The sequence below is a fragment of the Pezoporus occidentalis genome, unplaced genomic scaffold (genome assembly GCF_034315485.1).
Source record: "Pezoporus occidentalis ecotype Australia unplaced genomic scaffold, CSIRO_AGI_Poc_V1 ctg30, whole genome shotgun sequence".
Taxonomy (NCBI): domain Eukaryota; kingdom Metazoa; phylum Chordata; class Aves; order Psittaciformes; family Psittacidae; genus Pezoporus; species Pezoporus occidentalis.
In genome coordinates, this window is record NW_026914941.1 from 2,445,893 (window position 1) to 3,583,678 (window position 1,137,786).

The following is a 1,137,786-nucleotide window of genomic DNA, read 5'->3' on the forward strand; positions in this document are numbered from 1 at the left end:
CTCTGGGAGCAGGGGGAAGAAGTGGGGGAGTGAGTGAGCAGCTGCGTGGTTCTGAGTTACCTCCTGGGCTTAAACCACGACTCTGCCCCATCCCTGGCAGCATTCAAGGCCAGGTTGAATGGGGCTTGGAGCAACCTGCTCGAGTGGAAAGTTTTGCTGCCCATGGTACAGCACTGGGACTGGATGAGCTTTGAGGTCATCTTTAAGGTGCAGAGGAGAAGCCGAGCAGCCATGCTGCTCCTGTGCTCCCCTGCCTTGCAGAACAGCACGGGCAGAGCCTCTGACATTGAACTGGGACCTTTGGCTTTTGTGGCTGGAGCCAAACCCTTCATGTCCCTGAAGGCAACCCCAGGCCCGGGTGTGGAGACAGCGACTGTGAGACTGCAGAGACAGCACACGGCAGCTTTTATTGACGAGAAATGATGCCATTTAGATCAGAAATGTTTATTCAGAGCAGCTTCCAGTGTGTGAGGGGACGTCTGAGGGTGCCAGAGAGGGATCCTTCATCAGGGACTGCAGCGATAGGACAAGGAGTGATGGGTTTGCACTGGAGCACGAGAAGTTCAGTTGAGGAACGAGGCAGATTCTTCCCTGTGAGGGTGCTGAGGCACTGGCACAGGGTGCCCAGGGAAGTGGTAAATGCTGCATCCCTGGCAGTGTTCAAGTCCCGGTGAGACAGAGCCTTGGGAGCCATGGTTTATTGTGAAGTGTCATTGCCCATGGCAGGGAGCTTGGAGCTAGAAGCTCTTAAAATCCTTTCCAACACTAACTATCCTACAACTAAACTAAACTAAACTACAACTATCCTATAATTCTATGATTCTAAGAAAAGTTAATTCTAGAGAACAACAACACACTTACCTCTATACTAACCTATAACCTACTGAAACACCTACACAACAGTAACTTACTCCTACACTAACCTATACCCTATCTCTACTCTATTGCTATTCCTATCTACCTACGCCTACGTTTTGGGGCAGAGGGGCCACTGGTGTCTGTTGGGGTGGTTGCAGCAGCCCTGAGCCTGGTGCAGGTGGAGCGGGTGGCTGCAGAGGGCTGGGTGTTGTGCTGCTCCTCTGCAGCTCCTGCACCAGGCTCAGCACCACGCTGGCGTCTCCTCTGCCTGGTGCCCTTGACGCTGGTGCCCGGCGGGGCTGCAGTGGCCGCTCTCAGCTGCTCCATGGCGCTTTCTGCCATCCTCTGGATCTTGCTGAGGTTGGGGTAATCCCGCTGGAAGTAGGGGTGGTAGAAGAAGAGCAGCTACAAAATGCAAAGGGGAGGAGTCAGTTGGCATCGGTACAAGGAGGAGAGAGACAGAGATCCGGTAACTGGGCATCTGCATCGGAAAAAGCAACCGCAGGTGTTCAAAAGGACTTTCTGGGGCATTTTAAAGCTCAGCTGTTTTGGCTGAATACAATGCTAGGGTAGAGTTTTGGTCAGTCATAACCACCCTTGTGTTTCCAGCTGCTGGGAGCAGAGAAGTGTAGGGTCATCAAAAGCTTAAAATCCAAAGGAAAAACCCAAATAGGTCTCGTTTTAGAGCACCTGAGTGTGGCATGGGCCTGTTGGGAATAATGGTGGTGCTGCTGTGTATCTTGTCAGCATTGAGCAGCTGCCACAAGGTGATTGAGGGTTCTTTTGTGTGCGGAGGAGCCAACATACCTGTTCCACAGCAGGCTCTGCTGCTGCTACTGCCCACAGCTCCCTGATGGGCACGGATATCACCATGTCCTCTGGCATCCTACAGAAGCCATGCAGGTGGAGCCGGTCGAGGAACTCATTCATGCTGTTGGCCTTAAGGACCCGACGTGCTCCCCTCTTCCCAAGGACTTCTGTTTCAAAGAGGTTGTCTGCAATAACCACGCAGCTCCCATTGTTGCCCCACCAGATGGAGCGGACTTGGAAGCAGCAGACAAGCTTCCATAGGGCAACAGGGAAGGAGTTGGGTGCAGAGGTCTCTGAAACACAAAATCGCATGATCAGGGCCCAGGGTTCATCAGGCAAACCCTGAAGGGAGTTTTCCTTTGAGGGAGGTGCGGGGGCAGCAGCCCAAGGTGCTCCCGTGTCACCTCTTCGAGGCATGGCCGAAGCTGAGGATGCGTCTCCTGAAGACATCTCCAAAACCACTTGGTTCCTGCCCTTGGCTCCAGAAGTCCCCCAAGCAGCCAGACTGGGTCCTGCTGCTCAGCAGACTGAAGGGCTGTGGCCCCCAGTGGCCCCTCAAGTCCTCCAGCATCACTGTGACATCAGTGTTCCATGAGGGTTCCATGAGGGTTCCATGCACGGTGCCCATCTCCTGGCAACAGGAAGGGGAAGGCAGCAGAAGTTGCTCGAAAGCCGCGTTGTCTTCTCCTGGAGAGAGCTGTTTAGGGCTGAGAAGTGACCCCAACTGTATTTGCCTTTGGCCTGTGCTGCTGGGGCCGTGCTGCCTCCCGTTGCCGCGGGGAGCTGGTCCCCAAGGCGGGATGGGGAAGGCTGCAGCGTTGGGCATCAGAGTGCCCAGACCTGAAGGTTCTCCCTTGGGCACCTTCCCCCTGTGCAGAAATGCCCCAAGGCTCTTGTGTGGAGTAACCCCGCTGTGATTTCAGCAGCGCTGCTGCTGTCGCGGCTGTGCATGTGCTGGGTGATGCTCTCAGCTTTCAGCAGAGCTCCGTCCTGCTCTGCAGGATGAAGTACAAGTGAAACAGCACCTGCACTGATCCTGCATGTGAAATAAAGTGGTGCTCTGCACTCCTGTGCCTTTTGGGGATGCGTTCCTCTGCTTTTCTTTGAGACAGAACTGTTAGACCCAAACCAGGACACTCAGTGATGTTCCCTCAAACCTTTGACAAGCTGTCACCCCAGTCATGAGTTGAAGGAACATGGCTGCAGGAACAGTTGTGTCAGCTGTAGGTTCTGAAGTCCATGGAGCCTGACCTTAGAGCAGTTCCTGTTCCCAAAGGGGCTACAGGAAACCTGGAGAGGGGCTTTGGACAAGGGCCTGTAGGGACAGGCCAAGGGGAATGGCTTTAACCAGCCTGAGGGCAGATTTAGGTGAGCTCTTAGGCAGAAGCTTTTCCCTATGAGGGTGCTGAGATGCTGGCACAGGATGCCCAGGGAATCTGTGGCTGCCTGTCCTGGGTTCAGCAGTAGCAGTCATTTGTCTTAGTAGCTGGTGCAGTGCTATGTTTTTGACTTTCAGCTTGGGAACAGCGCTGATAACACCGATATTTTTAATTGCTGCTCAGTAATGCTTCCTCTGACCAAGGTTTATCTGAGTCTCATGCTCTGCCAGGGAGGAGGGGAATCCTGGAGGAAGCAGAGACAGGACACCTGACCCAAACTGACCAAAGAGGTATTCCATAGCACAGCACGTCATGCCCAGGATGTAAACTGGGGGCAGTTACCTGGAAGGGTGAGATCACTGCTTGGGTCAGGCTGGGTATTGGTCAGTGGGTGGTGAGCGGTTGTATTCTCTTCCCTTGTTATTTCCCTTATCGTTATTATTATTGGTGATAGCAGCAGTGGTTTGTGTTATACCTTAGTTACTGGACTGTTCTTATCTCAACCCGTGGGAGTTACATTCTTTCGATTCTCCTCCCCATCCCTCTGGGAGCCAGGGGAGGGAGGAAGGGGGGGGGGAGTGAGAGAGAAACTGCGTGGCTACTTTATGGCTGAGCTTAAAACACAACAATGGAGAAAACAACCCAAACATGAGAAAATATATTCCAAATGCCACATTTCATTTCACATACAAAAAGAAAAAAAAAAAAAGAAAAGAATTGGTCTCTGAGAAACTACAAAAGGCTCATGAATGCAAGGTTGAAACATGTACTAATATACTGGAATAAAAAAAAGAAAGAGGCATTCCTTGCCAGCATGTGACAGCTCCATGAACAAATTTGTGAAGAATACAGACAGGACCACTGGGGTTTCCTTCCTCTCGCATTCGTTTTGCAATAAGCTCTGCCAAGATTCTTGTTTGTTAACTGTGAATTAGAAGCCCAGGCTTCTGATCAACATTTTTGCTGATAATTAGTAAATTTAAAGCCTGCAGGAAGTGAGTGGTTCTTTTCATATCAGGATATGATTTATTTGGGCAAATTACTATCTCAGATAGCAGGTTACATCCCTGGAGTATGGTGGTACATAATCCCATGTAAGAATATGCAAGGATTTACTTTCTAAATACAGAAGGGGGGAAAAAAGCATCAGTGGGAACATATTTCAGAAACGCTTCCTAGCCACTGTGAAAAAACAACAGTCAAACCAGCTGCCCCAGTGTTATCCAAGAGATGTAGGTACCACGCAGTGACTGTAGCAACCAGTTTTCACTGCTGATGCACCTGCAAAGTTCTTCAGCTTTATATTATCACATTCACTCGGAAATTTAGGGTTCATTCAAACCATTCTAAATGTGAAGTCATTTCTGGTGTGGCCCCTGCATTAATTTGTGGGCAGGGTGAAAGGGGGTATTCTCTTGTTCTTGAGAAGCAAGCAGAATTATCAAAACTGTGCTACTGTATTTCAGGGTGGGGTATATGAATGGTAGCTCAATTTTTGTGGTTTTCTGTTCTTTCTTACAAAAAAGGAGAATGAGTTTGTGCAGCTAGTTAGTTCTTATCTCTTTGGAGAAAAAGTGTGCGCCCGTGTGTGTGTGCACGTGTGTGCGCACATGCCTGGAATGTGGACAACCAAGCAGTATTCCCTTGTTTTCTACCAGCATGAAGCAGTGCATAAGTAGTCTTGTTGCAGTTAGTGCTGTGAACTTCCTCAAATTTTAGTTCATAAAATCTTGTTGTTTAGCATTTGCTTGTCAGTCCAGTTTTAAACGTCTTCCTCTGATATTTATTTGTCTTACTAATATATATTGAAGGGTACCACATGGCACTTTGCATGAAAATTAATATCAGTGTGGTCTGGTGATAAGGTTGCAGGTTTTAGCAGAACTGTCTGAAGCAATATTCCTAGGCAGCTGTAAGAACTGCAGTTCCCAGGAATCTGAAGTAATAAATGGTACTCTTTCCCAAGGGCATTTTAGGAATATTTAGCGTGTGAACACATATGAAAAGTACAGTGGGCTGAAAAGAGTACTGAATTGTGCTCAGCATTATTGAAAATGAAAGGCAGCAAAGAGGTGTAGAAATGAATGGGCTCCTAGAGGCTTTTTTATAGATTATGTGGGGAGGATGTGTTATAATAAAAGGTAATAAGAGTTTTCCTGCCTCCGATAGACTCTACCTTCAACTAACCTACAGCTCTCAGGAGTCAGTAATCCATGTTGGATAAAGAGACTTTGACGAGCAATTTTATTCTATTCTGGAATGCACCAGTTTGCACAATGGATTTGTTCGCTTTTTGCAGGCAGCCTTCCTGAGAGACAATATTTCTGAAGCTCCACAAAGTGCTTTTTCTGTTTTCATTCCGCAGTTCTTTAATTGGGTGAGTGGGCTGCAGGGGCCTAGAAGTTGGACTGAGTAAAATTTGGGCTCTTTGAAAAGCTAGCCAAACAAAACATGTCAAGTAGTTTCACATGACACAAGGATACAATGAACATAAAAGGAAAGCCTATTTAAAGAACAGTGCATTAATGTTTTAGTGGTGTTCACTTCAGGCTGGAACATTTTACATGAGTCTGTTTCCCTTATGGGAAAAAGTAATATGCTCCAAGTTAACCAAGTGCAGATCCTTTTTGTAGGAGGTTTGAAGGAATAGGCATTGGGAATGCAACAGCACTGCAAAAGCAGTGCTTTACTGAACACAGAATTGGGGATAAAATGCCATGAAGCTAATTAACATCATGTACTCCCATTGTATTCCCTTAGGGGGAATCGTGGTTTTAAATAATAAGTATATAGACAGACATTCTTAACGTAGACAAGAGATGCAGCAAAACATAAAACTGAGTATGGATGGTATATTCCATACACAGTGCAGAGTGTCCTTTTTCCCCTTTTCACTGAGTTTAGTAACACTGATTTATTCACCGAATAGAAGATGGAAGATGGAATACTTTAGACTTCAAGTATTGCACTTTGTTTTATTGCCTGCTATAAAGAATTTTGACTTCTGATGGATTTGTCCTTTCGAATATTTTTCCTTTGGTGCAATCTTGATGTTCAGCAGTGACAGAAAAAGTCATGCAGATTCTTTTTGAAGGGCCAGAAGAAATAAGTCCTTCAAGAAGCATTGATTTGCAGTTTTTTTCCTCATATCTGTTATTTGCTCCAGAACATCCTTTATAGGGTACTACTCTAACAGATGCAGTGTTGCAGCCAGTATCTCCTGCTACTTCTGGGAGTTCCTACTTCTCAGGTAGTAGTCAGAGAAATACTTGCAGAGACATGGTGTGTTTTCTTTCCCCATCTCTTATGTTCCAGCTGGCACCCAGAACTTTTCAAGAGAGGCTGAACCACTAACCTAGGATAAAGATTGTTTGTAACCCATTATGACTCTTAAGTAATTTATCCTTCTATTAGGCTTTCCCAGAGAATTTTTGGATGATGTAAAGAAAGAAATCATGACTCCAGATGTATACATGCATGTGTTCCATCGTTCTTTTGAGTTAAGAGTAGAGAAATATTTTAAAATGAGAAATATTTACACAAGGATAGACCCTGTTACAGCAGTATTTGCAACTTTTGCTGGCTACTAATATCAGCCTAATATTTTAATGTAGTTTTGTGCGTCATCTGCAAAGGATTCTGTTCATTGACTGAATATACTCAAGTATGTGGTGAGAGAAACTCCTCACTTATGCACAGCAAATGTTTGGAAACTCATGAGTGTGGTGGGGAACCATTCCTTCAGGAAGGGTAGTTAAGTGGGCTGAGTCTTTAGAGGGATGCTGAATTTGGCTGCAAAAGGGAAGGAGAAGATACATTTTCTAAGGAGATGCAAGAGATTGTGAGGGTCAAGAGACCCTATTTGTGCGTGTCTCAACAGCTCAGCAGACAGAAGGGCCTGTTGGCAGCGGGGCACCTGTTCTGGTGCTCAGGGCGCTGTCACTCGGGTGCAGGCCGTGGGGCAGCGCAGGGCTCCTGCTGCACGAGCACAGGGATGTTTCCTGCGCTGTCTGCCCTGAGGCCGGAGATCCGCTGCCCCGGTGCCAGCCTGCGCCCGCGCCCGCCCCTCAGGTCAATGCGGTCCCTGGGGCTGGGGGTCACCAGAGACTTGCTGCCGCCTGGAACCTTCCAGAACAGCGCTCGGCGCACCTGCACCGAGCGAGCGAGTCTGCGCCTGCAAGAGGGCTCCAGGAGGGCCCGACCCAACAGAATGGCGACCGGCTGCACCCGTGTGAGGCAGCCGTGCCCTGGGCCTCGGCGGGGTCAGTGACTGACAGCAATAAAAGGGCTGCGACTGCAAGGACTGCAGCTCCCTGAGCGGGACGGCGTTGCTGGACCCGCAGAATGGTGATCCTGTTTCTCTGTTTAATCCTTTCTTTCCTGTCTCTTTTCCTCACACTACTTTGGGAATTGAAGAAGAACTTGCCCAGAATTTAGTTCCTCCTGACACAGTTTTAAGGATGTTTACAATAAAATGAACTGGTTTTGGTTTTCAGCCTCTGGAGGACCTGTGGTTTCTCCGTTCAGTCTTGTAAAGCATCACCTCCTGAATGGGATGGGACAGAGATCTCTTCTGGCAAAACGGGAGACAGCTTCAGGGTGAATCTGGGAGTCAGAGTGAGAATAGGACCAAGAGAAAGGTCAGAGAATACTTTTAAGTGCAAAATGCTTTAAAGCTGCACAGGTAAAACAAGTGTGTGCATGGGGAAAGCTTGGTAGATGGACTGGCACAGCTGAGCTGTGCTGGTATCAGGAGCTGAGAAGACATTGCTGTTTGGATTGCTCATAGGTGTTACAGCTGTGTAGGACTTATTTGCCTGGAAAGCCTTGTCCTGTTTTGTAATTGGGCACAGGCCATGTACCGCTAGCAGAGCTGAATTTTGTGACACATCCAGGAACAGAAGCAATTGTAGGTCTGAATCCAGTGATTTTGACCTGTGGTTCAAACGTCAAGTGTAGTGCAGATCACGGTTTAAAATACCTGACGGGTTTTGATTTGTCTTCTGTCACTGAAGGAGGGAGAAAGGTAAATGGTCTGTAGTAAAAAGCAATTGAACAAATAAGAATATATTTCTTTTTCTGCTTGGATGTTCACAGTGGCTTTTTGGGTATTGCCAAAAATTCATGTCTTGTAGCACAAAAAGTAGCACTATCTATTTAAAAAGCTGTTCATGTCTCTATTTATCTATGTATATGCCTGTATATGTGTCTTGCTTATGTGTGAACATGCACATGGATTCTAGGTGTAAGTAACCTTGGCTCACCACTTCTTAAGAGTATGCAAAATATTTCCCACTTTTCCTTCATTTCCTACTCTTTCAGAAGACTGGAAAGAGAAAGCTGCCATTTTCTGAAGAAATGGATAAATACACAGAACAAAAAAGACTGAATCTCTTGATTCTTTTCTGTACAGCAGCTCTTATCATATGGGGAAAACAATATGTTTAAGGTTGGTAACGGTATTATCTTTTGCGTTCAAGAGCATATGCCATCTGTCTCGGTCACAGAAAGGTGTGTGGCTTGGAGATCATTTCTCAGGGCTTGTAAACAAAGCATATATGACAGAGACAAATGTAAACTTGTGTGTTTTATTGGGTGATGGGGATTTTTAGATTGTATTTGACTGAAGGCTGAATACTTGTTTATGGGGTGTCTGCTTCCTTTCGGCTTTTATTCTGAAAGAAACAGTTGTGTGAAAGGTTTGTTTTATCTGTCAGGCTGAAGGTTTCGGTCATTCCTGCTACCACCCCCTTCTTTCCCCTTCTTTTTCTGTATGGGATGTAATACTGTTCTCTGAATCTTGATAGAACATACTTTGGGAATTCACGGGATTATCACCAGGGCTACTGCTATCAGGCAGAACACATGCACATTTTATTATCTCATCCTACAGGTTTTCATTTTCTATGCATATTGAGTCAGCATAGAGGGGGGAAGCATGCTGCCATTACAACTGGCAGAAGTCGATAAATATTATAACGGGCTTTTCAGAGCTGCAGAAGCTTATTCCGTCATGGTAATTCAAAATCTAAACATTTCTTTTACTCCTGATTTCCTGTCTTTTCCTTTCTTTCATCTACCCTTCCAAAATGGACAGTATCCTGACCCTGAGCAGCCTCATAGATAGTGCATATTACTAGGCTATGCATTGATTCGATTCGTCTCTGGAATGGAAACATGCAGCTGCAACTAATGTCCCCTTTCGGGAAATGTGATCTCCAACAGTCAGTTTGGAGGACAGGCACATTACGTGAAAATAGCTCTTACAGAAAGTAGTTACACTGGTTTTCTAATAGCCTGAAGAATATCAGTTTAACAATGTACTTGGATTAAATTATAATTTGTTGCCTATATACAGGCATAGAGTGCAGATCTCTATTTTGAGTTGCCAGGCACAGTACAATCTGATGGTGTTTGTGAGAAAAATACAAGAGATTAGACAAGGTTAGCTCATCACAGAAGCCATATCCACATGAAGTTGGCTGTGGGATGGTTGTATGCCTCTCCTGTGGACACTGAGTGTGACCCCAAACTGCTGCTGTGTACCATCAGGCATCAGCAGTTTACATCTTTTTCTCTTCATTTTGGCTTTTTGCTGTTCTCCCTTTCCCAACAGAGGGAAAAAAAAAACCCCAAAAAGTCAAGTTTTCCTGATAGAATTCTGTCAGTGGGAGTGCATGTACCCTAAATACAGCTGACTGCTCACAGATGAGCTTCATATGTGCTTCTGATCAGGTTGCATCTCCTGCACAGCCTGAGGCAGTGTGATGGGCATGGGGCACTGTGAGTGAGAACAAGTTGTGTTCTGGCAGGATTACCTACCAAAAAGGGTAATTTCCCCTCATGCAGTCTGCTTCATGACAGTGCCTTTGGCAGTTTGTTGTATAGACATGGTTTAGTCTTTCAAACGTTAATTTCTTTCTGATGTATTTATTAGAGATAATGTACCTCAGTATAAGGATAAAAATGGCTCCTGTGATTATTAACATATCTGTGCATCTGAACTGTAAGCTTAAAGCTCTTGGTGTGATGTATAATGCCACTTTTCCGATTCACTTGGTGTTTTTTTTCTGCAACAAAAGTGCCTTCCCCCCCCCCCCCCAATTTCCTATAGCAGTTTCTTTCATTTGTAGGTGACTTCTGTGCCTTGGAAGAAATGGTCATACTTTTGCGAGTTTCCTTTGCTGCTTGTTTCCTCTGAGTGTATTCTCACAACTACTTAGGCGACTCCTTTTCCATTTGGACTGTGTGATCCTTTTTTTGCATGGACTCTTCGTCTTCCCACTTATACCCCTGTTGGCCACCTCTCAATCCATCATATGCCATTTTCAGCACTGCTGTCTTTTGGGTTTTTTCCCAAGTTAATTCACTTTTGACCATTCTCTTTAAAAAAATCTTCACATTCAAACATCTGCACAAAGAGTTTGGGAATTCTACATGATCTAGTTATGGCAGGGCAGAAGTTAGGTTTGGAGTTTGTATCTCTCCATGACAAAACCTGGGGAAGGTGTTCTGAAACCTTTCATTGCATCAGCAATAGTAATTCTGTCTCTATTTCAAGGGGGAAGAAGAGCATTTAACTAGTCCAATCGTATTTCACAGTCAGAAACTAGTCCCCCTGCAGTAAAGTTAATTGGAGAGACTTTGCAATTTAGGGCAAAACCCCAAAGCAATCATTTCATTGTATTGGAAATGAAGCATTCAGGTGTAAGTTAACTGGCAGTGGAAACGAGGCACATGGGTAGGGGAAAGGAACTGTGCTCATAATTCAAGGACATTATGGCAACAAGCTGAGAAATCTATTTTTTCTAATTAAGCAGAATATTTTAAAAATACATAACATGCACTTTCTCCTACAGCGCCTACCTCTGATGGCTTAATCAATGCCAGCACTGTGAGAGCAAGCCTTTATTATCCCTGATCATACCTTTCTTGGCTTACAGTAACAAGACCCAAATTCTAGCTGTATGTTGAGGCACTCTAATTGACTCTTCCTGAGCACATCCTTGACACATTCACCCTGTGCATTTAAGGTAGGCCTCGAAATGAAATGCAGGATTTTGAAGGTCTAGTTTTTACCTTGCTTTCCCCTGTGCTAGAGCTATTTCTCTTGAATGTACAAGAAGAATTGTTCTGATACGGGGCAGTGAGAAAGTAACAGTGTTCCTCTTCATCTGTCTGGTTGGACTAGTTTACAGCTCTCTGCCCAGCATACAGCTAAAAGTGTGCAAAGAATCCATTACCCTCCGTAACCCCTCAGGTAGAGAAGAACCTGAAGTTTTTTGTTTTCCAGCTGTGCCATTCTCTGTTTATGTTTTTTATTTTATGAGCCTCATCATAGGTTTTTAAATATGGGATGTTGTTTGCTAAGAAACCACTCCATTATTCCAGGAACATATGTTCGTGACAAGTACAAGTCATGAACATTTGAATAGTCTCCATCTGGCATGAATTAACATAGTATCATAATAAATGAGAAGTGTTAATACCTAAGAAGTTTGTCTGGGAATTCTAGATTTAACCAATATTTATAGATATATATATGGAATTTGGTTTTGGTTCTGCTTTAAAGAGCATAGATAAAAGTATGATTTACTATACCAGAATTGACTGCAAGCCTTAGGAGGCTTTCAGTACTGTAATTCCTGAGATAAGCTGATTATAAAGTAAAGTTTCTGTGAAATCCCCAGGTGCTTTTTAGCTCTTAAAAATACTTCCAAGGAAAAGAGTAAATGAAAAAATAGAGTATATTACTATATGCTGTAGTAAAGACAGCAATGCAGGGGTGCCAACTCAGCATTATTTGTTAACATATGCACTTTAAGCCCTTCAATGCCCCTAGAGTATGTAACATATATCTCGCATCCATATAGCCATATGGAGACACGGCACTCATTTAAATAACAAGTGCACAGTAAAATCATCTTGGCCCCAGAGTGTGTGGTGTTTATAAAAGGCAGTTACTCTTACTTCCTAAATTAAACAAAGAAAAGTTTTTTCCTATAGAACCTTAAGCTGAAACTATTAACCAGCAGAAATTTTGAGACAAAATGAACTTTTACCACGATATAAGACACTGGTCTTCTCTCACTACTGTGTATTCTGCAGACAGCCAAATGTAATTTAAAAAGTCAATGTTCCCACTGCAACTTTGTCTATTTTGAGTATAGATAAGGTTTTACTGTGCATTTCTGCAGTTTTCAGAAAGCTTCCTCTGTTCTGTTTTCAGTTTATTTTGATAATCATGCAATATTTTGAATGAAGGAAAAAGGCGATATAACACTGTTAGGGAGGCTGTACTTTTACTATGGTCTTCACAAATACTGATGGATTTAAGAGCATGGCAGCCTTGCTGCACTTCAGTTAGACAAGATTTTTTTCCTTTTCTAGCTATATTCCATTTAAAGTGGAATTCCCTCTCCTATTTAGACTGCACACATTATTAACGCCATATGTACACCTTAAATAAAGAAAATTATTCTCTTTGTTTTAAATCTAAAAGGAAGTGAAAAGGCAAAATTACAATGTAAAAATCTTAAGATGCGCAATCTTAAAACAAAATCTTAAACAAAAATGTTCAGAAAAGTATACTAAAATCAGCTTAAGGAGCATTTGTAAGTGCTTAAAACATTGGGTAGGTTTTCCAGAAGTGCCAGAAAGATGTAAGCCAAAGACAGAACAGTTTCATCCAGTGAGTGGGATAAGGTTTCCCCAAAAGGGCAATGAGAAAACAAAAATAATCTTTAGCCATAAAGGAGCAAAACCAGTGCAAGGGGGAGAAAGGGAGGGGTTTTTTTTGCTTTTGTTTAATCTTTCTTGCTCAGTTCTACTTTACAACATTTGATAATATCTCAGCTGAAACGTTCTCATTCTGTATGGTATGGCATTGTCCAGTTGGTAGAAAGAAACTACAAAATACATGAATTGATCCCCAAAATAGCATTTTGCAATCTCATGTGAATATGCAGATGGATTATAGAGCAATCCTGCAGTTTCTCGGTGATTCAGGCTATTCACCTTCTTCCCCAACCCATTCTCCTTAGTTTTGCTTAAAAGGGCAGTTCCAAAATCATCCCAAATCTTTGGGTTTTTTATAATTCTTTGGAAATGAATGCAGCCTGGAATGGTTCTGGAATCTGGAACATCTTGTTAGACACAGACAGGATTCACAGCAAGTGACCAAAATTACGCATCGGCTATCTTCACAGCCCCAAGGCAGCCTCAGGTGGAGAACTCAGCTGTCGGGAGTCCTGGAACCCTTCACCAGCTCATTCTCCAGTCTGTGTTTTTCTCATACTCTGCTGCAGCAATTTCCATTAAGGACTCCATGGTGTACTGCTTGTGAAGAGCTGCACCTTCATTAGGAAACATCACTTTGGATTCCTTTGCACTTGGCTAAATTGTTATCTCTAATGACTTTCATTCTGAGGAAACCCAGAAAATGTGCTGGCATGAGGAGCTGAAGAAATAGAAATAAATGGAGCCATGAATTTTCAGCAACTCGTATATTTTGGCTGAACCTCCTGTGAAAGCCAGTGGAAGAGAAGTAGGTTTTTTCCCTTCCTCTAGACACGAGTGTGACACTGTGTTAGAGTCAGTAGTAGGAAAGGGGCAGAGTCTGGCAAATTGCATAATTCAAGTCCTGTTTTTAATAAAGGTCTTAGGAGTTGGCAGTGTGGAAGAAGCAGATGGGTAGTGAGATAGCAGTCTCGGCTGGCTGCCACCCACAAGTAACATACAGCCTCCTTGTTTAGTGTGTCTGGGCGTCATTTTCACTGATATACAAAGTAGTATTTTTAGGAGTGATGTCAGTTCATTGGCTGAACAGCATTGTTTGGCTTGTGGAAATGATTCCCAAAAGCGCTCGCTGCTTTTGAGAATGGCACTTTCCTCTTTGCAGAATGCCATTATTCTGCATGGTAATGACTGTTTTGAAGGGCAGGTCAGGTAGTCAAATAAATGTGTGGTTGGTGCTTTCTGATTGTTTCTAAAATAGGCAGGCCAATTTTTGCTGAAGGAGAGTGAGTCTGAAGTGTGCCAAAAATCGTTCTGATTTGCTAGAGAAATTCCAGTAGCTGTAAGCACAGCCAGGGGAGCCGGGCTAATGTGTGCAGCAAAAATCATCATGTAGCATTCACAACGTGGTTGTCTTATCTTTGTGCCTCTGTGCAGCCAGTACAACAAACAGGGAGAAGAAGCAAAGCTCCAAGTTGTGACCCAAAAACATATGCATAGAAATCACAAATAACTGTGTCAGTGATGTGAATGCTGCTTGTGTAGGAATGTGTGCAGGGCTTAGTGATGCCAAGAAAAATAGTTAATTTGGGTTATTTTCCCTTTATAGCAATAAGAAATGACAGAGATTTTAAATAAGGATGATCCCTATTTTATAAAAACCCCTACCCAAATACCGGCAACATTTCTGAACAACTGAGAAACAGGTTTGTCTGGATTTCCAAAGGAATTACTTTTGTAAGTCACTAAAGCAATCTACAAAATTCCATCCATAATTACTGAACATGGTCAAAGATCGAGGAGTAATAAGAAAAAGATGCTGAAAGTTGTTGCTCTCTGACAGTGTATGATGAGCATGTCAGGTAATACAGCTATTCTGTATGGTGAAGTACAGTCTTTCATCCCACGTCAAAAGGCTTCTCTAAAGTGCTTTTTGTATTAAAAGTGTCAGATATATATCAAGGGTTTTTTTTCCTCAGTTTTATGGGCAGATAGTGAAGAATGAGTTAGTGATTTGCTAAGATCACTAAGAAATCAAAACCACAACGAGGAGCTCAATTCTACTTTCAGTCTCTTCCTTTACTTTCACTGCATTTTAGGAGTTTTCAGATAGTTTTAGAAATTGAGGGATGATACATTTAAAGACAGAAGATATCACATCCATGCCAGTGGGGTTAATTCATTTCAGCATATGCCTGTCATTTTGTTCCACGGAATGCTAAGCCCACATTTTACAATTCATCTAAATGGGTTTGTTCCCAACTTCCCAGTAAATCCATTTGATAAAAAGTTCTGAGCTCTCAGCAGTATTCTTAACAAGAATCAGGATGAAACCAAGGTATATTGGGTAACACTGTGAAACCTGAAAGAGAAAAAGCCAATGGTTGAGTTGTCCCAGAGCAGTGCCAGCCATGAGCTCTCTCCCTTTCCTGTTGTGGTTTCGTATTCGTTTTCAGTGTTAGTTTGAGGGTGGTGGTGGTGGTGTGGTGTTGTGGCTAAAGGTGGAAGTTCTTTTCTCTTTCATCTGACCAAATATATCGTTGATAAGAGGCAGTACACTTAAGTGCACTTAAGTGCAAATGAGGTCTGGCAGAGGGCTGGCATCTCTGAAATGAGTCTGGGAAACACAGTTCAGAATTTGGCAAGTAGAAGTTTTGCTTTCTGCAGAGTTTTGTGGAATGGCTTACTTATTTCTTACCTTCTTACCACCCTTTAATTTTCAAGACATGTTCACATATATCTGCTTCTCTTCATCCCAATGAGGCTGGCAATTTTAACTAGTCATATTAATCTGTTCAACTGTTAAAAGATAAAAGCAGTTGGTACTTTAGAGCAATAAGGGGTATGATCAAGGGAATTGATACTGACCTTGGTCCTCTTGACAGTTGTTCCCAGCCTGTATTTAAATGAAGTTCACTGCTTTTGTTTCATTTCCCTAGCAGTGCTTGTGTGCCTGAAATAATGAATTGTTCAAATAGCAATTTTAACCTAGGTCTTGAAGCGTGAAGTTTGATGACACCTTGGAGTTCATCTAACAGCTTGCTGCTTCCTACTGGGCTTCCTCTCTCTCATCCTGTAGTCCAGGCACCACTCTTGCTACTCCTGTGCCAGCTGCAATCCTTGTCACTTTTTATCTCCTGAGTTGTTATTTTGCTGGCAAAAAGCTGAACTGCTTTCCTGAGAGGTCAGATGAGCACGTGGGCAGTGCAAGAGAAGCTGGAACAGCAGGATTGCCTGCTTTTAACATCAGCAAGCCCTTTGATCTTCTCAAATGTCTCAGGGTCCACCACAAGCCGTATTTTGGTGAATGTTGAAAGCTGCTACCAACAGCAGTTCTGCCACCTCCTGTCCCAGGTAGCTCATTCTTTCCCATGTGCCAATCTTGGAGGCCCTGGTATGGTCCCTTCTGAACTGGAGAGGAACTGACGTGGTTTAAGTAATGAGTTTCAAAAAAGTAATTTCGCTGGGGTAATTCTCCTATCTGTTTCACTGCACGGCTCAACGAATTTTTACTCTGCTGTTCACAGCTCCTGTGTACTTGGGGTTTCTGCAGACGGAGGAGCAGTTACTTGACATGTTTTCATTACTACCATCTTGGTTCTGCCGATGTAGAGGTTTGTGGAAGTCTTCTGGAAAGTCAAAGCGAAGTAGTGACATTTTTTTAAAACTTCTGAGACAAATCTGATGGGTTTTAACCCAGTAAATTTCAGTTACCTGCCCTAATGGTGGGAAGCTGCAGCTTGGAGACAAGAAATTCTGAAGCAGCTTTGTAACTGAAGAAAATAAATCATCAAAATACAGACTAAACTAAATTGACCCATTATAATTTTAAACAGACCTGAGAAAAATCTATTGAAAGCCTTTGTATTGTGCAGTATTAGAAAAATCTAGATCTCCATTTTCCAGTCACTCCTGCATACTTTTTACCAGTTAACAAGAGAATTCCCAATTGCAGTTGCATACTCATAGAACACTTATTGCTTTTATGCTTTTCTGACCAGTTCTACCAACTGAATCAGTAATACTAATGTAAGAAGTCTGTGACAGTAGAAAGTTTGGAAGCTTTTCAGTAAATTAGAGGATTGCAGTATTTAACTTATATCCAGTTCATTAGGATTTCTTCTATGCAGCAGTTAGACGCTCAATCTGTTTAAGCAGCTCTTCGCTGAAAGCATGTATTTGTAGAATGCAGTAAGAGATCTGTGTGCAGTAGTGGTGCCCATGGCTTCGCCTTTTCTTGCAGTAGTAGTAATGTTGTTACTGACTGGCAATCAAAAGAGCTGATGTTGGCAGAAGAGTTTGCAAACTTGACTAAATGGGATTTAACAAATTAGATTGAATTGGGTTACGTTGCACTTAACTTTGTTTTGCATTTTAAAAGTTGTCCTGTTAGTGATACTGAGAGGCAATCTGCTATTATATTAATGCATTATCATATTAAGGCTTCTGAATGTATCTGAATGAAAGCAGGATAACAGCTTGATGGAGTGCAGATTCTGCAGTTGTTACTGATTCAAAAATGCATTTAACTGGCTTTTTTTTTCAGTTCAAGAGGGTAAATTTCATTTTTTTATTTTATATATTTAATGTAGAAATAAAAACTCTGCCAAGTCTCTTTGAATCTGGTCAGAAAAAAAGTTCAACTGTATCACAGAAATTTTGTCTCCATTTCTATAATAAGCTAAATATTTTTACATTTTAGCAGTGCATCATTTTGTAATTTTACAGGTGTTTGGTGTAAATCTACTCAAGTTTTTCATTAGCTAACTTCTCAGTATTCCTTTATTTTGTCCCCTCTCTCTTCCTAGTAAGACCTTACGATGTTGATATGAAAACTGTGTTGAATTGCTTGAATGAGTTGGTTTTAGTTTTATTTGTCCAGTGCAGAATGTCTGCCCAGCAATGTTCCTTCTGCATGATTATATTCCTGAGTTCTGATGATCCCAGTGACAAGTAACCTTCAATAAAAGCATAAAGAGGTTCTAGGCTTCAAACAGGTTGTTCAAGTGCTTTGTGCTTCTATACAGCTTTGAATTTGCTGCCTGTGCTACTCTTTGTTGACCTACATACAAATGAAACGAACCTCTGTTTGTAAATACGTATTTGATGTATTGTAGTTTTCATTGCAAAATATATAACTGAATGCTTCTGGCAAAGTACAACTTTCACAAGTTGCACTGGATATATATGGAGCATTCCTGCCTCCTTGGTTATGTGTAGCTGTTTCCTTTAATATGTGCATTTTGAGTGTGTTTTTCCAGAGAAGATGGGGACCTCTCCTGACAGGCTGGCCACAGAACTCAGCTGTGTATGGTACAAAGACTTTGTGCAGGAACTGGTTTGGGATGTAGGGGAAAAAAATTTTTGAGTTGTCAATAGAGATGCAATGAGCCACCCGAAGCCTTAATGCTCAAACTGCTTACTTTATCAGTCAGGCTTGTAACTGCCAGGAAAATGTTCTTTCAGCTATATTTATGTAGAGCATCCAGATGTCAGTTAGCTAAATCACAGTCACATATTCTCTAGAGAGATTTTAGGTCTTGTTTCTAGTTAAACGACACAGCAGGTGGTAATCAGAATTCAGATCAGATGTCAACTACACCAGAAGTTTTCGTCATCTCGCTCTCCCCCCTTTTTTGTGCATGTTTTCACATGAGCTGGACAGAGGAAAACATAAAGCTGTGTGATAACACTTGGATAGCTGCAGTAGAAGAGATTTTACTATAAGAAAAAAGAAGGAAATGCCAATCACATTTCTTACAAGCTTATTTTGGCTTTCTTAGTTTGAAGAACTGGCTCAATAACCTGTTTTAATAATTCATACTTTGTGAAATCTAAAGTGAAGAATTAGAAAATGGTAAGGTATGTGTATAAAATATTTCAAATTACATTAATTTGTGGACATTAATTTGTGGTTCTGAATTCTATAAAGAGACAGCAAATTGAATATTTTATCTCTCTCTCCTTCACTGACACAAGTGTGTAGCGATATACCTTTACCTTTATTTTTTTTCTGAAGCCACTATTACTTTTTGGAACAGATAATTTTCAAGGTCATCATAACTGCAGATTTCATATGTTTGAAGCCTTCGCTGTTATTCAAAATCCGAGCCTGGCCTGATTGGGAATGTTTGGTGGTTTAGCAGGTTTTTCATTTCGTTAGGTTTTCTGTAGAAACAGCTTTCCTTGTAATTCATAGTTCTCAATTAAACTTATTCATTAACCGATGTTTTATATGAAAACTAAAGACCACATATAGGCAAAGGTAACCAATGAGGATGTGGTTAAATAAGTTGGAGTCTTGGTATTTGGAAAAAGAGGGGGAAAAAAAAGGCAGAAAATCTGACATACTTATTTCCAAACTTTTAGACCAGTTTTGTTTCTGGTGCACGTGTCACATGGAGCGTGAGCCCAGAGCAACAAAAGAACACTTGATTTCAAAAGAAAGAAGCTAAAGGGTGTGCTCATTAGATGCAGTTCATGCATTGCTGGGGAAAAAAAAAAAAAACAAACAGCCACACAACTTTTTTTTTTAAAGGTAGTGCATAATTTAAGGCTGTCCCTTGATGGCAGTAACTTTTGAACTGAAAATTCATATACATTCCACGTGCTTATTTTTCTCTGCAGTTCATGAATAAATGAACTCATAGTGCAACGATATTATAACTCAGTGTACTGCAGTTTTTGTCGACTGTCAAGTAGATGGTTTATACCATACTGGTGAGGTATATAAGTTTTATCAGTGTCTTGGTCACCTGAATATGAATATTGATAAACCTGAAATGCTATAGTAGTTACTTTTCAATACTTTTTTTTTACCAAATCTATTAACTTTTAGGAGAAAGGAAAGATAAGGAATAATACTGCTGCCTGATTCTGCTCTCTCCTTGATCCTGTTGACATCACACTACTGTGGGTTATTTTCCATTAGTGTAATAGTAGGGCCTCCAGCTGGAATGTGTGCTGCTCATCACAAAGCTTTGAGCCCAGCAGTTCAGCCCATTTGCAATCCGCTTCACTGTCTACTGCTCTGGTTCATGCTGTGTCAGTGTATCTACAAGGATATTGTAGGAAACAGCATTGGAAGCCTTGCTGAAGTCAAGTTATACATCATCACTGCTCTCCCAGCATGCACTGAGCCCATCTCAGGGGAGAGTGCTATCAGATTCATTAAACGTGATTTCCCCTTTGTAAATCCATGCTGACTGCTCCCAATCATCATCATATTTTTATTTTGTTATTTTCAGTACTGCAATGAAAGTGAGTCTTTACTAGAAAAAGTTGAGGCTAGAAAACAAATTAGTTACATTTTGTCTTAATCCCTTAGAGAAATCAAACTTCACTGTAATATACCCCGTATGATTATAGATCTGTGGTTTTCAAAATTGTAGGTATAAGTAAATGTGGTCATAAATCTTCACCTTCAGATGATATTTTTAACAAACTTTGTTGACACATAAAGTATAAATACATGTATTTCCAATAGCTGAAACAAATTTTCACTTTTGGGTACTGTGTTTGGTTCCACAGTTCTACTCCAGGTGGAGATTCCCTTATAAAACAATGTTTCTGTTAGTGAAGTATCAGGGCTAAAATAGAATTGTCAGGGGTTTTTTTTTCTGATATTACAGGAATAAAAAGAGTAACATTTTTCACTTTTGATAAAGGTCATTATTTAAGTGCATTAATTGGCCATTTCCACTCTATTTATTATTCACAGCTTGACAAGTTTAGAAAAACTTTTCAGGATCTGTAACAGTAGCTGCTTCTGAGGTTTGCTAATTTATAGTGCCCAATGCTTTCATTATTTATTTTCAAGCATGTTTAAAACGCCTCAAGTGGGATAATTCATGCTGCCCAAAATTAATGTGAAAATGTTACAAGACTGAAGATAGCCAGAAGCAAGCTATTCGACAAGGCCTGCAGATCTTGTGTGGGTGTGCAGACTTCAGTACTTCCAAATACTGCTTGGTGCTGCTGCCTTATTAATGAAATTGTGTTAAGGGAATCTGTATTCAGGGCTTATTTCCTGCGCCTAAAGAAATGCTGGTTAGTGGTTATTTCATGAGGTTTTGTACTTCCTTCAAATAAACAAAAGGCAATTGTAGTCATATTTCCATACATCGTGATGCAGAAATGCATGAAAATGTTTGTTGTAGCACATTGATTGGTAGAGGTAAAAACCAAGTTCTCTCAAAACCCATGCCTTTTATGTGAAGCAGAAACTATATTATAAGGAATATATTCAGATATATGCTGAGAAGAATGCCTGTGGTGAGCTATGGTAAGGACAAAAAGGATTTGAATGTTACAACGTGATTAGACTAAGCCAATATGCTGTCTAAAGATACAACCACAAGGAATATCAAAGATTGTATCGGGGCTGGGTCAGCAACTAATACTGGAAAGATTGTTGTCAAAACCTGATGATGGTTCTGTGCTAGCAAATGTGTTTTAAAGCCACTGGGCAGAGACTCCTCTGTAGAACACAAGGGTGGGTTTTTTTTTTCCAAAGCAAAAGGGAGTGTATCCTGCCCTCTCTCATGCAGAGGAGAAAAGATTTCTCTTGTTATGCAGTGACAATGAAAAAGACAATTAATGAGGAAAAATGTAATCTTAGGCAGGGTTTATTATTTGGTTTATTTTTTGTGTGTTTTTTGCTTGATTTCCCCCCCCCCCCCCCCCCCCCGCAAATGAATTCCTGTCTTTTGTTCTCCTTTCTCATTGTATAGAGGGACTGTGGAAGGCTTTGCCTTTTCCCCAAGGTGTATTTCTGGGAAGGAGTACTCATTTCCCGTATATACAGTGGTATTCTATCATCTTTTTTACCTTTTTTGTTTTCCTAATTGCACACCTATTCAGTTTTAAAGAGTGCTTAATGAATTTTAGCTTGGAAATTACCCTGAGCAGTATTCCTTTCTTTTATGAATCCACCTTCCTTTTTTCTTTATGATGTTGTTTATCCCCCTGCAAAATCCAATTTTCTTAATGAAAAAGTTTATTTCAAATTCCAGGTGCACTGAAAGCTGACATTGACACTTTCCAGCTCCATTATCTTTGTTGGAATAGTCTCTGTCCTCATTGGTGGCACTGACAGCATTTTTAAATTTACTTCTAGAAGTTGAACTATCATTAATGTGGCCTCTCAAAACCAGCTAAGACCTCCCTTATTTTCTGTTTGTTTCTGGTGCTGCTATAATGTACTTTAATGCAAATGTTTTGGGGTTTCTGGTGCAGGCCAGAGTAAGGGACCTGAATGGAAACAGAATAATGAGTCACTGTGGTTCAGCTCTGCTGAACGTGGAGCTGCTCTGTGTTCACTGATCTCAGCCTTGTCTACAAAGCGTCTGTCCTAGTCATGAATGATGCATTTATGTTACTCTTAAGCAAATATGGACAAAGACGGTAGCATGTGTTCCCCTGCTTTGATATCAACCAAAATAATTTTGTATGGTTTTGTATAACTAGGTATGGATGGCCTGAATCATTTTGCCATGACATTTATAGTTTGTTAACAGGTAACTATGCAAAGTATTTCAAATTTGCCAATTCATGAATCTCAAAAGGCTAATGGGGACAAAACAAAATGTGAGGACTTGCACCGAGGGCAAGAAGAATGAAGGATCATAACACAGAAGATATACCCGTGCACTGACTCTTGTTATTCATAGCGGTTAGATGTTCATACAGAGCATTCAGTGGTTGATGTATATAAACTTATGTTTTCTTGCTTATTGTGTTGCTATAGTCAAGTAGTTCTTTTACTATTTCAATTCTGAATTAAGTATATGTATATATAAATCTAATAAGCATCGTATTTAGACAGTAGGAGAAAAATGACAATGTACCTTTAGAAAGAGCCAGTAATTTTCTCTGTTTCATTACATTTAAGTCACAGAGGTGTGGTTTTTTTTCCTGTGACTATTGAAAAACAGAAGAAAAAAAATACACTGTAGTTGTGCCTGGACAGATAATGAAGTGTTGCACTGAATTTGAGTATTGGCTTACGTTGACTTGTTAGGAGTGCATTAAACACTGTGATCTTGAATTGTAGCCCAGATTTTACTGGCACTTAATGAGGTTGATGTATTCTGGAGAAAACTCTGTTATCGGCCTTTAAAAAATGCAAGTAGTAATAGTTGGAATGCAGGTGAAAATTATTTTCTAACTAGACCTTAAACACTGTAGTTCATCAGGAGATGCCCATATCTTAAGATATATTAGGAATTTATTTGTCTCTGAGATTTGTGTTCTTTTCTCTTGCAACAGTGAAGACATTCCAAAGAATGTAATACAAGCCCAATACTATGCAATACAGACTGTAATTTTTCTGTTATCTAGCCTTGCATTGAGTTAAACTAGATGTCATTTGAAAATAGAATTCTTCTTTAAGATCTCAACAAACAACTAAAGCAATAATGACCCCCTAATCTCCCTAATACTGACAAACTCAGTTACACAATGGTTCAAAGTATTTATGCATGAAACAAAACACAATAGACATTTCAAACTTAATTGAGATGATTTAGAAGATTATTTTTTAAAGTGGACCACTTCTTATGGAAAATCCAATGTGGATTTACAGCACATTATCATATGTAAATATGTTAATTTCAGGAGGTTCATATAATTTCTTCTCACAGGGTAAGAACTTGCTGACATAAAATGATGTATCTGATATGGGCATCTCCATATTTTTATTGGAAAACAAGAATTTTTAAACTGATAGAATTATGGTAGATGCTGAAGCTCATAAACTATAAATTTGCTTCTTACTTTAGGACTATAGAATATATACCCTGCTATCTGGGAACAGGTCCTTGTCTTAAATTCATCAAGCATTCAGGTGTCAAGTCAAGCAACAGGAAATAAATTTCACTTGAATTGCATATATTGTCAGCTCAGACATCCTTTTCAAAACCCAAAGTCCAGTCAGAATACAGATGTATCAATGCTGTGTCCCATTCTCACAAACCAGTGTTCAAGAGACTTGCTTTTGTCCCTATGTAAACACTTAAAATTCTGTCCAATGTGCATGTCTTGAAAACTCCTAAATTACCATAAAATTGAATTTCACCTTTTGCTTACCTGTAGTCAATTGATTAACATAGGTTTCAAAAAGCAGGTAATCCATTTTCAGGGCTCTGAGAATGCTTCTAATGCATTGATTGTCAGTAAACCTGATCCATTTGCAGTATTTGCATAAGTATGTCTCCATTGCTATAATATTCTAAATTGTTTTAAAATAATGATCACTTAAACTTCCTCTTAATGTGGTTCCAATGGAATGAGGATACAAAATTCTCTACAGAAATAAGATCTTCCTTTTTCTCTCTGCCTTAAACCTGTTTTTCAGAGGGTTTTTGAAATCTGTCTAGTACGTTTGTGAGGACACAGACATTCAGTATTACTCTATTTTCTGGAGAGCAATTAGTGCAGATTTTTATCTTTTGATTGTTTCAAATAAGTTTTTCTCTCTCTTTCTTTGGGGGAATAAGGTGATCTGCTATTTATTCAAACCAGTTTCATAAAACTTTTCTGTTTAATATCATCCTAGTATTCCTCAAACACTTCTGTTTCTCTTAAAGCAATTATTCTCCACCATGGATATCCTATCTTTCAAATACTGCATTTGGAACTACTGCATACCTTCTTTATACTTGTTTCGATTACATGTGTCCAAACTTGCTCTAATTCTTTTGTCCTTGAATATTGTCTGTATTGGTTCTTTACACTCCCTCTGATGACTTTAATTTCTGGTATTGAAGCAGAGCACAAGCCAAAAACTTACTCAGTAAAACTCGACAAACAAGTTAAAGACATTATGACTTTTGATGGATATTTTTGACATTGTAATTTGGTGATGCAGTCACTATATTTTTGTCTCGCCTCTCTTCCAAACCAGCCAGCCTGAATATTCTGAACTGCCTAAGGACTCATTTTATTCTACAAATGTTTATGCAAATGTGTTCTGTACAAGTTAACATATTACATAAACTGAGTTTTATTCTCAAGCTTATCATTTCATTTTATCAGTCTGTCATTAAAAATAGCCAGTTGCAAATTAGCAGTGCTAGCTGACTCTCTTTAATCAATTTCCTTAGCAATTGGGGGGTTCAGAATTAGTTTCAGAAGCATTTAATAATGCCAGTGTTACATTTATATGGCATCTCAGGACAATGGAGTTAATCATGACACAGAATCTAAACTGCAGATTGACAGAAATAAATCAGATGAGGGAGAAGAATTCCCACCAATATTATTTCACAAATGGTGGTATCTAATTGCCTTCCGTGTGTTCACCAGGACTGCTCTGAATCTTGTTTCTGAATGATTGATTGCTCAGCTGAGCTGTTAAACTGAATTTGCAGTTTATCTAAGGCTGTTGTGAAGTGACTAAAGCCTTGAAAATGAGTTGAACGGTATCATACATTACTGTTGGCTTCTGTGTTGGTTAATGCTGCACATCTAGCCCTTTAACATTATCACAGACATTATAATCTTCTATTACTGCAGGGGAATGGCCTGCTATCAGTAATGTGTTCAGTCCTTGAAAGATTCAATATCAAAAGCCATTTACTTCTGTAGGATTGCAGGTTTGTTCTATGGATTTGTATTGCCATACAAAGGCATATAGAAGCTGTTTAGCTGCTATGTTCAGCTGGAGCACCTTGAGTAGCTGCTACTGTACCTATTCGTAGCATTTAGGTTTGACATTCTAAATGCTGCTGGTCCTATATGTAATCTGTGTATGCTTATATAGAGTGACATACTGTATCATTTGTTTTTAACTCTCTGCCTCTAGAGCAGTCTTGCCATTATCCAGAGGTCTCCAAGGGCAAGCAGTAAACTGCTGTACAAGGAGTACAAGGCAGTCTTCAGTTGTATATATACTCACAAAAGAAAGTACTGGACAGTACAATGGAACCTCAGAGACAAACTAGAGTGATGGGGAAGATTGAAAAGTTTAAGGTTTGGTTCAGAGTGTGCCACTATTCAAACACTGGAGAAGGGACAAAATTTATCTGATGTTTCGTGATTGTTCAAGCTGACTGAGAAATTAACCATACAATATGGTATCTTGCTTTTCAGTCTGGGATTAGTTTGACGAGAAGTAATGCTGTATTTCAAATGGCTTGGTTTATGCATGTTCCAAGTATGAATGTTTTGAGTGAAATATCAGCTAAACACATCCCAAATCAAAGATCTGAGCTGACATATGCAATATATTTTAGTTCAGCTGGTAGGAGTAATAAAGAATACTTGTCACCATGTCTTATTAAGAGAGGAAAAATATAGAAGTTTTAATGTATGTGTATAATATACAAATATATGTATTTATGAAGAGAAGGTGTAGTCAATGTCAAATGTTGTCTAGTCTTATGAATTTGCTGTGTCCAACATTTACCTGTTTCTTATGGCTGTTTCCGGTGCCTGCTATAGGCTATTCTGACATCTCCTACTATAGATAAAGTATTATTCAATGTTGTTTAGGGTCACTTTCACAGAAGAGCGGCACAATCATGTAGTGTGGACTATATGCACTGGCAGCTTGCCCAGCAACAAAATGTTAATTGGGAAGCAGAAACGCAAGTGGGGAATACTGTGGGCACTTACTCATTCTGCATATCAAATGGGAGGTTTGATTTCAAGAAGGTTTCTTTTTCCTTTGACTGTTTCAGAAGTCTGCTTACTTTAGTTTGATGCCATCTTGTTAAAATATTTTCTGCATGATTCTACATTAAAATTTAAATGACTTTTCTTCCCATAGTCATTGCTTATGGGCATAATTTAAAGTAGCTGATTAATTTCACCATCTTTTGTACATAAATCAATAATGGACACTAGCAAGATTAATGTTTATAAAAGAAAAGATGATATAACAGTAATAAATCTTTTGTGGGAGCCATGTCTCCTTCGGTTACCAGTACAGAAATGACCAAGTTAAATCTAGTGCATAATAAAGATTGCCTGTTGGTCATGGGGCACAACCCAGCAATGGTGGGAAGGCAGGTGAGTTCTTTTTGCTGATATTGGGTGGCCCTACTTCTGTGACAGAACTCCGGATATTCTTTCCTTGGTGTTGTGTTCAGGACATGGTCTTGAAGAACTCACACAGGATTTTTAAAAGCTCTGTGGAACTAAATAAGTTCCATTTTTCCATTGGCCTTTTTATTCCCCAAGCCACATAAAATCGAATTAAACAGAAAAAGAGAAAAAGGAAAAGCCTCTCTGAAGTAACATTTTGAGAAACGTGTCCCTCTCCTATTCCTTTATCATAATTGACAGGCCGTAGAAACCCATCTCCCAAATGTTTCATGAAGAATGTTTTGCCAGGATGGCTACACAGAAACCAGGTCCCAGCTGACATGTGAATAATGTCCACCCTGAACAATTTGGAGCTGTAGTGAAAGTGTTGTCTGGTAACAGATGGGTGAGTCGATGGCACAGCAGCTGAGGGAGCCGCAAGAAATGCCATGTGGCTGGATTTTAGTTATTTTCCCAAAGCTTCTCTTTTCCTTCCTTACCACAGAAACCTATTCCCCCAGCTTTCAAAGTGAGAAGGAAATTTTATTGTCTCCTTAATCTCAAAGTCCTTTTCTACTAGTAGTACCTAGAGAGCAAGGGGACAAGATCTATGCTGAGACACAGCAAAGCAGTTTTCCTTCACTCAAGAGGTTTTACTTGTGAAGTAAAACATCCATCATAAAGGTCATTTTTACTCCAGCGGTTCTGTCTCCCTCCTAAACAGGTAACAATGTCAGCTAAACCCAGCTGCACAGAGCAATTCAGATCCTCCTTGCAAGGTCCTACACTTGTATTGCTCTTTCAGGGGTCACAGAGAAGGTTGATCTTTGGCCGTATATTTCCATATGGAAAATAGTACAGAGTCTGTGGACTATGAAGCTTGATTTCACCTTTGCAACACCCCTACAGGCTTTCTTCAGGTGTTATCCTGACAAGCACTTAGAGTACGAAAAAAAAACCAACCCCCCCCAAAAAGAAGTAAAAAATAAAGATACTCATGAGATTATTGTCTCTGGAGTGGTGACTCCCCATAGCATATCACGAATTCTCAACTATTCTTAGTAAAATTAACACCAAAGGGAGATGGTTTTATTCCAAACTGAAACACCAGAAAAAGCCTTAGAAAGCTGAATTTCAGAATTTTGATTCTTCCTGAGCTGGTACATGCAAGTGGGATAAAGGCAACATGACAATTTATGAGCTAGAAGGTGAACTCTTCCATGCTCCTTCTTTACAGCAGCCTGCCACGGGGAACTGGGGAAGTGGGCTTCTGGCAAGACAAGATGTTCACCAAGACCAGTGTTGGATAGTTCAGGCTAATTCCTGAGGGAAGTTTCTCATGCATCAGCAACTCCAGGATTGCTGTGAGGTTGCTCAAAATTTGTCGTACATAAAATCTCTGTTGTGTTTCTTTAGCAGCTTTTGAGGGTGAGGGTAGGGTGTGATGTTTCCCTAATCCTAGGGTCATTCTCCATTTACTCCAAGGAGCCGTTATATGACACTGAGATTCAGTGCTGAACTCAGATAGTGCTTATGGATGTAGGTGGGTAGGTGGGGGCAATACCAGGGTGGTGTGGAAACTGTTGAGTTTTAAGTGCTTCCTTTGATTCAGGGTTTCCTGAGCCTGGCATCTGCTTCTCTTGAGAGACCTCTCAGAAGTGAGCATACCGAAAGAGACCCATGTACCTCCTTGGGTATTTTCATTTCTTTTCATTTACAGTAAATAGATCTGTTGACAACAGGTGGATTATTTATTTCTGTGCTCAGACATGACTGAGCTGAAGTGCATTGCTGGATGGAGACAAATGCAAACTGTAGATTGCCAGTTATATACTGCCAATACTTTTCTTGGGGCGAGAACAAAGTTTTCATTTCTAAACTCAGCCTGCCAGCAAATGTGAGATTAACTATTTGAAGTTTCCATTGAATTTAGCGATAAGATTAAGCTGGTTCAAATGAATTATCTAACGTCAATTAAATCACATTAATGCTGTTTTAAGGAAGAGCTTTTAAGCTTTTTGCAAATGGAATTTGGTTGAATTTGTGTGGCATTAGAAATCATTGTACATTTTTATCCATGTTCTTTTTTTTTTTCCCTTTTGTTACAGAACAAAAATCCTACTGAAATAATTAGTAAATATCCATCACCTGAAAGTCTGTGAACCTCTGGTGCCATTAGAAACACTCTCTTAACAGGACTGAAATGTCAGTACATAATTCCTTTTCCACTGATTCACAAAATCAGCGCTGCCTTTGTTTCATTCTCTGCGTGCTGCGGTGTTCAAAGCAGCAGATCCTCACACTTCCAACCTGAAAACTATAACGTTTCAATATGAAGCATTAAGCAATTGTAACCTTAATTATTGGGAATCTCAAGCTTCATAATGTTAGTCTTGAAATATAAATGAAAGAGAAGCATTAATATTTATTTATTGGTATTATTTATAAAGTGCAACACAGATTTATGTGTCCAGGGATTTCTTCCCATTTTTAATATATGCTTTTAAAACAGGACAAAATTAATAATTAAAAAATTCCTCTGGTGTCTAAATTACACCCAATGATATAAAGATGCACATTATAGCAGCTCATGAGAGAATACAGTTTGAGAAAGTTTTCAACATAAATTTATCTGATAAGGTCAAAGAAATGCTGCTGACAGTAGAATAAGGAAGATAAAATATTTTGCTGCTTCCAGGCATCTCCATGTTAATTCAGGTAAAGAATAAAAGGAACAACTCAAAATATATAAGGAAAAAAATCAAAGGAAAACCAAAAGAAAACGTTTCTGTATTGTTTGTATGTTTATAATGCTCTGCGTTAACAGAGTGTTATAGCACATGTAGGTGATTTGTCTTATGAGCTGAGACTGAATTAAGCAGTAGATTTAGTTAAGTCTGGGTGGAGTAATTGCATCCTTTGCAACCTGAAGTCATAATTAGGGTAAAGGTTTAAGTCCTGAGAGTCAATCTTATGATTTATATTCACTTTTGTATTTGCATTCAGTTTTATTCACTGTGGACAGATCTTAATACTGTGTGTTTTTCCTTAGCATCCTCAGTAAAAACAGAATTTGGAAACAACCGTTGTGCTTTTTGATGTTGTATAAATGCTGATCAGAAATAATCGTTGCTTGCCTGTTGTGAATTGTATATGAACAGGTTTGAAAACCATAAAGATTATATAGATACATGGATAGGTAAAATAATTTACATGGCAGATCTGAATATTCACTCAGTTATTCCTTGTTTCTGGACTACTGTACATGCTTCGTAGCTTAAATGCTCTTATTCTAGAAATATAATTTGATGTTTTTGGGAACATTCTGCAGACCACTAACTGCATTCTCATTGATGTTAATGGCATTGGTTAGCTCAGTATGGAGCTCTGCTACTGCTTATATGTTTCAGGGCAGAATGAGGATTTCCTTTCTTAATCTTTACAAAGGACGTAACATCAGATTAACCTCAGTCTGTTCATCTGAAAACACCCTGCGTACACAGACTTTTTGTTTTTCTTTAAGCAAATTAGTTCTGTCTTGCAGTCTCGTTTCTTGCTCAGCGTACCTGTGGCTCTAGGACCCACCAATGTGCCTTTTCTCCAGACAGATTATGAAATTATTTTGGGAGAGAATGGTCTTTTATAAACAGTATCAGATGCTGGGGAGTCACGGGAAAGGAGCAGAGCACAGGAAAGCAAGGATAGCAGGGAGCACAGAACTACAGCAACTATGGGACAAACAGGAGGGGGCAATTAAAAGAGAAGGCAACACAAAACAAATTCCCCCAGAATAGAAAAACAACAGATAGACATAAGACCTTACTATTGTTTCTCTGATGGTTAATTGTGTTTTGGTCAATGAGGCTTAAGAAAAGTATGGGGTAATACTTTTTAATATGACACAAAAAAAAAAACCCAAACATAAAATGTCAATGGGTATTTGTTGTTTTGTGCAAAATATTTTCTGGTGTTGGTGGATAGTTTTACTTTTTTTTATTTTCTTTTTTTTTTAAGATTCAAGTTTGCTAAAAGAATCTGTACAGAAATTTAATCACCATTTTAGTTGCGTTATTCTGTCTTGTTCAGGTAACAGTGAAATAAGGACAGTCTGTGAGAAGAGAAAGGTGGTCAGTTTAGTACTTTTGTTGCTGTTAAGAAAAGCTTTTGGTCCTCTAATAGTATTTCCAATGTCTGTTTTATTTACATGTAGGATTTAACACTGTTTCTTTGACACGTTAGGGATTCCCATCCAGATGCCTCTAAACAAACCCCAAATCATTTCTCCTCTCTGCTAGAAGGATGTAGTAGCTGGGGTAACTCCAAAGGCCTTGTGGGTGCTCTACAACTTGCTCTTCAGTGAACTGTCAAATGCTTTTATGAATGCATTTGTAACTAGCAGCAGCTGCTTGGTTTAAATTTATTTTGCAAATCATACAGAACTAGTTTAAGGAAAAAAAAAAGACAGGAGAGAGAGAGGGAAATCCAAGGGGAATATTGTCTAGGTCCCCATTGGCAATAATGGCAAGTTAATGGGAAGAAACAGGAAATTTCACTCAGGGATGAGCTGTCTTGTGAACGTTATCACTGCCCTATTTCTGATCGTTCCCATGCTGTATCAACTCCTTACTTTTGGCTTTTTTCCTACTGTTGAAAAGACAGTGCTAGGAGTTAGTCAAGTATAACTTCCTTTTCTTTTTACCATAGTGCTTTCATTTTAAAATGAGAAATTTCTTCAAATCTTTCTTAGGTTTCTCATATTACCTGCGTTAGAGATCCTTGCCCAGTAGCACTTCTGGGTTGTTTACCTGAGCAAGGTTTTCCTCCCTCTCAAACACTGGATATTTTGTATTGCTTTTGCGTCTATATGAATAGTTGTTTATATTATTCTTGTCAAAGCTGCCTCCCCTCCCCGATCAGATGGACCTCAGATGATAGATAATAAATCAGAACATTGTTTTGCCTTTTAAAAGTGGAGGGAAATGTGAGAAAATAATAATTTCAAAAGGTATTATACAAAAGCCTTTTTTCTTATTTTTTAAGGGTGTTTACAGGGGCATGTAACTCTCACCTGTTATAAAAAATTATTTAAAAGACTACAGAAAACTAATTACAACTTTTGTTAACAATACAAGGTGTTCTCATTTTGCCTTTACAATTGTTTGATATAATGTGTAAATGAGGGATTTTATATCTTCCCTTCCCTCACTCTTTGTAGCCACTGTGATGACAGGTCTTGGTTCCTGAGAAATAAACTTCTCCTGTTCCTCTCTTGGCATGTTTTTCAGCAAATGCAGCCTTTCTGGAGGCATGAGTCGTAGGCTGTAAGGATACTTTTCTTCAAGTTTTTCCTACCACAGAGATTGCTTTTCTTATTGTTACAATACATTAGATATTTTTCACTTTCAAAATCTATTCATATTTCATTATTTTTGTCTGCATTTCCTCCTGGTTTGTATATACTTTATGCATATTTCAGGGTGGTTTTCATATGATATGTGAAAACACCTCTACTTATTTCCTGCACCTAACTGCAGTATGGCATATTGATTATTGTTTTGGGTGCTTTCAGTCCCTGTTACAGGGACTTATGTACAGGCAAGCTGAAGTTAATTTTATAAGTAAGATTTATGAAAGAGCATATCTGTTGGATTACTGTAATGGATTGTTAAGAGATTGGACATTTTTTTTTCTTTTACTAGGAGTGATTAAATTCAATCCTGTGCCTGACATTTTATGTTCACTGCAAGTTGTGGAGTCATTGACTGAAGCCTGCTCTGTGTATTGTTACACAGGACTCAGTCTGGAACGTCACAATTGTTCCTTTCAGTATCAAATATGTCAGTGTCTTCTTCAGCCAAAACTGTAACTCTTATTAAAAACTTTGCTTTTTTAAACTTAAAATTCTACAATAAAAAAGTGGTCTCAAAAAATGAAACCATGACGGAAGTGTTGGATTTAGTCTTCAATATTCAAGTAGTATTTTGTATATCTAAGAGCTACTTCAGGCTGAGTTTAATCCTCTAGCAATCCCTGTGCCAAGGACTGAAGCATGTGGAAGGATCCCAAGGGATAATCTAGGACTCAGGTGACTTGCACTTAACAGGTTTATGTACTGAGAAATAGTTATTGTGAGGTATGCTACAAAATAAGTACAAAACTGATTATTTACTTTCACTAGATTCTCTGGTATGTATTTGGAGTCAGTAACTTTGTACTGCTCACTGGTGAAGCTCATGTGGCTGTATTATCAAGGATTCACTCATTTAAAATGTGTTCCCAGAGAGGAGTTAATGGTCTTGAACTTCTCTGATGTCAGTACTGCTCAGATTGACCTTCTAAGGGGCAGAGAGGAGAAAACTTGTTGCTACCTGGAGTAGATGCCACTACTCTCCACCTTCTTCATTCACATAAAACCTCACTGTACAGAAAATAATAATTTTAATGCAGATTAAATACTCTACGTACATCCCTATCCCTGTTTAGCAGATAGGTGTGCAAGCAATATCACAAAGATGAGTGCAGTTTTTATTCATTCTACACCACAGGGTCATACATGCCAAATCCTCTCAGTTCTTTTCAGGAAACAGAGGGCAGAATCTCCTGCCTAGATGTCACTGGGAAAAGACACGTGCTGTTTTGCCCTTGACGTTAAAAAATTCGGCAAGCTTTAGGCAAACTTTTGGGACTCTCAATGTAAAGTACATGCAGAAAATTAACTAGTTGAGATTTTGGTTTTGGTTTGTTGGTTGGTTGGTCTTTATAACCAAGAGCAGGGAGATCAGGTGTTCTTTCCTGTAGGAGACTATAGGAGTAGCTTGCAGAGATTGTTGAGAAACTAGTAATAGCTCAAGGTCTATTAGGTAATAGAAGATTGAATGATACCCTTTTCATTTTAGATTACAGTAATTTATGTAGTGTCAGACCCAACAGCATAGGCTGTTGAATCTACTGTCTCAGGTATTTATCACTTTTTATTTAAGATATAGTCTTTGAAGTTGAATCATGAAGTCTTTGTTCTCAATGACTCAGATTGTATGCTAGGACTCCAACTGTTTGCCAATGTTTTTAAATTTCTGATTGACACATTTGTATCTTCATAGGTTTATTTTTCTGTCAATAATTTTTCTTCAGTTTGATTAAATATGCTTAATTATGTTCATTAAAATGAGGAATTTTCTAGATGGTTTTCACCATGATGAAAATAATGGATTAATATCTTTAAAGTCTCTAGATTATTATTTTTTCCCTCAGTTCTTGTGTAGAAAAAATTACTTGTCGCGTTCAATTCTAGACAGGTAGAAAAAAATCCTAAATAGTTTACTTTGTTACTCTTTCCTTATTATAGGTCATGTATTGACCAAATATTGTTTGGTTTGGGTTTTTTTGTGAGACAAAATATCTTTCTGTTTAGAAAAATAATGAGCAAAAATTCAGCGTGGTGGTAGTCCTATGACTTTTCACATTGAGGTATGAATATTAAAAGTGCTAAGAATGTGCTCAGCAAAAATAGATGTCTGATATACAGAAACTGAAAACCACATGGGTGCATCACACTGTTACTGTATGCAGTACAGTTTCTTATTCAGCCCAACGTATCAGCTTTTTAAATCTGTCATCCCTAGTACTTATTTTGCTTATCTTTTCACTTGATATCACAATATAAAGTTCTATTAGCTGAAATAGTTTTTATTTTAAAATAAGTGCATCACTAAAATAATAGTAACTTTCTTATTCGTGCATGAAAAAGTAAACTCTGCAGTATCGAACTAAGAATGAAAAAAATGTCATCTGTGGTTTGTAATAGAAAATATGTTGAAATACAGGTTTGCTGCGTGTGTTTAGTTAACATTAGCAGGCAAAATTATATGGCACTTAATTCTTTGCTTGTAGTAATCAGCAGTCTTACTGAAAGTGTTTGCAGATCAATAGGGCACCAAGCCCACATGAAACTATGTCTACTGTGATGCAGTCATCACTGAAGTATGTCCTATCAAGTGTGGCCAAACTGCTTCAGACATCTGCCCCACTGGTGGACAAGCTGATACATTTTGACTTCACTAAGAAAAATACCACCTTTAGTTTTGACATAAAGAGAATGGCAGTTGCAAAATCATGTAGAAATTTAAAACATTTTTTCTGCTTTACTCACAAGTTAACATTTCAAATAATATTAACAAACATTTAATAAACAAGTGTTATCATTAGCACATACCATTTTCTATTTTCATTATGCCTCCATTTAATAGAAGTCTCAAACATATTAGCTTGGTCCAACAGCATGATGGTAGCAAGTAAGCACATTAAAAAACTGTTAGTCAGCCTAGTACATTAAGTAATGATATCAGAAGGCAAGAGAGAGAGATCTTGTGTGTTTGTCAACCTCTGACAATTTGAAATCAATAAGAATTTGATAACGTTGAACTATACTCCTGGGTAATTTTCTAGCTGATTTTTCCCCAGCCATATTGCTGTACCCATACTTTCTTTAACTTCTTGGCTGAAAAGAGACACACATCATAAGGGTATATTGGTACAATTAACAAAAAATAGCATACTGAATGGGATGAATGTAATTAGAAACAAATTAACTTGTTTATAGCTCACACTGTCCAAATCCAAATATATTTTACTGTCCGTCTGGCAAAGCTATATTCCTTAACGTTTCTCGGTGGAGCCTGCCTCATGTGAGGTATAAAATCAAGTGATGGCTTTTTTAAGCTAAGGAAGGTCAGTGGTACTATTAAGTAAATAGATGTCATTTATCAGCTTTTGTGATACAAAATGCACCAATGCTTTGGGAAATTTGGATGAAACAAATGGAATTTCAGAAAGAGCTCTATAGCTTCAGAGTTAAAATAGGTAGTAACACATATAAAGAACCATGTGCTGATTCATATGTTAAGATGTCTTTTTGATGGTTATGTTATGTACCTAGGTGTTTGCTCTTTTTTATTAGGGGCGTGTTTTGTCCGTGGAATCCTTTTTAAGTGCTTTACATGTCAGGAGTTCTTAATAATGCATGAGATTAAAAAAATACACCACATTGTGACTTTTTTAGAAGAAAGTGTCACACAAGACAGGATGTGCATGCTGTTATTTATGGTTATCTAACATTTACATAAAACGTTTCTAAAATATATGTTCAGTTTGAATGTATTCCTGACAGGGAAGGAGAAAATAATACCCCTTTAAGTTCAAAAATAGTTTTTTTTATTATTATTATTTTTAGAGTAACTGTTTGTAATCTTTTCAGTCTCTGTGCTTTTCTGCCACTCAGTTTAGTCATACACAGTGACCTCAGCTAAGTGCAGTAGCACTTTTGAAAGGACTTGCCTAGCGAGTGAGAACAGAAGGGTCTGAGGATATAAATTCCCCTGAAAAGGGAAAGATATCTTAACATTAGAAGTATTTTACAAGAAGCAGTCTTGCTCCTTCTGATTGTTCATAATTAAAAATTACTTGCTAATCTCACTCTGATGTTCAACTGAAGAGTGGGACACATTTCAAATCATGAGTGTTGCTGACTAGAATAGTAAAGTTTGATGATGAATGTATTTCATGCAAGGTAATATTAAAAATAAGGGAGTTGTGGAGGATTAGAGTTCATTCCTTAATTATGTTCCTTCTTGTAGTTGAAGCCTTGGATGAAAGCAGACTTGTTACAGTTTACGGAAAGTTCTGGCTTGCTCAGCAGTATCTGTGCCAATCTTGATGAAATGCTGAAGCCATCAGTCTTTGGTTTAGACTGAAGGGAGATGTAAGATTAAACTTCAGCATCTTGATTAACAAAATTAATTATGGAAATGAGAATGCAGTGAGCCCATTAAAGGAAACCTTTGCTCTCTATGGAAGTGAATGCACTCACTTTCTTTGTTGAAATAAAAAATGTCCCCATCTGTTTTGCTGATGTGAGGACAGCTGTAAAGTTCCCCAAATGGGGAGAGCAGTTACAGAGAATTCAAGTCATGGATCTGTAGGTTCGGTGCCCAGCCTCACTGGTAATTCTGTGAACTTCTGCAAATCAGCCATTGGAAAATAGATTTTGATTTTACAGCTTGTAAGATTGTAAGGTCACAGACCTACTTGAGAATTATGGCAATGGTATAGAGCACAGTCTATTTATAAAGAACAGCTCTGTAAATCATGATTTTATTTTCTTTTTTAATGTGCTCATTTGTTTGGAGTCGCTAGTTGGCACACATGTTCTGCTAGTAGATGTAATGGAATTAGTTTTCTTCTTTCTTCATCAGCTGGCAGGAGGACACTAGGGTTTGTTAACACTTGAGAAGCACTACCTAGTTTTCTGTCGTTAAACAAAAGCTTCCAGAGACAAGGAAAAGAAACAAAACAGTTACCTCTGGCACATACCCAGTAGTTCTCAACAATCAGCCACGTCAAAATTAATCAGTCATAGTGTGAAGATAGTCATAAAACATTATTGTTCTTGTTCACTGATAACACTGGTTTTGCTAGACAGGTGTCCTTCTCAAAGCTTTGATCAGGTATTTCATTGGTCTAGAAAAGGATTTATTCTGCCGAGTTCTTGTGATGAAACTCTGGGATAAAAATATAACTGAAAACTAGTTCTTGATTTGCTACGGAAACTTTTGCTAATCTTTTAAATGTTATATTACCATGCAATTGAATAAACCTGTATTCGTTATATTAAGTATTTCACACAGTGAGGTACTTAATTTTAGTATCAGTTACTACAGAAATGCAAAAATAATGTTTGTTTGAAAATTTACAGCACAAACACGTTCTGTCAGGAGAACTGGCACTTCTAAATATCCTGGTTTGCTCATAGCAGTTTTAAAATTATCTCTGGGTTCAGTTCAGATTTATATTATTTATGTGCTTTTTTGTCTTTAGCATACATTTGTGGACATGATACAGACTGTATTTTAGGAAAGGACCATGTTCATACCTATGTATATAAAATAGAGGAGTCATTGCTCATCCTTTTTATCATGTGGGAACTTGTTACTTGTATACTTCCCAAATTGTGTTGACCATTTACTTGTAAAACAGCCTTTTTTCAGTGTTTGCTGATATCTAGTATCCATTTATGTAAAGCATATATAGTTACCAGAGAAGCATTCAATAACAATTGAAGGTCGTAGTACCACAGTGTTTTCTCATTACCTCATGGATCAAAATGAAGAGATGACTATTAACTAGGGCATCTTCCTGTATTTTCTAATGAAACAATGGCACTTTGTCTAAGTAGTTGAAAGATTATTGCAACAGGGAATTTTTTCTCATCATCCTTTTTGATTCAAAAATAAGGCTTTCTGGCACATCAGATATCCTTTTTCTCATTATATGCTTTTATTTATTTTTTTTTTTTACTCTCAGTTGTATTTTGATTAAAGTACTAAATAGGCTATATTTACACGAAAAGATGACAAATTTGTTTTCTATATGTTATAGGAAAGGAAGAGACGAACAATTGTAATGTCTGAAAAATCAGGGTAAAACTTTCTTTTTTTACTAGGGTTTTACTGCAACAACATTTGTTACTGCATATATTTTTCCCTTTCTTCTTCTAACACATAAATTAATATTAGAAACTCTGGCCACCTTTGAAAAATTACTTTTTTCATCTATGTTTTCCTTGTTATTTGAGACACATGCTAATACCATCTGTTAATGAGTATGGCGATAAACTGCATCTTCTGCTCTTTCTATTATGATCTGCTTTAAAGATGCTTTTGAGAACTCATTCCTTGATAAATATTACCAGTCACAGACCAATTTATTATGAAATTTTGATCAAGGTATTTAAGAAGAAAGAAAAATGTCTTGAATAAGGTAGATCCTATTAAAATGTATTATTATATACTCTGTATAAAACTTATATTTAGAAGAATTCTTTACAGCAAAAATGTGACTATTTAACATGTACTCTGAATGAGGTCATTTCACCCTACAGAACTTACCCTTATGAACAGAATTATGGGCAAGATAATGTTTGTGTTGTCTGGTAGGTCAGGACTCATATATCACTTGCTTGTTAGGTATGTTGTTGGCGCAGTGACGTGTTGGCACAGTTAATTTTCTGTTTGCAGCTAGCACAGAATAATTGGATGCAGATTTTTACAGAGCTAGCCAAACTCACCTTGGTTACCACATGCTGATTAAAACTATTTCCATGCAGGTGAATATTGTGTAAAGTGAACATGGCAAGAAAAGTACACGTTATCTTTTGTAATCAAGCATACCTATGCACAAACTTCAGACATGTTTACCCAAAAGCTCATCCAACCTAAGTCCAAGCAGATGTTGGCTTGCATCTTGAATTTGTCTTATTCATCATGAAAACAGTCCTGCAGTAAGTGCTGTTACCTCTCTCTCCACTCATTCGCAGTCTCAGAATGGCTGAGGTTGGAAGGGATATCTGGAGATCATCTTGGTCCAATCCCTGCTCAAGATCCCCGAATCTGCAAGGCACATGTTAAGCTCATGTGGATTTAGAGCTTGTAACCCACTCCATAGAATCTGTGTTCTTGCTGAAAACAATGTATAATAAGGAACTCATTGTTTCTTGAAAGGCACTTGACACACTCTGAGATCAAGCTCTTAACTACTGCGGTATTCAACTTTTTTTTTCAAGTAGTTACTTTGAAAAGAACTATTTCAGAACAAATATGTCAAGCAAATAGGGTTCTTACTGAGGCCACAGTTTGATGTTTCAGTCATTCATTGTCGCTGTTGAATGTCAAATGATGCAAAGGCCTTTCTTTTATTGTTCTTTATAAATAAGTTACAATAACACATTTAAGTTAGTGCAGCCATGAAGTAATGCAAGTGAATTTCTATTCAATGCTCTGGGACTAGCAGAATTGATAATTGTAAAATATGTTTCAGTTAATATTCAGTAAAATATGTTTCAAGTTCTGAGAAGTGCTCAGAACTTGAGCAGTTCTTGAGAGTCTCTGCCCACTATTACAACAGTTGTTTAGAGAGAGGTCAGATCTCAGATGCTCTGATCTGGCACATGATCACTCAAGTCAATAAAGATACAGTAATGTATTGGTTAAGGATATAGTTCTCTAAAATGGTAATTTCTGTAGCAATGAAACAAACAGCATTGAATTTCTGCTGCACAATCTGATGAGAAAATAACTTGCAAATAAAAACCAAAGTTGACTACTTGAGTGAATAAAAAGCCTCATTGTTGCCCAAGATTGCAGTAATTGCATTCTTCTTAGCAAAATCTTCTATAAATCAGCAACAATACAAATGATTCTGAAACATCTTTTCTCTTTTTATTTAATTTTAAATCACTGTACTAAATTGGTGACTAACAGAATTTTTTTTTTAATTAAAAAAAAAAAAAGATTCTTGGAGATTTCACCTCCTCTTTGGGGATGAAATTGTTTCCTTGACAGTTGGCAAAGGCAAGAGATTCACAACTCTCAGCAACTATTTTCCTGCTGGAAAAATCTAAGTGAAATGATTAGAACATCTGGCAAAGCTCTTAAATAAAACAGTACTTTGAAACAGAACGGATTCAGCATATCCTAGGACATTGCATCAGTGACATTAGAACAATTAATATTCAAGACATGCTTAATTATAATTATACTTCACAGATGTTCTACAGGAAAAAGTGGAACGCTGTTTTCAGGTTGAGCTCTCATGCAGGCAGACTAATGCAGTGGCACTTCTTTTTCTTCCTATAAAAAATATTAATGACTGTTACAACTATGCTTGAGAATATTAACAATAGCAAGTACATAGCATTTGAAATTATGTAAACAGTAAATACAGTGTTTTATCAGCTGCTTTATCAACTGCATTGGACTGAAAAATTTTTCACATGGTGGCATGTTTCTGGTATTTCTGTTCAGGTTTGTCCAATGTAAGGATAGTGGTAAACAAACCAAGGAACTCTATGGCTGAGGGAGGTGTTCTGCCACATTTAGAATCATAGAATCATAGAATAGTTAGGGCTGGAAAGGACCTTAAGGTCATCAAGTTCCAACCCCCCCTGCCATGGGCAGGGACACCTCCCACTAAACCGTATCACCCAAGGCCTCATCCAACCTAGCAAAAGTCTGTGTATTGTTTTTTACAATCCTCTGTACTATTCACTTGTTACCAACTAAAATTGAGGCAGTCTGATGAGTGCTGCTGCTCCAGTGGGTAAGTGGCTCCCCAGTAATGTAGTCAGTGAAAAAAAATGAGGTATTAACATGCTATTAAAAATTAACAATACTTGGTGGTGTCTAGAAGGTAAACCAAGGCTGAAAAAGAAACCCTGGGGACATTTCCTAGCCTTCAACATTTGAATTAGCAACTTTAGCAACACTTTTAACAGAAAAAAATAAATAAATGGTATGTATTAAGTGGTTATGAGCTAGGTATAATTTAGCTCAGGTTGCAGGATGTATGTTAATTCAGATAGCAGTGAGAAGTTATGACAATTTACTGTTAAAAACAAGTAGATCAAAACATGGGTAGTTATCTATATTATCAAAGACTGCTCAGGGCATAAGGTATAAAAATATTCCCTTAGCTCCTCATTGTCCTGAATAGGGTATGTGTGTGTGTGTTTGTTTAGAGGCAAGCAGCAGAAGGCGCATACAAAGAGCAAAAAACAAGTGTGGAGCACAACCTGAGCCACCAGAGACCACAGCATTAGGAAAAAAGCCTAATGCAAAGGTATGATAAGAACCTTGCTGAATAGACCATGTTGCTCTAAGCAAAGAAATTCTTGGTTTTGTATCTCCTCAAGAAGTTACATTTTATGAAATAACAAAATTCTCAAATAACAGAATACTGAGCAATAGCCATTATCAGTTCCTCCTTCTAAGAAAAAGTCAGAGTCAGGGTTTCTTTGTTAGCTGCTGAGGTCAAAAGTACAGCTACCACTCTAGATGGAAAAACAACTGCATGATTTCATGAAGTCACTGGGGAATACTCTAAGTGAGTTGAAATGCAACCTTATCTGAAAAAAAAAAGTGCTTTTACAAGAGATCTGCATTTGAGATTTAAGAAAAAAGTCATTTACTGTGACTCCATCAAGCTACCATCTTCCAGCCGTGAGCTGCAGTTAAGACAATGCTAGCTCCATTTCATTCCTGTTCAACAACTTGTTAATTGTGAGCAAACGGTTATAATAATTCATAGTTTATTGGAAAAAATTGTGGGCATATCCATTTCAAATCAAATCGTGAAATATATTCCTGAGTGCCAAGAAAAGAGGATAAATTATTGAAAACTTCTGCTTCCAGACAACTTGAAAATACGTCCAGTACTACTAATTAAAATTACCCAACTGAGCATCTGAATTTAATTAATCAAATGAGGTTGTGATGGATGTGATGTTCATGTTTTGTTTTATATTTCATATCAAATGAAACTTCACATTTGTTTTCTCGACTGCTGAGAAAAATAAGTGTTTGATATATGTATTTAATTAGATACCTTGAAAAACACTTCAAATAAACAGGGTGGGTTTTTCCTAAAACTGAATTGTTCACTGCATACAGTGCCTTAAATAAATTTGGTGTAAAAAGCCAAAGATTTAAGAAGGAGGTGCTTCTGCAGATCCATTCATTTTTGCTTCAATCTAATAGCTGCTTGCACTACATTTACTCTAAGTGCTAATTATTTTCATAGTTGGTGGTTTCTGCTGCATTTAGCTTGGTTTTGAAATAAAAAAAATTTACATCAGTGCTCAAACAATGATTTTTTACTAACTTTTGTCTTCATAATTTTTTGTACCTAAGCAAGCCCTAAGATTTATTGAACAGCTGTGTCTAATCCATCCCTGGTTGAACAGGGGAAAGCAAGTGAGAATGGAGAGAGCTATTTCTTCCTTTTAACTTTTATTTCTCTTACCTAGCAGTTATTAAACTATTTTTATGTAGAAAATGCTGTATTACATTGTTTAGTTCTGCTGACTCTGGTTTATAGAAAGGCAGTTAAAAGCAGCAGGAGTTTCCACATTCACCTCTCCTTGTGCAGTCTTTTGGTTCTTCTCTTTGAATGAAACAGCATGAATTAAGGTTTTTTGGCTTTTGGTATGTTTTTCAGGTGTTTCTAGCTTCTTTCTCTAATGAATTTTTAGGTCAGAGAACAAAAAAATTGTCATTTTCAGAACTGCATGGTTTTGAGATGAACTGTTATTGGTATTGCAGTTTTCCACAAACTATTGCATGAGTTTCTCTCTTGTCAAGCAGATCTCTTCAGGTTACTGCTCACAATGTCTTGGGAATCAATTTTATATGTGAATCCTGAAAAAGGCCATTATGAGGAGTAGGTATACGAGCCCGTGTCAGAGCTTCTATTTCATGTATAGCTGCCATCATGTTGTGACATGTAAGACAATACTGTCTTAGACAGCCTAAGCCTGTGGTTGAGTACTTGGCAGGTGATTTTATATTGGAGTATCTTAAACTTGATCCAAGAGCTTATCTGGCCTGCTCTTAAGTGATAACAGGATCCAAAGTTAGTGAGTTTTTCTGTGCTCCCAAACGTTAGGGTGAATAGCTCATCCATAAGTGAAATCAGGGCAGAAACTTCCAAAACTGAATAGATTTTCATATGTGCTTTTTAATGCTTATTTCAGTAGTATTTCAATAAAAACTCATTTGCAGAACAAGGAAATAAGACCCCAGACATGCCAAAATTCACAAATGGATTCCTTGTTAGCCATGTATGCTTGTTGACAACTTGTAAAATACAGCAGAGACAGGGTACTATTTATACTGAAGTTTTCTCTGAACATAAAAGTAGTATTATATGAGTTCACAATAAAAGGGGAAATAAGCTCTGTATTGTGTTCTGTTGTGAGGTAATTGCAACTAGAGACATTTTAGCTCAAGGTTTCCATTATGCTTATTAGAAGTCATTTTATTACTTTACAAGGTTGTATCCTGTGTCTTTGAGATTCTGTTGCATAGCATTCTACACCTCCTCTTATTGGAGTATATGACAGGGACAGTAATTAGCACTAAACACCAAGGCAATTTATTTTCATAAAATTAATAATAATGAAGATAATTTCATTTTTGAAAGCAGCTCTGTGAAAAGTCATCTCAGATCACTGCATGGAGATCTTGATTATACAGTGAAAAGGAGCTATTCACAGGAGGGAGTATTAGCATAGCCACATTCCACTAAAAACACTCTTACTCTTGCCAAGTTTCTGTGCATAAAATCATACGCATGCTGTGTTGATGTTATTAGCTTCCATCGTTCAAGCTGCTTCAGTCCCCTCTGTAAAAATGTATACTAAAGAATCTTTATATGCTAGGGAATATGATCCGTAAATGCTTTAAAGTGTGATACATTTGAAAGACTACAAAACAAAGTATGTCAAAATCCAAAAAAGATGACTGGGTGAATGACTCTTTGAATTATTTCTGTTTCCTAACTGTGAAAATTAAATTGACTGATGGTAGAAAGAAATACTTAACTGGTTTTATTATATTAACTTTTATTTCAGTTGCTTGTCCTTAAATTCTGTGGTTCCGTAATCAAAATCTTGAAGTTTAAGCAGCTTGAGACATTACAGAATCAGTGTATAAATGTAAGCCCTATTTGAAAAATATTGCTTGTTTTCTTTCAAGACAAAGTTGTATGTGGCTCATAATGCCATTGCAACATGTAAGAATGAATTACTGTACTAAATTGGTGACTGACAGACCTTTTAGTTCATGAATTTGTGGTGCCTGAATGCTTTCCTGAAAAGAACATACTGGTTCAGACATATTTTGCGACTCTACTTAAAAGCCTGCTCTCTGAATCAATCCTCTCATAAGGAAGTAGGGAAGAAGCTTAAGGCTTCTCCATTTAATATTCCTGTGCAGCTAAACTCTACCCCAATCCTTACAATCCTCTGTCCATTCGCATGTTAAAAGATCAAATCTTGGATTTTTTTAAATGTAAAAGAGGGAACTACATAGGGATAAACAGCTACTTACTGGAACCCAAACTGTTGGTTTTGAGAGTTGATTTTCTGAATACAGTTACTTTCTGGCATGTGCTAAGTCTCTTCTCAGAGTCCTTGCTCAGTTCTCAGCCAGCTGAGCCAGAGTTTTACTGCACTGTGGTATTTCAAACTGCATCACTTTACTTCATCCTCCTTCTGTTTCACTTTCCTAAGTCGGGAAACCCATAATTGGAGGAGATGCTGAGGGTCAAGGGACAGGATGGCAAGATTAAGTTACTGGGAATTTTTAGGTTTGCCTTTTGTTTAAGCATAGGGGAAGCTATTCACATAAAACACAGCCAAAGGAGACCAAGACTGCAAAATCAAACCCCAAGTCTAGAACTGTTAAAACTGAGGAAGTCTTTTTTTTCCCTTTTAAAGGAATTGTGATATAGTCTTCAACAAGAGACTTACCATCTTCAACTGTTGTTGGGAAAGAGTATCTGAGAGTCAAACAACCCAATGAATGTGCAAGTGTTTATACACATTAAAAAAAATGCTTTGATTGTCACAAAGGCTGCAGAATTGTCAATGCATGATGTAGTGGGAAATACCGAGTAGGAGAGGTTAGATTTCAGAACACAGTGTCCTGACCGAGGCTGCTCAGATTGAATTTTATCCAATTCAGAGGTTTGGGAATAATGTTTAAAAACACTGAAACAAATATTAATGCTGGGTTCCTCTATTTTTTTGGCTTACAATTTAAGAATTTAACACTGACTTCCAGTTTGAAGTAAATTAAATCAGTGATTTTAATGTTCCCTGTGCTGTAAATGTAAGTACTTTGGAAAACGGTTCCTCTTTTAGGTTGGGTATCCTAATTTAAAGGAAACTTAATTCTTTCTCTGTCTTTTCTTCATCTAGAAAATGCAGATAACAGTATTGCCTCATGAGGCAGTGTCTGTTTGTTGTTTGGCTGCTGTAGTCAGAGGATTTAAAGTGCTGATCAAGAAATGAATTATTTCATATTCCAGAAGTTAGTTACACAGAGTGCAATGAATGCACACAGTGTGAATATCATCAATGGGATTGACATATTGATGAAAATGATAGGTCAGCTTGAAAGATTGTTGTCGGTCCTGAGCTTTTAATTAATAAATGTACAAGTTCTAGCACAGGATAGTTCCAAAATCCAGAATAGTTATTTTACAGGCTTTTTTATTCTTTTAATAATTTTTGAAATCCATAATCTTTGCAAAGATTACTGAAAGACTGGACAGGAGAGTAATCATTAAAAAATCCTCAAGTGTTTGAAATAGTTTCAGTATGATAAAATGAACTTGTTTGTTATTAAATGTGTAAACTCAGTAATTAGATATCAACTCACAGAAAATGTTTCTATATGGCTTATTTTAAACTATTAATTTTAAGAAATATATTTGTTATTTTGGATTTTTGACAAGAAAACATACTGAGTTTGGTATAGTCTTTAGGAGGAAACTGCGTTTTGAGGAATAACATACTATAAATGTGTTCTGATTTTTTCCCCCAGATACATTTGGACAAAGTTTTCACCAGGTTGTTCATGTTATGCTGAATCTGGATGAACCCAATAACGAGAATTAAACTAGCCCTCAAGATATGGAACAAGAGTGAGTCAAACAAAACAAGCAGAATAAAAGGGCATTTTTCAATGTGCAAAAAATTACTCAGGTAAAGCTCTGCTGTAACATAGTTTCCTGTCAAATACAAATCAAACACAAGTTCTTGCTGTTGCTTTGTTTAATACAGCTGCTCACAATGATTACAGAATTACAAAAGGAAAACCATGCTGGAGAATCAAAAGGCTAGAGCAATTCTCTGTACATGAGCTCCCTCCAGCATTGCAGTGTCATGGAGCATTTGCTATCAGAAATGGAAAGAAACTGTGGAATATTGTTACTCTTAACTCTTCTTTATTTCCTCTGCAGTATTGCCAGATGTCATTGGATCATTGTCTAGCACTTAGTGATAAGAGGAAGCCTAGAGCGACTCCGGACTCTCACATACGCAGGTGGGATATAACGCCCTGCTACTGATGACAGTAGGCTGTGGGAAGATTGAAGCTGCAAGCAAAAAAAATTACAAAGTCTATTCAGCTAAATATGTTGGCAGAGGACTGTTTAGCTCCCATTGCTCACATTTTATTCATGCACCCAGAAAAAGTTAATGGTCAGGATATGTAGCTGCACATTTGACGTTTCACATGTTTATTATAAATTTAATGTGACTAAACTTGGTTATAGTCTACTTGAGAATGCCCTCAGTATATGTGATTCATTTTGATTTACTTGGTACAAAAGTTTTCCCTAATATAAAACCCCATTCTTCATTGTCCCAGATTCTCATTTATACAAATTTCTTGTATCATGAATTTTGTACAGATTCCTGACAAGGTCCCCTATGTCACTAAGCTTGTTAAGGTCTGTGCTGCTCCATGTGGTACATCTAAAATCAATTTCAGTCACATTTGACCACTGTGCAGATGGAACATTATTCATGCATTAGACGTTCTAAGTGGGGTAGAGCAGAACCTTACATTTATTCGTTACAATTGTATCTGCATTTTTGTATTATATATGGTTCAGTTACCTTCTGAAGAAGACCAGAAGATGCCTCTGGAGGCAACACAGCATGCATCAGAACTGATTTATACTGTAACATCTGTCAACTTTTCCCTAGGACCTAGTTGTGCCAGGATATACATGTCATTTTTTCTAATGACTTATCAAAAGGTAGAGCCTGACTGTGGAAGGAAGTGTACCATGAGTCTGATACTACTTTCTGCCATTTTTCCAAGGAATTGTGTTCAATGGGCATTTATGAGCTCGAGGATTTGTAACTTGCACTTTAATGTGCATTTTACCCATATGGTTAACTTTTCTCCTTAATGAATTTCTGAAAATAAGGCATAGAAATGCTGTTGTAGAATGTGTAAGTGTACCTGCAATGAACCACAAAAATTTTCAGGACTTCATTTTCCTTTCCTATGAAGTTAGCTGAAATTTCAAAAATATCCTCAAACTGACATCCATCTCGCTTCTTCTCCTACCCTAGCAAACAGGAAAGCAGGCATAAGAAGGCTTAGAATAGCCAGTGTATTTTATAACACTGATTAGCACAATGACTTGAAAATAGTTCTCTTGCAGCTCATGTGAATATTTTGCCTACTTGTATATTGTATCTCTCTGTCATTTTTTGTAACTACTACTTAGTATGCTAGTTGAGTGACAGTTAGATACTCAGAGGAGTTACCAAAATTATGAACGATGTAGAACCTTCAATTCCTCATTTCAGTTTTATATCCATTATCCATTTATTCTATGGTTATTTTCTTTTCTTACTCTTAATTTAACCAGAATTTCATCCTGACCTGAAAACCCTTTTGTAGCAAACTCCAAATAATAAAGCACCCTTTACTATAAAATGTTCACATTAATCAAAGACAGGAAGCTGAAAAACGGATCAGATCCATAACCATTCCTTTACTAAGAAAGTGCATCTTCACCGTATTAAAAACATAAACACTGATTTCTTCATGAAAAGAAATTTTGTATTTGTATTAAAATAATTAATATTTGCATTATTGCATATCGTTTTTAGGAAAAACAGTCTTTAATATCATGTGGGGTTTGTTGGCATAGATAGGTCCTTGAACCACTTCAGGTCAGTCAGTTTTGTTGTATGTGAGCATGATGTGAAACAGTGTTTTGCCACTGAAGGTCTGATTGTTTTCTGTGCTTGGGGAAATCACTAGCTACACTATATCAGTTATGAAATACATGTGTAAATGAGCAGGAATTTTCCTTTTCCTTCCAAGAGAGGTTGAAATTATAATTTAGCATACACTAGAGCACTCTTAGCCTGTCCTGAACAGTCCTATTTGTAAGTAAAGTTACAAACCATAATATAGCACTTTATTATGATTTCTATTTGGAATTCAAATTACTTTGGTTAATATTAGTTAGACCAAATAAAAAATTTCTAAGATTACATGCATTACATGGATAAATACAAAAGTAAAAAGTAAAATTCAAGTATAACTTCAGTTATATATACTATATTGTAGATAACTTCAGTTGGTTTTGCACATTTTAATTCTGCACCAAGTTTTGTGTCTTTTTGTGATAGTTGGCTTTACTGCTTTTATATTGACTTGGTTTAACAGACCGCCATATATGTCAGAGTGATTTAGGATGTTACATACTTTTTTATTTTTCTGTTTAGCTTTCTCTTGTAAGTGAAAATACACTGTGTAATTTGTAAGACATATATTTGTGAGTTAACTACACAAATCTGTATTTTAAAGTTTGAACATAATGTTGAAGTATAATGTAGTTATGTGTTTATAACAGCATGTGACGTGAAACTGCTGTTCACCTCAGCTATACTGGCTGTTCAGGGGACAGATCATCTTATTGCTTCCTGGCAGTTGACCATATTCTAAATAATTGACTATTCATCAGTTTGTGAGAAGAAGTCTGATATGTATGAAATTATCTTAATTAGTGAAGTTATCTAGAATGTGAGGCCTGGCTCCAATCTCTTGGAAAACAGACCAAATCTAAAAGAAGAAACTGAAAGCTCCCCTTGCAATAGAGAGCATCCAGGACTTGGCACAGTCACCTGAAACATGGCAGGGTGAGTGATGGGAACTTGGATAAGCATTTTTCTTAGGAATTCTCAGTTTGCTCTGTGAAATTCAATATGGTGTGGTGCTTGAAAGCCACCATGGTATCAGTTATTCAACAGCACTGCAAGGAGGTTTATCACTTTTTATACGGTCCCATAGTCACTGTGATGAAGTTTCCAAAAACACGTATGTAAGAAAACTTGGAGCAGACTTGGTCAGATCAACCAAGCTTCTTTCCATCCATTCTTTAATGCTTATTCATTTTGGAAAATAGCAACATAGGGACACGATGAGATCTCTTATATAATTGCCTTGGTTTCACACAATTAAAACCTATGTATTACAAGCAGAAAGGAAGATTTAAATCTTGTTCTTTCTGATGTCTTCCATCTACAGTTTTACAAACAACTGACCTATGCAATCTAGTAGTAGCTCGTTTGGTGGAAACTAGTTTGCAGGTTTCGGAACATTGGGAGCTAGTATGCAGAGAGCCATACTTTGCTCAAAGTCTGGGGGAAGTTCGTCCATTAATGTTTTTCTAGCTGTGTGTGGGTTTTATTGTGTTTGGGGGTGTTAATCTGTTTACTATCTTCATTTCTACAAGCATTCAGTTCTTGTCCCTTCTTTTGTGTTGCAGTGCACAAAAAAATAACATTTAAGAAAAATCAACATTTTGATTTTCTCTCTTGATATGTCCACAATAGGAATGAATAATGGTGACACATTGTCCTCAGAAGATCAATAGGATCAGAATACTGCATGAAACTGTATCAGAAAACACTGACTTACCATTAACTTTCTGTTCCAGCTGTATTGTATTGAAATCTTTGGACCCAAGCTTCGAGTATAAGTCTTATTGTTATGGTCAAGGAAAAGGATTTTTGTCTGTAAACATTCCAAAAAACTTATATGTGGCTGCCAAGCCAAGTATTCTGTCTGGCATTTGTGAGTTAATGAAAGAACTGCTGTAGCTTTGTAGCTGGATTTCAAAATACAGATTCTGGAAAAGTGTATTGCAGATGTAATGTTACCCAAGCCTCTCTTAATGAGAATTTACATAAAGAATGACCCAGTGGAATTGCAGCACTGTATAGTGCTGCTATTTAGGAGAAAGGAATCATGTCTCAAGCCTAGAGCAACTTAAAAGTGAGGATTTGAAGCTTTTGGTCTCAGGGGGCAAAGTAAGTGCTTTTCAGTTTCTCAAGCCATTCACTGTTGACTGAAGTAGCCTTCTATAGATAGCTGCTAATAGAAAGACTAAAATTATTCAAATATGCCTAATAGTCTGAAACAATATAATGTGTTTTATTTTCACTGTGCTTTTCCTTCAGTGAAGAAATAATCATAAGGTGCATTTTTACAGGACAATTATACATATAAAACAGAATGTGAAAAGCAACATCTTACACCTGAAACATTCAGGGTTCCTAGGTCATGGCTAACTCAAGTACTAGGTAGGCCTGTTAGCACTCACCTCCTGAGAACTTCCTGTCCCTGATGTTAGTCGTGTTTAACCTGCCATCTCTGTGGTCATATGTGTAAACAGACTGAAATATGCACTAGAGTGAGAGAATGTTCTCCCAGCTATCCAAGCTGCCCAGATGAAGATATATATTACCATGGAGTCCCTCTATAGTCATTAAGGATTGATGCACACATCTGGAGAATGGTAGTGATTTTAGAGGAATCATATTCTGTAAGTTGTGCATGTTTTTGTTGGCAGTGCACAAAATCCACGGTTTCTTTTAAATCCACAGTTATATGCTTGAAGTTTGATGCTTAACTTTAGGTTTAATATTATTTCCAATACTGTTCCTACTTACTGTCAGCATATGGAACAATTGTTGCATTAATTGTATTAGGAGAAAATATAAAAATGAAGGGTAATAGAAGATGTAAAACAGTATCTCAGAGTTGCTCGACATGTAAGTTTCCATCTGTGTGTTTATATAATGTAAAACATGAAATAGAAATTTATGTGTACCAGAAATAAGCAAAAAGGAATATCATTGACAAACTCATCTGGGAGACACAGAGAGAGAGTGAGAGATGGATATACACGCACCAGACTACCCAGTGCGGAATTACTTGCTCAGTTAGCAGATTTCAGTGGTGCTAATTGCACTGGTCCTGCAGTACATCACTATCGTTCTTGCTGAGAAATTTCTCCCCAGGCACAGTGAGGGTCAATGTAAGATATTGAGACATTTAATTTATACTTTCGTAGGTTACTTTTATTTTTGTCTGGAAGTATAATCAGAATTTAAGTTAGTTTTTCTAATGCCATGAACTGTTTAGAGATAGATTTATGAAAATTGCAAGCTTTTTAAAATACAAGACTTGAGCGAAAGGGAGATTTGTTACCTCAGAAAGCTTTTCAAGTTGTAAGTAATTGACCACTATTCCTCTGAAATAGGCTTATGGGAAAATATACATCCTTCTCCTTATATAAATGAAAAAACTGAGATAGAAATGGAGTGATTTCCTCAGGGCCATAAGCTGCAATTGGAATCAAAATTATTACTGAGTAGTTTGTGATCCAGCTCAATACCTGGCTGTAACAATACTTACAGGGTCTCCCATGCCTGTCTGTCACTCCTAGAATTACTAGCTCTGGGAGCTATTTCTCTGTGAATGACGATCGTAGTTTACAGCTTCAACTTATTCAGAAACAAGTTTGGTGGATGAGTTCTCTTTCTTTAATCTGTCCGAAGTTTCACTTCTAAATATAATTTGTGATTGAATGATTTAGTTCAGATTGTTCCTAGTGAAAATGCCGCTTCCGTAACTCATTCCATGAAATATTTCCATTTCTGTTAGGAAGTATCAGGTGTTTTGTACTTGGGAGAAAAAGTTCTTCATTGAATTACTGCTTCATGCAATTGCATGCTGTAATACCTTTTATTTAGATGACCTGCAAAGGTTGAAGGGAGGATCAGACTTTCATTACTTTCTGCTTCTGGTGAGGTTAAAAGTGATGCTTTTACCAAGGCTAAGGGAAAAAGTTTTGATTCACAGAAATCAGGGTTCTACACCAGACACCGTTCAATCTGTGTGTGTTCTGCTATCAGCTGGGATGTAATAGGTTTTCCTGGGCTTCATTGGTTCCTGTGACCTGTCTAATCAACCCTTCACAGAGATGGTTAAGACATGCAAATAATATCTGGCCCTCATGTCTTCTTCAAGGCTTTCACTCAGAGCCACTTGCGATGGTCAAGAGACCCTTTCTGTGTGGCAGACAGAAGGACCTGTTGGCAGCGGGGCACCTGTTCTGGTGCTCAGGGCGCTGTCACTCGGGTGCAGGCCGTGGGGCAGCGCAGGGCTCCTGCTGCACGACCACAGGGATGTTTCCTGCGCTGTCTGCCCTGAGGCCGGAGATCCGCTGCCCCGGTACCAGCCTGCGCCCGCGCCCGCCCCTCAGGTCAATGCGGTCCCTGGGGCTGGGGGTCACCAGAGACTTGCTGCCGCCTGGAACCTTCCAGAACAGCGCTCAGCGCACGTGCACCGAGCGAGCGAGTCTGCGCCTGCAAGAGGGCTCCAGGAGGGCCCGACCCAACAGAATGGCGACCGGCTGCACCCGTGTGAGGCAGCCGTGCCCTGGGCCTCGGCGGGGTCAGTGACTGACAGCAATAAAAGGGCTGCGACTGCAAGGACTGCAGCTCCATGAGCGGGACGCCGTTGCTGGACCCGCAGAATGGTGATCCTGTTTCTCTGTTTAATCCTTTCTTTCCTGTCTTTTCCTCACACTACTTTGGGAATTGAAGAAGAACTTGCCCAGAATTTAGTTCCTCCTGACACAGTTTTAAGGATGTTTACAATAAAATGAACTGGTTTTTAACCTCCCAAGGGCCTATGGTTTCTCTGCCCAGCCTTATAAAAGATCACCTCTCCCTGCACCCACTGTGCTAGATGGGGTACCACTAAAAAGAGGTCAGATAAAGCGCTTTGGAAACTTAAGACCTAATTCAGTGTCTCTTTTCTTTGGGCCATGCAAGAATGGAACTGCTTTGGTGCCTTAATTGTTGCTATATTTGAGAATGTAGAACTTAAAAAAGAGTCTGAAGATCTCTTAGCACAGCTGAGCTGAGCTCACTAGAGCTTGCCTCTGGCAGGACGAGGTTTATAGCTGCTTCTCAGCATATTTGAAAGAAGATTATTGCTGCTGATGCGTTGCAAAAAGGTAACATTTGTGTGCATCAGTGACTAAATTGCCCTCTATTATACCACATCCCATAAAATGACAAACCTCATCAATAAAAAAATGTAATAAAGAAAGTACTTGGGGATTTGTCTAGCTGTGGGGAACTAGAAGTACTTAATAATGTGGAATAGCTATATCCAGTGGCAAGTGGGAGGAGTTACTGCTTGTTATTGGAAAACTACTGATTGCAGATGACTTCTGGAAAGGTTTTCTTGTTTTCAAATATTCCAGGTGAAGAAAGGAGTTACAAATGAAGGCTAGTGGTTGCCAGATGACCCTACAGGCTAAGACAGTTGGAAGAGCAAGTATACTGAAGAGATTAATATGACTCTGAAGTACCATCTCTAGTTCACTGGCAGGTAAATTGTCTTGTTGATGAAAGATAATAGCTTTAATTAATATTATTTTTTTCGATTTCTATAAATACAATTTTATTCTTTATCTTCAACTGTGACAAAATGTTATCTTTATTTCAACCTAAGGTAAGAAAGGTACATAGCAATGTGTGTTCCCCTGACCCATGACTTCTCTGTTGTCTTCCTTCTAGCAAGTACAAGGACAGGTACAGTTTTGTTTTTAAGTGACATACCAAGAGTATGCACCAATATTTCTTTTTAAAAGTGTAAATCATATTACAGAATGCCAAAAATGAAAAATACTAATATTAGATTCTTGTCATCTGTTTCATTTAAAGAGCATCTATAGGTCTTAAATCTTAATCTTACAGATTTTTAGACACACTCTTTTCATCACTGGTAAGAGTAATCCTGTTTATTAAAGCTTCTATTCTTATGCCTGTAAAGGCAGTACTATGTTCATAGTAATATCAGGAATTAAAGCTTTCTTAATGCTACATTTTAGCTTGCCACAGTGAAGTATTTTCTAAACAGTAGAATCTGTTTCTCTGAACAAGACCAAGCACTTACACAATTTTGCTTTCATGGTGATGTGGTACCCACCTATGGAAAATAATAGGTGTTTGGAAATTTCTTTTCTCTTGCCTTGACATAAAATTATATGAAAAGTCATGAATTAAGACAAAATAGAGTATTTAGATTATAGTTTCATTTTTTAACAGACTTCTTTACATTTAATGATTGACTATAAGGACATGAACTTCTTTTGAACATGCATCTAATGGGTTGAGAAGGTGTAGCCTTGGAGTGGCTAAGCTTCAAGGTACATGTTTTGTACCTTTCATCTCTGTTAAAGCAAATTTAATCTTTTTAATTTTAGCCAAAGTTTGCCATCTATACCACAGCAGAAGTGTGATGTAAAGTAGAAAAGGCGACAAAAAGGGAAAATTTGGGAACTGAGCAAGACTGAAAAACAGAAAAAGTCCTGCATGTATTTAATTTGCTTTTTAGCTCTGGAGGTGATCTATTCCTGTGCATTTTATATAAGCTGTTTGTAATATCCTGGCCTCAGTCACTGAAGACTTAGAGGGAGCATTTAGAACAGAGGCCTGCTTCTTCAGACAAAGCTGAACTAATGCTTACTGTGTCCATCATTTTAGGATTATGTTCTCATCTTAATTTTGGCAGATGTTCTTTAAACCAAGCAGGATCATACTGCTGTTACTTCTAGCTTTTCTCCTCTGATGTGGGTTTTTCAAAGTTTAACAGTGAGTGAATTACAAATTGACCTACACTTTCAATGAATTTCAAGAACTATTAATGTTACATTGTTATGGGGCAGGTATAAAAGCTACTTTTAGAATTAAGATTTGCAGTAGTCAATGCTTTTGAGTGTTGAGAATTTTTTAGGTGAATTCTGTTTATCTGATAAATGCCTTTGAATTTCAAAGGGAATTATATCTTCATCTAAGCTTGTCTGAAATACTGAAACTTTGTGGATGTTAGAATAGATAATTAATAGGAAAAGTCAGCAAGACATTCATTGCTTTCTTACTAGTTAAAAGCTTTACTTTACCAGTTTCTATTTTACCAGACTTCTACAGATACTAAAAGTTGTTTGTTTTGGTTTTTTTTTTTTCTGAAAAACACATTTTTTTGATTACACTAGCTTTTTGGTATGTTATCAAATCCTTTGCTACTTTCATGGTGATTATTAGCAGTAGGCTTTCTTTTGTATGTCAGATTAATAACTTTCAAATGTGTGACTTTTTAGGTAGCAGACAATGCTTTTCTGGCTGCCCCATGTTGCTTTGAATTAACTTTAAATCAAAGACCTGAGGAAGGCTACCCTTACATAAACTAAACACTGATGAAGCTACCATTGATTAACTGTTAGGCTTTCATTGATTGCATGGTTACAGTTACACAGAAAGATTTCAGACTTTATTTGTGTAGTATTCCTAAATCATAAAAGAGCATTTTGTGTGTTGTATGCATTATGGTGTGAATGTCAAATGTAAATCAGAAAGAGAGAAGAATTTTTTTCCCTTAAAGTGCCAAGAACATTTATATACATTGTTCTTGGTTTGCTAACATAAGGGTTTCTTAAGCTATTCTCTTAAATAAAAAAATATGTAGGTTTAGATTTTCCAACATTATAATGGGAAGTGGTTGTTCCTGCTATTATTCTATTCTACAAATAACTGTAAATTCCACTGTAAATAACAGTGAATTAATAGCATTTTCCATCTGAGATTCTCAAAACAGGTCATCAAACACTTAAAACTTCTGAAGAATAGAATGACCCACAGTGAGGTTTGGCCACAGGAGGAGATGTTTTGCTGTGGAAATGGAAGAGCAGCCCACTTCCTGCACGTGCTGTAAGCTGCCCCAATGCATATAGTACAGCTCCCAGTTGGGTGCCACCTGGAAGGCAAGCAGGAGATGCAAATATGTGCAGAAGAGTATGAGAAGATGTGTCCTATTTAGGTGAAGCTCTCTCCTCTATAGTCCCTCCTATGAAAAGCAGTCTTTCTGAATCTCTTCCTATCTGTAATGATTTATTTCATGTGTGCCAGCTTACCTTTTTGAACACCTTAGTGTTGCAGAACTGCAGTACTGCTGTGTTGGGAAGAGCAAGAGGTGACCTTTCATACCACTATTTTTGCAATTAATCTAGTCAAGGTTAAGCTAAGGAGATTCCCCTACTGTTCATGCCTCCCATATCTAGGGTACAGCTGGCTTTATCTGCACTTTTGAGTGCTGGACATTATTTTTCTTGGCTATTTGATCCAGTTAATTATTCTGCAGGCTCCCAGCTATATCCTTGACTCTTCATGAACTCATGTTCCAACTGAAGGCCAAGATTTTTCTTTCTAGGGGAGCAAAAAACGTTGTGTCACTAATACATTCAGGATGCATACTAACTGCTAACATATGCCCATAAGGAATAAGGTTACAATCCCATCTTGGATTAGCAAAACTGAACTTACTTCATGCCATTTCATTTCATTTTCTTCTTCACTTTCATTTAAAAAAATTCTACTGGCTTTTGGGGAAGGAGATTATTCCTATCCTTTGTCTTGTGGGAGTAAGCAGAGCTCTCCAGTATGTCTGTTGCTTTGAATCAGATGTTATAGATAGACTACCTCATTAGTGCACTTTCCTAAGGGGACTCAAATATTTTAAGCTCTGTTCTGTTTTAAACACTGTTCTGTTCTGATCCTGTTCTGCTTCGACAAGTGAGCCTTAAAGCGAGCATAACTGTGCTGACTGCTTGAATTCTAGCCCTTCACTTCTGCAGGATTCAATGCCATCTTCTTCAGTATTAGTTGTGTCAGACTTTTATGATGTAAACTGAACTACAAACTGCCCAGAGAATTGCAGCTGAGCCAGGCTCTAAGTGGTGTGATAGCAGCCTCCTTGAAAAATACGGGGTGCTATTTCCCCCTTCTCCAAATCCATGTTTTTTCCTTTTTTTGTCATCTTATTCTTGTTCTGTTAATGGCTTGCCCTCCTTGAAGTTCCACCATTGAAGTTGTATGTACCACTAGCTACAAATACTGCAGTAACTTTTATAATATTTTATTTTTTATTGGCATCTGCGTTGCCTCCTGCTTTTCCTTTTCAGAAGGTGGCCTGTTGTCCTGGGTTCAGCAGTAGCAGTCATTTTTCTGCTTAGTAGCTGGTGCAGTGCTGTGGTTTTGACTGTGTTTTTTGTCCTGGCTGAACCCAGGACACCTGTTCTCAGAGTGCATTGACATAGAGCCCTCAGCTGAGCCCATACTTGTTCCTGAATGTCATAGAAAGGATAGTTTGGCAATCTGGATGTGTGGGATGCAGTTTGGATGTATTTCTGAAGTAATTTCAGAAAGAGTAGCTTTGACCAGTATTTGATCATGTTTCTGCTATTTGTGGGGGTTATATTCCACTATGGCTTGCTTTGGAGTATGTTTTTTTGTTTTTCTGATCAGGCAGGGACATACAACTAGTTGTCAGAAAAACAGTAGTCCTATTTAACAAATCAAAAATGCGTGTCATTAACAGTATTGTGGTATGGATGCCTGAGATCACATTGAGGTTATTTGGGTTTTTCAGACTGTTTTCAGGGGTGATATGGATAGGGGCATGCATTCAGGTAGACTGCTATGTGATGATAACCTGGATTCATAACTAGTAACAAAATGAGATGGTGCAGGTGGATTTATACTATACAATAGTGCAACATACAGGAGTGAGAAAACATGGTTTACAGTTTTTCGTCTAGGAAAAGAAAGAAAAACAGTGAAGTTAGAAGGCAAGAAATTCAGGTGTTGGTTTATGGAAGCTAAATAAATAATGAGCAGCTCTCAGCTGCATGGATTTTATTATTGAAAGAGCAGATTTAATATTATTGGGTTGACTTAAACCCTTTTATTTCATAATTTGTGATAGAACTTAATAGCTAACACATATAAAGAAGAGATTGGCAGAGGTTTATGACTTTTAAAAACACTTAACATATTTTGGCAAATAGTGTGGAGCAACTATCATTTCAAATAATGAAGATACTTAAATAAGGTAATAGATTATTCCTGTTATCATTTTAGTGCCTGTATTTTGCTTAGTATAGTTGATACAAAATGACAATTTTATTATAATCTTCCTGACAAAATTTTAGTGCTGTAATTTGTAGCACAGTTATAAACTTGTGACTAGGATAGAAAATAGATTACAGTATTTTTTGCCTGGAAGAAATTTTTAAAATCAAATAGAAGTGAGCCTGTTTATATGCATATAATTATGATCATTTTTTACAATCTTTTCTTTATAAGAACATATTCACTTTGGCAGATTGTTAATTCTGATTTTAGGGTATGCAATCAAATTTAAAGAAAATGTTTTTTATTGAGGCTGTTATAATCTGAATCTGTTACTTGGGGGCCAGTGTCTCACTTCTTCTCAAAGTAGTTACACTCCAGAGCTGAATTGTTAAATAGTACAAGAGATTTCTAAATAGATGAATAATTTTGTTATGAAGATACGTGTGGGAGAAAGCTTAAAATTGAGAGACTGTTCTTTGCCATATGCACTTATGGAAGAGAGACATTAATTATCTCTCATAAACTGTCTTTGATTTCTTGGATCTAGCAGCTTTAAAACAAAAGTCTGATGTCAGTAAATACTGCAGTCATTAATTTTTAGATTCACAAAATATGTGGGTGGGTAAAGGAAAAACTGGGCAAAAATATATGGAGAGACCTTTTTCTTAAATAACTGAATCCTTTGTTTCACTTAGTTCAAAGTATATTTATGGTACAGTTTGCAGCCTGTAACAACAAGTGTACTGTATGAGAGAGCATATGGAATTAAGGACTATTGTGTATTTCATATACATGAAGGAAAAGACTTGTGATTAGAAACAAAACCATCAATGTTGTATTCTAAATCCTCAATGCTAAACCAAATAACCTGTTATATGTAACAATGCTGAAGTACTTAACATATATATTCTTACAGCTCTCAATCTACATAGAGTTCTGTAGCATTCTACAGCACTTTGTGAAGCCAGTTTCAGAGTGATGTCTATTAAAAATAAATGTTAATGTTTCAGGAAAGTGTAGATTTTTAAAGGTGATTCATGGTTTCTTTCTTTTAAATAATGAGAATTGTGTACTGCAGGACAAGTTCAGGAAGTATAAAAGCACTTTACAAATAAAAGAGATTGAATATGGTGTAAAATATTAAAGCTTTATACTGACAGATCTGTTTTTATTTAAATTTTCATTGAATTTTTTCTTTGAAGTAACAACAAGAGACACATACTGTTGGCAGATAAACGATGCAGTGCTGAACAAGTGGCTACTTAACCCTAGAACTGTCAGACACCATTATTTTCAATGTCAAGGACCTGGAAACCTTTATGCAATATATTCTGTTCTTCAAATTAAAATGGTCAAATTTTTGTTTTTTTGTACATTTCTGTGTCATGGCTACATGTGATATCTAGACTAGCTCAGCAGGGAATGCTGAATTTGGCTCTAGACCTCCTTACGACATGAAGCCAAATTATGCTTCAGGTTATCTTGAAAGCTCCAGCAGCAGTGCCTGAAGCAATGTCGTTGTTCTTCTTTTGCTCCAAGTTTTAAAATATACTAATGTCTGAAGCAGACATTCTGTTGTCCTAATTTATAAATATAACAATGTAAGAATCTCTCAAGAGCACAGTGCGTTATTCTATGAAGGCAAGAATTTGCAATATGCTGAATTCTACTTCTGAATTTTATGTTTACCTGTTAAATAATTTCAGGACATATTAGTATTTTAAATTAGGGAAGATCATTATTGTCCTGGGTTCAGCAGTAGCAGTCATTTTTCTCCTTCTTAGTAACTGGTGCAGTGCTGTACACCAGGACAGTTATGTATGTCTCTGTTGAACTTGCTATGACAAAAGGCTTGTGCATTGTTCTTTTCTTATTTGAATAAAGTATGTAGGTTCCCAGATACCTGACAGCTGACCCCCAGAAAGACTGGATGGGCTAGTGCCTTTAAGTGACAATAGTGTATACCATCAAAACATGTTGCTTTCTTTTCTGCAGTGTATAACCTTAAGCAGGAGAAACATATCTTTACCTTCATATTGTAAAAGGAATCTTTCATATATAACTTTTTTATAATTGAGATAAAACCAAGAATTGTTAGAGTCTTGCTGCTTTCAGGTATGAGGCAGGAAAATGTGAATTATGCATATATATCAGAGCTTTACTGTACTAGTTTTATAGCAGGTAAATTCTAAGCTGCCTTGCTTAAGGGTATGATCTACTTTACTTGACTTCAAGTGAATGGGAAAAGGTTTCCTTATGTTGCTTGAAACTTTGCAGGCTCGCTCATCAGGATTTTGCTTGGAATAAAAACATCAGATGAGATCCCTGAATCTGATGCATTACAGTGAGTTTTAATTGGTTGGTAATAAAGAAGAGAGAGCACAGGAGAGGCCACATCCCCAGTGCCGTGTCCATATATTCTGTTCCCTGTGATACTATAGTTTCATCCATCAATGTCAATCAAGCTTTATGAAAATGCAGGGGTTTGTTTTGGTTTGGGGCTGTGTTTTGTTAGGGGCTTTTTGTTTGTTTGTTTTGGGTTTTTTTTGTTTGTTTATTTGTTTTTTTCTTTTCTTTTAAGGTGGAATATGTATGGCCACTTACTTAAAAATTCATTTCAAAGAGTCTGCTGTGTTGGACTGCAGAGATAGAAGAGATGCCACCAATATTCCATTAGTATAGAAAAATACTTCAGTACTAGTATTCATAGAATCATTGAATGGCTTGGGCTGGAAAGGACCTTAAGATCATCTAGTTCCAGCCCTCACACTAGACCGTATTGCCCAAGGCTCTGTACAGCCTGGCCTAAAACACTGCCAGAGATGGAGCATTTACCACTTCTTTGGGCAACCTGTGCCTGTTCCTCACCACCCTCACAGTAAAGAACTTCTTCTTTATGTCTAACTTGAACTTCCCCTGTTTAAGGTTTGAACCCATCACCCCTTGCTCTATCACTACAGTCCTTGATGAAGAGTCCCTCTCTGGCATCCTTGTAGGCCCCTTTCAGATACTGGAAGGCTGATGAGAGGTGTCCACGCAGCTTCTCTTCTCCAAGCTGAACAGCCCCAATTTTCAAGTATATATCATGGCAATATTAATGAGGATTACTCATATTAAAGTCATTTAGTGTATTCTTGGACGAAGGCTACAATTATTCATTGTATTGATTCTGTCCCTCATTTTCGTTTCACTTGCAGTAGGCAGGCCTTCCCCTAATGTTTTGAAGGAAGGGGTAAATTCGAGAACAAATAAAATGTCTTTACTCTAATTTCTATAATATCTTCTTATTTATTCTTAAATTATTTATCAAAATCTCTGCATAAATTCTTGTCAGAACTTCTAATGTGTTCTCTCCATTTATTTACATTCTTCATTTACCTCCCTGTAAGAAAATTCATAACATCAATGAAATGATGAGAGTGAGTTTTAGGTTCTGCTAGGACCTAGTGAAATCTAGACAGAGCCATGGAAACTAGCATTGGAACCATCACTGTCAGCTTCATCACCTACTTTAATTTTACAAAGTACTAGTGGCTGAATTCCTTGATTGCAAACTTAATGGCCATCAGTGGATTACATTTAATCTGGAAACTATTTTGTAATGAAGTATGCTCAGTTAACAAGTGTGATGGGTTGGCACACCGCACCACCAGTGTATGTATGGTATGGAACTTGAGGGACAAAACAAGTTTTGAAGCTGGTGAAGAGAGCCTCCTGCACGAAGTAAACCCCTTCCCATTTTCCCTTCCCATTCTCCATACCTGACTTGATGTTTTAAAATAACAAATTGGAAGTGAATTGGGGGAAAAGGGGAGAAGTGATTACTTCAGCCATTTTACTACTTACTGAGGTGGGGACTGGATTTTGTTTGCTGTGTTATCAAGAGCTATAGAGCTATCTGATTTGGTCTGTGAATGCTCTTGCAAATACTGTAGAGGCAGAGTTGTGGTAGTTGTGTGTTGTGCCTGAACAGCAGGAAAGGAGAAAACAGGTGCTAAACAGCAACGATTAGCATATGTATACCAACTGATGAGGTGTTAAACATTATCTCATGCAGAGGTGTCAAAACCTTGGCCAAAGGATCTGTTATAACCTGTTACCTGAAACAAGACAGATGATACAAGCCACAAAGGGCTTCATATACCAAATGACCCGGTCAAAATCAGTACAACTCATTTATGTATTTTCAGGAGATTTGCAGTATGTGCCTTCAGAACCAATGCATTTCTCAGCATGGTTAATCATCACATAATCTCATGATGGTTTCAAAACGAATGAATGCCTCATTGTGTGCTAGTGCGGCGTGGCCTTGAAATCCCGTCTCGTCTTTTCTTTTGTCACTTGTGTCATTTACTGTGTGATATTTTTTTCTTTAAGTATTACTTGCAGTGGAAGCTGGAAAGCAAGATTTAGTAATCTTACTTTAAATTGTTGTCATGGTCTGCTGCTTTTCACACACTGAAATTATCAGGTTCTATTAGCGACTGTGCTCTTCTCTTTCATTTTTATGCCATATATTCTTTATGACCATTTAATGAATGCACTTAACAGTAATACATGTGAATATGATAGTCATGCATCTTTCATGAATTTTTCCTTTAACTTTTGCTCTCCATTTCATGCCCCAGGCATGGCTTGAACTTTTTTCCTTCCTATTGTCAATATAACCTTCATTGACTCAATTTTCATTCTGTTGCCTTCATGATAACTGAGAGATTCAGTCCCCAGTAGAAAAGTTTGCTACTTTCAGCTATTAATATTTACTTGTATGTAATAACCAAGCTTTTTTTTTTTTAAATTACAGTAGGGCTAAAAAATCTATTATTAAAACAAGATACTGCTTTCATTTTTTGCATCTCTTCCTTTATTATTTTGGTAGTTATATGAGAAGTGATACTATTAGAAATTGCCAGTTGCCTGGAAGATGTCTCTGGGCCTTATGATGAGAGGTGTTCTCACAGTCAGACACTATCCTACACTGTACTAAACTGTCTCCCAGCCCTCATCCGACAGTATACCCTTGGACAAATGCCATCCTCCATCAATTACCTGTATTTTTATTATTGTTGTATAGATAAATGTGTGTAAAAAAAAAACATACTACTGAAATTAAGTTGCCACTCCCTCTTGAAAATAATCAAATGTCTATATTTGAGGATCAATCTCTAAATCGTCTTATCCCATTTATCTTTCCTGACCTTGCTTGTACCCAAGTAAAACCTCCAGGGATAGGTTCTGGTGCACCTGATATCTTCTTGTACCATGGTGTCTTTGTTGAGAGTTTGATTTCATAGTGTTTTGAAGGTGCGGCTGAAGTAGTACAACTTCATGTAGGCTGAAAGATGGAAGATTCCATGTGAACACTGTGGGATGCTAGCCAAAATAACGTACTTTAGTTTATCTATTAATCAAATGCATTATCAAATGTATTATCAGTTTCACTCTAATATGATGCTAAACTATTACAGTTATGACTGTAGTATATGAGAGTATAATAAAGCTTAGAAATGGTATACACAGTTCTTTTCCACCCTTAATGGAAAGTACATATTCTTTAGGGTTTGTTGTGTATTGTAATCAACACATTGTAAAGAGACTGATTCTGGTGGGTGCTGAGCATGTTCATGTTTTGCTGATTTTCAGCACAATGACTGAGTCAATGAGATTTGCATTATTTTTCAGCGACTAATTATTCCTAGTTGGCAAGAGCTCAAGCAGATTTTAAGCATATGATTACCTTTTTCTATTTGGGTTATCTCAACTGTAACAAGAAAGCATTTAAGGACTTATTCAGTTGTAGTTCTTCAGACCTTGCCAATCAGTCTTGAGAGTCACAGCTACTCACCTTAACCTGCACAGGAATTGCAAATTTTATTTGGCTTTACTCTGAGTTACAGCCTCAATATGGAGCTCATACCTTAGAACGAGTGTGCGTTTGGAGAGGAGGATGTGAACCTGTATAAAAGACTGCATTTAACTCATGAACCATTCATTGACATGAGATTGCCTCTTTCCTGGCAGTCCTTCTCACCACAGAGAATAACTGAAAGAATATTAGGTTACAGAACCTCTACTTTATCTGAATAAATTCTTATAAAAGTGTTTCAGAAAAAAGACTTTCCTGCAGATTCACAATTACTTGCCAGCTTCCTATTAATTACGTTACATATGAAACTATGGTGAGGTGGGTTATTGGGCTGTACTGTGTCATACAGAGGCTACATGATTTAGCTATGTAATCTCATGTGAAAAAGAAAACTGAAAAGAGAGAAGTCATATGCTTTTCTACAATAACTTATTTCCTTTCCTTTAAAATAAATGTGTTGCTTGTTGATTCTTCCAGTCTTTTCAGCACTATAAGGGTTAGGATTTTTTAAAAGGAGACAATATTTTACTTTCATGCTATGTTTCTCTTTTTGTCTAGAGTGTTAGGAAATAAGGTGGATACAGATCAGAGTTAGTACATTTCCAACCTGGTGTTGAAATCTTCCTCGTGAGATGGGCCTGAGTCTTTGGAAAGGGAAAAAGCATGCACCAGATAGTATTCACTATTGTCCACCCAGAAAATAGCAGAAGCACTCGTTGCCAGTAGGCCTTGAGACATGAAATAATAAATCTTCCTTGTTACAGTGTAATAACGCGTTAAAATATTAAGTGAGGTCTCAGTGTTTTAGATAAGAATTAGAGTATAGGTAAAAGAGTTGACATGTTAGTGTATGGAATCTTTACTAGTAGGTTGTCGCACAAACAGCAGCAAAGGGAAGCTTTGTGGCACCTTACGCAGGGTGTTGCAGAGGATTAAATAAAAGTAACTGGCCTGGGCTGTGCTATTGGTGTTTGGGATCCTTTTCTACATAGTGAGAAGGAGTCTGTAGTTGTGAAGCTCTTAATGCTACTCAAAAGGGGATCTATCGGTAAGAGCTTCTGTAGCACTATTACTGTATCAGTGCAAGGTTTAATATCTAATTTTTCCAATAATAGGTCATTTTGTTCCCACACATGTTAACCACAAAGTTAATTTTCTCTTTCTTGATTGTGTTAAGAGATGCCAGGCAATCTCCCCAACAAATGTAACTGACTAATGCTTAAAATCTGGTGTGAGGGAGTTGAATTTTCATAGCTTAATTAGTGTTAGCAGGTTGCCAATTAATTAATGAAATTCTTTTGTGCTATCTCCAGCTGTATTTAATTAGACTGGGTTTAGAGGAGGAAAAGCTATTGTCTACATGTAGGGAGATTTGCTCAGAAATGGTGTTGTGCACCTTGTTTTAAAGGCTTTTTTTCTTTTCCTTTCAAATCCCTAATTCTTCACATTCTGCAAAAGACAGCAGTGTATTCTGTCAGCAAATAAGTGGTTAGCAAGTTATTAGTTTTATGGTATGACATGGAAGCATTTTTGGATTATAGTGTTTTAGATAAACTGTTGAAGTTCACCAGGAAAAAAACCCAGTGTGAGTAATTAAAAATGTATCTGTTAAGTTCCAAGTTAGATGCTGGTATAATGCAACCCAATGATACAGGATTTTCAAAGAGGAATGTATTAAATTACAACAGGGAAGACCAGATCTTCATTTGTTTTGTTGATTTAAAAGACATTAAAATGTAAAATCTAAAACTAATGAGCCATGAGTTAAAATTCTGCACAAACTTGAGACTTGTCAGAAACGTCTGAATATGAATATTGGGTTTTTAGTGACAGAACTTGTATCTTACAATCAAGTGAACTTCCGTTATCTCTCCATAGTTCATAGTTGGATTTCCAGTTACTCCCAGCACCCCCATATTAAAAGTAGTGATTTATTTCAATTTTGTTTAAAAGAGAAAATATATTTTAAAACAAATAAACAAACCAACCAAAAAACCCATAAGAAAATAAAACAAACTTTTATATCTTGGTAATAAAAGTAACAGCTGTAGGTGATCAGTCATCTTTCTTTTCCCAATTTCCTAACTCATTGACAAATACAAGGACCAATTATCTACATTTCTCTCTTTCTTTCATACTTAAGCATCTTTCGTGGGTGTTCTAAATCACCATAGATGGAAGGCCATTGAAAACAAATGTGGAAGATTTCAGTATGTCAATTGGGAAAAGATTTCAAATATTACCAAAAGCCATTCCACCGCTGTATCAAAATATAGTACTTGAGAGTCATTTTCAAGCACAAGACTATTTAATTCCATTTTTATTGAAAAGTGATAAAGAAAATAGCTGTGAATAAAAATACAACTATATTTACAGGAAGTTAAATTTAAGGTGTAGCTTCAATTATTCGCTTTCCCAGACTGACTGTGCATCACACCCTTCTGAACTGAACTGGAATGGAGGTATTTATGCAGCTGACTGCCTCCAGAAGTAATCTGAGCTTTGTATTTGACAATCATAACATGAATAGTTTCAGACCAGGATTCAGAAATTACATACTGATTGTCTGGACACAAGTCTGCCTGTGCCTAGTTTATATGTGCTTGGAGAGATAGCAGATTTCTGTTTTCATGAAAACAGAATGGCTTTAAATGGTTTTGCTAAATTGTTTAATTTGTATTTAGGAGAAAATGACATTTCATTGTAGAATGTGCCTTTCTACCTGTATGTATTTGTGTTAATCTCTTCAGGATTATGCTAAAACTTCATTGTTTAAAAAGTATGTGCAAGGGTGGGAGAGGCAATTTACTTTCTGTGCATTTTGTGATAATCTTGTCAGTGCATCACAGAGTTCCTTGGGCATCTCCATCCAGGTGTACTCAAATTGCAGTCATTGCAAATTATATACTTACCTTCCCTCTGTACCAGCATAATAGCTCCAGCTAACTAGAAAATTCACTCCAGTGATTTTTTAAATTAAACAATACAAGCATTTAAGATATTATTTATATCTCTTTAACAGAGAATAGCACTTGAAGGAACACCCTGCGTGACTGGATCCAGTTTCCTGCTAGTGCAGTCAGGCATAGGAAAGGGATTGTAAAGTAAATTGATCAAGCTACATCTCAAAAGCGCTTAGGATCTTTATGTTGACTTTGCTGCTGCAGAATGCTGCTCCAGAACATTACAGCCCAAGGAACTTTAATTTCTGTTTATACGTAGACCCATTGACCTTCATTTATCTTACCATATTCAACAGGATCATTCCAGTTTTTAGCTTATGATATCCTACATACCTGCTTCAGGCTTAGAAACTTAACTTTTAAGTCACATTAATATGCCAGTGAAGTTATTTCCTTCTGTGCTGGAAAGTGTGACAAAGCAATGTGCATGACTGAAAGTGATGGGCATGCTTTAATTTCTCCTATTGTAAACTAACACAATTACTGTCAGAGTTACCTCTCAAGGACGTTAATATGCATAGGCCTTAAAAGCAATGGTTTTTAGTTAGGTAATAAAATCATTACTTCTGGACTTGGTTCCAGAGCCATATGTACTTAAAGAAAGAAAACCTTTCAGTTAATGTTCTTATTTATACAACATTGGCAGCTCTTCATTTGCAAATTGTGTGGTGATCACAGGTAAGCTGATGCATCTGTGCTGACTACAACTGAATTGATCTTGCTTAGTCCAGCATTTAATTTGGCTTTCTGCTGCAAAGCTATATGAACCTTTGTAATGTGCTAATAATGTATCCACTAAATCTATTCTTTATAGTTCAGTGGGGAGGTAGTTGACTATTTTATTGTGGGAAAGACTTTAAAGTTAAAGGGGCAGTGACAGCTTTTAGACCTAACATTTAAGGGGACTTAGTAAAATCCACCTCCTGACATTTATTTGTTTTGAGTTATAACTTTATATGAACTATAGATAAAGGATTTTTATTATCTATCTAGAACCACATATATATTGAAAAAAACAAGGGGTGACTAATCTAGGTATACATTTTGTTTCATTTTCAGATAGAGTTGAATCAGAAAAGCTGTATGGCTTTCTAGAAGCCTTGTGTATTTCTGTAAGTTTTAGAGCAGGATCAATCAGTGCTGTCTGTGCCTGACTCTGCCTTTATTACAATGACTGTGAGGTTACATTTTCAATCTCAGTATAGATTATGATGGTTAGTTTATTATTATGTCATCAAGAGCTATTTAGATTCCTGTGTCTGGGAATCATCAAAAGTCCTTTGTGAACTGGAGGGGAGCCAAACTGGAGTTTTCAGGTTAAAACAAAACTTTTTTTCTAAAATGAGGTAAGGGCAAAAATCTGCAAAGAACTGATGGTCGTGTGGCATTGGAGACTGTCTTGGGTAAAGTAATCACTGAATGACAGAATTTCAATTCTTGGAGAAAGGAAGAGGGTCATCAAAACCACTACCTTAGACTTCCAGACAGCTGACTGTTTAGAATGCTGCTAGAGAGAGTCCCTTGGGAAACAGTACTGAAGGACAGAGAGGTCCAGGAGGGCTGGACACTTTCCATGGAATCTGCAAGGCACAGGAACAGGCAGTCTCCATGTGCTGAAGATCAAACTGTTGGGGAAGGAGACCAGCCTGGCTGAACACATAGATATTGCTGGAACTCGGGGATAAAAAGACAATTTATCACCTTGGAAGAAGGGACTGACAGCCCAAGAAAGGATGTTGTTAGGTTGTGCAGGGAGGAAATTAGAAAGGTGAAGCACAGCTGGAATTTAATCTGGCCACATACTGATGACAACCATGTACTAAATTGATAGGTTTTTTTTTTTTTTTTTGTGGTAAACTTTTGTTTCCTCTGCATGTCCTGGATACTTTATGTTCAAAGCTATAGATCTGAAAAATTTCTAAGTGCTGTCAGATAGCTACTTCTGATTTTTCTGCTTGATTATTTGTGGGTTTCTTCCTTCAAAATCTAAAATCCCCTTCCCAAATGTCACACAACCCAAGACAGTTCTGTCTTTCAGGTCCAGACCTGTTGCATTTTTATTTTCCTCTTGCTGATGAGATTCAAGATGTCAGAGCTTGCAAATATACTTATCCAGATGAAGAAATCATATATAAAGACTGTATAAGGAAAAGAAGAAAGCAGATTAACACCTTTAATCTGGCTAGAAGACCCATGCAAGAGGCATTTTAATTTAATATTAAGGAATTGAACTATTTCAATCTATAAAATGTTGTAATTCTATCTGCACTGGCATAGTATGAAAAAAATAATAGTAAAAGTGCTGTACCTTATTTCTAAAATGCTTTTTGGCAAACACAGCAGTGCTGGCTAATGGGACTAAAGCTGTTGAGAGCTATTTGCTCATCTCCTTAGCCCAACTGGTTCACCAATATTTAGTCTACTGTTCAGTTTCTCTATGGAGGGGAAATGGGAGATGGAGTTTCTGTGGTTCTCTGCAGACAGGAAGAACTGAACAAGAATGATGCTTTTATCTGCTGTTCTAGGCTTTTTCTGGTCAGGATGTTGCTCAACATCATCTAGTTTCTTATGGTTCCCTTGATTCTCTGTACTCTTCGGCATCCTACAGTTTTCCTCTCAAAGGTTTTCATGCTCTTCATCATCCGTCCTCACTTGTACCTCCACTGTTTCAGTCCCTTGTAGAGACCAGCTTGTCTGCATTACTGTGGCACGGACAGATTTTTTAATGATACATTTTCACATGCATGTAATGTATTATGACATGATAGTTCTGCTCTTTCAGTGGCTTGTGAATGGAGATGTAACTTTCAATGGTGGCTTTAGTAAGTTTTGACTGGTAACAATTTGATAAGATGGAAGAATTCAGTCTGAGCTTTAGTGAACAGGTACCTTATATCTTTTTTGGAATCTGGTCCTTCAGCTTGAAGCAAGTGCTGCAGACCCATTTATCTGGAAAAAGGGAATATGCAGTGATGTTAATAAACAGGACAGTGCTCAAACTAACCATAATTTTTATTATTTTTATGCAGATGAGCACTAAACCCTGTTTAATGAGTCACTTATATCTCAGTTCTGAAGACCTGCTCATAGGATTTTATATACATATATATATGTGTGTGTGTGTGTGTGCCCCTGAATCTTGTCAAGAAGAAAAAGAGGGTCATATGATGAATATAACTTGTGATCATCAGAGATATGCTCTTGTGCACAGACTCCACCTTGCAATGCTGGAGTGGAGGGGTGAAAAAGTCGGGGGCTGCACCTTCATGAGCATTTACTTTAGTGGGTTTTTTTTTAATAACCACTTTTGACTTACAAGACAGTTTGCAAAGGCTGTTAAAAGAAAATGGTGGCCCTTATTTGTGGCTGCTGACTAAGTAGTTTCCTATCTGTGTATTGAAGTTTCCATTAGTGTCAGATTTTTAAATTTAAATTTTATAGCATGCATAATTTGCTCCTGGGAATTGCAGTCAGTTCATTGTAACAAATAAAATCACAGTAAAATAACTTTGCTTTTTTCACAGATCACAGATTGTTGAATTGATGCTTTAACATGGAAATTTAGCATTTAAGATGTATATTATTACTGTCATTTTTGCTCTAAAGAAGCTTCTATAGAAGTACTTTCACTTTAAAACTGCCTAAGTGCTTTACACTGCACAGAGTAAGTCAAGTCTAACTTTGCACTATTGAGCACTAGGACAAAAGCTGCCTGTTAATAGACCAAGAAAATGATTGGGAGAAAAATGGAGTAGCTGAGTTTAGAGAAACTTGTACTTTTTTCTTAATGAGCAGTTTAACTGCCAATTGATCAGTCATTCAGCATTACAGCAAATGGCCAATGAAATATATGATGATGCAAGACTGCACTTTAACAAGACTGAATCAGGAATGCTTAAGTACAGAAAAATAAATACAGAGCAAATTTCTCTCTGTGCTTCCTTTTCAAAGAAAGCCCAAAGAGCCATAACAAACACTGAAGCAGCTAACCGGTGGTGGGTTTTATTGTGTGTGGTGACACACTTGCTCATGAATTTCCATTTTGTGCTACTGTCTTTTGTTTGCTTATTTACTGCTACAGAATTTTTTACTGTTGGATTTCAGTCAAATCTGACTGCTCGAGAGTGGTTGCATTTTTAAGGTCTTGAGCTCACAAATCTTTATGTGCTTGCTTAATTTCATACACATGAGCTCAAGGCAGCTATCTAAATGGATGAAACTGAGAATATTGGTATAGTGTTGCAGTATGAATTCCTACATTAACATAATACTTAATGCAGGGGAGAAATTCTATTTTTATCCATTTAAAAGTATAAAGACATGAGTTTTCAGAAGCAAGTCTGAGATTCTAGTCAAGTAAAAATCAGAGCACATCACTGTCTTGGGTCCTACCAAAAACATGGTATCAAACAGTCCTTTGACCGGCGACATTTGCGAATGAGAAATACTGCTAGAACAAACAGGGTTTTTTCTTCTTTTCTTTCCATGGGGTGTGAAATGTACCATTATAGGCAGCTGTCAGTGTGAATGGGTTAACATTTACCTGATTTATAATGTGTGAAAATAGACACCTAATAGGAGAACTGTAATGGAAAGAGAACAGTCTCAAAAGAGCACAGTTCACGTAGTGTTTACCCCTCTTCCCTGACTCGGGTCCTCTGGCACTGAATACACTGTTTGGAGGGTTGTTAAATATTTGAATTTTACACTGTGACCTCCTCTTTCAAGTGAGAAGGGAAATAGAAGCTTGGTTTGACATCTCTCAAGAGATCAGGTGGAGTAATGCGTAGCACTTAGATTTTGATCCCCAAGTTAAAGAAGAAACTTCCTTTTCCCTAATAACTTGAAGTGAATGAAATTGCTGTTCTCCACAATGTGACCTAGTGGTCCTGGGGAGGCTAAGAGAAAGTCATAGCATACATATAAAAGCAGCTTTTGAGAAGAGACAGGTGAGTGACTCTACATCTTCCACTGACAATTTTCATCTTCAGAGATGCTCCAGTTTCTGGGTGCTATCTACTTATTTCTGAGCAAACTATTCAGTGGGCTTGGAAGGATAAAAGAATACTTATATCTCTGTGGTCTCGTGTACATTGTACTGTATATGAAGAGCCCAGCTTTCTTTTGCAGCAGGTGCAAATAATGAATTTAATATTCAAGTAGTCTGTAATGGGTACAGGGGAGTTTGGCAACTGTAGTTTTAAACAAACAAATTATAATACCATTAACAACTCTCTTCTGCATACACAGCTTGAAAATTAGACTTGATTTTGTACCTCACAGAACTGTCTCTGGGCTTTGAAAAGAGTAGTAGTTCTGCTATTGATTAAGACTGAATGTGATTAACATTAATTATTGATTAAACTTCCCCATATCTTCATATAGCATCAAAGAGAGATTTATTGATGAACTCAGAAAGGTCTTAGAACTGTAGTTATTTTGCTGTAATTCCTTTTGACTTCAGCTTAAGCAGAGCATTCATGAGATATCTTTATGCATATAAGAATTGAGCATAAAGTCCATCTACTAAACATTACCAGTTCAGGCATTTTAAATATGCTTGAAATACCCATCTTTATTGGAGGATAAGTTTGTGTTATGTGGGTTTGTTTGGAATATTTTTTAGGGGTGAGAAAGGAGGGAAATGAATGTAGACACTACAGAGATACAGGAGAGGCAGTTTGCCTCTGACTGTGTGTCTGGAATAGAAAGTTCTACAGCATTTCAGGCAGTCTTGTGGCTCTCAGTAATTGGTTTTAACCATTTTCTCTCTTTTTTTGTGTTAACGTCTTCCTCCAAAGATAAAGCCCTGAAAATGCTATGTCTTTAACAAATCATCATATTGCAACAAAATATAACTTAAAATTACTGTATAAAGAAATAATGCCTGAGTGAAGGCAATGCTGTAATGTTGATCCTCAGGACCTTTGGGAATCAGAATGATTGTTATATTGCATTGCTAACTAATGGAATTCTGTTGCAGAATTCTGTCTTCAGACAGTGTCATCATCAGTAGTTTTTCAGAGGAATTTAAACCTTTCCTGATTAATTGATCTACTTATTCATCAACTATCCCAGGTGTTCAGTAAATATTCAAGTGGTGTCTTCTGAATTAAACAAAGAACAATAGTTCTGTTAAAACCAAGGGAGATGCAATGGTGAGATAAAGAGGATGTGGCTTTAGAAGGGTGACAGTTTAACCAATGCTGCATCAGGCTCCTAGCTCTAGATGAGAATTACAAATCCACACAGGAGTGTATGTTAAACAGAGGCTCAAGGGGAAAGAAACATCCCTTATCTTACTGTGTCCTGCTGGCCTACTGGTTTGGTAAATTTGTACTGACACTCATGACTCTTCCTGCACTTTGTATAGGAAACTCATTACCTGAATTGCTGAAATTCTGAAAGATGGATGTTCCCTCCCAAATGGGAACAAGCCTACAAGAAGGAATTTTTGGTTATCATCCAAGTGTGTTAATTTTCCATCTTTTAGAGAAAAAATCTTAGTGATTTTGAGGTTGGTTTTCTTGCCTTTCCTTCTGGAAAGCTATAGAGATAGAAAAGAAAGAAGGCTACAACTAGCTTCATATAAAGCAGGATGGTTATCATTTTTCGAAGTATCAAGTTGATGAAATACTTCCTTGGGAAAAAGTGTACCAGAACTGGGAAAACATTACATACTTATTAACAGCATGGAAGGTCACTATACTCTTGCGACTTCTGAGTTGCAGTATTATTTTAGTTGGGCTTTGCCCACTGATCTGCATGCTTGATTTGCAAAAGATGCCAGAGAACATGTGGCTTTGACATGAAAGCAAATGGGGTTAATCCCAGGGTAGATGCAGAGTTTTATAATAGCTCATGGGCAAACACATTTGCACACTGGACACTGAATATTTGCAATCAATAATTCTTATGATAAAAGTACATAGGAAAAAAAATGAAAATATAGGCATGTGTGATTTTGACAAACTAGGTCATTGAGTACAAAACTGAGGCATTCAGAAGGTGAATTATTTTTGTGCTGTATTTTCCCCTATTTTTTGCCTCTGCCCCATATAAAGTGAGTGATGAGTAGAATTGACATGAAAAATGGTAGCCTTTGGATTGATCTCTTGAAAATTGAATAGCAACCCCACCTTCACTTCTCCATATCCACATCAGCCCAGACTGTAGAGAATTCCTTATGATGTGTGCCCTTCGTTTCTGTTGCACAAAGAAATATCTATTGTCAATTCCTGTTTTTCTGATCTTTGAGATTATACTGAGTTATTTCAAAAGCAGGTATTAAGCAGGTATGTTGTAGAACTTGTAGGAACATTTCAGGTAAAAAGTTTGTTTATTAACCTGATGTTTGTAACAAGAGAAGGATTCTTTGCATGACATTTCCAGGCAATTATTTGATAGTTCTGTAGTTGGTTTTAACAATTATCTAGCAGAACTGTGGGGGATAAAAAGGGGAGAGGGTTTGGGTTTTTTTTTACAGAATTTATTTTTTTGTTGCTTGGCAGTTGTCTGTAAAGAATGTTTTATTACCCAGCCTTTATGACTTTATCCTCCATGTCAGCATTACAGCATGAGCCATGTTACTGCAGTTATGTCATTCTCTAATTTATTTTGTAAGCATTTTATAGGCTGCAGAAATAGATCCTTTAATAGTAATAGCACCCATGTATGTATATATAAAAGGCTAAAAATGAAGTATTTTTCCTGATGCATTTTCATGTACATTTAAACAAAATTTTATACTCTGAAAGTACCTTAACAGGAAAGAAATTATTGAATATACATCAATGCTGTTTCTGGTTTCTTTGTCTCCTGCAGTTTTCCCTTGTTAATGTGGGAGGTAATTTTTGGTTATCTATGTAATTAATGAATAGATGATGTCAAGTAATTTCCTGAGCTGAGACAGAGATACAAACAGAGGATTTCTTAATAATAAGAATTTCTTAAATTAAATAGCCACTGTTTATAAGTAGATATAGAATTGCAGATAAGCATATAGAAAATGAAGAGTTCTTTGTCAGTGAATAACTACAAATAATGAGATAACACTATCTGACTTGGCTTAAAGGATTACTGTGTTAATCTGTGTCCCTCTGAGATACAATTTTTGAGTCTCCTAAGGTAAGCAGTGTTATATATCTGATATGGACTCTTTGCAAGAATAACAGCGGTCTTCAGAGAAAATACTGCATTCAGGAAATAGCATGTTCGGAGTTACAATGTGCAAAGAGTAAAAGCTCTGGCAGTCTGGGTTGCTGGAAAAAGCACAGGATCAAATATATGTGCAAGGTAAGGTAATGCATTGGTTCACTCTTCAAGAGCCTTTATCAGGTTTGTGAGCAGTGCTACGTGCCTACAGGTATTCAAGCAGGGAATGCTGGCACTCTGCAAATCCACAAGCAGTATTAGTGAGATTTAAACAGAAATGTAGAGCATTCACTCTTAAAAAAACCTCAGGTTAGGTGCAAAGTATGAAAGTATCAAATATTTTAACTGTTAAAACCTCTAGGGAGTTGATGTTCGTAGACAGGCTTTTTGTGTATCAATGGATGATTCAGATAAAGGAAAACCAGAATGGACAGCTTTAGCTTGGAGACTTGAAAATAATTATATTCCAACCAATCTTAAGAAGGAACATACAGAGTATATTAACAATGGATCATGACAGATTCTGGCACTTAAATGTAACTGTTCATGTAAATTACCAGAAGCAGGTTTTGTGATCCTGTACATTTTGTATAGTCATTCACAGCTCATTAAACCTTCACCAGTGCTGTCATTCACTAAATACAAGGTAGCATGAGAACAGCATAATTAAAGTGTTCAAGTCAGACTGCTGTAGCTAAATTTCTAAACACTAATCGCCCTACCTGCAACTCATTGTGGTTTTGAGGAATAAGGGTTAGAACAGATAATGAGCAAGATGTATCCTAGTGGACTCCAGAAGCCTTGGCCTTTATTGAACTAGTAGACCTTCTCTGTGTTTAAATCTTTAATGTCTAGGTACTCTAGTCACTAAACAAACTGTGGTCCTGCTATTCTGCTAATCCTTAGATTAATGTCATAAGCATAGTATCATAATATTGGGATTTTTTTGGGGTGGAGGGATCATTTGACATTAAAGCAGGTGAGTATAGGTAGACCACTTAGTAACATACAGATAATATTTGTGTGGGCCTGTGCTCAAAATCATGTTGAATTTATATTAAGCAACAATTTGACTTACATACAGTCTTACATGTCATAACAAGCAACTAATATTTAGATAATTTATTTCGTATCAAAATCTTAACAGAGAAAATGCCTTTATGTATATAATTGACTGCTCCTGTCTACATTGCTTTTCAGCTGCTGACTCGTTTGCTCTGGGGAGCCTCACGCATTCGACACATACACTTTTCTGTTTCCTTGACCTAAATGAACATCAGCACTCATGATTTCTTTACTGGTATCCCTGGCACATTTTCTTGGGAAACAAGAATGAATGACAGGACATCGATCCCTAGACTAGCTGAGAACTGAGCATGGCTCCACATCCTGTAACTCAGAAGATTGAGTGATATTAGCATGGCATCTTCCAAACCGTGAGCTTGAGTTTAGTGTCACGCTGACAAAACTACATGTATTTTTGACCTCAGAGGAGTCTAACCCAGCTAACTCGACAATTTTTGGTCTGAATTATTTTTCACCTGTCTGACAGAAAATACAGATTCATGGATTTAGTGAAACCCTGAGAGCAGCTGCCTGTATTGACTTACCAGTGTTTCCTCACCCTCAGCACTCTGAGCACACTATGCTCCTTCACCTTAGTCTTACACTTGCAATTCATTTTTCAACAAAAAGCAGATAAACAATTTAACTAAGCCAAGGCTCCTGAACATCAAAGCTGTAATAAAAAAATGTCCCCAGACACCAAAGCTAGTCACTACAACTCTGATAAACATAATAGGAATGACTATGCTGTCAATTAATTTCCCTCCCCATTCAGCCCTATTTCCTGGTCTCTTGATTGTCTGTGTTGCATAAATATTAATTCACTGATGAGCTCTCTTTTAAAACCAATTAGCTTTCTCTCTATGTTCTCTCAAACACGGGTATGGTTCTGGGAATCACTTGCTGCAGGGCCTTCTCCCATTGAGCACTCTGGAGGAGGCTATGTGAATTTGGCTTTCTCTTCTCTTGGACAAGGTGGCAAGCTTTATCCTCTAAAGAAGCTTATGTGCTCAAAGCTATACCACCAGTTACATAAAGCTTACCTTTTGTTTTGTTTCAGGTTATAGATACGTTTCTTTAGGTGGGCTGCTGCACACTCCTTACATTCAGTCAATACTCATTAAAAAAAAGACCAAACAAAAACATCCCCCACACATGAAAAGATTGGACCCCATGATGTGAGGCTCAGAGGAACCCAGTGCCACTGCACGAGTTGGCTGCAGTCTCTGGTTCATTCCCTCAATATGGACATAGTTAGCACTGCAGATGTAACTATAGTTTATTACTTACAAGGTGGAGACTAAAAATACTTTTTCTATATGTGGTTACTAACTGTGACCATTCTTTAGTCGCAGCTCAAACTCCCTTGGAAATGTATGTGTCTCTAGCTTTCTTCCAGGTACCTCCTCTTACTCTGCATGCAGTAGGTTCTGTGTGCGACTGATGTGCAGTGAGGTGTCTCTACAGTGCCCTTATCATCCAGGTGCTGACTTTCCTTGATTTTGCCTACCATGTTTATCTAGTTTAAGCACCTAAATTTGCGGCTTCACTGTCCGCTTCATTTGGTCTAAGATAATGCTGCTTTTCAAAAAGAGAGTTTTGGTCTTCCATCTAGCATCAGCTTCAGGGCTTCTACAGCCATAGGATAATCTGGAGCAGGCTGGCAGAAAACTAAAAAGGCTGAATAAAAATAGTTGGCACCATGAATATTTGAGCTCAGTGGCCACACCAGCACCAGAGTCAACAAAAGAGAAAAGGTGGGAATGTGCACAAGGGTAGCAGTGCCAAATGCAAGGTTGGCACCTTTCAGTGACAGTCCATAGTACAATCAGCTTAAACTGATCGTGCAGTCACAGGGTCAGGCTCTTGAAAATAGGTTTTAGGTGCTTTTAAAAAAGAAAACCTTATCCCTAATGTATTCCCCATCTACTGTGTTTTCCTTAGCTCTGCATGTTATTTAGGATATATGTATCCCAGTATGCTTCATCATGTTTGTAATCATCATTTTAAAATGTGTTTTCTGTGCTTGAACAAATCCAGGTACACTGCAGTGGTGTTGCTCTGTGTTTTAGTTCTGCATTTTAGTGCTAATGATAAAATCCCTTTTTCCTAGCTCAAAGCATGTTTTTATACATGAGAATGTTCTTGTTTTTCATTGCTAGTCAATGCAGCCTATTGTTTGTATAATTAATGTAATTATTGCTAATTATGTAATTATGGTAAATACATGTAATCAGTGATTCTAATTTGTAATTATAGAATTTAGATGTTTATTTGTGTAAAAGTACTTACAAAACTTGCTGAGGGGAAGAAAAATTGCTCGTGTACAGCAGGTAATTTACAAAATTTGTAAGACAGAAATTACGCCTTTTTTTTTTTTTACCAGCTACCAAAAAGAAATTAGTTTTCATTAGTTACTAATTGGGTACATAGTTTTGGTGGTTTTTTTTATAAAAGGTAATAATTACATTACAGAAACCTAAAACTCGTTTTCCATCCTCTTATAGCTTAAATGAGTTAGCAAAATATTAGATTAGTAGAATGTAGGTGCCAAATGTAAGCTGTAATTACAGTAGCCACTTGAAGTGAAATTACAGCACAAAAAATTTTTGCAAGGCCCCCTCCCCCCTGTCCTGCTCTACAGAGTGGTTGCTTACAGAGAACCGGCTATTGCTTTCAAACAGACAAAAAACTTCTGCTAGGGAGGGTGTAATTACCCAGTGGAGAAAAAAAGTCAGATGGAAATTAGCTTCTTAGCATCTGCATATCACAAAATGCTTTGCCTATTACCATATTCTCAGTTCTCCTCCTTCCCCATCCATGGAAACTAGAGGAATTCCTGCAGTCTTAAACCTCTGCCTGGGTCTCTTGAAGTGGAGATCTATAGCTATGGGTTTCAGTCCAGTTTTTGTTTCTTCAGATTATAGCTTTTGGTTGCTGATATTTATAGCTTCTTACTTTGAGAGAATCTGTCCTTGTGCTATGCAAATTATTTTCATTATTTATTTGGCAACCAAACTGGAAGTTAAAGAAACCAAATCAAATCTATTCTAACTGTGACTTCCATTTCCAAGTAAAATGAGCTTCTCCCTCTAGTTGTCTTTTGTGTTATGATCTGCTTTACACAAGAAAAACTGTGATCTTTTACACCTTTTATCTTCAATTTTTTTTCAAGAAAAAAGAAGGAAATGAGGAGCTGGATGCAACTGTAAATTCATGATGATGATGATGATGCTTGTTCCTAATATCCAAATGATAAGAGCACTATATAAGGACTGGGGAGACACAAGTTCAGATTTCAAATATTAGTCTAACTGGTTAGGCTTTAAAAGAGAATATCCACAAATCTATGTTGAAGCTGTTTCATTTTGCATATTTGTATCTTCAAAGAGAGGAAAAAAGCTCCAGCTGTAGCTAATGATTAGGGCACTCTACAAAGTCTGTGCATCTGCAGCATTTCTGTGTTTGCAGTGCAGTGTGGATTTGTGTTGGCTGTATCCATACCTATGTGCAGTCTTCGCCTCCATTTCTTGTCATTCAACTGTGATCTGAACTTAACCATTCATTCCAGAGTGCTTTTATTCTCAAAACAAGCCTTTATGTAGTTTCAGAACCTTCTAAAGATACTTCAGAAAAATCATTCATGCTAGAAAAAAGATACTTGTTTTCCTGTTTTACACAAAGTTTTAGATTTGTTTTTATGATTAGATTGTCTTGCAATAAACCATGTCTGCATCAGTGGCAGTTATTTCGCCTGATCTGTTTGGTTGGGAAAATAGTCAGATGCTTTTGTTAAAACATACTGTTCAACATTTCTAAAATTCTGTTTTGCATCTGTTTACATCAATTCATTATGTTCACCTCAGGTCCTAAGAGCAAATGAAGGCATTTTGGGGGAACATGATTTTACAGATGAGGTCAAAATGTTAGGATAACGTATATGCCTGGAGAAGTGGAAAATACTATGTAACTGCATATTCTAATTGAGATACAGCCCTTAAATCATAGAATGGTTCTTAAAATGAAGTGTAGTTAAATGGAAATATCTGTGCATAGAAAAGGATCTTTCTCTTAAAAAGCAATCTTTTGTTTACTATTATGGTACGTATAGGTAAAGTATACATGGATTCCAGAAGAGGCTTGAAAGTTGCCTGCAGGGAAAGTTTATGCAGGTTTGCCAGATAGAGAAAAGCCTCAGGAATTCAGGAAACATTTTAGCTTCAAACTGATGGATGATGGTAACATTTCCATGCAAATGGGAGTTGTTCTGTTCCTAAATTTTTCCATAAATTTTTCCACACAGAGACAGACAGGTCGTTGCTGTTGAGGGCTCTTTGATCTGATCTTGTTTGAGTTCCTGTTAGTGCTTTCTAAAGTGCTGTATTTCAGACAGAAAAGGTGAAATTTTATCAGTGGTGTTTCTAGGTCTTGACACATGAAGCCTGTAATAATCTGCTTTCTGGAGTGAGCTATAATTTGTCATTTTGCTCCCTACCTTAAATAGAAGTGTTTTTAATGTGCTTTTAAGTATTTTTAATGCAATGATAAATTACCTAAGTGCATCTCTTCATGACTTCTAATGATACAGTGCACAGCAACATATCCATGGTTTAGTCAATTTTAAACCTGAAGCGTCTGCTTTGTTTCTTGATTCTTGCCTTTTAAATTATATCCCTGGTCTTTAGCTTGGAGCAGAGTATGCCTTCTGGATTATACATGAAATTTCTTATTACTCACGCAAAGCTTAAAACCCCCCAGCCCCATAAACATCTTCATTAAATGATGTCTGGAAGCAATGAGTTCTATGTGTTAATTATGTATTATATTAAAAAAATTGGTCTGTTTTAATAATTACTTCCCAGTTTTCATTAACTCTCAGATTATTTATGATGAGATGGTGCATTTTGATTCATACCGTTCATTATCTTATATACCCCATCATATCTTTTCTTAAATCAATACATGTAACATGATCTTTTATAACTTCTTGTTGGAGAACTATGTCATTAGTTTCATTCATTAATTTAAAGTTTAGTATTGCAATCTAAAAATACATGGCCTGAACCAGACCAGCACTGGGGTAGTAAGCACAGATATGATTTCAAAATTCTTCTCATCTAAGTTTTTTATTTGGCCAGTAGGGTGGAATATTTAGTCTCTCTAAATACCACAGATCGATCAAATGGCTTTATAATGTACTCTGTAGATTTTTATAACCAAGTAGTGGAGGTGAGTTGAAAATGCTGCTTTTCATGCAGATGGATAGTACTGGCGGTCTGTTTGTAGATCATAACAAAATGTTATATCCACATCAGCTGTTGGCAGTCAGTTTTCCTTGATGAACTGAGAACCTGCTTTCACTCAGTTTTGTACAAATGTCAGTTTGGAACAGGTCAAATCATAGAATCATAGAATGGTTAGGGCTGGAATGGACCTTAAGATCGTCATTAATGTCTTTCCCTAGTGAGAAGTAACATGATTGCTCAAGTGACATAACGACCTCCAGCCTAGAAGCTGTCTGCTTCTTGAAGTTTCTGGCTTTAAACTAGCACAATACATAGCAATGTTCCTAAGAACTAGTGTGAATGCAAATTTTCACTGCTGTTTAAAAGTATAAAGCGACAGCTTTAATGGTAGTTTGTAAAAGCTATAGATAAATGTAATGATTGAGATATTTTGCTTTCTCTTTGTTTTTAGCAATGATAAGTTATTATACAATATGTCTCCTAACCTTGGAAATTAAGGTTTGATTTGATCCTACAGATGACCCTAATTCTTGATGTATACACTACCAATAGCATAATTTCATATATTGCATAATTTGGAATACAATCTCCTGAAACCAATGCCCTCCCCAAACAACAGAAACAAATGTGATTGCATATTAGAGTTCTTGAAAATGGGCACCTCACTAGCAAATTTTATGAAAGATTATATGAAAGCAACATAGATGATGGAAATCCTCTTGATTCAAGTTTGAGCCAAGTTTGAACATGTTAGCTAGAAATGCGACACCTGTGAGTTCTTCAATATTTTGTCGCTCTGCTGAATTCTAGGTATCTCACTAAACGTTCAAGTATCCAGAAAAATTAGAAAACCTTACATAAAGCTCCTGTGAGCATATGGCCCATTCTAAAATTTCAGTTTAGAAGAAGATAGTAAAGCATTATTTGTATGCTGGATCTGTTCCTGATCAATGACTTGTACAAGGCAAACGTATAACTTCCCTAAGATTCCCTCTAGAGCAGCCCTAGGATACTGGTTTAAGGCAGCAGAGACCCTTTTGCTCATTTCTTTGCCCATGCCATACTGCTATGGTTGTACTCTTTATGAGACCTGGATAAGTACAATGTTACAAGCACAGGGCTTGTATAAAAAATCTCATTCTGTTGCACAATAAACACTACTTGCAAGTCAAACGCTTTCAACAATTCAGTGGAGCCAGTGAATCATTTCCTGCTCTTATCCAGAATATTATCTCCAGTTCAGTTGTTGCTATGCCTTAAGTTCTATTTATCATAAAAAAATACTCAATATTTCCGTATACATTGAAATGAGACAAAAGAAAGAGGTGGTCTACTGTTTCATAACGGACAAAAAAAAGGCAAAGGTGATTTTTTCCATCTCCAAAATGCAGGTAGAACATTATTTTGACATGCACATACTCTGCTGACAGACTGAGCCAGTTGTATACAAATCAGCTGGGGTAACCAAGTACGTTGAACTGGTGACTGCTTTAGGAGCAGTTGCTTGTAAGGCCATTTTTGAAACTACCCTTACTGTGCTCATGAAGCTGCAAGATTCTGAGATATAATAAAGCTGCTGTTCTGAGATTTGCATTATTATGCTGTACTGGGGTATATGCTTCTGCACTGTGGCTAGAAAAGAGTTATTCCTAATATCTGAATTTTGTGCACAGAAATAGGATTATTGTTAACAAAGTTTTTGTAGCGTTGTGCACTTACATAACAGTTTACAAACACTGATATGCTGCCTGCCCTGACAAAAATGAAGGGAGGAAAATAACTCTTTTTCCTGGGTCCTGGGTTTTTTAAAGTGAGTCAGTGCCTCCAGTGCACTAATTACAGAACAGCCTTTGGGCAGAAAGTTGCTGTAATATTTTGTAGAAATCTTAGTATCTCACATGTCTTATCTACCATCAATATATTGCAATTGTTTCAGGGTGAATGGTAAGTCACAAACCATTTTTCTTGAACATTTTGCCTTCATCCTGTTTGCCCCTATCACAAGTTATTGTCACTTACAGTTTTCTTGATGGGTCTGTTTGTATTTCCTCTCTCTGTTACTATGCTTCAGAAATACTCCAGAGATAATACATGGGTTTGAAAAAGATCAAAGCATATATTTTTTCTTTTGTAATTTTGGATGGGAGCATGATTGTAGCACAACATCAGAATATGGAGCATAGTGTGTTAAAGGGTTAGAGACTAGCAAGCACAGGCAAATTTCTTCTGTGCTTAAGCCCAAAAGGACACAATTTGCTAGGAGTTACATTTTTGAAAATATAAGGGATTCCTCTGCAATCAGCAGAACTACACTGTTGCAAATTCACAGTGAATGGGGAAGGATTTGTGAGGAAGTATCTTCTGAGCTGCCAGACCAAACCCATAGAGCTTAGTTTTACCAGCTGCTTTAGCAAGGTTTTCATGGAGTGTCCTTGTGATACCCAAGATGTTTGAAAGTGTGCAATTGCAATGAGGCAGGATGTGTCTGCTGTTTTCAGTATGTTTGTAAAACTGATGAGAATGTTGTGTGAATAGATTGAAATCCAGCATGGTGAGGCAGTTGCTGGGTATCCCTCAAACATGTGGAGCCTACTTATCCATGGACAGCTAAGTCCCGAACTGAAGGGACTGATGCATATATCCAGAGACTGTTAACCAAGTAAGCGTGAAAAATACAACCGAAGGTAAACGGAAGTGAAAAACAGGACCTAGTGAAGCATGTGTTAATCTTGCTGGAGATTTTGCCTTCGGCAATAGCATATTACATGTTGCTTCTAAGGAGTATGAACTATATTGCTCTCAACCTACATATAAATGTGTTCAGAGAGTAATACATTTACAACCTGGGCAAAAAGGCTGTTAACTTGAAAGCTTGTGATTGCTTTCAGATTCCAAGAGACTTAGTCAAATGGCATATTAGTAATTTATCAGACAGTATTTAATTCTACTGCTCTCAAACCAGAAAAGAGTCTAGTGGAGGGAAGAGGAAGCTCAAGTCCAGTCTCTAAAGAAAGCAAGAACTTCTGTTTTCCTCTGTTCTTCTTTGTAATGGCAGATGAGCAAAAGTTGTTCTTATAAACTAAACATGCAACGTTATTTGTGTAGTCAGCAGGGAATACTGGGAGGAAGAATTCTAGTTTCTAGGAAAATATTCTCTCCTTTATCACAGACTGATAAAATTGCAAGAGGCTGGAAACAATAAAGAATAAGTGTGGTATACAGTTATATTTATGTACTAGGAATAGTAAATTTGAGTTTGAAATGCTTAGTTTTTAGTGTGAAATTATGCAGCTATTAAATGTGTTAATTTGCATAGTTTTTCTCTCATAAATGCTCAATTTTGAGCACTTCCTCATCTGTCCGTTTACAGATAATGTGGATTTTGATTACCCTTGAATCTGAAGGGAGGGATAGTCATCATAACATGTAAACTGCCTGACAAAATCTCTTCTTCCTGCACAAATATGTGAGCAAAACCACAGATGCATTTGTGGTTGTAGGTTGTGTCTGTCCAGGTGTCTGTGAAAGGCTAAACACCCACAAATCATGTCATACATAGCAGGGTGGAAGTAAGACTCTGAATGTCAGAGTGGCATTTGGCAAGATGGAAAGACAAATAAAGGCCACAACTTTCAGGTCAAAATGATAGTCTTCTGATAGCATTTTGGATGTGGTCTTTCAGAGTGCAAACAGATATCATTAATTCTGTTTGGATTTTTTGTCTTATGGATAGGTAAAAAATGTTTCAAATCTTTAACTATTGCTTATATTTGTTCATCGCAAAGGTCACACTTGCATCACAGCAGTGAAGTGTCTCCCAGACCAGTCCTTGTGGAGCAGATCCAGAGATTCCAGTCCACCTGCAGTGTAGCTGTGCTCAGAAGGCAGAGTGCTCAAGCCAGTAAGTCATAATAAACTCTGACTCTGTAAATTAACTCATTTATGGTACTGCATGAATGGGATGCTCGCTGCCACATTGGCACAGTGCTGCACAGAGCCATGTCAATGTAAGAGTCCAGGGTTAGCACCATTCAGGGAACCCCATAAAACACTTGGATGCAGCTATGTCCAACAGCACTTCTAGGAAAAATTAATAAAATTTTAGCTCTGGAAAGTAGAAAGTTTGCTTTTAAATAATATAAACTAAATGAGAGCATTCAAAGGAAGCAGAGGGAAAGGAAGAAAATGTTGGGCCCTCTAATGCTTTTATTAGCTTCATGGCCTGGCAGTGTTTGGCATGGATGGGAACATGCAGGCTCATGTCTCTGAAATAATCCAAATGCATGTGTGCAAATCCATTACCTGTTCACTGTGCTATAGTATAGCCAACTTAATGCTATTCTGTGAAATAAGCCTTAAAAAAGTCCATTCTGCATGGACATAATGAGTAGTTATCGTATTGTAACAATCATAGATTCTTCCATGGCTTCAGGAAATATTATAATGTATCAAAGATAGAAAAAAGATACATTTTCATTTTAGCTGAACTTAAATAAAGATTCTATTATGCCTGTCTTTAAACTACAAAAGCATGTGTAACTGTACACAGAATCTTTGAAAGTAGCCTTTGTCTAGTATTTAAGAGTGTTAAAGTGTTTCATACTGAGACCGCAACTTAAGAACTTGTACAAGTCAACAGCTGTGACCTCAGTCAAGCAGGCAACTGAGTTTTCAGATAGCAAGCTGTGCCTCATTCTTCTTTGGCCAGAGCTATGTATATTTAATTAGTATCCTCTCACCTTCACGCTATGTGTTTTCCCACTTGACAGCTCCTGGCATCAAAAGAATGTCCTTGAGAAAAAGTCAGGCCTATTGACTCCTAAGCATATTATTTGACTTGCTGTTCAAGTAGTCTGAAGAAAGAGCTGGAAATAATGAAAGACACTGCAATGTGGAGCTGCCTTAACTGACAGTGTCAGGTGGGTCGAAGCTATTGAACAGTTCCTATTAAATTAGCTTACCTTCATCTCAGCTAGTTAAAGCTGGCATGCTGACAAATTAGTTGCATTCTGTATATAAAAGAGGAGAGGCAGGATGAGATTCCCATTTTGTAGCTTAGTGACAGTAGATATGTCACATCACAAGGTCAATAACAATCTGTCCATGGAAGAAATGTAAATGTTTGGCTGATGTCAATACATTCTGGATTAGATTGTGAAATATTCATTCCTAGAGCAGATGAGCTCATTTGCACTAATAAAGACCACTTTATTCCAACCCAGTTAATTACAATGCTTTATATTGTCTGTTTCAAAATCTGATTACAGCTTTTCTTTAGCTTTTCCAATATTAGCTCTTGCGCATTCTATATGCTATTTCTATCCAAAGAGTGTTAATAGAGAAAGTTAACAGACATGCTTAGAATGTGAAAAAGGTTAGGGGTTTATTTATTTATTTTTTGCTCATCAGAACAGATGGATTTTACAGTTTTCTTTAGAGGGAGACTCTGAAACTGTCATAAGTTGTGTTTGAAGTTCAAAAAGAAAACATTCCGGTTAGTTGGGTGTTGTAAGTATACGTTTTCTCGTATGGTGGTTGGTTGCTGTAGATGTAGAATGTCTCATGCAACTAACTCAAATTTTAGGAATAAAAAAAGATGTAAGAGTGTTAAAGTGTTTGATCACAGTGTTCTGCACATAACAAGCCTTCATAACTTTCATACCTTCTCAACAATATGGTGAGATTTGGGGATACTTTGTTGCTTCTTTTTCGCATGCAGTTCAAAGTCCTTCCTTGCTAGATTTTGATCCTAAATTACTTGCTGCCTAGAATACTGCATTTCATCTTTTGGGATTAATCTCTGGTAAGGACATTATGACCTGTATTTAAGTGCTTCTAAAGTATACTGCTAATTATGATGGAGCTACCTAGTAATGTTCTTGGTTAAGTCACGGTTTTGTGCATACCAGAATGAATGTTTTAGATGTTTTGAAACTTCAAGATTTTGAAATTTAAATACTGAAATCACCAGTTCAAACAAATACATCATTTTTGGAGGGCTGGCAAGGTTTCTTCTTTATAGTTAGCTTTTCATATGATGTTCAAGTCTTCGAGCAATTTCTGTCTATTCCTCTTCATAATTTATTTGTTTTAAATGAAAATATTTCAGGGCCGTAATTATGTCCTGGAATATAACACTGAACCTTCTTCTACTGTTTTCAGGATGTCTGTAATCTGTGAAATTTTGTTATCAGTGAATTTGTTCTTGCTAAGTCATTTAGGTACAAACCAAAGCTCCAAGTGCACCAATTCTGGTCTGAAAAAGTTCTATACTGTACAAGGTTTAGTCTGAGTATAGGTGAGGATATACATCACCCAGTGCTACCACAGTACTACCTAACCGTTGCTGGGTTGGAGTCTTCCTACCCAAGGAACATTCTCTAGTTAACACCATGATTTCTTCCATCACATGGCTTAGTGTATTGGTATAACATCTGGCACAACCACATGCATGTATTGTGCATCCTGTCGTGCCGGAGGACCAACTTGTATGTTACGGTTTAATGCGTGGAGTTGATGTGTCTGTGCATTTCTATAAACTTAAGTTCCAAATACAGCCTCTGTGCCCTTTCTTCAGGAGCTAAGCCAAGTAAACAGCACTCTTTAGCATAGTAAAGGACTTCCAGGTAATTCTGAATAGGCTAATTAATGTGGAAGTGAAAGGTCTGAACTGCTGAGCAGTTCATACCTTAAATATTGAGGAAATATTTCATTGGGTTGTAAATCAGACAATGTGTTATTTTGTTCCTAGGATTCATCAGTGAAAACCCTCCTTGTATGGCACATTTGCTCTTATGTAAGGAATGATGTTTTATCGATATTTGTATTCATTTAAAAATGAAACTGAAAAGGCAGTCATATTGCGTCAACATCTTACTGGGAAAACACATGATTCTTGTCATAAATAAATTATCTGGGGTGATAAGGGAGCTGGTGTTCTATGAACCAACCTATCAGCTTGATGCCTTGGCATATACCTGGAGGCAGTAAAGAAATAAAGTAACTGCTATTCCGTGCTTCAGATTCTGATGAACATATAATAGAATATGGAAATATAAAGATATTAAAATTATAAATTTTTCATCTGGTGTGCTCAGGAAGCTTGTTCTTTTTGCCTTATCCCATCTATCAGACCCATGAGTCTTTATTGAGGTTAGTGAGTCACTGGAATGAGCAAACGTAAATTATCCACAGGTAGTGGAGTCTCTAAATGAATGAGCTCTCAGAAAATATTCAGAATACTTGTGTCTTCTGGCTTTCGGTTCGTGATGTTCTGTTTGTATCTGTCTACCTATTTGTATCAGAAAATATGGAAGAATATTTTGCAAATGCAGTGGAACTTTGTAGGTTGTGGAATTATCTGTAGAAGCTACTTTTAATCTGTGCCTGAGAGAAACCTATTATTGGCAAGCAATTTTAATCAGAAATGATACAACATCTGCTACAGAGGTAGAAAAGTAGATAAATATTTTTATATTCTCAGTAGAAAAATAAACATGCCTGGAATATCCAGTCTGTATTTTTACTTCTAAAACATCTCCCTACTTTTATCAACAGTTATTATTGACAGATACCACCTATATTTTGTGGCACTTCCTTGAATCCAATTAACTGCACAATCAGGCCCTAAGGTATCTAAAATAACATAACAACCTACACAAATATCATTTTTATTGGTCTGAAAAAATGTTCATTCTATTGATGTTGGCAAGCAGTTGATTCTTTTTCACGGTGTTCCATGTATTGTTTTATACTGAATCTCAGTTTTAGACTTCTCTCTAGAGAGGAGGCAGAGAAACACATGGAAAGAAGCATAGAATAAACTGCATACTTCCCAGTTGTGAAAATGCTGTTTCGTTTGAATGCCTGTTAAAAAGAAGGTAGTGTGAACTCCGGCTTCTCAAATGCTACTTGGTGCATTAGGTCCATTATTCCCAGCAAAATCATGTAGATATTTTGCTTGTGATGCAATTTTCTTGTCCCTTGCTTTTATGCTTCATATTTTGTGATACCTTTCTCCTCCTGTGAAAAAGTAATTGTAAAGAACTAAGAAAGAAGAGACATCTTGTGCACCACCAGGAAGATGACTACTCTGTTCTTTTTAAAGAATGTTTCATTTGGTTTGGGGTATTTTTGAGACTTTAATCTAGAAATGTAGAAATAGAATTATCAAACAAGAAAGTCATGTTTAGAACATTTTCTTGTGCCTCTGTTTTCAGTATATCTAGGTAAAGTGAGAAAATGATTCTATAATTTTTAATTGAAAATAATCTAAATTATTGTGTTGCTGAAAGATATTTCTAGCTTAGCCCTGTTGTGGAGCATAAAAAGAAACCACAAAGTAAGTTTACTGGTCAGCAAAGCATTTTGTTGCATGATAATTGATTTTGGTTTGTCATAGCTATTTCTATGCCATTTGAAAAGTGTTATTAGTATTTTATGATTTTAAAAGTAATATATAAAAAATACTACTGCCAAGCTTTGTGAAGTTTCATTGGAAACAGATTAGGCTGCTTTCTCAGTTACTTTAAGTTAAGCAGCTAACATGCTGACTACTTGCCTTGGCTCAAAATGAGATGGCAGGTAGTTCAAAGGAGAGAATAAGGACTCTGCTTACTCTATAGTCTATAATGAAGTTTGAAATCATACATGTATCTCTTGAGGGAATCCATTTGTAAAGGTAGGGCAACAGTGATAAGAGACTGTCATATGAATGGCAGTTATGATATGACCAGCAGTGGCTGGTAAAATAGATTTCAGCGTTGACATCCTATTTCTGTTGACAGAAGGTATATTGCAGTCGTGTTGTGTGATAGAGGATATGCTGGCCAGAAAGCATTGGTTATCCCCATCTGTTTTCAAAATGTTTAGTGAAATCTGTAGCAATGAACCCAAATCTATAGCATCTTATCAAAAGAATAGCGTGTAATAGATCAAAATGTTAGTTTTGGCTATGTCCCAAAAGCCTGGTGTGGAGGACAGAACCACCACCTTCTGGCACAGGAATGAGGGCTGCCAAAAGTCATCTTTATTGCCCAATCCTTGCTCCATAAACTCCAGTTAATAGTAGACCTGTTATTTTCCTACATTGACCTATAGATATGAGGTGAAAAAAAACCCCACAGCTTAAAAGTGTGACTTCACTTCTGATTCAGATGAGTTTCTGGGGGGTTATAATCTGTTTTCAGGACTGGGACACTTACTCAGCTCCCAAACTGTCTTTGGCTATATAAGTACACTTCAGCAGCAGCAACTCTTAAATCTAAGTTCCCTTGCTAAGGTGTGGATAGCTCAGGCTATAAAAGTTAGCAGTTGTTGGACATTTAGTCCATTTAGTAGTTAGACATTTACTGAATGCTCTGGGGTATGAGTGGATACTACCAGGAAGTTGAGGGAGCTTGATCAGGGGACTGGAGCACCTCCCGTATGAAGACAGGCTGAGAAAGTTGGGGCTGTTCAGCCTGGAGAAGAGAAGGCTGCGTGGAGACCTCATAGCAGCCTTCCAGTATCTGAAGGGGGCCTATAGGGATGCTGGAGAGGGACTCTTCATTAGGGACTGTAGTGATAGGACAAGGGGTAACGGGTTAAAACTTAAACAGGGGAAGTTTAGATTGGATATAAGGAGGAAATTCTTTCCTGTTAGGGTGGTGAGGCACTGGAATGGGTTGCCCAGGGAGGTTGTGAATGCTCCATCCCTGGCAGTGTTCAAGGCCAGGTTGGACAAGGCCTTTGGTGATATGGTTTAGTGTGAGGTGTCCCTGCCCATGGCAGGGGGGTTGGAACTTGATGATCTTAAGGTCCTTTCCAACCCTAACTATTCTATGATTCTATTCTATTCTATGAAGTTTAGGTTATTAGCTTGAGTCTTGAAAACTAAAAAAAATACCTCATCCTTGAACAATCGAATTCTAAATACTTAAAACTTCTCTTCCACTTATGTCCTGCCCTCAGTTTCATGTAGATTTTCTGGCCACAAGTTTCACTAGAATGTTTTTATGTATTCACATGGTGCTACTGAAGTGCTGCTGCTGAGCTTACAAGTTTTCACAGAAAAGCCATGAAGTGGGGGCAAAATACTAATGGGATGCTTTGACACCACTCCATCAAATATTTAACCTTTTTCATTTCTTCTTCACACACTAGTTATTCCAGCAGCTCTATTTTAATTGTTTAGGGCTCAGTTCTCACAAAGTGAAGTGGTATATTTGTGACCTACTTTTAGTGCCATCTTATCCTTAACAAGCAACATGGGAACTGGCATAACTGTAAGCTGCTTCCAGGTGCTTCTCACTGCTCAAAGGAAAAGCTGCTATAATATTCCTTTGATCCATCTGAAGAATACTTCCATTCATGTGATTGAATTTTCACACAGTGGTTTCTAATTTTGTCATCAAATAGGTAAAAGGTAAAAGGCTGAGAGGAATAGATACCCATTTAGTAAGAAAGAAACATCTCAGGCTTTAAATTGGCCCAGAATTTCCAGTGAACCAGATTTGCTTTGCATACAGTCTTTTCTAACTGTCCAATGACTCAGACTCAAGCTAATTTCCTCTGTGATGTCTGCTGTTCTGGTTGTTTATTATAAACTCACTGGTTGTATTAAGTTGTAATAATTGAGGACTACAAATATTAATGCTTATTTAACACCGCCAACAAGTAGTAATTCCTGTGGAGAGATGTTGCTGGACACTGCTGTACCCAGTACTTTAAGAAATTGTGTTACTTTTCATTGAGAACTAATTTAGAGCATAGGAAGAGTATGTGGAACACTGAAATGTCTTAACTGCAGTTGTGACACCAACATGTTGTGTAAAGATTACTGGAAAATGTAGGAGATTCTAAGTCTCTTCTAATCTAACTTTTGTATCCAACCTACTAGGCCATGTGGTTATTGGCAGTGGGAGACTTCATTCTAATTCTAGATGAAACTCACTTGCACCATCTCTGCTATGTGAAATGCAGCTGGTAATAAACTGCCAGCTTGCTCACATTTCCGAATGGCCTTATAAATTGCAGAAAATGCTTCATGTGAGGGAACAGTACCACTATATGCTTATCTGAATAGAACTGACAATTATAACAAAATCTGCTGCTCCTTTTTTCTATTATATACTCTTGCAAGACAGAGAAGTGCTTATGTATAGAGTTTTATCTGAGTCTGCTGATAGTACTAAAATCTTTTGGATTCTTGATGGAAATTCAATCTGCTTTTCTCAGAGTTTTCTCCTTCGCTTTATACATGTTTTTTCAGTGGTACTCTTGTAAACCTAGAGATATGGGAAGGTTTTCATTCAAAGTCCTTTCAGACTTCCCCATCTCCTAAGGATTACATAATTATCCTGGAGACAAGAATGGATTGCAAAGAAAGTATTCCTTTTTGTGCCAGTTCTGATATTTATTTTACAGTGTTCATTCATCTACTGATAACTATCCAATGGTGTATACTGTGATAATGTATTCTGCTGAATATAAACAGTGGTGCAACTTCTAAAGGTATTAAACAATGACAGCTTCTTTGAAAGGAATAGGAGTTGCAGGTATTCTATCTCTGCCTCCATGATTATATGTGATTTTTATAATTTATTTTGCTGTCTGGTACCATTATGGTTCAGCAAAACTATATCTGTAGGGAAAAGAACTAATCAAATAGGAAACTGAAACAGGATATAAATGATTTTGCTGTGTAATAGAGGAGAAATATAAAAGTCATATTCATCAGGAAAGGGAGAGAAGTGTGAAATGTGTTACAATTGTTTGTGTTCAAATTAAAGTTAGAACATGGACCATTCATGAGCAAAACTATAGAACATGAGTTCAGTAAAAATTATCTTGGCTAATCATACTTTGAAAATTATATAAAGTCTATTCTGTGATTAATTCTGCAGAATTAATCATACTAAATGTTAGGGCTAGAACTAGCAGGTATCTTGGTTGGGAGTCTAGGCCTCTATCGTTAGAAATTAAATTATAGAATCCTATTTGCAAATGTTGCAAGCTTTATCTTACAATTAATTAGATTTTGTCCCTGACTATTGCTGTCAAATAGCTATCTAAATGCTCTAAAGCCTTACTCACAGCTTAGGTATGACCAGGCAGAAGCTCACTTCAGAAACACTGAGTAATGACATCTTAAGAATTTCTCATCATTCTATTCTAATCTATCTGTTTACCAAATAGCGGCTCAGTAAGATTTCCTATAAATTTAATGCGCTAAAATCTGTAAATTGTGAGGTGAATATAATGTGTCCATTGAAAAACTGGGCACATTTAACAAATGTGTTGAAGAAAAAAAAAATAAAGCACTGATTTGTTTTCTTGTACACTTCTACTGTGAACTGGGTGTCATGAGTTACAGAATAGCTACCAGTGAGTTTAAATATTTTACTACCTCTAATTCATGATGTTTCATGTTTCATTAATGTCACTTTTTCTGTCTTGGGAATGTACTAAGAGTCACGGTCACTTTAAATTTCTATTCAGGTGGAAATACCTTTCATATATGTTTCATTCTGGAAGTGGATGAGATGCAATTTAATGACAAGAAAAATCTGACAAGATAAACAAAGGAATTTGAAATAATTGCCAAATGCTTCTCATGGAGGTTGCTTTATGTTACTACTTGCACAATAACTCCAAATTCACTTGATAGGTGCCTGTTTGAAGATTATAAAATATTTAGCAGGAATATAGTGTTCTTTGTCTTTTAAAAAGCATGACTTATGGAATGTGACAAGGATTTAAGTCTTGTATAAGTGTAAACAGAGGTGGTAGTTTATGCTGGAAGCAGATGCATCAATGCATGCACAGAATGGGATTGGGCTTCAGTATGCTCACATGTCACAGCTATGAGGCTGGTATATATATATCTGGGTAGATCTTTAGTTATTGGAATATAATTGAACAGAATTGTCAGCAGTTTTCACTGCTGGTTATTTATGGCACTGTAATCAGGTGCACTAACAAGAGCTGCATCTAAGAAAAGGTGTGCGGAGACGATAAATATTGAGGGTGTTTTCCGAAAGACAAAGAGTTACAGAATTCAATTCTTTTCTTGTTGTTAGAAATGGAAGACTGTTATTAGGTTCAGTAGGTAGAAGAATGCCATTTTCATCTATAGCTTTTATGGACTTTTTGTTTAAGGTAACATAAGGTTTTTCATTCATGATCATCTTTGCTATCTGTTGGGCACAAAACCAAGACACTATTGGGTTGTCCAAACATAAATTTTTGAACAATAGTATCTTCTTATGCACAATCTCAGGTGTACTCCGCTTAGGCCCAGAAGTTTAGCCCTGTTGTCTTTGAATTTGATGACAAAATTAATTATGGCTACCATTAAAGAAATGCCTGTTGTTTCAATGCTTTAGGTCCTATATGCTCAATACTGTTTGTGTAAACACAGTTTGATGTAATATTGAGGAGACATAACTATACTTCAATATACCCATAGTTTCTAGCATCAACAAAGACTGTGAATGTAAAACAAATACATGCAGCTAAGGATTTGTCCTGTAAAACATCATTAGCATATGTTATAAGGAACACAATTTTTTAATGCCAATATAGATATTTGTGGGCATGTGTATGTGGCAGTCAGTAGTACTTAGGAAGGAAAAATGAAACTAAACTGTCTATGAAAATGGTTTTCCAAGTAGTCCGTCTGTTGATATAAATCCAAAGGAATAATTTAATACTTCTAAATTCATTCTCGAATATCCCCAGTAAAAATACTATCATTAATTATATCATTTCACCACCCAGACTCTGGTTTTGACAGTCAACTTTGATTGTCATCTGGTTATCAAAACAGAAGCCAGTCAGACACTCCAGGTAAACAGATATTCACCTACTCAGGGCACTAAAAAATAAAATTTTGAACTTATTAATTCACACGGCCTAGATTTGGGGTCCTTTTAAAGAGTTTTTCTTAAACTGATGTTCACCCGGTCAGAACAATAAAGTAATATCCTTTCTCATTCATAAGCTCAGCTTTACAAAAGTACTTCGAGTTGTTATTTTTTATAAAGCATCCAGTTCTGTATGGCAGGAATATTTTCCAGATTCTTTATAATAGTATGAAATTTCATGGTAAATTTGTTTTGGTGAACCTTGAGAATGTATTTTAGGGAAATTTTAGTATTTCAGAAATATTTCCCAATGGTGTATGAGCTTTTTGTTGTTCTTGCTAAGTCAACATGTATTCTGTCCCTACAGTCTCCTAAACACTTCTGGATTTATTCTATTTGTACTGCTACATATGTAGGATTTGCAATTCTTACTATACAAATCCTCCTTCCAAGTCAGAAGTCTTAAGCGGATTGTATGGCAACACATTACCCTGTTAGACTTCGTCCAGTCCCAATTAAGCTACATGTTTTACATGCCTGAATAAATGCTTAAAAAGCATATTTTTTTGTCCCAGTTGCAGCTCTCTTAATATGATCTTAGGAAATGTTCCTTGATTCCAGCCTTGAAAAGTTCCACTGTTTTTCACTAGAATCTACTTTCTTACCAGAAGTGAGGTCTTAACAGTTGAAACCATAATTAAAGCTAGAATTGTGATGCTAAGGGAAGATTTGTTCCACTACCTCATTCATTTTCAGTAAAATGTAAAAGTAAAGTATTTTAAGTATACTACAATTTTATTCATTTGTTTTGTGCCATACTGATAATGTGATGAAAGGTAACCCAATTTATTATGACAAACTATACAGGTAATTAAAACCAAGTTCAGATCAAATGTATTGCTACACTAAATCTCCATTTAAAAGTAGAAGTAAATGTTCATAGTGTATTATAAATGTACCAGAGTTCAGAATATACACAGCTGTGAAAGGAAACCATTTTGAATGGTCTTTCAAAAATATTACGTTACGTGAAACAGTTGAAGAGTTAATACAGCAAGTCTCAGACAACTAAACTTTCTTATAAAAACAAAATCACTGAAAGAGTAGGATTTTTTTCTGTGTAGTCCTTTATTTGTCCTTTATTTTTATCATCCAGCTATCTCCACTTTGTCTGTTTTTAAGGAATTCTGAGTTAGGCCCAATCTGTTTTCTTGGATGTTCCTGTTTACGTATATGTAGAAATAGCTTTTCTCCTTAGCTGTTCTCTGTCACTAGTCTTGTAAGTGAGATGATTAATGCTGTGAAAGCATTCATACAAACTTTCAGCTTCCCAATTAGGAATTTATTTGTTACACTTGATATGTAACCAAATCTCAAGTATCAGTTATATGTTGTTGAAGTCTCTGTTCTGTAGCTTGTGTCATGCGGACTCTATGCATTTGAACTTCAACTAACGGCTATTATAACTTAGTGGTTTAGACGCTGTGGTCGTGTACTATAGAAAATGAAAATATTTTTAAAGTTTTTCTTAATGACCAAGATCTTCCCAAAGGACTTTTCCCCCTTAACTAACTTGGCAAGTCAAATCAATTCTGAGCCATCACATCCTATTTTTCTTTTAACCTGCTGAGCTTCACAGGCTGGCCCAAAGTGTATCTACAGTATGAGACACAAGGGAAGGCAAAAATACAGCTCTCCCTTTCTTCTCCAGCATTAGTAATAAGAGTTCTTCCCTTCTTCTCTTCTTAATGTGATCCACTGAGTTTGAAAGCATATTTAATTTCTTGTCTACTGACTGGATTCTAGCCAGACAGTTCATTTGAAGGTTTGGGGTAACCTTTTGCCTGGTCCTTGTTTGCCCCTCCCTATCGATTTGCTAAAAACCCTGGTACAAGTGTCTGCATTAAGACAGAAACAAGGCATAAAGCAAGCATGACAGAGGAAGGTCATATGGAAGACATTGCTCTGTGGAACTGTGATCTGTGAAAGCCAGGGATGTGTGAACTCAAATTTATAGGCCCTCTGTTGAGACATTTCCAGAATATTGCTTATAATACCACCATACTCCATCAATCATCTTTCTATGGGCTTGTTCTAACTCATTTTTTTTTTAAATGGGGAAAAAAAATAATATTTAGAACTTTTTATTTGTGTTCTTATCATGAATTGAAGCTTCTAAGCACTACTTACAGGGTTTATCTTTTTCTGATTTATTATTTTGTTACTTTTTCTAGTCCAGCTATTGTTCTAAATATTGCTTACTGTTGAGACATGCAGGTAGTATTGCAAACAAAATACTATATTAAAATACCAACTCCTGTATAACAAACAGCTGAGGTTTTAAATGGTGCTGTTCACTCTTAATCAGTCTGTTATTAATACAAATGACAGTGTCCTTAAAACAATCATGTTTTATTTCTGCAGGCTGTAACTCCTTTAAAACAAGATGGACAGTGTTTACATAATGCTCATTTTTGTTCCATTTCTAGTCCTAAGTTATGGTACACAAGTAAAATCACACCATTAAGATGTCTTTTGTACAGAATTGGACAAATCTACTGTCAGAACAGAAATGAAAAATAAATTCTCAATGTAACTAGGGAATTAAAACTAGGGAATCGGGGAACAGAAAGAAGATAGAAATGCCCTTATACAGGGTTCAGAATAGACTTTCCATCCCAGTCCTGACTGCCCCTCTCAGTCTGGGTGGTAAGCAGATGATACTTCACGTCTTCCCATCCCGTCAGAGTACTTTCTTCTACTCTTTCCATTGACTATCAGCATCCTGAATTCTAGAATAAAATTAATTTTTCTGCTGAATTCAGTGATGTGACTATATCAAGCCCTCTTCAGCTGCATCTCCATTACTGCACGATAGCCCTGGGATGTATAAAATTTCTTTACCGCAGCCTAGATTGCCTTTACAATGATCCACAAAATAATGCTCCTACCTGCAGCTAAATACAAGCAAATAAATAGGTGATGTAAAAAGCTTAAAAATACTATTTGGTGCTCAGTTTCTCAAGATAATTAAGAATCATATCAGCATAAGGGACAATTGGCAGTGCAGTAGGTCACAGTGGCTCTATGATTCTGGCTATAATACTTACATCCCGTTTTATTTACACATTGTAGTGACTCATAAAAATTTCCCAAACACACATTTCTTCACTCAAACCTGGATTTAATTTTTACAGAGGCCCTTTTAAAGACTGCAATGGCATTAGGGTCAGGTAGGAGAGGGGCAGCCTGTGCTCAATGGCAGCGCTGAGGGGAGCTGCTCCCCTCACATGGCCACTGTGCCTCAGCTCCTGCCTGGGCAGCCTTGTGCCTCATTGGTGGCATCCCGATGTCCCAGTGAGTGGCTCTGGAGTGGCACACTGTGGGTCTGGGTGTCCTGTGCTTTGGTGTGGTCATGGCTGCCAAGTGGACCACAGTCCTGCTCCGAGTGTCGCATTGTAAGAGAGGTAAATGTTTGCATTTAATGAGTTATAAATATTATTTGTGTCCATTTAAAACCATCTCTCCAAGACTTGGCTCCCACATGGAGAATGACTGTGCCTGACTCTATGACAGGAGCAAGCTCTCAGGGTGGAAAAGGCAATAGGGATTTGCATGGGGCTGACTGGCCTGTGAAGAATGAGGGAACAGCTTCAGTCTGCACTCATCTCTGTCCACTGCTTATGAAATATAATATAATAAATTTAAAGGGTGTTGAGCCATGGTTTCTGTTAAATATGGAAAAGAGGGAAAGCACAATTTTGGTGAAAAATACGTTCCTTAAGTAATTCCCCACTGTGGTGTGGGGATTAGGTTTGGGATTACTTTCAGAACTCAGCAGGGACTTATTGTGTAATTTTTGGTAAAGCATTTAAGCTTGGAATTTAAAATTTTCTATTGAGAAATAAGGTTGATAGTTTTTCTGTCACGTACACTAGCATTTGCAAAGCATGCCGTGTCTTCTCTACATTAGACCTGCTTTACCTGTGGCTAGATTTCTGTTTATGATTTTTAAAACTATAAAATTTCTTCTCTGGTCAAACTGCTCGTGAAAATAACCTTTTTATCTTTTTAACCATGGAATAGAATTAACTCATATATATGTGTATCTATTCAAACCATAAAGATAACAAGGTATTTTGATTGACTATGCGGGAAATGAACCTGCAGAAATAATACAAATGAGTCTCCCAGGAAAATGGAAGGAGAGGGGGAAAAAAGAGGAGTTCATCCAGTTGGTCTTGATTTACCAGTTGCTGATACCACTTCTGTTTAGAAACTTCTGGAATATGTGCCATCAGACAGAACTTTCTGAATAGTGTGGGGTTTTTTTTTCTGGTTTGGTGGCTGTTTCTTAATTCTTTGTCTCTTGGTCATACATTAAGTACATGACCTTCCAGTCATCTTCATTCTGTTCTAACTCAATAGGATATCTGTACAAAGCTTGGGTTGTCTCGCCTTCTTAGTTGTTCATTTCCAGCATAATGGGAATACTTCCGCTGTTACCACTCTCAGTCTAGTGTGCTACTGGATACCCATTCAGAAACTTGTACCTATTGTGAAGATACCATTTGTTTAGCTGTAAAAGCTTTTGTAAAGCCTCCACTAGGTGTGCAGCTTTCTGAGCTATGCAGCCTTCTCTCTCTCTCTCTCTATATATATATATATAAAAAAAAGGCATAGAAGCAGAGGCTGCTGTCAGAACACATTTGTCTGCATCAACTCAACAGACAGTGCTCCTGGGTGCAGAAAATGAAATGGTTTCTTGTTTACCTAAGCTATGTGAATAATTCATTACTATTTTACATATCTTGTCATTGTAAGTCTACAAACGTCGTGGTAGGTGAACTTAAGCATGTTTGTGTTGTGCTACTTACTACTAAGTTAACTTCTATGTAACAAGTGCTAGTGTTCACTTTGTGCCTGGGTCTCACCTATATAGCAGGAAAAGCTTTAATTTATTTCCTGAGCTGAGTGAATAATTCATCAGTATTTTTCGCATGTCTTCTCACTGTCGGTCCACAAACATCATGCTGGAGGAACTTAACATTTGTCTTATGCTATTTACTACTACATTACCCTCCACATATCAGATGTCACTGTTCACCTCGCTGTTGAGTATCAGCTGTCTACCAGGAAGTACTTTCCATTTACTGTAGCAGTATTGCTGAGCAGCTGGAAAATAATTTTTCTAACATGTGGCAGAACAAATTATTGCACAGGGGGGGGTTAATGGAATTGTCTGCCAGAGGAATAAATAATTTAAGGGACATGGATCTACTTATTAGCTTGAATAGGGGCTTGATGTCCTAAATTATACCTTGTTAGAGGTAGGAAACCTATGCTTTGTTTCAACAGAAGCTGACTTAAGGAAACAGTGTCAGTATACCTGATCTTTTTGTCTGTCACACATAGCTGAAGAAGCTGAAAAACTGGATAGTGTAGTAATTCTCACATTCAATTAAGGTGCTATTAATTTTCTCTAAGAAATGTTTTCTCTGTTACAGTGACACAACAGTCAGAAGGGCTGAGTGTAAGGTGCCATCTTTCAAAAGCAAAGCTACAGATGTTTTATGTTGGTCTGGCTAATACTGCTATTAATGACAGGACTCTGAAATTTAAACTGCTTGCTGGGTTCTTTTCATTATTTTTTTCCATACATTATTTTTTTAATGAAGCTATTTAAGTGATATAGCACATCAAGTTGCTGTTTTCATAGTAAACGCTTAAAATAAACTACATCTTGCAGTATGAAGTTGTACCACTTTTTCTGGAGGTTTTTGTCAAAATGACAGGGTTACTTAAAATTTTGTATCTATTTTTTTTTTATTTTAACATAAAAACAGACCTTAAGGCTGACTGCTTAGAAGGATACTTCTTACTCTCTGAACTTTTTTGCTGTATGTATTTCATGGTAGTAGTTACAAAGATAGACTCATATGTTTTCAACTAGGATCTTAAAATTAAGGGGCTTTTTAAAAAGAAAATGGAATGTATTTATTTTGCAATCTAGAAGAGCAGAGGTAAGGCAAAGTATAGAAATTGCTAAACATATCTAGAGATTGATTAGGTTGTAAAATGATTATAGGCTAACATTTGGGCAAGAGGGCTGGATATTCAACAGTAAAACAAATAGCCCCCATGAAAATGTATGTACCTCTATGCGCCTTCAGGCACTAAAAGTATGTTGACAATTTGCCTGTAAGTAAACTAAAATACAGGTTACAGACTTCCAAATCAGCTTATCTAAAAACTGATCTCAGCTACTGATGATTTTACTGAAGCCTTATGTTCTTCATTCAGTCACCTTGGAGTGCCAGCCGAAAGTTAATCCTGGGATTCTGATGCAGGACTGCTCTACAGCAGAATTACCCATAATTGCCTCAATTCCTGCTGACTGGTTATTTTTGCACCAGTGACTCAAATTAGGCACAGCTGGCCCTAGGAAGTTGGAGTTTAATAACAACCGATTGTCAGAAACTAGCTGACGGTCAATGTTTTTGTCTCAAACGGGTGAAAGGAACGGTGACTGCTTTCCCCCTCTCCTGCCTCCAGACAAGTAGGTATCTACTTTCTGAAGCTGAAGAAGAAATAAGTTGAGTAAGCTTCTTCCTGTGGGGAAATGTTCTTTTCCTGCTTTTGAACACTTGCCATTATATTGAAATGTCTGTGCTAACCACATGAATATTTGATGGGTGTTATCAACAAAGTACAAAAAAAGGTCTCATTCATTTTTGTACACAGGCATTGTACATTGACCCAATTAAACTGAAAAATTAAAATTAGGTTTATTCCCAGAGACTTCTTACTCGAGGGATTGGTCACCCTGACAGCAGTGAAATCTTTGCTTTTGAAATGAGACTGACAGTGGTTGTCCAGGCTCTATGCTAGCCCATTCATACAGCTGTTGGATGATTTTACCAGAAAATGGCACTGAGATCCAGAACAGTGAAATATCAGTTCAGAAATCAGCCAGGGGAGAGTCTTACTGCCGAACGGGCAGCTGCGTGTCTGTGGATCTCGTCGTCACTTCTTAACAAGCTATGATTTTCATTTTGCATAAAATGGTATCTGATGCTCTTTCTCTTGGTGGAGATGGGAATGTCTTTTGTGGCAAACTGGGCAGGACCACTTTTGTAAGAACTTACAGTGAAGAGTACAGCTTTGTCAGAAACAGACTGAAAATATCTTGAGAACTCATCTGCTGAGTAAATCTAGGGATCTGTGATGTTTAGTTGCAAGGCAGTACTTCAGCTGCATTCGGTTCTAACAAAGGGTACAAGGTTTTGCCAAATTCCCTATTTACATTGCAGCTGGTATATTGTAACAGAGTATGCGCACTTGTTCCCACATATGAGAAGCCTAGATCCATAAGTATATTGGCTTCAGTGATCACCTGTCACATTAATATGAAGGAATCCCTTCAAATTAATGTCGCAATAAAAAAAGATCACTGATGGCAAAAGCCAAAACCCAAAGTTAGCCAAAGTGAAAATGCTTGTTTTCATTCATTATTTTAAAACTATCTTGGAACAGTAACAGTGCATTCAAAAGTACTGTGCAATGCAAACAGACATTAAAAATAATGTTAAATATTTGCTACCAGAATATTTAGTGAATCCAATGCTCTTTATGTCTTTCTTCATTATTTTGTAAGACCTTTAAAAATCACAAATTCCAATGCAGAGACATAATATCAAGACATCCCCAAGGGTAAGTTGAATAAAAATTCCCTTGAGCCTATAAATCTATTTGAGGGTGATAACCTAATCAGTAGTATGCCTGTCAAATCTCAAGGAAAGCGATAAGTAAAACAGTAATTCTATGAAATATGGACTTTTACTTATCTAGCTTGACCTTTCCTCCTGCTCTTTCACCTTTCTGCCCTTCAAGTCTCAAAAAATGGTTGCGTACAAAGAATAATAGAATAGAGACTTCTACTTGGTAAGCTGGAGATGTTGAGCGCTTCAATACTGCATTAAATCTTTCACCTACTGAGGATCTGTTTGGAAGCCAACATGATAAAACGAGCATAATGCAGTTGTATTCAATTGACCATTTGTCCTTTTGTGAAAAGAGAGGTTCCATGGGACAACAGGCCCTGTATGATACTTTGAAGCTAAATTTTGGAGGTACGTGGCCAAAAAGAAGTTAGCAATGGGGGTACTGAGCTCTGTGCTGCCCTAGATAGCTACTTTCAACTTTGAAACTAGGTCATACCTCTGTTTTACTCAAGTATTTCTGTGTTGCAATTCAGACAGTAATATTGAGAAACCTGAAGAATGAACAATAAATAGTTGATTCAAGGTGAGAACAACAAGTTAGTTTGTATCACAATTCTTTAATCAGCGCTGGTCCAGAACCTCTGGTGACTTGAGTGGATACCAGCTGTCAATGTAAAAGCTTGACCAGTTCCCCTTAATGAGAACCCTTGTTTTTCACAGATATGCTTAATAAACTGATTAAATTCAAGGGCCAATCAAGTGTCCTAAATGATGGGAGGGATGATTAAATTTTAAAATTGCCAAAGTGACTGAGGGATTAAAAAATGCCTTCACTCTTGAATGATATCACAGTTTTATACAAAACTGACAATGAAAATCAAGAAATTGCACACCAAATTTGACACAAACATACTAATTTGAAGGAAAAAATGAAAGACTAGGGTATTTTTTTTGCATTAATTTCTACTTAGTCAATAAAATAAAAAATATTAATGCATGTGTGAGCACTATTTCACATGTAGGAAACAATCATATTCACTTCATTTAAGCTCTCTAATAAATGTCATAGTTTGAACAATGGTGCTATGAAGTTCTACAGATTCATTTCTCTATAATCATGCTATTCCAATTCAGCAGGTATAGTCATATAAGGATAAATACACATGTAAGCTTTTAGTAACAGGGATGCAATATGAAAATTAAAAAATGGATTAAGAATTTTACTTTCAGCTGTTACTCAGTCTTTATTATAATAAATCCAATATGCCCTAAATTGCATTCATCTGTGAGTATACAAAGTATTTCTTGAGCCATAAGTGATTAGAAGTCAGGGAAAGAAACAATCAACCAACCAACCAGTCCCTGAGTTTGGTTTTGTGTTACAAAATCACAGTGGAGCACATAGCTCTCATGAAAGCCCGTTTTCCCCTCCTGTTATGTACTTCCAGCTGAGGCACACATTTTGTTTGATTCTTCCACTCCCACACACAATTTGCCAATACCATGTTTGAAACATAAAATATCTGGGGAGCAGGACAGGACTATAAACTTCTCAAGTTGTTCTGAATGTAATTTACATTTTAGGTGACAGTTTAATTTGATTTCTTCACTGCATGAGGCTAAAATCCTGCAACTGATGTTCAGCAATCAGCTTTCTTCATATCATTTGTTTATTCCCTTTTTGGCCAGCTCACAGTGTAATCAGATCCCTGCTAGATCTTGTATGCAAACCCCTTGGTCTATTTCATGTATGTTTTTGTACTGATGAATTTGCTTGCATAGGCTTGTGTCTAAAAAATCTTCCTTGTTTTACTTACCTAAGTTACTGCTTTTCTTTACTCAAATATAAAGCATGTAGTTGAACATGGCTTCAAATACCTTCAAAGAGATAGAGGAATGCCCTCAGGACGATTCTGGTAAGTTTGCACTAGTTTTTTATTTTTTCTATGACTTTGCCCAGTGTCTCTTAGAACCTCTTAAGAAATATCTTGGTTTATCTGTGTTTTTCATTATTTGGCAAGGGAAGAGTGAAGAGGGATGTGTATGTATTAGGGAATGATGAACAAATATCCGTATTAGAACAGCATCTGAATTATTTAAAATGTATTTGTAGGTAGCTTTCTGTTTTCTGCCTGGATTTTAATAAGGTGCACTCTACAATGATCTGTTCTTGTTAGGCTTCCTGTTGGACTTTGAAGATACTGGAGAACAGAATAAGATGTTGCAGTGCATTTCAGTATCTAGATGCTTACCTGAACTTGAACTTCCAGTCATATATTTTAATGTGTTACTATATGCTTGTAATGAATGACCTAACTGGTCTACAAAACCTGTTTCCTATTTTGTGCATTATGTGAGGCAATGCAGTCTGTACCTGTTAAAATGGGTCACCAAGGGAGATCACTGGGTGAAGTCTAGGAAAGAAAAATAAAGTTTTTAGCCTTCTAGGCTTATTTTTCCCTCTTCATATAACTGTTATTTTTCTTATTTTAGAGTGCCTCTAGGCCCTAAGACAGATTTCAATGTTTATTTTCATTTTTGGTAAGCTTCATTCTGTAAGTGGCGAAATCAACTCTGCTGTTTGTATTACAAATTTATTATTGCATTGGATACTCTGCTTAGTTTGTGGTACCAGTCTTTGGAATACTAAATCGAGATGTACTGTTCACTGGCAGCTCTTCTTTTGTCTGCTGATTTGGATTATTCTTTTTTCAATGCACATAGTAATTAGAAACTTTAAGGCTAGAAGAGACCATCTGTGCTTGTGGAGTCTGACTTCCTGCTTTGCCTGATGATAGGATTTCACCTACATCAAATCCCAAACTTTCCTGACTAAGCCCAGCCAGCTCTTTGAAAGACATCAAAACTAAGCTTTAAGGTAAGTCATTGCTGATAAGTTTTGTAGGAGACAAACATAGTGGGTCCTTTAGAATTGGCAGCCTAGGTTGCAATCAGCTGAATACAAACCACATGTGAGGGAAGGAGGGTCCTCAGGGCAGATAAGCTGTTGTTTCTCTATGTTGGCTTCCTGAGGGACAGCCTTACTGACCTTTTCCTGACCAGTTGAGGACTTACCTCTGTTTCTGGCTGGTGTTTATTACTCTATTAGGTAAAAAAAAAACACAATGTCATCTCTGGCTTTTAGTTTCTCAGTGCTCTTTGCCTATGGCTGCTTTCTGTCTGCTTAATTACATATACTGCCTGTTTGCCATAGCTATTGCTCTGTATCATTCTTAGTGGAAAAATTCCATTTATTAACTGATACAGGACTCTATTGGAGGATCAGCTTCTCTTGGAGTAAGGTACTTACTGTATCTTTAACTTTTTTTAATTACTTCAGAGGTCTTTAACCAGAAGGCTGAGGTTAAGCTTTTGTTAAAATGTGTTTGCGGCCATGGGAATTCTATATGTTCAGTTTCTTCTATCATACTACGTGCTTATTCAGAAATGTGTATTCTAGCCCTCTTTATTAATCTTGTCTGTTCATACTCCATATAATTACAGTTTCAGTAAACATGGACTTGTTTTGCCTCTTTCAACTGTTAGTAAAAAATCCCAGAAGACTAAGTTTAGTTGAGGGAAGTGGATCCCAAAGTAGCTTTCATGAGTTTTCAGACTCGTTTCAAATGTTTTTTTGTTTCACAAAAAAAAAAAGAACAAACTTTTTTTTCTTTCTAACAAAGTGCAACTTGCTATTTTCCCTGAAAGGTACAGAAGGCGAATAGTGCAGTAGTTATGTTAAAAGACCTCATTAGGCAAGCAAATTAAATGTGGCTGGAGCAGAGAGCTCTTTATTTCTGGTGCAGAATCGGATTTCTAGTTGACATGTCTTCAAGATGTGCCTTTTCACTTGCCAGAAACTACCTAGCCACCAAAAGAGCTACAGTGTCATTATGGAAGTGTACCTATTTCTGAAGTGTGCCTGTTTGTTTCTAAAATGTTAATTTTATGGTCTTTCATATCTTATTTTGTAGTTTTCCTTCTGCAGTCTTACTCAGTGCCATATGCTTTTCAGCTTGATTTTCTCTATTTTATTTCTGTATTTAGGCTGTACTAGAAGGAAGCTAAGTTTTTACATGTTTTTAAGGTACCAGGTCCACCTGTGATGATGCGAATTGCAAATAAATGGAATTTGGTTGATCTGCTATTATTACTGCAAACAGAAGTATCCATACAGACTTATAAAGAAATGACCTTTGAACAGTTCAGATACTTTAATCTAGCTTTTCAACAAGGGACCTTTGTGAACTGAATTTATATAGAACTGCTATAGCTTAAGTAACATTTCTAAGGAACTCTCCTGGATTTTATTAAGTTACAGAAAATCCAAATGACATGTGATTATTATATTCTTTGGAGTTATAGATTGGAAAATGCATTTATCAAGTACTTAAAGCCATCTTAGCTGTACACCCATCCAGATGGAGGATATTCTTTGTTGCCAGAGGTATAATGTAGTAATGGGATTATTGCACTAGCATATTTTGCTTTCTTAAGTGCAAGCTCTCTTCCTCTTAGCTGTGATTTCTGATTGCCAAAACTTATTTCATCAACAGAGCCATCTCCTTAACACTTTACTGCTTAATCTTTTTAATTGCATTTAGGTTTGTAAGGACAAACCAGACTGTAATTAACTTCCAGGTATAAAAGATGTTTTATGATTTCTAGTAGCTGAATAAGAGCAGGCACTATCATAGTACATGGTGTAAACAGGCAGCCTACGTAGTCCTTACGCCCAGAGTTGTACCTCTGCTCTCTTAGAGCAAGTAATGTCCTGAGAACACCCTTTGCCTCCTTAAATAACTACGTACCTCATGGGTTTGGAAACATAGCAATGAGGCAACCAGAGACTTCAAGAGCATCGTTCCTGAACCACAGCTCTTGCTGGGGTATTGTCTTGAAGATTTTTATCTGTGTTCTGTAGGTGCTGAGGAAGAGGTAATCACATGTTATGCTTTTGGGGTATGTTGACTCTGTGCAGGACGTTACGTGAAACTAATAAGTTCCTCATTAAAATAATGCAATTGACGCAAAAATAAATGTTTCTGTTGCACAAGTTCATGCAAAATATTTTATTAATTTGTTTGTAATTTCTGCCACAGAGTAGATCTACTGCCTTTACAGTGTTTGGGATTTTTAGTTTTGAAAGTTTTGTTTTCATAGGCAGGTTTAGGATTTTGCATTATCTGTCATATTGGCAGTTCAGGAACAAAACCAAGTGAAATTTTACCATTTCTTCTAATGTAGAACCATACCCAAAACTGAGAGACTTCTGAAAGGGAAATACTTTTGCAAGGTTTTAAGAGATGGAATTTCCAGAGTGTTTTCCAGTGCTTTTAAAGTATTAATTATTATTTTTAACTGGAAAATAAAGTTTTATTATTTATAAAAGTACTATCTTAAAAGGAATTTCCTCTGCTTCAGAGTTCCATACTTCCAAACTTGAAGTCTGACTTATATGACTTATTTTAAAATAAGTGCAAATAAAATTGATATAAAAATACAACAAAGATTTCCATTTATTTGGCATTATGGTTTATTTCCACTTATTTACAAAGCTGTTTGCACCCTGTAACAATACTGAAAAGCTTACCAAGACTTTAAAAACCATAAAAGCACAACCTTTGATCATTTTAGTTTAGGATAATTAGGATATCATCCTCTAGGATATTTTTGCACTTTTATTTTTTACCAATGAAGGGATGTTAGGACTTCAAGATTTTGCTCAGTGCTATACAGTTAACATTAACATTAATATTCTGGATTTTGAAAGCATATTGAGGTCACTTATTGCCCTGGCTTTTTCTAGGATTTATCTGTCTTCCAGCATGGTGTGGGAGTTTTGCTGGAAGACTTTTGGAATAAGTCAAGCTTGGATTTTATCACATCTGAAAGCAAAAATTTGAGGTGTTCCTGAAATCGATTGCAAACTATTTTAATGCCATAATTTTTAGGATACAGGAGGACTTTTAAACTGTAATGTCCTTAATAGTAGGCAATTAATAAGTAGATAAATCGGGAAGGAAAAAATTAGTTCAGTTTTTAACTGATTCACTTTTAGTCATTCTCTATTGGTGTTCCAGAAAATGCATTAAGAAGGTGAAACCATTTCCTGTAAAGCAGGAGAGGATGGGAAGATTCTTAATAAAAATATAAGTGGTTATCAGTGTTTAATTTTTCAGCAAATTTATTAATACACTTAAGGTTTTTAAAGTGCTATTACCAGCATATCTATTGGCAGGATGAGCTGCAGGGATTTTAATGTTTGTTACAATTGACCAATGTATGAAAAAAAAAACCAAGCTTATTTGGTTGGTTAGTCTCGATGAGTTAGTGGTCCTCCAGATCAAGAAGTTCCTGAAGTGCACCTCACAGTTACAGGCAATGAGATTTTACACAAGAAATGTGAGTGAATGGCAAGTAGACAGAGAAGAGATGTCCTTTTCTAGAGAGAGAGGTGATGTCTCTTTCTAGCAATATTTACAATTCTATCTCTTTCTCCCAAAGTTTAATGAAAACTTTCTATGAGTAGTCATAAAGCTCATGATTAAATTAATGAAAGAACTAATTCTGGATTAAGGGAGCAGGTAATATCAAGCTCTCACCATATGCTAATGAGTTACTGTTAAATCTCAATGATGACTGTCAGATGCTGGGAGTTGCTTTAAGTTTGCTGAGGACCCTTTCACCATCTTTATTGCCTAGCAGTGGCCTTAATGGTTCATAATAAAAGTTGGTCCAAGCCCAGATTCTGTTCCCTAGAACTCCCAGGGGGAGTTGTTGCAACAAAGCAAGTGTTTAATGCTACTTTCCTTGTGTATTCCACATTATGACTTCTGTTCTTGTGCCTTCCTTGTACTTAAGAAGTGATGAAATACATGATTGCTGGACTCAGACATTATTCCACATGTTTGTGTAACTGCTTCCTGAATCTGTGTTGTCTTTTTACCTTACTTTTTAGAAGATATTCACTATTAACAAAGGAGTTTTGCTGAAAGTTGATGGTTTTATGGTACTGGTATAGCTCAGAGTAGAGTTTGACCTGCTGTGTTTCTTGATAGTGTAGCTTTATCAGGTTGTGAAGCATGCCATGAGATTATTTGTAGATTAAGTGTTCCTGTGCTCACAATGTAAAGATAATTTCATCCTTCTTAGTATGGTCTCTCTCTGGTTTCATAAAATATGAACTTGTGATACTTGTATGTACCCATTTGTATAATCAGATGGTGGTGCTTTCCTTGATCAGTCTTTCAGCAGCCTGTCTCATCTATGAGTTCTACATCTTCTGTGCAAATGATGTTGGATATCTTGCTTCTTGCAGCTTGATGTTTCATTGTCAGTTTATAAATTTCACAATATCAAAACTGAAATTACAGAGACTATGTTTGTTTGATCTGTTTGAGAGACAGTTTCTAAACCGAGGTCATCAATCTCTGTTCAGATAGAAACAGTCAGTGTAACCAATCATTTAATTTAGAGATTTCTTATACTTCTGAAGATGAGTGAACTTTCTGGAAAAAAAAAAAAAGAGGAAGAAATAAAAATATGCAGCACTGAAAATATCAGATATGTATGTTTTTAGACAATTCAGGTTAAGTGTATAGTGGTGTTGGTATCTTGGACGTTTAATTAAATGTATTTTTATTACAACTCCTCTTTTCAAAAAGGCACCTTGGGTTCAGCTGAAGAAATAGTTAGAAGTGCATTTGTTAAATTAATAGCTTATCCAGTAATTCAATAGATTGAAAGGATATTAACTTTGAGATATTTGTATATGTCTGCGTATCATTGTACCCATTTCTAGTTCTGATCATCTCATTCATTCTGAATCCAACTTTTGCTTCAGCCTTTCATCTCCTGTTTGGTTTGCCAAGTAATTGAATGCAAACTGAATACATTCATCAGAATTATTTAGTTTCATATTGATAGCTTTTACAAAATGTCTGCTATTGTGTGAGCCCAGGTCTTTGTTAAGTTGGACTAATACAGAGTATTTTACTTGAAAAAAAATCTCTGAAAACTATTTTGCATCTTTAATTGAAACTATATTTTTTTTATGCTTCACCCTTATGTATTCAAGAAAAAGGACAAAACATTAAATGTTTGCAACACAGTTGTTTAAAGGAAATATTTTTGTTGAGGTTTTCTCTTTTTGTAAATACGAGCAATATGTAAAAACATGTACTTCTCAAATTCCTCCTTCTTCACTCAAGTTTTTGTCTTTAAAATCTGTATCACCTTAAATAGTTTCCTCAGAGAAATATGGATCACTTTCTGTCTTTACCTACTGACCTATTGAAGTATCATCATCTCCAGAATTTGTCAACTAAAGGGACTCTGGAATCAAATAATCTTTTCCTTTTATCCAAGATCAGAACATCCGTTAAGACTTTTGCCTGATTTCTTTTCAGTAGGAGCTGATCACTGTACCTGTATTTTTCTTACTATTTGATTTGTTTTTATTATTACCAATTTTATGCTTCCTGATAAAAAGAAGAGGGCCTTCAGTGCATTAGTGGGAATTTCTCAGGAATGTCTCACTTTGTCACCAAAGGAACTATATGTGGAATAGTTCTCTGAATTGATGGTGGCTCTCCAGACATGCAAACTTGCTCCTTCTATACTTCTGCACTCCCTGTGCCCATTTTTAACCATTTAGGGAACTTCTGATAGCCCAGCCTTCCATCTGATTATCCGTATGATCTCAAATTCCTGAACAGTTAATCTTACTGAGCAATATCTCTACTTGCCAAGAAACTTCATCTGTTTTTACCAAGCCTTGAGGAGGAAACCCATTTGTCATGGGAAATTTTATGGCACTAGATATTCCTTAGAAAAATCTACTTTGTTTCCATTTATGAGGATGCTTGCGATTTTGTGAGAGGGAGGAGAAGAAATACACAGAAATAATAGAGGTAATTACTGTTAATTTTATACATCTATCATTACATTTCCAGACGGTACTTCTAAAATTATCTACTAAAGATGGAGTTATCCATATGCGACCTATTTCTATAACCCCACTTAATAGGAATGAAATCGTGTTCTTACCCCCAACAGTGGAAAGTGTGTTAAAAACCTGTGTGTTTTCATCAAGCACCAGTTCTTTATTCATAAATATTATCTTCCTGTAGAGAAAGCAAACTCCAATATCAGGCCACAAAAGTTATTCTTGAGTCACTCAAATACTTCTTTTGGTAAAGTTAAAGGTTGTATGTCCTTGGTTAAGCATCTGTTTTTTTACAGTGCAAAGAGCGATAAAGCAAAAGCTGGAATAAATCCAACTACATAACATACAAAATGTCATGGTACCAAAGAAAGTTCCAAACCTTCAGAAGCTCTAGTGCCAGTTTGATCCCTTTGTGAAGAATACTTTAATAGGAAGCTTTAGACTGTGACAAATAAAGTGACTGTGTGTTAATCTTTTCTTTTTTCTAAGTACTTCATCAAGTGTAACTTAGCATAGATGTGATATCTTTTGAACTGTCATTTATAGAAAAAAATGAAAACACTTTGTTATTGTAAATTTCTACTTAAAATGCTGCTGGTTCTTACCAAATACATGAGCACACAAGGCATCTGCTTGGGATAGGGAATTTCTACCCCCTTTTCTTGACAAAATAAACTGTATCTCAACTGAATCTCAATTGATCACAGAATGCGGCCAGTTATTTTAAAGAGCAAAATAGTTTCCTGTCTTTTTTGCTTTTCCAGTGTTGTGCAGAACAAACACAGATCTAATAGTGTATGAAACAGGATAGTTTAGGCTGCTGTTTTTTTTTTTTTTTTCCCAATATGTTTAATTTTTTTCTTTAATGCAACTGTATCTATAGGGGTTTTTCACAGAACAGTGGTTTAGTTTTTGTTTCAAGCTTGGATTTTTTTTTCTCAATAATACATTTTTTGACGTATTCATAAAAAAAGACAATATTGGATTAAAGCAAACTGGATGATTTCTATTTACAAACATAATTTACTGTTTGAAGAGTAAGCTGCTTGACTTTTACTGAAATGAGACTATCCCTTGACCAGTTTTTAATAAAGGAATTTGGAACAGATATGATTTTGGTAGAACACTAATAAAAACAAGACAGTGCAAACTGTCCATGATTGTTTCCAGATTCAGCAGCAGTTAGCACTTACATGTATTCTGTCTTTAATTACATAGCCCAGTAAGAATGACATGTTTACCCAAGGCAAGGATTTATTTTAACACGTGTTATGTTACTCAGTGATTTAAAATGCTTCCTGGAAAAGGGTTTCATTGATGCTTCAGTCAATTCCAGAAAAACAACTGGGGGCTAATGAGAATTGGATACTAAAATACTTCTGAATGTTTAGTCCTTTATATGGCAATCATCAGAAGTTGCCTCACTAACAAAGTTGTCCGTGTTTTAACTTTAAACCAGAAGAAATTAGGAACCTGTAATCGAGGCATGCCTAATGGCATAGGTAGTATTGCTGATTTCAGTTCAGTAAGCCTCAATAAAATGCCTCAGCTGGTTTTGAGATCCAAGGGAAAAAACAACCTCATTTAGTAGTTTTAAAGAGAACCATAGATCCCTGAAAAGAGAGTAATTCACTAAGGATAATCAAATGGGTTCACATTAGTCAAAGTATGGTAAGAATTTACAGCTACAAAACACAGAAGGTTCTTAAAAATTCTTCACATTATAGTTTAGGACAAACACTATTATTTTCCATACCTTGATTATTTAAAATCTTTGACTTAAAGCTTGTGTCTTTTACAGCGCACAGTACAATGGGCATCGTCAGAGCAAATCTGCATAATGATGCCAAAAGTAATGTTAGAAACTCAAGACCTGGGGAATGAACAAAGCTTCTTTCCTAAGATTGCCCCTATGGGGAGGAAAGGGGGAAGAGGGATGATAATAAAAAAAAATTAAAAAAAGAAAAACCCAGAAAAGGCATATTTCATATTTCACACAAACATCATTGGGCAAGTTTCATGAAAATTTCAGGGGTGTTGTAAGTGGATTCTCTTTTCCTGCTCTTACATATATACATACATGAAAGCTTGGCTATTATACCATATTAGCTTTGATCTTATAAGCTCCAGAAAAGCTATAGTATTTGTCTCTGTGGTGGTGGCAATGTCTATTAATGTTATCTTTTGTGATTTCATCTTCTCATAATGTCTGAGAGCTCTGCTTTAAACTAGCAGCCTGTGATTGTGACTGGTGAGATAAAAATTTCAGTGAGATAGAGAAAGCTCACGCTACTATGTGTGACAAATTGCAATGACAAGGCTGTGCTGATAGCAGCTTATGATGTGAAATGAAATCACAACCACAATACCATAAAGATGTGTGCTTAGGGCATCTTTACAGAGCTCAAAGTGAAAGAAGGTATGGTCAAAATGTCTAGTAGACACTGTGTTCCTTCTCTGCACTTCTTTTTATTGCTGTAGATGGCCAGTACTGTTCAATAAAAATATCTCATGCATTTCAGATTTATTTTTTTCTCTTTTGCTGAGTATCTTTATCCCTGCTCCCATGTGTGTATTGGATACCATCAGCATCTGAAAATTAGCTAAATTCACTATAGAAATATAGCATTTGTTGGAATGTGCAAGTTAGCCCTTTGATTGGATTCTTTCGCTTGGCTAACTGATCCGTTTTGAAGAATAAGCAAAAGGAAAGGATAAATAACTGAGCAGGTGCAGAATGCACCCCATGAAACTCCAGGAGTTTGCATCAATTTCTTTCTTCATTACTTCTTTATTTATTAGCTATTTTTATGGCTGACAAAATACAAGCTGACAGTAGGAGCAACTGATTTTGTGAATCTGTTCCAGATGTTAAGTATAAAATTCAGTTGCCCAAATATTACTATCTAAAGTCTTTTTCTCTTGAAGGCATTTAAGACAGCTTCGTAGGGCTAGCAGGTATAAGGCAGGACAAATGGCACACCAGCATTGTTCTGGTGCAGCAGCTGGAGGCTACATGCGAGCATGTAAAATAGCACAAGAAACCGATAGTTAAGCAACTGAATTATTGAGCAGTGACCTTTATGGTAGCTGAAATTCTTGATTCTAGGAAGGGAAAAAAAGAGTCTCTGGGAATGGGGAATGACAGGAAACAGCCATTGCAAAACTGAAAATTAGTAGGATTCAAAATTTATCTCATTTTTAGTAATCTCAAATATTATTAAACCCTCAGGGGAAACAAGAGTGTCTCCAAAGTGGGACACAAATTTGGAGGTGATATCCTTTCAGTACAGAGGGACATGCATTCAGAACAAAGTAGCAATGATTCTTGAAATCATTTGCTTCCTGATACAGTCTGCTAAATAAATTACCATTGAAGAGCTGAGTTTTCACCTCTTGGAATAAATAATTGGATCCATAACCCAGCAGGAGAAAAAAGGCAAGTCGGAAAACTACTTCCAAATCATTCCCATTCAGGAATAATTTCAATAATTATTATTTCATTAATTTTATTAATTTTGCTTTAGTTTAGCAAAATTATTTTTTAGTATTACTGTTGTTTTTACTTACTATTCAATTATCTCTTCTGCACTTGCTGTAAATGGCAGCTGGCTCACTAAGAATCAAGCATGCTATGCTTCCATTTCAAACCTCTGGGTTTGTCATTGATTTCTGTCCCATCACACTGATTGAGTATACTCTGTAGGTATTCTGAGTACAAACATAAATCAGTAAAGAAAGTTCTTAAACTCTTCATTTAGAAGAAAGGGGGGTGTAGATTATAGGAATTGGTGCAGGTTTTTCCCCTTGTTATTCTCAGTACTAAATTATTGTAAGGCAACTAAAACAATGAAGTGAGGAGGTTACAAACCAATAATTACTATAGGCAACATTTCTGTTCCTGATTAAAGAGCAGTAACTGATAATGGAGCTCGCAAATATTATTTTCTACCAATAGGTGCCAGTATAAGCTAATTAAGCTGAAGTATTTAAAGGCAGGCTTAAAGCAGACATTAGGAAAATATACTAAGAAGCTAAATGCATGTTATGTTAGTGTTTCGGGGTTTATATATATATCTCTTAGCTTTATTTGTCTTTATCTTAGAAAGGTACTCTTAGAATATTCAAGGGGCAGAAGCAGAGACAAATTATTTTTTCAGTCATTTGCAAAGTGCTTTTTACCTTCTTCAAAGGGGATGCTGAAATCAAGCTAACATACAATATGAGCAATGTACTGCACTAGTCTACATGCTGTCTCTGCAGTGTGAAAATCCTCAAGCGTCTGCTGCAGTTTAGCCATCAGCTAAGCAAAAAGGGCTGGTTTGCATTGGACCTGTTCATGTTTGACTTCCCAGAGACACAAAGAGTGAACTGAGTAATCCAGATGCTTGTTGTATCTCTTCAAAATTTACCCTTTTAGGTACTGCATAAGCTTTCTTTGTAAGGCGCTGGTGGCAAAGTTTCTGTCTTGTCCCTTTCCTCCTTCTCCTCCCCATTGTCCAGGGCAGCTGAATACACACCTCCCTTGCTTCTCTATTGTAATTTGTCTCCTTTTTTTAAAAATAGAAATTAATTAAAGCTCTTTAACAGGAAAATTTGCAGGGGAGATAAACAGCAGAGAGTGATTCACTACAGCTGAATCTTGCCATTGCAGGTTTCAGTGCCTGCGCCTAATTTATAGAGAAGGAGGAAAGAAATATTTGCATAACAATAAAGAATACTGTAGTGTTTCTTTAGTCAGATATTCTCCTTTAACCATCATAAAGATGTGTTTCAAACTCAGCCTCTCCAACATGTGGCTACCAGCTTCGTGTGTTTCATGAACAAAGCAAGGGGCAGTCATTCTGAATGTCTTTTTATGCATCTCAGTTCCTGACTTTCTCCCTATTAATAGATGTCTGTAGCCAGCCGTGTAATTTAATCTCATTTCTATTCAGTCTTAATGGAAAGATGACCTTTCAACAGATTAGAATTGATTTGTTTATAAATCTGCTAGTCTTGTGAAAGCTTTGTTCTTATAGACAATGATTTTGCTATCATCTGGCCAGCACTGATGCTTATCAGTGCATCAGAGCAGCTGTAAAGCCTTTTAATGTGGGATCTGCATGCTATGGCTTGGTGGGCACCTCCTCATCTATGTTCTCCATTGTCATTGTGAACTCCATCTACTGCATGAAATGCCGCAGGGATAGTTCCCTCTCTTCTTCCTCTTCTCCCCTCTTGTGGTAAGCAAACACATATGTGCTGAACAAGGCCAGATCACCAGAAAAATTTGAAAAGGAAGAGCTGTGTACATCAACAATGGTTTTAATCCAAAACTTTACTTTCAATTGTTTTTTGCTAAACACGGCAGTAGCATGATTGCATTATCTGTATGAAGACTTTGTTGCTACTGTAAAAGATTCAGATAGCGTTATTGCTGCTTTTTATGGTACTCGCCAGGTTGAACCTTTCTTCCATTTTACAGGCAGTCTTTGCTTTCTCAGCGTTGTTCAGGTGGGGATTTTTGTTTGGGTTATTTTTTTTTTTTTTAGAGCAATTGACTTGAACCTATGACAGTAGACAGTTTTCTGTACGCTGTTTTCATAAGGATGAAAAGTAATGTACTTCAGGATTACTAGGGAACATGGAATTATTTCCTATATGGCTTTTTCAGTGCTGATTCTGAATTTTATATCACATCAGCAGGAGCCTCGCATCTGAATGCGAGCATACAGACATTTGCATAGAAAGGCAAATTTTGAGAAATATTAAGGTGAAATATACTGAGGAACATCCTGTTGGTGGCAGCAATAACTTATATTTAACTTGTAGAAGTTGCAAAGAAACACAGCTCCTATGCAGTCTATAGTGACTGCATGCAATGATGGGCTTGCTGTGCATTTGAATGCTCTACATCGATTCTTATCTCCTAATAGCTATTTAATCCAGACTTAAAATCACACATTGGGTGTAATAGCCAGTTAATATTTTGCATAAGCTTGTGAATCTGGACTAAAGAGCAGCAATATGCCATGGATGTTTGAATATCCTGGAAAATGACACTAGTTCTGGTGGTTGGGGTGGGGGGGGGAGGTGTGGGTGTTATTTTGTTTTTCTTCCCCTAAATTCCTTTTTATTATTGCATTTTCTTGTAGGAAGAAATATGATCCAATGCTTGTGTGTTCTTAGGGGCACCATAACAGAACTCCTGTAGCTTCTTCACTCACAGTTAACACATTTGATACTGATTATACAGCTGTTCTTCCAGGAAAAAGTGATTGGAATAATTCCTTGAAAGAGTATCTTTCATAACATGGATAGTTTATAATGATCTATGTTGCATAGTAACATACAATGAAATGCATGGGGACACATATTTTAACTCTAATTTGGGTTGTCAACAGTAATTGATCACAGAGGCCAGGTTGGGCTGAATATGCACTAAACAATTATTTTAAGTTGAAACAAGATGGGCTCTTTAATGTTGAAACTTCCTTAGCTTTCAGGTTTTGTATTAAGGTATATGATTTTATAAAGCTCAATATGAAATATTTAAATGAAAAATTGAAATGTAAAGGGAAATTACATCTCCTTATACAGGCATATTGATTCCAAGTGTGTTTAAAAATGGATAAACCTAGGAGGATCTTCTGAATTCTTCTTTTCAGCTAAGAAAAAATGCTTCCTTTTTTATAAGGAAAAGAAACTTCATTAACATCTGAGGTGGCTTCTTCTGCATTTATAACATGAAAATATTTTTTCACATTTTCCTCTAATAGCAAGAATTATGTCAACACCAAGGGCTGTATCGCCTGAAACATAACTGCCAGCTTGCCCAGTAAATGCCACTAGATATAGTTTGTCTGTGTGGACTTGTTCTGATCTCTCTTTGTTTTCCCCTTCCTTCCTTTCTTTCTAATGCAGCCCTTTGACTCTTTTTCTTGGGTGGTGGATCTAGCAGTTTTCAGATGGCATACTATAATTTCTTACCTTAGGTGCCTCTGAGAGAAGGGACCTGGAAGGCTCCTTCCCTCTACAGATTGTGCAACTGTTCTCTAAAAAAAGCTGTCCTTCCTCAAAGAAAGCAAACAAGGGTTGTCTTGTTCCATCATTTCATTAAATTACTTCAAGTCCTCAGAAATGTATAGTATTGTATTATATACATATATATCATTATATATTATACTATATTTTAGTATTATAATGTAGTAGATTAAAAGTTCTGAAGTTGTTTGCATAAGCACTTTGATACACATCTTTTGATGAACACATCATTGTGTGTGTGGGTTTTGATAACTGTTTCTCTGCTGCAGCTCCTTGTCTGAGCCAGGCAGTGCAGAGAGTGATGCATAACTTAGCAATGCATTGGTACATCAATGACTCCCAGAAGCAACCGGTTGTGAAGTGTGTCTGTCAGGATTCTGTGTGGTACAGATCTGTACTTGAAAAAGTGCAAAATCAGTCCAGACAGAAAGGACAGACAGAAAGCAGCTGTCCCTAAAAATGAACTGTCACAGCTATTTTAATTTCAACCATCTGTACTCAAAAGGAAGTCTTCAGGAGAACTTTGTCTGTGAGAGAAAATGTAGGTAAGAACACCTGGGTTCTCACTGAGTGGCTTTATCACAATTATTACTTTTTGGATAGTAATTCAAGGTGTTAACTTCACTGTTATGTCTGAGAAAACTACAGCCATTCCTGTCAAGAACAGTGTGCCATGCACAGTTGTATGTGTAGGTGTAACATTATCTCAGTACTTATGGTTCTTCCGTTTCTGGTCCTTCCACAGATCATACAAGGTTACTTGTTACAGAGCTGAAGATAAATTTCACCAAAGACTGTGGTTTTCTCGGTTCACTGGTTGCCTTGCTGGGGGGGTTGTTCATTTATTCATTTTCTCTCTGCCACCCCCAATCTTAGATTTAGAGATAACATTAGGAAAAGCACTCCAGTTTGTAACAGTGGGGATCGGTTTTCTTTCTAGTTATGAAGGAAGAAAAAAAAAGGCATTTTACATTTACAGCATCCCAAGGCTTTTAAAACTAAAGACATTGATTTTTAAAGAATTTCTGTTTAATGGAGTAATTGTGACATCAGTAAATCAAGCCAGAAATTTGCCCTCATCCTGTTTTTTTAAGCTACAGGATATACATTATGTACGCTTTATGCCATATCAGTTTTGTACACAATCTCCTGTATTATTGCTTTCCTGAAAAGTAAGCATAGCTTGCAAGACTTTTTTGGACAGTTGCAGAATATATATCCATGATTACTAAATTTCACGAAGCACTTCCAGCACACTGTATATTATTACTTCTTAAATGCAAGTTGCTTTGCATCCAGAGCTCCGATACAATGTAATGAACAACATAAACTTGTTTGGTTTTTCTTATCTGAAGTCATTCTTCCAAGCTTGTAAATGTTTTCTTATCCGAGAATGAAATCTCAAGTTGTGAATGCCTGTTACTTCTTTGTCCTTGTTATGCTTTGTTAAATATGAAATTCTGCCTCAATGAGAAACCATTTTTTATTATGGTGTTATACCACATCATATTTTTAAGTGAAGATGCAGAGGTACTGTTCATTTGATCTGTTGTTTTTGTGTTACTGCATTTTTCAAAAGACTTCCTTTGCAAAGGAAGTCTTCCAGTGTTTTGCAGTTGGAAATCTAGAAATTATCTTTTTTGTCCTGAATTAATGATTAAAGGATCTCCCCACCCAGCCTTCAGTTACTGTTTTTCCCTTGATGCTTATCTTTAAGCATGAAAATTTAATATATTTGGCTGCAATCAGAAAGACAAGTACAAAGCACATGCAGGCTGCTTTTCTGCATTGTCTGTATTCCCAGCCAGTTACATTCGCCAAGATTCATGCCTAAAATAAATACATTTATTTTTATTGTTCTGGATATCTTTTTCAATATATACACTGACTTGTGACAAAATTGTTTAGTTTGCTCTGAACATGGATTCATAGCTTCCTCACAGCAGGATAGGCAGGGACGTTCTGATTTGCTGGGTTAAAAGCTTTTGCCATTTGAGGAACCAACTAAAATACAGTTGCTCTTTTCTGAGTATTAAGGTGGATGACACAGGCTATGTGACTTTATCTGTGTTTCTGAACAACCTTTAACTAAAAAAATATTCCAGAAGGCAAAGACTCATTGATATGTGCCTAATAGCGTTTTCCTAGGAAGAATTCTTATCACTCATTCTGCCTAACTGAAGACCTGCGTGGTGTGCTGAGGCAGCAAGCTTGTATTTGTTCAGCCTCAGGTGTTGATGACATCTAGATTATTTACCTTGCTTATTTTTCAGTCATGCCTGTTCAGCTACAGAAAAGTTAAGGGAAAAGTAATTTTTTACCAGGACAGAGCAGCAGATTTAATGACCTTCAAAGACATTACAGGTGCTCATTCTCATGTTTGTTTGTTTTTTTTAGATATTCTGCTTTGAATTGTGTCTCCATCATCTTCAACATTTGAGACTGTTCTTTCTAGAATAGAGCTGGTTGTTTTGAGTACCATGTTGCACATTCCTTAACTGTGTTCTCCATACTGACTGATCTGAGGTTGCATAGATGAATGTTAGTCAAGGTCATCACTGGAATTTAATTTACGAGGCCTTGGGTGATATGGTTTAGCGTGAGGTGTCCCTGCCCATGGCAGGGGGATTGGAACTAGATGATCTTAAGGTCCTTTCCAACCCTAACTATTCTATGATTCTATGAAATCTCTTAAGATATCAAATATATAGCTGGCTTGACAAAGTAGAAATTTTATGGCAAGTTGGCTGGTGCTAAGCAAGGTAGGAATGAGGTGCGAGTGGTTGTTTCATGTTTTAAGCTGGAGTTTGGTCTAATTTAGGGTATGAAATTTGTCACAGGATATTGTGGAAGAATTCTTTAAGAATTCACTGACAATGTTAGAGAATTTAAGTGGCAGACCTTTGAACAAATTTGGTTTTGTTCTTCAGCTTACAAAGCACTTTCTTAATTAGATTAGCTGCCATGGGCTCTCGGCAATTTCAAATGTTAGTGGCAATAAGAACAAATACAAGTAATTAATCCATATGTAAAAAAGGAAGGGATAAATGGTCCAGTTACCCTGGCAGGAAAAACACTGCTATAACCTGAGAGTCTCACTGCAACTTGTTGCAGCTCATTTATGCAACTAAGGGTTATACAAATGTGTCTACTGGAGGCATGGAAAACTTACTATTGCATATACTTTGAAATCTAGTCTTATTTATAAAACTGCAGCACAATTGCTTATTTTACACTTAGAAGGTATACAGATTTCCTAATTCAGAAGTATGAAACTGACCTCGGGAGAACCTTATGTCCTTATTACAAACATTTAAAACTGGCATCAATATTTATTTCAGTAATGTTGCTTCAAAGTATGGTCTGATGTTTTAATTTTGCATGACATTTGAGAAGCAGCATAGCCCAAGTGATTTTCTATAAATACGTTGACTTTATAATATCTAAGACTTTTTTCTTTGGCTGAAGTTAATAGCACTGTTACTGTGGAACATTTATTCCTTTAATTTCATGTAAATTTAAATTTTATGATGTATGCTTCTCCAAGATTATATAATCCCTTTTTATTGAAAAGAATCACAATTATGTAAATGATGATATCCAAACAGACAAGCAGCAATTAACTGCAAAAGGCAGGCTGTTACCATAAGAGTTTACTCTCAATGAATATAACAGGACCTCCTTTAAAATAAACCTTTATTTAAAGAAATCAATTTGTCATAGTTTCTAAAGAAAGCAGTTCATTCAGACAGAAGTTTCTAGTGTTAGGAGTATGTTCCATAGTAGCTTTGGGGTTTTTTTCTTTGCCTCCAAATGCATTATTTCTTTACATGGAGGATGGAGAGAGGAAAGCTTCTGCATCAGCATGGGCCCTGCTGGCTTTGCTTCTAAGAAAGCCTGTGAAAGGTTTGGCTTTCTATAGGATGCTATTAATGGAATAAAATAATCATCAGTAAGCATGGAGTTATACGGTCTGATAGTTGCCAGTCACAGTTCTGGAAAGGTAAAATAATGCTCGAAAGAAATGTGGGGATTACTACTAACCTTTATTTGCATCCAGCCATGTACTATGCATTTCGCTTACACGCTAAATGATACCATAGTTTCTCATGTGCTTTGGAACACACTTTTTAAAATATTCACAGATTGCTTGTGAACATACTTAAGAGCTATCTCTCCTTGGATATCTTCCCTATGCTTGATGGGAGAGCTATGCTGCTCCAGGGATGGGCAGGTTCTGAATTGCAGGCAGTTACATATTAGAATTAATTTTGCTTTCCCAGTTTCCTGTGTAGTGAACTAAGCAGTGTTGGAGGAGGAGGAAATAACAGCTTTTTTTTCTGAGGGTAAAAGTATTTTTCCTCAATAACTTTGATACTGTGAACTGTTAAGAAGCCTCAAGGGAGATTGTAGAAGGGAAGATAGGAGCTGAATGTGGGATTTGAGCCAGTCAGAAAGCAATCAGTGTGCCACAAATCACCGTGTAGCACAGCTACAAGAGGAGGTACATGAGCTACCAAAATTGTCTCTGCCCCTGCATAATAATGTGTAATTCCAAGCTTATTTTCCTTGGCCTTTTTACAGGTAAATGATAGATTTAGATAAAATCTGGGACTAGGACTACAACTTCTATGAAGAAAAACAGATGTACTTTTCCTCCTCCACTTTCTCTTCCAGTGAATCAGCTGAGGGAGCAGCCTGGGCAGGGATCCATCTGACTTTAAGGAGAGATGTTGCTTCAAGCACAGTTGTTACAGTTGTGCACAAGGTCAGGAAGGTCTGATGGCTGCAAAAGTCCTAAGAGTGTCAATAGATTCTGTTTACTTTAAATCACAAGAACTGTCACGAAGCTTCATAGCTACAGATTATTGCATGTAGTGCCCTTGGGAAAATATTTTTCATTAGTTTTAATTTTTTCCCTCTATAAAAGTCAAAGAATTAAATAAAAAGCTTCACCCACCTAAAAAAAGGAAAATAGGTTTCAGAATTTGTCTGATAAAATAGAGAGACCTTCTGCACTTCTCAAAACATAAATGTGCTAATAAGAGGTGTGGCAAACATTGTCATATTTTGAAGGTAGATCAACACTAAGAATAAAGATATTCTATGAACTCTACGTTGAATTGTTTCTTGTACATAGCTTTTATCTGTAACAGTAGTCATACAGATGCAAGGTTGTGTACTGGACAGTTACCCTCCCTGAACATGCTGAACAGAGGCAGTATCAACTTGGAATAACAGAGTTCTAGATTTTTGGTTTTATCAGTAAAAAGGGGTTTGAGTTTTTGTTTATTTGTTTTTTTCCATACTCTGGGACAATACTGATGTCTGAAAGGGTTACTGTGCTTTTAGAGGTGTCAGACGCGTCAGTCACACGGGTGATATGTTTTCCTGTTACTTTATGTTGTGGTTAAGGTGCAACTATGAGGGCCATAGGCGTGAATTTCAGGAAGTTGTTGCTACTGGAAAAGGGTTGTAATACACTGTGCACAGGAGCAGGGGAGCATTGGCATTCCAGTGCAGAGTGAATGTAAAATCACAGAAAGATGTTGACCTCTAAGCATTAATTATATTTATGTTCCACCTCCAAAATGCAAAATGCTTTGCCCCAGGATTGTTAATACCTTGTGTCTGGCATTAAAAGCATTGCAGCTCTGACAATCTCTGTTAAGTGGGGTGACTACGTGTTGCTGTGAGTATTGTGTATAAGGAGTGGGCTTGACCATGTCTTAAAAAATTAACTTTGGAGGTCATGATGACATATGTAGAGAGGTCAAGGTGAAACACTTAACTGGACAGATGGTTCTTGCCCATCTAAGTGTAGTTTGGAATTGGCTTTCTCAAAAAATACCCTATTTTTTCCTGTGAAGTAAATAAACCTGCAAGGCAGGATAAAAGCTGAATTTCAACAGGCTGGAACTTACTCTGTTTATGCTTTATTAATAAAAAATCAAACCCCAGGCAGAAAATGTTGATGATGATCACTTTGTAATGCCTGTACAGCAAAATGAGACAATCAGCTATTGAGGTACAATATAGGCTGAGGGAACAGAAGCATTTACTTCTGTTATTGCATTGGCTCAAAGTATAATGTTTCAGTTTCTTATTTATTTATTTAAGATGGAATACAGAGGGCTGAAACCACCTGTAAATAAATAGTAAACTTTGGAGAAATTGACACAATGCAGAGAAAAACAGTTAAAAGTAGCTAGTTGAATATATCCAATAAAAACTCTACTTATTTTTGCTTGTTAGGAGTCGTGGTGTAAGTTATCTGTGGAGATATATTTTACATGTTACAAACTTAATAAAAACATAAAATGTAACTTTAATTTTGATCTCTACCTAATGCAAACTTACTAGGGAGCAAGAATCTTTAGCTACAGTGAATTCGAGAAGAAAAGGTTAACATTTGTGGAAAGGTTGTTTTGAATTGCACAAGAAATGTGTAATACTTGGAAAAGGTATTTATGATTGATGTGCATAGCATTTAGCTAAATATGTATCAACATCTTTTTCTAAGAACTCTGTTCGTACACATATGGCTCTTCTCTAATTTCACTCTTTCAGTTTACCATGACATGTGCGCTGTTTCATATATTCTAGGTAGTACATGAAAAAATAACCCTCAAATCCATATACCACTAAAACTGTAGCTTGATATACCTCAAAATTTTTGGGGCAGCAGTGAGTGAAATATATTCTTTAAGTTGTAGTCACTGCAATAATTCCGTTACATAGTGTTGGCTGGTCTGTACTTGCTTTCCGAAATGTCTTCTCCAGTATGGAAAATATCTCTCACAGCAAGGTTGGTTTCTTTTCCACCCAGGTTCAGAGACTGATTGCTCTTTAATTCTTCAGAAATAATTAATAGAAGGGAAAATACAAACTACTATAGGAGCCCATGTGGTTTTGCACATTGTACAATTGGTGTCACAAAACTGAACTGCATTCACTGTATTTAATTTTCTTTAGGTATTTCTGAGTCTTTGAGGCAGAATAATAATGAATGGTCAGTGGACTTCCGAGGGTTTGTTCCACCCATATCTCATCTGTAATTTAGCTAAAATACCATGAAAAAGGACTGATTTTATTGAGCATCTGTACCAGCAAAACACTGCTCACCAGGAGTCCTGAGGAAGAAATGTGTGAAATTTCAAGGCATCTTCTCTCTTCTCCTTTCCCCCTTTAGTATTTCTCAATTTAATGGGGATAAAAAGTAGTTATTGCCAGTATTGCAACTCAGTAGCTGACACCTGTCGTATTTCTCGGAAAGGTTTAGCAGAGTTAGTTTAACCTCCTATAGCATCTTATTGAGGTTTCTTCCAGTTCTGGCATTTCGGACTTTTTTTTCTTCCAGAATTTCAGTATGAAACACAATTGGGCTGATTGGTTTGATAGAATAATCCAAATGGTTTCAAGGGAAATGTGTCAAGAAAACCCAAACAGACAAAAAAAAAAAAAACAAAACCAAAAAGAAATTCTCAGTTAAATAAAAAGACCACTTCAACACTGAAATGAAGCAGACTGGAAAGGTTTTTCACAAGGGACACAATTTATGAGAAAAGAAAAGCTGAGAAAAAAATCTGTCTTTGAAGATGCAGCATTGGTAATACTTAACTTTGTTTTTATGTTTGGTGCCTTGGCTCTCCTAAAACTTTTATGTTTCCTGAATCCAAGGAATTTATCTATATTCAGTTCTTTGAAATTTGAATTTCATCCAGCACTTCATATTCTTTTTGGATGTATAATATTTGTTGGCAATACAAACTCTTGCTTTGATACCAAGAATGAGTTTTACATTTGTTTACAAAGCCTATAGGAGGTTTTTATACCAAAAATCTTTCTGAAAATCTTAGTTTGAGAAATAGTAAATTACCTTTGGTTAACTAAGTAAAACAGGTGATATTCATATGACAGACTTTAATGAACAGAGCAGAAAAGAGAGGAGATATCCCTTAGGAAGAGTTCGAAAGTACAGACAATCTTCTGAAGAAACAGCAGTATTTTATGTTCTGTTTGTGCAACAGAAGATTGTGGGGGCTTAGTGGGAGAGACTGAGAAGATTGTACAGAGAGTTACTGGTGAACTTGCTCCAAAACACCTACAGATGATGAAAAGTCCAAAGCTTTCCACATATGAGCTAAGATGAAATCTCTATTTGAGAACCATTCTTTCTTGAAATAAGAAGTTTTGTTGTTTGTTTTTTTTCCTTTTAGAACTACTAATGCCAAGTTTTATCCCCTAAACCCTGAAGACAGGCACCAAAAAGTACAGGAGTTAAATATATCCCTGTGTTGACAACACTCCTGATATTTACTGTAACAAATGTTTCAAGGAATGAGACTGTATAAAAATAATATAATAAAAATAATAAAATAAAATTCCCCCTCTTCTATAACCTCCCACCCCAAGTGCTGTTGGAGTTAAGAGCAATGAACTACTTTTATTCTACACAAAAGTACACTCAGATTTGTTTACCATTAAGGCTAAATTTGCCCTTTACAAAGCACTATAGAACATATATTTGTTTCATTCAGTGTATTATCTAGACAATTATTTTATTTTTACTTTGAAACAACATTTGTTTCAAATAGTGTGATTATATTCTCTTAAAAATTGTTTTTTAGAGTATAAGGTACCAGACATTCACCATTTGCTCCATTTAGCTTATCTGACTCTCCTACTCGTACAGCTGTGAATTGGTACCAGACTGTTACTTGTAGCCAAACCCAACTGCTCATGAATTGAGAACTGAGAAATTTGAGGTGAAGCCAATGCGGAGAGGTGCTGCACTGGATCTTGTTCTCGCCAGCAAGGAGGGGCTGGAGCAGGGCAAGGAAGATCGAGAGGGACTTTTTACTAAGACATGGACAAGGGATAATGGCTTTAAATGGAAAGAGGGTAGGTTAAGATTAGACATCATGAAGAAGCTCTTTACTGTGACGGTTATGAGGCACAGGTACATGTTGCTCAGAGGAGTTGTGGCTGCCTCATCCCTGGCAGGGTTCAAGGCCAGGTTGGACGGGGCTTGGAGTGACCTCGTTGGGTGGAAGGTGTCCCTGCCTGTGGCAGGGGGTTGGAGCTAGGGAAGTCAAAAAGGAGTGATGAAATAGAAAATAAATAAGCCATGATTATAACCTGAAAAAGGTTAAAAGAAAAAAAAAAGTCAAAGGCTGTATAAATGTAATTTAAAATATTAACTAAAAAAAAGATATAAAATATAAGAATGCCAGTTTAAATTTATGTAAGTTACCATTTTTTCCAGAGAATCTTGGAGGCACAATACTGCATCAATGATTTTTGTATCAGTGTCGAAAAGAGGAAATAGGAACTTTTAAATCTGGTGCATTCTCAGTCATTTCTTTTGGGCTTTTGATCATGGTAAAGAAATGTAGCTTGTACTGTCTTTGTAGGATCACTTGTATATGGTTGGCTGAGTTTCAAGTCCTTTTCCTCTTGGGAAATCAAGTCTTTTCCAGCTTCCTAGTAATTAAAAAGAAAAAAAAAACAGACTCCCACTGTGAAGGTATGACATGTCAGCAGGATTTTATAATGCTGCAACAGAATGACTTCAGAAGTGGTGGAAGGACCAAAAAAAATCAAGTTAGTGCTTTGGTTCTTCACTAAATCATATATTTGTGTTCTAGTGTGCCTGTCAGTTTGTAACTCTTGAGTTTCAGCCTTTGTATAAGAGTGTGTATGTTTGTATTAAAGTCCACCTCTTGGTGGACAGCTTGCTTTCTGTTTCTCAGCTGTATTTTACTTGAAAAGATAAATGTTTTTAAGCTTCTCAGTTTTGTTGTCTAGTTTATAAGTCAGTTCTCTGTTCTTCAGTCTTCCTTAAAAATATATAAAGTACTTGAGGTTTGGCTGTCCAATCTCGAGTTTGCATAATGTAATAAAAAAGGAGGCCAAAAAATCTCTCTGGGCAGCAGAAAAACATTGATAATTATGATAACTTGCAAATTACACATTATGGGTTAATCCTTGCTGTCACAAATTACTATAGAGTTGTGAGCCTGAAAGAAAATGCAGGCAATCATTTATGCGACTGAAGTCTCCAAAGAGAATGTCACTGTAGTGCTATATGTATAGTTGGTGATGGGTTAGAAATATAACCAGAAAGATATTCAGCTAAGTCTCCACCGCAATGCCAGTTCATACTGCTGTTTGTAGTAATCACAATTCATAATTTGGACCAGAGGAAAAAAATGTGTTTTCAAAAGAAGCAATAAGATATCCTGGAAGACTGAATATTCCACCAGGAGAATATCATGAGATGAAGTATTCTATTTATATTTGTATTGAAATCCTGCTGTGAAAGGAATTGCTGCAAATTTATGGCATCGTGTAGATCTTCATGTTTCTTTAGCTGTGAAGGTGTTCAGGTGTTTAGGGAGGATTTTGTTCCCAGTTTACTTTGTTTCTGTGGCATTAGTTACTTTTGTCTAAAGAAGTTGGCTGTGATTTGCCAAGGAGTACTGTTTGCAGCTACAGAAATAATGCGGACCACAGACAATCATTTAGGAAACATGAAAACATTTCTGAAATAGATTTTAGTGTGTTTACAGCTTGTATCCTCCTCTCTCAAATGTTCTTTTTTCCCCGCCACAGTGCTCAGTGTAAGCTGCTGCTTAAAAAAAGGAATTTTCCATGTCTCATCTTTGACCCTTGAAGCTATGGGTCTTACAGATATCAGGTACTGTATATGCTGTTTTTGAGATGTGGTCTGAAATCAAATAATCTGATTATATAATGCTCTTGCCTGAAGACTGTCTGAGAAACCCTGTTAACATCTAGTCATGTATGTTGGACTAGAAATGTTTTCTGAAGTAGTGCACTCATTTAAAACTAAACTAAGAAAAACATTTCTCTTCTTTGGAATGAGAAAGCATATATAGAATGGGCAGCTACCTTACATGAAGAACAACAAAGATACAGGTAGGATAAAGAGAGTACAAATTAATGACTTCTAGTAATTTATTGCATCTTCCTGGCAGCAGGATTTGGATCTTAGTATTTAAAACAACACCTCTCGTAGAACTTATTTAGAAACAAGAATAACAATGACCATGATAACTGTTAAAGCAATAAGTAATGTTGTGTATGCTAACACATTCACATACACACATTCTAAGCCCGTGGTGGTGGTTTTTGTTTTCAAAATTGTGTATGGTGTGTGACCTATAAAGAATTATCAAACAAAAATAAAAAAAAAACAGCCATTAAGGTAGGAAAATGTGTCTGTATGGAGATGATGGAAATGGTACAAGTGAAAAGATTCCCTCGTTAAAATACCACCTTCATTTCTACCTCCTCCAGAAATAGAGGCAGGTGCTTTCTTTTCTCTCTGTATATTTGTGTAGAGGCAGAATAGCAAAATTTCAGGATGGTTTCTATTCTCTCTATCCATTGATACTTTTTTTCATGTGATAAGGTTTTTGAGACTTTCGAAGAAAGCTGGAAGAAAGTTAGATTCTCTTTTCTGTTTCAAACATACACAATTCAACATTATCCAAAAGCGTGTTTGGATGTTACGTTGGTTTTTGGGTTTGGGGTTTGTTGATGTTGCCTGTGTTGTTCAGGATTTTAGTCTTTAGAAGACATTTTCTTCTTTTTATACTCATAAAATATTTTCCACACTTGGTGAGAAACAAAGTATTTTGTATTATTTTTGGTTTCATAAAATCACTATCTGTTAGCCTTTGATAATTGAGCTTTTTTAGTACTGATCCCATTTTTTAATTTCAATGGACTTGTTAGAGTATATTGACTAAACAGGATCATTGCAATGTCTAAACTAAAATCATAAGTGCATAAATCATAAGTGCATAAATAAAAATTAAGTTACTGAAGAACTCCCTATTTTTGCTTGGGAACCTTCTAGTGTCTTGGAGGTTTCTGGTTTATATCTACTTGCTCTTCTTGCAACGTCCTAATTCTTCTTGTATTTAATTCTCTGGTGTCTCTGACCCTCCTGAACCTGTAGGAACCCCACCTTTGTGAAGCCTGTATTTTTCTGGGATGAATAGGACAAAGATTTCTAATCGTCACTATTTTAGCAGACTGTTTTCCAGATCACCATGTTCCAGAACAACTTCATCTGACTGTATTTTGCAATGGTATTAATACTTTCCTATTTGTATTCTTTGAGGTGTCTGTATTTTAAAATAGTCTTTTTAATATCCTCAGCTCCATCCCACTGTTCCTCTGGTTTTAAGTTACAGAAATGGAACCTTAATGGAACCTTCTCCTTTCTGCTTGTTCATTTATGTCTGAAATTCATTTTGTTATCCCTTAAGAGAATACCTTGAGAATTTTCTTGATCCCTTGTATTCATTTACTCATTTGTGGTAATTGTATCTTCCATTTAGAGGCACAGTAAGTTGAGAGAGTTAAATTATTTTCAATAGTCAAAAAACATTTTTTTGTACATTATAAAACATTTTCTTGTAGTATGAAGACGTGTAGTGTACACGGTGCCATACAGAAAGTTTTACTGGCACTCATTTAGGATGTTCACCAGAGCTGACTCGTAAGTTTTGCTGTTTGTGAGTAATGCTGTAATCTCATCCACCTGCTACTGTAGCTTTTGTGCTGTTTCACATCATTGTGCATGCTTTATTGAGTAGTCTGAGTGCAAGATTACGTGCTAGAAACCCCAGATTCCTGATGTATGTCATAGATCTAGCTCTGACTGGTTTGGGTAAAAATCCACATACTTGGAGGCCTTCTGATAAAAGACTAGTACAGACATTTTTTTTTAAATAAGAAACAGATTTATTAGTTACTGAGCATTCAAAAACATATGCTACCTATCATAAATGATAGCAGGAATTCAGTATCAGAATGAACAATGACAAACTCAATATGATAACTGCATTATGAAAGATGTATAATGCTAGCCATTCAATCCTTATTCAAAAAGCTGAGCCACGAAATGTCCAAAGATGGTTGGAGGTCAAATGAGAAGTGTGACTTTAATAAAGTCATGGTATGAAAAAAGAATTCTTGCTTGCTGAATAAAACATCTGCCTTTTATGTTGTGTCTGTATGGCCATGGAACACTGCTATTTAAAAATACCTAGCACTCCAAAAAAATTATGAATCCTTTTATCCTTCCAGGACTTGAGAGCTGAGTTTCCCTAGGGAACACTTTTAGACCACTAAGATTTTTGACTCAGTGGCTGTGATTAGGTTTACTTTTATCCATTTATTTCAACTTATTTTTTTACACCCTAGCACAAAAGGTTTGAAAATTCAAATACGAACAGCTATTAGCAACCAGCTTCGTATGCTCTTGCATACATTCATTCTGGAGCAAATAACAGTTAAAAAAAATGCAGTCACTTCATCCACCACCAAGTAATCCATGTTTAAAAGTTCTAGCTATGTCAGGTATCATTACGCTCTTCCAGCAGCAAAATTCTTGTGAATTAAATGTCCATGACAATGTTGATTTTGCTCAGTATCCTTGTGTTCATGCAAGTCATCCTCCAACAGTCTAAAGCTCATTCAGAAAGTCTTATACTGGCAGAAATGAAGTGTTTTTGCAGGACTCTCTGATTTTACCAAAACATTTTATCATTTTAGGATGACTGTCACCATCTGAGGAGCTTGGATGGAAACAGAAGCATCTGTTCTTCTGTTGTCTTTTTTTTGTCTTTTTTTTTTTTTTTTTGAGAAATAATCTTTACAAGTTCCTTGGATGACATTAAAGAGCAAAATCTGATACTTCCTGAGAGGAAGATGGTGAAGGATGACAAAGCAAGAGCGAGAACAGAAAATAAGGGAAAGATGCAGATTTTCTTTCCTATCTATTTAACAATTTCTGGTTTACTGTCATACTACATTTGTCTTCTAATAAAACAAGGTACTTTTATGTACAACTGCTATTTCGCAGTGTTAGGAAAAGGGGAATTCACAGTTTTGCATCCCTCAGTGAGAAGAACAACACTGGGAGAGGCAATCATCTAGCTTCTCTGAAGAGACCATTTATTTGTTGGTTTATAATGACAAACATTAATTTCTTTCTGTCCCTTTTCTCCTCTTTCTGTCCCTCCCTTTCTTTCTTAGTCGTGTCCCCCCCCAACCTTCCCCCTTCTTTTCTGTAAAGCTTTTGGTATCTAATCTAATTACTTTGTAGTTTGTCTTTTCCATGCCTCAATTTTCCTTAGAGAATGTTTGAAAGTGCTGGGTTGTGTGTTCTCCCTTGTGGACTGCCTAAAGAGTATCTGCTGTCCTCTTGAAGAGAGTTTTGTGTCAGACACTCCCAGTGAATAGCAAAAGTCTGTCTTTGACAGGAATACATATACTGACCTTCAATTAAGCTGCAGGTTAAGACAATACTGGAAAATCGATAGCTCATTTTCTGTCTTTTGTGCTCAGATTTTGATGTTTACTAAGATAGAGGATGACAACGCTAAAGGCAGGAATCTTTGCGAACATCCATTGATGTTGCCACAGGCTCAAGGGCCAGGTATGGCCTAATCTTTGCAAAGCTTCCAAACACCAGTATGTCAATAGATATCAACTGTAGCTTTATACAACATCCACTATCTCTGGATTTTCATCAAGCAGCATTTTCTGTTCCCCTCCAGTTTTCTGACCCAGAGATTCCCAGGGTCACAAGTAATCAAAACTCAGTTCATTGAAGGTTACAGTCACTGTGAGGAAAAACTGTAGCATGCAGGCTTAAACTGTTTGTATCTAATTTTTAGATTAGTGCCCTAACGGGTGTGCTTCTTTGTCTCAGTTCTTTCAGCATCTATATGGACACACAGAATGGACATTGAATTCCACTTTTCAGCACATAGCTGTCTGGCAAGGTAACTGCTGCTTCTGGCTAACATTTGCCTAATTGTACACACAACAGCAGTAGGTTAATAAACTTGTGAGGCCAAAGTCAATGTTTCAAGGGAGGACCTTTCTTAAAATGGCCAAAGATAGACAATCAGCCAAAAGATAGTTATTTTTGTATACAATGGGAGTAAATTAATCAACTTCTTTCCTTTTCCATTTTGACAAATTTTGAAACGACAAAACCTTTCTTTTAGTACAAATACCTTTTTCCCAAAGCAAAAATATGAACATTTTTACATTTACAAGGAATACAATTTAAATATTATGAGCATCACTTAAAATGCTTGTAATGGTAAGAAGGGAAGGACATGACCCCAGTGAGAACACATTCAGTGCTGGAGGTTCTCCCTTGCCATGTCAGGAGAGCTCACATGGTGAGGCTGTCTGCCAGGGAGAGATGCAAGGGGGAGATCCAAGGGAGAAAAAGATGCAAATCAGAAGGACAGAATAGGAGGGGAGGATGGCTAATTATCTGTCTCCCTCCAAATCCCTTTCCCAATCTACTGCTGTAATGACAAACTGACCTTAACTGTAGCTGGAAGTTAGTATAAGTGATACATTGGATTTAGCATAGATGCATTTATGTGGGCAAATAAACAGACTGAGCAAGTTGGGCTTCATTCATATGAAATTAACTCTTTGCAAACTTTCAAAATGAAAATTACTCCTTTTGTTAAATATATTTAAATTTTGAGCTGCAAAGATATTGTCATCAGTTCTTAATTAAACCTTTGTAAATTGGTAACTCTTAATAAATTATATTCCACTTAAATCAAATGTAAAATTTAAACTTGGGAGAACAGGTTGCTATGTTATGCCATATTATATTGGTAACAGTGTTTGGCTTTGCCCTGATGTCTGTGTTTGGCCTGCAAATTAAAGATCTATTAGTATTCCATGTTGACCTGGCTGGATGGAGTGGCATTAACTAGCTTTGACTGGCAGCCTCCAGTTCTTGACTAAAGATCTGGTAATTGTGATGTTAAGACCCTGAAGCAGAGAAGTGTAAAGGTCAGAAAACTTATAATGTCCCTTACGAGCTCGTGGAGCAAGGATTCCCAGGAGATTGCCTGTCTGTTAAGTAAGAGTACAGGGAGAAGTGGAATAGTCGCATGTGAAGGAAGTATAATGTAGCCATGTTCGTGTATATGAATAAGAAATCTTCTGCTCATTCAGTGTTTTGTGCTGGCTCCCAGAGCACCTTTTATTTTCTTTCACATTTTTACAGGTTAGCATCTCTTCTTTCTTCAGGTCTATTTTTTGTGAGCCCTGCACCTTGCATTCAAAAAAGAATAAAAAAGGGTACAATTCTCCTCAGGCGAGGTTTCTGCCTACCCAATAATTCCACTGACATGCTGCTTTTGGAGGTGCTTGCTGTGCATGAGTGCAAGATTTTACAGAGGCAGAACAGCCCAGGAGTGCTGGAGGCATTCTTCTAACGAGCTGTCCAGGTTACTTTCAGATTCTCTATTTTATATGCCTTCTTGATTCAGGAGAAGCCAAATACAGGGATTTCCCGAGCACTTCTTTCCATGCAGATTTTACAAGAGTTTTAAGCCTGTTTTTTTCCTGAACTTTTTAATTCTTTATTTTTCAGTAGTAGTAGTAATGGCAACATATCATAATACATGAATGTTCATATCTCTAATATTTGGTATGGCGATTTGGTTCCAAACAATGTACCCAAGTTAATTTCTTATGTAACTATTTTGTTGTCTTTTCAAAAACTGAAAATAAAGTCTGCTTTTCCATGGGTCATAGAAAAGCAAGGAAGCAGATGTTAATATGCTGTTTCCTTCCTTTCCTACAAATCCCACAGTGACAAGTAAAGCAGAAGCATTTTCATGTAGGAATATGAAGCCTTGCTAAAACTTTGTTTTGAGCTCTCTAACTCAATTGTTTTATTTTTACTCTGCATGTTTCCTGACAGTGTCAACAGCTGGTAGAATCTAAATATATTTCTGAAGTGGAACTATAAGCAAGGATCTGTTTTCAATGTAGTTTAGCAACTGCAACTCAGAAAATAATAGTAAAGTCCTACAAGGACAGCTGTTGAGGCTCTATTTCTTCCTCAACTCAATGTGATTTTATAAGAAGTTCTACAAAATGTGATTACAGCATTATACAGTGAATTTTGTATGAAACTGTCATTACTTCCCTTAGAAGATGATTGCATAGATTAATGCTTTAATTCATCTTTTATGTTGAAAGTAGATGAGCAACACAACTGGAATGTGTACTTGAAAATGGAGAAAAATTTATAGGAATTTGAATTTTCTTACCGAGAAGTTTAATGAACCAGAGAAGCAATGATTCACTCAATAAATTGAATAAAACTGTATTTTCCATAGCTATCACCTGTTATTTCACTCCTCTGGAGGGGAAATATTAATCTGGTTTTAAGGCAGTTGATAGGGAAGGAAAGGAAGGACAAAGTGCATTCAAAGCTGGCATTGGAACTAACATTGGGTTTGTAATGTTCCCATGCAAAAAGTAAACAGGAAGCCCCCTGCCCAGTAGACATCTACAAATGTGATTCTCAATGGAAACTGTTATTTACAAAAATGATAATTTAAGTTTAACAGAGCTAAGTAGTTAATATAAATCTAAGTCTCTTTTTCTGGTTGTTGTTTATGAGCAGATTTTTATTTTTATTTAAACCCAATTATTAATAGTTAAAAAAAATCGAGTTTTTGAAAGAATTTTAAACTCTTCAGAGATCACGAGTTGTTGACTAGGTATTGACTGCTGGAGGTTGGGATTTTGTGGTAAATCAGATAAGTCCCACAGCAGTAAGCCCTTCCAGCACAAATACTTTCGTGTGTGGATTTTACTTCCCTTTTGCAAATACTGGTGCATAGTACTTTGAAATTAACTTTGCACAAATGTGCATGCCAATAAGTTAGTCATTCGAATGTTCATGAAAATCAAACGCCCCAAAGGATGTGAGCATGGCCTAGGAGAATTGATTTAATAAAATCAGCTGAATATTCAGATATACTGTTTTCCTCAAGAAAATTTTTATACTGTGGACAGAGCCGTAATACTAACTATTTTGATAAGTACCTCAAACTCTAAAGTGATGTCTTTGCCTGAGGGTCTCATGCATTTAATCACAGCCAGCTTATGGGGAGATTTGCAAAAAAAAAATGTGGTTGAAAATGGCATATTTTACATGAAGTAAAACCATCTTAGATGCTTAGAGCTTGAGTGAATGCAGTTACACTCACTTCTCTGTCATCCCAAAGCCCTTGGAGTCTGTCAAATGCTACTTTCTCCCTGGTTGAAGTAGCAGTGGAACAATTGCACGTGAAGTCTCCAGCCCAGGTTCAGAACTGGATGAGGTTCTGAGAGTTTTTACTTGGTTTTGATCATATCCACTTGGAAAAGCTTACTTTGGAATAATAACCTCTTCTGAAGTCCTGGTACTTTACATTTTCTTAAAGAAGCAAATGGCTGCCTTAGCTAAATTTTTGTTGTTGTGCTCACACTTCTGCTCCAGCTGTGGTTAGCAATCTGTGCATCTCGTACATCTTTCAGCTGTGAGGCCCTCCAAAAAAAGTCTAACTGAAGTCCTTTTCCCTAAAGATGATAATAACTCATCCCTGAAAAGCACATATTTTATTCCCAGATTCTTCTGCTGTTTCTTTATATGTAAGGCATTTAACAAAAAAAAAAAAAAGTGTTGAAAGATAGATAGATACAGTTTCTCTTAAAATTTATTAATTTTGTGATGGTGAAATCTCAGTTAGCTCTGTTAGTGGGATTCAAAGTGCTAGTCTTAGGCCAGGTCCATGATCCCAGATTAAGCTTAAAATTTTCAGAAATCATGTTAAAATATCTGGTAAAACATAAATATTATGTTTTAATGACACACTGGTATAATTTGGCAGCTGATCTGACAGACCTCACCAACCTGATCTTGTTGATGATGTCCCTGCTTGTTGCAGGGGGATTGGACTAGAGTCCCTTCCTACCAGAACTGTTCTATGATTCTATCCCAATAGTTTTCACTAAATAATATCTTTTAATGGGCCCAAAATAGAGCTAACAATGACAAATACATGAGATTTGACAGGACTTCTCTGGGTGTAAAAACAAAAAATAACCCTTAGTTATGAGCTAGCAGCACATAGAGAGTTATTGCTTATTCTACCTGCAGTAGATTTTGTTGTTCTTCATAGATGTCTCACATTTAAAAAACACTTAATTGGAAATCCAAAAGTGAAGAAAGCATCCAGATACCTGCGCTCACTCTCTCTCTCTCTCTCTCTCTATATATATATATATATATTTGCTCTTTAAATATAAGCATAGCTTTGTATTGTGGTTTAAGAGGATTTAAAAGTACAGCCTGAAGGATCCCTTCAAATCCCTATATAATTAGTAAGTTTAAATTTAGATAAACATGCATTAAAATTTGGAATTATCAATAACTTTTTATTTAAAGTCCAGATATCAAATTAGTTCTTCATCTCCACTGAAAGTAACCTTAACAGTTCTAAGTTATACTCATGTAATATTTCACTGGAATCTACTTTGTTACCCAGCACCTGGAAACTCCTTCCAAACATTATCATGTTTCCTGTATAGAGCTGAAAAGAATGACAAAAATCTGGAAGCGTTTTTATATCCCATTTTCTGTATCACCTTGTATTTGTCCCAAGCTGTTATGTAGAGATGTAAACAAGGACTTAGGTATGAGCTCTCTATGCTGAACTTGGCGATTATTTTTTAAGGCTTATGTGAGTTTTTAAATAGAAAGCTTGCAGAGAGCTTCTGTTGTTCAGCCCACGTGCAAATGGCTTTTTAACATTGCTCTGAAATATCAGTTGCACAGATCAATGAAAACAGGGTTAAAATGAAATCAAAGACATTGTGGATACAATTTGTTCGAAAAACTTTCTAAGTGATACTCAAGATCATGTCCTTTCACAGGAAAACTCTTCTTCAATGTTTGCCATGCAGATGCACACCATGCGTGCCATGTATTCTCAGAAATGACCAACCAGTTTATCCTGGTACCGAAGATTTTATCCATGTTTTTTGATTCATGTGTTGTCATCTAAACTGATACTAATTTAGTGCTTATGTTCTCTTCAGTTGCAATGCCAAGTATATGCTTCTCCCATTAGAATGCAGCTGCCTTCCACATCTGGAACAATAAGGCTGTAAACAGCTTGGGGTAGTCTGTGCAGGGCATGATGTGCCACCATTAAAATACATTTTAACTATGGATTACACAGAACTACACCTTCTTTTATTAAATTCTTGAAACAGTATTAAATTTCTTGATTTTTGTCCAAGAAGCTTCTAAATTCTGGATGGTGGGTTAATCTGGTTTTGCATTTTGTTACTTGGTGTCTGATACGTGTCTTGTGTGGTAAATTCAGTCATGCTAAGAAATGAACCACCTTTTTAAACAGCAGTAGTGGCATTATGGGATACCTTATGGATTTCATAATCATGTATCATTCTGGACTACATGATCATTGGTAGGTCCCTTCCAACTGAAACAGACTGTCCTATGTGAATAGAATACTCTAGATGGCTGGTCTGAATCATGGAAACACATTCTTGACACAATTAAATCTCTTTAAAAAGGAATAAAAAATCAGTCACTGCAAATTCAAACGTGGTGTTTGCAATTTAGCACATTAAGTGAGAAATTGGTATTGACAAAGATGTATCTGAGAATAAATGGCAGATGTATAAATCATCTTCGAACAAGTACTGATGGCTCTTTTATTTCACTTCGCGCTAGGTCATCCATTTAGATTTAATGGGTTTGTGTCTGAGGCATGTTAACCAATATGGTAGCTGTTGCTGTACTCTTTTTAAATCATAAGCATGTTGTTCTGAGACTCCTGCCAAAGTAGATTATGAATTCAATTCAGATTGTCTGGGCTTTGTGATTTTATTTTTTTTTCTTTTAATGTCAACTACAGACGTGCCAATAAGGCATGATGAATGACGGTGGCTCATACACGTTTATGGCTAGAAGCAGTTTTAGTGCTGAGCTATTAACACGTACCATCAAAGAGATAGATGAAATAAAAGTAAGTACAGTCTGTTTATCAGACAGAGTCCAGACATGAAGGCAGAAACAGTTATGATTATGAAACCTCTGTGTGAAGAGGGACTGAAAAGAATCACCTATAAGAAATGCAAGAGTAGGCTTAGCAGGTATAAGAAACAGTATAGATGAGTTGATTTTGTCTGGATTTTACACTGGGTGTATGTTTATAAATTACAAGACTTAAATTCTTTCTTCTGTAGTTGAAACTATGCTCAATTCTCTTGGAAGAACTGAAGCATTAGAAATCAGCCGTGTGCTAAAAGGTATAAAGGAACAAACTACTGCTAGAAATGAAGCATTCATCAGCTGTCCTGTGAGGTGATTTTGTACATTTTCTGTAATATTTGAATAGTAAATTAAGACTGTTTCTGTGAGGTGAAATAATAATTTTTCTTTGCCTGTACTGTGGGGAAAGGGAGAGCCATAATTCTATACAGTAGATAGTGTTGAAGCAATTGTGATCACTAATCTGCTTGCAGTGCTTGCAATTTGGTAGAATGACAGTGAAATGTAGTGCAGAAAGCCCTTTCTTCATGCCTGTAAGGAAATTAAAATATCGTGATATGAATTTTCATTGCATGCTGCATTTACCAGGAGTTTTCCCTTGTTTTAACCATAATAACGTGACCTTGATTTCCTAGATTTAGGATTTTAGTAGTTCCTTTTGCTGAATTTTGATGGTCACAGCAAACAGTATTTGCACACTGAGATGTACCAACCTGCAAGCATGTGGCCAGCTGACCCAGAACACAGAAACACAGAAGTTCCATACAAAACATCTGAGTCTGAATGACCTTCTCCTGTATAAAAGACATAAGGATACCTCACGCTGAGTTAAAGGCAAATGAAATTATTAGAATTATGTTCTCTATAAATAGCTGTAAAGAGACCAGCTGTATCTAGCAAATGTAACATTTCAATGCAGATATATTTCATGGCTAGTTACTAAATTCCCTCATGCAAAATACAAATTAATAAATGGGCCTAAATATCACACTGCACACCTCAGCAGAGTTGTTCATATGTCCTTTCATATTTTATATGGAGGTAAAAAGAGGATTTGTTGAAATTTCAGCTATCATAGTCTTTGTTTAGCGTAATACCACAAGAGCTTTCCTGTATTTTTGGTTACTGTCACTGATTATAGCTTTGCTATGTATTGTGAATTTTTTCAAAAATGTAAAGGTCAGAAAAGAGGAGAAATGGTACAACTGGTCATAAGAAACTTCTTGTCATTGTCAAGAACATCAATATGATTTTACTGATATTATGACGTAGAAAACAGGGATCATCAGATTGATAAATTTGCTGCAGGTGAGTTGAGGAGTTCCTTATACAGAAAGAGATCTTTCTTAGTATTGCTGCTAATTGTTGCAATATGTGTCCTTTGGTAGCCCTTTTGTCATGCTTTGTTGCTTCACGATGGCATATGTAAGAGCACGGTAGGACATCGTATTCCAGAACTGTTTCTTATAACATAATTGAAATTCAAGTGTTCCGGTGTTTGTGTTCTTTTTGTGAGTATGGATCCCTGGTATATGTATGAAGTAAAATGATTACAAATTCATGAACAAGTGTATTTCCAATGGCATCCAATTATTTCTTTCACTATTCGCAGAAGATCACTTAGAAATTTCTAAACAAGGAGAAACAGATTTGTGCGCAGTCTTTTCTTGAGCAAAATTTTTGCCAGATGGAAAGCATATCTGGTCAGTTCCTCACCTGTTAGAAACATTTCCAAAGTGTCTTCAAACTGTACTTGGTGCTTTACAAGAAATTCATTTTTCTTTAAAACTATTCTGATACCTTTATTTTCTTTATCCTTTTGTTAAGCTCTCCACATACAGGATTAGCTATTTTAGTGTTTGGATGTTGGGTTACTTTGCTAATTTCTTGTGACAAACTCTCATTCCAGATCTGTTAACAGCATCTTTTGAGAAATATGTGTAATCTACCAGCGTCAGGTATTAGCTTAGTGGTTATCCTTCTTTAAAGCTTTGATTTTCTTGATTCCCTGGGACACAGTTAGTGTACTTTCTGAGTATAGTCTCACCATATTGAACTTATTCTCCACATTTGAGATTCCTTTCTGTTGTCTTTCTGAAAGGAGGAATACAATAATTATTACTCAATTCAGCCTGTATGATGGAGTCTGTTGGTTGGTTACTGACAGCAGCATTGCTTACTACAAGAGCTAGCTGCAAGATACCATCATATTTTCAATAAGAAGACAAGCTGTCATTGAATAGTAACTGAGTCACATGTTTTATGAACAGCACATCTGCATGGGTAAAATGGACATATGCATCTTATTTTTTAACTGTTTGACTAATGAATTAATCTCTATCCTACCACTTGGAACAAACAAACAAAAAAGTCAAAACAAAGAACTGCCTTACAAAATAGTGGAAAGCAGCTATCAAGGTTTAAGATATACATGAAATACAAGATGATGATTAAATTGTGTCTTTCATCTCAAGAACATTTTGTACTTTAGGGAAAAACTATAACATAATTACTGTATTTTATGTCACTAGGGTATGTTGCTTTTTTTTGGGAATCAGTGGTATGCCTCCGAAAGACAAAGTTGTCTGCAGAGATGCCCTGTCTGCTCATACAGACTGTCTAGCACACATTTATCCAAGAACTGCATGTAATGGAAAACATACAGCCATGATACCTGGATGATCGAAAATTTTATGCAATTAAAACAGCAATATTCTTTATATTCTCAGCAGAGGTAAATCACTTTAATTATAAACTATATTTGTTTCATGTAAGATCAGCTACTTTCAAGCTGAGAATCATTATCTTTTTCAGAAAAGGACTTTTACCACTTCTTTAAAAATGAGATTCATATTTTAAACAATTATTTCCTTAGAACTGCTTAGACGTGTTGCATTGTTCTTGTTTCCAGGATAACCTTTAAGCCACTGATTCCCAAATTCATTGGATGATAGCCCATTATCTCCCATCAACATTTCTCAGGCTATCATGGATCCTTATCATAAAACTTTTAATTGAAAATGTTCCAACAGGGGTAAGATTTGGAGGCCACCTGTGGAATACTCGGTAAGGTATTGAAAACATAATCTGGTAACTACAGCCCTAAACAAAGAAACTTACAAATAAGAAGCTATTTGGCTAATAATGGGTTTACTTGTAGCTTTGGGGCATTTCTGAAGTGATATGCTAAACTGACTCTCTAAAGCAATTAAATTCACTTCTGAAAAAATTAAGACTCACTCTCCAGCTGTCACGGCATAACCAGAAGGCAATGGCTATCATGGGAAAACTAAACTCTTGCTTCTCCTGGGCTTGTCTTCAATTATACACTGGCATGTCACAAGAAAGACGCTTGCTGAAATTTATGAAGTTTTATTCTAATTTATCTTGGGTTTTAATAACACTTAAAGAAAATATTACAATTTATTTGTGGAACTGGATTCAAACCCCACTGTAAATCGTTTACCTGGTCTGGTTTTTTGTGGATGTGTGAATTTGTCAAGTTATAGTGTGACAGACAGTATTCGGTTGAGTTCTTTGTCCTAAATTTGCATCTTATTTCTTTTATAAAGGAGTGATCAAGGAAGGTGACACTGTCTGGAGAGAGGGGAGATAGTGCCTTTCCTAGGCAAACAGTGATCGTTGTCTGGGGAGATTATGCCAGGCAGAAGAGAGAGACAGGGTCATAACAGCAAGCTGGGCACTCACAAAGGATCTGTAGACTAAGCAGTGCAGGGAACAGATTTCCAGGCCTTGACAGCCTTCTAAATAACCTTCCTTGATCAGCAAGGATTATTAAGATTTTGGTACTATTCAGAAAGGTGCACTATATTCTTAAACCAACCTGGAAACATGGATATATCTGGGCACTTGGTTTAAAGTTGCTTTTGTATTTGGACTTACTTAGCTGGGCGTGGACTTACTTAACTATTTTGAATGTTCTGTATAAAAACATATATTCAAATTTATTTTCTGTTAACATTTTGAATTAACTGTCTCTTAGTCCTTGTAAGAAGAACAACGTGAAACCAAAACTACCTAGAGGACTCAGTACTTTAGAGTTAGATTTAATATGTTGTGAAGTCATTAACATGCAAGAATGAGTAAAACTGAAATTTTCAGCTATGTCTATTTTTACACCACATTCAGGGGTTTGTTTGGTTTGTTGGTTTTGTTTGTTTAATGGTGGTGGCCTTCACAATAGTTCATTGAAAAGTGTGGTGGTTTTGTGGTCCTTTTATTTTCATTCTGTTTGACTGGATCAATATAAATCATAAAGTTTCAAAATTTTCAGTCGGTGATATTCATACAGAAGCAGATCTGAAGCTTTTTGTCTATGGAGTATAATTGAGCTAAACTATCAGTCTCACTTCTGAAACTGGGCTCAAAAAATCAGATTAGGAATTTTTCAGTTTATCTACCTGTAATTTGATTTGTGCTTCTTGTTCAGTTTTGCTCAATTTTTCCTTCATTTTCCCCTTGCCACCATAGAACTGTCATACAAGAACAGCATTTTTATAGCCTTCTACAAAGATACTAGACATTGAATTTATGTAGGTATACATCTCAACAGTAAGCTGCTTTTACGTGAGATGATGATAGATAAAAAAGATGAATCTGGTGACTGCTCACCCACGTTCATTGGAAATCATCGGAAAACATTGAATTTCTTTGTTTTTTCTCAGCTTAGAGATGAAGATGGACGGGCTGTTAGCTTGACCATGCTTTGGTTTTGGAAGAGTCTCTTGAATTGCCATTGATCAAGAGATGGATAGTCATTTACTGCATCAGAATTCTTTAATACATGGTTTGCTCATTCTAATCTGTTTTGCTGTGTTATGTTTGTAACTAAGTCTGGGTGTGAAGAATTAGGAGCTCATGAAGCTCATTATGCTTCATTCGATTTGAAAATTAAATTTTGCAATTTGAGAGTTGTAAACACTTTTGAGAAGCGTTGATTCCTGTAATGGAAAACAACATATTCCTACTATGTTGTTAGGAAATAAATCTATATAATGAATCGTTAATAAGTCATTCAATATGTTGTGCCCTTGGGCTATTGATATACCAGGAATAGTACCTGTATTCTGGGAAAAATGTGCAATGTAGAAATCTTTTCTTCTTTTCAAGACATGTAACAATTTGAATCTTATTAGGTTTGTAATAAGCCACAGCTATATTCAGCTTTTTCTTCTTATGATAAAGCTTCTCAAAGACAGATAGCTTTCTGTCAACTAAACCTTGGCACATTTGTTGCAGCAGTGTTGAAAACAGAGGACAATTCTATTAAGTACCACACTCTCCAGTATGCATTGCATATATTTTCAGTATCCTTTAGGGTCTTTGGTTGAATTGTTATTAAATCAAATCAGACTTTAAAAAGACTAGACACTAGATAGTCTCCTGCCCATGCACCTTCAAAGCTATGCATGAAGTATTTATTAGAGGAAGGCTGAAAAGAGAAGACCACGTTCTTTTTCCAGAGGTCTAATGTGGAAAATTAATATGTTATCTGTGGATTCCAGTACAATTTCTGCATATCAATGCAGTGTAAACTTGCAGAGATGCTTCAAAATCTGTCTTTTCCTTTAAAAAAAAGTTGTATTTTGTGTCTGTTCACGTGCACTCCCTTTTAAGTATGTTATTTAGTAACTGGAATCAGTAGGTGTAAGAAAGTTTAAGTGAGGTACTAATTCTTTCAATACCTGGTATATAAACTGAGAGCTGCTGTTTTACCAGAAGTTTCTGAAATGCTCATACTTGGAAATTAGATAATTAAATCTTACTAATTACTTACCTGGAGTTAGGAGAAAGAAGTATGTCCTTTTTAAGTTGGCTCTGGCTAAGTTGTCAGGAACCTGGAGTCTTCCACTTTAGGAAGTCATTTTACAGCCTCTTTCTGATTTTTATTGGTGCTTTTTTTCTCCTTTTAATTTTAAAAATAGGGGTAGCAGCAACGTTCTCCTTTGGTCTTTTCTGAGACTAAAATTCTGCAGATAGTAGTTACTCTTAAAATAACTGTAGGAGTTTTATTTATTCCACGGACACTGTTCTTTTCCAAATACTCTATTAAGAAAAACAAGGAAAGCCCTCTCAGCAAAAAAGAACAAAACTGTGACAAGCAGAAAGACAGATATCTGTTGATTGTAAATCTTGCAAAAATCATATGTTCTGAAATTCACAGCAGTATTTCCTGGCTGCAGAACTGGATTTTATGTTTTGTCTCATTTGTTTGTTGAGGGGTTTTTTACTTGACTGGAATTATGGAATTCCTCAAATATACTGAGTATATAGTTCTAGAGCTGCTAACTGAATATTTCTGAACTCAGAGATAAGAAACATTATTTGCATCTCATAGAAAAAGAAATGTCACACTTTTAAAATCTATTAAACATAGTTACCTTTCTTAATACATGCAGAGAGAAATTTTTAACCATCAAGGAATCCAGGATCACTTTAGGATAAAATTTTAGAAGTAAAGAAAAAGAAAATCCCTTCAAGTAAATGGCAGTTTCCTTTGAAAGTAAGTGATTGGGGTGTCTTTGCTGATCTTCCACAGAGCAATAAGAATATTACCCAGTTAGAACTTCACTTAGCTTAGAAGCAACAAATCATTAACTGTAACTTTTCTTTTTTCTAATTTACAGATTTTAACTTTAGCATTATGTTTTACTTCAGTTCATGGTCAATAACTTCCATTCTGTTGTAAGATTCTGTCACTGATGTAAAGCTTGCTTCTGTTGATCCTCAAAAAAGTTTTTGTAAAGTCCAGTATAAAAACAGCAGAAGACTAATAGCTAAATCACTGCAATTATCATTATTATGATTAATACTTCCAGTCTGAAAAGCTGTGCTATAGGAAAAAACACTCCAACTCTTTACCTAAGTAATGAATGAAAGAACCTGAAATTAAATGAAAGAGCATGCTTACTCACTATTGTGTGACTGACCAATATATTGTCTTTGAATTGCAATAAATTAATATAGTCAGTATAATTCTGAGTAAAAATGATCCAAAATAACGTAGAAGAGGAAATGTGAATAGTAATTTCATGCTGTATGGACAAATTATCTTAAATAAATTAGTTTTCCAAACTTTTTCCTTGGGATCTTGCTTCTCCGCTCCCTACTTAAAGAAATATTAAGGTCTCTGTGGTACGATGAGTGAAAGTCATTTAAGACTGTTCAATGCTTACTTGAGTTAAATAATCACAATAAGCCTGGGAGAAAAATCTTCACATTTCTTATCAGTACCGTATTAATTTTTGGTGTACAAAATATAACGTACTAACCTTGAGAGAATTTAAGCAGAACTATCCTGTTGACTGTATTCTGGCATTCATGGTAAAAGTTTGTCTAAGATATTTCCCTAACCATTCTATGATTCTATATTCCTTAAGATCTCTGCTGCTGAAGACCCTACAGTTGTTCAGGTTTCCTATAGTCTAGGGCTTCATCATTATTGTGAGAAAGGTTTCCCCTTCCCTCCCTGGTCTAAACATACCTTTTCTCACTGCAATTTAAAATGCACAAACATAAAAACTAGATTATTTCATTTCTCTTTACAAGGGCCTCTGAAATTCATAAAGAACTAGGTCTTTCAGCTAAATAGTAACTAACTCTTTTCTACTACATATTCTCTTGACCCCTCAACTGTCTCATTGCTCTCCTCCATCTATCTCGTGGAACACAATGTCTGAAATGCCTGTTTAAACAGAAATTCTATCCATGCTGTGTAAATAGGGTTCACCTCATATATCTTGCAAGTATTAACTCTTGTTTGTAGATCCCACTATGATATTTGCCTTCAACAATATCATGACATTGGCTCATGCTTTGGTCACAATCTAAAACAATGCCCAGATTTTGTTCTGAAGAACTTCTGTTTAGTCTACGATTCTTTACTGTGTGTTTGCAAAACTGATTAGCTATACTTTAGTAGCTCCTTCGTACATTGAAATTTCCTAGAATCATAGAATGGTTTGTGTTGGGAAGGGTCCTTAAAGATCAATTGGTTCCAACCCCCTGCCATGGGCAGGGACACCTTCCACCAGACCGGGTTGCTCCAAGCTCCGTCCAGCCTGGCCTTGAACACTGCCAGGGATGCGGCAGCCACAGCTTCTCTGGATAACCTGTGCCAGTATCTCACCACCCACATAGTAAAGAAATTTTTCCCAATATCTAATCTAAATCTACTTTCTTTCATCTTAAAGTCAGATTTAAGCTGAAAGTCCCTCCCCATATTTTTTGTAAGACCCCTGAAGGTATAGAAAGGCTACAATAAAGTCTCCCTTGAAGCCTTCTCTTCTCCAGGCTGAACAAGCCTAGCTCTCTCAGCCTGTCTCCATAGGAGTGGTGCTCCAGCTCTCTCATCATCTTTGTGGCCCTCCTCTGGACTTGCTCTAACAGCTCCATGTTCTTTGTGTTGGGGACCCAGAGCTGACAGTTCTCCAGGTAGTATCTTAGGAGAGTGGAGAAGAGAGAATCACCTCCCCTGACCTGCTGGCCATGCTCCTTTGGATACAGCCCAGCATACAGGTGGCTTTCTGGGCTGCGAGCATGCACTGCCAGGTCATGTTGAGCTTCTTGACAATCAACACCCCCCAAGTCCTTTAACTTGCTTTTAGAAATGTGTAATTTAGAAATGCTTTCAGAAATGTGTGTAATGTTACAAAAGTATGTAAGTGGGATTAATGTATGTTAGTCAGTATTAGCTCTTAAGTCTAAGCACAATGCTAATAAAATCTGGGGAGCTGTTGAGTTTCAGTGTCTTGCCCTTATTCCAACAGACTGTTTAAAATGTTCTTTGAAATAAGACTTTCAAGTTGCATTGTCAGGCTGAATTCAGCAGTTAAGGACAGAAGCAGATCCAAGGCTCCTTCACAAGAAACTGACTTCTGGCCTCTCATTCTGTGCAAGAAACTGTTGGGTTTGTTTTGATTTTTTGTTTTGTTTTGCTTTTTCTGTTTGGCTGGTTTTGGGTTTCGAACACGGCATGGGACGAAGATATTAGTTAATTGTACAGGTTAAGCTCACATTAAAAGGTTGTCTTCCATTTGTACAAGCCAGGTTTCAAGCTAACAATTGACTATTGTAAGCAGAGAATATGCACAAGGTATAAACTGCAAAGAAAGAAGCCTTGTGAAAGGAAGATGGGCTTGAGTCATTTAAATGGCTATGCCTAGGCATTTCAGCTTCTGACTTCTACCTAGGAGTTCTGTCTGTCGTACACTAACAAGCTGAAATCTTCGACTGGGAGTGAATGCTTATATTGAGTCATATTAACTTGTGCAGCTATTCAGTATGTAAATTGGGGCAAGTTGCTATGGTAACCTGCTGCATAAAACAGCTATCCTTGCAAGCTGAACAGGCCCAGGATGTTGAACCCCATGGTGTTCGGGATCCGCTTTGATCCCAAGGAGCCAGTGTCAGATACATGGTGAAGAGTACAATACTGCACAGCCATCCTGTGCTGTGTGTAATCAGTCAGCATTTTTTCTTTGTGCCATGAAACCCACAACCTGCTCTTCCCCTGCATGAAAAACACCAGACACGCATTTATTTCTTAAGGATTTTGTTTTTCTCTTATGCTGAAATTAAGGCAAATGGTAATTTGCAACAATTAACTGTTATCTTCAGTGTTTTGTAATGAGAGAACTCTTCATAGTTTTTTTCTAGTGAAGAATTAATTATTTTGTGATTACATAAACTTCTCCATTATTGTCCTTTCATATTTGTTCAGAAGTTAGCCTACCAGTCATCTATTTTTTAGATTTGCCTTAGTCTTTCACTGCAATAACAGAAGTCAGTTCTATTTAATTTCACTAGAAAAAAAGTGCGTTTTTTTTTACATATTTGAGGCAGAGTGAGCAGACTGCATTAGTATTTGAACATTATTGGGTTGCCCAAGGAAGCTGTGAATGCTCCATTGCAGGTGGTGTTCAAGGCCAGGTTGGACAGAGGCTTGGGTGATATGGTTTAGTGTGAGGTGTCCCTGCCCATGGCAGGGGGATTGGAACCTGATGATCTTAAGGTCCTTTCCAACCCTAACTATTCTATGATTACACAGAAGGCTCTGGAATGGTTAAAAGCACAGCAATGCTGTTAAAGCACATCATTCACACCTTGACTTTAGGAGGAGCAATGTTTATAGAAAGGCTTAAGGTTTAGATCAAGAGAAGTACCAAATATAAAATAAGGCAAGCAACAAAACCACCTGATGAACTGGTACAGAGATTACCTTCATGATACTCATTTTTCTTTCCAGTCTGTATAATTACAGCTTTTACTGTGGAGAAAGAGCATTTTTGTGTTTTTCATTGAATTTGCAGTACAACCTGGGGGTTGTTTCCTTTTCAACCAAACTGCAAAGTTTTCTTGCTAACTCACCTATATAACCTGATGTCATTTTCAGAGTCCTTCCAGTATCCATGTGCCTTTTCTGAAGTGTGCACATTCCTCAAAGTCTCACTGGACGCCTCAGTAGGCTGGAAGCAATTTCAATGATCCTTTTAATCTTACTGGGAATACAGGCTTAGAAAGGCCTTCCTCTGGTGAGGCTGGTTCTTTAAATTTATCAAGCTTCTTTTTAAAACAAATATATTCTTCACTTTGCTGAGTTCCCCTCCTCTCACTCTCTCCTTACCCCATGAGAAGGCTGCTTCAGAATCTCAGCCTTCTGGGAGTTTTAAACCAGTTTCTTGTTTGAAGCCTGAATTTCTTCTTTGCTTTAATGCTGATGTGGCAACACTATCAGGAGCTTTAACAGCTGCTTTTTTTTTCTTCTCCAGTAGTTGCTATCATTAATATATTTGTAAATAACAGTTGCTCAGTCAATAAATAAACTTTATTGTGTATTTAAATGGATGCTTAAAGTAATTCTGGAGCCCAAAATGGTAACAAATTTTAGCTTGATTTCCCGTTAACAATTTAGCTTGAGTCCCGCAGCTCTGGTGAAAGCAAAATGTGCTTGGAGACTTATGTACAGGCCCATTCTGTTAAGACAGTAGCAGCTAAATTGCTCGTAAGATGTCGTGAACATAACAGCACCATTTCCTCTTCTTTACGCTCCTACATCTCCCTCACAGGCTTAGTGTCAGTCTTTAGAAGCAATCCATGCCTCTCAACAGTGTCAAGATAGAAGACTAAAACATAAGAAACATGACAATAAGATACCTATGAAGAACTGTGACTCTTATGATTTCCATGAGTGCCATCAGGGTTGACTGTGGATCTCAATATTTCTACGTATTTACACTTTCCTTATTACGTGTGTATAATTATCCTTCAAAATCAATGCTCTGTCACTGGACAAAACTTGAGAACCTGGTACATATTACAGTGTATTCTAACTACAGAAGTTTTGAGAGAAAATTCAAACCACAAGACTGAAAGTTACTCTATTCTGTTGAATTGGTGCAAACAAGTGTTTAATTTACTCATTTAATTTATAACATGGTCAACTTTAGAATTAATAGATCTAGGAAGAAAATCTATCAGTTTATGTCTTCAGCAGCTTGAAGACAATGATGGATTGTACATATTTCTGGTCTTAAAAGGCTCTCTGAAAAATGTTTTAGATTACACAGTTCTGTGTAACCTTTAGTAGGAAGTGACTGTTACCTTACTTGCCATTGCATGTGCTGTTTTTCCAGTTTCTGGAAAGCATTGTAATATTGCAATTCACAGCACTAAGCTGAACATGGCTAAAGGCTGAATGAGTGACAAATGTCTCTGGAAACATTTAGGGAAAGATATCTTTTTCACAATGACACTTAAAAGAAAACAGCTTTGAAAAGAGAAAAAGACAAACTTCAGGACGTTCACTTTTTGTCAGAAGAAATAGATAGATTTAGTACAGAAAATCTCTCATCTAGTAAAAGAAAAATAAGTTTAATTGTTCTAGTAATTAGTTATATTTCACTGTGTGTAACAATTCATTTATACCCCATTATGTCGCTTTTTCTTTACACTAAATACACGCACTGTTAAAGGAGATGTATTTCTTGTTCAACAATGGAAGATCTTATATATTTATCTAAAATAAGGTAAAATTTGTCAAATTTTTCAACCCCCAGAGTTCAAAACTAGGCTGCTTTCCCTTTATTTTTTATGAGATATAATCTTCTATAATCATAAGTTAACAAGTTAGCATCTCTCAGGATCTGAATTCTAAATGATAAAGAATATGAGTCTTCAGGAGCCCTAGATATATAGATGGACATAGGCATAGATAGGTAACAGTAGCTATACAGTTCTGTAATCAGGTGAGTTTGGAATTCAAATACATTTTAAAATACCTGATCCTTGGATTTTATTATTTTTCCCAGAATGATTAGTGTTTAAGTGAGGTGCTCAGTAGCATGTGTGTTGGTTTGCTGCTGATTATTTTTATTTGAAAAGTGCCTGCCTTAAGTCTCAGCTTCAGGAAAATGGAGAAGACCTGGTTTGTCAGTGAGGGATTGCAATGGCTTGGAAACCTGGCCAAAGAATTTTCTGTGTTTCATTTTTGTAACTGTTCACATTTACGTTCTAGTAATGAATAAAATACTCTTTAATTGGATGCATTCAGAAGGCAGAAATGAAACTTAAGACCTATTTTTATCATCTTAAAGTTCAGTAACCAGTTTGCTTTTGGAAAAATATTTCTATCACTTTAATTTTAAAAAGAAAATATTCACATGACAGAAAGGGATTGCTAGGTCTGATCCTTATTAGTAATTAACACATAACTTAGTAAGAGATTTGATACTATTGACGTTAAAAGCTGAAGGGTGGCTTCTTTAACTCAGGAATCCAGTCATTTTCACTAGATGAAAAGTTGTTTAGAAGGAATATTTCTACAGAGCCTTATAAATATTCCACACTCATTTCTTCAGCTACATGTGCAACAAGAGTTTTCTGAACTGCTGCATTCTGTAAGCAAGAACATTTTTGAATTAAACCAGAATTATGTTAAACACAGATCTGCCAGTTTTAGCAGGCATCATTCGTATTATGATAGTTACAGCAGGGAAGAAAAAGGAAAGGCCAGCGTTTCACCCTTGTGGGATTGCCTTCATGAAGGACAGCAGAGAGATGAAAGCACACTGATATATTTGCATTAAAAATATATTTAACAATCTGTAGGAAAGAAGCCGGTAAAGAATATTTGAATACTTTCCCAACCTAATATTCATTATTTCCAACTTAAATCTCCAGCATCTGATTAAATAGCACCACTGATTCCATTAAATACGTGTGTGGAATGAACACACATTTTTAACACTAGGTTCCACAAGTAATTTTAATTAGAAAGAAGGCAAACTTTTATATAGCACATCAAATTTTATTTTCCTTCCTTTTGTTCTCAGTTGTAATTGGATATGGTTCTGGTAAAAGTCGCTGGCTGTCATGATATGTGCAATTTTGGACAAGGAAAATGTAAATAACCTGTCTAAAAGCACGAGCTTTAATGAAACTTTTGAATGCAGTTCATCAGAAAGATCCCATTAGGGATCTCTTTCTCCCCTTTGTAAAAAGTACTGTGTATGATACTATTAATAACCTATTTTTATTATTGCTTATTCGCAACAGCAGAAAATATCACATAATACTCTTTGTTTAAATCAAATTCCACCTCAAAGTTGACATTTTCTCATTTGTTACATCTGAATTTGGTTTATTAATAACAAAATAAGCATCTGAAACTTTTTTTACTGAAAAATGTATATGATATGTGTATATATATATAAACCTGTGTATAACAAACTTTACCCAAAACTTTAAAAATGGAGCTTAAGGGGCTATATTGCACATAAATGGGAGTATGCTTTTGTCAGCTCACTTTCCCCACCGGAATTTGCAGCTAAGCATTGAAGTGAGTATAAGGAGTGAAGCAGGGAGGCATAACATTGTTTAGGGAAGAAAACTGAAAGAGAAAAAATGAAATAGATATAGGAGGTAAATGCTGCAATGTGTATTCTTTTCTTCTGTCCATGCTTAATTATCTTAACAGTAAGGTTTTAACTGTAATCTTTTCATTTTCCCTCATTAAAAAAATAATGGACTTTATTCTGTACTCTGCTGCATTAGTTTTATGTGGGGATGACTTTAATATAGCTTTTGAAACCAGAAACCTCAATTCAGTATGGATATCACAAAGCAGAGTCTGCATCCAGCTTGCATGAAATCCTGACCCAGTGAAATCGATGGCAAAATTCCCATTGACTTCAAAGATGGTTGGATTTCACACCCAATCTCCTTTTTCTTTTTTCTTCAGCCTTTCTGCTTTGGCTAAATGGGATCTCTTTTCCCAGGTGGACTTCTTAATGCTATGCACAATGATCATTTCAACTTTCTTTTATAAAATGGTGACAGTCTTCTAAGGAAAATTCTGTCTTTTCTTTTTTGGTTTCTTTTTATTACAGTACTGACTTCCTCCATTAGAAGGCTAGAGTGCCATCCCCTGATCTGCTGTCTTAACAGTATCTTGTCTCATATTTTTTTCTCACAATTTAATAAGGCATGGTTTTCAGAAGGTCACTTTTTAACTACCATTTGGCTGTATATCAAGGGAGCACAAGTTTTAGATTAGAAATATGTTCCACAATGAATGCTTCTATCCACATACAGTCAGTTTCACAAACAGCTAAAAAGCAATGTATTTCAAACAAATTTCCACCTTACTGACAACCTCAATCTGCTATATTTTAATTACATGTCATGTTACCTTCTTTATACTTATTTGAGAAATAAGCTAAAAATCTTTGTGTTTATACACATTCATAGAATCATAGAATAGTTAGGGTTGGAAAGGACCTTAAGATCATCTAGTTCCAACCCCCCTGCCATGGGCAGGGACACCTCACACTAAACCATGTCACCCAAGGCCTCGTCCAACCTGACCTTGAACACTGCCAGGGATGGAGCATTCTCAGCCTCCCTGGGCAACCCATTCCAGTGCCTCACCACCCTAACAGGAAAGAATTTCCTCCTTATATCCAATCTAAACTTCCCCTGTTTAAGTTTTAACCCGTTACCCCTTGTTCTATCACTACAGTCCCTAATGAAGAGTCCCTCCCCAGCATCCCTATAAGCTCCCTTCAGATACTGGAAGGCTGCTCTGAGGTCTCCACGCAGCCTTCTCTTCTCCAGGCTGAACAGCCCCAACTTTCTCAGCCTATCTTCATACAGGAGGTGCTCCAGTCCCCTGATCATCCTCATGGCCTCCTCTGGACTTCTTCCAACAGTTCCATGTCCTTTTTATGTTGAGGACACCAGAACTGCACACAATACTCCAGGTGAGGTCTCACAAGAGCAGAGTAGAGGGGCAGGATCACCTCCTTCGACCTGCTGGTCACGCTCCTTTTGATGCAGCCCAGGATACAGTTAGCTTTCTGGGCTGCAAATGCACACTGCCGGTTCATGTTCATTTTCTCTTCAACCAACACCCCCAAGCATCTAATCTTTGGTGTTATTTTTGGCATTCCATTTAGAAGCTGAATTGCCCATTCTTGATTCATTTAAGTTTTTTTCCACTAATAACACCACCATATTTGAGGCATGGTTGTTCCTTAATCAACATAGAGAAAGCTCTATTTACTGCCTATCTAATGTTTTATCTATGTTATGCCTTCTCCCTAAGTGTTATAAGTGCATGCATGTTTCTTTAAGGATTACTCGTTTCCTTACTGATTAAGGCTAAGGCACTTATTAAGAACCATTGGACCCAATGTGCAGACATTTTATTTGCAATGGTTGCTGAGTAGTTACAGATTTTATTTGCTGTAAATCAAGTAAGATCTTTTTATAACTTGTAATATTATGAACTATACTTGTGATTATAGTATTAATTGTAGAGAAATGAAGCCCTAAAGTGTTTGGAGGTTTTTAATGTCATCCAAAATAAGAGCTTTTCCATAGGCTTGAATAGCTCTTGTCAGTTCATCAAAGGTAGTAAGTCTAAAACTTTTGCTTTTACACTGAGCTTTTTTGCCTCAGAAGTGCACTTATTTAACAGCTGAAGAAAATACATGGATAACTCAGTAATTTGAATGCATTATAGAAGACTGATTTTAACAACAATGGGAGTAGATACTGAACCCTATTATGTAAAACATGCTGGCTACTGTATGGACATGAAACTCTTAATCATGCTGCTGACAATAGTCCTAAGCTCATAATTCTGAAATGCTTCCATTCTGCTAGCTTTTAAACTTCCTTGAGTAACAGAAAAAAAACCTCTTATACCTCTAATAGTAGCATCTTGTTTTGTCTTTTGGCTCTGTTTGACTCCAATTTCTAGGGGTTTTCCTTATCAATTTGTCTCTTTTTTATTCCCCCCCCCCCCCCTTACTAGCTGTATAGGAAGTGATTCATCTATTATTTTCTCCATTCGTTTTTCTGCTCCCTTCACTCATTTTCAGGCATCTGTATGTACTCTCCTTGTCATTTATTTTTACTTTTCTACTAATGCAGTGAAAGCAATCTGCCAAATGTTTTTTAACATCAATCCCCAAAAATGTTACCCGTCACAATTTATACCCTTTGCAGCTATCCAATATAAAATTCTGTGCCACAGGCCTGATTGTTAAAAATTCAGATACTCTGATGAAATCTAAATGTAGCCAGACTGTACATAAACCAGTAATGTTCTTAAAACCTCACAGATAAATCAGTACAGTTCTTTAAAGTCATAATTTACTTTTCTATTATAAGCTGTAAATATGTCCCTGCAGTTATAATATTTAACTAATTTGCAGTTATATACTTATGAGATGCTCTTACTGTCTAAATATGTAATTTGACATTTCAAAAGTTATTTCTATGGTTCATGCCCTAAATACCTTTTTCTTCCCATGACACCATTTTGTGTTCAACTTCAAATAATTAGTGTATTTTAAAAATCATACATAGTTTTTCATTGACAGTCTACAACAGATGAACACAGAGAAGATGGCAGCTATCATGCAAAACCAATTCAATTTATTGCAAGCAATTCATTCATCAGACTGGTTAGCAAAGGAACTCATAGCATAGGTTGTTCAACTTTTTCTTTATAAATATAGGACAATTCTTTACAAACCCCCATCAGCAGCGCATGTGCTGCTCCCAGATGAAGCTCTGTGTGTTCCTCCCACTTCTCTGCACAGAACACGACTGTGTCCACACCTTCCCAGCTCTTTCCTGAAGAGCTTCCATCTTTTTTTTCAAGTTTGACTTGCTCAAGTAAGATATGATTTTGACTGTTGCATAAGAAAAAACATGGTCTTTGTATTTCATGTTGAGTGTGAGAATGGGAAATACAGGAATCTGTTCTAACAACATTGTCTTGACTGTGCCTGTGTCATCAGCAGCTACAAAGAACTTCTCTATAAGCAATACTTTCACTTACAATTTGAGTGCAGGTACTAAATAGAAGCAATAAATCTGGGGCTTATAAACAGATGTTTTAGAAGAACAGTCTTAATATTGCCTCTGACAGATAAACAGTGTTTGAAGAATGCTTGAATTAGTACAAACTACCCGTACTTCTATTTATATTTTCTTTTTTATCTTTGAAACCATTCTTACTCTTCTAAATCTGTCCCAGACATGTGCAGAACCATAGCTAGCAGCGAGCTGAGACTTCCTGACATTAGCTTGGTTTGTTTGTTTTTTTTTTTTCATTTTAACAATTCTTTTAGATTAAGAAAATTATATCCTCTGAACAATAAAGTGTGATGTATACCTTCACCAGGACTTTCAGCTTTTTTTCTCATTTCGGTTTTAAAAGCTACCTAGTTTATGGGATAGGAGCTGCATACCTACCACAGTCTAAGTACTAACTACAATAACACTGTAACAATGTATTAAGCAATGAATGGAATAGCTTTCAATTTTTTACCATGGTGATTTTCAGTTCCATAGAAAAGTTGAATTCTAGGCAATGGACAGGATTTGTGAGCATTTTGTTCAACAGCTTTTGTTTTTCTGTGCTAGGAATAGTTGAATGCATTCGCCCATTTCTGCTTTTCTTGTAACATCTGATCCTTTGCAAAGGGATGTAATCAAAAGAAGTTCTGTGGGACTCAAGGGCTGAATGGGGCTGTTCAGAAGTATTATTGAACTGTAGTTAGTAATAACATTAGAAAAGGGTTCTGTTATGTTCTGTCTTGAATATATTTTGACTATCATTTAAAGCAAACTAAATTGAAATGATGCTGCTTAATATTTGCCGTACTTATCCTGGTATGTTTGGTGGTTGCGGGGGGTGTGTTCGTGTGTGTGTGTGTGTATATTAGGTATTTTGGTCTTAGCACTGTGAAATTGCTACTAATTGTGTTAGAAATATAAGGTTTTAAATACCTTCATAATAAATTCCATCAAATTTTTCTTTCTAAAAATCATTCTGTATCCAGTTGATTGTAGTCTAATCACTGCTGTCTCTCTTAAAACTATATTACATATTCTTAGCTGTAAAAATTCCACACTAGAAAAATTCTAGGGTAAGAGCAAAAATTTAGAGATTAATGATTTCAGAAAGAGTACTTTTGATGTGTATCTGGCACGATGATTGAAGATAATGCTTTTGAACTTCATAAAATTTCAGTATTAGACAATAAAATATTCTAAACTTAGATAAAAGAGTTTCTAGGAATTTAGACTAGCTAGATTTAACTACAATGCTATTTATTTCTATTATGCATGTAGGGAAATGTTACAGAAGTTGACCTTCCGCTACCTAGCATGAGAGCATTTATGACTCTAAAATTGAGGATGTATGTTTCAACTAATCTCTGTCGTCCTCTGAGACATTTTATTTTTGCCAGCATTTACTTTAGTTGGAGCTAAAACAAATTATATCAGTAAACTGGAAACACAAGTTAATGTGTCAGGATTATGAATCATCATGTTTTCTGATTTTTGAATTTTGAATGGATGAGATCTGCTGTAGCTCTGAAGCATGGCACAGAGTAAGGATTTCAGATTAAAGTGCGCTTATAAAAACTGTCCTTAGGCATTTGCCTTGTAGATATATACATCCACTTTGAAAATTCTTATGCTTTTCTTTTTGAAGATTTTCTTATAATAAATGGAATTGGCCACTAATTCATCTTCTTACCAGTGTTCTGAATCTTTGTTTTCTTGCTTTCATAATACATAAAATAAGTCATTATAAAACATTTACCCTTTTGGCTTATTACTGGATTTTCAGTAGTGAAAAAAAAACAAAAGTTGGAATTTACGTGTATTGTGACTTAAGAATAATGGAACAAACAAAATGAAAAATACTAGCTCTATGGAATACTTCTTTTCCTGCAAATATAGTAAAGCATTTGAGACAATTTAAGAATTAAACTGTATAATAAAATTCAGATTAGCTTCAGATACTGGTGCACTGCTGTTAGGTGAGAAAATAGTTTTTCCAGCTGTTTGAAGGATAGGATGATACAATTTAAAATTAAAGTACTGTCAATCACACTTGGTTTCAGTCCGGGAGGGAAATTACAGTTGCGGCAATATCTTACAAAACTCTTTGATGTTTTGTAGAAAAGTATTTTTATATTAAAATTTTGTATTGATTTCTCAAATTTATATTAGCATGTCAATTTAAAGTCTGTCATGGTGTGAAAATTATGCATAAAACCAACAATGGCTGGAAGGATTAGCCGAGTCAAGTGGAGAGAAAGAGTCTTTTAGTGTGCTACATGGACAGGCTTGATAGTCTTCCACAACATTTCCCTCTTGACCAAAACTATAATCCTCTTCCAGAGTTTGACTCAAGTGAAATGCAAGGAGCTTCAAGTCTCCATCTGCCGTCCTCAGGGAAGGTATTTTTCTGTTTCATTGTTCCTTCAAAAAAAGGAAGATGAAGAGGAAGTGAGGAATGGGAAAAAAAATGAGGCAGAATAATTTCAAAGGTCAAACAAAAAAAAGAAACTCAGGAATCCTCATGTCAACCTTTCTGAAGTTAATTGGAAAGTTGGTATGACATCTGCAATAGTCACTCTGACATTTAAATAAGTTTTTCACTTATGTGTTAAGTGAGTAAGTTCTGGTTTATTCTTTAACATTCCATATGTCTGTGCTCTGAACACATTTTGAACGGTGTCATTAATGACTTTTTCTCTTAGACATTCAGCAATTATTCAATAAAAGGGTTAAAAAATGACAATACTTAAAATATAGCATCTATGTAACAGGCTATATTAGATAGTTTAAAAATCTTTGATAAAACATAAGTATTAAGCTTTTATACAAAATTAAGTACCTACGTTTTTCATAGCTAAATAACATCAGTCAGTTGTGCTGCAGGCTATAGTGTGTGTAAAGTACAACATAAGCTAGATAAAATTTGTCCCTGTTATGTTTATGTCATTATGAAATACAACCTAACTTAAGGCTTTTATTAATGTAGATTTCCCTAGTGACTTTCATGAATGAAGAGACGTGTTCTGATAGTGTTTTGTATCATTTAAGTGAAATATAGGACTTTCAGTGTTAGAGTGTGGAATACTGATTTCTTCTGAATGAAATGATCTTACTACAAAACATGTGTGCTGCTAATAGAACCTTCCTGATATTAATTTCTGGCTGAAAAATGGGTATTGATTCATCCATTGATCATATTGTGCAAAAAAAAAAAAAAAAAACAAAGAAAAGATATAATATAGTTTATCCATAGCTTGAGATCAAATTTCTACTCAGCAATCACATAAGTTTCAAAGTTCAAAAGTAAATTCTGATTTTAAAATATTTGCTCATTATTTACTATTTCCTGTATTTCCAATTATACAGGTAATTGTGCAGACAGAGATCCTTTGGGTCAACTTGAAGTAGATCATGGTGCACTGAAAGACCGAGATTAAGGACAGCATTTTCTGCTTTTTAACAAGTTCCTTAGTTTTGATTCTGGAATTTGCTAGAAAAGTTCAAAATTAAGAAGATGACATATTGTCCTGGGTTCAGCAATAGCAGTTATTTTTCTCCTTCTTAGTAGCTGGTGCAGTGCTGTGTTTTTTGACTTTCAGCCTGGGAAACCAAGACACATATAAATCATTATTATGCAGGTAAAAAGGAAGTCAGTGCTTTCAAACAGAAAATACTGGAGTAAAGCTGCCTGTTTTTCTGATTATCTTTGATTTTCTGAATTTTTTGGTATTTCAGTTTCTCTGTAAGTTCCCAGAAATCTTGGATTTCTGAAAAGATACATATTTTCTACTGTTAGTTGAGTCTGGTTGTTTTTCATCTTCCAGGATTCAGCTTCCAGGAGCTGATTATTAAATCTCTCAGAAGTTCTGTTTCAGAAAAGAAAAATGTATTCCAAGTTGTCTGGTGACAGCCTAGTGAAGATAACACATTATTCTAAAGTAAATTGACTTTTAGGTATTTCTTTATGTGTTTGGTCTTCTGCAAAAATGTTATTTTACTAAAACTTTCAATGTTTATCCTCTTAAATTGAGTTGAATTACCACATAGTTACCACATATATTTTTCATTAAATAGAGGAAAATGTTTCCATTTATCTGTATACATTACCCTCTGTAGCCAATTAACATCCTGACTGTGAGGCTCTAGTTAAGCAAGGGCATTCTACAGGATCATCCTCTCGCATCACACCAAGGTCTTCTGCCTGGATACAACTTCAACAAAAACACACAACAATGTTGTTAAACAAAAGCTTATTATCAGAGGTGAACAATGAGTTGCCTACAGCACACTACATGCTGAAGTAGGCATTTAACAAAAGGAAATTATGCAAATTCCTAGTGATTATGAAAATATAATTTAACCAGCATTATATGATCTCAGACCTCTGAAAATCTGATGTTAATGCAAATATGTGATTGAAAGATCAGGACGTTTTCTGAGTGGCTCATGTAGATCTCATACAGTATAGTTTCAGTTGCTGAAATCTCTGCATGATTAAATAATACAAACTAGGGAAAAGAAAATTAGTTTGCATTTATGGTTTTTTCCTTTTCCTGTCTTTTTTTGGCATGGGGGTGCCCAAAATCTTAATTCTATTCTTTCCTTCACTCTGGCTTCCTCTCAGTAATTTCTTAAGTGGAAGATAAAACAGCATTTAAATAAACCCTTTAAAGTGCATGATTCTGCAGATGCTTTTACGCTAAACTTAATATAGTTTAATTTTGAGGTCATTTATCCCTTAAAGAAATATTTGTGCAAGCTGTGAACTGTTTCCTGTCTTCCGATATGCAAACTACTGCAAAAACCATCAGTGGCTAAATCACAAACTTTCTCATGGGTGGGTCCCATGTGAGTAAAAGCACTAAAGTTCCTTCTGTGTGTAAAAACTTCATGAGTATAGTTGCTTGCAACATCTGGGTACAAGAAAAGCTATTATATTCTTTTGTCATCTTTTGTCTTTTTCAAATGTCTAACCAAATTTATTTCACTTTCAGGATTGTCCTGAAGGATAGATTTGTGACAGAGCAGAAGGACACATTGTTATGAGTTAAAGTGATGTATATCTGCACCGGAAGCTAGTGGAAATGTCCAAGGTATAAATTCTTCACATATCCAGTTATGTGAAGGAAGAATTTGGTTTACTCTGTTGTAAGTTTCCAGCCTTGATAAAAATAGAATAACTATTGCAAATGAGGGCACACCTTAGTATAAAATGCACAATCCTATGTAAATCTCATAAGCTAATTTTTAAGAAGTCCTGTTACTTGATACTGCAATTATAAATATTTTTCTAAAAATGTCTTGAAGGATATTGTAGTTTTTAATCATTTGAACACAGAAGGAAGTCTGCTGTAGTCAGCTGGGGGACCAGGAGAAAAAAACTCTGCTACAAAGTTCTCTCTTTCTTTTTGGTATTATATATCTAATTGTCTATCTAAATTGAAGTAAGGACCTCAAAGCATAGGTTACACTTATTTCCAGTTAATAACATTTGAAGATAAGAAAACATTTTCTCCTCAGTGCTCCACAAAAACAAAACTCAGACTGAAATTGTTCTTTTAACATGAATGCAGTTAAATGAGATTTTGCAAAAGGTAAAGCAGCATATTTATGATAACACATGCAGAACAAATCACTTGCCTGTGATTTAATTTGTACATTCATGAGACTGTTTCCTTGCCGCTATTTGCTACACCATTATTTTAGCCTAGTGTCTTAAGGAAACAGTATTTGTGTGATAGCACGCTCTGCCTGGTCTCCCTTGCTCCCTTCAGTAAATGTTGAATCTCTTGACCAATTTCAACCGGATTTGACAAAGGGACAGAAGTCTCAAAGATAATTAAGTTCCTACAAATTTCATGACAAGTAGTGTCTAGGGGATGGGGAACAGCTCGCATTAATACTCTACTGAGAAACACTATATTTTATTGTTTTATCCACCCAGTGCCTCTAGCTGGCACACTGGTGTATAAAGGCTATGTGAGGTGCTGCAAATAAAATGAGGTACTTTGTGCAGTATAGACAGAGCTGAATCAAAACAGAAGGACCATAGAAAATATTAGTGATGAAAAGAGGTCAATCACTGTTTTACAGTGGGCCTGAAGAGCAATCTAGGTTGTGTGAGGTCAGGGGGGAAGGTGGGGGAATAATCTACCAAATGAGCTGCTTTCATTCTTCCAATGATTTAAGGATAATTTTCAGAGTTAGTGTATAAAAGAAAATAGAAAACCTTCTGTTTTCAGAACGGAGGATTTAGTAGTGGACTGAATGTAATTTCACAGTGATGATGATAAAGCTGTGTTTGAGAAACACAGGAGGCACAAAGCCCTCAAATATTTGTTTGAATGTAATAGGTTATTTCACTGATGTGTATCCTTATTATGCTCAATTAAGGAAAGGGTTTATTTTTTTTTTTCTAACCTTCTGTAACCTAAACATTGAATGAAGGTAGAACTGAGAGTAGAAATTGCAAATTTTCTATCAAAATCTTCATAGCATGAAGTGGTCACAACATTTTTAATGCAAATGCTATTACTGTCAAAAGGCAAATTTTGAGACTTCAAAACTCCAGCAGGAACATGGCCATTTTCCTGAAGTTTCATTTTGGAAAGATGCATTTTAATCCCTTCAAAATATTTTTTTCTTTTGTTTTGAAGAGACAATTAGATAAATGCAATTTTTATAATTAATACTGAACAGTAAAAATGGGGAATAAGTCATTTCAACTGTGTCAAAGAACAAAATAAATAGCTGTTCTAAAAGCAATATTTTGAGAAATTTTAATATATCAATTATTTAATATAATGAATTGTAATGTCATTTATACAATCTATCATACATGATGTGTATTTTAATTACCAATGAAATGGTAATGCTAAGACTTGTGCAGTACTACTGTTGCATTAAACTTTATTCAGCATCATTTATAAGCTTTGATGCATTTAATTTACAGTATGATTAATAAGATACCAATGAAGGAATTAAAATACAATGCATCAAAATTAATGTTCATGTTAGTAATTTAGGTTTGTATTTCACATTTACCAGCAACAATGAAATAAATATTTCTCAGATGTCCTAGTATAGAATGATTATTTCAAGTATGGAAATGATAGGTAAAGAACTATTTTAACTCTAGTAAGTCTAATTTGAAAGCAAGGGATTTTTTTTTCAATTACACTCCATTAAGAAGCTGTAAGGTATTCTAAAACGTTACAATTTTTGTCTATTAAGTGTGTCATTTGGAATTTATTATAGAGTATGTTTCTTGACTTGTATTTTCTCCCAGCAAAAGATGTATGGTAATGATCAGTATATGTGTATTTTCATACTTAGGGAAGGCAAGTCAAACTATACATGTTGTCCACTCCAAGCAAGCAAACAAACAAAACTTTCCTTAAAATATAAATAGCTTCTGCAAAGTGTTCACCAAATGTGTACATGAGAGATTTTTTAATGCAGTTCGAAGTTAAATGAACTTTTACGAACAAAATAATTATCGAGACCTACAAGTAGAAGTCCACAAGCTTTTTTATTTATTTATGTATTAAAATCCATGCCTTGTGTCTCCCTTATTACTTCCTTTCGATTTGTCAGTATTCAGTGCAGGAAGTGTAACAAAGTTGGATTTGAAATTACAAATGAAGCAAAACAAAACAAGATAACTCAAGCCTCTGGCTAGCTGTAAAGAACCAGCTGGGATCAAGATTCAAGATAGAAGTGGCAAAAAAGTGAATAAAACTATTCTAAACCTCTAGGCATTGTGAAAGATAGAACATGAAATGTTTACATAGATAAGGGAGCCCTAATGATAGAACAGAAATGTGATCACTACTGAATTTTATCGTGACATTGTCTGGAATAAGAACTGAGGATCAAGGAATACAGTGGCCTTTCAGCAGATATGTAGTTTTACAGAGCTGTCTCCTTCATTAATCAGCAAACAGTACACTGCAAAGAGCCAAAATTAATTGTGGCATAGTAACTGAACCTGATATGTTAAATTGCATAGAAGTTTGGGAGTGTCTTCAGAGAGATTCAACTAGGGAAAAAACAGACAAACTCAGGAAATATATTTCAGTTTATAAAATCATAAAAATAGTTCAACATTGCAGACTTTTTGAACAAATATAAACTGGGCAGAAAGATGTTTGTTCTTTAAACACAGAATTGAGGTAATAGCACCACAGTGAGCATTTAATGTAAATCGGTATCACTGATCATAATAACATCCATAATAAGAGGATATAGACTTTTGAGAAGCCGTAAGTTTCTAACTTGAGTGCTAGCATTGTGTCTTTTGAACAGGAATTTCTTCATGTTGGTGTTGAGTCTCACTAAAGTTAAAACAATGGATTTTTTTTTTTTTTAAGTAAAATTCTGGAATCTGTTATTTGGCTTCAAGAATCTACAGGAAATTGCTGAAGATATCACTAGAATACATCTGTATGCTTCATAGGGCCAAGTCCTACAGGTTAACAATTCTTATAATAACAGAGCTTGCTTCAAGTTGTTTAATGAAGGAGACAATCATTAAAGCTGTAGTAACTGAATCATTTAAAGATCAAGGTTATATTTGTAGCTGAAGAAATATTCTAGTGCAATGATGAGATGCAGAAATATGTGGGAGTCTGAACTACATCAATGAAAAAGTTTTGACTGGGGCACCTCTAACTGTTCATTTCTTGTATTCAGTGTATATAAAAAAAATCATTCCATGCCAGTTATCTTTTTTAAATCCTGCTTTAAATTAAAAGTCTCACAAATAAACATTTTCTACTCCAGTATGTTATAGTCTACCTGTATCAAGAAAAGTGAATCTACCATGTGACATACTGTTCTGGATTTTGGCAAGGTATTGATAAAAATATTTTAAATCTTCGAGGGAAAACATTGAAATCCATACTGTAGTTTCAAAATAGTTATTAGAATTGCATCTATCCTCCCAATATTCACATTAAAAGCTTCTAATACAGTTATTACTGTATGTGCCCTTTTTTAATAATCTCAAAGGGCAGCAGTCCTCATAAGACTTCTTGCTTTAGAATGCTCCATTTGATTTTCTTTGCTGCATTTTTTAACTTAATAAGGCAAATTGAGCTCCTCTAAGCTCTGAATTGCAAGAAAAATATATGCTGAAGAGTAATCTTAGCTGTATCCACGGAAACCAGTTGCTTCACCACAGAATATTCTGTATTCCATTCAATAGATTTTTGTACTAGAAAAGATAAAAAATGGTTTGGATTGAGTCATTATCCTCAAGAAAGAATAGCTTCTAAGGTTACCGTAAAGGTTTTTGTTGTTAAAAAGTATTCAGTCTAATACCTCCCTTCATGCATTTACTCTGGATATCTAATCAAGGTGTCCTGTGGGGCACCTAGACTGAACATTTTCACTGTGAGCCTAAACCAACTTCTAATATATAGTAGAGACCATGGAATTCCACATTTGTGTAGCTTTGAGGAAGTTTTCTATGAGACTTCATCAGCATGTTTGTTGGAAACTGCTGGATGAAAGCTCTCATCTGAACTCATAATTCAATAATACTAAGAATTCTTGCTGCTGCTGTTTGGGTGGGTGTCAATGCCTATATTTTAAAGGGTATGATTCAGTAAAAGAATTCACACATTTCTGCAGAACCTTGATAGATCTCTCTCTTCTGTATATGGAACAGCGAGGAAAGTGAAAAGTATTTTCCATAAATTACTTCCCACTGTGAAAAACTGAAATGCCTTGTTAAAAACTGTCTAATATTGTTGTCCTCTTTTTCCTGTCTATGTAAGAAAGCACTTGCAAAGTATAATGAAAGTGTGAAGTGTATTGGTGTCAAGGGGGTGGTAAAGAGGCTGTCTCTGAAGAACCTGAAACTGGAAGTTTCAGAAGGACTTGCTTGCTGGGGAGGGCAACAGACTGTGTACCCACAGTGCCTGAACTGTTGAAGGGCTGCTTAAACTAGGCTACTAAAATTGGCAAGCTCAGAACAGGGCTGAGAAAATTCACCCCTGAATTCATTCAGAAGTTTTGGACTTACCCAGCTTTGCCTGACTTTCCCTGATATTTTTTTGTAAAATGAAAAAAGAAAATAAGGAAAAAGCACAAAAAAAACCCCTCTTCTCCATACAACAGAAACAATTTTATTTTATGGTTCCTCTTTTATGTCTTTGTGGAAAAGGTAACAGTGAAGAAAAGCAATTACAATACTGAATAGTTTAGAATATTATCAAAACACAAGGCATAGAACAAGCAGGAGGCCCCTCTTTACTTAGATGGTGGTCCTGGCATAAATGGCAAATGGGGCACAGGGGGCTTTGTGGGATGAAGTAAATTAGAAATTTAGGAGCTAAGAGATTGAGGTTAAGTTTTGGGTTGTTGTTTTTTAAGCAACTGATACAGTTATCAAGTATAATTTCTGCTGATGAAGTGTTATCTATTTGTTACAACCTGATTCAGATTAGTGGGGACTAAAAATGGATGAAATTCAATCCTGTACTGTTTCATACCTTCAAAATATTATACTGCTATCAATTTAATACCTCATTCATGCATAGTTCTAATAGCAAACTACATTTCTGTAGTTTTGCTCCTCTGAATGTGTCACTGAAATGCAGACACCTATCTTTGTAAAGCCTTACAGTGCTCTACCACTTTGACTTTCTGAGGCAGTCTCTGTGGACAGCTCTCAAAGGAGCTGATAACATTTTAAAACATGGCTTTTTGGTGCATGAGTTCAGAAAGACCTGACTGTACTGTGAAATGGGATTTTACAACTCCTTGACCAATTCTGTTAGTGAATGTTAGTAAAACTCGTAGGATTCATTTTCAGAGGTTGAATAGTGAATAAGCTTGACTAGAAAAACCTTTTAATTTTCAGAACTAAAGTACTAAAAACGAAGGTTATACAACCTGTCTCATACTGAACATTTACAATCAACAATCACTTCAGAAAACATAAATCCTGACTATGTCCAAATTCTACTTATGTATATCATTATACCGTCTAGAATAAGGACTTATTTTATATGCTTTAACAGACCTAATGTTATAGCAGAATTCTCATGTTTAGAGAATTTAATTTTAAAAAAATATATAATTAACAAGTATTTCAAAATGAATTTTCAGAGAATATCCCAATATTATAGATTGTGTATTTCAAAAAGGAAATAATTTTAGCATGATTTTCTTTTGATACTTGGACTACATTTGGTTTCAACAGATCAATGCCTCTCTTTTAGGCCTCTATTAATGTTCTCACTCCAATGTAGTTTAACTTCCCAAGGTTTCTGATGTGGCCACACGTGATGCCTATGAAGGATTCCTTTTGAACGTTTTTGTGTCCATTCATTTCAAAGAGAAACATCAGTAGCATTTATTTCATCAATTAGAGTTTAATATTGACTGAAATAAAGAAAAGTGTTTTTTTTTAAAAATACATCAAGCCTTTGACTTCTTTTAGAATAGTATGACAATTTTCACACAACTCTTTAACCATGTTATCATTCCAGGGGCTTTTGTCTGTTCTTTTAACTACTACTTTTGATTAGTGTCTCTGTGATTTTTATACTGAATTAAAATAATTGTTTGATCAGTGTATGAATTAAGGAACTAAAAAGGTTTATTTCTCATAAGAGATGGACAAAGCACTTAAATTTACAGTCTGCTTTTCATGCAGTAATCAAACAGTTTAGTCAGATTCAAAGATGTGTGTCTCCTGATTAATATCTGCAATCAAATAAGTCAATCTGTTAGTGGCGATATCCAGTATATGTAGGTGTCTGAGTGCTATGTGACATCTCTACATTATTTAGGAATTCTTACACTTACAGAAGTTTTTCCCAACAAATCAAAGTAATTTAAAAAAAAAATAAACCATAAATTATTCAAAGTATCTATGTCAGGATTTGGAGTAAGGACTGGTTTCGGATTTTCATAAGAAAAAGTAGATGACAGCAGCTTCTTTTTTAAGGATTAATGGATAGATTTGCAGGCATTGTAAGCCTAAAATAGGTTTCAGCAACCTGGAATCAAATTTTTTTGATTACATTTCTTATGTTCCTGAAGGAATGGAATGCACTATCATGATTTCTTCTGTTTCAACATCATCGTGCAAAATTCATTCTGCAATGCAAGTCAGATGATGACCCCTGTGGATGGTAGGTTTGAATAGAGGAGCACTACAGGTTTTCTATAACTAATAAAATGCAGCTTTGATTGTGAAAATATATATATATATAATTTCAAGACTTTTTCAGTTAGGCTTCTGTTTAATACCAACTGGTCTTTCTTCTGAGAGTGCGTGCTAACAATGCTTCTGTTCCATTCGTGCCCCACAGAAGCAATCTTCCAGCTCTTGCTGTGTGATCTGTGACAATACTTGCTTCTTACATCTTTCCTCCTTTTGTGGCACTGAGCCAGCACAGTATTGGTGAGAGAGAGAATCACAAAAGGAAACTCTGTAATACTGTAAAGGGGCAAGTTATGCTTTACAGTGGACTCCAGGAGGGATGTGTTCTATGTGTTCTATGTCTTTATAGAAAGGCATGTGGAATGCTTACAGGAACAAAAAGAAGGATTGTGTATAGATTGAGAAAAGCAGAAAGAGAAGCTCTGGTTCAGCCAGGTACCTGGTAGCGCTCCCGAACTGAGAAATAAGGTGCAGGTGGCATTGCTTGCTGAATCAGTCAGCACTGGATCTCCAGCAGAAGGGGTGATGCTTTGAAATCAAAGTTAAGAGTAACTGCAAAGTACTGAAGTCGCTGCACTTGGGGATAGCTCCCTATGTTCAGTTCACATGTTTCTAACAATATGTCTTGAACCAATAATGATTGTAGTTAGACCAGTATAGTCTAGAGACCATTTTTGATTTTAAGAACTAAAATGAGAAGTGGTTCCAAGTACAAGTTTAGTTGCTGCGGTATGTTGTCATGGAAATTTCTTTTCTTGCTCTGTGTTTGTTTTATAAAATCAGTGTAGTTTATATGGGAAAATAGATCCAATACCAAGACTGGGTGCACCGTTCAGACTATTCCTGAGAATGCCTAGGGTTGTGGTCAGGAGGGAAGGACAAGCAGAAGATGTAACCTGCAGTGTTGCTTCTATCGGCTTACACCTCTGTGTGGTTTGTGCTGTCATTGCTATTTTCCCACATTACTGCAGTAGGAAGGGATGTGACCTTAAGAGAAATTCTCTTCAGCTGCAAATGCTTCTTCAGCACATTACATGGGACAGTGAGTTTTGGTAGTGGAGTGATGGAATGACCTCTGCAACTTTTTGCACCGACTGATTTTTTATTCCCACTTTACCTGAATGTACCAATTGATCTGTGACAGTGCTGAAGAGCATTTAATTTTCAAAGTTAATAAACTTGGCATTTAAAAGAAGAAAGAAATAAAAAAAAAAAAATAAAGCTAAACTATTTCTGAAATGGGCATTAGTGATGGGAGAAAGAAAATTGTTACTGCTCTGTGGCTGACATTAATTTAATGTGTATTGATTTCAGTGCATTCTTTCTATTGAGGTATCTCAAGTAGTTTTGTCTATGTCTTTCCCTTTTAAATCATGACAGAGGCTTAATAAAAGCACTAAACTCTCTAAATCTTGGAGATACATATTCTCAGGGCTGCAAGTACAGAATACAATAGTTGATGCAGTACTTTGGGAAAGAAGGCTTTATGACTTCTATTTAGCTGAGTATCATAAACATGTATCTCACCATAAATCAGAAATGACACCCTCAAAAAATCTGGCAGAATTAACTTGAAACTCTCAGACAAAGAGGGGTTTTTTTTTTTTTGGTGGTGGTTTGGTTTTGGATTGATTTTTAATTTTGTTTTAATTTTTTGGAGTGGGGGTGTCGATTCGTTGTGTGATTTTTTTTGAGAAAAGTGGATTTCTCCTCATTGCCGCTGGGCTCATCAAAGGCAGGCTGACATCTGACAGCCAGTCCTCCTGTTACGTTCTTTGACAGTTTATTTTGTTAATTATCTAAAAGAACTGGCACAGGTTTAAGGCAACGAAAATGTTTTCAATATGGAGGTAAATGGACATTTATAACAAAGACATGCTGAGACAGTTAATAATCTGTAAATGAAATTCAGTTTCTAAAAGCTGAAATATCCTTCGTGTCACTTAAATTGCCATACTCAAAGGCAATTTCAGAAAGAGAAACATGCCTTTCCTTGTGCTACCTTACTTCTGTATTCAGAAATGTTCACTTTTACTTCAAGTTTCCTTCATCACTTTATGCATGAATGTAAAAGTTACCATTAAAGTTCTGAATTCCCACTCTCAAGGAAGAATAATTGAACACAATGAAGGATGTGTTCTTAAATTGTACCCTGAAATATTGAAGGAGAAGAGAGAGAAGTTAAATTTATTTTTTAATACCATTTCAAAAAACCCAGTGTTTATCATGAGTCATTTTCTGGTAAGCCCTAAAGTATGGATATTATACTTTAATATCATTTTCCGTAACATTAAATTTGCAATGGAGAAAGGCACTAGGTCTGATTCATCATTTCATTACACTGCGCAGATTCCTTGACTTCAGCAGAGTCAATTGGAGTAAGATAAAGGACAATCTGGTTTCTCTTCTGTTACGATTTTTCTGGTTAGTTTTTTTTTTTTTCAGTTATTCCAGAATTTCTGGTGTCCTCATTGAAGTGAAATTGCCAGTGCACCTGCTTAAAACATCAGGTTTTTTCCATGAAAAGCACCCCAAGTAATCTGGATTCAATGGAAGCAAACTGCAACTGAAAAGCTTCTGATAACGGCTTTAGGAAAGATTTTAAAGAAATATGATTTTGTCATAATTGTGATTCAAGAAGCACTGAATGCTTAGTTGAGATAAAGCTCAAATAGCTCAAAAAACAGCTTTGTATAAATGCAAAGAATAAATACACATTTACCTATTGTTGTCCAGTGATTTTATCAGACTGCTGTTTAAGTTTCCCTTACAGGACATTCATTCAATTTCTTTGGATGTCTATGCTTTTAATGTAAATGAGGCTTAGCATTTTATATATGCTCTCATTATAAGTATATTTTGGGTGATGGTTCTAGGACCACCCTTCTTAAAGATAAGTTGCCAATACTCAGTGACTAGTGCCAACAGCCTATGCAAATGCTAAACACAAGCTTTTGCTGTCCTATTTATAATTCACTTGAGCGGTAGCTGATGGTAAAAAAGTATATCAACTAAAGTTTTGAAGTAACTATTTTTGATCACTTAAGAAATGTGCTGATCTGAAACAAACAAAAAAACCAACACCCCAATCATTCTTTGCTATCTGCTGTCATCCTTTGTTATCCTTTTACTCTGGATAGAAAAACTTAAGTGTCCAGACTTTTACTCTTGAGGCTTATTGAGACCAAGAGTCTTGGGTCACTGCCAGCCTTGCAGCTCCTCAATTTTTATTGCTTGGTTTCCAGAGTTGAATCCAGCCCCAGTTCAGCTTCTGTCAATGCATGGAAAGATTACAAAACTCAGAGCAGCAATTTCTACATAGAAAATAGGGAGCTGCCTTAACTCAAGGATGTACTCGTAAATCTTGCTCTTGGGAACTTAAGCACCGTGGATTCAGCATCCTCCCCAGTCTGAAGTTTTTTCTGTCAGCAAAGTATACTGAGTAGGATCATTCCTATTATTTCCCTTCCAGAAAGGGATGGTACCTTTAGACAATATCAAACAGAAGGGAAAAAAATACCCCCAACCAACAAAAAACCAACACACAAGAGAAGTCTTATTAGGATTCTGTACTTCAGAATTATTTCTGTTCCCTGGTAAGAGCAATTGTGCTCTGGCTCTGTCTGGCTGATTTTAGTAGATGTTGAGAGACTGCTGTCTTCCAGTCCATCACACAATCACTTGTATAAGCAACATACAGTAGCATTGCAGGAAAGACATAAGGCAGGAGATGGTTATTAAATCTGGAGTTCACATTACAGCTGTCACTCATCAATTACATACAAGCTCCCCAGATTGTCACAGCTCAATCCTCAGAAAATAATGTGAACCAGAGTGTTGTGATACTTCCTAACTTCCCCTAACTTGAAATTATGCTCTGAGTAGAGCATAAACAAAGATTACTGGAATTACAACCTAAATTCTTACAATAGCAATGTGTCACTTTGAAGACCTTTAAAAACCACTTTTTTTTTCTTATTAACTGAAACATACAAATAAACAGAAAGTAAATACAGGTGTAAGGACACCAGCCAAAACTCAAGAATATTCTTGGAAAAACTAATCATAGTGATAAGAAACCTTGATCCAGTGAAGTGATGATTATATGAGCAGTGTCACTGTTCTTGCTCACTTGGCACCTTTTCACTGAACAATGACAGATGAGAACAGCATGCTGAGAGAAGATACTGGCAATACCCATCATATTTATTATATACAATACATTTACACAAAGAGTACCACACTTTTATGCATGCCATCTCAGATGCCATCGCAAAACACCTGAATATACATTCTACTCATTACACTTAGTGTAGGTTGACTGAAAATTGCTCTAGGGGTTATTTAGAAAAGATGCCAAGACTAAAGGAAGATGGTATTTGCAATGGAGAGATCTCTGGTCAGGGAAATGGGAAGGTGGAAATATTGTCTGTATTGATACTCAAGAGCATCAGAGAATATGCTGCAGGTCCAACGTAAGTGCATGGCCTTCAAGGCATGGTCATCTATGGGGTTTCACTGTGGTTTGCTCACTAGCATGTTTGGCTGATAGTGTCAGAATTTTTTTTAATTTATGACTGTAAAAATTATTATTATTTTAACTTCTCTTTGAGCATTATAATATTATTATTTTAACCTTTGTTTGAGTATCTGGGACCATTTTTATATGTTCACCTTTTTCCATTATATACTGCTTTCCCTTATAAATTATCTTCATGTGAATATATTCAGAGCAGTGCCTTGAAACTGTTCTGTATATCGATGTACAGATCTTTCTTATGATATAACAGTGTAGACATTTAGTTCTGTGCAATAAATAGGAGGTATTTAATATTCAAGGCCGGCATTGACCTATTGTTAGTGGTTGGTCAAGACTTAAACTAGCCTTGATACTAGTGCAGAAGGAATGTTACTGCTTGAGACTACTCATGGCTAACTTCTTTCTTCCTTGAAAGGACTTATTTTCTGTGTATATTTTAGACTCTCAAGCTGGAATCTTCCAGATTCTATATGTTAAAAATGCTGTGCAATAATAGCTACCATCATTTCTGTGCAAACATAACATTGTTTTTGTTTCTGCTTACAGAAACTACCACAATTCTTTTTAGGCATTTAAAGGCAGAAACTTTTTATTTAGAAAGACAACCTAATGGAGTCAAGCTGCTCCTGAACTGTGTGCTTGTCTCCTGGGAATGATTTCTTATTTTGCAGCAGAAATTGCTGTTGTAGGGCAGTAGCTGCAAAATACTGCATGCCACAACCCATAATTTTATCAGCTGGTCAGCATATGTATCCCACATTCCATTTTTTCCTGGTTTTCCTCATAGTGGAAGTTTAAGTAGTTAAAACTTTTTATGGGAGCAACTGAGATCCTAAATTCTACTTGATGATTAGGCTGGTAATAGCCCTCATCTTAGGGAAAATTAATACACCAAGGTCAAATGATGTGGATAAAGAAAAATCAGAATAGCTGGAAAATAACAATTTCTTGATCCCATTTCTCTTTTTTGTCTGAGAGTTTAAGGATCTTTTTGTCACACCTACTTGATGCAAGAGAAGGCTGCCTTTTGCATTACAGAAATGACTGTAATGGTTATTTTAAGACCTGTGTTCCAGAGCTGCTGACTAGTCTCTATTGGATGCAGTTCTGTAGAAAAATTTGGACAGAATAACGTTTTATGCCAAACAGTCACTCAACAAGTAAAGTAAGTATTCGTTGGATGCATGTGCATGATTATTCAAGCCTTTGAATAATAGAATGGTTTTAAAAGTTGATTTGGAACCCAAATATGCATCTTATGCATTTCATAATATGAATGTATGACATTGTTGAAATCACCCAACACAGCAAATAGTTAAAAGGTTACCCTGAGTACAACCACCTTATCATTTTCTGAGGCTTCCTCATTACTCAACATCAACTGTGATTTTATGAGAGGAGCAAAGCACTGAATTAGATGAAGCTTAAGTACCTTAATTTTAATGCAATCTACATGTATTTTTATTATTACTGAATTCAGCCCAACAAGCATTCCTGCAACAAAGTATGGTTGGCTACTGTTTAAAAAGTGAACCAGAGAAACAAATCAGTATCTCGTGCTTTACCAGAATCGTCCATAAGCAAAACCTTTTTGAAACATTTCTGTAAGGCATCAGCAGACTATCTAATTGCATGTCAGTAGGCCCAGTTAAACCAGCCACCAGGTATCCATAACCAACTACATTCTTTTATTTTCTTCCTTCTTTTTACGCATTTTTGTCTTTTTGCTGTTCCTATTTTTGTTTTGGATCACAATTTTTCGTTCTTATTATTGTAGTAGATAAAGACTAAGCTTTTTAAGATCTTTCCATCTGATATCCTTTCTGTAATGTGCTGTTTAAAGAAACTTTAAAAAACTTAAATAGGTAGGAAAACATGTCTAATGATATAGTTTGGAGGAGGGTGGTAAGAATATTTTTGCTCTTCTGTATGAGTAGGCATTTCAGTTTTCAGTAAGCACTTTTGATTTTTAAAACACAGATCCTAGCTGTTTTAAATCTTTCCACTTACGATCTAAAATCTATGTGTAAACTAAGTGTGCCTGGTAGGCGCAGGTTTTCATTAGCTGCATGCTGAATTTTCACTAATTATTTTGCATGTAACTAATTATAATAGTAACCAAAAATAAGCAACTGATTCACTGTCACTAATTAGATACGATTTGTAATTTAGGATGTGTATAGGAAGAACTTAAAACTCAAATTTTTCTTCTCACTTCAGTAAAAATTGAATCAGATGAGGCAAAATTTCCACATATCATCTGGAGGTCAGCAGATTCAGAAATCTTTACACAGGTTTTACTGAGTGAACATGTGCTCACTAGTTGCTATTCGAGCTCATCCTGCTGTGCTAATGAATTAACAAACCATAGGAGTTACAGTTATCCTAATTTTCTTCTCTTAGAAATTTAATTTCCTGTCAATGAATATGTGCTGATGCACCCACTGTTTTTCCCAAAGATGGGAAAAGCAGCCAACCGGTCTTAATGTATTAATTAATGACCATGTTTTTCAGCATTCAAGAATAGAATCTTGTTCTTTATTACTTTCACACATACAATTTTTGCTGAAAATATCTGTCCCATGACAAATTCAACAAATTAACATTGCTGGTATTCTTGCAGTCCTGCAATCTAACCTGTTCAAGTACAGGCAACATGACAGCGTATGGGATATTCACACTGAACAGTATATATATAATATCAGAATACATGCTTTGTTTACCCTCAGTCATATTAATTGAGCTCTAAAAAGTGAAACTTAACTAAAGCAGTTCAGATGTCCTTAAGTAATTTTAAACATGTTTTCATTTCCTTTTCTGCCTACAAAGTAATTATGTGTGGGTTTTGTTGGAGTAAAAAATAGATATAAAACAGAGCTTCTTTTTAAAGGCATTTACAAGTGAGTGGAGAGCAGTCTTATGTTTGGTTTTCAGTTATGGTTTACAAGTCTTAGGTGATTATGGATAGCCTCCCTTTTAAACGCATACTTCCACTCCATTTTTCTTTCAAAGCCAGCCCATTAAAACTATTGATGCTATTTCCTTGTATCTGTGCTCAGCAGAGTAAAAAAAGCTGGCAAAATTTGGCTAAACAGCAATAAGATTAATACTAATATTTGACTCTTGAAATATTTAGTGTATAGAGCACCAAGTTTTGCCCAAAACTTAAGGGAGTAAACATGAGAGACTTAAAATCCTACATAAGTCCTACAAATGCTGATGGATGTTTGGCATGCTGCAAGTCATAGTGTAAACATGATACTCCTGGCAATATTCTTTAACAGGTGCTGAACATCTGCACCTTTTATACAAGTTCTTTAGAGCTGTGGATGCTAAGAGACAGCTTTAAAATGAAGCTGTTAATCTCTCATTCTATACCTAGCTTTTCCCAGACATAGAGCTACTCTGCTTAAGAAGAATACTAGAAAATACTCTCATACAAGATAAAGATGAGACTCATGAAAAGGTCTTACTCTTCAAATTAGGAGTTTTAACTATAAGTACACTTTTATGATAAATGCATTGTCTGAACACTGACAGTTTAATCACCTGCTGGCATCTTTACATTTGGATATTTGGGGCTTTTTAATTAAGATATTCAGGGCATTAACAGGAAATGTTGATGGTTTAATATCTTAAGAAAGTATTTTTAGAAAGAAATGGAGCTGCGCTCTGATGAAGGATCAGTTAGCAAGAATCTTATACCCCAAAATGATGCTATATTTTCAACAGCTTTAAGTTTATCTTATAAATTTGGGTGGGGGTTGATTTCCCATTGTCATAAGGATAAGGTTTCTCATTCATAGTTCTTTCCTGATGAGAATTTTTAAGTGGCAAAGTGAAAATTGTTGTTACAAAAAAATTGCTGCGCTCTTTAAAACAATACTCATCTTTTAAATAGTCTAGAGATGGAAACTTAGATTTTTCTTTATCACAACACATTCACTTGTTCAATGGAAAATAGAATGTGGCAAACTGCTGTATTCATCTCACAAAGCATACTCATCAATATCTCTACTAGCAACATAATCTGAAAAGTAATTCTCTTATTGGCACATTTAGCACTGCCTATTTTATGCATCTCTCTGTCAAGTCTGATTGGAATCAAACCAGTCAAGCGAATTTACTAATTCTAACAAGCAATAGCCTCCGGTTATTCAGTTATCAGAACAGTGCCCTCACTGAGCCCACTGCAAGGTGGATCAATGCAATTATCATCCACTGACATATGGCAAGGAGCTATGAGTACTTTCACACGACCTAAATTGAATGGGACACAAATCATTGACTTGTGTCAAGGAAACCAGAGACAGCACCTGAAATACAGCAAATTTCAGAGGGGGCTGACAGGCAGTGAGCGAAGAAAACAGAACTGCATGTTGTTGATACTGTTCTGGACAAAAATCTCTCAACCACAGTGCTTTGTCACCCAAAACAAGTTAGTATTTGCTGTGCTTATCCAGAGCCAGTAATACTGCAGTGAAATCTGCTTCATGTGTGTCTTCTTTATTTATGCAAGTATTTGCTTGCTCATTTTCATATTCTTTCCAGAAGGTAAATGCCCTTATTCTGTTTGACAAATAAGTTGGTTAAATATAATCAGGAATGCTATAACCACTGCTGGCAATCTATATGGAAAAATAGCAATGATTTCAACAGTCAAAGTGCTTTTCACACTCTTGCCAGCCTCAGCAATGAAGATACCAGTTTAAAAGCACTGGAAACGCCTCTTTTTCTTTTCTCTCTTCTTTTTCTTTTTTTTTTTTTTTTTTTTAATCCAAACATGTATGGTCATTTTATGAAAACAGTAATGGTGGCTTAATCGAATTTAAATACTGGAAATTTATTACAGCCTATTATGTCCATATTTGTAGATGAAGAGAAAGTGTTCTTCAGTAGGTTCAGTTCAGCATATTTGATGCATAAAGAGATATTGTGCAAGCTAACTTCAAGAGCTTTTGGTGCCTAAATCATAAACTCATCTCCTAAGCCTCCAATGAAATTCATGATGAGAGAGTTGGATTTCTCCAGAGGAAAATTCAGAGTAAGAATTCAACTTAGGTGCTTTGAATTGGACTCCTTCAGAGAAAATTCATCTTCTACTGTTAGGTATATTGTGTGTGACCAGCTTTCAAACTTAGGCACTTTAGCTAGCTGAATGAAAGACCATCTGTGTATCTCCTATGCTTCCACGAGGATTTGGTATGGAACAAACGTTTGCTTGCTAAACAGTGAATTCTTTGTAAAATACAAGTTACCCGCTTGAATCAGTTCATGGTTATGAGTACACAAAATTAATTCACAGGTATGCAACAATGATAGAAATACATTTGGATGCTATGTTAAATGTATTTGTCACCTTTTAAATAAAAGTTTGAAATAGATCTGAGTTACAGATTTGTCCAGATGCACAGTTGCTGAGTTTCAGATGAGGTATTGTTTAATTTTTGTAGGACTTCAATAGCTAGCTTAAAAAAGTTTAATCCTTCAAGCCATTTTCTTTGATCAATATGCTTTTAAATGTAAACCATCAACTGTTCCAAGATGGACACTGAAATAGGGAATATAGTATCTGCAGAGCATACGGGGAAAGAAATTTCATCTTGACAGGTGGTTAAAATACACTTGATCCAGGTTTTGAGCAGTTGGAATCAGTGTACTGGGAAGAGTAGAGAGAAAAACACCCAATAAAGTAAAGCTCAGAGGTTCCTTCATTAACTTTTAGCCTAGCAGAACCCTTTGACTACTTTCTGACAGTCCAGTTCTTCAGGAAAAGTGCAAAACAACAAAAGGAAGCTGCCTAAGGATTCACTTTAGTGCTTTTTGAGTTCTCCCTTTTGCTTCCCTTATGGTTGTCAAAACCGCCTTGCTCTTTCAATTACCCCAAGCTTGGGCACTCTCTTTCGACAGATCATTTCTTTCTAAATGCCTTTTGGCTTTTACTCATGTCTCCATCCATCATGGGCTCATTCTGAACACCTTTAAGGAGAACAGCTCTGATGAAAAATCTGGAGAAATAGACGGCTTTGAGGCCTTTCATATACTGACGGGACAAGCAAAGAATGGAGAAACAGATGTACAAGAGTACCTAATGAGATTATATTCAGTGGAAAACCACAAATACTCAACAGTCATTCTCATCCAATCTGTCCTTCACCTGACAGCAAGAAAGATACCTCAAAACTAATTTTGCTTCCATTTTTGTGTGTTTCAGAGGCCATTGTGACTTTGGTAAGAAAGCACTCTCAAAGACTGCAGCCTCTAAGCTAAGCTTTAACTAGCCAGAGTGATACACTCCCACCATACTCCTGCTCACTAGTTTGCAGAGTAGGGTTGGTTTAGTCTTTCTCTAACAGTTCTGTTCTAAGCTGAAGAATAATCTTTCTGAGAGGCCATACTGAATGTGTATTCATTAGCCATATAAAAAAATCTCTAGTGAAATGGAGATTATAGTAGCAAAATTTGGGCAGCAAATACTTTCAAGAGTTATTAAGAATTAATGAAATCCAACTATGCCCCTATGCATTTTGCCTCTTAGTCCTCTCTGTGGATTTTTTCTGTTGATTATGTTTCACTTGTGCTTTTTCCCTAAATGTGTTTTAAGAAACTTGTAGCACAAAAATTAAAGTATCTACCATATAAGAAGAGATGCTTACTCTGTTTAAATGAATAATGGAATGTGTCTATGGATACTTTTAACCATATCCACTTCTTATCAAGTCCTGACCTTGTTAGTGATAGCTAATAGCTTAGCCAAGAGTTTTCTCTTCTTTGTAATTACTTATGTCTTTGTTTCAAGTAAGTTTATGGTATCACAGTGGTGTTTTACGATATCTTCTATATCTGAATATACCTGTTATTTTATTTCTATTGATAACATGTTCTACCTTCTCTTTTTCTGCACCTTACTTGTCTCCTCACATCAGAAAAAAAACTACGGCTTCTGTCTGTTGCAAAGCCTGTGCATTCTTTGTGCTCTCAGGCATAGAAAAAATTATTGAACTTAGTAAGTTGTGAAATTTCTTGGTCACCCACTCTGAACTCAGAGTGGACATCTTCCAATTTCACATTAACATGTATTTAATCAAATAAAAAATCAGTAGACCTCTGTAGATATCTTTTGAAGCACGAAGGTTAAAAATAATGTTATTCAGAATATTTCTGATTTGTAAATCTGTGCACACACCCCCAAAAAATAAAAAGAAATGCTAGATCAAGGTTATAGCATTTCTCATTTCTTGTTGTGGAAGAGCCTTTTCTGTGTTTAAGCCTGCTAAACATAGTTTTATCGGTAAGTATTGGGGTTAAAATGAACTTAGATATTGCTGTGTTACACAGCAGTCGCTGGAGCACAGTTAACTTTCAGCAAGCTAATCTTAGAGAAGGAGATTCTTTTTGCCTTCTTGTATATAAGAAACTGTTACCTAAGCATATTGTATAATAAATTTATTTCAAGACTTAATTATATTGAAAAGTAACAAGGCAAAGAGAGTATCAAGTAGCATCATACTCAGTATTCATATGTTGTATCAGATAATTAAATAAATTTGTCTTCAAATACTTTAAAAAATTACTTTAATAAAGCTTATCAACATTAAGTATTGTAAGGACAGACAAGGTATTCAGGTCAAATCCAAACAAGAATTGGTAATGACCGATACTCTGATTTATAAAGAGCTGAATTTCAGAGTTCTTTTACAGTATGGAAGTCCCTGGCTTGCGATTCCGTATAATAAGGACTTCTTTTACTGCATTTTTTCTATCTCTTCCCAGGAAAAATTAATCATAGGGATTGTGAAAATAATCTCTTAAACTGTATAAAGGAGGAGAGAGGTGTATGCAAACTTAATATTGTCATACACAGTTTCTCTTCCTTTATTTTGGGGTTATCATTTTGACTGCGCATGGGTGAAGATGACTTCATGTCTGGTACAGTGTTTTGCAGTGAAATATGAACAAAACTATGATGTTTGCATTAAAGAAATTCAAGCCTATTTATATATACATACTTTCCCCAAGCCTCAGTTCAATGGAGTTTGTCAGTATTTAGTTGAACCTTGAATTCATTGAAAGGTTAATGCACTACAATGCACACTGTAACCACATGACAAAACAAGGAAGGTTAAATTCTCCTCTTAAATAATATTTTGCAGCTTCCCCAAATCCATTCACGTCTTAAATGGCAGAAAGTTGCTAAGACTGTATTAACTGACTTCAAACTGGGTAAAGCTGTTGTAAGGACAACAAGAAGAAAAACAATTGGTGCAGAGAGCATTCAGATAAAACCAAGTCTTACCTCTTCTGTTGTACAGAGAAAAACAATTAACAGTTGTGAAGCTTCTCTTCCCCCAAGGATCTTTCAGCCTGCTCACTCCAGTCCTGCCCTCAGCTGCTCTTCTGCTATCCATTTATTCTCTCTAGCACCACTTAAAAACAGGCGAACATGGACCAGGAAGCAGCATGCACTGAGAACATGAACCTTTGCTAGAAATTGCAGCTGCGGAAGGACAGAGGAAAGGGAGTTTAGGAACTCAGGAGTGCTGGAATGCTCTTGCAGCCTTTCCTTCCACTCATATATTTATTTTTGCACAGATGGGAATACAAAGCAGATTAATGGACAGATCCTATCCTTTTCTTTTTGAAAAGACTGGTTCATCACTGGCAAAATATCCTTCCCCTACCTAGTATTTTTATCTCTACTGTTAATTATTTTTGCAGCATATTGACTTGTCACTTGAATGGGATGCATTTTTTCCATAAAAATCACTATTTCCAACATGTTTAATCTCTGTTACTTTATTAAGTAAACCATTTTTAAGAACTAAATTGAAAAACAGAAGTCAAGTATTATTTTCAATCCCATACTTAAACATGTAGCTACAGCAGGATTAAGCAAATCCACAGATACTGCAAAGCAAGTCCTGCCGCTATGAAACTGTGTGTGGTGTCATCTCATTTCACTCATATGGAAGAGCCTGTGTTTGGTTAGCCACCAAAATGGACATTCGTAGCAAAGTTGTACTGCTTGTGTGCTGGCCAGGCCACTGAGGGCTCCATTATCTTAATCAACAAAAGTATCAGTAATCCTGATTTTGGAAAGCAGCAGGAATGTTTCCTCCAATAGATATAAAGTTATATAATACCATTATTTCTACAAAGATAAGAAATAATCAAATTTAGCATAGATGTTTTATTCCTGCCCAGCTGTTCTCTAAATAATGCTATAGTGTGCAAGGCTATTGTCTAGGTCAAAAGGAGACAGGAGAGTGGCAATAAAACAGGATAAGGGATATAAAAACAGGAAAAAGGAAGTAAATACAAATTACTATTTATAAGGTTCATGCAGTTGCTAAGGGGGAGAAAAATGGAGCAGGGATATAAATAGTGAATAGAGTAAGTAAAAGGGAATATTTTCAAAATCAGTGTTTGGGTTAAAAATACGCTTGTAAAACCTGTGTAAGGAATAACATGCCAGGATTCGAAATAAAGAAGCTGCTTCCAGTCCTTGGGAAAGAGAAAGGTTGTCAGCAATAATTGGGGAGGGTAAGAAGAAACATTTACTAAACGTGTACAATGTGTAATCATCCAGACTGAGTGACATAAATCCTGGAGTCACAGAACTGTGTAGTCCTGAACCACAGTTAATATCAAAATTAACAGGAAAACGGGGGTTAAGTGAAAGATTGAGGATGTTAAGTTGTCCAAGTACTGGATAAGGTGAAAATCATGACCTGGGAATTATATATTAACCAGATAGATATTGATTCTGCATAAAATAAAAGAACAATTGAGTTGGGACCTTAAAGATGACTAATTATTATAATGCTGATTCTTACCTTGCATGTTTTGTGGAATTTATCTTTTCAAACTTTCTGTATTTGTCTATTCTGACTGGATTGTAGACCTGGTCAAAACAGGCAGTTGGTATCTTAGTATTTGGATTTCTCTGGCTTCTTTGTGATTGAAAGCTCTCATTACATGGAATAACAGTTATTTGCAGTGTAAGTTTAAAAGTGACTCCCTCATAGAAGACAAATTTGAGTTGCTAATAGGAAACAAAGAAAGTACTGGGCTGTTACTGAGCAATTAATATTTGCTAGAGACATATACAGAATATGTAGAGTCATATATGTGAAGTCCGTGGTAAGCAATTATAAGGACGCAGAGCAAGGTATAGATTCAGTTGATGACCTGATTGAAGAGGCTGCTCAATAGCAGCCATACAAATGGAGTATATTCCACTGCATCAACCCATTCTCCCTCAGGGAATTCCTCCTTCCTTCCAGTACATCTGGTCTTAAGAATGACCTGAAGCACTTAATTAAATGGTCACAATTGAATACTGATATGCATAATGATATACATTTCAAAATGAAGACCACACACTGTGCTTACAAAGTTGGAGCTCTTGTGTAGAAATACAGTAAATTAAAAAGGGTTCTAATGGAAATGCATTTCAGAGTTAACTTGAGAAACACATCCCAAAAATGAGCAATGTAAAAAAAAATTAAAAAATTGGGGAATTTGAAGATTTTGCTTTTTTTCCTGCTTTGGTAAAACTGCCACAGTCCAAAAGGAATATTAACATAGCCATTAAAACAAACAAGTGGGATAAAGGAGACTTACAAAATGTATCCAGAATTTGGCATATCAAGCCTTAAGGCAAAAAGACTGCATTATCCAAGAGGAAGCTGAGTTGCCTTGTCTTTAGAAGTGCTTGTGTATGAATGCATTTAAATAGCGTGAGGCATAAAGATCCTTCTGTCTAGACTTTTAACTGAGGTTAGGGAAATTCTTTGCCTAACTAGGGTATGATTTTCTTGCAGTCTGACAGACGATGCAAAGATGCAGCTTCCTATCATTCAGAATCTTTGGTGTGAATCGGAGCAGTTTTCCAAGATGTGCACGATTTAATTCAGCTTTTCAGAAGAAATCTTCAGCCTTTGTGTACTGAGGGATTGTTCTCAATCTTTCAGGTAATCTACTGCATCTTCCTGGGGCATTTGGTGACACATTCTTTTTGTTCTAAATACCATCATAACACAAAAATATAACATTTATTAGTCTCATGCTTCAGACCCTCATTTAGTTATCTGACCAGTCTGATCAGTTGTTTCCTCTTGCATAGGAATACTACTTTTTCATGAATTGTTAGATTCTTTTCTCCTTTCTGAAACATCAGGGGGTATTTTTTCCAAATGAAGATGGGATGATAAACCATGAGTGCTGCAGGGAGGTATTAGAATTGCTGCTCAGCTTGACTGATATATTTGTACCTTCTGTCAGGTTAGAGCAAGCCTTTTTTTCAGCCTTCTCTTTGGTAAAATAAATATATAAAGCTTCTTAAGCTCTGCAACACAAGGCTGATTTGGGGATTATTCTTTTCTTCTTCAGTGTGTGGTAGAGCTCACAGTGGTGGATCATCTGTGTATCTCACTCAACAAATTCCCGGCCACTGGGGGGGTGTTGAGTATCAATGGTCTGATAGGCTTTTTTTCTATTTTGTCAGTGTGATTTGGAAGGTTTTCTGAGAATTCAGAATTATTGAGTAATTGAAATTGCTGTTTGTTAGAGGGAAGTCAAATGGTACAGAAGACCATATGATGTACAAGTGGTTGACTTCAAAAGTCTGAAAGCCTGTCTGAGGACATTTAGCTAGTACCTGTTTCAGTTAGGTGCCTAATCTACAAAACTTGTCCCATAGCAATCTGTGGTCAGTGAATGTGTTCTTCAGAGGTCAGTCCAGCCCACATACTTCAAGAAGGAATTAGTTATCTTTTGATACTTGATGTTACAATAAATTGGTATTTTAGATGTAGACTATACTCCTTATTGCTGGTGACTCAAATGAGGTGAACTGAATGACACCTATTGGGATATAAAAGCCTAACAATGTTTTTTTCTAATTGAAATATTACTAACTTAACATTCAGCTACAGACAGATGTGATAACAGCGTTTTTTGTTTAGACTCTCTGATTCAGTTTTCAGGGATTGTAGAGTTACCAGAGCTGTATCAGTATATTAGCAATTGCCGCATAATTTTGGCCACACATGTAACATAACCATTACAGTAGCTCTGTAGTTATTAAATGGGAAAATGAAAATGGGTCTGTTGAGCAGCATCATTACTCATAAATGCTTCCTTTGTTATATAGTATTATCTACTGTATTTTTCTCTTAGAATGAATAACATTTAAAATCAAAACAATTACGCCAAATGTAGAAAGTAATTGTACAATATCTATACTCAGACACAAGATTTATAGTAGGTAATAAGAACATGATCAAAATACAATTACACATACAATTTGTTTTGATATAAATGTTTTTTGTGTGATAAAGATGCTTTAATTCAAGCCTTTATTTTTTTGATTGTTTTTTTTTTTTCAGTTGTTGAGGGGGGGTTGTTTTATGTTTTGGGGGGGATGTGGGTTTTGCTTGGTTTTGGCTTATATTGTCCATTACTATAAGGATAGGCTAAATAGCATTTATGAATTTCAGTTCACATTTGGTCAGAATTATTTTGTCTCCGTAATAAGTGAATCATGAAGTGCTATTTGTCTGCTGCTGTAAGTTGGAATACCTAAGCCTCAGTTTTTGCTGATACTCTCACTTACTTGGGGTTTTATTACAAGATATCAATAATGTGGAATCAAACCATCGTTAATAGGAATTGCCGTGCCAGAGCTGTGGTCTTGTGATACTGGGTGAGAAATTATATAAAGAGACAGTCCAAGCCGTGAAGGGATAGGATTAAGGATTCAAGTATTTGTTTCCTATCTTGTTTTATATGCTCTGATCTGCAAATGAATGCTTAAAACCATCATGATTCTGAGAGGAAGTTCATTTTGAGATAAAATTATGTAGCATATACAGCATTCACTCCTTTGGTGTATTATCCTGTTATAGCTTTAATTTGGAGTTCTTTGACATAGATTTCCAAGTGGCATTAAAGGGAGTGTCATAGAAGTTTATTGTTCCTATCCTGTGCTCAGCGTGGTCTGTGTCATCTGTAGAAAGAAACATCTTAGAAGGAAAAGATGTCTAATGTCTCCAAAGTACAGGGTTTTTTAGCTTCATGAAGCTATGCATGTTTGGGGATGGAGGGAAAGAAGGTTTACTCATAAACTGATGTTAGCACTATTTCTGTTTGTATCTAACCTGTGCAACTAGATTTGTCAGTAAAAACTGGAGAATCTTCTTACGTTTCATTTTAAAAAACTAAGAAATGTTTTAAGTAATCTGATTTATACATATAAAAATCAATATTACAAAATAAGTTGATTTGGCTTTTACTATCATAGCTTGCTTCCTTATAATGGTGTAGCTTCTGTGAACTGGTGGAGTCTGAGGTAAGATTTCTATCCAAGAAGCAGTTAGCACCATCATCACATTATATGACAAGTGTCTGTGCATTCCAAAACTTTATGATTTTGCCGCATCTGCCTAATACGATTTCATTAGTCTCTATTTTGCATTTTTCTACTAGCCATTTATTACCTCATTTTCACTGGATATCGCAAACAAGGGCTAAACTGTGAGTAGTATGTAATGCTGATGCTTGTTTACCTGCACAGCAGAGGTATAGGTTGAGTACGCACTAGTCCTTTTTCATTTTTTTCAGCTCTCTCCTGCCATCAGAGTTAAAATAGCTGTACTCCAACTCTAAGCTTGAACTTCCTGTTAAAAAAGTAAAGGTAACTGCTAGGAAGGAAGAACTAACTTACTGGATGTCAGAGGTCCCTTGACAGTGCTAAACTTTAATGGAGGATGAGCTGTCTCCATTTTTCCATGCTGAGATGACTACCTATTTTGTCTGCTCAGACTGACAGGTCTGAAAATGAATTATTTTTCCTCAGTCATGACGGATACCATTTCTAGACATATTGTAGCATAATGGACAAATAACTTCTCTTAAAGACTTGTCATATAATTTGAAGGAAAAAAAAATTGTCCCCCTGAGACAGACATTTCTATCTATAACCTCTGGGAATAGTGAGACCTTAGAGCACAGTCTAAGGCTAAGAGTTGGTTCAAAATGCTATGATGTGATGTGCCCTTATCTTCTTTTACAGATAAGACGGGCAGACTGTTTCTTGCACAGAAAATCAAAGAGCAGGCTGTAAAATCACAGGAAATAATAAAAAAGACACACACTCCCCCCCCCCCTCCCCCGACACAACTGAAACCTCTCCTTTCCTTTGAAAAATATTTCTTCAAGAAATTCTTTTTTTTTCCTCTCCCTATTCCTTGGTGACCTCCACTTACCTAAACTGTAGTGATCAGAGCAGAATCCCAAATGGTCCATCAAAATGTAAATTTCAGATGTTTGTCTTGTTAGTAATCTTCCTTAAAAAAAAAACAAAACAACCAACTACTTTCTGGTTAACCATTACACAGAACTGGAGATCATGAAGTTCTCTACACTCCAAAGCATAGCAGAGAGAGATTCAGGGCAAAGAAAGCTTTGCGGATTGGTATATTGATCTTTCACTTCCCCTGAGGTTGTCTTGGCAAGCAGCTAGTACAGATGTTGTGACACACACTTAGCATGAAGAGCTTGTGAAGCAGAAGGTGGTGGGAGGTCTGGGGCTGCTGCAAGATGTGGTCAGTGATTTACTTGTAAATCTGTATACTTTCATTTGTATAATCTTTTTGTTGTCCCCTGGGGTGAAGGAGGTTGCTGTTACCCACCACCTCTCTCCTTCCTTTGCATACTAATGGATCTGTCCTTTGTGGATCTTCTGAGTAACATAGGTAGAGATGCGCACCCATATTGCAGTGACCCTACAGCCAGACGGTTGTAACCTCATGCCTGCACAAAACATCATGCATGAGCTATGACCCTGAAAGACAGGCTGGGACGCGGTTTATTTCACTGAAGAAGATGGTCTATGAACCTGTGAGAGTATTTCAGGCCTTGGAGGAGCCAGCTCCAGGGCATCAGGTGGGAACTGCACCAACTGGGACAGAGAATTCTCCTAGAAGATGTGGATCTGAAGGGGAATAACTGTTCCATTCCATGTGTGGAATAACTAGCAATAAGGTCATGATTGCATGTGAGAGGTATGTTCACCTTAGCTTGGAGGACAACATCATCAGTGTTTAAAGGAGCAGTACATTTAATCTCCTTCAGGCATTGGCTGATTAATTTCCTATTATCAACACAAGAGGTCGAATGGTTGGTGTAGAACTTTGTTGGTATCAAAAGCTGTTTTTCCTCCTCAGGTCACAAAGTCAATCAGTGCCCAAGACGAAGAGCTGATTGATGAATATGCATATCTGTGGATTCACATACCAAAGGTACTCATGATGGGCTCTGAGAGGCTGATCTTTTTCCCAGCTCTTCTCATCTATAGTAAGGGATCTTTCCTATGTTCTGAAAGCCCAGCTGTGGCAGGATGTTAGGGGCTTTTACTGTGGGATGACTGGGATGTGTCCAAAATGCCACAGTCCTTAACATTTTGATGCTTTACATAGAGAAAAGGATGTCTTAGCAAATAGTTTGGAAAAGGCTAAATTTAGACTGAGAGAACATGCAATACTAAAAAATAGAAAAAAGATTGGCATCTGTCAAATATCATTAAGTACATCAAATATTAATCATAACAAAGGATGTAATTTAATTTAAATCTGCATAGTTATACACATGGAGAACATTATACTGTAAAGCATGCAATCAGTATTTGGGTACATGATGCTTGTGCATGACAATCCATCACTCTACCTATTTGCTTTACAGATTACTATATAGAACCGATTCACTGGGGTTTTTTTTGTTCATTAACAAGACAGTTCTGGTTATTTCTGAGTCTCTTGAGATTTCAGAACTGCTTATTACTACAGCCTTATCTTTTTGAGACTATAGAAAGATTGCTGTTTGGCATGCTTCATTCATTGGCAGTGAATACCAGTCACCTTCTGTGGGCAATGAAACAAGGAGGTATCTGCAGCTGGGTGACTTCCGTCTGCAGATCAGGATAGACTGGTGCAACGTTGTGATGAGGGTTTTCATTTGGCAAGTATATTGCATTATCCAGCAAAGAAAGTCAACTACAATTCCAGAAAGACATTTTAAAAGAAACGTGCTTAAAGGTTTTTTTTTGGGGGGGGGTATTTTGTTTTGGGGTTGTTTTTTTTGTTCTTGTTGTTGGTTTGTTTTTTTTGGGGGGGAGGGTGTTTTTGTTTTGTTTCTTTTCAATTTTGAAACAACATTTCATCTAGGAAGCTGCCCAAAACGAGCAGATTTTAAGGTTAAAATATACAACTAAAAACAAAGTTTCATTTGACTCAAAACAACATCTGTTGTTTGTTCTAAGCAAACTCAAAAAAGATTGACCCAGAATTGATTAAAAATTATAGTCTCTCACCAAGCCAAAAACTAATAACATTTTTTTCACAGATCTAGTGAAGCACTACTTAGCATTATGTATTAAAATATCTGAGCTGTATGTGAAATCATATTACAAAATCCCTCTTGCCATTTATGAGGAAAAATACTGTTTGCAGCCCCCAGGCACTTCATATATGTCATTTCTCTGCAGGTGATGTGATTTTTATTTATTGTAAAAGTATCTGTGATGAACAGACTGTGGTTAATAAAATATATTAGTCTAAGTATAGACCTGTTTCTAGTATAGAAGATACGAGTGGTCTTATCACAGAACACTGTATTCTCTGTTTGCTTTGACTCACAGGCTTTTACACCTTTTCACAACAATAAGAAGATAGGAAAAAAGTGATAAAATCATAGTTTTTGCTTCTCTCTTTCCCTATTTGGTCAAAATAGTTCTTCATTTCAATTAACTTCTTGTGTAGGGAAAAGGAATTGTGAGTGGACTATATACAGCACTTTCTAGCCAAGGACCATGATTTCCTAGGATGCATAAATCCTTGAACACTTAGATTTTCCTACAGTATATGTTTTCTACTATGTTAAAAGGGATGCAGAAAAGGTGAGGCTAGAAGTTTCAAATTTTGCTGAAAATTCAACTGCATCTGGGTACCTGGAGTGTTGCAAGTGCACGGTAACAGTGGAATTCAAGTACTTCATTTAAATGCTATTTGAAGGTTTAGAAAACCTAGTACAGTCTTTAGAATGGGATACAGGGAGAATTAAAGCTCCTAAATTTCAATTTTTAGCAGTGCTTCTTGCTGTGGAATTGCAGTCCACAAATTAAATCATTGACCACAACCCTCATTAAAAGTAAATATCTATGGAAATTGCTGCATTCTGGGATCTGAGAAACTGAAGCATTTCTCTATACACAGCAAAGGCAATAACTATTTCCATGGCATACACATCAATATTTTAATAGCACCACTGAGGCGAAGTACCTCAATTATAACTTCAGTGTCTTACAATGAAGTGTTAGTAAATTGCTGAAAAATATTTTAATTTTCTTCTTCTTTTCACCATAATGCTGGAAAAGACATTCTTACAAGAGTAAACGTAAGTACTAAGCTTAAATAAATGTGTTTGTACAATAAATTCTTTTGAGCTTCTAGTAGCTAAAATAAGTTAACAAAAATGCAAACCAATTCTGATGGAGGACAAAAAAACCAACTGACCGTGGTTGCTCTGGTAACAAATTGCCTTTCTCTGTGAGGGTGTGTAGGCATGCATGAATATCAGATGGATATCTGTATATAGCTCATAGCTAATTGCATATCTGTACATGTCCATTTACGTGTGCATCATTCCTTCTCTTAGATGCCTTCACATGTTATATTAGCCATGGATCAATCTTATTATTTTCCCCTTTCAATTTCATTAATCATCCTTGTAAATGGAATACTTCCCTTGAGTGACATTTTTATGTTAAAATTATATTGTATTTGATTTGAAAAGCAACCTAATTAAGGTAGTCTTCTTATAAGCTCTTTAAGTCTCACCTCCCAGTGGAATCATGGAGCATTTAAAAAAATAATGAATTACATCTTATATAATCTTTATTGCTACTTTTTTAGAATGAATAATATATTCAGTTTGGGTTGAAATAACATATCCCTAAGGTACAATTCCTTTCCACAAATTAGATTGGTCCCTCACATACAAGATTATTAAGCATGAAGAAGAAAGTTATTGGGTTCCATGTGCCCTGTAGGAATAGCGTTTTTTCCTTCACATCTAAGCTTTAAATGTAGCCTGACTCAAGACAAATCTGGTAAATAGTTAAAAGAGTGATGCAGTTGCTTGGTCTTACATATTAACCTTGTTTTTTTTTTAATTTTTGTCCCTTTTTGTTTTGAACACATGATCAATATGTACAGCTCAAAGTGAAACACAAAGAGCAGAGATGTTACTGTGATTCTCTGTTTTCATAGGTTCTGGGTATAGTCTTAATTTTCTTTCTAGCTTCACCCATCATTTAGTTGATTAAAAAACTCTTTGTGATTCACTCTGATTATCAAGGAAGGGTTGAGTTATTTCGAGGAAAAAAAATGCAATTATAGCAGTGCTATGAAATGGGGTGAAACATGTTCAACACAGAATTACCATTAAATAATTTATGAGTCTGATAGTTCCTCTGGAAAAGGCTTGAATAACATTATGCAATGAATCATGGGAAATTATTTGCAAATGATGGAAGAAAAAGGTTTTTTAAAGTCATGCAGTTCTCAGTGTATTCTCTTTAGAATTGCATTAAATAATCGTTTGGTCTTTTGCATGAAGGTAGAGGTATACATTTGTCCAAGTCGCTTTAATAGCTTGCAAAAAACAAGTACTACTTGTCAGAGCTAAAAACTCCACTCCGAGTTATGTTTTAGAAACACAGCTGTATTTAGTGTTTATACTAAATAGAGAAATTAGTAAAATCAAAATTAGATCATGCAGTAATACCTGTCATATCTGGTGAGGCTGTTAAAGCATGTTAGTTGATGTAGTGAAGACAATACAGTTATTTTTTTAAGTGGGCTGGTAACTATAAAAGCCACCTTGAATTGGAACTTTAAGTAGACTTGACTTTGAAATAAATATTAAAATAATGCTGCTTTATTTTTTTTTCCCTGAGAATTTCGTACCTACTATTCTTATCAGACTAGTTTCGTCAATATATTAGCTTGTATTCTGATAGTACCTGAACTGAATTCAGGTACTGAATTGGACATCTATTCGTCTAATCTTTTCAGTGGTACAAGTAGGTTCACTCAGTCTGTTTTTCACCAAAACAACAAATGCATGTTTTTTAGCCCTTAGATTTCTACTTTTATGGTTAAGATTATCCAAATGATCACTTCATACAATATCTTAATGCTCAGAATAGCAGATGTCCCAGAATATTCCAGCTGTTCTTGCCACTGGTAACATTTAGATAAGCCTGATGAGGACAACGGCTAGAATTTTAAACCTGATTTTCAGTTAGCCTTATTAAACTTAGCTTAAATGGCAGAAACGGTAAGAGCTGGGAAGATTTAACATATGTAAGGTCTTATATTGTTCCTGCCATCTAAGCTAGGAAGAAGAGACTTTAAGAGGTGAATGAAGTAAAGCCACTGCTATAAGCTTATTAGAATTTTTAGCATCTTTATAGATCACTAGTAATAGATGCTCATATTAGTCTTGGATTTTTTTTCTTTTTTTCTTGGTATAAATTATGTTCCCATAAGAGAAGATATGAACTTGCTAAACTTTCTTCAAATAAAAGATATTCGGATGGTTAGAGAGCTAAAAATTAATTGGGAGGCCAAGGCTCAACTGCTTCCTCCTTTATCTGCACTGTAGACTTCAGAAGAGTCAGCTGAGAGGCAGAGGTAGGGATTTCTTTCACAAAGGTGAAGGTGTGAGGAGGTCAAACTTCCAGATCTGCCCAGACAAAGAGAAGGACTTCTCTAGTGTTTTGGACAAGAAAACTTACAGTAGTATCACAGTTCTTCAACTGAAAAAATAGTAGAACAAGAAAGAGGAAATAAAAAAGATGAGAAATACGGTTTTGAGGGAAAATACTTCACATTGTGCTGTCCACGGACACTATGACTTGTATGTCAGGGAACCGTGTATCCATTCCTTGATAGAAAAACACATTTTTACCCAGTGGTCAGGCCGTAGATATTTGCCTATTTAATGCAGTAAAATATATGCATACGTATACTGTAGAACAACAGGATGAATTACACCTCTCTTCTTTCTCTGCTTCAATATGGATTTACTTTTCTGTTGCTTTTTATGTAAGGAGAAAACTAGCTAGCTTTTCCCCATAAATGAAGGGCTTTTTAATTTGATGGGGAATGGCAGATTTTAATTTAGGAAAGGGTGGTTTGTTTTAAGGAAAACTCAATGTGTGAAACAGTGAATCACTCCCATGAAATTGACGTTTTTCAAGCCAGCCACACTGAACTAATTTCAGGTATCTCAGATGTGCAAGGGAAGTGAAGCATGAGGGGATTGCTGATGTCAGAGAGAGATGAACCTGGCTGTAGTGGTCTTTATATATCTCTCTGGCTCAGGGCTCTAAGGAAACCTCTCTAGGTGCAGTAGAACTGCAGTGTCATAAAGCCAAGTGTTTCTGCATGAAGCCTGTTATGGCATCTTACATATAACACTGCAAGTGGGTAAAATGTTAAAGCTTTATGAGTTTCTAACATAAGTTTGTTCTTTAAGAGAGAGCATCAGGTCCTGACGCATCTCCTCTAAGTTCCTCCATGTCTGAGACAGTTTGTTAACAGCATTCCAACCCTAATGCTGCTGGCAATTGCTTTGCTCCAGATGAAACAGGTAAGATGTTCAGCTGTCTGGGCCAACTGGAGGACACGTCTAGAACTCGGTGTCCAAAGCAGGGATCCTGGTTACTTAATACTTGTTGGTTAATGTGCATGATTTTACTTCTCCCCTCTCTGTTTGCTTGGATTATTTTTGATAAGAAAGCTGTTGGCATAATCTTACTGGTTTGTTTGAATTTTCATGACTTTGACTTTGCTTCCAGGTAGATACTTTGTAAAGTCATCTTGCTTGGAATTTTTCTGATTTAAATTATAGGCTATGAGCTAAGCAAGGAGCGTTTTTCCTAGATTCCTTTTGATGGTATAAAATAATTTGCAAATTTTGTTTGTTGTTTAATTCCTTAGTCCTTTAATGTTTTTCTTGTCCAGGATGGGTCATCTATGGCAAGTGCCTATTTTTCATTATCATAAACTGTGAATTCAACTTCTGTATTGCTGTGTCATGCCAAAATCTCTTTGTACCTTAAAATTGTGAGTGGTGTCATCACAGATATGGGAAAGTGAGATGTGCACAGGCAATGCCCTGGGCACTGTTCAAGAAACTCTATTGTGTCAAACATAAATACCATTTACGTGTCAAAGAAGACTTAGGAAAAGAGGAGTGGGGAAATGCAGTAGTAATTTCTTAGGAAAGCAGGAATGGGCCAAACTTATTCAAGGTGAGAGGCAGTAGAACAGTAGTAAAACCCAAAGTCCTAAGAAAGGACATGTTCAGAAATCTGAGAAACCCTTTCAAAGGATATCATATACATATTAAGAAGGAAAACTTTATCATCAAGAAAATCCTCTGCCACTCACTTGGAAAAACCCAGTTATTAAAAAGGATGCATGGCATAAACTCAGTGTTGTTGAGTGAAGGCACTTGAGCCTCTGTTTACTGTCACTTAAAGCAACTTCCTCTACTTTTTTCTCTGTAAAGTTTTAAATGTCACCCCTCCTCACTGCTTTTATTTCCATTCCTGTCCCTAATGATTTCTTCAAGAAACCTGAGAGATTTTATAGGCTTCTCCCTGTGATTTCTCATCCACACTTGTCATATACTCCTTTCCCATGTTCTGTGAGCTTGTCCAGCTCACTGCTGCTGCTGTCCTTGAAGCCAAATAGCCCTTTATGCTCCAGGGATGTGTCTAACCTTAAAAACTCATTCTGTCTGTTCAATCCAGATTATTTATAATATGCAGAATGGTTGAAGAAGCATAGTAACTTCTTAAATAGCAGCCCTAATCTGTTCCAATTCCAGCATCTAGGTAATGTTTCCTGGCTTTATCACTACCCAAAATTCAAAATTCAGCCAAGCCGTATGTTGTTGCTGCACTCAGTGTTTTGTGTGAAATGCAATGTGTGAACCTACTCAATAACGTCTCACTATGAAGAATAAATGCCAAAGGATGGCTTTTATTACAGTCAGTGTGATAGCTGGGGTGACAGGTTGTTTTTCTTCTCTTCTGTATGACGGCCATGATTCCAGTAGTTTTGTATTTTAATGACAGTACCTAATGGCCTAATGCTTTTCTTTTAGTCAGTAAATATACTGAACAAATTGCATAGAGCAACAAGGGATATATTGGTTAAAATGTAAGATCACCTCCAGAAATGACTCAGAGTTAAATGGCAGAATACTTATCACTGTGTCTGAAGCACTAGGAAGGGATTAACTTTGGCTTTTTTGTGTGAAAAGATGCATGTACTATTAATGGAGTTATGTGCTTACTAGTCTCTTTGCTTATTTGATCATTTTATATTCAAACATAAGTGATAATGTTTGAATCGGTGTGTAAAGCAAAAGCTTTACATCGGAAGTACACAGTAGGAAACTGCTTTGCAGGCAGCGTTTTCTTTGCTATAAAGCAGCAGGGATGCTGCAAAGCAAAGACCAAGTGAGTAATGCTAACCCATAAAGACTTGCCTTTGTTATTATAAGGGCGGTCATTGGACTAACAGTTATGTGATAATCACCTCGTGGCAATAAGCAGCTTCATTTATCATTATCTTTACTGTTTAAAAATTATGCTGACCCAATTGAAATATGCAGATGATGTTAGAGCTAAATAAAGTAAGTTTGGCAAAAATCAGTTGGTGCTGAATGTTCATGTGATTGTCACATGAATTATCACTCTGATATGCAATAATATAACCATTTAAATGAGTTCGCCAAGATTTATAGCAAACCTAATCGTGTTCCATTTGTAATTCATGAAGAGGAACAATCACATTCGCTCTGAGAACAGTGGAAATTTACATCCACAGAACTCTGCCTTTTCAAGTTTATTACTCCATTTCGTGTACTCTTTGTGCCTGTAATCTTAAACTGTAGGAGAATAAAATTTAGCAATAATAATATTTAAAATAGAGCTGTGCTATCTGTCTTGATAGCTATCTGTTTTGAGGGTGTTTCTGAATGAAACAAAATTAAGAAAGGACATACAGGCTTTGAATTTAATGACTAACTATATTGGAAATCAGTATAGATTCCAACCCCAAATCTGTGTAATGCCTGTAGTTCCTACATGGCACATTATATAAAGAGATAAGAGGCAGTCTGTACTCTCATTTTAGAAGCAAATTGTACCATATAAATTGCATAACAAGCTGCCTAGATGAATGTTCCAGTCTCTCTTAAGTCTGTAAATAAAATGGTGTGTTTCTAGAAGATACGCAAAGTGCAGCTGTCGCTTTTCTTACGTAATGTTTCTTGGGTGTTGCAAGGAAATTTGTTCCTAACAGAGTGCTTGAATACCTGAAGCAGAATCAGTGCTTGAATACTATGTTACATGCTAAAAGGTTTCAAATGCTATCACCTGTAGAGCTCTGATGTTTGAGATAGAGCTTATGCCTGAATTTAAATCAAGCTATACTTTATGTATACTCAGATTTTATCTAATTGATTCCTTCTCCACTGGGAAAAGGTCCTGCAAGACCTTGAATGTTTTCTACCCCCTTGTGGAGAGGCAATAATCTCACTTGGTGTCATTTTAGTAAAAGATGAATTGGTAGTAAAGCGTTGGAGAATTTCACAAGAGCTGAACAGCAATTGTAATTAGACATTTGCTTATGTGCTTTTATAAACATTGGCTTGAAATCTGCTACATCACAGAATCCTATAATGAAGCTGTTAGGTTTTTGGAATTATTACTATTGTTGGAGAAAAACACTGTTATATTTTATACCATGATCTGCTTGAAGGAATCTATTTATATTTCAGAATCTAGAATAAGAATGTAACCTGTGCTCAAAAAGCCCATATGATTGTAGGACAGGTAGCTATATTTGCTAGGCACTGAGATGTGAGAAAGGATTTTTCATTTATTTTCTTTCTTTTTTTTTTTTTTTCTTTTTTAAGTGGTAGAAAAGAATAATGTAGTACTTATTCCACTTAAAGCTTGAGATATGGCCCCATCAGCTTTTTGAAAGACCATTTGTCAAGGCAGATCTTCCTTTAATATGTCATGTGTGAGCTATGGAGAAATAGTACCTGGTGGTATTATAGCTGTTTTTTTAAACCGCATATCCGAGACTGAACTACTGCAATTAGCGTATGATTACTTTCCCATAGGACCTGACTTCTTACTGCATCCTGCCCCAAGTACATCTATACAGGCAACTTCCTAAAATGATTTGGCCACACTCAGATATTTTCCACCTTTCCTCTGTGTTTTAAGTTTATTGAACACCCCTCTCTACCTCTTTGAAGTAAACGTTCAAAAGCAACGCACTGAGTATCAAGGCTAGGGACTTACCTTGGATAAACACACAGAGCATTGCAGATCTCCAAGTATCAGTCCTGTTAATTGTGTCTGAGTATGCCTGGCTGCTGCTCAGCACGCTGCACAACAAAAAATACAATCATGTGAAATCCATTTTGGTAGGTAATAACACTGCACAGGTTACAGGAACTGCATAACAGCAGACAGTCAACTGTGTGCTCAGGCATGAAGTAATCCTAGCATAGAAAAACAGTCATACTTTTGTGATTTGCCCTTTTTTTCCAAGCAGCTGTGTCAATTATCCTGAACACCTTATTATTTTTTTTTATTATTTTCAGTTTAAGAATAATTTTAACCTTAGCTTTTATTCTTTATGACATTTTATACTTACTGTGTTGTAGTTCAGCTTGCTTTTTGAAAAACTGAATGTCTCAAGAGTGGTGAGCCTCTGGTCTCAGAAATTCAGGTGATTCAACATTGCAGTACTTAAAACACTATATAAAATCTAGTTGTGTGTATGTGTATGAATCTCTTTGGCATCCATATAAACAGCTGTCACATAATGCCAGCCTTTTGCAGACCTTGGACAGAGTACAAAGATAAGGAATGTGCGTAGCCATGAGGAACCATGGAGACTCGATGCAGCCATCCATATATTTCAGACTGTTGATTGCATGTGTGGCAAGTCTGATTTCTGAACAGTGTTCATGAAGTAACATTAAGTTGTCATGATCATAGTTTCAGATACGAAGATGCAAACCTGTTCAGACCTCACACAGAGGGAGGATAAAAGGTCCCCACTGATAGATAGCCCAGGGGAACTTGCTTTATGCATTTGTAATGACACAAATAAGCTCTGCCTCATCTAGCGTGGCATATCATTCATTGAGGGAAGTGCTGGAAGTGATCTGTGACTGCTTTCTGTCAAGCAAAAATGAGTGGGATCCTGATTTATTTCTTCCTGTGCTTATTAACAATGAAAGCTCTATATCGACCCTCATTAATCCTGATTGCAAGGTACCAGTGCAACTTGTAGTATTCTAATGGCGTTTCACCTGCCATTCTGCTGTCCATTCCCACTTTGTTCAAGTCTTTTAGAAAGATGGCATACTAACATACCTGGAAACACAAGTGTTTTTCTTACTGCAGCTCCTGCTTCAACTCACCATATTCATATAGCAAAATGGCTGTAGGTTGATGAATAGACACTAGCAGGGACAAGACATGAGAGGGGGATGCTGACATGAAAAATGGCATTAATAGGAGAGTCTCTTTACTTTCTTAAGAAAAGCAAACAAACAAAACCCTACCACAGCATTATTGTGGTGGTAAGTTATTAAGATAATGCATTATCTTAATACATTGCAGCCTAAGAAAAAGGCAGTGGAAGCAGCAAAATCCAAACAACTTAAAATGAAAATCAAAATGTTATTGTGAATCATGACACTGTGAAGGGAAAAATTACTACAGAGTCAATGAACTCTGTTACTGTTTGTGCTGTAAGAGCTTTCTCTAATTTCTTGGGCCAACAAACAATCCCATCTAATTACAGAAACATTCTTCAACCTTTGATTAGGGTTGGCTTGTCTTTGCTTGCATCTTAGCGTATTTCATGAATAGATGAACTGAGAGGTCCTGATTGTGTGACAGTCTTGGACAACTGTTGCTACCAATCTGCATTAAAAAAAGAAGTATCTGAATACATCTCAGCAACCTCTATTTGTACCCTTACAGGGCATCAAATATCCTATCGTATCCCTTTGGGGGAAGCCTTGCATAGCAAAGAGGGTAAAGAATGGTGTTTCCCACATAGTGGTCTCGTTCCCCTCAGAATTCCACCAGCAGCCATCAGTCAGCCTTCGAAGCCTGCAGCATTGCTGTGCTGTGCTGTGCTGGGTGATGCAATCAGGAATGGCTGCCATCAGTTCTTGAGAGAAGCTGAGTGTGAGCCACGAGGAGTCTTCTGGCCACACTCCAAAACTGCAGGTGGAAAATGCATTGACAGTGCACTTTAGTGGTGGTTCAGGTGGCATGGCCTGTGTTATCGACAGAGAGCCTTACACATCAGTCAACTGTTTCTAGCATCCTTTGAGTACAATCGGTTGCATAAGTTGTAACTATAATGCAGTGGTAATTGGAGTTTATAGGCATGGTGTGCTTAAAACCGCCACCAAGTGCAGTAACACGTGCTAAAATGCAGGCCTGATACCTAACACAGTTACTTGGTAGTTTTGGGTAACAAATAATATCTAATATTCTTAAGCAACCAAGTTGAAGCCCTCAGTGTATATTTCCCAACTTCTAAAGAAAGATAAACAAAAGCAGGTACGGTGAGGGATTCCCTTCTTCTTTACTGTTGTGGTTTTTTACCTCTCTAAAAATGTCCCCTTAATAAAACTAAAAAACCTGATCATCCTGAAGTCAAACATTCAAACTATCGCAATATGCCACTTTAAAAACTAATATGCCGGTTTAATAGCTTACCTGGCTCTTCTGCTTTCCCCTGAAAGTATAACAAAAACCATCTTCTCCTTAACTGAAAATCACTTAAAGGGAAAGTCTCAAAACAAGTTTTAGATTAACATGGAAGGAATAAAAAACATTTCTTTGTTACATTAAAACTTGGGTTTTTTTCCCTTCATAAATAATTAGTTTAACAGTTGTTGGGATCTAAACTCTACTGTTTTGTTAACTTAAATATTATGTTTTCCACACTAATATGATAGTTGAACTGCATAAAAAGAAATACACTGATAAAGGAATCTTTTATAACTTATCTTGATTTTAGTCTCATCTAGATGAGTTTTGCCATTCCTTGACAGAAATTCTTAACAATTTGTTTATACAGAATGCATCAAAAATGGTCATCTTCATTCAGTAAAACTTTTTTCATTTATTCTTGCAAGGAATTTCAAGCCTGCTTTAAGTCTGAACATGTTTAAAGAGAAAAGACATTTTCATTCGATCAATGATGCTATATTGTATAGAAAAACAACAGGTTTTCTAAAGCTAGCACTGTTTAAATGGAACTTGTTCGAAACGTTCCACCTAAAAATACTTTTTTTTCTTTGGAAAAGTCAATGTATCTGTGTGAAACCAGTCAGTTGTACTTTGATACTGAAAGGCTGCTCGGCCCAGAATATGTTGAAAGACCCAGAATAGATGGAGACATTTGTGATTTTAACCTGAATGAGGCTAAGCTGAGTCTCAGTGTTCACAGTGAAACTACAAATCACTTGGATTTGTAAAGCAGATCCCAACAGTATTGAGCAGTGCATGCCTCTCAGTAGGGTGCCATATCACCAGGAAAATAATAGCAGCTATAGGCAGCAGTAATTATTTTTTTCCTAAATAAATATCCCTTTTTCAAATTCAGTAAAATCAATGTATATTCCTTTTGGAAAGTGTGGTAATAAAATTATCTGAACTTCAAAATAAACAGACCTATCAAAAGATTATTTTTCCCATTTCAGAAAAAAGCATTCCTCTCAAATCCCCAGAAAAACATAGGCAAGAGTGCTGAAGAAGCACTCCATGAAGCAAGTGAACATTTCACCTGAAAATCCCAGTTGCAGTGATAATTGTGCGATATGATTACAGACAAAGGCAGGAAAGGATCCATTTAATGTTGTTTCAGTTTTCTACCTCTGCTTATGAGTATTATCTTGAATAAAAGTAGTCCGTCACTTATTGATAACTTTTCCCTTTTTTTCTGATTTAAAAAGAAAATATGAAAATATTTGGATTATTTTAGTAGGATATGTGGCACTCTGGGCTCTATGCTTTATTAAAGGGATACCTGAAAACATTTCTAAATGAAGATTCTATTAGTGTTTTTAATTCTAAATTGCAGTTTTAAGTTAAAATGTTTCATTTTAAATGATTTTGTTTAAATGATCTATCATGTCAAGGTACAGACCATGTGAACTTCCGCAGCACAGAAAATAAGGCACCTGAACCTAAAAGGACAAGTTGATATCAAAATTATAAATTTCTTGTCAAGTATGAAGATAACATGGATATCAGCTTTGGATGAAATAAATTCTTTCTCATGTTATTCATGCTGCCTGCCATGGTAAGAGAAATCACCTAATGGAAAAGGCACAGCATTAATAGCTGGGTTATTTTACTTCAATTTTTAGTTCAGTTAACAACTTAAAGTATGGGTCCAGGCAGTTTTCCCAGGATAAAAATACTGTGAAGACAACATGCTTGAATTCTGAGTCAGGATGATAGATAACAGTTTTTATTCAACTTAGAAATGTAGCTGATAATAAAGAATGGGTAAAAATCTCTTACACTACTGAAATATGCCATTTGGAGCATGCTTCTCTTCTGTTAATGCAGAATATTGTATTGGTCAATAAGTTTCACTCTATTTAAGTACATGTACCTGGTGTTAGATTTCTATGCATGATATGCACAGACACACAATGTTTATTTTAATTTTCATATACTGTAGTTCTACATGTGCAGGTTAGGTACATGCACCATGTTGTACTCTGAGTAATATTATGCCTAGATGAAACGACACCTTGTTACATGGTCATATTTCATGTCAGATTAGAAGTTAGTCTAAGCACTTTCTTCCCCTCAGTATGCTGTTTAAAAGTAGGAAGTGCTTTAGGGCACAGATGCATTTGAACCCTTTTGAAAAATAGAAAATCCCCAGTACTTGACTTTGCCAGAGCCTTCCCTCAAGAGGCAATTCACTTAAATGTGTTATTATTATATATTTAAACTTATATTTAGACCAACTTCCAGAACTCCCTGCACAGTCAGTGGGAAGGCATTTATATAAAAAACTCTGAAGCACACACACAAAAAATCCCTTCAGGACCACACAAAAAAAAAACCACAAGCAGGATCCAACATGTCTGTGTAGGAGCAGCCAGATTCCTTGTAATGTAGCTGATGAGAGTTTCCCTCTGGAAGCATTCACCCTCCACTGAGCATTTCAGGATCTGGTACTTCTGAGTTAGGTATTTTTCAGATACCATTAAAGTTAAAGGTATCTTTTTCTGTTTAATAAGAAAAGAAAGAGGAGGGGAAAAAACTCACAGAAAGACAAAAAAAATGGGGAAAAAAGAAAAAAAAATTGAAGACACTGAAGACCTCTTATAGGTGGTGACAAGATACTGATTCAGCATGTGTCCTGAAGCAGAACTGTGGGCAATAGTTTTAAATTGAGAAAACAAAAAGGTTTTCAATCTGCATATAATTATACCTTAGAATACTAATTACAAAAGAGTGGAGAACTTTACATTGATAATGCAGATTTGCTATGTGAAAAATAATGCAATCTGAGTTAGAGTCCTTCACCCTGTTGGATTGTATTTCCTGAAAACAGACAATAAAGAAATTCTTCTTAGTATGAAAAGACTCAGTGCTACACTGTGCCTGGCAAAATCTTGGAGCAGATTCTCCTGGAAGGCATGCTAAGGCACATGAAAATCAACAAGGTGCTTGGTGACAGCCAGCATGGCTTCACTAAGGGGAAATCCTGCCTAACCAATTTGCTGGCCTTCTATGATGGGGCTACAGAACTGATGGACAGGGGTAGAGCAGTTGATGGCATCTACCTGGGCTTGTGCAAAGCATTCGACACTGTCCCACACGACATCCTTGTCTCTAAATTGGAGAGACATCAATTTGATGGATGGACCACTCGGTGGATAAAGAACTGGCTGGATGGCCGCACACAAAGAGTTGTGGTCAATGGCTCAATGTCCAGCTGGAGACCAGTAACGAGTGGTGTCCCTCAGGGATCGGTGTTGGGACCGGTCTTGTTCAACATCTTTGTTGCTGACATGGACAGTGGGATTGAGTGCACCCTCAGCAAGTTTGCCGATGACACTGAGCTGTGTGGTTCGGTTGATACCCTGGAGGGAAGGAATGCCATCCAGAGGGACCCCAACACACTTGTGAGGTGGGCTGATGCCAACCTCATGAAGTTTAACCATGACAAGTGCAAGGTCCTACACCTGGGTTGGAGCAATCCCAGGCACAGCTACAGGTTGGGCAAAGAAGAGATTCAGAGCAGCCCTGCGGAGAAGGACTTGGGGGTGTTGGTTGATGAGAAAATGAACATGAGCTGGCTTCAGTGTGCGCTTTCAGCCCAGAAAGCCAACCGTATCCTGGGCTGCATCAAAAGGAGTGTGACCAGCAGGGCGAAGGAGGTGATCCTGCCCCTCTATTCTGCTCTTGTGAGACCTCACCTGGAGTATTGTGTGCAGTTCTGGTGTCCTCAACATAAAAAGGACATGGAACTGTTGGAACAAGTCCAGAGGAGGGCCACGAGGATGATCAGGGGACTGGAGCATCTCCTGTATGAAGACAGGCTGAGGAAGTTGGGGCTGTTCAGCCTGGAGAAGAGAAGGCTGCGTGGAGACCTCAGAGCAGCCTTCCAGTATCTGAAGGGGGGGGGGGGGGGGCCTATAGGGATGCTGGAGAGGGACTCTTCATTAGGGACTGTAGTGACAAGACAAGGGGTAACGGGTTAAAACTTAAACAGGGGAAGTTTAGATTGGATATAAGAAGGAAATTCTTTCCTGTGAGGGTGGTGAGGCACTGGAATGGGTTGCCCAGGGAGGTTGTGAATGCTCCATCCCTGGCAGTGTTCAAGACCAGGTTGGATGAGGCCTTGGGTGATATGGTTTAGTGTGAGGTGTCCCTGCCCATGGCAGGGGGGTTGGAACTTGATGATCATAAGGTCCTTTCCAACCCTAACTGTTCTATGATTCTATGATTCTATTCTATGAGGAATACTCTTGATTTCATGGTTCAGGTGTTTGGCTCAGAGTGCAAAAATCTTAACATTTAAACACCTTGGTGAAAACCTGTTGGAAAGGTGCTGTGGGAGCTGCCTTCTCCCCTTCCTCCTACCCCTTCCCCCTCAAGTAATAGCTCAATTTGCAAAACAAAATCCAACTAACAACCAAGAACACTCCAGATAGTTCAGGTAAATATTGTGGTGGGGTGGCTTCTTAGTGTTCTCAGTTTCCTCCACTGACAAGTTAAGGGGTGTTTACTTTGCTTGGCATTATGATTTATGAATAATTTGGTTTATAAAATATATGTAAAAGCCATCAGCAGTCTTCTGTATCTATAGCAAAGTCCCCATGATCCCTAAAGAGTAAGGGTCCGAATTCATCCTAATGCGGTTTTATTGGCTTGCACTTCACTGAGTCTTGATGCACCAGACAGAAGCACAGATTTAGCCTGAGTCATTTTTTATGATATTCCTGAAAAACATTCAGTAGCTTCACTTAGGGCAGTGATACAGCACCAGAAATGTGTTGCCTGGGAGAGAAATACAAAATCAGGCAAGTGAACTTAAATCTCACTGGAAAACATGCTAGTGAATCCTTCCTCTTTCCAAAAGCCCATCTTTTTCTGGCACTGAGGTGCTCAGCAGATGTTCATCATACAGCTCATCGTGTCTCAGGATTATTATGTCACTTCTTTCTTCTGGAAAAATCTGTTTCAATTTTACCTGAGTGTAGTGTGAGTTGATAGTAGTGATATCACACAGAAGTTGATCAATGTGAGTCAAGAGCTAGGCTTAACAGGTCAGTGAACTTTAGATACTGCTGGGAAGAGCACTGTTTGGAGCATTGTAGGTATCAATGGAGATGGTATTACTGCCTTGTAACCTTGGCAAATTAGCATTGGATTTTGAATAGTTCAGTGCCTGCTAATAGCGTAATGGGGATTTACAGCCTTCAGATTTTATTCTTAAGTTTTCATATTGCTGCTCTTAAAATTAACAGTCACACTAAGAGGTGTATTGTAACAAGAATGAACAGACCGACTATGTATTAACTTAGTGCTTTTATGTCTAGTCTTGAACAGAAAAGAAAATGGTACTTGAGGCTATGGGATTTGTGTCAGGTGGAATGCTAGTGTCTAGTGAAAGGAAAATATTTAGTTCCCTCAGTCATTTGAAAAAAAAGAAAATCTAAAGAAAGAGCCTGAAGGAAGGCTAAAACATCCTTTCTTCTGTTCAGTCTCAAACAAGGAAAAGAAATGGTAAATAGGAAGTAGTAAAGTGAAAGTTACGCTAGAAATAGTCCACCAAGTTCTTATTTTAATTACTTCATGGAAGGTACATTAAAAACACACTGCACTGAGATCCAAAAATGATACAGAAGGGTTTTGTCATTACCTGTACAATGGCTGGATCAGATGTCTTTTACAAAGATGCTTTTAAAATGTTGATTTTTTAAAGAACACTTATTGACCTCTGCCACAATCTAAGAGTTTCCAGGTTACTTCTCCCGTATGCTGCCCCAGATCTTGTCTTACCGATTTAATGTTAGGTGACTATCACTAGATTTTTTAGCAGAAGTGGAACCCAGGGAACAGTGATGCAGTAGGGCAGGCTTTTAACTGGCTAAAAGTGGCTTAGGTGGTTCTTAGGGACTAGTGTTTATCATTTGCTAAGTACAGTAGGTTTTATACATTATTTATAACGTTGTTATGTAGTATAATAGCCTTCTTTCTAAAAGTGCTTCCTCCTTATTAGTGATGACAGTGAATTTCTATGTACCTGAATTAACTTTTTAAGCAGGTCTAATGGTACAATTTCATGTCTGCAAAGCAGGTTAGAGCTCAGGATAGCAAGCAAAACTAATACTCCAATAATATGCAAAGCAATAAGCACAGACACAAACATTCTTCCTAATGATCTTTGTGGATTTAAGGCAAGAAATAAGTTTTTGTTTCTCCATTTTCCAAGCAACTTGATGCACACAGATAAAAATTATTTATGTATTCCCAAAGGTGAATTATTTTGGTGCTTTTGGTAATTTTATTGAGGCTTTTGATCTGAATCTGACTCCTGTCTCTGGGCTTAGAATTTCAGCATCACATGGTTTTATAAATGGGGTTTGGTCTTATTGCACTTACTATTGCTGGTCTTATTGCACTTACTATTACTGGTCATGTAAGTACACAGATTCACTTAAAAGTGAAAGATGGCAATAATTATAGAATGGTTTGGGTTGGAAGAGACCTTAAAGGTTATCTTGTTCCACTGCCCTGCCATGGACACGGACACCTTCCACTAGAGCAGCTTGCTCCAAGCCCCTGTGTCCAACCTGGCCTTGAACACTGCCAGGAATGGGGCAGCCACAGCTTCTGTGGGCACCCTGTGCCAGCTCCTCACCACCCTCATACATGGTAATACCAGTCTCTTACTGTATTTTACTGCTGCTTCATCTGTACAGCTACAGTTATTTGGGGGATCATGTAATTAGGGATAAGATCTCTGAAAAGAGAGACAGGATGATTTTAACATCTTTACAGAGTCCAAACACTGAGGATTTCTTTTAAAGCAAATAACTATGGCAATGCCAAAACAATACAAAACCATGCAGTATTTTCTAGTAGTCTTTTTTTTTTTACATTTATTTTTATTTTCAGTAGTGATTACTGGTCCAATTTCATTCTCCTTTTTCATTGCCTTCTGAGTTGGTACTTGTTTGCACTCTGCCTGCTAACTATTGCTTTTGCAGAATTTCTTTCTGAATATTTTCAGTATAAATCTATCTCAAACAACCACTAGAAATGAAAACGTTCATTTTATCCCAGGGTAGAAATTTTTCTCTGTTGGATGCTTTCATTTGACTTTCTACCCCCTGAAGTTTTAACACATTTTGACTATTGTTCTAATTCTAATCCCTAAAAAAAAAAAAAAAAAAAAGAAACATTATTTCATTGTGATTGGCAGTGGAAACTTTGCATTTCAGAGCTGCGAGTAATTAGCCCCCCATTACAGTGTGCTTCAGTTAGATGGCAGAACTTAGTACTATTTTCTGAGCTACCCAGTCATAAGTGCATGACAACAATGTGTCATTTGCCAAGGACTGCAAAATGAAAGCTTTCAGTTTAGAATGGTGTAACAAAAAATGAACCTTTACAATAAGCTTCGTGGTTTAGTGCTGGATCACCTCTGAAACTGCTATCAAACTGTGCTTTGACCACAGCGGGGGAGCATTTGATTAACTACCAACAAGAAAGAATGCAGCGAACAATGAGACATCAAAGACGACAGCCTTCTGACAGCGTTTACTGAACAGTGATTAATGAATGACATAAATGAAGAATGTATAACCTCCAGTATATTTAGAGGGCTAACCAAGTATCATGAGGTGAAGTTCAAAAGAGTCAGTAATTGGTAAAAATAAAGAGCAGCAATGTAATAATATGATTAAAATTTCACATTTGCTCTGGTTTTAAAAAGATTAATTGTATAGGGTGACACAACTAATATTCATATTGCAGCTTTCTTTTGTAATGAAAAGATCTTATTAGACTAGCTTAATTTGGGGGAAGATTTATATTTATTTCAATAGCCATTAAAATAACTCTTGAAATACTGACCATGCTTTGATAAAAAACAGTGCTTATTTACTGTCCTTATTTTTTATGGTAGCTACTTACTGCTGAGTTTTTGATGGCAAAACTGAAGAGTATGAGGAAAAGCAGAAATATCAGAAACATCAGTGATCCATAATAAGGCAAGAGGTAGTTGAATATTATTATCACATAAGCAGGGTTTTTTTGCGCCCTTGGTTTATGTCACCTGTAATGGCCCAAATATGTATGTAACATATTTCATTGCAGTCAGATGCAATTTTGAGACCAGTGCTAATCCTGAAGTTTGCTCATACTTCTATTCCCATTCACTGCAAAATCCCATCTGTACTGGCCAAAATGTGATAATGTGGTCAGAAGCTGAAAGGTGTGGGAAAAGTAAAGCTTGTCAGTTTATGTGCTGCTTTCCTCCTGGCAGCTTCTTGATGCTAGTGCTTCCCTTCCAGCACGTGTTCCTCGCCATTCAACTATATGCTCTGCCACAGGTGAAAATGTGCTCCCCAGGTGGCTCGTGCCTTTCATATTTCATACTGCTTAATCTCCATCCAGCTGGAGGGAGCTGAGGTCAGTGCTGGAGAGCCTCACACACAGATGTGTTCCTGGTGGCATTCCCAGTTCTGAATTAGGTACACAAGTTTCTTTTTTTCCAGGGAGGAAGACCAGATGACGCACTCAGATTGAAGCTGGCATGTTAAGCATTAGGCTGTGCAATCTACGTAAATAGCAAGGACTAGGCACTGAGGTTTGTCTCAGTTTTAACCAACTTCTTGGAATTGAACAAGGAGTGTCCACAGTTGGAGTGAGATTCAAGCAGCCACTAGAAGCCTGCTGCTCCCCTTTGCAATGGCACAAAAAGGAAGACAGTTGTCAGGATTCAAAGAGATCAGATTCAGCTCCCTCCTCTGCCTACAGGGATTTTTAAATGTCTCAGAAGAGTCTTAATTTGTGTGCTATGAAGTGTTCTATGGAAGAATGCTCTTGGTTGCTCCTGATGTTATTGCACTTGGCATTAAATAATTAAATCTTTGCTGGAGAAAAGATGCAAGGGAAAGGCAGGGGATGGGAAGGGGAGGGAGAGAGATCGAGAGCACATCAACATGACTTTTAAGCATAGCATCTGAGAAATTCAGAATTGTGTTCTCATTCCTATAGATACACCAATATTTCACACTACATAGTCACTGAAAGAGGGAACATGAACCTCCTCATCCCAAGTATCTGCCTATCTATTAGTCAAATCATGTTTCCATTTAAATGTAGAGAGGTTGTTGGAAAACTCACAGAATGTCTGTTGCACATGCTCACAGCACTTCTTTCCTGCAGGGAGGGTCAGACACCTTCACGGTCAGAAATGTGTTAGTGTCCCTGAGTTGCTGGACTTGGAGATAAATTCTTTCAGCTAGGCTGCTGAAGAGTGCAAGGTGTCTAGGAGGGGGAGATTTATGTATGTGATCTTGATGCTTCTGAAGTGAAAGTTTAACGTGTGATAAGGCAGATGTATAGCTGAACTATTTAATTTGATTAGGAAGCTGTAAGACAGGTTTGTGTGAGTGCTCCTAACTTGTTGCCATATAAAATCACTATGTTGTTTTTCTTATTTGGGACATGACAACAGATAGAAAAGAGCTGCTCTGTTTGATGTCAATCATGTTTGTGACTGAATGGCCTGTTAGGTCTACTGATACAGCTACTTCAAACCATGCAATTGTAGTATTCAGGGGTGAGGTGTTCTGCTGTGAGTGAGAATTTAATCTGAATTCAATACTGGGTAGTAATATTTTGTGTGTGTGCATCTACATATGAAACGTACTAGAAAGGTATGTTTGTGAAATTACTTCTTTGCTGACAATTGTTTAGTTATATCTGGTCTCTCTAGGTGATAGCAGAAGTATATATATTTTTCAGAAACTGCATACTGAGGCAGTGATGAACATGTTCAATAATTGTGTTCTCTGGTCTTTTCTTAATGCTTTAATAAGACAGAGTGTTACCTGAAGTTAATACATTTCTGTGGGGGATTTAATAGGTAATCTAGTATCATTCCAAGACAGTAAGCTTTCTGCATTTATCAAAAGTTTTGGGGACTTGAGAAAAGAAGTCTTTTTTCTTGAGACTTCTCGCGTTGCCTCAGTCAGGAGGAAAACATTTAACTGCTTTTAAACACAGAAAAATGTAGTTGTAATTAGTAATGTCAACTGAAGGCTTTCAAAGACTCTGTTACAGTCTGAGAAGGCTTCAAGGTTTAGGGAGGGCAAGGTCACAGTTTCCAGTGTTATGATCCTATTAGTACAGAGCACTTAAGCTAATCGGTGCTGTGTTAAGACTAAGTTAACACCAGTGTTCAGAAATGGTGTTGAAGGTTCAATAGGCAGCACTTAAGCATAGATGCGACTTCAGAGCTTCTGCATGGCACAAAAAAGCCTCCTTGGCAGTGGCTGATACACGTGCCTTATTAAGTGCTCTGCCTGCAGGTGCACCATTATGTTTTTGAAGAGAAGTTTCTGTACAGCAGCTCTAATCATGCTGTTTCTTGCTAGACATTCAAAGTGCCAAATATGCGCTCTCCCACTGAGCTACCTGGCTTGAGTCTGTCTGGAAAACAGAATCCATGTTCCTTGTTAGACTCGTACATACAGATCTATATTTGAACATAGCAGTGTTCTTATTTGGTGTACACTCCTCAATCCCTCATTATCCCAAAGAAGGATTCACTTCAGTGATGAAGGAAATTATCTCTGTATATAATTGTATTTTGTGGTATTCCTGTGACTCAAAGGCACATTATTAGTGGAAAATAAAATGTTTATATTTTGCTACATCTGTGTTGTAGAAACCAAATGGAACTGCAAAGCTTTCCAGTTTGCCCACCCTTCATCTGTGATACAGTGTGAAATTTGGCTACAGTTACACTATGAAGACAGACTTTTCTGCGTTGATCTGGAGTAGGTGGAATGGGAAGCTTCTGAACTTGAAGGAAAAAGTATTTAAATGCTCTAGTTCCAGAGGGTGATGATGATACATTTCAGTCTCAGTATTGCAACACTTCCTTACTTTCAGAAGTCAGTATTACGGTAAAGAGGTTATCTTTTACTGAAATTCGCATTTGCCACTCATTGTACTCATGAGGAACATGTCGAGTTACCGGATCTCTGTCTCTCTCCTCCTTGCACCGATGGCAACTGACTCCTCTCCTTTTCATTTTGTAGCTGCTCTTCTACAACCACCCACATTTCCAGGAAGACTACCCCAACCTGCACAAAATCGAGACGATGGCAGAAACTTCTATGGAGCAGTTGAGAGCAGCCACTGCAGCCCCCTTGGGCCTCAGCATCAGGGGCACCAGGCAGAGAAGACGCCAACGTGGTGCTGAGCCTGTTGCAGGAGCTGCAGAGGACAGCACAGCACCCAGCCCTGTGCAGTCATCTGCTCCACACCCACCAGGCAGGGGGCTGCTGCAACCATGTTAACAGACACCAGTGCTCCATCTGCCCCAAAACGCAGGCACAGGTAGATAGGAAGAGCCATAGGTTAGAGATTGGGTATAGGTTAGTGAAGGAGTAAATCGCTTTTGTTGGGGTTTCAATAGGTTATAGGTTAGTGTAGGAGTAAGTAACTGTTTTTGGCATTTCAGTAAGTTATAGGTTAGTATACTGTTAGTCTACTGTTAGTCTCCACTCTCCGTTAGACTTTCGCACTGGCCATATGGGGCTATTAAAGGGTGAGTGGGTCCTGCTGATCACTCCTTTACTCTCCAGTCTATGCATCAGCTTATGGATGGGAATCAGAGAGTCCCAGTTGGTGCGATATTGCCGCCGGATAGATAGGTCATCTCTCAATTGTTTGAACTCCTGGGACATTTTTTCCACAGCTGAAATGATGGAAGGGGTAAGATTGTCTTTGAACTCTTGGAGTTGATGAATCATTTCATCCACTGTTGGCAGTACTGTATCATTCTAGGTTATTGCTGCCAGTGAGTGGGCATATGGTGATGGTGCACTCTGTGTAAATTTCCACACATGGGTCATGTACATTTGACTTCATCTGGATCTATGGGTGCATTTCCAGCATCCGGCCTGCAATAGATCATCTCTACAATGGCTGATTCCCTCAGAGACTGGATGCCTTTCTCTAGCATGGTCCAGTTGGCCAAATGACTCATAACATCATCCTTGTAAGGAAACCTTCCTTTCACAGCTGCCAAGAGCCACCTCCAAAGGTGGAGGGACCTTTCCTCTTTTCCAATTGCTTTGTCAATTCCCCTTCCCTAGCAAGTGATCCCAGCTGCTTGGCTTCCCTACCTTCTAGTTCGTGACCGTCAGCCCCATTGTCCCGGCATCAGAGCAACCAGGTGATGATGTGCTCCCCTGGTTGACAGGTAAAATCTTTTCACATATTCTGTAGCTCAGTTGAGGTCCGGGGTCGAGAAGTCACCTCTTCTTCTTCCTCTTCCTCTTCCTCTGATTCACGTAATAATAACTCTTGTTCAGATGCTGTCCTATGTAGTAAGTGCATTGGTTCTTTGTCTTCACTGTAAGGGTTGCTTTTTGTGCCTCTTGTTTGCTTTTCCCTTTGTGTACAGGGACAACCGATTTTGGCACGAATTGGTCCTCTGGTTTAGCTGTAGTGATTATCACTGTGGTTGGAGTGGCTGCAGTACCTGTTTGCGGGGTTGGTGCAGCCACTGTGCTTGGGGTTTGAGTTGGACCAGCAGCTGCGCTGTCTGTTGCTTTTGGGGTTTGGGTGGCTGCTGTACTTGTCACTGGGGCTGGTGTAGCTGCTGTGCTTGGAACTGGAGTAGCTGCACTGTCTGTTGTAGTCAGTTTGAGTAGCTGCTGTACTTGTCACTAGGCTTGGTGTAGCTGCTGTATTTGGAGTTGGAGTAGCTGCTACTTTGCCATCAGATCCAGAGACATTTTTTCCCTTTGAAGGTTCTATATAGTATTGAACAGGATTCTGTAAGCAGACTTCTACTTTCTACTTGTGTAAGTGTGAGGAGTTACCCCAGCAGAAGTTGGTGTTTTTATACGAAATCTCTAAGTAAACTGATTTATCTGTTATCTCAAAAATTGCATTCGTTCTCACCCCAGTGTACTGAAGAACAGATGTGTGTGCCCAAATAGTCTGTCCAGGATTACCTGTGCTCGGTGCAGGACAAAAGACATCAACTATTGAGTCATGTCTCTGAGGTTCCTGCATCACAGCAACAAATTCATGTTTGGATTTTCACTCTTTGGAGTCCACAGCTGTGCAGTGAGCCTTTCAGAATCTTGCTTCTGAATCTTGCCTGCATTAATCTTCATAAATCACAGGCAAAGTTGTCTTGTTGTCTTGTTCCTGTTTAAGACAGAGCTATCTATATGATAACAGACTGTATTCCTGCTGGGCTAACTGGAAAAGGAGCAGGCTATGTGGCATGTTGTAATCCTAATGTGATTTCCCTGCTTGCAGAATGCAGGGTCTTCTGCCAAAATGGTATCTGTGGCCGTGGTCATATCATAGGCATATGCATAGGATTTCTTGGTTTGAAGCAAATTCCTCATTTTATTGCTGAGTATGGTTTCCTCTGTTATCAGTATAGAACATTCTTTTCATGTTTCGTTCTGCTGCTTCATCTGGTGCTTATATACACATATTTCTATTCATACTTAATTCATACCAACCTTCATATTTCTATTAGAAGTCTTTCAGACGACACTTAAGCATTGTGCTGAGGTGAGCACATTAAATTACATTAACATATTAGCATTGTTAAAAGCACTGTACGCCAGCCCTGAGATACCACCTGTTTTACAGAAATTGCCCTCCAGAATACAGTAACAATGAACTGTGCTAAATATGTAACTCTTCCTATTGTAGCCTATAGCAGCTATGTTTCACTTTTCCTTCTGCTGTTCCTGGTTTCCCTCTAAAGCCCCAGATTTATTTTTTGGTTTATGTTTGCCACAACCTAGTGCTGAAGACTTCTGGAAGACATAGAGATGTTTGTTAAACACAGTTATCTAGATGGTAGTTAATGCATGAGTTCAGCCATCTGCATTGCTACTTCGTTTACCTACAACAGTCCCAAGCTTGCTGTAGTATCTTTAAGGAGCTAAGCTAACCTAATTGCAAAGTCAATGTTAAATCAATTTATAAGTCATGATCACTTTGCACGAGTATCTTCTTCCATGAACTTGAGTTGTCATGTTAATTCAGCTTTCTCCTAAAGGGCTTTGAGAGTGATAATCTGATTTTGTCATGTAGTTTCACATGTAACAGAGAAACAGAGCTGATGAACTGCTGGCCTGGAGGATAAAATCCTTCAAATGCATTACAGTGTTTGAGGAATCTTAAAAATATAGTGAGAACAATGTTTTCTTTTTAAAAATACATTCATAATGAATACCTGAAAAATATGCTGCATAATGAAAAGAGATATGAAGTGATTGCTTTGAGAATTACTTGTAAAGATGACTTGTACTCTTCAGTTCATGCTCTATACTGAGCATTTCTCTCACATATTAGTTTCCAAGTTGATTTTGGTCTCAATAAATAGCAAGTCTTTGAAATGGCTAGAAGTAAAGAAAGTTCTAATCCAAGGAATAAAGAACACTTTTTTTACAGAATCCCCTTCACCCCAGACTTATTCTGGAAGCAATCTGCAACTATAGTGAATAACCCACTCAAATTCAAATAGGGAATCAGTTGTAAGCTTGTCTGAATGTCCAAGGGGGCTGATACGCTTCTTAGTTATATGAAGAAGAGAGTATTAAGCATTAACATTCCAGAAGTTTTTCGGTTAATATGGCTGTGATAACAGCAGCAGTAAAGTGTCTGGTTCTGCAGGCTCTGTGCTTAATAATGGGCACATACAGAGTGGGAAAAAATCCAGAAATTTGTGCAGCACACTTAGGTGTGTTTTCTGCTGCCCTCCTCAGTCATCTCACAGACTGGGAGCTCGGGGTAATGTCAGACCTCAAGAGAAGCAGATCTGAATGTTTCCTGGGAAGACGCTGAGAATATGACATCGATGGCTGTGCAAACTGGGTGCAAACCAACTGGGAAGTGGCAGAGAGAAGGTACTTGTAAGAAGGAGTTCTCCTATCAAACAGGTTTCTCTTCCAGTGGCACTTGCCCATTGCAGAGCTACCTATTGCTGTAGGGACACCCTTGGAACTCAGAAAAGGCACTGTACAGCTAAGCAGGCTTACAAATTCAGTCTGAGCATGAGCTCTACTGGAAACAAAGCTGATCTCACACCACATGTGGAAACTGAACTCTCCAATACTAGCATTCTGAAAAAAATGACAACACTGTAGAGAGTGTCCTCAAAAATATTTGATAGCATGGTATAAAAACAAGTATGGCTTCAAAAACCACATAAGATCAGCATTTGGGGTGTCTGAATTCATATTCTTGTCTCTAGGACAATGGCAAGGGACCAGCAAAACTTCCTTGTGTTGTGCAGAGTAGGATCTTCATAGCATCTTTATTTTATTCTATATGCTGAACAAGCCACCACGGGAACAATTTTCTAAATATTTTGGTGGATTCTCCATCAGCAGTAACTGAGAAATGATCTGAGTTTGGTTTTCTTTGATGTCCTAGTCAAGCATGATTTAATTAAAGAAAGTCCCTTGGTTTGAGTTGAGCAGGAGGCTCTTACATCATAATAATGGTCTTCTCTGGATTTAAAAACTTTGAATCTTGACTCTTGAGCATTCTTGAACATGTTGCCCTTCCATGTCAGCTACTATACAGGTGTTGGTAGGATTCCAAGTTGAAGGGGAGTAAATTGTCTTTTGGCCAGAGCCGGGAGAACACTAAAAATGTTAGCTTGCATTCTGCCACATGAAGAAAGTCCTCTGTTTCTGGCCTCCTGGACCAGAAACTAAAATGATTCCCCTTTAAATGTTGTATTAAGAAAGACTTCATTCCCTGGTGTTTAAATCTGGTTATAACAACAGGGGGGATGGTTGTGCAGATTCTCTCATCTTTTGTGTTTAGGAACACATTTCTGTGTTAATGGTAGAAGAACATGATTCTCTAAGCTTCCATGGGTCAGCCTTATCTTTCTTTTTTCATTTTGACATTTAAATAAGAGTGCCATTTATGTGCAGAATTCTTCTTAGCGATGCCAAAGACTTGCCTAGAAAGACCCAGTATCTATTTTCAGATATGTGTATTTTAGATGCCATGCTCTTAATTTTGAGATTCTGTTGAGTTTAAAAAAAAAAACAAATAATTCAGTCTATCACCCTTGTATCTCTCTCTCTCCCAGCCTTTTCTTTGTAGCAAAGAGTACTAGAAATGATAGCTGAGGCTGGTAATTAGACAAGACTTCCCTTTTCTGTCCTGCTTTTTTTTTGCTGTAATGCATTTTGTCTGTTTACTGGCTTGAGGTCCCTTCCCCCTGTGAGACTTATCTTTTTAATGGCAGTCATTTTTAACATGCACAATTTTTCTGTAAGCATGACATTCACTATCTCTATAATAACAATCATTTGGCTTATGATTTAAACCATTACAGCAGTGTACCATGCTGTGAGACTCAAATGCTGGCTTCACTTTTACATTGTTTACTTTTCTATCAGCATGTTGACAGTTCATAACTCTTGGCTACTTCTACATTGACTGCAACCTCTGTAAGGCTCTAGTGGAAATAAAGAACTCAATCAGACAATTGTTTTTCTGGATTACTTGCCTAAGTGTGCAGTAGACCTGGTAAACTCCTAGTGATATAGTGAGCTAGATAGTCATTCTAACATGGCATGAATTTTCTAGGAAAGTGTGAAAAAATATAACATCATTTTTTAAAATGTATCTTAAGCGAAATGGACAAAGATCAATGAAAACCTTTTAACATCATTAATATGAGATGGGATATATTAAGTACTAAACTAGTATTCCAACTGTTACCTGACCAAGTTTTTTATCCTTGCTCCGCCTCTCCCTTCTCCCCCATTTGAAGGATGCTTCTTTACATCAACATTTAGCTGTGATGCTCTTTGAGAGTGAAGAAAACAGGAGGAGGTGTTTTTATTTGGATTAGTGGCATTTATTTTGATTATCTAATGAGTTCTACAGAGACTTCCTTCCCTGTCATCATTCTACCCATTTGTCCTGCTCTTCAGTTTTCCCAGCTAAATCTCTGTTGCCAGCCCTGCCAGGAGCATGAGAATGCATTGCAAGGAAAACTCATTAGTGCAAATGGACTCTGGGAATTTAGCATGAAGAATTCTTCAATATGAGCAAATGACTAAGGCTTTGGTTTTTAAGAGGTTTATAACTTGGATAAATTGAGATTTTTACAGCTGTTTCTCAAGTCGTAGCTCTGCCATAAGATTCTCAGCCACATTCTGAGTCCTGTCCTATTTCAAAGGAAAGATCTAAGGAATTTTTTGCATGGAAAGGAATTATTTTTTAAAGATAGCCAAACTGTGGTGTACATGCATTTAACTTGTGCAATGTTCTATGAGGCAGACAGTTTCTGGTTTGCATATTTTAATCTTAATGAGACTTATAAAATACACACTAGTATTCTGGTCTATATATGCAAGTGTAAGTGTTGGCATAGATCAAATATATGTATTAAGGCTGAAAATTTTTGTTGTGCTCATACTTATTTTACTATTCACTTGTTTTCCTTTTTGTAATTAGTTTTTTCTTTTCTTTTGTAGCAACTGTTATTAAAATGGAAAATAGAACAAGGGAGAGCTTTTTGTCTTAAATCTGTTCGAAGCTGTCTGTCATACACAGTGCAACATCAGAATTTGGTTTTTGGAGAGATAAACTTATTTAATAAATTCTCATTTTCTAGGCCTTAATACTAATGAGCTGGAGAGTTTTACTTTCAGATGTTACTAATGACTTATGTGTATGTTATTCTATACACGAGCACAGTATTAGTTGAACAATTATACCATATTTATATTTATAAAAATATATATTTTTAAATATATATTTATATTATATATATACATCATTATATATAAATATATTTTATATTTATTTTTATATATACACATATATAAAAATATATGTGTATAAGCCTTGCATATATTTAAGCTTCAGGAATTATCTATTATACCTTTTTAAGAAAACATTTCCAGTGTGCTTAGTTGTACATAAAAAGCTTGAAATGGTGTTTTGAGTATTTACTTAAAAGCTTAAAACCTGGCAATGTTAAAAATATTTCAAAATGCTATTATGTTAGGAAACCAACTGAAAACGTCTGAGTGGGCATGTACCTGTATCCTTTTAGGATAGTATTACTGGGGCAGTGTGGGTGGACTTCATTTGAGTCTGCTTTTTGTTAGAAGATCTCTTGTATACCTTGAGGACACCATATCCATTCTTGACGTCTGGAGGTGAAAAAGTTTGTTTTATTTTCTTTTCTTACTTATTAGCATCTCAGTGAAGTTGTAGAGTATAAACTGATGACATCTTTTAAATAATATTTTATACTATTTTACAATTTGGATCATGCTAGTGTAGAAATATTTCTAAACTCTATTTTCCAGTTATCTTGCATTCTAGCATCTGAATTCATATTCCTGTCAAAGTAAGTGGGTGGGAGGAGGATAGGAGAGAAACTATTATTGAAGCATTCTTCTACTTGGAGTTTGCCTTTGCTTTTCATCTTGAAATTAAAATTGATGGGCAGAGAATAATTTGTGTTAATGCAGCTGTTAATCAGTTTGAAAGATGGCTAACAAAAAGATAGTGCTCTTAGCTGGGGAACAAAGGGTGACAAATATCATTCTGCACATCAAGTTTTCCCAACCCAGCCCCTGAAGCAGACAGTACACTTAGAGGAAAAAAAAAAGACAGAAAGAAAGAGCATTTGAACCAGTACAGTGTCAATATGCTGGAACAGTCTCCTAAACCTCTTGTCATCTGTGATAAGGACATCAATAATAGTCATTGTCAACCTTCATTAAGCTCAGATCTTCCATTTTTATGTCCCTCAGGATGTTTTTCATTGATATTTTCCCTGGAAAGAGAAAAGGTCTTGCATCAAGCTAATGTAGAAAGTCTGATGCCTTTCCTCAAGGCTCTTAGAACGAGAGAAACAAATTCTTTTAATTGTTTTTTTTTTTCTGGTTTGTGTGGGGTTTTAATTTGTTGGTTCGTTTTTTCTTTTGGGTTTCTCTTGAGTGTGTAACTTGTTTCTAGATGCAGAAGAGCCCTCGCTCATTAATCCACGTAATAAAGCCTAAAAAAATGTGCCCATTCACTTGCAAACAAATGAAGATGTCGAGACAATTAGATCCATGCTTCCCGTTCTCCAGGGATTTGCCTAAATATGGTTGCTGATATTCCTTAGTTTACACATGTCTAGAGTTAGCTTTTTAGATTCTTTTTAGCTCTCAGGTTGAGCTAAGAGTGACCAGCACCACCTGACTTCTTTAGGTTTTTTCAGAAAAGACCTCCAGAAAGATCAAATTCCTAACTCTGAATTGAGTTTGCAGTATTTCAAGCATGGGGGATAGGTGGTTTGGAGAATGGATGTCGGTATGTTCAAAACCAAGTGATTTAGCTCACTCTTTGTCCTTAAGAAAGGAAATTACTTCTAAATTCATTCAGTGTTAAGCTCTTTTCAGCACTCTCAGCAGTTCTTTCCGATTTCTGGAGAAAATATACCATGTCAGAGGAGAAAGGCTCACACATTCAACATTGCTACAGTTAACAAGGAAATGTACATAAACTTTGGTTTGTTGGTTTGGTTTTTTTGTTCGTTTTTGAATTTGTTTGAATAAATTTTGATCAACTGCTACCACTTGAAGTTCCCTTAGTGCAGTATTTGCAGAGCTCAGGAAATTTCTCTGTCTGGCATTGCCTGTAAGAGACTCTTCAGGTGGTGAATGTACTCATCATCCTTCTTTTGTCAGTGTTACAGGACTTCATTACAGTGTGCAAGCACTTAAAAAGGTAACACCTACTGTGTGAAAGACCTGTGCAGCTTATGAAAGAAGGTATCCTATAGTGTCATTATGAGCTGTCAATGCAATTGTACCTTCAGGCCATTCCTACAACATATCTAATTCTGTTCCCCTCTGACCCCTTTCATGCCAGAAAATGGTAGAATTGTGAAGTTGTGGCTTTGAAAAGTGGCACAGAGCCTGGCACAATAGATACCTTATAATATCATACAACATATTGAGCTAGACCTATGGAGATTCTGACAGAGATGAAATTATGCTGATCATCATATGGGAGAGTTAAGTCTTATCTGCAGTCTTAAATCAGAGGCGTACTTTTTTTTTTTTTCCCACTGAAAGCCTCTCTATCAAATGAGACGTGAAATGATCATGAAAGCCAGTGCTGGCCCGAAATTGCACCATATTTTATAAATAGTTCAAGTCCAAGGATTCTGTGTGAGCCTTTCTAACACTGGTGTCTGACCTAAATCCACCAAAGATACTGCGCTCTGTGCAGCAACTTAAATATCTCTGGCATCTGAAGTAATTTAACACTTCATTTAAGAGTTTCTTGCATGTGTGAGGAAATTGGAAAGACAAAATTGTTCTCCAATGTGCTTATAATTAGCATACAACTTGTGTTTTTCTCTTAGAGTGGGCTGTAACTGGTATACATGACACAGCCCTTCCTAACCCCCAGCATGGACACAGAGTCTAAGTTCCTTACCTGGACAGTGTGTTGGTGGGAGGGTAGTCACTGCGGCATCTGTTCACATCTTCCAGGTATTACAGAGAAGGGATGGAGTCCCTGAGGTTTCTGAGAGGAGGGAAGAGCACTGCAAGATCTTGCTAGCTGTAATTTAAGGATGACACCAACGCGTGTGAATCTTGAATTTATATGCAGGTGAGCACTTCTTTTCCTCACCTCACTTTGCGCTTTGCTATATCCATATTTAGTGCCAGATTTTCTTCCTGTTATATAGTTGTTAGGACATGTAGTCTAGAAAGTCTTGAATTGCCTTATCCTTTTTCTTCTACCTTCTCCAATTTAAAGCTATAGTTCCTGGAAGAAGGCACAGGAATCTAAAGCAGAATTATGTTCACCTCTTGGCTTTCTGGTGTAAGCATAATATTCAGAGCGTTTCCACCATATTAATGTGTAGCTCATAATTGTTAATATTGCCAGTGATTTACTGATGAGCCTCTTAACTTTAAGCAATGCAGTGACTCAATCCCTTTCCCTGTAGCATTAAGAACTAATTTGACAGTTGCTACAGGCAAAGCTGCAAGATGACTCAGATTGTCAAATGTCCTTTGTCCTCACAGATGCAAAATCCTCCAGCCAAGTTTCAAATGCAATTCCATTTTATTCTAATTTATTGTTCATTTCTCTTCTTGACATAGCAGCTCCCTAACAAGTCCGAACATCATTACTTAAATGCTTGCTCACAAAGGACTGTTGTCAATCACTGGCACAGAACATCAAGCAGAAAGAATGTTTGATCAAACACATTTTGAAAGGTCTGCCACAACAATAGAGAAAAGCTAAATCAAACTGGGGGGAAGGGAAGGGCTAAACAAGACTTACTTGTATCAAGCAGATGAGGTTATTTTAAATAGGCCTAAGACTCTGAAAATCATGTGGAATTAATTCATTTCTAGATGCTTCTTATAGTGCATTTTTTTTTAATTGTTAATGATAATGCAAGTGGTGGATAAAATACTAATACCAATGAGCACAGCAGAAATTAACCATCAGACCATTCAGACCTTCCTGGGGGTGCAAAGAACCTTGGGGTCAGCCTGAAAATTACTAAAAATAAAATGAGAAATGATTGCTATGAGGGTGAATCTTTCCTGGGTCATCTGTAGGAACAGTAATACGAGCATTTTAAATTATCTTCTTGAGACTGATCTTGATTTTATTTATTCTAAAATGCCTACAGTAAGAGAACATCTGTGGTTCAGTTTTACAAACAATATGTTTGCTTTTAATTTGTTCTAAGATATAATTGTTCTTTACATAATGGATCAAAGCCTCCATCAGTTCAAGTAGCAAACTACACAAAGGAATTGATCAACTTTAAATTCAAAATACCAAAACAGATTTTTCATTTTGTGTACCTCAATGGAAGTAATTAGATTTTTCTCCCACCCCTAATCTGAGACGAATTTAACAACAGTGTATAGCCTTGAACTTCCCCTGATCTCTGCACTGTAGCTGCATACAAATCAATAACACACTTCACTTGCAAGAGTGTCTGTCCTTGTCAGCTCAAAATTCTGCTCGCTGAGAGCTGTCATGCTGAAGGTGAGCTTTGCACATCTCTCTGGATTTGCTTCTCACTCCTGGTGCAGCGGGGACTGGGAGAAAAATAGCAACAGTTGTGTGATTCTCTGCCAACCCTACTTCACCCCAAATCTTAACAAAAACAGCCTTTCACAAACGGGAAAATGTTGCAATCCCTGAGGAATTTCTGGTGTGATGTTCCTCTGAGGAGCTCTGAGTTGAAGGGCTGGGCAGCAAAAGCAGTTAACCATGTTTCAGTTGTACTGAACAGGGTTGCTGTTCTGGGCAATGAGCAGGAGAGCAGAAGGAAAAATGGTATATGATAATCTAATATAGCAATAACTCACATGCATAAAGAGACAATGAAATATGGATTGAATTATTTTTTCTAACTTTTCCATACCTCACTGTGAGATTACCCTTTATGTTGTTTTAGTGTAATTCGCTATGTTGGGATTTTTTGAAGTAAACAGAAAAACCCACCACCTCTATTGTGTGAAACTGCAATATTCCCATACAATTGAGATCCACTGTTTGAAACAAGCCCTCTAGTCATCCCTCCTTCAGGATTCCCTGGAGCTTGTTGTTTGGTTGTTTTTTTTTGTCCATTTGCCTGTTCATTTCCACCTGTAGCACCCCATTTCTGGTAGGAAATGTGATCTGTAGCACCCCATTTCTGGTAGGAAAGTGACATTTTGAAAAATCCCAGCCATAACAGTTGAATAATAACAATAATAACAATCATCATAATCATCATCTTATTCTGAGAACTGGCTACTAGAGGACTAGAGACTTCTGCTAAAAGTGAATTCCTCCTGAGCGTGATAAAAGCTGGGACCCTGAGTTCTGGATTCAGTGGCAGTGTTTGGAGCATCCTGCTGTGATTGGAGCTGTACCAATGCTGTAACAAGGCTATTCATGAAGTAAATTACAATATAAATATGCTATAACCTTTTTAAAGAATCTGTGGAACATTTGGGGTAGCTTTATCTAGAAACATAGTTAACGGCATAGTTAACAGCAAAGACATTTGCTGCTTTAGTGCCATTGGAATTCACCCATGCTGAAGTTTAGAATAATGAAAGATAATTTGGGATAGTATTGGGAAAGGTAATGAAGAAATAAACTGCATTCATGCAAGAGTTGGACTCAAGCAACTGAATCTACTCCATGGAGGGAAAAAGAAAAAGGTACCATAGCATCCTCTATGATTTCGTTAGGCAGATTAGGTCTTGTTTTTTCTCAGAGTATGAAAAAAAAAAAAATTATTCAAAGATACAGTCAAAGCAATGAATGCTCTCCAGAATCAATTGCAGATCTAAATTTGGGAACAACCTAATATCATCATCTCAAAGCTGGAACACATTTCGTTAGTTTACCTACTAAAAAGTTTAGGAAAAACTTCTATGAAAATATCAATGCAGTTAATGGAAGTATAAAAACTGTTCAGGGATAACTTCAAATTTATACTTCTAGAAAGAAGCTCTTGCTGATGACTGTTGGTTAACTTCATGATTCCTTGGAATACTGTAGATCCAATGGTACCAGCATTAAAACCTTCTAAATAGATTGCATAACTTAACCTGTTCTTGCACTTTACCCAGGGAGTATGTTGATTTAATAGCTTGGTTGTTGGTAACTTAGGTTCTGTTTGGAAGCCTCTTTTTTCCCCATGCAAAATTGAGCCTTAGCTTCAGAGATCACAATAGAAGAACAGCAATAAGTACTATTTGGATTGAATAGAAAATGAAATATGTATTACCAGTGGGTAAAGTTGAACAGCATCAGCTGGAAAAGGAGCAAAAGAAAATGCCAGTGTTAAGTGATATATTGGTTTGATTTATATTAGATGAGAAAATTGCTGGTAGGTTTATTATACTGGGAGAATTAAATAACAATCAGTAGTTTTTTAAGAAGTTCAGATTGCTTTGGAGTTAACAGGCCATAAAACTGATTCAGTGCTACAAAAGTGGATAACCGTTGTCTTATTCTATTCTCAGTTTTCTTTTGGTGATCGCATGAATCGCTACTGTGTCATAAACTAAGGTCTTAAAAGTGAGCTTGAGACAATAAAAAGAAAATCCTTAAAAGTATTTTACCAGGATTAAAAGACTGTTGGATTTATTTTTAGCTCATCTGAACTTGGTTGTGTTGACAAAGTCAATATTTAAGTCATTTTTTCATACCATTATAATAACTGGCTGGGGAGAAATTTCTTTCATTACACCTTGAGCAGAGCATGGATTGAGATGTAAAAGTGAACCTTTTTGTAAAGCAGTCATCTCTAAACAGTCATAGATAGCTTCCAGGCTCAGGAAATCCATAAAGAAGAACAATTAATGATTCATAACACCACCAAGCACATATTTATTGCTGGGGTATTCATTGTCTGTATTTTTATTTAAATGGGAATCAAAGAGTTCATAAAACTCTTTATAAGCAAAAAACCCCCTTTAAATTGTGGTTGAAAAAGCTTCTGGACTAGATAAGGTTGTTGAATGGCCTTACAAACTGTGTATCCATATCCTGTAAGTCCAGAATGCCTAGAAAGCATCAAAAATACTGTATGTTCAGTCAAAAGCTTTTTTCAGTAAGTCTAGCCTTTCTTATTAGCCGTAGCTTACTGAAATGAACACATATTTGTACTGGAAATCCTGTGAAAGCTTAAATATAGAAAAATTATCCAGTATCATTGGCAGTGCCCAAGCTGCCATTTATCATTCCAATCCCCTTTGAAATGCTTCCTTCTGTAGTATGAACACTAAAAATGGTTTCACTGGGGAGGTTGAGGGCTGCTCTGTGTGTTGTCAAGAGTCCATCGAGAACTAAACCCCTCCAATAATTTCCAAATAAAAGATCTGGCAGAAGGGTTAATTCTGTTAAAAAACAAGACTCAGCAAATGGTCAGAATAAAATGTAACTGTTAGCATCAAGCACTAAAGATACTGTTTGCAGAATAAATGGGTTTACTTAGCACATACTCCTCACCTCTTTGAAACTAAGGAAAAAAAAGCACCATTCGGTTAAAACCCAGCTCTTCCCCTGTCTTCATTCCAGGTACTTTAAAAAAAAAAAAAAGAAAAAAAAAACATTCCCTAAACTGACTGACTTTCATCAAGAGCTCTTTCAATGTCACAGAAATAGATTTCATTGGTTTTGAAAGCCTGGCTTGATGTTAAGCTTGTATCAAAAACCTACCAACAGGAAAAAGACTGCTGAGTTGAACATAATGGTCATATTAGGTGTTTTTACTGTGCCTGTCTCTGTGGTGGATGTGATTTCCTACATTTTGACCCAAAGAAGCTTGTACAGCAGCTCATTTAAAGTTTGTATCTCCAAAAGGAAAATAGTGGCAATATGAAAAGCCAAATGATCAGCTGCACTTTTATTTTGAATAGCCCTCTCAGTCTGAGAGCTCTGTGGGGGAGCAGGAGATGGGAAATCAGTGTTCCCCTTAAAACAGAAAAAAATGGTTTTCTAACATAATACACAGGAAGCAGTTCAGTATCCCCACTCTTTGTAAATGACTGGAAGATAATAGGTGCAAAATCTAGTGATGTGGGCAGCTCTTCTAGATCTCTTCCCTCTTCAAGGTTCCCATGCTTTTCTAGTCTTTTCCTGTACACTTGGCATTATGTGGCCTCCTGAGAAACTGTGAATAATACTTCTATAGCAACTTTCACGTTTTCTGAGAGTCTTCCCATTTTCTGAAGCAGTTTGGCTCTAGAAATACCCCTACTCATTTTATCTTTGTATGGAAATCTGTCATTAAGGACATTGAAATGTGTGTTTAGCCTTTTCAGTTAACTGCATGCTCTTTTTTGGTCTAATTTACGACCCTGAGAGGCTCCTCAAGTTGTTTTCTTTTGCAGCCATTTACTGATTTCTTGCATCTTAGCAACAGGAGACAGGCCTATATTGGTTTGAGAAGAGACATCTGGTTCTCTTGTTGAGTGCCTTCCTCTCTATCCTCTATGCAGTCTCTATCTCTGTAGCCTCTATACACAATAGAATTCCAGTTTAAAAGTCATTGTAGCCCTGTCTATGTCTAACTCTCCATATTCAATGAAATACTGATGTAATTTGATATCAGTTATAGAGTGAAATACTAATTTAATTCAGTATCACACCGAACTAGGATTTTTATACTTGCCATTCTGAAAGTCTGATCCCAGATTGCATGAGCTGTTACATATTTCTGTATAATTTTCTTTTTCTATACAGTCATGTTGGAAAACCCTATGGAAATAGTCAAAAACCTCATCTGATGCAGTAATCTTTTTCCAAACTCATATTTTCATCTTCATAGTCAATCAGCAACATGTAGTACAAACTTGGGGAAGGAAATATGCTATATCTCCTTCACATACCTGGAGCATTTCCTAGATGAAGCTGAAGAAGGGCAATAGTCTGTTCTACTTCTTCCAGAAAGTCTGGTCAATGGCAAATTCATAGCTATGGTTAATAAATCTTATAGATGTACACAGCCTCTCTGTGCATGTGGTTCATTTGGTAGTGACATCCCCTTAGTATGTAATACTGAGAGGTATCTCCATGGCAGAGGGGTAGCACTGGGAGCACAGTAACTAACAGGCAAGATCCACTTTTGCCTTCTGCTTTTCCCACCCTCATTAAACAATCCAGGTTCAGAAACAGAACAACAAAACCAAAACTATAGCCTCTATGAAACCATAGTAACATCTTAAACCTTCACAATGTTCATGTTTGCTGGGTAACGTTTTCACTAGAATACGCTCAATTTTTTGCCAAGGAAGCAGAATGAGGTTATACTTTTATCCTTAGCTATGCGTTTCTGAGAGTGTGACTCAGGCATGGAAGGGAGCTGACATTTAATATTCCAGTTTGGTGATGATGTGTGCAAATCTGTTCCCTTAGCACCTTTTTAGATTCCTTTTAAAACTTCTCCCCCAGCAGTTCATACAGATTTTAAACTTCTCATGTGGGATGTGGTTCAATTAGTGTAAAGAAATACAGTTAATTGTTAAAAAATACTTTTAAAATGCTGTTATTTGTTACAAATAACTTGAATTATAAACAGCAAAATTAAGCTTGGTGCTAATTTCTCTTGTGTTCCTCCCAGTTGGCAAAAATAGAAAATGGCTAGTCAGCTTTCCCATTGTTTACATAGTTTTGAGTTTTTAATTAACATAATCTGCTTATTGCAATGTAGCTGCTAATTGCAGCCAGTTGAAGGAGAGGGGTACAAATTGCTGTGTTTATGTGGTAGAAGAAGGAGCCAAATAATTAGGGAAACTGTTTCCCATATAGAAAATGATAATATTTTCTTTCTTTACAGGGAAACATAAATAAATCTGTGACCAACTGTTTAGACACCATTTAAAAAGCACTGTAGCAAAGCAAAGAACTTCAATACGTTCAAATTGGTTCATTTCTCCATCAACTTGCCTGAACACATTTTTTGTTTAATGAAAAGGAAGCTTGTGTTAAAAAGAACTTCATACTCAGTTTCCTCAGGATTGAGAGGGATGTCTGCAGAGTCTTGCTACCCTTTATGAAGACCACTCCGCAGTACAGCAATGATAACTCTGGACTTTCAATATCTAAGAGTGCTGCTGAGTTTCTGAGTCTTTATAAGGATGAATGTAAGGGTATGTGAGCATTCCAGGGCAATTTTAATGTCTTAATTATTTGCAAATGATAACTGTTCAGTCACTGAGTATTTCTTTTTTTTCCTCCAAACTGGAATGGTTTTGGGAAGGAAAAAAATATCAGTTGTTCTGGCAAATATTCAAATGATTGATAGGCCTATCTCTAACCATGCTTTACTATTACATACAACTGCAAAAAGAAGCTTGAATTTTGAGCTTTTCTGCAAACCTAAACCACAGAACCAAACCTGATTACAGAACTGAGTTTTGTCCTGGCCATAAAGTCCACAGGGCAAATTTTACTCTTCTTCACACTTCCACTGCAGCCAGATATGGTAAATATTATCAAGTATTCTAAATCCATAAAATAAAATGGAACAGAAATGGATGATGTGAAGATGCCTGGGTTCTCTTCAAACACAGCAAGATTTACTGTCTGCTAGAATGAGCAATGATTAAGCAGGTTTGACTGTATTATTCAGAATCTTTAATTGTAAAAAGAGAATCAGCTACGTATTTTGTAAAATGCCATTGAAATTAAATATATTCAAGAGTAAAAGTTCCAAATATTTTGTCTGTTGACCTTTAACATACACTGTAAAAATTTAGAGCTGGTGCTAGTGTATAACTTTAAAACCAACAGTACTGAAATGTATGGGCCTGATTCTGATTTCCCTGATGTCTAATGTAATTCTTTTAAACTCTGGAAGCAACTCTCAGTGGCAATATTGACAGCTAATTGGAATCATGCCTTGTGGCTCAAAGATTGCCCTTGTGCCCAAAATAATACTAATTTCTGAAATTAATAAAAAGGCCAATGGTTATTGATTCATTTCAAATTACTTTATGTGCTTTCCTAGGCTTGGCACCTGAGTCACGGAAATGGGTGATCAGCTGATGGTGGGATTAAATGGCTCCTTGTAAGTAAGATCTTTTCTTTGAGTCTTCTAAATCATGGTTACCAATGAAATCATAGAATCATAGAATAGTTAGGGTTGGGAAGGACCTTAAGATCTCTATTCCTTTTATTTTTCTCTCTAAAATAGTGCCAGATATGTTTATAATGTTTCCTTAACAGATACAATAGACAACATGTTTATTGTCCTAAGGTAGATCTAAATACATTTAGTATGTATAGGGGGTCACAGTGTTACTGTTCTCTCTCTTCTCCCAGTTTCAGAAAAACAAACAAATCTGGATTTTTAATGTATTTTAAGAAGTTAGAAGAATCACGTAGATTCAGTTTTACCAGCACAGAGCCTGAAGCTGAGATCAGAATCCAAAGTTGTATGTATTGAAGAAGTTAGATCCCATATATGAGATTGGTGAATAGTATAAAATGTTCCTTTATGTAGCTAAAAGATGTGTCCATGATATATTAATAAGAAAGACTCTGTCCTTGAAATCCTTAAATAGTCTTTTCTAACATTGGATATATCCTTTCTTGGAATGAATTTCACAGACTCCACAATGTAATATATCAAGTGTGCATGCATGAGCATCTCTACAATGAGGTCAGCATGTGTTAAGGAGTAACTGAAGTTGTCACACATGAATAAGAGAGTATCATTTTAATATGTACTGTCTATTCTTCAGCTTGCACTAGGAAATTGTTGCAAATACTATCCTACCAAAAAAAAAGAAGCTTTGAGTTTAGAATTCTGTTCCATAACCACATATTTCAACTTACTTTCCCTTCAACTGACCCTGTCCTGTGGACAGGTGTCACAAACAGAATATTTAATCAGGTCATGGTTTCATAACCTCATCATTTGTTCTTCAACTCAAACTCTGGGATGGAACCAATCTCAAATGAAGTCATATAAGAAAGCTGAAATCTAGACCTTTATGTATTTTTAATATTAGCTCTTTCCTCAATGATTTTCCATCTTTTCTTCCTACGGGTTCTTATTCCAAGCTTATTAGTCCCTCACACTGAAACAAACTCAATGCTTCCTTCCTTTTTTACGTTCAGATAGTAGCAGTACCAAGACAAGACTGCAGTGCAAGGTGTAATCTGGATTCTTCGGCTGCGTTTTCAGAGCAGGCTCCTGCCTGGCATTGCAGCAGCAGAATGATGACATCGCAAGCGTGATGTAAATGAAGAAAAATAGTTACTGCAGACTGGCATTTCTATTCTTTCTTCAGAAAACTTTTCTGCTGCTGTTGGCTACATAGTGCTTAGCATGGTGCAGTTAATAAAGCAGCTGTCATCAGTGACAGAAGACTGGTGTTTATAGTAAGCTTTAACTCAGTCTGATGCTACAGAAGAATGTCCTGATGAATTGTGTTCAGTAGTTTAGCAGAGGATAATAGATTCGGGGTGTAGGGGGGGGGGGAGAGAGTAAAAAGAGATCCCAAAATGACCACTAATGCTGTTTTTCAGAAGAGGCAGTTCTCCTATGTACACGATATGAAGAGAGCTGATAGAGTGCTTTTAGACAGACAATGAAACAACACTTCAAACATCCTAATGACCTCAGAATACTACCTTGCCCCCCTCTTTCTGGTTCTTTATGATTCCAATCTCTTTTGAGTGAAAATTCTACAATGAAATATATTATCCCTTTTATCGAAATGAGAGAGATAGAAGACTCACAAAGCAATTTAAGAGACACAACTGAACCTAATCACTCCTAACATCAAAAGAAGTAAAGGGAAAATTCTTTTTTCTCTCCTTTTCCCTGGTAATGAAGGTGAATACTTAGTTTTGGACTCCTTTCACCATTCTCCCTCGATAAATGAGCGTAGGCAGGGAATAGATCTTCACATTGCTACACTGCTCCCAGCTTAGTGCTGCCGCTCCTTTATCCTCTGCTTCATTTCTCTAGTGTGTCACCAACTTTTCAAATGGGTTTGCAACAGTGTTCTTCAATTAGCTCAGTTTTCAGAATAGTTCTGTAACTATGCTGATGAAAAAGTAAGTGTGAGGAGAAAAAAGAGCCTTCAAGAGCTTGTGTGGTGAATTGACTCTCGACATACAACAGAATCCCTAAAATTCTGTATCATTTTTTCTGTGTGCATAAATGGGTCATTCAGCCTTTTGCGCAATGAATTTGTGGGACCATACTGCTGTGATGCCCACAGGGTAATTAGTAGCTTAACTATCAACTGGTTAGAGACAGGATAATTTAAGCAGGTCGAAATGGGGACCACATTGTAAATCAGCATGGTTGAATGCCTTATTGAAGTGAAGAGAAGGAATGCATAGGATTTTGCTGAAGCAGGCATAGGCTCTGCTAGTACTGCTACTGCTAGAACCCTCCTGACTGGTACCCACAAACAGAAATGCAAAACAAAGACACTGAAGAAGTACAATGACGTAGTATCCTCTGCTGGACCCTGTTCCTGTAGAAGGGTTTTTGTTTGCTTTGGTGAGCAAGTGACTGCCACGAGCAGCACCAGATTGCAGAGGGTAAGCAGATAACAAGGTGTTGTATCAATCAGTTTAGATTATTTTGCGTATATCAATAACCTGTGGAAACTGGTGCAAAACCCAGTACTGACAATTTAGAGCAGATTAAGCAACACTTATATAACAGACTATGAGACAACCTTTTAGCAGTTTGCTGGCGGGAAGGAAGCTATTTGGAGGGGATGTGCACAATGCATTGTATTGCATTGTATTTGATTAATTTAAATTGCAAAGGAATCAGCAAATGGAACATCTTTTTCCTTTTTTTTTTACATTCCGAATCAAGGGAACAATTGAGATACTGTAATAAGATTTTCTCAAAGCCCAAGGGATAAAGGAAATGGTTGCTTGATACAGTGACATTTTTGCAATTCAGATGACTTCTAATGATGAATTGGAACATCCAGAAGCACTTACTTTGTTTTATTTTCACTTTTAATATGTCTCCATAATAAACAAGCTCTGTGAATAAATATACCTGATGAAACTGAACTACATTATGTGCTACTGAGAATGCTCCTCCCCCTGCAGTACAGTAGCTGGGAAATTATGATACAACCACAGTGATATAGTTCCCCTCCCCCATGGAGCATTTTTTGCAGTGAGACAAGTTAAAAGTAAGAATAAGATAAAATGTTATTATAAGGCCATTGATCTTCTCTTACCTAAAAGGAGTGAATAGAGGTGTCACAGCTGACAAAAGAGCTAAGCTATCCCAGCCTATGCAAAGCTCAGTACAGATCAGTGAAAAGCAGCCTTATCAGATCTTTTCCCAGTTTAAGGGGGAGGGAGGAAAGGTGTCCTTTAGAACCAATAGGACTATAAGAGGTATCAGGTTCCTAAATAAAACAGAGCTTGTATGACAGCTGCATGTGCATGCCCTATGAAAATTAAGAAAAGTAAAGTTGATTTCAAGCATTAAGTCGACTTGCCAAGTAATACCAAGGACTCATATTTTGTTATCTAGTTACAAAGTCCTAATACAGAGGCTCTGGCATAGGAGCCTTCACACTGAATTATCCATAGAGATTCCAGCGATGATGCTGGAATGGTGGAATTCAGAGCTGACAGGCTGTCACAGGAGCTTCCTACAGACCACCAGTACCAGCATGCCTTGGTGACACTGAACTCTGCTGCTTATCCTACTGTCTTCTAACAGACTGCATGTATGAGCCTAATGCTGCTGTCTTAGTGCGATTTGCGGTGCAATTTTGTTTGTATGCTAATCAATGGTAATAGTAATTAATTCTTTCCTCATGCAGTTTGTGTTATTCCTGCTTTATACCCCTTTACCCTTTATTTTCCTTCCTCTTTCAGACCCCTAGAGTGTGAGATCTTGCTACCATGTGTCTTTTACTGCAGAAGTACAGCATGTATGTCCAGCACATACCTCAGGGTTGTTTTTCTTTCCTTAACTGCCAAATCACATGGTAAGTCAATTTAAATCAGTGTTCTTTCTGTTTTGAATAAAGTTTTAAAAGATTTAGTCTGAAGCTTACATACAATGCTTGTGCCCCATTCAGTATTGAGTTAGAGCAATACACTGGTGTAAATAATTTGGAAGTAAACTGACAAATTCTGTCCGTTTTGATTGTTTTTGTTTTCCTACCCATGAATCATTCAGGAACTGACTGAATGTTCTCAGAACATACTTTATTTTCTCTCAGACAGGACTTGTTTGCAAACTCCTCTCTTGACACCTGGTCAGATGACTTGGTACCAGTAGGTATGATTTCAATCAAATAGTGGAAATTATTGACTCAAATAACTCTCCACTTCTCTAGAGCTGTGCTTACGAAGGGTTTCTTGTTGAAGAAAAATGCCATAAGGGTATCCATGTGCACTCTCTGTGGAAGGAATTCTGCTTTAGGAAGAAATATTGCAGTATAAAATCATAGAGCACAAAAATATGTCCTGAAATGTGGAGAGCTTGTTTAGGCCACCCACGCTACCCATCAGAGACAGAACTAGCCTCCTGCATCGCTCTGACACCTTTGCCCCAAGCAGGCATCCTCGACATGTGCACCTGCAGTCTGCTGTGCCATGAGAGCACAGGAGTGTGGTGACAAATCCAAGTACCTGACCAGAAGATATAGTGATGGGCGCCGAGGCGTTAGATGTATCCTATGAAAGGCTCAGCAAGCAGCCATGGGAGTACTGCCCAGGGTGGGATAACTGGCCATGGCTGCCAGTGATTTTGATTCCGTTATCAAGAGACTGATCTAATCTAAAGCTCTCCAGTGAGAGAGATTTTATATTATTGCGTCAAGCAGTCTGTTACACTGCTAAGATCTCTTTTTTGTTACAGACGTTTTTCCACTGCCCCATAGCATATAAACCCCTCAGAGGAATGGGCCCAGCTGCCAGGCTTTAGCTGCAGTCCAAGGAAAGCAGATGCTGGCTGAGTGACCATGAAGTAAAATGTTACCTTTAGACTCTGGCACTGGAAAACTAAAGTTTTCCCAAGTTTGTTTTGGTTTATTTAAAAAAAAAACAAAAACAACAGCATAGAATATGAGGAAACTGTACACAAGTGAGCACAAATCTCACAAATTCTTTTGAGCACAAAATATGTGTATTTCCTTTTACTGTATGTGGTCAGACTGTGGGTGAAGGAATGATAAGCTAACCCCCAATATGCACAAACACCCTACCCTCTATTTATTAATCTATATGCCAACTAAAGTAAAAAGCACTGGCATGTGCTGAACATGGGAAAGAAATGTCCCTCCAGAGGTGGCAGTGAGGCCAGCCTAATGCTGTTCTCTAGCAAAGGCTTTCTATCAAAGGTCCTTCTAACACCTGCTGTGGGGGCCGTGCCACCCACTGGTTCTTCTGCTTTGTACTGAGGAGATTCTCAAGAAAATAAGCAGCTGAATGGTTCTGACAAGCCAAACATCTTTCCCTCTAATTTCATAGCACTGTTGTGTCTTTATATAGTGGTTGTGTTTTCTTTGCCTTAGGGAAAACACCTCAGGGTAATACAGGTGCTTGTTAGGGTTGCCAAGAGATGATTTGTAGTCCTTTATTATTACTTACAGGTTATGATTTACCTGATGTGTAGAAGCACAATGGTCAGATTTGCATTTGCAGCAATATTACTTATACACAGGTGTTAACATTGGGTTCTTTGGACAACATTAGAAGGTTCCACCTGAAAGAGAAATATCTGATAAAAATTCTATGGCTGAATAGCCATACATGAGGACCTAATAAGTACACGTTAACAACATAAATAGAAGGGGTTTACAAACTTAGTAAAGTCTTACGCTAACAGAATATTTTGTTTAATTTCAATATTTATCTTAGCAGAAAACCTGCATTGTAATTATTCAACATAGTATTCCTTCTTGTCCAGAATATTATCAATATATACAAGGAGAACTGTTATTTGTGGGCATGACTCTGGGAAGAACTGAGGCTCAAAATCCATATTAGGTTTTATTTATGTCTCTTTGGCAGCTCCCCTGAGGAAAACTATTTAGATGTAATTTCTAGGCCATTTTAGGATCCAAAATTTTGTTTCCACGTAAGCCCTTAATTTGGTGGGTGATGAATATATACACCCTCTCTCCTGAGAAAATGAGTTTTCTTTTCTTGTGTCTGTCCTTAATGTTAGGTGTCAGGTAGGAAATGGAGAAGGTACCAGCCAGAGACTGCTGAAGTGAAATCCAGTGTGAGACCACCCCCATTGCTTTAAAGCATTCAGGATAATTCAAGCCTAAATGTTGCAATGGAGTAGTAACATCTGTATTATGTTCGGCTTGAGTAGATCTGTTCATAGACTTTTCTATTAACTCCAGCAATCCAAGTTTTCTGTTTACGTCCTCTATGTGCTGTTCAGATGCTATGGCTGGGGTTTTTGAATTGTTTTTTGTTTGTTTGTGTGGGGTTTCTTTTACCCACAAAAAGACGTGCTTTCTGGTCAATGAGATTAAGCAAACCGACACAAATAGAAACTAATTAAATAATGTGATTGTAAATTGTTTCTCCTTAGATAACAGATTATAAAAAATGAAAATAAATTATGTCAACATGCAGTCTCAATAATAATAAATTATTGTAGCTTTTAGCTGCCACTAGCCAGCTACCAGCTGAGTCAAGATGCACCCTCATCTCCTGCTTGCTGCCTTTGAACAGCAGTTATGGATTAAGTCTGACAGTGTGAAAATAAATGGGAGAGTGTAGCTGAAGCCAAGCATTTATCAAGTCTGGTCGTACTCTATGCAAGGCAAGTCTGATACAATTTAATAAGATAAAAGAAAACTTAACACTGTCTTCAGGATGTCAAAATATGGATTTATGCCCTGTGCCAATGCTACTACTGCTAACTTGATGAATTTTAAACTGTTTCAGGTTTTGGGTTTAGCATCCATAAGTCAGTGGTGCAATACGAATAATTTTCAGATACAGAATTGAATACCCATGCATATGTATGGCAGGAGTATTCAAAAGTGTCAGTTAACATAAAATGGAGGGAAGAACCAGAGAAAGCATCAGGATAACAGGTCTTCTCTCTCATTATATTGTGCTTTACATTCTTCAAATGCTTTGTTTTAAGAAGTTTAGAAATTAAACCTGTGAATGCAGGGAGAGAGAGACCAAATAAAGAATATTTCCTCTTTTTGCTGCCCTTTTGAAATTGGAGATGTCTGTCTCAGACATTCTCAGTTCTTTATTGCATTTAAAATGAGCAAACATGGGATGCCTTCATTCAAGAGCAAGGTAATTTTTCTGACACTCATTTAATATCCTTACTGGTTATGAAAACTGCAACCAAAGTAACATCCTGCTTTGTGGGTTTGGTGTCTTTTTGTTGAAGAACCCTGTGAACTTCCACAGCAAAGCACATATGGGCCTGACTGTTGCCAACAGCATTTCTCTCCAATGAGAGAAAAATAAACAATTGCAGGTGGGTTTTGTCCTTCTGTGTAATAAATACTATCAAGATATCAATCATGAGTTAAGGTAACCTTTTGGATTGCACGGAAGGAATCCCCATAGTCCTGCAATGGCTATTTATCATTCTTTTCAAAAGTGATTTTGACCCAAATGGATTGTTTTCTTGTGCTACTCTGTCTTTATGCCCTAGTCCGTCTTTAACATACACTAGAGCACTATCTGTTCTTGAGAGTTCATGGACTTTGATAAATGTACTCCAGTCATCACTGCTTTTTCATACTAGCTATCTATCTATTGATTCTTATGATATCAACATTCATGACTTGCATCATTTGTTAGAATTCCTCTGTTTAGTTTTAAAGGCTGTCTGCATTGATATACAAACAATTCAGTTCTTTCTCACTAGTTCCTTTCAGCATAATACATGGCTCCTTTTATCAGTCATACCTGACTCAGTTCAGGAAGGACGTGCCCCAGTTACCCTGGCTATTCAATGAACCACAGGACTGGGTCCAAAGCTCTTCCAGGGTCAGACCTTTATACAGAGCAGAGTGAAATGGAGTAAGTAGGTGACATTCCTGAGCCAAATTTTGAGAATAGGAGGCTATGTTTAATACAGGTAAGTCAGTAACTACTTTTTGTCAGAGAGGAAAGAAATAGCTTTGCCTTGATCTATTTCAGAGATGATCAAAGGACAGATTAAAAGGCCTGAAAGATCTGTTCAGCCATCATTCGTCTGTGTGCTGTATAATAATGCTGCCATGCTTCCCTCCTGCCTCGCTGTCAAAGGAGTGGACAGATAGCTTAACTTAGACTGTCTTTTTTCCCTTGTCTTGATGCTTCTTTCCCCACCATTCACATTTTCATAACTTTATGTATAAAAGCTAATTGAATTTATCTGGTAGCAAGTGGGTATACTCCTGAGGTTAAATCAAACAGGTGTCCAAAAATAGATGCTGAACTTTTCTTAAATATAAGGCCTTCCTTCTTGGTGGGGTAAAGGCTGTTCTTCACACCTACACTGGAATGGAAGTAAGGAGGCAAAGGAACAGGGAAGATTCTCAGTGGAGCAAAATAGATGAGGTTTTTACTGTATCGCTTTTCCTGTAGTCAAAAAACAGTAGTTCAAGGCTTACGCATCAATGAGCAGTCTATTGCTTGGAGATCATCAGAAGCTAGCATTACAAGGAATAGCATTTAGTTGAGGGGATGCACAGCAGTCGTACCGTTAATCTGCTTAAGAACAGAGCAACTGAGTAGCTATTCTGTACTATTTCATATAATAAATTGCCCACAATAAAAGAGTTTTTTAACACCAACTATTGTGATGATTGCTTCTCTGGAGTTTGATGTATAAGGCATAATACTACTGCTAAAAACTATTTTAATTAAAGGAAATGAAAATTTTACTACTGTTAAATGCAATTTTTCATTAGCTTATAGAAATAGTCCTAATGAAGAAATTTGGTCAGATCTTCTACTTTAGTAAAAGTGCCAATGCATCTTGCTGATGTGAGAACTGATAATCCTCTTTTCTTTGTTGCAGTTATGTAAATTCTAGACGCATTTATCATTTCATCAAAACATCTGTTTTTAAAAACAAGTTACAGAGGACTGGCATAGATACTAATTCAGTTGCATTGCAATGAAAGAAAGAAAAACAAAACCAAGGTCCACAGCAGAAACTATTTCATTATTTCAACACTCTTTCCCTTTTCATTCATTATCCAGTGGGTTGGAAAAGTGCTTCTCCAAAACAGATGCTGATGTTGTTTTCACTTTTGGGGAAGAAATTCCGCAAAAAGAAATCTGTAAAAGCTATAAGGATACTATAGTTGACAGAAGTTGAGCTATTAAGTAATGAATAATGGCACTTCTCCAGAAGAAAAGTGAAGCAAACTAAAATATTTGACTTGATCAGTGCAGTGTGATAATTTGCCACTAAAGAACAAGCTAAATGAGGTCTTTATTCCCCTGAATGGAGCTGCTCATAGCTGTCATGGTCAGAAGGAAGAAAACCAAAATATGTTCTATTAACAGGTTTTTCTTTCCTGTTTGTAACCCCGTTAAAGAAGACAAATCTTTCTAATCCAGTTTGGGCTAATCTTTACGAGCTTCATTGTAGTTTAAAGGCCACCCAAGTTTGGTTCACTGTGATTGCATGCTAAATCCAAAGCTGCATATGGAGCCAGGCCACAATTTTAAAGAATAATAGGTTAATTACATTTTTTTCTGTCTCAAATTCCTATTTTAAAAGCATATTTCTTTACTGAGTGAGAGTACTATCTATCCTGACCAAATTTCTTTTTTCTTTCTACACAAGAGTAGAAAGGGCAAAAGTGACTGGGGTCTAATACCTCACTTGATTTCTTAATAAAAAATGGATGTGGTCAAACTTACACCTCTTCTTACAAAAATATGACAAAAGCTTTTGATGGGGAACGAGTAAGTTAACAAGCAAGAAGACCCAGGGGAAAGGTATGAGTTTATGGGGCTCCAGTGACATGTGCACTTGTAAGAAATGTTATGGAACATGTTCACTTGTTAACTGTGTGAAATAGAGCTGGCACTGTATTTTCAGGTCACAGATCAGAAACCTGTAACCACCTTAGACAACCAAGAAAAGTCTTGGAAGAAAAATAGAATTTGATGAAGGATGTTGTAATGACTGTGTGTTACATCCAGGACAGCGAAGGAATGAATGCAGTGTGATGTATAATTCAGAGTAATAGTCAACATTACAGAAGGTGAATGGTAAATTGGAACTGCACAGTATGGAGCAGAGAACAGCAGCCAAGACTGAACATTGTGAAGGCATCAAATATTGTATAAGATAATTACCTGAACAGTTTTCAGGTGGATAGAAGGTACTGTTCAACTTATTGGGAAGTCAGACTGGCAGTTAGGCTTTTCTTTTTATTTGAACAATATTAGGCTGAGCTAGCTCCTCACCATTTTACCGAGCAGTGGCCTATTGTAAGTCACAGATTAGAGCTCAGAAAACAAAAACACAAATACTAGGATTTAAAAAAAAAAAAAAAGGCAAAGTAATTTTGCTTATTAAGCAAGAGTCAAACTCAGTGCAATGTAAGAGCAAAATCAATATGCTGTGACTCAGTTGTAAAGGCAAAATAAGGGATGATTTGAAGGTGAGCTCACTACAATGAGCACTTTATTTTGAACACAGTGAGTAGTCTGGTGGTTTCAGCAGCAGAGATGAGAAGTTTATAAAATGGAATAAAGCCTTCAAAAGCCAGAGCTTTTGTTGGGTCACAACACAAATTTTTTTGAATGCAAAATGTCAGCCACATAAACAGATCCTGAAATCCACTGCTGTGAATTTCAGTACTCTTCCCCATCTCAAACTTGTGGCCTCTTTCAGGAAGAACTGTACTATTAACATTTCTTTCCTGGTTTAATTAATCATAAAAAGAGTGATTGTGGTTTCTACTGTCCACTTCACAGGAATCCATGCAAAAGAAAGTATGTAACCTGCTTTCTCATGATTAACAAAGTGATATCCTGTCTGATTTTTTGTTGAGTTTTGGTTTTTTTTTTTAAACCACAAAATGCAAACCCAACAACCATGTTATGCACAGCTGAGGGAATTTTACTTTAGATTGATTTTAATCTGGTCCCTGGAACTAAAATCCCATTAACACCTGGTGGTCCACCACATGAAGCAAAGCACAGTAAGTGGAGAAAGTTCATATATATATATATATATATATATATATATATATATATATATATATATATATATAGGGGGGGTTATGATTAAAGTATTTAAAATAATAAAGATCTTGAGATAAGGTAGACCAAGTAATGAAGTAAAGATCTTGAGATCTTGAGCTACTCAAAATCATTGTGTTTCATGCTTATTCTTTATTTTAAAATATTATCTTCTGTTTATTCTGTTGGGAAGCTCTCAGGTCTGAATAATCTGGATTTAAAGGTAACATTTTAAATTATAACAACAGTTTTATGTTTATTCCAAATTATTTCAGCACAGACAAACTCTAACTCCGTGGTCATGCTTTTGAATGTCTTTATTAATGAGAATAATCTTATTATTTTTTGAAGTGTAGCATACAGGGGCCCTACCCACAGATCTGGAAATGAGTTGTGCTAGTCACTGCGACAACCAGAAAGAAAAAGAAGTCTCTAACTGCATACCAAATGCAAGCTAGTTATTGCTGTGTGCAGAATTTGAAGATGATAAATATATTAATTCCCATAATGGGTGCACTCTGTACACCCACAGTCTTACCTTTGTTAAATTTATTGTGGGGAGAGTAACAGTCTTTTAAAATGAGACTAACAGGAAAATGACAAAAGCTACATCTGGGGTTTGGGTTGGTATGTGGGTTCTTTTCTGAGGAGATGAAATCTTCTCAAGTGTGTTTGTTCAGCCAAGTGGAAGCCATAAAGAGGGAATGAGCAGCATATAAGCAAAAGGTACTCATTTCTTCCTGAAAAAGACTGCAGGGAAAACCCTGAAATGGCCTTGTATCTGTTTTTGTAGGTAGGACCTCTAGACTGTGAAGAACAGAGCAAGACAAAGAACAAATATATTTGCCCCTAACTCCAGTAAATAGCTGAACAAGCTGAGATCAGAAGCTAATCAGTGGTGGCGCTTGATGTAGCAGTAGCTCATGTGAAGTGACGAGTTGGAGGAAAGGACATAAAGGCACGTGACAGGCAGATTATCTGTGAAGTGACAGAAATGGTAAAAAAATAAAATGAAAAGGAAAGGATACAAAGAGAAAAGAAGAGAAACGCTGCTTGCAGAAGCCTTTCAGATGGCTGTCAGTAAGGCAACTCTGTACTCGCAAAATCTGCAGGAAGATGTAGATAAAGGATGGAAGCTGAACTAAACTGTGCAGATTAAACATGGCACACATGATTATAGAGCTGAGAGGTCCAAGCCCAGTTGCTACCCAGCTAAGGGACCTCAATGAGGAGAATGCAAGAACAGTTCTGGGTCCACTTAGCTCATGGTCCTGTCTCCAAGAATGACAAATTGCGGATTCCCGTGGAAGAAAAGCAATATATTAACAGAAAAAGCAAGGATGGCAACACTGACCACAGAAATAACTTGGGGAGATGCTAGGACATGTGGGGACAGGGAGGGCTGATTAAGAAAGCACAGCTAAGCCAGACTTCTGCTGGATGCCTTTTGCCACCTTCAGTTTGTCACAAGTAAGACTGCAGCTTGAATAAAAAGTCAATAGCTCTTTCCCTCTTATCCCTTTACCAGATCTTCAGAGAGAAAACTGCTATTCTGCAGTTCCCTTAAGAATTGCCTGACAAAATCAAGAAATGCTAAACTTAGCAAAGATAATGTGTCTGAAAACTAGTGGAAGGGTTGGGAGGAAATAAATAAACAAACTCAAGAACAAGAGGCCAGAGTTTTTCACACACACTGTAAAGACAGACAGAGAAACCTACTTCCTATCATTGTAGGTCATTCTTCACTGCTTCATCTTGATATGAATAGATCCCTCAATAGTTAACTTAGTCAAAGGAGGATTCAGATCAATCCTCCCCATGCCAGCCATGCCTTCTTCTAGATCAATAATGGCTGATGAATAACTGCCAAGCTCACAACACAGACACAATGGAAATCCTGCTCTTTTAGAAAGTGCCTTTGCAAGCCCTTTGGATAAGGAGTGCTTTACTGCTCCTCTGCTAAATCTCAGCAATGAAGCTGAATTCCTGATGATGCTGCCATTCTGCAGAAGCAGCACTGCGCTTGTAACCTGCACCTTTCTTTGAGGATTTAGCAAGAGCTGTTTGAATTCATTTGGAGGTGATTTCTAACACAAGTTCTGTATAGCTTTCATCTTTAATAAAGTCAGGGTTTTTTTTGAGGTAGACTCTGCTTTCACAATACATGGAACTTTGTTTTTCAAAATATCTCGGATAATTGGAGGGTTTTTTTTCTTTTTTTTTTTAATTTTATAATACTGTAAGCAATGCAAGTTATCTGACATAGAATTAAGGGGTTCCTCTGCAAAAACTAGTTAAAAATGAAAAGTTGGAAAGATCAGCTGGAGCTTACGGTTCACATTCATAAATCAAATCCCTTCATTACACTGAAACACTGAAAGGAGAATCACTTTGCTCACTTGAAAGGATGCGCTTTTTTTGGAATTCAGTCCTTTTGATGGATATATTCCCAATAAAAATGATGTCTGATAATAATCTATAATAGCATTATCCATAATAAAAGATAAAAGTTATTTTACAGGATGCTTTTTCAAAAATTGGCAGTAATTGATGATAAATATCTCCTTTCAACAGCACCTGAATCTACACTGTTAAAATAAAACTGAAGTTACATGTGCACCACTCTAGACTATGCAAACAGACTTGAAATTTGTGGGTACAGATTTATGGCTGGAAGGATGCATTCTCCTTCAAGCTGTTTGTGCAACCTACTTATCAGAAGAAAGAGATTTCCTGGAGATTTCATTTAATTAGCTGGAACAAGCCATTAGTAAAACAAGCAACTAAAACCATAAGTATATAAGCTACTAGGCTTCTAGCATAGCTTATAAAAAAATAATTAAAAGTATATCCAAAAATTCAACCAAGGAGTGGCCAGGTTCACTACTAACCAGTTCTGGGTGGACAACAGTAGGAGTCTAGAAAGGGAGAAGTTAGCAGTCTGACAGTAAATATAAGGAGAGGAGAGGAAAACGTGATCCATGTTAATGTTGTTTGTATCCCTCCCTTTTTAAGCTTCTGAAAGACTCCACTTACTCCTGTGGCAATTAGGAGCAATCATCACTGCCAATAACATATTTGTACTAAAAGTCATCAATCTAAGACAATGCCGTTTCCAAAAATTCAGAATCAGATTAAAGTTTGAAATGTAGCTGTTCAACTTTGTTTACTGGAATAGCCACTGCCCAGTGGGATCTGGATATGAATTGAGATCTGAAATTCCAGGGAATTACATGAGACTGTAGATATGTTTCTTCTATTAACCATAATGAGAATTGCATGACTCATTCCTCTCACACCAGGCTACAGCATACCCTGCAGTTCTGTACTATGTATATTGACTTGATTTGAATGAAGCTTTGTGTAATAAGATTTAAATTATAATGAGTCATTATGTCAACCTTTTTTGTTGGTATTTTACATAGTAAATCTATTGCGCAGTGTGCAGTATGTTACTGCAGAAGATCCTTCCAAATATGGTAAGTTGGCAGTAGGTAGGTGTAAAAAAAAACTCAGCATGGCCATGGTTTCCAAAGGATGAGTTTTGTGTCTGTGTGCTTATTACAGCCATTATTATCAGTCCAAGATACACTCCTGAATCTATCACATGTAGATGTATGATGTCCTCATTTGCTTTTAGTGGGTCGAGACAATCTGCTTATATGGGCTTGAGGTGAACGTTGTCAAAGTAATATTTTTCAAGACTGTTTAAACATTAAGACATGCACACATGCACGCACACAGAGAGCTGTTTTCTAATAATCCTTTTATCAGCCTGAAGCTGAAATAAGTTTCTTTCTTGTAAGGATCTGTTATTGAGAGTTTCTTATTAGTAACTAGATGCTGACATTGATTTCATTAAAAAATAAGCGCAGTCCCAAAGAGCTTTTGATTTATTTTTTTTAATTGCACAACATGTAGAGTATAAACACAGCCTGCTTTGCTCAGAACTGTACCTCTTTAATTGCTTGAATTAAAAGGGTTTCTGGATCAGCATTTTCTCTCATTTTTCAGTATATGCTGGTGGCATGTTATCAAGTCATCTCTGAAACCTCTAAAGCTCACTGGAGCTGAAAGTGATGTGGAAAAATTATTTGTGTTCATTGTAAAGAGTATTGAAAACACACTAAAAAAAAACCTTTGGTAATGACTGTTTTGTGCAAAATCAACTGTAGATAAAGTATCTTTTCTTCTTATAATGAATAACTATACAGGACTTAAAGAATTAACTATGTCTTTTGTGCCCAGTGACTAATAGGCAAACCTTGCTAATCTATGCCAAAAAGTAAACAGGTTCTAAGCCTAGACTGTAGGGTTTTGGTGTCACCTTTTCCAAGACAGGCTAACAAACAAAACTGTTCATGGAACAAACATGCAGGCTCACAAATACCTTTCTCTATGTGGTTCTGCATTAACCTACAAAGCACTATTCTCCAACAGTTTCTAAATTCTGGTGTTTCCTATTTAAGTATCTACAACAACTATGAGCATGCTTCTCTTGCTCTGCTCACTTCTTGTGTGAGAATTTAATATCAACAATTAAATGATTTAATACTAAAAAGGAGCAGGATGGGGAAGTGGGAGAAAGACCAGAAGACTGACAAAGAAATGGGAACAATGACTGAAGCTTAAAGCTTCTTGCAGTCTATCACAGTCACTCATATTACACTTACATTTGCACTCTTGCTTCTCTTAACTATCATCTAAGTCTTTACAAGGTAGGCACCAAAAGCTGTAATTGAAAGCTACAGAACAGGCAAATATTGGCATCTAATAGCTAGTGTCCTTCCCCGCCTTTCTCCCCTATTATGTATTGCCTGTGAAATGGTGTCAGTGAACAAAAGATCACAGAGCTGGCTTTTTATTTCCCCAATTTATCCTTAGACGTAGTTTTTCTCACCCTCACAGAAAACTGTTTTGTATTTAGGATTGGTTCTATGGTCCTTTTTGCTGGCAGCCGCATTGTGCTTCTGTTAGTACATGAAACATGAACATGAGCAGGCAGTGTGTGCTCACAGCCAAGAAAGCCAACCCTATCCTGGGCTACATCAAAAGGAACGTGACCAGCAGGTCGAAGGAGGTGATCCTGCCCCTCTACTCTGCTCTTGTGAGACCTCACCTGGAGTATTGTGTGCAGTTCTGGTGTCCTCAACATCAAAAGGACATGGAACTGTTGGAACAAGTCCAGAGGAGGCCACGAGGATGATCAGGGACTGGAGCACCTCCTGTATGGAGACAGGCTGAGGAAGTTGGGGCTGTTCAGCCTGGAGAAGAGAAGGCTGCGTGGAGACCTCATAGCAGCTTCCAGTATCTGAAGGGGGGCTATAGGGATTCTGGGAAGGGACTCATCATTAGGGACTGTAGTGATAGGACAAGGGTTAACGGGTTCAAACTTAAACAGGGGAAGTTTAGCTTGGATATAAGGAGGAAATTCTTTCCTGCAAGGGTGGTGAGGCACTGGAATGGGTTGCCCAGGGATGCTGTGAATGCTCCATCCCTGTCAGTGTTCAAGACCAGGTTGGACGAGGCCTTGGGTGATATGGTTTAGTGTGAGGTGTCCCTGCCCACGGCAGGGGGGTTGGAACTGTATGATCTTAAGGTCCTTTCCAACCCTAACTATTCTATGATTTTATGATTCTATATCAGGTAAGGTATATAAAAAATACTTACAACTAATTAGAAATCAGTGAGGAAAATCAGGGTGAAATTTAGAGATTAATACAGTAGAAAACCAAACAATTAATTTATGCTCAAATCAAGTGAATTAATAGCCTACTTGTTACCTCTGTTGATTTTTTTTTAATCAATCAATCAGTATCATAATTCAGGAGCAGGCAGGAAATATATCCATATGCTTTCCTTGCCTTGTAGAATTAGCCTAAAGAACCGAACCAAAATATAGGATTGCAGACTTGCCACTTTTTTTTTCCCTTAGAGGTTCATAAATTATTTAAAGTTTCTTCATTTTCAGAATGCCCAGATGAATGCACTGAAATATTCAGAGACTAGAACCTAAAAGATTTTACAGGTGACTCAGTAATTCTTGCCAACAACTGAAATAAAAATTATGCTTTTTTCTTTATATTTTAAGTATAAGGAATTATTTTTTTCTGTCTTAATTTTCCCCGTTATCAACAAATCACTTAAGATAATCACTATTAAATGAAAGGATATAAACATAACTGAAATGCAAATGTATGTTAGCAGTCCATTTTATTTTCCTTGAAAATACTCTTTCTCTTTTCACTCAGTTCTCTGTATTTGAAAAAGCAATATTACTTTATTTCTGGTAATTAAGTCTGGCACTCATGCTTTTTTCTATTACTACTTTTCTTAATGCTTATTTAAGAACTTTGCAAAGTTGAATACACAAGGTTCCTTTTCAACACTTGTATTGATTTTTCTTTTGTCTTTTAACAAACAGACAGCAACCTGTACACAGCATGGAAAAAATAATAAGCAGCTAGTGCTCAAACAGCAGAGTCAACATTTTTATTCTTTTTCTAATGATCACTATAAGCAAACCAAGACCCACCTGTACCCGAGTAGAAAAGGAGAGTCCTTCATTTCTGAAGTGTCAATGATATGTTAAAAAATTAAATAAGTGGGGCTTTCCCCCCCCCTTGAACCTAAAAACGAAGAAATAAATTGAAATGGAACCTTTTCAGCTTTTTTTATTCTCCTTCCTAGGCTTTCTGAGCTTACATGAGTTACTTGAATTCAGGTACCTGACCAGAAATGGGCTGCAAATATGTTAATTCAGGAGAGCAGGGAAACTTAATCTTGATTATGAATTAACATTGTCACTATAGCGCAGATAGTCAAGATACGGATATGCATCTCAATCCTCTGTGCATAACCTGGCTGGAATACAAGAGAGTATATCACAGCATTTTGTGTATACACTTTTGAAAGTTCAGTCATGTGTCACACCTTTCTGTGTGAAATTGTGTGAAATGGGTCCGAAGGTACTGATGTGTTTGGATGGAGAGGAAGTCACCAGAACATAGCTGAAGAAAGGGTAAGTATGTGTGGAGAGATAGTGTTTAAAAGCCTTACAAGGTCTGGTAAGTTCTGGGGACTGAACCTGCAAAAATGGATAAAACACCAAAAGTCTGCTGAATTCGTCCAAAGCCACGAGTACACAGTAGCATCAACAACTGGTCATATCACTCAGACCACATCCAAGAATGTGGTGGCTGCAGTGTTCAAAGACACCACTATTATACATAAGCCCTTGCATGTCTTCCACACCTACCTAGAAGCTGCTGGTGTCACTGTGGCTCTCCATGTGGCTGGCCTCCCAGCTTTACTCCATCCACATAGCCGTGACTCACTCCATGTGCGTATGTATACAAATAAACTGTTTGGGGAATAAGTGGATGTATAGCAACTAGTAATGAAACCTGGCTTCTATTAATAATACCAACTTAATTCATAAAAGGTTTTGATCTATGTTTCTACCAGCTCAGTCCCCTACCAGGGAAAGAGAATTCGTAATACTTGACCATTTTTTCTAGCTGGGAAAGATGAGGCATGAATCACTGTGTGGAAGGTCTGCTATGTGGTTGTGAAGGAGACCCCTCTCATGGAAGTAACTTCATTTCCTGAACATATCCATCCATTATTGTCTACAAGCAACAAACACCTTATTATTAGTTTTTAGTAAGATCTTTATGAGCTTTCAGTTCATGTTAAGTTTAAAAGGGTCATATTCTTTGATGTTTTGACAATGTAAAGGATTCTGATTTGCTGGGTTGGGTTTTTTTTTTATCTTTTTAAACCTTAACTGGACTCAGAAGGCTGTATCATCAGTAGATAGAATGCATTATCATTAACTTCATGAAGCAATTTCTCTTGTACAATTTTGCTAGTGCAGGCATTCTAGCTTTTAGTTTAATTGAATTTGTTGATAAATCTGTCATGACATGCTTTCTATATATGATCTTTCTACAAAAAAATATTTCTATGGAATAAAAGTTACTCCATGAATAGTATTAGAACAAGGCTTGCACATTGTTTAATCATATATTGAATCAGTTTCTAATAAGCAGTAGGAATGATTAGATTGGCCCTTCGTTCATTTGACTGTCCCATTAACATCTGTGGAATAGGGGATGAGAAAAAACATGTTGAAGCCACAAATTTATCAAATGTTTTCATTAAATATTACCAACTTTTTTCATGATTTAGAAAGAATATTCTCATTTAATCAATAAATGCAGTAAACAAATGCACTATTGCCTTTTGTATTAGAATTTCAGCTTCTACACTTGTCTCCAAGGCCAAGAAAGAGCATGACTTTATGTTGCCGATGTGCTGTGTTTCATCAGGTTGTGTCTTAGTATATACATGTTATTTTAGATCTAAGGAAATGTGACAGAAGGTAACAGGCTATATTGTGGTGCTGCAGTGTCAGCCTGTGTACCAGAAAGATTAGAATTTGCAGTGCTGTAAGCATGTTGACTGGAAAGCAGAAAACCTACATAGTAACATCTAATTTTCTGACAGGAAGTCAAATAATTGGAGCGCACACACTCCTCCATTGCAAAACCACCCTGTTACTACCATGAGAATAATAACAGTTTGCTTTTCCCTTTGGTTTGGCAGCAAGTGATTATCACCTTCCACAGAACTGAAGCAGACAGTGGGTACATTGTATATACAGTGAAAAGGAAATAGTGACTAGGGGCTACTGGATTTAACACATTTTATTACTGCATGCAACGTTATGGATTTAAAAAAAATGGAATCAGTTTTCCCTTTCTGAAGTCTGATTGCAGTATTATTTTTTTAAATTTTATTTTATTTAAATTTTTTTATGAGAATGCTATTGGCTTCCTTTGGCATATTTCTTGATAACAACAAGACTGCCTTGGTTATTACAGTGCTATGTTTCATATCTCTTTGACCACAGTATAAGATGTTCCCTTTACTTAAAGCTTTCTTGATGTTATCAGACTGAGAAAATTTACTTCAGTAGCCCTAAAAGCCATTCCAGGAATAAGACTTGATCCTGCACTCAATTATCTGTTCACATTCCATCAAACAGCTTTAAAGAGGTTAAACAAAATGTAAGGACACCCACTCCTTAGATTAGCCAGGAAATGGTATCTGGGAATTGACTTTTTTCTTTCCCCCAATAGAAGAAAAAATAATGTCAGCAAGTCTCTGGGTTTATCAAAACCAGGCTCACCTTCATGGCTGCCAAATTGTCTTACAAAATCAATTAGTCATTTTGATTTCACTATATTTCACAAAAAATGCAGAGGAGGACTCATCTCTGAAGAGGATGTGATACTGGTGTGGTCATGCAGAACAGCGTTGTCTTTCAAAGTTATTAAAGCCAGTCAGTGGGAGAAGGGAAGTAAAATTAGGTCATCTTAATTCAAAGCCCTATTTTATTCTTATTGCCATTTCACTTTTGGTAATCATCAGCCTTATCCAACCATCATACTCACTTCATCTATCTCACTTGATAATTATGTCTTTGTAAAAAAAACAGAAGTTTACTTTTGGATGTTTTTAACTAGCCGGCTTCTCAAACTTTTCAAATACACTTTCCTTAATGAACTACCCATTTGATATTAATTAATTTGGAGAAATATGTTACAAGTTACCATACCTTCTTATGTTACCAAATGAAGACCTAAACATTAAAAAATGAAAGATGAGACAACCAGTTATGAATTTGGTGACTGTGGCTACTTCATGTATTTCTGACAATTTCTAAGAAAGCTCTAGCATAGACTAAAATTAAAATAGAAGACCATCATTTGACAGTAATAGTTCAGCTAGGTATGCCCACTTGCACCTACAAGCACGCTAATGCGTATGACAGCACAAGAGGCAGAGAGAGAGAGAGAGCATAAGTGCCTAAGTGGAAATAGAGTGAATAACCTTAAGGATTAAAGTGCATAAAGATCTTTATAGCAAGTGACACAGGCCTGCTGTCAGTTACGGGAAAAAGTACCTCTGTTCCTTCCATGAAGTAGCGCTGTCTGCGACGTTTCAAGGGCAAAATGGAAAGGGTTTGCTGGGATTTTTTTCCATCTAGTTTTTAATATACTGGGATGAAGAAAATCCAGGTTTCAGGGATTTCTGACCTGTAAGCATCTTGCCGTAATCATCTGGTGCATGATAAACTCCAACACTCCAGTCCTTGTTTGGGGTACATATTAATAGGTGATAGACCTGAAATAAAGGCACATGTTAGAAAAGGAGTTCATAAGTCTGTTGGTTTAGCATAGCTTTGGGGGAAGCAAAAAAAAGGAAACAGGAAGATCAAAACAATATGAACAAATTGTTAGCTAGTACAATGAAAAACAGCATGAGAGAAGAATTTAAAAGAGAAAAAAATACTGATATTAACCAGCTCTTGATGTTTCCTTCACCAGCAGAGAAATTTGTGTAGTTGTTCATAAATCTTACCAAGGAAACAACTAACATAATAATGCCATTTCTTCCTAGTAGAAGGAATTTGTGGTATGCTTTGCCCCATCCTTGCTAAACCACACAACTCTTTCTGGACATAAAGAGTAAAAGTGTAATATCTGCATTTCAGGGTGCTTCAAAAATTATTGTCTTTTTGTAGTAATATTTTACCTACTGCCATAAAAAAGTCAATTCTGACTTTGGGATATGAAGCAAATCTTTATCTAAAATCTGGGCTCCTATTTAAGTGCAATATGACCTCTTTGGAATAGATAACTTCTTTAAATTAGATATCTCAGGAAATGTCTTTTATAAAAAAAGTAATCTTTCACCATCTCTACATTGTTGCTGAGCTTATTCTAATCTACCTTTACCTCAGGTGTTAAAAGGATAAAAAATGACTCAAAAACTGGAATGAGTTTTTGAGATGCTGCACTCCTCCCCTCCACCCCTGCCATCTCCCCAACCATGGATACTAGTGTCCCCTAGGCCTGCTGGCTTCTGAGACAGAAAAGCAAAACACAAGCTTTTCTCTACAAATCTAGCCTTTTATTTAATTACAAAAAGACAAACAGCCAAATTCATGGACTATTCCTACACAAACCCATCCTTTATTGCTATTTACAAACTAAAACTGAATATGGTTTAGGTTCTGGGTCTTTAACTTACCTAAACATGAGACTAAACTTCAAATTTCACGTGTTTTACACTGTTTAAATTACCTTTTGGGACCGCTAGCCAAGGTTTTACCTGTAAGAAGACACTTACAGGTCAGAAACTTTATTTTGATGGAAGTAAGTGGTTTTATATCCAGTGTCCTGAAATCCAGGAGAGAACAGCACATGACCTTATGTCAGTTGCTGGCTCAGGCTCTCCTCATTTATATGCCTACATTTATCAGTCTTGACCAGTCTGCATGCTAGACACCAACATATATCCAGAGTCTAGAACTCCAAATTTGCAAGCAACCCCAATTTAAGCAGGATGATGCAGAGCCAGGCTTTGTGCCTGCAGCCTCAGCACACAGGTGACAGAGCCATAATTCTCAGTGACTGCAAGAAAGCCGAACGCTTGTGTCATAGACTCAATTTCTTCTTCATTTGGGTTATGTACAGCAGAGCACACTGCTGTCAAATGAAAAGCAGCCTTATGTTTCTCAGCAGTGTTGGCAAGTTGAATGGGAGAGAGTTGAAACATGTTGTCTTCCTGAATGTACAGGACATGCCTAAGGTGCTGCTGAGGTGTAGCAGAGGCTGGGTGGGGAAGTTTTAGTTGACTTCTAATCTGATGACAGGAGGTTCTTGGGGAGAGTTGCTTTCTATGTTTGTCTTCCTGTGAAAAAAATGTGGTTGAGGATGCAGCTATACATTCCTGTGAGCTTAGGAAGGGCCAGAGGGAAAAGCGTGTGTCCAAAGATGGCTCTTTACCACTTCAAGATAAAGATAATGTAACCGTAACACCACTGTCGATCTTAAATGTAATGCAGCTATTGCAATAGAGTTATTGTAAGTACAAGGAGCTTTATCCAAAAGTATACCTTTGGATACCTTTATCCAAAAGGGCAGAAGAAATTCCATGTAATGCAAAGACAATATGAGGATCGGATTATGAGTTTATAGCAAATTAATCATCTGCCTGTGAATCTTGTTGTCGTGGTTTAAACCCAGTCAGGTAATTCGTTCGCTCACTTCCCCCCCTTTTCTTGCCCTCCCCCTGCTCTCGGAGGGACGGAGAGGAGAATCGAAAAGAATGCAACTCCCACAGGTTGAGATAAGAACAGTTTAGTAACTAAGGTATAACACAAATCACTACTGCTACCACCAATGATAATAATGATAAAGGAAATAACAAGGGAAGAGAATACATCATCTCACCACCAGCCAACCGATAACTCGCCCCCCCAGCCCGACCAAGCTCTGACCGATACCTCCTCCAACCCTGCAGTCTCCCAGCCCTTCCGGCTCACTCCCAGTTACATCCTGGGCATGACGTGCTGTGGTATGGAATACCTCTTTGGTCAGTTTGGGTCAGGTGTCCTGTCTCTACCTCCTCCCGGCTTCCCCTCCTCCCTGGCAGAGCATGAGGCTCACAAAGTCCTTGGCCAAACCTAAACATCACTATCAGCTCTGTTCCCAAGCTGAAAGTCAAAACACAGCACTGCACCAGCTACCAAGAAGGGGAAAAATGACTGCTACTGCTGAACCCAGGACACTTGTCTAACCTGAATTTAAAATATATTCCACTGAAACACTTCTTAGCAAATAATCTTTTGAATACTGTTCAAAAAATGCTTTCCATCATTTTTAGTTTTTGTAAAAGAAGTTCTTTGTGGCTTGCCCTTCCCTCACACAGATCACAATGAAAACAAGCAAACAAAATACATAGATCGTGCCTGACTCAAAGCTTGCTCTGTGCATCCAGCACAGTGGTACATCAGGGGAAATGGGAGCCTAAGACAAAACATTCACCATTTAGAATGTGGAGGTCTGCCTAGTTGTTGTTTGCCATGTGATCTCCTTCCTCCCCTTCTCTAGTAAGAGTCTTAATCACTTCTTGTACACAAATATAATTGCAAGAAATAGGGTGTATTTGTTCCCATGATGCGAAATCATTTCAGCATGGAGACCCAGAATCTCTCAGAAGGCTGCCCTACCTCTACCACTTAGTCATGGAAACTTAAAATGCAGAATCAGGCTTTTAGGTTATTTTTCAGTTACACTGCACTGCAACTGATGTCTCCTCTATGAGAAGTCTAAACACTGCAAGGACTCTGGGATCTTTATAACATATGTGTCCATCCACAGGAGCTTGTTTTGCCTTTCTTCAGCAGCTGCACAATGGCTTGGTTTCATTTTTGATAAAGTATAAGAAATTATCCAGGCCTCAAGACAAAAATGTTCAAAGCTGATGTTTTGATCATTTAAACATCAATACCACTGCCTGCACACAGACTGTTCAGAATTCTTTCACAGGATGGACAGAAAGTAAAGAAAACTATTTTCCATAGTACTGCTGTCAATTAAACCTCTGCCCCCCTCAAGGCAAGCTCATGCCTTTGGACTTGTCCTCTCCCAGACAAATTTGATCATTCTCAGTCTCACAGAAAACAAGAATGTCTTCTGTGTGTTTATCTCTGTGATGTGGTTGTACGAATTACGGTAAACATTCTTAATGTAAGATCGTATGTTATACTGGAGAAAGCAAAACTTCATGGCAGAGAAATACCTGATTTTTTTCCCCCTAGATATGAGGTCCACTTGTCTTGGTTGCTTGTTCCAGCCCTCAAACCAGGGTAAGTATTTTGCCTCGCACAGTTATTAACTGACTCCATTTACTGTCTGAGTAGGCAACAATCAGGTCTGGGAATGGGCAAGGCCAATCCTAATCATATTTTTTTTCCAGAATGCCTTCATTAAGTGCAGCATCTCTGCACTTAATGAAAAAGTCCAAGAGCTTCAGCAAGTATGAGAGAGAATAGTCTTGAAGAGATTGCCTTCTTTGTTCCTTGATTTCACTAGTTAAGACAGAGAAATAAATAGGAACAGAAACATTCCACCTAGCATTTCTTTCTCTCATGTAAGCGATTCCAATTTGTCAGTTTCTAAAGTAAGAAGATACAAAGTGGAACAAGCTCTGCAAACTTATTATCTAATGTTTCATGCTTGTCCACAGAATGTCACTGTACACCCATTCTTGTTTCCTCCATTAATTTAATGATGTCCATGACACCTTCAGGGCACCAGGTAGCAGAAGCCTAGTGAAAACTCTTCTGAACAATTTCACTCACTTATTGTCTCCTGACACATTCAAACAGTCTCATAGCACAATTGGAGCTCATGCTGGTCTTTAAAGCTAATAAGCGAGTAGTCACCGGCATTTTAATATTTATATAGAGAGATATATTTAGTATCTTATATATATGTATGAATGTCTATATATTTTATACAAATACTGTCATTCTTTTTAAAAAATATTAACACATTATGTGCCTGATTGTCACTGTAGTACGAGCATTAAATTAAGTGGCAAAAATAGAAACTGGAATCTGGTTAATAGCTTCCAAAGCTGATCTTAATTGGCTTATTAGTTGGAGATCATGAAAACAATTTTAGCAGGCATCAGTTTAAATGAACACTGAATAAGTAAGTTCAAATAACTTTGAGAATCAAAGTTAGACAACACACAGTCAATAATGTGTGATCATCAACAAATGACAAATACATGAACAATGGAGCAGTATTATCCTTCTAGCTCTACTTAGCTGCAGAGACTTCCTGTGTATCCATCAGATTAATTGTTTATTCCAGTTATTACATTCATTCAAATGTATAAGAAAGCAAAGCATTGATTTACTGCCGTCAAGGAGTACTTAGTGCAGCAATTTAAACAAAGCACGGCTGTCTCCATATATAATTCATGTTTATTATAAATTGTAAAGGAGAAGGAAAATGCTACAAGAGTATGTGTAGACTCAGCTATGTAAATTTCTGTTGTTTTCTGAATGTAATAAATACAATGTTTACCTGTCAAAATAATCAAACAGAAATTTCCTGCACTGAATAGTTAATTTCCAGAAGGAGAGACAGTGTTATTAAAAGCATTCTGCAAACACTGATTGCTTCATTCTAAACTAAAGCACATCATTTGGTATTTAAAAGCTGTCTGGATTTGCTGCTTTGTTGTTAATATGCTTGACACATATGCCTCACAAATCTTCAAATGGTCCTAAAATGTGTCCTGGATTATTTTTGCTGGGATAGCACTGATTTAGAGAATGCACAATGGTGCAATCTTCCCACCACGCCTCAGAACCCTGCTTTTCCCTTACTGAGCTTGTTGTAATTCAAATAGCGTTCAGATATAAAAAGGGCATTCAGATCCTGTCACTCTCACAGACCTGACTGCAAGGCTGAGTTATATTCTGGATTTAGGCTAGTAATATGTCAGTGGTTATGTCAAGTCTTCTTTGGAATTTTGAACTTGTGGTTCACTCCCTTTCATTAGCTGGTGGTTTTGACTTTCACAGCTGTGGGCACCATATTAGAGCAATGAACTCTCTCTCCTTCCTGGAATCTGTAAAACCTTCAATGGATATCCCCCACTTCTTTCCTATCCTAATAAAATATAGAAAATCACTTGGGCTTTGTTCCTCAATTACATATTCATTACGTAACTCTGAATAGGAAAAGTAAAGTTCTAGGTGTACATCTCTAATTAAATTACCATTCCAATTGCTAACCTGAAATCAGAATCCTACTGTGCAGTGGTATATTATGAAATGTATCTGAAGAAAGCAGCACAGGGCATTGCAATAGCCCCTTTTTTTCACTGACTTCAGCAAAGTAATAGGCCTGCAACACCAAGCTACTCAGATTTAGAATACCAGAGTGAATGAGAGTGTGTCTAAGCCCCTTGAAGACATAATAATGATAGTGCTTGTTAAGGTCACCATTTTCATTTCAAACTACAACTATAAATATATAAATTTCCAAACAGGAAGAACTTGGAATTAGAACAGTGTGACAGCACATTTACAGATGCTGTTGTACAGATGTCTGTATTAAAAATAAGAAACAGCAAACAACTCCTGAAGTAAATAACTTCAACTGCCTAAAACACAGAAGTCCATTTAAACCATAGAGAACCAGAAATCCTAAATATTTTGGATAAAGGAAGTGACCATCATCCTCCAACCACCAGTGTAGGTAGGCTGCACACTTTCAGAGACATAGCTGCTGTGTTAATTCTTGCCTGTTTCTTTGCCTGCAAGGTCTTCGAAAAATAATAAATCTGATCTTGAAATAAATAAGGTTTGAACTTCTCTTATACTTTATTATAATTCTTAGCAGATTAGACTTGGTAAGACTCTTAGCATTTTTAAATCTTAAAATACAGTCTTTAAATAAGCTTGTCTTTGCTGACCTGTCACCTTTAAGTTATTTGCAGAGAACTTTGATTAAGTAGCATTAACTAAGTCTTTTCCTTAAATGATTCGAGAATGTAACTTTAAATAGGTCATTTTTTTAAAAAACTGTCTAAGCTACTTTCCTCAAGTCTCTCCCCTATGGATTGTCTTAATAGGTAAAGCACTGTCTGCATTTGCTAGAGGTTGCAGCCTTTACTGGCAACAAAGTCAGGATGTTCCGTTAGATTCCTGCAGAGACCTCAGAGCTTTCATGTGGGACCTCTGTCTCTTGGAAGTGATATCATATTTTACACAGGAAGCACCTTCCTCTCTCCCACTCCTGCAATCACTGAAAATCTTTGAGTTCTGCAGAACACACTCAAAACCCTCTGATATCTTATTTAATCAGCAAATGAGGTAGCTCTCCTCAGGTATGGATTGCGCTTAGAGATTTCACATTACTTTTATCATTCTCACTGGTAAGAACTTCCTGTTTTATCAAAATACGGTTACAATTTGCTCTCGGAAAATATTTCTTTTTCTGCATGAACAACCTAAAGCTCCATTTTTGTGTTTGCCATTCATGGTTGGTCTGAATAGCTAGTTGTAGTCTAATAATTACTACAATGATGCTTTTAAGTGGCTTATGTTTACAAAGCTCTTTGACAATCTACAAACACAAACTGTCATGTTTATACCCACTATGTGAACTTACTTAAATAAGTCTGCACAACTGGCCTGGTCAGCTTGTGAAGCACATCTCTTTCGAGAGCTGCTTTCTAGCACACCAGACAAAGCTTAGGAGCAAAGTATCATCTTGCTGTTCTCACATTCTCATTTATGACAAGCATTCAAGAAGAAATTTCTCACATTATTTTTATTTTTTTTTAATTGCAGAGAAAGCCTGGGCTGAGGACTTGAACTGTTATTTTCATGTCATTTTCAACAGTCACTTGCTGCTGACAGACTTCAGTTACTAAGGAGAGCAAATACTTATTGATGTTTTTAAAGCGGTAGCTAAAATCAAGCCCTTGCTCTGACAAGAGCTGACCTAGAACTGAAAGGCTTTTGTGGTACCGGTAACTCTCTCAGTTCCAGGATCTCCTGAGAACTACCTGTTAGCAAGGCAAGACTGTCTGATACACTATTTCATTAACAAATACATTTCTCTTGCCTTTGAGAACTGCGTATGCAGCTAAAATTTGCCATTTCAGTTTATGTGGCTGGTATATCACACTTCATTCTGTTGGATCATGCTCTGGGAAGTACAGTAAAAGCAAAGTAACTAGATATATTTACTTACCAATAAAAGCACTCCCCTTCTTGGAGTGTTTTCAGCCGACCCTTTTGGTCTTGTTAACTCAAGAAGGGAATGTAACTGAGATGGTTGTTTTAAATGCAATCATTGCTTAAACATGACATTTAGGTCTTGCATAGAAATGAGATGCAGTAAGGCACCTTTTCCATTCAGCGAGCAATGTCTTACCTTTCTTCCCATGCTTCTTATCCTCAGCTTTTCCTAAATACAAGAACCTCTGTAGAAGATACAGCAAATGTTCAGCCTGTGGGAAGTCTGAGTTGTTAAGAAGACTAGCATAGCACTAATAAAATCTAAACACTTATAGTCAAATCTTATTCCTGATGCTGCTAAATGGGAACTTACAGCTTAACATAATAGGCAGTTTAGCATACAAATGTGCCCCATAAAAGCAGGATGTTGGCAGTGCAAAACTATAAATGTTAACCTTTGGGCAAGCTGTTACAAATGTGCTACAGGCTCTTGCAATTTTAATGAACTTGTTTGTACATATGAGGTTTATTTTGTACTAAACTCTAGGATACACACATGCCCAGTAAGAGGAGCACCTTCAGAAATTCAGTCCTGTGGGAGTTAATTATGAAGGTCTGGTCTAACAAATTTGTTAGCCAGCATTTCATTTTTTAATTCTTCCCGTTCTGAAGCTATATCCTATTCACCTGTTATCAGAGATTTATACCAACAGGCAAGGACAATGGCATTTTTACCTGTAGAAGTGTGACTGAGAAACAATACAAAACTCTCCTAACAATTTTAGAGAAGTTAGGAAGTATTTCATAACTGTAAGGGTTTGTGGTGAAGACTTATATCCTGGAAAAGTGCAGATATTAAAGGCTTTCTAGAGGTGAAGATGCTGGAAATGTGAGAAATCTGTAGTAATTTCAAATCTAAACCAGGGCTAATAGTTATAAACTAGTGGACACCTGTGACTTTTCACTGAAAATAATCTGGGTTAATGAATCAATGCCTAAGCATCCTCAAAATCAGATGATCCTGCATGCAAGCAAAGTTGCTCCATTTCAGGAATGGGCTTGCAAAACCACACATTTTTAGGCAGCTTTGCTTGTCATGAACATGGCACTCAGAATCTTGCCTTGATGGTGAGTGTACGTTTTCAAGTCCAAGTCTCTCACATTGTTTGGCTTTGGTAGGCCACTTCATTCCAAAGCAGAATTATTCAGAGCTACTCTTTCAGGCTAAACGTGTGAAAGATGACTCATTAAAAAGATGATATTTCACTCCTACCTGACTTCACTGCCAAATTTTCCTCACCTTACACCCTAAGACTGCCTCAGCAAAATATCGAGTTTTCAGTTTGCATTCACACTGTTCAGTAACATGACGTCTACTGAAACATGTATAACTAAGCACCTTTTTACTTGCTTATTCCTTCATGTAAAGATAAGGAACTCAAAGAATTTTCTTTTCATTTGGCTATGAGGTTCTTTCTTTTTCCTTGCTTAACAACCTTAACTGCCAACAAAGCACGGATCTGGGTTATAAAGATAATTCATGCAGAGATGAAAAAAGTATTTATCAGGTATTTCTCCTCTCTCTAACAACTCATTTTATTCCTCATTGTGAATATATATAGCTGGACATACATAGCTAACAATCTGGAGACTCATTAAGAAAATGAGTTTTATAATAACTTACATCATTATAAAGCCTAAAAAAATATACATATGTGTTAAACAAAAAGTTAAAACATGAAAGACAGAGAAAATGTAGGGACTGCAAAGTCACTGGAAGTTTGCATTTTTAGAGGCACAGACAGTGAGAAAGGTTTCTCTTATATTATCGTTCAATACACAGCATAGAGTACTCAATTCAGATCCAAAAATATTGAAGTATTCTGTTTCATGTTTACCTAAATATGAGAGCAGAATAAGTGTTTCAGGTAGAGGTCCCCATGAGTACAGGACAACCTGTCCTATACATCTCTTTCCCAACACAAATCTATTGAAAATTTGCTGAAGCTCTCATAAGTCCTATGTAATGATTTTTGCATTTCACTATAACAAAGATGTCATGTTTCCTAATACAGGCAAGCAAACAGTTTGGAGTCATCTTCCATCCCCACCCAAGCAAAACAAAAAAGTACCCCTCATAAATGAAACTACACATTGCTTTAAAAGCATCTTACAGCAGTTCTGTTTCTGGAGTTCCATGGTTTTGTGGCACTGTTGCCCTCCAAACGAGAAAGGTTGCTTCTCTTGGGGAAAGAGCCCATCTGCTAAGACTCTCAGTTATCCCTCTGAGCTTAGGTAATGGGCTAGGAGACCTACGCTGTGGAGTGGGGAGGTAGAAGTATCTGCCGCAGGTATAATTTATTTTTTCCTCACTTAAAACCACAGGAAAATATGAGTTATGATGCAAATCCTCCTAGTAGTAGAAACAGGCATTATAACTGTGAGGATTTCAGTACATCCTGTAATGGAAACCTTGCTTTTTACTGCTGGTCTCAATGATAGCACACAAAGTTGAAGTATAGCACAGGCAAGAATAAACACAAGTAAACTGAAAATAAAGCAATTTCTTAGTCCTTATCTAGTTATAAAAGAACCTGCTGGCCAATCAACTAGCAAAGAATAACTTCACTGACTAGCTTTCCTAGAAGCCAGATAAAATAGGTTTTAGTGAATCAGTCTGGGTTGATTGGTATGCATAGACTGTATTTACTAAAAGAAATATTTTTCCCTTAGGTATAAGTGCAGTACAACCAGGAGATAAGAGTGCCTTTCATGTATCTATTCCAAAGGTAGCTTTTGTCTAGCACATTCATGTAGCAGTAATTTTGTCATCTTGGCAGCAAAAGATCTGCAGAGATCCTAAGTACATGCTCAGAGTGTCACTTTTATAACCACCCTGTGTGTGTCTTTGTGACTGACTTGCTGTCACATTCCCTGGTTGCATACTGGCTATTTCATCTGGAAAGTAGCACAGAAAGTTACTTAAATTGTGAAAGCATCCCATTCCCTTTAAACAGCCCACTTATTTAAGCTAGTTATTTTGTATAAAGTAAGACTGCAGAAGACACAGTATTTGTATTATCTTTCTTCCACTTGAGTTACCTGAAACTTGATAATTAAAACCCAAAACAAAAATGTTTCTGAAAACTGAAAATCAGAGGTTCATTCATTTAAAAAAAAATCATTTTAATTATTTTAAAAATTATTTCATAATAGTATGATTAAATTGGATTAATTTAATTACTATTATCATATCCTACTTTGTATGACACGCACTTAACACACACAAGTCTAAAAGATGGAACATTTTTTGTTTGAATTTTAACAATAGAACTTTGTCTGCATGGTTGGTTGCTTTTGTATCTCTGTATTATGCCAGCTTACATACTGTTAAATATATCCTTGACATTAATTTTCTGTAGAAAACAACTAGCAAAATTATTTGCATAACTGTAAAAACAAAACCACTTCAAGTCATTAGTATTGAAAAATGCTCATGTTCATTTAAACTTAGCCTGTGAAATGTACAGCTCAGTGCTTTCCAGTTACAATTTCTTAGTTTAACATAACCAAATCTAATGGTGCAAAGGTGATTATCTGTCTTGTTCTAAGTTCAAGAATGCAACAAAGCTGGCTACATTAGGGAGAATATTTATTATCTATGCAATGACAGAAAAGTGTAAAGAAAAAGCAGTTTATGATGGAGCCTTCCATGCTGCTTGTATTAGTTGCAGTGGAGGTTAAAACTTTCATCTTCTTAAACTTCCAGAACTGAGAAAGTTTGTGAACATGAGAAAGAACCTGTACCATAGCATAGAAATTACACTTCTGGCATTTGACTATCTCTACTCATTTATTTAGCAGATGGAAATTCTTTTTTGTGTGTGTGTTATTTAAGTAATTTTATGGTTTATGGTATGAAAAGTTACCCTGAAGTACTGAAGGAAAATCCTTGGGGGTGCATTCTCTTTTTCAAGTTGTTGTCTATTATGCTGCCTTGGGAAAACTGCTCAGTTGCATTGTGGCTCCACTTACAGCAAAAGACAGAACCAGGACAGGAATATATTTCTCATTGCTCCTATTAGTCTTGCAGAAGATACTGTGTCAATAGGACTTGAAGATAACATGGACCAAACAGACCCTTGGATGAATGGTACAAGCACAGCTTCTTCAAGCCTTAGTGACTCTGCCTTTTCTGGGTATAATTAGTATGTCAAATAAACAAAAAAGAGGTATTTTTCAGACACACATCTTCTGAAAGCATCCCAGTAATAATGGGAAAAACATTCCTTTTCATTTTCTGGTTTAGGAAACCCAGGACTTTCTTGTCATATTACATCTGTAGCAATTGAACCATACTTGCCTAAAATGTCAGGAAACTGTGAACCTGAAATACAGCATCCTATCTTTGGCTCATGCCGCTTAATATTTATAGTTTTGTCCATTTCCCTATACGTGCCAAAGTTTATTTCTGCCTTTGGCCCCCAGCTTCTCTGACCTTTCTGATCCATTAAACTTGTACATTAAGATTCACAGGGAGATTATGATGCTTGACTGTTCTGTCATTCAGATTTTAAAATTTACAAAATTTTGTGATTATCTGCAGAGATTTATTTTTGCTACAAATTTGGCAAAGCCTTCAAAATATAAAGTTATTGTCAACTATGCGAGTTCTCCTCATTTACCCCAAACATCTCCATTCTGTCTCTCACCAAACATAGCCATTTTGTTTGCTATTAAAGCAGATTGTGTGTTTGCACACTCAAACATAGCAGCTCTTTCACCATCTGATTGTTCTGTTCCATTGGAATAATCTCTTTGTTTTCAGATCATGTTAATGATAAAATTCACACAGAAAGTAAACTAATACACATGTGATTTCATACTGAAGTGTAGCACTAAAGTCTATGCAGTGGATTATACTCTAAATGATTTTACCCATTAAATTTGTGATGCTGCTTCCTGTATCTTATGTAACATTCAGTGAATTGACCACTGCCACTGCTGCATAAGATGTAGTTTTTACAGCATCCAGCACCTCACTTTAATCAAGACACATCACCTTTCAAACCACAAACATCACCTGATCAAATTAGATGCATTAAGAATTGAATCTAATACATGGTATATTAAATCACTTGATGAAATCAACTTGTGATTATACAACAATGCAATGATGAGCTTGTCTAGATTGCCTGCATTTTTAAGAAACCTTGTTTGTGTGCAGCTTCCTTACTGGAATCTTATATTTAAGAAGGTTTATGTTCTTCAGTGAGACTGACATAACTGCGTGACTTTTTAGAGCCATGAGAGCATATTCACCCAGATAGGTTCAGGAATACTGGTTAAAAAAAAGTACATTATTTTTTACTGTGTGCCAAGGATACCTCAGTGACTCCTTTTCTAACGTAACAAGATTTTTTTCCCCCAAAGTACTGATAATCTGTTGCCAAGCTTTCATATCTACTGTTTGGTAACATTCAATCAAGTACATTCATTTTCCTCATGCAAAAACCTCTGCGAGATTGTGCTTATCAGAAAAAGGATTTCTAAAAGAGTTTGGCTTCACACTTTTATGGTCCTGTTTCAAGACTAGCATCAAGGTAGTGATAAATGGAGCTAAGGATTGATTATTACAAACGTCGCTATCTTGAATGTGTTGCCATCTCATTACAACATGTTTCATCTTCTGCATGGTCAGATCTTTTCTTTACACTGTACTGCATTTATGTAGGGAACACTGGTATTTAAGGTGCAAGAAAGCAGAGTGAAAACATGCCGTTTCTAATACTTTTAAATACACTCTTTATATTATTTTTAACACCAGAAACTAATGTCTGTATCAAAAATTTAAAACTGATATTAGGATTCTCAGGCAAGGACAGCTATGGTTAAAGCCTAGAACTGAGGTAAAAACTTATGATAGTCGGGGTCACCTGAGCTTTGAGGACCTGTCATCCAACCAACATGTATGGACAGTGAAAAGTATGGATTGCCTCAGACTTCCAAAGCAAGTTTGAGGGCACTACGGTACTGTAAGGACTGCCAGACTTGGAAGTTTCATATGAGAAGGTAAAACATGCCTTTTTATTTGTGATATAAATGAACACAACAAATGTTACCTATATAGCTCTATACAGCCTCAATGGAATATTAACAGGTAGATAATCAGGACATACTCTGTATGCAACACTTATTTTAGCTGTACTCTCGATGAGCTATGTGAAGAACTAAATTTATTATCATATATAACAAGTAATGAAATTACAGTTAATTTCTGGAATTCCTTAAATAGATGAAGAAATTACTCTAAAAATAAAGTAAGAGCAAAATTCAGACCTGAAGTGCATCAGCTGTTTGAAGTCTGCCTGGCAGCTGATTAAAAAGTAGTGTTACTTAGAGGCAGTTACCACAGCCCCTCATATAGCTGACTCCTGGGTGGTGGGTGGAAGGCACTCTGTGCAAGCTTACAGGTGACAGTGAACTGGCTTGACTGCATGGTCTCCATGGCTCCCTTCCCTGCTATGCAGAGGGACCCAAAACGCTGGGAAAAATGAACTGAGAGAAACCTATAAACATTCAAGAAGGGCAAATGCAAAGTCACATCCTTGGAATGACTTGTAACAGCACTGGGAGGGCATCAACTGGCTAGTAAGCAGTTCTGCGGAAAAGGTTCTAGAGGTCCTGGTGTAAAAGCTGAAAATGCTACAGCAGCATGTCCTTGTGGCAATGAACACTAACTGCGTATTGTGCTGCATTTGTGCAAAAACATAACATACTAAACATAACGTAAGCAGTCAAGAGAACTGATTATTCTCTTTTACCTTTTAATTAGAGATCTAATGTCTGTTTCAAGTTACCTAGTGAGTGTTTCACAGAAGATGGAGCCAGACTTTTCTAGGAGATGCACAAGACTAGTGGCAATGGACATAAAGTATAGCAAATTAAGGTTTTTATTATAGCTAAGCAAAAATTTCTTCATGCTGAAGGTCCTCAAACATGGGAACAAGGGCCCAGAGAGACTATGAAATCTCCATTATTAGAGATACTTAAAACTTGAAAGAAAGAAGTGCTGAGCAACCTCACCAAACTAAGTCTCACTTTTAAAGCGATAGACCAGGTAATGTCCAAAAGCTCTTTCCAACCTAAAATATTCTGTATTCCTGTGGCTCTAGAATCTTGCATCTAGAGTTAATTTGTTTGCTTGTATCTCCAGCCAGAATTGTCCTACCAGTAACAGATTTTCCCTGTGTCGTTTGGTTTGTTTTGTTGTTTTGGTTAGGTTTTTTCCAGGCCTGTGGGGTGCTGAGTTTTACCGATGAAACTTCTCTTAATATCTATTTCTCAAATTAAGAATCTTATGCCAGGAACATTCTTCAAAAGACACTGACTGACTGAAATTATTCCATATTATAGATTTCCAAGGAGGGTAATTCATGGCAAATACAATGTTTTCCTCATACTTCCTATAACCCATTTCTTTGAGATCCAAATAAAGGCTGTCAGAACAACAAATCAACTGTTCTTCCAGAGTGTGAGAAATGCAATCTTTCCACATTATACTATCTCACTCTCTAAGGAGTGAAAAAGGATTTGCTTCAGTAAAGAAAGCACTCTGTTTTATGACTCTTTTGCAGTTTCATATCTTATTTTTCAATGGGTAAACTTTGCAAGTCAGATTTATATTCTACTCTAAAGTTATGTTTTGTTGCAGTAAAATCAAAGGCAGCAATGACAGATTGATCTATGGAAGAACAGGTAGGAACTGAACAGACCTTATAAATATTTTTCTCTACTTGGTGCCACTCATGGGCCTTTAATACATGAAGAGAACTTTATCTGTGGCATGTAAAGTTAACCTTGAATAGGTCTTAGATTTCGAAGTGCCAGATGCAATTGTTTCTGAGTTAATAACTTGCACTTTTTTGATAATTTGGAGATTTTGGCAACATTTTCTTGTTATCGGTGCTCTCCGCCCAGCTGAGGGACATTTAATGTGGAGTCCCTTCCAAGACATCTCTTTCCATGTTCTACATCTGAGACAGTGGGATAAACTCCCTTGTGGGAAAGAGGCCTCTAGAACTAAACTTTCAGGCATCTCAGCCCACTATTTAACACATTTTAGCAATTTTACCATGCAAGGTAAAAAATTTTACCATCTTGTTAAAATTACCTTATTTATATTTAAGGCATAAAAAATAATTGAGCTGAATATAGGGTTGTTAAACATCGCATCGAAGTCTAATGACTACAAATGAAATGGGAGGATCCCATGTTCAAGCAGCCACTGCTCTGTGTGTTTTCCATTAAACTGTTTTGTGCAAAATACAAACCAAAGAGCACAGACTGACGTGCTTCTGCTGCCTCTTTTTAGCTGCCAAACCAAGATCAGAGTATAAAGCTAATCTGAATCTGAGGTCAGAAACTACTAAATTGACATTACAGGTATGCCATAAATATCACTCAACTGTCATTATGCATACTTATAGCTACATCAGTTTAGCTAAGTTCAGAACACTACCAAGTGGTATCTTCACTACATTTATTGTCTTCTGACTAAAAGGATGTTTCCATCTGTTACCTACTTAAACACTGAAAAACACAGGATACATTTTGCTGTCTTACACAAAAAGCCATACAGCCATGTGCGTTATTGTGATGGTTGACCAGCCTTTGTCCTAAGAGAAAGTGAATCAAACTGAAAGAGATGCTATGGGGATGTGGTGGCTAGGAGGGGATATCATCTCCACACCATAGAACTGGTTCATTTTTTATACTAGATCTGCTTCTTGAATTGCTTATTCCTGCATGAATATGCTCAGGAGCCAACAGAAACCAAAGACGTAAGTCACTGGCTGTTGTCTTTCAGGCAGAGTTGAAAAATGCGTCTACTGGCTTTAATGCCATTAAAAGAATTTAACAAGTTAATGCGATAAAATTTAATTATCTTGATTTGAGTGTGTCTCTAGTTGTTGCATTTACATGATGAAAGTGCTATAAGGCTCATTATCTTAAATAAACTCCTAATTTTCTACTCACAGTTGCTAAAAGTGTTGTTCCAGAATCAGCAGCACAAAAATGAACATTTCATTCACTTCCGCATGGTTACAAGCCTTCAAGCTTAAAAGCTGTAACCTTCGTACCGTGACTGAAAAGAAATTGTATTTTTGTAGGAGTACAAAACTGCCATTGCTAATAACAGACCACAGGCTTTGTCCTGAGTTTTGCAAGGTGTCAGGACCGAGGCAGGTCAGGTTGTGTGCAAGCTTTATGTGAACTGCCCAGAGGTTTGTTTTTTCTTGGTTTTGCTGCAATAACACCTTTTCTAAAGACCCAGTGCCTGTGCCTAATTTGTATTGGTACTCATTGTATGGTACAGCTTTTCTTTTTATATAGATAATAGTAACAGGTAGTTTAGTTATTGTGTACTATGAACTACTCATGACTGCAGTGTAATCATTTTGTGTAGAGGAGTACATGCCTGATGTGATAGCAGAGGCATTAAAAAGTGGGGACACAGCATGCTGTGTAGAAGTGTGTAGTCTTGGGATGACAACCAATGGGCAATTGTTGGCCCTGGTCACTGTAACACCATTGTAAGCAAGCTTCTAATTTTCTAGCCCTTTTTCTGGGCTTACACTCACCATTCCACTTCTCCTTGGGTGTCCTAATGATGACTTAAATCTGGTTGGAGGGAGCTGGAAAAGTGAAGCACAGCATTTCATCAGTCCTTTGCCCTGAGGAGTATGATGCTGATGTTGAGGACCTTTTACTTCTTTATCTTTCTATTTATCTGCTGCCATTTTTAGGTTTTCTAACACGCTTTCACATCTTCCTCTATTTCATTGACCTGCAGCTGCAAATTACATACAAATTTATTAGATATGGAGTTCTAGCATGCATGCATACATATAAATACACATACATGTATGTTTGCTCTCTTCTACCCTTGAAAACAGTTCTACCCATGTCCAAGTCTGCCTTTCTCTAACTGAACCTCTGATTATATGCGTGTTTCCTAACTGCAAAAATCAAGATGAGATTCTTGAACTAGCTAACTGCAGAAAAAGGGGATTATTCTCAACTCACAAAAAAAAAAAAACAAAAAAAACAAAACCTCACAAGCAACCCCAACCCAATTAATTAGAAATTTTGTTTTACAAACCACAGGATGAAAAATGTAACAATAAAAAAAGAAATCTTAGTGCTTCAAAGCATAAGACTGACAGGAGAGATGAGAAACCAGATCTTTCTGCTATCAGATTCCATTGGTGAAACATCCATGTGAGGATGTTTCATTGTAGCAATTGTAGGCAGTCACTCAGCAGTAAGTAATTGGTCTGAATATCTGACAAAACAAACTTACCGTTTTCTAGCCATCCCTAATAGCTTAGGAGATGGCTCTGTGGTTTGCATCAATATTGCAGTTCATAAGTCTCTTTCAATAACATGTCTTTCCAGGATGAGGGGTACACATTTGTTTTTTCCAAACTACCATCACTCATGAATAGTCCTTCCCATGGGACCTGACTGATGGTAAGTGTTAGTCAAGTGAGCGTCATTCAGTTTATTTTGTCAGAAGGTAGACACGTTATTATCTTTGGTGACAGTAGCAAAGTTAAATTTAGTCCATGTTACATTTTTCAACTTCTGTAGGAGGCCTGTTAGTCTAAACAAAAACATGTCTTTTTTAAAGGCAATTGGCTTCTTGGTTTTTTCTCTGTAGAGTTTCTTTCTGTATGTTGAATTATTTCCATTTAAAATTAATGTCATTAAACAACTATTGCACGTATTTGCCCCAAGATATCACAGAACATGAAGCAGGTTGCTGGTTAAAAAAAAAAAGGAGAACATGTTTGTGTCTGTCAACCAATAAACAAAACAGATTTAATTTTACTTACAGAGAATAAATTTTTTACCATAGTCAGAATTACACTTGATTTTATTCTCCACTCTCTTAACAGTCATATGAACCTGTAACTCTACTAGAATAAAGGCAGACAAAACCTGTGTTAAGGCCTTAACAACTTAATTTAACATGTTAGACTGTAGCCAGATATCCTCATGCTATTATCAAAATCATTGATATGCTACATGAACACACGAACAACAAAAATTCCTCATTTATTCTCCCTGCATACCAGCAGATTAATGTCAAATACTCTCCTGCTTCCTGCATAAAAGGTTTCTTGATTTTGATGTGACAAATGAGAAACAAATCTCAGCCTAAACTTTTTTCATGAGCTGATTATTTTATATTGTGATTTGTATTTTTTTGACAGGCCCAGGTTGCAGGTGCACCAGAGGTAATACCAGTCACCCATCCGTGTTGGCAGAAAGGCAGCAGCAAGACTACAAAACTGTGCAAAATGCTAATTCTCAATATTCTGCTCCCATCCCCATAAAATTCAGTCTTTCCTTGCTGTAGTCTATGAGTTACAATTGTGACCTGGTTCCACTAAAATAAAACTAGGATGAATGCTGAAAGTTTTTCTGACGTGCTTTAGGATATTTCTCTTCTGGCGCAGACACCTGTGAAAATAGCCACATTTTTGTGGGCTATCAAGTACATGAATGCATGTTATCAGGGATTGTGTGATATAGCATCTGCATCTTGGAGAAGTACACAATAATTTTATTTGCTCTTTCTGAAGAAGGTAAAATCAGGTCCTTCCTGTCTGGTCTTCAGGAATGTGCAAAGGCAAAGGAACTATTAACATGGTTCTCTCGCTTCATCGGGGGGTTTATTAAAAAGCTATTTTCATAAATTATGCCCAGAGTGTCTAATTTTGTGGAACTGCCTAGACCTAAGCATGGCATGAGCAATGAAACCTCGAAGAAACAAATTGTGTTACAAATTGAAATCATTAGCTCAGGATCAAAACCATCATTAACTGGTGTATAATAACTTCCCTTAGCCAGAACTATATAGCACAGCTAGGATAACCAAAGGAATCCAGTGCATATTAAACAAAAGAGCAAATACTTCACTCTTCCAGCCTTACAAACTGTACTCCACAAGAACATTTTTATGCAGAAAGAATCCACATCTAGAGTAAAGGAAATCAATTATTTATGCAGAGGGTTTTTTCAGATCATTTTGCTGTTCTTCAGAAATTGGTCTGGAATGGAAAAGGGGAATAATTTTAAGCTAAGGAGTCTTAAGGCTTCTCTGCTAGGAATTCTCAACTTTATTCATTTTGTCTTGCAAGCAATACAATTTTGCTTTGAAATAAATTCTCTTTTAGTGTCATCTTCCTTCTTTGGGGAGCCTTTAAGGCAGTTCTAAGAGTCAAATTCTGCATATTCTGAAGGAGGAAAATAAATTACCTAACTGTGAACTTACTAATACCAGGAATAACACCTCTAAAATGAAAAAAACCTTATCTACTTACTATTGCCAGAGACAAGACTACAAATTTCAGTTCAGCTACTGCAGGTAAAATGCTATTTATGAGCTGTGTGCAACCATTTGGAATAATCATAGCAGTTACAAACAGAAGAAAGGACTGGAAATTTCTTCCTCTCATCCTACCCATTCTGAGTTTCAAGTTGACACATGCTAGATTTTTGATGCCTAAATACAGTCATCATACAGCCCAAAGCTGACTTTAATATTAAGGAATCTAAAAAGCTACACATAGTGATAATGAAGTCAGCAGCATAGGTGTGACTAATGTAGTGTTCAGGACCTTCAGAGTAGAGATTTCCAAGACAAATCTTTCTAGGCAATTCCACAGAAAATTTGACCTGACCTGACCTTATTCTTTGCTTAGGATTTCATCTGCCCACAGTCTGTGCAGCTACATTAAGCCCAGAACTTTTGAGTAATCTTAGCTGGTTTTTATTCAGTCAACATCCTATGCTACATACTGTGTACTGTACAGGCAACCCTCTGCAATTTTACATTCATGCTCTATCCATTATACTGTGATTCTGGATTGTTATGTCTCCCCAGAGCAGCAGTACTGACAGATTTATAAAGCCACCTTTATTGTCCTTTCCAGTTCAGAAACCAAATTTTAACCAGCACCACAGAAGGAAATTAGAAACAAATTTATTTTCCTACTTTCCTACTACTGGATTTCAATTGATCATTGGACCAAACTGCTGTGAAGAGCCTTACTTTTCTTTTACTGCTTTTTTCTTGAAGTTATTTAGTGCTTCTGGAAATGCCTTACCTTTCCCAAAGATACCTAGATTCTGGTTTTCAAACCACTAGTACCATAGTGGATGAACCTAATTCTTTCCTCAGTTGCATTTCTGAATAAGACTTTCTGCAGTAATTCTGGTGGTAGCTTGGCCATGTGTGCAAGTTAATTTCAGAGCTGAGTCTTTATATCCCGAAGCTGTAGTTCTAGTGTTCCATGCAGATTTAGGGGGCCTATAGAGATGCAGGAGAAGGACTCTTCATTAGGGGCTGTAGTGATAGGACAAGGAGTAACGGGTTAAAACTTAAACAGGGGAAGTTTAGATTGGATATAAGAAGGAAATTCTTTCCTGTTAGGGTGGTGAGGCACTGAAATGGGTTGCCCAGGAAGGTTGTGAATGCTCCATCCCTGGCAGTGTTCGAGACCAGGTTGGACAAGGCCTTGGGTGATATGATTTAGTGTAAGGTGTCCCTGCCCACAGCAGGGGAATTGGAACTAGATGATCTTAAGGTCCTTTCCAACCCTAATTATTCTATGATTCTATGATTTAGAGATGATTTCCTACAAAAAGAAGTACTGCAGAACGACTGATAGGTAAAGGACTTCAATGGCATTCATGGTACCTTCTTGTATATGAAGTTACTTGATTTATCAGACAAACCTTAAATAGCTTGTACTTTGAAGTATTATTTTCATTATATTATTTCTATTGTATAATATGCTGCTTCCTATCCTCAAATATGTTGGCCTGTCAATTAAATAATGGTCTATTTAAATTAGCAATTTGAAATAGATCAGTTACATTTACTAAATACAAGAGTGTCTATGACAGCTAATTGGATTGTACATGAAATTTATTGACTTGTAATTAGAATATATTGGTTTGTGTGTAGCAAACTGTTTACACTACATGTGCCGTCTGCCATGATCAGTAATCATCACATTTAAAACAGATGGGATTGTATATAGAGCATATTGGGTTTTGTATACATGATAATACATTGTAGCAGTTTACATGCTGAAATATATATAATATATATATGAAGTTACAGAACCCTATTAAATAAATGTTCTTTCTATGTCCTCCAGTAACAGATCTTATATACTTCAAGAAATAATTATGTTTATTTAAAAATGTTTATTTATGATTCTATTTATTCTATTCTCACAATGTGTCCAAATGAAGGAATGACATCCTACCAGCTGTTAGTGAAATGAAGATACTCATTAAGATGTATGAGTATAACATGAGCATATTTTGCCTTTGACATGTGTATTTACTCATATTAGTATACCCAAGACAATCTGATGATTGATAGTCACCTGGAAAGGTCATGAAAGTGTAAGCGATTATTCAGTATGCAATACAGTGGAGAATCAAGGTACTTTGTTCAAAACAGGTTTTCAGTTTTCTTTAGTCAGAGTAAATGAAATCCATGAAATAAGAGCCACACGTTTACATGTGGGATTGCAATAGACCCTTGTCCATGGAGGTTCAACTGCTCCACAGATCACACACTTTGTCAGTCTGCTCAAGGTCCTAAACCAGAGGAAGGGAATGAGACTGCAGTAAAATGATCAACATAGCTTCAGGAAAACATGCAGAGGAGCTGTTTGTGGGAAATTTGAGCACTGCATTGCATAACCTACTTTAACCCACAATTAAGTATGAACTAGCTTAAGAAGAAAGGAATTACATCACTTTGGATGCATATTGTATAATGTCCTATTTTTATAACAACTTTAAAGTAAGCAGTTTTATAATAAAACATGAAAAAAAACCCAAAGCTGAGATTGTCTGAGAGAAAAGTAAATATGTTTTAGATTTTTTTTTTCGGTATGTTTAGAGCCAGCACAGTAAATTCTGGACAATTTCCATTCTGAGACCTGTTAAAAATTCCTTTGACTAAGGTGGTCCTCAATATTGACACATCAATTATTAAAAGTACATAAATAATTACATAGTATGTACTTTTTATTTTATGCTATTCTATATATATTGATGCATATAAGTTTCAGTTGATTACTTCTGAAAAGCTGATATTTATTTGACTACAAGGGTTATGTGTGGCTGATTTCAATCAAGCACTGAGTGCCTTCAAATTTTATAGAGAGCACTGGTGCTCTGTTAAAACAAATTGATTGAGCCTATATATATATACACACATGTACTGTAACAAGTTCTTAATCAGTGCTTGTTCATCAGTGCTGCTTGGGACTCTGTGCTTTAATACTTCCTCTGGTCTTTATTCTGATGATCTGTTATTCAGTACCAAAAACCTTGTAAACATGTTCATGCCTCTTCCTTGGATGGGCAAACCTCTTCGCTTCTTGGTGTCTTACTGTTACTCTTCTTAGAACCTTGCAAAATGTTCAGAAGTCATTCATATCTTGATATCAAAAGAATGGCTTTCCCTAACAGATAAGGTGTAAATTTGAGTTCTACCCCACTTATATGTATTTACATGAAACCTTTCCCAGTCAGACCTATTGTATCTAATACCTTCTCAAATGCTAGTAAGAGTCATGAAGTGATTGTAGTTATATAACTATTATAACTAGGATGAATATGCACTGTACAACATACCTGTTCAATGGGTCAATAACTCTTCATTACATCTAATTATTTATATTGTTTTGATAGAGTTTTGACTTTGAGGAAGAGTATTTTACAATAATATTGCAATGACTGCAAACTTACAAACTACTAGCTGGTACTTCATTTCTTCAGCGGCACATATTTACCACTGCAGTTGTCATCTGCTTTACATTGAAGTTAATGGGAACATTATAATTTTATCATAAATTAAATGGGGATCACATTGTAGAAAGATATTTCTAGTAACATTTATTAGACAGCACTGCTTTTTCATTATTTTACTTTCCATAAAATTAGGCAAAATTTTGAAAGATTTTTCTTTTTTCAGGAAAAGAAGTCCTCACTGAGCTTGGTAAACTACCCAGAGATTTTTATGGAAGGGGAGGGGTCATGAAAAACTCTTTAAAAAGCTCAGGGTTCAGGATCTGAAGAAACTAGAAAGACCAAAGACTGTTATATAGAGACGACTTTATATAACACTGGGAATCTAACAGTAAACATCTTACTCTGTTCTTTATAAATCAACTGTTCAGAAGTGTCTCTGATTATTCTGTTTAATAGCAATAAGCAATGAAGCTGCAAGCTGTTACTTTGACAAAAATATGTTTAGCACCTGCTATAGATGAGCAATGCTATAATTATTACATAAAGATATGCCACAGGTATATATCTGGAAAAGGTGGCTAAAATTGGATGTGTTTGAAGACTTGGATATCCAGCACCTCTGATTTTGATTGTTTTTTCACTGCTTTTCTGAAGTCTATGAATTTCACCCCAAAATCTCATCTTTTTAGAGGCTTCTGATAACTTTGGATTGCTTCCAATTTCCAACTAGTTTTCTGTAGAGGGTAGCATGTTAAAGAACCTTCTGAAGACAACAGAATTTCAAGTCATGGAAATGGATTTCCGCATTTCAAAAGATCACTGAACTTAAGATCAGAAAACTGTAAGGCACCAGAGACCAGCAGAGCTTCTAAAGCCAGTTGTCTTTATAAGAACTCAAGCAAACTGTAACAGGATTTAGGATGGAGGATTTGATTTGAATTTGTTTACTAACAACAATTTCTATAGAATTGTTTTTAACTAATGTTAAATTTATTTACATTTAATACACTAAAATAACTGAATCCTGACCTAATAATTTAATTTAGGTCATCAACCTGAAAGCTTAAAATATAGTACTTCACTCCCCAATGTGTGAACATACTTTAAAATAGGTTTATGCGCAGAGTAGTGGCTAGCAGAAAAGTAGAAAGCTTTTATCTCACCTAAAATGCTTTGAAGAGTTAAGAAGAACATTTAAAAAAACATTCTTAGTATAATTTTGTCTCATTTTTCACAGAAGTCTTATTTAAGTGTAATTATCTCCATGTTTCCAGAGGCAAAAAAAAGGGGGGCAGACATTGATATAAATCCTCCAATTTCTCCCTGGATGAGTAGAGGGGAGATGGCAAGTTTTCAAAGGATACTTTTTGTTTGTGAACATCCTTTTGCAGAGTGCTGGAGATTTGGAGAAGTGAGGATTCCAGGTCAGTAGGAAGCATCTGGGTGATACCACAGATATACTTAGTATGTAACTAGGTAAATTGAGCTCAAATGCTTCAGCTGGAGCCATTAATTGACAAGTCTACTCATGAAAATCAAGGGCAATGAGAAGCAAACAGAGGATGTCCTGCAGCAGTAGGTCATTCTCCAGGCTCTAGACATAACAGGTCTCAAGAAAACAGGAAAATGAAGCAGTGAATTACGTATTCTCCTAAGCAGAAACTTTAGGAGATATTGAAATTAAACAGAACAGAGATGGAAGGGATCAGCTAGTTCATCCTGCTGACAATTCTGTAATGTTCCTGTGAGGATTAGCATATTGTTCAGCATGGTGTTAAATATTCCCTGCTAGGAGCTACTTTTTCTTTTTTTTTCTTTTTCTTTTTTTTCCCCTTGAGAGAACATTTAAACTAGAACAAATCTTAAAATCAGGAAATAGACTTGTCTGCAGCCTAAATATTCATATTTCTTAATTTCATCCTATTATGTCTGCTTAGATTATGACATACGCTGCTCTGTCAAATAACTTGGGTCTGGTTTAACTCCTTCAGACACTGAATACTGCTCTGGTGTCTACCACTGATTGTTTAGTCAGAAATCGTTTCTGTTAAGAGTTCTTTTCACACTTAACATCTTCTCCCATCATTGAATTATTCTGCTGCCGTTGCCATCTATTACCAGCATATCAAATACTCACATATTTTAAATGAAATAGAATATCTAAAATTTATCATTTAAAAAGCAACAGGGGGAGAACAAACTCCAGTGTGAGTTATTTTATGTCTACTGTCATTTGCTTTAAAAGTTCTCATCAGTCTACCACAATAAAGCATGAAATAGAAGACATACGTTCCTCTGAAAACATCCCCAAAGGTTCAAAGTTAAAGATTCCTACTGTGCCAAATATCAGGCAGTCTGCCAATAAGCTCAATTAGAATTTTTGACTAAATTAAGTAGCGCACAATCAAAGCATATGAATGGCAAAAGCACTCTCCAAAAGAATAGCTTTCCTGTAGGTGTAACAGGATCTTTCTTCAATGCTCAAAATAATAGTGATGTTATTTGACTTTAGGAATGCACAGATGTGTTAAGTATTTCATTGGGAATACAGTATGGTTAGTCGGACAAGCATAAAGCATGCATAATTAATTTCACTCTTGCACTGCTTCGGCTCTTTAACATGGTGTTTGTTACTGTAGCAAAAGCAGCTTACTAGGCACCACGTTTAGCTGACAATGTTGAAGGGAATTGTTAGTAAAAGAAAAATCTGTTTTCGTTCCACTCTCGAATTTGCACCTAGTTTCAGACCGTATGTCTGCATTTAGTGTTTTAAAGCAGGCACAATAAGAATGGCAGGTTCCTGCAGAGAAATATGTCACTGGTGATAAACAGCCCCAAAGTCAGTAGAGCAGATAATGCTTTGCAGGTCAGAAACTACACCCCTGACAATACCGTGCATGCAGGTAATACACCAAATGTCACATCTGAAGGGGGTAATGCTTTTTCTACTGCTACATCCTCAACAAATTGCACTACATAGCTGAGTTACTTGCTGACATGGAAGCATGAAGGAGTTTTAGGAGGTAGAAAATACAATGAGAGACTAAACAAGATAGACCGCCAAACCAAAACCAATCCAGCAAAATTAACAGTCCAACCCTTATCTGCAATAAAAGTTGAATAGTAAATCATCTTAGACTGTAATCGTCTAGAAGACGATTCTCTAAGGAACAAGAAATTGTTCCTTATAGATCTGTATTAAAAGATTAAGCCCTCTATACAGAAAGACATCAGACCTAAATAAGGTTAAAAATTGCTTGCTTGTTTCTTTTTAGTCTTGACACATCTTATCCTTATGTGCAGGGTTTTTAACAGCACATTTCTCTTTGATGGATGCAGTTGAATTCATTTATGCTGTTCATAATTCTTACTTATGTACATCTTGACTTATATCTTTACAGCACTGGCATTAACTCATTCATTCTTACCATACATAGATGAGCTGGAAATAGTACTGGAAAACCTGCTTAAATTCATACCGGTATTGCTTCTGGCATGCAGTGTTCCTACATTTTCACATGCTCATTCTTCCATCCCATGTTTCCTCCTGCTTAACATCCTCCTGGAGTACTGAGGAAGACCCAGACTATAGTATCGGTTCATGGACTTTAATGCAAAGCTGCAAAAACCACTGATGAGCAGAAGTAGCCAATTAAGTTTCTCATCTGGACCAAGTTTTCCCTTATCTTGGGTGAACGTATCAGAGGTCAAGACCTGAATGCACAAGCATGCATACATACATGAAGCTAATGCAGCAATCTCTAACCCAGAACAGGGTGGGATGGAAAGAAGCACTGCCAATTAAATAGACCCCCTGAAGTCCCAGGACAACCTAAGGAGTGAATTCTAAATGGTTTTCTTTTGTTGTACGCTCTATGCAGCTTCCAGATTAGCTTCACATAAAGCTGCTAAATTCAGCAGACCATTTTTAAGCAGGAGTATGTTAGAATGCAGAAATATTTTCAGTAGTGGATGATGTCAGGTCTATTTTCTATAATGAGTCACTTCTGGATGATCTGAGAGTTTTCCTTTCAGGTCTAGAGCCAAGAAAAAACCTGGAATGCTTTTGATTCATCACTTAGCCAGTGGGTAAGTCTACTGGTGGATTATCATGCTCAAAGTTTTAAAGATCAGAAAGTTTGCCTAACAGAGCAAGATGACAAATGGTCTTCTGTAGCACAATGGAACAGTTACCATTGCTTTTCCCTATCCTATAATCAAACAAGTATGAATTCTTGATTTCTCAGCTAAGAAGGGTAACAATTTCAGTAGAATTTGCTAAAAAGTCATGCTATCTGCCACAGACAGTTTGAGTGCTGATAGGGATGAGTCCAGATATCACAAGGGCCCAGCAATCCACTGTTTTTGATGGGTTTTCCATTTTTTCAAAGTTATCTTTGCAGCATATTCTAATCAGGTATGTGGTTATTCCAAAGATTTGTGAGGATAGTACCAGGAGCTAGAGAATGGATAATGATGGACAAGCATAATGAAAGTTGGCAACAGACCCTTAACTTTGGTTCTTTCTATGGTATGCAACAGCTTACCCAATTCTGTAGCCTTGTGGACAATTCTGTAACACCTTCTTGCCATAGATTTTTAATTTGCAGAACACAGAGGAAGGAAATGTCTTCCAAAAGGGAAAGGCATCACATAAACTGCCTGGAACTAATACAGTTCTGTATTTTTATTTTTTATCTTTTTTTTTGTATCTTGAGTAGGTACAGCAGGGATTCAGTCTGCACTGTATCTCCCAGTCTAGCTAGATGCCAGGGTAAGAGACCGATCATTGGGATAGTGAGTAAACTGAAAGTTTGTTGAAAGATATTAGAGGATTAATTTTTTCCAAGCTAAGTGTAATACAATGCATTATTAAACCCATATTAACGGACTAATAATATTCAGGGACCTCAGATTTGTCTTTAGTAAGGAACTGAAGAAGAACAGAGATACTGAACCATGGACACAAAACCTTAACATGTACTGGAGGAAGAAATAAGCTACATTTCTTACTACAGGGATGTACTCAGTGGAAAATGAGATTTTATGTTGTGGTGGGATGATCCAGACTGGATACCAGGCGCCCACCAAAGCTACTCCCCTTCCTCAGGTGGTCTGTCTGTGTCTGAGCCACCTGGCATTAACTCCATTACACACAGGGGAAGCTTCTCACAGAAGCTACTCCTGTAATATTCTTCGTCTCCCCCTTCCCCCAAAAAATAAAGAACAACCTTGCCACACAAACTGAATATATATGTGCATAAACAACCGACATTTACCTACAAGACCAAATGAGGAGGCTAATTTGATCTGTACGTGGTAGGGCCAAGTTGTACAGCCAGTAGGTCATTAGTGGAGAGCTGTTGTTTATGCATTCCACTTTAATTACATTTATATTTATTAAGAAATCTGCTACAGTTTAAGGTTATCAGTTATTGTTAAGAAGTCCTTTCACACAGGCAGGACAACTTAATGCAACATGATGCTTGTGCTATCCCTTTTTACCTTTCAGTGTTCATGCATTTTCCACTAGCGATAAAGAAAGCCTCGCATGCCTGGGCAACTACTTATTTTAAGTTACAGACAACTTGCAAAGCCTGGCATGTCAAGCTCAAACATAAAATACGTGATCTGACAATACCAGATCAAAGTGGCAAATGGTATATATGACACCTGTCTGTAATAATGGTCTTGTCAAGTGCTGAAATGATGGTTAAATATTGATGCAGGGACCAGGTAAGAACTCACTCTTCCTGACAGACAATGACTTTAAATATTTCCCCTTGTAAGTCCAATTCTGCCTTAATTTACACAGGTTCAGCTGATGTCGACCTTTGAGAAAATATCTGAAATCCAACATTTCTTGCTCTTAAAAACAAAAACGATACATATAACCTATAGTAATAGTGTGAAAGTTTGCAAAGGAGAAAGGAAATTGTTGGTACATGGAGCATGTCCATACCACAATCTGAGTAGCCAAGAATCCAAACAGAACTGGCTCATTATTATCCTTCAATGCCTTAATTATGCAGCTGTTTCTGACAGAGTAACTCAAAACAGCTAGTTGGATTTCTCTATACTGCCTAGCAGCCACTGCAGTGGACTGATATCAACTGATCACTAAATCAAAGAATCTTAAATCCTAATCTGTTTCATAGTTTCCAACAGAATATGTTTGGGGTGGGCTATAGGAGTTTCTTCCTCTGCCAAAGCACTACAATTGTGAAATTATGCTGTAAGTCAACACAAACAATGGGTTGATTTGATATGAAATAACATGTAGGAGCCCAACTCTATACTAAGCTTGTTCTCCTTTTCTACTTTCATAGATAAGTATCTGCTACTGCCTACAGTGGGGGCCTCTTTTCTCTAAGCATCTTACGGAGTCTAAAGAATCCTATTAGGACAGTAAGAGTTGCAAACCAGATGACAAAACTAAACCCATGTCATCTTAAAGGAAGATTTGTGTCCCTTTCAAAGGAAAAGTAGATCTCAGTTTAACATCACTGCAGCTGACAAGCCTGGAAGCTGAAAAATCACTTGTCACTGACAAAACTGTCTCACATTGTGATATGACACTGTTAAATAAATAGAAACTTCAATTAAAATTATTAATTTACTGAAAAGGAAACAGAATACCATTAATCACTGAACTAACTAATCGTTTCTAACAGAGTTTCGGATGAACTAAGGTGATATCTTCTCCTATACAGGTTCCAAAACTACTGTGCACCTTATCCTGTCCTACAGCTCCTTTCCAGGCATCAGGAAATTATTTAGACAGAGAAAGTATCCAGCTGTCTGAACTGTTTGTAGCATGATGTGAAACCTGTGAAATGCCTTTCTTTGTTCACATACAGACTAGGTGATTGCTTTGATAGCAACAGTTCATACTGCTACAAAGAAAAACTTAAGAGGATGAGAAAGATTTGAAACATTCCTGAGTGAGATCTGAAGGGTTTTAGGAGGATAACGACTTCTTTTGCTCACTGAGGGGAGCCTGTAAAGAAATCTTGCAGGAAGAGATTTGTCATGTATCAGGAAAGGGGATGAAACAGCCAGCTTTTCCTCTGAAGAAAACTTAAAATGATTTCTGTCTATAACCCCTGTTGATGATTTTCCTCCAATACATTGATTTGTATTCTTTTTTTTTCACCACCTCTACAGCTCAAGATGCAAACTTCCTTCACTGAAGCAGCCCAGGACTCTGTTTAGACCTTACGTGCTGGAACTGCATCTATTCAGATCTCCATTATACTGGCCAGCACTGTCATTTGTAACTTCTGGCCATGCTTCTTGAGCACATGTGTTTCTGTGTCTCAGAAATGGGATATCACCACTGGATCATCCTCAGCTGTGTGAATGCACCTGACTTTTCTCAGGTTCCTTACTGGCATTAGAACAGTATTTCCCAGAATTCTAAACTTTTGGGCAGTGCTACTAATTCCAGTCTGTCTCTGAACAGGAACAGCGGGCTGATGCACACCCACACTTTCCACAGGCTTTGCAGATGGGCTTGGAAAAAAAAATTCTTCACTTCAAAATTCAACAAACACATCGAGATGAAAAATTTGTAATCTTATTCCTTCACCCTGCTGTGCTATCTGGAAATATTCTTTGTGTTGCAGTTGATGAGTTAGAGGTGAGTGAATTTGGAAATAAGGATCCTCCTTTTTCTTTTTATGTTATTTCTGGTTTCTTCCACTTTAAATATTTGGGAGGACACTTTACAAAAGCAAGGTCATATTGCTATGAGAGCCTGATAAGAGTCATCAGGTGTCCAAAATCAGATGTCCAGGAGGTGTGTAGTTTTGCATGGTTATTAGACTAAAAGATACTATTCCTAAAAGGACAGCCACGTGCTAAATGCAAAATGTTCTCCTAAAATACCCTAATATTTTGACTGAATTCAAAGGTGTGGCTAAGAAAATACAGAATGGTTTTCTACTAACATATGACCTCAATTTTTTTCTTGATTTTTCTATTAGTGTTTGTAAAGAGAATATAGATATATATACAGCTATAACTACTTTCTTCTGTCTGTTGAGTTACATGCGATTCAGCTGCAAGTAAACTGCTCTGTAAAAGCAGAAGCTGTATTTGAAGAGAATGTTACCTTTGTCCAGATTATTTATTGAACTGCCCTACTGAGGACAAAGTTGTGTCAGCGCACTGTTAATGTTAGTACACCCTCCAAGTTACAGAGAAAACAAGATAGTTGTTTAAAAGCCAGGAAAGTAGGATAGGTATTAACCAGGCAACTCCAATTCCATAGTATATCTTGCTTATAGACTTTCACTTGCTTGTACAAAACTTTTTCTTCTAGCCTTCCTTTTCTCAGGAGTAGAGATATCACAGAGGATGTATTTGGAAGGGTCACTGCTCAGTATGCAGTCTGGCAGACTCATTTGTTCCACTTGGCCTTGCAGCACCATCATGTGGTTACTGTTGAGGAAATAAGATAGCCTATCGTCAAATACCACCTGCCTGCCTCAAGTACAGACGGAATGCGTAAGCAGTCTAGTAGTAGATGGAGGAAAGCCTACGTAGAGCAGAGCCGGCAATAACAAATTACTCAGAATGAGGAACACTGTGTGCTTTCTCAAGGTCATTTGGTTTTTTTTGCCCTCATTTTTAAGTTTAATAATTAATACTATTTGAGCTATTTCTGCTTTCTTTGTGTATATTTCATTTAAGAAAGAGATTTAGGTCTTTCTTTGGGCTTTCTGAATGTAAAACCATGGATGATCTTCATTTCTGTATTCCACCTGGCTTTAATGCATTAGAAGTCTTCTGCTGAATATTCTGACCATGGAAAGAAGTGTAACAGCTTGAATTCAGGCAGCCCCTCTTGTTTTTTTTTGGGGAGGAGAGAAGGGAAGATCTTCTACTGGGGAGAAAAGATGTGGTTTATACATGTTCATTCTCTACAAATTCTTAAAGTGACTGATTAAGAAGTAAGTTTCCAACAGTACTGTTACATTTATTTCAGTCCCCAAAATAAAATGCTTTAGGTTTCCTAATAAAACTGAAAAGTGTGTGATCATTATATGACTTAAATTATGTAGACATGCTAACTTATAGATTTAGAAAGACCTCAGAAATGTTAAATTTGATAGAAAAAAAAAAGATACAATATCACAGTCTTTTTCTGTCAGATCTGTAGCATTTCCTAAACTATAGCCTCAGTTCTGGCAACGGACAATAAACCTGAATTTATTGATTCTGAAGTGAAGCAGATTCTAGCCTTGAACTTACAGATGCTTCTGTGGGATTGTTTACTCCACCTTGCCTAAATAAGGGATAATTCCTTCATTTCTAGCAAATTTAATCTGAGGGAGACAGGAGTATGCCTTTACCAGAAGAGGCCTTTGGGTTAATCACATGGCAAATTCTGACAACAACATTGAAGTGAGGTAACTGACCAGTTCAATTTTCACAAGATATCGCATGCACAGTTGTCTTGCATGGGAGGTAGAGAGGGGAAAGCAACTTAGTCTTTTCCTCATTGCTGCTTCTAGGTGGTGTGCTTTCACATAAAACTATGTCAGAATCTGCATATAAAGTCCTGAGGTATGAAATCTGTTAAGCTTTCTAAAAGGCTTTTCACCTAGAAGTACAAATCTCAGCAATCCATCCAATTTTATTACATGTCTAGATACAGAAAAACCCTATGGTCTTGTCAAAGCAGTCATAAAAAAAAACCCCGTGGTGGACTTCTGTGGATAATGGTAACATACATTCATTAGGTCACAGTGTGGAATGCATTAGATGTCACTGTGGAATTTTAGAGTATATTATCCAAAGTAGCAGTGGCCTATTTTACCTAATAAGCAAGTCTTTTCTTCCTCCTAAGTTAAGAAATTTACTGAAGACATGGTCCAGAACGCATTTCCTCACCCTGTTTCTTTCCAGCTTCTGGGCGCTAAATAGGCTTTAATCCCTATTCATCTTCCCAAGCTACTATAAAAACTCCTATGTGTAGGCTAACAGTTAAATCAAAATTGGGGGACTGGCAGAGCAGGGTGAAAGACATTCATTTAATACAACTTTTATACTTTCTCACTATTAAAAAGCCTTGCTTATCTTTCTCTACTTTTTTCCTGCATAAAACTGAATATCCACTTTCCTGCAGAAATGAAGTTATATTTGCAGCAGAGCTCATTCTTCAGAATTCATAGGCTAAAATTTGTTAATATCTGATAATACAGTAAAATGAAGGAACAGCAAGTACATTGCTGCAGCAGGGTGGTCAACATAATGCAACATTATTGTTCTTTGTGATTCTCAAAGCCCAGCTACGTTACTTTTGGTATTCCTGGGACAGTTAAATCTTTTTAGGCATTCAGCTTGTCATGCCTCAAGACTCTGAAGCTGGCTCCTAAATTGTTTTGGTGTTTTACAGACCTCAGAGTTCAATGAAGCTCTTTAGCTGGATGGGATTAATGGCACCATCATTGTGCTATGAAAGAATTTTTTTCTGCAATGTTTAAATGCTTGTTGCCCTTTTCCATACTATTTACTCAACTAGTGTTCACTAACTGCAATTTATATGTCCCGACCATGTCTTCATTTATGCCCACTATGTAGCTAGTTTTTTCCAAAGTGCATCCCTACACCATCATTTTCACCAGACTTATCCCTTCACAAGAAGTGTCCTATCCAGAACATTATAGCATTGAACTTTAAGGATTTACCACAGCTCTGGGATATATTCCAGATATTACACCTCCTATGTTAACAGATACTACAATATGCCTGGATTAGCCGCAGTCTGATTTGGGAATAAATTATTCTGTGATAAATTCACAGGACTGCTCAGTATTCAGCATGACTCCCTGAGGAAAATCTCGTAAGTTTTCACACAGAATGAAGCAATTTTATTTGATTAGGGAACATCAACATTAACACTCAACTTGTCAAAAATTCTGTTATAACAGCTAGTCTGTGGGAGCTTGTATAGTTCAGCTAGAAGTGCCATAAGTGTTAAGGATATGAATATTACTTAGTAGGAAGGCGATAACAGGTCTCTACCCCTGTGAGTCTGAGTACTTGCTCTTTATCTAAGAAGATAGACTGAAAGATTGCGTTGAGCAGAAGTCATAGCGGTGCAGGTGGTACAGAACACCATAGCAAAAAGGAAGATCACGCTTTCCCTGTTCACGAGAGTACAATGAACAGCAGTGGATTACTTCATCTTGCAGCAAGACAGACATTACAAAAAGCTTTGTAACAATTCAGGTAATTTTTGGAACACACTGCCTAGACACAGAGCTGATAACAGCTTACAGGAAGGGGATGGTCCTAGTGACTTTTCAAGCTCTTTCAGACAGATTTCTCCATCATTGTATTACTATTTTCCTGTATTTAATGGCAAAGTGTCCAAGGTAAGAGGATATTGGAAAATAATGTATATTTACTTCAAATCTTCAGATATCCATTTCTTTTTTACTTCTTTCATATTTGTCTTCAGACAAAGAAAATAGATAAGCAAGGGACCCAACTTCAGTTATGTTTTATGGCTTTGAATTCCACAGATAGTCTTCAGCACAGTCACTGGAATAACACTGCTAAACACTTCAGTGATTTTGACAGCTTCCCAGCTATCACTTGCTATTGCTTTCACAACGGAAAATTAAAGTTGTTATCCATAAAATATGAATGATAAACACAAACTGTAGCCTTCTACAAGTCCTCAGGCTTTCATGGCTTTCTTAGACAACACATGGCACAGTGTACCAATGAGGTGATCAAATTGCTAATTGTCTTCATTGCTGCTTTACCAGTTTTCTTTGAACTGCAGAATCAAACCACTGCTGAACAGCAGAGGGCTGCTGTGCCAGGGTGGAGGCACAAGCAGCAGACTGAGAAATCATTATGACCAAATAGGCAAACATTACTTCTCTCTTCTTGATCTCATTCTTTCTTTTGCAATCAAGAGTCTGTCACACTAATTGTAGTATTTTGGTCTTATCAGGCCAAGTAGGACTCGGGATACATGGCAGAACTAATGCAGAAGACCAATGTAATATTTCATGACATTCAAGGGAAAATTAACCTTACAGGAATGTTGCCATATCTTGCCATTCTTCATTTGAAGATAACCTTGAAATATTGATTGCCAAATTTTAAGTGGAAGAAAAATAGCCACATTCATTTTAATAGGCACCATGCATAATGGATTATAAAACAATTTCTGTCTTAATGAAAGACCTTTAAAACGTAGAAAACTGGAATACAAATCTTTCCTAAAATTTCTAATAACTTATCAGTATTTTTAGTTTCAAATTCAGACTCTTTCTTGAATTACTGATAGCACACAGAGTATATCCCTTTCTTAACCATATTAGTGACACATTAGTACTGTAGACTTTAGTTAAAACACATCAGTAGCTTCTTGAATAGAAGAGCTGGGGGGTGGGGTGGCAGAAATAAAGTTTTTTAGTAAAAAAAAAAAGCAAATACAGAACATTTATTTACAATTAAATGCTTCAACACCCCCCCCCCCCCCCAGTAATTTTTATATAAATATACATAAATACAGACTTGCAGATGGATTTTGTACCGATTAAAATTCCTGCAAGTACTGACACGGGTTTCTGTATATATTTAACCACAGGGCTGTGGTTACCCAGGTTTGTGTGAGAAAATGAAAAAAAATTGCAGATACCATTATTTCTACCAGTAAGAGAAAGTACTTTAAATTCATACTATGCACCACCAAACTACTCCAAGACAGCTCTCTGAAGGAAAGGTGCAACATGAGGCAGGATCCTGAAAGATGGAGAAGGTGCTTGCCTGACGGATGATGTTCTGTTAACTCCCTGAGAGATGAAAGCTTTATTAGTTATTTTGATGCTGCTGAGAATTCGTACTCAGATTTTGTGTCACTGTGAGGGCTGAGCTGATATGCCTAAGTGCTATTTCAGGGCATTGTTGCATAAGTTAGACGTTACATTCAATCATGTTTTGGCCACTGCTAACAAGAAAAATCAATAGAAATTCCAAAATATGATTAAAGAATGTCTGCCCAGGAAAATGTATTGGTATACTCAAACCAATATAATTATACCACTCTCTATGTTAGTACAGGTATCTATCTTAGGAATTTAGTGGTTTTTCTTTTTTTTTTTTTATTTTTGATGGATTTGGAACACTTCTAAAAAGACACAACACTCTAAAATGATGCTGTAAATCCTGAAACAATGTGCTTATACTGAGAGCTATATCACTGCAACTACATCACTAGATTTCTCCATTTCAACAATCCTCATGCTATGCTTAAGCTTATTTAATATCTTTTAGTCTACTGTTTTGTTCATAAAGTAGTATAGAGAACAAGCTGCAAAATCACGTTAGAGAAGATGACTGCAATTGCAGTCATGATGAAATACTAGACTAAATCACTGAAGACACTGAAATGTAATGCACTGAAATGCATGATGTGTGCATCACACTGCTCTTCTGTTCCAAAGCACATTTATAGAACTCCACCCCCACATCTTATAGTAGTCAATAAATTACAACTTTGATGAACTATTCTGTCTGCTGTTTGATAATGCTGGATTTCATAGTGTGATGATAACACAATATGTATAAGAAAACACATTTAAACATGCAATCAAACACATTTTAAAAGGCAAATTGTTTAATCTTCTCAGGACTCCAGATGGCACCATCAATTATTTTTTTAAAGACTGTAGGGAAGTTACTGAACATGACTGCAACTTTACTGCAGCTCCTAACATCTTCTGTAAAACTGTTGGAGAGCAAAGGCTTCCCTGACAGGAATAATATACATATGAAGAAAGAGCAGAAATAAAAGTGAAGAGTTCAGGAAGTTCAGATTAATTCTCTAGTTGAGGCTTTTAGTACCGGTCAAATTTATATGAATTGCATTCAGCTGTCATTGACTTGTCATTGATTTCTTACCAATTTTTTCTCTCATTAATTTTATTGCCTTAGATTTTTCTTATTCATTATATACAGAATATCTCTACAAATGAAAGTTACTAACCTCATATTAGAACTATTAAAGCTTGGAGACACCAAGCAATGCCTTCTATTTGATGGAAAACAATGAAACCCCAGTACTGGTGGGTGCAAATGAACTCAAATTTGACTTATTTTTTCTTTAAAAGGCAAAAATTTATTTATTTATCTATCTTTGCCTGCATCTCAAATTATCCTGACTCTAAGAAAGCAAATAAACCAAAAGAGGCAAGTAGAGTCAATGCATTCTCTGAATTTAAGATGAAAAGGAATCAAACATATTCATTAAATGCTTTTAAAACCTTTAAAAGTACTCTTTTTAAGCTCACCACTGCTCAGAGGACAGGTTAGCAACTTCTGGTGTGGGAAACAGTCTATTCATCTCTATTTGGCAGCCTATATAGTAAGGCTGCCACAGCACAGGGAGACATTTTGTGAGAAGCAGCTCCTCCTAGTTTTCGGCTTACACTCTATTCCAAACCTATCCGAGGACTGCTATTGGCACTACTACCTCTGCATTAAGGAAGAAATCAGTAGCATCTTGCTTCTTGAGAAGGAAACTCAGCAGGAGTCAGGAGACGATGAGAACACATAACCTCTTAATTTGGAAATGAAAAATCAAATTTAGCACTTAAATGAGGTTGCCAAAGCCTAGTCTGCAGGCTAAACTCTCCAACTGTTTTGATAAGTGTTGTATGGGAAATGAACACAGTCTGGGATGGGGAAATGAACTGGCAATGGGATGATGCTGGAAATTCTGACAGGCTCAAGGATATTACATTTGATAAGCAGCTGGTTGCAATTATTTATTTGGAAGGAAGAGACTGGCACATGTACGTTTGTATGCACACAAAGTACAAAGTTAAAGTGACATTTAGAAAAGTTCAAGGATGTTTACTAATTCCCGCCAACCTGAAGCCAATGCTGGTTCTCCAAGGCCAGTAAGATCTATTAAATGAAACTTGTCCACCTTTCATTAGAAGGGGCATTAGGACTGTTACTAACACTAAGATGATTCAGTAACACACTATTACTGTAATCTTAATACGTTCATAAGAATCCCAAAGCCATCTCCAGCATCAAAAAAGCATCAGCCATCACTATAATTACTTTTGATATCAGCTACTGGTCTTGACAACAGTAGGCTATCCTCTAGCCTCTCCAGGCTACAAGAGCCAGATATCTCCCAAGGTTTTTTCTTTCACTATAGAAGTAAGCCAAACCACAGTGCCAGCCTAGACAGTAGATGGGAGATCAGGCCTTTATTTCCATATTTAAATGTTTGCCCTTAGGAGGAATAAGAAGTTAACAATGTGAGAAATTTCTACAAAGCACACCAGAATTTGAGCTCTTCAGGGCAAGGTTAAATTCCTTTCTTTGAGTGGCTATAGAAGCATATTACATGACTTTTACTTCAGTGCTGTAGAATCAAAAGGTCATACATATGTCTCCATCATTCATACTTTAGGGACACCTCCTGATATCAAAAATTACATTTTCACAAACTTGTTGTATAGCTAGCAAGTCAGAGCTGTAAACATTAAACTATTATTTCTATCTAGGATGCAAGGTTTGAGATGCAATGCTTACTGTTAGCCAAAATACCACTGTATGCCTGAAGAGCTATTTTGGAGATAGTCTGACTAGAGATGTGGACTATATGTTAGAAAGCCTTGGTAAATTACGGTAAGTAGAAAACCCAAGTAAATAGCTGCAAAGTAAGCTGTTTATATTCCAGGTTCATTTAATCTTTAAAGAAAGCAACTTGAACAAATACAGGCTTTAATTTTTTCTTTCTAGAAAAAAAGGAATTTCTTTATGCAGAAAATCCTGAGTTGGCATTTTTGCTTCAACTTGTAATAGGAAAGCAAATTGTTTGTGGCTTTAATCAGAAACATTAGGACTTGAAGTCTGAACAACTGTTTACTATTACACTATCTGATAAAACTTCAGAACTGCAGCGATACTAATTTAAAAGAAAGACCCAAGATCTAGATAAGGTACTGCAACTCTAAAATTAACCATCCAAAAAGGAAACTAAAGAAAATTTCAGTTTACCTGATAAATCCCTATCTGAACAGCAGTGTTATAATTAATGGCAACAATGAACAGAAGACCATAACCACTTCAAGTCCTCCACAGAATCAACTAGGCTGAAAAAAACCTTTACGATCATCAGGTCCAACCATTACCCCAGAAATGCGAAGTCCACCACTAAACCATGGCCCTAAGGGCCTTGTCTACACATTCATGACTAATTCCTAACTCACTAGCAATGGAAGGAAAACAGGTTTCAGGATAGTTTTATTGAATCATAGAATGGTTTGGGTTGGAAGGGTTGGAAGGATCATCTGGTTCCAACCTCCCTGGCATAGGCAGCGTCACCTTCCACTAGAGCAGGTTGCTCCAAGGCCCTTTCAACCTGACCTTGAACACTGCCACTGATGGGGCAGCCACAGCTTCTCTGGGCACCCTGTGCCAGTGCCTCACCAACCCCACAGGGAAGAATTTCTTTGTAATATCTAATCTCAATCTCCCCTCTGAGAGTTTAAAGCCATTTCCGCCTTGTCCTGTCACTACATACCCTTGTAAAAAGCCCCTCTCTGGGTTTTTTGTAGACCCCCTTTAAGTACTGGAAGGCTGCTATAAGGTCTCTTGGAATCTTCTCTTTTCCAGACTGAACAAGCTCAACTTTCTCAGTCTGTATTCAAAGGAGAGGTGCTCCAGCCCATTATGTTGTAATCTATGCTACATGAGCAAAAATAGGAATTTTGAAAGATAACACTTTAAGGGAATCAACTTAAATACCAAAGAGGAAATAAGCATATGTTAACGTATTAAAACACATTTCTATTTCTTTAAAAGTCTTAAAAATGTTTTAGCACTCCTTAAAGCTTATTTGACAGAATAAGGCATCCTGTTAAAAATGAAATGATGATAAAACTTTGGTAGATTAAACACACACAGTAAGTCAACCACAGAATTCAAGACAAAACAAGCAAAAGGAATCAAAGCTCACCATCTTTTTTTTCCCCCATATATATATATATACAAACACACACATCAAAAGCAGAAAACCTTTCAAAAAGCCTATAATAGCAATACATATACTCAAAGAGAAGCATTCAGAGAAGCCAACACTATTTCAGAAAAGCCAAATTCATTGCATATGGTCCCTGTGGCAGAAAGGCAATTCTTACCCCGGAATCCTTCTCTTTGGAGGAATTGAAGGATCTGACTGAAACTGAAGTGACTATAGAAGAGATTCCAGGACAATTTTACATTATGAACAATATCAAACCACAAGGACTATCTGGCATTCATTTAAGACTTCTAAGGCAAGTCAAATAACCAAATTCCTCTCTGCAGTGAATAACTATTCACATAAAATCACCTTGGCAGCATCTGAGCATTGGGGAGAGGAAAAATAGGGTACCAAATTGTAGAAGGATGCCAGGACAGATGTGAGAAATTACACTTCTAAAAATCTGACATCTATAGAAACTGTAAGGAAAAAAAGTAATGGACACATTGACAAAAATTATGTACTTTCAGAGTCAACCTGGCTTCTGTTAAAGGAAATTGCACCTCACAAACCTAAAAGAATTATCCAAAAAGGCCACCTTTGTGCAGTTAAAGTGATCCAGTTGATAAAATTCTATATGTATTTCTAAAAGGCTTTCAACAAATTCCCCCGTCAAGGCTTTGAAAGAAACTAAGAAACTATGGCATAAGAGGGAAAATCATGGATAAATGATGGCTTAAAAGACAAGAAACAAAATGTAGGAATAAATGAACTGCACTCATGAAGAAGGGAGGTCACTAATGGCATTCTGCAGGGATGTGTACTGTGACTGTTGAACATTCACAAGGTGAAAAAGGGATTGAGCAGTTAGGTAGTTAGGTGATAGAAGTTCAACAAAACAAAGTCATTTGAAGGAGTAAGGACAAAAACCAGCTGTAAGGAACAGCAGAAGGACTTTAAGTTAAAGCAGCTAGGCACTAAACCAGTCAAAACTCAATGAGGAAAAACATGAAGTGATATATGTTGGGCAAGCAGGGGAATCCTAATTTCATATATAAAACAATAGGCTCCGAGTTGACTGCGATCATTCAGGACCAAGACATTGGGGGTTATTGCATACAGTTCTGATCCTCTCACCTCAAAGAACATACTAGACATTGAAAAGGTCCGGGGGAAAACAGCAAGCATGATGAAAGCTATGAAAAGGCTTCCTTATAAGAAATGATCAAGTAAGCAAAGGCTCCTCTGCATCCTTCAGGTACAACAGAAACCTATGAGTGGCATGGAGGAAGTGGCTCTGGATCAGTTTGTTGGTCAATCACCAGCCCTTCATGTATAAGAATGAGATCATCATCATATAATCTATCAGGATGCAGGTTCCAACCTACATTAATCCACCATTAATATAACATGTCATCAGGATTTGAAACTCCTTGCCAAAGAACATCAGTAATGCCAAAAGTTTACATGGATTCAGTAAGAGTCTGGATTGATCATGGAAAAGGGATCCTGTATTAATTATGTATTATTACCTACACAGAAACTACATCAGGTTTAGTAAGGAGCCAACTAAAAATAGCTGAAAGTAAGGAAAGCATTGGTGTCAAATTCAGCTATTAGAAGAGCCTGTCTTTCTCCAAGCATCCATTTACAGCTACTCTGGAACATGGAATCCGGGGCTATATGAACTTCTGACATAATTCAGAACAATCAGTCTTATATTGCAGCAAAACAGAGCTGGTGAGATGTTCCTGGCATGGATTTGTCCTTAAAGTAGGACCTAGAAGCGTTTCTTATCTTCATGGCTATACACCCAGGAACATTTGGACAGCTTTTCAGATAGATTCCTATGTTGACTGTGCAACACCTTCTGGTTGCTACTGGACACAGTCTTAGTAACTAATGCATCTACTTACCTATACTGGAAGGCTGGGAATCAGAGTGGGAGGGCACATGCCTGAAGGCATCTGTACCTACCTATCCACACTGCCTTTGGGACTAATCTATAACAGGAATCCTAAACAAAGCCTTAGACCTGACATCAATATAAGGACAAATGGAACACACACCACATGATACCAGAGATGCTGTTGTCTCCTATTTGTCTACCAACTACATCATCAAATTAATTATCCTTTTACAATAAGTATCTCTATTGTATTTTTCTATTATGTACAGAGATATTCTGGGGATTAGCACACATGGTGAAAAAGAGGATTTCTGTACATTATAGGGCCTGATAGCAAAAACTAATGAAAAAGACACATTTTAACAGCCATACATATTTTTTTAGCAACCATCTTTTGCAGAAAGACTGAAAAAGAATGTTAGCAAGTAAGTAAAAGTGCCCTCTAAGTTTTTAGCAACACCTACATGTTGAGTGGGTAGCCTCTTCTGTGAGACTATTTGCACTATTTCAGCATCTTTCCTCAGATATGTATTGAATGAAATCCATCTTAGGGCAAATATAGCATCTCAGAAGACCCATACCGTTCTGAGGCTATAATTTGTCTTTTGAATGCTCCTCCATTGAATTTTCCTCAAAAGGTCTTTCTCATGTGATTTTTATATGACACAGCTCAGCCAAAGTGGTAAGAAAGCGCATAGAAGGAAGACGTAGATTATATATCGTCTATTTACCATTTCGGCTGCCCAATCAGAAACAATGCAATGACACACAGACCTAAGCATGCAGTACTTGATACTCTGGATTTCATATTTTAGAAAATAACTAAGAAAAGGCACCATTTCTTTTTCCTCCCCACCTCCCCCCACACCATCACCTACTTTTCCAAAAGCTTAAGGAGACATAGCAATGCAGGTTCAGCATTACAATCAGAACAGGACTGGGAAGTGAGAAAAGCTCTTTGGTTTTTGTTTTGTTTTTTTCCCCAAAAAGCAAAGAAACAGGAGTACATAAGGATAGCTTATATTTAAATAATAAAAACCTAGGAGAGGGCTGTTAAAAAAAGGATTTCAGAAAGCAGCCTAAAAGAGAAGGCATGGAAGCTTATAGAGAGTAAGATTTTAGCTCTTTGTGCAGCTGTACCCAAAACAACCTGTTTTGCTGGTTGGCTTACCTTTCCCTCTCTAGTCCAGGATGTGACCAAAATATGCTAAAACCAGTTAAAAACTGAAGACTTTAACAAAATAAAATTCTTAATCGTTTTGAATCGTTCTTCTAGTACATCTACAAATTATTCTTTTATTCTCGCCTATCCTCAAACACCAGAACAATGCCTCTCATTAATCTCTTCCATTCACAATATGAATGTTGAACCCTGAACACTGGTCATAAAAACAACAAGTAAATTTCAAAAACCACTATTGGTAAACTTAGAATTTCAAAACAACTTTGGTGGGATTTTGTTGTGGGGTTTTTGTTTGGGTGTTTTTTGGGCAGTAGTTGTTTTTTCTGTTGGGAATGTCATCCAGAAATTATTGCAGGAAAGTACTTCAAGATTTCCTGTTCAGAAAAAGGAATCATGATCAGGAAAAACATGCAGAAAGAAATAAGGAAATGCTAAGAAGGATATTAAAATTTCACACAGACTATTTCTGTTAATACTTTTATCCAAATCTACTGCATGTATAGTAATGAAGAGATGTATTAAAGGCTTACCAATAGGATTCATGACATCATAGAATGATTTAGGTTGGAAGGGACCCCTAGAGCACATCTGGTTCACTCATCTAGCTCACAGCAGGGCTAAGCAGATCAGGTTGCTTGGAGCTGCCCAACTGAGTTCCGAGTGCCTCCAAGGATGGAGATTGCAGAACCCCTGTGACTCCCTGTTCCAGGATCTGGCCACTACAGGGTAAACGAATTCTCATAACTAACCACAACAGCTTTGCTTCAACTTTTGCCCATTGTGCCTCAGCCTATTCCCTGTGTGCTCCCACAAAAAGTCTGGCTCTGCGTCCTCTAGACCTTCCCATCAAGTAGCTACAGACAGCAACAAGATCAGCCCTTTGGTTTTTCTTCCAAAAGCTGAATAAACTGATGGTTCTGACCCTTCTGAAGACAGTGAAAAGGCCACGGTGGCCAAAGAACTCTCCACAGCGGGTGTTAAGTGTCACTCCTTCAGGATGATCATGCTACTTATATAGCCTGTAATCCTTAATGAGGCTTTGTACCAGAGGCACAGCTTAGCCCAACTTGTAGGGGACAGAATAAAGCCAGAATCGGGAAATGAAGAATTCCCCCAACATATCATCGCTACTGCGTTACTGTAAATGAACTTTGTGCCTGGAAGATACATTTGCACTCACGCACTTGGCCAGAACACGCAACTCAGTTCTAGTGACCTGAGGGACCCCAAGCTGAATGGTGGCTGCCAGGCAGGGCACTGAGTCTGCAACATGGCACCCCAGAGCCTCCCACACAGCCCCACCTGCCCCATAGGCAGCACTCACCAGGCAGGCAGATCCCACCGCAGACAATCACAGCTGCCCCTGCAGGTCTTTTATTCCAGTCAGGAGCTGGCCGACAACCACCAACCTGCCAATCACAGGCCAAGGAATCTGAGGTTTGTGGAACCTGCTAGAGTCTCTCAGCAGCAACAGAAGGCAGCTGTCTGGTGCTCAGGGAAGGGAAGTGCACCATGAGTATGTGATCATGAGCAAATGAGCGAGTAAACAAGTTCTAACTAGATTTAAGGGAAAGGGGATGTGCAGGGAGGGTGATCAGGAGCTGGAATAGGGGCTGAGCAAGCCCCAAACAACCTCACCTAACCTGAGTGCTGCCTTACACAGTGGGGTGGACCAGGTGGCCTCTAAATGTCCCTTCTAACTGATCTATACCAGTGTGCATGCACAGATTAAACAATATCGTGTTGTCTGTACCTGTGCTCAGTAACCTGACAGGATGGCTGTGGATAATGGACATAGGAGAGGCGGTCGGGGATGCAATCCATAAGTCTGACCAGCCCAGTGCAGGTGTACCTTGATGGGGCAATAAGAAAAGGCTAAAGCAGGCGCAGTTCTTCCTGCTGCTCCCTCAGGTTCAGCATTGCCTGAGCTGACATTGCTGCCATGCATCTAATAGCTAACACAGGGGATTTCTCTGAGGCTTTGCTATGTCTCCTCTTGAACCTATTAAACTCTAAGCAGCAGCGGCATCCTGTGACCAGGAATGCCAGATGTGAACTGCAACCACCTGAAGAGCCACCTCTTTCTGCGTGCTCTGAACTCTTGCTAGTTTTGTTCTAGTTCTTTGATAAGGCAATTAATTCCTCTTCACCTGTCAGACACCACTCATCATTTTCTAATATACTTCTAATCACTCCACTTTTGAGTTTATTGCCACTTTACACATGTCATTACAGAGTGACAGGACCCCGTGAAACTGTGACTGGCAGGTAGATGTAGGCTTTGAAGAGATTTCAGGCTTAGCTACACAAACCTGTGCTACTGCTACGTCTGCTCATAAGGAAAGGTTAGAGCATGAGACTATCAGCTTCTCTGAATGTCCCAAGACAACTGCTTCTCACCTGTGCATACACTCCAGTCATTCAAGGACTTGGATGGTGCTGTGTTTGTTCCCGATAGATGAGCTGTATCATTAGGTGTCACTGGCTTTTGGGTCTGGAACATCTCATGTTCCCGGCTGCTGATCCGACAGATGTTGCATAAGACAGAGGACAGCATTAGTTCATGTGGGACCTGGCATATGGGAGCTATTAAAAATAGCTGCCCCTCTCAGATCTGTGAGAAATGAGTGAAGAGAGGATAATGTCAACCTTATGATTCATGCCATGTTGTGCAGCTGCAACAATTATACTTTATGCCTGACTGATAAGAAACTGAGATATTTTTCCCCAAGTGTCAATGCTTTGTATTCCTTGTGTTACACTTAAAAAGTATAATTTACAAATTGTTTCTGTTACATTTTGAATCCTTCCCAAAACGTTTACACAATCAGGATACACCCAACTCATCCCAGAAAGTGGTCCTCTGCCAGGCAGCCTTTTCTTCATTCAGACAGAGCTCCCGTGTAGCTCTCAAGTTCAGTCTACACCAGAGATTAGATCAACATTTGCCAAATACAGATCTCAAAATCAAAGCACACAAGGATAGCATACCACTTTAAAACACTCAGTACATTTGTAATTATTTATCTAGATGTGTTCTTATATAAAAAATACCCCACAGATTAAGAAATTATTTATTATTACTTTATTATTATTATTTATTTTAATGTTCAGCATAAGGCCTGAATATTCTGAAAGGAAAAAGGTGATGTGTAGGATACTAACAGCAGGACAACTAACATACTAAAAGTACTGATGGCAGGAATAAAGAAGGCTTATCTACAAAGACAATGATAATATAAATTAGCTTTTACTAACTAATACTAAACAGGTTACCTTTTTGACAGGTAGTGAGAGATACACCAAGTCTCCCTAAAATAATTATAATTTAAAAAAAAACCACATTTTTTTCACTGCTGTAAAAGAAGCCTTATTCATTTAGTAGATGATTTGAGGCTCATGAAGAGCTTATGAAAATCTTTAGGTTGACTTCACTGGGTTCTGATAGATCTTGGGAATTCCATCCCCCAGCAAAACAAAGATAAAGTCTTAAGATTGAAATGAGATAATCTATATTTCCCTCCAAGATATGTAAAAAAAATATTCTGGATAAAGAACGTTCCTAATCTTTTATATGTAGTATTCTGCCAACTCAACCATTCATCTTCCTGCCACATTTAAAACAATGAAATGTTTTGTCAGATAACTCTCAAACTGCAGCAGAAGTTTTATCACAGGTTTGAAATGGAAACTAATGCTGCTGTTAAAAACTAGTCTTGCTGATGCATAAATCTACCGACATTATTGAGGTTGCACTTCCAGTGTATTTCAGCATGTTTTACAAGATTTATGATGAATACACATAGATGGAAAAACAGATGAGATTGAACAGAAGATGTGACAAATGCATTCTCTCTGCCGCTGCTTTGACCTGTTCACACTAGAATGAAAAAGTACTTGTTTATGTATATAGGTATAGATATATAGTATAGCACTTACCATTCACTGAAAATATTTTAAATGAAATCTTTGTTTACACATAAAAGTGCTCAAAGTTGAGTAGAAAAATATATTAACTGACTCTTTCATACATTTCAATTAAATCGTATTTCTCAATGGTTTTGGAACACGACCAGATAAAACATCTTTATTCCAGAGACACAGCACATAAAGCTAATGGGAATGTAGGCAAGTGGAGACATTTTGTTCCTTCAGGATTAAACAAAAGGGCTTCATAAATCCCATAGCTCCAGCTTGTGGCTTTCCTCTGAGGCAAACACCATGAGAGATGAAAAAAAATTTCTTTTTGTTATAAAATACGAAGCACACTCCGTTTGAACAGATGGCCACTGAATTCAGCGGAAACAACCCCTTGATTTCCATAGGAGTTGGATCAGGTTTGAGGTCTCAAACTTGCTACTTGATTTAAGCATTAGTTTGATATCTCTGGTAATAGGATCATGAGTGAAGGTATGTCTGCCAAATCTAAGATTCCCAAATGGAAACTGAAATTTCAAATCCTGTTTGGAAGTGTACTACTTCCAGGTTTTTGACGTAGTTTAAAAATACCTGTACAACTTATATTGCAGCACACAGGTTAAATTCATATTAAAATGTATAAAATATGTTCCTTCAGCATTGACTTTTAGGTTTACAGAAACAAAATTCTCCTGTCATAAAAGCTGTTCAAAGCTATTCCAGCAGCTCTGTGACTTACCAGCCCCAATGCCATCCCAGTCACTGTGAGGGTGTCTGAAGCAACATGCTATTCCTTTTCAGACATTGAGAAAATATTTATGTCTTATTGAAGATATCTTCCTCCCCTCCCACCCTGTCTGCCCCCTGAGAAATTTTCATTGATAGTGCAGTACTAGTAAACCACTCATATGTTGAATGGGCAAACTGAAACCAAGAAGGAAGAACTGCCTATCTCAAGACTTTAAGACTAGATCACAGAACCAGCAAAGAATAGAATCATGAACCCCGTACTCCTAAAGCAGTTGGTTACTTACGTCTTTCTGGTGACTATCGCTACTTTTAACAATTCGACATTTCTAGTAGTTCCTGGGCAGGTCTGCTTGAATCTAGGATAATTTAGTGAATAAAATAATCTAAATAAATTGTCAATCTGAACACGTCATACTTTTGCACAGGATTTAGGAGGCTTCTATTTATAAGAATGAGATTTTGCATATGCATTTAGAAATGAGGCACAGCTGCTTTGTTGGTGGGGTTTTTTTCCCAAAGAAAACTCTTACTGGTGAATGCAAATATCTTTGGGGGATACAGTATAAATACCACTGTGTGAAAAAGAGGGTGATGGAGTGAAAAATTCCTGAAGCAGTGCCAGAAAATTCACTGACATAAATGGATTGTAATAGGGAGGAAACAAACCCTGGCTGCAGGAGCTGTTTTTAATTAAATGCCTAAGAGCTTCTCACTTGTGTCTTGCCCTTGATGCTATCACTCACTGGTTCAAAATTCATCAACTCAGCAATGCTCACTTTCTCACAACCAATGGTAGCATTTTTCACATATTCTTTGCACAGCTGTTTATTGACCACCAACCTGCAGCTCACCATTAACTGACACATAATTCGGTTGCACAGGAACAGAGTTTTACCTGCTTCCTTCGAAACACAGGGCACCTGCCCTAACAACTGCTTTTAACATAATCTTTACTTTAGAAGTCTGGTTAAAGGTAACAAGTGCAGAAACCTAACCTGGACCTTCTTGCCCTTGGTAAATTGGGTAAAATATTTACACTGATTAAAAATAATAATAAAAATCCCATTTCCTGTTGTGAAAATTGAGTAGTTAATATGACTAGAGGTGCTTTTTATTACATTGCAAATATTCTATTCACAATATTCAATTTCAGTACAAGTTGCAGTATTTGAGGTTCTTTGAATAATTCAGATGCATTCATTTACTCTTGATTAGTGGATCAGGTTCTTCAAAAAGTGAGTATTTATTTTATTTTATGACAAGTAACATTAATAATGTATTACCCTCTCACAAACTGCGTTTTAAGGAAAGCAATAAAAATACGCAGGGAGACAAGACTTCTGAATAGATATTACGGAACCATGGAGCCACTTAAGCTGTCATTTTGAAAATACTCTTTTATAACTGCTATTTCTCTGGGAAGGAAAAGACAATCTTGATAATGCAAAAGGGTGAGTAACCTGGGTTGAACAGATGATGCAATGCCAGAGAATTACGGCACTGCGTACTGCACAGTAAATGACAGGGAGGAAATCATATTCTATGCTTTCAGTGTGATGAGTATGGGTTTGGAGAACAGCTTTGAGTATTTTTATGAAGTAGTACATGGAATTTCTTTGGATTATCAAATACTGTTTGAAAATTGCAATGAGGAAAGGAAAATAAAATTACTAGAACCAGTAGTAATATTAGTTACGGCAAATGACAAATCACAGTTGCAAAAGTCAGGTTGATATTAAAGCTTGTGTTCAAGGAAGAGGAAAGGTTGTTTTTTTAAACTTTGTTTATGCAGAAACTCTTGTGAAGAGGGGCCATTTTTGCAGACATAGTAAAGAAGAGGCTCCTGGGAGACACAATTAATCTCAGTGAGCTGTGAGCACTGTCAGTTGTCAGATGTCCTTGACAGACTGCACAAGCACATGAGAATTGCCCTGCTCAGTGAGACCAGAAGTGTGTCCAGCTCTGTGTTCTAGCTCTGATAAGGACAGCTGGACTTGCTGCTTAGAAGGAGCAAGTGAACTTAGTCTATCTTTGGCTGTGCAGGCTCCCCACAAAACTCCAGTGCTCACACTTTGTTTTACCAATATAAGAAGATGTACGCCTGTCCATCCCTTTTAGTATCTGCTTCTAGACCTGTTGTCCATGCATTTGTCCAATCCCTTATTGACCGTGCTGTTGCTATCTCCTTGTACATCCTCCTGTGACAGATACATACGTATGTAAGTTAATTTCAACTGATTAAAATGTTGCTATCCCTTGTGCGTAAAATCTTCACGTGTTAAAACTTTTTTGAAAAGAAGATTTTCATTCTAGGACATTTACATCATTCTATATTTACATCTCTTTAAGGATACAGTTTTTTAGATAGTCCAAAGGGGAGCGCCTGGCAGCATAAGAAGTTGACTGTAAAAGTTATCATGTTAATATAAATTTTAGTGCTATTGCATTCCCTTATGGCATTCAATTCCTAAAACTTCATGATGGCTTTAGAAACCAGGATGCCCTTTGTTGACAATTTCCATATTAACTGCCTTCCTTAAACACTCAGAATAACTGTTTTGTCTTCATTTCACTTGTTGATAATTATAGCAAGAATAGGAAGGCCCAAGCACTTTTCTAGCTTCATTTCTAACATCATACTTAAATTACCGTAGAATGCAAGCTCCCTTAAATAGAAATTGAGAGGTAAATTTGTTTTTATTTTTGCTAAAATATTCTGTGGCTTAAATTTTTGTAGTTTTATGAAAAGGAACAAGCTGCTGCAGTATCCAGTAACTAATAGTACTACTTTAACACTTTTTAGGACTAAAAAATAATCTTAATGCACCATCTGCTGCAATAAATAAATGGTTTTCTTTTTTTTTATTTTTAATACACAAGGTTACGATAACCTTGACTAATTCAGTGGGTTTTTTTCTTTGTTTTTATTGAGCAATGTAGTTACATTCTACTTATGTCAAACTTCTTAGATTTATGCTGAACAGCTAAAGCCTCTTGAGAGGGTCAGAATTCAATTGATCACTACATTTTAAACCCTTTATGCAAATTATCAGTTACAGAATCAATAGTCACAAGCTCTGGCTTTTTAAATTGGTGTTCATAAACTGAGCAAAAATGGGCACATTCCTCTGCAGAAAAATCTGTAAGCCCTTTAGTTAGTACAGCTGCCATAAACTCCATTTAAGAAAATGGCAAATTGAGTTTATAAAGTCTGCGTGAAATACAGTATATAAAGACGTAACTTTACCTTATGCCTCCACTTCAAGTTAAGAATTGTAATGTGACTGTATGAAAGAATAATTTTCATACTCTGGATATGAACTTTCTGCACTGAAATCGCAAGCAGAACTTTGAATTTACATTTTTTATTATTATATTTGTATGTCACATTGGTCTGTGAAGGTTGCTATGAATTGGCAACTAAGTTGTAAGGATTTTGGGAAAAATGGAGAAAAAGGTGAATAACAGTAAGAGGAGTTATTATTTAACTTCTTTTTTGAGAAGTTAAAAAAATTTATAATACAAAACCTAAAGTTGGAGAGAAGACAGAAATGAAATTACTTAGAAATATCAAGAAATACAGAGTACATACTTACGTTACAGTGCATATTTATGCCCATCTGAACTGAGAACCAGGTAAATGTAACTCATCTATTATTAATCATTTTCTTCACACACATCCACACTTTTACTGCCTGTGCACATTCCTCATGTTAAACTTGCATCTCAGGTAATTTATCACCTAAGAATTGCCTTGGAGAATGCTAATGAAGATGCTTTTCTGTCAGACTGAAATCACCACTGCTTGTGTCACAAACTTTCTGCCTACCACTGGTGTAACTACAGCCAGGGTTACTTTAACTAAGTTGTTTCCAACTACAGGTAACTGTGACCTTATATAATAGGTGTTTCTGGAAAGTTGAGGGCCTTCCTGGAAAGCAGAAAGTTGCCAAGCTCAGCAAACAAGTCCCAATTCTAGTGCCAGATGCTCTAGCATGTGAGGCAGATGTGATGGGTAAGGCAGCTGCTATTAAGTTACAGGCTTTTGGCAGCTCATTCTTGACCATGTGGAGAACATGCAGTGTTGAAACAGTCCAGCAAGTAATGAATTAATAATTGATAATAAATTGTCAAAACAATTGGTGCAGGCTGGAGTAAACTTGTGAAACTTAAGTGAGAAGAGTTTGAAATGTGCAGAGAAGGAGCTGCTACAGATTAAATCAATTTACTGGAAAACTAGATTTTAGTACTTTCCCTGTTAGTAATGGCACTGACAGATTTGTGTGACTGTACAATGTGGATAATGGCATTCCAAGATATTACCAAGTAAAGGACACCTGGGGGTATCACCTCAGTCAGCCCAATATAACCACCTCACTGAAGTGCTATTTCCATGTATGTGACCTTCCTTTAGCTGTTAAGCTGAAGCTAAGGGAAAGCAATTTCATTGACATAATTGTTTTCTTGGTTTGTTGCAGCCACAGGTTGTTCAGATGTAAGCAATTAGCAAACAGGTAAACTCATAAAAATAAGACACTGCTTCCCAGTTCAGCAGAATTTTCTCTTTTTATGAAGAGCCAAGACTATTTACCAATTTCTCTGCATAATGGCAATGCTTCTTGTAGAAATTTTTTGTTCTTAATGTTTCTCCTGCACAAAGGAAAACATTACTTAATGTTTTCATTTGGTTCCTCTGTGGTACAGGTGCACATGCCTAAGCACAGTTGGCTCCCTGTTAGCTTTCCAAAAGACTTGTCACAGAAAAGAAAATTATGTGCCAGCACAGCATTTAGCAATGGGGTGAAGAAAGGGAAGGGGAAACCCAGCAACTGTACTTACCTTCTTAAATAGATAGCTTTGCACTAATGGAGCGTGTTTCTCTGTGTTATTTAAGTAAAACTCGTCACAGGAAACAAAAATATTTTCCAATTTGGCTTTAATGCAAAACCTATTCTTTGCTCTTTTGCATACATCAAATCTCAGCCTCTCTATACACCTCTGACAGGAAGCTGGCATGAAAGGCAAACACAACCAGGTGCATCCTGGCAGGCAAACCATTCTGAAGATGTTAGTAGTCATGCTTGGTGGGAAAAGAGGGGTTGGGCTTGTTTTATTTGATATCTATACTTAGAATATAGGATATGTGTAAAAACTAGGTTTGGATTAATTTGATTTTATCCATCTAAAAGGCAGACATGTAATCTTAATTTTCTAATGATGATGGAGCTTTCCTCCACTATCAGCTGGACATCGCAGATACTGAAATTTTAGAATTGAAGTAATTGCCCCTGCAGGTATCTTTATCCTAATACCCTCCTTAGAGATGCTTTAGACAATTAACACTGACGAAACACCTCCCTAAAATTAAGGGCAATGTGTCTGTCCTTGGCTACTCTGTCTAATTAGAAGTGCACAGAACTATTTTTTCCAATGTGAAATAGGCAAATATGGATATTTATATGTTTGTTTCTATTCAGCCTACTGGCTAAATTTATTTTCATTGATAATCAGATTCAGGTCCTCACTTTACTTCAGATTTTCTTGTGTAAAGAAAACATTAACATTCCTGAATTTTCATTACATTTCATAAATCCCATGAAATATTTATATGCAAACTCACTCAAACTTTACGGCATAAATCTTCAATGTTTGTATTTTCTTGGTTCTTTCTGCATATTTTAGTAGCATATTTTGAGGGAATTTCAGACAGGCATTTCCAAAACAGTAACAGGCTTCAATAACTGCCTTTTGTAGACTGAAGTGACAGCTTTTGGGTTGGAAAAATCTTATCTTTTCTTTAATATTCAGTAGTATTACACTGATAGAAATACATCTATGATTCAACAGACTGAAATATGATAAAAAGCATTTAAAAATCCAAGTAGATTGATTGTGTGTAATCATTGCAAGAGAGTGAATTCAGCTAACAAAAGTGCTTTCTTACCATGCTTCACTGTGAAAATTTTACTTTTATATGGATATAGCTGTGCAGCACATTATTTGCAGCATATCAGCTGCAAATATGACCCTTTCAATTATTTTTCTGCATTTAAAATACTTGTTTAGAATTTCAGAGACTTGTTTCCTTTGCCAATTTCCTCAGCATCATTTTTATGAGCCAGTCAGCTCAGACAGTCTAATCTTTTTAGATGTCAGGGTCTTGTATTACATTTCCTATGTTACCAGGCAGGCACAGTGCTAAATGTCTCCACTGCAATTAAAGCAAACAAATAGCAACTTGTATCTGCCAAGACAGGCAGCTTTGACTTTGTGCACACCCACATAATACAATGGATATTTTTAGATTGTATACAGTAATTGGTGTGATGCTCAGTGATGACATTTGTCTCCTGTACGTAACTTGAAAACAAAATTAAATTGAGAGTGTGTATATTGCTATGTAGATTGATTACACATCTTTATTTTCTCACTGAACTTTAGTTTATAAACCATTATGGTCCATTCTGGTGTCTCTAGTTACAACCACTTGAAAGCATTAGCTCTTGCACAGCAAGAGTCCCTTTATGTTTGTTTACTAGAAATTAGCCTGTTACCCTACCTGGAACTAGGGCCTTCTTAAATAGGCCTGAAAGTATTCCAGCTGTGTCTTCTTTTTCATTACAGGTCTTGATTATGTTGGTTTTAACAGATATTTATCTGCAAAATATTTATTTTATTTTTTTTCACTTTTGCAAAAGGTTAACTAACAAAACTGGCACTGCATTGCAAGTCTGCAGCAAGCCAGTGTGTCTCTTAGCTTATCTGTTAGCTGGCAGAGTCATTTAGCTGCTTGCCTGTGTCTTCATAGCCTTTTTCCTAAAGCATTCAATGTATCCACCTCTCCGCCCACTAGCCCACCCCACTTATAATCATTTTTGAGACTGATTTTAGCTTTCCTCTGTTCAAGTAGTCTCATAAGAACTATACGCTATCTTATTGTATTTCCATACACCTCTAAATTGAAGCTTGATCTACACAATAGAGAAGCAAAAATACATCTTTTATAGAACAGCTGACATTTGGAAAGTTTAGACAAGCTTTTGGGTACAGTCTTTTATCATCTCTGATAACTAAACAACGACTCAAGCTAAGTACAGTTTAAAAGCAATTTCTCTTAGTTTAATCTCATTATGTTAATCAGCTCCTTTACTACATATATAACAGCTGCAGTAGCAACGAACAAATTTCAGTGCCTTAGAAAATGTCTTTCTCTTTGCACATCCTACCCATTTGCTCTAGAACACATCACAGCTGGTAGCTTAAAGCTATGGGTTGAAGTCTAGTACAGTGCTTCCAGGCACTTCATTTATCTGTCTCTTTGATAGGTGTACATACCAACTTTCATTCTTATAAAAACAGACTTCTTAATTCTGGTAGAGAAAAAGTGTAAGAAGAGGTAGCATCAATTCCTAGTTAAAAGCTGTCAAGAAAGCATGGACCTACAGATTTAAGTTCCTGTTTTGAGTTGCTTTGAATTAAATATAAAGATATAGCTTTCAGATCATAAAAGTATTTACTGTGAGAGTTTTATTTTTAAGCATTAAATTAGCACCATCAAAAGACCTCTACATCACTAAAATAATAAAAATAAAAATGGAAATATACCATTAGTCTCATTGCAGTTATCAGACATGATATATTTTCCTACTGGATCACAAATGGATCAGGACCAGGGCAAAGAGATTACATCTTGGGGAAAAAAGGTGTTACTTGCAAGAGGAGTCCATATGTACCTTCTTTAAAACACAATTTTCACCACCACACAAGGGAGGACAACTGTCCTGTAGTCACTGTAGAAAGTACCTTCTTGCTCATTTCCTTCTTCTGCTTGAAACATAGCACCTCCAAGGATGAAGAGAGTAGCTGCTGATTGATCAAAGTACAGCTTAGTCCTAGGGCCACACCTGCAAGAAACCTGAAGAAAAGGCAAAAATGCTAAATGATCATATGGGCAGCATAGCTCCAAAATTGCCTGCTATTGGTAAACACGTGTTCTTCTTTGAATAAATCATATGTATGTTCTAACAAGCCATTACCTCACCACAAATTTCCTATCAGAAAGGCCTCATATTCATCTTACAGGTAAGAGATGTTTTTTGAACACTGCACCAGCCCTCCCTCAATGCTGCAGCCGTTTGGTGAAAGCATTGCACTTCCTAGAGTAACAAAGCTGGGATTCAAGTAGTTTCAGCATAGCAAGAGAAGTGTTTCAGGTATTTCTTGTGCCTGTAGGGAGGAAAGCAAAAAGATGACTCCCAGGAAACACTAGTTCTACAATCCCTCTGCAGCTTTGCAAAAACTTATGCACAGCTTCAGACAGTACATATTTCTGCCTTTCTCTATTATTCTGGTTTATCAGATCTCTGTGAAATTCCAGTTGCATTGCCTCTTCAAAATATTACTGATCCCAGCTTAAGAATTCACCATCCAAACCAGGGAAATCCAGTTTTGATTTTTAATTTGTAGGCTGAATAAGTTCTTTAGCATAACAACTAATGTTTCAACAGTTACTGTCAGTGAAGGAATATACTTGTTCAGAGTTTTGATGCCAAAATAAGTGTATTTTAATTATATCTACTTTCCTGTTTGAAAACATCCTACAGATAAGCAAGTATGCTTGCAAAGCCCTAACTGCATCAAAGAATAAGATATTACTGTCTCAGTGTCAGGACAACAATCAAGAGAGTTGTTTTTTAAATATGGATGTAAATAATGTAGAAAAGGGTGTAAAATATTGTTTCATTAGTTCCTCATTTGACGGTTATTTCATTATATCACATTCATGGTGAGAGGATAATCCCTTTAGCTCAACAACAACTTATTAACCATGTTCTATCAATGAGAAATAGCCTTTTTTCTAACAAAACAAAACCCATAAACACTCCTGCCTCCAGCTCATAATGATTTTCTATAAGTGTATCAGAGGCATAGCAGACAAAGGGAGCTTGGTAGGAAAAGCAGTGACACAAAATTGGGAGATATTTCTGCAAATATAAAGCTAGATTGCTGTACATGTTGTGTGTGAATATTTCTGCTGTTTAGTGAAAGCCTGTGACTCAGTTGCATGAAGCAACTGCAAATGAAGTTAAATTTTCTTGACTTTCTGACAGTTTGGGGCTTCACAAAGAAATGAGTTTTGGAAAGCTGGAAATGTGAGAATGTAGCTGGTGGAATATTTTTAAACCCCTTATATTTCAGAAAAACAAAGAAAACAGGGCAAAAGCGAGAAGTGCTTTTGTGGATCTAGTTTATTAATCAGCATTGTAATTAACAAGACCACATGCTGTACAGAAACCTGAAATAGAACTACTGCAGATTTACTGGACTTTAAATGCTGCTGGACTGTAGTATATGATGTCCAACTGCATGATGTTTAAAGTGTGGTTAGGTCTGTTTCAATACACAGACATACACTGCTCACTCTCAGATCCTGTAGTATGCCATAGAGCAGGGAGGTTTCCCAGAAATACAAACTCAAATATTTACAAGAAATCATCAGTCTCTTTCTTCACTAGGGATAACATAAGTTATACACATTTTTCTCTATGTATACCAAATAAAATCTTTGCCTTCAACTTTACTTTGTGTCTGCACAAACGAATCTCTTCCTTTTTATTTATCCCATTAAATTATGGTAGTAAACTGCACTGCAATCATTTAATTGATAATAATTCATTAAGGATTGGTATTAAAGCTGCAAAAGCAAAACTTGAGCAAACAAAGTCAAGGGTAAATTTTCAAGCTTTAAAAACTCCAGCTTTAGAAGCCTGAATCAAACAACCTTGAGCTAATCAACTGTTACTGACCAGAAATTATTTAGGTCTACTGCCTTTGGCTTGACCATGCTGGAAGCAGTGTAATAATGGTAGATCAGCGCTGATGGGGTTCCATGCTGGATTACAGCTTGTTCAGCAGAGCAAACTTCACTTCTCTTACAACAAAACCCAAACAGATCTATACACACTGGGGTCACAGATGTCCAATACGAAGTGGCTGCTCTCCTCCAGCCCTACACGAACTAAAAAGACCTGGCTGGATTCAAAACCACATAACTAATGTTATGTCAAGCTAGCTGTTATGCTAACATTCATAAGCCCTCCGGTCCTATTAGCATGGGCTCATTGCCATGATAATTAGCTAAATGACCTGCATCCTGCCAGCTCACAGCCCAGAGAGAGCAGGTGCTCAGTAGTCTCTGTCTAGCCAAGCAGACATGCCTAATGATTCTTTCTTCAGAATTAAGTTGCACTTTATGATACAACAGAGTTCAGGAAAACAAAGAAACCGCGTATTTTACTTCAAACAGTTCGACCTCACTTCTTTATTTTATTTTTCAATCATTGACTGCTTTCCAGTACGAAAGAAGTTCCTTCCCTTCCGCCACCACTACCTATAACTTTGATGCAGAACTCAGAAATGCAACAAGCATGTGCTGAATTTGGCGGGGGGGGGGGGTAAGGAGGAAGGTGTGGGAATAACCTAGGCTAGACTGTGTGACACATCACTTTGAAGGCAAAGGTTTTCCTTTATCGTTACACTGTATGAAACAAATCTAATCATGTAACTACCATTTTACTGTATATTGTATATAGGATTGTTTTCTCCACAAATTCACACAAGTAAGATAAAATAAGTTAAATGGCTAAAAAAAAATACACAAAAATATACAGTCTATGTACTAGATAAATTATTTATATATATGACAAGATGTGTAAAGAGTCTCTATTAACGTTATTCCTCTGGATACTGACATGCCACTCAAAGAAAATCGTTGCCTCAAATGCATGGGTTTATATATCAGACAGGTAATATATAAAAATGAGGGAACCATTTAAGTCCTGACACAACATTTACTTATAATTAATTGTTCTGTATCTTGTTTGACACAATTTTAGAATATCACAACACAATTTAATGGATATAAACACTTAACACTTCCTATAATCAGATTTATCTTTACAATTCTGCTTCTTTAAGCAAGTCTTTTTTTGCTGTTTGGTTTTGGTGTTTTGCAGGGATTTTTTTTGTTCTTTTGTTTTCAAGAGAAAGGGGTATTGGTTATTTTCTACTGTACCTTAGGCATTCCCCCTCTTTTCCTCCTCCAAAACCCTTAAATATTCAAATCTGAAGTTTGTTTTTTCCCCTGCCTATGAAAAAACACTAGTTCTGGTTCCTTCACCTTTTCCTATGAAAATCCTAACATTTCAGAAATGCTATTTTTTGCCAGAAAATTTCAGTTACAACTTTCAGTCAGAATGGAGACGTTAGAGGCCAAAAAAAAAAAAAATCAGACTTTTCCAATTCAGCAGCCAACTCTGTAAACATTTGCTGTGGCAGCCTTCTGTAATAAAACCTGAAGTCCTCTGCTACAATAGGAAGCATTAGCTGTCAGCATTATTCTGAATTTGCACGATTAATATGTTTGGTAAATCTGTGTAAACTACAGATAAGCTTTCTTTTGCATATCCCTGAAAAGGACTTCCTCGTCGTGAAGTCTCCAAAGGAAACAACAAACAGCTTTGTATATATTAGGTATGAATTAATCTGTCACATTTTTAATTGTCCTGGAATCAGAAATGAGTTGTCAGCTATTGTGTGTCAGTACCCAAAGGATTATTATTTTTTTCCAGGATTTACATGCAACTGGAAGCCAGTGTGCCACATCTTTTCTAAATGTTACTGAAAACTACATTAAAAAAAGGAAAGGAAAAAAAGTACATCATTAGATAATCTGATGTCCATTAATTAAACTCTATCAGTAGGTTAAAAGTGAAGCTTCTTTTGTTTTGCACATAAAATCTAAATGTGGTTTGAAGAGATTTACAGTGGGGACAGCAATATATAAAGCTACTTATACCTGCTGGGCACATAAGAGAAGCTCTTTTAGCATTCATTGGAAACCCTCGACAACTTGAACTTCTGTAAATTTTACAAGCAGCTAATATTACAGCATTTTTACACACAGTTTTGCTTATAAATTACAGATTTAAGTTACAATATGAAGCCTACATAGAATTCTATCCATAGGAAATATTCACACACTGTTTTTTCCCCTTCCATACAACTTCGATTGTCTCAATGTTGCAGTAAAATTAAACAAAGTTACACAATTTTTTTAAAGAAAAAATTTCTTGGTAGGTACATAGTGTAAATGGCTGAACAGCAACAAAATACGAGAAGGTAAAAGTGCTTTTTCATCTAAGAAAGGAACCTACTTTTCATCCACTGTAGATTTTACCAGCCTTTTTCTGCCAGTATTAAATACCCTCCAGTACACAGAACACAACAAAAATTCGCTCATCTTTAACAAGACTCATCTTTGAGACTTGATCAAATAATCTGACCGGGGTGTGCTTATGATTACACTTATCCAGCTTTCAGTACCCAGATTCTGTCAGTCATTCTCTAATAAACTAAGCCACAATGACAAGCGCTCCTCCATCTAATAGGTTGTGGTGAGGTAACTAATAATCTAGCTAACCTTTTACTGTATACTTACAATAGGTGAATATAGCTGGAAAAACCCGCCATATGCATCACTATAATAATCTTTTAAACACCAGTAGCTTGCAGCCACATCACATCAGCCAAAATAACTACCCCATTTTCCTACTGTTTTCAGCAGTGCCCAAATAAATTTCAACTAACGGGTACAGTAGCCAAAGCAAGCTCTGCAAGATGAAAAAAACTAGACCAAAACAAAACATAGGCTTATGGCTTGAAAAGCATAATATGTATCATAGTGTTGCTTGTATTATTGTAGAAAGGAAAATCTTGGAAATTAAAAAAGTTACTTGCAACTTTTTTTCCAGTTTTGATCTTGCTTATCCTATCATTGTCATGTTGTTTATTTCTCACAGAAAATCCTAGTTGAGAGCTTTCTATTTAATCTATTTCATTATTTCAAAGAATGAATACCTGTAGATTGACCCAAAAATATTAAAATCAAAAGCAGTTGTCATGTCTTTAAGTATATTTTCCCTTTTAGTTACATAAAAAATAAATTTTGGTGGAAAGATATACTAGCCTTCTTAAAAATTAGATTTTAGGATCTTACTCATTCTATTATGTAAGGTAATCAGATGGGAAATTGCCCACTTGATCACTATGCTAGGCAAATGGAAGATGAAATCTATGAATACGCTATAAATTATAAAAACAAAGAAAAAGCTGAATAAGCTATATTTAGACTAATATTCCCCAAACTGTACTAAGAAATTGCTTTCAACAGGGAGGAAGAACTGCTCACAGATATTTGTACTATAAGGCCCATACAAGAAAATGAACAGAATTTTGCCTTTTCCTTTTGACAGTTTCTGGGTTGTGGGTTTTCTTCCCCATTTGGTGGATTTTACCAAGAACCGTGGTAAATTTCTTTAAACTAAGTTCGAAGGATTTAGCTTTTCAATTTCAAATTTAGGATCCTATATACATAAATGCTCACAAGCCTAACAAGTTTGTATATGCGCTAAGAACAGTGTTAGGCTGTGACTATATACAGTCACACTTAAAGCCTGAAATAACAGATTTGCCAGATATGAATTTATAGCTGGTGCTCATGTATAAACGTAGTGCTGCTCCCAGACACCGGTGCCTGGTGGGATGCGGCGAAGTTTGCCAGAGGAATGACTTTGACAGGATCTTCACTGGCACAAAGTCTTTCGCAGGTGTTATAGAACTGGGGCCTGGGCCCACCCTGGCCTTTGTCAGTGTCATCCTTTGGAAGAGGCCTCCCAAGAGTGTGTCGTCCCTCGGGTCTGGCTCCTCGGCCCCAGCCTTGCTGGAAGCCAAACGATGGCAAAGAGGTGTTGGACTGCTGATACTGTGTCAACGAAGGTGGCATCCAGCAGTTGTCAGAATGGCCGAGGATGAGACACTCCTGTGTGCAGGTTTCAGAAGCTTCAGCCAGGGCTTTCTGCAGATTTATTTCAATAGCTGGGAGGATGGAAGAAGACAAGACATTATCAGAGTTTCGAAGAATGATGTGTACAGACAAGCAAGGTTAACAACGCAATTCTTGTTCTAAAATAATGGCCACAGTCTGGAAAGAGAACACCTCCAGGTGTACAACTCAAGTAAAGGTTCAGATGTTTTCAATCTATTACTGTTGTCATTTGCTATAATCAGAAAAAAAGTTAATGTTTAATGAACAAACCTTGTAACATTGTACTTACAATGACCTTTTCACTTTTAGAAATTTTGTGTAATAAAGCTAAATTACAACAATATAATACCATAATTCTGTATATTTGCATACAACTACTTGAAAAATATAATTATTACAATTAGGATTTTTTTTAATATTCTCTGAAAACTAGTGTTTTTAATTGTTTTTCTTTGCTTTAGGCAAAACAGAATTAATTTGGACACATAGCCAAAGATGGCACATTCGCTTCAAAGATGCACTCAAGAGCTTCAAGAATGAAAGACAGTGTAACAGCCATTTTAAAGAGAATTGATTTCTCCATACATTTGATACTGGAAACCTTGACAAATCAAAGGGCAATAGCAAAAGAAGCTGTAAGCTCTGTAGTTTACTAGTAATCAATCCAGACTTCAGTAGATGCAAGGTTTGTACCCTTGAAAAAGGATTATAGAAATCATAATTTCTTCAAAGGCAAAGTAAACCACTAAATCTGAAAGACATAATTTGCAATACATAAACACTCTTGATCAGTTTCATTTAAATTTCAGCTTTACAACATTCGAAAATTCAGACTAATAGAATTAAGCTTTTACAAATCATTCCATTAAACTGTTTTTACATTATATGTGTTAATTTTATATTCTCTTGCTGTGTACATAATTTCAATATATCAGGAGTGAAGAAGAGTATCTGATTAGATATTTCACTGTTAACTTCAAAAAACTTTCCAATGAATGTTACAAAGGTATTTTTAATATCTGTCTTCATGAAAGTAACACTTAAAATTGGATTCTGTCTCACCACCACTGGAGAAGGTATGCTGGTAGGAATTACTTATAGCAATACAAGTTCTGAGTAGGAATCTCTTCCCCTCTGAGCTTTATGTTTAAACACATGCTGCATTTCTATTTTAATAAATATTTTGCCTGTTGAAATCTGTGTAAATCTACAAAGCACAAATACATATTTCCATGTTACATCTCAAATGTATGAAGTTTTTCCTTCAGGCATTGAAATACATAATGCTGCTGTCCAAAATACAGAAAACCTTTTTTTCAAATCTACCACATTTAAGTAGACAACTGGTTGCTTGTTGTAACATCAATGCTATATTCTTGATTATTTCTGCTTCTTATGTTGCATGAGTATGTGCCAGTTAGAGAAATGATTGTTTATAAGCGCTATTTTGCCCTATTACTGGCATTTCAAGATGTCTTCAGTCATTTTGCCTCACTGTTTTCCAGTGTAATCCTGACAGAGATTGGCACCCTCCTGCTGAAATACTAATCCAGTTTTGATGGGCAGCAGGAGACATAAATATGGAAATAATTCAGCAATAGCAATAGTTCCTGAAAAAAAAAAAAGTTGTTACTACTGGTAGATTAGTCTAATCTTTTTGTGTCCTACTATCTGCTATCACAGACATAAATTTGAGTATATACAAGTCTTGTTAAGCGATTTAATTATCCAGGTTTGCTTCTCTTCTGATCAAGGTAATTCACTGAAATCAGACACAACCTTGCAGTGTTGAGTTATCCCCATTTTATACAGAAACTGATCTTTTTTTGTATTTATTAAAAAAAAAAACAAAACAAAACATTTGTGATACCCAGTACCTCAGTGTTTCTTTTTATCTTGAGGTTTTCTAATCACTCTTAAAATCCTATTAATTCAGTTAAAGTGAAAACCATACAATTATTTACTTGGAAATACTTATGCAATTCTAGCTCTTCACAGCAAGCAGTTACAATACTTGTATTATCTCTCAGACTTTAGTAAGAGTAAACAAAGCTAAGCATAAAAAGAAGCATTTGGCAATAAAAACTTAACGTTCAAGCTTTAGACAAGGCAATTGTAGAAACAAAAGGTCACTTATAAAACATTCTCTACACCTTTTTGACAGATCAGTAGGACAGTAATTTTGTGCCATGACTACCTGTAGACTTGGAATATGTTACCATCCTAAGAATAAGAACATTGTCAGAATGACAGTCTTGTTTATTCTGTTAATAAAATGTTTTACTTGAGTTTTAGTTTTATGAAAAAGAAACAAAAAACCCACAAACTAAAAATCCTGCACATAATCACAATTTATGAATGCAAATGATGTTGGTTTTGAGTTGGGGTTTCATTATACCACAGTCTGCCAATGCAGGATTGTTTACAAGATACACCTGCTGCAGTAGTCATAATCTTTCTTTCAACGTTGGTATTTAGTACATGTAATCTCGATTGCCAAAGCATGTTTTTCTTTGTTAATAACATTTAAAATATACAATGAATATAGTGTGAAGCAGGCAAGGTCCCCCATAACTGCATTTAAAGGAACTTAGAAAAATCTCATGAACTGATCTGCTGCAATAGCAGTACTAGCAAGGATAATTGGGATGCTAAATAGTCTGTGTTTGGTATAAAGTAAGAATAAATAAAACCAACAGTACAAAATACTGTTTTTAGCACAATGAAGTAAAAACTACTCTTAGAGCATCATTCATCTGTTTTTGAATGAACCTAGAACAAAGCGTAGGAAATTTTCTGCATGAATATTCATAAGGCATTATCTTTTTTGCCTGTTCTTCCAGGCCATGAAATGTAGCTTCTTCCTGTTAGTCTAATTTATTTTCTATTTTCCTAATGTATAGTAATTCTCCTTCTTCTTTAGCACCTGAAATCCTTCTAAACAGCTACTTGACACTGCCATTATACTGTCATCTAAACAATACTTTACTTATTAAAAATACATTTTTAACAATACCCTGTTAAAACCCAGAGAGCTTTATGTCAGCAATGTATTATACTAATGGTGCCAATTTACAATAGAATGCAGCTGATTTCCAAATATTCTATTACTGACTTTTGCATGAAGAGGTCACTGCAATTCAGCACCCTGTCTAGTTTCCCTCCACCACTTGCTGCCCACTTTAAACAAAGGATTCCCTGGTGGGCTCAGCTGTGCATCCCCACAAGACCATCTGAGGAAGAAATCAAGCTTCCCTTGATTCTCTTGATCTCTTCTCTGCCCAACCTGTAGCTGTGCCTGGGATTGCTCCGACCCAGGTGTAGGACCTTGCACTTGCCATGCTTAAACTTCATGAGGTTGGCATCAGCCCACCTCACAAGTGTGTCGAGGTCCCTCTGGATGGCATTCCTTCCCTCCAGGGTACCAACTGAACCACACAGCTTGGTGTCATTGGCAAACTTGCTGAGGGCGCGCTCAATCCCACTGTCCATGTCAGCAACAAAGATGTTGAACAAGACCGGTCCCAACACTGATCCCTGAGGGACACCACTCGTTACTGGTCTCCAGCCGGACATGGAGCCATTGACCACAACTCTTTGTGTGCGGCCATCCAGCCAGTTCTTTATCCACCGAGTGGTCCATCCATCAAATTGATGTCTCTCCAATTTAGAGACAAGGATGTCGTGTGGGACAGTGTCGAATGCTTTGCACAAGTCTAGGCAGATGACATCAACTGCTCTACCCCTGTCCATCAGTTCCGTCACCCCATCATAGAAGGCCACCAAATTGGTCAGGCAGGATTTCCCCTTAGTGAAGCCATGCTGGCTGTCACCAAGCACCTTGTTGATTTTCATGTGCCTTAGCATGCCTTCCAGGAGAATCTGCTCCAAGATTTTGCCAGACACAGAGGTGAGACTGACTGGTTCCTTTTTCTGAGTATTTTCAGAAGAAATGATGGTTGTTCACTACTTAAGTCCAGTGTCTAGTAACATCTTCTCACATAAGATATGACTTGTTTATAAATGGAAATAGAAGGGTGCATATCCCCCATGTATTACAAATAAACAATACATTCCATCAAACTCTTACCAGTCTACCTCATTTCTTACTTCACTGAGTAATAAAGCCTTAATTTTATGTATTATTTTCATACTACATAGAGACTCCTCAACCATGACATACAAGCAATATGAAACAGAATTTTTAATTCATAGAATAGATCACACTCCTGCACATGTGAGTTTACCACTTTGATTCAAACTTCAGATTGTTTTAGGAATGAAACTATTTCTTAAATTGTCTGCCTCAGAACTGAGAACAGTTTTAAAGAACGTGTCTGTCGGCTCTTATGAAATGTTTAGATCAGAACTGTCAAATATAACTAAAAGCACAATAGTTAAAAGTCTTCATTGTTCCACAGTCTTTATCATTTATAGGTCAAATCAGTTTTGAGTAAAAGTATTTGTTTTCACTTAAGAAAATGTGGAATTCCAACCTTGCAAGGTAGCTTGAAAACAATTATAAAAAAAAAACCACAACCATTTGTTGTTGGTTTTTCCCTTTTTATTTTGGTTAGACACTTTCTGAGGTTATAAAGTCTGCATAGTGTTTTACAGATAGTAAATAAAAATAGTTGTTATCATCTTTGCTTTTGGGGAATGAAAGCTGAAGGACTCTACAATCCTACTCTCCCTCTCACTCTATAAGATCTCTGGCACAATACTGCCTACTTTGGCATTTCCAGCTTAAAATTATATTACATTTTTAAAACTATTTCTCTGAAAGAATTCTCAAAGGAATACAGGCTGTTAGTATGGCCCTGTTATCAGCAGTCTCTGGATGCTGAAAAGTTAGAATCATAGAACCACAGTATCATCTAGGTTGGAAAAGACCTTTAAGATCACTGAAGCATGTACTTGGTGTATACACAATACACTTTCTTTTATATCCCTATGCCCTCCCCCTCCACCTCCAAAAGAGAGACATACTGCTAAGACAGTATCAAGAGGGATGGTACCTTTCTCAGTCTGCATAAAGTCAGCACCTGCATCACAGAGCTGCAAAAAGAATTAGGCTGGAAAGGACTTCTGAAGATGTCTGGTTCAGCCTTCTGCTCAAAGCAGGATTATCTTGGTCAAAATAGACAAGGATAGTTTTTTCAAAACTTTAGGCCAGACTGTCAGAATTGCACATATCCCTTTAAAAATAATCTGAATGCATGTGTTAAAAGGGAGATGCACATTTTTAAGAGTTGAACAATCAAGAACATGAGCATGAGCTCCTGGAGAAGTGTTAAAACATCTCCACCTTTATTCACATGCGTAATAATGATCAAAAGACATTTTTAAATGTATTCATTAGCAAAGTACTCAGATTTATTAGAAGTTCAAAAATTGTTAGACTGCACTGTACTGATGCAGGCTTAGGGGCTTATAAATTGTGCAAAGAAAGTTTCAAAAACAATTTTAAAAAATATAAGGAAACAACTAAAAATGCAGAATATAGAGTACTTGAATTTTAAAGCCATGTAGCTGAAGTCTTAATGAAAAGCCAGTATTGAATTTGACACATTTTGGATGCAAACCATCCAGTGTTACATTTAGAGCACTCTTGTTTCATAATAAAGCAAGCAACAATTAGCAAGCAATTAAGCAAATTGCCCATAATTATGCCATTGCTGAGCTATTTTTCATATTTTCACAACACAGCACATATATGAATACATGGCTTGCAGTGCCAATGCTATTCTGTCAGCATCCAGAAGTGCCTCTCATTTACTGAAGCGTTTCATATTAAACAGCTCCCATCGCACTTTCAGTGCTCTCTGCTCAGCAGGAACCCACCAGAGTGATGAAGATGACAACCTTATACTACTCATCTCAGCCAATAGTTCCTAAGGAATAGGTCGTGTCCCCCCCATTTTTTGCCCATGTGTATTTACTAAATGTGGTACTAAATCTAAGCAGGAATTCAAGCATAATACAGGGAAATTATAGTCTAGAATTACCCTGGTGAACAAAAGTGGCCACTTGGGTAACATCATTTAGTAGTCTCCACTGTATGAGTGGAACAGAAATTACATTAACAATAAAAAAGGAAGGGATAATAGTTGTTAGTATAAACGGAGTTATTTTAATAAGGTCAGGAGGAAGAAGCTTGAATGTAGAAAGCCTAAATAACTGCTGCTATAACATACTCAACTTTTTTTTGTTTAATAATAAAATGCCTTTGGGAGAAGTTTCATATGAATATTTTTTTTCCTGTATATGTCTCTATAAACTAAAAACCTAAAAGATTTACTTAAGTTCTAGCCTTGGAACCTTTTTATTCCGAGGACAAGTACGATATGTCAGTGAGAAATCAGAGGAAGATTGACCCTCCAGAGGTTCTAACTGAGGAATCAATAGGCATGCAGGAAATCACACATTTTCATGTGCTACCTTGGCTTGCCAGGTTGTACTAGACATCTTGCAAGAATAAGTTCTCTTTCCATTCCAGTAAACACAGTTTATATCCTAACAAATAGCCATGTTTTTAATTTGTATTTAATCCTAAAAACTGCCATGAGTTAGGCTTCTTATTATAAAATCCCCGTGGCATGAGGTGTGTTATTTTGCACCTGGCTTCAATTAGTCAAGCAAATGTTATCAAAGATGGCTGGAGAAATTTGGTGAGGAAGAAGACAGGGAATAGAGAAAGTATGAGGGCAAGAGACAGCATATGGTAATTCCTGCATAACTATGCTTGCGAAGTGAATCTTTCCCTCACAAATAATAAAATAAATAAATAAAGCACATTAATCTTTCATTAAGTCACCTCTTATTGTTTTTCTGACTAGAATTTCAATCTTGTATTAATCAAAACCAAGAAATGGTCTAAAAGCAATGCTCCCATAAAAAGTTCACTTTCAGTAATTGCCAGTTTCTACAGGAAGATACCTGAAAAAAAAAACAAAACCAAAACCGCCAACAAGCCACCAAACCTCCTGCAACCTCTTCTGTTCCAGCCTAATGAACACGTGACAGTGTTGTACATACATGGCACTGACCCTTATTGCTTCAACAGTCCAACTGTATTCAACTTCAACGTCCATGTTTTTTGATAATTACGGTAAAACAAATATGGCAGTTGTCAAAGGATACGTGTTTCCTGGCCTACGGAGTATATATTGAGTTATGAATGAGAATTTTAACCCTAACCTGTAAAGTATAATGACCACCCAAAATGGGTAGCCTAAAATCTAGTATACTGATTACAGTACTGGGTAGTACAACGTGCTTTATTTAATATTTAATTAACTGCTTCACATCTGTACTAAAACTTCTTAATTATTAATACATAGTTCATTATTTAACACAGAATATAAATTCAAATTCAAATCAATTAAACAAGGTGAAACTACATAATGAAAAATGGTTTCTCCTACAGCAATAACCTTCGACCTGGAAACACAGCAAGGAGTGACATTTGCATTTCTTCCCCCATACCCGAGAAGACTATGCATTTTAGGTGACATATATTAAGCTCTCTATTGATGTAAAGTTTCTGTAATAAACCAAACATCCTACAAAAATATGCTGGATGAAAAAGAACTTCAGCTGTCATTTTTCAGCACTTCTCAGAGAGAAGGTGCCTGGAAGATGAAACCTTTTCAATATGAATTTTCAGAATAACGTTGGTAAAGCAGCAAAGTTTCTTTACTGATTTGTAAAACTTTATTTCAAGCCTCTCAAGATCTGCTCTTATTTGCAGTCAGGGAAACAGGAGTCTGTAGAAAGTTGTAGATACCTGGCAATTATCACCCTGGAACGACTATAATATGTTCATCTTAAAGTGGTGGGCTTGCTGCAGCCAGCATTTAAGCACCACGCAGCTGCTCGCTCACTCCAACCCCCTCAGAAGAACTGAGAGCACTGACAATGTTTTACCCTCTCTAGAAAACGAGCTGTTCTTATCAATGCTATCTGTCACAGTGACCAGGAAAACAAGAAGATGTAGTAATGTTAGTGTATCTGCAAGCATTATTAAGGAGTCTGAAGCAGTAAGTACAACACTACTTTCACTAAATACTCCAATATAATGATGTTTCTAAAGCCTTATTTCTCACACTACTTTTATGCTTTCTTAAATATCCTTAAACATTACTTGAATTGTGAGACACAGGAGATCCGTGAAGAATAGTGTATCTCATATGAACTTCTAGAGATCATTTTTTACTAAGCATTCGAAATTTGCTCTTAAACAAGCAAGTGGAAGTCATCCCTTCACAGTAGGCAAACAGCTTTTCTGTGCCTGTAGCTTCTTTGGGAATTAACACCCCTTGCTATTTCCACCTAAAAAGTTACTTTTACTATTTGTCTACACAAAATGTTATTAGAAAGAAGTTAAAAAAAATATCACAACATACAATCAACAAGATAAAAACTGAAATAGAAACAACTGATTATATATTTTCTTATTATCATAATGCAGACTTTTTTAACTTAAAGTGATCTAGTCAAATGTGTTAAAACAGAATGGGGATCAATCAACAGAAAAATCACTTAACCAATACAAGGTAACTCTATAAACTCTGAAATACCATTCATAACTCCTTTTAGTGATCAAATCATTATTTAAATACCTCATTAGGAATGTATGTGAGGATCCATTACCACCAATTAAACAGATGTGTATTTGCTTAATTTAATTTCTTTTTTCAAGCCAGAGCCAGTTCAACATAGTATGGTCTTTCATTTAATTCAACACTGAGGAGAATATTCTGCATGCAGTTTTGCTGAGGAATTTAGGAGCGTATCAATACTATTTAAAGAGGCACTGAACATGTTAAAAAAATAAAGTGAGAAAATACATTACAGAAATATGGCCATTACTATACTTTCCCAATAAAGCAGGGAAAAACGCTATGAAAAAAATACATTGAAAGAGCTTGAGGGTTTTGTCTGTAAAGAAAGGTTGTTTGTGTGAAACTATAAAATGAGCAATCTTTAAAATGCAGCTTTATACATCAAGTCCATAGAAAAATAAATTAACTTAGTGGCAATTTCTATTGATAATTCTTGATATCTGTTCTCTCTCTTCTTGAAACCTAGCTAAAGTGATTCCTGAGTTTCATTCATACTTGCATTCAAATATCTATTAAGTTTTAAAATTAAGAAAACTTTTGCTTACAATATCTACACTGTAAGTATACAGAAGACTATAATACACTTAGTTTTTAAGCTTTAAGTTTTAAATAAGTTTGAGCATGTGTGAAGGACTAGTATTTTACTGTTTTAACTACAAATCACTAAATACCTTAAAAAGGTGAAAATTGATAAAGAGAACTAAGTATCACTGAATCTAAATAAATCCATTTGGTGTGGAAACTGCAGAAAATACATTTCTTAAGAACAGGCAGTGCACATTGAAATCAAAAAGTCAATTACCTTTTGTGGCTTTCTGGCAAGAGAGCAAAGATCTGGACTTGGAGATAGGAAAAAGGATGAGCTTCAAAAAGATAAGAAGGGAACAGAATTTCTAGGTGGAGTAAGGTCAGTAGCATTTACTCTTGATAACACACCTACATGAAAATATTAGTATACTCTCATAGTGCCCTAATAATGCATTCTAACACTTGACATTAAGCAGATCAGGCGAGTGATGCTCAGCAGAATGCAGAATACAGACAGGGTGATGAGGGGAACAAGCAGAAGTTCATTTTCAGTTGCTGTGTGTGAGGTATCTCAAACATAACTCCCTCAAGGAACAGGTGTGGGATAAAAGACAGTTCTGCTTCAGATATCTCTATTTATACCCTTATTCACTTCCACAAGAGTTTCTTGATGTATCAACATGCCAGATGGGGCTCTGTTTTCTTTTTATTGACTTTACAGTAAAAATAAACAAAAGATTGATTGAAAGTAGAAAATTAAGAAATTCTTTTAAATTAAGTAATTGAACATCTGTGGACACTTGTTCATGGTTGAGACACTTTAACAAAACATTAATTTTCAAAAGAAACCATTAAAAAAACCCAACACTAAATAAGCTAATAAACTTATTTCCCATGATAACTTGAGAAACAGACAATAAAAGATGTTTTGAAATTGTGTTTTCATCAGATATGCACAAACAGAAATTTAAAGTCAAAGGCCTGCAGAGCAGCAAAGAAAATAAACCCACAATATTCTAAAAATATTCTATGGCTTTTATGCTGTGACTACAATTGCTTTTCAAGGGAAAAATAAAAGCATTTTTCTTTATTACAATATAAACAAAGAATAATTTGGTTTTATTATGAATACCCTGACTTTATTTTGTGAATACTTCTAAATATTTTTACAATATTCACCAATGCTGATACTTAAGTAACACACTATGCTTATTTGAATGCTGATAGATATTACATTTGATTGGACCATCAACAACATTGTATCTGTTTATTTCAGTTGAATATATAAGCATAGCTTGCTAAAGTTTATTTGACAAAAGAATTCCACCAAAAATGTAGTTTTGAAGTTCAACAGTTCTGTGGCAGTGTTTATATAAATGACATTTTGGGGTACAGAAACTAATAGTTTGCATTTCCTCGTTTTATTTTCATCTAGATATTAAAAATATGAGAATCCTTAATATTTCAGCATAATGCAGAAATTATATTATTGAAAGGAAATGTCCTCATTTCTCCAAAGCTTTTCCTCAGATTTTCCATCTCACAGTAAATTTCAAGTTCAGGTTATGATTCTAAAAAACAGCACTGCTTACATTTCACAGCATCTGCAGCACAGCCTAATGCAATCCACAACCATTTCCCTTTTCTAAACTTCCTGCAGCTCCCTTAACGTTGATACAGAAGAACAAGCCTTTTAAACTTGAAAATCCAGAACTACGAGTAATTAGGATAACTACTGCAGGGCAAGAGGGCACACTTCTAAATGCCCCTAAAGTGTCTAGTAAACTGTCAGTTCTGTTCTACTTTTTAGATTACTTAATGACAACCTACAACCTTGTGGAAGGACAGACTGGAGGTGTACAGTTTTTGCATTTCATATCTCCACAGGACAAAAGGATTCCCCTCCTGCAGTTTTTGTCCTCCTCAAGAGGACACTCTCTCCCATACGGCTGCAGCTCAGTCAGGTTTTTGTCTTGGAAAACCCTCTAAACCAAAGACTCCTTGATGACTAGACAACATTCTCTAACCAATTTTTCAGAGCTGTTTTGTGTCATTACCACTTTGTCAATCTGCCACGGACTACCCTCAGTGGAACCACGCAGCTACTCATCCCCCCTTTGACAAAGACCCCAAAAAGTGTGACTGCATGGAAAAGGCTATGTTTGATTAACAACTTTGTGATTGCTGTAAAAATGAAATTTGAAAGGTAATAATTACATTTGTAATTACTTAGGTCTAAATCTCTTATGTTTCCTACTCCATTTCTGGGCAGCTGGAGCAATGACTCATTAATAATAATAAAGTCATTTAACCCTGCAGGCACATTACAAGGAGAAAGATGTCATTTGTCACCAACGCAAATAGAACAATCACTGAAGGATACAGGAAGACCACTATTTCATATTTATTGCAAATGATAAAAGGGACATTTTGCAGTCATTCTCACCATGACATCCCAATCTGCTTTTTAATTATCAGCAAACATAAGGGGACAGCATACAACATATGAGGGACTGACTACTAATAATGTATTGTCCTGCGGTGACATTTCCATAATCACTTTAAATCTACCCTATACATATGTACTAGTTAAAGCTTTCAGCTCATGAAATCATACCCCCTAGTAAGGAATGAATTATCCTTTGCAGATTGAGCACACAAAAGAAGCTCTTTCCTAGAGTTTGAGGGTCTGATAGCTTACATATGCATTGCTATTACTTTAAGTGATAAGGTTTGGCATTTGTATTTTTAGGCCAGGAACTTTACAGTTGTAGTTCTCACTAGCAAGAATTTAGCAATGGACTTCTCACCACTGAATGCTCCATCCCTGGCAGTGTTCAAGACCAGGTTGGACGAGGCCTTGGGTGATATGATTTAGTGTGAGGTGTCCCTGCCCATGGCAGGGGGATTGGAACTAGATGATCTTAAGGTCCTTTCCAACCCTAACGATTCTATGATTCTATGGTTGTTCTGTACTTTGCCACCACAACAACTCTGTATGAAGCACTCTTTATTAGATGAAACAAATACTCTTATTCACATTGAAGTAACTAACTCAGAATTTACTGAAATTTAAAGAATTACTGATATAACTGCCTTTCTATGAAACAGACTTCAGGGGAAGAGAAAAGACCATTCTTTCCTGAAATGATTTATTCAGGAGACATGAAACCTTGAGGAAAAAGTATGGAGAAAAAATTCTACTATGGTATCAGTATGAAAACAAATTAAAAGAAGTTTCATGTAAAGGAAAGTCACCATAATCTGAGTTTCAGCTCTATCAAGCTAGAACGTCAAATTCTTCTTTGCTTTGTTTTATCATTAGGCATGCAGAAAGACCAGACAACAAATTTAATATGAAATTATAAACTGTTATTCTGCAGGGTAGAAAAGAGGTAAGCAAACCTCTTAATTCTGTTTATATTTTCCCCAGATACTACAATAAACTACATAAAAACATGCTTTAAAAAAAAGTTAAATAAGTAGTGTTAAGAAATAAGACATATCAGGAAAGAGTAAAATGCACAGAGTAAAATGCATATTTTCACTCTTAAGATAGTGACAACACAGAAAAGCTTATATATGAAGTGAAATGTTTTGTCAAATTGAAAAACGGAAATAATATGAACACTACAATTTTCACATCAATTTGAGGTAAAATGTTTTGAATTACAGTCATTTTAATCTTGTTTTATAAAGAAAATTACTTCAAATGGGTGATAATTTAAAACAGCATAATCCAAACTTCATTGTGCTCCAGTCAGGCATAGAAGTGTGGCTCTGAGTGATTTGGAGCAATCTTTGCACATTAGCTCAGAGCCTTATTCAGAATAGACATTTGAAAGAAGAAAAAGAATACCTGACTAGAGTTTCCATCATTTATGTCTGAGTTCAAAACTGCTTACTGTGATGGCTATGACTTCCTCATTTGGCATTTATAGACACTGCTAGCGTCTTCAGAAATTTTGGCACCATTCTGATAAGGCAACAGGTTCATATTTAGTACCTCTTTAAATGTTCAGTTGTGACCCTTTTCTCCACTGAAGTTCTGCTATTTGATTGGAAGCTTCTCGTATCACTTAACATAAACCTTTTCCAACTATTGAGACGATTTTGGCATCAAGGAGTTTTGCTGACATGAAAAAGATACATATATTACAAACCTTTCCCTCTACCTTTGCTGAAAGAAAATACATTCTCTCTCAGAAAATACTCTATTTAGTTAATCCTCCGTGTCCCTTGAACAACCTCTAACAAAGACTTTCACATTTCCTTCAGTACTCTTTTCTCTTCTCCCAAGACATTTTCAATTAAAATATAAGAATATTCTTATTTAGCTAGTAGCATTAGAAAACTTATAGTTTCCTTCTATAAACCAGATTATTCTCTCAGCACTTGGATAACTGACAAGTGATGAGAATAATTTAGGTCAGATAAACATTTGACACAACTCTTTAAAGAACAGGATTTCTCATAGTACACATAATTTTTAAAAGACAGTGTTAGGGAACAGTCACAGATGTTCATGAAGTATCCAATTGTTCAGAAAATTCAGTTTCCTTACTTCAAAGATAGATGCGTTTTAAAATATGAATAAAAAATGGGTTGATCTTTAACGTATACTCCTGTAAACTTAATTATCTAAACATCATCTTCTTATAACTGCACTATATGTGTCTATATTAAGGATTCTGAAGAGAGATATATTTGTAAGGCTTCAAATTTCAGAGAGTAGGCGTTAAGTTTTGACTCAATCCTATTTGAATAACAAGATGTCCTGGCATAAAATGATTTGTGGTTTTATACATTTAACAGACCAGAATTGTCTCTGCAAAAAAGTAACATTTGCTCCTGTTTGATAAGCTTTGGCATGAGCACGCCAAGGCTAATAAAAACCTAAAATACATTACTAAATGAGGTTAAATACTAGTGCTCAGATTTGTCAAGGAACTTAACACTTTCTGTAGTATGTGAGCCTCAGTCAGCCATTTCTCTATTGAATATGACAGAGGATCTCTTAGGAACAGATTTAAGAAACACTTAGTTCTTCTAAAGTTGCTGAAGCTTAGCATCCAGCTCTTTTGAAAGTCTGTTTCAAACTAGTTTGGAAATCCTGGACATAGCAGGCACACTTTAAAGTTAAGCATATCAGATAAAAACACAACATTTCTTGATAGGAATGGAAGTTCATATACTACCCTCGTCTCTAGTTTACAAGAGCAAATCCACAAAAGCCCATAACTTATGTTTATTTTTTCATAAGCTCTACAGAAAGGATATTTTATATCTGTGGTAGGTGCTGTTCTGGCAGATATATATAGAAAGCTCTTGCCATGTTTGGCACACAGTCTTCTTTTTAAGAAGCTACAAACCTGAGTTTCTGAAGCTGATGGAGTACATTTGACAACTTTCTTTTCTACAGCTGATGTAGATTGCAGGAGGAGTGCATACTCAGTCTGTATTTCAAAAGGTTGCTTTCAAATCTTTCTAGGGTTTTTAATGGACCATAGGATATAAAAGAATCTAAATGAAAAACTACCAGTCAGTTGCTGGCTAAGTGTTCATCAGCCTGTTACTGAACCTATTTAATCTATTTATGCCTTAATTCCTCCATAGTCTCCTAGAGATGTCATTAATATGCTCAAAGTTAATTTATTAGCCTCTATTGCTTCTATTCAAGCTCATGTTAACAGAATAAATTCATCAAAAATGATCAGACTTGAAAAGGCAGATTTGGATTCTGACAGAGAATAATTCATCATGGCTGGGAAAAAGCCTCCCACCAACTGGGCTGTTGGAATGCTGGAAGATGAAATTGCAATGACTGCAGAACTTCTGCAGAAAAGGACATTGAAGCCTCAAAGGGAAAACAAACAAACAAACCCTAGAGTCTAATTCCCAAAATTTGCAGGTTCCTGACACTGTGTTGTATTTTTTTTATTTTATTTTCACACTGACAGGTCCTTTCTCACACCCTCTGTGCTGCCCTGAGGCAGAAATAATCAATAAGGCTCTGCTCACCACCATTTGCATACCACAGGGCCTAGGGACACGGAGGGCCACCAACACATGAGCACAAGGAGTGGCAGTGGCAAAGCTGTACAGAAACAGTACTGATACTCTGTTAATCAACAGATCCAAGCAGCAGAGAGCTTCACTGCAATGCTGCATAATGTAACAGATTTATTTTATTCAAAATTTGTTGTAATTACCCCTTCTATAACAGTAATTAATAGTTTTTAGGCAATCTACTACTCTAAGTATTATACCATACTTTCTGTGTATCTATAGATTATCTGAATTCCAGGAACAGCTGGATGTTAACAGCAGAAACGGGGGAACAAATAAATAGGGGAAAAAAAAAAATCCATGCTCAAATCTGGGTAAATACATAGGCTTATCTGGCTGACTCAATCAGAACATACATCCTAGCTGCCTTTCCCCCCTTCCTTCTATCATGTTCCAGAACCAGTAGAATTGTGCTTCCAACTGCACTGCTGTCAATATTTCTTATTTCTGATTCAATCTACACTTACTTTATTATATTACTGCCTTGAATCTAAGAAATTCAGTAAGGTGAACATGCCAAGTATTTGATCAGTACATTATGTCACACTTAAGAACCACTATATTGAAAAAAAAGTTCACATTTCCCAGTGAAACACTGAAAAGTTAGGAAGTGCAAATTTTGCAATATTCATTCAGCTCCCTTGTGTAAACGTGTTTTGATGCAAACTTTAATTAAATTATAATATACTATTTTTCTCACAGGACCCTTGGGCCCAATTCAGAGAGGAAGTAGTTATTCGATACTTCTCTTTATCTACTCTAATCAGCATGTGGCCATACACCTTTTTAATTAATACTTTCATAGACTTGTGTTCAATGCAGATTTATTCATTTCCCTGTGTACTTTTTTTGTTTTTTTTTTTCACAGCATAATCAAAAGCTTCATGAACACCAATACTATCACACTTGTACTGTTTTCTTTATTGAGGCCATTGGCATCTGGGAAACTGAGGCATAAAGAAATTAAGCAAAATCATGCAGTCTCCATTATTTCTGGGTGGGCAACTTGAGATAGCTTAAACCAGATTTTTGCACACCTGAGCATTTGATCTTATATTATACTTTCCAAGCATAACTGTTGGAGTAGTGAATGATGCCCTTGACACCCAAAGAAACCTGAAGGGCACAACATACTAGCAAAAACTCAGTTTTCTCGCTCCACTAAAGAGCTGGGTTTTACATTTCAAAATGTACAAGAAAAATAGACATATTAATGACTTATCTTGCACTGTCACTAGTAAATCTAACCAAATACAACATCAGAAAACTATAGATACACTTTAAATGATGATGAAGAGCTCATTATTTTAATAAACCACTAAAAATCCCAGGATTATATGTGCTTTCACGATTTTATATGGTATCAAAACTTTCCAAAAGATATATCTTAAAATCTATCATTAACTCTAATGTAATAAAATTTAATGATTTCATAAAACTTTACAGGGTAAACCAATTTCTAGAAATTCCTCAAAGTGCTTCTCGGAATTAAACTTTAATTCTTTTGTAAAATAGATTGGACTCTAGTTACGATTGTTTCCATTGTAAAATCTTTATGATTTTGTATGTAAATTGAACATAGATTGGGCCATATGTAATTAAAACCAGACACATACATCAGTATTCCTCAGAACTACTGAGCTATTTTCTTCAACTGATGAGTTATTTTGAAATTGTTTTTTTCCCTGTATGTTTCTGACATGGCTTGTAACCTTTCCTACCTAACCACTATAGACAGGCTACAGTTTCTATAGAGCAAAGTTAAATACTTATTTTCATAGAGAACAAGCCAAGTACAACGACAGCTAATGAAAGAAGGGAAGGAGCCATATGCACAAATAACTATAAAATACTTTTGATAGCAGGAAGTCTGCTCTCTCTTTCTAGTTCCAATACAATCATCATCTATGGAAATGTAAATCTTAACAAATTATTATCATACAGATGGCAGAAAGTTCAGAATTAATTCAGAAGGGCTGTGTACAGCTATGTACAGCAACACAGAGGTCTATTCTGCAGTCAGCACAATATGCTCAGCTCAATTAGTTATACCCAAGTCAACTCAGGCATGACTACCATTATGGCTGTAGCAACAGGGAGCTCAGGGTAGCAGCTCTGCAGCTTCTCTGTGACTGTGGAGAAGCATTTAAGCTACATCCATAGTACTGCAATGCAACACTCGAATTTCCTTGGATAAACCTACACCCCATTTCGTTACGAAGTCTATGTTGCAGATACAGAGGAACTAAGCAGCATACAAAAAATGGGTTAGTGCTTGCCATTTCATGTTAGCATAGATTATCACAATGTGAGTATGTAACAGAGTGTAAACAGGCTTGAGGACAGATACAAAGGAGGGGGGGAAGAGGATGGAGTATCTAATTCTTATCACATAACACCAGAGCTTCACATTTGGTCCCTATACTTATGCCAACTTGAAGAATCAAAGCTCTGAACTGAACAGTCATGTCCTTGTAATGTAGAGAAAAGCAGAAAAATAGCAGATATGACTATAGTCCCTTTTATGAAAGAGAGGGGGAGGGGGGGAAGTGGGGAAGCAAGACATACTCCAAAAGAGTTCTGGTTCATCAGGTTTTAGTGCCAGACTCTTCATTACAAGGCTTCATCTTCACAAGCAACATTCTGCCGGCTACCGCAGAGGTCTGTACAGAAAACCGTATTGTCCAATTTGAGCCTCAAGTACCCACTAGAAAGGCCATTTGTCCAAAGATTTTTAGATACAATTGGGCTTCAGAAATTCCACAGCCTCACAGTAAGCCTTCTAGATGTAAGCTTCTCCCTTCCTTCCACAAAGGAACCTGTTACAAAATCGTTAACAACCTAAACACAGGTGAAGCCAGAGGTTGTAACTTTTGCTGGTCCAGCCAACTAGTCTAAAATAGTAGTGCATGCATGTAGACATGGCCAAAAGAGAAAACAAGTATTAAGGAATTGCCTGAAGCACATAGTTTCTAGCACATATTCAAATCAAAGCTAATAGCTGCTGTATTCCAATCAAATAATAAAAAGTTACAAGAAACTCTTGAAAAAGAATATAAATATCTGGTGTAGCCTAAGAGCACCAGCAACTGTGTAATGATACATTAAAGGAAAAATAAGCTGTTCTAATAACTGCCTTTCCCTTTGCCCACTGACCCTGTCTGATAGAAGAATTTGACACGTTCATTCACTGCTAACCATGCGACTCATTACATCTCTGAAATATACACCATTTTCTGCCACCAGCCATGTGTGGTTCGTTTCAGATCCATTTTTTTCTGACTTATTTTATGCAGAGCTTATCATATTAACAAAAATGGATGAAGGGAAACATTTGGCTTGCTGAAGAGGAAGCACAGAAAAGTTTTGCTTAAATTCGTATTTTAAAATGGCCCTGAAATCTTGAATGGGATTGTGTGAGCTTTTAAGAACATGTTACTTTCTGTAAATTACTGGCCTAGGGTTCTTCATCTCCTGAATAATCATCACCTTTTATATTAGTTACAGCTTTAGCTTTTTCATTAAGAAGAAATAAAGGAACTAAAAATGATGGGGCACCTAGTATGTATCTAGTATGAGGCAAAAAGTTTCATCAACCACCTTTAAGGAAAGCCTTGATCTTTTATTTCTTCATACCAAAGCTGGGTAATACACTGAGAAATCTTCATTATATTCTCAACTGACAAGCTTTTATGCACCTGATAATACTAAAATATTACCTTGATAAATGGTATGCCATTACCATAACACCACATTAAACCCATTGTATTTGCATGCTATTTCCATGCTAAGTGATCAATACAAAATTACTGATCATGCTAAATGGCTAGTGAAGTAGATCTTAGAGAACATACCTTATTCCCAGCCAGCCAAATGCAGACTTTTCCTTCTGTATTAGACAAAACCCAACTTTTACATCCAAAGTACTCAAACTACTCTTACTTTTCTAAAATCAGGTCAAAATCTCAGATCCTGAAACATATTTGAATTCAAGTGCTTCTGTGCATGAATCCCAGTGACAGTTCATGCCAATCATTGTGTGGAACTTCTGTCATAGAACATGGTGAATAACTCACAAATTATGCTGAGGTAGAAGAAAAATATGAAACAATCAAAAAACTAACCCTTGAACAGTGTTCTGAATTTGGCATGATTTTGGCATTTTTGGTCTGGGTGTTTTTTTGGGGGGTGGTGTTTAGTTTAGAGAGCCAAGATGATTATCAAGAGTTGTTTTACATGTTATCCTAATTTTGAGAACATCAGTAAGGATCACTGGAGATGCTGGTGACAATGCAAGCAGAATGGATACCCATGAGAAGTGATTGGGATGTTTCCCTTATCTATACTTTATTGATACTGTTATGGTAAGTAAGCCTGCAATATGCAGGAGAAAAGTTTTTTAGCATTTGTTAATTTTTTTAAAGTGAAGTCTTTTCAGACTACTTTACATAAACCCAGCAGAATTGATAAAGAATTATTTTAGTTTCATTCTGATTTCTAAGGAAGGTGAAATGTTATTTGAAGAGGTGATTGATTACAGCATGTACAGCAATACAAAAAAGGTTAAGTTCTATGCAGAATGAAAATACTTCTGTTCACATTAAAAAAAAATAAAAAAAAATCAATATTTTTCTAATTTATTGCTTGTTTCTTATTAATTCCCTTTCTTTCCCCTGTCTTTGCCCTGCCTCCCTCCCTCCCAAACACCCTATGCAGAGCTGGGACCTTCTGTTTAGTCAGCAGCCAATTACAACTTCTCAGGCGCAGTTTTTCATCCCAAGGCAATTTGGTAATCTTACACTGATTAATTAAACTGAGGTCTCTAAACAAACTGTTAAAACTCCTATATCCACAGCTTGCATATCTAATCCAGATAACAGGATAAGCAACGTGACTGTCAAAGTTCATGAAGAAATGAAAACAAGAACATTCTGTATTCATTCGTCTTTGTAGAGTTTCTAAACAAAGAATAAGTTGTACTTCTAGGTAGACAATCTAATCTGCATTTAAATAGAATTTCTCCAAATAATAAACAAAAGCCTGAAGCTACATTTTTACAGCAAGTCTTGCTGCTAGTTCACTGCCTAATCCTTCTATCTCTATCTGTAATCCCTTCTACCCTTGTATATTCGTTTCCTTACTGGTTTATCAAGGCATCTTTGCAGTCTGCGTTCACAGTAACAGTAACTTCACACTCCTTCAAGTTTCTTCAAAGCTGAGCCTAAAACTATTAGACCTTTAGGTGGTCAGCATCTCAAGGCAAACCCAGAATCACCTTTATTAAAACAAGGGAAGTTATTAACCCAAAGAGTTAGAAGAATGACAGATTGAATGGCTGCAATTTGCGCATGAATCAGTAAATACAAGCTTCCTGGTTACGGCTATAGCGTGCTACATGACATTACCAAAAAGCTCTAATGTATTTGAAGTCAGTATTCTCAGAGGTCTAAACAGCTGCTAACGCAGATCCTATGCAAAGCCACATATCTCACATGTGATCCAAAATAACGAGAATGCCACGTACTAATCTAAATCTACTCTCTTGTGAGTTTAAATCCATTACCTTTTTCCTGTCACTACATGCCCTTGTAAAGAGTCCTCTTCAGATTTCTTGTAGACCCTCTTTAAGTAATGGAAGGTTGCTGTAAGGTCTGTCCAGAGCCTTCTCTTCTTCAGGATGAACAAGCCTAACTCTCTCAGCTTCTCTTCACAGAAGAAAAGCTTCCTACAAAAGCCTGTATCCTTCTGTTCAAACACTCCAGTCATAGGAGCCATCCCACCACATATCCGTGATGCCAAAAAGATCACAGCCCTGCATCTGTGTGTACATCTCTAATTCCTCATTTATTCCCCATGCTACATGTGTTTGCATAGGGGCATTTAAGCTGGGCCCCTCATGAAGCCAATTTACTGGCTGGAGTGGCTGGAATTAATTTCTGCTCCTATTTAGGAGCTCTCCTGTTGACCTGCAATCCTTTTCTAGGCTCAGGAATCTCTCACTGGCACAAATTGGTAGGATTGCGCTGGACTGAGGTTCCCCTTTACCCAGCAACTTTAGTTTAAAGCCCTTTTCACCAGCTTGGCAAGCCTAGATGCTAAATGCACTACTTGTAAAAACCCCATGAAATAGGGAAAAAGTTCAATTTACTGATGCTACCTTGCTACTCGAGCAGAGTACTTTATTCTTCTGTTTGAGGGCAACAGATCTGATTCTACCTAAAGTACCCACTTCTTCTACTGCTTTCTCTCTGAAGGCAGTATTTACATATATTTCAGTGCAGAAATTAAAAGATAACCCTCCAAAATCAGGGCTCTGTCCTAAATCTAAGATAAATTTAAAAAGTCATTATTAAATGAAAAGATGCCTCAGAGGAAAAGGTGGAAGGGTAGAACTAGCATTCTAGATGAGATTTACCAAATTCTCAGATATAAAGAAAGCTACTACTAGATGAGCAATAACTCATTTAATTCAAATAGCTCTGCTTTAATAAAGGTCACTTCTAATTAGACAAATGACCACTTGATTCTCTCTACCTGATTCCGTCTTAAGTCCCAAATACTGACAGATCATCAGCACACTATTCTTCAAAATATTTTCTCATTCTACAGCCCAATAAATTGGACCTATAACTCTACTGCATTATTGAATGTTGTTCTAAACTGGCTTATTCTTTAAAGAACCAAGGAGACTTTGACTGCCTTTGAACCAATATAGTTTGCAGGCACAGTGATCATCTTGTTTACAGCACTCAACAAATACAGATTATCTTTAACTGAAAAGAGAGTTATAATTCACAATTTGTGAGACTTCTTTTGGATTTCAAGAAAGAGACAGATAACTTAGGAATCAGTTCTCCTCCAGACTGCAGTATTTATTTATATTCAGGGAAGAAAAACAACAATGTTAAGGATTCTGTAAAAGGACTCAATAAGCTCCTTTGGTAAGCAGGGAAAAACAACAACAACCAATTACTCTCTTAAGGAAACATTCTCTTTATGAAACAAAGCGGTGTGCCAATAAATATTTCTTGCATTTTAAGTAGAAGACTCTTGCTCTTCAAGGAAGGAGATGGTCACTGCATAAATTGGGTAAGTGTTAAACTGAAGGAGAAAATGGTTCTTGACAGGAAAGAAAACTGAATAAAAGAAAAAACTTTCTACTTTACAACTAATGACAGTAAGTTAAAGAAAGAAAAAGATGTACATAAATCATTTATTATTGATGGATGAATAATATATTTGAGATAAAATAATAAACTTTGCATCACTAGAATGCCATGTATCCAGAGACTATGAACTGTTTTGCAAAATACATAGGGAATATTCTAACTATAGAGAGTCTTAATATTTTACCATTCCACTAAAAAATATATAGGCATCCAGAGGGAAGACAAATCCAATGTAAAAGAAAACCAAATCACAGAGAGAATAATTAAAATGCTATTTTATGTTACTCCTAGAGTCAAGTATTACAAAAAGCAGTATTACAAAAGGTCAGGCTTCCTTGCCTAGCTGGCAGATATGGGGATACTACACAGAACTTACTCAAACCTTCCTGTGCAATCAGTTTAAAAGCTAAGTACAGGACAAACTTTGGCTCCCCTCATGGCCAACAAGGCACGATGAAGTGAAAAACTTCAGGTTAGGGTTAAATGAGACAGCGAAGTAGCAACCTGTATCTCAACGTTCTTAGAGAAGTATATGTAAGGTTAGCATAAGAGCCTGACATTTCCCCCTCTTTCTTAATCATGTAAAGTGCATTTTTACACTACATTTGCAGTGTTTTGGCATCAAAGTCATCCAATGACACACAAGAATTGTCATGTCTCTTAAACCTAAGCAACCAGATGACTCTCAGAAAAGCAAAGATCAAGCAAAATATCACATTTAGAGAACAATTTGTAGAGCTGCATCCACCTGTACCTTTATGGGTTTTGCATCTTCAGGATTCATGTCGTTTTTAGTTTTCTATCTCAATGCACACAGGTAGAAGCTTCCTTCAAACAGGAAGTCTTTCCAAATTCTCAGAAAGCTGAGATCCTCATCAACTAACACGAAAACAACATAGAAAATCTACCTAATAGAACTGAGAACTGGCAAATCAGAGAAATGAAGAAATTGTGAGTACAAAAGGTTTTGTCCTGCACACAAAAATGTTTAAATTCTCCAAATTATAATCTCTTAGAAAAAAAATTACCCACATAATACTCTATTTGAACAATGTTTCCTACAGATATTTTGTTATTTTTACTGAAAAAATCATAATAGTATCAGTTTCTCCTTAAGGAGTCATACAATACAAATAATGGCATTCATAAAGTCAATTAGAAGTCAAAAGTAAATAAGTGCTGAAGTAATTAAACCACGCAACATAAATGATTAATCCATTAGAGTTCACAGCAAAGGTAAGACACTGATCTCGCATGTACAGTAGAGAATAGATCAAAACCCCCTCTAATTAGATAGAATTAAGTGGTCACCTCTCAACTGGAAGGAATACAGAATTCAAACTTAAAGAGAAAAAGCTCATGTTGAAAACAGGAATGTAGCTCTCTCTTCCCTGTGGCTCTGCCACTTTGCTGTGCAGTCCCATGCACCCCAATTTGCTCTCTCCCTGTTGCCGCATGCCCAGCTAGCCCAGCCACACTTTGTCCAGCAGAGAGCAGTCCCCAAGCTCAGAGCTCGTACTGCAGCTGGAGGAAGGGGTTATCACCCCTTAGTAGTGGCAGCTCTCCCCATCATTACTTCAAGGAATAGAACACACTGATTTCATACGAAAGTACTGACAGTTCAGCCAGAGGTATGAGATGGAAATACAAAGATGTGACCTGTAACTACTGGGAGAGTGGCCACTCCAATAAAACAAGTATTTTGCTGTATTTCTTAGAATAGGTATTAGCAAAACTGCATCTCCCCTACATGCAGTTAAACTTATTATAGATTCAAAGATCAGAAGAGAGCGTTCTGGAGCCAGGTAACAGAAAAAAGGAGCAGGCTATATGAAACACTCTGGGACCCATGCCCAAATTACTAGCATATCTCCATGTTAGCATTTTCTTGGCAGCGGGGGATCAAACTTTTAGCTTTACAGTGTATTTCTGAGGAACACAGCTGAAAATTTACCAGTCACCTCCAATCCCTTCTTTTTTTTTTTTTTTAAATTCAGTTTGTTGTTAACACAAATCACACTTCCCCTACAATCTTCCTGGTACACATGTGGATACCATAGCAACTATCGCAATGTACAAATCCTATGCTCATAAAACACACAACTGAGTAATGAAAGGATTGCTATCTGTAAATCCACAGATCTGCAATCACCCCTTAACCATGACTTAATAGTATAAATAATTGTAGTATGGCTTTTTCTACGTAGAAACCCAGCAATAACAACAGAAAAATCAAATACTGCTTTTCCATTTGGGCTGTATCAAGCTCTCCAGCATTAAAACTCTGTTAAGAAACTGAGTAATTAATTACATTACCTGCAATTTTAGTGAATAGCTGTCAGGAAGCAGACTTAAAACTTAGATTCTGTTTTAATTTATGTTATTTATGGACACAAGTGTGGCTTTCAGGTCACTTAATACAAAATAAATTGGGCTGTGAATGCTAAAAGAAAAGTAGATTTAAAATAGAGGTAGATCTAAGTAGACACTTAACAGACACTTAAAAAGAATCTGTTGAAAGCAAACCAATGAACCTGGCAATCAGAGTAAATGCAAGAATGGGAGGAGGAACACAAGGCCAAGGTGAGTACTACTCTAATCCCTGGTAGCCCACAACCATCCACATGCCTGAGTTAGCTGAGATAAACCAGGGTCTACAGTCCTAAAATGTCTCTCTAGTATAAAATATCTCTCTAGTAACTTTTCAGACTCATCTCCCATCCTTTTGGAACAGTCTTAGTCACAAAAAGAGCATATGTAAAAGATTGTGCAATGAATACAAGCTCATTCTTAAAAACGTACTTCTGGTTTAAGTCAGGAGAAAGAAAATATGTAGCAACAAGTTATATTCAGAACTCTTGTTTGGAAGGAGGTAAAAAGGCAATTCAGGCAAAACTAATTAAAAAATGTTCAGAAGAATGAGATTACCCTAGCTTTCTTACCATGGGCAAGGATTTGTTTCTGGGCTACAGGACGGCAGTGGCATTCTTCAGATAATAAAAAAGAAGGCCAGAGATTTGTAAACAATTGAAAAACAGCTTAACCATTTGATCTGTGCTTTCCTAATGGTGGCTATTACAGAGCCAATTTTGGTTTGTATTTTGCTCTTCCAGAAATATCACGGGACAAAAAAAAAAAAAAAAGTTCAGTTTGAAAAATATTTCACTTTAACAAAACTTAAGTTTCTGAGCATTTATATGCTTAGATCTGTATTTCATAGGATTCAACAACTCCTGAACAGCTGAAGCCCTGAAGAAAAATCCCTTGGCCACATATTCCCTTTATAAATTCCCAGATGACGCAGTTTACAATACTCCACAGAACTCCTGACTTTCATTTACAGAGCTCAGAAAAGAACTTATAGCCAATACTATGCAATTCAGTTCACCAAATTATACCCGTTCGAATAAGGCTAGACATGTATTCTGCAAATTTGAAGAGAGAAGAGTAGGAGTAGCTTTCCTTTCTCTCTCCTCAGTTCTGCAGTTTTGGGTCTTCCATGCAAGCTACTGTTATACGATATTTACCACTAAATGTAAATAAAAAAGTACTATCTTCATAGTGGAACATATGTAAGTACATGGAGAAGTACAGAATTCATTTTCAAAGGGCTGGTACAATTGTGTCTGAAATACCTGAAAGCACAGAACTGCCAAGTATTCAAATATTTGTTTGATTACTGCTTTCAGAAAACAGAAAAGCCCCTTAAAATTATCTTTCCGTTTGAGTTTAATTTTTTTGCATGTTACAAGTTCACTTGTTCAACTTAGCTCATATAAAAACCAGTCACTGCTTGCAAACGTATATGTATTATACTTCAGCAGAAAATCTACTATGCATTCACCCATAGGCAAGAGGAAATAAACTAAGTATTTTATTATTGCAGCACCAGACTTACGAAAATGATCAAGAATCAATTAATGGTTTTGCTATCATGACAACTGCCATTCATTAAAACAGTGATATATAAGTACATAGTAGATCCCAAGTGATGAGAGGTTTGAGATGAACCTACCTGCACCTGAGCTGTTGTCAAACAGATTTGCCGTGCCCTGACCCACTCCCTCCACAACCCAGGGTGTTCAGTTGGAAAAGTTACAGCAGCCACAATAAAACAGTCTGCCTTCCTGTTTGCTGCCCATCACACAAAAAATAGCACAACGCACCAATACAGTGAGCTGTGAGCAAACAAACCCTGTAGCATCCATCATAAAGAGTTACAGGGGATTCACCTGGCTCGTCAGAGGGATGGTTACTACATCAACCAGCAACTACATGAGTCATGATTACCACTGCACTGTATGGAATCACAGCTGTGTTCTCTTTAGTGCAGCATTCAGCCATGGACTATTCTGAAATTGGTATAGGGAATGATGACTCGGATGTATCCGTCATGAAGCAGCCATGCAAAAGCAGGAAAGCATATTCCTTATGGGATAACAGCAAACCCATCTGTGTTCATTACCTTGAAAACTCTCTTCAATCCTTCCATTTAGAACACAGCATAATAGATTTTTGCAGAAATTTACTTGCTCTGTTTCTGTGAACTTTGATACCAAAAGTAAAAAGCAAACCTGCATGTACTGTTTTAGGTTGAAGAAAATCAAATTGTCTTAAGCAAACTTCTTTGAGAACTATCATTATACGAGATGTTAGTAACAAGTTGTTCAGAAGGTATTACACAAACATGTGCACAGGTATATATTCTTTTGTTACTACGTAGCTTGTATTTTCAGAGATGCCCAGAAATTCAGGAAGCCCACAGTAACAATACTTGGATGACCAAAAATATATTGAATATTGAATTGTGATTTGCAAAAAATGTGTAAGATAGTTCAAAATAATGTTAATCTATTACTGAAGAAAAACATTGTGACGGATGGTTCACTGGATGTTCACAGATAACCAAGTTATGAGAAGATACATGGGCCACAAGATGAATAGATTATCTGAGAAAATATTGCATGAATATGTCCAGGGAATGGATACATTAGCACATTAAAAAAAATTAATTAAATTATTATTAATGAATTAATTAATAAAAACCCTAAACAAACAAAAACCCCCAAATCCCCACAAGCCAAAATGAAACAGAAGCTCTTTGAAGGAATTAGCCCAGTATAGGAATTGCAAAACTAAACCGTGGCGAATCAAAGTTGACCATAACTAATAGCACAAGTCTAAATTGCATGACTAATACTGCAACAAGACTTAGTGAGCTGTACACATTCTCCTTTTTTCAGAGTTGAGTGAAACAGAATGAATCATTCTGATAGCCTGTACTGCACTGCTTCTTTATATATAAATTATTGTCTTATTATCATTAGAAGAAATTGTATCTTAGGATCTTGTTTAATAGTACTTGCATAGTATTTGATTGGTCTAGTTATCTCTGAGCACTGGTTGCTAAGACTGGCTGCAACACAACATGAGAACACTCGTGAAAATAAGAGCTGTTTTCATTCAAGTCATAATACCTTATTGCATATTAAAATATATTTGGCTGTGTCAGTCTGCCAAATGTAATAATTAGGTGCCATGTCCCTATAAAAATGTAAGCAATATGACAACCATTAATGAAGGAAGAATTGAAGGCTAAGTGAAAAATAATGAATCAATGGAACAGCTAGAGAGTCAACAAAGGAATCCCAATTTCCACTCTAAATACACTTCTGATGGAATTTGTTTAAGGTCTCAGATCACTTGTAGATGAGACTTTCCATTTTCCGAATTGTAGAGTTTGGACTTTTTGAAAAGATCCAAGTTAGTTCTAATTAATACTATAGCACGGACAGCAAATTCCCATGTTTGGCCTGAACTTTAAGACACTCATTGGAATCTCCTTGAAGACATGACATTATGAGAACCCCTCACAAATTAGCTTACATAACAGAAAATAAAACTGAGTTTACCCTTTGGTAAGACAGAGTTCACGGTCTTCAGGTTCTGAAAGTAGAAACTGGAGCTGAAAGAGGCCAAATTGCTTTAACATTTAACCAATTTGGATCAGACGGACTGAAGTCTATGGTCACAATGAACTAAGTGAAACATAAAAGAACTTAACTCTCCCATTTTCTTCTACTGAAAAAGGGACTTCTGGTAAAGCACAGTTAATCACAGTGAGGAAATGACATGTCATAGTTGTGGCACAATTGTGACAGCAGTGCAGTTGCTAATTTATGAACTCTGACCATTTGTGATTTTCTTCTGCATGTACCATACCAAAGCTTGATGGCCAGAGTACTCCAGGTTTGTATATGGTTTTGCTTTGATGGCCAGCTTGTGCAGCATATCCTTTTATCTTACCATTTTGACACTTTAGGAGCCAACATGTTAGGATAACTGAACTGGGTTCAGCTGCATGGCTATAGTTACTTATTTTTTTTAAAAGTAATAAAAATTGCCCTTCCTAGCAAAAAGAACAGCAGGAATATACCACCTAGAGGAAAAGAATAATTTGTGATTGATTCAGGACACACCTTGCCTTAATGTTTTTGTTTTACATTTGCTTTCTTGGAAGCTGCTTACTGAAGAATGGAAAGGGATGCTGCTGAACAAAAGAGGTTCTTGAAAAGCTACTTCACACAGATGGATCTATGCTATGGAGACTTATTTGCTGCTTCATGCACTGGCTAACGAGAAAAGATGTCCCTGCTTTCAAATCCAATTCCACTTCAGCTGACCTACAGTTCTACTCATACTGAAATGGGAAAATTTCCCCCCGACTCAAAGATTCAAGACAGCATTCCATAAATTCCAAAGCATTATTATTCAGTAGGCTCAATAATCAGAGTACTTCTGAGAAATTGAACAATAAACGTATTACTGCTGATCTATCTACTCCAATCTGACGAAAATTAGGTGGAGGAATTCACGCTGTGAAAGAATGTTGTGGTCTGGGAACAACAGTTACATGATACACAAAGCTGAATTTCATTGTTAATGAGAATGAGTAGGTGAGTACCCCACTCGTAGCTTATATTACAAGCTGAAGCATCCCTGTTTCTCTTTAAGAAAAACAAAAAACATTCTTCAACATGGTGGCAAGCACTTGGAAAAAAATTCATTCCAACACAAAAGGTGTAACAATGATCACAATATTACATCTGGCCTATAGTGAACATGCTGTGACTTAGATGGCACCTTATTAAGCAGGAGGAAGAATAACCATGTTTGTTGAAGATGTAAAATAATTTTGAAGAAACTGAAACTGTTGTGTCTCTATGTGATGAGCTTAAGCTCATATTTAAGTGGATATTACTCCACTTTGGAAATCTGTTCTGCTGTGTGTTCTACTGAATTAGATCAAGAATAAATTTGGATGAAGTTAAAAGTCCCAGATCCATCAGTGAGAGTGGAACAGAGATCACACTCAAGTCAGAGGAATAAAAAGAATGATTAAATGAGGTCTGTGTGCCTTTTGTAAGATGTACGGCTGGAGGCTCTTTTATGTGAGTCGAGTTCAAAGCTACCTTGTAAGAGTACATTAAAAATAAAATACCACCCAGAAAAGATACGAGAGGGCAGAATTTTTACCCTGAAAGTTTCTGCTTTTCATGGTAAATTACAGATAACACTCATCAGCAGTACTTAAGCCCACTTCTCTTCCAAGAGTTCAACAGCGCAGCCAGGGGTGTGGTGACAGTCCAACTTCTTTAAGTGGTAAAGAGTCAGCTTAGAAACACCCAAATGACAGGAAAATAGTCTTAAATGTACAATGATTGTAGGGACAAATCTGTACATGCAGAAGACATCTACTGCATATAATGTGATAAAGGCAACCTTTCAACACAGAAAAGACACTAGATTGTAATCAGACTCTGACTTTTGAGATTGATATTTGTAAATTTACATACACCACTACTCACTGTCACTGCATCCAACCTGATATGTATGTGCACTGACGGAAGAGAAGGTACACTTCTGCCTTCATTAAATATATTTGGTATTCAATCTTTATTTTTTTTATAGAGGGTCAATTTTATCCTCATGCCTACACATTTATGAAGCAAAACCCTCAGAGATGGAGTTAGGTTTTATACTTGCAGTGGCAGTACTTGTGATACTTCAGCAAATACACTATGTCTTTAACAGACATTTAATATTAATTTCATGCCAACATATTTGCTACATAACATACCTGTGAACCACTGGGATGTTTCAAATATCTCTTTCTCTTTCCACTAACTTGGCTTTCTCATTACAGAGAGAAAGAGGTGTAAGCTCTTCAAGGAAGTAGTAACCCCTCCCCTGACCCATTCCTGTGTCAGCCTCCCATCCAACATGTCCATGGAGTTCCTCTGCTCTGTGCCCTGCTGATAGGAAGAGGAAGGTGTTTGAAGGTGTTGATGAAAGGAAATGGAATAAAGCCAGCCCCAGATCTCCTCAATTTCCAGTGCCAGGTGTGCTGGGAATTAGACCAGATTCTGCACCCTAGTATAAAGGAGACACCAAGACACTGCTGTTACACCTGTGCCTACCACCTCCAGTATGGTTTGGTATCACAAACTTATGGTTGAGCACCTCTGAAAGTATGATATACATAAGAACAGCAAACAGGGAATATCTGAAATTGTGATATACTGATAGTATTGATATATTATTGCCTATCATCATTAGATATTAGAGACAAGCTTCAGCCAACTGGCTTCCAGATGGAAAATCTTGATTTGGCTATTAGCTGGGGAAACTCACATCTCATACTGACTTCTGGTGAAGCAGTGAAATAGAGAATTTGTTGACTGAACAGATGCATAATGCCATGCACGTTCATACCTTTATTTTTAGTCAGATGCTAATATCTGCTGATAGACAGCCAACATAATACTAAATCCAAGAACTCCACACAAATATATGCAGTATACACTGGTTTATATTTTTAAGAAAAAAAGAATTTAAAAATCAATTATTTATATTTTCTCCATTTTGCCCTGAGAGTATGTATTAGCAAACTGTGTAGAGTTGCCCTTATAGTGAATAGGTATATTTCTAGAAATAAAGAAGCCCTGATGATGGGTGACAGATGGTTTCAGGAGCTACTGCATATTACTTAGTATGTTTTACTGACAAATGCACAGTCTGAGTGTTTATAACTGAAATTACTGTATCACCTAGCACAGTGACAACTTCATTCTTACTGGTGTGAAATTCTGGGAGTCTATTGAGAGTTCAAGTTAAATTGAAATCAACAAAAGGTTTCATGTAATTGTAAAGCGGTCAAAACTATCTTATGGATCACAGCATTTGAAACTTCTGATGTCTTTTCAGTGAAAAAACCCCAACAAACCCGAACTCTGTTATTACCTTCCACAGATTCAGTTAACTACAAATGAAGGTAAAGAGTTTTTAAATCACTAGCAACCTGAATTTTTAGGATGACAATTCAGAATTTTCAGGGTCCCAGTAATTTCAAACTGAAAACTTTTTACTCCTACATTTACCCTCAAAAGAGATTCTACAAAAGTAACTTCAATTTGTAAGCCAATGTGAAAGCCTTATTACTTACAAAGCGTGACAGCATTTTAACTCTTCACTGCACTAAAGAACTGTTAACTTCCAATATATTATCTCTCTTTGAACTTAAGGTAGGATGTAACCATGAATCCGTTTTGGAGAACCAGACCCATGGAAACAGAATCCTGATTTATGTTGCTGGGTCCAGAGGTCACTGACCTAGTATTTTGCAGAGAAAAGGACAGCAGTATCAAATAAGGATTTGTTTTTCCATTTGCTGTGGAGTGAAAGCTCACACCACCAGCTGTGAAACTGGGGTAAGAGCCTGATGCAGCTAGCATGGAGAAATCTTTCCATACATGGAGCAAGAAGAAAGCTGTACCACTTACCATTCCCTGCCAGTCCTAACTTTAACCATGCTCCTTCCGAGTAGGAGAAAAACCTTTAGAGACTCTTCATTATTTGATCTTTTCCTCGTCTTAGTTTTGCTTGTGAAAGACTGCACAGAGGTTCAGCACTTCTTGAATTTTTTTTCCACCTCCTCATCCCCTACATATCATAACCCCTGTGCAAAAGACTCCCACATACAGAAATGAAGCTTGTGATCTAGATCTTTTGATGCATTGTTGTGGCACCTAAGTAAGACTGCATACAATATAAATACAGAAGATATGCCCCACTATTAACCTATTCAGTCTTGAACAATAATAAAACATCAAATTATTCATCTGCTGTTTTTAGATTACTTCACTGTCATTTACAATTTATCACTAAGTATGAATTGGGGGGAGTGGAGAGCATAGAGGCTACAAGAGGAGTACTTCTGAAACAGTTCCATTTGTCACTTCTTTTAAATTCCATGAACTTGAAGGCAATTTCCAGAAGAATTTTCTCCCTTACAAGTTAAATCCTTTTTCTCCTCCTCCTGTTCCACTGCTGTTAACAAAAAAGCAGCTCATAAATCAAACTTTAATCAAGCTGAAAATCCCAATTTTATTTCTTTGCTTCCCTAGGGGGTCAGAGCATTTTGCAGAATCTTTTATTTTCTGAACTTCTCCACTTCAGAACTTCTGTTTGCTGCTTGCTTTCTCTCCTAATAAAATTACTTTCATTTAGGATTACCACCCTCCTCTCCTTCCTGACATTGCACTTGCTTCTTCAGCCTCCTGTGATTGAAAATATTTAAAGCCCTGAAACTTAATTGGAAGAAACATGATTGTAAGGGATTAGCACCCCCTCAATTCAATATACAGAATTATGTTTACACAGCCATGGAGAGATTAATCTGCTATTTCTCTTAATTTTTCTGGTGTTTTCCTAGCTTTAGACTTCAAGTCTTTCTAAGGTAACACTAAGACCATGTTCAAGCAGGACAAATAACAGGAGCACAGGACACTGTCACTAACTACCCATTCTGCGAACAGCGATTATGCTGAATTCACTTCCTAGGCATTCCAGTAATATATACGATTCTTCCCTCTTTAAAATTCCATGCTGCGTATTTGGAAAAACAACAGCCTGACGCTGATTTAATGAATCTTGAAGTAATTCCTGGATTACTTTCTCTTGGAAAGAAACGTGACTTTTCCTTTTAATCCACATTTAACAGAAACCAAAACATTTATTTTGGACAGATAGGGTCTGCTTTAAAATTTGAACTGGATCATAAAATTTTTACCACTAGTTCTGTGTTATTATTTTAAAATATAGTTTATAATGTTAAATTTGAGGCACCACGAAGCCTCTTTAAAGCTTATTTATGAATAGAACAGGGGAAGAATGAATAAAACTAAGCAAGCTGGCTTTGGATAGCATGATAAGAGAAACTCAACCGGAGTAAGCAAATGAAAGGAATGTTTCCTGTGAGACTACCTTATGAGATTTCCAGAATGACTAAGGTTGTCTTTAAGGTGATAAGCCAAGTTTTATACTGCAGTTTAGGGAATCACTTTCCAAGAATGAATAGAATTATGCCTATGGCATTTAGTAAAAATCACTGTTGAAGGACAAGAAAGCCCCACAGCTAACACTTACAAAAATCAGCCTCTTTTGCTTCATTCTGTTACCTAGTTGTTTTCTTTTATTATATGATGGAGATAGCTCTGAGCTGCAAGATGTGAATAAAGAAGAAAACTTCTTCAAACAGTGAAACTTCCCAATTCCATCTGTGGTAAACCCAGACATCCCAGATACAGAATTTCATTTCTTTTAAACTGAAATTTACTTCACTACCCAACAAAAAAGATAAAAGCTCTACAAGCAAGTAAAGAGAAAGTTTTACACAGGAGGCACCTTCCTTATTTCCTTTAAACAATGAGCTATTTCCTTTCAAAATAAAAGTTCTGAGTAAAGCAATCAAACTGATATAAAAGCTTCCTTGAATCAAAGTCCCATTCCAAGTACGTACTTTAATAGCACAAAATCCACAACACAAAGGTCAGGATTGGATTTCCTATCACATGGAACGGCTGGATCCTCAGGACCACATGAAGGAATGGTTTGTTTTAAATGCTAGAACTGTACAGAATGCTCATCAGAATATCAAAGTAGAATATAAGCAATACATGTAAATGGAAGTGTAAACTTATGGAAGTGCTACTTGAACCATATAAGGAGTTTTAGATATGACGCATTGCAGACTGCCTGCCATCCTGTTTCTAAAGGTCTAAAGTCTCTCTAGGTAGTTCCTGTGGTCTACTGATTATGATGACAGTTTAATATTTATGGATTTTACTGACAACCACTTTTCTGTTGACAATTAATAATGGGGGGGGGGGGGGATGATGATCACTACGTTAAAAGGAATAAACACTGATCATCAAGAAACCTTCCAGTGTGTTTGCTCTTTTAAGCCGAGATCATCAACAAGTAAAAGCCTACAGCAAGGTCACAATCTACATATGCTAATGTACCACAAGACTGCGTCACCAGAAAGATTTCTTCTGGTGTATGTATGGTCATTGTAATCTATTTGGATAAAAAGTCTTTACACCTGATTTAAGTGGACTAAAATGATTTGGTTCAGCCAGTAATATGAATGAAAACCACTGAACTCATTATTAATGCACTTTCTTTTTTTTCATTGTTTTTTGACTCGCTGTTCAAATAGACTTCCAATAAAGTAACTTCAACTGTGACAAGTAACAGATTAATTCTTTGAGGAACTGCAGTTAATCCAGCACTGAATGTCAGCAGTTTACCCTTCCCAGAAGTTTTAACAGCTTTTATAAGATTTTCTTACACCCTTAATGGGACTTTGGATAAAATTAATTCTCAGAGTAATTATCCATATTAAGTAGTTGACTACCTCTGCTGCAAGTGAAAATGTGGAATACATGCGAGTGTACTGCATTTTAGGTGTTATCTCACTATCTAGTTTTCCTGTGAACAAGACTGCACAGTTCAAATGTGATTCAATGAACTGTGTAGATAGTACACTCCATCACTTTCAAAAGCACAGGTAGGAGAATAGGGATTTGCATGAATGTGCTGATGCTTTGGAGAAATGGGGACTACTTTAATGTGTCCTTCACACAGCAGATGGTACGTGAAATCTGTTTCATGGTTGGTAAGTTTTGTAAAGGCTTGTAAAGATTTGTTGGCCACTGCTTTAGCCACAAAATGAAGATACATACCCACACCAAAAGCACCAAAGAATCAATTGTAATAGCACCATCTCACATTGTTTTTTTCTTAAATTAAAGAAATACTGGGTGTCAGTTAAATGGTCAGTCAATGAGAAACTTAACATGAGTTGGCAGTGTGCACTCGCAGCCCAGAAAGCCAACCATATCCTGGGCTGCATCAAAAGAAGCGTGACCAGCAGGTCGAAGGAGGTGATCCTGCCCCTCTACTCTGCTCTTGTGAGACCTCACCTGGAGTATTGCGTGCAGTTCTGGTGTCCTCAACATCAAAAGGACATGGAACTGTTGGAACAAGTCCAGAGGAGGCCATGAGGATGATCAGGGGACTGGAGCACCTCCTGTATGAAGACAGGCTGAGGAAGTTGGGGCTGTTCAGCCTGGAGAAGAGAAGGCTGCATGGAGACCTCATAGCAGCCTTCCAGTATCTGAAGGGGAGGGACTCTTCATTAGGGGCTGTAGTGATAGGACAAAGGGTAACGGGTTAAAACTTAAACAGGGGAAGTTTAAATTGGATGTAAGGAGGAAATTCTTTCCTGTTAGGGTGGTGAGGCACTGGAATGGGTTGCCCAGGGACGTTGTGAATGCTCCATCCCTGGCAGTGTTCAAGTCCAGGTTGGACAGAGCCTTGGGTGGCATGGTTTAGTGTGAGGTGTCCCTGCCCATGGCAGGGGGGTTGGAACTTGATGATTTTAGGGTCCTTTCCAACCCCAACTATTCTATGATTCTACAGTTCTATGAAACTGTGGGCTTTCACATAAATTTTGCACCCAAAGAATGAAACTATGCTCATATTCCTCTGAAGCCATACTTTCCAATAAGAAAGAAAACTTAAAAAGTAGAAACATGTACCTACAATATTCAATAGGATTTAAAACACACATTGCACAATACTTTATAGGATGCACAGGTATAAACAATTAAAATATCAGCTATCATAAACTGGTGAATCCAAATTCTCAGCTGAGATCAAATCTTTCAACACCCCTGAACCTCTCTGACATTCACTAATCTATTTCTTCATGTGCCATCACTCAGTTTGTAGTTTGTTTTTCAAGTCTTTATTGTAGCACAGTAGAATCTTGAGGCAACACAGTTCTAAATTGCCTACTTATTCTTACCCTATTTCTAGTGTTTTATCAAGTTTCTAATCCAAAGCAATGATATACTTGACAATTCATGACAAATTTTTTGCTATTAATTTGTCAGAGACTTTAACCTTTTACTATTACAAGGAAGTATTCAAACAGGTCCTAGTGTATCTGTTATTCAGTCAACAAACTGAGGAAATCCTAAAGAAGCAGAATGGGAAAATGTCCCATTACAGAAACTATGCGGCATAATTTAGTTTTCCAGAATTCTTTTCACATTGGTGGGAGGTTTTACATCTTCTGAAGCATTTTCTCAACATGTTTTCTCATTTTGAAATGGTCCTCGGATCATTTCTAGCATTATGTAAAAACCAGATACAGCAGCTGCCACCTTCTTCCTTCTACCACTGTTTATTTAGATGCGAACTACACACTTTTGTTAACAGTTTGCTCATGTTAGTACTTTCCTTCAAAAACTCATAGATCAGTAGAGTCTAGGCTGGATGATTTTTTTTTACACTTCTTTGACATGCTCTGGCACCTCCATTTTTGGCTCAGCTTCTAATGGCACTGGAATAATGCAAGCAAATAATCTTGATTTTTCACATCTCATGATTCTCAACTATGCTTTCTGTTTCATCAAATTCTGTCAGATTTGCTGATTCTTTTACAGTCCTCATTTTTCTGATGACGTGTTTTCCATTGGCTTCTAGTACTCTGTCCTGTTGTTCCACGCTTTCTTATTTGGCTCGTACAATTTTTTATTGATTTCATCAGATTAAATTTCCATTGTCTGGTGGAAAGAAACTTATTTGAGACTCTACTACAGAGAACTTTGAACTGATATAAAAATACACATTCTGATAAATGACAGTTCCTTTTAGTCAAGCAAAAAAGATGTAAATACCACACACATTTTACAGTCTAACTTAATAATAGAAATATTACACACAATGAATACTCCATACAGCACATGGAGGTACAAATTCCTGTTCTAGTTCACAGATTTACCATTGCACGTGAAATGTATTGCAAAGACTCACAAAAGGAGAGCTGAAGGTAGTGAATAGGTTTTCGCATTCTCTTCTGTTGCACACATTTGATTAATTGTCTGAACATTCCCAAGCTCTCTGAAAGGGCTCAGAAGTGAGTTTTTACACAACTAACTACTACTGCAGCTGACCAGAAAATAGAGGAAAAGGTGAATGACCAGCTAATGGTCATAATGAAGCAGAAGAACAAGGCTGGCAGGCTTAACAGCTTCTAAATTTACTCACTTATCATTTCAACCCTGATGGTATTTCTAGCTATTTCTATTCAGAGTAGTTGTCAATTAAGAACTTTTTGTTTAAAATATTAAAAACACTTCAGAAAACCCTAAAACTGTGCAAGACCCCTGGAGTCTCAGCCAGGATTGAAGGACAGTGGCCATGCAAAATGTTTCAGGTTTGTTGACTACAGCAGCTGGTTTATGATTCATCAAAGGCTTGAAAAGTGGGCAGCAATACCCTATTACACATTATATACAAATATGTATATTAGTCATACAATAATTCTACTGAAAAAGTTCTTCTTCTGAGAACATATAACATTTTAATAGAGTATTTTTAGCTACTGGTCATACCATCACTACATATTATCAGCCGCTTTCCACAAACATCACAGTCTGCACCAAATCATATAAACCCCATAAAGTATTTCCATATGTACTAACATATTTTCCATATCTTGACCCACACAAAAGCAATGCTCTTCAGATCCAGCTATTAGAGACCAATATTCTGATACTATAGTTCTATAAAAGTTAACTTCAAATAAAGATACTACAGAACCAGGACAGAGATATACAAACCCCTGCATTTCTCATCATTTTCTCTGACAAAGAAAAAAGCCTCACAAATATCCGAACCCACATATTTTATTGGTTTGTCTCTCATTTGTGACTTTTTTTCCTCCTTGACCTTATTTTCATAAGGAAGACACAGAATTTCTTTTTTTAACCATCTCTGCTTTTATCATACAAGATTTCCAACAGTTACATTTTGGAAATTGGGTTTGTGCATCATGGCAGCTCTGGCATGCGAGGAAATCAGCTACATGCTGGATTCCCCCCCCCACCCCCCATTCCTGTCCAAAAGTGCGTAGCACAATTTCCATCCCATCATTTCAGCTAAGAAGAAAATCTGACAATTTATTACAGTCCTCCTGTGCCAGATAATAGTCCAATTGATGGTATGTGACAGAGCAGCTTAACTTCAAGAGCCAGCGCTTCTTCGTATAACTGCTGTCACTTTTGCTTTTTTCAACTTCACCTTAGTAACTGCTTTTTTTTTCTGCGGCTGCTTTAATTTTGATATGTCTTGTTTCCTCAGGAGGTTGCCAAGAAAGTGAATAAAAAATAGGTTGATAGAAAATACCCTGTATAAGGTGCATCATCTTCTAGCTAATGTATCCACAGAGAAGAATAGCATGCAGAGATTTGCCACATAAATGCTTGCAGTGTTAAGCTGGAAAACTGATGATCTGTCTACGCATCTACACTGAGAAAGAGATGTTAATCTCATCCTGTTAATTAGAACAAGGTCTATACTGCTAGGGTCAGCCTGCTACTGCACCTAAATTTGCCAAGGAAAAAATAGTTTGGCTGACTTACTCTGCAGCCACAACTAAGCATTTACAATAAAGGAATATATTACTATAAATGAGGTGGAGACGAGGAATAGAAAACTAAAGTTTTGAAAGCTTAGGGTCCGTTTAGCACAAGGTAAGCACTCTGTCTGTACACACTGCCCTGTCAGTTCAAGATCTTTAACAAATTTTCAAGTTATAAAAAGTATTTATTATTCCTAATACACATGTATCTCGGTGTCAAAGAATTCTCCCTCTGAGAATCGCCTTAATCTCAGTATGTAAGAACACCTGCACAGGGTCAGGCCAAAAGGCCATTTGCCCCAGCATTACAACTCCGTAAAGACCAAGCCAATGGCTATAGTGTCCCTGCTTGCCAACATTTGCAGCTCAGGAACGGTCTGAACCAGTGGAGAAGTGGTGTTCCTGAGAACTGCAAATGCAATTGAGTGTTCATGTTCATTACTGTTGCTCAAAGAACTCTACATATATACCCACCCCCACACAGTGCTTTAAATGCATAATCACTAATACCTACAGGTTTTTCCCTCTAGCAAAAGCTCTCCTTTAGGGATGCCTGCCTCAGTTGTACAAGAAATCAGTGAGAACAACACAACTGATGTAATTATACTTCATAAGTAATGTAGTTATTTTTAATTTATCCATTTGTACAATAAATAATGACAATAATAATAACAACTAATTGCAGAACACAAAGCACCTCAATTCTTGTCATATCAACACTGTATTTAACTGGAGTCTCTATGGGCATGGGAAAAATGAAAAGTGAGCTACAAGTTCATGCATATACTTGGGCTTATAACATGCTTAAAGTATTTACCTTTACAACAGCCTAAGAAGTAAAACATAGTGATACTAATACATCAGATATTAGAGTATCTTAGATGTGAACAAAAGTTAATTAACTTATTTCGAGGTTAGACAGGGAGTTATCGCCAGAATTGGAAAGGAAGAAAACTATTAACTGTTTCTTCAAAGGTTGTACAGATTTTTATTTTTTACACCTTTTTTTTTTCTTTTAGAAGCTCTTTTTTTAAACAGAAAACAAGATCTAAAATCCTTCACTGATGTTTGTGTCTTCCTACAAAGCATCAGAATGGCCAGAATGTTTGAATCTCATGTTACTGAATCATACTGAAATCTATTATTACGTTAGAGCCTTTAAAGGCTAACTTCTTTTGAAGAGATCCATGAACTGTGCCATGCTCATGCATATCTGAAAGAAGCAATAAAAGCACTTCTTTGCAATACTTTTTTTTTTCTTTTTTGGAACAATAGAAAGGATTTTTCTTTTACAATTACGTATTTTCTTACAATGCTCCCTGGCTACAAGCCTTCTCAAAGATGCATTTAAAGAATCAAACTGTGATTTGCTAATGGTAACACAGAATAAAATGACAATCTGATTGTACTTCAGAGATAACACTTGCACCTCATCTGCCCTTCCACTCCTACCTCTTCTCTGCCACTCACAAAGAATAGTTTGGGACAGCTGCTAGGCTAGACAAAAGTAGTCAATACTTAGGAGCTATTCAGACACTGGAAAATAAAAGGTGAATGTTATGCATTCTAATTATCTGTCCATTATAAGCATCTTCAAAGGGTGTTTTAAATTATGCATTTATACACCACTTAACATGGGAATTAAGCTTCACTATTAAACATACTTAAGTGTGAATCATCTTTCAATAGACCATTTATTAATACATAATTTAATATATTATAGAGAAGAATAACAAAATTCAAAAGCATTATTTTTATTGAATCTGAGCCCCTAAGTGTCTGCAAAGTACTGTAAAATTAAAAGCTTTTCAGCCTTAGCTCCTTTAGTAGTCAGTTATTTCACTGGGTTTGCCTGAGAATTCAGTCCAGAAACTACTGAAAGTCACTGGAAGGTCTTTTGTTGCATTAAATAAAGAAAGGGAAAAGCACCAAGCTTACTGGATCAATTAAGTCACATTGCAATTTGTATACAATCAAACAAGAGAAAAGTAGCTAATTCTGTCAATGTGGGTCACCCTTGGATCTTGCTCTGAGGTTCCTGTTCACACTATGCACATGATAACTCATTTCCAAAACCTCTTTTGGACTGGAAATAATGGATCTCCCACTAGGTAAAAAGCTGGGACTACACTCCATGAGCTAGTATGGCAGAGGATGCATCAGGCATCACTCCTACCAGCTGTCTTCCAAATCTTTCAGGACAACCCTCGAACACCATCTACATGCTTCACACCCCCTGATGTCCCACTATAAAAATACAGATACAGTTCTCTGAATCATGAACATCTTACTTTAAAAACTAATTCACAAATGATCCCTAAAAAACTGAATGTTTCAGAACTACGACACTGAGCCAGGCAGGTCCATGACCTTATGACAGTGTGCCTCCTAGTATCCCAGCCTTACCAGCACTATATGTATTCCTGTGAAAATCTCCTTGCCACTTTCAGGAAAAGACACTTGTAGCAGTCGTAGACATTTATACACCCAGAGCTTTTTAGCTTTACTGACAGGTTTAGAAACAAGAGTTTCTGGATCAACATCTGTTGTGGGATACATGATATGACCAAATATGTATAGCTCTCCCTCCAGCCTATCGGTTTCCAGGTAAGCTGCTCTTCTATGCAGTGTCGCTGATCCATAATAGCTACGATCCAAGTTTACCACTTCCAAAAACACAAAGCATTCTTATTGAATTAAGACCATATACTATTCTATGAGCTGACATTTTGTGTTACACTTTGCAAGCGAGCATTAGATAAGCTAAATTTGTACAGCAAGAGCTGCTTAAACTTTTAACTTAAAAATCCTGAGCCAGGCTGGTCACAGTTAAGAACTGCTACTTACCATTTGCTATCACAGGACGCTCTAAAGACTGGGGACTTTGAATACCTTTTGTGCTGTGAAGTTGTCCTGAAAGAGGGGCACTGGGATCATTCTTTTGTAGAGATGTAGGACAGAAAGGAGACAGTGTGCATGTGTACAAGCATACACCACTGGCAGTATTTACTTAAGGTAAAATCATGCCACTTCCAGACAAGAAAACACAATCCTACTGTTTAATTGCTTACATAACCATTATTCTTCACTTCTTCATGGATGTACTAATTAAACATGGTATTTTCACCAGAATTCATAGCCCACTTTATGACATCATCTATTTGTGAAAGGCATAGTGACCTTCATTAAGAATAATAACACTTCTGAATAGATGGAAAATGCTGGTATTTGGGGAATAACTTCAGACATCTGCTTATTCCTCTCTCAAACATCTCCCAGTCTAAACAAGGGTGACGGTTTTTTGCTGTCACTATTAAAGATGTGAAATAAAGAAAAGCTGAAATCTTCAGTACATTATAAAATAATCTTTTGTAGAGTTTTGATACCCTCTTAATTACGGAAGCACAGGTTACTCAGAGTTAATGGCTCCTTAGCATTTTCATTACTATCAACTACTGAGTAGGCAATAATTTCCCAGTAAATGCTCACTGCTGCCTAAAGCTTGACTGAAAACCTCAACCCATCACAGCACTCTGTCAGATCATGGAGTAACCCTCAGTCTCCCAAGGCAGCCAGATGATCAATAATCTTCAAGGAGAAAAGTTTTACTCCTAGAACTCCTTGACTGGAGTGTCTAGAGGAATGACCAGCACAGATCAAAGCAGTCACCCATCTAATCCCAAATCCTGTCTTGTCATCTTGCAGGAAAAAACCACAAACCTCTTCATTTAGGAGACAAATCTACCCTGTGAAAAGTGTCCCTTTTACCACATGTGCCGCAAGACCATTTATGTAAGGAAGCATGAAGATCTGTAATCCTTTCAATAGTCTGACATATTTTTAAATACTAATCATTTCAAGTAGAGTGTTATTTTATTCTTATTAACGTTCAGGATACCATATGGCAATGAGTGATGCAGATTAATCATTAGTCCCAAGAGAAGAACAATCTCCCTGTGCTGGTTTTGAACAGGCCAGCTTTCCATTTCTGCGCCCTTCCTCCTTGAAGAGTTTAGAAAACATAAATCTACCCTCTCCACATCTTCCACAATTTCATATCACAGCTTTACCACATCTCTCTTCCATCAGGAGAGTTCAATGGACAAAAATGAGGACTTGACTAGGTTGCTGAAATATAAACTGGGGATTATTTCCTTCGGATGTGTAGTAGGTTAAACATTAGGTGAGAATTGGTACTTAGTAAATTTAAGTTGTGGCAGGAAGATAAAGAACATAACACACAGGTGGGAGAACAGACCACCAAATAACTGGAGAGCTGTGCAACCCTTGGAGACCCCTTCCTTAACTGGAGTTATATTTGTACCTTCTGCATGACCTTACTATTTGTTTCTCCCCTGTAACAAATTTTGACCTCAGAATTGCTTTAGGAGGTTCAGAAGGATTCTGCAGTACTCAAATACAACATTAATTGGGAACACGTGCATATAAAAAGGATAAACAAATCAGGCCCGTCCTGAGTGAGGGCTGGACTAGAAAAATAAATGAAAATTAGAAAATTTCTGAAAGAAGTATGTGCAACGATTTTATTTTTTTTTTTTTTTTAATGGGGGAAAATTATAGTGATTGAAAGGAAAAACTGCAAGTTTCTAGTCACATCCTTGCTCCTTATCTGTCTGGGTTTTTTGTGTAAGCCCTTTGGCATTACAGCCAATGCTATGTTTTTTGTGCAGTGCCTGATATGTCTTAGAGGCTATTATTAATAATGTATAATCCAGCTAGACTTGCAAACTATTTTTTTTTTTCACAGTTATAACAACATCTCAGACAAGTTTGACAGACTAAAATATTCACTTAAATGATGCCTCAATTTACCAGAATATACTGCAGGCCAGTGTACGCCATAACTTACTTATATTAATACTTCAAGTTAGGATTCCTAAAGTAGGCAAGGTATTTAACTAAAACACCAAATCTCACTTACTTCAGGATAACTTGTAAACACTCATTAGGAAGTTCACATCTAATGTCATGTGTGGGATTTGCCTCTTGGCTGTTATACCCTTCATTAAATATCTGATTTTCCTCTTGTTGGTGTCAGGTGATTTGGGCCATGTCATAATTAAGGACAGAGTTAAGAGCTTTGCAGGTGACAAATTTCAGTGAAGCCCAGTCATGTTAGACCTGAATTAAGGTGTTCTGTGAACTCAGTAGATACTATTCTTTACTAAATAAGACAAAATATTAGTGCAGTATATAGGTATACACTGGCTCTGCTATATATAGCCATTTAGCCAACAACATACTGGCCACTTTAGATTTTGAGTATTTTTGTGGGAAAGGAATAATTCTTTAGCATAGACTCCTGAAACTGTAGCTTCGACCTGTACAAATTTGTACTACTGAATGGAGTCCTATAAATCACAAAGAACTGAATTATTTGCAAATGTAGTTGTTAAACACACATGATAAAGTGACCCTCATACATGATGCTTTCTGTATGAACATGAGAGAAGTATATGTACAATGATTAACTTAGGAGGGGCTACCCAGTGAGAAAATACAGAGAGACAATCCAAAATACAACGGAAAGTCCCAAACCCCAACGTTGGTAGAAATTAATACATGTTATGTGCAGAGGAATTAACAAGAAAAAAAAAAGGACAGAAAAAAGCACTAACATGAGCCAGTTAGAAAAGTTTATGCCTAATGGCACAGGCTGATGTGCCAAATGCAGGCTTGGAATATCACCTGAAGAAACACTGCTGTCAAGGTGTGTATTTGTTCCATAATGACAATGGAAGATCAAGACATGTTTGTGCATGTTGCCCCTGCACGCCAAGCCATTTACTAAGAATGTTGTTCCTTTCACAGTGCCTATAGTGTCAACTGGTAGAACCACCATTACTGTTGTTTTAGGAGAAAGCATATAAAAGACTCATAAACAATAAAATCCCAAAATTAACAAACTAAGGCATTTGGTTCTCCCATGTCCTCATGGGCTTGGGAACAACAGTCCGTCTCACTGATATAGGAGTTAAGCACATAGATCTTTTGCCACAGGAGCATACTGGTATGAAAGCCAAATGGAGACTGTCACAATGGACTTTTCTTACCCAAAAGGAGAATCCCCTAGAAAAAGGGAATAGATTTTAGGTCCTTCACTGCTCCTCAGTACTCTGCAGCCTGATTGGAATGGTGACTCAGGTCCTAAGAGGGATCTCATTAGTAATAGTCCACTAAGTGGTCAGTGTTACCCTTTTGTGGCAATGAAAGGAACAGCCTGAGAGATCTATATAAATGCTTAGGGGTGAACAGTTACAGATCAGTCCTCAAAACTACCTGAGCATGAATTTTTGCTATAGGTAAGAACAAACATGCTGTTATATACAACTGCTTCCAAGCAGTATTTCCAGCTATACTGATCCAGACAGAGTAAATCTGACTGCGCAGCACATTAACCATACTATCTACACTCTTTCTTTAGACTATTACATATTTATGCATTCTGAAAATTATCTGAGTAAGGGAAGCATACATTGTTACAGTTTTGCTCTGCAAAAACACTGTAGAAAAAATAAAATCTGACTACATATTATGTCATTTTTTTTTTCTTTACAGCAAAAAGTGATAGGTGCTCTGCTTATACAAGTATCATGACAACCACATCAAATAAACTTCATTTTTCATGGAGTAAACTGACAGTGACATTTAATATGGGGAACAGGGGACAGAATTTCAAATCTATGGAAATCTCTGACAGCTTAGGTATAGGCTAGGATACCATAGACTCATCAGAGCAGAATAAAATCTAACTTTTTCACAGACAATAAACAGGACTTTACAACTTGCATATTTATAGGCTTATTGAATTACTCTGCTGCAAAGGGTATAATCACTATATTTTCTCAAATCAATCAACAATTAACATTCATCATATCTAGCTGCTCTGCTTTAATAGGAGCACTGAACATCCTAGAAGTTCAGGTGCACGACTTCTCACGGTTTGCCTTTAGAACATGCAAATCATATCTAATGAATTACAGACAAATATATTTATTTAAATATTATTTAATTTTTAATTCTTTGAGGCAAAGAGAGGAGAGCTTTATAAAGCTCCTAAAGGCAATTTCTGCAAGATTATATTAGTTTCTATACCTCAATCCCTGTAAAATAATGGGTGAAATAGAGATTCACACACTGTGATTTCTATTGTGCTGCATGGGAACCAAATTACTCTGGAATCCTAAATGCAAATTAATGCAAATAGTACTGTTTCCCTATGGCACAACATTATTTTGGTGACATAAAACAAAAAGAAAACCAACTTTTCATGGAAATGCAATTCAGAAGTGAAACAGAAAGAGAAGCTTATGAATTGCAGAGCTTCCTACAGGTTATGCTTTATTCAGGAAGATTTTGAACATTTTAACTAAACATTGCTAGTTCTTCTGTTTCCAAATATAGACTTGCTGCTGCATAAGAATTCATGGCTGTCTTGTTTGTTCACAACCAAATTGAAACAGTAAGGCACTTACCAAGGCGTGAACAGCCCCATTTATCTGAATAGAACACTAACATCCAGATGCAATTTTCACAGATGAAATGTTAATAGGTGAATGGATAGTTTGCTCAAAACAAAAATTAGCTACTGCTATATTACATAACTCTGCTAATTGAGGATACATCAGCACTGAAAACATCACTGTGTTAAAGTCCCCCTAACTATAGTTTCAAAGTAACTGCAAAAGGCGTGCCTGAGGCGGTACAGATTCCAGTTTTGTGACACATAGCTTGTCCCTCAAAAGCTGACACAGGATGTAAATACACAATACATTATCTTCAGAAGTGGTTTAACACACCCAGCACAGCCCATCACTCCTCGCTTATTCTGCTGGCTCTCCATACTGCACCAGCACAGGTATTTGCAGGTCTTGGTTAAGTCAAATTAAACAGTTGAAAAAAATTGGGTGTTTTTGTTTGTGATTTTTGTTTTGGTTTTGTGTGTATGCAGAGTTCATCTCGACCACTTCCAGGGTTCACAAGGAGATGGATCACTGCATATGGGGTATGGGAGGCAGGGGGACAGGAGATGGCAGCAAGCCTCACGTACGAGTGAGAAAGGCAGACAGAAGCAGAGTAACCAGATGTTCTCCTGAAGAAGCACATTGTCTAATTATTCTGAAGCAAGTATCTCAGGATTTTGTAGCATAAGATTCTATGAGCAATAATTAAAAGCAATGATAATCATTTTTGATTAAAAAAACAGTATAAATAAAGAAACACCCTGAAAACTAAGGAGAGATTTTTCAAAAAATCCACACATTCTTGTGCTTAACATAACACATGTAATAACTCATCATCTTCAGTATCTTCATCATATTAAATAATTGTTTATGTTAATTTTTTGTGCCAAAAATGTCAAGAAATATGGTAAACCTTTATATTGACTACAAAAACCAGGTATCTAGATCAGATTCTCTAAGTCATTCCAAAATGTTACTAAGATTTGCATTATTTGTTTGCTTACAGACCCAGACTTCAAGGTAGGAGATGTAGGTACTGTATTTTACTACACCATTTTCTTCATTTTTGCGCGTGAAATACCTGGATTCAAAGCAGCTGCAGGAACTTAGAAGCAAGACTTAGGTTTCACTGACAGCATGGTGGAATAAACCAAACTGGTAGCCACTGAATTTCAGAGCAGCAGAATACTGACAGGGAGCTGACCAGATGGACCCTGCCTCTAAGTAATGGCTTTTGACTCCTATCACCTGCTGAGCCAGGGCAAACAAGGGGTGACAGATAACAAGGATAGGACAAGGGGTCACGGGTTCAAACTTAAACAGGGGAAGTTTACATGAGATATAAGGAGGAAGTTATTTACTGTGAGGGTGTTGAGGCACTGGAATGGGTTGCCCAGGGAGGTTGTGAATGCTCCATCCCTGGCAGTGTTCAAGACCAGGCTGGACAGAGCCTTGGGTGAGATGGTTTAGTGTGAGGTGTCCCTGCCCATGGCAGGGGGGCTGGAACTTAACGATCTTAAGGTCCTTTCCAACCCTAACGATTCTATGATTCTATGAAACAGGAAATAAAAAAATCCTTTAGATTAAATATATATAGGACTTGAATCTATTCCTGAAATGGCCATCATTACTGCAAAATTACAAATAGCACAGCGGATGTGATTTTCCTGCACTATGCAGGAAATTCCACTGTAGATACTTGGCCTGTTCTCATGATTCAGGTAATCAAAATGTTCTCATACCATACTCTTAGGCACAGTGCAATATTCTATCTTATTGCATTTGCATGCTCATGTCAGAGGTTTGTTTTTTCACAAGGAAAGTAACTCAGATATAGTTTGAATTATTCAGAGAAACAAGTCAGACAGGCAGCACTCAGTATAGTGCATAAAACCATGGGTATTATAGTTCCACAGAAAGAGAAAGCACTTAAATTACTTGCGTCTCAAATAAGATTTGAACATTCAGAAATAAACTAGCTTTTATTGTTCAGCTCTTTCTGTGATGAGTTTCTTTTCCACACAGAGGGAACAAACCTATAAGAGATTACTTTTCTTGCAAAGACACAGAGGTATATGATAAATGGGCTGACACAGAACATAAGTTTACCCACAACTTTGGATGTCAGAATGATAACTGATTTTATAGGTAAAGGAAATGTGGTAGAACTAACCTATCTGAACTTTAATATTAAGTATTTGACACATATAGAAAACTATTAGTTAATCTGCAGAAAGTGGCAGTAAGAGAATTGTAAAGATAGATAAGGAACTGCTTAAAGGGTAGCTAGCAAAGACATCGCAAAAGAAAAAGGAGTAAGTGGGCTAGAGGCTTCTTATCTAATGTTAATGGCTTCCATGAAAAAGCAGGAGGTGCTGGTGGGGTTTTTTGGTGGCAGGATGGTTGGAAGCCATCCGCTCAAAGGGCACTATAATATGAAACATGAAGAACTAGATGACCTTGAGAATGATGGCAGAATGAAATTTAATGCTATTAAAATTTAAGTCTATTAATAACAGGAAATGGTCGCCCAGGGGGTAGTTCATAGGAAAAGTTACAAGATGAAAATATCTTTTGAATATTAATTGACATGTGTGCCAAAATTCCTCCACCCTAGCAACTCCCACTTACCCCCCCACCCCCCCCCTTCAATTTTCCCACCTCTGATTTGAAGAAGTATCCCTTTCTTCCTTACATTATATAGTCTAAATAACATTTCTGACTGGGGGAGAATGGCTTTCTACACAGCTGCCCCTGTCTCTAAGCACTGCTGGTTAACATGAACACATTGCTTTTCCATCTAAGCATTTCTGGTATTTTTCTATAGATAGTGGGAGGCAGTCATGTTCTAGTTCAATGCATGAGGGTCTTATCCGCAGGGTTTTGTAGGATTATTGTAAACACCAATAAAAACCTAAAAAGAAGTTAAATATCCACGGGTATAGAGAAGACCTACTAAGGCTGATTGGTGAGTGGTGAACTCTAAAACAAAATAGACTAAAGGATGCTTGCTCCTTTGCCTAGTAAAACGAATTCCAAAATGCAAGTATAATTTAAAAAACAAAGGGATCAGAAGAATAAAAATTATCAAATCAAAATAATAATGCTGGTACAAAACAAATGCCATGAATAAGCTGGCATGTAAATTAGGAAACTTAAGAACTGTTAAAGGAATTTGATAGCTCCAAGCACTCATAAGAATCATTTTTAAGACAGAGCCTGACATAAAAGACATTATGTGCTATGGTTGCCAGAAACAGAGGCTGAATTTGTTTACTCAGAAGTGCTCTGTGATCATAACTTTGAATTTGGAGAACTCTATGCCCAAAATATGTGATGTACTATGATCACAGGGATCTTTCTTGGTATATATAGGAAAAATTCAGATAAAAAATTTTCATTAAAATACTTATATATTCAGACAGGGTTTAGCCAGAAATAAACACATTAGATCCTTGCATGAATAATTTTATATAAAAAACATTTGTCAGTCTCTATTGTTTCATGAGAAAGCACACCCATTTCAACTCTACACATACACACACCCAGATGTGCCACATTCGTGCACAAAACTGTATTTGGAAAATGTGTATACTTGGAAAATGACAAAACAGGGTTTTTTTTTGTTTTATTCTGGATTCACTTTCATAGTATTTTTTGTTACAACTATGAACACAAACCGTAAAACTTCAGCATTCACTAGATAAGGATGCGGGGCAAACCCCGTATTTTTGGTCAGTGGTTCTTTTGAGAGGGCTTTTTCTCCTCATTTTACATGCAATGCATGGTCTCTGTTTTAATGCTACTAATCACGTTTTTTACTTTTTCCTATCCAAAGGACAGCTACTGCATATTTCAGAACACTCAGCCTCTGAGGCACTTGTCACTTACATAACCAGAATGTAATCCTGTATGTACAAAACCAGAATTACAATATTAGTTTTAACTTACATTAAAAATGGAAACAAAAGTGGTGTAACACAAATCTCTGTAAAACTCCATGTTCTACACGAGCGTAAACCCCATTGTTAAACAGACATACATAGCAAGAAATAATTGGGGCTTACTCTCTGAGTAAAAGTTGTGCTAAGCAATAGCTACTCTAAGTCATAAAAACCAATTTTGGAACTATCTCTTAATGGCGGTCCCCATCTCTTTTTGAGCAAATATCCTTAAGTCACCACACATATGAGCGTGTAACACCTCCGCTCTCAAAGCAGTCTTCTGACTTGCTGTTTTGAAAACACCCCAAACATTACAAATTGTGTTAATTTTGTGAAGGCATCAGTTCAAATCCTCCCAAGTAACAAAGTGACCTAATGCATACATAAACAACCAAAACCCCATATTGTTACTCAGAGACTAACTTCTGTAGGTCCAACCCATGCAGGATCACAGCTTACCACCATGTCTCCAGTGTTTGCAAGACAAAGACCCTGCCTCACAGGTGCAAACACTCACTACTTCACACCACCTGCACGAAGGATAATGACCTTAAACCCTGCTCCCTCCCATCAGATTTTACCAGCATGTTGCTAAAAGCCAGATAGAAAGACTAGGGCATGACAAATGAAGCCCCTCTCTTTCTTGGGGAAGGCAGGCTGCAGGGGAGGCACAATCCCACAGTGTTGCCTGACGTGGGATTTGTTTTATTTGTGCTCCTTCAGTCATGTCCCCTCTATAAGAAGTGATCAGCTGAGGAAGAGCCCCCAAGACAGAGGAGAAGCCAGTCAAAGCCTCAAGGACATCTGAGTCCTCAGGAGAGGAAGGAGAAGGAGGACATGGGCCCAACCCAGGGGCTGCTTGCCATGTTCAGCACAGCAAGACCTGACTCTGCTCCTGCAACTGGCTCAGGCCCATGTGTGTGGGTTTTGTTTTAAAAAGCCCCTTGGGAACTCTAAAAGAAGATTTGATGTTCGATGCAACTAATACATGTGGCTCTGAAATCTAACACTGTTATGTGTTTTGCTAAGCGGTTGTTTGTGTGAGCTCATTACCATGAGAAGAGATCTCTCTGTGCTGTAAGATCAACATAGCAAGGAAAAATAAAAAAGGGAGCTAAATATGTATGGTCCCATAAAGAAAATGTTTTTAACAAAGATCCTTTAAAAGATGGCTTCATACCGTTCATGCATAGTTCAAGAATTCTCTTATTATATGCAAATAAAATGTTTATTTCTTTGAATGGCTTGTCAGTATATGTCAGTGGGTGATGATGATAAAATAGCAACATAAAGCTTCAGTACATCAGGCCCCTTGTGTTTTAACCCATTTAGGGCTTACGGTTCCGTCTCCATAACTCTGGACATGAAAAAGGCATAGTATTTTTTCCACTTCATAGGACTACATGGAAGGGATCTCGGCGTGTTTAGTTATGCACGCACTTCAGGTTACTTTTTTTTTCTTGCCCCCCTCCTATTTCCAGATCCTCATTTATTTTTGCTTTTAGCAGAATTTAAAAGTAAGATTTCATTATTTTTTTTTTTTTTTTTAGAGCAGATAAAACAACAGAGTGCTCACTGATGCTTTTAGGAAAATCCCTCTTTTGAATGCAAAAGCTGTTTCATTCAGGCTATCCATCGCAGATCACACAGGAGAGTCTAACAAGCTTCTGTTGAAGCAGTGAGCTTTATTATTATTATTATTCTAGTCAGTCAACTGACAACAGCTCCAACCCAGTTAGAAATCCTTTAAACTGCACTTCAGAAATCACCATCACAATTGCTATTAATTGACACTTTTGCTGGCAGCCTCAGGAAAAGAAAGAAGCCAGTGACTGAACGGGCCATGGAGAATGAACTCCCCATCCCGCTTGCCAGAATCCTCTCCCCAGAGCAGGGCTGAAATACCTTCCTGCAGCAGTGGGTTTTTAAAAACAAAACCAAACCACCCCTATCCCATTCCATTTGGCTGTACCTATTTGTGACCAGGAAACACCACCCTCGGGACTGGCAATCAAAAGTGGTTCAGGAAACCTAAGAATCATTTAGGAATGGTTGTTGAAATATTTTTTAGATGGTTGCTCTTTAAACATGCCATTGGGGGTTGTCTTCTGTTAGTTTTGTAGCTCCCTATTTAAAAGGAACCAATTGTCTGAGGCTGGATGAAAGCAAGCTGAGTTAGGCCTTGCCCTGTGAAATCAGAGCTGAAAGAAGATTAAACAGAATGGATGTATTAAAAAATTTAGAAACGTTTTTCTCATTTTCAATGAAAATATTAAGTCTGTGTGCTGTGCTTTGATGGCAAACCATACATAACCAACTGCCTAGCCCACCTTCTCTGGCACCCATTTTACACAGATAACATGTGGTAAAGCTCCTAACTGAAAATCCACAACTGTTTTTCATAAATAAGTACTTCCATGACTTGTTTTTACTTCTTTTTGATACCTAGTTGTATGTTAAGATCATAAAAACAACACCTAGGTTTTGTTAGGAGCCTTCTGTGAACTGTTTAAGGCAGACCAAGCCTAAACTCCATGTTAAGGCAAAAGCCTGTTCAGGTGTGTGCACCCTGCAGAAATGATGTAAATTATGTGGTTACCCTATTGATTCTTTGATAAAATGGCTTTTCTACTGTGTGGCAATTAAAGGATTGTGGCATTTCTTTCTTGAAAGGGTCGTTATTGCAAGTCAGCCAAATACAAAGATTTAGATTTATTCTTGGAAGTAGCACTGCACAGCTGGATACACACAATATTCCCCTGCAACTATTGAATCGCTGACATTGTTAGACTTGCTAAGCATATAATTACCATAAATTAAATCAATCTGTCCACCAAGTTCAAGGAACACAGAAGAAATTGTTATCTCACGTATAAATGGACAAACACCATTTTTCCACTTTGAGCATGTCTCTTTTTTTGCTGAAAGCTTCTCAATGTCAGATGTGCAATAGCTAGAGCATGTCCATGCAGTAAGACTAGAACTTGGGCCTACTCCTTGGAATTTCTTACTATTTCCCCAAATGATGGTTCAATAAGACTAAGGACTATACACTGCAAAGCTCACCTTATGCTGAACAAGTAGAGAACTGTAGATCAAACACAGCATCAGTTCATTACCTGTGCACCATTTAAAAAGACATCTTTAGTCCCTATAAAGCAGCTGGCTTTGTCAGACTACCTACCCTAGGCTGCTCAGAAGAGGAAGCAACCTGCTTGCAAGCTCCTCTCACGACCAGGACAATAGGTCTGTTGTGCAGTACAGAATGACTTGCATGGTTTCCTGGATCCATCCTACTTGGATGAAATATCTAATTTACTTCTGCAGTGAAGACAGTGAAATAGTGAAAGTGAAGTTTGGATTTAAAATGCAGTACTTCAGCTGCTGAAAGACTACATTATAATGGCCCAGTCTGAAAATTCACTCATTGCTAATGTACACAGCAGAACTGTTAAAAAAACCCACAACCAAATGACAAAAAAAAACCCAACTGAACAAAGGAAACAAAAAAAACCCAACCCAAACCACCTACAGTCAACCCAAAACCTTGTGGCATTTCAGGTTAATCGTGTAACGGTTGAACTCTACTAGTTATTAAAGGTTAAAATGCTCTTGTCAAGACACAATACATACTGCGTAAATATTATGAGCTATATCAGGTTTATGGCAGTTTAGTGTAAACCACCAAACAATTGTTTTTAGGTGTTGGGAAAACAGACTTTAAATCATTGTCTTTTTTCCTGACAAAGGAAGCAGTTGCAGTGTTAAATATTTTTTCTATTTACTGGTTTATTGTTCTGCCAAGCTAAGAACATTTGAAGTATTTCTGTACTAAATATATTCAGCTTATCAAAAATCATGTACAGAATGAGTAGTGCCAGCATAAAATTAGCAAGATTTCTTTTCAATGTAAGTCATAACAAACAGAGCATTATATTTGGTGCAATGTAATTTTTGCTTTAGCGTCAAAGTATGACCTTTAAAATAAATTGCAGAATTAAAAATTGGAATCCTGTTTTTCTGAGGAATTTAGAAACAGTATGTTGTTATGCATATAATTTTAATTAATGGAAGTTACGCCACAACAGTAATTACGAGGCCCACATTTGATTGACACCTGATATTCAAGTGGAAAATAAGTAATTATGTGGGTTTTGGAAAAGAAAGGGGCATAATGTTTTTTTCAACAAGTTAGTCGACTGCAGTAGGGATGTGTAGTATGAGAATTAACACCCACAAGCTTTTTATTTAATAAACCTCTAGTATTCCGACTGCCAAATGAAAAAGAGGAAATAACTACAAAATGTTAACATGAATTTTCACCAAACTGGGTTCCTAAGGGAAGGTGACTTAATCAGTCTTTGCAATGGTCTTTGTAGCATGACTTTTAGTATACTAGTTAAGACTTCTATGACTAAAATGGTAAAACTGACAGATAGGTAACAGAGGCAGGTGATTAAATCATACCATTTTCACTCTCTTGGAGTTACCAGTCAACTAGCAAGAGCAAAATTATACCTGATACCCAGTATACCTGACTTCCACAAATTCCAGCTATTAAAAAAACCTTTGGAGATTTGCATTTGCTACCTATTACCTGGAGTAAAAAGTAGCTGTAATAATTGTAAACGCAGTTTCAGTAGCAGCTGTTTGTAGCTAGTGCTGCAAAGACTTATAGATCCTCTTTCAGATTTTTCCAGAAAGTTGCTACAGTCCTCCTGTCAGATGAACAAGAAAGAAAGAAATATTACTTGATTGTTGTTGTTAAAGCTCTAAAGGGGAAAGTATAAGACTTTTATTATATTGAATGACTGAAGCTGAAATTCAGATCATACCATATCATTATGACAGACTAACTTTCATGGGCATTAGCCCTTATGCCAGACAGATAGGACAGTAGTAATAGTGTACATAGCAACCTAAGTTACCATGGAATAATCTAACACTGCAATCTTTCAGTCTATATGATTTGGTTAATTCTCCTACTTTGATTAAACTAGCAGAAAAATGTTTGGGGTTACTTGTTTTTCTGTTCTCTCTATCTGAGAAGTGCTGATTCCTTCACTCTACCCTTAGCTCTAACATCATTTTACATGTATTTGAAATTTGACTGACTTGCTCAAGCACTGACTCCATTTCAATTATGAGTGAAACCGTAATACTCAGGTAAGTATTCCATGGCTGGATTGATGTCCATTTAATGCCTAAGCCCAAGATAATACAGAAGTGGAAAATTCACTAGAATATACCTTTCAGCTGGTAGAATAACCCCCTTTTTTGGAAATAAGTATGATCTAACAAGACACTTAAAGATGCATTTTAAGAAGGACAACACTGTACTTCATTTGTATGCCTAATTTGCAGTGCAAAGATAAGAAATCAACTACTTGTTCTTGACTCATATTTTCAATGAGCTTGTTATTTGCTCTGCTCAGTGTTTGTGTAAGAAAAATTGCTCATTGGAAAGTAAAGTAGAAAAGAACAAAGAAAAACATTTTTAGCTTAATTTTAATTTGTGCATGCTGGGTAAACAGCATGAATTTTCTTGCAAAAATTGTGTTGAAATTGGAGCCATTGAACTAGGGAGTGCTCAATCTTGGTTTTGCTTGTTTAACCAGTTCTTGATTTCTATGCAAGCAAATCAAATGCAGTATGCTCGGGGATGTTTCTTACTGTATTTCATTACAGCTGCTGAGAATTTAAAACAATTAGCTTTTTATGTTTCTCGCTGTTTCTTTTTGCGTAGTGTTCCTTATCACGGGACTGCTTTCATTATCCTGTAAGTTAAAGCTCATCAAATTTGTATCCTTGTTTGTCAGGCAAAAATTAGCTACAAACTATATGAGCTGAACTTGAGATATGTTAGGTACATGTTTACTGATTTTACAATATGCTTCTGTTCATAGAGCAGCTTGTAGATTACTGGTACACTCTAGAGCTGGAGCAGATACTCTGTTTTGGTTAGTTCATACAAATTTAGACATCAAATACTTCTTAATGTAGGTGTCCTTCTTGTTGTCAAAGTTACTTGAAGAAACTGCCACACTGTATAGTACGACATGGATTCTAACTGGTGAGTTTTGGTTCTGAAAGAGAAACTCTGCAATACTCATTTTATTTGGCACAAATGGAGCGATTTTTAAAATCTGTATAATGCCATTCTACATCCTGATGGTCCCTGTAGTTTGTGACCTTTTTTAATAATCATTCAGATTTAAATTTACCCCAAAGTGCAGGCAACTCCCAGAGACAGGAATTTAATTAGCTTAAAACAAACTCCCAAAATCTCTAGCAAAGTTTCCTCAGCATATACGAGATTTTTTTACTGTTTTTTAAGCTGCAATGTAGAGTAGGAAAACCTATTGAAAATGCTAAAAGTGGTAAAAAATTGCTGTTTCATTACTCCCAGGAGTGCTGCCAGTGTGCTGCAATCATTTCTCAACAAAGCACTGCTTATTTCAATGCTTTCAGTTTGAGATGATGCAAGACTCCAGTCAGGCTTTGAGAGCCTGGATTCATGTAGATTTTCTATTTATAATGAGGACCACAGACAAAATGACTTTCAAATGCAAAAGTCAAGGTTGGTTAGAACATACCTGGAGCTATTAACTTCTTCAGTAGTTCAAAATCAGGATGAGACAATAAACCCAAAAGATTTATAAACAGGTCACCCTCTCTGTCACAGAGATATTGAGAGGGCCTTTCCTTCAGCCTTACTCTCAGTCTAGCAACTCTGACATTGTTACAAGCTCTATTCGTTCTGCTCTAAGTCCCTAAGATGTTTCTGTCTGCTGCCCCTGAGGCCTCCACATCTGTCTGCATGTCAGCTCCCTGCTGGCTGTCTCTCAATCCTTTCTCCCTATCCCACCTTATGCCAAAGCAACTTGAGAGTTGGATTAGTTGCCCTCTTAAATTAAGAGGAGTTACGAAAGAATTACGCACTCTACCCTTCTCACAAGGTGACCCAGCTTGTAGCCAGCCGCCCAAGATAAAGAGCAGTCTATACTCACACTTCCAAAAAACAAAATGCAAACAAATAAAACACTTTGAAAAATAAATGAGGCTTGGGAATAATGGGAAAATGATCACAAAATCCCTGGCAGCAAAACTAACAGGTGTGAAGCTCACACAATCTATTTCGTTCAAACTAGCAGCCTCCGAAGAAGAGGAGATAAGGGGGAAATCCCTGGACAACTAAGACCCTAAAATTTTGATTAAAATCACTGAAAGCTTATTCTGAAAATGTAAATGTGGCTTAAAAATTGTCAACTTAACCTTTCTCCACAATGAACTACAGCTCCATTCAGAATCCTGTCTAGCATTCCAACACTGTGCACTTGGCATCACACACACCAGGAACACAAACACAGTATCAATCTCTCGATAGGAACATGGCAGTCTACACGATCAGATATGTTTCACAGAGATAGATCTTTCAAGACACTTTAATAGTTCACAGCCTTGGTGCTGATGAGCAGTAAGCTTGGACTTGAGTGCCATTCTTGTTTTCTACCATTTTCTGGATGCACAAAAATATATAGGCAATAAAACCAGCATTTGATGAAAAAGTATGAGTTCTCTAGTTGTAAGCATTTCCTATTTAACTCATGTTAAAGGCATGACAAGAGCAGCCTGAGGAATGTTTTTAAAATTGAAAACTGTTTCTATCCTATTCAATTTTTGCTCTATCTGCAACAGTTAACAATAACCAAGTTAACTATGGTGCTCTTTTCGTTACAACCTTTTCTCCTGCAGAAATAAGTTAACTCCCTTTTAATCAGAATGTGCAGTAGACAAATGAAGCCTACAGAACTATACAAGTACTACTTCAAGCCTTCTGAATGTAAAAGAAACTCAATCTTGGCAGCCGAGGAGAAAACCTGTAACCAGTCCTAGGTGTTTTTTTCCTGCAAAAGGCAGTGTGCGGGAACGGGCACCTTTCTGACTGCAGAAGCTGCGTTAACCCTCACGCCCCCTTGCTGATGGAGCAGTTGTAGGAGGCACAGTTCTCTGGAGCTCTGGCATAAACATGACAGCGCAGCCACATCTGCTCCTTTCCTGTTTTGTTACTTATTAGAGTCGACCCTGTTCTTTGCACTCTCCTTTCTTGAAGACTCAAGTGTTCTCCCCCATAAAAGCTGAAGATAGTATCGAGGACATTTTCTTACCCCTTTTATATTTTGCTTCAGGTGTTCTATTTCTTTGAGTTTGGGGGTGGGTTTTAGGTCCTTTTCTTAAAACTGTCATGCAGTTAAAACAGAAAGCTTTTTTTTTTTTTTGGAATATAGTTAGTACTTTGTGTCTAAACCTCTGTTCTGCATTTTGACAGTAAGCTTGAATCTGGTAATCTAACAGAAGGAAAAAGCAGTCTCAGCAGACTTGCTCCAACCTTGTGTTCGACCATATTAAGAATTAATACTTAGTCTTGCCATACAACCCAGCTTTAATAAAGCTACCTAAATCCTCTTGGCTGCTGCTTTGACAGGGCAGCATCAATCAGAGCACTCAACTTTTGTATGTGCTAATTCAATAGGCAGTCTGACAAGGCTTTCAGATCTGTGTTTATGGGATAATGAGGCTTTTTACATAGTTTCAATTTTTTGCTATGTTGACAGAAAAAAAGCATTTTTGAGAATGATGGATTTAAAAATATTTTCATAATAAGTGAGTGCTCCCTTCATACTGAATGCTTCTGATAGGGGTAACTGTTTGAGCTTGCTTTTTACATGTTTAGTGCATCTTCAGGAACCTGGGGTATGGAATATGCCTCCTCTTTGTAACTTCACTGGCCATTCTGACAGAGAAGGCTTTAATCATTAGTTTAGGGTGAATATAAGACTTAAGATTTCAAATGGGGGAACAGGCTTCCTGTGTCTTTCTTCTTGCATTTAACGTAACTTCTCTAGACTAACACTGCTACATTTTTTGGCAATTTCAATTACATTTTAATATTGTAAAAGCACAAACATACATGTTTAGCTGAAGGTTTGTGCATCTGAGTGGAAATTTAGTAGATGGCTTAGTCCTGATCTGGTTAAACACACCATCGCCCAAAAGGATTTTGTCTCAAATGTGCCTTCCTACAGCTCTTTGTTAAACCTCACAGTGCAGCAGAGCAGCTCATCTGTATGTTGCTCTGCTTTGGCTCATTGGAAGCGGAGAACTGTACATACGTTAATTTACTGATCTTTTTAAGACATGTTATAAGAGTGAAAGGACTTGTTATGCTTTGAGCAATTCCGAAGTAGATTTATAAACTGACACATAGAAAGCTAAATGTTGGCAGCAACAAGGCACTGTGGCAGATTCAGACAAGATTCACAGATTCCGACTTGACTACCTTATCCTGTCTTTAGTTGATATAATAAAATGTAAGTAAGTAGAACTGCCTCAAATGAATTTGGAATGTGGACTTTAGCAGATAAAACCCAGACTCAAGTATCAAAGACAAAATGGGCACTGATATGACAATGCCAAAATTTTGTTTATGACTGGGGAAGATAATTTTCCAAATAGAGTTCTTTAAATAAGCTTTTTTTCCCCACTCTGGAGGCTCTGTTCTGAGACTCTACTCCTGTTTCTTTGGAACCTTTTGTACTATTCCATTTGATTTTTTTTGTCTATGGAGTTCTTCTGTTCACTTCTTTTTTCAGTACATATTTAGCTATGATTGGATCTTGATTGGAATTTTGACCTCTGAAGTGTTTCAGTTTTAAAAATACCTGTAGTGATCAAAATACTTCTGATTTAAAACTCATTACCAATTAGTATTCAAAAATCAACAGTCTTTCAAGCTTAACTTCAATCAGCAGTTAGGGACTATGGTAAAACTGTTGACTTTGGGTATCTGCTCCTTATATGAGTGCAGATCTAACAGTATGTCCATGTTGTCCTGAATGCTGTTGTACATTGCTGATGTACAACATCAGCATTGCTCCTAGGGTTAAACAGAATCATATAGTCATAGAATAGTTAGGGTTGGAAAGGACCGTATATGCAGATAATGGACAAATAAACCATGTTACTAGGATTTGCTTACTTAGCTGTTCTGACCTCATCAGAACTACTCATCTAACAGGTTATATTATGTATCAGCAACCATCTTTTGACGTATCAGTTATTCTCTAGCAATAGGTGTTTTTAGCATGCTGTACGAATACCAGCTCAGCTTCATCTCTGTCTAATATCCTCAACGTAAGCTTCCAACTATAAACTATGCATACTTCAACTGTTTTGTTCACAAAGATGGCTCCCCTGTGACTCTGTACTTTGACACTTAATCCCTAGTAAATATTGTTCTATATAATTTTTTGATGAAACATCATTTCAGAGGCTTTACCCTTTTGTCATCTCTGCAATCAGTTGATGCAATGACTGCACATCAGTTGATCAGTGACTGCAGAGAGAAGCATTTATTAAAAAAACCCCAAACCCAAACAAGCAACAGAGTCAGGAATTCTTAAGTGACAATGGAAATTGAGTGTGTATGAATATACAGCCTCCTCTCATTCTTGATTTCTTCCCTCACTCCACTGTCAGAGACCTTGTCTCTGCAAACTGATAATTCAGTTGTTTCAAGCTCTGCATCTTTTGACATTTACTAAGGTCCTCCATTGATTTATCTTAGTTAAGTACATTCATATGTTGACAGCTCTTGATAGTTTATCCTTATCTGTCCAATTGTGGCTATACAACCCAATCTCTCTCAGTCTTCAAGGAAAGGAATTACCATCGATCAAACTCCTTAGGTAACAAAACAGAAAACTTGGTGGGCAAACTTCTCAAACTGAATCACCTGTTACCTTTCTAAAAGAGGTTTTCCTTACTTCCTCCTTTTGGAACCAACCTCAAGAGCACCCTGAATGGATTTACTATATAATAAGGCTCAGCTGTGTCACTAGCACTATTTAGAAGTTTAACTTGTGGAAAAACTTAAATAACAGAATAATTTGACACATTGATTAAGAGCCATCCTTACTACTTGATCAGGTCATGAATGGTGATGCTGATAATGTTAGGGAGTTTCTCTCTTATAATATACAGGTGAATGTAGATGCCTGTTCACATTAAAAAACATTTTTCATGCAATATAGTGTTGCTCAAAATGTGAGTTTGTCCCCTGCTGCTGCTGAGCCATCCCTTCACATGCTTCTTTTGCCCAGGGGCATACTGGTTTCTATTCATAAAGGCTTCACATCAGTGTCCCACTGCTGCCTAATTGCAGCTAGGAACTCAAAGGAGCAGTATGGTGGCTTTTTCTAATGGGTTGTGGCTAGAAATTCCCATGCATAATACACTGTGGCAGGATATCATATTCCCATCACACACAAAATTCTAGTCAGCCATTTGAGTTGTAATTGTGTTAACAGCAAATTGGCTGCTGCTGAATTCTTTTTGCCCAGTAACAATTTGTAAAACTATCACAGAGTTTTCAAAGTAAAAGAATAATCATATTTTCACTAAACGCATCTATATTTTTCCCTGCCCTGGAAGTCCTGCATGCATTGCCATTTCCAAGCCTTGTAATTGAGCGAGTTACTGACTCCTGCACTCTCACCATGACTGTAGGTCAGAGATGGTGACAGTTTTGCAGTCTTGAAAAACCTCACTGATCTCTGAAGCCTTGTAATGGCAGTAGATTTAGACAATTATTCACATTTTTAGCTCCAGTCACTAAGGATTTTGTGACTCAGTCATAAAAATAATCATGCAATGCTGAAACCTGACATATGAGCTCTAACTTGTAGAGCTGTTAATATTGGGTTATGCATGGTAAAAGAAAGTCAACAAAACATTTTTCACATCAGAAGTGTATGACAAAGAACAAACCAGCATGGAAGCTCTTATTATTACACCATTTTGTTGTCAGATCTGTTTCCAAAGAAGGTATTGTCCACCTTACTAACAAGGTGAAGCAATATTGATGACTGCTGGTTATTTCATGCAGTGTTGTTAGTTTGTTAGGTACATACACCTCCAAGCAAAATGAAGCTTTGGCTGTCTTTGAATTACATGCAATTGTCAAGTAAACCAAAAAATAGATTACTTAAAAACAAATGTTATACTTCAAACTTTGCTTCTTAATCACTGGATGTCCAAAATGACAGAAAAAAATGCATAATATTGTTTTATACCAGTCTAAATAGTGTCTTAATACACAGGAGAGATGATGAAAGCAATGAAGATTACATAAATAAAGTATTCTACATTTGCAAATGTAATAACAACACAATATCTTGTTATAACTGAATAGCGCTAACAAAGAGCTGCAAGTTTTTTAAGTATCAATAAGTAGAGGCTCTACTAATGTCCTTTTTAAAGAGAAACATCATTAGATAAAACAACAGAGCTACAGATAGGTTAATTACAGGCTGTTATGTTAAAAGTTTGTTTAAAGTTTAAAATTTAGAGAATACTCAGAATTATTAACAATTTTAATACAATCCTAGAGGATCGCCTAAAAATATACATGACCACCAAAGACATATTTTTCATGTACTGGAAAGCTTCTGCTTTAAGATAGATTTTCTCTTCTGAGTCCAACAGTTGTTTGCTTATGGCCAAAAAGCATTAGACATACCATGTTTAGCAGACAGGTGTGATACAATTAACATCTATATAAAAATCACTTGGATAATATTCTTGATATGGCCAGAGCACTGGAATGTTTCCCACATACGGAATCACACCTTAGAAATGCTAAACTTAATTCTTTTTTTGTTATAATTTACACTGAGCTTCTGAAGCTTAACTAGAAAATGTGTTTGTTCTCAAATTTCATTCCCAAGTTTAGATTTGGAAAGAGAGTATTTGTAATACTAAGATTCATGTGTGACCTCGTTTTCCATCTTTTAAAGTGAATATGTACTAGGAAATAAGTTTTACTGATTAACTGATTGATGGGTACGCAGAGGAACTTTATTATGGTTACCACTGAGATCTACAAATGAAAGTATTTAGACTGCACTAAGCATATGATAAAACATTGTTAATCATACAGGCAGATCTTGCATTAGAAAAAGAAGGTAGAAGGACAAAGTAAAGCAACTACAGATGCTTCTTTAAATCTCCAAGTGCCAGATTTATGGAATATACAGCATTATTTACTTTTATGCCTATTTTCACATTTCAGTGTCTGAATTTGAGTGTACATATGCATCTGTTCTGTGTCCTCATCCCCTTGCAGTGTCAATAGTCTTCATCTGATACCAAAAGGCCAGAATCATACCTAGTACAATCCATTTCTAAAAAAAGACCTTGTTGTTTTAAAAATAATCTTCCTTTTTTACACTTAAACTTCTGAATTCAGTATAAACCAACACATTCACAGCCATTTCAAAGGAAATACTTCTCCATAAAAATTCAGGGTTAAGTGGGACCAGTGGGACCAATCAATAGAAAATATACAGCGGGGATAAAAAAAAAAGTTCAGGTCAGACAATTTAAGAGATATAAAATGTCATAGTTAATTTTTCATTCATCTAGGCTAGAGAGGGACTACTGAATTATCTATGAAAGTGAACTAACTTTGATAATTTGACATCAATGCTGTATAACATTATACAAAAGAGTATAGCCACTCGGTTATTTACTACCTTACACGCAATACCTACTAACTAATATATACACACACACAGAGAATCATTGAGCCTTCCAAATTACAATATTCTAGCACAATATTAATTTTGTGAAATAGAGAAGAAAACGTAAATGATGGAACCAAAAGATGCATGTACACATTTGCTGTCTTTCTCTCTCTCTCTGTCATGCCATGTATGTAATGCTTCCACAAGCTATACAAAACTATTTCTATGCTCAGACCAGGTTTGGTCCATTGCAAATTAAATTCTTGTTTTCTACAAAGTTAACCTTAATCAATTTATTGAAATGAACTTCTGCAAACAGCATTTCCTTGGAACTTCATTCTGCCTACTCAGTTGTCAAACTGTTTCCCTCATCTTCAGTTTTTCAAATGGCTGTTCTTTAAAAAACAAACAAAACAACCAAACAAACAAAAAAACCCCTTACTTATTAAAAATCATTTGAAAAATTTTATTCTGGTATTGTTTGTCTCAAGTATTCACCTTCAAATCCAAATAAAAACAATTTCTAGCTCTTGGTAATGGCTACTCTCACACTGAAACTGCAAACTCTCACATTTCATGTCCACCAATTTTAAATAAATGTCTGTAACAACCTCACAATGCAAAAAATCTGAATACCGCCTACAATTCCTAACTATTAGACAATCTTTTGCCATCTTAGACCCCACACCAGTGATATTTCCTCCTTTGTTTTTACTGAGATGTTTTTCTAACTTGTCTTGGTGGTAACTATGGTGACAGTGATGTCAACGAAGAACAGATCAAAATATATCAGATAAAATAGAAATGATGAGACTCAGAGATGTATGGAGATTTTTGTGATTCTTGGTATGTTAATTTGTATTTAATAATTAATCAATCAATATAGGATTTCACATATAGATATACAAAATTACTGGTACCTAACTGGCAGCCATCAACTTTCTGCAGCCTTGAAAATGAATTCAGGATTGGATTACACACACACACACAAAAGCATCAGTCATGCTAAGCACCCATCTGGAAATTAAATGTCAAAGATAAATGCAAGAGAGGGGAAAAAATCAAATGAGAAAGTCAGTGTGCTTACAGGAAGACACAGTCTGTTCTGAACAAAATTACCAAAGAAATGAGATATTTGCTGAATGCCAAATACTTGCTTTGATTTTCTTTTCATAGTATGACCATCTAAGTATCTTTTAAAAATATGATCTTTTTCTTGTAAACTCTTATAAAAAGTTCTTCCTGTGACACCATTCAGAAGAATTCAGTTCAGGAAAACAGTACTCTCACACTTCCATTTTTACAGTTTACAGATTGCAATTTACTGATACATAAGGCAAAATATTAATCATTATATCTGTACATGGATATGCTCTTTCTCTTCTGTTTCTTAAGTGTATTCCTCCCCTCCACATGTGTCTTGTGAGTAATTACCATTAGATGACCAATGGAAAGGGCCACATTATAAAATGCAAAACTTCTATGTGCTTTCATGGCATGTAGCAAATTACCAGATTTGTATGTGAAATACTAGCAAGCCCATAGATAAATAGATCTGAAGAAAAGGACAGGTAGATCTATAGCTCCATTTCCTTTAAACTTCAAGGCTAAGTAAGGGTTCTTTGCTGTATAACTTACTCTAATGGGTTTCTTCAAACAGACTTTCTAAATTTGCATCTCAACTATTGACAAGCTTCACAATTATATATGTGGAGACATTCAAACTTCTGTTGGAAGAAATCACCAGAGCCAGCACATGGGCGGTTGCACAGAACCTGAGCATTAAGAAGGCTGTTGAAAAAGAAGTTCTGGCAGGTCTTCCTGTGATAATCGAAGGAGTTACCAGCTGCTCCTGCAATGCTTCTCCTGGAAGTTATCACACACAAAGGAGTCGGTGGAAGAACAGTGAGAACAGCTGGTGGCTCCATAAACTCTCACACCCACAGCAGTCGACAAAAGGAAATGCCTGCGTGCATCTTGAGCACTTCAATGCAAAGTCTGAAAACTGAACTGAAATCAACCTAGTAGTGAGATTTATGAAAGCTGACTTATTAATACCCTCTGTCACCTGCTGGTATTTTGGTAACGTGAGATCACCTTTCTTCTGAGCTGCTATGAGGAAAGCAACAGTTTGCCTGAGAAATAGGGCTAAAATCAGCTCTCTCAAACACATTTTGGTGCACAGCGTGCACAGACATATGCCTTTATTTTGATGGAGTTCATCAGTTGATAGGCCACTTCTCATTTGTCTCAAAAATGAAGCTGTGAAATCTTGAAATATTCACATCAAATTTAGGTTTGGGATCTTAATCACATATGTTGCTGGATGCAGGGGGCTGAGTCTACTTTTTTTTGTATCAGAAGCAGACACGCATGAAACCAAAGTAATAAGAAATATATAGTTATGAAATTATGAATATGCTCTAAACCATTTGTTTATTAGTGTAGTCTTTCATCATACAGGAGGTTTTGACAGGGCGAATGGTGCTGCTAACAGCACTGCACTACCTTTCATGGTACCTTCCCAAATCTGCAAGTCTAAACAAGGTGAAAGTATCATTGAATTTCATCACACACAAACATCAGAGGATATAGCACAATGACTAACCTCAACACTCCCTTATTTAGATTAGGTGCTCATTAATGAGTGATTCAGACATTATATGTCAGATTTGAACTTTTGGGGAATAATCCTTTAATCTACAAAAAGTTCTAGTATTTGACACAAAATCAAGCATTTTGTACCTTATCGATTTGTCCCTCTGCACAGAGCTAAGCCACCTCCTCTCTGTCTGGAGAATTTTTCTCACGTGAGAGAAGATTACTGCAATATTGAACACAGTTCATTCTTTATTTCCTGATGGTAGCTGTGAATGAAATGTAAGTTAGCCTCGATCCAGTCTGACCCTTGTTTTCCTTAGAGCAGAAAACCGTTCTTACAATTATGCTTTTTGAACTGGATTTTTTGTTCATACAGTTAATTTCTTGAGGGGAAAGGGTAGAGGGAGGAGAGGATGACTTGATTTTGAAGAAGAAATACTAAAAGAACATAAGAAAGAGTATGCAATTTCTCTGAAACTTTTAGGAGGACACTTACAGGTGAAGTTCAGATTGTTTTTACTTCAAGTGACAATGTAGGAAAGAAATCTGCTAATTAGCAGGAAATATCCTGAGATAGCCATTAGGGAGGAATCTCTATGAAAGCGCTACCATAATCAATTAGCAGGGATGCATTGTTAATTAAGTTCAAGCAATGGGAATGGTATATGCTGCAATGCTAGTATTGAATTAATAATTTGTAAATAAGACTGTGGGTAGAAACCGCAATGTACAATTCTTAAGAAGAATCTGCAATAAAAGCAATTATACAACATATTTACTTTAAATTTGGCATTTAATGACCTTTAACCTAAACTAATTAAACTCAATAATAAGATTAGAAAACACAGTGTCTGCCCAGCACTTAAAAAATTACCTTTAGAAGTGACCACCCAAACCCACTAATCTGAAGAACATGACCAATCACTAGAATGAAATATTTATTCAGTTTCTGCTGCAGAAATGAAAGCACTTTTTACATTATTTTGACCACATACAGAGAAGTAGTAGAAGTATAAACTCCTCCTTGAAGCACACAATTCCAGCATTCCCTCTGACTGGTCTATGCTCACTAGGAGTACCCTTTCTCCTTACTGGGGAAGATATTTTATTAAAGGTGCACTGCTGTCAAAGTCTTTCTCCAGCAAAATGTAATTTCTAATCTAAGAATTAGATTCTTTCTATGATTCTTTCTTACAGGTACAATAAAGCAGCTAAAAGCTAGGAGTGACCTATCACTCCTATAGACATTGGTTTCAATAGCAATATTGCTGGACATCTACTACTTCAGCTTCTCCATAAAGCACTTATGTAGCTTGCCCTTTCCAGGCTGTAGTTAACACAGCCTTTCCTGTGGCATACAAAAGTACTTATTACTTCTCTTATTCTGCTGGGAAGCACAAGATTTGTCTTGGATTTCTGATGTAAATAAAGATCAAGAATAAAACCTTTTACTTACAAAAATGTCGTGCTGCTTTTTTAGTGGCATTTCAAATTTCACTATAGATGACCCCCAGAGGTTCTTTCCAAGAAATGTTTCTGTGATTCTAGTATCATATTTGCAATATTTCCTCCAGTATTGGAGAATTTTAACATGCTGGTCATAAACTATAATACAGTGATGTGAAAGTAGAGCCATTATAAACAGTGCTAGCTTGTTAGTGTGTAAGCATAAAGGAAATCATAAAAAGAACTTTCTGCAACTCTGACTAGTTTTATCTAGAGCCATGTCATCACGGAGAACTTGTAGCTATTATAACATATCCAGAGACAAAAATGTAGGTGAGTTTTCATGTACCTGGGTGACTGGTGTGCAAGGAAGCCTTTCATGGTTTAAACTTGGCTGGTAACTCAGTACCATGCAGCCGTTCCTCACCTGCCCCACCTTGCTTTTACTAGTGCATCTTAAAACTAAAGAATAAGTCCTGCCCCAGGGTTTATTCACGCTATAATAAGGCTGAAATAAATGATCACACATTACTGTCAAGAAAGTTATTATTTAGCCAATCAAGTGTGGAGACAGTGTTCTCACAGGAGAATGGATATTTGGTACATGAACTCTGAATGATCCCAGAAGATACAGCAAGGCCATGAGAGGCCCGAGGAAGCTTAAGCAAGCAAGATAAGAAGAAGCTGGAATTCACCAAGTTATGAGAACTGTGGACTGTTGGCAAGCTTTCGAGGTCAAGTTCTCACACCTGCGCTTAACCAATTATATGTTAGTCATTAAGGGTCTTCAAGACATGTATCCAATCATAATATGCCAAATCACTGTGTTTGTAAGCAATAGTATATAAGGAGTTAAGGCTTTGCAATAAACGGCTTTTGTCTGATCATATTGATCGCTGACTGGGTCCATATACTTTCTGCGGCAATCAAGTTATATAAAAATAAGATTTTCTTACTCTGTAATACCCATGCATGTTAGGATCACAGAGTAATAATGTGGTAAAGCTCATCAGTAAGCCACTCTCAAGAGTTATGACCTGCACTTGGGTCTACACCCAGTTACTTCTCCTTGGCTCATGCTTGAGACTTCATGTTTGCTGGGTGAGAACTTTTCAACATTGTTTTCTCTGACTCTGTGAGAAAAAGCTCTTAAAATATGTATTGGTCTCTAGTTCTGTCAGTATGGCACAACTCTAAAACATTTTCTGCATACAAATTTGTAGCTGTCATCACAGTTTTGGCACTGCACTGTTTGGGTGTCTCCATGTCCCAGTTAGATTTGTAGTGTATGTGACATGCAAACATTCTGTGCAAACACAATAAATCTGATGTGCCCAACATCAGGTTTTCTTTGCATACACAACTTGTCTGTAAGGAAAATGTGAACTTGCTCTGAAAATCTCTTGCTGGGCTGGTGGGTCTTGGCAATTCCTTTGCTCCAGAGGCTTCGGGCCATGAGCAGAGACCATATGAACCCAGAATATAAGTAAGTTAAATTATACCCATGTTTTTATTAATAATCTTGGATTCCTTCAAGTTAACCATGAATTAAGTAGGGAAAGAGGTTGTCCTAAGGCACTTGTAATTTTTGGCTGACTATCATAGTTTAGCTACCAATATCTGTAATAGTGTGCATTTCTCGAAGAGGAACGTAATGATCAAATCACTTGGTTTTGGATGTGGAAGAACCTTCAGCAGTAAACATTAGCCACTAGACTACAACTTCACTCATTGCTGAGTGCCTTACGGGGGTGCCAGAATAGGTGGATCCCAGGCTGGCTGCTTTTGGCAAGATACTTTTTTCTTCATTTAGCTCATGAGGAGGCAGATGAGCAATTTGACAGGATTAGAACCTAATTTCATTTTAGCTTCTAGTCATCCATTCATTCATTAGTATCTATTTATCTTCTATCTAATCAGCTGGATAATATGACAAGTTACAAAAAATAACCCAAAATGTGTAGAAATTTTTTAAATAAATTCAATCTTAGATCTGTTCTCTCTCACACTGCTTTTCAGTATATTCTACATTAAGAAAGACATTTATTAAGTGGCCCTCAATGGTGAAAAAACACATACTTGCATGTTAATTTTGAAGTTACTTATTCATTTTCATGAAAAATTGTACATACAATATTAGCTATACCTTAGCCAAAGGCATCTATCCTTACAATATGCCTTATTAACTTTCCAAGGAAATGGGATCCAAAGATATTACCAGAGATGAAGCATCTAGTGACGGAGTCATTTTTTGAAATGCCTGTGACTGAACTGCATTGCTACAGCAGGTATGCAAGAGTGCACACTGAATGCATTTTCAAAGTGACCCTGTCAAACTCATAGTGGCTGTATCTTCTCTCTCTGAACTTTTGATAAAATGCTTATGATTACACGCTGATTTTGTCAGAAACTCCATCCAGGCATGAACAGTGTATCTACTGGCAGCAAGGTCACAATTTAGCAAGTTTCCACCCCACAAAATAACCTACCATTAAGAACTCATTTTTACCAATTTATTGCCAAAGCTCCTGTGGAATGTATCTATAGATGCTTTCCTTTTATAAACAGCTTAGCAGATGATCTGGTATCCAGTGAATTCTAATGACTCAGAGAAGTGCAAAGAAATGCTATGCATATACAGCTCCTGTTCAAAAAGTATCCAGATAGCATACACGGCACTGAAATAGGAAGCATTTTCATGCGTTGTTGGTAGTTCAGTTTGTCATGCCTTTAGCATTTTAACTATCCGCATTACCCTGACTTCATTAATCTTATAAAAATCACAATGGTGACATACTTACTTTCACATATTTTTTATGTCTTCTGCCCATTAATTAGTTGGAATGCAAATACCTGCCATTAGCAGGGCACCATCTTGTATTAAAATTTGATACTCACTGTTAAACCTAGTTGTTCTTTGGGGGTTGGTTTGCTTTTATTACCTCTTCTGTTTTGTTTTACTCTAGTTCAAATACAATAGGAGGAATGGGATAATTTCATTGTATTAAATAGGACAGTGAGCGATATTTTTGAGACATACTGTATTTTGCTTTGCTTTTGTTCTTGCTCAGAATCTAAGTGCTTATTCTTTCTCCACTTGACTACTTTCCTTTAACTTCTGTTTCCCTTCTCTTTGGAAAAAAAAAAAAAAAGGCAAGAAGTAAAACCAGACTTCTGTCTTACCCTGGAAGTGCTTCAAATTCATCAACAGAAACCACAAGAAAACCAATCACTGCTTGTGAAAGTTGCAACAATTTCTAAATTGCTAGATTTTCTCTGACCAGGTTTTAAAATGAACCCACCAAAATTCCAAGAACTGTATTCTCTGGAACAGGATTTATTTTGTTTTCTGTTTTGTGTTTCGGTCCCATCATCTGTGTCCCCCTTCACCCCCCAGTTGTATGTCTTCCCCTCTTCATAGTACTTTCCTGATCCACTACTCTATTCATAGCTTTTCATTAAAGTGTAATTATGTAAGTGGAATTGTTTGATACAGATGTCAGGAAACATATAACGAACTTTTCGCAGAACATATTGTAGTCCTGAAGTGTTTAAAACCAGCAAAAACTGCAAGAAAGGATGACAAATAGCTCATTTATTTGTCTGTTGATGGATTTATGGATTTGAATTACACCCCCACCATAAGCTTTTACAATCTACAGTAGAAACTAGCCCTTACTTATTGAGGCACAGATGAAAACTCTTACTTGCATTATTTCATTACTGCACAGTCTATTTCTTTTTAATGCGCTAAAACAACTGGCAATTTCTATGAGCCTACTGAATGCTGAAATCTAGAGCTTGCACTTGAACTGCTACCTCTAAGCTCTGTGTCACAGCACTCTTTAGGTCCAGTTTCCCTATTTCTCCATGTTGGGTCATAAGACTTCATATGAAAAAGGCTGCACAGAACATTGTAAGAAATTAGTAAAGACTGAAGGGAAACACTTAAATTTGTCATCACATTCTCTATAAACTGCATTTTCCAACCTCTTTACTCCCTGTCTCTCGCTTCTGTTTCCTGAATTTAATATCATTTTAGCAGTGTTCTATTTTCTATAGTCTAAATAGCTACTTCTCCTTGACACAGGAAGTTTTATCTGGCAGGACATTAGGGGGAAAATCTTTTTAATGAACTCCTTCACCTGTTCTATATATCATTTGAACTTCTCTCTCTCTGGGGGGAAAGAGTTGTGTACTCTACAGGGTGTCTTTTGGTTTACTATTGAGTTTCTTTTGCATAACAACATGCAACCGAATAAAGTAAGTAAAAAATACTTATGCCATTACTGAGATTTAATACTGCATTTATGAACAGTCCTATTGCTATTTTAGGAAGAAGGTACAAAGGCTTTTTTAAAAATAGAAACAAAAACCGTTAGGTAGTAAAGCAGTGGCACTATGCTTTGACCATTTCAGAGTCCCTCACATCTCGAAGGGGTTGTTGATAAAGCAGCCTAGTGCAACTATTGAACAGAACTGCTACAGCATTTAGCTGTGTAAAGTGAGTAAACTTCTGACAGATGAGTTTCCTTGAGACAACTTTTATGAAATACTTAAGAAACCAATTCTGACTGAGTCATTGTGACCTGAGGAAATATTTAATAAATACTGAGCTTTTTTAAAGTCTTCCCCTTTGGCCCTCCTGTCTTCTCAGAGGAAAATAATTGCTTAAAATTATTTACTTCATAACTTCACAATCCTGCCACAATATACAGTGTAATCACATCAACTGTTTCCTTGTACACTGACTTTGCTACACTGCATAAGCTAAGAGAAAACTTTCCTGTATATTCTGCGTACTACAGATTAGCAGAACCATGTTATAATGGTATCTGTCAAGACAGGCCAGATTTGATATAAACATGAATCCTTGCACAGTAGTTGACTTGAAGACCTGTTACTGAATTAAAAATCTATTTTATATAACACAGTGTTTGATGTACTAAAATATGACATGGGTGACAGCATCACTAGTGGAACCAACCAAAGTGTGTTAAAATAGCTACTTTGTCATTTCAGAAATGTGCCCTGACATATGTCTTGTAGTATTGCCAAGGAATCTTTCTGCCATTTCTTAGCCACCTCCGGCACTGACTTTAAGTGGGAAAGCTTTAATACTGCTGAAGCTGTCAGCCCCATATTTCTACAATAAGGTCATTCTTGAGTTTTCTCAATCTTGAGCTTTTCCAAGGGAAAAGCACCTGACCTTTAAATCTCTAGTGACCTCTTGCTTATCACAGATTTGAAAATAACACATACCTTTGTTTTAAAATTGAGATTCCTCCTAATCATAACAATTGTGAAACAACCGCAGTTTGGTTTATAGATTTTGCAAAGAGCTGTTCTTTTTTCATCCCTTGGTTGGAATTACTACTACTTTCATCCCTTCAAATAGTATGCATTAATTTTGTGTGATCTTTTAGCCTAGTGGTACAGACAATGACAAATACAAGAAAACATACTTTTCATTCTTCTCTGCTGGTCAGAGCTCACCTATCTCTGACCTAAACTGAACAACAGGCTTCTTATCAGTATGACAGTAAGACCACCAGTCTTAATTTATCCTTGGCATGCCTGCTGAAGATGGCTTTATAATGCTGCGTTATGCTGTGGATTATAGGAACTGCATGGCATCCTTAGCTTGCAAAATCCAACCCAACAGCTCTTATCGTTGTGCAATGGCTGAACCTGCTTAAGGGCTATGTGAGTTGAGCCCAGTGTTCAGCTACAAAGCACAAGGATTTTACAGATTCTGCTAACAATCCTGAATATTCAAGTTAGGATTTGCTACATAACTAAGCTCATTAAAAATATTATCAAGGTTGATATTTCCGAGAAGACGTTAGTACTCCATATATATATAAAAGTGTGTCAATGTGATAGTATTTTGTGTAATTATTACTTTAGTAATATCCTTTGTCATTCTAAAAAACTCACTTAAATTCTGCCCTGTATGAAATTTTTTTGTAGCATTTTGCCTTTTTTAGCTCCTGTCTCCAATTCCATTTGGACAAGATATGTGACACTGTTATTAATTAATAGCCACACTTTGTGGCATGCTTTTATGTTGAATGGAACGATTTGATTTTATTTCTGTCTATACAACTTTCATATTTTGCAGAATATTTTTCATTTTAATTTTAAGCAAACTGTACTTGAGTAGAATTCTTCATGGAACCAAATAAAACTGATAACAAGCTTAGAATGAACTTTTGTTTATTTAAGGGTTGGTGCATCTCAGATACTGGTGTTCTAATAGTATGATTCTGATAAGCAACAAAATGAACAGAAAACATCTCAGGTTTTAATGCCACTGACAGTGATAAGTTCATTATTTGAATGCAGTGGTTCAACTGCCTTTTGCCCCTTTGCCAACTATATATGTTATCCTGCAGTAGTATCTCAGAAAGAAGTATCCACTGTAATTGCCCTACCCCTGCGTTCGTTTGCTCTTTGAGGTGTTACGCTAACTTTAAGAATATTCACAGCTTCTGTGGGCTACAGGAGAATATTACTGCATGCAAGTATGCTTTAAAGTATTCCACATGCTCATCAAATATGACCATTTAAATATCATTATATAAAAACTGTAAATAAAAACATAGTGTTGATGTATTTAATAATGCTCAGATAACAGAACACAAAATAACAGGTATAAGAAAAATATAAAAATAAGCTGAGCTTTTCTCCTATTCTTATGAATATTTTTTATGTTTCAGAAAACATTTCAGTAATAAGATATCTGAAAGAATGAGAATTTATTAATTTACTCCCCCCCCATTTTCTGCCCCAGCTGACAGCAGATGTATCTGACTCGGCTTTATATTGATTTTTTTGCTTTATGGTAAATTTAATCACACTGAACAAATTGAAAAGCATTTCAACAACCAAGAATTTGTCTGAATGAGAAACATTAAAACTGTTTTCCTGACAAACATTGTCAAGACAGAACTTCCATTTCAGGCTTCAGAACATCCTCCTGTGCATACTTCTATTATTAACAATTGAGCGTAGCCTTTGACAAATACTGCACAGGAATTGCTGGATGTTTTTGGTGAGAAGCTTCCAGCAGTCACTCAGCGTGCTAGATTTGAGCAGGAGTTAAAAGTCTGCCAGAATTACAATCATGTGCAAGAAAGTTTTATAATGAGCAGAGCACAGAACAATGTTAATGAGGAGACAGCACTATCATATGGACTTGAATAATAAATATGAAACTATTTTCCCTTTTATAAAACCTTTTCTCATGCAGGAATTGATAATTTCCTCTTGTCATTATCGGATGTCATGGTTTAAACCCAGTCAGACAGCTCGTTCACTCACTTCCCCCCCCCTTCTTGCCCTCCCCCTACTCCCAGAGGGACGGAGAGGAGAACCGAAAAGAATGCAACTCCCACGGGTTGAGATAAGAACAGTTTAGTAACTAAGGTATAACACAAATCACTACTGCTACCACCAATAATAACAATGATAAAGGAAATAACAAGGGAAGAGAATACAACACCTCAGCACCAGCCGACCAATAACTCGCCCCCCCAAGCCCGACGAAGCACCGACCCATACCTCCGCCAACCCCGCAGTCTCCCAGCCCTTCTGGCTAACTCCCAGTTACATCCTGGGCATGACGTGCTGTGGTATGGAATACCTCTTTGGTCAGTTTGGGTCAGGTGTCCTGTCTCTGCTTCCTCCCGGCTTCCCCTCCTCCCTGGCAGAGCATGAGGCTCACAAAGTCCTTGGCCAAACCAAAACATCATTGTTATCAGTTCTGTTCCCGAGTCGAAAGTGAAAACACTGCACTGCACCAGCTACCAAGGAGAAAAATGACTGCTACTGCTGAACCCAGGACATTGGAATATAGGGTAAACATGCAAGAATAAAAGTTAAGACAAATTATTTGAAAACACAGAATATCAACAAAAAATGTTGATCTGTTCATTAAACTATTCAGTGACAATTATTAAACACTCCAAAACTGACACTTTAAGTTGCATTGAATTTTGAATATATGCCAAAGTAAAGAAATTTTTTGTATATTTGCATAGTTCGAAAGCAAATTTCTTTTGGTCATGTTTTTCCAGTGCTTATTTTTTGGCTGCTTCTTACCCATAAAAACTTTCAAATTAAAGAGGCTCTTGTTTGACACATTGTCTGCAATAGTGCCTCTGAACACAGTGATTTGCTCCGTATTGACTTAGAGTGTAATTTATTCAATGAAGAGACTCTAAGGAAAACTAGGATGCTTCAGGAATAGCATGAAGTATTGACCTAATCCAACCTTGCTTAGACAAACTGGCAATATCAGAATTGAAATAGTACATCTGGAGGCAAGAAGAAAAAAGTCTGGTGCCTCTACAATTTACATATTCTTCCATGTAGCAGTATAAAATAAAGCCTGAATGCTTCTGCAAAGCAAACCTTCTGGCTATGTGTAAATTTCTGCATAAAATTCTGCTAGCAGATCCTGAGCTGACACAGCTTTCAGACAGAGTAATTTACATCAGCAGATGATCTAGCTCTGCTCGGGTTTTTATCCTGCAGTGTGATAGAAAGATCTGGAAGCACATTTTAAGCTACCAGCTTATGAAAACCATTTCCCACACAGCTCGCTGACCACAGGAACATCACTGCATGATCTGAAATTACCAAGCTACATGTTTTGGCGCATAGTGCAAATTTTCACAAGCACAGAAAGACAGGTGAAGGGCAGTACTTTACAAATGACTACTGAATCCAAAGCTGAACAGCAAATCAAATGCCACCACTACAGATAAGCAGATGTGGCATCCTTAACAGCAGAGACAGAGCTGGAGCTTGGCATTTCTTTCTGTTCTTTCTCTATGTGCTTTGTAAGGGCTGTACATCTCCAACGCACCCTTTTTATCTTCTTTTCACCATAAGATATTTAAAACATGTTTGACACATGTAAGTGTTGTTATACCCCAAAAACCGTTCCACTTGTCTCTCATGGTTGCATTTTTTCAATGATTAGGAATTGGCCATTTGTGATCTGCATTTATGCATTTGGGACATCCAGTATCACCACATGCCTGTTCTTTCCATGTGTCTGCTCTGTCACTCCTTTGGGACCCTTGCTGTACAGTAACCCACAACACTTAGTTAAATTGCTTTTATAAAATGTGACTTTTGGGATGTTGTTTTAGCTCTGTATGCTACATTTTCATGTATGTAAGTCATAACTGTCTCTAAAAGATGATTCGGCAGCAGTTTGAGTTTTGTATAAGCCAAGGAAATAAAAATAGAATTGCGTCACAAAGCCTGAACTTCCCCTACCCCATCCCACACAGACAACTTTTATCCCATAGTCTACAATTGTCCCTAACGTCTGTGTAAGGCTGGGAAACACACTGGACCAGAAGGTGCCTTGCCTTGGGAAGAGTCACTTCACACGTCTTGCTGCCCTGAGCTCCTTTTCCAGCCCAAGAGCTCCTACTGCATATTCCTACCATAGCAGAGGCTTTCTGGAAAGAGAAATAGTGAAATAATATTCTTTAATAAAATTTTGAAGGAACAAAATGTTGACAAGTCTTCTTAGTCTGGTTGCATTTGTAATAAAACAGGTTTTTCTTCATTGTTCTTGTTACTCCCCTAGATCAGAGTGCATCTCTTTTCCTGGGGTAATGGCTTTTCTTTCAGTTTTCATTTCTGTATCGGTATTAGTTCTGAAAGATAATCGGTTAGTTTCTATCTAAGGTTAAATGAAAAGTAAATTATTGACTATTTTCTACCTTTGGTCACATGAAAAACACAATATGTGAGATTACAGATTCATGAGTTTAATTTTAGACTCCAAGTAAGATATTACTGAATCATGTATGGACAATAATAATCAAGATTGCAGAAATTATTATTTGATGTTTCAGGGCATTTTCATTGAAAAGTTGAATTACTTTAATGCAATAATGCTACACTTTAGAGTGAGCTTTATGGATCCAGCTTTATGAATATGTATTACATAGCTGTTTTTCTTTTCTAACTTTATATAAAGTCTCATATGCTAATTCCCACTGCAGAGAATTTCTGATGAGCCCTGAACTTACTTCTAAATTATATTCTCATTTATTATGGACTAACCTTAGAACGCTTTTCTCAATGTTAGAGAACAAAATTTACTCTACTAAAGGTCAAATCATGTAGAAAAGTCCAAATAGAAAGCAGGACACTTGGAATATGCGTTGCCATAATGATCCTGTATCTTTTTCCTCTAAACAATATTAATTTTAATAATGTTCTAACACTAAAGTTAGGTGAAAAAGTAGTCTAAATAGTCTTTCCTGATGTATAGAATCATAGAATAGTTATATTTTAGGTAGGTATGTTTTGGGTAATTCTGCTTACAATATTCATATGCAGCAGTTGCCTTGTACTCATGTTGATTTCAATTAAAACTTTTAAAGACTAGATCAAATTTCCAGTTGTAGGTTTGGGAAACATCAGGTTCAAAATCTTATTGTAAAGTAGAATGTTTTGAAGATGGGGTCACCTAAAAGTTTAATTTGCATATGGTTAAAATGAGATGGATACCGATCTACTCCGACTGCAGTGCCAGCAGATTTTTAGCTAACCTCTCTGATTAGCTACAAATTGCAACTCCGCCAGCTCTAATGCTATTTCACTGAAAATCACAGAACTGCAGCATGTTGTTCTCATTAAAACAACTTAATCTACTCAACAGCAGACGTTGATGTTTCACAAGCCGTTTCATTCCTCTCATGTCATGAAGTGTTTTAGAAACATTTTGTTTACACAAAGAGATTCTGTTGTGTACAGATGGCATGATATTCCATGGTAGTTTTTCAAACATGTATGCTGGATTTCAGTGAACAACTTTCAAAGGTATTGGTTAAAAATATCCAGACACTTTTTGCAGCTTTGAAAATCTTGGGTTTCTACCTATGGACTTTGACATAAGTGAATGCGATGGGATTTTTCTACAAAGTCATAAAAAAATGCAACATAATTATTTGAAAGAACTTGCTACAGAATACAATGTAAGATGAAGCACTGTGTTATGGTTTATTTTTCCTCTCTTGTTTTTGTTTATGTGATGAAACTAGTATAAAAAGCAGATAATATAGCATTGTAATTACTGAATAAAATACTTACACTGCCTACAGGTAGCTGAGATTATTACCCTATAGCTAGCCCTAATTTACAGTACTCTATATGCTACTGACTGCTTGGAAAGGTTGCTTAGCTTTACACTTTCAGATAATGTCCTCAAGTTGTTAATGGTAGTGCCATGTTTCATTACAACCATTTTAGTTCTATAAGCCATTTCTGTACATGTTCTAGAATTTCTTTTCTTACTTAAACTTTACTAGCTTTGAATGCAACAATGATTTAAGAAAAAGCTAAGCTCATTTAAAATGATATGCTTTGTATTATTACAAAACAAGAAACCCTAATTATGAAATAAAAAGGCATGTGTTCTTAAAAAACAAAATACAGTAAGACAAATGGAAGACAGGTTCAAATAAATTCCATAATAGGGTGGAAGAAGAAAACATGGGGAATTACAAGATATATATTGAAAAATAAAGATAGCATGGCTGACTGGTAAAAGCATGGCCCACGTAAGACGAGAACAACTTTCAGCTAAAAAGTGTGATTAAAAAGTTTGGTAAGAATAGTTTTAGCTGAGTACAGAAGCAGGAGTAGGGTAAGATTGAGGGGAAAAGAGCTCCAGATAAACTTAATTAGAATACTGCATAAAACAAAAGAAAATGGAGAAGAGTGGAAGCAGTGTTTCAGGTGTTTGGTTTTTTTAAAGGTTGAGAGGCTTAAGGCTTAATCATGTCTTTATTGTCAAGGGAAATAAAAGGAAAGATAAAACAGTGCAAGAAATATAAGGAAATATGATGGGACAAGTAGAACAGTTAGAATAGGAAGTAGATGAGAAGCTTGTGCTTCTTTGTAAAGAAGGATGCTTGTGATAGAGAAAAGAATGTCAAACCAACAGGAAGGCATAGATAAACACCTCATTTTGTCATTTTTTCCAGAAGAAAGTGACAAGATATTATGCAGTGATATAAAAATAAATGGAAGCAAGGGAAGAATAAAAAGGAAGCACAGATTTGAGAGAATTTTAAAACAAGTCCAAAAAGTGTAGGGTGCTACATGCAGGAAAAAGCTGATGGCAGTACTGAATAAGACATCTGTGGAAAAGGAGAAACAACAATATGCCTCAAAGAAAGAAGAGTGTTCAATAAAATAGTAAAGAAAAGCTATTTTGGTGCAGAGAAACACTATAGTAGGGGCGTAAATTAAATGAAAACGTGAGCAAGGAGATACACAGCTCAAAATAAATTGGTCATTAGCCTGTAAGCCGAAGCATCCAGAATGAGCGTAGGACATTGCAAGGAGGAAAACAGAACCAGGTGGAAATCTGCTATTGCTAATGGGAAGTGCAGATTGAAGAGTAAATGTCAGTAAGTTAGAACAAGAAAGGGACAGAGAAGCTGTTTGCAATATTGCTCTGGGGAAGAGGAACCATGTGAAGAGAGCAAAGTTGCTGGAAAATAAAGTAAAATTTATTTCAGGTGAGGTGTGTGAACATAACCTGTCCAATATCGTGTGATGACTTTTAAACTGTAAAAAAAATAGATCATTGCTTATTTTATTTTTAGAGACTATTCTTACATTTAATACGTTTAGGCAGATCGCAGTACAGAAAAAGATTCTGGAGCCTTGAATTTAAAGGTCTTAAAGAGAGTTCCGTATAAACTTGCAATTTATTGCTTTTTGATAAAGTGGTCTTCAAAAATTTTTAGAGAAAAAGAGCTGAAGATTAACTCCTCTTTTTGCATGTACTTCTTACCCATCAGGTTGATATAGCACTAAGCAATTAAATATTAGGTGCAGTTTAATGAAAACACTGTGCAATTAAATTGACTCAGTTTGAAAAGAACGTATGTCAAAATGACTCTCTATTTCATTCAAATGTATCTTCTCACTAGACACTAATATGTGATTTCCATGATCTATTCCCTCTGCATGAACAAAGTGTACACACTGTAAGTGATAGGGAAGAGTTAACTTGGAATCTGTATATAGCATAAAGGATAAAAGACAAGGAAATTCTGAATCTGACAAGATCAGATAATATAAATAGTAAGTAGGGTTGAGCAGGACTAACTGACTGCAATTCTGATCCAAACTCTGAACATGAAGCCAGATATTTCAAAGGGTTTCCTTATACAATTTGCAAAACATTTACAAATTCATTTAGATTATGTCAGCGTTGCAGATTGACCTGGGGTTTACATCACAACGCATCCACCTCAAAACCTCTTACCTGCACTGGAAGTCATTTAAATCCTGACAGTCTCTAACAGTATTTGTACAGCTTATGACACAGGCCCTGCTTCCATCTAAATTAGAAACCATTCTCTTTGCAATGAGGATTCACGGTGAGTCACGAAGGCTAACATTCTTCCAAAGGTAACCGTCTCACTCAGTTGACATAGTTGGCTAGAAAATGATGAGACAGCCTCTCACTATTAAAAAAACCCAAACACACACATACAGAAACAAAACCCCAACACCCTGAACCCCAAAACAGGCTGTATCTGTACACATGATAAAGGAGCATGACTCCAATCATGATGCTGTGATGAGAGAAGTATACATTTGTATGAATACAAATGCTTAGAAGTGTAGAAAAAGTGAGTTTCTTCATATTTGCATAATACTGAAGTGACAGTCTTTCGTACTGCGCATTCTGTTATCTACGCATAGCAGTGTCTGGGGTATTTTCTGCTCCCTTAGAAAAGTAAAAACGCCATAAAACCTGTAATATGCCTCAGAAGGTGAGCCCAGCTGCACAAAGCAGAGTAACATATCACAGTAGAGCAAGGCATCTTCAAGAAAGTTGTTCTCTGCTCTCATTCTGGAGAGAGGTGCCAGGAGCACTCCTGTTCATCTATATTAGTACATTAGAGATAGGTTATTTGTAGGAATTTACTAACATGATGATAATCAGGAAGGTTAATCGGAATTAACTAAAATGTATGAACTTTGAAGTGGATTAATTACATTATCCTAAGTCCTTTTGTAAATATTCTTATTTAAAATTAAAATTATCTTAATTTAGTTTACCTTATTTCACTCCTAAACTAAAGATAAAATGAATTAAGATAATTTCAGAACTCATTTGCATTAATTTTCCCATGTACACATGTGTAAACAAGCACCAAGATCCTAAAACCTCATTGGGTTTTATTAAGCGTATCAATAATGCATCAGAACTGTAAGATTGGTTTTCACACACAAGCTCTTTATGATGACACTGTTTAGGATGCTCACAATATCCAGAATAATGGAGAGCACAAATCTAGCTTTGTAAAGTTTTAAATCCTTTAGGAACAGAAATTCCTTTGACTGAAAATCCTTTTTATGCAGTTGTACAAAAAACTGTGCCAGAGCAATTGGAAAATTTTACAAACGCCCTGATTTACACATATTTCATCTTTGAAATAATAGCATTCTAAAGACAGAAGAAGTTTGCAAAGTACTTCACAAAAAAAAAAAAAAATGCTGTGATGGCCATGCTCCTTTAAAGGCCAATGAGCATAAAACACATGAGAAAATGTGTAACATACAACTAAGATTAAATTAATTTTTCAGCAGTCCTGCAGACTGTTTATGGAGGTTATTCAGCAAATGGATGAAAAAGGAGTTCTAATGAAATCTAAAGATATAACCTGGATATTCTAAATAAAATACTAGAAACAAGTCTGAATCCAATGACATAAGCAGTTTATCTCACATTACTGGCAAAAAGCACAATTGTCTTATAATTGTAATAAAAAGCTCTAAAAAATACTTCTAAGGCTATTACTTCCAGTGAAAATTCCTCATTTCGTTATTAGAATTGAGGAATATGTAGACTGACAAAAGTACATTCACATGAGGGATTGTTGGGATGTTTGTTGTAGGACAGAATGTTCCAGTGAAAGAAACCAGAGGTCGCAATAATGCAATAGGTAAATTAAATCTTACTTTGTGAATAATGCTACTAACGGAGCGGTGCTCTGAATGCCCAGAATCACTATGCAGTAGTTAGGAGGCTTTCCACCAATAAAATAATTACAAATTGCATTGTATCTGCCTAATGGCTGAATTTTACTAATTATGGATACAGAAATTGAAAGAGATTACTATATATTTAGTACTATTGTTAGACTGATAGAGAATAATATTTCTGAAATATAAAGCCTTTGTTCCATTAGTTTTTCCTAAAGGAAAGTTGAGATGAATGTGCTTTAAAGATGTTCCTTTTGAATATTTTTTTCTTACTGTCTTTTATCCTCTACAACAGCAGAATTTAATCAATAGTATCATGAAGAAGGGGTATAAAATACTCTAACAACGTAAATAACAGTTATAGTACAGGAATCAGGAGAAGCATTTGCTATTTCTAAATATACAACTGGTATCTTGTATTACCTTAGGTAACTAAAATCTTTTTATCAGTTTCTTCATTTTCTAACTGAAAACAGTTTTAGTTTGTACACCTTTATGATGCATAAAAATAAAAAGGGAGATAAGAAAACATCATTCAGCTGAATGTTATTACTGTTCAGCTAGTTAAAAGTAATGCCTTCAAAACTGTTGTGCATACCATAGCACTCAGTTGATCTCTCAAGAAAGGGGAGAATGCCTGAGAAAATCAGTAGTCCTTACCGAAATATGAACTTGTACAAAACAGTGGAGGTAGATTACCCTGGATTAAATCAGTTTGGAAAAGCATCAGAATGTAATGCTTTCTTTTAGATCTCTGTCAGACTAGATTCTGCTATGTTGTGCATCTTATAACCACACACAATTTGTACTGTAGTTTTGAACTACCATTATTCTTCCTCATCTCAAGCACAGTGCTTTGGCAGGGTATTTGCTGCTTTTTCACCACAATCGGAGCACTTAGAGAATAAAGAATAACATTAGTTCAGACTGCTGCTGGTCTGACTGCAATTATAAAACAGAAGTATGCCTGGTTTGTGTTCATTAAATAGGAAGGTCACACGTATCTTTGAACTGACACTCATTTTTTGTGCGCAAACACATTCTCTTTCATGTACTTACCCCGTTCCTTTCACACTATCCAATGTGAATTTTTTGACACTTCTTAAAATATTATAAAGGGACCTTACTTAAAAATTGGAAAAGTCAACTCATTAAATAACGTATTTGTAGTAAAAACCTTTTATCTTCCACTGAAGGCAATAACAACAATCTCTCTGAAATTTTTCAACAGACAACAAACAACCTCTTTGAGTTTAGTGCTTTATCAAGTGACTGATCCTAACTTTCTCAGAAAGGTATTTTCCATATGTCTATGAAACGCTGCAAAAAAGGAAAGCATTCTAAACTATGCTTACTAGAAGTTAAATCATTTTACATCTTCAGATTTATTTGAAATATAAAAAGTATTTTTGCAAGTCATGTGGCTTTCTTATTCTTTCCTTTGTTTGCAATGCCTTCATTAAAACCTAAATTCATTTCTGGACAAACCATACACTAGGACCTCCACTAAAGAAAACATGTAATCTGCATATTCAAGTGACGCGCTTAATAGACATGGTATTAAGTAAATTCCAAGTCAGATGATAATTACAAGTAGAACCTACCTTTGATTTAAAAAAACCCCACATTATTCACAGTAAGGTCTCTCCAGCATTAACTGATAATTACATTACCCGGCAGTAAGTACATGCTATTGGCTCTATCCTGCATGTGCACAGAACAATGCAAGAAACTTGAGATTCCACTATGTAAGCACCAAAATGTAATCACTAACCTGCAGGTCAAGAGTTCAACAAGGTGAGTTAGGAGCAGTATGATAAGTGAAAATTCTTTCCTTTACAATCCTATCTAAGATACAGCTGTGCCATACCTGCTGCACTCAAAGACATGTATGTGTATGTGGTGTTTGTACATTATCTGCAGTACCTCACCCACCAGAAAGAATACAAGTTTTATCTGCCATTTAAAGCAGAGTATTTGGGCATATTCAGATTGCCTGTAAATTCTCCATGTTCTTTATAAGTTTAGTTTTAGGTTATGTCTTTTTCATTTCCTGTTAGTAATGTTTACCTTTTACAGTATGACTAAATCTCAATTCTTTCTTTCATTCCTTGCCATTTAGGTGGAGAATAGACAGACATGTTGAGCTTGCTCTTACTTGAACTTCATAGTTCAGAACTGCTCAGCCAGGAATGCAAATTACAGATCCACAGTGATCCTGTAAATTATATCACTCTAATACTCCTCACACCTGAGAAGTCTCAAAAATTTTGATATCATGATATGCAGAGCGAGAGAAGCACTTTAAACACACTCAGTTCTAATCCAGTAAGTAAGAAAAGGAAGAAATGTTTCTTGTAAGTCTGCCTTTTTGTATCTCACACTGAAACTATTTCTAAAAAGAGCAGATTTTTTCTCATTTAAAAATGAGTTATGTGATGATTACCTCAAGGAATTTAAAGAGAAACATGAGGATAATTCCATCAAGGCTTTTAAAAATCCTGTATGCAATTTGTCTTTCTTTTCTGAGGGTTAAGAATCTAAACTGCAATGGCAGAAACAACCATTTATCTGCCATTGTTCATTCCCAAGAGTTATTCATAAGCACTGCACTAGTTTTCACAGGGAGCTAACTACCTCAACTCTTATTCAGAACATGTACTGTCTGCAGTGTTCACTGGTCGGGTCATACACAATTTACTCTTTTATGCATTCTCATCTCATTTTTGCTTTCTTATTTAAATGCAGTATTATTTATTGTGGTGTAAAAAGAAAGCAGCCTCAATCCAAGGTGAATGCTAAGACAAAATAAGTGATAAGTAGCTTTCGTCATTACTGCCTACATAGTGTCATTTTCTACATGTTTGTGCCTTAAGTCAAAACACTGAGAAGCTGTTGGGGGTTTTTCCAGGTCTTTACTTCTAAGATAATTCTCAAACTTTACTTAATTATAGAGATGTCAGTAACACAGAGAAATCAAGGAATTTCAGGACCAGAGTCATAAACACACTACAACAGGGTGTGATGTTGGCAGAATGGATTTTTATTTCTCACAAGTAAAGAGAAAATACTTTAAAATTATGAATCATGGTTTGTACAGTTTCCCACATGCTGTAGAAATATATCACCTCTGACCAATCAGTAGGAATCGTGTGTGCATTCATATATTCCCTCACACTTGAATTTTAGACAGAACACTGTTGAGATTGAAAAAGTCACGTACTTGAAGAGACAGTATGACTGAATTAAGCTTGTGCTCACAACCTCTGAGGCCCCTGTATATATGCAATTTATACAGTTCTTGCTTATATGGTCCTGGATTATTTAATGCATATTTCCTTTTGTTGGTGTATCATCATTAGTGACTTGTTTAATTTGTACTGCATGATTCAAACTCAGCTCTCAGGACAGATCTGTTAACCTCTTGATAGGAGAATTATTCATCTCTTTACCACCACTTTGTAACATTAATCACCGGGGTATTTATTTTCATGGAGTCTTTGTGAGATGAAATGTGTGAAAGACAAGAGCTAAAGGAATTAAGGTGGAGAGAAATTAAGACTGAAGATACTCACAAATTTTTTGATGAGCAGTCCAAGGCAGTCAGGACCCAGTAATTCAGAGTACTTAGAGCACTTTACAGCAAAGCTCGTCAGAAAAATGCTACAGGAAAAATTGAGTCTGGAATTCACTGATCTAAGAAAATCGCATCATACAGCGAGAAATATACCATTTCACTGATGTAATTAGATCTGACCATGGATTCATGTGTAATTAAATAAATAATAAAAACCTAAATTGCAACCTGCTATCTATCCACTCTTACAAAAGATTATGTAAATCTTCTTCATATGTAAATGCTATTAACCCTACCTGAGAGAAGTATGTACCTTCATGCCACTGATGGTCCATATTGTGCTAACATAACATTGCACTGTCAGTCTATACATTAGAAGAATTAGGTAGCCCTAGCATTCATGCTGTTAAAATAGAAACTCAGCAATCATGAAACGAATAAATAAATCCAACTCTTTTTAAACAGAGAGAAAAACAATTGCAGTATTGATAAGAAGAAAATATTATTAGAATAAGGAAAGGGAAAAGACAATTGCGATTTACGTGTATTCACGTCATCTACTTTGCACAATATATTTAAACTCTTAAAAGCAAAGGTATAGAAGAACAAGCTTACACTCAAGCAGGCTTTAAGAAGCTTTTCAGAATAGATGCTAGTCATTCTATCAAGGTCTGCCTTCTCATTACATACTTCACTTTTGCATTTCTACAAGCATGGCAGCCATTTCACTAATTTCTGGAAAGCCTTATTTTTATTTTGCTTCCTTGAGGGAAGCACTATATATTATCTGTTAAGAAGGATGATACATAACCTAAGTAATACTGTGTTCACAACGGCCTTAAAGAAGGCATTGCTATAGATATTCCACACAGTTATGAGAAGGCATGGGGCAAGATAGTCCTTTTCTGGGTCTAGAATTATTTCCCATTAAGCTACCTAATGACCCTAGGATACTGGTGCATCCTAACCATTTCTTAATGATGGATATTATGACTCATCCATCCATCCTGCCTTACTTCTCAATGCACCATTGAAGAGATAGAAAGCCATTTTAGTAACATACACTAATATATCATAGCAATTTAACTTCTAATAGATTTTGTTACTGCCTTTAATTCTTTTTTCTCTCAAGGATATTGATTTTGGGAGTACACTATTCTTGCAATTAGATGCAACCGGTTTTTCAGCATGTAATCATTTTTGCTTTGTAACTTTTACAGGAGACAAACTGCCTTAATATAACCTCTGATCTCTCCGAGTCATGTACAGATGTTAAAATAACAAGGACATAAATATGATACACAAGTTAGTGAATACAAAACACTACTATACCTATAATACATTAAAGAACATAGTATGTTATAATGGCTCTATTTTCTGACTTGTCACCACACTAAAACCTAAAATTGCTACATATTTGCGCACACACAGCACTTACAAAGCACTTAGGTAAAGCAGCCTGAGCTGGGTAACACAAAATGCTTGTTAATTTTCATTTTTTTTTAAGTTCTCACTAATAGTCCACCCAGAAATGCAGCAGGCATCTCCACTGCAGTCTCAGACATCCATTTCCCTGCAAGCACATACTCCATCCTCTGCAGAAGTATTCTATAGAGAACATATTTCATGGTCTGCTTCTCTGTGAAAATTTACATAAACCCAGCAAGCTTCTTCAGTTAGAAGGTGGTGCTTTACAAGGCTAGATCACTGTTTGTTCTATCAATAGTACTTGTTTAAGCATTACGCTGTGAGCTGCTTCTCTTCCATTAACAATTTTGCTGCTGTTCTGCACATATTAAGCAGCTTCCCTAGTGATGCAGAAACGAGGCATTAAACCATGACAAGAAACATTATTCTACTATTATCACAAAAAATATATTATATTTACTGTTCACAGGGGGAGAATGAGTATTGAGGTTTAGTTCTTCTGGAGAAGTAAAGTGTTAAAAAGCGCATGGGATTTTGTAAGTACTTTTTTCCACAATTAATGCTGATTGCTATACATATAACCTAGTTTAAATTTCTGCTTTATTGTCATAATCTGTGCCACCCTGTCATAGCTCTTTTCTTTTTAATTCCAAATTATCTTTAATTTTTGGTGTACTTCAAGCAAGAAATTGACACTTCCTTTGGACAGCAGCAGGGCGCTACCACTCTTTTTTTTTATGATCTACATGAAAACACAATCATTTTTTCAATATGGAGTTAGGGTTTAATACACACAGAATTCTCCCTGCGGTGTCCTTCAAACTGTAACTTGTAATTGTCAATGCCACAGTAAACAGAACTTCCTGCAAGAGAATATATGAAACTAAGCACAGTTTCTGCTTAGTGCTCCAGAAAAAGTATAGCCATTTCTCACAATTCCATCAAAATCAAGTAGGACTTTAATGACAGACAGATGTCAGGCACAATCCAGGACCAAGCTGTCTTGTTTTAGATACATTCAATGTGCGCACCAACTCTGCGGTCGACACTGCCTCAAACCCGTTTTTTAACCAATAGTAGAAACTACCATAAAAACGTTCATATTTTGAAGTAATCATGGTCTTTTCCTCTCTGTGATTTAGATTAGCACCTTTTTTGAGAAAGCACCAGAAAAGCCAAGTCACAAAGAGCTATTCAAACCAACCCCAAACGCCTTCAGAACAACACAGAAATCCCTGAGCTTCTAGTCGCCAAGAGCTGCCATGAAACAAAGCACCTATTCCTATGAGTGACCTAAAACCCAGTAAGAACAAATTCAGTAATGAGCCATTTTGTTTTTAGTCACAGGAACATAGGGACATGATCTTTTCTGCATGTATATGTATCTTTTTGTGCTTCTAAGAGAATAACTTGTAGTGTATTTAAGACCCCAAATGCATACTGGCTTTCCTCAGAAACAAGAAGCTTCTGCATCAGCACAGGTATCTGAAATATTTAAAACTATAAAACTGTCTAAGACCATTATTGATTTTACTGCGTATAAAGTAGCTGAAGCATTAGACGGCAGACATTCCTAGTCATAAACATTACAAGGTATCTCTGTATCTTCAGCAAATACATAATGGTGTTGTTAATACAGCAGATTTTTCACTTTGGAATCAGAGTCCTGGAAGTGTCCTTGCTGCCTGCTTCTACATGCTTCAGCCGCAATGACAATCAGAAGGGCAAGGGTACTAGTACTTATTACAATGTAATGCCATGTTAAGCACATACCTGAATAGTCATCTTGCTGGAAACATACCCTTGTAATTGCAGTTACAAATCTGTCCTCTCTGGAACTTTCTGCAGCCTTATTAGACATGAGAGCACCAAGCAAGCTCAGTGGCACTGTGCTCGTGAAAAGCAGCCCAAAACAACTTAACTGACTGTCTTGCCTGTTTTACACTTATGCCTTTCCTAATTCTGACGAGAAAAAAAACAACCCAAAACCAACAAACAAACACACAACAACAAACAAGAAAACTCACTTAAAAGTGTAATGGCCTTGGTTTAAATCACACACTGTATTGGGATTAGAAAGTAATTATTATTCCTCATTTAGGTAAGCAGATTATCATGCCCCTAATTATTCTCAACAGAAAAGAAGAGATGAAAAAATAATCTAAAACTTTTCCTGATGGAACTAAACTCATGATGAGGCTTAATAGGCTCATTATGATTATCAACAACTTTCGCTTCCCTAGTTCCAGAAAGAATCGTTACTAGGAAAACATTTGAAGCTGCCTTTCCATATCCAGAAATTCTGTAGGCTGCCTACACTATTGCACTAAAATGGAATAATTTCCCTGTAGTACTCTGGAAAGAAAGTTAATCTAATAAAGAATCTTATAATTTAATGGTAGCATATACACAGTTTGAGACAGGTTAGAAGCATCTGCCCTAGGCGAAGAGATATCTGGGCAAATATGAGTAATGGAGCAGGGAAAGGTAGCAAAGTTCTGAATGCCTCAGCTGTCATGGCAGCTTCATGCAGCTCAATGCTGTTTCAGCAGCACAAAGCTTTGCATCTGCTATGCTATCACTGAAAGGATAAGAAAAAAGGGAGGAAGATCAGATTTTCCATGTGCTCTGTGGGAATTATGAACTAATTGGCACTTGACTATCCAAATTCTAGGTTTTAATTAGAATTGCACTTGAAACCTGAGGATAAGTGTTGTCTCACTATAGTGGACTGGATCACCACCAGCAGTAATGTAATACTTGTACTTTTATAGATTTCATTACATGGGAATGTCAGGAGTCAGAAATTATTTATGGACTGCATGACTATTTACAGCTGAGAAAAACTGACATAGATAGCACATAGCTGTGTAAACAGAGACTCCATCTATCCTTTTCCAATTGTAAAGTCCTCTTTAGCCTAGCTCTGCAATTTCTTGAACAGAAATTGGAACTTGGTCATAATAATGAATGAAGTACAAGTTGTCACCAGGTGGGTTTTCCCAAGAAGCCCACAGTGCTAATCATAAAACCTAATTAATAAAATTGTAATTTCTTGTAATTTATCACAGTTTCATGTTTATACTTCGCTATTAGGTTTTGGGGTATTTTTAATTATTTGTATTTCCAGAAACCACATTTTAATCGACATTTAACAGACAAACAAAAGATAAGAGAGAACAACAGCTTAGGTCCCATTAAGATTTCAAAGTTGCAAATAGAATATTGAAATCTATGCAGTTTGTTTCTACAAACTATTATTCAATGATGGATCACAATAAAAAGTATAAACTATTAGAGAACTGTTTTTTCAGGTTTTGTCCATACACTTTGGTTTGCAATTTATTCTATATAAAGTGCTCTGAAAATATGACTGCTCTGGTGTTCACTTCTTGCCTAGAAAAAAGGAAACAGTATCTCCCCAGATCCTTGGTTTGGTAATGTCCAGTCTACCTTCGAATAAACAAAGGGAGAAGTGCTCATTTCTAAAGCCATTTAAGTTATTCATATGAAAACAAGGCAATTAAATCAGAGTCTGGAACTAGATAATAATATTTGCGATTAATCCCAATTTCATACTGAAAGTCATAATTTTTGGTAGCACTGATTGCAAAGCTTGTACTTAGGTTTATGACTAGAATACCAGTAATAAAGATGAGCTCTTAAAAGAAATTATGATAAAGTAGTAAATATAAGTAAATAAAAGAGACTTTTTTAAAATGAATAAATAAGAATCAAAGCAAAAGAAGGAATTTTAAATGATGTGAAATTGCCTATTAACAGATTATTTAAATAGTTTAACTATGGAGTTACTATAGTCATTACATTACATTAGCATTTCAGTCAAAAGCAGACAGAATAGAATGAACAGTCTGGTGACTGAAGAACTGGACTACAGTAAGGACAATTTCCTGTCCACCATAGAGTTTCTAGATGATAAAAGTTTTTTATGAAGTCTTCTGCATGCGCTTCCTGTTTTAAAATTGAATCCGATCACAACCCACACTTGGATAAGGTAGGGAAAAAGGTTACAAAGAAAACTGATCAAGCCTTTTCTTGAGTAAGTATTTCTTTGAACAATCTAATTCACTGCACTGTGATTACAATAAGGAAAGACACCAAAATGACGCTACAAAGATTTCTGCCTTCTCACTGGCTCTGAAATCTGCACATTTGTCTTCCTAAAGATAGAAATTAAACATATGCATCTAAAAACTGCAGAACAGTATATTTAAACTGAGACAGTATAAGCAAGATCAGAGAGAACTTCCCAGTCGCTGTTCCCAGTGGACGTGACACAGAGAAGCAAATTCAGGAATTGATGATTTTTTACTATTTGATGTTGCTTGATCTACAGCAGTAGCTGTGAAAACTTCTAACAGAAGTTTGGTATTTTTCCCCACACATTCCAGAGCAAACAGTAGCTACTGAACCACAACTACTTGAAGTCACATATCCAAATCTCATTAGCTAGTTAGTATCAGCTGCCTATTCGGCGATTGACAGCCTAATACTAACTGCAAATGAGGTTTCATAAGGTACATTGTATGTAGTCAAGTATGTATTTTCAGCAAAATATGCCAAAATTCACAATGATTATTTCATTCATTCTGTGGCTTACATTTTCCAGCAGAAATGAACTTGAAAGTACATAACACAAAAGCATTGATTTTTTGTAGCATATTAATAGAAAAAGTACCTGTAGAAAGGTTTGTACATGGAGGACTATGAAATGTGAATTATTCAGTTCAGTTTTGTAATTTAAAAGTAACCAAAGGTGACTCTAATCCACATTTATATATGCCACAGGATGGATTAACCAGCAGCTTTCCTCACGAGTGGGCAGAACAAGTTAAAGCAACCAGAAACATCATATGAGTTATACTTTCTGCTCTAGTCATGTTGAATAGTATCCATACTGCCATGCATTTGCCTAGGATCCCTGCCATGTGTCCTGTCTTAAGACAGACTATCTGATGTAAAAAAAAAGACAGCAAACCCAATCAACCTTGTTCTTTTTCATTTATTTTAGAAGAACACTGAAACTTTTTTAGCTGTAATTATGTTTACTCAAATTGTAAAACATAACAGCCCTTTCACTGATTGTATGGGCTTGTTTGTGAAAAACAAAACATCCTGAGAAGATCAAAGATTTTGATATTTAAATAACAAACCATTTATTTGAAATAACTTCAAAACATATCTTCATTCTGGTTTTCAGATCAAAAATTTTAATCTTAAAATGCAAGAGCAACATCCAAAAGTAGTATTTTAATTTAATTTTACAGAGCCAAATTTCCAGTGTTTTTAAAAACAAATGTTTAGAAGTTTTATTTAACTAAATAGAAGCTATCTGAACACCTCAAGTCATTTTCTGGCAGGTCTTCACTGGATGAGAAAAATATGAGTTACTGTGACAAATGAACAGCTCATTAGAGTAGCTGACAGCACATGAATGCATCTGATGCATGTTTCACTTTGTATTATTAATTACAAAAAGAACTCGCAGGAGTTTTCAATACTGGCTTTGATGAGGATAATTTTAAAGTAATGTTTAATATATTAAAATGCGTCAAACATTTAAAAAATATAAATACTTATCACTAGTTGTCTATCACTAGTTACAAATAATAAAAAGTAATAAACTGATTTAGAATAAATGCCTAACTGATGATCAGACCTCCTTAAGAACAATCAAGTGGCAAAGAATCACCTTACTTATCTTCTGTAAAATCCAAGTGAAACCTTTGCCACTGGCAGCTTCAATTACAAAGGCCAAATCTATCTTTCCAGACAACGAGGTGCACTCAAATCCTGCATGCATAGATTTTATTAATCAAATACGTGTTTAGATCTCTTTTTCCACTCTAAGTCCATTGCTTATTCACCTGCATAAGAAGCAAACCAACACTGCAGTCCATGACACGGCAGGAAAGCTGCAATGAATCCTCAGTCAACAGAGCTCGTTTACTGAGGTTTCAAGAATAGCCTAGCCAGTGGCCAGCTACTTTGTTCCTGTATTATTTTGTTTTGGAGGAATTCTCTTCTGGCTTGTGGCAGGCTTTTACAATAAATCAGATAAGCAAGGCAGGAGTTGGATACATTTACCCCCAAAACTGTGTCAAAAGATAAATCTTAAGAAATGCTTAAAAAACCCTACCCCTACACAAATGCACAATGCATTACCCAGAGCAAGGGGAAATATGGAGTGGCTCTTATCTTCTGTTAAATAAACTAAGCTGGTTAGAGCAGCAACACTCTGGAATTATTTATTAGGTGGAAATTATTGCCTAGTTGCAAAAAGAATGTATTTCAAATGTTGTGGAGATTCTCAAAGAGAAGAAAACAGATAAACTCAAAGATACAATGCTTCTGTTTATGTGAATCTGATCACACTGCTCTCAAAATATATTTCACATGCAGGATGGATCATATATGAAGTTTATACCTTCCTATTAAATAGTGTAAAAAGGTCAGGTTGAATTCCCTTAACAACACTCTAAAAATTGCAGCAAGGACTGTGACTTGGACATGCTGGCCAGAAACGGAAAAAGGCTCATTTCAAAATCACTGGGAGATTCACAGCTATTTATATTAAAAGATAACTCCAAGGCATGAGCAAATAAGGAAATGCAAGCACATTTCTACCATATATGCTGTAAGCAGATGGGAGAGAATTAATTATCAAAAAGAGTTAAGTGTAACATAGATTTTTGTTCCTGCAAAGGAACATCACATAAATTACCAGGGCAACACATGAAGATTTCTAGAGCAACATGAAGTTTAAAAAGTGCACTGTTTGGATAAAATTAGGCTGTCTCAGAGTTTAAAATGGTATTTTTCCAAGGTTTATGAGCAATCAGTTGAAGAATGTTGGTGAGTCCGCTTGCCTCCAATTTCTTCTTAGCCTCTATGGATCACTGCACCTGAGACTTTATCTCCCTTGAGAACTTATTATGCAGTAAATAAGGCTGTAAATTTATAAGGGACTCTGCACTTACTCCACTTGTAGACACTGTTAATGTGCCATAAGAAACCTCTGTGAGAGTTCACTCTCCCTTTTCAAAAGTGAACAACATTGAGCATAGAGAATCTACATGGGGAACAAGTATGGATCGCTGAATGTGATGTAATTTCCCATCTACATTTAATTCCTTGCAAATACAAACTTTTCTATGCAGAAAGAACAGCAGACTTCAATCTATATGTGCCAGAGTCCTTCCTACAGATGCTCTTTACCTGTGCTTGGGTTTCCTAAACACAACAGGCTCCATTAACCACTGCCACATGTAGCATGATTAGATTTCACTCTACTGTAACATCAAAGGATATCAGAATTGTCCTTTCTTATTCAAGAACCAAAGCAAACATAAATCATTATTGAAGTAAATATAAGCATAAATAATACAAACAATTGCAGTGAGGCGCTGGCACAGATTGCCTGGAGAAGTTGTGGCTGCCTCATCCCTGGCAGCGTCCAAGGCCAGGTTGGATGGGGCTTGGAGCAGCCTGCTTTAGTGGAAGGTGTCCCTGCCCGTGGCAGGGGGCTGGAACTGGATGAGCTTTAAGGTCCCTTCCAACTCAAACCATTCCATGGTTCTATGACTCTTGATTCAAAATACAAAATATTACTCTCAGAGCTATCTTAAGTGCTGCTTCAATGCCTCAGAAAACACTGTGAATAAACTGCAGTGTCACTCCCAGCAACCCTATATATGAGTTGTACTGAATATTAACGGCAATAATGATAAATGCACAGATAATTTAAGAGCTAAAGCATGGAATGGGAACTTAGTTGGAGAACTGTCTTTGCTAAAGCTTCTAAGTTCTACTGATGCTTGAAGCCTATAACAGAAGATTGTCATTCTTTTCAGTAGCAACTTGAACATTTGCAAATGTTACAACTTAGCAGACTTCTGTGGTCTTAACCAAGAGCAAATGATGAAGCTAGAAATTGTAAGTAGATATTCAATAGTTAAAGTGACTAAAAAAATTAACAAAACCTAATAACTGCCTTTCTTGTGTTGCACTGAATTGAAAAGAAAAATTTGACTTCTTGCTCTCATCAGAAATTCAGTTATGGTATTTCAATAGACCACAGTATTGCCTTAATAAGACTTTGAATCTTGCATTCCTTGCTCCTGTACAGTTCATTTTTTATTAAAGCATCAGCTTGCAAATGCATTATGGAATTATATTTTCCATGGTAAGAAAAACAAAAACAAAGCAGCAGCAAGTTCCAAACCCAACAGTGCTTCTATCATTTATGGCTGCAGAGAAATACACACACCACACCCTCCTCCCCCCACCAAACATATAACAAGTTTCACAAGAATGACTGGAAAAGTATCCAAAGAAAGCCATTCTCAAAATGCAATATTAATACAAAGAAAGAGTCTCATGATTCCTTCTAGAGTGCCCTTCACTAAATTTCAATACATGGGAATGACAGAAGCTTATAGAGAAAACAGAAAAGGCACAGAAATGAAAAAATAAGGCAGTACCATGATAGCACTACTCAATCTATAGGACTTTATGTCTTTAATAGTGATACTTGACATGAAATTAAAGGATTTTTTTCCAATATTTCAATATGCTGTACCAGTATGAAAACAGAAAATGATAACCCTCTGCACAGTGAAATAGGTACACACACATCTACATGAGCTGAATTATTTGAGGATAATTCAACTCATCACATTATTTGTAGCATTTCTTAAAGCAGGATGTGAATATATTCAGCTGAAGGCTTTCCAATACAATTTGCAAGGAGTTATGAGAATTGGATGTATTTTTCCTTTTATAATATACACTCCATCACTTCTCCGAAGCTATTGCCATTCTGTAATGAATATTTCTGATTATTTATAACAGAGTAGGGGTCAGGGAGCATTAGAAATTGAACTCCGGCAGAACAGAGCTTCATCCCAAGATACAGTGCTAGCAGGCAAATCTGAGATTTCTTTCACTCTGTTGTTCATGACCTCAGTCCTGACCCCTCTGTAAATGTGAGAGGTAAATATATCTACTTCCAGCACAGTCCAAGGTCTTTGACAACCAAATATCAGGTAGCTGTATGTGACTGAGTATGTCCATCTGCTGAGCCTGCTTTAAAGCAAAATCCATAAACCCCTCATACTGAATTTGAAGAGTATTATTTCCCTTCCCCCCCAACCCCAGAATTGATGGAATTTATTTAATCTTTGTTATTTTATGTTAATCATGCCTGTTACTCGTCAAAAAATATCAACTAAATTACAGAATTGGTTAAAACGTGTAAAAAATTCTGTGAATTGAGGAATCAATTCCAGCACTAGCTAATAACACATACAACCTACAGTAACATATACTATAATAAATGACTGTACTCCAACGTAATGGGATAAGTGCAGTAGTTATATATTTCTCAATATGATGTGGTACCTGTGAGTATCTGCAATAATTTTTTTACCTCAGGACCACTTGCAAAAGAAAATTAAATAGATATTGTTTTGTTTGGGACAGAAAAACCCTAAAGAAAACATTGTTGGTGTACATACACATTTCCTGTGACTTCTGCTTTGCAATTGACATTCATAATCTCAATGGGAACACACAGTCTAAGAAAATAATATAGGAGACATTAATATGAAGAAAATTTGCTATTAAATGATTGGATTCTCTAAAAGCAAAAGAGCAGATAGTTACAGATTATTTTGTAAGAGCTATTTCCCCGGGTATTCTGTACAATAGTAGGGCCATTTACAATTAGCAAATCCTGATTGTTTTCACTCTCTTGGCTCAAGATAAGCATCTGAACTACTTGGGTTTTTTTCATCAGTACTCTTGTGATTAAAGTTAAAAAACCTCTGTGTTTGAGATTTTCAAAGAGGAATATTTTAAATGGCTATATTTTCATTCACTGCAGATGGCACTGAAGTTTTCATTCCATGCTATTGGATTTGGGTTTAAAAATATGGTAAATTTTTTTTTCAAAAAATATCTTCTTAAACTTTTAGAAAGTTTTTTGATATAGTATGAAACACGGCACATACCTGAGAGATCTCTAACGAACATAATATCAACATGTATTTCTCAGTCCCTATTCTAGCTAACATTTCCCCTTCCTTTTTTAAAAAAGTCTTTGACAAATTACAAACAGCACAGTTAATAAGAGAATTGGATATGGCAGATGTTAGATATATGTGCATCGACACACACATATACTATTGTATTTAATACAGCACATATATATATATGCAACCTATTCTAATAAGCTCCATTTGAAAGAAATTCTTACCCAGTCTTGAAACAAAGGCAAAAGCAGTAAGGTTATGCATTACACTGTAAAGTGTGTTTGGTGGGTGGAAGCCTAATAATTTCTTCAAATTCATGTAATCAGCAAAGTTCTATTCTAGTATTAAATAGATTAATGCAAAGCTGCTACTATAATCAAAACTAAAACAAAAAGGCTGTTTTGCCCTATAGCCCAGTTCCTTTTTATTCCTGACCACCTCTGGAAGTCCCAAAGTACTAATTTGTCACCTCGAATTCTTCTGCTGCAGTGACCATGTTCAGAATATCACCTACATAGTTAGATAAAGGGTACCGAGGGTGCCCTACTCAACTAAGATAGAAAACCCCCCAACCAAACCAGTAAAGACTTAAAAAAAAATCATTTCTGCAGATGTCTTTTGCTATTCAGAGAAACTTCTGGATACTTCTTCCCAATCTCAAACATTTTTAAAATGAGCGCAATCTCTATAGGAAAAAAGTTTAAGTCAAATAAACATAGTTTTATTTAAATCATTATGAAGACTGTTTTCTTTGTAGGATACACAACTGTCAGATATCATACTGAGCCTTCCATATTCCAGATAACGTGATTTTAAAATTACAAATTCTGAAATCAGTCAGAAGATGTTCCAAGAAACATTGAGTAGTCAAAACATAAGATTGAAATTAGGTCTACAAATAAAAGCCTTGATAAATGCTTTATGAGGAACCTGTAAAATAACCTGCAGGACACTCCAGCTGGCTGCAAAAACATGCAGCGCTGCATTAGCTCTCTGAGTCCACACTGTGACATAGATTCAAGTTTAATATTTACAATTTCTTTTTGCTATCATATATAATAATTTGAGAGACCGGGATTTGCAGTGGTCCCAACTTCTTCCTCCTAGCCTTGACCTGGAGAACTTCTAAGTCTTTTGATTAAAAGTCTCTTGGCAAAAGTTAGAACTGAGGCAAATTGCTATCTATCCAATCCATTTTGATATTTGTGTAGCCAAGAAAGCTTATCTGTGCTTAGATGTTCAGGTGGTAAACAGCTTTCCATAAGAATTTTTATTTTAAATTATTTGGCTATTTCCAAATTAGTGAATGCATTCTCACATATATATAAATCATAATTCAGGCTACAAGCATAGTACACAAGGAAAATATGAGACTCAGATCATGGGAGTCTTTAGAGATTTATCATCATTCTCAGATCTTGTGAGTTACAAAGTATTAGGAACTAAATCCATAAAATACATGGGGTTTGCCCTGAGCATTTTTAATGGGTTAAAAGACATTTCACAGACAAAAGCAATTAGTGACTAAGTTCAGAAATGGGTAATACAATCTTGATATGGAGCTGAAGATGCCAGAGGGTTCAATTTGAATCTTTTTGATGTTCTGAATTTTAGTTAATGATAAATCTCTTTCTGCGGGAGTTCTGCATCTATCTATGTTCAGACAGCAAAATGATGTCTGTGTCCTCTTCAAACACTCCCTCTCCCCTTTCTTTCTAAGCATTACGGATAGCTACTAAGGAAACAGAGTTCTTAAAATGTTAATGATAATAAGCATGACAGAAAACTACATTAATACTGTGTTAAGATGCAGAAAATGAACAGCCCATAGAGAAAGCGGACAGTGTAAATATTTGTACATAGACATATATTTAAGCTATGGAATGAAGCATGCAATTTTGTGTTCAAACCTTGTCTCTTCCTACGTTAAGCCTACCCAGGTAGCCTTTCTAGCTTATAAAAAGCAGTCTATTGAATGGAAGATAAACAGCGTAATATTTGTTGTTGTTCTTTCCTACATTCTCTTGAATATTGATGACATTCTTAATGTTATTTTAAAAATAGAAATGTGTATATGTATGCATATAATACACACATTTTTATATACAGAATGTCTTTAAAGCATTAAGCTATTAAGAAAAATAATCTGCACACCTTTGCAGAATGTGAATTCAGTTGGTATAAAATTGAATTATTTGAAACCATTTTGCTAGTGCAAGGCAGCTGTGAGAGGAAGGAAGGAAGCTGCTGCATTTGTAGGCATTCCCATTTTGTCCTCAGTGCAGGCTGCTTAGTGTGCCAAGGCTCTTGGCCAACAGGCCTGGAGGGCCACAGCTCCAGAACTTACAAAGTAGAAACCTTCAGAGGAGTCACCAAGGTAAAGCTGGCCTATGCCCTGCATCAAAGCTGCTTCCACAAAGGAAAACAGATGGGTCACTGCCATAGGAGACTCCCTTCTGAAGGGAAGAGAAGGTTCAACAAGCAGACTGGACCCACTTAGGGAAGTTTGCTGCCTCCCTGGGTCTCGGTTAAAGGTGTGAAGAGAAAGCTTCCTACCCTGGTATGGCCCACAGATTATTATCCTTTACTGACTTTTCAGGTAGGCAGCACTGAAGTTGCAGCAAGGAGTCCATGGGCAGTCAAGAGAAACTTCAGGGCCTCGGCATGACTGGTTAAGTGATCAGGAGCACAAGCAGTGTTCTCTTCTATCCTGCCAGTTGCAATAAATGATGAGGGAAGAAGAAGGAAGAGCCAGCACATTGATACGTGGCTCCAAGCCTGGCATCACCAGCAGAATTTGTGGTTTTTTTTGGTTAAATACTCTCTATATGCTTCATAATTAGGTATATGTACCTAAGTAGCCTGCTAAACTGGGACTTGAGAATGGGGGAAGAAAACCAGAAAATATTATTTGTGAGGAGCACATGTCTGAAGACCTCAGAAAAATAATCTGAAGATACTAAACTTTGCTATTGTCAACGAAAATGCCAGTGCCATTCTCAATCAAGCTTTTCAGAGAGACACTTTCCTTCCAGAATTGCACAGTGAAAGGCAAATAACGTTTTTGTTTCCATCTGTAAAAACCAACTACAACAGATGAAAAGGCGACTTCATACTTCAGGTGTTGGACCTAACTCCACAAACCAAAATGAACAGCTTCTTTGTAAAAAGGTTAGTGGTTGCAGTGATCATGTCCTCTATTGCTGGTATATGGATCTTTGTGTATCAAATTATTTTTGTCTATCAGGCCACCCCTTGAAAACAAATTATTAATTAATTATGATTGCAAGTGGATCAGGAAATTACATGCAGGGCCTTGCTTCTAAATGGATTACACAGGTATATTCACCAATGCCTTTCATACTACTGTGTTTAGTTTAATGTTCAGATATACAAATATAATTCACCAAACCATCATTTTTTGATAAACTGCACTTTGCAGACAGTGCAGAGCAATTTGATGTCTCTCAAGGTGGATAATAGCATGAATAATTCATTAAGCTCACTGGAGTTAATGTTGTACTCAAGGTTAAGTATTCCCCCATCTCCATATAAGGAGTTACTTGATTGCTTACCTTAAAAATGAACTTTCTTAAAATAAGCCATTGTATAAATAATAGGACATGTCTGACTCCCATAATTTGTAAACTAATTCATCAAGGTACCAGCAAATAACTACATACTGAATAAGCTTATTTTTTTTAAATGTGTTGTAACTCTTTATAACAAACACACCCATTAAGTAAAAATATCCTTGCTCTCAAAGATTTTTTACTCCTTACAGTACTTTTGCCAATGATAAAGTTGATTTTATTTAGTAGGACTATAATAAAAATAAAAGCAAAATCAAGGAACTATGTCCACATTGGTCATGAGCTTAATAAGGATTAATAAAACTACCGAGAGTAAACAGTGTACTACTTAGTCAAAATCACAAATAAGCTATAGCATTCAGATTATCCTTGGACAAACTGGGGGGTAGAAAAGCCCTCTAAGAAACAAGGCCATGGAAACAAGCCAAGTTGTTTGGCTGGTGGTCGATTTAATTAAAAGCAGCAGCCAGACAGCTAGCTACGTTCAACTGCAGCTAAGTGGTTTCACTGTGTCCTCTACGAGCAAGTCCATCTGCATGGCAATATCAAATCCTGCAGAACAAAAAGTACTTTCTGACAGGTGCAGCCTTCACCTTTAGCTAGTAACTCACTGATCAAACTCCAATTGAACCTAGTAGGAAACAAGGGCTATACTGAACCACTTTGAAGGCACCCAGCATCTTAAAGAGAGATATCTTGGCCTCTGCAAGTGATAATATAATGCAGATTATTTGGAAGAAGATATTTCCACCAGACGTTGAAAGAAACCTACTTCAGTATTCAATGGACACTAGTTACTTCACACATTCAGGCTCTTCAGAAACTCCAGTCTGAAGCACATATTAAAAGATCATTTCTGGATGTGTTTAATTACTTGACTGGCTACAGAGGCTTGTTCAGACACACAGTTAAGTGGATGATGAAACTCCTGCTTCTCCTGCTGAGATAAGGCTTCATACGCATGCCTACACTACAGTATTCTCCAGTTCAGAATATTGATGCTCTCCCTAATCACAGGGACAGAACAGACATAACTTGATAGCACCACTGAATGTTTATCTATTATTAATGCACTGAAGGTGGTAAACAACTGTAAGAAACTATTTAAGTTTTGCTGGATTCTATCAGTATATTTTGAGGGTTGACTCAGTGACATTCATTTGGTTTCTACCATTGCAGTGGTCCTGCCTATTTAGCTGACTTCCAGCTCTCTTATTCCTTGCTTTAAAAAGTGGCAACAAATTATTAATTTGTCTGCAGATGACATTTACTGGAGAAAGCAGAAAGCTACACCAAAGAAAATGGTAATATAATAGCTTAAACAAGCCTAAGTGCCAGCTACCAGGTCCTGTCATCAGTAAAATAAATTAGCTAGATTTCTGTTCTGCTGATAAAATAATAGTCCATGCTATGAAAACTGTACTCATAAAGCAACACTGAACTTCACAAGTCTAGGGAGCTGAAAACAACCAATCACCAATTATCCTTTATTCACATTTAACAAACAGCAAATTCCTTGCGGAGAATTGGAGAGAGGATGATTTCCTAACATTAACAAAGGCACAGGACACGTCTCTAACTAGAGCGTTCACAGCACTCAGGGGAAAAAGAAAAGCTATGTAAAAATTTGTTATCATGGGAGATAGAGAAAGACTTCTCTAAAAACTGTAAAGCAGCAAAGTCGGGAACTCTTGTATATGCACAGATTCTTTTTTTGCCACAAAACATGCATATAGCCAGAATACCATAGAAAGCCTGGAAGAATCTAACTTGAAATTACAGACAGCAGATTCAGAATTCCAACAGGGAGACTCAAAAATAGCTAGTTGCATTTTTTTTCATCTTAAAACACAATTTAAATCCTTATGTTTGTACCAAACACATTGACTGTTGCATGGATGAAAAAGCTATTAAAAGAGATGACAGGTTTGAATCTCCTGACTTCCATTCAGAGACCCTCACTAGATTTTCTTAGAATTAAAACTAATTACCCATGCTGAATGAATAACAGCATTTTCTCATATTAAATAACATGTATATATGTAACTGTGATTTCTACATTATTTCAGGACCATTTTAATTGCAAGTATAAGGAGATCAAGTACAGGATCATGTGCTGATCTCTGTGAGGGTACTGAAGAAAATTTCACAGTAATGTCACAAGAAGGTACTTGCACGCTGTAGTAAAACAGCACCAACACCAAACCTAGCAAATGAAGATTGACAGGACGAAAGAGGCTATGGGTCCCTGGCAAGCCATATAGCTCTCAACTCCAATTTCCATTGTCACCTTTCCTACTCAGATTGCACAGTAAATGATTTTATAACAGTGGCAGTAATGCTGTGTCTAGCTAACATTTGCAGTTGGACACTTAAGTTCAGTCAATCACTATTGTCTCTTGCCAAAACCCAGGAAAACATTCTCCATGGTTGTTAGTCCAGAAAAATTTCCGAACTGTTTCAGATGAGTGGGCTTGATGATGGGGTTTTTTAATTAAATTTTCATGAAATGCATCTTTTCCACTTATAAATCTTACAAATATAACTTTTTCTTAAAGTTATTTTGGTCTCAGACATCAGCGACCACATACAGCAATCACACCAGGAAGTTTATGAAGGCAAGATGCCATTGCTGGATTAATGTTTCAGAATAATGAGTGTGAGTGATGTCAAACAACAGATTGGCAACATGAAAAATGTCACCACAGCTTTGGAAAATACATGTGAATAATTATTCCTTTATTCATTTCTATTTGTAGGATTATTCTTTGTTTTGACTTTTGTTCTACTATTGGAATGGCAGGTTTAACCTTACTTCAAATCGCCATCTCTTCCATAATTTCATCTGAAAATTAGTTCCTGAGTGTAGACTGGCAGAAAGATGGTGGTTTTAAATTAAGGGATTACTTAGTATTTGCTTCCAAAACAAAACATCTCTTAAAAAATATTTTTTCATAACTGCTAGGAAAATTCCAGCTGTTAAATATGCCACCAACAGAAATTGAATACAGCTCCTTAAAATTTAATAAACTTTTATATTACCTTGATATAAGCATCATTTGAAGTTTGCTATGAAATTACTCACAGTAAACAGTTATGATGAATGTTTAAAAGTATGAACATGAACAAAATATTTGAGCAAAACATACCTATTGACCTCTCAAATTCATTTCTGAAAATCCCTATCATTTTCACTGCTTGACAGCCCCCCTATAAATAACTACCTGACAACTTTCCCATGATGTAACACCATTTTCATACTTTCATAAGCCATTTATCAGACATCAACTTAGTATTATCAGGTTTTACTACATTTGGTATTTTATCAGTGTCTCATAAAGAGAAATGAAAACATATTAAACTGCTTTTAACTTCCCAAGCAAACCAGTGTTTTTTCTCATTTGAGACAGTATGGAAAGAGATCTGAAACAGCACCAAGGACAAAAAGCAATCCTATTTTTTCTTACCTGCCCCATCTTGAAAAAGAGAAGTTATCTTTCATATTGATGAATACCTTATGGAAGACCATGTATCCTGCCTACAGACTGAGAAGACAGGAAAGCATCCACTCGATTTTCTACTAGAAAAGCCAACCTCCCTGTATTACATCAAAACCCACAGCTAAATGGGCTAAATTAAAAACACAGTACCAAATTTCATTTACTGGAAAAACTTTCATACATCCTTCCACAATACCCGTATTTGTAAATATAGATCAGATATGAAGGACATAGGCTAAATAAAGTTCTCAGAGACGCTGTCAGGATGTCATCTTGCCCATCCTTGCAGTCTAATTTAATTTCTGGAAAATAATTTCTCACTTCCTTCCCTAATCCTGCTGAAAACCATTTCATTTTCATATTATGCAAGATTTATAACTGTTTCTAATATGGCAATACTACACATTCATTCATTATTGCCTTTTAGCTATCTGAAAGGCTTGTCACAGTCCTGCCAGGTTTTCAGATACTGTTCTTCATTTAGCATGTGTAGCCCATTTATCATATTAGTCAGCCACAATGTTGCTATTTCTTTATTTGGTGAAACAGCTCTCAGATAATACATACATACTTTCTCTATCTTGAATGGAGAATGGAAGTATCACTTTTACCAGTATATCTCATTTCTACCAACACATGAATATTTCCTTTAATATAGATTATTACCTGTAACTAATACCTATCTTACACTTTGTGCAGAGACAAAAAAATGCAAAGAGAGCTTTTAAATTTCCAGCTCTCACAAGATCAAGTTATTCAGCCTGCTTAATACTGAAACAGTTTTATCTATACCCTTTTTAATATGACCCCTCATTTGGCATTCTCCAGTCTTTAAAGGAAAACAAAACACCCTTCCCAGCAGAACCTCCAAGAACTTTAGTCTTCTAAAAGCGTTTTGTATTTTCAGAGAAAACAGACTGAAAATGCAAAAAGCACACACTAGAAGGTGATCACTTTCCCCTCCACGTATGAGACATACACATGGTATCTATTGCACTTGCTGCATATTAATACCTCCATATGAATAAATGAAATATTTTCAGCGATGATGTGTTATTCATAAGCACATAATTTATAACATTTCGCAGAGACACTGCAAAAGCTTTTTGCGTTGAGGGTCTCTAGTCTTAGTCTCCCTTTTTCTTCTAATTTCATGGATCTTACAGAACCAGAAGAGGTGGTTTGGGAAATCATCCTTCTCCATGGATATTTGTGCTGTCTTTTCAAAGTCAGACAGTTCCAAGCCTGCATTTGCCAAAAGCAGCAGAGACCTGAGACTGAGACTCTCAGACTGCTACTGGAGTAAGCCAGGCTGAGAGAAACAGCTGGTATGATCTATCGCCTGGAACAACTATGACTACTGCTAAGTGCTGTTAGAGTATATGTACTATGAAACATTCTGAATGTCTTGATATATTATGCAGTCCTGTAAAATACTTATTTTTTCAAGACAACTCAACCTCTATATGTTCCTTAAAATGCATACAACATGCATATACATAAAATTAAGTTTATGTAGAGAACATTATTTAAGTTTAATCCATTAAGTTGAATTTAAATTTATGAAAGATATTCTAGAGATTAAGAAGCTGTTATACATTACTAATGCAAAAAGAGAAAAAGTTGAATAAAGAGTTAGAAAAGATTAAAACTTTTTATTTTTTCTTATCTTTAATACATCTGTTATTCTTTTCCAGACAAAATATATTTAATCAAAGATAATGAGACTATTATGGTTTGTTACAGACAGAAACTAAACTCAGTAGCTCCATACTGAAATAACCTATATTGGACTAGTAAAATAGCTACTGATTTTATAAATTACTGGTATCAGGGGACGCAGGAGGAGAGAGGGGAAAGGGAGGGAAGAGTTCTTTAAAAACACAATTTACATTTATTTTAACCAAATATTTTCCTCCTAATTTTGTTACTGGTGTTGTTATTAGAGAGTTGATACTTTAACAAGCATCTCTAACACAAACTTCCTTTTTGTTGCTTTATACTTGTTACTTTGTGATGTTTCCATTGAGAAGGGCAGTTCAAACATAAACACCTCCTGCATAAATTCACTGGACAGATTGAATGCTGAATGCAGTGGGGTCAAAAGATTCATCTTCAACACAAGTTTTCTACTTTTTCCATCAGTTACTGAACCTGTTTCTCTTCATCTCACTCTGAAAGTATAACACTGCATGATTGGATTGGCAAAGAAAAAAATATATAATGGATGTTTACTACTTTTCAGCTCTTCTATCTTGAAAGCAGTAGTCCCAAGTGAATCACAACTATCTTATGAGGGAAGCACTGCAAATACGTTTCTTATTAACCAACCTTTCCTTCAGGTTTTCAGTATTTTTATCAGATATTTCATTGTTGCAATGCTTGGATGTTAGTTTATGACTAGACTTAAAAATTGCACGATTCAAATTGTTGTCTTGTATTTGTAAATACAGCAAAGGCTGACTTTTTTTCATCTGAGATTATTTTTGTATTGGCAAAGGTGATTGCAGCAAGATCAAAAAGCAAGGGGTGATGGATCATGCACTGTCAACCCTGCACAGGAAATGTTATCTTCATCCTGCGTAACCCCCTGCAGAATCCTCCCCTTCATTAAGTCTGAGTATACCCAAAAAGGTGTTTTCTTCCCTGTTTTGAAAGAAGTCATGCAAAAACATCTACTCCTGAGGTGCATAAATTTTTCATCATTACAGTGTGCGCCAGTATCAATACTGCATCTGGGACAGAGAGCCCAGCCAGTCTGGATGAGCAGTCATCATTCATTAGGAAGAGAAAAGGCATTCCAGCTCTTGGCATTTGATGAAAAAAACACTGGGTCACTCTTAGTCTTCCTTGCTGGAAGCGCTCGCCAAGATTTCAACTAAAGAATCCATTCATTGAATGATGAGGGGTATAAGAGTGCTAAAAAACCTAGAATCTTTGTAACAGATACATCTCAAATGTTTTGTCACAAAAATTAACAGCTTGCTTACAATTCTCCTGTGGGCTATCTTTTCCCCTAGATGAAAATGAAATTATAAAAGGAATAATACGAAGAAAAATTCACCTAATTCTTAGAAATAAATCCCCAAATTAACTATTTGATTTATGAAAGACTGTTGGGAATTATTGCAGACCTGGAACTGTTGTCACAGAATTGCTAACATTTGGGCTCCTTAACAGTGTGTGGTATAATAAAAGGAGGGAGAACATTTAGCGTGATATCAGCCTTTCTTCTGTGATAATGAAGCCAAAGACAATATTATGAATATGTTCTACCTCATCTAACCAGATTTACTGCAAAACAGTGCAGTACTCTATTAATAGAAATGGGATGTACTCAGCTTTTGAGCTGCAATGCCAACTGTAAGTTTAGCACATTTTTTGAGGGTAAATATTTTAATGGTTCTTACACAAAGGGGTTTGGGTTTGAAGGGACCTTAAAGCTCATCCAGTTCCAACCTCCTGCCATGGGCAGAGACACCTTCCACTAGAGCAGGTTGCTCCAAGCCCCATCCAACCTACCCTTGAACAGTGCCAGGGATGGGGCAGCCACAGCTTCTCTGGGCAACCCATGCCAGTGCCTCAGCACCCTCATCAGACAAAGAGGCATAGACAACTTGGCTTTGTAAGAGGTATTTGTATCTACACTATTCGGAACAGGCCATGAAACTATATTGCTAAGTGTTAAAATTTTCAGTGTCTTTTTGCTACTAATGTAAAATAAACAATATCCCAGTTTCAGGAAATAATCATTTAAAATTCCACTAATAAATGGGGAGAGAACTTTTTGGGGGCAGTTAGTTCCGAGGATCACCAAAAAAACGCAGATGCTGCAACTTGATATCATCTGAGAGGTGCTGGCTGCAGCCCATGCTCCTGCTGGCTGCAGCCCGTGCCGCTGCAGACACAGCAGCTCGGTGGCACCGTCTCACTCCTGCTCTTTGCTGCAAAGTGAAATCACGGTGCAAACTTCATGCAGCCTCTACGTGCAAGTCAGGCTGCCATTATAGATAGCTTTTCTGAACACACACTCTATACATTATGCAGAGTATTGCAATTATATTTTTATAGCTGCTGGATAGGCATGGATAAGAGTTTCTGCAAGATTGCTTTCCTCTTTGCATACAGGAAAATATTGTCACAACTGTATTGTTAAAAATAGCTCAATTATAAAGATCGAGCAAGCCAAAGTTCTCGGCTAAAAACATATAAACAGGCATTACAGTTCAGTACAACAGAGGTTGTTTACAGAATTTATTTTAAAAAGGTGTTAGGGAATTGGGATTTGAGGTCAGTAAAAAAGCAATGAGTATAACTATTAATGAAATGTCTTCCATTTCTTATATTTTTTTCAGACTGGATTGCAATGATCATTTCAATGGAATTCAGTGTCTAAAGCTCATTTATCCCTTTTTATGGCTGTTTATAGTGGGAAAATTATGCCTCACAAAAGAAGCTTGAAAACGTGACTCTGGTGTTTGTTCTGTTAGATATTATCTGTGGACAAAGCTTTGCTTATCTCTAGGTCTCCTCTGCTCTTCTGACTGCAATCTCATTTCACTTGTCCTCGGGATCTCATGTCTGCTATGACCTCCCGCTTGTTAAATATTCAGCAGAAAGTTTATGGACTTTCCCATAACCTTGATTAAAAGCCTATGGGGAACCTGAATGCTGAAAAAAAAGCCCTTATTTGAAAAGAAACTTGAGTACACTGTGCTGATTTCTGATTCACTAATAGTATTTATAATCAGCAGTCACTGGCACAGAGTCGAGGCCAGAGGAAAAAAACGATGAATTAAACTTACCTGTTTCATAATTATTGTATTATTGTGCCAAATCAGGATTTTATAGTGGAGCTTAATTTAACTAAGTGGAATTCACAGGAGCAACACTGAGAGGGAGTGAAATGACACACTGTAAAGAAACTGGTCTTTCAAAGAAAATGGAGAAACAGTATTTGCAGAACTACAGAATTTTATATCTGTCCCCCTGCGAGAAACCCTATCACTATTTTGAAGATTTGAGTTTCTGTGGGTTTGGGTTACTCTGTCCCTTAACCTGAAGGACTGCTGATGTTCTCCTCTCTGGCACTCCAGGACAGTCTTCAGGCTTGCAAGTGACTGGGGTATGTTTCCACACCTCAGCCCCTGCAGGCACACAGAAAACACTACAGGAAAGCAAGCAGACACCCAAATTGTCCAGGGGCTTTTCAGTATTTTCTTAACGTTAGAACAATTAAAGTACAAAGCCAGATGAAAAGAAGCACAAGGAAATGTCTGTGTTTCCCCTTTATGTTGAGCACCTTTAAACACTGATAAGAGTTTTTAGACAGCACAGGAGACCTCCACCCCCTCAATAATTTAGTTTGTCACTGTCTCTATTTCTATTCTTGGTCTTTTGTTCCTCTTTCAATAATGGACAGAGATTGTTTCTTTTATAACTGTCAAGCATTTAAAGACCCATCAGGTAATCTTGTAATATATCCTCCCTGCTTTAGGCTTCAAGAGAATTCGTTCTAAGTGATAGTCCTATTTCTGATCAAGACACACTTGCTAAATGGAAGATGTCAAACTTTATTGTGCCTTTACAGCTATATCAGTACAAGATGCAGTAATTTTCTTTGTCAGCATTTGGATATTATCTCAATATCAGAGGAAAAGGCAGCATAAAAAGTAAGTAATGTGAAAAATTAAAACCGTGGTTAAGACTTAAGCAGGGCTACTGCAGGGGATCTTATACTGTCAAACATAATTCTCAATCAAACATCAAAAAGATTTGCCACATGATACTAAGATGGTTTCATGAAGACAGAAGACTATATTATGTAATACGCACAGTGGAACAAAAAATAATAACCAAAACAGCCTTTCCACAATAAATCAGATATAATGTAATATTTAACATTTCCATAAGTCTTTTTGTTCATAAAGGAATTTTACAGCTATTAATCAGTGTTTTATTTTTAATTCTCCCTCAATTATGTAATAACAGGAGGATGAGTGAGATACAAATTCTAACTCTGGCCCAAGGCTGAAGAAGGAAATGAGAGAAATATTAGTACCCTCAGGAAATCCCTCCTCTTCATCATATTTGATTGCCATAGACCACAATACGATCAAGAAATCTATAATAAACCAGAAAACATATGCTGCTTTTCATTATTACTTTTATTTAATTATCCTTGAACTAAAATGACTTTCTATAAAGTTATGTTTGTTATATACAATTGCAAAGATGCATACAGATTATATTAAACTATAATCATACCAACACCGAATCATTTCCTGAGTGGATTATCCATGTGTTGCATTGATTGGGATCCTTGAATAAGATGCAAACCACTAGAGAGGTTTAAACAGCTATATTCTTTCTAAAGTACTCTTTAATTAATGTTGTCTAGAGCACTAATTATGAAAGCTCGTAAAGCCTAAAGCCTGAAAACACTTATGCACCTACTTAACTTTGCTCATTCAGGGTAGACCCACTGAATGCATTGGAACTACTCAGAGTATGTAATCTAACTCAAGAATGCACAGTTGTGGCAGGGTAAAAGCTAAACAGCGAGCACAGCTTTGCACACTTATACCGATAGTGGACTTTAAAGCATTTTGCTCTTTGCTATTTCCAATTACAAGACTGTCTTCAATGGGCATATCTGTCTTTCCCCAACAAAGCACGGAGCTGCACCCTGATAGCCTCTTTGACAAAGTGTTGAATTAAGCAAAACTGAGCCATGAGTCAGTGGGATATGAGATGCATGCATCTGTATATACGTATGTTTAGATGCACACATAATTTGTTCACATTATGAAGGCAGATAAATATTCATATATGTGCATACACACAAGCGTATCTCCTACACAGTGAAAAATATTGAAATTACAAGCCAAATTATTGTCTACTGTCAATGGAAAACTCCTAAATCTCTTTAAAAATAGAATACTCGCATTTCTAGTTCATTCATTTTAAGACTATATACCACTTTTATTTTCCTAAACAGCTTTCTATTTGTTTAATTAACACTGCAAACAGAGAAAAGTTTTAAAAGGATTACTTATGAAGCTTCTCATTTCCAAGCAGCCATTCAAGCTTTTATCATTTCCCCCCTCCATTCTGGCTATAAACATTTCAGTGTCATTGGAAATTTCTGTCACATACTTGCTTTGAAACTGGGACTAAGGGCTGCTAATGAAATCTCACTAACATTGCTGCTCTTCATAGAAAAGATTTTTCCTAAATCTCCACACCTTATTTAAAAGAAGAGACCCTGACTCAAGAAAGGAAGTGGGGCACTATATGCCTCAATTAATATTTCATAGAATCACAGAATCATAGAATCGTTAGGGTTGGAAAGGACCTTAAGATCATCTAGTTCCAACCCCCTGCCATGGGCAGGGACACCTTACGCTAAATCATATCACCCAAGGCCTCGTCGAGCCTGGTCTTGAACACTGACAGGGATGGAGCATTCACAACCTCCCTGGGCAACCCATTCCAGTGCCTCACCACCCTAACAGCAAAGAATTTCCTTCTTCTATCCAAGCTAAACTTCCCCTGTTTAAGTTTGAACCCGTTACCCCTTGTCCTGTCACTACAGTCCCTAATGAAGAGTCCCTCTCCAGCATCCCTATAGGCTCCCTTCAGATACTGGAAGGCTGCTATGAGGTCTCCACGCAGCTTTCTCTTCCCCAGGCTGAACAGCCCCAACTTCCTCTGCCTATCTTCATATGGGAGGTGCTCCAGTCCCCTGATCATCCTCGTGGCCCTTCTCTGGACTTGTTCCAACAGTTCCATGTCCTTTTTATGTTGAGGACACCAGAATTGTACACAATACTCCAGGTGAGGTCTCACAAGAGCAGAGTAGAGGGGCAGGATCACCTCCTTCGACCTGCTGGTCACGCTTCTTTTGACGCAGCCCAGGATACAGTTGGCTTTCTCGGCTGCAAGCACACACTGCCGGCTCATGTTCATTTTCTCATCAACCAACACCCCCAAGTCCTTCTCCACAGGGCTGCTCTGAATCTCTTCTCTGCCCAACCTGTAGCTGTGCCTGGGATTGCTCCAACCCAGGTGTAGGACCTTGCACTTGGCATGGTTAAACTTCATGAGGTTGGCATCAGCCCACCTCACAAGCGTGTCGAGGTCCCTCTGGATGGCATTCCTTCCCTCCAGGGTATCAACCGAACCACACAGCTTGGTGTCATCGGCAAACTTGCTGAGGGTGCACTCAATCCCACTGTCCATGTCAGCAACAAAGATGTTGAACAAGACCGGTCCCAACACCGATCCCTGAGGGACACCACTCATTACTGGTCTCCAGCCGGACATGGAGCCATTGACCACAACTCTTTGTGTGCGGCCATCCAGCCAGTTCTTTATCCACTGAGTGGTCCATCCATCAAATTGATGTCCCTCCAATTTAGAGACAAGGATGTCGTGTGGGACAGCGTCGAACGCTTTGCACAAGTCCAGGTAGATGCCATCAACTGCTCTACCCCTGTCCATGAGTTCTGTAGCCCCATCATAGAAGGCCAGCAAATTGGTCAGGCAGGATTTCCCCTTAGTGAAGCCATGCTGGCTGTCAACAAGCACCTTGTTGATTTTCATGTGCCTTAGCATGCCTTCCAGGAGAATCTGCTCCAAGATTCTGACAGGCACAGAGGTGAGACTGACTGCTCTGTAATTCCCCGGGTCATCCATTTTACCCTTCTTGAAAATGGGGGTTATATTTCCCTTTTTCCAGTCATCGGGAACTTCACCTGACTGAATATGTAACTTCAGTTACATATTCCAGCTTCCTCAAATTCTCATCAATCCTTTCTAATTTTTGGCCTGGTTGTAACAACCTCTGGAGGACATGTGCTGGTTGGTCAGCCAGTTGGCAAAGATCAAACATACTTTCTTGTCCAACAGTGGCTTTGGAGTCAGTGCTTGGCCAAGTGGACATAAAGATCTCCTTTGCAGACTTGTCAGAAATATGCAGCTAAATTCATGGAATCATAGAACTGTTTAGGTTGGAAAAGACCTTAAAAACCATTGAGTCCAAACGTTAACTTAGCACTGCCAAGTCTGCCACTAAACCATATCCTCACATGCCACATCTGCACGTTTCAAATGCCTTCAGGGATGGTGACTCAACCACTTTTCTGGGCAGCCTGTGTCAATGCATTCTATCATCATATCCCAGTCCCATTCCTCTGATCAGCAAAACCAGATTGTCTGTGTGTTATCCGAAAGATCACTCACTGACAACCATGCTAGCACCAGCCAGAGACATTTAACTCCAGAAATATCCTCACTGTGCTCCCCAGCTCTCTTTGTCAGAGCCAGGGAAGTGTTGAGGAGCAAGAGGGATACCAGTCTTTAAATAAGGTTCAATTAATTGCAGTATCTATTAAAGACTTCAAATGAAAATTGACAGGCTTCTTATTCAAACCACACTGTGCATCCTATGACTAAATAAGCAAAGCATTTGCTTTTGGGGGGTGGTTAGTAGGTCGAGAGAGGTCCTCCTTCCCCTCTACTCTGTCCTGGTGAGACCACATCTGGAATATTGTGTCCAGTTCTGGGCCCCTCAGTTCAGGAAGGACAGGGACCTGCTGGAGAGAGTCCAGAGCAGGGCAACTAAGATGATTAAAGGAGTGGAGCATCTCCCTTATGAGGAAAGACTGAGGGAGCTGGGTCTCTATGGTTTAGAGAAGAGGAGACTGAGGGGTGACCTTATTAGTGTCTATAAATATATAAAGGGGGAGTGTCACGAGGATGGAGCCAGGCTCTACTCGGTGGCAAACAATGATAGGACAAGGGGTAATGGGTGCAAACTGGAACACAAGAGGTTCCACTTAAACTTGAGAAGAAACTTCTTCTCAGTGAGGGTGACGGAACACTGGAACAGGCTGCCCAGGGAGGTTATGGAGTCTCCTTCTCTGGAGACATTGAAAACCCGCCTGGACACATTCCTGTGTAACATTATCTAGGTGTTCCTGCTCCGGCAGGGGGATTGGACTAGATGATCTTTCGAGGTCCCTTCCAATCTCTAGCATATTGTGATACTGTGATACTGTGATTTCGTAGAAAATAAGATTTGACCTAAAGATCAACAGAATATCATGCGGCATATGCAAAAGACACCAGATTAGGACAATATAAGAAATCTTGATTCTGATTTTACTCTCTTTTACATGTTTGGCTTTGAAACCTTAAGACTCGAAATGTAAATCATGGGCATATTGATAATAATCTCGTAAGACAGGCTTAATACAGAACCCCTGTAAACCCTTCCATCTTTGTGAAATGAACAAGTATACCATGAAACTACACCAAACAACTTTAATATGTCAAAAAGTAGTATTTTTTTACATTTGAAGAATGGCGTCTGACTCAGCAGAGAACTGATCTGCAATTCACAACACACTGTGTTGTTTATGGAACTATGCCATTAACTAAATAACAGCATACAGAGCAAAGGCATCATTGGTTCAGACTCATACATTTTCCCCTTCCCTGCATCACATTACTTATACCTACTGCATTAATGTGAGACATCAAGTTCTTCAATGGGAATGTTGTATATGCTCATAGATTCAAGCTACCATAACATATCATGGTGTACCAAGTTATACATGGATTTGAGCGTTCCATAATAAGGAACACTTCTGCTTCAACTTTGGCTTTAGTTAAAGAGGGTTCTCACAGACAGGAGACCCTGAAACCCACATAACAGCAGTACAAAGTCCAAGAAGTAACACAGTTCTATATACTTTATATTATATGACCCATATAATTTCTAGATCATAGTTTTGGGGAAATGCTATGGAATAAAGCCACTCTGTCAGCAGCTGCTGTCAGGTATCACAGTGACAGATCCATAATACAAACCTACAGATGCAGAGAAACACTCTTCATCTTAATAGAGAGACATCAAAAAGTAGTTGCTGCAAGACTTTGCACTTAAATACCAGATTGTACTAAATATGTGTAACTCTTGGAACAGAGTATAACATTAGAAACTAAGTTTATCCTCCTGCCACAAACTTCCTTATCCACATGATCCACAAGGAACAGAATTTGAGCCTCCAGGTAAAACATATGGGTAAGCACCCATGACTTAGCCATAGCGTGTTTCTCAATGTATAGTGTGACGATCAATCCCAGTGATATTCTGTCTGTAGAGTATATTCTTTAATCCATCTCACACACTCTGGTTTTCTATAACAAAAGAGTCATTATTAAACATATGATAACATAAGAACTTGTGCTGCTGTTACGACAACAGTATCAATACAAGGGCCTTCAATGTTCTTAACACTTCTAGACAGGATTGCAAACATGTATCATACAATTTGTGATTTGCTTGGAACAGTATCATATGATCCTGTAAGGTGTGTGAAAGGGATTATTGGCGCTATTTAAGGATCACTGAGCCTTTTCTCATCTCACACAGAAATGTTGCATATTTGCAATCCATTTCTGTAGTTGCTTTATGAAGTGCAATAGTAACTAGGAACTGAGAGAATACAAATGAGACATTACCATTTGATCTACAGCATTTCCTTAAAATTCCAAATCTTGCTACAGGAGCTCTCATGCATGCTGAACACTATCATCATTAGATAATTGCTCATTATAAACGAGCACAGGCTAAAGCCAGACATACTGTTCAGCTTTCTGAGCACATACAAGTTTCAATGTTAAAATGAAAATACAATATAATTCAAAACAATTTTTAATGATCAAAAGTGCTGGATTTACATCTAGGAGTAGGTGGTGGGGTTTTGGTTTTTTGGAGTGATTGGAAAAAATCTGTCTCTGTAGTATCCAGTGATTTGAAAATTCTCAATGTAAAAGGTTATTTGAAACCAATACATTTTTTCCTGAGTTCCAGAACACAGAACTTCAGAGAAACTGGTCTACAGAACACTGCATATTAACTAGATCTTGGGGTGGTAACCTTCTTGTAAGTGATATGCAGCGCATTTCCAGCATGTGGTATCTGCTGGATGCTTTAAAAGCAACCTTAATATTTTCACTTACGTTTCCAGTGGGAAACTGGGGACGCCTATCTTTCAAGACCCCACAGCAGTAAGTTTGCAATACATTCAAAGGTCTGAAGTTAACGTATGCTATGTCCCTTGGGAATACGGCCTTGGGAATAGTGTTGAGCTACTATTGTTGTGTGTTGTGGATGTACAATTCAGCCTTCACATTTGTCAGTAAGTCACAGCCCTAACATCTTCCAGTAATATAGCCAAGTTTTAGACGTGCCTGTATGTTAGCAATGGGCTTTTGTCCATTTGCTTCATTGCTGAAAAACTAAGTAATCTCTTCCACTACCCCAACCACCCTTCATGTCCAACTTATATGCATTTATTCATAGATGTCATTTCTGCAGATCTATCACTTATTCATTGCACTTCACGGTGAAGTTTGGCCATGGTTGTGCCTATTTAACTGGTTCCCAAAGTTTCCTAATTTATGTGTTAGCGTTCATAATTGCAAATAGCAATTGTAATTATTTATGGATTGATATTTCTTGTTACTAACTGCTCCACAGTTTCACTGTACATGGAGGCAGAGAGCATCTGTCCCACAAACATGTGCCATTTATAACTTCTATCCCAATGCCACTATATGGACCACAAAGTTATCCTAGAAAAATGTATCCATCAGCAGGCGGAGCAGGACTAATGAAAATCCCACTAAACCCAGAGACCTACTCAGTGGGAGGTAAATAATTAGATAAGATCCTGGCTAGAAAACCAGGGCCTTGCTGAAAGTTATGCTAAGCTCAGTGTGCTTGGGGAAAAGCATATCACAACCTTCCTTTTGACACTGAATAGGTGATCAAGGTGAAGCACATGAAAAGAAAAAAGAAGAGAAAAGCTGCACTGCCTGAGTGAACTGCTCTGTCCATAGTTTCAGAGCTCTTTTTTCTTCTCAGTCATTCATCTGGCTCTTCTATTTAATCAAGGCTGCAAATTGCCTAGTTCAGTCAGGGTTAGTGATTTTTTTTTCCAGACAAACATAGTACAATCAATGAAACACTACTGTCACAGATTATATATCTTACGCACAAAACTAGAATTATTTTCACATCAAATAAACCAGGTCTTTAAGTTCAAGATTCTAAACCAGTGATTTACAAATACATTTTACAACTGAGACTTCTTCTGACATTAGCAGGAGTTACACAGATTTCTGGCACACTGGAAATAAAACTGCAAGTTCCATTAAGGACTCCAGAGAAAGCACTCTTATTCTTACAAACCTTGACAGAAAAGTGCCATCACACTTTTAGACTGAAGTTCTCTTCTGGAAAAAGGAATTTGTTGAAATATAACTACTATTTCACCAAACTGGTTTGGTTTTTATCTTACTGATTTTACAGTGAAGTCTGCTCAGTACAGGACTGTGCTTTCTTACTGTTAGCTTAACACACCTATTCTCTCGGACTGGCTTCTCTCTTCAGTACGTGAAATTCTTCCTTGTACGTTAAGAGTCAGAGTTGTGCACAACCCAAAGGCAAGCTCTGAGCAGAGAGATGGTTTGCACAGTCCTCTGAGAGTTAGGGAGGTATTTGAGGAGTTCAGATTTTGCCAGATTCTTCCAGTTGTATCAGTAATCTACCAAATTATACTACTTCTCTTTATAAAATGAAAAAGTCACCCATAGAATCAAACTGAATGCTTAAGATGTTTTCCTTTTATATCCATGCAGATATACAACCTCTTTTTTGCAGTCCATCTCATGTCATCAGTTAACAGTGTTTAATTTCCCTCCAGGAGAACTCAGGCACATACTGAGCAGGAAAGAGGTGTATTTATGAGAAAGGATTTTTTTTCAGAGCAGAATCATAACAGAAGCTCAGGCGTGTGTAACATTCAAATATGTTCTGGAAATACCACTGATAATTGAATAAAAATAAACCACTTGTCTTCAAAGGGATTTCTGTTGGAAAAAAAATCTTGTTTATGTTCCTCTATTTGATACTATGCACATCTGAATTAAGACTTTTACTGGAACCATCTTCTACTGCTTAGGGGAAAGAAAGTTGCCACCTGCATTAAAGCATGTCCCTCTACAAGTTGTTATACATGCAACAAAGACAATGACAATTCAAATGAAGTACATATAGAGCAAAGAACTAAGAAAGATTTTGCCTCCATACAAGTATTTTAACAATGGAAGACAACTACGTCTTAGTTAGATATACATATACTGACGCCAGCTTTAAGAAATCTTTTTGTCATGTATTTCAAAGTATTCACAGCTTTTTTGCTTTTTTTCTTTTTTTTTTTTTTAATCTCCTTCCTCCTTTACAGCAGCTTAGGTTGAAGAAGGAATGCCATCTTTAACCCTGAGATCCCCGCTCTTGCTGGTTACTGTCATAAGCTTATTATTTAGAAGCAATTCTTTGTATTTAACATCTCACCTCTGCATGCATAATGTTTATGGATTAAAGTACATTTCCTAGGGGGAAAGGGAGAGAGTGACTGTGAATTAGAAATGCTGGCTGCCTGGCTGGGTCACAGTTTCAATTCCTGCTCTGGCACCAGAAAAATCTTTCTATGACCCCCCCCCATGCACTCTGTTTATGTGCTTATTTCAAAATTGTACAGTACTAGTCAAAAACTGTTTAGTGCAGAATGTTAGATCCATTTTTTGTCAGTCACTGTAAATAATAAGATACAGTTACTTATAGTAACATAAGCATATGCATAAATGCAACATAGTACTGTACTATACGTCCTGGAGCATCATCATTGTTGCAGGTGAGAAACTATCTTCTTTCCTTGCAGTATAGGCAGCTGTCTAGATGTGATTCCTAAGTTCATAGATTGGACTATCTGTAATTCAGCTTGCTAATTATTTGGCTAAAATACCAAGATCTTTTCTGACGTACAGTCCATACAAACCAAATAACCTAGAAATCTACTGAGGTAATGCCAGTTCCAGTTGAATAGTACAGTGGGTAACCAGTGTCTGCACGTCAGAGATAATCACACTTGCTGTCTGCAGTGCTGCCCAGTGTAGGAAGCACTGCACTACGGCACACAGGCTCTCTGGGCTGAACTCGTGGTGCTCCCACTGGTCAATGGGGCAATGACTGTAAGTCACCTTGGGAAAAAAAAAAAAAAGTAAAAATAACTGACAGCAAGAGCATTAAAACACTATTATTATTTGGTGTCAGCATTTCTTTGAAAGATCTCCAGGGAACATTAAGATGATTGCTGCGGTTGGCAGCATTAAAAATACACTGCAACTACAGTATGATGCTACAAAGAATTATGCTGTGAGAAAAATAGCAGCTCCACCAGAGAGTTAATCATTTCATTTTTTCATGGTCATGAAACAAGAGCAAACCCCGCATTTCACAGAGTTGTTAACCTTCTATCTTGATGAAAATTAGCAGCTACAGTTTCTTTTAAACAAATTCTCAAATTTTTACTGGATAAAGCATTCCTCTGTTCGTGTCAGAGTTGTGCAGCACAGCTGTTTTTAACAAATTCCTATTTTTACTCCCTGACTTTTGACTATCATTATGTATATGAGTTTCTTCAGCCTGCAAAGCATGTTTTAACAAGAAATATTAATGTCCCTCTACATAGATCATCTTTTCTCCTTATTCAGCAAGAATGGGTGTTACACAAAATAGAAAACATCTGCTTACTTGTATGATAATTTCTCTTGAACTCATTAGACTAGAAATACAAAGTTGATAGCAGAGGTTAATGATGAATGTACAAAGCAGAACCACGTTTCTTCGTAAGCATGTTTCAAAGGGAAAACAAATCCTAAAATCCTATCACAATGTGGACAGTGGTCTCCTTGGCAATTTTCATCATGCAGTGTGAATCCTTCTCTTCCTCTCCTTGCTTTCAACTGTTGGGGCTGTGTGTGAAGAGCTCTGATTTGCAAGATGCCTGTCACAGCATGGGCTCTGCCAGAAACAAACACTCAAAGGAAACGCTCCTTAAAGGCCTCACTGTACACCCCTCTCTCAGCTTAAAGACAGAAAATCTCCTACTGCATTAAGATCTAGTGAGTCAGCTTTCTTGTTAGAGAGGCAGGCAGTTTCAAACAAACCAAGTGTACTCATTAGATTTATTGAGCAGTTAATGTTAGAGCCCTACTATTATATTAGCTGGTACCAATAGCAAAGGAAGTCCTACTAATGTCATGGCTCTTTCCTTGGTGCTTTCTTCCATTGTGCCAGTTAGAGGATGACAGAGAATAACATTTCTAAAGCTGTGACATGTATTTGGCAATCTGCTGCATTCTGACACAAATTAAGGGCCAGGAGTCATACAGTGATCCAGACACAAACTTCCCCACAGAAATAGCCCCACTGTATCAAAAAATCAGAAGATTTCAGGGGGAAGAAAGCCAATAAGAAAGAATTGTCCTTTTCCAACTCCAAAATAATTCATAGCATTGCACTCCTGAAATCTTTCTATACCTTGAATCTCTCTATTGCTTAGGAGACGTAAACAAAATTATAAAGTAAAATTGAGAAGGAAGTATCCTATCGTTTCCCCAAAAGTTAAGCCTCTTTTGATTCAGAATCTGCCAAAGGAAACCGCGCTGTTCAATATCCAAGCTGATTATTTAACTGTTAATATTCTTTAAAACACAGAAATCATAATTTAATCATCTAAACTCCTACTTAGCATACAACAACTCAGACCTCACACACAGACATAACCAAATGTGATTCTTTTCACAGGACATAGCAACGAAAGGTAAAGGACCTGCTTTACAGATCTGCTCTGTCATACTCTTTATTTTTTTCACAGTGCTGTGAATACTTTCTGGTATTGGAGTGGATAAGAGTGATGCTGACTGATAATGGGGCTGATGAAAAGAAAGATTCTTGTGATCTTTATACAAAATGAGAAATAATGAGCTAATTTTAGAGACAGATGTACGACAGCTCCACCCCAGCAGAATCGGTAATCAGTGATTTTTGACCCCTAGTGAAAAAAATGAGCATGTGTATAAAGAAAAGCTTTAATATCAGTTCTAATAAGATAAAAACAATATTTGCTTTCATAGTTTTCTAAGTGATTTCTCTCACACCCCTATTTCCCTTTATTGCCACTGTTTTTCTTGATATGCATTACTATTAAGGAGGACAGAGAGAGGTTGTCTTTCTTTTTCTAAACAGTTCTTTGGTGTATGATTAGTATGTGACATGAGTAAAGCCTTTCTTGGTAGAGAAACGTTTGCTTTCTTTTAAAGTATTAGGTGAGGAATAGACTTTATAACATTTCACCCTATAGAGGACAAATCTTCTGGGACACTGGTTTTGAAACATCAGTCAAGATAAGCAGATAAAAGAACAACTATTGAAATAGTGTCATTGTTCTTCTTGATGTTTCAAAGAAACAGAGTTATTTCAGTTGAGAGGAATTTCAGTACACTAGACAGTACAGAATCAGCTAGCCATGTCCACGTCCTGGAAACAGCATTTGAGCTGGACTGGTTGTTGCTTCCTATTATTATTTAGAGAGAATTTTAATTTGATGCACAAAGGCTTTAAGTAGAGCTTTAAGCATTGCAGGGACAAGCATTGCAACAGTGCTGCTTGGCAGCAAGGCATGTCAGAAAGCAATGCATTTTTAAGCACAAAGGAGGCAAAAGGGAAGATGCTGTCAGCTCCTGCTCCATCTCACTATCCCATCCTATTCCCCTATCTAAGCCAAGCTATTCAGGATGCACCAGTGTTATATACCCTGTCAGAGATAACACAAATCTGAGGAACACAAAAGCATTTGTTAAATACAGTCAGCAAATTCGAGTTACTAACATGCACAGACAGGTGAATATTTGCTAGACAGTATAGGTTAAAATAACTTCTTATTGTGAGAACCTCTCTGAAGCTGTTGATCAGCTGGGCAACTGTACAGACTAACCAGCACGATGCTGCCTCTCTTCCCCCCCAAGCCACACATGGCTCCTGCCTTTTCACCTCGTGACCAGTTTCCCAATTCACATCATCATTAACAGTGTGATTGAACTTCAGGAATCCAATACAAGACAAGGTGATGTCTATTTTTGTAGGATGAAATGAAAATAAAAAGAGCTCACAGGCACTTAAAAGCATTGCTAGTACTGCATGTTATTTGTATAGATCTGCAGTACTTCTATCATGCAAGTACTACGGATGATTTTTACTACAACTGTACTGTGAGCATAAAATCAGCATAGCAGCCACATTGCACTCAGCCCCACAAATACACAGCAAATTTCTGTCTGTAATCCAGGGATTTTACCAGATAATTCAAATGGAAACATGGGAATGGGTATGTACAAATAACCAAGACAGGGTAAGAGCAACATGAAAATTGTGAAAGGGATACATGAGATAGGAGCTACAGGCATTGCTGAAATCAGCAATGTGCAGAGTCAAAGTTAACTCTGAAAACTCTTAAGAACAATTAGACTGTCACTTGGTTTCATAACAGAAGCACTGAATCACGCAACATTCTGAATAATAACACAAACCATACAAAATCCTGCCATTAACTAGAAAGCAGCAACGTTATTATTGATATCTAACACAAAGGTGAGAATCTCAACCTCCTATGTAATATAAATCCAACAGCATCATCATAAATATTTTGCCTAGGTTTCTCCAGCTCAACCCAGACAAATCAGTTTTATTTTTCAGAATGTGCCTATCATTATCAGTGACCAGTAGGTTTCAAGAAAAACTGGTGTTAGGATCAACAGCATGTACCAAGGACACCAGCCCTGCATCCCCCTGGTGCACAGCCTGTGCAAAGGTTTCTGAGCCTTCCATTGACCTGACTGCTGCAAAGCTGAGCTTTGAAAACTAACCAGGAAATAAAAGGATCACAGTGCAGACTCAAAAAACACAGAAAGAGCAGCTTATTAAAAACATGCTGCTTTTCCAAAAGACTAAAAGATATTCAAAGAGTAAAAGCAAAAAATATCTCCCTTATTCAAGAATATATGGATACACACAAGACTTTTGGAACAAAAATTCTAGTTGCTCCTAAGGCGTATCTCAAGATTGGATCCTATTTCCCTACCAAAAGTCCAATTAAGGAAAACATCAGATCAAAGTATGACCATATCTCTACACAAAAAAAGGACAACAATCACTAGATTTATTGTGTTGATCTGATCTGATTCAGAAAATGTGACTTTGAGTGCACTGTCAATTAGGAATCTTTTTTGTTCAATAAATACAATTCTTCTGTTTAATTTCTAAAACAGAATGGTAGCTGCAGACAGTCATTAAATATATTTCATGATATATCATTCATTAATCAGAGTGAAATCAAATAATAAATTATGATGCTTCAACTGAAATAATAATCACACAATCTTCCACACGGTTTAAATTGAATAAAAGACACAAAAAACTTTTCTTCCTTTCTCCCATATTTCTGTTTTTAAAACAGGAACAGAAGCTAACAAGCAGCTTAATATTTCATGTTTCTGAGATCTCCTCCCAGTGCCACTGATTAGCCTGACTTGAAAAAAAAGAAAACAAATTGCATCATCTGCAGTTTCCTATTTTTAAAATAAGAAAAAAGTGAAAAAGTGAGACAAAGTAAGAGAGTCAGAGACAAGACATAAAATGGATTCATGGCTTGTAGGTAACAGAAACACAAACATCATATGAACTTTATCTTACTGTGTGGGTGACCTAATAAAGATCAGAAGCAAAGAAAGACCCATTGTCAAGAACCGGTCATCACCCTCTGTGATGGGAGCCTTGCTGGACCGGGATGACTTTGCCACCCCAGGCTCCCACTGCCGCCCTTCACTTGTGCCCATCTTCACACTTGTCATGTGCAAACCCAGTGGACAAGATAAGGGGTTGCTTTCCTTGCAGAGGTCTGCTTCCCTGTGATAAACTTCTATCTCATCCATAACTGGATTTAAGATAGGAAGGATACACTCATCTTCAAAGCTGTCACCAGAAGGAAACTCTATCAATGACTTCAGCTTTCATATGCTCCAGATAAACTTTCCGTTTTAATCTGTGCCCTTTGTGACTTTTCAAGGTATCATAACCATCAAAGCCCTAATACACTCCCAGATACAGGGTGCTCCAAATTAGATTCCATTTACCCAGTTAAACTTCGGGCCCAATTTTACTGCAAATATGACAGCTAGTCAAATCTAAAAGGAGTTTGAAAAAGTTAAGGGAAGAAATGTGTGCTCTATCCACCTCTGCCCCACCAGGCTGCTTGTTATAGCAGTATATTTTAAAACTCTCATAAACCTCAAAAAGAAAAAAAATAGGATTATCCATTACCATGTCAGCCTAAGTGATAACATAAACATATATCACAGAACATCTGCCACTAAATCACTGTTTCTAGATGTCAGATCTCATTTATTATTAAAAAAAAAAACCCAAAACAAACACTTTAAAGCTGTCCTTATTATTTTGCAAGAGATGAATGATTTCTAAACTGCAAGGTGGAGCTATTCTTTCTAATCTTTTTAGACAGAGAAGCTTGTATTATAAACCTCAGTCGAGAAGAACATTAGATGGCATTCACAAACATATTATTATTGCCTGAATTACTTCATCCCAGTTTGTAGTCTAGAAAATCCAACAGATATTCCCCAGTGATTTTCCCTATCAATCCCCATTGATTTTACATGAAAATACGTGGCGCATTTCAGAAAATTTGCTTTTATCTTACTTGTCTTTAAACAGTAGAAAATATACATTAAGGCATCATACCCTGGTATCAACAATAAATTATAGAATCACAGAATCATAAGTAGCAATCAGGTTGGAAGGTACCTCAAGGATCATTTCGTCTAACGTTTTTTGCTAAAAGCACAGTCTAGACAAGGAGGCACAGCACCCTGTTCAGCTGAATCTTGAAAGTATCCAATGTAGGAGAAGCCACAACTCCCCTGAGGAGATTATTCCAATGGCTGGTGGTTCACATTGTGACACATTTTCCTCTTGTCTCCACAGGGAATCTCCCAAGGAGTAACTCATTCCCATTAATGGCCCTGTTTCCATGTGGCTCCTTGTAAAAAGGGAGTCTCTGTCTCCTTTATGGATACCTTTTAAGTACTAGGACATGGTGATAAGGTCTCCTCCATCTAAAATTTACTTTTAGAAGAATTTATAGAGGGCTCCTTAATCACAGGAAGTATAGGATTTTCAGACGCAGAGTGTATGTTTGCAGTGCTGCGATTGACTGATAGGGTCCGGCTTGTACAATCTTTTTGCTTTTGCATTTTTACATGTAATTTGCTTTGTCCGGTTTTGCCCCTGTGTGTCAGCTGCCTTAATAACTCTTAAGTCAGGCACTCAGGGATCAAATTACCAAGTCATGGAATTATTTCTGAATATACAATCTGCATCCTCTTAGGTACAAGTGAAAATCTGCTTGCAAAAGCCACTCATCTGTATCATTGTAAATTCACCTTTCCAGTCTGACCTCTTCCCCCTTCTCCAATCTCCGGTCATCAACAAATCAAGACTATCAAAATGATTTGTTTTATTTTATAGCAGGGTCTGTTGGCTTGCTTCACTCTATCTGCTTATGAGTAGAAAGTTATTTTATTTTAGAAACAGATAGCTAAAACATCTGGAAAATCCATACAGTTGTCAGCCCTGTGACATTCAACGCCCTCAAACATATGCCATGCAGATATAAAGTTGCACTTCTAAAGGAGATGTACTCTATAATGTGAATGTTGAGAACATTCTGGTTTTGATCTCTGCCAGTTCCCCCATCTTTTAAATCAAACAGCCGCTTAATGATTGCTGTGGTGGTTTATATATCTGTGATTCACGGGCGTGCTCTCAGGAGGTCATCGGAAAGGTTGGCATTTCACAAAGTGGTACAGGACCATAGTCAGCCATTACACTCTCCCACCTACGTACAAGCTAATTTGATTAAAGGTAGAAGATCAATCAAACTCTTTTTGCCTCAGAAAGATTAATTACCTCAGCACTTTATGAATTAATTATTAGCGTTCATCCGTGGGGATAGAAAAACCCAATACAGTAGAAGTAAAAGGACCCAGTGGGCAGATGTGGTAGACTGGGATGTATTTTAGCCCAAGATTTATTATCTTTAACTAATGACAGTGTCTTCCTTTTTTTACTTAAATTAGACGTAAGTGCAATAGTGTGTTTATAATTCAGCAACAACAGAACTGAAATATTACTGTTACATTTCAACCTTATTCTGGAACTGAAAGCACACAGGGATTTCAAAAATGAAATGGCTATTTAAAAAAAAAACCCTCCTATCTCTGGCAAGCACACACCTAGCCCCAGTTTCCAGACAGGGAACAAGACACTTAAAACTTCATAGTTTTACTTTTTCTTGTGCTCCAGCATGGGGGCTGAATTCCAGCTGCTAGAGCTGTCTTACTGAGGATGTTTAAAGAGTGTATTTCAGCAACTGCGGAGTTTCTGATTATCAGACAAGTCAGCATGGCAAAAACTGCAGCCACTTTCCCCAGGGAGAGCAAGCTCCCTATCTTCAGCTGTCTGCCATCAGCATGCAGCATTGACCCTTTCTTCTTCACAACAACGTCAACGAGATTTACAGGACCCTGCAAGCTGTCATTAAGGAAAGCCTCTCATGGTGCCTCTGACAGTCCAGGCTGCCAGTGTGACTCCCAGCCAGCACCAGCGATCAGCAGCAGCAGAGCGAAGCTCCTGGCTGGGTGATGCAGCCAGCCCAGTGTCCAGGCAGGGGCTGGAACTGGAAGTCAAGGGCTAACACAGCACTGAAACTCGGCAAACATCCTCACTGCCAGCATTTATATTACCAAGACAGAAAAGGGACCTCTCAGATCACAGACTAGATTTGCTTCTATTACAGAGGGCAATTTATTTACCCTCTCATAAATTTATCAAGTTTCTTTTTCAAACCAGATAGCAGTCTCATTGCCTGCTTATATGCTTCCTCACTGACCTTGTTTGAAATCCCCAAATTTCTGGCCTCGGCTACTTTACAGACAGCACCAGTTCGTTTGCTTGTGAAGCAACCCAGTACTTCATGTTGGCCCCCATTCTCTGCTCTTACTTGAGAGCAGTCCTAATCCCCAGCCAGCTTTTACCTTGCAGTTTAACAAGCCAATATTAATTCCTTATTCTGTATGCAGGCATTCCATTCCCTTGTTATTAATAATATTTCTTTATGCCTGGTACTCCCATGAGTTCACCTTCCTCTAATGTGGGAAGCCAACACTATTTGTAATAGGCTAGTTGTGGTATCATCAGTGTCTTGGGTTTTTTTTCCTCTTTTTTTTTACTCCTGTACTAGGAGTAACCCAGGATTTTTCCACAATCACATTAGGTACTGGTGATTTATGGTTTATCTTTGTAATACTCAGTTGTTTTTTTTCTTTATGTCATTTTCAGCTGGTGATTTATATACTAGCTACACCCATTCCTATAAGAAAGACTCCCAACTATTAGATTTCATCCCGCTGCTATTACTCCAAATCCTTAACAAAATCCAGTTCTTGTGTCATACACACCTCCTCCTCTATTTTCGGTGATGCTTGGCTTTGAGATAGCAGAATATTTCATTGACACGTTCCTGCTTTTAATGCCAAACTCATTAATGAAGATAATGATGAAGATCTTTCCATTCCTGTATTAATCTGTCTTTTCCTTCTTAATTCCTAATGCTCCACCTTAATGTCATAATAATAGTTATTAGTTCTTAAATCTATATAGACTAACTATACACGTATTACCCAATATGAAAAATACATGTCATTGAAGTGAGATAATAAAGGTAATCTAGTACTATTCTTGCGAAGCCTATGATACATTTGTAGTTTTATCTTTGAATGTATCTATCTTTCTGGTAAATGTTTTCCAGTGGCAAATCCTGAGTACTTCTTTTTCCTTGACACCTCGTCTCTTAGAATTACAGAAAAATAAGGAAAACACTATCAGTTTTGATATCCTGGGAGGAAGATTATCTCCTCTCCTCCACATGAATGCACTGAACCTACTCTGACTTTTACTTCCATTATCATCATTCTTCATCAGCCTGTCTTTGCTCTCATCAACATCATCCTTATCAAAAATTAAGGCAAGGTGAAAGTGTTCTTTTAATTTTGGAGAAGAAATATGCTATCTTTAATCATGAACAGATGTCATCCTTGCTGCAAACCTCCTTCTTATGTGCCCAAATACCATAGATTAGAGCCTTAATTCTTCTTAAGACTAACTCTCTTGAAGTCTGATGATCACTTAAAGCCGGCATAAGCTTTGCACCAGCTCCTCTTTCCCTCATTTGCTGTCCACAAGTCGTGTACCATGTAACAAATAGAACTGGGGAAATGATTTGTTTACAAATAACCTTTTCTCCCTTAGATCAGGTTGAACCCAGATGAATTTTTCTATCCAGTTCATCCAAGCAGCTCTACAATTGCTTGTGCTGCCACAGGAGAAAGAGCGATTAGGAGATCCAAACAAGCAGCCATAGATGCCTCTAGCAACACCAGCTCAGAGCAACCATGAAATTACAGTTCCTATCAGCTCGTCTTTTGGCATTCCTTCCTTAGTTCTACACCTTCTGATGTTCAAGACAACTTTCTTTGCTTATTACCCACTAATTCATGTTAAATATCCTTATGGAGACTCCCTTTCCTTAAGATGCCAGCTTTCTCCTCTTCAAACACCTGGCATCTCAGTGTGTTTTGCCTCATTAACCACTCCTTTAAGTTTCAAACAGCTTTGTTGATACTTTCACTTTATTTATACAACATAATTAAAATTATTTAATTTCAGATTTCTGGGTTTCTGTTTGGCTTTTTTTGTTTGTTTGGGGTTTTTGTTGTTTTTGCTTTCCCCTAAGTTGCAATCATATTCCTCTTACTCTGCCCAATTTCTTAGGTGAACTGGGCATACTCCACCTCCTCCAAATAAGTAAGAAAAATAGATTTATTCTCTAGAGGGAAAAAAAAAAACAACCAACAGATTATTTTGATAAGGCTATAAAAGCAGGTGAAGCATGAACATTTGTCATTAATATGTCACATGAATTAAATAACCAAGCATAACATTTACCTTTCTACTCCCTTTCGTCAACCTTACTGCTTACAGCCACTATGAATCCTTAGCATAGGGAATTACTGGAGCATCCTTATTAGCTTGAGCAATTTATGAACAGAAAATATATGAATGCCACACACATTAGTGCTGTTACTTAAGGATAATGTTCTCTACAAACCTACATACATTTTTATATTAGTATTTACTTAGTGTGACAGCTTATTGGCATCTCTTCCTTATGATGCACCTACCACACTGCACATTATGCTTTTTTTGAGAAGACAACTAAAGTAAGAGAAGACAAATCATTTAAATAGCCTATTTCTAATTTTAATTAGTATAGTCAACTAATTTTAAAGGTGTGCATAGAAATTGCTCATACTTTTCTAGCCATAATGCTTTTACAGTTATTCTTTCCCCCTTGCTTCACTCCTAAATTCCTATATGAATTTGTAAGGGTTCCCCTCACCACCATTTCTCAGATTTTTTTATTTTAAGTCGTGGTCATCTTTTGCAGTGTTGTGTAATACATACTTTTCTATTGTTAATAAATGGAAAGTTTCCAAAATACAATAATTTCCACTATTAGAGAAACAAAGAAAACAAAAGAACTATATTTAGGAAAAAAAAGGGAGAAAACACTTGAATATATCTCTGAGTGACGTGGCATCTGTCATCAGTTTTCACAAGCTACTTAACATCTTAGTAGGCTTATAGATGTTACTGAAGTTGTTTCAGGCTAACTCTATGTCTCCTTGGTAGGCAAATTTGAACTAAATTACCATCAGATGATTAATCAGTCTTAACGCTTTAGACAAAGTTTCAGATTAAGACAGGTCTGAAATTAAAGATCTTGAAAGACAATGAAGGCCACGCTTATTCTGTTATACGAATTCTACTCAGATTATCTGACCATATATTTCTTTCTCTTTTCACATTAACATTTTTGTCCATGAAACAAAAATAAAGATACTTTGAATATATCATGCCACTCCAAATTAGATGAAAAAAGCAACAATCAAAGAACTAGCAGCATGTCTGTAGAGAAAACTACCAATTCAGAATGGTTTTCACTATTAACTGTGTCATGCATGCACAAATGAACAAAATGAAGCTCAGGCTGAATGGTATCATATCAGCACGCAAGATACATCGGTACCTTACCTACAAAAGGTCACTTTGCAGCAGTATACTGAATAAAAATATGCTGTGGGTCTTCCCCCTCTTTTTTATTTAGATGTATAAGAGCATATACCAACATCTATTTATATCTGTTCTTTTTCTGCCACTAGATGCTGCCATTAATATAAGCATAAAACACCAAAAAGGACTGCAAACTGCGCTCTCCACACTGTAAGCATCACACCGTATTGTGTCAATTAAACTGTTTCAATAAGATACAAGTTAGAACAGCAAAAAATCTTCACATAACATAAATGCTAATTGAACTGTGATGTCGGGTTTAAAACTGAACTGGCAGGTAATTAAGACAGGTGATGAAACTTTTTCAGCTTCACACTTGAAAAGACATCAGACATCTGCTTATTCTCCACAGTGTTATGTGTCAATGATATTCAGATGTCACAGCTGTATTGCTTTTAGGGCAACATTCTAGAAGAGTCATCATCCATAGTTCTGAAATTGCAAAAACTGAGCTCAAAAAGCACTGAGCCTATTTGTAAAGCCAAGTCAGGATTCACAGGTCTGTTTTAATAACTCCTCATACCAGGTCCTGTCCCATGCTTTCTGCATGAGAGGACCCAAATGCTCATTTGATGTACATCATGCTCATGTCAGCAAGGCATAAATATCAGAGTTACAGATAACAAAAGAGAGCTGGCAAACAAGTTCAGATCATGAGTATGCATAGCGAAAGCAGAAAATGAGACATATATAACTTGATATTTTCTTTGTTTGGGGTATGTCTGTAGCCCTTTAGAGTGTCATTGTGTAAAGAATTCAGTTTGACTGCCTAGACTGTTCTTAAGGGTATAATACAGCCTTGAATATATATACACAAACAAAAGCAAACAATGAATAGTGTTTTTAACCCAACATCCAAACCCTCTGATGGCTCTTGTCAGCTGTCTATCAGCTCAGAAAAAAACCAGCAACATTCTGGCATTATTTCAGGAACCGTAACTACAATTTTTGACAGTCTGAAACTGAGGCTCCCCAGTTAATAGCTTTTGAACTTCAAGAAAAAGAGAGAATGGACCTCATCCCTGCAGACAAGACCCTCAAGACTCCAGTCTCAGGCAGCACAAGGCAAAGGCAGCAAGGTGATTTTCAATAGCCAGGCTGAATGTGTCAGCCATTACCAGTCAGAGGTAATGTTCTCTGCTGGATGCCAGTGCAAAGATGTAAGTACCTTCTCACCCAGAGCTATTTCAAGTGCATAGGACTTACTAATTCATTCATCATGACACACTAAAGCAGCTGAAATACACCTTTCGGGCCAAGTTTTGCCCAGAACAGATGTATTTTCACATCACTTAATAGCCTGCTAACAAGCCCTTAGAGGCTTTCACACATTCAGGTATCTCTTCATCAATGGCACAGTTCAATTTAATCCAGATAAAGAGCCCCTGGGCAATTAACAGTTAACTAAAGTACAGCGGAGTCTCCAACTGGCTGTCACATCACAGTAGGGAAAGCAAAACCAGCCAGTATCCATAGCTTTAGCATGGTCCTGAGCTCATATTGATTTTGCTTCGCTGTTTTCAATGTCATGAGAAGCCAGTGATAACTGCAGAAACTAGATGACAAAGTTTTTGGAGATTATTATTACTACATGCCATAGCTGCTCTCAAAAGAGAAATCAAGAAAACCTCATTTCTGGAGACTGCAGTGTGGTTACAGACCTACTCATCATCCAGAAGTCCTTTCCGTTAAAACAAGCTACAGCGTGCAGTAGCGTTGGGTAGGGAAACACATTAAAAAGCATAAAGTCTCTCAGCACAGTATTTATGACTGTAAGGTCAACAGTGTTAACCTCATCAGAAAGCTCCTCTGTGTATAGCACAGCAGATCTATAAAAATACCAGGTTATCCATAAACTCTGTACAGCTCAAGAGTGTTTTACTTTCAGTGGTCAGACTTCACATTTTTAGAAATATGGGGTGTCCTTGGCCGTATTCAAATCAATGGCTTTAATAATTGCTTGAACGAGAAGCCCACTTTTGATACTCAAATGATTTAACAACTGAGATGACCAGAGTTCATCACTTACTAGACTCCGGGTCTGAGTTGCCATCTCCTTCTGTCCGGCTGTTGGGTGAAGCTTGCTCGTAATACTCCTCCTGGGGGAAGCCGAGGGGCAGAGGGTGCGATGTGCTAGCACCGCTCGTGGGTTCGTGGTCTCCAAGCCCACTGTCACTGCAGCTTTCCTGGGAGCCATCTGGTAGGTGAAATGTGACACGGCGCTGAGGCTACAAGGAAGGAAGAAAATTATATGGTTTCCACTACAGTATCAGTAATTGCTTAATGCAACCAATTTAGGAAATGTATTATTTCAGTTATCTGCTGAAGACGCATTATCTGGAGTTGTGCACAATTTCAGGCTTTCATGAGCAGCAGCCTGCTTTCAAACCCGCTCCACCTGACAGCAATGCTTTCTTCTGGTTTTTAAAAATGTAAGCCCTGATGCAAAATGAAAGACACCTCAAACTAAACAGACTCTGTCAGACTTCATAAGTCTTTGGATGCCTTTTGTATCCTGACTCTGAGATTTCAATCACTTTTTGAGGCTCAATTTATTTCACTGCTCAGATTTCTAGTTTTCAAAAACCATTTTCTTTCCCATTAAAAGCTGCTCCACACTTTTGGGCCTAAAAAATGCGACACACTTCTAACGCTGAATTCTTCTAAGCTAGAAGAAAGAACAAACAATAACAAGCCTTATGCATTGCAAACAATTTTAATTTGCACAGGCATTAAACCAATGGTTTAAAAGTAGATTCCACTACTCTCCTTCAGATATTTCATTACAACCCCTTTGATTTCTGTTACACCATAGACCTGTGCATCAACTATAAAAAGGCTGGAAGCTGGAAAACAGAGAGAGCTGAGGAGGTAAAGTGTCACAGCACTGCTGTGGAAGGAAGCGCCAGGTGAAAGGAAGAACCTGATGTCTCAGGGATCGGATGGCATTTTCATCACCGAAGTGACTCTGTGATTTAGGAGTTGAATAACTGAAATGTGTATCTCTCCCAGTATTAAATGAAAATATGGAAAAAAAAATAAAAATAAGCAGCTCCCCTGCTCATTTCCATGTGTCTTATTTCCATGTGTTTTAGAAACATGAAGATTCAAAAAAAAACCAAAATAACAATTCAAGATGTTCTTAGCTTGATGTTACACAAAATTCCATTTGAAAGGCAATGCAAAACTTTCCAGCTCCAGAACTCCTGGGATTAGTAAAAGCTGGAGATCAGATTTTTGATGCAATTATGCAAAAAGAAGTATATATAGTGTTTATAACAGAGCAGATGTTGTCAGAGGTCCCTAGATATTTGGTTCCTATAGGTGATGGTGTTGAACTCCATTGCTTATATTACATTTTTGCTAAGAAGTGAAGTTCCTCTACTTTTTAAAATCCCTTTTCATCACTGTGACGTTATTACATATGCCCACAGACAGCTGCTGTACAGTGTGGTACAGCCAAGAAAATGGCAAGATCAACTTTACATGTGCAATTCCTGACAGATGTGAGTGAAAACCCTTAGAAGCTAGCAGTAAGAAATTCATGGCTTTCCCAGAAAAGCTGTTCTAGCGCTTCACCACTGCTAATGGAGAAGTTTTCTTCTGATGTCTAACCTGCCTCTTTCTTGTTACAAAATAAATCACTTCTTCAGTCCCATCCATCATGGTCTGGTTATTCCCACTCATCTTTCTGGCATTTGGCACTTTAGTCTTCTTCAGAATAAACAGACCTGATTATTTTAATCTGCTATGTGCCTTCTGATATATCTTACTGCTCCCTCCCTGCACACATACTCACACATGCCTGCCTGTGCACAGCTCAAAACTTGTTACAGAGCTTCAGCTGAGATCTTCAAAGAGTGGAGTAGAGCAGAAGGATCATTTCACATCTCCTGCAGGCTCCACTACTACTTTGCCTTTTTCATGGCACCATAACACATTTTCTTTGCCAACCACTATAATGCCCATCTCCTTTTCTAATGACCTTTTGCTGGTTGTCCACTTTCTGGTTATCACCATTGATTGCTGGAGCTGAAGTGCAGCCCGTTGCATTCATTCTTCATGCCTTTCTATTTTTTCCAGATGATTTCATCTGTTTATCATCAAGTACATTTGCCTTCAAGCTCCTGCTTTCCTGTTTACCAAATCTGCAGATTTCAGACCCTCTCTCATTTGCCAGATCTTTAAGAAAAATTGGAGCAGATCAAGCCAAGCCATCAGCTGAGCTCGGAAAACCTGAATGCAGAATGACTTGCCATCACACAGGATGGAAGGGGAGAAGACCTCCCTCCTGTCACTGCAGGAGAAGCCTTACAGCCCACTGGAGAAAAGTTCAGACAGCAAAGATTCCCAGCTAACTCCCCCACATTCCTCCATGCATTTGTGATGTCACCAGAAGAATGTTATCTGCAGCTGCTCCCAGGGCAACCTGGAAGGCTGGCTGGGGCAGTGGTTCTGCTCCTCCATCATCTCTCTTATCCTTTTCCCACCACAGACAGAGATATATGGAGTGTCTCTGCACAGTCCAAAGAACAGGAGGATGTACAGAAATTACTAGTATGACTTATCCTCTTCTACCTTTTAACTGTCAACTGCCCCTCGGAGCCCTGTTCTTACCAGCAGTCTCAGTTGACTTTAATCTGAAAGTCTAAATAATTAAAGTTTTGTGGAGTTGATCCAGTGAAAATATTCCTGCAATGTTACTGATTTGCTCCCTGCATACAGAACTGCATAGATGTGTAGCTGCAGCATGTGGAAACAGAATATATTACTACTTTGGTCTTTAAATGAGCCTGATATTCACAGTATCTATGAAAAATCAACCTTTATTGCACAAACTGTTTGTAAAACCTCTGTGTATTTTGTGAGGTTTACATTGCCTTCATGCTGTCTATGTTGCACATGTGCTGTTTGGTACTCATGCTGGGTTGTGTTTTCTCATCCCTAAGCTACTAGTGAGCCTTAAAAATAAAATATTCTTAAAATGTTATTGGCCCAAGTTCTAGTGTAAGATACCGGGATTAGGCTGGGAACACAATGGTTACTATTACATATGGCTGGGATGCACCAAGTGTAAACAAGTGAATCTTTCATTTCATGGTCTGGCATCAAACTACAGCAGAAGTTCTTAAGCAGGTGACAGTAAAGGAGACCAGAAAGATATCAAGGCCTTTTTTAGACTGCCTGGCCCAGTGAGAAGAACAAAAAGCACCCCCACGCCCCCTGCAAAAGAAAAACAATCTGAACAACCAAATTTTAGCTAACTCTCACATACAGTAAAAAAATGTAAATATTTAGTTCCATAAATTGAGATGTTATTATCCAAAAGATAAAAAAACAGCCAATATAAAATAAACTGGCATCAGGTAAAGGCTCATGATTTTAATTTGACAGTGTTCCTGAGTATGCCACACCTGATACTGCTGATGACAGAGCTCTTTGGGAAGAATTTATCAAGATGAAAAAGCCCCAGCTATTTCTCTGCATGGCAGTGCTGCCATTTTCTTAATTCAGGCAGCATCAGACAGTGATCTGGAACAAGTAATTCCAATGAAATTTTGCCAAAAGCTGGGACTTATCTTCTGTCACAATTATTTTGGAAATTTCCTCCTTGAGGCATTTAAATTTCAATTTATAAGATTATAAAATATCCTCAGACTCCAGCTCCTTTCTCTTTATCTCCAAAGGGAGTTAGCACTGATACTAAGAGAATAACAAGGATTATGGTTTGTTTTATTTATTTGACAGACAGTAAGTATATTTTTTGAAAAGAGAGAAGTCCAGGATTATGGATTCGTAGTGCGTCCTGAAAATGCTGATGCAGGAATTTGTAATGCAGACAATTAGACTGATAGGGGAAAATGAAGTGAAAATGTAAGGAAAAATGTACAGTTTCTCTGACAAATGTAACAATATTAAATTACTCTTTATTGGTAGGGAAAAAGAATTTTGCTCCCAGAGATGTCACGAGCCCAGACACAAATCCTGTCAGAGGTCTCGTACGGCATTCACTGCATTTTGCAAAGGCAGTCTGTGTCTGGAGGGATCAAATTATCTCCGAAAACCGCAAACCTTTTACTCTCATTATTGAAATTTATATGAAGACTGATCAAAGCCCCAAACTATTCTGTGTTCAATCTTTCACTACAATAATTAGACTGTGGCAGTGGGAATAATAAAAGATGAGTCTAAGTAAATAGCTTTGGATACACTGAAGGGATGATTTCTGGAATTATACACCAGGGGTTAGCCAATTTATAATCAAAACCAAAAAAAAGGTAATAGAAAAAGCAGCAGATATCAACTGAGGAACATTAAACTATTAACCTTATTATCTTCATTCACTGAAGCAAATTAATACTCTTTTAAAAGGAGATCATAAAGAAAAAACATTACTGTTTAATTTATGTTGAATTAATTATATTATTTAGATGATAATTCTGATTTTAAACAGGCCTTATTTAGGAGATGCTGTAAGACAGCACAGAAGTAAAAGAACAGGATTACTTCAACAGTTTCATTTTCCACTGTTAGCAGCCAGTGAATGAAGGAGTAGTAAAAAATATTTGCTAAGTTGCTATTAATATTTATTTCTCAGTTGCTTATGTCTTTCAAATGCCAGGAAGGCATAAAATGCATGCTTTAAATATCCAGACAACTATCTCCAGTTACGATCGGTACTTTTCAGTTGTTAAAGAAAATCCTTAACCAAACTATGATTTCCAGTTCAAATCTTTTTATACTCAACTGTCACCTTTTGTTCCAAAACAACAATCTTCTGTTCCATACGTTTTGATTGAGACACACTGGACCCAGCTACTATTCATGTAAAGTTCTCAGAATAACACAAAATCAAATTGCTCGATAGGATCCAACTACAAGTCCAATGGAAAACATGATGAAACTCCAGAAAGACAAGCCAGTATTTTCATTTTCCCTTTCCCTAGACTTAGTAGAGTATAGCACAATTATTATGGCCCAAATAGGTTCTACCAATTGTTTTATAAGTGTGTATTTCACATACTTATTGCAGTGCTGTCCCAGCAGCTGAGGCTAAATGAAATGTGCTCCTCAAACTCAATTAAAGCTCCACCAACACAAACTCCAGACTTGGGATGTCACATGGATTCATCACTACACTGCTGGCTCTGAATCTTTATAGCCAATGACCCAAAGTGCACAATCACTCACTAATCACTTTATTTCACCTGAAAGGGAACACCTCTGAACCTCAGGAGTTCCCTTGGACAACGTCCTGACCCGAGGGGACTGTTCCCAGCTGCAGACCACTGCTCCAACGAGGCCCGACTCCAAATGGTGCCCTGAGGGGATCTTTTTACACCCAAGTCGGGTATGAGCCGTGGCCCCATACGGTCACGTAGCCCCCCATTGGCTCAGGACCCAGCCTCCTGCCCTTGCACCCACCAGCGCCACCATGTGGGGGGACAAGAGCTGCGCATGCAGGAGCTATCATAGGCGTCTGTCTGGGGGGGGAAGCTTTGGAGGGCTTTGGTCTGGGCGGGTGTACCTGCCACAAACTCAGAACATTAAATCTAAGATGTTACTCTGTCATCTTGATAACAAAATGCATAAATGTAGCTTATTACTCTTTTTTACTCAGATTTCCAAAGTCCAAGCTCAATGGACATTAAAAACATTTTCCCTATCTCACACGAAAAATAACATTCTCAACTACTGTCAATACATCAACTGTCGTCTCATACAGATCAAGCTTGTTGAACAAGCCCTTCTATTTACTGAACAAGTTCAGCAGAATCACCTACTGTCTTATCTTTACTGATTGCATCCCTTTCAGCTTCTGATTTTCTATGCTTGTCAAATCAAAGAGACCTACTGGTTTTCCAGTTTACCATATTTGCCTTTTTAAATATTGACAAAACATTACATTTTCAGCTATAGAAAAGCTCAAAAATGCAATACAACTCTTTTACACTCTTACCACAAATATATCTAGTCCTACTGATTTAATAAGACTAACATTAATAACTGGTATCTTAAATCCTCAATAATTACTAATGGAAAATACATGAAGAGAAAGCTTTGATAACTAACTTTACTTTTCCTCACTGTGATTAACAATCTAACTGTTTCATAGTAGTATAAGCAAGTAATTCTAGGCTTCCATTTATTACTGATTTAAATAACTCCTCCCACTTTATTAATTTATTTAGATGAAGGAAGCATAATCAATTAATTTCAAAAAAGCAAGTATAAGCTTGGTTGACTGCCCAGACAACTGCAAATTCAATGTGGATGATTATCCTAGACCTATTTGTAGTTTTTCAATGAAAGAAGTACTACCTCCACAACATCAGGGAACAGACAGAGCCTCTTTACCTGCTCAAATGGAAATTACTTAAAATTGACAGATCTTGTAGTTGGATTCACTCACACAAAGAATTGGCTCAAGTGATGAGAAATAATCTTGCAAGACTATCTTGTAATTCTGCCACGCTCACTTGCTCAGGGTGCCTTTTTAGAATTACACTTACATAGCTCTACAGGCATTTCTTGCAGGCATGTAAAGAAACTGCACCTTACTGATAAGCAAAATGTCATCTATTTCAGCTATTGGCTATTGCAAAAAGGTAATTCTATGAAACCCTCTTCCAGGTGGGCAAGCAGCTGAAAATTGTTTTAACACCACCCGCTTTAAGAAGCTGCTTTTCACTGATGCCATTTTTCACCAAAGTTACTAGAAGCAAAGCTGATACTCCCACCTTCCTCCTGTGGCCCAGTGGTCACAGAACAAACTCGCTAGCCAAATCATCGCTGATCAAAAACATTATAAACCTGCAACTTCACAAATTTCTGATTAACAGCCTCAATGGGTATTTATTTGCAGACTCTAATCCTCACTGTACCAAAGGGTGTACCTCATATGACATTTTCCAGCAACATTTAACAATTAAATTGTATTTTCTGAGCTTCCTGAAATAACAACAAAAGAACTGAAATAAAAAGCAAATAAACCTGAAAATAACATTTAAAGCACGTCAAACATTTTATTTCGCTTTTGAAAGGCAGTTATTGTATGCTAGATGTCAAAATGAAAGCTGAAAGCATGCTTTTTAAAGTTTAATTCATGTAAGCCTTCAATTTGACATGTGATTAAATAAAAATTACACTTGAAAGTTGCACTATGGCTGTGCTCTTGCTAAGGCTGAGAAATAGGAAAGTATCAATTCTGGTTTTTTTTAATATATTATTGACTTTCCAGGTTATCATCTTTGATGTTATTATCTCAAATGCCTGATTTCTGATAGCAAAGCCATTTTAGTTAAAAGAACATCATAATAAACAATAATATAGAAACATTTTGGTAATATTTGACACCACTTCTGACTGCTGGCCCAACAGCATGGATCTTTTTTAGCAAAAATATTGATTGGGTATTATTACCGTTGTGAATGTTTCTTTTAAAAGCAACACTATTGCTTACCTAGTGTTTTCTTTGTGTTAATACTGAACTAGAGTAGAATTTATACTTTCATACATGTAAGATAGCACCCTAGCTCTAATTTCATTCTGTTAATTTACACATTTCACTTGTGGCTCAGATAAATAGATTTCATCTTTCTTCATGAGTAATGTATAGATTTATAGAATAATAAATGTTTTTTTCCAATGAATAACTCACTGATCTCCAGCCCCTACTTTTGCACCATAGCAGTCAAGGCTAAGCCATTAAGTACAAGCATGATGAGGTTATTATCGCTACAGAGACCTGGAAGAAATCTCAAGAACCTGATTCAATTTCCATTTGCAATTTTTTTTCTATTCAGTTTTTCTTGTAAAGGTCAATTTTTTTCTGAAGCAATGCACATGCGTATAACTTCACAAGCCATCACAAGTATTCACTTGAAGAGGCTTCAAAATGTGCCTTCATCATTTCTAACCAATGGAGCTATTCTTATCAGTGCTTCCCAGAAGAAGAGTCTTTCGTCTAACTTTGGTTCCTTGGGTTGAAAGTGTACTGAAGCCAGAAAAAAAACACAAGACACATACTTTTAATAAGACTTATTCAAGGAGTATTCTTAAATATTATAGCACAAGTAGTTGTGTTATCACTTCAGTTTTATTTTACCCTATAAAATAAACCTTGTCTCCACAGAACTTTTTCCTGCAGGTGTGGGTAGGATATCAGAGTGGAACGACATGGAATAACCTTATGTTTCATATTGATATATGTAGCTGCTGAATGTGAATTCATGTTGTTATGGTTAAAAATAAGGTTCTCAAATTAGGGCGGAGAGGAAGTCTGCACTCTAAGCTTAGAACGTGAAGAGGTTGAGGTAGCTCTTGAATTAAGAGAAATAAATAAAGGCAGACTTCCTCAACTTCTTCTAGAAAAAAAAAAACACCCCACAATACTTTTGGATCCGAAGGTTTCTAAACTACATTTTCACTAATTTTGGTATCATTCACAGTAGCCCTCAAAAACTCTTTGCTCCGGCCCCACAGGGAGTAGCCAGCCCTTCCTACACCATGACACAGTAAAGCAGCAGGATTCCTGCAGTATTTCCCTAAGAAGAAATCCCTGTTTTCATAGCTTATACTATCAGGGTGGTAATGAATAAGTTTTTAGCTGTTATTTACAGTAGAATGCATGACATATTCAAAATTATTAAAGTGAGTTGAGCTACATACTACTAATGCGTTCTTAAATGAGTATCTGAAATACTTATTTGTAAATGGGAAAAATTCTACAAATTGAAGTGCTGTATTGTATCACTGATACCATCCTTCACTCCTACAGAGTGATGTCTCTGCAATTGTCCTTTCATATAATCAGAATACATCGTTGTCTTTCAGCATTCACCACTTGTGTAATTTGAGTAAGGCAAAATATAGAGCCATTAGCCTTCCTTTGTTCCTCAAATCTTTCTGGCTTATTTCCATATTTAGTGCAGCCATTCTTTAAGACTATTAAGATTACTTACTCATCTTTCTTTACAGAGGAAAATATACAATACGAATTACTTAATTAATGCAGCATATGTTAGTTTGCATAAGGAAATCATGCAGTTCTGGGCAAGGGGAACTGAGGGACTCCAGCTGATGTTGGAAGGAAGTTGCTCTCTCTCACATCAAGCTGAGAGCTGCTCCGTAACACCAAGAGCCCCCGACTAGCCTGCAGTCAGCCCCATGCACCTGCAGCTGTCCCAATCACAACCCAGCCACAACCCACAGATGGAGGGTTTGTGCTCTGAAAGCACAATGAGAGCGCCACCGTAAGCTAAGGCCCACTGCTGTGAGATTCAGGTGTCTGGCAGCAGGGACCTGGCTTTATAAAGCGCAGCCCTGTGACCTTGGGTTGCTTGCCTGACAAAGTTATTGTGGTGAGAAAACAAATGAACTCAAGCCATGCACAGTAAGTAGAAACTGAGACAGAAGTTGTTTACTTTGTAACTCAAAGAGTCAAGAGAAAGGTACTAATGCAAAAATACATAAAGCATCAAGGGGAAATTGTACTTAAGCCAGCAGAAGTGAGGACTAGGCATCTGGAGGGAGCCCTGAAGCCAAGCTCTTCCTCATGGGACTGCCACTGCGTAGCCCACACAGACCACCAGGTGCCTCTGCCACCAGCACGAGCATACCAATGTCTTGATTAAAAGCAACTTAGTCCCAGCCGTTTACTGTATAAACCCCAAAATAACATTACTGCATTCTCATAAATCATGGAATCAACTAGGTTAGAAAAGACCTTTAAGTTTAACCATTACCCCAAGTCTGCCAAGTCCACCACTAAACAATGTCAATCCCAAGCCAAGTCCCTGCATCTTTGGAAAGATGCCTGAGTAGAAGTGTCCCAGAGAGCTCAGAAATAAAAAGGGCTGGGGTGGGAAGACCAAAGGCACAGCGGAGGCCAGTTCTGCAACTCCATAAGTGCATTCTTTCACTTGCCACACAGATTAACACTGCTACCATCTTTAGTTCAGGTTTATTCAAATTTCATATAAAGCTCTGTTAAATCAGAAATAAATATTATTCTCCATACAAGTCACACTGAACTCGCAACCTCTAAAACTGCAATGCTTCTGCAACTCTGACACCCAGGAGATGACCACGAAAGGCAACTACTTGCTCTAGTTGATCCAGAAAAGCGTGACAGTGCAGAAATCCCTTGTAACATGCAGTCAGGAAAGAACAAATGCAAGGCTTTAGGTCTACACTGTATTCTTATTGCTCAGGAGAAGGCAAATTGCTGTAGATATCTGAAAAACAGGGAAGATCTTTGAAATAAACCAGCAGGAAAAATGTGTGTGTGTAAGGGTAATAACAATGTTAGGAGAGCTGGCACACATCATAGGGGCAACAGGGAGACACAATGGGCACAGGTATCTTCCACACATGGTTACAGGCACATGCACAGACTTGCATTCCTGTATCAGTTACACTATCAAATACCCATGGCAACTGCTCTGGTTGCTCATCCCAAAATCATCGTTATGCATAAAATTTCCTGACTAAAGACTTCAAATCATGCTCCTTAAGATATTTCTTAGTGTTTTTTTTTTATTTTCATTGGCATACAGCATCTGTGCTTTGCACAAAACAAAAAGCACTTCACACATTTTCCAGGCAAAATGCATAAATATAAACTTGCAGCATTAATTATGTTCTTTCTCCTACTGCTTTTAATTAATTTGACCTTTGGTCCTATTTTTGTCAATTCGGGAGGCATGCTGCAATCAGAAGAAAGCTATGGTGTAAGTATTCTATTCTGCAAGTCACCAACTAAATGAGTAAGCAATGGAGGAAAATCTATAGCATGCAATTAGCATTATTCTTTTCATTTATTTTTGTTTTACTTCACAGAACTTATTAATAAATTTCAGTAGGTAAAACTGAAGGCAGGAACCCTCCTACACCAGGTGCACTATATTCTACCTTGGCACAAAAGAAATTCTTTTGATGTACTGGAAATCTTATTAATAGATTCACCAGAAAACAAGCATGTAAGCTGGCAGAGGCAATTGCAAGAGGTAAAATGAATGTAAATGACAGATGAAAGAAAATTTTCATGCCGTTCAGATCAATATAAACGAAAGTGCTGCTGCAACCACAGCACCAAGATGAAGGGAATTCATCAAACTTGTATTTCAGACTATTTGTCCTGCTCCAAATGCACCCTCTGTGTTGCGAAGCTATGGTCTTCCTTTACCCAATTAATACTACATTAAGATGCACTCCTGCAGGGGCTTTTTCCTTATTTTGACGAAGATTTTCAGTGCACTCAGATATGGGAGGGGGGGGAGCACAGAGAATAGCTTCTTGCTTCTAAATACTGCCATTTGAAAAGCCTGTAATTGCAGCACTTAATAATTTTCTAAATACTTAAGCCAGAATTAATTATCCCTGCTATTACTGCAGGAGCATGGATCATATATTGGGTATGATGAAGAGAATGTGTGATAGAACATTTTATTGTACTCAGTGCATGCAGAGCGTGTGCAGGGCACTTAAACTATTAGAAGCAACAGGCTTCTCTACTTCAATTATATCGCAGTATGATCATCAGATATCTACAGCATCAGCTTTGCTCATTTTGTGATTTTTGTTGTTGCCTAATTAAACACTTTCAGGACCCTTCTTTACACCAGGGACTAATCACCATCTAAAAAAGAATCCTGCTTTATTTAAAATTGTATTGGTTCTTGGTGAAGAATTAGAGGAAGGTAAATGCTTATTGTTAAACAGCTTCCATTTCAACAGACTGAAATGCGTTTTCATTAGTAGCCAGAAACCGAGGCACGTCATGAACTTCGGCAACTGCCTTTAATGGAGTGAATTCTACAGTCTCCTGGCAGTTTTATATGGTGTTGAGGAATCAAAAATATATGTAGCTACCCGTACACTTAATTGCCCACCCTGCTTAAAATTCCCTTTATGCAGAAGCTGGGTAGCAATAGAAATACTAACTCCAATGTATAAGACATTTAAACATTTTGAAACACATAACAAAGAAAACACATAAACGTGGTATTTGCAAGGGGGAAAACAAAGCTACAAGGAGATGAAGTTTCACTTCCAGCACACTGGATTCAGACCTTTGCACAGAACACAAACTAAAGTGACTTTGATCTCATTCTAGTGTGTTGAAAACAAAGTAATTTCTTACAAAAACCAATCACTCCCTCTCTGAAAAACCACTGCTTGTCTGAGATTCACTAGAATAATATTAAACTGTTGATACTGGCTCACTGTTTGAAAGATGGCTGGCAGTGCTGCTTTGGTTTCTAAGTAGTTTACTGGGAAACCAGAAGGGAAGAAGCAGCCTGAAGCATACCAGCTGACTCTTCCCAGAAGTTCAAAAGACTGGGGCTGTGGTAGCTGAAGGTAGCTGAAGCACAAACAGGGATATATTTACTAGAGAAATGTACTGTCACATCTCAAATGAACACAATCAGAATCAGCACAGATTTCAGTCAGTGCCTGTGCAGCAAAATGGCAAGACACTAAATGCCATCACAAGCAGTGAAACAAAAGGGATCCAGGGCAACACTCTCTCACCTACATCTCTAGAATTGCCTTTGAGACTCAGAACCATGATACATTCATTTATTTCATACCAGAAATAATGACTAATGCTGAGTCTGTGATGAAAGAGATCAGGCAGCTGTGGAAGTAATTTCCCTAGTTGGGAGGAAATAATTTCCTTTTATGTTGTATGCCCTTGTGCTGGCTCACCATAACCCCAGCCAACAAATTCGCCTTCTGTAATCGTTTACATCCCAGCCTCAAAAGATAGACCCCATCTTTTTCCCCACAGTTAAGGACTATAAATCCACTCTTGGTACAGACTACAGTCTAATTCCCAACTGGCTCCCCAGGGACTCTCAGAAGAAAGAGAAGACAAACAACAACTACAAGAAGATGACTCTCCAGCTCCAATCAATAATTTGCCTGTCACTCCACAAGCGCGTCTCCTTTCCACCATAACTCGGTGAAGTTCCTTATCAGTGATGCACTCTTACACTTGCTAGGTAGACATTAAGCATTTTTGTACCCCATGGGTTTTGCATTTCAGTAAATCTCCTTTTCCCAGCAATACGAATACACAATAACCGCCACAGACTGACAATACATGCTAGAAAATTTGAAAAACAGCCTATAGTGTAATAGTACTTTGCACATATATATCATTCTTTACTCGAATGGGCTTTAGAAAGATGAACTCGGTTTTAGAATAACAGAACAGAAAAGGCAGTTATTAAAATACTTTACAAATCAACAAACTAAAGCACAAATGGCTATACCCGCTTGATTTCTCTGACTGAAGGTTAGGCTACCTCAATGACAGAAACCAAATATGAAATCAGGGGTCCTAGACTGAGAAAAGGTATTTACATTCAAATAAACTATCACAGACTGCCTGAAATACAAAATGCATGTGCATTTTATAAGAATAATGCACATAAGTACAAGCACATATAGCATCGCTTAAAACCGTATCAAAGCCGGAAAATACACCACAAACCCAAAAGACAGTGACTCAATAAAAACTGTTTTCTGACTAGTTTGGCCAGTACTAGCGGGTATTCACTTAAGTGAGTGCTAATGCAGTCTGTTTCAATGGAGCCATATGGATTAAAAAATGCCATTAGCAACATCATCTACCTCTGCGAGAAAGTGAGAGAACAATACTGATCTTATCTGCTCTAACAAGACTGAAAAACTGGTGACTGCAGAAGATTCATTCTGCCAGATATTCCATCTGTGAGTAACAGACAAGTTCATTAATGGAAATCTTCAAATTAGAGCTGAGAAATCCACAGCTAAGAAACGACTGCCTTGACAAGCAAAGTTCCTGCTTAAAAGCTCTACAGGTTCATGAGGCTTAAGATTGAGTCATTACCATTATCTGCTTTCACTTTTAAATATGTCTGTTTCTCATTCTGAAGTTGCATTGACAGCAGTGCTCCTGCCAGCATTTACCACTCGTTGCACAAAAATAGTTTGGGAGGAGCTCTGAGCACAGAGCCTGAAATCTGTCACGTCAACAACTTACCAGCTCTGCAACACAATGCAGAATTTAGATTAGAAGCATGGGTGTTCCTTTTAGGATTTAAGTCAATCTTGCAATCTGCTCAAACTTTTAAAATGCCTGCAGGTAGTACCACCATACCCCTGACAGACGCATTACCTACTTCTGGCAGACTTCATCCAAAGCTCCCTGAAGGACTTTTCCCTCAGCCCTACCTCGCTCCAAGTAACTGCTGGGTGAAGTGAATGACAAAAGCTGCACTAACATCCAGATTCATAATCTAAGACATGGTAATAGTGATCAGTTTGAAGATACAAAACATAGCTAAATCTTGAGTCCCAGCTTGTTATCTATCACTGACAAAAGCAGACATGTCCAGAGAAAAAGCAGACACTTCTTCAAATATAGTTTCCCTTCATAAAGGAAACATCAGTAGAGCAGTATTCAGTGATTTTCCTACATCGAGCTCGTAACTCAACATCAACACAAGCGGTATCCAAATATCAGAAGAAATAACATCTACAGAAACTGACCATAATATTTTTTCCAGAAAACTCTCTTTAACCAAAGCCCTGCTATAGAACACCATTAGCGAGCTTCTTCAGGAAAGCCAGGACAGAAGTTTCATGAAGCTTCATCACATTAAATGAATGCTGAACTGTTTATTGTTATTCATTGTTGAAACTTGAACAGAACACCAGAGCTCTGTTCAGCTCCAGGCCCACTCCAAATATGTTTCCTTTTAATTTTCAAATTCCAAACCTGGGCAGGAAGGGAGCTGCACTCAGCAGAAGCCAGAGAAGTGAGTAGTATGTATCAATAGGGCACCTCAGTAAATGCCTAATGGGGGATCAAACAGAAAAGCCCACATTTCTACTACCAGCCTAGAGGTAATCAAACAGAAACACAGGCAAATCGATTCAAATCAAAATCAGCCAAAAGGCATTCTATCACAAACTAACACATCCATCAGTAAAGGTTTGATTTTGTCCGAGCTTACATCTTGTGAGCACACTGCTAAAGCCACAGCTGCAGATATTCTCAAATAAACAACCTAAGTATTAAAAAATAGCAACACTGAAAGTGGTAACAGTGAATTTACCTTAATCGGCTGTACATTTAGGTTCATTTATTGTATATGCACCCAGACACACTTCATTTGTGAAGTGTGTTTTCCCAACGAGAGGCATCCCTCCGGGATCGGTGTTGGGACCGGTCTTGTTCAACATCTTTGTTGCTGACATGGACAGTGGGATTGAGCGCGCCCTCAGCAAGTTTGCCGATGGCACCAAGCTGTGTGGTTGGGTTGATATGCGGGAGGGAAGGAATGCCATCCAGAGGGACCTCGACACGCTTGTGAGGTGGGCTGATGCCAACCTCATGAAGTTTAACCATGGCAAGTGCAAGGTCCTACACCTGGGTCAGAGCAATCCCAGGCACAGCTACAGGTTGGGCAGAGAAGAGATTCAGAGCAGCACTGTGGAGAAGGACTTAGGGGTGTTGGCTGATGAGAAAATGAACATGGGCCGGCAGTGTGTGCTTGCAGCCCAGAAAGCCAACTGTATCCTGGGCTGCATCAGAAGGAGCGTGACCAGCAGGTCGAAGGAGGTGATCCTGCCCCTCTACTCTGCTCTGTTTTCATGAGACCTCACCTGGAGTATTGTGCGCAGTTCTGGTGTCCTCAACATCAAAAGGACATGGAACTGTTGGAACAAGTCCAGAGAAGGGCCACGAGGATGATCAGGGGACTGGAGCACCTCCCGTATGAAGACAGGCTGAGGAAGTTGGGGCTGTTCAGCCTGGAGAAGAGGAGGCTGCGGGAAGACCTCAGAGCAGCCTTCCAGTATCTGAAGGGGGCCTATAGGGATGCTGGAGAGGGACTCTTCATTAGGGACTGTAGTGATAGAACAAGGGGTAACGGGTTAAAACTTAAACAGGGGAAGTTTAGGTTGGATATAAGAAGGAAATTCTTTCCTGTTAGGGTGGTGAGGCACTGGAATGGGTTGCCCAGGGATGCTGTGAATGCTCCAACCCTGTCAGTGTTCAGAGCCAGGTTGGATGAGGCCTTGGGTGATATGATTTAGCGTAAGGTGTCCCTGCTCACAGCAGGGGGGGTTGGAACTGTATGATCTTAAGGTCCTTTCCAACTCTAACGATTCTATGATTTAAAACACCAACCTGTGCACCTTACCTTCTCTTAGCAACAGGCCAGTCAACGGTGCTTGCTGCCTCTCATCCCCAAGTATGGTGGCAAAGAACTAATTCACCCCACAGCACATGCATGAGGCTGCTGTGGAGTCGTGCTGCTGGGTATGATTTAGTCAACAGACTCTTGGAAAACGCATTATCTCTCACACCAGTATTTTCTCATTTACACCATGTTCTTTTTCCTCTTGCCACAAGCAGGACACGCATTAACCAATTCTGCAGCCAGTTTAAAGCTTTAAAAAACAAAAATAACCCCCCAAGAAAGCAAACAGGAAGAAAAAATAAATCAATTTGTTTAAAATTTGTTTGTTCTGGGGTAACTTCTGGAAATATTTAGTGACATTGTGGTTAAGTCCAAAACAGGAATCAGAATGGATCCAGCTAATTCCAGACAGCTGAAGACATCACGCCTCAGATTTTTACTGGTTTGTTTATGCAAAGCAATGACATTATTTCATGTAGTTTGACTTTTAAATTATTTTGAGGAGGCTCTTGATAATTCCTGTGAGAAAAAGCAATTAATTTGGTTTTCAGTGACTGAAAAATATTGAAAACCAAATTGATTTTAGACATATTTTCAATCATGGTTGGCAGAGATCTTGTACCTTAATGCAAACATGTAAATGGATTTTTCTTTTTCTCTTTTAAAAGGTTCTCTGACCAGTTGAAAGGTCATTTGTGAGAATTATTTCCCTTTACACTGCAAAATGCTCAACTAATTAAAAATAATAAAAATTAAAAGCTCACATTCCGCTCTAAGTGATGTCTGACCATTGCCTCCAGACTACTGCTCTCCCATAGTCAGAATGCTGTACCACCCACACAGGGACAAGGTGTATTCACCTCCCTGCTTCAGCTTTCTTCACACAACATGATGCCATTGTATAAGAAGACTCCAACTAAAATACCTGTGATGCTTGTTGCTCAATAAGAAAGTGTAAGGCAGATTTTCTCTTTACTAAGTCTGTTTTGCAGCTGGGAAATCCAACAGACTCTACAACGTGCTGCCTTACCTTCCACCAGTGCTGTAAGTGTGAGTGTTTGCAGAAAAAGCTGAAAACCTCATCGATTTACAGAGGGGAGACAGAAGCAGACGATTAACTTCAGAAATGGAACGTTAAAACAGTCATTGTCTCCTCAGTGCAAGCTAATGTCTGACAAAGGTTCCCACTGAGATGCCCATACCAAAGGCAGAGGGTTCAATTATTGCAGCTTATATTTTAAAGTGTAATGATTTGCATTATCCCAGCTAGCTTAAAATTTGAGTAAAACAATCAATGGTTGTTTTCCCATCCATGAAAATAAAGCATTGGACATGTAGGTTTCTTTGGGAGGTTGGCTGTTTCTTGAGGCTTTTTGTGGGTTTGATTGTTTAATTCTGGAAATCCAGGCAAAATCCAATTTTCCGACTCTAGGAAAATACTAAACAACTGATCCAAAGCAATTGAACAACAATCCTGATCTTCTGCATGATGCTCAAACAAAACTCTGGAACAGAAGAAATCCTGAAAACCAAAATTCAGAACATGCTGTAACTTGGCTTCAGCTTATCCCATTTAAATGATTGAAAACCAAAACCAAAACCCAACAACCCCAAAACAAGAACACCAAAAAAACCACCCCACCCCACGACAAAACCACCAACCAAACCGCTCTTTCCCTGTATTTAATCTACACTACCATAACTGCATTGTATTATTCTGCCATCAGAATACATACAAAGCTTGTTACACTTCAGGTCAATACTCACACCCCTCTGAAGCGGTATTCCAGCTGTTGACAGCTAAGCACAGACCCGGTGCTTTTAGTCACTACTTTGCCAATAATATTTTCATAGAATAGTTTGAGTTGGAAGGGACATTAAAGCTCATCCAGTGCCAATCCTCCTACCATGAGCAGGGACACCTTCCACTAGAGCAGGTCGCTCCAAGCCCTGTCCAACCTGGCCTTGAACACTACCTAGGATGAGGCAGCCACAGCTTCTCTGGGCAACTGATGCCAGTGCATCACCACCCTCATAGTGAAGAATTTCTTCCTAAAAAGCTAAAATATACCATCTTTCAGTTTAAAGTCATTACCCCTTGTCCTATCACTAAATGCTCTTGTAAAAAGTCATATATAAACCCAGTAAATTCCTCCAGACAGATCACACAAAAACTCCCAGAGCTGAAATTGTGGCTATAGTCTGGCATATATAGCATATTTGCCACTCAAGCACACTCCCTCACCCTTGGGTTTTTTGCAACAAAGACTGATTCTTTTGTGCACAATAAAAATGCTTCAATGCAGAAGCAGTGCTGCCATAAAACAGAAGGCATGAGGCTTCAGCAGTGCATCAAGAGGGTACTAAGCCCCTCATGGCTCACACAGGAGACCCCAGGGTCCCCCATTTACAAGACCTCGGTTACAACTGCACAACGGCTCCATTAAAACCAAGCATATTACCCTGCCTTTTCCAGGAGGAGAAAGCGTGAAAGAAGGTGAGTGCACGCCAAGAATGACTGTAGCAGAAAAAAAAAAAAGTATGTCATTCCTAAACAATGTGTACGTATTCATCTCCTACCAATTAGATGATTTTTGTTAAGAAAACAAATGAGGCTCAGAAATAGGGGTGGGACACAACACAACCTTCATTTATACCTATATATTGTTTAAGTTCAAAGAGACATTCACCTTCCCTGATTAGATAACACAATGGTCCATTATCTATGAATAAAATGAATGTCTATCAATTTTAGACATCCTGTTTCTCTAATGTGTTTTTACTGTGTTTATACTTTTGACATCCCTATAGAATTTTCTGTCAAAACCACAAAGCTGGAAGCAGACTACATATGCCTGTGTGGATGGAATTACAGTAGGCCTTACAATAGGTAATGAAAATGTAATACTGAATTGTGGAATAGAATACAGCACTATTATGCAAAATCCTGCTTTTATAAATACCGTATAACAAAATATCTTTTTCTTTAAAGAAGAAAGGAAAGCTTTTAAAGAAGACTGGAAGAATGAGCTACCTCCTAATACAAAGAGTAGACAAATCTGAAAAATAATGATTCCAAAAGTTGTTCAAAGTAGTTAGCTGCTTCTCCTTGTCATTCCTCTGTTACACAAAGGTTGCTTACACTCCGATCCTCAGATCAATGTAATGACCAGTACATTGGCCAGCCATACATCTTAATAAATGAATCTTCATTAAGCAATCTCCTGAATCCTTCAAGAGCTGGTCTGGCACTTGTAAGTGCTAATGAGAGGTGTCGTGGTTTAAACCCAGTCAGGTAGCTTGTTCACTCACTCCCAGTGAGTGGTGCCGAGCTGACAACAATCGAGGTCCGTGTCCGTCTCCCCCCCCTGCCTCCCCGCACCGGGGCTCTCCCCTTCCCCGCTCCCGGAGGAACGGGGAGGAGGATCGAGAGAGTGCAACTCCTACGGGTTGAGACAAAAACAGTCCAGCAACAAATCACCACCGCTACTATCAGCTACAACAATGATAAGGGAAAATAACAAGGGAAGAGAATACGATACCACCGGCCAAGAGAAAACGAGCTCCACCCGGAAACCCCTGTCCTTCCGGGTCACTCCCAGTTACCCCTCACCCCGGGCATGACGTGCTGTGGTATGGAATACCTCCCCGGCTAGCCCGGGTCAGGCGCCCCGTCTCTGCTTCCTCACAGCCTCCCCTCCTCCCTGGCAGAGCATGAGCCTCACAAAGTCCTTGGTCAGGGTAAACATCACTTAGCAACAACCGAGAACATCGGCTTCACCAACACTGTTCTCAAACTGGAAGTCAAAACACAGCACTGTACCAGTTAACACAAAGGAAAAACATGACTGCTACTGCGGAACCCAGGACAGAGGTCAGCAGTAATTCCACAAATAATAATCTGTGACTGAACTGCAACCTCACTTTTGCATTCATTATTTATTATATACTATGACCCAATTCAGACCATTGTGAAAAAAAGACAACTCATTTCAGACAGTGCTTAAATAGATAATTTGCCTTAGTACAGCATCAGACACTAGACTCCAAAGTTAAGCAGAAATCTTCACATACTGACCTTTGCCAAAGCACAGGAGCTACAGACAAGGGAGCAAGCCAGCTGGTGTGACATCTCTACTTGCACAGTAAGAGCATAAAAATAGCACCTGGTGATTCTCAAGAGCTACAGGTAACTCAATAAGACAGAGAGAGGAATATTTTAGGGAGAGGCTGACAGCTTAACTTGCTCAAAAAAAGGCTTATTACTCATTAGGGTCCATTACTGCAATCACAGGCATTATTGCCAGCGCACAGGCACGGCACACAGCAATGCAATAACAGCCTGCTTTCATCCTCTATCCTGTTCACATGTACATTCTCATTATTCACTCAAATCCTATTTTTTCAGGATCACTGACCCAGTCTAATCTATCAAACAAATTTCTTGAGAACTTGGACAAATACATAAAAACCTACAACGCATCAAAAAAGGGAAACATTTCAGAAGCAGAGCAAGAATTATTTTCTCCTCCTTTCTTTCATCTTTGTTTTTTTTCCAAGTAACAAAAGAAAAATACACTTTTTTTTTTGTAAAAAAAAATACAAAATTACAAGCAAAATTACAAAACCCAACAATAACATTCCCAGACATGAAGATCAATACAGAGAAGCTGTAGACAGCACACAGTTTATGAAATGGGATACTCTGGTTATTTAAATTGTGCTCAAATCTATCAAATCAGCACTCCATTTATTTCTTCAGACCTTAGGGACAAGTCCATTTAAAAGTCCTCTGGAATATTTAACCTCCTGACACAGAGGAAGAATCTTTTATGCTTCTGACAAGATGAGCTCTATTATATAGGCATACAGTGATGAAATTACATGTTTTGGTAGTGAAGTACACGAGAGACTGCCCACAGATTGAGCGAGATTCAGCAGAAAGCATAACTATATGTGATTTGATTAGCAATCAGGGAAGAGGAGATAAAAATGGGTGCTGAAAATCAGAGGGGGAGCAAGCACTTTTACAATTAATATTTGGAATTGCTTACAAGTGTTTATTGCATATTACTTGGAGTCCAGACTTTCTGTGTGTTCAGTGCTTAACATCTGCATCAGGCACAGCCCTCTTCCCTTTACTCAAACCTCAACATTTAAGAATGCAGGGAAAGTACACAGGTATACATTTCATCCCCATTATTCATTATTAAGAGGGATCAACTCGCATTTTCCAGCATTCAGCTATCTCAGTTTAGCATCTTTCTGGAGTCATCCACAGGTAAATCAGGCACTGGAAGAGGCTGCCCAGGGAAGTGGTGTAATCACCATCTCCGGAAGTCTTCAAAAACCATTTAGATGCCCTTAGTGACATAGTGTAGTGGTGGACTTGGCAGTCCTGGGTTAGAAGTTGGACTTGGTGATCTTAAAGGTCTTTTTCAACCTAGTTGATTCCATGATTTTAAAGGAAATTATTATAGGCAGAGGGCAGGAATGAAACAAGCAGAGAAGATGTAGAGACCAGCCTAGGGAAGGAGGACTCAGTGTAACAAGGTTAAGTTTGCAAAAGGTAAGTGTGAAAAAGGCAGCTAAGGGTTTCAGCTTACTGTAGTTAAAGAGAAAAGAGAAAGATTTAGTTTGTGATATGCTTGTAGACAATAAAATTGTACCTAACTCATGCTTTGTCTTTGTTATGTAGCCTGGTAGCCCAGTAAATACAGGTTGGCATTGCTTGGAACAGGCTGGAGGTTTTGTGCTAAGCTGCAACACAGACTGTGGGTCTCATGAGGCTTTGCCCAGACTTGCCTTGGTCAGGCTAAGGTATGCTTTGTTTGCTTGTTTGTTTGCTTTGTTTATAACAGCACTTCTCAAATGTGCAGCTCTTTCTGTGCTTCTGGTACAGGGAAGTAGCTATTGCTTTATATATATACATATAATATATGAAACTAATAAATAGCAATACATGCAGCTATTCTAGGTAAAATGAACTGACTGTAGATAAAATGCAACATAGAGGAATAACAGGCATGGGATGACAGTAGGGGCCTTGAAAGTACAGGCGTAGGATGATAGGCGTAGAAGCCCAAGAGCTATAAAAATCACCTCATTAGTGGTGAATGCACCCCTGGTAGCTGTGTAAAACTAGCTTTAAGGTTAACAAAGAGAATAAAGAACAAGTATCAAACATTGGTAAAAGACACTGTGTATTGTAAATGTGGACCTAAACCATCCTGTGAAGAAAGAACAGGGTGTAGGACACTTGGCAAGCACATAAAGGTGAACTGAAGGGCCAGGAAGAAGAAACCATCAATGTCAGCATCACATTTCTGGCAAAGGACTTGAATGCTTATGATTGGGGTATTCTCATCTCCCTCCAGAATGAAGCTATTGAGCAGTGAGAGAGTGGAAATATATTGTAGCACCTGAGAAAGGGGCAGATAATAGCAAGATTGCATATCTTAAATTTAACTGTATATAATTTGAATTATAAGTTAAGTACCATTGTAATTGGATTATTAATAATTCTTTAGAACACTAAGACTTCAATTAGGCTAACAGAAATCCCTGGTTTTGCACAAAACCTGTTTTCTTTTGCCCACAATAGGATGGTTTTGGCTCGGGTAGGGTTCATTTTGTTCATAGTAGCTGGTATGTGGCTAGGTTTTGGATTTGTGCTGAAAGCAGTGTAGATAATACAGGGATAATTTAGTTTCTGCTGAGCATTGCTTGCACAAAGTCAAGCCTTTCCTGTTTCTACACCTCACCAGTGAGGAGGCTGGGGTGCACAAGGAGTTGGGAGGGGAAGCAGCTGACCCTAGGGATATCCCATACCATAGGACATCATGCTCAGTATATGAAGATGAGGAAGGAAGGGAGCGATGTTTGAAGCAGTGGTGTTTGTCCTCCCATGTAACCGCTACACAATGGAGCCTTGTCTTCCTGGAGATGGCTAAACTCCTGCCTGACCACGGCAAGTGATGAAATGAAATCTTTGCTTTGCTTTACTGGAATGCACAGCTTGTGCTTCGCCTATTAAAATGCTCTTATCCCAACGCACAAGTTTTCTCACTTTTGCTCTTCTGATTCTCAACCCCTGCCCACTGTGGCACTCAGCTGCTGGCTGGGGTTAAGCCACAACACTCTGCTTCCCAGGTCAGCTAAAACATTATGTAATTTGAGATGATAAAATGCAATTAGAAATACCTGCTTAGCATGCAGTAACAACAAAACTTCAGCACCTTACTCAATGAATACTCCATGAGCATGTAAACCTATTATAAAAAAATAAAAGCAAAAAGCAAAGTGTCATTGTTCTGATGCTTGTATAAATGTAATTGTATTGAATTAGTACATCAGGACCCTTGACCCTGGTTAATTCTTCATCTCTCATTTTCAAGATGTGCTCTTAAAATCTCTCACAGAAATGCAATGGCTCCCTCAGAGCTGATTTTTGTGGTTTACTGTTCAGGATCCCTCCTCCTCTCTCCCTCCCCCCAGTTTTGAGAAGCAGCAGTATGAGTTAGGAAAGATGAAAAGCAGCGTGTACTCACTACAAAGATAAGGTCTGAATTCTTAACAGATATCTCAGAAAACTGGAGAATTTTCCTTTTCAAACTCTTCATGAATGCTAATTTTCATAGCCAATAGTCAGAACTTGTAGTGAGCAGTTCACTGAAGTTCTAATCATCCCTCCATTTACTTGTTAGAGACTGCTCCAAAACCAATGTCTTGAATGCTAGCACCTGGCCAAAAAATATAATTAGCTGTGATCAAAAGTGAGTTAAGCCCTTAATCAATAGCCTTTCAAGCTGTCCTGAAAGACTACAGCAAAAAAGGTAGTACAACTAATGAGGTGAAACTACAGCACCGAGGGAGTTCCATCACCAAAGCATCATGCAGCCATCAAGGGGGAATCATTTCAGCCTTTTGAGCTGTAGGTAAAACCACTTCAGAGCAATCCAGAGCTCATTTCTTTTGTTTCTGCAGTAAGTAAATAAGCATTGGTGTCTTGGGTTTTCATTACTTCACATTCTATAATGCTTAACCCAAATACCGAAAAAGTTGAAAATCTACTTGAAAACAGTAGTGTTTGCAGAAAACAGCAGGAGGGTGTGGAGATAATGACAGGGGCATCGGATATGGAAAGAACAAAAATCTGCTTCTTTCCCAGTCCAAACCCTAATAAATGGGACTCCAGCTCATCAGGCCCTCACTGGGTCACACCGTCCTCACACTACTCAAAAATGGACTGAGATGTGATCCACATTTTCAGCTGATACAAGTCTGAGCTTGCAGCATGTGCTGATAGCCAGTAAGGGACAGTTATGTTTCCACAGCCACAAAATTTCTTTGTATTTTGGCTCAAAAATAATCTTCCCACGTTGTTTCTAAATGGCCAGTGTAAGAAAATACATGTTACTGGACCTGTCATAAACTATAATGAAAGGGCTGGTAGTAAGCTGGAAACCAGAAATACAATTAGATATCCATTCTTGACCTATTATTTCTTTTAATGGCAACACAAACAAAGGAGAATCATCAGAGACACTACTTATCTGGCATAGTAGCCAGGACTCACCAGGACAACAGTCTGCACGTGTTCATTCTTTTTTTACTTCTAATGAATGACCTTCACAAGAGGAGGTGAACAGAAATGGATCCTCTGTGAATTTTCCCTGTAAATACCAGCATTGAAATACAACTAAAAGGTGCGACATTCTATCATGCCAGGACCAGTGCCCTAACACTAGCTATATGCCCAGGGGGAATTCAGTAATAATGTGAAACATCTGCGGATCTTCTGTAGCATTATATGAATATGAATCTAAGTTTATCAAGTAAGGATCAACCTGATGAGGGAACCACTGTGCCATCACTTCCTTAATTCCTTTACTCAGTGGTAAACCTGAATGCAAGGATTTAAGGCACAGACTTCTTATTTCTGTATGCAAACAGAAGATTCTGGATATAAACTTAATTCTGGTACGGGGCCTTTACCACTTTGCTGCTGTACTTTGCCTGGGGGGGTAAGAAACTTGGAGTATTTAACTAAGTAGGCAATCAGACAGCCCCAGTAATGAGAAAACTGAGCATATGAGTAATTCACAAGCTGATGTGAAATAACTTCCGCAGGAAACAATGAACAGGTAATTCAGAATAGGAAATTTATAATGATGAAAGCTTGCAGATGAGCAGAAAGGGAGGTGAAATTTGTCAAGTCGATTTGCTCATTAAGCCTAGTCCTGCTAGGTGTGCTCTGGAATGTTCTTTTCCTCAATGTATGCCAAAGCACAACCGCCCGCCTTTGCAGGTGCTCAGCACAGTTTGCTTTTCTTTTTGGCAGTTTGTTGTGTGACTGATTTCAGTTTATTTATTGTTTGTGTGAGGGCGGCGGCCAAGTAATAAACTGCCTCCTGGGAAATGGTCTGACACGTGCTGAAAGATGCCTACGTGACCCAGCAGGTTCTGTGCTGTAGCAATGCGCACTTGCACATTTCTTCTCACACCTCCACCTGCGTGCATTGACTCCGGTGGTGACAAAGAAAGCAGACAGAAAATCAGTCCACGTAGCGCCAGCAAACGGATCTCAAAGGGGACACAATTTGGAAACAGAAAGCATTATGACATTACTTAGAAAAAATTAAAACGCACATATGCTGTTTTTGTAGGACCTGATACAGAGGTTTAATGACCTCAGCCGGTTCTGACAGAAAACAACACAAACGTGGTCCTAGGGATTGCGCATTACAAACCAGGGCTCTTTCTTCCCTCCTAGAGCACTATTTAAATCTTTTTCTTAAATGATGGCAGCAAATACCCTGTTAAAGTACTCTGGAATAGGAAAACTCCACTTTGTTACAGGTAGTTGGTATACAATAATAAAAAAGAATAAAATCAACTTGGAACATTCAATTCTGCCTCTAAATAATTGCCAGAATCTATGGGATGCTAATTTGAAAAATGTTCAGGTAATACTGAGTAGAAATTGTAAGTTTTTATTAAAAAGTTAATGCCCAAGATGCAAAAATGTATTACTATTATTCTCTTTATTATATGTTACTGTGGGATTTTGATTTTCACTGCCGAAATTTTATACTCTCCTAAAAGCAGTTTTCTTTCAGGATTAATTTCAAAAAAACTTCATCTACTTTCAAGCATGAATCTTTAGACTGTTTCCTTATGAAGAAAAATTAGTATTAGCTTCATTCAACCTGAAACATAACAAGAAGATTACTGAAATGCAAGAGCCTGAACCAAGATGGAAAGCTTCTGGAGACTTCTACAAACCCAGTTCCTTAACATAGCAATAGGCAAATATTAAAAATCTTGCTGACGAATACTATTTTTCATGGATTTTGAACTCTGTGATAATGAAGAGGAATATCTTTCCTCTTATGATCAATACTGGGGTGGGTGCTCATCCGAGAAAGAAAATTATGGTTTTGTGATTGTTCACGTTAACAAAGGGCTCAGAATGGTGGTCACGTATGGCTGGTCAAGAGGTCCTTCGTTCTTCCAGAGCTGCTCATTCTCACACATGGCACAGAGCACTGTAGCTGCCACATAACTTAAAATTTAGGAATAGATCCAAGCAGCCTGACTTTTTTTTTTTTTTTAATATATTCTACATCTTCCACTGAAATATCTGAAATACAGACAGGTCAAATATTGCTATATATTAAGCCGTTTTCTTCAAGGATGCAGACGTGCAGGTTAGAAATACTTACGGGTTCAACAGAGCAGCAGAAGACAGAATGCAATCCACACCAAATGTTATTCAAGAAAACACCTGGGCTATGACATAAAAGGTAAACGGCTTAAAAGAAAAAGGGAGAATCATAGAGCCTCCCCTCTCAGAAAGGCGATCACAACACTGAGAACTCAAAACACCACCAATTACTGTGCTGATTTCAGCAGTCTCCAACTGCATTTATTCTTGTCACTGCAGCTCGTTAGTGTCCCTGTTAAACAGGAAATTAATTTGAACTATGACAACAGCACCTATAATGGTAATTTCAGTCAAAGAGAAGTGCTGAATCCTGAGCAGACAATACTCGGAATGAGGGGCATCAAATATATTCCGTGCATAACTTCACATGAATAGTCAGATAATTTTGCTTGAATGAGAAATGAACACTGAAAAACAATATGGGATCTACACAGTGATTGAATTAAAAAGCACAATCAAAGCATTGGAAGCATTCATTTCTTCAATGATCCATGTCCCTCACGGTCATAGGTAATCAGATTATACATGGGCATTACAGACAGATCTGCAGAACAACTGTCCCACAAGCCACCATACAAAAAGGCCACTGAATACATCCTGATGTCCAATAACCAACTCTACTGCTGCAATTAAAAAGGAAAAAAAGGTAAAATAGTGTACAAAAAACATCAAACTATGGTGTGTTGGAGAAGGTGGAGAAGAGACCACAGACATCAAGCCAAAAAGTGAGCCCTGTGATATTTTGAGCTTACATTTGAACGAACACAAGCCCTTACATTGTGAAATGAAGGTAGGAGGACAAAGAGCATCAACACTGACTACAGAAGGGGAAACCTGCTCCTAGGAAAATAAAGCACCAAGATAGGGAGACATAAACCCCTGTTGTAAGCAGTAAGACTGATGGGTTACCATCATGGACATAGAGAAGACTGGCTGCTTTGGTCAGTGCTTTGCCCTGATAAATTTTGACTTTGCCAATTACCTGAATCTTAGAAACTCAGGAAAGACTATGTCCAGTGTGATCCAAACTATTCCTGATTCCAGCAACACATGAACTGCATGCTAAAGGAGAGTATCTTAACATTGCTTACAACCTATTGAAAGCATAGAGACCTGAGTTAACAGAAATCATGGAAAAAGTCCTTTGTATTTATAAAAAATATAAACAAATCCTAATAAATTACATACATTCAAAGGTCAAAGATGCTTGAATTATCTGAAATCTGAAATTTTCGCAGGCACTAAGGAAAACCACTGATGGTTTCTTTTAATACTTTGAATATTAACATTTCCTAGACTGTCAGAAAGACAGCTGTAGCAAAGGCAATGTATTTGTGTCTGCAGTCCCAGGGGAGTTACAGTGATAAGGGTAAAGTCACACAGCAGTAAATTTCATGTGTACTGTAAGTATTCAGCTGACTCATCACAGTATGTTCTCTCTTATTATAGGGGAAACCACCACAAAGCAAACAAAACAGTTGAAATACACATCTTGGGACATACTTAATAAAACCTACACTGCTCTCAAAGCAGAAGGATATCTCTAGGCTTGCACAAGATGGAACTGGTAGAAAGGGAACATGTAAGAATGTAAGAATTTCAGATTGAGAACTGAAGATTCAGCTAATGCACTAAATGGATATTAGCTAAAGAGATGACTGTGGTGTTTGTGTATATATACGTGCACATATAAATTGTTAGTGGAGACTGTTTAACATGTGAATCTCACAGTATTATTAAAATTCCAACAGTTTTGAAAAATTAAATAACCCAATTAACCACAGTAGCTCTGAACGCAAATATATATTGAGATCTGATTTACCCAAGAAACTCCTGCCTTCCAACCTACCTTGGCAAAAATAAACACATGCAACTTTACAGTGTGGTCCAAGTGAAAAATAAATAAATAGTGTGGTTTGTTACTGTGGATTTTGCTTCTCTGCAAATCTACAAACAAGTCTGGTGGATATAGTCTGGAAAAGGTAAGCTATTATAAAAGAACAAATGAAATGAAGGGAAAAATAGTATTTCTTGCCCTAGGCATGAAGCAGTGCCCTTGAATTATGTGTTACAATCAATTTTTAAGCTTACAGTATAGATAACATCTTTCAGTGATGTCTCATCAAACAAATTAGATCTGACCAGTGAAATACTGAAAGTTAGCTGGAATTGATGAAAATATTCACACACCTGCTTTACTGAGCCCCCACTGTCTAAAGTATTAACTCCTTTTGAGACCAACAGCTACTTTACTCTAAGCTATGACCCACTGACAACAGAATTTAGCAAAATCTATGTGGATTTACAGTTAAGAAAGAATAGCATTCTGCATTAAGCAAATGCTCTAATTAAAATCTGGAGTGGTAGAACTTGGCTTCTGCTTATTAAACAACAGTATTTCAGAAAAAGAAAAGAATCCCAGTAGAGACATGAACCAGCATTCAGTAGAGTGAAAACTTAATGGACAGCTGCTGGTGGGCATCCTGTAATTCTGTCAGTTATCACAGGACCAAAGATTTACACAAACCTACATCAGTTAACCTGGAAAGTTTGATTTGAACATAGTTTATAGGTTAACCTCTGTTTCAGAACTGAGCCCTTATTGTTCATCTGACTTGTCAGACTTACAAATAAGTTTTAATAAAAGTGTATTTAATATATTGTAAATCAGAACATCGGAGATTCAAGCTTAATTCCAGGATTTAAATTGTTTATCTTGTTTTTTTTTCAGAACAAGGTGTTTAAAGCTACATTCCCACTCATATTTTTAGAAAACCAAAATCTGTGCTGGTGAGGCAGCTGGGAACAACAAGTGACAGACATTTAGAAAAATTAGGTCAAAACTTACTTAGGAACCTAAATCTTGCCATTTAATTTGTACATTTAATTTGATGTATCTGCTTGTATACCCTGGCTTTCATTTAGTTGGAAGTCAGAGTTCCCACTGATAATTCACACATACATCACTGCTACTCAAACAATTTGTGATACCTCAAAGGTGTAACAAAACGGGCTTTTATACTCAGCTGCACTCTTCCTTTGACATGCTTATTGTGCATTTGCCATGTAAACACATGAGAACATTAATATCTACCTGCAGAACAGGATAAGCCATATTCATATTAGAAAAGTATTTGAAAGAATAACTTGATAAAAAAAAAAGTTTGCAGTCAATAATTCTTAATTGTTAATTTGGGGAATCCAAACTAAACAAGTTACAGAAGCCCATGTTTCAAACTGATGGGATAATGGTAACCTACGGTAGGGATAACGAGTAATCTGCAGCCTATGTTTTTAAAGGCACTTTAAAGCACTTTAATACTGCTAACAGGATTTCTCAAAAAAAAAAAAAAAAAAGGCAATCTAAACTGCACCTTGCCTCCAGGTCCAGTTGAAGCAGTTCTATGCATAAAGTAAATTAAGTTCCAGTGCATCAAAGATGCACAGAAAGAGCAGTTTGATTTTTGCTTTGCTTTGCTATTCAGATTATCTCCCAGGGACTGTTCCCCCATGGATCAAAGGGTGACTGTTTGCTAGCAGCACTGACATGGAAAAATATCTCAGGATATATTCACACCAGAGAGAGCCCATGTGCAGGCTCTGTGAACTTCTGAATCTATGCCATTGATTTAGAGAGATGCTGCTCATGCCCAGAGCACACCACCATCTATACCATCAGCCATATGAGATGACAGAACTTTTCATAATGTTCTGCTAAGATACTTGAAAAGAAGGGCAACAAAACCAGTGGTGCTTTGGTTTCTTTCAACAGAAGCTGAATGTGAGAGTCTGAGACTTAAGCTGTTCTGAGAACTGAGCAGAGTATAACAATACTGGGTTGGATTTGCACAGACATTGGCTATCTGAAATTACTGCACTGGAGATCTCTGCCTGAAACTCAGTGTCTCAATGCAAAAACTACAGTCACCATAATCGTACAGCCACAGTCTCAGCTCCTGCTGAAAATAAATAGGACCATATATATAATATCACATGGTATACACCACCAAGCAGTAGCACTAATTGTTTATGTTACAACTAGCGCAGACTAAAAGCGTGCCACAATCTCTTCCCTGCAAAACTCCATCTGACAGAGGCTTTAGTGCAGAACAACGCAATTCCTTTTGATGGAACGTACTGGCAGTGCCCCAGACCTAGTCAAGCACGGAGCAAACAAGCAGCCTGTAATTTGCTGATGCATTAATGAAGGCAACCAGAAAGATCCTTACAGATTAGCAGGCAATCAGGGAGAGTTTCACTGTATGCTAACTGCTTCTCTGCTGGCAAATGTGGAATACACTTAAGAGTGCTAATAGGGAAAAAATAGCAAACGTGATGGCTCATGCTTTCCTCACTCAAGTAAGCTTTTCAATCAAACTGAAGAAACATGTTGTATACAATGCTAAAACACAGAATGACATTTTAAAAGGCCTCAATCCCAACTAGCAAATTGAACACTGCATCTGTTAACAAGCACATTGTAGACATTCAGTTGCATACCTAAATGCAGATTAATAGCACATACAGCTGCTGGAAAATATAAGCACAAAGGGGGAGAGACAGGGAAAAGAGAAGCGAATGATTTGTGATGTCTCTGCTTTATTTATGAGGCTGGATTGGCTATGGGACAGGCTTGTTTTCCTGTCAGTGATCATGCAAAATTCACTACCATTCCTGCATTTTAACATCCAAACTTTCTTCATTTTATCTCCCTGGATATATGTTTTCACGGACAATCTTGCACAAAATTTTGGACTATATGCATTTGAACAGAATTATTCAAATGCTAAATGAGGAAGTTGTTTTGTTGCACGATACCAAGTAAGTAAGGTAGGAAAAACTACTACATCTTACTTTTAACTTTTAGTAACCAGGTTTGTGGCACTGATCTTTACGTTATTAGCTCAAATGTCAGTCAGACAATTCTTCCCATTGCTTTCCCTAAAAATGAAATATCAAATCCTAAATACAAGAAGTACTCAGAGAAGCCAAACCTCCGCTGTTATTCCACCTGACCTCAGGGAGCCACGGAATTTTATACATAGGATTTTGTCTGAGCTCAACATAAACAGCTTTCAAAGCTCCAAACAATGGAAGGACTCAAACTGAGAGAGGCATTTATGACCTGATGTGTGCAAACATGTCAAGAAATGGCACTTTATCTCTATTTACCCTATACGAACCACAGAAAAAGGTTTCAGAGATCAGTGGAGTTAGTGGAGAACCAGAAAACTGTATCACAAAATATCGTTATTTTTTTCCAAATCAAATAAATATTTCTGTGAATCAAGTTTTTAGAAGAATTTTGCATAAATGTATGAGGATAAAATGAAAGTATATAACAAGCTAGAATATTTGTTCAGTTTCTAACTGAAAAAGTTAATTTACTCACTAAATTTTCAACATTTTTCCCACAACAAAAAGAGGAATCTTTGACCTCTTCAATTTAAAAGTTCTCAAATGTTTGAAAAAAAAAATAAATCTATTTTAAAACATTTATTCAATCTTGATATATTCCTCTGGGAAAACACAATGGAAAGGTACCAAACTTATTCCCTGAAATTTCCATGTTATAAGACTTTATCAATCAGATACAATAGACAAACTGTGGGTCCACCAATTTCAAACCACCAAACCTCCAAGGCACAGCTGGGAAATGCTCAGCAATCTGGATATGCTGACAGCCCGTTGGATTGCCTGTGAAAGCACAGATTACTGCCCAGCACATACAAGCTCCTCCACTCATTTGTATTGGTCATTTCTAGAAGAGCTGTATTTTCTGGGCTTGTCTGGACCACTATCAGGGTCTTCCACATGTTAGGGAGCCCCACCACATATTTTATTCAGAGACAAATAAAGCTGGCATGCCCATTGAAAAAGGAGAGCATACAATAATTGAAGGCTGCTTGTAAAAGCATTATTACATGACATGACCTGAAACACAAAAACCAGTTGTTAGCATTAGCTGATTATTACTTGCATGGCAATCTGATCTTTTATCCAAAGGGGTTCATTTCAGATGCTTACATTTAGATATGCAAAAATTTAAACAAAGAAAAGACACTTTTTCCCCAGTTCCCCAGCTAAACTGTTGACCATGATCAGTATTGTCTAGAAAGTGGAAATGGTCTAATAATTTGTAATTAGCAGATGAATTTTAAAAGACCAAAAGAGATATTACTGCCTTAAAAAAAAAAAAAAAATCAATTTAATAACAGCATTAAGAATTCAATAAGACAAAGTGTTTGGGGATTTTCCAGTAATGGCTAACCATGATCCTACCCTTATTCACCTTTAACAAATCACCTTGACTTGGGACACTGCATTTCAAAATATGAAAGTGGTAGGCTAAAAATAGTGATCCAGATTCCACTGAAGACAATATCTGTTGTTTAATGAATGTAAGCATATATTGAACTAAACTCATAATCAGACACTATAGGGGTTCATAGGAATACATGGCTGCCAAACCTAGATGTCCTTACAAGACTTGCATAGCATGAGACTCAACGCACCTGATGAATATCCCAGTTCAGCAAAACTCTTACAGTAGTAATACTTTCAGTATACTTTTTGTAGTAGTTTTATCTGGAGATTGGACAGGTTACAAGGGGCCTGTAGTCCGGTTTTGCACAATGAAGATGTACACCCATTACCTTGCCACCCCTTACTCTTCCTTGGCAGACAGTAGGCAAAAAGAGCTCCCACACACCCCTTTGTCCTCAGTGGTATTCACCTGGAACTTCACACCATGACCCTAATTCATGCTTACGCTTTCCTAGGCAGATAAAAAATGTGATTATCCATAATAAATATAAAAAAACAACTGATAGTATAACTGAAACTGTATTTCTATTACTTTTGAAGTTCTCAGTGAATGATTCTGCAATCTTATTTCCTTTTCTGCACAATTTCCTAGTTTTCAAAGCAACTTTCACCTCACTCATACCACCAAAACAATTACAAACTCAATACCTTCATTTTTTTGCCCCATTACACTTATGTTCTTCAACCTGACAAAATAACTGACAGCGGAAGTAGGTTCCTGTCCACTATAAGGACCAGAAAAGGACTGAAATGCAACACGCACGTCACATCTATTTCTTTATGGTTAGGAATGATGAGACTCAACATCCTCTGAGTAAATCACTGATTTTACTTATTTCCTAGATTCAATTCCCGTCCCCTCAAGCCAAGTGTCTTTTAGATCAAAAGATCATTTAAATACCCTGTAACGTGCATGTACAGTTGCTTCAGGAATAAACTGTCTTTACTCAAAACCACTGAGGATGCTACACAGCTAGGAGAGACTGAAATGCATTCCAGCTCCATCTAATGCTATCCCACGTGCTGCCCCACAACAGATACAGCTACAGGGGCTGCTTTGTCTTGTAAATCCCCTTAAGTTCCTGCATTAAGGGAAGCATAGCAGATGGCTCAAGAATAAGGTTAGATTCATGTGAAAAAATGATTTTTTTTTTTGATAAAAACTGTCAGTATCTAGCATAGGGTTTAACATATAACTCATTAACTTGAGCCAGAGAGATTGACAACAAAACCTTCCACGTTGAAGTCAGAAAAATGCAGAAGTCTATTTTTCTTGCGATTAAAAATCTGAGGAAAAAAGGAGAAAGAAAATTGTAAGAAAATTGTAAGAAAAAGGTTAAAGCCAATCTTGCAGACGTCAAGATAATTTTAGGTTGTGAATTGCAGAAGTATCTGATTAGGCATTATTGTCTGCTATAGTCTGGAGAACAATAGAACTGTGATCACTGTAAATAAATATTTTCCTTTGTATGTTGGTTAAAAGCTGGAAATCAACTGCCAGGCTTACTTTTCCCCTCTGAATTGTGGAATGTTGTGTATGGGTTCAAAGCTCCTTACAATCAAAGGCAGCAATGCAGAGATGACTGCCAATTTCCTGCGCCTGTTACAAAGCAAATATTTTATGACAAAACAGAAAATAATCAAGGCGGTTGTAGGGAAAAGGGAAACATATTTAATAGCATGGGAAAAAGATAGAATATAAAGTGTATCAGAAAATTAATGCACCTACATACATTCTGAGTTTCCCAATGGAAGTCTCTACAAGATTATCTTCTTGTAACTGCATTAAGCAAGAGACAATCACATTTGGTTTCTTTGCATGGAGCAACATGAAGCTGACGGGATAACCAGGCACGGTCTCAGGATGGCTAGACACTTGACCTATGACTCAGCTTGGCTCTAGATGATTACTGATCCTGAAATTAAGTATTTTTGTCAGTCAAAATGTAGCACACATTTCCCATTCCCATTGGAAATGTCTTAATATTTCAATATCTCTCCCCAATTGCTGTGGAACTACAGCTCTTTCAATACCTTCTGATTTCCAGCACAGAAGAAGGTAACGCACCACTGTCACTCCCCCCCCCTTTAAATAAAGTGTGAAAGAAGTTGAAAAGAATGTTTGAACATTAACTTTGGTGGCCAAAGTGAAGTATATTAAAAGATTTAAAAGATTTTTGTCTAAATTAAAACAAAAAAAAAACAACCAACCAAAACCAAAAAAAGGATTATTCCAGTGCATCACAAGCTTTAGGAGGAAAAACAATTAAAACCTGCGGATTTCAAAGTCTGTAACTCAGATGACCAAAGCTCAGAGTCTAAAGCTCTCCATTTGCAAGCAATAGTTGCAGTGGAAGTGCATGCATCCCAGGAGAAGGGCAGTAAGCCCTTGCACTATGTCTGAACTGAAAAAACAAACCAAACCAGCACTAATACGAACCAATCCAAACTTTCTCCTTTCTTTTTTTTTCAAGAAAAATCTTGGTCACAAGACAGATATAATCTCACTCAAGAACAGCTTTTACTATCCACCCAATGCTTGCCTGTCACAGGCAAACTCTTAGGTAAGTTAAATGATATTTAACTGTAGCACTAGAACTACATTTTTAGAATACTAAATAAAAAATGAAAAGTACCAGAGCAGATATGATTGTTACATGCTCAAAATTCCAAACTAGAATTCACTGAAAGGAAGAAGAGCACAAGGATCGAGTCCAATCTTTCCAATATTTTACAGCTTGAGAGATGGATGCAAAATGATTTGGGAGTTGAAAAGCACTTGGTTAATTGTTTTGGAAGCAAAACTCATTTGTTTGTTTAAAAGTTGTCTGAGCTTTTAATGAATATACATTTACAGGACCTTGTTATTGTCTGCTTTGCCCTTATTTCCACTACCTGAAGCATTTCTGAAATAAATCTGTGCTCTAAGCAAGCCTTTAATGGACATGTTAATAAAAATTATACAGATGGGTGAGCTAAGGATTTATAAGGAACTCCAACTGCTAAATTTTCTTTGAAATGTTTGGATTCAGCACATCCACACTATAAACCCAGAGGTGAAGTGATAAATTTTGTAAATTGAAAACATAGACATACTAAGCTCCCAGTTATTTAAATGGCTGCTTAAGGGGTTTCACGCAGAAATTGATTAGTTTATGAAAAAAAAGTTAGATGACATGGTTACCAAGGACAAGGATAACCATGCTCCACTCCCAGGTTTCTCATTGCCACAGCTGAAACCCACCTTCTGTGCTGTTACAAAGACACAACTGCTCTGTAGCAAGAGAGATGTATGGAACCATCCCCCCTCTTAAAACTCTACTCTTTCTCTTCAATATAAGCTGTATTTGCTTTCAATCGCTGTTACAGCTTTGACACTGCCAACATTTTGATTTCTCCTTGAACTTCAGAATTAGATGCTTTGTTGATTATAAATAGCAAACATGAAAGAATAATTATTAATGTAATTATCAAACTTATCATGAATGTCGGAAAACAACAACTCTTCAATACAACATCCTTTATAAGATTAAAGCTTCCCAAGAGACCCAGAAACAGTTACATGTTTTGATTTGGAAAGGATTATAACACTAATGACAGCAAATCACACCATATCTGAACAACTCATTGTTCCTAACAAGAAGGTATTGAAAAAAAACAAAATTCCAAAATAATAGAGAGAAGGGAGCAGACAAAGCCCTGCCCATCAAAGGTAGCTCCTGAAATCCAGGACAAAACATTGTAAAGGTACTTGTCTACACATAATTGACTTTGCTGCTGTAACCTGTACTCAAAAGACATGATCGTTTTGCTTCCTGACTTACGAGGACTATGAGTTGATGCATGCCTCTGTTTCTATCAAAAAAGCCTCCAAGGGGTTAGGAGAATGTACGAAAAATCAGGAAAAACAATGTTTTCAGGATAAAAAATGAAACCCAAGTGCAGAAGGTAGAAGGAAGGCAATAAGAGCAGGATTTGCCCTGAAAAAGCAAGGAAAAAAGGAAAATACCATAGGCAAAAGGTGGAGTAAGCAGTGATATCAGAGTACTGGAGAAAAGTAGAAGAAATAGAAAAAGTGAAAGGGGAATGTAGAAGACAGGGGCAGGGGGAGAAAAACTGAAGGCAGTAACATATAAACTAATTAGTCATATTTATTTTTCCTAGAATCTCAGCTACCAGACCAATGACCTCACTTGCTTTATGGTATCAGGCTCCAGAAGACCTGCAATTAAGTCCCATTTGACTAAATAACCAAAACTTTCTTTTTTCAAATGGGTACTGCTTTGCCAACATACCTAAGATGAAGAAAGACATTGACTGATTACAATGTATTGCCAGGTCATTATTTCTGCTCGAGCAGCATTTTCTAAAATTGCATCTAGATTCTAAGAAACTATTTATAAGCAATTAATGTCAAATTTTACATTAAATATTTTATTAATTCAAGCTGCATGAATATGCAAGGCAATATAATTTGCCATCACTTCTGAAAATCCTTAATAGGTAATTTCTGTGAAAGAGGTATTTCAATCATTGCTTATTAAATAATATTCACCAATTATTGCCAGAAATAATGTGAAAGTGACGGCTATTAAAGAATGTATCTTTCTTTGAAGGATATTCCTTATGTAGAAGGGAACAGTGAGAAAAAGCTATGCGGCTGATTACAAACGCACAAAAAATACAACCATCTGATAAAAAGATTGTTGTTTCTGGTAATATCAAAACTTCCTTCAAGCATATTAATTTACAGGTGGTCCAATTTTACCCAGTTTTATGCTAAGCCCCCTTGTGTACAAACCGTTCAAATGCATGTACACACATTTAACCTCAAGGCAGACTGCACTTTAAAGCCCTTTTATTTTAAGGTGGGGAAAAGTAATAGTTCAGAACCATAACTCTGCGGAGTAATGAAGTAAAAGCTACTGCTTGTATTACTATAATTGAACTATCGTGACTGCCAACGGTATTTTTCTCCATTTTGATATAGCTTGTAAAGGTTAAAAACAAGAAAAACACAATCTTATTTTATCAGTAAAGCTCTAAAGCAATAATTTTTTTGAAATAAATCATTTAAGTAAACATATAATACATGCTAGAAATAGATTTGTAAGACAGAGAAAAGAGATGAATACAAGAAAAGGCAGTACAGAAATGAAGTTGTTCCTTATACAGAGCTCAAAGGAATTACGAAGTCAACCCTTCTGGAGGTAATATGCTTTTATTTACCATCGCTTCCTTTGTGCCTTATAACACCACTGTAGCACCACTCCTCTTAATCACTTTGGTCAATGATTTGCTTGGCTTCTCTAGCTGTATGCTCAGCCAAGAAGAAAAAAGGACTTGCAAAATCCACTCCCAGAAAAACTATGAAGTATTTTAATGTAGTAACATAAGTCTGAGCTTGCTGAGGCTTTCATGCTGTTAGATACTTGATACAAGGATTATTTTGTCAGGAATGCAGAGAAGCCAATTTTGGAGAAGAAGAAAAAGGTGGACAGTGTTGAGTGGAGACACACGGTGTAATGGTAGAGGAATCCCATCTGAAAATGACTTGGGATTCTGTTATCACAAGGTTTAAGTACTATAAACTTTGAGGTATAAGATATAGATGTTTTCTCCAACATGAATCTCCATCTGGGCTGTTCACTGACATTAAACAGACATTTCTATTTTACAGGAGACTATGACTGCCTGATAAGAGAGACATGACCTTTCCTTTTCCTCTCTCTTTTCCTCAACAAAAATGGTCTACTTCAAAATGTCATGGAAGCGTAAGAACTTAATCTCAAAATCTGTCACAGAACCAACAGATTCATTGCCAATGCAGTATCTTTTTTTTTCATTCTTAACGTGTGGCAAATAGCAATTCAGCCTTTGCCTTCCTAATTACATCTGCTCTTGAACTTACTCTCCATAGAAGTACAGAATGCAAATGACAATGAGTTAGGATGAGCTGTAGATTCCTTTTTAATTACTTAGGTTCTTAAAACAAATTCAACTGTCCACAACAATCCTTCATCTGCATGCAACGAACAATTTTCTTTCAAGTATGTGAGGTCATGTTTGGGATGAGAAGACAATTCATAAGATACCAATTTTTTACTTCTGAACACCCCAAAACTAGCACATGCTTCTTGAGAGCGATGCTGAAACCCTTCAGAATCTAGTAGCGTAGTACACAGTCATACTAATACTGAACAGATCAGAAATAATACAACAGCTGGTTTCCTGCAGGCAGGTATTTGCTGCTGCACTGGAATAGCAGTGGAATAAAGTGAATACACATCTGAGCAGAGTTTTCAGACTGGAAGAGGGAAGAAAATGGTGCGTTCAAACCCATCCTGAAGTTTTGTACATGACAGCTTTTCTTCCATACCTTTACAATGAAATATATTCCCTTTGATTTAAGTCTTGAGAGTAGATGGGCTGGGAAGATATTAAAGGTATTTGTCCACTTACCACTCTCAGTGACAACTTGTATGTTTTTATTTATAGAGCTAAGTTTAATGAATTATACTTAAATTCTCCATGTAAATGCTCTGGAAAGATCCATCTACTTCTTCTCATGGTTTTGAAACACCTTCTCCTGGAGGACAGAAGTAATTTAAATTCATTTGAGGAAAAAGTAGAAGTATAAAGGATGTATAAAGAACAGATAATTAATTTCATTCTTCCATTCAGCTTTTCTTTTTACAAATGGTACAGTTAAGAAAAGCAGAATTCTTCACTTCCATTTCCCGGTAAGTCTTGATTAAAATATAGCTATAATATGCGCTTTTTAATTGACTTTGGAGGATGTAGAAATGTGGTATTATTACAGATATTACCTGTTCAAAAGAGATCAATGAATTATCTAAAATGTTAAGAGCGTAAGTTATAGAGAAGACTCAATCTTACAATGAGCTCAATGTCCTCTGCTTCAACCCAGGTGGCCTTGGTTTCCACTGACTTTAAAAAAATTCAGTACTCTGTAAGATTCCATCTCAAATGCATGTAATCTGTTGATTTCTGAGGTAGCATTGAGTTCAAGGACATGACTGTTCAAGCTGATGTCATTACAGTAACTTTTTAATACCATTTAACTCAGTAACTTGCAAAATCTTCTGCTTAAGTATGACAAGGAAGTAATGCAATAAAATCTGAGAAAGATATAAGGAATATTATGTATTTCTTAACATAATTTAATGCTATTCACTTGGAATTTCTTTTCAGGAAAACTTTTCAAAGCTCAGTCTTGGAATCAAACCCCTTCAGAATTTCTCTGCCTTTTAGCAGGAGCAAAAAACAAAGATATTCCAAAAGTTTTTAGGGGAAGAAGAGTTTTGCACTTCATTTTAAGACATATCCCAGCAGGAACCATATGGCTGGGCATGCTACAGCAAACTGTAAACTAACCACTCATACCCAGCAGGCTGTCAATTATTTGTCAAAAGTCAACCAAGATGCATGGCTGAAGCTTCCCTGATGCAACACTGCGTAGGCTGCATCATGGGTGAAGATTTCAGGCATGCAACACTGAAATGTAATTGCACAGGATGTGGAAAAATACATGGGAAAGCATTACAAGGCAGTAAAACATTATTATGCAGTGCAAAGGATCCAACTTTCAAAAAAGCCTAGCTTTATTTATGTGCTATCCTGCAAATTCAATTATAGGACTGAAAATTAGCTACAGGTTTTCTGCTTAAAAGTGCTTGTACTCATTTTAGCATAGACTTCTTTCTGTCTCTGTGCCTAAATTATTCCATTAAACACAGGAACACAGTGACAATCTTCTGCAGCTGCAAATTCTGCTCAGCTCCCTCCTAATGTGGACTGGTCAGATTAATATAGCACGTATTAACATCAGTATTTCATTTACCATTAACTTTATGAAAAGATATCAAAGAAAGAAGAGGCAGCTAACCATAGATATATGCCTGAAAGGGTTAGACAGTGCAGTGGTACTATGTAAGAAGGAAGAGTATTTATGTGGTCTGGAAAGCGTCTAAAGAAACACCAATGGGTATTATCTTTGAGTACAGTTTCACTTGCTTATTTCCATTTAAAAGTTCAAAATCAATGCTTACAGGTGGAATCATTAACCTATTTCTTCTTTCTCCTTCCCAGCATGCTTTGAATATCTCTAGGACTATAGGACTTTTATAATTTCATTTAAACAGTAATGTAAAAGTAGCAAAAGAGAGTTTTTACAACTGTATTACATCAAATAAAAAAAAAAAAAGAGAAAAGAAAATAAGGCAATACCCAGTAAGTTTGATAAAATTCATGTTTCTGTAACTTGCAAGTGGCAATTTACAGCTATGAATCATCATATTTTGGGAAACCTATGGTGTCACATCTTTATGAGCTCAGATAATGACATCTCAAACTCCGCAGCCAGTTTTCCTCAACCAGATTTATACACTTTCCCTGGTCTGCCTGCCCTGTACCACCCAGGAACAGTTTTGCTGCAAAGACTTATTAGACGAAAAAGAGATAACTGTGCTAACGAAATTGTCATTGTATGCATTATAAACTAAGCTTGTAATGGGATTATTCTTTGGAAAATTTGTTAAAGAAATGAAGTTCGTGGTGCAGCAAGCTTGGAGAAAAATTAATGAATTCACAGATGTTCACCTTAATGAACAACAGATTGAGAATATATTATTAAACTCAAAAGGAAAAGTTTGCATATGTTGTCAAAATTAGGTTTTGATCTTTACAAGCATTGTGCTCATGTGAATAATCAATTAATAATTGATTAAAGGCTTCCTCCAAATTTATCATGTCGGTACAATTTATTATTTATTTAATTCCCCCTGAGAACTCAATAGATCAATGTTCAAACAGGATCCTCCTGGGTACCTTAATATATAATACCTAACTCTAATAGAAAAAGTCCCATTAAAGTGATTAAGAAGTTGTCATTTTGTTACAGCTAAGCAATGGCAAGCTTTGTAGCACAAGAATTCTTTTTCAGAAAGATTTTTTTCACCTTCCCCATGTTTGTGTTAAGTAGCAGTTGCATTAGGAATCTTATCTTTCCCTCAGCATGGAAGAAAATACGTATTTGATCTGCATTAGCCTTGTATCAGTTGCAGTAACCACTTGCCTCACAAAGAATGAAAGGTCGGAAGGCAGGAAGGGAAGCATGGCCAGCTCCCAACCCTTCCATAAAAGCCGGGCATCAATTCCCTTGCTCCTGGAAAAAGGCCATCCAATTCATAAGGCATTTACAAAATGTTAAAGTAGTGTCACATAGAACTGCAATTTATGGAATTCTAATTTAAGAAATGAAAGCTAACTACAAGTCTATCCCTATACAGCTACTTTGCATTTAATCCTCAACTTGAAATTCAGGGCTACAAGAAAACCTCTACCAATTGAGGAAAGAATTTGATCATTTCCCTGCTTTTCCCTAAACTCATTCTGGACTTTGGGCCAGTCCTGTATGCAATGCCAGTTTAAATTAACAGCAACAAACATCATGGAGCATAACGAGCTCCCTGTGGATGGTGGGGAGGCACTTGCTGGATCCCGCCTGCTGACAACGAGCAGTGCCTCAGACAGTAGAAACTGCTATTATTTCAGCGGATTAACTATTCAGATGAGTATCCTGAGTGTTCAACCATGCAGGACAGCAAGACACGGTGAGAAAACATTTTACTATAAATAACTGCATCTGTGTTATTACAAGAAATTATATCCCTTATACAACTTTTGCCCTGGCCTATAGAATGGAGTGTACAATTGACCATGAATCAGGGAAGAAACCACAGAACTGAGCTGGGCAGTGAAATGATGGTGAAAAAGAGTAATGACAATTCAGGCCATTAAAAAGGAGCACAAACTATTTTGCACCTATGGGTTAATGTTACTCCTCTCAGGTTTGTTTCACCTTGGTTACAACATATATCAGATCCTTAAAAATAAACCTTACTGTACTGGGTCTGATTTAGCAGCCTACCAGGGGGTTAATTCACAACACTTATGTTTAATAAACACATTGACAGTTGCTTCAGTAAACTTTGTATCTGTATAGTTCAGTCATTTAGAGAGCATAAAGCAAATATATTCGTTTGGGGTTTTTTTTAAGTCTATACATGCATGCATCTTACTGCATAAAACTCAACATACAAAACAACCAAGAATCCAGCCAAAATGCTGCTTATAGCTGAATCAGATTACAGTTGCTGTTTTATAGGACAAGGCAAGCAAACAAAAAGCCCTTAAAGGCAGATAAGGCTACAATAGACTAAATTGAAGAGTGAGCCCAGATTTCTACCGACCATAGGCAAATTACACAGCAAACTGCACATTCAAAGCTATGAAAAGTCATAAGAAAACTCCCTTTGAAATATTCTTTCACTCCCAGCTCCATTTGGCAGTCACAATGTGGACTATTTCTCATTTACTTACAAGAGTTCAAGCCCTGAACTGGAAGCATGGAGCACAGAGCAAAGTGCAAAGGAGACAACAGAGGAGTCGGCATGATGCTCTGGGTCCCACTTGCTTTCCGAGCAGCTGGTCACTCTCTGCAATATAGTAGAAGTTGAAGTTTCCAGACAAATACCACCTGCAGCGTTTCAGCACATTTAACTCACTATTAGAGGCTTAAATCAAATTGGCAGCAAATTGTACTGGGACAACTAGGGGAAACAACCCTCCTTAGTAGCCTGCACAAACCATCTCCTGGAGGATGCTACTCTGCAATCCCACCACAAGATTGATGAACAGCCTCTGCAAACACAGCTCACAGGTCAGCAGGTTAAAAGAAGCAGTTTCTGTTTTCCTCACCCAGTTTGAAGAGAGATGTTTGAGGAGTGCCTGTATCCCCCTCTGCAGGGATGTCACCCTCTGCAAGGCAGGTGATCGACTCTGTTGTCACAGTTTACTGCAGAGCTTCTCATAAACCAGCACCAAAAGAGTTCAGCACTCGTGTTGGGCATAGGGTTTCCTAACAGCCTTTCTTCTAGTGCTACGTAAACAGTTTTAAAATTTCTTGGTAAAAAAAAAGAACCAGAAAGTGAAATAAATTTCATGTAGACACTTGCAAATACACAGAATATACAAATAAAATTAGAATATATTGGGTAGTAACTGAGCGGCTCTTCAATGTAAATGCAGCCTGTCCCCACAAGAATCTAAATACAATGTAAATGGTATTTTGAGGATAAGTTACATCATCCCTGTCACCTCAATAGCTCTCAAAAAGTTATGAAAGAATGTTTTCAATTTATAGCACTGTATGTATTAGCAAGCTATAACATAAACTGAATTTATGCCACCATAAAACTAGCCAAAAGTCTCCACACAAAATCAACACCATCTTGCCAGGACTTAAGTAGCAGAGCTTATTTTCCAAGGGATACAGGAAAAAAGGACTTATTTCTATACCAGCTCTCTTTCATTTAAATTTCAAATTCTTCAAATTATAATATAAGCCAAAAATAATTTCCAGGTTAACCTCAGATGAGCTGGTTTTTAATACCAGTCATTTAACTGGGAGCTGTAAAGGCGCATCCAGACCATTTCACAAAACCGTTCTTCATGTATCTCTTCATTTTAAAAAATTCCAGGTAAGGGCATAATTTAACAAACTTTTCATCTCTAAAATAATAAATTCAAGCTTGGTAAAAAAGAGCTGTCATGTTCCTATGCAGAATGCTCCAAAACCAAGACATAAAGAAAATGAGGTAATGTACTTTGAGAGGCTGATAACAGAGCTTGTAACAAAGCATTACTTTCCACCTGGCTTTTGCAGACCCCAGAAAATACATTTGGCAAATTCCAATGCATATTAGCTCAGAATGGAAAATACCCAGATACTCTTCAAGATTCAGAAAAACAACGGAAAGATAAGCCCTTCTCAATCATCTGCATTTGGAAATGGTTTAGAATAATTGCAGCACATATGGAAACTGGTCATCAGAGAGATTTGCTTAATAGCTTTATTAATTCTGTTTGTTTATTGAAAGTCCTTAACCAAATTGAATATTAATGTTATTTTATGCAAGACAACCCAACAAACCTAATCCTCAGATGTGCAGCAACTAATTAAAAAGTTGCATGGATGAGAATTGGGTTACCCTTCACTTTGTCAGCAGACTTACACATCGAAGCATAGATTTCCTGTACTTAGACTGGAAATGATTTAATTATGAAACAGAATGTAACTGCAACGTAAATGCAATTTATTGAAACAAAAGATGCAATTGTAACTATGTAAAAGTGTAAATTTACAGACTACATAAATATAATCTTTTACTGTGAAATTAGATGTTTTTGAAATACCGTTAAAAGAGCAGTGAAATGCTGAAGACATGCAGTAAAACTAAGTAAAAGAAAATTAAAGCTTTATAACAAAAGCAGCTCCTTTCCTGCAGAATTGGTCATATTTGCCAGAGATACTGCTCTAATACAACAATTCCTATTATCTTTCCTCATTTTAAAATTACTTTAAGTCATAAGAAGAAAAAGAATAAGGATGATGAGTATTGAACAGTTGTGTCTAGACAACAGACTCAAGCTGGCCTTTATCTCCCCTTGAGAGACCTTCCGAGATTATGGGAGATGCAGTGCCTTCTTTTTTTTGCTATCTGAGAAATGGACAACTGAAGTCAGCAAATAATTTAGACAAACCCCTGTTTTCACAAGCCAAGTCAGATTATCTCCCTGCTGATTTATTTTCTTTCTAAGAATGGCTCTATTTATTTTAGACATTTAAATACAAATAAAAATGGCACTAATATGAAGGGGGATCTTCCCTCTTGCTCCCAAGAACTTCAAAGGAAGTTCTATTACACAAAACTATCAAAGAAAATATTTTCTGGTTTAGAATACTAGGCCTTGTCTTAAACCTGAAGAACAGATGAATTATAGCTATTCATACCATCATTTATATGAATTCATACTTCTTTGCCACCAGGAGTATTATTCCTAGATGGCAGAGATGAATGTAGAGACACAGAGACATGAAAGTGGTTTATGTATTTGCCAAGATTATAATTTGTTGCATACTCAACATTCAAGAATAGAAATGTAATGTGCTTGCAAATACTGTTATTCTTTAAAAAGTTATGACTGCTATTCAGATCCCTAGAAGACAGCTTTTACCTGCTTACAAAGAATCTATCTGAAAAACCCAAATCAGAGCAGAGTGGGACAAATGGACTGATAATAACAAACAAACAAAAAAGGAATTTCTTTAGATTTTTTTTTCCCATTTCCTGTGTTAAAGATTAAAACCCCACTAACTGTAAATAATGGACAGTTTTGAATTGGCAGCGAAATAGTAATTAAGTAGTGATTAGGAAGTTCCAATTTTTAACAGACTCTGACTGAAGGCAGAGTCTGACCTTGGCATTGTCCGCCTGAATCTCAGATTAGGAATGTAGAACTGCATCACTCCTGGCAGTGGCTTGTGTGGTGCCTAAGAAGGTATTCCCTTGCTACAGCAACTCAGAAACGATCCACTGCTCCAGGAAGATGTTAGTACAAGGACATAATTAAAGTTCCTACTAACTGGAAGAAAAATCAAAGTCTCCTTACCTGATTAAGTATCTTGCCCTGATTTTTAAGACAAGGTGTCCAACTTCTCCGAATTAGAGGCAAGATAAGATTGTCTTGTAAACTTACAAGCATAAAATTGCGATGTGAAACAAACCAACATTTCTATTAAATTTGCGATTTTGGACTCATCAACACACTTTCGGCCATGTCTAATTTGAAGGCGAAGTTCTCATTTTCCTAGACACACCTTCTTCAGCCAGTGCTTCTGTCAATCCCACCAGGCTTTTATAATGATATCATTATTCTAATGCCTGAGAGCATCCACAGGCAGTAACCAATGTCTTGTAACACAGTTAAGGAGCAATCAGACAGTTCCAGACATATACTGGAGAGATCTTTAAATGTCATCTATCCTTTGTTCCAAAACAGGCATTTGTTTCTCCCATGCTTTAAGGGCTGATATGCATAGGATTTTATAAGAAATAAGGCAAAACAGTAAATTAAAGTACATAAAAAATAAATTAAAAGTCCGGTCTAAATGCCCTTTTTTAAAATTGAGGAAAAAGCCCTAACAACAGAAAACCCAATCCCCAGTAAGCCTTGTTTCCAATGAGATGTTAACCCCCACCCCCCACCCCCAATCATTTATAATTCAACTTCGCAACATACATGCCAAAATAAAGTTATTTATGCCACCGGAAATTTATTTGGTTTTTTTTTTTCCTCTTAAATTAAAAAGAATTGGAATGATGTGAGAGTGGTTTTGATTCCTCTGAATCAAAGGTATGATTAAAAATTAAAGCCAAAGTTCCATTTTCCACATCTCTGTGTTAGGTACGTATGACATGTGACATACGTAAGACTTTGTTTCCTTGTGCGTGCATGCCTCAACAGAAACTAACTCCAAGAAGCCCTTTCCCATCTTTGAAAAGCTTACAGATAGAAGCCCTAGACACAGATCTATTCAGTTATCAAGTAATACATGGAAAGCTCGCAGGCACTATGAAGTACTTCAGGCACTCTGAAGCCGGGTGCCTACATACTTTGTACAGCGGTCCGGTGTGCAGTCAGTAGACTGCAACATCACAGATGAGAAATGAGAAATTTTGAGGGCAATTGAGCACAATGAATTTTCACAGTGGATCAACACAAAGTCATTTAGAATGGGTATTTCTGAAGCACTGATACAATGAACACATTTACAGTGTTCAATGGCCCTGAAAATTCACCCTTTCACCTGTGGCATAGTTACTGCTGAGAGTGAATTCTTAGGCAGGTTTTTAAATGTGTATTTATGTGCAGTGTGCATAGATAGATGTGTAGATACACACACATGCATACCTCCAATGTACCAATCATCTTGCTGGCACATTATGAAAGAAAATATCTATTAGAAAAACTTCACCAAGCTTTAATACCCCTGATGACTCTTGAGTCTTTCCAGCTGCAAAGTAAACTCCATGGTAATGGGAAACTTGGCTTAAAGAATACAAAACCCCATAAAACCATGAGCTGCAGAAATCTGATCAGTTTAAAGAGAAGGAATGGGATATTGTTACCCTCTCCAGTCTGCTGTGCACACTTGTGACAAGAATCACAGAATAGTTTGGGTTGAAAAGGACCTTAAAGCTTATCTCATTCCAACCCCCCTGTCATGGACAGGGACACCTTCCACTAGACGAGGTTGCCCAAAGACCCATCCAAGCCCAGCTATGGTGAGAGACAGTTACTGAACACTGTCCTCCAGCTTCCTACAATTTTCCTAACATAGTTTATGGGATAACGCACATACTCACTAACAGATTTTTATTTTCCTTTGGGATTCTTATGCCTAATCTGGGTTATTAAATAACAAACATCAGATCAGCACTTTTTACTGTACAGCTACTTCAGCTGACCCAGTAACTTGTTTGTCAGTGTTGGATTTTTTAAAACAAGCCTGTCTTTGCATCAAAGCCTTGCTTTGGTCAGTAGCTAGTTATATCTGTAGGCATGGCAGCTAACAACAGGCAATACTGCTCCAACTTTTTTCTGCATCATCTCCATGCTTCTCACAGAGTAAGCACTTTAAAGGAACCAACTTGTTTCTATTTCTTGACCAATGCTGCTTATTTCTGAAACAACAATATATGCTTCAGTAATAACAAGTTATTTCCCCTTCCTTCAACTGTTGAATGGACTTGCCAGATAGTTCTATGTTAGTACTTCCAGACCAGGCCATCAGAAGGCTGCTGATATGTCACGTAGTAATGACATGAATATATGACACCAAAAGGTAACACCTACTAACAAGAAAAGACACCTTACAAAATGGGGAGCTAGAAGAAGGATACTTAGCTTGATAGCTACAAGCTTCCAATGCCACTCCTCACTTTTTGATATACATCTCTACGTTTACAATACAAACTTTAAGGTATTAAAAAAATCCTCATTTTCATGTATTTGGAAAAAGTATTGTGATCCCAGTGGCAGGGACAGTGACAGAAAATATTACTTTAATGACCACTAATTCTATGCAGTTATTTTCAGGAATGGTGGTGTTAATCTTTCCTATTACGGAGATTTCCCTTCACTTAGTAGGATCAGGAACATCAGGAACAAAGCAGCAAGTAACCCTCCTAAATCTTGTTTCAGTTCGTAAGGCTGATGCAGTATCTGCCAAAGGTGGTTCACTGAGGCATCTCCTTATCTGCAGAAGCCAGTTTATAAAGACCCAAAGACCCTCAAAACCCAAAGTGTCTTCAGGATATTGATAGGTATTCACACAATGTGCCCTTGTACACTTAATAGCCTGATGCAAATCCTCAGTGCCAAGATGGAAATTAATCTGGGTGAGTCTCGGCAACAGGCAAACATAGGCTGTCAGAAGCAATTGCAGTTAGGAATGGGGAGGCAGAATTTCACCTGCAAAGCTGTTAGCTTTTTGACTTTGGAGTTCAACAGCTGCAATACAATAGGGAAGACAGTTGAGGAAATACAAAGTGCATAGATTAAGATGCTATCACTTGTAGCAAACGCAGCATTCACATCTGCTGCCACCCCATTCCTGGGAGGATAATTTAAGGCAGTTTATTTCTTGAGAGTCTTTGAGAGAGTTCTGAGATCTACACAACCTACATCAGGAGTTTTCAGGGTTTTCTTTTTCTCCCATCTAAACCTTTGTTTTTTTTCCAAAATGGCAAATATCTGTTAATTTGTACTAGTTTCTGTGCCTGAATCTTCACTGATTTTGTAGATGATGAATATGTTTTTGACAAGGTTGAAGGGATGGAAAAAAAAAACAACAACAGAGGGGAAGTAAATAATTTTAATTGAAAACAACCTCTATTGCTTGCCTAGTCCAACCTCCTGCTCAGATCATGTCCACCTAGATGTTGCCCTGAGCCATGTCCAACTGGGTCCTCAGTGTCGCCAAGGATGGAAATTCAGAGCATTTCTGGGAAATTGCTCCCAGTGTTTAACAGCCCTCAGAGTGCCTCCATCTTCTCTGCTCTAATACACCTGCAGACGGCAAAAAGATCTCCCCTTACCTCCTCTTCTCCAAGCTGAACACATCCCGTACCCTCAGTCTCTCCTCACAAGATGTGTACACCAGCTCAACGACTATCTTGGTGGCCTTTGCTTAACTTGTGTCAGTAAGTCAATGTCTGTCTTGTAACAGGGAGCTCAAGCCTAGACAGAGCACTCCAGACATGGTCTCAATAGAGCTGAATGGAGGGCACAATGATTTCTTTGGATCTATTGCCTGCACTCCTGCTAATGCAGCACAGTATGTGCTTGGGTTATTACACATTCAGTGTTTCGCAATTGAAAACCTCTTTCCTATACAGAGGATCCTTCAAGTCAAGAAAACAATATGCAAGTCCAAAATATACTAAGGTCCCAGAGGTCAGGCTTTGGAAACTTCTGTTGTAAAAGTTATTATGTCAGAGTGACCTCCCAGGAAGGGCTGAGCAAGGAAATAACTATCAGAATATGACAGAACATACTGTGCAATGCTTTTCACAGCTCACTCCAATCAGCAACCAAGCACACAACCTCAATAAGTTCTTAATAAGTTTACAAATGCTTAAACTACAGATGCTCATAGACCATTAATATCTAGCTTCCAGAATATTGCATCTGGTAGTATATGAACTTTGTAGACTCAAACAGAATTTCTTCACTATACTGAACACAAACAGTAGAAGCAAGTATTTCAGACACTATCACAAAATCAGTAGAAATACAGATTAGTTTAGCTGTCAACATTCTAACAATCTAGACTGTACATATGTTAATATTTAATTATGTTCTGAAACTACTACAAAGATGCCGTGCTAAAACTGATACTATCATCTACTAAATTATTGCCCTAATTCTGAACATACAAGTTCACTTTGTTGCAGTTGCCCAGACAAAAAGATGTGAGAAGCTCTGTAAACCCTCTCCCCATACAGTGAGAAACTGGAGTGAAATAGCAGATCCTGTATCATCCCTGTCAGTGTAATGAATGTAACCAAGGGACTTGAAGATACTGTTTGTGCTTTTCTGCAGAAATATCTCTTATTCCAAAGACTGACCCATCAAAGAGATGGGGTAAAAAAGTGCTTTTAATTATGATCATCTTTAGTATGTTTCCTGTACTTTTTCAACCAGAGCACAGAAACTCCAGAATTGTCCTTACAATTTGACAGTTAACCTGTATTTTCATAACGTAATGACAACTTGAAAAGAATCATTATAATTTTCACTGAGTTTATAAAGGTTGTTTACAAGCAAGCACAAGCACCCATTCTGCTCTGGCATTCTATAGCATATCTGTTTATTACTTGCCCAGATATTTCTGGCTTGATCTGCTCTTTAGTGCCTTTCCTAATAAACTCCTTTTAAAAAATGGAAGGTACAACTTATTAAGGTGAAATCACCTGAAGAAATTAAATTGAAAAAGAAAGTTGTGCTACAGCATACTATATAGTAAGACTCTCTTAGTCTGATAAGGATAGCTTTCTCCACAGCAAATCCAGTCAAATCTCAAGCTGGTCATCTAAAACACTGACTGTGATTTCAGTTGCTGAATTGATTTGAATCTTCACATTAATGGTATCTACAAAATCTTTACCTACAAACAACACATGGCACAAGGCTTTATAATGGACTTACGTCTATGGAAACAAATAGAAGCAAGGAGAAAAACCCACTTCAGTCTTTAACTGCAGTTAGCAATTTCTATTTATTCATGCAGCACTCCTTTCCTTTTTCAGACAGCATAGCAGAAATAGTGCCCTGTCCTCCTCTCCAACCATTATGGCTTATGTCACCGTGAGGGGAAACGCTCAGAGAGGGAGCAACAGACAAAAAATTACCTATATTTATATTGCTATAAAACCAGAAGACTATATAAATGCAGCGCAGTGCCAACTAAACTGGTGCAGTTGACAGGTATACGGATTGAAAATATGTTGACAATTAGAAGCCTTGGCTAAAAAAAAGCAAACACATACAACTTTCAAAGCTATGCTACTACTGTCTACACATTTCAGCCATCTCAAAGCTTTGGCATTAGTTCACAGCTGGCAAGTAAGGAGGACCTGCCCTGGCAGGCGATCCTGTGTGGTTTCTCTCCAGCCTAACAACCCCCTTTCTCAGTACTGAAAGGGATCAAATGCCTTTTACTTCAAGGACCTGGTGTTGAGCAGCAGGCCCAAAGGAAAGGATTAAGCACTCCTATAACAAAGGCAGCAAGTATGAACTTCTCCGGCAGCAAAGCAGCTTTCATGGAAAAGGTGCTCTGACTGGGTGAAGCACTCCGGAATCATCTGCTACCTCCTGCTGTTCCTGCTGGATCTGTCCCAGTGAGCGAGAGCTCTGGCAGAGGCCTGACTGTCTGGTCCCATGCACTGGAGGAGCTGCAGTTTCCTATCAGCTGACATCCCCAGCATCTGCAGATTGGAGCCCTGATGGAGAATAGTGAAATTCATTTTCAGAAGTTCTTACATTTTCCCATTTTTTGAAATAGGCAGGCAGGGAATTGAATGAGGCTTGAGGCTTCCAAGGGCAAGCAAGCAGGTGATTCCGGCAGGACTCAGGGCCATGCTGTACACTGCGAGGTTGAAGTTTTATTTCCTCCTCTGGTAATTTGTCAAACAGATTGCTATAAAGAGTTACAGAATCAAGAAATGTCAGACAAATACAGAAAAGCTTTGAAACCTTTTGTGATAAAGCAAAATTAACAAGTATAGTTACAACAGCTGCATGCACAACTGTGTTTCCAAGGCAACAACTCACAATCCTTACAGCTATAAAAAAAAAATCCCATACACCACAGGGGAGTTGTGAAATTAGGGAGACTCCAGCTAAAATGGAATATAGAAAACTGGACTAATGCAGGGAAGCAGCAGGAACATTAAAATCATGAAACTCACACTGCTTTTAACAGCTGCAGCCTGAGAGCACCTCAGCCATGTTTTGGCAAGGTCCTGGCCTCCAGGTCTGTCACCCTGCTTTCCCTTTGTCTCCAGATCACCCACTCACTACTGCCATGGGAAAAAACCTATTAGTCTAAAATTGGCAGCGCAGTTACTGTCACTCTGGTTATCTGCAGGGCAATGGCACAACCCTGCCCATGGCTTTTGCTGGCTTAAGCAAGTGCCTAGCCTATTAGCAAACCAGTGCACTGGGATAAACTCATATTTCAGAATCACCTAATGGAAGAAAGAAGAAAGGTCATTGTTCTCCTTTTAATATTATTGTTGTGCTTATGTGACAATAAAATGTAACACTTCAGGATTTAAAAAGCAATGTTTGTCGTGTATGAACTCATCTATAAACATATTAAAGTCCTCAAAACCAGCTGCCAGGTTTGCATACAGAAGCTCTCCCAGTTTTGAAGGACTGAAGCTGCCCAGTTCCCAGCACCTGGGCAGCCAGAGGGAACTGGGCCACACAGCAACACTGCCTGTTTGGTTCCTGAAGAGTGGAAACACAAACGCTCTGAAAACTTTCAAGTTACAGACGTACCTACAACTACAGTAAAAGCTCACTTTGCAGCAAGGGCTCACTTGTACGAAACACACGTGTCTCTTAGATGCACTGGACCATGCATCATGTAACTAGATATGTGTGTGAACATCGTAAACAGAGAAAAGGGAGTTAAAACATGTAATGAAATACCAGGTATGGGCATTCGTAAGAATTGCTAATTTAAAAAGATAGCAAGTATATATCTTTCCTCCAAAGCATTAGAATTTGCGGTGTGAGGATTAGGAAGGTGCAAAATCAAGTTATGGAACTTCACAGATAACATAATTACTAGCACTGGTAGTTGGTACACAGATGAAAATATGGATTGGCAAATAGGCACTGAACACCTTTACATACTGGTAAACTGGAATCTCTGTTCCAGGTGTGTGAACCCAAGTCAACAGGACTGAAATCAATAGTTATTTTGCATTTAAAGACAAACAAAAGTACACATCTGTTCAATGCTCTTGCAGAACATTTGCCATGTTTCTATGCCATTGGATCAGCTCTACATTCAGGCCTTTCAATTCTTTCCCTTAAATTCAAGACAAGCTCTCTCATGCCTTACTGAGAAATGCAGGATTACAAATATTTGATTTGCATTTTTTTTTTCACATAATGAAGTTTCCTGTTTAATTCTAACACTCCCTCCCCTTCACATTGACATTTCCCACTGCTCGATGGCACTCAGGACACACAGGCAGTACAACTTCATCCTGGAGCACATTCCTCCTGTCTTAGTAACATCTCCTGTATAGGTGCTGATCAAAGACTACGTGACAAACTCTATATCCTGATCCTACTTCCTTCTTTCATCAAATGAGTATAAATAAGAGATGACTACAAACATCTCAGCAGACATACCTGGGGAATTTTTAGATCAAGACCATCGTGGGGTTTTTTTCTTTGTTATTTCTGTGAGTAAAAACAGATTCTGATTGTGAAGGAACACTTTACAAAGACAGCTTTTGATTGACTAATGTGAGCTGTGATCTTTTCCATCGCTTTTTTCTCTTCACATCCATTTTCATTTTAACAGTGGTATCTGAGCCACAAAGAATGATTCATGACTTCAGGAATCATGGCAGTGGCAGAACTCAGGCCAGTGGTTCCAGCCTGCTCAAGCGCTCATGTTTTGATGGTTAAAAGACTTCAGGGGTATATTCACCACTGTATATATTATACATACTTATTCTAGAGCAAAGGCAGGAAAGCAGGACAATGTATATATGCTCTGTGAAGAGAGCTAATTTTTACAAGCTAATGAAGTGACTACTGAATTTTAATGCTTTATGAAGTATTAATCACTCAGTTCTATTCAAATATTGAAGGCATTACATACTATATCATAAACCCTACACATCAGTGATAAAAAAGCTTATAAAAAGAAATATGAATATAGACTTAATGGAATGTGTGACTTTTTCCACAGTCTTCACTGTACCATTTTTTTCACGTCTGTTAAAAATGGGACTGAGCTTTGGTTTGGCGGTTGGGTCTGTTGTCCAGTCCTCAGTGTACCCTCATCCCCAGACACACCTGGGCCAGAACACCTGTATTTCCACAGAACCCAGAGCTCAGTTTGATCATATTGGAGCTAAAGGAAAAGGTTCTGTAATCCTAGTGGCAAAGGGCTTGGACTCACTCTTTCCAGGAAATTATGGTGCTCAAGAAAACACAAATGGCCTATGAAACCCCACCTCTCCACTGTGAGATTTTGCCTTTTCTACTGAAAGTACTGTTAGCAGCAAGACACAAGGGGAAATATCAATAGGTTCTTGGAGAATCAAAGCAGCCTGTATATAACACTGCTTTGTCTTTGATGATAAAGTTAATTGTTCTCTATTTTCTAAAACGCCTCTGGGTCTTCTATAGATTTTCAATACATTATTTTTCAGCCACTTCCACTGGACAATGTAAAGCTTTTTTAGCATTGCAGTCAATAAATGAAAATATAAAAGTCTTTATTTACACTACCAGACAGGGGCTTTAATGCAGCCCTTGTAGTGCAATACATCAACATGTCTATAGCTTTCCTTAGGGTTTATTCTCTCTCTGACACAACTACAAATGTGTCTAAATCAAACCAAACACCTGGAGACTTTCCAGTTGTGTTTTCCTATCTCAAATGAGTAGATGTCGCTCTACTTGTCACATACCCAATCTATACAACACTGAGTAAGTTTCAGAGTATTAGGGAGAAAAGGAAACAGTCAACTGTCATATCCTCCCATTTGTGTGATACAATCATTTGTGCTGTCATTTGTTCTTTTGTATTTACCAAGAAGAAAAGAAAGAACACATTTGTAATTGCCGGTATCCTTCATATGGAAGGAACCCAACTGGTTCTAAATAAATAGATACAAGTAACAGTAACTACTTGCAAAAATTTTAGAATGAAATAGCCCTAAGCCTTTCCAGCAGCATCTGCACAGATTGAACTAGATTAGATGCTAAATCATTTTCACAATTCAGATACTTGATATTTTATCTGTTTAATAGGTTCCCAATTTCTTCCCTCTTTACAACTGTGACAGCAATTACAAGTGCAATGAATATTGATATGACATAAAAACAAGCCATTTTTTTTTCTTCACACTGCTTTTAAATATGTAATAGATATTTAGACACTACTAGTTTTGTGAATAGCACAATTCACAAACACAAGTGACTGCGGACAAGAGGTGACTGAAAGGTCCAGTATAACAAGTCCCAAACAATAAGGACAGATTCTTGGGATAAAAAAAGACAGACACATGAAAGAGAGAGAGGGAGAGATTACAGGGAAAATTGTTCTCTCAGCATCTGAAAACAAACAACTTCATATCTACCTACTTACCCGATTTCTTTATGAAAAATCCTGACATATGCACAAGTGTCAAACATGAGGTTATTTTCAGAGATGGGGACACTGCAATATGCACCACACACTAGCTCTGAATGCAGTTCTCATCTGAAACTCCTAAGGAGAACTTAAACTGCAAGGACTGTGAGTGTGCTTCCTTTATTTTTCTACATAGTAAGTTAATACATAGCTACAAGTGTGTAGCCCTTCGTAATTTAAGCTAATAATTAGTGTTTTGAGATACATTAGGGATGAAATCAGTTGGGAGACTTGATTTATGTATGTTGTTTCAGGGTAATGAACATAGCCTAGCAGGTACACACTATAAAATTAAGAAAGAAGGGAATATTAAAAAATAGAGTGAAATTGGGGTGAATTTCATGAACAGGTAGGAAACACAAACCTTTGTATTTACAAAAAACTGAGTATATTCTCAATTTCAGCTTGTGTCAACCAATAATTTGACATCCCCAGTAGAATGTCAAAATTTGATGCATCCTTTCAGATAGAATATTTACAACCTGCAGAAGTTTCCAGACCATTTTACAAGTGAAACACAATTTAAAACACAATGTACTTTAGTTCAACTTTCTCATTGCTAACAATAAGTCATACATAGCCTTTTATTTATTTATTACGACTGGACATGAAACAGAAAACAAGAGCCTGAACACTGAGTTGCTTTACTACCCCTTTGCAAATTAAAAGTGTTCTATTCCATCTGCTTTGGTTTTCTCTATATTGAAAATGTACTTAGTTGTATTCTGAACAGGTGCTGATTATTTCACAGACAAATTAATTAAGTCATCAGAAAAATATCAAAACAAGAATAGGGAAAGTATCACATAAAGGAGATGTTCAGTTAGCAACTTATTTACACATTCTCAACAGTGACAAGCAAAAAAAGTACTTTAATTTAGTAATTTTAAAAAAAGGTAATTTAATAGAGCAACATTTACAAGATCTCCTAATGGAAACAGAAAAGCTATACAGGAAATTCTCTTAAACATTGTATGGAGTTCTGTCACACACAGCGAGTTTGTACCCAAATGGGAGGCATGTCATGGTAGATCAGCATGTATAACTCACTGAAAAAGATGGGCTTGACCATAATGAAACAGTTACTACCAGTCAGGCAGGGTCATCCTTATAGAAAATTAATGTACTTTGCAAAGCTTTATGGTAAGATACGTTCATCAGAAATTTTTTTTTTCAAATCAAAATCATAGTTTTAAAAGCAGACTCATGTAATATCTGTGCAGTTCAGCATCCATTAACCTTACAACCGTTTCATTTGTAAAGAATGGAGGAGGATCAGTTCCTCTTCCAGAAGCAGCATAATGACATTATCAGATTTATAGTGTTAAAATAAACATGGATGAAAGTAAAACAGCTAAAAAATGTAACTCATTTCTAGCCTACATTCAATGAAGTGTTCAGAAGTTCTCAAGCAACTGATGGCTTTGAGCACCAGGATCCAACCTCCCAGCTTATCTTCTATCCATGTGACCATGGCTGCCCTCTATTATGACTTTCCAACATTGCCTTAATATAATTATATCTGTAATAGTATGATCATTCTGACGGCTGTCATGATCAAACAGATAAATTTGCTGTAACCTATTATGGACAGAAGTCCCTGCAGTTAATTTTTCTAACATATGCCTTTGTCTATTCCCCTGAAATTTTGCCAGCACTGCACCTCAAGATTTCAATTTGCTCCCTGTCAGCAGCACTTTGTTCTCACGATTCACATTCTGGTTAGTGCAATATAAAAGGCAGTTTTTACCAGTCATACCTCGTACAATTCAAGTTTTCAAATTGTTTTACTTCACAATTTTAAGAACTCCTGACAATTAATGCATTTACTGACAAGCAGCACCAGCTACTAAATAGTGCAGAAGAGCTTAGATTGGGTCCTAAATATCTGTATTATTTTACTGTGTCTACAGTTCAATGACTGTGATGTCTTGCATTTCATTTTGATTACTGAAACCTAGATTTTTGACATATTCACAAACAGTCCTTATTCTTTACAACACTTTGTTGCTTCCAAATCAGTGATTGTAGAAAGACACTGTTTTATTGTTACAGCTGAAATCTGTTCAAGGATTTTAATGAATAGTAAATCAGTTTCTTTCCCATTTTACTTCCCCTGCCACACAAAGGAAGAGCTGCAAACGAAACACATGCTTGTCTCTTACCTTCCCACAGCCGATTTGCTTGCTGTGAGGACAGAAATTGTCCATGATGTCATATACATATGCACATATATTTTTAGACACACGCCAACTATATATATACACATCAATGAAATAATAATGTTTCTAAGTAATCACTGAAGTGATCTCCAGTTGCTCATGTAATAATTTGTTGGGGCAATATCCTGAATCATAAAACCATGATTTGTAATGGCTAAAGATAGTTTCCTCTTATTAATCTGTTGCAGTTTTTAGCCTATAAATACTGTCACCTTGTGCCACTTGTGGATCATCTTGCCTTTGATACTTTGACAAAAATCATAATGCTCTCTTCCTGTTCTATCCCTCCTGTTTGTAGCTGATGGTGGTTGAATATTCCATGCAAATTCCACATTCTAAAGGCACCTGCTCCATTGGGACTCCATGCCATCCAGGATTAAAGTCAGTCAGAGCTATGTGCCACTTCATAAGGTTTGAGACATTTCAGAACTACAACTCAGCTCTGGCTGCCAGTCTATTACAAATACAACTGCTGAATACGATTCTGCATCTGGACCCAACGAGGCCCATAAGCCTTGAATAGAATAGAATAGAATAGAATAGAATAGAATAGGAGTTGGAAAGGACCTTAAGATCATCAAGTTCCAACCCCCCTGCCATGGGCAGGGACACCTCACACTATACCGTATCACCCAAGGCCTCGTCCAACGTGGTCTTGAAACATGACAGTTTAAAATTCTACATTTGTATTAAAAACGTGTTCCCATTATCCAAATGGGCTTGTCCGGACACCTCACAAGGTGTACATTGGGCAGGGTTGTGACAGGAATTTTCTAACTGTTTTACAGACAACAATAAAAAGGTGCTCTAGAACAAAATTTCTGGATACATATCAATTGCTCCAATGAAGGTGCCATTTGTCTTTGCATCTCCAAGGATCAACAACATAATGCTTCTGAACCTCCTCCAGCCACTCAAACCTTGTTGGCAATTTTTCTGCATCCTCCACACACTTTCCTGTGCCTCAAGTCTACACATTTACATTAAGTTGGTTATTTTTGTTTCAGCAGTGCTTTAGCTCTGGAACGGCCCTCACATTCAACCCAAAGACTGAGCTTCAGTATTTTGTTTTTCAAAGAATTATATCTAAATCTTCTTTGTTTTGGCTTTTTTTAATCACCTCTAACCTTAATGTGTCTCTCTGGTTTACTTCCAGTAATTGTGTAAAGGAGGCCACCTGCATCCTGTATTTTCATCAGTTGCATTCTACATTACAGGCACGAGTATAATCCAGCTTCTAAACAGTGATCTATAATCTGCATCTTTCCATGCAGTTAAGAGAATTCTGAGTTCTGTTCCTTCAGAAACGTAATTTCAAATCTCTGTTCTTTAGAAGCAAACCAATTTCACGTTAACTTCAAGATTGTTTTCAATAATCTCAGGTACAGCACATATTTACCTTCCTTTAGCACTAATCCCATTCTTCCTGTAATCAAATTGGTTCTGTATTTTGAGATACAACTTTTTCACCACTGGTCCCTTTTTACTATATTATTGTCAGTAACTTCACTGTATAAAAGAAATCATGCCTTGTGCAATGATATCTGGAAACTCACTGCTAACTGATACATTATTAATTGCTAAATCAACTAATGGCAACAGGGAATCCAACTGCTGTCTCTGAAGGGCCAAAAGGATTGTAAGAGAAGCAGCTTTTTCAGCAGCTGCTCTGTTTTCTTTTTTCTTGGGAATGCAGTCCATGTCGCTTTCCTGAAAACATGCAAGTGGTGGCAGAACACAAAGAGACCCTCCGCAATGGCCTCAGTATGCCCTAAGAGAAGCATACTTTAATTAGATTATGTCACTAGACTTGCTTAGTAATGACTATTGAAGGCACAGAAGAATTCTACAACTATAATTATAGTACCTGACAAACCAACACATTAACTACCAGATACCTGTGAATTTACCAAGCTTTTCCTTTCCTGTCTTTCTGCTGATCCAATATTTAAAATGCTTCACACAGATTCATGCATGTGCAGCATGACAACTGATTGGCACAAAGTGATTTGTTTTCCTGAATGATGCTGGTATGATCCTCACTCAGTCTCCTATTGATCCTTGAAACAAATATCATCCTGCACTGGTTTCATTAGACAGGCTCTCTCGTTAATTACCACTCACTCAAATCTTTCGGTGTTTCATTAAGGTGAACAAATTGGAAGAATTAAACAAACAATTCATGTCAGCTGCCACTGTGGTGTTCTCATTCCCCGTCTTTAATTCCCAGAATGCCAGTAAGGAAAGGTTGGGTATTTCCCCCTTTTTTCAGTATTTCTGACATCAAGCAGTGCAGTGCACCATAAGTATTGACTAAATCAGGTTGGAAAATAGTCTGAAAGACTTGGCTGACTACATCCCAAATCCTTTTGGACTTTAGGGAGAGTTCTTCTACCTCGCTGCAGATACATGCAGTTTCATCAGCTTCTCTGCAACGGATCAAAAGGAGTTGTTTTTCTCGATTCACAAGGAAAAGAGTGAGGGACTAAACAGCGAGAACAATTTGTATGGAGATTTCCAAAATGAGTGGTATTAAATTGCTCTGATAACAACATTTGAAAATTGGTTCTGCAGAAAAAAAGAAAGAAAATTACTTTCAAATTTCCTTTACAAATAAATAAGCATTTTTCCTCCTGTGGGGTAAAATCTGGAAACCCGAATAAAAGGAAAAGCAAATTATTTACTTATTCTCTGCACTGGGTACAGCTGCTTTTGAAAGGCTGCAGAACACTAGACATTAGAATCAGAGAATATTCCCTATAGTCAGGAATACCTAATACAAGCTCAAGATTCAAGATGATTAAGAATAGCCAGGGCACTTTTTACTAATGAGTCTTTTACTCTGTGTGTTCTCAGACTTTGGGAAGCATCTAAATCTTCCCAAGCATATTTAGCAGCTTTACCAGGAATAATGTAATGATTCCCACACCTCTTTCCATTTCACTGTCAACCACTCATGAACAGATGTCCTTACAACCTGCAGTGAACCACGAGAAAAACAGAAAGAAGCAGAATTCAAAGCTGCTCGGTTTTAGAATTTTCCTAAAATCAGAAACATCAGAAAATAATTCAGCTGCTGCTTAAATATCTTTTTTTCCTGTTCTTTTCACTCCTTTACCAGCCCGCCCTCCCCAGGACACAACCTTTACTGAAAGAAAGCCCAAGACCATCTAAAGCTAAGCTGCAATAAATAATGGACCAGAAGGGGATACGGGCAAAAGTTGACTTTCTTCTTTCAAGATAACCACACTCCATGTAATATTTACAATAAAGAAAATGAAAGACAATTAATGTAAGAAATAAACCAGATAGATTTCTGATGTTTCATGTGACTATTTTGAACTTGTATTTTTGGGGGATGCAGGCCTACTATTTAAAAAAATAAAAATAATTTGTTCATTTTCAGAAGGATACAGCATGAACATAGGAATTAATGAAACCAAAAGCATTTGAAAGCTGCAAGAATTAACAGCAATATTAATGAACATAGAAATGAACCAGAGACCAAAGGAGCCCAGCTACAAAATGAGGTTGAAAATACTGATTTGTCATCTTCCCTTCCTCCTCTATGCCCCTTTCACTCCCCTTTCTCTTCAGTTTTCTATCTTCTACTCCTCTTTATCTGAAAGGGACCCATCAGCTATTATGTGGCTGACTGGTAGTGATGAGACAGCCTTATCTACAGCACAGCCCTGCAAATTGCCAACCATTGATCCAGCAGCCTGTGCCAGCTGATCAGTGCAAAGCTGTTTTGATTTCTTTTCTTCTGGGAAAGAAATGAACTTCTCTGCCAGCAGCCACCATTCTGCCAGTGCTATTCCCCAGCCAAACAAAAGGCCTGAAAATTAGAATTTAGTTAGATGAATTAACATGACATCCCTTTTTCCTCATTTGATTTTTGCTGTATTATGGATGTTGTATTCCATTCTGAAATGCAAAGAAAAACAATACAATTGTTTTTGTATTGTTCAGGCTTTATGTACATAAATGTCTTCCAGGTACATAGTTTAGCATTGCCAGCTCCCCATAACCTTATATCACAGGAGCTTTTCAAAGCAGTCTTCCCCTGTTACTACACTACTGAAGAAATTTCAGCTAGTTATGTCCCATTGCGAGGAGGAATAATGTTTTCCTTAGTTTCTTCTCCCCAAATGATGTTCTTGTGGGATCATTACAAAACCTATATTTATTTACCTCTTGAAAAGAAAAAAGAAAAATATGACTCCTAAAAAGTCAAACTAGTGGTTCCGTTTTTACATCTGCATTCTGTAACTTACATTCTATAAGCTACATTCATAGTATATTTGTCCCTCAGACTGTAACAGCTTTCCAGAAATAATGAACTTGTGTATGCCTCAACATAGAGAACATGGTAGATATACCCAAGAAAGATCAACAATATCAGTTTCTTGGCTAATTTACTCAAAGCAATGCATTTCATAGCTTCTGTCTGTTTAAGTCTGAAATCTAAATATTCTCTTCATAGGCAGAAGTCCAGGGATAGGTTTTTATTTCCTTTTTTAAGTTATCAGTGACTTTGCTCAATGAAATAATAGCCCACAGGTTGGCAAAGAAGAACTTGCTGACAGTGGCATCAGATAAGATTTGTAACTGAAAAGATAGAGTGTCAGTCCTGAAGCTTTGACTCTTGCTTTAAGATACAACAGGATTAAGTGGAAAAAAAATAAAATTCAAATGATTTTGTCTCTCTTTACACCAAATTGCCCCCCTAAACTGAAAGATTTGTTTTTCTTCTCCTTTTTTCCCCCTGAAGCATTTCTGTTTCATCCTTCAGAAGTTTTTCATTTTATATCATTTCCTTTCCAAAGTATTTCTCAGTTCAGCTAAACTTTCCACAGAGGCATGCTTTTATTGGATTTGATTTTACTTCTGCAGACACTTTCAGATAATTTTCTATTTTATTCTGAATTCCTGAAATATTTTGTGGAATTTTTGATTGACTTCATTGCATTTTGTTAAGTCAGAATATTTATCAGCCTACATAGCATGGTGCAGTATTAGCAGGGCATATATTAAACCCTTCCTGTCTTCCCAAATTGGGGTTGAGTGTATCAGGAAACCTACCCCTTCTTTCCGTTTGCAAAAGATTTGTTGCCCCTTCACCCAAAATAAAATATTTCATAGTGATGGACATCTTCTGGCTCCAGGCAAGTCTAAATCTGTATAGACAGCTCAAAAATGTAACATCAGAAAGGAACTCACACCTCTCATTACATCAGAGAAAGATGTAAAATAGGCATCATGGCAGCTGAACTCTTCAGAGGAAACTGGGTTTGTCACACTTTATAACACTTTCCGACTGCTGTGTTACCTTTACTGAACTTCAGTATATATGATAAATCAAAGGGGACACAGGCAGTCAGTGGACCACAGGCAACCATTAACATCAGAACAGCTTTCTGCAAATACAAAGCACTAGGCAAGCCCTGAAGAATATTAAAATGCTTTTTATCTGGATTCCTCTATGTAGATTTGAGTGAGATCTCATCCCTGTCCTTCTGGGAAGACCATATTTAGCATTATTGCACCATGGGTTTTAATTCCTCTTTTAGATGTTAGTCATGTTTCCCCCTTCCTGACACCCGAGTTTGAAGTCTTCATTGCACTTGGAAAAACACACAAAACTACAAAGATGCTGTACCAATAAAAGACACTTGAAGAATGAAAAAAAACATGCAGAAAAAGAATGAATTGCTATGTAGTAATTAGCAAGCATAAGATAATTCATGCTGGTAACACATAAGGAAATAACTATTCCCCTCCAGTTCCCTTCAACAGGAAGTACAAACTGTAAAATCTGCTGCAACTGTAGAAGTCATATTCCATATTCTTCTTGACAGCTATGTAATGCTAGATGGGATAAACATCATCCACTTCTCAATAAAACACTTCCAAAGGACTTAACTAAAACCACATGAGTAGCTGAAATTTGAGTGCCTAGTTAAACAAAATTAAGTGGGCATTTAAGTGCTAACTTAGATTAACATAATTTTACAAATTTTCATCTTGGTATCTTCTTCAGCATATTGGAGAAGCATCAGTTTACAGTTTCATGGGAATACCAAGTTTGGAATCACTGCAAACACTTCTAATTTCTCATTAAGATTTTATTTGCTGACTGCAAATGTGGTGGGTTTAACTGCAGCCTGTGCTAGAGGGCTCAGGAATCAGGATAAATTTAAATTATAATGGTTTTCTTCCACTTCCTTTCCACTACTTCTTGCCCTTGTCTCAACCACACCAACAAATTTTGACCAACCAAAAAACTCTTACAAACATAAAAATCCACTGGCTGACTACAAGCAATTTGCAAAGGAAAGACTCCGTCAGAACCAACGGCAGAAAGATGAGCAACAGAATGCAAGCCAGCATTTCCCAAGCTGAAGGTCTAACAGCCTATTGACAAAAGCAGGCAATGCCAATTAACAGCAAATTATATAAGCAGATGAATATGCAGTTCTGAATTCAAGACCGTGTTCATCCACTGCCTACTTACAAAATTAAGATGTGTTGAAAGCCTGGGTCAGGAACTCTCAAAAATCATACATCAAATATGCCATTCTATGCTGCTGCTTTATTTGGAAAGCCTTGCAAAGCCTTATTATACCAATTATTTAACAAACAACAAGACAATTAGAAAAATAAATTAGAATAATGGTGAGCAAGTTTCAGACATGAGTGAGAATATCATCAATCCATGACTTCAACACAAAGAATTAGAAAAATGATTCCCTTAGAGTGATTTTTAATGCGCTTATACTCAGAAAAAAATTAATGAGATGAACTAGAAAGAAAAAGGGCTAGAATAATAGTGCTGTAAAATGGAGATGCAACCTGCCATCTTTCTACTTGTTTCAATATCACTCGTGTGATCTCTTGAAGCCTAACAACTCTCATTTTGCATACTGTATCACAGGAAGCTACTCTAATTTTATGCTACCTCACAGTGTACTTGTAACCTTTATACTCATCACTACTCTAGTTAGGTAAGAAGCCATCAACAAAGTATGTAACAGATCATCATACTGCACACTACACCACCATACTATTTGATGTCTCAGAATACTTGACTAAGGCAGAAATGAGATTATTCTCCTGCTGTTGAATCTGGAGTTGATGCTAAAATCCTAAAATTGCTTCTGTTTGGAGCATCAATCCCAACCAGTTCTGTAGTGAGAAAGAGGTAGCTGTCATCAACCTTCATAAACTGTGATGTTTCCCCAGTAGTACAGGATCAGAAAAACAGAAGCAGAGAAATAATATTTGAGTCATGTGGGCAGAAAAAAATGTTTAGGTTCTCCAAACGTTTCATATCCTGTCCCATTTTAAGAACATACTTGATGTGAGCAACCTGCAGCTCCACAGGTCCTTCTTTACATTGGCCTTGTCTGTAAACAAAGGAGAAGCTGATTCTTATGTTGCCTTTATTACCTTTAACCATAATACTACTTAGTCTGCAGACACAAGCAACTTTGTAGTTTTCTGTTTCTGCAATGTCTGTTTTCCTCTTGAGCATCAATACACGTACATGCTCTCTCTGAACACATACACACACACACCCCCACAAATACACACACAAATACACACAAGCCTGCTGGCATTGTGAATTCAACAACAAAAAGAAATAACGAATATCAGATTTTTAACTACTTTAACACTGGTGTATCTTTCCCTTTGCTCCCACTGCATCTGTGCACTCCTAGTGAAGCTCTGGGAATGCAGATAACTACAGAGGCTCTCCAGTGGGCTCCCAGTGCAGCTTGGTGAAGGAACAGAGCTTTGCACCATTACAAGTGTCTGTGAACAGGATAGAGAAGATAAGTGCACTGAGGTCATGAGCCTGGGCTCCTCCTGAAACTGCTGGTGATTCCTTCAGGCTTCAGATGAGCAAGGGGAGAGATCGACAGCGTCTAAATGAAGCACAGGGTTCTGTGTGGTAAAGCCTGTGAGAAATACATCCTGCTCAAAGTGGTAGCACTGTGCTGCTAAATAAAATGGTGGTTTATTTTTCCTTTTACAGGCTTGTAGGAAGGTGAATTGTTACAGTGATCTGACCTCTGGTAGCTGCTGCCCATTCCTAACCCTCATTATCCACTGGAGCACAAAGCCTGCCAAAGCACTCCTGGGCCCAGGATGACAGCATTGCCACAGACAGGCAGCCCTGATTTAACCACACCGTTGGAGAAGGTTCTTGTGAGCCATTATTCTACTGACTGAAAAACGAAGAAAGATGTTCACATTTCAGACAGATGAATGCACCACCTGTGCTTAAAACATTCACAGTGTGGTCTCTGCTGAGAAAGGTCTGATTGAGGTACACATCTAATTATCACCCATTCTTACAGATACCATTTTTAGAGAAAAGTTGAATTAGGTATTTCAAGCTTTCCTTCCCCTCGACGGATTGCTGCCATTCCCACTTCAGTTCTCCAGTTGCTTAGGATTATTTCTGCCAGCATTCTGCATGTACAACCTCCCATCAAGAGCCAACGATGTCTATGCTGGTCTATTAATATCACATGGCAGCTTTCACTTTGTTCATCCAGTTTTTCCATGAACTCTTATCATAACATGATGCAATTTTTCAACACTGCCTACTAATTAGTTTACACCCTGAAGCAGGAGCATTAAGAATCTTAGTAAACAATATCTTATGTAATTAATAATCTTATTTACATGCTGTAAATATCTAATCCTTGCCAAATCTAAGCTATTTAATTGATGAGGTTATGTTGTGTTAAATTCACATTTCTTAGCATAGTTTTCCTTCTTCTTCCCTCCTAATACTTGCGATATGAACAAAGAGCACTAACGAGAAATGAGTCAGAACAACTTTTGTAAGAGAAAAACTACATACACTCCTTGAAAACAGAAGGCAACCTGGACAAGTCCTAGTAATAACACTGCAGGCCGCAGAGTGTGGATTTCAAGCTAGCCAGTGTTAGTATAGTCTCTATTGTAAAGCTGGCTCACCTTTATTAGCTAGAACAAGTTTATTCACTGGAAACAGCAGCCTCTTACAAAAATATTAAGTCATGTACAAAACAGTACCTGATATAACCAGTGACCAAACATTAACACAGGAGGATCCTGAAAATAAATCTATTGTCAAGGAGGAACAACACTGGACAACACACAAATAAATGCTGGAGGGACTCTTCATTAGGGACTGTAGTGATAGGACAAGGGGAAACAGGTTAAAACTTAAACAGGGGAAATTTAGATTGGATATAAGGAGGAAATTCTTTCCTGTTAGGGTGGTGAGGCACTGGAATGGGTTGCCCAGGGAGGTTGTGAATGCTCCATCCCTGGCAGTGTTCAAGGTCAGGTTGGACGAGGCCTTGGGTGAGATGGTTTAGTGTGAGGTGTCCCTGCCCATGGCAGGGGGGTTGGAACTTGATGATCTTAAGGTCCTTGCCAACCCTAACTATTCTATGATTCTATGATTTCAATTGCCATATATCTGTTAGACCTCTGCAAAATCTGCAATTATTCCGTGTATCATTTATTTGTATATGAAGCCCTAGATCAATCCATTATTCAAATAAAACAGCTCCAGACTTCTCTATATATTCAATACCTTTCAAATTTTAATGGACGGGGAGAAAAGGCAAAAAATTAACATGGTTTGACTCAACTCAGGGGAAATGTGACACAGATCAATGGTGGGGAGGCAAATTAAAATTACTACTGGATTTGACAGTATAATATACACATAAGATTTATTTCCATCTTTTCCTCTGGAATATATTGAGCTTGCAAAACTTCTACTTACACTTACCCACGTGGTTGCATTTGTTTCTCTCCTAAGTAAACTACGATTCCCTTTTAGCTAGAAACTGTCTGCAAAGAGGTATGTTTGCTGATTTCCATGAACAATCCTGAAAGACGCATGCATGGTAGAAAATTCACCTTTTTGAAGAGGCTGGCATCAAGCAGTTACACCGGTAATATCTTGGCTGTAATTTAGAATGTCATTTAAACAGATACTCAAATCCCTTTGATATTAAAAGGTAATACCCTACTGAGGTGAACCAAAGTTAGACAAGCCTGAAGTCTGAAGCAGCACAGGACTAATTTATGAGGTTTCTTAACACCAACAGATGGGAAGGAGAGAAGGTTGGAGTACAAATGAGGAACATTCTTAAAACTAGAAGCACAAGAAACAGGATTACAGAGTACATACAGGTATATTCTGTATCCACAATTAAGCTGTCTTCTTGCATATCTGTTAGAGTTTCAGAGGTACACAATTCAAAAAGCTCTGAAGCCAGACAATTAAGAAAAAGCAATCTAGAACTGGTATTAAATATATTCTACAGAGAAACAGCGTTTTGCACTTTGGCAACTACATTTGCCTTGTTACTCAATAGTTTCATAAGTTATCATTAAATAATGGCAATTATTTGCCATGGCAACTGTAACAATATGTAATTTATATATAGTTTTGGGCTGTAACGATAGGTCCATTTCATTAAGCAGCACAGCTACCATACAATGAAATTGTCTGTACTTTCAATCAAACAAAAATAATGTGTTTGACAACAGGGAGAGATGGCTATTTGTCCTCATTTTGCAAAACCACTGGTTGTCTCCAAATCAGAGTGTATTTCTGTTATTGATTATATTAAAGCAGATCAAAGCATGTATTTCTGTAGGAAAATACAAAGTCAGTAATTTTGATGGTGGCTCAGAAACAGTCAAAACTGAAGGTAGCTCATACAGAAATATTTCAAGGCATATGTTTGAAAAAAACCATCAGGATTTTTCAGCCATGTCCATTAGCATGTAGGAAAACTTACACTGATCTATTAATTTCACCACTAGCGGCAAAACTAGGAAAAGAGAGAAAAAATACAACTGGAAAATAAAAGAGAGTCCTGATATTTCACTCTGATTTTTTCCACTTAGCTTCATGTATGTCTGATTTTTCTCCTTGCTCCATAGAAGCCTCTTTAAAAAAAGGGAAATTATTTTACAATTAATGAACCAGGAAACCTCACCCAGACACTTTCAGGGCTTTTTTCAATAGTTACACAAATCTGAGCCTGTCACTACTTGTGGAAGGGGTAGGGGGGTTATGGAAAGCTGCTATTGTAGTGCCAGAGCATATCATATGCATTGAGTATTGCAAACCTGAGACAAACCTTTGGATCCACCACAGGAACCCCCTGATGGAAAATGAACAAAAAGAGTGGAAGACATTCAAAAGCCTTAGAGGTTATGAAAAGGAAAAGAATGATGAAAAGAAGATAAAGGACCTTGAGAGAAGGCAGGCAGATTTGATGGAAATAAACAGGTTGGAAAAAGAGAAAGCAAAAAGCCAAAGAAACTCAGCAGTTCAACTTTGGAGATACATACACCCAGGACGAGAGGCAGCTGGAGTCCTGTGCCCATTTTGAGGACTGACAGCAAAGAAGTGAATCAGCAACCCAAAGACAAAAAGGTACAACAGATTTGCTGAGTATCTGTGATAAATTACTGCAACTCTCCATGTTCCATGGTGCTGCTGAGGAAGGACTCACTGGTGTTACAGAGGAAAAACAATGTTCTCATCCTAGTATTTGCTGTTTAGTTCCTACTGTGAGCCAGCAAACAGGCCTCTTTAGTGTGAACTATGATGTTCTAACACGATGTTAGAAGCTTCTCTGGTGTCATGTTCTGTGATGGAGATAGAGCATTTTAGACTCAAAACTTGTGGTAGATATTTCACACTGAAAAAAAGAGCAAAACCCAAAAGAAACCCAACAAAAGACTGAAAAACAGCTTTAAAATATTTGCACAAATTCAAAGCAAAAGGAGATGAATTTCAGCAGTTACAAAGCCACCCTTTACAACATCCAGCATAAGTCCATCAGTAAACATACACCAAAAGTCTACCGTGTGTACTCTATTGTCTTTTCCAGCTACATGTGAACACAGTCCTACTGAAGTCCAAGAAATCTTTCTGGCATCCAAGAATTTAGCTGGGTATTGCATTATTCGAGAATAATGACTGTGTTTCACTGCATGACTTCAGTCACTTATCAGTTGGAAGCCTTTTTGCTTCATTTTGGTAAAAGATACCTACGATCTGCAAAATACAACTAGTCAGGCTCTTAAGGCTATCTGACACAGAACCCAAATCTTATCATGAGTTATCAGATAGCTCATTGCAAAAATATTCTCAAAAATAAGCTTATTTATTAATGTCTTCCATTGCACTCAGAACAGTCTTATTTTTGCATATCGATAGTTAACAAGCATTAATAATAGCAGCATTTTCTGAAGTCCTTAGATCAATCTGAAGGGAAGTGTCTTCCTGAAGAACCATGCATTTCCACTAGACATTGTAGGATAATGGAGTTAAATTATTTAAATGTAATTACAAATACAAGCAAGGCACTGAAGCCATGTACCAATATTACAAGCTGATGTGGTAACAATATATAACACATTTCTGTGAGGCATGCTATGAATGCTAAGATTCTTTTTTACTTGTATATGGAGGAGCTTTTAAACTACTTGGGCCCAGACAACTTTCATTTTTTAATTCCTTTTTGTGATACTTCAACAGATTTCTTGTACAAATCCAGTTAGAGCGTGCCAACTAGAATACCAGGCTTGATTTAAAGCAAAGAACCAAACAAGAACAGCTACAACAGAAGCCTCAGAAAGAACAAAACCAACAGTAAAACCTACTGCAGGGGAAGCTGAATGACAGACAACTGACAGAGAATCACAGAAATACTTTTACACTCCCCCACTCAGAAACAAGTAAATTATATTTCACATACAAAAGCACCACGATGACATAGTGCAATTGCTTGTGAAGTGAAACTGTAATCCTAATATATCCATTTTACTTCAAATCTATGCTATTATATCCCGTTGAGAACATTTTTCCTTTTAGTACACAGTTTCATACAGGAAAAGTAGGTTGACAAAAACATTTGAAGTATGGTTAGAAAAAAAGGAACAGAAAAAGCAAACAAAAACCAGCAGGCTGACTTTTCATAGTTATCAGCTAGTAAGTCAAACTCTGGAGCTTGAGGGTAAGTGGTAGAAGGCAAGAAACAGGCTATAATAAAAATGAACAGAAAATGGACAACACAGACTAAATAATAAGTACTTTGAGTCTCCTGCCTGTATTGTAATCAACTTTTCCCTTTGCACTGAGTCCGAGTGATCAAATCAAAAGCCACACAGACATTTGGACATTATTTTACTGCAGCCAAACTGTTTTAACATCTCTCTCTCTCTCTCAGACTCCCTATTCAAGAGAAGCACTAAGACCCACTGCAGTCACAGACCAGCTGGAAGCCTATGCTTTATTTCTGGTATTTTCATTTGGCTTTTAGGCCCCCGAGGAAATCTTTGAAACAAATAGTGCCTCTGTTTCCTCCAGGTGCCTACTGTGCTATGAAGGCTTCCAAATGCCAAAAATCTCAAGTTTTAATTCAAAACCCCCACTATTTAATATTTTCCTTAGAAATCTGCTTCAAGAAGTGATAACATGACACTCAGAGATTTAAGACATTGCAGAAGGATTTAGTATATGAATCTTAATCAAAGCTGTAAAGCAAATGCAGAAAAATCTTCCTAAAATACCCAATGCAAATGTTGTGATTTTCAATCCAGTCTTATGATCTCCAAACAAATGAGACTAGTAATATTGGATAAGAAGTTCCTAACTGGAAAAAAAGGATAGGTACAATTTATTAATTTGGTTTTTAAAGATTTCTGACATTGCCAGATGGAAGATGCTATGTACTCCACATAGCACAGCAGCTATTTAAGAGTTCCAACAGAAATGTTTGAGAAGGGATCTATCCATCACCCCAAAGAATGTATAAACCAAAATAATCTGTCTCTTTTTTTCTCATATGCTGGGTTTCTAACATGGTATCTTCCTTGAAGGTCAGTTAGCCACGATTGGTCTTATCTAAATCAAAAAGCAAACCAGAAGTGTGTCTTGGGAAGTTTTCTGAGGGTCTCTGCAGGGAAGCAGCTCCTGCCATTGTGCTGCTGCTCAGAAACTTCCTTCTCCCTGGAACACCCTCCTGCATGGGTGAGTTCTGGTCCAGCAGAAGCCAGCAGACACTCCTTCCCAAGACGTTTGGTGTTCCCGACAGCAGGAGTCTGTTTATGTACCCTTTTTCACATTGTCTTATAGGTTCACAGCTTCATGGAAAACTCAAAATGAAGGACTGCTTAGAAGCAAAGTCCTTGCCTGATCAGGATATGCTGGTTTGATGTCTTCTCTTTCCAAAGCCAGCAGATGTCATTGTCTCCTAATCTTGTTTTTCTTATCAGAAGTGATACACTTAAGTCAAAAGCTCTCATTCATAAGCAGAGACAAATTTAGCTTAGCTAGAAATGAGGGAAATTGGCTGATTTGCCACTTCAGCTCTTTCCAGAGGACTCCAGCATGTCTAGGAAGTCTCAGTTCAAGCAGACTGCTCTGCAGGCTACCTGCACACATGACAGTGTTAAAGCTCTCCTTACTTGATTAGCATTCTGTACCTCCTGGCTTCTGGTCCTCACTTGTGTGGGTAGCACAGGGATGTGTTTCCTGGTGGGGAGCAGTCCCCTTCCATGAAGCAGCAGCAAAGGATGAGCACTTCAAATGGCAAACAGCCCTCATGCTTTGTAAGTATTGCACTGACTTGCTTTCAAAAGGGAGCTGCAAAATAAATGGTCTGTGTGTGACAGCTCTTAGCAGTCTTCCTTGAGAAATAATGAGATCAAAGCAATTAAGGTTGAGGGGGGGGGTTGTGTCTGTGTTTTTAAATCTTTTCTGGTAAGATAGGAACTTTCCATCCATCTCAAAGATTTAATGAATAAGAATATGGGGGTGCACAGTCTTCTTACAAGAAGAAAATGAAATGGAAATGAAAACAGACACAATCACAGAAAAATCTTTCCTAAAAGGACTAAGTTTTACTTGTCAAACAGGGAGCAAACCTGAGATTTTACACCTATTCAGTCTGTCTTTTCTTATTCAGAGTATGGATTTTTGCATACCAATTTTTTAAACTATTTCTGCTTTCAGTCCCACAGAACTCAGCTCACATAAGCAGTGCCTTTACTTTTAATCATTAATATGTTCCTACTTCATTTTCTACAAGAGCATCCATGTTGGTTTCATTTCCTGATTTGAAATACACTTATATTCTCACTCAACAACCAGCACAAAATACAATACTGCATTGCTAAGGGTGCTACAACAGAAAAAGTCAGTCGTAATCATTTACCAGTAACAATACAGTTTTGATTGGAAGTCAAAAAGCTATAACACCTTGAATGGTGATTCATATACCTGCTTTATACATTATTTTGTCATATTTAACACAAATGAACATTTAGTCTTCAATCACACTATGAACTGCTGCTACAGGAATCAGTTCCATAATAAAAATATACTCTACTGCAACTAATGAACATAAAAGAGGTTTTCTCACTATCACTACACTCATTGTCATTATTTTAAGGAGTTCATTAACGTTGCTACATCCTACTGCTTTCCTAGGAGTTCACAATCCAGCAGTTGTTATTAACATTACGGCAGCAGGCAGAATTAATATTTTGGAAGTGGTATCATTGTTAAAAATACACTTCAGAAGACACCTCCATGGAACATGAGAGCAAAGTATAATGCTACTGGTCTGTGCATGGAACTCTAGGATCTGGAGCCTTCCAGATCCTACATAAATGTGAAATTAATATCAGCATAATTTTAATCTGAATAAAATCAAACCCCCAAAACCCAGATTTAGTTCTGTGCTTGAGGCACATAATGATTTCTAGATTTTATTTCCAAGTTCCTCACTAAATAGATGTTCTTGGATATACTCAACAGCATTTCACATCAGACAAGATGGAGATTTCACCTGTATTTATATTGCACAATTACAGAATAGTTACAATTCTTCAATATGAAATTCATCCCTGTACAGGGAAGCCATGCAGCTTGCTGAGCACCTCAAATTGCACTTTTTCCTAATGTGTTTTTTAAAATGGGTTGCAGATGCTGTGCATGAGTGAATTGCCAAATGTTGGTATTACAAAATTTCTTACTGAGATTCCTGCTTCACTGTTGTTACATGGTTTCCATACAGAATGTACACATCTTAGATGGACTTCGCTGCAATTTTGAGAAGAGTCTACCAAAAAGCCCATCCAAATAATGGTGGAATTGATAATTCCAGCAGATATCCAAACATGGACAAGAGTTCATGAAGTTAAATGATTACATATTCTTTCCGTTATCTGGGGTAGCACTTATGGGTTCTTAACCTACTGCTATTACAGTGTATTCAAGTAATTTTTCTCTAATAAGTCATCCCCTTAATTTGTCTCCAGTAAAGCAGCAATGCTGATATAAATGTTTCTAGATGAAGTGTGATTTTTCTCGAGACATTAATTCTGAAATTTCTATTGTAGTATTTTTTCAGCAAGTGTGTACGTGCCATTCTCTCCTATATACAATAGCAACACTAAAGTAAGAATAGGCATAGGATTTGCCTTGAAACACTAGCTTTTATTTTAATTGCAAATTTACCTGGTCAACACACCTAAAACTGGCTAACTCATTAGGCTGGCTGGCCCATGTTCAGCCTTAGATACCTTCAAGACTAGTTGCAATTAGGTTGCCACATTCTAGTCATTGGTATGAAAAATTCTGTGATAAATGATCACAGATAATTGATAAAAATGATAAATCATATTTAATTCCTATGTCTTTCAGCACTTGTTTCCATTATCTGAACCTAACACTGTCTGTGTGTGTTCCTATTTAGTATTGAATGAGATAAAAGAAGGAAGCTCTAAACTACTGAAATCAGAAAGTTTAAATTTACATAAGACTGAGATTAGCTGTAGTTTAAGCATTTTGAATACATACTTGGGAAAAAGATTCTTCAGTAAATACAAAGCCTGGTAGAAAAGAAAAATGGCATCAGATGCAGGAGGATTCCAGAGGGTTACCTGAAAACAGATCTAGCTATGGGACTTTGATATCTAAGAAAATGGTTTGTGCTGTGGACCAAAAGCAATATCCTTCCCCTCTCGCTGTGAAGACCTGTAATTGCTCAGAAATCATTTAGTACTTTCATCTTTTGAGCCTCCCTTGGCTGATCAGATACAATCCAATGCACTGAGGAGAGCTAGTCCACAAATGGAGCAAACACCTTTATGTCAGAAACCAATCAGTTAGCATTAATGCAATTGTTCTTCCCATCTATACAAATATTAAGTTATGGATGTTTATAGACATGTAGACTAAAATCTCAGGTTTATGTTACATGACTTCATAATGTGGGTGTACAAAAAAACTGAAGTTAATTAGAAGTAAGTATCACCTTTTCCTATGCTGCAATTTCATTCAAGTTTCAGATTCAGAGAATTAAAACATTTCTGATCCAGCTAAATAGGAGGCTCTTTAGACCTGACACTGTATTTTTGAAAGATGGAAAGTAAAAAGCTAAAAAACCATCTCTCACACTATCTATGGTCTTGCTATTGTGCTTCACCACATACCCAAATTGTTTTCAGCAGTTCAGTGTATCTACAGGGATTTCAAATTAAATGTGAAATACAGTACCCGATGTGGAAGGCTAGTATTTTATACACAAAACCACCGAGTAATATTTCTCTTCTTTGCAGAGCATTTTGGAGAAATTACAATGTGTTAGTAACAGGGAACCCAAAAGAAAAGTATAAAATTGATAGTCTAGAAAATATCCCATGTAAAATATCAAAATATATTTGTAAAAAAAGAAAAGTTTCCATATAAAACAATGTCCTATAAACTTCTAGATGAAGGTGAACCTTCACCCGAAGAAAAACTGTTCTGTCAATAATATGCTAGTGTTTGCTGCAGTCAAACAAGCACTTAGAAAGCAACCCGAGTTTACTGCCAATATAGCCCTGGGTTTTTTATCCTAACATTTTATGAGGACGAAAACACCATCTGAATGTCAAAGCTTTTGATTTGGGGAAAGACGATCAAAGGCTCTGGAAACAGATGTGAGTACAATTATTTTAACATTTGCTTATGCATGTCAGTGCGTTCGTTTGCATGCATGTGTATCCTCATTCCCAAAATGTAGAATGTCTCTGCCCCTAAAATGTCCCACTCATGTCTTAGTTTTTTCTCTCCATCATGATCTAAATTCTTCACAAGACTGCAATGGGACTCAATAACTCCATCAACAACTGGAAATTATAATGTTCTTTTAGAATTATAATGGATGGAAAGATAAAATAATTCATATTTTATGATGTGCTCAAAAGCATTAACTGAGAGGCCTTCAGCTGAGGTGTTCTTATTTCTCTAATCTTTAAATAGGTAAAGAAAAAATTATGGCTAGGTTAATTCTTCTTTCACTGGAGAGCCAGAATATTCACATCAGCAGGGCTGCCAGAAGTGAACTTGCACTCTTGCTCAAAACACAGAAAACATTTGCAAGGCCTAAAACCCCCAGATATACTGTTTCCCATTGAAAAAATTACAAAAACACGTAAGGAGTGATATGCATATAGGCTTAAAAAACCCTGAAGACATGCTAGCAGACTTGCAGGTTTTGTAGCTGGTTTCCTTCACTCTGCCAAGGCCACTGGAATAGCGTACCCGCTCACAAGCACTTTCCCGTTGCTACTGGCCCCACATACTCAGTGAAATTTGTCTCCCAGGAGCAATGAATTCCAGAAAGCCTATGATGTATACTGATGTGGATTCACCTTAAAGGAAAACAATTCCCTGTACTGCTCTCTAGCTAACTGAAGAGTGGACAAGTGGGCAGATTTTATTCGAAATACGGGATAAACCTTGCTGCTGTGAAGCATTTATTTTGGTACCTCCACAAAACCATTTGTCACAGCAGGAGAGGTGCTAAACCCATTGTGTTAGAAAATAATTTGATTCATGGCTCTTGATATGGAATCATCCTGAGGCGACAAATCAAGCTTTAGGTACTGCATCAAAAGCTGTAAATGCTGAAAAATGTATTTGGAAGCATGGATTCCATCTTGCTGGGCAGTAATATGAAACAAGTCCCATATTAAAGACGTAGTATTTGAGGCAAGAGGCAAGTGTGTTAACTGAGTGACTTCATGGTTTTGACACCAGTGTTTCAACTTAGACATCTGTATTTGAGGAGAGGCAGATAAAAAACATCTCAACATAAAGACTGAAGAAAGCTACGGTTACTTGACATCACAGGACACCACCACCTGCTTGCTGTGACTCAGATCTGCCACTAGCAACTTCTCTCTCCTTCAGAGAATTCCCTTCACACACCACCACTGACATTCAAGCCAGAATCAACTAACTAGCTCAATTATCCCAATCATTTTAAGCTACTAATGCAATTATGGAAAGTTTACTTTTTACTCCAGATCACATCTCAATGTACAAACACAAACTTTCTCTCAGATTCTTCCACGTCCCCACTTGTTCCTTTCCAGAAGCTTCACAAGACTCTTCTAAAGGAAGCTGCTCTTTGCGGACCTCCTTTGACTGCATAGCACATGTCAACCCACACCTGGATTCACTAAGCATGTTTCATCTTTGTCAGCAAGGTTTTTATGAGGGAGTATGAAAATATTTTTTCAAGATGATGATGGGCCGGGTAATTTATTTTTTTTTTCCACAGCTGGATCAGTTCTACTATGTTTTTTGCTGAAATAGATGTCTTATGACTTTTAATGAACATGATGATTGAGTCAAAACTGTATCTGAGGTCATTATTTTACAAGAGACTTTATAAAGGAATATTCAGCAGCCATATATATTCAAGAGTACCTTCATGGATCTCTTTGAAATTTACTCAATAAATATGGACATGCAAAGCTAAAGTGATCCTGGAAAATACTACTGAAACCTTGTATCCATAAGAACTTGTTCATGGACACACACCATTCAAAAATATGTTTGTTCCTCAGTTAACCTTACAATCAGCAACCAGCTAAGGAGAAAGAAATGGAACCAATATTATCCCTATGGACTACTCAATTGCCTTTAGAGAAAAAAAAAAAAAAGATAGCAAAAAGCAGCTCCACGTTTAAAGTAAAATATTAAGCTAAAAGTACTTTGCAATAGAGCAGTTTTCCATCATTTTGTCCTTTTCCTTAAATTTTCAATATTAAAGCTCTGCTTCAACTTGCCAGAAATTAATTTCTCCTTTAAACACCTGACAGAGCAAGTTACCACAGAAAAAGGTGCCTGGGACTCAATTGCTCTTGAAGACAAAACTCAGCTGACCCCATGCAGAATTTTCCTGACAATGAGGGTATACATGATGCCTTGTCATCAAGAACTGGACAATTTTCTGGATGACCAAAACACCACAACAGACTCTGTGCTAAACACAAGATTCATTGCTCTGGATTCAGGTGATAAACCAATTTCAACATCTAAGTTAAGCACTTGGTTCAGACTCTAATAGATACTTTCATACTCTGCCTTCTTTGATCCCAAGTATCCTCTAGCTACTAACCTTGAAGGTAGCACATAGATTAAATTCAGACCTACATACTTAAATGATTTGCTGTTAGCAATGTGTTATCGTGTGACACTCGAGTCTATGAATTCTTTCAGTTGCCAATGACAGTTCAGTGATAAACTTCCCTCTCAGCCATAACATCCCCCTGATGCACCTTATTTTCTCATTTGCTTTTATGTTTAACAAAATGTCATACAGATACAAACAAGAATATACTGCATTAAATATTACTCACAATGGCATTTTCTTAACAGACAATGACACACACGAGAGATATATTTGTTTCTTTGGAAAATACAAGGAAATCTCAATGAACTGTCTTGTTCATCTTCAAGTTCACACCCCTAGAACAGACTGCACACTGAGATACCTTTTCTCCCTGTATCTCCAGCTATATAATAATGTATATATTTTAGAATATAAAGCTTTTTCAAACCCATCTTGCCTGCCTTTCATTTTAAGCAATTGTTTTCCTCCAGTAACACCCTTATGATCAGAGAGGTTAAAGAATCGGGGGCTTTTTTAAAGCTGGTACGGAGGTCCTCACAGAAAGCATGCAAAAGCCCTATTAATTAAGGTAACTACTGCAGAGAAGAGTATTCTGCTGCCTCAGCATCATCTAGCTGACCCAAAAAAAAAGTTGTTTGTTAAGCCATCTAAGCTCCATGTAAATTATAACAATAAAAGACTAAGCTGAATTGCATTTAAAACACAAGTTAAAGCACGTTTTTCTTCCCTCTAAAGAAGTGGAAGGGAAAAAAGGACATAAAATTTTAGGAGTAAAGAGATTATCAATATTCAGCAGCTCCTAGCACAGACACATCTAACACACCTAGTACTGTGCGAAGCACGGCAATGAAGGTGCACAACTCCTAGAAAAAGGCAATAATATCATTCTCTGCCAGCAAAAACAAGAAACATCAAGAATCAAGACATGTTACATAGTTCAGGTTACAATAAATACTTTCTTTGAACAAACCTGTCAAGCCCACATCAGAGATTTTTATGTAGCACAGAAGAAATACTATATGCACATAAATGATTTCTTTCAACAGACCATTTATTAAAGTGGGTCAGTAACCCCATTTATTGCTTACTGTTCCTCAACCTCTCTAAAGAATTAAAGTGGTCGTCTTAGTGTTCAACACACACATTCTGATGCACACCAGATACTGACAAGCACATCAGAAAAAATAAAAATCCAGATTCACAGATAACTCAATTGCCTTAACCAGGAGTTTTCTTTCTCTGTGCTCTGTTTAAATGTAAGCACTCAGAAAAGGCTATATTTTGGTAACAACACAGAATAAATAGGAATATACATGCCCCATTTCCGGATGAACCTTAAGGAAGTCCGCTATGCTTCATTTGCCACACTGTCCAGCCTACGAGATCAAAGTAATATCACACCTTCTCAAAGGTTCTAAGAATATGAGCCTATTACAGCATGGAAAAAAAAATGGGTATTATAGAGGAAAGCACAACAGAAAAACTCCTGACAAATAAAGCAACTTTTAAATGAATCATTCAGCAGTATTCATACTCTGATACCTTCTCCCGGAGACAGCCTTCCCTCCGGAATACTGACAGACACACAATTGCATGAAAAGATAGAGCTTCATAATTTTGAACAGCTCTATTAAAAGCACGAATAAAAGTAATAAACCTACATAATTTGTAATTTTAATGTTTCCAAAACACATCTGTATTTCAATCCTGCCATATTTTTACTGCTATGAAATGAGTAAGCTATGAGAGGATATGAGGAAGAGGGATATTTTCCAGCTGGTACTTCAATTACTCAATAGATATTCCAATATTATATCTAAGAGCAATAATGTTCATCGGAGAAACACAGGTCAAACAGCAAGTTGAGTTTGCAAACCTGGAGATGCTTGTCCACCTTACTGCTGGCTACTGCAGATCTACCTTTACCTCCTGCCTCTCAAGCTACACACTGTTGCCCATCTCCTGCGCTAGTTCTGATCATCTGACCCTTTCCTAAGCCTCTTCAACACACCGGGCTGGTAGGAAGGCCCCCTAGCTTTAACTCAGTCACTACACCAGTATATAGGACAGCACTGTAATGAACCCCATTACCCATGGTCTTCTCTCACTGGAAAAAAGTGAAAAGCAGCAGCAACCTCTTGAGCCAGCATTTAAATACTAGAACTACAGAAGTGAAACTAAAGGAGTTTTACTCTTCGAGCAGCAGCTTAGGCAGATTCCAAACCAGGTATATGTTCCTGGAAGCTCTCAGTATTGTGGAGAACCCCACGCTCCAGAAAATAACAAAAATTGAGTATTTTACTTAGAAGTATACACACACTCAGAACCCAATTAAAAGGGAAAAGGGCTTTGCTTCACACACAGGAAATGTGTACGAATCTGAAAATCAAACTCATGCAAAAAAAAATAAATTGGTACCCCTAGAGCTACAAGGAATTATTTAACAAAAACAAATGAAGTTAATGAACGGCTTGAAAGGACTGACAAGATTTATTTATTTCTTTGGCATCAATGCCAAAAGAGGTGGCTGGAAGAAGAGATACATATGTTCTCTTTGACACTGGCTCCAGCCTATTAACAGTACTGAAAACATATGCTGCTGCTCACTCATGCTTATCAAAACACTTTCTTTACCCAGTTGTGGTCCTGCAAAAGAAAGAAATCCACAAAGATCTGATTTTACATTAAAAGCCTAATTATGTGAACAGAACTACTTTTGGCAAGTCCTCTGGGCTTCCAGTACTTAAAGTACTGGAACAAACTGACAGCTTCAGAATTCACTATTCCACTCAGAGATGTATTACGTCCTTCTTCAGCAATAAATTGGGTTTGGCTGTTGAGGGTGGGATAGGTCTTGGGCTTATGCACCTTCTGGGGGAGAGGATTTTTTCTGTATTATTTCTCAAAGTATCCTCTTCATTGCCCATTCTGTCCATCGTTCTTCATATTACATTTTTTTCTGTCCCCCTCTCCAAGCTAAACTTGGTGATAGAATATCACACTTCCAATTTTTCTACTATTAAATCGATGACTGCCTACAGGTAAGGTGAGAGGACGCTAATCACTGGCTCCTCTCCACCACCACCTTCCTAGCAAACATGTTACTAAATCAAAAACCACCCCTAGTCCTCTGAAGCTCTGTGGTAAACTACTTTGTGGTGAATTCCTCCCTTTACTGTGTAGATGTGTGTGTATGCATTTACATGTAGCCACGCAGCTATATAGCAATTCAACCTGAATTATCTCATAGAGACAGGAACTCTTCTTCATAGAATCATAGAATCAACTCAGTCGGAAAAGACCTTTAAGATCATCAAGTCCAACCACTTCCCCAGGACTGCCAAGACCACCACTAAAACAATGTGCTGAGGGCCTCATCTACACAGTATTTGAACACTTCCAGGGGCAGTGAGTGCACCACTGCCCTGGGCAGCCTTTTCCAATGTCTGATCACCCTTTCAGTGAAGAAATTGCTCCTAATACCTGATCTAAACCTCCCCTGGAGCAGCTTGAGGCTGTTACCTCTTGCCCTCTCTCCCTCTTGTTACCCAGGAGAAGAGATATATATGTGCACTATTGGTTCATCCATATACGTGCAATACTGGTTGTCACTAGGGATGAAACCCATACTTCCTGAGATTAATAGTTTCTAAACCTTCAGCTGCTGAAGATTTGTGAATTCAATGGAACTTACATGCAGGATATTCTGAGCTGGAAGCAGAGTGAAACTTATCAAACCCTAAATAAGCTGTGCAGATACAAGCCACATGGAAGAGCAAAATTTTAGTGCCTGGTCAAGATCTATAGTTTTCCAAATACAGCAAAAAATTTTTAAATATTAACAGCCAGAAAGTGGAAACAAATGGTGTTGGTTAAACCTCCCTCAACTGTAAATATTTAAACTATCTCCAGATAGGGAACATACTCATTTAATCAGTTTAGAAGTACCAATTCCAGTAGCTGCAGAACATGGAAGCCCCACAGCAACCTATGGTTTTGAAGTCAAGTCTTTTGAGTTGGACTTTGCCTCAAAGTTCAACAGGACTGCTTGGAAGGAGAGTGGTGCTCAGCATGAGTAATAGTTCCAACACCACCTTTGTTTCACTGGTCAAGATGGAGAATACATTGATGTCTATGACCCTATCTTTAAAAAAAATATATATATATACACAGCTCACTGTTTTATCAGTACTTTGTTATTCATATGACATCACAAAATTAAGCCAATGATTTGGACTTTTTCCTAAGACAGCACAATAGACCGAGTCAGAATTCCAGTGCAGTAACCTAAATATTCTGTAAATGAAACGTTTTCCCAGGATCTTGAACAAGATGCTTCTTAAAAAGTTGATGCATCCTAACTGAAATTTAAGGCCATAATTACAGTCCCTCTTTCAGTAGGTAGATGGAGATAGACAATACTTCATCTTTTTTACTTGCTATTTTACACAAGATTTCAGCATTTAAATGACAGCTGGTGCCCAGCCTCAGGTAGCTAGCTTTCAGTAAAGCATTAAGGCTGCTACTGTCAATGCAGTCACCATCATATAAAATGTATTACAGCATTATGCACCTAACAAGTTATGCTGGAGCACGCTTTCATGCATTGAAATGGGAATTTTGGCTATTTCAGTAAAAAACAATTCATAAATGTCTAGTTTCATGAAAAAAAAAGTAAAGGTTTTCAATTATTTGCTGTTAAAAAGTGTGCTAAAAAGTGTCCAAACTACAAAGAGAAATATTACTGTAAGATTAATATATGACACCCAAATCCATAATATACACCTAGATGAGACAGTCTAGCAGCACTTCATCAGCCAAAGAATTTGCATGTTCGAAATTGCTAAGGCAGGCAGAATGTAATGCCTGATGAGAGCTGACAGGCAAGGGATTAACAAGAATAGAGACAAGTGATTCCACCGTAGGTTTTACCTGTAACTGACACAGGTAGAAGTATTTAATGACTTATTCCAAAGAGATGAGGAGAGTGACAGAGTCCTCCACCTGTCTCACATCAGCTCAGGCACCGTTTGATAGCTCTTGGCACCTGGTAGCATCCTGAACAAATCCTGGATGGGATTGCTGTATTACTCCCACAGAAGCAGGAATTAGTTTTAAGCAGGTGAAATGCAAACTGACTTTACATTCCTTCACAGCGGGATCTTGATAATGAATATGGATATAAACCCATATACTAACAATACTTTGTTGTATCACTACAGCTCTTTCTCAGGACAATGGAGAAACAATTAAGCAACTTGTTTGAGAATATATAACAATCCCTTTACAAGGAGTCCAAGCACTCTGACTTGCTGGTATTATGCTTTCCTTGGAGGATCACCCTCTCATTTCCCTTGGCATTCTGAATCCTTGACATTACTGAATATTCATTTTGTGATTCATGGGACTACAGCAGTTTTTAGTTTGCCTCTGGATCAGAGATAAAATTTCTGAATAGAGCTTTGTAGCTTGGAGTGTTTAGTTTTCCTGTAACATCATTACTGAGCTAGCTACACACATCCTAGGACATCAATTCCAGACATCCTGCCAAAGATCAGATGAGATCCAAAGGACTGCATTCATTAGCTGCCAAAAGAATGCTGGGGGGAAGGGACAGAAAATTGTCTACATCTGTGACAGTGGAAAAAATGCATATAATGTAGTTAAATATGAAAATACAAGCAAATATTTACCCAAGTTAAAAATGAAACTAGCAAACCAAATTTTATTTTCCAAACACAAATAAGCTTCCTGAATATTAGAGAAAACAGAGTTTTGAACAAACTCTTCCATAAGCGCTAAAGGAATATTGTCACTTGATATTTAGGTAACATTTTCATTTGCGGCTTTTGTAATGTGTTCTCATAGTACTCTCCCAGAAAGAATGTGAACTGCTTTTCTTGATTGTTCCATTATAGTGCCTGCATATTCTGTATTCTCTACAGATGGAGCTGTATATTAACAGAGTTGGGTTTGTACAAACAGCTCAATCAATGTAACACAAGGATTAATCATCAGATGCCTGATTTCCCATAAACGCTGGGAGAAGAACAGGAGCTTGCAAGAAGACCCCTGTCAGCCCTCACAGGAGCTGGGTTTTTTTCAGCCTCTTAAGATACTCGGGCCTTCAATAGAGTAGAAAACATTTTGTCTTTTTACTGGTCGGCATTAACCTAAGTATCCTGGAAGCAGTGTGAAAGGAGCTGGGGCATTAACCTGCTTCCTGGCAATGATTTTACTTACGTTCATTGTGCATTGTGCATGTTATAAACACATACTCCTCTTTTCAAAGCACTCTTATTCTAAAGATGCTTTATTTTACAGCTTCCCGCTCAAAGGAGGTATTTGATTACTGCATGCATGTCTCTGCTGCTCCGGCAGCTGCTCAATCCATACCACTAGCTGAACAGCAATGGAGATGGATCTGCGCTGTTAGTGCTTCAGAAGGAATTGTGATTACACGGATAGCTGTATATTAAAGCAACATACATTAAGATCTTTGTCTGAAATGTGAATTATTAAAAATACACAAATAGAATGGTTCCCCCCCTCCTCGTTCCAGGTACCTTTGTAAGGTTAATCTGAGACACGCACCTTCATCAATAATACGATTACTGGAATTGGAAAGAGAAGCACAACAATGCCGATAAACGCAAAGCAAAGTCAGTTCCTTTTTCTATACTTGGTTGCTAGCACATGGCTAACTAATACAATATTATCTTATCAAAACGATATTTTTATTTTAAATACACATATAAAGTATGACTGTAAGGTATTTCCAGTAAGAGGAGGCCAGTCTTATTCATTGCTCTTTAGACCATACTTACAACTTAAATTTTTCTCCCAAGTTATTTTAACTCTGTATAAACTCTTCAAAAGTGGCTTTGAAATTCATATGTAATAATGAGAGGGGTACCTGAACACAGAAGGTTTAACTTGTCATTTAATAGAAGTTAATGCATAAAGTAGGTCCATCAATACCTTAAACAGTAAATAACAAAAGTGGTTTAAAAGATAAAAGAGCACAGACACAGAATTCACAGAATCATAGAATAGTTAGGGCTGGAAAGGACCAAAGGTTCCAACCCCCCTGCCATGGTCAGGGACACCTCACACCAAACCATCTCACCCAAGGCTCGACCCAACCTGGCCTTGAACACTGCCAGGGATAAAGCATTCACAACTTCCCTGGGCAACCCATTCCAGTGCCTCACCACTCTTACAGGAAAGAATTTCCTCCTTATATCCAACCTAAACTTCCCCTGTTTAAGTTTTAACCCGTTACCCCTTGTTCTATCACTACAGTCCCTAATGAAGAGTCCCTCTCCAGCATCCCTATAGGCCCCCTTCAGACACTGGAAGGCTCCTCTGAGGTCTTCCCGCAGCCTCCTCTTCTCCAGGCTGAACAGCCCCAACTTCCTCAGCCTGTCTTCATACGGGAGGTGCTCCAGTCCCCTGATCAATCTCGTGGCCTCCTCTGGACTTGTTCCAACAGTTCCATGTCCTTTTTATGTTGAGGACAGCAGAACTGCATACAATACTCCAAGTGAGGTCTCACAAGAGCAGAGTAGAGGGGCAGGATCACCTCCTTCGACCTGCTGGTCACTCTCCTTTTGATGCAGCCCAGGATACGGTTGCTTTCTGGGCTGCAACCGCACACTGGCGGCCCATGTTCATTTTCTCATCAACCAACACCCCCAAGTCTTTCTCCGCAGGGATGCTCTGAATCTTCTCTGCCCAGCCTGTAGCTGTGCCTGGGATTGCTCTGACCCAGGTGTAGAACCTTGCACTTGGCATGGTTAAAATTCATAATGTTGACATCAGCCCACCTCACAAGTGTGTCAAGGTCCCTCTGGATGGCATTCCTTCCCTCCAGGGTATCAACCGAACCACACAGCTTGGTGTCATCAGCAAAAATTATACTAGAAGCAAGAAGGGACCTTCTCTATGAAAAGAAATTGAAGTAATATAAAAGATTATGTAGCATTATTTCAGTATCAACCAAGTCACAGGAATCTGCCCACCTCTGGAATAGTTTCATGGCTCCCTGTTACTCCTTGCAAGCCCTTTCTGTGCCCTATGTTGACAGAAGTTTACTTCCTCTCCTACAGACCATCAGCTCTGCTCAGAAAAGCAAGCAAGTACAACGAAACGACAATTTCTGTCCCTATTCATTGTAATCCCAGACATCAGTAAGGGTAACTCCATTGCAGGGCTGCATATTGGTACAGGAGTGCCGTAAAGCATCACAGGCTTACTTCAAAACTCATTCTGAGAAACTGGAAGACAACTTAAGGAAGGAAAAAATGAGAGGGATCTTTTGGCTACCACAACCACAAGCTAAAATGAAAAGGGACTCGGTAAACTGTATATAAGGTTCTCAAAAGACAGCCAGTGCTACCCAAATGCAGGGCAGTTTAGACTACGTTTCAAAAGAAACTCTGTAAAGCAGAACATCCATCTGAATGACCCTTCATCACGGCTGTATTTCCTCCTGCTCTCCCTCACAGCCAGGTACTTCACTTCAGTCTATGAGCTCAATAAATTTCCTGCTTCAAAAAAGGATGTAACAGGGAGCCCTGCTAACCACAGAAGTCTACATAATTAAGCTTTAGCTTCCTATTTTACAAATCATCTTTGACAGTCCTTAATAGCTACTTAGCAGAGTAACAGCGTAAATATTACTTTTATAAATAGGAATGATCTATTTAATACCTTTTCCTTTATTAAGGCATTTAATATAATTATAGAGGAAATAAAATTTCCCTAGTTTGAAGCTGCACATGCAGCTTGCACTCTTGAAAAGTTTTCTTCACTGAGACTATGAAATACAGAAGAGACTTGAAGGATCTGCTCCCTGATACCCACAAGCAATGCTTCAGCCACTTGACTCAAGCCAAGTTGAGCCTTCCAGTTTCACAAAGAACTTTGGACTCCAAAAAGAAAATCCATGAAGCATTTGTCCAAAGCATAAACTCAAGGTGAGACAGTCAGAATTGGAAGAAAATGGAAGGAAGCATTTTCCTAGCATGTTGTAAAGCCATCAAATGGTCAGTGGGATACCTGGGGATGAAAAGGTGCAGTCTGACTCTAGCAGGTGAACAGGGAAGTTTCATTCCAACATCTGTTTCCTCAGGCCCTCAGAGGGTTCTGCACACCTTCACATCAGCATGAGCATGCTGGCCGCCCCACTGACAGCTGCTCTGAGGATGGGTGGCCAGGGGCATGCAGCGACTTTTACATCCCGGCTCCTGAGCTCCTGTTTCTGTTACCTGCTCACCTCGATGGATAGGAACCCCTTTGTAACTTCACCTCAGACAAATATGGAGCGGTACATACCGCATTCCTCTGAGAATCGCCCTCCATTCAGCTCATGCCACCTCTCGTTTAGCATTAGGTGAGCAAACTCTTTTACAAGGCTGGCCATTTGCTCAAGGCCTCCGGGCGATTTAGTTTTAGACATTAGTGAAGGAAAAAAGCCTCCTCACTGAGTGGGAACCTTTCCACCTTAGGATCTATAGGCCAATTTAACTAAAAGAATGATGGAAATCTCACAGGAATTACACCTCTGTGAAACAGCTACACAAAGAAAAAGAGTCTCAGAGGGACAAAAACTCAACTCTACCTATAAAAATACTCTGGAGAGAGTCCTGAAACATCTATGCATATTTACATACACATGCACAGATTCACTCCTTAAGTGTCTTCCTTAAAGGCAGCAAAATAACTCAGTTCTCTATGTATTTTTATGTGGTGAATATGCATTTATTTGTATGATATTCACTGTTCTCAAATGTCCTTGCTCTGAGAAAACTGAAACTTGTATTAATTAAGAAAAGTTCATTAGTTCAACAGATTCATTAACCTTTTTTGGGAAATGTACACTGAGCACCAAATTAATCAGCATCCCGAAATCAAGTCACAATTCATCTCTCAGTATATTATTTTTCAAATATATTTTGCAATATAGATGTGCATAAACCCAGCATACATCATTTTGGGAATACTTATTTCCTACTATAATTCCCAAAGGGGCAGCTCTCACATCAAAATACAGTTCTTACCTTATTTAAACAAACAACCAATTTAAGAAACCACCTGGGATTTCCAATCTGCTTTCAGACATTATTAATTTAAAAGTATTAGGCTGTGCCCTCCTCTGACTCCAGCCGTGCCCACTGAAGAAGCTGTCTTTCCACCAAATTAGCCCAATCCCCACTGATAAACCCCCTCCAGATCCATGTGATTCTTAATCACTTTCAGCCAAATTAGTTCATTTATTCTAAGCTCAGCTTTTACCTATCAGGTCTTCCTCAAACAACTTCATTTTACTTGGAAGAGCACACCTGAAGCTGTGACAATGTAAAGCCCATTTTGGTCCAGATCTTTTTTAGCTGTAGATACGTCCAACACAGCTACAGCATGTCAGGATGGTCAGGGTGGTGATTACTGAGATTGCCCACAAAATCCCTCAGGTATCTTATTTACATCTGCTTATAAGAACTCCAGCAGATGTTAATAGTTCCAACTGACCTTTTGTTATGGCCATTTCAATCTAGTGCATTACTCAAAAAAAAAAAAAAGTAAATTATTTTGACTGTATTCAAATCTTAATGTGATATTTTACTTGAAATTTTCTCCCAATTCCATAGTTAAGGACACAGAGCTTGTGCCAACAATCTGTAATTTGTCATGCATGTGAAGGGCTGACTATACCGTAAAACCTTTGTTCTTCATAAAAAATAAGGGCAACAGCCTGTGGACCTAGGCAAGACAAGCCTAATTTAGGATCGATCAAGTCCGTCAGCGACGGCATCAACACAGATATGCCAGGTGCCCTTGCAGCAAAGGCCAAACACATCATCATTTTATCACCACATTTGCTTCAGAGCCCATCTCATTACTTTACAACTCCTAGTCACTAATTTTTGGCACAGTTAAACTAAGAATTAACATCAGCGTAGTTCCCTTTATCACTGCATGTTACATTTTAATAACAGAATATTTCAAAGTGATGTTGCCAGCTGCATGTAGCTTCCAAACAACAGGAAATATATTATCAGTGGGAAAATAAAGTCAGATCGAAAACCACTCACAAGATGAGTATCAGAGAGTTGGTAGCTTGAAATACTTGTTTCACAGAAATCAGAACATTGATATCAAACAAAAGGATCTCAGGAAAAAATTCTCATCTTGAATCACATGTAACTAACATTTAATTTTATGTTTCAAATTAGTTTCATTCTGAAGAGATCCTATGAACTTCAGCAAGACCGCATCTTCAGAAGAAACACTAACTCAAAGTGGTAATTGTAAGTGCCTGATCAGCACAAGAAATAACTGACAGGTAACGGTATTAGGTTTTTAACTGCTGATAGGTAGACAGGTAAGCAACCAAAGCTGTTACATTAGGATGTTTTGTGTGTTTCTTTTTATAATTAGTTTATAAATATCCTTAAAATAGCACCATCATGTCTTTCTTACTCTGGTAGGACTAGACCTGGATAGTCAAAGGTGAATGTCTGTGTTTGGCTTTTTCTTTCTGGCGGACACAAAGACCAAATGGGCCCCATGATACAGCAAAAACCAGAAATGCCCCTCAAAAGGCCATCTTGATTATTATCATGGCTAGCCATTACCTAATTCAGACCTGATTAAAAAGCACTGCATGTGCCTCAAACCTCACAAAAAATATGTGTTAAGTACTAAGGATGAATATTCTTAAACTGGCAAATATTCTCTATAATTTCACAAGGAAACTTGCTATGAGCTGTTTAATCGTAATTAAGATTTTCATGGGTATGGTCATGTCTTGGGTCAGAACACAAATCAAACCCAGTCCACAACACTCAGTTACTACTGGTACATGAAGACAGTAACACTTCAATTTTGCCCAAGTTTACACTTGTCTGCTCACAGATACAGTGACTTCATTAGCACACGATACATCATTCTATACTTGTCCTACTACGTACATCTCCTTAGCACAAGCCACATTTGCATTGCTTTCCTGTTCCTCATTTTTTGCACAGTTTTTACCCAGTGTTAAACACAGTACATTTTCCAGGGTCACTTGGGTTCCATTACCCACCAGAGATCAAACCACCAACATGATAAAGATAATATAGGGGGAGGGAAATTCTTGTTGAAAATAAGTATAATCTTGCCTTTTAAATATCCCTGCAGTCTAAGTTAACTAGCTCTTCAGAACTCAGAATCTAGGAAATGACCACTTAATATTCAAAAACCATCATACCTGCAAGAACAAGCATTCCACTCTGAAATCAATGCAGGCTTTCATTTATCCATTACTGTTTGTTGACTTCTTTCAGCATATTACTAAATCCTAACTGTCTGGCAAAACACTGCTAGCTGCATTGGTTAAATTCCATAATCTCATCTATTTCATTAACTACTAGAAAATAATTAGCGATAGCAAAGCCAGTTTAGACTGCTAAAAGTAATTCTCTTTCTCTTCTGTTAGTGAAGAAAGGATCTGGTGTGCAATTTTCATATAAATACACATTGTTTATTCCCATCTAAAAGCTGGAAACTTATAGGAGATACTGTCTGGAAGCTTCCACTATCAAATCTTACTTCATCACATCTGTGATAAATTCTGATGCAATATAAAGACTGCATTATGCAGCTTATAATTTTATATTTATTATTGGCTTTTGTATTTATGTTTCTCAAATTCTACATAGTGTTAAATTTAACAGCTGTACCAGTATGGAGCATAACTCAGAGGCATTTATCTACCAAACAGCTCCCTTGAGGAAAAAGAACAGTGTCCTAACTACACACACAGAAATTCAGTGGTGTTAACAAAAAACAGATGCTTCAGAAGAGTATGAAGAGTGCACCAGCCAAAGCATAGTCATAAAGTTCCCAGTCTCTGCAGGCTGGAAATCCAAGGACCTGCACAACTCTTTATCGTTACAAACTGCGAAATTGTTCACCTCTACAGATGAACTTCCTAAAACTAGTGACATCGTGTTGAAGGCCACCAATGTGACCAAGTTTTTCTGCTAACTAAACATAAATCTCAAATCTCCCTCCCCTGCCCCTTTTGCTTATGAACCTATGGAGCAATCTGTGCAAACTGCCTTCTCTTTTCCTTGGGGAAGTCAAACTCTATTGCATGCACTCTCTTTTAATAGAAATATTGGATACCACATCTCCAAAGAGTCTTGAAAACTTGCAGTTAAATGGAAAGAATACACTTGACCATAGATCTCAGACTGATGGAGATATACTTCAGGCAAGAATATAAATAAAATATTAAGCCTAAGGTAAGGGGAAAAGTACCTTTCAAACTCTTCCTTCAGTTTTAAAAAACTTGAGACTTTCTTAGTTCAAGAGAAAAATTCCTGCAAGTTTTGATTTTTCATGCAATAAAAGATTTTTAGAAAAAAAAAAAAATCAAAATCTTACACTGCCAAATTTCTTCAGACATTGTAAAATTGGGAGTCTCACAGTTCTGAAGACACCTCTGAAATGTGGATTCCTACCAATTTAAATGAGGACTGCAGACACCCTTACAAAACTAAGATAAAAAGCTTAAAGTTTCACTAATGCAAATATGCTAAACATAAAACTATAAAACAGCTCATGTGGATGGCTAGATATACCCATCTCCATGCAAATTTTAATTACTAGTCAACATTTAGGAGTGATTTGGTGAGACAAATGATTTATATTAGTGCTGTTACAGACCTAAAGCTGATTTCACTGAGGTCATGCTCCAAGGGAAAATTGCACCACATAGCAGTAAGCCAGTATAACAGACAGAGTATTAAATCAATACGGTCTCTCACATCAGCTAATAAATTACAAGTGTGCTATCAGACCATCTGCTGGGAGAGAAGCATGATGAGTTGCACTGATCATACTGACTGACATTCTGGTTTGAACGTCTAGTCAGAATTAGTCCACCTTCTTGGCTTCAATAACTACTTCACTCCTGAGGCATATTTACAACATTGTTCACAGGCCTAGTGGGTAAGAAGAAAGTTCCTCCTCATCCTCCCATAATCCTTTGCACTTTGCCTAGGAGAGTCTTAAGTGAATGGAAAAGGTAAGCTCGGCTTCATCTGCGACTGATTACATTAAGCTAACAATTTTATCAAATTGTGTTCATGGCTTGATATTCTTCGCACAGTTTCTACAATAAAGAACCAAACTATCACATCAATGGTAAGTCATTTTAAACCATAGAACTATGGGGCTTAATATTTTGTAAGAGGATAGAACTGAAACCTGAAGGAGAAAATCTACATCCCAGACAAGTTTTACTCTGTGAGAGGAAAAACACAATCCTTGGGACTTTCCCAAATTCCCACCCATTCATACCAAAACTGTTTGCCAAACCTTTGTTTTTATTTGTATACAGCTGAGTCACACAGTCCTCTGCTCATGGCATATAGGATTATAAACCGCTCTGGGTCACACTTTGGGATCTTTTGCACTGCCTATTACACACTTATGTTCCTGACATATGCTACTTATTGTTCTCACCATAACACTTTCCATTTAACTTTTCACCTAAGCATGGCATAGGGTTTAAAAACACCAGCTGGCTAAGCCTCACAAGAAAACACCCATACAGCAACTAATTATCAACTGATTTTTAATATATACTTAATATACATAATATTATGTACATATAATACCTGTAAGATCACTCCCTCCTTCACTGAACTGCAGCCATTCCCAAAAGGAAGGAAAATGAAGACTGAAGCATGGATGATACTTTTTAACTCGACAAATTACCATTTTCTGATGGAATAAAGGAAACAAACCTGACATATTGCCAGGACAGTTTCTTTGGTGCCACAATGAGTTTAGTCATGAGAGCTAGTGATTTAAGAGACAAACTGTAACACAAAAATGTTGTGTTATGGTTAGTCTGATTCATCAAAACTGAGTTTGAGAGTATCTTGCCTGGGCACCATTGGAAAGGTTTGCTCATTTAGCAGTTTGACCTCAGTTACAACAGCAAGGGTGACCAGCAGAAAGATGTTAAAGTCCTGCCTCTCAATCCCTACTGTCACATGATTAGGTACAGCTACAGTATGAGCTCATTTGAAGCATAATCATTACAAAGATTAGGTGACAATAATAGTTTTATAGACTTCATATTTAATATATGATCTTACTACATGAGCCCTGTCAACTTGCTCACTGAGCTGATTTGACAAATCAAGACACAAACAAGTAATTTTCCAAAAACTCAGAGGCAATGTGTTAACAATTCAGAGATTAAATATTCCTGGTTTTAATAGCATTGTTCAATAGAACAGATACACACAATTCATATAAAACATCATCTGAGCACTGTAACTGAAAGTATATTTCTAAAACCTTTGCTCTTATAAGATTTACAATGCTGATCAACAACTAGAAGATGAAAATACTTGACCATCAACAGAGAAGCACTGCAAGTGACATTGCTACACCGATGCGAGCAACTCAAGGCATCAGGTTTGTCACTGACATATACTGTCAGTCAGTAAAAGATTAAAGGGGCAAATCTGGCAGAACCATCTTTGTGCTGTTGTCTATATAAAGCTACTTGAACTTAGTGACAGAAGTTAGAAAATAGATTTCCATCACCTGGGTAAGTCTGAGCTGAATTCAGGTAGCTGAAGTGTTCCCTGTGCTGTGGAGGTCACCTAACCATCATTTCACAGCCTAATGCAGATGAAGTACCACACTACACCAATAAAGCATTACCATCTGGCCACATCTTTCCCCAGCCTACATGACATGACAGACAATGCAAGAGCATCTAAGGAAATAAAATACTAAAGGTGGACAATATACCCTTGAACCTCAGGTGCTTCAAGTGTGGCTCCCATGCTGTACTCCTGCATTGTGCTTGAATTGTGCTGCTGCAATCAAAATCTGCATACAAGAACAGGAAGATGTGAGTGAAAGAGCCTGCCCTTGCTGGGTGACTGCTGGATGGAGATGCAAATCCAACCCAAGTGCACCTCTGTGGGAGGAGAGGCAGTCAAAACTCATCTCCCTGAATTAATTACCCCTCTTCACCCTCAGCTTCATAGGTCCAGGACAAACGCTTTTGCCCATGGGAACATTTTGGTATGAGATGCTCAGACTCAGTTATATGATTGTGCCTACCCGTAAGGACCTTCCATTTCACAACAATAGTTGGAGGTCCCATGGCAGACCTGTCGAGTTTCATGCACAAGGCAGGAAACAGAGAAATCATCTCTTCCACAGGATGTGCCCCACTGGTGAGATCAGAGCCATGCTGCAGAGCCTCCCTTGTGCCCCAAGATGTCTCTCTGCCAGACCCAAACAGCAAAATGAGCTTCAACAGCAAAGCTGTGACTCAGTGTTACAGCTCCATCACATTTATCTTATGAGAGCTTCTTCACTGGGATTGAGGAAGGTAGAGATCAACAAAACTTGTTGTGAAAACCTCAGTACTGGAGAAGTTCTCACACATAGCACAGAGCAGGGGCCCTGGCTGCCACTGCATTCATGACCAAATGAAACCACTCTATAAAATAAAAGTCTTCAGGTAAGCAATGACAGGAACTGGGCAAGGGAGCTCCCCTCTGATACCTGAATTGCAGTTCACATTAAAAGAGAATGCTAATGAGATTATTAATAAGATATTCCATTCACAAGGCAATGACACCTTTGTTACACAGTGAGTAAAAACACTGCAGAGTGAAAAAAAAAAAAAACATGAAGGAAAAGATGAGAATGTTTTTTTTCCCTTCTAATACTGAAATGATGTCCTTAACTTTTCAAGAATAACACTGGCAGTATTTTGCTCTACAAAGGGTTGTACAAGGCAGCAAGTAAAATCGGGCAGAGGTTGGCAGTAAAATCAAAATTTACAATCCATAACATGACTATGTCTTAAGAATTGCTTTTATTGAAAATGTTGTATATTCTCCAACATAGTTTGAAGCCAAGTTGTTCCACAGATGGCATCTAGAATGAAAACAAACTCTAGCAAATATAAGACAACTTCCACATTAGAGCAGAGCACCAGCAGGGAAAAATGAACAGGCAAACATTTCTTGCTAAAAATCAACATAAAAAAACACTGTATGCACAATGCTGCAGAGCTGATATTATATACAAGGACACTACACCTACCTACAAATACACCTTCTGCCAAAAATGAAAACAAAGAGAAAGCTTTCCTCAGTTGATATGCAGCTCTAGTTCAGGGTGAACTTGAAATCCTAAATTACAGGAAGCAAAAGGTGTCACCAAAATTTACTGAGAGAGCAAATTAAATATGCTGAAACAATGAGAAAGTTCTAGAATCTAAAAAGTTAATCTAAATGTAAGATGCAGGATAGAAAACTGGATTCTCCTGCTTGTCTGAACAAAATCACCATGTAACTAGTAATTGTTATCCTCCTGCCCTTTGCTAAGGTTTTGGGATCTGAAGGACTTATGTAAACGAGAAGAAAGCTTCCTCACATCACTTAGAAGAAAAACTGTGCCACACACTGTCTGGGATTGTGTTTATTGAATCAAGCTAAAGCATCCAAAACTATTTTCAGGGCACAGGTTTTAAAGTAAAATATTTTCGCAGAACTTAAAAAAAAAAATAGAGAACAACCTATAAGGCTGTTGCTTACTATAAATCTATCACAAAAATTGCACAGCGTGTCTTTTTTCTAAGGCAAGGTTACTATGACTAGAAGATACAGTGAAAAAAACACTCAAAGGATAAAAAAGGATCCTATGCAAAGGCTTATGAACATTGGCTGTTCCTAATATTCATCTGTATAGTGATTTTACATAACTTCTCTTTATTGTGTATTCATATTATCAATGACAAGTGAAATCTAATATCTTCAACTGCTGATAGAGGCTCTTCCTTTTTCCTTTTTCTTAAAATCTGTTTTATTCTTGTCTTTCCTATACTATAAAACTTCAGGCTGCAGTAGTTTTATGTTCTGTGGCATATATTTGGTACTAATGAATCAGAGCCTTTCACAAACCAGGTGAAATGAGTCACTGTAATGACACCTTTTTGCTACACTATATTTATTTGCCAGCAGGATCCCAAATGGCAATACTTGCCACAACGCGGCTGCTGCTGCTGCTATTCTCAATCTTACAAGAAAGGGACAAATAAGGGAATTTTATTATTTGTAGCACTCACGGAAAAAAGAACAAGAAGCCTTTCATGACCCAAAGAGTACTAGAAACTGGCTGTCCTGAGAAGGCCAATCACAAATTCACAGCAATAAAAAACTTACACATGTTCACCACAATATACAGCATTGCTCACCGAGAAACTCCATTCCTGAGTAATTCTTAAGTATGTTGGTCTGCAGTCCCCTTATTTGAAGCTGTACTACCATACTGCTTTATTTTTTATACAGCGTATACAATAGTCTGTGTGAGTATGAAAGAAAATAAGAATATCCTTGCCCTACTGCCTGTACAGCATAGTGTAACATAGTGGAAAGATCTAAAATATCTCTTCTTAAAGAAAGGAGGAAAGGGGGTGGAGTAAGCACAACTGAGTTTTGAATTTATGATCTTTGAATTATTTCTATTCTTAAATATCATAACATGTCTGCATTAAAGAGGATTGCAGTCACCTGTTCTTCCTGTAATAATAGTGTCATATAACTTCATCAATGAATGTTAAACCTTGGAAGCTCAGTCCATTTGCTGTTAAAATACCCAGGTACTATTTTCCCCTCTAATTTCAACAGTTTGTATGGAAAAATGAGTGTCGCTCAGAAACATTGAAAAATACCATGAAACTTGTGTGAACGTGCCATAAAATGCAATTCATGTGAATTCAGAAGGTCACGACTCCATCCTTCACACCAGTTCCCCTCCATGCTGGCAAGCAGCAACATTTGTGTGCACAAATTCTCACAGGCAAGAGCCTCCAAATTCTCCCATCAGCACAAGCATAATTTACAGAAGAGGCACCTGCTTACATGTAGGAAAAAGACAAAAGTCTTAAAACCCACCCAAGAGAACCAGGATTTACCTGAGCCTCACAAAGAAGTATAGCTGCTTGCAGCTCCACTGAACCTAGTTACTAAAGATACAGTTTGTTTCTTTAGCCTCAGCACCTAAAGCTTCAGAAGCTGTATCCAGTCCTCTCTTTAAGATGCACGCTTCGCCAAGCAGCACAAACAGCAACACCAACTGAGCTGAATGGCTCAGATTTGATTGCGGTGAAGCAAACTACCAAAGCAAACAGTTCAGTGCTTCAGAGTTAAACAAAAAACAGTAAGAGAGCAAATACCATGGAGGAAACAAAAACTCGCTTTCAAACAGCCTCTGAATTGAAAAGGAAGCTAAATTCACTGCCTGAATTATTTACAATTAAATTACTCACAAAGCTGAATTTCTATAACAACATATTTGATCATGCTGGCTTCACCTCAAATCATTACTTGGAACTACTCAGACTCACCTCAATCAGATGCGATTCACCTCATCACTGGGTGAAGATTTTAATTCAACTTTTCAGTAGTGTGTATTCAGCTCAGAGACGCATTGCAAAGCAGTTTTCCCATTTGCTTCTACTATTCATTAGGAACCGCCTGACGCCATGCAACAGGACCCAATGCTCTTGTTTAGGATGGCTATGCAGGAACAGCAAGCTGCCCACTCTTCTGAATGAAGGTGTGATACAGAAGGAGCAAAGCTCTAGTCCTTCCTTCAAATTATGAAATAATGCTCCAGGTAGTACTTTCTGTGTATATATAAAATAATGACATTGTTCTACAAGATCATTTATCCCATGTATGATTAGCCTGCTTCAAACATCAGATCAACATTCAAAATTCATTTGATTTTAATTGTCTCCATAGCTTTAGCACATTTAGTTCAACAATCTTGTTTCAGAACAGGTCTTAGCTGAGTTTTTCTACATGTGCTTTTATAACCTGACACCCCAAAGGGCTAAGCAATATCCTATGAATACAACACAGCATCACTTCTAAAATCATGCACAATTCTTGGCTTTGAAGGTTTAATATGGAAACCTTTAAAAGTCTCTGCTTGTTTTTAGAAGATTACTTATAATCTTCAATGCAAAACCAAAAACCTTTGCAGAGATTTACTGTAAACATTAAGCATTGATAACATCAGCAGGTTTTTGTGTTTCTGACAAATTTCACTTCTGCTGAGAAGAGTTTAAATAAACCTCTGGAAAATGTATACAACTGCCTGGAATTCCATTTACACCAGCTTTCTTCTGATGTGAAATTATTATTCCAGTTGCCTTAGCTACATCATGTCAGTATCTCAAACATGGATACCCATGCCTTATCTCCATATGTAGATTTGAGAAAATTCATTATCCCTCTATGCATGGAGTATTTATTTTCAGAATGTTGCTCACACATTGGTGGTGGCTTCATTTATTTCTGTATTTATGGCAGATAAGAGAAAGTGAACTCAGGCAATTTCTCTAGAAAATGTATACAAAACTGCTCCTACCAGCTGGAGGTCTGAAATAGCAGCTTAAGGCACATTTCCCTGGTTTTGGCATAGCCAGACAGAGGGGCTGTTAATGGTGTTTCAAAGTTGCCCTTCGGTTACACAAGACCAGGCATGGCACTCTTGCCTAGTTTACCATTTAGCACACATCTGCTCAAACCTTAACAAGAAGCTGAGGCACAATGAGTGAATTGCAACCAGATGTTTTTTCATGCACAAATTAATAAACAGACAATCTCCTTAATCTCAACATCTTTCTTCTCTGGCTGGGGGATTGCACCACCCAGCAACTGGAAAGCACAAACCACCACAGAGAGTTCTGACTGCAACAAACCATCCAGCTTTGAATAGATTCCCTAAGTCAGGTTAAGTTTATTAAAAGCTTTAAACATTTATCAATCTCCAGGGATGCAGGACTTTAATGCACCGCATTTAGAGGTAAATCACTGGTGTAATAGAAAGGCTCCTTCCTGCAACCTCCTGGGACCAGAAGGCTGGCTCAGACGATGGGCTCCTTTATCATCCTCATGCTAATTGTAGCACATCTTGAAATGATTAGATCTATTGTTAGAACAGCCCTTGTCAGCAGCTGGGACATGGTGATTAATAGAAATTTCTCTTTAATTCTTTAGGATGTAGAAGCCTGAAGTCACAGTTGAGCCCTGGACCCCAATTATTAGGTGATTAATGAAATTATAATTGCCAGCCTTTGGTTCACATTTATCACTAGGTTTACTATTAATCATTAGAGGTAAAGCACATGAAAAAGAAAATATGCTACAGATACAAGGGAGAAGAATAAATGGGTCAGAAAAATATTCTCCAATGCACCAGGCTGGAGCAAATGTGTATCATTACCAACAACTTAACTGTACTGCTGGTTCAAGTGAAGGTCAATCTTGCTAGCAGGAATCATTTTCTGCCTGATACCAACTACCACCTTATTCAGCACTTGAGAGACAGACACAGAGCAGCTGGCCACCAAGGTAGAAAAAAGAGTTTTTAGCACCCCTGTCAGTTAAGGGAATGATCAACCCCAATAACAGGGCTCTCTCCCAAGTTTTAAGAATGTTCCTTTTAAAATAATGCAATACAGAGATCACATATACATTGTGTGTGCCTGTCTCTGCATAGGCAGTCTTGCACCATTGGGCATCCTCTGGACATCAGGTACGTAGACCGTACTGTCAACTAGTTGATAGAGCTGCTGCTAACGCTTCCCTCTCTTACTGCTCTCCACTAGTGTCTCTGTGATGCTATGGGACACATTTTCCAAGCTTGATTATTTCCCAAAGACAACTCAAAGAGGCCAACGCTGTTCCAACAGTTAGGAATTAAGCAAATAATTATTTTGTCTATAAAATACACATCTGAAAAAAAAACATTTAGAACCGCTTTAGCCCTGTAGCAGTAAAGTCAGGAAAGGTCAGATCCAAGTTTTTCTCTTCCCTTCTCAACTGATCAGATTTTACAGAAAGAATAATTACTTTTCCACAGATCAAAAAACTGTGCAGGGGAAGGAAATGGAATGTAACTGAAAGACTGCGGCCTCTTTATCTCCTTGGGTATGAAATGCTCTTTTAAGATTTAAGAGCCCATGAGCCATTACCTCCCAAGAGAGACTGCATGAGGAGGAAGGCAGGTTTCCTCTGCTGCCACAGATCACTCTGCACCCTCAAGCAGAAAATGGTCAGAGAAAGGGACAGAACTTTGCCCTTTCCCACCATGCAGCCTCTGCTCTTCAACACTGCCAGCCATTTGCAAACACTTGCAGTTACGTGGTGTAATGTAAATGACTATTTACTTTGCACTGATCTGTATCAGGTGAAAAATCACTGTAATTTAGATCGCATTTGTTTATATAATAAATGATTTGTTTATATTGAACTTGATGCTTTCCCTCAGCTCCCTGAAAATTCATTAAATAACAAATCATTTATAAAAACATGCCTAGGTAAGTCAGAAACAATGGGTCTGCTACACATGCCCTCTCGGTATTAACATCCAAAGTGCACAACCACTTTACTGTATTTACCAGCACAAAGAATGATTTTTGTGATGACCCATTTTTGACTACCTCTGAAGCTCTGATTGTAGCTGCTTTTTTCAGTTCAAATTTAAGCAAATATTGCTCAACTTGCATCCTGCGAGTTTTAAATCAGGAGGTAGGAGGGGACAGTGATGCTGGTTAATTTTCATAATGCTGAATTTCAGTCTCCTGGGGAAAATGAAAGACCTCACTAATCTTTGATGTAATTTATATGAGCATATGCCAAAGTGTACTAAATTGTGTAAGCGAGGATAATAAATAAATACAGTGCGTGACAGAGAAGAAATAAAGCATAGTGGAATTCTAGTGCACTATTCAAACCAGGCAGTTGGGCCAGTTAATGCATGAGCTCAAGGCTGAACATCAATCTTGGCAGCTGATGTGACCCAGCAACATGGACAGCAAACAGCTCACGGCTCCTCAGTTACATGGGCATGAAAACAAAAACATTACAGAAATTTACAGAAATAAGCAATATTATCAATCACTTTACCCTATTCATTTCCTATAAATCAGTAAACATTACTATGAAATCTCATAATGAAACTGGGTACTAGTATCTCTAGTTTCTATCTGGAAGCTAACAGAAACATGTATAATGTGGGTTACAAATATGGCAAAAGACTAGAGCTGTGCCAGATTTCCCCTACTGCAAGTTACAAAGTTGCCATTCTGTCATTTCTTAATCTGAGAACTACATGCTGGATACTAGACAGGTTTTTGACTTTCTAAACCTGGAATACTACTAAAAAAGGAGTTCAGTTTTGTTCCTTTTCATTCTGATTTACATGGGAGAATAAAATATTCTGCTCTTCCCCCCCCCCCCAGTTTTGGTGTAATAATAATTTCACAGTGAAGGAACAAAGCATCGCCTAATGCTAGGAAAGATTTTAAAGTTACATTAAGGTTCTGATAACTCATTTCTAGTGGTGAGATGACATTCTTTGTGCTAATATTTAGCTTAATGATGCGGCATTTTAAAGAATTTCTTTGCTATTACAGCTCACAAATTTCCATACTTTGGAAAAGGTACTGTGTTTCATGTGTGAGCAAACGTATCGCACAAGGCTCTCTCAAAGTCTGCGTACATACTCCAGTCTCATAAACATACACAGCACTCCTTATTTCTCCTACACACACATAGCAATTTTACTTATTTTTTTGTGGAGAGAAATCACACTGATTTTGTTCACAAGAATAGTTGAGCTGGTTTACAGATACCAAAAAATATACTTTACTCTTCAGAAGCAGAAATTACATTGCAGAGGTTAATCACAGATGTAAAAATATGATTCTCCATATACTCCTCTCTCTATTCCTTAGCGAATTGGTAAATGGCTGAATCATTAACCATCTGAGGGCTCTACACATGAAATAAGAAGTTCTTAGTTGGATAAATTATTTGTGGCTGCTGGTTCATAGTCCAGATCTAACACAGCATGGTAGGCGCAGGTAGGTAAATAGGTGCTTTCGTAAAATAAGGTAGCAGCTAACTAGGCATGTATTTAGACATATCATAGAAAAATGTACTTGAAAAGAAACCCAAATTCAGTAACTTATGGAATATATTAACTCTAGGGAAACAGAGGCTTTATAATATGTACTGTATTATTTAGAAAGGGTCACATTTATACCGGCTTTAACAGACCCAGGAGGGAAGCTACAGTAGTTGTCTTTGATCTATTGGCCTATATTAAACACGGATGTGCTGGAGCATTGGGAAATGTCCTAATTTATTCCTGGAAAATATGTATTCATATTGTCAGACAGAACATCCTTTGTACTAGGGTGGTCTATTACATGGGAAGGATAAAATAAGTAAAAGGAAGCAGAGAAGTATGTCATGTGTCCACAATTGAACAGAATGGCTGGGTAAATTGCTGAGGAGCAATTCTGGTTGAACTTCTTTGTATCAAGGTATTCACCTCATTTTATCCAACAAAATGCTCTTTCTTAAGCTCAGAGGCAAAGTAAAAAAAAAAAGAAAAGAAGGGTGCATAATAAGTAGCTAACTTCAGATCACAGATATTATAAGGGAAAAGAAGATTTCCCAATAGTATTGAAGTCTACGCAGATACAAAGAACAGAACATGAGCTGTCACTCCCTAATCAGCGCTCAGGCTTGCAGGGCTCCTCCAACAGACTCTTGCATCTGGGGTCCAAAGGTGCAACAGCAGGAACACCATATGAACTTCAATGAGATCTGAGCACATCCTACTTATATCTAGTGATAGTGTTCACAAGCTTCCTGAATTTTAGTGCCACTCCTATACCAGAACTGTTCAACTGACACCATGAACTCCACATTCATTCCAACATATTTAAGAGTTTTGTTAACAAGTGCTGATTAAAAAGAACAGAAAAATAAAGAAGCCAAACAACCCTGCTGCAAGACTGGCAAAGAGATACAGCTCTGTCTCAAACACTACATATGACATCCTTGGTCACTTCTTTGCAGAGCACAAACAGCAAATAGAAGAAAGTAATCCTTTTCCTTTGCATTTCCTAAAATTCAGTTTTCCCTCTTTTCCTCATATGCTCACATTTGCACTGTAGCATTACAGCCTGACAATGCTTTCTGTAACCGGAATTGTTGCACATCTGTTTCTAATCAGAAGAATTTAATAATATTCCATCAATGGTGGCAGTTTGCATTTATACCATCACATTCATTTTTTTGTAAGAAAGGAGTATGAATATTCGTTGCTGGCCAGAGTAGCTGTGGACATGAATAGCATCTAACAGCCTCCCTCTGCATACAAAAAGCATACCTCTTGGTACCAGCTGAAATTCTAATCAGTTCCCTCACAACGCAGATATTGTAGCTGTGCTAGTCATTTCTGTTATTATAAATGACATTTCAGGAATTGAAAAAATTGTAGCTTGTCAGTTGAGACTTGTAATCGTTATCCATTCAGCTAAAGGATTTAACAGGTATGCTTGTAGAGGGAGAAAAAATAGATTCCCTTCTCCCTAATCTCAGAAAGACACAAGTGGTCTAAATTAACAATTACCTTAGACATTGAGGGAGATATCTAATAACACTCTATGAGAACAAAAGTTAGTATATTCTGATGGGAATTTAATATCAGCCGCAGCCTGACCAGAATATGTGCAGCAGTTCGATTACCAGAGAAGCAGCTGTGATTCCTTCTCCCCACTAAAACACTGTCCTCAACGTGCCCAGTGACCCCTCTCTCTTTGGGTGCCACATGCATTGGTTGTGCATTTAGTTGAGGCCATTTGACCATGCTGAAGGTTTAAGGGGCACATGAAATAACAGAGAAAGATACATACCCTAAAGCAAGGAGAGGCCACATGATAAATTCACTACAGAAACAAAAGCTGTTTAATGTCCTGTGTAACCCCAGAGGAGTTCCAGCACCTTGTATTGTTATTGCAGTCTTAAATATAAAGTTATTTTAATATAATCCCTTATAATAACTTCAAATTGCTCCTCAAAATGTAATAAATGAGAAAGATGGTTTAAACTTTCTGATCTTTATCTGTGTACTTATACATGTAATTGTATAACATGCTTAGAGTGCCATCTCGCATGAAAAGGGAGCTTATATTCATAATCTCAAGTACATTACACTATTAAGACTTCAAAATATTGAATAGCCTTTCTAGATGATAGCCTATACTAGAAATAAATATTCAAGAATAATTCATATAGTACAAGCAAATAACTGAGATAAGCAGTGAAAAAAAAGACAATAAGGAACATGGTTAATATTAAAGCTGCTGTACTGGTCTGTTGGGGCTGGGAGAGGGAGGTAGCCACTGTTAACCATAGATTTGAAAGAGTAAATCATCTTCAAAACAAACCAGAGAAGCATAAAGCATTTGCAAGTACCTCCATTCCTAACAAAATTACTGAATTATCAAATCCTATCATTCTCTGAGGAGGGTTTCAGCCATTAGAGATAAGCAGCGCATTCATTCTTCCCTGTGCTCTCCAGTGTTACTCATGCTGCTACAACCCAGCACTGCAGTCAAAGCAAGTTGAAATCATGCTGTCCACTTAGTCGTAAAATCAGAGCTACCCTTCCTTCACACAAAGCACTTCATACTCTAGTAAGCATTGCAAAAAGTATGAAGTGCTCTACGAAGAATGGCTGTGTAATAAAAGTATAATTGAAATGACTATACTGCTGCCTCATTTCATTACTCACACTGGCCTTTGCTTGTTAAATTTTAAGATCTCTGGGGAAACCAGTGCATAACATAACTACACTCCAGAGTGTCAAAACAACCACTGCTATGATTTATCTCACGCATGACATCAAGGATCTATTTTAAAGTAAAGATTTTACCATTAAAACAAGCCCTTAAATTTTCACACTTCCCTTTAAATAAAGAATGTAGGCTAGTGATTTTGGAGGAACTTCAGGAATTTTCAGACTTCCAGTTGTCTTTGCCTTTTAGGAATGTTTGAATCTTTTCAGTCTCTTGCATACTGAAACTCATTATAAAACGAAAAGTTCATCTGGGTTTCTTCAACAAGGATTAGCACAAGAAAACCAAATTTCATCAAAATCAACTAACATAAAAAGAATTCAAAAAAAAAAAAAAAGAAGAAAGCACTAAACCAAAGAATTTCTAGGTAATCATGTAAATTATCTTATGCTTCATTCGACACACAGGGATTGCAAATATTTCTGCGTAACACACACGAACATCTTCAGGAAAGGATATCTAGTTATCCCACAGATATAATCCTGCCATGAGGTGCTCTCTTGGGCCAACTACCAGCAGGACACTCTTCCCACTCAATGCCTTGAAGTCGCCTTTTTAACTACAGTTTTACCAAGATGCTGAAGATAAGGTTTTTACAGTGTATGATTCTCAATGCTATTATTTTTTCATGCCAAAAAAATCAACTTGTCATTGCCCTGACTAGAGCTTTCTTATGCCACCAAGGAATTTGTCACCCACCTCCAAAACAGGTAGGGATCAGCATATTTGCTGTGGAAGCATTTAGAGCTCTCTTCAGACAAAACCATTTTGTATCTATGCACATTATTCCATTCTCATATGTCTTCTGTAAGGATAATGTAACATCAAATGGGCAGTTGCCACTCTCACAGGTGACAAAGGCAAAAGATATCCACATTTCTGTGCATCCTTGCTAACTTTACCAACATCTACAATTAAACTGGAAAATCCCCAAAATCACAACTAGGATTTGAAATTCCTGCTACCTCACACCCCTTTGCAGCGGCTAAGGTCACAACAGTATTTCCTGTTATTTGTTTCTATGGAAAACTACCACATGTACAGCAGCAGTGTTGTTCATTTGGCCTTAGTTTCCCCTTAAAGTCAGCCACAGCCATATGATGTTACCTATAGGAAACACACCATAATATTGATTTTGTCTGGGCTTAATTAGCAGTTATACATTTAGTTTCTTCCACTGCACAGAGAAGCCTTGACTGCTCTGTAGTAACGCCTAGAGGTCTGCAACAGGTCAGATAACATGCAATATTACTTTTTGCTGTCTGTTCCACTAGCTGACTGCAGCCATGGAAGACTGATCGTTTCCAGTGTGCTTTTATTTAGAAGCAATTTCTTCTTTTTGTTAGGGAACTGTCACTAACCCTAAGGCAAGCATCCCCTCCAAGGAACATTTAGAAGAATACTAAAACAATGATTTAAGCAAATAAATTTAACAGCCACCTGCCCTAACCTCATAAAAGCTGACCAAAAGATCAGAACAGGCTTAGAAGTGACCAAACGTAGTGCCCCTTCAGGGTCCTAGACCTGCTATTTTGTTCAGTACAATCCAGCCCCAAGAGTGTGTGTTGAAAGCTTAGATATTGACTGCATCATAATACCCCAACAATGTATCTCAGAGGAAAAACAGCAAGTGAACACAGATTACAAGGCAGAAGAAATCATCTTTTTTGAAAAATTCACCAACAGTATGAGTAGACATGTCTCTTCTTTTGCCTTTGGTTTTACTGTTTCTTCCTTGTAGATCTAGAAAGTGAAACATTAAAGTTATGACAACTGTTCATCACTTACTACTCCTCAGCTTATTCTATTATTGACTGCATTTTTTAGGCACTGATAAGCGAAGAGGACAGCAGGCTGTCACAGTTAAATTTGGTTACCAGCTCCCTTTCATTCTTTGAGTGAGTACTGATCGTTAGTCCTCAGCCCTGAAGGTGGCAGAACCACAAAATAACAATCAGATCAATGCATAAAGAAATATGCAATAGAAGCCCTGTATTTCCACACTTACAGACACACCCTGCCTTTTCTCCCTAATTTCCCTATAAATTTAAACAATTTAAACCTTGTAGTCTAAAACATATTGGGGAAGTAGAAATCAATGGAACTTTATTACTCTAAGAAAGCAATTCCAAAGAGCCTGAAATATTGTCTCTTTAAGACTTCAGTTTGCATTTTGATGCAATTGTGTAGTGAATTCCTTGGCTGCAGAAGAAAAAAAAAAATGAAGGAGCCATGTGGACTTTCTGTGCAGTGTTTCCTATAGAATGAAATGAATCCATTACCTGATTTCTACTTTGCATAAACAGTATTGCTCATTATTTAAGTAAAAAGATTGAGAATTTTATTGTTACAGAATATAAACTCTTTCTGAACTCTGCAGTTCTGGCAGGTGGATAAACTGTACTGATCAAGATCTCAAGGTCAGAAATATAAAGAACCGAGTAAACCAGTAATTTCACACTGTGCAACAGTCTCTGAGAATACTGGCCCCTGACATATAATGCCATGAAAGAAAACAACGAACTTTCATTTTTGATTTAAAGAGTGCAAGTTTACTCAAAGGTGCTTTGCTATCCCCCAAAGTTTTAGAGCAGTATAACCAGCCTTTACCACTTGTCAACATTTAATAGCCTACACCCCAATGATTGATTTTGTTCAATTGGATTTTTTTTTCCTCTCCAACTCATGTATTTAGCTTTTAGCTGCAGCAGGTTGAGAACGCATCTATCACAGCTAAACAATCTTATTCAGAAGCATTTCTTTTCTGCAGCTATATTTGTTTCATCTTCTGCTACATACATTGTTTCATATGTTCTCACATACCAGCACAGGTTCCCTTTGTGTCTGCTTACAACATCTCATCAGCTGTTTTATACCTCCTCTTCATTCTGCATCTCTTACTACCATAACTGCCACCCATGCCTTCTAAGGGAGCTTAGTTTATCTGGAGAATGAAGATCACTGAGTAAGGACCAGTATAAGTGTTCTGGTACCTATAAAAAACATTTAAAATATTCTGTTGCTCATCTCATTTAAAAATATCATCTCTCAAGACACTGCTTAAGTGGAATAGGAATTTTCCTATCCAAAAAGGTAGCCATTATACTGACAATTTAAATGACGCCTCCAATAATTCTGCTGAGTCTGATGTACACAATTTTAAATGTAGAGCATCAGTCACATTCCTAGGCTTCTAAAGCAAGGTGATAGCAACGAACAAGAGTTAATGAGAGCAACTTCTGCCATGCTCTTTCAGTGAAGCACAGCTATAGGTAAAATTTATCCCTGAAGAACTAAAATATGCTGCCATGAGGTGTGAAGTAATTTAGCAGAACATAGAGTACGAGTTACCTGCAATCCCTTGAACTAATACATATGTCACAGGGCTTCAGAAAGCCATGGGACTGGCTTAAAAAATACAGTATTAATTCTGGGGTCTATTCTGAGCTTCAGCTATTTCTCAGTTGGGGAGATACAAAAGAAGATGTTAAAGCCCACAGAGGAATAGCACAGAAACAGGGGAAAATCTTCTAGCATCAGTCTTTCTGCTTCAGGAAAATTGTACTAAGCAATGTTCTTAAGATGGTTTTTGAAAGTGAAGTCCCACTTCTTCTTTAGGAAGATAATGAGGAACTGCCTTTCATCTCACTGCTGTTTTGTAGGTTGGATAGGAGCAATACACACATGACTTGAGAACCAGCTGAGTTAAATCATGCCTGTTTGCAAAAACTGGAATCTGTCAGGGTCTGAGTACTCTTTTGTAAAGTATCATTAATGGATTTGTAGCCCATAGAATAAATACCACTAACAAATACACTAACATTTGAGGAGCACATGAGAGGCAACTGTCACATACATAGGACAAGACTTAAATAACTGCCCATCTGCAGCTCTCCCAGGTATTTTCCAGCTCCTCCTATCAGCTCTTTCTTGGTAATTCTAGCATGAAGATTTATTCCTTATAAATATTGGCTTATGTTCCAAGGGCCAAAAATCAGTTTTTCTCATTCAGGAAAAATGCTGTAAAAAACTTCATAGAGAAGTTGCCTGAGGAGAGGGGAGCTGTCAGGCACGACTGGCTTACTTTACAGTAGCTAGCAAGACAGATTCTAAGGGGAAAACAGCATTTTTCCATTAAGTGAACTCTTGTATAATACAGCAGCATATCTCTGCTTCTTACAGTCTATGCAACACTTGCTATCCATGTTCCCAACCGAGTTGTTTACTTTCTTTCAAATCCTCAACTTGGCAGAGCTTGTGAACAGGCTGCCACTCTGCCGAGCACAGTTCCACAAATATGAAAGAAAGAAGCAATTCTGAAGGAAGCACATCTGAAAGAAGTAAGATAAAATAGTGATGGCACGATTATTTTTATTTTCTCAGGTTGCTGTAAAACTGCCAAGCCCAGAAGCCTGCCATTTTAGCTGTGTTCTGAAAAGGAAATAAAGCAACCTAGTTCCTTTCACTGCTCCTTCTTGAAAAAGTTCAGATATTTCTGAGTCACATCACTTGTAAATCCTCAAATAGAGGGAATGAAACACATCATAAAGCATCATTACTTTTACTTAAACAGACAAAGATCTGTGTGTTAGACATATAGACGAAAGCAGTTAAAGACTCAATAGCACCAAAAGCTTTGTTCTCGCTGAGATCTGCCTGCCTTGTCCCATCATCTCACAGGTAGGCTGCTGAACAGGAAAATAAAATCAGCAGATAAAAATAATAAGAATCCACTTCACATAGCAAAGGTTTTACTGATCTTGAGAAATGATCTTTAATGCTCAAAATGAAAATCTGGAAGGACAAAATCATAACAAGCACGCGACAAAGAATCACTGTAAAGACCAGCTTTCTTCTAGGGAAAAGGGAAAAAAGCAAGAAAAAGACAATGAAATAAATGAGAATGGACAAAAAACCCAACCTGTATCATCCATCTTTGATTATAGAAAGTGAACTTCTCAGAAAAGAGAAACACACTACAAATTTTTCTAAAGGCCTTAAGTAACAGCGTTCACAAAAAAAACCCCAAGCAACCAGGTTTAAACTACAGGTTTTTTTCCACAACACAATGAGATACAAAACTGTAAGTAATCCTTCCATACTTGGGTTTGTATAAGGTTAACAAACAGAAGAACCCCCAGGTTCACTCTGCACATTTCTGTCAGTATGCTTACACTGATTAGAGGCATGGCCTCTGACATACTTGCTAACACAACCTTTTGGTTTGTGGAAGGCTAGCTAGGCAATGACATGTGTGTGAAATGTGAGACAGCAAAATACTTTGAAAGGCTGAATCCATATTAAAAGCATTCTGTACTATCACGTTGATCCATCAGTACTAGCTATTACCCTGATGAAAAGCCACCACAAACCAATAGAAGCGTAAGATGTACATCTCAGCTGCAGGGCAGACAACATGCTCCTCAGACTTCCCTCTCTCTACCTGGCCAGTGCTGCTAAAGGTTCAACCCAGGGTTCTTTCCCACCAAAACGAGGGACTGGGTGCTCACACTCCACAGATGTGTTGCACAGATAGCTGGAATGCTGTTCAAGATCTTCTAGCAAACATATGTTCTGTATTAAATACACAGAATAAAGAAGATGGTATTTTATCATATTATGTGAACCACAGACCCAAGAACTACAGCAATTTGGAGACTAAAAATGTAATTATACAGTACTATCAGATGAATGACCCAGTATTAAATATGTCCCCATACTTCACGAGTTGTTAGTACTCCAGATGAGGATGATACTGCTGTGAACACCGTGAACTGTAAAAATGAGCGCCTCAGTAAAACTGAGAACTTATCTTGGCAATTGCAATAACTGTGCGCACCTCAGCAGAGGAAGTTTCCACAAGTGGCAGCAACTTGGCTATTTAACCCAAATCTTTGTCCAAAAGTGGAAAGGAATTTAGAATAAAAGCCTGAGGGAGAACAGTAGCAAAAGAGAGGGTGCAACAAATAAAACAAAGTGTAATTTCTCCCTCAGATCACAGTTTACTCAATCTATATAGTGAAATTCATCACATTATAAAGTACTGGTGAAAATTTATGGATTTAAAAACAAAGCAATAGAATATGCATCTTTTCAGGAACTATAAATTCTGCCACAAACACCAACCACTGTCACAGTGTTTGCAACATTAATTTCCTTCTGGGTCTGAGCTACTTCTAGTATCTATCAGAGTCCAGGAGGAAATTCTTTCCTGTTAGGGTGGTGAGGCACTGGAATGGGTGGCCGAGGGAGGTTGTGAATGCTCCATCCCTGGCAGTGTTCAAGGCCAGGTTGGACGAAGCCTTGGGTGGCATGGTTTAGTGTGAGGTGCCCCTGCCCATGGCAGGGGGGTTGGAACTAGATGATCTTAAGGTCCTTTCCAACACTAACGATTCTATGATTCCACAATTCTATAATGCACACCAAATATTTTAACTACATCTGCGTGGTATTTGGGAAAGCATAGAGGCATTTCAAAACAGAGTCAAAATGTAAAGTTTTGGGCATCATTCTCCAACTGGGCTGGAGCACCAACATCTATCTGAAACTTGGAATTCTTTTCTAAAAGCATTTTCCCTAATATAACTTCCTAAATTTTACCAACTGGTTATAACTGAGTTGTTTATTTGTGCTCATGACAGCATGAAGAATGTTGCAGGAGCCTTCCAAATAAAATGTTTATACATAGGAAAAATGATATATACGAAAAAAACTACCATCATCAAAGCAGAGTTAGCTTCTAAACAAAAATATTCTCATTTCTAAGAGAAGACAAATACTTTATTATACAAACCTCTTTGAAGCATCTTCAGAGTTAGCACATTCACTGTGCTGTCCGTCTGTGTCCTTCAAATACAAGCAGTCAGACTGCAGGCTGGAGGCACCATCTCAGTGGCAAATGATTCCATGCCACCATCTTTTTGAGACCCCTTGTTATTTGTCTCCAACTATTAAAAAACACTTGTGCTGCTGGAAGACGACAGAGGCAGGCTGAGTGAAATGGCAGATATAGTTTGAAAATCAGCAACTGCTCCTGCTTTGCAGGAATATGAGATGGGAGAACATGCGACAGAGGGAAGAGGTCAGGGAAAAGGTCTTATTTGTTGAACTAATTATGAGAGGACACACTTGCTTCCCTACACATTGCAAAGACACTTGGCTGTGGATCAGGGGGCACATGCAGGGGAGCCATGTAGCCAGGCTGGACTCTGTCACTCCAAACTCAGCATCAGAATCTGCAATCAAAAGCTATCAGAACAGGCAAAACCTCCACAAGGCCTTCCCTCCTTTTCCTCCCTATTTTGCGTTCCCTTTTAGGTGAAGCTAAGAAATACAAATCTTAACAGGAAGCACCATGCTGCTTTTCTTGCCAGTGAGCTCATGAGGCACAGCCCAAAGAGTGAGAAGATAGTACATTCAATGCCAGTGCTGCTCTGGGTTAAAAGAGCTCAACACACGCAGAATGGTGCCTGCCCTGAGTGAGTGCCTGTCTCCTTGCAATTATTAATACACACAATGTAAATGTGGACTATAATGTGATAATCTTCCTGAATATGCCTCGTTATTTATTGGACTCTTTCTCAAAGGCAGATGGAGAGAACAATGGTGTTCATCTCATTCGGGCTTTGAATGGATGCATAATAGCCATTACCGTATAGCCACTGGGGCACCAAGTTGGAGTATATCTGCTTTATATGCAATAATTTGTAGCCAAAAAAATTAATCAGACCATAAAATGTCCTTCAAGAAAAACAAGTGATTTCATAGCTGAGAAACTGATGGAGAGGGTAGGTGACCTGACAACAGCAACCCAGAGCCACCATCTCCACTACAGCTACACAACAATAATCATATAACTTAACAGACTGGTGAAATACCTCATTTCATTAACTAAACTAGGACTAAAACTATTTTAAACATTGAAGATATATGAACTATGGTTTGGTCAGTGTGCACTGGGGCCCTAGCAGCATTTGTGACTAATTGGTCCCTCTTACAGGAAAGCTAACACTGGATTTCAGCCTTCTTCCATCATGAGCAATAATAAAACATTCAGTGTTAAAGAGCCATGACCATGATGGACATCTCCAGATGAACAGCTCATATGATGCATCTAGTGTCTCCTTCTGTTATTCCCTGTGACAAGACTTTATGGCTGTGCCTGTGTTTGCTATCCAGGAAGATAAAATTTGCATTGCTAATTCATCAGGAGGGAAGACACAATGTTCTTACTGAAGCATTGTCAAAGTTTAAAGTAACTCCCTCCCCTGCCTTCCCTCCCCAAAAGAAAAAAATGTTAAAGAAAAACCTCAGGAGAAACAGACAGTTGAAAGCCCAACACTTCCTAAAGCTTTCCCTCAGACACTTGCTCTTCATGCAAAGGTTCAAACTGAAGCCAATACAATTTTTAAGGTGTAAAACACAAGATCAGAAAGCTTTTATTATATTCCTGTTTTCCTAAAGCCTTCCAGACCACTCCTCTTACTCTAAGATTCATAAATACATCTGCTGACTGCAGTAGTGAAGGGATCTGTTCCTGTGCCCAGATCCTGCCCTAAATCACAGCCAACTGCTCCACAAGTGACAGCCAACTGGACACTGGAGAAATGGACATCTCAGTGAATCACACCTCATTTATGTTTTCTGTTTTAAGATTTATGCATGTTGAGCACAGCTCTGGGCAAGTAAGTTACAGTCCAATGCAACTTAATGATTCTGCTACTTGGTGCTTTCTCCTAAATAATGGGAATGTCTCTGCTTTCTTGCCAAATAGGGGTGATAGCAGCAGACACACCGTGGAGAGAAAAGCTGTTCTGAGCCTACCCGTAGGTAACTAAGCACCTCAAAGATCTCATCTCTATTTTCTGATAGCAGGTCCGTGGTGATTTACTTAAACACTGACAGGGCTTTCTGCAAGATAAAAGAGTAGCTGTCTACCTGCCCTTTTTAAACAATGTCATTGGATATCTCACTGCTGAGTACCCCATCTCCTACAACACAGTGTATGGTAATGAAGAATAAATCAATTGCCTGCGTTGAGAAGTACAGCTCCCTCCTGTAGCTCCAGTACGATGCACACTGACAGGAAGCTTTCTGGGGTTGCCTGTTTTCATGCACACTGGGCTGAATTTCCAGGTGATGCTCTACAGCTGAACTCCCTGCTCCTGTTACCAGTTCCTTCCACATTTACACCACTGTGCAAGTCTGTAATAACAACTCTGACATTTTGCAAGCAAGAGGAAGGAAAAGATTTAACCGTGTGAGACAAAGAAATTAGGCAGACAATATTGCTGTCACAGTGGACAAAAAAGGAAAAGATACTCTTGAAAGTCTCAATGAATGACTTCGAAAATATTTTAAGGTACCTCAAACCTTTACTATTCCCCAATTTCCCACCCAGCAGCTTTGACATTTGGGTTCTGAAAATACATGGAACAATCTGACAGAGAAGAACACACAAGTGCCTGTCCTCAGAGATACAACCCCCAAAGCAACTGGCTTTCTGCTTCTGTACAGATAAATGCTGGAAAATATACTGAGTAAACTGCATAGAAGCTGTCTGTAGACTTCTCATCTATTTTAATTAACTCATAAGAGAACTGCAGCTTAGCTCAAATAGAAAGTTTTTAATCATAGAATCATGAGCTGGTCTGAAAAACAGACAGATAAATTTAAAATGGGAATTTTTTCTGCCTTTGTAATGGTCTCCCCCGCTGAAATCAATAGTAAATTCAGTGCTCACAACTGATACCCTGACTTGGTTTTCTTCATTTTCTCTGAGTGACTTTTCAGCTACATCAGCTACAAAAGCCCAGTGCTCCCATGATATGGCAAAACTAGACTTTAAAAAAAAATAGTATACAAAGCCTGTCAAATGACCCAAAATATTACTTGATTAAAAAGATAGATTCTTGCTGTTGACCAGGTTTTATCTTACCAGCTCTGCTCCACTGCAAATCAAGTCTTTATTTCATTATATTGATGTTTTTATTTGCAAACATCTTGTAACTAAACTTCACTTTTTTAATTAGCAGTTGAATATTTCCAGTGGCCTAAACCAGGCTGATATCCTGTTTTATATATGGCATAATGGTATTGTACTATTCCATATTCACTGGAACAATGAGGAGAAAGGACTGCTAGACAGAAAACTGTTAATGTCCATTTCCGCTTAATAATTGGCCTTTCCATTAAGTTACCTTCCAGAACTGTACCCTCAGTTTTGGATATGTTATTTGCTTAGCACATCAGGAATACCACAGAGATTATAACTTGGAGGCACAGCTAAATTGAAACAGCATTGATATCTGTGAGAAGCCTGGTGTGTACCTCTTGGCAGGCAGGTACTGCACTAGCTGCTGCTGGAAAAACTACATGTTTATGGGAGTATCCACCATAATTATTTTCAAAGTGCAATAATTAGTGTGTTTTCCTCTTATTTCCCAATAAAACACTACATCATTCCTGCCGGTACCCAAATCAGACCATAACAAGAGTCTGCTTCCAGCTGCCTTCCAGCTTGCGAGGCCTCCAATTTAAAAGAGAATAAATCAGGTTTCAAGATTGGACTGTCAAAAAAACAGCTCAGATATTTCTGTAGGTAATTTCAATTGCATTTAGAATCCCCACACCTTCTACTCTCATCTGGAATTAGTCTTCTTTTTTTCTTTTTCTTTAATTTATCTAGTCTTTTGTGTTAGAATTACAATTGAAGTTCTGTTAAATAAGAAATATACCCAAGTCCTATGTAAATTTATTAAGGCACCAAATAAAATGTGGATCTTTTTAGCACACAGATTCTAAATACTAAATATAGCTAGAGTGTATAAATCTATTTAGGTGACTTGTTTGTATCTAAGCCGAAAACACTGAATCACAAATAAAGCTTCACTTTTATTCTGACTTTCACTGATTTTGAATCCTAAAGGCTGAAACTGTGAGCTAAGTAAACAGAGCACACCAGGGCTTCATGAAAAATAATTCACTTCCCATGAACTGTGGGAACAAAATATGCACAGAATTCTTATTAGTTGTTTCTCTTCAAATATTTAACCATGGTTGTTAATATTTCTTCCTAATGTAAAACACTGTTTATAATTTAAAACAAGAAAGCTGCTTTACTTCTGACAGTTTTTTAGAACAAGCCATATTGCAATATGTCACTGGTCAGTCAAACTGTGGTCTGAACTAACTGGCTTAAACCATATGTGTCAAATACATAGCAGCAAATGGGGTTGGATTATATTATTGGCAGCTCTTCGTGTGTGTGCAGGACATGGACTTGCTCCATCCCTTCACAACACAACACGCGAGGTGAACAAGGTGAACTGCCGGCTCACCGAATAGACATCTCTGTCAGAGTGTTTGGAGACATTTCTCTCCAAAAGTCTCCTTCTTGCATATTGAAGCGGAAAGTGTGGCTGAAGATTAGGGTACAATCTGATGAACAAAAAGCACTGTACGTGGTTCTGCCTGCAGTTGCTGGGCATTTAGAGGGAGTGAGAATTACATGACTTGATTTACTTTGCAAAAACTGATTAGTAAGACCCCCTGTGGATTTCTTAACTGTACTGTGGAGGGATATAAGATTAGTGTAGCAATTCCTGTCATCAAATGTATTTACTGTTAACATATTGGATTAGTGATGTTGTTATCCACTGTTCCAAGATTATAAAGTGATTCCTTAAAATTGAGCAGAAAAATACTACACTCTATCATTTGTTATTAGATTTCAGTCTGAGCATTTTTGCCTTTCCACAAAAACTAATTCTGCTTTTAAAAAAAATAAGAAAGAGAGACAAAAGGACTGTGCTCTGCACACAGACAGAGAAAATCAAACTACAGATGCAAAAGAGGAAACATTTTTTTCCTCAGATGCTTTTGAGAGACAAATGGTTGCACTTGGTCTGTATCTTATTGCTCCTGCTTGTCATGCTCACTGCCGTGGCAATGCACCAACGTTACATCAGGTGATATAATAAACCCATGTTGGTGCGAGATGTTGCTTATTTGCTAGACACACATGAGTGTGCACTACCTGAGCCTGACAAGTCACAGTCCTTGGATATTTAATTCTCAGAGAGAACTCAGAAGAGAGCTATAAACCTTGAGGGTCATCATTGTCTGGGTTTCCAGCGACAGCAACAACTGTGAAGCAGGAAGAGCATGAGGAAAGTGGATAAATTAATGTGTTCATTAAAGTAATTATGCTACATTTGAGACAGGAAAATTAATGCAACTGTACCCTGGCTTTTTAGTCATTATCTTAAGTGAGTGAGAGCACTTGGAGTTCTTACAATTAATAAACAAATAAAAAGCTACAGCACTAATAACACCACCTTCTCACATTTTATCCTGTTGAGCACCTCTAGGAGAGGAATCACTTTTAAGCAGTATTCCAGATACACATATAACAGTGATGTAAGAGTTACCAAAAAAAGGTTTAAACCAGAAATACTCTGCAGCTGAGAAGAGGGAGTTTTGCTGTCTTTGCCATGCTGGCAAAACTCACCATTTGCCTCACTATTTGCTACACAACCTTAATGACTGTACTTTTTCCTTACTTCGGTAAATCCTTATTCTCTCTTTCTAGATTTACACCCCCTAGCAATTTGGAAGAATAAAGCAATTTGTTTCTGAATCTGAATCACCATAAACGATGTTATTTCATGCTGTTACACACAAAACTTCAGGTTGTTAAAATAATGTCAGCAACTTCAAAAATTTAAACCATCACAGATTACTTTGATTTTAAATTGTCCTGTTTCTAACTGACCACAGATACAGAGGTTGTAAATATGTAATCTTAACTGCAGTAGCTCTGAACAGTCTTGACAGGGTTTATCAGCTAAATGTTTAATCAGGCAAAGCAGCATAAAAACCACAAGAATACATGGCATTTAGCATTTAAATAAAGCTTGTAAGCCAATGACAAGCCTATTTGGGCAACTACTACCACACATGTTCCTTATCTGCAAAGGACTTGTCCCAAATTTATTGGAACGAGTCTCGCATTTTCCAAGGCAGTAACATCAGTTTCCATTCACTGGTTTCACAGAGAAAGATACAGAAAACTGCAAGTTAAAAGGCATGGCCATGAGAAAGAATTCCCGTGTTCTCAATGTCATAGTGCTCTTGGAACTTATTAAATCACAGCCAAAAAAAGCCCCTACAACAAACCATATAGCCAAGAACAAAATCCCCAACACAGAATAAGGAACGAGCCTGACAAACCACTACAAAATGAAGTTTTTCATTTTTTGTCTAATCAAACCAGTACAGTTTCCAAATTTTTAGCCACCTGGCTGCTTCTGAGATGAACAAAGGTTTCAAATGGGAGCCATGACAGTACAGGCAACATAAAGCTATCCCTCCCCTTGCACAGAAAGCACTGCTCCTTCCTCCCCCCAGACTACAACCTCTGTGTGAAATTGCCCAACCACTAATAGATACCAGCTTCTCACCTCATGATATTAGGGGCCAGATGTGGTACTTTCTGCTTCACTGCCTGCTTGGCCCTGCACACTAAAAGTACTCTCAGCTATTTTGTTCAATCTCTGTTGATAAAACACATCCCACAGCAGCTCTCAACAGTGATCAGCAGTAAGCATCCCAGGAAAACAGAATCATTTTTTATCATTGTTATCATTAAAGAGAGAAAAGTAGTCATTCTCTCCTTTTGGAGTAGGGGGATCAAAATACTTTCATGTAAATAACACCTTTTAGTAAATAGGAGGTGATTTTATTCATGGCTCATTCTAGCCGCTTTTAAATATTTCTCCTCCTCCTAGAGTTGGGAACCATTTGCTTTATGAGCACCATTTGGATCATTTGCCTGTTGCTCATAAAATAGACAAAGCTTTTATCCATGCCATGAATTTTTACTCACTTTAGACAAAATATCTAAGGAGGGATTTGCAGGGTCCAGAATTACATCCATGAAAGAATTAACAACTAATTTAATTTTCAGCTACAGCAATGGTTCCAGTAGTTCTTTATTTTGTTGATTGCATTTCTTCTCTCCACAAAATCAAGCAGCATATTGGTGATAGGTTCTGTTTTTTCTTCAAAAAACAGGAATTTTTTTTTTCCAAAAATGAATAGGAATGACAAAAACCATTTCACATGTTTTAATCTGTGTAGTTACTAAGTAAAGCACTGGTAAACTCAGCTTTCAGAAGTGATCAGGTAACATTGTGATGGCTTATATACTCAGGAAGAACAATGATTCTCATCAGCACTGAGACAGTGCAACAGAATATTGCTTTGACAATGCTGCTGGCAACAGTCACACAAACCATCAGAGAGAAGTGGTTGCAAAAGCTCACCTCTGTCACCCTCATTCATGCACCAGAGAACCCCTGAACGATGATCATGCCATCAAGCTGCTTCAACTCCTCCTCTCTCAGCTCAGAAGCTAAAATTTTCTCTCCTGTGCCAATAAATCAAAGCCCAGCCCTAACTCTAAGCTCTACCTGCCTGCTCTGCAGCATATGCTGTAGGCAAGGGAACACGAGGAGCCTGTTCACTCTCCCTTAACAATTCATCAGCTGTTTAGCAGTAACTGCTGGAACAAAACATTTTCCTCAACATTTTTGTTCTTGCACGTAAAGAGTTACTGTCTGTTAGTAACTATGGACCATAGCAAGTGCCTGTTGTCCTGCACATAAACATTATCGATTGCAGACACAGATCAATGCACACTTAATTATTGTGATTAGCAGCTGCCTGGATAGAGGCATGTGGAGGTTTGAGCATGCAGTAACTGGAAGCAGCCAGGGCACATGCTGCACCTTTTACTTAGGAAGGAGGAAAGATCCTGTGTTTTTAAGAGTAACAGTTGAGGGATTTCCCTACAATACAAGGTTTGCATGTTTAAAGACAACTATATTCCTTGTGTGTGTAGAGGTGCATAAACACAAATACTGTGTGTCTGCGACAACAGTGAAGAATTTGAAATTTTAAGAGCTACTACAATTTAATCAGCTGTATAGATTGTACCATGAAAGCCTACACAGTTAGCACTGCAACTAATAAAAACGTACTCAAGCATGAACAAAGGTAGCAGTCACAGAGATGCTGGTGTTTATTTCATTTCTATGCTGTGTTTCCTGCGTGCTTTTGGGGTAAACATGCCTCTAGAACAAGCCTAAGTACTGGAATTTCATATATGTAGCTTGTAAAAACTACAGACCAAGCAGGTGAATATTTCTTTGGCAGAGTGCTTACATCCTGAAAATACAAGGCAGAGCTTGCTTAGAGTGCAGTCACACTGTAATTATGGATCAGGGGTTGCTACCTCTGCCTGGTTCTCTCCGTCTTTGCCAGGAAACTCCCAACTTGGGCGTTACAGCTTTAGATTCACTGCTGCCTCTAGCAACAGGTGAACTCTGCAAAGCAGAAGTAGGTGTTTCTGTCAGGAAGAGGCATCGTGCCACATGAATTACGTATGTGGCAGCTGCTGAAGGAAAAAGGCCCCCACATTCATAGTAAGCAGCAATCTTCCCCTGGGAATTTGCAGAAGCAGCCTGACTCTCCAGCACCTACTTCATCGCCACCCCACTCCAGCACCTTCTTTGTACAGCCCCAATCCTTATCCTTGGAACAGCAACATCCAGTTTTCACCTACACTACAAACTGCCTCTTTCTTCCCTCCCATCATCTTCAAAGCCACGTATTTCAGTGTGCACTACAGTACACTGACACACAGGGAACTAACAGCAAAAATGTCTCTGAACTCCTGCCTGTAAGAAATTCATAACAAACAATTTGCTCAAGTAAGTTCACAACTGCAAGGAAAAAACATCCAAACTCACTTGGCCTTTAAGAGGATTATATATTAATATCCCCATTTCCTTATCTCTTTTTGCATTATTAACTATTGCTTTGTTTTCAGTTACATCCGTACGCCTCAACAGTTCGATGTTTCAAACCTTCCTCTCAAAATACAAGTCTTGCACAACCATCATTTCTACACCAGGAGAGGCTCCCAATTTATCGATACATCCTTCAGAAAGGATGTTTGGTTTTGTAAAGTTCTGCAAAGTTCTTTAAGCATGGAAGGAACATAAACTGAAGGCAAAATAATCCTGGCATTTCTCCCTTAGAAAAAAATTGAGTCTTCCACTAATAGGACATTAGCAATAATCTGGGCAGCAAACCAAATCATTTTGACATCCAATGCCAAGAGCCACAGAACTACCTGATGCAGCACTTCTTTAGAGACCCAGTTTAATTCTATTAAGGTTTACAGAAACCACCATTACAGAAAACACATTAGCAGGAAAGTTGTTCCAAGCCTACCTGTGGCTGAGTCCATGGCTCCAAGGTTGCTTCTTTCAAAGGAGTTTGTGGCCTTCCAATTTCTTTTGTGTGCTTTTAAGAAAGAAAAGTTTGTATCAGTTACATGTTCAACCACTCTGTCAGCATTCCCTCAGGCTTGAGGGAATAAAAGTTAGGTACAAAATTCATACAAAATAATGGTAAAGCATCACAACTGCACACACTTGGAGCAGACGCTAAGTCTGATGGTTTTGCAGCTAAGCATCCTGATTTTCATAGAGATTTTTTTAACTTCCAAGGGGTGGAGGTACACACCTTCACCTGTGTGTACAGCTGAAGAAACTCAAAACTGTGCAATTATTTGCCAACAGAATAAGGTTCAGCAGCAGAATTTCAAAGATAACTCAACCCTGGTTTCTCTGCCCTTTCCTTCCCAGGAAATGGACATAGTTCCCTGTGTTCAATGCCCATGGCGGGAGGGGGGGTGGAACTAGATGATCTTAAGGTCCTTTCCAACCCTAACTATTCTATGATTCTACAATTCTATGACATAGACTGCAGTGGGTCAGACTTAAAGAGGTAAATTAAGTGTTATGGAGAACTTTTTCCAAGTCTGCATTATTCATTACTGGGGCAAGAGAGTTATGTTTCCAGATGAGAGCCCTTGCTTTTCGTTAATGCTCTTTGGAGCTGGAGCCAGAAGTCTGAGCAGTTAACAGCTTCTTGTCTCCTCAACTTTCCACTGCCTTGCAGTATTTCAAGATCAAACCCCCATACCAAAAGTCTCTATAATCAAATAGATTAAAGTAGTCTTCAAAGAAGCAGACTTGCTGACCCCTTTACACTTCTTTTTTTTTTTTTTCCATATTACCAAAATATCCCAAAATTATTTATTATTGTCTGTAATTGCTCTGCCTCAAGAAGAAATCTGTCAGATTTTTAAGCATTGGGACTGAGCACTGGATAGGTTGCTGGCTCCTTTTAATTTTCTCCATATGAATTTCCCGGTGAAGGGACTTCACGTATTGCTGAAAAAAATACCCCAAAGTATCTCATATTTTCTTTCTCCTTAAATTCTTTCTATCATAAAATGGAAACAATGACATTCACATAAAAAGTCCTCTGCTGAAACACTGTAAGCAATGACAGGATTTCCCTCCTCCTGAAATACAGCTTTAATGTACTATCTTTTGGATATGGCCTTGGACATATCCAAATATGTAATATAAATACCATCTTATCCAAGTCTGACATCAGAGTGATCTAAATGCCCGTGGAGACTGCAAGAACTGACATAGAGAGGGGAAGATATGCCATTGGATTTTCTGTCACATATAGTAAAATGTGGACACTTAAAAGGAAACTTTTTTTTTTTTTTTAAATATAGAATTTGTGGGCAATTTCAGTTAGCACTGAGCATTCACACAGCTCATTTCAAAAACCACCTTATTAAATGGCAATTTTGTTTTGGCAGGTTGGATTGCCTATAATAATAAATTACAGGCAATCATTTTTACCATTTTTGTTATGCTAGATTTTGGGGTAGCAACAGAACATGATTCATTCTTGAAATAGAACAATAAGTGCATTTCAAAAGAAGAAAGGAATAACCACAGATTTAGTGAATGCTAAACAGACTTAAAATGAATGCATCTGGAAAGGGAAGGTTGTGTTTTTCATATGTTCAAAGGCAAATATACCTTATAATCTTTCTTTAAATGTAATAATCAAACATCAAAAGGACCCAAACATATAATGAAAATTATTAAATGTATCAATTGTGGTGCCAAGATACCATAATAATTCCATATGGAATAACCTGCCAGGAACTGACAGTAAAAATCACACTGTTTCTTGAGAAATAGTTTTCCTTGAAATTTCACATCATTTTTTAGACAGCATTTGTCCAGTTAGTTCAAAGCAGAGAAAAAGGAAAAAAGAAAGTGTATGAGTACATGACGAAAAGGGATGCAAAAGAACATTTAGGTGAGACAATACTTGATGTTTGAGTTACACTTGAAAGCCATGCTCTAAATCTTACATATGACTCAATGAAGACTCAGATGCCTCTTAGTGCTGAGTTTCTTGCTGACTAACACCTTTTTGCTCTTAAATTACTTCCTACTGTTTCCACTACCCAGCAATCAAAGAGACCCTTTCAGCCCTCCAAAGACAAGCATCAGAAACCAGTGACAAAACACAGTGAGAGTGAAAACAGAGCAGATTCTGGGGCAATTGCCAGTCTATCGACTGCCTGCATCCTGGAGCATTAGGAAGAAAGGAAAAAAAAACCCAAGAACTGCTTTCAGCCCCTACAGGCTTTCCACACACAGTCCACATCATCCTTCTAGCTCTCCGTGTTTACACTCCTGTTTCAGAACTAACAGTATTGAGCTCTAGAAATTAAAGGCCGAACACACAGCACTGATATGGTTTGCCATGGAGAACCGGGAAGTGTATTTGCATTGCCCCTTGTCCGTGTAGAAAACATATTATATGTGCACTGTGACTGCACACAAGGCAGCTTACACTGACGCAGTGCCTGTACCGCTAACAAGCGGCACATCTCCGGCAGCTTCCAACTAACTCAGCATGCAGCAGAACTTAAATACCTTCTCTTAAGTACCTGCTACTACAGCAACTGTGCTTCTAGTGTACAAGCTCCCTACTTACTGCTCACTGAGAGATACACACATTCTTAATGGATCACATAAGCAGCACTTATTCACAAGTTCTCTTTTCTAAAGAAGCAGAATGTAGTAATGATAGACAATCCTCCCGGGAACTTCTTTCTTCCAGCACAGATAAAGAAGCTCTTACTAAAAGTGGGAAGTTTTTGGAAGCCTTTATTCCCCAATTTTGCTTGGAGCATCTTTCCACAGCCTTCTGTAGCTCCTACAGTCCCTCTAAAGGAACAATAGAATATGCCCACGGTCTTTTGTTTATGTTCCCTCCACTTCCTCAATTTGACATTTAAGTTTCACACATAGAAGAAAATTGTACTCATAATGAGATAAAGATGGAATGATTTCAACCTGGATATTACATTATGGTTTCAGCAGTGCCATTAAAGCTCCCTTAGCTCTTGTACAGGCTCCGATTACAATTTCTCTAGCAGGCAGGCTTGACTTCTGGAATAAATTAGGTTCTTTTCATGTTTGATGAACCACCTGTCAGTTCTGTTACAGCCAACTACCGTTCCATAAGCGCAAGGCATATCCGGACAACTGATTCAGTTCCTTCCATTCATCCAACACCTTCTGAGTTCTCCCCCCACACATACCAGAATTGAGGGAGACTCATTTTGCTCTCAGTCATTATCTGACACCCCGTATCGCTGCCCTGGGCATAGGCACTCGGTAAAGCAAAAAGAGACAGGAAAACACATAAGATCTTTCTGGCTGTAAGTTTCCTTTATCTCAGTAATCCCTTTTGCCCAATGGGAAATGCAATACTGTCAACTGTTCCCCAAGGCCAGGCAATCCTGTCTATCCACAGAAAGTCCAATTTTCAGTATGAAAGAGGTTTCAGTTTGCCGAGTCAGCAAACAGCCACTCACATCACTTCCACCTGACCATGTAGAAATTACCCTGATCAATTATGTTAGCAATCGATAAAGTCCAGCATAATGAGCAGGTAGTAAAAACATTGTGCAAAGATATTTTGCTGATATTCAGGATTTTCTCTCTAGTTGTAACAGCAAAAGAAAGCTTTAATATTTAATCAAAGTACTTATTAAATATTTTTTAGGGAAAAAATGAAATTCATCATGAATATTTCCTGTTGTTTATTAGGAAGAAGTTAACAAACATATAATTACTTATGACAGCTTGACAGGTAATATACAGGTTTCCAAGATCTACCAGAAAATAAATCGTAGCATAGATTTTAAAAGTTATGAAAGTCAGCATTTTAAATCAGACTTCATTCTTATCTTTAAGACTGGTGGTCCCCACTCTGAAATATGAGGGGGAAACCTCTTGTGCACTTGAGCTATTTAAACTAATCTTACAAGAGCTGCTCGCACACAGATCTCCCTTCTGATGGCATCCTCCCCCTACACTACTTGGCTCCTGGTGTCTGTACAGGTTAGGCTGATCCATAACAACACTGCTAATTTGCTCAAACTGATTTCTTCCTCAGACTCAACCCCATTCTCTCTCTGCCTGAAGGTCCTAGTCCATCTCTCTCTGTTTGGGATTCTGCCCTGTCAATCCCCAGTGTAGGTCAGGAAGGTGTGATGCAGATGGCTGAAGAAGAGGGATGCCCATTCCTGGCAATCTTGTCTGACAGCCACCCACTGAGTATTCCCTTTTGCCTCTCCCCAGTGCATCACACCAGCAGCAATCAGAGGCGGGCAACAGGTCCAGCCACACATGCTAACAGCACCCTGCTCCTCAGGAGCCAAAAGACACAGGCAGCTGCCTGCTCCCTGCCAAACTGTGCTCAAGCTGCAGTCCTGGCCACAGGGCCTGCTGTATTCCTTCGCTTCTTACAGCCAGGGCTCCTAAGCTGCCAGGTACCCACCTCTAATGCAAAATACATACTGTGAAATTGCAGGAAAGTCCTTCCCTTTTTGCTGGAGAGAAGATAAATTGTACTCAATGCTTGGCTTCAGCTCGTGACCTGGGGTTTTAACATAATCGTAAAATTTCTAGTAACTTGACCCATGGATAGAACTAATTTTTCAATTACTATCACTTTTCCAGGCTGCAAAGGGAATTTGTTCGGGCCTCAAACTTTTTATTCCAATATTAACTACTGGATCTGTTTCGCTAGGTGTCAACTCCTTGTCACCCTGCTTCCCTACTGACAGGTTTTCCCTGTTCTTCAAAGTAATTCTGGATTTGCCAGAGTTAAAAAGGAAAGGAAAAAGTTACAAGATGACTATTCTAGTTTATGCATTTTGATTTCTGGAAAAGCCCTAAAATTATCTAGACAGATACCACCAATAATTCTAATACTTATTGATTACTGTGGGAAGCAAAAGCAGACTGAAATTCAAAGATAATATGATGCATTTTTCTCTGGTGCCTTACAAAATTGCGATGGCAGCATAAAGATCGTCTGACTCAAAGTGTTCAACTCTTTCACTTTATAGGAGAGAATAAAAAGCGCTTTATAAAATTGTCTTGCAAGCTGAAATCCTGTATGGCTTGAAGTAAAATTCAGGTAGCAAGCAGCAAAATACATTTCTAAGTAGCAAATTAGCTATGTTACATTACTGAAGTCTAGTTAGGATTGCACATTTATTTGGGGCAGCTTTGTGTTTTTCTATTTGTGTTTCAGGTATACAGCCAAAAGCTACATTTTTACAGATACTGCAGACTTTGCTACTTATTTCCTGTCCCACATTATAATCAGGAAATCACGTACACTAATTTCATTGTCCAGGCAGAACATCTTTATTATCACATTGAGACAGGTAAATGCTGTAAGCCTGAGAAAGAGATTATCTCCATCAACAATGCCTCCTTCTTGCCTGTAAGTTGATTTGGGGTAATTGGATTCCTGCAGTCCTGTCCTTCAACCTCCTAAGATCCTTCATGTGAAAGGTAAACAGAAGAGTTAATTTAAGTGAAGAAAGTCTAATTTTATGTAACATATTGCTAGAACAAATTATTTTGTTCCACATTTCTAAGCTTTATATAAATGTGAAAGTAAATCTTTATTACATAATCATATGGGGAAACCATAGGACAGCTGACTAAAGATGTTAGCATGGATTCATATGGGGAGGTTTTCACTTTGTGGTCAAAAATGCTTTAGGTCTTTCTTTTGAAAAAGAAAAAAACCACAATTTGAAACTCACGTAAAAAACCCTCTGTAGAGGTGTCTGTGAGGAACCCACAGCCCAGACCCCTGAAATGTGATTTAAGAGCAATGGGAACGACTGGCTTTCCACTGCAAACAGGAGGCTGGACTCGCCACTGAGACAACTTCTACTCTGTTCCGGTTGTATCAACTGCAGCCCCATTTCTGAAAGTATCAAAATGCCTTGTGAAACATCCTCCCAGTGGTTCCATGGCCTCAAAATCCACAACTTAACCCAGCAAGTCTGTAATGGTTCTGCCCACAGATAGCTTTTATCTTGCAAGTACCTCTTCAAAGGTGCAATAAATCACCTAACGCATGACTTCCAGAGGTAGAGCACACCCACAACCTCCAACATTTACAACTGTTGTACTACTGTAGAACAACTATCCCTTCACTTACTTATTTCCCTCTTTTGTTCCAACATGTCTATGAGTAAAGCAGTTGCCCGGCAGGAGACAGACAAATGGGAGATAAAGTCAGGGTGTGGGTGGGGGTTGAATAACTGCAGCATACCAGGGAAGCTCAGAGGTTTAGAAAAGCCTGACATGAGATTTGCCAGATGGTTCTGTACTGGATTGTAAAACTTTAAACTAATCTTCATTTAAGAGTTTTAAGGGCTGTATCCCTCTTATAAAGCCTCTTGCTCTTTTGCCTGGTTGATTCTGGTAAATTATAGATCAGACTTTAGAAAACTGCTTCCATGAACAGCGGCTCCTTAAATCTCAGCTAAACTGAGCAAGAAGATTACACGTTATTATGATGTAGCACAGCAGGATTTTTGTACAGCAAACATAATGATGTAGAGAAGGATAAAACTATCATTCTGCGCAAGGAGGTCATCCACAGAAGAACAATGCTTCTTATACAGCTAGCAAATCCATACACACATGGTGAATCTTCACGTGGTAAATTCCTTTTCTTAGTGTTTCTGTAAAGAAACCCAACCATAAGCAAAACTCAAATCTGTATTTCAGAATTCAATGATCAAGCATCTCACAGGAGACGAGATGTCATTTGGTAAAAATTATTCCAAGTATTACTAGAAAGTTATCTACTTTAAGGGAAATTTTAGGGTAAATGCATCCTACTGGTTTTATGCAAGGAGAAAAGATTTCCTCTGAATCCCCAGTGAAATGTCAAATACTGTGTGTAGTATTAAAAATTAAATGCTCACTAATCTTACAAGTGCATATATATACTTTCAATTGTAAATCAAATACAGTTCACATGGAAAAGCACAAAGCAAAGTCAGTATACTAAGGTGTGGAAATTCTTTCTACCTGCTGCTATTATTTGTAATCTTACACAGTAGCTTCACAGCTGAAATTACAGTAGAGGGAATTTATAGTTTTCAGACAGTAAATGATGAGAAAGTTGACGTGGGAACAAAGGAGAGTATAACCAAGTGGTTGGCAACAACGCAGAGTAAAACCAACAGTAGCAAAATTCCAGAAAATCAAAACACTGAGACCACCAAGTTCTGAGACTTGACGCGTCAGTTTGATACTAATATTATGGTCCATCAATATGCTGAACAGGTGATACAGATGTTTGAGTCTGTTCAGCTCTGAGTCAGCAGCTTTTTGAATATGCTCTAATTTTCTTTTCCTGTACATGATTTTGAATGCAATGTAGTACTGTCAAATGACCTCCCCCTTCCCTCACTTTTTTAATTGAAACATTCTTTCCTGCACATGAAAGCTTTTGACTTAAAAGCAACCAGGTGTGATATTCACAGCTCCGGTCTTTTCAAAATGTCATGCACAGGAATTACACAATATTATCCTAAAGCCTTTGGTAAGAGTATCAGCATTTTAGAATGCTTCAGAAAATGCCTATCTATGAGAATATGCTATTGAAGACTTTGTTGTTCAGCTGATTAAATTTATGTAATAAACAGATACTGTGTTACACTTCTGTTGTATCTTGCACATCATTGCTAACACAGCTAAACAAGTTGCCCAAATTTCAGAAATGGTAAAAATTTCTTAATCAACTCATAGTGGAATTCTTACTGATACAAGAACTGAGGCATTCCACCAAATCCAGACAACCCTAAAGGAGCAAAATTACTTGACATTTTGATAAACACAGAACTTTTTTTCAGTTCGCATATGTAAAAATCCTAGTGGTAATAGCTGATAAAATATGCTTATACTGCATGTTCTGACTTGAAAGTATTTACATATATAAAACTAATGTGACATTATATGCTAAGGTATTCTTACATCAAGTGAAGGGGGGGGATGGACATAATATCAAACAGCTTGTTTTAGTTGCCTGAGCTCTACTTAGCTTTTAAAGAATGAATATAAATGTACACAAATCCGTTTTGTGACTCGGATATAAAGCATCATGTTAAAAATGTAGAACATGGTAGCAAAACTATGAATTTTTATATTCCTGCATACTTTCTTCAGAGTTCTTAAAATTCATATCTCTTGTTATATCCCTTCATAAAAATAGTCTCTCTGTATGTTGTTCAGAAAAAAATAGCAATAGCCTCTGCCATTATCCACCTTGTCCAAATGTGGGTTTTTTTCTGAGGCTTGTCATCATCTTTCCCAATGGTGTGACTAAGTTATACTTCATAGAAATCCAGCTTCTTACAATGAACATTTGCAATTTAAGCTGCTCTTTCTCTCTGAACAGTAAGTCTATATTGGATAAAGTTGTTAAAAGCTAAAGCTTCATAGTTTTTCAGCTTTAGTAATCAAGAAACTAAACTTACATTATCAGTGTCAGCCAGGAGTAGCCCAGACCTGGCTGGTAGAGAAAGGCCTGAACAAGAATCTCACATGCCAATTATAACCAGGAGAGAATGGCTGACAAACCTTTATACTTGAAGCTTTGAAGTCTGGCAGAACTAAGGAAAATGTGCCACCTTAAATTAGATTTTTCCAGAAAGTTGATAAGTAGGCTTACTTATAAAGGGCAGCAAGACTAATCTGCAATTCTCCTGACATTAGAGACAACATGATCTATAGAAACCTTGTTGGATCATCAGCTCTTTTCATTTGATGTCATCCTATTTATATTCCTTATCCCCAGCTGTGACTATTTGTCTTAGGAAGTATGTTTGCTTTTTCTAGTGCATATTGTATACTTATAGTATATGAAGTAAAATAAAAGCTTGTTCTTTAGGTGGCAAGAGTATGTTCAGAACAGGTACTTGTACCATAAATAATCCCTCAAGAGATAAAGAAGTAAGCTTGAAAATAACTTTTTTTCTTATCAAGTCTCAGAGTAAATTATTCACCATATATCCTAGCCTATGGTACAGAATTCAGACAACACAAACAGTGTAACTTGTAAAAGAGAAGAACAGGGAAACACATGTAGGAGTCACCAAGGGTAAGTGTAAGTACGATTACCTCCATCTGCTCTAAGGCAGGTCAATACAAGGGAGATCCATCATCCTGCCTAAGGCAAGAATTTCTCTGGGCTAGATCAGCAGAACTTGTAAAACCAGTATGCAACTCTTTTTATAAGCACAGATGTGTGTAATCACATACTCCTATCAATTGTTTCTTCACATGGGGTCAGGATAGAGTCTGAAACCTTATTATTATATTAAAATCCATTTCAAATTGTATTGCATTCTTGTTAAGCAAAAGAAACTGGTGCCCGTCTGCCCCTCTGCAACTTGTTCCCTTGGACAACTAAGCACATAAACTTTCCATCAAGAAAAACAATATGAAAATACTTATTTACTTGTTCAAATGGGGATCTGCTTCCCACAAGCGTCCACAAAGTCCCAACACATTTCCCTCAGTACTCATATCAACTCCATTTTCATTTCATGTCAGGAATCCCTTGTAAAGTTACAGGAAAAAAGCCTACTTTGATATCACATATTTAGTTGTGCTAGTAGGGTTTACTGTGAAGATTTTTATAAAAAAAAATTATGATGCAAATAGTTTATAAACTATTTACATCATAAACTCTATTACATCGTAGAGGTCACTCTGATTAAGCAATGCACTGCGTAAGTCAATCTTTTTTCTCAGTTACTGCATCAGACTTCCCAGCAGAATGCTACAGACACAAGGCACATGAAACCTGAGGGAATAAGGGATATCCCAGTTACAGGCTCTGGTCCTAAGTAGGTGAATATGGGACTTTTGGAATTTCAGCAAAAACATTAGCAAAGGATTTTTAATGCTGAACCCAAAACATGATTAACAGGTACACTTACCTGGTCTGGTTTAATTCTAGATAGTTTGAGACCAAAAATAGTGAGGACATGATAGCAGAGGCTTGCATTTAAGAGAGCTTACAAAGAAATACAGGAAGCTCTGCGAGATTTAGATAATAATTTTTTTCCACCAAAACTCTACATATTGTTAGAAAGAAGTGCAAAACCTGGAATTTTGTGTAGAGAAGAACATAGATATGAACTTCTAGAAACAAAGATCACTTTAAATCACCCTCTTTAGTTTATTTTGCAGAACAAAAGACTTAATAGATTAAGGAAAACAATATCAAAAGAGCTACTATTTTGTACACAGAGCTCTTATATGTGTTAAGGAAAACAGCAGTTTGTTTATTAAGGGGAATTGATTTAATTCTTCCACATGATGCACTTCTGGAATAATTTGAGCTTTTAGAAACAGTTAACCAGATAAAATCCTTTGAAGCATCATTCTGATTAAAGTTGAGGGGTTTGCATATCTGACTTAATATAAGAGATGTGCAAATAAACATTTGGAACATGTAAAAAGCAATGGCAAAACCACAGAAAAGAGCTATCATTGGATTTTTAAACTATTTACACTGAGTTGGTACTTGGATGAAGCACACTTTCAGTGAAATAATACACAACAGTGAAATCATACACAGCCACTTTTATTAATTTATTATTAAGTGCATTATTACGTCCATATGCAGTAGAATGGGAATAATTTCACTTTAAAAGATTGCCATAATTTTCTAAAGGGTTATGCAATTCTCATATGATCTTCTCTAATACCTATATGTATTCCCCAAATAACCCAAAACATTCTGTTATGTCAGGATTATTGCACTAAACCTCCCTAAGGAATATGAAACATGATTTATAGGACAGTGGCCCTTAGACATTTATGTTCTCTAAGTTTTTTGTTATTCCAGTTTATACACCTGATGAAGTACTAGCGATATAAAAGATCTGAATTTATGCCAAACAATATTTTTAGGGGCAATACTGGCCCAAGGCTCACTGCACACACACCCCACACCCCCCACACCCACAACACCCACCCACCCCCCCCCCCCAAATTACAAAAAGAAAATTCTGGATCAGTATTCTTTATTTTTACAGATTATTTTTTTTTTTAAATATGCAAGTATAGCTTAATATTATGTGGGTATTGAAACACTATCAAGGAGGGAGATCAAAATTTATTTAAATGATCTCTTTCTGAAGTAGCGAAATGGAAAATGCTTTGTCCTACAATCCTTTAAATATTCTTGTCAGTCCCACTGTAACAGAAATAAATAAAGATAAAACCCCATTATTATGAGAATGCAAAGCTGTTATGATCTATCTCTACATGTATAAAGCCTCAGCACTGAAAAGTAAAAGTAATTTTTTCCTTTCTTTACTAGTCCAGACTTATCTGAAAGGGAACCATTGCAAAGAATGAAGAGGCTGCATAAAAGTTGTTGACTGAACCAAATGGAATTTTCCAGGCAATCACAAGCAGTACAGATAGGCTGCCTATACAAATGCACCAGCTTCTCTTCCCTATCCTCCTCTGTGGCTGAGCACATACACTGCTGTTCAATATTAGTGAAGTGGAACTCTAAAACCGAACATCCAACTTTTCATGCCCTTCAAAATTTCTAAGTTCAATTCCAATGCAGCAGCATACCTGGCACAAGTACACTCACCAAGATTTCTATCAGCCAGCTCAAGGAACCTGTGTTGACAACATCCCAAACCAATCATCCCATTCTGTTTCTTCAGCAAACAGTTGAAATAAAAATGAAAAAGAGAAGAATAAAAGTGCCACTGCTGCTCAGCCACTGGGTGCCAAGAGACACTGCTTATTAAGATATTAACTGAAAAGCATAAAAAGACAAACCTGCTGAAACAGGGAATGAAAATGCATTGGCTCTCCTTTTTAGACACACACTGATTATGCTAAGAAAACTTAACCACTGCAAATATAAGAATCACAGCTAAAATAATTAATGAAAATGGTAAATGACATACAAAGAAAACGACATAAAAGAGTTCCCTCAAAACCAAATGCTTTTGATATATAGCAAAGTGAGCACGTGGCACATGACTGATGTTAGACAAAAGATACATCAACAGGAATGGAGGAAGACTTCCGAAAAGCTGAAGATCAAATAAAAAATGAAAAGCTATTTTCTGCATTAAATATGCATGATAAACTATAAAGTTCCATACAACAGACCTAATCCAGCATTTTCCTGAATCCTGAGAGTAAGGAATTTTATATAAACTCACACCTCTGTTTCCTGGAAATTTTTAAAGAACTATGCTACAGTACTGAATTTTTATATTCTTTTTAACCTTAGAAAGGTTAAAAGCAGTAAATAGAAAAATAGCAAAGTATCATGACACATTATGCTTCTATTCTTAACACATCAATGAATCACAGTGAAGCCACAAATTGTATGTTCTTCCCCTATTACCCAATTCATCATCCAGAGAATCTACAATCACTCTTCACTAGATGAAATGTCAATCATACAGAATTCATATTTAAAATTCCCTTCAGATTATACCTCTAAATGCATGAACTACTACAAAAATAACAAGATTTATAGAAAAAGAATCCACTGTGAATATAATTTTTCTGTTTATTTACAATTTTTTTTCCTACAGTTAGCTCTTACTTTAGAAAAATACTCAACTGGAGCTTAAGATACCACGGATTCACTTTAGGGAAACCAGTTTGTTTCAGCAAAAATTAGCATGGAAGTGTCATATCATAAAAAGCTAAAATGGCTATAAAGGAAATTACACAGCTCCAAGTAAAGACTTAAATAGTTATCTCCTTACAAAAGTTTAATATTAACCAGAAATCAGATTCACTCTAAAAACTTGTAACATTTCTCTCCCAGAAACATATTGGGATTTGCTTTTTTCAGTCCTTATGAAGCTATCTCTAGTTCATAAAATTTCTTCAAGCAATGTTTTGCCAACAATTGGCTTCTTTAATTTACCTCTATCATAAATTCCCAAGCACAAGAGTAAGTCCTTGCTGCTTTGCAATCTGCATTTACTTCTACATTCCTTCCTTTCATTTCAGAAACATGCACCTTTATCTACATCATTTTACTCTGGGGCATCATTTAACTTCGTCCTCCCTAGCCACAAGTCCTAGCAGACACTCCCACAAAACTCTGACTTCAGTAAATTGATTTGCTGTCTCCTCTAACTATCCTTCCCAACAAATCAATCCTTTGACTCCTTCAACTTTTCTGAAGGATTACCTCTTGCCTGCAAGAGGAAAGTTGTAATCATCCTCCTCCTTTTTTTTTTGTATTTATCTCTGGCAGCAGAGAAAGAGTTATTTTATATTAAGCATTTGCCATCACAGCTGGGTTCAGACAGAGCCAATGGACCTGTCAGTACTCTGAGTCTCACTGCCATCACTGCCCACGGAGATGGCAGGAACACTGCCCCTACACAAAGGAGTTACTTAAACCAGCAGAGGTCCTCCATCCACTTACACACACCAACATGCACCACAGTGAAGGACTCTCAGGTTATGCCTTTTCATCTTACAGTTTCGGAATACGTTTTCCACTTCTTCCCATTTGCCTCATTGTTACAGACTGTACCAGAAAAAAAATATTTTTTTCCCTGTATTAGGGAAAAAAAAAAGCCTAAGATCAGGATCTAGGACTTGGTCTCAATGTACTAATAATTAGAATCAGCCACACTAAGAAGCACAGTTAGGAAGCTCTACTGAGAGTAACTGTTATACCTCAGCAATCTGGACCATAATTAAAATTCAAACTGTTCAGAGATTCTGGAGCAACTCAGTAACTTCGCACAAGACAGTTTTGTAGCTCAGCAAGACCACCACATCATTAGATAGATCAGAGAGAAAGGAAATGGATGCGGATAAGGTAAGCATACCTCTCCTACAGAAATATTAAGACGAACGGCACTGTTCATCTTAGAAGAAAATGAAAAGCATGAAATAAGAGGATATATGCTGACACACATGGGTGTGTTTGTAGGTCATGTAAATTAAATGGCAACTGTTCACAAAATTCTAGTTCAAGAGGTGGGGGGGGGGGGGAAATCAAATTACTAAGCTGGATTTTTAAGGGGATAAAAAAAAAAAATAACTTGTGTGCTGTATGGTTGGAGTGCTGAGCACATCCTGGATTTCTCAACATGGCATTAAAGAGTAACAATATTCAGAGCTATAATAATTAAGACAAAATAGACACAATCTCCAGAGAGCTGTGCAGAACCTTATTTTCCAGCACCTTTAAGCTATTCTAAGATGTGGGAGCGAGATCTTTATAAGTGATAATTCCACCCTATGGCACTTCTAACACATTTTTCATAAACAACTCACATTTGTCCGTGTTAGTTCTGGTGTACTTTACAGTTTTAGCAACACAGCGTTTCTTGTTTCTGCACATTTGCATTCGACCACACACGTTTGATGTAAGCTGGCAAACCATCGCTTGTCTCCAGAGTGAAACAACTCCCTGAACAACACAAGATCTCCTGCTGACATGCAGACTATGCCAAAATGTCACTACATGTGTGCTCCAGTGACTTAATTTCAGTAACTGAAAGTCAGAGCTCTGAGGACGTGACTTTTCTGGTGTAGGCAGGGCACAACACAGCATTTCCTGGTTCTCCTCACAGCCCACATCCAAACCACTATCGATCGCATGACCGCAGCACCAGCAAAACCTGCAGAATCACTGAATCATTCAACAGTTACCATTTCAGTGAGTTACACCGTGTGGTAAACTGTGTTTCAGCAATAATAAAAATGGAAGAAACCGTGAGGTGCTAACAGGAGATCTGTTGCCCTGTGTTTGCTAGAGCATATTGTGATAGCTGGCTTCCAGACCTATGTGTCAATATAAGAAAACCAGTTTCTGACTCAGAGAAATGAATGAATTACCAATTGAGAGGGAGCTGTAGGCTGTTATAGTCTTAACATGGAGAAGTAAAAAATAATGAAATAATAAAAAATTATTTCAGGGAATTTAAAGGAAAAAAGAAAATGTAAATGTGTTGGGTCGTTCAGGTCAGCTCCCTAATGCACAGTACACATTCACCAGCATAAAAAGCTTTCATGGTTTCCCGAGGCTCAATGTGCTCTTTTCTGCTTTTAGATGTCATCAGGTTCATCCTAACCATGCCCTTGGCATTCATAAATCATCCACTTCATCATCAGCCAGTGCTTATCAGCCATGTGAGTAAACCTAGAGAAGTTAACTACCAAACAAACCATCCCTAGTGCAGCACACTGTACTGAACTTCAAACTTGTATTTCTGAATTTGCCCTCAGTGCCAAACATGTGGAGGCGATCATCTCGCTGAGAGATGCAACAAACACAAGCTGTTATGGATGCAGCGCTGACAAAAAAAAAACCCAAGCATCATGGCTTTGTCAACCCCAGTGTTAAAAGTTATAGACGAGTTCTCCATCAAGATTCATTACCTGCTACATAGCCAACGGAGTGAAAAGGCTTGCCACGGAGCATTGCCTGCTAGCTGTCCTCCACAGCTGCCTCCACACAGAGCCAATGGAAAACTACAATTCATGTATTTATACTGTAACAATAACCATGCCAATCCCTGCTACTGGGCATGAAAGCAAAGGGATTACAGGTCTCCAAAGATTCTTACAAAGCTGAAAGCTTTCTCTTTCCTACTGTCTAGGACTTTGTGAAAGTGAGATAACACATTCAACTGTCGTTCATATTAATGCTCATTTCCAGAAGAGGTTTTCTCCAGCACAAGTCTATAGCTGCATCAATCCTTCCTTTTTTTTCTTTGGTCCTGGTTTCCTACTCTGGAGTTTTGTTGGCATTTGCAGGTTACATACATATAGAGACATATGTGTTCAGGTTTCCTTCAATGTAAAGATGACTAGGCATTTAAAGTTATCAGCCCATGACAAACAGTCAAGTGTGAGGAAAATATTCTTCTGGAATCTAATTTTTACACCCTTTCTATTATTAAGGCTGTATAAAGGTTTTTTTGTTTCTTTGTAAGTTTCCTACTAGTATCAAACAATGCTATGAAACCCCACACCCATAAATATCCTGGTTTTACAGAAAACCAGGAATACATGTACATGTCTATTTATACGGAACTTGCACTGTGGTATCTGGCAGCATGACAACCACATTTTATAGGAGTTGTCACCAACAGACTTGCTCTGGCAAGCATAAATTAGCTTACCACAAACTGGTGTGTGCAGGAACACTACACCAGTATGAAATGACATGCTTTGTCCATACTCCATTAACAATTGTGGTCAGACAGTAAGAACACTTTCAACGTAACTGAAATTCTTCACAATTCCCTAGCCCACTGTTTTGTTTATGTTGGAATAAAACCAAAGCTCTCAGCTCAGATCTGCTTTCCCAAGGAACTCACAGCTCGTCTTTTGTGCCCAGTATCCTTATGAAGAACAAAAAAAAACCCCAGAGATGTCTCAGCTACTGTTTGTTTATATTACGTTAGTGGTTACTGGGTTTCAGCATACCATAAAATATTAACAACAATTAAAAGAGGATACTTTTTTCCTACAGGGCATACTAGAGACTGCATATCAATTTGCAAGTATTTTATCACCTATTACAGTTAGTTTTAGTTATATGAATAAAAATGCTACATATAATTAATAGTTACCCTTATTTTGTACTCTTTAGCCATATATGTATGTACTTGGGTAACAAACAGTGCAGCATCTTTTAAAGGTAAATAAGGCAATTAAAAGAATTTACGAAAGTACTTGCTCACAAGACTAATTCCATTGGTTCCCATTATGCAACTCTTGTGAATTTTAAGACCTCAAAGTGTGCAGCTTTGATAGCTTTCTCCTCTCTTTCTTTTTTTTTTCCAGTCAAGTAACCTTCTGCATTTTGTCAAAAATATTTTTAAACATCATAGGTACACCATAATTGCTGAACTTCAGAGCTCCATTATGGCTGACATGGCACTAATAGTCCTTGTGGGTGTACCTGTACTTTAAGGAAGGATGAAAACTTTATTTTCTGCCTGTTTGTCAGAAATTGCATTGTTGTGGATTTCTTTCTTAAAAACATGTTCCAGCACTTTCCTCACAGCTTTTCCTCCTCTTTTCTAAGCTGAGGAACTTCTTCAGCATTTCACATACAATAGAGCAGCTTCTACTGAGCTGCCAGTATTTAAATTACTAAACTAACCTTTCTTGCAGCAAGGGGTGAACTTTAAATGTTTATTTAATTTCACTTACTCTTCTATCATTTTAGTTATCCATTACTAGCCATCTGCATTACCACCATCAATAAAAATTGGTTTGCGCTGTTAGACAGGGGTCAGCATCTTGAAAAGACTCTCCATCTAATTATATAGATTTACAATTACCACAGTGTAAAACACTTAACATCCACGTGTTAAAGCTATAACTTATAGCCTAAACGGAAATAATTACCACAGCGAATGCTGTCACGTCCTCTCTTCGCTCGAGACGAGCAGTGTATGATCCATGCGCCATCACGGCCGGGACCTCTGTGGAGACACTCGTCCCACACCCAAGACCAACCCACAAAATGGCGCCCACCAGCTGGCGGCTAACACATGGGACATAAAGTGGAGGCACAGGCACAGCTCCCCACCCCTTCGCATGAGCACTGCCGCCTGGGCTGGCCTGGCCTGGCCCCCAGGCACTCCTGCTGAGCACCTCAGAGCTCCTCCTGCTTCCCCACAGTCCTTTTCAGCCTGTGTGGCACATTTAATGCCGGGTTTCATCCCCAGAGCGGTAGGGCTGTACTTCAGCCGCCCCACAGATCAGACGCTGGGGAGGAGTATTTGCCACACAAGTGAATTATAAAGCAACAAGATCCTGGATTTTCAGATAAAGTAACCAGAGAGAAACTTCTGGAACCCCGCTGGTAAGAAGAACACAACATGATTACCAAGCCAATAGAACATTTCTACCCTGGAGACTTTCAAGGCAACTGGAAACCTTCAGAAAGTGCCTCTAGTGACTGCGAGGATGAACAGCTCCAGTAAATACATTTTAGAAGCTGGAAGATAAAGATCTGTATTCCTCTTTAGTCTGGAAAGCTTTGTCTTGCAGCCTCTTCCCCCTCCCTCTAACTGATGCCACCAAATACAAAGACTGCACAGACTCAAAGCACAGACTTGTGGAAGTCACACACTTGGACTGGTTTCCTTACAGGTCTGCTTTTATATATCTCTTTTTTCACCTTTGCTTTCTCTTTACACATTTTAGCCAGAGAGCTAATTCATCCTTATAGATAAATAATGTCTGCCTTTCTTTTACACAATAAATGCTTTGTTTGGAAAAGATGCAAAGAGATCAAATTAGGACAAAATATGTGCATCCATGTTACCATTTTAACTTAAATAGGCTGTTAAAAAGAATAAGGCAGCAATCTTTTCACTTCATTTCTCCCAACAGACACTAATAAGAGAAAGATATGAGTATTTTAGACTAGAGAGGTCAACAGGTTTTCTAAAGGTGAAGTAGAAATATTTCTGTTAACGTCCTTCTGCAAGTATTGCCATGGGAAAAGGCAAGCCCTACCTTATGCATGATGCATCACATTACAGAAGCCAACCACACTTTGAGTCTTGTTATTTCTTGAAACAAAACAATCATCTCAAATCTTTTCATAAATGATGTGAACAGTATTTAATAATGTATTCAAATTCTTAAATTTGAGCTTGACTTACAGATACATTAGCCTGAACTGTATGCTTGGTTGGAGTGAAAACATGGCATCTGCAGTATTAACCAGCCAGTCCTTACAACAGGTAACTTCTGTTTGTCTGTCTATCTGCCTCTTTCTGGGTTGAATGATTTCTAAGATTAAATGTTTGGCAATACCATGTAGCTCTTTCAAATGCAACTAAGTAATTAATTCTTCAAAGCACAAAGACTACAAAGATATCAATGAATGAAATAATTCTCACCTTACCTATGCACTATTATCCTGTGTGGTTTCTTTCAGTAACAGAAAGATAAATTGAAAGATTAAGTGAATTGTCCAAGGTGGTATTTTGAGAAATTCATAGAAATGGAAGTAGCATCTCCTAACACCAAAAAACTTAGTTTAGCAGACTACTAAAGGTCTACATGAAAGATATGATGGCCCTCTTGTACAATATCATGAGCACATTTTATTTCAGACATCAGGTAACACTACAGCAAGTGCTAATAACTGCTCTTAAGGGCACAAAGCCAGATATCGTACAATGGAGCAGCAGGATGAAACCATGCTGTTCATTCCCATGAATTACTTTATTGAGACAGGAATAACTATTTCAAGAGCAGATGCTTTACCATTTGGGTCTTAGATTAAATTCTTGAAGAGACACATCTGAAAATACTTAAGAGTAACAAGGCAAATTCAGACTATATAAAAATTAGTCACAACTGGTACATGAATTTTTATGCCAGTTCTAGATACAACACAGACTACAGCAAAAGTTAAACACGTATGTTGTATCTCAGTTGCTGTATCTCCAATTTGTGTCACAGATCTTGCAAATTAGCTCATTCCATAGCAAACACACAGCTCTAACAATGGCAACTCTATTAATTTGACAGTTATTCAATCTATTAAAGATGACCCAATTTCACCAAAGTAGTAAGAAATCAGACAAAAAAGTCCAACAAACCAACCAGCAAAACAAACCAAACAACAACAACAAAAAAATCAATTTTCTTCCACTCAAAGTAGAAAACACAGACTAAACTAGAGAGAACAAACAAATAGAATGGAGCCTAGGATGTGTAAGGAGGCATGCATCTTGGAAGTATCAACCCAATTAGAAAAAGTGTTAAAATCTCTGAAGTAGAAAGTGCACTCTAAATGACATGTTTAGAAAGCCTCTGACAAAATAAGACATTTTCAAATTTAGGACAATAATTATTATTATTAAACTTAGAAGAACTATAACCCCCATGGCAGGGGGGTTGGAACTACATGATCTTAAGGTCCTTTCCAACCCTAACCACTCTATGACTGATTTTCCACTCTGTTGAGGATCTCTTGCATAGCATACAGTTTCAGAACAGGCATCTTCTATTTTGTAGACTGTTTTTAACAGTAAGTTGCCAAAGTTTTTTTGATTCTTCTACACAAGACCTCCTAAATTGCCAATCTCATAATATTTGCCATGACAGCACAAAAAAATATGTTGCAGGTGTCTATAGGGAGACACCTGTTTCTTTTATTTAGAATCAAGAGAAGTGCACGAACAATACTTCATTAATGCCTCCTTTCAAAATGCTAAAGTTATTTTTGAAAGTGTACTTCCTCTAATGGAATAGATGACTTCTTTTGTCTCTGTGACTTTCTTCCCAAACTGCACGTACTTTATATGAAACATAGCTCCGGGGCTGTCAATTGAGCTTGAAAGTTAATGTTCCTGTAAATCACCAACTGCCAAAACAAGTTACACCATTTACCTTGTGACGGTTCTCTGAAAGTTATCATTGAAGTATTTAGCTAATCACACTTCAGACCCAGTTTGTCTCTCAAGCCTGCATAGCCAGCAGCCATTCCCATATACAAGACCCAACAACAGAACTGCATGCTTGCTGGATAAGTGATGTTATGGTAAGTCATTAGGGTGCTGTACCAGTGATGGATTTCAGAAGTGAAACTGCCATGAATCACGTCATTAACTTAAGATTCTCTCTCCACACTAAACATGTCTTGCAGCAGAAGAGCCAGAGCAACAGCACAGTATTTCAGAGAAGTGCTTCCCTCAGAACAGAAGTGAAATTAAGGTATCTCTTTCTTTAAACACACAATTTAGACAAGCAGGTTTGCAAACAGCAATGCTTCTTTTTTCTTCATAGGATTTTCCTAAATTATTTGCTGGCTTATTTTAACACTCTTCCCATAACTTACTTAAAAAAAAAAAAAGACAACCAAACCAGCAACTACAGCACTGCCTAAACACTATACAGGGGCAGTAATTGCCTGGATTTCAATACACATTAGAGAAGGCAACCATTGCTCTGACCCAACTCATTGGCCAAAGACAGACATAATACTGCATTCATAGCTCATTCTTATCACTTCAGTTTCAACTGAGCATAGTATTTCAAATTAATGACTGGAAGAGACAGAGTTTAAACCACAGTATCAACACAGAGCAGAAAGCTCAAATTCCAGGAGAGACTGGAGTCTGTGAAATGGTCTGTGATTTACAGTGAAATGACAGGGGATAACACGGGTATTTGCCCTGTATGTGTTTCAGGAGTTTCAGTCCAGCTCCATTTTTGCCCCACCATTCACAAGCCCTTCACTGAAGTGCAGGAAGTGCCCTCCTGAAGTCTACACTTCACTTTCTCTTACATAAAAACAAATCCAGATTGCATACTCCCAAACCATTTCACAAAATGAAGTGACACACACAAAGCAGAGATCACTTTATCTGAACCAAAATGCAGACGTACCTTCTGCACCCAACTGGAAATTCAGGATCGTTCTCCAAGTGTTCAATAAGGCTACACAAAATTTTAAGTGACAATTTATTTTATCCTGGCTAATATCTCCTAATTGATAGTTAACAGGTTTTGAATTTAAGAGCAGTTTAAAAACATGATTGCTATTTTTCAATTACTGTTTTCAGTTAGGCAATCACAGAGAGGAAAGTAGAACAAGGAGCAAAACCAGGCTGGGTACATATAGTAAATAGCATGTTGCCAGGACGCCATTTATGAAAAGACTGTGCCAGGACACAAAGGAGGGTCTGAACTGTTGTTGACAGTTGAAAAAAAATAAGAAAGACAAATCTGCTTAATTTCCATTTCAGCAGAAAATAAATTTTTACTAAAATTATGTTTTTGAATTATATCCTCTTTGCTTTCTCCCTTAAATCACTCAAGTACCCCCATGTCATTGCAAAGCTATAAACAGCAATGATTATATGCCAGCATTGTCATTTCTTCCTCATGCTTATTATAGGTCATATTTCTACCCAGATTGCAAGATTATTGTAATGTTTCAGGCCAGCAAGGATTAGTAAAAACAGCATATAAATAATGTGGCGTGCAACTGAAATCAGGGTATTTGAGGAAAGGAAGAAGTAGGTACGGATTTTAAGTGACAGAAAACTGATTACTTTAATGTTCATAATAATAAGACCTGCCAACAGAATAAGGAATAGAGTAATCAGTTTACTAGCAGTGGTGACATTTCTTCTTGTCATTCAGCAAACTAATTGCCTCTTTTGTCAGGTATGAGTTCTTTTTAACAGAGATGTTAAAAGGCAATGGTGCCTGGCCAAGAAGTCTTATTCTTAAAGGCTTCTTCTGATTACTAAAGTTCCTTTTCAAGTTTGTTTATCATTTATGCTGATGTCTGAGGAGTTATTGGGTTCTTGCTTTTCAGAGCAAGGGGTGGAAATAAGACAGAAAGCATTATGAAACAATTTGCCAGCCTGTAAATAATAACCTAAAGCATGTATCTATTTCTTTTTTAGAGAACAGGAAGCATTTAATCATTTCTGAAAGACCTACTTATCAAACTGAATTACTTTAAGCATCTTCCTATAAATCACAAAGAAAAAGTGTTTTATGTTTCCAGAAATGAAGCACCTATTGCAGTGAGCAGAAACGTTACCAAGCAAACACATCCTATTACTACGCTGAATTCTGCAACTCCTCAAACTTTGCAATGCCTACATTATGAATAATTTTTTTTGCTGAGCAGCATTACTCAGTTCAAAACAAGTGGTAAATAACTAACATGTCACCCTCTTAACTCTACATCCCACCTTTAGAAGATACATACAGTTCTGGGGAAGCCTGTTTCTATCTTCCTGAATTTTTCCTCTCCTCTTCGTGGGAACATGCTAAAGGACTTTCTGAATGATTAAGCTCAATAAAATTATTCCCAGTGATCAGGATTTACTTCTCTTGCGTTATCAGGCTATGCACCAAATTAACAGCCTGTAAAGAGAAATCATACCAGACCAAAGAGTTTTTACTTACAATAGCCAATGCACTCATATCAAACACAGCTCCTAACATTAAACTGCAAATCCCATTTGCCACAAAAAAAAAAAAACAAACCTTTTCTCGAGAATTTAACATTTACCTCAGTAAATAACTTATGGTCTGCATGGTAATAAACAGGCATCCATTTTCCTTCTCTCATTTGCTTTAAAATCAATCATTTGTCATTCTAACAAAACAACAGCAGAGATAGATGACTCTACATAGCTATTGCATACATTTTATTTGAAAAAGAAAACACAAAAACAAATCTGGTTTATGCACAAAATGTCTTTCTATTAATTTGAACATGTGTAACATCACATACATACTGGTTCTAGCCCAAGAGAAATTTTTAGGCACAATTTTCATGTAATGTATCTTTTGAGAAAGACAGAGACAAAAGGCAAAGAAGCTGAGCACATTAGTGGTTACCCCTTCTATTCACAAAGCTTATGTACCATTACCAGTAATGACAGTTAATTGGAAGATCAGAACAATGATCTGAGCCACTATGCATGTCTCTCAAAAGCAGTGAAGCTACCTATAGATGAGTCCTATCAAACAATATTCTGTGATAACACTACAGCAATGTACATGAACACATGACCGTACAGAGTATGCAGTGCCAATCACTGTGCCAAAAAAAGCACAAGTGTCTTAAAGTATCTCTCACATAGCCCAAGTGCAAAACTGGAAACCACAAATGGGCGAACAACAAATATAACAATTTCAATTATATCAGATCTACTAAAACATAAGATGGTTTTTATGGTTCTAATATATAAACAGGTTTTGCCTCCCTGTTCATGTACCAGACTGTTTGTACATTTAATGTTAGAAACTCAACCTAGCACCATACCAATGCAAAGTGACTGGTCCAAGTGAGCTGTCCTACTGATACATAGTTATGCTGCATAAGGCTTCCTGTATTTCTGCACCCTTGAAATCAAGCAATAGCCTACATAAGGGAAGCACATATCTGACACTTCACTATATACTTCTCAGTACATTCATTATATTTCAACAGGGGACTACTTTAGCATTCTGATAATATGAATAAAATATGTATAAATGTCTATGACATTTCAGTCACCAAAGTGACTGAAAGTCTTTTCCTTCCTTCACCACAATTAATCATCATTATCACTATCCCACCAGGACAGAAACACATTTTTATCATTAAAAAATTGGTATTTTAAGACAGGGGGAAAGAGACAAATTGATTGTGATGAAAATACAGGAACTGGTATGACTGAAGCAGTTTATAAGAGGAACACTGATTAAGCTCCTGAATAGGTACTGATTATGATCAAACAAAGTGCTAAAAACAGTTTCTCAGCAGATACACTAGGTGATACAAAAACGCCTACTTCACTAATGGAGCTATCTCGAAAAGGTCTAAAATATTTACAGAAGTCAAATATTTATTGACTCTGATCAATATTTGTTACTGATATTAAACCTCCCAGAAATAACAGTTATGAGGATACATAAATATAAGCCAGAAAGGAGTTTGAAAGCTCAGCAAGAAAGTGTTGTGTCTAGTATAAGACAATACTGGAATAGCATAAATATCATACAGAAGCATACAACTGAATGTAAATCTATAAATGAATGAAATACTAAAATAATATCAATAGGATAAAATATTAAAAACCTTGAGAAAGACCTTAAAAATTGACAGACTTTACAAAGAGCTGTGAACTCAATAGCTCAGATGATAGAAAGGATACCTCTCTATTTCACAGAAGGAGAAATCTGTCAACTGTTTTGCTCACAAACTGTGGTGGTTAAGTATAATATTCTTAGGGTTTAGTGTTGTTAAACAGCTTGAGTTATTAATGTTAAGGAATGTTGAATATTTGCTTCACTATTTCTATAGTACAAGCATATAATACTCGATATACCAATCTATTTAAGCATTAGTTTTGCATTGCTTTAAAAGGAAGACCTAATTAAAACGCATGTATTTAACAGACCTATTTTTATCTCTATCTAAATCAAGATTTAATTAATAACATTTTTAAGCCAGCACTTAAACTTTGCTACTGTTCTTCAAGGTGTAAGAAACTCCACTTTATGAGATTCCATACTCTGCACCTCCTCAAAGATAATTACATTTGCATTGTACAGCCATAACAAGAGGAAAATCTGTACTTATTTACATAATATGGATACTATAATAAATATCACATTGATCAAATTCTCCAAAGAAATAGATAAAATCTGACTCATACAAAACCACTGAAGGCATGCTTCATCAGCGCTGAAAACTAGTCACTTCTTCTTGGGAAGCCTTATAGTTCTTGAGACGAGCTGTGGGATTAAAGGTGTGAGAGAACTGTATGTATCAAGTCCAGTTTGCCCCTGAGTTACAAGTGTGGTGGGTTTCAGGACTGTGTGCCTAAGCACACCCAGGGCACTCAACTCATGGATTCCCTGGGTGACCCAAGAGCTCCCAGGCTCATTCTCCAGATAGAAGACTCCCACTAGCAATCCTGAAACATCACCTCATGCTGTTATCAAATGTATAGTTCTCACTGCACACAATTTTTATGACCCAAACAAATGAAAACAGCAGTTGAAAAAAAAACAAAAGGACAACTGCTGTTGAAAAGACAACCGTGACTTAGAAGTCTACTCTGTAGGCTTGAATCAGAACAACTTCTAAACACAACAAAACTATCAAAACATGTCTAAAGCATTTTGGTCCTCTATTTAAGTAGCGCATGTAGAGACTGATAAATAACAATTGCCAGATTCGGAAGTGTGACAGTTTTATTTTAGGGAAGTGAACAATCCGAAACAAAATTGTACGGAGCGGAGGAAGAAGACAGAAAAAGCCAAACAAAGCCAAAACACTAGAGATTGTGTTTTTTGCTTTCTCTAAGTTGACAGATACATTGTCAGCATTCAAAGCATTCATGAAGTGTTTGTGAAGCGTAACAGCAGCTACATAAGCAAACATAAATCTGCTATATCATTTAACAACCTTAGGGAAAAATCAGTTCTTCTGCTTCAAACTCTTCAGGTACAATATTTGAAAAAGCCAAAGAGCAGACCACAGAAAACTAAGTAATATTAGTTCCTATCATTGTACTCCTACTAAAGTATTAAGAAAACCAAATCCAAACCAAAACCTTCTATTCGGTTTATTAAAATATGGTTTTGGGGGGACAATGTTTACTAGCTGAGGCTGTGGGTGCCTGTTTATCCTTCTTTTCTCACCTTGTGTCATGGTCAATACATACCTTCCTCAGTATCCTGTACAACAACCTCATTGCTGGCTGCATCTGACTTGGGAGATTCCCAAGTTTTCCTGGTTGCAAATACCCTGTAAGTATATCCACTGAAGTACTTTATCTTGAAAAGGAACATGTGCTGGGCTCGCTAGAGTTTTCAGGAATCAATCTTATCAGCAGTCAAGTCTGAAGCAAAAAGCCCCTCCCAGACCCGAGTTTGTTTTCACACTTTAAAATCATAATTATAAAAATTGGAAACAAATCAAGAGCAACAAAGTGAAATAAACCAAGTTTAAATAGCCTCTAACAATCAGACTCCAGGCTGTTGTGGTATAAAAACAAACACAGCCACCTTCCATAGAGTATCTTCCCTGGAAAGCTGTTTCTGACTGCATCTTCTTCCTTTAGGTTTAGAAACTTGATGCACCCTTTGTAGTTTAAACAGCCTCCCTCCTACTCACCAAACCATGAGAAGAACTCAACGTACCAACACAACGAAAAACAATCTCTGTACCACTATTTATTCCTCCCAGCGAACACTCGCTAAACCTTAATAATGGAGGTAACTTATGACACACACCTTTCCCTTCTCTCACCAGCCTCCTTCCTTCAATTGCACACCTTCTGGCAGCCTGTCAAACTAGGTAAGACAGGGCACCCTGTCTGGTAACTGATGAATGAAGCACTGAGAAAAGCTCTAGAGTTCTCCCCGTCTTCTGAGATGATTAAGTTGGCAATTTAGTAGATTTCTTCAGCACTCAAGCTCAACATCAACTGAGAGTTCTGAAGATGAGATGGAGTAGAAGAAGACACTATCTCTTGAAGAGGGGGAACTAAGAGGACATTTGCAAACTGCTTTAGAGAATTTCTATCTCTGACACAGAAATGAAGTTTTCAAAATAACATGTATTATGACTGAGAAGTATTTGGTGCTTGAGTCTGAGATAAGATCAATGCTTACGTTCACCATGCAGCATTGGGAACAATAACACGAGCTATAAAACTAAGGATTTGATTATTTCAGCTGGGTGCAAGAGCACAGAAATCACAGGAAAGGTCACCACAAGATATAGCCCAAGAAATAATGGTTGGACATTCTCTTGCAAAAGCTGTTCATTGAAACCTCTCAGGGCACCCAAGCCTTCTGGAATGGTCAACATGCTACTTAACGTCTTGTGAAGGGGACTGCTCTTCACACCTACCAAGGTAGATTTGCCAGATGCAGACTGCATAGTCACCACCACCACTTTCCAGAACTAATGTGGATGCGAAGGCCTGGTAGACAGTATCACCACAGCAAAACAGGTGCAATACTCAGATTTAGACAGCTGCAACTTGCTTTTGTCTGAGCTAGTGTCATACTGACACTGGTGTCCCTACAATAGATTGGGTATGGATACTATGCCTAGGAACACAGCACAATATAGAGAAGGCCATGAAGCCCGGCCACATGCAGCATTATGCCTGTGGAAGGAGTGCATGTCATTCTGTATTAAATGTGAATGACTATGACAAGGACAAAATAAAAATATGTTTGCTCAAGAAAGTAGGATTTTTCATAACAAAGATATTTCCAAGTCCTTTAAAACACAAACCCTCTGACCTTCCAGTCAACTACAGACAGGGACGTTCTGTTTCTGAACTATGCAAATGGTAATACAAAAACCTCAAGAATTTTTATTATCCTTTTTCATATGCATAAACCACACATACCCAGTTTAAAATTACTGTATACTGTGGCCTCCTAACTCTGAGTGACTTGCGAGCTAAGTTTCATCATTTAATATGTAGCACCCACAATTGGCATAATAAAATTAAGCATTCCCTTGGAAATCAGATAGCTAGAATGTTTCTGTTTCTTTTTCAGACAAGGAGAAGACCTGCCTCCAAATTAATACCTTTGATGTTGACTTTTCATCAGCAATAGAAAACCTGGTTTAAAAATTAAAATCCCAAACATCAAAATGCATGAAAAAGCTGTTAGAACAACGCAGTGTGGCAACAGTGCAGTCACTGGATTCAAAGGCGTCTTCTGCTCTTTAGGAACAGATATAAAATCCAGATATGTTTGGGAATGAAAGCAGAATAATCTCCATGAACTTTCTGCAGATATAGCTAAAACTGGCTACTATCAAAGAAAACAAGTCTGGATTCAAACTCAGGCTTAGCTCCTTTAGTTCTAATTAAGGGTTCTTTAAGAAGACTATACTGCGCTAGTTGCCAAGTTAATGGGAAAACTCCTTGATTTTGATAGTTTCCTAAATATTTTCGAGTGCCTGCAACCCTGTACTGCACTGAGGCACAGGGAAAGGAGAAGGGCTGCTGTGGAGTGTCTGGTAAAACAGCAAGGGCTCTGCCTCGTGCTGACAAGACAAACATAGCATCATGAAGCTTGCCCTGAAATGGAATATTATCAGAAACTCATTTAAACTTGTGTGCCTACCCTGGAAAGCGATTTACATAAGGCAGGTTGAGTGCAGCTCACAAGTACTTTTTCAGCTCCCCTCAGGCCAACACCTCTGTTCAGAATGCTGTTCAGTACAGTGTACACATATGGGAAACAAATCCTTCATTCACCTTCTTTTTCTTTGGTAAATATATGAATGCAAGTTGTGATCATAACACAATAGGTTGGTCTATTTAAAACAGGTATAATCTAAAGAGAGATGGAATCTGCATCAAAGAAAAAGGAATGGGCAAAAGAGTAACAGACACATTTGAGCCAGCATATGACCAAGCTTAGCATCAAGTCTTTAGATGTGTGCAGAAATTGAATGTTGTGTTAAAATCATTGGGTTTGGACAAGCTTCTTTCCTACTGCATACTACTGGTAACAGACTGCTGAAAGAAAGAGGATAAAGGGATAAAAAAAACAAACCCACAGTGATTGCAAAAGTGAAACACACAATCAAGTAGCCACAGATTCAGTGGGGAAAATGTGGAGTGACACTTGAGATAGGGGAGATGCACAGAAAATGCTCAGAAAGAATGGCGGCAAAAAAGCCCAAAGGCTTTGCTAACCCAGTGAGCATTTCAAAAGTGGTGGCTGAGTGCCCTGTTTAAGGTACAGAGAGCATTTAACAAGCTAATTCTAAACTCCCTGTAGTGAAGAAATGCATGAGAGCAGAGACACAGCAAGTATACCAGGACTAAGCAAAAGAGTGGCACAGTGCCCTAGGTTTGTCCTTCTGCAAAACATCAATGGAACAATCAGATATTTAGGATACAACACATACACAGCATAAAAGAAGACATTCCTTCCTCTTCCCACCAATAACCACTAGCTCCAAACAGTATTATTTGCTTGTTTTGAGAAATCTGCAAAACATACTCTGCAATTACCAGGGAAGCTTCTCTCATTGCCATGATGGGTGGGGAACAGAGGCAGGGAGTGGGGGAAAGATTTGCAATAGATGAATCCTCCCTCTGGTTTCCTCTGCCCCGTGCAGCTCCAAGTCTCCCTCCCACTCCCGGGAGTACCTACTTCCTCTACCCTATATCCCTGGTCATGATGTTTCTGGAATGCTTTTCACCATCTGCAATTTTATGATAAAATGATTTTATGATCCCATCATAGTTATGAATCACTTCACACACTTCTGGGGCGAAACACAAACTATTTAACATTGCACAGCAAGCTACATAATTGTTCACAAAATGAAATCAAGGAGGCTGTATCTAATTAAAAGTACATGGGGAATCTACTGTAAGCAGAAGGTATTGTAATTATCTTGTTTCGATGCAAATGTACTCAGTAATGAGAACAGCATAAGCAAAGTATCTAGCCTTTACCTTCAGGGACACACAGGTGAAGCTAGAAACTCTTCTGATGATACTACACATGTAAACACAAAAAACCCTTGTCAAATAAAATTCATACTACAAAGCTCTCAGATGTTTGACTTTAAAAGGAAAAGTAAGCCCAAACTCCAAACTTCAGCAAGTTAATGCACTAAATGTACATGTGCAAGGCTTTTCCACTATAGCAAACTAAAAAGCAGCTGCAAAATGCCAAACTAAGAAATAATCAGTAAAAAAAATTACATACACCCTTTCATCAAATTTTGCTTTATGTCTTTGAGAAAATATGCATGTGATTGAGTAGAAACATTAAAGATTACATACTGTGTTTTGTTATTCTGTAGCACACAACTGTAATGTATGTCTTATTCTTTCACGCTCCCTAAACATAGCTCAGCATTATTTCGTGAGGTTTAGGTGAAGCCATGCTCTCATATAACAGCTTACTAGCTTCACAAACCTAACAGGATCTTCAACAAGACCCCAGCTTTCCTGTCTCAGTCAGTGTGTGGTTAGTACTTGGCCTGTTTTCTTCTTGTTTGACATGGAAGACCTGGCAGGACTTCCATGCGAGGTCTCCTGAGAGCAGCCTCCTGTTAGTATCAGGCTCACCCAGGCAGCGCTGCTTTCTGACTTTTTAGCTCCTTGCTCAAACAACACAGAAACTCAGATGAGAGCTAAAATCCCAAACAACAAAACAAATATAGTTGTTGAGAGATCAGGCTCAAGAGCATCTGCTAAGTAATTCTAGAAGCTTAATATGAGCACAGAAAAATCCTCACCAAGTTTAAACACATTTTCCCAAAGAAATCCTTCATTGCATTTTCCTGTCTTTACTCATCATTTACCTAAAATATCAGGATTTAGGTTTATTAAGCTATGGCATAACCTTATTAAAGTTTAATTTCTATTTGATTTGAGTGGGATTTATATACATGTCAACTGCTGCAATAGGAACAAAGTACAGAGAGAAAAATACAGGAGGAAATGAAGAAAGATTTATTCAGAGGTTTGAATCATACTGACTTGCCAAGCCACAAAGACTAGGGGAGGAGAAAGTAAAGAAGCAAAAAAAAAATTAGACTTTTGAAAAAACAAGAAAAAACGTATTATCCATAATTCATTTAATTAGCAAGTAATTTACTCTCCCATATATCTCTATCCAAGTATAAACAAAATTTTACTATGAGAAGGAAACAAACCAACATGAGGCATTAAAAATAGTGGTTATTTCCAGCTTGACAAAAATATGTCCCCTTCAGATTTCTCAAGATATCACTGTAAGTAAATCCATAACTAAGGGGTGATTTGGTTAGCATGCATCTTTGCTGACGCTTCTTTTGTGCTGTATATACCTGTGGTGAGCCCTATAAGGAGCTGATGGGAAAAGCTACAGACGTGGTTAGGCTAGGATGTGTTCTTTAAGATTAAAAAACACACCTTAACAGCACTTTGCTATGTAGGAAAGCATTTTATCGGCAGAAAGAGAATATTAACTTTGAAGAAACACTTTCCTACAAAGGAGAACAAAAAATTAATCAGAGGGTAAGCCACTAAATTTATAGAACCAATGCAGATCTACTGCTGAATGTTTGTTCCATGTTATTTGGGTCTCACTTCTGCACTGAGACCTCGAAGGCAAGTGCCTGCAAATACTTCTTTCTGAATGTATGTAATCTGTCCCACTGGGTAAGCTTGACTGCAAGATCTGGACTTCCCATAGATGTGATACAACTCAGAGAATGTCCATTAAATGGTGTCTTGCTGGATCTGGTCACAAGTAAGAAGGAAGGCTGCAGGCACTTCTCTGCACACATTAGAAGCAAGAAGATACTACTTCAACACCCAGAAACTATAATTTATGAGATGTAAAAGGATGAAGCAGATAAAAATCAGTATCTAGAGGATAAAGATACACGATTTCATCGAAACATTAGCATTTCCCAATTTGCAATATTTAAGCAAAAGCAGATAAATAATCTGGAAATTCTGGTCTCAAGCCTGCTGACAGCTGGACACAGCAGCTGTGTAAACTGTTCTAGAGCATGTGACTGTAAATGCCAACTTCACTGCTGAAGTCATAGTGCAAAACTAATCATAAATCTAGACAATTTAATTAGTTCAGAGTAAAGATTTGTCTTTGAATATGGCTGACAGACTCATTTTACTCAATTAAAATACCATCCTCCAGCTCAAATGAGGTCTTGATAGTATCTTACCTTATGAGAAGGTGGAGGAAAAGCTAGAGTACCTTGTCTAATTCTGTGGACACAGGATGATCCTGCAATCTGTCAAGCCAGAGCTCATACAAAAAAGACATTCTCTTTTTTTCCACTGTCACTGCTTTTAAATGCAATACATTTCACATAAAAAAAGAAAAACTATTTGGAAACACTGCTGTTGCATACAATCGTGGCATGAAGAACACCAGGGAACATGCCAGGGCTCCCATCCATATATTCCCCAGCAACTGCATGACCAGAGGTGTGAGCAAGAACCACTGCATTTTCTACGAGTCAATAAGGACTGACAGCGAATTCAATCTGCCTGGTTGTTTCACGCTTGTATTACCACCCATTTGGCCTTAAGCCAACAGCCTCCATTCAGCAAATCGCTCCCTTCAAATTAATACTGGTGTTTTGTTCATTTGAATGCAATGGTGGCTTTTCATTTTGTGCAGGGTTTCTTCATTTATTTAGGCTTAAAGTGCACATAGATAAAGCTGAAATATGAAAAAGCACCTCACTGAATCAGTCATTCAGTCAACTAATTCCACCAATAGTAAGATGACCATCACCAATAATAAGAAAACATGTATGTAGAAATATATACAATTGAATGTTGTCAATGCACAGGTTAATCAAGAGAATTAATTACCACAGTAAAATCAAGCTTAGCACTTTGATCACTGACCTTCCGGTTAAGTTCAACAGTAGAACAGAAATTAACAGGAATTGAGGTCTGCACTACACAGACTTACCAAGATGCTGTAAGTTAGTTTAGATTTCAGCTACACAGTTATAGCTGGCAGATCTACTTGAGTGCAACCAAAAACCTTTCTTGGTGCTGTATCCTGACTGGACAATCCATACAATCTGTTGTGAAAGACAAGGGAAAAGGGCCTGCACAAATACTGTATTCCAGTAGCTTTCTTAAGTAATTATGAGAATTTTCTAGTGAAAGAAAGTTAAATTATTTTCTGCTTCCTTGCGCCCATTATTTAAATAACGTATTCTCCCATCATCTTATTGATGATGTACAGACACATGATTATTCCAGTAGATAATCTGAAAAACAGACTAGCCAGCTCTAGTTCTTCAGCTCACTCTGATGACCTGTCAGTGGAAAAGAAATGATTGATGAGCATTTTGTCCTATGGAATGATGAGCTGTTTAGCATCTTTGATCCAAGACAAGTTCTTCTCAGTGGATACCTTTTGGAAACTAAACTGAACTTTGAAAATTAAGTCTAACTTTAAAAATTAAGTCTAACTTCATCTGTGCTAACACACTTGTCAAAACAATGCACAAAAAAGGAAAGAAAGAAGGGAGGTTTACGTGTCTATTGTGATTATACCAAACACTGTCAAGACAACGACATCACACTGAGGTTAATTGGGAAAAAGGAAATTATTCTAAAAATTTCATATCAGTGGAAAAATAACTTCTATCCATTTAAATTAAGTGTTCGAGACAAGATGAAAGCAGCTGATGAAAAGCACATTGTTTGATAAGATCACCTATTTCTGAGCCAGGTGATCAGCATTCATTAAAAAGAAAAGAGAAAACAAGGCAAAGAAAGGAAAAAAGTAAAAGTTGTGCTATCCACTAGCACAGAAGCACACTGACAGTTTTAAACAGCTCTATTGAAATGTTTCATTTGCATTTCCCTCTGCAACAAACTGATCTTATAACAAACTCTAATGAACAAACTAAACTTTTGACTTCAGGAGAAGTCAAATCCTGACCTAAAAATTCTAGTATTTCTTTTCTCTACATGATCTACTTTTTAATCATAGAATCACAGAATGGTTTGGGTTGGAAAGGACCTTAAATATCATCTAGTTCCAACTCCCTGCCATGGACCAGGGACTCCTCACCCTATACCTTACCACCCAAGGCTCTGTCCAACCTGGCCTTGAACACTGCCAGGAGCACTTACCATTTCTTTGGGCAGCCTGTTCCAGTGCCTCACGCTGAAGAGCTTCTTCCTTATCTCTAACCTGAACTTCCACTGTTTAAGTTTGAACCCACTACCCCCTGTCCTATTGCTACAGTCCCTGACAAAGAGTCCCTCCCCAGCATCCTCGCAGGCCCCTTCAGATATTGGAAAGCTAAATGAGAAGTTATCTTTTATCAAAATCCACCTTTTGCCAAGAATTACCATGCCCTGGATTCTGAAATGCCCCAGCATAATCTTAAAACTGTTTTTATATAAATCAGTAGTACCACTACTCTTTCTAAGACCCTTTATCACCTCTTGTAGGCCCAGCAGTACTGTGTGCATTCATCTTCTCACTGCAGCTTTGGTCCATTTCTTACCAATTAATCTTTAATTGGCTGGAGCCTTTAGAACAAATAACTCAGTTCACTGTATCTCCTCCTCAGACAAACCTCCTAGGCTTGTTAGGGAAGGCAAGAAGTCCACTCTGCCAGTCAGAAAGGTCAGCAAGAAAAGACCCAGGAAAAGGACTGCCCAGTAATAAGCAGAGGACGAAAAAAGGAAAAAAGTAGAAGAAAGGACTGTTGAGGTAAAACTAAAAGGCAGAACTCACTCTCAAAGACCAATATAAGGTCTCTCACCAGTTGGGTGTTTCATCCATCCTCACAGGAGTAAGACACTTAAAGCACAAGATCACTACAAAACTGAGTAAGACCAATAGTCTTCGTTGAATCCAGCAAAGTATAAGAAAGCTTAGCTCTGACATTTTCTCCATATCTCATTCTACTCCCAGTACATATTCAGGATGCAACCAGCATTGTGGTTTTCTTCCTGGATAATGCGGATGCACATACCTGCCTACAGACAACTAATTAGGAAGTAGAAGAAAAAAACTGAAGAAAGAGCTCAGATCTGACAAGGTCTGTCTCCATTTAAGAAGTGTTTAATATAGGTACCTAGCACCTGCTTTAACATTTCAGTGTTGAGAAATTTCATATGTTACCAAAATTCGTCAGGAACTCTCCATCAAGTAAAATATTGACAAAAAGAGGTTCTGAAATATTACTAAAACATCTTTCCCATGATCAATAGCAAAAACACAGAAGAGAACAGGAAAAAAAAAAGGGAGGGGAAAAATCCATCTGTTGGATTCCTACAGCACAAATTCGGCTCTAACGTAATAGATGCCTCGTCAATAGATTAGAACAAAAAGCAAACAAAACTCCTCACTTTACTGGTAATTCCTATAGGTACTACTTAGAGGGCAGCCTTTGACTTTCCGCTTCAAAAATCCTAATGTATAATTTTGCCAGTACTGCTTTGTCAAGTTGTAACTCAAACAGTTGAACACAGCTAATGCTCCTGTAACAACAGCCTCATTTTTCTGCAGAATCCATCAACCACAAACACACTAAACAAAATACTTTAAACCTCAATCTTGCAACAGCTCTTAAGCACTGCAGAAGCAGCAATTCCAACAAACTAATGCCATATACAATACTTGTTTGTACATTAGGTTTATACTAAGAGCTCTTAAAAAGCAACTTCACAGGTGGTGTATCATGGCAGTGCTTATAAACTATAAGCTCTTCTGAAGTGTCTCTCCTGGCTGCAGGCAAGTGGCTTACTGCTGAATTTCTATGTGGTCCCAAGACTGAGTTTAAAAACAGCAAACCAAGAAATGAATGATTGAAATTTCTACCTGAGCCAAGCACAGCTGAGCTCACCAGTAAGCTTCTGGGCCATCAATAATTTGATTTGTAAAGGCTCTTCCTGGTACAAGAGTATCTACAGTATGGACTTCATCCATGCATGAGAAACTACCTGTCTGCAGTAGTAAATGTCCATGTTATAGAACACCACCACTTAAATCCTGTCACTTGAATTGTATGCTAAAGGTAAGGCCAGTAGCACTTACGAAAACCCATGGAAGTTAATACAAAACACTCAAGTCTGCAACACAGTGTATTTTTCATTAGAGCTGTTGTGCTATTCCTGATATAAATCATTCAGGACTGCAGAGAAAACATGTTCAGTTTCCCTACTCTTGCCACATGGCAACAAAGCATTGCATTACCTACCAGGGGTAGGTAAAACACAGAAAACCAAACCTGTCAGCGATGAGCTGTAGGCTATGGCAAGAGGAATTCTTTTGAGAAGTGCTCACCATTTTAAAAAACATTTTTATTTCTTTTATAGTGACCCCAAAAGCCCCAAGTAATGTTGCAACCTGAAACATTCTTATTGAATTCATCTATAGGGTCATTTTGCATTAAATCTGAATTCTAAACCATTGGTCATATGGGGAAGATTCAGGAAATACCTCTGGGAGCAGTTCTAACTCTGGTAGAAGAAGAGACTTTGCTTTAGTTCATGTATATCAAATTCCACCCATGTGTTGAAATAATTCCTTCTTTGCATGTAGGAATATACATTTCTCATCTATTCTTTTATTAGTAGGGGGTGATACTTCTCCCTTCATATAAAATCCGATGAGAACCCCTTTCCATACAAAGAGGATTTTCTGCAGTATTTAGTTGTAAATGTGCAACAATAAGCCCTACCAGAAATAAATGTCTGTAATTTACAGTGCACCCAGCAAACAGCCTGAAAGACTGGGCTTCTAAAACTGAAGACTAATGAAGAAAAAACCTTAACCACTTGTGTTTTAACATAGCAATCTATACCTAATCTGCTGTTGTGACACCCAGTGTGTTCATTTCCAGTGCCATGCTTAAAACAGTCCTAAAAAATTCCTTTCAAGAAGACTAGTTCCATGCATCATTTCAATTATTCAGCTTCAATTGAAAAAAAAAAATAGATGAAATATCATGAAACTCTTAAATATTTAGGATCACAGTTCCACACATCTTTATCGTCATCTCTTCAAGCCAGTATTGCAGTTTACCGGAAAAAGAAAACCTTTAAAGGAAATCTCAGATTGTGTCACAGAAAGAACCATGCAGCAACTGAAGAGGAAGCAGACCTCTGTCATTCACATCTGCAGTAGGACATTACAGCCAGGAATTTATGGAGCATCCCATGGCCTAGCTACAAATACGGGTAACTCCCTGGGAAGCATTACAGTTCACTTCATACGTAGTGGAAACAAGAACATGTCATCTGCTGTGTTTTGTACTAGGATGGCTAAGTGGCTATCTCACCAGAACAGTGTCAAGTGGGTGATGCCATGAGCTCACATATAAACCAGCATAACCAGAAACAGCACTGACACGTCAGAGAATACAAGAACAAGGGCAGTTATGAGAATACAATTCACATTTGCAGTACGTAGAAGAAACTAAGAACTCTTGTTTGCAACTGCTAAAGTCCATTTCAGTTCACATCCTGAATTAAGTCCCAAATGCATGTTTTGTTTAGGTTTTTAGAGTGATTTTTTTGTTCTTGTTTTTTTAGCATTTGCAAATCTCCACCATGTCTCTCCAGTTGCTATGCACATCACATGGTTGCTAGCATGGGTCTCCTTTCTTTACTCTTTGATGGTAATATTCCTTCTGCAAAGAAATTTTTTGATAGGTGTCCTCTCAATTGTAATTTTTAAAATAAAATACATCTTAATTTACAGATCAGTCTCCGAGTAAATATTTGTTTTCCCAGTGTTTCCTTTAGAATATGCTTCACAGCTTTCTGTTAACATTTGCATTTGCTTCTCCTGCTTTGATGCAGCAGGAAGGTCTGGGAAAGGGCAGAGGGAAAAGAGACAGCCTTCATATATAGTGATTCTGCCTCCTAGAACAACTGAAGTGTGCCTTCAGACATAACTAGATTAATATCAAGATACATCACAGTGTAAAAATTGTTGCCAAAGTTCACTTATTTAAATAGGATCATAGTAATCAGATTGCGTTAAGCAGATGTTTACATATTCTGGAATATCATCCGAACTCTAACTCCAGCAAATGAGATCACTTTACAAGTGTACCAAAACCCAATGTGGACTAGGGAAAACAATACATCCTAAGAACGGACACAGCAAAATTCCTTTTAACATATTACATTTAAACACATCATGATTTTGGAAGCTACCATTGGAAAATGGCATTTTCTTAGCTTAAAGTTATCTCACAGGCACATATGCTTCATCTACTGCTACAGGTAACAAGAGCATTGTGTGAGGCAGCCAGCAGGGCTATTCAAGCCCCTTAATCTGATCTTTGGGAGAAAGCAGATATCCGCCAGCCTGAATACCAAGGTGTTCCAAGCTGATTATTTTCACATACATACTCACTCTCTTTTTATTTTACTAGATGCTGTATTTAACAAACATAGGTTGACACAAGATGACACCATTCCTCTATTAGGTACAACCCAGGCAAGGTTAAACAGTGATCTCACCAGCATACAGGCAGCTCCAATTGCTTATCTGTCCCAGCAGCTCACTGGAAAGGCCAACAGCGTGGAACACATGCACTTGAGCCTCCACATTTGCAACTTAATAAAGGAACAAATCACATGATATTTAAGTGGCTATATAAAGATCAGCTCACATAAGCATTCTTATCTTCATTGTGTCCTGGGCTCTATTTCAATTACAGTTAAAATAAATAAATATATTTCTTCCTTGCTATCAGCTGTCTAGATAAGTAACGAATTTCCCAATAAATCTATTGCTTTAAGCTTTTATGCAACAGGATTACACATCTGATAAATTGTTCATCAATATGAGCAGTTTTATAAGACCAATTTTTAACTGGTTGGGATAACAAACTTAATTTAATATATATTCAACTTGTAAACACATGGCAGTCCTTGCAGATTCCTTGTTGCAATGCTATTGAGGGTAAACCTGCAGGAAGAGAGTGCACAGCTCTTTCTAGAAACCTAATCTCACTGATTTCTATAGGTACAGCTGACACTTCAATTTGTAACAATAGGAAATAATTACCACACATCCAACAGTCCCCCACGACCTTTAATGTTTTTTTGCACTGCAGTTATCAGTTTAACAGAGTTTAGCTACTTACAAGAGCTAATAATATCCCAGCAAAATATACTCATGTTCACATGCCCGAGCTGCACCATGCAGGTGTTTGTGTCTTGTGCTCATAATAAACATGGCAATAAATATGGAAAGGTACCCCCCAGCTGGATGCCATTTGGACCACCTTGAAGCCTAAGTTCAGGCACTGCTTTCAGAGAGAAGTGCCCATGCTTTCTAAGAACTTAGCAACAAGCTACTTCCCCACTCTCAGTTTCTTTGTCATGTATTTGGCCATTTTGGATCAACAGCCTAACTTAGGTTAACAATTACTAGTCCATGACTTCTTTCACATGCTTCAGCTGTTTCAGTCTCCTAACTGATGTTACACAGCTACCAGCCCAGAGAAACTTGCTATAGGCAGACGTAACAAAGGACAGTCAGGAACTGACACTAAATTTCTTGAAAACTACATGAATTAGAAAGATCAATATAGCTGTCTAAAAAAATAAGTTATGATTATCTACAACAGAGAGGCTCAAAACTACCAATTCTCTTTTGGAAAGACTAACAAAGCTGTATGTGAAAGACAGACCATGACTTCATTCAAGCTCCAGTGAGGACTCTGGAGAAGCCTAAGACAGACAGACCAGAGACTAACAAAACAGTCTAAAGTTTAGGAAAGGCAATGGGGCTGAAGGAGAGGAGTTGAGAGGGCATCTATCCTTCAGAAAAAGGCTAAGATGGAGCATTTGACATGGTAAAATAATTGCCTTTAGGTAACAGAGATGTGTCAGGAGCATGTATGTGTTTAACCAAAAGCCAATGAACTATTTGGTCTTCTGCCTTCTACAATGAACTGCATCAGTTCAGCATTATCTACAATAGCCTTGGCAATAGTGTTTATTTTCACTGAACTTCACAATGTCCTGGAGGACCACTCCTGTCAGTTTAAAGCAAGCATTCAAAATCTGCTTCAAATACTGCAGGATAATACTTTTTGCCAAGTCTTGTAGTAGAAAACTTCGCAAAGCCTTTGCTTTGTCTCTATGCCAAGCCTCGTGGTAGAAAGCATGATTATAGAGATTTGTGAGGGTTTTGTTAATTGTTGCACTGCTCAGTTTTTGCAGGTGATGCAGCACAAGCCACACTCTGAAATGAAATAGGCATGCTGAACACTGAGAAAAACATGTCAGTGCCTCTTCTGGGGAGAGGACTCTTGGTTTTGGAGAGCAAAAGTAGCAACACCTGCACCCAGTGGCGCAGAAGTGTCTTGGCTGCAAAGATGTGCCACACTGCTCTGTGACTCCTGCCAGCTCCTTCGAGATGATCCTTAACTCAGCAAGGAACTTTATGGACCAGCTTTCTCAGGTGCATAACCCTTTCCTTACTCTATGGGAGAGTTAAACTGCTGGCATAGGATTCCACGATAAGGGCAGAGGTTAGACACTCACAAGTTGAGTTCTGCAGTGCTGAATGCAGTGCTGCCATTCTGCATTAATGGCATTTAGTCCTTCAAACTTGTTATGTCCTCAAAGCCATTCCTCATTTAAAAAAAAATACATATCTAAGGCAACTGAAGTATCCAATTGTTTCAAACAGGAATAATTTCTTGTTTTCCCATGGCCCAAAAACGATTAGTTATCTTATCTTATGCCAACACAGGAGAGCCTCTAAACTACAAGAAAGATTAGCATCACTCTCCTGAGATAGACGGCCTCATCACAACCAATTTGTCACATGATAGTCTAATTAAATGCATTATTCTTCTTCAGCAAAGAAGTGAATGCTTGACATGTTTGAGTTAGACATACAAGTCTTCCCCTCTTCTTCAATCTGTACCTTTCTTTGTAATGGCAGGCCCACAGGGAAGGCTCTAGGCCTTCATTTACAATGAAATCAGTGCATGTAAGAATAATTTTTTTTAAACCATTTTCTGTAATGGTTGGATGAATAAACCCCATGCGCTCACAGGGATCATGCTTCAGGGTAAACACTGAAGTTAGGTTCAGCTGGTCCTTTTAATCAAAAACATTTCTGTTATTCTAAATCAAGCAAAATGAAAGCACCAGTGCCTCAAGGAAAAAGTGTAATAAAGCCCCAAGATGTCAAGTTGGCCTGAAAAGTAGAAGCAGCTAGCTGGCTATTGTCTTCAGTAAACACAAGGTCAACTGTCTGATTTTTCCTCAATGTTATAAAAGGGACAATACTTCACCCTAAATCATAAATCAAGCTGCAATTCAGAGAAATTTCAGCCATTTTGCAGCAGTCTAGAAGGATTCAATTGCATGCTTGTGAAAACTGCATGTGATGCCCGGCAAACTAACAGAAAATCAAGATGTTATAATGGGAAAGTCCAGGCTTATTGACTAACTCTTCCTGTGACAAAGTTAGAACTGGATTGTCTTTCCCAGCGCTTTGCTATTCTGACCTCACAGTAAGAGGGGACCTTTAATTGCTTTACGTTTGGTTAGAGGTTACTTTTGGGGTACTGAGTTTAGTTGTACCACACAGGATTTTTGATACCATCAGAAATCCCTTGCCATTTCCAACAGTAGGTAAACGTAAAATCTCAGACCTATATTTTTTACTTTGGAATTAGCATTGAGACAGTTCTTAAGAGGAATTCATAGAGTTATCTTTACAGCTAATCTCAGTGCTATTCTCTCTGTTATATTTTTGTTGTTCCTTGGGCAAAGTATCCCTAGATGTGTTATGGTTACTACAGATATATCAGTCACCAATTCTAGATACCCAATTTGCAACACACTAAACAAACCTGCTTTCTTAGTGTTTACAGCACTTGAGTTACAACATTTTACTGGTGATAGTTTATGATTATGTGCTTTGTTAAAATCATGCTATCTGAGTTCCCTCAAAGGGAAAACAGAGAAATATTCCCTTTGCTGTAAGGACACACTGGGGAACCTAAATGCAAGAGAAGATGAAGAGTAGATCTCCCAGAATTGGTCATTAATTTTTAAAACCAGTCATTCTATATTTGAATACTGCTCATGCAATGATCACACGAGCAACAGAGTACCAGAAGCAGCAACCTGACCTACCTACACCATCAAATTTTTCAATTCTTATACTCATTTTGTCAAATCTACTCAATTTATGTAAGCAAGGATTACAAGACCATCATTCATCCTATTAGGCTACTGAAAAACCTGTGCCTACTTAGAGAAATTTAAACAAAAAGTAAAAAAAGCTAATAACAAATGGCTTAACCTGGCATAAAAGCATTTCAAGTATTCATTAGATAAGCCATGATCATTCAACATCCCACAGCAATGACTTCTGCAGGTAGAACCCAAAAACTACATCAATGGGAACAAATAATTAGATTCTTCATAGAAGCTTATCCCTAGAAGGTGCTACATTGGTTTTCCCCTCAAACCCAGAAAGAAATCAAGCAAGTTAAATGGAAATCCCCATTACAACCAATCACATCCATAACCGTAAGTATGCACTTGTGTGCTTTATTGCACTGGGTTTGGAGCGCTCAGCATGCTGCTGGATTGAGCCCCATAGTCCTATTACTGCAGAGCAGCTGAGGACCTTCAACATTACATGCACTGTCAATTTGAAAGAAAATAGAAAATGCAAAGGTAAGGAATGAGAGGAGAAGAACAAACAAAACAGAAATCATTTTTCTATTTTGTCCTTGGCTCCCGATCTGTGTAATCTGTGTACACAGGCCCAAATCTGCTCAAGCAGTACACTCACTCACCAACACACACACTAAATAAAAATCACATTTTGGCATCTGGGGCAAGATACAAAGAAAAGTCCCACCAGCCAACCATGTCTTTTCTTAACAGGCTAGTCTGTAGTCAATGGCCAAGGCTCTAAGCGAATTATTCGTCAGCATACTATATTTGTAACATCTGCCTGCCAAGTCAGTGCGCTATCAGCATTTAACTCATTATTTTGTCAGTTCCAGGAAAAATAAAGAGCCTTTCTTACTCAATCTAAACCAGATCACATTCTGCAGCGATTTAAAGACTCAGACTTTTCACACCAAATGTGGGTACTGCCTCTTACTACACGTACAACACAGAAAAGGAAGAGGCAACTGTGTCTCTCGCTGGCACAGCTTCCTTGCATGCACCATAACAAGTACATCTCAGCTTCAACAGAACCACTCTTCACACAGTGTTTCATGATTATTAAAAAAAGGTTTGCAGTAAAACTGGAGGCACTGTAGCATTTATTTAGAAGGGCAGAAATCTTAATGAGGCTCACATGTGAGAAGCTTAACCTATGTTAATGGGTTAAGGAAAATAATCAGCGTGAATTCCTGGTTAAAACTCAGAGCTAGAATGCACAAGCAAGCCCAGATCAGAAGGGGGAAGGGAGAACAGTAGGCATCTTCATAAACTAATCATCACAATTTATAACATGTCAATTTTACTTGATGGGATTACATGCTTTTCATTACATGACATTGTTCACTGATGTGTAAATGTAGGATCTTGAGAGGCTTCACATGGAGAAAAAAGAAAAACAACATTAAAATGAAGCCAGATAAATGTTTTTCCTGAGCATCACCTCAGCAAACCCAGAAGCCATGTGCAGATCTTTGAGTCAGCTCATCAGAGACCTGCACATTTGTACAAATTCAGATTGAAGCGGTGAACTCACCGTGATAATCTAAGAGACAAGTCACAGCACTGTGTAGTTCTGGGCTTCCACAAACATGTTTATGGTCAGCACATATTAGAATACTACAGATTACTGAAATACTTAAGGAATGATTAAATATTGCTGATATTCACTTAATTAAAACTTAAAGCGTTGCCATATCTAACAGTTTTTCTTCTTCACTGATTCGTTAGATTACAGTGAAAAAGGCAATTTGCAGGTACATTCTTCTCTATTACTTTTCTGTTACTTCGCTTCATCACTATAGCAGTTCATGAACAGAAATAATGAAGAATTTGAGTCTGGTGTTTTAATTAACTTCATTTATTTTAATTTAACTTGTTACCTTGTATATTTAAAAACATGATTTAAGCTTTTCTTGAGCCAGTGTTGGCCTGCAGGGAAACCTAGTTAAAACAAACAAAACCAAACTCCCCACTTGGGCCTTTATCAAGAGAGAAACATGAAAATTGCCTCTCCTTGTAAATTCTGATTAATGTCTCACCACTTCAGGTAACTTTATTGTAGGTTTCCTTCTTCCATGCTGATTTGTTTCAGTCATTCCCTTTGTTTTGAACTAATTATTGCATTCTATTAGAAACAGATGAAAAAGAAGGGCAGTACTTTCCTATTCCTTACTTACAGATTTCCAATGGTTACTTCAGCACGCAGATATCATCTTACACTGTGAAGGATCCCAGAACTTTGAGAAATGTTGTCATTTCATTAAGATTGTTTGAGGTATCGTACAGCTGGATTGATGCAGTCATTTAGGAATTCAGTTCATCATATGTACATGGATTGTAAACAACATGGAGAAGGAAGTGCTGTACAACGGGTTCAGCATCCAGAGTAAACTGGTGTGTGTTCCTGCAGTGCAAGGGCAGATCACACGAACTGAAACTGAGGACTAAGGTCTAGGAAAATTTTAGCTTAATGGAACAAAACCTTAATGGGACTGGAGCTCACACTGTTCTTGTGGATATAGTGTGGGTCTTTAAATGTCCCAAAAGCACACAACTTAAGTCCTACAACTCTTCCAACAGAACCAGCTATCAGGGATAAATAAAAGTAGTTGGCTAATAGTGCTATCTATAACCACTCCAGAAGACATCGAGAGATCTTTTAAGGGATTCATTTGCTCTCGCTACTAGAAAAAGTAGTATTCTTTGGTGCGCACGGCATTATTTCCTCAATTAAAAACATTCCTGTCTGCAACAGACATGCCACATTAAGAAAGGTTAACAGAATGGGGTCTTTTTGACTTTAGATTACAGCAGAATTAATTGATGTGTTTAATCAAAGAGATTCTACTTGGCAATGGCATAAAGTTTCTCTTCTCCAGGGATCGTATCAACCTCACTGGAAGAGTGGCAGCTTTTAAATAAATACAAAACAATAACAGTAAGCGTATGCTTTTGTCAGAGCCCATAGTTTAGAAGAGTCACTTTCAGACTCAAACTTCAGACAGTACTTTTTTTCTTACATATACGATTAACCTTCTTTTAGCATGACAAAGCAGCAAGAACTATATTGACAGTAACTGTAAAATCAAAAGCGTGCTAAAAGCACACAAATAGAAGAAAACCATGCACACAATTTACTTGGTAATAAGTAAAACCTGAGTTCACAATATTGTGAACTATCATCTCATGCCTGCCCTACAGGGAAAAAAAGGGAGAGGAGGGCACAGAGAGAAATATGCTTATGAGGACAAGTTTTGGCCAAATCTCATCCTTTGCTTTCATTTCCTCTTACAGAAAGCTTATGTCTCGAGTTATTTTTGCCAAGTGCTTTTTTTGCAATCGTAGTTTGTGTACTTGCTATGTCTATTTCTAAACTAATCCATCATTCACCAGCAAATAAAAGTGATGACAACTAAAAAGATTCTTTATGCAATATGTGCATGTGTCACCATTTTTTATTAGCGTCTTCTGTTAAAAATCTGTTCAAAAAAGATCATGCACTGACCAAAAAAAATTTAAATAGAATAGCTAAACTCTTCATATTCTTTGCAGTACCTCACCAAGCAGAATTACTTGCTTAAAACCAAACTTCACACTTCCCTGCCTGCTTTATTTTTTTTTTAAGGGAACAATAGAAAATAGTGCAAAGCATTTCATTAAAAATGGAGTATTTGCCAAATAAGCAGTCAAGTTCATGGAGCAACAATTCCCACAATTATCTTGCTAATTTCCCATGATGCTTATTGCATTTACACAGGAAAAGCAGTTACTGATATTCTAATTAGGCTAATTTTTGGAGCCTAAGGTTTCTCTGATCCTTATGCTTTTCTAGAATTAATGGGAATGTTGAGACCATACATATCTTCAGAAAGAAATTCTGGTTCCTGAACCATAAATAAAAGCTCGTATTGATAAAATGGCTAATAACCACACAGCAGAACAGATTAGCCTAAAGCAGCAAGCTTTATTTAGAAAACACCTCTGGATGCCAATACAGTGTATTGGCCATTTAACTCCAAACAGCTCCCTCAGTTGTGAGGAACCCAGTATTGTTTTTTTCCTCCCTCTTTTTTTCTTCTTTTTTGCTTTAGCAAGCTCTCTGCTCTTTCAGGTTCCTCTGAAGCTGAAGGAAACAAGTATTCCTCCTCTCTTCATGCTTTCACAAGCTTTTCCTACTTGGAAACCACACATGCCGCCAATGCCAGGGCCCACCTAGGAAACACTCCCACATGTTCATCTTTTCCAGCATTAGTTCTGTAAAGACAGATGGACTCACAGGTATCCTACCCTTGAGGGGGCTCTACAGCAGGGGCTAGAAAGGAGGTTTCTTTTTAGAAATATCCACACAATCATTCTAGATCCAGTTCCAAAAGCTGTCTTCATACAGAATATATATATATAAAAAAATTTAGATTCCTGTTTTCTCAGAAGACCTCGATACAGAACAGTGTAGATGCAGCTCCTAAGAAATAATACTCTTAAAAAAAAATGTGTCTTCTCTTAAGCTACTTTCTGCAAAAGATACGAATTGGAAATTTGGGAAAACCATATCTGATCTTTTGTCCATTACAACAATGTGCTTCTTTAATCAGGCAGCATTATTTTTAAAGAAAAGAGATACAACATTGCTTCCTACAATGTAAAATATATGCAGCAGAAACAAAAAAAATAGAGCGTTCATTAACAGCAGTCTTGCAGTATCACCTAAGACTGCGTGCAGCCCCTTTATCCGACATACATTGCACAATTATGTCCGTCTGAGATGAAACAAATGCTTTCTCATTCCATAAAAATCTCAAACTTATAACTTCAGAGTAGCAGTTTTATGCCTTATCAACACATAATTCTGATCCTAAAAAATAATGTAAAAGAACCTTTTTCCTCATGTTTCCCTCCCAGCACACACAACAGTTTAGTGAGCTAAATGCTGCCCAGAGTACCTTCCAATTTTCACGATAAGATTTCTCATGGCACCCATTAATTGATACAAGAATGGTAACTCAGCTTGTCTGACAAGCCACAGCCATGTGGTAGGAACAGAATGATGTATTATTTTTAAGAGATAGAGAAATGCATGACTGTACTGTTTGGCTGTTACCCTATCCTGGAACTTGTAAAGCTGAGAATGTAACTCAAGCCCCTTGAAAACCACTGATCTCCAGAGAACCATTACAACAACCTGTAGAAGAGCTTATAAGATACAGTGATGCCCCAGGTAGCATTCTTCTGCCTAGGCACAGCTTTGCTAGATACCAAAATTAGCACGCCAATTCTGCTCGAGCTTGGCTTCTTCCTGTTCCATATGGATTGAGAAGGATGGAGAGAGAGGGGTAGGGCTGCCACTGCTGATGATTCCATATGGCCCAGCTGGATCAAGCTGGCTCTGAAGTTGGCTGATTTATGGAAATCACTTGCCAGAGATTCCCTTTTCAGAAGCATAATGTGCATCAGAACTGGCATACAGCTGCCAGTGTGGTTTCCAAGCGAAACTCTACCAAATTCTTCAGCTGCTAATGGGGACTCATTCTTTCTAGCTAATTATCAGTTGGTTTCCAGTCTTCCTCTTTTCCGAAAGACATTATAAAACTTCTGTGGTTTGTGTGAACTATAAAATTACTTCCAGAACTTCAGTGGCTTGTAAGAGAGCCACAGTACTTTGAGGATATAGAAACACAGCAAGTAACCACAATACTCTCAGCTACTTAAGAACTTGACAGGACCATGGGAGAGAGTCCTTGGGATTCAGCATAAATTCTGACACTAGCGTATCTTGTGCTACTGTGCATTTCATTCTCCTCCCCCCCACCCTTTCCCATCTACCTTTGCTAATGCTGTTTATAAAGTCACCAGCAACTAATAAAATTAATTTCCAGTCCTGGATTTAGCTTTTTGACTCATTTCAAGTTCAAATAAATTTAGGTTTCAGGAGGCATTACAACAGATCCCACCAAATATGAATGCTTCATCCCACTAATTCTCTGTACTGTTACACAAACTGAACAATTTGCTAACACAATTCAAATTAGCAATTTAATTTACTCCTAATGGCAGTACAGCAGATTAGAACCTCAAAACATTGACCATTCCCTTTAACTGGGAAAATAATGAGAACTTAGGAATTTTATTCTGCCTGACACAAGTCCACCAGCAAAAGCAGATTTAACTATACTGACACAGGGACTAAAAACAGCCTACAAGAAGACACTTGATAACACTTTTCTCCACCCTCTGGACATACACACTTCTTCTTAAAACAGCTTAACCTTGAATTTAAACCAAACCCAAGACTTTCTTTTTCCTATCTAAGCCTCTCTCCTCAGCACTGCCCCTGCTGCAGTAATCACTGGCTAAACAAACTTTGGTTGTGTCACAAATAAGTTACTGCCCACACAGAAGTTATCTCTGCAAAAGCAGCTGATCTTACCACCTGGAGGCAAAAAAAAAAAAAAAAAGAAATAAAAAGGAATGCTTCTCCATTATGTGATTAAGTTACCTACTGTGCTGTGAAATCCTCATGGAGTTAAGTATTGCTACTTCATGATGAGACAAATGAGGTAGGGTCAGCCTTCGGGTCAGGAAGAACTGCCAATTTAGCTTTTCAAGACAAGTCTTGTCCTTTGTTTCTCTTAGGGTTTAAAGCAAGATAAAAATCATGGGTCAGTGATCTCTCTCTAGTAGTTCCAAGACTTATGAGACATTCACACCGTAGGAGCACAGGAATAAGGAACTAACTGATGAAGACAGACAATTTAGTCGCCTCAGATGCCTAAATTTTACCTTTTAACAGTAAACAAATACATCTTTTCTTCAGGTATTTCATTAAGCCTCTGGACTGAGGCAGACAGAAATACTACTGTGAGTAGCAGACACTGATGAAGAGTGCTCTGTTCTTGCAGTATTTGTTGGTGTATATTAATTTTCTTTTTATTTCCATTATTAATCAACTCTTTTCTGATTGCCTCTTTCATAGAAGCAAGCTTTCAGGCAGGGCAAGTTCTTAAAACACATCCAAACATTTTAGTATGCTTTTTGGTATCGATTCCTGCATGTCAAGGCTGTGCTTCTGAGACAATCATTTACATTTGTGCCATTGATTAAAGAATCACCACCCTTAACTTACCTTCACAACAAGCTCTGCCTTGTCACACTACCAAACAGTGTAATTCTATGCTGTATTTCTTTGAAAGCAGAGGTATTAAATGTACAGAAATCATGTTGTTCTGACTAATTTATAATTTAAAGAGCTGTGCAAGTCTTCTGCCTGCCAATCAAGTTATCTGCAAGAATGGAGTGACTTGGACATATATTACAGGAAAAGCATTCCTTCTTGACATTCATTCTGACTTGTAGCCTTTACTAGAGGCACCCCCTATAAGCAATAAGCCTGAGGAAATACTTGCTTTTTAAAGTCATGGAACGCTGTATCCAAAAAAGTTACAGTGTTTGATCCAAACTTCCATATTTCTCTTTGAGCTAGTTAGAGCTAGTGTTCCTATCAGTTGTGATTTTATACCTATACACATCCAGTTAATATACAGAGATGCATGCAGCTGTATATCCATATGGTCATAATGAAAGTACTTTGATTGGATTCCTTTTTAAAAGGCATGAATGCAGTGCTGAACCGATCAGGCATGTTACACTATGTACTTTTTGAGAAGGAAAACACTAAGTGGATTTTCTTTGTTAACAGTATGAACTGACCAATTCTATTCTTTGACAAGAAAAAAGGAGCAGCTCTACCGCCCTGCCTCAGAAAGCTCTCTCCTCATCAACCAGAGGAGAGCTCTGATTTAAAGGCAGTCTTTTGATGGTGCAAGTTTTTTAGCAGGAGTCTGGGGAGACTATCACTGCTCATTATGAACTATCAGTGTCAGATGCACACCTGGGTTGAACTCACAAAACAAAGAGAAACAGCACACACAAAACACGTGTACAGAAATCCTGACAATGAAACTTATCAGCAAGCTTAGAGTAAGAAGTTTAAAGAAAAAAATTGCCTAGAGGGAACAAACTGCACACAGAAACTCAGGCTTACTTTGTTATCAGCAATTAATGTTAGTTTTCAGTGAGACACCTTCCATATTTGCAATGCAAGCCTGAAATAATCTTCATCAGTGAGTTATGGGGTTCCATGCGAATCAGTGTTAAACTTATTTATGAAGGAACACAAACCCAGCAGGAATTATTTCAGATAATCACACTGGCTGAAAACACACACACACCATAGGCTCATTTATACCCACACATTTGCACAGAAACATTTCCATACACAGAGTTTACTAAACCCAACAGATGTCGGGTGGTTTATATTTGAACATATGTTTCCCTGCAGACAAAGAATGACCTTTGGTAATTACTTGGGAGCTAAAGTAGCGTACTACTTCAGCCAATAAATGAGGGGTACAACTGTAAAGTTACTGTTAGAGTGACTCTGAATTTATATTGCAAACTTACATAATTATCCATGTTACAGTACCCAATTTTGATTTTTTTTTTCTACTGGAATACAAATCACTCGCTTAAAAGGACTTTTCTCACTCACTGGTGAAATTCAGAAAGCTCTCAGTTGAACTGGTTTATTGTCAATAAACACATTCCATACTGAATGAATCCATCTCCAACAAATAGTATAGGAATCTTACAAAGCTTTTCCCCTGATGTGCAAGCAATGTATGGGAGATTAATCAGGAGGACTAGGAGATCTTTTAATAATGCTCTTTGTGAAGATTTCAATGACTGAGTGCTGAGCAGAATTCGCATAGCTTTGGCCGCAGATTTACTTTGCCAACACTTTGTGGTCATTATAATTAAATAACATTCGCCTAGCATTTAAAATATTTGGGTTTAACCTAGAAAAGCTGCAGGACTAAATCCTTCACATATACCATAAATTTAACCTATGCCCTACTCAACATATTGAGTAAATCAAAGTTAGGAAAAAACCTTCAAATTCAGAATATTAACTTATGCAAGGTTTAAAGAGAACAAAATACCAAAGACCTGTTTAGAACCACATTCCATCTTTCACACAATTCAAATTCTGTTTCAGTTTCCCTTGCAATGAACAGCAAATTAATGCCTATGAAACACATGAGAGGTTTTTTACTCCAAATAATTCTGTATATATATATATGACTTGTATAACTACGATAAATAATGTGGCCTGAGCATTTGACCTATTAAAACTGTCAGAAAAAAATATTTATATCCCCATTAACCAAATAGAGACTTGAGGCAAAGAGAAAATTCAGTTATTTGCTTATGCTCCCAGAAAAGCGTTTGTGGCAGTGCCAAAACATTTAGGCCAGCTCTTTTAAGTGCCAGCCCAGAACTAACTGTTCTGGTCAAAAGCATCTCAAAAGCCATGTTTCATTTTTACCAAAGCCATAGTAAATTTTCATTCTGCTTAAAATACTTAAATTACGCGATTGCTGAACCTATCAATTCTGAGGAAGATTCTCTTTGTAAAGAGATATAATGATGTGGTAGGCATAGAGGTAGAAAATAAAAAATGCATCTTCTTAAGAAGGAAGAAGAGAGACCAAGATGGGAGACACTTTAATGACAACTCATAGATGGAAAATGCAGTGCTAATCAGCCCTGGGAACATAAAAATACTGAAAATGTTCTTTCACAGAAGTTAGGTGAGAACTATAAATAAATATGGTCCAAGTAATGAAGAGGAAAATGATTGGAAGAGACACTTGAATTTAATTTGTGCAGCTTTGATAAGAAATTTATCAGCACAGAAGGTAATAATTCTATTGCTCTCTAAAGGTATTTGTTTGCAAGCTGCCAGATAAAGGTGGACTTCAGCTATGAATATGGTTTTGATGGTTTATTTTTTATTGGTATTTCTCTCTGAAAGATATCCTTCTGTGCTGGGGAAAGTCTGCTAACTTCAGCAGTTCAAGAGAAAAATTAATTAAAAGAAAATTAATCTATTAAGAAAATTAATCTTTCAAAACCAGCTCAGATTGGTTGCAGGTTTGTACTGTGAACTGAAGTATTACATGGTCTAAATCTGTGGAGACTCATCTATATCTAAACTAGACTTGAAGAAGGAGGGGGATGACATGAGGCTTGGCTGTAACAAGCTATGGGATGACATCCCGAGGGACGCGGTTAGAGGGATGAAGTGCTAGCAACAGCCCTCAGCCTGAAGCTCAGAGACGGCTGGCTACAGTGCAGCATACTGGAAGTCTTATGGAGATAAGCCAGGAGCTCCTGTGTTAATAGGAGCCAAGAGGGAAACAAGAGTGAAATAATACCTCTGTGGAATTAAGGGGTGTTCCTATAAGAAGGTGACATGACCAACAGCCCAGCTGAAGTGCCTCTCATGAGACCCTCACCTGGAGTGCTGTGTTCAGCTCTGGAGCCCTCAGCACAGGAAAGACATGGACCTGTTTGAGCTCATCTGGAAGCCACAGAAATGATTAGAAGGCTAAAGCATCTCTCTTTTGAGGAAAGGCTGAGAGAGTGGGGTTGTCCAGCCTGGAGAACAGAAGGCTTCAGGAAGACTTTATTGCAGCTTTTCAGTAGTTAAAAAGGACTTAGAGGAAAGATAGAGACAAGCTTTTTCCTAGCAAGAACCACTCACGGTCCCTATAACAAGGGCTTACAAGGCAAGCGTTTCTCTAGCATGTACTTTCCTCTTTAGTATGAGTAACTCTGTCCTAACATCTTTCGTCCAATGAATTTTCTGCTCACATTACTGCTGATTAAGCTCCAAGCTTCTATATTTCTCTTTGAGGGTTATTAGAGCTAGTGCTCCTATCAGTTGTGATTTTACACCTATACATATCCAGTTATTATACAGAGATGCATGTAGATGTACATCCATATGGTCATAATGGCAGTACTTTGATTGGATTCCTTTTTAAAATGCATGATTTTGCTTTAGTTTGATTATTTCAAGTCTTCAATCAAATTAGCTGAACGTTTGAGCTTATTAGATTTTGGTAGACTGTATTGCAAGGATGAATTCAGTGATCTATTAATTCTTTCCTTCTCTTTTTTATAGAGAGATATAAATGTAGCCAGTGACAGCTCTTACATCCCAGCTCTCCTGCACTCTCTGTTCATGGTAAACCAGTATATGCTATTATTTCATAAATATTAATGGCTGTAGTTATGCTGCAAGTCAGGCAATTTGCCTCGTAGACTCTATACATGCCAAAGGGCAAGTGGCTGCCTCTACGCAGTTACCTGATGTGGGGACTTTGATTACCTTACCCCTCAGCACAGATTAAGGAGCAACTTTCTCTCGAGCATGAATGGGAACTCACTGGTTTAGATTTTAGTCCCCTATTACCACACTGCTGCAGAATTAATCTGAATGTCACAGAAGCTGTTCAAGAACCTATGATGGATTTACCTACAGAGCTCTGCCCAGATACTAGATTTTGGGAAAGACCTTGATGGTTACCAAGCACAAGGCCCTATAAAAGCTTCACTTTCACACACAGCTTCTTCCCCCCCACAAACCAGCAATCGTGCCTTTAAAGATCTTTCCTACAGCAGTCAAAAAAGTTAACACACATGATGTGAATTTGAAAAAAAGAATTAATTCCAAGATCAAATACTTCCACCAAATACTTCCAAAGTGAAGACAGAAAATACTTCCTAAGGCCACTTTTAAAGGTATTATGATGTTCAGACCTTGTAAGCTACTAAAGGGAGGACAGAAACACAATCAAGGAGCAACTCCAATAGGAAGGAGCTTGTGCACAGTGCAAATTCTACACCTTTTGATTTCCTCCTGTTAAAAGTGTATGTTCCTGATTTAGTTTAATGTTTTAAAAAAGTACTAAACTGATGGATAAAAAAAATATAAATCATCAGAAGAGTTTCCATCCACCTTCAGAAAATGGAATTGGACCTGAAATTAGTTTAATGACCAGTTGTTAAAAATCATATTCTAAAACACTTTTACTTTTAGAATTCTTTTCAAATGCAAGTGCTAAGAATAATTTGGTTCTGATAGACCTTGACAGTCAATTCATATAATTTACTCTTTTAAAGTGCTCATGTAAAGTAAAAATCTTTGATAAGATATTAACCTACCTAAAAAAAGTTTCATAGAATGGGGTACCTGAGATCTCAAGTAAACAAGTAACAAAACTGTGATTCTTCAGCAAGTCCTTTTGAGCCTCCAATCAACATTTGGCAGCATTTCTTAGCTGTTCCTATGAAAAGCCATGCACAGATTGCTAAAGTGTTTCTTGCTCTGATAAATCTTGTTATGTTAATGAGGTTGATTATTTCCTCTCTACAGATGAGCAGAACGCTGGCATATAGGCAGTAATCTGTTATTAGCACATTCCCAATAACTGGTTTTATTTTCTGACTCATCTGACAGAACTCATCTATAAATCTCATAGGATTTACACAGACATAAAGAAATCAGTAACTTCCTTTCACTAAGTGTCTGTCAGTCTAAAGCATATTCATATAAAGTGTGTGTAAATTAACCTGTTGTGAGGAAGCTGCTTACTTTACAGAGTAAAATCCACTGGCATTTCACTCTTCTTCATTCTGACTATGTATTTGCAGTTCCAGATAGAATATAAGAGTTATCCAATTAACCTATTTAAAAGAAAGTGCAATGTATTTCTGTTGCAGACATCTAATTACATGCCAGTTATTAGACCAAAATCTAAATAAATGCTTATATGAACACGTATATAAACACCAAATCTAACCGGGAAGGCTGAGTTCTGCACAACATAGTTTGGTCTGTAGAGACAAAAAGTGCATGAAAATGGTTTTGGCCATTACTTTTTTTTAATTACATACAGATCTCCCATTTTGTTAGCAACAAATTTACCCATTCTTAGTTCAGAAGTGTGTCAAAAATGCAATGGAGAAAGATAGGTGACTGAAGCTAAATGACATCTGCTACAGTGAAATGACTCTGACTTAGCTTCTTTAGAAATCAAAGAAGGAAAATACTTAAGTGAATTGTATTTGCAGTTGAAACATTTCAGCAGGTCTGAAAACAATAGAGGCCATAATTTAACCTTTCACCTCAAATCAAAATAATTACTTCAATTGGTGTTATTAACTTGTGTCATGATATAGTTTAATATATTCAGAGGAGTAAATATTAGGCAGAAGTATGAACTACATGATATTATAATACACAATGCTGGATCATGATAAATAGAGGTTCTAGGTTGAAAAAAACAAATGTTAACTTATAGATAGAATATTTTGATGCCAGATAAGTAAGGGATTGCATCTTAGAGGAAAAGCACATTATAGAGAAATATAACTGCTATTTCATTATTTGGAACAGAAAAGTCAAAGTTTCTTGTTAGAATGGAAGTTTAATGTCTGGTCCAACATGGATCATTATCTGTGCAAGCACCAACTATAGAAGCATTCATATGTATATGTTTAAATTCCTTACCATAGCAAGTCAATTCAATCACTCTAGCAAAGATTCTCCGCACAGCAGACATTCACACAACTGCTTCCTTAGGAATGCCACTTCCTGACTTAAGACTGAAGTCACTGCTACACACACCATCTGCATAGACATTAACCTTCGTACACAAAGAGCGTGAAAAACTTTCAGTATGCATATCCAACTGCTAAGCAGATCTCAAAGTTCACCCATAATATAGTTACAGTACATAGCAGTTACTGTACAGTGATCTGCATTTTACCAGCTTCCCTACCTCAGCATCAACTCAAGTTTACCAGTGCCTTCCATTACCTTCCATATCAAAGAACCATTTTCTTACAACAGCACCAACACCTAAGGAACTCTCTCCTGAGCCATCTTATAATTAGCAACCTTCTGGTGCTGCTTATAAGATTACTTCTAATAAGCAAGCCCAGCTGAAGCCTACAAGCAATCAGCTCCTGACCAGTAACTCAGGGATTTTTTTAGCCCAAAAGTGTGTTGACAGTGTTGAGGGTCAATCACCTGTGATAACTTCTCAAATGGTCATAGAGTCTTGTGGGTGATTCAGAAACAGGCGAACAATAAGAATATGTTTTAAAAGGGAGAGCAGGGATAAGTTTACAGATAAACAACCAAGGTGAAACTGAAGCTTCTGAAGCTCTAGACTAAGGATAGAGAAGACTAATGGCTCTGTTTACGTGGCTTCTTTGGACAAATCTTAACCCCTGAAGGGGCATTACTTGTTTCTCTATTAGCTCTGTAGTTCACAGTAAAAGAAGTAGCTTCCAGACCTACATTTTTTTCTCCTGGTCATGTACTTTGCTGTTGGCCAAGATGGCAGCTTGAATTTACACATACTGTAAGTGAACATTAACTTCAAAAAGCCCAGAAAAGAAGTACGGATACCAGCTCATCTCCCAGAGCCATAAGAAAGGTTTTGTGCATCCAGAAATCAGTATCTCACTACCCATTATTCTACTTCTGGAGTGTCTGCATGTGAACAGAAGAATGATATTTAACAACCAACAAATACTTAGGAACTGATTGAGAAAAGAACCACAATGATAAGCAAACAACAATTAAGATACCAAACTCCTTATCTGATACTACCCCATAACATCTTCTGTCAAATACATTCACACATTTAATACCTTCAAAATCCTACCTTTTTTTCATGCAAAAGCTTGAATTATGTGCACATGACAGTATAAACCTATGCCACAGTTCCACTTATCTATGAGATATTCATCTTGCTAATTTTATCAAAAATTAACTTCAGCATCATGAGTTTGCAGACAAAGGAGCAGACACAAAAGCTGGTGGTTTGCTGCCTAGCGTGCCTCTATGATTCCTATGCTCCTATGATTGTAGGTATCCAAGCATCACCTGAAAAAGCTGAGTTTGACAAGCAAGAAGGGATTCAGAACTGTCAGAGATGCTGAACAATTAAGGCTCTAGGAGTCAGCCTTGGAAAAGGTTCTTTTTGATGTTTTCTGCCTGTCTTATAGAGAAACTACCTTTGATAATCTGGACGAGTCACTCAGAACATTATAAAATCAAAGTTAGTTCCCACAGCATCAAACTTTAATTTAAACAGAAATGCCTCCCTCAGAGTTGAAATACTCTTAATACATGGTTAGCCTTAATCTTGCATGTTCCCCTGATTCAACATAATATTTCATCCTGACCTTTTGCTGAGAGTTAAAAATAAATGCTGACAATTATAACTATGTACAACTGAAGATAAAAGTAGACTCCATCAGTCTACTTTACATCAGAAACATTCCATCCATTTTGGCCAGTTTGCTTTCTGCAACTGGAAAGGTAAAAGGAAGGAAAGATGTAAACTTAACATGGCAAACAGGAAACATCTTCAATGACAAACTGTTGGTGCTTTAAAAACATCACCTGTGCATGCACATGTTTTCATAAAGAAAAGGATAACATGCCTCTAAAACACGCTTTCATTGTTTCTTCTCAAAGGAAGGTAAATGTATTTGAAGTTCTGCTTTGCCATGTGCTAAAGCAGAAGAGAACTCAAAAATGTATCTTGTATGTATACAATTATATATAATGTATACACTTATGGAGAGAGTGGGAAATGTAATGACATATAGACCTGACAACGGAAGACAAGACGTCTTAAGAACTAATCTATAGTGGAACCTGAGTATTGAAGTTAAAATGGATGCACTGCAGTCAGAAGGATGCCGCTTCAAAACACTGCTCTGCCTTTGCTACAGAGCTTTCATGCTATGTGGGCTTTTTTTTAAATTGACTTTCAGTTTCAAAGAAGCAGAAATCCCTAAGCCACTTGGTATATTATGGGAGGGTGAAGAGGATCACTAAAGCCTTGCTGTTTATGCTAATAAGATAGTGACTCAATTTACTTGAGTACTGATCAATGCTAAACAATCAGAGAAGTTCATGTATTATGTATTTCAGAAGAACCTGTGCTTTTTAGTGGAATGTCACAAGGTTAAACTACTGGTAGACACTGTTTCCCTTGAGCCCAATTTCTGCTACAGTGCTTCCTATCCACATAATGAAGAAACAATAGCAAAATAAAGCATTGTTTGGAACACATAATGAACTGCTCTCGTAAACTTCAACCTTCAAAAGTCATTATATTTTACAGTTTGATGCAGCAGACAATTATTAGGCCTCCATTTGGCTGGTTATGTCAAGCAATGTACACTATTTTTTATCATGTCTCAGTAATTATTGATAGAAAAATTGTCACGGCTTGCACTGTTAATATCACTGCATTAGCAATGGAAACAGTTTGTTACATACTTCCTGGCAGGTATACTGCAGTGCCATAAAATCTGCCTCTACTTATCACAGTTAACAATTACCTTAGGAAATATCTAAAATATAAAACTTGCAAGTTATCTCTTCGTCCCGCCACTGACTGTTTTCTATGGTTTATTTAATCCTTTTACACTAAATTGTACTACAAGTACCAAACACTGGTTTTTTAGTTCACAGCAATTCACAAGGAAGTTTTGTTTGATTTTTAAATCAAATGAGACCATTTAATATTTGTAACTAAAAGACAAAATACGTCTGCATTCCTATGCATCATTCATTCTGCTGGTGGGTACCTGGTGAGGGCTCTTACTCTTAAATGATAACTCAAAGACGATCACAAAGTAATAAAAATTAATAATAAAATTAAATCAGTAAAAAGAGAGACAAGATTTATTTATTTAATGTTATGCTACATGAAGGATCCCATTAATCAATGCTATCATGACACATGGAGGATCTCATTAATTAACAGCTCCTCTTGAATTTACAGGGCAAACATGTTGTGTTCATCCTAATACTTCAAAGACATTTTTGGTTTTGATGCTGTAACATCCACAAATACAGTTTGGAATAAGTTGTCCAGAGTTTGTGGAATCACCATTCCTGAAAATATTAATAAATAACTGGAAAAGGCCCTGGAACCTAATTCAACACCAGAGTTGGATCAGCTTCAATTGAGGTTTGGACAAGACATCTAGAGGTCCTGCATGACCTATACACCCCATGATTCCTTGAATATAACTGGCAAAACTGGGTTCCTAAACTCTCCAAACAGTAGGTCAGCTCTATACGGGATCAGACTCTGAGAATTCACTTAGAAAATTATATATACTAACAATGGCTTTTCAAACAAAGGGAGATGGAGAATGTATGAAACCATGAAACCATGTTCAGAGACATTAATGCCACTATTTATATATCAACATATATTGCAAAGGTTACTTAACATCTCCTTAGATTAGTATGTTCTTCAGAATCAAATTAAAATTTATGACTGGAATTTTGAATAATTTATAGATATCACATGCTAAGGGTACTTCAGAGTTTCAATTCAGGGGAATGAATATGTACATCAAGATCAAATACATAATATATAGATATGAAATTAATTGCAAACAGAAAGAAAGACAAGGAAGAGAGCCAGATGAAAAGGAAAAGTGGGTGCATGTTATGCAGAACATAGACACTTTTTTGTGATGTAAGGAAAAAGCACTGCAAGAAATGGGTCAGAAAGAATAATAACATGATCACAAAACACATCATCTTTATATTCCCAGATCTGTAATAATGGAAAACTTGATGAGAAGTCCAAAGGGCAGGAGAATGGTCCTGTTCTGACAGAGAACATTCTCAATGCTGCAAGTCACTTAGTCTCCAACCAACGTTTTCATACAGTCAGACCCTTTTCACCAGTCTCTGCCTGACTTAGTCCCTTGAACTGTAGTTTGAAGTTCATTTTTAAACTAATCTGCTAGAATGCAAGCTGACTCATTATCTTTATTAGAGATCATTAATTAAAAGCAGTATTAGAAGGCATTATGATGTTAGTATCCCAGAGTAATTTTTCAAGGTAAGTTAGATCTGACACAATGAACAGAGAGCCCTTTTAACAGTCAATTTTCGAGATAAGACTGCGAGCCCTTAGGAAAACCAGTATCATCATCTGCTATGCACTTTAACATTACAAAGAGTGCAACTTACCATAGCTTTTATGTCTTTTAGGTATGTAATCTCACATTTTTACTAAGCATTAGCGTATATTTACTGTAACTGTATTCTTGATTTGGTTTATCAATAGCGATCTCTGTTGGTAACTTGACAAACTCAGCACAATTACAAATGTTTGTATAAAGATGGTATGTGCGCTCACACAGACGAGACCCAGGGAAAAACTATCGATTTGTAGGATAGCAGTCTCAATAATCTTCGGAGTAATTAAAATCTGATACTTGTGGGTAATCAGATGAGTTGGATCTCCCTTCAGGACTTGCTTGCGTATCCCTTGGAATGGTTGTTAAAGGAATCAGAACCCCTTATCTTTCTATTTTTACAATTTACAGGATAGCTATTTAAATCACAGCTGAAATAGGCAGACACTAGGTTTTCTTTTCTTTCCTTTACTTCCACTAGACCAGGTTAATATATTTCCAAGGAGCTATTCCTTCTGCAGATGGCTTGAATTAAAAAAACTGCTGTAGCTATCATTATGAAGCTATTCAAATAGAAAATTTTTAGAACTTGGCAAAAAGGGGAAAAATAATCTGTCTCAGATATACTGTCCAGACTCCACACAGGCAGGCAGGAAAATGAGAACATGTAAAAATCAAAACACTAAAAATACTCAACCAGAAGAAGTCTTGAAACATTGAAAATGATAAGTATGCCTAAGTTTAAGATATGAAATTACTACATCCAAGGTAAAGAAGAAAAGCATAGCGGTAGGCTTATTTACACACAGAAAGAGCCTGAAGTCTGAACAACACACTGGAAAAAGGTAACGTTATGTAAAATTTAAGATCTAGAGGTGGAAAAAAAAAGTGTAGGGTTTTCTTTTCTATGTCTTCTTTTTTGTGCATTTTTTTACCGGGCTGAAGATGGATCTGTATGTACAATCAGATATACACATTGAACCGTACCAGGTGGGAGGATCTGATTTCTAAGTGCTTATGGATGCAACCACAAAAACTGGAAGAAAAATGTTACTGAAATAGCTAATGACTACAGAAATATGATTTATCCCCTATTAAATTTCATTGTGAGAAGTAACATAACTTCATGAACTGAGACACTAACTTGTGCACTCAGGGGATCTTGACTCTAATTCTTTCTTGGGAGTTAACTAGCAATGAAAAGTCTGCATCCAGCCCATACAAATAATTGACAACATCACAAAAGCAGTCTACAATCATAACTGGGAAAAAAAAAAAGGTGTCAGTCACCTCAGAAATGAGATTAATTTGCAAATATGAAAGTATAAAATCACAGAATCATAAAATCACTGAAAATGGCCAGATCCAACGGGAGCAGAGGTAGGTCAAACCTCATCTTTTTTCAAAATCATAGCAATGTGCAAGACTCAAATGAAACGGTGATGACCTGCCTGCAGAATACGACAATACAGGATAGACCTGAAACTAATCTTAGGATACTCACCCATTCTTCCATAAAAGTAACTGCAACAATTAGCAATTTAATGCATTTTCATTCATGAACAATGAAGAAAGATCTTGTTCATATTTGATAAGACTATAAAGCAGATCTGAGGCAATGTAATTAACCAGTTAGACTTTTTATTAGATAAAAGATCTTTTCAGTCATAACTGATAGTTTTAGCTTCCCACCTAAAATAAGTGTATCTGTTTTCACCACATTGCTGAGTTTCACCACATCTTATTTATTATCTACTCACCACAATGCTGAGTTTCTTGTGGTTTTGAATATCAAAGCAAACAAATTATCACCAAAGGCACCCTGTTCTCAACCTTCCTACTACAGAAACCTTTATACACGTTATATATATATATATATATAGCTATATGTGGCTATATTAACATACATCTTGAAGTGCGGACACTAACATGACACATAGGTGGCTAACAACATTTGCTAGAATTCTCTGTGGGACTATTCTTTATAAAAGATGTCTTAAAAAAAAATGAAAATATGAAGTTGCACCAAACTTTTAGCAAAGAACTTCTACAGGAGAAAAATAACACAAATAGCTACTATTTCAGGTCATTTTTCATACGTTTTTTATTACACAGGTATGGAAAGACAATCATTTAAAATCCGGCCCTGAAGACAACAAAAGACTGCCAAAACATACAGATAAATGCCTCCTCCTATGAGTTCTAAGAATTAATTTATCCACAGATGTAAACATGATAAGACAAAAAGTGATTTACCTTGACCTTTCTAAATGGTTTACTTTAGGTTTTGTTTTGTCATGGGCTATTTTAAAGTTTCAAAGGCATTAGAACTAAAATGGAACAGGAATGTCACTCAAAATACTAAGAACTGGCAATTTTCTTCTTGCATCATTTTTGCTAACAGGTATTTTTAAAAACCAAAAATTGCTGCCTTTTTCATTTTGAAGGTGAGCTATCCAAGATTTGATAGCTTAGCTGCTTTTTTTTGTTATATAGTATTGATTTCAGGCTTCAAATGCCAATACAAACAAATTTGCACCCCAATTAGCTTTCAGGAATCAATTTATCTGCTGGGGCTCTACACTTCCACATAGCAGACTAAACTATAAACCGAAAGCAGCAATATGCAATTGTAACCAATTAACTTGGGGGGGGCGGAGGAAGCAATGTTATAATGTTAGCCTTCCACTGATTTCTCTTGTGCGTCAAACAGAACCTGGTCCTGATTTTTAAGTTGACACTTTTCCCATTAGAGGGATCGATATGGAGAACAACAGGAAAAAAACTCAACACAGACAACTGCAGGAAAACTGAGACACCCTTTAAGCAAACATTTTGACTACAGGAGAATGCAAAACAACAAAATTTTTAATGGATGAAAATACCTGTTCTTGATCATTTTGATTACTAGTTGGAAGGAGAAAGGGCAGATATGACTGCAATTCTAATTGTGAGAAGCCATACAGAGACCATGCGGCAATGGGGAGATCTTAGGCAGCCAAAGATGCCTGATATAGCTTTGAAAGTAGGACAAGGAAAGGCCAGCTGCTCTTAAATCTCAGGTAATTATGCTAAGACCTTCTTCTTCCCCCTTCCCTTCTCTTCCCTTGAGCCACAATGATAAAAACTTTTAAATGCATATGCAAATAAATAATTTAACTAAATCACTTTGATCACTAGAAACCGTTAGTTACCATTAGAATGCTTCAGCTGAGAGAGATTCAGAGAGATTAATTTGTCTTCCACTGTGCACAACAGCTATTCAAAATCCTCTAAAGGCCAGGCTCTGTTGTAACGAACCATATTTACAGCTTTCTTTATATTTTATTTAGCAAGTAAACACTCTGGCATTTTCAAACTGAAAGACTCTTATTAGTTTTCATGGAAGACATCTTTCCAAACACCACTGTGTGCAGAGAGCATCATCTAAAATGTACTCCATCCACAAGACAAAAAACACTTGGGAAATTCTTGTCATGGGTCTCCAGATTTTTTTAACGTATTTTAATGTTCATGGATATTAGATTTTCCCCCCCAACCATACCCTTAGATTTGGAAGAACATCATGATAACTTGTGGACTGCAGTTATTAGTACCTTTTTGCTTTCCAGAGACCCATCTTAGTTAAAATTGCTCACTAGACGACGTTTCTTCCACACCTCAAAACCACAGCACTAAATGGGCTGTAAAATTTCTATGGGGCTACACACCGTTACTCTTTAAATATCATAGAGGGAAGTATTAATGAGAGCTGAATATTTATTCAGATTTCAGTATCCTGATTTACAGAGGACACCCTTCAGTGGACAGTTTGATGATGACCAGGAAAACCTTAACTTTAACACAAACTTGCTTAAAAGTAAATTGACAATAGAAGCACTTTATGCGCCATCCAAAACAGATGTTCCTGTTTCATATACGTACAAGAAAAAAATGACAGAGTAATCACACTTAACCTATCAAATTAGGATTATATTTTAAAGGCCCTTCTCCTCCTGTATCCAGCTGACTTGCTTTAGATGCCTTCCTGACAAAACCTCCACAGGGACTCTGTCTTCCTCAGATTTCTTTAGTCAGAGAAGCCTGCTTAAAAATGGAGCCTGCTATCTTCTAGAGCTAATCTTCGGTTTAAGTTTTTCAAGGAGCTGAGCAGGTTTAACACCTTCCTCTCCCCTGCCTTGTTTTCACATCCCAAATGTTTATTTTTAATTGCCATAAGAAGTAGTTAGGAAATGTATCCACATAAATGAAATATGTTGATTATTTTATTCCTTCTTTGAGATGCAAATGTTGTTTTCCCCAATCAGGCATGCTCTCTCCCTCTGACTGAGCAGTGAGTCAGTGATCTGCTGGCCCTGTGAGAAGTTATGCTTTCAAGCTCTTCTCTGATACTCATCTGGTAATCAGCTGCAGGTAGACACATTCTGCAGCAAATTGAAAGTGAAAGTGTTTCTATCCACTGAACTTTTATTTTCCATCAACCTGTGCATATTGTCCTTTAGATAACCGCCAAATAAGATTATGTTATGCTGTGTCCTTTCATTGAAAATAGAGATAATAAGTCACTTTCAAGTGACAGTAGTTTTGGAACTTAAATCTCTTCAAGAAATATTGTAATATCATCAGAAAGTCTTCTGTGGAGATGCACACTTTCATGTCTAAAGACATCAAACAGAGATGTAACTCTCTGCATCCCTTCCAGAATCTAAATCTTTCACAACAAAGCACAAGAAGCATTCAATGGATTTAGGCTAACTACATACACTCACATTATCCCAGTCTTTCATATGAATTTGTAGTGCAAATTCTCTTTATTAAACAGTGGGATTAATTATGTGACATTTAGAGTATTAGTAGGTAAGTGCAGAATTACACATTTTATACATGTTTACCAGAAGCAGGTTTGCAAAATGCCTTGTGAAGATCACTGTATGCAGCCGAATACGTGGACTAATGTGTAATGGATGAAGCATTTTAGCACAATTCTTAGGGAGTTACATAAGCTTAAAAGTGATGACGTGTCTGTGACAATGACTAGCAGCATCATGGACCAAGTGGAAGGTGGTGCACCACTGCTAGCAGCCAAGTACTAATGGAGAAAGAACAGAATATTTTACAAACTTCCAGCTTTCTATTTCAGTCTTAAAGAAACTAGCAAGTTTTTATTCCCCTAAGCTGTAATTACCAGTAAGTGGAAGAAGCTCATGAAACAAAGATATAACCATTGTGAATTTCACAATTAAGGATAAAATTTTAAATATGGTTCAGATTTAAAGGAAGAAGAAAATTGTTAGAATAAAAAGATCTCAGAGCTAAGATTTTCATATTCCTTACATATCGATGTTGCACTGAAGCTTTGCCGTTCACTTTAGGGGATAAAAAACACAGTTTAAGAGCTATAACATTTAAAAATTAAAGAGTTAAGAAAAGCCAAGTTGAAAAGCTGTTTTCTCACACAATCTTAGCCAGCAGAGCTAGCAAGTATGCTTCTGTATACAGCATGTCATCAGAAGAGGTGCACGATTTGGAAAACTGTTTAAAAAGACTGCCATTTGAAAACTGGGGGACATAAATCATGCTCATAAAATGATCTGAAGGAAAGAAAATCCCCAACATGCCCATCTTTGTTCTCAGGAGATGAACTGGATTGCAACTCTGCTTTTCCTTATCTTGTCACAGAACAGCAAGATGAAGTGTGTCTGTAAGCATCTGTGACAGCACCAGGTACTGGGAAGGCTGTAGGAAGGCTTCTAAGTATGAAAATTCCAAACTCAGACTGCTAAATTCTTACCTGGTTCAAACTGGATATAGTTTTATTGAGATCAGCAACATCAGCACTTCATGCTACCCGAAGGTCTGGCCAGAAGAGCGAGAGCAATTGCCTTGCTGCATGGACAGCTTTGTCAGGGTGCAGAACAGAACACTGCCAACAGTGCAAAGGGGGGGTGAAACACCAAATTCATTTGATCCTGAGCATTAGGACAGACTCCCCAGGGGAAAGCAGGTACACGGTGACCATTGAGGATGATCACTGTCTCCAGCAACTGCTGATGAAGGAGTGATCCTGTATCTTTCCCTTCCATCAGAACTATGATGGTTAAATTGCAGAGAGTTGCTTCAGGGACCCAAGATGAGGGAAGCTGTATTTCTCACTTGGCTGGTTTCACATTCCCTTTTTGATCCTAAACAGAATCACCCTGATCACTAACAGATCACTACATCCAGCTCAAGCGTGCAGATAGATTCAGAGAAGAGTGGAGCTCCCGCTTACACCAGCACTTCACTGTGTCATCAACCACATGAAATCATGAGAGTCTGAGCCTAGAAACAATCCACCAGGTATATAATATTATTATAACCTTAAACAAAATCTATTTTTATTTTTACCTTAAGCTCTTTTTCTGGATTTCATACTCATACAAGTATATAAAGGAATGTAACATGCTCCATAGTTCTTAACTAAGTGGAGGGACACTTGACTACCAGCAAGAAAACCTACTAGAGCTATCTGGGGTGAGTATTTTTCTAACAGTACTTTTTGTTTAAATTGTAACATTTATATTTAATTATCAGAATAAATTTTTGAGGAAAGCAAATACACAAGTTACAAGATACTTCTTATTCCCATGCAATACCTGATTAATCTTTTCTTCATTATTTTGTGACACAGTTATTAATTGCATTAGTTAGAACAGGACGTGATTTAAAATGTCATTTAGCTATATACCAGTATTATACACTAGTATAATTCTCTCAAACACAGCTGTCAAACACCAACATAAAATAAAAAAAGAAAACATTTTGGAGGCTTTTGACACCTGCAGAAAAGACAAAGAAGTCACTGGACAATATTACCTGGTGGGATACCTTCACAGACGAAGTTAGGTAAGAAAACAGAATTGGAAAGGTTACCCTAAAAGGACAGCATCATGTTAAAATGCTTTACTTCCCAAATAACTTCATTACAGATTTAACACTGGAGCATAGTAACTGAATGGAGTACAGGAAGCCATAAAGTGGATTATTATTAGCATCATGAAGTTTTGAACAGTGAGCTATATTTATCCTTCACTCATTACAATGTGCTTTCTTCACACAGATTATCCAATCAGTAGCAAAAAACTTGTTTAAAACCTGTTGTTACTACTATTACACAAATAGTTTTAAAAAAACATAATAAACACAATGGGCACCATCACTTTTTGAAGCCTTAGAAGCCAAACAGCAAACAAACAAAAACTCAGCATACACTAAATAGCACTTGAAGGGAATTACCTAAGAATTCAATATGAAAATTTTGGGCTATGTTGCATACTCAAAAGTTCAAATAGCTTTATGCTTCTACAAGAAATATGATGAAAAATTGTTTCATTGCCTATTCTGAGCTGAGATATAGGCAGCTTCTTTCTGCCACCCTAAACTACAAACACTGCTGCGGTGGATGACTTCATTTCTTTAGACTGCATTTGAGAAACCATGCATGGTGAAAAAGTACCTCAAAATATAATTTATAGACTGTAATTTTACTTGGAAAGAATTTCAATTTCATAAACTAAGTGAAGGAAATCTTTTTGCTGACTTCATATGGGTACCAGAGGGATGCCTATAAGAGCACGTAGAAACCATGAGCACCCACCTTTGGCTGGACTAAAAGCTTTGGAGAACAATCACTTCTCCTCCCCAGCAAAGCACTGACCTGTGCTGCTGTGTCCTGCTGAGGGGAAGGACCAGAACCAGCCCACAGGGCTTGAAACCCAGAGGCAGCAACAGCAGAACTCCTGTGTTTTCAATAAGGAAACACTGAGGAGTTTCAGCAGATGGCAGGCAGTGCTCCTGCTCCTACAAAAAAAGTCAGAAGCTAGTAAAATATATCAAGATTAATTTATGTTGGGAAAATGTAAGTAGAGGAAATTGGATGAATCTCCTTCCTCAAAAGACTGAACTTTGATCCTTAAAATCTTTCAGTAAGTTTAAATTAACTACAAGTAATCGTTATTCACCACTGCAGCCTTTTCTTTACCCTCGGAACCTCACTTAAAGCTTTGATCTCATTCTTACCCAGCTAATTTCATTCTGCTTAAATATTACAGATTGCTTGGATAAAGTCTTCCCGTGCTTCTCTATTTTACAGGTTTGACTTCAACAGCACCACTCAATACAGCTGCTAACTTAAACCCACATTTGAAAATAGAATCTATACGTCACTGTCTCTGTAAAGATACTATATTGGTGAAAACTATGAGGGTCTCCTGATCAGTTTATTACATCTGTAATTATCCAAAGCCAAGCCAATTATGTCCAAAAAAAAAAGACAAACTGCCAAGCCTGACATTAAATAACTCCAACCAGAAAGTCTTAATTTGCACACTGACTGGACTGCAAAAATTCACCTTTATATTTTTAAGATCCTATATTTAACCAAGTATGAACAAACCTTTAGGTAAACAGCCATTACAATGCAATAATATATTTGACCATTCATTCTATTGTCCAGCCTCTCTTCAAAATAACTACAAATGTTTAACACAAAAGCTGAGAGACATTCAGGTGCTTTCCAAGCTCGAAGTTTGCTGCTCCATGGACTATGGAGACAATGTCACATCAGGAAAAGGGACTTACATGTTGAAGTGATTTTGTCAATGCTAATTTTGTATTTGTTGTCATCCCGGTGTGCTGTCACACAGTGATCACAAATTGGAGGCAGGATAAAATTCTTATATAAACCTGCTACTCTTGTGAAGCCAACACTTGATTATGGCAGAGGTTTTCACAGAATGAGGACTGTGAAAATATGTAAACCACAGTTAATGCCACAAATTAAAACCAAAAACTTTACTTCATTCCAAGTCTGTATCTTTCAGCAGCCCATTTAAGTGCTTTTTTCATGTCGGAGTTACAACTGGCAACACTTGTAATAAATCAAATGAGCTGGACTCTGTTCCTTCAGCCAGTGTATGTGACAGTAATTGTCTCTCTGAAGAGGGACTTCCATGACAAACAGAGCTCCTACCTTGTAAAACAAATGAAGAACAGGATTGCCCATTATTGAATCTGATCACAAAATAACAGTTGACTTCAGTAAGCATGAGGAAGATCCTAAAGAAAAAAGACCAAAGCTACAAGCTAAAAAATCTGGTCCAACCTCTTTGCAATAAAGTGATTCTCCCAAAAGGAGGACAAAGTTCTATTGCAACACCACTAAAAAAAGAAAATTAAAATTAAATACACACTTACAGAGTAGCAGCTCTGCTGACCTGTTACACACTGAAACAGTGAAGTTATTTTAAAAACCCTCTACATTTATCCAGAAAGTACTAATAAAAAAACTAGTATACAGAATTGTATCTGAACCGCATGCTCCAGCTCACTTCTTTTTGAGGGTGTAAAGTCTGTCGTAAGTTATTAGTAGTATTTTATTTTTTGCAAGTCTCAACCTTACAAAACTGAGAGCGTGCAGAAACAGCCTATGTAAATGTCATTCCCCTAGAGAGAAAGAAAGAATTCTGTATACAACTGAGGAGCACCTTGATTTCTTCACAAATTGTTCCTGTACCTGGAAATTCTACTTTGCTGAATGCAGTACAGGAGTCTACAGGACTCAGATTTTGATAATAAATGTTCAGCAAATAACTTCTAACTTCCCACCTTATATTTAATCATATATTTTTCCATAAAAATCTTTTGGAACATCATACATGAAAAGAACAGTGTTTCTAGCACCTCTTCAAAAGTAATTTAAAGATAGAACATATATCGAAAGCAGTATCATAAGGTATTCTTGGAAATACCAGCCATGTGTTTAATTTTTTCTGTTTCATTTCTTGAGTGTGGCAACAGATACTGCAACTGTAAAAATAATGTATTCTTGAGCACTGAGAAGTATTTCTTCTTTGTGTATAATGCATTCAGTTGGTGGGTTTACGTCATAGAGATGCCAGTGTGAACAAGGAATAAAGCACCCAATAAATTAGTTGGCCTGAGCATTCCAGCAGAAAGAATCATAGTAAAAAATCTCAATATTACCACCATTAAAGAACATTCAAAGATATTTCTTCCTTCCTCAAACATGTGATCCAAACACTAAAAAAGTAAAATCCCTCCTTTTGATTACACAAACACACATCTACACCAGATTCTCTTAATTTATATTTGGATTCAAGCTTTTACTTAATCACAGTGCCCCAGATTGTAAAAGTTCTATGTGATATTTCAAGTTTATTTCTATATAATCCATAAAATGCTGAAAGAATTAGCTTTTTTCTCTTCAGTCAGCTTGTGAAGTACCATCAACTACACCCATCTGACAATCCTCTAGTGAAGGGAAAAAGGCAAAATAGTAATCAGAGAGATGTGATATTATAATCTCATATTGAAATTTTTGGCTACTATGAAAAGAAACAATTTTCAGCTACTTGTGAAAGTTCTAATGTTGAAAATATAAAGTATCTTGAAAAACATTCCGAATGAAAAAAAACATTTTGCATTGCACAAACTGCACTGTGCTGCTACTTTGCCAAGTGCAGTGATGTCCAGCCTCTTTGTGTTGCCAGTATATTCAAACTTGATTCAATAGTAAAGTTAAATCTTGGTGTTGTACTGAAAGATATCCTTAGGTATCTGAAAAATAATTAAAAGTAAGAAGATCTTCCTCTGACTGCCACAGTAAATTTGGATTAAATACTATCTGTCTAGCAAGCAGATTCTGTAATACTAATGTGTTAAAGACCCTGCATGTTTAACATATTTGCAAGACTGTTGAAGGAGATAGAGGACAGACAGTATAAATATCTCATGCTCTTGGAAATGCTGGGTGTATAGAATACCTTCTTACTGCAGCAAGCCACTCACTTCCATGACAAATCCAGGCAATAGATAGATCTGCAGCTGATTAGGCTTATTACAAAGGCATCAGCTACACATGAATTGAACTCTGCATGTGTAATGGGCATCTGCTCTCTGAGCATTCAATGGGAGCTGGGAAGACACCACTACCCGGCCAAGTCATCTATAGCCTGCTCCTGGCTGCCCACAGAAACAACTGTGAAGGGGACTAATACATCTGGAAACATAGTTTTTCAAGGTCACCACTGGTCTTGTGACCACAGAAAACTCATCACATTAGGAGCGAAGGGATACAAAGCAGAGAGTAACCTGCTGGCATTTCAGAATTAGACTGAATTAGTTTCAATAATATTCAAGGATGATGGGAAAGGAGAAGGTTACAGGTAAGATTGTACCCATGGCCCTGAAACAGCCTGTGTATCACAAGGTGGGAAAAAATCCTCAGAGACTGGACCTGTCTTCAGGGCTCTTGTTTAGCAAAGAGAGGTGCACACATAATGTAACAGCTCAAAATCAGACTTCATATTTCGTCACATCTCCATGTGTCATGCCCTGTGATTGACATTTTCATACCCATATTTACAATACCTGATTTCAGGATCTCAGCCTCCCCAGCTTTATTCCTTACAAGTGAGTAAGAAATAAATGCACTCTTATCTGCATGTAAGAACAGTTAGGAAATCTTATTTCAGTGACACTTTCAGAAGACATGCATCTGGAGCCAAACTGGCATAAGGCAAATGGATTTTCTTTAGTACACTGGTGGCTCATTTGCTTACTCACCCCACATACATTTACCCACCTGCAGCTTTCACTAGAATCTCACTGGTATCTGCTTCACTTTCAATATTGAGCTCCTTTAAAATAAGCTAAATTGGGAACTATTTGATGCCTCCCAAATTAGCTATTTCTAACAGGAACATCACCCTGAAAGAAGCCTTTCAGGCCACCCAGGAAACTCTGTCAAATGCAGCAGACATCAAAGACAGAACGCTGCCTGCCATCCTCTGCTCAGCTCAGCAAGAAGTGCTCACCCACCCAGGCTTCACTTTTCTACAGCTCTGCCTATTCTAGCACTAGCAATGGACAAGAAGAGCAAATGCAGAACGCTTTCCTGCATTCTGCACATCTCTTCAGAAAGCCAGCAGCTCCTGGGCTACTAGGGATCAATGCTGCAGTCAGCCCATTCCCCAGACATGCAGCAGCTCTCCCAGCAATGGCCGTGATTGCACCACAGAGATTCTTTACGCAGTGTTTTCTCTTCTGTGTTACTTTGGCACACATATGAAAATCTACCCATGTTATTATCCAACACACAGAGAAGTAAGCACTGCTGTGGACACCAGGGACTTTTTAACTTGTCTTCACACTACAAATGCTACAGCCAAGGTAGCTGAAATAAATTCAGGTATCACAGATCCCTCCCACCTTCCAACACGTATACTGAGCACATTTTCATGTACACTGTTTTGAGTTTCTCTTGTCTACTTTCAGACAATAAATAGCCTACCTTGACATCTCTCTGATTAGTACTCACACCTCTGTACTGCTTCCAGTTTTGCCACTCTAGACTATCTTCATTATCTGAAGCAGCAGTGGCCTCTACTAATCCTGTCAAGAAGTTTGTACAGACTCATGGTAATCTTGGAGCAATAATCTTGCAGCAGTTTGTGGCTGACATGAGCAAAACCCATGACTTTAACAAATAACACCGAACAAACCAAAGTGTTTCTTCGAAGCTGCAGGAAGAACATGAGATAAGGAGGGTAGACACCAGTGTACAGGAAAGATAAAGTGATTAAAGGAAGGGTACTCAGGGGTAGTAAGACATATTTCAGGTTTTTTATTCAGTAGTAATTCCAGGTGGTCTCTGAGATTTCTTGGCATGACAAACCTCACACTGCTACCTACAAATCCCATTTGGTTATTTACCAGTTTAACTGCCAAAAGACATACAAAAACTGCTTTAGTAAAAACAGATGGCCTCAGCCCCAATGCCTGAAATAAATCCTCCTTCCATTTCAGCATCTGAAATAGCACATCTTGTAAAGTTGCAGTGGCTGCAAAGAGGGCTTGAATGGTTAAAAAGTAGAATTATCCAACTATTCCTTTTTCTGTAATAGTCTCAATGTGTATGTATATGTAAAACAAAGGAACATCATTCTTTGGAGTAAAACAACTAAAAATCCCTTTACTATTTAATTGTAATAGTGTCTGAATATGCAAGAAAAACATAAACCCAAGTTTTCGTCTTGTAACATATATCCAATCTATCAAGAATAGCATTTGATGTCAGGATTCTGAAGTGTGGACGAAATGACAGACCAGCAGAGGGAATCTGATAATAGATTAATGAGATGTGCTTCATGCAGTCATGAAAGTGCTTGAAATAAGAAACAAGGAAGTCAAAAAAAGGAGAGAGAAACAGTGGAAAGAAAGGAGCTGTTTTCTGAGCCTTCTGTTGTGATCCCATGAAAAATTCCTGATACAGAATTTTTTAGAGAAATTTCAGAAACTCTGTGCATCAGAAGCCAATGGAGTGAACTGGAATACACTGAATTTGTGTATTTGCCTGCGCATAGTCATGAGCTACAACATTTATTATGTGGTATTTGGGGCACTCACTGGATTTGTGTGGACTGACACTAATTAAAGGCAGCTAGATAGCCATCATTTTAAAAACTATCAGGATGTGCACTTCTACAGAAAGCAACAGTCCAAATATGCAATCAATTGTGCATTTTCCTGTATCTGCCACCCCGCTGAAGAGAAATCCCCATCTGGCAGGTAACACAACTGTAAGCAAGATTTGTGGATCTTCTACAGGCACATTCTGACTCAGAACAACAGTAACGACTCTGTGACTATGTCCTTATTTTGGTATTGCCCTCTAGTTTCTCATTAACGCCCATTCATGTGTCATTCCACACAATGCGCTATAATGCACTGAGCAGCACTTAAGACAAATGATAACCTTTACTTGCCCAGTGTACATTTAAACTGCCCATTTACCTGCTGGCATACAATTCTCTGCATGAGGATTGCTCAGAAAGGGAAGAGAGTGAATGCTGGCCTTTCCAGAGGAATGAACACCTCCTTACAACCCTATTATTGTGGTAAACAGCAACAAGCAGGTCCATGGGATATCCTTGTTTCTTGTCTCATTTCAAAGTTCCTGATAAATATATATGCATCAAGATTCTACAGATTTGCCTCTAAAGATCTACAGACTCCAAATTCTATTCTTCCCTAAATTTACTTGTTTGAAATAATGTGCATATGGTATTTCTGTATCTGCCTGAATAGTTTGGAAACTTCATCTATTCCTCCCCTGCAATAATTCTACGAATATTTTCATTGTTGACAACTCAGGAGAGAACACAGCATTAATTGCCTCCTAAACTTCACTGATCACAGTGCCAAACACAGGCTTTCCAGTACTTGATGCTTAACAAAACCTGGGTTGTTGTTTTACAGAGATTACCCCATTCCTCTGATGATAACAAAATGGACCAGGACAGAGACTTGGGCAAATACAACCTATCACATCAACTATGGAGCACTAGTAATGTGGGTCGGAGGAGCCAGGGTGAGGACAGCCATAAGGAACAATCAAGGATTACTGTCCACGTGACAGTACTGAAGTGCAGATAAAGCATACTGTAATGTGTTACATGTTCTTCAACACCTCAGAAAATCAGCAGCTCTTCAGGAGCATCTCACTGATAAAAAACAGGCATGTGGATCACAGCAGCAGTAGCACTACTATTTATAGAAAGGCAGCCTCAGGTGAAAGAGGTACTCATTAGCTTTAAGGTGTTTGAGGAGATGTCTTAGCCACTTAACATGGATCTCACACATACACCACTACGCCACCTTTAGTCCTGCAGTACAAGCAAAGTTACCTTAAGTAACTAGCAGCATATGCCCTGTCATGTTTGGCTGTTATGATGAAACCCAAATTCGAATCTTATGTCTTGAATACTACACCTTGCGTCTATGAAGATGCTAAGATACAATATAAGGATCTGAATGTATCGTGAATTTATGGATATTAAAATAAAAAAAAAGAAAGAAACCCCAGTAAATTCTAGTATTTCCCTACTTAATAAAAATAATCAATTTTCATTTGTATTTAGGCTAAGTATTATTTTTTTGTGTGTGTAGAAAATGTCAAGAATTCTAATAAAATTATGTAAGTTAGAACACATCACTTGAGTTGTTAAGGTATTTATATCAAGAACTTTGAGTCTTTTTCCTTTCTGAGAACTCAGTCACAGAATTTTTGTCATTTCTAAAGAATTACTTCAGTGTTAGTCAATTCAACCTAAATGTGGAAATGAAAAAGGATACCTCACAAGACAAAGTATACAGCCACAAGAAATCACATGGAAATAGAGTCTGGTGTGAGATTTGGAATAGTTACTGGTTAGACAGTCTGAATGGTACTAGACTGTGGAAATGCAAGGATTAAAGTATTAGAAACAAGAGGGATCATGTTCAGAAGTCCTTACCTCTTTTTGCTATTTTTAGGCATTTTTAAGAGTCTTCCTGGTCAAGTCTTAATTTGAAAGCTAATAATACCAGTTCTGATCAATGAAATAACTAAAATAAGCTTTACAGAGGCACAGTGAAGGGAACTGAAATGTTGTTGCACTTCAAGTTTAAGTATAGGAAATAAAATACACCTATATAATGAGACTCCTGGTAGATTCTTATTTGTTGCCATTGCTTTTCTCCACATAAAAATGGCCTTGGTTGCAAATATAGACTTAAATTTAAAAAGAAAGAGCACATTTGCTTCTCTCTTACATTTCTTCCTGTTTTATTTATGGATTATTTTTTTTACCTCACAAGTTTAATGGAATTTTTACTGTGACTTTATAACTGTGTGATTTATAATACATCAAACAAGTCAAATCAATCAGCAAAGGCTTAAAATCAGCACAGGTTGATATGGCTCCTTTAAAACAAATCATTATAGCTGTTAGAACTCAAACATACATAACAAGGATTGACCACTAATGTGAGTTATTTTAAAATCTCATTTTCTTGGTAAGAAACGCTGCCCTTTGTATGTAACTTCTTAATGATCTAATAAAACCATCTGCAGGAATGCAATGCAAACCATCATTCTTCCTTCTAAAGCTTGTTCAATATTCTATACCATTCTTTTAAAGGAAACTTATCTATATCCTCATTAATATGGAAAGTTAAATCTCCTTAAATACTCTATACTATTCTTTAAATACACTATACTATTCTTCTAAAGGAAACCTATCCAAATTGTCATTGCTATAGAAAGTTATATCGGCTTTTTAATTGGCACTCCTCTGTCATTAAGCTTTAGAAGTAGTTATTCCTATTATGCTATAAATATAATCACAAATGAATTAAACATTCTTTTTAAGTCAGAAAATGTCTTTTCCATTATATAAGTACCTAAATTATAGGCAGCACAAGGCAGTGTAACTGTGACCAAAAAACAATTTCAGCTCAGACTTCAGAGATAATGCTTACAGGAGTCATGTAAAGTATTTCAGAAGGGATATTTTAAAACTCCAACTGATGTATGCCAGACAAGCAAGCTCACCGATGCTCCTTCCCATATTTTGGAACCCCCTTCTACCAGGGGTTTCCATGAAACCAGGCACCAGGAACATCACAAACCTCTATATGCTGTTCATGCTTGGAACAAGCAGCTGCACAAAACTGGAGGATGTGCACTTGGCCTGTTTGAGATAGACTGGCTGAGACTTTCTGTCCAGCTTCTAGAAAAGCTGGGAAGTTTGAGCTCTGGAAGCAGCAAGTGTTCAGTGCAGTTTGGCAGACAGAAGCCAGGGCAGTAACTTACACTAAATCTAGAACAGAGATAAGTTTTGTCACATGTGATTTTGATGGGTGTTCATTGGTATTCCCTACAGCTACAGCAGAATCATTTACAGAGGTTCTGCATCTGCAGGCAGGACACAGATTTTCCTTTTAGCATTGTTCTGTATAATTACAGGTAATTTGGTTTCCTTGTCTTTTACTTTCTGTCACTCAAAGTCCTGAAGCTGATGTGGCGTTTCTTCATTACTTCACCCCTCAGAAACAATGTTTTGGCAGCATTTCTGCCAATTATTTAGTTCCTGTCTGATTTTTACTATCTTCCCAAATATGAGCATCTACCCTGCTCATGTGTGTTTACCCAGAGGTTTTGTTTGTTTCTGGAAACAGAAAGTGCTAATGAATAACAGAATGCACGTGGAAAGAGAACAGCATACTTCTAAAATCACTACCAGGATGTGTGGTGGTGTTATTAGATAATTAAAGAGAGCAGCACTTTAATTTCCTCTGAACCCTCCTTGTTCCTAGTCAGACACAGGCAGTGCATTGCTGCCTGACCGGTCCCCTAAAATTCATGTCAACTCAATTATTTTCTCTCAAGAAGAAGTCAGAGCCATATATACCAAAAAAGGATCCTCCTATTCTTACAGCGTCACTAGAAACTACAAAACACTGTAATTCATCAGTTCACGAAATGAGCGTGAGATGAGACATGATGCAATAATTAAACAGCCACCACCTCGACATCCAGGTTTAGTCACTTCTTCCCAACACATACTGAGTTATTCCAGTCTACTCGGATTCATCTCATTGATTTTTTACAAGATGCTATTAAATTTTGCTATTGACATGAATTTTAAAAACTTCACCAGGGAATACAGAAAGGCTTCTTTTTAGTTTGTTTTTAAGGAAGCTCTTTCAGAAGTACTTTTAGTCCAGGTAGATGCAAATAATAAACCCCACAGGATATGCACACTGTCTCCAGATTTAGGTTTCAGCCATCATACTCTCCATTTAGCATGGATTTTATTTAAAATAACTTTGCATTTGATTCTTAAACGTGGTTGTTACAACCCCCCTCTTGCTGAAATTTATACTTTGAATTCTTTTCTAGGCATAAAATTCAATGAGTGTAACACAGTTTAATCAATGATTTCTTAGAAGTATAAGATAGGAAGATAAAGAAATAAATTACAGATGACTATGAGAAGAGAAAATGCAACAGTATTCAGATGAGTATTGCTGGCATCATATTTTGGCTCACAGAATTTAATCATAATAACCTAACTCATTTTTGGCATCTAGTCACATCTGAAAGAGCTTATGGAAAGGAGAGCATTTATGTGACTCTCAAAACTGAGCTACTAGAGATACTATTTCCTTATTATAAAGATACTCTGCTTATCAGTGAGAGTAAAACAGTGCCAAAATAATAACCAAGTTCTTGTATTCAATTTCTAAACATTTTTAACTCCTGTCTCATAATATGAATATTCCCCCAAAATACAGTAACCAGAAACAGCAGAATTTTGTCAGAAAGAAAGCGGGTGTGCATGCATCAATCGTTTCTAGAAGCAATAATACTGCTAAAAAATGAGGCATCTAAGACTCTGGTAGTAAAAGGCGTTAAGTGGTGAAAGTCGTCATCAGCTCTTCTGATCCAGATCTCAGTGCAGGTCTGTGTAAGAAACAAAATTGATTTGTCTATTTTTAGCATTTTATATACTTCGATTCTTAACTCACTTGTAGCAGAGCAAGTGGATAAAATTCTCCTTTATTATTCCTTCCCAGGAAGTTTTCACTACATAATTACTTTGTAAGTGCTTGTGAATGAGCCAAACTATGATGGAAGCAAAGTGAATAGACTGAAGGAAGGATTAGCAGCTAGTTATATGAATGCAAATGAAAGTAAAGAACTCATGAATTTATTTCACATTAAAAAAAATAAAGGCAGGAAAAAAACACACAAAGCAAAAAAAAACCCTCTGTAATTCTAAGTACACTGTGCATCTTTTTTCTTTGCCTTTTTTCTCCCTTTTCACCTGAAATCATTTACTTTTTAATTAAATTGTGAGGATTAATTTACTAATTTTTAAGAGCTTTGCAAACAACACACATTTTTTACTAAACACAAGGGTCTGCTAAAGATCGTATTATTCAGTATGTCACATTTCTTTTTATACATTTAATCTCCTGTAAGTATTGCTGTTGCACACCCACTCACAGCTCCACTTCCACAGACACTTCTGGCTACTTCTGAATCCATTAATATTCTTGATGTCTCTTCTCACCCCTGATAACCATGGTAAGACACTGTCATGTTCACTGCTGCTCCTACTTTTTCATTTTCTAAGATGCATCATTTCTGAATACCCTTGTTAAGGCATCTATGCTTTTAATGCTTTGAGTCTATTATCTCTGAGAGAATACACACAAATTGGAAAAAAAAGTATACAAACATAAGAGAAGATTTATTAATAGTTTGCTTTGCCACATTTTCCCCAAATATTGTTATTTTCTATGGATTTTAAGACTGCAAAACAAGAGAAAAATAAGAAAGAAGAAACATAACATTAAATCATTTTCTAATGGGGGGGTTCACTTAGTGGGGTGAAGTCAAACACTGAGTTAAATGGTGGCTAATAATTAAGGGTCTACTTACGCAATTAAACAAGACCCCAAGTACTTAGAATGTATCAATTTCTCCTCTAGAAATGGTGCCTAGTGTTTTCTGTTATATGCTTAGCTTTTTTCTTGAGACACTCATTACTAAAAGATAAGTATATGGAAACTGTTGTTCTGCTGAGGGTCCTAAGGGCGGCTGTGTAACTGAGCAGAGTGAATTCTACTCTGAGTGAGGCTTTGGTCATGGAATGCTAAATATCTCAGAACTGAAGACATTTTTCCTGAGTTGGCTGTGATCATGCAGCAGAGGTACTAAATAGAAACAAAAATGGAAAGAGCCAAAAGGTCTAATAGACAGAGAAAAGTAGGGGAGTCTTTTTCAGACTATTTCAACTCTTATTTCAGACACCTATGCATCATGTAAGTGAATGCATACATATACACAGACACATGCATGCCCAGATTTCCTCAAGAAAACATGAGTTACCCTTGAGAGATGTAAGTCTGTCAAAAATCTTCAAATACAAATATTTTTTGCTTCCTCAGAAAAATACTAAGAATTCCCTTAAGAAGATGACACTTGTGAAGTCACCAGAGGCAATTTTACATATGGCCTTCTCCTGAAAGAAGTCCTTTCCTTGTGGATTTATTCCTTTAGTTTATTCTCATCAATTTTCTTCATGGCAATTTATGACACAGATCATGAGTATTTGTCAAGTTTGTCAAGCAAAATCTCCTTGGAAAGATTTAATGTTTGCATTTCATCACCCTGCTATTTTATTTTGTTAATCTCTGTAATTATTTTCACCTTTGGTCTTTTAAAAGAGTCTCAGAAATATATCCTCTCTAAATGCAGTCCTACACCAGGGATTCCTATTTAGGATGCTATCACAAAGATATTTTCAAAGTCCTGACTGAACATGTCAAAATCCTTAGGAAGAGGGTCTTAAAAACCTAAAATCTCTGCCACAAGCTTTGCCTTGGTTATATGCTTACACCATAAGAACCACAAAGCATAAGTATCCATCTTCTGTGTGCGCTTTATCCTTTGATGAAGCCAACTGGCCAGGAAGCACAGAGCCCACTGCAGCTGCGCTACAGGGTACATGGACTTGCCTGGGCCTGCCTGAGTCCAAGAGGCTGCCAGTGAGAGAACTGGCAAGTAGGTACAAGCAGACACTGCCAGATCATCTCATCTCATCTCAGCTGCAGTCTGTACTCTGCCCATCCCTGAGATCCCTTCAAAACAGAGGATGGGTAGGGAAAATAAGATGAGATGCCTTGCAGTAGTATACTGCTGTAGATCCCACATGCTCGATTCTTGTTTAGATAAATATTTCGTATTATCTCCCTGGGGAGACAAGGAAATGCATGTCTTTTTTTCATCAGATGTATTTTCTTTTATACTAAATCTGGAGGCTCCTGGGCCTGCCTTGCTTTATTTTCTCCTAGAGGACATAGGGCTCTGGTGCCCTGAATCTAAAGATGATTTACAGGTAGTGAGGATAATGTTATAACAACACCACAACTCTCAGAATCTCATGTTTCCTTCTTCCCAGTCCTAATGCATAATAAAACCTGCTTTATGGCTCTGATCAAAACCTCACAGAGTTCCACAGTAAAACCCAGTGACTGCAGGTGAGCTTGACATTTCCAGACTATGTCAGGTTATGTTTGTCTGTCTGTGTTTAGATTAAAGAAGCAGCAACTCTCCAACTGGAAATATATGCATTAGTAAAATTGGGCCAAAAAATGATACTTAAAATACAATGCATCTATCATTGTAACATGATAAATTCAAGCAATAAAATTATTCATGCCCATCAGAAAAATATCTCAGTTCAACACCTGGAGTCTCTGTTTCTTAACGCTCGGTTTATTAGTGACAGAGAGAGAAAATACCCATTCTCGTGAAATATTCAGATACTGCAGATGCCTAATAAAAATGCAGGTATATTATCTCCATGTTACTTATCTTGAAAGGAGGATGATGTTGAGACAAAAAACTGTTTAAAAGTAAATCCCCTTCTGACAATCCACAAAACAATGGGGAATGTATTCATCTCTATTTGCCTTACTTACTGGCAGTAAAAACTAATAGACAACACAGCCACCGGAATTACTTTGTCACAATTCCACAGAGGTTTAGCTAATTCTTCTCAAGTCCGTTTTATTAGTCAGAAAAAAAAAAAATTAAGTCAAATCCTGATTTAATAAGTGGTGGATTTGAATAAATTATTCTAGTTGTGTGTTTGCTGAACTTTAAATGAATTGTTCCACAATCTATTGCCAAGTAACTAGAACATATCCTTAAGAAGTTCAACAACATACTTTTATCAAATTGATAGGGTGAGCAAACAGTTTACTGGGAACTTTAGGCTTCCAAAATGAAGATTTACAAAAGCAGAGTTTTCCTCATTAATTCTATCAATCACCTTTAAATAGCATCTTATGATTAAGAAATTGATAGAATCGCATTAGGTATGAAAACATTTGTATTTCCGAGACCGTATCTGCCCGGGATGCAGATGACATTTTAAGACTGGTGAAATATTACAACCCTGTCTTTCACCTGAGATCACTACACAAATTAAAGTCAACCTTTCTTATAAATGTGTCCTGAAAAACTGTTAACATAATAGATAATAGAGACTTGTATAAAAACAGTTACATTTGAGGACAGAAAAAAGTCACAACTTCCTTTTAGAAATGTATTAGCATGTCTCTGGTTCATTATTTTGGATCTTTGACCCACTGTAGGATGAATGAGAGAAATCTTTGCACCCTGAGAATATCTGCATGAAATCAGGATAACAAAATTTCCAATAATTTTAAGTATTTCTCTAGAGAGAAACAAGATTTAGGAGCCTTCCAGCTCTACACGTATTAAATGACTACAGGCTGATTTACTGTGAGATTTCATATATTGCCTCACAGTTTGGATACTATGAAAATTTTATCCTAGTATAGAAGTTTAAAATCCCCATTTCCTACTGCTTTACATTATGATCTATACTACTCATAAAACAGTTTCTGGGTTTCACTGACAGGCTTGCAGTGGAGGACATCGCAAAATAACAATCCTTCAGCTCTTTACAGTAACAAATTCCTGCATACAGGGATACCACGAAAATTCAAGTCAAATCCATTCTCTTACCTCTGGATTTAAAAAAAAAAACTAACCAGTTAATGTAATTCTGTATTACTTTTGGTAACTACAGGATTACAGTGAGGTAAAAAGTTCAAGCTCAATCCACTGGACCCACTCCAGTCTGCGAAAATAGCCAATTTGGAGCTATTATGAGAAAATAACTTTCATTAAGCTTTCATCATTTGTAGTCTACTACACACAATTTCAGCTTTCTAAAATGTCAACATCTAAAAGTATCATCATTCTTCATTATGCTGGAGGCAAAAAAATAGATCAAATGGAAACGAAGAACTATCACTTTCCTTTTAGATAACCAGAGAAGGCCAAGTATAATTCCACAGCAAAAATGACCAGCTAGTGCTTCAGCACTTACACTTACTCTAGGTATTTATAATAATAGAAGGAAGAACATGCTTGCATGTAAAAACAGTATAGATTTGATTGCATCTCTCTCCTGTCATCATTCATGTGAAACTGATTAGGTTATCATTTTGTTCTGGTCAAGGACTGCATCATCACATATCACCAATGACTAGTCTTAATGTCTATGGAAGAGCCTTGGATATCACTATATGGCAAACACACCCAGTTTCCAGCATTAGTTGGACTCTGATTTACAAATGGCAATGGCTAAACCTGTGACTTTCATAAGAGCTCCATGTTGCTGGCTCTAATGCTCACATAATATTCACCAAATCACTGAAAGCTACAAGGAAATGTATTAATGAAAGAAAAAAATCAATGACTGCTTAACATATTATGGGATAAATCATAGCGGTTAAGCTGCTGATTCACCAAGATGTGACTGCTAAATCAAACAACAGGGGATAGAAGTAGACTGCTTCTAACAGAAACAACAGCAGTGAAGTAAAGCTACTCCTGCTGTGAGTCAGTCCTTACTGCCAGCTTTCTGCAGTCACTGACTTCAGTGAAATCACTCGTAGGTGCAGGGACTCACTCAGTCAGACTGAGAAAACCTTAGTCCCTTAGAAATCTTCCAGCAACTTTTAAAATGAACTCTGGCAACTTTGTGTAATGCACAGAAATTCAGAGAGACGCCAATCCCCACTGGTTTACCCAATTTTTATTATATTCTACCTCCAAACAGTCAAAACATAATATTTTTCTCATTAGGGAGAATGAAAAAAAAGACAAGTATTTTCATCATTAGCCCTGAAATCACTGAAATCTCTCCATAGATCTTATAAGATCTAAGAGTTGGGTATACATGAAATTTTATTTAAGTACCTCCACTGAGAATTATTCAAAAGCAGAACGTTTGGTTGTTATTTTGTGTGATATACCTAAGCTTTAGAAGTATTCAATATTACTGTAATGTACCTCCCTGGAAAATATGCCTTTTGGAAAATTTTCAACAAGAAATGTTTTCCTAAACTTTAATGCTGTTTGGTGCAAAATGACTTATTTAGGGTTATTAAAGATCTGCCTGTTGGCAAGATAATTCAGAATTTCAAACTCTGCCTTAAACTCTATAACTAATACCTCTGTTCAGGAAAACTTCAAGATTATGCCAATTCTATGTCTATTTCGTAAAGCCAAAGGAAACGTTGAAATATTCACTTAAGTGCCAATCACGAATCCAGGCTGATCTGTCCAGGAAATGGATTCCCTAAACCTATTGCACTTCAGTTATCCTGGAGATGTGGCTCTCAACCCAGGGGTTCAGCTGTCTGTGATCCAAGATTTAGCTTTGATGTGGCATAGCCGGGTGACCTTGGCTCAGGTTACTGAGAAAATTGGGAAGTTGTTAGGAAGTGTGAGAAAACAAGCCAGAGCCAAGAAAAAAAAAGAATCAAAACCAGAGTGAGCTGGTTCTAGCTACTGGCTCAAGTGTATAAGAGGAAAACACTGACATGAAAAATACAGTCTGAAGGGCCAGCGGGTGGGGAAAGGGGAACAAAGGGGTAACAAACTTTAAAGATGGCAGCTCTTTAGCTTGTCCCAAGGAGCAAAGGTGAACAGCCTTCCGCCTTCTGACTGACAACTGCCGGGCCAGTAAAGCCTCTCTGCGTGTGGCTTTGCCCTTGTGAGCATATTAACACTTAACCTAGTACTAGCTCTGTGTGCATTAACCAATAAATAGGTACTTGCATGCTGAGAATATTCAGCTTCTAGAGTCTTTTTATAGAAGTTGTCTAAACAAAACTAACCCAAAGTCGGAGGGCTGCAAACAAGATGAATTTTTTCACCCTTCATAGAATCAGAGTGGTTTGTGCTGGAAGGGACCTTAAAGCTCATCCAGCTCTAACCCCCTGCCACAGGCAGGGACCCCTTCAACTAGAGCAGGTTGCTCGAAGCCCCATACAACCTGACCTTGAACACTGCCAGGGATGGGGCAGACACAGCTTCTCCAGGCACCCTGTGCCAGTGCCTCAGCACCCTCACGGGGAAGAACTTCTTTCTAACAGCTAATCTCAATCAGCTCTCTGTCAGGTTAAAGCCATTCCCTCTTGTCATATCATTACGTGCCCTTGCAAAAAGTCCCTTTCCAGCTTTCTTGTCAGCCCCTTTAGGTATCAGAAGGCTGCTCTAATGTCTCCCCAGAGCCTTCTCCAGGCTGCATTTAAAGATTTTTTTCAAAGAACATAACTGTAGGTTACGGATTTATAGATGTAACCTGCAAAATAAAAAAAAAAGAATAAGCACTATGTTTTTTAACATGACCACCCGCATATATCAGATGTTTTGCAGCAGGGCCTATAAGGAATGCGGCAGTATATAATTGCACAGATTAACATTAGTTCTGTCTTCTAAATACAACTCCCATTTTCTTCTATATAATTGCAAAGAAGTTATCAAATCCAAGTATCAAAGCCTTTAGCACTGAACCACACTGGACCCCAGGAAAGGGTTTGATCACAGGGTATGTACCAAAAAGAAATCAAAAATGATACTTGAGAAGATACACTTGAGAAGCAAGTACAGGCCGGGGATGCTGATCATCACATGCTAAAGACTACGCTATTGAAGAGATTGAACAGAGATATACTATGACTGAAATGCTGACAAAGCTGCCTTCACAGAGTGGCTGAGATTCCATCTAGGGATAACAGAAGCTCTTATTTACTGTATAAACAACTCCTGTTTTATTGCATTTTACTGATATCTTTAACAAAGATATACAAGTACTCTTAAGAATAACCCCAGCTGACAAGGAATTTTTATGACCCTGAACTACTTACCAGCCAAACACTTATTTACAGTCACATTTATTTACAGGAGATCACATTTATTTACAAGAGATCATCATTGAGATGCTAAGATACAGAACTATGAGCATCCTGAGAAGAGTTGCAGAGACCAGGATCATTGCTAAGGTCAGTGGTTCAGGTTCTCTCAAACCTCTGTTGCATGAAAATACAAATAATCCAGCGCATGGGCAGACTTGTATAAATGGTGGTTCAGGTTGCAATACATACTTCTGGTGACACAAGATAATAGATTCATAGTTAAAAATTGATATTGATATTGAGACTATCAAAATGCATAGATTACACATAAATAACATGTTTGTACCTAAAAATTATCTCCACTTGTCTCCAGCAGCCAGAGTGCTGAATTTTACCTGCTCAAAACTAATTTATCAGTCCCTCTGTATCAGCATAATCTCTCTGTTCTCTGTTCACTTACAGGTTCTTATGTCAATGAGACATGTTTTAATCACTAGGTACAGAAATAGCTACCAAGTATACACAGCCACCAAACCTGTGCTTTGATCTGATTTCCTAGATCGCAATTAATACTTTACTCAGTGTTTCTCAGCATAACCAAACTCCCTGTGAGCATTTGTGTGGCATGAGGGACCACTGTTACAATCTTTAAAAGTACTTTGAAGTGTAGTGAACTCCACAAATGATATGGCTAGAGCTAATGAGAAGTTTCCAGGTGTAGCACTAATGCTTAAAGAAAGAATATTCTTGAGATTCACAAATGTCTTTCTGAAAACTACTTACAGATGAAAAATGTAGAAAAACAAGCCAGCTCTTAGCAATTTATCCTATAAAATTCAGAATAAGAAGTAGCTTTCTGAAAGTACTTTATATTTCAACTTTAATAGGATAAAGGCAGTGTCCTCAAAAGTTTTTTCAATAGGAAACGACAAAAGGGAATACTTGTTAAGTGAATCCAAAGAACTCCTCTGCTTCTGGTAAATAGAAAAACTCATTTTCTTTTAAATGAGAAGAAACACAAAATAAAAAACAGAATTGGATAAACAAAAGATCTGTACTGAACTTGCTGTTAAAGTAATCCTTAATGATAATATAAGAGACAGTAAGCAGAACGAAAAAGATGTTAGAAAATTGTAGTCTTGAAGTAAGGTAATCACTCATCTGTTTATACTGATATGGATTAAACCTCTGTACTGCTGGGAGCTCTGAATGTAGCACAGCGTTAAACTAGTATTAGTTACACACATACCAGGCAGCAAAAAGAGTTTACAGCAGGAAAGGAAAGGCTCTTATTGCATTGGAACAGGCCCTGGCACAGGTTGTCCAGAGAAGCTGTGGCTGCCCCATCCCTGGCAGTGTTCAAGGGCAGGTTGGATGGGGCTTCGAGCAACCTGGTCTAGTGGAAGATGTCCCTGCCCAAGGCAGAGGGTTAGAACTGGATGAGCTTTAAGGTGCCTCCCTACCCTAACCACTCTGTGATTTTATGATTGCTTATTCCAGTTTATAGCAAATCATAACCTCTCTTGCAAACCCACATACAATTCACAATCTGCGCAGACTGTTTTCAATGGAAAATTTTGAAAAATTGTGCATTTTGAGCATTTTTTAGGCTAAGGAATGCACAAAGTAAACTTTCTCTTTGCCTGGTTTTGTAACCTTCTCCAACTTTGGGGGTTGGGGAGGAAGGTAAAAATTATAAGGAAAGAAAAATTACATTAAGTAGAATTGCAAACAGAAAAGCAAGGACAGTGGCAGCCAACTTGGGAGCAATTACATCTCTGATCAGTTACAGAAGCAGCCCTTGCAGGCTGGTGCAATAGCTACAGCACTGGAACCAGCAGTCACCTGTGCTACCCTGTGACCACAAAAAAAAGCTGAGTTTCATCATGTCTGTATGAGATACCTACATGGTCATCTGGGGCAAACTTAAACTTATACGGTTATACATTAGATTCCCTGTTCAACCCTTTCTTAAGGTTGCTTGGTGACCCCCCAAAATACCTTCATATCTTTAAAAATTCAGACCCCCAAAAAGGTTCAATCCTGAAAGAAGTGTAACCTCTTTGGCACCACTTGTCACCTGCTGACACAATCTGTTTGTATAGAAGTTAAGGGCACAGTAAAACTTCCATTAATGGACTTAAAGGTCTTCCTATTTTTTTTCCTTTCTTTTCTTTTTTCCCTTCAGTGCTCCTATCATACTGCTAAAAGGGTAAAGAGGTTCTCCTGTTATATACTGCAGTGCGATTTTTGTAATACAGTCCAGCTCACCAAAGTGTTACAGGTAATGTGGTATGTCCTTCAAAATTCACAACGGAACATTATTTGTGGATTAAAAAAACACATGCATATTTACATAACATTTTCTTTGCTCTTCAATACATTTTAGTAAGTTCTCGTCCTATGAGTCTGCTTTCTGCTCTTGAATTTTACTAGCATCTGAGTTCTATCCCCAACAGCTGCTGTGGTTCAGTGATCTTATGGCTGTGCGCTGCACTTGTGAAAAGGTACTTCATCAATCTCTAACCTTGCAATCTAAAATCCAGCTTTTAAAACCTACATATTAAAGAAGAGCCATACAGAGAAAAGATTCACCAAACTCTGTCCCTAACCGTGATCAATAGTGGATGGACCCCACATACCGTCCAACATTTTTCTCTCAGCTTCTGACTCAACTTCCTCCTGAATGAGAGAGCATTTTCTACTCAAGTTACCAGTGGAATTTATTATCACTTTAACTCATGTAAAATATGAACAATAATGTTTGGCAAAGAAATTCCAGAACTTAACTATAGCTGGGATTTTTTATTATTCTGAACCTTCCAGATGCTAACTTAACTTGATGCATTCCAGTTCTCGTTTGGAAACAGTGATTAGCTGCTCCCTTGCCTCTTCTTTCATTGTACGCATGGGTTTAGACTTCTGTCACATCACATCTCAGGTGCCCCTCTCTTTTGAAGAGTTCTGTTTCATGAGTCACCTCTTGGACAGAAGCAGCTCCAAGCCCCTGCTCATTCTTTCTACCTGCCTGCAACTTCTCATTCTGCTACCTTTTTCAAGTCCACAGCAAAAGCAAAAACAAGCACCTCAGACAGCACCATTTCTTAAGTTACTGCTGTTGTAGAATGATTTGTAATGTGTAGAGCAGCGCTTTCATGTAGTCTAGCCTTGCTGAGAAGAGTACGTGTAAATTTTTGGGAAGTTACTCCTGTAGAAATACCATATCCTGATGTACAAAACACTGCCTGTCATTTTCTCGGTCTTTCATTCTTACCCTCTGTCTTGGGATGCTTCTTTACTCTACAGCTGGATCTCATTCTCTTTGCTCATCAATATAATTGACTGGTTTCAAGACTAGTACAATGTACCGCCTTTATCCAAAGAAACTTTGTTTTGGGGAAGCAGAGCTAGCCCTTCGGCAATGCTCTGCAATAGCTACTCCTGATTTTACTACAGTGCTAACAGAACTTGCTGGTTGATTGTTTTTTTGCTCACATTTCTCTGAACTGTACAGCACGCACAAAGCTGACATTTCATAGCCATGTTATTTAATGTGTGGCATATTGATGCTGGTGTTCACTTTTTTCTGACCTGTGTTCTTGTGTCATGAGTCCTTTTTAATTTACTTCCTTCCTCTCTCCAAGACAGAGCTGACCTGAATGTTGCATAGGCAATTATTTTCCTATACAGTGTGGTCAAAGAGAAGTAAAAGAATACCATTAACACAGAATATCCTTATTTTGTAATTTGGATATGAAGAAAGAGTCTTTATTAATAGCATTTACAATTCTCCTAATTGTTTTCTGGACTCATTTTGAGACAAACTGATATAAGAAATATTTTCACAGTGCTTGGTTTTATGCATCACACAGACTATATAAAACATCCACTGTGGGAATACTCTATGATATGATCTGTGGATTTTCTCTTGTTGCTGTTGAAAAACTTTGGTGATTAGGTAAAACAAGACTGAAACCTGGTGCACTGAGCTCTGTAACCCCCTTCAAGACTTTTGTTCTGAGTAAAACTGAAGTTTTCTTTGCATATAAGTGCTAATTATGTTGGTATATATTCATAGTAATTTTTTACCTCAGCTGTGCATTACTCTCTGCTGGCTTGATGAGTAATCATCAGTGTTGCAAACACATTATTCTTCTAATACTCGGGGGGGAGGAAGAAATCATACTAGACTGCATATCTGATAGACAAGACAGTACCAAAAGCAAGATCTAACAACTGTCTGTGAATTCATATTCTCAGGAAAGAATAGGTGAGTAATGAAAGATGGCAAGAATTTTTGTTAAGCTTGCAGCCTCAAGATCCTGGGTTTATTCTGCCACTCTGCTTTTCTATTGCAAATCCTGGCATTCAGTGTGCATGACCATTTGTCAGCAAGGGTAGAGCATTTGTTTAGTTCTTTGTATTTTAACGAAGAGCATTAATTACTAAAATCTCTAACCAATTAATTTAATCAAATGCAATCTGAACACCGAGCACTTGAACACATAATCACCCTCACCATTCTTCCTACTTGAGAATTATTGATTTTGTCTATCAACATAAAGAGAGGTCCAGGTGATGCATATAATAATTACATAGCTAATGCGATTACTGCATGTGAACTGATTACTGTAATTAGGAAGTGTTTGTTTGTATTAAAAGGAAAAGTAAAGTAAATTGCCTTGTAGGTTTTAAGGAAAAACAACAACAAAAAAGACCAAAAAATAAAGAATCCGTAGTTGTAATTATAGAGTCCTGTATTAAAATATGTCAAGAAATCTATTATCTGCACAAGGTTAAAACATTCTTCTCTAAAGAAATAATGTTCAGTAATGTATTGTTAGGAATAAAATATCAAAGAAGTAGAAGACAATTCTCTATGTATAGCTTTCCTCTAAATGATATTGAGTAAGATATATTTCTAAAGCGCTGACATAAATAACTTTCCTCCTTTTCCAATAGAGTCTATTCCTTAAATCACTCCTCCTGTGTACTCTGTTTTAGTGTCTTGGATAAACCCCAGACATCTCCAATTGTGCTACACTTTGCTTTCCATAAAGAACCATTTGTTATTTTTTTCTAGATGTTATTACTGAGGAATCAGCACCAAGAATCTGATTTCTGAAGTTTTACACACCACATTTCACTAAGAAGACCTGGCCATAAAACAGATTTCCTTGGGACGCACTCCCACATATGGCCAGAAGATACACCAGTGTCCCATAAGCATTTTATACACAGTATTTTATAATTCCATGAAATCTATCAAACAACAAGCTTAGTAGAGAATTGTGAAAAATGGCAATAGTAATAGAGATTTTATTACACTCTGCATTGGTCATTCTTCAGGCAGGAACACCTCCACAATCAGGGTGTTGAAAACTGTCCTCAATCACTAACAACTTGACTTGGCAAAATGACGGATAGCTCCATTGGGCTGAAAAATTTGGTCATTACTTGTATGTATTCTGTAACATCCCTTAGGTTTATAGTGAGCAATCCAATTTTGGCACCCAGGAAGAAATTCTACTTTTATATGAAGCTGGTTGGATATGTGTTCAAGATATTTTAAATGAGAGAGAAAATGAGGGGGAGAGGGACAGAAAAAAAAGAGACAAAAGTGTTAGAGCCTGATCTGTAAAGTGATGACAAAGCAGCTTCCTTTCTCCCTCCATACCTTTATCCTGTAAGATCATAACTTAGCTGGAGAATAGGCTTTCTTTTGCTTGCCTTGCATGTCTATAGTGTCTGATATAATTAAACACTTATTCAGAGCTTCTCAATGCTTCTGTACTGACAATATACAATCATAAATAAATCATAATGAATGAAACAAAATTAGGTTCAAAGAGGTATGAAATGTTCATGAACTTTTTCCAGCTGTGCTACTACCCATGTTTGCAAGTACAGCAACAATGATACAACAGCATACTACCAAAACAACTGGTGCTGATCCATTCCCTGAATTTTTAATGGTCAATTCTATAAGTGATTAGCAGGAAGCCTTAGGAAAAAACAATGAAATATTAACATACTTCTCATATTATTAGAGAATCACTAAATGTTTCCAAATAACTAAAGATATTGACTGAATAATATAGCAAGGACATCAATCTCCTAGGAGCTTAAACTTTTAGTCTGACTTCACAGCCCAAGAACTTCTACATTTAGAGGACAGAGGACTTCAACCAAAGAAATTTTTTTTTTTTTTTTTTCAGAAAGCTTACATTTACTATCTGGGCATTTTTTGCCTTTCTTTACTCTTACTCTCCATTCATCAGAATCAGAACAAAGACGAAAATGTATCTAGCAGAAAAGTATCCTCAAAAGTGTGACGATTTCCACCCAAATGTAGGTGCTGTGTTTCACCCTTTATTTCCATTCTTCCATTATTCCAGCAACTTTATTTCCATTGCAATTTCTTTAAAGAATACAGAAGTAATTCTGAGCAAAGAATGATTGGTAGTCGCACACTTGTAGCACTGAAGCTTCGCTGCCACTTTGGGTTAAGTTATATTATTGTTCCCATTATAGTCCTTCATTTTTAAATCAATGTACAATAAAAGAAAAACATTTCCTCCTCTTCTTTGTTTTTTAGCTATTCCTCTGTACAAAAGGCAAGACACGTGATCTTACAGGAAGACTTGTTTAATGTTAATGTGAAGATCATTAACCTAAAGGAGAAAGGGAAATACGGAGAGAATAAAAAAAAGTAAAAATGTCCAGATATTAAATGTAAGTTTTCGGGGGGGGGAAGCAGTTTTCTAAGTAACTGTATTTGCTGTGTGTCTTTTTAATACACTTAATACTGCCACGAGGATGATCAGGGGACTGGAGCACCTCCCGTATGAAGACAGGCTGAGAAAGTTGGGGCTGTTCAGCCTGGAGAAGACAAGGCTGCGTGGAGACCTCATAGCAGCCTTCCAGTATCTGAAGGGGAGCTATAGGGATGCTGGGGAGGGACTCTTCATTAGGGACTGTAGTGACAGGACAGGGGGTAATGGGTTAAAACTTAAACAGGGGAAGTTTAGATTGGATATAAGGAGGAAATTCTTTCCTGTTAGGGTGGTGAGGCACTGGAATGGGTTGCCCAGGGAGGTTGTGAATGCTCCATGCTTGGCAGTGCTCAAGACCAGGCTGGACGAAGCCTTGGGTGAGATGGTTTAGTGTCAGGTGTCCCTGCCCATGGCAGGGGGATTGGAACTAGGTAATCTTAAGGTCCTTTCCAACCCTAACTATTCTATAATTCCATGATTCTATGATAAGGGACTAAAGCAGAAAGCTCATTATTATTTTAGAAACTAAATACTGGGAACTAAAATGTAAATATTAAAACTTAACACTGTGCTCCAAGGGGAATTACAGACACATGCCACAGCCCTCCTGTCAAAGGAATATAAACAAAACTAATTAGCTGAACTATGTTTTCATTGTAAATTTCGTCAGGAAGTCGTTAAAGCTGTTTTCACAATAATACATTCAGATCTTCGGACAGCTCAGCTCTCCTGATTCATTATTATTGGAATTGACAGGGCTTCACATTTGGGATACTCATTACCTTTAATGAATGCATAGATCTCAAACACTGAACTACATGACCTATACTGCAAGGTATTCTTTCTCTTTCCAGTGGCAATGTTCATCTACATTCATGAGCTTGACAATGTAGAAGTAACAGACACTGCAATTTCAAATACATGTCCAGATAATGCAAAGAAAACTATTTCTAAGCTTAGCTCCATTTTGTAATATTTTTATTTGCAGATGCATATAAAGCCTGTACCTGACTGTAATCCAACTCAAAAACTCATCTAATAAGCCATAGAAAGGTTAAATCTTAAGAGAGACAAGGCAATACTTGCACAGAAAGTTCAGGATAGGCAGCCTCACCTCAGTCTCAGTGGCAATTATGGAGCAAGTCTACACAGAAGTCACATCAAAACACAAAAAGCACAAAAGCGAGCCATAGTGGAACCAACACTAGGCAAAGTATACCTCATTGAGCCTTTTACCAAGAAATAGATGGCTCTGTGGATAATAGAGAGCAGTGCATATCATTTTTGTTGGTTTTAGGAAGGCTTTTGAGAGTTGACCATACCATGCTGGTAAATTGAGATGCTATGGATCAGACCAGCAGAGTACAAGGTGGACAAAAAAAGATGCCTGTACTACTGGGTATCCTGGGTTTAGCAGTAGCAGTCAATTTTTCTCCTTCTTCATAGCTGGTGCAGTGCTGTGTTTTGACACTGGGCTTGAAAGCTTGGTCAATGATTCAAAATATAACTGGCAGCCAGTTATATGTGGTGTTAGTGGTTAATACGTGGGCTACACTATTTAACATTTGACATCATCAACAACCTGAATGAAGGGATGGAAGGCACCTTCAGTAAGTTTGCAAGTGACACAAAATTGGAGGCAACAGCTCATATGCTGGAGTAACAGCAGAGCTTTGTTCAGGACTTGCTGCCTCCCAAGGGAACTGCAGCATGGGAAGATAGGTGAGTAAGAATTTTCTAGATGGCATTAGTGTTTCGGGAAAGCTAAAAAAAAAATCACATCGAGTGTTTTGTAGTTCACATATTTTAGATAGCTAAATTTAACAGAAAAATCAAACCCAAGCATAAACCCACTTTTCTGTTTCCTCCTTAAGCAGAATACTTCCCTGGAGTGTGTGAATGTTACGTGAAGTGATACACGTAACACTGTAATGCTCTAACTGCGGTCATACCCCTCACCCTGGTTGGGTATTTAAATAAAATGTGAAAGAAATCACTTCTTAAAGGAAAAAGATGCATTTTTTTTTCTGCATATATCTAAAAGTTGGCTTTGCAGAAGTAAAGAACGATCTCCTTAAGGCTACCATTTATTTATATAACACATTCAGATCTCACAGCCTTTTTAAAGGAGGCCTCCTAAATGTTTCTTTCCCAAGGTAATATGCACTAAGCTATGCTGATTCAGTGATTGTTGCCATTTGACAGACAAGCAGATATTTCTCTCTCTCACAAATGCCAAAATTTCTTCCACAGGTGGGACAAAACTCAATTCCTTTTCTATTGTCATAAGCCCAGCACTACGGGTGCTCCCTATTTTATCACTTGCAGCTGTCCAGCCATGCCTCCGGTTCTTACATTTGCCAACAAAGGGATAGGTGCTATTTGTTACAGCCCTTCAACTGAAGGAAATCTCACAGAGGCATTTTCCACTATGTTCTACTTTCACCTACCTGTTTGAAATGCTTCAATTCACATTATTACAATCTTTTTCTTTTATTGAAATCTAACATATTAAAAATATTAACATGCTAATAAAAATGCACGCAGACATTCTGGACATAAAGAAAGATCCTGAAAAGTAGAGAAGATCAAAAAAACTCAAAATTTCCTGATCTAAGAAATGTTTGTTTTGCTATTCATGGATTACCATGTTAGAAACAATTTGTTATAAATGCATATGGTCCCTACTAGCACAGACTATGTCATTACAAGAAGTTCTGAAATCTATGCTTGCAACTCTATACAGAAGGAAAATACAATGCAAACAGGCACTAGCATACTAAATATATCAGGTCTGAGCTGTCTTTTGAATTTCCTGGATCACTTCAAGATTGTTTTCTTCATCTGTTTTTTCCCACCATAGTTTTAAATCTTCTTTGGTTTATTTCCAGATTAAATATTTTTATAAAAATCTCACCATCTGCAATTCTGATCTCCAAAAAGGAAGCTAAATATGTTTGTAAAAGCAGGATTACTTATGAGGATTTGGAAAGGAATTGAATACATAGAAATTTAGGGAGAGATGTATTCACCTGTCTCAGAAAAAAAAAGATAAAAATTGATTTCATCTTCTTGTTTATTGAACTCAAATCTATTTTTAACTGGGGAGATTAAAAACTGATTTTCAGAACCATGGGAACTGCTGGATGCAAAAAGAAAAAAAAAAGGAAAACCAGAAGCACTTATATCTGTTTTTCCTTTGAAAAGGTTGAGTTCTAACACCAGGGACACAGAGTATGAAAAACCAAATTAAAAATTATGGAAAGAAGGGGAAATTTTTTTCATTGACACTTATTTTTATGTAAAAGTTTAGGGACAACTTGTCTCAACCCTACTCACATTGTTAGCTTGAAAATTAAGGAAGACTGGAAGGTGAACCGAAGATCAGCTGATATTCCTCCTCTGAAGTCAAAGTAGCAAAGCACAGCATCTGAGGGGATGAGAGCTTAAAACTTCACTTTTCAAAAGATATGTAAGCCTAGTCCTATAAAGGTGATGCTTTTAAGTAGAGTGGGAGTGAAGATCTCCAGTGAGGTCAGGATGGCTGGGCAAAGAAGACAAGGAACTGTCCATTTGTACAAGCATCCGAAGGAGTACTATACACACATAGATCCTAGTCTGAGTGTTCACACTTAAGCCCAGGCCTACATTAGCTTTCTTCCCTTTTCAGGGATGAAACCCCAGGAGGAGTTGTAGTAGATGGTGAAGAGGGCTGCCAATACACTTTCGTTATGACTGCAAACCCAAAAAGAAGAATATAAGTAACTTGCACTATATTTTCAAAGCCGTGTGATGTATATTCCCTGTGTAGGGTTCAGGTTTCCATTTATTGATTTTCTTTTCCTCTGTAAGAGAGGAAAAAAAAACAAAAAAGACAATGGCAGATGAGGAAAGCTGGGTCAGGTTGATGAGACTGGGCTGCCAGAAATGAAATTTTGCACTTTAAACCATTTTACAATGGGATGCTGACTAGAAGCAAACGGCAGAAATGGCTGCACTTATTTTGACTAGAGAAGCCTTGGAAGTGTAGCAGAGGTCACAGAAATATGGGAGCGAGCAAAAGACAAGCTTTCACTCATGCAAACTCATTCTGAAAGGACAAGCTCTGGTACAAACTGCACAGACTGACTAGTACAGCGTAAATTCATCCAGCCTAGGAAAAGACTCCCCATTAGGCCTTTACAAGTTATGTAGCCACAAAGTATCTTGACTTGAGATACTAAAATCACATTCTTTATGCAGTTCAACTTAGACTACATTTGATTACCCATTGCAATTGGTTTGACACATTCCCGAACAACAGACAAGCTGCTTTACAAGCTAAAGGTACAGCAATAGGATTTAATCCAGATAGGTTCAAACCCAGTTTACTGCAAATCCACCAGCAGGTTTTGGTTTTAATAAAAATCTACCAAATCTCTTTATATTGAAAAAAACTCCCAAAATAATTCACAAGCTCATACATAACATGGTGCAGGTCAGAAAGCTTAAGCCACTGAGTTCAGGAATATGATATGACTTACATCAACACATTCAAGCATATTAAGGCCTTAAGTATCTCCACTACAGCACACCAAAATATCCCAGAAATAATAAAGGCTTGTCTGATACCCGGTCACTTTCAAAGTTCAGCAAATGAAATCTGAGAGTATCAGAAAAAGTCACCTAAAAGGATAATGTATCAAGACTTGAAGACAAATTACTCACTTAAGGATAGGGACCTCGCTTTAGAGAAGAAACAGCTATCATTAGGACAAAGTTCTCATGATCATATGGCCACCAGTATAAAACATTCAGCTGCCTCAACTTTCTGAACATTTTATCTTCTAGACTAAAATCATTATCCTTAGAACTGACAGGTCCTCTTGGTCTAACCCTGTTCACCTGGGGAAGAAGTGAAAGCTGAGTGATGACTTACAGTCCAAGCGCTCCCTTTCAATCTTCCTCCTTTCCAGAAGTCTGGTAAAACCCAGACCCTCTTTTCTTTCCAGTTTACAGACTACCTTCTTTAAAAACAGAAGTTATGTGTCCTTCCCAACTTCCCAAGAGTCTAAGTACGACCAAGTGAGTTAGTCTAATTGAATTATTTTGTTTTTTTCTGAAGTATGTTAAGTTGCAAGCCTTTGTTTTGTTGTCATAACCTCAGGCTACAGTAAATGAATTCTCTGCTACCTTTGAAGGGAGAAATGAAGTAAAATTCCCCAAGTGCAAAATCAAACAGAAAAGAAAGCCTCTTCTGCTTTGCTTGAAATATACATCTTGTCCTGCTGTTCCTTTAATGTTTTGTTTTATGATAAGAATCAGTGAAGGGCAGGTAGAGGGTTTTTTCTCCCCCTCCTACAAGTGCAAGTTTATTACAAAAACATATTGATGAATGCAAACCATCATAACTCAGATTAATCCACTTGTTTACATCAGATCAATCCATTTATTTATGTGTTAGATCAGACCAGGCTAAGATTTCTTCTTTGGCTTTCCACACTCTACTAATATTTTAACACATTTTTGAGCATCACTATGAAGCAAGAGCCTCCTGTGGTTAGTTTGTTGATACTAGATTCTTTTTTTAAGCTCTCTGCAGTGTGACTGGCATTCAGTTGAAACTAACAAAGAATGATTTTTAAATTGCCTATGCGTCATTATCATAGACGAACATTTAAAACCAAACCAAATCTCTGCACTTAGTCACTCATTTCTCAGCTCAAAACTGTTCCACCACTTAAACTGCCTTGACATGTGGAAGCATTTGCAGATGCCCACAGGCTCCGAAGAGTTCCTCCCCAGATCAAATCAAATCTCAGGAAATGAAACAGCTCTTTTCAATAGTAACCACTTTCTAATCAACTCTAAATACACACACATATCCAAAACCCTCCCAGAGATCTGATCATTTACAAGCTAAGAGGTGAAGTTCACCAATTAAGAAATACATACTTGAAAACCTAAGATCAGTTTTTAAGTAAGAAGAATCCTTTCACACTTCAGAAAGCCAGCAATGGAGATTGCATGTAAGAATACAATGTACCTGAAGTTGGCAGCAACGTTACCTACACTACAGGGCTTCTAAGTCCAACTTCATCATTGTTAGAAAATTCACCAGTACACAAAGCAGGAAATGGTTACCTGAACATCAGTCTCTAACACCATCATAGATGTTTTCTTGGCTGGAGACCAAATAACAACCAAGACGTTCGTACAGGTCTTAGATCCCATGGGAGACCTGTTATCCCCACGCTCATGTTTTGAGTATCTTTGGACAGCAAACCCAGCACTATGTAGTATTGACCAGAAATTTAAGCAAAATGATTCTAATGACACACACAACTCCCTCCCCATTCTCATGCCTTCCTCCCCCTCTCCTCAGTCATGCTTCAGTCTTCACTGAAACTGTGAGTGTAATTTTACATCACAATGAGGACAGAAGTTCTTAGATGAAAGGCTTCTTGTAGAAAGCCTTTTGCTCCCAGTGTAGAAAACACTGGGAACAAAAATACCACCTCTTTAGAAGAGGCTAGAAAATTACAGAATACTATACTGATGTCCTATACCCCGCAGTAAACTTGTCAGATTAGCCTGAGAACAGTGACCAAGGCAAGGAAAGCTTCTGCAGTATAGACAATGGTAAATATTTAAACTTGAACATTAATGTTAATTTTCATGTTTCAGTTACTTAGAGGGGGTAGAGAAGGGGAAACATGTAATGTTTAAAGCCTTAACAAAGGCCTTTACAACTGTATGTACATAAGAGAAAGAGCTGTGGGCTCTTGTGAGATGTATCTGAACAATTTTAAAACAACTGAGAGGCTGAGTGGATAAGAGGCAACCACCTGGTAAATGCTTTAACTTTTTAAAACGTGAAGTTTTCCACTCCCAGCAGAATGACACAAAGGTGCTGTGCTAGTGATCATTAATTAGAGAAATACTAAAAATTCCACCCATCTAAATCCAAGCGGGGCCTTGCATAACATGAAAAAGACTCACATGGGGCTAAACTGAAGGTCTACAGTACCTCAGCCATATTCCCCAACATCAGATGCAGATGCTAGGGACCACCTAACAGAAGACCAGAGCCAGGATGCAGAGGTATTTCCTTACCTTTTAATGGGTAAGAGGGTCAAGATAGATACCCACTGCAGAGGTTTGCAACTCAGGCTTTGAGAGACAGGAACCTGTCTTAAACTCCAGCTATCAGCAAAAATTGTGAACAGTGCTTTTACTTCTTAACTCATTACTTACTAAAATAAAAATTGTATCTATCACAAGGAACAGCTTGTGATTTTACAGTCCTTCCAAGAGTCAGAATGTAGTTATATTGTTTTTAAATCAGATGTGAGAGCTTTGAGTTACAATACCTAGAAATAAATTCAATTAAATGCTGTTTTTTGCATATTTTGAAGCAAAGCTCAGAAAATTCCTATTCTATTTTGAGCTCGGCATCTGACATTATATTCAAAAACCTGCAGGAAACAATGAAGCTTGCTGTAAGAGTCTATTTAATGAGCCATAAAATACAGCAGTATTCAGCACTATTTAAACTTCATTTTAGTAGTTTGTATAAATTCTGGGGTTTAGCTCTTTGCGCAGTTTGACACCTGTAGAACAGGACTGGTAATAAAAAAGGATTTCTATATATTCTTTTAATTGGTGTTGGTGCAACCACTTAAAGCTTTCTAATAAGAAAAAATAAATTATGCTGGTTAATATAGCTTGATATACCCTAATTAATATGATTTGCAACACTAATTTTGCTTGACTAAAGCTTTTAGTAAGATCTTGACATTTCTATAAATAAATAGGCTGTTTGCAGGAACTTTGATGACTTTATGCCAATCCACAAATAACAGAGCCAATCTGTCAGCTATTTCTTGCAATTACAATTATTCAATATTATGTATCTGGACATCAAAGAATGTATGTGTTCACTTAGGAAGAATGTCTGCTTTGTACAGTGACAGAAAGTATCAATAATCTATAAATATTTATTGAGTTTATCACTTTAGACCAGTGCATTATGAGTACTGTCATATTTTAGAGCTTATACCAGTCTGCACTGCAATAAATATATTCACATTTAAATCAGTAGTAAAATTGCTGTTCACAGCTGGCTGGGTTTTTTTAATTAACAATTTTCAGTCAAAACCCTTCCCCTCTCTACCTATAAGCAGCAATATCTCACTTCTACCAGCAGTCAAGTTAATGGGACACTCACAACAGACTTCAGAAGTCAACCTTCAGGCTTTCAGCCCCCTGTGTATTTGTTTCAAGGCAACTTTCAGGCTTTCAACACCCTGAGACAATTTTCCTATTGTCTTCAAAACAAATCTGTAACAATAGGAAGTATGTTTGTAATAGATCTGTATATAAATGCAGTAACTAGCATAAAATCCCGGATTAGCCTTTTATGCTAGAAAAAAATTGTACCTTTTAACTTGAGTAGTAAGTTTGGTAGAGATACACAGTTCTTTGGAGAGGTTCCTTACCGGAGATAAAGCAGAGTTTAAAGTAGCTCTTCAGTCTTACATAAAACAATTCCCTGTTCATGCTTCTTCCCAAACATCACTTGTCTTTTCCTCAGTACAGGCTGCTCAACCAACACCAGCTCTTGTTTCACATCTCTTGTTAGCAACAAGTCAGGAGGAGGTAAGTTGCACTGGAGGCAAGTAGTGGTGGTTAGCTGTTCCCAGACTTTGGAGAACTAAACAAGAGATTTATACTGGGAAAGAAGGGAGAAGATAGATACGCTTTTTATAGGAAGCAGTGCCCGAGTATTCCGAGGAATTGAATATTCAGATAAAAGCAACTTGTGGGGTAGAACTAGATGCCAAAATCCATCTTCTGTTGCCTGTTCCCGGATTTCTTGCTCTTTCAGACAATCATGCTTTTCAGCTGCTATGTTTGGAGAAAGCTTTTTTTTCTTCCATTATCTATACATAGTTTTATTTGGGAAGGTGTCTAGTGTTGACACAAAGCAACATTCTTGCATGCTTCATGTACTCCAGGATAAAAAGCAATTATAATTTATTTTCCAGGTTTTTTCATTAGCCAGTGTTAAGGATAACCACACATACACAAAATGACAGAAGTACAAAGGTCTGTGCACTGTCAGTCTCCATCTCACCTCATCAGTGCGCACTGTGATTTCATTCTACGTCAATTATGAGAAAAGAATTTATTTGGATTTTATGTTCATTCAGTTTTTCAGATCTCTATCAGGGCCATGACCAAAAGCATAGTTCTGTAGACAAACACAACTTGCACTTATCTTTCTGTGCATGTAAAAACACTTCAAGGTGAATGAAAGCTAACATGACTTCTGGCAAAACCAACAACCTTCAAACTTAAGAAAGAAAATTGTGCCTGTGTGTTTGAACAGTTTGTGGGAAGGAAAAGTGATTAAAAATAAATAAAGCAGAAAGATTTTTCCCCTACCTCTGAGTATTGTGCAAGACCCCTGCAGGTGACTGACATGATGTGCTTTCAATTGATCACTCTCTGTAAGTTCAGATCTCAATATAGTACATCTACTTATAGTGTAGAAGTAGAAAATTAGATCACAGCTACCTGGAATTTTCTCCTCCAACACAAATAATTACAGAAATATTTGCACGAAAGCATCATTAAGAAGACAGAAGTTCAAAACAGGACAAGTAAAGCACATCAAGCAAACTACAAACAAACTTTCCTTCACCAGATCTTGACTTGCAAAAGTATAAAAACTCCCTCACAACCTCAGTCACTATTGGCTCAGTAACGGTAAAACTGGCAGGGCTAGATTACGGACTGCAAAGCTCCACTCTCACTATCTGGAAGTGTTCAACCCATATTGCTTTAATTAGCCTTAATCTGTTTCTTGGATAGTCTTGCTGCCTTCTAGACAAAGCTGGATGTGGATATGGAGAGCCCACACATCTGAATCTCTGTTGTTTTTTTTTCTCTGAAACCCAGAAGTTGTTTAAAGTAACAGCTCGTCGCCAGTGGTCACCTTTCTGGGCCCAAAAGAATGAAGAGCTGGCAAAAATAGAAAATCCATTTGACCACCCATCCATGAACAGAGAGGTTAATATTGATTTGTCAATGCAAATAAGTTACAGATATCCAACCATGAATTAAAGAGAAAGGCGTTCATAAATTTGAGGTAATTTCCTCAGAACAGTTACTGTTTTTCATTACCCTCCATTGATCAACTTCAACTGTATTTAGTGGTGAAACAAGCAACACTATCTATAAGTTTGAGATGTGTCAATTCCATGCAAGAAAATTTCAGATTAACAGCCATAATATCAATAGAGACCTTCTAAATAGTTTAATAAAAATAAGAGTATTGGAAATCAGATATTTGAAATTTTTTATTTTCTTAAAAATCACCTTGTCTAAGATACCAAAAATGTTTTAGTCTTGGAGATGAGTATATACTAAAAATGAAACTGCACAGACTTCCTCTCCATGCCTGGAGAAAAATAATACTGACAGATATTGGTACGATCGGTACAACTGCTGCCCTGCTGTTTTAATCTGTTTGCAACAGGATTGTTGCACAGTAGTCCATGGAAAATAGCTGCTGCAGTTTGCTGACTTTCAAATGCTTTTTGCTTTAGGTGTTTTTGCTGTTAGTTTTCTGTTCCTCAGTTTTAAAGCTGGAGGGTCAGTTACAGCAAATTCAGCAGACATAAAGAACATAAATCATAGATGACTAGTCCCTGTGCCTGCCTGGACAGTAAGTAAGATGTATTCTCACTACAAAATTGGCTACATTGAAACAAACATCTCCAAAAGTTATAGAAACTCTCTAAAAGAGTGTCATCATTTATCTTCTGTTATGCCTATACAAGTCAATCTATGACTGCATAAAAGAAGCACATAAGTAATTTACTCTCATTAAATTCTCTGCAGCCAACATTAAGTCTTCTTCTTATATCATGGACCTCTCTATAATACTCACTAGCATATATCACACTAAAGAGAGTTATTTAACTGATGTAAGAGACATTACCATCCTTAATTGCCCTATTGCCATTCTGATTTCAAATCTGAGCTGTAAATACTTTAGAGCAAGAATGAATCCAGTTCCTTCACACTTCAAGTCAGATATTCAAAAAACATGTCAAATGACAACCAAATATTCACCCCAGATTCATCTAGTTGTCAGGTAATATCAGTTTAAATATTACACACTTTTACTCCTCAACCATAGTCTGTAGCTATAATTTTCTGGCAGTTAAGCATGAAACACCATCTAAAGAAGTAACAGGTATTTCAATACTGTAAGCTTGGTTCCACTTATCAAAAATATATGATACTTCAAAAAGCCCAGAGACAGTATAATCAAAGACACAGGATGCTCTCTGTACCAAGGACTGATAGCAAACAACTCTTCTTCCATCAGAAGAGTTGACTTTGGGGTGTGACACAAAACCTTTAAACTGAGTGGCATAGAGAAGGCAGAGATTGCCTGTTTACTATGTTTTGCTTGTACTGGAATAAAGGGGCACCAAAGGAAACTACCAAGTAACAAATGAAAAAAAAAATGAGTTGCTCGTTCAGACACCCTGTAGCTAAAGTGGGGAATTCATTAATGAAGAATGTTATGGATGTTGTGGCTTGATAAAAAGCTGGATTAATTTGTGAAAGTAAAATACATTAAATGCTGTAAGAATCAAAGATATAACTAAGACATGTACTTTAATAGGCTGAGTAGAATTATTTCAACCTTTTCCCCTTGTCTTTTCTAGAAGGAAGATGCTGGCCTAGGTAAACATGAGAAAAACCATGCTAGTTCAGACTAGAAGTTCTTAACTTCTAGTTTGCAATACCTGAAATGCATCAGCCATAGCCTTCTTTTACATTTTCCTTTTACTATTAGTCATTAGTCTACTTTTCAGACCTAAATAGTTGGTGACAAATGTGTAGTGGGATAGGGAGTGAGAAATACAGCTACCCGAAGGATCGATCATTAGATCTTCCACAGCGTAAATAATGGTGGCTGACAAAATCACTTCAATGACTAGAAGGTTCATTACTGAGGTGCTGGTTTTCTGGCCTAATTATGTATCAGGGTACCACACAATTAAAAAAAATAAAATATTTTACAGTAAAAGAATTCCAAGAATTTATTTTTCTTTATCCACTGCCTACAGCTCCACAAGGGCATTAGGGGTTCTTTGTCTTCTGCCAACAGCAATTCCTCATCTAGCTACACCCTAGAGAAAATGAAGTTTTGTGACATATTTTCTAGCTGCAAGAAGTTTATAGGTGCTAAATTTACATTAACGTATAGCACAAAACATCGCTTCGTAAGGACAACCTTTTATTTTTCATTCAAGGATGTTTCCCTGATTTAAAGCACTGAGTAAATTGTATATTCTCTTGTTCAGACACAAGTAAAACAATCATGCCACAGGCAATCAGCTTTGGAAAACAAATGGTTGAAGAAGGCAGCTCCTTTCATCAACGAGTATCTTCAGTTCTCAAACAGTATTTCAGGGATGATCACATATTGAAAATATCTCCTGTTCTGAAAGCTTGGAATGACATGTCTTTCAGACAGTTAAAAGAACCAGCAGCACACTCACGCACAGAGCTGAAATGGGCAAGGAGGTTTGGACGGGTAAAAGCATATAATAGTCCCAAATTACAACACACAAGGAAAATGCATTTGGGGTTTGTCTTCGCTATCTGCCAATCTTCCCCTGCAGCTTTTAATATGTATGTGTCAGTTCTCTGAAGCTAAAACTGCAGTAAAACTGAAATACAAGTGGAGTTCAGGGCTGACCTACCCACAACTTTTGTGCCTTCTTCAGTGTGCTTTTTTAATACTATATTGCTAGAGTCTTAGTTACCTTGCAGCAAAAAAAGCCCCCCTTTTCCCCCCCTTTTTCTCCCCCTTCCCCCAGTAAGAATAAACCCTTGGAAGTAAATTAATGAAGAACCAAATGGCAAAGCAGACTGTATTGTTACTACCAAATGGTGTTTCAAACACAATCTAATTAGGTGATAAAATGGACCAACATACACTGAAACTAAATAAACAATTAAGTGATGTGTATTAAAAAGTGGAAGAGGCATCAGTTATACAGGACTGTAGTGAGAGACATTTGGCACTTAGCTCTCTAGCAACTTACTTATCTCAAGGGAAGAATAAAATGAATCAGAGTAGAGGACAGCATCTTCAAACTGAAGCACCTTTGTTTTCATTCCAATTTTCTGACCGGTTAAAAAAACCTCCACTGTACTGATACTAACTTTTGGTTAACTTCTGTACAATAGATGATTGCACTGATTTTTGACATTTTCAGCACTTCTCCATTTACAACAAAATTCGGTTTTGAGGCTTGGATATCTCCTACACAAAACAACACAAAACCTACTCTGTGTATGTGTGTGTGTGCATATAAAGACTATTTCTATAATGAATTTAACTTCAGATATCAAGATGGAAGCAGCATAATGTGTTTGATTTAGCAGGAAGCACCTCAAAACATGAATCATGAATTTATCAGCCATTTACTCTTTTTCAACTTCCTCAAATTTCAGATCAAGTCATAGCTCAGACAGAATTATTAGAGACAGAAACATACACAATGCATACTCACAAAGGAAAGCCACCCCTGCATGAAGGTACACCATGAGATACCTATGCTATTATATCTTCAGAGTACTTTCATGATACTTCCTGAGTATACCTGCTCCCTTAATTGTGCCTATTTGATTCCAAATGGACAATACCTAAGCAAATTAATTGAACACATGGTTGACAATTTTTAACACCAGCAATACAACCCTAGACATTGAGTAAGTCTTCCTAGAGTGTAATCTCAGAAAAGGCAAATCTCACAGCTGTATGGTCACATGCATTCACAATTCAGGTTACATTGTACATGGCAGCAAAGTGAGAACAAAATTCCCAACACTCTTGAAAAAGGTTTTATTTCCTTGAGTGACAGTCCTTATCCTGTATTACTATCAGGGTACCTACTAATCCAGACATTGAAGCACAATATGCCAACACACACACCACATTAAGCTCTCTTTATGCATTTTCAACATGAGAAGCAGGTTTTATAATCAGGCCTCTATGTTTATATCTTGATTACTGCATATACCAACATTAACTTTTACTCAATAATACTAACAAAGATGAGCATTTGCATACATGTAAGCTCTTACATAGCACAAATGCTGGCAAATAACAGGCTTAAATCTGTGCAGTTCAGCTTGTCAAAATAGCAAGTGTTGAGGGTAACCAACACTGTATCACTGTAATTCAGACAGATGAGTTAAACGTGTACCCGCATGCTATTCTTTCAAACATACTTTAAAATCTGTTTTCAGATGTCATATGAATATTCTATGAGATTCTCTCAATAAATATTATTTAAAAGCTTTGCTAACTTTGCTAAGTACTTAATTGCTGTTAAAGCCTGCTAAATGCTTAGCCCCAGTGAATAAGGGTGGTAATTATTTAAGAGATTTATGTGATTAACATGGTAAAGTTAACTTTGAAGACATCTCCTAATAAAACTAAGTGCCCTCACGACAGTTTTTTCAGCATTAACCATTTCATTTAAATGAATTCTGTTTAATAAACTTTACCAGGATTTCCCACAACTTGTCATTTAAGAAAGATGAAAAATTTCTAACATTACAGAGACCCAAGCAATTGTGAAAGTGCTCTCAAATTCTTCTCTAATTGATTATGCTGTCCTGACATTCAACACCCATAAATACTAATAAGTTGTTTTATTTTCTTTTTCTCTTTTTTGCTTTGAGAGGCCATATGATTCTGATCTACCGTTGAATTATGAAATTCAGAGAATTATGCAGCAGTATATATACTGCATAATTCTAAAACAATCTCCAATATTTCTGTCATTACTCTAAGGGGAAAACGCAAGCTTTATAGAGACTTTCAGCAAGGAAACACATTCAAATACTACAGAGAAATTGCGCGCTTGAAAAAAGCTTAATACCCTATACTTATGTGGCAAGCATGACGACTGATGTATGTCCTTTGTTAAACCTTTCATCATTATGAAGGTTAAGATTATTTTCTTTCCTACAGTATTGCAACACAAGAGTAAGGAAAGGAAATATTTTTTTGCTTTCAGTGTTTGCATCACAGCTTTGGGAAAGAACTACTGAATTCATGGGAAGTTTTGTGGAAAACTAACACCACAGAGAAGGTATATGGCCACTTCTCTGAAAGCTGCCTAATTTAGTACAGGTAGGTAACACTGACTTCCACAAACATAACGGCGTATTTACTAAATGCTCATGAAAATCAGCAGTTTCTGTTCATACAACTTTTAACATTTAACTTCACTACATGATTTCGTGTTCAACTTTTCACTGAAGAGTGACAAAGTATCTTAAACCTTTTCATTAAACCACTGAATATTCCTTATTCTTTACCACAATAAATAAATCGTCTAAGGAGAGTCAAACCTCACTCAAACCCACTTCAGATTTCCAAACATCTAATTTTATTCACTGACGTATCTACAATGTACGCACGCACTTCTGTTCCTATTCACAGTTGAATATTCAATGAGAAATACTCAGCAGCCGTTAACTAATGTACCACATACGTGAATACAGTGCCAAATATATAGCAACGTTTAAACATTTTAGGGTTTATCATCACTTGATGTTGTTGCAGACTTTGGGGGGATTATTTTTTTGGTTGGCTGGTTTCATTTCTAAGATATAAGTCTCTTCTGGCTTAGGTCTCTATCTCATGTGATACACCAGGGTACAAGGGGCTCTGCCTCAAAGTTCATTCTCAGTCAGAAAAAGTTAAAAAAAAAACAAGAACAAACCACATCAAATCTCAGTTAAATAACATGGATCCTTAAGGGCTTATGCTGAATTCAAAAGAATAGTTACCCCAGTCTGCTCAAGCCCTTCATTTGCCCACATAAGAGTCAAGTCTCCAGGATACAGGTGATAGGTTTGGCTTCACTGTTTTCTCACTCCCAGAAATTATCTATGGTAATATCAACTACCTCAGAACAATACACTGGTACCACTCCTGCAAAGAGCCTAGACCTTTGTCTCTGATAAGTTTTAAGTGGCATTTGGTTAACACATTACTTAGCAGTGTTAGTGGGTGGTGCCCTTCACTGGGCCCTTCACAGCACCATTAACTGCTCCAGCGTGGCAAAGTGCTTTGAAGAGATTCAAGGGAGGCACTGGCTGAAAAGCTGAAAGACACTGGTAAGACATAATTACCACTTCTTTTTGGTTTCACTTCTTCCCCAAGATTAACCTTTTGGACCACTACACAGTATTCGATGTAACATTTATTCATTCATTCTCTCTGTCTCTCTCTAACCCTGACATCCTTTAATACCTTCCTGTGTTTCTGCATAAACCAGGTAAGAAAAAATACAGTAGAATTAGCAGTAGATGACTAAACACTGAAAGAGCACCAGTATTTTATCCAAACAGAAAATAAAAGACTACAACTATAATATTACTAGAAAAAAAAGTTGGCTAATAGAGGGCAAAAAAAAAAAAAGAGCTGATACTTTATTAGGTGTACATGAAACAGGAGGATGCACAGCAGTTGAAAGATACATCTTAAGATTTTGTACAATATCTAAAACTTCAATATATTCTAAAGTTTCAAGGATTAAGTATCTGCTTGTCTACTATAAGTTTATAAATGCACTCCTCCAAAGGAAGAACCTATGTCTTCTTACTGATGTGGCACTGCTCTAGGAAGCTCACTCCTGAGAGTCCTAGTAGCCCAAGCTGTGCTACATGGGAGATGCCAGTGCAAAAACAATACAAACCATCATAGCAAAGGAGCCTTACAAGTTTGTAAAGTCGGCTGGGTTTTTTTAAGATTTCCAAATGAAAGTCATAGTTAAACTTTTTAATTTAAACCTAATCCTGACTGATACAAACACCTTTTTTATTTCTATAAGAATACAATTTCTCTGCAAATGTGAGCTTGCTTTACAGGTCTCATTCCAAAAGAAGGCCAGATGAGTGGAGATACCTGCTAATAGCTCAGAAATGAAATGAGATCTTCAAGGTCAAAATAAAAGCCTTCTTAGCAAGTAATAATCCAAGTGAGCTATTTATGGATGATGTATAAAATGTTCTACACAAAAGGAAAAACAAGACTTACAGGAAAGCACAATCAAAGTAACCATTTATCAGAGTTCTTGAGTTTTGTGATCCAAGAAAATTTAATTTTCTTCTGACTAGGTAGAGGGAATTTCATGGAAGGTGAAAAATGAAGAATGGCTAAGAACAAGCTAGCACAGCCATCAGGGCAATTTGTGAGAGAAGTAGGCAAACTATAAAAAGAATTTAAGATAATTTCAGGGTTTTTTTTAAATCCAGCATTCACCACAGCCACCAATACCCATTAATAAAGTTGTGCTTTAAAAGAACTGGTAAAGCAGCTTCCTGCCAGATTGTCTCACAGGAAAATGTGTTCATTTAACTTAGAGCTCAGCTCTTTTGATTCTTTTTCAAGCAGGTGCTTTAGCATGCATTATTTTCATCAAGTACATGTTATTGTTTGGCCAAATGGCTCACTTCATATGTCATTTCTTGCATTTATTATCATACCCTACCAATCTAATCTTCTACATTTTATTTCTCATTTATAAGGAGGGGAAATGTAAAAATTACTTCAAACCTTGAGTACCAATGGTTATTATCTAAGAATCCATAATAACAGAGTCCCTCAGTTTGAAAGGACAAATAAAAACCCTGTTACTTCCCAGTCTGCAGAACAACTGCAAGTGTAATTTTTGAAGCATGTGTTTCTGTTAGAAGTGCCCTTCCTAGGGAAATCTGTGTAACAGAGATTTTGTATACCTATTTCTAAATCAAATAACCCAGTCTAGGCAGAGGTTCCAAACTGATAAACCCCCAGTTTCTGCAGTGTCTCTAATCTCCTACTGTGATGATTTTTTGTAGCTGTGGAAGATCAAAGAACCAGGAGAAAGAACTTGGGAGGCAGTCAACATTTGCTAGAATTACCATTTGCAGGAGAAATGGAACTACTGTCTCAAAACTATTAACTAATGCTGGCTTCCAGCTGCGTCCTCAAGATCTAAATCCAGACTGAAAGTTTGAAAACAATAGTCTAATTTCCACTAAACAATAAAGCTCTTCTTTCATATTATTTTATGTCCTCTGAGCTAATTACACCCTTACAAATTAATTCTAAACGCATGCACATGGCAGAGTAAATCAGCTGATGCTATACTTCCGTATACTTACTCAGATCAGGTTTGGAACTTTAAAAGCTTCACTCCTTGAGGATTATGAAATGAAATTGAAATTAATCACAATTTGTAAAATAAAACAGGGAATATTATTTTCCTTTACCACCTGGCACAGGATTTTTTTCTTCAACCACCTGCCAAAGTTAATTTTCTTTGGGGCAGCATAACTTGAAAGCAGCTACTGCAACAGCAGAGCAGTACACTGCAGAAATACACAATGTGCACACTCCAGCCCTATGTCAGAACAGTGATATATTGTGTACTTGCAATGTAAAGAATTGAAAGTGAAAACCACTTCTCTAACAAATAGCATTTCAACAGCTTTAATAGCAAGAGTGATAGGAAAGCTTGGCAAAAGAGAGGTGTAGCTTTCAGTACATTAAACTGCAGACATTTTAGGCTCCACTGTTGCTTCACTCATTTCCAAACTGATTTTTTTTACAATTTCTAAACGCTGATGCTCAAATTAGTGAGCCACATTTTTTTCTTCTGCAGCCATTTTAAAAGGTGTCAAAAAACCTGGAGGACTACTTGTGTAATAAAGATGAGCTACTGAAAATCTGCCACATGAACTGCCAGTACATACAGTCAAAATAAAATATGGTGCATCCTCTTACATGCAGTGTGGATGAGAAAAGAGAGACTGGATTGTAATAACTTGATTTTATTAAAGCAAGTCTAGATAGCTGTTTCTACTGCCTTCAAAGTCACTGCAGCAAAAACATACTAAAAGAGGTGGAGCTCTCATTGTGGGTTTTTTAACTACAGCTCTGTTTGAGCAAGGGCTTCAGGATAGCTTTTAGCAATATTCTGTACACAGTAAAATTAATAGGCTTTAGAAAAGGAAGATGAACTTGCACTTCCTTTTCACCAGTATCAGGACAACATGAACAGTTTTAAGAAACTTAGCAAAGAATCAGATTTTAATAGATTCCACAAGATACTTGCTGGAAATTAGGAATCTACTTACTTCATTCATTTATTGCTACTTGTTATTTTTACTAATAGCCTCATCATAAAATGAATCTGAACTCAACAAGCAAAGGAACGACACACAACGTTTCCTTCCTCCTCTCAGTTATAAGCACTCTAGTGTCTAGCTGTGAACTGCTGCTCGGCCATGCAGGCTGGATGTCGTATAAGCCACAACAACCGGGGGAAATACCTCCTGCGGATTTCAGGACAGAGCCATCTAACTATGCTGAGGTAAATAACACAGCCTAGTCAGAAATACTCGTGTTAACATTTTCAGAATGTCTCGTGTGCTTAAGTTTAACATCTTCGGAACGCACACACACAGAGAAGAAAATAGTTTAGCATGTTTTCTCAGAGATGTATGCTCTGAACATATTTCCACAGAGATACTTCTATTTATGTCTTCCTATACAAAAGTCACAGCAACAAAAGTGAAAGTCCTTTTTAGGCTTGTTTCCTGACAGAGGATAGTGACAGGTTTACAAAGCAAATTAACACAACACCTGCAATTAAAGGATAAAAAAATCACTACTTGTTATTCTGCAGAGGAGGTTGCACAACTGCTTTAAACACATCTGTATAGGTAATACAGAACTGGACACTCACAGCCACTGCAAGAAGCAGAAAGACCCACTAGAAGGATCAGTGCCAAATTCCAGACTTTAAAGTCAAAACACATAAGCAATCGGGATGCATTCAGAGTGCACTGAATACACTGAATTTTGTGAATTATGCATGCACTAATCTAAACCGTCTACTTCTAAAATAAGGAGAACAAAAAACCAAAGGAACATCCATACTAGAAAACATCAGCCAAAGCTTTGTGCCTCCACACATTAAATCAGATTAGTAAAACATTAATATTAAATTAAGATAAATAACAAAACTGTAACATATTATTAGAGGCACTTTTTAAATCTTTCTAAAGTGTGTATCAGCATGAAGATAGTCACTAAAGTGAATCAAGCATGGAAAACAATGCCTAGTAGAAACAGAGCTCCCTTTCTCTCCATTCCACCTCATTAGGGGAATTGATAAGTCATCTTGTAAAGTATGACAAAGGCACAGTTTCAGCTAGATACGATAAATACTGGACATCAGTGACTTAGAGCTAAATCCTAGAAAACACAGCGGCTCCAAGGAGAAAAGTAGAAATTTGTCTCCACCTCTCCACCTGTGAGCATGCAATGTGAGAGAGCTTCACTGTGAATCAGTTTCTGGGATCACACATATTTAGTGGCGACAACGAACACAGGCCATAAAAAAACCTCTACTTTCAGATCCTCTACAATCCATTAAAGAATTCAATATTTAAACTTTTCAGTTCTTACTTTTTAGAAATTACAAAGTCTATTCTTAGTTTTCAATCCAACCATGAATAGACTTGTATTAAGTTGTTTTGAGTGACTTGAACTTCTGTGATTTATCTAGCTTTGGAGCAAAAAAAAGAGTGATGGATAAAGCCAACAGCTTTGATCTTTATTTTAAAAGTAAGGAGCTTATAAAAAAAAAAAATCATACTAATATAATCCAAACTGATGGCACCAAATAAAAGAGAAATCATATCAGGTTTCATCGTATCAGGCATCATCTCACAGATAAAAACATTACTTTGCATCAAAAGAAAAAATAAAGGAAAACAAAAAACCTTTGGGCACTACAATTACAAAGACTTATTCTACAGCCCTTCCTTTAATAATAACACTCATTAGCATTAATGTTATTGACTTGTTCTGTTTGTCTTCTATAGTAATTGATAAAGAAAAAAGATCATGTAAAGTATCATTTATTATGTAAAACACAATAAACTTCTGCATGTTCTCTTTTTGTTATTGCTGCTCCTTTCTGCTTCAATTGCATGCTTTGTCATTATTTTCACTTTTATTTCGATTTATTTAGTATACTGTCAACAGTGATCATGCTACATGACAAAACATGTTGCCAGTGAGAGAGTGTTGATGGGGAAAAGCAGTATCGTTGTCACTCTTTTATTAATAGTCTCCAGTGCATTACTCCCAGAGTGTCTATTAGTCCTTCTTGAAAATGTACTGAATTACGACCAAAAAATCTAGGAAACAAAGCTAGTCTTTTAGAAAAACAAGACACTGAAAATTGACTGCAAGCCATAGACTGGTTAAAGGTACATTTGCAACCTACATTTTGACATCAGAGATCTACTGTCCTAAAAATGAAGAGATGAGAAATTAATAAGAAAAAAGAATGTTGTTTTTCAAAAAAAGTCAAGTTAACAAGACTCCACAGCTCCACTTTTCCTCAGATAAACTTTTCACCTCTCCAGAAGTATTTGCAAAGCCAGACAAGATCATAATTTAATTCCATGAAATGAAAGTTCATATTTGCATGAGAAAATAGAGATAGGTGAGATGAGTCCTCAGAAGAAATAAACTACTACATTTGCACCCAAAACCTCCAGGTAGGACAGTAAATGAAGTTTTCTCTTAAAAAAACCTGCCACAAACAGCAGCAAAAGACACTTCAAATACAATTACTTTTTTGAAGTGTATTCTTACAGAGTAACTGTGTCAAATGTTGTCTGTCACAGTTCACATTAGAAACAAGATTGTGTTTTCCTACACACACCATTATGGTTTCTAAACAAGATTTGCTTTATTTTTCCATTTTCCTTTTAGAAGTCCTTGGAATACAGATGCAAAACAAAATTAGTAAAAATTCCATAAGCAGCCTGTTTGCCAACCTCTCAAACTGAACTACATTAATCAGAAGTAAATGATTTCACATCTAGCTTATAACGAATTCACTTTGCACATTTAACAAATCCCTCCATGACCATATTACCATTAGTACTTATGCACTGATCCAATGGACAAATTACACTTTACCCTGGACACATTCATGCCCCAAATTGCACAGGAAAATTAGGCTGCACATGATAAAGTCCTGCCAATTATATTTTTAATTTACTCATTAACAATGAGAAAAATCCTCTCTTACTAATGAGAAAAACTCTAAACTAGAAATATGCCTCTCCCCATGTCGTGGTTTAGACCTGGCTGGAAACTGAGCACCACAGAGCTGCTTGCCCACCCCCTGGTGGGATGGGGAGAGCTGGGAAAGTGAAACCCCTGGACTGAGATAAGAACAGTTTCATGACTGAAATAAAGTAAGTATTACAATAACGACAGTAAGGAAAAAAGAGAGGAATAAAACCCAATAAACAGAAATGATGCCCAATGCAATTGCTCACTACCCACTGACCAATACCCAGCCTGACCCGAGCAGCGTTCAGCCTTCCGGGTGACTCCCCCCAGTTTATATACTGGCCATGACATGCTGTGGTATGGAATACCCCTTTGGCTAGTTTGGGTCAGGTGTCCTGTCTCTGCTTCCTCCCAGCTTCTTGTGCCCCTCCTCACTGGCAGAGCATGGAACTGAAAAGTCCCAGATCAGGGTAAGCACTATTGAGCAACAACTAAGACATCGGTGAGTTACCAGAACCGTTCTCAGACTAAAGTCAAAAACACAACACTGCACCAGCTACTAAGAAGGAGAAGAAGTTACAGCAGAACCCAGGCCACCCCATTCAAGTAAAGAGGAAGGGGAGGGAAGAGGGAGTAAACCCCAGAGAGTTTGATAGATATTAGAGTTATTTCTGTGATCCTCTTATCTCTTACCCTGCAGATGGGTGGATCATTTAATGAAAAACAATGGTCTCCCTCATATTAAAGCCACAAAGAATGACCAAGTTAACAAGAGCTGAAATACCTCCGAAGTGCTGTCATCATCTCATGCATTGTTTCCAACTGCAGCCTTACAAAACATCTCAATTTCATCCAAACAGGCTTTCCATTTCTTAAATGTATTTCTTCATTAGTTAATTTGTCAAAATTTAGTCACTAGTCAACATTCATAAAATCAGCATGATATTCGCATAATTCATAGCTATAGTACTGAAGGATACTGTGCTATTCATCATCTTGTAATTCTTAGGAACACCAGAGCTGAATACCAGCAGAAGCTCACAAAGACAGCATACTGGCTATTTCTCCTTTCCTGCATTCCCAGAAGCTTGTAACTACGCATGACAAAAATTAGAGACAACCTCCTGATTTGGATCTCCTGTCATTTGGATATTTCTCAGAGTGCCAAACGCTGACCAGATTCCCACTACTGGGAGAGAACAAACAAAGACACAGAATTTAAATGGTTTGACACAGTATAATACACAAGTCCCAGGTTCCATGGAGATTTTCCTGATGAGGCTTCTGGCAGCTTCTTAGATTTTAACTATTTCTCTTCTCACTGTTTTTCAAATCAGCAACAACTCTTTGCATGAAGTGAAATTCTCATTTGCTGAAATTAATTCACAATGGGTAGCGGTCATCTAATTCCCGTAACTAATTCTTCATGTTCTGTCTGTAGCTGCACCATCCAATCTGCCCACTGCTTCTGCACCTTATCTTCTAGCTCAACAGTAACTATGATTTCTCACATCTCCTCTGTAGGCTCTCCTGTTGATTCAGCTCATTAGATTCTACACAATGTTTGTCTTCTGCTTTTGTCTTTTACTCTTACTCCTATTAAGACTCAAACTTGTTGTTCAATATTTCTTCCCTCCATGCACCATACATTCTATCTCCACACACACTTTAATGCCATCAGTTCTGAGTGCTTCTGATGTTAAGAATCACATTTTCCTTTTGGATGACACACAAATACCAGTTTGCTGATGGCTCTTGCAAACTTTTTCATCTCTGTCACAGAGGTGAAATGGAAACAGTCAAGATCCAAGAATTGTAAATTACTTTTATTTGACTGTTTCCTTCACATTTGGAGTTTTGGACATACTGTGAGTTTTTAATTATGCATCACCAAGAGAAAAAAGTGCATTCTCCTGCAATTGATACATACTCCAAAGTACCATTTCCCTCTCTTCTGAGTCTCTTGCACTCCATTAATCTATGACTTCTTGAGATGCATCTAATAGCAATGCTTCAAATAGTGGGATTCTTTTAAAATACAGCAACAACATACATTGTTTTAGTTGCAAAAACTTAAGGCATTTTAGTAATCCAACAGACACGTGTTGTCTCTATGAATCCTTGGTTGCTGAATCTTTTTTACTAAGAAATACAGTTATGCAATATTTTTATGACCTACAGATTGAGAGGCTCAAAAAGGAGACAGATGACTGGTATTGTGGTCGCTTCTTGTTGCTCTTGGAATCCCAAACACCAGAAATGTCATGCGGGATGTGAATTACCTTCCTGAAGAAATAATGTAGCTGGTCAAGTAATGCACTGAAAATTTCCAACTACTTCCAGCAACTTTATACTGATGATATAATAATAATAATCGTGATAGACTAATGATGCAATGAGCAAGTCATATTGGCATTATAGGGAAGATTTATACTGCATTATATTTAGTTCCAAGAAAATTATGCAACTTTAAGGACAGGAAAGAGCATTACATTACTGCAAGCTAAATATAACCACCGTCCCATAAGAAAGACTTAGTCCCACTGTGAAAGCACACTATGGACTTGCAGTATTGAGGACATGACACTTATAATGAAGAATTTTAGAGTGCTCAATCTGCATTATTTTCTATTAATGCTCAAGATTATTCAAAAGAGAAAGGTCAGACTGATGATAATTCTTTTCACATCACAAGAAGAAGATAAATGTGTAACTAGCACTAGGCAACTGGGTCACTAAGACTCAAAAAAAAGAGGAATAAAATAGAGCCTTCTCAAAATTAGATCAAGAAATGAAGTACTGGGAAGAGTATGGGTGAAAGCCATCAAATATTTGAAATTCTATAAGCTGAAAAACCACTGCTTAGGACATTTAAAGATATCTAAGTTCTGAATAATTTAGAGTTACAATTTGATTTTCTTACTACATATCTGGATTCATGATGCCCATTAGGTTTGTGTGTCATAAAGTCAGTGGACATTAAAATATGAAGATTACACATTAAGTCAGCTTAAGTATGCCTACGTGCTGGAGCAATGGTGGGTCGTGGCATTTCAGATTAACTGGCAGTACTGAATCACGCTTAATACAGACAACCATGAACCGTGTGACACATAACAAAGTAATTCTTCTAAAACCTCTAGGCTTCCTACCTAGGAATTCCTTCATTCCTGCACATGTAGGTGCAGGTGTAATTGGATTTAGCATTTGACCAAATGAACAAACAAAATTACCCAGGCCACACATAGCATACATATGAGATGTGAATGAAGCTTCTGTGCATTCCTAGATAATTTGCAGGATGTTTTTCCAGTTAAGAGATTAAAAAAAAAGAAGTAAATGTATTTTCTAACATCTCTAAGGATGTCATGAATTATTTTTTTTTCCTGACATGACTGTTATACCAAGGACCTTAGCATTAACAGCTCATCTGTAACATGTATGGCTATGAAATTCAGCCTGGTGGGAACCACTTGACTTGTGCAAGTATTTTGTCCTTGGTGGATACGCAGTGCAAGCAGAGGGCACTCACATTTTGAAGCTTTTAGGCATTAATCTGAGACACAAAAGTAACCAAGTCAAGCAGTTGAACATATGCTTAAGGTTAAGTATCATAAGGGTTCTAGAAAAGAGAACTGACAACTGCAGTACTGTGACAGCTCATTCTGCTAGACATTGTATGTCTTGGTTTAAGCAGACATACGTATAGCAAAAATACAAAAACCTCTTATTGTTATATACAAGTCACTTAAAATATCTTCTAGTTGTAAGTATTATTCCACTTTAAAGTCTAACTTTTTGTTTTCTTTGAGTATTGCAACAAGGTCTCCACTGTCAGGCTAATAATCATAGTTTATTAAGCATTCCCAGCCTGGCTGTCTCTGTTTTCTGATTGCTGTCTGGTCAGTTAATTTCTACAGCTTTTCAACTGGCACTAATCAGGAATTAAAAGCTGCCATCAGCTTTGCTAGATACAGATTTCTACCCCCGGTTAGAAAGGATTTTCAAAATAGGCAATTCTTGGCCTTTTCTGATTACCCACAGAAAAGCTCATAATCCAGCCGCCAGTATTTAGGAAGTCAAGCAGTGAAATAAACAATGTTGATTATAATCTACTGTTCTTTTTTTAAAATCAAGAAATAAAGCAAAAAAAGTCTTCAGCATTCTAATCCTGAGCCATCTGGTTTGGGGTTGGGGTTTCTTTTATTTTTAATTCAACAGGAGAATGGATTTGGGTGAAGATGAAAAGGAAGGGCAGAAATCCAATAAAATGGCCCTTTTTAAGTGGTACATTTACAATGGTGAGTATTTTAAGTCAAACAGTTTCTTTAGTGGCAAGTAAATAAAGGCATTTCAGTTAAGTTTACTATGTTTAAGATAGTGATTAAAGAGATTTTGCAGTTTAAATGGGCAGATTTCAGAGTAAGGGAGGGAAAGAGACCTACTAGACAGACTGGATAGGAAAAAAAAACTCATTTTTAATTATTTATCCAGGTGACCAAGCTCAGAATAAATCTTCTGACTAGCCTACAACCATCAGCAGAAAGATCACACAGTAGCAATAATAGAGTAGTTGCAAGCTTGGATACTTTATCATCTTACAATTCACCTATATATTCCTATTGACACATCAACATTGCTGGTTCTCAAATTTCACTTTGTCAAATTGCTAATTTTGGCTAGAATCATGAATAAAGTGGGTTTACACAGCTCTCTTCAATATTCCATCAACCAGCAGAGCTACTAAAATCCAGTCTTCTCATTGCATTGCCTCTGAATCTACCTGGATTGTTTTTTTCTGTTGTCAGGAACATTGCCCTGCCAAATCACACAGACAGGACTTGGGACAAGAACAATGACAAACCACAGGGAAGGATCACTGAGGGTAGACAGGGCAGGTGTACTAAATTATATTATCAGGCAATGAGTGGCATTTCTTGTTCAAATGCATAGAGGCCAGTCTTATTTCTACGGCTAGAAATAATATATCAACTTTAAAAAGCTCTATAAATTATAAATATAAGATATGCTTGTATATCAATAATGTCTTTTTACAAATACTGTATCTTCACTTTCTTACAAAGTTGTTAATACCATCTGTATGCTCATGCTGCTGTCATCGACATTTGGACAGTGTCGATGTTGCATGCTTTTACTTTGAGCTTCTGCCTTTATAAAGTCAGAACATTATTCCATAGATTCAATGAATACTAAACAAGAAGGTAGCCTAAAAAACAAACAAACAAACAAACAAAAAAAAAAAAAAAACAACAAAAAACTTAAAACAGACAAACCAACCAACCACCTGGCTGCAAAGGAAGCAAGAATCTGAGGAGATATGGTGATGTACACCACAAAAAAAACTTCTGAGAACGAAAGAAACTGATAAAATGTCTATGTACTATCCCACATTCACAGTGAGGAAAGAAATGGAAATTCCTTTGGCTATGCATACATAGCAGATTACGGTACTGCACACAGAAGAAATGCACAGAAAAAATCAACCACTTCAAGTCAAGAGATGGTGTGTAGATACATTGTCTAAACGTGACAATGCAGAATAAAAACCAGAGATGTTTGTGGTTCAGTAACAAACTAAAAAGCTTTCACTGTTCAACACAGAAGCGAAATAAAGGGGAGGTTAGCATTACTTCTGGACTTTTGCGCTTTATTATCAACCTCACATTTGGCATGAGAACTTCCCTGAAAGTAAGATAATACAAAATGTTTCTTGTATTTTATACGTAATTACCTCCTAATTCTTTTTTTTTTTTCCAATTTGAATAATTCGAGGAAAAAGTGGGAACAACTTTATGAGAGATGGGAAAGTTCTGTTGTCTCTAGTATCCTCTGTGTCCAAATTGATATGCACAAAAAGAATCAAATTCTATCAAAATGGTACACCTATTATTTAGAGTAATGTGCCTTTAAAATGCCGTATCTGCTGCATGGTGAATTCTCATAATCCCCCATTTCAATAGTGAAAGATCGTTTCTCCCTTTCAATACATCCTCCAGTTTGAACCAAATGGACAAGCATAATATCCAAGATGGAGCAAAATCTTAGATAAAATAGACATCTAGTAGCATCCAGTAAATATGTGGGCATTAAAGTATACGAGGAAAGAGCCTCGTACAAAATGCCTCTTAATGGAGTATCAGGTGGGAAACAGTTTGGTTATAGATACTTAAGACTGAAGAGAATTTTAAAAAATATAAAGAAAACACATCTGAAGACTATCAGTAACATCGCCATAATTAGAGACCAATAAAATTGCTGAAAAAGTATTGTATACATACAAAGATATATGCTTTTAAGAAAGCATTATTGTAGAAAGTGAGCTGTCAATGACATAAAAACTATTGCATATCAAGTGAATCCCAGGCTGAGAGCAGAAGCCTTAAATATGCAGCCACAGGATAAAACCAGAAGCCACAGAAATATAAATATAGATGACCACTTGTGGATAAACACAGAAAACAACTGGAAAGAAACTTGCTTCAGGGCATAACAAAAGCAATGACAAAACCAAGGTTGCATGGATGGCTTAATTGTGTTAATGAAGCCATTAGTTATAGTATCAGAAAACTGTATCTTAAAGAGTACTGGTAAAACCAAAATCCTCCCGTTGGAGGAATTTCTCATTGTGAAGGATGGCAAGGAAAAACGGGGCTGTTGTGAAGCACTGACTAGCTGTAGTGTAGGGGTCACACACTCAACTCCTGTAACTATCAGAGAACAAGGGTAATCTGGTCTTAGAAGTTTGCATGCAAGTCTGAAACAAAAAATCCACTAGTTCTGCTGCCTTATTTCACATTAAGATATGAGAACTGATCTCTCTAGTAGCCTGTAATGCCACATACGCAAGACTTTTGTTTACTTTGAAGGGAAAGCATTAGCTTGGTTTTGGGTTAGCACTCCACTGTCTGAAAGCCAGCAGTCAAGGCTAGGAAAAAAAAACCACCACCTTAAGCATAATTCTGATACATTTCATTTCAGTGTCTACAGGGGATAGCTGATGAAGAGCAAAGATGTAAAATTGTGAAACATCAGGGCCATGATGGTCTTTAAACTCACCATATTCAGATATATAATCTAGAGGGAGACAGAAAAGGAAACAGTGACAGGATAATGATAACAACGGATTGAAAGAGTAGCAGAGGAGAGATGATATTCTGTTGGATAAAATAATAACGAAATGATCAGAGAATCAGGGGAGGTTGAGTGGGTAACCTAGTGAGGAAAATCATGACACTACTGCAAAGGTTTTGAAGCTGTATTTTCAAATCTGTAAAATAGCAGCTGTAACTGCAGATGTTCAGTGAAGTAATCCAGTAGTGGCAGAATTTCAGTCAATTCTGCTTTTTTCAATTAACTAATGTTTATTAACATTTTAACCTGAAAACTTATTTGTGTAATGTTAGTTTTAAGATTTGCACTAGATAGAGCAACCATCAAAATCAGTAGTCTTGAATGTTTGTTATTTTTAATTTGTTCCTATTATTAGACCTGGCACTTAATGCATTAATAGTAGCACATAGATATAAATTCCTATTAACTTTAAAATTTCCTGCAAATAGCGAGTAGATACTATATGACACCACGGTTGTGTAAAACCTGCCCTAAAATAAGAATAAGCACAATGTAATTCAGAACATTAATGCAAAACTCTACCCATCCAGCACAGCCATGCAACTTCACTGGCTGATGAAAAGGGGAAATGCTTCTAGTAGCCTGAAAGAGAATAAGAGTGGCTTATATTAAATAAACTGATAGCCTGAAAAGTTTTACTGACAATCATAAATGCTTCAACAAAGGAGTATGAACTGTTCCCAGAACTACAAGTGGTTTTAAAATGATGATCACTTGATAACTGAGAGATAGGAACAGAAAGCAGTAAAGAAATAAAAGAATAACAAGAAATATTTGAAATCACTGCTCGTATTCCCTTTTGTTCCTGTGTGCTCTCAGACCTCAAAAGGTGAATGTGGTGTTGAACCCAAATGTATTGCTTTCTGTTTGGCCTCTGCTATGCACTCATTATTGCAGGAAGCTTCATTTCACAATAGAATACCAATGTTTTTCGACTGTCACCCCTTGCTTCTTAGTGTTTCATGAGAGCACAATTCTCCTCTTCCTTAACCTAATTTTATACCAGTAAAATCCTCTTTATTTCAGTAGAAGTTGTTTTGGTTTTCAGTAGCACAAACACAAGAATCGAACCATCTTTTCTAGGTTTGCATACAAAAAAATAAAATAAAAATCACTTTTTAAATTGACATTCTCATGTTACCACTACAGTACATAAACTATACTACTTAGTAAAAGGGAAAATATAAGTCTATATTATTTAGTGTATCACACTTGGCTGGAGTTCTAGAGAAAGTGCCTCAAGTACAATGCAGCGCATCCCTATTTTATACACCATTGAACAGAACATCTACAAATTGCCCTGGAACTCACATACTGCCATAGGGCTAACTGACATTATTCCTGGGCTGCGGTTGCTTCTAATGCTCTGCTAATCGTTCTGTGCTCTAACGTGCTCTGGAGAAAAATCTGTATGTACCCACAAAGTCAGAGAAGTCCCACTAATGAAATTAAGTGAAAGGAATATGATGTATTTTCGTCAATGTGAGTCCCTTAAGCTAAACTTCGGAGGGTGAAGCACATGTATAATTCAATCGAAAAGCTTAATTAGTGTTTCTTTAAAATTACTCTGAGAAAGGACTAAAAGAATCAAAGTAGTCCATCAAGAATATTGGAAGTGTGGCTAAGTAAATCTACAATATGCTAGCATCACTGTACTAATGTGCTTGAAATCTACCTGAAAGCTAAGTAAAGACAAGTGACAGTAAATCAAATTAATTTCACAGAAGTTCTGTCACATGGGCGTACATGACAGTAATTTTAATCAAGGTCTGGCATTCATTTTTTCCTGGACTATTTTTAATAATATTACCTGATTCTAAAAATCCTGAACATAGACTATAAAGTGCATTCTAAACAGCCCGGAGAGGGAAAATGATTAGCTTATTTTAAATAGATTTGTGCAGGAAAAAAAAAAGAAAAATGCAAATAACTAACATGTGCAGACACTGATTTCCAACCCAGCCTGACGTGTGACTCTAATTGCTTTAACAGACCATTGTCTACAGCATGTAAACTTGAATCAACGTACATTCCTCTTTTACTAGAAGATCCAAAAGCATATTGATTCAAACGTCATCTCTTAAATTGAGATAATCTCTTTAAGATTTCAAACTTAATTTCCCGATTGCCTCTAAGTGACACAGGTTCAAAAGTGTCATCAGATGAGTCAAACTGTCCTTGACAGTTCTGACACTTTAAATAGTTGGTTTTGCACTGACTGATTCACTGGCAATGGACTCGTTATCTGTAGTGCTATGTGGAACTTAGATGCCTTGATTCTGACCTACACAGTTTTCATCTGCTTCTGAGCAGTGGATTGCTGTGCACCCCTGCTGAGCTTCAAAGTAATTTTCACTTTTGTATTTCCTAATTGTATGCTTTTTACTTCCTATCAGTCTCCTTGTGTGGCTTCCTTTGTGCTGCAGCCAGCAGGTGACACCCTGTACATGATTCCCTAGAGAGAATCATTGTCACTCCTAACTACTTATCCAGTGGCTGCCTAGTGCTAAGTTCCACTCCTAACTGCTATTTAATGTCCTCCATCTCATGCGCCACAGTGAAAACCAATTATCATACAAACAAAGGAAAAGAAAAGTATTAGGTGCTTGATTTAGGTTTATGAACCCGACCGTGTACTCCAGCGTAGGACTGCCGAGTGGTGCACCATGTACTTGTCTTCCTCCTACCAGCTTAACTCTACAAAAGCCATAAGCACTGAGCTCGCTTACTTGGAGCTAGGTAATTAATGCAATGGCAATATTGGTCTTTTATAATCTGTTCTATTACCATGCTTCAGCAAGCCATAATTCTGCACTTTTTCAACTATTTGAGCTCTGCAGGTGACAGGCACAGCAAAACCCTCAATTATTCAATGTCTGTGTGCAAGATGGCCCCATTTGACCTTTTACTTGTTTGTAACATTGCTAGCTTTTTAATCTTTAATGCATTATATTTCCTGTGAATTCTCAGAAGACTTCCTCCTCCATACCCTGACAAAAAAAAAAGCTTCTTGTGGAAGTTTTCATTTAGTTTCAAACAATGTATTTTACACTTTCTGGAGCATGACAGAAGTAGACAAGAGAGTGCCTTCAGGAAAACTCCAAGAGAACATACGTCCTATTATCCGTTTTGCTCTTTTAGAAGACCTCAAATCTCATTGGTCTTTCTTAAATATAAAATAAAATAGCAATACTACAACTGTGCAGTTCATCATTCCTAAAGCTTTGTCAAAAAACATGTCTAATCACAATGGGTCCTGTTCAGCACTCTTTACTTGTGACTTCCATCAAAGTCACACTTCCATGGGAACTTAGCCTGAGGAAGTAACACAGGCTAAGCCAAGGTGATTATTGCAATTTGTTCCTCTGAGATACGAGAAAACCTGACATTTTTTTGTCTTCACAGTTAAAGAAAGTTTTAAATGTAGATGATGCTGAGGCATTATATTCTTAAGAAGAGTCTTCTGACAAGTTAGGGACAACACATTTAAAAAGTCTGAGCCAGATTTTTAACTGAAGCACAGCACTGCAGTTGTACTGAGAGAGACATTTTTCAGCTAAATTTAGAGTGCAGTCCACTGTTCTAAAGAGTGCTAGAAATACATATCATTATGGCATACTGCAGTTTATAACTCAGCCCTGTTGCAGTCAATGCTTACAGATAAAAAAACCCTTATTTTTATAAGCAACATAATACACTACATGCTTGACTGAAAATGCACTTTATTTCTATAAACAAAAGCGTCACTCTGTAATTCGCCTTCTCTATCACTCCTGCACTTGGTCATGTCATTTCCATTTTTTTATGCATCTAATTTGAATTAGGTCACTGTAATGTGTGTTTGCCACATCTGAAATATAAAACCACACTGCACACAAGATTCATTTCTGGCCATGAAGACAATGTGCAGGGGGAAATCTGATTCCTGCTTCTGAAACAAACAGCACCAGACGAGCATTTTGAATCTTCATGTTGTGAACTGAGCTCCATTCATTGTCTAGGCAGTGGCAATAGCCAGTGGTAACAAGAAAGCAGAGGAGCAATTTACAGCAGAATACACAATGTAGTATCTTTGAGCATATTGATTTAAGGTGCCAAAAAGCTTTCTTCCCTTCCTTTCTTCCTTCCTTGACTGCTGTATGACATGCACGTTACACTTCTGTCCTTAATTAAGTATGCTGCGAAAATCATTAAGGGAAAATGTGTTCACAAAACTCAGCTAAACAAAATGCAAAATAAAACTGATATATAAACTAGTTTCAAAGTCAGAAAATACATGGCCTATTCCTTTGCCCAATCAAGTTTTGGTTAAATGACCCACTTTGACAGAAAAACTAACAGTTGCTTTCCAGTTTTAGCAAGATCATTAAAACTCCATTAGGCTATTTTTAACCTTGGTACAGAATACAATCACTTCATTTATTATTTTCTTGCCATCAGGGGCTAATTCCCAAGTATATTTTCTAGACTATACATAGCATGACCAAGTATGTTACTCATTTCTGAATGTGGCAAAATCACACTGTTACATTGGTATTTCATGCCAACTTAGTCTCTGTTTATGTAAGCTATAGGTTTCAAAATACTAACGTACATATCAGATGATCTCTGTGAAAGTAAATATATGTAGCAGATAATATTTCTGTATATAAACGACAATATTAGATGATGTTAACTACTAGGCTTCATCTTTGTAAGATGTCATATGAAAATTAACAAAGCCTCAAAACTTCATAGGAATCTGGGCAAGAACCACTGGTCCAGTCACAGACATGGATCACATATCCCTACAGAGCACTCCTACATCTGATGTACTCAGATACTGAGCGTAGCTCCTGTTCTGAAGGACAGAAGGTGGTAAAGAATTTATCGGGTTTCCTAACTCAGCAACGCTCCTGCAAGTACTGTTAAGGTCTCAGGTACACTGTCCACTGAGAGACAGAGGTCGGTACCTTTGAACAACTCCAGTGTATGTCTGCATCATCTGAATGTGAGTCCTGGAGGAGGAGAGGCAAATTTGCTCATTGTGTACAGCTGAACTAATGTTAAAAACTGAACTAAATATTTCTCACTTGAGTTGTTGAGACATGTGTTCCTGGGCTGGCAGAACACAAGGCCAGTTAAGAGATGTTCCCACTTTTGTAATCACCGTATAATGTCACTACACTGCTACTTACTTTGAATTAAAATAACTGTTCAGCTATGTTAATTTATGCTGCTGGGTCTTTTCAGTCCATCATTCCAATCATGCATTCCCTGCGTTCTGGTGAATGCAGAGGAAGAAACTTGCAGTAACCATTATATGAGTGGATCAGACATAACGTGATCTTTCTCATCTGTCTTTAGGAAGGGCTGTAATTTTGTTGCCTATTCCAAATGCTCTGAACAAACGGTTGTGCATTTACATTTTCTCTACCTTAACCATGTTCTAAGATACAGAATAAAACTCCTTACCTATTAGCGTAGAAAATAGATAAGCCAGGAGCCTGAAGCTTCTTAACATACCTGCAAGAATGAGAAACCACGCAAAGCATAACAGTAGGTCTCCACTGCAGGTCTAGGCAGAAGTCTAGGATCATGAGAGGCAATGGAAGCAGAGTATGTCTTCTGGTGAAACTCTATGTTTTCTGGGATATAGTATGTCTCTGGAGCTCATGACTCAAGGGTCGCAGACAGCCTTCTGTCATGATGTAACACTCACAGAGTGTACTCACAGCAATCAGTGTACCTGGCATCACTGAGATGCAATCTTGAAAGATCTCTCTGACATGCTTGAATTTGTGTGACTGTTTGTACATAAATGCACAAAGTAAAGGTTGGGTTTTTTTTCTATATTTTTAATTAAGGTTTCTAATTCTGTCTATAACTGCAGTTTTCCTAGATTATAAAACCGCAAACTGAACTGCATAGATATTACTCATGCTACCAAAGAGGAGGGGACTGACTTCATGAAATAAAGACAAAGATAATTCTACCCAGCTGCCACAGTGTACATCTCATAAGTATGTGAATGGTATCTATTCATCATCTTTATTTCCTAAGTAGGTAGAGAAAAACAGACCTTAGAGAACATCGTTCAGCTGAGACTGAACCCTTAGATTTATTTTAATCATGAAAATTTGACAGACACTATCTGACAGTAAGTACAAGTCAGACTGGAAATGGAAGCGATGCACTTTCCTGAATGAAGATTCAGACTTTTATCTGGCATCTTTCAGATTCAAATGGCCAGATTTTGCATTACTGCTTCACACGCACTTCTATTATCTGTAGGAATATGAAATATTTAGAAAATGGGAAGGCAAATTCATATTCTGTTCTTTTTTGTTGCTATTTCATTCTGAAGAATGGCAGATTTTAATAAATATCAAGCCTAAATTTTTGTGGGGAATAAGTAAATTTTATTTCATATATTAACCAGGAATTTAGCATGATTTACGATTATCACAACTGTCCCTTTGCTTTGGAATGAATTTTATTGTAGGTTCTTCAAGCTATAAAATTAAAACTCATCCTTACTTTCTCTGTTAGATGATTTTTTTTCCCCACACTGTTCTCCAAAGAAGCCCCAGCTGCCTCTGCCAAGTGCAGACTGCTCTTGGATAAGCAAATACCTTTCACAGTTCCTTGCTCGTTGTTCTCAAATTAGTAATAAGTATCATATACAAATTTTTTATACTTGTTATATTTCACATACTAAACTTACCATATTAGTATTTCCACACTACTGTCTACAGTTTAAAGACAGAAAATGATGTCCATAAGTTGTCAAATCAGCACTGGAGTATTTTAGACAACTATCAGAAATATTTGCAGAAACTGCTTTCGCATTTTACTAAGCCTAGGCTACGTGATAACCTATCAAATACTGAATTAGATTTATTGCTTACGGTTTTCTATTTTGACTGATGTAAAAGGAAAACTATACCATCAATTCCTTATAAGCATGAATGAGAGTTTAGAGAATTAGAAGAGTTAAGAAGCTTCTTGCCAGACTGTAAGAAGTTGGTACATTTGACGCGGTTAGGAAGGTGAGAGAAATGCATATAATTAAGCTTTACTGAACTTAAAAAATTCAGAAAATAGCTCTTTGATTGGAATCTTCTATTGACCAATGAAGCCAAGTAAAGCATTTAGCAAAAGCTGCTTCCTGATGATAAATTGCAGTAATCATGAAATGAAGGTATATTTTTAAAGTAATGTCATTCCTTAAAAAAAAGTTATTACTTCTGAGGAGTTGACTATGAGAAATTTAAGCTCTAAAGAAAAAATAACATGGCATAACAAAAAAGAAACACAGATGAGACGATGATACTCTTTCATATTATTGTGATATAAATTAGGCATAGCCAGCACCATGCCTCAGCACATGGCTGACCTCACCTAGCTTTCACTGTGGTGAAACTAATATGCCCTTTTACACTGCTTTTACCTCAGGACAGCTTCTGTATGTAAGTTAATTCAAGCAAGAAATGTTTCACAACAAAGAGAAACCTCTGATTTGGCTTTTAGATGATTGTGTCAAAGGGCTTGTACTCAGAAACACTTCTGCATTCTCTAGTTTATCTCTTATCAGGATTCATTTGTATGGCATGTAAGAACAGTGCAATTTTAAACTGTGTCCTTGCTATGGAAACATAGCTAATGGAGACTGAAGACCATTAAGTCACAATATCTGTTCTAAATATAGCCAAACTAACACCAGTGGTTTCCAAACAGTGAGCTCTTATGCCATCCAAACTAAGAAAATCTATGAAAGCATTTAACAGACTGTAGGGATTCACACTGTTCCAAATAAAGTCTCACTAGGTCCTACAGTGAATAGCTTGGTTAACATTCTTTCAACAAATTTTGGTATGAGATTTAACAGATCATGCTACAAGTGAATGTTGCTCTATGTTTATCTACCACACTGCATATAAATACATTAGCAGGCCACTACAAGTTTCCTCTTACATCCCTCTGTCAGATTCAAGCATGTCCTTATATTTAGGTCTCCAAAGGGAAAATGGACATGGACCAATGTACAGCAACATGCTCTTTCAGGAATACCACACAAGTTCTCTTCAAAACAAGATCAAGAAATCTCATATTTAAAACCATCATCATCCACAGTATCTAACCGTTGCTCTCACTTTTTCCAAGTATACATGGGCAATGTCTTGAATGAATCCTTGCTCTTTTTGTTTGCTTAAGCAACACTTTATTTTAGCTCAATTTAAGATTTCCACAAACTGTTCATTAGATCCTACTTGTCCTGTGTTGGGATGACTGGTGAGGATGACCAGCAGAATTTAACAACACACTAATCAGCTATTTTTATCCTTCAGTTGTACATACATTCAATTTCCGCTGCTAAAATAGAAGGCAACCTTTTTTTTCCCCCCTTTCTTTCTTCTGCTTCCTAGTAATCTCCCTTCCATGAAAAGAGGGTTCAGATTGTCAATTCTATGCTGGTAATTCCCTCCCTCTCCCAGTAGCAAAGGTAATTGATTCATTACAACTCCCGTGGATCAATCCACTGTCCTGGTCCCATCAAACCAGAGAGGTCTTCTTTAAACTTAGATTTATCCGGTCCTAATTGAACCTGTCAGTAAGAAAGAAACCCTAGTAAATAGATGTAACAGGGGATTAACAAAGAGAAGCCTAGCTTTTAATGGCTCTAAGAATAGGCTCTTCTTGACTCTTGAATACCTAAATTCTTCTAATTAAGCTTTTTTTTTTCCTGTAGACATCTATAAACAACCAGTAAAATAAATGTACATGTACACACACATCTCTGATTATTCAAAAACAAAGTAATTTCTGCTTCAAATCTGAGAATGAAACTGCAATCTACAGTAATACTAAGTTTAGCTGAATGTAATGCTTCTTTACAGACCCACACAGAACTATCTGATTTGACGTAACATCATAAATGATATAATTCTCAGTGTACTCCATACATCTTTTTTAGCCACATGCCAAGCTGGTATCTCAGAACTGTACAGAACCCTGAAAAAATAAGTACTTTAAAATAAATCAATATGTTATTAGATAAAAGAGTGACAGTAATGGAGTCATCTGTAACTGCAGCCATTTCCATGACACTTGCATTTACAGTTAACCTCCCTGTCTCATATTGCCTACCTTCTTAATGATAACCTGGAATGGAAGTCAGATAAATGGAGTTTTGCAAAGCCTTATGCATTGACCTTACTCTGCTTCCCCAGAAGTCAATAGTTATGCAAGTGAAAGTGGAGTTAGTGTGCATAGTTTTGAAAAGCCTGTCTTAAGCACATACAGAAGAAAGAATCTAAAGAACAGGTATGACCTCATGCTGTACCAGTGACACTCAGCAGCTTTAACTCCTGAGCAAATCCAGCCTCCTCTGATTTCCCTGTAAAATATGACTACTCATTCACTACGATAATTGAGTTCCATTGCTTTAGTCAGTAAAAGTAGGTAATAGAGCAAGTTAAAAGCAGATAATGAGACTTCATCTGGAACTTCAATAATTTACTAAAATACTTCCATTACTGTCTTCACTTTCTGCTTGTTGTTCAGTACTTGCGATCACACAAAGACTTGGTTTCGTATAAAACTCCAAACAAATCATCTCTATAAAGCAATATTAAACTTTTGCCACTGAACAAAGAAATAAAATATGAGATGCCAAAGCACAGTGCAGGACAGAAGATTCTAAAATTTTAACCTGTAAGATTCTGTAGCTAAAATTAATACAGCAAGATAAAATGGAAGAAACCAGTAGCAGAGACTACCACATTGATTTCAAGGCATGTGCACAAACACATACAAGCAAGAAAGTAATCTAGAGAAGGGCACTGGGGGAGGAAAAAAAGATATATCCTTAGAATTAACCAATAATGAAAGAAAACTGGACATAATGAAAATGAACCTTCATTAATATAATTTTCCAAAATTTTTTTTTGCATTAAATTACAACCCATACATCAAAATGAGAAATTAACTGATTGGTTTGCTGCTAAAGAGCGGCAAATTGCTTCTGGATGAAGAAAATCGTGTGGGACTGCATTGCATTTGTAAAGGTTAGCAAGACCCTTTATGCTCTGATAATGTCTGCTTTCATTTCCTAGGGCTTCTTCTTTTTCTCTTGTAGTTTTCCTACAGTGCAAAGCTGTGAACAAATATAATGCAATACAATGTATAGTATTGCAAAGATGTCTTTATAGGGTATCATTCTACTTCTTTGTTACTGTACCTTTTCCTTGGCCTTTTATTCAGACCATAAAAGCATGGTATTTCTCTAAACTAGAAGAAAACAAATGAGATGAAGCATCAAAAAATAACTGTACCTTAGAATAAACTCAAGATGTGGCACTGAAGAAATAAAAATTAGCCAAATAATTAACAGTAATAACATAAATTCTTCTTTAAGGTTTACCAGAACACAAAACAATCAGAAATAATGTTTTGTCAAATATCCTAATAGAAACTAGATTATAATATAGTTTGGGGTTTGGTTTTTTTGGTACTCCTTAAATCTCACGTGTATCAGGACCACTCTGGAAGGTTCACATTTGAAACCTCTCTCGTATCACTATATAAGAGCAGCTTTACCATATCTTCGAACATAGGTAAACCCTGACATGAGAGGAGCTGCTCTTACACTGAAAGTTCAGCTGTCAGATGCTAATTAGAATGTGAAATCCTTCTGAACATCACAATAAATGTGTTAATTACTACCTCATGGGATGGCAGTTTATGAGATTTGGGATGTCTAAATCCAGTAACACTAAAAGAGCAATAGACTATTTTGATAAAAGGCAAACTATTTTGCATTACAGTGGAATTTAATTTGTTTTTCTGCATCATTCTCACCCTGCACAGGAAAGATAAAGTAAAAATTACTTAGCACACATCAAAATACCCGGACTTTACCTAAAGTTGTGCAAGCCAACAAGTTTCTTCTGATTTTCTCTGACATTTTAGGAGTTTCTACATTTAATTTGGAAAAAAACCTCCCCCCGAATTGTCCATTTCCTATCTTCCTATGACCACGCTTCCAAATCCTACTCCCACATTTTGCATAAGGATGCAACTGTGCTGCTCAGTCTTCCAAAGGTTTCCAGGAATGGAAACAGGCATGTGATATTCTCCATTTACCTCCCACCTTGGAATTAGTGTACTGACAAATTATCATTCTTAGTCCAGTTTTTCCAAAAGCAGTCCAGCTGGCATAATCCAAAAGGAGCAAGAGCTCTTTAAAGCCATTAACCCAATTTAAGCTTTGATAGCAGTACTTCTATCTAGTATTTTTGGAAATTAAGTTACATGACTAGGCACTAAAATTTTGCTCTTCCATGTGGCTTGTGTCTGCACAGCTTATTTAGGGTTTGATAAGTTTCACTCTGCTTCCAGCTCAGAATACCCTGCATGTAAGTTCCATTGAATTCACAAATCTTTCAACAGCTGAAGGTTTAGAAACTATTAATCTCAGGAAGTATGGGTTTCATCCCTAGTGACAACCAGTATTGCACATATATGGATGAACCAATAGTGCGCATATAGGTCTCTTCTCCTGAGTAACAAGAGGGAGAGAGGGCAAGAGGTAACAGCCTCAAGCTGCTCTAGAGGAGGTTTAGATAGGGTATTAGGAAAGGGTGCTCAGGCTGCCCAGGGCAGTGGTGCACTCACTGCCCCCGGAAGTGTTCAAAAACTGTGTAGATGAGGCTCTCAGCACATTGTTTTAGTGGTGGTCCTGGGGAAGTGGTTGGACTTGATGATCTTAAGTTAAAGGTCTTTTCCAACTGAGCTGATTCTATGATTCTGTGCTTCTCCCAAAATATTTTGCTGCAAGTTACAAGTAGTTACAAGACTACACTGACTCTGACTTCTCTTACAGCATTGTGTGAACTTTGTCCTGCAATGGAGTGTTGCCAAAGAGACTCCCTGAACTGAGTAAGGCTTAACTGGCTGAGCTGAAGAGTGAGGTCAGAATGCAAAGCGAATGGCATTAGGTTAGATGCTATCAAAGGAAATAAAAATATGCATGTTGCTACCTGTGAACGTTGCAAACAAGAAAGTGATACTATCCACACTGCCTGAAGACATTTCACACTTTCTCCCAAGGCACGGTTTTTGGATTCCTGGAATGTATCAGGATCCACTGCATGTCGTCTGCTAGCAGTATGGGAGCATCTGCTGATATAGTAAATGCATACTCTCCAAAATCTTTGTTCTTTTCTTCTTTGTAACTATATTGGTAACAAACTATATGCCCAAATAAGCAAGCAGAACGAATGCACCAGAATCTGTATCAGCTTATGGCAAAGAGTAAAGGGGATTAATCAGACTGATGGAAATAAACATATAAAAATGACATGATGAAAAAGTACCTCAAAGGTAAGAAATCTGTTCATTACAACACAGCATATAAAATGATTATTCTACAGAAATAAGGGAAAATATCAGAGAATTTAAATTTTCTTTACACTGTAAAATTTACTAATATTACAAACAATTTCCAACAACATACATGGAATAAGCACCTAAAAATTAGACTCAATGGAGGTGAAAATATCCAAATACAATACTTATACTCACTCTGAAAATTCCTCTCTACATTATCTATCACTTAATTACCTCAGCTCTTTCTGACAGACTACATATGCCTATAGTACTGAGATCACAGCTCCAAAATCTTTTCACCTGTGTGAGCCTTAGTATTTAAAATCATTTTTGTATATCATTTTGTATATCAGAAACCATCTTACTCAGCTTTAGCTATCTAAAAGCTTAGTGTTCATCTAGTTTCCCCCTATAGTATATAGAGGAAAGACTGTTAGTGACTCATTCCAGATTATACTAGGTATTTGAGACAGCTATAGCAGATGATTCTCTAGGTGCGTCTCTTCCTTCACCTGCTACAGAAGAAATGGATTCCTACCTAAATCCTTCTTAAAAAAGATGGTATGTCTGCTGCCTGCACAGGCATTCAAAATGGAAGCTATAATCACTTAGAAGAAATCACTGTGAGATTCTCATGTCTGTCTTCAACATCAAGCATTACACAACCTGAAGTGAATAATAAGGCTGTATGTGCTGGGCTTATTCTCCCTCACCAAGCTTGTGCTTCAGCTTGTGACAGTTGAGGCCTGATACAACTTATTTACTGATCCAGTATGTCACCCAATCTGTTCTGAATTTGCAAAAAAGAATTAAGTAACCCAAAGATGGTAAAAAGAAAAGGAAAACAGTACCTCATCCTTTTCCAGCATTTCTGCTACTAAAATATGTACGAAATGTTGGCTTGTATCGGTGTGAGAGATTTGGTACAATCACTGCCTTGCTAATAAGCTTTTCTGACCTTTTTTCTTTTTCTTCCAATCTCCAGCCACAGAATGGCTAAGGCAAAAACAGTTACAAAAAAGAAAATCCATACAAAGCCTACAACCACACACAAGTCATAGAACAGAAACAGCATCCCTGTGGAATGTTACAATACATTCAGTTCTGAATTCCCATCTCATAACATTATTTTGACCAGTAGTGGAACATGCTGCTCAAGCTCCTCCCTCCCTGTCCTACCAAGGTCAGGATCAAATGTGTTGTGCTGCCAGATAAAACCAGAAATAAACAGAAACCAATTAAACAGTGAACAGACTAGTAACTCTCTTTTATCTTAAAATAAATGACAAATCATGAACTACCAGAATGACAAAAATGACAAATCATGAACTACTATACGAAATTAGCTTATGGCAACTTTTGGTTCATTGTACCCAACTTGATGCCTTCACTCATGTAACCTAGTAGTTCAGAGGTGAATAAACTGAAAGTGATTAGACAGAAACTTCTTCCTCTGGAAATAATCCACAAAATAGTTACATTGAAGCCAGTCCAAATACTACAGAACTCCTTTGTTATACAGATTTACCCATAAGGTTGTGACATCCACTGGTAAATTATGATTCATTAATAGAATATTCTGTATTTGAATATGAAAGAACTACACCAAAGTTTTAAATTTTTTCTTGGATCAGATGAGAAACAACTGAATGCAAGGTCCACATTTCAGCACACAGAGTACTAAACTAAATATCTCCATTAAATACAGATCTACATTCTTGACTTGAAGTCTTTAAACTCGCCTGATGGAAAATAAAGAATAAGTGGCATTTTTCATCAGGATTTTATCTTGATAAAAAGTCCTTTTTGCAGATATATTTGTTATTCATTATGTTCCTGTAACAACTTCTGCATCTCAAATGTTATCAAACCCTGGCAGAATCTTTTCATCTTAATAATATAAAAGTAGACTTTGTGCTCTCAACCCTATTCTGTCCAGATTATCAATAGGAAAGGTTTGACTGACACAGGGAAGGGGAAACCAGCTCAGATTAAATCTGAGACATTTTATTTGGGCTGGTTTCACAAGGAGAAAAGGTTATCTACCTATTCTGACAAATGTCAGATGTTTCTGGCCGTTATTTTTTATATAGACTACTAGACTATTATTTTCAGGAAAAAGCATAGGTGCCTTCAAATAAGTTCTGCATTTCTGGCTTTGATGAATACCTTCAGTTTATCAAGCAGTCAGTTTCTGTCTTTCACTTTTTTTCAAAGGGGACAACAGTGAACAAGTTATTCAGGCCCCCCCAAACTGACCTGTTTGACATTACCTGAACCAACTACAAAGGATTTCATCAAAACACTTAAACCAGCAGTTACTTTTTATTGTTTTTTTATTTCATTTCCGTCTGATGTCCACTCTAATTGTACCTAACTTTTGGAAGGTAGTGATTCATCCCTTCCTATAAGAATTTCCCATGCTCTTTCAACGTTCTTTTTCCTATTAGAGAACAGATAAATGTCAGTTGCACCTACAGAAAAATTTGTAACCACTGTACTACATACAGTACAGCCCTGTATTATGGCAAACTACACTCTGGGTTTGTATATTACTCAAAAATGACTTTAATATAAATACATATAATGTAAAGACAGGTATCAGTCATAAGTAGTAAACAATGAACAATCGGATGAAGTTTCTGTTACATTTACATTTCGGACTTCAAACAGCTTACTGCTCTCTCAATGCAGTTCTCCCTTTCTCTGTTCTAAAACGTTCACTTTCATTCATTTCAATGCAGAACTGAAATCCAGGGAACTAAGTCTTATAGACAAGATCAAAAGATGTCACCAGTCTAATCTTTTTTAATCAACTTATGTGTCACAGAACAGGATACAAGTACGTGTCAAATAAAATACTTTTTGTTACCAAAAATTCCAGTACATATAACATGTATTTGCACTGCTTCTGCACCCATCACTGAACCATTTCAAACTATTAAACAGAATTTGAGGATCCAACTTACTTCACACCTTCCATCAAATGGACAAACAGCTGTAAAAAAATCCAAAAACCTACTTCTTAAAAAACAGAACAAAACAAAACAAAACCAACCCAACTACCCAAGTTGTCATACCAGAGCTGCCTTTTAGGCTATCTCAAAGCTTCAAAATCTTCTTGTCCTTTCAAATAGACAATTTTACAAAACTTTATTTGCAAGCAAGAACTATGTCCTCCCCCATGTTTGTGAATTTCTCCTTAAAGGGAATTTCTTTTCCCCTATTCTCCTGATCCATGTAGTTACTCCACTGAGACAGAATGAATTACTTTACATGAGCCATCAGTGTACATACCAAGATCTGCAGGACTTGATAAATTATATGCTTTGAGCAACCTGTCCAGTGGAAGATGTCCCTGCCCATGGCAGGGAGGCTGGAACTGGATGGGCTTTAACACCCCTTCCAATCCAAACCATTCTGTGCTTCTGTAATTTTCAAAACTAATGCTTCCCCCCAACCCCCATCCTTTGAAATACAAATATGCTTACTCCTAAAGGGACTTTATATGCCACAGGAAACAGTTTTAACTTTGAACAAAGTAACTTGCTTTGTAGCATTCTCCATCTAGTCAGTGAGAAAGAAGAAACCCTTAGAACTTTTGATACGTGCAAATGGATTGTGCATGTTGATTCTGCTTGTGGTACAGGTACAGACTGCACTCAAGTACTGAATGCCCTCTGAAAATAAAACTCCAAAGGGACTTTGTTTCTTCCATTATAAAATTTTAGATTGTCCCATCTATCTGAAGAAGAATTATGTTCTTCCTGAGTAATATTATTGCAGTTCATTCTGTGAAACTCCACAGTTATCATATCCTCATGTGAATTTAATAAAGCTCTAGCCTTAGCTGCTCTTGAACAGCAGCCAAGCATTTGATTTGTTCTATTTCATTTTATTCATTTATGTGCATCTTGCTACCATCTGGAATCACAAAAACAAACAGTTCAAGCAGTTAATGTGTTAAAAAGGGGCAATAAAATAATGAAATATTTTCTTCCAAACCCCTTCTCCCCCTTTACCCTGTTTCTTTCATATCCATTTCAGAACTCATGTTGCCATTTCCTAATTCCAAAAAGACTTTCTGTTAAGAGGATTGTCAGGACAGATGTTGGAACCCTTACACAACTGAGCACGTGCTGTCTTATCCATGTTCAGTGTTTCAAAGCCAAAATACTGTAACTACTAAATCATGCTTGGTAGCTGAAAGTGAACAGATAATTACACCATTGTACATCTTGCATACAGAAAACATCAAAAGAATATTTTCTCCCTCCAACTGCGTTTTCCTTTTTTATTTGCTATTGACAGAATTATTCTGTCATTTCTATCTGCTTTTAATATCTAACCTTCATGCTAAGTTTCTGAAAAGGTTTGATTCGCTCATCACTTTGACTGAAGCAATCATGACTATTGGCAACTTATCAGTGTTTTCACTAGTAGAACCAGATGGAATCCATTTGAAAACTCCCAACATATTTATAAAATAAAGACAAATACAAAAGTTGATGAGACATACAAATGAGCAAAAAACAGTGTTCTTTTGGGCTTTACCCTAAAAATCCATATAAATAGATGTATTTAAAATATTTACACCTATAAGTAAATTGAATTCATTTGGATATTTACGCTTAAAAAGTGGATCCATAAAAGCAATTAATATTCTGTTTTCCACTGAGACACTTCTATACTTGAGAATCCGGAATTATTAAATATTTGTACTGACACAAAATCATAAAACAGGGTTGGAAAGGACCTTTAGATCATCTAGTTCCAACCCCACCCCACCCCCCCATGGGCATAGGAATGTATTAATCTCAGAATTCCGAGAGGATTCCAGAAGCAGGCTAAATAGGAAAAAGTATTTTATTGAAAATATTGACATGGCACAGTCAAATTCTCCAAAATATGCTTGGTTTTCAGCATTAGTTTAAAATTAATTTACAATTAGCAATAATATGGAGCCACCCAAAAGAAATAGTGTGGGCATACAATATACTACTGTATGCATTTAAACAGAAAGACTGCAAAAGACATGAAGGCTGAACAAGATGAAGACATGTCTAGTGAAGCATGATGAGACAGCTGAAGACTGTTCAGTATCTAGAAATTAAGAGGAAGATGGAGATACAGACAGAAATAAGACTAAGTAAAGAACTTATGCTACAGCTTCCTCATGTGAAGCAGTTCAGTTTTCTCATTCAAAACAAAGTAATTTTCGAGGTAAGAAGGCAGGACAGATGACTGACCACCTGAACATGGGAAGGTTTCACTAGAGCTGACTAGAAATTTTCACCTTTCCCATCTTAACTTTTTCAACTGGGATGCCAGGAAACAACCTTCTTTGAAAGCTCACAATACAATCACTAGAAGTACAATCAGGCACATATGCTGTCTGGAATACAATGCACACTTTTGTCAAAGAAACAGAGATGCCTGAAAGAAAATGAATGACTTAACTACTTTAATGACTTCTGTTCAAAACAAGCTTTGTTAGATTTTCTCTAAGGCCCCAGAAAAGGTTTCACTGGTATTCAAGGACTTCATATCAATCTGTAAAGCATGTACATGCTCTTTCAACAGAAACCTGTTAGGGTGGTGAAGCACTGGAATAGGTTGCCCAGGGAGGTTGTGAATGCTCCATCCCTGGCAGTGTTCAAGACCAGGTTGGAAGAGGCCTTGGGTGATATGATTTAGCGTAAGGTGTCCCTGCCTCCGCAGGGGGGTTGGAACTAGATGATCTTAAGGTCCTTTCCAACCCTAATTATTCTATGATTAAATTAAACACAACAAGGGAAATTCCAATAAAGACAAGGAAAAGCTTTTCATCAGGGGGGTAGTCAAATTGGAACTAGTGTTTCAGAAAGGTTTTGGATCTCCACCCTGAAACATTCTGAGGTCAACTCAAGGAGGTCCAGAGCAAACCATACAACGGCCAAAGAACTCAGAAATGATTATCTTTTGAGTCAGTAACTTTGAAGGAAGCCTGAAGCCTAATGTTTTCCAAATTAGTGGGTTTGATGATTGTCCCATGTGTGAGTAAACACCAATCCGTTTATCCATGGTTTTAATTACACGCAATGTCATTTTGCTAGATTAAAATAAAAATCTACTTTGGGCCATTCAAAAAGGCATTCAGCCATGCTACTACACAGCAATAAATATCCTCAAATACTCCCTTACAGACAAAATAAGCATTTTTAAATGTATTTAGAAAATTACCTTCTTTTTGTGTGTGTATCTATGCATGATAGAGCCCTATGATATATAAAGAGTTTAAAATGTAAATATTTAGTATGAAGAACAAAGAACTACATAGAAGCTATGATCTTACTTCAGTGTCTCTAACGAGACATACTTCTGAGAAGTATTAAATATCCTTATTTGGAAGAGTAGCTATTTTGAGGGAGAGGATTAAAAAAAAAGGATTTTCTTGTAGGATTTTTGGTAAATCCATTGTTCCCACTCAGTTTCAAAAAATATTAAAGATCAAGCTGGCTGCATGGACTAATGCAACAGCAAATAACAACAATGCTGATCACTGCTGATAATAACAGTATCAGATATAACTTTACAAGTGGCAGCAGCTCTCACCGAGTTCTGAGTTTAATATGAGTTGGGAGAAACTTTTCTTCAATTAATTGTAGTGGGTTTGGCTTCTAACTTTGAAATCAATAGCAATCAAAATCTCAGCAGGCTGCAGAAGTTACTGCCTCCTTCCTGTTAAGCTTGAGAACATAATCCAATGTTTCCCTCCCCTCTTCAAGTTTTGTTTACAAATATACTTATTCAAAATAGAAATGCACTTTCCCAGCTTTAGTTTGATTTATTGATATGTTTGCTGCAGAGAGTTTCATGTTAACACCCCCAAAACCAGATGCTTTTCAAAACAGAGGATATAAGGTAAAAAATGCTTATGCTTTCATGGTGTATAATTCTAAAAATCTACACATGGATGTTATAATAACTGGGTACCTGAAAAAAAAAATAGTACTTGCTTTTTATGTTTTATATATTTCAAGAAATAAAAATGCAACAAAGCTACAAGACTGTTTATTGTTATACAAGAGCTGTAATTTTACCTCAGGTAAGTTCAAAAATGGAAAAAAGGTAAATCATACCCACAACTTAAGAACTTCAGAAGAACTGAAGAACTTACGAACTGAAATAGTTTTCATCCAGTTAATATGGCAAAGAAAACTGTACCATATGCTTTTCAATCCTAAGTTGCATTTTTTTCACTTCCACTTCAAAATGCATTACTTTTCAAAGGGAGAGAAACAGAATTTCTAAAAAACAATAAAAATCAGTCAACAATACAACCAAGACATCTTACCTTAAAGACACAATAAACCTGATATGAAACAGACTTTTCAATGCAGATATGAACACAGACCCATGCACTTGCATACATTCTAAGTCAGTAGGCAACATTCTGCTACTTTTAGCCATAATAAATCCACACTAATCCAATCAGGAAATTATGTCAGAATGTGACTGAAAACTACGTCTGTAAAGGCCTCTGATGTGGCACTTGAGATTTTGATAGAGCTATCTCATAACATGAAAAATTATACACCAACAAGATATTCCTTATCTTTCATCGCATTTCTATCCCAATATAGCCTAGGTCCTGCCCATGATCATGACCTTGCTTATGCAGACCCTGGCACCTTTGGCTAGGTAATCACATAAGATATAAAGCACTGAATAGCCAAGGTATAGGTATTTTTCATTTACCTGGGGGACAAGAATGAATACTACTGTTGTACTCCATTAGTTTCTTTCAAATACTTTAAGATGCTTTCTTTTAGCTTAGCAATTAAGATCTTAAACATCATCTTATCAAAAGATTGATTTGAAAATATAGAGCAATTTGAGTGTCCAACACCCAAAATATTAAACTACCATAGCACATGTAAGTCAAAATGTCCTCTTAAATTCATGTCGAATCTTCCAGTACAACTCCAATAATGGCACACTCCTAAATAAGGTGGAAATTTTGGTATATCTTAAAATTAAACAAAATATTCAGATTTATGCTTATAAGAAGCTATTCCAGTTCTACCAGAAAATGAGCTGTTATTTTGTATTTAATTGTAATCAGTTTATATTTTAATTTTTTTAAGTGTTATTTAATACAAAATAACAGTTAAAGACTTCATGATAGTATCTGGTTAGAATAAGAGGATTTTTTTCTCCCCATGAATTGCTTCTCCCCATAAAGTATGTCTAAGCCATGGAAGACATATTTTCATCAGTATTTCCAATTACTCCAACACCTAAAAGTTCAAAGGAAAGAATGTTCCAAATTCCATTCACCTGTTTGAAGCACTGTCTTTGGGTCAATTGTTTATCTGAAACACACATGCACTAGTGTCGGCGAAGACCAGAATCTGTCCCCAGTTATTGCTTCTTAATAGAGGAGGAAGAGAGAAAGGAAGAATCCACCCATCAGTGATTTGATACAAATGTAGGAAAAGTATTTTTGTGGGGGAAAGTTTATGACTGAAGTCTTTCAGATCCATATTCGTGTCAGTGTGTCTGCATGCCCGCAACTTGTTTGCTACTGATGCACACAGATAAAAGGGAGGGGTTTGTACAGCCTAGACAATAAAAAGGAGGAAATTCTTTTGAGGAAAGGTCTTAGATTCAAATTTCATGTCAGACTCTGGTGATCATATCAAGAACAAAGTCAAACAACATCACAGCCCAGAAAGAAACAGCATAAGCAGAGGGCAGTTCATCCACCTGACAATCATGGACATCTTCTCTTGGCAGGGAAAGGATGAAAACTGTACTGCGAAAACAGACTGAAATTCCCCACATAATTCTTAGTTGCCACTCAGTGACAGGAAATCAAACCTCCTATCTTTGGTACCATGGTTCAGTTTTTACTGGAAGTTATTTGGCTTTAATGAACACCTTCTATGAAAGCAAAAAACCATACAAAATACAAAAGAATAAAACCTATTTAAAAGAAAGGCAGCAGTATACCTGATAACACAGTTACTTAATATCCATCTGTATGAATAGAAGTAACTGAACTTTATTTACATGTGTATTTATGAAATAAGCAGAGGCTCACAATTTAGAAGAGAAAAATGTTGTTTTCGTGACATTTTCAGTGGCAAGATTTAAGAGAAAAACTCCATGTAACAGAAAAAAAAAATATTTTAGTAAAGTGGAAGACAATGTAAGAATGAGTAAAACTGAAACAGTGAAAGAAAAAGAACTGTAGTTCAAAATTGTACTTATACTGCATCCTAACCTCCAAGTTATCAAGTCACTTACTAGTACAGTGAGAACAGCATACATTCTCGGAAGGGAAGACAGACCTTTCCAAATCTCTAATTAACGTGGTCAAGTGAAAACCTTTGTGTTTGGCTATCTTTCTTAGCAGATATATTGGGTACTAAGAATATAACTGTAGGTATGTGCCTATGTAATACATACTGCCTATAAACTTTGCTAACTGTGATAAACATCTATATATACCCTCATGCTCTTTCTTTATATACACATGCACACAAAATACATACATACACACACAAGATACACATATTTATAAGCACTATCTTGCTCTCTTTTAGCGCTAAACACTGTAGAAACATTCACACAGACATGTAAACATTGTTACAAGTGCAACTCCTGAAATTCCTGCTTAGACCAGATTTCTTTGAAGAAAACCTAAACAAAAGAAATGTACTGGTAAGCAGCATGAGGTTTCATAAGCAGCACACTTCTGTAGATAGATTATTGGCAAGCTTTACAGTATTTGTGTGGTGAAGTTATGTTAATAATCATAGCTCCTAATCAATGTAAAGAATATCAGTATACATATAGCTTTGATACTGTGCATGCATTAAGCAAACAGATTAGAAGTGTGTTTAAAAACAGTGCTTCTCCAGAAGGTATACAAATATAATCTTTAAACAAAATTTATTTTAGAAATAAGACATAAAAGGAACAGTGCTCCATAATTCAATAAGAAAGGAAAATATATATTAAAAATATTTGTTAAAAAGATTTTACAAATAATACTTAAGACCAGGAATTACCATAAATCTGTGTTTTATGGTAAAATGGGAATTCACTGATAATGTGTAACAAAAAACCCCGCAGCATTACTGTTTATGTTAAAAAAATAATTCTATTTACATCACAAACCAGCTCTGTTCCTGACAGCACCTACTGCCCTTCAGCTGTCCTTCACTCCTATTCAGAAGGATTTAAAGCTTCCAAAGTCCAATATATTTTCTGATATGATAGGCAGCTTTCATACAAACTGCAGATAGTGTGCCACTGCTTTCCCTTGGAGTGACTCACTTGATATCAGGGCACATCTGAGATCAAGTGGCATTGAGCTTTGGTAGACTCACATCCATATGAAATCCAGGTATTGACAAGTATAACACAGGATGCAGAAGAGCAAACCTGTGTCGTCTTTGGCCGCTGGCACTGTAGGGTTAAAAGCAGTGATGTGATTAATTTGCTCTCTAAAAGTGGCAACAAATAAAGAACTATTCTTTTTGCTGAGCCACACATAGCACTGTAACTAACCAAAACCAGGTGCTAGGACTTGACTGGGAGACACAGACCTGTCTAGACAGGGCTGGCAACGTGCACTGGATATAAGGAAGAATCTCTTCAGAAGTTTACTGAGATGATAGTGAGCAATAATAACTGCAGTCTAAAGTACAATAACGAAAAAAAAAAAACTCAGAAAATACAACTAATATTCTAAAGAAAATATCATGAGTTGTCAATTTCAAAAGCACCGTGTGGTCAACTCAGTGACTTCTGCTGTTAATTTACTCGACTTGTATGCAGAGAACAGGACTTCTGTAGGTGAAAACATTTAAGAAACAGAGTTGGTTTTGACACATGTACTTAGACTCAGGATCTTAATATTCATTTAAAAAAACCAAAATTGAATATGGAATGTTTTTGACTGGTCTCCATTTCGCCTTCACATCATTGAAAAGTGTAAAAATTTACATTCAGCACACATACATATTTGGTCACTATGCATTAAGCTTTCATGATGCTTTCATGAACGCATTTAACCATCAGAAAGAAATGAGCTCTCTGAATAAGACTTATGCCAGGCTATGAAACAATTACTTTTTTTAAAGTGATACTTACATGCAAAGAAAAAAAACAAACAACCCAAACAGAGGAAAAACATGAAACTATACCACTTAAGTGGTCACTGGCCTTTCCCTCAGCGCATTTGGAGGGTTATTGTATTTGGCTGTGCTAACTCAGGAAACAACTAAAAGAGATTATCAATTTGGACCAATAAACTGCTTGATGTACCTTTTATCTCATGCATGTACCTTGTTTTAAAAACTTTCAAATTCTGTTGGAATCATTGATTGACAGACTAGAATGATTTGACCAGTGAAATACTAGGAAAACTGTAGACCTTCAGCTTGGTTAAAAACAAAACAAGCAGGAATCTCACAAAAAATATTTTGCTCTGCAAGCACATAACTGGCACATTTAAATTAAAAGATATTTATAAAAGGTTCTCTTCATACTCAGTGTAAGAATGTAGGCACTTCTAGAGGGCATGCTGTCCTAACACCAGAATAACCTGCTATAATATAATTATACCTTTTCACTACCAGAGTAAAAACTGAGGGCAAATGGATGTCCACTTGAGATGACTAAGTTACATGCTTAAGGCTAGACTAAATTAACCTAGTTCAGTATCTCAACTCAGTATCCTTTGAGCCAAAAAAAATAGAAAGGAAAAAAGAGTAAAATACAATATAAGCATTGAAACTATTTGGTGCTTTTCTTATTCAAACATTAATTTTATGTATACGAGTCTTCTCACCGAGGAAATGCAAACAAATTATCATAAAAACAGAAATTCAAAGGTTCAAATACCATAGAAAAAAAAGAGAAACTGAAGGTCTGTGAAATCCTGCAATCGTCCCGACAAACAACTCTTCTAGGCTAAGGGGTTATTATACTTAACCATTACCTTTGAATGCTTCCCATCGCCCACTTAAGCTAACAACTTCCACAGCAATAGGTAGGACCAATCTTTGCTACACTAAAAACTTCTTGGATAAATTCTTGCTATGTTAGGAATGAACTTTCAAGCCAAAGCAACTTGGCTGAATTGTGGCATTGAGTCAATAAATATCATTACTGTATGTCTAATCACTGAAAACGTTGGGTTTTTAGTTTGAAACATAAATGCTGCAAGGGTATGATAAATAGGAATAGCAAAACTGTCTTACAGATACATAAACTTCCTCCAAAGAAAATTATTTCATTATCAGAAATGAAAAATCTTCTGTAACAGTCACAGCTATAATTATGCAATACAATATGCTGAATTACAATACGTACTTCATTATTAATAGGATTTATTTTACAGATCAAATAGCCAAATACACATTTTTAAAAGAGCCAGATAGCAAATGTGGAGCAAACTATAGGCAACAGTCATGGTAGACATTCTGCAGTCCAAGAACTGAGGCAATGTGATTATTAAGTACAAGCCTATAAATATCTTTACATCAAACATATAGTAATGTGTAAGAATTCCATGTTGTAGTCTAATTCATGAATCATTAATAACTTTTTCTTTAAAAGAAATTATATATACTGTATACATCCCAGTTAAAAGCAGTGTCTGTATTTCATTTTATTCTAGCAAACTAATGTTACATGTCTTCATATAAGTGCAGAAAACAGGGTTCTTTATACTCCTTTGCTTCCTAAGAGATTTCGCATTGCATATGAAATTCTAATATAAGAGATGATACATATTCAGCATTACTCCCTAAAATGTGAGGCAATATACAAGAACCTGCAACCGACCTGCAAACAAAGCTACAAGACTCAGATTTTATTTTTTTTTTAATGAGCCGTGCTAAATAACAAATTATCATGTAGAAAATTTGAATTTTTAAAAAGTTAACTACATAGAGAAATAATTGGGGGGGGGGGGGAAGGGGGAAACCAACGTTAGGCCATTTTCTCCCCCATGTGCTGGCTAACTGAAAAAATGACGTATGCTATTTCCTGTTTTATCACACTGAAAGCCAAGTCACTGGACTCAGGACTTTCTTGTTTTAAATAAAAGTACTTCAAAAGGTTAAACATATGGCAGTTTTACACAGACATTAGCCAGACTTCAGCAAGCAAATTGGATTTTATTTTTAAAAGTTAAGTGAATACTTTCCAGTTATTTAAAAGGTGATCATTTATTTATTACAAAATGTTGCGGATAAGAAAGCAGGAAGTACTCATTTTTTACTACTATTACTGTGCCTGTAAAATGAGAAAGCAGTGATTTGATCAATTCTATTTATGATCCATAGCAGCAATATCATCATTAAAAATATTATGGTATAGATATAAATAACACTTAATTCTTAACATGGATAATGGTGCTATAAGTGACAACAATTTGTTTGGTTTTATTTTAAATGCAGGGAGTATAAAGAACTTTACATTCTCTTTTTAATGTACGAATAAAATTTATTGCTCCCTTTAATATATTTATAGAAACAAAGTTCCTAATTGTTTCAACTAAAATAAATAAAGAAAAAAGAAAACTGGGACAAGAGGATGATTACAAGCAAAATAGATTTACCATAATCACCAATTGTGCAGAAGGATGGGTCACATTACTTTTTTCTTAGCAAAACTACATTATAGAACACTATAGCACAACGTACTAAAATCTCTGTCTTTGCTTTTTAAAAAATTCTTGCCCTGGATACCTTGCAGTAGGGCAGCTTGAACAGTTCATCGTCACTTCCAAACCCCTCTGGAGATCAGACGATAAATTTCTTCGGCAATCAGAGACAGGACAAAGGGCTTTCTCGTGCTATTTCCTTGTTTTCATGTTTGCTGGCTTAACATCATTGTGTACACGTACGACTTCAGTATATAACATCAGATGCGATGGCGTTCAGAGCTGGCAAACAGAGAAACAGCATGAGAAAAGCCCTTTCCTGCATAATTTTCCCCACATATTGTAAAGTTTGTCTCCAAATTTCTACCCTGTCAATCACTGCATGGATTTGAGAAGTACTGAGCTACTGCGGTTCTAACCAACCTTTTTTGATGTGTGTTGTGGTTTTAGGTTTCTATACACAAGCAAAGACCTGCACACATCTATATACCCATAGCAAAAATGCTGAAAAAGAAACTAGGTATGGCTTTTTTTTGCTTTGTCAGCTTCAAACCCCAAGTGGTGTTGCAAGATTACAGCTATTCAAAGACTCCCATACCACCTAGAACATGTTCTACAGAGGTTTAGCAGACTTCATTCAAGAGCATTGATCCTAAGAGCATAAAATATTTTGATTTGAAGAGGTATTTTGCATCCTTGATCTCTATTTATCATCAACAGAGTTAGAGTCATTCAAAAAAAATAAATCACATAAATTAATCCATTCCAATCTGTTATTTCACAGGAAAGAAAACACCATCAATACCATCATCACCAAGATGCTAGCCACTCCCTGGTCAGGAAATTGCTATCAACTGCAGATTATTGAGTGCAATACATGCTGGCAGAAAACAGGAAAAGAAAGAAATGCAAAAATTACGCTCTATCTAAACCAGGCAGTATTGCTGGCAATGGTTTATAGCTCTAGGTCATTTAAGAAAAACCCACAAAGTTGGATCATGAGGATAAGAGTAAACTTTTCTGTTATCCCACTGAAAAATGAAGGCAAAATGCACTTAATGTTTAAGAAAATCTATGCTGCTACTACTCTAAAGCATCTGCTATTGAAGAGAGAGCTGTGTATCATTCTAGCTTACACAAAAAATCACCCAGTTATGAATGCTGGAACTTCATCTTCCAACTTCAGCATAAACTCAGTCAGCAAGCTCTTACTGGGGGCCGGGGGCAGAGGGGAAGCCTTTGATTTCTCTGAATTAGTTTTTACTTGAGTGTCCTATTCAAAGTACTTCACTTTTTTCCTCATACAAAACATTTTTCTTTACATCCCATTTGCGCTGTTTTTGTCTTCTACTATGAGGCAAGGGGGGCCCATTCTAGATATATGTCCATGCTTTTCCAGTGAAAGACATGTTAAAAGAACAATTCTGAAGTTTTTCTTCAAAGTATTCCACAGAGGAAAAGCATTTTTTGACCAGCTTTATCTCAGTAATACTGCACAATTCAGTAGCTGCTCGGTAACCTCCATGCTGCACTTTCACTTATCCTTGAGTTAGAAATTCTCCAGATGGGAATGTCAGGTTTTTTTCCTGAAATGTGTACACATGGCAGTGTATCAGAGCTACCAGAATATTAAGAGAAAATAAAACTATTTAGAATCATAGTTATCAATTTTGAAATGGCTTATACCAACAGCTATTTAACTGATATTTAGAAGATACTGTTCTTTGAGTATAATTGTATCTGCCAATGCAAAGTTACCAGTGTTATTTCTAAGCTCTGTTACATACCAGAAGCATCAGCACTGACGACTGATGAACACTACACTAGGTTAAACTCACTAGTCTCATGTTATTAAATGAAACAATAAATCCTCCAGCTATAGATTTAAATAACAGGTGAGTTTTTAGAGCTATTAGGTTCAGGAACAGTGTAATATTCTCTCAATTCACATCCTAAGCACACTGTTCTCATAGTGAGTGGGAAGCTATAATGACTCTTCACTACATTTCAAATCAGAAAATGAAATATACCATGACTGTAAGCAGGTCTAAGCAGTAACTAACAGAATCAGAATTGTGACTGTAGGGGACCAAAATATAATGTATTTTAAATGAAGTCTACTTCCCATTCAGATTTCTACAGAATATAATGTCCCTCTCCAACCAGTTTCTAACAAGCGCAGCAGCAATCACTGTGTCATCTGAGATTTCTGTTCAAAAGTATGGGTATGTTCTCAAATGATAGAATCCTGGCAACTAAAATTAACTGATGAAGATTTGCATTAGTGAATAAAACCAGTGTGTATGCTTCTTCACCCCCTCAACAACTTCCCAAACTTGGTATAGTTTGCTAGTAGTGAAGCTAAATTAGCATACAGAGTTCCCTGCGAAGCATGGAGAACCACCAAGAAGCATGTAACAGTAGATTCATATCACGATTGTACTTCCCAGGTCTATCAACCGAAGAGGTGCTGCCTTCATAAACACTCACACTTCTTCAATAACACAAAGTCAGAATAAAACTTGCTCTTAAGTTGTAAATGACAACACAAAAGGTCACAAGTCTCTTCCTGAGTGACTGGGTGTTTATTTTCAGATTTCAACTGTTCCTATAATATGCATCATACTACTCTGAAATGAAAAGAATGTCTGAAATAGCATTAATGAAATGAAAGGAGAAGGCGGCAGAAAACGCATGGGAAGTTCTAATGAACATCTGCGGCAGGAGCTTCTTTGAACCAAACTGCCACACATCATACTATACATGGTTTGAATTGACAGGCTGATCCCTAGACAGGTATTTCAATTGTCTGAACACTGTTTCAAGTACTTGAGCAAAGAATATATATTTAAAAATTGTGTTATAAATTACATAAAAACTAGACTGGAAAAACCTCTCCTTTCTGTTCATCATTCCAATGCAAATACAAGAAGAATTAGAAGATTTGTGTCAGTATGGAATAATTCATATAGTCTGCCCTCACTGAGGTAAATGTCAAAAGCAATGGAGCTTTCCCAAAGCTTGCAGACAGATAAAGTTTAAAGGTGCTGTATGCTTTTCTACCAGGCCCACAACTACCAAAACAATTAAAATCTTATGGCACTGAAAGGGAATTTCATTTACAAGCTTCAAATACACAAGTTTGAAAATTTTTCTTATGAATAAGAAGCCCATTCAAAGAATTATCTCTACTATATCCCAAAAGAAAGCATGCTATTCTGCAGCTCTGCTATCACTACTATTTCAGAATAGTATTAATATCTCTCTCCTCTTTCCTCCTTCTCACATACATAGGGGACATAGGGATCATTACATAAGGACCAAACTTTTTCCTCCTCAGCTTCCTGTAGTTCATGATTCAGTGTGTCCCCAGCTGCTTCAGGAGTCTCCGATTCCTTCTCCATTAAAATTTCAGCTGTTGTACTGCTGTATTTATTTTCCCACATGACCACTAAAGAGATATTTTGGGGGTTTTAGTATAAAAACCTTTCCATCTTGTCTTGCACGCTTTTTGAGTACAACTGCTGTAATGACTTTCTGTCATTTTATAGATCACTTAGACAAATTTTGCAGTAAAGCAAAGACATAATTTCCTTTCTTTAAAGACCTGAATCGATACCATTCGGACATACACAAAATTTAGAGCTTCAAAAGAAAACATATATTTTTAGCTCTAACTCAATACTACTTCAAATATCTGAGTAGAAAGCCTTGCATGGATAAAACTAAGAACAGTTAAGATGTGTCACCTCTTAAGAGCAGCATGCAGTAGAAACAGAAAAGTCATCTTCACAGTGAATGTAATCTTTTTTAGCCTCCTTCAGAAAGCTTCTGTTTTGTAAAAGGGAGGCATTACAGTAATTCTTAGTGGTAAAGTAAAATATTTTTACTCACATTAGACATGTTACTTTTATTGATCAAACTAGCACACCTCCCTTGTCAGCTGCCCTCCCTATCTTCCAATTCTCCAGCCTGGCCTTCAGTTTCCTGGTAATTCAGAGCCCGCACAACACAAATGCATCATTAAGCACAAACACCCTGTTAGTCTGTGAGGCTGGAGGGCAGTGGGACAGCACAACAGCTGAACCACTGTGGCAGAAGTTCATTTTTGTTTGCTTTGTTTCTTTACAGGCTAACAGTGACAACTCACCCTGAGTCACCTTTTACAGCCCCACCTGAGAAAACTGTAGAGACTACCACATACAAAACCAGGTTAGAAGGAAGACTGACTTACAAGATCCACTGAGGTTTAAGAAACACTGTACTTGGTTTTACTTATGAAATATAATTCTGCCTTTGCGATCATGGTCCAACACAAAGGATTTAAATCTAATAGCTTTTCTTGCCCAATTTATGTAAATAAATTCATTAACAAAACTACTTTTATTTAATAAGGATAAGAAGTCGAATTCATGTGTTCACAGGTTGATGTTGTTTTCAAATTTGTGTAAAAAGCCCTTGACAGCGAGCAGTTATACTTTCTCCAACAGTGTGATCACTTTCATACAGAAAAATACATGTAAAAGAAGGATAGGCTATAGATTTAACAAAATCAATAGGATCATAGAATCATAGTAACATTAATCTCTTTTTGATATATTCAGTGCATCACATTAATATAATTTCAGGTACAGCTACGTGAAGATAAGCTAGTATCAGGCAATGAGCACTTAAAGAAAGAAAAACACAACTCTATTCTGCTCTTCCAGATAGGAAGCCCCCATCATTGACCTTTAAGGTACAAATAAAAGGAAATGCTCTTTTCCCCAACCAACTTCTGCAGAAGAGAATTGCTTCCATTCTGCTTTAAAAGCCCCTTTGGATGGAGGAACTATGTTAGTGATAACCTAGAGACTTACGAGCTTGCTTTGTTTGCAGCATTACTGCTTGACAGTGTATTTGAGCAGACAATGGAAGAACCTTTCTGGCTCAGAGGAACTGTACCAGAACTCAATTGAAAAATCACTTAGATGAGACCTACAGAAATGCTGAGGAGCATTGCTGTAGCACTAGCCTCCTCAGAGTTATGAGAGTTCAAACATATGAACAAATTGGCAAGAAGCTTTTGTAATGTGTAATTTAAATTAACACCTTCAAATACCTTTAATAGAAAATACTCAAATCTCAAAAAGCTTCATTTTTCAGTGCTGCCATATCTTAGAAATAAGAAATTCTCTCACCCCTCCCCTTCAGTTTTTCTGTTAATGCACCTCAGAAAAAGATGGAAGTTTTCTAAAGCACAGTGATATAGAATATAGCACAGGTTGGTAAGGAAAACAGACAAAACAACCCAACCTGCAATTTTCAAAGATATGATGGCTACTTTGAATGAGCAGCTTTTTTGAGGCACATGTTGTTATCACTTACTACACTATTACCACATTTTTTCATCATGGTAATAAAACAAAGCCCACAGAAAAAAGAATCAAAACCTAGCTAAAGCAAAAAGTCTGACCGGCTCAGTTATGCTGAGGATTTGCTCCCAGGCAATAGTATTAAAATATATTATCAATAATATATTAAATCTCCTGACATTTTTCTTTCATGATTAATTCCTTGACCAATTAAAGCTTAACTAGAAAACTATTTCACTGAAAACTTTGTGGTATGTGAAGAAAGAAGGAAACACGAACAGCAAAGCTTTATTATTAATAATATTGTCCAGAATAAGGACAGTCATTAAATTCCATTTCCAATGACTTAAAGCCTTTCTGTAGTGTCTAGAAGACTAAAATGTACTTTGGTTCTCAATTTATTTTTAAGATGAGGATCCTTTAGACATTTTCTTTGCTGGATGTACTGGATTTCTGAGAAGCTACTATCTGGTTTATCAGGAGAGCAGCATAGAAGTCAGAGCAATTATACTGATGCTTCTCATTTTCCCCTAACTTTGCCTGCCGACTGTGTTACTCCACCAGATTTAAATAGTCCAGTATGCTTCTAGTCTGAAAATGGAACTGAAATTCTCAGAGGAAAATTCTTGCCTGCTTTTGAGAGACCTTGAAGTAAAGCTATGCCCAAATGAAGGCTGCAATTCCAGACTCCATTAATATTAAGAACCACTTATCAGATCCTGTAAGGCTTTATTGCTTTCCACCTGGCCTAGATTACCTCAATTCTTGAGTACAAAATACTACTGAGGACAGCACCATAACCCCTCTGTGCCTTGCAGGGCTGCACGAGTTACTGCAGTGACGCAAGCAGTGCCATGCTGCCATCTGCAGTTAGTAATACCCACCGATGGCATAATTCTCTGCTCGGTGTCCCTACAGCCAACAAACATTTAATTTTTTCTCTTAACACTGATGAATCTTAAATTGTTTACTCTTCAGTGCCTCGATCTAATATGCACTTCTAATCCTTGCAGAAAAGGTTATTTTGCAGTGCTTAGATCTAGAGTTATAGGAATGGCAAAGTAAGAAGGGAAGGAGAAAGAGAACACCTTAAAACCTCCATTACCTGTCTGGTGTGTATGGGTCCTGGGGTCTTGAAGCCTCCTTGACAGCTGCATTCAGAAACACTGTAAGGGTCCGAGCTGCTTGATGAGCACTTGGAAAGTGAGTCACAGCCCACCACAAAGGTGTTATCTAGAGGCAGTTCCTGAATAACATGGTGCTTCTTGGGGGGTACAGGAGTCTCAGGTTTAATTTGAAAGGTGGGCTGTGGAGAAGCAGACTTGTAGTGCTTTGCTAAATCTGGGCTATCAGGCTTAAATGTGGTTGGTGTGGTGGCCCAGTTATACTTTCCCATAGTCTGTTCTTCTAGCTCTACAGGAATGTCTAAAGTGCCATTTATGTGCTCATGGCCAGGATCGTCAGGCTTAGATTCTTCAATAGTCACAAAGTTGAGAAGGAGACTTTTTGGAGAGCGCTTCTTCTTCTTCTTCTTTTTCTTGATCTGCCTATTCTCTTGGTTTGGGGAAACCCATTCACCACTCTGCTTGTTTTTTTGGACAACCTTGTGCCGAGGTGTCTGGCGGCACCGTACTAAAGCAGTAACAAAAATTACCAGAATAACTGTCATAGTGCCTGCAATAATAGCAATGATGATCTTGACATAATCATTGGTTTGTGGGGTTATTTCCCCATCCCCAACATTCTGGCCAACTGGAGTTTCCATGTTCCTGCGCACTAGCTCTTGTACGTAGGAACTGTTGGTGACTGTCTCGTTAACAAATAAATGCACAAGAGCTATAGTGTAAAGAGACTCGGGCTGTCCTAGGTCATTGACTTTTATCACCAGTCTGTGCAAGCCATGATCTGATGTAATTACCTTCTCTTTCAAAGTTATATTGCCTGTTAATTGGTCAATTGTGAACAAGCCCCGTGAGTTCCCACCTATAATGCTATAGCGGAGCTCTGCATTCATTCCTGTGTCATTATCAACTGCAAAGACTTTAGTAACTACAGACCCTGGACTGGCTGATGTTGGAACCAACTCATAGGAATAGTTAGATGAAGGGATAACAAAAACAGGCCTGTTGTCATTTACATCAACAACATTGATGGTCACTTTGGCAGTTGAGGAACGCTGCACTCTTCCTCCATCCACAGCTTTCACCTGGAAAGTATATGACCCCTGCTGTTCCCTATCAAAGGTAATATTAGGTCTTATTACACCAGTAAGTGGATCTATAATGAAATTATCTCTACCATTTAATATAGAGAGAGTAACAGCAGCATTCTCTCCTGAGTCAGCATCTGTAACTGTGATAAGCCCCACTGTGCCATACATGGGTAAATTTTCTGGTACATAGAAATTGTATTCATTGTGTGTGAAAGCAGGGCTGTTATCATTCTGGTCCAGGACAGACACTGTCACAGTAGCATTGGTCTGCAAGGGTGGTATCCCATTATCTTTAGCCAGCACAGTGAAGGAGTACCTGTCTTGCTTTTCTCTATCCAGCTTTCTCACTGCTGTCAGAATACCTGTACGGCGGTCAAGGTTGAAAATAGGGGGTGCATCAGAACCCAGGATATAGCTGATCTCAGCATTGCGCCCACTGTCAGCATCTGTAGCGCTTATCTTGGTTAGCTGAGTACCAGGAGCATTGTTTTCAGGGATGGAAAGACCTATGATAGGCTGTGTAAAAACTGGGGCATTGTCATTCTCATCTTTTATTTTGATGAGGAGCATTGCAGACTGATTTAAGGGAGGTTTCCCTGAATCTGATGCCACTATTTTAATGGCATATTCCCGTGTGGCTTCATAATCTAGAAACGTAGCTGTCTCCAGAAGAAACTGATTATCAAACACGGGCTTTAGCCTAAAAGGAACATCATGATCTGTAAAACAAGTAACTTTTCCATTCAGATCAGCATCCTTGTCCATTACTGTTATCAATGCAATTTTCGTATTAAGGGGAGCCTTTTCAGACAAAAGCACTGTCCCGTTCACTGGATTGATGATGTATCTCGTGTCTATTGATGGGACATTGTCGTTAATATCTGTAACATTAACAGTCACTGTTGCTCTTGATGGAGTTGAACTGCCATCACTTGCCAAAATAGTCAATTTGTGTACAGGAGATTCCTCCCTATCTAGTGGTTCCCTTATAGTGATGAGACCAGTGGTGTTATCTATGGCAAACAGCCTTTTGGCCAAACTGGAGATCTGATTGCTGAAATAGAAGTGAATTTGTGCATTTGAGCCCAGGTCTGCATCAGTGGCATGGAGCTGAGAAACAGAGGTGCCCACTGGGGCGTTTTCTGGGACACTGACTTCAATGTCATTCTCTTTGAAGACTGGGCGATTATCATTCACATCAGTCACTGTGACTTGGAGGATGGCAGTGCTAGATCTTGGAGGGCTTCCACCATCTTCAACTTTAATTTTCATCACATAGGTATCCTTCTGTTCCCTATCCAGGATCTGTTGGACAATCAGTTGAGGCCACTTATCTCCTTCAGGTGTCTCAGTTATATCAAGACCAAACACGTTTTGACCCTACAAGACACAGAAAGAACACACTTTAGCATGACGGTATATGAAGAATAGAGAAATATCTCAGTGTTCTGAAATTTTCACTGAATATATATTTTTATATATATTGTATACAGGAATATACATTTATATTTACCTTTATTTTGCAATATATGGTTTTACTTTAAGCTTCAGGGCCTTAAGAAAGCTTCAGAGCAAACACGGACGAAACAGACACTTTAGAAAAAGGTGGGGAAGGGGGGGAGAGATGGAGGACGTGGTGGTGTGTTTTGGGTTTTTTTAATCAGTTTCTCTATTTCTACAGAAAAGCTATTAAATACCTGGACAGATGGTTCCTCCATTGTATGAGTGAGTACAGAAAGGAGGAATGAAGCCAGAGTTCAGCCACATGCAAAGCAAGATGGCATGCACACAGTGGAGGACTTAAACCAATATTCAATTTCAAGGAAAACAAGAAAAAGAGATTCTGTTTGCGAGCAATGCTGAACATCATTTGAAACTATTAGCATAAGAAACCACCACCATCACTGAAAAGAGGCTTACTACCTAATTCAGGTGTTAGATGGTAAAGGTAAAACTAAGTCCTAAGTTGATTACGAATACACTCTAAAACATCATCAAAGCTATTCGTTTCTTCATCATTATGTATTTTGCATTTGTAGTGAAAAATACGATCCCAGGAAGAAAAAAACAATCTATTCTAATTTCAAAAAATATCACAGAGCTACGAGATCAATCTTTTTCATGGGGTTTGCTGAACACCTAAGACCCCTGGAAGAAATGCTACATATATTGCACAAACAGCTTCTCTCAAAAAACAGCGTTAATAGAAGTAGTCTGCTAAAATACAGATTGGAATCTAGAAGTAGATTCCCTCTTCTGCTGTCTCTTCAGACAAGCAGGGCTTAAGAATATCACAATTATTGTCTCTTCTCATATCTCTCACCCTTCAAAGGAGGAAGGGATTTAAAGGCAGTCTTCCAGCTATATCTTCCCTTCCACAAGGGCAGAGCTAGAATGCAGGCCACTAAAGCTGAATGTATAGGATGAACAGAAAAAGAAGGCATCAATAAAGATGCTGACTAATTAGGATTTTGGTTTTATCTGCCATAGCTGTAATAATGAACAATAGCATCCAGCCTGGTTCTGTTTATTGTGTTTGTCTTTCACCTTCACTTATGTAACTATGCATGTTCAAAAGTGGTTTAAAACACTTCAGACCAAAGTGAAAGAAAGCATTCCCAGTGTGCAAGGCTCTTTATTTCTCATTACTTGCAAAAAAAGATTTGTATTCACTGTACCCTTCTAGCCATCATTAAGGGGAATGCATTCATAGGTCTACTTTGGCGTAAGGCTGCACTCTTTCATTGATTTGTTTCCTCAAAGCCAGAATTTGACCCTACCTAAGTAATCATTTATTTCATGGAAAAGGACTATCCATCCACATTTCAAAAATTACTGTGCCACTTGCACAGTATTCGTGACATTAAGTTGCAACTAGGGACACTCTAAAGCAAACTGGAGCACACTTTGAAACAATAAAACAAATACAGCTTTGGCTTCTTTACCAGAAGTCATATGAAAATATAAGCCTTGCAAATTGTTTTTAAATCAAGATGTATATTTTGCAGCAATTAGGTTAAATCTTAGAATAGTAATTCTCTGCTGATCTCTCCATAAAGGCAGAGTTTCCTCTTCAATCTGGCTAGCAGTTAATTGCAATATATCTCAGAATTACTGAGAAATGACAAATTCTATATTCTATGCTTTAACATAGATTTGCAGAAAAAAAGCAACAGAAGCTGGGGCGGGGGGAAAACCTGTCACCTATCTTTCAGTTCTTTATTTGTACACAAGTTGACAGATGGGCACTGATTATTCAGTCATTAGATCCCACAACTACAACAAACATTTCTTATAGACTTTGAATGCATGCAGCTATACATAAGCATACCCTTTCTGCTTTTCTCTATCAACTATGAGAAAGATGTTTTTCATTATGGCATACAATTTTGATAGAAAATAACAGAGCTTTAGTTCCCCACCACTAGCAGTAAACTCCTAGAGAAACAGAAAAGGCAGCAAAGACCCCTTCCACGTTAATAATTAACAGTTGAGTAATTTCCTATGCTAAAATATTATTCAAGAGTATTTCTTGCTATTCATTACAGGTTTATACATCTTTTTAAACCACAAAAAAAGAAAAAAGTTACACAAAATTATACTTTTGCCGACTTAAAGCAAGTCTATTTCACGTTGCTTAAGGGATAAGGTTGGTGTGACATTATGCTGCATTTTAACAAAGACATTTTCTAAGAATGAAGAATTCCCCCATTCTAAATACTCCAAAAAATAATGAAACCTTCTAGAAACATATTTAAGACTATAAATATCTAATAGTTTTCCTCATGAGCAAATAAATTAAAAAGTAAAATTTCTGAGAGAAGCATGAAGTAAAACCTTCAGGATTAAATTCCTGATGTTGAAGTAAATGGCTTTATGATTGTTAAAACCTCAGTGAAATTTCCAATAGGGTAGCACTGTTATTTGGGCTGAACTGTACCTCAGTCACTACATTATCATAGTGAGCTGAAGGTTTAGTTCACACTAGAAAGGATATGAGTACACAGGAAAATCATTAATAAATAATTAACATTTATATAGTACCTTTTTCCATTAAAATGACTGACTAGTACAAATAATCTGCTATATTATCTCCACAACAATAGAAGGATGGGAGTGAGAAATAAAAAAGGCTGAGTGGTTTTAATCTATAAAAGACAGCTTAGGCAATGTAACCTACCTATTTGAGGCAAAACAAGATTATGCCCATCTCAGAGCCAGGATTTGCTTTACGAGGCTCTAATCCTGATGACAAGATTCTTCATCAGGGAAATATGCAACTGCATTACCCTACTCAATTTTCGTAACATAGTTTTCAGTGGACTCATGGCCAAAGCAGTTTCAGAATTAATAACTGGTTTTCATGTTGAACACTCCCTACTGTGTATTTACCTGATCATTTGTAATGGATCCAAAAGTCCTTTTCGGAGCTGTTTTGGGCTGTCATGTAAATAAAAAAATAAAGAGTTTTTTTAAAAAAAGGAAACATTTAGGTAGATTAATAAATACATAATCAATGACACACGGACACTTAATGTGATAAACTACAAGAGCTTCTAGTACTATGGACAGGACTGCATGTGACAAAGTGCACCTAAAGTCTATACATAACTCTTCTCTAGATATACATATTGCAGTATTACAGTACTTCATACTACCCGTGGGGTATTGACTACCTGGAGATTGTCAAGAAGAACAGGGGAAAAAAACACAGCTTCTAGTTAATGCTCATAATAGTCCACTTGCCCACCAGTAACTTGACAGAAAGTAGTAATTTCTCAAAGAAAAAGGGAAAGGAAAAATATTGTGCTAAATAACCATATAAAAATGACTGCTTGTGATACAAAGCACTCTGAAATTAGACAGTCGATCAGTGATTATTACTTTCTACATTATAAATTATGTGATCATATGTAATAACTATACATTGTTAACTGACAAAGTAGATCCACGGTGTGCTCAATCTTGATTCAAGAAGAGCATTATGAACCTTTCAAGACAGACACAGGAGCTAAGACAGCTCACTGTTGCGTATGTACAACTTCATGCCAAACACAGTACAGGATGTATGTCTTCAGTTCAACTGAATCTTAAAAGTCAAGGGCTAGACAACACACATCTGAAAAACAATTTACTAATGTTCTATAGTAACTCACTTTAACTCATTCTAATGAGCACTGCAACAAGCTATAAGTAATAAGTGTGAACATCAACAACCCTCTTAAAACAAGTTTCATGATTTCCAAAAATCTTATTCTGCCTGAAATCTAGAATAAACAGATTTAGAGTAACTAAATTCCAGCTAACCAAATAAGAATATTGGGAAATAAAATAGAATGCTAAAAAGAGGTAAAAAGAAAAAAAGCTGAAGAAAAAAAAATATCAGCTTCCTATTAGAAAGTAGTTCAGTAATTCGTTAAAGTAATTAATAATGAAAAAATTGGCTGAAATGCAATCTTGTGTCCAAAGAACCCTAAAATCTTTTCAGAAAACCCAGAAAATGCTGCCTGTTTGCTAACAGGTATGTATTTCTGATGTAGCAACATGGAAAATCTTTGCAGGTATCCTGCAAAACTACACGATAGGTTCCAGCCATTGTTTCTTTGCCTGTTTTTGCGAAGACATATGGAACCGCTCCTTATCTGCACTGTTATATCAGCAAAGTGCATAGTAGCATGATTTCAGCTCCTAACAGAGCTACATGTAGAGCTTCTCTACATGTAAAACACTGCCAAAGATTTTCTCTCCATATATACAGCCACATGCAAAACCTTATTCATCCTATGAAACAGACAGAAAGCAAAATGCTGTAGAAGGGATCAATAGAACATAAGGATAATAATAAACCATTTCATGAATAATGAACCATTTCATGCTGGCAAGGATCACTAGAAAGTATAATATGGAATGAAGCAGCAGACAACCAGTGCATTTAATACTGATTTTCTGAAAAAGGTAAAAATGGGTAGGAGTTATACCTAAACACAAAATTACCTCCTTGGAAATACAGATTTAAATTTACTACAAAAAGACTGAAATAGTTTAACAATTTCTTCACTTGAGCCTCCTTAATCCTTTTGCATGATTTGTTCCTTTCTGGAAAGAGTTCTTCTCAATCTTGTCATATTTTAGACCTTGTCAACTTCACTTTCTAAGACAGGAAAAAAATATACATCTAAGACAGACTATTTTTGCATTAAATCTTGGCACCCAATTCTCAGAGTTATTTTTTAGAGCATGTTCATCTCCATTAAGGAAAAACAACTGGAGACAGTAACTATTACATTTGTAATATATCTACTATTTTGCTGTCCTAATTTGTCCAGGCTACACTTAAAGCAAGGCTGAAACTCCATATCTAAATGGTATTAATATTAGTAATCTACAAGCTTTACAAGGAAGAGAACACGAAGAGCTGGAAAGTAGCAATACACACGCTTAACATTTTCAAAACTGCGCCCGGTTTTAAGAGTAACTCTCTTCTTATATCACATCTTTGGTCTGTGAAGTGCTGTTTCAACTTTGGGTTTTTTTTATGGAACCTATCTTCTCTCTTGAATGATGGATTATGATTCAAAACAAAAACTCCACCACACAGAACTTTTCTTCTAATAAAAATTCCTTTCACGTATCTAATGATAGGAGTAATGGTGTACCCACATTACTGCACTAATACGATATAAAAATTACCAAGATAATTGCTTGCAAAAAAGTGGCAGCAGGAACTGGGCTGTCACTTGAATAATCTCCTGCCGTGTATCACAGACATGCAATTATATATTTGAGCAAAATATGCAGCTGCACCACAAAATTTTAAGGAATTTATCTTGACAATACTCCTGCTATATAAATAGTGGTGCCACTATCTAAAGATGGGAAACTGAAGTACAGGGACATGTTATCAGTTGTCCAAGGCTTGTAGCTTGTTTGAAAAAGCCAGACACTTCTGAATTACTAATCATGTTTTAAAGTAAACTTGAGAAAGTAAACTTTAGAAATTTACACTTAAAACAAGTACTCTTTCATTTACAGACACCAAAACAAGAAAGGTCAATAGCTGCAGGTATAGCAATTACAGAAGTAACTTCCCCTCTTAATCTCCCCCATTATACCTGCTCAGAAATACTCAAACAACCTCATGAACAGGAAACTATATTTTTACCACACCTGAAGGTGTTCAGATTAAGATATTAAATACATTCAAACTTTGCTGAAAATGAACTGTCACCTTTCCACAGCTAGATAAAGCTCCAGATACCTGACTTGTCCTTCAGTACCTTCCCTTTGCAGTCACACTATAGACATTCCATTAAAAAAAGAGGATTTATATTAGGCAACAATATGTTCAATTAATGAATTTTGATATTTGCATTATATATGTGTGACAATCACATATTCGCCCATTTCTTAGTTGAGAACATCAACATAACGGAATCAAGTATCTCTAGGAAGAGAGAAATGAGTCCGTGTTGCAGTAATGTAATTCTCTAATGCATCACTGTGCTTTCAGAGTAACAGCTAACAGTTCTGTATTTCTGTTCAGAACAGCTCCTAAATCACAACCTCATTTTGCTTCAACTGCCAAACAAAGTATCCTGGGCTCCTAAATGAACATTTTCAAGTCCTCAGATGAATGCTGACGAGGTGTTACAGCAGTGTGAACCTCTAATGCCCTCCTATTAACTACCTACTCTATAACCAGATCCATACTTTCAGGCAGAAGAAGATCAAAACTGACAGTGACTTGCATAACAAGAACAGAATTCATATACAAGGGTATAGATGTTTCTGAAAATTCCTTTACCCTACATGAGAGACCATCCAGTATCCTCAGCTTTAAGTCATTTCTGTGGAAAATGAGGGTGACAGATACATATGGATTTGGCTTGGGAAAAAAGGAGAAACAAACAAAAAAGTAAACAAACTGAAAACCTCTGTCCTTTGTTAAAGAGGAGTACAAATATTTGCAAACCGTTGCTCATTAAAATAAGATATTGTTATTATCTTATTCCCTCTTATACCCACACACATCTAAGGTGCCCGATTTCTTCAAATACATGGCATCTTCATTAAGACAAATCCATATGCTAACTTTCAGGGCTGTAGTCTTTCCAATAAGTTACTTAGGAAGATCATCTCATTTGATCTGAGGCCCTTTAAGTTCAGCTGGGAGTAAGACAACTGTATGCTCCCTTTATGTTTACACCTTCAGGAAAAAAACGTTGACAGAACTTTCATCTGAATGGCAAGAGTATCTCTCTCTCACACACACACACACACACACACACACGTGCTTCTCTTCAGGGATCCTAGCATCCAGAAACAAAAGGACAATAAATGAGTAAGACAGCATGTTCTCTGGATTTACATCACAAGCACATTTTCACATGCAGAGACCATACTTTAATGTGTGTGTATCACTGCTTTATGAATTTTGACATTAAGAAATACACAGCTTTCATGCAGAAAATTCACAATTCATGTGGGAAAAAAAAAAAATAAAACAGAATGAGAAAAAAACCTACTGTAAGAGTTCACTTCTTTCATTTTGAGTAGACATCCCCAGCTTTCACAAACCAGCTTTAGGAATCATAGGCTTGTTGCCAAAAGCGCTGAAATGAACATGACAGTAAGCCTTGCTAAAGGCCTCCACTCTTTGCAGGGTTTTGTAAGACACAAAGTTTGTGTGGGACATTTAACTACCACAGCATCATTTTTTGCTTCTGAAAGAAATGAAGCTATGCTTCTCCAAATAATAAAAACGGATCCTTTTTATATTATTGCGAGAGAAAAAAAAAAGTAGAACTACCATACTAAACTGTAAAAGTATGTGATATATGTAAGTGCAAGATGCCACTTCACTACACACTGGAAGATAATAAATAATACTGCAATTTCAAAGTAATAAATCAGGGACGGTTGCTGAGAAGACATACAGTATGACAGCAAGCACTAAAAACAGTTCCAGGGAGACCAAATTCTAAAACTCATCAAATGAAAGTCTTTTCACCACAATGATCACAGAATATAGTGGATAAGCCAAAAATGTGTTTTCTGGTGCTGGATTTATCAGGAAGACAACCTGTCTTCTTCTTCCTCCAGTGTTGCCGACTCCTATTTATCTGAATCATCAGAACAAAAGCAAGATAAAAAGAGGTACTCTAAGGCACTACCTCAACAAAAAGGCAATTTGGAAAAAACCCTCATGCTACCTGTGTGTATTCAATGTTCTAGCACATAAACTGTCATGAATTTCTAGTTGACAAGTTCTATTTCAAAACCAGGCTCCCTATAAGTTGTTTGGGAACAAAAATCTTAAAAGTGTAATTGACACATAGGTTTATAAGTAGTTATACTCAAGAATATATTCCTTTCTAAAAACATGAACAAAATTCCAATTTTACTCCAGTTGAATGCGTGTGTGCTATTTCTCAGATTTACAGTCAGTGCTGAAATTGATACAACTGATTTGCAACAAAGTAAATCAAATTACACATATTAAAATGGCATGTTTACATGGGAAACACCAAACACCCCTCATTCCATTCCAGCTTTTCTGCTCAGTTTCTGCCCGCTGTTTATATTCTCTAGTAGCAATTCTGAGTATTGACTATAAATTCTGCCTAACAGGCAGGGATTTTATTCTCCAAGAGCAAAAACAAAGTAAAAGAAAAAAAGAGAACCATAGAACAAAAGAAGCCAATACTTAAGCATGAAGAACACCAACTTCAGGAGGTAAATATAATATCCATCTCCTGTTGCAACAATCTAGGTAAATCCCACCAAGAAACATATATCCTCCAATAAATTATGAACTACCTATCCTCTGAGGCTGAAAGAATGTCTCTCACAAAAACTGCATAGAACAGTTAATCTCAACAGCCAAGTGGATGATAGGGTGTATGCTCACAGGCAAGCTAACACCAGAATAAACAGAACAGCTGAAGTATTACTTAGCAATATGACTGACCCCACAAAACTGTACTATTCCAGAAAAAGCAAGTTAGGCAAAGGTGGTTACTGGGCGAAAATTACTTCAACCATTTGTGTAATCCAAACTAGAGGCAAAAGCAAGCTTTCCCAGCTCTGCATCCACTCAAAGGTCTTCCGAGATTAATTCAACCACTGTCCTAAACCAGATGTTTCCAAATAATAGTACGCATGCTGTTTGTGGTACAGTAAGACTTTATAATACACACAAAGAAATTGGACCTATGGCCTTGTACTTAGTTAAAAATATCACAGGATCACAGAAACCTAAGGGTAGGAAGGGACCCCAAAAGATCATCTAGTCCAACCCTCCTGCAAGAGCAGGGTAACCTAGAGTACATCACACAGGAACTTGTCCAGGCGGGCCTTGAATATCTCTAACGTAGGAGACTCCACAACCCCCCTGGGCAACCTGTTCCAGTGATCTGTCACTCTCACAGTAAAGAAATTTTTCCTGATGTTCACACGGAACCTCCTATGCTCCAGTTTATACCCATTGCCCCTTGTCCTATCACTGGACATCACTGAAAAAAACCTAGTTCCATCATCCTGACACTCACCCTTTACATATTTGTAAACATTGATGAGGTCACCCCTCAGTCTCCTCTTCTCCAAGCTAAAGAGTCCCAGCTCCCTCAGCCTCTCCTCATAAGAGAGATGTTCCACTCCCTTAATCATCTTTGTAGCTCTGCGCTGGACTCTTTCAAGCAATTCCCTCTCCTTCTTGAACTGTGGGGCCCAGAACTGGACACAATATTCCAGATGCAGCCTCACCAAGGCAGAGTAGAGGGGGAGGAGAACCTCTCTTGACCTACTAAATCAACAGCTCTTGACCTACTATATCAACAGCTTTTGGGCAACCAACATGATTTCAGCCACCAAGGTCTCAGTGTGCCAAACAAGAACCGAGAATTCTTCCTAGATTCATCATAACTACTCCACTATGACAACAACCTCAGGTTAAAGAACCACCACAAGGCCCACAGAATTAATCTTGTTATGAGACACTTTCTGACAAAGACAGCATCTCTCAGCTACACACAGGTTGGAACCAGGAAAATGGCTGTAAGAAAGCACCCTCTGGAGATAATATGTTCTCAATAATTCAATGAGAAGCTTAGCCTTTATATTCTTAAGGCATGATACAAAAAAACTGAATCTACGAAAACAAATCTATTCAAAGAAATCAACCTAAAATCCAGTATAAACACGTTAACTCATGTCCACCAGCTACGAAGCTGACCATCAGCAAAGAAACTATACACACCTCAAAACAATTTAACATAAACATTCCCTAAACAATTTTTAACATAGACACAAGACTTAGCCTAAAATCTTAACTTTTACATTTAAGTCCTATTTCTTTATTTTCATGGGTTTAATGTTAATTTTTGATGTGTTTAATGTATTCTTAGGATTTTGCATATTAGTTAAGGGATTAAGCTATGAACAATAATTCAACTTGTTATGCTGACAAATCAGTGAGTTAAATGAACAGCTGATTCTGAATTGAAGATTTTTTCAGGCACACTGCTATTCTTAAAACATGCCTAGGACATTCTATCAACACTACATCTGTGATTAGATGTCAAATTCACAGATACAAAACAAGTACTCTCCAAGAAATGACTGAGTCATTTTGCTCATAGAAATCTGCAGTACTGATCACTACACCAAAGTAGCTTCCATTTGCTACACCGATTCACAATTTAGAGCACCATCTCAAAAACCTGAAGTGACAGTATAAAACAAGTTGCTAAATTTGTGAAGCATTCTACCTACAGAGTCAAAACTCTACTTCCACCCTCAATTAAGTTTATTGTTACTGTAAGAGGTGGCCTACTGTGAATGTATGTGGAATAATCCATCGTAAAATGAAATTAAATCTGGTTTGAGATTCAGCATTATGTCTTGTAACAAAACAGCAAAACCTAGACTAAATTAGTGAACGCAAGTACGGCAGCCGAAATGACCGAGCTTCCAAAAGGGCTGAGCATTATTAAAGTTTTTCCTTATTATGCTCTTAGGCACAATCTGATTAGTTCCAACAGCTGCCCAGCAGGAAAAGCCAACCATTGATTCCACAGTAATATGCATATTAACGTATCTCTTTTGTTTTCAGTGATTTCAGAGCCAGGTAGCAAGCAGCACTATAGCATGAGTTTGTATATTTTGATTTATATGATATTGAGTATTTCAGACACAAACCACATCAGAAATTCCTGATCATCACGAAGTAAGTTACTAGCTTAAAACCTTATCTGATGGATAAATTTGTTCCACCCACTAGTATACAAGAAAAACACAAGAACTAGGAGGGGAAAAATATCCACTGTGCATAACTTCAATTAGATGGGGTTTTGTTAGAGGCCGTGAATACCAAAAAGTAATTTTCGTTGCTCCCTAGCTCAGGAAACTCAGTAGCTGGCAGTGTATGCTATGCTGAACTTCAAACTTCAGAAGCTGCTCAAAACAGCTTCTGAAAGACTTCACTATCACTTATAAGAATTCTTCTGACATTATCTGACATTAGAAAAGAAATAAGAAGGTCAGTTTTACCATTTTGTCTAGCCCTATGTTAGATACAATTTTGACGCACACAGAACCCCACACACACACTAAATATTGTGAAAAGTTTCAAGGCCAGAAGTAAAATTTTCAACCAAATACTGAATTATAGTCTCATACATCAAATAATTTAAAAGTTATTATCAAAGCTTATCATTAATATGGAAGCATCTAAATCCCCTGGATTTTAATTCCACAAAGGTAAATTCGCTTCTTAAGGATCCTTGACTATTCTTCCAGTTCCTTAACATAGGAAAGCTTTGGAGAGAACCTTATTCCTTGAGTACTACAAAGCTTTCTGTCGCTGGATAGCAGAATAAATTCTGCTTCTTCCTCTAACCTTTACTTCTTATCTTTGCTCAAGAATTTAGGTATTTCAAATACAAACCAAATTAATTTTATTTCTTGGCCATTCTCAGTATCATTTATATCACTTAGCTGGAAGGAAACTGAGTCACTCATTGCAGCAGAAGTCACTCATTGACAACTATTCTACAGACCAGAAACCAAACCACAAGCCAAATCTCACAGTTCAGTGGCCCTCTAAGAGCACATTACTAAGAGTGCAGAATATATGCATTACAGAAAACACTAAAGCACTAATAATACCAGTTTAGATAGCATTACAAAGCCAGAACAGGATTTCAAGTCAACATACCCTTTTAGAAAATTGCCTAGGCAGCTTGAAAGAAGACACCACTGTTTCCCATACAGCATTGCTCTAAATAGCAAAAAACTTTTATTCAGACTGCTCATTTTGGAGATAACTCCTAAAGTTAGTAGAAAGAATGATGATACAACTCATCTTTTATGGAAGTCATGAACATTGTGAATCGGCATCCTGTCATCAGTATACTGCGGTAGTAGAAGACAGACCATTGGAATGCTTTGTGTCCTTTCTATTTTTTTATTTACACTCTTTGAATAATATTTTTTCCCTTCATTATGATCAAAATGCACACTTTCGCCTCTAGGAGCCCACCCTCACAAGCACCCTTGAAAGCAAAAATCACAACAGAAACAAAATAGACCCTATTGCTGTCCGTTGCTGCTATTGTTTAGTACTTCACAGATTCAACCAGGCTTGGCAGAAGTAACTTCCTGAGACTCTGAAATCAGAGACAGGTTAAAAACGAAAAGACAGAAGTCCAGCTAAGCATCATATGTAAAGGTGCTGCAAAGGTCAAAGTCTAACACAATGTACTTCAATGCAACACAGATGGGAAGCAGTAAAGTTAAATCATTTATGGTCTATTTGTAAGACTGACTTCCCACTTCCAGTATTCACGCTTTCTGTTGGATTTCCATTGACAAAGGTCGATTCACCAATGGAAAATACTAATGTGTAACCAGAATACTGGTTTTGAGGTTACATGGGAAACAGGGATGGGGACCAAAACAGAAGTTATTACTTTGTTTATACCTTTAAATGTGCTACAACAAATAGGTTTGAAAAGTCCCGAGTGGAAATGAGGGTGAAAATTACACGGCAGGGGTTAAAACGAAGAGGGAAAAGTAATCTCAAAGTGAAAAAGACATATAATATCCCATTCTGAAAAGCACTGAGGAAGATCCTGACTCAAAAGAAAAAGGAACGAAAAAGGGAAAAAAAAAGTCAATTTGCTTGATAAAGCACAGAAAAAAACACTACAATTATTTGACTTTGGAACATCAGCAATAATCAAAGCAGAAACACACATCACATTAATAGAGCCAGCAATTATTGCACAATGTGAGAAAAATGTATTTCAATACTGACAGCTGATGACTCAGAATTCACTCCTTTTACCAATGTTTCTTTTTGTTTCTTTAAAATTGTCTGAAATGCTCTTTGCTACATCTCCCAGCTTCAAAAGCTCTACAGGACTTCCGTGTTCAGAGCAATTATATTTCTGGGCTAGAGAATATAAATTACTTTGAAATAAACTTTGGAATGAAAATAACCATACTAATGCACTCAAGTGCCACAACCCATGACTGACATTTGATTTACGTGTATTCCTTGATAGCTAAAAGAATGTCATTTTGGATTTGCCTTTTTCTCCTCCTGAAAAGAAGCAAAATACTACATACAGTGTATTCATAGTAAAAACAACTACAATTACTTGAATCTCTCTCACTAAATTCCAGTATTTGAAAGTTAAAAGTAAAATTAAATTCAGAACACAGTATCATTATAAAAGCCTCTTTGATATTGTGTGCTTTATGAAAAATAAATCCAAACTGCATCTCCTATATGCAAAGCATAGCTTCAAAATTGGAAATCTTCATCCCTTCCAAAAACAGAGGTCATAGAAAAGTGACCTAGACAAAAGAAAAATCTGACAGTTTTATGAATATTATCACTGACATTTTCCTTTTCTTCACTGAACGATTTAAAATATGTTTGTTTGGGTTTTTTTTTGTCCCATACATATGTGAAAAAGCATTATTCATGAATAACTTGGAATTTTTAATAATAATAATCAGAATAACTATAGGATTTGCAGGCAGTCTACTGGAAACCTAATTCAAGGTTTTTCATGATAAGTCATCCAAATTACAAGAAAAATATGTATTCCTTCATCCATTACCATAACTAAAAGAAGAAGAAAAAATATCCTCACAGAATGATTCTGAAACTAGAATTACTTTGGAGCCAAAATTTTTTTTACATTCTATGCAGCAATAATTTGGACACAAAATAATGGTCTTTAAATGTAATACGTTTTACGCTTGGCTGGTGATAGCTCTTGCTACCTTTAGTAATAATGTTCTTTTTTAGTTATAAACGAGTTTAGTCACAAACTTTCTAACTGAGAAAATTACCAAAACAATAAAAACCTGTTGGATACATTGGTGATGATCACAAAACCAAAGGCAGTTTCACTAACGTAGTTCATAAAAAAATGGTCTGAATGTCAGAAGCCTATGTCAGGTCATTCTTTAAAGAATAAAAATAAAAAAAAATAAAATAGGGGCCAAAGAGAAGCATCTTTATTTATAGATCCTGACAGTGAATATATAAAAATAATGTACCAGCACAGTGGCAGCAAACTCTCAGGGTATTTTGAAAAGGCTCCCATCCCTTTCCTCTCTGACATACAAAACACCAAGTCTTTAAAATATTACATATTTTGAGACACTGAACATTATGGGTGCAGTATAATTTGACCTAAGTGCACTGTTAGCAGCCTGCCAGAATAAAAGATGCTCCATATATAAACCTGCTAAATATATGTAAATACATAGCCTAAGCCACAATTGATACTTCTACTGCAGCTGAGAAAATGTTGCAGAAGAGGGAATTTGCTAGCACTGCTCTCACCTATCAGATCCAGGGAAAAATTAACAGCCAGAAACCTGAAGGACTTATTTGATGACTAAGGGGTGGGGACCTGCTCCATGCAAAGCAGTCAGGAGAGATGAACTCGCAACACCACAGGAGCGAGAGAGACAGGGCAATACAATGACTTATCAGAGTCAAGAACAGGCTTTTACACCACTCACTAGACAGCTGCAAGTTCAGTGTGAGTCCTGCTAGATTTGGGAGCAAACAATGGCTCCTTGTTGGAATGACACACAGGTGAGGGAAGTGTAGTAACAACGGCAAACAGGAACATGCAATGAAGTCTGAGGCCCACAAAATTCTTGCAAGTTGTCTGCAAATCATCATCAAGTGGTGAAAGCTGAATCACTTGCTCTTCATCTTTACACTTTTCATTACGCTGTAAGGCATTAAGGGTGTCTCAATACATTAGGAAAGAGCTGTGATGCCTTCCTCTTCACCTGAGTACTTCAGTGGCAAATCTGCAGCTCATCTCTATATGCAGATTTCAAAATTGTTCTTACTTTAAAAATTGTATCTCTGGGTAAAAAACTCATCAGGAGCTGCTTTATATTGATAAAAGCATTTACTCCTCAAAAATGCTAATAAATTTATTTAGTTTCAGTACTGTGAAGGTATTGATTTTCCAAAGGCTGAATTTCAAAGTTAGATTGTCCCGAGGAAAGCTAATGGTAACTGCAAAAATTAAGATGTCCATTTAGAATTCTTTTACTTACATATATTTTTAGATATAGCCCCCAGAAAGAGTGTGAAGTATGTGGAGACAGTGCACATTCTACTTTCCTAACTCGTATTAGTTTTCAGAGTAGAGACATAACATAAGAAACCTCAATGCAACTGTAACAGCAGCATACTCTGTAGTGATATCCTATTAAAACTGTTGTCTTTCTGCTTGCATCTTGTAGAAAGGAGGAAGTAGAGGAAGTCAAATCAAATATAAATAATAGTTTCTTACCCTCTGAAAGCGAGAAAGATTTTATGGCAAGTATAACAAGGAAAAGTTCAAGACTCAAGGCAGCTACTACAGAAATCAAATGAAGCCTTGACAAAGCAACCAGTAAAACTCAATCACAGCTTCAGTTTTAACATGCAGAGATCTTCCCAGAGAATTTCACTGTCTGCCCTCAAAATATTTAGCCAATAATTTCTGCAACTAACTGGTGGGGAAAAAAAAAAAAAGATAAAATCTCATCTTCAATGATTCTTCAGCATTTTTTGAAGTATTATTAACTGTCTACATTCACACGTTCCATAAACCCTCATGTCTTTAATTCTCTTAAGTCAGACTTCAGCTTGTAACACTGATTTGTTTCTTTCCTGCAAGTAGCTCACACAGCTATCTGAAACCAAATAAGCACCCTGAAAAAAAAAACCCATGCTCCAGGTAACCATGACCAGCATCTAAACCTACAGAAAAGGACAAAAAAGAATCTTTAAGTATACTGTGGCTTATGTAAAAGCTTCAAAGACCTTCAGAAAGTTCAGTTAATGAGTGAGCTGACTTTAAAAGTTGTAACACACAAATGACAAAAGGAAAACACTACTTCTGCTATTCATTTTTCATCTGTACACAACTCATATTGCTGACATTAAGTTGGCAACCTGTGAAGTTTTTAAAAGCACTCATATGAGTTAACTGCTTTTGAATGTCACATTAATACTTTTCTATACATTTGCCTCAGAGGTGCATTACATTGCCATGGAATAGTAAACATAGAACGTCATCATTCACATGAGGATACTTCGGTGTCACTGCTTAAGAATACAACACACTTTTTGCAACTTTGCTTGACATTGCATATTTGCAGTTCCAGTATCATGCATACAAGCAAAACAAAGTTGTTTATTGAGATATATGGGGGGTTTGTTACTGCTTTTATTGTGGTTTACTGTTATCAATTGTGTAATTGACCATTTCTTTACATATAAATGAAACTAAAGTTTTAACTTTATGTATTTTGAGAAAAGATTAATTTCCAAGTGTTGTCTACACACTTGGTTTCCAGAGGACTAGTAAACAAATACTTAGTCTACTATGTTCAGAAAACACCACCACATCTGTGTTAACTAGCATACTGATCTGTCTGGACATCAGCAAAAGATAATATTCATATAAAATAGACAAAGTGAAGATCTCCATTTGACAGATTTGTGCCTTCCAGCTTGAGTCTATCAACCTTCCCACACAGAGACATGCTAAGTTATACATTATTGTTTCATGACAGCTAGTGTGAAAATCAGAGCCTTGAATGCAAAAAGATACACCGACTTGTCCCTCACCCTAACTTACTGAACTTACCATGCCTAGAAGCAAGACTTTCCTCTAGTCTTCAGTCAATCCCCCAAAGCAATGTCAGGATAACGGGACCTGACAGTTTTTACAGTAATAATGCCATAAACCACCCTAAAGGAGCCTTGTATCAACAGCAAGAAGCAATTACCTTGACTCTTGACTCACTACCACCAGTCAGTAGTAGAGTTTTATCTACTTAGAGACACTAACTCACAGATGTAAGAATGCAAATCAGATATTTTTCCTTTAAAAAGTAGCTGCAGTGACTTTTTCAAAACACAGCTCACAGATGCCCACTTATCTGTGCAGGTCTCTCTAAACAAATTACTACTGAGCAGTATTTTAATTCTAGTACAAAACAATCACACAAGGAGCATATACTTTGATATTTTGTAAAGTAAAAAACGGGGGCGAATGGGAGTGGCTTTTTAAGAAGGTGCATGCTAAACTACATCATCAAATAATGGAAATAGTCTTATGCTAAGATGATGTGAAGAAGATTTTTGAGGTAAGAGAGCTATATAAAGGAAACAGGATTCGGGTTGAGTATTTTTAATTCCTTATGTTCCTGAAGTCAAAAATTGTTAAGTGAGAAGAAAATATATTTCACTAGATGTCCAAGGATAATGTCAAATGTGAGGGATAAGAATTCTACCTACAAATACTGATAGTTTCTGCCTCAGTCCACCTTTCAAGTTTTTCTGTAATTATTAATAGAAACTAAGATCAAAATGAAAGTTATTTGTCCCTTTACTATATCTGCAGGTGAGCTTTTCAAGATTTTAGGATGTCTCTTAGCATTCATAAGTATTCCTCAAGTTTCTGTATCTCATTTTTGGCTTATTTCAGGTCATACCATAGTTTCCATAACCCCAAAACTACCTGACCTAGACAAGAGAAATGGTAGTAGGGAGACAATTACTTTTCACCTAAATTGAAAGCTGGATTAACTCCCTATTCCACTCTATTTGAACTATTCCTTATTACTTCAATGTATCTTCCATGTCATAAGGAAACTGATAATGAGAAAATTCGGCACTTCTTTGATATTAGAATTTATTTAACATTAAGAACTTTTACGATGTGCAATACTAACAGATTTTTCCCTCCCTTCTCTCAAGGACAACATAAGGAGTTACCTAAATATATCCTGTCCTAAGTCATGAGAACTGTTCATTAAAATATTAACTTCTGAAAATATATTTACTTCTACAGAATTAAATTCTAGAGTAAATGACACTTACTTATGAATTTAACTCCAATACTGCGGCATCCAAGTTATTACTTAACCTGAAACCAACTGACCTCAGGTTTCTGGAACAAAAGGATTCTTCCACCGGTCAGAGTTTTAAAGAGTCAGCATCTGAAGCTCTACATAACAGTACTAAGGACAACATTAACTAAATCACATAATCAGTGGGAAGTGTTGTGTAAATAGTTTTAGACTCTGTGAGGCTCAATCTTTCAAATATTTGAGACTTTTTACTAATACCTGAACTACAGCTGGAGACTAAGTTTTAAATGCCCTGTTGTGTAGCACATTACTACCTCATGAGAGAATAAAAAAGCCCCTAAATTACTGGAAAGGTAGGTGCATCAAGATTTAACAGAAATCTGCAATGGGACTTCAACATCTACAATCCTATATTCAGGGAAATAAGTTTTACGAACAGCATCCGTTTGTGAAGTTGGCCATCTCAGTAAGTGGTATTTGTACATCTTCACAGCACTGCTGAAATTCTTGACACTTCAGATAGTAATTATCCACACCTTGGTGGAAAAGACAAAGAGAGAGAACCACTCATGAAAAAACTGAAGCTATGTTAAAACATAAAAAAAAGAAATACATTGATCTTGTAGTAGTAACAGAGAAAGGAAAAGATGTTTCAGTGCTGACCTAATCCCCACTGCCACTGTGGGCTTGGGGGGGAGCACTCAGCATCATTCAAAAGACAGCCTGTCTGTCCTAGAAAACCTCTCTCTTCTAAAGGGCAGCTAAAAGTTACCTTAGAAAGGCAACATGTCCAACTCTCCATATTTATTAAATTACAAGCACTAGAGGGTGACCTTAGAGCTTGACTGGAGTACAACTCCAGAGGAAAAAAAAATCCTAAATCTATTTTTGAACTCCCTAAATCTATTATGTTGCCCATCTACGCTGGCACATGAAATGGGAAAGAAGATACAGTACTGTTCCACAAATTTGTGAAGTATAATCCATATAAGCCATTACAATGAAGATGGAAGTTAACCTGTCCCACAAAGTTATGCTGAATTAAATCCCAATGCTAATTCAATTAAAGGACTGTGATGTAAGAGAGACAAGCCGTTCCCCCATTCAAGCAAACACTCAAAATCTCTTTCTAAGCTACGTGTCCATGGGAGGAAAAGCAAAATAAACCCCAACACTCAAATGTTTTTTTAACATGCATCTTATGCTCACCTTGTATGTACATTACTGTTGTCTTATCAAGAAGTCAAGAAATTTCCTACCTGAATCAGAGTATATACAAGTCAGTAAAATTAAAATTCCTGGGATCTTGACCACCCATCTTTTATAATTCAGCCATATGTCCCTTACACAGTTAACATAAAGAGTTGCTAATAAAAATTAAAAAGCGCAAGAATATTTTGCTACTAGTAGGCTCCCACAAATTCACAAAGTTATTTTTGATAACAGCAGAATGATGAAGTTGGAATTTACCTCATCTTATTTGTGTCTAATTGCAATATTCAGTGAGACCTGACAATATTAATAAGTGTCTCTTTAGATGTAGAAAAAGCTCTGCCTTGTCAGTTCTTTTCACAGAGGGCAGATGTTGATAACAACAACCCCAGGCTTCTTGTGGCCTACTTAAAGGGCCAGTATACCACTTCATTGTCCTCCCATGTTGCTGAAGCCTAGACTGACAAATTACCCACAGTAATTTCAGTATGACTGACTGCGCGATGCTCCCCCATTCAAACATGGTATGAGAGTAAAAGTGAGGGTGGATGCTTCATCTTCCATTTAAAGGCATGAAAGCATAAAAAGAGGACAGAAGATATGAAGTTCAAGCAGCTGATCCTTGGGACAGTGAAAATGATCTGGCATCACCTGCATTAAGAAAACAGCTCTGTGTCTCTGTGCACTGAGTCTGCACAGACATTAACCATGCTTTCTTCCTTTCTATGTACTGAACCCCTCAGTATTGATGCAACATTAAAACACAAACAGGTCATAGAAAACCTTGTTTTCCTCCTCCACTGTTAGTGGTTTTGACTACAATATTTGTGCCACTTTACAATATTATTATCAACAACAATTTCACTACTCTTTCTCATTCAGATTTAACTACAAATCTAGTCTCACTCTACAATTTTGATTTAACTACCTTCCTAGCTTTCATTTTACGTGAAATATATTTCCTTCCATTCTTGATTTTCACAAATAGTTCTATTAGTTACTTGATCCAGAATTATCATGAGGATCAGAAATAAACTATTTGCAGAAGCAGGCTTGAAATATGATGACTTGTGATCCCCATCTTCCATGGGTCATGGAATTGATAGACTGTACCAAAAAGAAGGGGAAAGCTTCTACTGAAACACATCGCAAGTGATGATCTAGATTAGCAAGAGATAACTCTCTTCCTCAGAGGCAAGACTGATGTGTTGCGAGACTGAGTAAGAATCTATTTTGTCAGATTACAGAGGTATAAAGTGACAGCTACAAAAAGATTATTATATTATTCTAGAAGGAATGCACCAAGTGCTTCTTCTAAGTAAATACAAGAAAATTACTGTAATAGGTAATAGAACAGTAAAACCAATCTAATTTCCCCCCAAACTGCAACAAATTCAAGCAATAACCTCGTAGTACACAGGATAAGCTCACAGAAGAAACTGCTCTGCTCCTGTAAGCATAGAGTTCTGCTTTCACTCAAGTTGACTGCTAATTGGGTACTGTTGCACCTATGCAACATCTTCTGTATATGCTATACCTTGTTGTCAAGCAACTCTAAGTAACCCGTAAAAAGAATATACATGAAATCTTTTGGAAATATGCATGTAACTCCCCATTACAGTGCTCTGACCTGGAATTCTATTCAAAACCTGCTCTGAGACAGCTACTCCTTTTCATATCTAAGAGACCAAAGAGATGCTTCATGTGAAAATCTTCACAGTCAAACCAGAACTTACAAGTCTCACAGGCCTCTCAGTGCATTAATGAAGTTATACTAATTATTAGCTTGCCTTGAAGTCAAATGTAAGTGCACTGAGTGTGATTAACAACAGTATTTTTAACAATGTGGTGGTATTGTCAGACACAAATGGCCATTTTACGTCAACATGTAAGCAACATGAACACCTTGAAGAGGTGAACAAAGACCTGCAGGCTTAGCTACCTACCAGGGTTAAATCAGAGCATTAGTATTTGTAGATATCTATGATAACACTGCTTTCCTTATAACTTGTCTTCCACGTAACTTGCAACTAAGTCTCATGAGAAGAAATACATATATTAGATAAAACTGTAGTCTTTTTAGAGTTCATGCATTTCAAACAGCGTATATTTGAATCACAGACAACTGGAAAGTTCTAAAGTTGCAGCACCACGAACCAGTTACAAATAAATAAGTTAATTTCCACTGAGGTGCATTTTCAGAAAATGAAAGCAAACAAAAAGTACCTGGATGCTGATTTGTGTGGTAATTAGAAGCTCTCTCTTTCAGTAAAAGAAGTCAAATCCCATATTAGGAAACTTCCAAATAATACTGAACCAAAACACAGTAATACCTTTTTTTACAACATTTTGCTTTGTTTTTTTTTCTATTTGAAAAAGATTTGTAGAAAGAGACAGGGGATTAGAGTTAATATGGAAGTCTGTCATGTAGTTAAAAGTCTTTATTATTATCTACTTTGCAAGTGAAACTGAACACAACTATTGTATGCAACCTTTTCTGATACTTTGAGAGAGGCAGTAAGGTAAGTGTAACAAAGTGGGGAAATACTGTAGAACACATGAATATTACCTTCCCAACGAGATACAGAGTTGCTGAAAATGTGTGAAAAACCTATGTTCAGCTGAGCCTGTAGTGAGTTTATTCTTTCTTATAAATATAGCAAAAAAAATCTCTTCATCTTCTGACAAAATAGTTCTGGCTTCACACAGACGATAAGCACATTTTATATTTCACTTTATAAAAAAAGTTTATCTAACTGAAGAACTCTCCATTGCACAGCTTCTCAATTTGCTGTTACTGTCTCTAAAATATAGAGCAGCACGTTCTCCTCTGTTGCTGCACACATGCTAAAACATCAGCCTTTGTGCTTCTACAAAGTGACTTCCACATCTCATCTCCCACTCCTCTGCCATCCTTCAAGGATGCTGCCCTGCCCATCATCTTATCTGGTCCTTCCCAAAATTCCCCACAACACTGTTGTATCAGCCATGCTAGACTCATCCTGTCCAGAAGGCGTAACAGTTTTGTGTGCTGCAGTTTCCCCACTTTTCTATCTGCTGGTTATAAAAGGAAGGAAAAGGTCAACACATATCAGAAGCCAGAAGACATTAGTATCTTCAGAGTATACCCTAAAAAAATAGCACAGGATAATGCCCAAGAGCAGCACCTGGGGAGAAAAGACAAGCAATACAATTCTCGTGTGCCTATCATCATTCCTCTTAGTTTCAGTATTACCCAGGAAAGAATTCTCAGGCATCACCACTCTTCCCATCCTTTTTCATCTCCCTATCCTTCCCCAGTGATGGACAGGCCTTTATACATGCTACGTTCCCTGCCTGCTCACCAGAATTTAGAACTTCTCTCTCCCTCTCCTTGTATTATCACTTTTGGTATTAACATTGTAAAAACTACCAATGGTATAACAACTGGACATTACGATTCCAAGCAGTGTTTAGCCATCATAGACTGCTTCTTGGTTTTACAAATACTTTCCAAAGCATGCGAAATTGCTGGCTTATTTAAAGGCAGTAGATCCATAACTCAAAAAGTAGCTGACCAACAGGCATGCAAGAGAAGGATGTGATTAATTCATTTAGAAGAACTGTCTGTAGGGCTGTGACTTTACATGTTATTTTTGTTGCAGCACACCTAGCACAAGGACTCAGAAGTTCCAGTCATACCAGAGGGTGTTCATCCCATCACCTTTCCTTCCCTTACACGGCAAAAGCAGTTTTTCAAAGACACTTGAATAAACATTCAACTGTGTTTCTTATTTCTTTCTTTTCCCCTAATTCAAATATCAATTTTATTTTTTAAAGTTATTTGACCATCTCTTGGTGAAAGCTGGTGCTCTGGCACATCATCTCATCTCACATGAGATCCTCAGACAAGGCCTTACACCCCACACCACTTCTGGTACAGAGCTGTAGCTTGCATTTTACATGTGCTCCCACTGGTGCAATACAAATATGCTATCATTCTGCTGATCTGTTACATTCTGCTTCTGAACACACAGTCCAAAAATAAACCCACTGCTATCGCGGTGAGCTGAAAACTGTTGCTCACTGAATCCCAGGGACTCCATATTTTGCTGGGGTTTTTTGATTTTTCCCTAGAATAACAGCACATTTCTCTCATGTATTAACTAACATATCTCTTTCAGACCATGTATCATTTTGCCACATTTTGCCTGTAGCCCTACCTTTTTTATTATTTTCCACCCCTACTGTTATTTAATATGCTGTTTTTCATTCCCATATTCTCAATTAAATAAGGAAGACTGCCTCCTACTGGGAGCTTCTGGTTAGTTACCTAACAAAAACAAAAATCAAACCACCACAACACACACTGCCTGCACTAAGTACACCCTAGAAATTAAAGCATTAAAGATCTTACTAAAAGCCCTCAAAATTTATAGTAAACTCTTGAAAAGTTTTAATTGCTCGACTACCCTGCAAGCAGAAAGATGGATGTGGGGATTTATTTTTTTTTTTTAGAGCTAACCAGAACTGCCCCATGGGATGCAGTTTACTGGAAGAGACTTTTATGTCTTTGTCACTAGTTAGAATCCACAATGTCACAACTATTTCAGGTTGTAAGCAATTTAAAAGAGGTAACATAAGGCAGTGCCTTATTTTTATTAAATTGATAGTAAGTACTGATATCAGTGAATAGTAGCTGTCAAGTCAATCAAGCAATATATTGTCCTGTAGTCTATATTCTTCCAGTCAGTAACAAGGGTGTCAAATTGGTAGCTGAGCAGCCAAACCACCCAATAGTTCCCAATTTCAAACCAAGGAAGCGAAGATTTCAGCTTCCCACGTAATAACCCAGCATTTTCAGGGTAAGTTCCTTTCTTGTTCTAAACTCTCTACTTGTGTAAACTCAAAAGAAAGTAATCTTTATTTAGCAATCACACACTCTTACATACCTCAGGTTCACACATTACTCTTTTGTTCCCTAATTGCAGTTCTCCTGTTATTTGCTAGGAAGGGTAAAAGAAGCAAGAATATGAAAGACCTGCTCTTGCAAGGCCATTGGCGCTGCTATCCTTGTATTCATGTGTATCTTGGACTTCCTCCAGACCAGATATTTTGCCTACCCAAACATTACAAAGCTGTTTAGACACATGGACTCTATTTCATTCTGGAATGGCTCATCAGTACACAGATGAGCATCACATCTCATATGCTTCTGCGCTAAGTTCTACTGCTCAAATCCTGAAGTCATGGAAGAAGGAAACACAAACAATGCAAAATGTTGCCACACTTGCCACTGCCATGTTGTGGCAATAAGAACACATTTTTAATGGTCTAAGATGACTGTTAGCCCAAGCTCACAAACACTCTGAATGCTGGTGGAGAGTTCATGCATGTTTCAGGGTACTGTTACACAGACAGAGACACTTTCCCACTAATGAAGATATGACGCCCTAGAATGGATTCAAGGGTATAGATTAACACTTTGAGACATGCACCTGCAGCGTACCACTAATGCGGTAGACAGCTTTGTGTTTCTAGTGGTTCATGAGACTTGCAACATTTCTGGGAAGGCAGTAATGCAGAAAGTAACATACAAGAATGGAAGAAACCTACCTTAAGTAATTCATAATGTTGAATACCATTCACACCGATATCAGGGTCGATGGCAGATGGGACAGAATAGCGAGAATTAATTGCTGTGTTTTCAGGGATAGAGATGTTAATAACTGTTGAGGGAAAGAGAGGGGCATTGTCATTTATATCCTCTATTAGGAATCTGATCTTAACCAGTCTGAAGACTTCATCAGGCAAAACAGCAACCTCCACCTCGTAAAAACAGCGATTCTCACTAAAGATGCCAGAGCACAGCTTCTCTCGGTCTATGCGGTTTGCAGCTGTGAAAATCTCACCGGTGTTCTCCTCCACCCGTACCAATGGCACATCCCCAGTCTTATACACAAGCTTGAACTGCAGGGGTGAAGACAGGGGCACATCTGGGTCCAGCGTTAGGTTAAGATCCTTGAGCAAATTGCCAATGAGGACATTTTCAGGCAGTTCTTCCCGCACGGTATAATTCTTCTCCTGTGCGCCAGATTGCAATACAATACAGGCTAATAAGACGGCCAAGAGGTAGGTTCCAGACAGCAAGTCCATCTCCAGAATGACTAATGAGTATTCGTGCAGAATACCAAGAGCAGCTGGAAAAAGGAATAGAAAGAAAAATTGTTTAAAATTTATGGAATATTGTGTTCAAGTGATGGAGGCATGAAAGCAGTACTTCCCCAACAGCAAATAACCTGACCTGTTTGAAACCCTATTAGTAAAGTAATATTTAACAACCATTCTTAATATGTATAAAATTTCTTGCATTTTTTTACTTAAAACTGTTTAAGAAGAATATCAGAACTGGATCACACTGAATGCACAACGAAATAGAAAAAAATCCTATTTCTAGCATGACGCTTTCTTTGCTTTGCACCTTAAGAAAACCTCTTCCTTTATGACATCTGCCACGTGGTCTTCAATTTTTTGTTTCCAAAGAAAAAAGTAGGTAAGAAGTTTGCAAACAACCATCTGCTGAAAACCCAATCTTTTTATACCTCATGCTCAGAGACAGAAAACCAAAAAACACTTTCACCCAAGTACTGCACCGACAAAATTATGTAATGTTTGTTAACAACAAAGAAATACGGCTATTTTTAATACAGGAACTTAAAATGACAAGGAAAAAAGTTATCTAGACGGAGTCTGGTGAACTTTAGCTGACAACGGGTGGAAAACCTAACACAGGGACACTAATCCTGCAGTCCCTTTCTTTCAGATGACAAGATCCCATTCGATCTTTGGAAGTAAACATAAATACTAGTGCTCAATTTACTGAAATTTGGATTTTGTGCACAAATTCCAGAACAAAAGGAGAACAATAAAACACTGAAGTCTTTGATGTAGAACTGAAAGATTTTTTTCCCAGCAGGAAGTGTAAACTTGTAACTCTTGTTCCCCCACTGCCCACCATATTGACAATCTCTACCTGGAAACTTGTCATTAATTTCCAAAACAAAAGATTTCCTTCCTTCCAATTGCGTGTGTGTGTGTGTCAGGTGGAGGAAGGGGAAGAGGAAACAGACTGCAGCAGTTATTTCCCAAAGTACTCTGAGATCAGAGATACCTCTGAAGTGAGATACGCATTTGTTCTGGCCTGAAGAAAATTTTGTACTTTTCAACCTAATTTCTGAATCACAGTATATTTTTCTCTCAAGATAGTTAACAATCTCAAGAATCACAGAGTCAGCTAGGGTGGAACAGAACTTTAAGATCAAGTCCAACTGCTCACCAGCACTGCCAAATCCACTACTAAACCATGTCACCAAGGGCCTCATCTACAGGGGTTTTGAGCACATCTAGGAACAATGATTCCACCACTGCCTTGGGCAGCCTGTTCCAGTGCCTGACTATGCTCTCATTGAAGAAACTTTTCCCAATATTCAACCTAAACCTTCCCTGTCACAGCTTGTGGCCGTTACCTCTTGTTCTGTCACTTGTTAACTTGTTACTTGGGAGAAGTGACCAGCCAAGAAAGAAAAAAGTAGAAAGAAAAATAAGTAGACTGAGATGACTTAGAGGTACATACATCCATCTATGTAACTATAGCCTTCAGGTGAAAAATTTTTGAGAAAAAACACACTATTGAACTCCATGTATAGAAAATGCTGCCTTGCCTAATCTTTACATAATTCTGCCTTTCCAGGATTTCAGATAATCCAGGATATCATTACTGCAAGGTAGATGTTCAAGAGTTGCACCACAAATTCATTTTTTAGTTAATGAAATTTTAGCTGCTACCAGTTTAGCATCTGCTTCAAATCCACGTTCTCTTCATTGTGCAGGTAAAACTGTAATTCTTTGCCTGTCTTTTCCGATTTTATTCTCCCTGTCATAGCATAGATTGATTTACTCCTGCAGATCAAGTTGCAGTGGTTGAAGAAATCACTGAAGCCAGTAATTATCCTCACCTGTTAGTTACTGCCTTTCAGCACTACTATTTTCAGGGCAATTTAAATTAAATCATTTGACTTTGCAGTGAAACACATTAGGAACAATTAATGTTGCTATTCCATTTAAACTCTGCAACCTGTTTTTGATTGGGAATAAGTAACAGATAAAGAACAATCCAAATAGATCTGCAAAGGTATATCTTTCCACATCAGCATGATTTAACTGTAAAGCATTTTCTGGTTTTATGATTATACAAAAGGAACAACATGAAATAAAAATCCAATCCTGCAAGTCTTCACTTATGAAAAAAGGTATTGCTCACTGGAGTAGTTCAATTAACCTGAATGAGACTGCTGACATGGGTGAGAAAGGAATATGCAGTTTATGTGGCAAAGTTACTGCATTACGTGCAGTATTTCAGTAATTCATTGACTTATTTGCAGTACTTTAGTAATTCAATATAAGGCACAATACAACACTATACAGACACTCAGAAGTGAAGAAAGAGTGTACTATAAACACATTTTATAAATACATTATACTAACCTCTTAACACGTAAATAAGGAAGTCACAAGCAGATAATGATTATCATTAAAAAACATGGTGAAATTGTACAAATATATTGACTATGCCTACAAGGATGCTGAGGAGGGACTCTTCATTAGGGTCCACAGTGACAGGGCCAATGGTAATGGGTTTAATCTTAAACTGTGGAAGTTCAGGTTAGATGTAAGGAAGAGGCTCTTTACTGTGACGGTGGTGAGGTACTGGAACAAGTTGCCCAAGGAAGCTGTGAACACTCCATCCTTGTCAGTGCTCAAGGCCAGGTTGAATGGAGCCTTGGGTGACATGGGTTAGTGTGTGGTGTCCCTGTCCACCGCAGGGCACTTGGAACTGGATGATCTTACGGTCCTTTCCAACCCTAACTATTCTATGATCCTTTATTAAATGCTGTATTTCTGTAAATACATCTTCAGCAATTGTCACTCCACCAAAGCGCCCCTGTACACAGAACCTGCAGAAAGCAAAGTACCTCTTTGTATCCACTATTATTAGAACAAATGTTTACGCTGTTTCCATGCAAAACACCAATAATAATGAAGAGTTCATATTTCTACATTCCCCTCAAAATAAGAGTTTCAGAATGCTAGCATGTTCCACGTATACTGGAACACACTGTTATGTCACTTTTTCATCTCTAGTGTAAGGCTTTTGATTACTAATCAGGTTATTAGTGCTATACTGCTTCTCTCTAGTTCTCTCAGTCACACAAATATTTATTTTACCTATCAAGTTTTACAAAGCGATTTGAGAATTAGTATAGAAATCAAACAGTCAAAAGAGTTCATGACAAACTCTTCCGAATCAGTTCTGAAAGTTGTGATAGTACCTGTAGATTATTTATATTACAAATAACTTCAAAGAATTCCTATACCCCATTTTAACTGCAGTGGAGTTTCTAAAGATTATAAAATAACAGCAGCAGGACTCTTAGGAGGTTTCTCAGGGAAAGTGCAGGGTGAAACTTCTTAGCATTACATTACTATGCATATTTTTATTTCTTTCTTACATGAAAAATGTTTGAACCAATCTATTAAAACTTTTTGAGTAATACTAAATACATTAAAACGTAGAAATAATAGAACACCATGTCAGATAAATACTAACATGATGACTTTCTATAAAGTCTTTTACTGCCATAGATTTGCCTGAACTACAAAAGTGTATAGACATAAAATAGGTAGTGTTACAAGTTTTAACAGAAAACTGGTCTCAAAGTAGAAAAAGAAACTACAATGACTTACAACGCTTAAACTTCTGTAGAATCCACTACTTTAAAATGATCTTTACTTGACTTTCTCAACCATCCTCGGAACAGTTTTGAACCTCTAAAACCTAATCTAGACATTTAAGGAGGGGAAAAAGAAAACAAAAAACACAAAACACCCAACAGAATTCAAGTTTTCTGCTTACATACACAGTGGAATACATTACCCCATGGGGAAAGTGTTGTTTTGAAAGCAAACTATTCATATAGTCATCACTGTATGTTGCCTGTCACTTGTGGCCATAGCACAGGAATACTATGGCAACAGCAATATAAAGAGCATGAGGTCCTTTCTCTCAACAAAACATTATCACTAAAGATACCTACAAAAATCAAAGTATTTCTAATGACATACACTATTTTTGTGTGTCATATGTCTTATGTCATAGATACACATAACAAAACAGGAAAGCAATATAAACACAAGCTCCAAATCAAAAGGCAAGGCAAACAGAAAATGGAAATGGCAGTCAGACAAAAGTGTACATTAACAGAAATTGTCAGGAGAGCATGTGAATGGTAACAGATGGTGGTACAAGTTAGAGATTAACTCAGACAAAATAAAAATACAAGAAGGAAAAAAGAATGGAACTGGGTAGAAAGGCAGTCACAGCAAAGTGTGGAAACAGGCTTTCTTGATGACTGGGGTGGAGTTAAAAAAGTATAACAGGCTGAAGAGAGTAGTCTAACTCTAAGGGCCTCTAATCAGCTCCAGCACTAACACTTTGAAGGCAATAAAAAAATAAGAAGAATAAACAAAATCGTTTAACAGAACGTAACATGAATCTTGCCAAGCCATTTTCCCAGCTTTCAAAAGAACGCTTTGACACCTGTACTGCTGACTTCAGTAACTAGTCAGACAAATGGTCCAGATGGACGGGATGGAGAGTAGGAGCGGAAAAAACTTGACATTTGCTCCCTTTTGTCTTTCTATGAACTTAAATGTACCTGCTCTTCTGTCCAATATACTAAATATTAATGGCACAGTTTAAATATTAGCATTGTTTGTTATTATCTTCATTTAGCAACTGTCAAATCATACCTTGAACAGTAGACAGAGTATTAACATTTTAACTACTTAATGGAGTATGATGCGAAGAATCTAAATCTGTTCTTTACACACAAGGCTCTATTTGGTCCCACCTGAGTCAGAATTCCTGTAGCTTATTACAAGACTCAACTGCTATTTCTTACTTAAAAGGATCACAGAAAAGCAGTACGTGTGGTAAAGAGTTCAGGTACTCACTCCAGAAGAAAAAGCACTATTTCTTGATACCAGGGTTCATCAACAGTAAGAATGAGTTAACACATACCTTGTTTCATTTAAGGAAGTGGCTCATTTTGATGGTGGTTAAGTTTTGATCAAAAAGGCAGAGGCTTAGAAACATACAGAACTGCTGCCTGACAAGGTTTCCCTTGCTCACCCACCCCTCTTTTTGAGGTCAGGCACAAATGATAACAACAAACCTGAACTCATTTTCACACTCCATAATGTTTCAAGCATAAGTTATTTTGCAGCCATAAGTATTTATCCACAGTATCCATTCCCTAACATGGTATATTTTATGATCATATCCGAAGACCTACCTCAAAGAGAAACAGACAATTTGCTATACTATCAAGGCTTTCAAATTTGCTCCCTCAAATGATTTTACTCTAAATCTACTAAGGGGCTGATTTATTCTTTGATTTATTTTTTATTAGCATGATGGTACTGACTTCAATGAGGTTTCTTTAATTTGATTTTTTTTTCCAGTGAAGAACAAAATGAAACTGGAAACTTATCACGAGGACAAAACATCACTCCACATCCATTTAAGTCCACAAAAGAATAAAGTAAGTGTGAGTCACAACTTGCTTACAGTTGCATGCTCTCCTGATTCAGAGTCTTTGCTTCTTTAGAGAATTTTTATAGTTGGTTATTTTTTTATTTTCCATCACTTGAGGAAATAAAAAGTTAATGACCAAAAGGCAGATTCTTGCAGCCACAGGAAGCAGCAGCCGAAGTGTGAGAAACAAGCAAATGGTAAATTCTTACTGAAACATAATACCGTGTTCCTGATATTAATCCGCAAATACCAGGCGGAATGTTCATTAAAACTCGTATCAAGACGCTGGAAACAGTGAACAGAACTATAAATACACAACAGGCAATGAGCATTCTGAATGGACAAATTGAACTCAATCACATTGATGCATGGCATAAAGGGTAATTTCTTTTAATTGTTTTAAATGAATCCTTATGAAGCTGATGTCTCATTTTTACTAAAATAGTATGCACAGCCCAGTTTGGAAAATGCATCTAGCAACTACTCAGCAAATATTTTAAAAATATCTAGTAACTTATTCCAGAAAACTGTGAGAATATGGAACAAATTTACTAACATATCAGTAACACTAGAAAACAGCCCTGCTGTTAGTAGTCAAAGAGGTCTGCACTAGAGATGCATAGAAAGCTAAAGGCTGAGAACAGAAATCTTGGAAAAGAGGTGAAGATCTCCCCCTGAAAAGCATGGCTATTCCCATTTTCTTAGAAAGAAATACTGGGATACCTCAGAAACAAAACAAGCAAATGAAACAAACAACAAACCCTCCATAAAGCTACTTAAATTTACAACTCCAAAGCTAATGCAACAATGCTCTACACATTCAAATATATATTTACTACAATTCAATCACTGACTTTCAAAAGCACTATGAAAGAGTCAAGTTATTAATGGTATGATTCATAATGTCATTCTCTTACCATTTCATTTGTGTGTTTGCACATGTGAATATATTTTACAAATCAAGTGAGAATTGCTCTAGTTTTGGTCCCTGAAAATCTGTTCATGCCTCAAATCTAAAAATTAAATCTCTGCTAAAGCAAACAAAAGAAAAGTCAGCCATGAACCTTGCAGGAGAACACATTATCGCAGTAAGAAATTATGTGAAATCACATATGTGAACTTTGGATGTATTTCAACTTAAAACATATTTATTTATTTATTTAAAAAGTAAAGCTCATGTAAATCTGATCTGAGTCAGTTGGGTCAAATCCTTTCAAATGGCAATTGCCAGGATTACCCGTTTCATACATAATGCATTTTACTTTACTGCCTCACTGCTGGTTAATAGCTTTCATTATTGAATAATACAAAAATACATTTCATAGTGTCCAGTAAACAATTCAAGTATTTGTGAATTAGGATAGGAATACTGTCCACAGCTGAATGATGCTGTCTATTACTAAATACAACTCTGACTAGAGTCCAGTCATAAGCATAACATCCTACAGCAGCAGAAATCAGCTGCCTTCTATCCAACCCTTCAAAGCAGAGGTAACTACACTTACACTTCTCACTTAATCAAAACTTCCATTTGTAAGAAAATAGTTCCCAAAACTTTCAGAAAACAAACAAGAAAAGCAACATACACTGCCATTTTTTTCTTTTTAAAAAGTCTTGATTTAAATATATATATATATTGTAATTCATGTTAAACCCAAGATATCAGGATGCGTGGATCTTATATATCAGGATTCACACACTTTAAGTGATACCAGAACCTTACTTTTTTTCTATACATTTCTCTCTCAGTCATGTAAATCTTTATATTTCCATCAGTTTCTCTCTGCCTCAGCATAACATACATAGAGAAGGCCAAGTGTCCTGTGAAATTACTTTCACAAGTTTTTATAACAAGTTCTTACAGTATTCCAAGTCTAAAAGGAAAAGAGTAGCTGAACTTAAGGATAATTCTTGCTTAGTGAATTATCAGCATGCCTACATAAGACAGGTCCAGGAGATTATAGCACCAATGTATAATACATGGGTTTGTATTTGTTTACTCCGACCTCCCATCAGGCTGTCTGGAAATAGACACTACGTTCCATTTCTCATTCTAAAATTCATGAAGGATCATGTTAAACCACACAGAATTCATACACTTACATGGTCCTTAATTTCAATAACAAGGAATGGAACAGATTAGTTATTTGATGATTAGCTGGTTATTTTCTTGCTCCTTGGTAAAATGGGAAGAATACAATGCAGGCAGTTCTACATTTATCCTTGAAAACACTTCACAGAAGCAAAATGTTTCCTATTCAATTTATTTCCTTCCAAAGTTTATACAGTACAGCAAAAATGAAATCTTAGCAGCACAGTCTCCGCGTCTTAAGATCACTAACAGTACGTTTTTCATCCAGTATCAGCACAGCTACTCATTTTCACATAAGATTTCTTGCTCTTCTTAAAGTTAGCTTAAATGTAAATGAGATTGAAACTAGAAGCTACTGGTCAAGAGCTTAAAATGTAAGTACATAATAAAAGAGGCTTTCTATACTTTAGCATGTGCCTCACTAACTAACAGCCCCATCACCATGTTAGCCCAAAGTTGTCACATGTAACATATGGATACAATATATATGAATATGCATTTATAAACCATAAACTTGACTCTGGAATCTCCAAGAACAACGGGGACATGAGAACTAACGGCACACATTGAACGGCACTTTCTCCTCATTTACGTATGGGTCCAAATGGCAGGGAAGCAATCAACACGTTTTTTAGCTAACTGACCCTATCTAAACACACCGTATGAATAAAAACATCACAGTATGTAATATAAGATTCTTCTAAGAGATGATGATTTGAGAGCAAGGCCTTCCCAAGGGCAGAACAAAACCACCTAAAGATAACTTATGCCAATACATGAACCAAAACCGCACTCCTTGCACAGGAAGGGGAAAAAAAAACCAACAACCAAAAAGAATAAAACAAAAACATAAAACAAATAACCACAAATAAATAAATAAAGGAGAGAAAAAAAAAACCACAGATCAAGACAAAACACAAACATAGGATTGTAAGTAAACATCCCTCCAGTTCCTCCTGGAAATGCTCCCCCTAACCCCAACCAGCTCGAGGGCTCAGCGCTCCTTCCACAGACCCTCCACCAGTCTCTAGCAGCACCCTTTTTCCTTACCTGCACGCAGGACAGAGCTGCCACCTTCAGCTCTGTGGGGTCCTGTGGTACAAACCACACAAAGCCTGAGCAAACACCACTTTGTGGGCTGCTCTCTCCTGGCTCGCTCGCCCTAGGTGAGCCCGGCGGCCACACCGCTCCCGTCAGCGTGCAGCACCGCCTCCTTCTAGAAGGTTCCCGGGAGCAGCTAAGGAGGAAGCTTCCTTTTCCCTCAGGGGCTTCCCGCCGCCATCTTGCGCCCGAGGGCTCCCCCCGCAGCTCGGCGGCAGGGAGACACCCAGCCAGGTACCATTGCCTAGTGAGCATGAATGGGTGACAGTGAATCTGCCTGGTAGAAACTATGTGAGTGCTTCCTTGTGCATGGGTATCCACGTAAAGAAAACTGGGACAAAGAGAGGCTGTAACTTGTTAATTTTCACACGCTTAAGCAGTACCAATTCTGGTCTACAAAAATGGCGGCGTTTCATGGGTTTAGGTGGAGAGGTTGTTCCATGCTCCCTTTCCCAAAGCTGCGTCAGTGCAACACTATACAAACTATGAGGAAAAATGTCCCTGTATTTAGGGTCTATGGACCACTTGGGGACTGGTCCAAGTGAAAGATGCTATATACATAGAAAAGTGTTAGCAGAATAGCATGGCTTCACAGAAATTTTCTCTGAGGAAGAAGTGAACCTCATTTTTTCCCCTACTAACTATAGGAGATAAATGTGTGTAAAAGAAAAGGAAAAACAGTTTGATAAGATATTTCTTGTGATTTATTAAGTGGGAGACCAAAGCATCTGAGTTGGATCCCAGCTGGTTGTAGTTAAAAGGATTAAGATCAAGCCTTACTAATTCATATCTTACATTATTAAGGGCATGAATTTCTCTTATGATATTAAAATCTAGAGTAAATATATATTTAAAATTCAGTCAAGCTCAGCAATATCATTTGATTAGTTCCTTGTGGCACAACTCTGTCTTTCATTGCCTGTTCTTCTTCCAGTCCTCCTAAGGAGAAATACTCTTCTTACCATATTTATAGCTTGAAATGACCTTTACTTCAACGTACTAATACAGGGCTAGTAATGAAAGAAATAATAATTTTTTTCATACTCTGCTTTCTGCAGTTTTTTCCACATTATTTAATGTAACTTTCAAACAAAAGGCATATAGCAAATTATGCATTAATTGCAACAAAATTTTACTTAATCCTTTATATGCTAATAGAGTAGGACTGAACTTTTAATAACTCAGTATTATCATATGCATGACTTGAATATATACCATCTTCTGAAAGGTGAAATCATGTAAACTTGTAAGAAATTGCTCTTAATGGTAAAATGTGTCATGCCTTACTGATAGAAAAGAAAAATATTTCTGTAATTCTATATTTATATAGACAAAAAATATAAGTATTTTTCTGTGTTATTTTAAAAAACAACACAAAATGATGCTGGAATCATCTGTTTTGGTAAACCACTTTCTAGCGCATAGCACCTCCCATCCTGACAGAACCCCAAACTGCAATAGAGATTGCAAACACATAGACTGCTTCTTAAAGACACTGAACTTCTGTGCCAGGAGCACTACACTGAAGTGATTCTGGAAAGGGGATTGAAAACTAAATTGTTCAGTAGAAATGATGTAGCATAGCTGTTTAGTCTTGGGAAAAAGCAGCTTCTAAAAGTCAGTCAGACTACTTGTACAAAAATGCTCAGTAAAAAGAGCCACAGAATTGGGCAGAACAGAATTATAGGGATACTTTAAAATGTGTTACAGCATTTTGATGTGCCGGGCCTGATTCTGTACTTTACATTTCGTTTTACCTGTATAGTAAATGGATCTTTTCTATTAAATTGAGTCAAAGACCACTAAAATCAGTGACATCTTCCTTAGGGTTTATAAAGTTTGCCAGAGCTAAAGCTCTGGAAACCAAAACTTAAGCATGAAGTGAGAGAGCCTACATATCTCAACAACAGAACTTATTATTAAATATTGGCATAGGCTGCTATATATCAGCCCTGAATACTTAATTTTATATTTTGTTACAATGTTCAGGCCAGATCAAAGAAGCTATGCTCTTGACTGAAGCCTGACATGGGAAAGCTGATGCTTAAGAGAATCTCAGAAAACTTGATTTTTAACGTTTTGCCTAGATCCATGAACTTTATCAAGATACTACAACTCCTTCCTAGAACGTACCCAAATATTGGAGAATGTGTTGTTTGCATTTTTTCACTGTGTCCTCATTGAAAGCTGTCAACAATTGGGATGAAATAAATGGGGTTTTGTAATGTGGAAAAAGCATTCCTAGCTAGAAATATGCATGCTTATTGACTCAGTGTGGCCAGCCTACCGTCAGTGGTGTACAGACACAAGTGATGTGGCATAGACTCATGCTTCTAATGTAGAACAGAAAAGCGTAGGATCTTATTTCCCATCCATTCTTCTTCTGACATACTGCAAGCGGATAAACAGCTTCAAAAGGTTTTTAAAGGGGGGTGGGCATAACTACATTAATGAGAACAGTGTATATATGTATATCAGAGTCTTATAAGTCACTGATGTTCATAAAAAGCTTTCAAGAGGCATATTGAAGTGTATTTTCTCATATAACATCATGGGCCCATCATTGCTGGTACACTCCACAGAACAGTTTTGAACAAAATGGAGTATTAGTTCTTGAAGGTAGGAATTAAATGAAAAAATCTTACAGGAACAATATGAGCAATGGTTAAAGTTTCAAACAGATGTGCATGCTTTCTCTGTTTTGTATAGAAGTCATGTTCCTACTCCACAAACTCAAGTGAAAAAGCTAATTTTACCTATAAGAGGTGAAAGATGGAAAAGAGCACAAAAAATACCACAAAACACATACCAGCCTATTAGCTGAAGTCATTACAACACAGAGAATCATTGAATAATACAGGATTGTATTAAATACTGTATCATTTATAAGTTTTGTCATGGTTTATATTTTGGTGACTTTGCCTGTTTCAGTTAACTAGAAATAACCAAAGGCTTTTTGGTTATATCTGGAAATCAGATGTTTGTATTAAAGTTGTAATAGAAATGTCATGAAAACACATCAGATAGACTGTTTCTTTACATCAGCTAATTATGCGTCCAAATCTAAGACCTACCAAGAAAGTGTACGTTTTTCTCTATATGCAGAAGTTGTTTTGAATTATTTAAGCAAGATCAGCTCAAGTGACACAAGGACATAATTACATGTTGCTTCATGAGATAGAACAACAGTGATAAGATTAACTGTTCAATCAGTAACTGGTATAAGAAGTAGAAATATTGATTTATGATTAAATTAATAGAGAAAAATAATAACATTTCAAATCTTCAACCTCTGACAGTGTAACTGTCAGTCAGAAATCCTGATGATTTCCATTAAAGTAGATGCTCAGAACTTATAAAATCCAAACCCTGAGTGTTTAGTAAAGAAAACTTGGTGCTCTCTTACTAACATCTATCAGAATTCCAATGTTGCATTATATGCAATATATATTAAATGTATTAGAGCAAATTTCCCAAAGAAAATGTCTACTCTGGTATAGGAGTTGGAAGTGCTAAAGTACCATTGTGTTGAAAAGTAGCCACAATGTAATCATGAGGAACAAAAAATCAGAAGGTTTAACAGAATTACTAGAACACTTTGCTAGAACTTAATGATGTTAGTCTATGTATACTTTAAACTACTATGAGATATTTTGAATTTTTTCAAACATGCCAGTATGTAAAACCAGTGTGATATGGTGTCTTAAGTTTGCAGGTTTATTTGCCTAATAAAAATCCATATATTTTATGTGATGCAGTACACCTATTTTCTGATGCCCAGAGATGATGAATTCCTAGAGGCAGCCTAATGTCTCACAGTGATGTTTCTTTATGCATCAGTAGAAGCATGTAGATCATCAGTAGTTCATTCCCCACTGCTACCACCAGAGTTCTTACGATGGGATTTTGTGTGTGTTTGCCACATACCACAGATTTTTTTTTCTTTGTCTGACAGAGTTTGAGGAGGCACATTATTTCTCAGTACACACTGTGGATGGATGCTGCATTGTTTTAAATGGAGAATCATTCTCTGTAACCTGAGGGATACTGCCAAGTCTGATTTCTTTAAAATCAATTCAGGAGATTCATGCTCAGACTTGGCTGGAATACAGAGGCATACATTTTTGATCAAATCACAAAAAATACAAGTTCCTGTAGTTCCTTTTCTTAGGGATGCAATATTTTCTTATAGGAAAAAGAATAAATAATTAGGTGTTTTAATGGAATGCAATATATTCTGTCATATATTTGGTGGTGTCTTCTACTCATACTCAGATTAAAGCACACAAATATCAGGTTGAAATATCTTTCCTGTTCTAGAAAAATATGATCAGTCATCTGAATCCATTGTTTAAATTTATATGATTTCAATACAAAATGAAACCAGTAATGACAGTAGCCACACAATGCCCTTTCTTATGCAATTAGAAATCACTGCAGTGGGGCTTTCTGTTCTTTGTTCATTTATTTGTTTGATAACAGAGACATTCAGGGAAATCAGCTGAAAAATATCTGCAAGATGAATTTCCAAGCTGATGACCAAAATAGTATTGCCTGGAATGCAGATTATGTTCCATTCCTTGGTTCAGATAAGTGTTTCTCACATGGCCTCTGCAGAACAGTAAAAGCTTTGCACTCTCCTTGACCGCTAGTATTTTAGAATTCTATCAATGACAGATAAAATAATCATTAGATTTTCAGCTATCTCATTAGTCTTGCCTTTGAGCTGAAATTAAGAAGGTGAATAATTATATTCAGATAAAGCTATGGTTAATTATTTAGCTATTCAATTGAACAGTAAAACTATTTTTAATGAAGGCTTGTTATTGAAATGATCCTTTTATTACATTTTTAATAAATTGATACTTAAAAAAAAAAAAAATCCATGTTCAAAAGCGTAAACTGACCACCACCTCAAGTCACCATTATCTCCTTCTACTGATGCTAGCAAGAGTCACAGACCAATAAATGAAAACAGAATTGCTGAAAAATATAGTTTGTGATTTGTTACTAGCGCAGGACTCAAGTTGCATCCAGCCTTCAGTTACTAGAAATCAAAGCAAAAAACATAGCCATGTGTTTCTTTGCTTACCATTCTTAATTACTGTTTCTTTAGTTTGCTATCTGAGATGAGATTGAGAGTATGTGTACAACTCCTAGCTGTTACATTGTATCTGTACAACTCCTAGCTGTTGCATTTGCTCTTTAGAAACAATAAATAACACTGACCCCTTTCATGTTTCTGAGCATAATACAACAATCCATTAGGTTTCTAAGCCAAATGCTACTACCACATTGCACTTGCTACTCTTTAACTTCCCTCAGAAGTAAGGGCTTACAATTTAGAGAACATACAGGTATCCCATCTTTCAGTGGGACACTTTCATCTTTTATGCTACTGAGAAGGAAAACGATGCACATATAGCTATAGTTTTTGTCTGTTAAGACATTGCTGGGTAAGAGAAGAATGTTTTTGCTGTAAGTATGAATGAGTTACTGGTCTTCCTTAAGCAAAGATAAAGAGAGGAATTAAATATTGTCTGCCAGACAAGGAAAAAACATGTGCTAAGTTGTTTTTAGGTAGTTTATACAATCTACAGATTTCCATGCATATGTTACTCTGCATCAGATAGTTTAAATGCATAGTTCTCTATTAGAAATTAAAGATGCATTTTCATTCACTTACTCTCATTGCTTTTGCAAATTGTATAAGTGTTCATTACTATGTCTTAGCAAGCAGGCCACCTAGTGCCTAACAATAGCAAGTACTCTACAGTGACCTGAAGTGTTCTGCAAGAAGCAAGAGTACACTTAGCCAACTGGCTATCAAAATCATGTTGCCATGTTACAACTCTGCAAAAATAATAGAGGGTTCAGTTTCCCCCACCTACCCTAGAGTAGGATTATGACAGTTCCCTGTGAAATTTTTAAATATGGAATAGATATGAACCTTTTTATTGTTAAGAAAGATAAAATCATTTTCTTTAAAAGCTAATTTTATAAGTAATCAAGCTGCCTGAAGACTTCCATTATTTCTGTCCATTGCTGAAAAAAATAAATACCCATCTTTTTCTACAAGTAAGATTTCCCATTATTCTCGGACACATGTGATTTCTAATTTAATCTAGTAAAAAGAAGTATAGTGCAGTATTTTAATAGTGTGAATGACATGTGATTATACCATTGCAAGGCGTATTTCCTCCTAATTTCATTTGCATCAGTATTTCAGAGTCCAATTCAGCTTCTTTAAAGACTGATGGCAAAGTTTCCATAAACATCAAGAGATACAGTGGCTATTAAGCTTTGTATTTTATCTTGGAAATATACTGCTTTCCTGTACACTGAAATGAAAATTGAAGAATCCCCAGAAGCAGCCAATAGTCCCTCAAAGTAAAAAGACTACTTCTTTCTTTACTCAATTTTAAATTATCATTAGTGATTTCCCTGGAATAGTGAGATTTTAAGCCTGTGGAAAGGCTATGTTCAAAGGTATCAGAAGATACTGAATGTATTTTCTTATTCAGATTCTATAGACTAATTTTTAAATATCCTAATTTGACATGTCCCATTAAAGTGAATCAGATCACAAATGGCTTAGTAAGAACCAGTGCTTTCGTCTTCCTGAAGTTCAGTGGAACTTAGGTTCCCAGAGCACTGGGAAATGTATATCCAGTGCTGAATATCTCATCCCCTTCTTATAGTCCAAGCTAAATATTTCTTTCAAAAACCAATTTAGTCTGGAAAATATAATACCCTGAAATCTTCTGGTTCAGTTTCTAAACTTGTGTAGGACTTATGTGTGTATATATATGTGTCTGTATATACACTGCTCATATGGAAAAGAAATAATGAAAAGCATTTATTTCAGTGAAATAAACTTCTTTTAAGCATTAAAGCAAAATTAAAGAGAAATGGCCACTACTTACAAACCTACCTCAAAGGAACAGTTAAGACATTTTCTTCCCCCAAGATACTGAATATTCTGTAGACAACTGTGACCATATCACTGTCCAATACTATCCAAATCCATTTAAATGCACTTCATTTATTACTGATTTATATAGTGATGAACATTTATATTTAAAAAATTAAAATCAAATAAAGTAAAAGAACAAGAAGCAGAATACTCACAGGTGTTAGATCTGCCTCGGACAGGAAGTAAATTCTGAGTGTGTTTGAGGAAAAGAAGAATCTTTCCTTCTGAGGTAAATGAAACCTATTTTTTCCCAAATTTCAGATCTAAAATCTAAATTCACAGCAATGAAATTCCCCTTTTTGGAGTTTCACATGGAGAAGGAACTATTCTTTCTGAAACTTTAGTCTTATTACCCATTTCTTGATACATACTGGTCATGTGTTAGAAGGATAAAGGATACCCATCCATATCTGCTTGATTGTTTACATCTGCTTTTGTGATTTGAAAGGCATCATCCCTATTTAAACATTAATAAGAGGAAAAAAAATGCCCACCAAACTGAACCATTATTTAAGCCTGCTTCAGAGAATCTGGGGACTGTATGATAGAGACAGTAATGTCTGGGATAATTGTTAACAGAGTACATGAAACACATCATGACATGACCATGAATCTCTGCCATCATGGATTTTTAGTTGGATATGAACATTACAATCTAATACCAACATGCAGGAGTGAGATAGCATTCACAGAACTAAAAATCATGGGCTCAGTTAGTCTCTAGTAGGGATGCAGTGGCCAATATCATAATATATGAATTAATTTTCAAATTTGTTGGGGCTCCTGAAGCTTAAGGAATTTTCACTTTTTCCAGTTTTGAGGAATTAACTATGAAGCAGGATCCAAGAAGTGAAAACATCAATATTGGCTGCAAGGATAGCTGCACTACCAATCCTGCTTGTCCTTCACTGCCTAGCAGTTTTCCTTCTTTCAGTGTGGTAGCTGCAAAAGAACATAGTCTAACTACGTGTTATAGCAGAGGACCTGTGACTGACTTTTGTCATCAATGTGTAACATCCCTTGGGTGACAGGTTCTCTCATTCATCTGGGTGCTCATGCATATTGACAAGGATGCTGCCTGCCAAAAATGACAATACTGTACAGTATTTCTTTAGTTGTATCTCGCCTTCTAGACTGCTGCATGCCACAGGATAATTTGCTAACCTGGGCTTTTTTTCACAAGTAGATCCTACACCAACTGCATTCTCTCTGGTCCTTAAGAACCAGGATCCTTCCCTGGAAAGCTGATTTCACCCCCTCCGATAGAAATGAAGGGACTTTAAGGGAGTGAAGTCATGCATAACAAGGCTATTATAAAGTTAATCTATACAGCTCTGTCTTTATTCTTTCTATCCTCAACTTAAGACCAGATTAGAAATAGCAACAAAAGATTTTGGTTCCTGATGGGCTATAAGTAGGCTGAGGGGACAACGGAATTGGCCATTGCTATTTCAGCACTGGCAGCTATTCTAAGCTCAAGTACCATAGGTTGCTGCAAGCACAGTGTAAAAATGACAGCATATCTATGTACCAAATCTAGCCCTGCAGTAGAAACGCTGGTATTATTTGCAAAGTGGTTAGTCATGTATAATTCTTCTATTTGAGGAAATGGCCAATAGTATTAGCCATGCAAGCCTCTGTGGGCTAATGTAATTAGTCTTACGCATTTTAAGACCAGATAGAATGGTATTAGAGAGAATGGAGGACAATTTTAATTGGATGATGGCAAAATCCCTCTAAGCACTATGGCTGTCTCCTGTGTTCAAAATCCTTTAAAAAGTTCACAGATTCCAATTGTTTTCTGCAGTAACAGTATTTCTATCCAAATTATATTAAACATGTCAGCTCATTTCCAGAGTAAAAATGATAAAAGCACATTCAACTTCTGCAAAGCTGATCACTTTAAAGAAAAATATAAGATAATTAAAAGCTGTTACAACTGACAATACAACACTGCAGCTTCAAAATTCTCCCCTAATTACAGCTGCTAACTTTTAATAGCAACTGTAACAGTGAGTCACATTTGACATTACAATAGCATCCCAACCTCCTATTTGGGAGAAAGGCTCTTGGGAAAACACAATTACAAGGTGAGCATATCCAGCCAAGACCACTGCATGTTTTGAAAAGCCAGTGATTGCTTTCAGTTTTATTCTGGTTGAGAAATCTAGATTAGTTCCCCTTTGTTTGAATGCGGTCTTTTTAACAAGGTCAAATGTAACAAGGTGGAGCTGACTGAAAATATTAAAGGGCCTTAAAGGGAATGGGCACTGCTCCTTGAATAGACCTTCTTTTATGGGTAATTTCTGAGCCAAGCATTGGGCTGATATAAATAGCACTATATCATTCCTGTTCTTGTTAAGTATTTGCATGACAAGATAGAGGAAGGGCATCCTGAAGCATACTGTGCTTCTTGGTTTGGTATTAATTAACCTTTTTTTAGTTAGGTATTAATGTGTTATAGAAGGCAGAGAAATTCTGAAACTGCTATAGCTTAAAAACTGTGGATGTGTTTGCCCTCCAAGAATACAGTGTCTCCATTGTCTTTAACAGGTATTAAAGGAGGGTTTTAAACGAAAATTAGAGCCAGTTAGGCTTTTTCTCAGCTGTACAACAGGAGCTATTCACTCCTGTCTGCCAGTCAGTCTGACTGAAGATGTCTCCCTTAAGCTTATGCAGTTAACTTTCCTGTCTACTAGGGGAGGATACAGAAGTGGAAGGCCCTGAATTCCTTATCAGCATAAGCTAAGAAAATTCCCATGATGGGCATTTTGTCCAGAGCCTGGGAAGACTTTATAGGTCCTGTGTTTTATATGTTACCACAGGCTTAAAGTCTTAAAAGTACACGTCTCTATCCTCTAAGGACACTTGCTAACCCTCAAGTGAATTCAGGGGTAGGTACTGTATCTGACAACAGATAACCGGAGTACTTTTTAAACCAAATCACTTTCAATAATATGTATCCATCGCTGAGAATTTGCTTATATGAAGAAGTAGTTCCATCAGATTGTATTGGTGATGCAGTGCACAGAGAAATTACAAAATATCTTATGAAAAAGAAAGCACACAAAATTTAATCACTGGTCTACTGCACCAAAATGATGCTACAATCATTGTAAGATCAATACAGTATTTGAATAACAACTGAATCAAATTCATTTATCAGATTGTCAGTGGTTTAGGTTTGTCAAATTAATGGGCAAATCTTTGTAGACTTCATAGCTTATCCTGTCAGTTTCTCACATTAAGCAAAATTACTATTAAATAATTCTTTCTGAGGAAATCTTTCAGCCTAAAGTTAATGCCAACATTCAGGTGTGGAAGATTAATTTCTGTAGAGTTTGACCTGCAACACATCCAAGGAAAAGGACAAGTAGAGGAACATAATGTTGGGTTTTCAGTCTCTAATGTATCTTCCAGTCTGTGGTACTGCATAATTCCCCAAAGAGTGATACACAGTCTATTTTGAGAAGGAGCAGAACAGAACAGTGAGAAAATATGAAGTGTTGACCATCCCTTAACAAAAAATCTTAGACTTAAGGTCCAGCTACTTGCAAAATTCCTCTGTCACTGAAGAACTCCTAAGAGCTGCACCCAGGACAGAGGAAACATCACTTAGATACCCTGTATCATAAGGGTCTGATTCAAGGGTCTGGAACAGGGCAGTTTCCATGCAGCCATCCCACTACATTTCTGGTTACATTATAATTACCTTAAAATATGTGGCCATCATGGAGTGAACTAGGGAAAGCAATTAATAGGGACCCCTACATTGTTGACATCTGCTGTGAAATTTTCAGAGGGCTTGAATGTGAACCATGTGAAACCCTTTCTGAGCATACCCTATGTAGATGTCACCTCCCTGTCTTCTCTGGTAGTAATCACCTATTCCTGAGCCTATGACATTCACTCCAAAATGATCATCGGGAGGAAAAACATTGTCAGCATTGTTTTAGATCTCACCAGGTTTTAAAAGAAAGAGGAACGTTTCATTCCCTTTAAAGCATCCCTAGAGTAAAAGTTAGTGGAAAAGAACTTCTAAGAGCAAATGAGGAAGGTTCTAAAAGAAAATACCTGAGGGATCAGATCTCAGACACAAATATTTTTTTTAATTGCAGGTGCTTATAATTACTTGTAAGGGAGAAAACTAATTATGGCAGCCTTCAGGGAGCTTAACCATGGTAAATACTGAGAGAAAGCAGCTGGGCTTTGGAAAGTTATTTGTATACGTTTGCTTACACTTGCAGTCATTGCTGGTACATGTGTCTCTTTTCCCCACCTCTCCTCTTCCTCCTCCTATTCTTCTTCCCCCCGACCCCATTTTGTTGTCAGACATAAGTATTTTTATTATGTCAAATAATGAGAAATAAACTCATTTCTTTCTGAATTTCCTAATTTTAAAAGGGTTTAAAGATTTTATAAACAGAGAAATATTTTTAATCTATTACTATGTAAAATTGCTCTTGTACTGGAATACACCACATGATAAGATACAGATGTGGCTTAAAAGATCAAATTAAAACAGTTAGAACAGCTAAATGTGATTGAATTAAGGCTTTTGCATATGTCCTAGCTACTGGTATCTTCTATATACTATGTATTTATTTGTTGTTCAGACTCAACACAAGCTGAAGGAAAATAAGTATAAGCTGCAAGCCATATGTCCATTTCTACGTGTCAGTGATGTTGGGAAAAATAAAGAGCAGAGAAGAAAAAACTCAGTTTCACTATATATTATTTAGCAAGTAGATTCCTATAGTGTGTCTGGACTCATCAGTTCTAGGATTAGTCACAAGAAATTAGAATTCAGTGTGTTTTTTACACAATTAACTGTGATTCCTCGGCACTGTGGTTTAGCATATATGGTTTCTGGTTGCATGTCATTCAGACAGGATTTTATGAGCTTTAAAGCTCTTCTCTTCCACTGACTTCAGTAAAACAAAGGACTGAAAAAAATGAATGAAATAAAAACATTTTTTTCCCTTAGTAAAAGAGGGAAGCCCCCTTCTTCCAATCTTCTTCCCAGTTTTTATACAAAAATATTTTAAATAAACAAAACAGAGCCTACCTCAATGTAATCCAAATAAAGCCAATGGCGTTGAAATATAATTAATTTTAAAGAGTAGTACAGCCACATACTATAGTATTTTGATTTGTATTGACATTCCATTAACTTGGACAGGACTTCCATTGCCCTCACTCAATTGGAGTCAATGCTAATTTTGACACTGTGAGAGTTTCATTGTTACAGTATTTCTGATCTTGTACCAAAATATACAGTCCAAAATATTTGCATAGCAAAAATTCTGTGGTCTGAGAGGCATTAAGTATCTCTAATATTATGCATTATAAATTTTGTCCCCAAATGCTAAATTTGATGACAGCATTTGCTGTAATGTGTAGTCATGGGCTCGTATAACACTCATGTGTTAAATGGCTTTAAAATACAGTACCTTGGAAGTGAAATACTGTGAGTGAACACTTAAAGATCTTTTTCATTATCAGCTTTTTACTTGGCAGAGCTAATTAAGTGATCGGTTAGGTCTAAGTCTGATATCTTTTGCTGTCTACTTTCCACTTAGATCTGGTTTCATTTGAATTTGTAACAAGCAGTCTCATTAGCTATTGCATCTTGGTCCCAGTGACAAATTCCTAAATGATCAATCTCTAATTAATTACCATGAAATAGCTACACCTCACTGAATGTAGTAAAATGTGTCTAGTTATACAAGTGTGTTAATTAAGAGATTCCTATATCCTATTTGATGAGTTAGAGCTGTCTAGAAGTCTAGTTATAGATAAAAATAGAATGATAAATATGGTTAATCAGCTATGATTCTTGATTTCATTGAAAACCTCACTCTTTTTGTTAAGTTTTTTTTTTTAAATATAACATTTTAAGAACTACTTTAAAATGGTGATTAAACAAAGTCATTGCGGAAAGTCCATTTCCAGGTGTTCCTACAATGTGGAAGGGATCTTCTTACAACTAAATTCATTAGACATATAGGGTGCTGTTTGAACAGCTGGATGGATAATGAAGTTCTGAGATTAGCCCTTAAAGAAATAGTTTAAGAAAAGTATCCTTCTGGCTCCCAAGCCAACAGAACCAAACAACAACTGTCATATAGGAGTACCAAACACACTACTGGATATGCTGGTCAGACTAGGGATAGTCAGTCGAGATCCTGAGACAAAGGAACACAAGTAGCAGAGTACAGACCCTGGACTTCCAGAGGATAGACTTCAGCTTAGACGGGGATTTCTTTTGGGTGGGTGATATCCTGTGTGAGGCAGCTCCGAAAGGAAAAGGAGCTCAAGAAAGCTAGCAAACCCTCTGCAAGCACATCACTCCATTCCAATAACCCAGGTAAACTAGCAGAAATACCAGCAGACCTGCACAGTTTCACAGGAAGCTCCTGGCTGAGCTCCAATACAAAAAGACACAGACAGGACATGAAAGTGAAGACAGACACTAGAAACTTTGCCTTTCTGTATTTAGGGAAAAGGTATTTGCCTAAAGATACAAAGTTCAAGGAAGAAAGGAGCTTCCAGCATGAGAAAAATCCCAGGACAAAGCCAGGCTCTTTAGTGAGGTGCACAGTGAGAGAAAAAGAGACAGGCTCATAAAATGAAATGGGGAAGGTTCTGCCTGGATATTATGGCAAAAAAACATCTCTTGGAATAATTAAGCATTGGAGCAGGTTGCCCAGAGAGGCTGTGGAATCTGTCTGTGCAGGTTAAGATCTGACTGGACAAAGCCTAAAGCAACCAGAGCTGAATTCAGTGCTGACATTGCTCTGAGCAGGAGGTTGGACTAGAAACTCCCAAGGTTCCTTCCTATGTGAATTATTCTATGAGTCTATAAAAATTTAATCTCAAGGATAAGATACAGGTGTAAGTGTGAGCTTGATTTGTGGAATGCAGTACTTTCATTTCTTTAATCTTGTGCCAGGATAAAGGTACAAAAAACCTTCACAGCTATTACATTTGCGTCAGGTCAAGAAGTCTGTGTCAGTTTTTTAATATCAGCCAAAGATTACCAAAGACAAAAACTTGATGAGCATTTGCATAATTGAAAAGGCAAAAATTGCTCCTCAGAACGATTTTAAATAATTCTTTGCTGTACCAGGCTTATTGGGCATGTTTTTTTCTTTCTGCTAATGAAAATGATTTGAACCATGAAAAGAGGTTCACCTTTAATCCCAAATACTGATTCAAGGGAGGAAGAAAGTATTTTGTATGTATTATAGATTCATTAAACTAGTCAGTACCCCTTGAAAACTGGAAAATTTCCTAGTAAATGGGGGAAAATGTATTTCTCACATTATATAAATAGCACTTAATAGCATCATGAGGCATACCATTTTATGTTCAGGAGCAATGCCACAGTATTTGTTACTAGAGTATGTGTTTACAGTCAGAGAAAGTATTCATCCTCACCATCAAGTAAGTTAAAGTAATGTCTGCATAAAACAAATACCTTCCACATCTTCTGGATTTAAAAATGGCTTATGCAAAGCCAGAATCCACAGAACTGTTTTATATGAATTTCTGCTTTCTGTGATGCAAACATATCAATTCCCTAGCCTTGTTACCAGTGCTTTGAGGAATATTTATAGGAACCCTCAAACAATGAAAATTTCCAGCTGTTACAGCTGTGTAGCTTGCATGCTGCAGTGCTCATAGATATAAAGGACTCTCTTATGTCCACCTGATTACTGTCACTGCTGTTCCAGAATGAGCACCTTAGGATATGATATTTGTGCTCTGTGTATCTGAAAAACTCAAAGAAAGCTTTCCCACCGAGGAATGACAAAATCATTGTACAAAAAACTGTAGCACAGTGGAATAAGAATATTGCCTTTGAAGAAGGAATTAAATATGGATCAGGCACAAGTATCTGGATTCCAAAGAAACCTCTCAAATCATGACCAATGTTCTAAGCAGTGATAAATTCCTATTTAAAGTTGTATTTGTGTAGAATCATGAACACTTTATATAGTTTCCCCTGATAAATAGATTGCCATCCCACGATTTCTCATAAACAAGTCTGTTTATTTAGTTTGGCAATAGATTCAATGTGGTCGGAAAATGAAATTGATACTTATTTGGTCTAAATGCAATTCCAAACAAAGGATTTTTTCTGCATTTCACATTTATGGCTACAAACTTTTAAAATGGATGGTATATATAAAGGGTGCTCTAGTCAGAAGTTAGAAGTACCTCAGAAAACTTCCTTATGCTACAGAATGAAAAAAGAAACAGTAAATACACTTTTCCCCCAAACCTCTCAGAAATTATAGACAGTCGACAGTTGGGCTTTAACTTCAAAAACACGCCTGAACTTTATGACTTTGTGCCTTTACCTTCCAGCAAGGTTTATTTTTGGTTCCCTTCCAACTGAAAAATGGACTATGAGATTCTCTTCAGGTTTAAAATAATTAGTAAACCCTTAGAATACTCATTATAAATAGATCAAAGCTTCAACCCAACTTCAGTACAAAGGCAAGCCTTTTAGATCAAACTTGAACTACCACCCACCCCACATATGTCCTGCTGATATCTTACTTTGGGTTCTGTTAAATTATTAACACCAAAATACTGAATAATTCATTATTTAAAGAAAAATAATAAGGAACTTAATTTATACAACTTTTATACCAATTACATTTTCTCTTCTTTTCTTTTTAATCTGGAGTGCTTTTTTGCTGTAAATTTAATGGCTCAATCCCTCATTTCTAGGTGAAACAAAACTACAGATAATGAAGTCAAGAAAAATGCAAGCAGGAGGCATTAGGCATTAATTGAAAAGGTAAAAATGCAAATATTTATAACGATCAAACTCTTCTACTCTGCCAACAAGTACCTGCAATTCTTGACATTCCCAGTTGTCCGGTTGCCAGAGCAATTCAGAATTAATGTAACCAGACATACTAACGTGCTACATAGGAGCAACAGACAAAAGTGCCCCTTGATGTTACTGTCATCTGCAATATCCAGCTGCATCTGAACAGTCATACAGTAGAAGCTACACTAGGAATCTGAATACTGGAAAGAACTACATAGTTTTTTATATGTCAGAAAGTTCTCATCTGTGCAGAGCCTGTAGTTTGTCTGAATGGAAAACAGTCAAAACAACTGTAGGTAAAATATTTTATCAAAGAATTTCAAAAATACATCAAAGCTGAATATAGCACAAATAATGCAAAAGTAGTAGAACATTTGAATCTCTGTGCCTTTAAAATCTATGAAAAATATGTGATAACAGAAGCATGATATTTAATGAAAACTAGTTTCAATTTATAAAAATAATAGCAGAAAGGTAGTTTATCAGTCAGATGGCAACTGTATGGCACATTCATTCATGATCTCTTTACCATACTCACACACGTACCCTCAGCCTGCCTTTTACTTGGTTTTTGTGCTTGGCACTTACAGATCAGAGCAACCCCTTTGACGTCAAAGTAGCAAATGCATTTAACAAATTCATCAAAGAAAATGCCCTTTCACAAGGCATTAGTCCAAATTATCAGTATATGTCAAAAAATAAGATGACTGCATAAAAATGAACATACTGCAAATGCCTCATCCCTTATCAACAAAAATACTATTCTGAAACACTGGTACTGCATGCACACATTTTCTAACGATTTCTGTGGTAGGTTTCTGGCACTTTCTGAGTTGTGTATTGCCAATGCGCAAGTAGTCAATAAGATCAGAATCCTGCTTTGCCAGTATTTTCTTTGTAGTTACCTATAGAAAGGGCAGAATTTGCATTTAAATGTAACATCATCTTCTAGATTTATTTTTATTTTTGTTAGTTTTTTCCTTTCCAAATTGCTAAGGATATAATAATACAGAATTATGAAACCTACAGTATTTATTTTTGAACACCATCTTTAGCAATCAGTCCTGATGAGAACTTTTTAATTATCTATAAATTCTAAACATTAAATAACTTTCATTTCCAAACTTGTGATTTTACTCCAGTATTATTTATGTCTGAGAGAATATTTGATGTGCTGAGTCATAACTATCACAAAATAAACTAATTTAAATCATTTAAAACAAGATACAGGTTATTGAATTTGTCTGGAAGAAAAAAAGACAATTTAAGAAATATTTATTTCCTCCTTATTTATTGTTTTTGATCATTCATAAATAAATGTTTACAGTGACTCCACAGGATTGAAAACTTAGAAATAATATAAAGAAAAGAACATGCAGTGAACAACAAAGATTCTTCTAAGTCTCCCAGATAAAAAAATACAGCCATTCATGCTCCAGTACTGCAATCTCAATAGCTGTTTCTCAGTATTCTTCCAGTTTCATTCCTTCTACACTTGCCTGGATTCACCATATAGATTCAAACAGCGGCACAGTGTACAGCGCACAGTATATTACTGTATAGCAGCTCAGACTAAATAATCAGAGCTTTCTTTGGGCTTTTCATCACCACCACACTGAGATGCCTCTATTAATTCAAATCCTCTGGTATAATGTATCTGGCAAAATGATGCAACAAATGTTTGCCACAAGTTAGAGAGTGGTGGTGAAACTTGGAAATAAATCATTCTGTGCTGCTACACTAGAAACAGAAAATGAAGCAATATTCTAGGACGTTATGCAGTTGGGTGTGTTGCCTGCAATGTATTTTAATTTAAATAGGAATAGAATTTTTTTGCTACATCACACTTAAGTGACTGACTCCATATTCAGATTAACCAGTAGTTCCAACAGAAGGTATAACCCCTCATATTGAAGAGCAGCCTTAAAAGACAAAGTCTTGTTATCTAAATGGTTTTAGGAAACATGAGACTTATTTTAGTTGATACCCATGCAATTAATCTACTTTACACACATTCACATGGATTCACATTCTTATTAAAGGTGGTTTTCCTGCAGGAAGATAAAATGTAAAAATTGTTCAGCAGCTGAAGCATAAGTCAAACCAAAAAAGTATTTCCTCTGAGACATGAATAACTCATGGATTCTTCTCCAACTCTAGCTTTCAAGTCAGCTTCTTACGGACCTTTTGGTCAATTTAAACATACAAGAGTGTAGTTACACATGCTTCTCATTAGCATTAACTTTTCAAGCAAGATACAGTTTTCTTATTTCTCATAAAACCTTGGGAATTTAATCACTCTTCCAGGATGGAAGATTTGTAGGTAAATCTTCCAGTAATCTTAACGGGAATTCCATGCATAAAAATGAGCCTGAATATCAAGTTCTAAGAATATAGATTTTGGTTTAAAAGTTTCTCATTTCCTTTTCTATGTGCATGCAAATCAGGATGGTTAAGCATAAATTGAAAAGGAATTTAGAGAGATTACTTTGTTAGTGGCATATAAAAGGATATTCACATGATAACACAGAATCAGGCTGCAGTATGGAAGCAAGAGCTTTCCAAGGTCTGTTAAACTAACAAATGTGGTTTCTCCTCTCTTTGATTTGCTTTGTGAAGAATACAAGTTCGTAACTTCGCTTATTGGCTTCTGTGCTCACTGAAACTGGATTGGACACTGGTTGCTAATTCTGCTACTCAGAAATGGTCTGTCACGTACTGCACCCTCAGGATCTTGGTACTTGGTCCTGAGTACTCAGTATTCTGGAGCTTTCCATACATAATTTTCATGGCAAAGTGTTACAGTTCACTGCAGTCAGACATTCAAGAAACAGCTCATTCTAAACCGCTGGTAATGGGTTTCTGGAAGTTAATATTAGACAAAGTAACATTAAAGACAGTTTAATTTCATATTTCATCAGGATGTAATTTCATTTAAGTTAGCGTAAGTGCACTGGTATAAAAAGAGCATAAATGGCAAGACAAGCAGGCTATGTATGTGTTCCTGTCAATCTCCATTTTCAGAATACCTATATGTATGTCAAGTGATGTTACTTCTCCACAAAAGCTCCCTTTGGGGTTCCAGGCAAGTTGATATACAAATACTTTTATGAAGCTTTTTTCTTTTTGTTAATGTGCTGTCCTTTATTTGGCAATTGCCATTGCTGAGTTCTTCTTGGGCTTATGTTGGTTTTGGTAGTTCAGTTACTGATGCCTGCAACTGGCATGCTTCTCTCAGGCAGCAGCAAAAGCAGTACTTTGTACAAGCCCTTGTAGATAAATCTGGATAATTTCCTTCCTCTCTTCTATTTCTGGAAACACTTTTAGGTGATAGGAACAAACACTGAGAAATGGATAAACAACAAATGAATGTTTGTTATGCAAAAAAGAATCTGTATCATTTTCTCCATCAGTTGCAAGTTTTAGTAGCAGTGAAGACTTCATTGCAGGTTTTCCTGGCAATTAATAGCCACATGAGTTCTCCTGATGACTGCAAGCTAGCAGTTTCAGTCTGTCATTAATTCCTGAAATACCTTACACTCAATCACTAGCACTCAAACAGTATTCATTTTGACTGAACACCGTACTGGGTCCGCATGTACTGATGCGTGACTTAAGATTCTGGCTTTTCACAGTTTTCCTTATCTCCAGTTTAATGTTATCAATTGCTGACTTTTGTCACTGTCTTTCTTTTAAACAAGCTTCTTTTTTTTTTCAATTTGAAGTGCCTAGAGAGGGAAATTTCACTCTCACGACTGAAAATAAAATTGGTTTCAAAAAGAAACCTCTCTCATAAATCTGTATGTATGCAGCTATAGATCAAAGACATGAAACACAGACATTTACAACAAGCTGTAGCCTCAGTTTTAACTAAAATGGCAACAATATAGATATTTAAAAGAATGAAGCTAATGCAGGTGCATTTTCATATAGCATCACAAACGATACCAAATCCCTCAGTGAATAATTCACACTGTCACTGTCTGTGAGAGTCTGTTCACCTCACAAGAAATGCCTACTGTAGCTAACCTTAAATACCTCAGTGCTAAATATTTGCATCTACGAGTTTCAAGTTGAAAGAACAAACTGATGTATCAGTACGGGAATCTGCTGGAGTTTTGAAATCTTCAGCAGCCTATCAAGTCCTTGCTGGCAAGAGGAATTTTTATACTTATCTACTTGGGAAAGGAAAAATAAACCATGGAATTTTTGAGGTTTGTGTGAACATTACTATTGCAACAAAGTCTTATCCCTTTCTCACACTTTATAAGGTTTGAATAGTCTGTAAGTACCTATACAAACAGGACTATATAGCAAGAAGGTATGTTTTGTAGCAATTTTGCAGTAGCGTGGCCCAAGATTTTTAAACCCTACAAGGCCTCTTCTGATCTTCACATACTCATTTTAGGAGTAAGACTAGATGTGATAAATAATCCTGTTAATAAGAATTCTAGCATTCTCTGAGAATTATTACTAAGTCATATTCAATCTAGACATACTTTAATGCACATTCTGGAATTAGCATTTGACATTGTGCTGTAAAGCTATTTAGAGCTCAAGCTAAGATCTTTGCAATTTGTGAAAGATATACACTACTATTTCCAAAATAGTAAATATTAATGGGACATAGATAAGAGTCATGCTCTAGGCTACTAAGGATTTCATAGCCTAAGTCCTTGGATATTTTTAACTTTGGTGGCAAATTCTTGACTTAGGTTCTCAAATCATCAGATGATGATGATGATTTAATCATGATGAGATTTAATCATCAGATGAGTAGGATGATGCAAACATAACAGATAACTGATAGCATTCTGCTTAGTTCCCCACTTCATAGGAAGTCCCCAAATTGTTGATGTTGGAAGGGTCCTTCAAAGGGCTGTAGTCCAGTCTCCTGCCCAAATATGTGTCAGTGCTAAATTCAGACCAGATTGCTTCAGGCTTTGGCCAGCTGGATCTTAAAAACCTCTACAGGCAGAGATTTTACAGGGTTTCTAGCCAGCCGGCTTCGCTGTCTGTATTATGACAGTGGTAAATATAAGTTCCAGAAGTGAAGAGAAACAAGGAATGAATTACTTACATTAAAATTCAAGCATTGTTTTGAGGAATTTGTTGGGGGTTTTCCCCTTTTAGGGGGTCAAAAACCTCATTTACTCTATTGCAGATACCTGTTTCAGAACCACACAATCATGACAGTAACTAGTAGTTGACAGCAATGATCACCCAAAACAATCCCTAGTGATTACACAGGGGTGACACTTAAGCAGTCATTATACTGGTTGACAGGTTGAACAACAATCTGTATGCTTACTTAATATGCAGACACCTTATAAATAGCTAATAAATGATTAAATGAAATTGCTGTTTTCATAATGAATTAGTACAAGATCTGTTGTACATAATGTTTGCAATATTTAAATGGTTTAACATACTCCAGTTATAAGTACTCTGCAGCTGGCTGTTACAACACAGATTCATCACTTAAGTATTTTTAAACTGTTTATATGTGTCATTACAATTTTCCAGAACTTGTATAATTTGGGTTTTTTTTTTACCATTCATAATTTCTGGGGTCAAAACACAGGCCAGTCCTCGGGAAAATAAAGAAACAACAACCGTTCCCTTGTTGGGCAGAATGGAACAGAGCAGAAATGGGGGCTTGATTTGCATCACACTTGAATATAAACTGCAACAGCTGCTGCATTTGATCAAGACAAAATTTCTTTACCCAGATCTCATTCTGGGAAGCAAAATGTCATTTTTCCTAAATCGACTGTGAAGCTGAGCCTGGTTACATAATGCGCACTCTTCCCAAGTTTCCAGCATGCTGTATTTGCCCAAAAGAGACTTGGATCATGGACAGATTTTGTTCTGAATCTCCAGTAATTCTCCCACAAATTTCCAGTGCCTATGGAGTTACAATGTGTCCAGTGCTACAGACCTATGTTGCAGACACTTAAAGGGTAAAGGGGAAATTTTGGCTGCTCCAGGATCATTCTTTTCCAAGCTGATGGGTCCTTCTGTTCACATCTGTGTGATTTAGCCTCTGAACATTTTTAAACCTTGCACTAGGCATCACTCTTGTTATTCCAGGAAGAGGCCATTATGGAAGATGGTAATCAAAATATATTTTCCATATTTCATATTGAATGTGCAAGGAAAATGCATTCATCTATGTTCTGTTGCAATCAATCTGTCAGAACCTGTAGAGAACACAAGATGCTGTATACTGTGGAAGCAGATGTCATTTGCTATCTGAACAAACAGGTGAAGTAAAGTGAAACAACATTGGTCTTATCAGGTGAGGTCATATTTATGTGATATGATAATGGACACACTAATCAGAACTGTAAAATCCCTTACACTAAAAAAAGAAAAACCTCTTAGCATCATACTAAAAATCTTATATTTATAGAAAATTTCTGCAACAATCAAGAAAGTATCACTGGCAGTCTCTACCTAAAGCGATAGTTTATACAACTGAGAGCAGAGCAATCTCTCATGAACAGAAATGCAGAGTTAAATGGCATCTTGCCAACTCCATGGACAACAACATGCATATAGTATACACCATATTCCCTTTCAAGGTGCACTGAACCATGACAAATATGCATTACTTTACATAGATAAAATTTCACACACAAATTGTCATCACTCTGGTTCTTCAACCATTATTACAGTGAGTCAAGTTTACTTCGGGTTGAGTTGAGTCTGCAATTTTATACCCATTTCCCCCTTTCTACAGTTTCATCACGTTTTTCCTGAAAATAAGCTAGTAGGGCAGTATCTTCTGCTCTGCTAAAACTTGCATCTCATTTCCCTTCAGCGAATCTCCACACCAGTCACAGGACATCATCTACCTTACAGTCCCCTTCCTACTTCTAAAATAAACACATACTGACAAAAAAGACATGACTAGCAAGGGAGCTGAATATTGAAGAAATTATATACTTCCTCTATATTAAAACCAAGTCCCATTTATTGAAGTGCCATGCATTCCCTTTGCAGAAATGAAATTGGATGGGTGTGAGTTAGGGTAAACTTCCCTGAAGATCTTGAGTAGTAGGATTCATATCCTATAAAACTGCCAACATGTCATTGAGCTATTAAACAAGCCTTTGATCTTAAGGCATGTTGGTGCCATTGGGTAGCATGTTGTAGATTTCAAGCCTCCAAAGGAGCATTTTTATCAAAGTAATTTCCCCGTTTGGATTTTATACACAGCAGTACTGTGAAGGGTGCACTTCTGCATCTCTTACATAACTTTCCTCTGTAGTAAAAAAACAATAGTCTTCTGTGTTAGAATAACTGTCTCTGCAAAAAGTCTCCCATTTGTCCCCAAACACCGTTAAATCATTTGGTGTTGCCGTAAGCAGACTACCAATCAAGCCCAGCCTGAATCATAACATCAGCTTCCCAAAAAACTTAGTTTAAAAGAAATGAACTAGTTTGACTACTGCCATGGTTCCTGTGTTCAGCCATTCAGTTTGAAGCTACTCAACTCTCACTTTGCTTTTCCCTGTTAAGCATTCTGCATTAGAACCATCAATTTTATCTGAACATTTTAGCATTTCCTTCAGCACTTGGGTGCTCCTCCATAAGAATTTAATGTACGCCCTGGTTCTTGTTCTCTGCTAACTTGGCAAAACGTCTCAGGCTTTTTGATATTTTGCTCACTACTTCAATGTTTTGCCTCAAAGCTTCTCTTTATTGCAAGGCTCCAGTGCCACAGTATCTTTGAACACTTTCCCTTCATCCTGGCACTTTGCCTTGGTGTTGCAGCATATTCATCTTCAGTACTTAGGTGTTTCAACCATGTACTTCTACAACCACGTCTTCACGGCTACAAAATTTCCCTCTAGGACTCTGTCTAATTCTTTCCTACATAGGTGGTTCTTTTCAGCTCCATTGTAACTTTAGTGGGCTCAAGGCAGGGTCTGACATATCTTAGGCAGCAGCATGACACAGTGCTCCTAGATAACACAAGGTACTCTCCTCCATCCCTCCTTCCCACCCAAAATAAAATTAGCAAAAACTACTTGATAACGACCATCAGCTCCTGACACAGAAAATCAATGCGATGAGGTTTGCCTCATTTGTTTTCTTTTCTTATTCTGAGACATTAGAAACTCCTGCAAAAAATCATCTCATGAGAATTTTGTTGCTCCTGGTTGGGTAGTCTGTTTGAGTGGTACTGCCACCAGTGCTCCTGGTGTAGTACTGCTGTTAGTGCTATTTTATGTCTACTTGGAACACATTTCACTCTTCTTCAAATCAAATCATATGAGTTTTTCCTGCATTTTAAGCCAGAAAATACGAATAGGTAAATGACATCAAGCTTCAGCTCTTTCCCAGTATATCCAAGTCTAATGTTTCTTTAGTGATCGTGTGTTGGTGCTTGCTTTTGTAAAGAAATTATCATGCAGCATTCCAAATTTCAATATACTAAGTATTCCTGGATCGGTGTCAAATTCACACTGATGATTCATTACAAAAATATACTAATAAGGATTCATTTACCAACATTTTTCCAAAGGTGACTGCTTGACTGAGCATACATGCCTAAGTTAATACATTAGAAATTCTCAAAAGCAAAGCAAGCAGGTCTTAAGTGCTGAAAATATTTTGTTTCATTAAATACACCAAGCTGAATTTTTATATATGTCTGAAAAACAGAAATACTGTAACTTGGAGTGACATGACAGATACAATCCATGTATTTTTGTAAGTCAGCACAGCTCAACAGACATCAATCATGATGTGCACATTTATATAGCTGTAAAAAAATCTTATACATATATGAATGTTTACACTAGATACTGTAAATATATTCATCTCTCTTAACACTGTCTTTAGTCTTGTAGGGAAAAAATCCAAAATTACAGATTCCTTCCTATAAATAGTTCAGTTTGTTTTTTTCCCCTCATCTAAGTGATGTTTGTTAGAGTTCTATCAGTAACATACTGGTCACTAAGATGAACAAATTGCATCAGGACCCCATCACAAGCCATCCAACTTTTAAATCTTACTCTTCAGGAAGTGCTGTGCAAGAGAAGGGGAGAAAAAAAAAAAAAACAAATGAGCCATGAACAGCATTCTTATTAGAGTCCTCATCATGTCCTGAAAGCAGCAGGGGTTTGAGATAATGGCAACATGAAGCTATTTACAACTTGTTAACCTTAACACTGGGCTCTGAGAGCCAAACTGTCTGTGCACTAGCTGGCATTTTTCCTAAAACCTTGCAAGCCTTTGTGAAGGAAATAGTCACAGGATGTCAAATCATCATTTGGAACCCATTGCTTTCATAAGAAGACATGTTGCTTTTGGGCCTGCATCTGTGGGAAAAGTAGAGATTGTGGGAGACAAACAGGCACAGAAAGGTAGCAGTGGACAGTGGATACATAAAAACTGGCAAAATGTTCTCCAGTCATCTAGAGAAACTACAGGCCAAGTGTACATTCCTGTAAAAAGGGAATGTAAAGAACGTAAGATCTAACATGCTGCAACACTAATATTTAAGACATACCCAAACACTAGAAAACATGTCACAAGACCCTCCATTAATCACCAGTAGGCTACATTGCAAAAACCTATTCTGCATGAATGAGTACATTCCTTTATGGTTTGTGATATTTGAGTATTAAGCTAGAGTGGACTTAATGTCTTTATTCCTGTCTTTTTACCTTCATTGTCATTTGCACTGTTACAAATGCCATGACTGAACTCTACTGAAGAGGATTCTGCACATGGGTATTTCCAATCAGAGATTGATTTTACTGGGACTGCTTCCTGAGGAAGCTTGTTCAAAACCTGTAAACTCAATATTTATTCAGGCCAAGGACATAAGTTAAGACTTTTATGACCACAGCAGGTTCATACGTACATGTAAGAAACCCATCCATACATATACATTGGAAGACTCAGTGTATTCTTTCGAAAATACTAAGAAAATGAAGATAATTCAGCACAAGTACCAATACTCTTGGTATTACTGTGATTTCATGTTGGAATCCTGAATATTTCCAGTGTGACTAAGACCAGATTCACAGTTATATACTGACCTGGTGGAATCCTGTTGTGAATGGCAGTGTCAGCTGAAATTCATGCTATTCATAATGATAAGGCTCTGTGAATACAGCAGTTTGCTGTGCATATTATTTGCAAAGGGTGTGACCTCTTGGAAAGCTGAATGAATGTGAAACTACTGTTGTTATGTTCAACAGATGCGGTTAGGACACAGTTCACGTTCCGTTGCTATCCAAGTTTTCAGTGCATTTATGCTTCATTGAAGAGCTACACCAACAAAACAAAACTAATGCCGAAATTCCTCCTAACAACAAACAAACTGTCTTCTTCATGGCAGATCTAGAGCTTTCTGAAGCAGCAGGGGCTACTAACCACAAAAAAGGTGTTGAGAGGAATCTTAGATGACAGATCTAGAAGTTTGAAGCAACCATTTTTGATCCATTAGTTTAGAAATAGGTATCTACATTTTCTCTTTTATCAGTATATTCAAAACTGTTCCCTTCACTGCATCTGTAATACTTCAAATGAAAAAAAAAAAATTAAGGATTAAACAAACTGTTTCATCACAAATGATGAGGTTTTACTAGCATGCTGCTGGTGCAGTCAAGCTTGAGTGAGCAATCGAGGGTATGAAGTGCTTGGTGGAAGGGCAAGCCTTTTAGCAGTCCTGTGCTGGCACTTCTTGATTTACTAAAAAAGTAACTCACCAGAGGACTGAGCTGAGTTTTTAGGAATTTATTCTTTTAATCTACAGACCTTTTATTAATTAATTGTTATTTAATTTTCATAAGGTCTCTAAGTTGTTTAACTTGCAGTAAGGGTTTTTCTTTCTTCTGCTGCAATGCTTTCTCTAATCTAGAGATTAAGTGCTAGTCTCGGGCTTCTTCCCTTCAAATTCAGATCAGCGCTGTCTTCCCTGTAAAAGTCTTCAGACAAAATAGTGAAACTGCTTCTCATCTTGCAAACTTATTTTTAATCATTCTTTGCATTTCGTTACATAATGCAGCAGTACAGACCATTTAAAGAGAAACAGCTTTTTGGTTTGTAAATCATCTTCAGGGTTTCTGTTTCAAAAGAAATGTACAGATAACTCACATTCATCTTCTCTTTAATGACTACTCCCAGCAGAATGTTTACAGCTTTTTTAACCTGTAAATCTGATGAATCTCTCAAGAGATTCATTAAAAACTTGAACTGGATTTTCTTCTCTTACAACAAACAATACTCTGGTAATGCCTTCTAATAATGAGCACATTCCAAGGGAAATTGAAAATCTGAGGTTTCCCAATGGTTATACAACCCATACACATTACTCATGATGGCAACTCTACGTTTAAATTACACTATCTTGTCTAGCTATGATTGCATGCAAGTATCTTTTGAGAATTTTTATGGTGGTTCAAATAAGGAAAGGACCGGAACAACCGTCTGTTTGTGGACACCACCTTAAATCTGCATAACACTGTTTTCTTGTAGTTGCACTTACACAGAAACAGAACCTGTTCATATATATGTGCCTGATTCAGAATGTTTAATGTGAAGTCTCTACTGTGAACACTTGTATAGCTTAATAGAGAGAGTCTGGATTAGCACTAGAATAGCCTAGATAGCTCACTTTATATCCTAACCATCTACGGCTCTGTGTCCTGTTCCTGAGCATCAGTCAAGGAACAGCTTTTTCTGAACTACCACTGGTTCACACTGGCTCATCACAGCATTTCTTTAGTTAAGATTTGTCTTATAAAATAGCCCATCCCTGAATACAAAATGGAAAAAAGTCACTGCTAAGTGTTCCCAGTCGAAGGCAAAATTAGGAAACCTAAATGATGGAGAGCAACTCAAAACGAGTTCATCCCCTCCTCCACACAGTGAAAATAAAATGGCAAAAATCATTTTCTGCTGGAGATGACTAATTATACTGACATTTTTATATTCAACACCATCAGGGTTGATCATCTCAAAGCAAGCCTAAGCCCCTTGTCTAAAATACGTGCTAGCAAGCATAGAGTACATGTTGCAGATCTCCCTCTACAGCATACACTTTTTCTATGAATATTCTGCATATTTAGGACATTCTATAACATGCTGTAGATCAGCAATTTAGTATTAAATTTCCTAGTGATGGAAAATGAGTCCCTGTGTAGGGTTCATCCTGGAACTCAGGAAACTTTGATTTCATTTCTTGGCCTACCAAAGGTTCCCCTGTATACCATCTGCTCTGTTCATTTATTTAAAATCCACTTCTGCAGGGTTCTGAAAATACCAGACTGAGAGAGTCTAATGGTACAAGGGCAATACAGCCTTTTATACACAGTCATGAAGATAAACAAATCATTAGGATATGAAGCTTTCCCTTGATGTCATCTGAAGGAAACAGTCCATCATGGTGGAACAACTTTGTTTAATGGCCAAGCAACTACAAATCAACTGCAAACAGCAAACATAGTGTAATATTTTAATAACACCAGAGTAGTTTTGAAGGGAAAGTGTTCTTGTTCAAAGAGCAGCAGCAGAATGGGTAGTGAAATGGTACAGCAAGAAGCAAGGGTGGAAAATAGTGAATGAGTACACTCAGTATTTTGCTGAGCTTTCAGTTAAAATTGGCCCACATAAATCAATGCAAAACTATGGAAATAACTTTAAACATAAATTTCAGTTAAATTTAGCATATGCAGTCATCATGATCCTTTTACACATTTAAAAAACATACCAATGACATCGTGTTATACAGGCAGCATGGAAAATAAGTGAAAGTACCTGAAACAAAGAAGCAGTCTAATCTAACTCTAACAGCAGCAAATCATGAATCCTAGTTGAGACTCAGACACCTTCATCACTTCTTTCCAGTCTACGAGTTCTGTTTGAGTGCCTGCTTCAACAAATAAATCCATGCTGAAACAAAGTATAAATTAGAGCTTCTGTAAAGATCTTTCTTTTTTTTTTTTTTGGAGAATTTTTAATAACCTTGGTTTCATTTACTCTTCTGTCTAGCAAAAGTACTTAAATTTCTGCCCATAACCATATTGTCTATTTTCAGCCTTATCTTATTCTCTTACTCACACAGTCCATATATGGACCCTCTCTAGAAACTGCATTTCTAGTGGTTTTGTAGGGAACCTGTCAGTCAACCAGACACTCTTGTAGTAAAGAGCACTAAACCATCAACGTGAAGCATCGGTAGAACACTCTTCACAAATACAAACAGAATTACACTCCACCTAACGTGTCCACTCCAGAAAACCCTCAGGAAAAAGCTGTATTAATGTGTTTGTCTTACAGCTCTGAATGTCGACTTAGGTCTTGCAGACCTAACAAAACAGAATTGGTCTCAGGTTTCCTTGCCCTCAGCTTGGTTTATAAAGCTGAAGCTTCTGCTTTCCCGTTGTTTTTTACAGAACAAAACCGTACAGCAGGTCTTCCTCAGAAGGAGAAAGAAAACTAAAGCATTTCATAGATCAAAAGCAGTCCTTTAAACTGTATTCAGAACAGCGCTGCAGAAAGACTGTGAATAGGTGACTTGTTGAAGTGGCAGCCTGTCTATATAACCTCAGTTCAAGGTTATCCCAGTTCAAAATTACCCCAGCCAGCGCACACTGAGACAAGAATAGCAACCAGCGTTGAGATACGTAACTACACCTCGGGCTCCCATTTACAGGGTCCTTCAGAAAACGGAGTAGGATCTCCAAAATCTGAGAAAGAAATGAGCTGTTGCCAGCCCACAGGGGATTTTACACATTCCTCCCTCCAAAACAGTTACAGCTGAGGTTATAAGAACTACATCAGTCAGAACTGCGTGTAGGAAAAGGAAAAGAGGAAAATCTGCCAAAACTGTGGTTCACAAAATGATGGATGGCATCCCAAATCTGTTCTTATGGATCACAAAATAGTCTATTAAAAATGATTATTCCCTCAGCGATCAGACTAAATATCTGAGCATGTCTAACTTTTGTGAAGCTCATCAACAGGTATTTAACTTACTGCAGTGGCTTCCAAGAGCATGGAGGATTTTGGAATTTCATTGCGCTAGCTGCACTGTCCCTTAGAGGTTCCCTACACTTTACTGCCTTCCCTATCAGACATATCTGCAATGTCACAGTGTTACGTACTCATATATACATACAACCATGTACACAGCAGTTAAAGAGATGTCCTGACCAAGCTGTCACTTTGATCACTGAAGCATCCCAAATTTTTCAGCAAGCAGTTTCTTTTGGTTCACTCCTATCTCCATCAGCCACTGTCTCACAGTTCAGCAGATCAGCAAAGTGTTGACTTTTCTTCAGCAATGACTAAATCAAGGCATAGATCCAGTACTCTGAAGTGACTGAATTTTGGGAATGTAGTTAATTCTGCAATAGCCACACTGTACCACCTGCCAGCCTCATCTAAATCACTTACTCTAAACCTTTTTCCAATGATTTCTTTCAAGCTTTTTTACTGTTTATAATACAATAAAACCTAAAAGTACTGTACCTGCCAAAATGAATTACATGTAAGGAACTGAGACCATACACTCTTTGCAGACTGATGTTGTACTATTTTTGATTCAGACAGCATTTCTTAAATACTCATTTTTGTTAAGTGCAGTACGACAAAAACACAAACACTGATATTAAGGGGACTCATAGCAAATGGCATTTACATGAAGCCAGATTAAGCTCTTATTTCCCCATTGATGTTAAATAATAGAAAAACCCCTCTGAAATCTGCTTTAAGTGACCAAGATGAAAAGATGTCCAAAGAAAGCAGCTACTGTTATGCTGTGTATAACACAGCACATGGAGCTAAGCATTCCCAAATAATTAAGATTTTTGGTAATTTAGAAATACCCTACACAGTGATTCCAAAGAGAGCTACTCAGACACAGAATCAGACCAAAACCCATTCATATTGCTAGAAAGTTCTTACCAATTTTGAGCTGTGTAATGCAATACAATCACAAAAACAACTGTCCTATCACAACAAATGTACCAGCATGTTTACCGTTTTCTCCAATTTAAGGGACAATACACTGGGTTTCAGGTTTAGCCCACCATTCCATAATGAATGAAAATAACCTATTTTAATCATAAATTCAGGCAAATTTCAGCCAGTTCTTTCTATAAACTCTTCCTTCAGTCTTTTAACTTCTGTTTATTGTCTCAGCTTTTCTGGCTGAATTTTAAAGTTTAGATGAACAGAAGAAGTTAAAAGGGTCTCCTTCTGACTGGAATTCACGCTTAATGTGATTGTCTTAAAATATAACCAGGTCTTTTTCCAGTGCTGAAGTTAACAGCTGTACAGGCTGGTTCATGCTTAACCATGTCTACATGATGAGCCACAAAATACAGAATGTTAAATAAGAAGTAACAGGCCTCAAACTCAACCCACACCATGATACTGTACAGCCTTACTATAATAGAGTCATCTCTATGACAGCTTTTCTAATTCTTCTGCTCCTCCTAAGTATTTTAAATCTGCTTGAATAAAATAAAGTTCATAAAAGGACATAATTCCTTTTTTTTTTTTTTAAAAAAAAAAAAAAAGCTTATTCTGTACAACTCTGGTAGAGACTGCGAGTTTTTAGCTTAAGTTCAGAGTTATGCTTTTAGGATTTTGATGGAATAACCATCCTTGATTTCCACCATGTTTTGAATGGTGGATGTGACTAGATTTAATGTCCCTAATACTCAAATGTAAGAAAACATGGACGGGGTACAAACTGTTACTATGAACAGTCTTTAACAAAAATGGTACTGTTTTCAGAATCACTCAGAAGATTCCTGAAAGCAGACAAGCTTTAGGCTCTTTGGGAGTCCAGCTCACTCTGAAAATGGGACTTGTACATCCAAACTACAGAAGTCCTTTTGAAAATGTTTGTCCTGCTTCAGTTCCATGGTAAAAATTATTCATTTCCTGCTTTTCAACTTCAGTTAACAAAGTTAATTCAAAGACACGTTGTTTTCAAAGAGCCAAAAGAAACTCAGTTTCTCTATCACTGAAGAGGAACCTGAATTCTTTATTACTTGTCTCCTCCTTGTTGGAAAAAGAAGGCAGGGGCTATTAACAAGTTTTAATGTACCTGTTAAAATGACACTTCTTCTTCTATTAGATCATATCCTTCTACTCTGTAATGTTATGCTCTAATAAATGATTCAATCAAATTTAAAAGGTGAGAAAGAGTGGGCAAAATTTTCTTTGTTGTCAGGGGACAGGAGAGAAAAGCAGGAATTTGTAGGTGCTTTCATTAAAACATTCACAAGTGACGCAGGCAACACCAACACTCTTTAGCCAGCCACTGGCATTTGGTCATCACAGATTCCTCTTCCTTTAGCACCCAAGCTTTGTGTCATTCAGTGACGCTCAGAGCCCAGCACTGGCACAGGACCACAGCCACAACATTTACTGGTTCGCTCCTCATGATAACACTGCTGACATTCAACACACGCTGACCTTACTCCTCAGCTCAGAGAGCAGCTTCTGACCACATGCACACACAACACATCTCTCAGACTATTAATGTCTTTGCTTTCTGACTCACCTTCACTGTTTTTCAAGTGGTCCACTTTTTTCTGATATGCCAAAAGTCTTTTGCCTCCCCCCCTATACCTTGAAACACTGTGAGCTAGTGTTCTGTGAACTCCTCCCAGACATGCCTTGTGTTATGCTTTATGGTACCTTCAGAGCAGGTCTTGAAAACAGTTTTCTTTGTATATGTAGCTAAAGCTAAACTGTGAAAGATAAAAACTAACTGATATTGGACTGAAGATACAAAAAAAAAAAAAAAAGTAGAACTGATGGGCCAGAAGTCTGAACGCTTCTGAAGAGGTATTTAAAATATTTCTTTTGGTTAAGAAAGTATAGTTTACAGGGTTATCCTACAGGCATTGTCTTTTTAAAGAGCTTATATATGAAAACCAAGAAGGCAGGAGAAGAATATGTGGATACCAAAATGTTCTATTTTGTAGTCATCATTATTCCAGACTGATTATATACAATTAAAATACTTATTTTCTAGTATCTAAGGACTTCTCTATAATTTTCATTCCTCAGATTTAAGTAATGCCATAAACTATTACATATGTACACATCTGTGACTGTTTTCCTCAAGTCTATGGCAGAACCATAGAAAGTGAAGCAGTAATACCTGCTACTGCAGCTGCTGCTTGGCCAGAGGAAAAGGCCATTCTTAGTTGTCTGAGAAAACTGTAACCAATGAACTAGGACAACAAACCCTTTGATTTACTTGATATCCAGTTTTCTTTGGTGAGTCAAAAACTTACAGATCTCCTGAATATGAATTTTAAAAAGAACTCTCTGATAACTGGACATGACACATACTTGTCTGACATAAACTTAACTGGTCTCTTGTAGCAGTCTGATTACAGGAAACCATTATGAAACCCTGCACAGAGTCCCTTCACTCTGGTGAAGTCTCACATGTGGACAAGGCAGGGAGATGAAGAGAAAATTAAATTTATGCATGTCATTCCCAATTTTCATTCCCAACATTATTCCTGTGTTGCCTTGTATGCTAGATGTTAATTTACAACACATTGCCATGTACATTTTCCAAGGGTCAATTAAATAACTGACAAAGTAACGCCATTACTCCATTTAATGATAGCCTTAGTTTCATGCCTTCTATCTTGCATGTATTTATAAATTACTGGCAGCAACTGTAATCTGAACAAACTACTACAGTGAGGTCCCAAATTATCTGAGTTCAGAGTTATATATTCACATTACAGTTCCTATTAAATCACTATTTAATGAAGTTTCAAACACTGGAGTTGCTCTGGACTTTTCTTTAGAGAATGCTATGGCACACTTTTCAGCTATCTAACATCAACAAGTCAAGTCTAGATCTTTCATCATAAACATTATACAAGGGCCAAGCAAATCTCTTCCCAGGTTGTGAAACCAGCCTTCACCTTGACATAATGACTCCTGTGAAAGCTATGCTCCATTTCAGGAAGCTGCCAGCATACCTAAGGAAAACCAACGATCCAGGTAACCATGTGCCTGCTGGGACACACAGTTTCATGCCCATTTGTCAAAAACCAAGGAGATCCATATTTTTATAATTACAAAAGCAACCACAAAACCTGCTTAAATGACTATAAACTGTGACTTCCAGTAGCAGAGATAAAACCCAGTTCCACCCCAAAGGCATGAAACTTCCTTTCTCAGGAGGCTTATCAGAAAATGTGACCTTCTAATGAAATCGGCCTTACAGCTAAAGGCAGGCAGTTCATGCCTGGTTTATAACTGTTCCCTATGCTACATTGTAATGGCACCTTCAGTTCTGTTACCCCCTAAATACTTTTTACTTTTCTTTTGGTGGATATGTGTGCATTGTATGTGCCAGGAACTAAAGCTGGAGACAAAACTGGCTTCAGTGTGCCCATGTATGTGATCACAGATCCAGTAGAACACAAATTTCCATACATACACATTTATTTCTTTAGCAAGATAGCACAGAGCCATAACAATGATGGTGTTAGTAGCAGGTTAAATGAAACCTGCTGTGCCTAAAGCGCTCCAAACTTTTACTTCATTTTTTCCCCTTTAGCATGGATTTCATGCTACTTCAGTAGACAGCATAAAACACACATTATTACTAATTAAATTCCTGCAAAAATAATACAACCATGTCCATAAGGCTGTAAGAGGTAAACACTGATATACAAACAGAGCACATCACCAGTGACATCTTATTTCTAGACCAAAAACATCTCCAAAATAACCAGATCAAATCAAAGTAGTACGCAGCGCAGGATGCTCCCCTGGCAGGAGGATGAGGCAGGCAAAGTCTCTGAGCACAGTACACTGCCATGTTAAACCCCACAGTGATGGGTTTTAAATACCACCTTTGTAATTTCACTGCTGAGTTTGGAAGACTCCAATAACTTCAATGTTCACCTGTGAGAGCATATTTAGCTCACTGCTGATCTGTTGATGTAGATTCCCCTGAAATTCTGTAATCCTCAAGGAGACTATCGCAGCTTAACTGAAGGTAAACAACAGTCATATCAAAAGAACTTCCGTGCAAAGTTAGTGCTGTTAAACCAGCAAAGTTCTGACATCCTTGCAAGCAAAACTCCTCTACAGCAACACCTTCTACCCCACATCAACATGCCAAGCTCCCGAACAAGTGGCAAAATTTCACGTAATGCAAGATGCAATTATGGAAGGCCCTGTTCCAATAGGAATTTTCCCACAGACTGCAGGAAGCTTTGGCTTGGGCTACGTTGGATGAAGAATGCTGAATCTTACGTAGTCTGTGACAAAACGTGAGATTTCTAAGTGTATCTGAAATAATTTTCAACAGGATATTTGTTAAAGGAAATGACAAAAGACTTCACATGAAAAGAATGCTTCATTATGACCCAGGTACAGAAAAAACTTTTATAGTTCCTTATTTACTGTCGAAACTACTGTGAATTGATTGTATCTACAGCCTAAGTTCCACAGGCATTTTTATCTGATTTCTAATTTTTACATTAACTCTCCCTGGTGCTCATGAAGCCCCCTATGCGAGTGAGGCGGCTTTGGTGGGGTTTCATTCAAATGGGACAGTGAATTTTTCTTTAAAAATAAAAGTTATATCTCTCTTTATTCATCTGCACCGGAGGTAGGAAATACTGTTATTATCACTCCAAATGTATTTTCCACTAATCCCACTCTTATTCACAATATAACATCTTAAAGACAAATTTAAGGGCAGTTTAAACTCCTTTCAGTGGAGCTTTTACATGTGCAAAAGCTATAGAAGCTTTTATGCTTCCTGGCAAGTCACTGCTAATTCAGAGACCGTAATTGAAAAAGACTGTTTTAAACCTCTTTTCCTTACTTTACCATTGGATAATGAGAATGGGAGTCTCCCCACAGATCTTAAGGGATAATCAAATTCCCATTTCCACCCGAAATTTCCTGTTTCATATTACTTGCCTGTATATTTGCAAGGAGCATGAATGTTCCGAAGACCCAAGAAAGATACAGTCACCACTATTTCATTGCGCTAAAGACAGACAAGTGTTCCAAATGTCCTCCCGGTGACCTCATTGCAGAAAGAGGGAATTGGGACAGATGCCTATTATCCCTCTTATGATTTTTTAGTTCAATGACAAAACTTTCATTCAGATAATACTCATTTATTTCATCCCATCCAAAATACTTGGAATACAGCAATCTGTATCTTGAACCCACTTCATGAACATAGGTATCAGACAACACGTGCAACTGGAACACTGAATTCACATGTATTTTTAGTTCTGGTCTTTTAAATTCTAACCTGAAATATGCAAAAAGCTACTGTAAACAGTCACTTTATTGCACAGATGAAGCAACCTCCTCACTGTTAGGAGATGGCTGTCTAACTGAGATAGGCACTTGTCAAAGATGTGGGGATGCTGTAGAAGAGAAGGTGGTGTTTAAGTGTAAACTTAGGTTTAGGTTGTGTAAAGTGGCAAGCATGATTACCACAACGGCTGCTCTCAGGTGCTCTCTCTGGCTCTCTTCAGCCGCAGCAGCCCCCAAATGCTTTGAACACCCCACTAATCCCATCGACATGTTTCAAATATGTGTAGTTCTACTTCACTTAGGGAAAGGAGAACTTCACTGGTTAAGATATAGGGCTTGGGGCTTTTCTTGTTCTTGTGACTTAACTCCCAAAGGAGCTAACTGGAATAGTGCCAATGGCATTGGATCTAATGCAATCCGAAACTGAACCATTGAACTAAGATATGACTAACCCCTACTTTGAGCCAGCACTGTTTTCCTTTAAGAAAAGCCCTACTGCCTGCTCAACAATCTCAGGCCCTTTTACAATCCAGGTATAAGCACTCACCTGGATCCACAAGGGGCTTCCTAAATATGAAAGGATTTTTTTCCCCTTTTTCATCTCTAAATTTTATAGGCAGGCATTATTTTCTACTGAGCTTTCTATAAATTCCATTTAACAGTGCTCTATTAGCAAATGCCAAATGTTATTTTAACTCCACTGCTTAGGATAGCTTTTTTTTTTTTCCACTATGTGAATGTGTTTAACTTAAGCTTAGCGCCTATTTTTAAAACTAGCTGTTAAATCACTAAGCAAATGGGTGTTTTAATGGAATGACTGACATATCCTTAACTATGGGAGTGTGAATGGCTCCAGTATAAGATTACTCAAGTCCATGTAGAATACAAATGCAATACAGGACCACAGGTTCAGATCTTTGATCTCCTTTTTTGCAGAAGCTGTGATGTATAAAGCCAGTTCCACTGAGCAGACCCTACTACACTGAATATAAATTATCCTTTAACTGTAGCAAGGCTCACATTTAAAGAAATGCTGCAAGGATGAACAATGCAGCCATGAAGCAGAATTCTCCTGTAGCAAAATGCAGACCAAGATCTGCACAGATAACCATGGTTTCAAAAGACAAATTTTCCTCAGCTGCTATTTGATAAAAAATACAGTCAAATCTGGAACATTTGCACTTGCAGAAGTACAATTAAAGCACACTGCTTGCTCCTGCTATAAAAAGTGAGCTAGGAATACTCGCTTTATTTTCCAGATTAAGCATCATTCCCCTAAGAAGCATAACAAATTATATTAAAACGTGGAAATCAACAGTCTCAACTGAATATGGCTTGAAATTTAAACACATCTTTTCCAGCTATCTCTTTAGAGGAAGAACCTTCTGCCTACTGAGCTAACACTAAGCTCCCTGGAGTTTAGCCATGAATATTCTAAACCCATCTCTTACAATTCACTAAAAGTCATCTTTTGCCAAAATAAAATGCTTCAGAGGAACTCAATGCGCTTACACTGCTTTTCCTCATTTTATGTAAAATAAGTGTTTCCATCTCAACTTCATGCCAAACATGCGGCAAGAGAGAGGCTGAACTGTGGAGCTCTCACCTCACATTTTGTACACAACTCAAATGGGAGAACAGATCACTTTGATAACATCAGATCTTTGGGTTTGGTATCCTCTCTGTTATTTGGGATTTAACCAGCTCTTTTGCAGTTACAGATAAATGCTGCTGAGTATTCCCACAGAAATTACCCTGCTGCTCACATTAGTTAGGACTTAAGGACTAAGAAATGGTGCTTTCCCACTCTGATGTTTCTTTGCATGCCAACTTGGGGAGGGGAGGGAGTAACATTAGTAAATAAACAAGTAACTTTATTCCTACCTTACATCTTTTTACCTGTGTGATCTGACAGGTCAATGCCACTTCCACTGATGGCGTTAAAATTTGGCTTTGGCTTAATCTTTCTGTTCTCATCAGGTTTCCTTTTGGTAAATCTTGAGGAAGGTGCTCTTTGTGGCTCAGTTCTCCACGCCAGAATAAAAATTAGCACAAAAAGAATGCAAGGGTGAATTCATAATATCTACCTCAGGTCTGCCGTGCTTCAGTCAAGTTCAACATCTTCTCCCCTCCTTTGCCAACTGAGATAAGCAGCAACAATGATTCAAAATGTATTACCAACTCAGGCTCAAACAGAGGGGATCAGGGGGATCAAGTTCGTCTCTTTCAAGCTCACAGCTCCTTTTGCTGTCCGAGAGGGGCAGGTGAGTCCCTGTTTGCCTCTTGATGCACACCTGGCAGCTACTTCTTGCAGGAAGCTACACCAAGGTTGCAAAAGGCAAGTGAGATAAATCCTCTGCTTCCCAGATCACCTACAAGGGTTCTGCAGGCTGTGCGCTTTGTGCCATTATGGCACAAGTCACAAAGAAACCATCCTTCTCTTCCCAAATGGTAACATTCTCTCCTTGCCTTGCCGTGTTTTCCTCCCTCCTTGCCTTGCTGTGGTCTCCATATATGAAACCAAGAATTCATTGGCCATCACTGCAATGCCTCTAAACAATTCTAACTGTATCCAGAGCCCGAGTACATGAAAACCTATTTCAGCTTGATCTGGTTTCTATCCCATTCTGGTACTCCACATACACCGCAACTTTAAGCTTACAGACATCCCTTCATGGTTCAAGAAAATCCTTCAATCAAAGAACTTCATTTACAATCCAGCACAGTTTCTGCTTCCCGGTCTCTCCACAGCAGCTAGGCGTTAGGATGCAATCCTCATTTAATGCAATCTCCATTACAGGATTACGATCACATCAATAAAATGTTCCATATGGATTTTTCCCACCCCTCTCCCTCGCTCATTAATACTAGGCACTATATCTGCAGCCCCCAGCGACTCCAGCAGGGCGCTGGATGCTCTGGGGCGGCAATGGGGTACACACACGTTCAACCACACACAGCAGCCAACGCAAACTGCCCGGCAGAGACCGCGACCGCTGGTCCCCCGCTCCGGAGCCGGAGGCAGGTCTTGGCCGCTGTGGGAGCATGGACCGCGGCCACGCTGCCGTACCGGACTAAAGCACATCTATCTCCTGCAGTCACTTGCGAGCCCCGCGTACTTTTCACAGGAGCAGACTTGCATTTTATCTGGTTATCGATACTGCTGATGGTCTGCTGAAAGGGGGATGCTGGACAAAAAATACCATATAAAATAACATAAAAACACCTCTTTTCCACAAGCCCCTTCTTACCTTCAGTGCCTTCTCTGCACAAGATGCCAATCTGCGCGGGCTCCTTAGCACACCATCAAGGCGGTTAGAGTAGTGAAGGCTGCCCCGCTGCATGGAAGTTAGACCGCTTTGCAACAGCAAATCCTCGATCCAAAACACAAGCTGCTTCTTCCCATGCAGCGTGCCGAGCACGATTCATAAGCGACTTCCACACAGGGAACAAGATTATAAAAGAAATAGGGTGGGAGGGGAGAGGTCTCCTAACTTTTAGGTGAGCCTGAGTTTGTTTTATTTCTTTTGGGTTTAGTTAATCGTTTGCCTTTGCAGCCGCAAAAGGATGGAAACGCAGTCGCGCCCGGGAAGCCCCACGCCAGTCCTCAGAGGTCCAGCCGCGGAACCCGAGTTGCGCGGGGGTCTCTGAGCTCGGCGCGGCTCCGCGGGCAGCGCTTCCCTGGCCAGCGGCTGCGGGACGCCAGGTCCCCCGCGGGGAAGCCGCCGGGCGCTCGCCGCCTCCCGCCGCGGGTGGCTGCTGGCCCGGCGCGGCTGCTGCGGGGCCCTGGGGGCGCGGGCTCGCTGCCGGCGGCGCCCCGCAGCCTGCGCTGTCCCGGCGGCGGGAGCTCCTCCGTCTCCGGCTCGGCTCTGCCGCGGCCGCCCGCGCCCCGCTCTGCCGCCGCCAACCGGCCCTCCCCGCGGCTGACATCAGCACCAGGAGGCGGAGCGACGCCGGGGATGCGAACAGCCGAGCCGAGGGGGCTTCCCCCTCCCGGAGCCGCCCTGCCTTTTCCTCTCGGAGAATCCCCCGAAAGCGGCGATGGGGCCGCTCCGCCATTCCGCCGGGAGGGGCAGCCCCGGTTTCCGCCGGCACCCCCAGCCCCGCAGCAGAGGCTCAGAGGGGCCGGCCGTGCTGCGGCGGGCGGCTCTCCGCGCTCCCCCGCCTGGGGCGGGGAGGACCGGCCCTCGGGCCCGGAGCGGGTGCAGCGCTCCCAGCTCGGGGCTGCCAGGCAGCCGGCGGCTCGCCCCTGCCTCCCTCCGCCCGGCTCCCGCCTGCTCCAGCCCCGCGGCGGTGCCGGTGTGGGAGAAGAGGAACCCTCTCGGGCTGCTCGGCTCCGGCGGGCAGAGCGTCTGTGCCCACGGAGGCGGCCGCCGACCTCGACAGCACGGGGGTGCCTCCTCTATCCCCCGGCGGAGCCCGAGATGGGGCCGGAGAAGCTGCCGGCCGATGGCGCAGTTCCCGCTCCGCTGCGGAGCCGCCAACGCGCGATGCCTCCGCGGGGCCGGGCCGGGCCGGGGACGCCGCGCGGTGGCGTAGAGTTGGGACCCGCTCTCCGTGCTTGGCACCCGTGGCGAGGGAGAGAGCGGGCCAGGGCCGGCGGCCAAGCGGCACCTGCCCCGGCGGCGGGAGTCGGGCTCCCGGGGAGCGGGGAGGCAGCGTGGGGCCGCGGCGCGGGGCCCCTGCGGGCGGGCGTCCCGCACGGTTCGTCGGGCGCTGCTCTGGTCTGCGGTCTCGGGGAGCCGGCAGAACCGAAGCGCGGGGTCAGCCGCAGCCTCAGGCGGGGACCAGCTGCTGGGGACGCCTCGCTGGCCCCGGGTGGCCGGGGTGTCCCTCCGAGCCGGGCCCCGCTCAGCGACAGCGGCGCTCGGAGGAGAGAGCTTGGCCCAACCCGTGCATTCTGAGTGCAGGGTCAGGGGCTGCAGAGCGGATTTGAGTTGGTGAGCTCGGCTGTCCATGAGTGCTTGCTTGAAAATGCAGTTTAGTTAATGGTTAATCTGTGGTGTTGGTTTTAATAATTTGGGTATCTTGAATTATTTGCAGTATTTTGCCAGATGCCTGCAGTAAGTGCTTCTCAGTGAACACAATAATTATGAGTAAATAATTTAGCTTTTTTTTTCTGTACTTTGCTGTTGGGTGAGGAGGCAGTTTCAAACTCTTTTGTGATGATCAAGAAAAGACACTGCACTTCCCCTAAACAGCACATTTTGCACGTCTCTTTAAAAATAGTATGAAAATGTATGTGAAAGCCTTGTTTTACCTTCTTCACTGCAGCGAGATGTGGGTGATGTCTCACTTTCATCGCAAAATATAGTTGAAACGCCAGAATTTCTCTGAAATAAAAGTATAGAAAGAGGATCAGAGAATTCTAAAAACAGCTTCTAAAAATCCCCAGTCATTCTGTGACTTTTCTCTATGTTACCTGTTAACTCACATTCAGTGGGATTCTTTGAATATGGACATGAAGTGAACAGTTGCATGGCCATCAACCATGCTGAAACCATCCACAGAGATGTAATTCCTGGTTTTCCAGGTTGTATTTCCATATTGTATTTCAGTCACCTGACCTTGACTAAATGCCCATTGTATATTACTACACTGGTGGATAAATTCTATAAGTTTAGTGAAGTTCTGACATCATTATTTTTGTCCTATATGTGTTCAGACAGCAGAGGCATCTCATATGTCTAGACCCACATGTACAGACCCCATCACCCACAGATTAGAGTTCATGTCCCAGCTGCCATGCAGCACAATGCTGAGAGTAATGCCTGCCCATCAGTTATACCCATTTATTAATATTTCTGCAGATTTTGTAATGAAATGTGAAATAAAGCATATATAAACACCAAAAAGACACATAATAAAAGCAGTGCACAGCTATGTGTGTTTGGTGTACATCACGATTAAGACCAGCTGTCAATCCTGTTAATACCCATTGCATTCAGGTCTTGTTGCAATAGATAGAAGGCATCTCCTAACAGATGACTGTATTTTACACCTAGGGAGGAGCAGTTGATGGAGGAATTTGTATGTATGGTATGGACACTGTCATAATTCTTGTCCCCCCTGCTTCAGATGAAATGATAATAAAGATTATTACTTGAAAAAAAAATATACAGAAAGGAGTTGGAATATTACTGCGAGAGGAAATGACCTATAGGGTGGTTTGTCCTGTGCAAGAGTGATCAACTGCGATAGCATCAGCCATTCCGAAAGGAAAGCAAGTGGCATGTCTGGAGGGGGATGACCCATCCTGCTTTTCAAAGTGGCATCTGAGGATAAGCTACAGTGGATCCAGCAGTTCAGCCTCAACTGTGTTTGAAATACACAGCCAGAAGTCAATGCTAGGGAAAACTGTTTCATTAAAAGGAACCCCCCAAGGTGGAAGGAGTAGATGGCTTATTTAATCGATATTGGAGGAAAGTGGTACCCTTAAAAAGGGCAAACCCCTTTACAAACCAAAGCAGTTTCATCACGAACATGAAGAGTCAAAAGACAGAGAAGATTAACTCTGTCCATGCAGCAGACACATCACTTTGCTACCAACAAACTTATTTCTGTATCTCGGAAGGAGTTGCTGCTACCCTTGATTCAGATCAAGGTCTAAGTCCTGAAATTGTTTGTTACTCTAAGCACATGAAGAGGCCCTACAGGAACCATTCACATGTGAAAAGAGCTAGGCCCAGAGCCAAAGTGTTGCATACTGTGAAGGTCAAGCCTGCTTCGTTTCTAAAACTTGCACTTAATAGGAAAACTCGCAGAAATATGATTTCCATAGAGCACCTTCAGCTGATTCTTCAGGATGCTGGATGCAGTATGGGCACTAGCAGGTCCCTGCGACTGTGGTGCTGGGTGCTGTGCAGACAGGCTTGCTTGCAGAACAGGGGGTGACCCTGCCTTTCCCTGATTGCAATTCATGTGGTTCCTCTTCCCACAGACACTGATTTTTTTATAAACTTCTCCAAATGTAAGGATAAAAGTCTCATAGATACTATACAAGTACCGGCTTTGCAGTCGTGGAATAACCTGTTAATAAAAATGCACTGCCTGTAGGACAAATTCTCAGCATTTTTGCAAAGGTCACATGAAATATATTGCAAGAGTGGCCTTACTTTGGTCACCCAGATAAGTCATGGAGAGGCCACTGTAGATGACAGTCTCAAAGAAAGATCATAATTCACTTTTATGTCTCTATGCAAGAAAATAAGAGACACAAGCTTTCCTTTCCCTACTGGGAATGGGGCATATGTGAACACCAGTGCAGGGAACAAAAAAGAGCTACTTTCACCAGCCTGACAGATGAGGTTGGAGGTCTGTCCCTCTTGAAGGCCTCACATAGTGCTGCTTTGTTTCTTTTTTCCTGTCAGAGCAATAGAAAAACTCAGAAAACAAATTGCAACTGCATCTTTTACCAGGATCTTGCCTCAATCCTGATTTTTATTCTCCCTATACTTATGTGAAGAGTAGTTTCTTTCTCTTCCTTTTCCCTCATCCCCATTTACTGCAAATGTAAAATAAATCCCACTTGGGACCTTTGAGCACTAGCACTGTTTTTACTCCTGCTTTTCGATAATGGAAATTCCCAAGTTTCACCTTTTCTAGGAGTAATGTTTATCTGTGTTGAACCATTCTTCATAAACACCAATTGACACTGCCATCTGGGCTTGGTAATGACCACAAGCATTGGTCATTGAAAAGGGGAAGCTCAGAGCTTCCCCTTTTGCAGTGGTGTACATATCTACTACTGATAATATGTAGGAAGTTCCGACTGTGTTAATTTAGAGGGGTCATGGTTTCTAAATACATGGTTTCTAAATACATTTTGGATGGAGAGCCAGGCACCAGAGGTGTTTATGGTCTTGCAGGTGGTCTATTGTGAGAACTATTACAATACAAAGCTGTGGAGGTCCCTGTACCTAACAGCGGGGGGTAGAACATACTAATTTTATTATCATCTCAGCTGTCAAGTGACAATGGTTTTTAAATGTCATGAATTATGTATACGATACATTCATTTTTCTATTGCACATTTGGTGAGTTCACACACAGGTACCAAAAGGGCATGGCTTCGGCTCGGGTGCACAAGACAAGATGTCAGAAAGACTCAAAATGGAACTTAGAGCACAGGCAGGAGATTGCGGACCCCATTCCCTGCTTGATTACATGTGTCAGGAGCTGATATCAATGACAATGCAGGTGATATTGTAAGATGACTTAAATAAGATAAAAATCAGGCTGAGTCTTTAACCTAGGAATTAATGAAATACCTTTTGTCAAGTGTCCTTGATAACAGGAAATTACTTCATAAAACTCCACAGAAACTGCTCACTTAAATTAATTTTGCAAACTTACCAAGTGTTACACTGTGCTGTTCTCTGCATCTCTTATGAATGTTTGGGAATTTATGTCTTACAAAATAGAAACAAACTAAGAAAGCTGAAATATATTGTGTCTTGTGCTGTACTTTACAGCACAGCTTGTGTTTAAGAATCCATCTAGACATGCAAAAATGCTAGAATAAACAATATTTTTTTTTCTTTATTTTAAATTAGCTTGTACTGGAAAGCTATAGATTTCAGAATGACGCACACTAACGGCATTGCGTATCTAGTCAAATATTCAAACCAAAAGAGACTAAAAGACTTACCTGCCATTATAAATATGAATTTCCTTCCAAGTTAATGCAATTACAAGGGATCTCCTATAAAAGAAAACATACACATAAACCTTCAGGATATTTTACAGGATATTCTACTTAGTAGTAAAGTCACATCCCACCTTATTTTAGTGACTTGCTTAACTCATTTTAATATATAAACATTATTAAATACTATTTAATATTCATTATGGAGCTTCAAATATTGGTTGGTCTTCAATAAATATTTCTCTCTATTTCCCTTTCAGCTGCATTGTGTGTGCAATTAAAGAAGTCAGGACTGAGATTCTGAATGCAGAGTGAGCTGTTTATTCTGGAGAACAATGATGGAAGTGGCCATGCCAAGGTAAGCAGTTTTCCTCCCTGTGTCCGTGTAGGGTACTAATAAAGCAGGTAGATACCTATCCTGACAACTAGTCATCTGGTTTGTGGATAGAGAAACAATTCCATGACACAACAACTATACATCAAGGGACACAGTTTTACTGAGACAAACTTTGCATATAAAGGAAAGATTTGAATTCAGCTTTTGAAAAAGTATCCTTGATTCAGCATTCTGAAGCATCAGTTAGTTATCCTTGGTTGGTAACAAAGGTGTTGAAGAAAAACCCCACCTCATCACAGGTGCTTTGTAAGATTGTAAATAAATAGTTTTTAAGAGTATTTCAAATGTGAAATTATCTATTTTTGTCTGTCCCTGCAGTTCCTTGCTCCTCCTAGAGCTTAGAATGCTCTTTTGTACCACCTGTAGCTGGAGAACAACAGGAGGGGAGTAAATCTGATACTGATCTGGATCTTGGAAGACACATCTTTCTTTCTCACCAGGGTACTCCCTTCAGTCTGGCTTGTGACAAGCCCTTTAATTCCTATGCCAGTCACATCCTTATTAAATATGAAAAGTTATACTTCAATAACATGAATATCTTAAATATTGCTCAGATTATGCTTTAATAAAGAGATATACACACATTCTTTGATGCATTGTTTCATATAGCTCAAATTTTTCACATTCAAAAATGTAATTGATTTAATAGTATTTTACATGCCAAGATTTATTTGTGTGGTCTTGCTGGAGAGCAAATTTAAAATAAATTAAAATAAAGGACTTTTAAATCTTCATCAGACCTGGATCACCTAAACTATTAAGTATATTGTACTTTGCAAAAGGGAAAAAAAAAACATTGCTCTTTAGTAATGGGATTTTTTTAGGCATCCTTTTTGGCATCACTTTAATACGAATGGTATTTGGTGACCATATAATACTGAAGAGAGTTCCTTTCAAAAAATTAGATTTTTAAGGTTTCCTTGAAGTGTATGTATTGAGGAGACTCAGGACCTCATCTAAATCAAGTTGGAATCTGCATTAAACTCAAAGAGTGCGGTGGCCTGTGTGGTTGCTAGTTTGGTTTTCCTTATTTTGCTGACTGAAATTAGAATGTGTGGAATACCAATATTATGAGAAATACTCTGAGAGTAAACTCATCAGGGAACAGAGTCATAGGACGTGTACAGCACTGTGGTGTATCTGCAGATTTTACCTTCTGCGCAAGACTGTGATGGTGCCAAGAACTTCCAAAGAACCAAAATAAGCTATAATGTTTCCATAGGTTGGACTCACTAGTTCTGTTTCATAGTGAGGTTAAAAGTGGGAAACAAAATACATAGCACTTTTGGAATCAGAAACCAGCTGTAGCTATATCATTTCTCAAAAGATCCATTCTGTATTAGGTGACTAGTTCCCAGTAGATTCAGTAAGGCATGTCCAGACCATACCTAATTGAAGTTATTATTTGGCAATCATTATCACAAAAGAAGTCCAGTAGCACCAGCAATATAACATCAGCATAACAGAATCAGCCTACTTTCAAATTAATAACCAGAGGAATTTAAAAAGAGCTCTTCCAATCCACAGATGTGCTTAGAATGTTTCAGTAGTTTGGGAGAGTCAGGGAGAGAGTGGTTTGATGGAGAATCACTGGAAAAAAAGATCCCTGAAGTTCTGATTTCTGCAAGCAAAGGAGAGGTGTGCAAACCAGGTTACTTTCCTCTCTGACGCATGATTTGCAGGGAATGAGGTTTTGTGGCTTTTAAGCTTTGTAATCTGAGTATCCAAGGTGCTCATCAATATCGGCTTTTATAATAGGACTTGGAGAAAAAACAGATGAGCTTGTGTTCATAGTCTCAAAATCCTTTGAACCTAACTGTGAAGCATTTACTTTAGCCTCATGTGCTAGAGAATGGAGGAATTGCTTGCAAAGCAGTTTCCAGGTAAGACCACTTACCTGGACAAAAACTTTATTCATTCAAAGTAAGTAATTCCAAGATAGGACTTTATGAACAAACATCTGCTGCAGGGTCAAAATAATAATGGGGAATGAGTATGACTGCTTCTAGCTGTGTAATGCTACCCAGTGCTCAGTAATTCCCATTCCAAAGATTGCTGTATTTCAGTGGCGAGTAAAGTTGCTCATTTAAAAAATGCTTGGGATTGTTTTGGAAGAGCTAAAGCATACCACTGGGATATGGATGCCTTCCCTTCAAATAACACAATACTTATTATGAAGTTTTTCAAAGCATTACATAACATACTAGACGTCCCTTTCACAACAGGAACATGAAGTGATTTATTGACAAGAAAACTAAGGATCAGTACAGCCCCTGGTGTCAGTCTTAGCTGGGTTTTGGGTTGGCATCCTAGGACATGACATTCACTCATTTCAATGTTGGCTATTCAGTGTGGACTCTGAATCTAATTGCTGAAAAGGTATTTTTGCCAATCAAAATCCAGAACTGCATTTAGCTGGGTTTGTTGGGTTTTTGTTCATCAAAACTACATCTGTTGTTAATGCTTCAATGAGCTACCCATAAACATTAAACCATGAGATACCTCCATGCTAAAAATGCTCTCCTGAGACCTCACTTGGAGTATGGTGTACAGTTCTGGTGTCCTCAACATAAAAAGGACATGGAACTGTTGGAACATGTCCAGAGAAGGGCCGCAAGGATGATCAGAGGCTGGAGCACCTCCCATATGAAGATAGGCTGAGAAAGTTGGGGCTGTTCAGCCTGGAGAAGAGAAGGCTGCGTGGAGACCTCATAGCAGCCTTCCAGTATCTGAAGGGGGCCTATAGGGATGCTGGGGAGGGACTCTTCATTAGGGACTGTAGTGATAGGACAAGGGGTAACAGGTTAACACTTAAACAGGGGAAGTTTATATTGAATATAAGGAGGAAAATCTTTCCTGTTAGGGTGGTGAGGCACTGGAATGGGTTGCCCAAGGAGGCTGTGAATGCTCCATCCCTGGCAGTGTTCAAGACCAGGTTGGATGAGGCCTCGGGTGATACAGTTTAGTGTGAGGTGTCCCTGCCCATGGCAGGGGGGTTTGAACTAGATGATCCTAAGGTCCTTTCCAACCCTAATTATTCTATGATTCTATTTCTCTTCATTAGGGACTGCAGTGATAGGCCAAGGGGTAATGGGTTCAAACTTAAACAAGGGAAGTTTAGATTGGATATAAGGAAGAATTTCTTTACTGTAACAGTGGTGAGGCACTGGAATGGGTTGCCAGGGAAGTTGTGAATGCTCCATCCCTGGCAGTGTTCAAGGCCAGGTTATACAGAGCCTTGGGTGACATGGTTTAGTGTGAGGTGTCCCTGCCCATGGGAGGGGGGTTGGAACTAGATGATCTTAAGGTCCTTTCCAACCATAACTATTCTATTCTATTCTATTCTATTCTATTCTGTTCTGTTCTGTTCTGTTCTATGAAAATGCTAATCCAACCCCCAGACCATTAGTGAATTGTAGCAAATCACTTTTCATTAGTAACTTCACCTGATTTCTAGGATATTTTTATGATTAATGAACAAACACATTCTTCCACTTTTTTAATACAGAGCAAACCGGGGTATCATTTGGTATGGATAGATGTTCTGAGCTGTCTTTGAGAACTTGTGCCAAACTGGATGTAGGCCCTTTTTATAAAAAGCTGGCTGATGAGACTTCAAAACCTGGCCACAAATACGGTACACAATGATGGCAAGCAGAAATGCTTTACCTGGTGGCAGAAGTTATCCATATGTAGAGCAAATACAATGTTTGCCATTAGTAAAACTCATGTTTTTAAATGCTTGTGAAAATGGAACACATGCTCATAAAAGTTTCTTGAGCTATTGCGAGGCTATCAGCCACTGATGGTAATGGTTTGTATTATGGATATTTGAAGTGGAGAGAAGACTGAAATGTTACTGTTAGTGAAAATGAAAATTACAGTTACACACAATGAAGTGCTTGTACCTTGATCACCTTGTGACATTCTGTGTCACTGCATCACAAGCAGATGAAAAGTGATACAGAGAGTGATGCATTAAGCGCATTAGACTTATTTTTGTGTTGGAGTTTCACAATTATCCCAAGACAAGTGCTCAGCATGTTTTGCAAATGCCATGCCTTCAACGACACCAAGCTAGCAATGCACTAGTACTACTCGCTTTTACCATATAACTGTGTTTCGACTGCCTTATCAAGGCTTTCCATTAAATAGAAGGAAGAAAGGCTCCTTGCATCAGAAAATATTTATTGCTGCAGAACATCAGTTTCCCAAACCAGTGTATGTTCTGCAGTACTTTATCCCACTGCTTACCAAACCCGTTTAATTTACTGAGAATTCAATTGCTATTTGAAAAACTTTTTTTTCCGAATGAAAAATTTATGTCGTGGCGGATTCGGGTGATGCCGTACGGCATCTGTATGTCGGCTGCATTTCCCGTACCAGAATCACTAGAGGGAGTTCTAGGCAACGTTACTCCTTCACTGTCTCCAATAGCTCTGCAAGTACAAAATTCGGAGAGTTTTCTGATAATATTTAGCAGGGAAAATACACGATAATTTTCATCACTATAATTTCAGTTCACTGCCTAGTTACTGATTATTTATGAAACTGGTTTAACCTCACAAGTCACCTATCACAAATTATGATCTTGCTTAACAGCCACAACAACCAGCAAGATAAACATCCCACACAAGGCTTTACATTAACATATTTCTCAATTAGTATTATGAAGCACAGATGCGATGTTGATAACATACAGGAATTTTAGAGCAAACAGCAAAAGAAAAAATAAAGATAAAAGTAAATATCAGTTAAAAATATATTGATCAGTCAGGTTTAAGTAGCACTTAGACACCTTTCTCTAGTTCAGCCTAGCCCAGGACTTTTTTGCTCTTGGAAGAGTGGAAGTGGAGTGCAGTGGAAGAAAATCAGTTTTATTCAAGTTTTATGTAGCATTATTGTTGTTGCCAAAGGAAGAAAATGCTTTATTGGGAAAAATAAAATGGAGTGTTTGCTGTCCTAGACCATTTCCATGTTGAAATTAAGTTGTTAGCTCCATAATTTCTCAAAAATGAGGAATTTGAAGGGAGAACCAAAAGAGGTTGAAAATTGTTCTTACTCCTAGTAATCTTGAAATAAAACAAAATAATACGCAGAACTCTACAGTGACAGATTACAGATAATGCATTTGATTTATAGTAAGACAACTGACAACAAACAATTATTTTTCTTAACACATGGTTATTCTTTTTCATAACTAGTAGCTGCCAATGTAGCCTAAAGGTGTTAAATTCCCATTTATCCAGTGAAATGAGTGTATACCCATTTCAAGTGTCATAATAAACATAATTTAAAGAAACAAGTGACTTTGTACTTACTGTACATATTAGTGAAGACCAGCTTGCTCTCAAAAGCTGACTACTTATGCCTACGATTTGAAAAGCACATGAGACAAGAACACACAGGTGCCCTTTAGGTGGCTTTCATGTACATGATTAAAATACATGTGATTAGCTGTACCACTATGGCAATTATGGCTGTGTTTTCTTTTACACAGACATACTCATGGTAATAAAAGCTCTAGCAGTTGATCTGGTGCAGAAAGGATTTATGTGAGCAAGATTTTACCCTCCTGAACTCTTATAACTATTTGTAAGCTGATTTTAATCAATGAGTTTTAGGTTTTGTCACTTTATCAGTTTAAATTGCAAACCTAGAGCATGGAAGCACCCTAAGTTTCATGCAGCCCCTCTGAAAAGTAACTAAAAAATAAAACCAGGACCTCAGGGTGCCAGGATCAATCACCACTGATGTTCAAAATGGTTTGACAAAGAAATTAGACATCGAGAGATTAAAAAAAACCTCCCTGTTAAACCCATACATGATACAAGTGCAATAAATCTTTATACATGTAAAGGATACATTCCTAGAGAACATACTTCTGTGAGCATTGTGCTTGTAACTTGTATTACATGCTGCTAAGTTTTTACTAATATTCCTAGATGTGTTCTTTCAAAACGTTGATGTCTTTAAGTATTCTTGATGAAATGGATGGAGGAATGAATGAGTTTTCAAGACCACATCCTTGAGGTTATTACCACATATGATCTTATTAATATTTCTGTCAAGATTTTGATTTTTCTTTTACAAAGTAAATCATGAACCAAAATAATCATTAGTGTTACACTGTGAGGTTTGATTAATCTAAGTGCCCCAGAACATTTATAATTTTATTTAGGTTTATATTGGCTATGTATTCGTCATGGAACATAATGTGATATAATTTGATACAATGATATCTAATAAAACATATCCAGTGATATATATATATATAATGGATCATAATTTGAGAAGAATAATTTAGTTGGCTGAAAAGGCATAAGCAGGGCTCTGTTTCCAGCCCAACAATGGATCTTGAAAAAAATGCTGCTGCTTCAGTTCCAAATCTTATCTTTATGTATAAAAATTTTAAATAAACCATAAATATTTATCATCATCTTTACTGTTATCATCGCTACCAATAACTTCAACTACAGAACTCGACAGGACAACCTCTCTCTACTCCAGGTAGCTGAGAGTTGTATTACTGTAATTATTTTAGCGTGGGGTGTCCCTGCCCATGGCAGGAGGGATGGAACCATGTGATCATAAGGTCCTTTCCAACCCTAACTATTCTATGATTCTACAATTCTGATTCTATAATTCAGAGCACCCATATTTAAGTTACTTAACTTTTGCTATCATGAATATATACTTCGGATTCATGAATATATACTTCGGATTTTTCGGCAGGAATAGATGATGTTTGTATTCTTTAAATTAAAGTCGTAGAGAAGACAGCTACTGAAAGAACCCAAATAAGTGTCATGGCTGTGATAGTTTTGTTTGTGTGTCTTGAATAAATGCTAAGGCCAGCTAAGATAAACTGGAAAAAAGATGCTCTTTCTTCATAACATTACCACAGTGTGACCGAAATTGCTGTAACAACATAAAGAGGGAACTCAGACTCGCTCACAAGTTATTGAAGCTTAACAAGATAATCCATCATGTGACCAAAGTAGATGACCAAGTCAGTGCTCTCTGCCCATGGCAAGGTCCTGGTAAACTACATTAGCTTGAACTTTGTAACATGCTCCCATCCTGTATTTACAACAGTTTAGACCACACATGTAGTAGTTGCCATGGATAAGCTGATACTATGCTTTAATGCATTACTGCTGTAGTCACCTGTGTGCCTGAACCCCTGCTTATAGCAATATATTTCTGCTCATAAAATTCCCTGCACAGACAAGACCAGCTTTTGCTTTTATCATTATTTCAATCGCTTTAGTGTAGATCCAATTACACAGGTATAAAATGTTTCTACTGGCATACCCTGGCATCAGTACAACAGCAGTTAAACAGATAACTCTGGAATCAGGATAGATGTGTAAATAACAACAGCTGATCGACAACTATGCTGATAAAATTTAAATGAGACCAAGCCTAAATCTTATCCTACACTGATAATAGGAATGTCTGTTATGTGTCAGACTTACTGGATGTGAAAGGAGTAAGACCAGAAGCTGATCTCAATAAAACCTCCCTCAAGTTCTAGTGGGCTATTCTTTGACACAGGTTAAAGCTACCCAGGTTTCTAGGTTGCTGTGGGCAGCTGCGTCCTAATCAAAAAACACCCAGCAATGGCAGCACTAAATGCCAGATTGATGATTACCACTTGAGCATATACATTATGGCATTGTCTAACTATACTTTAACTACATATACATATTTTACAATTCACAATGCGCTTGCACTGTTTCAGTAGGTGAAACAGAGAGATGTACAGATGAATGTAGGTGAAACAGAGACTGTAGATGTCTTTAGAGAACACTGCTTTCTCCTGACTGCAGCCATGGGTCAGCATATAAAAAGGCAAAGGCGAAGGATTGTATTCTTCCTCCACTTCTGCTTCTATTCATTTGCTTGCAAGATGTTGTAAATTAAGAGCAGAGGCTCTGATCTGTGTTAGACCTGAACAAAAAATGTTTCATGATCTGTGTTAGACCTGAACAAAAAATGTCCCATGTTGCTTTGCGAAGGTAAAAAAGCTCAACCTGTAATCGGTACTGCCATGCAATTCAGGCCATATTCTACCCATATTTAAACAAAATGGTTTATCTGAACTGAAAATGAAGTATCTGTTGCAGTTGATATGTCTGCCAAATTTAAAACATGATATAAACTAAAGTCGACAGCATAAGCCACTCAAACAAGGCCTCAGGGACTCCAAAATGTGCCTTAATATTTATTTTTCATACTTGATTGTAGGTTATGCACAGGTAAGTGTAGTGCTACCCTGAGGGTTTTAAGTGTAATGTAGTCAACCATGATAATACTTTCAGTATCTAGGAAGACAGTTCTCACAATGACTAATATGAAATGAAAGCAAAGCTGAGTGTTTTTCAGACTAGTGTTAAGTTTCCTCTAGAGTTATTCAGTAGATTTCTGAAATATTTTCAGTGTTTCCCTACTAGTAAGACAGCAAGTATTGCCCCATTTGTGACACTGTATGTTCCAGCACTCAAAGAAACCTAACATTAACTTGCTTTTATAACTCCGTAATACATGAGAAATTGCTATCCTCCTGTATATCACTACTTCCTGCAGCAATTTGGACTCAAAAATGAATCACTAACCACTGACACATATATATGTAGTAATGGCAAAAGAAAAAAATTACCCAGAATTACTCTGCTTCAAGTGCTCCCACCCATTTTAACCTGTCTCTCAGTGGTGAAACCTGTAAGAGCTAGTCATACAAATACCATGTCCTTATAGATATTTTTCTTAGCCTTAATTACCTTAAAATAAAAATGCAATCTCAGGAGGAATTTGAAAATGTTTGTACATATTACACAGACATATGCAAAACCAGAGCTGTGCCTCAGAAGAAAACAGTCTTCAGATTAGACTCACTGGCTCTAGCTGCTTTATGTTGTTCAACTGATACAAACAGATCTATGCCTGGCTTAACAGTGAGCAAATTTCAAGCAGCTTTATGTTGTTAGAATAGCACAGGACACCAAAAACTACAACTGAATGTAATTTTATCTCTCTGATAAAGGAAAAAAAATGGTAAAGGGTAAAGTTAAGCCTTGGCTTCTTACACAGTCTTTTGCTGGAAGTTACACTTGCAGAATGGGATCAACAAAAATTAGCATGTTAAGTGAAGAAACACAGACCATAATGCTGTATCTTGAATTTCTGCCTCTCTTTGAGGCTTAATGTTGCTATGAGTTTTTTTGCTTGTTTTGGCATTTATAGCACAGAAACCTCTCTGCAAATAGACAGCTTAAGAAGCAAAAAGGCATATACAAGAAAGGAGGGATGATGTCCTCTTGCCCTTTTGCTGTAGGCAGCTCTGCTGTTACAGTGTATTCACAGGAGACCACATTGTTCGTCTCCGCCTGCTACTGGGTAGACTAGTTCCTTTTTGTATGGAGTCTTACTCCATTTGTCACTTCAACTTAAAATCTGGCTGCTACCAAAAAAGTTCCTTCTGTCTGATTTGTTTTAATACCCATGTTTGTAGGGGAAGCCAAGTTCTACTTGAAAATACGGGATCATCATAATTCTAATGACTGTGCTATGATCTCTGTATTGTGGTTAGCTTCCTGGCTGTAACATGATGCTTTAGCACGATTCAGTGTTAATTTTGTCTTGTGACAATGGAGAGCAATTCCTTTCCCCTTATCATCATCACAGTCTCGTCAATAGATTAATTACTAGAGCATAACAAATACAGATCTTAATCTATTGTAGTGTTTCAAGACTACTGTTGGATTCATTAGTTATAAAAAAACCAACATTTTACTCTTGGTTTTCATGCTTTCTAAAAGCAGAATACATGCATGTGTAAACCAAGAATTAGTGTTGGAGCTTTCTGTGGATTATAAAGTTATTGACCTCAAGGGACATCAGTGACATTGTATAAAACTGAAAAAACTGAGCCAAAGTGTTCTGTCACCAGAGCCCCTGAAAGGTACCTAAAACCTTTTTCATAGTATAGTATTCACTATACTATATAGTTTTAATTTATGTTGCACAAGAAAAAAGTTTAAAGTTTACTTCCTTTACTTTTTCTTCCACCTTTTCATTCTTTTTCAACTTTGAGACCAACCACTCACACTATTTCTATTTTCTTACAACTATTTGCAAGATTTTCATATGCTTTATCATTTTGAGCCTATGTTATTTTGTAAACCTGTAGTGGGGTTTAAACTGCACCTGTCTGTACCCGAGGCTATTGAAGTCGTTATTCAGTGTTTACGGCTTCTTTCTTCTGAGTGTTGTTAATGAGAACTTTGGTTCTCATTGTACCTTTGTCCATTACCTTGAAGAACTATGTGGAAGTAGTTAAAGCTCTTACAGACCTGAAATGAGCTACTTGTTTTTCTTATTTTATAATTTTTTCAAACCTCAAATTGTTCTGGTTTATCCTTTAATAATCTCTAACTTTAAAAATGCTTTCCTGTCTCAGCCTATAATTTTGCTGCAGATGAGGACGATGCCAGTACCCTACCCAGCTTATTTCACCTTCATCTGGCAGATCATATACTTATCTGCATAGACCGGTGCAGCAGAGTGCAGAGATCCCTGAAGCAGTATGGCTTCATCAAAACAATTTGCAGCTGGACAGATTAGCTTTGCCTTTCAAACTGGGCTAATACGATTATATTCAGCCACACTAACATGATTATATTGCTTCTAGGCTTTATTCCTGCACTTCTGCACACTGCTGCCATTGTGGCATACAGACCTACCTACTCACTTGGTGACCACTGCATTGTCCTAGTTTTCTAGGCCATAAGAATCCCTTTACTGCATTCCAGTGTTAAATTTGTAGTGACCACATTTTGTGACAGTGAGAATGCTCTGCTACAGTACAAATCCCTTCCTGTACCCTCCTCCCTGCCATATCTTCTGTTCACGTTTTCTTAAAGTTATTAAAAATGTTCTTTCTGCACTGTGAGAATGACAATGAAATCAAGCCTGCCATAGTGCTGCATACAAATGTTTCCCAGAATAAAAAGAATAATTGCTAGTGAGTTGCAAATCTCAGTTTTAAGTAATAAATAATTATTCCATGTCCTAAGCAGTCAATCCCTGTCATATACTGACTGCATGCACCACGGATAAACTTTTGGAAATAAATCTCATAATAGGGCACCTTTTACTCTGTACCAACCTCAGAATGCATTATGAGGCTATTTAAACACTGGAAAGTAAAAAGCATTTCACAGAATTAATTTCCTCTCTTTCATGAGAGAGATATTGCGCATTAACTGATCTGAAACCAGAGCAACTTTCTTTTATAACGTGGTCACTCGCTAGGCAGGCTTTCCACAAAGCACAGGAGCTGAAGTAAACAATCACTTAGAAGGAAGCTCTCTAGTGCCCTGCCATGCTGATGATTCTAGGAAAAGGGAAAAAAAAAACACCCTCAAGTAACATTTCATTGCATGTTGAAAAGAAAGTGTAAGCACTCTGTTTAGAAAGCTTTAGAGCATAATTGGAATTCAACATGCAGATTTCAGTATTATTACAATGCTGTGTGCACTAGATCATTTGCTGAGCAGCCAGCATTTTAAACAACACATTGCAAGAACTTTCTGCTTGTACAATAACAATGTAGAAAAATTAGGATGACAGCACAAGTATAAACATTCTTCAGCTGAAATGGGAACTACAGTGCAGTGCTAGCCTATGTATTATGAGAACAGAGCATTTCTGCTTCCATGGAGCACAGATGGAGCACAGATCACTAGTATGCTAGCAAGCTGAACTCAAAACAGAGGTAAGCTACATATGTACTGGCAGGTAAGCTCACTGATCTTTTTAACCCAATGAACATCTGATGTGATGTGAGATTCACTAAATTGCACATTGCAAATCAAGGTCAGAATGAAGGGTGACTTACTGTTTTGTGACATTCTCCCTGCTTCACTGACTGAAATCAGTTGTGAATTACAGAGTACTTTCCCTGTGCTAATCTGACAAGAATTTGCAAATGTATTTGACTATAGAATTAAGCATATCTGGACTCAAATCTTCAAGAAATGGTAGGAAAATAACTGGAAAAAAAGTAAATTTATACTTGTTTTTATACTACCATGATGCTGATGCTGCTGTGCACAAAGACTGGTGTCTCTGTATGGAATTAAGGTACCATGTTCACTGCAAAGAGAGCCAGGAGGTTAAACTGGCACTGCAGTATCCTAGGCTAACCCTTCCTTTTGCTGACTACAGTCACAGGAAAGAGTTGCATTGGTATGAGAATGTGTGTGACTGGAGCCTCCTCTTTGCTTTGTGAGATGGATGATGCTGGCAGAGCGCTCCAAAGCCACAGTGCATAGGAGAATCTGGGTCATTGTGCAATGTGTTAGCTGTGCCAAATCATAATGTCAGTGAAACTATCAGACCACTAACCTAAAAAACCAAGTTCCTGATTGTGAAATATAATCTTAAATACACAATACAGATCAACTTTTATTGAGATTGTGAGTTGGTTTTGGTTTTGTTCTCAGAGCAAGTCATAGTAAAGAAAAGTATGTACACAGGAACAGTGTGTGAAAAAAAGAGTACGTATACACAAGGATGTGTATTTACACTCATTGAGGGTTTTACCATTCATGGCATACTGCAGAATTCACGGTCACTAGCAGGACTCAATGAAATGCCTGTTCTCCGAATCAGTCTCCCATTTATCTACTAAATCTTTCTATTTCATGCAATCTAAAGAACTATTTCTAAGTGGAAAATATAACCTATACATTGCGAAGAGGTATACATTAGCTCTTTAATAAGAACGTGAAAGAAAATGTGATCTTGGATTACAGCTGTATTTGCCTATAACTGTAGATCATTAGCAAGGCAGACTGAGTGAATAGAAAAGATTCCCTGGCAACCCTCCCCCTCTTCCAATGCCTGCTCAAGCAGAAAAAAACAACCGCCCTGCATACATATTCCAATGAGCCACTGTGGGGCAGTAACAACAAAAACATTCCTACGCAAAACAAGGACCTTTGAACAGCCAGTTTGCCTTTTCTGAGCAAAGGCTACAAAGAAACAGTTCTTCGAAGAGAATCTGAACATTAGGATATTTGTTCTTCTATTATAAAATGTTATTAGGCTTTTTGGGAAACATTTTATAGATATGCGTAGCTTCAACTCCTTCCACAGAGATGCTTGCATACAGCTTTTTTGAAGCTGTTACTCATTTTTAGAGCAGAGAATGGAGGTTGCATGTGAGATATACCAGACTGTTTAAGACACTATCTGGATTTTCTGTGTGTGCATAAACTCTTCTACCTGCGGGCTAAGTAAATAAGTTCTTCTCAAGTGATTATTCTCTGAGCAGGAGTTTTTCCTTGTAAAGTATAGAAAACTCTGAAGATTAGATATTTTTGTGCAGTCTTTGTTCCTCTCAGGGCAAAATCTTCAGTGAACAGAAGTTATTACAAAAAATGATTCTATATCTTAAGGGTAAAAGAATATACTTTGTTCAGTTTTGGGTGTAACTTGAACCAGAATTACTGAGCTGCTTTGGATCCAACAATTCACACCTATAGGTTCAAAATTAGATTAATAGCTTTGTCTTCCTTTCTTCTAACCCATCCATTCTGTAGTTTTCATAATACCAATGAAATGTGAAGGAATCAACTGTTGTTTCTTTTTACATAGTACCAAAAGGGAAAAAATGCCTGTTTAAAGGTTGCTAATTCCAATCTGAATTCTGTAGGAATACAAAACTTTCTGTAACATTCATTCTAAATAGATATTGCCCTGTAGTGCTGCAGAAATTTTTTACCAGATGAGCAGTGTATGCTGAATTATAGAATGTGTAAAAAGTCAAAGTATCATACTCTGATTGAAGTGTTAGAAAAAGAGGCTCAAGACATCCAGAGAGCTGAATTACAGCCATGGCTCTTCAGTTACACTTTGAAGATCATTTCCATTTCCATTTTGATCTTACATCTTACTCATAAGTAATTAACATTTGGGGATGCATGACAGATGGTATGTACCACCTTGTCTTTTGGGGCAGTCTTCTCTTGTCTTGGCTTTTCCAGATATATACCAGACCTAAAATAATTTTTAAGGGGAAGAAGAGAGAGATAAATGAACTTATTTTGGCTTGCAAACAGCAATGTGAAAAAGCTGAAAGTTTCTTCTAATATTTAAACATTGTTCCAATTTTATTTTTAGACATTCATTTATTTATATTTAAATATAATTAAGATATTTGTTCGATCTGTAGGTTTCCAGATGTAGAATACCGTTCAATTTTTACAAAGATTAGGCTATCAATTTAATGCAAATAGGACCAGAAGCATCATTCGAAGTATTTCTCTTCAAAAAAATTTCCAAGCTAATGAATCTTACAGATGATCCTACTGATACTCCAGGATATGAAAGATGAGGTTGTCAGATCATCTGCAAACTAGAGATCCCTTACTGATGTTCCCTGTGTTTACAGCATTTGTGACTCTCATCTTTATCTCCACAGTTTGCTTGGCTTGACTTTTTCATCATATACAAACATAATGAAAAATTATGAAAAAGAAGTGTTTGGAAGTTTTATTAATTTAAAGCTATCTCAGGGACTAGGAAGCCAGCGGAATTTTCAGTCAAGACCTGTAAGTGTTCATTACCAAGCCTGCAAGGCAGCAGTAACCATCATCTTCAAATTGTAGTGTTTCCCATCAGCTCTTTAAAAGAATTGCAGTGAGATTCTTGTGTTTATTGTTAAAGTGGAAAATGTTCTGAAGAAGATTACATCCAACAATTTTGCCTCACAGGAAAAGGGAAATTTTGCCACACAGGAAAAAAAGAAAAAAATTTAGAAAGTTGATAATGCCTATTTGCCCTCATTTACCCTGCAGAATCAAGACAGTCAGGAGAAGACATTGTATTTAATCCATATGTTAGCAGAACAGTTGCAGTAGTAGAATATTTAGTTTGAGGTATGTAGAAATAGTAACTACAGAGCCATTTTTAACTATGCTTCGTGAGACATCTTGGCTGTGGTGGTATTAGAGACAACACAGGCACACCACCCCCCCCCCCCCCCAAAAAAAAAAAAAAAAAAAAAAAAATTTTCATTGGGATTTTCACATCCCAAGATCAGTTTAAAGAGTTTTTATAAAACAATCTTTCTGCCTGGATGATACCTAACAATTTGTCCACATAGTAGCACGGGAACTTTATAAAAGGTAGATTCAGATTGTAAGCAGACACTTGGAGATGAGGAAATTAGTCAATCAGAAGTCCATAAAATGAAAAATAGGAGACTATTTTTGGACTAAGTCCAAAAAATGAAAAACAGTAATCTGTTTTACAAGTTGATGTTTTTAACAGACCTTTGTATTAGCAGCTTGCTGAACTCTGAGGCAGTCTTTCTATGACAGGCAATTGTATAACACCACACAGCCACTGTCAGTCAATCAAGAATGATATCTATCTTAGGGCCCTAAAGTGTTACAAAATTAAGAGAACACAACTTGGATTATTCTGTTTTGAGATCTCAGCCTTTAGTTTTTCAATCTTTTTTCTCCATAGATGCACTTACTGAAAAACAAGCCTTGAAACATTCCCATAACTATCTGCTTGTGAAGTAAGAAGAAAAAAGAAATCAAGAATGGCTTCCTTATAAAACTAAGCACGTTACATCTCAATTTCAGTTTAGTTCACCTTGCACTGCTAGTCCCAGGGCTGCTAGGCTTGCTTGATAATTTGGCCCTAATTTGGTGTTTTCTTTGGTTACCTCCTGTTTGGATCAAACTTTGTGCCTAAACTGTCTGGCTGTGGGTAGTGAAAGAGGTTAGTGTGTAGATTCCATGTTTTTATAAGCTGTGACCTATCACTTCAGTGATGATATTTTTTCAATGTCTTTTACAAGTGTAATGTAACTGGTACTGTTATGTAATGATATTGGTGCTACTTGTGTTTCTAGCCTAAATTAATTAGTTACCCAGAACTAGCTAGAAACATGATTTTAAACAAGACCAGGGGGAGTTTTAAAACAACCCATAATATCAAAATTCAGTGTTTGTGCACAAGTTCTGTATGTTTGACATTAAACCCACAGGATTGGCTATAAATTGTGGCTAGAGCTGGTGGAGGTGGGGAAGAGGGAGCAGGGGTTAGGCTTATACTGGAACTGTCTTGAATCTTCATTTTAATTGATTATCTTCCACTTGCTGATTTCTACCAGAAAATGTGGGAGTCAGATAAGATAGGCAAAAAGATTGTCAAAAGTCAGAATCTCATTTGCTAGTTTTCCTTTTTTAATGATTTGTTTCTCCTGAGCACTTAGGTTTAGAATTAGGGACAAGTGGTCCAAATGTACATTTTTGTGGAAAAATTAAAGGACCACTGTGAAAATGACAAGAAATGCTGGAGAATATATTCTTCTCTGGACTGACACACATTCTAGAAACAAATCTGCGCTGGAAACACTGATTATATATACGAGGTATAAAAGCATAACTGGCAGTTAAAACCTTGTTGAACAATGCAATGATACTGTATTTCTTAACTTGGAAGGCTGCTCATCCAGCCTGCTCATCCAGCCTGCTCATCCACGATGTTCATCCATCCCATGTGCCATTTATAAGACATTGTGTTAGCATTGAATTAGCTTATAGATTGTTTTAATATGACTTGAAGCAGTAGGGTGTGTAATTGTCTGAATGTTTCTTTCCACTGATTGCACAGCATTACTTCTTTCTGCACCTGAGAAGGTTCTTTCCTCCACCTGAACACTTAACAAGCAAATTTCCAGATATTTGGAAGCAAATGCAAACAATTTAGAACAAATCTCATTCCTGCGATTAGGGCCTAAAATGAAAACCTAACAAACAGAGCCAATACGGCTAAGTTTTGTAACGTTTTGTTTTCAGTGGGTTTTGTTATTATTTGCTTCAGCAAAGTATTTCAGTGTGATACCCTTCCTCATCCTAATTTGTTTTCTGTAAAGTAGTTTTAAACCCTCTATACAGTACAGTCTGTACATACAAAGTATACGAAGAGTCAATGGGATGAGACTTTTTCAGACTGCCATTTACTTTCTGCCACAATTTTCTGGGTACCATGTCATATTGTTGATGTTATGAGTTACATTTCCCACTAATTACCAAGTGGACTTCACCAAGGAAACTCAAGCTTGGGAATTCCTATGAGACTGTGCTTTGAATTGCCTACACATGTACAGTCCACAAAGTACTTGCATCACTCAAAGTAGTGTGTGATAAATGCCATTATGTGACTTAATTAATGTCTGTAGAGCACTGTCAGATTCATAAGCAGTCAAAAGCATTACCATGATGTTTTTTACATCTACTAATTTTTTTCTATAAGCAAGAAATAAAACCCAGAGCAAAGGTGGTCAGATGGGTTGGCAATTGATTGAAAAATCACCAAAGACTACATGGAGAGGAAAGCAATGACTGAAAAATGCAGCAATGAGAAAATGCAGCCATCAGGGATATCTGGTATTAAACCCTCAAAGAAACATAAATATTAATCTTTTTAAATTATTTTTGTATAACACATTAGCTTGCAATGAAAGTGGCATGTAAATGCATGGGCAGCATGGGAGGTAGCAAAATGCCTAACATACTAGCTTGTGTGTGAAAAGTATACTTACACTTATTTGACTGGTGAGAAGACAGGACATTTATGTTATTTTAAATATAAAATACTGTACACTTTCATTTATATACTCTTCTTTAGAAAGCCACGTAATTTACTAAGGCATGAGGTTGGGTCAACTAAACAGAAGTTCCAAATATGGACTACATGAGGAGCGTTACAAGTAAAGTATTTGAGCAATAATTACAATTACAGATACTTTTTATCTAAATTTTATGATATGCTGAGGCATAATATGATAGGTGTTTCATATACACGTAGATAAAGAAGGTTGAAGCAACCTTATCAAGGGGTCTATGTATGAGTCTTACACTTGGAGTATACTTCCATGTATGATACCATACATGATAAAGTGTTGCAACCAAGCAAATCCTATTATAAGCTAAAGAACCTCTCACTATAACCTTCTCTTCATTATAACCTTCCAAAGTTAGGGAGGGAAACTCTATTTTTTGCTTTTGCTTTTCCAGAAACCTATCACTCACACAAGGGAATAGATACCAAAAGAGGCTTGAACATGATTTATTGAAAAATGTAGTACTTGCCAACTGAACTAGATGGCTGAATGTAGAAGTAGCTACACTTTTATTAGACTAACATAAAATAAGAGGTGTACATAGTTCTGAAGTCCCTCAAAGGTCCTTTCATCAGTTATCCTTTTCCATTCTTGTGAAAGGAGCACTGAGATCTCCAAATCATGTGTATCAGCCAAATTTTCTCTTTCCCCCAATCTAATAAAGGTCGCTTTATAGCAAAAAAATGCTTTTATATCTCTCTCTCTCTTTCTGATAAAAAAATCCTGCTACATGTCCATTATGGAGAAGAATCTTAAAAGATAAACAGCACTAAAGAGAGCTGTTTGGTTTTACCAGTTGCTTTTGCAAAGGAGAGGTTTACTGGTATGTATCTCTGTAAGTACAAACTAAAACCAACAGTGGGTGACGTGTCATTGCATCCAAAGCTGTTTTTCTATTTGATTCCTTATACTGTGGTATTTATCAAATATAATTTTGAAAAAAATGTAAATGACAGGCCAGCAAAGACTTCTCTAAATAAAAATGCCTCACTTCAGAGAAAAAAAGATTGATGCTCAAGAGTGATTTAGATATGCCTGGGGTCTAGCTTTCTTGCCAAGAGGAGGAGGTAGTGGTAGGCCTTAAGCAAATGCATGCAAAAACAGCATGAAGAGAATGAAAAGCTAGAGTAAGGGCAAATGGGACTAGTAAGATAGATAGCAAGTGCAATTGAGTAGGAACTAGGGTACATGACAGAAGTAGAATTTCAGGGAAGATGCTGACACAGATGGCAAGACAAAATAAACAGAGTCAGAGAAAAAAGTAATAATTTGATCATAGTATCTCGCAGTAAAGAAGTATCTAGAGTACAGTGCCAAGGTACAGGTTTTAAAAAGAATTGTACTTCAGTTCTGATTGCATAGATAGCCTTATTTGTACTGTAAGGCTGCAGGAGCTCATACTCAAAAAAAAATCACTAAATACTACTGCATTTTATTAATGATATGTTATGTAAAAATAACAACTTATTACCACTTTGAAATGACAAAAATATCTTGTGGTCAACCACTAACTTCCTCTTCGTCTTTCTGCATAGAAGTACATTTGAAATACAGTGCATTGTATGAAATGGAAACAGGAATGCTTTTCTTTATGATATCATTTGAGACCTGAATCTCAGCCTGTGTGGGAAATGAGAAGGCTGCAGTAGGCTGTGCAGCAGAACAACAGGTTGTGTGCTATAAAGCAAAGGGAGAATGTTGGCGCATCATATTGGTGTGAAGAAGCACTGCCGTGGGGCTGTGTAAAAGGTGTGCAGGGAGTAGAAGAATAAAGAAAACAGAAACAGAGAGAGAAGCCAGCTGTGAACAGTACTGTTCGATTTTTTGAGTAGGGAAGCTACTCTAGAAAATGTGAAAAATCTTCATCATTTAAAACCATTTTTAAATGATTACTAATACGACCTCAATTATGTTTTCTTCACCTGTACCCACGTATTTACAATCTGACTGAAAACAATGAGAATGGCTGCTAAAGATGCCTGATGGTGCGTATTTTCTTGGAAGTGTGTATTCATATTAAGGAAATGTCAGTACGAACACCTGCAACTCGTATTGCTTGGAACAGTGAGAAACGTTGGCTCACAACTACTCACTCTCTTCAAATGAGGCTACTGTTACTTTGTGGCCGTTACTGTATGTAATTTTGCACTTCAAAATGTAAAGAAAAGCATGTTGATTATTAAAAACATTGCTCTTCTTTACAAAAATGAAGTAAATACTAATGAATGGCCTTCAGTGAAGAACAAACTGTCAAGTACAATGGATTTCTAAGGGAATATTCTATTAAAATTCACAGTTTCTTCACAAGTAATTTGGTTAACACTTGATTTCAAGGTAAGTGCAGAAACAAACTGAAATATGATGCTGTAAGAAAGACAACTGAAATAATTTACAAATCACTGCAGGTACCATGACAAAGAAGAACAAGCTGTAAGGCATTGTACTTCTAATTTCTTCTTTCTCTTTTACACAGCTAAGCACCCTAAGGTCAGTGTGTATTAGTCAGCAGAAGAGAACAAGGTTCTGTGCTGAACTTTGACCAGAAGCGCATTAAATTTGTATTCATTCCTTTGTCTGTTGGCTGACACATATGGATAGGAAATACAATCTTCACATCTCTCTGCTTTGTGCCTCAGAAATGTGGAAAAGACACTAGTTGCCCAACCTTTGCTCCAGTCTTTATGCCTGCAGTGAACAACTGAAAGGACTACACAGAGGTATGTTTTTGTCTCCTGGTATCTTCATGTCACAGTTTGTCCCTGTAAATGAAAAACCAAATGGTTTTGAGCAGGTAACAGGTCTGATCCTTCAGGCTTTCTGGGCCTGAAGAAAAACCTGCTCCTGACAGTGAAAATCTGCAAGGCAGTTTCTGTGGGGAAGCAGTTAAAAAAAAAGGCTGTGGGGCACTTGCAGATTCTAGGCTCCACATTTGTATACAAGGTAGAATGAAATTAGCAGCTACTTAACAACTGAAAGTTGCAATATTTGTTGTGTATTTTTTTGTTATTAACTTCAGTTATTTCACATTGCTTTCTTCTAATTTTTGAGTAACAAAAACAAACAAAAAAAATCCAAACCAACCCAAAACTCAAAAACATTCAAAAGTGGCTCATTTCAAAACAAACAAACAAAAATCAACAATGCATGTATTACTGCACTTAACTGATGTCGTGTTACGGACACAGACTGTTCACCCACTTGTGCATTGCCTATCTTACTGAAAGAACAAAAATGTAATCAAAGGACTGTAAGTGTGTGGATGTACCTTACCAGCTTCTGAGATTAACCTGTACTGTTTTAGTTCCTGCTCTTGCTGTTCAAACAATTGAACAGGATCCACATACCATCATTGTGGAAGACACACATTGTGTCAGTGCATCTCGGTGTTCTACACAATACTTTTTTGTTAAAATGAATTACACACATGACAGAAATTAGGATTAGACTTTCATGCACTTTATCTAGAAAGTAATTTATTTTTATTTTTAAATACCTGGTTATCATTACTGATCTGTAAAAAACCAAATTTTTAGCATACTGGACAGAAAAATGTATTTGAAATTATTTATATGATGTGGTGGATCAGAAAAAGAAAAAAAAGCAGTAGTTTTTACCTCTCCCCATAAAAGAAGAGTATAAATAAAGGTATTTCAGTATTGATGTAGAGGACCATTGTCAGGAAAACACCATTAAATCAACTAAAGTTAAATTCAAAAAAAATAGATTAAAAAAAAAAAAAAGCTCATACTAAGAACAAGTATAGCTGAATAATCAAGAACCTATTCCTTAAGTGCAATGAGAAAACTTCTCAACCTGAAGGATCGTTATACTAAAGATTAGGATAGTTAGTAAAGAAGGAGTAGCATTGTGACCTAGCATTCTCATGTTTTAAGGCAATTTCGAAAGGCAAAGACTAACTGGTATACTGTTTGTTTATGGAACAGTCCCTAATACCCGACCCATTGACAAATGATTCACAGCATGAAACCATATGTAAAAGTTGTATGTGTATGTACAGCGTTGGCTGTGTAACTTTTGCTTGAAGGCATCAGGCATCTACTGGTCAGGACAACTATATGAACTGGGATGTGACACAAGTGTCCCAGCCTCCAAGCATCTTATACTTCACCTGGCACAAACCCTTCAGGATTCATTTGAAAATCTGCATTGATGTCAGTAAGAAAACACAATAAATTTTTACAAAATCCATGAGAAACTATAAGGGCAGGTGTAAACCTTATTTATTTCCCCTCTATTCTAATGTGAAGCTATTTGGTAGGCTCAGGATCATCCCTTTTTCCTGTCTGGCATTTCCTATGTTCTCTTTTCTACATCTCTGTCTTGTTTTAGAAGATCTTGGGTTGACCATGGCCTTTTTTATAGAAGACACTGGTAGACTCTTCCAGGGAAGGTGAAACTGTTAACTTGGAAATAACGATTAAACAATGCATTTAATGGTATTTTCATTCAAGTCCAACATCAGGGCAAATGCACTGCTTAGGTCAGCACTGTGGTCCACCTTGTTGCTCAATTTTATTTAAAATAATGCCCTTAGTCCATAACGCAGAACTGGCTATTAAGTGAATATTCCCTCATTCTTTGGAAAGTGCATTGCATTATGCTAACCTCAAAGAGAATACAAGCATTTAAGTACAAATTAAAATTATTATCTACTTCTGGAGAATAGTGTTTTTAATTTACTTTTTCTTTATACAAAGTCTTAGAAATTTCTTCCCTTGAATAGCTTGGCTTCTGTTAGTAACTGAGGCTAACTCATTTTCTGTTATAACTCAGTAGATGACAGTAACATTCAACTGTGTATCAGCAGTCACAAGCTTCTCATAATTAGTAACAAATTCATTATGGATTTGAGGCAAGCTATAGAAAAATATAAGAAACAGTAACTGAGTTTTCTACCTCCTAGTATGATGGGATTGGTTTAAAAATCAGAATGTTTTTAGTAAATTCTTAAATGCAAATATTTTTTCTAATATTTCATGAATAAAATTGAAGATTCTTTAATTAAGAGAAAAATATTCTAACAGGGAATCCTGGTGTTCTGGGCGGTGATGTATTAAGAAATTCATACATTTAAGGGATTAATAACTGAGAAGTCAGAGGGGAATTGTCATCCAGCTGAAGTCTTTCTGATAGGATCCTAATGTAATCGGTTCTTTGTCCTTCACTGCTTGACATTTTATCAATGCGCTAGAAGAAAACATCAAATCATCCAAGATAATTACTGTGGATTACACAAAGATAGATAATGAAGAGTCCAGGTCACTGATCCTGATTGCTGAGGTGAATTCAAACCATTATTATGAATTATAATTCAGCCAGGTAAAAAAAAAAAAGAAAGAAACAAAACCCATAAAACCAAATCAAAACTCCCACCATATATCTAGGCCCCCCCAGATGAAGGTAGCACTTACAGGATAAATAAAACATGAGATTGTTGGAATCATGGTGGGTGAACCTGAGCTTCTGCCCTGCAGCTTGACTGTCACTGAGGCGCCAAGGCACGATGTGAGGAGCAGCAGTGGAGCGGGGGGCACTGGGAGCCTGACAGCTCTCACCACAAGCCGCAGCCCCAGAGGAGCGGGGCAACATGAGCAGAGCAGGCCTGGGACAGGGGACACATCAGCCACAGGATGGTGAAGGTGCTGAAGGGTCTGGTCTGAGGGAAGCCAGGAAACGAGGTCTGCAAGGCAAGGTCAGGGTCAGCACACTTCAAACCCAGATGTGCTCATTGCTTTCACTGTTCTGTGGGTGCACTGAAGCATGTTGTATATTCACAACCTGGCAGGAACCACAGCTCAAGAGCCCTGAACCTCATTACAGCTGGGTTAGTTAGCTCATCTTGATAAATAACTGAAAGATGTAAAGCCTACCACTAGGAAAAGCCTACAATGCTCACATACAATTGGCAGGAATCTTACCGGTTCTAAACACGCACATTTGATCATTTTCTGTCATCCTATGAAGGGAGAAGGACTTTAAGGGGTGATCACTAGCAGCAGCTCAGCAAGCGGGTACCTCAGGGTGTCTCAGGCCGCCCTTCCCGGCGCTGATGTACCCGCGTACCACCCGCGCGTGTTAACTGCCTCACGTGCCCTCCTGCCCGCGCTCCCGCCTCAGGAGGCCACTGAGGCGAGGCCACGCCCCCGCTCGCGTTCCAGAACCTTCTGCCGTTTGCGCGGACACCTGGCGCTCGTCAGCCGTTGCCAGGATGCGCTTCACAAACGCGGCTCCAGGCAGGAGCTGAGGTGAGCTAGGAGGGGCGTTGTTTGCGGACGTTGGCCTTTGAGGAGGGGTGTGGACGCGCGGAAGGACAGGCGGAGCTGGAGGCTGGGACTGCAGGCCAGGGATCCTCGCCTCACAGAGAGGTAAGGGCAGTGCGGAGGCTGCGGTCCAGCCCTCCCGGGGGGGTTGTGCGCATTCGTCCATCGAGACAGAGCAGTGTCTGGTTGCATTAAGTCGGGTCCGTTAGCCCGCCCGGGGCCGCGCTGCCGGCGGCGTCTGCCCGCGGGTAGGCTCGCAAGTGACTCACGTCGTCTTTTTCTCTCAAACGAAGCAGTGGAGCCCCTCGAGGTCTGAGCAGCCGGCTTTTACTTTCACTTTAGACGGCAGTTCTCACCTCCTTGAGCAAGTCTGTGTGCGGAATGACGAAGTGCTTAGTGGGCTCATAGTTAAATTGCGTGTTTGCTCAAACAGGAGCTAATTTAGAGAAGTGAAGGGGCTTCAGTTTAATTCATCCTTCGCAGTGCACTAATTGAAAACGTGACATTTCGTAAGAGGGAAAAGAAAACAAACTAAACATGCGGTTTTGTGATCACCAGCGTGTTGTGGAATTATTGCGGTTTCCCCTGGATGTTAATTGGAAATGGAAATACTTGCAATTTGCAACTCCTTTACAAAATCACTGTGGTAATTACAGCTTTCTCAAGCATAGGTGTCATTTGTGGCTGATAGCAGTGTTTGAAAGGTTGACAAATAAAGGCATTAGATTGGTTGAAATGAGTGTTAGTAAATTTTAATTAGAATTTAGTCTTCTTTTCTGAAACATTACTTAGGTAATGATTGGGGGGGGTTTCTTTTTCTTTTTTTTTTTTTTTCTTCAAGTTCCCTACAATAAATGTCGAAATTATTTCCGTGTTTATGCTGTGTCAGATGTATAGATGATTCCTTCAGTTTGTAAGTTGGTAACTCACCAAAGATGCGTTTGGGCTTTGGTTTGGGTTTTGTTTTTGTTTTTTATGTTCAAATGTGTTAGTACTGATGAATCTGGTAGACTTTAAACAGCTTCCTAAAGGTAAGTGTGTGTGCAGGGCTTGTCTCAGTGAGGACTAGTGGCTCAGTGAAACTTAACGGTAAAGCTGAAGATCTTGGCCGCTGAAGTTCTTGTTGGAAGGAAGAGAAGCTACAAAGGGCTTCCTGACTAGTAAATAGGGCTTAAAAATTGAGATTTTTTTTCATATTACTGGCGAATTTTATAGATCTGTTGTTACTTTTTGATGAGGCTGATTGTTAGTGTTGTTTTATGCTGAACAGGTGAGATTAGTTAACATTAAGAGTGAGAAGTATTGAAGGTGAAAGAAAACCTGGTGGTGGAAGGTGTATGTACTGGTGGGAGAGCTCAGGTAACTGTAACAGTTCCTGCTCTAGAAGATAAGGATTTAGTTTATTTGCTCTGTGTCATAAATTGTATGTTAAATACGTAGTTAAGAAGTCATTCTTTATATGGATCCCTCATTTTACAGGGCAACATGTCCATGAATTCGTGGCTTACAGAAGCTGTGAATGTGAAGCAAAATCCTGTCCAAGATGACAGTGGTAATCAACACTTAATAAACAGAAGGTATGTTCAGGCAGGACATGGGGTATTGTCTATACGTTCTGTTTTCTCAGTATGATTCATAAATAAGTTACGTCCTTGTTAAGAATATGCATTCTTTCAAATAGGAATCTTTGGTGCTGTCCTACGAAATTGATCTCCTACCCTTTGATAATAATTGTACCACCTATTCAAGTGAAAGAAGAAGAGTACAGTTGTTTTTGAGAATAGATCTTTCTCCTGCACATCTCTGTAGGATATAATTAATTAAAATCTTATGTTCCTTTTTGTTTATGATCGCTGTCCCCTTCATAGTAACATGAACCCTCTATTCATTTGAATTGAATAACCTTGCTTAATGCTGACTCCCCCTGCTTTGTAATTTAAGTGAATATTGTCACCACAATCTGTTTGGCATTGTACAAGTCATAAGAGATAGTGAAAAGCATAGTGTTCATCTTGATATCAGTTCTTCTGGCACTCCTGTACATGCCATGTTCATTCAAAACTATCCCCCCTTGCAAGTCTCCTTTGATTTGAAATCTGCATTGATTAATCTACCTCAGTAACTTAAATATTTCGATTTGCTCTTTATCTTGAACAGCCTCTAAAGCTTTGCAAAAGCATAGATAAACTGTATTGCTTCTCTTGCATCTTTCTTATGAAGTGTCTTTTTCTCTTGCATCTCCAAAATATTTGCCAATATCATTTGATAATAACTGAAGCAATTGAGTGACTTGTGAGGGAAGGCTGTTGTATATTGGTAGGTAAACCAGAGGGAGGTGTGGGAAGAGCTTTGGTTGGCGAGTTGGACTTTGGTTAGGAAGCTTCTGCTTCAGCAAGCTCGGTTTGTGTGAAGATGGGGATTACAGTGTAAACAGAACAGTAAGTGTCTACAGCAAAGGAATCTGATTGGGAATTGCTGTATTTAAGTGATCTTCTGTTTCTTGTCTTGACATTTGTGCTGTGACTTCAGGTTCTATTAGTCACCACCTTCTCTGCTGAGACAACATACCAGCCAGCCACGGTTGTGAATGACTATAATGTGCTTTCTTACATATATACTCTTGGTTTTCTGTACCCAGAAGTCTTCTTGACAGCCTTTCTTTTACAGCCACTCTGTTTTTGTCTTAGTACACTAATTGTGTTTTTTTTAAATGGTCATCATAGATTCATGCACCTTTTCTGCTTGAGGAGAGAAGTTAATTTGCATATCTTATGGAATATTATAACAGGATATGCACCTATGCTACTTTATCTCATTCTCTTTCCTTGTTGCAGATAATTAGTTACCCAAAAATACTGTACAAAAGCCAGTACTGCATGTGTGCAAGCAATATAATAGCTAGTCAACTGCAGTTGATACTTTATCATTTCGAAATAGCATGTCTGCTTTAAATTTCAGACTGACTGCATCCTCGGAGCTTCTTTGGACTAAATGCTTGCTTTAGATCATATCAGTGGAGAGTGAATCACGCTTTCATCTTCCACTTGGCACATGTTGAAGAGTGTGTTTGTTCAAGATCCTTTTCAGGTTAAATTATAATGTTTGGACTTTGTTTTCCTTACTTGTTCTGTAATTTATTTTAATTTTCTGATTGATCAAGTGTCTATTCTTAGAAGTATGCTGAAAGTTTCCTTATGCTCTTCTTGAGCCCTACCAAAGGGCTCCAAGTTAAATTTTTTTTTTATTTTTTTTAATGGAAACTGATACAGACTTAACCTGAAACAGATGTTAGTGTGAGAACCAATGAAATAGGCAACAGTCCCTGTTACACCTAATAGTGCCCTAGAGGCTAGAGCATAGACTGGTTTGTCAGGGCCCTATTTTCACTAATGGGCCTTAATTGTCCTGATGGGATTTAACTGGGGCATCCTCTCCCATGTTCTGTGCAGTCTGCCTGTTGATGCAGGCCCCTTGCCTGTCCCAGGTATACCTGTACCCAGCTGTGTCTCCTGCTCTTGACTTAGTGACAGTTTTTCCTGGATGGACCTTGGAGCTGTACTTTGGGTAGCTTGGCTCCAGTCACATATCTGGTCCTGTTTGGATCTGTGAGACTGTCCCCTGTTTGGTGAGGCTGTCCTTGCCTGGCTTATTTCTGCCCCTGGTGCAGCCCATCTTCTTGCTTTTTCTCTGACAAGTTATTTGTAACATCATGCTTGTAATCTTTGGGAAAGTTGTTCAAAACCATTGCAAAGGTTCTGTTATCAAGCAAAAGCTAATATTGCATACTTTACACAAAGGATTTTGTGTGGAAAGAAGTCCACTGTTTATTTGAAGGGGTAAATTTTGCTGCTAGTAGAGTTCCCAGGTAGCATCCGGATCAGCAGTACTCCAGACACTTAATGGGCAGAGCAGATGGAATCTGATTAAGGGATGTTTCCCTTAAAGGTCCTACAAACATAAGCAAAATTGACAGTTTCCATCTGTAATCTGGGACTTCGCTACATTTCATATGATTTCTCAAAACCTGTGAATTTAGTATGAAGAGAAAAGTCTCTGTGGTTCTCATAACTTAATATGTTTAGAGACGTGAAATGGCTGGACAAAAAGCAGCAAAGGAGAAGGGGGTAGGAAAAAAATCAATCATAATATTTCTGCATGCAAGACCACTAAGACCTGGTAGAGAACTCCAGCATGGGAACAGAATCTTTTGTCTACCCCTGTTAAATTGTATTTGCATACATTTCTAGGAGTTGCTTTTGAAGAAATTAGGGTGATGAATGAGAATATTTCCCCCTAAATTCGATAAAAACAACAAGTAAGCATTATGCTGTAAAATCAGAATAATTTTTAGCGAAGGAACTATAATAAATCTAGGTTTTTTTTATTCCTTAATGTGGAATTAAATCAGTCTTAGGCTGTCTGAGAAGCAGGAGTCACCTTGTAGAATAGGACCCACAGAACTGTTTGGTATCTTGGGTGTATTGCAGTATTTTTGTCTGTTAGTGCTCTTGTATTTATGTCTGCTGCGCTCCTGTTGTTTCCTTCTGCTCCCTCCATTGGTGTGGAGAACAGCAGTTCAGGGCAGTGTGCTCATCCTTGAGGGTGAGGGAGGCAGAGGTATCCATCTGGTGGTGCTGGTGTCTAAAGAGGGGGGTAGGAAAGGGATATTACTTGGGCGTTTTCTGAGGAGATACAAAATAGCTCAAAATGATTTGATATGAGGAGGGAAGGTGCTTTTGAAAGCCCTGAAGTGCCTGAATGTTTTGTAACAGTAAGTTGTTTTGTTTTGTTTTTTTCTTTAAAAAAGTTCACTGTTATATGGAGGATGTGCACGATGATAAAGCCTTTCTTGGAAGTGTGAGTTTTCATTCTGCTTTTATGGTAGAATACTCAAGTGGTCTGATATCTGCATAGGAAACAGCACTGTCCACTGTAAGAAAGGTAATGGAATTAAAGCTTGAAAAAATGTGATACAGAGGATATTAAGTATGTGATGAGTGAAAGACAGGTTTTGCTTTCAAACAGCTAAATAAATGATTGTGTCTCCATTATTGCAATACTGATAATTTTATTCACTCGTCATGTAATAAACCAACAATTCACTACTATATTGTAAGTTTACTTGCACAGAAGATGAGCTACAGGAAGAATTCAGTGGTAAAGGGGCAGTCTGGCAGTCCTTTGAGGTTTTTGTCATGTATGTGTAGCTTCTGTAACACACACCATGTTTCATCTTTTATGTTTCTGTTTCATAAAGGTAACTATGGGAGCTCTCTGCAGGTGTGCAGCAGTTTAGGAAAAAGTTGGAAAAGATTAGGACTTAAATAGTGTTTAGCTGATTAGGCTGCTGGAGAATATTTTAGACAGTACGCACAACAGGGTGCTACTACAAAGACTGTTACAGTATCAAAGGAAGTAACATTAAGAGGAACAAGATGATTTAAATGGAGATTTTTATTTTTATTTTTTTTTTAGCTCTCATAGGGGTTTTTGTTATGCATAACTATGTGGTACCTCAGAGTACCAAGTAAATCTGCGTAACAGAATGTCTAGTGACTCTTGCAATATTTTTGGCTGTTTTCTAACTCATTTTTCAGTTAGACACAAAGTACTATATTACTGTAGCTATTGTGTATTTCCAGCCTGTTTGTAGTCGTAACACAAAACTAAAATGCAGGGTATTTATAAACTGGGAGTAATTATGTTTATATACTGTTTAAAAATTGATGATAGGATGTGGTCCTCATGAGAATTTTTCAGTGTTATTCCTGTGAGATAAGACCAAATAAATGCTAAATAGTTTTCATTGTTTTATGTAGCCTGAAATCCGTTTCATTTCAAAGGAATTGTATATTGTATGTTTTGTTTCTCTAGTTACTTCCTGATTCATCTGTTAAGTCAGGCTGCCTTCTCTGTAGCATTGGTTCAAGAGCAGTGTGTTCTTGTGTGATGAAGTAGCCAAATATTACAAAGTAATGTTTTCTGCAACATTGATTTGGTCAGTTTAAGCACTCCTGAAGCCTAACAAGTGCTACACCTGAGATCTTATGTAGTTGCTACATTTTCACAGGAGTTTAAATTGTAGTTGTTGCCAAAATGTGCCAAGAAAGTGCTTTGTTTATTGGTGTGAGAGTGTGCAGCAGCCCTTGTGGAGCAAGTGTTCTATTAGAGCTAAAGGTACTGTCAGTGCACCCAGAGACAGAGCCACTGTCTGACTTTTTAAAATATAGCATAACATAGCAACTTTTGGATTTTATCTCTGGATTTACTGGTCGCTGCCTTGACTCCCAGTGAAAGTGTCAAGATAGAAAGATCTAGCTTCCTTTGAGTATGACGGGGTTAAACGGGTATGATGCAAAGTTTTAATAAAATTGACTTGGATAAAGTTTTGCTCTTCATTCCAAAGTTACTTCCAGTGTAAGATGTTTTGTTTATGCATGGCCTAACTAACTCTCTCGAATGCTTGCTTACCCCTTTTGTTTCTGTTCTTAATTCATATTAATTTGATGTATTGAGCTTTGCATGAAGAGGAAAAGGAAGTGAGTGCTTTAGGTTATTTCGTTTGTTTGCAGGTCCCTCTCAAAAAAGGATTTAATTTCTGAAACGGAACAAAAAGCATCCTTTTTTTTCTGTAGTGGTAAAAGGAAAATTCCTTTCTGTTTCAGCAGGATAAGAGACCTTTATCATATCTTTTAAAATGTTTTAAAGTGGAGTATTTCTTGTCATCTGTCAGCTTGAAAGGTCATGGTTTAGGCAGACATTCCTAAGCCCCTTGGATAATGTTTACAGTGCTCTCAAATGACTTAAAATGGACTAAATTGTTTTCAGCCGACAGTAGTAAAGGTCATGGAGGAAATCTGTTTAGTCAGCCTTGCTTGCTTCCTAAGTACACATAGTAAAAATGTGCCATAAACTGCAGCAAGAAAGAAGTTTTAACTTTAAAAGATGCTGGAGGCTAAGGGAATGGAATGTATCTCTTGTGGATATAAATTGCTTGGTAGATAATTTACTAAGTAGGGGTTGTTACAGGAAACTTTTGTCCAGTTGCTGCTAACTTCTACTTTTTCCTTTTGTTATCCTCTTTCACATTACAGTTCATTACTTGGAGAATTTATAGTCTTAGGGGCATATCTAATCTCAGCATGGATGCTCATAACTCTTAGACACTCTAATAAAAGACAGGCATGTGCTTAAGGGGGTGCAGGTGGAATGGGGGCAGCAGACAAAAAAGGCTGTACCTCAGTGATGGATTTCCTGAAACTCCTCTTCAGCCCTCACTTGCAACCTGACTCTGGTGCTGTGAGCTCCTGAGCAGTATCTCACCAGGAATGTCATCCTGTTAGACAGTGATAGTTCTTGTTGAGGAAGCTGTTGCCAAATATAATGATCAAATAGGATTGCCATTAGAGAAAAAAGAAGTGTCTCCAATTTGTTATGATTCCATGTAGTAAAGAGTAAGTTTAGAAACTCCAGCTACAGAGTAATGCTGCTGAGCTGATTCCAGCACTTCTGGTTGCATTTGCCAAGTCTTTGAAAATGGGACTCTCAAATGGTGTTTATGGCCTGTTTGTTAATACCTAGTGGTAGTGTCATATATTTTTCTGAGGCATCTCACATCAAAGCAGTTGAAACTTACCCTCAATTATACATAGAACATTAAATAGAAATACTTGTAACAGTTCAAATAGGTTCTCGTCATACTCATTTTGATTTAGGTAATCATAGGGACAGATTCTTAAGACCAAAGTTCATTCAGTGTAGGAGCAGTGAAAGAAAGGAGAAAGTGGCCACATTGACGAGTCCTCTTATCCTAGGGTTGATTAAGACATGCTGAAACTGCAATTTCAGGGGCTGTCCACTGAGCTTTTGCTATGTGTTTGTTGTGGGTTTTTGTGTGTGGATTTTTTTCCTCCTCAGCCTACTGTCTGTGTTACATAAAGGGAATGAAGTAATACTGAATTGCAGCATTTGCCTCATGCCATCCAAGGACTGCAGTACAGTGCAAAAGCGCTTAGAAATAACTTGCCTATTACTTACAGCTAAGGAAGAGAAAATCTTTAATGTTATTTTATTCCGTTGTGTACTGTTACCTTTTTAAATAGGTGCGACTTACACATAGGCTTTAAAAATTGTTTTATTTCGTAAATTAAATACAGCCAAACTTTCCATAAAATTCAACTGGTTTGCTTTGATATGCAAAGGAAAACTGAAATGATAAAATTGCTCAGTATAGTCAGCATTTCTTTTATTACATTTAAAAAGGGCTTTATCCAAGCTGAAATATTCTGTGAATCAGTCAAAACCTTGAAATAGATCAGGGACTAAATTACACCTGTGTACCCATATTTAAAATCATAAAATAGTTAAGAGTTGGAAAGGACCTTAAGATCATCTAGTTCCAACCCCCCTGCCAGGTAAAGTCCCAGCATTATGTCAAGTACAATAACATGCAGCTAGCAGTTTGGCTTTTTTCAGGAGCTGGGACTACTCTCAGAAGGTGTTTAACTCTCTGGTCCTAATATTACATTAGGAAACTTCATTGGTCCTCATGTTGATAGGCCCACAAGCCTTTTTCCAGACTTCGGCCTGGATATTTCCACATCACTCCTAGTTCAAATTCCACTGTTTTTTTTCTTCTCCTCCTGTATCATGTATACCTGGTAAAACTGGATTTTATTTTTGCATAGTGCCAAGACACCTAAAGAAATGCAGATTAAAGATGAAGAGCAAGAAAGACTTTGCATGGATTGAAAAAATAATTGGTTTATTCACTAGTGAAAAATATTGGTGGATTTGTTCTTGGTCTTGGTTCTTTTGTAATCCAGATGACCAGTATTTGTTAATTTGTTATGGGGGAAAAATTATGTGCCTGGCTGTATTTGACGTTGACTTTCCTTTTGAGAAGGGTAACATCTTAATTCAGGTATGGATGTGGACAACTATGCCGGGGCTCCAGGGACAGTTGATGATTCAGAGACCTCTTCCCTCCCTCCTGCACTTGCATCCTTTGCAGATAAAAAGCATGATAGTGCCTTATTGTTTCAATCAGGAGCACTATGAAAAGGCAAGGGTCTGCCCAGGCCATTCCACAGAAATCCCTGACACTGGGTCTGCAGCATTTTTGTGTATGCAGAAGGGGCACGTCCAGCCATATCCAGGATGAAGCAATTTTTGGTTTTAATTATTTTTTTTCCGAGTGTGGCTTTGTTGTTTTTTTTTTTTTTCCAATGAAGTCTTCCTTCAAGCACTGGCAAGAATTCTGGGATTCTGTATGCTTAAATGTTCATGTACTTGATCAGGAGTCATAGGAGCTGAGGTCTGCCAATTGATGTGATGTCTTCTGATACTGAACTAAGAGTTCTTTTTACACACGTGGACCCTACATGCCAATAATCCTGGTCCCTTAGGAGAGCATTTGTTTTCTTAACTAAGGCATTTTGCCCTGTCAGAACCCTGATGCCATAGATCTTAATACCCCTGACCAGCCAAATTTAATTTTTTTCACCTAATCTTCCAGCCTTGAGACAAGCTGATGACAGCTGAATAGTTTGTGTGGATAGGCTGATGTAAAAACTTCACTGTGACAGGAAAAAAAAACCCTCAAAGCTGCTTTTGTATTGAGTATTTAAAAATCAATGTATTTCAGTTGTAGCTTTTACCTTTTTTTTTTTATTTTTATTTTTTATTTTAAAATGGCTTCTAATGCTACCATTTTGGATTAGGTTTCTAATAGCGTTTATCTGTGAATTTTTCTCATTTTTAATGTTAGTCCGACTTTCTCAAAAATGGCTTTTCTAAGTTATAACAAATGTGTAGCAAAGGGTTTGTCTTAGTAACTGGTATTGTATACAAATACTACTTCTGTAATTTCTGGAAACCCCTAGGTGGTCAGACTTTTGCACTGGAAGTCTCTGAGGAACCTCTTTTCACATTATAACAAATCAATTCCAGTGGAAAACCAAATGAATGATGTACAATTACCTGTTAACTAATGTTTTATTTGAATTTTAAACCTGTACTGTAAGCTTGTTGAGATCTAGTTTCCTGAAATATGCTGTCTCCCATTCCTTTAACCTAGTGGCAGCTAAGGAGATGTTCTTAGATGCATTTGAATATTAAGGATCATTCAGTCAAAATTAAACTTCCAATAAGCAGTTACCAAAAAACTAAAAAGCACCTAATGAAGGTGTAGGATTAATATTTCTTCTGATAATTTCATTGCTGAGTTGATATCAGTGTAAAAAAAAAAAAGTCAAGATTAAGGGATTTTTTTTTTATAAAAAAGGGATTTTGAATAAAAACCGAAAGCCACCTCACTACAGTAAGTCAGAGGTGACCTTTTTATGGCACCATTAATAATAGGAGAGGTGGGGAAAAAAATAATTTGGGGAATTTGAGTAGGAAAGGAGGTTTGTTTTTTGTGGGTTTTTTTCTTTTTTTCCAAGTGCGGGGCCGGATCCGTCTCATCCTGTTTTGTATGTCTAATGCTTACACTCGCAGGCCATGATACTGTTTTACTAATAACAAGTACATTGAATAAATACTTTTAGCTGTGGCTTTAAAGCAGTAAGTGTATCATTTTTGTTAGCATATTTCTCGTATTTCTGCAGCTTCGTGGCAGACCAAGTGACGTTCCATGCTGCTCAGGTAGGTTTACTTTTTTCAAGCAAGAAAAGACCCCCAAAGTCCCTGATGCACTATGGTTTGTAATGCACGTGAAATATCCTAATATGGCAGTTCAGTAGATGCAATGTGAGTTAGTCTGCAAAGTAAACCTGATGTGTCGTGTATGACAGGTTTCTTTGGGTTTTCTCTAAACCAGTCTCTGAGTTACTCCCGTGTTCTTGCTGGTAAGTTAGCCAGCCTGGGGTTTTCAGCTCCTGGTAAGTGATCCAGGCAGCAAAAGTTGTCATGAGTTTTTTCCAGGAGTAGACATGAGCTGATTTGGGGAAGCTAAGTGAAAGGATGTCTTCCTGTCTCAGATGGCATCAGAACTTGTGCTGTGTTCTCCAAAGCGATGATGACAAAGCAGCAAAGAGTTCAGTTGCCTAATGATGGTTTTCCACAAAGATATGGTAGCAGAATGGAGAAGTAAAATTCTGTTCTTACTGACGTGCAAAGTGCTGGCACAATATACAGTTACAGAAAACACTGGGTTCCATTATGGTAATTCTGTTATTTCCTAAGTAAGTGGTTAATTCAGGGAGCATAAGTGGTACAGCATTATGAAAGATTGTCTGAATTTCATGTGGTGCTTTCGAACTATGTGGAGTTCTTTCTGCAGTCAGATAGACACTGAGTAAGATCTTGGTACAAAGATGCCATAGAAATATGTATTAGCATATTGAATAACAGCTAATTTTAATGTGTAAACATAATATGTAGTGATATGATTTTTCTTACATTATATAACAGACAAATTTGTGTACATTAGTTTAGAGGAAAGTGAAAAATCTTTCTTTGAATACCAACAGGCTGTATGTAAAAAGTAATGGTGAAATAGAGAAGGAACTGTTATTTATGTTCCTACAACAGCCAATTAAAAGTGGGAAGAAATGAGCCATAAAGGCTAAATAGACCCTAAAAATCTCTAAAGCCCAAAAGATTGATTTATTTATTATTATTTAATACCACTGAAGTTACTCTTTAAAAGGTTCCTCCTGGTTCTCTAGTCTGGAAATGAAGTAAGAAAGTTTGAATGCATTTAGCTTAAGCTGAGTTTAGGCAGAACATCTGCCATGAATAAAAAATACTATGTTTTGATAATAGCTGTTAAGAATATTTTTTTTCTTATACTAATAAAAAGAAAAAAAAACATCTTCCTTTAACGCCTATTCTCCTCTTGTCCTGATTTTACTTTCTGATACTGTGCTGAAAGCTCAAAGATTTAATTATCATTTGTCCCTGAGCACCTAACCTTCATATTTGTTTTGAATCTCTTCATGGCTCTAAGTGTAGTAGTTTTCAAAAGAAATAATTCACAACCATCACGTCCATATTCATGAGTAACTTCAAGTTCAATGGGTGTGAACACCAGAGGAAAAGTTTTGCAGAAAACATACTCTTGAAACAACCTTTTTCAGTGATTTCATATGGGAAGTAGCACATTTACTGTAGGCTTAAAATCCTAGCACTCCCAAAGGGGAGAGCTAATGAGCAGCTCCTGTCAGAAAGTGCCTGTCTGTTGTAGAAGGTCAGAGCCATTCCCTGTGTAAAACAAACAAAAAAACCTGTGAAGTCCATTGAGGTCTATTGCTCTGGAAATGCCAAGTGACATTCTTAATTTCACATAATTGTCGGAAATGCACCTTTTATTTGTGTGAGCTTAATTAGAGTATGTGTTTTTCACTTGAAGCTTAGGTACAGCTTTAGAACTTACTTGGTAGTTGAATTTAACAGTATTATCATTTAAATGTTTGGGAACAGTGTTGGGCTTCACAGAACTAATTTTTAAGTTGTGTGACATACCTATAGAAAACAATGTGTTCTTCAGTGTGTTTAGTGCATTTGAATGTTGAAGTGTGTTCTTTTTAAATGATAATGTAGAAATTTAAGTTGAAATACTGCCGTGTGCTTTACCAAACTCTGAATTTAGGAAACAAAAACCTCCTGCTCTTAAGTAGCTGCAAAAATATGAGAAATGTAGAATTTACCTTGCACAGGGTTGATTGTTGGGGTGTGTTGTTTTTTCTTCTTTTTTGTTGCTGTTGGGTGGTTGTTGTTGTTGGGGTTGGTTGTTTTTTTCCCCTTTGGTTTTCTGCGGTGGTTTGGTTTTTTGTGTTGTTCGTGCTAGTTTGGGGTGATTCAGTGTGATTTCAGTCATTTGTCATCTCTGAATCAGGCTAAGCTAAGTGAAGCACTTTTCCTTTCCAGTGATGACCCTCATCTTCCTGTTTCCGTAACAGTTTATCATGATGCTGGGAAAGAGCTAAGTTAAAAGGATAGGAAGACCTCACACTTATGTCATGTTTTCATCTGTAGGTATTAGTGTGTCAGTCAGATAAGTGTCATTTTGCTGCATGTCACAAATTGCAGACTGAAGGACAATAAAAACTGACTTGTCCAAGCCTATGTCGGGAAGCAGTTCCCCATAGTCGGTATGGCTATAGTTTTTGAACATTGATGATAAGACCATTTTGACAGTTCATATACAGTAAAATCCATGTACGTGCTCATTCCATTAAGTCATAATTCTGGAATCATTAGGCTTTGAAGTCACACAAGGCTTGCTGCTAGTGAGCAGAGCTGTGAGGTGTAACTAAATTTGTAGATTTTTGGTTTTGTGACAAAATAACATATTAGATAATTACACATCCCAGGAAGCTTTACTGAATTAAAAATAGAAGTTAGATGGTTAGAGGAGGGTTATCTCTTAGAGCCTTTCTGGGGTTTTGTTGGTTTTGGTTTTGGTTTTAAATCTTTGCCATGTACATAACTGAACACAAACAGGAAGCTTAGAAAATCAGTCCCTTTTCTGGACAAGTTGGATTAGAACCTCTTACTACTATTAACTTTGTAATTTTATTTTATATTACTTGCAAAGTCTTCTCAATTTATGTTTACATGTGTATGGAGAATTTTCAAACTGTGCGTGTGTGTGAAGGTCAAAGCTGTGTGTTTCCCTGCACTATTGCCTGGTGTTGGAAGTGTGAAGTTGTGAGACAGTCATTCCACCAGCCAGTGGAACTGCAGCCTGTGCAGGAAGGGAAGGGGCCCTGAGCTGGTTGCCTTGGCTTTTAGTGCTTCACAAAACCAGTAATGCATAACTGAAATGGTCATCTAACTTCTAATGTTTCTGTTACTGTGATTAAATTTACTTCAGGCAATCAAGTATCATTTTTATATATGCATCTGCAATGACCTTTTTGCAGTACCGTAAGCTGCTTCTAGTGCAGTCTGAAATTCCCTCCCTTCCCCCCAAATATTTTATTGAAGAAATAACTATTAATAGATTATTAACTTGATTTATTCATGGTCTAATTGATCAGCATGGATCAAGGGGTGTAGAGAGGAAGATTCTGCTTTACAAAGCAGCCTTATTGCTTTGGTCTTTGATACTCCCGGTGTAATTCAAAACCGAAACTATTAAATGCTGAGGTAAAGCTCTGCTAGCAAATGGAAAAGATAGCTATTGACTGGGTAGGTGTTGTGTCACTAGGACCAGACATTTAGGCTCCCTGAAGTTGTCATTTTTGATTTAATTTTTTGATAATGTGGCACACTTGTAACTATATGTCCGAGGCAAGGAGAAAATGACAAGCTGAGCCATTAAGGAGTCTGTATCTATTTACTTTTGCCTTCTGCCCCACCTGAATCCTGGTTTTCTGCAAGTAATGAACATATGAGATGGAACCATTATCTGACAGTAGGACAGGGACTCTGACAAAATTAACCAAAACATAATTTTAAAGCTTAAATTGTGTGACTCTAACAGGCACTCACATATTTTTAATATAAAAATACATGGTTATAGCTAGTTCTCAAATATTGCATGTTTGTACCGGGTGCTCAGGCTGAGTCAGACCTTGGTTGGTTTATTATAAGCCTTGTGGACAAACAGTTGTATTTGGGATTTGTTCAAATATAGTCCACACTCTTGGAATAGGTGCAGCCTGATTTATTTTAATGTGAAAAAACTTCTGTGAACATCTCTGAGAAGTTAAAGTGGAATTATTGACTGATGGTTAGCAGGAGTAGAGGTCCCAGGGTCAAGACAAGAAACCTCCAAGTTCTGTGAGGTTTTTGTTAGAAATCATGCAATTACCCAGCGTAGGTGAACAGGACTAGGTAAAAGCAAGGATATGTTAGTGAGCTCTAAAGTGGATTCACAAGCTTTTCTCAAATCCAGATTCTGCAACTACTTTTTAGTAGCTGATAAATTTATATGATAATGTGCAATAGCTTCCAATCTAAATAGCATGAGTTCTGGAAGCAGTTTAGCCTCAATTATAACCAAGCTTCAGGCTACATGATGTCTTCATGAGCCCCTCCTCTCCTGCTGCAGCCTCAGTGTTTCGGTTGCTGTCATTACATTACCAGTGTTGTTCAACTGTTTGTTTCTGCAGTGTGAAGAATGATTTAGAGCAGGTCTATGCTATGTATAGTTACTGTTACTGTTTTTCTTAGTAGGCTTATTACAGAACTCCTGTCATCAAAAAAATTGACTTTTGGTGCTCTGTTAAATGCAGTTTCCGTGAGTTACTTCATGTCTGAGTAGGAAATTCGCTGACTCCCTGCACCAGAACATGACAGTTTGGGCAACAGAGGATGTTATGTTGATGGGGTGTTATTGGAATAGATTTAGTCTGAGGAGCTATCATCTTAGTGGCTTTCAGTAGTGCTCAGACTGCTTTTTTGCAGCTTTTGAAAACAGGGTTTAGGTTATGTCATTTCAGGCACCCCGTTATTATTTCACAATCATCTTTGTTATATCCATTACTTTGGTTTATTGTTCTCGTAAGTTCAGAGTATCTTGCCTAGCTGAAAAAAGGGAAATGTTATAAAAAAAAAAGATCATGTTACTTCTGAAAAAACTAGTAATAATGTAAAAAACAAAAAGAAAGCCCAAACCCCCGAACAAAACAAACACACACCCCCCAAACCTCAGGATGACAGAAAAACTTGTGAGACTTAAACACTGCTACCCTAAAAAAATGAAACTAATTCCAAGAGCTGTTTCATCTTCTGGTATCTATTTATGAAGTTGTGGTAGTTCTCTTTGGGAATACTTGATTTCAGGTTCTCTTTGGTAACAAAAGCTGCTGTATATGATCAACACAGGAAAGCAGGCTGAGTAAAGGGTGTAATTCTGATCTGCTTTCTGTGCATCTACCCACTGGAAACCACTTACATAACTGAAGTCAAACACTGTTTTCTGTTTTTCCTTTCCAGTTGCCGATGGATTTGTATCTGTATGAAATAATTAACTGCAGGTGTGACAGCATTGCAGAGCATAATAGCAAGAATACCTCTATCTTCTTTGAAGAATGTAACACCATTCACTCTTTCTGACATCGCAAATTTATCTGCTTTCATTCACTGAGACTTCAGGCTTAGGAAGAGGTACAAAGCCAGTACAGGATCTACCCTGCCGATAGTCTCATTAATTTCATTTTATCCAGCTTCTTCTTGGTCTCTTGTTAAATTTTCAGTTTTCTGGAAAAGTGCAGTTTATTTCCAGGTCTTTATTTATTTGGTGATGTTTTGTATCTGTAGTTAGTTTATTGGGAAAGTTAATTATAAAAAAAAAGAGACATGCTGAGTGTTGATGCTGGGTTGATTGAGAAATAAGTGTATTTGTGTTAGCAAATCTGTATGCAAACAAATGAGAGAAAGCGAGCCTATTGAGCAGAAGAGTCTGAATTTCAAAGTATATTTCTAAACTTCTCGGTTATCAGGGACTAAACTTGCTGTGTGAGTTTCCCACTCATAGTTACAATGGTGGTGAAATTTTGTTCTTACAATTCTCTCACTCATCCTGTGTCTCTTATAGGTAGCTTTGAAACTTGCTTTCTTAGGAAAGTCATGTTGATGTTAAATGTGGAAACTTGTTTAGTAGGTAGAGAAGAAAGCTAGTCTGGGTCACTGTTACATTCCTCTTACTTGTCCCTAAAGTGGAGAGCTTCTTTTTGTGGGGCACAATCTGAGACAGAGTCACATGTTCCTTTGAGTACTCATGAGGAGCTCACTGTTCCTATTAAAAGCTGAGATAATGGCAGTTACACAAATATACTAATCTGTAGATTCCGATGATTTGCAGCTAAAAGGCACATGCTTCAGCCGGAAAAAAAAAAAAGAAAAATCTAAGATCACAGTAGGATGTTTGCACCTTCCTTAGGAATAGTAACTGAGAGGTCACAGTTGTTAAGAAGTGACAAACACTGGTTTTGGTATCTTCAGATGCTAATTCATGGCAATGGTGATATTTTCATGCTGTCATAGCAACAGAAGAATGTAAGATGGTAAATATATGAAAGATAAAAGACTGGGAGGCAAGGATGGGGGAAGAAAAGGCTGGAAATAGTAATAGTGTCAGCGTGACATGAACTGACTAAATCTGTAGATATGTGTGGTATAAAGAGGGTGGACAGCAAACAGTTCAGCTGTGTTGGTATTGTTTACTTAAGCTGAACTGTCCCCTTGTGATCCTGAGAGCGCCATGTGAGGCCATTCTTACAAATGAATCAGTATTTAGAGGGTTTTATTACTTCTCCCTCCTCCCCCCCAAAAGAAATGCTAAGCTATTCCTGATGGAATTGAGGTTGTGAAAAAAAGTGAAACCTCCATTTCAGGAGACCCAGCCATTGCTTTAGAACTGCATTTCTCCTGGTCTTTGAAATAAGAAATTAAATAGTGAATATCTGAAGTTATGAGAGTGAAGCCATCTTAGAATCAGAATTTCAGAGCAGAAGGGGAATTAATATTTAAAGATTTAATATTACTTATGTATGTGTTAGAGCTGATATTCTCTGATGCCCTTCACCTCTGCTTTTTCTACAATGGGATGCCACTCAAAGAATAGCTCTGTAGGGTCCTTGGAGTCAGTTCAGTCATCTATAACAATTGAGCATATGAAGTAATAATAGCAGCTGATCAGTTAATTATCCAATAGAGACTAAAGGAGTCATGCAATACAAAATTCAGTTAAAGGAGTGGTTGCCTAATATGTTGATAACTCTTACCACAGGCAACCAAAATTACAATTCAGTGTTGTTTCCTTGTGTGTGTATTACGTATTGACTTACTCCCCATTTCCACCACAACCCCTCTCCTCGCCCCCCCCCCTTTTTTTTTAATAGTCCTAAATGTTACCTAGGTCCCCTGAAGTTATTTAATGGTAGTACTGAGACTTCTGGACTTGAAAGTGAATGATTAGAAATGCATAGACTAAAAAAAGAGAAATCCACAAATTCATTAAGGATAATTACTGGAATTTAAGAGGATGATCCATTGCCCATGAAGTGACAGGGTTGGTTTACCCTTGACTTTGAGCACAAGAATATGAAAAACATAGGACATATCTTGTAATTCAAAATGAAATGACACAAAATGATTCTCTTTTTGTGTATTTATGGATGCAGAAGTGATTATAAGATAATAGCCTGCAAAATTTAAGCTACTAAGAGTGCCTCTAACTTGTACAGTAACAATGATGCAAGATACTCCAGTACAGCTTTTATCTTTTGGCAGCTCCCATACAAAAGTAAAAGTGGGACTTCTGCTTTAAATGCACTTATTCTTGCCAGGCCTGGGAGACTGTAAGTCTGAGAAGCACCTGCTCTGTCTGTGCTTCAAAGTACAGATTCTGTAAGAAAATAGATACTTTGAGCTGCCATGTTAAATATCTTAGTATGATAAGAACAGTATCATAAATGTTTCCTTGAAAAGAAAACCACTTGTAAGTAAGTTAAACTTAGTTCCTGAGCACAGATCGAGAGGCAAGAGTTAGATTCACAAAATAAGTAATTCTGATGTAGTGGCTGTAATTCAGGGTTGAATATTTCTCCTGTTTTTTAGACCATCATAAACTACTGGGTTCCCTCCTTTGTAATCTCCCAGGATAGTATTCCCAAGTATCTTGGTTTTAGATGTTCTAACAAATATTTCTCAATCTGGTAGTGTTGTTCCAGTTTGAAAGTGTCTTGGTCACTTAGGAAACAACAGTACATCTTAGGCTAACAACTAAATCCTCTTGTACATCAGGTGGAATGTCAGGGTTTCTGTTCCTCCTCTAGAAATCCTTAGTTTATAAAACCTGCATACAACCAGATTAGAAACCCTCAGTCCAGTCCTGTTAGAGACAGTGCTGCCTATAGTGGTGAGAAAATGCAGTAGAGATTAGTTCAAATGTAAACGAGCAGGTTTCCTTTTAAATGTCACTTACCTGCAGTCTTCGATGGGGTGTAGTAATAGTAGCATATGCATATAGCTGTAACCTATGCATACTTTATGACTGTATGTTGTGACTATCTACTTATTCTAAAACTCAGTGGTAAAAAAAATGTATTGATTGGATTAAGGGGTACCTATATGTAACTGGTACAGTTTACTAGAAAACACTGATAATTCGAATTAACCATTTTGGTTTAGATGATTTGTTTTTTTCATCTTACACCTTAATTACATCAATCTATTCATTCTCTACGTTACTTTTTTGTGTTGATTTTGCAGTTTTTATTGCACAGGAATATAAAAATAGGTGGTGGTGGTGTTTCTGCCTAAATAAAGCATCTGTTCTTAAACACAGAAAAAAGCAGAGGAAAAGCATGAAGCAAAACAGTAGCAGAGTGTTTGGTCATACCACCATCTCATCAGCTTCCATGAATGTAGATGTGTTTCAGTAAAAGAAATTTTCTCATGCTGTGTCCATTTGGACTACCTTTTTTTGGTTTTCTGGATTGAAATTTAAAGAGGGAAAATAATCTAAAATCGACTTTTTTAAAAGCTATAAAAGCTCTTTGAGCTTATCTTTGCAAAAGCTGATTTTATTGTTGTAGAAGTTAAGAAATAGGTTATTTCCATCAATTTTAGTGGGAAATAAAATGGGTTCACATTTCAGGATCAGTTGGGTGCTTTAGAAGATCTCACTGGGTGGGCTGTTTCTTAGTCCTTTTTTTTATCTCTATCTTTCTCTCCAGAAGCCTGCATTCCCCTGAGCGGTCTGTCTGACCTTTCGGCTCTGCCTGTCATAACTAATTACAATAGCATCCATCTGCAGTGTGCAAAACACAAATTCCTGCAGCTAATAAACTCTGGGAGATCTGGGAGAAAACACATTGTTTCCTTTGACGGGTACAGCTGACTCAATCCTTTCAGAGCTGTGCAGAAGTAAATGAGTTTATACCTTTCCTTTTCAGAGAGAGATGTCCATGAGGATAGTATGAAGAACAGTCTTTCTGTTCTGTCATGTGCACTGATTGTTCCAGGATCTTGTGCAGTGCAGCAGAAGTTGTTTTACTTGTAGAGCTGTGATGCTGCTCTTAGGAGTGGAGGGAGAGTGTTACAGTAGGTTCTGGAAACTGAAATTATGATTTATATTCTTCTGTAACCTTTCCTGTCCAGCTTTAGTTAAAGCACAGTGAATCTGGTTTTAAAGTTATTCTGGGAGATCAAAGCATCCAAGGACCTGATAATGGGGAGTTTTAGTTAAAAAAAAAAAACTTCTGGAAAGGAAGGATCTGGAGCTCATGTTAACCTACCCAAGCTAGGCTTAATAACTACAATAAAACTATAATAATGGATTAATGCTTCCATTCTGAAAGAAATATCTTTCCTGTGTTCTTTTGATAAGCAAAAATATTTATAGTTGCTGCGGTTCTGTTGGAGGGAGATGTTCGTAAAATAACTGTGGTGTGTGCCAGTATTGGAATAATTATAACTGTTTAGAATCTCTGTTTCTGTAATTACTGCACAACTAAAATACAAGCTTTTTATACAGATTTAACATGGAGTTGCTTTCTTAGCAGTAAGAGCACTTGGGGGATGACAACTGTGGCATATATTAAATGTATCATTGTTCGTTAACAAAATCTTGAACTTGGTGGTAGTTGAATAGGTGATTGTTTCAATCTAAGTTGTGTAGGTAACTTATGGTTAGCTTGCTTTTATTAGTTTGTAAGCTGTCAGTGAAAACACAGTAACAACTGTTGCACATTAAATGGTCTTTCCTTCTGCCTTTCTAGGTTATAGTTTGTTACACTTGTCATAAATTAACAATAGCCTCTTATGATCAGAGGTCCCAGCGACAGGCTGGTAACACTGACATTCCTTCCCAGGATGAGCATAATTCCTGTCATCAGGATTATGGTGGAGATGCAAATTACAAATTTTCTTTTTAGGAACATGTGCTAGTAATTCAAGACTTCATTGTATGTTCTTGCCAATAAGTGAAGTGTTAGAAACTCAGCAAAGCGTATGTAATGCTGTGAACGCACTTGAGTACTGAAAGCCCCAAATGCGTGATACAGTATGCGTGATTAATATAACTTCAAGGAAGGAATTCAGTCTGTCAAACTTCACTGCCAATTGCATTGATGACAACCTGGTGCCTTTTTGCAGAACAGTTTCCCTTACATAACACTGCAGGCACTTGCTGTCTGTGAAGCAGAAAAACTTCGTAACAGCATGGCTTTTAAACAAAACAAACCCTGAAGGCTTTGATTTGCTAATAGTTTGATTAATGGGATATCTTTTCAATTTTTCTTTTAACTGAAGTAGATGTTGGATGTATCATTTCCAGTTGAACCTTCATCTTTCCTCTGGAGGGTTCCTGACATCTTGTACCTGAAGAAAATAATCTTAAACTCTGCAGCAGTCTGCTGGTTCTGTATCACTTCATCCTAATATTAGGTATTTTTCAGAAGTGAAGACTGAACTGTATGGAGCACAGGCTGTATTTCAGAACAGTAAACATTATCATGGCACTCAAGCATAAAATGTTAAAGCATTTGTCCTGAAAGCATATGTATTCTTGGGTATTTCTGTACATTACTTATGAAACTCACTGACTTGTTACTCCCTGACTAATAGAGTCACTGCTTATGTGATGAACTCAAAATTCTGGATAGTATCTCCCCACGAACAGATTTCTGCTTTTAGGGTTATGTTACTGAATGTTATTTTGAAAAGAACATATTTTAGCTACACAAAGATGAGTGCTTGAAGTGGTGTTTTGAGTCAGAAAGGAAGGTATGTTTCTCTGTTCATGGAAACACTATGTATCTAGTAGAAGACAAAGCTTTGCTTTATTTAATGTGTGGAATCCAGTAACTTCTTGCACACATTTTGTCAGTTAAAAGCTTCCATGGCTTCAAGTGTTGTCAGTAAAAATACAAGGGAGGAATCCTGGTGTAATTTTGAATTCAGAATGGGTTGTGGAAAGTTACGAACACTGTCAGTGTGCATGAAAAGGAGAAAATAATTGCTGTAGGCTGTGAATAACATCCTGAATTAGGCTAGATGAAGCAATGAATTCAGGGCATAACCCTGTGCTATGATAAATGATTTTATATACAGTAGATAAAAATTTTCTAATAACCATAGTAAGTAAAAAGAAATACAACATAGAGGCAGGTTATAGGGAATAAGTAGCATTTTGGTCTAATAGTATGCTGTAGCTTGCAAAAGACTCCACTGAGAGAGGCAATACCCCAGTTGTTAGCACCATGACTATAAACAGGATCAGCTTTTTGTTCTGGCCAAACTCCAAACTGAAATTTTTGTAGAAGGAACACTTTAATGGGGATCCAGGCCACTGGCTGGTGGACAGAACTGTTCGAGTGCCTGCTGTGATAGGAAATCGTGAATTAAAACTGTCAAGGTAGCTTGAAACAAACTTGTTGAACTTCTCAAGGCTGGTACTTGGACAGAGGAAATCTGTACTACATTCCTAAGCATTGAAATTATTTGCACAAGGATGGGATAAGACCAATGAGATCCAGATTTATTGAGCTGGAAAGCTACAAAAAAGCAAAGGAAGTAGTAAATATTAATTTATTTGATAAAAGGAAGTAGTAAATTGGATCACAAAGGGCAAAACTGGAATTGGCAAAAATAGCATTCCTACTTGGAGGGGAAGAAGGGAAGGAAGATGCTTAAGGAAAACTTAAGTGTGTATATGGAAGTTGGTCAGAGGTTTCGTTTTAAATTTGTAAAACATTATTCCTGTTCATAAATTCCTAATTCTTGGGGGAAAACCCCAGTGCAGCTGGTATACTACCTGTATCGCTGATGCAGTAGCTTGTAGAACATGGGGATTTATAGATTCATGCATCTTAGTTGGTGGCTAGTGATTATTTATTTTCCCTTGAATTTGTTGGACACTTCTGGAATATGTTAATAAGCAAAACCAGGGACTTAGGACCTAGTAAAAGACATACTGTTGGGCATAATATAGTTTGGATTTGTTAAATCATCTCTTAGAATGAGTATGTCTAACTTCACCTTGTAGTTTTGGTAACCTAATGTCTTAAAACATCGTAAATATTTGACCATGATGTACCACTCAGCTGCCGCTGAGACAAGCGTGTGGGGTACAATCTAATGGTGAGTGGCTGGAGGGAATGGTCTGAAAGACCTGCTGCCACTGATGGACCCTTCTAACTGGCCACCATAACCGATTAAGGTACACGACAGAAGCATCATAACTTGACCAAGTGCTATGACCATTGGCTTATGGGCTGAGTTATTGTTTTTATTTGTAAGTGTAAAGATCCTTTGCTTGTCACTATGACAGAAGCATAAAGCCCTTCCTCATCAGAAAGTCCAGGAATCTTAAGTAGACATGGAGGAAAAGTAAAACAAAAAAGACAACCAAATGGAATGTACAGAGTTACAAGCTTCAGCAAGAGGGTTTTACTTATGCATGATACATAGCAACAAATTCTGGAAATAAAGCAGGAGGATGGAGAGGTATAGCAGAGCAGGGGGAGTGGGACATGTATGCCAGTAGAGACTGAAACAATTGTAGGGCAGAAAGCACTGTTCAGCTTCTCAGTATGAGGAAAAAACATCAGAGTAAACATACCAAAACCAGCATTTAAAAAACAACTGAACAAAACCCAGTCTGGAATGTTGCATCTTTACTATTTTATCATCTTTGCTCCTGAGCTGGTTCTTTAGGCAAAAGAACAAATTTTTCCCAGATGTAATAAGGGCTGCTGTGTTGCCCCTTTCCTCCCAGAAGATTCAACATTGGTAGCTATTATGTTCCTTTTGTTTGTATTTAGCTTTATATCCATAAGTGATCAAATGTAATGAAAGAAATCCCCAAACACCAGTAGAAGTTGGTCTCTAATGTTAATTGCTTCGTATTCCTCAAGTAATTTAAAGATGCAACCATAAGTACTAAAATAAAAATGCATTTTACATACCAACACTTTCAGCAGGCTAATGGTGGCACTTGTAAAAGTAGCAACAGCAGCCCATGCAAGACTGTTAAAAATACCACATGGCTATTAGAGCTTAACTGTGGAGCACAAGGGGACTAAAATAACAAAGTAAGGTCTGGCCTTGCTTCTGCCCTTCTGTGAATTGTAATCATTTTGACAAAGATAATTCTTTTTATAGCAGTACATCTTCTATCAGCTGCTTTTTCTTGTTCTCTACTCATGTTACTAATTCTGTAATGTGTATTTTTCTGAAGCTTTGTGCTTGCACGGCTTTTGTGGTCGTGGTAGTTCGGTACATCCCTATTGACTTCAGGCTTTTTATGTTACAAGTTTATTTAAGTTACACATTTCAGTACTTCCCTCAGCAGCTGCATGCTAGAAGTGTTCTTGTCAGCAAGCAGCAGAGTTTTTTGAAGGTGCAGGTCGTAGAATAAGACAAACAGTGCAAGCTACAAAAGCTGTAATTACGTGTTAGGTGTCCTGGAGCATTACATATGCACTCTCAAGACATTACATATGCTTTCAAGACTGGTAAGGTTTTGAGAGAGAGTGATTCACTGTATATATACTGTGCTGGTGATTTTCATTAACTTTTCATATTCTAGAATGCCTGTTGGATTTTAATCATACTTTGAGAAGAAATCAAATGGGAAAAGCACTAAGTTCAGCTGCTTGGGCTGTTCTGTCAGATACAACTGCAAATAGTCTAGCTATGACTGTATGTCAACTTCAGTCTAGTTGTGTCCTCATTTCTGGATGCTTTCATACTCAGTGATGACATTTTGGACTAACTTCTTTCAGTGAAATGTGGTATCCTTTGAAGAGATAAGAAGGAATAACTTTTTTAATTTATATCCTTCCCCCAGTATCATCTCAGTGAAGTCACTGTTGGTATCTGTAGAAGTAATTTAACTTTTAATTAATGGGAAAAGCAATACATTTTCACATGTACAGCTTTTAAATCTCTTGAAGTTAACTATGCAATTATCTGATGGAGACCTCTGTCATAAATGTAGGGGAAATCAAGTAGTGGGATTGCAGTAAAGTGTCACAGAGTAAACCAGTGAACAGTCACTTCTCAGCAAGCCTGTTCAGTGAATGTAGAATTCTGTCCATCTTAAGTGGTAATTGCATTATGCTTTGAAATAGATGTATTAGTTTGAAAATGTCATTTAGAATAATCTTAAAATCAAGTGCTTTTAAATCTACACACAATGAAACATTCCATGTTTTGAATTCCAAGTGAGTAGACAAGTTTGTTCAAGATGTTCAGGAATGTATCTGGAATTGGAAAACAAAGTTAAGATGATTCTGGTACAAAAGGTAGAGAATGCCTAATAAGATAAACTGAAAGTAGTTGCGTTTGACTGGAAATATTTCTGCAGCCTTACATGTAGTAGGAACTGTCTCTTGGAGTATTCAGAATAACTGGTTACTCCGCACTCCCCCCGTTCGGCAGAGTTGTTTTGCTGCTTATTTCTTTTATTGTATAAAGGTTGCAGGTTCTCCAGACTGCCAAAATGCATGTTAATTCATCTTGTCCATCTGAAGACCATGAAAAGATGGCAAATAAATTCATATAAATTCATTCTTAGCCTTTGCTAGTGATAATTTAGAGTTCAGTTCCAAAGTCTGCACTGCTTTTTTGGCTGTAGTGAACCAAACACCACTGTCATCTGCCTCAACTGGGGGGAACTGTGGTCCCAGTGAAGGACAACTTTAATTGAGTAGCTGACCAAGCAGAGATGCCAGCATTTGCATCTTTAATAAAAGAACAGCGTGCATCTTTCCCCTTTGACTAAATAATCTTGCAACCACAGTAAATACAAGCCCTCCCATTTCAATTATCAAACATCTTCCCATCTTTAAGTGATTGTCTTGAGTGAGAGAGGAGGAATCTGTCTGGAACAAAATAAGTTGTATTCCAGTGGCATGTGTAAGCCTCTGGGCAGCTGATGCAGCAGTCAGTGCTCAAGTCCATTGTCACGGTTGGAAAAGCAGTAAGCAAAAGCTAATTAAAACCAAACCGAGCAACCAACCTAAAACAAACAAAAAAACCCAACAAACATACAAACTAAAAACCAAACAAAACAGAAGCCCAAACCAACCCTGAAAACACTTCCTGCCCCTAAATTTATCAACAATTGTATTTAAAATGTGATTAATATACTTGTCACTGTAGAGGAATTAAGATACAGAATACTGGATTAAAAACACTGTTAAATTGGTGGGAATGGCATGCACTTCGCTCCCCTATATAATTAAATGGCAAAAGGAAAGGTTGGAAGCTTTTCTTAATGGCCACAGCCATCATTGTAACAGATCACTGGGAGCTGGGCCTGCTGCAAGCTGCCGCAAAGCAGATGCCATGGCAAACATGCTGCTCACCTTTGGGCAGACATGGAGTAGCAGCATGTAGATAGCATGAAGCAGGTGAAAACTGCGAATTTTTAATGGAGCTATGCACCAGGAATGTAAAGGAAATAGATGGAAGTAGCTGAAGGGAAAATAGCTGTGCATACTTTGTCAGCAGTAGTTAGGTCAGAACAGCCTGAAAGGGAAAGGTTGTACTGTAGACGACTTGTGAATAGCCTGACTTACAAATATCCCATTGTAGATAAGCTTCTGCAGTGATGGTTTCAAGATAAAGAAGCTTAGTGGGCTGTTACAGTCTTGATCTTTATGCCCAAGGCTGTAATACTTAATTCTCATCCCACAGTTAGATGTTAGATCCTTTTTCTTTTATTGCAGTTTTCTATTTTAAAAAAAACAGGTTTTCTAAATCCTTTTTTAATACTTGCTCCTGGAGTTACATTCTGGTGCTGTGTGGGTCACACGCTTTGGCTGCAGATATGTTCATATTGTGCTTTCTGCAGATGAGATTTAGGGGCACCGATTTCGGTAATGATCAGAAAACCAGAATGAAGTGTTCTAAGCATAATGCATCTTCACAGGAAAGAAATATGGATTCACTTTTTCTAAATATAATATGATTACAGGTAATAATGCTTAATAAGTTTAAGGATAGCTGCCTTTCTCAGGGAAAGAACTTACACTTCATTTGCTAGTCCTGTGAAAAATGACTAGGCTTACAGAGGACCAGCAGAGAAGTATTGCCACTGCACTGCTAGTATACCTGGAGCTGCTGGATATGAGCAATATTTTTCCAGACCTTCTGACACCAGGATAGCATCAACCACTGTCCCTTGCCTGCTGGTGAAGCAAATCTATTGTAGGCACTCTGGCTACAGCTACTGGCACAGTATAAACTGATGACATGCATAGGGGCAGGTTTAAGAGTAGCTTTTCTGTCTCTTGGTAGATATCACAAAGCATCTATTACTGAGGAGTATAGGACGGAGATAGGTATAGTAGGATACTTGAGAACATTTTCTGCATTGCAATCTAATCCAAGCGAAGCGATGTCACAACAAAACTCAATGCTATTTGAGTGTATTAAGATGGTCAGAGATGCTTTAATGTTTGATGTAGTGTATACCTCACATGTCTAGATTTGGTATGGAGTTCATACTTTAATATCTAAAAGGTTGTTCCCCTTATTAAGCAATACCCATATTTACAGCAGTCTTTGTGACTTCCAAAGCAGAGTCCATATTAAAGGACACTCAAACTTTGCAATGGTTTGGGTTGGGTCACTGCAAAGAGAGTTGCTGAGACAGTGCAGCTTCCTGCAATGCTGAGTCAGCAGTTAGATGTTAATTAGTTAGTAGCAGGTGTTTTATAAATATCTTTTTATGATAATGACTTCCCAAAATGAGAAGTTTCTCAAGATCAATGGAGCTGTTAAAGGTTATGAGTGGCAGGTTGCTGCAGAGCTGGGACTATCATTTAGTTCTAGCAAAGATCAGAACAACTGCTTTAACTATTTATTTGATTTCTCGATGAAAGGACAGCTTATTCTCCTGAGTTAAGGAAAAGATAAAAAAGGCAAGTAGTGAATGTAAATTGGGGAAGAAGAAATGATGTGGGTTATGTGTTTAAGTTGGGCTGGTTTTTGTGGCTTAAAATGGGTACCATTGCTATGACAGTTTCGTTCCACTGGTGGTCAATCATAAAACCTGTGACTTAGGTCCTTAACTTCTTCCCATACCCTGCATGGAGGGTCCCTTCATTCTTTTACTGTAGTTAATTATTATCAAAATATTTAAGTTTTACTTCTCTTCTGTAGCTTTGATTATGCACACATATAGAGAACAAAACACAGTAACTATAAGAACCCCACACCACAAACCCAGTTCTTTGACAGTGTAGATATTTTCTTGTTCACTGACATAGCAGCATCTCTTGAGCTATGGTTCAAAGGTTCTTGAACTGTGGTTCAAAAGGTCTTAATTGACTTTACTAGCTATAGTTTACTGTACTATTTCTAGCTAAGCCACAGAGAAGTTGCTTAAAGAACTTGGAAAAATAGGTTTTAGGGGCAGTTTTCCACTAGAAGAATGACTTTGGCAGTTGACTTGGACCTAATCTTCACTTTGTTAATACCCCTTTATAGGATAGGTATGGCATAAACTACACAGCCATCTCCTCAAAGTGGTAATAGAATATATTGTTCATTGACTGACTGGTTTGGCTATCATGTACTTTGAGCTTTCCAAGGAGATGTGATGCTATTATAGTTTTGATAGGAGTTGGAGCAGGTTGTGAGGGTTGGGTTTTTTTTTAACTCTTGAAAATCTAATATGAAATATAGGTATACTGTTATTTCACAGTAGTATAACATAAAAGGAAAAACTTTGTCTTATCACAGGCAGTTGGAAAGCATCCATACTTTCAGTAAGGAAAGGTGATCATTAGTTTTTAATATAACAGTAAATGATGACAGGTGGGGAACAGGAAAATGTGATTACGCTACATTAAATAGATATTTAATTTAGATAGATTTAGGCATTTCTATTAAGGTTTACAATAGATTTTGCAGGTTAAGCCAATGAAATTATTTCGCAAAATCTAGGAAGTTTCAATTACAAAATTACTTTTATAAGTAATTTCCTGTGCAAGACTGCCCTAGAAATGTGCACTAAAACCAGATAGAATGTTCACGTTTTCTCAGAATCCTTTTTAGAAACATAATGGGCTAGCATTGTGTGGCTTTCTTGACCTTTCATACTGTTCTTAAAGTATCTGAAAAATCGGAATTGCTGGAAGATTGATTTCCATTATTGCAGCTATAGTACTTCTATGTTTCTTTGAGTTGATTGTAATTTGAAGCCAACAGTTCCATTGTGATCTGAGTACTGGTGTAATGTAAACTGTCACCAGTGACATCTTTATGCCCTGACAGCTTTGTTTCTGGCATGTGTGTAATTGTAAATTAGGCTAATAGACTTTTTAGCTGGAAAAAGAGACCTCTTGTTCACCTTGTTGTCAAATGTGTGTTAAACAGATGCGTACAGCAATTACTCGTTTTGTTTGAATATGTAATATTTTACCCTTACTGTCGCACTTGTCACTGTCAATAAGTAAAGATGTAACTTCACATAGATTGCTGTGCTGCCTAACTTGTCTTTTTATATTTTTCTTGGTTTTTTCTTAAGTGAAAGCTTCCTTATATAAGGGAATAGTATGTACCCCTATTGGAAACCTACTAAACAGTGTCTTCTACAACCTCTCTGAAAGCATGTTTGATCTATAATTATCAGGCAGCATGACTCATTATTCTAGATCATTAGCTTCTCTATACTGTGTAAAAGCAAGTGATCTTCAATTGCATTAATGTGGTAGATGCTCCCAAAATAAAAGTAGTTTAACAGTAATTTAATAATAGGGATTTTTTCACTTTGCCCTGTGTGATTTTTGTCATGCTTTACGTGACAGTTTTGTTCACAATTTTTCCTATTGGAAGTCATAATAGACTTTGAATTAAGGTTTTCTCCTAAGTATCTAAATGAAGAAAAGTGAATTGGAAATGACTTGATAAATTAAAAGATGCCTCCTTGGAACTTGTACTTACATAAAATATGTAAGACTATTTTGAGGAAAGAAAGAATTGTTTCAACTAACAAGTTTAGGTGAATAGTTTCCTGGTGCAGTGGGAGTTATTTCCCTTTCTGTTCAGTTTATCCAATACGGAAACTATTTTTTTTTTCTATCCGCAACAACCAGGAATATATTTCCTCTTAATGTACCTGGATAAAGTGAGAGATGTCTTATTAACTAAAACTACACAAATTGAGTCAGCTAGGAATGTTCCTATACTATTAAAAATATCTAGAGGCTGGTTGTGTAATAGTCTTAAGCATCTCATAAGCCTTGTGTTTTTATCATGTTTGAGAATTGCTTGCTTCTAATCTTCTTTCAGAAGTTGAGAATTTGAAGAGTAAAATACAGCATCACCCAAGAAAGAATAATTATACTCTAGAGATTTAAATTGTCCTGTGGAATAAAAAAGAGATGTGTTTTTGGACTATGTAGTAAAAATAGAGTTGAAACATATTGAGGAAGAGTCGGTCCTAAAAGTGACTCAGATTGTGACTATCCTTATTATAATAGTTTTCTCTAATTGTGGGAGTTCAGCTTTCCCAGATAAGAACCCACTGAATAATTTCATGGTAAGAAAGGATCAGTTATGCAAAGTAACCAGCTGTATTCTCTGTATCTATGACTGGGAGAGTTTTAGTTTTAAGAATCTCACGGTTTTTGTGGAAGTAATACTTATGTGTTAATAGACTCTTAAAAATCTTTCTTTATGCTCCTTTTGGTGCATAGCAATAGCATGGCTATTAAAATAGATTAAAGTAGTAAAGCAAGTGAAGGTTAGGATGTCTTGTTAGGGTGTTCCTTAGATATTTAGATATTTAAGCTATGTACCAGTATTGTGGGTTCAGCTTTAGAGTCTGCTTTCAAAGCAGGAGAGGGAGATGAAGGCTGTCGATGTTAATTCTTTGTATATGAAGATGCTGTAATAGAACAACTCCTTTATTTGATGTGCTGTTAAATGGTTCAAGTACTGTATTTTTCAGTCACTCAGTTTATAAATATAGTATTCCTCTTTGATCTTGCATTGTAAAAGAGCCCAAAAAATCACCAAAACCAAAAACTAAAAAAACAACGAAAGATGAATTCTGAAGTGCCTAATTGCAGTTCTGTGCTGCAGGAATTTCATGTAAGATTACTGTATTCACAAATACTTTCATTTATCATTATAAAGTAATCCATTTTTCTACGTATTGCTTCATGCTGTACTCCCTTCATCAACATTTGTAGAACTTCAGTGGTGTGGGAGCGTATCAGGAATTTCTAATTTCCATTCCCTACTGTAGAATATGTATGTTCCCCCACTCCCTGAGCTACTTGCTCCATGTATCATCCCTTGCACAGCAGAATTGGCAATAGGCACTGCCACTAAGGCCACATGCATTTTCTGCAGTTGTATAAGCAGTTTACTTTAGGGTATTTGTTTGCTCCATGGCTGTTTGAGGATAACTTAGTATGAGTTCTTAGTATTCTAAAATTAGTATTTAGATTTCAAACCTCCTTCTCACTAGCCCTTTAAAATTTAAGGAATTTGAGTTATTGTTGACAGAGCAGAATTCTTCACTGACAAAACACTGATGCGTTTATTAGCAACAGTGGAAAACAATAATAAAAGCACCACACCAGGGTCACAAAATATAAGTCACTCTTATTTGCCTTGAGAAAACGGGAGATGTGATTCTGAAGGGAGATAAAGGGTAATATTTTCCTTGAACAGTGAAAGACAAATATACTCTGACATTAAAAATGAAATTATTCTGAAACAGGAAAGAAAAGTAGCTCTCAGATGGAATCTTTTTATTTTGTGATGGACCTGGCTTGCTGGCTCAGACTAAGAAAGATGGAAAAGCATTTCTCAGTTAACATGAATATGATGGATGGTAAGCACAGCTTTGACTAAGATCTACCATCAGGCAGTGTAGTATTAGAGCTTTTTGTGTAGTTACGAAATCCTGAAATCGGTGTCTATGTTGTTGGGCACATGCAGTCCCCAGTATGTCCTGCAGTTGTGTTGCCCGAGTCATGAAGGCCTAGGGAAGCTTGTGGAATAAGATAGGTCCCTTCAGCTGCCTTGTCCTCTCTAAAAAGTGAATTGGTTTTTCTGCTTGTGTTTTTTTTCCCAGGTGTGGTGGAGACATAAACCTAAAGCCATGACTGTAGAATGGACCTTTCATTCAGGGGAAGCCAGGCACAAAGAATGTAAAGCATTAACAGCTCATTAAATCGAATCTTAATGTGAAAGACTGCTATTGCTTCTTCAAATAAAAGTGACACTGCTCAAAAGCACTAACTATAAGTCTGGTTTTCTCCAGTGAGTAGCTGAATGTTTTGCTATTTTTCCAGCCTTACCATGTTCTAGCAGGCTTGAATTCTAACATGATTCTGTGATGGCTGAGTGTTGTGTTGTGCTGAAGTCACCTGTTCAGAAGAATATTTCTTGACCACGAAAGAAAAGTCCTGACAGCAAGAAATGTCTTGAAAACAAGACTGTGTTGTCTTCATTCACTTGCCTTTTAAAAACTTGAACTAACAGAAGACAAATGATTAATATGTGTTGCCTTAGTTTTGTTGTGTAGAGCAGTAGATTTCTCTCTCGCTACGCTGCTGAGATCCCATCTCTGTTTTAAGTACCTTATTTGAACAGTGGCGTTTACAGTTTCCAGCAGCACCTTTTTCTGTGGACTCAGTACGTTGCAGGAAATAGACTGCCACATAGACAGATCATGGCATGCTGTTTCCATTGGGAAATTATAAAGTGGTAAGTTTTATTTCTTTGGCTTTGCTTGTTCTAACTTTCAGAAAATAAAAGATTGGTAATGGAGAAATTAAGCTTTTTAGTTACAGATTTGGGTAGCCAGCACCTGGAGTCCAGTAAAGTGTTGGGATAAGCTGGGGACATGATAAACTAAATAATTTGAAAGGCAGTGTTTAGTATTATCTGAAAATGGTCTGTGTTAGCAAAGGGCTCAGAGTGACAAGTACTGTAGTCTACAGCAATAGTTATCTAAGGTTGAGCACTTAGTTTTGTCTTTCCAAGACATACAAGTTCAGATCTACTTGTGGAAGTTAAATTCTGCTGAGCTGAAAGTGATTCAGTAAAAATGAAAACAGTGAATGGTGATGTAAGGCTTTTGGCATTTAATTTCTCTGTTCACAATATAAATGTGGATGTTAAAGGCATTAGGACAATTGTCTTGGATGAGTTCTGCCTGAGTTGTTTTGGTCCATTTTCTCATTCACAGTCTTAATCACGTAAAGATGATTTATCTTACAGGGAGGGTCTTAAACTCCATAATACAACTGTAGTCTGGAATTGTAGCATAATAGGATATATTCTAGCTCCCAAACATTAATGTAGCTTTACTCAAAAGCACATCAAATAGCTCTGATTTTTGTTTTGGATACAGGCAGTCTCTTAGCCAGCAGATTTGAAAGTGGTCGATTTGAGTTTATTAAATGAGTTGAGGTATTTTAAGATACCCAGCAATGTGAGGTGAGTATGCTTGATTCTAATCCTACTTAGCACAAAACCTTCCCTTGCTGGTGTAGGGATTACCTCCTCACCATGAGGAACTTCCGTACCAATGACATTGTGGACTGATCAGAGCACTTCTTAAGGTGGTTTCAGATTTGACACACAAGTGTGTGCTGACTGGGGTGTTCTGTCGCTGCTCCTCAAATGCCTTTCATCAAAGTCTATTCAGAGAGGAGGATTTCTGAGGTCTTCATTTTTTGCTGTACACTCAGTATTGCTCAGTAACTCAATAAATCTTTTTAGTTGAGTACACTGTGATTATCTCTCTACTCTAGCTTACTGCAGTTTTCTTACTCTATTTCTCAGTGACACAGAGTTTGTCTCAGATCACAGGCAGGGGGTTAATATCTTGCAGTTATCTGGCAGGATGCAATGTCAGTAATTGTCATTGATGGATTGACCAGATCCCTTGCTTTCCATTTCTTGGTGTGCCAGAACTGTTCTCAAAGCTTACTTCCTCTATCTGTTCTGTGAACTACCTCTCTGGAGGAAAAATGGACAACTTAATTACTAATGACAAAATATGATGTACTTTTCAGAAGCACTGATGTACTGTAATGTTTGTTTTTTTTTTCTTTTTTTAAAATCACTGCTAACACCAGGAGTTTGTTGTTACACAATACTTCTGTATGAACTGCACTCACTTGAGTTAGCATGAAAAAATGTTTGGAGAAAGTTAATCTCTATACTGTTTCTCTTAAGTTGTTGAATGCTGTCTTTGATTTACAAATCTAGGAAAGTACAATACAGTGGTAACTGCGCAGTTGTTAGGGTCTTCAGATTTTCTAGGTGTAGTTGCAGCTGTCATTGCCACTTGTTTTGGTAAGTGGTTTTAGGTCTGAGATGGTAGTAGTATTGAGAAGACGGTCAGAGAAACATCCATGTTTGCCAGAAATGGTCACAAGAGGCTGCTAGTCCAGAAGAGTTATATTTGCAAGACATAGCATGTCTTGAAAATGAGGGAAATTTGCAAGAACAACAGCTTGAAGAAATTCAGTGGTTCCCTTACTACTGGGGTCCCAACTGAAGTTATTTCCTGTAAGATTTGGTGAGCCACTACTCTGAAATTGTTCTTTAATACTAGATGGGGTGCAGTAAACTGGAACATCACTCTGGCTTTGTTATGTAGATTTCACTGTTTGCAAAGATAAATATCTTCCAAATGTCTGTCATAAATTCTTATAATAGAGTTGTAGAAAGAAGACAAGATCTGTGCCAAGCAGCCTCAAACAGCATACTACTAATACACTTACGACATTTGTCCTAGGAAATTTGAGCTCTTTAATAGAAAGCATGTTTTGGATTAATCTGAATGACTGCATTATTAGTGCTATGGGGTACTCTCAGCCAGTCAAGAAGACTTTTTTTTTTTCCCAGTCAGTCCATGGGGTAAAAAGCAGACATTTTATCTGGTTCCAGTTGATGGGAAGCAGGAGGAGAATAATCAGCCAAGAGTTATCCAGTTAAGTGTATGGATGATACACAGATAAGGAAGGCAAACACTGCGGTGTTTTTCCCTCATTTATACTAACTGCCATGAGTTGCTTATATGACTCCTGATGAATGGCAGTGGTACGTGATATGCAAGTCATAGTAGTATAGTCTGAAGATAGTAGCTAGTCTGGGGATGGAACAGCCATTCAACCATTAAGGCCCATTGAGAAAACATTTTTGGTACAATGCTGCTTCTGTCTGAATTTAATCTGAATTGATTAAGCATTAGAATAACGACCATAGGACAAATATTTGTTAATGACATTGAGTAGAGGAAGAGCTGAAGTCTTTTTCTAAGAAAAGGTAGTTCAGCGGTTCACTTACAGTTTTTTTTACACCTTTTAGTCCTTTTCTCCCCATGCTTGCCTTCTGGGAACCAAAAGGTATTTCAAAAGGAGAAAAAGTACAAACTTGCTTTCCTGAACTTGCTTTACAAGGAGAAGTCATTTGGGCAGTTGAGAGCTATGTAGATTTCTTCATTAGAGACATGTGTGACTGTTGGGAACCATCATGACTTTAGAGTGATGAAAAGCAGCACTCTGCTGTGTTGTAAACTGCAGCTAGTGTCCTACCAACTCATGAAGGGTAAACTGGGAGCTTGGTGCAGGTGATCTGTTTGTGCTGTGTGAGCTCTGAGGAAGAGTGGCTACTGTTGGTGTACTTGTCATTGTTTCTACAGCATCTGTTGGTACTTGTCTGATTTTTCTACAGGTTATCTATGCCTTGTGTAACTTTGCAGTGAGCTTGATGTAGTCAGGGAGGAAAACTCTTCTAGAACAGGCATACTACGCAAGATGAAGACTTCTTTAAAAGTGCTAGCTGTTCATAGGACACAGCAGGTATTTTTTCTGCTGCGTAACTCAGACATGCACCTGCCCTCCTACTGTGCTTCTGAATTGTACAGCCATAAAGTTTAATATAGTCCTTTCGGGCAGGGAGGAAGAATGGTCTAGAGAGGGAGAATATATATATTTATATAATGAATAAAGGCTGAAACATGCTGCAGGCTTTAATTAAGCCTCTAGAAACATTGTGTCAGAAGAAAGTAGATACCAACATGAACTGAGTACTGATATACTATTCAGAGATCATAACCTTGGTCTAATTACATTATTAGTATATAAATTATTGTGTGAATTATTTAAAATTAATATTACAGATATTAGTTGTCATTAATAACTTGGAGGTGCCTTTTTGTCACAGAAGAACAGATTAACATAATTACTGCATGAAAAGTAGATATTGATGAAAAATTACTGTTTGAGACATTGTCATTACAGTATGTATTTTTTTTCTATTCACTTTTCTCTGTTCATCAGTCTGCACTTCTAATTATTATCTTTGATAAGAGCTGTTAACTTTGTGATTTATAAGTAGGTATGTTGATATGGGATATATTAACACCTAGATGGATATAGATGATTTGTTACTTGTGGAAGGTAAAACAGAAGAAATTGTGCAGCAGCTTAATAAACTAACTTGTAGGTATCATGGTTATAGTTGTGTGCATCTGTGCTGACTGTAAAATCCTGGTCTCAAATAAATTACTCACCATTTGTTTCCTTCTTTTGGTTGTTTTTTCCCCTTCATCTTCTCGAAGGTGAGAAGAATCAGCAGTGTAATTAAAGCCATGATACACATTGCAAGAAATTAGAGGTGCTGATGTTTTACTGTAACTGTTCGGTGCCAACTGTTGAGGAATACTGGCTAGATAAGAACTCAACACAGAGAAGGCTTCTCAGTGTGATATCTTCAAAACAAATGTCGTGCCTATGTGTAATATTTGTCCAGAAATCTGAAAACCCCCTATTTGCTAGTAATCTCCTGAAACTGCTCAGAGAGAAATAATAGCTGTAGTTAAAAACTTGCTGAGTGCACCTGTAGATGGACTTTTGGAGTAATTTTTTTGCAGTTGAATCAAAGAATCCTGGTTTATCTATGGTTAGGTAAACATTTTCACTCTAATGGCAAATACATAGGAACAAACATATTCCATGAAATTATTCTTGTGAAAGAAAGGGGCATATTTCTGTGAGTGGTTTATTCACAAGTTGTACTTTGCGTTCATTTACTGCCTGCTACTTGACTGTATTCCATATGTAGATGTCCTTTCAGATGTCCTCTGTCCAGGAGAACCTTAGGCTAAATTTTCCTGCTGTGTAATTACATGCTTTCTTTATCCTTCATGCATTATGTAGAGCTCTTATAGGTTTTGGGAGGTGTGTGTTGTGGTGGGGTTTCTTATTGTGTGCTTTTGCTGTTCTTGTTTTGCTAGAATTTTTTTCCCTGCTGTCAATTAGTGATGTTTCTTTTAATTCTGGGTCATATGTGAATGGCCTGAATTAATTATTTTCCAGCTTTATCACCAGAGGAATGGGAAGGTAGTAGGGAAGCTATTCTGCCTTTTGTGGGAGGCTGCTGTTAGCACAACAGTTCTGTGGAAATAATAAACTACTGGTTAATGTTAAGGAGCTAATTTGCTCATTAAAGATGCTTTTGTGGCTGATTCCTGAGGAAACAGGGGTTGTGCTTGTCCTGGGTTTTAATCTTAACGGAGGTATGAGAGTTTTATCTGTTCTTGACAGGTTTCTTTCTGTCACTGCCAGTCTGGTGTCTGATGCTAATGAAGTTTGTAAGTATGTAACAAAGAGCTACTGGATTCAAACTGCTGTTTTCAACAGTTCACACATTTAATATATTTATTAAATGTTCAAGAAGGGATGTTATTTTTCTGGTACAATGACTGATTGTCTTATGTAAGACTATACAAAGTTATTTTTCTCATTGGCAGAGCTTCTGTTAAATTAATGCTTAATAAGGAAAATGTCACTGAAATTATTACAGTATTTTGCTGTAAAAAAAATAGATGAGCAAATCCTGTCATATTTTATTTTTCTTTTATTCCCTAGTGATAGTTAAGCTATGACTTAAGAATTTTTCTGCTGCCTGTGTTGCATACAATAGGTTGTAAGAACTCTACAGCAGCAGAAGAATTCTTGTTGAATTGCAGTGTATTTTCAGTTCATGTAACATTCAGTTTGTTTTAAGACTGCAGGATAGTTTTCTTGCATATGGGGCTACAAGCGTAATGTCTTGGGGTTTTATACAAAATATTGAAAGCAGGAACTGTGTGCTTCTGGCTGTCATCAGGAGTTGTTCACTTGATCAGCTTTTGATCACAATCATGTTGTGGTTTGGACTTTTTGTTTTTTTTTTTTTGTATTTTGTTTGTTTTGTTTTTAGTTAGCTCAGGAGTATGAGTATGAACTGGCTTAATCTGAGGGTTTAATCAGAGGTTTTGATACTTTGGGTAGGTTACCTGGAGAAGGATAACCTCTTGTTTTCTGTAGGAGCTGTCACTGCCTGTTATGATAGGTGTGTGTTTCACAGATTAAGGAGGATTGCTTTGCCCAGCAGGGGATACATGTTAAGCATTATAAATGCTGACAAGAAGGGGTTGCTTCTGAGTGTGCAAAAGGATAAACATAACAACTTTGGCTATTTAGTGATGAAAATCATCCGCAGGCACCATACCTAGTTGACTTAAAATTTTGTATTGTGAATTAGCCTGTTAATGCTTTTGAGACTCCCTAAGGACTTACTCTTGTTTGTATTTGTGGGCTGATTTCTGTCTCCCGTGATATGGATGCTAAACTTAGGCTCTAGGAAAAGTTACTCCTTTGACTTTTACTAGATTTGTAGGCCGCATCCTAGACTGTGGGGGAAAAAAGAGAACTCTGTTTCTGAGTAAGGTGTTACAGATGGTGCATGCTACTTTTAAACACAAGCTGAAGTGATAACACTTGCATGCTCATTTCCATTTCCAGAGCTTTAAAGATGAGCCCACTCTGCAAAGGTGAATATAGAAAGTGATCTGGCAGTGTGGTTCATCATAGCTGTGTAATCATGTGTAAGTTCTATATGCATGTAGTCAAACTGTGTTTGTGTGTAAATACAAACACACGTCTTTGTGTGTTTGTATATAAAAAGTGGAAAAACTTACTTATTCAGTATTTAAGAATAGACAGACATAAACTCTATAAACACAAAGTGGTGATTTATGTGAAGTACATGTTTGAGGAGTTTTTCTCCCCAGAATATTCTTGAGTTGTTGGATTCATATGGACATTTATAACTTTTACTAGCAAAGCCTTTCATACATTTGGAATACAAGTGAGAGCACTTTTGCACAGTGTGCCCTATACATTACTATACTGTTTTCTCACTGATGTCTTCTGAAAAGTTTTAATTACTCAGCCTTGGCTTCCCTAATGATGAATAAAATCTTGCAAGTTATGACCCTCACCTGGAAATGAAAACAAAAGGTGTGATTACTACTTCAAGAACAGCAGCTTCTACAGATTTTTGGAATGACTAGTGAGGTTGAGCTTCTCTCTACCTTTTTGTCAAGTGCCTCTGAACTGTGTAGATGTAAGTCAGTAGACCTGCAAGAGCAGGTACTCTGAATCACAGCATGTAAGACTTGCTTGTAAGACTTCCCCTTGTTTTTCTCTGTAAGCAATATGTGAATTTGTTCCCTAGGGAAATGACTGGACTCACTGGTGTTGGTCTGTGGGGATTGTTTCTCTTACCAGTGTTGGGTTCAGGCAGTCCTTTAAAATATGAGAACCATAGATCATTTCCTTTTCTACCTGAACAGTTTTGAGTTGTGTATCTCTTCTGTTCATGACACTTCTATGTGACCTCCATGCTAGATGGTGTTCTCTTATTCATTCCTGTTGATTCTTTTCTGCTTGGCATGAACACTTATTGACAACCACAATCCACTGCTACCCAGATGCATGTCCAAATCATCAGAACATCATAGTTTTTTTTATTCTTCCATGGGTTTGTCTCTACTTTAATACAAAGTTGAGCAGTGGTTTTCTGTTATGGACAGGATTCTCCCATCAGCACACCCAGAGCCTGACACTGAGGTCAGTTCAGCATAATTTGGAGACTGATTGCCTGTATGAAAAAAGTTGATTTAAATCTTTGCAATTAAGCGGGCAAAGGAAGAAAAGCCAGATTTATCTCACAGCTGCTAACAGGGTTCTAACTTGGGAAGTTGATCTCCTGGAAGAAAACTGAGCTATTCACCCCATTCTCTGCTGCAGCATTCATCTGTATTTATTTCCACATTTTCACTGTTTATAAGTGCTAAAAGTGAATTATTCCATTTCAGATGGAGTATTTTGATTCTTGTGACTATTTTTGCTTTGGCAAAATGAGCCAGAGTCAGGTTTCTGTTAAATGTTATCATTTTTATATGATGTTTGCAACTCAAACAGAAAATCAGTTATTGGATGCAATTTGCTATCAACCAAAAAGTAATGTCTTTAAGGTCTGGCTTTGTGTGGTGCTGGAAGGGGGAGAGCTAGAAAGTGCCGAATTGATGGTTATTGGAAGATTTTCCCTTTTCATGCTATTAAGCATTGGTTGTAATGATTTTTGGGGTGTGCTGGGTTGGGATTTTTGTTGGTTTCCTTGCATCATTGTTTAAGATAGTGAGTTCTTTAGAAAATACTGAAAAGCTATTATACAAAGTAGTTTACAGACTTGACTAAAACTTTTCTTTAGAGTTAACAGAACATGAACAAAAATTTTCATCAGCAACTTTTTCTACAGTTATGAATTAACTGTGTGCAACTTCTTCGCAGTTATTAGTTGCATCATTGCTTTCTAGTGCAGTGGTGCTCTCTGCTATAATCATTGTCCATTGAGATCGTATTTGTACCACTAATAGAATGGGCAAATAAGTAGCCCTAGTGCTAATGTACATCTGTTAGGAACTGTAAGAGCAGTAGTGACTGTAAAACTCTGTGACTGAAATTCTAAATGATGATTATTCCTGTAATGTCATTTGTGACTCTTAGGAAGCTGTCAGGGAAACATGATTATGCAGCATGTTCATCTTATTTTGAAAAATGTAGGAAAAGGCAGCTCCCCTTTTTGTTGTGTGCAGCTGTGTGTGTGTGTGTGTGTGTGTGTGTGTGTGTGTGTGTGTGAAAGGGAAGTGAGAAAATATGTATAGACGTTTAAGAGGGAGGAGGACCCACAGAAAAACAGAAGGAACTCAGGAGGAAGAGCTGAAGGGAATTACTAGGTTTGAGTGCAGTTGAGGCTGGATTGTCAATGAACAGACAGCAGGTCAGAACTGATCCAAGAAGTGAAGAAATGGAAGCATAAGAAAATGAGAGACACACTGGGATAAACACTCCCAAGAAATAGCAGTTACTCACTGAAAGTCCATTTTTGCTGTTTTAAGTCTAAATGCATAGATAGGATGATTTGACATTTTGTCTAAAACGGAAAACAACATAGGAAGGAAACTTCCAATCCCAAACTTCTTGTGTTCCCACTGAATGTGAAACATCACACTTGAGCTTTAAATCTTTAAATTTCTCTTTTGTGCAATTTTGATGATTACAAATTAGCAGTACCTTGAAATGCATCTTATTTTGTGTGTCCAATTCTATCAGCCCAAATACAGAAAGAGCAAGACTTCAGGAATTTTCTGTGTATGCAAAAGATGCTTTTCTGCAGGACTGTACTGAAGTTAGCAGAAAACAATTACTTGGAAAGCTGGCTAGAGATAGCTTTACAATGTTTCAGTGGGGATTTGTTAGGTGCAAGCTGAATGTTAGCAAGGAATAAAATTGTGTCAAGGGGCATTTCTAGCACCAGATGCTCTGCAAAATGGGCACTGGTATTTTACTTTTGCCTTTGAGCCTGCTTCTTTGTAAATGCATTTTTCATTTTTAGTATGGAGAAGAAATTATTTTTGTGGTTTAATTGTTTATTTTTCTGGGGGAGTGTGTAATCACCACTGCCCCCCCTTCCCCACCCCAGCCACAAAAGTGACCTGCAAACATGTCAATGATAACTGCAATATATGAGGGTGTGGAAGATCTCCAGGATTACAAGCCATAATTACTGAGAAAAATTTGTTCTTTTTCTGTGATCTATTGTGCCAGTTTTTCTGGAAGTTAATTTCTTCTGTAGGCAATCAAGAATATTTAATTTTGAGAAAGTATATGACTCCAGCTGTAAAATGTGCTTTGTTTTCAGTGCAGACTGTGGTTCAAGAGAGAATGATTTTTCATTTGGTTCATTCTTTTTATCACAATAGTGTTTAATGTGCACAAGTGTAGAATACTTGATAGCTGAACAGCTATAAAGTGCTGGTTTCACCCAGATCAGTTGCTAATGCTTTTCAGCCTGTTAATCCAGGAATAGTGCTGGGTTCACTATTAAATGTTCCTGGAGAAATGAACTTCCTTCCACTATATCTGAAATTAGGTAACATTTAAATTTTTACTTGGCACAGCTTCTGAGTTAATGAGGATTGCGAATACATTTCAGCTTTACTGTGCTTTGCTGTAATTAGGGCAGTTCCCATTCTAAAACTTGTGTCTGTATTGAAACAGTCTTCAGATTTTTGGATTTCCTAGAATTAAAGCAAATGTGTATCCAGCTAAAATGAGTTCAAGATGCGCAGACAGCTTGGAGAAGCATTCAAAGATTGAGATATTAAAGATAATTTTTGTACTACTTGTTTGGCCAGTTTTCAGTAGTGGTTTAAGGAATTTAAAAGATCCCTTTTGGCTCTGAATCTGAGCAAGTGACACCTTTGTTCAGAAGAGGGAGGACACATAACTTAAAGCCTCTGAAGATACTGTACTCTTGCATACTGCTAACTTGACTGTTCACTCTGCTGGCTCCTCCCCACCTTGGATTCCTGTTCCCTGCTGAATTGCATAATGAAAGTTCTCTAACTCCCCCACTATCCACATGCCTTCCCACACAGCCACTTTCCATTGCTAAAAATGGATGGAAGAATTCTAACTCACTTGTTGAAAAGCTCACACAATGCTGCTGAATCACATCTCAAAATAGGGATAAAGCTTTCGAATTCTCTTTAAAAACAAACCAACCAAAAAAAACTGACCCCAAACGAAAACCCCAAACTCAGTACAAAATCCAGCAAAGAAAAAGACACAAAACCTGACCCACCTCCAAGATAACCGAAAAGAGATTATAGAAGGGGAAAACAACTATGAATTAGCTTTTAATTCTTACAGCATCAGTCTAAAATAAAGCTTGTAGCCTGGCTGCTGTTTCAAGAACAAGAATTTGCAGTGTAGTTCACATAGCTCCTGAATGGCAGGGGCCAGCAGTGGACAAGTAGCACAGACAAGTTGCTAGTTGGGAAAGTATGTAAAAGTCTACTTTATAGTAAGTATAATGGTGGAAGCAGGAAAATTTAAGTGGACTTTGGTGTATGTGTCTCTTAGTGTGGTTTATAGCTAGATCCAAAGGGAAGGAGGCAAAGCAAGACCTTTTACTGGCTGAATTCCACTAGCTTTTATTTTGAAACTTGCCTTGATATTCTGAGGACAGCAGAATCTTTACATTGCTGGGAATCAAGGCCTAGCAGTCAGAAAAGAACATACTGTATAGCCAATTCTAAATATACTTAAAAAACCAGTGCAAAATCACATATTGAGCTGACTCAAAGTGTGAAAGCTTATCAGAGCTCATTGAAAGTGGTAACAAGGACCTTGTCAGACTAAAGTTGGAGTCTGTAACCTTTATTTGGTGGATATTAATTTGCCAGGTGATAGCCAAGTCTTCCACTGTCTTAGGCATAGTTCTCTTTTTTCCCCCAGTAATAGGATCTGCATAAATAGTGAGACTGTAGGTATTTTAGGGATGTTCTGGGGAAAGCTGTGAGAGAAAAATTGGAAAGCAATCAACCTGGGTTCTTTCAAATTCTAGAAGCCTGGTCTTCTGGTCTTGTCTTTTTGCCAAAGAACTTCCAATGGTTTCTTCTGATGAAATAAACTGGCCATGTTGCTGCTTCTTTTTTCTTTTTTTATTTCAGTTTCTCACTGTGGTGGGTCATTGTGTCGTCAAGGTCCCCTATCCTGGGGTCTGTCAATCTGTACTTGTATCACAGCTTAAGCTTAATGGATCTTTCCTTTACCCTGTATTTGCTTTCATGGACTTTCATAAGTGGGTGTGTTTTGTTTTTGACTCTGGGAGAGACAAAGGTATTTTAAAGGGCTTCAGGTGGGTCTGTTCTTCTGCTTTTAACTTTGCACACGGTGCACCCTGCCCTACCTGAGTTTCTTATTAAAGTTTTTATGAGGTCTCACTTGTCAGCTATGTGTGGTGGAAATGCACCTTTAAATGATCCCAGACATATTTTTTTTTAACTTTATTTTTCCTAGCTAGGATACCATGTGGAAAAAAAAAAAATTGCAACATCTTATACCTCACTTGTGGCACAGGCAGACAAGGATCTCTTCTCTATGGTTCTCCTGAAAGTGATGAACTTGTTCTTTATGACAGTTGAATTATTTTCTTGGTCATCTTTAAATTCTCATTACTTATGGATGTTCCTTTCCAGTACTTTAAGGATTTTGCATGTTTTCTCCAATATGACCTAATTTTTTTCCTGGTAGTTGAGAAGAAGCTTTTCATGGTTTAAAACAGTGCAAGGAGTTAAAAGCACTGTGACTGACTCTCCCACTGGCTACATCTTAATGAGTTTACACAAAATCAGAGTCCTATTATACAATGTGTTTGTTACCAACTGCAATGAGAAGAATGGCCCAGAGTGGGGGTACTGCAAATGTGTCATGGCTTAACTGCAGCCCACAGCAAACCCCCACATGGCTAGTCACTCACTCCTCCCTGCAGTGGTATGGGGAGAGAATCATAAAAGTGAGAACTCATGGGTTGAGATAAATACAGGTCAATAGGTAGAGCAAAAGCTGTGTTAGCAAGCAAAGTGAGATCAGGGAATTCATTCACTACTCCCTGTGGACAGGTAGGTGTTCAGACATCTCCAGGGAAGCAGTGCTCCATCCCATGTAAGTTACATGGCAAAACAAATGGCAGTACTCTGAATGTCTTGAACTTCCTCCTTCTTCCTCCAGCTTTGTGCGGAGCACGATGTCATATGGTATGGGACGTCCCTTGGGTCAGTTGGGGTCAGCTGTCCCAGCTTCTTGAGCACCCCCAGCCCTACTGAGGAGCAGAAGGGGCCTTGACTCTAAGTGCTGCTCAGCAGTAATGAAAATATCTCTGCCTTACCACCGCTGTTTCCAGCACAAATCCTACCACAGCCCTATACTGGCTACCGTGGGAAAAATGAATTCCTCTGCAGTTAGATCCAGTAAAATATGCTATCATGGCTGATGATAAAAACTTCAAAAGCATTTGAGTTTTGTTTTTAAGTTTAAAGTAAACTTATAGGTTGTTTTTGCCCCCCCCCCCCCATATTCAAATGAAGATCCCTACTGTTGTGTAAGGCTATCAGATATTTCTGCTGATAAATTGCAGAAGCCTCTGTGAAAGGGCTACCCAGTGTGCCATTGATAACTACCTGATCATTTTGTGGGTCATAAGGAAGCTCTGATCTGTGAATTCCAAACTGGTGTAATGCATGGTTTGATTTGCTGGTCTGCCATGTGTAGACAATTCTTATTTTAATAAAAATCAGTAGAAAACTTACTTTGGCTTTGGGTATTTGTAACTTTTGCATTGTTTTTTTTGGAACCCAGGAATATGTTTTATACTACTTCTACTGGGTTTGATACTTCTTTTGAATTCTGGTTTCTTCTAACTCACTGACTGTGGAAATCCTCTCATTATCTGTACAATTAGCTGCTTAATGCAGGATTCAGAGGAAAATCTCCTATGTAAGCCTTCATCTAGGAAACAAAACTAGTAAAAGAAAAGGGAATCTGTTTGCTTCTCATCTCTAATATTGATCACTAAATCTGACTGCATCTGCCAGTAACTTCTGATTATAACTAAGGAGTGATCAGTGTAGTAAGCTGGCCATTGGCAGGGTGTTTAAGAGCCTTGCATGACTTATCAGTTGTCTGCTACTTGACATTTAAAAGGGAGGAAAAAATTATCGTTGCCTTTACCATCGAAGCACTCCCTATATTAAAGAGACAAAAGAATTTTTGTTGTGAGATTTGTGTACGTGAATAGCAGAAAAAAGTACAATGGGAGATGGCTACAAACCCTTTTCTGTATTGCATGTTGCTGGCCTATAGTATTTTGGGCATCCTTGTCACCTACCTACTGGTGGCACGAGGTAGTTCTAGAATGTAAATGTTGAATCCTAATTGTTGTGTCAGGAGACTCCAGTAAACCTGACAGTCTGCGCTCTGAATTTTGTCTGTGATGAGCAAGAGAAGCATGGCAAGACGATTGCTACAGTGTTCCAGCAGTACCAGGATAAAGAGTCATCAGAGAGTGTAATGAGTTGTGTATCAAAGCAGCACTGGGAAGTGAATATACAGGTAAAGATCTGGAGCACTGAGACGTGCTGGAACTGCATTCTCAGATCTGATCAGGGAGGGAGGGAACAGACCAAACCAAAAAAGGGTTGAATGATGTAGTTGGTTTTCTGAAGCATAATGAACACAAAGCTTCCATTTCCTCTGAGGTCTTTTTTTTGTGCAAGACGTAAGTTTGTCCAGAGACATTCAGCTGACATTTGAGCCAAGTAAAATACTGTGTAATTGTTCAGGTAAAATAGTACAGAATCAGCTTTATTTTTCATAAGAACAGAAGCAAAAATACAGTTTAGAAACATGTTTTATCCTTTCAAATGACTCTCAAACTATGAAGTGATTTGTTCTGTTAAGTAGAGGCTTATTGCGTCTATACACATGCTGTGGGTGGAAGATGCATCTGATGGTTAATTCTAAAACAAAGAAGCAAGTTACAGTGAGTGGGAGAGCCATGACATGTTGGATCAAGTCTCATCCTTTTCTTAGAAAGTTCCTTATAGCTTAATATAGAACTATGAAAAAGCCTTCCTCTTCTCCTCCTTCACTCTAACCTGAGAAAAATCCCAAGGTCCAAAACAAACATAAGGCACGGATTTTTTAATTAGAAACACAGGGATAACTGGAATGTAATTGTTTGCTTTTACTCATTTTTACCATGCAAGATGTATGTGCAAAATTCATTATTTGACTTTGAGGGTGAAAGGATTTGAACTTGCAATTTATTTTTGGTGTTCTCAGGAGGAAATTCTGTTTAAGCTTAGTAGCAATGGCTCGTGTATTTAGAGCTAGGTCCTTATCTTAAATTAGTGTATCGTTGATGTTTGTATCCTGTGAGTTTCATATCCATGCTTTGCCTTCTGCTTAATGCAGACTGGAGACATAATAGCACAAAACCTCCTCCCTGAAAACCCACCCATCAAAGACAAACCCACAAAGAGGCTTAGAACCACATGATTGTAGTTCAAAGGCTGAACTTAGAGGAATCATTTGAATGCAGTTACTTGAAGTTTTTCATGTGACTGCTTCTTCAAAGACATTTTTAGTTGGTTTGCAGGTCTTGAAGCCCTGGGAATTGATTTGTGGCATTTTGTGCTTAGTTAAAATCAAATGCAATAGCCGTGTTTTACTTCTGGTACTTTCTACAAGAAAATTAGTCTTTTATTTATAAGCATGTCTTAAGTACTAGTAATATGGAGAATTCACTAGTCTTTCGCTTGCTAGGTTCTTACTTCCTTAGCCTCAGAATTGATTTTCTTTGAATGTGAAGGACTTCTCTATTGCTTCTGGGCACTCTCTGTCCAAAGAAATCACTAGCTTTTTGTCAGGCTGAATTGTGACTGCAGACTACTGCAGGTAGTCCCCTCCCATCACCAACCAGTAATCCAGTAACAGGCATTCCTTCTTTAGGATGTCTTCTGAGCTGGATTCTGCAGTTTTGTGCACAAAACGGGGGAAGATGCAGTAAGTAATAGGCAATTCCTAAACTTGTTAGCAGCACCAGAAATTAAATTTCAGTCTATCATTTGCAGCAGGCATGACTTTCTGTTCCAGCTTTGTGTTCTGTTGTATGACTTTGTTCAGCTTCCAAGGGCATCTGGAGTTGCTGATCAGGTTATGCTGTTTTCTTGCAGTATTGAGTTACTTGTGCTACCAGAATTTCTTGTATTCCGCTTAGACCAATTGCCCCATTACCTTAACAGTCGGGTAGTAAGTAGATTTGGTGAATACAGTGGGGGCTGATTAACTGTTCAGGTTAAACCACACATAGGGAAGACAGAGCAAGAATGGTCTGCAGCTTATGCTTTCAGAAGTAATTTTGTCATTACTGTGGGTCAGGATAGCCTGTGACTGTGAAGTTGAAAAGGTGTAGTCTCTGCAGGAGGTGAAGTGGCAGCCAGAGAGTAGCACAGCAGTCGTGACTGTGTCTGCCTCCCTCTGCCAGATGAGATATTTTAATCAGTTATGTTGTCTCATTTTCTTAGAAGTGTCCTTGCACTGAATGATACAACATATTTGGACTAAACATAGAATCATAGAATTTGATGGTGCTAATACCTTGATCCACAGCAGCAATCCTGTGTCTGAAGTCTTGGAGAGCAGCTGTCTCCGATTCCTGTTACTTTAGTGAGTAGCTCCAATTCTGGACATATAGAAAATTTTCAAAAGGGGGAAAACAACATGGTGATTTTGGTTGCAATGAAAGAGATTTGAGAACATACTTGAACTTGCAAGTGCTGATAATCTTGTGTTTTTGTGGTTCATTTTATTTTTTTTTTTTGCATTGAAATCTGGAGTGTTATTGAAGAATAGATTTTGTAGAGTGTCTGGAAGGAAGGACAAGTAAAAACCATCTCTATGAATTTGATAACTCGCTTTGAAAGGAAAAATAGGTAAAACACAGATAAGTTAGAAGTGCTCAGTGTTGCAAACGTATAAGAGCCCTAATACCATTACCTACACAAACTTGTGGAGTTTTGCAAGAGTGAAAATGATACATTTGAAAATGTGCCTCTCTCCCTCTGTCTCCAGGTATATGTTATCCAGCTGTTAAAAGTTGCACATACAGTGTCTTGACTGGTATTGTGCTTTACATATGTAATATAGTACATTAGATGTAAAACAAATGTGTGTATTTCTAATTCCTTGTTTCAGTGTTCTTTCCTCTTCCTGAATCTGCCCAATTGTGGTACCTTAAAGACTGAATGTTACAGAAATGCTGCCTCTTTTCATACTTTTCTCTTGTGTCAGCCAAAACCGCAGAATGGATAGTACTGTGATGCTTTGGCAAAATAGCTCATGCAAGCTTTTGCATTGTAGAATAAAGCAGTCAATATAAAGGCTTTCATCTCTGTGCTAAACTAACCTATTTCATGGTGAGAAGTAGTTTTTCCTTAGTCCATGAACCCTTCATGAAGTTTTTAACCTACTTTCAAAAACTACGTCAGGTGGAGAACAGGCTTAGCTTGCTTGCTTTTCTGTGGAAAGAAAAGGTGACAGCTGTACCCTGCTCCTGTGCTAAATGAGCACAAGGTTAGGTAAAATGGAAAACCATATTGCACTTGGCCTCTTTGCCTACTCTAATGTAGAGGCAGCAAGTCCCCAAGTATAGTAGGTGAGGAGTCTTGTTCTCTGTCTTACTGATACTCATACGTTAATGACTGGAAAGACATAAAGTAATGCTTACGGTACTTAATGTTGCAAGGCTTTGAATTTGTTGTGCTTCCTCATTACAGTTGCAAATCTGTCTTACAAAGATAAAAGGTGTAAAATCAATGTAAAATATGTAATTAATATATTGATAAATACTTAAAAATACACACAGTCTGCAGAACTAATAATAAATTTGAATCTGAACTATTATATCAAGAGAAAACAGACTATTTCTTTAGTTCTTGGCCTTCTGTAATCATCAGTGGGCATCTTTTGTGAAACTTGTATTTTCTTTTTTTTGTCTGACTTACAAAGATTAAACAAATAATAAAATCCCAAAACATAGTGGTGTTGAACTTGGTGCATGCTTGGAGAACAGAAGCTGAAGCAAAACTGAAATATTGCTTGTATGCTTAAGGTTGAAATCCTACTTGTTCTATCATGTCTATAAACTTGCTGGTGAAATGTGCAGGTAAAATTTTGTCCCTGGTAGAAGCTGTTCAGGGAGCAGAGGAATGTTAACTGTGTGCTTGCTGTAGCGATGGAAAAATAATCTGAATTGCTTGCAATGAAGTGTGCTGTGTATTCTTTTCCACTGAAGTAGATGCTATGCACAAGAGTTATCCAATACAGAGGGGCTGAGGGGTCATGGGATACTAGCATAGGTTAGAATCTGTGTTGGGATGTTCCTTAGTGCCCTGGATAGCTTTATTACTTATCTCGCATCGTTCGTTAGAGAAGCACGGAGTAGCAGCTGCTCCGTGTTGTATGCAGATATCCTTTTCTCAAAGGAGCTGAGGATTCAGATCCTATCAGATAATTCTTCGCTTACGTGAGCAAAGTGCAGAGCACAGCTCCTTCTCAGTGAGGAGAAAGAAAAGAATAAAATTATTAATGTATTTTGAGCAGATGATTCAAACCAGCAGGTTGTAATTTACCCTTATAGCTTCAGGATTAATGTGTGAAGAATCCCTGGAAAACAGATTTGATCTGCCTTTTTATACGTTATTTTCCCCTCTGTACTGTGTTTTGTTCAGTGCTTACTGTGTTCTATCTAAAGCAAACTTTTTTTATTTCTAGTTCCTTGTCAGTTAATGTTCGTCTTTGATCTGTGTCATCACAGTTGTTGCTGGGAAAGCAGATTATGATTTCTGCCTTTAATAATGATAGCACTATTGTGGTTGCTAGAGCAAGAGGAATTGCTGAATAGGACTTGGACTGTGGCTTTATTATCTTCAGTTTAAGGAACAAAAATACTAAGGCGATTATGTAGTCGAACACTACAGAGAAGACTGTCAGCTGTAGTTCAGATTGTAGCATTGACTTTTATTTTCATTTTTATCTCCAAATTATGCATAAAATAAGAAGAATCAGTTCCTGTAAGACCTCTGAAGGAGTTTCATTTTTTCCTTTTCTTTTTGTTTAAAACCTGCACCATCACAGCAACTACAACCCAAAACCTGAGCCACCCCCAATCCAAATGTGTGCTTTCTAAAATACCAAGTCTCCTTGATTTTTTTTTTTTTTTTTTTTTTAAAAACCACCTGCTATCAAGCCTCAGTCATTTTTTAATGATCCCCAGCCCCTCCTGTGGGAGGGCACTGTTGCTGCTGGCAATTAACATTAATCAGTTGGCTTAGGGTTCAAGGTGTCGCAAAGTTTGGATGCCTCTTTGCTAACCAACAGCCTTTTTAGTGCAGTGGATATCATTTGGATTTCATCTTTCTTGTGGGACTGATCTCCACAAAGATGTTGAAGGCCTGAGGAAAGGCTGGTGCAATGGCAGGAGTTTTGCTCCCATGTGTTCTGTTGAACTGGGAAGTGTGTGAATGTCTTCCTTTTCTCCCTATTTGCTTTCTCCCTTCACTCTTTTCTCTCTGGACAATGTAAATTCAGGAACTAGGTTATCTTTCTGGTTTTAACACAGGAAAGAAGCCATAAAACTGGGCAGATAACCGTAGTAAATGGGCTAGTTGGTTTATTATGTCTGAACCTTACTGTAACATCCTCAGAGAAACAGTTCTGAAAGTTGGGGTGGTAACAGGTTTAGACGTAAAAGAATACTTACTAGGTGAGAGAACTAATCCCCGTGAGCCGCCTTCTGTGTTGGTGGTGGTACAGGTTGCCCTGACCTAAACTGTAAGCTTTCTTATGTTCAATTTCTTTGCAGATTTGGGTAAGTATCTGACACTTGTAAATTAAGATATTTTCCCAAATTGCTATTCTTAAAAATTAAAGAGACTATATCTGCCTACTGAAGGTTTCAGTGCTTTTTACTTTGTAGACTGAAATCTGTATGTCCCATTATCTTGGGAAATCAGTCGAGTCTGGTATCTACCATTTATGGTCCCAAAATAGGTTAGGGACTGGGTGTCTCATTTAAGTATTTGCTGAAAATGCATTGGTATTTGGCTTTCTACACTGAAAAGAAACAGAATACCGCTCAGCATTTTCCTTTTGTCATAAGCAGTCTGATTTGGGAAGATTTGTGACAGAATGGTGAGCCTGGCACAAATACAGACTCCTTTGAATCTTTGGAGTTTTGAGGATCAAGTAGTTTTGTATCGAATGTGTGCACATAAACATGGTTCCTTGCTGCTCTATCAAAAAATCTCAGATGTGCGCTTTAAGTATGTGACTAGTAGCACTGGGTGAAGTTATCTGTCGTAGGTACCACACTGAGCTCCAGCGCTCTTGTGAGAGATACAGGAACTAGGAACCAAATAGGCTGAGTATCAGTAGTTGCTTTCAAACAAAGGAGGACTGCACTGTATTTGCAACAATGGAAAATTTATTTCTCTGTATCCTGGTAAATGTGCCAGTATTCTCTAGTTTGCCTTTCAAAGCCGAAGGAGCACAAAGAATCCTACTGATAACCATGGAGATGGGCAGTGTCCGTGTTGAAAACCCACGGCTGGTAAATGGAAGGAGACTGTATAATCAGAACAGAAAAAGTGATTTATAATTACTGTGTTTCCTTTACAGGGAAGAGCCATCTGTAAGACAACTTTTTTGATCTACAGTAGGTAGAGGGGGCCATATCTTTTGAACTGTGGCAATGTTTAAGTGCAAACAAAATCTGTGATGGAAGAGGATGGTATACATCCAAGTGTTCATGCTTTGCAGATGGGCTAAAACAATAAACAGAATGCTGAAGTGAAGATAATAGCCCCTGAAAGCATACTGAAATTGTAGCTATTGGCTGAACTGTACTGACTGTATCTATCAACCCAATTTTATTCTTAATGTTGCTTTACTTGTTTTGTTCCATTGAAACATCTATGTTATGGAGAAAAGTTTAAAAATGCAATGCAGACTGTATGGGTCCAGCTGCTTGCCTACTCTAAAAAATGATTTAAAGTTGAATACGTTTGCTTCTGTCTGTTGTTTGATGTTATAAAGTGCAAAATAAACTTGTTTATTGTGATTCCAGAACCAAGTACTCTTAATCGGAACTCTCCATCTGATACAGCTTTGATCTCTTTAAAAAGTGTCCTATTTGACATGAATATGAATAGTAGAATGTAATACTTTGCCAGGTTGAACTGTTAGCTGGGCTCAGGGTTATGAGTTTCCTGTTGATGTGTAGATGAAGTAAAGCGACATGTTCTCTAAATGGACTTTCTTGCCGGCAAAGAAGGCAGTTTTCACTTACCTGTCCAACTTCTGTGGTTGAGGATTGCCAACTTTTTGGTATTTTTTCAGTTACTGCAGTTTCTGTGTGGTGTTTGTTTTTAGCAAGTAGATTTGATAAGTCCTATTTGGAAGTGCATAATGTGCCTACAGGAGGGGCACTGAATGCTCTCATGAGGGGAAACAATGCAGCTATGTTTATAAAGTCTTTTAAATATTTTGTGTTCTAAATTTGTATTTTGAGCATTTCAAATCTTTCAATTGTTTTTCTTTTATTCAGGACCAAATTTGTACTAAATCATACCATATGTATAGTTTCCTTCTGAAAAGCTTCTAATTTCCTCAATACTTTGAATTCTAAGCTGGATGCCTTGGGCTACCAAGAGAAGTGCCCACTTGCATTGAAGCTGCAGGCATCAGACTACATGAAGTGTTAACCTCAATAGCTTCTTTTGAGGATGGAGTCAGGAGTGTAAACCAACAATAGGGACTGAGCTGCTTCCCTATGTCAAAGGAATAGTTTTGGGTTTGTTTTATTTTATTTTATTTTTACTACAGAGTGTGATTCCTCTAAAACTGCCTTCCCTAAAGAATCTCACAAGTATCCCATGGTAATAATGAGCTCTTGCACAGCACAGTCACATTTGCTGCCCTCTGGTTACTTGTTGCTATACTTCAAGTTAAGCAGCAGTTTCATCAAACTTTATTACTATCTGTAAGAAAGAATATTAGATTTGTGATGTTCTGCACAAGTAGGGGGTAGTCAGCTGTTACCTGCTTGAAAGCTCAAACTAATTTCCTCATACTGTCATTGCTTCATCTTCCCATGTACTGTTTGAGTTATGTCAGCAATAATAAATTACCATCATAGCAGTTGCCTTGGATTTGAGTGCTGGACTTCACTAAATAAAGTGAAGATGATTGTGGATTAATACTTCAGGAGAGGTTGTGATGTTTGTTAATAATGTTTAGTATGTAGAACCTACCAGTTTTTGAATTATCACACTATTCTAGTCAAACACTTTAAAACTTAAGAGCAATTTACTCACCAGGCTCTGAAATTTTTAGCTACTGCTAAACCCAGGACATAGTCCTTGCAAGATCTTCCTGTGTGCTGACATTAATCCCATGAGAATTCATCCTCTTCTTTTCCCCAACACTTCTTGCAGCATATTTTATGAAATACCTGAAAAAAAAACAAGATGCTTTTACTGAATTATACAAAATCTTGTAAGGATATGCATTTCATTTATTCTTTCCTGTGTTCATGCAACAGTGTTCTATCAGTTAGAAGAAGACTTGCAAAAACAGTGGTATTTGCTATTATAACTACCTCACACAAATCTCTTGCAAGAAGTGCAGGCAACAGCTAGGGTGACTCTTTACTTAATTTAGGTACTGAGGTACTTCTGTGTTTGGAAGTACTTCTGAATTTGTAGGGTACCATATGGATCACTGTCTGGTTAGTTTTCAGAGTTGATCAGGGTATGCTTGAGATCAAAAGTGTACTTCCTTCAAGTGCTGACAAAAAAGGTCCCTGATGCTTGAAATTTCATTAATTGTGATTCATGCAGAAGTTAGGAAGTCATTCAGCAGCTAATTAATTAGGGAAATGTCAGGTTTTACATGCACTGAGTCAGCCAATGTTAGATGTACCAGCCATATCTATCAAAAGTCGTACTGTAAGGAAAACGTATTTTGTCACAGAACAGTGTTACGTGGTGAGAGGATGTACTGCTAAACTTTAGTTAAGTGTTTTAGACTTCATAGACTTAAATTGCCATGAGCAGTTAGAACAGAGCTTACCTTCATTTGTATTTCTGTATTCTGATTATTTATATAAAGGAATGCCTATTCTAATCCAGCAACTCTTTTGGTAACTAACTTAACTTCAAAGGAAATCTGAAGAGTAGTAGCGGATAAACAAGCTTCCCTTGAATAAAATTACCAAACTGCCAAAGTCCTTATCGCATGCAAATGAAAATGTTAAACCACTGTATTTGTGTCGTAGTACAGTCTTCTTTGGTCTGAGATGCTTCTTTCAAGGCCTGTGGTTTATACCATTAGTACCGTTCAAGAGAATAAACTCCAAAAACTCTAGAGTGGGTGTTTTTAAGGGTCTGTTACTGAGTACTGCTTAATGATATTTTGTTTGTTCATGATCTGAATCCACATAAACATGAGGACTCCAGATTATGGAACTATTCACTGCAGACATTGTGAGTATGAAATGTCTGCATGGGTTCAGTAAGAGACTGAAAATGTTAATGAAGCGAGAGGTCATACACAGCCTGTTTCTGGCTTGGGCTCTATGAATATAAACAGTCTGAGAAAAACTATGATATTCTTTGCCTTGTCCTAAGATGCTTTTGTAGGCATCTGTTTTATGCCACGATGGGAAGTAAAGACAGACTACAGTGCTACAAATGGGTGCTATGATGAACTTTGGTTCAACAATGTACAGCTATTACTACTTTGTTATGGCTAGGCAGAAGAAAAAGGGAACGGTTCCTTTGCACAGCATAATGGTCTGCTGCTGATTTTATGTTATTTATTTTATTTTAATTTTAATGGGAACCTTATAATAAGCAAAGCTATTTTTTTTTTTGTCTCCAGGAGCTATCTGAGCAATTGCAGGAAAACATATCTTTTAGTAATACATAAACATTATTTTTAAAAGTACATTAGCCTTACAAGAGAAAATAGCATTTGTAATTGTTATCTCTTACAAAGCACATGGGGAAATAGAAAATGTGTCTTGTTGGATTAGTGTGCTACATAATGTATAAATGTGAATTTCTTTGTGATCTTTTGAACACTGAATTTCACAGAAGTGTCAAAGGTGCTGCTGCTTGATAGCTTTGCCAGCAGATAAATGCATCCTGATTCTATTTAAGCCTAAGCAGTACCCAATAGCTCTTTGCATCTGTGTGTGTATGTATAATTCATCCACACCAGGTGCAGGTACTGGTGCACTCCTTCACTGCCATCTTAGAAGTGGAGGCAGCTGAATGGTGGCAGTGTGACAGAGTATCAGTTTCTAGCCAAGATTGTCATGGGGTTTACATCTGGAACTTGAAGCAGAGCTCTCAAAGTCTGTTAAGATTTATGAACTGCCTTTGTAGACCTGTGAAGTTTCTCTTGGCTAACATGCGTGTTCTCCCATGTGAGAGATTGGAAGACTGTCTCCTCTTCTTTTTCCTCTTACATCATATGCCACTGAGCAATTGAGTAAATGACAGATTTCAAAGTGATTTTTAAATAGCTTATTTCTTGAAATACAGCCTTATTGGATTTCATGTGGAGGTAGCTCTCAACTTTGCAGTGCCTATGTTAGTGTGTTACTTTACAAGAATTTTGTATCAACACTCTAAAGAAGCCTCAGTGGAGTAACTGGGTGAAAATCCATTTTGGAGACTATTATGTAGAAGTATGTATGTAGAGTATGACTTCTTTCACATAGATTTTCAATTTTGGCTAATATTTTAATGAAGAAATACTGGGGAAGAGATGAAAATTAGATGCAAACTTGAATACCCAAGTATTTAATAGCTGAAACCTGTGAAGACCTAAATATCTGCTTATGCAGGACCTCATTAAAACCATTTTATTAAAGTCAGGCTTCATAATCCATTCCTCCCTCAATCTACCCAATAAAGTACTTTGAGAATGCAACTATGTTAAAATTTATGGAAAGAAAGTTTTTAAATGTTTCTGCTGTTTAACAATATCCGTCTTAAATTGAAATCAGAGTTTTCCTTGAAATTCCTATTAAGTGGTGTTTCTTAAAAATATTAGAAAAACTGAGAAGTGTAGAATAAACTGTTTAGCAGAGCATGCTGGGGTTGCTTCTTCACCAGATTGCTTCATTAGAAGCTTTAGTGTTTCCTAGGTATATTGTATGTGCTTTTCCACAAAAACTTCAATCTTAAAAGTTATAATGCACCCCACTTTCCATTTTAGTGATGATTTCAGTTTGTATTTTGAAATCCATGTTCTCCTTGTCTGCTCTAAAACTCTGTGTTTAAAGTGCAATGTGTTTCCATATAGGATATCTTAGCTTGAAATTTCATTTAACAATTAGCATTTTCTAATGTTATTTCCTAACTGCAGGAGCCAGGCAGTCAGCCTGTCTGACTTGCAGCGACAATTTTCAAGACTAATGAAGCCAATTATAATGTCAGTGTAAAACAATTTTAAAGTAAAAGTCTCTAGATCCTATATGAAAGTTAATAAGCATTGATTACATTTTACCTTTTCTGGTTTAGTTATCCATATGTATTTCTGTCTCTGAACTCTGATATTTTTATGTTTTCGTTTGCATCCTACTATGAAAGCAGCCCAAAGATTGCGTAGGCATTCAGTTAAAAAGGAGCATTGCCCCAAATGTATCTTGTGTCTAAATGAACAGAACATGTTGGCTGCCGAGACGCATCATATAAAGGAATACTAGAATTTTAAAAGGAAATTTTAAAAGGAAATAATAAAAAATACTCAATGGGAGTGGGAACTGGCTTCTTTAACAACTGAATTATGAGGCAGAATAAGTAGCTGGATATGAAGTGAATTTGGTTATACAGTATGAAATTTTAAAAGCTTTTACAGGAGAGGTCATTTTAGACCTAAGAAACAACACCAGTTCATACCAGCTCAGGGAAAGAAGAGAACAAATCCCTGGAGTATTTCAAAGTGAGAGTTTTGAAGCTGGAATAGATGAAGTGTGATGTTAGAAATCAGTGCAAATGTATATGTGTTGCCACTAGTGCTCTTTGAGTTTTACTCAGTCATAAGGTGCCCTTTGCTCCCTTCTGCTGTAGGAATACTGAAATGCCAGATGCAGTGGAAGAGGATAAGATGGTCAAGTCACTACTGAAGTTCCTAACAGTTCTGCTTGATTTTATTTTGCTTGGTCACTGAGGGACTTAGAACTGATAGATTGAAGAAGCAGCTGTGGTGTAAATGCTGCTTTCAAAAACCCTGCCTGTTTATTTTTGGAGATGCTTTTGTAACCGCCTTTCATGTGCCTTACTTAATGCCAGTTAACTGAAATGAAAATAAATGTTTCCAAAAAGTCCATAAGGCTTATAGCAGCAATTCCACAATGGTAACTGTCAACATTTCCCTAGTTGCTAAAATGTTGCCGCAGTGTATATATGATGCACTGTTACATTCTCCATATCTAGAATAGCAAAAGCTGAAGTGCAGTGATTTTTGCTGTGGAGTAGCTGTAGAAAGCTGTGACTTGTGGTTGCTGACAAGTAATGTTAAATTACCTGTTAAATACCCCAGATCCTCAGTTCTGGTGCTGAATACTTCAATACCAATGAATTTTCTTTTTTTGTCGAAACATTCCTGTCTTTAAGAATATTTCATTTGCCAACACTTCCTATAAATTAATGTTGCTGGAGTTTGATATACTTATCTAAAGACTTTGGGAGGAGGATCTACTCAAGAAAAGGAGTTACTCAGTACAAGGTGCCTGGACCATAAATGCTAATAATTCTGAAGCAATTAACTTCTGTTTGTTATTAATTCCTTAACACAGTCTTCTCTGGTTCTGTCCCTGTTTCAAGTAATTGTTTTGAATGATTCTTGACATTGGACATCAACCTAATGGATTGGGGAATATTTCAATATTTAGTATTGGATGCAGGGACTGAAATATCTTCATATTGAAATATTCAGAGATAGTATATACTTGGTCTGAAGTCAGAGGCAAAGAAACCTGATTAATTTTCTTCCTTTTTTAATTATTGAAAATGACAGTGCAGCACAGGTACTCTCCCAGATAAAGTAGAAATCTCAGTCCAGCTGCCTATTAAAGAATGCGTGCAGTGTTCTTTTTATCTTTATAGAAACAACGTAGCTGGAATTAAAATAGCTACAGAAGGGTGACTGAAGTGGCTTAGCAGACCCAGCTCTTAGGACCAGTTACTCACTTCCTTGGTTTATAAGTCTTAACTTTTTTCCCATACATATCAGGAAATAAACTGCAAATGCACAAGAGAAACATGATTGGTATAGGAGCCTTGTAAAAGTCAAATCCATTTGAACAGGAAGGCAAAATTGGTTTGTTGAAGGGGTGTAAGATTGAGAGGTTGCAAAAAATGACAGTGCTTTGTGTCTGATCATCCCAGAGTGCATAAACAATAGAAAAAGTTTATACTTGGATGTAAGTAGATAGTGGAAAATCGGATTTCCCATAGTGAAATTGTATGCTGTCATTGACACAATTTTGACCGCTTTTTATGGGTAGCGCTGTCAGATCTCATGGCTGCCTTGCACTCAGACTGTGGGCTTCCTGGCATTCCAGACTGATGCTTGTAGCATAAAAGCTCTTTTGCAGGTCTCTGTGTGCTTCTGCTTTGTAGAAAAGAAACCAGGAGCAGGTTTGATGGGAACTCTTTCTTTTTCCTTGTAATCTCTTGACATCTTTTCTTGACATCATGTTGAGCTGTTGCTGTACTACATACACATCTGCACCTATGTGTAGATAGGTGGGATTTGGAGAGGGGCTTTTAGGAGTGGAATAGTATCTCTGTGTGCTTTCTCTTCTACTTCAGAATAACAGTGTTGAGATATGTAGTTGTAGGATGGGAGAATTGAATAGCTTTCTCTTGGGGAGCAGTACTTTCAAGTTTATTTTAATCTAATGTCCTTATGGAGAGGAGAATTTGTGATTCCAGTCCATCTATTGACATGCAGTTACATAAACAAAACCAATCTTGTAGTTAACTCATTACAATAATATAAAACTGAGTTGCATGAGGTAGGACTTTTTCTTGCTAAGTAACAAATACTATTAAAAGGAAGCAAGAGGGAAGCTGACAGCACTGCAGAGGTAAATCCCTCTTTGTGTATTTGTTCCTTAAACAACATTGAAACAGCTAAAAAGAGAACAAGGCCATCTAGCAAGACAGCACCTTCCCATCTGTGTTGAAAATGTAAAAGGAAAATAATCCCAAAGTTGCTTCCCATGTTTTTTTTTGAGCTTGCTTTTGTCTCTGAAGTCCCAGCATATTATTAGGTTGTCATGTTTCCCACCTCCAACAGTAAGGCTCTCAGTACAGAGAGCACTTGGTCTCTGTAAAATTTCAGAAGCAAGTCTGGAAAAAGTATCTTCCCTGCAACACAGGTGTGTTAGAAAATTCATTTGGTCTAAGAAAGAGAAAAGATATGGGTGAAAATACCAGTAACTATCCATTATGTTGCTGAATTGACTGTGGAAGGATTGAAAATAGTGGGGTTAAAATCTGAAAACCCTAAACACAAACCCAGTAGAGTTTTGGTTGTATGCTTGTGGTTTGTTATGTGGTTTCTTGAATTTTTTTTTTTTTCTTAATGCAGCACAAATTTGTTTATATTAATCTGCAAACAGCAAGAAAAACACAGTGTTGGGCTTGGAGCTAAAACCAGTATAGACTGATAAAGTGAGGCAAAAGTACAGCAAAGGGAAGATTCTATTCGTTGCATCTAAATTTTTGGTCTCACCACCCTCACAGGGAAGTAATTCTTCCTTATAAATAATCTAAATCTCCTGTCTGTCAGGTTAAAGCCATTCCCTCATGTCCTGTCACTATGTGCCCCTGTAAAAAGTCCCTCTCTAGTTTTCCCATGGGCCCTGTTTAGGTACTGGGAGACTTGCGAGGTCTCCCCAGAGCCTTTCTCTGTCTAGGCTGAACAAGCCGATTTCCTCAACCTGTCTTCATAGGAAGGGTGCGCCAGCCCTCCAACCATCTTCATGGCCTCCTCTGGACTCGCTCCAACAGGTCAATATCCTCCCTATGTTGGGGGCCCCAGAGGTGGACACAGTATTCCAGGTAGGGTCTCATGAGAGCTGAGTAGAGGGGAAGAATCACCTCTCTCAACCTACTGATCACGCTGCTTTAGATGTGGCCCAGGACACAGTTGGTTTCTGGGCTGTGAGCATACGTTGCTGGCTCATGTTGGTCTGCTTGTCAGTCAACACCCCCAAGTTGTACTCCTCAGGGCTGTGCAAGTAATGTAACTGATATTGGAATTACGGCTATATGTGGCCATGTATTCTGCCAAGGAAAATAATGAGTTTACCAAGATACCTGAGCTATATCAATTGTTACTTCAGCCTATGTGATTTTTTTTTTAACACATTTTGATTTTGTATATGTAACTTGGGTAGTTATATCTGAAATATGCATCAGGTCCATGGAAATGTTGATCCTTTCGTGTGTGTGTGTGTGCTAAATGCAGGCTTGGGAGCCGCACAGAGATCAGAGCCCCATTTTGCTGAACAGGACAGACTTGCAATTTAAGTGTTTCTCCAGACAGGATGTGACAGAATCAAGAGACTGAAGTCTTTAAGTGGTTGTCAGACAATGCTGGTTGCCCTAGCATTTGTTATGTATTTGTAATAAAAACATATACGTTAAAAGTCTCAGTTTAATTATCTATGTTGCTGAAGAAAAGACAATTAACAGCAGAAATAAGCAAATCCAAACTAATTCCACTTCAGCTAGCGTTAGTAAAAATGGCATATCTGAGCAATGGGAACTCCAGTGACCCATGCGCAACTCCAGAGTCCTTGATGTGTTGTACAGACTGCGGTGAAATTTGGACTGCTGTGTTCTCACTGCACATGTTGCTTGTGCTAAAATTATAGTTTTGGAACATGACTATTTCAGAGGCAATAAAAATAAACTCTGTTGTGCAAGAAAAAAAGGATTGTTAAAGACAATTCTGGAATAAGAGTTTATAGAGAAATAAGAGGGGAAAACATCTAACTAGTTTTAAGGCATAGTTTGATCAGCTTATGGAAATTCTAAACAATACACCAGCTTTTAGTAACAGTTCTGGACTGTTGGTCCAGGGAGTCCCTTTGACTGCTAATATTTTTGTTTTATAATCCACTGGTCTGCTCTGTAGCAATGTTGCTGAGGGGAAAAATTGGTATGCTGTACTGTGTTTTTGAGCTGTGCTGGAATTAACTCAGGAATAAGACCTGACTAGAAGTTAAATACACATTTCAAGAAGCTTTCAAATAGGAACGGTGAAGAAGTCTTTTTATTAACAGGACCTATCATGAACCAATTACTCTATGACACAGGACTGAAAGTGGTAACTCATGAAATTGTAAGTACAGACTATCATTGATCTTACTGAATCTAGTTCTGTAGAACTCAGCTTTGCATAATAAGCCTGTGCTGAGAATTAAAGCTGCAACTCCCCCACTCCTCGTGCCTGGCACACTACACTGAGATTCCAAGCACGAGGTGATTAGGTAATGCAGCAAGCATGGCTTATGAAATCGTCACCCACATCATGTAGCGGGTGGGTAAATTACAAAGCATTTAGGCTAATTTCTTTCACATGTATAGTTGAAGAAGGAGAGTAATGTTAACAGAAGGATTTTGTGAGTAGTAGTGGATCTTTTTATTGTCTTGCATGAAACAAAGGTCATTCTAAAGGTATTAAGGACATCTAAAACCCATCTCATATGTGCTAATTAATGGTGCCTTTGATTACTGGATGAACTTGCTGTACGCAAGAGTTCTGTTGTGGTCTAGCACCAAAAGACTGCAGCCTAAGCTGATTAAAGGTTGGTTTTTTTTTTCCCTGTGTGTTTTATACTGCCTGTAAGCGTGCTTTTGATTGGTCATTATGGTGTAAGGAAACAGTATGGAAATGCAGTATAATTTGCTTGACTTTGCTGAATGCTCCACATCTTTACTGTAACTTGTACCAATAGTCTTAAACAGATCTTGTTGTTCTGCATTATGTGGGAAGTAACTTTCCTTCTCGATCTCGTAATCAAATAATTTGGAAAAAAACAAAACCCTCTTCCTATTTCTGTTTCATAACATTCGTATTGGACATGAAGTCTCACTCTGGAGATGAAAGCAATGCACTCATAATTCAGGTAAGAAAAATAAGTACGTTGGATTTGACTGCCAATCTCCAGAGTAACTTAAAACATGCCGATTGCAGTAAAGCTGAGATTTTTTTAATGGGTTTTCTTGTTGGAAGCCCACAATGCGCTGTGTTGCTTCTGAAACTGCTTTCTAGAACAAGGCAAAATACAGTTATGTTAGTAATTAATTTAATGTGAATTTTGTGTTCTTTATATTTAAAATACTTAAGAAGTATCCTTAGAATCTGTAGATGTATCTTTCTTTACAAAGACAAAATCTCGCTTGACAGAATTGACGTCTGATCAGAACTCAGTTTACTCATAATAGCTGCCAAGTTCTTGTACCTTATTAGTATAAAATATGGTGTGGTGATTGGTTTGGAGAACATGGATGTCATTTTACTGTGAGGATGGCACTAGCTGTAAACTGGAATTCACGTCCATAGTGGAAACACTGCTTGTAAGCAGTATTCTAAAAACACACAAACACCAGAGTTAAAGGGAGACAAAGATCATTAAGGTTATTCTACAAGGCACGCAGAGCTGCTTTAAGTTCTTCTGTAGTATATCCATTACAATTAAGCTGAATTTCTTTGAAGTTTTAAATAATTTGGCTATGGGTCATTAAGTTAACAATGTCACTGTGTTCTTGCTATCTCATTTACCTGAATTAGAGTGCACTTTTATGAACGATGGTAACACTGTGTAACAAGCTGAATTTGATAGCCACTGCCAAGTGCTGATTTTGAGACAGTTTTATTTTGCTGGCAGTGTACTTGCTGAATAATAATCTGTGTCAAGTTATTCTTATAACAAGCTCATCATTGCTATGGGATTTCTTCTGAGGGATGCACTACATAAATGTTTATATAGGAAAGAAATGAATGGAATGGGATACCTGAAGGGTATAGAGTGAGGGTGAGAATGAAACTGGTACTGTGTTAGATGCCTAAATTTTTTCCTTTGGGAGAAATTTTGCATTCTTCCTAAGGAAAACTTTTGTTAAAAGAAATAGAGTAGGGACCACTCAAAAATTAAATTGCTTTGTTGTTCTCACCATTCTCATGATTAGGGTGGAAGCGTGTGTGTGAGGTTAGTTTGTCCAGGCAAGGTGCGTATTTTATTCTTCATGTCTCTGTAGACATAAAGAATAACTGTCTTCTGCAGAGACAGTTATTCTCTGTTTGGAATAACTGTCTCTGCAGAAGATGGAAAACATATTCTGAAGTATCACAGTTATTTTTTTCACTTGTGGGTGTGTATTTTTATTAAAGATAGAGCACAGTTCCATGCTGTAACTGATAGAACTTTCACAGCAGTGCTGCTTTGTTTCCTAAACCCATCCTTCTGTTTCTCTGGGGACCCTTTTTGGACAGCTGCTATTTGGATTTGGGATAGCTTTTCTGGAAGGTTGTCTAAATGAAATAATTCAATTCACTGATGCCAGTTACATATTAAAGAAGCAGGAATTACCAGTTCTTTGATTTCTTATGTTTTGAGTGCCTAGGCTGATGCCCCGGTGATAAATTTACTTTTGATCTGTCTCTACAAACATAGTTTACATTTGTTATCTCCCCGGTTGTGGTTCCTGTTAGAAAAGTTGATTTGTGCAAAGACCTTGAGTTCAAATTTTCCTTAAAGAGAGGAAGTCCAGAAGAGGGAGCCTTGGATTCAGTGTGATTTTTAGATACTGTCTTAATCAGACTGTGCTGATAAACAACATTGCTGTTCTGAGTGTCCATTGTTCAAAGAGCATTGAGGGGTTGAAGCATTCCCTCTCCATTGATTTGATTTTTTTTTTTTTTTTTTTCTTAAAAATACCACTGGAGTGCTGGTCTGAGGCTAGAGATAGCTGCTAAGAATTAACCATGCTTAACATAAAGGCACAAAGAAAGGTCATGTCCTTGAAGGATCACAAAGTACAATTGCTTTATGGGAGTATTTGTGTTAGTACACTTGGGTGGTGGGCTGTTGTCTGCTAACACCTCATAGTATGGGTTGATGCTGCTTCTCAGCCTGGGCCATGTCTGAAAAGAACACTGTCAGAAAGGAACAGGAAAAGAATGAAGTAGACAACCCTCAAATTAGTGGCTAAATTGTGATGCTGCATAAGTAGTATAAAGCAGGATGTGAATACATAGCTGTGACATACTAAGAACATACTGCAAGCATGCTTTGACAGCTAGAACAGAGCAACCACTAGTGATGACTGAACAGAGATGATTAAATTAAAAATAAATTAAACTTGCTTGTCAAGCATTGACCAATACCTGGTTTATAATCCAAAAGCCCTCTACAGCTGGAGTATACTCTCAATGCTGGCAGTGCATTTCATAACTCTTCTAATTATCTTTACAGGTTACAGCGCATAAATACCAGTGTCAAACAACTGTTTATATGCATTAAGGTCCAAGGCTTCCCCTACATGGTGCTTTCAGTTTCATCACTGGAGGATGTCTATCAGTAATAGAAAATGTCAGTGCTGTTCAGTGAACATGATGCATGTTGCCCATTGGTGTGCTTGGGATTTTGTCAGGACTGAGTGGTACATGGGCTTCTGAATGTGTACTCTGCCAGGCAGTGTAATTTCTTTACTTGGTCTTCCAGGAGTCCTGTCTCACTATCAGTGCCTTTTACAGGCAAGCACTAAAGATGCAATGTGTATTTGAGGACTTGAGTTTTACTGAGAATGGTTGAGACTGTCTTTAAAGTGTTGCTCACTGTTGCTTGGAAAACTGCTTTGTAATAGTTAGCATTATGTAATTTACTTTGTTGCATGAAATCCCTGAAGAAAGGTTGCAAAACCAAAACAAACAGGAAAAAACCCAGCAGCTGTATCTCTCTGAAGTGGCAGATGGTAATTATGTGGCAATGCTGCTTTGTACATTCAAAGCAAATACACACACATCTATACATATGGGAAACGAATTTATGCTCTTACCTATGAGTATGTATTCCTTCACCTTGTCTGGTACTATCCCTTAGCTGAGTGTACGGTGGTAGGTTATCGGTTCTGGTGGGAAATGAGGTGTGAATGCTGATCCATTGCTCCCTCACATTTCTACTGAAATAATCATACATACCATCAATAAATCTGTTTAATAGTTATTCTACTATGCTGAGGAGGAAAAAAACAGCATGGCAAAGTGTGTTTTCTTTGTTCTATTAATAGTATTCTCGGAATATCAAATCCCTCTCATGTTCTGGACCACACTGTAGCTTACGTATCTGGAGGAAAAACATGTTTGATAAAACTGACACCTGAAACTAAAATCAAGCCAATCTTAAAAATCCTTTAGTGTTGGAAGCCACATTAAGTATGTACTTATAGGTATGAGAAATTCAGAATCATAGAGGAAGGGCTGAAATACAGTATTTCTTTTCCAAACTTATCAACCTGTTTCTGGTTGGCTTTTACCCTTCACTACCCTTGATTAGAGTCAGAACAAGAACACAACAAATACAGTTTTGTCTTTGAGCTTGAGGTATCTAGGAGACCTATAATCTCACTTTTGACATATTTGGACTGTTCCATGTCACTTGAATGAGATCTTGTCAAGTTGAGCACTTAAGTCCAGCAGGCATTCTGTAACATGCACACTGTTCTTGCTTGGCCTTCAAGCTCATCAGCTCAGTCTTCTTCACATCTGGAGACTAAAACAGGAGACAATCTTATCTAATTGGGTGTGAGTGTCCCAAGATGTATTGCATTCTGAAAGTAAATTGAAGCTATTTAATGCAAAATACTGTCATAGGGCTAAACAATGTGTGTATCTGTAGTTATCTAAGATGTGATGGGTTTCTCTGGAGCATCATATTTTACTTTTTTTTTTTTCTTTCTTAGCTATTTAGATTTGGGTTTACTTTCCATGGTCCTCTAATGGATGAATGATGATAAGACAGACCTTGGAGCCAAGGTCATTTGAACTCTATTCTCTAAGAATAGGTAGCTTTACATGCAATGTATTAACAGATTGAGCTCTTTATACAGGCATGGAATATCATGTTAGTTGTACATTTACTGGCACACAATGTAGAAGATAGAATTGCACACCATGCAATTTTGAGATAAATAAGATTAGATGCCTGCAAATTACTCTCTAGAGTAAATCGGATTACTAGCACTGTCTGGCCAAAAACCCAGGAGAAAAAACTGCTGAAACCAAACATGTCAGTGGTACATCATAATGCAGAGCCAAACAGAATCTTGGATCCCATACTTTGCCTGTAGTGTGGACAGAGAACTTATTCAAAATATACCAACATATATATATATATATATATGCTTTAAATTAGATGAATAAGAAAATTCTGGTACCTTTCTGATTATCATTTCAATTTCTTTCTCTTTTTCTGTTGTGACTTCCGGAGTGTGAATGTGGCTTCACCTGGGAAAAGCTTTGTACCATGAAGCTCGTTTTAAACAAAGGGGGAAATAGAAGTCATGTTCCAGGCCTCTAGGATTGGAGCAGTATGATATCTCAGTCTGATTATGTTTTTGTACTAGTGGAGGAGAGGACATGGTACATAGTTTTTAAGCTAACTGAGAGCAGCTGTTTGCCAGTGAATAAAGCTGTAAGTTCTTTCAAATCAGAAAAGGTTTTTAAAATTGAAGTCATGCTGTTTGTGGAATAAGTGTTTCCTTATTTGCTATACATCATGTCCACTTTGCTAGTATTCAAACTATTACTGAACCATTTGTAGCTCTCTCAAAACTGTTCTTTGGCTTGGCTATCCTCTGGTGTATGCTTAAGCAAATCAACTCTAAGTAGGAACTGTAATGTGCAATCCTAATGAAACGAAAATCCAAATTAACTCTTCAGGAAAAAATCTCTATTGCTGGGAGCTCAGATGTTGCTGCTGTTCCTGTATGCTAGGTGCATTCTTTCTAGCAGTGGTATTCTGGAATATTTCCTATCAAAGATAATGAATGCTTTGTGTATTTCTATTTTAATTGCATTTAACTCATTATGTTTAGTAATATATTTCTTTAGATACCACCTGTCTAGGATTTTAGTAGTAGAATGACTTTGAAGACAACTGAGGAAAGTAGAATTGGTTTCTGTTCGGGATTGTCAGGATACCTCACAAAACCAGGAAAGGCTTCCTCATTATGTGTAAGGAAAAGCCAAATGCAGACAGACTAGAATTCTTCAGGTGGAAGAAATGCTGGTTTAGGTTTTATATTGCCCTGGATATAGGAATCACCAGAAGAGAAGAATGGGTTGGGTTTGGAAGTTCTCTACTAAGTTAGTTTCATACCTGGTGGATATTCGTTTTTCTCCCTAGTACTGTTATATGTTGTATTAGGTTTTTTTATGTTAATGAAAAGGACAGTCAAAGTGGTTGAGATCACTTTTGCTTTTACTCATTGGAAGCTTAGCATGTCATAAGATCCTGTTTGTGGCATGTAATGTGAGTTTTCATAAGTTAATGAATAATATAGAAATGCAAGAATACTAAAAGGAGAAAAATAAATAGAAGCCTGCCTTAACTTAGAATGAATTCATTGGTAGGGTGAGAGAAGAGTCTGGTTTTGAAAATGAGTGACTCCTGAAGACCTATCTTACAGAAAAAAATGAGACAGTTTGAACAAGCTGTTGGGTATTACTGTGCTAACAACACTAGATTAAGGTATGTAGACTGGATTGAGAACCTTAGCAGTTACCAATGATATGTATTAATTGTAGCACTGAGAATTTTTTTCACTTGTCCAGTTAATAACAACTGTAACCCTGGCCTGCTGTCTTGTCCTCTGCCATTGAGATCTAAATTCTGACCTACAATGTGCAATGAAAGCGTTGAGACACTAATGAAAATATCTCCATATTTGTAAGACTCTAAAATATATCACAATTTCTGCTGTTTCTCTATGGTAACTAGTGGCAACACCAGCTTTAATCTTCCAAATATAAGTTGTTTCATTGCAGTTGAAGTTCTACAGTTATTTTTTTTTTTATTGAAATGAGGAGCATGTCAAAATTGTCCTTTTCATTTTTCTTTCTGGTAATGGTCCAAAGTTGCTGGGGAGGTTCCGGAAGCCTGTATTAAAATGTAAAGAAAATGAGAATGTATCACTGTTTGTGCTGACATGGACCTTTGGTGCTATGTAATGACCTTAGACTTTACAAGTTTCTTTAATGCCTCCATAGGGAGCATTTTACTGATTCCTGTATGCTTTTGATTGCAGTCTAATTTATCCTTTGCTAAAGGCCTTGCAATCATTTCATCACACTCTGGCAAGGAATGTTTTCTACTTTAAATGAGATCTATGGTCAGCTGAACTGCTGACTTAACAACTGATGCCAGGGAGTTTGAGGGGTTTTAAGATGATGGCTCCAGGGGTTCTGGTGTGTTGAATGTTAACACCTTGTCATTAAATGTTCCTCAGGGTCAGCTGCTTCTGCAGAGGGCCAGTGATAGCTGTTGTGCCTTAAAAGAGATCCTGTTTGCATAACCAGTGCTGTAGAAGAGAGGGGAAAACATTTCCATAACGTTTTTTTTGTTCATGAAATGCCACTTTTTGTGACTGAGAGATAGTGACAGTAGCCATGTTAGAGTATGTCCCAATTTCCTGAATGCATGCAGTGTAACAGCTGTATTGTGAGTGATGGCAGTCCTTACACTCCAGGGAATGCCAGCTGGTTAAGCAGTGGCAAGCTGTGGGATGATTGTGTAGTTCACCAGGGCATCTTCTCTTTTCTTGTGTTGGTTTTGATTAGTAAAGTTCAGACTAGAGCTGTTCAGACAACAGAAATTCTGGAAGTCGAAGCATGTTTAGGCAAAATTCTTCCATCAGCTTATCCTTGAAGGATCATTCTGCTTGAAAATTTTCTCACTGTTAGGACATCTTGAAAAGATGTTTCTTATCCAGTATTCAGATGTTTTCAGTTATTTTTCACAAATAAAGCTTTGCCGGACACACTGATGTTAATGATTTAGTCTGAGAGTAAGGGGTTGAGGTCACAACATTTTTTGACTTCGAGTAAATGGCTTCCATACTAAGAAACATTGCTCAATCAATAAACTGGTTCTATATGCAAAGAGAAAAATTCTAGCTCGGTTGTCTGTTTCTGTAAAGCATGGAAAAGACTAAGAGAAAGGTTGCCTGATTAAAGTGTTTTCCCTTGCAGAGGTCTGAGTTGCTCTTGTAAATTCACTTTCATCAAGTTCAATGACAAACCAATAATTCATAATAAACATATTTTGAAATGGGAATGGAATATGTTTCATTGAAAGGGCTGTGGGAACTCTGGTCATCAATCACATCTCCCACAATTCCAATTTTAAGCTGTCTGCCTAACAAGAAACATAATAGTGCAGTCGCATATTAAACAGTGCTCGGGAGGGGAAGAGGAGTGTGCACTTGTAAACTGCACTGAAACTGTTCAGTTTTCATTTTCATTGCTTGGTTACTATGAGTGTCCTGTAAGAGTCAATACAAACTCCTACTATTCCATGCTTTATTTACAAATAAGATGAGTTCCCAAACAACAGTACTAGCGTTTTTCTTCAATTTTAGAATGGATTTGGTGGAAATCAGCTTATGTTACAGCAGAGTTGCTTTGACTTTTGGAATAATCACTGCACAAGAGAGAGATCACAGTTGGACTGTCTGGCTTATGAATTAGTGTTGTAAAACTAATTCTGGAGCATTTGGTCCCAGCATGGGAAGAAAGACTGACACAAGTGAAATGTGCAGGGGCTGTACCTTTTTTACATTTTAAGAATCACTTCAGTATTATGTTATCATTAACTTTTAAGTTCAAGGTTAGAAGAATCTTTGCTTAGCTTCTGCTTTGCAACACTATTTGTGGTATTATGTTAACAATAGATTGGGTTTAGTTGTGTTCCCCCCCCTTTTTTTAATTCTTGTTAATAGTCTAATTCTTAATTTCAGGTAAGATCGTGTTTTCCTCTTGGGGAGGGAGAACATTCATTAAAACTAACTTTATATTGAGAGAAATTACCCTTCTATCTCTGCCCTTCCGATCAAAAAAATTTGTGTGCTGATTCTGAAGGGATTAAATTAGCCTCTGAATGATATTATAAAGTCATCTTCATACCCTCCTCCTAGCATGTTTTTCTCCCAAGTACAATTATATTCCTTTGAAGCAAAGCCTTCACTTGTCTTTTTTTCTCTAGTCATGGGGAGTCTTGTGTTGTCACACCATAGCACCACAGAAGGCAAGACAGCTGGAGAGAATATGTGCTTTACAAAGGAAATGTGCATTTTCTTCCTCTGATTGGGTTTTCTGCAGTCGTCCTTTTCCTGTCCCCTGACTGACTTTAATAATGAGATTTAATAAGGATGCAAAATCTGTGGTAACTAAGATGGGCATTAATCATGCCTCTTCTGTCTTCAAATAGCCTCTAAATTAGGTCTGGATAGCTATCTAGACCTAATTAATTATCTTGTGGCTATCTGGTCCATGATGCTGTTGGTACTCTTCAACTTCTGCACACTGATATCATGTTATTAGACCAGCTTTGATCCTAGGGCACGGACTCTGCTTCTGACATCCCTGATCCATGACCCGTAAGCTGTACTCTGCCAACACTGTTACTGAAAAATAACTGCAAGCACTATTAAACACTCCTAAGGTATATACATGATCTATGTTTCACAAGAAATGTCAATTTGATAAACACAAATATGTACCATCAGATGTGATGTATGTATCAAACTTTGAATGTGTTTTCCAAAAGAAAATTTTTGCTTCTGGATTTTAACTTCTTGGAGTGTAAACCAATTCCACTCTGCTTAGGTACAGTACAAAGCAAGGTGCTGCTGAGTTCGTTTGGGAGGGTAAAACGCAAATGTCAAGCCAAGAGAGATAATGGCACATGGCTCTGCTGCCTTCACACTGCAACTGCTGATACTTATGGGTGCTGCATTGCGCTTTGTAGGCTGCCAAGCTTGACATGGGTCTCCCTGTCTGCCTAAAGACGGTTTTCTCTGCCTATATTAAAAGCATCTGCTGTTGAACATGTAATTTTCATCTTAATACAAATAAAACACTTTGATGTACTTTGCTTTTTACAGATCACCAAATGAATAGCTACTCTTTGTACGGGTTATTTTATTTGCACGGATTTCCAGGATTTTTTTTCCTCCAGAGTCAGTCAGCCCTTCACTGCAACCCATTTACACTTCTAATAAAGCTGACCATAAAATCCTATTCATGAAGCAGTCAATGTTGGATACAGTTAACGTTTCTTGAAGATGAAATATCACCTTCCATAGTAGGATCGGAAGAGTTTATGTGGAACTTTATAGCTTTATAAATGATATTTTCTTGCTTTATTTTTATCATAGTTAACTCAATTTGTATCATGTACTTCTGTCATTAATGTAAAGTTATAAACAAAAGTGGAAAAGATCCTTGTCTAGTTCAAGGTCTAATTAAAAATGATAGAGAAATTTACAAGAGAAAAGCGAAAAGCATTTCACCACAGTTGTTGGGGTAACACTGCAAGTTCTGTTTTATCTGCTTATCGCTTCCTTTTGGTGATAATCAAGTCTTAACATTCAAAAACACCATTGCAGTCGAGCCAAAACAGAAGACCTATTTTTTTTCAGTGCCTGAAGGGCCATTTTTCTAAAGCCTAGCATGGAAAGCTTTTTTCCCTGGTTCTGCAGCAGAGTACTCTTTGTATACTTTGCCTGGCATTTCATATTGGCAATGGTATGCATAAAAGGTATGCATAAAAGCAATTCTGAGAAATATTAACCAGTTCACACTGAAGTCAGTGGGAACCCCTTAGATTTGAACTGTAGGTTGCTTAAGTCTTAAAATGCTTTTGGATTATCAACTGTGGTATGTTACTTGAGAGATGATTGATAGAAAATATTTTAGAGCAACTGGCTGCTCATGACTTGCACAGGTTGGGTAAAATCTGTCTGGATGGCCATGCCCAGAGAGTGGTGGTGAATGGAGGTAAATATAGTTGATGACTGGTCACAAGTGGTGTTCCCCAGCAGGACTTTATTGCTCTCTGCAACGACTTGAAAGGAAGTTGTAACATGGTGGTCTTTTCTCCCAAGTAGCAAGTGATAGGACCAGAGGAAATGGCTCTCACTTTGCTCAAGGAGAGCTTTACATACAATATTAGGAACAATTTCTTCACTGAAAGTGTTGTCAAGTATTGGCATAGGCTGCCCGGGGAAGTGGTGGAGTTGCCATTCATGGAGGGATTTAAAAGACGTGCTTGAGACATAGTTAAGTGGTAGACTTGGCAGTGTGTGGAAACAGTTGGACTCAGTGGTCTTAAAGGTCTTTCACAACCGAGATGATTGTATAACTGACAGTGGCAAAAAAGGGTTTTATAAGTTACTTTTGTAATATAAACACTAGAACAAAATTAGGTGATGACTGATCCTACCTTTTTCACTCATTTCTGATTTGAAGTTGTATTTGTAATAGTGTGCAGGACCACAGGGATCATTGTGCCATGTCCTTTGCAAGAACCTCCAAGGGCAGTGCTCTGTTCCACAGAGCTCTTATGATGTTAGATGTAAGTAAGGCCTTCATCATTAAACAGAACATAAAATTGGAAGCAGAGGTTACAGAAAGATCTGATGTAGCAAGTATCAGCCTTGCAGTGAAGTCAGCATTAATTTGAATTGGCTGTGGCAAAGGTGGGTTCGTCCCTTCATTCTTCCTAGCAGTGTATCAGTGGAGCTGACTGGATACATAGCTTCAGGTGTCTGTTTATAGCAGTGACAACTTTATATAGTTGGTTCAAGTGTCATGCCATAAGCAATAGTTGAGGGATGGCTATAAATGCCAGGCTAACTTCCAGGTTGTCTGCAGTTATCTTGACTATAATTCTCTACCAGTTGTCTAAACTGTAGTTAGAAACATTCTGGTGAATAAACAATGAAATCTTTGCAGCAGACTGTCTTTTCCTGTCAATGAAGAGTCTTAAAGCTTAGTTTGTAAAGTGAGATTTAAATAAATTCTCTTCATTTTTAAGCAAAATTCTAAAATTTAAGTTTTTTCTATAGAAAATTTTCAAAGCCGTTCAAGATAGAATTAGTGTTGTGGTGTCCACCTACGCTGCAATTCAGCCCTGAGCCAAAATGTAATTCACTGATTTGGCACATGAGATTTGGGGGGAAAGAAATTTAATTTCAGCCTTCTAAAATATTTTTTTTTCCCTATGAGAATAGTTCTTCATGTCCACCTGATGTGGTTACTAAGCATTTGTTAAAAGTATTCATTTTCTAGTGTTGATTTTATGGTTTTAAGTGTGTTGACTAATGTTGGACTAGTTGTGGGTCTGGGGGAGGTAGAGGAAACCACTTTGACAGAGCATGCAATTCTGTGGAAACTATCTACTGTTTTGTGGAGTGGGGAAGAAGTTATTGATTTTTTGCATTTCTACTTCAGAAACAACCTTTTCTATGTACTTTTAAGAAAGTCTATGGGATCCTGAAAGAAAAGTATTCTAACTGATCTGAAAAGTGATTATTTCCCCCTGAGGTTCACTGCAAAGGCCAGTTTTTAAATCTTAGAATCTTTTTCTTTCTGCATTCTGGTGTGGGGTTTTTTTGCATAGCATTACTGTTTCTGCATGTGGTTCTGCTATCATTTGTAGAGAAGAATAGATGATGAATATACATTACGTTTTACTGTTGTTTTTTTTTTTTTTTTCAGCTATTGCTTCACTTGCATTTTTCAGTGGTTTTAACCATTGCTGAAGATATACTAATTCAGCTATTTGTGCTTTGTGGTGTTCTGCAGGCATTCCAGAAGATAGTGGTCATAGAGGGAAGGGTTTTGTAGTCAACTTTATTTCATTATTGAAGTTTACATTAAATGTGCTGCCAGGAGGCTGAAAGAAGTGATTCTGCCTCTCTACTCTGCTCTCATGAGACCCCACTTGGAGCACTGTGTGTAGTTCTGGTGTCCTCAACATAAGAAGGGTATGGAGCTGTTGGAACAAGTCCGGAGGAGGCCATGAGGATGATCAGGGCCTGGAGTGCCTCTTGTGTGAAGACAGGCTGAGAAAGTTGGGGCTGTTCAGCCTGGAGAAGAGAAGGCTGCGTGGAGACCTCATAGCAGCCTTCCAGTATCTGAAGGGGGCCTACAAGGATGCTGGGGAGGTACTCTTCATCAGGAACTCTAGTGATAGGCCAAGGGTAATGGGTTCAAACTTAAACAGGGGAAGTTCAGGTTAGATATAAGGAAGAAGTTGTTTACTGTGAGGGTGGTGAGGTGCTGGCACAGATGGGACAAAGAGGTGGTAAATGCTCCATCCCTGGCAGTGTTCAAGGCCAGGCTGGGCAGAGCCTTGGGCAACCTCGCCTAGTGTGAAGCACCCTGCCCATGACAGTAGGGTTTGAACTAGGTGATCTTAAGGTCTTTTCCAACCCAAACCATTCTATGATTCCTGTAACGATTTCACAATTGATGCTGATGTCCACGATTTAGGCAACACATCTAACTGATACACATGTAATCCTAAAGACTTTGGTAAGATTTCTTATGACTTTGTGCCCTGTTTTGTAGTGGAACTTGGGAAGAACTTTCTCTTCCTCTTGTAGCTGAGTGCCATTCTGCCAGTGCTGATTGTTTGCTGAAGCAGTACTGCCTTATGCATTTCTAGTGAGGGTGGAAATGTATAATCATATGCAGCTAATCAGCTGTGTAGAAACATAACTTTTACTGTCTGCTGGTTTGCTTTCTGGAAGCAACTGTCCACTGTAAATTGTAAATACTTATTTCTGTAAGTCTTAAGACAAACATATATAGCATTGTCTGCCTTGTACTGACATAGAGCTGTTATCTTTATTTTAATGTAAGCATGCATGCTTCTATTTATTTTTCTTCATTAGCAGCAACCCAGCTGTATTACTGAATTGAAGGATGATTACCTTCTATTAAAAAACCAGCACAGAATGTTAACATCAGATTTAATCTTTCACACAGGTAGCTTGAGAGAGGTGCCTTTTTTAGAAGCAGATAAGCTTCATGTTTTGTAGAAAACAATAGGAAGATTTCATCCTGTCTGCAGTAATGATCACTGGTTGATTCTGCAGTCACAGGCAACAAAGTTTTATCACGTGAATGAATCACTGCTAAAGTCTGAGGGCTTTAGGGCATTTTGCTTTACACAGGAGAGATTTACAGCGTCCAAAAGATGAAAAATAACCTGAGGAGCTGTGGTATGCTGTAATGGTGAAGAGGTTTTTTTGCTGCTTTGTATCTCTAAGAGTTGTTCCAAGTGCACAAGTATTCTTGCTACTTTCTTGTGAATTAGGTAAAGCTTTGTTAGCAATTTGCAGAATGAAGAAAGAGGATGTGCATGTATGCTTTTGAGACACACATACTCTGCTACACTTATTCATCAAGATTTCAATCTAAATGAGTTAAAAGTCATCTACCATTATTACTGAGCTTTGATCACCAGGAACCTTATTTATTTAGGTTTTGCTGCTTTTCACACAGCATTTAGTTATTGTTATCTGCGTGTCTGTTCTCTTATTCACTGTGCACTTGTTTACTTGGAGTCGAAGGGAACAACGTGACTCTATTCCCAATTCTGCAGTGATCAGAAGAGTAAAGGCAGTTGTGGATCCAGGGAGTTGAGTCTCTTCTGTGAAGGGGACTGCTTAATTAGGTTTTAAGTAGCTGTTTCTTTGTGCTGGTTTGAAACATCAACCACCGATGGCAGTTGATGTCTGGGGAGCTACAGTCTTCACTGTAATGCTCCTCTTTATTGGCTGAACAAAGATAGTGAAAAATTTTGAAGTATAAAGTTTCAGAATGACTCAATGTGATTGATAAACTCTCCTTCTCCTCAGAAAACTACAAAAAAATACCATCAGAAGCTCTTTGACAATAGAGCATAGAGAGGAGAAGAATATGGGAGTGAAATTGTTAGGATTTAGTTGCCCAGTTCAAGAAGTTTGTATGTGTGTATTTACCTTCTCCAATCTTAAGTTTAGCTATTATAAACATTTATAAATATCCAGAAAACAGCAACCAAAATTGTACCTTAAAAATTGTGTGCTGACATACCTTCACTGATGCCTCACTGGAGAGGTTTGAATAGCTGCAATGTGCTTTAGATACTGAGCAAAATAATTAGATTCTGCCCTGACCCAAGTTAAGATATTTGTGAGGCCTTGCTATCACTAGAATTCAGGCACAGAATGCCTCTGGGAAAAGTCATACACATGGTCACTTCATTGCTTTTCATAGTCTGAGGTTCAAACTAAGAGGTAGGAGATGTTTTCTAAAATATTCTTGTTATCTGCAGCACTCAGTGTTAGCTAATAGCAAGTTACAGTCTGTTTTAGTAGCCTGTATACCAGGCAAATAGCTCAAATGTTATTTCCAACCCAAGTATTTTCTCATCCATAGACATAATTGTGAAAAATGTTAAAGAGTCTTCAGGGGGCACCTTTGGAAAAAAATTAGTAGGAATATAGTGAATTGCAAGGCTGAAAATTAACTGCTAGTGATTTTTGTATGCAGTGAAGTCTCCAAGGCTGCAGATAAACTGTCAAAGGGGCAGTCTAAAGCTGTGCCAGGCAGACTACACAAAATGTAATGAATGAGCCAGAGAAGTGGCACATGAGTTTCTGCATAGATAAACTTAATGAATCTGGAGAATAATCTTATCTAAACCTGGTACGATGCTGACAGATTTCAGAAAGCAGACTTTAGAGTCATTGCTATCAGGTTTTGAAATTGTTGGCTCAGTGAATACCTTTCCCCCAAAAAATCCCCTCAATATCTTTGGCATTATCAGGAAAGGTATTAAGAAGGAGATAAATGCTGTTTAGAACCTCATGCTCATATCTTGGGTACTCTTAGAAAGACACAGTAGAGTGAGGGTGTAGAAGATGACAGGTTAAAATAATTGAGAGGATGAAGAAAGGTACCTTGTAAGTAGAGGCTAAAAAAGGCTGAAATTATTCAGTTTGGAGTGTAGAAGACTGAAATGAAAGGTGAAATTTGAAGATTACAAAATCATAAAGGAAGTGAGTTAAGTAAATACAGTGAGTAAATTGCTGTTACACAACAGATCTTGCTACTGGAACTGGTAGTCACTGATTAAAACTCTAAAGATATCAGTTTAAAATAAATGCAGTCAAGTGCTTTTACACAGAAAACTTAAGAAATCTGGTGGCATAGGAGGTTTTGGAGACATAGTTTTAGTGGGTTCACAAAGGGATTGCAGAAATTCCTGAACAGGTAGCCCGTAAACAGATACTGAAGGGAAAGAATGGACATGGGTGACCCTAATTCAGTGACTGATGATCCTTGGGGAGTGTATGAGGGAAACAAACTGCAGGTAGCTTGCCTATGCTCTCCCAAAATGCCTCAGTGGAGCTCTGTTTGATTAGGTGAATTAAGGGCACTTCTGTCTGTGGAGTACTTGTGTAGCAGGGTTCTCTCCCCGTCCTGCAGTCCAGTTCATACGTGCTGGAGAGATTCCAGATGAAGCAGCAGGGTATTTGTTTCTGCCATCAACTTGTTCTCCTAGCATTACAAAGGTCTATGAATGCAATGTATTCAGCCACATGTGTTGATAATTGCTTACTGTAACAAATGGCTATATACCAGCAAGTACAGAAATATCAATTTAATTTGACTTAATGTGGTTATGGGAGGATATTGGTTTTACCTTTAATATTCAATACTGTTTTTTGCATAAAGCAGTCTAGGACCAAAATCAGATATCAGAAACGTAGAAGATAGATTAGACTGATTCTTATGATTAATATTTATAGACTTGTAGGATTTCTTACCTCATGTTTCCATTTGTTTACTGCTAAAGATTTTTTTATGGTTTTCTAACTTTGTATGTCATACCTTTTAGGTTTTTTCATACCCATGTGTCTCAATGTAGTATTGAAATACCATATTAATAACTGATCTCACATCATCCATGTCTGTTGTATCTGATGTGTTGCAGAAAAGCCAGGCCGTAATTTAAAGTACTTCTAAGTATTGAAAGAAATATAAAGGAAATGGAGATGTTCAGTGTAGTTATATCAGCTGATTGCAGATGTTAATGTTGTTGACTGCTCTGCTATTTTTCTCTTCTGACCTTTTCTCTTTACCCTGTTTTTCACTTATAGTTGCATTTATTTATGTTGTCTTATCCTATGGCCCGTTTTCTTGCTTTCCTTTTTGATCGATTGTATTGCTGTTAACCTGGAGCACTTGCACGGATACCAACTGCAAAGATAGATGCTGTCAGCACCCAGATGAAGGGGATTAAGGTAGAGAATGGACAAATGCTCTTCTCTGTTATGTAAAAAAATCTAGTAACGCTTATGGAGACATTTTACATATGCCTTATTCTGGCAATTTAAAGAACACAAAAAGGTCAGTAATGCAATGGAACAGAATTTTTCAAGGAAGTCTGGGGAAGATCTCATTGGATACTTATAAAGAAGTTTCTTAGGATTTTGGTAATACTGAAATGAATGGCAGTGGATGTATTATCTGGCTTTTGGAAATTATGAAAGTTCATGTGCTATTTTGTATGTGTACATATATGCCTTTTGGCAGTTACATAGTGATTTGATCACCAGTATGTTGTGATGTTCAGGTAGAACATTTAGTTATAAAACTGTAGTTGAATGGTTTCATCACTCAACAGAGTTTCTCCCCAGTCCCTTCCATACTGAAGTCTTAACAAACCATGGTTATCTAAGAAAAGAGCTTCACTGAAATGGTTTAGTTAAAATACTACTTGTTCAGTAGCCAAAGGTCAAAGCTTCATAGTAAAGTGGCTGTTAATAGTATCTTTTAATAGCTATTGTAAATCATTAGCAATACTAAATCATATAGTTGCTAATAGTCTATATTCTGAAGGATTATGGTTAACTGCTTCTTGGGGCTGCAAGTTGTTTTATGTGATCAATGCGATTGCTGCTAATGCTTTGTGATTTAAGTGATTACTGGGCATGAAGAACAGTTTTGTAATTTGTTCTCCCCAGTGAATAATCTTTGGTTTCCTGGATACATTTTTTCCTGTTTATCAGTTGGTTAACTTCGGGTAAATGAGAGAGAGAGGAGTGCATAAAACCTACATCAAAGTACAGCTCAGTCTGTACTAGGCAGTCTTGGTTTCTTCTCTGCGCAGGAAGTATACTGTCCTTTTGGAGGTTTGCTCTCTAGTGTAGGGCTGCTTTGAAATACTACATTTGACAAAAATGGTGGGAAACGTCTGAATTTAATAAAGAAACCGAGTACACTAAAATTGTGAGATTTGTAGACTATTTATGGCTTAGTTCCAGTGGAATTTGGCCCAGTGCGTTTGTTAATCCTCATAGACATGTAATGGGGAAAAAGACATTGTTACCTTTACTAAGCTGTAGTTATTATCTACTAACTGGACTTATTAAAGAGGTAGTCTGTACAAAATGCACGATAGTGCTGTAGGCTATAAAGGGTTTTAACAAACTGTGGGAGTAGGTATGCTGCTTAGTGCTGACAAGGCTGCGGCAAGCTATTCAGGTCATTTGAAATAGACACTGACAAAAGCTTTACAGTATTTTTGCTCTGGATTCTCTCTATTTAGGAAAAACCTCCCCTGTTTTAAAAAGAAATAGTAACTGCTTCAATGGGAGTGTTTTTTCTATCTATCCCTTCACAAAGTGTGTGTTAGGTCCCACTGTTTCATTGCCATGCCAGATAGAGAAAGAAGGAATATTCTTGTGTGTTTTTAAAAACTTTAAGGAAAACATTTTTCTACATAATATTCTGGTTTACTGTGTCAGGTATAAGAAGCAGGATTTTATTACTTGTTGAAGTTCTTGTTTACAGTGGTTTGAAGCCTTGCAAGGTTTTGCTTTACTCTTTTAAATACGATTTTTCGTGGTGACAAGAAGTGCCAGGTCAGAGGTAGCTGGTTGTCCCTCATATCAAGAAGACCATCAGTTAACAACTCCACATTAGGAAATTTTGATTCTGAAATTGTGACCGAGTTCACATGTACTTGCATGTTCAGATGTGCATGTATGCCCAGGTGTCCTGGGTTCAGCAGTAGCAGTCATTTTTCCCCTTCTTGGTAGCTGGTGCAGTGCAGTGTTTTGACTTTCAGCTCGGGAACAGAGCTGATAACAAGGATATTTTGGTTTGGCCAAGGACTCTGTGAGGCTCATGCTCTGCCAGGGAGGAGGGGAAGCTGGGAGGAAGTAGAGACAGGACACCTGACCCAAACTGACCAAAGAGGTATTCCATACCACAGCACGTCATGCCCAGGATGTAACTGGGAGTTAGCCGGAAGGGCTGGGGGACTGCAGGGTTGGAGGAGGTATCGGTCGGAGCTTGGTCGGGCCTGGGGGGCGAGGTATCGGTCGGCTGGTGGTGAGATGATGTATTCTCTTCCCTTGTTATTTCCTTTATCATTATTATCAGTGGTGGTAGCAGTAGTGATTTGTGTTATGCCTTAGTTACTAAACTGTTCTTATCTCAACCCGTGGGAGTTGCATTCTTTTCGGTTCTCCTCTCCGTCCCTCCGGGAGCAGGGGGAGGGCAAGAAAGGGGGGGAAGTGAGTGAACGAATTACCTGACTGGGTTTAAACCACGACACCAGGTGTGCATTTTTCTAGTCGTTAACAGTGATCTATCATTATACTAGAAGAGGACTAAAAAAATAACTTTGATACTTGAGGAAGGCATTATATGGTAGCAATTTTTAAAGCCAGTATGAAACTTATTCTGGCTTGTGGAGAATCCAGCCCAGTCTTCAATGGCTCTAGAAGACACTGTATCCAAGTCACTACACGAATCTCTTTTTGACAAAAGTTTAAATTCCAAGGTAGATCAGAGAAAATCTTATGGGTGGCATCACCCACAGCAAAATACTGTTTTGATTCAGGTTTCCTATGGGAGTGGTTTATAACTGTTGGATTCTCAGTTCTGCATAAAACTGCAGAAAAGAAACAAAAAAACCCCTCACCTTCTTTGACATTAGTAATTAGGTTTTGAAATTCCAGCTTTGCAACATTCCTACATTACCTTTCCATTACTTTTAAGAGCAGTGTTTTGTTCTTGTAAATATCTTTAATAAAATAGATTGAGGTATGTTTTGTCCTTCTCACAATCTAATTCGTCCATTCTTTGTATGTCAGTAGTGTCGATGGTTCGCATGTTTGGCTGTGGCACATGAGGCTAGGCATTGCTCTCAGTTCTTCCTTGCCGTTATAATTAGGACTTTATAATCAGCCACACATTAAACAAGGAAGAGAATGATTATAGCATTGCATCGGATATGATGCCACAATAAGTTAATTTCCTGGTCTGGAAAGCTTTCTTCAGTGGCTGGATGTACCTTTGTAGCTCAAGGCTGAATTCAGAAATGCTCAAGAAAAGAAAAAAAAAAGCAGCTTTATTTTAAATTGGTGAAATTACCTGAAATTGTAGGTTGGTAGATGTATTTCTGCTGTACGGTTATCTGAGGGCATGGGTGCTGCATATACCATGACATTTAATATGGTATGCTCTGGCTGACCATTATCAAGCCCAGGATGACACCAGAGGCCCCAGGGCTATAAATGACTCATGTTTGTAGTCAATGACTGGTTGTTTAGTGAAAGCGACCTGGAGAGCAGGGTATAATCAGATTTAGAGGTAACAAAGTGAACAGGAGGAGTATCCAGCAGAGAAAAATCAGATGTTAGGTGGAACTGCAGACCAATGAAGAGAGAATGAATAAGTTATCATTCACCAGCTGGTCACTGTCCAGCCTGTACTTCTGCATGGAGCCGTTCCATTCCAGATGTGAGGGTTTGTACTCACCCATGTTGAACGTCATGAGCTTCCCAGTAGCCTGATCTCCAGCCTGTTCAAATCAATCTGAATAAGCTGTGCCCTCCATTTACCACTTTCCCCAGCTAGGTGCCACCAGCCAGTTGTGGATTGATGTATTGCAGTGAGTGGTTTGAACTAATACATGCAGGTGGGCACACTGATTTTTGTATGAGAGTTAGTAATTTTGTCCAAGTAAATCTTTTTTTTTGTAGGCTGCTCCCAATGAGATTTGAAAATCTCTTATTCTGCTAGTTTTGCTGTAACAATTAGGATTTGTGTATTGACTTATTCCAATTCAGTATTTGTATATAAACATGCCCTGAGAGGTTCTGCTTCATTGCAGGAGGCTCTTGCTGTTCCTTGGCTAAATTCTATAATACACAAGTGCCTAAACAAAGGAAGGGGTATAAAGATTACATTCAACAGTAGGAGAGTTAGACTTACAGGGATGCCTAACAAGGAGCAATCAGAAAGGAGGATGTCAGGCAGCTGGTTGCAGTCTGAACAGGTAAATGGTCATGGGGGAAGAAATCTGAAGGAAAAATGTCTCTGTGCAGGAGTTCTGTACAAGTGACTTCTAACAGAGTCTTACAGTTTTGATTTAGACTTAAAGTAGAAGTAGGCTTGCCTCACTGCCTTACAGAGTGACTGGAAGGACTTCTTGAAAGTCTAGCATGTCTTTTTCCAAGTTTCTCTCAAATTCTAAAGTTAACACCATTTCTTACATGCAGTTCACTATAGACTAATGCACAGTGCTTGATTCTAACACATTTAAGGCCACATCATATTTACATAGTTAAGGTGCAAATCTTAGGTAGGTACACTAAGCTTAAAATATCAAAGCAGTGCATATAATTTCAGGAAAACAAAAGTTAATCATTTATATGACATTCATAAAAGATGGATTTTCTGGATTCCAGTAGCAGGGGAAACTAAATGCAGGTGAAGGTTATGGCCATTCAAACGTTGTGCTGCACAAAGCTTTGTGCTGCACCAGCCTGTTCTGTCAGGCATAGGTTGTGTTTGCTTCATGGCTCATACAGGACAAGGTGAACCAGAAATGGATGGGATCACTTGAAATTCAATGTTTGAGCCAAGGGAATACGGTATAGTTATCTAAGTGGATCTAACTGTATGTTTTAGTTGCTGGAGTTAATGAGTATTTGTTTTTAAAGTTAAGTTGAGAAGACTTTAATCTTCTCTCCAAATACAGTATTATGTAATTCAGCTTTTTTTCTGAACTAAGTTTTTGACAGTGTTTTGTTTGTGGCTGCCCCTCCCTGCCCCTCCCTTTGGCTGGAAAATGTGTCTGTTGACCTGAGTGAAGTAAGTGCAGAGCGCTGAAGTGAAACAATGGGCTGGATTAAGTTGTTTTGTGAAATTTCACTTAAATCCTTTTATTAGTGTGAGTTACTGATCAGGAGAAATAAATCTTGGTTAAAAATAGTCTTTGAAGCTGCATTTACATTGCAATGTAGTAACTATTGATTATGCAGTCTAGAAATTCATCCATGTTAAATGGTAATATTTTGTAAGTTTAAGATTTATAGGTAGTTATTTACACGCCTTTAAAAACAGATGCTGAAAACTATTGATAGTCAGCTAAGTAAAATACTGCACTGAAATCCTGGTATTCACTTACATTTTTTTCTTGGTTTGACACTACCAAAAATGACTGTCTTAGGCATCTCTTAATGAATTTCACACTGGGGAGTAATGTAGGGATTTGAAAATGGCTAAAAATTGATGACAACTAGATATTGATATTTAGATATAGATATTTTAAATAAATATCTAGAACTGATACTCCTGCTTCCATAAATCTGCAGAAATAACAACAAATACAATTTTACTATTAATTATGTATTTATTTTTTCTGTTATCTATAATTATTATGAAAGTTACTCGATTTTGTAAAATTACTGATTTATGACCAGAAACCTGTTTTAGGTTAAAAGCATTTTGGTAGTGGTATATGAAGCAATTAATATATTTCATCTGTGACCTAAAAAATTGAAGAATGAATTTAGGGCAGGAGGGAAGAAGCACTTTTATAACTCTTTGTTTTTCTATAGTGCTCGTGTTTCCAGTTAAGTTAAAGTTACTTAAGATTCATTCTCAAACTATTCTTTTCCAATCTTTTTATATTCTTACTATATTTTATATTTCTTATTTACATGTTTTCCTCACTCTTCTGCTATTAGCTGTTACTACCATATGCCTGTATTGTCTATTAACTTAGATGCATATTAGTCTTTCAGTAAGATTTTAGCAATTCTCTTGGCAGGAAATATGGTGCTAATGCACTGCATAGGAAAGCACATGGCTGTCAAGGCTGAGCAGTGTATCTAGACAGAAGTATAAAACAAATTTGCTTTCCTTTGTGAAAGAAATCAAGATGTTGGAGCACCAGCAAGTTGGAATAAATTCTGAAGATTATCACAGATAAGATCTACATGCTTATTAGATTTGTGTGTTCCTAATTTATATAGCATTTATATAGACTTTATCTTACTGTTTATCAAACAAGGATTTTTAGGTATTTATATAAAGAAAAAAAAAGATCTTAAACTCAGTGCTAATAACATAAAGTTAATTTCTTGACTTGATCCTCACATATACACAGACAATTTATCAGTAAGCAATTTGTTGAAATAATAAATCACTAAATACATAAATCAATAAGGAAAATAGAAAGGAAGGAAATATTACAAAATGTTCCACATATTGATACATGGTTTTTTTTTCTTTGCTACACTTCAATAACATATCAAAGAAAATATTTGCTATTGGAAAATGGAACCAAAATTTAAATAGTGTGAAAGAAGTGGTGAAGGTGTGATTAACATGATCAACACAGAAGCTTCAAACATTAGAGGAAAACATATTTTAATATATGCTTAAAATTATTAGTTAAAGGACATTTGTGGAAGATGGAAAGCATTTTCTCTTCCAATAGAAAACAAATTCATATAAGAATTTCCACTGGTGGTAATGTTACGGCTTGTACTATTGTGAGATACTTAGAATGCAGATGTTAAAGCTACCATCCCCAAAATTAAAAGGCTTATCTGAATTGTTAACAAGTATCTTTTAACGTAAACAGTGATATTAACGTTTGGCACAATGTGAGTTGGCAGTGTGAATTTGTAGCCCAGTAACCAACTATATCCTGGGCTGTATCAAAAAGAATGTGACCAGCAGGTCAAAGGAGATGATCCTGCCCTTCTGCTTTTCCCTCGTGACACCCACGTGGAGTATTGTGTGCAGTTCTGGTGTCCTCAACATAAAAAGGACATGGAACTGTTGGAACAAGTCCAGAGAAGGGCCATGAGGATGATCAGGGGACTGGAGCACCTCCCGTATGAAGACAGGCTAAGAAAGTTGGGGCTGTTCAGCCTGGAGAAGAGAAGGCTGCATGGAGACCTCATAGCAGCCTTCCAGTATCTGAAGGGGGCCTACAAGATGCTGGGGAGGGACTTTTCATCCGGGGCTGTAGTGATAGGGCAAGGGGTAATGAGTTTAAACCTAAGCAGGTGAGATTCAGGTTAGATATAATGAAGTTCTTTGCTGTGAGGGTGGTGAGGCACTGGCACAGGTTGACCATAGAAGCTGTGGCTGCCCCAACCCTGGAAGTATTCAAGGCTAGTTTGGATGGGACTGGAACCAACCTGGTCTAGTGGAAAGTGTCCCTGCCCATGGTAGAGGGGTTGGAACTAGATGATCTTAAGGTCCCTTCTGACTCTAACCATTCTATGTTTCTATAAGGGCTTTGAGCAATTTAAAGCCTAATTAGGATCCTCATATTCAAAACTTAGGAGTTTTGAGTTCTGATTTCTAGTACAGTAAATGGTCACTAAACTGAGTAAGTCTAGAATTATTTGTATCAATCTGTTGTTAACAAATACTTTTTTTACATGTGTATTTACTCTGCATCTATGCAGCAATTTGAATTTGCAGGCTTTGCATTTAGAGGATGTTATGAAACTGTGGGTTTTGTTGGAGGGTTTTTTGGGTTTTTTATAAGAGGCAATATTTTACGTACTTGGTTGTGCAAAATGGACAGGCTCTCAGAGAGTACACACCAGCACACTCCATAGTAAGGTTTGCGTGTCCTGTGGAATTAACCTTCAGACCTTACCAATAGAAAAGCAGGAAGTGGGGCTTCTAGTTTTTCTGATCCAGCATCCACTTATTAGAAAAGGGCTTGACAAATATTTTGGAGTATGTTATTTTGGACTATTGAATTTGTATCTATACCTTTGCAACAGGAGATCAGTGTCTGAATATTTGTATTTGGAATATATTTATCTTTTCAGAGTTACATTGGTCATATCTTTGCAAAAGTGATCAACTAACATGCCTTTTATTGCATGAAGAAGCAGTGATGTATGTGTGGCTATTGTCTTAATATATTAAATACAGAGATTTCAGTTACCATATTAAAGATTCCTCTTCCGGATTTTATTATCAGGTTACTCTACCATAATCCAAAAATCAGATCTGCTTTGGGCCCCTAGTTGTGGCCAGATTGCAGGTGCTACATTTTGCCCATCTCAGCTCAATTCCTGAGTATTGACGAAGAAGTTTGGTTCAAAGCACAGAATTACGATTCTCTCAATGTTTCCACACTGAAAAAAAGATGCTTTTCTTTAGAGTCTGTTCATTCCAGGGCTGTATGACACCTAAATCTATGAAGAGACATGCTAAACTGTTCATTGTTTGCTTTAGATGGAACAAGAGAAATATGAAACTCTGCAAAATAAGAAACACTTCTATGGAATGGCAGGAGAAAACCTCATGTAGGGTATTTTGTAGTTCAGCTTCTTAACTCCAATGTTGGAATTCAGACTGTGTTAGATTGTGAGTTTTTGATTTTTATCCCTGAAGCATAGGTTTCTCTTCTATGTCATTATCTCCTCTTTGACTCAAGCAGCCAGTTTTCTTCAGAATATATTAGGATGCAATATCATTCACTTGGTGTTGCTTCGGAACAGTGTCATGTAAATTAACAGAATTAACTGTCCACAAAGGGGGTTATTCAAGACATGAGAAAGTCTTTGTGGAGAACAAATGACTTCAGTTGTATCTGGACTCTGCCTGAAATTTTAAAAAGATAAAAACTTTGACCAGCAAAATCATAGAATTAGGGTTTTGGAAAGCAACAAGTGAAAGCATCATTTGAGGAAGGAGAAATGGGGTGCTGTGTGTTTGGTTCAGCTGTGACCAACGAGTCAATGCATGTTACTACTTTGTTATGGCAGTATTTATGCGTATGAGGCTCTGTCATTCTTCCTTTCTCTAATCTACTTCTAGTTTTAGCTGTGAGGTAGTCGAAAAGCCAGTACCATCAGCTGATCTTCAGTGTCAGAGCACTGCTGCTAGGAAGTTTTGTTTGTTGGTGCTTCATTAGGCTCAATGGTGGCAAGCCCCCACTGTTGGAATGTTGAATATATTTGATCAGGGTTTACCTCTTTAATTTCTAGTTTTCTCTTCTGAGCAGAGATCTGGTTCCCAGCTGGTGTCAGTGAGCAAATTATTGCACAATGCTTTTGTATTCTGAGTATTTGTCATCTAAACAGATAGACTGTTGAGATCCATGAATGACATGGACACAGAACACCACAGCTCAGAGTTACACTGAATTAGCTCCAATTCTTGCTTAATACATAAGATGCAGGCAATGGGCAGCACATCCCAGAACATGATACCACACTATACTTTGCAAAAAAAAGAAATTATTTAGGTATAGATTTTCCTCCTCATGCAAATGCATAAACATTCACCTCATAAAAATAGAGGGTTGATGTAAAGAACTTTTTGCCTTTTTATATTGTTTACAAACACTTTCTCTGGCTGTAAATGGGTGCTTGGCTTTATGACTTAAGGGCAAAACCCAAAGAAGCTTAACTCACCTTTGCACGTATGAATTCATTATGTCAGTGCAACCTTTAGTCAAAAAGCTCACTGATGCGATGTAACAATGTGTATCAGCTGAAATTTTTAAAACCATCTTGTATGAAACCTGTAAATCAAAACCACTGCATCAGAAATATTAATCAGTATAATATTTATTGCTCCTTTAATCACTTGATTTTATATGTGGAAAGGTTTTTTCATTTATCGAATATATATATATATATATATATATATTAATGAGGCAGAGGATGAGAGAGAGTTAAAAGCAAAACTTCCATGTGTGTGTTTTTTCTCCTTGAAAATAGAAACAGCTTCATGACTCTGTCTGTCCTACTGATAATATTTGGAAAAGCGTTCTGTTTAAGTTCATTCATCTGCCAAAAATGCTTCGTTCTTGGTGCACTTCATTGATGTATTGTACCAGTCATTTTCACTGCTACTTTGAGAGCTTTGGATTTAGCTTTTTCAGTGTAAATAACAATTGGGGTTTGTTCATAAAGGACCACATTTAAAACACTCTTTTTTTCAAGAAATCAAGGTGAGGAGGTCATCAAGATTCAGGGAAATGGAACATAAATATATATATATACACACACACAATACTCTTTACTGATACTGAGAGGGTTTCTGTCACCATTTTTTAGATTACTGTGATGAGAGTGCAGAGAGGCTCCAGCTGAGATCAGAGCCCCATTGTGCCAGATATTGTACAGCTGGAGAGTGAAAAATGAGCAACTGAGAAGAAACATCAGCAGAGGTGCTCTCTAATTGGTAGCACAGTAAAAATATTTATTATTAGCCAAATATCCTACTGATTATGAAGTCATTTTCTTAATGCCTGTTTCAGCAGTTTATTTCTGTGCACATTAATTTGTATCTTAATTCCTTTTAATTCATTTTGTTCTTACTGCAGTTGGGTGAGGTTTTAGCTCCTATTCCTCTCACTGCAGGGAAGATGGAAAGCTCCTTTCAAAGTCCCTGCGAAAGAAACAAAAGGAGTGTGATAGAGTCAACCTGCCAGCCCCGACAGTTGGTGTGACAGTGCTGTGATGGCCTTCCCTGGATATGGAGTGGGGAACTCCTGCTCCTACATCCTGGTCTGTATCAGAAATAGTGTGACAGCAGGGCCAGGGCAGTGATAGTCCCCCTGTAGTGAGCACTGGTGAGGCCGCACATGGAATTCTGTGTTCACTTCTGGGCCCCTCACTACAAGAGAGACATTGAGGTGCTGGAGCAGGGCTAGAGAAGGGCAGTGGACCTGGTGAAGGGTCTGGAGCACAAGTGTGATGAGGAGTGGCTGAGGGGTGTTTAGCCTGGAGAAGAGAAGGCTCAGGTGGAACCTTATGGCTCTCTACAGCTACCTGAAAGGACGTTGTAGCGAGGCGAGGGTGGGTCTCTTCCATGTAACAAGCGGTAGGACAAGAGGAAACAGCCTCAAGCTACACTGGGGACATTTAGATTGGATATTAGGAACAATTTCTTAACACAAGAGTGTGATCAGGCATTGGAACAGGCTGCCCAGGGAGGTGGTGGAGTCACTCTGTCTGGAAGTGTTCAAAAGATGTATAGATGAGGCCCTTAGTGATATGGTTTAGTGGTGGTCTTGGCAGTGCTGGGGTGATGGTTGGACTTGATCCTAAAGGTCATTTCCAACCTAATTGAGTCTATGATTCTAAGGTCATGCAAGCAGTGGTCTGTGCCTCTGGTGTGGAAAAAGCAGGATAATACTACTTTAAATTTTTTCCCCTTCAGAGTAGCAAGACCCTTTGAACAACTGTCAAAAGAAATCAAAAATATGTATCTTAAATGGTACTTACGTGTGGACAAATTCTCAATTCCTGTCTGTCTCCCCACCCCCATCGTTTTGTATTCTCAGGAGAGATTTAGTTGCTCATTTAGCCTGTTATGTACCAGCTTCCAGTTAGGCCACTTATGCATGAGTAAGCAACCAGCTGTGTGTTTCCAGACTTCTGCATTTTGCTGTATTTTTGTGTTTCACACCTGGTTTAGGAAAGCAAGAGTTGCTACTCCACAGGCTCTGGAGATCTGGATATAGAGAATGGCCACAGTTAAGGCTAGTGTGCTCATTTTCAGGGCGTGCTGTGAAACTGAGAGGGGCTGGCGATTTTCAGATAACAGCTTTCCTCATCATTTCAGCTTACCTGGCAGTGTGGGAACACTGACATTGGGAGCAGTGGCTCTGTTGCACTGTTTGCTTGAGAGGACATGGAACAAAACTGGAGTTCAGATGTTTCGGATGTGTCAGTGGCTGCAACAACATTGTACAAAGAATGAACTGCAGTGGTGATGGTCCGCTTTTGTCATAAGGTTTAGAGTGCCTCTTTTTAGTACCTGTGAATGCTTTTTTGAGATCTGTTGCTGTGTTTTGGGGTGGTTTCCCCCCCCTTTTTTTTTTTGTTTTGATTTTATTTTGTTTCTCTCTGGGTAGTACAGAAGTGATGGCTGTAGGTAAACTTCTGTCACTCAGAGTGAGCAAGTTTAAATGGGAAGGTAAAGGTATATTTGCACTCAAAACCTATTAGCTGATTATCCAGTGTCATAGCTGTTATGAGTGGGGAAGTTAGAAATTAGAGTGTGTTGAAATGAAGAGTTCACTTGTTTCCAGCTCCCTAAAGGTGCCAAAAGATTTTTGCTTTCAAGGCCTGAGGTTCATGAAGATACAAACTTGAACCATAAGTTTTATAATGTCAAATGTAAAAGGCTGAGGGGAAAAGAAAAAATAATTTTTTGAAGTATTTCCCTACTTGCCTGTTTTCCAGGCTTACAATGTTCAGTGCCCATATGAATTGCTTATGCTTTTAGGCCTAAAGAGAATTTCTTTCCATCACTTTTGAGGTCTGCCTGTGCATCTGCTCCAAGTTCCTTTCCACAGTGTCTCCGTAGTGTCTCTACTGTGTTGCAGATCTGTCTTTGCCCAGCTGGCTTTGCGCTTGCTGTGTCTGCCTCACGCATCCTGGAGGGGGGACTTGTAATCGCAGCTCCTTTCAAGGATTTCCTCTATTTTGTTGCTGGCGTTGTTGTGATTAAAGAAGTAAAAAAGGTGGTGGCAGCAGTAAACGCTTCTCAGTCTATTTCCTTCACAAGTACAGTGATCTGATGGGCAGAAAGTATCATTACCCTTAAATGTTTCTATTGCAAGGTTAAAAAGTGTTGTGTATAGTTCTCAAGCAGCCCACAGCTGGAGTCTATTATGAAAAAAACACTGAAGGTACTTCAAAGGCATTTCTACAGGATGGTTTCTTTGACTGCTGCTTTGAGTGCTTTTAGCTGTTTCAGATGTCTCAGTTTTAAGGAAACTGAAACATAATCTTGCTCTTCATTTCTAATATGGAGATGAAGAATAAATATTAAAGTTAATGTTGTGCGCTTCAAATGTGTAAGCAAAAATTAAAAGTTCCAGCCAATGAATGAATTAATTAAAATTTCTACTTAGTAAAATTTGACTTAGAAGTAAGTGTATTAGAGGTTTTGACATATTTCAGTACAACCAAACACCCACTGACAAGTAGGTACTTATTTGGCTGACAACTTTTAGTATGTGTGTCTTGTGACTAAAGGGATGCCTTTGTCTCCAAACATACTTAACAGTTACCCAGTTTCTGTTAAAGGAAATATGTTTCCATGTACTTGCTCAGTACACAGCTGCTTAAATGAATATTGGTTGAAAGCATATGGAGTAATGGTGTAAAGTAATACAGCTAAAGTTCAGCTATTATTTGAGAGCCACACCAGGTTTTAATGACAAATATTTGATAATGGATTACTGTATAACCATTTTCTAGGGCATGTATTCTTTAAAGGTATTAATAGTACTGCAAGAAAAAATTAAGCCTGACATTACAATGAAGAATGCATCTATGCTGAGCTTAATCTAATAGTTTTGAGATATACTAAACATTTGCCTGGTTTGTAGTACCTTGAGGACTTGTAACTAACAATGTTTGTCTGCTTGTTTATTGGAGTGTTTGAATTTGAATTAATTTCTTCTATTAAAAACCCTAGAGAAAGTTTGAGCCTTCTAGTATTTCCCTGGAATCCTGAAAGAGAGCCTGGAGACCTGAGTGGCTGTTTCATAACAATATCCTAAACCAGTTAGATATGTTTCCCATTTCACATAGGTGGGAGCCTGTCAACAGCTATTTCCATTCCAGCGCTTTTCTTATATCATATTCAAACTATTCATGCTTGAAATCAAGCAACTACATAATTGGAACAGCTTGGAATAAACTGATTGTCAGTCTGCTTTTTCTTTGCTAGCTAGAATAACTAGATCCTATAAATAAGAGAGGAAAGAAGTTGAGACTATGAATCACAGTGTCTGCTTATAAAAAAAGGTATTTGGATAATATTAGACAGTAATTACATAGACATATCATACAAAGAATACAGACGAAACTGCTACAGTCAGCAGATCTTTCCTGTTTATATCAACAGCTAAATCTGCTGTTAGCTTTCTGGCAACACCAAAAAAAGTTTTCTGTCTATAACTCATCACCACCTTCCCGGTATTTTAATTCTAACGTGTTCAGAAAGAACAAATTTGATATATATCAACTTATCAATTCATGCTAGTACTGCCTTAAGACTTGAATTACTGACATCTATCTAATTGTCATTATGTAGACTACCTAAAATATAGGGTCGTCTACCCTATATTCTTCTTTTACAAGGCTAAGGGCCACTTGATTTGTCCATTTGGCTGTTTGCAATTCCATACCCTGATAAAAATCCAAATCTTGAACCTTTCCTACAGTTATAGATAGTATTTATTTGACAGATGCAGGCAAACTTCTGTGTGTTAGCATTTCATTCACTGTATTTTATTTCTATCTTCAGTCAAGAAAGAAGATTTTTTTTTTTTTTTGTTGCCTCTTAGAGAAGTTGAATTCTCCTATTTGCTATTGCCTACATTCTTAATGCTTGATTTTGGTCTTCTTTTTTTTGTTGTGTTCCCCCCCCCCCCCCCAATGTTCATGAGGGGTGAACAGCTATTTTGAATTGGAGCTTAAAGTTCAGAAGAACTGGATTATGTTACTCTCTTTGTTACTGACTAGTGATGTGAAATTTTCTGGGTCAGGTAACGTCCTTCATATCAGCATCCTTTGTTGTAAAATGAACCTAATCTAGCTTTGAAAAATACTGGTAAAATAGTTGTGTCCTTTACAGAATATATATGGAGCTCTACTAACATTGGAAGTAGTCATTAAAAAAATACTTACGCTCCTAAAAGCAGTACTTGCTATTTATGCTGTCAGATCTTACGATAGTAACCATTAATTTTTTTGAGCTCTGGTGTGATTATCCTTTTAGCAAATTATTCTATGAATGTAACTGTTCAGCATATTAAATAAATACATATACATAATTGATGCTATTTTGAGCAAACGTGTTTTTGTCCAAGTACTGAGTGCAATATAGATCGTGAAAAGTGCGCCTGTATTAGGAAACAAATATGATTAAGTATCATTTTTAAATGTAAAAAAAGCATTTAAATTGGGGTTGGTGTAATTTAATAAGACGGAAAGCAAGATTAATAGAAGTAGGGGAAGTACAGGGTTTTTTTCTCAGATAAATTTAACATATTTTTAAGGTGCTTCTGTTACTACAAACAACAGGGAAAGTCTTGGAGGTTTAAAATGGCCTTGGTATCTGTACAACCTGTTATTTGTAAAAGCATGGTCACCCAGCCTGTAATTGTAAGGGTCTCATTCTTTAGGCTTTCCAAATGAAAGCAGCACCTCAGGCATTCATTATTTTATGAATTGAGGCTTTAACCTTTCTTAAAAGTTTTTCTTTGTCAAAATGGCCGAATGTCCTAGGTTCAGCAATAGCTGAGTTGGTATTGGTGTGTTTTGAGTACTGAAGTGTATGCAACTAAAATTTTTAAGGGTATGAGGATCTGGCTGCAGCTTGTGGACACAGAAAGCTGGACATCTACTTCTGCAGTGCTTAAAAGTGTTAAGAATCTCACCATTAGCAACTCAGTGGTTTGCACATTAAACAAATAATTTGCAGTGCTCTGACTGAATCCTACACAAACGGTGACCTTGCACATGTTCATGCCGCTCTGGTGTTGCATTTTATCTTCACATGAGCAGATTTTTCTTGTTAAAGTGTTAAAATGCACTCTCTGTAAAGAACTGCAATAATGTTCTTAGGATGAGGACAATTTCAGTCTCACATAGGCTCATCTCTTCCTTATAAGTGAGTAAATTTAATTGGAAGAAAAGACAATCCTAATAGTTTAACTAGAAGCACTCATAAAATTATTACTTTTTAAAAGGCACTTCTGTAATGAAGTAGCTTTAAATTACTGAGTTGGATAGATTGGGAAGCTTGTTTGTTTTAATGGCCAAATAGCAGTATGCTATTTCTTCAGCTTTCCAGAATGTACTGCAGTCTTTTACTGAACAGTGCAAAGGGAAACCTTGCATATTTCAAGTTACACGGTCCCATAAGTAGCCAGCCCATACTGCCTGGTACTTGCAACGCTAAGTTTTGAATCACAGGCAAGATATCTGAATTTAACTGAAGAAAAAGAAGAATTGTGACTATCTGGTTTTGGGGTGTTTTTTTGTTTGGTGTTTTTTTTTTTTTTTTTTGACCATGTTCCTTTCTCTTTCTCTCCCCTTCCTTGGGGATCTCATAGAAACATGGGAATTTAGTTGGCTCATGAGCCCTAATGTGAAGTCAAGTAAAGGGGGCATTTTCACTCCTGTGGATGTGTTCAGTGCATTTACTACTTGCACTTACCATACTCTTGCTTGTGTTTTTCAGTTGTGATCTGCATTGCTGTTAGTTTAAGATCAAAATCAGTCCTAACCTTTTGAGGTTTAAATGAAAGTTACATATGGAGTTACAAATGGAGGAAGCGTATACAAAATCATAAATTAACCAACCTCCTATTCTATATATAAAATCATGATTTATCAAATTGAGAGTTGCTCATTGGTAGCCAGATGTTTATATACACATCTCTAGTGAGAAAATCTAATAGATAATTTCTCATTATTGTTGGGAGAACATTGACCTCAAATGTTACCATTACAGAGCAACTACCTAATTTTTAATCTCTATAGTCAATTTGACCTTTTTAATTATACTCAGTATGTATTTCTCAAATTTCTTTGCTAATTTTGCCATTAGAAATTAAAGGTAGTGTAAGGCCTTTGAAGAGGGTTTTCTCACCAGTAGTATGTAGCCTGATGATTAAATTGAACATTCAGCAAGAGATGGGTTAGCTAGATTGCAGTGTCTGCTGCTTGATTCAGGTGAGGAATATGAATCAGGGTCTGAATACATCTTTAATAATAAAAATTTTCTTAAAAACCCATCTTTCTGAGCCGACTGCTATTGTGCAGCTTAGCTTGTATGACCCATGTGAAGACAGGCATAGTGCTGCCATAATCCGTCACTAGTTTCTAAGCATCTTTGGTTGTTAGGAAGAAGGAAAGATTTACAAACAGACTTTTCAAGGCCAGAAAGAAACTTACCTAGTAAATGATGTAGCTGCAAGTTCGTGTGATGTATTTTTTGTTGGTTTTACTGATTTAGGTAGCCTAAAATAGTCTGCAGCTCATGTGTCCACAACTTCTTAGCAAGTCTCAAATGGCTCTGTTGAGGCAAAGCAGGTTATCTTCTCAAAGGGCATGTTTCAGCTTTGCAATGAATGAACCTTATTCCTGAGTTTAACCATGCAGCCGCTCACTCACTCCCTCACTTCTTCTTCCCCTGCTGCTGGAGGGATGGGAGGGAGAATTGAAAGAATGTAACTCCCATGGGTTGAGGTAAGAACAGTCCAGTAACTAAGGTATAACACAAATCACTACTGCTACCGTCAACAGTAATAATGATAAGGGAAATAACAAGGGAAGAGAATACAACTACTCACCAATACCCAGCTTTACCCAAGCAGTGATCTCACCCTTCCAGGTAACTGCCCTCAGTTTATATAGTGGGCATGATGTGCTGCGGTATGGAATACCCCTTTGGCTAGTTTGGGTCAGGTGTCCTGTCTCTGCTTCCTCCCAGCTTCCCCTCCTCCCTGGTAGAGCATGAAGCTCACAAAGTCCTTGGTCAGAGTAAACATTACTGAGCAACAATTAAAGACATCGGTGTTATCAGCATTGCCCATGTTCATTTTCTCATCAACCAACACCCCTAAGTCCTTCTCTGCAGGGCTGCTCTGAATCTCTTCTCTGCCCAACCTGTAGCTGTGCCTGGGATTGGTCCGACCCAGGTGTAGGACCTTGCCCTTGGCATGGTTAAACTTCATGAGGTTGGCATCAGCCCACCTCACAAGCGTGTCGAGGTCCTTCTGGATGGCATTCCTTCCCTCCAGGGTATCAACCGAACCACACAGCTTGGTGTCATCGGCAAACTTGCTGAGGGCGCACTCAATCCCACTGTCCATGTCACCAACAGAGATGTTAAACAAGACCGGTCCCAACACCGATCCCTGAGGGACACCACTCGTTACTGGTCTCCAGCCAGACATTGAGCCATTGACCACAACTCTTTGTGTGCGGGCATCCAGCCAGTTCTTTATCCACCGAGTGGTCCATCCATCAAATTGATGTCTCTCCAATTTACAGACAAGGATGTTGTGTGGGACAGTGTCGAACACTTTGCACAAGTCGAGGTAGATGCCATCAACTGCTCTACCCCTGTCCATGAGTTCTGTAGCCCCATCACAGAAGGCCAACAAATTGGTCAGGCAGGATTTCCCCTTAGTGAAGCCATGCTGGCTGTCACCAAGCACCTTGTTGATTTTTATGTGCCTTAGCATGACTTCCAGGAGAATCTGTTCCAGGATTTTGCCAGGCACAGAGGTGAGACTGACTGCTCTGTAATTCCCTGGGTCATCCATTTTCCCCTTCTTGAAAATGGGGGTTATATTTCCCTTTTTCCAGTCATTGGGAACTTCACCTGACTGCCATGATTTCTCAAATATGGTGGCCAGAGGCTTGGCAACTTCATTTGGCATCTCCTTCAGGACCCGTGTCTGGATCTCATCAGGACCCATGGACTTGTGCACGTTCAGATTTTTAAGATGGTCTCGAACCAGTTCCTCTCCTACAGTGGGCCCAAGGTCTTCATTCTCTCAGTCCCTGCATCTGCCTTCCAAGACTTGGGTGGTTTGGTCAGAGCCTTTGCCAGTGAAGACCGAGGCAAGGAAGTCCTTCAGAACCTCAGCCTTCTCCAAATCCTGTGTAGCCAGTTCTCCTGAGAGCTTCCTGAGGGGGCCTACATTCTCCCTAGTCCTTTTTTTATTTGCTATGTACTTGTAGAATCCCTTGCTGTTATCTTTAATACCTCTAGCTAAGTTTAATTCTAACTGGGCCTTAGATACTATATATACTGTTCTTGCTGTGCGGAGGGCTAATGCTGATTAAATAAGGATACATTGCTTATTATTAGGTATCACATGTAAACATGCTGCATGAAAACAATGTAAAATAAACCTTTAAAATAATTTTTCCTAGCATAGCATGATTTGTCCTGCAACTCTGTGATATGTACTACGCCTTTACTTGCTGAGATCTGCACAGCTGCAAGACATATTCTGTGTATGTGTATACAAAGCGTAGAGAGAGAAGAACATAGAACTTGAGAGGCAGGTCCCAATGTTAATTCTTATGAAAACCTTCCTCCTTTTCATGTTTTCTCCCTTGACCTTTCATCCCTGGAGAATTCATGCTAAAACTGTGTGCTGCAAGATAGAACATCATCCTTCCTGTCAGAGCTGGTTACATAGTACAGGGCTTGCTGATTTGCCTACCACATCACCAGTTTTCTGGGAGAAAGTTGTTTGAAGAAATGAGTATTTTCCTGAAAGGGCAGGGTTGTACAGACTGACCCATGCTCAAATGCTGCTGTGCGTATCAAGAGCTTTGTCAGAGAGGTGAGACCATAAACAGGTAGGCAGAGCTTGTTCCGAGTATTCATAACATTTCCAACACTTTTAAAATGCCATTTGTCCAGCATACACACGGACAGTGGAACAATCATGCATACACTAAACCAGTAAACTGGATGGAATCTGGACTTTGTAATTTTGCTGCTTCACCCTTTATTTAAGTCACTCTCTTAACTTTAATTATTTGACTTGGTAAATGAATACAGAACATGAGTGCTGGAGTCAAAGATCCCTTAAAGAAGAAAAGATGATTTAGATAGAAAGATAATGATAAGCCTTGTTATTCTTCAAGAGACATTCAGTTAAACCAGTTGAGTGCAGACCTGTTAGAACAGAAAGGAGGTGTGTATATGTAAAATGTACAGGTGGATGAACTGACTGACAGTTTTTAACAGTAATTATGGTTCTCCTGATCCATTCTCACGCCTTTCACTTACAAGCAAGGCAAAACTTTTAACTTGCTTTTTTACTGAGAAATTTTTGCATCTAGTAGGGTGACTTTCACACCAGTGAGGTGTTAGGTATCTGTCTCCTTTTAGTCTTAAGAAATCAGAATGTTTGAAGATCATTGGCTTGTGTGTGAAATTAAATTGTTTTATTATTTTCCCCAAAGAATAATATATTAAACTCACAGCAGCATAGCTAGACTATAGCCTGTGGGCCCTGACCTACATTTTTTACTCTACAGAGCATGAAATATGTTGCTATATATGATGTGAAGTCACTCTATGATTAGAAATTATATTAAATGTTATCATTCTGGTATTCTGGATTAAAAAGTGACAAAGTCAGATACAGCTAATCGTTATAGTAAGTAAAGATTTGAAATGTTGTAAAATGAACTTAATGTTTCTTTTGAGTTTCTATTCTACTTCACTGCTTTCCCTTTATTGCTTTACATTGATAGGTGTTTTTTTTTTTAATACCTCAGTATGTAAGCTACTGTAAATATGTGGAAAACCCTAGTTACTCCTGTGATCCAGTGATGACAATAGTGCATGCTTCAAACCCAACTTGAAGAAAAATAAGTGATGGCCAAAGTTTCATTATCTTGGAGAATCAAAACTCTTGTGCCAATTTTTTCCATCACTTTAATTAAATACTTCTATTCCCACAACTCGGTTGAATAGAAATCAATTTGGTTGTGTGGTGAATAAGACTCTTAACCTCCTGACAGTGCTTTTTGGCTTATAAATGGTGTCAGTCTCTGACCAGTGAGATCACCTCCTGTATGCTGGGTTAACATGTTCTGGTCTTGAGGTCTGAAATTGTAAACCCAGTGATATTTCTTTGAGATACGCCTAGGGCTTTTTGAAGTCTGGCAGAACCCTTGAAGCTGTTTAAGTTAGTGTGGGTTCTCCACAGGAATAGAGAGGTTACTTGTGCTTGCTCTTCCCTGCATCCCAGAATGAGGGGAAAATAAGCTTCAAGCAATTAAAAAAACAAACGAAATCTTGACTGGTATTTTGTGAACCTGTTACTGAAATGCTTGTGATTTTTGATCCCTTATCTTTAAACTGAAGGCATTTGTAGGTGTGAGTGTAAATTCTCATGAGCATAGTCCTTCGTCTGTGAAGGAGGTGTCACAGTTATAAATGTGGCTGTGCAAGAAGGGACTTGTGGCACAGCCGTGGCGCTAAATTTACTGAATATTGCAAATTATGTTATGTCTGACAATACATTATTAACATAGTTAACAGCTGAAATAGGGGGAGAAGGGACAGAGCAAAGAATTCTAAGCCTGAATAAAATAAAAATTAGTTTTAATATCTTCTTGGAGAACATTTTAATGAATTGGCCGAAGAGGTGAAAACTGTAAGTTACTGCTCACCAAGGAATTCAATATTTGGTACATTTAAAGAGGTGAAACAATTTCCTAAGGAACCTTGAAATAAAAAGATAAAGGTGGAAAAAATTTCACTGTTTCTTGTTTTGTTACCTTGAACCTGTAATATACCTGACATTACTGCAACAGTCATTGAGCTTCTCAGAAGTACGCCGGAAGCAGAGGATGGTTTAAGTGGTATAAGACTTTTATCTTTGGCCACAATCCCACCTTAGAGAATTCCTGACAGATTTCCTATGTATGACTTTCTTCTCTTTCTGAGGCTTGATGAGGATAAAGAGAACAGCACAACTGTCTTCTGTGGAGCATTTACTTTCCCCTATTTTGCCTCGCAGGCAGAACATAAAAGTGAGTGGGTATTTTGTGAAGGGAAGTGTGTGTTTCTCTTCTAAGCCTTAACATCATCTGCTGACGATAGGTGTGTAGAGCCATATTGGGGATGGAGGGATTTCATAAAGCCCTGAAGAAAACTTCTGAATTGTATGAGATATCTTTATTTTGTGAAACTAGGAGAATATAGATTGTCCTTCTGAATTCTGCCTGAAGTGTCAAGCTAGCAGTGTCTCATGATCAATAGAGTTGTCCTTTTTTCCCTGGTGAAAATGTGTTCTGTGCTCTGCTGAGATATAGCTAAATAAAGTGCACAGATCAGCTGATCTTAAAATTATATTATTATGATGTGTAAGAAACAACAAAAAATACTTTTAAAACAAAACCCAATCATTTAGAAAAAAAAAATGAAACAAAACACCACTAGGTTTTTTGGTTGTTAACAGGATGTATAGAGTTCATATTACACACAGGTACAGAGAAAAGATGCCTTTGATATTAATTTTTCATTCCTTGTACATGGCTTTGGAATTTGAGAATTACTTGATAATCTAGGCTCTGTGGTGGTAAGCACACGGTACTCTGCTATTGTGTATATGCACACAGCTGTATGTGACATTATCATACAGTGTAGAAGGGCCTTTTGTTCTTAAACAAGAAAAATAATACCTGACAATGAGAATTGACCATTTACCTTTAATTCAACAGTTTAATTGCTGTTGGAGGGTAATATATTGTCCTTTCAGGGCTGGCATTAAGCTATATCTGCTATACTTGAAGCTAAAGAAGGAACACTAGAAAAACCAGCACAGCATTCAGCTGTAACTCACTAAACAATAATTTTGGGAACTATGTAAGGTGCATGCATATCCTATATTTATATTTGCGCCAAAAAAAAAAAAGTGCTGTAGGCATAAATAAAGTTAAAAAAGAACCTTGGAGCCCTTGCAATTTTAAAGGTTTTCAATGCACAGTGTAATCAATATTCATATTTATATTTCCTTCAAACTTACCACATTTACCATTTAAAAAAAAAGGAGAAGAAATGCTGAATGTGAGTGTCTTGAACAAGCACCATAGCTGTGCAGAGGCAGGTGTGAATTTATTTCGTTTTTCAGACTCTGTAGGGAATTTACCAGTTCCAATAATACAATCAGGCTTTGTGAAATGACTGTAACATTGATCTTGGCTATCATCTTAAATATGAATTCCTGATTCAGAAATGAAAGCCAAATTGAAAAAAAAAATGCTTCCACCAAATATATTGCAAGTGCATTTCTGTGAAATTATTTTATCATAGTAAACTGCCAAAGAATCTCTGCTTTGCCCAGAGCTAATTCTCTTGAACAGCAATTTTGGTAGGGAAGTTAAAGGGTGCCTATGAAATATTACAAGAATGCTGAGTTCTTACAAAATTTGGGACAGATAAAATTATCTCATTTTTAAATCTGGCTTTATGTTTTAAAGCCACGGATAAATAACCAGTGTCTGTTTTGTCTGATAAACCCTTTTCTAAGATCTATAGTAATAAAAGTTAGAAATGCTGGAGACAAACTAAGAGACAGTGCATGATAGAACAAATTGTTAATGCAACTGATGGCTTGGATTATAAATCTGCAAACCACACAACTCCCCTCACATTTGTGCCTTCAGAGGGAGTTGAAGGTGTTTACAAAGACATTCAGCACTTCAGGGGATAAGGCTCTTGAACTATATACACCTTAAACTTAGGAATTAGTTTTCAAGAGAAGATATTCTTTTGCAAATTGCATCTGCAGTAAAGATCTGGAAGAAGCCAGGGATGTTTTGTTGACAGAATGGTTTGAATCATTTGACAGAACTTGTTTTTTATCAGCAGAATCAAATTAGAGATTCAACCAAATTAATTTTGTTTTGTATGTAAGTCCTGCCTGACAGGATATATTCAAAGAAAGGGAAAAACATTCTGGATATGAAAAAAATGTGTCAGAAGACAGGAGCATGAAGTCTCCATAACAAATTGTTTGCTAAAGGGTAAGAAGTGAATTTCCAGCGTAGATAGCTTCATTAAAGTTACTTTTTGTTTTGGCAAAATTAATTCCTTTCATATTTTTAATTAAGAAATCTTGACAGTTAAGTCCATACCAAAAAATTCTTTCCTGTGCTGTTAGTAGTTTCAAGTTGTTTTTCTCAATACGTACAAAGGCAGGGCAGAATTCTGGGGCAAATTGTGAGGGAAAGATTAGATGTTTTGTTATTCCTCTTCAGTTGCAAGCAGAGACATTTCTTTTTGGGCTTCTTTTAACTTTAAAATTAAATACTGAGGAAAAAATACCACAATTCTATAGATGGTAGTTACTTTGTAGGCAAAAAGAAGAACTGAATGTTATAAATTATTTTATCCAACTGGTTTAAGTGTTTCAGGAAGAAACTGGAATTGACAAGCAACTTACACTAGCGTGACCTACCAAGGCATTTGGTGGCCTTACAGAATGAAGCACCCATCTTCACTGTTCTTGGTTATATTCATTAAACAACCTTTGCAAACACACCAAGTCTGGTTTTTGGTAAACTGCTTTTGTATTATGCCAAATAAAAATTTTGGAGTTACAGCAGTATCTCCAGAATCAGAATTGGATCTACACCATCCAATTAAGCAAAATCTCTAAGGAAGCTTAGAGGAGTGCTATTATTATACTCCTATTTCATTATGTAATAGCTGGTCTCTTCCTACCTATCCTCCAGACAATCAGCTGTCCCTCCTCTTTGTGAAATCACATAGATTGCTTCTGTGGGATTGAGTCTGTGGGATGTAAATGGGCAATTCTGCCAGTCCTGCTGATGTGACTGGGAGTTGGGAGTAGAGATCAAGCTGGAACTGATATGTCTGTAACCTTCTGATTTAGTAGTGTTTTTCTTTTGTTTTCTTTTTTTATTGGCTGTATCTTGTGTATTTTTCAAAGTTGGCATTCATATAGCCTTGCATTTACTTAATGAATTACAGTCTATATTGAATTTGCTCTCTGTGGAAATAAATCAGCATTTACAGCATTACAGCATTGCAGCATTAAGGTTTACCAGTACATTTTTGTAGTATTCTATAGATTCTGCCATTCGTTTCTAAGGCGTTAAATACCTTGTATTGTGATGGATGGATGTTGTCCATGACTGGCTCACAGAAGTGAATTTCTGTGAGCAATTTTTTTCGCTCCACCACCCCTGGAAATGAGCATGTAGATTACATCAGTGAAACTAATTGAAGTCTTGATCCTGCGTCGTATCAAAATCGGTCTTAATTTTCTTACCAGAGATCGTTAAAAAAGAAGTCCTCTTCATGCAGTACACAGAGGTGAACAGTTGTTCCTATATTTGTTCAACAGTGACAGAGTAAAAATAGGAACTTATTCACCTTGTATATTCAGATATATAATGCCAAGTTCTGAAATAAATTCAGATTCTGGATCCTCTTCTCTACTGGAGAAAAAAAAGCTGAAACAGATGAGTCAGAACTGCAGTGACCACAGCATCAGTATGTGTGACAAGCCAGAGCAGCAGGAGCGAGTTTTGAAATACTGCCTTGAAGTAGTAAGACAAACATAGAGCTATGTGCAGCCATCCAATGCATAACATAAGCCACTCTCAGTTGATTACACTTCTAATTTTAAACTTGCTATCATTGATGCTCTTTATTTTAAATTCAGTAACTAGGCACTGCTTTCTGGATACTTACATGTGTCTCAGTGGAACAAGAGATTGTCCACTGTATATCCATATGCTTTGTCTTTGTGCCACTAATTGCTAGCATTTACTTTGTGTTACTAGTGTTTTTTCTTTTCCTAATACATTCTGGTGATTAGTATTTTGACCCCTGATGATGATAATGAACTATCAGATGAATGCATCAACAAGCAAATTTCTCTCATTACTCTTGCATACATTGATGCATGAGAAGCAACACAGGAGGGTACTGTAAGAGTCATCATATACTGTGAGGCTTAATAGCAAAACCAGATTCAGATTTTCTACAGTTTAAAGCATCTTTCAGCTGAAAGAAACCCAGATTTCTCCTTCTGAAATTAGGACAGTGGACCATATGCTCAAAGAATTGCATTTTTGAGTGGAGACAGTTGCCAAAACTGCAAAACTTCATAATTGCCCAGTACTTTAATTCAGTGTATTTTTTACAGGTTTTATATTGCTGTTTTGGAGTCTTTGCTTAAAGAGGAGTGTGAGAAGCTTGTGTCAGCAGATGACCACTATTTCAGAGAAGAGTGGTTTCTGTTACAGTATTTTTCTAAGCTGGGTAGGGGAAAGACATGTAAGTGAGAACTTCCATTTGGGGGGAAAATATCAATTGTTCCCCATGGCTGCAAAACTAAACTATTCTGGCTTTAATGTGCAAATCAGCTGTGACAATTCTTTACGCAGTTGGGCTGATAAAGCCTGTTAAAGTCAAAGTTCCCCCTCAGAGGAGGGTGTGCTGGGGCTTCCTGTCTGAATGCCAGGCAAACACTGGGTTAGTTGTCATGAATGCTGACCTTGGCAGCCTTTTTCCTTAAAATGAACAAGCAAAGTAACGCCAGTTCTGAATAACATTGTCGTTTAGTTTCAAATTTAATTTTTGAAATTATACTGTGACAAAAATAATAGGTGTATTGTATTGAGGAGTTTTGTTTCGGGTCTGGTGAGGCCTTGCACTCTTCACTATTCACATTGTCAGCTCTTTCCCCATTTGCCTGTCAAGCGCTGGGGGAGATTGCACAAGATTTTAGTTGTTGTTTCACATTTTCCAACTTAAAATGCCGTTTTACTCAAAATTGTTATTCTAGCTTTATGCATTTCCTGGCATATTGCACTGCTTATAATTGCTTATGAGGTGTTTAACTGCTTGTAATAAGGTATAAAACTTAATCCCTTGACATGAAATTAAATCCCTTTAATCTCCTGACATTAGGCCATACTTCTGATAGGTGGAGCATCAAGATAATCTTTGCAGCATTTCTGGTCCCTGATTTGTCTGGTCTGCTGAACTATTGACTGTATTCGTTTTAACATGTTATGTGCATTAGAAAATCAATGTGGCAGAGTAGGTGGAAGCTTTTAAACTGATATGACCTCTGTGACCAAAATGTTTAGTTTTGAGATCTGTACTGCAGTAAAAAGCAATGTAGGAATAGTGGACAAGCTGGCTTTATGCAAATACTTATTTTTATGTATTTATTTATACAATTTAATATTTAGTTTTCAACAAGAAATATACCTCTACGTTGTATTAGCTACTGGAAAAGTGTTTTGTTTGATTCAGGTTTTGGGAGAGAAATGACGTGTCCATTGCTGACAGAAGTAGCTTGTTACATCCTAATTCCACTCTGAATAACCTTATTGCTAACCGTCTGGGTTTTAAATCATACCAATAGGCTTGACTTCAAAATTTTGTCAATATTGATTTTTCTAATACATACAGTATGTTAAATCACTCTTTAGCAGGTCAGATGAGGTCAAGTGGAGAGAGCATGATGAAACTTCTCCATGCAGAGCTGGCTGGCTGAGAGATAGCCAGGAAAAAAGTGCTGATGAAGTAGTGATAGAACATGCTAATACCAACAGGGGGGGAAATGTGAGGAATCAACGGTGATAATTAACACTGCCAAGGTACAGAGGCCTGTTCGGGACTCATTTTGTATAGCTTGCAGTGAATACAGCTCTCTACATGTTCTTTCTTGTGATCTCAGTATTAGGCTCCTGCCCAAGAGTGTTCAGAAGAGGCTGAAAGCCCCGTTACTAGGTAATGCGGTTGGTTGTGGTGATGCCTAACTCCTGAAAATGGGGTGTCTACATGGGTTACTTTAGAATGCTGCTCTGTACGTTGTTGGTGGTAGACAGGACATGTTGAGGATCCCTGGGGTTAAATGCAGCAGCCCTGAAGCTGCAGAATTAGCAAACTGTGCAGAACCTTACGTAATGGTTTTATGCTAGACAGCTGTGTCCAGATTTTAGACAAGGATGTTGTGAATTTGTCACTGAAATGTTATTCTCAGAACATGGAAAATCTAATATATAATGTCGTGGAAGGAATTTGAAGTATCCTGTTTGTTTATGAAGAAAATTTCTTCTCTTTCAATTTTGGAACAGTATCAAAACCAGCTGTATAGTTTTACATCAGTTATGACTTTAAATCATAATGGAAATATCGTCTGTTTGTAAAAGCTAAAGAAACTAAGTATCCGACTGAACAGGTGACCAACTGAAATGCAGATCTTTCTCCTGTTCAGGGCAACAGCTATTAGCACTCACAAATGTTATAACTGCAGACCAAATGACTGATCTGAGTAAAAGAAGAATGCATAGTTTTGAATTCTAGTCTGTGAAATTGGTGAAGACCTTAACTATATGTAAAGTTTAAAATGGCAGCAAACTGACAGCTTAAGGAAAGAAATAGGCCATTGTCCCTTTTCAAAAGGATTGAGAAATGTTATTAAATAAAATAAATTAGGTCAATTGCTACTCTGCTTAGTAACATAATAAAAATAAACATGGTAAGACATTTTGAAATTGAACTAGTTAATAATATCATCTTATTAGAATTTGTGTTATAACCAAATTAAATTAGCTTAATGGGGAAGCGTAATAGTAGTCTGTAGATTTTTTCCTGTTAACTTTGTATACTTTAATGAATACCTTAATTAGGCATCCATATTGATGTAGACATTTCAGAAATAAAATTTGCTTCTATATGCTCCTTCACACACCAGCATATATTAAAGTAATCTTGTAATGACTAAAGGGCAATTACTTTGGAAACTTCCTGTGCCTGCTGAAAGGACTTCAATGCAATGCTTGGCCTGTCTGTATGCAGGGATGTTATGACTTCCGTGAGCATATCACTTTAGTGTTTATTATTAATTAATGTGATTGAAAGCTCTTCAAGCATATTGCCAATGGTCTGTTTACACTGTATATGTAGCATGCGTGTGTATTCTTAAAATAAGATCAGAATCTTTCAGAATTGGTTGCTTTAATAAGCAGTTATGGAATATTAGATGTAGAATATGAGACTATTGGATGATCACAATCTGTACACCATGAAGGTAGAGTTGGTTGAGTGACTGCGTAGATGTGGACACATACTGTCAAAAAAAAGTAACCGTATGCCATGGATGTGGTAATTTATGTTGTGGGATTTGTGGACTTGCGGGCTTATGCTTTGGCAGAAGTAAATGGGAGTTGGTTTCTTTAAATATCCCTTAATGCTATGGGAGCTATACAGTCAGACAGCCTAAAGCAGTTTACTGCATCATGTCTTCCCTCAGTTGAGAGCCAGTAATGTTGTGTGTGTATATATAATTAAGCACATATGTCATGTGTGCCTTTAATGCTCAAATAGATAAGAGAACGCTAAGGTCCAGTGGAACATGCCAAACAGTAGCAAATGGGTTAGGGGGAGGGAGAGAGGAGCAACATCATGAAATTATTGAGATAAGGGGTTAATTGTTGTAGATGAGTCTTAGTCTAATGAGGACATACCTACATAATTAAGTCAGTGAAACTACCTTTTTTTTTTCCTTTTCACCAGGAGAGCGCCTGGTAATCTGCTGAGGGAGAGAATGGAATGCTTCTTGGAGGAACGGGGGATGTTAAAGCTGTCTGGATATCTGTAGAGACTTCAAAGAGAAGACTAATTGTAAAAGTCAATACTGTCCAAGCTGGCAAGGGAAAAGGGGTAAGTGAATATCCAAATCTATATGAAAATGGAGATCATGGAGTGCTTCTAATTGTATTCCCTGGTGAAACTTTTCCAGCAGGAGCTCTTTTCTGTGGGTGACTTTCTTGACAGTTTTCCAAATAAGCATAATTTGAGGTGTAAGGAATATGACAAGACTGAAACTGTCTTTAAGTTTCTTCCATCATCTCTATAAGGGATCACAGTTCTCCATCTCTAAAGTTCACTATTAGTTGTCTTGTAAGGATGATTTTTCTTTGGAGGATACGTGTTCAAAAGGAGATGGTGCTCATTGCCAGGCATTTTGTTCAATTTGAAAACTTTTTACACTTGCAGAAAGTCAACACTCAAACTATTTCACATGACTTATGAGGAGTTTTTATTCTTCAATTTTAAGTAGGTGCAAAGAATCATGTATGGCCCACATGTGGTTTCTATTTCTGAAACAGTCGCTTAAAAGGGGCCTCAAAAGTAGCACCTTTACATACCTGCAGTGAATGAGGTTCCCTTGCTCTGTCATACCTGTGATTTACTGATTCCAGCTGTGGTTTAGATAAGCTAGGTGAAGCGAGCTGTCTTGTAGTAATGATGACAGGAAGAAAGAAATAGAAATAAGTCCTACAAAACCTTGAAAAAATGCAGCAGTATGTTGCGGTAAAAGTCTCAAATGCCATGGTGATGTTATGTCTAGAGTGTTATTACAGAGTACTGTGCTATTGCTGTAAAAGTACTTTATAATTGTAGATTTCAGGACAATGCTGCAAAAATATTTCGCTTGCCTTAATTATCTGTAGTTGTGAAATTTCTAAATATGAAATACTATAATCCTTCTACTTAGTTTTTAATTTACAGTATTGCTTCTTGACATTAAGCTGTTAAACCCATGTATTATAAGTTCAGAATAACTTCTTTTATGTTTTAACACTAAGCTAGAGTTCCTGCCTTGTCTAATAATGTTGAATAATGGAAAATAAGTAACTTTTAATTTAAAATGTTGCTTTTTATTATGTGACAGTATTAGTTATAATATGGATTTCAAAAGACATTTTTAAGTGCAGACACAAATCAATTATACACAAAGAATAAATTATCTCTACTGTAGTAGTTGTTAGATGAAAAGGTTGTTCATAAAGTGGAGTGTCATTGCTGTCATAGACTTGTATGTTATCTGTATGTGTTGGAAATGAAGATACACCAGAGAGTTGTGGTGCTGTTCAAAGTGATCTCAGAGGTGGGAGAAATGGGCAGACAAGAATGTTATGACCTTTACCAAAAGGGATCGTGAGGTCCTGTAGCTGCAGAGGAAGAATCACGCACTGATACAGGCTGGGGGTGACCAACTGGCAAGCAGCTTTGCAGGAAAATAGCTGAGGGTGTTTTGGTGGACCAGTGGTCCATGGGCCAGCAGTCTGCCCTTGCAGCTGAGGCAGCCAATAGGTTCTTTGGCTGAATTAGGAAGACCATTGCCGATGGGTCAAGGGAAGCGATTCTTCCCCTCTGTTAGGCAGTGGTGAGATGTGTCTGGTGTGCTGTGTCTGGTTCTGTCATATCAAGAGAGAGTGAGAAAGCTGGGACTGTTCAGCCTTTAAACAACAAAGCTTTAGGGGGATCTTGTCAGGGTGTGTAAATACCAGATTGGATAAAGGTGGGGGTGGCAAGAGGCATTGAGACTGAAACAAAATACAGGAAATTCCATATAAACATAAGACAGAATGTTTTTAGGGTGAGAATGGTCAAGCATGGAACAGTTGCCCAGAGAGTTTATGGTCTCTTTGTCTTTGGCAGAACCTGATGGTGGATGGTGTGTTTAGGATTCTTAGCCCTAACATGTTGGGAGACCATGAACAACAAATGAACAGAGTCTGTCTGCTTTTTGGTTGAGGATAGAGATACGTGGAGGATGCCTGCCCTTACACACTTGTCTCTATGAGGCCAACTATTACTGTCACTTGTGAATTCTAATGGTTTTTGCAAGGATTGTGAGTTAAATACACAATTTTAAAATGCGCAATGAAATTAAATGCTTTTGATGCCTTTTGTTTCATTTATGGCTTTTTCTTTGTAACTATGTTGATAATTTTAAATGCCACAGGCATGTGAATTTTAAGCAATATTTTTTGTAGAAACAAATCTCTAGTGAGAGTTCACTATAAATTTGATGTCTCTAACTGCCATTTATGAGTGTCATTGGTAAACTGTAACTCACAATTATTGATGGGTTTGAATGGGATATCTCATCAAATAGAAGATGATTTATGAACAACTAAAGGAGTATAATTTCCTTCATTTTGTTTTCCAAAACAGATAACAAAAAGGTCAAATTACTTGTCTTTGATTCTGTTCGTTTTTCTTCTTTTTTTTCCTTTTCTCCTCTCCTAAGTATGTGTTTGCACCAAGAAAGCAGTTTTTTGCAGAATTTGTCTATACTTCTGTGCTTACTTGTGAGAAAAGAGGATCTTGTATGAAGATCAGTGCCTTTTCTTTTGTGTAATAGTTACCATAGTGAACACATCATATGCATTCAAATTGCATTAGATCAGTACAGAACGTTAATAACCTCTAACGTTCAAGAGCATTTTGTCATGAAAATAGAATGTCCATAAAATGTAATGTTATTCCATGTTACGTAAGAGGACTTATGTAAGAGTAATGCAGAGTACATCTGAAATTCATTTTTCCCCTACAGCAATCAATATTGTGTCTGCAGTGTTGCTTTTCTCTACAGATCTGTTGACAATAAAACCTTTTGTGGTGTTTTCCATTGTTACCACCACTGAAACAGCTCACCTGGTGGCTTTTTAGAATAGGGAAGGGTAGTGATTTAACAGCAACATTTTGACTCCCTGTGAATATTGTTAGGTGAACCATGATTAGACTGTCAGGAGCCATGTCCCACTGTTGTTTCTACACTGTTGTTGTTATGATGGTATTATTGGGGGGGGGGGGGGGGGGGGGGGGGAGATGAATGTAGCTCTAACCAAAGATAATTTTATCTTTGACTTCTGTAATAACTCTAACAAATGTACCAAATGGTATTTTTGCACTGCAGTAGCTTTTTTCTATGCAGCAACAATAGTTAATATTCATTCTTACTTAGTGTGAAGCTATAATAATTACTCTTTGTGCGTCTTCAGTATTTCTCAAAGTTTGTGTGTTCTTTATAGGAAATTGAGAAATTAAAAAGGCCCAAAAATATGGGAATGGGAATAATTTTGGAAATTTATTAATCTGTATTAAATACTTGGAAATTTGGCACTTCAGATATAAATAATAGTGTGTGTTTTGATCCACAGATAAAATACAGAAAACTGTAGTCAGTGACATTTATTCATTACAAACCTGTACCTTTCTTGGGATTGATGCTTGATAATGATAATTGAGTTCCACAGGGGGAATGCTGGACGTGAACCCACTAGAAAAATAAAGGGTTGCAGAATCACAAAGCTTCTCTCAGCTGTACAAGCCCACAGGACTGTCAGGAGGGGTCTCAAACTTTGTTCCTTCTCCAACACATGGAAATATAAACTAGTTCTCAGCTTTCTTTACTGTATTTTCAGAGCTATTCCCATGAGGAAGCAGTTAAGTTCCTTTTGGCACTGGTGACAATCATATATCAACTGCATTAAGTATAAAAAGTTGTGGCTCTTCATGCAGTCATGCAAAAAGTCTTCACACTGTGGCTCAAAAGTAATTTCTTCTGTGAAACAAGGGATTCCCCCTTTTCCCAAAATAATAAAATTCAAATAAGGGAAAGAATCCCTGGCCCCTGATTTTCTGCAGCAACGTACTCTGAAATCATTTAAACTTAGACGCTCCAAGGTCAAACTTGTTATTAAATGCTGTCAGAGCAAAAGCATTTGCTTGGATGGAAAAAAAAATAAAAATCCAAGCAATGAAAAATTGGACCCAACAGTATTCTCTGGTAGGAAAGTGTTTTGTTCTATTGTCCAATGTGCTATTTCACATTATATTTTCAGCAAAGAGGAACTGTGTTTTGAGCAAAGCCTGAAAACAAAAGGTAAAGTTGTATGCAGCTGCTCCCCAGCCCTGTACTTGAACCACTCATAACTTCCAGTTATTCCCAGGGGTGTTTCATTATTGGTAATATATGCCATAATGTTAAAATTTTCACCACACTGGACAAATACATCTTTTTTCAGAGGAAAGTGTAACATACGTTTCATATTTCTTGGCGTATAGACAATTCTTGAAGTTAAAATGTCAGGGCTTTCAGGTGAGGGGTTCTCTGTGTGCTTAACAGAGATGAGGAATACAGAATCACAGCTGATCGCAGGCACCACTGAAGCCAGTAAGACCAGAGTACTCTTCAAGGCCACCTGTGTAGTGAAAAGCTATATGCCTTCTCTCTGGGAACCACTGTAGCCTACCTAGTGTTAGTGGAGGTGGTGAAACCATTGGATTCATGACAGTTGGGCTTTCTTCTGTCTTCTGAAATGACATTCAGTCTTCCGTAAAGATTATGTGTTTTATTTATAGTTGTTTATTTGTGTGCCCCTGTTCAGGGTTATCCTGATTGGAATTTTGTTTTTGAAATTTAAATTCCGAATTAAATAACTTTATTCTGCTGGCAGCTGGGAGGCATTTCTCCTATGCTGTGTAGCTGCCTATTCCAGGAGAGAGAATTATGGAAAGAAGAAAGTGGAAACAAAGCCTGGGTTTGTGAGGGCTGTGGAGGTGTTTGTAAGTTCAACAGAGGCAGTCATTTAAGGAGAGAGAAATCATGTGTCAAAAAATGTGAGGACAGACAGAAAATTCTATGGGAAGAATGGAAGGCGGGAAGGACAAAAAGGAAACTGTGTGTGGCACTTGGGCAGGGGAAAGCATGGGCTGATGATGAGGAGCCACTTACCATTTGGGAGACACCTTTATCCCAAAGATACTGTGGTCACTTCTCTAGCTGAATCCTCTTTATGCTTATTCATATTCCTTGAGATTTCCAATCCTCCACCAGAAACTTTCCAAAATGGGTAGTGATTGTGGAGGTTGGCATGAAGGTGATGAAAGCTTTCTTGTTGTTGTTTTTGTTTTCTCGAGCAGTAGATAAATTACAGCCTCTCGGTTCTGAGGACAGAAAATACTTCAGTTACTCAGAACATTGCACAAGAGTGCCTGTGCATCATCCTTGAGAGTCAGTGGAGCTGTCTAAAATACCAGGTCAAACCTGCATGACACAGACAGCAGTAGCTGAGGTTTGAATTGTTTGTGTTGAACTGATAATAACTCTACAAGAATAAAAGTTTTCATCATCTATAAATTGCCATAATATACATTGAATGCCACAGACTGGAAGCAGAGTGGCTGTCATCTCTTGACCAAGTTTAAAAATTGATACTGAAAAATTATTCTTAAAAACTATAGCAGTGCAAGTGCTAATTTTGAACCTTTTCCTCTTCCTTCCCTATCATTAGATCAATATTTACAGCATGTACAACTTAAGTAATATATGCAAATTATTCCCTTTTAGCTTCCTTTTCAGAATGTGTGAAATATCCTGAGACATCATGTAAGACTAACAAATTATAGTGGAGCTCAGTAAAATGAATACCTGTTAAAGCAATACATCCTATACGTGATGTGTTTGCTTGTGGAGGATGTCAGAAACTTGAACATGAGATCAAACGAGTGGATGCGTGAAGAAGTATTAAGCTCCTTATAATAGCCTAAGATATTTTTACCATACAGAAATAGAAAATACTGAGTCTGCTTTAGAGGATATTTCTTCGTCCTTGGATGACAAAGCATCACCCAAACTTCAGAGAATTTCAGTCTTTATTTTAGAACTTGTCATTTGAAATATGCTTCTCAAGCTTTTTGTTTTACATAAAGGCTGAAAAACTTTGTATATCTCTGTTCCCTGGTGCTTGGGATATTTAGAGATCTGATGCTACCACACTGCGCGGCACTGTTACAGATATAGTTCCTTCTCTCACAGTGTTAACACTGTTGGCTGCAGTGAGCACAGACATCAGAATACAGTAAGAATGCAGTAAATTAAGATAAGCAGGAATATCTGAAAATGAAGATTCATGTCTCATTTAATGCTGCTAACTTGAATTAGAACTAAAGACGAGAAGTAAGTCCCAATATGTTCAAAATACTTAAACCCCAAACTGAAAAGTGAAGGCTTTCTTTACCCAAAGTATTTTCCTGTCTTGAAAACTTTGTAACTAGAAAATAGAGGAAATAGTTATGTATTGATAGAAATCAGAACTCTCAGGTTAGGTTAGTCATAAATTCTTGTAAAGGTTTTAGCTTAAATTTTGGTATGTTTATGGAAGAATTTTTTTGGTTTGCATTTGCACCTTAATCTGGCTACTGTAAAACTTTTTGAGTTCTTAGTGTATGGTCTTAAGTGTCCCTTTTCAGGTAGTCATGGTGCGATCAAAACCATTCATCAGCTTATAAAGTTACAGTACTTCAAAATGTGTTAGCTAACAAATCATGACTCATAAATCAGGATGCAGAATATGTTTTTTAGAATGGATGTTTGGTATAATCAGCTAATGTGTTTTTAATTATGATTATACTTGCCCAAAAATGAAAATTGCATTCTACTTTGCTAGCTAAAGCACATAAATTAGAACACTTGCTGACATGATTTAATCAACATAAAGTAACAGCAAGTCATTTTCCTTGAATCTGAGAAAAATACACTGGAAGTGAAACTAAGTAGCAATAGCTACTCTCAGAAGAATCCTCTGCAGTTAGTGTGAAGTTGCTTTCATTTTCAAGTAAAATGAAGTCAGGGCTATGATAGTAAGTGGTGGTATCTCATGAGGAAATTGTGCTACTCATCTGAATTCACATATCCTAGCAGTTTTATAGAGGTATTAAACTCTGTCCTGACCATTTCCAGAAAGAAAGGTCAGATTTTAATTGGATTCGAAGATTCAGATTGCAATGTCTTAATATTTGCTGCAGGTTGTTTGTTGGATAGTAAGCTTCCTAATGGCATATGATTATAATGTGCCCATCCATAAAGTACTTTATCACAGTGAATTTGAGTAATTTAACTAACATTTTCCTGTTTTCCCCAAGGGTCTGATCTTTAAATCAGTAAAGAAAATGCATAGAAGGAAAATGTGACAGCCTTATGGATTGCTTTTATAGGGCATGTTTTAATTCATAGTGAAGTGTTTTTATTTCTAGAGTAGCTAGCAAGGTAAGGGATCACTACACTGAGTATTCAAGTTTGGTTTCTGCTGCATATGTCCCTCTCCCCAGCTCACAAGCAGTCTCACTGTGTATCTGTCAGTCTGTATCAGCACAGTTTTGTCACCGCATATGCTTGTGCTGAAATTCTGGCGTCGCAATAGCAAGGATCAGACATCCACCAGATCATTCTGATCTTTTGTAATAGGATTATCTACCAGACATCATTTTCTGACGATTTTTAGTGTGCCTGTGAATTTCAAGCACCCCCCAATAGCACTTAAAAATGTTTCACTCAGAGTATGTATTTTACCTTATTGGTGAGCTTACGCTTACATTCATTGCTGGCTACAGGCCTTTGTGGAGTGAGGTGAGGTTTTGTTTTGAAGTTGTCAGCAAACAGCTATGAGATAGCAATGCTAGAAACTTTACAACAGGAATCAAAATTCTTGTGAAACTGCCCAGAAATTTCGGGGGGGGGAAGGTCATATGAGCAGCAGTGTTGGAAAAGAAGCAGCTGTGTCAGCAGAAAGAACAGTGCATTTGGTATGAATGGTTTGAGCAGTAAGACAATTCAGTGAGAATATGCTTTTTGATAACACTGAAATGAACCTTTCCTTGCACCTCCACTGTAGACAGTAGGTCCTGTCTTGGTTATGAGAACTTAGTGTTAAAATAGTGAAAAGTCTTATTATTATGCCGTATAGGATATGTGCTGCTATGACCATGTTTGCTTACAATCCTCGTTTCACTTAATGCAGAAATATCTTCTTGTGTCTGAATAGACAGAAACCTTCAAAGGAACAATAAAGAAAATAGAATAAAAATATTCGTAGCAGACAGACACTGTTTTTAGTCTTAGTATTTAGTTCTCAGCAGCAAATTAAATCATGATATGTTATTAAGAAAGAAAGCATTGATGGTATTTGAAAAGTGACTGTTCTCTGGCTAGGTTTACTTTGTTCTCATTCACAGGTCTACATCATACATTGTAGTGCTACCATCAGAGAAAGCCTTTTTCCTATTGTGTGTTTCTGACTATTGTAAATGTGATATTATGCTGTTAAAAGTTATGGAGGAGAGATGCAGTGGGAAAAGGTGATCTGTTCTAACTGTACCGAGAGTGCCCTCTGCAGAGTGTTACATTGTGTTAGTTTCCAAGGAAGACAGCTGACTTTCTTTTTTAATAGAAATACTATAACATATCATTACATTGTTTAAAAGCTAAGTTTTTATATTAAAAAGAAAGGAGAAAGAGTAAATCATGAACCTAATAATGGATAAAATATTGAGCTTACACTAAAGATAACCTATTCTGATTCTGGTATGATGCTTTACATATGCCTATGCAATAGATAATTATGATTATGGACATAATTTCTTATCTTTTCTTACCTATTGTCCATCAGACACATTCAAATTGGTACAAACTGGCAGTAAATTTGACACTAACAGAAGGTTTTGCACACAGGTTGTGTGCCTTTCCTCTTTTCAGGAGATGGAGTATAGCAAGTTTCTAAATTAGTTGTTCCTTGGAAAAATGCTATTCCTTCTGTTAGTACAAACATTACTCAGTGTGTTCAGGTCAGGTACTTAACTATGCAGCTTCCTAAGTATGTGAGCTGTAGATACAGGACTGGGGAGAGAAGGAAAGTGAAAAAATGCTTAAAACCAGGAGTACATGTGGTGAGTACTTCTAAATTTGTACAAAGTACTTTTCCTTCTCCCTCTCTTATAACAATGCAAAGAGTTACTTTATACTGCAATTAGTAACATGCTGTTATGTTACTAAGTATGTGGTGAGAGAGACAGGATAGGTTAATGTACATAAATTGTCTTTTTTCCTTTAACCCAGTGGGTTTCAAAATCATTCCCTCCACTTTCATCTCTGAGACAGCAGGACAGGGAGAAAACTTTGATTTGTGTTTCTTTACATCTGGAAGGGGAGACACTGTGATTTCATATGCAAATGTTCAGGCATCAGGTAAATACAGCACCATCAGCGACCAGTAAATAATTAATTTCTTAACAGAACTTTTTCTCCCTGTTATTTGCAGTGAACTACTAGAACTTTTTGGGTCTCATGTAATGAAACTTGAGAACAGCTTTGTTTGGCCTCAGATTTTTGATAGAACCCAAGAATGTGACTTAAGAGTTTTTCAAAGCATTCACTATGTGTCCAGTGATTTCTCCCATTTTAAATAAATATATGTTAAGGTGCACAGGAATTTTAGTACTAAAATAAACCAATTTTAAAGAAAGCTGAGAAAAACAGCCTGGCCATTGACATAAATGGTATTTCATGGATTTGAATCGGTTGCACTTTTTCAAGTGTGCACCATCATAGTACTAGAGCTAGTGCAGAAATAGTCTTGGTATGGTATTTACACTGCTTAAGCTCTATACAGTAGTTGGGAGTATAACTGCAGATTGCATGTGCTAAAAATGAAGTGGCAAAAATTGTACTTAAGTTAGAGGAGTAATTTGTGAAAATATATTTGAAGTAAACTGGGAAATAGGAATGTCGCCATAGGCCATCTAGTTCAGTATCCGGTCTCTGAAAATGGCTATAAATGAAAGTCTAGGGACAAGGTAAGACAGGGCAAGCACATACAATATATCCACTTGGTACCAATCAGCTTACATCCGCTTTCCCCTTGCCAGCTTTGCTTTTCAATTCATTTCTGTGTATTTATTTACTTACCAAGAGAGAAGCTTTTTGAACATGTGTAGAGCTGTAGCATCTGCAGCATCCTACAGCAGAAGTATCAGAGGTCAAATATACACCTGTGTGAAGAAGTCCTTTTTATCATTTTTTTTTTCCCTTTTTCTTTTTTCCACCCCTGTATTCCCTCCCTTCTTTAAGATTATGTTTTGAACCGAGTGGGTGCTGCTGCCTCCTGAAGCTTATTTCAATCTGGGGAAAAGAGAACAGCCAGTTCCTGTCCACCTCTTCCATGCTCCAAATGATTATTAGCCCCCAGGTCACGTACCACCAACTCCACATGTCCTCCCTTCATTCTGAAAGCTCCTAGTCTCCCTTCCCTGCCTTTACCAGTTGCTTTCCATGCAGGGACCATTCTTCCTACATCTGCATAATTGCCTTGACAGCCTTTAGTGAAGGACTTCATCTAAGGGATATGGCTTACAGGTAGGCAATGTCAATGCTGGCCCCTGCAGACAACATCAGTATCTCTGTAAGGCAGAACTCTACAGAATGCTTCCCCTTGGCAAGCAACATGTTACATTCTTCCAGTCTGGGTTTGGAATTTCAATCTTACACAGATTTCATTTGGTTCATTTGTTAAATCGATTTCAGTCTAAGCTCTAATATCTGGCAGCACATCACGACTGTCATGCTGTAGTTTATTTTTACAATAGTACCTGCAGAGGAGTCAAGAGGAAAATAAGTGTACAGAAAAAATCTCAAATCTAGGAATGATCTTATAATTCCATGTGTAGCTGAATGTAGATAGTAGGACTTAAAGGTACTTCAGTGGTATGTTTAATCTGTTCAGGAAGTCTAAATCAGGTTCAGTGATTACTCATTTCTAGTAGAAGTAATTTTTCTAGCTTTTTGCCAACATTTCTTTGCTGCCCTTTACATCTTCTATTTCCTCAACTGCTCCACTGGTCGTGGTATTGTTTAGAATTTGTCATTTTACCTGCATCTGTCTTCATCAGTGCTTGAGGAACTCTCAAGAGTTTGCTTCAGTTTGCCTTAGATCTCAGTTTATTCTAAGAAAAACCTTGAATTTTGCATCTTATTAAAAAAAAAAAGGTACAGACACCACCATCTAATGGTTAGTTATGCAAGAGGTGCTTCTGTGTGGTTCTCTGGTGGACAGCATTATCAACATCAAGCATGTCTGCTAATTAGAGTTATTTATAGATATTTTCAGAGGGTTAAATAGAACTGTAAGAGTATTTCAGAAGCAGTTCCATTAAAACTCCACTATAAAATTGGCATCAGTAAGCTTCTCCTTTATTCAGCAAGAATTACCCTTTCTGAAAATGCTGCATTATGATAAAATAATTTAAAAGAGCAAAGGCTTATCAAAGATTCCCTTTAAGGCTTACCCAAGCCTCCCTTAAACAAATTCTTCAGGAATATAAACCTAGATTATCAGCACTACCTCAGGGGCATCTCTGGTGGACTTCTAGAATTAAAATTAGAATTAAAGAGAAGACAATGAATAACAAAACAGTCATATACAATAAAAATCATTTTAGCTCCTAATTAGAAAGGATAGGTATGAACTGTACACAGGATTTTAGCAACACCTTGTGCTGAGGAGGATAGGATGACCCCTGCTCGTGACAGCTGAGATTTCCATCTGGCCTTGGCAGGTTTCCCATGTCAAAATCTTAAAACTTAACTGCTTCATTTCACAAGGAGTAAATGTGGAGTAAAGCTAAACGTTACCTTGTCCTTACAGCATTCACTTGGTCTAAGTGCCCACAAATAGCAGTCTTTTCCCTGTCTTTATGAATACTTTAAAAAGGATCCTTGAGAAGGTGAGGTTTTTTGTAATACAGATATAAGCTGCCAAAGTGATCACAAATACCAGCTTATCTGTTTTGCTTTTAGGCTGGTGACTTACTCCGTCATGTTAGGTGATTATATCAACGGTGAGCCTTCTGGTTTGGTGGAGTACGTGATGAAGCTTTGTGTTCAGTCAGGGATTCTAAAAGATGAGGTATAATTCTCAAAGCAAAGCAGCAATAGAATCCAAATTATTTTTTCTCTTAATCACTAAGATGCTGTTATTTGACTTGCAGTATTTACTCTAGTTGCTGACTAGTGAGACCATTTGAAATATTCTCATCTATTCTTTTCTTCAATGATATCTCAGTGCTTTCCAGACTGTTTCTCTGTCTCAGTTCTCTAGCTGGTGATTTTTCAATTAAGATGTGAAACATTCCTTTCTTGTTATATAGATTTAATTAAAATTCTTTGCAATAGAATTCTTGGGTGTCGGGTGTGTGTCTGTTTCAGGGAAATTAAACTCCTGCTGCTTGTTCTGTCATTTGGATAAAATTGAGTTAATTATTTTCAAGATGTGGGCAGAATCTTTGGAAAATCATACAAAAAGCTCTGCTTATTTATTATTCCTAACAGTCTCTTAGTTATTGAATAATAAATATTATAGCATATGCACTTTAAAGTCCACCAATAAGAATGTAGTTTTGCACAATTTTTCTTTGCTTTCTGTACTGGGTTATACAAGTGTCTTCTATGCTTGCGTTACGATAATTAGTTTTCATATCATTCAATATTTAATACAAAAATTACATGACAGTCACTTGAGCAAGATACAAGATACTGCTTCTACCTAAAGGTTTCTCTGGTCTTCCAGCAGTGTTACTTTAAAAGCTGCAAGATCCAAAATACCTGTAAAAGTAATACCTATTATTAGTTTCAGTCTCTGCTTCTCAATCAGACTAATACCATTTTTAAGTTTATCCTAAGATATAGGAAATGCGAAAAGGAAAAAACCACTGAATTTATTCACTTACTCTGTCCAGGTTCATAGCAAAGTATGAAGATTAATAATGGTTCCTAAAATTCTTTGAGATGGAAAGCCATACTGAGTATTGCCATTATTTTATTGTTATAGGATATTGGGCCTTCACCTCTATGTGACCTATTTCTATCCATTGTTATATGGGCAGAAGAATTTGCTGTATGTCAGGTTTTGTTGTGTAGTGAATGATTCAGCCACTTGATTCCTGAAGAGGTTTGCTTTTATGAGGTAAAAAGTATCCAGAGAATAATAAAGCTGATATTTTAAAAAGCACTCAAAAGTCAAGTCAGTTAAGCAGGTGGAACAAACACTACCTATATCTCTTGAACTATTCTTGAACTTGGTTGTGTGAGTGATCAACATGCAAGTTAAACATCTATTATGATCGTATTTACACTTTTCCTTTACTATGCATTTCTGGGAAATAGTAACTGTGTAACCCTCAATTTGCTTTTAATTGAGTCATTACATGGTAATGGATTAGCGCCATGATGGAATAGTTGTTTAATGCGTGTATTACAGTGAAGAATTGTAGCATGAACTAGGTTGGAAATGACCTCTAAGATCATCAAGTCCAATCGTTACCCCATGACTTCCAAGACCACTGCTAAACCATACAACTGAGGGCCTCATGTACATGGTTTTTGAGCACTTAAAGGGACGGCGACTCCACCACTTCCCTGGGAAGCCTGTTTCAGTGCCTATGTTTGGTGACTGGTTGCCAACTAGATGTGATAGCATTTACTACCACTCTTTGGACCCAGCCATCCAGCCAGCTTCAAACCCAGTGAAAAATCCACATATCCAGGCCATGAGCAAACACTTCCTGCAGGAGAATGCTGTGGCAGACAGTGTCAAATGCTTTACTGAAGTCCAAATAGGCAATGTCCAGAGCCTTTCCCACATCAGCCAGGTGGGTCACCTTATCATAGAAGCAGATCAGGATGGTGGAGCAGGTGTGACTATTGAAGACTGAGACAAAGAAACCTTCCTCATTCCCAGTTACTAGCTTTCCTCTAGTATCCAGTAGCGGCTGGAGGTTTTCCTTGGCTCTCTTTTCATTGGTTATCTTACCAAAAGACAACTGAAAAGTTTAATTTTAGGAGCTATATACTTATATGTGTATGTATATATACACACACCATGTATATATATACTTACGTATAGGAGCTATACACTATATATTTACGTATAGGAGCTGTATACTATATATTTACATATAGGAGCTATATACTATATATTTACTATAGGTAAATTTGAATGTGTATTTTCAGAAATGGCTCCAATGATTAAGGACTTTAGTAGAATGTATAACATCTGGTACCAGAGGACATCTCTCAAACTGAACCATGTGGTCACGGAGAGCTATGTACCACTCAAATCAGAACAGATAAATTTCTTAATGATTTATTTTTCATGCCCTTTCAAAGGGAAAAATATAGCCCACGAAAACTTCAGTATTGAGCAATTTCACAGGTGTATCTTGGGATGAATAGATTATGAGTGTGAATAATAGAATGAATGTGTGAGAGAGTGATTAAAAAATGAAAATGATCTGAGCCTTGAAGCAGACTCCTCTGCTTTGTGCTTCCAACACATCAGGTTTTTCTTTAATTTCCTGCTGACACCCCAGGTTATTTTTTTTTTCTGGTAATTAACTTGAAAGCTAAGTGTCCAAACTAAATAAGTATGTGTAATTACTGGGTTAGTTACCTGTTCTGAACAGATAAGTTTTTTAATGTCTAAATATAGCAGCAACTATGTATTAGCTCTTCTGCATGCCACATGCATGTTGTGTCTGTTCCACATACTGAAATGTCTTTAAATTTATTTTCTCATAGCTTTAAGTGATCAAGTATCTCCTGAAAGAATATATTTCTTAGATGTAAGAGACATAATTGGAGACTATTTATTGTTTTTCCACTATTAATATGTAGCCACATAGATTTTGTTGAAATTTACTGCACTCTCAGGAGTGACGAATGCACTCAGCACTTAAGGGAGAGATACAGCTTTGAAATGTGAGCTGTATTTCTGCCTGAGAGGTGAGACTTGCCCTGGCTACATGCAGTGCTTTCTAAAATATTGGAGCAGTTGCTGTGGAAATAGCAGAAAGTGTACTTTTTCAGCTAGCAGACCCACAACATCACCACAAAATTACAGATGATTTTCCAGATACTGCTTTCCTAGGGTCCACTTGGTGGTAGATTGCTTGGAACAAGAAAGGAAGAGAAAGAAAATGAGTCAGAGGTAGAGAAGCACTATTTTATTGTCTTTATTTGCAAGACCTTGTTTCCACTGACAAATCAGTCTGGCTAGTAGGGGTATATTTCCACCTTTGTGTGCTGAGTAGAGCAGCTTCTAATCTTAACAGAGAATTTGCAAGTGACTTAAACTTACTAACTTAGAACAGGCACAGTATGTTAACAATTTCAGTAAGAGTTTATTTGGTTGATGCTTGTTAGAAATACAAGTGTTTTTTAGTAGTATAAAATGATTAAAATGGATGTAAAGTGCTCTAAGTTGGCAAAGGATCTGCTCCTCAGAGAACATGAAGGTCCTTTAGACTTGGCTTATATGGAAGAGATGCGATATGCAAGGGCTGTTGTTTTTTAGGTTAAACAACATTTCTGTCCTGTGGAATAATGGGATTTTAGTCTCCCACATAGAATTTTATTGCTCATCAGCATAACTGTTTAATTTCCGTTCTACCCTTTCTTACGTTATTCTGTCCTGCAGGCTCTTCAGAATAATGAAATAAACAGTGTATATCAAAACCAACATAATAACAATGATAAGAATTTCCTGAGCATTATTTTGTTCGTGTTGCTTCTGCATTAAAAATATGAAATGTTTGTGTGTGTGTTTGAGAGCACATTCTTCTAAACTAAGTGATTCAGGACATAGTTAAATAAATTCCCCAAATTCTTTGAGTACTGTTCTGGTAACAACAGCATTAATAAAGACACTCCCCTACTGCTTTCTTAGTGCCTTTACTACTTGTTTTCCAGTAAATAAATGTGATTTCCTGTTTTGCTGAAGATGCCATTCTTACAGAACATAGTTTATAAAGCAAGAGTATAGAGACATGATCTCTTGGAAGACTTGCCTTAATTTCCACTAAGCTGTCTAACATATACATGTGGTACCTGCTTAAGTACCAGTGTTTTAAGAATCAAAACCATTAATAGACAGTCAGTACTTAATGAATGGTAAAATCAATTTTCTGTCACGGGACATGGATAAATATTATAATGCTGCAGCAGTTGAAAGCCTCTGTCGATATCTAGCTCTAATGAGTATCTTCTATGGAGTTCTCTGTTGCAGTTTCACCTGCAGTGTTGCAGAACTGTGGGCAGTTTGCATAGTAAAAAGAAGAATGACGGGAGCCGATTCAGTGGTCAAGTCAGCATTTGAGGGGTTTGGGTCCTTGAATCTGTAGTTCATTCAATCCTGAACATCTCAATTAAACTTGGTGCTGTTGCACCTATGCTTGTATGTTACTTACCTACTGAAGATAGCTTTCAATTTTCTGTAACAGAGATGCTCTCATGAGTATCACAGAACAGCACTGAGCACTGTTGCCAGCTTGATAAATTTTGGCTGCATGATTAGTGGGTGATCGTACAAGGAGTCAACCCAGAGAGATCCTGAACACAACAGACGGAGCAGGTTGTGAGATGTGATTGAGCAAAATATTTTGATAAGTAACCAGAGTGTTCAGTTCGTTGTCACATGTATTAAGAGACTCTGACCTTAGATGGGAAGTCCTGGGGCTGGCAGACAACTATAGTTAAAATAGAAAGTTGACAAAGGAAAAAGCAAAAAGTCATATTTGCCCATGAGGCCAGGACCTCCCAAATTGATGTGGTTCATTGTAAAATTTCCACAAGACAGCAAACCTTGGGCTTCATGTAAGCAAACTAAAACTATTCACTTGTATATTTTCATTGCTAAGTGTGCGTGATTACATATGTATCTTTCTCCCTATGTAAATATACATAAAGAGAGATAAAACCACTCATGCTAGGGTTAGTTGATTTTAAAATTCATTAACTTAGTGAATTTTACCTCTGGCTTGCTATATTTTCTGAACTGTAAGGAGAGTAGAAGGTCCCATGAGTTACACTGACTAGTAGAGCAAAGTTACCAAAATTCATAACTGCTAAACTGAGCACTGTGTCTCTTGTTATTTGAGGCAGGTAGATAGGTGGATTTGTAAAACTGGTTTAGGACCTTTATTTTACTGACTCTCTGTTTCGTCAGTTCATCTTTTCTCTTCAGTCCATGCCTAGAGATTGTAACCACTGATGAAATTTATTGACTTACTGCAGCCTCCAAGTAGGCTAAATCCCTTCCAGAAATAAATCAAAATGAATAGGAGTTCTCTTAGATGAATTAACATCAATGTTTTGCAGTAACTTAAAGCTAACTGCATGACTTTGGGCTACTATCTAGACTAGAAATGCTATATGACCTTGACAGAACCAAGAAAAGAATGCTGTCTTCCCTGCTGTTTCTAAGCTTCTAAACACAGATGTGTATTAAATAACATTGCCATGCAGCAATCGGGTAAATCTTGCTTATTGGGTACCACTTTTCACACACGCACTTAAATCTTCTGGATGTGTTAGACATGAAGTTAGTCTTTGCATTCATATTTTTCTGAGTTACAATTGATTAGAAGGGTATAAAGAACTTTAACTGTGTGAAGTGGAACATTATTTTTATTCATTATTTGCCTTGATTTATGGTAACACAGGAAGGCACCTATTATTCACTCTGAACCTCCTTGACGGTGTTTAAAATAGCAAGGCACTCCAAACTGGATTGACAGCATACCTCTGAAAAGAAACTCTGGTAAGACTGCATGCCTCACATAACCCACTAAGGCTTTTGCCAATAAAATTCTGCTCAAAGAGAACATCCAGTTCTTTCCAAATGCTGTTTGAAAACTTGCGAACTTGTGTGCACAGCCAGCAAGTCTGGCTTTGTTTCCTGGGGTCCAGGATCCCTACTGTAGCATGGGGGAGAGGTCTGCACGCACAAGGGAGACAAAGCCCCACATCGGCTTAGAAAGTGACAAATAGCAGCCTTGTGCAGTAATAACCAAGTGCCCTGCCCCTTTAATAATGTGATTTTATATTTCTAGAGTGAGCAAGAGAGTGTAGAACAGAACATTGGGAAGCGCTCATATTCTAGACTAATAACTGACAGTATTTGTCAAAGATTGCAATGGTGCAAGAGCCTTTTTATTTCCCAAGTGCTTCCTTCCCTCTTGAGTACTTAACTGTTTGCTAAGACCGAGTTTTAAGAAATGTTAGGGTGGCTGTACAGGGAACACTGAGGAAAAAGTCCTTAAACCAGACATTACCGCTCAAGTTAGAGGCTCAGACTTTGTTTTTTAGCCCTGGGTTACATATAACACCTGGGAATTTTGTCAAGGCCGCTTGACAGTGTTCATGATTCCAGGGATCATTTCAAGAGTAACAAGCAGCTGCCGATTGAACTTGCTACCTGTGAAGAAGTAATTGAGCTGTTGTTGCTATCCCTGTTTCTGCTGAGCTCTGTTCTTTAGGCCCCCTTCTCCTTTTCTTGGATACTGCATCATTAGTGAGAGGAGTGAAAAGGGATCAGAATAAGGTCAAGGCTTAGTTCTTTTGTACCAAAGAAAGAGAGAGGGAGGATGTGAGGCCTGGAAGATAGAAGAAAGGCAGAAAGGATGACCTTTTTTCACTTTGGGTGTATGGCTATGCCAAACACCTCACAGTGGCAGTAGTGGCAACAGCAGGGAAGTATGGATTAGGACTAAGGGAGGATGTTCAACCTATATCCTTAGCTATTAGAAGTACGAGGTGCTGCCCTGTGTACTCGACAGCCGAGAGCCCTCCTACCCAAGAGCAGGATGGTAAGCTCAGCAATAAAAGGTATTTCTGTTACTCTCAGATGGTGCCTTAATTGAAGATTGTATTGCTTCATTACTTGATAGTAAAGTGTAACAAATTTGTGAACATGTTTACATGTTTCAAAAGCAGTGCATTTCACTGAACTAGAAGTATGTTAAAATATCCTGATCACCACCTTGGGAGGAGAGAAATGATTATGTTTTGCTGCCATCTGTAAAATCTTGAGAAATGCTAGCTATGACCCACTGCTACTGTAACAAGAGAAAATGTCCTGATGAAATGATTGTTTAACCATTAAACAAGAGTAAGTAAATGCACTGGCTTCCAATTTTCAAAAACATTACTCTGCACAGCATATTAACATTTGCAGTCCTTTTCATCACACTACATTTATCACATTTGAGGTGTGGTTTTAAAAACCCCTCTGGAGAAAATGCAATTTGTTCTCTGTCGCCTGCACATTCCACTAAATGCTCATTATTTATAAAATTCTATGGGGTCTTTCTACAAAAACACTATTGATATTTGATTACAGAGTGCCAGCACTTTGATCTGTGATCTGAGGTATAAATGTCTCAAACTGGTATGTGATCCCACCCATTAGAACTTGCCATCTGTACAAGGTGGCAGACTAGAAGATCATCAAAGAAGGAAAGTTTAAACTTGTAAAGACTATTTCTTGAGAGCATTTTAATCAGCAACAGCAGAGGATGTTTCTTGCATTGCTGTTTGTGTTAACGTGAGAACTGGCAAAGGTTATTTCTTGAAAGTTTTAAAGGAAACAAGATATCAGTCTTCACCAAAGTTGTTCCATTTGTGTTCTGACTTAGTTACAGATAGAACTTGCTTAAATTTGTCACTGAAATGTTTTGCAGGAAACCGAACACTGAGCAAAACTGCATTTTTAGTGGAAAATGTCTGATCATCCTGAGGATTCGTTTCTTTTGAGAAACTAAAAGCTGATCTTTTGGGATGTGGATGCAGGAGCAGTAGATCAGTTTGAACTGAATTTTTTTCAGCCTAATTAAAAAAGCCCCTACAAAACTGAAGCGAGGCTGTGGACTGGCAGTGGTAATGTGAAAGTAGAGTTTTATAATTGCTCTGGTCATTTCAATTACATTACCATTTGATTATGGTACTGTCTAGAGAATGTCTTTGCATTGGGAACTGTATACACAGACAAGAAAATTCTTCGCCTAAGGATCACAAAATGGCACTATCCAAGTGTATGCTGCAGTCTCTTTCCTAAAGAAGGCTAGGATCCACAGCCCCCTGCCTCTGATGGTGATTGCAGTGTTACTTAACAGGTTTTAATTTTAATTTGTAGTTCTTCTCCAGTGTTTGGATCTAGCTGGGGAGAATCCGATCCACTTGGTTGTAGGCATTTGGGTTGTTTTTTTTTTTGCTACACAGTAGGGGAGGACTGTGCCTGAGGGAGGAGTACCTGCTTGTGCTGCGTTTTTATGTGCTTTCATGAATTCTTACGATTACTTTCTTTTCTCATATTACCAAAGAAAAATAGAAATAAAAATTGCCCCTTCCTGCTATTTATTCAAGAGGAAGGAGAAATGAGAGAATGTTCAGATCTTTGGAAAGGTCAGTGATTCCTCTGTGTAAAAGCCCTGTTTCTGCTGTACCTTAGCTTCTCCATGGAGCAGTGGGGTAAGGATAATTCAGTCCTCCTGAATAGGCCCCATTTGAGTGGGCTTCTTACTGTTGGAAAATGATTTCTACCCTGGAAGGCTTTCAGTGAAGATGGATTTGTCTTTAGTGCCATGTAAACAAAGTCAACAGGGCCCTGCAAATGGTGAGAGAATGGAGTTGTGAAAATGATGTGTTCATGCTATGGGTCTGTCATAGAGGACCTGTGATAGAAACCACAGTGACCACCAAAGGTTAAGTATTTGGAGAAGCTCTGGGGAACAGTGAACACTCAGGCCTAGAAAACCAAAGCTGAAGTTGTTTTTTTTACTGGACATTCTCAAATTTTCATTAGAGAGCTTGATTTTTTTGAAGTAAAGACAATATTGCATGTAACCAAATGTGATGCAGAGATGATGGGATTTGAGCTGATATTACTACACAGGAGTGAGATTTGGGGGCTACAGTAGTCATATCAAGGATAGAATTCATTTTAGAAATTACCCTGAGGCTGTGTACATATTAAAAGTGGGGATGAAATCCAGAGATGTGTTCATTGCCTTCAGGAAACTGGTGTGGGAGTGCTTGAAGAATAGAATAGAAGCACAGAAGTTAATGATGATAAGAGATCATGAAAAAAGGAAGGGGCTGCTGTGTGTCAGAAGTGACTGACAGGTCAGGTAAGATAAAACAGGTATCGATTCCGAAGCGTAACGACTGAGATGCAATTAGAGACTTGGTTTAAAGCTGTGTCATTACAGTGCAGGGAGCAGAGGCAGAGTTGGAGGTTGTCTGGAATGGAGTCAGGGAGTTTGTTTTCCAGAGAGGAACTGTAAATAGTTCATTCAATGAGTGCAGGGGATGGAAAGAGAAGAAAAACAGGATGGTGTTTGGACAGAGGAGTGGGAAAAACAAATTACCCAAGAGCGGGTTTGTTGTAAGATGGGAACAAACAAAATCTAACTTGTTAATAATAAAACCTGAGATTCCTTGAACCAGTGCAGGAATTCAGATTTTACAGATCAGAGGCCTCAAATAACAGATTTTGTGCCAAGACTATGACAGGTTGCAATGCTGTGCTGCTTTTCTTTTGCTCAATAAGCTCAGAGCAGTTCACACCACTCTTCCTAAGCACATGTGTCTTAACTTCTGCTTTTCATTTTGCTTGATGTATCTTTTATGCCTTCATTAATGACTCAGAATTCCAGCTAATGGTCATTAGAGCTGTTAATAATAAATTTAGTTCATTGTCATTTACTGTCCTCAGTTTTACACAGCTTTGTTATAAAAATCAGTTTTAGTTTTCAATACATAAGATTTATCTGTTCCATAAAGAATTTTTACTACAAAGTTAACTTGATACTCTCTTCAGCGTTATACAGACTTACTATGATGGTAATCTTAAAACTATTTAATGCCAAGATATTTGTATTTCTTCTATTTTTGCATTATGTTATGTACTTACTTTCCATTATAAAAAAGAACAGATACATAATCAGTATTACTAATACCTTTTAATAACTGCTTACTGAATTTGGTAGTAGAAACGAAAACCATAGCAACTTATTTTCCTTTAGTTAATAAAATTATTAAAAAAAGAAGGTTTTGGATTCATTGAAGCTCAGGATGCTGTCACTGTGGTGGATTGTTTGCTTTCCCACAGTTTAGTTTGGTTGAGAATGGAAGTTCCTTGTTGAAATACACAATTGAAGGCAAAGTACTATGTCTTTATAGTCTTGTTATCTGCCATTAATATCAGGTTTTATATGGCTTTGAGTGAAATCATCTGTAGAATAGCCACGGGACTCAGATATATGTGCTGCTGTATTCACAAGCTACTTGTAAAGGAGCTCTAACTCCATTTGCTGTGAAGATCTCCTAACACCCTCTGTGACAGGTTTCCATCTTTGGTGCTGGCTTTAAAATTCACACTGAAGGTTTTTAATGGCAAGGAGTCTGCTGTAGAGGGATATTTTTAAGTTCTCTTGCAGAAAGTTTTTTATTTTTCCATTGTAAGAAAAACCTCTCTCAGAATATGAGGGGGAAAACTCCATTGCTGCATTTCAGTTTAGGTGCCATAGAAGTTTAGGAAGCACCACTTTTTGTAAGGATGATAGGGTATCTGATTCTGAGAACTTGGATACTTCACCATTTTCAGGTATTTTGTGGTGTTACGTTGCTATGATACTGTGATCCCTGGAGAGAGAATTTCAGGGTTTGCAGAACAACCTTGAAACTTGATCGTAAGTATATGAGTGTAGGTACATGCCCTTTGCTGGTCCTGTAAGAAGTCATGCAGATGCACTAGCATGTCTTCGAGCGTTTCATATCACACACGTTCTGTAAGGATGAGTGAAAAGTAAATATTTTAAAAGTCAGTGTGTGTTAAGTATCCTCTAGCCCTGCAAAGCCACTGCTTGCTAGCCTGCCTGTTGTCTTCTGAGGCTATCAAGCATGAAAGACTACTACAGTTTCAAGTGTGGGAACTAAAAAGAAGGAATTAATTCTCTTCCTGCTGGAGGGAATGGTTTGACTTCAACATAGAAGGGTAAAGAAGTGGTGCAGGGATAGAACTTGGGAAGTGATAGGAGGTGGAAGGCAATGAAGGTCTGAAGCTGCACTGCTCTCTGGGGCTACATATAAAACACATTTTATGTGTCTGAACAGTCTATTCCCATCACTGCTAGTCTTCACTCTTTAAAGAAGGGGCATTTAAAGGTGGTGATGACCTTCACTGTGAGGCATCTCCAGTCATTTGTGTGGAGGTCAGCTCTTTGGCAGTGGAAGGCAGTGGGAACTGAGGTTTGAAGATAACATATAGCAGTACTATGCAGTGGCATACCACAACCACAGCACAGAAAATAAGTGAAGATTTGTAACTGTATTACCTTTATTCTTCAGTTTCTTATTTCTAAAAAGGACTGTGAGTGCTATGGAAATGAATTAACTAATTATTTGTAAATCATTCAGATAAGTACATTGATGAGTATAACAGATAACCTCATGAGGAAAACTTTTTCTTGTGTTTAAGTGGAGTTGTTGGATAGCAAGCAGTTCATTAGAAATGAGAGCATGAATTGTGTGGTGAGCTAAAAAGTAAATGTTAAATAACTCCATATTCAGTGAGGCAGGGGTCCTGTGGGGAAAAATGGTGTGTGATCATGGAATTGGACTTTATTATAATTTCACCTTCTAAGTTTACGGTAACAATGTCAATCTGCACACTGATTTTGAGTGATTTAACAAATTTAATTAGTTAACATATTTTGGAAGGTGTATATGAAATATTTATATACAGAATCCTATATGTGGAATATGCTTTCAGAAGTTATGGCAGTAGAATTGAGCCTGGTAGATTAGCTGCATAATGCGAACAAAGTGGTAAGTGGTGCAGAGAAGTGGCAGTGAACTAGCAGTTAGGATTCACTGAAGATGCCCATTACAGATTGCTTTGAATGTTTTAAATTGAATGATAACTTTTTAAATTAGGAAAACTCACAGAGAATTTTTGTAGTGGCAACTGCATGAGAAGTGTTTTCTCTTTATGTCAGTATTTTCATAAAAGAGAACATTTTAGATCCATATATGTTGCAAACGCCTGAATGCCTTTTGAATGCTTCCGTTAGACTCCCTGTACTCCTCCTCATCTGTTTTTGCTTTGGCTTTCTGTTCTGAAATTTGGATTTTACAGACAGGCTGAAGAACAAAGACAACGATACAGTATGAAACTAATGATTGAAGGCCATTAAATCTATTTTATATAACATTCTTCTGCTTATTTAGAATCATAGAATAGTTAGGGTTGGAAAGGACCTTAAGATCGTCAAGTTCCAACCCCCCTGGAATGGCCAGGGACACTTCACACTAAACTATATCACCCAAGGCCTCATCCAACCTGGTCTTGAACACTGCCAGGGATGGAGCATTCACAGCCTCCCTGGGCAACCCATTCCAGTGCCTCACCACCCTAACAGGAAAGAATTTCCTCCTTATATCCAATCTAAACTTCCCCTGTTTAAGTCTGAACCCATTACCCCTTGTCCTATCACTACAGTCTCTAATGAAGAGTCCCTCTCCAGCATCCCTATAGGCCCCCTTCAGATACTGGAAGGCTGCTCTGAGGTCTCCACGCAGCCTTCTCTTCTCCAGGCTGAACAGCCCCAACTTCCTCAGCCTGTCTTCATACGGGAGGTGCTCCAGTCCCTTGATCATCCTCGTGGCCCTTCTCTGGACTTGTTCCAACAGTTCCATGTCCTTTTGATGTTGAGGACACCAGAACTGCACACAATACTCCAGGTGAGGTCTCACAAGAGCAGAGTAGAGGGGCAGGATCACCTCCTTCGACCTGCTGGTCACGCTCCTTTTGATGCAGCCCAAGATACAGTTGGCTTTCTGGGCTGCAAGCGCACACTGAAGCTGGCTCATGTTCATTTTCTCATCAACCAACACCCCCAAGTCCTTCTCCACAGGGCTGCTCTGAATCTCTTCTCTGCCCAACCTGTAGCTGTGCCTGGGATTGCTCCGACCCAGGTGTAGGACCTTGCCCTTGGCATGGTTAAACTTCATGAGGTTGGCATCAGCCCACCTCACAAGTGTGTCGAGGTCCCTCTGGATGGCATTGCTTCCCTCCAGGGTATCAACCGAACCACACAGCTTGGTGTCATCGGCAAACTTGCTGAGGGTGCACTCAATCCCACTGTCCATGTCACCAACAGAGATGTTGAACAAGACCGGTCCCAACACCGATCCCTGAGGGACACCACTCATTACTGGTCTCCAGCCGGACATGGAGCCATTGACCACAACTCTTTGTGTGCGGCCCTCCGGCCAGTTCTTTATCCACCAAGTGGTCCATCCATCAAATTGATGTCTCTCCAATTTAGAGACAAGGATGTCGTGTGGGACAGTGACAAATGCTTCGCACAAATCCAGGTAGATGCCATCAACTGCTCTACCCCTGTCCATCAGTTACGTAGCCCCATCATAGAAGGCCACCAAAGTGGTCAGGCAGGATTTCCCCTTAGTGAAGCCATGCTGGCTGTCACCAAGCACCTTGTTGATTTTCATGTGCCTTAGCATGCCATCCAGGAGAATCTGCTCCAAGATTTTGCCAGGCACAAAGGTGAGACTGACTGCTCTGTAATTCCCCGGGTCATCCATTTTCCCCTTCTTGAAAATGGGGGTTATATTTCCCTTTTTCCAGTCATTGGGAACTTCACCTGACTGCCATGATTTCTCAAATATGATGGCCAGCAGCTTTGCAACTTCATTTGCCAGCTCCTTCAGGACCCGTGTCTGGATCTCATCAGGACCCACAGACTTGTGCACGTTGAGATTTTTAAGATGGTCTCGAACCAGCTCCTCTCCTACAGTGGGCCCGAGGTCTTCATTCTCCAATAGAGATTTTATTACTGCATCATCTATCTGCTAAAACTCGTTGTGGAGCACTGCTATGAAACTCATGTGGACCAAATGTTTCTTTTCTCCTGCTGACATTAATAGAGCTACATATTCCTTTTATGAGATACTTAGATTTAGCTGTTGACTTCTTTTGGTTTTGAATGAAATCTTCTGTGTTGGTCACTGAAACAGAATTGTTTTCTCACTTAACAAATTGCTGGTAACTGAAGGGAAAGGATAAGTTAAGTCCAAATGATTGTAGTATAAAGTCAATAGAGTTTGGATTGGGTTCAGAATGTACATGGTGAATTAAAGAGAGTATGTCCATCCTGTCTACTGAAAAACAGAGAGACTGACCTTAATGATATGGATTTCCAATAACTCAGGGTTTCTCTTCACCTTTTCTGTTTTCTGTACAGAGGTATTATAATGGTGGAGTAGTTCATTAAATTGTGAAATGAAACCAGAGATTCATTTCTCACCCTGGGTGACTGTATACATTAAGTGTGTCTCATTTTGGAAATATATCATCCTTATTACCTGTATTACAGTCCTTGTACCTCTGACTGGATTTAAGGAAAAAGTTTCCTTATGATGAGGGCAGTCAAACATTGGAAGTTTGTTCAAGAGAGTTTGTGCCAAGATTTCTCGGGGTTTTCAAAACCAGATTAGATAAAGCAACTTGACCTGACTATGAGTTGGCCCTGCTTTGAGCAGGAGGTTAGACTAGATAATTTCCTGAGGTCCCTTCCATCCTGAATTGTCCTGTGGTGTCCTGGTTTTGTTCCAGTGTTCTTACTTCAAAAGAATGGTTAATTGAAATCTGGTGTTTTTTTGATCTTCTGTAAATTAAGTTGATTTTCATTTGTCTTTATTTTAATATATTTGAGATCTCGCTGAAATCACGGTAGGTCATATGGTGAGGAAGCTAGATCTGCATAGTGTTCCCTCCCCCCACAAATTAAAAAGGAAAAGCTTAATTTTGTATGCTGTCTCTGATGGACTATGTGTCTTATTTTAGCTACGTAGCCTTCTTTTTAAAAATGTTTTGTTCAAATACAAATAATAGGCTCAAAATGTTTGGTGTCAATTGGATTATCCCTAGTTCCCTATCTTCATCCTTGCTTTTGCAATAAAGTACTGCATAAGTCTAAATTAGTAATGGTTGTTATTAATTCTCTCTTTAAATCCCTTGGCATCCTCTCTGGCCCCATTTAATAAAAGCTGAAATACTTGAACAGTAAATATTATGTGAAAGTTTCATATTTGAAATGAATTTCCTTCAGGCAAATAACAGAAGTAAGATGATATTTTGCAGCATTGTATATTAAAATAAATATACAGCTAGTTATAATAGGAGCATTTCCTTGGAAGTAGAGCCAAAGAATGTGAAACAGAGCTTGAATTTGATTAAACCTTGTGTGTTTTGAAATACACGTTTCCCAATGTTTACCTATCCAGTTTACAACTCACCTCCTTCTCTGAATGTATCTTTATTGTATGTTTTATTTATAATTTAATATTGGACTTCCAGAAGGGATCTCACCAATTCTTAAGGTCTTACATGGATTGTGTTTCAAAAGCGTAATGTATCCTACCAAGACAGTTATGGAGAGATGGGAGAAAAAATGAATATCTGATTTCCAGAAAATGGCAGTCTCTCTATCTGTTGTTCTGCTTTCCTTTGTAAATTGTATTTAATTTCTTTAATCTACTGGAGGAATAACTCAGCAAAAATAATCACCCGTATGAGAAAAAATACGAGCTTAACACCTTGGTGGCAGTCAGCTTACTTCTCCTTTGTTATCCTTGTTACCATCTCCTTTGGAGACATGAAAACTGGTTCTTTTAGCCGCTGTAGTCAAAAAAGGCACCTCAGGAGTGTCTAAAGGAAGTATGCCCTGGAGCAATCTAACCTTTGTTAGAGAAATAAACTCCTAAAAGGAACTGTCTTGCCTGTTCACAGATACATGCATTTAACAGTTTTCAGTTGTATTTCAAAACCAGTATGATAATCTTTTCAATTACTAGAGATTGGTCAAGAATCCTGGAGAGATTCTTCAGAAATACCTTTATGGCAGAACTATTTTATCTACATTATACCATGCTATTAGAATCCTTCACAAGTCTGGACATAATTCTTTACAAATAACTATCAAATGCAATTTCCTTTGCACAGTTACAGATTCCCTTTGGAATCAAAGGTTATTCTTCAGAATACTTTTTTTACAGTTTGTCGGACTGGGTGAATCTTTCGAATGCATTGCTTGGCAGAGATTTTAATAGCATTTCAAAATACCTTGAAATGATTCAAAGACAGAAACACGACTGATAACGTATCATAAAATTTTATGTGAACCTGAGCTATGTATGTTTGCTATAGGGATTGCTCCTCTTCCACATCTCTCATCTACATGTTCCATAAAACAACATGCACCAGGAAGGAGTTCCAGGAAAATCAGAGATTGTTTCTCAGCAATTAATAGGCAGCAGCAGTACCTGTTAGGTCACAGACTTTGTGACTGAACTTTTTTATTGTGAAGGCAAACTATAGAACTCCCTTAGTACTTTGTTATAGCATGGCAAGCTTTATCCTAAATGTGCTTAATATATCCCATTATAACTCCCTTTTTTGCAATTGTTTGTGAGGATAGAATCATTCAAACATAGGCAATCTGTATTGTGGTAAGAATGTTCTTAAAAACACTTCAGAAATACTAGAACCTTCACCACATCTCTGAAAGTTGCTAGAGAAAAAAGAAAAGCTTTGTTTTTAACAGAATAGATTAGACAGGTTTGCTAGTGAAAAACCCGATTTGAAATTACTGTTTAACTAGGGACTTCATATCAGTCTTGCAATCTGAACTTGTAATTACACAAGCATTCTACATGGTATTCTAGTTAATTTATCTTTATCTATTTTGTGTATTAATTTTCTGGATAAGGCAGTTTTGCAGTTCATAGTCCATAATCCCACAGCATTATGCTTCTCCTGCCTCCAGAGCATGAAGCTACATTGATCTGGGGGAGGGAGCTGCAATATACTGTCTAAATTCCTCATTTCTGATAACTGCTGTGAAATATTATGCCCAGTAGGTGCTTGTACAGGAGGCCTACAAAAAAGATACTGGAGCAAAAGGAATATATCAGACCTTTGCAATTGTTGGTTGACTGCACAAGACCACGTTATTGAGATTAATGTCTCCACAGAATCCCTGTGCCCTTTATTTGCTCATTTAGTTACCTCTGCAGTACCCTGGGACAGGCAGTGGCGCGCCTGTTTGGAGTATGCTCTTCAAGGGCACACTTTTTGTCATTCCTGGAATCCCAGTCTACATGTACAGATGTCCTGGGAGGTCTGGAGGTGTGTTTTTAATAGCATTAATTTGTTTTCTCATTTTAGCCGCCAGCATTGCAAGTAGATGTAGAGAAGGTGAGTTGTGTTTGTAGCTTAGTTCCACTCTCAAGTCAGTTCCATTAAACTGGAGGAAAGACTGTTAAGAATAAAAACTGTGCTCTTTCAGTGCATTATTTTCTGTAGTGGTAACAGGTGTGGCTTTTGGAAGGTCCACATTTCCACAGGGGAAATCTCCCATCTCGCATCCTCATAAGCTATAGAATTGGACGTAGCTTAGGAAGGCAAGCACAGTTAGTCTAACTCTTAGTGACTGCACTGGTTTATATTAGGGACAATATATAATTCTAGTAAGGAAAGAAAGGTACTTCATTCTCCACTGTTATTTATCGAAGCAAAATGGTATTTTCAGCAACAATTCCTTCAAGATTCAGTAATAGATAACAAGTAACTTTTCCCTCATTTTCCATGTGTATCAAAGGGTGGAGGGAAAAACAGTTAAGCTTGAACCCCAATGACCCTTCCTGAGTTCAATAAACACAGAACATTATTAAAATGTTCTAAATGAACGTGTGCATGTGTGAATCCACTGATTGCACTGACGAGGTATGCAACTTTCACTTAGAAATATACATCACATTAAACATGTGCTAGGAGGAAGTGTTATCCAGAAAGTACCATTGTCACTGTAGTAGAAAAGGTTTTACAAGTTGGAAATTCAGTTTCACAGGGTGTTTTCTGTGAAGTTTTTGTATTTATTATTTTTTAAATTTGTTTTAAAGGAAACCACAGGCAAATTTGCACAGGCAGAGCAGAAAATAAAGATTACTTCTTGTATTCATGCTGTTTTCTTCCTTTTAAGGCAAAACATCCAATATGTACTTGAAAACTGTAGTTAATGAAAAATCAGGGTTACACAAGCTGCAGCATTAAGCTGGATAGCTGGATAGTAAGTAAAGAGCCAAAAGCACTAACAGCACTTTTCTTTCAGGCTCATTACTCCATTACCTGCATTTCTCTATACATCCCATGCTTGTTGTTGTACCTGTCTACCTTACTATTTTTTGGAAACAGCAATTACTGACACTGCGTATGTCTCCCCTGTTCCTGCTCAGACAGTAGGTGTGGTGGGAATATGGTTGCATGGGTTTCAGCTGTTTAGCAGGAGCACTGGATTTGGAAGCAGGCATGCAGCATGTGCAGGAACCTGGGGTGTTAAATTTCAGATGTCTGTTTGGGTAATAACTGCTGTTGTGACACTAATATTAGTAACAGAAACATCTTTCCAAAGCATCCCCCTGGACTAACAAAGAGTTATGCTGAGCGGTCAGAGCTGTCTCACTCTGCGGAGAGGCAGCTGCATTCCTGGATCTGCTGTACAGCAGCTAAACCAGGCGCATACAGGGGACTCACAGGGAGAATCCCTTAAATACAACTTTAAACATTTTTTAAGTGAACTGACACAAGGGAATATCTTTGCCAGATGTGATTTACTGCCCAAATATTACCCCTAGTGTTAATGAGTATTGCTGATTTATGAACAAGTGCTGGGATTTACATTCCAAATTTCTGATTTATTGAACGTGACTTGCAGGACACGTGACTGATTTATCATAGTGAAGCTGTATTACGGTTATGTCAGTGTTGCTATTATAAACTCCTGAGATTTACAACTTGCCTATAAAAATTGCTCTGATTGAAACTCTTTTCTCTTAATTGGCCATATTTAAAGGCCTAAGGAAGGCAGAAGAGTGACTTCACTGTGGCTCTGATTCTACACATGGAATTAAGAGTAGTTTGAGTTTTAAAGATACTTCATACATGATATTCCAGATTTTATCCTTCTGCTGTAGTTGTCTCCCCAGAAACCCAGTGATTATCCAAGCAAGTGACTTTTATTCATGAGTGTCTTTCAGAATTCTCTACAAATACACCCTTATAAGTGCTTCATTTGCAGAAAAGCTCTGCAAACTTTGTCTTCAGCTGCCAAACACTGGCTTCTGCATTAAGCTGTTCCATGTGTGCGTCCATGTCTCTGCAGAATTCCATCAGTGCTCTGAAAGTTTTGTGAGGCAGCTCCGAGGTGGTGGCACGGGGCAGTAACTGGAGTGGGTAGTCCTCCCAGGTAAGCCCTTTGCAGAAACCTGGACACAGATAGTAGTTAATGTGATCCCATACATAATTTTTAAGGGAACATCTGTCTTTACTTTTTATGTCAGTGTGGCTGTAATTCTGGCAGTTAATTATCATACTCGAAATGTGATCCTAGATACTGTCAAGTAGAGACCAGACTGTCTGGCTGAACTGGTGAAAAAAAGTTTGCAGTGCTGTTTGTAGAGGCAAAATTTCAGCCCTGCCTTCGGCTCCTGTCTTATCCCCAGGAGTAGTTGTGAGCAGGCAGTAAATGTCTTGCAGAGGGCAAAGATAAGGATATATTAAACTGTCTCCTAGAAAATGTGTCCTTCCTTTAATTTATCTCAGTGATTTGGCAAGTGTACAGGTAGGGGCTAAGTCATTTGAGGGGTGTAGGAGAAAGTTAAATGACCTGCAAATGTCTGCTCTTCCTATCATTATGAAGCAGAATTCACCTAAGTGTTGGATTGTTCACTCACTAATAGGGGATGTGAGCTGGGATTAGACCGTCATGAGACAGGTTAGTTTTACCCTACTGATGATGTGTTGTTGCAATAGTAATCCTGCTCAGTACAAGAGGAACCACAGGTTCAGACCCCTGGTGTGTGCGCTTGGCTGAGGAGCCACTGGCGCGAGGCTACCATCTGCGGGCTTATGACTGAACGCCTCTAAGAACCCACCTAGATGTTTGTTGTGCTATTGTGTCATCGATCACTTGTGATTGACCCAGGTGATGACTGTCTTGTTCAGAATGCATGGGTAAAGGTCTTTCCAAATCTTTGTTAGCAAAGACAGGCCTTCCTCATAGGAGAAGGAAAACTCCTATCTTCAAACCCGGGCTGATGGAGCTCGTCTGGCCATGTATGGACTTCCATCAAAGAGAATGACACTCTTACAAAACCTATGACCTGTGGACTTTGCTGTCACCATCCTAGCTAACTAGGCCGTGGCAGTTAAACCTCAGGTGTAAAGGATGGGGCCAGTTCTGCGCAAGCTGCGCTTCACCTAAAAAACCCACTGCGCAGGCTGGAAGGGCTTACTCTCACTTGTCTGTATGGATGGGCAAAGGTCTAAACGGTAGGTGACAAGGTGCATGGGCAGCTGCAGATCCAACATTGCATGTGGGCGGACCAGTGCATGGGTAGCTCGAGTTAGCTCAGGAGATGACAGTCATGGTCGGACACTTCCTGATTGCCTAAGCAGGCTTTTTTTCCAACCAGACTTGCATATCCCACATGCCCTTGGTCATTGTGCTTGTAGTAAGCGTGGTTAAAGCCCTTCCAAATCTTTGCTCATGAAGCCAAGTCACCAATAAAGTTGGGTTTTTTTTGCTCATGTATTTGTGAAGGTAGAGAATATTGTACTGAAAGGGCTGAGAAAGAACAGCATGAATTTATCATCTTTTTATTGCCTTTTAAAAATAGTATTCAGCAAGAGATCAGGTAGCAAGTGAGTTAAATTAATTTCTCAGATTTTGAGAGGGCAATGGTTCCTGAAATGAAGATCCAAACAAGACAGAGACATTAAAACAATTACTACTCTTGTGAATTTGGCATGTCCATTTGCTGGAAGCAGGAAAGCCAGCAGATTGTTTCAGGTAACATTAATTAACCCAACAACACATTTGTTCTTGGCAGTGGAGGCAGAGAATAGGTGCCATGTTGCCATAGGAGGTTCAGGAGGATGACATTTGTGGTGTTGAAATCATTAACCCAGTAAAATGTATTAACTAATTGAAGTGTGTTGGGAAAACCTCAGCTCAGTTCTTAAAAAATGACCCTAAAGAATCTCAAATGTTAGGATTTATCAGAGAAGGAATAAAAAAATAAACATTATTAAGGCCTTTTGTAAATCTGTGGTCTACTTGCATTTTGAATACTCCAAATACTGATGTTACTTGCTGATAAAAAAAAAAGAGCATAGTATAATGGAGGTTGCAGAGAAAGCTGAAATTGATGTTCAAGTGTGGAGGAAGGCTTCCATGCGAGGATTAATGATACACACAGGGAGCTTCAGGCAGGAGAAAGCAGGGCTCTAGGTCATGCCTTGCATAGACAAGAACCTCTGGGAATGACATTGTTAGACAAGAAGTAGGGCACATCAACTGGAATCTAGAGGTGCCAGGCTCAAGAGGAAAAGAATATGCTCAAAAGGGGTAACTGCTAAGGGAAAGTTTGTATGTGTCAAAAAAGGTGTAAACAAACGTGAGAATTAGCTTCTGGCTCAAAACCTCCTTGTCCTGCAGGTCCCTGGAAGTTGGGAGACTTGTTTCAGAGAAATGCTATCGCAGGCTTGCCTTGTTCTGCAGCCGTGGTGTCAGCTAATGGTGCGTGTCCACAGTTTGCCACTGCTGAGGACACAACAGGAGAGCCCAAGTCTAACTCAGTACTTACGTACTTTTATTGGTATGCTTTAGTGAGATCAACACATACACTAGGAAGGCAGTGAAAGGTTGAGTTGACCAGCAGATATGTTTGTTACTTTCATATTGTTTTCAGTGGCTGAATATTTATTTTGCCTGGTCTTACAGTTGTTTTTTTTTTCTATTTGAATAGAGGTGGATTTCTAGAATTAAAAGCTTGCTGCAGTATCAGGGATTTCTTTTTTGTTGCTGTTGTTTAAATCCCAATTTTCCTTCCTCAGAAAGCTTTTTCAGAAGTTACTGGCCATCCTTTCTAACCCCCAAATGGAAATGGTCTCACATTGTGTGATTCAGGAACTCCTACTGAAAGATTGTTATTGACACTTGACTTGGCTTATTTCTTGTGTGTAGGAGTGATTGAGGTTGCTTTTGCATCCAGTGGCAAGCCATACTCATATGGTTTTGGCATCCAGAGCACTTAAAGTAGTTAGGAAAAAGGCAAAACTTTCAAATTGTTTGCACTAAAATTCTTTCAGTTTTGGGTATATTGAAACTAAGCTCTCCATTCTCTACGGCTGCTGCCATCGCCTGAAAAAGCATGCTTAGGTCTCTTTACCTGTTTCTTCCATTCATGGAGCACATATGGTTACAGTTAGTTTACAGTGGCTGTTGTGGTAGTTAATTACTTGGTAAATAATGAACTGTTGGTGGACTGTAAGTCTTCAAAGAAAGAAATTAATGCTGTTTCTTTGTGAGTCTATAAGATACTGCCAAGAGTGAGTACCAGGGCCCTTTGTGCATCTGACAGGCCAATTCAGTCAAGTCAACATCAAGCCAAGGTGTACAAGAGCAGATTCTTCCTTTTATCCTTAAAACCAGTGTAATTTCCTCAGAATTCCTCATTCTGTGTGGGGGATGGTTGGTTTGTTTATTTGTTACTATTTTCTGTCATCCAGACGGAACCTGAATATGTTTAATCAGGTCTTTTTTTATGAGGGTTTAATGTCATGTTTTAAAGGATACTTAAAAACAAGTACTTTGTGCCAGATCTCATTTGATGGTATAGATGTGTTGCTCTGAAAAATGTGTGCTGTAATTTTAAGAGTCAATCAAGGAGGCTGGAATGATTATTACAAGATGTAGTGAAATCAAGGCAGAGAAACATTTTATGTTTCATTTGGAGGGCTCACAGTGTGCTTCACAGAATCCTGTTCTTTGCCATAGAATTGTCTTTCACCGTAACTTGCCAACTAGGCAGACAAATTGTTTGGAAACGTGAGGATTTGGGAATATTTTTTCATTTAAAGTTGTGCATAGAAATCAGTGGGATTGACTCTACTGAGCTGTTGCTTTGCAAAGTGGTAAGGTTTTCAGCAATCATTCCCAGACTGTCCTAGGCAGAGTAGAATGTAGCTGTCACTTCCTAAAGGCATGTTCTGAAAGACTGATCGCTCCACTCAAAACAATAGCAGTCATGAATTGAACCTCTGGATAAAGCTCACCAATTCAGTGTTTTCTCATTCTATTTTAGTCATGAAAAATACTGTTCTTTAACGTTTATAGTGGAGGTCACAAGGATAACAGATGTGATGAAGTCTATTAATGAAGAATCAAGTAGGTAGCAACTCTCCGACATCTCTTCTATTTTTGATTTGATGTCCATATTGTAATAAGGTACCAGCTTGGGTTATGGCAACCAATTAAAACTGAGATCTGACTGACTCTGAACCCATTTGTTAGTGACATCAAAATTCCTTTTTTTAATCAAAAGAAAGTCACATCTATGGAAAAGTGAGTTAGAAGAATACTCTTAAACCATATAAATGTTAATCATTATTCTAATGCTTGACTTTCTGCTTCACTTCATACAGGTTATATCTCCCCTTTTTCTGATTCCTACTGTAGTTCTCTCAGCCACTGAACATGCATATAGCAGTGTTGCTGAAAAAGGAAAGTACTACTTTATTAGAAGTTCAAGTTAATTGTCAAAGGACATCTAAGTACTGTCATAATTTTACTGTGGGCTTCAAGAGTTTGTTACTAACAGGGTAGATGGAATAAGATTGGAAATACATTTTCTTTCTTACTTCCATCCAACTGTTAATAAAAAAGCCCTCTTAAAGTAGACTGTAATCCATTGTAAATTGATTATAGATTCTAATTGGTTATTTGCAAATCCACTATAAATGAAATTTATGTTTTGGTTTCTAATACTCTGATGATATTTATTCTACTAATCACACTATGCCACTAATGTGAGTGATCCCATAGCAGACAGTGCTTGATAAGGCATCTCTGCCAGTTTAGTCATGGGATTATTTTCCTTAGCCACAAGATGAGCTGTCTTCAGGAGAAGCAATGAAGGTGAGTTTCTCAGCTGTTAATAGTGAGGCAAATACCCAGGGGAAAAACACAGGGGAGCTATAGAATAATACTTTTTTTCTTTTAATTGTGTAGCTGTCCAACCAGGCCAAAACAGCCTCTGCTCTGCTTGATGGAAATAAGTAATGGTTTAAAATTCCTGGGTTTATAGGTTTTGCAACTACTTAGTAATGTACGATAACTAAATCTTCAGTTTATTAAAATAGAGAAGGAAACAAAATATTTTCTGTCCCTAACAAATATGAAAAGTTCCTACAAGAAATGTAAATCTAGAAAACTTAAACTTTTTTTTTTTTTATGAGCATGTATTACCTACTGAAGTTTGTGTGGTGTTCTGTGTTACATGATCCAATTTTTCCTTTAAAACCTTCCTTTGTAAGTAAATTTGGTGCAGTTTTGTAACATTTGAGACTAGTTGTCATGGAAACGCAAAGCTTAGTGATGTTTTTCAATAGTGCTGATTGGTTAGAAAAAATATTTTGACACCATGTTATTTTCATCTTGAAAACTTGGTTAAAAAACATCTTAACATTGTTGTGTAAAGTCAAGAGCATAACACAGGAGAGGCACTCATTTACCGCAGCTGTCATGATAATATATTACCTTCTTACTACAATTTTTAAAATGGATTATTGTTGCTATGGAGTCAGATAACAGGAGTACCCACTATGACTGTTGGAGTACTTTCAGCAAAACAGTATAGCTTTCTTATTTTGATTGAAGATCTACTCTACATATGCCCTACTTTTTATATCTAGCATTTTATGCTGTGTTCATCTTCCATGCACCATCTTGGAATAGAGCTAATGGAAAGGGACTCTTTCAATTTACTTTTTTTATCCAACAGTTTCTAACATGCTCCTTCACATTATGTTACTACTATACTAGGTGCTTAGTAGAGACCTGGTAAGTATGTTAAAATGACTGAACTGAGCCTTTTTCTTGTCAGCATGCAGCAAGGCCATGTAACAGTGTGCCTTGCTGTGTCTGTGTACTTACTTTACCAGTAAGTACACTCTTCACCAGTTCTGTCCCTCAGCATTTCATACTTGATGTAAGTGAGTGGAATTTCAGTGACCTAATAAAATCGTTTTGAATTAAAGTAGGTAGAAATTATGCTTAGATTCACAGAGCTTGAAATTGGACTGTGGCCATTGAAGCCCAAGTGCTTATTACGTGCATTTTATTTAAAAGAAATTATATTTAGTAAATATATTGAAATTAGTCAGAGCATGGCTAAGGCTCACTGTTGTCTCTAGAGAAGTGAGCTAGAACAATTCCCATTCTAACCCTGCAGACTTTAATCACCATGCTAAAAGCAGTAATGCAGAAGCTAGCTATGAGATTAGTTTTATTTGCTTTTGAGATTTTGATGTAATCATTTGGTGATGTGGCATTTTATATAGTAAATTAGCCTTATTTCCATTCTCCAGGTGGGAGGGCTGCAGCATAGAAAACGGAGTTTTCAGGTGATGGTTGTGCGTCAGGGCTTGAACAGGAGGTGAGGTATCTGGTCTCCCATGCTTGCCTTACTCACAGTTGTGGAAGAACTGTCCCTTGAGGAGCACTGAGAATATACAGGGATCACAGAAATCCAGTTCTTCAAAGCCTTGTCTTTGTTAGCAAAAGTATCATCACACTGGAAAGAATGCCTACCCCCACGTTGTACTGAAATCAGTTTCTGTATCTGGAGGGTGCCCCTTTTTTGCCTATTTTACAATAATCACATTGCAGAATGTTTTCAGACTTTCTCTGGATTCTTTGAAAGATGTATCAAAGGTTGAATTCTATTTTTCCGGTTCACTTGTAGTCAAAGGAGATACATATTTAGATACAAAAGCCTTTATTTGGATGTTAATATATTAGCTATGAGAAAAGGTGAAATATTTGATACAACTTTGTATTTTCAGAATATCCTGGTTAGCCATAAGAAATATCTTATCCTTTCACTTCTGAATTTCCTGTGTAGAGGAAGAAAGAGCTGTGTTTGGGGTGTGTTTCGTTATTTGTATAAACTGCATTCACATCTTTGAAACTTGTGAGCATTGGGCTTATGCTTAAATTTGCACAATGAAGAAGCAAAGAAAATGCAGAAGATGAAATAAAAGCTCAAAGTAGATCCAAATCCTAAAATAATGTGTTTTTTTTTATTATCATACATTATCCCCAAGTAATAATTATCATACATTATTCCTACCCAGAAGTAAAAACAAAAAAATATAGGACCTAGTTGGGTTAGAAATAATGTGTCAGGAAAGTTGTCCAAGAGAAGAATAAAAAGAAGCCATTTGATCATTTTGTCCAGGAAACCTCCTTTAGCTGTGCTTTAGGCCACCTGGATTTCAATTCATCCCTCATATAATCAGCTGAAAATAGATTTCATTCTAGGGTTGTGTACCAGCTTACATCAAGACTGCAGGTCTGTCTCATGAGTAAACTGTAAGCATTAGGAGAGATTTTTATACAACAGATTGCACTGTCTTTTGGAGACAGAAGGCTTCTGCATCAGTGACGTTTTCACAGTGAAATAGTTGCAATGAATATATGTATGGAAAATGCAGTAAGGAAGACTAAAGGATTCAAGATATATGCAATAAACTCCAGTGAGCAGCAGTGCAGATCAAGATTTGCAACACAAGCTTCAGCAGCAAGTACTGTTTTCTCATCTCTGACCTCTCAGGTTGTCCCTTTTACCTGTGTTTTTTTTTCATGTATCAAATGTTTGGCAGGATAAGAAAGTAATCAATAATTCTTCTGTTACCATATTTTAAGATGAGAAAAAGAAATTCTGTGAAAAATTCAATGTTTTCTATAATCTTTGAGAAGGATAAATCAACTAAAAAAAAACAACATAGATTTTTGTCTGAATAATAAAGAATATTTGGAAGCACAAGGCATATTTTTTTATTTAATAGTATAAAATTTAAAAAAATATTCACAGAATCATAGAATAGTTTGGGTTGGCAGTGTCCTTCACATGTCATGCAGTCCAGCCCCTTCCATGGGCAGGGCCAGTCTAAGCCTTTTGTGAAACGATTAACTGAAAGAACTCCCTAAGCAATTTTTGTCCTGGATATTGTGCTTATAATACTGCCGCTTGCTTGCAAATTCTGAGGAGGTTTATTTCACGATGTTTAGGCAGTTAATCACCTCTTACCTATAAAATGTATTAGTGAAATAAAGTATACTGCAATAGCAAGAATATCCATGTCTCCAAATTCAGGTCATTAAAGAAAAGGAAAAAAAAAAGCCCAGTTCATGTGATAAAGGTTGAATGAGTACTAAGGTAATAGTCTATTTCTAGTGAGACTTATGAGGCTTGACAACATGTTTGATGAGTCAGTAAATGGTTGAAAGTTATGAGGGTAATGTGCTGCATGGAAGGAGGATGCAAGCAAGCGTGAGGGAGGGAGGACCAATTAGGGATGTCTCCTAAGCTGGGTGCGCTGCTCGTGGAGCAATGCTCTTGGGAAACAGGCGTTGCAGAAACAGGAGGAGACACCGGATTTCTTTTCTTGAAGACGCATAAAATACATCTAAATAGTAGTGTATTGCCTTCAGTACTAAACCATCTGGAGAACATCTCTCTCGTAGGAACTATAGTCATTTCTGTAATGCTTGACTTTATACCTTTTGGGCTCCATTTTTATTGTTTCCTTCGTGTCTTTACTGTGGTGTTTTTTTTTCTTTCTGTTCAATTTTCTTTTTTTTCCCTTGAAGTCTGTGATCTGCTCTGAATTACAGAGAATTCTCTGGAAACAGGAAATGCTCAACAGTACCAATGAGGCTGCTCCTTAAAAACATCCTTGTGAGAAAAGTAAATGATACTGCTCCCAGGAAATGGACTTGGGATTGAGTTTTCTCCAGCACTTTTAGAAGATGTGAAAAAATGAAATGAAAGTACTGTTGTCAGCTGTTAAGGTTTTAAAATGTTATTAAAAAATCGTGCATAGTCCTAAAGTTGATTTTGGTATAGTTCAGTATATAACAGGGAAAAATATAAAGTGACATGCTGCATAGAAGCGGTGGGAGCAGACTTATATCCCAGTAGCTACAATTAAATTCAGGTTGTGGTGTTCACAGAAAGCAGCTCATCATAGGAAAAACAGAAAAATCAACATGCTTTTTAAAAGCGTTATGAAATTTATTGACACTGTTGCAACCAGAACCATTTCTTGTATAAATGTGTTTTCTTCTAAGAATACCATAGTCTCTGAGTTACTTCTTATTTTGAATCTTAAATTTAGGCCAACATTCTCTGGTAAAACCCAGGTTTAATAGTTGGGACTGAATCTTTACCTGCTTTGATTTATTCATGAAGTAACTGGAGTGGGGACTCTTGTCAGCTGAAGTTCTAACCTTGTTTGGGGGGGGGGGTATTTTGTCTTACAAAATCCTAATGCAAAGCATTTGATATTGAGAATTGGAAGTGCAGAAAATTTCTTAAACTTAACTCAAGTTCAGAACTTACATATTCTTTCAACATTTCATCCTCTAGAGTCTGAACTGCCAGTTTGACAGGACCAGATGTCATTATGGCAAACTGCAGAGATAAGAGTAATTTTTTTTGTGCTACACTGTGTTTGGCTAATTCCCTTTCTCACTGTTTTGTGATTAAGGCTCAGCAATTAAAGTTCACAACCATCCTTTTCTGTGTGCTTCCTGTTCTCTTGAACTACCAAAAAAAAAAAAAAGAGGTGAAATGCTCATAATAAAAAATAACAATCACAGTGTAATTAGAGCTTGGTGTCATAATTGCAAGGCACATTAGAACTGCACTTGATGCCATTGTATTATTACTTTGTACACATAAAAGCTAAAAGACCAAACCAATAAGTGTAAATAACGATTCAGCTGAAGCTTCAACCTGTGTCATCAAAGTTTTCAATTTGCCAAAGAAATAATGGTTGTGTGGGATACCCATACTGATTAGTTCTTGAGTGCAAAGAACAGGATTCATGCAGAACTGTCTAATTGTAATTGTTAGGCTTGGACTCAGCAGATTTGAGTACAGTCGGGGTCTTTGGGTACAGAACATTGCAGGTGCCTTTAGGCAAGTTGCTTTCAGTATTTTTAGCATGGGATGTTGATATCCCCGAGCTTGCATAGAGAGCTTGAAGCCTTGGGAGGTATATTTTATCAGCATGGGTACAGTGATACACTGCTTCCTGTACTGTTTTTGTGACTGGAGCTAATGTGGTTTTCTGTTTTAAGAGGAGGACACACTTTTTGTGTGCTTTGTTTCAATACTTGTGAACAGGGGAATACCGGAATCTTTCAAGTTATTAGAAGTACCATCTTTTAATCTGTATACCACATCACACATGTAAATGGTTTCTGACTGCGTACTGGCTAGTATATGGTGTGAGGTCCCTATCACGTGAAAAAACTGGTTACCACCTGGTAATGTTGCACAGTATGAACAATCCAAGATAGAGAGGCTTTTCTTTCACAAATTAAAGTCTTATTTAGATACATATAAAAATAAATACTGGCCACAGTGGTGACTGAGTTATTTGAGCAATAAAAATGGACAAATATCTCTGGGCGTATTAGCAGTACTTAAAGCCTACTGTTTTTTTGATGTATTTGCTCTTTTACTTAGACTCTAAGTAAGAAAAAGACATACATAAAAAAGACCCATTTCTCATAAAGCTTTTATCATTTTTGCTTTTTCGTATCTGCATAAAAATGTGTGTGGCTTTTCAGAAGCAGTTACCTAAAATGAAAGACGCAGAGTGTTGTTGGTCTGCCACTTTAGCTTCTCTGACCATTCTGCCTCCAGAGCTCAGCAAAAGAAGCCCCTGACATTTGGGAATCATCTGTCTAGGGAGAAAAAAAAGGTTTGGCTTTTTTTTTTTTTTCTGATTTCATTATATCTACACATATTTCTCCCAGAATTCTTTCAGTATTTTAATTTCTATAGGTTATGCTTGTGACAAGATTTTCCTTTCGTTGGAAAACACTGAAGCAAGAACAACCAGTATTCCAGTGAGGAGAGCACTCGCTTGTGGGTGTGTGTAGGTATCAACTTTAAGTCCCCAGTAGAAATCAAGCACTGTAGCAACTCCCACCAGTATTTCTTCTCCATTGCAGAGGAGTCTTCTGATTTCTAGTGTCTTTATTTACCTGTGTATTTTACACCACTGTATGTGAACAAAACTCATTGGAAAATTTTGCATCTGGCAGTATTTATGATTGTGGATATTTAAACACTGATATCTGCTTATTTAGAGCATTAGCAAACTGTTCTTAAGTTCCATCTACATGGGAAGGTAATTATATGGATCCCTGATTAGGGAGTGTCCGTGGCAGAGTGGAAAATTGTCCTGAAAGAGGTGATTTAATCACCAAGCTTTTGCAGTCAACCCAATGTCCTTATACACAGTCTTCCCTCAAGCTGAAAGCTCACTCCTGAGCAAACTGTAGTCCAGATATAAGCAAATTGAAATCTCTGCTGTCTTAGCCATGATGATTAGACTTGACCAAATCAGTCACCCCATGGATGTTTTAAAGTATTGCCTTGGTGTAAGTTTGAGAAAGGTTCTTCTACTGAAGAAGATTTGTGAGCTGATGATAGTTAGAAAATTATGTTCTTGGTAGTTGGCACATGAAATGCCAGTTTCCACAAAGAATTACGAGACTATGGGCTGACAACAGCAAAATAATTACTGCTACTTCACCTCTTCTGCAGTTCTGGAAAGTGTGGTGGGCACCTAGTGGTATTAAGGGAGAGACAGGTCTCTACAAAAGCTACAGCTGCTTCTCGAAGTTACAGTAGTTATCATAGTGACAATATTCTCTATCCCCACCTTTCCCGTTCCCTGAGTGAAGAGGCAAGGAGGCTTTCCAGAACTTCCTTCTGTGGCTTTTTAAATTCAGTACATCTCTTACCATGCATGAATAACACATTTTTTGAACATAGTCATTCTGTTTTGCATTTTATCCTGTTGAGAGACTTAAAAAAGTGACTGGAAACAGACAGCATGATTCTCACCTCTGCCTGCCTCTTAAATTTCATTGCAAATTTTCTGTGATCTGCAGTGTCAGTGATGAATCTTCCTGACTCCACAAATACCATAAAATACCATCAAGGCTCTCAGGATACTTACACCTCAAACACACAGATGATAAGGAGCGCTCTAGGAATATCTTGCAGCAAAAGATGATGATTGTTTAAACAACCTGCTATTCCATGGAGCTGAGCATTGCGTGTCTTGTTAGAATACACAGCTAAAGACCTACATCTCTGCTAAAATGCCTTTTTACACAGAACTCAGTTTCCTGAGCAGCCCCCCTTGCTGTCAGAGCTTTTCACCTCTTACTCGAGAGAATGGAAGCAACCCTGAAACATCTCATGAATAATGTATCTCTCTCATGTGTGAGTCATACTGTGTTCTGGAACTGTGCAGATGGCTGCCAGATCCCTCACTGGTAAAACAGGAGAGTCTGTATCGCTTTGCTTCCTGGAGAGTAAAACAAAGCATAACTACAGTGACAAGGCAATCCTCAAGTACTGTAAAATTCATACTGCTCTTTTAACAGAGGTGGGCAAATTTCAGCCTGCTTTAAGCCATTTCATTCTGGAAAGCTAGAAAAAAAGGGTTAGTGGATCTTCATTCAAGTCCTAGCAATCTGAAACCAAAAATTCTGTTCTGATTCCCAGACACAAAGATGCATTTTTCCTAGGAAAAAGTGGTTATGGTGGTGCAACTGATAAAAGCAGCTTCATTGTGCTGATGGCAGCTTACGGATTGCACAGGAAGCCTCAGAATACTCTGCCATATATGCAATTAAATGGAATGTACAATCCAAATTGATTTGTGCTTCCTTATCACAGCAGTCCATCTGAACATAGTAAATGCATTGGAATAATGGAAAATCCACTTGCCCTTTTCTGTGCCATCTCTTTCAGCTAATGTCTGTGAAAGAGGAGTGCTTTTACAGTACAGTTGTTTAGTTGGCTTTAGGCAAGCAATTTGCAGAATTCTTTTCAGATATCCACATACTAAACAGAATGCTTTCTGGAAGTATGTAAAAAAAAAATGTAAAAGAAGCCCTTTTTAATCTAAGAGTTTTGGGTGTTCTGCATCTGAAGTCTGTAGAGAATAGGTGGCTTTCTGCTTTCTTTCCTTTTTTCCTTCTTGTTTCTCTCCTAAAATGTTTTCAGCTCTCAAAGAACAGTGACATCCAGAGGCAGGTTGATTGATCACATCTGAATTTTGGTGCTTTAACATTAAATTATGCTTTTTTCTTGTATATTGAGATTTAAAAAGAAGGTGGCCTTCTGTATTGTTTCAGGTTACAGTAGTCATTCATCTGCTTTGTTTTTAAGGGCCAAAGAGGTCAATTATGCAAAAGTGACCATTACTGCAGCATAATCTCTACCCCTGGTGCAACTAGTGTTCTTATCTGGATCACATCACCGATATGTACTAAACAATCAGGCCTTTTTGTTCAGCTGCAGTTAGTTCAAATGATCTAGTGGAACATTGTTAGTTTTAGTAAAAGCATCTGAAGAAATAGTGTTATGGTCTGGGTTTTTCTGCAGGTTACTGGCATCTTCAGAATCTCATTTAGTGCGTCACTTCTGTTAGATTGTCAGAATTGTTGGTGATAGTGTGAAACTTCGTATGCTACTTCTTGTTAGGAAGGCTGTATACTGAGGACCTGCAGATACAATCAGAATAGAATAGAATAGAATAGGGGGTTGGAAAGGACCTTAAGATCATCAAGTTCCAACCCCCCTGGAATGGCCAGGGACACCTCACACTAAACTATATCACCCAAGGCCTCATCCAACCTGGTCTTGAATACTGCCAGGGATGGAGCATTCACAGGCTCCCTGGGCAACCCATTCCAGTGCCTCACCACCCTAACAGGAAAGAATTTCCTTCTTATATCCAATCTAAACTTCCCCTGTTTAAGTTTGAACCCGTTACCCCTTGTCCTATCACTACAGTCCCTAATGAAGAGTCCCTCTCCAGCATCCCTGTTGGCCCCCTTCAGATACTGGAAGGCTGCTCTGAGGTCTCCACGCAGCCTTCTCTTCTCCAGGCTGAACAGCCCCAACTTCCTCAGCCTGTCTTCATACGGGAGGTGCTCCAGTCCCTTGATCATCCTCGTGGACCTTCTCTGGACTTGTTCCAACAGTTCCATGTCCTTTTGATGTTGAGGACACCAGAACTGCACACAATACTCCAGGTGACGTCTCACAAGAGCAGAGTAGAGGGGCAGGATCACCTCCTTCTACCTGCTGGTCACACTCCTTTTGATGTAGACCAGGATACGGTTGGCTTTCTGGGCTGCAAGCGCACACTGCCAGCCCATGTTCATTTTCTCATCAGCCAACACCCCCAAGTCCTTCTCCGCAGGGCTGCTCTGAATCTCTTCTCTGGCCAACCTGTAGCTGTGCCTGGGATTGCTCCGACCCAGGTGTAGGACCTTGCACTTGGCATGGTTAAACTTCATGAGGTTGGCATCATCCCACCTCACAAGCGTGTCAAGGTCCCTCTGGATGGCATTGCTTCCCTCCAGGGTATCAACCGAACCACACAGCTTGGTGTCATCGGCAAACTTGCTGAGGGTGCCCTCAATCCCACTGTCCATGTCAGTGACAAAGATGTTGAACAAGACTGGTCCCAACACCGATCCACTTGTTACTGGTTTCCAGCCGGACATTGAGCCATTGAGCACAACTCTTTTGAGTGCGCCCATCCAGCCAGTTCTTTATCCACCGAGTAGAAGATGTACCAACCCAGGGTTCCTAGCTGTTCTACTGTGGTCTGACTGATGGTAGCATAGAATCACAATATGGGTTGAGTTGGAAGGGACCTTAAAGGTCATCTTGTTCCAACCCCCCTGCCACAGACGGGAACACCTTCCACTAGACCATCATTAATTATGATAATTTTTTTTCTTTATGAACTCATACTGTGTTTTATAGATGTAAATAAATTGTCACGGAGAAGTTAACCACACTTTACTAGAAAGTATTTTGTAATAATGTATCTTTTGTAAGAATGTGTTTTTGTTACACTGTATTTATTTTTAATGATGTATTTTGACATCTTTTGAAGCATGTCAGTTCTGCTTCGTAGATGCTCAGGGCACGCATAAATCCAAAGAAATGAAGAAATACATGGGTACTTTATGGTCAAGTTGCTAGAATCTCAAGGAATCAAAAAATAGTGAATTTTCAGACAAAACAAGTTGTTTAACTATGCTGTGGCCAGTATTTAATTATGCTGTCTGACAATGATGATACCAGGTAGGCATTCTTGGTCTGGTGAACAATGAAGGATAGCGGCCCTCAGGAAGAACTGAAAGGCAGTCTGCTTCAGAAGATTGCTCAAATCTTGTGTATCAATAGAATTGAAATTTGCCCCATTCCCCTTAGAAGTGAGAAGAATGTTTTCTGTGCTGAATATAGATTAAAATTTCTTGCTGGCTTTGGATTTATAGCTATGTAAGAGACAAGTCTTGCTGGCTCCATGGTCGTTTAATGAATTATTCTCTTACTATAGCAGTTGTGATCCGAACCCAATCCTTACCTGCTGTCTCCCTCCCATGTTATCCTACTTCTGTCTCCATGCTGTGTCTGTTACTGTATCAATATTCCATAATATGGATAACTTATGCATGAAGATATGCAGACTGCTGTAGTTCGGGTAAAATACTGCTGTTTCCCTTTATTATTGACTCACCCACAGTCAGTTGTTCAGAATGTGCCCTGTTGCGCTGACGGAATGTCGGGGAAGGTGTGTCGAGTATTGACTGGTACTCCCAGGGGAGCAGCCCTTCGTTCTTGATGGGATGTTTTTTTGAAGATGGATTGAGACCAAGTCCATCTGTTTATGGCAGACTGTCCATCATGTTACAGCATCTGCTATGAAAAAAAACTGGAGTTGATTGGCTTAAAACAAGTGGAAGTAAGAAAACTCTCAACACACAAAAACTTATTTGATGGGAGAGTGTCAGAAGTAATTAGACTGAGTGAAAGTTAAAAAACCACAACCAAATAAACTTGTAGAGCTAATGTAGCTATTAGAATGAATGTGTTTATGCCCAGATGAACAGCTGTCCAAAACATTCAGTTAGATTTATGAACAGCACATGAATTTAGTGACAGCTGGTAATTCTGTTAAGTATAGAAAACCTACAGGAGAAGAATATCACAACCCTGTTTTTAAGGAAAGATTAAACAAACCCTATTTTTATAGACCGAAAAAAGGGTGCATGTCCATGTGTATGTGTGTGTCCACGTGAATGAGGTGAGTCAGTGAGAGCAAAGTTTGCAGACATACTCTCAAAATAACCTAAGTGTTTCCAAAGCAGGCGGAAGACTGAGGTAGGTAAGACACAACACAAAAACCTTCTCCTAATTGAAAGAACAAGAAGTAGCTGAGAAGTAGGATGGTCTGGAGTAGTTGTTCGCCTCCAGCAAGCTCAAGGCATATTTAAGACACTTAAGGCCACATCAGCTTAAGAAATAACATTACTTTGTTCTGTGGTCTTATGAGCTAACTTGGCTTCTTGCAAAACTTCCATAGCTTTTGATCTTCTTTTTTTCTCCTCTTCATGTTCTTCTGCCAAAGTAGAAAAAGGGACAGAATCGAAATGCATAAATGCATAGCTTTTATGTGAACTGCATCTTTAATGACTTCCCTTTGTACTTGTATAAATTTGAGCTACTCTGACCAAGTTGTTCTTGTTAAATCTAGCCTTCTGAGTCTGTATAATGCCTGGAGTGAGTTCAAGAGGACTGACTTGCCAAATCTAAATGCAGTGAGAGGTTTCCACTTGCAATGGAATAATTTAAGGAATCCATGAAGTTGCTATCGTGCAGTCTTTGCCATTGACTGCTTGCTGCTCCATTTCCTGGAAGACATGCTACAAAAGGAGGGTAACATTTATATGGCTGCATACTTAAGCTGGGTACAGGAAAGTTGTGCTTCAGGTCTACCAGAAAAAAACAACAAATATCCTATGAGTGTATTCATCTAACAAAAAACAAAGAGGCAGGTTTTTTGACTGCAGTTGTAAATTATCTGATAAACTGACCAAATGAGGACTTTCTGTTAGACATTATTTAAATTAGAAGGGGGTCAGTATAGCCCATAGAATGCTATAATATCAGGAACCATTGCGTTTAGCAGAGTTGCTAGGTATTGAAAGATAAAAATCACTGAATTTAATCACAGCTCTGCCTGCTTTGGCAGTCTACATACAAAAAAAACCCACCAGTTTTGTGGGGTTTGGGTTATTTTTTTTGTGAAATACTTGAAAAGAAGTTGAAGCCTGAGCAGTGACCTGACTAGGTGTTAAAATTACAGATTCTTTTGTCACCTAATTTTGAGTATGTTATGTCCTATAATTTCAGGTTTAGCTGTTGCTGGTAATTGATTAGGAAAAGCAGAAGAGAGAATTTCAAACCGTTAGTTTTGCTACCTCATTGGAGGTGAATGATATACCTGTATTTAAAATGGGAAGGGTATGGTTTGAGAACATGCAACCTAACAGTACTTCAACTTCTACAATTCTTTTACTTAAAGCAGAATTCATCTGAAGGGAAAAATACTTCATTCTCTTCCCGTAAGTGCATGGAACTTGGATTATGTGTTTTTGTGGAACATAAGATGGCGAGTCAAAGGCCTAAGCATACAGAAGGGCTATTTCTCACTTGGTGTCAAGGTAGTGGTCTTTGACATTTTTTGGCTGCTGTGGCATTACTGTGATTCATCTCAGCATATTAACATAACAGAACATGACTGATGTAACAGGGTGTGACACATCAAAACGACAATATCACAGGCCAAGAAATTCCATTTTTAAACCTGCTGCAAAGAGGCTATTAATCTTTAGGGAGTTTGTTTTCACTTTCAGGCTTGCTAAATTTTTGTTATTTCTTTACCAGGTGAACTTCTGAGATAATGTGGGCAGCGTCTTCATTTTAAAAGTCAGAAAGTCCAGAGGCATGGCCCTGAGGCAAAATCAGAATCTGAACATCCATTTGTAATGGACAGAGCAAAATGCAAAACCCACCAGTATTGAAATTATGTTTTTTTTTCCAAAATGTCTTTGTTTTGCATCTGCATAATTTAGAGACTTGCTTAACCACAAACTTTAAATCAGGGTCTGCTTTCAGGGCTTTTGCTCACTACAAATGTATGAAGACATTTTGATCTTCAAATGTTATTTTTCACCTACTGGCTCTTGATTGTTATATGGTTAGAATTTCACTGTGTACAGCCTTTTATTGCTTGGCGTCCAGATGTCATCCATGCTGCACTTGAAAATAATATCACCACCACACTGTTTTGGTTGTTCCAGAGTTTCTTAATCTTTCCAGCAGCGTATCCAAGAATGACTGCCCCTTGGAAAAGGGAGGGCTTGGAGGAAGGATTGCAGTTACTTAGAGGCCCAGCTCAGTTCCAAACGAGAACTTATCCACTTTAAACTTTCCTTGAACTCTGAAGTTTGCATTGTTGATAGATCTCTTTTGAAGTAGGTTTTACATAGTTTTGTATGGTTTCCTTTTTCCTTGGTTGGGTAGTCACAAAATAGTTTTCTGATCCCGTTATTTTAGGTAAATTTAGAGAAGCAGTGTGAAGCAGTATGTGCATTGCCACACCATAGTGCTGTCCAAATGTGTTCTCCCCTGGGAGAGGATCCAAACCTGACAGGTTATAGTTAATAGCTGGGCAAGCCTTGGATGTCAAGCTTGAGAAACTGAGCAGCAGTGACCACTTCAGTTAAAAATAGCCAAGCCTGTTAAATCTGATGAATATGTTAAAGCTGCAGCCACCTTGATGGAGATGCCACTTTGACCGAAAAGCGGGAGGCCAGAGAGCAGCAATAATTTTCTTCCATAGTTAGAGAAAAAAAGAGGTGAAAATGTCAAGAAACTTTGGGATCTTTTGTGTTCAAAGATGAAGGTGAACCAGTGTGATTTCTTTTTTTTTTTTCTGGTCTGTGTATACTTTCTCTAGAAATATAAGTGCTCCTCGGAGGATTTGTACAAAATCTCTTCAATGATGAAATAGAAGGCTAAAGGAGTTCAAGAAAACTTTTTATTAGAAAGAGTTTGAATATTTCTTTTTTCACCATTGTTGGAAAAAAAAGTGTTTTTTGTTATTGGAATGTGATTTTTGCTATTGATGGTTACTCTAGAAATAGAATAAGCACCATCCCGGGGACTGGACTTTTTTTTTCTGTTTCTGAAATACTGTATCTTAGAATTTTAGCATACAAAATAGCAATCAGTGAGTATTGTGCTTTGTTTATGTATTTATAGCTGTGATGAACATCATAAACCCAGAAAACAGAAGCGCAGCAAAAGTAACAGCTAAAAAAAAGTGCAAGCAGGAAAGGGAAAGAAACCATTAAAGAAGAGAATGATGATGTGTCTGGTTGTCTGCTCAACTATCTGCCAGATACTGGTTATAGAATACATTGGAGCAACTGAGATCTTACTATATTAAATTAACCCCAAATCAGCACAATTATAAATACTTAGATTAATTAAGACCACTCATTTTTAACCATATGAAGCTATTTCTTCTCTTCAATACAGGTTTCTAGCTAATGCCTTTATTTTGCTAATGGACACACCTATAAAATTTTCAAATACTGATGACTCTTTGGGTCTAGGTGGAGCCTTTCCCTGTTTATGTAAGGCTCTTCTACTTTGGTTGTTAGCTTTTGAGAGTAGTAATGGAAATAAAATGATCACAGAGTTATGAGTTCTGTTTGGACTGTAAGTAGTGAAGAAAACAGATTACTTCCATTTCAGAATAACTTGAAACTTTGAAGAGCCTTCTATGTAGCTCTCTCCTGGCAAATACCTGATACATAATTTATAACGAATCAATTTTTGTGAGGTGGGAGAGCACAAATATAAGATTTGGGGAGAACTTCGTCATTTGTATCTAATCTTCCTTAGGTTTCCTACATTTTGAATGCCAAGATTAACATATTAGGGTTTCCTGAAATATTCTGGCCATCAAGTTCAGTCTTCGGTATTGCAGACACCTTCACTGTGTCATTTCATTCTTAAACTCTGACATCTTTCTTTTAGGTCTTCTTCATGCCATACATTTTAAAAATTCATGCCAGAAAAGATATTCACTACCTTTTGCGTTGGGGGTCTTTCTCCGGTCTCTAGCATGTTCCTATACCTGTGACATGATGTCAGTTACTCTTCTACTTTAAATCGTTTGAAGATACACTTATTTATAAGAACTTACTTTTGCCAGTCAGTCAGTGGTAATGAATTAGATAATGTGAATATCGGCATTCAGGTAGCTGTATTCATAAAAGACAACTAATAGAGGTTCACTGAAAAGTAATCTATAATGCCTGTTAGTTACAGCTGAAATAGCTGAATTATCTGCATATCTGACTTGAGCCCCCAAATTTAAGTACTTCTCTCTCTTTCCTATTATCATCCATTCAGGAGCTTCTTCTTCATCTTAAGTAGAGGGTTTTGATAACCCATCACTCTTCTATCATATATAAAAAGTGAATCTCTTTTTGAAACACAAGGTAAAACCATCTTTGGCGTGCTAATCAGCTGCAGCTAATGGTTCCTTTTCTTTTGAATAGTGAAGGTGACAGTCGTATTAGTTCTTGTAGAAACAGAAGAAAAGTTGGGAAGAGATGTAAGACTTTTTGTCCTCCTCTGCCCCACATTAGCATTAGTTTCTGTCAGATAATTATGGAGTTCCCTCCTGGTTAGATTGAGACTTGTATAAAGAGATATGCAAGATGCTGAATTTATAACAGTACTGTATACTTGCTAGTATATATAAAAATAGTATTGTAAGTGAGAGAAATATAACTTTCAGATAATACTTTCAAACACAAATCAAACAATGTCAACGGAATATTCTTCATTTTGTTGAAGCAGTAGTGATGGGTTAGGTAATGAAGACACTCAGTTTTGTTGGGCATGCCAAATCTCTGATATAAGTAGGACATACACCTTGTGTGCAGCATGGCATCTTCAGTAAATGTTCTTTAGAAATCAGTGCCCTGCTTAGTTTTTGCACATAATTTTACTTTTCAATTTTTTTCTAACTGTATCTTTGACACAATAATATACGAAAATATAAAACTCTAATATAGATGGAAATCTACTAAAAACTACTTATCGTGTTTTTACAGATTGCCTGGGAAACATGTGCAAGTAGTCCGTGGTGTTAAATAATGTATTTGTGCCTACTCAGTTCCATGCTTTATCCTCATCTACATGAAGACTGTGAAGGAAAATAGAAATATGAAATCTGTTGATTTCATATATACATACCTAGCAGAGACTGTTGTCATTCTTCCGTTCTACTACATACTGTGGGCCTAGAGCATTTTGCAATACCTGCAGTATGAATCCCAGTACTTGTCCGTAGCTTCTGTTTTATCTCCAGTGTACCTATTAGGAAATCTGCATCTATCTTTTAGAGATTTCCATAGAATTTTAATTACTTCAGTGTGTAAATATTTGCTTTTTGCTGATCACAAAAACTCTGAGAAGCCCCTCTTATCAGAGATGTCAGTATAAGCCCTTCTCTTATACGTAGTCCTGAGAGTGGGATACAAGTAGTAGAGGAAGGATTTATTTGAATAGTTTTGATACATGAACCAAGTTACGTGACCTGTTGCAGGTATCTCTTTCAATAGTAGTATTTAATGATGTATAAGTAATAAAATATTTCCGCTATTTCTTCCCTATGGGGATATTAATTGCTTTCTCCAGGTATATCTGTGAAACACTTTCTTGATTCTAAAGCAGAATTTGCATTTCATTTGTAGAACTATATTATTATTTCCTTTACCTAGATTTCTCATTTTTTCTGTCACTGCCAGAGAATCACTAGCAACTGCTGCAAGATTTATATTCTTGGAAATGTCTACAGTAGATCATAGTCTTTAACTGCTGAGGATGATGCAGGGAAGAGAGAATGTGTGTTTAGACAAGATGAATTGTGTTTGTCTTTCCACTTAGTTTTGAAATATTTATGTGTATTCTTGTAAAATTACATTAGGGAATTTGCATGTTATCCACATGCCACATTGCATTAAAGATGATTTGACCTTAAACTATATTAAAACAAATGTGTGACTGGCAGTAGGAGTACTGTACATGTAATGCTTTCTACTCACAGATGCAATTAACTTTCAGTTATTTCCTAACTGCGTTCTTGTGATCACCTTTGTACGTTACCATATTTCATTCCAGTGTACAGATATGAAGTCTAATTGAATTTCTGTGGCAGATGAGTTGCGGAATCAGCCTCATTCAGTATTCCATTTGGTAAGAACCAGTACTTGAGATTTTAAATAAAAGGCTGAGAAATTTTAAGTGAATAATAATTGGAGAATTTCTTCCTCAAATATGTTGCTGATTGATGACATCCTGTATAATCAGATACTTTATTTACAAATATTTTATTAGGGGGGGAAACATTCTTGGAAAATTCCATGCTACTGGAACTCCAGATATTTTTGGGTTTTCATGTTCTATTGTGTTGTGGGTTTTAGTGTTACTGGGTTCTAGTAGTAAAAGCAATTCCAGTGATTAATTTGGTACAATATAAAACAAAGACCTCTTTTCGTATTTAAAATGCATACCTTTTTAGGAATTGTTTCAGCAGTTTGTCCATAAAGATAATTCAGATATAGGGAGTAATGAAATTGGGGTCATTGGTGTGTGTGGCAATAGAAGTACAGGAGAGAGTCATGTTGAAGATCCAAGACCTTACATACTTTGAGTAAGTTCAAAATTCTGTATGGTTTATTTAATTTGAAGACTCCTGACACACGTGCTGAAGGAACACAGCCTGTAGGTCTCAGGTATGAAGGCCACCACTAGCACTGAATGGCAACTGCTTTTGATTGCTAATTGTTCCAGGAGCTCCAGTTATTCTCCACACTGCCCACATGAGTGAGGGTCCAGCCCCACAAGGGTTAGGAGGAGGGCAACAAGCAAGCCTGCCCAATGTCCAGGCCAAAAATATTCATGATGGAATGCAGTAGAGAAAATAACCACAGTAAAGATCTTCATTTCCTTCATTGTGGCTCTGTCTCTGCACTGAATACTAGACCAGCTGAGCCCACTCTTCAGCAACTCCTGATAATGAAAAAGAGGCTAAAAATGTCACTGCTTGTCCCCTCTGGTTTTTGTAGTCTGAGACATTAAAAAAACCCAAATCAAAGCTGCAGTATTTCTCATTTGTCCCAGCTGTATTTATTCATTAGTCAGAGCTACCACTGATTGTGCTACCAGCTCAGCCACTCATTCCCCAGGTTAGTGTGTGCCTCACACAGCTCTCAAGTAGCAACACTCATTTATCTCAAAGTGGTATAACTGATATTTAAAGGTCAATATTAGCTCAAATCATCTGTGGGTTTGAGTGCTTAAAAACAATGGCAGCAATGTACACACACAAAGAAAATCTCTGGTCAGCTACTTTGAGTCTAAATGACTGCGGTTACCAAAAGTGAAGCCTTGCATTTTGGAAGCTGATTTTTTTTTTTTTTTTTTTTTTAATAGGCAGAAAGCATTACCATGTGAGAAACATTCATAATCTGTTTTTTTTTATTAAACTCCAGCGGTTTTTCTTGTTGGTAAACTTTCTTAACGTTTGATCACAATTAATGTGTCAAAAATTTTCTAGATAGATGTTATTAATATGAGGCACCTTAAGTTTATAAGAGAGAAACCAAAATGGCCAAGAAAAATTCTTCAATTAATAAAAAATGTGTAAATATTTATTTTATTTAAAATATCTGTAATACAATAGGAGAGATTGTCAAAGGACAATATCATTTGAGTAAGTAAACATTTATCATACGTCATAAGCTACAGAAAAACTTCATGAATATATTCAGTGTAGGGTATATGGCAAGATGGGGTATTCCCTGGCCTAGCCATCACGGTTCTTAAGGTGTAGACTTCTCCTTTCCATTATTTCTGTATATGGAACTATGCGTCTACATTTCAAGTCCTTTCTTTGCAAGTTCAGTCACAAAAAGACAAGACATAAGTGTTATCTTCATTACTTCTTTATCTCAATGAAATGATTCGGCCTTGCAGGTGGGAAGACAAGGCCTATAATGCAGCTTTAAATTCTTAAATCAATTCTCTCTACCAAGGAGAAAATCCAGTAGGTAGATGTGTTTGTGTGGCTGTTCCCCACAGTGTACAGCTGTGCATGGTCTGGTGAGTTTCTGCTGCACAAAGCCTGCCACCTTTTGATCAATAGCTAATTAATACAATATTTAGAGTGTTGAGTGTTGTGTATAGTGGTTTTCCTGCAGAAATCACCAGGTTCTTAAACCCCTCCATTTGCAACCATACCACAGGAGTAGGTTTGGCATTCCTGGTACTAGTAAAACGATGTGTCCAGGGTCAAACAGATTTAAATGTATCAGAAGGAAGACGGCTTGTGCTCCGTTTCCTTACTGGTGCAAGTATTCATCTGCTACCAAAAGAAGGAATATTTTCTGAGCTCTTTTCTCTTTTTTTAGAGTGATGGGAGTTGATTTTTTTCACAAAGCCCTTTTGTTATGCAATCTGTAAAAGAGATTTCATCAGTTTTCTTTGTGATATTTGAGTGGTCTTCGTCATCCTTTCTGTATTCTGCAGCTGAAGACAATTAGAAACTTCCACTGACTTCACCCTATAACATGACAGGGTTTAGGACAAGAATTTCTTAAATTTAGACTAGAAAGGAGGGATTAAAGGTGTTTCAGTCCCATAACTTCCAGTAACTGCTTCAGACCTTTGAAATTTAAATTCACTTCCTTCTTTTTTCAGTTTTTGGACCTTATTTATCACAGTTATCTAGAATAGGGCCTTAGCTGTATAAGCATGTCCCAGCTAGGCTGCGGAACTATCACTGATTATGGTATGTGTTTCGCTGGCTTGTATGTGTGTGTATCTCTGACCTGACAAGCTAATCTGGATGACCATGAGACTTCCCTTGGGACACAGGCTTTGGGGCTCCATGGGAGCTGGAGTTCTCCATGTTATGCTTGACACAGCAACTGTTTGAAATTACCTGTCAGTTGTCTGTTAACTGTGTTATTCTGATACTGATAAGTGCTGTTTTCATTTGTGTTGTCCAACTGAAACAGTCATAGGGAGTTCAGTAATGGTTGACTGTGTAAGTGGGGTATAAGTCTGACGATAGAACAAAGAAAAATGGTTCAGTTCCTGGTCTTGGATTTGTCTTTCCCTTTACTTATGAATGCATGCCTGACTCTGCATGGCTTTAGGTGAAGAACTCCTTTACCAGATTAAGGGATAAAACATTATTCAATAGGACAGCTGCTCAGCTGCTATGCATTAACATAGCTCTGTGGGAGTCGACAGACATATGAAGGATTAAGATCCACTCAGGGCCTGGCCTATCATCATTCTAAACATCATTTCTTACATAAGCCTTAAAAACCTTTCTTTGACATAATGCCAGGGAAGATACTAGGTAACAGCACAACTCTGGCCAAACTTGCTGCCCATTAAGAAAATATCTTACCCTAAGGAATGAACTTTATAAGCTTCTCCAAGCAGAATAATAAATAACACTGGGGAAGCTGACACTGTACCAGGGATGAGTGTTGTGGATACTCGTGTTTTAAGCATTTAGCATTTGTCTGGCAAAAGGAATTGGATTTTCTTCTGCTGAGTTTGATATTGGCAGCATTGCAAACTGGTATCGTTAACATTACTGTGATGTAGTCTGATCCACGTAACAGAGATGATTAGTAGCCATGAGCATGTGGCAGCTTAGACTGCTTACACTCTTCAAAAGGCCTTACTCTCTCCAGCCTCTCATCTTGCTATGTCCTGAAACTTCAGTTTGGACAGAACATGATCTTTCTGGGCCTATGAGACTCAACATGCAAGACTGAGTCTTTATTTTCCACATTATTCCAGGTTTCAGAAAACCCCAAAAGGTAGACAGAGCTCAGGCAGTGACAGGAACATCTCCCGTACATATCATGGGAAACTAAAATCATGCAGATAGCAAGTGCCACTCCGTTTTTCACATGCTTACAAGCGGCTTACAGATAGCGCAGTTGGTCACCAAATGAATCCATATTACACTAAAGTGTAGGATTATCTCTTTTTTCCTTTCTGTGAGTTTGTTATTTCAAACTACCTTGTAGATGTTTGTATATTTTTGAAATGCCATCAGGAAGATTTGTCAGCTTTTAGTGACTTACAGAGATACAGAAAGGAGAAGCACATTGCAACACTCAAATGTTACTTGTCATTTGGACAGGTTTAGTGCATGATAAAATGTAAGTTCTGGTGCTTCTGCCAAGAGTTCAAGAATAATTAATTAAAGATGTAACATAAGTAATGGCCATTACCTGTAATCTAATATTTGTATTATCCTCTATAAGGAAAAAGGCTGGGATGATTTGGGCTGGGTAAAGGTCAATTTTTATATTTCAGGCTTCAGTAATAACTGAAATTTTACATCAAAAGCCATGTTCTAGTGAATCCAGAGTCCAGCATCCTTCTTCTGTGTAATTACCTTGATATGAAGTACCTAGAAATTCGCACTGCTTTCATCATTTTAAATGCCTTTGTTTCTAAGAGCTTGTATTGGGTTTTTGTGGCGAGGGTTTGGTAGTGGGAGGGCTACAGGGGTGGCTTCTGTGAAAAGCTTCCCCTGTGTCCCGTAGTGGTAATGCCAGATGGCTTCCAGATGGACCCACCGCTAGCCAAGGCTGAGCCCATCAGTGACAGTGGTAGTGCCTCTGGAATAATATATTTTAGGAGATTGATGTGGGGAAGGCATCTTCACCAGAGAGAGAAGTCGAGATATGTGAGAAAGAGCCCTGCAGACATCAAGGTCAGTGGGGGAGGAGGAAAAGAAGTGCTCCAGGTGCCAGAGCAGAGATTACTCTGCAGCTCATGGTGAGGCAGACTGTGCCCCCGCAGCCCATTTAGGTCCATAGTTGAGCAGATACCCATGTGCAGTCTGTGGAGGATCCCACACTGGAGAAAGGGGATGCCTGAATGAGGCTGTGACCCTGTGGGAAGCCACGCTGGAACAGGCTCCTGGCAGGACCTATAGCTCCATGGAGAGAGGAGCCCACGTTAGAGCAGATCTGCTGGCAGGACTTGTGACCCTGTGGGGGACCCACACTGGAGCAGTCTGTTGAACTGACCACAGTCTGTTTGCTGTCCTGTGCTGCTGGGGGGAGGAATCAGAATTTAGGAGTAAAGTTAAGTCTGGAAAGAAGGGAGGGGAGAGGGGAAGGTGTTTTAAGAATTAGTTTATAATTTCCATTATCCTATTCTGATGTGATTAGTAACAAATTCATTTCTCCAGGTTGAGTCTGTTTTGCCCATGACACTAATTGGTGAGTGGTCTCTCCCTGCCCTTGTCTTGACCCAAGGGCCTTTCATTCTGTTTTCTCTCCCCTGTCCCACTGAGGATAGGTAGCGAATGTCGTGCTTTTTCCCTTCTTCCTCCTTTAAAATTATAATAGATCAATTCCTGTTTTATCTCTGCATCAGGGGAAGCAAGTGAAGGGAGCAGTTCCCTTTCTTGTGTCGGTTTTCCTCATTTTATTTGAGCTTGGTCGCTAATATGTAATTTGTTCTCTCTGACGATGTAATTGATGATTACAGTGTCTGCCTCCCTTGCTTTGTTAGAGGATCAGAGTTCTCTACTTCAGAAAGATACGCATGAGAATCAGGTGCTGTTATATTCACTATTTAGTAAAAATAGACTCTGTTAATCAAGGAATAACTTTGTTTTTCTGACTTCAGCAGTTTGGAAAATAACTTGCATTTGGCATGACCAGAGGGCAGTATATCGGCTTCAGATTTCAGTAATATTATTGATTTGAATTGCACTGTAGAAATATGGTAATAATTATTAATCAGGATACCCCTAAAAATTATTTGATTATATAAAATCACTCTTCTGCAATTTAAAAGGTAGATGCTTTTTTGTTCATTTGTTGATTATTGTATTTTCATTTGCATGTATGAAAGGAGAGGCATAGGTAAAAGTGGGTGAAAATGTCTTTGATCATTGGCCTTTTTGCTTTGCAATTACATAATGAAAAAGTGGTTATTTTTATTTTTGAAGTGCTTGCTAAACACAACCAAATGGACTGGACATGGATTTGTGTGATTTTTCTGTTACACATAAACAGGGGTTTGGCATCTGACATGCTTTGAGGTCGGATACAATTTACACTCATCTGGTATGTATCTGCCTCACTCTCTTTGTGATAAGTATTTGCATAGAAGACTCTTGCATCACCTCAAATCACAAGACATTTAAAACTGGGGCAGAAATTGGAGACCCGATAGCAGGGGGTTTCATCGATGCATTGGAAGTGTAGAGTTTGTTTTACTGTAGAAGAGGCCAAGAACCCTCCACTGTATTTAAGAAACCCAGCATATGAACATTGCTACTATTTGATCAGTGGGAATTGGTAATAGGTCACCAGTTAGGTAAGTAGATGAATGGCTCTCCAGTGTTAACTAATGAGCAGGTTTTCAGGAAAGGGAAGATGCCTTCTAATTTTTGTATCCATGGTGGAAAAGAAGCCTTAGCACATCTGGGATGTCTTCTTAGGTTCCTATTTAAAACAAAAGGAAGCTTTTATATTATGTGCAGAGAAGTCCCAGCATCAAAGATTCTTCATAGGTTTTTCTTTCACATATTTTAGAGACAAAAGCTAGTGCAGATAATAATGTGATAATTCTTGAAACTAAAGCAGATGATCCCAGGATGATCTGCAAGAATGTCAGCTTCTGAGGTTTAGAGATTTCCTTCTGGTTTGCTCTGGCTGTACAGCTTAAGTAAGTTGTAACAACAGAAGCCTTCAGAAGGTTTGCTTTAGGGGAAGATCAGTGCATGCTGAAATAACCTGGTGATTAGTGTGGAGGAGGAGTCTGTGGGGGGAGCTGGGCTTGATCTGAACCGGGTTCTGTTTGGTCTAATTTTAGAGACTTAATTAATGTCTTCTGAATTTAAAGGTGAAGTCTTAAACATATCAAAAAATGAGAGGGTCTTTTCTTTCTCCAGGAGATACTTTTGTGAACTGTTTTGACTGTAAAGAAACAATGATTTGGTAAAATTTTATTTAGCGTAAACTGGATAGGGTTATGGGCTGTCTGTTGTTTCCTCAGAACCACAGATCATTTCATATGCTTACTGATTGACCAGGCTTTCCTCACATTTTTAGTAACTGTGTGATTACCATTTGGAATCAGGACCTGGATAAATGGTATTTGGTACTCTGTCTTCTTTAATGTTTATTAGGAAACTTTAATAAAGTTTCAAGATTTTAGGCCTTTACTGCTCAAGCTATGTATTTGTGTGATTCCATCAGATGTGAATTCACTGTGGGCCCAGTTATGTGTGCAAACTGATACCATTTTCTGACTTCTTAAACCTTAATTAAAAGCCTGACATGGCATAGGCCAGAGCTTTAGTGTGTATTTGGGTGTGTTGTGTCCACAATTGGATAAATACACTTTAAAGGTCTATTTGCAAGTATTGTCTGGTATAAAATACAGCGTTGGCTTTGAAAGAACTTACAACCCAGGTTTTGCTTCTTATGTGCAGTTCCCATCAGTAGCAATTTAAAATATTGTGGCTTTTCATAGCAGAAACCAGTACATGATTTCTTAAGATCATCTAGAGCTTAATTTGACAATGAAAATTCTGTATTGGGTGAAGGACATTAACATGTTACAAACTTTTGGTATATAGTCTCAGAAATGGAATAGAAGATACAGTCCTCTGATAAGAAACTCTGCACATGGTACAGTAATAAGTCAAAAGCCCAGTGGACAGGATCTAGTAGATAAAGTTTCTTCCTGCCTGCCATTTCTAACATTTTTTCATTGATCACTGATGGTGTCATTTAAAGTCACTTAAAAATCTGTTTCTACTAGCAGGTATATCATTTATCAGACTAGAAAGCAGATGGAAAGGCAGCTTTATTAGCTGCTATTCTGTCTTAACGCCTCATCATTGGTTCTGCCTTATACTCTTCATTAATCAAATCCTCTGATACTTGTGTCGTTTGCAATGGAAGATGGCAGATAAATGTCCTCTGAGGAACTTGGTTCTGGTTTGGTTCCATGTGTTCACTGGTAAGACACAGTGTGTTCCATGAAGGAAGATTACACATACCCATCCTAGTTATGCCAAAAGGAGGTCCTTATCTGACTAGTGAAAAATCACTGTAGTTACAGTGGTTTCAAAGGGAAAACTCACCACCTCGGTTTTGCAACAGCTATTGGTGAATTGAATTCTTCTTGGAAAAGTGTCCTGCATAAGAAGTTAGGCATCTTATTAATATTGATTTGAACAGAGAAAGGGGTTAAAGAAGATTAGGGCAAAAATATAGTTGCCTAGTAAAGAGATTCTTCCCATGTTTTCACCATATCACAAAGAGGCAGTGATTAATCTGCTTTTACTGCTTTTCCCAGATGTCCAGTACATGCTGTGGGGTTTTGCATTCAAGAATATGAGGAGTTGCTAATGAGTTTATAGCTCTTGGCAAGCAAAGGAAAAATGTTTCTACGAGCCAGGAACATCTATCATTTACGGTCTACCAGAAAACAGTGGAATTGCCCCATCCCATTTGCAGTGCTAATTTACTGTAGTTTCCTAGAGAGAAGAGCTATCATTAGATGACATACAGTTTCTGCAATTAGCTGGTTAAGCAGCATTTCTTTTTTGAAGTAGCATAAAAATGACATGTTCAAGCACAGCACATTAGATTTTCTTCTAAGTGGCTACTCCAGGGAATAGAATTTGTCCTAGAACATAAAGGTCATTGCTAATTGAAGAATGTCAATAATGGCCAGAGCCACTACAAAAATTCATATAAATCTGTTAGACCATTTTATATGTTCTTTCTTCAGTAATATCACAGGAGGTGATAGTCCCGTAAGTCACATTTTGTAAGTAGGAAAGTGCTCGACCTATCCTTCAAATACAGGCCTTGTTGAAAGAAACGTGTTAAATTACTACCTTTGTCCTGTAGCTTATTTCTTTTTACTCAGTATTTTTAATGGGTGTTGTCAAGTGGCCGCCAAAAAAATATCAAGATGTACTTATTTGTGATCAGGGGAACAGTACAAATGAACAATACACATTTTGATACATATAAACTTCATCTTCTAAGCTGCAATGTCTATAACTACTCATTGAGTAAATGTGTATGATGGGAAGAATGAAAAAGTCAAGGATGTAAAAGAATGAGAGTTCCTTGAAGGATGTAAAAGAATGAGGGCTTCTTCCTTGTATGCAGTGGAAAGATGTAACAGTTGTCTTGAATCCAAAGAAGAATAAAGCACCTGGGACGTGGAAGCGCAGGAGACAGGATCTGTTTGAATTCTGACAAGTGTGTCTTCCATGTGCAAAAAAATGAAGGAGACAAATGGGTTTTGTCACCCCTGCTCCTCCTGCTGCAAGCATCTTGACTGTAGTGTGGCAACATCTGTCATGTTCATTGGTGGAATCTGGCATTTAAAATACACCCATGATTGTAGGAGCATTGGAATGCACAATTCTAGTTTTAAAGCTTTGGTGAAATTTTAAAAAATGATGAGGAGAGTTCCTCTACATAGAAATTTAACCGATAATATAATATGCATATATAATATATACGTAGCATATAAGTATCAGTTTTAAATGCATCAGTTAATTGCAACAGTAGTCAGATTGCCTTTACATGGCTTGCTTCTGCAAACTGGTTTTCATTGATGTTTCCTGGAGCTGAAGAACTCATTTCTCCACTTTTTTAAAAAATATGGCAAAAAATAATTTTCTAGGATCAGAGCAGGATAGAACAGGATTTGGTGACCTGTGAGACTGCATGTTTCGTTGGAAAAGAAGGTAGAAGTGGAGAACAGACTAAAAGCAGCTAAGAGGTGTTTTTTTTTCAAGTCATGTAAACATGTTTGGGTTTAGTATTGAAAGTCAAATGCAGAGACTTTTTGTTTCTGTTTTACTGCATTTGTTTTATTTTCTGCTTACTGATTTGAATGCATCTACTCATTTCTATGTCACATTGTACCACGTGCAGATTTGTATCTGTCAGTGCTGTATGTTGATGCATCATGCGTCTTCTGCTTATAGATGTTATTTGTTAATTGGATTCAAAAACATAATACTGTCTTGCATGCAATTTCTTCTTAGTTTTGCTTTTCAAAAACTAACATATGAATATATTGATAGACTTTTTTATTCTTTATAGGTGGGCTGAATAGATTCAGAAGCATTAATATACAAGCTGCTGGTACAGTTTGTGTTTCTTTTCAGGAAGCTGCTCACCAAATCGAAGTAGGAAATGTTTTTTAAGTGCTGTGGAGATTTGGCTCTCCTTACTGCTAGCTGTGATATTACTCTCCTGAAGTACCTTGGGAATGACATGATCCTGTTTGTCACACCAGGAGGCATTCGTGATGGAGCGTTGCTAATTAATTTGATTGTGGCTTTCTGTGGTATTAAAGCACAGCATAGCAGAGGTGCAGATGGATTAGTGTGGGATTCAAATGTTTTGCTTCTTTTTTTTTTTTTCTCTTCTCCTCAAAAACCCAGGTGTCGCTTCAGGTTTAGAGCAACCACTGGTTTGATCCTTAAATGTACAATTCATCTAAGAGCACTTGTCCTGTTGATAAATTAACTGATGGGCGTAGAGTTTACTGATGGTATTAGAAGTCCGCACATGACACAGCACATGATAGAGCTGATGTAAATTGATACCTCCACAGTGGAAATAGTAACTCAAGAGAGAAGGAAATTACTGTCTTCCTACTGAAAGTGCAGCAAAGGAAAATGTAATTGGCTTGTATTACGTCGTTTGGAAAGCAGTTTTTGAATGTTCCACAATGCAAGGATGTAAAGCTATGTCAGTGTGGTGCCAAGCAGAAATAACTGAGCTAGCTCTGAAAAGGCAGTGCCTCTACCTGCAGCAATACATGCTTAAGAATCAAAGTGGAATGCTACTGTGGCATTGTGAGGTGTTTAACAGCTCAGAAATGGCTCAGGTACTTCTTTTCTGAACTATGCTTCTGAGGCTATGTAGGATTTGATGTTCAAGCATCCACAACATCTTTGAGCAATACATGTCCATATACCTGTTTTGTATCAGAAGATGTTATGGCTGTGAGAACAAATCAGGCTTTGGTTTGTACAACTAAGACATTTTATTCTGGAATTCCTAGGACAAAAATTTGTATAAATGGCCTGTAGCACCCACATGGCTTTTTTCTGGCACTTGTGCACGTGGTGTACTTTCTGCAGGAGTGAAAGTCACTTGAAAAGCTCCTAAGAAATGTTAAACTCGCTCCATATGCACAAATAAGCAGTATGAGTATGCTTGGTAGATGTGTTCACTACCTGCCTCTTTGGTCAGTGCTATGAATTTGGGTTCATGCCAGTTCAGACATTTACACCAGGCTCTGCTTCCTGGTATAGCAACACCTTGTTAGAGGTTTCTGTGCCCGTCAGTTAGGTGCAGCGATAAAATAAGTTGCATTAAAGGAATTTTACAATTTATCTGTACACTGGCAGTAAATATGTCCTGGTTTTGTGTAGATAATAACAGCTTGGGTATGTGCAGAGGGATCCATCAGCATGTCAGATATTCAGAAACCTGTGGTAACAGTGGAAATCATGTACTTGTGGTAGCTTTATTTAGCCTAGTAATTCAAATTCCAGTAGTAAGCATTTAAGTAGTGTATTTTCATTCAGGTGTGCTGTAAGATTTCACAGGTAATTCACCGCTATTAACTAAAATGCTTGGAGGCCAGTCAGACCTTTTCCATAAGAAATAAAGTTTGGGTTGTTTTTTTTTAGTCCAGCTATGTATTTTTAAGACTTCTGGAAAGATGACTCTGTAATAAATCCATCCTGCCCATGTGAAATGGAATAACTGAATTTTAAGGCAGGACTGAAAATAATCATATATGTATGAATGTTGGAAGTGTTCAAATAATCAGCCATTCTATTAGGCCCTGGATAAGGCAAGAAAAGTATTGTATCAAAACTTCAGAATCTGTTGGCACATTATAAATAGGTTTGAGACGATGGCAGAAATATGAAAATACTTTGGTTGTACAAGTTGCAAGTAAAAGTATTACAGAGAAAAGAAACAAAAAGCAATAGCCAGACACAAAGCCAACATCCCAAAGCACCCAAAGTAGACATGGGAGAATCCTAACAGCAAGAGCTGCAAGGATTCAGTCTTCCTCAGTTTTACTGCTCCCAAAAGTACTCAGTTTTGAAGGTCTCTATCAGTAGGTATTTGTCAAAAGTCAGCCCAAGAAAGCCTTTTTTTTTTCACCACTTAGTTTTGACTCTGAAATACTACAGACAGAGATAATCAAAGGTACCAACAATGACAAAAGAAGAGATTCATTGTAAGAGTTCTTGTATTTCTCTTAGGGCTTGAGTGGTAGCGAAACTATCATGCAAAGAACGCTGTGCTGGACCAGTTCATTTTGGCAGCTACATCTGGAATGATTCCAGAGCAGCTCATCTTTTATTCAAAGAAAATTTGAAAAGGGATTTCACTTGGCATAGTGTCTCATCTATAGAACATTGAAGGCAAAAAAAGTAAATAAAAACAACTGCAACAATAAAAGCATGTCAAAACACTAAGCCACACTGAAAAAACCTGCTTAAAATTGACAAACAGAAAGGGAGATAAAATAATAGAAAAAATAATGAAAAAACAAAGGAGTAAGTGAAATAAAAGCAAGTAGGAAATTACATGTCAGAAAAAGAAGCACAATTGAAAGGGGAAACAGAAGAAGCCACGTGGAGAGAGCAAATAAAGCAGAACAATATTGAAAATCAATTTAAAGGTGAAAAATATATGATCTGGGGAGCTTGTTTCCCTTGAAATAATGTAAAACATTAAATCATGTATTGCTTGAGGTGTAAACTGAAATGGTTTAGCTTTATTCACTAATATATGGATTATTTTTGCATAGACAGGGAACTATGGAGATAATTTGACCACTTAATAACTAATTGCAGTTAGTTGAGATTGTTAAAATGTCCAGTGAAGTCTTAGCTGATTTCAACAAAGTTTATGCCTTTGAAATAATGGAAATGAAAAGTTAAAACCAGACATGCCCATTACTTCTTATACTCTTAACATAATGCAAACTGCTAGTCTGTTTCATGTTGGTTATTAACATATTGTAAATGAGATGAAAATGAATGAATGAATGAATGAACAAATGAGCAACATACTAAGATGCACCTGAGCACCACAAACATGAAATCCTACTGTCCGAATTCCAGACTTTTAACCTGTCTTTTGCTACTTAATTGTGCTCTGTGGTTCATCTCTTTCAATGATGTTAGGCTTTGCTAGCTGCTAGCTGTAAATATAGCTTAGTGTGAACTAGGAACACTTTTCATTTGGTGCCAAGAGGAATATTGGCCATGGGAGCATAAAACTAAGCACAGGTAATTTAGCTCGCACCCAAGTGGATTTTGCAGCTTCCTCGAAGCTCCTAGTATCCTGGCTAGGCGCCGGGTAAGTGGCACACAGTACAGGGCCACTGAACTGGCACTGTTTGCTCCAGAACTCACTTGTAGCTGGGTGCTAAAAGCAAGATTTGGGAAATTGTGGTGACTGTGAAGCAGAGAGGTAACGAAGTCTGTCATCATGGGTTTTCAGTGCTTTGCTGTTCTAACCTAAGAATTCTAAAGTAGTGTATGCCAGTTGACTGAAATAGTGTGCTCCAGTGCCAACTCACTTGGAAGAGGCTGCTCCTTGTCTCTGCAAGCACCTTCTCTTGTATGGGTCCAATACAGATAAACTCCCTATCAGATGTCTAGGCTTATTTAGACTTTCAGGGAAAGCCTTGTTAGAAAAGAAGGTTACCCAAATCACGGAAACTTATCCTGAAATAGTAGAAGTGCAGGATGGGAAAACACTTGCTTAGGGCTTGCAACTAAAGTATTATCTTTTATAAAAATCATCAGCAACAGAAGTGGTGAAAACTTTGAGACTGGGATCTAAGAAATTTGCCTGAACTGGGCAGCTGATTTGAGGGAAGAGAAGTAAGTTTCTACTGGGGACTGAAGTTACCTCATTTTAAAAGCAGAACATGAGAAGAGAGAGAAATGGATTATGATTTTTTGTATCATTTCTTATGTGCTTCACTGCAGATATTTTCACAGTTAAAGTGTGTGTTACAGCCCACGCTTCTGTTACCTTTTTGTAAATCACACTGGAAATTATGCTGCCATTTATAGTTAGGGACTTGAACATTCTCGATATTTCAAGTGGGTTTATAACTTCAGTAGGTCATTGTAACTGAGCTGAGAATGTAAGTACAGCTGAATTGGCCTTTTCATATACATTAGAAATACTTGTACAGCTCTGCAGATGCTGTTGTCTCTTAAATTCAGCTTATACCCTTTCCACCAAAATGTATGGGAGTTGTGCATCTGTCTGTAAGATACCTGACGTAGGCTGGAAGCCTGTTTGGTATTGCATTGAGTTTCCTTTTTGAGGACCAGCAAGGAATGATCCTACTCACAGCCTCAGCTGCATACAGTTTCTCTGATAGTCAAAGCAAGGAGCTTTTCATGTTCCACTTGTTAGAGAATGATTTGGGTTTTCACTATCAGAGTAAGATAATTTAAGTTTTAGAACAGGCTAAAGTTTTATTGTCATAATCCAAATTGGTTTACTTCTTTTGAAGACATGTTATAGCTTGACAATATTCTTTCCTAACTTTGTTTTTTGTCCCCATAGTGGAGTTCAAATTCGGATTACCTTTCAGCTGTAGGTGAAGCTGCAGCTTCCCATTATTCTGGATCAAACACTTGTCACAGGCAGTCAGAACAATGCTGTGCTTTCCTTGAGGTGGAAGAGAAGCTCTCATTTGATGATCTCATGAGTTCAACGTGAGTTCCCATCACACCCAGAGCCATCCATTTCTGTGCCATGCTGCAACAGAGTGCTCCCTCAGTTATACTAATACAGCTCTATATGGAGTCACATTGTGAAATGGATCAGCAAAATCATCTAGGTTAAACCAAAGCAAATAAAACCCCTGCAAAATAGGTGTAAGGGGAGCACTCATAATTTGTGTTGGTTTGAAGTCTTGTGTCTTTCATGTTTAGCTTGGGCTTACTAGTTCTTTGAGCTCTGGAATAGCATCCATCATCATTCCTTCTGACAACATATTGTTAAAATCTTAGGACCCTTGCAGGATTCCTAATCTTCACCTATGTCTTCATCTGGTGTCCCAGGTGTGCACTCCTGTGCTTTCTTTAGCAGCTGCGTAGTGCAGCTTCTCTCCCCCACATAAACGTCCCACTGTTGTATTCTGTATGGTACTACTGCTGAAATGAGAAACTGTTTCTGCTGTTAAGAATGTTAATTTAGTCATATGGTCGATAGAGAGTTTGGTATTAAAAGCAGTTAATATGTATTACATTTCTGACCACTAAACACTATGTGGAAAAAGTAATGGGGGGAGGGTGTGTGTGTGTGTGTATATATATATATATATATGTAAAAGAAAAAAATGCACCCACCTTCAAGTCATGTTTCTGTTTCATAGCACTGTAGAGCATATTTTGAATCAGAAGAGCTTAAATATCACATATGAAGCCATTTTCCATTTAAAAATTATAATCAGTTAGAGTTTGGAGGAACCCATAAGACTCATTCACAGTTCTGTTGTCTTGCCAGAGTCTCCTTTTTCATGCTAAACCTATTTTCCAAATGCTGACAATCATAAATAACTCTCATCCAAAGGTGGTCACTAAAGTATAAGTCTTAAACTTTTGGACAGAAACATATGAAGGATTTATGAAGTCAGATAGAAATACATAAGAGACTTGCAGTCTGTCAAATCACCTGAGATTTGCAGGTTGGACTCTGCTGAATTAAAAGTCAAATTCAAAAAAGCTGCTGAAACTATATTCTGGTCTCTTTGATCCCTTCCCGCTATTCAAATTAGACTAATGGTTTGTCTTAAGTTCTGCTGAATGTTCAATATAGGCATTTATAGGCTGCACAGACAATGTGAACAATAAACAACTTCATTAATAATTACATAAAAAATTATTCCCATGTAAGCAGATTCTGCCCCGTCCACACGCATTCCAGTTATTTGAAATAATGTAGTGTTCAATTTGCAAAGCAAAAATAGCTGCTTATTATGGTGGGAACAAGATGCAGATTGCATTAGGATGGCATTTCATCTTATCTGTTAGAGCTTCTGGGACTATTCTTTCCTTCTCTTATTTCAAAAGAAATTCATTATGCTGTGATGTACAGCAAGGAGTACATCTCCCTTTATAAAATTATTAAGCTGCTTTACAAATACAATTGCCTTCTTTTGCTGTTGTTTATAAGTGAGAAGAAAAACTGAATGCTAAATAGAATTATTGTAAAGTATGTGCTTATTCTCCAGGAGTGTGTTTTCCATTTTCTCATGAAGTACTGATGTGCTCTAGTGTGTATTATTAATCACGTATTTTATGTATCTAGGAGTAGTAGAAGCCCCAGTTGGGACTGGGAGTCGTACTGTGTGATTGCTGCACGCACATGCAGTAGTAATAAAAGAATGAAAGAGGTCCTGCTTCAATCTGTACAGAAGGTTACTGCCAGCACAGCTAAATACCACCTTTTTGCAGGCCTTGTGGAGCAACATTTTCATTCAGATTTTGTTAACAACATTGTTTCACTGTCACAAAGCCCATGTGAAGCAATTGCTGCATCCAGTTAAACCACAATAACTAAATAGCAGTGGATTTTGTTAAAAAATAAATAAAGTGGGAGAATTCCTGGCAATTTTCAGCCTGCTTTGTAGGTGACTCTTGTGTTAATTCTTGATGGTGTTGTAACCCAGGAGAGCTTAATTTATTGGGTAGTATCTGAGGAGATCCAAAAGGAAAGTTCAGTAATTGATTTCTTTCTGATGAAGTTTTCATATGTGGGACTCTACCAGGTTCCATGGTTTACACGTGGAACAGCTGAAGGTGGCTGGAACGAGATATCGATTGAGACAGTTACAATATCTTGGCGATAGTTAACTCTCTTGTTTTCATTCATCTTATCTAAAAGGACAGCAGTGTACATCTTAATGCCCAGGATGTGAAAGAAAGCTTCCTGAGGCTGAATCTGGGGCAATCTGAGATGAGATTTCACAGCATCAGCAGGGTTAAATGGTTACATTGTTTTTCTTTTTCCTTCAGAATAGAGGAGTAATTATGAAAATATCAGGTAACTGACGGAAAAGTCTGAACGAATAATGAAAAAATTGGGGACCAGTAATTATCTAAAAATCTAAAGTTTCCAGTCTGAAAACTGTAATACTTGACAGGCTGTGTATCAAGGTTAAATTAATGGAGTGCAGTTGCTCATTCCTGTCTTCTCTTCAGTGTTTCATTTTGGCTGTTAGTAAGAAAGACAGTAACAATACCTTGGATGCATTGCAGAAAAAGTTGCATTTACTAAATTCTTCATTTTGTACAGTCTGTATGATGGGTACATGCCTATCACACTGGTGATACGCAGCAGATGCTACATTTTAATTCAGTATTAAGTGATGAGATTGAGGTGATTCAAACTACATGATATTCTGATGACCTTTGGTAAAAAAACAAACAAATAAAAATCCCCAGAGGTCAAAAAGAAAACTTCAGATGTTGGTAATACCTGAAGTTAACCAACTATTTCAGTCAAGGGTTATTTTTTGGTTTTATAACGAGTGGACAGTAATAGCAATAAGTACATGCAGTCTGTATTAGTAACGTGTAAAGAGTAAATACATCATTAGGTTCAGAAATGTGTTTCATTAATCTTAACAAACTTAAAAGTGATGAAGGATAAAATCTGTCACACCTCTGTAAGATTAATTTTAACTGCATGAGAATATTATTGACGGCTACACTTGAACACAAAGTCGTCTCTGCCAGAAACAGAAACATCAAGGACATTACCTATGTAATTTTTATATACTGTTTTGTCAATGTGTCTGATCTGTAATCAGAAAAAGACCTTTCCAGTAACAAAAGTGCGGTTAGTTTCTAGCCTCATTAATCCTCAGGCAACCGAAGGAGATGTCCAGCGTGGTTTTGAACTGATTTTTTCTGATAAAGGTTTTTGTTCCTTTAGAGCTAGACTGAATTCAGTCCACTCACCTGCCCAGTTAAGTGATTTGCTGCTAGATGGGAGTGATTTTAAATGAGTGTTATACGGAGAAGTATTTGCAGTTGGAGTCTAGGAGAAGAAATCCTTATACCTTTTCAATATCCTATCTTCTCCACAGCATATAAAAAAAAAAATAAGTAGAGTTATTAAATGATTTTAACATAGGCACATCATTGCTTTTTTGGAACATTGTTGTCTGTGTCAAAGAAGAGTTGGTACCACCTGGGTCTTGGTTTGACTGCAGAAATGATTTGCTTGTATTGGCATGTTCATTCAGTATTTTATGTCATTTTATGCAACATTCACTTTTTGTTTTGTTTTATTTTGTTTTGTTGGGTATGTTTGCCACAAACAAAGACATACTGGCTAATGAAGTTGAAGTCTAGTTTAACAAAGGAATTTCTCTGGGTTAGACACCAAGTTATTACCAACAGCTGTTAATTTCTTATGCAGTAAGTATGTTCTGTGTTATTTCCTGCTGATACTGTTCTTTGTTCTTTCATTAGACAGATAACTTGCAGTATGAGATAGATGGCTATCCTGCAGTAACTAAATCACACCTATGCATGTAGATGTATATTACAGACCTGACGTACATATATTTTTCCATACACTATTATAATCTCAGGGAATTCTTTTGGTAGCTCTGCTATTATATTTTTTGTTTTGTCACTGACAAATGGTAAGAATAAAATAAGTTGTAAATTCTCATTGAACATTGTATCCTGTTAGTGTTGTATCCTAGTTAGTGTTTCCTAGTATTAAAATGATGTCAGCTGACTATGCTAGGCTTTTAGCAGAATAGTGGTCTATATGGTGTGTATTTCTGAGTAATAATATTTACAATAAATGATATTTTATCTTTGATGTTACTGAAATACTAGTTTGACTGTAAAAATATAAGTTGCACTATGATTTGGAAAGACATGATTGTCTTTTCATCCTATACCATTGATTACATGAAGAATTATGTAAGATTATAGCTGAGTTTTTAACCAAAGCATATGAAAGTATTATCACAATGATCTGTTAAGGATTAGATGTTTTAGATCTGATGAGAAGAAGAAAAACAAACCAAAGTGAAGGCCATCTGCTCCTACAAAATGAATAGAGAGCTGTTGTCTTGGGAGAGTTGAAGTTTATTTCAGTTCAGGAAGGAGGGGATCTGGAATCTGTCATTACAGCCCGGTTTGTACAATTTTCTTGAGAAGGAATTTGAATAGGATGTGTACAATTACCAGATTTGTGAAAAGGGCCGCAGAGACCCTTTAAGGCAGTTGTGTTAGTGCATAGTAGGATCTGAATCGATGCAAGAGCTATCTTTGGAGGAAGGGCATTGCAATACTGAAATCAGGCCCCAGAAATGGTTTCTGTGTAACCATGAGGGGTGTATCTTCTTTCTGTGCATTCCCAAATGCAACTTTCCTGCCACTTCTATATTTCTCAGTAGAACAGAAACCTGTTATAGAGTGTCTTTTCAAGCATGTTTGTTACCCTGCATTTTATGGAATCATACAATGATATGAAATGCAGGGTAACAAACATGTTTGAATATTCCATTATGAGTTCTTGCTTTTTGGAAGTTCGGCAGTTACCAAGTTTTGTGGAGAAATAGATTTATAGTTGTAGCATTTCTAATGATGTTATGTCAAGGCTGCAGAGTAAAAAGAAAACGGGAAAGATTTAACAAATTCATATGATTGTTTGTGACTTCTAAGTCAAAGTCTTGTCATGAAATGTGAAAGGAAGAAATGTCACTTGCATGGTAATTTTACTTCAAGTGAAATGTGGGCTTTTAGTATTTTTAGCACATAATTGTCAGAGCAGAAACACTTAGGAGATTATTATGGACTATTTTCCTGTCAATATTTGATTTTCAGAATTTGGTTATGGAGCTTCAATACTTTAATTTTCTGCAGGGTCTAATCTGCTCAGAGTTTCTTTTCTTTTCCCCACAGATCTTACATATACATAGCTTCTTAATGCTCCTGGATGTAACACTACTGATGGAGAAAAATATCTACAGTGTAAGAAAGGAGCCAGCTTGGTGTTTCTTTGATTTCCAGTTCTGCCCATGTTCTGGGGCAGGAGGCAGACATCGCTTCAGTGTGCATCATGTAATAGATTACCTGTCAAGACAGATCCCTGTAAGACCACCATGTTTCTGGTGGCATCCTTCTGACAGAATGCAAAGGCAGGATACACACAGTTTTTCTCTGAAGCAGAACTCTAGGGCAGAATAGGCTCTAGTCTATTTGTGCAACTCTAGTGCACTTGCCAACAACCAATAGGAAGGCAAAGTAGAATCAGAATAATTAAGGAATATTTAGGACTGTCATTCTGTTTATAGCTTGGCAGACTGATGTTGTATCTTGCATGTCTCCAGTGCAGCTTTCACCTTTGGTCCTGTTCAGCTGGGGTATTTCTCAGAGAAAAGAGATTAGCAGTGACACTGTTCTTTCTCTTGCAAGGAATATTTCACACCACTGCAGGCTCTGGTGGCATGGAAATATGCAAATCTATGAGGAGATGGTCACATTCGCACTTTGGGCTTTCACAAGCTAAGGGGAAAGAGGGTTCCCTGGAAATGTGAGTAGAGTGCTACAACACAGCTGCTGTTCCATGCGCTCCTTTTCATTTCATAGTTGTATGGGATGTAACATCCAGGATTCCTAAAGTTCTGAGGAAAAAATCTAATGCTTTAATGTCTGGGTTTCTGTTTTGAAACATCATCATAAAATGAGATAGCAGTAGTATCTTGGTAATATCTTTTCTTGAGGGAAAGAAAATCCATGTTTGCCAAAAAGCTGTACTACTTTCAGAAATATTTTGTGTTTAAAATGTGTCATGGGCAGCTCTAGCAGCAAACCTACCCCTAGTGCTGTTGAAGAGTAAGATTTGTTTTCACTATATAGCCACGCAGTTAAATGCAAAGGTTCAGTCAGAATTAGAATGGATTGGTAACCAAACTGTGAATCACTGAGATGCCTGAAAAAGCTTTGTCCTAATCTGCATGCAAGACAAACATAAGTAAATGCCGTTATGGATGAGTTAGTTGTAAATTCTATATTGTTTTATAGAGCCTTTACAGTTTAGGGTATTCTCTAACACTTCTTGAATACACTTGACTGATGAGATTACTATACATCTGCCCAAGCATCTTTGTGGAAGACGTAAGTCACAGGCTTTTATAAGAGAAGATGCACAGCAAAGGCCATCATCTGGAAAGAAAAAGTCCCTGATTGCATCCTGGAAAAATTATGGCCTCTTCAGTTATCTCTTCTTTGGCACAGAGACATTGCTGTTGAAAATCATGTACCTTCCTGAGATCAGCAATGTAATTTTCAGATTATAATTTAGGAAGTAGAAAGCAAACATGACTTAAGCCTAAACGCAGGACCCGGGAGACATTATGAGCACTGTAGCTATTAATTTTCTGCACAGAAGAATAAATAAGACAAAGACTTTAATTGCCTCTCTTTGGGGTGCATTTGACATTACCCCTCTGCCACAGCATGATGTTGCTTGTTTTCTGGGCAAGAGTCAGACCACCTCTGCTTTCAGCAGTGCAATTCCCAGTGATGCTGACTGAGAAGAGGCACTGTGGTTTTAAAATTAGTGTCGTCTTATTTGTCTTTTCAAGTTCATTTATGTCAGTTGCCACCAGAGCCAGAGTGCAATCTCTTTTTAATCATTTCTTCATTCCCCCTTGAATGGTCACAGTATAGCTGGCTAGAAACTGAGATTAAAAGCTCCACTTAATTTGGTTGCCTTCATCAGGAACTTCACTTACTACAGAGCCGCTCTATTAGACCACCAATATCAAGGCAGCTCAAGACATTAGCTGTCAAAGTAACTCTCCATAACCACCTGCTATTTACATGCATAACATGCCTCCCTGTTGAGACTAAAACTGTAAACACGTTTCTAGGAGAAAACTACTGGCTTAACCTATGACAGAAACTTTTCCTTTTTTGCTTTTATGCGATCTGGAAAAAAAAACCCTTGCTGTCACAATGAAGGCAAGAAGCCCCATTTAAGAAGAACTCTTATTGCTTTAAATGCTTCCACAAAACTACTTTGATTTTACTTTTGCATAAAGGTTATAATTTTTTTGCCTTTCTTCACTCCTGTCTACCCCATAGCAACTGTGTTTACATGCAAAAAATAAAATCTGATTGTCTTGCCTTGCGGTATGACAGAATCGCTGCTTCTGCTGCAGCACTAATAGTTGGTTATTTATACCTTTGTGCTAATTCAGCTCTGCTGAATGCTGCTTTGGAAGGTCAGCTTCTCATCCATCTGTGACTGCTACTCAGCGGAACACATGAGGTGTCTGTTTTCTCCAGATCGACTGAACAGCTACTGAATGAAAGACAAGCTTTTTACTTCCTTCACCGTCAGTTCATTCCTTCTTCCTCAAGGCACATTAAAAAATGAGAGCTAGTCCACTGATAGCATGAGACTGTGGCCTAAAACTATTGACAGTATTAATACTTTCAGGTGATCTGTGGTCTAGAGGTGTTTGCTAACACCATATGAAGGATGTGGGCAGATATTCCATCACAACTTCTGCTGGTGAAACTGTTTGAATAATGTAACTTGGTTAAACAGATGCCCAGTTCAGAAGCTATTTAATGTTTTAAGTTCCTGGTTATGACAGTAGCACAAATAAGGCTGTAGTATAAGTGAATAGTTGCAGAACAAGCACAGAGCAAATATAGATCTATTAGCTTCTGCAAGCAGATCATTATATTTTCTGAGATAAACTGCTAAAGTATATCGTTAGACATGGGTGGTCATCTAACTGTGTAAGAAAGTTCATTATTCAGGAATTTCACAATCTTATCCTCTTGGTATGAGAGTTAGCGAGGTGTATTAGAAAGGCACTACTCACTGCATTGGCATCAGATGGAATTCATCAAGATTAAATTTATTCCAGCACATTTAGAAAGTAATTATTTTACTTTATGTTAATTAGGTTATGCCAGTCTAATATTTTTTCCAGTTAATTCAGAACCCAAAATTCTGGGTTATGGCAGGCTAAGGTGGTGGTATTAAGGCAACAACTCTGTGAGCTTCTTCTCTTTTATTCCACATATATTCTGATTTTTAATTCCTTACTGAGTTCAAAAGAGGACATGGGGAAGAGTGTATGTATGGTTGTATTACTGGAAAGAAATCTGTCTATGGAATCCTAAGTAGGCAACTTCTTAAAAAAATAGAGGATATTTCAGCTAGGCAGAACTCAGTTTATGCAGAAAGATAGATTAGGTGACCTATTAGGAGTTTTTCTGTTTTGATTTTATGCTTCTGAGAATACTATGCTTGCCACCAATGCCTGAAAGTCATTATTCCAATGTTCCTTTTCTGCTGATGAGAGAAATGCCCCTCAGAGATTTCTACATGTTCTCAGCATCTAAGAGATGGCAAATTAGGAAGGGAAAATGGGAGTAAGTTAAAGGATATTGTAGTGCCTAAATGGAAAAAATTATGGATTCCCATATCAGAATATCCCATCTACCTATGAAAAACCTGAAAGGTTATTTTGATATGAGGTTTTTCTTGACTCATTTTCCTCCTGTGTATATATTGAGTAGAAAATGAAAACAATAAAACAAATTTGAAGGTGCGTGAATAAAACAACAACCAGTAAATGAAATCGATCTGTTCTGGAAGCGCTGCTGCTGTAGATGCGTTTCTTGCTAGCTGCTGGTGCCCCAGTCCACAGAAGAAAGTTGCCCTTTCTAGGAGTGGGAAGGCAGTGTCCAGAGTCTGTGCAACACAACTACTCTCCTCTTCAGTGTAAAGCAGGCAGCACTTGCAAATGACTGCAACAGAAAAAATTTGGGACTGTCCCTAGCAAATTATACAGAGGGCTTACTGCCTAAGGAAGTGGTAAAGAGTACAAATTTAGTCAAGGCTAAATAAGAATGTTAGGATTGTGCACTCCAATTAATAGTCTGAATACAAAAAGATGGTTATTGCAAACATAACAATTTGTTTCCAGTTGTATCTTTTAGGCAAAAGGCAGGGGCTGGTTTTTTTTCCAATTTTATTAAAAGAAGACAGAAAAGCAAATGCATTTTGTAACTCTGAGGTTGCATATATTATATTCTGTAGCATCTTTTAGTTAGGAGGAAGATGCAGAAAAAAACCCTAAAGCTAGAGATGCCGAAGGTTCCTTAGAGTAAGATGTGTTCTTTGGGGAAAAAAAGCTTTCAGGGCTATTTCTGAACAGCTTTTGGACTTGTACAGAAATTAGCTATGGAGGGACTGTAACAGTATGTACTGTACACATACAGCATGGAAATACTGATTGGTTTCATCACTATAATTGAGATACTTGAGTCATATCATTCTGTTAATATAATTACTTAGAAGAAACTTCAAGGACAGAAACTTGGAGTAGCAGAGTAGTTCCATTGTATGTAGCCTATTTAATAATAAGGATTTGAAGTGATATTCTCAGCTGTTCTAATGGAGTGGTGCTGCTCTGCACCACCTGATTCCCACCCTGAAATTTTTCAGCCTATTACTAGCTGAAGGTTTAAAGCTGTAGCCAGTGACTGTCATGAGTTTAACTGTGAAGTCCTAGAACAGAAAACATGCCATACAGTTACCACTGAGACTGTCTCTCTGACAAGGCTGGGACTTCAGGAAGCTCTACACAACAGGACTTTTAGAAATTGTTAATTGTTTCTTTCAAGAGGAAGACACTTGGACATTCACCTAACATTCAGCCCTGTATTCTCCAGAATAATTACTGACATGATGTGAGGGCACTTTTCATGTTGTCTTTACCAGAAGGCAGCCCACAGAGAATTAGTTCAATGTTTTGGGCTTCCTGCAATCTCCTTTCCAAATAATTAGTTCAATTAGAACACAAATTTATCTTTTAACTCTAGTTTCTTATGTTAGAGGACTTGTATGGCAAAGCTTCACTGCTGTTCATAATTTTTATAACAGATAGCTTCAGAGCTATTTATTGTACAACATAAAAGAGCAACAATGGCTTTTGATTGCTAGCCTTTGATAAAGACTAGATAAGTTGTCAAGCAGATGGATTGGGAGATGATAAAAGAGATCAACCTTAAATATGGCTTGCCACAATGGGAAAACAAAACTTTGGCAAATATATTCTAATTAAGTGTTTATATCTGGAAATGGGCTAAATTGAAGATTTTGAGGTAAAACTGTTGACCTTATTAGTTAAAAAGACACAGATTCTGTATTACAGTGGCTAGGATTGTTTTTTTTTGTGTTTGGCTCATATCAGCATCATACACTTTTTTATAAAAAAGAGCACAGGACCATTGTTCTTGGAGCTGTGGAGAATCCCAGAAGGTGCCAGGATGCAGGTGGCTTTCCAGAGTTGCAGTTTGGAGAGGGGGAGAAGCCTCAAGGGCACATGCTTCCAAACTAACTCCAGCAGAAGTGTGTGTCAAGGATGGCTTAGTACATGGAAGTATAGCACAAATGCCAATATTAGAATCGTTACTGAAAAACACGATCTTGAGTAACACCAGTTTTAGTATGATACTAATACAGATGCACATATACTGACCTGTGTTTTTGTGGCATAACCGTTGTTTTTTCTATGGTGCTGTGAATTTACACTACCAAAGAGTAAATAAGGATTTATATCATACACACACACCCACCCCCACACACACACCCCCACCTCTTACCCCATTCGCCACTTACCTCTGTTGCAAATCTGGAATACTACATTGAAGTGATTTGAGGCTACACTGTGAGAATGGGGCTAAAGATCAAGATTTTCATGACCTCCTTTATCTCTAGAATGCTTACAGTACTTCCAGAACAGGAGCATTTTCTTTGAATTATTAATTTACGCATATTTCAGATCATAGTTCTCTGAAGAACCTCTCCTTCGCGGGAGTGATTGGCTTGTAATAAATTTTGTTGTCTCTTTCCTAAGCAGCACCGCTGAGGGATGATGGTGGGAAAGGCAGAGCACACCTTTTTAATGAAGGGAGGTAATACTGCAGTAGAATTGCTGCTCCTTGTCTGCACATTATTCTCCTCCTGTGCTATTTGCATCCTGAAGGTCTGAGTTACTCAGCAAACACAGGTGCTTTTAAAGGCATCGTTATTTCTATGTGCAATTAAGCCAAAGGATTACTTCTAGCTATACATTCTAGCTCTGAAGTTCAAAGCCAGAGGTTTTGTGCCCATTCATATTCTATGCATTTTGGCTTCAACTTTCATAAAAGTTAAGTTGTCTCCCTGCATGAACACTTAATTCAACATAAAGAAGAAAACTAAATTAGGAGATGAATGGTTTAACTGAACTGTTAAATTTCAACCCTGACTTTAATTAACTGGCGATTATGTTTCTAAGTACCTGAAAATTAAGCTTCTATACATTAAATACATATTAAAGGATAATGCTTAAAAATTACTAGTCCAGCTTTTTAGGGTAAAATAAAATATATGCATGCTTATATTCATATTTTTGGTATTTGATTAGGATTCATCAGTAAAACTAGCTTCTAATGATCCTTTTTGAACATTTAGAAGCATCTGTGAGCTTGTGCTTCATGTACTTGACATGATTCTGGCCTTTTAACTTTTAAAACATTTCTCCAATTAAGCTATTCAAGCCCTTGAGGCTGTCCGCAGCTGCTGTGAATTGATTGTTCCCATGATGATATTTAGAGCCCCTTGATGAAACATGAGAGGGCAAAACCCAAGCATTTTTTAATGTATATTTTTTTATCCTTTTGGACTTCCCGTGCATTTTTAAAGGTAATCTGAAAGTTGGATTTTTCTTCTTCATTATCTTCCCCTGTACTGATCATCTTGAAGATGTTTATTTCTAAAGGCCATCTTATCTAGGGTTAGTCTTTAAAAATGTCCTGCATAGTACCTTTGGTTAGAAGAAATCTGAAGTGTAAATGAGAAGGTCTAAGAAATGGAGAGTTCTAAGTGTAGGCATGCACTATTGTAAAATTATGAGGTTGTTTATATTCAAGTATTTGCCCATTTTTGCAGTTGAGGTGTTACCCAGTAGTAACTTCTATGGAATCACTCATTAATGGTGGAGCTGAGCTGAGCACTGCTTAAGTCCTGGAATTCCCATGACATCTAACTGACGGAAAGGACCAGTACTGCTCTTGCAGATGGGAGTCAACTCTTCACCTCATCAGCAAAAATATGTCTTGCTACTGTAGCTTTACTTCTAATGGTTTACTATAGAGCTTTTATATGTTTGATCCAAAGACTTGTAAAAACACATGGAGGGCACTTGTCTGGTTTTTGGACAGCACGACACATCAGCATGCCCATCCTGGCTTTTGTCTAGGTAGCTTGTGTAACATACAATGAAGTCATTGAGGCATAGATTTCAGTATGAAATCCACAACTGTAGGTCTCTTTGAGCCCATAAAATTAAAGACTTGTGTCTTCACAACAGGTCAAAGATAACAAAATATATATAGACGCACACAACATGCATGTGCTACCATTATAGCAGTGTCCGTAGCACAGTGGACACAGAACAAGTGAACTTTTTAGTTTTACTAGTTCCATGTTATCACTAGGTCACTGCATGCTGTTTCCGGTTTTGTTGGATGTCTCTATTGTCTTTTTGTTGTTTTTTTTTTAATGGAAAATCAAAATGAGGGGCAAGCAGGTCCCTATTACAAAAATCCCATCCTGAGTGTTTGGAAGGATGGTCAGATCTCCAAAAATGACTGATGTTTTGAAGTTAACAAATGGCCAAAAATATGAATGAGCTATGCTGCTTTACAAATAAAGAAAGAAAAGCTAGATATGTCCACTTTCTAAAATGGTTGTAAGTTTCCTTATTTTATATGAACATTGATCCAGGTGCAGATTTCCGTTGAGGGAAAAGTTTAGGAAGAAGTCACAGTTATAACCAGGCAGACAGGATAACTCATGCTAGTCATCATTTAAGTGATTCGGTTTATGCCACACTACAGAAATAAGGTTGATGGATTTCTGCAGTCATTAATGTATTTGTATGTTTTTATATTTCAAGTTTTTCAAAATATTCTTCGTAAGTTCCATTTGAACTTGGTACTAATGATGAATTAAGGAATTTGGTTTCCCTCAGACCACTTTGTACTTGTTTTGTAATTAAGTATTTCACTAAGCTTTTTTGGTATGCTGCGATTTCAGATTAGTGTCTGAACATTGATAAATGAGGTTTTACTCTTGCTGGAAGTCCCGGTATGGCCAGTGAACCTGTTACAGCAGGGTAAATGAAAACAATGACTCTGAAATGGCAAGCATCAGAAATCAAGATTTTATTATATTATTTAGTTTGACATTTAGTGTTGATCTTCTCATTAATGACTGAAATCTCCTACTCCAGTAAATTCGGGAAAGCCTCCTCCCCTCTAAGCCCTTTATTTGATAAAGACTAAAATATAATTCCTTAAGCAGAGTTTCCAATCTCATTAGGTTGACATTACATCAGTTTGCTTACATGGTTTGTATTTGCACACTGTTATTGATGGGCATGTAATACTAAATTTCAACCTGCAGTGAAGTAAATTCCAGACAGGCAGCCTATTAGATAACACAAGGATTAAGTCTCTGTTATCAGGAGCACCATTGCTCTTTTAAAGAGTGTGCATGGTTTAATTTCATCTCATCTAATTGTTATCAGCGAGCTGCCATTGGCTCATTAAAAACCTTGCCCATCAAAATAGCAACAGTCTAATGACTTTATATAAAGGTCTGCTTCCAAGGGACTTTATTGTTTAAGTTAGACACAAATTAGAATGAATTACTGTGAGTTTTTTTATTTTCAGGTACTACATTTTATCATAATTTCTAAAGCTGTAAGTTAGAATCTAATTTGCTTCCTAACTTATTTTTAACATTTAAATGAGGAAGAAAGGAAACAAATTTTGTTAGTTAGTCTGACTCTTTAGTGTCTTGTTTATGCTTTTTTAAGTTAATTGCTTCTTCTCCAAATGAACATTTTGCCAGCTAAGCTCATTGTCATATTTAGCTGTAGTTTAAATGGTAATTTTCTGACAGTTTTCTGTAGCATCAATTTCGAGAGAATTTGGCATTATTTTCAGAGATTGTGAGCTTTTTTGAATGCCGAATGGAAAACTCAGGTGGTTTTGATATGGATATTTACAAAAGAAAGAGAGTCGTAGTTCACACATACCTTGTATTAAATAACAGAATAGTTGAGCAGATTTTGGCCTCTGAAAATGTAGTAGCTTAGTTCACTTTCAGACAGTATTAGAAGTTAATTGCTGTTGCTGTTGCATCATCATTAATTTGTTGCCTAAAAAGGAAACTTTCCAATGTAGTTAAGCTAACCAAAAGATAAGATATAAAAATGCATATTACACATTTTTAATATCTTTTTAAGCATGGTCTGGACAAGTTAATACTGAACAACAAAGCATGAGAGGGTGTCTCTCCAACTTCTGCTTTAAAATGCAACCTGCAGCAAGAGAAAAATAACTAAATATATTAACAATATTAACATAAAGTCTCTTGGCACAAATAACAGCAGTGTCTAATTATCTCCTTGTTACGCTCTGCGCACCGATTAGCATTGAAGGGGAGGTACTAAGATAGAATAGGCAGAGCAGGAACGCAGCCAGCACATTAGCTGCCACTTGTGTATATAGAACTCTTAATAAATCAAATTGGCAAAGTATCAGCTGGCACTTTACTACTGTATGTGTTGTGTAGTAGTCTTATACAAAATACAATTTTTTTGACATAATCAATAATTATTATTGGAGACATCACAATTAAACAGAAGCAAGTTATTACACTCTGTTGATGGTGTTTTCTATGAGAGGTAATGAACTGTGCATAGTAGAATTAATCTTACTGGTTAGCACAGATTTTGACTCCAAAGCCACTTGAAGCAAGACATCAACTGACAGCAAGGTTAGAAGCTTTTATCATTATGACAGACTAACCGTCAGGCTTTGTCCTGAAGGCACAATATTTTTTCTTTCTAGCTTTTGTGTAAATCTTAGTGAATGCTCAAACATGCCACACAGTGCTTATTTATCTTAGTAAGCAATTAGGTTTGCACTCTTAAGAAATTTACTATATGAAAACAAATAGCAAAGAGTATTTCCATTATAACAAAGTTTTTGCATCTCTGAACTTTTCCCTGTTCTAATGAGAAACTCTGTTTAGCCCCAGTTGTTCAGATTTTCATTTTTTCAGCACTGAAATTTCTTTTGAAGCTTGACATTGATAACCAGAACTCATTGGTATTACTGCTTTGTTACAGCCTTGTTTACCCTCTTTACCTCAGTGCTGCACAAGTTGTACTTGCAAATGCTGTAAATCCATGCAGGAGCAAAGGCCATTACTGATTCTGATAATCCTTCTGAATAAGAGCACTTTGCTTGGGAATGGGCAACAGAGACTAATGTTAACAGTCCAAGGTCATTCTCTGGGCCAGCAGAAATTGGAATGCCATAAGCCTACATTTATTTTGGAATGCGAGGGGGAATACATGCTCTAGTCAAAAAGTAGCTCTGTATATGTATATCATAGAATCAGAAAATAATGTGGGTTGAGAAGAGACCTCTGGAGATTACTCAGTCTAATACCCTGCTCAAAGCAAGGCTAACTTCTGAGTGAGTTCAGACTGATGAATGTTGTTTTGGGGTTTTTGTTCATGTAACAGTCAGGTTTAGAAGGTGTGAATGAAATGGGTTGGAAAAGAGGATTAATGGTAAAAAAATAAAAAACTGTAAAAAGGTAGAGGAGTCTGAGGGAGGTTGTTTTTCCAAAAAATTGGAAAGAAAAATAAAAACAAGGGAGAAAAGAGAAAAGTCAGCAAAGTAGGAATGAGAAAAATCTCTCTCCCATAATTCAGTGTTAAGGCTTTTCTGGCAGCGGCATCTTCATCAGGCAGTGGAGAAGTGATGGTTGCTGAGAAGAGCGATGTGTAACTGCAGGCAGTTTCAATTGAAAAATAGCAGATGAGATGTGAATTTCTGTTCCAGAAGATGCCATGAGACAGCAAAGATGTTTGTTTATATATTTATGATAGTTTTGCTGGTTTTCTGTGGTGGGTTGTCTGTGGCTGGCTGCCAGATGCCGATCAAGCTCCTGTCTCAGACCCCCTCCTCAAAAGGAAGTGGAAGAAGGTGAGGTTCAGAAGCTTAAAGACAGGGAGCTCAGTGACTGTCATGGGCAAAATAGACTAAACGTGTAATTTATTGCCCATTAAAATGGACGGCGAGAAACAAAGACAAAGACTAAACCATCTTTCCCTCAGGCCGCCAGCCTCCCTGCCCCGCTTAGCGGTGCCCTCTGGTGTGTCCGTTAGGGAACCGGCTGGAACCGCCTTCTCCTCACAGAGCTGCAGGTGCAGCCCCTGCTGCTGGCAGAGCCTCGACACTTACTCCCAGGACGGTAAAAGCTTTTCTGTTAATTTATACTGCTGTGTTTAACGATAAGCATTAATTGGGCTTGCAGAAAACAGCTCTGAGTCCAATAGTCTTAAAATCGATGTTAAAGTTTTAATTTGATGGTAGTTCCAGTATGGGAGGCATTGAGTAGGAAGCTTCACTGCAGCTGGGGCTGTTACCTCTTCAGGGTGTGGAGGTGAGCGTGTGCTCATGTTGTGTGGTAGTTCTTGAAAGATGAGAATACTTATCAGTGGAAGGTGTTGCTGATGCCACAAAACTTGTGCCTTCAGAAGGGAAGAGTGAGGGACTCAGTTCTGATAATGGGGATGGGGTTTACTTGTCAGCTGCTGCCCCCAGGACAAAAGATAAAGTTGTCTTAGAAAGTGTCATCCTCTTCTCCCCTGAATTAATACAGTAGAATAAAAATATATCACAGCCAATGGCCTCATTTGGAAGACATGAGAAAGCACAGAGTGGATGTAGTGCTTTTAAATGTTGTTAGATAGTGTTTGTGGAGATGAAAAGCTTTTCAATATTGAGAAAGCGTGTTCATCATGAGTAGAACAAATATACGTACTAATCTGCTTCAAAGTCTTGCTGAGATTAGTGTTTCTGAACGGAAAGGGAAGTTGGTGTTTCTCTATGAAATATTCAGTCTGTACACCCAATTAGGGCTTCCAGAGACAATTAAGGCTGTAACTATACTAACAGGGAAGCAGCAGAGCTGTTCTTGCATGGCACTCCACTTGAATTAGTATCTTGCACTTCTTTGCAAGGTTAATTAGTCCCGGTTGTGATGGGGATACTAGATGAGTGCATGTTAGGTTGAAATTGCTGACACATTTCATGTGTTAAGCCGAGCAGATGTATGATGGCAGACATGGATGTTTGGATACTCTTAATTATTGCAATATATAAGCCCCTAGCCAAAGGTAGGTAGAATTTTGTTCCTGTTATTTTCATTGTTTCTTCTGTTCACATTTTTCAATTAGCATAGGTCTCAAGTGAAATGCCATCAAACAAAATGCTGGTTTATTTTCTATAGATACATAGCCAACACTATGTTGGCTTAAAAATTTAAGATTTTATTTACTCTCTACTCCTTCTGTAACAATGTTAACGGCTTGGTACAGAAAATAATTAAAACCGGAGCTTTGCTGTTTCTCTTTTGAAAGAGATCCTGTCTTTTAAACCCCTTCTAAACATCTGTCCTGTCATTGCTCTCTCTCAGGGCATTTAGACAATTTGTTATGTGTTTTTCCTACTATTGACAGTGCAGGCAAACCCAAATGAACACCTATTGGGTTGTATGCTGCTTCTGCAGTGTCAATTATCTGAAGATAACATGGTAATTATGTGACAAATGCCCTTGTACCTTGTGAGGGGGAGATCTGTTATTCGTCAGTGATATGGTTGAATGCACTTCAGTGTAATTTTGGTTCCTTACAAAAAGATCATCTTCTAAACAAAAATTATTGTGTTGCTACATGGTAACTTATTATTGGATTTGTAATTTATGGTAATTTTAGGTAGCATACACTGACTGTCTTTTGGTCTCTGTTTCTTGAAGGAATGCCAGGCTCTCAGGCTTCCCATCCAAGTCCTTTCGCAAACTTGACCTCATATTTTACAACATCTCAGTAAAGTAGGGAAAGTAGCCTATGAACTGTAAATGAATTACTGATGTTTGAATCACAGACAGGGTCTTAGCTAGGTAAGGGGAAAAGAAGAATAAAAGTTAAAAAAAAGACAGAATGAACTTAGACCTCTACTGAAAAATTAAATGATCAACCATATTAAAACTATACCTCCCACATACCATTCTTTGGAGCATTATTATTTTATTAAGTATTGGCTGGACAGTGTATGTTGAAGGTCAGTGGACCCATTAATTGACCTGTAGCTAATTTTGAAATAGCCAAGATTAAAATCTTCTGTATCGTGCAGGTATCCAGGGTCCCTGTATCATCAGGCATATTCAGGTTCATAGGCTTAGAAGTGGCTGTTCCTTCCAAATAATTTGTTTAGTGCTAAAAAAGTGCAAAATTGCATTTTAAGCCCTTTATCTCAGTTGTTGCAAAACAAAATGTACCTGAGGTTTACTAGTTGCTTTTTCTGAAAGTTGTACAAGGTATCCTATGTAATACATCTTTTTCCTTATCCTTTATTTCTTGTTCCCTTGAATGATTTGATCAGAAGTACCTGTTTCATCTAGAAAGACCAAACCACTAAGTCATATCTTCTCTGGGTCTTGCTGGTTCCTACTGAATAAATCTGTAACATTAATGACCAGGAGAGACCCCCTCCTAAACCCTGTTTTTTTTCATTTGTTTTCTTGGTTTTTGGGTTTGAAATCTTGATAGCATCTTTGAAGGTGAAGAGATCTTTGAGGATGAGAGGAAGTTGTTTTCTCTCAACATGGCTGAGCTGCATTGCAGAACCGCCACATTCCACAGTTTGTTCATGTCTGGCCACATTTTATGTACCTCTCATGGTTGAAGTTCCTGTAATCAGCTGATGCAAGATTAGGTTTTTAAACAGACAGACTTTCTAGTCTCTTCTACTAGCTTCTAAGAATTTGAACTGTAACTACCACTCATGCTAAATTCAAGAGTATTAGGATACTTGTGATTTTTTTTTTTTTTTTCTGCCTAAATGATGATAGCTGGTCTTAATGAGATCTAGGTTGTCTTTTCTCTGTAGTTTCACTTATGAAACCTCTGCTTCCTTTGAATCCTCAAAAGATGCTGTCCTTTTACTTCACTCCTCTTTTCCGAGGAAGCCAACAGCTCCACAATTGACTTTAATCTGAAAGCAACCAAAAACTGAATTTTAGAAAAACTATCTGTTCTGTTCTCAGAGGCATTACTATTAGTTCTATTCATCCAGTCAACTGGTGTAGTACAACACCGAGTAGCTTAACTAATAAGTAAGTATAATGGAAAATTTGCCAGAGCTTGAAAAGAACTAAAGCAGCACTGCCCTTGTTGGATGGAAAGAGGAAGAAAAAGTTAAAAGATGAGGGCCATGAGTGCAGCAGAGAAAAACACTGAAACAAATGATTGTTATGAGCTGCAAATTAATGTTTTGGCAATATTTTAAATATAGCATGATTTTTTATATATTTATTTTTTCCTTTTAAAACTCTGGGCCATTGTTTGTTATCCAGCAGCTATTTCCTACAATACAGGAAATAGTAAATTGAGACACTCATCAGGCTTGACAAAATACATTTAAACACCTGTAGCTGCAATGCTCTGGAGTCCCCCTTAGAACTTACACTAACAGACATGCCTACCTTCCTACATATATTAAGATGCACACATACATATAGATGTTTAAACATGTTATTTCTCAGTTTTTGCGTGTTGGTGCATGGTGCATACACACCATGGGTTTGTCTCACGTCTGACAGAAATATTAGCTTAAAATAAAATGCAAGACTGCATTTCTTATTTACTTCAGTAGTGTGTCTTCCAATGGACTGTTCTTTTAAATGAAAAAGCAGGTAACCGTGCATATTCTCTCCAACTGTACTAACCTACCACTGAGTTTTGGGAAGGTGGGTAAGGTTACTCTGTTGTTTGTGTGTTTAAGTAGAAGGACATTAATCTTCCTCCTTGTAGAATTTATGCCGTGATTTACTTCAGGAATATTTGTTCATCACAGGATTTTACAGTACTCAGACATGTATTTTGGAGAGTAAATGCTTTCGTTTGTGCCGGACAGTCAAAAAAGTAACGATGTGGCCAGCTGTTACACTACAAAAATCATGCAGGACAGATGTTTGTTAAAATGACTAGGATTAGAATAGATATAGTGCAACCTTCTCATTTTCTCAATAGAATTAGGTTGCAGAAAAAGAACTTACACTGATTAAATATTTTAAAAGTAGATACGTGCACATTAGAAGCGATAGCAAGGGACAGCAAAATCGTCTGATAATCTTTAGTGCCTTAGCAAGGATTAATGCTGCTCCAGTCAAAAAGGAAAAAAAAAAAAAAAAAAGGCTATAATAGTAGTGACATGTGCTTACATGACCCTGGTGCAGATTTTCTGGAGGTTGCACTGTACTTGTTTTTTGTTCCTTCTGCTCGGTGTGGAAAGTATAGCTGTGTGTTTATTCCCCAAATACTACCTTATTTTAAACAATGATTGTCAGTAACATAACTGCAGTCGAAGAGCCCACTAAATTTCTGTCTGAAAAATGTCATCATCAATGTTTTGTTCACTTAAAAGTGTGCTTTTGTGTTGCAAATGTGCTACAGTAATTTTCTTTTATTTCAGCTATTATAGGTGTATAAGTCATCTCAGTTATAAGCTTAGTTCCATTGACTATGGTTTTGTAGTAAAAAACTCTCTGCCACTGTAACAGGAATTCAGCAACTTGTATAACCATATAGCCAGCATTTACCCCAACTGACCTTGACTGACATTGTAACTAAATAAAAAATAATCATAAAATAAAATTGGTGCCTTAAATTTTTCTTTTTTATCATGGGATCAGTATTTATGTTGGAAGAGACCAGCACATGTTCAAGTGATATTGCAAGAGAATGTCTTCCAAGAATCAGAAACATACTGAAATTTAATTTGTACAATCTCACTTTTTATGTAAAAACCCTTTAACATTTTTATAATAGTCTTCTCTAGTGTTTGAATAGGAATCTGTAAAACTTTAAAAACCCATGTACTTTAACAAAAAATTATATATCTGTTGTAAAATTCTTTAGACTGCTTTAAAATTTCTAGATATAAGTTATAGTTTGCAAATTAGGTTTTATAGGCATCTTCAATAAGAATAGATTTCAGATTGAAGTGAAATTAAAAACACTACTCTTGCATTTTTCTACAATGTGTTGTGGGGGTTTTGTTGTTTTCACAATAGATATAGCAGTACAGGGAGGGTGGGTCTTGATGTAGAATTTAATGAATAATAAATATTTCCAAGGAAATAATTCTAAGGTAAATTTTGGTAAGAACAACCATAGATCTGACTTTTCACAGGTTCAGGAGAGTCTGTTACTTGTGACATAAATATTAATCTGCAAACAAGCTCTTTCTGGAGACCAGTATGAAGAAGAGCTGTCTGTGAAGAGGGAGCTTTTGAGTAAATTATTGTGAATCACTTTTGATTGACCACTTTTGCCAAAGGTTTGTATAGCATGTACAGTTTTTCAGGACAACACTGATCAGTAGATGCTTGCCACAATATTTCAGTTTGAAGTCTGTGAGAAGTATGAAGTAAAACATATAGTTGGAAAGCCATTATAAATGAATTTTAGTTTTTGAACTGTGATCCCAGTCTGACAGATGAAATTAAATGTGTGACATCTGTTTTGGTTATTTTATTCCTCTGGACAAAATTACACCAATAACTGAACATGTAGGACTGTGCACTGAATTTGGAGTTTGACTCCTGAAAATGTGAAGCACTATATGGGTATAGAAGGGTATAATTTGATGTTTTATACAAGTGATTTAGATGCTGTGGCTACTTCAGCTCTTAAAATGGTATCCTTAGAATTGGGTACTGACATTGATATAACAATTTTAAAATCAGTGATCAGGCTCTGTGGAGATGATGTTGGATGCAGTTTGCCACTCTTATTTGCAAACACGTTAATTTGGCCAAAGTGCCTTTTTTTTTCCCTCTCTCTGATGGATCTCTGTGCAGAATTTGTGTTAACTGTAGACTAAGTGTGAGAGAACAAGCTTGCAATGTTTCCTGGTGTACCTGTGGAAGTCATTGTGTTTCTGAAATATGCGCTGTTGTTGTGGGGGAGAGTGCAATTAGAACTCTCTCCTACAGAATGGTTTTATGTGAGTGGCATGCATGAAGTCCAGGAAATTAATAGCCAGGTCACAAAGCTGTACCAGCTGTTCCAGGCTCCAGTAATCAATGGCATCTCCTGTGCAGGGTGCTGAGGACATATGGTCATTGACAGTATTCAGTCAATATTGTTTCCAATCCTGCTTTTGCTGCAGCCTTTTCTTTTACTGGTACAGAGATGAGATTCTAGTTGCACCCAGTGCTCTCTGCTGCCTTGCAGTCTTCTGAGATGAGGCATGCAGTAAAGCTAAGAATATCATACAAGAAAATGTAGCCATTTTGAAGATTCTTTTTGTTCAGCGTGGAGAGAGAGGTAGCCACCTGATGACAAATAAAATTGGACTTCCTCATATCACTGCCACATTTCATCTTCATATGAATGGTTTCTCATTTTTTGTCATAAGGAAACACTCTTCATGCATGTAATTTCAAGCTAATTTGTTGTTTATTAATGGACAGTTACACTAATATATGCTATTATAGTTGTACATGATTTACATACACTATATATCATATATTGTAATACTTGGATGAAGTACAATCGCTTTGATTAAGCTAGTACAAGGTGGAAAGACTTGAACCATGATCATTTTTCAAACATCTGTCTAGGCCACAAAAAATAAGAAATCATAAGAATGGAGAGCTCTGTTACATAGCCTATGAAGAATTTGCCTGCGATGTCTTGTGTCACTATTGCGGTTTTATTCCTTATTCTGGTCTTTGTTATTCTGCTGTAGGACAAAGAGCATGTGATGAACAGTAGTTAGCTAAAGATATGCTTGTACACAGATTGTTGCATTAGCATTTCCCAGTCTGGACCATAAAGCTTAGTAAAATAGCACCCTGCTAGCCTTTGAGGAATCTTGATCTGTGTTGCAGTGAAATTTGTTGTGAGAGTTTTAAGAATCAGTAACAATAAATCACACTAAAAGCCATTTTGAGTCTCCAAAAATTGGGAGCCAGTTTTAACCATAGGTAATATTTAATGATAAAACACTACCACCTTATGTAAAAATAAAAAAGCCAATCTGTGTCGAGCTTACTGAGAAAAAGTGCCATTGTCTTCTCCCACATTTTCTCATGAGAGTCCATGCCTTGTCTTCTATAGTGGAAAATTGCTTTTTCTGTTTGATTTTAACAAAAGGCAGAATCCAACAAAGAAGCTAACTGATCTGTTTACAACTACAGCTTACTGTATTTAAAGGTTGGTTTGAATTACATTGAAAGTGTTTTCTGAATAACATAATAGTTGTCTTAAAAGATTAGGGATAGCAGATTTGTATTTATTGTAATCCCTGGATATTGTCATTAAAGTAAAAAGAAATTTTGTTTTAGAATAAAAGCAAGTGCACACTAAGTCACATATTCTCCCTCATGGTGCCTGTCTTAATAAAAGCACCTGGGCAGTAGCTGTTCCCATGCCAGGGGCTCTGTAAGAGCACTGGCTGTCATGGCTAAACCTGCTAATCCCAGGGCTGTTGTACTGGATCTGATAACTGTTTGTTTCCTTGCTCATTGCTAGGCTGTAAAATACTCATAATGTGCCTTGAACCTGTAGTTTGTCTCTCAAATGACCCAGTTAGTGAAGGGGACATGTACATATGTGGGTGGTGCAGTCTGGACAGGAAAAAATAGTATGGGTTTCTAGTAACAAGTAACTTCTATACATCTTGGAAGTAACTTTTAAAAAGTGTGTCTACTGAAGTCCTAGAGGATGTGCCAGAGAGAGCTTAATTAAGTGTGAATTGATTGTTAAAAGACTTTTCAAGGGTTAATAATTATGGCTGAAAAAAAATCAGTGTAGAGTGTAATTAATTTGAAAGTGCTTAACAGATGCTTTAAATTGATAGAGCTAACAAAACATGGTCATTTTCATTTTAGCAGTAAAGTATGCAAAATGACCTGAAGGGGTTAGGACATACAAGCTACTGTGCCCATTCTCCTTTGTGGCACATGATTATCTCGCAAAACAATTTAAAAGAAGGATTTAAAGTTCCTTTCCTCATTCTAGTCCATGACACAAAACAAACAGAAAGACTGGGTGATTCGTATTCCGGGTCTGTTGATTCACCCTAAGACTTGTGGAATGTTCAAGGTGTTGCTAACCGCGTATTTGATTATGTAAAAACCATAAAGGGTTAGTGCACAACTTTCTGATTTGGCCTTTCTACCCGCCTCCCAAGATGGTGCACGAATAAAAATGCAAGATTTGTATTTCCAGTTGGCTTACTGGCATACTAATATATCACTTTTTTCCTTTTTTTTTTCCATAGTCCTTTATTGTAGGGAACTACAAACTCCTGGCATTCTCAGCCTTAGCCAGTATACCTTTGCTCTGCCTCTACTGGGTATTTATAGCCTGGGATAAAATCTAGTTGCTTTGAATTAGAACAGGTTTTCTTTAGAAAACCTGCTTTAAATAATACTGAGCATTTGAAGAATAAAGATTTTGCAAGAACAATTTTACTTTCCATTGAGACAGCATTTTTCGAGAAAACAATTTGTCAGAATAGTGCTGACCAGCTCCTGTTTAAAGCTCTATATTCTATCTGATTGAGACCAAGCATTTGGAAGCATCCCAAGGTTTTAATCTCTGCTTTACTGTCTACTGCTTGTGTCTTACTTTAAGATAAGTTTCAACACGTTTTAAGTCCATCCCTAGTAGGAGGCAGTATGTGAAATCATAGTCACTGAAAGACTGAAAATTGTTTTCAGCCCAGCCCTTACTGTATGCGATTTGAGGCAATTTACTGCAAAACTTTTCCTGTCTCTCACAAACCTTACTGATAGAATCATACAGAAGGAACAGCAGTTAAGAGTTAGCAAAAAAGACAAAAAGAAACTCTTTTACAAATATTGATCTTAATTTTAAATGAAGTCCTGATTAAGCATCCTCTGTGCAGAGCTGAATCAAATTATATATTGCTTTTGTTGAGAATCCGGTAACAAGCTTTTTCCATGTGGCAAATTTGGCAGCTGCTCTAAACCCAGGGAGAAATCTTCCCAGTATTTGTTTCCCCTTCCTTTCTGTAGCATGTAGCAGTTTTCACAGCTGACAGGAGATGACCCAGTTCTTGGCTCTCAGACTGGCTTACTTTGTACATGCCCTACTACATGTTGCTGATTTTTCCTTTGATTCCTGAAGTCAGTGACTAAGTGCAGCCTAAAAGAAGGAAAACAAAGCACAGGTCCCATGTTTTTTGCAGCAGCTTATCTCCATTTTGCTATACTTACAGAAAGGCTTTAGTAGAAAAAAATATTATTAACCATGGGCATTTTACATGTTGCTGTGAATGGAAATACACAGTCCCAAGGGTGGGAAAGCCACTTTCTCCCATATTATTTGTATATAATACACTATTCAGCTAGATTTTGAATTATTTTGGGGGGGGAGGAGTAGGAAGGGGGGAACATTTAGGCATTTGGGTCCATTTTTCTGCTGTTGCTTGAAACTGCATTTTGTTTTCCTTCGCTCTTGAGAGGTTTCATGCACATAACCATATAATCTGTCAGAAGAGAAGATAGGTTTGTTTGTTGTTTTTGTTGTTTTTTTTTCTTGGAAGTCCTGCCCAATCTAAGATAGTAATACTTAAAACTAAAGATTCATTTTCACACTTCGGTAATGATTAGTATTGACTTTTTTTACTGTCTTCTTTGCAAGGATTTATCAGTAAGATGAGAGAAAACATCGTCTAAAGCTTAAAAAGCTGATTAAAATTTATGCTGCCCAAATTTTATGAGTGTACAAAAAAAAAATGTCATTTTGTTCATCTCAGTTACTGTGAAATGTGAAGTGCGTCTGACAGTCAAGAAGTATTTGCTGCTGCTGTTGTTTTCAGTGGTAGGATTCCTCATAGTAGATCTTGAGAATGCTTGGTATCTCACAAGGCTATGCTTGAGTTGTATGTTTGTGTTCTGAATTTTCGGAATTCCTTTGGATTCCATAGCTAACAATTATTATAACGTTTTTAAGTGCATAGGAAGAAATGCAAAGATCTTGCTTGAATCAGAAAGAACCAAAATAATAAGACTTTTTTTCACTGTTGTCAGAATAATCTCTTGTTTTCACAATTCTGCTTTTTCTGTTGTACTGAACTGACCATATGTTTAGATTAAGCCAGTGACTATTACTGTCAGCAGTGCACCAAGTTGTTTGATTTCCAAAGCAGAGCTAGACAAAGCCAGTTCTGTTCTGTTGTTTTTTAAAGCAATGATAATTCATTAAAACCCTATAATTTATTTCAGGAAAAGAACATATGAGAATTCCAGGAAATTGTAAGGAAAATGTTTCATTTGAAAAAGAAGTGTTTCCAATGTGTAAATTTGTTATGAAACATTTTTCATTTCTGTTCTGAAATCATTAACTCCTGCTTTCCTCCTGCCCTCCTTGTCCTTATCCCTAAGCCCAGTAACTGAACATATCCATCAAGGGGGACTGTAGGGATGCTGGGGATGGACTATGCATTAGGGACTGTAGTGATAGGACAAGGGGTAACAGGTTAAAACTTAAACAGGGGAAGTTTAGATTGGATATAAGGAAGAAATTATTTCCTGTTAGGGTGGTGAGGCACTGGAATGGGTTGCCCAGGGAAGTTGTGAATGCTCCATCCCTGGAGGTGTTCAAGGCTGGGTTAGACAGAGCCTTGGGTGGCATGGTTTAGTGGGAGGTGTCCCTTTCCATGGCAGGGTGGTTGGAACTTGATGATCCCAAGGTCCTTTCCAACCCTAACTATTCTATGATTCTGTGATGACAAATTTCTAGAAAGTGGGGGGGGATCTCAAAGTATAGAAGAGGAATACAAATTTAAAATAGATATATATTTAAATGTCAATAAAATCAACATATATGAAATGCTTCAGCTTCCTATCTTGATTATGTCACTGGAAGTTTTTTTTTCCTGCCTGGAGTATCAATACGCAAGTGTTCCTATTTAGCCACCAAAGACAGAAGGTGCAAAACTAGTGCATATTGGTTCTTCGTATAATTTGCAGAGTAAATTAAAATTAATTGGATAGATTTATACTTTGCAAATTAAACTAGAATTAATTAGATTCGCAAAAATGCTGTTTTTCATTGACTGTGCTGCTGTCTTCCTCCCTTCATACAGTTGATGCTTTACTTGTGTTTTTGATGTGTGCAACAAACTAAATTAACTCACGTAATAAAATCTTGCAGGGTACTTGAAACACTGCACCCTGCCATGTGTTCAAGTGCCTAAGAAAGGTCTGAAAGAAAATCTTTGTCAGCTTTCTATTGAAATGTGTGATAGGTACATGAAGACAAAGTGACCCTGTTTATACCTGCTGACTATATTTCTGAAAACTTGTGAGAGTGTACAAAACAAAAGTATATTGGAGTTTCTGTACAACAGCACACTCTATGGATGCTGAGAGAATAGAAGAAATAAGGCAAAGCTATGTGCATAGTATTAACGTAGTACTTTTGCATATAGGAGGCACAAGTATTGTAAGGACTGCAGATTTCATATTAACCTGTGAAAGCATCGTGCAAGCAAGACATCCTTAACTTGCAGACTCCATTCTCAATTCATATGGTAAAAATAGGAAATTATGGTCTTTCTTTGGTGTTTGACATTTGGTTTGCAAGAGACTTTTTCCTGGATAAATTGGGATTTTAACATGTGAATCTAATGTAAGTGTGACTATACTCTGGAGTGCCCTGTAATTGTGGCACAATGTTTTTCTCTTAAAGTGTTACTACTAGGGAAAACTAGGAAATACATTGCCCTCATTCCCTGTTCTGCTGATTATTAATGGTATTGCTTTAAATTAAAGCTGGCCTAGCATTCAAGTGTTTGTTGGTTTAAGTTAATACCCATTAATATGCATCATCTTGAAGACGAGTGTTCATGTTTTCAGCCCTTCAAGCACCAGATAAATGCAAAGAAAATTTAAATACATTTCCAAGCTGACAGCCAAAGAAGAAAGAGAACTTTGATTGGAATTTTAAGTTTAGAAAAGCTGCTTCTGAATAATAATTATTGATACTTAATAATGTGGGTTGTATCTGTTTTTCGATGTGAACTAGTAGATTTATTTCATCTGTGGCTGCCTGAATGTTCTTAATAAATCAGTTTTAAAAGTATTACAGTTATTCTAGTACAGTCTTGTACTTTGAATGGGAGATGAGTTTGATGAAATGGGTGAAATATGTTGCACAAACTGGTGCCCATCTCTGTGTCATTGTATCTCTGACTCCTTTCTTTTGTGCTGTTAAAAGTTGAGGAACATCTAATACAGTAGTATTCATAGAAATAGTCCAGAAAATAGCTTCACAGACTTTCCTGTGGTCTCAGAAAATGGATATTGATAAAACTGTGACTACAGTTCCTTTTTAGCACATCCACCGTGGGTAGTCTAGTGCTTGGAACAACACTGTCCTTTTACAGAACTGTAGAAGAGGGAGAGAAAAGTTCTTTTCTGTCTCTGCCACCACCAGAGTTGGGCAGAGTCCCTCCCAAGTTGTGAGGTGTTCTTGTTTGTAAGTTCATTTTGCTGCAGTATTAGGGTAGTTCTGTTTGTATAAGTACATTTTATTGCTTATGTATATTACTGTATTTTTTTAAGCAGTAAATGCTAGTCTTTATCAATTAAATTACACACAATAATTTACCAAAAAATGGTTGTAATTTTGTACCTATCTCTGCAATTAAAGTGTACTATCTTAGTTACTTGGAAAGGTCACCTTCCTCCTTTATACTTGACTTCTTTTATGTGAAGAGAATAAATACAGACTAGTTTGGAGCCAAGCATTTAACTGGCAAAGTTTGTTGTCTTAAGCCAGTATTATACTTACATTGTATTAGGCTTCTTCTTGTTAGAAGTGGCTGAGACAGTCTGATTTTAAATATTAAAAATAAGATTAAAAATTAAGTAGTTCTGCATGTTTCCCTTCCTCAGGGAAATGAATTTTGTTCCACAGAAGTTCTAGGTAACTGTCAGTTCCCTGTAGGATTTCATCATTTCCATTTCTGTTCTGTTTCTGCCTCATAGTGGTCTTATTCAAGGTGTTCGTTCATGAACGAACCATTTACCCTGCTAAATCTAAAGATTTTTAAAAATCTCACTGATATTGCAGAATCTTGGTCCATTTTCCTCCCAATTAATGCTCTTCACATATTAAGACATGGCTTAAACTAAACATAGAAGATGCTAGTGGCCTGACAAAAAGTCCGAGTAAAGAGAAAGAAATCATCTTGTTTAGAAATGCCATGATATCCATCTTCAGAGACAAAAGAAGCATATTGGAGGAGGAAACTCAAGCAGTCAGAAAGGATCTTGAAAGACTGAATAAATGCCTGGGGATTTTCCTTGATATATTGTGCCTTCAGCTCTTTCACCTGTTACTATCTAGAATACATATATTTTTTTCCTGGAAAGAAGACACTTTTATAAAATTCACTGGCTTAATTTATTAGCTTTGACCTGCACTAGAGGTAACACACTTTGCAAAGAAGGGAAGGAGAGACACAGAAAGGGAGAGAATCAACATGATCCTAACCCTATATTTGTTGCCCTTAAAAGAAGCTTTTTATTTTTTGTGATTTCTCCCTCTAGATATCATAATAGCAAATGCAGTTATTTCATTTCTGCCTTCGTAGACAAGAAGGTAGAAAAAGTAATTAAACAGTAAAAAAAGATAATAAAAAGGTTTCTGTTATCATGTATATATGCATAGTATGGTACTGTTTACTCAACAGGTTTATTTGTTTTTTGTAAAGTTATGTTACTGAATATAATTATTTACACTTTTTAGAAGGCTCATGACCTATCCAGTATTCAGGTGACAAACATGCATATCTAGTGCTGCATGTTAATGTATTTTAGTCACTTCTACATTCAGCCTTAAAATTTTAACTGCTAATATGTGGAATTTGATGTGCTAACTCATGATAGGTTTGATTATAATAAAAATAAAATCTATATATTAAAAGTTTTGCATAATAAGTGCCAGCAGTTATTCTTTGCAGCTAAGTGGAACTTTTCTTTGCTAATCAGTGGAGATGAAATAATAGGATAATAAAGGCATAGCACTGGTGTGTAAATGATTGATTAATAAAAAGAAAGGAAATAGGGACTTAAAAGATATTTATAAAACTTGAGTTCTGAGTTTTAGCGGAATGGTATTTAACAGATGTGGATGAATTTTGCCATTGATTTTAGAAAGGGAGGGGAATTGTAAATATTTAAACATAATGAGTCTTGTTTCTGTTTTAATGGTGCTGCTGCATCATTTTAGCAAATAGAATTACCCTAGTGCAAAATGGAAGTCAGGCACCAGTCAGTCATACCTATCAATTCTTGAAGTTGTACTGGAATAGAACTGGTATAAAGTATGTGAGTACACTGGTAAATCAAGTCTTATAACTGCAGTCGGCTGCTTTAGGCAGTGTCTTGAGTGTTGTGGTAAATGTAGTAGCTCAGGTTGGTGAGATGTTGTTTAGCCAGAACTAGGTATTCTTTTGTTTCCTTGCCCTAAACCATGTATGTACAGCAGTTTATTCCGATTCTTGTAGTTCCTCTTACTTTTCTCTCCAGAGTAGGTTCCCACAGCTCAAATCCTGTTTCTCTCCCTTTTTTTAAGAAATTGTGAGATACGGCATTTTTGACAGGACTCGCGTTCCCATGAATATGGAATTGTTATTGAATAATTATTGATTTCCACTTTCAAGTGACAAGCCATTGTAATTCTTAATGCTCTTGCACGTTTGCAGCTCCATATTTTAAAGATTCTTTTTTAATTCTCTTATGTGAATATGTAGAATATGCCCCCTTGGCATCCCTACCAATGTTGATTATATAGCACGTGTAACCAAACCTAAAGATGATAATTTCTTTATGCATAATTAGAAGTAATGATCATAATGAGCTGCTCAAATTGAGGATGGTCTTTAAATTCATTCTTTGAAGTAGCATCACTTTTTCATACGCAGTATTGATTGTATTCCTGTTCTGATGAACAGAGTCTATGTCTGTGCTGGTGTGTAAACTTTTGGTGATTTTTTTTTTTTTTCCCCACACTGTATCTTAAATTGCACAGTTGAACTACCTTGAAACAACAGAATCTGCATCCTCCCTGCCCTGAAACTGGCATTTTTCTGTCATGGTCCTCGGGCAATACCAGGAGCAAATAGGAGACTGATTTTACTCAGTATTCTGCAAATGTATGGATTGTTTTCTGTTTCAACTTAAATACTTTTGTTACAAACGGAAATATAAACTGATCTAAATCTGGTCTACAGTGTCCAGTCTTACCATCTGCCACCAGCCAGGTGTTCCAGCCTTGTTCTGCATGCTGCACTGGCATTTATGACATTGTATGGTAAGAGGGCTCAGGTAACCGATTATTTAAAAACTCACTGTATGGAAAAAGATACTATTTTGGCAGTAATTTAACTTCATAAAATGTTTTCTCTGAACTTGTACAAATACTATTAGGAACAAGCAAAAGCTTGAAAATGCCTAAGGAAAGGCAAGGGACTTGTCAGCAGTAAGCCTGCCTTAGTGACTGTGGAGCAGCACTCGAAAGACTTGCAGACTTCTGTTGCCTGTGTAAAATGTCCAGAAATATTCACAAAATGCCCACTGAGTTTATTTAGTCCATGATTTTGGGCTTCATATGTGACGATGGTCACTCAGGACAGGAGGGGGTGGTGTGTGGTTATTTGGCACCAAAGCCGGCTCAGGTTGGGTCAGCCCTGGGCTTGCACTGCTTCTTGCATGGTGTGTCCTCCATTGCCTCAGGTGGACTGTGGAACAGGACCCGAAAGACTTCTAGACCTTAGTTCTGAAAACTGGTGACTGAATAACTCTCTAGCCGGCTGTTTATCTGAATAAAATCAGGACTGTGAATTTGTCACTCCTCTGGAGTTGCATGCCAAAACAAGCAAATCTTCTGGAAAGCAATGTAATATAAACAGAATGTAATTAAAATTCATCCCCAGGGATACTGTTATTGAAACAGCTCATTTAAAACACAGCTGTATTTGTAAAGGGTTAATATTTATGACCAGAAAAACATAACCTGCTTGTGATGTAATATAATTCCTTGAATTTTCAAATTCCTTTTCTTTATTTAAAAGTGGTCATTTATAATGCTTATGTATTTCATTATATGAAATATAATGTCTGTATATGTAGATTTATGAAAGGAGGTTTTAAAAACCTGAAGTAAACTTCTTAAAAAAATTGTACCTGAAATATAACCTATTCACAGCTACCTTTGCAAGTCTTTCTTGTAAAATATGAAAGCTAAATGCTATCTGTTCTGAAGGAACACTGAGCAAGACAAAGTATTTGATGTGACACATTCATGCTTTCCTTGTCAGGCAAAACAGTTTTCACTATTATTCACTGCCCTCTGTATATTGAAGAACATATCTAAAGTAAGCTGACCGCTTTTGTGTTTTCTGATAGTGTGTTACTGGAAAAATAAAACAGCTACAATTATCTGCTCAACAAATAGAGCTTGTCAGCTGGCAAACATACAGAAGTAATGCAGATGGCCAACTCAGAAAAGCTGTCAAACAGAAAGAATGAAATAAAATATATTTTCTTCATATTCTGTAGACTTTCTAAAGGTTTTTTTAAGTCATTTCGGAGGATTTTAGTGCTCTTTCTTAGCCCAGAAGCTATTTTCCAGCTTCTGGAAAATAAAATTTCTTTTCTAGAGGAAGAAGTATGACCAAAATAGTGACAGCTATCTTTGGATGTCATGTTGAGAGTGCAGAGAGGATCTTTGTATGCAAGTGCTCATGTCCTTAGAATAAAGGAGTTGGATTTATGTCTACTATATGTAGAGATTTGGGAAATGTAAAGTTAGAGATTTTGTATAATCCAGGGCAGGTAACTGTTTTCTGAATGAATGGCCTATTTTCCTCTGCTTTGAGTTGCGTGTTGGTAACACCTCAGAGAAACACTCTTTTATTGGAAACCATGTTTATTATTTACTGTTCTGTCAGTTATTTTATTCCTTGCAGGTAATGAAAAATACTCTCTTGGATCTACTCGTCCTCTCTAGGTATTACCTCTGTCCAGCACAAACTTGTAACAGATACTAGAAAATGTTGGACTAAAGCGAAAAGTATGTTAAAGTTCCTGCTAGCACGGGGAGTGGTGTACATATTGGAGAAATTGTACCTTATTAATACGTGCTTTTGCCTGCCCTCAGGGCAATGGTATGAAGAGAATGCTTTATGTAAAATAATTCAGTCCATCTGGATTGTGTCTGTTCAGCTATTTGGCATTATGACATCAGATTGCAAATTACTCTAGGGTTTGCCTTGTTTTTTTCATATTCTGAGAGATTTTTGTTCTTTTTTTGTTGTTTGTTTGGGGTTTTTAAATGGGTACTGTGCCAGAGAAGAATTTTTGTCCTGTAGTTTGAAAACAAAGGGACGCGCTAAAACTACAAAAGGAAATAAATTGAAAACAACTAGAAGGAGGCGCAGAAGTGCCACGCTCTACATTCAACCTGTGGAATGTATACCTAGAAGCGTTTCAGTCAATCACAATGGACTTTTCAAAGGGCTTCTGTGTGAAAGCCCAGAATTGGCAAGATGTGTACGATATGGCCATGTCAGCCTCCTAGGGAGGATCACACGCACACTGATGGGCTGATCTGGTGAGGCACATCCTTTGATCTGAGCAATAAGAAGCCAACCATGTGCCTCTATAAGCTTACTTGATTACACTAGCTCTTGCCATTTCCCTTTACTCTGTGGCATACCCTATTACAAAGCTAAACTGCAAGATTAATATTCACTTTTGTGTCTGTATCCTCTGTTGTTCCCTCTTAAGGAGAAAAATGTTGAGAAGCCTTTATTTATTTTTAATAAAAATCCTAATGCATGCTGTAGCTTGCTGTAGTTCAAACCACTCTACATCCCAGACTGGTATGTAGCAGGTTGTACACTGTTCTTTGCTTAACTTCTTACAATAAAAGTAGCTCGAGGCTGTGTCAAAGATTAACCTGCTCACAGGATTCATGAGATACGTAGCTGGATAGGGTGAGAAGCAGCTAGGTTTTTGGTGTTCTGCTATTTTTTTTATAATGTCTCCAACATCTTATATTTTAAAAACTTCCATCACCTACTGTTCTTTAAAAGATCTTTTGATCGTAAATTCTAGGATCCTGGGGGCTTTAAGAACATAGGCTGCCTAAGTGCCGCTTACGGGACCTCAAGGGAAATACACAAACACAGAAAAGTGGCACAGGAGTGTAGTGCTCCACTATGGCGTTTATTTCTTTAATATTTTAACAAGCTTCAGAACATTTCTGTAAAAAGTTACAAACATTTTTTAAAATCTTTTAATTTTTGTTCAGATGTAATATTGTGTATGCAGGAATAGTATGTTTCATGCTTTTGTTGAATTTGCAGTTCATTGGGTCTTTTTCCTTTAAGTAAGTGGATGCATAATGCTAAACTTCAGGAAGAATTATAAAGTTATGAAAAAGGACCTTTCTGGATATAAAGTTATCTATACATATTCTTTCACAGAGACAAATATGTGTTTGCTTTAGGGGGCTTTCTCTGTGTGGGTATATATATATATACATATGTCCATACACTCAAACAGATATTCCATACATGCACTTTTTTTGTATGAAGGGTGGTGAGTCTATATGTATATATTTGCATACATTTTCAGTTCAGATTTAACTGGGAGTAATAATTTGTCTCACACTGAAAAGCTGAATTGGATTTCTTTTGAACAGTGGAAACTAAAGGATCTTTTTCAATCTATGGAGTAAAAATTGGATCAAAAGCATTGTCTTCAGAAAAAGAGCAGTTTCCTGGTTTCTAATTTGTTGGTGGCTTCACACCACCCCCATAGCCCTCCAGTCTTTTTCCTATGCTTAGCTCCATGAGGCTTTCAAGTTTCTCAAAAAATAGCTTGGTGAACTGTTGAAATTTTCCTTCACTGATTTTTGTGGCTATATTATTTTGTCTGTGTTTTTCTTGCATTTTGACTATTTCAGTAATTCAGTGCTGATAATGTACCTTTGCTCACATTCCACTTGTGTTGAAATGTGGGTGTTAGAGATGCTTGACTTACATTCTTCCAGATGTAAAAGCAGAATTTTCAGTATGCCATATGGGAACACAGACACATGAGACATAAAGGTTTATTAGCCTTTCAAAAGAAAATGCAAGTTATTATTGAACACTGTCATAAAAGCAACACTAACTACAACATTTTGTACAACAAAGCCCAGCATAGAAGAAGTGATGCCAGGAAGTCATTCACATTTTATTTATATGATATGATGACTGTTACTTTTTACCTCTGTGAGCATTGGTGTAGCATTCTCTTTTAAGGATTGGGTTTTCTCAGATTATTCCAGCATGATGAAGGAAAACACAAAGTAAAACAAAAAAGAACTTCTTGTGTAGAGATTCTCACAAGTAACCCTGAAAACAATGAAATTCACACGTGCACACACATGCCACCTCTGTGTCATCCTATAAGAAAGACGAAAACCAAGAAAAAGCAACTTGATTTTAGTATGCAGAGTACATTCACTGTTTAATTCCTCCACAGCAGTAGTTACTGCACAGTCCCTAGTGCTTCATCTAGCCAAGCATTCAAGTTGCACATACTAAATTTACTCCAGTGTATCATGTATGCAATTATGAAAACACAGCTTGACACATCTTACATTAGTTTCCCAGTATTACAATATTGTTGGGCCTTCTTTTACTGCTATGAACATTTTTTCTGCTGCATTGGAGAATTCTTAAGTCTACTGTGGATTTGCTCCAAGAAGAGAGACTTCTAAGCTCATTGTAGTCAGCTGTCACACTTGAGACACTTATTCCAGTGCCTGACTTGGAAATGGTGTCCCAGTACTTACTTTATCAAGCTAAGATTGCTGAAGGCAAAACTTAATATCAAGACTTTGTCCCCAGTGGTAAAACATGCTGTACCTTGATTTTGATGCCACATGTTCCTGTCATCGTTTTATTATTTGTTCCAGTTATTTCAGAAGAACAAAAGACATGAAAAATACACTGACAACACCATAAATGGGCCTTGCACCATAGCCAGATTATCTCTGGAAGGGCACTTCATTTTGATTTTGACTGTTTCGTTAGTAAGTACATAACCTTAAACAAAATCTAAAGCCAGGTTTACATGTGGCTGATAGAAAATGCACGGTTAACATCAAACCAAAGGCAGAAGTGGAGAAATCAATAACCTTTGACAAGTAACTGGTAGTAGAGAGAGAGGCACTTAAATATGTTGTTGGTCATTGTAGCACCACAAATAAACATGAAGAACTACTGCATTAAGTATCAAAATTATATAGGTAATTCAGTCATGAAAGGTAATTTCCTGCAAAGTTGTTCACAAAGATTGTAGGAAAACAGAATTTCCTGCTTACAGCTGACAGTTGTAATGTCTGCATTAGATTTTATTTATATATTCTTTTCCTTCCCTCACTGGAACTCATGGGGAAATAGAGTATCTCCAGCAGCAGAAATCCCAGAGAAAAATGTTAGTGTTAGCTGCATTCCAGTGCAGGCAAAGCATATTGTAAATAATGTTCTTCCTTTTTATCCCACCTCTTCATTAGCTTCTCTCCAGTGTTGACTCTATCAATGTACTTTTATATTGGTATCTGTAAATTATCAGCATCCACTATTGATCCGATAGTGGGACAAGAATTAAGTACTTAAATCTCCCCTTTGATTTAAAAGTTTGTGTTGGATGCTTTTACTGCCAGAATTTCTGGACTGAGAAGCTGAATTCAATAAAATACAGTAAGACTAAAAACACTATGCTTGGAGTCTACCCCTTTCTTCCTCTTCCCCCATAGCTTTTCCGTGTATTTTCATAGAAGGCAATTCAGCTTTAGCAGAAATGTTATGATGGATGTGAGAGCTTGCCGGCTGCTTGCAGGAGCAGGACTTCTGATACAGAACATGGAGTTATGGAAAAGATAAGAGTGCTACTAACTCCAGACAACTTTTTAGGATAATTTTTTCTGCTTTGTTTCAGATTTACTTCTTTTTAAAAAAATATATTTACTGTGTTTGTTGCTGTCCTTTGGTTTTGCTGCTTAATTCTTGGCTAAATGCTTGGCTTAGAAAGGACTTTCTCTAAGGGTCTTGAGGTCAGTATCTGTCAACGGCATTAGTTTCTAGCCATAGCTCATTATATGAAGACATTAGAGAGACTGTCAGACCTTGTCTTTGACACCTAAGGAGAAAACATGCATATAATATCAAAAGAGTTGTTTTTGACGTGCACACACACACATACAACTCTCATTGTTATGCTTGAGAAGAAAGCTCAAAACACTTCAGTGGTTCAGACATATTATTTTGTCAAGTCCTTACTCCGTCTTGTTGACAGAATACATTTTCTCAAAAGCTGAAATCATTCTGTCAAGGAAACTTATTTTGTTCAATAATCCTGCTTGTTGACAAATGTTCAAAAGGGAAAAAAATCTTCAATTATTCTGGGAATGTTCTGCCTGCTATCTCCAGGTTTATTTATTTTGCCATGGGAAAGAATGGTTATTAGTTTGTAGGTGAACTAACCAGGTCTTGATGTAATGAAAGAAAAACGTTATCTTCCTTATACCTAGGTGAGTATGCTTTAGGGGAGGCTTTTTTCAAAGAAGGTTGTTCAATTGGAGGTCACATTCCAAATGAATGATCAGCAGTGGAGGACAGGCAGCATGTGTATCAAGTGAGTGGAGGAAAACAGACAGAAAGAAATAGAATATGAGCATGATAAAAAGTGTTTGCACTTGGCTATTTTGGCATGTCTTCCCCATCCACCAAGTTTTTTGTTCTTTAATGGTGCAGTCACTTTTTATTGTGTTTTGGCTGTTGTATTCTGTTCTTCACTACTGTATTGTCTGCTACATTTGCTTAAGCAGAATGGTGGGTATTTTTTTTTTCCTTTTCATACGTTTCATTCATTATTTTGATTTACCAGTCATAGTCTTGCTGTTGATTGTCTTGATCTCTTTAATTCCTAATATACAGCATTTTTGTCATACAATAAAAAAATATGTCATTCTATCTGATTTTCCATTCAAAGGAAATTCAGATTTTTGAAATAATAAGCAGTGTGTTATAACGGATGCTTCTTTGACACCTTTAGATCAAAGAGAAAAGCAACAGGGGTTTTAATCGATACTCTTAGATGTAAATCATATTGAAAGACTCAGCAAAAGTAGAACAGTCCTGACTTCTCCTTCCAGACAGGCAGCCTTTTTCTTTTTATTATTTTCACCTCACATCACAGTACTAGTTGCACACTTGAATATGTTCAGCAGAGTGTCCGAACAATATTGTGAAGTTCCTGTATCTTTGATGTTCTCAGCAACAGACACAAAGTTGGAAGAATGTATTTTTATAGAGCTCATCAAGTAGTATACCTTTTGACTTCTTTGACTTTTCTGTGGACTTTTTCTGCTGTACATGTTGTGGGTGTATTTGGGGATGGACGCTTGGCTTCTAGTGCTGCTGCAGATGTGAAGTGTTTATGTGGTGAGAGCTGCCTGGCCTCTCAGTGCAAAAGCACAGAATTGGTTCATGCAAGCATGACTATTGCACCAGAAGTCAACAGGCCAAACTGTACATTTTTAGCCGAAGATAGGGGGCCTAAGCAAAACAATATCTAAAGTACTGTCAGGGCCAAGTGGAGATTTATTTTTTAAAGTCCTCATTTTGCTAATGTCACTGGTTTGTTATTTGTTAGGTAAGAGAAGTGGGATGAGATTTTACCAAAACCAGGGTCAAGACTGCTACTGACTCACGGTTACGGATTTTCAGTCTCAGATAAGCTTCATTGCAATCAGCCAGTAGATGCCAGACATTTCCATGGTGGAAGTGTTGAATGTACTGTATTTTCTGGTGAGATAAACTTCATCTGCAGTTTTCTAGTACCAACAAGGTTTTGATACATTTGTACTTTGGCATCTGTTTTTCAATTATGTCATTCTCAAAGTTCATATCTGGTCTGAATTTTCAGTTACTATGTTCCTTTTAACTCAACACTTTTTAGCTTTGATTTCTTCATGTTTCTCTGATGAGATGAGCTGCTTATTCTTTGTCCTTGCAAGATGCTCATGGTAGAGAAAATGGCTTTATTGCCAGTGGCATTAATTCATGTTGTGTATCATTTAGAGGATCATCGTTAAGTTGAATCTTCTATTTCTGGTTTATTCTCCAAGGTAATGAAAGATTAAAGCCAAATGAATGATTTAAAATAGTTGCTGTTAAGTTCATTTGGCCGTTTGAGTGTCTACAGAGAAACCAAAGTAACTTTTTGGTACCTGAACTCAAGATAAATCTGAACACGGCTAAATAATCATAGAGTATCATAATATATCATTCTAAAGTACCATTATAATTCAAGATAATGATTTATAAATGTTGTCAATTTCCATTATTTTAAACACCTTTTGAAGTTATCATCTTTCACAAGGTCATTAACGTACAGAGTCGTTCTTCTATTCTAGTGCTTTGCAACCTGTAAATGAACTTTTCTCAGCATAATGGTTATAAAGTTGCTGTAGTCCTAATGAATTATGCTGCATTCATTCAATTTATTTCTGTCACTTCATTCCTCAGGAACAGGGATTAGTGTTTTATTCTATTTTTTGCTCAGTCTTGTAAATAAATTTGATATTATATTGCTTCTTAGTAGGTGTTTTTTTCTTAATAGCTACTAAGTCATAAAATCATCGTATTGAAAGAGATCTCTAAATGCTCTCCAGTCCAACCCCCTGCCAGGGGAGGCTCAGCTAACAGTAACTGTTCAGAAATTCTAACTGTTGTGGTGTTTTGGTGTTTTTTTTTGTGTTTTGTTTTTTTTTTTTTTTTGTTTGGTTTGGTTGTTTTTTTTGTTGGTTTGTTTTTAATTGAGTGACCATTCTATGGAATACACTGCATTCACCAAAAATACCAAATTGTTACTGCTTATTTGCTCATGCATTACGAGATTTAGTTGCAGTACTATTTTAATTCCATTTTTTGCATTATAGGAAACTAAACAATATGAATAATTATTTAAAATTAATAAGTATTCAGATTTAAGTCAGTTACAAAACCATGCTGCTTTATTATTTTACACAACTGTTGGAAATGAACAGCACTATCAAGTGTTTGTTTCAGTAAAGCAGGATGAAGGATATTTTTTTACCTCCTCTAAACTCATTGTTTGTAAGTGCTGAGGTAAAGAAATTCAGCCCTTTGTTCTATAATACTTAACCTTCTGCCCTGCAGCATGCGAGTGAATGCTTCTACTAGTTGTTTTTGAAAAACAGGTAGAATAGTTAAACGAGGACTATATAATACAATCGGATTTACTGTCCCTTGACTGGAGCACTGCAATTTTCATTAGCTAAATAATATGCAGTCAGTGACAAATAATTGTCATTTACTCATACAATTGCTCTAAAGGCAACAGATGATCATATCAATAATGGATAGTCCTGTAGAAATTAAAAGGATATAAAATCCTATGAGATCTTATGCTGTCTTGAAGAAGGATTCTTTCTCCAAATTCTTAGATGATATAAAATGATGCATCTTTATGAAGCTCAGTACCTAGTAGCTAAGAATCTGGTCTAGAATTTTCAAATTAGCATATTGGGAATGCAAAAGTACTCAGTAATGTATTTACTGTCATACAAGTAAGACACTGCTTAAATAATTCACATTTTGTGAATTGTTTTTGATCACACTGAAATTATAGTAATTTTTTTTTTTTTTTTTTTCATGTAGTGACAAAAAAAGCAGCAAGCAAATTTTGTGTATCTTTCTTTGGGGACACCAACCAGTTAGTTCTCAGTACTGTAGCTTAAAAATATGCACATACAAGTACAGTAACTAAAAAGGTAAAGAGATGTAGATCTTGATGAACAAAATCTGAGTGTTTAAATCTAAACTCTCTCAAAACTGTGCTCATAAAACTGCAAATTTGGAATGTTCCACCTCTAGCTTTCAAAACACCTTTTAGCTAAATAATTACCAATGGGTCCCCTATAATGGGAGAGCAGAGCACCTCTAAGTTTTGCTGAGAACTTGGAACTCGTGTCTTCCCAGCCTGGTACCAGCCTCTATTGTAGAAATCTCCTAGTTAGAGAAGGAAGTGTCAAGAAGTGCAAATAAACAGGGTATGTTTTCACTGTGGTCACCGGGGATAAAGAATTTGGTAAAGTGCTTTGCTATGTTTGAAGTTTACTTTGTAGAAAGACCGAAGGCATAATGTCTAGAACAGAGCAGTCTCCTGAGACATTGCATGTATCAACAGAAAGGGCAAAGCACTATGTGTGGAGTTCCTTACGCTATACTAATCTTCTGAGTTTCAAAAGTAGCCAGATGATAACCTAGGCTTAAGTTAGATAATTCAGTAGATGTTTGGGAAGACACAGGGAGTATTCATGTAAGTAGCACTGTTCCCCAAACGTGTCCTATTTTGGCTATTGACAAGGACAGGACCTCAAACTGGATAGGACCACTGCTCTGATGCAGCGCAGATTTGTTCTTAAGTTCTTACATTCTTCAATGCAGTTATTAAGATTTCATATTATGTGTTCTTGACCATCATAATGTATGATTATCCTGAAGATTAAGGAAAGAAAATTAATTAACCTACAGTTCCACTGTCTATACAGATATCATCTGTAAGGCCCTTATCAGGTAACAGTTGTGAATGTAACTCCATTGGCTAATTGAGCAAACAATAATACAGTCACCACTGAAGTCTAACTGAACAGATAACTATAAATTCCCATACAGAAGACTTTCTGAAAGAGTGCTCTGTCATGCTTAGGGATTTAATGGATGGACATTGATTTATTAAAAAATATATCCAGTAGAATTGTTAGAGTTTTAGTTTATAATAGCAAATTTACCTCTGTTTTCATCCCCCTGTTGTCTCATCTTATCTGGTGTACATCAAATGCTTTTTAGTGATTGAAGAACAAAGGAAAAAATTCAAGATTAAAATAGTCCTGTAGTTGCAGCAAATTAATTTTCTTGTCACTGTTGGCTGTAGGAGTATCCATTTAAAAACTCCTAATGTTTATTTTATGCCATGATGATTTTGGAAAAGGTTTTGAAAAGAGCAACACAGCTTACTGTATAGTCTTTGGTATACTGTTTTGAATATGCTGTCAGAAAAAGCCATTGCATATTAGAAGTAGACTTTTATTTTTTAAAGGGATTCTGTAAAATCTTCATTATTCTTTTGCTAATGATTTTTTTTTTTTTTTTGCTATTACCCCCTTGTATTTTGGATAAAAAGGTCCCTGAAAAATGTGTGACATTTTCTTGCATAGGTGTTATTTTGTTTCAATGTTTTTTGTTTTTATTTCAGTGATACTTTGCATCTTGAAAGGTGAAGGTCTTTATACAGAAACAAATCATATATCTAGTCACTTGTATATGGATTTTTTGGGAATAATACAGGTTCTGTGTCCTCTGAGATTTGTGAATATATTGAGTGCAGAGACACAAGCCAACAAAGCAGAATTGGTTTGTAGTATTATAAAAACAAATAATTCAGCAACTGTAATTGACTATAGCATCCTTAACAGAGATGTAGAGCAGTTGTCTTTCCCTTTCTTTAACTTAAAGGCGTTTTTTGTTCTGTATTTTTTCTGTATTCTGCGTGAGATATTAAAATCAAGATAAACCTTATCAAATAAGGTATTGGCTCAGACAGTTTGATAAGCCACACATTAAGACACTTTGCACATCAGAAGAATGCATTAAAATTGTTTTAAATATTTAAGACTAGTAGAACAAGAAAATGATCTATGGATTGCATCCTTCTACCAATTCACAGCTGTTCAGAGTGGTGTATTAGTATGATGCCACTTTTTCTTGACCTTGCAGTAGGGTCTTCACTCTCCTCATAAGTTAGCTGTGGGGTGTCATGTGTAACTGCTGTCTTCCTTATTGTGTTGCTGTATATAGGTGCAAATGTATAAGAATTGTTTTTGTTGATGATTTGCTTTCTAGTTAGTTGTCAGTAATTGTTTTGGCATTTAAAAAGATGTTAAAGCAAGACAGGAAGGTCGCAGGTAGCTCAGTGCTTGACTTCTGGTGCACACTATGGCTGACTGTTCACACCAGCAAATTCCTTTAGACTTGTTGTCTTTTTAAGAGTAATCTTTGATTCATCAAGAAATTATGAAGAGAAGCTACAGGTTATTCTCTGTTTTTACCAACTTTTCAACTCTTGAATTGATTTTGCAAAAAATACAGTGAATATTCACAAGAAGAAGAAATCGTTACCTGAAGTTGTCTGAGCCATTGCACTGTAGATCCTATATATCCTTTGCAAAAGGAGCTATAGCACTTCACGCCTCTTATTTCTCCATCACATACTATTCTTGAATTCTTTTACTCTAATCCTCACTCTCTGTATTTGAGCTCCACAAAGCTCTTCAAGAGCTAGCAAAAGCCAAGCAGTTCATGTAATCAAGGGAGCTTGGCTGTTATAGATAACTTAACCAAGGGACTCAGTGTTTTCTTTCTCTTAGCCAGATTCCATTCAATCATGCAAAAGGCATGGCTGTATTTCCTTATCTTCTCCATAACTGATTAATGTTCATTAAAATAGTTCTGAGGTAAATCGCATGTTTATAGTATTACACAGAAGTCATAAACTTTAGTTTTAGACAGAACATTTCTGGATTTAGGCTAAGAGCTAGGTGTGTACTCCCAGAAGATGGAACATCATATCAGCCAGGATACATCAGGAACTACTCTGTATCTTTGAAAAGTTGCAAACATCAGTTGAACAGTTCCTATGTTAATTTAAAGGTATATTTCAGTTTATGCATCATTTTCTCATGCTTTGATTCTAAATATTCACTTCAACTATTTTATAGTATTTCTTTCAATATAAGGAAAATGTATGTCATTTACCATCATTTCAGTTCTGAATTTGTGAAAACACATTTGAAAAAGGTGATAGAAACTCATTTGAGAGGGAAGCTGACCTATGTCTTTAAGAACCTGTTTTCCAAATTACCCAATATTTTGGCCACCACCTTCGAGCATAGTCATTTTAAAGCATTTGAGTCAGCAGATGGAGAGTTTATAATAGCCCTATATTAAATAGTAAGCAGTTTTCAGCCATAACTATAGTGAACTGTTATTCAGCTGTAATATATGGAAGATAGGTAAAATAATTCACTTGTTTAATACCTGCATTGCATTTTCAAGTTTAACATCTCAGCATTTTTTTTATATGTATTAATATGACAGATCATATGCCCTATGATAATTACAAGATGTGCTTAACTCCAGCGTTATATCAACTTTCTTCTTCAGAAGCCTCCTACTCCAGATTTTTGTATTGGGTGGAAAAAGTTAAGGTCTGTTTAGATGTCAGTGACAGAAGGATCCTATGAATCTTGCTGTGAAGATCTCCACAAAAGCAGACAGCAGTCATCAAATACAGTCTTGGTGGAAAGAGTCCCTCTTATGTTACAGTGAAAAATAAGCCTATAATGCAGCCATTGTGCAGAAGAAGTACTGAAAGTTTCAGAGCTCCATCACTCACATTAGAAGTGTCACTTGGTAAAAGCAGGACCCTGATTTTACCTTTTTTTTTTTTCCCACTTTTTTACTGTCGCATCTACTTGTAGCAATCAGGATTCTTATTTTTTTTTTATTTTTTATCAGGGCCTTCATCAGTCTGTGTCTGGGCCATTTCCTTTCTTCTATTGTCCATTTACTTGAAGCATAAGCTCTTTTCAGCTGCAGTCATGTTTATTACTGTCTGCAGTGGTAATGGTTTTAATTGCAATGTGTAGAAGATGTAATAAAAATAATTGATTAAAAGCATAATACAATCATGGAAAGATTTATTAGAGACAGATTTTGCTGTACTTTATGTACGTGGTAGTTCAGTTGACTGCTAGGTATGGTTTTGACTGATCATTACTGAGCTTGGTATTTTCTCTTTCTTTCCTGCTCCTCCTCTTCCTCCTCAAGCCTTAACCATAGGATCATAGAATGGTTCAGGTGTGAAGGGACCTTAAAGCTCATCTGGTTCCAACCCCCCTGCCGTGGGCAGAGACACCTTCCACTAGACCAGGTTGCTCCAAGCCCTGTCCAGCCTGGCCTTGAACACTGCGAGGGAACAGGCAGGCACAGCTTCTCTGGGCAACCTGTGCCAGCTCCTCACCACCCTCACAGGAAAGAAAAACTGAAGATTGAAAATTGCAAAACATTACTGAAAAAGTTCACCTGAAGTAAGGAAGTTTTTCATAGTGAAAATAGGACTCGTCAGTGGATTCTCAGAACTACAGTGTCAGATTTAACAGAGAATTAGATTTCTGTTGCAGGACTTTATACAATGATAACATGATTCTGAAGAGGCCAGTCCATATATGTTTTAGGTGACCATAAGTGATACTGAACTTAATTATTGAAGCAGACTATCCAGCCCTGTGGCTCTACCTAGTTTAACTTCTTCTAAACTCCAAAATATGAAAATTGAAAGTATGTAAAACAATCTGTGAATTTATTATTAAGAAAAACTTCCTCAGCCATTTTCTCCCCTCAGCCTAACTCTTATGTAAAAACATAAATAAGTTAGGCCTATTTATTCTGTGCAGCTTGAGGGTTTCCAGAGGAAGTCATACAAAGTGAGACATGTTCAAAATAATTTAGGGGTATCTGGATTTCCCTGATGCTTAGCTGCTACAGATGTCATTCCAATGCATATGGAAAGCAGGTTTCTTGACAGGTGTACTTTTTTCTCTCACATAGCAAAAAAATGCACATTAGCAAATTAGACATCCTTGTCTGAAACATCAGACGCAATTTGGGGGTTTCTGAGGATGATAAACTTCTTTTTGGTCTAACATCTGGGTTCTTTTATTTCAATAGCTTTTCGTCAGCGGTGGAAACATTGTCTAATGTGCACCTTCTGTCCTGCTGATTGATTTAAATGTTTATTTGGAAGAAGAAAGAAAAACCTTATTAGTACTATACTTCTACAGCACAAATCTCTCACAGTATTGCATAGGTAGGAAAAATAAGTGTTTTTAAATTCTGGAGAGCAGATGGTTCTCAAAACCTTTAGGCAATATGTTTTTCCACCAATTTTAGGCCAAGGGCAAGTATTTAATCCTGCTATTGTAAAAATAACTCAATTAAAAAAAAAAATAGCTACACGACTGTGTTTTATCATGTGACTATTTCAGTGTTAGTTTTGGTGAAAGGTTTTCCTTTGTCTTTTTAAGCTAGCTTAACATTTAGGTTTTTGTGTCTGCAGCCCTATCCTCACAATTAGAATGGATTCCCTTTGAACTTTGTGTCTGTTGAATCCTTAGTTTCCTTTTTCTTTTCAGAAGGAATTTTGTGTCACCTGCTGCTGTACAGTTGGTTAAAAATGTGATTTTAGGTATGATCAGCAATTGCTTGTGCTGTAAATGCTACCACGAGAAAATCGGGTTCATTTTTGATTGCCAGTGTTGTAGCTTGGAATGATTAGAAGAGCTAAAGGGATGATTGTGCGATACTTCAGAAAAGCCAGCAAGTCTAACTGCCAAGTAACGACGTGTTCATGAGTCACTAACATTTTTAAAAGCAACTTTTGAAAATATGGTAGTTTCAAATACAGAATTTCTGAAGGAAATAAAACAATGAATGATATCTCGCTGCAATTAGATTGTAATCCTGTTGGGTTTATTGATTGATTTGGCACTTCTGGAAGCTTCCAATGTACTTAACAGAATTACAAGCTTCATGTCTAGCTTCCATTTTTTTTAACACCATTGCAGCATTGGCACTGTAGGACTGGCATACAAAGCCGTAACTTCACAGTGGAGCTAAAACATTTATTTTAGAAGGAATATGAAACAAATGAAAATGCTTTCATCATTTAAAGCAGAAGGGGTGTTTAGGGTGAGGTAGATGGCTTCATTAGCATTTATTTGTTTGGTATGAATTGGAAAGACACCCAACAGTAAATCTGGCTGACAGCAGTATCTCCCTCATCTCACAAACAAGCAGTGCAGCTCTGCAAAAGTGGTGCAATGTCACTGCATGGCATTTAGTCAGAAAAAATGAAGTATGTTCTTAGTCATGCAGAAACTCCATTGCTTTTAAAATAGATGGTATAGCTAGGATGTAACATTTACATAGCTGAAAATGATGGCACGATCCTCCTCACTGAGGATACTGTATGTGCATATGTATACTTCACTCTTCAATGGAGATGATGTAGCTATGTCAGTTCATCTTATACTTACAGAGAAGCTAATCCTGTGTTCAATCACAGTCTTTTTAAAAGATATTACTATTCTTTAAAAATCTATAAGTGTAATTTCATATCTGACCAAAATCTTGTGGTATGTAAGGTGACAGTAGGCTGAAGTTTACATTTCAGCACAGTATTCAAGCATGTTTGATGTCACACTTGTGAAATGAATAGGACTACTTATATCTAACATTTTAAATATTGTCACAAGGTATTGAATTGAGCTGTTTCAGAGAATAGCTAAACATAAGTGTTAATAAATATTATATCTAGTGAAGGTGTGTGTAGATTTACTATTTAGATAGAAGGGATTTCCAATTTGGAATATAATTCAGTTTTTAGTAGCTACGTGAATAGTTACTTCCTAGTCATCTAATCTTTAAACATCTTCTAGTAAAAGACATTTGATAGTTAAATATTAATAGCAGCATATAAAAATGAAGAGGATAAGGCAGTATAATATGTGAAAGTGACATAGAAGAACAGCGTGTAATTAAGTCTAAGAATGTTGTGATCAGAGGAATAATGCTGCCTGAAATATTCTTACTATATCATTTTTATTCAATTTTTAATAATTTATTTTTCATTTCAATAAAATCAAAATTGGATCACAAAAAGCAATTGTGTTTGCGAATGCGTGCTTGTATTGCTGATATAAGTTGTATCAAAAATGATAGGTGATATTTTGATGAAAAATGTAAGCATGAAAAGATGACTTTACCAGTAAATATAAATTTAGAAAGTGTTATGTTTGTAAGAGTAGCTTACATTTCATTTTGTACAAAACAAATATATAGGAAAAAAATTTGAAGTAAGTTACAACGCAGACAAAAATTCTTTTTTATTAAAAGAAAAGCAATTATTTGAAGTTGCTTTTCCAAAGCTAATTCTCAGGTTTAAAAATATCATTCAATGAAGTATTTGTTTATGTAAGATGCCAAGACTGATGGCTGTGAGCATCTAGGTAGTAGATTATGCAGCCAGAAGGGAGTATCATTTTCATCTGCTCTGACTTCCTGAATTAATTTCTGTTTGTATTGGTGCAGATCTTATAGGAAAAAAACCAACCTGCCTCATCTTTAAGATGATTAGTGTTAAAAAGTCTTCTATTTGCCCCTGTGCTGGCACCGTTACAAAAATGAACCTTATTTTTGACTGTTTCTAATTTATCTTTCAGCCATTTAATCTCATATTTCTGTCTGGTAGACTGAGCCAATTGCCAAATTTTTCATCTACAGATCAACAGCTGATATCAAAGGCTTGACCTTAAGCTTTTTGATAAATAAAAGATAGTGAGCTACTATATTCTCCTATGCATATTTTTCCAGCATTTAACCATTTGCATGGAATATATCTGAACCCTCTTTTTTTTAAGATTTTGGGTGTTTTTTAATGGTTGGTCGAAATTTAGATATCGCATTCTGATTATCTTTGTTCACTTTAGATTTTTTTCTTTTTATTTGTATTAGAACTTTCGGATTCTGTTGAAATTTTACATCCTGGCTGATTATCCATGGGAATTTCAATCGCTTTTTCAAGAACCATTGCTTTCAGGACAATATCTATTGTGGTATAATCATCATACTTTTGATACTGAAGATGTGACTGTATTTGGCTGTATCAAAGTAAAAATTAAGTAATTGTGTGCACCTCATCAAACTACCTAGATTGCTTTGATTTCAGGGACTGTCTCTCTACCTTATACTTCAGTGCTTTTTGATCCTTGTGGATTGGTGACATTTACCAGAGAGCAGATTAGGTGGTGTTTTTCCTGATGATCAAATAAAAGTGGAAGAATGTAAAGCCAAGAATGCATCCTTTTGGGCGCTGGCTAGGAGGGCATATTGATGAGAATTCTACAGCTGTAGGTAAAGATCTTCATTTAGTTACTTTTATTCAGTTTAGTTTTTGCTTTTTTTTATTTTGTATTACTCTTTCTAGTATCTTGAAGTATGCAGGATGTCCTGGGTTCAGCAGTAGCAGTCATTTTGCTCCTTGGTAGCTGGTGCAGTGCAGTGTTTTGACTTTCAGCTCGGGAACAGAGCTGATAACAAGGATGTTTTGGTTTGACCAAGGACTTTGTGAGCCTCATACTCTGCCAGGGAGGAGGGGAAGCCGGGAGGAAGCAGAGACAGGACACCTGACCCAAGCTAGCCAAAGAGGTATTCCATACCACAGCACGTCATGCCCAGGATGTAACTGGGATTTAGCCGGTAGGGCTGGTAGACTGCGGGGTTGGAGGAGGTATGGGTCGGTGCTTGGTCGGGCTGGGGGGGGCGAGTTATTGGTTGGCTGGTGGTGAGGTGATATATTCTCTTCCTTTGTTATTTCCTTTATCATTGTTATTATTGTGTTATTATTGGTGGTAGCAGTAGTGATTTGTGTTATACCTTAGTTACTAAACTGTTCTTATCTGAACCCGTGGGAGTTGCATTCTTTTCGATTCTCCTCTCCGTCCCTCCGGGAGTAGGGGGAGGGAAAGAAGGGGGGAAGTAAGTGAACGAGCCCTCTGCCTGGTTTTAAACCACGACATTAATTGCATTTCCCTGAATGTAATACTCCATTGGGTTCATATCAGCTATTCCATAATTTTGTTTGGGATTAGATTTTACTACACCTGGATCTGTCATGCATGATGTCTCTCTGAAATCTGTCTTGTACCAGGATACCTATTGTGATCTCACATAATGTGAGTGAATGTAAACTGTTATCCAAGGATAGGATTATATGTTCCTGTAGCCATGAATTTTAACAAGCTCAGTTTAGCGTCTTTCTGTGTTTAAATTAGCTGAAAATGGCAATCATCACAGGTGAGACACAGTCATGGAGAAACACCTTTATTCGGGAAATAACTAGTTTGTATTTTCTATATGCCACAAATTGTACAGACTGAACAATTGGTATATCTTCAGTTTGCTTTTAACTGGTGCTCTTTCATTCATTCAATCTGACTGGTCATTTTTTGGCTCCTGTTTTGGATGCTATAATCAGATACCATCTACTAACTTTTTAGCATTATGCCTTGTTATCTTACTTCTACCAGACCTTTTCAGGTTTACAACTTAAATTAGAATAACTCTGTAAGATTTAGTTCTTAGTAATTTTTAATGGCCTTTTAGATGATTTGTACATTTCTGACCATTTATGTTCTCTTCTTGAGACTACCTTAGAATATATTCAGAAGATACCTTGCATTTTAACTAAACACCTACTAGACTTATTTGTGTTCAATTTGTGTACATCACTAAAATGTTTCCTTTGATCAAAATCACTCAGCAGTTTGGGTTTTAATAATCTCAATATATCTTTCAGTGTTCTGCCTTATGTATTGTGCCTAAGTCTTATGGGAGTTGATATCTTTTCTAATGGGTCCCTAATTCTTGAATTTAGACATATTCTTTACTCATTCTTTGATTTCTGTATTGAACTTCATTCTTAGCTGAATTCCCATGATGTGCTGCTGGTTTTGTTGCTGTTGTTGTTGAAACAAATGATACCCTGAGAGTCAAAGGATCACCACAGTTCATTATCAAAGGCCAAAGAACCCATTTCATGCAGGAGAAGAAGAGAAATAAATTATAGGTCTTACAAGGTACTGTGACTGCTTGTCAAGAGAGGTTAATGCTAAATTGAATTGTAATGAAGTGGTTTGATTTGGGAATGGTTAAACTTTTCATGTTGATTTAAAAAGTCAAAGTAGTATCACAGAACTTATGAATAGCCCTTTCTGCATCTATTCAGAGCAATGTATTTTGCAATTGGCTTTTAAATAGCTATATTGAAAATACCTCAATATAACATCTTGATCATCCTATTTCACTTGAAAACGACTTCCAGTTTAAAAAAATAATTAAATTGAGAGACTCTTTTTACTGATTAGGTTCTTACTCGATTAGCTTATTCATACAGTATGATATGTGGAATAATACATTTGTATACATTAGTGAAATATAGATGGCAGTTCTAGCTCTGAAATAGCATAATTTTAATCATATCTGACACAGGGCCCCTTTGATGCTTTTCCATTGATTTACTTTTTGAAGTTGATATCAATCCAGATTATATATTGCAGATGTATTCCAGAAGAAAGCAGTGCTGCTTATCTGAGCACTGGAGTTCACAGAGGACACCAAAGCACTGTTCAAAGCAGTATTAATACAACCTTGAAGGTGACAATGATAACAAAATAAAAATTAACTTAGATGGAATGACCATACATTTGGATATTGGAATATAATTGAGCCATGTCTGGGGAGCACCTCAGAGGAGCTAAGGATTTGTTAATAAGCGCAGAACCCCATAGTTGTACTTACTGTTCTTGTGAACCACTAGTATTTTTATGTATTTTTCTTATAGTTACAGAGTAGGAATATTATGTCAACAGATGGATAGTGTCCTGGGTTTAGAAGTAGCAGTCAATTTTTCTCCTTCTTCGTAGCTGGTGCAGCGTTGTGTTTTGACTTTCAGCCTGGGAATAGAGCTGATAACACCGGTGTTTTTAGTTGTTGCTAAGTAATGTTTACTCTGAACAAGGACTTTGTGAGCCTCATGCTCTGCCAGGGAGGAGGTGAGGCCGGGAGGAAGCAGAGACAGAACACCTGACCCAAACTGACCAAAGAGGTATTCCATACCACAGCACGTCATGCCCAGGATGTAACTGAGAGTTATCCGGAAGAGCTAATGGACTGCAGGGTTGGACGAGGTATCGTTTGATGCTCGGTTGGGTGGGGTGGGACGAGTTATCGGTCGGTTGGTGCTGAGGTGATGTATTCTCTTCCCTTGTTATTTCCTTTATCATTATTATTATTATTATTGGTGGTAGCAGTAGTGATCTGTGTTATACCTTAGTTACTAAACTGTTCTTACCTCAACCCGTGGGAGTTGCATTCTTTTCGATTCTCCTCTCCGTCCCTCCAGGAGTAGGGGGAGGGCAAGAAGCGGGGGGGGGGAGAGGGAGGGGGGGTGTGAGTGAACAAGCTGCCTGATTGGTTTTAAACCACAACAGATAGAAAGAAAATCGAACTATGTAGAGGTAGGCTGGTTTTATATATAAAAATAACTTTTTTTTTTCTTAAAAGCGATTTATGGGCACACAGTTAATAGCTTTCATTTTACTACTCTGGTCACATAGCTTAGAATAATTGCAAAAAGTATGTCAATGAATAAAGGAAGTTGTAAAGAACTTTAAACATGTTGAAAAATAGTGAAAGCTAGTCACTGTTCTGTAACTTTTCTCTGCATCTAATTATTGTACATAAACCCAGTATAATTTCACACTGAGTATTGAAAAGCTCATTTTTAAAGCGGTACGGCATTGTCTTTAAAAGCTTCTGCAGTGCAACTTGGCACATTTCAAAACTTTCAAATGTAAATCCTTCTAACACAGAGTCCAGGTCCACCTTGTATACCCAGGTAGGTTACATTGCACAGAGCTGCAGACAGATCCACATTCTGCTCACCTCATGCTCTGGGTTAATCCAGTTCAGAAACTGTATAGCAGTATAAATATGACTCCGAGTTTGAGTTTATGTGCCCTAGCGAGAGATGTAAACCAACCATATCACTCCTATGGGCATTTTGTGTCTGATTTCAGATGTTGGTATTCAGGATAAGTCTATCATTAGTATCACTATTTTTTGTTATCATGGTGCCTCTGCATACAACCTATTTGCTGTGATTTTACTTGGTAGATTTTTTTTAGTTATTTGAGGTGCATGCAGAATGTGGTAGACCCATGTATATACTATGCTAGTAAGCAAACTGGAACACTATTCAAATAAAATCTTTATGGTCCTGACCCCTTAGCTTCTATTCAGTCTTCATATTACACTTCTGCTTTACCAGAAAAGCCAGTAGGATACTTTCTATGGAGTTTACTTGATCTCTTGAACTGACCTGAGTGGCAAAGTAATGTTTTAATATTTAATAGTTTGAAGAGTTGCACTACTGGGAAAAAATAAAATATGTATTTGATGATAGAAACTGCTCTAAAGCTTCTTGAGAGGTGTATTTATGGTTGGTTGCTATAATAGAATTTTAAATATACTAGGAGTTCAGCCTGCTGTTCTGGGTAGTAGATAGTGTCCAATGGGAAAGAAAAAACTTTGCAGGCCTTTCTCACTTGCTGCAGCAAGCCAGCAGCAGCAAGTGATAAAGTTCAATGTTAAAGATTTTGCTTTGCATTGAAATGGGAATCTGTTACATTCTTCAGCTACCATTTAACAAATATGCAAGATGTGAAGATGATTATCAGACTGAGAATGGAATGCTGCAGTGTTCCACAATCACAAATGGTTCCCCAAAACAGTTGGTATTTCTGTTAGTTGGTAATCAGGGAAGCACTTACTAGATGATCACTGTTAGGCTTTAGAGCAAATGTGCCATAGCAATGGGAGGCAGCAGCTTTGGCCTCTCTTGACACCTCTTGTTCTACAGGCAAGCTGCAGCCTTGGGGAGATGTCCCTCTTGGCTGGGAGAGGTTTAGCAGCTCAACCACATTCTGGGTCATGAAAAGCTAGCAGGCTTTCCCTCTTATACAAAAATATCTTACTGGAATTAAGGTTGACCTGATAATTATACTGCTAATACATGAGACAGCAAATAGTTTCTCTCTTCTGTGAAAGCTCGTTTATGGTGCCAAGTGGTTGCAAAATAGAAGAGTTTTATACTTGTGTTCTTTGTATAAACACAGCTGAAACAAAGGGGAAAAAAATGCCATTTTCACCTGAAAATTATCTGACCACCAATGCACTTCAGCTCATTATAAGTACTTTGTGTTTATTAAGTGATGTTGCATTGCACACAACATACTGGAAATATTTCTTCATTTCTTTTTAATACTCTACAAGCGATAGTATCTATGTACAAATGTGTTGTTCTGGGAGAGCTAATGGTTTTGTGAGTATACTGATCAGAATGTTTTGTTTTCACTATTTTCTAAAGCCTGAGAATGATTTCTTTTTCTAATACTGTTTTCAATTAAGTCTTCCATTACTCTACACAAATGGATTGTGGATATAAATACAAGAAAGGGTTAGTGACAATTGATATGTCTCATAATTTACAACAAGGTCTCTGAATTGAGACAGGGCATTCAAGCAAGCCCTCCTGTATCTGGCTACAAGCTAGAGAGCGTTCCTGGTCATCCCCAGTCACAGAAAGACCTGTCCACTTACATCTGTGCTACCACCCCTAAACTTATGCACCTTTCATCAGAATATGCTTTAGAAAATCTGCTAGACAGACAGGGATTTCCTAGTTTCTAAGCTTTTAACACTGGCAGTGACAAATCCAGTCCCAAGAGGCAACATTCCTCCAATCTGGCTTCAGGTGACCACAGAAGGCAGTTCCAGACTGCTAAAGTGGTGTGAAATGACTGTCAGTTGTGCCTTCTAGTGACTGCATTAATTTCTGCTAAAAGTTTTAAAATAGTGAAATGATTGTCATAAGCCAGAATTATGCTTCTGTTATGATATATTAAAGCATTGATTTTGATTGCTTACTGTGTAAACTTCCTCATATAGTATATGAAAAAGATCAGCAAAGAAGAATGATGATTTTAGACTTGCACAATTGTTTGAACAAATCTAAGCAGTTCCAATGACATTAGCATTTAACATCAGTCTTTTCCAGCTGCATTTCACTTGTAAATATTTCCCCAGTGGAAGCACTGTATGATTCTCTACGAGAAATACCAGTCTCCTGAGGTTTTGCTGATTTAAATTCAGAATCATCTGGCATCAGGCAGAAAATAAGTCATCCCCTTATCCTATTCTTGTTCTGACATTTTGGAAAAGGAACTTTCTTCTAGGGTGTAGCCCTGTATGGACTTAAATAAGAAGCATAGCCTAAGGTAGTATTTGCTTTTCACATTACATAAAATAGAAATTTGCTTGTGGAAGATGATATTGCTGTTGATGGCGCCTATTTAAAATGCTAGTGTTTTAAATGTTTTGTAACCTTAAAAGAAGGCTATAATAAGCTTTCCAGTCCCTATCCCTAAAAAACTTTAAGTCAGGATTTAACCAAGTTTGGATGTGACTTTTAACTTGTAGATTGGATGAAATTAAAGCATCTGAAAATCATAACTTCATAGCTAGTAATAAAAATGCCTCAAAGTTTATAATGCTAGTCAGTTAACTGACTACAAAATTGCAAAGTTGATCCCCAGAGAGATGCCTGGATATACTTAATGACCTGTGGAGGTCTTGGTCACCTGTTGTAGGTAGTGTAAGGAGAAAGGCAGATCCTGGTAAGTCCACCACTCTCAAAAGTATTGTCCATCTTTTTCTGTTCCTAATGTTCAGACAGATCTTTCGTGACAGGCTTTTAATTGATACAGCTTTCTCCATATTACCTGATTTCTTTAGAGTACCAACGGATGGCAGGTAAACAGGTAAATAACTGTCATAGATAACAGTAGAATGGAAGGTTGGAAAATAGAAGCTTCAAAATGTGTTGAGGAGAGTTAGAAAAATGAAAAATTGGTAATTTTTTTTTTCAATGAGGAAACAAAGGGGAAAGATACATTGTACACCGCTAGACAGAAAAATAACCAGTGGTTTGTTTGATATCCTGCGCATTCACTGCAGTAAGTTTTCTACTATGTCATCTACCATCATCATAGATACCCTGCAAGTGACGGATATATGGTTGTGATATTGGTAGTATTTGGTCTCTGAGTGACCTCAGAGAGAGGAATTATTTTATCATAGAGCTCTAGCAAGCAGCCTCCTGTCAGAATGCAGGAACTTCTCTGCATATGCATAACAGTTTCCTGATTTAAAACCAAACCTTCTAAAAATAAGCAACAACAATATGGTTTTAAAACAATATAAGCATAAAATCAACAATTCAACAAATCAGCAATTTAAAATGGCAAAACCCCAAAATTTAAAATGTTGAGTAGCAGCTTACTAGGGATGTTAAAAGTGTTTGTATTGCAATAGCAAGTGATGGCATCAACAGGGATACAAACCATACCATAGACCCTGGAAATGGAAAGTGGAAGGCAGATTGAAGATCCTTTGCATTAAGTGGAAAACCACATCTGTGAATAACGTGTTTTCAACTGCATTGAAAACTGTGACTTGCATAGCTTAATAGGGAGACATGAATTCTGAATGTGTAAAATGAGGATGATAATTCTACTATAAATCCTATTCCAGCAGTATTCCCAGCAAATAATTGTTCATGTCAATCATTTCCATGATAATCCCAGAGGATATTAGAGATATCTTTTTCTTTCATCTAAGGAAAAAAAAAAAAAGGAAGTGAATCCCTCCAAATGAAGCTGCATGATTCTTATATTGTTGCCATTTTTAAAGGCTAGAGAAATGCGTTATCTTGAGAGCTTTAAAGGATAAATGTGATTTTGCTTAATTTGGTATAGGTATTGGGAGAGCTCTCCTACCACATTTTGTCATAATTTGTTTCATTTCCTTATGGGAATTCAAAATGTATGTATAATTACAGTTTAGCATTTTAACTTTCTTGGTTTTAACAATATTCAGATTGGACTTTTAATTTCAAACATATATTTGTACTATAGGCTGTAATTTATTTATCATGGTAACTTTGAGGAATGGAATTGGCAAAAAAGATCAGGTTCCTAGGTGCCCTAAAGTCTATATTTTGGTTCTGTATTTGAAACACTGTGACACCTTTATAAGAACAAGTGCACACATGTCACAAATGTCATATCTTAGTGACACCTAACTAGTAATGTTTTCCAAATTATCTATTATCCTGTGCAGGTTAGTATAAATTCCTTATGCACCTAAGGCTTTATGTGCTAAAGATATTCTTTATTTCTTGTCTGAGGTCATACCTTTTTCTTTTTTTTTGTCTACTGAGAGCTGCTGAGTACTGTTACAAATCATACATATGATGTTTCTTTAAATAAACAAATGTAAATCATGCACTCCAGTCATATTGAGTGCACGAGAAACATGCGTTGGGTGTTCTTTCTGGAGTTGCTGTGTTTTATTTATATGTATTATGCAGAGAACTTTGACACTAGACTTTGATCTACGTTAAGTAGAGCGTATATGTAGGATGCTGAATGGTTGCTAATGTTGCTCTGAGACACTCTCATACAAAATATATCCCTTGTCTACCTTGGCTGTAAGACAAAATGCATGTACAGGCTGAACTGCTTACTTTGTCTCTGTTGCCTGTTCTTCATCCAGAGATTGTAATTTGCCTTTCATGCTATGTTGTTTACTCACTGAAAGCAGCAGCAATAGATAAACGTTATTTAAGAATAAGAATACTCTACTACCCCACAAGTTGTGGCCCTCTCTGAGTTGTCCTCACTTAGATTTTTGTTAAATTATATGGCCCAATCTCTGTCTTATGCAGCTTGAAGGACAGAAAAAACTGGTGGAAGTGGTCACAGTGTGGTTTGAGGAGAGCAAGTAGAGGATGTGTTCAGGTCTCAGCTCTGAGAATTCTAGTTCACAGAGGACATTTTGGTGTTTCATATGAAAAGAAATTCTTATGACTGCTTTTATTTCAGTCAGATAAATAGACAGATGTAGTTGCTCAATTTTCATTCAGAAACAAGTTTCTGGGGTTTGTCAGCCTCAACTCTCAGGACTTTCTCCGATTTGGAATTGCAGCTTATCATGTTGGTGAAAGGAGAATTTCTCTCAGGAAGTAAAGAAAACCTGACAATGATCAGCCATATGCTCTTTAGTATTCAGAACTACTATTCAGTGTCAATAGTTTTTCATTTGACTGCACCACCTTCTGTCTTTGATATCTGCCAGTTCTTCATAGTTTTAAGTTTTTCCCTCTACTTCTAAAATACTTTATTGTACAGCTAAAGGAGAAGTACAACCTTCAATTCAGGAGGCTTAGTTGCAAAGGAAACCCCACTTTTTAAATGTTCTGTTAGAAGAAATAGATGACTTTTATAGCGTGATCTCACACTCCTTTATCACAGTGTCTTTTCTCATAGGAGGTTAGAAGACAAAAATTAATTCACTAAAAATTAATAAACTTTTATGAAATTGAGTCTGGAATGTAGGAAATTTGAAAATTAAATGGTCAGATGTCAACAGTGTTTCCGAGCTTCTCTTGAAGTTATGGATATCTGAGTTAAACAGCCTGTAAACACAAATTATTTGAGCCCTGTCATTCAGTGGATGGCTTACTATTCTAGCAAGGCCCTACATTTCTTCCTACATCTGCTTTTTGAATGTAAATGATGACATATTTGCTTTCAGGACAAGGGAACCCACCCGTCTTTTGTGGGTGACGCTTAAGAGTCATGTGCATTTGCCTGAAAAGATGACTGTATGTTATCCAAGGAGCTAAACCCACTGCAACTGTTTCTCAATAATTCTCTGCATGGCTGGGAATCTCTGTCTTTTTATCATCTCCTGAAGGGAAAATTTGTTACCTCCAGTTGACCAAACCTGACCTTTGCTGTAGAAGAACTGAACTCTGATGCATTAGGAAATGTATGTTTTGGTCAGTTGTGATCTTTTGCCTTCCTGTGTCTGATAGAATGCATTCATTAACTCCATTCTTCTGGTAGTAATTCCTTAAAACATGTAATTTATGTTTTAAGTAAGAGAGTTAATTAGTCCTTTTACCTAGTTCCTGTCAAAACCAAAGAATGCATCAAGCCCTCTCTCATTAGTATTCATATAAAGTGAATTGCTCCTTTCAGTTCTTGTTCATTATTATTTAACCGTTAATCCAAAAAGTTTATAGGCTCATGTTACGATGATGATTATTTTTTTTGGTTGGTGTCCAGAGGGTCATTTTGAATGAAGCTCATTGCAGAAGGGTTGCAGAGTATGTGGATTTGCAGGAGCATTTAATGTGTTTTGCTTCCAGTCTTTCTCTCACCGGGCAACAAGCCAGGAACTGTCTGAGGTTTGCTTTGTAAGTACTGAATCACTAATGCAAAAGCAGTGAAAGTACATAGCTATCATACCCATCTGTCCAATATTACTAGGCATGGAACTGACCATATTGAACATATTGAATTAATTCCACTGCAGCATTGCCCATCAAATTACTTGACTCTTTACATCACCCTTTTTTTGCTCCCTAATGCAAAACATCCATTTTATTTGACAAGCCCTTCTTTGGCTTTGGCCTAAACAGAGAATGGGGATGATCTTGGCTCACTTCACTCTAAATAATCGTTCTTTAATTACACCAGAGGTGGTATCATCTGCAGTAATTACTGAAAAGATGTCAGCTCTCAGATAATGGAGTAAAACATTAATGGAACTGAGCTGGCCCAGGCATTGGCTCATAGAAACCAGCCACTTGTTATGCAGTGGCTTGACATTATTCTTAGCACCATGTCATTCCTAGTTAAGGTTTCAGCTGAGTACCTGACTTACAATCTTTCAGAAGTTCCATATGTCATAATGCTGATGTGTATTGTTTTGATTAAAAATGAATCTTGCTTTTTCCTCAGAAAACAAAATAATTTGTGGCTTCTGATAGATTTTTTGAGCTACCTGAGTCATATCTCTGAGACTTCCTCATAACCATCCAAATCTTTTTATAGAGGCCCATGACATCTTCAAGGTAGATAGACCATGCAGACCATGCTGGTACATACAGGACTTGTTCGAGTTGATAGCAGCAGTAGTAAAATCTTAGGTGTAATTCAGCCTGAAAAGACTGTCCTTCCCTTGGCAGAAATTACTGGATTATGCACTTGTAAATGAGAACTATCAGCTTATAATGAAAATAAACATTTTTGCCACTTGGAGTGTCAGAAATTTAGTCCTGGAGGTGTTTATTCCACTAAGTTAACTCAGTTTAAATCTCAAACCCAAGCTATAGTTTTCCAAGAGCTGATCAAAGTTCTGACACATTGTAACAGTCTGTAGTGGAGAAATAAAATGGTAGCAGAAAATTACTTAGGGCAGCTGCATTTTGAGATGTACGTTTGTGACTTTCTAGATGGGCATCTTGTATGATACATTTTTTGGCCTTGCTGAAGTTGTGAAATTCTTTGAATCTAAACATGCAGTAAAATTATAATAATACAATTATGATGTATATAGCATTCTGTGACTTACACGTATTTTATATGGCATAGTCTTCACTCTCCTTTTTTGCAGTTATTTTAGCTATTAATGAGCCCATCTTTCATATTCAAAGTAAATAAAATCCAAATCTATCAATCTATAACTGACAGTAACACTTAGTGAAGCAACAGCAGTCATTTGTTACTCAGTTACATAGAAAATCTAATATAATTCCAATTAAAAATAAGCCAGATGAGATCTTCAGAAATCACTTCTTATGCATCTCCTCACATATGTTAGTCTTCAAATAAAAAAAAACCCAACATATGTGGAGAGCACTTAGATCCATATGGTATGCTCCCCTTGATATTTTTTCTATTAAAAATCTCTATACTGATAAGTCAGCCTTTTGATTTATATAGCTGTTTTTTCTTCAGTATAGAATATTGAAGGCTGTTTTTCTTCCCTTTCCTTCCTCCTCCTCTTTCTAGATTTATTACCATTTTCAGTGTCAGGACAAAGTTTTAAACTATAAATTTCAGGTAAGGAGCAAATGTGATGAATGACAGTTTGCCCTTTCTTCCCCAGAGTTCGTAGTGAAACGCTGGGTAGTAGTGATCCCAGATGAGACTTGAAGGGAGTTTTCTTCCCTATTGACAGCAACATCCTATACTGTACAGAATTCAGCAAAGATTTAAATGGTACAGTGTGCATTCAGTGGGTGCCAAGTCTGTTATTTTCTCTTTTTAGTTCACCTTTCTTCTGGAAATTAACCTTTCTTCTGGAGCTTTAGGAAATAACAGTCTCAAAGGTTTATTGCTGCTCAAAACCCTATTCAATTCCAGTTAAAACTTGGTGTTTTTATTTTTTTTTAATAAACATTAAGCTTAAAATTTTTGTCTTTATTGACTGGTTGGATTAGCAGCTAATACGTCAGGTGTTATTAAAAATATTTATTACATAGTGTATTTGATTTTGAAGGAATGAATGTATTAGTTATTTCTTCCTATATGACATTATAGCACAATCAAGATGATTTCACCTGCATTTTGACTACAGCAGGATTTTGCACTTCAGTTGATTGTAGCTCCATCTCTTTGTTTTGTTTTTGGTTGACCTACTTGTACTTTTGTATGTATGTGTAAGATGCAGCACAGCACATAGCTGTGTGTTCTTTGCTAAGTCTGATGCTTCATGTGTTCCCCATTACCCTACCATTAAGAGTTTTGGAACTGGAAGCAAAAAGAAGTGGGAATGTCCAGTTTGACTGTGAGTTTCCTCAGCCCTTTGGCCACAAGAGTAGCTCATCCGTGTGCAGCTTTGTGTGAATTTGATAAGTCGACTTCATCAAAGCACTTAAAAATTGGTTTTACCGGATGTATAAGAAATGTCCAAGAAAAAGGTTTAAGAGACTCTGCAGTGTCCTTTAATGTTCTGGTTGCATTTCCTGCTTCAGAAGTGAACCCTGTCTGGATAAGAAGGTCCATTGTTTTTACAAAATTCAGAAGTTTTTCCTGTTTTTCCTAGAGTTTTGAAGATAGTGCACTATGCATTTATAAACCAAGTTCTTCTTTGCTTTCACTGGAGAGTTCTACTTACAAATCAGTGTCAGGGTGTAGCCTGTGGGGTTTGTAAGTACAGTTCAAGAGAAAGTAAAGCAGCAGACTCATTAATGAAAGAAGCTGAATGAATGGTGTATAGTTTTCCCCACCCCAAAGATGGCTACTGGCAGCCGACTTCTAATTATTTCTGTATGTGGTCTCTAGGCATAGCACAATTCTGTTTGTCTTGTTAGGAATATTTCCCAAATGAATGCAGCAATCTGTCACTTATTGTATGGTAATACATATATATGCGTTTTTATTATACCTTACTGATTATTACCATTATGATAGCATACTAAATGCTGCATAGGGTGCAGCAGCTTAGCTAATAGCCCTGAGCCATGCGAAGGACACAATAAGCTTACTTTAATGTTTCAGACACTTCAGTGTAATAGTGTTTCTTTTAGTATAAAACCCAAATAAAGATCTTTAGGAGACTAAGTGCTGTAGTTATAAAGGGACTTGTAGTGTTTAGGAGGAAAAGATTTCATCATGTTCAATATGGTATATATTTCCTTTTTATTTGGGGGTTGCAAATACAACTTTGGGACTAAGTTTACTAGGACTAGGTAGAAGTATCTTTTCTGCTGGAACTATGAAGCTATTATGGAAAACATTCTATGTCTGTGAGAATCCTGTTTTCACATGTTATTTTGAGTGAGGAACATATATTAACTTCAGTAAAAATAGGTGTAAGCTTGGCTGTATTGAGAAAAGAATTCAAATGATCAGAGAGGTGTCTAAGTGACTTTCTTTAATATATCAGTTTAAGTTAGCATTTATTAATACATGATATAGGCAGTATGTTAACAATGTGTGCTTTATAAAGCACAATAATTGCTTTATATAAAACCCCTACTTATTTATTGGTATTTTTAATTGAAGATTATAACTGTTTCTAAGATTTCTGCATATTAGACCTGTAATTTAAGAATGCTTATTTAAATCTTTAATGAACACTATACTAAACAAGTTAATTTTAACTGCTGTTGAATTCTCTTGTGATCAGGACAAAGTTATGTGCTATGAAAAACTGTATATGAATAGTAACTATAGTAAACAGAATTTATAAGGTTGGAATGAAAGGTGCATAATCCCATCAGAAAACATGATGAAGAAACTATAATGAAGACTTGCTTAACTTTAAAAGGAACATTGTCTTTTAAAAAATGCTGTATTTAAATTTGCAGTATTTCTCTATGCAGAGTCATAGCTGAACATTGAAAGAGTAACATTCAGTTCATATTTAGGAAACTGAACCTTCATAGGGCTCTTTTCCAGTATATGGTTGATCTAAAAGATTCATTTAGTATGAAAAAATGATAGTGAAGGTTGGATTTTGTTATACTATGATATGATATCATGTCTAAAGCTATAAGCTGTTAAAAGTCACAAGCTGTATGTACCCTATTTTAAGATTTATAAAAAAAAAAGCCAAAAATCTTTTTATAACTGCAGCTAGAATAATCCACTGTTGTTCACTGTGGTATAGCCTTTAACATGATATCAGTGTTACCTTACTGCAATATAGAAGAGATTGTATATGCCAAAAAGAAACACTTTTTTTCTGTAATAATTTGCAAGTTATTCACATTATCATTTGAATGAAAGTGCAGTCTTTTGAGATGAAACATTGCAATGTGACATTGCATTAATTCATGAAAAAGAGTATGAAAGAGACCTTGGATGAAGAACTATTGAAAGGATTGAGATTTTGACATTGACTTCGGTGCAATCAGGATTTCACCCTTAATTATTTCTTTTTTCTTTTAAGTGTCTCAAGTTAGAAAACAACCTTACTGAGTGCATTCTTCTGCGTGGAAAACCCTAGTTGATGTATGAGAAAGATCACAAAGGAAAAATATTATGGAAGATACGAGGGAACTAAAGAAAGTAGGCATAAGAAACACAAAGTCTAGGAGAGGACAGAACGAGAAATACCTGTGTGACTTTGTGTGCATGGAAACAAGTACTTTTATCACAGTCCTGTAGCAATGTATAACATGCCTCCCACCCGCAAGCCAGCCTCTTTGTGGAAGCCAGGACAATGTGAGTGTCTGGATGTGCATACTAGGCCCTTTGGAGCTGCAGATACCGAACTCAGAAACGTGTAGATAATCATTATCACACCAAATCAGCAGGTTCACCAGCATACCCGTAAGCAGGCAGGCATCTTACATGATTGCCTTCCAGTGGGTATTTGACTCCTTAAAGATAGTTTGTCCTTGTTATTAAGAAAAAAGTGTATTAGCAGTTCACAGCAAGTTATATATAATCCTGCTATATGTTACACAGCCTGTGTAAGCTTGATTGGCTTTTTGTCTAAATATATGTAAGTCTCTGTGTAAGTGTAGTTTGCTTATAAGGGTGCTTTGAATTACCTGTCTGATTTTTGTGGCTGTATTGGATAAAAGCAAGTGATAGGATGCAGACAGAGCTACATTAGTGTAATTTCTCTTTTTAGCTTAGACTAAGGCTTGAATGGGTGGTGGATACAGTTTTGCAGTATCCACTGTGTAAGTGCTGTATTTGCTGTATAAGGTAGTAATTAAATCTCACAAATGAGGTGATATCAAGAATAGCGTATCAAATTTCCTGTGCAGGCAACTTCTGATTTCAGAGCATTAGGATATAACGTAGCTTTTCTTGCTTTTCATTATGCTGGCTTTGGCTGGGATATTTTCTACTTATTTTATTCTGGTTTGTTTCATCACAGGCTATAAAAATGGGTGGGTTGTGTTCTGGCTTTTTATTTCTGAAAAGCCATTATCAACTCTTTGCTCAAAACAGAGATGCAACTGAAAATTAATTTAGCCCTATCGTAGTTTGGTTTAATTTACTGAATTGCCACATTGTTTTATTTAGCTTGGTTCAAGCAGCAGTTTTCTGGGAAGGGATACTGGTCTGGAAGAGTAGGTGTGGGTCAGTCAGGAGCTTGTGTAGGAGGGTTTGTAGGAGCAAGGAACTGTGAAGAAGCTCACCTTGTGCCTGGCTCTGTATGTGCCTCAGTCTGCCCAGTTGTTACTGGCTTGCAGCTCCCATGCAATTGCCCAGGTTCTGTTCCCCTCCCAGTGCTGGTCCCCCTTAGGTGGAAATTATGTGCACCACTAATCTTTATTCAAAGGTGGTATCATGTGTTCTTGTTGGATTGTTTGTCTGTGGAGAGATAGCTGAGCAGGAGTCCAGTGTTTCATAGTCCTCTTGACAAGTTCAGCCCCACAGTCAGTGATAACACTGGGGGTTAACTTGCCAGAATACTCAGGAACTTAAACTATAATGTGCTTCCTGCTGAGAACACTTACACAGGATTAATGTCCCAAACAAGCGGTACAAATTGTGCAACTCCCTTTCAGGGAAAAGCCATTAACAAAAGCTGTGTTTCTAGCTCTGATTTAATGGGAAATCTTGCATTTTTCTGTAATATTTTAGGGGTACTTTGGACTGCTGGCAGCTACGTCTTTCTCACTGCAGGACTGTCCCTGAGGCTGCTTTTTCTACTGTGTCACTTATGCCCTTGTTTTTAATGCTGCCTTATCCTCATGCTCTACTGAAATCTGGTGTACTTTGTATCTCAGCCTAGGAGTCTCAGGAGGACAGACTGTCCCAGGACATTCAGCTGGATGCAGCTTATTCTTCTATAAGCTTTTGAAGTTTATTGGAATAAACAGAGTGAGAATAATTCATTGCTGCTGTGTTGCTAGTCATAACATCAGAAAATATGCTCATGGATCACTCAGAGTTACTCTGCAATGGCATGACAGCCTTGCCCAACTGAACAAAAGCAAGGAGATTTAATTCCAGCTGCCCATCTTTCAGCCAGTCACTTAGGATGTTGGAAGTGACTCTGACATAGCTTCAACAATATTGTATAGCTCACAGGCCCTCCTCAAAGGAAAGCATAAATCTTGAGTTTTCTTTATTTTGTTGCTTCTGTTTTAAACTAAACATCAGACTAATGAGTTTATTTCGTTATTAGGTTTGATGGCAAATTTTGCCTGTAATTGCTGGCATGATAAACAGAAAAAGTTACAGACCATTAGGAGAATAAAAATCCAGATTTTAAGTGCCCCCATGTTAAAGATGCTGTGATTTGCTGTTCCCAATATTTCTTTTATAACAATATTTGACACACATGGTACAGTCAGTGCTAGATGTAGATTTCATTCTTTGTTAATATTCTCCATTTAACGGTGTACTTGCTCACGTAGCTACAAAACCTCAACATAGGCAGAGGAAATTGTGTAATGTACTTTGGTGCTGAACAGAGAGCAACAGCAGGAGCTTTGTTTGAGCTATAGAGGGAGAAAGGAAGAAATTCAGGAGAAATCAAGGTATTTTTATAAAGAAAACCTACTTCATAATATTACCTCCTTTCAAGCCCTAACAAGTTTGCATTGTATTTCCCTTGACTCTCTGTTCAGATCTGCCTTCTTGGCTGAACCACTTAACCGCCAAGTTGCTGCTGTTCTCTTTTTCATGTTCTTGAAACCGTGCTGAAGGATTAAAGAACATTTAAATAGCCAGACTGTTCTCCCTATTTAGGAATTGAAATCTCACTATTTTTCCTGATACCTCACCCTTAATTTCACCGCTCTTAATCTGTCTTCTAGCTCCTGGAGTCTTTATTACCACTGTTATTTCCTAACAATGACCATACTGCATTCTTAATTTAATCAATCTCCTTCAGCTCTAAATAGCTCCGTAAGATAAGTTAATTTTAAAGTGAATTTGATCAAAACAAATAGTAGCAGAAAAATAGCGATGCTATTGTCATGTCATAGTTCAAGGTACCTGGAGGATTAGCACTAAAAGAGCACAGTAGTTCAGTCTCAGAATTAAGCCTCAGAACTTCCTCTCTGTATGCATGAACTGTTACTGTAAGTATGGTGAGATGTGATTTTACCTCATTAGAGATGACCCCAAGTTTATTTTACTATCAGAAGATGTTGGGGTTCTAACTGCAGGTACAAACAGAAGTTTAGTCCTGAGTATAAAACTAAGTCTTTTGCCGCTGCCCTGATTACACTAATCATAGAATCATAGAATAGTTATGGTTGTAAAGGACCTTAAGATCATCAAGTTCCAACCCCCCTGCCGTGGGCAGGGACTCCACACACTAAACCGTGTCACCCAAGGCTCTGTCCAGCCTGGCCTTCAACACTGCCAGGGATAGAGTATTCACATCTTCCTCTGGCAACCTGTTCCAGTGCCTCACCACCCTCACAGTAAAGAACTTCTTCCTTATATCCAATCTAAACTTCCCTGTTTAAGTTTTAACCCCTTGCCCTTGTCCTATCACTACAGTCCCTAATGAAGAGTCCCTCTCTAGCGTCCTTGTAGGCCCCCTTCAGATACTGGAAGGCTGCTATGAGGTCTCCACGCAGCCTTCTCTTCTCCAGGCTGAACAGCCCCAGCTTTCTCAGCCTGTCTTCATACGGGAGGTGCTCCAGGCCCTGATCATCCTTGTGGCCCTTCTCTGGACTTGTTCCAACAGTTCCATGTCCTTTTTATGTTGAGGACACCAGAACTGCACACAATACTCCAAGTGAGGTCTCACAAGAGCAGAGTAGAGGGGCAGGATCACCTCCTTTGACCTGCTGGTCACGTTCCTTTTGATGCAGCCCAGGTGCACTGCCGGCTCATGTTCATTTTGTCATCAACCAACAACCCCAAGTCCTTCTCTGCAGGGCTGCTCTGAATCTCTTGTCCACTAATGTTAATAACACCGGGGAATACCAAATCTGGCGATACTGACATTTCTCCATGAGAAGCTATTGACAAAGACATGCGATTTATCTTGCAAAGCTTTCAAAAGGTAATGAGTTCCAGTTGCCACTGAGATGAATCAGTATAAATTGGTGACCTGAAGGTGAAAGAAGTTCCTCTACTACTTGTTCTGCCTAATTGTCTTTAAAAATTTCTGCTCCTTTGAGCAGCTGAATAATTTCTTCTCAGAATTCATGTAATGGGCTTCTTTTCAATGTTGTGTTACGATTGCATCTTAGGGAACAGTATAGAACATGTTATAGAACTGTTGGAAAATCAGGCTAAAGAGGACTTCAGAAAATGGGTTTGTATTAATATGTAAAAAATATCAGGCTCTGCTGTGTGGTCCTGAGATAAAATGGTACTGCATGGCTTGCATCCAGATGGCTGAAATCTCTTCCTCTTGAAACAGGATTGCCTAACTGGTGTTGCCAACTGTGAATGAGTCTTAGTCCTTGTAACACCCTAAATCATGCCCAGACATTTTGTGGAAGCATCCTGGTAGGCCTTGGCCAAACTGTGTTGGGATGTGCTGACAATTAACTGGCTGGATGATTGCCTGTCAATTCTCAAACCTGAGATGGAGATCCCAGGGATTCCGAGGCCCATCTGTTCCCATGTTTAACTGTCTTTACCACCAAAACTACAGTGTCTGACGAGTCTTTTTTTCCTTCAGTTTAGAGAAGTGAATTTGTTACATCTGATTTAATGTGTAGCTGGGCTCTGCTTTCATCCTGTCCTTTCACCTTTCGATGGCATCCCTGATACGGGTTCCTTGTGAGGATGATAGAACCACAGAATGGTTTCGGTTTGAAGGGACCCACTAGATCTCTTGTATTATTTTATCAAAGGGAAGACACACACACACACACGCGCACACACACACACATATTCTTTAATCTTCCTTTTCTGAGCCACATACTTGTAGAAACATCATATTTCCGAGTAAGTTGCCAGGCAGGAGCAGAATCCTCAAGAGAAAGAACCTGTTAGCCAGTATTCCTCTTTAGGAATGGGGATTCTGAATCTCATGGACTTTGAAGTTGTTAACCTGCATCCCAGACCTGTAGAGGTAGAGCCTGACAATTTCCCAATGGAGGTCTTCATCTCAGTAGGTAAGAGCTTGGGGGTAAAGCGCTGCCAGGCTCCAGGGGAACTTCGCAGTCTTTCCTCCTTTACTACTGCTTCTGTAGAGCTCTGTAGGTGTGCCTCTTTGGGGCAGGGGTCCTGCAAGGCAATGTTTTAATACTTCATTTTGCAGTGTAATAGTTTCTACATACTAAGAGGTGAACAGCTTTGAGGTTTTCCCAGGTGCTAACTCGAACTGTGTAATGAAAGCAATTTAAGGGCAAAAGAAAAATGCCTTCCTGTTTTAGTCAGCCTTTACAAATGTTTTCTTTGCTGCAGTAAGTTTAATTGCAAAATCTGTTTTATAATAATGCTTAATCAAATTATGTGGAGGGAAAGTTCTGAAAAATAGAGTAATTCAGTAATCTACATTATGCAAAATACAATGGCTTTCTAAGTTTAGACTGCTTACTTTGGTAAGCTTAGCAAAAGAGTGGCTGTGTTTTTTAAAAGTGAGACTTTGAAAGAGAATATAAAGCTTTTATATATACTATTAAAACTGGCATACACCACATTATTGATTATATATGCACAGTTAGCTTTTCTTATCCAGTTACGTATTATGGCTGGATGAAATTTCTCTGAAATGCTTTATGGTGTATCCTGGTGTTTAAAACATTACTGCACCTCTGAATACCCTGTGTAATGGTTCCTGGTACAGAATTTTATTCTAGGAAATGGATTTGCCACATCGGATGCATTTCCATATTATTCTTTTGTGCTCTTTTCAAATCTATGCACAGCTTACAATAGGCATCTCTACTATTTTATCGTTTAAAGCTTTTTCTTTTATCATTATTACATCATCAGTGGTAGGTAAGTGAAAATATTGTGCAACAGAGGAAATAAGGAAAGTGCTGTATTTTCCATGTCATTCTTGAAATGGCAACAATTGCAATTCCTTTATAAGATAAGGAAAATATATCCATGACTTAGTAATAAATATGTCTGCATCCAAACTATGACTCAAGGTTTTAAAACAAAACATGGTTTTAAAAACTTTTAATCCATGTGGATGATTGTACAAGCTGAAGTGGTGTTTCAGCAGGTAACCCAGCACCTAACTTCACAGCATGTGTGGGAGTTGCTGTTTTACACCTCTGAGAGGATGGGCAGCTTGTGTAAGCTTGTGGGTATATTATCTGTCAAGGTGGTTATCTAAACAATTTAATTTATGAATTAAAATACCTTGTTTTGGTATCTGTAGAGAGCTTGGATAGCTAACTACATTTTGATCTTCTTGGTAAGCGGGAGAATGACATTTCTGTCTTGGCTTGGAATTTCATGGCAGAGGGGGCACACAGGCTGAGACATGCAGTGCCTGGCTTGTCTCTGAGATAAAACAAATAACATACTATGAAGGAATCACTCTGAAAAACTCTGCCATTGTATTCCAAATTTATCATAACTCAGTAATTTCTAGATCATATTTCCTTGTCCGAAAAGGAAACAAAATAATGGTTTCTAATTGTCAGTTTTGCAGACTCAAAGTCAGAGGTTCTCTCTGCCTCACAGTTCATAAATGATAAAAAATTTGCTTTTAGAGTGTAATTAACAGTTCTCTAAATGTCTTAACTGGCATCCAGACCCTTTTTCCCAAAGTTATGTTGGCTTTGCAAAACAAACAGGAATAAAATGCAGTAAAAAAAATAAGGTGAGCATATGTAAGAGGATATCACTTTACTTTTAGAAGTGCCATTCATATTCTACTGTTCTTAACCTGGCAGATTTCATTGGCAAAAATTTGCCTTTTATGGAATTATGAAATGCAATTAAACATTCCCAGTGTTGGAATTAAAAATAGTGATTATTATGCAACACCTTGAGTAGGATGCGTATGTCAAGTATCAAACTGATTACAGCACATTCACTGAGGAGGACAAAAGATGGATTCTGCAGTTCAGCATCAAGGATTTTTGTGCTGTATGAAGTGAGCAGTTTGTACCAGGAGTTACAAATATTTTTCTTTCATATGTAGAAGGAAGTGATGTATGCCATCAGACCTATTTTTTATAGTAAACCTCATCATTTAGCCCAATTTCACTGTAGCCATGGTGCAGAAGTAAAATCAAAGCATGTCCAATATAAAAGTGCAGTAAAAGGAAACTGAAGATGTCTTTGCATGATGTCTTCCCATTTTTCTTCGTATTATTTGTTTTACAGAGCTGAAGGTGCTATTTTGTGTTCTAAATTAATTGGTAGCATCACCATGATATTAGCAATCAATATATGTGCTACCTCAGCACATAATAAATAATTAACCTTCAGCTTCAATATGCTTGTACCTTGGTTTGTGTTTTCTTGTATCCTCCTTTAGAACAGAGCTGCATGCATGCAGTAATACTTGGTTTCTCAGTTTGCTGCGTAGAATTTTAGATCAGTAATGCTATGCTAGCTTTTTTCTTTGATTGTTTAGCCTTTATCATTAGAAATTTATACATAAGAATGTCGACGTAATTTGTTTATGAAAAATGCCATTGTTAGGGCTAAGTTTCAACACAGAATCTGTGTAGACAGACTTGGGTGTGTGGATAGATGAAGAATGAAACTATGCATATTATCAATTATAATGTTTCCCTTATCTCTGGTAGGCAAAATGGATTACACCTCTAAGGAAGGGGGGGGGGAAATTATTAACTAGGATTTCTCTGACAAATAGAAATTACCTCTCTGTGACCTCTTCTTGTGTCTAACCAAATATTACTAAAAGCAAAGGCATGGACTGATGAAATTTTTGATAGCATATACTGAATTCGTATGAATGGATTTCAGAATGCCTAATATGCACAGCTGAGCTGTGATAATCCTGTTGATGTGTTCTGCTACCAAGAAGTAAAAGTAATCACTTTAATTTTCCATCTTGCAAAAACAGGAGGGCAACAACATCTTCAAATGTGTGTCAGCCAGTTATTTAAAGATGCTCCTGAGATACTGTGATGCGGTATATTTTATCTTATCATTTAACAGGTGAACTGGGACCAGAAAATCCAACATTCACAGGCAGAGATGCTCTTTAAGATGATATTAAATCATAAAAAATATAAATAGGAAAAAAGGAAACAGACTTTATGAGCTAAAGAAAGCTGGTAAAAAGGGGGTTAGTCTTATCAGTGTTTAGGGGGAAAAAAGATGTACTGGATGGCAGAGCTTTAAAGCAAAATTATGAGCACAGATAACTTTTGAGTGATCAGAGAAAATGCCAACTTTTTTTTTTTTATATCATACACATAACAAAACTGAAGCAAAGTTGTTAGAGAATAATCCCCCTGGGATGCATGTAAATACACAAAAGCTTAGAACTTGAAACAGAGCCTCGGGGAATTAAAAAATGCACAAGGAAGATAAAAATGAAATTATTTATGGTCACTAATTGAGAGCATTGACAGGGGGACTAGAAAAATCCTAACACACTCAATAAAAATCACATTTTGTGGGAATTCTTCCAAGAGATTCAGGACTGAAAAAGAAATTACTGCCTTAGAGGACATAGAAAACATGTAGCAATAACCACTCTGCTGACATCTAACCCACAATCAGTGTGAAAGTCCTTTGAAATCACTTAACCGGCATTTTTAGTAGTAACAAGAGATTACAGAAAACTATGAGACAAATTCTAAAACAGGTTTTCTTTTAGAAGAATATATTGGAATGCTATGTAGGAAAAGATTTTTCAGGCCATAAGTAGACAAACACTGCCCCCAACCAAGTTTCTGTCATTCTCTGCTGCTATCCAAACAACCCTCTTATCTGCCTTACCAGCTTGTCTCTTCACACACACTTTGCAAGATGTTCCCTACTCTGTGTGAAAACCACAAAAGACCTCTCAATATTTTGACTGTTCTAAATATCGGTTTGCCTACTTATTTTGATGCAGCAATCAGGCCATTTCCTTTTCTTTGTATGTATGAAGTTTTATATCGTTAGGGTTTTATTCAGTTTGAAGTAACTCATGAAAAAGGGTTAAGTCAGGTTGTATAACAGTCTTGATCCTAAAAAGTGCTGATCCCTTGTCTCCTGATTCCATGAATATGCAACAACTGAGTTATAACAAAGATCAACTTGGCTGCATTTTATCCTCTAGTCATGTTGTTCATGGCTGATCACTTCTTCTCCATTCTGACGTGGCCTTGATATACCCAACAAGCTTTCAATAGGCTTTTCTTCTGAGTTACACCATAATTCCAACAGGAAGTCACTAATAATAAGGGATTTCCAGCTGGAAGGCTCAGTAGCTAATTTAATTTAGATTAATGTAAGTACTAAGCTGCAATGGTGCAAGATGCTGCCATGTAAAATAATTGCAATATGCTATAAAAAGATAGTCTTTTAGCAGCATTTTTTGACTAGATGAGTGAACAGAGCACCACACTGGTCATGCCAAGAAGGGCCAGTGTGATTAAAGGTATTTGAGGGAAAAAAAGTGTTGTCTTAGACCCTTGGGTTGTTCAGGGATCAACAAGAGTGAACAGAGCCTTTGTCTGAACTGAGGGAGAAGAGAGCTGGCATTGGCAGTGCATGGTGAGGGTGCCTGTGATGTACTAGCCAGTAGTCCTGGATATCCCTAAGTATAATGAAAAAGCAGTAAGTTCAGCAAGAGACCGCAAGACAAGAGAAGCCTTCTTGCTCAGAACAACATCCAAGATTTTAGAAACCATTAAAAAATGGAGAGATCAATCTTATTCCTATGATCCATTCATTTGAAATTTCCATTGGAGTAGTTCTGCAGCTCCTTCAAACTTTTAGTCACAGAAACAGTGATACAGTCTGATTTTTGTTTTTAAAAAAGCACAAGAAAAGCTTTTTTATCCAAGTGCTTTCTTGTATGTGTGAGATGTTCCCAAATTAAATAACATAGGTGTTGGGTGAGCAACCCCTACACTCTGAATTTTACAAAAAAGTATTCATGAGCTTTTCATTTTCATGAGCTTTTCATGAGCAGGCATTCAGAATGCCAAGAAATTGCTCCTGAAAAGAAAATAGCACATTCCACAGAAGAATTTGCTGTTATGTCTACTTAGCTTTTTCAGATTTGTACTAAAAGGTAAAATAGGATAAGGAAGTAAAGGAAAGCCACAGTGTGCAGTAATCTGTCAGGACTTTGAGTATTAACTGTTGGAAGAAGTATAAGGCTTGTGCAGTTCAGTGAAAGCCTTGAATAAATTTCCAATCTCTAAATTAAATTAATAACCATAGGAGGAAACATGAAAGAAATGGAGATTTTTATACAGAATTTGAAAAGGGCTTGTAAAACATGGAGAATCAGCAATATTGGCTGGTATTGTTTCTTGATGATTTGCTACTCTGTACTTTTAATATTCTGTAGTATCCAATCTTGAGCATGTAAGTTGTGGCAATCAGCCTTGTTCTATGTGAGCATTTTATAATCTTATATCAATCTCTCTCTTATGCTGCTGAAGAGATCAATAGATGTTTCCTGCTGAGGGCGTTATCTTTGATACCAACTTTTTAATTAACTTTTGTCCAGAGCTCAAAGAGCAATGTTTCACAGTAAAAACTCTACATGTACAAAGGAGATCTGACATTTATCAATTATGCTTCCTGGTATCCGCTGGAGTGATCAAACAGTCAGGAGCTGTAGTACTGTTAGTTTTCCAGTGATGGCAAAATAACACAGATGCCCACATCAAATGCATTTGAATCACTCCAGACCCTTTTTGAACATGTTTACCAACCATTTGGTGAAGAATACTCTGACAATACTGAGATCCCGTTGTATATATTAGACATGATAGAAAAGGTAGTAAATTTAGCATAGTTTTAATTTAAGTTGCTGTCTCTTTATCAAAAGTCAATGAAAAAAACAACCCACTTTCCCTTCCTCACTGCTATGACTATACACTGAGAGTTTGTTTTGCTGTCCTTTGGACATCAGGGAGGCGTTTTCCAGAAGATGAAGCTTTGTTCCAGCATCTGTACAAATGCACAGGTCTATGTGTTTGGCTTCCTCTTGTGCTATTCAGGCTAAAATCTAATTTATCAGAAGTGAATCAGGTGCAGTACATGAATGTATATGACTTTTCCTCTTTTCCTTAGGGAGAGCACTCATCCAGACTGGCGGTCATGTGAGAGTCCTTTCTTTTTACTGCCATCTCTGAACAATAGAGCTATTCCATGCTGCGAGAGAGACCCAGCACTGTTGGTAAGCTCCTCCACTGCTCACACCACAGTCCTCAAATATATGTCTGAAAGACATAATTCTTATTTTGTGTTTATTGGTAATTCTTAGGATGCTTTCCAGAGGGGGTACAGATATATTCTGTTAAAAAAAAAAAAATCTTAACAAATTTAAATCTACAGCTTTCTAAAATTCTAAATGAAAATGTGTTCCTTCATATTCCTTCTGTATCTGTGTTATTTTCTTCTTTGATTGTAGCAGTGGTTACTGACTATTTGATTATTTGACTTGAAAACTGTTGGCACATGACAATAATCAAACTAATGTTGTAAAAAAAAAAAGTCAACAGGGACAGCTGCTTTGTAATGCTGAGTGTCAGTGTTTGTATTTGTGGAAGGGGCTTTTACAGGATATCTGGAAAGAATTTCTCTCCCTCTCTTTTGAGATCCTATATATTGAAAAGCTGTTGAGGTTTCAAGAGCCACTGTGTTTTAGGAAGACTTCCTAAAGACACCTTAATTCCCAAATCCCCTTGAGAGCCTGTGCACTTTTCAGCAACAAAGCTTCTGCCTGTGTTATTACTGTTTATTTCTTTTGAAGGAGACACTAACATCAAGAAACAAATGGCGATCTCTCCCAGCAGTCTTATTCTATTAAAGATAGCTGTTATTGTGTCTGCAGCACTGTACAAAGCATAGGATATAATTTTTTGCTTGAGGTCTGCTGATTGCTTTGTTCATCTCTGCTGGTGACAGATTAGCTTTGCGGCACATCCATAGGTCACCAACCACCCTTTTTTGTATTTGTAGTGGTCAATGCTGTGAAGAAGATTTTAAATTGAAAATAACACTTCCTTTTGTTGGCTTGTATTTTGGAGACCCAGAACTCTGTAGCAGAGGTCATACTAAAGATACGCTAGCAATGCTACATGCAAGAGCTTCTATAGTAGCACCCCGTCTCTCGTTATACCTGCTGTCAGCTGGTCCTATCTGTCCATGACATTTATAAAATTCTTTTCATAAAATATTTAAGGTTAAAAAACTGTTAAGGAAAAGTACACTGCCATGGTTTGCTAATGAAAGAAGGAAAGGTTATTTTATTATCAAATGTACAAAGCAAAGTACTCTTCTTCATCTTAGCTGGATGTTTTCCTCCTAAAATGCAAAATCCCTTATCTTTTATATTTCATCAGGTTTCCCTGAAATAGTTCTAATTAAATACTCTTTAAAAACTTATTGCTGAAGCATCAAAGGTGTGTTTTAAAACAAGATAAGAGATTTAATTTTTTTTACGGGCTCTATAAGAATCTTTTTACAAAAAAAAAACTTAAAAACAAACCTGTATTTTCAAGGGAGATGATGGCATGTTTTGACAAAAATTGAGAAAATAAAATAAGGGTGCTAACTCTAGTTCCAACAAATGGACAGATTCATCCACCCTTTTTTAAAAGGACAATGTTTCAGAAGTGTGAAGCACAGTGAAGTCCTAATTTTTGATTCATGGAATGTGTGCTGCTCCGGGAGCCACAGGAACCCAAAACAACACCGGTGAGGCAGGATTAGTATATATCTGGCCTGATACAGAAATTTGTCTTTTACTTCCTTCATGTCACTTCCAAATGGAGTTAGTTATTTTTCAGCTAGTGCGAGGAATACCCCTCATCCCTCTCGTTGTTGGGACCAGATTTTAGAATGGAAAAGAAGGTGTAGACTTTTTAAGATTGAAGATACTGCCAATTCTAAGCATTTCATGTGCAATACATTGTCAGTGAAGCACATTATTCTGGACAAGCAGACTGATTCCAAGAAGGAAGAGCCCTGTAAAGAAGTACATTGGACTGCATAGACAATCTTGGAGATGGATTCTGCTGTTTCCTCCAAGTGTGTTAATTTGGTTCTTTCCTCTCTGTTTCCCCCTTCTGCCGAACCAGCAGCTCTAGAGAGAGTTGGAGAGGACCCATCCCTTCTATGTAGGTGAATGCATTGAATAGGGCAGCTCCAGCGTCAGCTAAATTGAAAGCCAAAAAACTCAAGGAGGATAAATCAGTATCTAGATATAACATTATAAATATGCTACTCTTTGGCTTAGATAAATAGACTAAAAATACAGCACCACACATGCTGTAACTAAAGGGTTTCAAATTAGTTAAAAACACAAGCTAAAACTAAACTATTGTCCTTTAGATTCAGCTGGGCTGTTTCATTTGAGATCATTTACATTGTTTCTGCACTAGATCCACTCAAAAGATGGCCATACTTAATATTCCCACCAGCTGGAGGGCCTTTGGAATGAACTTTCACTTCTAGAATAACCTCTGTTATTGAGGACTTTTTTCTTTATTTATTTTTAATATCCATCTTATAAGTTGTGACATGGAAGTCTTCTGGAGTCCTTATTAGGGCAAGCAGACATTTCCTCTCTCCTGTCTTCATGCTGCTTGTCTCAATGACAGAGCCAGAATTACAGTTGATAAATATACCTTCATAAATGAAGTGCTTGACATTGAGAAAAAAATGCTCTGTCTGAGCTAATTTATTCCTAGAGTCAAATATGTTCTAGCATTCCTTACCTTTAAAGTACTTATGCCAAATATGTTTTAATAGTAATAAATAAAGACTTCTCATCTCCAGATATGTTCAGAGTGAATGAGCATTCAAGTAGATTTTGTATCCCTGCCAAAATACTATTCCAATACAGATTGCCAAAAAAGTCCCAGAGAACACTTCTTTATCTTCTTGAGAGCCAGAAAATGTGTCTGTATTGTGGGATAGACTTACTTGTCAGCAGGACTGTTCAGGCTTTCTTGGCCCATTCTTCATTCAAGATAGAACCTTTTTAATGGATTCGGATGCCAAAAACGGTTACAGCTTTCTTGGCGTGTTGATAGCTGGTCATGCACCTCATCAGTTCTGTCCTGCTATGTGAAAGGAAAGCCACAGCCTTATAAGGATATGATTTGCTGGGACTGATGTGGAAAAGGATTTTGAAACCACTATATATTTTATTTCCATAAAAGAACAAAAAGAAGAAAATATGGATTATCAATATACCCAAGACATCACACACAGTTAAACTGGCAGCACAGCAAAAATGGCTTTTGTAAGACCTGCAAGCTTTGATATAAAGGGGAGAGGCAGTTCATGGAGCTTGCAGTGGCTGACTACACTTTGAAAGTCTCTCTGGTTTCCTGGTAGTTTTTCCAGTTCTAGGAGGAGCAAAGTGAAATGCTGCTAATTTTTAAAGTGAAGAATTTAACCATACTATTTATAAGGGAAAAGGCTGTCTTTGAAATTTTCAGTTTGTTAAGAACTTTTTTCTTCAGTGTGAGCCTAGTTTGCCATGCTTATGTTTTTCCAGTAGTGATTTTTTGTTATCCAGAAACAGATTCCTCAGTGGAAAACATCTTTAAGCTACATTGTTGTTGTCTGCTGAGTGCACTCTACGTTCCTATGTGATCTTCCTTTTGGATTTAAAATCAAAACTTTCTGTCCTTGAATTTCTTAGCATTATTTGATTTTAATACACTCAAGTAGGAGAATCATTAAAGAAAAGCTATTTCTGTTAACATTGTTGATAATATTATGTAGCTTCTGTATAGCGGGTTCCTTCTAAGAAGCCATGAGATTGAATCCTGAAGCTCGTTTGTGTCCTGGTGCTATGATGTCAAATTATTCACAGCTGTATAAGTGAAAGAGTTAGACATATGGAAATAATATTATAGGTCCCTTCCAATTTCTTCAGCAGCTCTTCAGCCAGCTCTGATTTAAATCTCTTCCCAAAGTTTGTTCAAAAGCTCTGGCACAACTAAAATCATTACCTGATGTTTTGATCACTCTCTACAAGCTTTATAGTATCATGGAGAAATCATTATGGGGTAACAGTGAGGATGAGCTATGCAAATCTGCTTTTCTGTACTGGATTTTCAAACAGCTTCTTAGTACCATTGGACTTTGCATGCCTGGGTAGGAAAACAATTGAAATTCAATAGCAGTTACAAACTATCTGCAAACAGTTTTAATAGTCACTTCAAAGCAGACACCAGTGAGTTCCAGAGAAGATTTCAGTGTGTCAGATGGAATGACAGAAAACCTTGAGTCGTTTGAGTAAGAGTACATGTGAGCACTTTGATGGCAAGCCTTCCCAGTTTTTCCTGAAAAGGAATCAGTGTCTGTCACTGACCATTTTTTATTTTACACCCATTTTTTGTTTTAATCAAGATGTTTCCAATCCTTCTTTATAAGTTATCCAGTTTATACTAATGTTTCAGACTGACTCATTGCTTGTGTTTCCAATCCTGTTTTCTTAGCAACATTTCAAATCTGTTGAGTAATCTGCAGTTTCATCAGGAATTTCAGTGATAGTCAGCAATTTCTTCTGGAGATTACTGACAGTATTCTGTTCAGAAAGAACTATGACATGCAAAAGATTCTTTGGGCCATGGGAACATGGGAACCACATTTTTAGTAATGTGTTCACACTTTGTGCCTGAATAAGAAAATGTCTATAGGGTTTGGTTTCTTTTCTGACCTACAAACCAAATACTCTGGCTGTGGAAGTAGACTGTACCCTCTTACATACAAGTCCACTTGTAGCTAAGCACTGTAATTTACATTCTGAATAATGAGGATTGCAGCCGATTACTCATCAAAGTGAATGCAAATGAAAATACAAAGCATAATTACCAAATATTTCAGTACCAGGAAAAAATGGTATCTAGGCAAAGAATTAATACTTCAGTCTTTGAAACTCTTTTTTGCAATCATTTCAGTTGCTGCTGAAATGCACCCATGCAGCACAGTAGTTTTAGGTGGGAAGTGAAGAAAAGTTTTTCCAATTGAAGCTGGAGGACCAATTTTGATAGTAATTATCTGAGGTTGGGTCAGCTCACTGGATGTTATTATCTTCTGCCAAACTAAAAATGAATTTATGAAAAATGAAACCTGTAATGATCCTAAGTGGTGAGACCCTAGTAATGGAAGTCACACAGAAATACAGATAGTTCTGCTACAGAAGCTATCATTTAGTGGCATTTCTTCTGAGTTGCTCTGAGGAGAATTCCAATTAAAGATTTGTTAATACCATGTGAATATAATTTTCCAGAACTGTTGATTACCATCATACTAGAAATCCTGAATGTATCCAACAGCTGTGTAGGCTGCAGGTCTCAGGTGGGATAGGGAAAGGGAGAAGTGTGGTGGACCATTGGTCACTCAGGAATGCAATTGGACACAGTTGTCTTTTAGTTCTTAGAAAGCTCATGTTTGTTTTTGGCAGTAGTCCTGCAGATGAGTATAGTGTTTGTATTAAGTATGCATTTAAATTACTTAAAAGCTTAATAGATGTTTTCCACTCTCATGCCTATTGAAAAGTCATGTTCCTGCTCTTCATTCTTGCATTCTTGTTTAGGAATCCCATTATTTTTCTTGTGGTGTGTTCTATGTGAGATTTATCACCTAGTAGAAAAAGAGGAGGAATACTCCATATTATGCACAGAAATCTTGTTATTTATGCCCCATCTGACGTTTTGAACCAGTTGTACATCTTATAAAATCCAGTTTGGGCTCTGAAGAACTGTGCTTCCTCCTGTAGGCTCTATATTTTTTCAACTAGGTATTCCTGCATACACATAAAGCTCTGCAGTTGTCCTCTTTGTTCTCAGATATATTTTAGATACTTTTATTCTAGTTGAGTCTCTTTTTAACTTTCCTTGTTGAGATAAACAGCCTGAGCTTAAATCTTGCATTCGGGCGTGTTTCCCAGTTCTTTAATCATTGTTATGGCTCTCTACTAATCCTCCCCGATCCCAGTGGTCCTGGGGTGAAAGCCATTGTGATTTCCTGTGCCTCTCAGTTCAGGAACTTGTGACCAGTGAAAAGAGATTGTATTTCAACATCCCAGCCTGTCTCATGGAATAGCCCTGAGCCAGGAGCAGACAGCTGTAAATAGAGAAGCCTTTGGACCACTTTTATTTGTGATGAACATTGGCCCATCTTCCAATAGATGTGGATCTAGTTTTTTGAGCAACTCTAGATTTTTGTGACAAGCATAATTCAACTAAAGCATACAGTGTCCCCTTAAATTATTCTAAACAAAGTTCTCATAAATTCTATTCAGAAAAGCCTCAGGATTTAGCTCTGCAATATAGCTATCAAGTGATACAGTATGTGTTTCAACATAAAGCAGAAATGTCCCAAAAATACTAGTGCCTAAGAATCAGAGGCGGTCTTGGTTCATTGGATTCTCAGAGGTCTTGGCACCTTGACTTATATCTCATCTTGAGCTGTCTTTCATGTATCTGATTTAGAAGTTGCAGTAGATCAGAACTGGGGAAAGTACATCCAGCTTTCATCACTGGCTTGTCAATATAAGAAGAAGTGACATGAGAATAACACGTCCCATCATGTTTGTTAGGGATTTTTCACCCATGAAATATATAACCCTTTCAAACACAGAAACTGTACAATTTTGAAGGAGCTTTGTATGGCTTATGAAAAATAACACAGAAAATATGGAGTGAGTGGAAAATCAAGTAGCTTCCATATGATTTACTGATTTTCTTTAATTGCAGGACAGTATCTTAACTAAAGAAGTTAACTCTTTTCTATTCTTCTTAAACAAAAGGAATACGTGAATTTTCTGTGTTTTCAGCCATTTTGAGCAATTGTGTGCAATGTTTTAGTGTTAGCATGTTTATTCAAACAAGTGTCTCCCTGTATTTACTTATACTCGAGTGTTAAATCAAGAGATTCTCAAGAGTATTACATTTAATAGCTGTAATTCTGGTTAAATTGGTGATTTACATTAAACAAGTTTTTGAAAACTGAGTACTGTGTTGGATATTACAGTTCACCAACAGAAAGAATACAGTTCATTTAATGTCATTGTCAGTTGCGGCTGTACACAGTATGGAAGATCTTATGATGTCTCAAGTAGGTATTTCTCTGGAGTTTTAGTGATGTCATTTTGTGTTTATATATGAATTAACATGTTTCCCAGGATAGTCACAGGTCCAAAAATAGTTAAGTATTTACACTTTCATAATATTTACAAAATCAGTGAATCTGGCATATCCATGTTAAAAATACAACTACATTTATTTTATTTAAATATGCATGTTTCTTTTGTCATAGAATACTTTAGTGAGGAAAAATGGTGACCAGAGTGTTCAGATGAATTTTCCCTTTCACACAGTCCTCACATTGGTCCTTGGATCTCATTTCTCAATGTGACCGTGGAAAACTGCTCCAGCAGGTCCTTCCATGACCAAGAGCTGCAATAATTAATACAGTGACTCTTTCAAGTGGCCACTTGAAGGGGCAGAGTTAACAGAGTTCTGTTTTTATCCTGACGATACATCCGGCTTTTCAGACACATCAATCTGAAGTACTCCTTGTTTTTCAGATGCTTGAGTTGACAGTGAGCTTCATTTTCTAGAAGCACAGAACATGGTCAATAACCTTAACTATATTGCGAGAGGTTTTGTCATCGAATGATAAAAAAACCTTTTCCTGCACTAGTTCTCATGTCACTCTCCACTGTTACAGTAAATTTATTTTCAGTGACCACCTTTAAGATGCTGTTTTGTTTTGCTGGTCATTGCCATAGGAGCATGGCCACCAAATAATCCAGTCATGACAGCAGATTATGGGAGAGCTTTCCAAGAGCAGCAGTGAGTCGCTTAGGTAATTTATCATCTGCCACCAATCACCTTTTCCTGTAGTATTTCCTATATTTTACAGTATTCAAATTAGTTCTTTAGCTCAGTTCTGTGATATTCTCAAGACAAATTTATTTATTTAAAATGTATGTGTGCAAGTTTCTTCAATTCTGTGATGGGCTGGAGCTGCACCAGCATAATCTTATCAGCATTCAGTATCACTGGCTTTAGGAAAAAAAATAAGCAAATGCATAAAAATAAGATGAGATAAAAATTCAATCAGAAGAATAAGATATTTTTGTGATTGTTTTATTCGTTTTCTTTCTCACACAATTCCATCTCCTGAAACACCCTGTCTTAAGCAGCCACGTCTTGGCATATGTTCTAAAATATATAAAACCTGTCACACATGAGTGGAGGATTTTTAAATTGCTAGTGAGGACTGGATATACTTTCACTTTAATCTGAATTGGAAATAGCTCAAGTAAAGAATAACAGTGTTGTCTGCAGAGATACTGATGGAAATAGATATTTCACAGCATAGTTTTTTTTTATTTTTACTTTTTATTCATAACTGGTGAGGAACTGTAAATAACTTCACAAGGGATGCTGCTGATTAGAATTAAAAGAGAAAAAATACTAAAGTTCCAGAAAATAGGAAAAGTTCTGGAGCAGCTCTCCATGTATCCATTGCTTCCCCCTTTTCTTTTCAATAAAAGAATTAGTTAGAATTTTGGTAAAAGTGTATTTTCTTTCTTTAAGTTGGCAATTTTTCCCTTAATTTTTTATTTCATTTTATCACTCCTCTTTTTGTGAAAGTAAAAGAGGGAGACATCCAGTGAGTTTTGCTGTAGGTGTGTAGTTCAGCTCCTTTGGTAGGTCATTCTTTATATATCCTTTTTTCCTCTATTCTTACATATTCCCACATGTCCTCTCACTGGATTTGGGGAGAGCTTTCAACAGACATCAGAAAGAATGAGCCTGATGTGCTTGGCAAATAGATACTGAACAGTTTGCTCACCCTCTCATGTAACTGGCTCATGTAACTTTGTAAATCTGGAGACTTGGAGCTTTTAGGTGGGGCAGGGGCTTGTAAGTAGTTTTATAAACCTGTGGAAGAACTTTGCAGGGTTGAGCATCTTAATTGTACTATCTCTCTTATGTTTCTATTAAATATTAACTAAAGACCACTACAAAGGACATCTACATATTGCATAGGCCATTCTGATATTAGCTGTAGTTGAAAAGTGTTCATAACATACCTCTCCCTCCTCCCTATACAATTTCTCTGCTACTTTCCACTTGGGAAAATTTAGCAAAGACAAAAAGTGATGGTTTGCTGATCTCAAAGAAGAGCAGCATTTGTAGAAGGGCATAAGGAGTAACCAGCAAATTGGAGAAGTGATTTTAAGCCTTTAATTTTTAATGTATTGATTTTGTATGTACTTGCCAGAAAAGTAAGACCCAAAAAGCTATAACTAGTACTGTATTTGTTATCACTAGAATATATGGTTAAATATATAATGCCCATATCTCATTTTGCATTACTATACTGGCTTTCATTAAGAAGAAAATATCAAATGTGCTAGGCAAAGGATACACCCTGCCAATAATGTGAGTCATGCTTCATGCACTCACTGTGTGCATCACCTTGAGTACTATAAAAACCTAATATGTATATGCTAATATATAAAATACATACTTCATCTGTGGTACTTTCACCTGAAGCTAATTAATTAGTAAATGTAGCTAATAAAATACCCTGCCAAAACAGTCAAATCTCCCAGTAATCTGGTTTTCAACATTCTGTCAGACAGACTAACCTAAAAGGTTCACTGTTAAAGTAAATGTATTAAACCTTCAGTCTGTGTAGCATAGTATTACGATAATAGATAATCTAGTTAATGCAGTGTTGTGTCCCAGAAGCTAATATAAGAAAGAGGAGTGTAATTCATGTCATTCAAAACTATTTTAAAAATCCCACACATTTTTGATGATTTCAGACTAGACAATGATTCTCACAGCACTGTTACAATCTAAGAGATCTCCTGATCATCAAACTTTGTGTTTTCTCATTGTATAGGGTTTTTTTCTCGCTGTCTTTATGCATATCTAAGTAAGTTTGTAATTTTCTACTATTATAATTTTACAAGACTTAATTTAATTAGTCTAAGTAACTGGGATGGCAACAGTGACAATCGGACTACACTGGTTTGCAATCTGCCTCTTTATATATTGTTGTGTCTTTAAAAAATAACATTACATTTACACATTACCAGACCAGAAAAGTAGGCCACTACCTCTAGTCTGCTGTGTTATTTTTTATTCCATTCTGGTTTTCCGTGCTCTAGCTATTGCAGAGTATAGCTTTGGGGGATGTGGAGTTTCTATATATCTTTTGAAGAAATGAGCACAAATTTCAGATGCAGCCTGTTAGTACCTGTTCAACATGATTTTGGAAAGGTAAAAAGCCTCTCTGTGCTTTACAACTTTCATTTGTGAATCAATTATTTTATTTAGCTTGAAGTAGTTTCATCAGCTTCCACTTCTCATAATATGTTACGAAACTATGACAGGCTAAAAGCCTTGGTTATTAGAATGTAGTAAATGTTGACCAAGTTTAATATTTACATGTTGTTTGAAGTATTTAATTTTTTTATACGTTTATTATTAAAAGGTGAGAAAACACATGCTGGAAGATTTCTGGCTCATTAGTCCATCTTTGGCACGATACTGAAGACTTAGTCCAATTTACTCAGTTACTGTTGTAAAAAAAGTATAACTGGTGAAATACAAAGAAGTGCCTTAGTTTTAATTTTGTCTGTAGTGGTAATGGAGTTGCTACGTTCACAGTTCTTTGTCCATTCATCAATAGAGAAGCTCCACAAACGCACATCTCCTCTCATTTTTCTTCCACGGAGGTGCTACAGCTTCCTTTTGGACAAAGTATAATTGATTGCATTTGGGCAAGACTTCTTGTAAGATTAGTTACATTTTTAATCAAAATGTCACGGGGGTACAAATGTAACATGTGCAAAGAAATTCTTTGTGTTGGAGGGATTCATCACTCAAGAGCAGCTGCAGATATGCAGCGTTGGGCTGTACTTTCTTACCCTACAGTTACTGAAATACATATAAACATAAGGCCTCTTTATGAAAATGATTCTTGGATCAGGTAAAGGTTTGGAAACCTGAAAATTTAGTTAGGTGCCTAACTTCTGAACTCTTGGGCCTGGAGTGAAAGCCTAGTATTCTGTATATTGACACCTAAGATATTTGTGTATTATATGGGGAGGGTCAGATTATGTCTAAGCAAATTAAGTTCAATACTTCTGATTCCAGTCACTGGACGCTTTATCCCTGTGTAAGAATTGGAGTTTGAATCAAGAATGTACACAAAGCTTATCAGTCTTCAAAGGAACATGATGAAAATATGGATAAGACTGCATCTTATATGTGACCTCCCTTGTGTAAGGTTTATTCCACTAGATTTCTGTGGAGTGGATAATGCATGTTCAAGAGCTGGCACTGATATAGGGTTGGAAGCGTTATCCATATTAGATAGAATTTGTAATTAAATTTCCTGTCCCAGTGTGCCCCTGCTTCAAAACATGTTCACAGCTATTAAAGGGATGGAAGATTGGCAACCAGAGTCTAAGTTTTGAACAAATATTTCATTGTTTCATCTTTAAAGATTTCAGAGTTTGTTTCATGCTTGCATATGAATTTATCTTTGTCACAGAGTGGGAATTCCAGGATCTCCTCTGTGCTGGGAAATGCACTGTTCCTCCATTGATTAGTTAATTATTCACTTGGGCCTTCTCCAGCTGAGTACCCTGATATGAATGAATATAAACAAAATAGCTTCTGCCAGGTGTCAGCCCCTTAGAATAATGAATAGGGAAATAAATTGAGGTGTTGTTACTGGTGTCAGGTTTTTAAAAGAAGACTGAGAGAAGTATCTCTACCAATTACATTGTTAAAATGGTATTTAAATAGGCTGGATGTGTGGAGGGCTTTGCAATTTAGAATGATTATATAAAAGTCATGAAACTTGCTTTTTTTCAGTCTTCTGTGAAATGAAATAATCGGCACTCTCCTGAGCAAACCATATTATTTTCCCATGTTTTTCATTACTGCATTTGAAGTTATTATTCGTACATTATGGTGATTCATAGCTTAGCCTTATGAAGCAGAGGTTTATTTTTAGAGTGTTACCTTAAATTAGTATGACTAATAAGTGATTTTGAGGTACAGTGATTTCAGTGGCTCTGCATCTACTTGTTAGAATGTAATGTGTTTGTATATGACTTACTCTGACACTTCGCAGTAGACTTCCCAGGGAGTAGGTGATGGCTGGCTGTTAACCATGATATGTTAGGATCTTTAAACTCATGAATTATTATACCTAAAATGAAATGTGCTTTACTGCTCAATTGAGAAACATCTTTGCATCTGACATCTGTTATGCAGCAATGGGGGTTACATTCATACCTTCACCATGCGCTGTATCATCTCAAAGGCCTTGGCAATGGTTTGGCATGTGGTAGAGCTACTCACTTGCTGTCGGGACATCACATGGCACCAAAACAGTTTGTCACATCCTTTCCAGATGGAAGGAAGCTCTTTGGAACTGTCACCAATGTGAATGTAAATAGGATTAGTTCTCTGTCCTGGGTTCAGCAATAGCAGTCATTTTTCTCCTTAGTAGTAGCTGGTGCAGTGCTGCGTTTTTGACTTTCAGCCTGGGAACACTGCTGATAGCACCGATGTTTTTAGTTGTTGCTCAGTAAAGTTTAGTCTGACCAAGGACTTTCTGAGTCTCATGCTCTGCCAGGGAGGAGGGGAAGCTGGGAGGAAGCAGAGACAGGACACCCAAGCCAAACTGACCAAAGAGGTATTCCATACCACAGCATCTCATGCTCAAGATGTAGAACTGGGGGCAGTTACCCGGAAGGGCTAGATCACTGCTTGGTTGGGCTGGGTATCAGTCGGCAGGTGGTGAGCAGTTGTATTCTCTTCCCTTGTTGTTTCCCTTATCATTATTATTACTTGTGGCAGCAGCAGTGATTTGTGTTACACCTTAGTTACTGGAGGGTTCTTAATCTCAACCCATGCGAGCTACATTCTTTTGATTCTCCTTGCCATCCCTCCAGGAGCTGTGGGGGAGGAAGGGGTGGGAGTGAGGGAGCGTGGCTTAAACCACAACACTCTCAAAGAGTGGAGGACTGAACTAAACTGTAATTCTTCAAAATGTGTGGTATGAAAGTCTGTTTCTTTCCTTCTCTTTCCTACAGAGTTTTTCAGGATTTGAAATTCAGTATCTGTGGCTGAAGGAAAAACTGGACACTTTCTTCCTTATGTGCCTTTGAGACAAGCATCATGGAACAAGGATGTGCATATAGTCTAAGATTTTTGCAAAGAGGAGGTCTTTTCCAGACTGGACTGATAGGTCATAAAAAACATTCATATGAAGAACTCCAGTTACTGGTAAGAAATCTTTTATTGGTGGGTTGGTTTTGTTTTTTTTTTCCCCATTTATTTTATAGTACACAAATAATTTGTACTTTCTGGATCCAATTCTGTTCATAGCACCACAAAAGTAGAAAAACCAGAAAAAAACTCAGGAAGGAAACCTGAAGGGATCTCTGAATATTGCCTTAATGCTTGAAATCTTGTTTGAGGGCTTTCTCACTTCTGAGTATTCGTATTAAAGAGTAGTTGAAGACAATTTGTCAGTGTTATCAGGATGAAATGTATTTTTTTTTTTTCTTGTAACAGTTCTTTATGGAGCTTGCTGTGTATTGTGAAATACAGAATAGTCAGTGAAACTGATAGTTAACTTCTAAGTCTCATAAAAATTTCAGACTAAAAAATTCACCTAATCTATTCCTAAATTAATTTTATGCATTGTTCCTCGTAGAGCTTTTAGATTTCTCTTTGTGAGCAGATAATTGCTGCTACTGCCCCTCTCCTCTTGGTAAAGTGGATATTATGAGCTTCAGTACAGTCAATATCTAGAGATGGAAAAAAATTGCACAGTTAGGAGATTCTTCTTCTTCTTAGACTAATTCTTCTCCTTAAACTGTTAAAGTATATGTATGGCTGACATTTTGCTCTAGACTTAGTATCTGTATCATTAAAAATGTTACAGACACAAAAAGTTTCTGGAACATGAGGTCATGGGCTGTCATTTCCTTTAAAGGGCAGTAGTGTGTTTGTTTTATGAGAATAGTCTTTATCAGGAGACTTACAGCCCTTCTTACTCCTCCTTCAAGGTTATGCTTTCCCTATGGGGTGTTTGTAAGGACCTGCAGGTGATAGGTAGTACCAAGGGAAGTAGTTCCACTCACAATTTTGGCTGCAGTTTGCTGCATTACTTACAGAAGGGATATGTTGTCATTTCTTTTCCAAAAGCATCCTTGTTTCTTTGCTGTACTTGATTCGGTGTTGAAGGACCCTGAATCCATGATCTGATTTGAGGGTAATGCTGGGGTATAGTAGAAGAGACAAGTTAAGGACACTCCAAGATGCAGCTGGGTGAGCCATATCTGAAGGACATGTATAGCTATTAAATTGACGCTGGTTCCAGAAAATAAGCCTCTGTTAGTAATACTGGTCTTTATTTATCTGAGCACAGCAGTGTTCTAATGAAGCAGTGCAGCTTCTAGATGCACACTGGTCCACTTGGCAATTTATTGGAGCATCAGTTAAAGCAAGCAAAAGGTAGTTTATATGCTGATGGAACAAGAGTAATGCAAATATGCACCTTGTGTATGTACTTGAAAATCCTACTCGGTCATCGGCAAGGAAATTGTTCCCTATGCTTCATTTAGATGTGACCATTTCCCATAATGTAGGCAGAATAGCTTAATAAATAGGAAACCCCCTTTTGTGAATATTCTGTGTATTCTGTATTGTATGTACCTGATGTCACTTTGGCAACTGAGTGGGGATTTTGGGAGGATTATGAATCATAAATGCAGTCAAACCATGTATCTAGAAGGAATGGTTAGCCTGAGCAGTACTGGTGCTTGTAGTCCCATTGCTTACCCAGGAGTAAGGTAAATAGTGTTTTCCTGTAACACTGGAATTGCTTCAAGAATGCTTTGTCAAACTTTTGTTTATTGTATTCATCTCAGGATTGTGAATAAAACAAACAGTAAAAGATGCAACACTGTTCTTGCAATAAGGTCAAGTAATATAGAGTGAAATCCAGCACTCTGCAGGAGGCCAACACGAGTCATACACCCCAATTAAGCCATCAAAGTAGATTTAAGTGGAATTTATTTGGTATATAAGATTTGAACTATGAGTTTCACCTTTAGAGAGGCAGTCTACAAAGAACAAATGCCGGGCTTGAACTTGTCCCCAGATAAATCAATGTTATCCTGCTGATACCACAGGAAAAAAATGATTTCTAGAGTCAAGTCACTTGACTCTTGTTTGTAAATACCTATTTCTAAACCTTTGGAAAAGTATTTCAGCAGAGAAAATAAGGAGAACACATTCCTGTCTTGGCCTTATGGCTTTTGTGAATTATTTATTCTGGGTTCTGGGTGACTTGTTTCTTGCCCTTGCCATCTGTAGATTTAGTGATTTATATTTCCACTGCAGAATGTTACCCAGGTTTGAATATTGAGTACAACAGCACAAGGCATAAGGAAATAGTGAGGTACAGGAAATGAAGACCTTCATGTTAACCATGTTCAAAGGGTTAAAGAATACAGAACAAAGTTTTTGCACTATCATTTGATTATCTTTCTCTTTTAGTCTGTGTTTGGACATTTCTAGTACACGGTAGAGACTACAGTATCATAACATTTTAATCTTCTTGTATATATGGAATTTGTAGGCTCTGTGTAAACAAATATTCCCAATACACTGTCTATATTGAAAATTTCTGTGATATTTCTTGAAGACCTGCTTAGGGAACATTTATGGTTTTCTATATGCTGACTTCATATATTGGCTTGACGCTGGGATTCTGAATTTGTGATCACTTGGCCTTTCTTGTTTGTTTGGTTTTTTTTAAATATAATTATTAGTTAAGCCTAATGCTTTAGGTAAACGTTTTTCTCTCCTTCAGCTGAACAAAATAAATTACAAGAGCACTCCCTTCTGTATTGATTAAGATGTTAAGCTTAATAGAAAATGGGGAAAACACCTACATGAGCTCAGCTTCTTGGCTGAACTGGTTTAGTTAATGTTTAGTGAAGTGTATCTAAAAGGAAGGAACAAACGAATCTAATTTGAAAGTTCTGAGTTTCCCATAGGTGCTGTACATAGAATTTGGGCAGTGATATAAAAACCTGATCTGCATTTGCTGCTTGACGACTGTGGGAGGCTTGTCTTTTCATGCATCTGGGAATGAGAATGCTTCTCGTCATCCCATATTGAAACAAATACTGGAGTTATTATCTGATGGAACTTACTTTCTTGAAATAAGTGCATGTGATTCAGTATAACACCTGAACAGCTCATTATGTCCTTTCATATTGATATATTTTCAGGTTTTCTTTAGTGCTGCAATAAATTTTGCCCTTAAAATGTGTGTGTTTGTTCAAATGCACTTTCAAAACATCAGCCTTTTGTGGACAGAGCTCATCATGAAAGGAGCTGTCAAAGATGAACATGCAGTTTGTTACTGCAGGGAACCAATAAATAAGAATTCAAGCTATTCAACATTTAGCTGTAGGAAATTTGAAGACATTCAAGCTTTAATGTCACAAACATTCATAGAGTGCCGAGAGAGCTGTCAGAATGTCTTTAATGACGCCACTTAATGGGAGCAGATAAATGTAGAATGGGACCCAAGGCCTATACCTGAGGAGTGCCATAAACAACTCTGTCAATACAGAGAAAAATACAGATCACTGAAATCTTGTTGTGAGAGGAAGGAACGTGCTATTGGAATTAAAATGTTGCAGGTCTAGCCCAGTGGTCTGGGAAGCTGCCAGCAGTTTCATTAGCTGTAGGGAATTCTATCAGTTCAGATTGGTAGAGCAACCTTCTGTAGTGGAAGGTGTCCATTGCTATGGCAGAGGGTTGGAACTACATGAGCTTTAAGGTCCCTTCCAACCCAGACCATTCTATGACTCTATATTTATAAGCACAAGTAAGTATACTTTCATTAATGAGTCCAGTGACAAAGGATGTTTGGGGCGAAAGGAATAAAGCATTATGAAACTTCATCACAGAGGTGAAACACAACAAAACTCCTGCAATTCTGATCTTTAATGAAAAATACTGTATTTGACACTGTCATTTTTCTGCCAGTCTTGTTTGTTGCAAGACAAATTGTTGCATGCAGTCCAGGTTATAGTAAGAGCAAACTGCGTATTTCTGGCTGTGATTTGAAATTAAAAGTTGGGTGAATGCAAGCAGTCTTCCTCTTTGCCCTGTCCTTTCATTCTGGGAGAATACATGATCAAAACTAAAGTGCAGGCTACTCAGCTAGTTAAGGTGTAATTACAGTTAAGATTGTGATTAAGTTATTGATACAAGTGAACCTTTAGTAATATGCTTAAAAACTGTACTGATTAGAAATTGATTGCTGAATGCAGCTCCAAATACAGACCACTGGAGCACTTGCATGGCTGCAGCTAGTTTCATTGGATTTTCACCAATGTGTATTGAGAGTAAGTCTGCAGAGAATTAGGTTTGAAAATCATACTTTGTTTTATCCAATTAATAAGCTGATGGCTATAAATGTACCTACAATAGGAAAAAAATGCCTATAAAATATATCACAGTGAAGTGTCAAAGGTATTTTCAGTTAGAATCTTTATATTATTTTCTCTATTTTAAATATACAACTAAGAATTTTTAATTAGATTTGCAATTAAGTTGGTAAATGCTACATAAGTGAAAGTTAATTTTAAGTATTTTCTGTTAACTGCAAACTGGATTTATCATTAAAATTGTGAAAGGGAAATCCACAGATATCACTGCGGGTTTGTATGCCTGCAATCATTAATTTTATATGAAGTGTCTGTCAGTAGGACTGAATGCCATTTTGCTTATCATCCTAACGAAGGCATACAGGGAAAGGTCCAGAGAATAGGAAAGAAGTTACTGTAGATCATTTGGCCACGGGTTTTTCAGTTTAACTACATTATGTTCATCTCTCAGAATACCGAAGAAGCTGTTCACTACATGTGTGTGTGTTATATCCAAATGGATATGCTTGTCAGCATTGTTTTCCTGGTTTTCATGTCATATTTTATGAGTGGCGATACCTGGTAGATAAGTAACGTGTAGGTTGTTCAAGCATTCCAAGGTATCTTACCTTAATACGCCTGGAGTCCTCTTGCCACTCTGTATTGCACACATTTTGTGCCCCATTAATGTCATTGAGAGTTATGTGTGAGTTTGGAAGGAAGATAGAGCTAAGGAAAGAACACCTGAAATTAATATTTACCACCAAATAGACAAATCGGCCTGCTTCTAAGGCAGGATTTCACAGATGCATGTATTTTAAAGGGCAGAATTGTCACTGAATTGAAAACAATAAACATGTAGAGCCTTTATTATGGAGTGCCCAACATCGAAGTGCTCTTAGCATTATTAGTAAATCATAGTATTTTATGATAAGCACATGGCTCATTCATCTGCCTTTTTTATAGCGCAGCTTTTGCAGCGCTGCTGAAGTTAGGTCTGATGTAGAAGGCCTGTGTGAAAATAGAAGCATTTCATTAGGGCTGCATTAAAAGGAAACTAAAGTGATGAAAATATGCCAGTAATAAATCTCCACAATTAATGACCCAAATTAATGAAAGTTCTGAATTCAGGAATGAAATAAGAGCTTCTAGAATACTTGCCCACAGATATCTAGCTTTGAGTCTCAGAAAAGAGAGGATTAATTTATGTCCTTTTCGATGGATTAATGTTATTTGGCATAATTTGTAAAGTTCTTTCTTCTCTCTCATTCTTGCGTGTAGTGTCAGACCTGTATGCTGAGAGCTATGAGAGGAAGTAGTGAGTAAAGGAATAATGCATACATTATCCCTTCTCCTAGTTAAGTATCCTGTGCATCTGCAGATTCAGTTAGTTTTGGAAACAGGAGAAAGTGCTTGGTTAGCAACATATATTTTCAGATGTTTTTTGTGTGGAGGTTTAATATGCATAGCCTGTCTTCAGTACACCTGTATGCAGTACACTGAAAATGGATCTTTTAGGAAACTGCATTTATTTTGCATTATCCCTCGATAAGCTTTACCAGTGGAAACATTTTAGGTTCTTTTAAAGCAGAACTACAAATACAGGACTGTTACATTTAAAGGAATTCACATCTGACTTATGTTGCTAGAAAAGGATAGCCTTGCAGGTAATGTAATCGTATATTTTTAAAAAATAATGCTTATGGATAATAAGTTTAAATATACTTTCTTTATATCTTCGACAGAAATTTAAAAACCCTGTATGTATCTCACATTATCCCATATAGTTGGCAGAAATGCAATGTTTGGTCCTCCAAGTTTGTCTGTCTCTTCCTACCTAATTTACCTTCAGATGATAAGGTTGGCTATTTATGTTTATTAGAAGTGCTAACACAGGTGGCAGTGCTTGACACTGGAGGCATGTGCTGAGATTGGTAGTACTCCAACTCTTACCAAGGCATTCAGTGCTGTTACAACATGAATCATCCATAATTAGAGAGAGTCAAAAGCTGAGATTTCTGCAGCAGAGATGATAACATTGAACTCAGACTTTAAAAATATTGTGGGGAAAAAATCTTCCAGAGCTTCCTATTTACTTGTTATCAGCAATGCCAAAGAGTTGCAAGAACCAGGAATTTCAGAGGAAGAGCTCCTACTTTAGTCTACAGAGGCAAATGGAAATTCAGGAGTGTATGAAGTTGTGGGTAACCATTGCTAGAAAAATTGAGAGGCCCTTAGTGGTAGTACTGGAATAGCATCAGGACTTTGATGAGGATGCTAACATAGCAGCTCTTTGTCTTCCGTTATTGTGAATAGAATGGTATTAGAGGACACTGCCTCTGCTTTCTATGTTTCAGATGAGAGCAGCACTTGGGCTGATTCCATGTTATCCATACTGTTTTTGTAAAATCAGTGGTGGTCTCGCCAAATTGCAAACATGATTGTTCTTTCCTTTCAGTTTCAGTCTGTGAGTAGGTATTCTCATTATCAAGCTCTGCCTAGTGCTGCTGAATATGCTGCTCTGGTGGCTGGGTGTCAGTAAGCTGTCTCTGAACTAATTTTTAGAGAAAAAAATCAGTACTGTGTGAGTAAAGATGTGCATTAGGGCTGAGCCTGCTGAAGGGGGAAATCCATCTCCTCCCACCCTTTCCTTTATGCTGGCTGTGTGGCTTGTTGAACCATTTTTTAACCAATTCTGTTTGCTATACCCAGAAGAAATGCATTAATTTTTTATTTGCTGGGTTTTTTCTACTGATGTAGAACAAAACACTAGACCATATCATCCAAATGCTTGTCAGGGAACATCTGGGTAAAAACTGCCAAGATACTGGCTCTGCTAGAATTAGTAACTTCTGTCTGTACCAGTTTAGTTGTCCTGTAGGAATCTTTTCTTTTTTTCTTTTTTCTCTTATTCTTTTTTTTTTTTTTTTTTTTGTACTCTTTAGTTTATTTATTAATGAGGCCTTTCCTGCTCGATTTTCATTCCCTTTGTGCCAAAGGAACCTCCCAAGTGTTGCTGTCTTCCTTTTTAAGGACACTTGAGCCAATATTATGTCTGTGTTTTTCTTACCGTTTCTCTTACATTATATGTACATATATATACTTCTTTCCTCTGGGCTCACTTGTAGCTCCTGGGCACATAACTAACTTCACAGTACTTCTGTCACTTCCAGCGTGGGAGCTTCAGGCATAGCCCAGCTCCTGGAAGGGATTAATCTGGCACATTTCCCTGACAGGCAACGTGACTTTCATAGCAGAACAGGGACATGAGTTCCCCACCCTCAGCTTCTGAAGCCCTTTAGCCTTTCTCAAAGGAGAGCAGCAGTAGTACAGCAAAAACCCATTAATGTGGTACTTTTCTCAGGCTGATATATGCTGTTCCTCAGGAGGGATAATTACAGCAAGCACACCTAGAGCGTCATGCCATGGAATATACCCACAGAGATTTGTACACTAGGCTCTGTAGCTGGAGAAGGGCATGCTTCCCTGCCAGGGGAGTCCAGCCTATGGCATCAGGCAAAGCTAAATGTAGCTGCCTTGGGGCAAGTTACTACCATGTTCTCTTTTGTTGTTGTATTTCTAGTTACCAAGTCATTTTATCTTTGTCTGTACATAGAAATACCGGATTTGTCCCCAGAAGTGTGTGTGTGCATGTGTAAAACATATACAGTAAAATATGATGGATATGTGCTTAAGATTACATTGTAAAGATATAAGTGAGATGTATTAAATATTTGAAGTACAAATATTTAGTAATATTTTTTATGATTAATAAATCCAAAATAGCTATTTTCTCTCCTTTGCCATTTCTTAGAATGAACTGATCCTGTGCCTTTTTTTTTTCATTTAGTATAGTCTCTACTGTGAAAATGTATTTTAAGACATTTTCATTATTTCAGATACACAAGGAAAGACTAATCAGCTAATGTCAGAAGACTAGCAACATTCAAATGCAACAACAGATGGCATTAGAAATACTGCTTGAATAGGGAGTTTAAGATGAGGCTCAGAACTCCACATGTATTTCTGCCTAGGTGCCTAGGTTGCAGCACATGCCTCTTGATGTACAACTGCTTTTGCCTGCAGATCACAGCTATATTTAGGCACTTGCAAAGAAAAAATGAAGTGAAAACCAAAATGAATAATGATTTAAATATCCAAATGTGGTCATGCTTGCCAGTTATTACAGTATGAAATATTTACACTGAACTGTATTAACTGTGTTGCTCTCAGAACCGGCAGTTGACAGTTTATTATTAATATCAATTTATCCAAGCTTTGCAAAAGCCTGAACATTTGGATTATAATTCTCTGTATCAAGTATCAAGGTCAAAAAATATTTCCCTTTATTTTATGAATATAATCTAAAATGTTCTCTGTGTGTACAAGAACAAGGGAAGAAAATAAAGTATTCTTTGCTGCAATTAAAACAGAAAGAACCCACGGGGTAGTGACCTTAGAGAAGGCTTTGCACTGCTAGTTAATGCAACAGCGAATAGGTATTTGGCAATGGCAGCCATTTGTCTCCGTTTCCTCAAACTCTTGACATTTTTAACTTTTGAAAATGTTCATTTAGTAGATGTTCTTTGCATACTTCATAGTTTGTGGCCACTAAATACTGAATTATGTCCTCTAGCCTCAGCCTGTTCCAAAACCTCAAATCATATTTGCATTTATGCATATGTACAATATCTGGGCTGTTGTACCATTCTCAAAGACTGATCAGTGAAGCCACCCGCACTCTAGAGCTGCATGAGCTCTTTAGACACCTTGTAATTCTGTCCTGGTTTCAGCTGGCATAAAGCTAATGCTCTTCTTAACAGCTGTACAGTGCTGTGTTTTGGCTTTAGTCTGAGAACAATGCTGATAACACACTGACGGTTTAGTTGTTACTCAGTAGTGCTTAGCCTGATCAAGGACTTTTCCATCTCTCATGCTCTGCCAGTGAGGAGGAGCACAGAAAGCTGGGAAGGAGCAGACAGGACACCTTGCCCAAACTAGCCGAAGGGGTATTCCTCACCACAGAGTGTCATGCTCAATATATAAACTGGAGGGAGTTGGCTGGGGAGGTGCTGATCACTGTTTGGGGACAGGCTGGACGTCAGCAGTGAGTAGTGAGCAATTGTATTGTGCATCAGTGCTGTTGGATTTAATTCCTCTCTCTCTCTTTGTAATTTTCCTTTATTATTGTTATTGTAATATTTTACTTTATTTCAGTTATTAAACTGTTCTTAATTTTAACCCACAGGTTTTACCTTTTTCCAGTTGTCCTCCCCATCCACCAGGGAAGGGGGACAGTGAGCAAGTGGCTGCCTGGTGTTTAGTTTCCATCAGGGGTTAAACCATGATAAATTCATACTTTATTGCATGGGAATTAAAATGAAATAACCTTGTCTTTGGACAGTAACTGCTTGAATTGAAATAAAGTTTAAAGGAATAATAAGTGTCTCACAAAATGTGTCATGGATTCATAGAATCATAGAATAGTTAGGGTTGAAAAGGACCTTAAGATCATCAAGTTCCAACCCCCCTGCCATGGGCAGGGACACCTCATCCTAAACCATCTCACCCAAGGCCTTGTCCAACCTGCTCTTGAACACTGCCAGGGATGGAGCATTTGCAGCCTCCATGGGCAACCCATTCCAGTGCCTCACCACCCTAACAGGAAAGAATTTCTTCCTTATATCCAATCTAAACTTCCCCTGTTTAAGTTTGAACCTGTTACCCCTTGTCCTATCACTACAGCCCCTAATGAAGATTGGATGAGTTAAGTTAAAATGGACCTGTATTGGATTTGGAAGCTGGGAAGAATATTGAAGCTTAGAACTAAAAGTACATTTTTTCCTAGCTTCCATAAAAAGATAACACTGGAATTTTGTTTGATGAAAAATGTTAGCATAACTCAGAATTCTTATTCCAATTCGGATTAAAATAAAAATGTGGATTTGAGAATTCTAAGGTTTTTCCCTCCTCCAGTAGAGCCCTTAATTACATATGTCCTTACTGTTTCCTAGTCATATCAAATAAGACTGGCACCATATGAAACACAGAGTAGTCTTCATGGAAAAAGTGTTATTAATTAGAGAGTTAACTGCAAGGTTAATGTCTGGTCCCAAGACAAATACAAACGGTGTTGTCCTGGGTTCAGCAGTAGCAGTCATTTTTTCCCCTTCTTGGTAGCTGGTGCAGTGCAGTGTTTTGACTTTCAGCTTGGGAACAGAGCTGATAACAAGGATGTTTTGGTTTGCCCAAGGACTTTGTGAGCCTCATGCTCTGCCAGGGAGGAGGGGAAGCTGGGAGGAAGCAGAGACAGGACACCTGACCCAAACTAGCCAAAGAGGTATTCCATAGCACAGCACGTCATGGTCAGGATGTAACTGGGAGTTAGCCAGAAGGGCTGGGGGACTGCAGGGTTGGAGGAGGTATCGGTCGGTGCTTGGTCGGGCTGAGGGGGGCGAGTTATCGGTCGGCTGGTGCTGAGGTGTTGTATTCTCTTCCCTTGTTATTTCCTTTATCATTATTATCATTGGTGGTAGCAGTAGTGATTTGTGTTATACCTTAGTTACTAAACTGTTCTTATCTCAACCTGTGGGAGTTGCATTCTTTTCGATTCTCCTCTCTGTCCCTCCGGAAGCAGGGGGAGGGCAAGAAAGGGGGGGGAAGTGAGCGAACGAATTACCTGACTGGGTTTAAACCACGACAGGTGTGTTTGGTAAAGAAGGGGCAGAACAGCTGAAGTGATGTGTTGTGCAAGGCCCTGAATGAGACAGCTTGAACTCTTTAATATTATATTACAGTGTCAGTCAGTGTCATATTCTGGTGAAATTTAACATGGAGATAACATATGGTATCTTACAATGGAGTATTAATGTTTGTATACCTGATATAGACAAGTAACTGATCTTTATTACTGCAGTATGAGTTGCTTCAGTACTCAGTATTCAGTGTCTTAGGAAGTCAACCTGCTGATTTTTAATACAAGGGTACATGGTGAAGTTTTAGGCTCACATGTAAGGACAGGTTGGTGTGAGGGTATTTCAGGTAAGCTACAAGATTTTGGAGTGCCTGAGAATGTAGTCTAAATTGCTGCAGATACAATATGCAATCAAAATTGCTAATACTAAGTAACTATAAGATGCTTTGAGCATTAAATCCCTTATTACGATTTTTGTCAGTAATTAAGTTATGCACTTTTGATCTTAAAGCATTTACTAAGATCAGCTCAACTGTTAAATGAGTCTCTTGCTGAAAGTACACGTTTTCTTTTACAGTGGTGCTGAAACAGTGAATGCCATTTATCTGGTTCTCTTCTTGCATTGACATCATCACTCCAGTCTCTGAATGTTTTCCAAGCATATATTATATATTTCTGTGCATCAGAAGCTTTGTGACAGTGGAATGATTAAGTGATGAAAGCTAACATTTTAGACAGATTTAGCATTTGAATTGATTACAAAGGTATGTCCATTTTTTAATTAATAAAAATTGTTAAAATAAAAATGTTTAAAATGTTTCAAAATGTTTGAAGTTCCATAACAATTCTTGTGAGCAGTATCTGGAACTTGTTAAATGTTTCAAAACTTCATTTTCTGAATTTAATCATTTTTCTACTATGTTTTTAGAAGTTTTAGTATATTGATTTATATATGCTTTAAAAAGATACTTCAGAATTTTGTAAAGCTGTTTCCTGGGTTCTGATGTGTATATGCATCATATGAAATACCCATGTAATATGCCGTAGCATAACAATATACACATTGTAGTATTTAATTCTATATTTTATTTCAGAAATCATCACAGCACTTCACCAGATCACTTTGAATTAAATCTGTTCTGTTAATGCTTTTATTTTTGTAAGGTTTATTTCCACCCAGTTACTCATAATATGCCTGAAATAGCAGCTTTATTTCAGGAAGAACTCCAATGCAAATTTCATTTTTACTCATATAAATACATAAGTTCTCATCTGCATCCATAAGTGCGCTAATCTGCTACTTTGCGTTAACCTGGCTTTGTGAGGCCTGCTGTCAGTATGATTCCTGAGGAAAGTAGTTCTAGAAATCACCTCCAAGTATGCCTTTGCACATTATTTACTTTATATGTTCATCCTCTAAGCATTTACTATTTATGTTTGTTACCATCTTTAATACATTAATGTGTCTAATTGTAAGTGCATATAATCCATATACATAATACATATACATGAAATTCATATTGGAACTTCATGTTGTATGTATGGTATATATTTTACTAATTTGATTCACATATTAGATGGCTTATTCATCAAAACAAATTTTAACAGGCAAATGGTAGAATTTAACAAATAATGTTGATTTGTCTTTTTCCACTAAATAATGTAACTCCAGCTTTTCTCAGTGATAAATTTCTGTAGATCTACATACCAGTAACAAACATCATTTTGTTTGTTAAGCCAACTCCCAAAATTGCCTGCTACTTCTATAAGCCCAGCAGAACCTGAGCAAGTTCAACAAAGGGCAGCTGCAGTACAGAATGGCTTGAGAGATGTTTGAAAGATATTCCCTTCCTGCTGCTCTGAATGGGTAGCTGTAATGAAATAGCTTGACCTTTAATTCAGAGTGTTCCTATTTGTGTTGGTACGAAATAACTTCATACTTAATTTCAGCTTGCTTTTTTTTTTTAAGACACAAAATTTTAAAAAATGATTTTCTGTGGCCATTTTATACAATTGAAAAAAGCTGAAAATACAAAACCTACTTTTCCTCAGTTTTCAAAGCAAATAATAGGTCAATCTTTCCCATAATCCATAAATTCTAAATTCCATACTACTCAGAACGCAAAATGGAGCCAAAGATGGTTTTCAGTGATCATTAAGCCTGTCAACTGACCTCTGAGTGTCAGAGTTGGAGCTCAGCACAATTTTAAGAGCAGTGTTTGACAAATGATTTCTGAAGTTGAAAAATTTGTTCTTGACCTCATTTCCTAGAGTTTCAGATGGAGAAATTCTGTAACTGACTATTAGTTGTCTTAACCACTGGACTGTCACTCTTGCCTCCGTGTGTTTGCTAAGGGTGGAAGGTTAGGGTTCTTCAGTCATACTTCATGGAGCTGAGTTGTCTTCCTAAGCTGGTGCAGCTATTTGCGCTGGAGTCCTTTTCACCAGTGTAAAGTTAGGCCCTGAACAGTGGCACATCATATTGGCAGCTATTATGCCCTATTAAGGTCTTTCCTAGAGCCTTTAACGTACTTGTCTGGTATCGGTGATTTTCACCATACCTTCTGATTTCTGGGGAGAGCACATGGACAGAAAAATACTGCTTCAGCTAACTTTTTCTTTTTTTTTCTTCTAACACCTACTTTTTTTTCACTTTTTTCATAGAATAGAATAAATTCGAAAGGCTGGGAAAGAACAGATCCAAGGGAAACCTGGAAAGAGCTGTGCAGGGTAAAGACAAGAACTTGTTTTCCTCCTTTATTTACATTTTAAATTGAGGTCCCAATATCTCAACAAGGTGTACCTTGTTAATAACTTGCAGATCCAGCTAGGAATGGTAGCATCAGAGAAAATAGGCCTATCTAGAATGTTCTTTACAAAGAAAGAATCATTGAAATTCTCTCCCTTATCTGTTCTTCTGCCACAGGAATTCTGCTTCATTGTCATTACTCACTGTGGAATTAATTCAGGTGACCACAGCTGTGGTATACACAGGCATAGTTTTGTGGGTGATGGGTATTTTTTAGAAGAGCTTATATCGTTCCTGAATTTTGCCATCTTATTCTCTGAGGCATATTATCTCTTATGAGAGCATAATATGTCTGCCTGAGTGCAGGTACTGTACAAGAGCTTTATTTTAATTGTTGTCTCGTTCTCAGTTGGCTAAACACAGCACTGCATAATAAAATTACTGTTGCGCAAGAGCAGTTGTACTGACCAGAGGTGTCATTCTTGAAAGTTCTGTTCTCTTCAATAGGGAGTTTCTGCTCCAGAGTAAAAATCCTGGGGCAGCAAAAAAACAAGAGGAAAAATCTTTACTTTTAATCACCTTGAAAACAGGCTCCTCAAAGTGTGAGTTTTCCCTACAGCCTGCTCACTAAGCAGCTGACAAGTACAGCACAAACAAAAACAGGTTCTCTGACTGAAACAATAACTAGCCAGACCAGAGAAAAGCCCTAATGCAAACACAGACGCTGTGTCGCAGTAGCATTTCCTTGAATCTACACCAAAGCCTCTTCTAGCCACAACAGTAATATATAGATTCTTGACAAGGAAGTGAGTTTTGATGGAGGTGGCAGTATCATATAGCTTTCCTGCTCTTTTATCAGCATAGCAATGGAGCTGTCTTCTATCAAGAAAAACGGAAAAATGCCAAGGAAAATAAAATCAACCAGGCAAATTTCTTACATTTAGGCTGATGAGCTGCACGCCCTTGTTTGGAAAATTTAAAGCACTACAAGCTCAAAAGACTTTTTGCCAATGCAGCTTTAAATGATAATTCAAAGGCTTTTGTGAGATTGCTCACAATCTACTTTAATAAATTCAGTTCTGTTGTGAGTTTAACAAGTGCTTGTACTGTGTGTTAGGTAGCAATACTGTAGGGACATCTTAGCTTTTGATGGCTGTGGTTCTGTGGTTTTGCTTTGCTTTTGGAGGTTTTGAACAGAGGTTTGACAGAGAGGGCAGGGATACTCAATAAGATAATCCTGGGGGATCCTCTGGTTACAGGCACTTTAGGAAAAGACACTTGGGAAAAGTTCAGATGTAGATTCATATTTAATCTTTTAAACTTGTCCATCTTTTAAACCGAATTTTAAATTTAATTTAATCTTCACAACTATACTCCAGATAGGAATTTACTGCAGACATTTTCTCCGTTCACTGATATTCTGGGGATGGAATAATTTTAGTTGAAATACACGGAACTAGGTTGAACTTGCTCTATCCCTGTTCCCAGCCATCTGGATTAATTTCTCTCATCTGATAATGAGTCTCCATCATCATTTATTCTTCCAGTAGATTTTTGGACCTGTTCTCAACTCTGCAATCTCTAATATTGCCTTAACAGTTTACAAAGATAGCCTGGAAGGTAGCTGCAAAGGCATTCTCATTACTTTAATGAGTTTCTGACCACTGATCCAGGCCATCAGCCCTATATTTAATTAAAGTAGCACAAGCTGTGTATCCACCAAATGTCTAGGCAAAGGTCAACAATCTGTTCCGGGCACCAGCACTCTTGTAATTGTTGTTAGGACTAGAGGGAGGCTCTAAAAAAGATAGAAACCAGCTCAACTCAGGGCTTTTTAGGGGTGCTGTTGTCATATTCCTTTTCCTTTGTTAACTTTGAACTGCCTCAGACACCTGCCTGCCTCCTCCCATCACTTGTTTTAGGATATACTTGGCTGTTCAGCTCTCTGAATCCCAGTTAATGTCACATTTACAATCATCTCAGTTTCAAGACTGGGACAGAAATGGGGCTTCATAGATAACTTGGAGAAGAGAAGCTGTGTGGTGACCTCTTAGCAGCCTTCCAAGTATCTGAAGGGGACCTTCAAGGATTCTGGAAGGGAATTCACATCAGGGACTGTAGTGATAGGATAAGGGGTGATGGATTCCAACTAAAAAAGGGGAAGTTCAGGTTATATATAAGGAAGAAGTTCTTTACTGTGAGGCACTGAAACAGGTTGCCAAAAGAAGTGGTAAATGCTCCATCCCTGGCAGTTTCAAGGCCAGGTTGGACAAAGCCTTGGGTGACATGGTCTAGGGTGAGGCATCCCTGCCCATGGCAGGGGGGTTGGAACTAGATGATCTTAAAGTCCTTTCCCACCCTATTCTGTGGTTCTAGGATTCTATGATAAGGGTGAGGTAAAAAGAGACCATCTCTGATTTGGATTGTTTCAAGCTTCTGTAGGGCAGCACCTTTCCACCCTCTACTCTAGCATGTAAATGTGTAATTTAGAGGTTTTGAAAAATCTTGATGTGTATGTTTTGATCCCTTCTGTTTCTCCAGCTTTTACCCCTGTTATGTCCTGCGGCAAATTCAGCAGAGGAGAAGCAGATGCCCTCACCCAGTCTGGTCCCACATAAAAGGAGTGCTTTTGATACTAAGGTAAGTAGTGTTTCTTCAATACTCAGATTATTTTCTCCCTCATAAACAAACAAGAACCACTTTGGCAGTAGAAAGATGGGGAAGCAGTGTTTAACTAGACCATAGAAACGATCTAGGGAACTGAATTCCTTTATAAAGCATGATTTTTTATGTTTAAAGTTATTTGTGTGAGCGAGGAATGATCAGGATCATTTCACAAAAGGCAATAGTTCTGTTCTGATATCTGAGGTTGTAGAAGACAGGTAATTAACAACTGCCAACATAAAGGCAGCTGTGGATTTTATTACAAGCATTACTTTCTGATGACTTGAATGACTTTGACCTCGAAATGTTAATCTTACTGAACTCCAGAGCAAATATCAAATGTCAGGAAAGTCCAAATAGAAGTGTGGACTTTGAGTACTTAAATTAGTCTACGTTAAAACAGAAAGGGGTTTACAACTTATTAGCAGAGCTGTCCCTCAACTCTAATATGAACAGAAATATTCTGTGGTTAGCTGATAGAGAAATTAAGAGCAGAGGATGGTAACCTTCCATATTAATGTGTGAACTGCTGTTCACAGTCTAGTTGCCTAGGGCAAAATAGTTATCTTTTTGAATTGATACACCTTTCCAGAGCCAGGAGACGACTCTTAGACACCTGTGCCACCTATTACCCATTGATCCCTTTCTCTTGTCATGAGAGATGTAATGCTGCTTTTCCTGAGCCATGTCTACAGCTGCAGTAGGTTTTACATATAGCTGAGCCTGTGGCTGTGCCTCTGTATCTGACTGACTAGCAACAAATTGTCCTGTACCAGAAGCAACTATACTATAAACTAGTCAGCCTTGGCAACAGTTTCAGGAAAGAATAGCAGAAAGATTTAAGGTTTGATAGGAGACAACCAGCCGTGCTTGGAGACATTTTTTCTTTTTAATTCTTTTCAGTCAAGTTGTCTGAAGTGAGCACCAGCACGAATCACACTGTAGTTTTCTCTGGGAGCTGAATTTCAGTAGCTTTGTTTACTTTTATAATGGCTGGTGGGATTCAGCTGCCTAGTGTGTTTTGTTTTCCTTAAAAAATTGCCTAGTATTCATAGTATTTAGTTTAATATACATGGAACAAATATAAAAATACTGATCATTAAAAGCATTTGGGTTTGAATTACATTTTAAAAAATTATATGAATTCCCTCTTACATTTTTTTGTGGGTGCAAATGGAAAATGTCTTCCCTAAAGACTGAAATCTGCTTCACAGAAGTGCAAAGACAGAACTGGACTTTTACCTGCTTATGGTAACTGTATTAACTGCTTGGGCATGCACTATAAAAAGGCAATGCAGCTAGGTGTTTCCCTAATGCTGATATACTAGTAAGCAAATCTGTTTCTGATGTGGTTGGGATTTTTGCATGCTCTTCACTCTAGAGTGAAGACACTTCTTGTCCCCTGCTGGATTTGGTATTTTTCTCTGAAACTTTACTAGCCACATTTATTTTGTTTTTTTATACATACATATATAAATATATATACATACATATATGGAAAACGTGTGCCCTTGTATACATATGTAAAATCATAGTATATACATAAATAATTTCATGTGTAAGCGTCTTTTCATTCAACAAAGGGTGCTATGAAAAATGAATGGAAAATCATTGATGCTTGGTTTGAAAATAAGTAAGATTTTCCTGTACTAATGTAACGAGGAACCATAAACCAACTACAGTAGCCTTGAATGCATTAGTACAGAAAGTGCTATGTGGTAATCTTTTATAGGTTCACATTTAAAGAGAAGGAAATCTTTTACAACAATGTGGGAATGCTTTTCCCTGTAGTATCATTTTTTAAGAGGAGTGAAGACTTCTTTGTGCTCAGGAAACTGCACAGGTATAATTCTGTGACTAGGGGCATTTCCACTAGAAAAAAGCAAGAGGTATTTTTGCTGTTGTTTTGTATTGATTTGTCAGCTATGTAAACTCTTTCAGTAAACCTATTAGCATGCCAAAGTGATCTTTTACTTTGGGTTACTTGCAAAAATTCACAGTTAGTTTTGCAGCTCCACTGTGTGACCCCGGCCTACAAATCTTTCTTGTAATATCACGGGCTCTGTCCATCTTAGGTCATAAAAATATCATATCTAGGGCAACATGGCTGCAACTCCCCAGATATTGTAACTTTTGGACAGGAAAATGCATTTGAAGGGGACTGCTCAGCATTTCTGTAGCCTTTTTTTTTCCATAAGGAGTTTATTATACTCGACTGTGAGAACATTGTATCTTTAATGATACTAGTCAGTTCGCTAATAGCACATTATGCATCTTTATTCTGAAGAAAACAATGCAATATCTATCTGTTTCAAAAGCACCTGTTGGAGGTGGGTGGTTGTAAACACTCTTTCACTCTGTGCATTTGCATTCACCCTCAGTGCAAGATTCCCAGTGCTCCTCTTCTGTCCTGGCACTTGAATTCCTGTATAGTGCCCTGAGAGCTCCCTTGATCTTAAAAGAGTCCACAACTATTCTCATGCATGCACATGGGAAAGTTCTTTGCAAATAACCTCATGATTTGGGAAATTCTGTTATTGTATACCTAGAGAGGAATTTATGAATAATTATCAGATATGTCAGAGTTTTCTCCTAGCTTGTTCTTAAGTTTCTGTGTGATATAAATATGCAACTTTCTTTTAGAAACACAAGTACTGGATTACATGTATTGTTCTTAAAGAAGTGCCCAAAGCTCGTAACTATGTATGATACTTTTTCATGTAAGTCTGTGGATAAGGAGGTGGTGCCAAGAGGGAATGTGGGGTGGAATGAGCAAGAAGGGAACCATACCACTCAGTGAAATGAAACAAAAATTTAAGTGGGATGAGTCGAGTTGAGTAGATAGCAGTTTCTGTTCTTTCTGTTCTGAGGTTTCTATTCTGTTATACCTGTGCATGTTAACACTCACAGCAGTTAAGGCCTCTTTCCTTCTGGCCCAAAACAGGGAGGCTTCACAGGCACAGGGGAACAGGACTCTCCGTCTGTCAGGTTGCCATACCTCAGTGCTATGTGGAGACCTGACCTCTCCATCATGGTAATACTCAAGCTTGTATTTCTGTAGGCTGTAAGATGTCTATAAATGGAGGTGGGTAATTCCATCTCCTTTTGAAAATCTAAGAAATATAGTGTTGGAAAATTTGGAACTGGTATAATTTGAGATGAACGTTGGCTCTGGATACAGGAGCCAGCTTTAAACATAGTAAGAGTAGATGTGCTCCTTTACAATTCTTTTCTACTACTAAAAAAATAAAATAAGGTCTAGTCAGGTAATATATTCTGGTTTTCAGGTTTTTGATTTTTTTCTTTTTGTATGTTATATCTAGCCCGGGAGACGAGCATTCTAAGAACAGTCTTTCCATCAAATACATTGAGAGCTTCTGTGTTTTTTAACTCTTAGCCTGATTTTCTCTTTCATGGAAGATGAAATTCCTGTGAATAATCACATGTGTTAAAGGAGTGGGAACTGCAAGACAGTTCCTGGTATGATACACAAAAAATGCATTAAGGTTTGGACATAAACCTGCAGGAAGGAGGTGACTCATTCTTCAGTCACCTTGTTTTGCACTTACGCCAGGCTTCAATATTGAGAAGTATAGCACACAAGTTCAGCTAATGTCTGGAGACACTCAGTGGCAGTAGCAACTTTTAATTCTGGATTTCCTGTCTTTGGTGGGTTTTAGTCTGGCCACTTATGTTATTTTAATGGAGACATTTCTATCTAATTTCCTTTGTTTCTTTTCAAACCATTAAAAAAGAATCAGAAAGGGGTGATATTAATAATGTATTATGCCTGAGACTTCTTCCAACGTGATCAATGTTAATGGGATCATTGAGACTCCTCTCCAGAGATCAGAATTACTCTTTATTGTTGCTGCAGATTGTGCTTTCCCTGAATGCTAAGTATGAAGCATGGTGCACTATGGCTTGCTTGTATTATCAGTGTCAATGGTGCTTTAACAACCAGACCGTTAAATTAGAAACTATCCATTCTAAAATAAAATTGTTTCCTATTAAATAATTTTTAAAATTCTCACACAACACCCCACTCCCCCTTTTTTTTTTTTTACTAATTTAATCCTTGGAATATTTAATAGGCTTTAAAAGGGAAAAAAGTTCAAAATAATTCTACTTGCAGATTTTGCAGCATTAAAAAGTGTTAATTAAGATATCTCCATAAAATGTCAGAACACAGTATATATCAGCCATACAAGGTGTGATGGATTATGGATGTAGCTCAGCAAGCCACGTATATAACAAGTTTTTCAAAGTAGGCATTTGTCTCTCCTGAATGGCTACAATACTGTTAGATTTAGAGAATTCATACTGGAAGTTGACAGGATCGACAAAAGATGTTTTGAATCTTCAGTTTAAAACATGAAGTTCATAACAGGTGCCTTTTCCATGGTTTTAAAGCAATATCTTTGTGTCTCCTCCTCGCATAGTTAAAGAGGTTTTCAATCTCATTACTTTCATTTTTCAAATCAGAAAGTATAACGTGAGTAACTGCACATGTAATAATCAGAATTAAGAATGAAGTAGAAATAACATTTAATTATCCAAGGTGTCTTTCCTAGGAATAGCCATCTATCAATTATACTCACATAGTTCATACATCACTTTGCCAGTGAAATTTGCCCTGGTTTATGGAGGATTATCTTTAGCTATGCCTGTGTCTAGATTGAAATATCAGGGCATTTGTAATGGTGTCCAAAACCCAGCTTGTAAAGAATGTAAGAGGAAAAAGGTGCAAGTGCCCACATCATAAGGGTAAAGAGTTTGGAAATGCTCTCTACCAGTCTGCAAAACAGGCCATTGTGATGTGAGTTGTCGAATTTTGAGAAGCATTTCCTTCTGGTAACCAAAATCAGCAAGGAGAAGCCTTCAGAAAGGTTCCCTGCAGGTCTTCACAAGTGCCAAAGCATGGGCTCGAGGCCTGAGTGTGTATAGCAGTACTGCAAAGGACTAGAAGAAAGCAGTGGTACAAGTCTCATACATATCTACCAAATCAGTGCTTTCCTCTTGTTTACCATCCAGAGTATATTCTTATGACCAAATGTCTTTGTGATATAGAAAAGCCCCAAAAGTTTATTCATCTTTCAGTGTTGCAGTAGTTTGGAGGTTTTTGAAGCTGAGTCTTATTTCGTGCCTGTCTCTTTTAATGAGGGCATTTTTTCAGGGCCGGGTAGCTTAGAAGCTGAGACAGTGCAGCTGAGCAGCACTGAGCACTTTCTATTTGAAATGAGGCTGTTGACAAAAGTTTAAGGGAATTGAAATGAAGTCTGAAATATCCTTCCTGCCTTCACCAGGATGTTTGGAAGCCCTAGGGTGCTACAGACTGTGAAAGATTAGTAATTAGAGGCTCACCTTCTGTATACTAATGAAAGGCTCAGAACTAAAGCTTTTAACATTGAGGGGGTTGCTGCATCCTGCATTTTTTACTTTGAGGTTTTTAGACAAACTGACTGTGTCAGAGGGCATATCTAACAAGTTATGCTGAAAAAATGACAGCATTGTTTAAGCAATTAGTCAGAGTTTAAATGTGTGCTGTGAAAATCACTTCCAATGCACTTCATACCTATTCCACAGCAGTACAGCTGTGCCGTTATTGGGCAACTCCCTGAGATCCTGCCAGTCTGTGGGGATGATGGGGTGGGGACTCCTGTGGGTGACTGTTACTGGCCTTTCTGTCCATAAATATCATGTCCCATCTCTCAGGAGACAGAATTAGGAGAGGACTGAAAAATATTTCTTTAAATATGAGCTGGTACAATCAATCCCTCTCTGTTCACATGAAATGACAGGATAGCCTTTGCTTGCTGAATGTTTGCCTTTTTCTGCAAGATTTGATAACAGTCAAAGAATGTCTTATACATCACCTGTCTGTCATATATATCAATGTTTTGAATTAAAAAAACCTTTTCTGTTTTGGTTTGCTTGTTTCCGTATAAAGAAAAAATTGATGAGTCAGTTAAAAAGAATTTAGAGAGGTGTCAACTTCATCTATTTAAAAATTTACATTTTTTTTATGGAGTATTGTGAGATTTCCAGCCTTATTATTTCATTTTGACTTATACTGAAATATTTCACCTCTAAAAAATAAGACTAGATATACAAAATATCTAATCTACTCCTGATATCAGAAGAGTTTTCCCTTGTGAAATACAGGTATTAACAAATGTCAGAGAGTAAATTGGTAATTCAGCACAACATTCTCGATTCTGTTCTTAAACATTTATACCAGGGTTGTTATTTCAAGACATACAGTTTCTGAAATGCAGGTTAAAATAAAATTACCATGGAAGTGACTATTTTGATTGGGACATATACTTCTCCTTCTGCAGGAGAATGTCCTGGTCTCAGATGTGATGGCATCTTTTTTCTTTGACTTCCCCACCAGTGCAAAAAATTGGATTTGTGATAAAGGCAGTAAGTTTGCTGCCATACAGAAAAACATTTCTCATGCACAGCCCCATTCCAATACAGTCTTGTATATCTCTGTGTGGAGACTGAATCCAGCTAAATATGGGAAGAAAAGAGGAATTACATATTTTCCTTTAAGAGCCAGTAATTTGGTAGGTGTTGGCACCTCACCTTTCATTTTTTGCTTGCTACAGTAAGTGATTTTTTCCAACTAAAGGGGTGAGATAACTTGCTTCTTGCTAATAGTGGGCAAACCTGAAAATCCTAAGTCTTTCTGCTCTGCTGCTGGGTACAGGATTGAGGAATGCCACCTCTGACTCAGGATAAATCACATGACTTCACTGTATCCCAGATTTAACAGCTGTTTGAAAGATACATCAAACAGTTCACACTGTGCATGGGAGGAGCAGCAATTCATCTAAAGGTGGCAAATCTGAGACGTGACAGGTATTAAAAACGAAAGGCTAAGTGCAGAAGTACATTTTTATTCTACTGCCTTTCCATGCAGGTCATGGGAGGCAGTCCGTTCATTCCCCCAGTACATCACCAAGTTAAATATATGCACAACCACTTCTAAAGCCACTCTTTCTCCCTTTTAATGTCAGTCAGTGATCATTGAGGTAGTCTAAATCCTTCCAGAAACAAGTGCTCATCTGAATTAAAATGCACTGTGTGGTATTATGTAATTTGACAGTGTCTCAAACTCTTGTGGTATGGATAATGTCATATATAGCAAGCCGTATTTCTAGGGTAGCTGGCTTCCCTAGTCTCCTTCTCTGCACTACCGACTTCAGAAAGTAAAAGTCCAAATCTTTTTCATTTGTATTAATTAAAAAAAAAGGGCGGGGGGGGGGAATATGGCTGTGAAAGTTAATGGAGTTAATTACATTCATATCAGTTAGATGGAGAGGAACAAAAAGGACAATTTATGTAAGCAGAGAATTGGCTCTGGTATTTTCTGAGTAGCATCAGCATTTTGAAGATAAAGGGCCAAATATTCTATACTACTGATCTCTCACTTTTCAGGAATAGCATACAAAGTGTGGCAGGCTGGTGAGTACTGCAGAGATCCAGGAAGAGAACTGGACACCCTGCAAGCTGTAGGGTGTCTACCAGTGTAAAGGGAGAAAAGGTCTTTAGTGATCTCAGTAATATGGTTGTCTTACCAAGGAGGCTTAAGCATGAAACATTTCTGTCCTCCCCTTTTGCAATCACAATCTGTCTACTGGTTTTAGCAATTCAAGGCTTGAGAGAGCAGTCAAATTGTGAAAAGTTGTTTCTCCTGAATCAAAGCCAGGAAATTCTAAAACCTAACTTGGAAATGGCTTTCTTACCTGTGGGATCTCTCCAACTCAGAGGAGCCAATGAGAAAAGGTGCTCTGCTGGACCTTGTTCTTACCAAGGACAGGCTATTGGAAAATGGTCAAGGGCAGTCTTGGCTGCAGTGACCATGAAATATTGAAGTTTGAGATCCTTAGGGCAGCAAGAAGGACGCACTGCAAGCTCACTACCCTGAACTTCATGAGAGCAGACTTTGGCCTCTTCAGGGATCTGCTTGTTAGAGTACCATGGGATAAAACCCTGGAGGGAAGAGGGGCCCAAGAAAGGTGGTTAATATTCAAGGATCACCTCCTTCAAGCTCAAGAGCAATCCTGACCAAGAGAGAGTCAGGCAAAAGCACCAGGAGACTGGATGAACAAGGGGCTCCTGGACAAATTTAATGCCTATAGGAAGCCTGCAGAGGGTGGAAGCAAGGTCAGATAGCCTGGGAAGAATACAGAGAAACAGTCCAAGCAGCCAGAGATCAGGTTAGGAAAGCTAAAGCCCTGATAGCATTAAATATTGCCAGAGACATCGAGGGCAACAAGAAAAGATTCTGTAGGTACATCAGTGGTAAAAGAAGACAAAGGAAAATGAGTGCCCTCTCCAGAAGGAAATGGGAGACCTGGTTGCCTAGGATATGGAGAAGGCTGTGGCATTCAGTGATGCCTTTAAACTGAACTGGGGTAGATTTAGGTTAGATATTAGGAAGAAATTCTTCACTGTGAAGGTGCTGAAGCCCTAGCACAGATTGCCCAGAGAAACTGTGGCTGCCCCATCCCTGCAGCGTTCAAGCCCAGGCTGGACAGGGCTAGTGGAAGGTGTCCCTGCCCTTGGCAGGGGGTTAGAACTGGGTGAGCTTTAAGGTCACTTCCAACCCTAACCCTTCTATGATTCTATAATTTCAGGATTCCTTCAGAAGGGTTAAAGGAGCATTTCCCTAGTGTCCAAGATGGCAGAAGCCTCTTAGGCTGGGCTTTTAATCCTTTGTTTGAAATGAGACCCATAGATCAAACCTTAGGAAGGGAGTAATTACTGTGAGTGAAGGCAATCATGAGAGTTGTAGAAGAATTTCCCTAACACTATAAATTATATCCGATAGTATTACCTCAGTGCACAGTCCATGAAGAACTTTTCAGGAAGAATCAAAATTAATTTATAAATTCTGTAATTAAAATGTTGAGGACTGAATCAGTGCTTGAGGTCCTCTATGATTGCATTGTCCTTCTCTTACATTTTTGCATAATATTCAGATTACTTTTTTCTTTCCTTAAATATGGCAGTTGAAAAGAGAGAATAAAAGTCTAATAGATTAATTCTTTTTTCTGTCTTCCTGGGTATTTTCCTCTTCTTTTTCTTGTAAAATTAGGAGCCCTGATAATAGTCTTCTCTCTGTTAGAGAAGTTTAAAGACTGGTTATAAAGGGGAGAATTAGTGGCAAATAAGCAAAATAATATAATTTTATATATCAACTATTTAATATTTTAAAATATCTATTTCATATGGGGATCTGCTAGTTAGAAAGCTTGGAGCAAGAGGGAGGGATTAATGCTTTCTGGATGTTTGGTGACTTTGAGCACATCGCTCTACCTGTCATGTTCTTCAGTTTTATTGTTGTGCTGAAGCAGTTTTTGATGAAAGCAGACTTCAGATGACTTCTACAATTGTGGGCTGCCAGGATTAGCTTGAGATAAGCTAATTAAGAACTCGTCAAAATGAATGGGCTGCATACCACCCTTAAGCAACTACAAGTAATTTACCACAGAGAGCCCCAACCTGGATGTTCTGCTATCCCCATTGTTAAGTGGTGTCCTGGTAATTGTAGGCAATACAAGCTCTCCTCACTCCCTGAGCTTGAGTTAAACTAAATCAAAGCTGGTTTTGAGCTGAACAACTTTCTCAATTGTCAGTTCCAAAATCATTAATCAGGATATACAACATGGAGATTTAATGGCCAGGAAATGCTATTAGTTTCATTGGTACCACTCTGTACTTCGGTCCACACAATGAGATACCGAGAGACCAAATGATACTTGGAAACTATTTTAACTGGGTGTTTAACACCTTTTAAGCATGTCAGTGACTTTGATTCCCAGGGCTCTGTGATCAGCACCTTTGAGAGGAGTGCACAATGCCTTCTATTTCTGATGTAAAAAGCATTAGAATGGGAGTAAATTGCTCTTGCTGTTTTTGCATATGGTTCATTATTTCTGTGCTTCCCTCCCTTTTATTTCTCATTGCAGCCAAAACCTTTCCAAAGGGATGAAAGGAATGGTGAGTGGCATCTTGTGGCTCTCAGGTTTGCCACATGAATGACTCAAGCGTTAGGATTGATAGTGCCCTAACAGTTGGCAGTCTCCCACCTCAAAGACTGAGCAATTCAGTATAATAGTCTGAGCAGCCTCAGCTACCATTGTGTCTGGGATTTTGCCTGAACTGTTAAATCTAGGACTTTGAGTTGGCACTTCGTGCTACTGCTGCAGCCTCTAGGCCAGTCATGCGCATGAGTAACTTGTATAAACCACACTTTACAAGCTTGAAATGAGTTGTGGTTGTGCAAGATTAGAACAGATGAGCACAGCTCTGTCTAGATGTCATTGTCGACTCTTTTTAAAAATATCCACATATATATGCACAAGTGAAACAGGGCAGGAGAAATCATGCTAAATAAAATGATTTTATATTTTGCTTCAGCTTCCGTTTTAACTTATATAAACTAAACTACAACAGAGTTGTCATAATAAACTTTACAAATGAGTTGTCAGCAATAAATTTCCATAATTTGGCAAAACTTTGCTAAGTACAGACTATTTCTGACAATTCCATTTGAACAGAACTGTAGTACTTTCATTTTACTCTTACAGGTATTTCTAATTCTGATCACAAGTATTAATGGCTGTAGGCATTTTGAAGGCAAAATGAAAAAGCTGGGAAGATGGTCTTTGCAAAACTACAACACCCTCAGTCCTCTAGCTAATCCAGCATTATGTCAGTACCAAATAATTTAGAGGAAGGGAGAATCCTGGTTATACAAACATGTGATAGGATCTAATACAGTCCTGAACTGAAATATTTTGTATTTATTTGGGATTTTGGCAAATCTACTTTGTGTTAGCTGGTTCACAAAGTTAGATTGCTGCCATGAGTCTGTGCACTCTTTATCAACTTTTACATTATTTCTTTTGCTGTTTCACAGTGCTTTTTAGTCAACTTTGGTGAAGAAAATAGTCATTTGCTTATCTGTAAAAGAGTGCTTACCTTCAGAACACTGGTCAGAAATGCTGCATTAGAAGTGCAAAGTTTTTGCTTTGTATTTGTGTTTTGGTTTGGTTTTTTGTATGAAATGTTTGCTGCAGAATTGTTTTTGTAAACCAAGCAGCAAACCCAAATGTTTTTAAGATAACTAAGCCACCACCTACCCTCCATGTAAACTCTAAGGAGATGAGTAGTCTTGAAATGCTATGTTCTTCATCCAGTGCATCTAAGGGAGTACTTACATTTAAATTTTGTTTTATCCTTTTAGTATGTATTCGTGTCATTACCAAATGGTAAACAAAAACAGATGTCAGGCTCAGTTTTGAAAAAGTGGTGAGCTTGCAGTTAGATATTAAAGTAAACGACTTGTGAGAGCAGGGTTTTGATATATGTCTGTCCAACCCTTTCAAATGAATATTTTTATGTTGGAAATGCCTTTAGTGCCCCTAACTTCATATAAGAAAATAGACAAAAAGGAGGGGAAGAAAAGACAAAAAAGAAGCTCGAATATGAAAGCCATTAGGATAAGGAAGTTTGCGAATGTCTGCTTAGTTAAGTGTATTTGTTTATTAAGAAGTGAAGAGAAAAGAACATCTGGCCACTGAAATAAGATGAGTAGGCTGTGGAATAAATTTATACAAATAAGTCTATCTTAAAAAGCAGAACAGTTGTGTACTTTGCTACTAAACAGATTTTGTGGCAGTATTGCAAACTTGCCAAGATATTAAGTAAATGAAAGCCAACAATCAAGTCTAAGTACATACCTTAATGTCATAAGAGTATTACGGGATTACAGAGGAAGAAAGCTTATGAAAGTACTGACCTTCATCTATACTTTGAAAGACATTCAGGTGAGTTAAATAAGACTTTTTACAGTATCAAAAGACAGTATCTCAGAACAAAAGAGCTGTGTGATTGCAAATATTGTAGCAAAAGTATATAATATAGGCATTCATTATTCATGAAATCATAATAGATGGCATTTTGTAGTTTCTTACCAGGAGTTATGAAGCATTCTTAAAATACAAAAAGCAGTCTATAAGAGCACAGTCAGTGTAACAGAGTTCATATTTGCGATGGAAATCACATTTTTCCCATTAATGTTGATGCAAACTGTTTACCAGTTTAAAGGTATTCAGCAAAAAAGTCCCATTTTCATGGATGTCTTCTCAAGTGCTGACTAAACAGAACTGTCAATATTGAGTTCACGTCTACCTTGACTGCCTGGTTTGTTCCCTTTCTCCTTCTTCACTGCTGGTTAGTGATACTGCATGTTTATTAGTGGATTTTGGAGCTCCTCTTGGGATGAGACAGGTACTTCTTTAGATACAAATCTCAGGTGAATTCTGGAGAATAGTTTGTCTGAGCCTTATTTGGCTGCCTGTGTCCTGCAGAATCCTTCAATGCTAGTCCAGCAAGCTTTGCACCTGCACATACCCTCCTCTGCCATGAGATATCCTCTCAGGGTCAAACAAAAAATGCCATTGTGGCAGATTATTACCCAGCCATCACTTGGAACAGAAAAAAAAACAAAAACAAACACATCAAAAAACTTAATCATGTGTCTTAGAAGCATAGGGGTGCTTCAGTGCACAAGGAAACGAGGCCAGTGCTGTGCAGTGTGTATATGACTAGTCTACAGAATACTCTGTAGGAAGCTACCGAGGGTTTTCAGACACACTGTACCTGATATCCCAGGTATCCCTCCATATCCAGGGTGAATATATGTAGTTTGAAGCATTGATATTTAATGGCATCATCATGGCCCTTAACCATGGTAGTTACTGAGAAAAAAGTTACAGAGGCTGGTTTACCTTGTTATGTGATCGGGGATATCTTCTCTAAGGGGGTAGAGAGAAGGTAGCAAGGTGTAACTCTTTATAATAAACGAAGCAAGTTATGCTTCCAGTGATGGGTCTGCAGAGATTTGGTTATCTAACACACTTGGCAGTCTCAATGACTCAACCTCTCGATGGCATTGCACTTCATTCACATATGCTTTTCCGTCACTCCAAAGAAATTGTGTTATATGAAAACCAGCAAGGTATTTGAAATGATCACAGTGTGATTTGGTAATGAAAACCTTGAACTTTGTATATTCCTTACTTACCACCTAAAATCACTGTTGATTTTACGGTTTGGTAAATGACTAGCAACTAAAGGGAAAAATCTGAAATAATCCAAAGCTAGCAAATACTGAAATTGATACCTGTTCAGTGCTCTGGTAGGGTACACACAAAAGTGTGTACTGCAATTTTCTTATTAACTGAGAGCAATGAAGGATGCTTTCTATTATGTCAAACTGTTTAAACAGTGAAATTAATAAACATGGTTTTGGTGCAAGGTCTGAATCCTGTTCATCCAACTTACCTCACTGAGTCTACGTGTATGAGTAGAGTGAGTAAGCAGCAAAGACTAAGACTTTTGAGAAACTGAGCTGTTGAGTGGAATTAGAAGTGAAGTATGTTAATTCATAGAAAACTTAATAACATTCAGGTTTCTTGTTCTCATTTCTTCCGTAATGCAAATTTATCTATCAAAGAGAAGAATGCAGTGCAATTAAAAAGTGATTAAGAAAGCAAACAAAAACTTCTGCTATCAAATTACATCACCATCCCACCAAACATATAAATTAGTCTTTAAAGCCTCTTCTTAGCCGAAGCCATTCTCAGAATCTAAGTGTATGTGCAAAGAATAGAGAACTGAAAATCAGTGGGTTGTTTCAAACTATCAAGTGCTGTCTCAACATTTAATTCAGTCTTTCTGAATTAAATATCTTCTGTTATATTGAATTTTGTAGTAGACTTTTCTGTACAGTGCCATTTCCTGAAAAATTGCAGTTTACGAGAAGATTATTAAAGAGACAGTTATTCTAGTGGTTCTTCATATTATCTGTAAACTGAAAACACTTCAGGCTAGCTTTCAAGGAAGACGCTTCAGAGCTGGCTGCTGAGAGCTGGGAATATATATATACTTTATGGAGCCTGATTAAATTGAGCCATAGATCAGAATATATGGCAAAAGACAGCACTTTGATATGCTTGTTTTGTTGTGGATCAGAGGTTCATTGTCTCAGCTATGATAGTCACGAGAATCACTGATTATCTTACCTTGGATAGTTGCTTAATTCTTCATCGTTTCCATCACAAAGGAGTGCAATTTTCATGTTTAGATTTGATTTTCAAACAGATTAGATAATCAATAATAAAGGTTTAAATAATAAACTGGAGCACAACCAAGTTAGGCTAAAAATCTGCACTCAGTTGTAATTTGGGTATTTCCCAGGCTGTATTTGGAGCAAATCAGTTGTTGGATTTTGAGGCCTGATCCAAAGGCCACTGAAATCAATGAAACTATTACTCTTGAGCCCAGTGTGGCTTTGATCAGGTTCTGTAGATTCATAATCCCCTATGATTACAAATGTTCTAGAAATTATTTCTTCAGATTGTTTAGGAGACAAGTCTTTTGTATCACTGTGCCCCGAAGAGATGAATAAATGGAAGCCAGAGATCACAGGTATCTCCTCTGTGTACATGAATAGATAAACTGTGTTAAGCTTTTATAACTACTGACTGTAACAGAAGAATACAGCAAATGAATTATGAGAATCATATAGAATGAAAGTATTGGATTAATTTAAATGAAGTTGTATTCCAGGACTGCAAAAGTAAAATAGAAATAAGAGAAGGACTTACCATACTCTGTTGTGAAAGAATGAAAGGGTTTCTTTTAAGAACTGTTCTAACTCTTGAGACACAACCAAATGAAAGACAAATGCTCAGAAGCTATCAGTTAAGGAATACAAATGTGACCACTTTAGTTCTGACATTAAATTAGCAGTTGATCATATTAGGATTTATTAGTAATCTCAGATGTGGTACTTCTTTGATATATTGCCAGTTTGACACAAGTAACACATAACAGTACTTGTAAAACACTGCCTAGTTTTATATCTATTAATTTTCTAACATAAAATGTTTAGAGAATTATAGGAGATACTACAAGTATACAGTACCAATAGGTGTGTATTTGACCTTGTATCTAAGTCCTTACCTTGAATTTTACTAACGGGTAAAATTCTGAAACACAATAGATGTAAGTGATGAAAAAGTAGAGTTATTTGCTGTTCAAGCCTCTGTTTTCCTTGATGTCTTCTCAACAGTTAGCTGAGTTGCAAACCAAAGTTCAGTGCAGCAATTGCTTTTTCAGGTTTTAGTATGATTCAGAAAATGCACAAGATGAGAAAAATAAAAACTTAACACCAAATCTTCAAAATTGATTAGAGATTTTCACTATTTATTTAACAGATACAGGTAAAGTGATGGCTAGAAATGATAAACTGCCCTAGTTTCAGTGAGGTAGTGATTTAGATTGTATACTGCTGCTTGGCAGTACTGCCTGTTGCTGCTACAGGCTATGTCACAGAGACATCGGTCAATTGGCACAAACATCCAGGTGTATTGAAGAAAAACTGCTTGCTCCTGTTTGTAATATTAAGAAAATTGTATAAATGTTAATACAGGATTTACTTGTAGAGATGGACTAGCAAAATGCTGGTTTAAAATGCTTCTGAAGACATGCTTCAGTTGTTCTGTAAATGTTAAGACAAGACAAAAGTCTTGATCATCTCCCCTAAATCAATTTTTCTAGTTTTATTCTGACCATACCATCTTTCTTAACAGCGTCAATAAAACCTTATAAAAGAATGGAGGTTATTGAGTGAAAAGAAATAAACTGACAAAAGAATTATGCTGCTAGAATGTACTTGAGAGAGTGAAGCTTTAAATTAATTCCAGAGAATTTGAAGAATTAGGGCTAACAATAACAGAAACTCAGAAAGGACAAGAAGGGGTAAATTTGAAAAAGTAGAAGTGTGTAGTAATAAAAAAATTAATTGTAGAGAGATTTCAATTGTGTATAGAAAGCAAAATTAATCTGATCAAAGTGAATAGGTTTTTATACAAAAGGAAAAACCCTCCTCCGCCTTCGTAAGTCTTTTATGAATAAATGTGTATTTCAATGCTAAAATACAATGGGAAGTGTTGTGAGTAACACAGAAGGAAATTGCTATGCTACGAATTCCTCCTCCCCATACTCACAACCTTCAATTCCTCCTGGACCAGTAACAATCTGTCTGCAATTAGTTGTCCAAAGGAGAAAAACTTTGGGTTTGCTACTAAGACTATTTTAGTTCATTTCATGGTAAAAACTTAAGCATGCCTGTGTAGATTAATGCAGTCATTAAAGACCAACATCAAACAAACAAACAAAACCCAAACCCCAGCATATTTGCATGCTTGAGTTTGAAAGAGCACTTTAGAAACTGAGCATATAACATGCTGATGGAGAATTTACAGTAATTTCTTGGCATTTAAAGAAAATGCAATAGAAAACAAATCACTAAAGAAGGCAAGAGACAGTAAATGAAATTCTAAGGATAAGCAGGAAGAAACCCATCTAGGTAAATTTAAGAAACTAAAATATGCAGTAAGATTTAAGGCATTTTTAAGGCAGTGTTGTTGTTTTGATTTGTTTTTAGTTTTTGGTTTTGTTTTTTTCCCCAATATGGCACTGAGGTTGTTGATTTGTCATTAGAACTTTGAAGAAATAAAGGGTGTTGTAATTGTTTTAGGTACTTGAAGTGTTTTTTTGCTACTTTTTATATCATACAGCAATTTCAGTCCTGATCTTTCATCTGAGCACATGAATAGCATTAATACAAATATTAATAGCCCTTGTGCACCTGTGAACCTTTGTATTTGCATGGCTTTTCATATTTAAGGATCTGATGTGCTTGCACCTACTTTCACAAGCATAGTGAACTCCTTAAATGGTTACTACAGTCATGAGTACAACATCCCTGTGAGGCAGGGAAATGGTATCACTGTTATTTAGCAATGAGAAAAAGGCTGAGGAAAAAAAGTTTGTGCAGACTTGTGAAAGGAGCAAAGACTAAACCTTGATTTTCTGTGAGCCAAGTTAGCCCAGGCTTCTTTCTTCTTAGCTAATATTCAAGAGAATATTTATCTCTTTACCTCTGAAAGTAGTCTTGTTAGAGATCAGTTGAGCTTAAATTTAATGAATTCTTATTTACTTTGGAGTATGAAGTCTTTTTATGAAAAAATTCTTTTTCTGGACTGCCTGAAATCCAGCAGCATTTTAAGAATTAGAGCAATAGGGTAATAGTAAACCTGACATAAATTTGCTGGACTGTTTAGCTGTGATAGTACGGGGTCACCGTGTTTCATCTGATTTTTGAACATGACTTACCGCGTGCTCATTTGTTCTTTGTTGATGTATATGTGAAGGAGAGCTAAAAGATTCATCTGCAATTTTGGGGGGGGGGGGGTGGTCAGGAGGGGATCACTGTTACAACATGGTTGTCTAGAATATTATCCTACATTAAGGAAACAACCAGATAAAGTCTTTTTGACACAAACTAAGAAAGATAGTAGCTCTTGGGAGATGTGCTTTCTTTGTGAATCATAGTACCAGACGTTTTTTTCCTCCAAGAAAAACTTATTTGAGGCTTCCACATTAGGTACCTTTTTGACCCTTTGTCGTGGTTTAAACCCAGTCAGGTAATTTGTTCGCTCACTTCCCCCCCTTTTCTTGCCCTCCCCCTGCTCTCGGAGGGACGGAGAGGAGAATCGAAAAGAATGCAACTCCCACGGGTTGAGATAAGAACAGTTTAGTAACTAAGGTATAACACAAATCACTACTGCTACCACCAATGATAATAATGATAAAGGAAATAACAAGGGAAGAGAATACATCATCTCACCACCAGCCGACCGATAACTCGCCCCCCCAGCCCGACCAAGCTCTGACCGATACCTCCTCCAACCCTGCAGTCTCCCAGCCCTTCCGGCTAACTCCCAGTTGCATCCTGGGCATGACGTGCTGTGGTATGGAATACCTCTTTGGTCAGTTTGGGTCAGGTGTCCTGTCTCTGCTTCCTCCTGGCTTCCCCTCCTCCCTGGCAGAGCATGAGGCTCACAAAGTCCTTGGCCAAACCAAAACATCGCTTGTTATCAGCTCTGTTCCCGAGCTGAAAGTCAAAACACTGCACTGCACCAGCTACCAAGAAGGAGAAAAATGACTGCTACTGCTGAACCCAGGACACCCTTTTACCTTTTATCCTATTTTTCTTGTGCCCTTCTTGCTGTTTTGTTACAATCCTCCTAGTGCTAATACAAAAGAGACCCTGCTTTCTGAAGTGTTGAGTGCTTGCAGATCCACTTACAGTGAATGGGATGCTTAAATGGGGTGGATAGGTCCAGCTGAAAATCAGACTCTGAATGCTGGTCCCTGTTACTATCAAATTTAAACTTACATTTCAAAGAACTTGTAAGACTTTGATTAAGTCAATTAATTCATTCAGTGAAGAAAATGGAGTACTAAAAATGAACTGGTTTAATTAATCAGGGACTGCTTGATCTATGGCAGAAGCACAGTGAACCAAATTTCTTTTCAGAGAATTTGGCTTTACAATTCATTTTCATAGGAGAGGTATTCTGAAGATTACCTTTTCCAGCAAAATAGCTTGTTTGTGATATAACATTGGTGATGCATCTCAACTGTACATTAAATTTTTAAGCATAGATGTTCAAAAATATCACAGAATCAGAGAAGTGGTTGAGGTTGGAAGGCACCTCTGGAGAGCATCTAGTCCAGCCTCCTTGCTAAAGCAGGTTCATGCAGAGCAGGTTGCACAGGATCACATCCAGGTGGGTTTTGAGTAACTCCAGAGAAGAGTAACATAACATGCAGTACATGTAGTGTATTAGTAGACAATGGGTTAGCTTCACTTCCTAGTTTTATCTCACAATAGAGATAGCCAAAAGTCAGGAATCAGATGCTGAGGGACTTTCTTCATCTTTCTAAATGAGTTTTTGTTCAAATAAGAAAGAAGCTTTTTCACCTAAACTTCTGAGAAATGGCAATTTGCAGAAAATGATAGTTTGGAAAACACCAGCATATGGTGCTTTGAAGCAGTTTCCACATTTACTAAGTGTATTGGAGGCAAGCAAGATTTCAGAGAAAGAAAATAAGCTTAAGAAGTGAGCTGCATTTAATCAACCAGGTGCTGTTGTGATTACTAAAACAGTGGTTACTTAAACATAAGAAAAAAAAAACATCTTTGAGTGTGATTGGATACTAGAATAAGTTACCAGAGAGTCTGCAGGGTCTCCATCCTTTTGACATACTCAAAACCTACCCAAACATGGTCCTGAGTGATCTGCCATAGGTGACCCTGTTTTGATCTACTTTCTTCCTAGAGAAGTCACGCTACACATACTTTTATTCATTGTCTCTTTGTCTTGTGAACGTGGGTGATTTCATATAGGAAAAGGTTTCCCTGTATACTTGTGAAAATGTCCTGCAGGTGCCCAAGAAGAGAGAAATGCAGATTGATGCACTATACGTTGTATATATATTCTATACCAGAAATCCCTATCTATTCAAAACAGCTTTATTTAGCTAGATAGATTTTTTTGAAATTCTCTTTATCAAGTTGTATTTTAAATTACCTGGATTCAGCATTTGTGGAATTTGGGGTATGTTTGTGTTAACACCATTCTCAGCATGGCATATTGCCAAAAACTCATATAGTTCTCTGTTGCCAGGTGTCCTCTCCCAGCCAAAACCAGGAGACCAGGTTAAGATATTTTAATATTTTATGCATGTCTCTTGTAATGCATATGTTATTTTTTCTGATTTTACATGATCATAGAATCATAAAATGGTTTGGATTGGAAAGGACCTTAAGATCATCTAGTTCCAACCCACCTGCCATGGTCAGGGACACCTCAGACTAGACATTGTCTCCCAAGGCTCTGTCCAACCTGGCCTTGAGTACTGCCAGGGATGGAGCATTCACAACTTCTTTGGGCTTCCATTCCAGTGCCACCCTCACAGTAAAGAGCTTCCTGCTTATATCCAGTCTAAACTTCCCCTGTTTAAGTTTTAACCCGTTACCCCTTGTCCTATCACTACAGTCCCTAATGAAGAGTCCCTCTCCAGCATCCCTATAGGCCCCCTTCAGATACTGGAAGGCTGCTATGAGGTCTCCACGCAGCCTTCTCTTCTCCAGGCTGAACAGCCCCAACTTCCTGAGCCTGTCTTCATACGGGAGGTGCTCCAGTCCCCTGATCATCCTCATGGCCCTCCTCTGGACTTGTTCCAACAGTTCCATGTCCTTTTTATGTTGAGGACACCAGAACTGCACACAATGCTCCAGGTGAGGTCTCATGAAAACAGAGCAGAGTAGAGGGGCAGGATCACCTCCTTGGACCTGCTGGTCACACTCCTTTTGATGCAGCCCAGGATACAGTTGGCTTTCTGGGCTGCAAGCGCACACTGCCTGCTCATGTTCCTTTTCTCATCAACCAACACCTCCAGGTTCTTCTCTGCAGGGCTGCTCTGAATCATGTGGTCTTGTGTGCATTCAGGTTTCTATAATAATCTCAGACCTGATCCTGTCCTCCAATGGGCCTGATGCCTTCATTCTCCCAGTCCCTGCTTCTGCCTTCCAAGATTGATTTTTAATTTCATTCATTCTGGTATTACTCTGATGCAGCCCAGACAATTAGCTTCTGTGAAGGTTCTCATAATGTACACTGCAATTCAGGAGAACACATTTTTCTCGTTGTTATGGTCCTTCTGTTAGCAGCTCTTCTGCTGTTCATTCTGCAACTTCCTTTTAAAAATCCTAGTTTTAGCCTCTAATAGTGCCTGTTTTCTGCGCTGAGTTGAACAATTCCTGTTCTGTTTCTTTTTTTTTTCCCTTTTTCATTAAGTATCTTATAAAAAGATCACTGTGTTTTCCTAAATTAAATTAAGTACATAACATCAAATGTGAATTGGTTATTCTTCAAACTGTGCTCATTCTTTGAAATAAGACAACAATGCTGTGTTGAGAATCCTAGCTATCCTGTCTGTCCCTAGCAATTTTCACATCGGTGATTAAGGGATTATCTTGAACCACAAACACGTGCCTCAAGCGAAAACATACAACAGTGGATTCTGCAGTCCTTACAAGTAATACTGGGACATCCCTTTGTTTATATGAGGAATGATTATACAGCAGCCTGTAAGAAATGAGTCTTCTGCTGTTTTTTCTCCAGAATAACAGCTGACTTTACAGGCCTTTTCCAAGTTCCTTCAGAGTACACTGTGCTTTTTAGGATTCAAAGTACCCGGTATTCAGCAATTCAAAATTTCTACACCTCTAACCTTCAGCTGGTCAAGGGAAAAACGAAGGACAGGTTTTTATTTCCTTTGCATCTCAAGCAACTTTGAGAATCCCCAGGTCACAAACGAGGAAAAGAATGGAATTTAGCCACACATAGGGTGAAGAACAGAACTAACAATGGAAATTTTGGTTAAAATGCCTTAGAGAAGACAACCCGTAAGGATTACATAGCAGGAGCAGTTTGGGCAGTTGTTATAAAACTGAACAAACAGAACTCTCTCTCTGTCACATTTTCTGAGGTTTTTTTTCAATCCATACTGCTCCTTAAAAACTTTTCAACTTTCATGTAAAAGCAGAGGTGGGACTAGTTCGAGGGCAGAGAAAAATAGTAGAGATTACCATAACTTTCAGTTGCATCTAAACATAACTAATCCTGCTGAGGGCAAGATACAGCCTGTTGGACAGTGGAGATTAACATAGTTGATTTAAAAAATGTTGTGAATCACTGAACGTAAGAGTGTTTTGGGATTTCTGGGAAACATCTGTGTTTGTCTGGTTGCCCTAAATGCTCCCCAGTGAGGAGGGTACTTTCTGAACCTCATATGCACAAAATTAATGAATCTCTGCTTGAACAGTGGTTGCAAAACAAACCCTTTGCAGTGATGAACAGTCACCTTGGTTTTATCCATCAGACCAGCCCCAAAGCTCCTTAACAGAAAGATGCCTTTTCCCTAAACCTGAGTGTGAGTTTGATGATGCACCTTGGTAAAAATTGTCTCTCCTGTTACCTACCTGTATGTTTCTACTGTGGAACTGATTGTGGGAGATTGTAGCTGAAAGATCCAATTAAATTAAAAGTACAATACATAACAGAATCTTAACTCTATAAATTGTGACTTTTCGGAACTATCAGTGTTGTTCAGTAGTATCACTGCTAATGGAAAATTTTATCAAGTCCCTGATTGATATAGTATTAGAGGATTTGCAATAAGCACTTTTAATTTTAAATATAATTTTACAATGGAAGTAGAAAAAGATGCTTTGGATATCAGTTTCAAGCAAATATCTAAGTCTGTCCAGCTGCTGAGATTTTTGCATTTATTAATATTTATTCTTTATTACTTTTTTTTAATTTACTTTTTAATTGCTACCATACAGCATGTGAAAACAATCTTTTCTGTTCCCCCACTTGGGACTTTCCGTTATTGTGTTTGTGTGCTTGAGACAAGGACATCAATCAATATGAATCAAATTATCAATAGGATGGGCTAATGATAGCTTTGAGTCATCTCTGCCCTCTTGAGTTCTGCCAGAAGGTTAGAGGGGCTTCCAGGTGTCTGAATTCTATTCAGGTTTCTGTAACCTCCCATCAGCTATTATGATCAGGGTTTTCTCATCTAATTCTGAAGACGATATTTTGGGTAAGTCTCCAAATAGCTGATGACATATCGTGTTGTCCTGTTTTCTACTTCTGTGCTGCTAACTGTTCAGTTCCAGTTCATTCTCTTAGCAGAGCATCAGTAAGAATCCTGTCTTCCTATTTTAGTGATTTTCAGGCTTTCTGGGGAAATCAAAATGATGATGTATTCCATAATGCATTTGGTTGACATTTAGCTAATGATTATTATTCCTATGAGTTTTCTCCAAGGAAAATCTAAATCTCTCTGTGTATGGATATCTCTTACATGCAGTATTAAGTAATGGTAAAACGTATGTATAATGTTTCTGGTAGAAATTGTCCCTTGCCCTTGTGCCTGGAATGTGTCCAAACTTTGTTGTTAAGATTGTTACTGCTAGATTAAATTATGAATTGTTGTAACAATGAGAGAATAGTGATGCCAAAAAGTCTATATGAGATTGATTAGGTTATAATTATGTAAAAATTGAATTAGTAAAGAATGTTTTTTCTCTTGTTTTGAAGTATGGTATGTTTTCCAGAAGCAACCACTTACAGCTCCTAGAATCACTTTATTTAATTGCTTAGTGGTCAGACAGGCAGGCCTGCAGCACACAGCCTGCACTAATTAATTATTTGTATAGCAATAGACCTTGGAGACAAAAGGCTCTGTATTTTCTTTTACTTCATTCCTCTGGACAGTGGGATAATTTCAGAAACATCGGTGGAATTGTTCCAGATTTTCACTGGCAGAAGAGGTGAATTGTTCTTACAGATATGTTACTACAGTTGTATTCTTGGGATGCATTTCTGTATTGCAAAAACAGTGTAAGAAGCATCCATTCTCACTGTGCAATGTGCTTGCTTAAGAATGTGAGGGGAAAAGCCTCAGATCCATTAAAAGAAGCGTTTTAGAAAGAGTAGGCTTGTTCTTTTCTGTGTAGTTATCTGTTGAATGGCCGCATGCAGGAGGTGTTTCTGCTGAATCAGTTAAATAATTTGATAAAGAAAAAAGAGCCTCTGCTGCCTGTTAGTAGAAATCTGTACCCAAAGTAGCAAAAGATTAGTTCCACTCTTGATTATTTCTGGGTGTTGTGGAAAAAACAAGAAGATAAAAAAATATTTGTTTGTATAGAATTCTTCATGTCTTGAAAATGCATTACCCATGTTACGGGACAGGTTAGGATGATTTTTTCCACACTCAGAAGAATCTTATTCATTAGGGAAGCATTCATTAAAGTATATACTTTGCTATGCTGGGACACCAAAGTTAATAGAGAAGGAACAAGACTTGTTGAATATACTAAAAAACAATACGATCGTCTAAATCTGCAGATGAGTAAGGTACCACATAGCGAACTTGCCTTGCCTATTGCTACAGATAGACCCTTCATCTTTGAGACATTACATCTGTCTTCTTGTTGAAATAGAAGGTAATTACAGAAAAATAGTAGCATGCACAGCTTGTAACTTAGGTCTTCAAAGTAGTCCCACACCATCTTTCTGTTTGCTGGATTTACAGCTCTCTACAGCCCAGACCTGCAAGTTCACCAGGTTGATGGGTATGGTTTCCTTAATTTTTAGTAAGTTTCATTGTTCTGCAAACTGAAAGTAAATGCTGGTTTAATTCTCTCTCATTTTAAAAAGAAAGGAAGTCTTGAAACAAAATTTAAAAGCCAGTGTTATAGGCTTTTAACATTGGCTGCAATATGTCAATAGATAAATGATCTTATTACCTATTATTCTTATCTCCTGGATGTTATACAGTCCTTTAAGAGCCTTAGTGTCTTTTTTCTAGTCCAGTTGTTTGTGTTTGGCTTTCTGCCATGTCACAGTGAGTACAGATGATAGCAAGTCTTTACTGTATTGTTTGCATTTCTAAAGAGAGAGAGAAATTTGGCTGTGTATTCCCTAGATTATTTGTCTTTTTAATGAAATGGAATAATCACTAGGGGTTAAGGAAAACAAGCATATATATGAGTATGGAAACACAGTATTAGAAGTTACTTTTGGAGAGGGGAAAAGCCCTACTCCATTGTTGGCCAAAAAAAACCTTTGCAGCTGGTAAATGAAAGCAAAGTAAGCCAGGCAACCTCCTAACCCTGCAGTACCATGGGTGAGTTTCTCAGGTAATAGAGTTCAGCAGGAATTCACCTGTGTTTCCACTGAGGTTAACGTTTACACTGTGCAGAACTAAATGAGAAAGCATCAGGTAAATACAGAAGTGTACTCATCAGGCTAACCTGTAGAATATTGTATACCCCAGGATACCAACTTCAGCAGTCTTCAGAGAACTTTTTTCTTGGCTTTATGATTTAGGAGAATATCACATCCTAGACAAGTGTGATTCCTGTTAGGCCTATTCCAAAGTTTTAGAAGGGAGTCCATTCTTCAAACACATTGTTTACTTCAGCATTGTAATTGCATCTGCAGTACTGTGACCTGTAAGTCCTGAAATGAAATGGCATTGCAAAGTGCTAGCAGTTTATCTGCACGTAAGACAGCAACAAAAGGCAACAAAAACCTTAAATCTGCTTTTAGTTGTGGGACTTAGAAGGTGAACAGGCTTCACTGGGACATGGATTTCCTGTCATAGCAAGTAGCACTGCTGTGATAATGTCATTCCTCTAAGTTTTGAACTGTAAATTTCCTTGTTGTTCTGATTTGTGATGATTAACTGTCTAGGTGATCCTCTTTTGAAACAAAGGACTGAAATGGGGAGGAAACAGAAGAGACTTGAGTGAGAGGCAAGGAGGCAAAATATATAAAGTGTGGAGAAGACCTGGGAAAGACTAGCTGGTGGCTAGATGTATAAAAACAGCCAAATGATAACAAAAGAGGAAGGAAAACAGTGAATGCGCCCATTCCTTTTCCCCTCTCTTTTCTTTTCTCCCCCTCACCTTCCCGGTTTGCGCTCTTAAAGTGTTCCTGTCTAGTGAGAGGGGCAGCAAAGTAAACTGCAGATAAGACTTTAAAAATTGGGTATTTCAGAGTTTCTTCCTCAAGGGGACACACTGATGAGCAGTACATTTCTTTTTAGTTTAAATCCAGTTACCTTATCTTTCTGTTGTGCTTGGGGTTCTTCGCGTTTGGGGATTTTATTCCTGTTTGAAGGAATCTCCTTAGTTTTCTTTGTCCTTTGTATGCTATGTATAAAGCAGTAGTCATAGCAGTGCTTTGGAAGTCTAAATTCCTTGTGCATTTACGATGATCTTCCATTATTCTTATCTCCTGGATGTTATACAGGATATGGAACTATTTACATTTTCAAAAAAAGGGTTTTGTAAAACAATCTTTGGACAAAGGCATGGTGTGTTTTGAATGCATACGATTTTATCAATGCATGACTATACATTCTATATGAACAAGACCTTTCATACTGTGCAGATTTTCTGCTTGCCTGGCAAAGCTTGGAGCGAAGCTGAAATCAAAGCAGCCTTACTTAGTGAAGCAATTTCATTTTACCTGAAATACTGAGGCTTAAATTATAAGCTTGAGGATGACTCAGTAGAAATAATGCATGCATATAAACGACATAATTTTCCTGGTGTATTTTCACAATCAATATAACTGTGTGTTTAAAGTAGGGACCGTAGGTCAATCTTCTGAGCAGTGAACAAATAACATATTTTTTATCAGAGAAAAACTGCTCTATGCAAATAATATCTGACATGAATATTTAATAGGTTGTACAGTAGGAAGTAATTGCCAACTGGTGAGGCATGCTGAAATAAAAAAGAGAAATACCGAAATAACAAATCTGATCATATTTCACTTACAGCATTTTCCAGACACTAGGTGGTCTGACAGGTCTTATATATATGAAATAAATGTAGTAACCTCGGTCTGGGTTCTAAACAGTAAATATTAAATAACTGAACAGGAGATTAGCTGATGCATATATATTGATCTATCATAGATTTAGTCTTTACTGAACATAATGTGAGTTGTTCTTTTTCATCTCAAGATACTCTCCATACTGCCGTTACCATCATTATTCACTGTGGTAATTAACTGTGTCCATACAACTTGGAGTGTCTTTGCTAGAAAACACTGCACATCTAGGGCCAGTATCTATTCTTTTCATTTAAATTTCTCACAGCTGAAGAGAAACAACAATTTTCTATTCCCCCCACCTTGAGTGCTTTTTCCATTCTCACTTTACTCTTTTGTCTTGGGAACCCTGGGGCAAATGGAGACCCGCAAAACTGAGGAAGGTTTCATGGTGTTTTCTTGTGGCAAAAGGCTTCTTGATGCTTTTGATCCTTCTGGTTGTATATGAGTATCTCCTGTAAAGTTTACAGAAGGAGGTGGTGTCCAGGAGCTATTAGATAGTGAGTAAGCAGTTGGATAACTTGATGTAAGAATGTTCTTTAATGTGGCCATAAACCTTTCTGGCCATTATGGCAACTTGGCCATGAAAGTAGCGCATAAACCAGCCTTAAATATGTACAGCATCTGGACCATAAGCTGTATGTAGCACTGAGAAACAGGAATGCAGATGACAGACTCATGTACTTGAGCACAAAGTTTCATCCACACATTTGTAAAGTGAGTGGCAAG

The 1,137,786-nt window shown here is 37.4% G+C and overlaps 1 protein-coding gene and 5 long non-coding RNA genes across 16 annotated transcripts; 4 read left to right on the forward strand and 2 right to left on the reverse strand.

Annotated features, from left to right (window-relative positions):
* The first annotated feature begins 7,187 nt into the window (after positions 1-7,187).
* LOC134168122 (uncharacterized) lies at positions 7,188-161,211 on the forward strand. 4 transcript variants are annotated; one of them, XR_009966436.1, is made up of 5 exons: positions 7,188-7,394; positions 53,802-53,929; positions 85,589-85,704; positions 86,573-86,722; positions 161,061-161,211. It is a non-coding gene; the product is annotated as an uncharacterized LOC134168122 (long non-coding RNA). The 4 variants fall into 4 exon arrangements; XR_009966434.1 differs by lacking the exon at positions 161,061-161,211 and adding an exon at positions 87,966-88,138; XR_009966433.1 differs by lacking the exon at positions 161,061-161,211 and having other exon boundaries at positions 86,573-87,734.
* An 86,353-nt stretch (positions 161,212-247,564) lies between these two features.
* On the reverse strand, positions 247,565-270,157 carry LOC134168101 (uncharacterized). The gene is made up of 4 exons (XR_009966417.1): positions 269,625-270,157; positions 268,368-268,579; positions 251,068-251,288; positions 247,565-248,181 (listed from the first exon to the last, which is right to left on the reverse strand). It is a non-coding gene; the product is annotated as an uncharacterized LOC134168101 (long non-coding RNA).
* A 38,428-nt stretch (positions 270,158-308,585) lies between these two features.
* PCDH11X (protocadherin 11 X-linked) lies at positions 308,586-800,254 on the reverse strand. Of its 8 annotated transcripts, none has more exons than XM_062627444.1 (7): positions 799,760-800,254; positions 751,139-751,722; positions 729,311-729,358; positions 723,812-726,298; positions 569,430-569,501; positions 447,007-447,205; positions 308,586-313,290 (listed from the first exon to the last, which is right to left on the reverse strand). In XM_062627444.1, exons 2-7 carry the CDS (start codon positions 751,676-751,678, stop codon positions 312,899-312,901), a joined length of 3,738 nt encoding a protein of 1,245 aa, XP_062483428.1. In that variant the 5' UTR covers positions 751,679-751,722; positions 799,760-800,254; the 3' UTR covers positions 308,586-312,898. The 8 variants fall into 8 exon arrangements, with proteins under 8 accessions (XP_062483428.1, XP_062483430.1, XP_062483429.1 ...); XM_062627446.1 differs by lacking the exon at positions 799,760-800,254 and adding an exon at positions 798,393-799,658; XM_062627445.1 differs by lacking the exon at positions 799,760-800,254 and adding an exon at positions 755,327-755,444.
* LOC134168123 (uncharacterized) lies at positions 760,441-776,584 on the forward strand. The gene is made up of 2 exons (XR_009966437.1): positions 760,441-760,605; positions 776,093-776,584. It is a non-coding gene; the product is annotated as an uncharacterized LOC134168123 (long non-coding RNA).
* Positions 800,255-865,176: 64,922 nt separating the features above from the next.
* On the forward strand, positions 865,177-901,612 carry LOC134168124 (uncharacterized). Its single transcript, XR_009966438.1, has 3 exons — positions 865,177-865,302; positions 897,970-898,087; positions 901,500-901,612. It is a non-coding gene; the product is annotated as an uncharacterized LOC134168124 (long non-coding RNA).
* A 35,681-nt stretch (positions 901,613-937,293) lies between these two features.
* On the forward strand, positions 937,294-1,081,219 carry LOC134168125 (uncharacterized). Its single transcript, XR_009966439.1, has 3 exons — positions 937,294-937,974; positions 1,069,953-1,070,227; positions 1,081,127-1,081,219. It is a non-coding gene; the product is annotated as an uncharacterized LOC134168125 (long non-coding RNA).
* The last annotated feature ends 56,567 nt before the right edge of the window (positions 1,081,220-1,137,786 follow it).

Bases quoted from the DNA above. Each gene is read 5' to 3' on its own strand.
- PCDH11X (XM_062627444.1), bottom strand. From the start codon at position 751,678: ATGGACTTGCTGTCTGGAACCTACCTCTTGGCCGTCTTATTAGCCTGT. The intron at 729,359-751,138 runs GTAGGTTTCTTC...TTTACATGACAG, and splicing joins AACATTATGAATTACTTAAG to CCCAAAACAGCTCCGAAAAG. The intron at 726,299-729,310 runs GTAAATACACAG...TGTGTCTTGTAG, and splicing joins GATCCATTACAAATGATCAG to GGTCAAAACGTGTTTGGTCT.